Source organism: Colletes gigas, unplaced genomic scaffold (genome assembly GCF_013123115.1).
Source record: "Colletes gigas isolate AHSC1104 unplaced genomic scaffold, ASM1312311v1 Colletes_gigas_Sc00008, whole genome shotgun sequence".
Lineage (NCBI taxonomy): Eukaryota > Metazoa > Arthropoda > Insecta > Hymenoptera > Colletidae > Colletes > Colletes gigas.
The window spans coordinates 1,699,620-2,853,052 of record NW_025106637.1 but is presented as its reverse complement, the minus strand read 5'-3'; the positions used below and the strand labels follow the sequence as shown (position 1 = coordinate 2,853,052).

Here is a 1,153,433-nt window from a genome sequence, read left to right as displayed (position 1 = left end):
TTCTTTAACCACCATGTTCGTTCGCGGTACACTAACAGGGGGCCATTATACGAAGAACTCTGGCTCGAAATATGGCAAAAAACTAAATAAATTGAAACATTCATGGGGAGCAATTTTTTCTTTTTTTTAATATTCAAAACGTGTTTTACCAAGATTTTAATAATTGTAATATAATACGCGAGCAACCTTTCGATCGTACCATCGTGCCGGCGTACTTTATATAATGAAAAAAGAAATCACGCGTGTGACGGATTTCCGTGTTTAACGACATGTTTCAAGTAGAACAGAATCGATTCCAGTTGGGTAACGCCCTTTGTAAGTGCACTCGTCTCGATGAGTTACAACGAAGTTTCTATCGATCTCGTACATCCCCGCGGCGAATGGAAGACATCCGCGTCGCGGCGCGCGCAGAATTAAGCGCCGTGTGCAATTAACCGTACGAGTCCCGGGTGTATTTGAAAAATCGTGTCGAAAGGTGCCTGACACAGCGACACAACCCCTTATTTATTTCCAGAAACGCCAGACTATCGCGGTTTGCAAACCAATGGGACGCGTTATTGGGTAAATACTGTTACACGATTTTGATTCGATTTTAACACGTTGAAACTCCTAAAATTAAAAGGAAAATTAAATTTTGCTTTTAGACAATTGCAAACTAGCGTACCAAGAATTTGTCATGGAATTTATTTTTATAGACTCGTTAAAATTCAAGGTATCTAGCTTTATTTTCGTTGACGTCTAATCTTGAGAATTAATTGTATTAACTCCTTGGTGAAAAGTCGCGTCACCCATATGTGATATATGATTCGATTTTAACACGTCGACTGCCAAACGAAACTCCTAAAATTAAAAGGAAAATTAAATTTTGCTTTTAGACAATTGCAAACTAGCGTACCAAGAATTTGTCATGGAATTTATTTTTATAGACTCGTTGAAATTCAAGGTATCTAGCTTTATTTTCGTTGACGTCTAATCTTGAGAATTAATTGTATTAACTCCTTGGTGAAAAGTCGCGTCACCCATATGTGATATATGATTCGATTTTAACACGTCGACTGCCAAACGAAACTCCTAAAATTAAAAGGGAAATTAAATTTTGCTTTTAGACAATTGCAAACTAGCGTACCAAGAATTTGTCATGGAATTTCTTTTTATAGACTCGTTAAAATTCAAGGTATCTAGCTTTATTTTCTTTGACGTCTAATCTTGAGAATTAATTGTTTCAACTCCTTGGTGACGTAGTAGTCAATGTGTTAAAAGAGTAACAAAGTTTTACATTTTTCTCTATTCGCTCCGAGAATGTGGGAACGGACAAGACAAGTTGCACATCGCGGTCAAACGTACTCTTTGCGACGCGAAATCTGAACAGCGTGGTCACGCTGCGTGGGACTCGAACGGTTAAACTCGTTTCGCGTCGAAAGTCGCGAGTGAAACTCGTCACTTATCCTAGGTGATCCCCCACGAATCTCCTGGGTTAAGTAATTGCATACCTTACAGACATACGTTGTGAATTTAGGCTCGGTATACCGATAAATTGGTGATAGAGAATTATCAGTTCCCCAGGGAAGAATGGACCGCGTAGCAGGTATTTACCTGGCACATCACGTGCAAATATCCACCGATCCCCGAACGAAGAAATTCGACCTGGAGCAGTTAGCAGCCACCATTTACAGCGATTTCTTCTTGGCCCCTATTATCCCCGAACGTTTCACGAAAATTGAACTGGTCTGGTCGGTGGCGGCCGCGATATCCTTTGTCCAGAGCCACGTTCTCGTTTAGCGTATACGCGGGGGCCGGGTCGTTTCGAATCCTTGCGTTTCACGTAGCCCCGACCGTCGACAGAAGAAATTCGCCGGTTTCGATTTCGCGGTAACGACGAGCTCGATTACTCTCGAGAGCTATAATACGGTAGCGAGAAGGGGGCTGAGAAGGGGGGAGGGCGCGCGTTGCGCCAAGAGACTCCGCCAGCCATCGTGTACGGAAGGAGCTGCATAATTCGGTAGACGATATTAGATCTCATTGTTAGCGGATTCGATAGACACGTATACGAGGCGCGATGTTGCCTGCTTCGGCACACAACCGAACGGGAACGAGAACGGAGATATATACAGGGGTAGCTTGCACAGGTGTTTCTACGATGCTCCCAGCCATCCTCTTCCCGTCGCTGGGAAATTGTTTCGCGGACGAACTTTCCTCCTTCGGCCTTTTCCAAACGAATCCAAAATGTTTCCTTTGGGGATATCGTTTGCATTTTAATCCGTTCGAAAATATTCATGACTGCTACAATACTTTTTAAATTAGTTGTTTATAATCATTCGCTAGACACTGTTTCTCGAAAAATTTTTCAAGGCAGAGTTTATATCAAATTTCACAGTAATTATGATGACAGTAGACAACTAGAAACACAGTACTTTGAAAAGTAGATGGCCAATTAATTCGAGTTTAAGAAACACCATCGCAGTGAAAGATCATACTTGTCTTCATCGAAATAAATAAATATCGCGATCGAATTCTTGTTAATGAAGTTACCGAAACACGGTATGTATGCGTGGATCAGGTGAGAAACGTAGGGGTTTGGTAGAGTGGAAGGACGGAAGGAAGGAAGGAAGGAAGGAAGGAGAAGGTGAGAAAAGGAAGAGAGTCCTCGAGAGGTGGAAATGACATTTGTATGCATTGCGGCCCGTATTACAGTATAGCCAACTCGATTCAACACCTTCTCCCGAGTCCTCCGCGCTTCCTGCGAGTTACTCCGTGATTACTGTTTTCCTATGCTCCGGCGTATTGCCTCGGTTACTCCCAAAGGGAGACGCGACGTCGTTGTCGTCATCCTCGAAAGACTCCGGGAACACGGGACTGACCTAACGCAAATGAGAATCGACCGTGTCGCTGCTTTTCCTTCGAATTATAGAGAACTTCGCGGTCGCTTGTCATGTTCGTATCGTGATCCTGTTCGTCGCGGCGTCGTGGGAACGCTTTTCCTGTACGTGGAACTGCGATTTTCATAGAACAGGTCTGTGCAAAAGTTTGAAGTATTCTTAAACGCTCACCGGATCTAAACAGCGTCAAAAAATAAAGCTGCAACATGGTATTAATCACCCATGAATGACGTGGAACTAGACGCGTTAAATTCTTTCTCAAAACTAGTTTCCCGCGTACTATACGCACTATACTCGACCGAGCATTGTTACGAAACGTGACTTTTAGTTTGCTTTCGAGAGAATTGGCTGGCGACCAATCATAACCCATAACGAGAGTTTCGTAATCGTACTGGAAGAGCGTCGAGTCACTCTATCCTCCGCTTCTTGCCTAACACAATCTCTTAAAGATGAGCAGACGGCAAATAAATTCACAAAACCGACGTAAAAACAGTACTTTGTTTCTCTATAGAATATAAATTACGGTTCAGAAATTTTTTATTTAAAAAATATTCTGTCGTCCTTCGCAAGCAATTAACAGATACAAATCGCGTTATTGAAATAGAAAATCGCTGTTTACTCGGAAAGGATTCACTTCGCAATTCCCTCCAGGACAGATCTTTTAAGCTTCCATTAGTATACGTCGCATGGCAGCTTAATTTTGTATCGCTAGCATGTTTTATTCATTTCATACTCCGCGAGGTGAGCCGAGGCTCACGACCGTAAAACGTGTTAGCATAATTCTTATTATCGTTATTATATGCTTTTATCACGCGTATGTGACTGTGTCTGCGTTCCACCGCAAAAATGTTGGAACAATTCTCATCAATTACGTGTCTTTCGCGACCCATTTTATTTAGAATTTTGTAAATCATACGCAGGTAGAATTAATTGCAAAGAGGAAGGTTTATTTGGAAAACAATAGCAATCTGGCGCCAGCAAGGTATTCCACGTTTTCGATTCAGTTTTTGATAAATCACGAACACGCGTCGCGAAAGGAAGAATTATCTGACGTAAATCTCTAAAAATATTTCGATTCGCGGAACGGTTTCAATGACAGGTCACGGGGGACGGAGAGTCGAGCCGTCCAAAAGCGTACTCGGAATGTTTCGCGACACTCTGTCGGTTTACAAAGCGACAAAGTGATCTCTCGCCGTATGTGCGCTCCTCTAACTCCATCGTGGATACGGATTACGTAACGCAGCCGTTTACGTAAACTTCAACCGCGGCACGATTCTGTCTATAAACCGGCTCATCCATCTTTCGCGCGTGTACCGACCTGTAAATCGGCCGAGAGAGCGGACTTAACAGTCGACTAAGCCAGGACGCGGTGCTTTTCCCAAAGGTTCTCGGAGAAATTGCGATGATAGTTAGGAGAGCCAGTGGGGTGGCGAGGTGGGAATTGCTCGAAAGTCGACTCGTGTCGATCAGGCGGCAAGAATTTCTGCCCTCGGCGGGGCAAAATATTGTTGGGACACGTTGAAAATATCGTACTCGACGGAATAAGCTCCTCAACTTTTAAATCGTTCAACGAACACGAGCCACGATTAGCAAAAATATTTCCCAGTTTATCCGTGACTTTACATTCGAAAACTTTTAGGGGTTGCAAGGCTTGAAATTTTCATTTTCATCGATGAGATTTTTCCAAGTATCCTACGCTGATCAAATGAATATCGTTTTGTCAAAAAGAATGATATCAATGTTCTTGGAATATCCTTACCCTCGACGGGGTAAAATATTGTTGGGACACGTTGAAAATATCGTACTCGACGGAATAAGCTCCTCAACTTTTAAATCGTTCAACGAACACGAGCCACGATTAGCAAAAATATTTCCCAGTTTATCCGTGACTTTACATTCGAAAACTTTTAGGGGTTGCAAGGCTTGAAATTTTCATTTTCATCGATGAGATTTTTCCAAGTATCCTACGCTGATCAAATGAATATCGTTTTGTCAAAAAGAATGATATCAATGTTCTTGGAATATCCTTACCCTCGACGGGGTAAAATATTGTTGGGACACGTTGAAAATATCGTACTCGACGGAATAAGCTCCTCAACTTTTAAATCGTTCAACGAACACGAGCCACGATTAGCAAAAATATTTCCCAGTTTATCCGTGACTTTACATTCGAATACTTTTAGGGGTTGCAAGGCTTGAAATTTTCATTTTCATCGATGAGATTTTTCCAAGTGTCCTGCGCTGATCAAATGAATACCGTTTCGTCAAAAAGAATGATATCAATGTTCTTGGAATATCCTTACCCTCGACGGGGCGAAATATTGTTGGGATACGTTGAAAATATCGTACTCGACGGAATAAGCTCCTCAACTTTTAAATCGTTCAACGAACACGAGCCACGATTAGCAAAAATATTTCCCGGTTTATCCGTGACTTTACATTCGAAGACTTTTGGGGGTTGCAAGGCTGGAAATTTTCATTTTCATCGATGAGATTTTTCCAAGTATCCTACGCTGATCAAATGAATATCGTTTTGTCAAAAAGAATGATATCAATGTTCTTGGAATATCCTGTAAAATACGAAAATGAATTCCGAATAAATCTTGTTGGACACTCTGTGTACAAAGGGGTAGTATACCAAGTTAAATTACATTTACACAAGGCTGGCAGCGTTATTTATGTGCACGCGAAAAGCTTTGTCCCGATTTTGAAACAGAAAATCCCCGGCTCTGTCCTCCGACGAGAAATCGACGGATCCTTTTCGCAAAGGAATAATTTTATTGATAACGCGGATTGGGGGCACGATTTATACATACGCGTGACAGACGAGACGTGTTTAAAAAAACCTGCCAAAAAAAAAGGGAAAAAAGAAAAAAAAAAAACAAAATACGTCCTGGCGTTCACTTGTGTTTTGTTTACAGTTTTTATTTTTATCGATGTTTCGTTTCGAAACTCTCCTCCGATTTCTATATATCACGCGGGCGACATTGTTTAACACTATTGTTTGTTTCGATATCGTATTTCGTGACGCGGCCATAAAAGCGAACGCCGCTGCGCGAAACGTAATTCGTGAAAAAACATTACAAAATACCCGTGCAAATATCGTCGCAAAGCTCTTTTACGCGCGACCCGTGTCGACGCGAGAGAAAAATATGATTAGCCGAAACGAATGGATGCGACGTGTGCGGCAAAGACACAATAATAATTCGCAGATCAAATAAAATCCTCCTGAAAAGGCCGCAAGTTCGATATATTTTTTGTTTTTTTTTTTTTCAATTTAATTATTTTATGAAACTCTGGCCGCGGTTTTAGGCCTTTGCTCGCCCGAACATCTTTATTTTTGATCAATTTCGTGTTTATCAGCAGTCTATTGCATTAAGATCTCTAATAATTTGGATTCATAGTGGGGAAAATGGTGCGAGAATATTTTCATAAACTTCCTCACTTGCCAAGACCTACTCTAATTATGATTTCATTTTCATAATCTAAAAACTTGTTCCAACGCGAAAGCTACCGTGTCGTTCGTTTATTCTTTGATTGCGCGTGTCGTGGGGTGGGGTGGGGAGAAAAAACGGGTAGAAAAATAATGAACATCGCCAATACATTTATAATCGTAGTTTGGGAAAAAGTTAAAATAAAAAAAAAAAATAAAAATAAAATAACATGCACACGAGGAAAATGTCAGTCGTGCGATGGTGAGCGCGGCTCGTCAGAAAAAAATTCAATTTTCAATTTATCGGTATCGATGCGCGTACACGTTTTTCATTTAACGTCCGCCAGTTTTTATGCAACGATTAACTAAAGTGTACGACTTTCATAAAACGGAAAAATTTTTAGCTTTCGTTTAAACGCGGCCCAATAGCGTGAATGCCCGCCGCCGCTACCTGTTCTGTAACTTTTTCCAACAGCAAAAAAATGCCCGTTCGTTTTTCGCCTTTGTTATCGGCACAATTTGGGCAAGCATTTTTTTCCCGCGGTTAATACATATCTGCGTAAATTTAAAACCCCGGCATTCTATGAGCTTTTGTCAGGTGGGATTCAATGAAACCGAACATACTCATGGATCCTCAACAATGTCGAAATAAATTTGCATCTGCGAATGGCGAGCTGGTCCTACTTACCGAGGGGACTCGTGTCAAGTTAATGCAACTCCACGGGAGCAAAATTTCATATTATTTCCTTTGTTTCGACGCAGCATTGGGGGGGGGGTGGGAGGGGTTTTACTGGCACTCGTCGGCCGACTTTTATGCCTTTCGTTTAAATCGAGTATTAATTTCGCGACATATAAAATACCCCTTATAACATTATAATATCCGCGTTGCTACGACAATTTTACGCGATACACAGGGTGTTTCCAGTTTTAACGTGCAAACTTCGAGGCCGCACAAAGGTGACCAAAAAGACGGGGGAGAAAATGTATAATAAACGCAGCTTCGAGATTTTTACAGTAGATTATTACACAAACAAAGAAGTCACAGTCGTGTGCATTCAGCAGTCACGTCGAATGTATTCCTACATTACCCATGAGTGGGTTTAATCAAAATCAAAAACAAATTTTTAAGAAAAATACACAGGTGAACTTCCACGAAAAAAATTTTTTTAAATTGTTCTAAAAAAATTATTTTCCGGTGCGGGGGTCAATTACAATCATTTTTGGTGAAGAGACATACCCCCGAAAACCTACTCACTTTAGAGAAAAAAATTCGAGTAGGTGCTTGAATTTTTAGGCGAAAATAAAAAGTTTCAAATCGTTCTAAAAAAATTATTTTTAGTTGCGAGGGTTAATTAGAATCATTTTTGGTCAATAGATATACCTCCGAAATCCTACTCACTTTAGAGAAAAAAATTCGTGTAGGTGCTTAAATTTTGGGGCGAAAATAAAAAATTTCAAATTGTTCTGGAAAAATTATTTTCAGTTGCGGGGGTCAATTACCATCATTTTTGGTCAATAGACATACCCCCGAAATTCTACGCACTTTAGAGAAAAAAATTCGAGTAGGTGCTTAAATTTTTGGGCGAAAATAAAAAGTTTCAAATCATTCTGAAAAAAATATTTTTAGTTGCGAGGGTCAATTAGAATCATTTTTGGTGAAGAGACATACCCCCGAAATCTTACTCACTTTAGAGAAAAAAATTCGCGTAGGTGCTTGAATTTTTAGGCGAAAATAAAAAGTTTCAAATCATTCTGAAAAAATTATTTCTAGTTGCGAGGGTCAATTACCATCATTTTTGGTGAAGAGACATACACCCGAAATCCAACGCAGTTTCGAGAAAAAAATTCCTAACGAAAATGTCTGACCATACCATTGATATATATCACTGAAATTTCAAGTTTATCTTTAAACCATCATAACTCCTGAACGGATTGGAGGATTTTAATGTTTGACCCGGCAAACGACGCGTATTTTAATGAAGATCATGTAGAAATTCTAAGAATATTCGAAAAGTTGTTCCTTGACCCCGTAAATTAAGAAAAACACCATAAAGGTTATCCAATTTTCATAATGTAATGTTGCGAGCGACACGAGAATGGTAAAGGGTTTTCAGAGCCCCATAAAAATGGGCCGGAAAAATACATAGGATGTAATGTCGACACGTATACCTCGTCTGTGATTATATTCCTCGTTTTTATCACTTCAGATGCAGGTACAGCCCAATTATTCGGCATATTTGATCATCAGGCATTGCATCAGTCTCGAGTATACCGGATGATCGGAATGTACTGTACATGGACGTTACGATAGATGGTACAGCGAAGCAATAAGAAAAAGGAAGGTGGTCGAACGTAGGAAGTCGTAAATTTCTCGGCTCGATTATTGGCGTGGATTCCATAAATTCTGCGCGACGTCTCTATTCCGCTAATAAAGCGACCAACAAGTACCGGGGTGGCCCCGGTTATAAAGGACACCGCGAAATTAGACTCCCCCGGCCAGGCTCAATGGAATCCTTTGCATGCATTAATGCACTTCTGTGCAAGCAGAATGTGGGAATACGCTGGAAATGAGAATACACATCGCAATCATTGCGGTTACATTTGATTCCATGCTGTGTACACACGACCCGTGTTCCCTCTCTACGGGTCGAGGAAGACTGGCCGTTTCGGTGGATGGGGAAGGTGCACGTGCATGCACTTTGCGGCCTCCCACACGCACACCCCCCCGGATCCTGCGACTCCATGTCGAACCGACGAGTCAATAATCCACCGTTTACCTGTTGCGTAAACCCTGTCCTAATGGCACTCGACCTTCTCCTTCAGGACCCGCCGGAGACCCCGACGCGCATTTATCTGCTCCGTACGACGCCTCATCCTTTCCTCCTTTCCCCATCGATCCGAGAGCTTAGCCAAAGATGAATTTACTTCGCCCCCCACCCCTCGCTACGGGGGTCAATTTTACCTCAAACAACTCCTTAACTCTGGACATTTTTATCGAAACCTGTCCTGCGTTGACAGTTGCGTTGATATGCAATTTTTCTTTTGATAGGAGTTCTATAACATGAAACTACGCTGTTGCACATTTGCTAGAAAAATACGAAGATCGTGGGGGATCGAAAAACCAAGAGAAACGAAAAGAATAGGTACACTTGAAAACACCATATCAGAATCCTCGCGTTTCGAGTTAAACTTCAAATTTTCGAATCACCAGGTCAGTTCATGTCTAAGTTTTACAATGCACCGATGCAACAGCGTGTTTCTGTTTCCCATTGGCGTTACATTAATGTGCAACAGTGGTAATCGCGTGATTCCGCGCCGCAGTGCTGGAGAAATGCACGTTTACCTAAACACTCAACAGGTGTTGTTAACAATTGGGCAAAGTAAACATTGCGCTTATGAATAAAAGGTCGGCCCTTTGTCGTGTAAATCGTACTTAGAAATCGGATCAAACCCCCGATAAATCGACGATAAAAAGACGTAATTTCGGCGACTGTTCCGAATGAAAAATGCGCCCAAAAGGGATTTATCGCGTGACTTTTACAACGCCAATGGAACGCGTTTGGGATTTCGCGATCGCGCGACGAGCTTTCTCGCCGGAGGAATGAAATTTTTGCGCAAAACGAGCGAGAAAAGCTTTTCACGTGAACTCTCATTCTATTTGCGAGCAAATACGAGACTCCGTATCCGTTTGACTGTGCAGCCTTTCGTCGATTCGCGGACCTTTTAATCTCAGGCCACCCACCCAACCGACTTTCATCCGCCCTCTTCTTTCTCTTCGCGAGACGCGACGAGAGTATCTCGTCGTGCCCCTCCGGGGGAACGCGTGTTCTTTCGATTCTTTGTCAATTTCCAACGATGCTAATAAAGACACCGAGACGTCTGGTGTCTCTATCCGGGCTCGAGGAACGGATTAAAACCCGGTATTTAGGACGACGCCGCGGGAAAACGATCTCTCTTTCGTTCACGAAATTATTAACGAGCCGCGGAATTAAATAAAAAAAAGAATTTCGAACGTCGAATACAGGAAACAAACGACTGTTTTATCGAATAAAAAATTTCAATTTTAAAATGGAATATTTCGCGACGGGTACGGATGAAAACTTGTTCGATCGAATAAACGTCACGAATGAATTGCTATACATTGGTTATACACTTGGTACCGACTGTTTTTATTTCCTGCTTTTTTTTTTCATATTTATCGTAGACACTTAACCCTACCACGCTGCACAGGGATCTAATAAACGTTAATTCGAAAATAGTCCGGCCGACGGGCGTACGATTCGTTAAATATGCAATTTTCGTCGCGCCAAAAATATTATTATCGACGCTGCGCAGACATTTTTCCTGTTTTCGTGCGTACGCTGTCGTAAATTGCGCCAAATGAGATGAGCGGGGGGCAAAAACCGTTCGCCCGATGTTTCGGTGAATTATTCCGTATAATAAATATATAATCACATTTGGCCATTTTTACCGAAATTGGTTGCTAATGAATTTTGCTCAACAACGACGCCCGTTTAAAAAATGAATTTCTAGAGCGATGTTTCGGAACAATTCGAGCTGACGGGTAATTTGACTTTCCGTGAAATTTTTTTTTCCGCCTGTAATATCGACGCGTTAAATAAACAAATATTTTTTTCGCGATACGTATAAAATATTCGCGGGAAAACGGTAAACTTTTTTAAGAAGAACAGTTTCTCGATCTTTTATTTTTGCGCTGTACAATCTTCCCCGACCACGAATTTATGGCTTGCATAAAGCATTGCTTCCAGAGTTTTATGCACGAGCGTGCAAGTACAGAATTATTTTTGGCCCCATAAATATACCGGAAACGAACGGTCTTTAGGCTCCATCGTGATTCTTAACAATTTATTTCGCTGTTTCCCGAGGGTTGAACGTACATTTTAAAGAGATTTGACAAAGATGGACGAACAGCAGAGGAAAGTGTTTGGAAATCAATCGGATCCGGAGTAAAAACAGTGCCAGAGGAGAACCGGAGAGGATTTCCTTGGCACCGCGTCGGGTAACTCGATCGATTATCGGTTGAATCGGGCTATAAGAGTCGTTAAGGTCTTAGCAACTCTCAGAACGGTCGGATGGCACACCTGCCGTGCATTCTAAAGCCACCCTACACTTGTACATCACCTTTCGAAAGCGTGGCTCGCATGCCAAGACGCCCCGAGGTGCATCGAGAGTGAAAACGAGCCGAACCTTGAGGCTGCTCGACGAAAATCGACGGACGAAGCCGTCGGGGACGCGATTTGCCATGATTAACACGTTCCTGTCATAGTTGTCAGACCGCGTGAGGCAACGCGATGCACTTTCACGATGACTCGTTGTTCCGAGCGATCCAGCGCGTCGAAAGACAGCTCTTTTCACGCCACATCGATCAAATCTTCGACTAGGTTCTTTGAATTCTTTCAGTCATCCTGTTAATCAATTGAAATTTATGGTAATACGATCTATACACGACTTCTCGCCTACCAGCGCGCTAGTTCATTCAGCAATCTTTGTACGAGCTTAGAAGAGTTCATTTTCTAAACTTTTAAATTATTTCGATATTCGATGTATTTCTTGTTAGCTTTTAACTCATTTTCTGGAGTTCAATTTGGGAGTTCTTGACTCGTTAGAAACACATTTGCAATGTTTTGGGAGCATTTTTATATTTTGAGGGACCGCTATATATTATGGTTCTTTTTTCACGCTACATCGATCAAATCTTCGACTAGGTTCTTTGAATTCTTTCAGTCATCCTGTTAATCAATTGTAATTTATGGTAATACGATCTATACACGACTTCTCGCCTACCAGCGCGCTATTTCATTCAGCAATCTTTGTACGAGCTTAGAAGAGTTCATTTTCTAAACTTTTAAATTATTTCGATATTCGATGTATTTCTTGTTAGCTTTTGACTCATTTTCTAGAGTTCAATTTGGGAGTTCTTGACTCGTTAGAAACGCATTTGCAATGTTTTTAGAGCATTTTTATTATGGGTTTTTTTTCACAGATTATCGAAGTCGTAAAATTCGATCCGAAAAATTTGAAACTCTAAATGAAATCGTATAACGGGCGAAACGCGAGCGTACCGGAAGAATCAAGTAGTTTCGAAAGAATTTCACGACACCCCGGAAAAAAGAAATTCATCGTAATACGTTCTGGTCGTATTTTATATTACTTTTATACTGCTAACCCGTGTTTGAATTTCCCACGTCAAACTTTTCGTCGAATAATAGCGTAATCCCGGAATGGTCGCCGGCTTTAATCAACATTACTTAACCTGTCACGAATTTAGCCGAGTTCGCTCACCGCTCTGAATCAAGTTGACGCCACCGCGAACGAACTGCTGTCCGCCGGCAAGAATTGCAAAAAAAATGGGGGCACACCTGCGTCAATATTCATGAAACACATTCTTCGTGACGGATGTTCGCCTGTGATTCGGTGTAAACTCATATTTCGAACGACAAACGGCTAGTTCTGCTGCATCCGTACGAATCGTCGACCCTTGAAAAGGATTTCCACGTTGCACTTAATCTTCAGACAGAATCGAACGAAAGCTACGTCGACGAAATGTCAAAGATATAATATCAAAGTTGAAAACGAAACAGATTTTTGTTCAAGCTGAGTCTACACGTAGTTGCGTTTGGGGGTGGAACAAAAGACATCTTCGTGGATCTTTCAGCGTCCATTCTCGCTGTGGAAAGTTGCAAAAAACGGGGATTCAGGATTATGATAAAAATGAGAAAAAGTAGAACGATTGAGAGAAGATCCAAACGCGGGAGGCGAGGAAAAGCTTTGTAGCGACCGTTGGCGATACGAGTCGTCACTGTCAATGTAAATCAGGGCCCCCCCACCCACCCCCCTTCACCCGCCCCGGACTCTGGGACACTTCGTTTCGTTTATTTTCACCCCGGTGTTTTCGCCAGACACGAATCGCGATGCTGCTTTTTTTCCAAACTCTGCCTTATTGATTTCTACGTCAAATGGCTTATTCTCCCCGTTCTCGTCCCGCGTTCCCAGCCACGCGTTCTCTCTTTCCTACTTTTCAGCGCGTAGACTCGGTCCATTTCCATGGAAACCACAAATGAAGTGCTCCCAGTATAACTGCGCGCACGGGGCATGTTCTCATTTTCATCAAAATTCGCTACGGCTGCACGTCTTCCAGACGTCACCGACGCCCTTACACCCCCCCACCCCCCCCTCCGCGTTTCTCGTTCAATTTATCTTTGCACGCACGATAATACCCACGATTTGGAAAATTCTTCCTCGTCGCGAAGATTCCAAATCTTTGATCCTGTCTGGTAGCTTCTAAACACGAATTAACACTAGAACTACCCACAATTGTAGTGTGTTTATTTGTGTCAAGGAAATTGAAACGATAGGTGCATGAAGAAATGTATAATGCAATGAAAATAAGGAAATTATGATAAATTTTCAAAAATTCAGTCGAGTAAATTTCTTACAAGTTTTGGTAGAAATTACGAATGGGTCATTTCGACTGGTAGTTCTAGTGTTAAATAGATATTATGGAGACAATGATTTATATAAAAAAAAAAGATTCTCGCAAGTACCAAGAGATTCCTCTGAGAGTTCCGTTAAAAATATAATATTCTTAAAGTCTTGTAAAATATGACCCATGGAAATTAATTTCAATTAAATAATGCTTTTCTCAGATATATTTTTCTGGCAGAAGGTCGAAATTTTGACAAGTTAAGTTAAACGGAGAAGCTTTTGGAGAGTCGAATCACGCTCGAGACGACCTCGACAGCTGTTCCGTACTCGTAAATTAAGATCGTGCGCTAAAAAACTTTCAGTTTCGACATTTTTCGTCGCTCTTAATTCCAGGAAGGTCCGTGCGTTCGATTCCGGCTTGATCGTGAAATTTTTACAAGCGAAACGGGTACAATGGCCGAAACGAACGCGTTTGATTAAAAACCGGTAGTCGCACTGTTTTTTTTACTCTGTAAGATAACGAAACCGTTTTCCCTTGCACTGGAAAATCACCAAGGTTATTAAACACGTTCGCCGGCGAGTTTAAACGAGCGTTTGGAATTTGAAGAAGAATTGTATTTAAAAAAGATTTTTAGAAAAGAGCACCGAGAATTATTAAATCGTGTGTTTTTCCAAGAGTTTTCGTTCGAATTGTTTGAAACATTTACAGTGTCAGGCGCAGAGTTAATATTCGAGATAGTTGGTCTTGTATTCTAAACGAAAAATTGATTTCGACCACGGCAGTCTCTATTTACAGCGGTCTCCCCGATGAAAGTTTAGCAGAACACAATTTGTTTCTGAGGAATTCACGACTGGATCGCGGTTGCGTGCAATAAACTTGCGACAACGGAACCCCGCAAAAAGAGACAGGGCTTGGAAACTGGGAAAGAATCTAACTTCGAGCGTGCTTGGTCAAAATTCAGAGCGGTTTGTTAGAAGTTTCGTAAACCCCAAGGAAGCATTTAAAGTGTCAACGTCCGAGTTTCCACTGATTTTTAAACGGGAGCTCTGGGCGACGTTTGGAAATGTTTAAAAAATTTCTTTCAAGATTGAAATTCATCTGGGAGTTGGTACGAATTAAAACAGAAAATTTGGAATTTGGTTCCCCAAATTTCTATGGCTAGTTTGCACCATGTTTCTAGCAATATTCGTTTGCTGATTCCTAGACTGAGAAGTTCGTAATTTGTGGTAGAAACAGAGGTCTTGGAATTCCATCTAATTTCTCAATAGCGATGTTAACCCCTTAATGTTCATGCCCGACTCTGACTGCTTTGAAAAACAATATTTGTTTAATCCAACGGTTTAAGGGATGATAATATTTGTTTTTCTTCAAATTATACGTTAGATACACCATTGTAATTAACAAAAACCGTATTTTTAGACAGAAATCCAATAAAGAAAACTAATCATTGTTGGTTAACCCGAAAAATATGAGCGTTAAGGGGTTAAGTTTGGAAATGTTTAAAAAATTTCTTTCACGATTGAAATTCATCTGGGAGTTGGTACGAATTAATACAGAAAATTTGGAATTTGGTTCCCTGAATTTCTACAGCTAGTTTGCACCATGTTTCTATCAATATTTGTTTGCTGATTCCTAGACTGAGAAGTTCGTAATTTGTGGTAGACACAGTCTTGGAATTCCATCTGATTTCTCAATAGCGATGTTACGTTTGGAAATGTTTGAAAAATTCCTTTCACAATTGAAATTCATCTGGGAGTTGGTACGAATTAAAACAGAAAATTTGGAATTTGGTTCCCCAAATTTCTATAGCTAGTTTGGACCATGTTTCTAGCAATATTCGTTTGCTGATTCCTAGACTGAGAAGTTCGTAATTTGTGGTAGAAACAGAGGTCTTGGAATTCCATCTGATTTCTCAATAGCGATGTTACGTTTGGAAATGTTTAAAAAATTTCTTTCACTATTGAAATTCATCTTGGAGTTGGTACAAATTAAAACAGAAAATTTGGAATTTGGTTCCCTGAATTTCTATAGCTAGTTTGAACCATGTTTCTAGCAATATTTGTTTGCTGATTCCTAGACTGAGAAGTTCGTAATTTGTGGTAGACACAGTCTTGGAATTCCATCTGGTTTCTCAATAGCGATTGACGTACCGGCTATAGAAGAGAATGCTATTGGACAAGACCGAAGGGACTGCTGGTCTGTTTCCTAAATTGAAAACTTGTGCAAAAATACTAATTGCCGTTCTCACGCTCCAAGAACACCTTCGTGGTGAAAGTTGGAATTTAGATGTCGCATTATATCAATCGTAACAACCATAGACTCTAAACTGTACAAATACTCGTGACTTGGATCTGCAGAAACAGCGATCTTGGACTTTCGTAATCTATCGAGTATAATTTTGCAGAAATTTTCACACTTTAATAATTTTTATCCAACTTACTCATAATTTTTGGGGACAGCTTTTCAGGAAAAGTGAATCATCGTAATTTCTTACCTGCAACAAACAAAATTCATTATTAAAATTTCGTTCCATAGTTTATAAACTATTACAGGAAATATAGAATGATTTCTCGAATATTAAAATATATTTATGAGACAATATATAGCAATACAGCTGTTAATTTTATATTTATTCATTATAGATATTTACATATGCATGAATTTTTTATGCATTAAATTCTTCGGCTGCATATTTTACCCGAGGTTAGTAATATAATAAAAAAACAATTTATTACTTCGTAATTCGAATATTTTAGTAATTTTAATACTAAATACAATCGCGTTATTCTCGCTGATCTTGTTAAATAAAAACATTGACGAATTTAATTAAAATTAATCCAAGTTTGGTTATTTTCGAAGATCCGTCCTCCGCCCGCAAGTTGCTCGAAAAAAAGTGCAACAAGGTTCGAAGAAGGCGGGTAACTGACAATGAGTTCCCTGTCTAACGCAGAACACTGTTGGAAGTTCCCGTTAATTATTTAACGACGGAGAGATTGACGCCTTGTGGCGATGGCTTCTTTTTCCCTTCTCCCCTTGGAAAGGGGAACGGAAAACGCGATGAACAAGTAACGTTGGCGATTGCGTTCAACCCTTTTTAAATAGTAAATTACTTAGAGGCAGCGTTCAGCGAAATGCGATTACATTCTTGGCGAAATCCGATTAAATTCGAACCGAATCATCAGCTGCACGTTATCTGTGATATAAAACAGATTGTTACTATCTAATTAAAATAGAATCGTAACACTTTGGCTATAATTCAGGCTTTTATCGAGGCGGAAGCTTCAACTTTTAACGAGTATTCCCAGAATCGAACGAGACAAATTAAGTAAAAATAAAAATTTCACTCAGGGGATGAAAAGTATCCCAATCGATTTGCTATTATTTGAGTAAAATATAGTCCAACTCTGATACATTTTACTGCTTTCCCTGAATCGTCCATTTCTCCTCCAAAAACTGCTCGTCCCATGTACGAAGTTATTTAAATTGCTCGATCAGAGTCGCTGATTTTTCGAAAGAACAACGACGACGTTACTTTGCCGCGTTGGAAGAAACGCCTTCCCCCTGCTCATAGTTAATCTGCATACACGATGTGCGTGCATAATCGGCGTATAAATACGAATTAGCAAAATCGTATTTACGTATCCACGATTCGGTTCAAGCTTTCGCGATCGAAACGGTGGCGCGTTTCCCACGGAACGCGCACGTCGCCCGTCGACTTTCTCATTTTTTATTCAAACTTAACAAGTCGCACGATAAACATTTCTCATCGTTATCGTCTCACAGAAAGTCGACGATAATTTCGTGCACGCGAAATATTAAATAGTAATCTGTGAACGAAAATCAGCATTTAGGGGATTTTGGGGTCGCTGATCGCGAGCTCCGGAGTCGAAAATATTAAATTCAAAATGGCCCGTACGATATAACAGACGGAATATTCGAAATAAATCGGATTCGCTCGAAGCTTACTACTCGAGGATTTTTTGGGGTTGAAATTTTATTCGAATTAAATTAACGGGGATTTGTACGCGAAATCTCAGGGTTTGCTGGACGATAAAATGTTGGCTGAACGTCCTGTTTAGGGGAGAAATAGCAACGGGGGGGTATCGATATCGAAGGAAGGAAGCGATTTTTTACTTTTTCTCTTTTAGGCACACCTGGCGCGGGGGTGTAGCGTCTCCATCGACGGTCCTTTCTCCCCCGATCGACCCGCGCGGCTCACCCGGCTTCTCGTATGGCGAATTTTCATGCGGTGCCGCGATATTAAAGTGCCGTTTCCCTGGGATATTTGCGCGTCGCGAAACGCAGGAAATAGCTACGCGACTCTTTTTCCTTGACGGACCTTTTTGCTCGTTCCGCGATCCCATCGAGCGGGCAAGAAGAACGACACCGCTGACGGGGAAAGCGAGAGAAGAGGGGAGGGGGTGGGGGAGGGCAGACCCACAGGGCAGAGAGAAGCGTGCTTTTATGATGTTTTACAAAATATGCGCGATTCGCGCGTCGCGTAACCGGCGAATGTCGTTTAATGTCGCGGTCGGGATCCGCTTGACTTAATTTCACGGGAATAATGGAGACGCGCGTGTAAATAGGTGCGGCAAAGAAGCATCATTTCGCGAGGCAATTGAGACCCCGGAGTACACGGCCCGTAAAAAAATGGCCGACTAGCCGCAGGGAGCGTGTTTCCACCTGTATTTATGCGCAGTCAGCCGCTGCAACGATCTATGCTACTCGTTTTGTCGCGACGGTTGGTCATATCGGACCAGTAGTATAAAACTACCTTTATTAAATTCTTAATAACGGTTTTCGAATTTATGTACAGGGTGTTCCGCATTTTTTCGTATACACTTCATCAATGTGTTCTAAAAGTTAAACTAAGACTGATATGTTATATAGTGTTTTCGGCCGGATTTGAAAAAAATTTTAAATCATACTAACAAAATTATATTTAGTTGCAGGGGTTAATTACAAGCATTTTTGGTGAATAAACATACCCCCGAAATCATACGCAGTTTCCAGAAAAAAATTCGAGTAGGTGGAGACATTTTTCGACAAAATTAAAAAATTTCACATCGTTCTGGAAAAATTATTTTCGGTTGCGGGGATCAATTACAAGCATTTTTGGTGAATACACATACCCTCGAAACTCTACGCACTTTCGAGAAAAAAATTCGAGTAGGTGCTGAAATTTGTTCGGTGAAAAAAAATTTTTTAAATCGTTCTGAAAAAATTATTTTTAGTTGCAGGGATCAATTAGAATCATTTTTGGTCAATACACATACCCTCGAAATCCTACGTATTTTCGAGAAAAAAAATTCCTTCCCGAATGCTTCCCTGAAATTTCATGCGAATCTTTAAAATGTCATAACTCCTGAACGGATTGGACGATTTTAATGTTTCAAGCGGCAAACAGCGCGTATTTTAATGGGGAATATGTAGAAATTCTAACAATATTGAAAAAGTTGTTCCTTGACCGCGTAAAGTGAGAAAAACCCCATAAAAGTGGTCCAATTTTCAAATGGCTGTAACTCCTACGATAGTGAACATATTTCAATGAAATTTTTTTCTGAGATAGTGCTCATGAGTACCTACGAAAAAGTATTAGACAACATTTCCGTAGGACGTCGAACAAATTTATTAAAAATGAAAAACGTATCTTTAAGGAAAATCGACAGGGGGTAGGTGCCTAAATTTTTCGACAAAATTAAAAAATTTCAAATCGTCTTGGAAAAATTATTTTCGGTTGCAGGGATCAATTAGAATCATTTTTGGTCAATACACATACCCTCGAAATCCTACGTGTTTTCGAGTAAAAAATTCGAGTATGTGGAAAAATTTTTCGACAAAATTAAAAAATTTCAAATCGTCTTGGAAAAATTATTTTCGGTTGTGGGGATCAATTACAATCATTTTTGGTGAATAGACACTCCTCCGAAATCCTACGCAGTTTCGAGAAAAAAATTCGAGTAGGTGGAGAACACATGCTGAAGTGTGTACGGAATATTATAATCCTCTTTTAAATTCCTTACGTAAAACAATCATTTTCTATTTAATTTCTATCATCTTATTGTAACTAATTTTCCGCGTATTTTTTTTTACGTCGTGCCGCAAATTGAAAATAACCGGTGAATCGAGAAAAAAGGGAATCTTTTCAGGGGACAAAGTCGAAGAGAGCCCGTAGACCGCGGGAATGTAAAGTACACGCTCGAGAGTCGGCGACGCTCCGGGAAGTCGATTTTTAAACAGTATGATTAATCTCCGGCTCTCTCGCGTAGCGTAATACATCGCGGCCCGCGAAGAATGAAAATATTGTAATAGCCCGGCCGCATATAATGAACGGAAACCGCGGAACGTGACTACTGAGTTATTCACGATACGTTCGGGGGGGGAGGTTTAAACATCGCCCGTGCGCCGCGTGTATTTTGTCGGAATTAATGGCACGAAATTTGGAATTCATTAACGTCAGATTCCCGAATCTGTCGTTATGACGAATCGTAAATTAAGTGGTACAAGCTTAATCGAAGGTTACGCGCCGGGGAATGACCAGAATTCGCGCTCATTTCCGGTCGTTCCCGCGCACCGCGGAATCGCCTTTGTTGAAACAGCTACGCGCCCCCCCCCCTCCCTCTCCCTCTTTTCCACCCGCGATCTTTCTGTCTGGTACAGACGAGAACCGAACCAGGAGAATAATTTTACCCCTGGAATTTCCTGGCCCGCTCGATTTTAATTATGATTTTCTTACCACGGCGAAATTTCATCGTGGAAATAGAAAGAGCGTGGCCGAAACGAGATTGCCCCGTCAGGGAATACGCTCGCCCGACCATTCGTCGTTATCGCTCATCGTTTCCCACGACGCTTCGCTTATTTTTCTCGGGAATTTCGTCACGTTTTATTTATACTCGACCGGAACTACCTACGCTCGAGGAATCCGCGAATCCTTTATTATAACCCCCTTTTCGCGCCCAGTCGCGCCCGTTCGCCACCTGGTGATCGCGTGCGAATGGCCACGCGTAAAATTTGGGAATCTCTCGGAAGGAACGGCCATTCGTCGTTATCGCTCATCCGGAAGCATCGCGTATTCTTTCCCGTCGATAGTTTCGAGAAAGAAATCTAAAACCCCGGGGGAAGGAAAGTCACCGTCGTTCGACCGTGGACGCGATTCCCCGGAAAATTGGAAAACAGATCCGAGCGGATCGCAACAACGCCAGCGGTGTCCCGTGTATTCGTTAACCCTTAGAATCCTCCATATTTGACGACTTTTCTTTAAATTTGTTGTTCAGTGACTTACTTTATCTCTTGAACTAAATCCTGGAAGAAAAGGTTTCGAATATAACATAGTTTTTCATTACTGTGATCCAAAAATAAAAGGTTGCGATTTATTTAACGCAATATGTAAAAAGCGAGCAACATTTTCAGCATCAAACGTTACATGAGAATTAGAATTTGAATAAAGGTACGTTTGATATTAAATAAAATCAAATTGGAAATTATTTAATAAATAAATTTGAAAATACGCATAGAAGGGGGTAGAAATTATAATTGATGGGACCGTTTTCAATTGAATAAACTATTTATAATCCAGTTTCATCGCACACCAGTCGTATGATCAATAGGAATTGCTAGAACTTCTTTGGGTGCATAGCGTCAAAGTAAATTTCAAAATAAACATAGAAGACAGCATAAAATATAGTAGTTGGTATAGTCATTAGATAGAGGATGAAATGCCCTTTAAAATGAGCGTTTGAACAAGTCGATAGCTTTACTAGTTCTGGAGATATGACAATTTTTGTTACAAGTCGAGCGTCAAAGTAAAAGTCAAAATAAACATGGAAGATAGCATAAATGATAATAGTTTTTATATTCATCAGATAGGGGATGAAATGCCCTTTAAAATGAGCGTTTGAACAAGTCGATAGCTTTATTAGTTCCGGAGATATAGCGATTTTAGTTTCAAGTCGACGCGGTGGCTGGTTTCGGAGATATAAGGGTCCGAAGTCTTTGTTTACAACGGCCTTGTCAAGGTCGTTGACCGCACGTGACTCGGAGAAACTAGGTCACTCGGCCAACTCGGTCACGAGACACGTGCGAGAAAGAGAGGTCCGGCGCGACGCGTCAGACGGAGACAGAGATAGTCGAATTAAGAAAAATTACCCCTTCACATAAATTACGATATCTCGAAAACGGATAGTCCGATCGTCAAAAACCAAAAACCATTTCAAAGAGGAAGCTTTGCCGCCGCTAACAAAGCCTTAATAATTAATAAAACACTAATAGTTTCGGAACTGCACAGGTCTAAAGTTTTGATATTTTTAATACGCGTTAATAGGCTATTATACGCGAACCGGACAGTGAGACAGTCGAATTAAGAAAAATACCCTTTTACAAAAATTACGATATCTCGAAAACGGGAAGTCCGATCGTCAAAAACCAAAAACCATTTTAAAGGGGAAGGTTTGCCGCTTCTAACAACGGCTCAATTATCAACCCAGACCTAATAGTCTCGGAACTGCACGCATCTAAAGTTGTCGCACTTTTCTATTAAAAGCGTATTGCTTTGGTAAACTATTTAAGAAATCGGTCTGGAAATATACACTCTACGATACATCATCAATTCTCTCGGTGTTTAAGGATGGAGTCCACTATATAGCAGTCCCCACTTTTTTTGCAATATAAGAAAATCTTTGTACAACAACGATCCAGACGCCGTTAGTTTCTCGACGTCGACACGGTTCTAAAGACGCAAACAGGGAGCTCGAAAAATGCTGTGCAACGAAGCAATTTGCTAAACAGCATGTCCTTTCCGATAGGAGGGTGCCGGGAGTCTAAAGAGGAGAAGTCCAACCATTCTTAACCGTTTCATCGGGCACGTTCAACTGCTTTGCCGCGGCAAAGAACCAGCTAACGTCGGTCGTCTAACGCTCCCTTGCCCGGGGATCGTCGTTCCTCCACCCCGGGACCACCCCTCGTTCCGCGATTTCACCTTTGAACCGGTTGTTCATCCCATCCAGCGGGGGCGCTACTACGAGAAACCTCAGAAAACGCAACGTTTGTGCGAACAGCGAGAGAATAGAAAGGAATCCTCGACAGTCGGGCGGTGTGCGGATCGATTAATTATTTAACGAAGCTCTCGGCACCCCGTTGCCACCCCCCTGTGCCCGCCGTCCGCCGCCCTTGCCTCCCCCGCACCCTTCCCCCAACCACGCCGCCGCGCACTGTTTAGCCCCGAAGCAACGTCCGTTCGTTTCGTCTGTATTTCCATCCATTGCACATCCTTCCACCTCCAACAGCTTCTCCGTTAACCAGCCCCGACCCCCAGCCCCCCTCCTCTCTGCCCTCGTGCCCCATCCCCTCTCGCGGGCTGCCTGAAATTTCATCGTGAACGGGAGATTCGTAACTGCGATCGCGGCCCGCGGAGAGGGGCGTCGCTACAGCACAGGATACCTGCGTAATTAGTTCGCCTTTGATGAGAAAACTCGCGATCTACGCGCACGTACGCGTGCTACGCGGCGATTGCACTGGGCTAACGGGGGTGGGATGGCCAACGATGACCTGTCGATTCTCGCTGCTGCGTGTTTGGGGTTGCGGCCAGCCCGCGTGCTGGCTCGAAACGTTACCCCGTAGCCGAAGAATGCCTCGAAAGTGGGTCTTGGAAGCCAACATCCTGGTTTTCGGACGAATTACCGTGTTACGACCCTCAGAATTACAGGCTTGGCACTTGTGCACTCTTCAACGAATCGATACGAAATTAACCAAGGGAAAATACAGGCAGAAATTGCACTCGTGGACCATCCAACCCCGAACTTAATTTTCAAATCTAATCTGAACGTCTCAACGCAGAGCGGAGAATTTTAACTGTGAAATGTAAAACAACGATTCCCAATCGTCTGCCAAATCTTTCGTTTCATAAGAAGCTTCCTCTTCGAAACAGGGTGCTCGTTTCTTTTTTCAAACTTTTTCGCCCCGTCGGTTCTTCTTCATTTCGCCACCTCTGGAGGGCTATCTTTTCCCCGACCCTTTCGAGTCCCGTTTCCGAGGAGACGTGTATTCACGGAGTCAGCTGCGAAGGTCGCAGCTCGATCTTGCGTTATACAATCAGCGTTTTAGGGGGGGCACGAGAGAACGAAATTGGGGAGAGAACGCTTTTCTTCCCCGTCGGACGAGCATCGTAAAACCCGACCGCTCTATTGCGCGAGAAAGAAATTTACAATATTTCTGATTAACGATTTTGGAAAGGAAGCGTATAGCTCGCGGTTTCTACTGCTTTTGGCTGGATCGATCGAATCTGGAAAACGGGGAAATTGAACGGAAAGAGTGCTGGAAAAATCCGGAGGAAACTTGGGAGAAGTCGATCTTAGTTTAAACTAAGAATTATTTGATATATCTCAGTGTAATTATTTGGAAATTTATGCAATCCTCCATCAGTTCATTATTTTTTCAATGCATTCAAGAAAAGTTGACTTTCAAGATTAAGAAAATAATTCAATTGAGAGCTCATTTAAGGGTTAACGCGAATGTTACGAACGATGCATTATTACCATCCAATTAGACTGTTTAAATCTGCAATTCTGTAACATTTGCTCGTTCGAATATTTGGATACGTTGGCCCACTCGAATCAAAGTGTTCGGATATTTGGCAAGAAGTCACCCCTATTCGCGGCCACGGTACTCGTGAGTTCGATTTATCCGGCAACATCCTCCACCAGGCTGGGCAATATCGTCACGCCCGGCTACCCAAATTTCATAAAACACGCGCGAGTAAGTAGGGACACGAAATCAAATAACACTTGCTGTATTAAATGCCACGAACAAACAGGTGTAATTATTCGGCAGCCAAGCGAATACCAAATAATTATCAATGATTCGGTGCGTTTCCACGGCGAAAGTATCGGCGCTGGCCCGTACGGAACTAAATTAACGCGGTTGCGTGTAATAACAAACGAATTCCGCGAATCGATCGCTAGTCGCCCCCAGGACTAACAAATTTGAAAACAAAAAAAAAAAAAAACAGGAAAAGAAAAAGAGAGAATCGCTTGTTTTCAGAGGGGGGGACGAACACGTGTACGTGTACGCGTCGAACTCGAGACTAGCCACGTTCACTGCTTAATTAACTATCGACGATTTACGAATTCGCGAGCCGCGATATTTTCATCGCGCCCTAATTATCATGATATTCGAGAAACATTGCGTGGAACGGTGTGTGCTTCGAAAAATTGGGCAATTTACGAATCATCGTTCTCCGCCCCTTCTCTCCCCTCCCCCGCGGTCAACCCAATTTCGGCCAGGTAATTAAACGGTCGTTAATTAACAAAAGAACGAGCAACGGGTTCGAAGGTTACCCAATTTCGAGACTGGGCACATTTAAATGCCTTGATGAGTTTATTTACGCTAAGACATTTATGGAAACAATTGCTCCGTTTCATTTCGACTGTGTTTTCTATAATTTTGAAATTGTTTGAAAAAATTCAGCGTGGGATCATTGGATGCGTTAAAATGATCGGTCGAACTCGAGGAATATATTCTATTTAACGATAAAAAAAAAAATGTCCAGAGATGCTCTCCTTCCGAGTTACAATTTTTTAAAAATTAAAGGGCCCCATGTTGTGCATTGAAATTACATTTTTTTTTACCATTATAACGAGTGGAATATATTTCTCAAATGTAGCCAATTATTTTAGAAATACCCTGGACATCAAGAATCAATTAAACCGGGCGCCGTTTTGCAAACGAAGACCAGATGATTGAAGCGTGGGACGATGCATGTGCTGCACCGACCAAGAAAAACGATAGAAAAATGTTGCGTTATTACTTTCGACGTACAACGAAGCGTATAAAGTATGATAGAGAATACTTTGACAATTTATAATACACATAGCCGGGCGTAAAAATTTTCTCAGCTGCGTGCAATGCTTCGTTGAAACGTATAAAATGATTTCGAGGTAGAAATTGGATGATACAAGGGGTTAACAATTGTTTAAGTAAAATCGTTGCTCTTGGAGAAACATTCATTTCTATCAGATATAAATATTTAATAATGTTCGGCTACTATGGATAGAAACTGTTATAAAAAATTAACGAAAGACTCCGATTGGTCCACGGGGGCCGCCACTTAGCGCATTCATGATTTATGGGTATATAAATATGCTTGGAAGATCCTTTTACGGACTCGAGAAGCACGGCGTGCGTCCCGAAAACCCTTTCGTTGTTCGAGCCAAGGTCTTCTGTTACTTTCTCGAATATTTTAGACCGTAATGGCAGGTAACTCGATGTATACCGCTTGTCTGGCACGCGAGAAATTCTGGCTCAAGTGTATTGTTTGCGCGCATTGTCGTGTACGTGTTACTTCGGTAGGAAAGGTGGGATACGATCCCCGCGTTCATCCCATTTGATACCGGTCCGTCCGTGACGCGGAAGTTAATTAACGGCTCATCGACTAGCCAAACTTTATGCGTCTAAACGCAGCGGATTAATGCGCGAATTAATGTAAATTAAGTGGCGAAACTTACACGTTATGAGGATCGGTCGATAGCTGCTCGCTGGAGAAATCATATTTGGGGGCTAAAGAGACACACATGTGTACGCTGGTAATTCGATCTCGATGAAAACTTTCCGGCTGAAAGGGTTTTGGAAAAGGGAATTTTATTGGGCGAAACGTTTCGCGGGAAAATCAGAAACCTCCTCGTGCAATTGTTTTTATTTTACAGGGTCGAGCGCGAAATAATTTTTGTCGAGGGAGGGGCAGCGAACGATCGTCAACAATAAAACAGAGGGATACTTTGGCAACAAATTGGCGGACGTTAACCGAAGTGGTCATCGCAGCGGAGCGTGCTTAATTTGCGCGGTAACGCGACTCGATTCCTCGGACGCGATCGATCGATCGCGCGCGTGCCCCTTTCTCCCGCGCGATTATAGGTTTGCAATGTACACGGTCGCAAACCCTAACGATTTCGGAATTTTGAATATTTCAAGCGGGGTAACGCAATCACGGCCCTGTCCGACAGAGGAAATGTTTAACGACAACGGTATACAAAGCTGAAATTAATTAGCTGCAGACTTCCGAACCTGTTAGGTTCGATAAAGTGCCGGGCCAGACCCCGGAATCGGCGGCCGTGTGTACGAATCTGCCGTGAATAACGCAACAGCTATGACCCTGCGGTCCGCGTAATCGCAAACGACGCCACCGCAAAACTTTGACCTAACCGTTGTTCCCCCTCTTTCTCTTGTCCGGACCGTGAACGAAAACTTTCACCCTCCGACGAAACCGGCCGCCTAACTTTTGTGGTCCGCGCGGTCGAGTCTGCGAGGACCTCTTCCGCCGAAAAGACGCGGAACTTTCGGTTGGTGCTTCGTTCTGGGACACCTGGTGTGTTTACAAATTTCTGCGGGGATCAAAGAGACGTTCCTGCAGAGCTTTGATGATGATTAGTCCTCTGGACGTGGTTGTAACTCGTGTAAAGGACGGGGGATGCTTGGTACTTTATTTTGGAGTTCGTGTTAGGTTGCTTAATATTTCTGCAGGGCACAAACAGAGGTTCCAGCAGAGCTTTGCACAGTGATGGTAGTAAATCTTTAAGGGATGATGATGATTAGTCCTCTGGAGGTGGTTGTAACTCGTGAAAAGGACGGGGGATGCTTGGTACTTTATTTTGGAATACGTGTTAGGTTGCTAAATATTTCTGTAGGGCACAGAGGTTCCAGCAGAGTTTTGCACAGTGATGGTAGTAAATCTTTAAGGGATGATGATGATTAGTCCTCTGGGACAGTTGTAATTCGTGAAAAGATGGGGGATGCTTGATACTTTGGTCTGAAGCACGTGTCAGGTTGCAGAACACTGTCAAATATCGCTTCACCCCCTTAACTCCTTGCTTTGCGATTCAGAGTCTGCTCGAAGCTCTACATCCAACCAAGCGGCCATCTTTATAGAATTGATCAATTTGGCCCAAAATGGCCACCGTGGAAAGGAAATTGCTCGAAGCTCCATATCCAACCAAGCGGTCATCTTTATAAAATTGATCAATTTGGCTCAAAATGGCCACTGTGTCCAGGAAACTGCTCGAAGCTCTATATCCAAGCGGTTATCTTTATAAAAATAATCAATTCGAGTTCGAGCAGTTTCGAGAACAATGTTTGGCCCAAAATGGCAATCGTGGCCAGTAAACGGCGATCGATTCGCGTTTTTAATAGCCGTGGTTCGTGTTTCAGAGAGCGCGCGAGACACCAGAGGCGATCAGGGGGGCGGCAAGGTGTCGAAAAGAGCGAAGCCCCTGAACCCGGACGAGGAGGACCACGACAACGACGACTACTACTACGAGGACGTGGATGAAAGAAACAATCCGACCAACGAGGCACCGGCCGTGCCGCCTGGATTCCTCAGTCCCTCTGTGCGGGAGTACCTCGATCTCGGTAAATCGATACCTGGTACGTAAACAAGATCATCTCGCGGAAAGTTGCTCCTTTGCGAGCTGTTGCTTCCCTCCTGTGCCTGTCTCCCACCCCCGCGCGGTTCCAGGAATTTCCTCTTTTCCCTCGGTCTCTTTCCAGTTGTTCCCCCACCCACCCCCATCTCCCGCCTCTTTCGCTCTTTTATCCTCCCTCTGCTCTTAGTCGTTCAGGCGTTTTCGTAGTTCTTTTCGGGGCGTCGTTCTTTTGAAATCGCGACTGAAAGGGAACCGATCGGACACGGGGCGACGAAAATATCGGCAGAGGCACCTTTTGTGACGGAAGCAGCTGGACAGAGGTTACAGGTGGATCGCGGGGGGTGTGTGTATATCGCAGACTGTATCGGAGAGCTTTGTAAGCACTCGTCTTGGTTATATTTGATTCTCCCGGGGCTGGATACCCCGCCGTAGTTGCCTTTTCGCGATGGATCCAAGTGGCTGCACGTGTACCTTGCGATTAGTATCTTTCGTGATGGCTGGTATTGCCGGATGAAAAGTATCTGCTCTTAAAACATTGTTGGAATAATAGAGTTTGTACGTACGGATCTCTTTCTACCGTACATTGTTACTTGAGGATTTCTGGACAGCACATTCGGTATCACGTTGTTATCTTTGTAACGAAATTTTTTCTTAGAAATTAGAACGTGTTTTAAAGTATATATCGTGGAATTCACCACTTCATTTTATTTCATCATAGTCAATGTCTACGCGTAGTTATAATTATAATTATGATCGACGACGTGTCTGCCTTTTCACTCCGCGTCCTACGTTAATTCCGAAGTTGACTTCGCGTATAATTATGGCTACAAAGTGTATCTGGCTAACAAGCGACCTTGAGTGACCGAATTTTTCCAGCTGGACTTCGTAATAACTAACTGTGGCCACCTGTGACCACTAACGAGGGTCTGAAGCGACAAATTTCACGTAATATTACAGGACTGTAAAGTCTAGACGATAATTTTATCGCATATAACCAGAGTAATTTATTTTAAATGTTTGCATTATGAAAAAAGTAAACATAAGAGTTCCCAAAAGAATTAGTTATCTCACTCTGGGAATGGTAATTGTTCCCAGAATCGAGTGTTTGTTTTGCACCTAATTTTCCCAGTCGACGCAAGGAATATTTTAACGACCCGCGCCAGTGTCGTGCCAATAAATAGCACTGCAGAAACGAACAAAGAGGAAATTGCAAGGATTGTCAATCAGTTCCAAAGGGGTTAATGAAATTGGAAGGCAGATCAGCTCGCAGCGACGCTAATGAACGCCCTTAAACGCAATTTCCAGCCGCTGGAGATCGTAATAAAAACAATTTCAGCCGAAGCGGAACGAGAAGAATCGCGGGCATACCTCGGCGAGCAATAATTGTCTATGTATCTACATCTTGTCTTTCGTTCCGCGTTTCCACAATTACATAAAGCGCTCGTTTAAACCGAGGGAACTTGTCGAAAGGATCCAGCTCGCTAGTATTTCGTCGCGGGAAAAAGGAGACAGGAAGAGACGAATTTATATACAGTAAGGGACAAAAGTATTCGCGGTGGAAAAACCGCGGACTTCGGTACGTCGATGCATACTTTTGTGAGATAAATATTATGCACCGTACACAAATATTATGTTTTAATTAAGGTTTCGATTCGTGTGTACACTTTTTTAAATAACGACTCGATAGAAATACAGAGTAGCACAGAAATAAAATGTTGATTTACGATAACTGCAGTTAAATCTGGAGAATATTGACTACTGCAATGTAAAAGGATTGTTCAGTGAGAATTGCATGGAAATATTTTTGTGTTCGTGAGTTTCTTTGTGGTTTAGAAAGAGTTTAGATCAATCTCATTCTGAGGTTTATTTTGTCAAAATATTGACCACTGTTCGTAGTCGAGAGACTCCGAATACTTCTGCGACACACTGTACATCGTCTCTCTCGTGAACGGCCAATTTCTTCAGCTTCCCTTTACGCTTCTTCAAAATTGTTCGCGATGTTGCAAGATCTCGACAGCTCAAGGACCGTGTAAATATCGACGCTTCGTCGTCGATTTCTATTATTCCTTTACTCAGACGCTATTCAATCGGCCGTTCAGAGTCAATTTTCTCCCCGCGAATCGCCGTCAGACTTCTATTCCTAAACAATTTAATATTCGAGTGCATCGAACTCGAAATATTCTTCCGCGTCCAATGTTATTATATTCCGCTCGAACGTGGAATACACGCACGATGCAAATAACGCCTAACTTTTCGTCCTTATTATCGTCGCGCACACTTCCCGTAAAATTACTAAAAAATATTATTCCCCGCAGAAACGCAGTAACTAGAACGTGCAATTTTCGTGGATATCTCGATCGACGAAGCGTGGATTGACTCTCGTCCGTAATAAAAAATAAAAAGATATATATATATGTATATATAAAAAAAAAAAAAAAAAAAAAAAATAAGAAGCGTCGATCGATCGCGTTATTAATATTTAACCGTGTCCCGTTAAGTAGAAGTCACGCTAGTCTGCCTTCCATTAGCTTCTTTGAAGGTTTTTCCCTGACCTGACGTAACGCAGGGCCCGGACTTTTCTTCTCGCCCTTTGTGCAGGCGCACGCTCTTCACTTCGTCCCTCGATAATCGATCGATCGTGAAATATTCCCAGCCAGCGCCGTTCCTGGCGGAAAATTCCTATAATGTAGTCTGCGAAGGGTTGCTTCGGCCCCCCTCACCCCTCCCCCTCTCTTCTCACCCTCCGTAAGCAGCCTTTAAACGAACGGCGGAAAAGAGAACGCTGCCGTGGAGAACGGATTTATGCGAATACGCGTGTAACGGCCGATTATAAAATTTACGCGGTAAATTAAATGTTATTAAGTGGAAGAGGCTCGCCTTTCTTCTGGCGCGACGCTGATACCGGCGACTTTAAAGTATGGCTACGAAGATAACGGGGAACGAGGTTAACACGTCCGACGCTGAAGGCGTTTTGCATGGCCGTTCCAACGCGCTCGAGGGTGAGATCGGCGCGACACCACCGTAAAAATAAATCGGGAAAACTGTAAATAAAATTGCCTTTTACACCAGATTTTCCCACAGACGCGCCCGACCCATCGCTCGCCGTTTCTACTTACGTCGACGCTCGCGGTCATAATTCCACGGGCGCTCGATTAATATTCAAACTCGATCGTCCGTTTCACCTTTACCGATTTATTAACCCCGTTGCACTCGCATGCACTGCTATCAACTCGAACATACTTTCTTAGATCGAAATGGATAGTAAATATCCAAGTAAACGTATCTCTTTTTTACATTACCCGCTTTGAAACAATAATATCGATGTGTTTTCTCGGAGGGTACATCCAAATTCTTTCTTTCAAGTGCAAAGATTCTCAACCACCGAATCGATACGAGTAATCAATTCGTTGGGAATTTTCCTGTTCTCATTTTCTTTCCTCCCGACGAACAATAATTTAATATTATAATATCCCGATCGCGCTCCGTGGAGCGACAAAGGCTCTTAATAATCCATCGAAACTATTTTTCGCTCGATCCGATTAAACGACGTCCTAAGACGGATTTAAACGTTTCGATGATTCGTACGACCGCGCAGCGAGCACCGCGTTATGTCGATTATCGATCACGAATTCTGGGACAATGAAGGTGTTTGCAGCGGCGATAGTCCACCGCAAATCGGTGCCACCGTCCCTCGAGCGTGTAACAGCCATTGCGACTAGGGGGTGTTACTGCAGGAGGGGGGTGGAGTGTACTTTCGTAATTCCTGTACCGGAGATACTGGGGGGATCGGCGAATTCGAGAAATTTTTGGCCACGCTCTAGTTTCGCCTCGGTAATTCGACTTTGAACGAGGGAAATGTCTACTTTAATATTTAAAAATGCACAATGGCTGACTAGACTTCTAGTAAAACAGGAAAAATTATTTTTATGGACTTTGATCATACGTTCTTATAAATGTTTTATAAACGTCTTTATAAACGTTTTTATTTCTCTTTTCTGCTTGCAAACAATTTCTCGAATGTTTAGAAATCTATATGAATAATATAATCGTGGAATTTCGTTGAGAAAATAATTGAATTTTAAAATTTTTCTGGAGCGTCTGACTAATGCTCGATATTTCTACTTGTTTTTGAGTCTCACCCTCCTGTACGCGTTTTCTATGAATTTCGAGGACAAAGTTCCGCGAGAAAAGTATTTATTTTATATCTCGTAGTTTGATTTTGATGTAGAATCACTTTTCCATAAGAAATAATGCTTGATTTAAGTACGAGCGAATAATCTGATATGTATTCCTCCGGATGAAGGGTCTAAAGCGCAACTGTAGGTTTCGTTAGCTAATAATCGGGGTTTTCTGTTCCGCGAACCTACTAACCCAAACAATGGAATATTAGTTGCACTGTTAATCTTTCGCTTTAAGCTTGTAAACGATCGTATCGATTTCAACCCCATTCCGAGTGCTGTTTGCTTAAGCCCATAAGTCGCTTAAGCACAACAGCCGTAGCTCCGACAAAGAAGTACCTTTCTACGATATCGTCTATAAATCTTCGAATATTATTATAGAAACTTCCCTTCCTCAATTTTTCCTAACCCTTTGACCACGGTCAATTTTAACGCAAGCAATTTTTCACGCCTTGAGCAACACACGTTCGAACGCTCATGGACTGAGCGTCTATAGGCGATTTTAGCAGTCAAAGGGTTAACTAATCCCAAGCAAAATTAGACTTTACTATTGATCTGTCCACGTGTAGGGATCATGATAGGTTTCGAGTCTGCATTCTCCAAAAATCACGAAACTATTTAACCCTTTGCACTCCAAATTATAGTTCAATTTTGTTTGATTTGAAATTTACGTTAACTAAAAAATAGAGCAATTTAAACAAACAGTGGAACAAATAAAGTCGATTGAATATCTGTTTTATTTACAGTATTGCTGTATTTTGTAATTTTTAAGTATATGTCTTTGGTTTGGACTTGAAAAAGAGTGCAAAGGGTTAAAAATACTGACCTATGACCACATCAGAATGCAACTATGTACACAGCCAGCTCATAGACGTAAGGAGTAAGAGTTTCCATCTAAAAGAGCAATCTACGTTCGACTGAGGGGGTAGTTTAAAACGAGCCACCTTAAAAATGAACCCCGTGTAGCGAAACAGAGGGTAAGAAAGGGGTTGCGTTGAATCAATATGGTAGACTTCCTCTCATTGACTTAACGGGTTCTCTCAATTCCTCGAAGGGTAACGACGGAACCGACCTACCTCGACATTTTCGTCCCCCACCTTCCGGCTACGGTTGCACACCCCTCCCCGGGCACTCACGGATAAGATAATGAAATACTCGAGCCCGGGACGCGACCTCTGCACCACCAACGGCGGCGGTATTCAGCAGAAGCATTCCGGGTAGCTGCAGGACCTCGGAGGAAACAGGAACGGGGGGCGGCGGAAGAACAAGTTTCACTCTCCTTTTCCAGCGAGCTCCTTCCTCCGATCGCGTTTCTCCTTCCTGGTCGAATCTAACCCGTGGATTTCGTTCCGTGGGTTTTCGCGATGCACGACCGCCCCGGAGGGAGCATTCGTGCACCAGCCAGCCAGACGGAGGACGAAAACGCGCGAGAGAGTCCGCAGACCATCGGAAAGGAGAGGGGGAGAAAGAGGGGAACCTCGTCCCATTCGCCTGACTGACTTTATGACGATGGCTGCCACGGGGAGACATAAAAGAGAGAAAGAGAGACAGTTCTGGCTGATGTATATCCCGGGCGTTCGTCCTTCATTTGCCAAACAGCAGGATAGCTTTCCTCCGTCGAAACGAAACGATCGCAAATCGGCTGGCGAACTTCCATCTTTCCGGGTCCCCCTTCTCCCCGGGTTTCGTCGGTCCTTGGAAGTTTGCACTTCGTTCTGGTGATATTCTGGGGGCGATTTTCGGGAAAGAGGACGGTCCTGTGTTCGAAGCAAACACAGCGTTTCGAAACGGTACCGATCGTTAACGCGTCCTGGAATATTGTTGCACCCCCTTTTCTTTCGTAAATGTTTAACTCGATTCATAGTTTTTGGGGTCTTAGATAAATTTTCTGTAGGATTATCTTGATTCGATTAAAAAGAATCTCTTTCAATTTTGGTGTCGCCATAAGTCTGACAGATTGGGGCTGCGCGAATTAATTGTTTTGGCACGCATTCAAGCGTTTACGAAGTAATAGAGAGAACATGCTCGGAAAACCTAAGTCTCGAAACGTAACAACCCAGCTTCTACCGCGTGTATATCGTATAGGAACTCTCGCTTCCAACAATGCTACATTTCGAAGAGTTATCAGAAACCTGATGAAAGTTTCAAGGCTCTCGCTGGCGTTGTGTACGAAGCTCTCAAGTACAAGTGTTATTTTAGAAGCTCCATGACGCCTCCCGATGTATTGTAGCTAACTTTATCAACTAAGGACGCATCGATATAGTACCAGCAGCGAAATGTCGGAACTGTTTCCCAAAGAGACACGTTTCTCACCCCGGAGACATCATCCATTCCCTTAAAACTGAGCAGCATACGAACTGAAAGATTTTAATTAAAAACACGTGTTGTAATGTGACTTTAATTCGATAAATGAGAGGAACCCTTAAGACAAAGTATTTGCGTGCATTTTAAACGGACATCGTATCTTGCTACTTCCGAGTTACAAAGTTACGCGGAATTTGCTATTCAAATGGCGGCATCGCGTTAAAGATAGCTGTTTCTTACCTCCTGCGAACGCCCGTCTGGATGCACGCAGGAAACTTTTACCTTTCTCAGCGAACATCGGAAAATTCTGTACGAAAACGTCGCAGCAAATCAACAGGAATTGATTACTCGTCTTTCTTTGACCAAAACATAACACTAAAGTAAATAATTCAAAATGATCGTCTGTACAGACACTTCTCAACTTGAACTCAGAATAGAATTTATACAGTGGACGAACAAAGTTTTTTAGATCTAGGGAACTTTTTTGCGTGCCTCTAATGTGTTCCAAAATTGTTCGCGAGGGTGTAGCAAGTACGACGTCCTTTATGGCAGTTTTGAAAAGGATCCGATCTTCCCTCCTTTGTTACAATGGCTTCAGCCGATTTTTTACTTCAGGGTGGTTGGCGTCGAACCAAAAATCTTTGGCAACGCGATAAGAGTTACATGTTCCATTTCTTTACTTTGGCTTCGATTTTCCACGGACCATTCTTCGAGCTAGTCTTCCTGTCAACAACCTTGGAACCGTCATATTCCGTGGAGACACAGAGAAGCTCTCAGAGCAGAGATATTATTTGAGAAATTAATTTCAAATTTATTCCATTTATTTTCGAGTAACGTGTTAACCTATTTCGAAGGGAATATCAAATATTCCGAAGACAACGTAAAATGAAGGATCGATCCTCGCGGGGCGAAGAGCAGCGGAATCGTCGGTTACGTATAAAAACGAACGACCGTCTCGAGGTAACGAGACCAGAGATTGTGGGAAACGCCGTGTTCTTAAGGCGAGGGAAAGCTCGTCGTTAAAAGCTTCCGGTATAAGCCCGGTTTCGCGCGACCTAAAAGAACGAAATAATTAGAACGATCGTCGACGCGTCGTGGCTCGCGAATGGATGAAAAGAGGACGCGGGGATACGTTTCGCGGTGTCGACGCGGAACCCACCGAAGTTATAATTACCTGGACGACACCGTGCGAACGTGGAACAAGAGAGACACGGATATAGAGAGAGAGAGAGGAGGTAGAACAAAGGCAGAGGAAGCGATTGAAAAGGGAGAAGCAGGCGCGAGGAAGAGGAGAGCATAGAGGGCGTTTATTCCGTGCGGGTACACGGAATCTCTTCCTGTGACAAAACAGGTCGGACAAGCGGGTGGAAGGTGCGAATTTCGTATGGATGTCACTGCGATACGGACAAGTTTGCGACCACGGTGGAAAGTGCACGTTCCGTCTCTATAGACTAGCGTCTCGTCTCTCTCTCTGGCCGTATACCCGCACGTTCGTCGGCTCTCTGTTTCATGGGCGACAACAAGCGTATACCTGGTGCCCGGGTGAGATCCACGAGATGTGCCACGTGAAACTATGCTGCTCGTCGAATGAGATTCGAATAGCTATGGGGCAGAAACACCCGAGCGCACGGGGGAGGGGGTAGAAGATTGGGGTGGAAATCGAGGAAGGCTAGGGCCCCCATACTGATGCAAAGTTGTTTAGACGGACGACAGAGAGGGAGAAAAGTTTGCACGGTTGGTTATAATTCGCTAAGAAGCTTTGCCATCGGAGAAACGGGATCGCGAGCGGACCCGCCAATAGTGTCGCTTTTAAGTAATCCGCCGCCAAAGCGTTTATTTTTCGGTGCACGCGGCGACCAGAATCGGCCACGTTAACCGGGGAACCAGAAACGTCGAGGTTCTATAAAATGCTCTGCAACTTTTTAAATTATTAGCAGCGAATCGAGGTTCGTAGTAAATTTAAACAATTTGTGAATCTCCAGTTTCTTTCAAAATTGATGCAAGACTTGGATACCAAATGGTCCTTTGGTCCCCTCAGTTCGAGGTAAATTTAAACAATTTTTGAATCTCTAGATTGCCTTGCTAACGTTAACAAGTACAAAATGTTCCTTTTAAAATTGGACAAATCCCTTTGGACCAGTTTCGAAATAAAAAATTGTGTCTCACAGCGCCCAAGTATTCCAATTAAGCAGGTTTCCCGGGAAAGTCTGAAAGTCTCGCTGTCGAAACGATTGATGTCCCCCCCATTGTACGTATCGCGTAGACGATGAAATCCCTTGGCATATATTCGTTAATGGATGGGTCTGGTAACGAGAAACATTATTGGTAGGCGCATTACAGACAGAACGCGTCACAGACTATAATCGCGAAAAAGGAGACGCAACAAGGAGCTTTCCCTTCAAACGTATCGGGGCAACAGGAGGGGGGCGAAAAGAGGAACACGAAAAAAAAAACGAACGTATTTCCATGCGAGATCGTAATTGTCCGCGATGATAATAATGAGAAGGATCGACCAAAGAGGCAAAAGTATCGTCACGACTCGTTATGTGGAATTTGTTCGTGAGACAGAGAGAAAGAAGGAACGAAGAATGCTGCACAAAGGAGGAAATTTGTAGGAAAATGCGCTTTAATTCGAGTGCGCGAATTTTGTTTATTCCGGGGACTCGAGACTTTCTTTAGGCGAGCTTCTTCCTTATAGATCCTGGGACATTTGCTTCTGCTTTCCGTTTTAACGATCGATCTCTTTTCCATTCGTACGACCTCGAATCGAAGTTGTTTTAAAATTAAAAATTTGATTCGATACAGGCAACTTGTCAGGAAAGCCTAAACATTCTTAATGACAGAGACAAGTATTATATTGAAGATAATTTTAAATTAATTTTTTAGACCCCCAATGCAAGGTTCCATCGAGTTACTCGAGTTTGTGCTGTTCGTACGCGTTCTTTATCGGTCCAATAATTAATTAACCGACTCGAGATGGCACGGTTCGAAAAAATGGCGAAGAAGTCACGGTTCGAAGCGGAACGTTGCCTCGAGACGAGCCGTACCGTGCCGCTATAAAAGTGCAAGGAGGAATGTCTTCGTCAGGAATACCGGCGTTCCTCTAATTTCGTTGCACGGTCGGACGGTTCGAAATGAAATTTCGCACGCAACCGAAGCGGATGACGAGCATCCTTGCAAAATACGGGGAACATTTTTACGACGGAACAAAGTTTTCCCCCGGGCGAGAGCAGGGAGAAGTCTTTACGCTCTGTATTTACGGGCCAGGCCGTCGTAAATCCGCGGCGCCAACGCGCTGGCACCCCGAGCATCCGGCCTGATTAACCCTTTGGAAAGTGAGAGACATGTAATTACTCCGAGTCTTATCCCAGATAACACGATCGTTAATTCGAACCTGTGCCTCCGGGGAGCGAACTTTTAACCTTTCGTCATACGTGATCCTTCTCTTTCGCGTTGGGATCCATTCCTTCGATTCGAACGCGGTTCGTGTACTGTGCGTTCGCGAGAAGTTGGTTAGTTGGGAACCAATCAGATTCACGTTCCTTTCACTGGTCAACTTCTCGTAGAGGCACAGTACATCGTTCGTAAGCACAGTACCTGTGACCGTAGTTTCACTCAATATTAACTCTTCGAATTTATACAGTGATTCTAGAAATCTTGTAGCGTATTTCTATATTTGGGAACAAATTTATTTATCGTATTCACCTGTAAAAATTAGTAGAAAGTTGTATCGTTTGAGATTAGAAGTAAAATTTTGTAAGCACAGTCCTGTGACCGTAGTTTCACTCAATATTAACTCTTCGAATTCATACAGTGAATCTAGAAATCTTGTAGCGTATTTTTATATTTGGGAACAAATTTATTTATCGTATTCACCTGTAAGAATTAGTAGAAAGCTGTATCGTTTGAGATTAGAAGTAAAATTTTGTAAGCACAGTCCTGTGACCGTAGTTTCACGCGATATTAACTCTTCGTATTTATACAGTGAAACTAGGAATTCTTTAGAGTATTTTCCATCTACTTTATGACGTAACACTTGTATGAATTAGTAGAAAGCTATAGTCTAAATCTAAAATTCCCCATGGGATCGACGATTTCAGTTATGCGGAGTGATTTTAATAAACGGTCGAATCGCCATCATCGTCCACGACCGCCCAAGTATCCACAGAGGCGTACTTTTTCCTAAGGCTGCGTAATCCCGAGATAAAGATCGCCAAATTAAGCTAATATGGCGACATAATTGCCCGCCGGTACACGGTTCCCTTTCACGAAGTTTCTCCTTCATGACAGCCGAAACGTTTCCAATGGGATTGGCGTCGGGGGATCGTGAAGGCCAATCGAGTCGCTCGACGCAATTTTCCTCTTTCCATCGCGTGAATAATTGATTACGATCACGTATCCGGTTCAAAAAAGAAATTTAGTTCATATTTGTAGCCGCAACAAAATTACATATTCTTTCAAGATGAAAATTAAACTTGGAATTAAAAAACCAAAAGACAGCTACAAAGATGTTTCCAAGTTCGAAGTCACGGATGTTCCAGTGATACTTTTGTTTAACCCCTTGACGTATGATTTATACTATTTGATTTGTTCGTGCAAGGAATGGCCACGAGAAAGAACAGATTTCTTTTACGAATACCTGATGAATGTAAAAATGTGTCGATTTTAATATGTAAGATTCGACGACGGGTGAGTAGCCCCCATGATTGTGAAAATTGACATCAAGAATTTGTATCAGACTCGGTCATTGTACGAATATAGAATAATACAAGAGTCAGGAAGAGTCTTTAATTTCGTTTGGTCAGTAAGGTTTAGGGCAAAGTAAACGGTGTAAGTTTGGATCCATTAGGGACCCCGCCAAACAGCGGCAGTCAAACGCGTCGGGCAATCATTTTCAAATCACGCGACGTCAATTTGCGATGATCGGTGCATGGCTGAACACCTCGTTACCGAGCTGTACTTGCATTGTTTAAGTAGGAGACGTGGTTATACAGTTGGCAGCCGGCGACGAACGTCGATACCTAGCAGGGGGCCTGCTTTGTACAGGTAATACAGGCGTCAGGTGAGCCGAACACGTACGGTGCATCTCGCCCCTTGGCATTTCCAGCGATTAATCGAGGATACATCTAACCGTAGTAGTCTGAGGAAGGGGCTTTGCTCACGATCCAGTCTATCCGCTCACGGAAATCATGCAGCTGGAAGCGGATCGGTTTTGGGAAAGGGACGATCATCAGGCTCCTCCTTGTCTTCGCCAACCATCGCCGCAATCGTCCTGTATCCTGTTATATCGGTTAATGAGATTTCCGCGTGAAACTACAGTTCTGTCCGTCTCCCTTCACCTGAATAACCATTCCTATTGGAAATCGACGAACCGATGTACAACTTTTCTAACTTCTCCAACGTTACAAAAATTCTCGTTCGCATAAAAGAGGAATTTTGTTTAAACAGTTAATCGCTCGTCTCGTTGCTGAAACACGGAGAAAATATCCGGCGGCTTGTTCGCGAGGAAATACGAATTACGAACCGAACACGACCACGATCGAGGACGTTAACTTATTTTTGTTCCCTGCACTGGATTGCCTTCGCGAAATTCTTTCGACAACGGTGGTCATGGGAACCTTGGAAGTCGAGTGGAATTTGTTTAAGAAGGAAAAATCGTTTGCAATTGCCTTGCACAGAATACATAGAACATTGGTCCAAGAAAAGAGGAAGATTTTCGGGAATATACTGATTTTCAAACACTCTCGCGAGGAAAGAGGAGCGTAAGCGTATTTCAGATTGAGGAATGGGTACCCCTGTCAATGTTGTTCTGAAAAATTGCCTCCTGCGTCTTGGCGACAATGATCTGCGGTTAATGGGGTTGTGCTCCAGATGCTTGTTCACGCGGGCAGGAAACTTAATCGAACAATTTTTCATACTCATGTCAGTTGACTAGTTCCTACGACCTTGAATCATGGCTGGCAAACTGATATAAAAAGTACATTCTTCAAAACGGTTTATAAAATAAACTATGCTTCTATGCTTCTACTATCTTATATATTGTTTTCAGTTTATTTCACGAGCGATATTTACCGTGTATCTTACATTAATTATTACCGGTTTAATGATCTTGAGCCATTAAAGCCTGCAGGAATATTAAGATATATTAAGCAGCGTATGAAAGGTTACGCAAGAACAACAAGTCTGCAGTCTTCCGGCTTTATAAAAAAATGTTCGAATATCCGTCGGCGTGAATGCAATGTAAACGGGCGAATATTCCCAGGAAGGCAACTCTTCCTTAATGTGCGAGAGCCTCAAAATGTAATAACGGAGATCCTGCGTTTATTAATGAATTCCGTATTCAAATAACGTTTCAGTCCAGTTCCTGGGGATGTATAATATTTGCATGCTAAAGGGGGGCAAATTATAGAATTGTAAATAAAGGAATATATCAAATACACACAGATAACGATGAAAGTGAGTCGAGGAATGGAGGAAGTGAATTACAGGTCTTAAATATGATGACATTCTAGGTATTGTTCCTAATAATATATTAAACACGATACATTCGATACACTTCATTTTGAAATGAGATTTCTCAAAAGTTCTAAGGGCCAGTTATATTTTATCCATAAAATTCTAAGAAGTGTACTTAAGTGGACACCACTGTATTCTATCAACCCTTAAGTGAACTATTGGGGCTCCACAAATTTAAACTAATAATTATTTAATGCATGTCAATGTAATTATTTGAAAACTTAAGTAATCTTCCATTTAAGGGAAAGTTGATTTCCAGTTACCAATTTGGTAAAGATCAACACGGAAGTAAAATAGTTTAGTTGAGATCGAGAGTTCACTCAACCCTTAAATGCATGATTTTTTTAATTGAAAATGATATTGAATCTTCGTTCGAATGGGCCAAGGTGATATGGCATACATCCGAAAGTAAAACTTTCACAACGATTAACACTTTGACTGTCACCCATATTTGGGTGACAGAACTTTAAACAGTGGAACTAAAACAACGAATTCTCAAGTTGAAATGTTAAAAAAAATCAATTTTAATAGGCTTCGTAAATTTGAATGAGGTTAGAAAAGTAACTATTACAGTTGCCTAAAATCAGAGTTTCATTCTCGTAAACAAGTTTAGGATTTTAGACTGGCAGTCAACGTGTTAACACTTTGATGAGGAGTTAAAGACAGCGTTTCATTTTTGAGGCACTATGCATTCAAGGGTTGAGGGTTAAAATTCTATAAATTTTTTTCTGACAATTTTCTCTGTTTCAGGTCGACCAGGAACGGACTACCCGGTGCTGGGCAAGGTGCCTTACACGAACTTCTACTGCGACGACCAGCCCTACCCGGGTTTCTTCGCGGACGTGGAGACGAGATGCCAGGCCTGGCACTATTGCGACATAGACGGTCGACAGGCGACGTTTCTATGCCCGAATGGGACGCAGTTCAGCCAAGCGGTGTTCGTCTGCGACTGGTGGTTCAACGTGAGGTGCGAGCTCAGTCCTAAGCTGTACGCCATTAATAGCAGGCTTTACGGACGACCCACCGAGAGCCCGACGAGACCGCACCGTCTGATCACCAAGGAGCTGCTGGAGAATATTTTCGTGAGGCGAAAATGAGCGGATACGGCCGCGTTGATACTCTTCCTAAGCAATCGAGCGGTCAGCTCGATCTCGTAGAAACTAGATCACGACGCAGGCTGGACAAGCGTTTCCTGTCGACGGTAGCCGGGCGTACCCGGGTAGCCGCACGGAACGACCGAAGAGGGGGAGGCAAACATTCGCTGCCCGGAGAAAGAAATTTATCCGGTTAATAAAAGGAGAGCGGAGACCCGTAACCGAACGACTGCGGCTAGATGGGTGATCGATACGATAGCGACGTTCCGTAGGAAATATTAGCGTCCCCGGGAAATTAATCACGCGAGACTGGTCTCGAAGGGTCGTTCGAGCACCGATGAATACTCGAACCGGAGGAGAAATAAATGTCCACCGTTAAAGAATCGAAGAGGAAGAGAGAGAAGCACCTGCCGTACTGGTAGAAAGGTGGGCATTCGTCCAGGATCTCCCGAACCCTTAGGGGTGATTTGACGTGTAAAGCGTGGCTACACGTTCGGGAACCCTCTGTGCGGTCTTTGATCGTCGATGAGACCGCGGAGACGTCACTGGTCTTCTCCACCCTTCTCTGGTCGTATCTCCGGCTCGTGAAAACGAAGAGTCGATCTTTACGGGGGGCCGGAAGTGGTCGAGTACCTGTGCCCGGAGACTCCCGGGGTCCGTCATCGATCGTGAACGCGAATGTCATTATAAATACGCGGGGTGCTTCGATTGGAGACTTCGGTGGAACGTTCACTTAATTTAGAATTACGGTTTACAGTCGCATGGAGCACTGACTTTTATCACGAATTTAAGCGAAATCTCAGTGGAGTGTGTGTTTCTGCGACGTTTGGTCTCGTGTAATAATCCTATCTGTATTCCATTTAACATTGGTAACTAGGAGAAAGTATGTATATAGAATAAATTCAAACATACCTTGATATCCGTACCGAGTATACTCCGTGAAACAAAAAGGAAGCCTCCTGTTTCGATCGCGAAAGGCGACGATAAAAATGGCTCGTTCGGCGCAGGTGGAAATTCTGTAAGCGGTGCGTTATTTTGGATATTGTTATCCATTACTGGCGGATCGAAATGACTTCGTTTTGGGTTTCGTTATTTGCTTAAACAACGAGCACCGTTTGCGATGCATCGTGCATGCAGCCATTTGATCAGCTTATGTCTTACAATCGCGCGGGTATTGCGTAATTGCTTCGCGCTAGCCCGAAGGCCTGACGCTTCAGTTGGCAACGAACCAATTGACGATCGGTCATACGTGCAACAATTGCGATTACACGTGGAACGATCGCGATTATACGCGCAATAATGGAACCGGGGAAATTGTTGTGCCGTGGCAAACAACTCGACCCACCCGCGCACTCTCGCGAAAAGTGCATTATAAACGGGGAATAAGGGAAAATCGGCCGAACGCTCGACAAACATGTTTCGATACACGTTATTCTAATCACCGACAATCGCCACGTACGCGTTGCTTAATTTCAAAGACGCTGCTGCGGTGAACAACGTGTTTATTTTTATAAAATAACCTAACAGTTGTCATGAAGAGATCGTTGGCCACAGTACTGGATGGATTAAAAGATTGTATCAGACTTTGCAAACATATGATCTCAGAGTCACGCGGGATCACGAAGATAGGAAATTATGATCGATCATACGCTACCGGTGGAACGTTCAATGGCGTCATGGACGTTCTAGCCAAAATATAGCAAAATCGTGGTTCTTATTAAAAGCTTTGATATGTATTATATAGTATAACACGCTTCTAATTTCAAAGAGGAAAATTTTGACTACAGTTTCTGGCCCTATATACAGTAAAGTAACAGAAAAAAACACAAAAAGATCAAAGACATGATTGGTGTGTCGTAAAAAAAATAAAAATATATTGAAATTTATTTTTTCTTCTTTTCTAGGTTATTTTCTCTATCCACCAAATAAAAATCAATAATGTATTAAAATAGCTTTAGAAAAATATTCTTTCTAAAATATGGAACGTTTTAACAAACGAACTGTCAATAATTGGTGCACGATAGGAACTCATTCTAAACGCACAAAAATTATAACGGGAGAGAGAGTAAAACTCGAACAACGTGTTCGCGCCAGCACGGCCAAAAGTCAATGCTTTCAAGAATCGATATCCGCTAATACAATTGTGCACGCACGGCGAACCGAACGAAATACGACAACGACAGGTTTGTCGGCAATTAGTAATGGCGTGTCGTTCGATCGCGATATATTGTGTGCTCGGGCTGTCGCTTGAAAGCGATCGTCGCGTGACCAATTTCTCATTTCATCGATACTTCCGTCAGAATGCTGTTACTTGTTATGCACCGTGGTTCACTATAGTATTTACAGTCTAAGAATAACCGTGCAACAACATTTCACGCCCAAAATTTACTCGAACGCTACAGAAACACGCTACGAAGTCTTTAAAATAAGAATCCTCACAGTACAGTTTTCTTTTCAATAAATTCGATCGAAAGCAACGATCTATTTTATTACGAATAATCTTACGTTTCCACCTCATTTCTAGCTCTCCTCCAAGTAGTTTATGGAAGATTTTCTTGGCAATATCTTAACTTAACATTTAATTATTAAGGATAAAACGTCACATGAATTGATAAAGTACACTGGGAGATTTATTTTATTAATTCACGCGACGTTTAATCTGTAACAATGTCTCATAATTTCTCTTGACAAGTATTAATTAATCTCGGGTAATTTTGCACGTCGATCATCCGTCGAAATAATTATTTCATCTTACATTGTAACTAAGGTATTGAGAAGGAACTCCGAACTCATTTTTTTCTGGTGAAAATTCGGAATCCAGACCGAGACGTAGGGTTATTTTTAATAAAGTGGATAGTCGATAAACGTTCGCGAAAATGGTGGAGACAGTTTCTCGAAAATTGCGAGGACGAGCCAGCAAATTGAAGTTGAAATTCGAATTTAATAGAACGGACAGTGGACCCTACGCGAAATCAAAGTAAATTAGTTTCAAAAGTTTCCGATGGAATGTATCATTAATAAGAGACGCCGCCCTTTAGTAGCCATTCGCTAATGAGGAACGGTTAACGAAGAAAATTGCTGAATAATTAAAAGTTGCTTCGGTTGAAAATTATGCGATTCTCAGTTGGCACGCGCTAGTCCGAAAAACTGTCGTTCCGTTAAGTTCGCGAAAATCTTTCTCGTCCCGCCTTTCGGGTCGCAAAGAAACGAGACTGACAGGTGAATCGGTCCAGAGAACGATGGTGGTGGGGAAATAGAAATAAAAAACGAAGATGGTAACGAACGAATAAATAAAGTTCCAGCTTACGCTTTAATTGTCCTTAATTCAAAGGACGCGCTAACTAGAGGCCGCAAAATTAATAATAAAATATTCCGCCGGTATATAATTCAGTCATGCGCGTGATGCAATTAGTTCTAAAACTCTTTCGGCCTGAGTGCTGTAATTATCCGCCGGCGTTCATAAAATTCTGATTAACTTCGCGACCGGTTGTATCAAAAAATAGTATCGAAGTAACTTTCCTGGTATAAAGTGTCGTTAACCGTGGAATAAAAAATCCAATACACGGTGTGTTTCATTTAAATGTAATTGACGTAGGAAAGAGTTCTGGCGCTCTCCGTTTAACGCGGCTCGAAGTGAAATGAAATATGTTCCCGGCCCGTTCCGTGGCTCGAGAAAAACTCGAATTCGCCGAATTCCTACGAACCACAAAATTGTTTCCGATCGTTCGGGTGTCTGTACAAAATAAAACATAGATCTTCGACGCGTAAGTTCATTTTGTATTTAACATACGTTTGAGAATAATCATATTCTCGATTGTGTTATTAGATATGATAGTGTAAAACGGGACGTGGAAGGTACTATTTACGATTAGACTTTCCATGCATTTAAATCGGGCATATAGTATAAACGAGAACCAAATTATTCCACGAGATGCAATTTCCAGCTCATTTGACAATTCGAATGGCGGAAAATCCAGCGGAACCCCGCACAATCGCGAGCATAGTTCCCCATCGGTTTTTAACAATTTTCCTATTATTTTGACGGCGTTTATCGGCCGGCAGCTTTTTGTTGCTAATTAAATGCACCGACGCGCTCCGCTCGTGGGAACAATGCTCATTTGAATCGCGAAAATTCAAACGAGTAGATATTAATCACCCATTAGGACGAAACTCTGGCTGGATATATAAGTGGAGGAATAAATTTCATTCTTTCCTTTTTATTATGATCATTATTGATCGAATTCTGGGTAGCTTCCAAACCTAAGAAATATACGATTTTTTATAAAGCAGTGCAATAAAAATTCGAACAAAAACGTAAATTTACATGGCATTTTATCTCGACAAATTACATATTGGAGATGGGAATGTTACAGAAGACGAAGAAAATATCACAACTTGATACAGTCAAGGTTTTCGAAAATTTGTCACCTTCCACTTCCTATTATAAATTTATCTAGAATTTCCGGATTACCATCGTCCATTATGGAATTACTCTACCATTGTCCCCGGTACGTTTACACCGGGATTACGATCGTATCTCACAGGATTCCCATCAGGATTACAATACTATACCACGTATTTAAGTTGTGGGGGAAGTTTGAAAGAGATCTAGACACTTCGAGTATAATTCTTATTTCTCCAAATTTTAATCTCGATGCAATGCTAAATAGTCTTCTCCAAATTGTAACTAAGAACGAATCACAGCTACAGCCATCAGGATTACAATACTATACCACGTATTTAAGTTGTGGGGGAAGTTCGAAAGAGATCTAGACACTTCGAGTATAATTTTTGTTTCTCCAAATTTTAATCTCCATGTAATATTAAATATTGTTCTCCAAATTGAAACTAAGAAAAGGGTGAATCACAGCTACAGTTATTAGGTTTACAATACTATATCAAGTATTTAAATGGCGGGGGAAGTTTGAAAGAGTTTAAGACACTTCGAGTATAATTCTTATTTCTCCAAATTTTAATCTCGATGCAATGCTAAATAGTCTTCTCCAAATTGTAACTAAGAACGAATCACAACTACAGCCATCAGGATTACAATACTATACCACGTATTTAAGTTGTGGGGGAAGTTCGAAAGAGATCTAGACACTTCGAGTATAATTCTTGTTTCTCGAAATTTTAATCTCGATGTAATATTAAATATTGTTCTCCAAATTGAAACTAAGAAAAGGACGAATCACAGCTACAGTTATTAGGTTTACAATACTATATCAAGTATTTAAATGGTGGGGGAAGTTTGAAAGAGTTTAAGACACTTTGAGTATAATTCTTATTTCTCCAAATTTTAATCTCGATGCAATATTAGATATTTCTCACCGAATTGGAGCTAAAGAGTATTAGTAGATCCATCGTTTCTCGATAGAAGGTTAGGCCAGGTAAGGAATCGTCCAGGAAGATTAGATCGGATTCGCGAGCAACCCCCAGGTGGAGGTCTCGATCGGTCCGCGAGGGCGCACTCGTTCCCCTAACGCTTCGGTATTATACATACGGATACAGAAAATCGTTTATCCAAAACGGCCATAAAGTCGGGCAGGAGTAAGGAGCGCGGCAGGGACGATTGTCACAGCCGGATTGGCGAAACAGTCGGAGGAAGAAGGCGGAAAAGGAACGGGGTAGCGCGAGAGGGTTGGTCTAAGAATCCATCAACGAAACTGGTAATCAGCCGGGGCTCGCACGAACCACTTTCAGGGATCCAATCTCGTCTGGCATTTTTACCCTCGCCCCTTATGCTCCTCTTATTCCGTTTCTTTCCTACGCTTCGCGACCCCGCGAGCTTCCGTTTCCTCTTTCCGGTGCCCGCCCCCCCTTCGTGCAGCGATCGCGATTCCTCTTTGTTGTCTTCCTCGCGGAGGTTACGGGGATGTATATCCTTCTGATACCTCGCCAAAGATGGATAAGTACCTTTTGCCACCGACTTCGAGGGGGGTGAGAGTTCGCCGGAAAGTTTAACTGGCTGATTAAAAGTTCGGCGCAAGGAGGACTGTATCCCCTTAGACTTTCGGTTGTTGCGAATGGAGAGATGATTCTTTGGAGTACTCGTAAAATTGGCGATGTACTGTGTGAGTGTGTGTAGGGCTGTTTAGAATTCCCATCGAAAGGTGACAGGCTGCAGGTTTTAGATATTATTAACCCTTTGCACTCCTATGTCGAGTGTGACATCAATTTTTATCTCAAGAGCTCCTTCGTCAAGTCCCATTCGACAGTTTTTCAAGTCCAAACCAAAGACATACACTTGAAAATTACAAAATACAACAACAGTGTAAATAAAACACTTAAAAGCATTGACAGCCGCTGGTAACAAAATTGGAATATAATTTGGAGTGCAAAGGGTTAATCGATAGCTTCTTCGTTCTGTTTATTGAATTCTATACGCTTCTTAGTGCTAGATTTTTAATGAATCGCGAAACAAGAGACCAGGGGAGCAAATTTTATTTTAAAAACAACCGTGAGCTACGTCGAATACGTTTCTCAAAGAAGAGGATCGCTCAATTTATCGATCATTCGATCCACCAATATATAATATAAAGATCTCGTAAGAAAACTGAACGCTCGGATAACCAGTCGCGAAGGAAGCTGTAAACCGGGTGGCCCCCGGAGGAGCGGAATTAAAAGACCGATCTCCGATTCCCCGTCGTCGGTCGTTTCGACGGTCGTTTTTTCGACGTACGGGGGCAGGGAGCGGTTAAAGTCTGAAATTGTGGAAAGTGGGACCGTCAAAAAACGGGGAGGGTCGAGGGAGGGGGATCGCCCGGGCAGGATGCAGCGGGCGCCTTTAATTGCAGGACTCGCGGCACTTTTAAAGCCGGATGCAAATGGCCCATAAAACTCGCTGGCTGTGCTCATTTACGAGCGCGGAAAGTTTTTAGGTCCGTCGGAGGTACGCGCGGCGAACGAGAGGGCCTGCTTTATCGGTCTACGAGTTCGAAAGTAATTCTCTTAGTTGGCGGTGAGACCGACAGGCTGCGACGCCGGGTCAACTTTCGCCAAGAGAAACGCGCCTTGACTTTCTTACCGATCGTACTTCCACCCGCGAAATTCGCCTCTCGTCGCGCGAACCTCGAATCGTCGTCGAGGCACGGACCCTCCGTTCGATCTTCCGCCTTCTCGAGCGATCGTTCTTGGGGGAGGGTAAGGGGGGACGACAGGAAAATGGCGGGGAAAAAGACGTTCGCTTCTGCGGAGGACTCTGGGAATCTTAAGGGGAGAGACTCACATGAAATGGTAAAACGAGAAGCGATATTTGATAATTTCTTTTGTGCGGTGGTATCTCATAATATCTGGGTAAATAAGTCTGGGTTAGGTCTGGTGTGCAATTGCAACTCAGGTGTGTAAACCAAAAATCAAGAATAACAAATTTTTTTCCACCAAAAAATTTAGGCGCTTGCTCGAATTTTTTTCTCTAAAGTGAATAGGATTTCGGGGGTATGTCTATTCACCAAAAATGATTGCAATTGACCCCTGCAACTGACAGTAATTTTTTTAGAACGATTTGAAATTTGTTAATTTCGTCCAAAAATTTGTCCACCTTCCGGAATTTTTTTCTCGAAAGTGCGTAGGATTTCGGGGTTATGTCTGTTCACCAAAAATGATGGTAATTGACCCTCCGAACCAAAAATAATTTTTCTAGAATGATTTGAAACTTTTTATTTTCGCCCAATTTAGGCACCTGGTCGAATTTTTTTCTCTAAAGTGGATAGGATTTCGGGGGTATGTCTATTCACCAAAAATGATGGTAATTGACCCTCGGAACTAAAAATAATTTTTCCAGAATGATTTGAAACTTTTTATTTTCGCCCAATTTAGGCACCTGGTCGAATTTTATTCTCTAAAGTGAATAGGATTTCGGGGGTATGTCTGTTCACCAAAAATGATTGTAATTGACTCCTGCGACTAAAAATAATTTTTCCTGGACGATGTGAAACTTTTCAATTTCGACGACTTTAGGCACTCAGTCGTTTAAGAAGTCCATTTAGAACTCGGTTAAAGTGTGTATGTATAGACAGGGAGGGTCGATCGAGCACTTGGGAGGGAGTCGTATAACCAAGGGAATGATTTGGAGAAGGGAAGGAAGATAAAAGTGTTGACAACACTTTATATATACAATTATAATGTAGAATGTGAATTTTAATGAATCGTCGAGGATCGACTTTTAGAAATGTAATTTTCGAATTCCAGAAATGCTTAGAGCGTGTATATTTTGTTAGAGAAGATAAAGTCTTCATTAGATGCATCGAGAGTACACGGAAATGAAGGTTCACGCTACGTCAGTGACGGTATCGGTAAATAGGAGTACCCCTACGGACGTACCACACACGGAAGTCACCACTGACGGGTTAATTATTGCAATCGGTTCGTCGCGACTCGTTTCAGCTGCGATTCGATCGTCCGTGACACGACGAAAAACGCGACGCTCGTCTTTCAGGCCGAAGCAAGCAGACACAGACGCATCAAACAGCCGGGGTCCGGCGTTCTAGCGGGGACAGACGTTTCATTAATAATACCAGACGATCGAACATACAGAAAAGGTTGGATTCTAGACAAGAAACCGTGTATCACCCTCCTCCTGGTCGGCGTTCCTTATCGCCACGATTCGAGACAACAGTCTTCGACCGACTGAGACTATGGATTTGCATTTATTTTGCAAACGAGGCAGCAGGAACATTTGGAATTTACTAAACGATATTTCACGAAGCTATCAATCGGTTTTAATTGGACAGTTTCGGCCAAAACGACGATTTTCTGAGCGAAAAAAATTAGTCGAACGCGGCGGAAACGATTTATTATAAAGTTGCCCGGCGAAAGAGTAAATTCCCGGGAGGGATGGGTGGGTGGCGGACAGATTATTTCGAGGTCTTTGTTCGAAAGACGGAAGCTCGCAGAATGTGGTTTGAATTCGACGGAAGGAGTCTCGGTTGAAAAGCAAAGAGGGAGAAAGAGAGAGAGAGAGAGAGAGATTGAAATAATCCACGGACGCGTTATTTTATTCGCGGCCGCGGTGCAGTCGATGCACAAAGTTTACATAAACGTTGCTCGTGGCCACCGTGGTTCTCTTTCCCCCCCTCCTCCTCTTTTGGCTCTATTGCACGCGCTCGCTACGGCCCCTCTTCCTCTCTGTCACTCACTCCGGGGTACTCGCAACATACAGCAGACAACGGTTAATCAATGGGCTTCAAGCGCAGGCTCGCATCCCGGGATCTTTCCTGATGGACAGCGGCAACAGCACCAGTAACAACGCAGGATGCTGGTCCAAGCTGGAGCAACGAGGACGAACTGTTGCTCCGGAGGAGGACAGATTGATAAGGGAGGGGTTGGAACAGAGGGAGAGAGAGAGAGAGAGAGAAACGAACGACGCGGGAGAGGGGGCAGAGAGAGCCGCGGGCACGTAAAACTAGCGAACAATTTAAACTCCCCTTTCAAGTCGTGACTTTGTTTATGCGAACGAAAATAATTCGCTGGCAAGCATCCGCCTCTCTGTCTCTCCTCCATCTGGCCTGGTCAACGCGGGAGAATAAATGGGCGCTCCGAGGGTACGACACGGAGTTCATAGACTTCCGCCGGGGCTCTCTAGCACGCACACTAAGAGGGTAAGAGGCCCAATTACCCAACATATAGCGGGGACTTTGGTTTTTACATTTTTCTCGGCTATTTCGTCATTTATTTTGCAATACTTAGAGTTTCAGAACCGACAATCATATTCTTTGGGTTTAGAATTTTTTTGGGGGTATATTATAATTTATTTTGCAGTACTCGGGGTTGCAGACTTAACTATCTATCATTTCTATATACATATATATTTTTTTGATGGTATTAATTAGGCTATTTCGTAATTTACTTTACTGAGGGATGCAGAACCGATAATCTATCATTTTCATATATATTATTCGTGTTTAGAATTTTTTTGGGGGTGTATTATAATTTATTTTGTGATACTCAGGGTTGCAGACTTAACTATCTATCGTTTCTATATACATATATATTTTTTTGATGGTATTAATTAGGCTATTTCGTAATTTACTTTACTGAGGGATGCAGAACCGATAATCTATCATTTTCATATATATTATTCGTGTTTAGAATTTTTTTGGGGGTGTATTATAATTTATTTTGTGATACCCAGGGTTGCAGACTTAACTATCTATCGTTTCTATATACGTATATATTTTTTTCATGGTATTAATTAGGCTATTTCGTAATTTATTTTGCTGAGGGATGCAGAACCGATAATCTATCATTTTCATATATATTATTTGTGTTTAGAATTCTTTTGGGGGTGTATTATAATTTATTTTGCAGTACTCAGGGTTGCAGACTTAACTATCTATCGTTTTTATATACGTATATATTTTTTTCATGGTATTAATTAGGCTATTTCGTAATTTATTTTGCTGAGGGATGCAGAACCGATAATCTATCATTTTTATATATTATTTGGGTTTACAATTTTTTAGGGGGTATATTATAATTTATTTTGTGATACCCAGGGTTGCAGACTTAACTATCTATAGTTTTTATATACGTATATATTTTTTTGATGGTATAGGGAATTTTTTAAAAATATGAAACGAAGTACGGAGAGGAGAGAAGAGTGCAGCATTGTTGGAAAATATACCGGGTTATATTTTCTGACGTAACTAGAGATAAAAACGATCCTTTGCCGTATCCTAACTTTGGCTTAACTGCTCCGCGAACGCAGAGTTACCGGGAAACAGTTAAGCGTTCGCGGGATTCTTCAAGGAACAAACTTAATCTGTTTAGATCGACGTTATTAAACGTAGATCCTATAATGTCCGACTGTTTTTAATAGCAGTTCAGTTTATCTTGTTTTAAAAGTGTCGCCTCGTCCGCTTAAAATTGAGGAGGGTACGGATGGTTTAATAGATACTCGCGAGGTCGAGATACCTTAATGATGATCGTCTTGTCTTAACGGGTCGCGGAGAAGAGAAAAATAAGGATAATTGGGATACAAAGAGACTACTGTGAATCATTTGGCGCGAATAGAACCGGAATTTTAAATAGAAATTTACCACAAATCGTGAAAACTGAGGAAGAGATTTTACTTTCTAAATTGTCTATTCTCACGTTTTCCAATCACGAATGATCAAACGAAAATAATGCTAAAAATGATGGTATAAATACAATTTACAGAAGTATAGAAGATTTATTTATTTTATCTCCGGAACTATTAATTACGTATTTACACGGACCACGGTTTGGGAAACGCCGATTTAGTCTCACATACTGAAGACACTAACGCCTGTTGCATTACGTCGGGGGTGACTTCTCCCCCAAAACAAGATAAAGGAGCAAAGCTATTTCAATTCCAAATACGACCTAACCCTGAGCTCCCCCGAAATCCCTTTCAGAGTTTCACGAAAACCAGTTGCTCGCGTGGATCAGGAAGGGCGGGATCGACGGAATGTAACGCAGACCGAGGGTGAAAATTCTGGATGAAAATAACTCTTTGGTCATTCACTAGTATGCAAATTGTTTAGAAAGAGTCCCCCCAAAAATTACGTTCGTTTTAATCGATCGAAAACCAGTTGCTCCTATTATCTGAATTTTTCGAACATTTTCTCGTATTTCTCGCGTATACAAATACTATACATTTCTTTAACGAATCGTAAACTAAACCAAGGTACGGGGAGCCTGCCTTATCGCATATTTCGCCAATTATGTATCTCCTTCGTTTATAAATTATGCATTCTCAAACGGCGGGTAATTTAATTAATTAAACCATGGGCGTTTCCTTCTAAAGGAGCATTACTTTACATCGTACCTGAGCAGAAACACAATAATCATTTTAATTTTAACTAAATTGATCGTACAGTTTGGTAAAGGTGGTCAACAAATTCATAGAATAAATCAATTGGAAGGGTTTACTCTTTGAGAGCCTCGTTCGTGGGGAAAAAGATAAAACAAGTCACGGAATAAATACCCATTAGTTTCAATATTCCACAATATTCGAATAAAATACTGTCTCAGCTCATTAGGCGATAACTCGTAGTCACAATGGAACTATTAACGCAAACCCACGGCCCTTTCGACCCTCCCGTTCTAAGAGCTTCGCGATCCACCCTCGATGCCTAACGGCGGAAAGGGATAAGCAGCTACGCGAGCGGGGGTGGGCGAAAAAAACACGAGACGAACAGCGGGAAATAGGGACAGGAGAGAACCGCCCCGAGCCCCTCTGATATTTATTTTTTACCCCCCCTCTGTCGTGTGTTTTATTTTTTTTGCGTCGAATCCAGCGCTCGCGCGTGCGCGCGCCTCGTCGTCGTCGTCGTTCTCCCTTCCTTTTTTTTTTTTTCACCCATTTCGTTCGGTTTTTTAATTCGTCCGATATTTCCTGGTCGTTCGGATGTTAATTTTCGGCGACCAATGACGCGGCAGGCCCGCGGGCCACAGACGTCGATGATATTTCGCGGCCACCGACACCGGCGAGCGCCCCGGTAAAATTCTCGATCGGCCGAATACGCGTTTCCCCTCCGATCGTTGCCCATTTCGTTTCTCCTACCTCTCCCTCCCACAGTCCCCCTCTCCCACGCCCGTTGCTTGTCCCTCGGCACGCTGTTTACCACCCCATTTCGAACCAGCGTTATAACTTATCAACGAAATGTTATTGAATCGCGCTCCGGAGCGACGGGAACGGTTTTGGCCGGCAAAAGCTTCCCGAAAAAGAAACCCTCGATCGTTCCGCGTTTATTGGACACGCGGTGTAACGTCACGTCTCGATTGTTACTTCACCGCGAAACGCTGATCCGATTCGACGATCTATTTTATTGCTTAACTCCGTCGATTGCACCCACGACTGGAAATAGGGGAGTTCTTTTGCCAATATTTTGTTTTTCTCTAGAGAATATTGTATCGATTATTAATGAAATTGTGGAGAAATGTGACCCAGACCTAACCCAGACCTAACCCAGAGTTTTAGTTTTGGTCACTAAGTACCAGTGGTCTGTTTAGAGAATTCTTTATTTAACCCCTCACTCGTTGCAAGTTTCGAAATCATGAGGCTATCAAATCATTTCTCCGCTCGTAAAATCGAGACATTTCTTTTACGAACAAATTTAAACAGAATTAAAAAGTATACGTTTGACGAATTATTTGAAATGAAATCGCACGTCAAGGGGTTAATACCGGGTGAACAGAGGCAATGGACGTGGAGGAATTTACTCCGCTATTACGCGGGTATTACAGTAAAAGTGAATGTACACGTTCGATTGTTACTTTCGTTGCAATACTGGTCGAAATGGGCGATGCGTTTCGTTACTGAGTATTATTACACACTGGCGATGGGTTGCATGCGTTGTCAGCGTCGCAATGGTGGCCATTTCAAGCTGGTTGAATTTGCATAATGGGGAAAGACTCTCGCCCATTTCTTGGTCGAGGTTTACTTAATAAAACTGAACTAGTATTTAGTACATTTTACTCGTGTATTCGAGGAATGCAATTTTGATAGATGTGTGGCAACCATAATCGAGGCTCTCAGCTTTCGACCATGTAACAGTTGCAACATTTGGGCGAGACCAAGGTGAACTCGTTCTGCAACTCGAGGACCCTCTTCCTCCGGAATCGACCTCTGAATTCTTCTTTCGCGATCTACGTGAAAGTTGCAACGGAATTAATGGGTGGGAGAAGCGCCGGAGAGAAAATAAAAATGACCCCCATTCCTGCGACCACTTTACGTGGTTTCTCGAACATTCGGGACAACCTCGAGAGAAATCTCAGCTTCTGGTGTACCAGTCTTTCGTTCAGATTCCTCCATTTTACTCCTTCGAACATTGTTTCACAATAGACAAACGAGAAAGAGACAGATGCAGTGTATACTATTTTCTTACGAGTAATTTCAACGAGAAATCGAGTCCGGAAAGTGGGAATTAAATAGTAAACGAACGCCCTGAATACGGAGACTTCGATGCCTGGGCATACGTCTGGAAGTGGATCTCCGTTACCAGGCGTTGTAATCCCCTTTGTTTCTGCGACTGACTTACACAGCATGAAACATATCGCGTCAAAATATTCATTGAAAGAATCACGAAACATTTTCAACTCCTCGTTATTCCTAAAATAAATTTGCCAAATTAATTCTCCGTTCTGATTTCACTTTTCCTTTTTCAGCGAAGTGGTAACCAGTTGATGGTATCAATTATTTTATGTACGAATGTCTGCATTATGGAGGAGTTTCTTTTCAGCAATTTCTCTTCGTCTCGCCAGTGGTTTACAAATTTATTTTTCCCATTATATCATCGGCTTTATAGGTTACTACGACTTGGAGAAGTTGAATATACTATGTTAGTAAATAACACTTTATTTAATACACTTCTTTCAAGAATATACGTTATATAATACAAGTGTGTAATAGTGAAATAAACCGGTATATAACAAACAGATTTAACCCTTAAATGCATGATCTTTTAATTTTGATCGAAAAAAATGCATTTAAGGGTTAAAACTGTGACTGTTCAGCCTCGATTTCTGGTCAAGACACTATACTAAAAGGTCCTGCAGACCCAAATAACCCGCGAAAGAGGGGAAAGCCCGCCAAAGTGTTCCCAGATGTCGATGAGACCAATATATTGTAATTTATTCGTGTTTCTTGATGGAAGGATGCGTTCTCCGGGTTCTGATACGTCCTGTAGATCAGCATTGTCAAGTTCGAGAGAAGATTCATCGGCGAAACGGAGAGGGAACGGCCTTGATGGAAGAGGAGAATCTTCCGTGGACTCCGGAGAGAAAGCCTGTTGCTTGAGCTTGACATTGGCCGACATAGGCGGCTGAGCCTGTTCTTTCCTGGCACAAATTCGTCGCCCGTGGCCCCGAATGTCGCAAGTAAGAATCGATACGGTCCCCCGGCCTTTATACACGGGCGAAAGTACCGTAAAAGTTTGATACCGGGGCGAGGACATTCTTTTAATTTATGCAAACGCACGTCGTACGCGCGAAGACGAGAGGCAATTATGGTAATTCGCGTAACCGTTTGATCTCTCGAGGAACCAGCTACCAGAAAGCCACAGAAGATCCCCCCGCACGGTGGATTATTTATCGAGGCGTGTACAGAGAATGGGAATAAAAGATTAATATTTTGACGAGCGTCCCCCCCCACCATCCTCCACCTTCTTTCACGATCGAAATTTCACAATTCCAATTTGTCGCCCGGTAATTTAATTTCTGAAGCACGAGACGAGATTAAATTTATTCCAAGTAATTTAATTTTTCCAGCGCCGGTACGAATTAATTTTATTCCGATCGTCGAAGAAACGTTACGCCCGGCATTTTTTCCTTAGAGGAAAAAGAAAAACTATATATATTTCTTCGAGTTCGACGGCGAACACTTTTAATTAATCGAGACTTCTTTCAAGAATCTGCTTCTGAAACATCGCGGCCGTTTTAAACGGTTCTATCGGCGCGAGAAATTAAAATGTTTAAATGGCTGTAATGGGAAAATCGCTGGTGTCTCGATAAATTTAATTATTAGAATTTCTATCGTTGGTATGCGTGCGTTTCAAGGTGATATTTAGGCGTCCTGTCTCTTACGACTCATCCTGTACGGGGTTACGATATCGCAGAATCATCATTACTTGCAAGGATACTCCCGTCACGATGACAGTTGTATGCAAAAAGGTAAATACATTCTAGTTCTTCGTCCACTCGATCAATCGCAATTTACCTCTATTGTGTCTTCTGAACTTCTCTTTCTGCAAGAAAGAAACTCTTTCAGCCTTTCGAGGTATTCGAGCTCCAACAAAATACAAAATACACGTGAATTGTAAATGGAGTCTAAAAAGATAATAATTCTGAGGTAAAATCACCGTCAAAATGGACGTTTCATGCAGGCAGGACCCTCGAACGTTGGATTTTAAAATGTATTCGGGGCAAGAATTCTTCAAGAAAAATAATCCTCGCGTCGCGAATTGCATCACTTTCCGCCCCAACGACTTTAATATCGCGAGAGGAATCGACGGAAGGAATCGGGACTGTCGTTCGTGTAATTTAGGAAATACACGTGCGTCGGACGAGAGACAAGCGGGCCGACGATGGGGCGCACTTTTTCAACGAGAACGTAATTTTGCGCGGCTGGCTGTAATGTCACGCAGTTCCGCGGGACAATACGGATAACAAGCTCGAAATGTAATTTTCTCCGCGCGTTTCGACGCGAGCGTCCACCGGAGCGACGAGTCCGAACCTTTCTCGGCCTGGCAACGACGGAAAATCATGTAAAAAGATGACGTTGACATAACCGCGCCGAGTCAGATCATTAACCCACAAAAGTGTTTCTTTCAAAAAATTCCACTGGTCTCTAGAGTTTGAACAAGCAGCTTCTGACGAGACTTCGTAAACGTTGAATCTTTTTCAAGTCTGTTGGGCGAAGAAATTAACTTGCAAACTTTCGTTTCTTCTATTTTAAGTTTGGTGACATTTACTGGACCACTGGAGGACCCAAGATGGAGCCTAGTTTCTCGGTGGTCCAAACAAAATAAAATTCATTTATAAAATTGTAAATTACCAGTTTGGTAGTGGAAGCTTTGCGCAATTTTTGTTCACGCGTGAGGCTTGGGTACACAGAGGGTTAAAATATCCTGAGGGGGAGGGTTTTCCATCCGGCTGGAGGAGCACAATGTCCTCTATTAAATCGAACCAGCTTCTGCGTGAAACGTTCTTTTGTACGTTTGAAAATAAAACAAGTTATCCGGATGACCTGTCTTAAATGCCCAACCCTTTGCGATTAACACGTTCGGAAAACTTTCATTTTCTGGGAGAATTGGCGCCGCCTGTGGCTTTGACAGCCGCGTTTTCCTCGGGAAAAAAACTCCTGGTAATTCCCGCGTTTTTCTCTAATCGGCAAAAACCGCCGCGGATATCGCGCGTACGTGTGAGAGCGTGTGCGTTTCTCTTTTTTTTTTTTTTTTTTTATTTTTTTTTTTCTCTCGTTGGCCGTTCGTTTTCCCCTTACCTTTTCGGTTGCTGTTTTTTTGCTCGTTGTTTCATGTGCACACGCGGACAATCGAAACGCACGGGGAATTAATATTTCGCGTCGCAGCCGGAGGTATCTGTATCGTTTTCAGGCTGGCCCACTGGCGCGGAAAATCGCGATGAAACGGACCTTTTGGCCAGCTCTGCGCATTGCACACCCAATGTAACGAAATAATGGTCGCCTGGTCAACTTGCTCAACTACTGCTCGACCCTGGAGTGCCGCGTATAGCCACGTCTGTGTTCATTTCGCGTTTACACTCACTTTCCTCGAATCGTTATCGAATGTAAACCAATGGTCACCAAATTCTTCAGAAAAAAATAGAAAATCGCGACGAATAGTAGCTTCGACATGCCACGAGAAAAGCAAAGGCATTATTTTGAAAAGACATTCTTCCAACTTTCATCCAAGATGAATTTTTCTTGATCGTTTCATGGCACAGTTCTCCAGAAAATAAAATTGTCGTATCTGTTTCAAGTGTTTTGCAGTATTCTTTAGTCAGAAAGATAATAAATTGCGAATGACATGGGAAGCACGAACGACAATGGAGAGTAATTAACGAACGAATGAAAAGAAGTGTGATACTCTAGGGTTAACACGCGCTTGCCTCGAGCGTGTCATGTTCTGGAAATCGTGACGCAACCGCGATTCCCAGGCCGTTCCTTTCGAGAAAGGTAGATAAGGATTGTGGAGTAGAGTTTTTTCCCACACGAACCACTTGGAAGATCGACTGGGCACGCGAGTGGGGTTCGTGCTCCTTCATTATTCGAGAATACGTTTCAAAATCTTGGAAACTTACACCTTACACGAGATGCATTATCTTAGGAAATTTCTGTGGAATCATTGTAAAGATTTCTAAGCGGACAAAATAACGTGTCGAAAGGGGGTGGTAGACGTTGAGCGGAACGTAGAAGAAAAAGTAAAGTCGACAAAGGTGTGGGCGAAAGAAAAGGGACGCCTGGAATAAAAGGTAAAAGAGGGTGGAAAGTGGAAATTAAAGGATGGAACGAGAACAGAGGAGAAAGAACCAGTAATCGTCTGTTGGTGGTTAACGGGTGCTGCTCCACTGGCTTAATCGCATTCAAACGGCTGCGAACACATCGAGCTTCTACCCGGGAACACGTGTTCCTCTGATTTCATCCGATGTTACCGTCCCACCCTCGGTTCGACGCCGCTCGTCGCCCCGGCGTTACTCGCGTGCGCGCACACCAGCCACACAGAGCGTCGGGGCGCCGCGTTTAGTAACTACGCGCGTTCAAACACCCGCTTCGTGGAAACGGATCGGATGCAGCATGATGCACCGGCGTTTGTATTCTGTGCGCGGGCCGTATGCAGACAGAGGCAGCCTGTTCTGGATCGCTGCATCCCTGCTCGCCAAAGGATACTCAATCGCATCCCTGTCTCCTCGTCCAACTCCGCGTTTTGCTCTACGTCGATGCTCTCTGTCACCTTTCTTGAGCAACCCGTGTACCGTCAAAATAAGCTCAGTTCGTCGAACAATGCACCATCCTTTATGTTTCTTCTTTGCTCAAAACGACGCCTCCGTTTTCCATTTTGTCGATCTGTATTCAGGAGATCTTGCATTTTTCGATTTGTGTAACGTGGGTAGTATGGTTAATTTATTTTTCAAGAAGTTACTATCGATATTACTCTGATGCACCATTGTATCTTTTCTTCGGTTGATTAGAGAATCGAATTTTTGGAGCAAGCGATCCTTTCAGAGAAAATCGTGCAATAAAATTGTTTGATCGACACAGAATTTATTTTGAGGAACGTCGGACTATTAGTATGACTATTTAGTAATTGACTAATGGGAACATCATTTCATCTTTCCTTTAATAGAATTGAACTTTGGAGTAAGTGATCCTTTCAGAGAAAATCGTACAATAAAATTGTTCGATCGACATAGAATTTATTTTGAGAAACGTCTGACTATCAAGTTATGTAGGAATCGAAGAGTGGAGGTTCCTTCGAAAAATTCGATTCAAGGGTTGTAGAGTCGGGAGAATAATTCGAACCTCGATCCTGGAAACTCGTACTAACAAGTATCTGACGGCATATTGATTGTTCCCTATCATCTTTCATAAATAACGAAAGCATGCCAGCAACGAGGGTTCTAACGATATTTAAACAGAGCCTCTGCAACGAGGCATCGTTAAAAATACGAAACGATCCCCCCTTTTTTTTTTGGGACTCGTTTTGCCTCCTAGGTTTCTAGAGATTCCCTTAAAACGCAGATAGCCTAACACAACGTGATTAAAATCGAAACACGCCCGAAGTAAATGGAGAAGAGAGCCTTGCGCTGGCGGAGGGAGCAAAATGATATATCCGTCGGTGTCGCGGATACATGGACGAGAGGCGCGTGTAATTTGGCTGAAAATGGATTTGCTTTTCATCGACATGCCGCGGACGTCGGCTGCGTATCGAGTGTCATATAGAGTGTAGAAAAAATCGTCGGAATTACAATGGTATTTGTTTTCTAGCGTTTCGCGTGGGTGCCGCCGTTCCGTCGATAATACGAAGCTCGTATTTCCCGACAAAGGCAGATCGCGTCAAAACTTTTCTGCCGACTTTTTCCCTCCATCGAGAGACAAATGGACGTGGCTCGCCGCGTTTTCACCGATCCCGTGACGATATGGACTTACGTCGCGTGAAATCCAAAATTCCAGTCAAGAATAACGAAAACCCAGTAAAGCCTCTGATATTTTTGATATTTGCAAAAGAAAATGCTGGTCAACGAAGCATCTAAGAACGAAAGTTGCAGCGTTCGTGGTACGAATTGATATGTTTTTGGGGGGGAAACGTTTCGAAAACGCGCGGATCGGGACGCAACATTTATCCGGCTTGTTTCCATATCGTAAATAGCCGATGAAAATCGCAATTAATAACGTCGCCGTGTTATCGGGATTTTGTTTGAAGAGACGACAAACGCAAGGGGTGAAATTTCAAGCAATACGAACGTATCGCAGACAGAACGGCGTTATAAAACGCGGATGACGAGAAATTCCATCGAATTACGATGAATTGCGAGATAACATCAACAACGCGTACCAACGAATCGACCGAACCATTATCCCGCTGCTAGAATTTTATTTCTGCACAGTGGATTGATTGCACCGTAGATGACCGTCATTTTGATGAAAAGGCCAAGGTGGCAGATAACAAAGACAGATAATTATCGATCCTCCTTTTGATTTTGTATTTATACCTTACTAAATTACGAAGCGTAAAAGAAAATCTGATAAAGTCGCTGACGAATCGCTTTCCAGTTTGTTGGTAGCGTTTAGAAAAGCGGAAGACATCGATCGACTCGTGTTTGCAGTACGTACAAACGAATAAAATGCTAGTTTGAATAGTCGATTCACCGCGTAGACTCCTAGCCCGACAATCTCTTCACCGTCGCTTAAAACGCTTCTCCCCGGTGCTCGACGGTTTTTACACCGCCGAGCGAGACGTTTCACCGCGCTACAACATTGTTTATTGGCCCGACGAGCGTTCCACCGTGCATAGGGAAGCAGCTACGATTGCACAGTTTGACGTAGCGCGGCCGTTCCCACCATATTTTCTCTTTAATCTTTTTTGCTCCGGCGTCGCTTCATTCGGCACGCGATTCGTGCAATTGAAAACCCGGCTACGTATAGCCTCCATCGGCTGCAACACCGAGGGAAATGGAACGCGCGCGTGCACGTATGAAAAAAAAAAAAAAAAAAAGGTTTCGTGATGCACCCGCCCCCCGGCGCACTATAATTTTCAATCCTATATTTCGTAGTAATTTATAGGCTTGCGTCGAAACCGGGTGGCTACATTGGACGTGTCAACACTATTCGCGAGTATCTATCGGCCCCGAACGCGCCAATCTTCCCGCAGTTTCGCCAAAAAAAAAAGATTCATGGAAGTCGTAAAAATTGTTCAAGGACGTTACGTTGACAGCTGGGGACGCGTGGAAGATGCTGACGGCGAAAGTGACGCGTATTTTTATTAATAGGGCACCGGTGAAACGTCCTACGAAGCCATAACTTTGGCTTTTAGATAGTCAAGATTCGTGAAACACAAGATTTTTTTTTGCGGGCTATTAAAGAGCGATTAATTCCATGTTTTGTAGATACATTTATTATATATTTAGCTATATTTATGAATTTTTGCAACGCATTATATGTATTGATTACGCTGTTTCTGTTGATCAACAAACAACAGTTTCTAGGAACGGCGCCCGACTTGCGTATGTGATATTTTACGAACAAGTTATCCGAAATCCAAAAACCAACGGTATTCTTAATATAGATGAGTGTGGTTATAGCATGAACTAGGATCTTTTCAAAAGAACAAAAAATGGCAAAATGGCAGCTATTTTACGAAAAAATACTGAATATTTTCATATATTCGGCTGCCTTTTTATTAATAAAAGAAAAAGTATTGCAGATATCGCAATTATCCTAGTTCGTGCTATAGGGAGACTAGTTCTAAAGATACTGTATAAATTTCCTGTTGATATCTTGAATAGTTTTTCTGTTATCACATGTAGTTTCGAGAAAAACAGCTTTAAAGTTTCACGTCCAGTTATACCTACGCGCGGTACATTTCAGCAGGCTATAACTTCGTTAGTTTTCCGAATTTCAATTTAATATTTGGTAGATATATTTTCGAGATTACATACTAAAAGACAATGCAAAAAAAAATTCGATTTTTTTCATCCCACAAAGTAGAAAGGCAACTTAAATTGTTACGTCCAGTTATATACCCCTGCGCGTGGTACATTACAGTAGGCTATAACTTCGTTAGTTTTCCGAATTTCAATTTAATATTTGGTAGATATATTATCGAGACTACATACTAAAAGACAATGAAAAAAAAAATTCGATTTTTTTAATCCCACAAAGTAGAAAGGCAACTTAAAGTTTTACATTTATTTTATTTGAACGTTTAGAAGGAAAAATGGTAGAAAAATGGAAAGAATACTTTCACGGGTTACTGTTGGAAGCGGGGCTCGGAAGGAGACTGTATTTGTCACGACACGATTACGGATAATCGCGCTGTAATCGCACGATAATTTGCCGCCTGATTGCCAGGGGTGTAATCGCGATCGTTAATCTTTAAAGCGTGTAATAACTGTCCAATTATCGTGCGATTATATATAATCGTATCGTGACGAATGTAATCGTGCTACATTTTGCCCAACTCCGTTTCGAAAGAGCTGGAAGACGAAGGCGAAGGTCTCGCGAACAAAGAAATATAGAAATCTAACGATTTAGAAATTCGTAGCGCCCCAGGACGCAACGTTCCTTTCCCCTCGCGACTTTTATCGAGACCCCTAATTTTATTTGGAGCTCGAGGTAAGGCGAGTGGCTCCGTAGATTCTCGAATAAACGACGTTTTCCCCGGGGAGGTGAATGGAAATGAAAATTATTTACAAGCCGTTTAAGTCTCTTTGTCACGGTGCCCCGTGTACAGCGTGTTTTCGCAATCTCGATCGTCCAGGATTTACGAAACTACCTGAGGAAAGTGTAAGCCGATGGACGGCGAACAGCAGCACGTACCACGGGAAAGATTCCTAGCACAATACACGGTGATCTTTCGTGTCGGATCGTCTACACGTTTCGCCCGTGTACACGCCTGTACGTGCTCAACCGAGAGCCCAATGAAATCCTATTATAATGAAAGAGACACGAGACCTCTTTGCCACCGACGATTAAAACAGTATTAAGCTAACAACGAGAATAATAACATTTGCCGCGAGGGTTTCTTTTTTTCTTTCGTTTCTTTTCGTTTTTTTTTGACGTTTATAATTAGAACAGTCGGCCGCTTTTCCTGGTCCCAAAGCTATTACGGGCGTTAATGACCGTGATAAGCTTCTTTGAGTCTGCCCCTACCGAACCTCGATTATTCGAATTAATTGGTCGAAGGTGTTGGATTCGGGAGCTTTTCTTTCGCTTCTTGGTTTTGTTAACGAGCCACTTTGAAACCCGTTTCGGGGCTATTATTTGAAACCGCTCGGGCGATCGGACGCGGGAAAACTTTCTGTCGCGGTTCACCTTTGTTCCCCTCGCTCGTTCCGATTGTGTGTGTGTGTGTCGATTTACGAGAAATCGGTTGATTCGATATTAGCGGGAAATATGACACCCATTGGACGGGAGGCTAGATCGATACGTAACGGCGGCCGAGTGTAAACCGTGAAATAAAAACAACCGCGAAAAACCGCACGGCCGCGATAAGCTGACAGTGTTTAAACTTTAGAGTTTATCATACGCGGGGGGAGGGGGGCAACATTGACAAAATAATAAATCAAAATAACCGGTACCAGGAATTTAATAACCGGAACAGACACGCGCTGCCACTTTACGGCCAATTGCGCGGCTGCGATTAATAAAACGCTTTTATATATTATTATTGTCAAGTTGCTCCCTTTCAACGAGTTTGTCAATTCCCATCGATCCTTCGATTTTAACCAGATAAATTCACGGACGAGCAATTTACGCGGATGCACCATTTTAACATTTCTTTCACGCGCTGGTGAAAATAATTTTCAACTGAAAAATTAACTATCGAGAAGCTTTGGGGTGGAATACAGAGAAGGGTGTTAACCCTTTGCACTCCTATGTCGAGTGTGACTCGACATCAATTTTTATCTCAGATATCATACGCTTGAAAATTACAAAATACAACACCAGTGTAAATAAAACACTTATTTTAACAGGTAAATTTCAAATAAAACTCTTAAAAGCATTGGGAGCCGCTGGTAACAAAATTGGAATATAATTCGGAGTGCAAAGGGTTAAGATTGACGTTTAAGTTCGAGTTCCCAAGACTTCGACCGATATTAATAATGGTCCTCCTTCGACGTCCTCGATATTATTAAGGATTCAACACGCAAGTTCCTTTGCCTGTTATTTTTTTCATGAACTCTCGACTGCGTCATCTTTCAGGATCCTTTGACGCGAATTGTCGAACAATCGCGCTCAGGTGTGTGCGTGTGTTTGCGCGAGGCGTCTCGACGCGTGTGAGTTTAAGCCGAGTCTGAAGTTTAAGCCTTCCCGATAAAATATCTAGACGGAATTATCGCGGTCGGAGCTTCCAGTTTATCGAAGCCGCTAGACGGCCGAAGAATATTAATACACAGAACGGTGCAAAAACAGGATCGTTTCTCGGTGCAAAAGCGACTCGAAAACGTGGAATAAATTCGTTCAGGGTGCTTCCCATTTTCGAAAAAAATAATTTCAAAGACGCTGGATCCTTCCAATCTTCTCACTTAGTGTCGTTAAATAATATTTTCAACTTAATTTTGGAGAATAAATCGCCGAAGAATATCAATACACAGAAGGGTGCAAAGGCGACTCGAAAACGTGTAATAATTCGTTCAGGGTGTTTCCCATTTTCGAAAAAAATAATTTCAAAGACGCTGGACCCCCCCAATCTTCTCACTCAGTGTCGTTAAATAATATTTTAAACTTAATTTTAGACGATAAATCGCCGAAGAATATCAATACACAGAAGGGTGTAAAAGCAACTCGAAAACGTGGAACAATTCGTTCAGGGTGCTTCCCATTTTCGAAAAAAATAATTTCAAAGACGCTAGATCCCCCCAATCTTCTCTCTTAGTGTCGTTAAATAATATTTTAAACTTAATTTTAGACGATAAATCGCCGAAGAATATCAATACACAGAAGGGTGCAAAAGCAACTCGAAAACGTGGAACAATTCGTTCAGGGTGCTTCCCATTTTCGAAGAAAATAATTTCAAAGACGCTAGATCCTTCCAATCTTCTCACTCAGTGTCGTTAAATAATATTTTGAATTTGGACTTAATTTTCAACGACGAAATCGCGAGCTTTTGGGGCGCGTCGCAGGGAGCAGAAATTCGCGTCGGGAGGAACAAAGTTTCACGCGAGACAGCTTTTCAAGGAACGTTTCACGAGCTGTCAGGCTGCCCGATAACTGTGTAAACACGTTGTAAGCAGTGTAAACATGTAGATACCGTCGACGGGAGACCCGACGATTTACAAGTTTATCGTTGGCCAGAGGCTGTTGCAGCCGAGGTTCGAGAAATTGAATATCTGGCTGAGTTTGTAAGGTAGCTCTGTTGTCTCCGAAGGGTGACAGACGGTTAATTAGAGACAACTTGGCGTAACGGAAATTCTAAAGGGATTTTGAACGGGGCGCAGACGTATCTCCGCTGCACGAGATACCGACGCGACTTCCTTTGTAATCTTTCCGGTGTATGAATTCTTCGCGACTATACGTCGTCGAAGTTCAAACGAGTCGTTTAATTATTTCGACCAGACGCTCGTCGTTCGTATCACGAACCGTTCAGAGACAGTTTTGGTACCGCGAATGAAGGGTACGGGGCGATAGCATCGACGTAAATTCTACTCGTTTATCAATACTTCCTCGAAGACGATGTTTGCAATCCCAATTTATTACTTTGCAAATGGTCGTCTTGGATCACAAACGCTAGGGAAACGCGTATCTATAGATTCAATCTAATTATAAAAAAGAAGTATAAACCCCTCGAGATTTTCGTTTCCAGAACGTTAATGCTCGAGGAATGATTTCAGAATGAATTTATATCAATTTGCTAAAAAAATATCGCGTCAAGATATTTGTAACGAATATTTCCGTGCACGGTAATGGTATAGATGACGAATTGATTTATAACAAGGACGTTTTATCAGGGAAATGATGTTCCAAATAGATTAAAATGCTGTACAGGGAGTAATTTATTTTCAGTTAAATCGAATTTCAAAATTCATCAGACCTTTAATTTGAAAAATTTTCGACGCTGCGCACACTCTCTATAACTCTTCATTTCCATTTCTGTTTGTTGACATTTGCGACAACGTCATTTAATTCCCATCAGTTCCATTATCTTAATTTTCTATTTTTAACGGATTGCCACAGCGGGACGATGGAATTGCACATCTGAGAAGAAAAATATTTTACGATACGAAAATGAAATTTCAAGAATATCCTTCGAGCGTAGGAATCGGTGAATGTTTTATTTAAACTCGAAAACAGGTTCCTTTTCGTTCCGCGCGGGGGAACCAACTTCGCGTCAAAATGCACGAAAATGGAAAACTGTCAATAATTCGCCACAATTCGCGTACGCGTGGCCTTTAAAACTGACGATAGTTCAGGAAGCTGCGGAGTTTCGAGGTATAAGTTGAGACGTCCCTTCATCGCGAGAATGAAGTGATGGACAGTTAATTAGAGACTTTACCACCGAGTCAGGGCTGGAATTCCTATGGGACTTCACCGCCGGAAGCAACCAACATACCATTATCGTTGAATGAACCGCGAGGAAGTCGCAAACTTTTTAAACATCCCGCGTTTTTTTTTTACGAGAACGGAGTTTGACGTCGGTTCTGATAGTCTGCTATGCCACCCCCAACACACTCAAGTTGAAAAGAAGCGCAGGAACTCTCGTCGAAAATTACTCTTCTCTTCCAGAACTCAGTCTTCGCGCGATGTTCCCTTATCAAAGACTGGGGATCGGTAACAAATGCATTTAAAACTAATATTCGTAGCCATAGATAGCTCAATTTTGAATGCATTAACTATTCTTCCAATAAGCACCGAAACGTTTATATTTTGAATTTAATTTCATATAAATTTGATCAAAATGACAGGTGGAATACTTTCAAAATCAGCAAATCCCAATACCAAGATCATTTTGTCATCTCTTTCCAATTTAAAAATTCGAGATTCTATTCGAGGAAAAAGTAGCAAAGTTTAGCCTCCAATTTCAATCAACTGGTCGATTTTATAGACGTTTACGAAACCGTCGTCCGTCTCGAGGTAGCTCCGGGTAATTCTTAGGGGAAGATTATGGCCGAATCTGTCGGTAACCAGATAACGTAGCTACCTGGAACAGGAGTACCTGAAGTTTACGGGAGAATGGCTTTGCTCGCGAACCAATCAACTAAGAGAGCATTCGTGTCGAAATCTGCATAACTAGGGTCCACCGAGAATACTCTCTGTGTCCAGACTCTGCAATCTCCGCGGATTAAATGCAAGTTCTTAGCACGGTCCATCACTCGAATGCTCGCCTACCGGCGATACGAAGGGAACTGGAAAACTACCGTGGCGTCGGCGAAGTTAGAACCGAACTGCTTGTCAGACCTAAACGCAACACCAAACGCAACAAGTGCACGGTCCGTTTGTGACAACTTCTCTCCAAGGAGGCTACGCGACTCTAATTCAAATATTTAACCACCCTCGAGGACGCTGGAAATTTTTATAAAAAAAACTACCAGCGATTTTAATTCGTTCGATGTTTCGTAAAGTATGCCCTATCGTGGTCAATTGTCGAGCATTCTTTTAGAAATTTTTTTCTAAAAATCGTGAAGATATTTACAAGTAAAACGATAGGATAGTATATGGGATTATTTTATTTTTGCAAAATAAAGAATAGCGCTGTTGTGTGTTTTACTGGGTATTATTAATTTACTATATAAAATGAACAGATCGTAGACGATGGTAGGTAATTTTTCCCGGGTAAATTGAATTTATTTTTTGCAGAAATATTTTAAAAATTTCGAGCACTATTTAAGACACGACTGGTGGACGAATGTTATACTCTAGAGTGTTTGTCAAGTTAAGAGGCGATGGACGAAACGTTTCTCTCGACATTCTGATTGGTCGAACAAGGAATTTCGTTTCAAGGGACAACTACTCGTGGATTGCTAGAAATGTAGGTGGTAAATTCCATGGCTCGGCCATGACTATTGTTAGCACGCCGACCACCGTCCAACGTATACTTCCCATACATCCTGCCGTTAGCCACGTAGCAATTACACGTAGGCTCTCGTGAACAGAATGTTTGCCTACAGGTGGGCAATTCTATGCAACAGTGAAAAATATCTAAATTAATTACTAAAATTAAGATTTGGGAGTTTGGAAAGCACAGAAGAGTTTACAGAATCTTCGAGAATAAACACAACGGTATAATCGAGGCGTGGAAAAACTAAGCTTCTTATCCGAGGTTTGAATTTCGAGTCTATTACGCAAATGCGAGCATTCTTGCGGCTCCATTCTGGGGACAGCAAACACCCCCGAAGAGAATCGCGTTTCACTGGCAATTTTTTTCCTCCCCACCCACAACCACCCCCGGTGACGAAATGATACGCACACCGTTCCGGGCGAACGTGTTTTTCGAAGTTGACTCGCGATACGCTCGTTTTCGCGTCGCGAATATAAAATAAAACGCTAAAACGGCCGCTGCCGCCCAGCGCGAGGCGAAAAAAATTTAGGAGAAACACCGATGAAATGGAGTATCGAATGGGGAGGGTGTGGCGGTGTCTCCGGCACTCTCCAACAGAGGGCTTTCAATTTGATTCTGTTTTCGCAAGTTCACCCTTAACCATAGACTTTGACGCGCGAGCCCGACGTGGACGGCCGCTTCTACTGAAAATCAACGTCAGACACTCTGTGCAACAGTATTTTCGCAAATGGTGCCTGTTTGGTTGCCCCCAAATCCTATTTCACTCCACCATTGCACGTAGTTTTTAATTTTTAAGATCCATGGGATGAAACGTCGCAGATAATAATGCACAGTTGTACCAAGTGCAAAAATTCTCTTATCAAAAGTGTAAAAATGGATCTAAAACGTAACATGCCTGCTGCAGAATCAATTCCGTTCGGTTAAATAAGAAATTCGGTCGAAAGGGAAAAAAATCACAGTGTCATATTTTTCGCCGGAATTGCGAGAAGATTGATTTTCTGCCCTTTTTTTGGTCGGCTTTTTCATCAAATAATATAGATATAGGAAGCAGCGAGTTTTCGAAAGCGAGCTGGCGGAGGTAGCAAGCGTTTTCGCCACCGCAAAAACGAGAAACGTTTGAACCAGAGAGAGAGAGAGAGAGAGAGAGGGCGGATAAAGGCCCAGAGGGTAAACCAGGCGAACGTTTCGGTGGATTTACTAATTAAAAATGGAAATTAAAAGGACTCGGGGATTAGTTCGATTAAAACAAAACGAGCTCAGTTTACGAAAATCGTGAACACCGAAGACAAAACGTGCCGCCCTTTGTTTTCTTTTTATCTGCATACGATATTCCGGGAACGTTTCGTATTTTTTTACTGCGGGGTATTTTTTATAAATTACTGGCGAATTACTAGAAAATAATATTTGTGATCTCTCTGAAATTGGTAGAATCGACTTTCAGCCTCAAGATTTTATCGATTTTCCAAAATTTTTAATACTTTCCACGCTTCCGGGATCCCCAAGCCAACGAATCAAAGACACAGAACGGTATCTTATCGCAGAAAGTGCAACGTTCGCGTCGAACCGTCAACTTGCCGATAACGAGCTCGTTACGCCGATCCAAAGGAAATCCAATTACCGAGCAATTGATTATTTTTCCGCGTGTATTAGGCCGGGGCTCGGTGAATTACTATACGTTAAACGTAGACCACAGGCAAGGGCTCTATTTTCGTAACATAAAACGTGCGAATCGATGAGTCGTGCCCACAGTAAGGCCGCCATTATTGGTCGTGCCGGTGCAGATCCATTGTTTATCGTGCATTTAGCGGATAAACAGCGAATTGAAGCAAATACGAGGGATCGTGGAGGGAGGGAAAGAGGGGGTGGGAGGATGGAGGTGGATGGAACGAGGAGGAGAGAGGAAGGATGAAGAGGGTGGTAGCAGAAGCACCAGGCGGGACCCTGGTATTGCCACGTCACGAAATCGTGGCGTATAGTAAATGCCATGCATGTTTAATCAGTCAGAATTATGGCTCGTCATGTACCAATTTTAACGGATCATCCGTTGCTATGCGATCGTTCCACCCCCTGAAAGTTTTTTCGACGCCGAGCGCGCGGGGGCTGCACTCGCTGGCCAGCAAAAAACCGTGAAGTTACGGGTGTACGCACAACGGACGATAAAATACGGCGTTGATAAACAAAAATATTCCCGGCGCGTGTTTTACGGCCGATTGATCCCGGACCGGATCGTTCCCGACGTAATTAGACTTCGAACGACGTTGGATATCTTTGGATTTGTCGTAAATTTCGTTTACTCATCTGTCTGTGAAATACGCGAATACTTGTCCAATTTAGGGGACAGACTGTTCCATATCGAACTGCATTGCACTTTGTACGCCACCGTGTAAGGGAAGAATGTAAATTTTATATTCTTCATTTTTACCGAACATTTACTGAATCCATTTAGAAGGAAACGTTCGATCAAATAACAGAGAAATAGCAAAGACGCGGTTTAATAGTGCAAAGGGCAACATTGGAGTTGGCGCGTGCACGTTGGTAGAACAATTTTGCAATTAGCACAGTAATAATAATAATTGTTGTATCAACATGCGGCGTAGCCGCGGGGAACGCCAAGACAAACGGTGAAGAACGAGTTTCGACGTCGAAATAATGCGCGTAGTTGTTAAATCACTTTCTTCCGGACGCAGGAACGCGGTGTTTGTTTTTCAAGTCTTTAATTAGCGGCCGGATTAATTATTAATAGGGCGAAGATTAAAAGCCCAGGCAAACTGCGGCCGAATTCACGAATTAATAAGTCCGAGGGAAAACATGGCTGGCGAAATATCGACTTTGAACCGATTCCGAAACTGCACCGGCTCGAACCCACCTTTGAACAGGTGGAAACTATCTTTGAACACCTTCCAGCTACCCTCGAACATCTTCTCGCCGACGCGAGAAGTCGAGAATGTTTGCTAGCAATTATGTGCAAGATTTAAAGTCGTATATTATTCATTTATTATATTTTTTTAATTCAACCGTGTTCGGAAGAAAATTGACCTAATTGAAGGGACACGCAGCCTCTGATGCGGGCAACGGAGAAATTGTAATGAAAAGAAAATAAAGGTCCGGAGAAGGTTTAATATTATTAGCAGCCTCTGTTCGAAACAATTTCCAAAATAATATGCAGATTAATAATTCAAAGAGCATACAAGAGTCGCGATTAATCGTAGAATTGCAGTGGAAGTCGTAGAGAAAGAGGAAAACTAAGCGCTTAAGTGGAACAGCCTCGTCGATGGTCAGACGCGAACAAAGAACCGAAGACAAATAATTATTCACTCGTTATTCACACACTATCCTGAGTGATGAAATGGAACGAATAGACGTCGATGTTTGTAATTATAAATAAGATTTAACGACGATTTCAAGGGGGACAGATACGATACTAAATCTTGTACAGGATTTGTGTTTCTCGAAACTTGGGGGAAGATACTCTCCAACGCTTCTGTTCGAGCGAACTTCGCTGGTAAGTTTCGCGCACGATACTTGGACTAATTAGCGGTCAGACATTCACGATCCACGCAGTTGATTCCTGACACGAGCGAAGAAGAAGATGTAACGAAGAGAAAATAAGGGTCTAAAGTTCGAACTCGTCTGAATATTTGTTTAAATACGGCTAGCTTTGTACGAGAAAAAATGCAAAGTTTTTAAGAGAAGACTCATCACTTTTATAAATTAATTTATGATTCAATGTGAAATTTTATATTGCAAGTTTCTGAATAAATTTAGCGACATTAGGAATATTACAAAATAATAAATATCGAGATTATTGAATATTTCTGTTTGTGTGGGAGAATTTGGAAAACTGCCGATATCCCTGGACAGGAAGAACCGGGCGTTTAACGCGTTAAATATCTCGTAAACCGCTATATATCTATGCAAACGGTCAAACATGAATTCAATAATCTTCGATTCTCTATTTACTTTCGAAGTTTCATTAAAATTGACGCGCATCGCCCTGGCGTCCTCTGTGTTGAAAGTTGGATCGCGTATACGTTGAATAGTTGGGAACCAAACGGAATACGCTTTTCCCGAATTACGTGGGGGGTGTTGATCCCCGCCGATGTACTTCAATACGCGCGAACACGCCTGGCGATTTTTACTCCCCGCAGCTCGATAGGATAACACCTAATGGAGAACATTAATAATTGCCGCGATTTTCTAAAGCGGATCTGCTTGGCTGGTAATTTGACACAGCCGCGAACGATCGAACGCACGAAATATTCGCGTCGAATTCGCCAATCTCCTCTTGATTCCAACCCCGAAACCTGTCTCGCGAAAATCCAAAAACATCCCGAAATAATTCCGAGCCGGACTTTCGAATTTTAAATAATTTATACGGACCGTTGATGCGACGCTGGCAAGCTTAAAAAATGTTTTAAAACATTGGAAAAGAGTGATTGTTATCTATATTCTCCATATTGGTACCAATTCGAAAGAACTGATGAGAAAAAACATGGTTTAATGATCATTTCTGATCCTAGACACGCGCGATTTTATTCTGGGAAATTAAAACTTTGATAGCTAATTGAATTTGCAAAAATGAGTCGAAAATGTACCGTAGAATATTTTCCTGGGAGGTTTCGTTTAAGAGAAAATTGACGTTGAATATCTTTGGGATATTTCAGTAGTATGTCTGACCAATATCGATCATTTCTACTTGCTCTAGCGTTTACGAGCATCGACGAAGGTATCATCCGTTCTCCATCGAATTACCATCTTGTAACAACATGAAACAGTTAAACTAAATAGCTTCGTACCATCCTTAATGCTCACGGATGCAATCACAAGTAGAAATATCAAGCAATGGTCAGACGCGCCAAGTACTTCGCGAGATTTCGGAATCAATCTTTCTGGAAACGAAGCCCAAAGTGGAATTGCCACCTGTTCGATCCTTCAAAGAATACTTTAGTCATTATTCCGTTTAAAAATCAACCCCATCTGTTGGAAACGGGGTTTGAATTCCAAGTAAAAACGTAGCCCCGGTAAACATTATGGAAAATGCTCGAAATCCAAGGCGGCGGAAAATCTTTGTACTTTGCCAAAGGCGTCGAGTACCACGGTTAAAGAGCTCTATTCCGCAAACAATGTTCGATATCGGCGAACAGGGAGAATATGTTTTACGAATACGAGTCGAACTTCCGAGAAGAAAGTTGGAAATATCGGAATCGAAGAGAAGAAGAATCGCAATCTTCTTTCGGGGCGTTTAAGCGTCGGCACGTCTAGCGGGAGAAAGCAGTTCGAGCGAAGAAACAGGGTGGGGGAAAGTGAAGAAAAAGGCTCGAAACTTTTTCCGAAGCTCGACGAATTTTACAAGCGACTTCGTTAATCCGGTCCCAGCTGTTCGACCATAGACGATTTACTGAAACAAATACCTTCTTCGACCGGGGGAAGGACCGAGATTACTGAAATCTACAAATTAAACATTTATGGCAAACTCGACTGTTTTTTCGTAAACTTACCTTGCTTTTATATAAATACATTCATAAATTGGAATCTTTTTAAGAATAACGAACATCTGTTTTTTAAGGCATGCAAATTACTGTATTCGTTCTTACCGCTGGCTTTCGAATAGACGATCGAAGGAGCTCTTCTTAAAGTACGTACCTGAAAAACAAAGAGAATCCATGTTACTACGGGTAAGAAACGGATCATCCGGGCAGATTGAAACGTGGAATATTTTCGAGGCGTGTTAACATCGTCGTTGTTGCTAGTATTAAATGATTTCGAAGGTATTTGCCGTTGGCGTCGCGCCAGGAGTATTCCTGCGACGGGAATGGCTTAACAATGAAATCCTCCGCGGGACAGTCGCATCGGAAATTCGCGCAGATTTTCCCCTGTCGCCTTAGACACCCGTACAGAATGCTGAAACGTAAAATATTTCACGCTGTCTAAATGACTTCAGCTCGCGCGAATTCCTTCGCGAGACCCGGTAGCCGGAGAATGCTCCATTGAACTGTAGAGAGAACTTGCTCGACTGTAAGAGCGCAAAAAGGAAGCGAGAGAAGTGCCACTATCGCGTGCGCAATTACCCCCAGCAGTTACGCAAACTTATCCTTTGCTAATTTCCAACGTCCATACGATCGTCTCATCGGTTGCACTATTAAATTAATATTCTCGCTAAATAAGTCGCTGACAACGAGAACTGGAATCCGAGTCCACGTTGTTGAAAGTGTTTTGTAAATTATAACTTTTGAGAACGTCCTAACAAGGAATGGGTCGAAGAATTAATATTCGAGAAATGGTAAATAATCCTTGCCCTCTCTCAATTAGTGTATACGTTACCAAAAGGCAGGATGTAACCGATACGCACAGGCACGTATCGATCTCATTAAGCTATTCAAAATTTTCCTGTAGAAGATGATATTGTTGGACACTACGTGACACGAAATCCATCTCTTCACGTTATAGATGTATCGTAATATTCGTCTTTTGTCGCTCTATGGTCGATCGACGTGCACGTACGGTGACCTAATATTCCCAGAAAAGATCTCGACTCTGGCAACGACGATTTTACGAAGATAAAGGCATTATAAAGACATGTAATAGTGTGTAATTAATGGTAGAATACAGTGGAAAGGTGTAGAAGAGGGGATAATCAGCGCGTAAGTGATGCAGGATCGTCTATAGTCAGACACGTTTGAACCCAGCGTCGAGCGAATTTCTTACCTGAATAAAAATTAGGAATAACGATCGAAAGGAAACCAATTAAATACGCAGTGTAAAATTGTGCTACCATGTTACTGCAGCATAATTCAATGCTTTAATTTATGTAATTCTTGTCCAGTATTTACCGAGTGTCTTCTAGCAACCTGAATAACTTTTAATTTTTACTGTTGCACGGTATCTAGGAGCCTTTCGTTTATGCATTATTATGGAAAAGACGAGATTGTATAATGAGAAACCTTCGACAGTGAAAATACGTTTCACTGCGTTGCACTGGGTTACGCAATTACGAAGAATTGAAATGGGAATACCGTGCCGTTCACTCTTCGATTTGCGATGTGAAATAAGTGCCTTGAAAATAGCGACGTTGCCTATACAAATGTTTAATACTAACAATCATCGACCGCTTCTATTTCGAAAGAGAGAAAGAATCTTTTACTCGTTTTATTTTCTACGTTTTCCAAATGTAAACGCTTTTATTTGTCACATTTTTCAACCCCATTTTTTCCAGTAGACATTCTGTTCCATAAAAATGCGAAATACATTCACCCATTCTCGAGAAATTTAAACGTTCAGTGTTAAATCAGCATGAATAATGCAAAGGGAACACTATAGCTTTGGTTAGTTGTAAGGAACGACTTTAATTAAATGTTTGAAACTTGGTAGACCTTTCAATACGATGAATCTTCTCGTTTGAACCTTCTAATGTCGAATAATTTGAAAGCTATCGAATACTTGGGATGTCGTTACGCCATCAAGCTCGTTTAATATCATATTAAGCGATTACAAAGTAGTCGAAGTGTGTTACACATGATTATTTCGCAATTTTTAATTCTTACTCAAAGGAGAGGAACGACGAATATCGGATTTCATCCTGTTACGTGTAATTCCGTCGATTTCCCAATTTTACGAACCAAGTGTCAGGGGGAAAAAATTGCTCGACACGTGATCACGTTTTATTACGCGATTGCTATATAATTACGTTCGCTCGAACGCATGTTCAATTGCTCAACATTCGATACTAATTACTATGGATTTGCGTAATGAGTAACGTTGAAAAATGGAACGTGGCAGAAGTTTTGGAGCAACCAAACGAAAATTGCAACTTGAATTACATATATCATAAAATTCTTACACGAGATGGAGTACTTTTTACTTGCTTTTGCTTTATAAATCTACTTGAAAGGTTATCGTGTACGTGATACTGGTTTCGAACTCGTCCGAATTTAACCACAGAACGTTATCAAGACGATTCTTAAACCGATACACGCGACTTCCAACGCGAACAACTTTCGAAAACTCGGTTCTCGGTGCTCCTAGATAGTTCCCTCTCGATTTCGAGGAACCAGCCAGACGCCCGGATCACCTCTCGTCGACACGAACGCGTCGTAGAGTTACAAATCGACGAATTTTTGCACGAAGTTGCGTGGTTCCGCGACTGGTCTCGATTCGAAAGTCGAACTAGCGCGAAAGCGAAGGTGCATCGCGTCCGTATCCTGGCCACGTAACCTCACGTTGGCTCGATCGAAGATTCCTCGAGTAGTTTCCAGAAACGAGACTAATTCCAAGGTATCTTACAAAATATTTTACTTATTTTACTTCCTGATTATTCTTTAATCGTCCATCGACACGATTAATACGCTCTAAAATTAATTTTCTCACGACTCTCAATTCTATCATTTTCTTTGTTTGGCGTGGATCCTCCTGCGCCACAATTTACACTTCAGATGATTGGGTATTAATTAATTTCAAAGGGTATAGCCGAATAAGGGGGTCAAATGTGCCCCCAAACCGAATGGAACGAGCCCGGGGTCATTCGATAGCAAAAAAAAAATAACCCATGTGTGCAAATTTTTAACTTGAAATCTCGACCGTGGGGGTAGTAATGGGGTGAAAACGAAAATCATGTTTTTGAATTATTTCTCTTGACCTATTAAGTAAAAAAATGTAAAAAAATTCAGAGACATTTCGGGTACCGGGGCACATACTTTGGGAGATTTTCAGATTTTTTGATTGAAGAACCAGGTAGTGAAAAATAAAAAACAGCAAAAAATGCCGAAAAATGCCGATTACGTATTGAAGGAGGCCCGGAACTACTTTTATACTTTTACAGTAAACAGGTATTACTATTACTATTACTCTCAATTTTTTTCAGATTTTTCATTTTGGTGCGCCGCAGTGAAAAAAAATAAAAACCGAGTTTTTCCTCGTTTTCTGCGTATTAGAGTAACTTACACGTTGAATTTTTATGCATCCTTCAATATATAAGTGTTTTGTAGACTGTTTAATGTTTCTACACTAAGCAGAATTACATAACAATTGAAACAAATAAAATAAAGCCAACCGTTAAGCGCAATATATCCTAGAAAATCAACGATATTTTCAACGGCGTCGATGGGGCAGTTGGTAGAGTGTCCGACTGCTGAACCGCTGCAAGTTTTTTTACCATAGGTTCGAGTCTCTCTTCTGGACTTAGGATTTTTTTTCCTTCATTATTTTTTTTTTCAAATTCTAACTATATAACAATGCTTTATATTTATTTATAAATGTTCTGAAAGCATTTTACAAATATTTTAACCTGAAATATGTATAAATATAGTTTTGGAGTGTTTTTTTCGTTTTTATTTTTTTGTCAACCACGATTATTGTTTAACATCTCTTACACTGAAATTAATGTGAAATGTTAGTTTTCAAATCTCTTACCTTTGACTACTGTGAATGGATCGGAGCAGAAGATTGTATATTGGCTTACTATTACTTCTTCTCGCCCTTCGATCAAGCAGATCTTTCGTTCTTTTTCTCTTTCTTTGATAAATATGAATGTTTGCTACGGCTTCAGCATCTAACGTAGACATGTAAGGGCCATTCCACGCCAAATCTATTAACCCACTCTCTGCCAATGATACTTTTTTCTAATAAACCCATTTTTAAGTACCAGTTTGATCGTTCATGCTTATTTTTGAATGAAGTATCATTGCTCGATGGAAACCACGGGGAAAAATGATTAATTGTCCTACCTGCGTTACGAAGGAAATAAAGGTTCGTTGGGTGTGGGCCCAGACCGTTCAGGTCAATGGGTGATTGTCGCGTTCGGGTTTCACAATGTATTTTTTAATTACTCAGTTCAAGCTACTGTATGCGATGGGATTTATACATAATTACTTGGCATGGTCCGTAGAGGTTGGTCCTACAAGTGTTTCCATTATCTTTAAAACCAGCAGTAAGGAAAGGATAATAACCCTTACATGTCTACGTTAGATACTAAAGCCGCAGCAAACATTCATATTTATCAAAGAAAGAGAACGAGAAGGAAAGATCTGCTTGATCGAAGGGCGAGAAGAAGTAATAGTAAGCCAATATACAATCTTCTGCTCCGATCCATTCACAATAGTCAAAGGTAAGAGATTTGAAAACTAACATTTCACATTAATTTCAGTGTAAGAGATGTTAAACAATAATCGTGGTTGACAAAAAAAATAAAAACGCAACAAACACTTCAAGACTACATTTATACATATTTCAGGTTAAAATATTTGTAAAATGCTTTCAGAACATTTATAAATAAATATAAAGCATTGTTATATAGTTAGAATTTGAAAAAAAAAATAATGAAGGAAAAAAAATCCTAAGTCCAGAAGAGAGACTCGAACCTATGGTAAAAAAACTTGCAGCGGTTCAGCAGTCGGACACTCTACCAACTGCCCCATCGACGCCGTTGAAAATATCGTTGATTTTCTAGGATATATTGCGCTTAACGGTTGGCTTTATTTTATTTGTTTCAATTGTTATGTAATTCTGCTTAGTGTAGAAACATTAAACAGTCTACAAAACACTTATATATTGAAGGATGCATAAAAATTCAACGTGTAAGTTACTCTAATACGCAGAAAACGAGGAAAAACTCGGTTTTTATTTTTTTTCACTGCGGCGCACCAAAATGAAAAATCTGAAAAAAATTGAGAGTAATAGTAATAGTAATACCTGTTTACTGTAAAAGTATAAAAGTAGTTCCGGGCCTCCTTCAATACGTAATCGGCATTTTTCGGCATTTTTTGCTGTTTTTTATTTTTCACTACCTGGTTCTTCAATCAAAAAATCTGAAAATCTCCCAAAGTATGTGCCCCGGTACCCGAAATGTCTCTGAATTTTTTTACATTTTTTTACTCAATAGGTCAAGAGAAATAATTCAAAAACATGATTTTCGTTTTCACCCCATTACTACCCCCACGGTCGAGATTTCAAGTGCAAAATTTGCACACATGGGTTATTTTTTTTTTGCTATCGAATGACCCCGGGCTCGTTCCATTCGGTTTGGGGGCACATTTGACCCCCTTATTCGGCTATACCCTTTGTTGTGGGACTCAATTTTGCTACCTCGTAGAAATTCATATTTTCTCGATATTTTTAAAATTATGGTGTAACAAATGGAGGACTATCGTCGATGATTTAGTCAAGGTTTCAGTTTGAGAATTAATATTGCCAGTTACTTGATTCATTTTCCTAGACATCAGACTATAAGAATCAATTTCTTTATTCTCCTAGATATTTTTAAAATTATGGTGTAACAAATGGAGGACTATCGTCGATGATTTAGTCAAGGTTTCACTTTGACAATTAATTTCGCTAGTTACTTGACTCATTTTCCCTGACAATAGACTATAAGAATTAATTTCTTTATTTTCCTCGATATTTTTTAAAATGACGGTGTAACAGAATACTATTGTCGATGATTTAGTCTAGGTTTCACTATGAGAATTAATTTTGCTAGTTACTTGATTCATTTTCCTAGACATCAGACTATAAGAATCAATTTCTTTATTCTCCTCGATATTTTTTAAAATTATGGTGTAACAGAGTACTATTGTCGATGATTTAGTCTAGGTTTCACTTTGACAATTAATTTTGTTCCTGCTGGCATTCGTAGAGTCGACGCGTTGAATATGAAAGTCTGCGATAAAAAGCAACCGCGGCGAATGCGTCAAGGCTTTGAAACGGGAGACGAAGGGGGGTTGGGCAATAATTCCCCGGAATGGTCTAATATTTAGTCAGCCGTAAGGAATGTGTTCGCAGTTGGATCCCAGGATGCGCGTAAAATCGCGCGACGCTCGTTATGCACGCATCGTCTGTCTTCTAGTAGCACGCGAACCAATTAAAAGTTCCGTCTTCGCGTCGATCGTGGCCCGTTTCGCCTTCAACTCTAACTGCTCGCGACGGAATGATCCGATGACAAGGCGAAAGTTTTTCCTTGTCACCGGAGAATAGAATTCGGTGCTCGTAGCGTGAAATGAAGAGGGCCGCGGGACAAGAAACCCGGGTAACCGAACTCCTCTTCGAATCGTTAAAGAACGTTCACGTTTTCGAACGTCCAAGGCGCTGGCAACTTGGAAAGGAAAGTAATTTTTTTATTTCGAGAATAAAATTTGTTCAGTTCGGTATAAATTTGCAGCGTCTGTTTACCTCCTTCTTTGTTCGAATCAACGTTCACGAGAACGCGAGTATCGTGTAATAATATCGAATCTCAATTATTTTTTGACGGTGAAACCCTAGCAGGGGAAAAAATATATCGCTCACCGAGGTGTAAACTACCGCGAGGAATAATTCCGGCGCAAATATTCGGAATTATGCAACGCGAACAATCGAAACAAAAAGTCGAACAATTTCTACTTCCAGATTATCCGAGCAGATATCCGGTTCCAATTAAGTCGGCGAGCGCGTGTAACGCGAAATTGAAGCTTTTACATTCCCGGCGCGTTTCGGCTTTACTGCCAGCAATAAATGTTTCAACTTTTACGTAATTGCTTGGTCTCTCGTAGCCGGCAGCCGTACTGATAAAGTTACCATGTCAGTTACATTTCAAATTCAGCGCAACGACGACGATAATTATAACGGGCGGCGATACGAGAAACGTGAACAACGAACGAAGATTATTTACGCATCGAAATAAAAGACGAACGGAAAATATTCGACTCCGCGGTGTCGAAACAGAATTGTTCCACGGTGGACGATACTGCAGAAATATTAGTTAGTCGGATCCGTAAAGTCGAAACTTGATTAAGCGCGCGCACGCAAATAAATGTCACAATCGATTGACCTGAAAGCGACGCTCGGTGAAAAAGAATTTTTTTTTATCTCCTTTCCCCGAAAGCGTCGCATCAATCGCGCCTAGATAACGATTAATGACGATAGATTAAATTTATTTCGTTAATACGGACGGTAACAATTTATTCGACAGTTTTCCATATACAGCAGGGTTCGGTTCCTGCTCGTGTTTCCCATCGAATTTCGCCATCTTGCGCGGGTCGTTCCACCTTTTACATGTCATCCGGTATGATAATACGATCAACGTCGTGCAACACTCGATAGCATAGAGAAAGTAAACCGGTAATGGACAAGCCTCGGCCAGAACGGCTGTTATAAAACACCCGAAACGCTCTCGCCGCGCGGTCGAAATGTATGTAAACTAATTTCGGCCGGGCTGGGAATTCGGGAAGCGTTTAACCGGGCCTCAAACAGCGAAAATCAGACACGACGGGTCTGGCCAGTTAGATCTGGAAATCGGGTTTGTTCGAGAGGTGGTTTTTACGCCGGGAGGAGGGGGGAAGGGATCCAAAGAACACCAACAACCTCGGTGTTACTGACAGCCCGCCGGCAATTTGGTCGATCCGACTGCCCACCGCAGGGCCATCAAAGGCAGAAAAGGTAAGGCTGCTTAGTTCGGATCAGCTCCCATCCAACTTACCTGCGTACCCGAACGAGCCTGAGTTCCTTTCCCACGAGTTCTCCGCCCGAGTTCCCGCGTCATCGTGTTCTCGGTACACTCGAGGCACTCCAGCGACAGGTTAATTAATCCTCCCGCTACGGAGACCCAGCTGTTTTTATTCACCCCTCGGTATAACACGTCGATTGATATATGTTACAATTAACGGATAAAATCCATTTCGACGATTCACAGATCCCCCGACATCTAAACTTGAGAATTTTTCTAGTTCCACGGTGGTAAATCAAAGTGTTTAGGAGGTGGACTCCACTTTATTTCTTAGCTAGAACAGCATTAATATCCTCAATTTTTATGATATAACGAAATTTAAAAAATGGTATCCCAAAAGATTTCGAAGCTTAGATATCTGAATGATCCTCGACGCGATTTCTATCGTCCAACCCCCGACATTGATGCAATTTTCCAACTGTTTTTTGCCTTTCCACCCCCCGAAGAATAACGGACGATTATTTGCTTGGACCACACAGGAAAGAAATACGTACGTCTTAGGGGGTTAGCGGCGGATACCAATACATTGTGCCCGCTGCAAATTTACTTATACGTTATACGATACGGCGGACGCGTCTAATCAACGGTACTTCATCCCTGCGGTGAACGAAGTTTATCCCCGGAGCAAGATGCCAGACAACAGCCTTAAGGAACACGCCTTCGCGGCAGCGGAGTCGGGACCTAATTTAATCGCCGCGGTGCGGACTGGACCGATCTACGCGAACCGCCAGCCCGGTTGGATGTGTAACCGGAGGAAACTGCATCGATCCTCTTACTCCTTTTACTTGAACGCGATTATATTTGCCAATTGGAGTGGCACGTACCGTCCAAGAAATATTTCGCTCGAGGGATCGATTCGCCCGACGGACGATGCCCGGCAACGAAACACGTCGAAATATTCTCGTTTATACGATTCCGATGAGATCGGTAGCTTCTCCACTGAGAAAATGAATTGAACAAATTCTATTAGAATTAAAAGAAAATTAAAATTAAAATTAAAAGAAAATTATGCAACGGAACACGTCGAAATATTTTCGTTTATACGATTCCGACGAGATCGGTAGCTTCTCCCCTGGGTAAATTAATCGAACAAATTCTATTAGAATTTGTAAAATTAAAAGAAATTATAGGATACACGCGATGAACATCGGAACGATTTATTATTTTTTATTTTTATTAGTGTAAAGAATCGTAAAACGAGGAAAGAACGCTAGGAAATATAAATTGTTTTGATCTGGGTTTTCCAAGATGGACGAACAAGTGGTCCTGCGACTTATGAATGCCAGTGTATCTAGGTCTTTTTATCTATTATTAGTCGTCGACTGATTTCCAAGGATCCGAGAACAATAGGCCGAGGGAAAGGTAGAGAGCTTCCCTTTCTTGTAAAAATAACGCTCAGTACGACATACTCTACACATAGAGCTGCGAATCATGCTCAATAGACCTACTTCCACATCATGGGCCCGGACCAATAGGAGGAAATCTTTACAATTCCGAAGAGCCCATTCTGAAATACAGAATGTCAGAAAATCAGACACGTACAAAAGCAACGTTACTTCGACCATGTTCGATTCTTTTTTAACCGTAGATATTTTATTGACTCATTACGAGCCAGTCCTATCCTTCGGAAAATAGAAATCTTTTTGTACTTTTCTTGCACTCTGACGATCCTCTGTATTCTTCGTGAATTTCTCGCTTTGAACGTCTACTAAATGACAAGTCTTGACGTCGTTATGACTAATGAAAGATCATAGATCGCTCGCGTATGACGTAACAGTTTGATCGGGTTCCTGTTTCATTCGGGCATGGATTACGTAGCTTTTACATTCACCGTGAAGCGTGCATGTAACTGCCAAGACGCGGGTTCGATCAGTGGATGCAAAAGCAATCGTGGTGAGCAGCGGTGCTCCATTTGCGAAACGATTAACATCTAACACCAAACATTCCTCGATCAAATTAAAGCGAACGAACGAAAGTAAACTCTGCCTCGTAATTAATTTAAAAAATATTTAAAAAAACAAAATTATCGCTCAGCGGACGTTACACGTACCACTGATCGAAACGTCGCTAATTTTTACGAAATTAAATATTTTGCAGCGGGGAAATGATTTAACAGCTACGTACATCGGAACGTGCGACAGGTTCGGAGAGGTTAAATTGGTTTGGCGAGACAAATGGACGACGGTCGAGCGTGGAAGCCAGAGAAAGGCTTGGAGCGAGTCGGAAAAGGGATATCGTATCTTGATCAAGAGTAACGAAATAACCGATCCTTTTGTTACAGGAATGAAAGGAACCCACGGGCGAGGACTCGATCGAAGGGCCTGGGAACGGAATCGTTTCGCGAACGACTTTCAACGAACGTGGCGGAGAAACCGACGCGACGAGCGGAGTACTCTTTACGAAACATTTCGAATCGTTGCGACGAAAGCACGGTCCTTAGTCATCCGAAGAACAATGTTGTCGCATCTGCGAGGCGCTTAATTGTCTTCTAAAATTACGAGGCTTCAGTTTCCGCGAAGACTCGCAGACGTAACTTTACCCGATCGTTTCTTTTCCACCCCGAAATCGCGAATTCAAGGAAAATTTATTCGACGTTAATCGTTTCGTATGAAAGTGTTCTTTACGGAGGGGTACCAAAAATTGCCATTATTCGACGGTGCAATTTACCCGGCCGCTCGGCGAACGTGCGCTGGACAAACCGCGAACGAAACAGCGTAGAAGTAATTTCTGCCAGGGAAAAGGTACTCCGCGGGCGCGGGGCGTTTTGAAAACAATTAGCAAAAAAATTAATTAACAGCCGTTTTAAAACCGCGGACTAATTATAGCGGCCGTTGGATACCGCGGAACCTCGCCGCGTTTTAAACTAGCGCCGTGCAGATTATATTCCTATATTTCTTCATAATTCATCCCCGTGGCACGCGAAAATAAACACACGTGGGATTTTTCTATCGCCGGCCGGGGCCCGCCATTACCGCGGGTTATTTCGCGTTCGCGAGTTTTCGAAATTCGAGGTCCATGCAGGGTGTTCGACCATCCGTAGGAAAAATTTTAACGGGAGATTCTGGAGGCCAACATAAGACGAAAATGAAGAAAAAAATTTCATATCGTTCACGGAAAAATTATTATCGGTTGCAGGGGTCAATTACAATCATTTTTCAAGAACCATCCACCTTATTCGCCGATGATTTAGACAGATCTTATTCTTCCAAAATTGCATTGCTCAACGAATATGATTTGTTTCAATTTGGTGAATGGTATAACCATTAAAAAAATCAAGTTTCAAACAGTGGAAAATTTGTATCTAAAAAATGTTGGAACTGAGAGTAGATGCAATAGTTTAGGACGTTTCTGGGCGTGCGCGATTCGGTTGGAGATTCGTGGTGGCGCGTATCACGCCATTCGAATTTTAATACACTTTTCGTCGCTAAAACGACTCCATCGCTTCAATTACGCGGGTACTCAAGGGAGGAATCGTGTCATTTTCGTGAGCCGCGTAATATTTCGCGGCGGACGAAGGTATCGAGGGTGCAGTAATATTTGCATAAATCGCGGCTTTCGTCGTCCCGGCTCACAGCGGCGATTAATCGGTAGAGGGGGGAGAAAAAAAGAACGAAATCCAGTCGAGATTACCGAAGTGGGGGCTCTCCAGTCGCGCATTTACCGGCCGTGATTATGAGTGGCGATTTAATAAGCGAATTCATCTACCGGTGGCGCGGAACATTAACGTAATTGCGCGAATAATGACGGGGCCGACCGAGCTTCCGGTTAAAAAATTCGTCGCGGGACAAGCGCCCGGAAACGGGACGCGTGTAACCGGGGGGAAAAAGAACCGGCAGAGCGGTCGAGGGGGACGGAAAACAACCGGTCGGGAGTAATTTATCCGATGATTGGTCGTCGGTGGAACTATGCGACCCAATTCTCTAGGCCGCAAGTCAATTATAAAAACCAGCGAACGTGCCGGGGAATCGAAGGGCGCGTGCAAATCGGGGGAAAAGCGGATGGAAAAGGTGGCAGGAGGAAAACAAACACGCGAAACTATCTATGGGTCTACCATCGATGGTCGATTACTTTATGGAACCGCGAACGTTAAAGAGATAAAATTAAATTAAGTACGAATCGTAAAATATTTTTAAGAGCAGAATCTCTTTCTAACTAAAGTTGGAATAAAAGTTACTGAAAATGTGTCGTTTCATTGTTCCCGGTGAAATTGCAGCAGTAACGCGAGAGAATGAGGAACAGGAATATGAAACAAGGGAGCAAGTGCACGACAAAGGTATAAAGAACGAAGAAAAGTCTACGGGAAATAATGAAACCCGGGAAAGGAAACGGAAAAATGGCGTTCTTGCGAGCCGTTTGCTCTTACGCGTTTCGCCCAGCCCCCGTGGTGCACGCACGACGTTAACCGTAGACGAAACGCGTACATTTTTTATGCGCGAATAAAACTCCGCGGAATTAGAACGCGGAACGACGTTGTAAAAACTATTGCGTTTCGGTTATTTTTATCATTGTTTGCTCGCGTTACAGGTTTGCGTAAACACGGTGGGGAGGCGTGCAGCGATGATCGCGAACGAAACGAGACACGGGTCCCGGTCAAAAAGCGAAATCAAATAGAACGGTGCGCCGTTAAAAGTCGAATGAAACGCCAAGAGGGGTTATGATCGCGCGTTTTAATCGGCGCACAAATGACGCAGGTATGCGCATCCCGACCCCAAATTCTACATACGCTTCTGTAAACTTATCGACCACGCCGCGTCGCGTTTGCCAGGAGACAGCTGCACTTTTCCGCGCCCGGAAACTGTCATCGTTGAAATACCGTTGCGCAGAAAATCGCGGATAAACCTTCGCTCGCCGCTGGATCCTCGCGATTTTATAGGGAGAACATAAAGCTGCGTGTATTTTTCCACTCGCCCTGTCGCGGATTAATAATTTCTTCGACTTTTATGGCATTGTCTACCGCGGAACATGTATTTTCGCGTGGAAAAAATAACGGTGCAACGGTTTTGTGCTACTTGAAGCTTCGTGTTGTAAATTATAAAAAAATTTCGATCCTGAGGATCGAAAGAACGTCCCCTTCCGAGGACTAAATTCTCCACGCGGATCGCGTCGAAAGAGAACACCGGGGTTCTTGTCGTGGGCCAAGATCGTCGAATTCCACGGATACTCGATATTATTTTTAACTGGCTGTGCAGACGATGGCTTATTATTGATCGAGTCGATCGAGGTAACGTCCTTAACTCGACGTGCACGACAGGTAACGCATATCGAACAGTAATGTCATCGACAGTCGTGTCTCGCGCAAAAATAACGTGACTGATGAAGAAGTCGATGATTAAGGGACTCTTCTAGCCTATTAATTGGCTCCCGTTGCACGGGACAACGTTGCGCGTTACAAATACGCTCGGGGATCCGAAGAGATTGCCTCCGAATGGAATTTAAACTGGTTATTTCCACTATTGGTCGGTATTTCTATCGCATAAATTAACCGCTAATAGCATTAGTATCGTGAAAACGTATTTTATCAGCGGAAAGATTTCCCTCGTATCGCGAGCATCGCTTAAAGGCTATTCTTATAGCTCCCTTCAGTCATGACAGAAACTTCTGATACTTCGAACTTAACATATGTAAATTTTTAAATAGCAATACTAACGTTGAGAGTGCCAAAAAATAACAAGCAAAGTATCGACTCCGAAATACAGAAATTTCATCGAAATCTAAGCGGGCGTTCCTTGCGTCGAAACAATTCGTCGTGCAATTTACAAACGCGGATGGGCAGTGTTCGATAATCGATTGCTTCGGGCAAAAGAGGAAAAAAAATATGGTCGGTGGAAATTGACGGATGAACACAGGATGTAATACACTTTGCGCGGTAGCGAAAGATGTCTCTGTCGAAGGGGTGAAAAGGGAAACAAGAGACGGGGATGAAATTTTTTTGATAAAGTTATCGGTAAATGTTTAAATTGAATTCGATCGACCGGCGATCGGAACCGGCGGAAGATTTCAATTGGCATGTAACGCGTGTAGGATGAAATCCACTCGACTGGTAGTCCTTTTCGTGGAACCACGTACCACGGGACGCAGATGTCCTCTGGCTTACAAAATAGGTTTGCCTCGTTTCAGACATCCTGATTGCAAGATTTAAAAGAAAAAAAAATACGATCCTCTCGGTTAACCCGAGAATTTGCACATCAGCTTTTCGAAAAGAACAAAACGCAATTGGTGCAAACAACATTTTTATTACTATTCCAACTTGTATTTGGCGTAAAAAATTCTCTTGTAGCATCGAGTTTCTAACTCGCGAAAATTCGCACTGACATTCGGAATATCAAACAGAAGTCTACGGTTTTGAGCGCTGCGGTTTGCTTATATACACGTCGCGTTCTATTATCCAACTTAGGCCACTAGATAAACTCATTTATTTGTTCATAGGGGTTCCTAAGTAATTATCGTTCCGAGTTTGTTCAGCGCGTACAAAGTATCGAGTCCCGGTGCGCGCATTACCGTCAGCCCGATGTTCCGCGCCAAAGGGACTGTGGCTTTGTTACTAGCGACCGTCCACTTACTATTTCTCTAGTGATTTGTCATTTTTTTTCCCCACCCCCTCCCCAGCTTCGTCTCGTCGTACTCGCAGAGTGGCATTTCGAGAACGATGCGTCACTGTACCGTTCGTGTTCGTCTGAAATTTAAAAAAATGAACAGGTTGCTTTTCGAGGAACCTAAACGCGTCCGTGTGTGCCCTAAAATCTTGTTAACCGGGCGTTCGTTGCATACTCGTTGGAAGGCCGAGATTCCTCTGAAATTTTTCTGAACTGCACCCCGGGAAACAGCAACCAGGCGATTAGATTAACAACCCCGCGAAGCCATAGAAGCAAGTATTCGCGCGTGCAGGATATTGGATAGCGTAATACGAGCAGAACACGACCTATCTCGCAAAGTTAACCGCAATAATCGCGCCCCATTATATCCAACCTAATATGCGACAACCACGAACACACTGTTCAACGCACTGTTACGCGAACATTCATCGCGGAGACGAGCATCGAATTCTCGCTTAACCCTTGAATCGACCTAGCGAACGTGAAACGACGCGATCAATCGAAGCTTGCACCGAAATTTTAGAACACCGTACTTATTTATTTAGCTATCACGTATTCAGTTAAACGATATACAGGTCCTTAATGAAACGACGACATGTATCAAATTATCTTTTCATTGAAAATGAGGTAAACGACCGTGGTTGCAAAAATGGAACGCAGAAAGTCTTTACGAGAGCCGCCATCGTTCTGGAGAATTTAGAAACGGTGTAAGGAAGAAGATTCCGTCGAAAAATAGATACCAAGCGGAAAAGGCGGAAATGAGTAAGAGTACAGCTGCGAAGAAATTGAATCTCTGCACGAAGAAGAAACTACCGGCTATATTTTACCGTCATATTCAGAAATATTCATATTCGAGTAAAATGTAAAACGTGGATATATTAATATTCGGTATCCGCTAGTTTCATAATCCGTTTTAAGAAATGCCAGCCAGTTTATTCGACTGTAAAGATGTTTAGAAAAAAGATGACGTATTCGAATGCTTTTAGAAATTTCGATACGAGCGATAATAAGAGGAGGGGGGATCTCTTTCCGACGTAACGAGTTTCGCAACGCGACAGACCGCGTTCGTCACTTTTTAATCAACCCTTCGCCGCACTTCACAGAAATATAAACCCGCATAAAATATGCAAAATGCAGCGTGACGATGTATTTCCCGGCAATCTCGCGTCCCCTAATTATACAGCTCATTTACAGACAACACAGTGTTCAATATTCAGGCAGGTGTAGTCGGGAATTGTGTCATCAAATCGCTGAATACTAATTCCGCGTGTGACTAACTGGTCAATAAATAATATCTTTACCTTTACACTGTTCCAAATACTGCGCGTTATTTATGCCGAGACGGCTTGACATTATTAAAATGTCGAGGCCCGCGATCACACACACGATTCTTACGCAACGACGTTTTACCAGCTCCGTCTACCATTTATGCAAAGGTTGTATTCACATATCACTGCCATGTGGCCACAAATCATCAGAAGAGAACGTTTAATACCAAACCTACCATATTAAAAATAGTTCAACTTTACACACGCGTAGTTCCGAAACTACTAACAATTTATGCATAATTAAACCACTGTTAGAAGCGGTGAACCTTCCTCTTTAAAATGGCTTTTGGTTTTTGTCGATCCGACTTTTCGTTTTCGAGATATTGTAATTTATGTAGAAGGGTCATTTTTTTAATTCGACTATCTCTGTCTCCGTCTGACGCGTCGGATCTCTTTCTCGCGCACGTGACGTAGTGCTGGCCGCACGTGCGGTCAACGACCTTGGCAAGGCCGTAGTAAGGAAGTTCATTGACTTCGCGACGTAAACAAACGTAAACAGACCCTTCGGACTCACGCGATCGACTTGAAACTAAAATCGCTATATCTCCGGAACTAATGAAGCTATCGACTCGTACAAACGCTCATTTTAAAGGGCATTTCATCCCCTATCTGATGAATGTAAAAACTATTATAATTTCTGCTGTCTTCTACGTTTATTTTGAAATTTACTTTGACTCTATGCACCCAACGAAGTTTCAGCAATTCCTATCGACTATAAATTATTTATTTAATTAAAAATGAATTTAAATTTGTATCCAGAATGTTTTCGTAGTTATACATTGGAGTTTTAATAGATCAACAAGTTCCCGGAGCTTACGAGGTTGACAAAATACGTCGTATCCCATTTCGAACGTATTTACCAAATATTCATGACAGTTTCTGGAAAAATGGCGTTTCGGTCGTCCGTGCCATAAACCCAGCCTCTGCTATGCGTCTCGACAAATGCAAAGAACCGTGTCGCGGAGAGGTGGAGACGCCGGCGGGTAACCGAGCGGCAAGTTTTAACGCAGTCGTCCCTTTTTCTTGACGCGAACAGCAGTAAAGTTGACTGTACCAGAACGAGCTAAATTATACCGATCTTTTATTGCGGCACGTTTATACGTCGGGCGCGGCAATGCTGTAGCGGGCGTATCGTTACCAGAAAACTCCTGGGGCGGAGCCGAGGCCATATTCCAGCTCGTTCGAAGTACAGATACGCCGGGGATTGTAAACAAAAATACGACCCTGCTCACCTGTATTGCGTTCCCTCCTGTATACGGAACGAACCGCGTAATCTCGACCATTCTCGATGTTAATGGACCGACTCGAATTTCTTCCAGGGTAATTTACTTCGTAGGGGCCCCACAAACTTATTAACTGATCACCCCGTGTGGTGGTAATTGGCTCTATCGGACTCTTATAACTTTGTCTCGAATCAAAACTAAAATATCAGTTTCCTGGTCTCTTTTTGACCAAGTTATAATTCTTATGCCTCAAAAATGTATACAAAATTTGACTCGGATGATTGTTCCGGTATATCGAGGGTGAAACAAAGGATCTCAAGAATTCTGCTCGAAAGATGACAAAAGGGGACCGCGGAATGCCTTGGAAGCGTTCCAACGCCGCGATTTATTGGCATGTTTACAGAAGCTTTCCTCGCTGTTTCGAACTGGCGAAACCATCTTTACAGTACCTGGGGCGTATTAAAACCACCGTGCGTGTGTTGGCGGGCGTCGTGGGCCGATGGTGTTTCACGGGTGGCGTGTAGAGGTGGGACAAACGTAGAACAGGGGATGCGTTTTAGACAGAACTGCAGGGAGCGCCTCCGCCATTAACTTTGATGCGCTTATAAAACGCAGTAGGTTTGAGGCAACGGCGTCAACGCGGGTATGCATGCACGTATGCAGGCGGGGAGTATAGAGTTTCCAAATTTAATAGCCCTGTGTGTCGAGCAGGACGCAGGAATGAGGAATGGGTACACACGCCAAGTATAGGAGGGGGGTGGCTCTCGACCATAAATACGGCAGCTGGTTGATTATATGGAGCCCCATGTCAAATCGACCACCCGCCCCGCACATTTCCACCACCTTCTGCTACTCCCCGGCCAACGTTTCACCCTCGAACGTGGCTACGTTTTATCCTCGTTTCCATCTCGTCCACGTTGCCTGGCTAGGTCCTCTTCCCGGTTATGTTCCCAACGCGTTCCCTCTCTTTCCCACCTACTCTGTCCCCTTGTTTCGTCGTTTATTCGCCTTCTTCCTGCATTCGGAACCGCTCTTTGACGACAGTGACAGGGCCCCGGTTCGATCACAGCCCCTGAATACGCTTGACGAAGCCAACGAACGTGACACTGACGCGGCCGGAATTTATTAATTTCTTGCAAGAATTTGCAATTCAAATTATCTTGGATACTCTCGACAATTTTTAATCGAACACCACGGGTATGCATTAGACCAAAATCTGGGATGATGACTACCTTGTAAAAGTAAAAGGTAGAATTTTTTATAAAGATTGATTGATCGGCAAGCTTAAGAATTATTCATTCCTTGGAGGAACATCGAATTTCAATTATCCGGTGAATTATTAATATCGAAGAAGATAGTCCAAGTAGAACGCAGGTCAGAATTTGTAGAATGATCACCTGGGGAGGCAGGAGAATTTTTTACAAAAATGACTGACGAATTTGACGCAACTAAAATTCTGAAAAGACTGTTCCTTGAAATACAGGAGGATATATGTCGAGAACAATGATTTAAACGTTTCCATTGCAGTCAATCAAAGTAATGACGATAGGCGTCTCGCTGCATCGGACGCCTCGTCCATAATCGAGTCAGACGGCCGGTTTTTGGAACCCGTTTGTATGCTCGAGAGCACTGATAATCGATTATGTGCAATTATTTACAATAACCAGCAAATTCAATATTAATCAAAAGGCTAACGACTACCATTTCGTATTCCCGTTAATCGTAAATTCAGCGATCCCCCCGTAGCCCTACATTACCATCCACTGAAAATTTCATACCTCTGCCGATGATAGGATTACTTTGCCGCGTTTCCCCTGATAATGCACTGTATAAATGAACAAGAGCAACAACAGTCTGAACATAAATAATATCGACGCACGAATAAAAATCTCCGCCGGCGCGACTTTTACCGGGAAACTTTCGTTTAAACGAGGAAATGCTGGCCATTATGCGACCGTATAACCGGCGAAGGATTAAAATTCAAAAATCAGCTTTCCGCGCGACTGTTGTTGATTCAGTATTGTTAATACAAATTTCGCCCTGGACGAAAGTAAACAACAAAGCTCAATTGGAATATCTGTAAATATCCAGCAGCCATGGGCCATCGTTCGATTCAGGCTTGTCGCGTACTAGAAATTCTGGCTGACACAGCGATATCTACATTTGTAACCAATGTTCGACGAAAGCTCGATCTAATTCTCTATCAATAAATTCTTGACAAAAGATGACATTAAGACGCTTCGTTACATCGAAACGTCAGAAGTCGTTTTTCTAAACCTATCCAGTAATTGGTAATTCACGATTAGGATACGTCCACGACTCTGATTCGAGTTGCGAGTACGTTCCTTCTGCTCGACCGTAAATTCGACACGCTTATGAATATTACATTTCGAATGAACTTGGATCGCGTAGAATCGGGAGCCCGTTTTCTAAAATGAAGTATGTGTTCCACGTAGCCGGATTGCACACCTCCATGCACCGAGTATTACGTTTGTACGACGCGCATACAAAATTCACGAACGCGAGGAACTCTTCGGCTTGGAAGGAACTTGCCAAGATCTTGCGGTGAAAAATTAAGAATTGCTTTTACAAACGTAACGAAACTGTTGTTATTGCGATCCAAGGTGTCGAGAAATACAAAACCAGGTAAAAAAGATTTAGAAAGCAACGGTAATGTCGCTCTTGCTTCCTTGTAAGTGCCGCAGCAATTTCAGTATCGCGTCCATAATAACACGCAATTAAGAAATATCACGACGTTGATTCGTTTCACTCTTTACCGTTTCGCGGGTTAATTACTTTTGCATAAAATTAATACCCGCGCGCGGAGCCGTTCTTTCCCGTAATTCGGTTAACGGCCGCCTTAATTTACGCGTTTGAATCGCGTGTATCGCGGCCATACTTTGTCCATCGCCGCGATAAATTGTCTTCTGTCGCAGTCCCGGGCTTTTCGCGCCCGGGAAGGAAAAAAATTCATCGTCGGGAGGTGCGTGAATGGAAACGACTAGCCCAGAGATAGACACAGACCGGGACGGAAGAGAGGGAGAAAACACACTGTTGCTTGGCAAGCCAGCACGCTTTCGGTCTCTACATAGCCATGATTCGTGTAATCGCGCTCTTCACCCCATTTCTAACTATAGAATGCAACACACGACTCCTGCACCCGCACACGTGCCCGTTTTGTGCGCCACAAGTGGCCGCGAGCACATCGTTTACCAGCCATGTACTCTGTCACTTCTGGTTTCAATCCGTTGTAACCACTGCACCGACCCGCGTTTCCTATTGTTTCGAACATTTAAATAATCATATCCGCTCCCGCGTTTCCGGGGACGCGTCTATCGGCTGTCATTCGCGCACACGGAAGCGATTCATCGAGTGACATAAAAATTTGCGTACTGGTAGGATGCTATTCGTTTCTAAACGAGTCATTATGGTGAATTTCTGGGAAAATTAACCCCTTCCTGTTAGTTCCTATCAGTACGTCACGAGAATTGGTCACGATTTTTATAATCTCTGTTACAAAGCTGTTTAGCATCAGTCTGCGTTAGGGGTTAACTATTGGGCTTTGTTAAGCTTTCGTGGCTCAGTGATGAAGAATTCTGGTATACTTGATTTTGTTAAAATGATAAGAAAGGATAGTGCTCGACTTTCGTTGCGTTCCTAGACGCCATCGTTCCGCACTCTTCTAATTAAAGTTCCATCGACTTGGAGAAACTATTCGCGAGGGGTGGATTATTTTGAAAGTATCAAGCCCCGCGTATCGATAGCTAGAGCTCCATCAGACGGTAACGTGACACTTATTGCATCGCGGAGAACGTCGTTTACACGCCTCCGCGAGACGCCCGAGACGCCGTAGACGACGAACAAGAGGATGAAAGCTATTTGAGCCGCTGAAGGAGTCGCGTGAAACAACGCGACTACGAGGCGAAGTTGATTTATCTTCGACGATTACCGTCTTTGCTAAGTTTAGAATGTCAGCGGAAGTTCTTGGCTCGCGTTGGAGCACATCGTGTCTCAAATTTTGCCACCGGATCGATCCTTGTTTCGAAAAAGGAAAGGTCACTCGACGTTAAGCAACTCTAGAAAAGAATTAATAATAATTAAGCTGGGCAATAGATAGTTCTAACAACCTTAAACGGAAATCGAGTTTCTGCTCGTCGTGGCGAACGAAAACGAGGAAAATGTAAACTAAATTTTTAGAGTCTGTTTACATTTGACGCTGTAAGTGTTAACGATGCAACTGGAGACACAGGAAATCAATAGAAAATAATCACGCGACGCAACCGTGGGACGTGCAAAACGGGAATTGTAATCTGTTAAATTCGTTAGGTTAATTGGTACGCGTCCGCCCTGAGCCGCGCGTCGTCGTTTGCTGTACAGACACGTAAGTACTTAGTCTTCTTTGGCCGATTAGGAGTCGATCTAATCCCACGTAAGTCCCTTTTGCCGCGGGAATCGTCCGTGAGAATGGTAGAGTTCGTAGTGCTCGGAGAAGGTCGCCAGTTAATATGTCACGGCTATAAATTCAAGAAAAACCGGCGGGCAAGCGGGCGGGCGAGGAGATTGTACGCGAGAGCAACTTTCAGCGGCACCGGAGACATCGAGATTATCAGATACAGAGACAACGTCGGGAGGTAAGAAGATTTAGAAAGTACGAATACGCGGACAATGCATAATTATTTCGATGAAAGTTCGCGGACGTCGCTCCAGAAATGGACCTCTGTGCGTTGACAATTGCGGCGAACAATTTTTGCAGCCGATTCGAGGCGCTCAACTTTCATCTCTGTCGACATTGTCTTCCGAAATCTGGTTGGAAAGTTCGAGATAAATTAACGATCGCAAAATATCCTCGGGAAGACTTTTGTTAAATTCATAATATTTTAATGGAGCACTATATCATAAAAATAAACTTTGGTGATCTTATTTGCATGCTCCACCAAATATGCACGTAATTTTCGTTTGAAATATCTTAACGTGGAACGTAAGAATGCAACTTGTTAACAATTCCGATTAACGTGTAAATGTTGCACGTTTCTTGAGAAGTGGTAAGATAGCTACCGTTTCCAATGTATATGAAACGTGTTATTAGTCTCGACGAATCGCGTAGCGTGTTATTAGCCAAGTATCCCGCAAATTGCGGGACAAGTGTGTAAGTCGAAACTTGAATTAAGCAATACGTGCAACGTTTGGATCATCGGAAGCTGTAATTTCATTCCACGGAACCTATTACACGGTAATGAACGTTCCTACGATTTATAATGTAAAGATTCGTTTGTTTCTGCAAATATTCCCTGTAAAAACTGTTTTTCAGGTAAATAAAAAGTCGATGACTTTTATTTAAAAAATGGGAATATATAGGCTTTGATATAAAAGGTAGCTACATCGACTTACCATTCATCTAGATTATGAATTTCGGCCAGGACAATGAATCTACTACATTCACTGTACGGATTAGACAACTCTGTGACCGGTGTCCGGCTTTCGCGGACCATTTTTCATTCCCAAATTTCGATATCGATTTATTTGTTACGTAGAACCATGTATTTTTGTGTAATCTTTCTTTTTAACACTGTATGCAAGATCTATGTACTATAGAGTTACTCGCGAAATAAACAAATAAATCAATTTTTCTTGATTTTCGGATTATTAAAACGAATGATCTGCTAAAGATTGTTCGAGGAGAAGATGCAGTGGTTGAAAGAGCGGCTGGAAATTGGTTTACACGATTCGAAAATACCAATTTTTTACCTCAAGGACTCGCTTTGGACGACAGGTGAAGTTCGACGAAGAGCGATTGAATCAGCTTATTCGTGAAAACACGCGTCAATCAACCGGAGAATTGACTCAAGAGATGGAATGTGACCAATCAACGGTTAGTTCGGCATCTGCAATCCATGGGGAAAGTTGAAAAACTCGTCGCTTGGGTTCCACACGTATTCAATGAAAATAACAAAAATCAACGTGCCACAATTGCAGCCGGTTTTGCTCGCCCGTCGTCGCTCGACACACGGTCACAAGCAACCATTTCTTTGCCGCATTGTCACTGGCGATGAAAAATAGTGCTTTTACGTCAATACGAAACAGCGAGAAGAATTACTCGGTCCAGACAAATCTCACGAATAGCTTCAGAAGCTTTACCACCTCTGTTAAAAGCGTTAAAGAAGATAATGTCGAAAATACTCGATAATTCATTTTGATAATCTAGAAATCAACGAAAATAGAGCAATAATTGTTCTTTAAAAGGAACTGTACCAATTTACTTTATTTTCCAAATTTTGTTTACAGCGTGTGCAGGAAGCCAAACAGTGTAAAGTCGTTTAACGAAAAGTTTGTAATCCAACGATAACTGTCTAGAATAGAGCAGAGTTAATTGCACAGCAGCAAGGTACACGAATTAGCTTCAGGAAACTAATTATTATAAGAGCATAAGAAGCTCGAAAACAGCGAAGGAATTGATTTACGTACTTTCTGTTTTCTAAGCTACTTTGAGGCATAATTCCACGATCCGCACGCGAGATGTGGTCTCTTTGAATATATCGAACAGAGGAATCTACTTTTAACGTCACGCGAATCAGTTATTTCTGTACTTATCGTCGGATCAAATTGAAACCAACTTTTTTTATGGCCTTTTCTAAAGGACAACCACGATAGATGGAGTTTGTTAAAAGGAACGGAAGAATCGTAAGGCGTGATAGAACTACGTTTCTCTGTAAAAAATATTTATCGTTCTCTAAATTGGTTTAATCTGTTCCCACGGTTCTAGGTCTCTCTAAAATTACATTCTGTAACAGATGCATTTTTCAACGCGAGGGTCGGCTGCCAAATTTCGTTTATCACATACAATTCCGCCTCGCGTTAAGACTAAAATTTCGTTTCGAAAAATCCAGCGAATTTCGCTGATGGCTGAAATCGCGAATCAATCGTACGCCGGGGAAATACTATCTTCCGTCTCGATAAGGAGCATTAATTAAAAATGTTAATTTGTTATAATTGAAAACGACGAAAGCAGCGGGCGGATCGCGTCGAAAGCGGCGCATATTATCGGAATATTTTTCGCTGGACGGTGAAATCGTCCGGTGCAACGGACATAATATCGCGAGAAAGAACGCCACAATCAAATATAATATAAAATCACTCGAATAATTGATCCCGATTTAATACGTTGCATTAACGGAATTGTAAATTTCAGCTTTGTGAGAGAGAGAAAGAGAGGGGGGGACGGAAAGCGACTGCGAGCCACAGGGTTAAATCGTAATTAGCGGATGGCAAAACCGGCCAGATATACGAATAGAATTCTAACGACGCGCAATCCCATAAAAGCTGCCCTCTCGCGAACGTGTTTTCAACCCCCTTCCTACGTTCTAGCTGTAAAAGAGCACGCTTTTTATTTATATCGTTGCTCCGAGTCAAAGGAGCCGGGCAGTTTTTAATATCGGACACCTCGAAATGGTACGCGCGTTACTTTTATCTCGCAGAAATAATGCCAACGAATCGAACACGACGCCGGGGCGCTGGTAAACGGCACGTTAGTAATGAATTTGAGCGCTCACCGTGATCGAGAGAAGCGGAAAAAGATTTCCTCCGGGCGTAGTAAACCGTCGTGACACGGAATTATCAATAATTAATAGAAAGAAACCGTGGGGACGTTGTGGTGGAGCAGGAATATTTCTCGCGAATAGATAATTTTATGGCAACTTGGGAAAAATGTAACAATAAAGTATCCACTGGAATTTATATTGCACAAATAAATTGTCACGAGCATTTTGAGTAGCGAGGGTAGGACCGGTGGATACTCAGGGAGCAAATAAACGAATCTGAACAAACTATACTACCCCCGAGTCCCAGAAATTGCTCAGCACGTATGAAAAACGCAAAAAGGGGAGAACAGGCTCCAAAGATGACACGGTTGTTAACGAGGGAACGATCAGGTTTGTGTCTGGGGGTGTTGGAGAAACGCGAAGTAAGTCGCGACGGGTGAAAAGAGACTAGAGGAACCGGGAGCGCCGATAGGTGGGAGCGAGAGATCCAATCAAACCGTCATTTGTAATCAATTAAAAGCCAATAAACCCGGCACTGATTGGACTGCCAGGCACGAGAGTACGCCGCGAAAACCGGGACAATAATAGCAGGTCATTAACAGCGGCATAGGGTTTATTTCTATGGGAACACGTCGCCTGGCGGTGGGCTACGCTCTGTTGTTGACGCTGGGACTCTCCTACGCGGATCGTTCGCCAAGTTTGAGTCTGACCCCTCGCTGGAAAGGATCACCCAACGTTTTCCCCGTTTCAGCGCCCGGTAGACGTGTAATGGCGCTTTGTACAGTTTCGAGAGCTCGTTGACCTCGTCTCGACTACTCGAGGAATCGCGAGCACCCTTCGGGTCGATTGAAAATTACGCCGCGCGTAAATCGAGGGTAGAGCGAAACTGTGTGTATGCGGGGCGAGGGTGTGTGTGTGTGCAAGCGCGCGGGCCGGCAAGTAAGATAAGGGGAGAAAAAAAACAAGCAAGGGTGTTTGGATTTCAATTACGTAGGCCGGAAAACTGGCGCGATTACTCGTTAAAGCAACGAGCCTCCTCTCGATGGGATTTCTTCTATTTCTTCGCGCCCTCGCGGTTTCGAGATCTCCGGCCGAAAATACGCAACGCGCGCGGTAATTGCGCGGAAAACCGTAGTCGATCGGGAATATTTTTTCGCTCGTCGTCCCCCTGTTTCGGGGCGCGATTAATTCACGTGCCCGCGATTAGGATCGAGCGATACGACGCCGGGTCGAGACACTTCACGAACCTCTAGCCAAGGTATCGAGAGCCACTCACGAGCGCTGGATTTATTGGGAAAAATTCGAACCGCCCCTTACGACCGTTTTAAATTTTTCACCCTTGCTCCACGGAACGCTCGTCCCTTTTCGCGGCGGAGAAACCGAGAAACGCACGGAAGATTATAGAAAATAAGTATGAGATCGTATTATAACGCGTTGAAAAATACTATAGCGTGGGGAATGGTTTCGTTAAAATTATAAACATTGTTTCCGAAAGCCTGTAAAGTTGTGATACCGCATAAAACCAGACTAAATTATGAATGATTAAATATTAATGAAAGGTAAACGTGACAGACCTGGCCGTATAAATTACAGGGAAAAGCAACGCACAAAACTGCATAAATAGATAAGCTGAAAACAGTTCAATTTGTTACAGGCCGCGAGAAATTTCAACGACGCATAAATCAAAAAATCATAATCATAGATTATTCCGAGATACCGTAAATCATCGGCTTATCTCGATGGTACGGCACCGTAGAAGTATAAATTTTTTGAAAAATGTTTTAAAAAACCACCGCCGTTCAAAATATGCTCGCACGATAGCGCGACGGATGTATCATTGACCGTTCGTCAACAAAAGTTTGCATAAAATAACGGTAATTTATGCGCCCCCGAGTCCGCAATGATCCGAAAAAATATGGCGCGTCGTAGCGATTTTTCGAGCACGCTCGTCTTCGAACGAAATCTCCAAATTCCAACTCTCGGTGTAAACCGAACTCGGCCGGCTCGCGCTTTGAAATTCGAGAAATCGTTCGCGTTCTGTCTTAAACGCAGGTTGCATCGATAAACACCGGAGGCGTCATCGGTTATCGATCCCGAAATATCAATAACGCACACCTTCGGCTCGTTCTCCGTTACCTACCCCTTTTCGCCTTGTCATTTCCCGATCCTCCGACCGCAGATTCTCGTCCTTCGTGTTTCTCTGTTTGCCCGCGCCGGTACAGAGAGCTATCTCTCCCGCGGGCGAGAATGAACAGCCGCCATTTCGCGGCACCGTCGACGGGGGGTTGAAACGTGTGCGCGCGGGTCTCGAACGAGTGCAACGGAGTCGCGGACGGGGGGGTTGAAGCCGGCACGGAGAGGAGAGAGGACGAGATACCGGGGATTTAAACGCCAAATTCAGAACTCCGCCACCCTTCTATGCTTCCTTCCTGCTCCCTTCTTCATCGTCGCCTTTATCTGTTCCGCTGCCTCCGCCGTTTCATCCCCCCCCGTCCCTCCCACCCGGTCCCCTGCACCCTCTTTCTCTAACAGCGGGGAAGTTTTACGTCACTCGATATATGCACGCGAGTTTATGCCAGAGAGCCGGTAATTCCGGCAGTTTCACGTGAACCAGGCAACACCGAAGGGTGAAAGGGTGACGGGCAGGGGGTTGAAGGTGAGAGATGGAGAGAAAAGACGGGGGCGGCGGATGAAAGAGACGGACCGCCGTAGAGAGAGACGTCTGCCTTAGGAATTTCAGAAGCGTTACCTAGCGAGAACGGTAACTCCGTGGCCGTTTCGAAGGAAATTTAAGTTTCATGGGATCGAGGCAGCGACTGTGCAACCGTCTATGTAAACGGTCGTTCGTATGCATCCGAAACGAGCAGACGAATGCGCGATGTGTGCAGGTGCACGCGGCTCGTCAACCGCGCGACAGGTAGATCTCCGTTGCCCTAGGTTATTAAAAATGACTATCGTCTGGGCCCGGTACCGCAAAAATTGCGTCTGCTTCTATTTGAATAACGTCTCCGCGAGCGAAGTCAAGAAAATAAACCGGCGAAAAAAACGGACACGGACGAGAACGAAAAATCGCCGGCGGAGGAACTGAAGTCGCCATTTTTTTGAATTTATTTATTTACTTTTCCCTGGCGGAGGGACACAAAACCCGGGGACATATTTCCTCGCGAATGATGTTCCAGTAACCGTAATGGTGATCCTGAATTAGATCCGGTATTCCGTCGCGCCGGAAGGTCAGAATTCATTTGCAACGCGACAAAAATAAGCGGAGAACCCGCGCCAAAGGAAATTCTTTAAGCAACTATCTCAACGCGGTATAAAAATATTTCGTTCAAAGGTCTACCTCTTCTTTTAAAAAAACAAAATATCAAACAACCCATCGAACGATCGAACGTATTCGTTGCGAGTGTATAGAAAAAAGAGCCAAACAAATTGTACAAAACCTCTCACCGTTAATTACAAAATATTAAATGGATCCTCGAACGATCAAACGATATCTCCTACATGGAAATTTATCGAGAACTTGGGCGATACCAATTACGAAGGAACAAAGTGGATTCTCCAACGATCAAAGTACGCCCGCCTTTAACGCGGGAATTCATCGAGAGTTACAGGAACGTTTATATCCGTTATTCGACAAATAGATATATATTTTTGTACGCGTCGGATCAACGAGCGAACCTAGTTTTTGCGAAGGGAGAACTTTTAACGCAAAATGGCGTGTATACCGTTGCAAGCAGTTACCTCCGGAGTGATTACATGCACGGGGGTGGTACGGGGTATGCGCATCGACGCAAACGAAAAGGTGAAACAAAACGAAACACACCGGGGGCACGTACGGCTGTACAAACCGCTCGCTAATAAAACTTTCAATTGCATTTCTCTCCCCGCGAAACACGATAATGTCCATATAAGCTCGCGTTACCCTCGAGCGACTGGATGCTTGTTACACGCAAACGAGATGAAAGGAACCGTGGCAAGAAAGAAGTCGTCGGGCGAAAAGAATGAGCAACAGAACGAGCAAGCTGAAAGGTCCGTCGCCGTACGACGATTCGTAACGGAACTTTTAATTTCATTTACCTGAGGGAAGAGAGAAACGCGGTTTTTGTTACTAGCGCGGATCCGCCCTGTCTGCCGTCTCTCGAGTACTCGATCCTCAATTACACGCGCACACGTGCTATTTGCTTTCTCTCAGACGAGCATCTGAACGAACAAGGGCGCAACCGAGAACCTAAGTGCTTCTGCGTCAATGAAATTGCCTTCGTTCCCTTGTTTCGTCGCCGTCTTTCTCCGCCACCCGGAGTTTTGAAAGAGAAGTTTACGATTCTTTTTCCCGCGCGCCGCCATGATCACTTATTCACGGGCGTCCTACGTACAACCAGCGACAAACTGACGCCTGTGGCGTCCCTTAACCGAGAGAGGTTAATTACTCTTACGCGGAAATTGACGCGTCGACGTTTCTTCGATGCCTACACGTCGCACAATCCCTACCGCTTAACAATATTTCACACATTTAGAAATGTTTAAAACGGAGTAGAGAAAAGGTTCTCGTTAGTCTTACTAATAGGCTCCGTTCTAATCATTTTCAACTGGCCGCTCTTCGTAAAATTAATTTGGCTCCTGACACTAAATGTCAGCGTGATTATCCGGAACAGGGTCTCAACCATATTATATGACAATATCCCCTCTGCGGCTCCGATAGAATATGATAAACGGATCCAGCAAGCTGAAGCTCTTTCCTCCTTATTCTTTGCAAACCTTTTACAAAGTTCTGTAACAAGTTCGATCGATCCACTTTTAGTTTCACGATCGTTACACGCAACTGTTTCAATTTCCATACGTAATTTGTATCGTTTACGCGCAGACGGGCTGAGAATCCTTTAAAGGGTTCGTAGCGCAATAAATTAAATTAAAAAGGAACAAAGAATCTCAAAAGGAGCAGGATCGTGTAATCCAGAAATATCCTACTGCACGTTCGAGAAGCGCCCGCGGCGAAGAAAATGCAACGCAGCCCTGAACCGTTCCGGTTTCCCCGGCGGACTTTCGAAAACCTTCGAGCAGTATTTTCCATGTATTAATTATGCATCGTTCCGCGGACTAATTCAAGACTAGAAGATACCGTCGTCTCTAAAAGCGAGCCGTTTTTCCGGAGCAAGGTCGTATGGAGATTACAACGACGGTGGGGTGGGAGGGGGGGTTGAAATAACGGGCTCGTCGGATGCAAAATAGCCGGGCTTCCGTGCTATACACCTGTAATTTAGACTTTACGACCGCCATAACCGGGACTGTCTCTGCTTTTGGTAATGCGTCCCGACACCGAGCGCCCCTCTGTCGCTTTAGTTATCGTCGTCAGTGTACGTTTCTATTTGCGCGCAGCTGATTTTATTGTTCAACGGAGAGGGTTGTGCGCGCGCGGACGCCGGAACACAACGGGGATCGAGTTTCGCCGAGCGAGATCCGCTCGAAAGCACGCGAAAAAGCAACAGAACCATCGCCAACCTCGAGAATGTTCCGATGAAAATACCGAGGGGATCCGTGTGTCAGCGAAAGGACCACCGTCCGTCCAACGCTTGTCTGCGAACGTGAAACGAATCGCGCGAAAAATAAATTCGGAATTCTATTCTATCGGATCGACCAAAACGTTCCGTACGATTCTTAAAATGCAACGCGATTTCTTACGGCCCTCGTTAATGTCCGCTAGATTTCCCCTCGATATTGCTCGCGGAGCCATCCCCATTTTTGACACGATTGCTTTCATTTTGCACAATATTAAATACGAGAAATACACGATACCAGGGATTTTAACGAAACGAGGAATCTGATGTTAATTAAATACAGCGACAATTACGCTGGTTATCACAATTTTTTATTAATAACACGTGACAACTTTGTGCCTCCGGACTGGTGTACGAAATTCGTAAATAAACGCGCAGGAAAGACGACGGCTACTAAAATTTTGATCGAACTGGCCGCGCCCGCCTCTGTCGAAGCAAAGCCCAAGAGGATTTCGCTAATCCTAAGATGCGTCATAAACGGATTTACGTTGCGCGAAGCGGAATCGGAAAATGAAGTTTCTTTAGCCTTCCAATAGCCACGGAAACCCTCGGCCACGACGAACTGGTCTTCGAAGGTACTTTCTCACTCTTTGTGGTTTAACAACAAAGGTCGATTTTCGTGGCTCGATGGAAACCCGCCAACCCTTCATATTCTTTCGAATATATTCTAAACGCGTTCCGTAAGATCCTGTATGAATTAGACACCGAGTTCGATGCTTAAAGTAGAAACTTTCGATTCGTAGTTTGCTTCGATTAAAATTAAATATGTACGTTTTAAATAGAAAGGGTAGACGAAGCAAATTACGTTTGAGTAGCGGAGAGAAAAATTCTGTTCGCGTGGAAACTGGAAATTTCAATCGCGCGTGAAAACAATAAAAACTCCGGCGCGCGAACAGACAAGCCGGTGAGAAGTGTTACAACGAGCAGAACGCGCACCTGTAATTCGATCGCTGTTTGTAACCTGTAATTAGCATTGATCGTTCCACGCTATTGTTACCTAATTGCGCATTCTTATGACAGGATTATTGCGTAGAAATACCGGTAACCTGTAATCAGAACCGATCGTTCGTCACTCTTGTCATTGAATCGCGTAACTATTGACGGAATCATGAGCAATGAGTCTTAACCTTTAAACGGTTTAACTCCACTTTTCTCTTCGTTTTCTAAACGTTTGAAAGATTGTTACAAGGTGTAATGATTGATGAAATATTCCATATTATACATTACTTTAGAATCATCCCTTGTTTCCCACATTTGAACAGAGATATTTAACAGTTCAACGATCTGCTTGCCATTTTACGTTTTTTAGTACGGATTTAGACCACCGCACACATTCGATAGTTTTTTGCAACGTGTCCCACGATCGAAAAAGGTCGTCGATGGTTGTTTTAAAGGGTGAAATCATTGTATTAGACTAATCGGGAAGAAAAGTCTCCGGACGAAGCCCGGTACGCTGTCGGCGTAGGTTTTTTCCGTCTCTTTAAGGGGAATGACCGGTTATTTACCAAGTTGGCCGCCTCTTTCGGTCAGCCAGCCTTCCAGAAGCGGCCCGATATGATCGCTTTCTCGTCGAGCACGCCAATATTCAGGAACACCGAATTAAATTCGCGTTGCACGTGCACCGCTTCGGTTGGATGGCCATTAGCCATCAGCGAATTATCCAGCACCGACGAGCGGATTTTCTCGCGTTGGCAGCGCGTTCTGCGCTCCGCACGAAATATTCGGCCTGGAAATCGCGCTGAAATTTACATGAATCGCGCTGAAAGCGCATCATTCGCCCTGCTATCGTAATCGGCTGTGCTTCGAATCTCATTCGTTTCCGCCACGAATGCAAGATCCACTCTTCTCCGACGATTTTCTTCGCGTTCGAGGGATAAGTAAACGCTAACCAGTACAGTGTTCGCTGATAGAAACGCGTACCATTCGAAACGGAATCGAACTCGAGCCCCAAAATCTAAAGCCGTAGGAAATTATCGATTCCTTATTGTTCGTGAATTTTTATAAAAAATAAAAGTATCTGAATAGTTTCTAATTTGCAGACTACTTCTTGTCGAAACGCGGCAATAAAAAACGAATTTGCAGAGCTGTAATCGTACGGGCCTCCGCATAAAATGTTCAACGCGCGAAATGACCAAGTGCGATTAAATGGCATTTAAATAACTTAACCGATCGTTCGTTACAATCAACCGAATTAACTTAACTCCGAGTCGGGCATTTTTGCAAACGACCGAGGGAAATTCGCGAAATAATATCCAAGTGTGGAAAAAGGGTAATGGAAACGATATTTGGAGAAATGCAGTGTTTTTAACGAGTAAAATGCACGATCGATGGCGCAGACGGATAATCAGATTATACTGACATCAATGTGTAATATTCGAACGTATGGGAGTAATGAACGCTAAACGAGAGGTGAAGGGAGAAAGATATGTGAACAGGTGGGAAACGAATTCTCGATCAACTCTGAGCGTTCCATTAAACGGTATCTACCGACGTTATTAACCATCAATATTTGCGAATAGTTGACGTAAAATTCAAGCGCCTCGTACCCGAACGCTACCGGCGAGATTGATTTCCTTCGTTCGCCGTTAATTTCGATGTTATCGAATCAACTGTTTCGACGCGATACTTGCAAAAATAACGTCGATTTATTCCGCCGTCTAAGCGTTTCATCAGTGCCCTCAACCATTACGAATTACGAGTCATTTCTCAGTTTAATTAAATACATGCTCGTCTTTTACTTAGACACAAGTATTCCATGGTCTTATACGTAAGAATAGTAAATAGAATTTCTGATTAATTAGTCATTTAGATACAGTCCATAGATTGGATTTATTTCTATTTATTTTTTGATTGGCCACATCGATCGAATTTCATGAAATCAATTACGTAACAAATACTTGATTCTATCACTTAAGCTTCAACACAAGTAGTGTAAAAATAATTCGATAAAACTATCCGAGTTGAAGATGTATCTGGAACAGAAGACTGGTGATTTCCAAAATTCTCTCGACTTGAAACTAAAATTTGGCAAAATTTTATTTAGAATGGACGAACCGTTGTTTCGTTTATCGGTTATTCGAAATTTGTATCTAGATTTCACCCATTTCCGTACGAGACACGCGATAAATCGAGCGATCTAAGGCCCGTTGAACGCACGCGACTTTGGAATTTTACTTCGCCTGGATGTTTCTGTGGCTTGCTTTCACGAAGAGATACACCGAATCGAGCCTCGACACCCTTTCACTTTCTTGAAAGAAGAAACGACAGATAGGATACAGGAACACAAGCTCGTATCCGCGTACTTAACGAATACCGATGGTATCTGTACTATAGACGAGACGTACGACTGGACCTTACATCCAATGTATTTTTTTCCTAAATTTTTCTGGGGCCCCAAGAGACCCATTACCATTTTCGTGCCCCAGAATCGAACATAAATCCATTAATTTCATTGGAGATCTAAAATCATTAAATATGGTCTTTCTCGAGGAATTTTTTTCTTCAAAATGCGTAGAATTTCGGAGGTAGGTCTATTCACCAAAAATATTAGTAATTGATCCCTGCAACTGACAGTAATTTTTTTAGAACGATTTGAAATTTTTTAATTTCGTCCAAAAATTGGTCCACCTTCCGGAATTTTTTTCTCGAAAGTGCGTAGGATTTCGAGGGTATGTCTATCCACCAAAAATGATTGCAATTGACCCCTGCAACTGACAGTAATTTTTTTAGAACGATTTGAAATTTGTTAATTTCGTCCAAAAATTTGTCCACCTTCCGGAATTTTTTTCTCGAAAATGCGTAAGATTTTGGAGGTATGTCTATTCACCAAAAATATTAGTAATTGATCCCTGCAACTGACAGTAATTTTTTTAGAACGATTTGAAATTTTTTAATTTCGTCCAAAAATTGGTCCACCTTCCGGAATTTTTTTCTCGCAAGTGCGTAGGATTTCGAGGGTATGTCTATTCACCAAAAATGATTGCAATTGACCCATGCAACTGACAGTAATTTTTTTAGAACGATTTGAAATTTTTTAATTTCGTCCAAAAATTTGTCCACCTTCCGGAATTTTTTTCTCGAAAGTGCGTAGGATTTCGAGGGTATATCTATTCACAAAAAATGATTGCAATTGACCTCTGCAACTGACAGTAATTTTTTTAGAACGATTTGAAATTTTTTAATTTCGTCCAAAAATTGTTGGGTTTCCCACCCTAAATTAATAATGAATTTATTAAAGACAACTTGATAAATAACGGCACAACCAAGAAGACATGACTATACAACACACTATGACCAACCTGAGTAGAAAAATTTCGCCGAAAAATTGATATCTGTTTTTCTCGGACTTGCATTGTTTTCTATCGCGAAAAGGTTGTCAGTCGCATTGGATACGCAACGAGATCATTACTCTCGAATGATCTATTCGCGTATCGGTTTACAAATCGCGGTAAGGAGATATCCACGGAAACCACGTAGCGCGGATGATATTACTTTCCATCGAATCGGGACAATGGAGCTAATTTATTCGCGCGTAGTCTCGCAGGCGACGGTGCACGTGCATCTCCGGCATAAAGCATATTCAAACGAGGAAGACATAATTTGCATAGTCGCGCCGGGGGTGTCGAACGAGACATTCACCTAACGAATGCAACAACCGCTTCTATCAGTACTTTCTTTCTGCGCGCGGAACAGCCCAGTCTCGAATAACGACGCGAGGTAAGTGCATAAACACGCAAAATAAACACGACGGAGGTAACTGAACCAGATTGTCCATGCGAAATGCATTCGAGAAAATATCGAGTGCCGCAACGAGAAAGAAAGTTGAATAGTTAACGCGCTGACCTACAGCACCAGCTCGTGAAATTTTCTGCGGGACCAAACTTTTATTTCCCGACGATTGGAACAACTGTTTACCTCTTTTTATCCGATCTAAATTCACCGGTTCTATCGAAATTTATTTTCGTTCGCGTGTTCGGAGTTCGCAAGCGTTGCAGAAATCAATAATCACGTGATATATAGAAAAAACAATTTACATGGCATCGGTGCAAATGGCTGCTAAATAATTGTAATTTGTTCCGAAGTACTGTTTCACAGGCCAGTTATTCGAGAATTCTCGAATTCGGTCCAGTGACACCTGGTATCATGGACTCGGCTCGAATTCTGAACTCTAATTTTCGATCTCCGAACTCGATGAATTAATTTCCGTTTTTCTTCTTTTTTTTTTTGCGAAAATTCCGACCGTTCTACGGAACATTTTCACGTTCTTATTTCAGAATTTATTAAATCTAAGTTGTCAAACACATTTGCGACACTGATTCTCTACGTGCAGATTTCTCAGCTTGAAGAACCATTTAATATTCATGTTGTTTCAGCGAACAGACCGACAAATTGGCGAACGGATATCCTCGGTAATATTTCACGTTTTAAACCACGCGGCGGCAAAAATAAGGAAATACATTTTATTTTTATGTTTGCTTTTCCCGCGGAGGCTCGCAATGTTTTTAGTTTGCAAATTTCCTGCTCGTCGAACGGAAGGGAGATCAATGAAAAATACATGCCAAGTCATCCGTTTTAAAGATCAGAAACTTTCATCATCCGTGCGCCAACATTTCTCCATCATTCGCCTCATGAATATTCACCATCGACGTCTGACTATAAAACTCTACTCTATTTTTCGACCACGAAAAAAAAAGAAATCGTCTTCAGTACATTACGACGTACTTTATCAACGTCATAGATAATCAATAATAGAGATGGTTGGGGGTTTTAAGATTCGAAACAGCAGAGGTTCATTTTTCGAATGTCATAGTCTGTAATGAAAAATGGTCGCTGTACGAGAAGGGAAAATGAGAAATGGCTCGAATGTTGGCGAAACGAACGTGTGTCAAGGTATCGACGTAGCCGAAAAAAAATTTTCGTGACTGCACAGCAACCTTTCAAAGGTATTATTCACCTTTTAAAACCCGAATCAACCAATAACAACAGTATCGTATTGTCGCCGAATTGAAGGTATTCATCGGAAATTGATGCAAAGCCAGCCTGCATCGAATCCTCTACTTCATAATCCGATTGGGAATTCGATGAGGACAAATACTATGAAACTTACTAATGTCGTGAAAATCAGTAAACATAATATAAGAAAGTGTTTAATAACAACAATTTGGATAGCATAAAAAAATTGATATGCATGGACAACGGTAATAAGAAAGATATGTTTGACAAGAACGGTGACAACTCTAGTTTGCTAAAAATACAGAATAAGACGAACTTTATTGAATTTTACTAGCACAGAAACGCCCAAGTTTACACGAAATGGGTTCGAGAAATTATCTTGAAAATATCGTGACGTAGAAAAGTGGCAGTTTCGTGCGATGATAATCTTGAGGGGCGGATTTCCCTTCTCTGGGAGCAGAAAACCAAAAATCCCTAAAATTCTGAAACTCTGGGAACGCGCGAAAGTGTGAAAATCAGTCGACCGGTGTCGAACGTCGAAGAAATTCCGCGATGAATAGGAAATACCGATGTTTCCGGCTTCGCGGCGCGCCAATGGAAACGTCTCGATACGATTTCTCGGTTAACGGTACACGCCAGTGGTATTCTATAACTCAAGGGGTTTCCTACGAGGAAAGAAACCTTAATAGGCTGCGTGTGCTGGGAAAATTGGGAAAATCACTGCACTTTCGTGGACGTGGTACCACGCACAGTTCTGCGGGGCTTCGACGACGTTGTTCCGACTGGAAATAACTTGGCCGTTTTCTTATGTAAACATCCAGTACGTGGTTCTGGAACGAGAAATTGTGATACAGGGCGTTACAATACAATAGATTTGAGGATTTAATTTGTTCCCTGTCACGATAGCTTTCGAGGAATATCGATAAAGTTATGGAACTTTGAATTTCTATTATTGTCACGTTGCAGTAATGAACCTGTTCGAAATATATGCTAATATAATACAAACTCCGTTTCTATATTAAAATTATTACTACGTTCCAACATAAAGTGACTCGCATCAGAAATAACGTTATTTGAAACTCCGTTTAAAATAACATTTCATTTCCCAATTACTATGAATGAAGCTTGTATTAATAGCCCAAATTAATATCCCATCGAGACCGTTGCTCTTCAAAAAGTTATCTATAAAATCAGACGCGGTGATTTGCGATTAAATTTATGTCGAACGAACTAGGAGCAAATTGGCGATTGGAGGAACTTAGAACCTATGTTTACGTACGATTATTTTGTTTTTGATATACCATCGATATCGAATTATAGTACAATTATGAAAGACAATATAAATCAAAGTCTGATGAAACAAGGTGGCAGCAATTACCATCGAAGTACCTCCGTTCGAAGAAATCAAGGTGCAATAAACATGCTCACGCAGCACATTTTTTTCACGATAAACGCTTCCGGTTTGCGTAATTTCTAGCACACTTCACGGTCTAGCGACTTTTCTTTCACAAAATTGCACCACGCACTTTCTTCGCGCCGCAATCGTCGGGAATACATATTTTTATGTTCCATCGACTCGATGCCATAATACTGCACCGACATATTTTAAATTCATATTCAAATAAGAATTCAGCCCGCCTCTGGGCGACGTACACCTGTTGGAGATCCCATAACGGGCACGTATCTTTCAACAAGTCCGAAGCTGGGCCACTTTCACCGTTCCTTAAATTCCAATTATGTCGTTTTCAAGGCCAAAATGGCGTCTGCCGTCGCGCGAACCGACGACCGAATTCCATGGCTTTCTATCTGCCGCAATAAGCTTCATGCGATTCGACCGGGTCTCTCACAATATCCGGATACACCCGGGGTCTTCGTATGCACCATCAGGACGTTCTCGTCGAACCGAACAATGGACAACGCTTTCAAATGGAAAACATTTTCGCACGCCCAATTCAATAGGGCCATAAGTGCAACAATGAAACTGCTCGGGACAAAACAAAACTTGTTACGTTCGTCGCGTCGCCCGTATCGAGACTTTATTAAATTTCTTACGTGAAATTTTTTATGACGCACGAAACACGAATGCAATTCGACGTATTTTGCAACCGGCCACCCCACTGTACCGCACGTTACACATTTTAATTCGATAGTTGATCGTTATAAAATAATATAAACGGGCTTAAAAATGCCCGCTGATTCAGCGACGAATCATCAATTTTGCAAAGAAAGGAAAGTGTCGGGGGTGTTCAAAGCGCCCGGGCTCGCTGGTCAAGCAATAATTTATTCTACACCGATTCTTTTGGCGCGTACGAAAATTCATTATGCTGTTAGTCGGTAATCGGCTTTCGAAATTCCCGCGCTTTGATCCGATTATGTAGCGATTATACAGTTTTTCGAGCGGTGCCCATAGCCGGGCAAGATAAAAATTTATTCACGCGAGCGAAAAAATATCCAGAAATCGGCCATTTCCTTCGCGTTATCAATATTATAACAGTATTTTCACGTGTTACCCCCTCCACGCGCTGGAGGTTAGTGGCCTCGACAACGCTTATTGTACGAGGTGTTTCATAAAGAGTGATTTTACTTGAAAGGGGGGAGGGAGGGAATTTTCGTGAAAATATATATCGAAAATGTAAAATGACACTCTTGCGCCACGGAGCTCCATGTTTGAGAAAATCGATTTTGAATATTCATGGAGCACGGCGGATGTTTAATGGGTCTCGTTCCAGAACTTTGTATTTATACACAGCGCGCACACGTCCGTGCCTGATGGACAGAAATATTATTTTCTAAGCTGAAATACAGCAAGAAACATTTTTTTATTCGACTCTCGTCCGCAACGCGTCGCCTATTTTGCAGGAATATAGTTTAAGCGCGTGTCTAGTCGTCGTAAATGTTACTTGTTCGACCGGAAAGGTATGCACCTGCGGATTAATGTCTGAATAAAACTATTTTCTCGCGAGCACGCCATTCTTCTCTCATCGTTACAGTTCGTTTCATTAGCGCGTGCAACGGTATGGACAAATACAGGTACCCCGGCACGCATTCGCAATTTCTTACGTCAAGCAGGGCTTTGTTGGACCCGGTACTTCCCACGTGTAATCCAGACCTACGCGGAGATTACGCAAAAACTTAATCTCCGTCGTTGCATTACATTTTTTCCTCGGATTTTCCGCGATCCGCGAAGACAGTCCCAAAGAATACCTAATAAGCGCGTTATTACATTATTTCTCTATCCGGATGACCAGAAATAAAGTTCTCGAAGTTCACAGCTAGTTTTTTAACTCCGGAAAAGGAACAACGATATTCGAAGTTCGCTCGTTGAATTTGGATACGCAAAATCCGTTTCGATCGATACGTTCGATCCTCGTAAATAGAATATTACTCCCGCCTCTTGGATTCCGTGCTAACTAATCTCCCAACTCATCATCGAAAAGTTAATAACTAACGGTCGTTTGAAAACATTAATGCTCTTCGAAATTCTGTCGAGAAATCCCTCGTTTTCCAGTTAGACGTCTCGCGAACGAACTTGTTTCATGAGAAAAGTTTCAAATTCCGCGCGGCAGCCTTCGGTAATTTGTCTCCACTCGCTGAATACCTAATAATATATCCACGCCTGCAATTCGAGAGACTTTGATTTCGGGAGTGTACAGAAACTCTCGTGGAAAGAGTTCCGAGACAGAGAGAGTGCCATCTCAACTTGTTCCTGCGAATGGATCGACGATCTACGAGGAACCTTCCCGAGAGGAACATCGCGGGAAACGAAGGGTGTGCTCGAACAATATAAAAAAAGTACCCTTATTTCGAAATCAATTTTCGTTCGATCTCTGTTTTTAACAGTTATCGAGCACTTGCCCGACCAGAAGTAATGGAGAAAGCATTTTCGACGTAAGAAATTCTTACTTCTTGGGTCCGTTTTTAAACGAGAAATCGCATCGCGGAACGCACCGCGGACGACGATACTCCAGAACGAGAAATGAAAGTTCACCGTCAATGTAAGAACCCGTGACACAATGTGCATTCGTGGAGAGCCCTTCAGCGGGACTAGGTCGACCACGATATTCACTCTTTAGCTCCGTCTCATATCGAAACGGAATAGACAAAGAGCTCGAACTCGAACAATAAGACCTAATATCGCTCGGTTCAACCGTGCTCCCCCGCATTTCCTCGCATTTTTTTATGCAAACGACGTCGCATTGCTGCTCATTCCAACCGCGCGTGTGCTTTGCACGTCCTAATGCACTCGTAGCTTTCTGGAAGACCAGTCGATTATTGTGTAAACGCTTTTTCGCGGTCTTTCATCGACGAGGACTTTTGACGCGGAATTAAACTGTTTCTCAACCCTTTCTTAATAAAATTATGAGATACGATTTGGAAGAACCATTTGTTTAAATTCTGGTTTAATCCCACTGTCAATGGGTACAAATTTTAATTCGCGATCGAAACATATGTTTGGTTAATCGGACGCCGGTAAAAAGCAGCAATTATACCGTTTGGTGCGTCGTTGTTTCTCTTCTTTTTAGCCGGCAGTGACAAGGCGAGAAATCACTCGACGGTCGTTTCGCGAATGACCCCGCAATTTCATGGCTCTCCCGAGGTGTCGTGCGGGAGAACACGTTACAGTAATCGCGGGAAAAAGCAGACTTGCGGCGATTCGGTATCGACTTGCAACACAGAACGGAAATTAGTCGGCAAATAGGAACGACCGTGCGCGAAAAAAGCTTTTCCCAGACGACAATTACCGTCCCAGGCCGCTGATGTGTTCGTTATCGTCGCTATTTTTTCAGCAGGGATATCCCAGATTAAACTCGAACGAGAATTTCCATTCGTAATGAAAGCACAAAAAACTACGCGAATGACCATCCGCACGGCAACTATTTATGTTACGCTATAGAGATTGTTTGCACGACGTCGATGTTGCGAGTTATAAAAATGTCACTGCCCGATATTTTCCGTACGCTTTCGAAATGCCGTTCTGTTCGATTGCTGACGCGCGTTTCGACATTCGATACCAACGAATTATCGATTAATTTAAGTTCGATCGTAACGCGCGTTAGACACCGATACGCTCGATCTATCGTCCGTATATTTCATTTACTTCACTCAACATTTAATAAGTAATTAATCGGTTTCTCGATTATTTAAAGAAATCTCTATATTTTTCGCCTTATATTTGCAATCATTGTCTGCGCAAAGGTGTTTTTAAACGCACTGTAAAACACTGATTATTAATATTCATCGGTATCAAAGAGTACCGAACAAGTGTATCTGATTAATTATTTCTTATGATCGCGGTGCAAATTTATCGATTCGCGTACAATTATTGTGCCGTATAGACAAGTAGACTAATAATTTATACATTCCCGTTTATTGAATTTGTCGAGCACGTTAAATTAGCTCCGCTAATTAATTGGAACGGCAAAGGAATAAAATTTGCAACAACACTGAACACGATTGTTCGATTTCGGGTCGAAAAACAATACGCGAGATATGAAGTGTTACATTCGCTGTCACCGGGACTGTTTACAGATACGAAATTAAGTCAAAGATGGCCTCGTTACGATTATTATATAATATTCGAATATCTATAACGATAAATAATCATTTACGGGCGTTAAATGCGACCAATCGCGTACGCGCGTCATTCTCACTTTGCAATAACCGTTCGATTCATTATACATTCTCGTTTCATCGCACGGGATTATCTACAAGTCATTTTGAATCAGCAGACAAATAATTACTAAACTTCGTTTCGCGCGTGGAGTTTGTTTTTAAATTATGAAAAAAATCGTTGTAATCGGAGAAGCGTTAAGGGTTCTAGCCGCGCAAGTTGAAATTAAAAAATGATACGAAATAAGTAAAATAAGTTCGCGCGAAATAAGTTCGTAATTGGATACGGAACTCTCGTCTATGAAACAAAGTAATTTCAGTTGTACGCGGGAGCCTGATACGTATCCAAATAATGAGAGCAAATAATTCGAAGTAACTACGTAACATTCGTACGTGACAACATTAGCATACAAAAATTTCTAATTAGCATTCCCGTGTTATTCCCGTTATAAAATTTCTATCTGGACGTAGCTGAAATGGTCCGAACCAAATGTCTCCTTTCCGCGTGATAATCTCGGCGAACTTAATTGCAAATATTTCGGATTAAAAACGTATTCGCTGACCACCGTGTTTCAAAGTAAAAGACCGTAAAATGTCTTGCTTAAATTTTAATCCCGGGAATATAATATTCAGTTCGAAATAGCAATAGCGAAAAAAAGGGTGAAGTTGCAAGCAGGATGTAAGAGAGACGGTCGTTTTCTCGAAACCTCGTAGAAGCGTTCGCTCGGTGGCTCCTCGAGCCTCGCTAATGCGCGGATAAGTAAATAAATGAACAAGAAACGAAAGAAAGAAAGAAGAAAAAAAAATGGTGGAAATGGTTGAAGGGTACAACCGGTTTAATTAAAAGCGTGTAATTAATCGTAATTATGCCAGTAGTTCTCTTTTCGACCGGCGTGACGTTTCGCAAGACACGGCTCAATGGGTAAACGAATTAACGCCAACGACGAGAATAAAGATGATGAGCTGCCGCTGGGAACTCCAGCTATAGAAGACACTCCAGCCTGTTTGTTTCTGTATTAAACGTTAACTTAATATTACGTGTTAAATTAACGAAGTCAAACGGTCCGCGTTCTAAATTTTTTTCCTCCGTTTCTCCTCGCGACACGAAACGAACGGCATAATTTCTTACTACTGCGCGACAGAGCTGTCCAGGGAGTAACAGGATTTGTTTTTATAGAAACGATAACTCGTTTCTACAAAGCGTGTCAACTACCATTCGAGCGAAAAACGGATCTATGCAGATCGTGGAAAGTAGTCGGATCACTTTCCAATACCATCGACCACCGTAAATTTCCCTTCGCCTTGTAATCACGGTCGCCTCTATTTAAAGCGCGCAAGCCACGCATGTAACAATTTCTAGCAGAATACGTAACACGTTGATCGATGCGTGGAACACAGTCAGAGGGAAATTAGTATTATCGGATCGTAGAATAAATTTTTGGAGTTACTCACGATCGCTGGCAGGCGCGTCTAGTTTTCAGGAAACGGTACGTACCTGGAAAAAAACCATGTTACGATAATGTAGTATAATTAAGAGAATTTCGTTCTAATATGGTTAAATAATCGAGGAATTCCCGGTATGATACGTGATGTTTTTCTCTTGTTTTTTTCTGTGAAAATGATGCATGAGAAATTTTTATTCCAATCTATCGGAATCGCGAATCCGCGAGAAGTGTACATATTGTTCGTGTCCGCTAAAATTTTTACGAAGTGTTTGCATTTTTATTGTTTCGTATATACATGTTAATCCTCGTAAATTGATCGTGGAATCCGTGGGAATAATTTGAAAGTAATTTTATGCGTTCACAACGCTTCGGGGAGGGAAATCCTGTTGTTTGATAATAGTTTTACAACTTTTCGGTTGATAATATTCAACCGCGACCCACGCTTTGGGAATCTGTGGTTCACATGGAAACATGCAATTTCATGATTTTTGGTCAAGGGAACAGTAATTGGGTCTTTCGTTTGGACAGTGTTTGGTCAGCCGATTAATAATTATAGTGTCAGTAATTCGGTCAAACACATTTTACGGGACGACAGCAATGATTTTCAAAACGTACTTTAAATTATTGGATGTCTACATAGAAGTAGAGATTCTGAGAGTTGCAAGAGAAAAAAGAATGCAATATTGCCAGAGTTGATCGTTCTTGTTAAAGGATTTGTGTTGATAAAGAGGTACATGCGTGTATGTACTATAATTCAGAAAAACAGCAGATTTAATACAGGAAAATCTGGTCCATAAATCTACCGTTAGATTCGTGTCACCGATTACTTTGATCACGCGTGAGTTTCGACGTTATTTCGTAAGAGAAAAGCCTCGTTTGCCAGTATTTGTGGGGGAGCGGCTAGCAGGGGTGAATCCCCAGGCCGTAAAAGAAACGGTGCAGGTGGCGTGGGTCCAAAATTCGGTTGCCAGGGCAGGGGAACGCGTCGAAGGGAGCGTAAGCTGGTAAGCAGAACCGATCCGTTCGAAGGCGGTTGGTGGTCTGAGAGGACGGATGTAAGCGCGCCTCCTTTCGTTCCTTTCCCACCACGGAGGTAGCCCACGACGGCGGACCACGGGGTCTCGAATGGTGGCAAAAACAAAAGTCGACGAACGTACGATACGTTCTGCTCCAAGTGTCGGGGAATACTAGCGGCGTCGTGGCTTCGGAAACCGCCAGTTTCCGCGTGGACTTCGGCACGACGAGTACGCCGATACGCGACGCGTGTGTGTCATCGTCGACAGTTCGCACAAGCGTGCACACGATCCCGTGGATTCCCGGGGGAAAAATGCGTTCGTCGAGTGTCGTTTACGTGCTGCTGAGTGTTCTGGGTGAGTAAGCGAACTGTCCAGAGGCGTCGTCCTCGGGAAAAACTTCCGGAACGAGTTCTCCGCGGGACTCCGTTTCGAGAGTCCTCGTCGATAAGTTACACGCGTTGGTCGATACCGTATCCGTCGCAACGCGTGCGCATCCTCGAGCCCCGATCATCTTAATGGAGACATCGCGTCGTTAACGCGCTGTTCGACCGGTCTTTGACGAGACCCGGGCACCCTCGATGGGCAGAGAAAAAAGAATCCGGGATGCCGTGCAGGTGCAAACCGATCGGGTGCACGCGGCTCGAATGCGAAACGCGCGATCCCAGGACGGTGTAAACACGTATTCCCCGACACGTGCCGCCTACGGTCCCGCGGGAATCGACGCGGACCGGTTAAGTGCGACCGCTATTTCCGTACGAAAGTACCGGGAGTGCGGCGAAAATTGTGGTGCAACAGGATGGTTCCGCGTTTCGATACGACCGAGCAAACCCGGGGAAGAATTTACATACGCGGCGCGAGCCGAAATATCCCCGGGACCGGCACACCGCAGGGGAAGACGAAACGAACGGTTCTTTATTTATCGTCTGGATGATATGTTTGTGCAAGAAACACTTTGTCGCGAATTACAGACGTCCAGGGTTTATTTTTTACAATTGCGAAACTCAGAAATATTATTTGGCGCCAACTTGCATTGAATATCCTAAGTAGAAGAAAAACCACGTTTCAATCTAATCGAGAACGACGAATGCTTTTAGTAAACGTATTCTAAACATACGTTCGATCGAGCGCAGGGCTAGAAATTTAGTAGCAAATTCGAGTTTCGATGAATTCAAATTCTGGACGATTCGAATAACACTCCGATAACGCTATCGGCCACGTTTTGTTTGTGATTCTGGGTTATGCATCGATACATATTCAGTGTATGGAAAATACAAAGCTTTAAACTCAATTTTCTCGCGCAGCTTCATGTAGTGTTTTCTACGAATTCTGATCATTATTATTTATGGCCAGAACTATGCACAAAAATTTGTTCCCGAATTCGTAACTAGAGCTCTCTTTTACCCGTAACACAAACACTACCAATTTTCGTAAATTCGAATTGTAAATTCGATTATCGATGAAACAAAGTGTATGTAAAATTGTAAGAAAGTTTATGACGAACAGTGTGTGCCACGGAAACATAAAGACACAATGGATAATATATCAGCATTAATTACAAAATATAATAATTCATTTCTATTTATATCTTGTACACGATGCGGTTAATAATTAAATTTCTATTTTGTGAACCAACAAAAAAATTTCATTATTTCCAAACACCGGTCGCAGGAAATAGAAGCCCCGTTATTCGGGATAGTTGTTTTTTGTTTTCGTTTCGAACAAAATTTGCCCACGTCGAGTGCACATGCTCTTAGCAGGAAAAAGGGTTAACAAAGAGAATCACACCTGAACGTGTTGCTGTCCGTGGCACTTTCGACGTTATATTTCCCCCAAAAAGCGAGACCCGCGCGAAAAAAGTTTGTTTCGCAATTTTTCAAGCATTTTTTGTCGCCGCGAGTTTTCGTGTATCTCTTCCCATTAAGCGGATAATCCGAATGGCGGTCGAACACGTTCGTGTTTCCGGTCAGCATCTGGTGTGCACCGACGACGGCGGACGGCGACGTCGTCGTCGCCAGGCTGAACACCAAGGGAAATCAAGCGTTCTCCGCTTTTATTTGCATAAAATGATGGGACTCGCCACGTCACGTTCGAAACGTCGGCCTCTCGACTCCGGGGTTCGCGCGCGGCCCGTTCACGCTGATTTTCCTCTCGAATTTCATTACGCGTCGGCCCCATAGGTGCTACACGACTCCGCGGAAAACAACGCGCGTCTCCGATCATTAAGTCCGCAAGTAGATGCAAATTAAAGGACTCGCGCGTACCGGCTAGAAAATTTTCCCGCGGAATTTTCCAGCGGTCTGCAAATTTCAAAACCGCGGGATCCGATATTCCTGGAGCTACCACGACGCTGATACGGCCCCGTCGGGCTGCGATATCGGGAGGGAATACGACGAGACCACTGTGTTAACAAAGGAAAATTCAAAAGGAAGAAATTCCCTGCTTCGTTCCTCGAAACGAATAAAAAAATGCAGGTGTCATAAAGGTTTCTGTTCTTCTTGATACTTGATTTAATCGTCTAACGAACAATACATTGCGTAAAACACGATCCTGAAGTTTGTCGTGTCATTACCACATGGCACGTTGAAGATTCCAACATCTTGCATAACAATTTCAGCGTCGAATCTTTTACGAAACGCCTTCCGCATCGAAACATTTCGTGCACAGAAATATTTCCTCCCTTCAAGGATACGATGCAGATGTGGGTTTCCAGAATTCTATGCAAGAATTCGGGACGCATAACCCTGCCATCGATAAAAATCTTCAAACCCGATTTACTCCTTAATCCTAATTCTACCTGTATACAACAAGGTTTGAATAATTTTAGGGCAGGTTATACTACTTGAACAGGAATACAATTTTTAATAAAAATAGCGAATGTGAAACAGTCCTAAATAATTTTTTCAAATTCTGTATTCAGAAATATGCAGACATGACTCGTACGAAAAATTCCAATTATTCCTGTAACAAGTTACATTTTGGAGGGTGGATTTCACCCCTCTGAATCGAATATTTGCATACTTCTGCCAGTACCATAAATTTGAAAACTTTCACCTGTCGCAATGAGGGTGTATTTGGAATACCTTATTGCGAAATCGAATGAAACGGAGAGTGACGATAGTGTTTTCCGATTTTCGATTCGAAGAAAATATTCGCGAGTTCCGGTTCACCCGACACGTAGATGTGAATCGCGTATCTCGAGTTTGACGCGTCATTACCAGCTCGACGGAGCATGCGTTCAAAATTTCAACATCCTTCGTAACAATTCCAGCGGCGAATCTTTTACGGAGCCGGCTCCCACATCGAAACATTTCGTACACAGAAGTGGCCCGTGCCCCGTAAGGTGTACGAGGCACGGAATTAACGTCGTTACGTTTTACGGCCGCCTCGTCTGCAGAAACTGATTCGTTGTAAGGAGAAAAACGAGCGAGGACAGCACGTAACACGAGCGAAACACCGTCGCGCGGCGTTTCACGATCGCCAGGGAAGGAGGGAATCGTTTCTACAGGAAATAGCGGCGCAAAACGTGGCCGGGGACGGGGGTCTGGCGCAGGAGGGAGGCAAGTAGAGCTTTTCGAAGACCTTTGTCAGCGTTTAGTACTCAGACGACCGTAAGAATTTTGCGCTCGCCTCGCGTTGCGCCGTACGGTTTAATGGCTATGCACATGTTTTTCGCGTAAATTCCCTTGCGCCGTGAACGTTCCTCGACGTCAACTCGTCTGGGTCGTTCCCCTTGCACCCCCAAAATTGTTATATGCTGCTCGAATAAAATTTTGACGGACTCGAACGGTCCGTTAGAAATTTTTACCGCGAAACTGACGCTTCATTTGCTCGCCGATTTCACGGATTCTAAATTCCATGCTTTTTACCGGAATTATTTGTTAGCAATCTATGTCGAATTCTGTATTCTAGTTAAAAGAGGAGAGTTACATTAAAATACTGGAACGAGGGACCGTAACAAAGCGGAGGCGTATGTAAGGCAGGTCGAAGAAAGGGAAATGCAAGTGAGAAATCACGCAAAGGATTAGAAAGTACCTGAAGGAAAGCAGGCTAAGGTTGCAGGGTCAAGCGTGGAGCCTCCTAATTTATAGCCGCCGTGACTAGTCGTTTGACGTAAGAAAACCGTCAAATTTAAACGATGGCTTATTAGAATGCAGTCATACTTAATCCATAAGGAAACGTTCTACTTAAGTATTACAAACGCGACTAACGATGCAACGCGGAGCAGGTAAAAACGTAATCTGAAAGCTGAGAGTCAGTCAACCCGTGCAATAAACTACACTTCATCGTGGCGAATGATAATCAGATATAGATTAACGCGAATCTACCCGACTTGCACAATAAGACAACCTGCGATTCGGTGTTACAGATTGACTCGTATAAATTAAATAATATAAACTCCGTTTAATCTCGAACGAAACTCGATGTCGTGGCACACATGGTGACTTTTATTCGATAAACGTTTCTCTACGAAGTAACATGCAGAGAAAACTTTAGTCGTACAAGACTGGACGGATACAGAGGTTACGGAATTGGTCCTCCTCGACCATCCATCTTTGTATCGGTCAAACGAACCACGTGAATATCGATAACCTGGTCTTATCATCATCTATCACAAGTTTCTACCCAAGTTTTTCCCACCCTTGGTTCTTATAAAATGCCATTTCCTTTCTATCGCTCGTTGAACGTTTTTATTCGGGAAACTTTTGGAACGCCGACGATATAAAAGTTATTTTTCCAAGACGTTTGTTTTTATTATTATTCTGTGGCCAGTAGCTCTGATTGGAGGAACGAATAAAAATCTTCAATAATGATTCTGAACAATTTAGTTGATTTCCAGTGTTTAGAAACCCGATCCATGATTCTCATAATGCGGATCGCGTAATGTTGATTCGCTACGCTCTTTAAAGTCAGTAACGGATCGATCCATAACGGATAAAGGATAGAATCTAGCAAAACGCAACCGTAATACGATGTGCGTCTGTGGAACCATAGGAATCCTCTTACTTCGAGTTTGTTACATTTCTCAGACCTCGTGCACGCACTGGGAAGGCTCAATTAGGTCTTTCGAGCAATCTCTCATTATACCAGTAGCATTCACGCCGTACAAGCACTATTTTTATGCTGTTAACCCATTAACTGAATCATTTCTTAACCAGAAACTCTCGCTGCTCGCATAATTACGAGTGGCTAAAGACGAGTTAATTTGTATCGCTCGAAAGAAATGCGTATCTGACGTAATTTATTCCGAACGTGTAGTGCTTTCACCGCGGGGGGGAATAAAAAACAGGCACATCGGTAAAGACTCATTTGTCTTGTCGATAGGAAATGCGAGTTTAGCGTGATCTATTCATGAGATATCGCGGTTTCACCGCGGAAACAGAAAATAGAAAATACGTTCACTCCGCAACGAGGGTAATTATTACATTTTTGGGGCTCAGTTAACAGAGAAAATAAAACCATCAAAGTTCGCGTCTATGAATTATTTTCTGTCGCGCTACACCGTTTCGCATAAATTTCACATTGCGTCATGACTCATAAACAGATTTTCAATCTGGACTAATTAAGGCTTGTTTGCTTCATGAATTTAAGCTCCGTTCGAAAGCTGCGGAAGCTTTTCATAAAATATGCGTGGCACTTGGAAAAGACGATATAAACGAACGCGCGGAAACGATTTAAAAAATTTCAACCTTTTCGACGCCGGACGATTATACGCGAACAAACAAATTCGAAAATTCTAGCCAAGTTTTTCGAATACCCGTTGGTGATTTTTTCGCATTCTGTAATTTAAAAATTCTTTAATTATTACCCGCAACGTCGAATTTATTCCAGCTCGAAACCGATTCGAAGCTTGATTACGCGCACGTTTTATCAAATTCGACGAAGAGCCGTGAAACGTATCCCGTGTGTCGTGGGAGCGCAATCGATAAAGAAAAATCCTCCCGTGCCTTAATTCGAATTCAAATCTCTCGCGGAACAGACAGTAACAAAGTAAACAGCGTGTCCGAACCTGGTCGATCCGAAAATCATCCAAGTGGTCGCACTCGTCGGGCGACGTATCAGTCGTCGACGATTGGACGAATAATTGCGTCCGAAGTGGCGCGTGCACCGTAAAAATCTCGGTGCAGAGAGCTCGCGCAGCCCAGAGAGAATACATTTCGCTGGAGTACGAATCGATTGATCGGCCGCCCGTGGATACTCGTAGACACCGAGATGGGGACTCGGAGGAAACAGAAACGACGATAGAAAAAGTGGCGCGCGAAGGGAACGCCACGACGTTTGCGTCCGGGGCTCATCAAAAGGTTAACTTCTCCTTCTGCATCAGAGTCGAGCAAAGTTCATTTCGAATTTATTCTTTATTCGAATTCGATGGTAGCAGTTGCCCATCGCAAAAAACTTGTTATTTAAACCGATCCTCGAGCCTAGAGGTTCGAGAGATTTTTGAGAAAATGTCTAGATCTGTCTTTGCCTATCTCTGTGGTTGCATCGCCTGAACACGCGTCCCGGGGAACGAGATTCGCGGACCGAGCGTCCAGGAGTTTCCGTGCAAGTAAGCCTTTTTCTCTCCACTTCGCGTACCCGCCCCGGCGCGGTCGAAAAAAACCCACCCAGACAGATGGGAGCATCTATTTTAGATTGAACGAGCGAGTGGCGGGATTGTTATCGCTGCAAATATAATTCGCGGGAATCAATACCGTTCCATCATCCGCTTGTGTCTTTCCTATTACGCGTCAGCGTCTGTTTTGTCGTGTCCTGGCAGCCGTGACGGACAATGAAGATGATTCGTTTTCACAGCGTTTCGGCGCCGCGTCGACAATGATCGCGTCGATAATAACGAAATTCAAGTAACGCCAGGGCTGGGCCCGTCATTTATTCGGAAATATTTATTAGACACGAACGGAACCGGTCCCGTTTTGTTTCTATCCCGGCGCGTCGTTCCAACGGAACGCTATTGATCGTTACTCTTTATTGCCGATTCAATTCACTCGCCGCCGTTTGTAATCCCGTTCATAAAGCTCCAGGTTTTCTCCAACGTCCCGGCAGAGCCGCGCTGTCCGCAGACAACGTTTTACGCGGTTACCTTTCCACGCCCGCATTGTCTGCGCACAGCGTTTCCATCGAACGCGTTTAGGTAAGACATCGACCACAGTTTGGCTTCTACCGACAAGGGAACACTCAGATTATGACCTTTGCCATTTGGTAGCGTTATAGATCCGCATCTACAGGTGTAAAATATTTATTTTTGCCTCGACAAGTGTTCCTCTAATATTCTACAATATCGTGGAAGAGTTTTCGAACCTCAAAGTCAATCACAACGTTCGAAGCAACCCCCAGTTCGACCCATATGTCGTCTCGCGTTCCTCGAAGTAAAAGGAATTATGTAAGGAACGCGTTTTCCAACAATTCCTGAAATTCCAAGCAACGACACGCGGATATTAAACCAGAAAGCGAACTCCAGAAATGTTATGATCGATGGATCCGATGCTGGGAATTGCTCTGTGCAGAGTCTAGGGAAGATTACTTTCTCGCGAGCTTTATTTAAAACACTATTAAACAACACAGATACCAAATCTGTTACTAGGAAAGAGGCCACGCAATTAAGCAAAAACTAAGCATACTGTTCGCATTACTTTTACTCGTAATACCACATTCTTTTTAACCTGGAAGCGATCGTTCCTTCTTCCTACAAAACATCGTAATTATACACTTGCAGAGAGCACACTGTTAAAAAAAAAAACACAACAGCATACCTACCGCTCCAGTCGCGACGGTTTCAAATTTTCCTTGAAATTAAATCGGGAAAAGGGAGAAAAAACCTCCATCGGGGAACGGTGGTTATTTTAGAAATTTTTGTCGTTCGTCTGCAACGTTTTAACGTCTCTTTGTCCGCCGGCGAGCGTCTGGAATCCGCGGACAGCGGCGTACCGGGTTTACAGAGACGCGAACAAGGATTGTTTGTTCGATTGAAGCGACGAACGGCGTCGTCATTGAGCAGCTATCCCGGTGTTCCGAGCCACCCTCGAGCGTGCAGTAACCACCCCCGTAATCGTGCCCGCTCACAATTCACGATGCATACGACGCGCGGCACCGTGGACGTAGGCTATGGGTATATCAACCGGTGTACTACCTGATCACCATAAAAATTTATACGCCATCGTTCGCGACCGTAAATTGTATTATCGAATGCATACCTTCGGCTCATCGTTCCTCCGTCCCTCCCGTCACCTGCCACCCCGTTTTCTGTTTTCTCCCGCCACCTCCGCGCCCCAGTGTCCATCCCTTCCGCCTAGCCACGGAGAAGAGTACCTCTGGGCTCTTGAATTTTCCCAGGTTTACGGGAGGGGGGACTCTCGTAAAAGGTTCGCCGCGGGATGCACGAGATGCACGGAGGGAAAAATGTCGGCAATAAACCGTCCGTTTTCGTATTGTGCGCGGCCTGGCGATAAATTACTGCTAAATCGACAGAACCGTGACCCCCGCCAGGAAGAGCGTCGTTACGCTTCCGTGTAATGAACCATGCTTTACGTACAGAGGACTCTTATTGCGATGGCTGGATCGTTGTTTTCGAGCCACCATCGATTCCTTTGCGAATCGATCTCGTTCCGTTTCTGCGCTTTGGATGGATGACAGAATCAGAATTTTCTCACGAAAGACATCGTTAAACCGTATTTTATACCGGTCGAGGAAGTATTTAAGTTTCGCGTGTTATTTAATAGCGGCTTGTAACGAAGATAGGGAGTCGAGAAATGTAAATTAGTAAATTCGAACGAATTAACTGTAGAAAGCATTGCGCATTTCTTTCAGTGGCACTTAAGTAAAAGCATGTTCGCAAGACAATTATTGTACGTAAATGTATTTCAGACTTTCTACGTACTTCTTCTAACCATCTTTGATTGCCAGTAATTATAAAATTTGATGCAGAACGATAAGGTTTAAATAAGCAAAGTTTTCTTTGTGTTGTAAATCACAAACTGTGAAAGTGACCAGGGTCAATAAGATTCGAGGCATTTTCAAAACCTTTTTAAAGTCATTCCTAGTAAGAAGTATCATTGTTTCTTCCGCGTGGGGTGGTCAGCTTTTGCGAAACCTCCTCCATTTGTTCCCGTGGCTCGGAAAACGTGCGATCAGAATTTTTCGCAGCGTCTCATTTGCATGAGAATCCGATACCACGATTCCGTTTGGAGAAAACCGAGATGGGAACAACGATTATCCTAATGCAGACGAATTCACTTTCTCGAGCGAATAATCTCGATAAAGTATGAAGACGCCCGACTAAACGGCCCGCAAACGTTACTTGAAATTGACGACGTGTACGAGGGGTCGGCGGCCGCAATAGTAAGTGAAAGCTTTTAAAAAACGGTGAATGGGAAGCGTATTAATTTGCATTTAACGCGTACGCGTGACGAGACTTCTCGAAAAAGAAAATCTGGAATAATAAACAGGCTCAGGAGATCTTATTCTCCGAGCGTTTAAAGAACCGAATTTTCTCCTATGCGTTTGCATGAAACTTTAGGGATCCAAAGCCACGTTTCCGTATCATTGGATCGGAATTATTTGGTCGGGAAAGATTAGAAAATTTAGATTGCACGAGACACGGCCGTAACGCTGTCCTGTATCACTTTTTCGACCGGCGAATAACATTTATAACGTCGTACCACGGCGAAAAAGGCACTTTTAAAACGTCCAAATAAATTAAACCCGAAATTTATGGTATTATTTGCATTTATATTTTTCTCCCCCCGCTCGCGGGACTGTAGATATTTAAACGCGAAATCAACATGCGTCGCGTCGCATCGTCGCTTTTTTACGCGCGCGGATAAAAAGTGACAGGCAACGGTAAAACACGGGCACAAATTTTCGTTCCTCTCACTTTTTATATTTTTTTATTTTTTTTTTTTTTTCTGAACGACCACAGTGTGGTAATTGTAACAAATGTTATGAGCAGCGTGATATCGTCTCTGGCGTGCCGTTGCGTTGAATATAGATCAATATTCAAATAGGAGGGTAGCTGGAAGAAGTAAAAAAACTCTGATTCGTCGGCTCCAATGACCTTTTGTCAAATTATATTACGAGTAATCTTGTACCGTCTAAAAATGGTCATTTGTCCTCCCTTTTGGGAGGTTTTGATGTTCCCTGTGGCTCATCCATAAAATAAATGTATCGTTTTATTCGTTTCTGGCGGAAATTATTGTCTTTTTTTTTATCCGACAAACGCGTATTTGCTTGTGACACAACGGTGCGAATGATCGGTGTGGGTACGGCTGACAAATGGCCTTTAAAATATTTTTGAATGCGGTAAAATAATTGTAAATCCCCGAAACAAAGTGCAAATTGACCCTCGAGCGAAAATGAATTTTGATATGCGCGCTCGTTATGTAAAAAATGTTTTCGAAGGCCAAAAATTACTGTCCTCTGTTACGCTTTGTATTTCTGATCGATAGCAGACAAAGAAAGTCATCGTTTACGGTCGGGATCGATCTTGTTGTCGGTCATTAACCATCGAGGGATCGAACTAGTTCATTACATGTACAGCCGCGTTAATCAAGCTGACCTTGCAGAAACATGCAACTAATTAGGAATTACGTGTGCGTTCGACCGAGGAATGTTTACACCCTGCAGGGAGGAGCTTCGTAATTGGGGGAAAAAGAAACCGCGAATAATTTAAAACAACAAACACGACAAACATTTCAATTACATGGAATTGAATTCCTATTTTTGGGTCACGCTGTAAAAGGGTTGAGGAACGCTGCTCTACAAGCACCATACTCTGTTTGGAACTATAAAATACTCGAATAGTTGAGCATTCGGATGGCTGAACATTCGGATAACGGAGGTTTGTTCAAAGGAGGTTCTATTGTACGATCTAACCTCGGTGGAAAGTTCTATTACCTAAACACTATGGTACTCGAATGTTCTATTGCTCCGATAGGAGCATTTTAGGTTAACAATATGACCGCCATCAGAGCCCGACTTCTGTTAATGGCGCAAGAATGAAATTTCGCTCCGTCTTAGGTAGTAGTCTGGCAATGCATATCTAGCATACATTTAAATAATACATTTCTATAAGTCTGGACAAGAATATCAAAATTATGCTGCGAACGAGAAAGTTGGATAAATTCGAAACGTTGGTAGGTTATCGTATGAGAAGAACTCAGGATATCAGAATTACCCAATCAAAATTCAGGCTATCTAGGACACGGACATATAGAATATTTCCATATTTACAAAGTATCTCTAAATATACTATTTCAGTATTACACTTTTACTACAATATTTCTTGCGTACTTTTTCTCTCCCTTTCTTAACGCTCTATTAATAACAGACGAGCTGAACCTTAGTTCCACCCTATCCTTTACATGGTTATAATCTTTATATGGAACAATGAAGATATAAAAGAAGCAATTATTATAAGTCTCTTGGAAAAGTTTCTGTACCAATACGTGTAAAAATAAATGTGATTTTTTTTTCGCATCTCATTCCAACGAAACTCTTCCTGATCGATTTGTCGAAGCACTTGCCTAATTTATTATTCCGAGGCCTTCACGTCGAAGTTAGTACTATATTATGTAACTGTCTATAACCTCGCGTAACTCTGAACTTACATACTCATTATCCAAGTTTCAGAAATTTGATTTATCACTGTTATCAACAGGTACAAACTATAGTATTCAAACAGTAGTATGGACATGAGATAAAAATTGTTGGTACTAAAGTACAACTCTTCTAATTTTAGTTTACGTTTCATTACTATATAATAACCTGATCTAACTTGTTTTTAGTACAATTTGATTTTTGAAAGAGCAATATTTGCGCCATCGATCGTAGTTTCGTTTGTAACACGGACGACGGCCGAGAACCGTAAGTGGGACAAAGAAAAACCGATGATCTCGAACGATTTCGGGGAAAATTCCAGCAGAGCACGCGAACGACAGATCTGAGTACGATCCGAACGCGCAGGATTACACAGTCGACCGATAATTAATCGGCGTATGGATGAACGACAGAGCGATTAGCATGAACGTGCGCAGTAGCGATATTCGAATCTGGCTGTCGTATGCGCAACAATGCTTTGGAATTCCGACTATATTTGCCAGGATTAAGTACTGCTCGATTGGGATAGCAGCCAGATGATAGTGCCGCCTCGATTTCGAGCCGTCGGGGGCCCCGATAATATTTGTATAGACGAGCCGTGTGTTTGCCGTCGCATTTTCGACTCTTCCTTTCCATATTCATCAAAATGATTATTTTTTTACTCTCGCCGAAACGTTTACCCCGTGCCTTTAAATAAGTGGAGAGCTCGAATGCTGGCCAACGTTTCCAGTTGCTCCACGAATTTTATCCCCTGGAATTTTCTACCGCCCGGCGGCGGGGGGAAAAAATCGCGAACCTCAGGGTATTTCGACAATATTTCGCCGGTGACTTGGCTCTCCTTTTGCCAGGCTGCTCGATAAAAATGGGAATTTACAAACGGAAGGACGTCGAAAAAGTTACACGGTAATCGGATGATTTTTCACGGAAAAACAAACCGTGAGCATACAGTAGAAGTTTGTTTCATAACTTTCCGTTATCGATAGATTTTCAAACATGTTTCTCTCGAAAACGAATTGTTGTATAAAAGAAAAAACAAATTCTACTGGATATTTTCTGCTTGTTTTCGAACAAAAAAAAAAAATCGTCTATCTCCCGATTATGATACGACGACCGTGTATTAAGCGAACAGGTAAAAACACGATGTTTATTTTGAAAAACGTAAGGATATGTATATGTAATTGAACGAAACGTTGCGTAGGGATTTAAATCCGAACGATCAGGATGGAAAAGTCCCCCAACGATCGAATAATAGAAGCAACGCTCGGAATTCTAAAAACCGACGTCGGTCGCAATAAAACGTAACCGACCTTCCCATAAAGTTCTCTTTGAGCGACATATTGCAATGCACGGGGTATTTGGCAAAGCATAAAGCGTAAAAACAGCGGTATAGCTCAGGGTCGCGCGTTTCTTTCTTCCGTAGGACGTTGCGCCAGAGAAATCGATTAACTACTTACTTTAGCCCGAAGGTCGGCGATGATCGATCGATCGAGCGGTGATCGAAACGCCGGTTCAAAGTGGTGTCGTTTATACCGTCGTTAATTTCGTCCGGGCTGGAAGAGATATCGATAGCAAAAAGGAAACAGCTCGCGGCAACGTTTGGCGATAAAATACTAAACGCGGGGTAAAAATAGAGGCGAAAGGTGAACACGGGGCTGGGGCTCTGTAGTGAAAAAGCACAGACCGTATCGTACAAATATCCACGGAAAATATCTGTATCTATCCGTTCCGCGGAGAATTTTTACCTTTCAGCGATACCGGACCCGCTATTAGTATGACGTTCGGTTCAAAAGCCCCGGCAAAGTGATTTCCAGAAATAACTTTTGTCGAATGGCCGTTCCTCTGGAAGTCTCTGCGGTGAAACAGCTTGCTCGTGAAAAACGGATCGGGTCGGCGAGGTATCTTTTCTGCTTAACTTATCACAGACCCCCGGAGTCATGCAAGGCAGCACCGCACAAACGAACGCCCGAAGACTATCGCCAGAATACACATATAACGGTAGTTTGTTCCAGAGAAAACAATTATCTACGAAAAAATGATGGCTAGTAATTACGTAAACATACTCCTATACAGATTTATAATCCAGTTTTATCGCGTGCCAGTCGTATAATCAATAGGAATTGCTGAAACTTCTTTGGGTGCGTCGAGTCAAAGTAAATTTCAAAATAAACGTAGAAGACAGCAGAAATTATAATAGTGGGTATAGTCATTAGATAGAGAATGGAATGCCCTTTAAAATGAGCGTTCGAACCAGTCGATAGCTCAATTAGTTCCCAAGATATGAGGATTTTAGTTTCAAGTCGATGCGGTGGCTGGTTCCGAAGATATAAGGGTCCGAAGCTTTTGTTTACGTTCATTGAGATGAATGAACTCGCGCGCGTGACAATAGTAAACAGTGCGTAGTAAATTCTTGGAAATACTACGCCCGAAACTAGGTCACTCGGTCACGACTCACGTGCGACAAAGAGGTCCGGCGCGACGCGTCAGACGGAGACAGAGATAGTCAAATTAAGAAAAATACCCTTTTACATAAATTACGATATCTCGAAAACGGATAGTCCGATCGTCAAAAACCAAAAACCATTTCAAAGAGGAAGCTTTGCCGCCGCTGACAAAACCTTAATAATTAATAAAACACTAATAGTTTCGGAACTGCAGGCGTCTAAAGTTTTGATATTTTTAATATGCGTTAATAGGCTATTATACGCGAACCGGGCAGTGAGACAGTCGAATTAAGAAAGATACCCTTTTACATAAATTACGATATCTCGAAAATGGATAGTCCGATCGTCAAAAACCAAATAGAATTTTAAAGAGGAAGCTTTGCCGCCGCTAACAATGCCTTAATAATTAATAAAACACTAATAGTTTCGGAACTGCACGCGTGTAGACTTTGACTATTTTTAATACAAGTTGTTAGGCTGTTTTAAGACAGTAGAAATTGAAGATTCTCTCCTTTCATCATTGCTATATATACATTTCCTATTTATATCGTAAATTAACCAGAATTTGATACCAAATTTTGTCCAGTTTTGTAGAAATATCTATCTATAAGTTTTCAAACTTTGATATTTGATAAAAGAATCTGATTTCTTGCGTGTCCCACCTTTCACTTTCTCACACTCGTCTCGACGGTAAATAATTATACTCTCCGACTGGAGCAATCAATGAACAAGCCATAAATAAACAAAGTTTGCTTTGTAAATACGTACACGGCGCGTAACATCGAAACGTTTCTTTTCGACGCCTTTCTAAATGACTTTACGAGAAGAAACTTTTCCTAGAAATTTCTCTCGACCGGATTCCAAATTTAGAATCGTCAACGCATCGAAACTTATGCGTATTCATAATGAACGAAACATAATATTGAGCAAGCATACGACAGATCGAGCGTACAATTAAATTTTCACAAACCGGTTTCTACCGTTACGCGTCTGTAAATGACACTGGCGTTTACCTTACACGATGTTTTTCTTCACTTCCTGTGACAGGTTTCTCGGTATCCTACATAATTTTTATCGCGTAACAGACACACCAAACCGTTCAAGCGCAACTATTTACCGTGGCAAGAAACGAAAGAACTTAAACGGATCCGTCATTGCCATCACATTTTTTTTTGGTAGCAATTCCAGATAAAGGATACTTGTTCGTGTGGTCGTTGCATCCCAGAGAAAGCGAGCGGTTGAAAATAGTTCGGTTACGCGAATTAGCAGAGACTCGTTGGGAGAACAAATTGTCTTTCTTGATTTCTTTCGCGGAAGAAACAAAAATCATTACCGTGTCGCTTGATGAAGACACATCGAAGACCACGAATGGTTGTATCTTTGAAAATATATATTCTTACTGACAAATAACACAAGTATCATTACCGAGCTTCTCGACAAGGCTTCATCAGACTGCGAAAGATGACAAATCGTCCACTCGAGCCGAAAGCAAAAATTGATAATTGCACACGCGAGAAATAAAAATCAATATTAAGCATCTTGAAGAAGATTTATGAAAGTCAACGGAAGGCAGCAAATTGTGTTCGCAAGCTGGATCAGTCATTATACGAACATTCTATTAGAAATAGAAATCGCTACCGAGCTTCTTGACGAAGATTTATCGAAAACAATGAGAGGCGACAGCTGTCTTTCCAACGTGAACGCAACAGTCAAGAGTTAGAAAACTGATAGTGCCGCGCAAAAGACGTGGCAGCTATTAATGCACTCCATCGCGTAAATATATCAGAGATACGAACGTTGTCAAATTGACTTTTCAATCTGAAAGCAAGTGAAGATTAACGCTTCTAAACGAAATCGTTCTCTTCGATAGCCAGCAACTCCCATATTTTCTCTAACGATCCTTGTAAATCAATACGTTGAACGTCAAACCCAAATCCTTTGAAACTTTGACTTGGAATAAACCATGGTTCTGGTCCAAGTTCCCGGGCCTCGACGCGAACCTCGAAATTGATTTCGACTCGGTGGCACGCAGATCGATGCTCATAGACACAGACGGCCAACGATGCTACATCGAGTGTTCGAGTCTTGTTAAAACTTTGTTATAATTGGGGTTTATGGTACGGATGCCTGGAATTTGTTATATTTAAAGTAATCAAGCGAAACGGGGGCTTCAGAAGCTGATTTGTTTCCAACGAACTTTCGTGACGATTCTTACAATTTAGAGATGTAACAGAGTCAACGTTCTAATTTAACTGAGTGATTACGCTCTCGAAACGAGTACCAGATTCTCGTTCGACGGAGATTCAATATGGAGGTTGAACGTCCGTCATAATACACCTTTCGCGGAATACTTAATAAACTGACGCGTTTCGGGTGTTTGATAGCCGGGTCGCGCGCAGAACGTCGCTACAGTTCTTCATCAGAGCCGGTGTATCGTCCTTTGACATGCACACTCTTTGTACGTAGCAAACCGTTTCTGCTTCTTAGATTCCCCTCGGGCCGGGGGTGGACGAAATTAAAGTTTACTACGGTTTCAATATAATCTCTCGGCATGCACGTACGTACCGCGTCATATATATGCACGTGTATATATATATATATGTGTACATACTCGAATACATATATATCCGTTTGCAGATCAGCTATGCAGGATTCTCCGGCCACTCTGTGCGCGAATCGGGCGAGGAGGCGAGGGCCGGCGAGGTTCAGCAAGGCATAATATTTCGGATGAAAGATATCGCGTGTCATAAAGCGTGGTGTAGTCGTCAAACGAGGAGGACCACGCCGGGCCCGGCGAGCTGTTCGTGAAACGGACGAGAAACAAAGGGTGGGTACGCCGGCGATCGTCCGGGGGTTGGAAGACGACGCAACCCGACCGAGGGACGGGGGGCGGGGGGGGGAGGGAATTCGGGGGTTAAAAAGAATAAGGAGACGGAAGATGAAGAGGCCGGGAAATCAGAGCAGAAGGGAAGGGATTCCGGGACGGAACGAATTCATAACTTTGTAGCGTAGAAAATTTTACCGTCGCTCGTAAAACCGCGGCGCTATACGCCACGGCCAATCGACGCCCGTGCAAATACGCGAGTAAGACGCGCCGCGGCGTCGTTCCGTTGCAAGTGCATATATTCTCGCGCCGCTTATGGAAAAGGCGGACGATGGGTCTCAAAACCGACGATGATCGAGAGAGATCGACGTCGTTCTTCCGTTCCGCGTTACGACCCAATCGTTCGGCCACGCTGCGATGATAAACTGTGGCGAAACAATTTTCGACCCTCCCTCCAACCCACTCTCGGCGAAGCGTTTCATCGGCGAATGGACGAATATGGTTCCCTGGGACCCGATCATCGCGACGAGTGCCTTTTTAAATACGCGTGATTCCCGCTCGTTACGCTCGTTCAGGATTCGATCAACGAGCTTCTCTATAGATTACTATTTTCCTATTAACTTTCGTGTGCTTTGCCTATGAACGCAACAAGGAAGCGCGAATAGTCGTACGATGTCGCAATTGTCCAAGAAACGACTGTTGACAAATGGTCGTAACAGTTCTGATCGTCTCTCGGACGATGGTAATAAGACCAGTGACTTTGTAATACCTGGAACCACGTGACGATTTACTTAAATTACCATAGTCGACAAGTGTGCAATTCCATGACGTTGCAACGAATGATCGAGAACTATTAGTACCATAAGTTCTCGCAAGAGAAGGTGCCTTCCAGATATTAACTGTTGGTCGTAGTTCGTTCAGAGACTTTCCTAACTGACTCGGAGGGAACTTCGACGAACTTGTAGGAGAAACTTTTCATGATCTCCGCTGAAAGTATAAGGGTTGACGATCAAGTACGAGAGCTACGATCTTGATAATTTCTAAGAAATTAGAATCATTGCGTTTCTAATTTCCAACGTGACTCGGTAAACGAAACCGATAAACTGCAATGTTTCGTGTTAGAGATCGTTACAGAAACTCCTCGTATATCACTGAATTACTGTAATTTCCTACACTGAGACGCGGACTTTTATGGCTGTTTGTCGGTCGAACGCGGCACACGGTACCCCTTTATGAGCCCGGCAAATATGTTTGCCGAGCATGAAACGATTCCCACTACCTGGTAGGATTTTAATGGTAGGCAGCGTGAAAAACCAACGCCTACCATGATGCGTTCCATAAAGCGTCGAAGGATGCTAAATATTTTTAAGTTAAACTCTTCGATCGCCTCGATGTAAACCCATTAGCGTTCCTCTTCCAATCAAAAATATTCTTTCGTCGTAGGATTCGCTTCTAATCGAAGGTATTAGCTGCAATTCATCCCGCGGCCGCACCGCGAAACGATCCGCGCGGTATTCGACCGCGAGCTGGCCAAAATGGTGGGCGAGGGGCTAAACGAAAATAATCAGAAACCGATCGAAATTACTTTACATCGGGAGGGCGCGATCGGAGCCATCGAAACGCGTTCCGCGTGCCCCGGTCCGTTGCGGTCCACGGGGACGAGGAACGAATTTCTTGGACGACTCGGCGACTTCAAATGGAATATCGAACGAAATAACGGCGCAAAGGATGCAATCTGATGGCGCGTAGGTATGTGCAGCGTGTGCAGCGCGGCAGTGCGTAAGTGGACGCGGATAAACGGAAACCAAACGTTGAGTTCGGTTAATGTCCTGCGGACAGCCGGGCAGATGAGGTTGCCCTGACGTTGATAGGTTCCAGGGTGGGGGCAGAAGAGAGGATAGCCAGACAGAGGGACGAAGAGAGGGTGTCGAACGAGGGAAAGAGAGGGTTGGTCAACGCACACAGGCAACGGGGCAAGGATGGCTTTACAGGCGAGGGACTGTAAAGTGGTAACCACAGAGCACGGTGAGGGAGCCATCGGGAACAGATTGCAACTCCCTCTTCGCCGCCCCTATCCGCGTCCTGGTAACGCGTCTCACTCTATTGTTTCTCTTTCTTCGCCTAACAGCCTGTTATCTCGCTTCGACGCACGCCTCGCCCAATCGGCGGACGTGTATGTACCCTGACACCACCGCCTGTCGCATCCTCGTTCACCGTACGCGTCCCTGCTTACCTCGCGGGCACAAAATACCTGACAGCCCTATTGCCAGTCCCATTAACAGGTGTTAGAGCGCGCAATTAACTCGAAATCCCAAAGCCGCCTCTCGACCCGGGATTGATCGCTGTCAGTGACTCGTCTTTCTTCCAAATAACCCACCGTTTTTGTTTCCGTCTTCCAGACACTTTTTCAAGCTATCCCTATTCCAATCATCTCGTCGCCATTCGGCAATCGTCAATAATATTAGGGGTCGTTGCACGCGAAACGACCGATTAAATATTTGAATCGTTACGATTTCGTTGAAACAAAACTTTATCAAACAGTCTCTATTCAATCGCGAAAAATACGATCAATTATTGCCACGAATTATAGCAATTCACCCAATGTAATTCTATTCCAAGGAAGATTTCTTGGAGGGTGAAATTTGAGATACCCCGATACATGTGGACTGTTATTAAATCTAACCCCGAACGAAAGAAAGTTTGCTTTTCTTCAATTTTTCTTTTCATCAGAGAGAACATGTGGATCTGCTTACTTTCAATTAACTTTTGTAACGAAGATTGCATACCAAATGTATCGCAGAGAAGATCAATACTGGCAAGGATTGTTAAATGAAACGTTTTAAAAACTGGGAAGAAGGTTTGTACAAATGTATATCTTATTATATCCTCAATTGAAACAATTTTCGAACAGACTGCAATTCTACTTTCTACGTTATTTTTTGTTTGTTTACATATCCGTCGTTGGATTGGAACGTATCAGATTTTCATACTACTTGCGATATGCTAATACCATCTTGCTTTAGTGATCCCATCGCTAGTCGTTACTTACTTTACGAGGCTCTCGACGCTGTGAAATTTTATATTTTGCTTTCCTTCTCCTTCAGTCTGCGCAATCCAACCCGCCATACTAAACTAAATACGAGGTGTTTAAAAAATATGTGTTTGAGAATTTTAAAGCAACGCGTAAACATGGATCGGCGAAATTAGCCTCCCAGTTTCAGCGTTGCAAATAAAAGTTGTATATAAATTACATAATATTTTCCGTACCCTGATCGAATTGATATTGATCGAAAAATAATTGAACTTCGAATAACCACGCAAATAAATATTTTCCAGTATCAAGTAAAAACCATTTCGATATGAACCGTTACGTAGACGTATCGAACGTAGATTGTATCCTTTGAACTTCCGTATCCAGCAAACGTACAGAGTAAAAGGGGACGCGTGGCGCTACAAAATATTATAGAAATATATAAAGCACGAGTCTTCGAATCTTCAAGGGCTCAACCTTAAAGGCTGATTCCTCAAAGCTCGCGTGCAAGGCACGAATCGGAGCTTTAAGGCTCAACCTTAAAAGCTGAATCCTCAAAGCATGCGTCGTAATCGCGTCATAAATTACATGTTAAACGAATTCGAGGCCAGCAAAACGATGATACAACTCCTACTCTAATTTCTCGCGAATTACAACGCGTTCGAATTTAATCAAAATCCTTGACATCGAGTGCAAAGTGTGATCGATTCGCTGTGGAATGACACGGTGACATTCTGTGGCACTGTTAGCAATAATTACTCTGGGCATGGTACATCGAATTTATGATAGACAGACTATCGTGCATAAATTACGATATTCATATTTACATGCACGTAAATTCGTTATGAGTGCAATATGTTTTGTATGCTCGATATACATATATTTGCACGGTTATGCAAATTTGTAAAATAATGTTTGATTATAAATAGAATAGAACTATCAAGGCATAGAAATATGCTCTTGGACCGTGTCTCGATCGTTCGATCGCAGAAACGAGGAGAAAAACAGGTTCGCTGCAACGATCTGACCGACTCTGTGAAGTTCCGAACGCTGGTCGGCCGATTATAAAACTCCGGGCGAAAGTTCCGTCCGTCTTTGAGAATCAATATCGGATACCGCGTATCCTGAGAACAATTTATTAATTTCCCGGCCATTCCCGCGGCAGATAAGCAGGATACGTTTCCTCCGCGGACGGCGTACGGGCACGGAGGAAATTCGTTATGCATAGTTGCACGTTATTAGTAGAAATTCTCAGCATAGAGTGCTAGTATCCCGACGTACGCGGATACGGACGCGAGCACACGGGACCCGTACGATATAAAACGCACCGAAACTTTGCCATCCGCGGCGGATTCCGCGAATTCTGAAAGTAGTTTCTTTTCCCGCGCGATAAATGGCAACCGCAGAGGCCGGGAGGCAACCCCCCCGCTAATGCAGCTTCGCGCGGGGTAAAGAGGGGTATTGGTGGGACGAGGACTGCGGAAAGCACGATTAATCAGGATAGCTGCAACTACGTTTGACTGAGTCGCTATCGACGACGGAACAGTACGCACACAGCACCCTCGACTGGTTCCGTTTAATCAAATTCACGGATTCGGGGCGGAAACAACGATCGAGGAGCCCGGGGAGAATCACGGGACCGGCGATGCTAGTTGAAATGGCCGCGTTTACCTCGTAACGTCTCGTCGTCGTTGCGACGAGAGAGCCTGGATGACTGGAGAACACGCTCGCAACGCGCGCGAAATTGGAAGGAAACAGAGAGAGAGAGAGACGAAATCCTATTTTGCAGCGGCTCGACTATGCTTTTTAAACGACGGTCCGAGCTGTGTGTTTGTTACCCGTGGTACCCAGCCCCCGCGACACCCTCGTCCATCCTTCGATTCTTCGATCAGACGCTCCGGAGTGGATCCACGATCGCATTGCTAGCCGATGCACGTACGCGGTTCCCGCTTCCGCTCGCAATTTGCGCGCTCTGCGAAACGAGTGTTGGAAAATCAAAGAGAGCCCGGGCATGTCAGAAGGGGCTGCACGCGAACGGGGAAAGACAAATATTCGAGACCACCCACGACCTCGGTAATTGGACATCGAGACGCAACTGCTTAGAAAAAAGGATCCACCGACAAAGTTACTGGGACAAATAGGTTCCTTCATAGATATAGAAAATGCAAAATAATAAAGAAGATGAAGGGATCGAACAGTAAACGAACCTTGAGCATATTTCAAAAACAAAAAGGGATCTTAGTATCGCGAAATTGCACGAGTTTCCTCTCCAAGTATATCGAAATAGTGAATCGTGAAACGTCTGCCCGCAAATATTTGGTCCGCGGGAAAATTCTGTCGCTTTTACGAATGCAATGTTTGAGCTGCTCGTAATAAACGAAAAAACCTATAATCGATACGGGGTTTCCCGGCGGTTTATTGCGCACGGTTTGAGCAATACGATTTCTTAAAAATGGAATACTTCTTTATGGACGACGTTGCAAGACCTTTCTTTTCTCGGCGTTACGGTGTGCGAATAATTTGTCTAAATACAATTATAGGAAACAATTGGATCCGCTTAGTTCCCGTTCTCGTGCATCGATGTACCGCCTTTGTCGTTGTTGATTAATCCCCCGTGATGTAACCGAGTTACGTGCAAGACTACCAGTTACACCGATGAAAATTCGAAGCACCGTAACGCCAAAGCAGGCGAGAAACATTATATGGTGGAGGCTGAGCGTCAGAGAGGCAAGACACGAGCGCGTATGATGAATATACGCACCCACCTCGATGGATCGTTGTACCGAGTACATAAAGGCAGCAGTACATAGGACTAAAACACATATACATACGTATGTACGGATTGCAATGGCAATTAAGTTTTACGGCCCTGCATCCAGGGAGAGACGCCTGTTTCGAACGCGTTGAGTGCCGCTCGTAAAACCAGCTAGGGATAACTGCAGCGCACCCTGTTTATCCCTTTCCAGTGCGCTGCAGGTAGACGAGAAATGCGCCCAAGTATCGAGCACGAACGACCGTGTACGCGGAAAATCGCTGATCGATTAAAATCACGACGATCGCGAAACATCGTGCGACGAATTCGTTGGCGATTGACTTTGCGAATCGAATTACTCGCCTCTTTTTTAAACTCGATAACCAACCCTTAGCGTACCAACGCGGTAGTATCTCGATATTCAATGAAAAGTGGCGAATAGTCGACAGACACTTATGTAAAGTTGGCCAGGATTTATGGAAACGTTCTAACTCCGAAGTGAAAATACGAAGTCAATAATGGAAGGGACTTTCCACGTCGAGATTCGATTCTTTCTGTAACGAAAAGGAACTAATGAAACTGTCGAAACTGTGAAAGGTTGAAACGAGTCAAACAGGTTCGATCTAAAATTGCTTCGTCGTGGATTTTCCGCCATGACAATGTTCCCACCCGTTCAGCCGCTCTGGTGAAAAAGTTTTTAACTTCAAAATCGATCACAACGTTGGAGCACTCCCTTTTGAAATGAGTGCGCCGTCAAACTCTCTTTCAGAAGAATGCCACTTAGGCATTAAGTTAAAATCAATTCCAATTTTGCAGCAGGAACAAGATTGCATGTAAGTTCGCACGGCAGTGACTTGGAAGGAAGAAACGCATTGTTAACTTTCACGAGAGTCGAACTGTTTTTAGGAGAATAAATTACCGCGAGGAAATGAAGATAGATAATGGCGAGCAGATTAAATTGGATAATAGCGGGCGGAAATAGTTCGAAGAAGGGCATAAATCATTTTCGTTTGCAGAATTGAGTGGATTATCCAGAAAAGTACTTAACTGTACGAGCCCCTTGGTAACTTTCGAGATCGAGAGTCTTCCAAGTGAAATTAATAAACACGCAGATCCAGAATTTGTTTACAAACTATAATAAATATCTTTACATTTATTCCATCAAAAATTTGTACGTCGAAATAATTACTTTCGCGTTCCTCGAATGCCCAATTTGCGCCCGGAACGGAAGTATACCGACTTCCGATTCGCGACAAAGAAGCACAATAGTCGGTGACGGTTGTTTCTTCCGGCCAGTAATGCTATCATTAATTCTTCGCGATCGAATAGAATGCGCGCACGGTTGTTCGACGGAAGTATACGTCATTTCACATCGGCGCTGCCATCGTGACACAGAGGATGGATCGACGGACGCATTATTATATTTCAAACGCACTAGAACCCATCGACGGCATTTGATTGACGACGGGACATATTGAAGTACGCGTTATGCCATCGAATTCCTCTCGACGGCTTCGAAAAGCAAGGTAATAGGGAACGCGCGATGCGACGAAGAAAAACCCGCTTCGCAATCAAGGCAGACAATTAAACTTCGCTCCCGTGGTCGGCGAACGCGAGCAGTCGGAACGGAAACAAATCCCAAACAGTTCAAAATCCATATCGGACACGTGAAATTTCACTAAACGAAATTACTGAATTTACAGACCTTCGTGGCACTGATTATGCGTATCTATATTTCCAAAGATATTAGCTTGTATAAATAACTTCCCGCAGCAGGGTGGACACGGTTGGGCAATGTTTTTCAGAATCTAAAAATTAGTTCGTAGAACTTATTACTGACCGTAGTCGATCGTGGTTTACTTCTGACATTTGTTAATATCTCTGAGCGAAGCACAAAGATGAGTTTACCTTAAACCAGAGGATATGTCGTAGCGCGAATGAGCTTCTAAGTGGAAAGAGGGGTTGAACGGCGGTAACGGGGAAGCTTGGAAAGAGGAAGAAGAGACAGGCGGGTAAAAAATGTAAAACAAAGTGTGAGGGAACGCGTGTTCGATTGCCGTAAGAGAGTCTTCCACTGCTCCTCGCTCCCCCTCGAGCAATTATGCATAATGGGGGTAGCAGCTGGCCCGTAGCCACGTCTACCTGTTGCACGAGACCCGAATCGCTCGTCGGCGCGAAACTACGGTGCCGTTCAAGAGGCCGTTCACGAGGGTGGAGGTAGGTCATTGTGAAAGAAAGAGACCACGCGTCGGTTTAGGGTTGGATTTTCGGCGTCCCGCTCGGGGAAACGGGAGAACCGTGTCAGAGGGTCAACCTCCGACTGCTTCGTCTCCGCACTCGACGGTACTATTGGATATCGATAGCTTATTCGCGACCTATCTGCATATTCGAGGCCTCGAGAAGACGCTGGCGTCGGTGTACAGTAGACTAAGATCGAAATTAACTTAAATAATTTTAAACGTTGCAGGTGCAAAAAACCACCCTCAAAACCACCCTCGAAATGACTCTTCGACGCTATAGTTTCGTTTCCTGAGCACTTAAAAATTTTAATCAAATATTTTCCGTGCTTTTTTAAAACGTTTAATGGAGTCTAGTCCCAACAGGGATTGTCACTTGGCAACGAACGAAATTAGAGGGGGTAGTAACTGAAAGTAGCGACTATAGACAGGGGAAATATACCGGGGGTACTTCTGATTGGATTGGTTATTGTTATTATCGAACCTCGATCATTTTAGGAATTTTCTGCCCTGTGCTGTAAATGCACCCGCGACAATATGCGAACGAATGGGAATTACTACGTGGCATAAAAATAACTTATGAATACTGCAACGGAAATTTCGCTATCCTCTCGCGATGTTTATTAAAAAATCATTATTGTCTCACGGATTGGAACAAATGTGTTACTCTTAAAAAATGTATCATTAAACTCGTATTATATAGACTCGTGGCAGTAATTTAATTTTAATCTCCGATAGTTTTCAAGATTTTTAAGAATGGTTTCACATTTAGAACGATCGCTGGCTAGGGAACATGATCGATATCGTCGCGATGGCTGAACCCCGGCTGGGCGTTTGCAACGAGCCGGGTATATTACGGCCAGAACTGGCATTAATAATTACGTATGGAACAAAACTCATAAAAAGCTCGGCTGTTAGGTCGTGACGTCAGTTAACTGCGTGGCCAGAGTGTACCGTAGACCGAGCAAACTTTCGCAATTAGCAGTGCCATTGGCTACCTTGTACAATTATATTAAAACGGTACACGGTAACAATTAATTATACCGGGCGGCTTTGTATTAGGAAATTCCTATACACTAACTCCAGCCCCGACAACACTAACTCCCGCGTGTCTACGGATGCCGCGTACAAAAGGCTGGCCCCCCCCCCCCCACCGTTGCCCAGGTTCGCTCAAAATTTCTCTTTTCCTGTGAATGACACCCGGACCGCGTAACAATATAACATAGTTAGCGATTCAATTTCTAACCGCAATAATAGCGAAACAAATCATTTTCGGATTAAACTTTAACGACTGCTAACCGAAACTCGAATGTAAATTATACGAGGTGCACCGCGGAAATCAGATGGCCCTGATTAGGGGGATCGACATAATTTCCTTTCTGTTTTCTTTCTCTTCTGATTACGGTCATTAACATTTTATGCCTTCTTCCTACGAGCTACGATGAATGTTAGGTTGTAAAATTAACGATAAACGTTACATACAGTCGGAGAATGCCTGCAAGTATTTTCTTCGTGGGAAATATCCGCGACTCGAATTATTTCTCGCCGATGATATTTCCAATTTCCTTTGACTGTCGGGAAATAAACGGGAACGCGAAGGAACAGCAAACGAAAGATCATCGGCGCTCGTTCGAATTAAAGGCGGGAAAGACAGAGGGTTGCGCAACGAGGGGTATAAAAATTAGCGAAACTTCAGCGAGTCGCGCGCCCCTTGTAAACGAGCGGAAATGTATTTCAGTCGCGGATACACCTGCCAGGGACAAATAGACTGGTATGAAAGGAGTACGCAAAAAGAAAAGAAGACGTTGAAGAACGTAAGCGGAGCGGAGAAAGGAACGGAAGAAGGAGGCGAGGAAAGTAGTCGACGGAAAAGGAAAAGAAAGAAGGCACAGAGTCGGAGATCAGACGATGCGAATAATTGAAATTTTCCAGAACGAGAACTTAACTTCTCGTTCGATGGGACGCGCGACTACGGCGCGGAACATGTACGTATCTACCATCGACCTCTGGTACCGTCTATGCAAATAGTCGTCTCACCTCGTTGTACCGCGTCGACGACGGTCGACGAGCTTTTCAATGGGCTCGACGCGCAAGAGGGAAAATCTCGAGGAGCTGGAGCCGTCGTAGCCGACGCTGCCACCACGTGGAAAGAGGAAAAGCTGTTTAGAGAACCGCGAAAAATTCACAGCTTCCACCCTAGAAGTCGAGGGTTGCGAGAAATATCGCGTGTCCTCGATGAAAACGGGCAATCGATTAGGTCAAATTGGTCCCTTAAACTTTGGAAGACCAACGCAGGGGCTTGTTAAACTCATCGATCTAAAATACGCTACTTCTCCAGTGCAAAACTGGTTTAGATACAGAAAGATCTAACTGAAATGTTTAAAAAGATGCAAAATGGAGATATTTAAATGAAACTGGCCATCGTAGTAATTAAAGGATGAATTAATCTTTCAGTTAAATAGCATTTAAAGATTCTCGTTACTCTCAGGAATAAACGTCCTTTGCAAGGGACAAGTTCAACCTATATTTTCCGTCTCTTATTACTCTTGACAGAAATAGAATGCAAGAGGATGAATATAAGTACAACACAATGTTAATAAGACCGGAAAAAATTGAACAAGCTCAAATTTAATGAGATTACTGACGCTGCTTCGCAGAAATAAAATGGAGGATCTCAAGTATTTGTACTACCGACGACGGAAAACATTTTAACGAGTGTTTTCGACAAAAATAAAGTACGAGAAGCATTTTGTATTCCACTACATAATAAGCTTCTTTTCTTTCTTCCGAGAACTGGCAGGTTACAGTTTAAGAAACACTGTCTGAATCTCTGCAGTGATATTCGACGTACACGGGTGCCTTTAATTTTTAAATTAAGTTTGATTCAAACGAGTTTTCTAGCGGGCATTAAAACATTAATTTAAAGAAGTTACAATTAGACAGCAATTAAAAAAGGAAACGAAGGCTGATGAAAAAGACGTTTTGTAACGGATGCCACGCAACCTGCGACGCCTTTGTGATAAGAAAGCACATGAATTTCTGTTTCAGTTAGGTACATATATACCTAAACTTTTAAACGGTAATGTATACATGCACGCTCGAGAGCTTGCATGCAGTATGGAAGCATCGTTTCAACGGGAGTACGTGACTTTCGTGTCTTCGGAGTACACGCAGCAGTTCGATTCATCTCAAAGTGAATAGGCACACCCCGACACTCTCACCCTCTAGCATTTTATAACAACTTTTCGTTATTCCGCGCGAGTTAACGGAAATATAACGAAACGGAACGCAGTTTTCCTGTCGCGAACGCTCCTCATTCGGCTTGAAATTACGCTGCTTGCTAAAACCTAGCGGACCATACGCGAGAGTCGACCTTTAAGAAAACACTGTCCGAAGAACAATTTCGAAAAGTTTCTGGGAAATGTAAGTGGCTCGTCCACGAAGCAACGATAGAAGATATTCCAAGGCGACAATTTTCACGCCATCTTGAACGGACCACGGTCTCGCTATAAACGTCCGGCGAAGCCAGCGATAATTATCTTCGTCCCCGTTCCTTTCGAGCGTTTGTCAGCTGGCCCGGGCGTTACCGTGTTCTTGCGCATAAAAAATCTCCATCGCGACGAGTGCAAACAGCGGATCTCTCCGCTAAAGGAGACTCACGGATTCCCCGTTTCGCACCGAGTAACATAATTACGGGAGAGCGAGCCATCGAAATGGAAATTTTCGCGATGAATTGCCACGAAGCTGAACCAGAAACGTTCAGACGACAAAGAGGTCTAGCCTCGCGACTCCTGTCCCCCGCGAGGCGTCGCGAAAATAATAACGATACTATCCCGGCGACGAGACAATGGCTGAAAGCGAAAGAGCGGCGACACCAGGACGCGGGAGGAAGCAGGAAGGAACGGTTTAGTGGAAGGCGTTAATTAGCGGCTCCTCGCAGGAATGTGGATACCATTAATTGGCAAGCAGAACGAAGTTGGATATTTAGAAACCACAGCCAGATGGGTACGCGTAACGCTGCTCATCCCGTTAGCCGAAGTCGTGATGGAAAATCGACGACGACGGCTCCGAGAATTCGCATTCCCCGCGTTAACGTATTTGCATAATGCGCCACGGTCGTACGCGTGTACGTAGGCGCGCATAAGGACACCGGTTACCCGAAACTCTCCAAGTACAACCAGGTTCCACGGACTTTCTCTGTCGCGACTTATCCGCCTGCATCTCGACGTACGTTCCACCCATCCGCAGCCATCGCACGAACGGACATTACGTCTCGGTGCAGCTTCCGTGAAACTCGACATTTTCTGCGCTAGAGAACTCTTTTCGGGGATCGCCCACTCGAGGTCGTAAGTGATATTAGCAGTCCGTGGCTTGATACTCTCGGTTACATTTAAGATCGACATTCAAACTCCCGCATCGAATCGAGGAATGCTCTATAAATTACATTTATGGTACACGCGAGCAGAAAAACCATATGCTAAGCGTATCCAGAATATGTCCATTTGCACCGAATGAAATATTAATTTATTGTGTGCGTATGTTTGTAGAATTATTAGCATATATGATAAATGTACAGAATCTATTAATATTATTCGAGGCTCATGAAAAATGAAAGGCGCTAATATTCGTGATAATCGATCTCGGCGTTAAATACAATTAGAGGGTTTTTACGATTAGAATCCGATGAATTTCGTATGTCAAATTTAATTTGATATCACGTGTTGTTATTTAACAATTTTTCGTATGGGGAAACGAGCCTCGTACAGGCTACCGAGCAAAATTTAACGAGAGATACGTATCGATTCGCCTGCAACGCTCAGGTTACGAGGAAGACGTACGGATTCGATACGGGATGAAAAGAAAATCGCGAGATTATGTAACGGAACGTGTTCGTAATATGATTTAGACGCGAAACATCGATCGGTGAACGGCTCGAAAATCTAACTCGCTCGAAAGTGCAACGACATCGTTGGACACCGTAAAATCAACGGACCAAGACCGAACTAACTAGCCGTTCGCTTTCTCCTGGTCGTGTGTTACGTCTATAAATAATAAACTGCGACATTTCGACTTTCTCGATCCATTCTGTTGGCAACTAAGACGTTAAAGGCGCACCGTCGCGCCGTCTCGTTGGCTTGTTTAATGAATGGGAACGGCACCGTAAACGGTGTAAGCGAACAGGGGCCGTAATTACATCGCTAATTGGACGAACGTACAAAAATCTTAATTCGACGTAAAATTCGTTCCAAACGAAACACCAGAACGTCGCTCGACAACCCGTTGCAGCCGTCGGAAATTTTATTCGTCGCATCAAGTCAAAATTCACTTTGTTCCCGTCGTTTAAATTCTATTTGAGATCTCATCTTATTGTTAGTAAGATTCGTGCTGCTTGCCAGCGTACCCAGAACTCTGACGAATCTCATTCATGGCATTGTCCCGCCCGGGGAACAATTATGCATTACGACTGCACGCTAATAAGCTCCCATGATCGCGCACCAATCTTCCAAATTCTTCCCGAATTACCTACTTTGGTAATAATAACGCCGCGGTAAAGAGTGTTCGTCGGCTACGGTGGTCCGCGCGAAAAAAGAGAATAATCTAATTAACGTGTATTTCGCGAAAGAGGATACAAAGTGTGCACTTTACTATGAATCACTTTAAACGGAAAGTTTTAAATATACGTTACGGAATCGGATGAAAGCTAAACACGAACCATTTGAAATAAAATGCTCTTAACACGATGCACAGAGTAATATTTAGGTCATAATTTATATACTCGGATGGGCAGAAATTACGGTGTATGCGTTTTAGACGACACTGAAAAATAACGGAGTAATTTCAGAGATTACCTTAATCGTCGGGTCGTACCAAACGATTTATTATTAATTTAATCGCCGATCGATACGAACGACTATCGTATTAATTAATAATAAACACGATTTCGTTTAGAAACTTCATTATAATCGATGTCTGCTTTAAAAATTTCACTTTGACAGTGCATTGGCGATCGAGTTCGACGGGAAAACAGACAATTATAACAAACTGATTAATGGATCGTAGACCAATACTTTGCTCGTTTCAGTTCCGTAACTATAGCCGTTTATGGTCATCGTAGGCGCAACCAGAGTATGGAACTATAAATAGTGATTTGAAAGGCAGATCATTTATTCCTTGACGCGCGTTACCTAATATCCTCTTCGGGTATTAACGAGCCACTATTTGGAATTTTATATTCGAACTCGTTCAGGGAAAAGAGCAAAAGATTTCTTAGCCGTCGGAAAAATATCCGGAGTATCCCCGGATGGAAATAAAATCGATAAGAATATCGCGAATGATTCGAACGAGGTTCAATTAACTCCGAGGGCGTTTCGTTTTTGCTCGACTGGCTGCACCTCTTATTAGGCATTTTCCTCCTCTTTCAGTTCCCCTGATCTACGCCCGGTACCCTTTTGCGCCGAGTCGAACCGCCGACGCAGAAACGAGCTGCACAAATATAAGTGAGGTTTTCGATTTCGAAGAGTGCACGCGGCCGATGCAATCATTAGCACAAAGCGCGCCGTACGGTGGCAGACATGCAAATTGCACGAACGGAAGCCAATTATGATGCCCGGGCCTTTGACAGTTTATAATGCAATTAGAAAATGCTTCCTCCCTTGACGACAATGTCTTCGTTGCCTTCGCCGTGGTTTGCCTTTTCTTCCACTCCGTACAGCCGTTTTATAGCGAAAAACAAACGTCCGCTTTCACGGATCCTCCGAGTCCTCCTTGGCGAGCTGCGCAAAAGCTCGACCCTCCATTCTTGCGAACCGTTTATTGTTTCCGTTGCCCCTGTCTTCCGAACGAATAATGCTTTATTCTTTCGCGACTGTCTACTCGGTCGTGAACGCGACCCGAACCACCGACAGTTGCATTCTTAATAATCTACACGTTGGATACGATTTTTTCGAAGAAAATTCTATAAAATTCGAAATCTACGACCGTGATTCCCTATTATCTTTGTCGAGTATGGATAACAATTTTGCACCTTGCGAGGATCCATAAAAAAATATCCTTCGAGCCCAAGCGCGTCGGAGAAGCCACGAGACGTGTTCAGAAATAGTGACCATAGGGAATCGACTAACTTAGTTCGGGGGATAAGCGCGTGCACACAGAATCTGCGAGCGTACGTTAAACCCCTTCGATCCCGAATGTTCGCGGCTGGCACACAGTGTGCGGGTGCAGCCGCATGCACACATCGATTATTAATTCGAAGTCGTGAGTGGATTGTGCCAGCGGTCGTTTCTCTCCATCGGTCGGTCGGATCTCCCTTACGCGCTCTTTCGACGCATCTTGCGACGCCTCCGCTCCGCTTTCCACGCTCGAAATCCCCGACAGGAGTATTACGCTAAGCACATTAGTCGTCGCCTCTCTGTTGTGATTACGCGAACTTCGACGTAATAACGGGATCTACCACCATAAACGAATAGCTAAGCGCAAACATGGTATATCTCGACCCTTCGGCTCGTTTATTTAATCCGAAACAATTTTTAAGCAACCCTCAAGTCGGTTCGTATCCTAACAATCGTGGATCGAATAAATGAATTAGATCGCGGAGGTAGTAATTTAAAAAAAATATCCAGCGATTCTCCAGCTCGTTATTTATCGAGGATACCGACTGGCGTGATTAAACGCATCCTTGACAGTGTTCCGCGCCTCGAGTGCAATTACTGCCGCGCACTTGCTCTCGTTACGATGAATCGCGCGGCAAAGCCACAACGATTCGCACTCGAGCCTCCGGAAGCCTGTCGTTTCGAATTTTCCGCCCTGAACGCAGACACCTTCCGACCTTCTATCCAGCGTTGCTTTGCTGAATCGTAGCAACCTTTTTGCGCCACGTATTCAACGTATCGCGAGCTTCCGTGGTACACGAACCGTTCGTTATAAAAGTCACGCGAGTCCATTTACTTTTTCCCCTGCCCCGAGATATAAAAGGTTTCTCGCGTTTTAACGGACTCTAAAATCTCGATAACGTTAATTATTTCGTCGTACGTTCTCGATTATCGTAGTCGAGTGAAATTAACCGGTAAAACAGCTTAAAAAAATATCTTTCGAAGTTGCTACGCGTTCAGAAAAGAACAGAAACTCGGCGAACCGTTCGCGTACCGTTGATTAAACATTGTGTAAACGTAACGCGTCGCGACGCTCCGTAGGGTAGAAAAGAAAAAGACGAAGCTTGTTACTATTCAACGCAAGACTTTTTAGCAAAACAAATCAGCGTCTCCCTTTACGCCTCTTTACGGGCGCCGGGACGCGCCGTGCTCGTTCGTCCTACTTGAACGCATTACCATGTAAAACTCCCGTAGCAGCCGGGTAACTCGACGAGACGAGAATACTTTCGTTATTTGTAACGCGAGAACCCGCGTCGCGAAGTTCAAATCCTGTCGCGACTACGCGGACGGGAACTGGTCGCGAAGATCGTAACGAGAAGGGACAAGTCGTCGCCGCGTTTGTAATTTCAACGCCCCCGAAGGCGGTATACGCTGTCCTCGGGCAGATGGCGGAAACTGCTCGTTCGAGTGTAAGAAGTTTCGCGCGAAACGTTGATACACGACTCGCCTGTATCCGTAAACGTGCACGCGACGCGACACCTCTTTGCCCCGTTCGTTTCAACGCGAGAAGACGTGGCGTTCACGTTCCGTGTCGAGCAAACGCAACTTGATTATCAAAGACATCGAATCCCAGATAAGACTTCGAACAACGAGATACGAGAAATCGACGATCGATCGAATTGCTAGATTTCAATAAATCGTTGTAAAAATAATTCACTGTGCCGCGACCGCGTCGTTTGCGTACGAGATAATTTTTTCGATAATGTCTTCGAGATCCGTGAAGTTGCAGCTATTAGTAACCCTGTGTAAGGGCAAATTCTTCGACGAACGCAATATGGAAATAGCTCTCAAAGCATCGGAGGAAGAGAGTTTCACGGTCAAAGGATAATCGAACTTGCCGAAGCTTTCACAATGGTACGATCAGAAAGGGTTCAAGGGGCGGCACGATACAAATTGGAAATAATCGACGGAATGGAAAATGACGAGGCTTAATGCGATTTATACGAGCTTGATCCTAAATTTAATTTGCTTTTCGCCAACCTGCACGTACTAACAAGGCTAATTAAATGGGTATTACTTATTTTAAGCACTTATACGCGGAAACTGGGCTTTTATTGTTTCTGACATTAACGGAGACAACGTGTGACGCTTCTCGGTATCTTGAAAGGGTTCAGAACTAATCGAGCATGTAACATTTATCCAAGGTCAGATTAATAACAGCATATGGATGTATATACTTTCTTTCGTATTGCATAAAATATTAAAATGTGGATCGAAGGAAGAACGTTCTCAGAGCTGGAAGCAATTTTTGGTTTCGACAAATTATATTTCCCCCTCTGTCCGCGGTTGTTCGACAAAATTTTACGAGGAACTCGCGCAACGATAAACATTTTCAAAAGGAAGGATACGCAATGGCAATGGGACGCACAAAGTGCAGTTATCGCAAGATTTTAATACCCAATTATCAAAGCGTTTCATCGCTAATTTTATATTACCAATGTTCCCAGCGAGCCAATAAGATTGGGCACATAGGATCGATTTAAATTTACGGAATACCTGGACCGAATAGTTGAAATTATTCGACCAAATGAACGAGTCGGCTGAAAATTCGAATAATAGCGGACGCATTTGTGCCGCGATTATGTTTCACTAGATGCGAACGATCCTACGAATCGCTGACTTTTCTAACGAACGAAAATACGAGAACAAATTGCCGAATTTCCCGTTAAACGACTGCTATGTATGTAATTAACCATAAAATACTAAATTTTCGTCTCGACTGTCTGCTTGAACGAAACAGATCCTCCGCCACCATCAGTTTCATTTCAAAACTTATATATTTGTTATGAAAAAAATTAATAACGCAAAGACCGAATAATATATTCTGAAAATAACCGACAGCATTATGATTTACAATCGAAGTCGCGATAGAGAGCGTATTGCCAACGAACGGAACAGAAAGCAATGTTATTGACGACTGCTATTAACAGCAGTATGCAAGTATGAAATATGCAGCCCAATACGATCAACTACAATCCAAACTGATCGATCATTTGTTGACATTCGAACGTGTGCACATTTTCCACCGAAACTATTCGAGCGCGAGCGTTTATTGACCACGATCTCGATAGAATGCTCTATTGGTGCCTTTATTTAACCGGTATCCACATTATCTGATTTAGCCTGGCTAATTGACCGTCAGCCGATGCACGAAACAGCGCGGATACGAGGAAAGAATTTTCAAACACGGTTGTCTTCCGAATAAATGCTCGAGTTAATCATTTACATCGAAGGGCCTTGCGGCCCCGAATAAATCGTAAAATTATTTTATCCATCTCTATCGTTTTTTCGAGACATTAATCACGAGGGTATTATTCATAGAGAAAGATGTGTAATATGTTTCGATGCTCCAGATGCGCGGAAAATCCCATGAAAATGGAAGATCGTCGATCGTGCGACGTTGTTAGTCCTCAGCGTGATGACGCGTAGTTCGGAATTTTCAGAGTTAATCATTCCGCGATTGTGCTCGGAAAAAAACAGTCGGAGGTCGATAAAGACATGGCGGGATTTTAAAATATTCTTCTGTCCCGCGTTCCGTGCGCGCAATGTTCAGATTAACGCGTGCAACAGAGGCACGCATAATGCTGGCCACGCCGAAGGAGGAGAGAGGGTGCAAACACAGACACGTACACAAACGCACAACCATTCAACCACACGCGTCCGCTATGTTGTATTAATTTTCGTTCGCTTGGCTTTTCGTTGCTTAATCGAGACTGTATTGTCTGGCGGTACAATCGAGTGGAATCAATCGATCGAGCGAAAGTCCGTATTCCCCTCGAGGATCGAGCGCGTTCAAAGAATGGCCGCCAGTCACGCGGTTACAAGTGCAGCGAATCTACGGCAACGAAAATTCGTACGGGCCTGCGGTGTTAACGAACCCCGTCTCGAGTTGTTACGTCGTGAATTCTCGAAACGCCGCGCATATTTCCACCCCCGGTTTTCCAACGTTCGCGAAGTTACCGACGAGGGATCGGTTAACTGAAAGGGGCGCGACCAGAGAATCGTCTTTCTTCGATACATTTATTTATCGGCGGATCGTACGCCCCGGTTGCTGCACGCAAAATATTTTCAACTCTTCTTTTTATAAGAATTTTTCCCATCTCTCGAATATCCAATTAATCAGCGGAGACAGAGAATCGACTTTCGTCGATCCGTCAGGAGAATTATCCGGTCCGGGAGGTTGCAGCCAATGACCACCGCCGAATTCGACTAAATCCCGTGAACATCTCCGCCGACTGAGTATTCCAATAGGAGGCGGTAATACACAGAACTTCCATAGAAACTTACACGCGAACCGTTCTTGTTCCGTCTAATTTCACAGCTTTGTATCCCCTTAAGGTCCAGTTTCAGTTACAAGCTGCGCAACACAGTACACGCGGGCTGGATGCGAGCTGTATCCGTCGTCGTTGCATCCTCCAACCGAATCACCCAGCTTCCCCACACGCTCGTCGACCCCACGAGACCCAAATACGACGATGCCTCGCCACTCGCCGGTGAAACGAGTGTCGTTATGCGGCTCGTTTTCCGGCTTTAATTAAATGACGCGCAAAGCTCGCGATGCACGCTCGCTCCTCCAGGTTCCCCGCGCCCTGTGCCGACAAGTAACATCCACCAAGGGTCCCAAACCCCCTCAACCCCTCAATTCTGATAAAACGGTGCGTTTAGAGTGGTCAAAACAAAGGGGATACCTATACACTTTCCTCAATTGGAATTTTTATCTAAACGAAAATTATTTTACACAACTTTTGCAATAGTCACGATTGTTCGTGGACGACGCGTTATTATTAATTCAGAGCGAATAAAATGTTTCCGTGTTCTCTTTCCAGAGAAGACCGTTTCCAAGGACGCGAAACATGAAATGAAATTGTGAAGTATAAATTGATTCTCGTTTGATATAAATTGCAAATTTGTTTTGCACACCCGTGGAACACATCAGGCCGAATATAATGAGAAAAAACAAGAGCGCTATTTATATAAAATGAATTAAATTTTTATTACGGACTTGCTTTCGTTTCATAAAAACACACTTCCTGATGAACAGATGCACAACGGGTTGAAACTTTAATTATTGGTTTTTAATTTTCTCGTAATAACTGCACTTCTTTTATTTTTAAAAAAATATATATGAAAACAACGAAGTACAAAGCGTCGATTGTAAATAGCCACATGGAAACAATTACGTGCCCATATTTACGCGTACACCCTTTTTTATTTTGATATAATGAATTCACCCCTTAAGTTACGTCTATTAATAGCGAAACGATTTCCATAGAAGCCCTTGTGCATTTGTTGGATTTTATACGAACGATACTTGATCAAAAAACAATTTGGCAAAAACTTCGGAAAGCTAACGCCAAGTTTTGAACATAAATAAAACATGAATCCACGTAATGTTTTCTTTTCTAAAACTCTGATTGCTATCGGTATCAAATACGCGGAAATAGTATTACGACGCTTAATACAGTTTTAATTAGAAGTAAATGGAATAAATGTGAGCGCAACCTCGATAATTAACTACACTAAAGCCCTAATTATCTGAAAATATTACATACTTTTATACAAAAATTATCACGCAGTAAATTACACGAGGAAATTGCTTCGGCGAGTAAAATAAATTAATTTACCACTTCGTACGTATTTTACAACGCGCCCGGTTTATCGAACTTGTTAACATCGAAATTAATTGTAAGTTTAATACCGATTCGTAGCAATTAACGTCTCCCAAAAATGACAAGCCCATCGATAAAAATGGGAAAACAGCGATTAAGTATCGACGAGCCCCCAACGCGAACATTTCAAAAACGATCATCATTAAAATCTCATTTACCTGGCTAATCGCATTACCCCGCGCTCATTCCGCCCGCCTTTTTCGATACCGAATCGGAAATTTTAAATGGGGGCTTTTATAACGCGTAATTATAACGCGCATTCTCTCATCTTGATGCTGATGCGTACCAGCGAAGCGAAGGAAAAGCGAAAATACGCTGTTTCGTGCGGGCGTGTGCACACGTAACGAACCTAATTACATACACGCAATACGAAAGCGAAAGGGTCGGTTACACGTCCACGCGACGCGGAAAGGTGCAGTTTACAATCCGACGCATTTCAGTTTTTATGCAACTATGCACGCGGAGAATTTGCATCGCTTAACGTACAACTGGTAATTCTCTTTTAAATTAAAAGCTACTGCCCTACGAGCTAGAGTTCGACTTTGTTCCCATAGTTTTTCACCACCCTATGCGTTTCCCAAGGATAAAAAAATATTTAACTTCTTTGTTATTATACTAGATTGTGTTTACAGGATCCATTCTTTCACAACACGCACTATCATCACGACAGCGTGCAATATATGACTGTTTACATATTCCAAGTGAATTTTTCAAGCCTTCTCTTATCTGCAAACGCCAGGTCATCGTCTGAGATCGCGATGAATCATGTACAAAGGACAGTCTCATCCTGTCAGCCTACAAACCTACTCATTTTAGCTGATACATACAGTGTCCCCTAACAATCGAGGCCCACTTTTGCAACCAGTTCACATAAACAGTGGCTCAGGTCGCGTAAGCATGTGCCCTGTTTCAACTTGTTTTCGAGCTGCAACTATTTTTAGACTCCCAAGAGTTCATAATTACAAACTGAATTCACTCGATATCATTCGACCTTTGCCCTCTATTCTCATCTACAAATCACTCCAATTTGTTCTCGATATTTTTTCCAATTCGTTGCGCGTTAAAAAATATTTGATCAAACGATTTGGTACAGTGGATACGACTTTCATTGCGCCGTTATCTTCGCGAAGCGCGAATTAATGTCCCGGCTGATTGGCCACTTCGATGAAAGTAATAATTGCCGACTTTTAATGGTACCTTTGATTCACTGTAGATTCACTGTTTCTCTTTCGTTTCTATTACGATATACGTACGAGCCGGCAAATTGCAACTGGATTTCTGCGTTGCGCAACATATTGTAGCGGCGCGACACGAAAACTCGACGTGTCCGGCAGAATGTCGTGCCGATTCATCGGTATCTCGATACGGAATATTAATTGGCGGCTATTGGTCTCCCGGATTACGTTATTTCGAACGCACGTGACTTGGAAGCATGACGGATGCAGAGTTCCATTGCGAGACAACTACGAAGTAGACGCAAACAGAATTCAGAAGCTCTCTTGCCTTGGTATCAACCATTTCACCCTTCCGCTGCCGGAAGACTAATCAAACTTGTCGCGAATAAGCCATCCATTCTCGTTATAAAATGTTCTCTCTTTACACTGTACTACATACAAAATATCGCGCGGAGAATACTAGAATTTTTAACAACCCACGCTTTCTCTCCGTGTTTTTTCCACTTGAATAGAAACTATTAACGACGTTCGATAGTTCACGGGTCAATAACAAAAGTAATATTCAACGGGGAAGTATATATCGCAGAATGTAAACTGTCGTCCATAAATCATCGGATATTTGCCCGTCGAGCTTGAAAAATGCAAATGAAGATGCAAATATCATTTTCTGTAGCTACGTTATTTCGATACATTTACTCATTTGATGTTATTAAATATGCGGTAAGTCAGATTGTATAGACAAACGTGTTCGAAAACAAACGACACGTAGAAAGCATTAAAGAACAATTTGAACGAAATTAATCGAGAGATTGTTTCCCAAGCGAGGTGGATGCATGGATGAAAAGGAAATTTAAGACATAATTATACGTCGTCGGTTCGTTCTTGTTCCGAGTTTATTAAGTGCTGAATGACTTATGGCATGGGGCGTTCAAACTGAAATGGTCCGAGAACAAAACCTTGCAGGTCCATTCGGTCTTGTCCGCAATTTGACGATACAAAAATACATGAAACACGACCACGTAATATATAAAGTTGTCTTTACAGTCGTTATTCAAAACATTCGTCACAAAAGAGAGCTGCCACGGACGATTGATAACGGCGCTGGAGCAGGTAACGTCGATATTCACAATCGCGCGAGGGGAAAATTACTGCAACCGCCGGTTTATTTATTGTATGGGGGTCGGCAGACGAAGGGCCGCGCGAAAAAGCAATACACATTCCTCGAAATAAAGCCATTTCTCATTTCTCGCCGCGGAAACGAAAGTTCTTAACGAGTGAAGGATTACCGTCTGCCTTTGCATGGAATATTACCATCGGACGTACACCTCGGTATAGAATTCCGCGCAAAATAGGATGAGGACAAAAACGATCGTAGGAAGCGGGACAAAACTGCGACAGGTAAAGTAATCAAATAAGAGGAGATTGAACGAAACGAATGAAAATGAATAGGAAGTAATTTGACAACGCGCGCACGATAAATCTCTCGATACGAATTTTTTAAACCGCCGATTGCTACGCTTTCGAAAATTTAATTGATACACCGTCAATTCCAAACACTTTATTTGCTTTCCCTTCTCTAAGTAGACAGAGTTTTCGGCCACCCCTGGGAAAAATTTTAATAGGAGATTCTAGTGGCCAAAAGAATACCAATTTGTTTATTGAGGTTTCGCTAAAAAGTTATTAACGTTTAAAGTTCTGCCTGTATCCTCCATTAGTCTCCATTAATACGCATTGTTTAAATTTTGAATCATTGCGATCCGTCAATCCGTTCAGAAGTTATGATGTTTTAAAGATACGCAAGAAATTTCAGTGAAACATATCAACGGTATGGTCAGACATATTTTCGATAATGAATTTTTTTCTTGAAAATGGTTAGGATTTCGAGGGTATGTCTATTCACTAAAAATGATTGGAATTGACTCCTGCCCCCAAAAATAATTTTTTCAAAATGATTTTCAAATTTTATAATTTAATTTTAATTCTTGATTTTTGTCTTACTTTGGCCTCTAGAATCTCTCTTTATTAATTGTTTTCAGGGGTGGCCAAACACCTTGTGTAAGTAAAATTTAATTTCAGCGCTGTGTTAGGCTCTTGAATTCTAGTAATGGTGGCGGTTAAACATTTAGTAAGAACTGAACGAAGGGATGTTTGGCGGGCTAACGTATCGTTTCTATGCTTGATGTGGCGAGCCGGGTCTAAATGCCGCCTTAACTCGCCCCGTTTGGAATCGAATTTCCACGAAAGGGAAGAGAGCAAAGCGAGAGAGGTCTGGTCCAGTTAGCCCCGAAGGATCGTGCACATCTTTATGCAGATACAGACACACCCTTGGCGCTTTGTAAATTTCCAGGGCGGGAACCTCTTAGAGGTCGCGGCACACGCGCTTTGCGGATTTTTCAATCACGTTCCGTACTGACAGAATTAATAAAGCGGCGCGCGCTACACGAAAAGTTTCCAGACTCATTTCATGCAGAATCGAATTGGATTTCCAGGTCGGGGACGGTGTATATCTGTGTGCAAGAGAGATACGGCCGGCGCGCTCGTCCCTTTGATGTGCCACGCTCGGATACCGTCGAGCTTTCTCTCGAGCGATGCCGCACCGCACTTTGTTACATCGCCACTAAATAATCGGTTTATAAAAATTCATGGCGGGTCTAGCGAGGCGGCGGGGTTTATATCCACTCACACGTTTCCCTCGTGTCGCCGCGTAACGAACTCTTGACGAATCGAAACGGACCAAGACTGCATCCTACGAATGGTTTCGATAATTATGCGCTACAGTACAGCAATTTACCATTTTCCAAATGAAACAATAAACACGTGTAATCTTGTCTATTCAGTAGAGTACACCCTGTATAGTATACCGATCTGGTCCAAGTTTAAGCAGAGAGAATCGAGAACACGCGAAATCAGAAATTTGCAGGTCTGGCCTATTAAACCGAGTAAAACATGCTTACTCGATACTGACTCGTAAATCAACCGTTCCGGATTAAACATCGATTTTCTATTTTGATAGTGTTAATTACCCGGCCGCGCTCGTTCATTGCTTGCTATATGAAAGCAAAGGATTATTAGAGATTACACGGAATTATTGTAATCTCCCATACGATGTGTTTCACGTGTCATTCCACTTCGGTACGATCCTGACATCTTTCTACCATCGAATTCCATACTCTTTAAAGACGTAATGCTAACTTTACTATTTATCAAATTTCGAGGCTGGCTAATATACAATGTTTTTATTCATATATTCACGATAGGTTCCCATCGCTCCTATTGTGCCAAGGAACTTGCATTTTCTCTTGAATAAATGGTGAAACTGTTACGTTTGAATAGCACTCTGACATATGCTGCATTCAAGCATGCAGAGTGAGAGGGTTTTCATACTTCCGGCGCTACAATAAAGGGAAAGCCCGCAGTTGGCAAGTGATACTGGCAACAAAATTAAAAGAATATTACGATATTTGATGCTCGAGTTTCACGGCGCTCAACAGCTACTCAAATAATATACCGTAACAAAAAAAAGTTAAATCCTCTGGCCGAAGCACTCTAAGGCAACGACGCTTACAATTTCAAGAAAAAACGAAGTAAATCCAACGATTACGACTAATTGTGCCATTTGAAGTAATTCTTCGTGGAAACAGCTGGCCAGAAATCCCTAATATCCTAGAGGTTAAACTTTACAAGCCCGATACCGTCTAAATAGCTTTCTTCTTCGTCCCAGCCTCCCCTCGAGGGAGTTAAAATTAATTCAGGATAAATTAAGAATATCTACAGAAATCGTTGCAAAACTATTTACACTGATTTATAAAAGTAACTACGAATGTTTAATAATGCATCTAATATTTCACTGCAGAATTATAAGAGTTTCGGCCCTCTCTGCGTTCGCACTCCGATCGGTAAAAAAAAAACGGAACAAACAACCGCGCGATCGAAATGGGGCGCTGGTAGGAGAATTCTGACGAAGAGAAAACATCGTTCGCTAAATACGCTATAATTAGCGACGAGAGCCAATCGAAGTAAATTCGATAGAGCCGGGTTTCGTCTAGCAGCGTCGGGAAGATCGAGCCAGTCCTGCACGATCGAGGAAGACGAGAATAACGGAAAAAGGTAGTCGCCGAGCGTACGCGTAGGGTTGAAGGGGGGTTGAAGCTGGAGGGTAGAGTCGGAGGATTGGTACGTTTTTAGTGGTTGCAGCACTCGAACGTGCCAGAGCGAATATATCCTGCACGAGTGCATGCACACACGCCCGTACGGTGACAAGTGTGCGTACACACACATCCGCGGGTCCTTTATTCTTGCTATCTCGGCGCACGTGCAAAAGCGCTGGACGGCTCTCCGAATATTTTCCTTCTAATTTAATTTCACCGAACCAGGAGTGCAGCGCACGCATTACTTCGCACGTATCCGGGCAAGAGGGAACAGATTGAGATCGAGAGGGAGGAAGGAAGAGCTCAGCCACGGGGGATAACGATGCACGCCGGTGATTTTTTAAAAGGCCGATTAGGAAACGTATCTCATGCGGTATAAGGAAACGTCAGCGCGTTCAACTGATTTTCAAACCTCTCCCTCGCGCGACCCTGCCCCGAGACGTAATATCTAGATCCCCGTTGATTGCTGCGACTCCCTCTATCTCTCTTCTCCGTTACGCGACACTCGAAAACACTTGAATTTAGAGGAACTCGCGGTACGTTTATCAAATGCCGGATCTCGTGCGCTGCGACTGCCATCGACCGTCTCTGCCGCGTTAAACCGTATTTTATACAGACCGTATCCGAAGGTATCACCGTCACCCTGAATCGAGGGGCGATCTAAATCGAGATTAATCGATTCGTGATCCGTTCGGTTCATGGAAAATTCTTTTGCACGATTATTTATTCAGAAAACATGTTCCAATAGCAATTTCTACCTGTCGATGAACAAATATTTTTGAAACCATACTTTGAATCAGACTTTGAGAGACAGCCGTAGATCACTGGTATGAAACTTTAGTCACGTAGGGTTGTAGGGTGATATTGACGCAAGACAAGTACGACCCTCTATAATATATTCTTGAAGTTACAAAGTTAGAGCTAAACCATAAGAACTTTAAAGTGTAAAGTCTCTATAAGCGTTAACTATTCGCTGATATAGTCTACTAACCACGCGTCAACATGTTTAAGATCGATGTTGGAGCCGTATGAGTCATGTAACATATCATTAATTTAACCGATAACGGAGAATATAGGTCAAAACGAAACTGTAACAACTGTAATAATAGGTACCTAATACGAATTTATTTTTGTTACAGTGTTGTCCATGAGGAACCGTGCAGCATCGTCGGATACGAACTCGACAAAGATTGCAGTGGAAAAGGAGGATGACAAATCGTCAGAAAACATAACTCTGGACGAGTTCAAAGAAAGGTACAGGAGACTGATACCCTACCTAACGTTCTACGTTGCTAACAATCACGTTAACGGACAAATTCCGGTGCCACAAAGTGCTGCAAAGGAGGTTCAAAACAACCCACAGGCGAGGCAAAGCCTGCAATCTTATGCCAGGTACCTCAACGTGCCAAGGAAAGGGAACAGTCATCGCACCTATGCGCATAGCCAGGAGAAAAAATTTATTCCCTCCGTGCAATACGATCCTCACAGTCTGGGAAGCGACAACGACTACTTCATGCCTGTGAGACACGGTTCGAAAGTCACTTACGACGATTATTCCATGCCGTACCAAACGTACCCGGATAGGAAAGCAATGTATCCTGAAATATCGACAGCATCCAGTCAGATCGCACTTAAGGAGAACAGGTATCACGCAAACGTGAGACCATTACGACCTTACACGACGAACGGCAGGGATCAACTGCCTAGAAAACAGTTGGCCAAGCCAGTTCACACCAACGTTCGAGATGACTACGTGTTGGATTATAATGTTAGACCTACCGACAACGCCAGAGTTAATTATCCAATTAAAGACTTTCCAGGACATCGACACATCCCACCATCGGGATATTCGAACGTACAAACGCTGGAATCTGTTACTGGACAACCACCTATGATACCACAACTGCCACGAAATCCAAACGTACACCTGAATCAGATAATCGAGAGCTTTCATCTGAGCGAACGTTTGCCAGAGATGCTGAGCAAGGATAACATCGACATCAGCTTGAAAACTCTCCTAGAAATACTCAACATCCTTCATAACACGAAAAACGAGTTGCTAGAGATGCAACCACCGCCTCTGGCGCCATTGGTATCTGCACCACCTAGGCAACCACAGAAGGTACCAAATTTTAAGGTACGGCCGCAAACGCGCCCAAAAGTAATTACGGAATCACGATTTCAAGCAACACCGAACCCACTGTACCTAACCGACGATCCTGAACGTTACAAAATATCGTCGTACGAGGATGGGATAAAACATAAGCCACCCACTCGACCCAACTATGTTGCTGACGGTCTAAACAATAACAAGGTGGTAGAATACTACCTCCCTATCGTTCAAGATGTTCCAGTTACGGAAAAAGAGGTATTCCTACCAACTATCAGACCTCAAGTGGACGAGAGCTCCACAGGCCACTCTTACGAAATCATGGAAGATCTGAGCGACGACGTACTGCAACAGCAACACTACACTTTGCCATCTACTACTACGGAAAGTTCGATCTCCAGTTACACGGAACCTAAGAAACTTACAACCCCGCAACATACCGACACGCAGACCTCGGCCAAGCATGGTGCTACACGGGGAGAGGCGAACGTTGATTATCCGGCCTATTCCAATATACCATTCACGAACTTCAGTTGCAAACAGCAACGTTATAAGGGATTCTTTGGTGATCCAGACACAGGGTGTCAGGTAAAATTTGTAATATTGTTTTAACAGGTAATCCTAGACTTACGACAAAGTTTCGTAAATATGACTAGCAAATAAAGACTAATTTACGTAGTTATCGAACGAAACTCCGTTGTAGGGCTACCATAAAAATTCTGTATTTTATTTTTGAGATTCCGTAATGATAATAATATTATTGTGCAGGTATGGCATTATTGCGATCTCAACGGTGGCAAATCATCATTTTTATGCCCAAATGGCACCATATTCAGCCAAGTGGCGTTAACGTGCGATTGGTGGTTCAACGTTAATTGCGAAACGACGACGCAATTATATGTATTGAACGAACGACTATACAAATACATTTTGCCGGTAATGCCGAAATTCCCCGAGGATTTTACTGGCCCGGAAGTAGATCGGTATTTAGAGATCAAATTCAAAGAAATGGAAGAAAAACTGAAGGAGGAACTGAAGAAAGAGGAAACAGAGAAGCTCAAAGATAAACCAGAAACACAAAAGGAAGACGAGTAATCGATATATAGCTTGTAGTTAAATTATTATAATTTGGCCGATTTAAGCCTTGCTCATGTTAGACATGCCTTGTTGCCATTATTTATTACGAATAGCAACAAACAATCATAGGTTGTGTTTAGCATATCGTTGGACGTGAATGAATTTTGTGAAACTTAAAAATGTGCAATATATATATCATAGGTTTGTGTGATTTATATTTAGCGTACTATAAGAAAAATTTAATACGAGATCTCTATGTTAATGAAAATCAAATTATCCTGTTTCATTAAAATATCCAGCTATGACGTTTAATCTAATTATTGGGGGCACGTATAAAGCAGTTAGGAATGCCAGAAACCAACAAGTATGAAATAACTGATAATGTCAATAAGTATTTTCTTTTCCTCTAGTCATATTTGTACTGTATAATTATTTATAACAGGATATACTCTACTATTTCTACGTTTACTGTAACCGATCGACATGGCCGCCGATACGATGATATCAACTATACGCAAGCGCAGGTGTCTCCCCTACCGCGGGCGGGGATTCCCAGCGGAGGTGTGTGCCGATTCGAGTACCGATTACTTGTTGTCGAGGCCTCGTTAAAATAAAATTTGGGTAAAACCGTGGTGGCATTCGCAAGCAAGCAAACATATCAAGGGACTCAACAACAAGTCTCCGCGTGAATCTCCACAGAGCGCGAAACTCTGCGTAACTGCGTAAGAGCGAGGGTCTCGGGTTAACAGATAGATTTATATTTTGATAACGAATTCTCGAGCAGCGGCCAAAAATGTTATTGTAGTCGACGTCTGTGTACGCCACCTTATTATCGCGTGTTGGATACCCGTATATGTTGACATACAAAAGCCAAGTCCCCTTTTTTGACCGTACAAATATAGACTTTGATTTTAGAAGATAAAATAAAAGAATTTTGTTGGTTCGTTGTCGCATCACCCGTCTTATTCGCATTATTCGGCTATTACCCACATAAATTGATCCCGCCCCATGCACACGGGGGATGGTTTCATTACACATGTATTACGCAGGCCACATATACAGCCTAATGTACTCAATGACAAACACTTTCTTGCATTTAAGGAAATTCATAATTGTTAAGACCATATGTTGCGATACATAAACCTTCAATTTTTAACGTGTACGCAATATTGTTACAAGTATTAAATAAATTTATTTATTTATCGTTTTGTAGTATATCTTATTACTGTATATGCGACGTAATAGAACCTCTTTTGTAACAAAGATATAAATTCAAAATAAAACTCACCTTTTGCGCATGACGAATCCTTAGCAGGCTCTGGTTGAGACGTTCAGATATCTCGCAAAATTGTGACATCAGTTCCTGATTCTGTAACACGATAAAAATAAAAATGTATTATTTTTTTGTGTAATGCTACAACACTTTATTGGGCAGCATTTCATAATACACATTGATATACATACCTTGATTATTAATGGTGTGTAATTGTGCTTCTTGTGTAAGCGCAACATACAATGAGGGCATACCGCTATTTCACAATCTTCGCAATAATACCCCAATTGTTCTGAACATCGGTCTGAACATGTGTTTTGTAAAGCAAAGGCATGATCAGCATTCTTCTTTGCTAATATAGTTTTTGTATGGTTTTGAAGCGCTCTCCCATGGATCTGGTAAAATGTATACGTACACTTTTACTTACCATAACATCCTAGTTTTTCATACTATGTACAGATAGCTAGATCATAATAAAAAAGACATACCTTGGAATAGCAACTTTGGCAATAGAGAGCACTGCACTGTAGACACTTTAATGTTGCTTGAATTCCACATTCATGACACAGACCTAAAAGGAAAGAATTATTTTTTAAATTTAATTTTAAAAAATAATTCAAAGTACTCTATCCTTTCCCGATAAATACAGACCTTGCATACATTGTTTCTTCATCTTGGAATTTATTGATTGTGAAAAAGAAATATCCGAATCATCTGTATTAACTGGCCGATTATGAGACACGACCATTAATCCCAATGCATACATATTTAAAGGCAATGAAACTTTCTGACTATTTTCATATTGTGGAATTGTATTGCATATAGGGCAAGGTTTATTATGATCTTTACTAGCACATTTATCACACATAATGTGCCCGCATTGTAATAATAAAGGCACAACCCCACGTATGGGAACAAATTCTGAAACAAACGTATTAAGAAATTTTCTTAAACGTCTCTCTCAGAAAACATAATAATTCCAAAAAGTGTATAAAAAGAACATGTGCAACATGAGAAAAGATACAAACGACTCATCACAACTACAAATAAGATACTGTCCTAACCTCTATGATAGTTACAATCAGATTACCGCATATATTTACAAGTTTGCAATAATAATGCAATGTATACAAATAGAAAAGCATAAGAGCTTCATAAAATGATTTCTTAAACTAAAAAAGTGTTACATACGAATAATTATCTCATTATTAACAGAAATACATAAACAAATAAAAAACAACCGGCTAGAAAACGTGGTTGAAAATATTCGACGATTAAGTACCTCGAAAGAAAAATTGGTGTTTGCATTCTATGCAATATACATTTCCTAATTTTGTTCTAGGAAAACTGTAGTTATCATCACATTTTTTATTGAACATTTTCTTCGATTTAAGGTAACAAACTATACGATTACTAATTTCGAACACTCAATGTAACTCACTGTACCGAGTCAATGCACTGTTTGATGTTACACGCTGCGCTACGACCAAGCACGCGGAAGCTTAAGTATTCGGGCAATGCGGTTTGAATTATTTTCAATGCAACACACAGTGTGTCAATATCTGTACACTTTAATCCCGAATTAAAATGTTTGTTACATTACAACCAATTATTACATAGATTAAAATAGTTATTAATTGTTTTCGATACAAAAAGTGAATGAAATATTCGCTTTGTCTAACTGAATATGTAACTGTACTTTTTCAAGTTAAAGATAGAGTGCAGGTAAACAGAATCATGTGCCCGGAACATGCACGTGTTCGTTGAATAATTTTTTATACAAGTTATTATGCAAATACTAATGTACTTACTAATATTCGTAATATTTGTTGGTAGAAGTTCTAGTATCGATTTTTAGATTGTTTGTTACATTTTTTCATGCCTCGATTCACTGTTCTTTGAACCCACAGTGATACAGCCCTGGTCAGCATGGCTGTATCGATGCAACGGACCAATAGGATTGTGAGGACATGCAGTTCAAGCTGATAATACTGTTTACACACGCTTTAAGTTAAACGACAGATTCGTAAATACTAATTAATTTATAAAAGTATAAACTACAAAACCGTAGAACTTTGAAAGAATAGTGAGAGTCATTTTTATCACTTTTGTGCCGGTTGAAGATCACAAGACCATTTCGTGCAAAAGTACTAGCATTTCGTATAAAGTAAGTCAAGTGAAACAAAAATTCGTAACATATCAAGTTACATAGTTTGATATTACCATTCTTTCTATTATTTTTCGTACTTCATAGTTCGGTATAATATAGTAAGTTTGACATTAGTTATAAATTAACGAACAATTTTGCGTATTATATCCCTAATTTAAACAACAAGTTACGTTAGATTCTATGCCATATATATTTTAAAAGGACTCGTTTCCTTTTGTAGTAAAATATGTAGTTAATTCACTAACAAGATCAAAAGGTTATAATAACACGTAAGTACCTGATTCTTAGAAACGACACAAATTGTATTCGATGTTTGGGGATTATTACAGTATAGTTTTTTATGTTGAAATTGCGAAATATTCAACGTTTTGACCATTGACAATGTACATACACCGGTGAGTCATGTGACCGGTAGTTCTAGAATAAAATCGGTACGATTGTAGTCACGTGATTAGGAATGTTTCGCGATTCTTAAGATAGATGCCGCTGCGATCTCGAAAGCTGTACAATTTGGCAAAAACATAAAAAGACAGGTGGATAAGCAGCGAAGTTATGTTGGATCCATTGGATTCTAGGCGCGGTCGTAGCAAAGGTCCGTTATGATCCCACCCAGCACGATCGCTCCAGCGAGCAAGAAGATCGTGAACCTCGTTCGCCATATTCTGTTTAGATACCAATCTTACGATATTGCAAGTATGAATCTATCTAACTTAAAGTAGACAATAGAACACTATATCGTACAATGTTTTCGTTTTCTAATCATGTTTTCTCGTAGAATGTAAACGAAAGGACGAAATGTCGTGACAATGTAAATACGTTGCGTACCTATGAATATGCGTAGGTAGTTCAAAAATGTTATTTAGTTTCGCGACCTGACGATAGTATCTCCGAATATACGCATTCAAAACAAAGCTGACGAAACAGCTATTTCTGATAGAAGCCCTTCAGATCTCGTCACCTTTATGAAAGTATATGTAAAATGTATACAATCTATAGTCCACAATCTGCTGGTCTGAATGTTTGCACAAGAAAGATGTCGCATCTTTTAAGACAGTGGCTCTCAAACATTTTGATCTTCGAAGTTCTTTATACTCTTAAACTTACTTGTTACACGTGTAACATTTCAAAGGAAAGTCGTATTTTTTTTAAACGAAAACATTAATACTTCGAGTGCAGTGTCTATTGTCATTCCTATCGAATATCGATTATTATTACTATTATTCGAATTACATTTTGTTCAATTCTGTTCAAGAACGAGATCCGTGAGAAACTTGCCTAATCTACATTCCTGTCCGATCTTACAAAAAGCAACGTGTTGTGTCCTAAACGTGAAGGACATCTCGCATCCGCTTACACTGAATCCAATTGAATACGAATTATAATTCTGCTGGCGCCCAAGCGGACATCATGCAGCAAGTATGTTGCAGTAAAAGGTGTCGTGTATCTTAACACGAGAAGCATTATACTCAAGACTGTGTTTTATCCGGTACGTATATTACCTTATTATTTATTTTTGTCGTTTAGTTACTAGTTTTCCCCTAGATCGCTATATAGTCGAGCTAACTTTACATATTAACCGTGAGACAATCAATCTAGACTAGTGGTTTCACTCTTTCTTAGTGGTTGTTTTTCGTTTAGCGAGCTCTATACGAAATGGAAATATGTACATATATATCTACCTATTACAGTAGAACCGTTATTCCAATGTGCAACTGCTCGGATGCATTACTATACGAGCAGAGATATTTCTACGTGACAATTAGTTATACAGTTGCACGAAATGGGAATTATAATTAGTAGAATTCATTCGCGGAGAAAATTATAAACAATTAATTATTTTAGGTATCGTAGGTGTCTTCCTATTAATTTGCACGAGGTGGTCTCTGCCGTGGTTGGGTTTCAAATATCCAGCGCGTGTAAAAGTTTCAGTAATGCAGCTTCGAGCTAAAATTCGCTGAGACCGGGGAATTCCTATCGCGGATTCGTTAAAACAACGTTTCCGTGGAACGTCGTCGCGTATATTCCCGCGAATAATAACAGGGACTGGCCGGAGAGAAGCCACTAAACAAAATTACCCGAGATACAGACGGCGATAATTCGAGTTCTCATCTTTTACGTAATCGGCACGCTCGCGCGGCTCGCAGGTTGTCGGATAGGTGAGGCAAGAAGAAGGAGGAAGCGAGATATCGGATTTAGGCCGACGCTCGAAACAACAGTATCTACAGCGAGGCGGTCTCTGGACTAAGCAAACCGAGCGAAAGAGCCGTGGCAAGGTCTAGGCTGGCTGGTATTCAAGGTCGCGTGCACAGCGCAAAAGCCCCCGGATCTATCCCCGCCCCAGATTTCTAGCGCCCTTTGCCTCGCTGCATAGGTTCCCCTCTTTCACACCCACTACACACTGTCTCCGTCCCTCTCGCGTTCGCACATTTCACCGACTGGTCCGTCCCGTTTGCTCCTTGGGCGTCCTTCTCGAACGACCGACGTCGTTTCTCGTTCCTTTGCTCAGCTCGATTCTCTCCGTCTCTCTTTTTGTTCCCACCTCGCGTCGTTCCTCTCCGTCTCTCACATGCGTCGGTCGTCTCACGGGCTCTTTCTCTCCTTCTCCTTTGCCCTTTCCGCATGCAACATCGATTTACCCATAAAAATTCCCCGCACTCAACTCTATCACTCGACTATTACTTCCTGCCCGGGCTTCGGTATCTCTCGCTCCCGGATTCACCGTTGTAACACGCAACAAAAGTATGATCGATCCGGCGGATAATTCAGCATGCCTGCCGGTTGCTTCAAATTGTTTATTTACATGCCCGCGCACGTGTACGCGCACCATTGCTGGCGGTCGCTCGCGTAGAAACAAACCGAGGAAGCGAGCTCGACGAACAGTCGAGAAACCGAAAAGAGCCGAATTACGAATTTTTGGGCAACGCGCGACGCCTCGAAGAGATTAGAAAACACTTTACGGGGGAAGATATCTTTCGATAGAGTTTGAATTGTGGTTGATTCGAAACCGCTGTACAGCGAGAATATTCTGACTCGGTTCTAAATTCAATTCCGTTGACCTAGATTAGGTCCTACGTGACACGATGGAGATTCGCAGACTGTTCTGTGTATCACACCCCCCTCCTGTCCGTTTATACCGAATGATAAAGATATATAGCCGTGTTCCGCAGTCGCGAAACGCGTCCTGTAACACGGCAAACGCGCGTTAGCGCGTCGAAAATGCGAGCCGAAACGAGGTTCCCTACGAAGCTAATATCGAAGCCGCGGTGGAAGAGAAATTCTTTGTTGCAGAAATCGTCGTCACTTCCACAAAGAGAACGCGCCAGAGAGAGAAAGATAGACGGCGGAATAGCGCAGGGCGAGAGAAAGAGATCGTTGAATAATTTTGAAGCAGTGAACGGACGAAAAGCCATTGATTGAAATTTTCATCAGGCTTTCGCACGCGCATGTTCCCTCAATTATTTATTCACGGAATAACGAACGGACAAGCAGACGTCTGGCTGGCGAGCAAACGAGCCAGCATCGTGCGGTTCGACGAGAAAAAAGCAACATCTGAAGCGGTTTTAGTTATTATGGAACGCTTTGCGCACCTCGCCACTGAAACTTTCAGCTAATCCCCATGGCCCGTTTCCCTCGATTCTCGGCTGGAAAATCGGCCGTGGTACACGGCTAGGCGCATACTATCGACTTTTTCCCCCCCGCGTCTTGTTCAATCGCGCGAGAAAAATTCGTAAGAGTAAACGTTTTCTAATCAAGATTGGAATCCGAATTGCGGAGTGGAATACATCGACGATTTAGTCAGTGCGGTGAAAGACATGGATCTGTGCGTGTTCCCAATCATCTCAGGCCTTTCACCACATTTCTTGTGCAATTAACATTGCATCGACTATTTCGATTTTTCAGCTTTTGTTTTTTCGGATTGGTTAGAGGCAAGAATCAACTATTATTTCTGAAACGCGTACAGTACGATTCGTAGATTGTAAAAATGGGCGTATCTCGGTGGCGGCAGGTAATCGAAAGAGCTCCTCAAATGACGAAATATGAGAAAAGGCCGCTGGTTTCCCATCCCGGGGTTTAACTTAACTGCTTCCGTATCAACTGGTCGCGAGACAAATTTAAACGAACACGTCGTCGCGTCACATTATTATTAGGTTCCCGTATCCGTATAAACGTAGCGGCGGTTTATAGCGAATTTCAGGTGACATCCAGTCCCGGTTTGTGTTTTAATATTACGGTATTCACATTTCGCGTTCGCGTATACACGGCCGCCCCGCTTTAAATTCATTTCACGAAGTAGAGCGCCGGGGCTTGAAAAAGGGCGACGGCGCACATATCGTTCCCAACGTTTCCAACATCAGGTCGCGTTACACAAGCGCGTGGAATTACAATATCAGATTTCATTTTCCGTCATAGGACGGGATTTCTACGGCGAAAGAGGCCCTGGGAGAAGCCTTCGAGTGAAATTCGCGAAGCGGTGAACGGTTTACGCGCGATCACCGCTTCTCCTGTCCTCCTTTTCAGCGAGCCAAGAACCTTTATCCTAGACCGAGACACCGAGAACGAAAGAGTAACTATAGTTACGGGTTCAAAAACATTGGACGGTCAGGATCGTCAACCTGCTCTGCCCCCGTCTCTGTTTTCGTCGCCTCCGCGTTCCTTGCTCGGCTGTTGGCCGGACGGTCCGCCTAATTAGTTGGCTTAATCCCTTAAATAGGTCGGAATTGGGCGACATGTAATCTGCTTACATTTTCCACTGTGATTACATTGTAATTGTACGATAATTATCCCCTATATCGCTAAACCATACAATTAACGTGTACTCGAACCAAAACGTAATTTTATAACGTTCGAAGGAATTTCGTTCGCGCCTTCGGGGACCAAAATTTTTCCTATACAATTTTGTAAGGAATTATTATGCATTATTTGCCTGGTTGGTCCTTAATAGTATGATTTAGTCTAAGTCAGTCCGTTATTTGGGTCGCGAGGAAGCCAATGCACTCGTAAATATGTGCATTTCCGTGCACACGATCCCGCGAATCTGCATTAAACGGAACGAAGAGCGACAATAAAAAGCAGGTGGGCAACTGCTGTCGGAGTCGGCTGAATTCCACAGGAATTTTCGAGCCTTCCCCAACGGGTAATAACGAGGATTCGGCTTCGTTTATCACCACTTGTAGCTCTCTGCCAACCCTGACCATCCGAATCTCTTTCTCTTTCTCGCTCGTACAAAAGGAAGAAAGCGTTATTTCGCTTTCAAGCCAGCCGTTCGCCCGGCTTGCGACGCGTGGCCCCTTTCAGCCCCTTATTTTCAGACCGTTTTCAGTATCATCGTCACTACCACCTTCGTAGACACCTCTTTACTCGTTTCTAACCCGCCCCACGATCCCCCCAACACTGGCAAACCTGTGCTTACAGTCTGACATCTTCTCTACAGGTGCATGTAACTTCTACTAGCGATGGGTCTGAGACGTGTTCGCGTGCTGTAGAAACTTACCAAGGACCGAAGCAACATCGAGCCAAACGAGTGAGTACTCATCTTGATAATACCGATGCTAACTTATTCTAACATCTTTTTAACATCGCGACACAGTGTTCGGGAAGATAATACATACTTGTGTTGATAAACATGTTATTGGATTAGTCCCATCGCTAGCCTCTCTGTTTTGGTACGCGGGAGCAGATTTTCATCTCGCACGCGACTCGAGGCGTTTTCACGCCATTCCATTCTACTTCTGCCCCATCGACACACCTGACATACCTAATTATGTAATAGTGCAAAGTGCTTTTTCTCTCGAGGTAAAAGCTGAGGTGTTCTCGGAACACGTAGTTGGACAAGTTTTATTCGCAAATAAATAAAAACTGCAGATTCGTTCGTGAACTATATTTTGAGAATGATGGTTTACTAATGAAATAGCAGTTCGATATCATCCATGCTGCAGTTAACAATGAACCAACGATAGACTGATTACAACACAGATTTACTTTCTATATACTGGGCAGAATTTTATTACCACAGTGGGATTTCGTTAATCGGCTTCATCGAGACCACAAAAGGCCAGATAAATCGCGACTCGGGGAGAAATTTATCATGGGTATACATATTTACAAAATACCTTTGTAAATACGGCTGACTTTCTATTCGAAATTGCGTGGAATCATTTTTCAACGTCTCTTTCATTTATTTTTTATGGGAAATTAGTTCCAATATAGAGACCTTGGCTATAAAATAGGAAAGTATGAAACTTGCATTGATTTGGTTTCATTAACTCGTGTACGTTGGCTCTCTTCAACTCTTATGGCTTTACATAATGTCCATCGTTACCTAGAACTGCCCATCATGTTGTTCGTCCATTCAATCTGCATAGAGATTCGCTTTTCTTAACTGAAAATACGTTTTACCTTTCGAAACTTGATTTTATTTCTAAATAAAAACTCGCCACATAATGCGTGGATCATCTGTTATTATTTATATTAACGTTAGTGTTATATTTAAGCGTTTTTATTGGAAAAAATGCTTAAAGTATGCGCGCGATATAATACATGGAATAATCTCACGCGATGGCAAGAGTTAGAGATTGCTTTTAAGCCTAACTTCGAATTAATAACGAAGATCTCGGATGATAGATGCTCGGGATAACCGTGGTGACGGTTAACCGAGATTTCACTGTATCACGAACAGTTTGGACGTCCGCTGATAAAGATCAAGCCGCTGCCAAGCAAACGTCAGTTTCCCTCGGTTGGGTTCGCGTCAGTCTTTGTCACTGTAAACAGTGGTGCATTATACTACGAACAAAAAAGGCATTCGACTAGAATCCTCGATCGAAGGTGATTCCAAAATCAATATTTAAAAGATTTACGAATCGTACATAATAGATTATCTCTGTCCCTATGTATCACCGATCTCATCCCTGCTGGAGTTGATCAATAGCTTCTCTAAGTAACGAAGATTTAGAAGAAAACATTCTTACAAACATTACACTTAGGTTAAGAGGATCTTTTGAATACCCGTTCCTTTTATGACTCCTATAAAGGAAAGAAGGCTAGTTGCACCGAGTTCAATAACTCCTTGGCAGTGGTGAAGCCGGAGAGTAGAAACAATGCTCGTGATCTACGGATCAGGAGGCTATGCGCTAAAAGCCTCGGAGCTCCAAGTATCGTAGAACTACACTCGACGTTATTCGTGTATACATAAGACTCGAAGAAAAGTTTCTTTACTCGGAAGACTCGGCGCAAATAAGTATTAACATCGCTGAATTAAATATACGCGCCTTCTTCTTTCGCCTGCTCATTCTTCTCTCGATTATCTTATATTAGAAAACGAAGTCTTTTTCGCGATGGAACCAGAGCGTTCGAAAAGTTTGCAATGAACGTTTATAAAGATCCTCCGCTTATCGACACCCTTAGTTTGAGCCCGAGATTTCTAACGTATTAATCAACTGCTGTGCATCAATCCTCGCGGAGCAATCGGACCGTGGAAGGAACGCCATCGTCGCAAAGGCACGTAGCGTTAAACTTTTAATATTCCCGTGATCCCTTTTTAAAACGGAGTCGTAGGTAAGTCCGGGTACACGGGCGAAACGGTGATAGATTAGCAGCGAGATCGAAGGCGTAGTAACGGGAAGAGGAAATTAACAACTTCTCTTTTCTCCAATTGTCAATTTTATTGCGACTTCTTGCCCTCCATTCGCGGGACAGACTCGAGCCAAGCCCCGTTGATTGCCAGGAATCCAAAGACCAAGATCCAGAGACGCTCGAAACGACGAAGATGACGAAGTGAGAGTGGTCGATTCCCTGGCGCCGTTCCTCCCCACCGCGTTCGAGTATTCCGTTTCCCATCCCCATTGCAGTTTCAGCCCTCTTTTCACCTCGCCGGGAAGTCACTTCAATTTTCATGCGAACGACGACGGGCCGCGCGTTTCCTTTTTCTTCTCAGTTTAACGCGGGCATCTATACGAATTCCCGGCGATACCTGTTCCCAATGCAACCCTATAGCTACGTAGCTGACGGCAACAATGACGACGACTTGTTTTCTTCCGTATGCATTCCCTTTCTTATTCCGTTCGGCTCCTTCCCGACGCGACGGAACATGGCGCGTCCTTTGAGCAAGGGAGCGTCGGGGCAAGAGAATCGTCCAATTACGGGTGAACCAGTTACGAGCCAGCTGGCGTCGCGACGGTGTAATGCTCGGAGTTAGTATATCAGTGGTTCACCGTTCGAGAGAACGTCGTAACAAAAATAACCAACAAACATCCTACGCCGGCTCAAATTGCAACAATTTTTCACTTTAACGCATCGCCGTGGAATTTAATATCCGGGAAATTGAACGTTCCCTCTTCATTAAATATTAAATTTACTATTATTTACAGGCAATTTTAAAACAAACGTGCTTTCGATAATCGTGCACCTTTCCCTGTAAACCTAGTTCGATCATGTCGCGACGTGGCCGTAATTGCCCGCGTCATGCCATTACAGTACTGTCAATCGATAAGTTGACACAATGCGTGCTTTATTTGGGCATTAAAACAACACACATCGACACGTTACTTATAATGACGTTTCGATCACGAAGGGTGTGGCCTCCTTTGGCGCAAAACAACGAATTCGAATCGTCCATGGAACGTATATCTCGCTGAAAATCATTTACGACGCAATTTGTCCGAACTTGGATTTAAAAACTTTTTTGTTCTATACAAATTTTCGACGCACAGACACAGCTGAAAAAAAAAAATCTGTCCGCTGAAACGACTTCAACGCCAACGAAGCCGCGGGTAACGGCTAGTTTCTAATATAACTTTTAACTCTTTTAAGCAAAGAGACCGTCCCGCTGATGCAAACGTTGATATTAGTCCTCCTTGGATCGCTTCGCGCATGAAAAAATGTACGAAACGCGTTAATTCTTTTTTATAAACGTCAATACCACACGATTAGGTATTTATCAAGCTGATAATACAATTCGCGTGTCTCCTGGTGACGTTTCGCTTAAATTCCTATTCATAAATACAGCGGAATATTTAATTCACCGACGTTAATATTTATTTATATTAATTAAGGTTCTCGATAACGGCACCGAGCTCTTGAAATATCGATTTTGCGAGACCCTAGGCAGATGTCCTTTCGCAGACAGGATAACGCGTCGCTGATTTCATCCCTAATAATTTTCGCACGTAAGTGGCACGAGGTAGCGCGAGTATATTCGTTGTTTGCTCTTCTGCTAGTTCACGGAGACACCCTTGAATACTTCACCGGTTTCTTTTGGCCGTGGTAGTCCCGTGAACCCCTTCGCGATTTAATCCTTTGTTAATTCCGGTCCCGCTTCCACAAGGGAAGCGTTATCAAACGCTACAGGACGATCGTGGACGTTTCTCATCCTTAACGGCGGCGTATCCAGCCTTAAATCTTTGAAACCATTTCCTCGCGATTCTTTGTCTGCGCTTTTCCAATGTCTCCCTCGTTGATCGTAGCATTATCGTCGTTCAGCGGGGAATAAAAAATGTAAAACGCCACAGTTGCACTCGCCTCGGTAATTTCTATTCGCGATAGTTATAGGAACGCCAAAACGTTTATAAGACGAGGTTACGCACGGATTTATCGACCAACCCGACGGAATGATTGTGCCCTGCCGGCGGTCGAAAAAAGACGCGGGAAGAAACATTTATCCAGCAAATGTTTGTAAAATATTCGGCACGAGCGTTTCGACGGCCAACGACGAGAAATAATATTTACTCGGGAAGAAACGAAGCGTGTTCTTTTACAGACGCGTTATTTGCTGATAAATATTTCCTGAAGCCCCCGCAGAGGTCGATCGAAATGTGTCTCACGGAATAGACCAACGCAGTGTCGCGCGGGTGGCGCACGGTACAAATGCGCCCGAATACTTTGTGCCGGTGGTGGGACCAATCCAATGACACACTCATTAATACTGATACGTATCGATTCCCATGCATCGTGCTGTAGTATCAAACGGGTATCGAAATGAATTGTCATTGATATGTATTGAGCAGATGTGTTTGTTGACATTTCTCGTAATATCGATACAATTCAAAGAGCAGGTATCATAGAGACCCCAAGAACACAATGGGGCAGGTTGTCTACTATGAGAGCTGGCCAGTATTGAAGCGAGATATTTGTATTAATATTGCAGGGGCACCGAAATTGCGATCTGTAGTTTAATTATACCGGGCAACGCCGTGTAATTTATATAATAAGAATACAATACCTCTAGTTTCACTCTGTTAAGTATCGCTCGACGTGCGTTGGAAATAACACAATCGAATTCGGTTATAACGAGCACCGGTGCGTTCTCTTATCTACTCCATCGATTACACGGGGGACGATTAAAAATTTCGTCAGAATCAATCGCGGTTAACGTTGATCGCCAAAACTAATTGCTCGGGGATTTCTTGGGTTTTTCTGATAACTATTTACAATACCGAATTTTTATCTTACACTCGGTAGAGGTCTCTGACCGAATACACTATCTATACAAACTAGAAAAGAAGCTAAAAAAATAAAAAATCGCGGAAAATGAATCAATTCAAATTTCGTCGAGAGCCACAGAAAATGATTCAGCGAACCACATGTGGTCGAACGGCCGCAGTTTGGCCGAATTTTCTCTAGTATGTGCGTCGTGTATAATATTTATGTGCGGTGTGTGACGCGTCTGGAAACACGATTATCGTGGCACAATTTTTTGACAGGTGCCTACGCATACGATAGCATATCGATTACCTATTTTCTGGATAATAGATGTAGGTTGGAGAAATTAAGGCATAAGTGAATCGATAGAAGCGAAACGGTACTTCTAGTTCCTACTTGCGGTTGCTTGCCAGGGACTGCGATTCTTTCTAATGTTTTTTAAGAGCAAACTTTCGTGTAATGAGCGGTACCTTTCTCTATCTCGAAAAGAAAAAAAGAATGGGTATAGAGGCTTCAGACTGCACGAAACAGAATGGTTTCGCACTGCTGTATTTCTGGTGCGCCGCGAGAGCAATGTTTGTCTGTGCGGATACGAGTCGAGCAATCAGTGAATGTTTGCAAGCCCTTCCCAAATTCATTAGCGCGCGCTTTTCGTGCCGAACCGAGTGAAAACATTTCGCGTTTCGATAGCTGCGGCAACGAACACTCGCGGCTTAGCGTTCCTGTCGATACCGTTGCGCCCAGCTAGCAAAGAAGCTCCGTTCCAGGCACGAGAAACGCGTCGCTGCGAATTGATTCGCGGCTCTGAGACCACGGTAACGCTGGACAGAGTCGGCCAATGTAACGCACAACGAAACCTGAACCTTCGCGAATGCGACACGAGCTCTACAAACGTGACAGGGCCTATACGGAGGTGGCAGTAACTCTAGTCGCGATACGGACTCCGTGTAACGCGAAGTACGCGAATGTGACATGAACTCTACAACCGTGATATCAACTCTATTAACGTGACACCGACTTCGCAGGCGTGGCACGATCTCTATGTACGTGATACGAATTTGACGAATGTAACATGAAGTGTACGGGTATGATACGAACCCTGGACGTGACAGGAACTATATCGATGCGATACGAATGCTATCGATGTGACATGAACTGCACGAACGTGACAGAAACTCTATGAATACAGCGTGGAATCTATAGACGCGATAGGAGCTCTACGAGATTAGACGGACTTCGCGTGTCGTTGTCAGTTTGACAGTTGCTGGGTTGGCCCTTAACGGGAAGAAAGTAAAAGGGGTTAATTGTTCTCAGTTCTTGGTTGACCGTATAATTCCTGGAATGGAATTCCGGGAAGGGAGACCGCCTCTGTATATCGCGACCGTGTCGATTTATCATGGGATTGCAATTTAGTGTTGTACGAGCTGTTAGCAAACCGACGGCTGCAAATTGATGCCCTCTGGGCCCAGTGTCGGTATATTAATAGAGTCGGCGTTAGGTTCAATCGATGATACGCAATAAATTGATGAAATCGTTATTCCACGGGTCCCGGTATTATTTAATCACCGATGCACACTTCATTTGAGCACGATTTTCTGAATAACTGTGTGTATAACTAGATGCTCGAATAACACGGCGCAGGCCGTCGGTCTATTGTTCATCGGCGTCGATGATACAGTGCAGGGCGCTTCATGCCAACGCGCCTCATTAATGACACCGGCAACGACGGGCGCCGCGACGGCCGGAGAACCACCGGCCGTTTCGTGTCTTCTTGATTTTCTCCATTTTTTTTCGCCCCTCCCGAGCACCCCTTTTCATCCTCCCGCCCGTTACTTGATCGACGCCGGGACTTTGTGCCCGCTGGAATCACCAGCGAACCGTGAACTTGCTGGCAGGTTGCATCGACGGAGTCACGCGACGATCGGCAAAACGAACAAGCACGCGGCAGACGGTGCAAAAAGCTGCAAAACATGCATGGGTATCTCAAAAAAGCATTCCAATGACGAATTACTTTATCCTCTCCTCCCAGTCGAATGCATAGAACGAGCAGCCCTTTTGTTTTTCGACACTGTTGCTCGTCGAGTAGCTCGTAATGTAAATAAGTAAAAAAAAAAGAAAGGGTAAACTTTGTTCGTAGTTCGTCCTCGAGAAAATCGAGTTTGAAAACTCGTCGAGTACGCGCGCGACAGAGGTTTACCGCAATTATTTAATATGCTCGTAAAAACAAACGAACGAAAGTACCGTGGATCTGTCTCAATTAAAAAATTACTCGAGCCGGTCTCTGACGGGCCGCGAACGTAGGGGCGTTCGCGTTTGAAAAGTTTCAAGTTCTCTTATTTTTCGGTGGCCCCGTGCCTCCGAGTTTCCCCCGACGCTCGTTTTCGACTTCTGTCATTCTTGGCCCGTTGTTTTCGCTCACCTCGAGCCTCGTTCCGCGTTACACGTGCTCACGGCTTGTTAAACTCAAAAGCTCCGCGCTTGACGGCTAATAGCTGGCAATTATTCGAACTCGACGCGGAAATGCCCGTGCAAGTTCATTAAAGCACGCCGGGTATCAAACGAAAAATTTCATTTGTACGCCCGAGCCGCGTTTCTTTCACCCTTTCTTGCTCCGTCGTTCTTTATGGTTTTTCTTCCGCGAACCGCCGGTCGACGTTGTAACATGGCTAGACAGCGAATGCACCTCGAATAAAACATCTTAGAAGAGGCAGAGTCATCGCGGAAACGGAGTAAATACTTCATTTCCAGTCTTTGGAAGAGAATTCACAATACGATTCTATTCAAGCGGACGATGAACAGTGTCTTCGCATGCATTGAAAACGTTGGGGCCGAAATCCTCGTGGATCGTGAATGCCAGTTGTTTAATCTGCTGTTGACGCGGTTAACCGTCGGATGGTTTAGAACTTGCGAGTATATTCGGTCGCGGGCATAACCTGAAATTAATATGATCGCGAAACGAAAGAGGTTACGTTCTCCGAAATGACGGGAAATGATACAGAGGTTCGCGTTACAAGTTTTAATGGGTACTGTGACCGGGGCCGTCTTATCGGAGCCGAGCACGTAAGATCGAGCACGATACACGTCCTGGTCGACACGATACAAAATCGATACTCACGGGCTGCATTGTTTTATGAAAAGGAAAACAGCAGCCGCGCGTTTAACGGCGAATCGAACGCTAACGAGGCTTCAACACCTTCGTCGCCCCACGTTAATATTAAAGTAACGGCAGACAAGCTGTCGGCTACTAGTAGTTAGTTACCCTTCGCGTGCCGCCATTCGATGCCGAGGACCTTGATCTAGGACTCGCTGGCTCTTGCCACGACATAGCTAAACTGTGCAAAGAAGAAAGTTATATCTTCTCTACAGAGCAAACCTAATTTTACAGCCCCAAACAGTTCTCGAATCACCCACAGCACGTAAAATGTTAATTTTTTATTTGAAACGATCAACTCCTTATTTTATCACTCGAAAAAGAATAAGGAAATAAATTTGTTCCTGACGTTAATTATACCCTAACTTCAGCTATCGTTCCTTCGAGGTACATTAAAGCTTTGTTCGTTAATATTGCAGTAACCTATAGGTCGCTCGTATCGTAATATAGTTTTTACTTAGAACTCCCATATATTTCTGATGACGGAATGAAAAGTAAGGCATGACATTTAAAAAATCGAAAATTACCTTTGCAGCTCTGTGGGAACGCAAGGTGTAAGGGAGTCATTCGTACGTTGTGTGTGACAACATTTTGCATACAATAGTTGATCTGGTAGCTATTTATAGTAGTGAAGTTAGGTGGTTCACCTTGTATAAATAATTAATTTAAACACAGACGTACACCTCTTTACATCGATCCATACTTACGACACTTACTATTATACTTTACGCTCCAATATTACGACACGTTAACGAGAAATCAACCGACCATTATTATACGATTATGCGAAACTATTTTCGTCTTACATCGAGAGCTTCAATTTTTTAAATTCTGTGCTCTATAAATATTCAACTATTAACCCTACATAGTTTTATTATTAATTGCGCGTATATCAATTTTACTAATTCGCATACCGCGTCGATATCGCCGTAAATATCGGAGCGAATATTCGCATATACTGTTTCGTTAACCTGAGAAACTTTCGTTACAAACTATTTCTGAATTGTGAATTTAGAATCGATGGACTAATAACCGATTGGAGACGATCCGCCGATCGATTCGAAATGGACAGTTTGAAACGGCTTTCTCCACTGACTGACGTTTGTAGACCAAAGCAAGGCATTCGAGGATGCTAGAAATATTGTTATAAGAAACTATAAATGTAGAGATATCATACCGGACGTACGACATAAGACTTGAACCTGAACACGCTCAATAAGTTAAATAAATGATGACATCGCGACCGAAACAGTGATATCACGCAAGTACACGTGACAGTGACAGATGACGGCTGGCTGATGAAGTCACGTGTACGTGACAGTGGCATTCATCGTTGCTAATATTAGAATAACCGAGTGCTTATCAATGAAGAATTTTATTTTTAATTTTTCACAAAACGGTTCTCGAGACATCGTACTTGATAATAAAAATATGTTTTATAAATTGTTGTCGTAACAAGACTTAAATTACACGAATGATCGAAATAAAGAGGGATCAGGAACGAATTATTGTCCCTTGCTAAAGATTCGGTGCAATTTGGGTCAAATGAATTGTTTATTCGACGTTTCAGTCACAGCTGTATTTTTACATGGTCTTTCCCATAAAAGAATTTCTGGTGCCACGATACGTTACCTTGCTAGTATCAATATTGCAAATAGTTAATTTATATGTTCCAATTCAAAATAAGGACGAATCTTTCTTCTCTAATTCCTGATTTTTCATAAGTAGACACACGTTCGTATTTCCTTCTTTGGTCTCTGCTAATATTCTAAAATTACTGCATTAGAAATCGACGTACCAATTTGATATGTCCAAAATAGCTATGGATCGCTGAAAACATGTCCGATAACTGGGTCAATGGGTGCCTGAGGATGGATATGCAATTGACAAACGTAAATACCTATGCCATTTGTAGTATGTCGTGCCCAAAATGTTGTTCTTTTGATGGAATTTTGTACCGGGACTGCGAGAAGTAGCGGGATTCGGGGTTATTTCTGTGTCATATAAAGGGATGATAAATACTTAGCGTGGCATAAAGAACTTCACACTGCGTTATGTTTTCACGAAAATACGGTGTCTCTGTCAGCTGAGAGTAATCGAGCTCGAAAGGTGTATACAACCGTGGAATGCGCGTGGAAGAATCCCGAATTTAGCGGACGACGCTACACGTTTGTAACCCTCGAACTCACAGAACATTTTCAGGAGTACTACTATCACACTTGTACTTTGTTCAACCATAATCGAAATAATTAAACTCCTCGTTACTCGTCAGAATGAAGGACACTTTGGTTAGAGTTCAGTTTCACTGCGAAGACCAACAAATTATCAAATTTTTTAAACTGGCAACACACTTGATTCGAGATTAATAACATTTTCACTATAAATTTAAAGTCTAACGCGAATCATTTAGCTCACTACCTTTTTGACAAGACATTGGCACAGTCTTCAAGAAATCGTTTAATTTTAAAAATACACCGAGAAAAATCGAACCACGTGCAATCTGAGAATGTACCATGAGATTGTACAATGTTGCGTGCCAAATCGAGGTTTTATAACATTCGTACTTTGTCCACCAAGACGATTAGTCGTGCCAGTTGCTTCGCGACGGTTGCTTATTAGTTGCTCGAGAATCGTGGAATGTTTCGAGCAGTGTATGGTAAAAATCAGCGATATCATAGTTGCATAGGCGAATTATTATACACGGTGGAACCCGTAAACATAGTTCTTGATGTAAATACAACACGAAATACGGACGCGTCGACTGACATAGTGGTCACCGATGACCGGCGCTTCGATCTTACGACTCTATGAAACGCTTGTTATAAATAAATTCAGGTACTTGCAAACTTTTGAATAACGTTATTGTCATCATTGATACTACGAGTAACAAATACACCGATGAACTATTGAATATTTGAACAGATATCATGAACATCCCCAAAGCAGTCGACGCGTTAGAATATGGAATTTTCCTCAGAATTATTAGTAATCTTCAACACCCACATTCTTTCTGTATATCTTATTTGTCAATATTATCATCTCAATAAGATTCTTTCACTAACTTCTCGGCAGCAACAAACACTGTTTACATCACGCTGTACATTTCTTTCTTTAGTCTGACAAAGACGTTACCATTTCGTTATTATTATCGTAACAATCACAGCACTATCCTCTTCCGTTGGCATCTACTTAGCATCTGACTCGAAAATTGCGCCCGTTCTTGCAAGTAAATCGACAATTGATCCCGCCACCAAGCCGCAGCATTTCTCGACACGATACCGATACAATCCCTCGTAATTTTTACTCTTTAAAACAAACGCAAACATACGACGTTCGTCGAGAGATTGGATACATCGTGCTCGAAATACGCTCACCACTCTAGGACGCGATGAACCCAGACTAGAGCGGACGCCCGGCAGATTTTTTACACGGGCGGATTTAAGACCGGTGGATATCGCAAAAGGGGGTTGCAGTAATCGCGCTCGACCGCAGACCCGGTTCCCGTGTTACAAAGTTGCAGCATCCACGCGGACAATATAGCCCAGCCCGGACCCGGGGTGTATTTAAACGTGGATCGAGGCCCCGCTAGAAGTACATGGATCCTCGGCCGTGCCATCCGCAATCGTCGCCTCTCCTGGAGCACAGGAGTACGAAGGAAGGGGTCGGGGACGAGGATCGAACGATAATATCGGCCACGAGCGTGCGAGGAACTCGAGAACGAAAACCGCAGCCGAACCTCGGCGACGTTCTCGGTGGTCAACTTCGAACACAGATAGGACAGTGGGAGCCTGGGGGAGGGCAGCGAGGGCCTGCGGACGAAGATGAACGGAATACGCGCAGGCGGAATGGGGATAAATAGACGGACTTGGTGCGAGACGGAGAGGGTGGATAGTCGCGACGGGTGGAAGCGAGAGAGAGACAGAGAGAGAGAGAGAGAGGGGTATTATCGAAGAGAGAGAGAGAGAATAGAGAGGGAGAGCAGACGGCAGGTGCAGGAGAGGATTCGCGTACGGGCGGGTGAGTTGTGCGTACCAATCGCTGTTTCAGGGTACGACCGCAGGCACGCAGGAGGTGGCGAAAACCGGGCACAGCCCCAGGAGCGGAGGGTTCCGGCAAACGGGACAAAACCGCCCACGCTGCTTCCCGGGGAGCGACGCGCGTCTGCTCGCGCTGCAGCGAGTGCAACACACCGAGTGCCGCGCGCGAAAACGGGCTTCAACGCGACTCGGTTGGGTGGTGGCTCGCTGTTCACTCGTCGGAAGGAAAAAGCGAGACAAGAAACCCCGGTGAAGCGAGACGGGGCAGGAGAAAGATCGAAAGAGGGACGGAGAGAGAGAGATACCGAGGGGGATGCGTGAAGGAGGAAGGGTGAAACGGATGAGGAAGAGGAAGAGGAAGAGGAGGAGAAGGAAGAAGGGTGGCAGGTAGGGTCGGCGGGGAGGGGTGAGAGGTGGCGGAGGTTGGGCGACGGGGGTGGCGGCCGATTCTCGGTTGGTGGCTGCGGAGGCGAAGGCCGAAGGGGTGAGCGAGGTGGCGGCGGTGGCGGCGAACATAAAATCCGTCGCACATGCCTGGTGCATTCATTAGGGGGGATGTGCCCGTGCAGCGTACACGTCGACCTGCATCCACGCCACCCTCTCTCTCTCTCGGTGCCACCCCTAGCTTCAGTTGCGCTCCGCGGCCAACTTGGTACACACGCCACTTTGTTGTTTCTCCCTCGCGGAGAGCTACTGTTCGCGTCGCCGTACGCCATCGAGCGTCGCGTCGCGGTTACAAATCGTGCCGCGTTATTCACCCTCGATCCGTCATTGATCGATTGAATGGAACGGATCGTCGACGGTTGAATCGCGTTAACGTCTGTGTCGCGCGTTCGATCGCGGTCCTCGTCTCCGCGTTCGATCTACGACGCGAAAGTTGAACCTGTACGTCGGGTGAACGCAACGAGTGCCGTCCCACCTGTCGTGTGCGCGAACGTACTGTCCATGAAGGTGACAAAGCCCAGCGGTTCCGCTGTGAACGGAAGCCCGAAGGATCCGTGAGGAGGAGAAGAAGATCGCTCAGCCCCTCGAGAGGAAGATCGTCTCACAAAGATCATCACGGAAGATCTCCCGCGGGAGGATCAACGGGATCCTCCTCCGATCTGCGTCGCCGGCTACGGGAGGCCGTCAGGGATTTCATGTTCACGAATTTCAGTAAACCAGGTAACGATGCGCCCAAGGCGCGTCGATTTTCAGACATTTCTCGCGACGATGCGTCCGTTTTATTTTCACCTTTGTGGTCGTTGTCGTCGGTGCACGCCCGTTTCTGATCGCGCGGCTCCTCCTGGCGACACGTGGCCCGCCGAGAGGGGAGATACGCGCCTATTCCCGCAAACGGCCTACCAGAACGGGACTCGTCTATCCAGAGATCTAAAAGATCTGTGTTCCTCCCTCCATCGATTACACGCGAGAGGAAAAAGATGCGAGTAGACCACCTTCAGAGACGATTCTACCTTTTTCCCACTAGTCTCTTTGCGGTCAGCCCTCCTCGATACGACTTTGTTACTCGATTGCTTTTGTTATCTGGTTTTAACGTAAACCGATAATCTGTTGGGGAAAATAAGGGAAGCTATTCGCGATCGATCGTAGAAAATATGTAGAATTCAGGGTAGAGGAATACGCTGTTAAATTCCGTAATCGATCGCGGCACCGGATAGTTTAATGGATTTCAATAATGCGCTCTGTAAACTAGACTGTGTTTATCGGGTTTGCGTTCGATTGAAACATAAACTGTGCGATACGGACAAAAACACGCGGTAACGCGACTGTCAATTTTCGAGACTGTGCTGCAAGTAACTAATGCGTTTTGCGATCACTGTAATTTCTCACCCAACGCGATTTACGTTCAGTGTCGCGGCTGATCGCGAAGGGAAATCAGATTTTTTATCCGTTTTTACTGCGAAAAGCGACGAAGATCGAACGGAAGTAGTTCGTAATGGTTGTAAATGGAAATGCGCGAAGATTGACGTTTGCTCAAATAAACTTTAACCTTTTATCGAGTATTGCGATCGTTTCTAAATGCAATAAAAATTGTCCCTGTAAAGTTTGTCGAAAGAGTTTTACAAAGTCTTTAGATATAAGATAGATTTGCAAGTTTAATTATTAGACAATTTCAGTATTAGATGATTCGTGGACGTATAAATATCCATAGAACATAGAGTAATCTAAATTTTGAGCTGCGCGGACCAAAACGTAATATCGAGAAAATTATTTTTATAATCTACGCTTCTGGACTATTATATAAATTATAATTCTTTTCGATGTTGTGTATCTGCACGTATGTATGTTTATACACGATAAACTCGAGAACCACAGGACCGATTTAGATAAAACTTCTACTGCTAGATAGCTTATTCTTCCAGTTTGAACGTTCGTAGCATTACTGTGCCATAACCAGGGCCGAAGTAGTAAACGAAAATGCAAACCAAGTCTGTATTTGTTCTTCTTATTGCGTCATATCAGTCGAAACGCTGACCAAATTATAGAAGGTACACTAAAATAATATATGAGGAGTAAAAAGATCGTATAATTTCTCGTGAAAGATCAGTAGCGGAAAATAAATTTGTATATTAAATTCAGTATAATTCTAAAACGACTGAACAAGTTATATAAAAAAATAGATGTATTCCTTGCAATAATAGTGGATTAACTATAAAACTACAACGTAGATTACATGCATAGATATACATGTTTTTCTATAGATCTAAAAAATTGCATATAAATAGATTTTTTAGAACACCAACGAGATGTGTAGCAGTAGTTTCTCATCTGGTAATACTTAATTGATGGTAGATGCTTGAACGTGACTGGTTTTTTAGAATAGTGAAAATACGCAAAATAAAAATGACCATATCCAACATTGAAGTATTGCATGTCTAGTATATCGATCGCTCAACCAAAGAATATGTGAAATTAGGAAGTAAATTCTATTTAAAAAACAAGTACAAAGCCTAATTTGTGTTTGAAAGTATGTACATAGGGTTCGATATTTAGAAACTATCTTCTATCAAATAAGCTCAAACTTCGTATTAAAATACCAACCAAATATTTTATAGTTTTTGTAATACGTGTTTTTAGAGAGATTGAGAACCTCTAGAGTGTAAAGTACTTTCCTGGATACATAATTACTCTACGATAGAGTTCAAAGTTATCGTTCCCCATCGTTATTATCGATTGAAAGTGCTCATCAAGTAAGACTGATCTGCAACGAGAGTATGCATATTTCTCTACATTTTTTCGACCATAACGCGAAAATATTTTCAAAAAAGAGAACACGTACGCTCAACGATAGAGACGCTAATGGAGATTAAAAAGTTTCTTGGTTTTTTATTTCAGATAATTTGATCGTTAAATATCTTTCTTGCTAGTCTCGACAAAGTGGCTCCACTCGATTGGCCATAACTTTTACACGATTCAAAATTTGTTAATAAAACTTGTAAGATTTGTAGTACAATGAATATACTTTTATTCGTAAGCTAATAAATTGAGCAAGACTAATTATTTTGGGCAGTATACAGGGTGTTCGGCCAGAAAATACATATTTTAAAGTTCTATTTTATATCGCGATTGCTATTCGTATATGCAACGAATAGACGCCATATTTCGTTACGTACTCCAATTTCAGTCTTGTTATTAGCAAGATTGCATCATTAACAAGTACGCGGTGGAGCACGATTCATTATTTAATTTTCACACTAATTTGTATTTTTCACAGAGAACGAGGCGAAAACTTGTTTTCCCCGAATGAGAATTTGAAACGCGCAAAATACTATTTTTCAATCAGAACTTGTTTGCCCAGATTCAAATGTAGTATGAAACACCAGTCGGCGAAGAAACTTTTGCAAACTTCAATATGTAACTTTCACGTTGTAAATAAAAACCAGTTACGCGAGACGAGAATTCTTGAGATGAAAAATAAGCAAAAAAAAAAATACCAGTCGCCCGCATAGTTCCATTTATTGAACATAAACGTCTTCCTTGCGCTTAAGTCCTCTTCAGTATGATTTATACGTGAAACATTTTTCAGTTAGTCCAAGAGTTGAGAAAAAAAGGATATATTATGGATAAAAATTGATAAAATTCAACGCGCACGATACGTCCAAGTTAAAAATAATTCATTTTTATGTCGAACATAAAATTATAAAAAAGAGGACTCGAAACGTTCACGTTTAACGAACTAAATTATGCTATTTTCTGGTGTCATCGTGTATCGTATGTCCGGAGATAAAAATTCAAACTAAGCGGAGCATTTTTTATTAGAATATCCGTTGGATTATTTGCTCGATATTTCGCAGGGTAACTTCGTATGCAAAAACAAAACCATCGTAACTTCTTACATGCCGCCGCAACGGTGGACAAATATTGCAATAACCTTATATCAAGATTAATTTTTAATCTACCGCGTTGCAGGGAATAGGGGGTTCGAGCGATTTATAATTTATCGCGAGCACATAGCCGGTCCCGTATTTTGAGTCGCGCATACATTAAAGTAAAAAATGATCACAGGCTCGAAAATACTTTGCCTCCGGAACCAGGAACCATTAACGTTCGTTCATCGTTGCTTTGACCGATCGGGCGCCGGTTATATTAAATGGATACGACAAAAAGAAAATCGAAATCACGTCGTCTCTGTCTTGGTCTTTGCGTCTCGAGCGTGTCGCCCCCTTACGTGCGTATCGATCGAATCCTTCGATCGCAGAATCAGCCGCGTGACGGGTTTCAACGGGAGGGAGGAAAATTCGTTGCGGCGTAAGCATCCGTTCGCGATTTTCATCCGTAGCGTAACTCGTGCCTGTGAAACGGCTGTAAGTACGTCAATAAGAGAGCCCCGTTCTCCAGCGAGAAACTTCCCGGTGCGTTTGAAGATCAAACGCTGAAAGCGCGCCCTTTCTACCCCGTAAACTGAGCGGGGCTGCATTGTCGCTGGAAAAATGCACGTTCGAGCGCACAGGCGCGCGTCTCTTATCGAGACAGTATTTCATGCGGACTTTCTTACCTCTGCATTAAATTTCTCCGCGACCAAACGAACCTGCTACTTCCCGGTTCGACCGTACGCATACATTTTCGCGAGAATTTCAGCCCGTGAGGCCGGGCGGTGTGGTGAAATCGAGGATACATCGGGCATGCATATATTCCGATACGTCGAGACGCGTCGTTTTTACGAAACGGATTCCGCGCGTCGCTCGCGAAACCGTGTCGGTGCGCGCGCACCGGCACGCGGGCATGCGCGTGACGATTAGCGCGGCGGCATCGCTGCACTTCCGACGTGCATCGCGCGAAGATCGTCCCTGAAGATCTCCCAGCCGCACGGAAGACGGAGAAAAACGATTTTTCGTCGCGCTACGTCGCCTCGTAGCGCGACTTCTATCACCACGCTAGCGCTAGCGAACGTATCGGGCCACGGTACGTCGCGATGCCAGCAACGACGTGTTTTCCTCGTGGAACAGTCAAGGCCACCGCGAGATAATTATGCAGATAACGGTGATGCTCGCCGGTAACCCAGCTGCGTGGAGGATCTACAGGTCCGTTCCTTGTCAAAGATAAGCTTGTTCTTTCCTCTGTGTGTTGTCCTTAGCGTTGATCTTTGATCTATCGTACTTGAATAGTCGCACATTCGACGAAATCGTCGAACGTGTGCGCGGTCTCACGTGAGACACCGCTGATCGTGAGATCAGGTAACGCTAGGACTGGAACTTTTTGAAGAATTTTTCTTGTATTCGAATATTCATTCGTTTATATTAATTCGGCTGCAAACAGTCCCAAACGATCCTAAATAATATCGTACAACTAATGTAAAACACAAAGGAGCTACTGTGCAACTGTATTTACGTACGGTTACATGGATGCAGATTATCGTTCATCTTCTAAGAATCATTGATTTCGCTCACAGCAATAGTTCATCCGTATGCTTGACCCGAATCAGCTAATAACAAGATGTAATGCTTAAGTACATCATCGGTATCTCTGTTACATAAAGAGTGCAATTATATAAGTATTCGCTTATTAATATTTGAATAATGCTGTCCGAAGTTCATTCGTAGTATTCGAATACCTATAAAATATTCGAATAGTCCCGGCCCTAGCGCAATCTTCTCGGTCAGCGGAGAGAACTTGTTCAAAGAACCGGTTCGGATAATTGATTGCGCAACCATTTATTTTATCGTAAAATGGTGTTGCTAATGTCAGCCGGACGACGAGCCTTTTTTTTTTTTGTCTTTTTATGAACGACAAGTCTATCTTCGATGCGACCAAATCGAGATACACAATAAATTGAGGTACAGGATTAGGAGACCGTATTCGTAGCCTAATATCAAATCGAGATACACGAAAAAACGAGGTACAAGATTACAACACCTCGTACAAACGTACTCGTAGCTATCACGTGCATTATTTCGATAATTACTCGTCTTTGGAACGAGCAAATCCGATCTTATATCACGTATACGATTATTCTTTTCCCGCGTGATGCTCTCCGCTAATTCCGCCGCGAACGCGTGGATAGGAAAAAGAAAACGTAGCGACATATTTTCCGAGAATAGAGTACGCGCGTCGGAACGCGGGCAGATTTGACCTGAGGATCTAAATTTCTCATGGAGAGTATTTCGAGTTCATTGTAACTCCTGATGTACGGCGACTCGTATCAATACGCGAACACCATGCTATTTCGTATGTTATTGCTTCATATGCGTGTAAACATAATGTGGGATTAATTATTTTTGTTTTAAAATATTTAAAATATAGTTTTATTACAATTTTAGCGCGGTCTAAAATTTCTGTCCGTTGTTTGCAAATGAAATTTACTCGATTCTGTTGGGTATTAATACAAGTCGCAGTAACGTATTCTCCTTTTTGGGCAAATGGTGACATCGTTTGGTAATAGCGTCCGTCATAACTCATGACTCCGCCAGACGCTAAATGCGAGGAAAAGAATTTTTTAAACGAAAGTATCGTTTCGAACGTTTCCACTTACTTTGGCATTAAAACTGTCCCGTCGTCATCGCGTCTCGTGCTTGCATTTTAAATCCTCAGAAACGCGCCCGAGATAAATTCAATTATGCTCTTTGCGTGATCCGCTTAATATACCGAATTTCTATTTACAAACAATCGTCCCTTCTATTTCACGGCGTCTTCGTTGTGGACAAGCACGCGAATTGTAATTTTGCACAGTGCCAATCAAAGCGCGGATTAAATCTGTTAATGGTCGGGCAAAGCTTGTAAATCCATATTCGAAAACCGATTAAGGAGATTTTCCAATTTTCCCGCTACCTATTGATTTCGTATGGTTAACACGATTATCGTCCGGCTCGCGGACGGTCGAAATTAATATCAGAAGGCTCGCGATTTGCGTGAATTACCGTTTATTGCAGTCAAATGAAGCCGAACGACCCCTTTGCACTCGATGATTTTCAGCAAAATGTAATCCCCCTCTCGTATAACGTAGCGCGCACGTGTATGTACGTTTCACCGAAAGAAATTGAAACGAGAGTATTCGCGAATCATTAAAGCCAACGCGATAAAAGCGTACGAGCGATCTTTCGGTTTTGCAAAGTATTAAGTGCAACGGATTTCAAAGTTACGGACAGTTTGTTAAAGTATCCATGAATTTTACGCGCGTTACCGTACGTTACGATAATGAAACAGACGGTGAATAAATTTTGAATTCTCCACGGTTACGTGTAATAAACTGCAATTTACATATGGTTAAGAAATTCGCGTAAGATATTTTCAGAGCATTACGCACCGCCTCGTGACTCGTTTATAAAATATTTTCTAGATAAGAATTAGGTTTCCCTTTGTTTGGCAATTCCAAGAAGTATGATATTCCTTCGAATACGTTCCAAGTTCCAAGTTGAACTTTAGCATCGGACACAAAGGCTGTATTTATTTACACTTCCGGCAGCATGCCATAGAGATTCTATCAGAAGTATTTACATTCACCGAACAAAGCATAATTTGTATAAAATTATCACAGTTCGGACAGTTAATAAGATAGGCACAATTTATCTTGACGTATGTGTAGACGGTAATTAAATTTAATGTCTATTTATCTATTTCAATATTCGATGCATAATCTATATAGCTTTTACGTAGTAATAGATATTTTAATCGTAATCCTAACAAGTAATGTAATTTGAAACGATTTATCACATTTTACAGTCGAAATTGCTTTATAATATTTTAATAATTAATCGTATTTTTATATACGATACGTTGTGCTTTCTATTAAAAAATTTTACATGAAACAGATTATGTTTTCTCTCTTTTGAGAGACAAATAAACGTCGAAAACGACAGTTTCTTTGAATTCATTATTACAAGTATATCTATGATATCATTGATACCGAATTACATAAATTTACAAAGAAGAAATTGCTTAGTTATGTTGTAATTGTCGAGAGAAACTCTACCGCGTGGCTAGTCACGTTTGAATTTGAGCGCCCTTCGCGCCATTCCCCACGGCAGATGCACGAAGGTCAAAAGTATTTTAAAAATAAGGCCGTAGGCATTGGCAGATTGGTATGGCAGTGGACGTTAAGGGTCGGGTGGCGTTGTAATGGCAAAAAGTTTGCGAAAGGTGAGTAATCGTCGAAACGATAAACAAAGCCCGGTCGTTAGTGTATACGGTGCGTTAGTTAGCTGGCGCTGGGTTTAGGTAAATAAAGCCGCGTGTGGAGCGTGTTTGAATGGTTAGAAATCGAGCATCAACAAATCGAGTTTTCGCGAGAAGGCTCGTGGCTAGACGAGCACGACCGACAATGGCGCCCAAGCCTCGCGAATATTGACATTGCTGAAAACATTATCTTCGAATATTGGGTATTATCATATCTGTGGGTGGCACATACTGCGTCGCAATTAATATTCTAACCTTCTTTTAATTTTCGCGACACTTATCGACGTTAAATTGCAAACGGAGTAATTTGTTGGTTGCCGAGGTTATGCGAAAAAAATGTTTTCGGTACGCATAGTAGCGACGCGTGAACCCTGAAGGGTTTTACAGTTATACTGCAATGTGGCACATTTGCAGAAGCACGGAGGAAGTTGTGTGGGTCTAGAGTTGCGATATAATCTCCGAGGAGATATCGTCAAGTCGATATAGGAGAGTGTGCGTGGAGAAGGCGTGTGAGTTAACGTTTTAAGGGTTAGGGAGTCATTCTGTAGTCAGGGTGATCAAAGCCTCTAGTGTGGACAGTTCAGGGCAGCTAGTTTGGTTGTAGGGTCGGGATTGGAGATAGACAAGATGGACCAACAGTATTGTCTACGGTGGAACAATCATCCAGCCAACCTCACAGACGTTCTCAGCTCCTTACTTGCCAGAGAGGCACTCTGCGACGTTACCCTGGCGTGTGTTGGAGAGACATTCAAGGCACACCAGACGATACTCTCTGCATGCAGTCCGTATTTTGAGAGCATTTTCCTCCAGAATACCCATCCCCATCCAATTATATTCCTGAAGGATGTCAATGACACGGAAATGAAGGCATTGCTGCACTTTATGTATAAAGGAGAAGTTAACGTTAGTCAGCATCTACTACCGATGTTCCTTAAAACAGCCGAGGCATTACAGATTAGAGGCCTCACAGATAATAGTGTAAATAACAAGACAGAAGAGAAAAGTCCATCGCCGGAACCAGAAACGCAAACTGGTGTTAGGCATACCGACTCGCCTAACCTTCAGCCTCTTCCTGAAAAGAGGAAAAGAAAGGCTTCGGGCAGCTACGATGTTTCCCTTAGTGGTCCACCCAGTGAACGGTTCATGTCCGATTCTCAGGTACGTTACATTAAATATTATATATTGGTATTCCAACATCCTACTCATAAATATGTATAAATCCATACTTATCTTCTAAGTAAGTTGCATGTTACATATTGTTGCATTATTATAACTTTTTTTGCTGCTTTCTAACACTCACAATACCAATTAATTTATAAATGTTTGTAAATATTTTCTGTCGATGAGCAGTCTTATAATTTTCTGTATCTCCAAATACATTTTGTTCGTAAGCCTTATAGCAAATTTATAAATATATTTATGAAATAATACAGTAAACTTTATTCTAATTGCTGGTGGTGGTTTGCAATTTTTTATAAACTTTGTAACGAATTTATGAAACATGGTTTTATTTTTATTTATGGAGCTTTTTATTGGAAATAATTCGCGTAGAACATGTTGTAAATGATGTACATTTTGTATTGCGTGCAAATGTAGAGACTACAATATTAAATTGAAACAATTTTATTCTTTTCTAACAAATATTTTCAAAGCATATGCTCCCGCGTGCTTGCGCGCGCGCGCATTCGTGCATGCGTGCGTGCGAACACGTCACATGTATACTTGTGAACTTTTGTTATTTACTCGTAACGCTTAAAATTCGGAGATAATGATCGCATTTTGTTATCAATAAGCTACATATGTATATGATTGCACAGCTTTTCAAAGAGCTGTACGTGTAACCTTGAAGTACAAAGCAAAAGTTAATCTGCGTATTATAATACGCGAATCAAGTATGGCAATATCGGAGCTTTTATCGCATTTTTTTAAGTAAAAATTGCGATACTTTACACAATTATTGCTGGTGAGAATTCTTGCTAATCGAATACAGTCGAACGTTAATAAACATTTCATTAATACCGTATAGAATGATAAATGACTTACGATTTCGTTTTTTTAAGATCACATTTGCGATCGTACACTTTGAAAACAAATTTACATAAACAAAATTCGAATCTGGTATTATACATTTTATTTGAAATATTTGTTCAGGCTATAAACATAAAATTGTTTTAATATTTTTTAAATGCATGTCCTTGTGATTTATTGGTTACAGGCATCTTCGCAATGTAGTTACAAATCAAGCCCTCCTGTGATTCCAAAGTTAAATAATGCCTTGGGAGGTGAAATGGAAGATGGTGGTCGACCTATGTCCCCTGCATCACAGCCGCAACCTTCTATCAAGCAAGAGTTAGATCATCATTTACCAGACTTCCATGACAACATCTCCCTCCCAGTAAGTGATTTTTCCAAAGGATATTCCTTATTGTAGCAAAGCTATAGTTACATTGTGCATGTTGATAATATAATTTAGAGCATGTAAATAGTTCACTCTAAGTAGTATATAGTTGTGCGTTTGTCTCACGAATATGCTTGTTCGTTATTAAAACCTTCATGTTTTACTTTAAATTTTGAACCTGTTGACATTATTTTTTTTATGATGAACAATTCACAATATTAACTTACTTTTTGATTTATTTAGAATTTAATCATTTTCTATATTTTTAAATATTTATATAATTTAGCATTCTAAAACTTTTAGTACAATTTTTATAGATCTTACTGTACAGTTATTTTTAGTTCCAACCTGGTATATATCTATTTTTTATATTATATACTATTTTTATTTCAGCATGTTATTTTGCTTTTTTTTTTTTGCTGTAATTTTTTATTACCTCTCTGTATCTTGGCGAAGAAAACTTTCTTCGTGTATAGCTTCTACGCTATTCATCAAATCATGTTACGTATTAAGCATAACATACCAAAAATATAGTTTCGTTACTGCTCCCACAATTAATGTTCTTTCTTAACTACTTTCCTACAACTACTCGGTCCAAACAAACATGGGAAGGAAGGGATGATTAAATAGAGAAATAAAATTGTCTTCTTATATGCGAAAAGGCAAAATCAAAGATGTGTTGATTAAACACATATCCTTTCCTTCTCTGTTGACAGACTAGTGTGGAGTGGGAGGTTCAGAGAGATGGGAAGAGTGACGAAAATATGGATATACAGTGTATGACCCAAAGTCAACCAGATTCCGCTGTGATACAAGCTTCTCGTGAAAGCGCTATTTTGTCTGGAGGTTCTGTGTCTATCAATATATCGGAGACTACGTCTGATTATTACGAGAATTCTTACAAATGTTTGCTAAATCGACCCACGCCTTTTAATTCATATTCGTGCAATAACAATAACACAATATCGAAACCACAACTCAAATTAGCGCCGGATAATCAAATACAATCAAATTTATGCAATATTTCGTCGCGTTCTAATCCTCAAGTTAGAAAGGCTGGTAGATTCAAAGTCAGTTGGTTAGACATGTATTCTTGGCTTCAGTACGACGAAAGTTCGAATCTTATGTTTTGTAAATATTGTCGGAAGTGGAGCGATTCGATTCCTGAAATACGTACTTCGTTTGCTGCAGGGAATGGTAATTTTAGACTTGAAATTGTGAATCATCATAATAAATGTAAGGCACACAATTTGTGTGCTGCTAAAGAAAGGGAAGCAAAAGATGCTTATACTTACATCATGGAAACTTGCTAATTTTGTATTATAATTGCAGCTTCGATATTCTTTTTCTGAAAATTTTATAAAATCAAAAATCTCGGAGAATAAGTCGTATTTGCTACATGAAAATACGTAAACATTTTTTACACCCGGTTATTGTAAGATCATATCTGCATGTACATGTTTGTAATTATAAAAGACTGTGTAAGTAATTTGCCAGTCATTCACATTTTTGTGAAGTATGAATGTTTATTGTTGTATCTCGATAAGAGTATGTTTGTGCCGCGATAGATTGGCATCTCTGTTTGGTGTTGTCTTCCTTCCTATATCATACTCGATTTTATTTTTATGTCGAAAGAATACATAAATATGGAGTTTAAAGGAGCATAAAGAACATATGCATTCTATCAATCGAATTTGAAAAGTTTGTTGAATCAGTATTTTTTTTTTTAGAGTGTTTGTACTTTACTTATCACATTCTTTCATACGTATGCCACGTAAGCAGAAATTACAAATATAATAACACGCGTATTAATTGTATTTTTGTTATATAGTATTTACAAATTTTTGGCTTAATTTTCCTACAATATTTTGCAATATTTCATTGGCAATAAATATGTTATTTCAAGCGGTCGACTATCATATGTTTCTTTATGCGAATTACGACGTATAAAAATATGTCGAAATTAATATTTTTTCTTAAATATTAGATATTTTGGAGAAAGTTACGACGCAATATTATAATACGTCAACAAAGATATTTAAAGATGTTTATTTTCAGTGTTGCATCAAAATGCAAGGACTATTTATAAAATTAATGTGCGTGGACACACAAAAACACACATTTTATTAAGAAAGACTAAATTCATACAGTCAATAGGTTTTAATATAAAAGAATAGTTGTGCCTTCTGGCGGCAATTGAACACCTTCAAATTTATATCTATATCTCCTTAAACAACACATTTTTATGTAATAATAATTATACAAGTACTGTAAATTGGCAGTGTATATTATTAATTTCGAAGTATTGTTCGAAAGACAAGGAATGTCAAAGCATGTGCATTTTTGAGGTGATGTGCTTCTTTGATGGATATTATCGCGTTGAATTTAAATAAAATGTTGAATATTTTTATTATGAAGTATTCTGCCTTATGTATAATATACCTACCTGAAAATTCAATGAATTATTTCAAATACGTGTTTTAAATTTGGTTTTGTTATAGTTTGTTCAATATTTTAAACTTTGAAAAATAATAAAACAAAATGCAATAACGTTCGGGATCAAGAAAGTAATTTTTATCTAGAATTTCGCGAATCATGTTCCAATACAGTCCGATTAATTTCTCCGTCATCGTCCTTTTCAGTACATTACGTTATTTAATCCTTAGACGAACGCGTTTTGTTCAGGATCCTCAGCATCATTATTTCGTTAATAATTCATAAGTAATTTTATTCGAATAGTAGACGAATGTTCATTCCATCGAACAGTTAAATTTTTATTTGTTCGTTGTGCAATACTTGATTCTGCAATTCGATCTTCAATTTTCATTCGACGAGCAAAGGAATTGAAAGTTCTTTTATCTTTTTTGTCGTTATTCGTAATTGTTGTCCGGATAAGAATTTCTCCCGTGTCTGACAGAAATTATTAGGAGGCAGTAATTCTTTTCACAGTGGTATTTATAGTGGTTTTTCGTGTCGTGTGCAGGGACATCCAATTGGACTGCTAGGAGATGAAGGGGGTGCCACGGCGGGTGCGCTTAGCGATGGCGTGTCAGGGATTGAATCGTCCGAACACCATAATCCCCCAGAAATGCTCGACGGACTCGATGGTAAGACCTACAAACATCTATCATTACAATCAAAATTCCATTTAGATTTCACGTAATTCCCGTTTGCCCGTCGAAACTCGGCCAGAGTTTCCACGCACGTTGGCGCAACAAGTAACCCACGCTTTCGTTCGCCATCTGTTTCGCGACCGTGTCCGTTGCCACGTTGCATTCGTTTAGGAAAAAAATTCGCGGAGCGTGGGAACTACGTGACGTCTAAGAAATCGAGGGAGATGTGCATGCACGTTTGCAAGAATTTTTGCGCGTCGAGTCGTACATAGGCGTACGAAGCGAGCATCCCTCTATTTCCGAGTCTGGCAAGCGTAGTGAGTGGTAACTCTTTAGAACACGAACAACTTTCTTGTTGATGGATGCATCCTGTATACGTGTACGTATATATGTGCATACACGGGCAGTGTGTGCACGTATATATATACGTGTATATAACGTGATCATATATATATATTATATGGCATATATTATATATATATTCTTGGTGTTGTGGTGATGGTATCGTGCATTTGCTATGTCACTGTGGTAGTTACGAATCCGTAAGTGTGTTAATAGGAGTATCTAACATTTTGAAAGAAAAAAAAAAAGAATAGAAGAACGTTGGTTTTGGGCCAAGTGGTATCGGAAAAATTCACAGTACTTTTCGTTTGGTACCAGCAAATGGACAGTACTCTTCTGTTTGTCTGTGAATTTTTGAGATGGTGTGTGGTCGTTGATTGCGTACGTGGTCCCGTGTGTGTTGCGTTTTTAATTTTGTTTTGCTACCTTATATACATATACATACATATCGGTGGTTCCGGTCGTATGCGTGGCAGGATTAACGGAATAAATTCACAGTACGACGTGTCGGTGTGTGGGTGCGCGGGTGAATGCCGTTGTCTGCGTGCGAACATGTGTACATACGTGTGCCGGCATATAACTATAAATATAATTTGTAAACGAACGTATATACGTGTGTATATACAGTGGCAGTCAGCTACTTATGGTCGTTGCACAGTTCGAGGAACGAACGCGAGTTGCGTTTCGTAACTTTGATTTTTCGCATTTTACGCTCATAAGTTACACACGCTGAATATCGTGTAATACAATAGTAACGTAACTTTATTTTCAGTTTATAAGTTTTAAATATATTCAACGCACGTATCTCGCCATCGTAACGTCTGACAATTACATAAGAATTAAATTAATATTGCAGTTCGATTCGAAAGTTTTCGTACTCGATTAAATAGGAGAAATAGGCACAAATTCGCTAATCCGGATTTCAAGATAGAGGGTTGAAATTTGGCGCAGAATGTTTTTTTCTGATGCTCTATCTATCGATGGATCCATCGTGTGTCAAATTTGGTTCAAGGGCACAGTTGACCCCCTTATTCGACTATACCCTTTATGAAATGTCAATCACGTTTGTTCCATAAAGCATGAATCGGTCTTGAGCAGCTGACCGCCATCGTACGTACATGTATGTATGTATATATATAGATATATATACACATCACTACGGCGTGATTCTCTATGCATGCCTTTAAACACTGTTTTCTCTGTCCTCTTACAAATACCTATTGCCACGTTTCACATCACCGTACCTAGCGATCTTAATCTTACATTCTCACGTGTCTCTCATGCGTTGTTTATTTTAACCCGCAATCGTACGAGTAAACGGGGATATTAGCAACGAAATGCAACGTACCCGCGTGTCGTTACGTAATACGATCGACGGAACCTGCTAGAACGTCGCCAATTCGGTAGGAAAAAACAGTCGTTGCGTAACGAGATCGTTTCTGACTTTGGTCGAGAGCGTCACGAGCGGACGTCGCGGTGCCGGAGGAACAAGGATTTTGTTGCTAACGCGTGCGACGGGTCCGTTTACCTTCTCGAATCTGTTTGGCGCTTGATCTCGCAGAAAAATCGTCATCGTCATCGTTTACGATCTGTTATACAGTCGCTCGTCAGCGACGAATGACCCCCCAGAGTCTGACCCCAGAAACACTGTTGCAGACTTCGACGTTTCTTCGCGAGTAATTCGCGAAGCGAGTCGAAACGAAGCTCTACAGTGGCAGAATTTTTTGGTAACTCCGAACATATCGCTTGTTCTCCCCGAACACGAGCGTTTTCCGTCGAGAGAAATTTTATTACACCGTCAGCAGACGTTCTCTTCGTCAGGGTTTCTCTTCCGTTTCCGTTGATCTTTTAACGAACTCTATAAAACTTTTTTTTGTCGTGTTTTTATTTCTTCCACCCACCCCCACCACCCCACCCCTCCCACCTTTTTCTCTTATTTTATTTATTTATTTTTTTCATTTGTTCTATTTCAGTTGTGTGACAACGTGTTGTGCTAGCTTTGCGTTTATTGTAACTCTTGACAATGATAAAGATCAGTAGGTGTGCGCTTTTATTTTTTTTCCTTTACGTGATATGATATGATTATCTTTGCTACGAGTAGGCATCTATAGACATATACTGTATACATACATAGATACATATATTACGAGTGTGGTGTTTCTCAATCTATGCCTTCGTAACTTTTGATTGGTCGACGTAATTTAATCGACGAGGGGAACGTCGCAGGTGTACCCTTAGTTTTACGATCAAATTGTTTTTAGATGTTTGGGAAACGATCCACGGTAGAGTCACAAAGTAGCCCCGTACGATTCCTCCCTATTGTCGAATAAAAAGCATCTATCGCGAACGGTGGCTCTTAATTTAGGAGCGTTTAGATGGAATGGATTAGGTTGTAGAAACGGGTTTAACAATTTTTAAGTAATTCACAATCCACAGAGGTGTATCTCCGATCGGGGATAAAAGGAACGTTTAATAAATAATTCTTTTTTGGACGATCCTATAAGGAAAAATCCAGCGTAATTAGATCTGGGGAACGAGCAGGCTAGAAATCAGGTTTTGCGCGATCTATCCATTTGTTCGTGAACTGTTTGACTACTCTGCTAAAATGTGAAAATGCAACGTCATGTATAAACCATATGCGACGAATAGCTGAGCAAGTTTAATAAGATTCGCGATGTAGTAGCGCGAGCGTGACGAACCGAGTGATAGAGATGGGATCAGATGATGCGGATCAAAGTCCTAGCTAGCAGATGTCATCCGATATTGTTTACAAGAAATAGGATTATGATCAAAGCTGAAGTCCAGGGAATTTTTAATTTGTCGAGCTACGCAACGTCAAGTAGGGTTTTTTCAATAAGGTTATCCAAGCGATTACTCAAGAAATTTACGTACAATCGATGCAGTTAATCTCCCGCCAGGAACAATAAGTTCGATTAGATTGCATTGTTGTTCGCACTTTGATCGAAGAATCTCGCGTATTTTGAAAATTCGTTCGATCCAAAGGCAGCCACCTCGAATACTTCGTAGCACAAAAACGGTTACAGTTTGATAATAAAGTTAATTCTCGCGCGTTACGATACTTGTTACGTCTTGTTTAAAACTCGCTACTACTTTTTCCTTCGAGTCGCAAGAACAAACTGATCATTGCAAAAATACCATGCTCGAGGTATACTGCAGTAATAAAATGACGGGAAATTCCAGGCGTGTCAATAACCCAAGAAAGATAAGTGCGGTATGAAAGGAACTTGGCTATAACTAGAGACGAGACATATGTAAATATTTGAAAACATTCCTGTCGTAGTAAATATCATATTTCAACGGTAGTATTAAAAGATAGATTTGAGTTGTAAAAGGGATACAGGGAAAAATTTTAATGGGAGATTTTAGAGGTCAAAATAAGACGAAAATCAAGGAATATGTTAAATATATCTTCTGTAAACGTGGTTAGCGCATCGAGTCTATAATCTGCTAACGAGTCAATGTTTATGGTAGATAGTTTGTTGGCGAAGCCGAGAAGTTTAGGATTTTTTAGATAGAAATAATGGGGATGAGTGGTGACGAGCTACTTTGTAACTAGATCGAGGATCGCCTTCCAAACAACTGAAAGAATTTGATTGGAAAACTAAGGGTACGCTTAGGAAGTTCCTCTTGCGAGAGGATACCCTCTTTTCTGCAACTCTTTGACTTGACGTAGAGTGTGACTTTATGAGAGGTGTTCTATACACGTTTCTTATTATATCTTATCGTGAATCTAGTAGAGATTGTCGGTATATCGCAGTGACCTAACCAACTTATTGAAACGGGATCTTGTATTCCAGGAACAGCAGGAACTTGCAAAAAAGAGAAGGATTTAAGTAAAGACGGTCAAAATAAGTTAGAACAGTCGAACCCTGTCGGTGCAAAGTGTTGTAAGCTCTGCGGGAAGAGCGTAGCCAACATTAAAAAGCACATGAAATCGCATTGCCCCGATAAGTATCAGTGCCAAATCTGCATGATATCGTTAACGAGGTCCGACAATCTGAAAAGGCATATTAAATTGAAGCACGGAATACGAGAGGGATCATTGATATCGCCGTTCATGCGCCTAGAGCACAAGCATTTTTTAGCAAAATCGGAACCAACTTACCTCACCTAGAATTTTCCGTACGCACGCGAACGCCAGCGAGCGGTACGCGCGCAAATCGTTCGTCCATTCGTACGTAGAATATGGAGAGGGAAACGAACGCATAAATGGACGTCGGAAACGAGGAAGCTGAGCCGTGATTATCGGCCCAGGATTCGTTGATTTTACATTCCGTTAACGCCGGGGCGTGCGATTAGTGTTAATCGACTCTTCGTCGAGGCTGTTTGTAACTCGGCATTTCATTACTTTTTAACCGAGCGCGGATACGCATACGCGCGCTCGACTACTTTTAATCGTGTTTTTTCCCCCGTTTAAAGATTATTCCCATACGAAAATCTATACTTATTTATTGTCGTCTAGTTTCTAAGGGTTTTACTTAAATAAGAATCGTTTGCTTAGAGATCTCACGGTCGGAGTAATTCTCGAGTACAAATAACGAGGAGTCCCACGATGTCGTGTTCACGTGGACCACCTCCTCGCCAGACGTCGCGTTGTTTACGCGCAATGTTACCATTTTTTACCACCCCCCTATTTTTTTTGTCTCCGTCGAGCGAGCAAAATTATTACGGTTTTCCGTGCGTTTGCGCGTCCAAACGGAAACGGTCTCACTGAAAATCATCCCCGTCACTTTTCCGTAAGCGGCGCATGGGACTGAGTTTTATCAGCGTATCCCTCTAGCACAGACGTTCATTTCTACCGCGGAATTTCGTCGGCAAGGAACCTCGAGATATTGCCTTTGATTAGATTTGCATAAGAGAGATACTTCGAACGACTGAACGCGCGTGGCGTGCCACGCTTTTCACGGTGCGAGGAAAATTACTCGCCGTTAGCATTGAGTTCTAACGCGCCGGAACTGTTCCTCCGGGGTGAAATAAATACGCTTCAACTTTTTAACGAATACGATTTCGCCAAATGCCGTTCGAGTCGAGACGTTCTCGCCTACGCGTTTTGGAGAACTTTTCAATTGCCTCTTTACAGGCATTTTTAAAATATTTATTTTAATTCGAAAAAAGAGCACCTATATGAGAAGTACTAATAACACTATATTAACACTAAATAGTAAATTATTCTAAATCCACCAATCAGCGCCTGTAATGAAACCCAAGTACAAAGTAGAATAGAAAAGATTTTATAATCGATAGTAGTAGGGAGTTCGGGAGACCTCTGAAATACATTCTGCGTGTTTTAAATTAAATTTAAATTAAACGAACGTACCATTCGCGCGATAAAGATGCAGAAAAATATTTTATTTATAATTAAAGGGAAAACAAAACTGGGGAATTTGGCAGACCGCCCGCATCGGCTTATGTTATAAATATGACTGCCCCTTTTTAGAGGTCAAACGCGTGACGTGTGATTTAAAGTTATCGTAAAAAGATTAGGATTCTTTCTGTCGACTCTTGGCAGAACGGTTTTAGACGTCGACAGTGGGATTCGGGTCGTTTTATAGAAGTACAATAGATCATTTGATAGATTTCACCGGATCTAGGACACCCGAATCATATGGAAATGAATATTTTTACCGGTGAAATTATTTCGTGAAGAAGTTGAAGCGTTTTCACTGTTGTTCCGAGGGGAGTGTTAGATACCGATATAACAAGAGGACGCGGTGCTAGGGTATTTCGTTCAGTTCCATGCCCGACGCGTACCAAACTGCCTGTATTTCGTAATGACAGTCTTGTTCCGCAGGTGGAGGAGATCAGTATTAAGTAACTATTTATACGCATATTTATAGATATCCTATATTATATTATATTAATATTTATATCGTAGGTTGTGAAAGACGTCGAAGACTGAGTATAAACTGATTCTCGTGGGCCGGCGTGGCTCGAAAATAGTCATGATGAACTAGTCTCTGAGGCCCGAAGGCTGTTGCAAAGAACAGACTTTTCATAGAGGGGTTTTGTTTAATGGTGCCTTTCCTTTTTAAGTACAATACTCGACTATTCAATAATCGATAACGATATATATAATATAATAAATAACTAACGAAGCCGTCGTGTAAAACGTCTGACCCCGTGCGACGGTCCCTTCTATCGACAGTGCATGGATATCATCCGTAATCGAGCATCGATCCTTCTGGCTATCGAGCCACAGGACGCGCTCGCGCGATCTCTTATACACCGCGCACATTGTGCCAGGCCTTTCCTATGTGTGTAACCCCTTATCCACAGTGAATCCGATCAAAAGCGTAAAAAGAAAAGCGGAGCTCGGGTGAAACGGAGAGCCGAACCGCCCGATCGAATCACCCTCGACGGCCGTTTTTCACACACGACTTTTCTCTATTTGCAGATACGACACTTTTAACTCCTCAGGGCACTGAGTGCGCGCCGATTACGTACATTGAGAAAGTTAATCTGTCGGACTTTTTCGAAAAGCTGCCGTACACGTACGCTAGCAAATGCAAAATATGCGGCCGGGTCGTGTCGAATCTAAAGAATCATTACTTGACCCACAATCCAGGGAATTACGTCTGCCCTATGTGCGGGTGCCGCAGGACCCGGCTGGATAACTTGAAGGGTCATATAAAACAGAAACACCCCGAGATACAGATACTGCAGAAGTCCAGTGGCACCGTGCAAAATTGAACGTCTCTCCGCGCCTTTATTGGTGTTTCTTTCTTTTTTTTTTTTTTTTTTTTTTTTTATTTTATTGTCGTTTATCGGAAGCTTTTAAAAATTTGTGGCGTTCGCTGAAACGAATAGAGCGTGTCCGTGTTACCTCCCACCGACTCGTTTGCTTCTGTTCGTCGTGCGTTCTATTAGTATTTTTTATTTTCGTTGTCGTAAAACCCGAGAATATTGCCTTCGTTCTATCGAATTTGTATTTTTCTTTTTTTTTTGTAACGATTTAATATAGAGTAATGATAATCCATAAGTTATATTTATTTTAATTTACCAGTGTTAGGTGATAGTGATTCTAGCTTCTTACAAATTTTTATATCAATTCTTCTATACCTAACAGTTTTCGAAATGTGGGATGAAACGCTCGAAATAGGTGAACAGTTGGTAAACATGGGTCCAAAGATCACTTATTTTGAACGCACCAAACATTTTCATCCCGAAGCCAGTGACTAAAATATCCTATTTGGCGTATCCATCTGAAACATGTGTAATAGTAATGACTAATGACTTCCTTCACGGTCAAAACAATACTGTTTAATCAGGGGTTGGCAAACTTTTGGAATGTACTGAATAAAAAAATTTTCTCAGTGTATTTTTCACACTGACTTTAATTCACAACGAAGGAGAATCTCGTACATTACATAATATATACGTAACTTTACTGAAATATTTTTTCTTATATTTTAACCAAGTACAAAGATACAGGACAAGTGATTTTTGAGCACACGTTTATCCAGAGATTTTAGATCGTAAGATTCACTCCCTTTCGGGAGAACTATAAATTCTAAAGAAACAACCGAAAATACTTTTGTGCACGTTATCAGGACTACGGTGATAATTCTATTCCGCGAATAGAAGCAAGCAAGTTGCAACATCGAGGCGGAAAATAGCATTCTATTCTTCATTCGTTCTAGCGAGTATTATTAAGCGCCCCTAAATTCTTGAATGTTCTTTTAACCCCTGGTATAAATACAAGTGGTCGTTTTCTTCTGTCCGTTTCCTTCGCGTGTCGTTGGTCAACGTCAACAACCGTTTCGCAGGATCCTTTTCGTTCGACAGACATATTCACGGTCAGGTGACGTTATCGCGAAAAATAGGCGCGTAAAGCGTTCGGGGACGAAATTTCTCGAACGGGGCGATGCTAGTCAGGCAAGATGGTCGCGAATACGAAGCTTTACGCGTCCACCGGTATCGGTTCCGTAACTCTGTACTTATCAAACCGGACGAAGCGCGAAATTTGCGAGCTTTGCGTCCGATCTTCGGCGTCGCTCGCAACAATGTGCACCGTTCGTATCGATTTCTCCTGGCCTTGCTGACGGATAAGCGGATTTCGCGATTGATGTACGCGCGGCCGACGTCGCAAATTCTGTGCTTGGACTGGTCCAAGTTCGATCCAAAAATCACGGACGGATCCGTAACCATTAGGAGCTATAAAGAACGCCCCTGAACGATGCCCGTGTTCCGTGAATTACGTTCGAACGATAAAGTGTCGTCAAAATTATTTGCAAAAAGAAATTTGACGTATCGTTAGTCGATACGAGTCTTTGGTCCTTCCCAGCGGACGTTAATAATCAAGTCTGACAAATGTAAAGATATATGCGGAGGAAAGTGACACCTGCCTTTTATATTTTTATATTTAGAGGACTGTTACTAGTAAAATCCTGATTACCGAGTCTGAATGGCGTCCAAGGGGCGTTCTCTTCGGTATGGATGAGGAGCCTTGGAGGAAAAGTCGTTCACGATACCTAGGAAACGGAAGTTGCTAGTCGGAGCGGTGCGTGTCTATTTCTACTTGGTTTTAATTATTGATCGTTTGCCCCGGGGAAACCTTGATTAATGCCATGAATTTCTCGCGATACTTGAGAGAGAGGAGAGGATCTCGCTGCGTCTCGGGCGTCATCAGACGGGACACGTTGTCACATCTTGGCTGGAAGTAGCTACTTCGTGCCGTCAGTTCCCGTCGACCTTTAACGGAACGGAGAATCGGTGGTGGGTTCGTGCATTAGTAGACCCGTAATGCCACGGAGACTGCAAATGGAAATTAGTATTACGCGACTTTCTCTGCTCTCGGTCAAAGGGCGTTTCACGGTTAACGATAAAAAGCATTTCATCGTTTAGCGTCTGTCCGTGTGACGACACGGGCCATCGGTTCGGCCGCCGTTGCATTTAATTACGTCACGGTCCCTTCATTAGCGTAATTATTCTTTTTGCGCGAGTCTTGCGCCCCTCGATCCGACTCCACTGGTCGATCGATCTCCTTCGGGAGTCGTCGTTGCTCCTTTTTATTTTTCTCACGCCGCCGGTTGGCTGGTTAGGTATGCTAGGCGAACCACTCCAAGTTATCACCTTAAACGACGTCTTTATTTTTCGTATTGCGGGCAAATCCCGCCAAGGATCGCGTCCTCTTTTTCAGTGGGTTACGGTTTTTTTTAAAACGTGACCGTGTTTTGATTTTTGTTTCGTTTTTTCTCTCAACGGTAACTGCTATTTCCTTCCGGGCAGTTTTATGGTCGACGCAGTAGGGAATTTGACGACACGGTCCGGAGATCATCTTTATACCGAAACGATATGAAACCAGGAAGGCTACCGAGATATTTCCTCGCGAGGTACGCTGATTAAAAGACGGTATTCGTCGAGATAAATGAAAAAGTATTATCATCCCTCGCGATGCAATTAAGCGTGATAAATTCCCAGCAGGCGTACGTATTCCTTCGCTCATTGTGTTAAAAGTTGAGCGAATAAGCGTCACCTTAGACTTTCTCCACGGGCCGTAAAATTATATGAAAGAACGTGCGAAGTTTCATCAAAATTATTTAAATCTAAACGCCCGGATAAAGTTTATTACCGACATTCGACGCGTTCCATCGATTCAGATTTTAACAGCTCCAACTTTGTCGCAGAAACGAACCGATTCCATCTCCACTTATTTCGAAAATATCAAAGTGTGTGGTTCTAGCATTATACTTTACGACCGTAACTCGATATTGTGCAATTTGGCAGAAGCAACTTACGCCAAGTCAGTCTCTTATACAACATATATTTAACCACTCGCTTCCTGGGACACGGTCCCGAAGTTTGGCCAAATATTTTACGAACACTTTGCATTTGTCGCCTGTACGTTACACTATTCCGTGAGCTTCGAAGCGAAGCAGTTATACAAAGTGTTAGCTCACAGTGTCATCCGTTATATCCGAAACATCGCAGCACGCTCAAACAGTCATCGAAATAGGATTCCAATAACGTCAAGCATTTCTATCCCATTTATAGGTATTCCGTTTAGAGGCTGCTGTTACGACAATACATTCTATTTTCCTGAAAACGATGGGTTGTTGCGATCGATCTTCCATAATGATAATTGATTTCGCCCAGACTTTGTGGAACAACGTTTCGAATTCAGCGACAACCGGATTGCGAACGCGTCATTTAAACGCGAAGAGCTCTCCAATTTCAATGTCCATCCCGTTTATGCAGGGTATCAACGGGACTAACTAATATAATCCTCTTGCGCTGTAATTCGCGCTTTCGGACGACGATTTTTACACCCGACTCGAGTAACCGGTATCATTTTCTCCACCGTTCATATTTTTATCAACGCGAGCCATCCGTCGAGAAATAGAAAACTTGTACATCTGTCATTGGGACATTCGCAACCATAGTCAGACTATTTTCTATTTTAATCGATCGAAATTTCTTCAATCAAAATTAAAAGTCGTTGCTTCGTGTCAGTGATCGGATACGTCGCTTTAGAGTTCTCCTTCAGCGAGAGCACGTAACGCGAGCCTCGCTTGTTGCAACTCCGCCTCTCTGGGCTCTCGTTCGCGCGTTGTTGGATTTCAGTTTTCGGACAAAAACCTCCAGCCCGTTTTCAAGTGAATCGAATGTCCCGATTCTGTCACTCGAAAGTGGCAGTTTCTCTGCCAGGTGGTTCTGTGGCCGACCGATCGATTTGCGTGCGAAATTACGCGAACGATTCGTCCCCGCGTCGTTCGATTTTCTCTTTCGATCGTCGTCTACGTTCGTGTCGCTCGGAACACTTTTCCGTCCATCTTCCCGCCGATACCATTACTTCCGCCTGGAAAATTACTTGTTCGGTTTTCTCGTGCAACCAGCGTTCGCGCGGGGCGTCCATCGATCTCGAACAAAGCAGCTTCGAGGACGAAACAGCGTATTATAGCTCTCCATGCTTCGCGAGGCTATCGGTTGTTTAATATTCTCCGGTTGGAACGAGGCCGGGGGTGGGTTGGTGGTTGATGACGGCCGGGGAGATCCGTCTGAAGAGCGAAAGGGGTAGTAGACCAAGAAACGCGAGCAGGGGGAGGTCCTTTTCGCGATAAGCTCCTTAAAGGCATATCTTCTCGCCCTTATTACAGGGCCGCGCTTCACGGATGAATGGTCCCGGCAAGAGTCGACTGGGGTGCTCAATAAGAGGATCACCGAGCGGAGGTGTACCTACTGCGAGGAGTTTCTTTTTCTCGAGCACGCGACAAGAGGCTTTCGTTTTTCCGTTCGCGATCGTTCGGGACTCCTCCTTGGCTTAGCCAATGGAGGAGAAGCTCACGGATTGTTTCTCGAAGTTGCCCGCTAAACTAAATGGGTACCCCGGGAGACAGGTAGCTCGTCAGAGAACTTGCTGGAACTCAATTCCGCGAAGTACTCGTTCCGGGTGTGATTTATCGAAAATACTTCGCGTAGGAAGCCAGTCAGATACTCGTAAACAATTGAGCCGTTCTTTATGAAAGTGGTCTCAGTCCCTCTCTTCTATTTTTATTTTTTTTTAACCAACGAAGTTCCCGTTCGAAAGTCGTACAGATTTTTCCTACGAAGAAGTTTTCAGTGTCAACGAGTTTAAGTTTCCTTCTGGACGCGTTTACTCGAAACTCGGGCTCTAAACAGTTCTTTACAAATTCATGTTTTTCGAAATTCGATCATCGCGATAGTTTGTTTGCAGCACCGATCTGTATTCTGTAAGCGTCCAATAAATTCATTTACCCGCGTGAAACCAGTCAGTTAGCGGCTGCGAATATTTTCGAGTCGATTGAAATGCAAAACCTTTTAAACGTCGAAACAAAGCTAAACGGAGTTACATCGCTTTCGTAATAAACGGCTCAATTTTCGCCTTGCTGAGTTTCGCCCTGAATAGGCGCATTTTCCAACGGTCCGCTTTTCAGCTTGTAACAGGACCTGCGTGTAACGTTTCGTGTAGTTTCGTTCGAGTGTTTGTTTTTTCTACTAGTATTAACAACACTCGGAATAACTCGGCGACCGAGTTCTCTGTGCGCAAGTCCTCGAGGTCCTCTTGTGAAAATTATTCGCCACGGCTGCGTCGCGTACATCGCTAGAATTTTTCTGCCGCGTGGAAAACTTCTCTGAACTTCTGCACGTATGTTATTCGTGCTCGAAGCCACGGCCTCCTCGAAATTCGCGGTTAAGATCGTTCGAATTATGTCATCCTCGATCGTACTTTGTCTAGCAAAATGTTTATTTCCTCGTCGTATAGAAAATAATTGCGTCTCGAGACCGCATCGGAAAAGTCGTTCGCAAAATGCAAATTGAATTGCCGCATCTGCACGAAGAAGACACTTTACCGCGTTCAGCGATTTAACGCGCGTACCTGTTTCATTTTCGTTTCTGGCTACGTTTCCTTGGTCTCGATAATAACTTAACCAGGCTTAATACAGCATTTAATGACTGCTAATCTCTTTAGAATTTCCGCGTCATTTGAATCTCGAATTATTCAGGCGGCGGGCATTACCTGTTCGCCCAGGACGTTTGGACTGCACGGTTCGTGCAAACTGAATGTTTGCACACTAAAACGGTCAGATAATATGAAATTTAGATTTAAACGCACAATTTAAATCCTCTGAGAAACGCTTGTCTTCTTCGGTGCTGTCGTTGCGGGTGTGCTCGTGTTAAGCGTCCCATGAAATAGATGGTTCATCCTCGGTGGGGATGATTCTTCGTAAAAAGTAATAGTAGAAAGTGTACAGTGAAATTTTGCATCGGAGTTATGGAAGATGCTGATGATAATATTTAAATTTTTCTGTATCGTTTCGTGCCTCTTCTGTTTACATTCGTGCCGGAGTGCCGTTCTTCTCGTTCAGGGGTGGCTGCGCAATCAATCAACGTTAGTTATTGGCTCCAGCCTGCACGATGTTCCTTTGACTTGGGTAAAATGATACGTTACCCGAGACCAGCATTCGAAAGTACCATGGAAATTTATAGACTCCTGGCATGAGAAGGTGGAATTATATTTAGCATATCACCCATTCATTCTGATAGTAAGTTCAGAACGGAACTGCAGCGAGGTATTTTGGGGTCATTAAAAAGTAACAGAGTAGTAGAAAGCACTCGAGCGAATAGGGACTTTCAAATTTACTTCGGTTAGATCCTCGGGCCATTTTTATATTTCAAGATGCTTAATCTTTCAACGATTCCCCAGTTTGTAACTTCTCGATGAAAAACATTTTACTTCATACGTTCGACTCGCTTTTAGACGTAAGATCGTCCTCTTTCATTTGTAGCGTGCATTACGGAGAACCGTGTATATTTTTTGTTACACGAATTTTTTACTTGGATGACTCTGAACCACTCTGCATAACCATTTAATTAGTATTCGCAAGTACAAACGCGGCTAAAGTAATACGATCATAAAAAATAGTTCATTTTATCAATATACATTTCAACATTTCGATAACTATTTTGTATGCTTGCTCTGAACTAATTAAACATTCTGTGTAATTAGTCATACTTCTTATCGGTCTTTGGGCATGCATTTTTAATATTCTTATTTTTGTACCATAATTTTTATTAACTTTTCGACAAGTTCCACTGATAGTAATTTATGTCAGTCCAGCCTTAACGATCGGATACAAATTTTCTGCGGTGGTTCGTGACAGAACTGTTTTCAGGTCATGGGTGTACATTTACATCCTTTTAGCCAAAAACTTCGTCCCGTATAACCACATTGCGGGTTTTATGCATATATGGCGTATGCTAATATGGGAGAATTTATAGAGAATGTATGTAGAATATATTTCATAAGTTAGTATAATAATATCTATATTTCATTTTGCGTAAATGCATATATTCTGCATACATTTCCTATATGTTTTTCATATTAACGTACACCATGGTTGCACAAAAACTGTTAATAAATATCTACTGGTAACTTCGTACGCAGATTGTAAATGTAAAAAGGTTCGATTAAAACCATACGTTTATTACGGATTAAATTCGTGCAATGATTAACAAAGTATCCAATCACGGTCTTCGGTAATCGTATCAGGAGTGTTCCAGAAAATATATAAATCTCGCAAAGTCGTTCATCGATCTCTCTCTCAAGATATTCGGGAAAGATCTTTCGAAGAAATTACGTGTCTCGAGACGCGCGATATTTGTTGGAACACGCTAATATTTAGCCACGTCTGTTCCGTCGAATCCTTCGCCGCGCGTCAATGCAGCCGTATCACCTGGTTGTAAACGAGGGGAAAACATCCGGAGGGTCGGGAGCCTGTCGTCAGAGAATCGTCGAGAGGGAAAACTAGCGCCCCCGAAACAGTTTCTATGTATGACAGTTGCACGGTTGTTCCGTTGAATACACATCCACACGGCTCGGTTCTCCCCAGCGCGCATCGGGAAGCCAGACCGAGCCAGAGACACAAGAGAGAGAGAGAGAGAGAAATAGAGAAACATAGCGCTCGAGAGGGTTGGAACGATGCAGCGGGTAGCCTCCGACCTTCTTTATCCCAGTTTCCAGCAACCCCCTTGTCGTTTCGTATTCCCTCCGCTCCGTTCTCTCTCTTGTTCTCTACTCCCGATTCTGGCGCACGGTCGACGGAGAAACGTGTAACGCGATGATCGATGTCTCTCGGTGTATGCAAATGTTGGGCAAAGATCGTTGTTAAGCTTCGAATGGGATTCCTCCCCGTTCTTTTCGTTTTCCCTCGCACGCTAATCATCCACCTTTCCGTTTTCCTCTTCATTATCTTTCTCTCACACTCTCTCTCTCTCTGTCGCTCTCTCGCTCTCTCTCTGTTACAGTGTTGGCCAGTGGTGTCTCACTGAAGAGAGAGGGGGTTGCCCCGCAAGGTCAGAGCAGAGATCCAGCTGCCCTGCTGGATGCCTCCGCCCTTGCAACCTTCCGAGCCGAGGAATGCTCGTGCAGGGGAGACGGGCGGCGGTGTGCCGGCGGTGGTGTGCAGGCCATCGGCGCGATACGTTTGTCCGGATACCCGGGGACGGTTGTCGTTTCCCACTGCACACAGCTGCCTCCCATTGTGGCGAGTCGGTCGGTCGCGGTGGCCACCCGGTGCAAGATCCGTCGGCGTTTCCTACCCTCGACGACCGCGTGCTACCGCGCGCAACTCTTTGACTTGCAGTCGCGCATCGGGAACGAACGCTCGACCCGGGGTCAGTCGTCATCCGGCCACGCGACCACCGCGTCCTCGAACCCTTCTTTGGTCCACTTCCTTTCGCCCCGAACTGTCCCTACCCTCTCACTTTTCATGAAACTTCACAGGCTTCCTAAGATAGGCCACACGTATTCTTGCTTCGCCCTGAAACTCCCCTCTAGAGTCTCAGGATCCTACTGATTGATTTCTTCATTGAAAACATTGGGTCGTTTCATACGTAATCATTGCCCGATTAACAGACTGTTCTTCGTAACATTCCGTTTATACCGGATAGAAAGATCTCCTGTATCTGGTCGAAACATCTTAGACAGCTTAATAACAAGCATTTGGAAATCTTGTTCTAACAGATGGTGAACGATGATCCTAGAATCCTTTGATAAGCGTGAGAGCTCTAAAGTCAGAACTCGACCGTAGGAAGACATAGTTCTCGCGAACATTTTGATTTTACCAATCAAAGAATAATAGATCGAAGAATTCTAAGACCTGGTGTAAAAGTTAAGGAACGCTATGCGGGAAAATAAGCCTTTGTTAGTTTCCTAAAATATTCCTCGAATAAATTTATTAAAAGAAAGTCTCGTTTATGAAACACTCTCGTGAACCACCCTCGTAACTCAGTGGTTCTTAACCTTTATAAGCTCACGGCACAGTTTAGAACAGTGATGGCGAAAACGAATGGCACGCGATAAGATTTTACTGGGACGTTAAAAATTTTATAGTAAACTTTTATTATAATTCATTTTATCTTCGTTTGTTTTAATCCGAGTGCCCCTCGCGTTTTACAGATATTTAAACATTTTCGCGGAAATTATCGAACGATGGGAAATGCAATAATAACTAATATTTACGAAGCTGTTCATTAGCGAGATTTGTTATACAATCTGTTCAAATTAATTATGTACTAATGAAATATTAATTGAAGACTGCTCGAAGGATTAATAACATCGCGTCTAATAGAAGCCATGGATATTGTAATTTGTTGTGCGATAGACGTTCGTTTAATGCTCTTGCATTGTATAACGGGTTGTAATTAGCGTTCCTGTAATCGTTCTAACGAAAATAGGGGGAGTGCTTGAAGGGGCGAACCTTTGAAAGATGAGTGGTCCTCGATAACTCGTAACTCTCAAGCTCGAGTTATCGTGGCTAAAAAAAAACACTACGGTGTCACTTATTTTCGACCCGAAAACCTGCAAAGTTTCACGAAAATTCGAGGAGCGACGTTGAACGTGTTCCTTGTCGGTTCCAAAGGCTTTCGAGGGAGCCTGGCCACGCGCTTCTGTCTCGATTCCAACAGCGTCGCTCTCTATTTTCGTGTATGACTGAAACCGCCGACGCTCCGGGCGTATAAATACGTTCGAAAGCGTTGCGGAAAAGCACGTCGATCGCAACAACCCGAGCTTCCTCGAGAAGTATAATTATAACGCTTGGGAAGTAATCGGATTCGCGCGGCGTCGCTAGAAAGATACGACGTCTTCGTTCCCCGGCGCTGCTCTCGTCGCGATCGCAAAGAGCACACGCTTCGTCGAGTCCCCCAGGGGTGGCGGCGGGAGGGGTTGTCCCGTCGGGGGTTGGAGGGGAAGTTCCGCGGAATAAAGGACCCAGACGGAGGCGAAGTTGGAGCGATTTTCGCCGTTGAAGATCTCTGGCGGAGAATTCGCACGCCTAGGTGCGTCATCCGGCAGAAACGAAACGCTTCCATAACCACTCCCGATAGTTGGAAAGTTTGCTCGCGTTTGAGAGGCTGGCTCGGTTGGTCACTCCGTGGGCGGTGGCTTTGAGCTTCCGGCTCGTTTTGGCGCTCGTGGTTCTTTTCCAAAGTGGGTTCCCGATCGATTCGGCAGCGCGAGCCTTCGCAAGGGATATCGTGCATGCGTGGATAGTTTAGGGCGAAACGGACTGTGGGGCTCGATTTAGGCGGTGCTTTTCCTTCGAATCTTCCACGCGATTAAATGCTCGTATCGCGCGGGCTTGATCTCTTTCACATACTGGAGAGCGATGCATGCTTTCCGCGGATGCAGGTCCGATTCGAAATATTCGATGGAAGGTCTGGCGAAGGTATTCGGGGTGGAATCGTTGTCTGAGGATTCGTTAGGCAAAACCGGTACAGAAGAAGAGGGGTCTCGAAAAATTCGTGAAAGGTGCCAGCCGATTTTACCAGCCACGGACTAATGCTTTGGTCGGAACCGGCGTTACCGCATCGACTTTAACGCGCGCTCGAAGCGAGACATTGATTTATGCTCTTGGTACTCGCTGCCAGAAGCGTCGGTGTCGAAAAGACACAAAGCGATTTTCGGATTTTCGCGTCTAGATCGCTCCCCGTGAACGACTTTTCCTACCGCGATCGCCCTCGTCGAGTATCGGCGGACCAGTCGTGATATGCGCTTATTTGTACGACGGCTGCTCTCTATCTATTTTCTAACTTGGCTGGAGAAATTTGGGATAAAAGGAGAAACTGAACGTGCCATATACGCCTGTCTGTCTGCACCAGCATAGATTAATACACGCCAGTACCATAAGTATTTGATTAACTGCTTCTGGAGATCTAACATTTTCTCTCTTACACACAGACACACAGACACACGTACACATCCACACTTTATGTACCTAGCAATTAGAATTCCTATATAGTATATACTAGGTATTAAGCGACGAAGAACCGGAAATATATATTTATATATATTTATATATATTGTAATATTTTTGTACTGGACAGATTTGTGAAATAAACAATGATGATGCAATCCAATCCACCGTGGATGCACGGGTGTGTATATATTTTATCGTTGGCGTGTCATCGCGCTCGATGCTCGCGTTGCGACGCCTCGAGTTTCGGGGGCTATTTTTGGGAAGGGGTGGACGAGGAGACGTGAAAAAAAGAGGGGGATGCGTGCTTCGTGGTCGATGCGCTTCGACGCGCCGGCTGATGCACGCCGAGAGTTCGTTCTTTCGGACAATTGCCAGCGAATCGGTTTCGCAGAGCTATGCTTTCTTATGGAAAAAGAGGCGATTCTCGTTTTTTATCCAAGTACGGTACTGACCGCATCGTCTATTCTCGAAAAGTTGCTTCTCCCTTCCATTTTCAGTGTCTACTAATCCCCACGTATCTCTATCTCTGTCTCTCTTTGTCTTATTTACAGTGCTCTCTTCACCCTTTTCTCTCTTACTTTCTTTCTTCCTACTTGTGTACTTGAGAACAACCGTGTATCTGTCTTTGTCGTTCACGTGAGAGAGGAACACGCAGCGTAACCGTTAACAGCAACTCACGCTAACTTAACGCATCTCCATCAGAGAGTTTAACAAACCTAACCGCAGAACCTACACTAACAAACGGTACTCCCGTGTAGTTATCAATTTTGTATACGTAGCGTGTCTGATAATAGGTAGCAGACCCGGAGAGTAGCCGATTTTCCGCGAGAAAATCGAAACTCTGGAACAAGTCGTCGTGCGGAGGTTCGTTTTCGAGAAAATTACGTTTACCATTCCCGGACACTGCGAATCGATTCGCTTAACCCTAGAGTTCCGCCCTTATTTCTTCGTTCGTTAACCCAGATACTACTGAATTCGCAAAAATTATTTATCTTGCGAATAAACCGTACATAGAGTGCAATTTTTACGTTAATTCCCTGCTAAATTTTTAAAGGGAACATTTTTCTCGAAAACCAGACCACGCACGAAGAAATTTAATTCCATACGGTTCCGATTAATTTCCTCGCGAAGAATCGACGGTCCCTTTCCCGGTTGCACGGTCTGTTACTACACGTCTTGTACTTGTATTTATATACATAAATGTGTAAAAGAAGGTTGTACAAAGTTCTCTTGCAGCGAAACGCGTCGTCGTCGATAGCTCGATGCTAAAACTGTATTCCGCTGCAGACTGTTCCCGGTGCCTTTGAAGATTCTTCGAAATAAAAATGTACGGAACTCGCCGGAAATCAGACTTTATTGAAAATCGAACCAGCTGCGGATCGTCAAAAGTTTTAACGTCTTTGAGCCGCCCCGACCCTTTTCCCTGACGTTTTTCACCCCTCTCCATTCTCTCTCTGTCTCTCTCTGTCGCTCTCGCTGCCCAATTTCTTCCGCCCTTCCCTATGGAACTCATCGATCGAAATTTGACGAAATGACTTTTCACCTTTCCCTACGAAATATTCGTTACACGTCGTATCGCGCGAATATTTTGTAAATTGTACGTTAACCGAGGAACAGAAAGTTGCACGAGAATACAGTTGATCGATACGTCGACACGTTTTATTAAAGTTACTTAGCACGCCCGCGCGCGCGCGCGCATGTATAAAGTGTTAATATCCACTTTGGGGATGGATTTTGCGATTAATGAAATAAGTTCGCTCAAACGTATGTCATATTTGATCTTACTCGATAGTTACAGCGAGTTTTGAATAAGAAGTCAGATATACTGAGATAGATACCGATTATTTTGGCCGTTCAAGGCCAAATAGATAGAAGTTTACATAAAAAGATAGACAGAGAGGCCACAGACGTAACTATTATCGTGGAATCGTAAAATAAATCAGTAGAATATCCAGACGATGTAGTGGGGGGTTCCCCATCGGTGGCCTTGAGTGGCCAAAACATTTGGCGGTAGCCTCGGTTCGTCGAAAGAGTTACTGCAGCACGAAACTTGCTACAACTCGGAAACTAGATCAATTGGGACGCGCGTCTCGGACGAGCTTCGAACGTTTTCGAGTGATAAATCCATCTCCGAAGGGTCTCATATTGCGGAACATTCTGTATAGACACACCTGTGCACACAAACTTGGCACTCGCGTGCACACACACACTGACACGCGCTTTGGGTACTATTAAAATGGAGAGACTCTACACGCTTATTAAGCGCGAAACGAAGAAGCTTGAGACCCCCTCGTCAGAGTGGCGAGAATAAAAAGATCCTCGGTCCCGTTATCGACACCGGTACACACGCACCTTGAACTACATGCGATCCCATCCAACGCGAACCGTTTAAGTCTTCGGGAGAACATCGATCTGTCTCTCGGATGATTCTTCCTTCTCTCTCTTTTTCTCTCTCTCTAATATCTCTCTCGCTGTTCGACGGGACTCCATTCTTACAGATCATAGAACACCTCGAACGAAGCTTCCGCCTTTCTCGCGGCTAGCGATGGGAACAAGTTCAATATGTACTCGCGAGTAGTAATTAATTCACTAGCTTGGGGGTTGTTTCGCTGGAACGACACTCGCGGAAACAAATATTTATGCGCATCAATATTTGAGGCATTGATTGCACGAGTATCTCGGTACATTTTACGCAGATAGCGTCAGAAAGTATGTCCGTCGTTTCAAAACATGGTTTGTCTCACGCTCGGCTGTACAATTAATTATTAACAGAGAACACGTCACTGTTATGGGAATTTTAAAGCTAGACTTTTTTAAATATCTTACATCTCGCCCCTTTGATTGACCGATATTAATCGCGTTCGTGCAATTCATTTACTAGCTTTGTTTCAAACTTAAAAGCACCGGGAAAGATCTTTGTCGTCGACTTTGGGCCACTTTTTTGTGTCACAGGCTACAGTCCACGAACATATTTCATCAGGTTTCGATACTGCTCGCGATATACTTGGTTCCATCACCACTCGTGTCGACGGTAGACCCAATCGATGAATAATAATTCCCTTTGCCGTCGACGCGCGCCCAGCGAGTAAGAGCTACTTGTTCGTTCGAGGGTGTTTTCAGGCAAATATTTCTCCGAGAAATTCCCTCGATGCTTCGCCGTTGGCAGAGAAAAATGGCTAAATGGAAACGAATGAGCCTTACACTCGGAGGTGTTCTGTGTACTCGGATCTGGAGAGTCGACGGTTATATTAACCAGTTCGTTCATACGGCCCTTCACGCGCTATAGTATAACGCTTAGAGAGTACTCCGTTACGCGTTAGGCTAATCCAGTTCCTTGCTCCATGCTGCAAGACACGCCGCGTACTTGTACATATTCGGGAAAACCTTGGATCGCAACGACGCTGTTATCAACGATCGATGACATTGTCTCTTTACTTTGGTCCTCCTTGGATGAAGTGTTTCTATTTTATTTGTCATTAATTACTTAACACAACCGTAGCAAGTTCGAATTAATCACTGGAGAGCTCGCTTTGCCTACGCACAGAACATGTAACAAATACTTTTTTTTTTTTTGTACACGTCACTCGTCATGCATTACCTTTGTTGATCGCACTGGTTTTGAGTTTTTTGTACGACCTTTAACGGAAAGCATTACGTAAAAGTAAATGTGTGTTGCACTTAATCCCGATGTACAGAGTGTCCTTTTGCTCGTAATAACATGTTGTCGTTTTCTTTATCGTTTACGTTTGTGAGCGAGATCGCTAACACTTGTAAATAACTTTATTGGAACCGGGTCGACGGGCGGATTCGAATATTGCTTTTTCGCGATAACTCGAGAAATACAAATCGGATTCTTGTCGAAGCAGATTGCCATCACAGTTTATTAGCTGTAACGGAGTGTTTTCTAAGGCGTGCGATCGGATCGAACGAAATTTCGAAATTGAATCGCGATCGATCGAAGGGGAACAACGTGTTTCGCTGACCAAGAAAAGGCTTCTCTTTTTCGATCTTAGGAAAACCGTCGGTTCGAGAAATACGAGAGAAATCGCGAGCTCGACGAAAACTTTCAGTCGCGAGGTAACATTTTCTTTGAACAGTTTGCTAAACATAGGTTCGCAGCGATAATTGCAATAATGGCTTGAAAGGAAAATTACCTGTGGCATTTAGTTACGCACGGTTGTAGGGTTGTCATTAACGATGGGATCTAGTTATATCACAAGTACTACCGCAATGTGGTAGGATATTTCTGACTTTCATACGTACTTCGCAAACTCATGGTTCAAATTATAAGCAGATAAAGAAAATAAAATTAAAGAAAACGTTCCGTAGAAGAGCAAGGCAATTTCAAATAACTCGTGTCGTAGAATGTTTATAACTTTATTGTAATTTTAACACTTATGGCTGTTTTGATCCTACTTAATAATTTGTTGTACGCTTAATCGAATACACAGCTTTCGATATTACTTCTAAGATGTACGATTTGGTCTAATATCTCACAGGGTTTGATTGTAAAAATCTTGATACTATTGAAAATTAGAACAAAATTTTTCCTTCGAGTGTTCAGTAATTTTAATGGGAGATTCTAGCAGCTACAGTAAGACGAAAATCAAGAATTTGTTCATTGAGGCTACGTTAAAAAGTTATTAACAAAATTATTGTTAAGAATTTTTTCCACGGTTGGCCGAACACTCCGTATATATGTAGATTTGTCCGTGGTAAATTATGTAATACGTTATCATTAACTTACCGTGGAATCTCATCTTATGCAATAGATTCAATTTATATCATATAGGATGGTTTATAAAATGTGGACACAACTTTAAGAGTGAGATTAGTGTATAAGTAGCTGTCTTATCCAACCTGGATTTCCGAGTTATCACTGTTCTTGTTGTCGCGAAATTATGCTCATTGTTCGTGAATCATTGGTGTATATTACTTCTGAATCAGAGTTTTCGATACACTAATTATGTATCAAGATTTTCACAGTTAGAGCTTTCAATCCCTTCGTGTCAACGCCATCCAGATGCTGTAAATATTCTACACATTTTTAAAATGCTGTTGCATACTCCCAATAGAAATGAAGAAAATTCTTATTTAGATAACAGTTTCAAATAACGAATAACAAATAAAACATTTGATTTACTATTTGTTCGATGGAAATTACACACTGAATTGTAAAACGAAATTATATTTCACGCTGATCGAATAAAAGCTTATCCGAATAACTGTTCGATCCAATAAACGTTGCGAATATATCGTTATACGGTGTTTTAATCATTACACGCCTCTGGGTATTGAAAACGATGTGGCGTGCACGAAGGGACGGTAACTATTAAATATTTTTATTTGAAACGATGACTCGAATAGCTTATCCTTCAATTTGATAGTGCAAACCGCGTGGTAGATCGTTCGTTTGTTATTTGAGTTGTAAAAAATAGAAAGAAGCATTAATAGGATTTTTATCTGATTGGTCGGGAGATTAGATCAGACTCGATCCCATCGCTAGTTTAAATTACAAGCTGAAACAGTTTGCGTATCAGGGGACATTAGACGCGTCGTAGGAAGGAAATTCATTTCCGGTGTTGGCCCTCTTCTTGGTCAGCGCGCGCTTCTGAATCGCAGTCCCACGTCGGTCGTCAGGACTGGGTCAACGTGTTCCCGTTTTCTCTTCTTTCCTCGTGGCCGTTCCTCCCCGTTAATCTCGTTACACGCACCCGCGATTTTCATCGATCCGCTAGTCGCTCGACCTTCTCTCTCGCGCGCGCGCGCGATAGATCGATGGCGAACGCGCGAACGACCTCGCTCTTGCGAGGGAGGAGGCGGTGGAAAGGGGATCGAAGGTTTGGCGGTGAGAAACGGTTTCGTGGTAGAGGCAGAACGACGAGAGAACACGTGTAGATACGTGCCCGATAACGATCGTACGATCCACGGCCGTCGTTCGTAAGTAGGAAGGTAAACGACGGGGAAAGGATAACGATCGAAAATGGCCAGTTTCAGTACACGTTGGAAAAGAAAGATTTTTACGCGCGTCCGTGTATCCCAGGAAATCATGAAATATAGTTATTCAATCGATACGCGATGGAGACGTAATAAATGCGGCTTAAAGGTCGGAATGCCACGGATCGGGTAATGTCAAAGATCAGACCCGGGATTGAACCTATATGGTACCGTGAGTAAGTAGAATGTGGACAGTCCCGAGTAATTCTAGCTTACCGGCAGACTTTACGGACGCTGACTAACGTATCTGATCTAACGCGACTCGCGGTCACTACTAAACCTGATTAAATGTTGGTGTTTGGTCAGAAAACTATTTAAAAAATCTGTGGAGGTCTAAGATAATGGACAAGTTATAGACATATTAATATGAAGATGTGGGGGAGAAAGAAAGACCAGTTTCGAGTTAGGAGTAGACTTAAAGTCTTATCTTTATGTTTCATTCTCGTCATAATAGGATGATGATCTGTTTCTTATTCGACTAGAAAATTATGGAGAAAATCAACAACTTGTATGGTAGGAAGAAAGTACTGCTTAATTTAAGGAGTGTGTGGTACCATAAGTAAGCAGTATGGCCTCAGGAAGGTCGAGTAAGACGTCCGATTTATCTTCCAGGTATAATCTTTCTTTCTTCCTACAATACATTCTTCTCACTTCGCATTTGTACTGGTTACAAGTCTCCTGTAACGTGATTTGCTATGTCACAGACCATTTTACTTCCGTATTATGCGATGTCCTATTGTACACATGTGTATTTTGTAATAATTTTGTGAAACAGTATTTAACACGGTCATTTTCTTCACCATCGTACAAGGACAGTGCACTAGTTATTGTTTCCTCTGTATCAAAATTTCTGAACAATTACTTCGCAAACAGATCGTCATTCAAAGAAGACAAGGATAAAACATATTAATTAGGTGAGTTGTACCTGCGGGGCATTTCGACCTTTGCGCGTGTTTCTTACAATTTTCTCATTATGCGTCGATTAAATAATTGTCTCGCGACTCATTGGGATGTAAAGGTGATTTGTAAAGGTGGATGTTATGTAACATTCTCGGTAATTACTTACCGTATTAACGACCTTGACGATTTTAATGAGATGGATGTATATTGGAGGGGAAGGTCACTGAATATTCTCCGACTATAGCCTTGGATAGTATCAAAAATGAAAAAATTCGAATCCTCTTGCTTGTGTACTATATTCTTCATTTTTCGCAAACACGACGACCTTACTTTTAAATTAGAATTGTTTGCTCGTTGTTATTGTCCAGAACTCGATTCTGGATTTGACCCAGATCGTTACCATTCATTCCGAAACTCCCACGGACCGCTCTCGTTGACATACGTACTTTAGGTGTGTTGAAATAGGCGAGGTTACTAACGTACTAATGTAAATAATCGTTGTTAAGTAAACGTAGTAGCTCCATGTGGGTTAGTTTGATGCGTACACTCTGGCGTACGAAAAGTTGTACAGTTGTAAATAATTTGATGGAATTTCGCTTTTCCAACGAGTACCGAAAGATCGTAATTTTCGAACGTTGTCGTTTAGCGGTCGAGTATTAAAGAAGAGGCTTTCTTCGTAGTGGCGGGGGAGGAGGAGAAGGCTATATGAGAGGGCAAGCAAAGAGATAGAGAAACTGAGACTGAGAGAACGAGAGGGAGAGAGTACATGAGGAAAGAAAAAAGAGAGCGAGAAAGAAGCGATCGAGCCGCCGTCGACACAGACCGGGCCGCGGGCGGCTCGTCGCCGTAGGTCGCGTCGGGAGGCCAACAGTTGAAAGTGACTTGTCTTGTGTTGATGTTGCAGGTTCAAAAGCCTGGCACATGCGGCTGACCTTTGACCGGGTGCCAGGCGGCTGCAACCTTCACAGGTGCAAGCTGTGCGGCAAGGTCGTGACGCACATCAGGAACCACTACCACGTCCACTTCCCCGGCAGGTTTGAGTGTCCTCTCTGTCGTGCCACGTATACACGTAGCGACAACCTGCGCACGCACTTTAAATTCAAACACCCCGAGGCAAGAAAGATCGATCTAAACGATTTTATGACGGGCACCTTGGCGCTCTCCACGATGACTAACGATACCATGAACACGCTGTCCTAAAACGCGGAACGAACTGCACGCGTCTGTATATATCTTATACATATACATATATAAATATATATATTTACACCTACGTACGCGCCTCGAAAGCAAAGAAAATCAGAAAAAAAGTAACAATGAATAATATATACAATATATATATATTATACATACAAGACAACAAAAAAAGGAAAAAAAAAAAATACATTTACTGAGAGCGCGGGTGGCTGCGTCGACAGGGGGGTATTGTCGCAAATTTCGATCACACGATACGGCCCTGGTGTCACGGCCACGCTAAAAGGCCGGTCTCTTTCGGCTTTTTTCTTTCTCGAACACCAAATCTTTTATAGGTTCTACGCTTTAAGGGATCGACAAACGATTCTCTTACAGCGGGGAGGGGGGTGGGTGGGTTTGGGGTGGGGGTTGTAACACTGGTGTGTACAATTTTTTAGCGTGCGACGTATTGAAGTGGGCTTGTAATTAAAAGAGGAAAAAAAAAGAGTGAAAAGAGCACATGATACGTTCTAGGGGGAAGGGTTGTAAGCGAGTGGAACCGAGCGCCGTGTCGGTGCGCGCGCGCGCGCTCCTCCATGGGGGGGCAGCAGGCGAGTTCTCGTGGCGCGCATGCGCGATAGATCGGCCACGAACGGGACCGCCGCGCGTCCACGGGAACTGATTTCGATTTCTCACGGAGGCACGATTGCGTTCGATTCGTCTCAGTGACCGCGGCTCGAACCGATCTTTTTTTCACCGATCGACGCGACACGACGAAAAGTTCCTTATCTCTGATTGTTGTTTGTTGGTTGTTTACCCTCTCACTGACCGATCGGGCGTATACGAGAATGAGCGCGGAGCCGAGACGAATCGAAGATTGGGCGCGGGTCGCTTTTTCTCGGCTTTACGCTCGTGGAGAAACGAACTCGCGGGACCAATCGGCATTGGAGCGCGGCATCCGCCCCCTTAATTTAAAAAAAAAAAAAAAATAGAGATACAGTAGCGCGCACGCGCGCCCGTCGACACGTGCCACGCCGCGTGAAACGTTGTTTCGAACATTGTCCAAAGACCGGGCAGCTTTATTTTTTTCGTGGGTGAACGAGCGCTGCGCCGATCGACGATATATACTAAAGAGAGTTTTAACTCGGAAGAGTTCACTAGTACGCGCATTATTAATTATGGGAGATTTAATGCAATTACATATTATGCTCGCGTGTGCACGCGTACGCCTTGTATACGGTTGATCGTATACGCGGGCGCGTGCACAAACGAGCGTGCATAAAGTGGGAGCAAACGTGGTGCCAATTCCTCCCGTAGTTGCTGCCGTCGCTCGGCGACCGGAAAGAAATATAATTAATCGATTAGTTAATTAACTATTAATTAAATCGGATTTACTGGAAGTAATTCATTCGATACGCAGGGTGAGTCGTATAGTTGTTGAAAGAGTTTATAGTTGGACTTCATATTAGAGTGTAATCGTGTGTTCATTCGGCGTACGGGAATATCGCTGGCAAATATTACGGTCGCGCACGTGCAGGCCCAGTTTCGCGGGCTTTTCTGCTCGACGGGTGAGGGGAGTTCGGGAGTTTAGGGGAACATCGGACACACGGACATGCGTACAGTGGACAGAGCGAGAGGGACAGGAGTTCGATTCAACACACACACGCACACACACACACAGACACACAGAGAGACACACGCGGAGTACACGAAAACACGCATCGACGCGACACCCTCGCGTACTTCCGGTACCGGAGGTACGGCCAACACGCAATATTAATCGACTAACAACGAAATCTTTTTAGTCCTATGCATCGTTTCTAAAGGTTTAATTCATTTCCTTTCGATAGATAGTACGAAGCGGCGGCTTTGCAGTTCTAATATGAGCTCTGAACTATAAAACGCGTTATTTGTTACTCGAACACCTAAAGTCTATGATATTTACCGTTTAAAAACTATACACAATCGCGGATACCGCAATATGCAGCAGATGATTAGTGGAAATCATGAGAGACATTCCACGATTCGGGACTTAAGTGCATAGGCGGACACACGATAAGGATTTAACTGTATCGGTTTGATTTGTAGTACTATACATATTATTATTATTATTATTACTATTATATATACATTATACTTTATTATAATCTATCGTTGTAGTAATCGTCATTGGTTGGAGATATAGTTTATCTTTAAAGTACGGTCAATTCTTATTCAAGTGGGCTGGTTACGATATTTTCATCGCATCGTTACACGTTGATATTTAATTGGTTGGGGTGCAAACTGTTTGTTCTTCTTTCTTCTTTGTTTAATTTTCGCGAAGAAATTTATATATATATATATATATATTTACTACTTTACACGTATGTTAATGATAAAGGTTTACAAGTGGACACAGATACATGCATACGCGTGTATATGTATCGCGTGCGTGCATATACACGACCGACGGACGAACACAGATGTAAGTACGTGTGCTTCGAGCTAGAAAAGCGTGGATCGACATACGAGTACCGTCTCGGTGCTCGCGTGTACTCGGCCCGGGTACACGTCGACACAGAAATAACGTCGAGTCCGTTAGCTATTCAAAGAGCCAAACCGCTATATTGTGATCAAATGATATTACCCGTCGATCTTCTCTCTTTTGCAAAAAGGGGCACTTTGCATAGTTAAGGCTATTTACCGAACACGCATATACCGATAATTTAATAATATATATACATAATATATATATACATAACCAGAATATTAATATATTACGCAGATGATTAAGTATATTAATTAATATATTGGATAATTTATTTTATTTTGTTTTATCGTTTTAATGATTTTATATATGTGTTATTCACTGTTTATGTATTACCACGCAACACACACAAAAAAACACATATTATATTACAGTAACGCAGTATACGCAGAATTTATTATTTATTAATCAACGGGGCGGGAAGAATTGCGTCCGTTAAAGGCCTACCTTCGACAATTTTTTCTTGTTGTCACCTCGTTTCGCTTTTTCACAACGGCTTTCGCAACGAGAGCCGATCTCTACTCGTGGTCGTATTTTTTCCCCCTTATTTTTATTTTTTATCTTGTTTATTTCACACCAAATATACGCTAGCCGAGTGTTCCGAGCGCTGGTCGGAGCGAACGTTTCACGATGCTCGGTGCAAAGCAGGAGTGGGGAACCTTCTAAAAGTCAATTTTATCGGAATCACGCGAAAGATACTTATCTAAATAGAAATTCCTGTCCTTTTTAGGAATTCGTGAACGGGCGAATAATTTTTTTTGCTCGTGGTTCGTCCACGGACCAAACAAGACACGCCAACCGTAGACCCAGGCAGGTCGATAAGAGCTGTTAACTTTTTTACATTCTGCTTTGAAAGAAACGATCTTTAAATTTTAATTGGTTGAAATAAAGACCGTTTGGGATCGTATAGTTTCCAAACGAGAACGATAAGGCCACAGGGTCCCCATCCCTGGCACGGAGGGAGAAGAATGACGCGAAATTTTCCGACGCTTCCGTCCTCCGTCCTCGACTATTCGCCGTGAATCAAACGGAACGTTAATGTTGTTCGTTATAAACACGGTTCTAGGGTGCTCCCGTTGCGTCAGGTGCGGTTATCTTTGTCCCAGCGAGCTGTTATCTTCGTCCGCCTAACTTACGCTTTAAAGGACCGAATTTCGAATCTTTTTTATTCCTCGATGGACTCAGCCGCGAGATAAAAACATTCGAAACGCCGGGGGTTACTCGGAATTTCTAAAAACTTAACAGGAAGAACGAGACAAAGCGCTCCAAACGCAAAGTACCCTTTTATACCTCAGGAAAGTTTCGAACGGTTCAGTTCGATCCAAAATTCGTTAACTTCTTCGATAAACGAGACGATCGGTTCAAAATTTAACGAGCTTCACAAGAGAAATTTCTCGGTACCTTCGGCAATCCGAGGGCTCCGTTTTTACCAATATTCACGGACGTATCGCAAAGCCATCCGTAGGAAAATATTAGTCTGTTGCAGAAACGATAAGTTCAATAATCTGGAATTTTGTACTTGTAACTTTCTTAGCAGATGAGACGATCTGATAAAACTTCAGCAAAGTACATTGTACTAAAAAACTTTCTCGCTAAGAAGCTGGATTCTACTCTCTAAAGCCTGAAATTTCTTTTTTCACCAAGATACGAGGGAATTAAGGTTCGTCGAGAAAAATATATTAGGTTGTTAGAGACAAAATGGTTTAATCCCTAACTAGACGATTTTTCTCTTCTCTGAATTGTAAATATTTAAATTAAATTTAATTAAATAATGTATAGTTTAAAAAGTAGTATTTATTGGTCAAAGTAGTTAAAGAAATTTGTATTATATCCTAGTGCTGTTCACGCGTTTTACTATGAAAATTCTTTCAAGTACAATTTAAATTTGCATGAAAAAAGGTGCAAAGTTTAAAAAATTCCGTCTGCAACAGCATAATACTATTCCCGGATCGAGTTTTCAGCTTCCGAGCGTTATTGAATGGACTCCTCGGGGTCTCGTGTTATAAAGTGGAATCAGATCGGTGTTAATTATAAAATTGCGCGGAAGTTCGCTCGTTTGCGAGGCTGGTTATGTCCCGTGCAACAGCTTAATACTATTCTTAGATCGTGTTTTAAGGCTAGCAGCTCTCCGGAGCCCTCGCAAGATCAAGGAGAATTAGATCGGTCATGGTCGCTTGGAAGTGGATGCGTCCCGTACGTGGTCGTGCATTCGTTCCGCGTGTCTGACCCGTTACGACCATCTCTCCTGCTGTGTTTAAAGTCGATACGCTCGCAGCTCCGTTACTTCGTCGGTCGTCGGCTAACTTTTCGCGGCAGTTTCGATGCACCGCACGAAATTACGCTGGCTCGCGGTTAGGATGTTGTTCCCGCGTAATTGTCGCTCCTAGTTTTACACGAAACGATCTTTACTTGGCGTTCATTTCAAAGACCATCGGAAAATCGAAAGACTCGACGGGATGGAATCGAATAGCAACACCTTCTCTAGCCACGTTAATTCTCGATTTGATTTTTTTGTGGCTTTCGTACGCCTTTCGTCGTTATTTGACGGATTTCAAGAACCGTCAGATTAATCGTGACAGCCACATCATTCATGATTTTCTGCTTGTCAGCGTTATTTAGAACCGAACGTCATTGGAAGCAAATATCGGGAGACGCAAAAAGTGATTTATCCGCAGTTACTGTCGGGCTCCGCGTATATTTGTACTTAATTACGGATTAATTCTCTTTCACGGGTGAAATTTGATTTCTATCCTTTATCTCGGTAATATAGGATTCGATTAACTCGGTCTGACCGTATCGAAGTTTCCCGCCGCGCAGAGAAATTATGTTCGACGGAGACAGTGGCGGTCGCCGAAAACAGAGTTTCCGTGTTTTGTGCGTCGCTGTCCGATTTTTATCGTCCGCGACCGGTGTGTCGCGTGATTTGATTCATTTTTACGGTCGCGTTTACGTGGAATCTCGCGGTTATCGTTCGACGATGCACGCGTACTGACAGCACAACGACGAAAGAAGCGATCCTCCGCGATAAAAATACATTAGAAGCACGATTACGGATTTCAATGCTTGCACATTTTTCAAGTATAGTTCCTCTGACATTTACACTGCGGAAATAGTACGTTAAAGGAGTTGTGAGCCTTTTAGCTATACAAATATAATTTATCAACGAGACAGTTTACAAAAACGGACGTGACATGCACTTGTATAAATGAAACCTACATCGAGATGAAATGAAATTTCCGATGGACATTTAATTGGATATTATACGGCGAGCTAAAAAAAATCGATATAGTCCCACGAAATGTTAGATAAATTACATTTCATGCTAGCGGGATCGAAAACCCATAAATTTGTTTTATGTACGTTCAATATGAAATGCCGTATCGAGTAAAAGAAAATTAATATATTGGTTATGTAGCAAACTTTTCCGGATAACGAGTATCCCAACTTTCATGAGAAAATCTAGTGTCAATATCCACACATTACAGATTAGTTTATTTTACTCAAAGAGAATCTGCTTCTTTCGTCTTGTTTAACATCGTCTCTGCGATAATTTCTCAACCGTGTAAGGGTTACAGGATTTTCCTCGAAGAAGCTAAAATTGTCAAGGTGAGGCGTTAAAGAAAATAAATCTCGATACTACCCATACGTTAAAAAAACAATAAGTACTGTGAGAAAGATGTCGCGTAGTTACCAATTGCCTAAAAACAAAATGTCGGTCTGACGGATGCATTAACCGAGTATTCGAGCATTCTTCGGGCGTATTTGCAAATTTCAACCAGAAATATTGTTTGCGAGGTCGGGATACAGCTGTCTTTCTAAATTCCTAGGCGTCGTACGGTTGCAAAACAGTTCCCGAGCGACAGCGTTTTACAGAATTAATCGCGCGCGGATCGGCCGCGGCGAGAATAACCGTTTATCCGTCGGTCAGGACAAGCGTAGTCGGAGGGTCTCGGTTAGACGCGTGACAACGCGTTTGTCGCGACTCGGTGATGTTTTATTACAAGAATCGCATCGGCACGATATATAATTAGCCACGGTTGTTCCGCAGCCCGTATCGATCCCGACGCTCTCGACGCTCGTCGTCCCCTTTTTGAGCCCTTGCTAATACGTCTGGACGCGGCTGTCGGGTTTTCGAGCACTGCCAATTCCCAGAATTGTCCCACGCACAAGTCATCAAACGTTCGATCGCGAATCACCGGACGTGGCGTCGATCGGATCCGGGGACGCACAATCGCGACGCGAGCGGTCGCCTCGTGTTCTCTGACAGACGTCAATTCGTCGCGACGCGCGTCTTACTATCGAACGGCCCTATCGATCGATCGTCCAATGACGCCACGCGACGTTCAAACTCGAGAATGGTCGCTTTTCTCGCCGGCTGCGCGCGCAACAGCCGGCACGCGAAACTTTCGATATCGCTAGATCAGTGTACACAAAGTAGGGGGCGCGTAAGGTTCGTCGTTGAAAAATTTGATTCTTTGTACCTTTAATTCTCTTTCCGTAATGCATACATCGTTACTACGAAGCTGTTAAATTTGATTTTTAATTGGGTCGCCTTCGACAATATTAGGAAGCCTAGTGGTCTATGGTCTAGGTCGATGCGTTTGTTAGAATGCGCGAGTTACACGGCACTTGAGCCGACTTCCGCGGCAGACTCGGGGAAACGGGATTATTACCAGCCATCTAGACAAGCACCGTCAGCCCGGCCTTTGTGCTTTACACGACCGAGGCAATCGTTCTACGCCAACCCGTTGTTACGTGCCCGCGATTATGCCTCTTCCGCGTGCTCTTCTAGAGCGACGGAGAACTCGCGGAAAAAAAGGCGCACATGGTTGACTTGGGAACGTAAATGCCGCCGCGAACAGACGCGACTCCGCTGCTCGGTGACGCGGAAATGACTTGCCGAAACGGAGCCAGCGAGATATCGATGTCGCGACTAATCGAGCTCTCGACCTTATTTGCGCGCCGGTTCGAAATTCGCGGGGAAACGTTCGATACGCTCGATCGCGCTGAAGAGAATGCTCCTGAGATGCGATCGAGATTCAACGATCGGAAATTAATAGCCAAAGGTGGGCAAAATTCTTATCCATATACGAGTTAAATAGAATAAAAATGTAAAATTAGCGTTGCTGGTGGTAATAGCGCTGTAGTCGTAACGTTTTACGATCAGAAGGGAAAATCATAATAACGTGATAATTAATTTTATTAACCCAAATCTGGGAGTATTCCAGGGTAGAGGGATCCAGCGAATTTTTACTAGCAGTTAAAAGTGTTTCTTCGGACGTCCTTTAAACAGGATATCCGGCACTTAGCGACCCAAAATAATATTTTATCCCACGGTTCTTAAAGTCAAAATTCTCTGGGAAAATAGAACCCGGAGCGAAAAATTACTCGGGGGCATTCTTTACAGCTCCATGCAGTGTCTTGTCTTAGAATAGATTTGCGAGTGGTTAAAAAATTTCAGTAGTCGAGCGAGTCGTTCTGTTCTTTGTTGTAACCGTGTTTCTTAACTAGGACGGTGTGAGTATAGGATCGATCGTATTACATTTTCTCATGTTACTTCGATCTACGATCCTTTCCCATTCTGTTGCGGTACGATCAGATATGACTCACCGAATCGTCCTTGGTTCTGCGAGCAAACTGATAAAATCAAAGGTTCTTTCCAGGTTCTTCGTGTAAATTTCAAAGTTTCTTTCCGCAAGTTAGGACGATTCTATTGGATTTTAACCCGTGGTCTTTCTTGCTCCCGGACACAGTCCCGGAAGAATGTCAGAACGGATATTTTTCCATCCGTTTCGCGACTGCTTTTACTCCGCGGTTATTCCCTCTTGTACTTTCGTCCCTGTCCACCGTTTACCTTTTGCCTCGTGCACTCCGTTCCCCGTGCATTTATCTTGCCCCGAACCCTGTTTCCCTCTCCGTCAGCCGTGGGAAGAGCGATCGCGAGCCGGGTGAAAATGGTCCGCAACTCGTGACAAACTTCCAGACCGTCCAGCGTATACTGCACTTGATTTCCATGGACGCGCGGGTAACTTTATACGCGAGGGGTGTCTCAAAAACAACGACGAGAACAAGTTCAGTCCACGTGAATTATGATTGAGCCTCTCGGCGCTAACGAGACGGCCGAGCTCCCGCACCCGAAACGCAGAGATCGATGAATATGAAAGAGTCCAGAAAATTGAGGATCCCTCGTTTGTGAAAAGTGGTTTCGAGCGTCGAAATACGAGCGTTAGCTTTCACTTTGATTTTCGGCCGAGAATATTCCAATATTCCCTTTTTCTCGCGCTAGTACGTACAATTAAATTAATGTTAATATAGCGAGTTCAATTTTTAAATTAAAAATAGAGAAAACTATAAATTAAAATATAAATTATCGTGACGCTCGGATTTGAATGTTTTCATAGATTTTTCGCGATTCGAAATCGTCTTGCGGGGCTCGGACGTCGTCTCTTTAATTGTATTCGCCCGGCGCCAAGCGCAAACTGTGATAAATCCAAGCGAAAAATCAGTCAATACTTATAGTCTATTAATTAACGCGTTAATTCGGAATTGGCAGGTGAAAGAAGCGCGGCTTGCTTTGGAGACATCCCTCTCGCGCGTGCCTCGCAGCATACTCTCACGGCTACGTAAATATTTCCGGTTGGCATTCGCGAGAATCGACGTGCAGGGGTTCTCGTTACGCCTTCAGTATTCGATCGGTATGCGAATCATTCGCGGCGCGTCGCGTATTTCGAGCCGAAGGGGACGAAAAACGAGGCTGGGAGGGCGAACGACGCGAGTACCCTGTGATCCGGTAAGGGGATCGTGATACTGATCTACGCGAGACGGAGTATCGATCTATCGGGTCAGGTCAGTTCTACCTGCATATCGAAATCGGTCGAACGAACTTTCCACCCACACTTGGCGCGAAAGAGTCCCTTTTCTAATTTATTAACACCTTGATTGCCATTCTGATCACTGTCAGCGCTTCGAATTTACAAAGTTTTTGCAAAACTTTTGCAACGAACTTGCTAATTTAATTTCACGTTTAACCCTCTATCACACAGTGACTTTAAGCATACTATAACCGTTCATATTTTTACAACTGTGTTTCCATGGTCATCGAGTATCCGTTTTTATAACAATTTACCTGAATTTATACCAGATTGTTGTCCTTTCCAGAAGTGAAAAATAATCGGAGTTTTAGAGGGTTAATCCAGATCGATCAACCACCCACAGTGCTTAAATTCAATCTCGGATTTTTAAAATCCCGACGCGGTATAAGAAGCGATTTTATCCCTTTTTGTCTTTTTCCGAAACTCGGGTCTCTTACAAGCTTATTCCACGTTCCTAGCGTCGTTATAATCGTTTGTTTGTCTCGGAGGTTTAATTCTGCAATGGGCTTTCGCGATATTATATAGAATATCGCGGAGGGGACTTCGTTTCGAACGACGTCTGACGCGTGAAACGTTTTTCGCGCCGGAACGGAAGCAGTCTACGATGAAACGCGTCGCGTTACAACCGCGTCTCCGGCGTTCTCTTTTCAAGTCGAGGAAAGAAGCGCTAATAACGTCTCAAAGAGAGTACGCAGAGCCCGCGGGGTGGAAAGTTCATTCGTTCTTGCGCGACGGAAGCGGAGGAACGGAAATTCTGTGACGGTTCGCGTAGCAAAAATCGGCCATTCTTATCCGCGAATCAGATTTCTTTTCTTGCCGCGGTTCTTGGCGTTCGTCGTCCGAAGTGGCCGAAAGGACGACATCTCCGAGAGGGGAAAAAAAAAGAAAAAATAGAACGACGCGAGCACAAAGACGCGAACGAACATACATACATATCTGTACACGTGCAATCTGGGAACGCGTGGGCAGGCACACGGGTAAAAAACACCACGTATGTACGCGTATCGACTAGTCGAAAGAGAGAGATACCGGCTAAGAGGGGCGAAAGAGAGAAATACTCGGCATACAAAACACCAGGAACACGCATACACAAGGACACAGACACACAGAGTTCACGAGATATTGAAGTGACCCGCGACAGCGTGTTTTGCACGTTGCCGGGACGGTCACCTGGCTGTTATATCGAAACCTTTATTAATTAAACGGAAATCTCTACTATGTACTACTATTACTATGATTACACTACTACTATTATTGCTACCGCTACTACTATTACTACTACTACTATTACTATTACTACCACCACTACTATCGCTACTATTACTACTACTACGATATAGGTATTTATATATTTACAGTTGCGTGGTGTGGAGTGGAACATTGTGATATAATAGATTGGTGCTAACACCTTATTGAAATTGAAGATGAATTTAATGAAATGATGATGATGAAAAAAAAAAAAATAATCGTGCAATATTGCGATAGTAAAAATGCGAACCGCGCCGCTGTCACTCGTCGAATAAGTTAAGTTTCTCCGTGGTGTACAACCAGCGGGAATTGGGGCGAGGCACAAAACGAGTGAAAATCACGTTTCCGTTCACTTTTCAATGTCGTCGCGTCACACAACATTCGGCCAACGATTTCACGCGATGTCCAGCTATTTCTAAGATAAAAAAAAAACAAAATATCGCGGACAATGATCGTTCTGTTCGTCGTTGAAATCGAGAAAGTCTCTTTGCCTCCCAGCTTCCCCGTCACTTTATCTTTGCATCCTGTCCATCGTCCGATCGTTAGATAGCATTTGGTTCTCACGTTATTCCAATTTCTGCGTTTTTAGGAATCTTGGAAGACTCGATGGAAATCTCGAGCAGTTTTGAGCTTAAGATCTACGCGTGGAATTTTTTGGCACAGTTTGTAACAGTGTTATTAGTTTAGATAATATTTTAATTCATTGGTTTCAAGCGTTCCTCGAGACGTTCGAGTCTTTCAAAATTTTTTCGATTCGATGAGGGTTATGGAGTAGGAAATACGGAACAAAAATGTGAAAATTGATCGCTTCACAAGTCATTCGAGCATTCACGACCTCCCCTCTATTAGCATTTTGAATTTCATTAGAAATCCAATCTAAAGATCGAAGCGCCATACGCAAAATTTCAATCCACGATTGCATTTTAATTTTTCATACAGGACGAATTTATCATCGTCTTCAGCACGCAGGATTCTCGAAACTTACATGTTTTCGAGGTACTAACTTCACTTCGCGCGATTATTTGATCGGATCAGGGACCAATACTAACTTTCCCCGGTAATCTTGAAAATTCCGTGAGTTTTGTTAGCTCTGTCGCGCTTTCGAAGGGACTCCGAACGTTGCTATAGTCGGACGCGTGTCGTTTGGTCGCTCGAGGCCACTTTTCCCCACTATTTTTTGCCGCTCTCCGCTCGTTGGTCTACGCGAAAGGGGCGTGGTAAGCGAACGGCACGGTGGGGATAGAATCACGTTGGATCTCGAGCGAGCAAGGAATTTAATTCGACGCAGCGACGAGAAGCAAGATCGTTCGTCTCGGAAGTTAGCACGTCGATATCGGTCGCTCGATCGCTTTTACTTTGCCAAAGTAGCAAACAGGACACGATGGATTCGATCGAGGCGAGATATAGCAAAAAAAAAAGGGGGGTGGGCGGTACAGGGGAGGCGGAGAGAAAAGTCGAGTACGAGGAAAAGCGACGAGAAGAAAAGAAACTATGGCTGTGCAAGTGAACATTATGAGTGTAGTTACATAGGTGTAGGTGTTACCTAGGGACTAGGTTTAGCTGATCATAGGATAAGGAGCACGTATAGGCGTTTTGTTTTCACCTCGGCGAGTGACAGCGTCCCGTTCGTCAATGTACATTACCGAACTAAATAGTACTATTATTAATATCTCTTTATATATTAATATATACAAAGTACGGATTAATTATGGATATATATGTATATACACACACATGGTATATGTATATATCTATCTTCGTATGAATATAAATATGAATATAAATATAAATATAAATATATAAATAAATATATATATACATTTTGTTATTTTTCTCGGGGGATGATATAAAACTGTAATAATTGTAAATCGTGCACAGGGGGCTCGGCGTTCCCCGGTGCGACTACTGAGCGTGTTCTACTCATCATTTAGAGAGGGAGAGAGGGAGAGAGAGAGAGAGAGAGAGAGAACAAGTGTGTAAGAGAAAGAGAGAGAGAGAAAGAGAAGAATAGAGTAAAAAAAAAAAAAAAAAAATCGGCGCGCGACTGTTAGACTGAAAGTTGTGATTTTGCACGGCACGTGTAAATAGGGAGAAAAAATGAGCCTCTATAGAAATTCAACGTGTAGGTGAGAAAGACGAGAGAAGAGAGTAAATCGTTAACCGTTGCATTTTCGCGTGTGTCAGAACAGTGAGAATGAGAGGGAATGCGTGTCAGAGAAGAAGGAAATCATAATCGACACGGAATGTCCTTCTTTCCACCCACCCCCCCACCCCAAAACTCCAACACACCCCCAACAATTTCCAAAAAGAAAAAAAAAGAAAAAAAAATGAAGAAGAAGAAGAAGAGAAAAAAAAATGAAAAATCACATCTCCTTTTTCGTTCTGTTCCGAGTTTTGTTACCGTCCATGATGCTCCCTGCACCGTCTCGCTTCTATCTCTCCCTTTTCTTCCATTCCTTCGTTTGACTCGTTGCGACACTATGCACACAAGTAATCGGGCGGAGTTCAGGCTTCGCTATAGTTGAAAAGGGTATGGCATCTCGCGAGACGTGAAAAAAGCTTTTGCCACGGCCGAGCCTTCGGTCGTTGTCGTCGGTCAACGCGGACGAGGACGTCGATGACGCGGTCGGTGCTGTCCATCAGTCTCGATCGGGTTGTCGTGTCCCCGTCCACGTGCCCCTGGACGGTCGTTGTCGACCAGCACCGCGACGCCCAGGGCCCCAGACGACGCCGACGTCGGAACGACTCGCGACGGGCGCGCGAGTTTTCATCGTTCTCCTATCGGACGAATCATTGTATCACTTTGGCTCCGATAAAAAAAAAAAACGTACAATAGGGCGCACTTACCGACGAGAAAGAAACGAGAAGCGTAAAAGAAAAAATGAAAAAAGAAAAAAAAACATAATAATAACCGTTGACCATGCAGGTACAAGGACTAACGATCATAGGGCGTAATCGATTTTATTACGAGAAATTATTCTTACTACTTCTTATTGTTACTACGATTATATTCTTATTCTTATGGTTATTCTAACATGCAAGTGTTATGTTACGATTGCAATTATTATATACACCTTTAATTATAGTGTAGATAATATATGGATGATGAGGATAATGAAACAAAGAAACAAAAAAAAAAAAAATATGGAGAATTAATCACATGTGCATTTAATGTATTTCATACTAATTTTTTGATTAAACATAATTGTGTGTTAACCGAGCCGTCTATCTTTCTTTTTCTTCCAGATCATTGATTCTCCCTGCCGTTGGCGTCCGTACGGTGCTCGATCCCTCGACTCTGTTCTCGTTGAAAAAAAAAAGATTTCTCGCGCGGTTTACGCGAACGAAAGAAACACGATCCGCCCGAGCACCGTGCGGAAGTCAATGCATCGCTGAGGGGCGTCTAAGTGTGCAAACACGGCGATGCACGTGAGTGAATACGAAATCATTGTAATTCCTACGTTAATTTCGTATTTGTTTAGGACACGTCGGAGCTTCGACAGCGAGTTTCATTTCACCGAAGCATCCCCGTTTCAGATCCTCGGGTCGATTGTCAATTTCAGACCGTGCGTTGCCGATACCTCACGTTACCTACCGATACTTCCGGCTCCTGTCGCCGGATCCGGCGGGCAGACGTATCGCTGTCGAGAAAACTAAAATCACCGAACGCTCGAACGTTCGATAATTCGTTCGCCTAGAACTCATCCTCCATTTCTGCCGTGTAATTCACCGTTTTTAGTGCCGTGATCAGTTTTTTCTTTATGGGCCGTAGAAACGATCATTCACCCCATGTCGACGTGGAAGGTTGGCAACGTTTAGAGCACTGATTTTATCTTCGAGGGCATATTTAATCAGCTCGTTAACAAGGAACTTGGTAGATTTGTGAGAAAGCTACAAGTCTGTAACACGTAGTGTTTTTTATCTATCAAGATTCGTGTTGAAAGGGTGAGAACTCTCGACAAATGTAATTACATTGTAATTCATTAACTGCAATATAATTACAATGCAACTACTTGAATTTTTGGGACGAGGAACGTAGTCGGTTCAATATCTTGGAAACTATTCGTTTCAGACAGGAGTTTGGACCTTCAGAGTTTTTGAATTACAAATTTAATCGCGTGAAATATTCGTTTGTAGTAGGGATTATAGGGTCGCAAATGCAAGGTGTGAATATTTTGGAATTTTAATTGTTTGCATTATATAGGGTATAATTGCTTTCATAGTTTACTCGTATTTTATGCAATAGAATCCCGGCGTTAATTCCGCAGAATTATGATGTTTTCATCGTTTTACTGTGCTACGTGTTGTTATTTGTGCCTTGAATGGTCAAAATTAATACCACGGTTGGAAAGAGCACGCTGCGCGACCGCCCGCTGCGAGTGATATGGAATGTTTAAAGCGCAAGTTCCCACTCGACTCAATTTACGGCCATAAAATCTGTACTGGCCTCAATTACATGAAAAAGACAAACGAACGAGGGCTGTCCAAAAATTTATTACAGTGTCGAACTTAAAATTTCCTACGTTCGTAAAGTATACGATTTTGTAGAGTTAACGCGTCGGAGGATACTATTTTGCAGATAATCGGAGCAAACAGCGAAAGCAATTATTTGTTGTGCAGTGTTCGAAATAAAAACTTCAAACTTAAAACTTTTGGTCGAATTTAATAGTTTCTGAGGTACTGGACTTATCAGTCTTTAAATATGAACCTTAATGGATAGAAAAATAGTTGTGAGTGTGAAAGCATCGATCTTCTTCTCTTCTCTTTTCCTCAAAACATATTTCTCTAGTTTTTCCTCAGTAGCCTACACAATGTCAAGTTAGATTCCATAGTTTTCCTTCTATATTGTCAGAATGTAATAAAAAATATTTTTCATGGTCTTCGTGGATGAATACAAGCGTCTGGATCGGTGTAAATTTGTCAAAAATCCCAAATCTTATTATTCAATAATCCTTTACAAAAGCTAAACATAATTTGGGTTGACGAATTTTCACCGATCGGTATCTATAGATCCATCTATGAGTGTAAAATATTTTTTACGGCTTATTTATTCAGGAAATTGATTTTTAAACGTCGCAAAATTACATGGCAAAATATAGAGTACCGGTTTAATACCAGTTTGTAACAACTTTGAAAAGATCTTTCTATCTTTCTTGTACCGTGTATGTGTCTTTTGGTGAAATAAAGATTACCGCTTCGTACTCTTGACTGTTATAAAACGAGGCTCGCGATCGACGTAACAGACTTCGAGGGACAGTCCTCGCGCTTCCTCCAGGAAATCGAAAAGGGTCGTCAGAGATTGCTTCTTTCGTCTCGTCGAGCACCAGCGACACAGCAACAAGTTCCCAACGATCTAATCCTGGAACTGCTAGTAAGTTGTCGTGACTCGGGTCGCCAAAGGAGCTCCACGATTACGAAGACTCCCGCGCGCTCGGGCTCCAACTTTAACGTCTTCTCGGCCTGTTCCCGACTGTAAAAAGATGTTTAAGTAAGAGACGGGACCAGCTAACTCTCCGTTCATAAATGTATCACGGTCGTGCACGGGTGTTCCGATTAGACGCGCTCGGAGAAACAGCTTCGCCTTCGCGCGTAATTTGCGAGCAGGCCCGTCGAGCTGATCGCTCGATTCGTGTTTATAAGGCGAGGGGAATCCAAAACGAATCTGTTTCGTCCGAGGTGTGGCACACGGCAGCCTTACACGCACACGCGCCCGCCGATTAGCAAACCGCGTGTTTGAAAGATGAGAGAATCGAGACAAATAAAAATTGAATGACAGAGAAACAAAACAAAACAAAACGAGAAAGAGCCAGAAATAGAGAGATGACGCCGGTCGACGCGACGCGCCGCTATGTTTCGGAGCTTGCTGACCCTGTGGTTTCTGTTGTTGCAGAGCTGAAAAATTGGCGGATATCGCAAATATTTGAGAGACACAGTAACGGCGACGAGAGGAGGCGGTGCTCGTTGTGCGGTAAGGTCGTGACGAACGTGCGCAATCACTATTACGTTCATTTCCCGGGAAAGTACGCCTGCCGGCTCTGCCCTGCGGTTTACACGCGCAGCGATACTCTGCTCACGCACACGCGTACCAAACACGCGCAATAGCGCACGTACGCCTGCCCGTAGCTATGGATCTAGCGCGACGATCCATTCGAATCGATTCACGGAGTCCTACTTCACGCGAGAACGATGCTTTTGCGATAACCAACGTTTTCGAAACCATCCTCGATACACTTTAGTACGGCATTTCCGGGACAATTCTCGGATCTACCGAAGTCGAGCTCTAAGTTTCGCCACCGAACATTACAGACAAGGTTTCTAGGCCAGTGAATCTATAATATCTGGATAAGGTGTTTGTCATAGTTTTCTCTTAAAATTCTCGGATCTACCGAACCGAATGTCCCTCAGACTAATTCCACTTTCATTCCAGAAGTATTCCTATCATTTGTAGCTTGAGATTACGGATAAGAAATCAGTTCAAAGCGTGCAATAGCACTCAGATTATCTGTAGTACCTGAGTGATAAATTCTCGGATGTACCGAACTCTTACGAAACGCAATCTTAATCTAATTAAAAAATTTCAATTTTTTTTGTCAATCCCTGTCATTAGCGATCAATGGAATATCGATCATTAAAAGTTACAAGAAAGAGGGACGTGCGTATCTGCAACGAATGGACGCCAACGCGCGATCAAAACTAGGAATATCGTAGCTAATCCGATTAGGATTTTGTCTTTTTAACACAAAAGAGATTTTGTAACATTTGTCTGCCCCAGTTCGTTTCGTTTTCATGGATAGGCGGAATTTGCTTTTTCAACATCGCGATTCAGGTTTTACATTCGTGAAAATGCTGTTGTTCCTTTGTACACGCGTATTTCCGTGCATTTTGGAAGCTTCTGCCATTCAGATTTATACTGTTAACACTTTCATCTTTCTCTCTAGTCTAATCTGCTGACTCTGGAAAGTGCGAAGCAAAAAGTTTTAGGTCAACACTTCTGTAGGAATATTTGCGTCTGTTGAGAAAGCTTTTCTACAGCGTCAGGGTGTTGAGATTCACGCGATTTACAGTGGCAAATCCTCTTAAACCAGTCTTGTGCTTTTGAGGGTAGTTCGTTCGAGAGATAAGCTTTGCCTTGCCAGATCACAAAGGGGTCGATTTCTATCTTAAAAAGCACCAATATTTTGTGGCAATAAACATCGAGCAACGCTTTAGAGCCTCTCAGGTCAGTTCTATTAATAATTGGAAAGTTTCTCTCAAATATAATAATAAATCTATTAATCTCAAACGTTTCAGAATCGTCTGAAAATGTTATGTATCGCTCGTGTCCGCGACGGATGGTGTAACGTTAGACGAAGGAAGATATGAAAAGGAATGAAAGGGTTATTTAGCACACCGAGTGTCAGCCACGCGAACTCTGATGCTGCAAGCGATTTATTTGATCAGATTGATGGTGTTGAGAGTGGACCTTGATGAATCTCGGCGATTTAGAGATGAAAGACCGCTGGTGGCGAGCGCGCATCGTTACAACGCATAGTTCATTGATTTTTCATCTCGCAAACCTAAGTGTTCCTATTTGCTCCTATTTCCAGTTTAACCGTATAAGTGAATATTTAAACGGCTCTTCCTTCGAGACGAAAGTTCGAAATTCTATTACGTGGTTTTCCAGTTTCGTGTGACGAAACGACGTGTGCCAAAAATGGAGGCCGTTCCACTTTTCTCGTCGCAGTCGACGCGTAGCTAACTCGCGCCGATTCTCAGATATTTTAAGCCCCGTCGCGCAAAATACTTTTTCCCATCCATTCAGACCTCGAGATCGACTACAGTCGTCGCAACCTTCACGGGATATTAATCCCAGGGAGCACCCGTTCGATTCGAGTTCGCTTCTGACCGACTCGACGGCTCTCTAATACCGTAAACGCGCTGGCAGAAAATTTCATGGCGACACTTAAACGTTTTACGCGGCCCTAAACTCGGGGAATTCTGCTGCTGCACGGATTTCTTGCGCTCACGCATATCGCGAACCTCGAAGAATTCGAACAGTTTCTACTCGTTGGCTTCGACCAACGTTTCCTCGTGAATTTGGAAATATATTTAACGTCGAAGACTCGATTAATTAAAAATGCATCTAGATTTCTTGTTGTGGTCGTAGGGCACTGAAAAAAAGGAGCACGCGAGCATAGGTAGAACGATTTAAGGGGGACGTAGAGGACTATCAACGTCGAATCTAAATTTTCGACGACATCTCGGCGGCTGACATAGATTCCTCTGCTTGGTTCGTTAATCGTAACGGCCGTGTGATTCGCCTAAGCAAATATTGGATCCTCCGTTTTCCACGTTTCACCTTCTTGCGGCCGTTTTGCGAACAAGTCGTTTCAATCTGGCGCGAGCTGTTGAATCTGTACAGGGTGTTCCAGAAATGTTCAAGTATAGGCTTTGCGTTGGAAGATTAAAGAGACGGTAGAAACTTTAAATCGTTGTTTAAAGATTTATTTGAACGGTGCTCGTGATCCATCGCAATAGTTTTTATCTCCATTGTGGTCCAGAGTTGGACTCTCAGGCATCGATATGTACCTTCGTAATGGCCTGGATTAAAACCTCTAACCTCTGTTCTGTATTTGAACGGTAAACATCGAATAAGCGCGAAGGACCAATGCAAATACGTCGTTGGTTGGTCGACCTGCGATCAAACGCTTCTGTATTGAAGAAGTTGCGCGAAACGGGACATCAATCGCAGAAAGTCGGTGGATTCGATAGACGATGTAAACCACGAATTTCCATTGTTTTGTCGCAAAAGCTCGTCCCGCTGTAAATTATCTGATTAATGCCGCGAACGAACTTGGTATGGACTAAATTTTCACGCGAAATTTAGTTCCAGAATTGTCCTGCAGATTTCAAACCATTTGTCATTGAACAGCCATAAAGGAAACGTCTGATATAGGTGACGTAAAGTTTCTAATTGGTACGAATTGCAATGAAAATTCGAGTTCACGGCTAAACTGGCTATCGTAATAGTTAATGGATTATTTTTAATTCCGTCTGTTACGCGAAGAATTCATACTTTCGGCTTAAATTTTCAATATGCTCTAGCCTTCTACAGCTCGACGCTTCAGCGAGGTTCGGCTTTAATATTTCCCAATTCGTGATGTCATATTCTCTGCAATTCTGCTCGTAAATCTTCGCCCATTAGCGACGTTTCCATTACGGTCGTTTAAAAGTAGCGTCGCTCGTTTTGAAATCTGAAATCTCGAGGACGACGGACTCTCGGTGCGTTGTCACGCGAACGTTAATAACATAACAAATGCGAAATATTTTAATTCTACCCAAGATCACCAACAAAAGTTGCGAGCTAGATAGTCCAAAGCAATCGAACACTTACGTGTGTGTCGTGCATCGAGGTATCAAAGAGTAGCCTAACTTCAAGAGTTTTCTATATGCAATATTAGATTTAAACGTCCACGAGAGACGCAGAGACATTACTGTAAATTTTGTACACACGTGCGTGTAAATATATGGAAATATGGTTGCGTAATAAATAATCTCTACCAAGAAACGAGTCGAAACTTTCGTTTCCAGAGTTAGAAACTACGACGTTGCGTTGTTAATGGGAGAGACGAGGAATAATTGACGATCCGTGCACAGAGTACGAAAGCTTATGGTATTTGCCAAGGTTCCGAAACTCGTTCGGTAACCGAATGCAAAGATTTGTCTGTCGAACCCGAAAATTTTGGAGTGCAGACTCGTTCGAAATTCGAGTTTACCGTCGAACGAAGGGAGATCCGTAAAAATGGGGATAACCGATTCTCGCGGCAGAACTTTCTAAGCCGAAAGTTGCTCGAAGGAGGGAGTCTTCCAGCGGGAAAGTAATTTTACTGGCGTGTATCATGAGCTAGGCAAGCCTCGCTCTCAGCGATCAGACTCAAATAGGATTACTCGCGGCGCACTGCTCGATAGATGGTGTGTAAACTTCTCTGTACACGATGTCGATAACCAGCCGGCATAACCGTGACGGTGTAGTTGTGTTCTCCTCGCGTGGATTATCAGAAGCAGCGAGCTTTGGCTCCGGCTAACCCCCCCGCCGGAGTGAAATAGTCGGCGGCGCGATACTGTGTATATCGTAGCCCGAAGTCCTCGTTAAGAGGCGTTCGCGGTTTACTCGAGGCAAACTTGTGTTTTTGCATGATCCACCTTCGCTCGTTCGAGATTGGTTTCGAGTCGGGGACCAGTGAAACTTAAAACGAGCATAACCGCGGCGCACGAGAAAAGATTGGATATTGATATTTTCCTTACCTCTAAACCCAACTAATTGTGCCGTCTCGTACATCGTCGAATCTATTACCAGGTCGCGAGAAAAGAGAATATTTATTATAGAATGCAGTGTTTTAGGGGGCTAGCGATCGAAAGGTTCCTTTTTTCCTAATTTAGTATCTACTCGGTTGATCTAGCAAATTCTGACCTATTTGAAGGTAAGGCATTACGAATATCTTTCGTACAGTAATGAAAATAGAATCTTCTAAGAAACGGGAGAACAGGTGTAAGGCAATCGATACAGTTATCCAAGACATTTGAACCTTTCACCTATCAGTCCCGGAAATCAACAGGTTCTCCACTTCCCTATATTTAACGTAGCAATCGATCACTTAGCCGATCTAGCAGGTTGAGTTATCTTTGGTACGAATAATTGGAACTTTGAGGAGGAAAAGAATCTGGATGTTTCATCGCCCGAAGAATTGGTCCGATAACGATTGCAAATGGCGGCCGCCTATGGAAGAATCGTGAGCACGGATACCGATAAAATACAGGTACTGGTATCTTCCGAGGATTTTGGCGCGTCGAAGGGTATCGGGTTCGATTAAACCCGATGCAGCCCCATCGGACGACCGATATGTAAGCGTCTTTCGGTATCGATCGTCGTCTAACGCAATCATAACTTCGCCACGTTCTCGCTACAAGGATTAGAGGCAGCGGGGCGAGGTTCGTTCGCAAATAATCCCTCGATAATATCGGCAAACGTTCGAGTATTTTTCTCACCGAGTGCGTCCACGGCATCGCCATGAAACGTGAGTATCCTGGAACGGTTTGTGAGGTTTCTGTATTGTGAGTGGTGTGAGAGGGATGACGCTCGTGCGCGTGAATGAAGTCTGAGAGCCTCTTTATTTGTTGCTTCCACGCACACCTGTTCGTTTTCACACACAACCACATATTGCTTTGCCCCGCGCGTCGCGATCGGTGCGAACGGATCGATGGACCTATTCTCCGGCGTTCCGTCTCGTTGCGTCGCGGTCAAAATTTCTTGAATGCCAAAGAGAACGAAAAAAAAATTAAAAAAAAAAAAAATATATATAGAAAAACGTTCCGGACGAGTCGAAAGCCTCCCGGAAAAAAAAAAAAAAAATCGAACACCGACCGGGAAGAGCGAACTATCGATAACCGATTGGCTTAACTTAATCGAAACAATAGAAGATCGCTGCAGGGGAGAGGCAAAACGATCTCATCAGTCTTCCTTAAAGGGAACACTGGCGAGTCGCGTCCGCTGCATCGATTGTTTCGCCGTCTCACTCTCAGGAACAGACCCACACGCACACAGAGCAAATCACCACGCACACACGCAAAAAAAAAAAAAAAAAAAAAACAACCAACCGGGCAAAACGGGGGAAATAAAAAGACGAGAAAGATGACATAAATACAAAAAATATAGTGAGCGCGCAAGGAGTGAGGAGAGACAGACGATATCCGCATGAAGGCGTGTTGGGTTTGCAGGTACGATGCCCAGCGTGCCGGTCGGTCTGTCTTATCACGAGATGTTCGCCGTGTCGCTTGGCTCCCCGGCCCTGTGGAGATGCCGGGCCTGCGGCAAACAGGTGACCAATCGTTGGCACCACTTCCACATACACACCGCCCAAAGGTCCCTGTGCCCCTATTGCCCGGCCACCTACAGCAGGATCGACACCCTGCGCTCGCACATACGCACCAAGCACCGGGAGATTATGTTCGCCAAAGGCTCCTTGTAGAGGACGCTGATTGCCCCGCGAAGGAAGCGGCCCCCGCCACTTCCACCGCCCCGTCTCTTCGACGACAGGCACATTGCGCCTTTCTTCGGATTCGGACTGCCCTGACCGAGCCTAGACGCTCGCCACCGACCGTCCGCCCGCTGACGCCCACGCGTCGCGATCACGGACGCCTTCAACGAACCTTCTCCGCCTTTTACAAACCGCTTTCTTTTCTCTTTATTTCGATTTCACGCGAACTTTCCTCCCTTTCCCCTCTTCTCTCGACCACCCACTTTCCTTTCGGTAAGAAATTATTGCAAATTATTGGGTCTTGGAACATCGATATCTCTCTGAGATTCCGTTCTGTGTTTATATTTTAAAAAATTTTAAGTGATCACATTGCCTATTGTTTTCGCGTTCCAAGACCGTCGAAACGGCCCGAGAAGTGTTGAATTTGGATCCTCGGTCCAATAAACCACCGTTGCAAAAGCCTAGTTTTCGCGGAGAAGCGGTGTTCGCTCGGGACACATCGGTTCGGGATGGGACAGTTGTCGATAACCAAACGCTATAAAACAGGGTTCGCGGGGCGAAGGCACGCAACGAACGGCCTCTTCTAGGTGTCTTGCGAGAATTTTTAGTTCAGCTGAACGTCCACGGTCGCGAGAAACGAGGACCGTAGAGGAGACGAGAAGCAGAAGAACGAGAAGAAGAAACTTGGATGCACGAGTGCCGGGGCAACGGAGCTGGCACGGAGTCAGAATATTTGCGAGGACAATCGATCGGTAGTAACGTTTCGAATGGTCTCCTCGGGCACGGTGCGGTGTAACTTCCGTTTCTCGGCTGGTATCGATTGTACCTCTTCGCGTGTAAACGATCGTACAAATCGGTGGACACCGAACACTCCGGCAGGAGTTCGTGTAAATAGTATCGAAGTTTCGCAGATTGGCTCGCGCTGGACGCGTAACTCGCTCGCGTCCCGATCGTCTGTTCTTCCATTACCATCGTACGCGGGGGACCCGCCTACGTAACGATTTTTCCCTACGATCGTTCGTGCCGTTATCGTCGAAGCGACTGTTCGAACGATCGCGTTAAACTGCTCGAGATTAATGTACAATTTTGCCGACGCGCGTACGTCGTAACGATTTCTCGTGCAAATCGTGTTTGCACGGTTACCGAGCCGATACTGTTCGAACGATCGCCGCGAACAACCGGACGATTCGTCGTGGAACGGACGCAACGATCTCTCGTGCGCGAACGACATTCGCGAAACGTACGATGTCAGCGTTGGAAGACGAAATGCAACGACAAATCGGTATAATTGTCGATCGTAGATCGTTGCGTTCGTAGGTTCCCGATAACTCCTTGTTCCGTCCTCCGATGGGGAAGGAGCCGCGATGGAATAGACGTTCGACGAGCCTCTGACTAACGGTCTAATTCTTACGCAATGGAAGGCTGAAACGCGCGCTGTGATCATCGAACACCGAAAACTCAAAGAGTACTACGAATTATAATCGCGGTCGTAATCGCTGTCACGTGTATCTTAATGTTGTTCGTTTCGTTAGGCCACTAAGCACGGTTCTACGATCGATCGGGAGAAAGATAGTAGCGAGACAACGTTCTCGCGGGTGTTGATTGGCGACAGTATTTCGTACATGTACGATGTCCAATAGCTAAACAGAGTTGTACATAACGGGTAGGATTCGGGAATCCTCGAGCGACCGTGGCTCATCGTCTCCGGGCGACGAGCATCGTGGACTTTGTCTGGTCGTTTTCGGGGCAACGACGCTTAGGGTGCTCGAGGTCGCGATCTCCTTTTCCAAGATACGTGTAATTACATTTCTCTTTGGACCAATACTCTTCGTCTACTAAACGGTAATAATCATTGTCGAGGCTCGTAAAGTACCTAATAAACCTCTTGTCAGTATAAGAATCATCGAGCGTGTGGTTCCTAAGTTGTCTCGTAGCGGGTCGAGCGAGGCTCGAGTCAAGTCAGCGTGGAACTTATGTGATACCGTAGGGCCGATAAATTAAGCTTAATTTACGCGTTGCGTGTGATGATGTGGGAGCGGAAACTGTTACCGCGGCGCTGGAACGGGACGTTGTTGACGACGTTTGCGACGTTCGAGGGTGACGTCGCGCGCCCCTTCTGCAGATCAACTATTTTCCTTCCAATCTCTGCGTCCTCGTCTTCCTATGCTCCTTAACGCGTTGACCGTTTTTTAACGTTGAAATTTTCTTGGCGTGTTTACATTTACGGTACTCAATTTTTTCTTATCATAAATCGAGAAATTGAGTCTACAACAGTACAATAATTTTCCACAAAATGACAATTTATAACACTCTATTTCAGTAGTATTTCGAATAAAATTCTTCAACCGTGTCGATAAAGCATAGAAAATTAATTCAGAGTTCTCGATACGGGCACAGTTCAACAAACGCGAAACGCGTGTATATTCAAATTGACATGCCCGGGCGTCCACACAGTCGCGTATCTCGAAGTGTGCGCCAGAGTCGGGCAAGATTTTTATTCGGATAATAGTTAATTCGTTCGATTTATGCGAACGCATAAACTTCCATCGGTTAAAAAATTTTTATTCAACGATGCACGATTCCGCATAAAAATATCAAAATTCGTGCGCGAATCTGGCTCGTTTCTGGCGCGTATATGCACGACGGTCAACGCGTTGAATTATTTCCTATGGGGACGTCGACGTTCAGAGCGAATCTGTCCGGAAGACGCGGACGACACCTTCGAATTTCACGGATTCGCGCTCGACTCAAAGAGTTCCCCGTCCGATGACGTAACCGGGGTAACAGCTGATCGAGATCGCCCCTGGTCCTGGCTACGGAAGCACTTTGTAAATAGAAGACCCAAGGGTGGGGGTGGGGTGTGGGTGGTGTCGTCCCGGCGACGACAACGGGACACCGGCGTCTTCTCGATCGGCTGGAACGCGCGGGATTCGTTCGTCGGGCGCCTGCACACGACCAAAATGGAACTAGATATACATGTATATGATACACGCATTACCTATACGCATAAATATAAATATGGATTTATATATAGATATATATATATAGATATATATATACATATAAATATATGTACACATCCACGTGTCAGTGGCCTGGTGCGGCGGGAATCAGAACTTCGTGCAAGACTGTTTGACTTCCTGGCTGTATCGACTGCTTCTCAATCGATACTACGGGCCGACGAGGTGTCGGGAAGCAAATATGGTCCTCGTTGAGCGCGGCTGTTTCGTCCGGCGACGGGGTAAAGAGGGCCTTTCGAGAGGCCACGAGTTTCCGTTTGTTCTTCCGTGTAAACTGACGAAAGTCGGAGCAGTTTGCGTACCGTTTATGGAGAGGGCTCGTTCAAAGGGGTGTTGCAACGCTCAGAGGCGTACCCCGCGTTTCGAGACGGATAAAATTCGTATTAAACGCCGGTCCTCGAACCCTTTTGTTTCGCGCGCACCTATTTCTCTTCTTTTTTTAATCCACGGTAACTCGATTTTAAGGGGGCGAAACCACCCTCCGGTGTTTCAGTTCTCAGACGTTGTCTTAAACGTAAACTGTTCGATATACGAGGAAATGGATCGTTTTTTATTATATACAACGATTTTTTATTAACGATTCTGTCGATTCTTGTTTAGCTCGAATATTAATTAATGTCGGGAGTCGTTCAGGTCCCACAGTTTTTAGAATTTTTGTAAAGTATTAATTTTTGTTTACTCAGATATCTCCCAATTTATTTAGTAAATTGGTTCCCATTTTTTGTCCCTCGCAGAATATTGAACATAGAACTTGAGCTTTATTACATCGCGAGTATTTAACCACGTTTTCAGGGACGACGAGGGTTGTGAATCGGCTTAAAATAACGTAGAAAAAAATTGAAGACTTTAGTCTGCAGAAAAACGCGCATAAAGTAATTTTTCTCTCTGTCTCTCAACGAGTGGTTGCCTCCATGTCTCCTCGAACGAATAGGATTATCTTTCCTTCGACGCCTTTTCTTCGTATTTGTTTTTAACAGACTTACACCCAGGATCAAAGGTACGAGAATTTCTTTTATCCTCGCAATACTCGTTTATCTCTTTAACCATGGTAGAATATTCTTCTATTTCCATTTCCTATCGAGTTACGTTGTTATTCGTCATTTTGTTAGGTATCTTTAGACGTAGATTTTTAATCCAGCTTATACCCTTCAGTAGAGCTGAATTTTATTATAAATAATCGTTTTACCTCGGTTGAGTCGCTCGTCTTTTGACGAGGGCGCAGCTTTCCTACGATTTTTTACGCGATGCTAAGAAACTTCAGCTTTACTTAAAAGATAGATTAAATATTGCAATCGTCGATTTCATTTAATTTTATCCACTTTATTATCTACATTATCGTGTGCTTTAAAAAAAAGAATAACTCTTTCTCTAATTTGTCATGTTCCCGGTGGTGCTACATCTGTGATACTTGTTGCAATGAAAAAAAAAAGCACTCGAGTACGATACCTTGGATTCGGTTTTTTTTTTATTACGAGAAACGATATATTATTCTTCGATGGACAGAAGCGTCTTCGGTCAAAGGTACCCCGTAAAATTTTGTTCTAAAACATTGGCTTTCGATATCTCCTTAAGCACGAGAATATCGTCTTTTCTGTTTGCCCGATGGGGGGCAGAGAAAAAGGATTTTCAGTACTTTCGTTTCAGCGACGCAAAAGCGCTCTCGCTACATCGATAGATTCTCGAACGACTTTTCTCTTTTCGTCGTCGCGCCAGAACTTCTCGAATGATTTTCTTATCTCGGGTATAGCAGTTTCGTGTAAATTCATCATTCCTGCGATTGTTTCCACGGTATCGAGTTTTCTTTTAAATTTCCAACGAAGAGCTCGAAGCGCACAGTGCTTTTTCGTCAACGGGTTCCAAAGAATTCTGGCAGAGGCGAGGCGAGCTTTCAAGTTTCACGTAAATGAACAATTTCTTGCTATTAATAACCAACGTGTGTAGCCTGTGATACACATCGTAAATTAAATCGTGGAATTATTCGATCTAGTTAAACGGCGCGGAAAGTAATTAAAAATTGCGTAGAACGTTCCCTCGAGAATTTATAGAACCAGTGACACCGATTCGTTTTGTGTATATACGTCTATTGTATCCCTAAAACATTTCACTTTACTGGTTTTGCCACGGGACACGTAACTTAGCCATCAATTGTCGAAGCGAACGTGCCTTGGACCCAGCTATTTCGAAGAAAAAGTGATTTATTACATCGGTGCAGTACTAATTTGTTTGAAAGTAGCAGCTTTGGAATGTATTGGCTGTATCGTGAAACGTGGACATTTACAGGCGAATTTAGTACGTAAAAATGTGCGATGTTTGTCTTACTAAAAATTTCCATTTCAATCACAGTGTGTTATTTACTCCGGTAAATTGTACAGATTTTTGTACAACAAACCTAAATGGAATTGGATTCGTTTGCACGTTCATCTCCTCGCCAGACAGAAAATTTCTCCAACTTCGAAACGAGCTTAGACAAACGTGCTTATAAACTTAATACCTCGTTTTTTCGTGCTGAGTTCACCATTATTCCATTTATGATACATCCCCTATATAACGTAAAGCCAGCTTTGTAAAAAAAAACCTACACTTCGAGACTCCGTATATAAGTCTATAATTCTCTGCTAAATTCGATCAGCGATATTTGAATTTTCAAATAATCGAGCAACGATATTCGATTACTCGAATGTTCGAAGTTTCCCGGTAGCGTTCGAATGCCCGCAAAATATTCAAATATTAAATTATTCGAATAGTTCCGGCCTTGGTACGAGGGCGTGTTTCAAGACTACGATTCAAATATCGCGTAAGGGGGGAGCGAAAGTTTTCAAAAAGCTCTTAAATCTATCAAAATGTTAAGTGGTTAGAAGTTTCGCGTCGGAACAGTGCGTGTGATGCATGGCCCCTATTGTTCCGTGGAATTTTATTAACTTACAATTTACCGGCTCCCGGATGCTTTACATCAAAGGCGTTCTTACGTTCCAAACTAAAGGCGCGGAATTAAATGAAGTTCTTCTGCCGCGCCAAATGAGCGAATTTATTGCGTTAGCATCCCCGCGCTGGCTATTGCTTCAGTTGATTTTATGGAAACGCGCAACGAGCCAGTGGTTCGCAGCCGTAGATTTCATCGAGAAACAGTCTACGAGTCTCTTTTATCTCGATCATCGTAAATATCTCCGCTGATAGCGGAGAAAAAGTATTCCTGCTCCAAACGGATTTTAATCCATTCGAGGACGAATTGTTTTAATTGATCGTTGAACGAGAAGATCTACCCAAGCAAATTTTATTTACAATACGAATGTTTTCGAACCGTTGGCCGTTGAAAGGAAACGAATTAATTAGTTATTATTATTGTAGATTATTTATATTCGTGACGCGTCTGAAAATAATCAGCAAACCGGTCGAAAACATTTATACTGGATTTATAATTTATTTGCCTGCGAGACCGTATTGTTAGAGGATTAATTTTAAACCGCGAGCAAGCAAGTGCTTTCGTATTTTAGGATTATTTTATGAATTTGTATCTCTCGACGTCTAGGCAGATTTTTTACAGTCTAACACCGATGAATACTCACTCAATGAATCAATCATTTTTATATATGATCGATAGTTCAATTTTTTACAAACATAATGTTAACAGAAATTTACAGATCTATTTAAACCGGTGCTTTAGTAATTTAAAAAAAATTGACATTTTGTATTGTTAGAATGGCGCTAAGAACTTGCAGTTTTAATTTCACGTATATACTTCCATTTCGTTGAATATACAGTGAACGATAAAATCAACGCCACAACGAAAAATAACGTCCATTTTTAATAGAGGTATTTGATACGAGCATAATTTCTTTTGCATTATAATTGAAAATCGCGTCGCGGTAAATGAATTTTTGTGTCTGGAACAAACGGGAGAACGATCCTAACAAAAATGATAGTTTTTTCAGAGAAATTCAGTTTCTAGTGGAGAGGTTTATCAGTATCAGCGTCCCCGAAATTTCGTTTTTTGACTCGCGTTAGATTTCCATCAACGCGCACACGCCTTGCACATGACGGATGCTTTCAGGGATTCGTCGAGCCAGTATTTGTAACACATTATAAACGTTTTCATCGATGTCGATGGCTCTCCCGTTTTGCCATTCGTGAAATATTTTTACGCGTAAAAAGTCTGTTGCATAAACTTTTGTTCGCGAAAATAGAGAAATACCCTGCAAGTTTGTCAGGATTTTTTAAAATATACAGGACCCCGAATTATTAACAACAAACTTGCAATCTTAAATTCAACAACGTTTGAAAGCAATCCTGACAAATCATTTATTATTCGCGAGTATTTTCGACCAGCAGTTTCTAGTCACGTTCGAAATAATAAAATTATTTTCCTTTCGAAACGAACAAGAGTCAATTATTTACACTACTGGATTCGTCATTTTTTTAATCCACGGTTCTGTAACGTTTGTTTTACAATTTTTACGTATTTTGGCGACTGGTATATCTTCCTCAAGTTTGAAAATACTTCCTATCGTCCAGCGTCGAAGGTGTTTATTATTTCCGTCGACGTCGGTGCTCCGTGTAACCAGAAATCGTTGTCGTCTCGATCAGCCGCGATGAATTAAAGTAGTTAAGAAAAAAAAAATGGAAAACGTTCCTAAACGGTCAAACTTGGCGAGAGATTTGATTTCTCGCACCAGCCCATCGTCGCCCGACCGAATTATTGCCCTCGATACCAAATGTTCCTTAAGTTGTTTCGCAAAAAAAGTCGTTTCTATACATAGTAATCGTGAATGGCGAGTGCGAACGATCCTCCTGGAGCACTTTGCGTCAAAGAATGAGAGCGATAGAAAGAAAGGGACAGAGTGAATGAGTTTGAAATAAAAATTGTGATAACGTGGTCGGAGAACGCGAGTCGGCTCTGTCTGTTTTGCAGATAAGATTTCGTGGCTCCTCGTTGTCGTCCATGATAACGCGAAGCTTCTTAATTGATCGGGCTGAGAACTGCAGTCGTCGCGAAACGATTTGGCCGCTCGAGGCCATACAACCACCCACCCCCCCACCACGCAGCTTGGACACGGTGGTGGGGAGCGATCTCGAGCGGTCGATTACTTTCGATTCGACTGTCGTTTGAATCCCCCGCGGTCGCAGAACCGACGCGTTCTCGTCGCGATAGCCAAGGGCTCGATTCATTGCACACAATCTATGTAATTGTATAAACGTCGGTATCAAAAGTGTCAATATCTCGTGTTTCTCGATGGTACTTAAGATTAATCCGCAGCCCACTCGGGCCGCCCAGCTGTTTGTTAATAGTACTTCCGTAAGAACCAGGGGTCGAACGCTGAAACAATTACAATTCTGCTCCTCGAAACAGTTTCGAAGAACCGATTGCATCGTTTCTAGGGATATTTACTTTCACAGAGTACTTAACGTTAGAGGGTAAATCAGCTGAAAACAGCGTGACTAATTATCATTTTCTTAATTAACAGATTCTGGTTAAAAATACCCTGACTTCTGATAACGTATCTTGGATTTATAATTCTTTGAACAAGAACAATTTCTATCTCCGATCGAAACACATTTTCGTGATGTTGTAAATTGTGATTCGTATATATTATAGATCAATTTATTTAAATCGAATTTTCATCCGTAGCGAGTAGTCGACTGACTTTAAAATAGTCTCTATAGGATCCCATTACTATTCCATTGAAATGGTAGAAGCAAGAAAGTAGGGGTGCACTTTATTTCCACCCCAATCGATGTTTCTTTCTTTAACGTTGGTTCGGTTACTCGTAATTGTTTCGAAATGGAACGTTTATAAAACAGTTTTTAACAGTGATTCCCGGAACGGTTTCGATCCCTGGGAAGAATCATACCTTTTTTCTCGTGGCACGTTCCTTCCTCTTTTGGCCCGACCTGCGACTCGAGCCGAAATCTTTTTGTACATAAGCCTGCGTTCCGTGGCCACGTGGCCCCGGAAAAAAGATGAGAGAATTAGAGACGCTCTGTCAGGTCGCAAGTCCTGGGCCGACCTTGCGTATAAACTGATTGCTCGTTTATATGCGATGTATTTTTGTGAACAGTATTGAAAGTGCTGCTAAGCTGTACAGTCGTCATATGGTGAATGTATTATGATGTACCTATAATGTACATAGATATATTTAATTAAAGTGAATATGAATTTGTGTAGACGATTCGTTTTCAACCCCCCCCCGTCACTGCGATCGCTGGTAACGTTCGGAATAATTTATCTCTTCGCAAACGGATAGAATTAATTCATAATAACAGTTCGAAATCACGGTTTACAATTTATTTACCTTGTTTTCACGTCGATAACGATTCTCGAATACGTTGTTCGAGTTAAGTGATGTAACGCGTACTCCTCTTTTTTTAGTAGTTCGTTTATGGCTACGTTTCTTAGTATCTTATCAGGAATTTCATTGCGGTCCAAAGTACAGAAAACACGTCCGTAACGAACTTCAGAAGGCCGTTGGAAATTATTTTCGCGAATGTATACGAACAAATTGCAACTCACGGTCGGAATAAACGAGCTTATCAACTTTCATTTAATCAGAGTTGCTTGAGAGATAAATCTACACGTAATGTGGAAATTAATATATGATACGTAACTCGAGATAGCGATACATCGATCAAGGTAACAATACACGAATCAAGATACATAAATTAAGATAATAATACATCGATCAAGATAGCATTGAATAATGCTGTTCATTGGGTGGGTTATTCCAAACAAATCATCAAAATAACTCTTTTACTTTTAACGATGGAAAGAAATGTTTGGGGTAGAAGCTGTTTGATTTTTATGGGGAATATTTTTTCACCAAAAGGAATAATATAATATTTTTATTTGCCTCGAGAGACAAATGTAACAATTTAGGAATTTGCGTCCTTACATCAAAAGTTCTAATTTGAGTTTGAAGTAGCAACCTTGGTCAGTGCATGCTTCAAAACAGTTTGATACGCGTGTTATTGCATTCAGAGTTTTATTTTTGTCTATCACAGCAGAAGCTTTTCTTGAACAGTATTTCATATCTTCCTTAATTGTTGGTATCTTGTTATGCACTCGTTGCTATGATTAAGTCACTATTATTGAATATCTATTACGTATATGTCGAGGTAAATATACAAATATAAATTTAAATTATCAAGTTCAGTTAAAAATGTATAAACATTTTTTTCTGTCATTAAAAATGAAAGAATTATCCAGGCGTTAGCTTCATATATATTTTTGTAGAATATAAAAGGAACATACTCCAACGTATTCTTAGCACGATAAAATAGTGTTACCTACTATAGTATTATACAGGGTGTTCGGCCACCCCTGGGAAAAATTTTAATGTGGGATTCTAGAGGTCAAAATAAGACGAAAATCAAAAATACAATTTTGTTGATGGAGGCTTCGTTAAAAAGTTATTAACATTTGAAGTACCGTCTGTACTGAATTTTTTTCTCGACAATGCGCAGGTTTTCGGGGGTATGTGTAATGACCAAAAATGATTGTAATTGACCCCCACAACCGAACATAATTTTTCCAGAATGATTTGATATTGTTCTTTTTCGTCGAAAAATTTAGGCATCTTCACGAATTTTTTTCTTGAAAATGCCTAGGATTTTCGGGGTAAGTGTAATAGCCAAAAATGATTGTAATCATGCCCTGCAACCGAAAATAATTTTTTTAGAATAATTTGAAAAATTTTGTTTTCGCCAAAAAATCTCAGCACCTACCTGAATTTTTTTATCGAAAGCGGGTAGGAATTCGAGGGTATGTGTAATGACCAAAAATGATTGTAATTGGCCCCCACGATCGAAAATAATTTTTTCAGAACGATTTGAAATTTTTTAATTTAATTTTTTAATAACTTACTAACTTATTAACGAAGTCCTCAGTCAAGAAATTGATATTCTTGATTTTCGTCTTATTTTGGTCTCCAGAATCTCCCATTACAATTTTTCCCAGGGGTGGCCGAACACCCTGTATACAGTGTTATTTTCCTAATTTTGTATTTGCATACAATTTATTTGACCGCGATAATTTACGTCCCGTTCGGGCGAAGGTAAGTTTAAAAATTCTGTGGAAGCACGAATATCTGCTAGAAGCATCTAATTAACCCTCGAGAGGTTAACACCCTGTCGAACGAGATATTTCGCTACCACAATATCCCTTCTACGGACGCTACGGACGAGATATCTTGGCGTCATAACTTCCGTTATTCCGTGCTGTGTACGAAATATCTCGCGTATCTTATAGCAGGGGACGATAGTTTTCACTTGAAAATTTGGGGTAAAAAACGTATTTATACGTTTAATCGCCGGTAGAAGGGGAAACAAAGAATACTCCTTTTATCTGAATTTTCGAACGCTGCGTATATTTTTTGGAAACGTGTCTCGGTATTTTTCGTTGCTCATTTCCACGGAAACAGTCGCTCGGAAGTATATTCCATGAAATTTTAATGCCCGTTCGCGACGCGTTTGTTCCTTTCGCGATCGAATAGGTCCGCGTTAGCATTCGCGGGGAACGAAAGACGAAAAGCACGGGGAAAACGGGTCGAAATTACGGTTTACTCCGGCCGAACAGGCGGGGGCCATCTGAAAAGTGCAGTCTATTTTGAAATGCAAAGGTTTTTTTTAAAAAATGCGGCAAGTAAATGGAATAGTTTGCACTCGGAATACGCTGGAAAGTATTCGGCCACGGGCGGATACGCGGACGTTGGTAACCGCGAATCATATAAAGGATCAAAGCGACGAATTGCATCGGAAATAAGAGCGATTCCTTTGCGGGGGAACCGTGGCTGATTCGTGTTCGCGCCATCCCTGCGCACCTACCGCGACTTATAACGCGATCACCGATACCGAGGAAGTTTGTTCGTGACGCGCGCGATGCACCGTAACCGCGACGAACTGCTTATCAAACGGATAATATGTATTGCCTGTCGAATTGAGAAAAACAAACGATCACGGTTTATTAATACACGTTTCGACCGAAGATTTAGGTCATCTACGGTACGAGGGGGTCGTATACGTTTGACCCGAGGTAGAACCAGCTTTGTAATTACCAAGACAACTTTTCCTTTCGCGTCTCTTCGTTTCAAGATGTTCATTTTTATGTAATTTGTTCTAACGATCCTTTCAGTGTTGCTCTGAAACAGTGGTTCTTGATCTACGATCCATAGATGTGGGGATTTATTTTGTAAAAAGTATTTTCATTAAAACTTCGTTTAACACTGTTCTGTAATATTTGATTCCTATATTCCATTACAGTGTTCGCGATTTAATTTGTTCAAAGTGAATTGGAAGCTTCCCATGTGCACTGGAAATTCTTCAATCACGTTGCTTCTCGTAAAAGTTTCTTTCCTTTTTGTATGTCATGCCAATAGAAATTGAAACCATCTGGGCTCGTCCAAATTGAACCTTCTTCCCGTTCCTCCAAATAATTTACAAAGTCATGCATTCGAATTGAAATTTAACGAAAGGTTCCAAAGACTGTTATACACTTCTGTTAATGGTAGAGATTGAAATTGTCATACGTTAATAGAAGTTTTATAAATTCATACATTAATAGAAGTTTTATAAATTCATACATTAATAAAAATTTTATAAATTCATACATTAACAGAAGTATTATAAATTAATTCGGAAAATTAATTTACGAGTTAAATGACTGATAAGAAATTTTAAGTAATATCTTGAGGTCATAACTAGAGGTGTTATCAGTATTTTTCATTCTTTATCGTGAGCTTTTCTGTAGATTCAGTTATCGTCTGTCAGAGCAGAGATTTGTTCGTGCTTTCAATGCTTTTGAGACGTGATGATAAACAATAATTGCTGCGGTTCTAATTCAAACATTATTAAAACATTTGAAATTATACAGAAGAGGACATATAGATTTCACGAATAAAATTTATCTTTGATCGTCTCTATTTTAAGAAATAACAACTAACATTTCCCTCTCATCATAAAACACATCAAACACTGATTATAATATTTACATAACGCAGTGGCAATCGCGTCCTCGCACTCACGATAACAGAAGATACTTCGTCATCTAACCAGCATCTTTAGAAATAAGTAAACTCTTTGCAAACAATTTTTCAAACGTTTATAGTCTTCTTATAAGCGAAGAAATAAATAAATTTATCTCTGCACATTAAGTTTAACGCAAAAAAAAATATCGAATAAACTAATAAGTAGCCATAGAAGGTCACCGATAAAATAAATAACGCTTTTAAATTCCATTTATACCGAAACCGTAGCAGGGTTATTCCAGGATTTCGTTGTCGCATTATCCAACATTTTACGAATTCCGTGGAAATTCCAAGCTCTGCTAGAATTTTTCACAGCGGCGCGCGTCGCGAAATAATTTAAACAATTCGCGCAAAGGGATTTCCGTCTCGAAGAAACCGATAGTTCGCGGGACCGCCGACAGATGGCTCCAACGGTGGCTAATTCATACATGCACGCAGCTACGTTGTGTCACGTGATATCGGTGCGATACGGCGTTACGATAGGTTTCGAGTCACGGCCGTCCGAAGTGCACGTGAGCTTCAAATGAACGGGGTCTCGTTTCATTCAGTAACTACCAACCGGCGGTTCTATTAGCCGCGTCTCGAATCCGTGTGTATATCTCCACCGAGTGCCATATACGACACGTGTCTGCATTTGACGGATCGAGATGACGCTGCAGGCGATCAAATGGAAAAACGGCAAGTTGGAAATCCTCGATCAGATACTGTTACCGGAGTTTTTCCGATACATACCCGTCAAAGGCGTGGAGGATGGCTGGAGGGTCATCAATAGGATGCAGGTGCGTCTAACGTTGAAAGTACTGTTTGAAGCTCTCTTTTCTCGCGTTCGATCGTATCTGCCTAGCATCTAGAAACGAATGTCCAAAGATTATTTAATAGCGTTCGATCGTAACTCGGTCCACGAGACTGAAAGATTTGCATCGCGACGCGTCGGCGAACGATCAGTAAGAAACGCAACGTTGAACCAGTTGAATCGTAATAACGGAAATTGTGGCGATTTAAAGCGATTTGTACGAACGGAATTTTAATTGAGACGGTTAATTGATTTAAATTGCTTGTTAACTACCGAAGCATAGCTGAATGTTTATTGCGTAAATGCACGTTACAGGAATACTCGTTGTAATTCAATCCTATGTAAATTTCTAGGTTCGTGGTGCACCAGCCATAGCCATCGTTGGATGCCTTAGTTTAGCAACGGAACTTAAGAACGAAGAGTACACGGATAAGAAGAGTCTTCGACAGGATGTCGAAGGTAAATTGAATTACTTGGTGTCGGCGCGTCCAACCGCTGTTAACATGAAAATAGCTGCCGACGAATTGATTCAGTTAGCCAATAAACTTAGTAAGGATCAGACTGTTAATGTAGCAGAAATGAAGGAGAGGTATAAAAACCTATCTCGAAGAGAGCAAGTAGATTCAATTTCAATATTAACGTTGGAAATGATGTTCGTAGATTTCTCGATGCTATAGAATATATGCGGGAGAAGGATATAGCCGATAACAAAGCCATCGGGGACTTTGGAGCCGAAGAGATCTTGAAGAATGTGTCCGGTAACAATTCTGTTAGGATTCTGACGCACTGTAACACTGGCAGCTTTGCGACAGCAGGTTATGGCACAGCTTTAGGTGTTATTAGATCTCTTCATAAGAAAGATAGTCTTGGTAACGTTTGCATGTCCATTAGTTTTTAAACATTTCGGGAGTGTTGATACGATTATACAGTATTAGTTACTATTACAGAACAGGCATACTGCTCCGAAACGAGGCCGTACAATCAAGGAGCGCGACTGACCGCTTACGAATTAGTCTATGAAAAAATCCCGGCTACCCTAATTTGCGACGACATGGTAGCAGCGCTGATGAAGTCACGATACATTTCTGCGGTCGTCGTCGGTGCGGATAGAGTCGCCGCGAATGGCGACACGGCTAATAAAATTGGAACCTATCAGGTATTATCGCCCAACGTTCTTTAGTTACTTGTAAGGTATTTCGTAGGATCGCGATTTTAATACTGTTTGTGTTTGTTTCAGATCGCCATAGTCGCTAAATATCACAACGTCCCTTTTTACGTGGCGGCCCCGCGAACCTCCATAGACTTTAGCATTCCTAGCGGTGACCATATCATCATCGAAGAAAGGCCAGTAAGAGAGATGACCCATATAAAGAACCAACAAATCGCGGCAGGTGGGATACAGTGTTGGAATCCGGCGTTCGACGTAACTCCGGCTAGTCTTATCAAGGATTTTATCACGGAAGTTGGTGTATTTAGTCCCGAAGATTTGATACAGTTGAAAAACTACAAGAACACATAAAGTGCCGATCGACTCGAACATCGAACGAAGCTTCTTGATGCATTTATACAGGACAATTAATTGGTGATCTCAACGTTAAAGAAAAAATTGTTGCCAGGTATTGTTTATTTAAGAGTTCGTGTTAAAATAAAATTGTTGGCAGGTTACGCTTATTTGAAACGTTAAGTCTAAGGGGTGCAGCAAAAAAAATGTATTGTACCGCGGGCGTGCGTGTTTTTGCATTTAAAAATGCCTTATTAACTTCGCAATGATTTTTAAAAATATATTTATACTGATGAAATATCTCGTACGAATAGTTGTATTAAAGAGAACTACCGTCGGTCCAACGGATCGCGATTACGGAAAATACAAGATAATCGAAATATATCGAACTGTCCATTTTCTCGATTTGTAGTTGAACCCACCTGCGATCAGATGGCGGCGCATACCTGAAAATTTGGATGCACCCGGCGTCGACTGTGAAACGTCCCCGACGCGTAAACAATTTAATTTTATCGCTAAATGGATACTTTATCGCACGAACAAGATATTTGTGGTTGAAATATGCGTCACGACGTCGCTTTCGTACGGATGTCTGGTATCGTTGCGATTTCGGCGGACCCGAGAGAACGTAAATAAAATTTTCTTCTCAAACGTTTTTAATATCGTCGCGTGGCACCAATATGTTTTATTACCGATGTCCACGACAGGTCGACGGCGATCGATGGAGCCGTAGCGACGGTCGGTCGTACGGCTTCGTCGCGCCATTTTTTTGCGGTTATGTTCGGAACCCCGAGGGAGCGAGCGACTCGATTCCAAACGATAACGGGCAGGCGTCGGGACGAGAGCACGGTCCTCGCGTCGAATTTATCGCGTTGTCGAACGACGAGATCGACACTGGGCGAGCACGAGCGCGTGGAGTTCCATCGGTAAAACTTGAGAATCTATTTTCGCCGTTGAAAGGCGCGCGGGAACACGGTTCGCGGCGGGTTTCTCGAACCGCGGTGCTTTAGTACGGCCAGTCTCTCCGCTACGCGCAGAACTTCGCCAATCCCGGAATAGTTTTCGGGTAGTTGCTCGTCGGGAGTTTTTTTGCCGTCGTAGGGGGGGCCAGATTACGGTCGCTTCGGGGCGTGTTTGCCCACGGATTCCACGTCGTTCGGCGCCCAGAACGTCGGCGACCCGCTAGCCTCGGTTCGAGATCGGTAACTAAAGGTTTAGAGCCCGAACATCGTGTTCGTACGGTGTTCCGATCGTTCGCGCTGGAGGTAGACACGGAAAACGCGACGATGGATGCCGCGGACGTCCTCGGCACCGACGCCACATCGCCCGACGAAGGGATTGTAAACAACAACAACAACGAGGACGATGAGGCGCCCACCGTCGAGGAAACTTACGAGGTCACAACCACGAAACGCAAGACCGTTAGGACCAGCTATAAGATCCAAGAAGTAAGTGACGACGCTTATAAGTGACACGTGCGATTACGGTTACTGGTAGGGTCGTCTCTAGCGTCCCCGCGTGGGCGTTTATTGCAAACGATCGTGTTCGCGAGCGTCTTAAATCTCGAACCGTGGAAACGACGCGTCGAGAATCGTTTCTTTTGCTCGTTTCACGTCTCTCGAGATAATCGAACCGTAGATTTAACCGGTTCGTCTCTAAAACGTAGATTTATCGGGCGGTTTCCACGGGGACAGACCGAACGCAGATTTAACGCGTTTATCGAGAGTTCCGGTACGCGATTCGTGCACGCCAAAAATAAACGCAGAATTTGTTCTGTGTGGCAGCGCGAGAATCTCTCGGTTCATTCTGATATTCGTCAAGGATAAACGGGGATTATTTCGATCGCGGATTTTACCGGGGTTTACCAACTTTATTTGGCGCGTCGGCGGGATCGGGCGTTATGCCCGACTTCGTTAACAATCGCTAAACCTTACGCGTAAACAAAATCGCGGAAACTTTCGGTCCAGCGCCCGTTCGCGTTCGCGGATGTTTCTTTTTTCGCGAGCAAATATTTTATTTTCTCGATCCGTGATCGATTTTAGCCCCCGCGCGCAATTCTATACGGCGATTAACGAACTTCGACGTGTGTTTCTTTCCCAAGTTACATAATGATTTGCGTCCGAAAATATTATCGAACGTGGGCGCGTCGTGGTGCCGGTGGAAACGCTTGAAACGAGAAACTTCTTTTCGAATCCCACCGATTGATTACGCGTTACGGCGCGGATCTATCGCGATACCGTTTGCCAGCACCCAGAAGTCTGCCGGTTTTTAGCGGCAGAACCAGTCGAATTTTTCCTGTAACCCGATAATAAGTGAACACGAGCGACGTCAGTCGTGCAAATGGCTGCGATAAAATGCACGTGCCAGTCGACGTACAAGTAAACCGGATGCCGCTATCTAGGGTCTGAATTTTTATTCGAATTTCGTTACGACGAATCGAGGAAATGCTAACCCAGACTGATAACGAGACTTAAATAAACTATAGTCTGAATAACTATAGTTCGTTCAATATACACATTCTAAAAAAAAAGTTTAAATAAAAAAAAATAAGGCAGATATATTATTGTAAATATATCTGTATTTATTGTGTAATAATAACAAAAGAAATGAATATTACTTAACATAAAAAAAATAAAATTACTATAATACAGTGCAGAAATCATCTCACAGCTAAAATCGTGCACATTAAGAATATTAATTTCTTTTGTCGTTGTTACACAATAAATACAGATATATTTATAATAATATGTCTGCCTTATTTTTCCCCCAAAATCATTCCTAAACTTTATTTTTATAGAATGAAACATATTTTCATACATGGTGCACGATTTTGGCTGTGATTCGCTATAAACACTGTAAAGTTTTACTTTAGTCGATTTTAAAAGCAATCAGTTTATTATAAAATATATACCATGCACGATAAAATGATTGTTTAAATTAACTGTATATCGAAGAGGTTCCGAACCAGGGTACGTTTATATAATGTAAACAATGCCTATTCGAACAGATATTTGTCAAAACGTTTGTTTGGAGTATATCGAGGAACACGCAAATGAATTTTGATTTACAATTAACAAACAATAGAATTCACGCGCGGGATCGTGTTTTTAAAATAACGAACGCGAGCGCAACGGTTCCTTTCGGTACCATTTAAACGGCAGAAATAGAAACAGATCGTTTCTTTCTTTCCATCGCGCATAAAATATTTCAGGCGATTCATCAAACTAACCCAGTTTCGTATTTTCTCTTTTCGCTCGGGGGCGAGTTCATCGCGGATCATTCGACGGTCCATGTTAAGGAGAAACGGGACGAGTGTTGGGCAAATTTTAATTAAAGTGACGCTTTACAAACACGATTAAACGATCACGGCGATCGACTAAATAAATCGTATCAAAGGAGCCTTTAATTGCTTGCGTCCCTGGTTAGATTCGAGTTCAAACTCTTTTCGAATGATACAAACATATTATCCCACACGAGTGCAGATACGAGATTCAACAACTTTGTTTTTGTATTATACAGAAAAGTTTTCCTCTCAGCCAAATTTCGTCAAAATGTCCCAATTTCCGGCGACCTTAGAAACTCGCGGGAGCAAAGATATTGACGTAAATCGAGGACAATAGTCAGGCACGTTTCCTTTATGCGTTTGCAGAAGTTCCGGAGAAATCAGTGTCAAAGACGCATAGTATTAAAGAAAAACGCATTCAAAGTTTTGCGTGCGGTCAGCTATCGTTCGGATGACATTGCGTTCTTCAAATCCACATAACTCGAGCAAATTTTCAACTTTCACCTCGATTCTGCTTGTTCCTCATCCTTTACACTGTCAGAATACGTGTGAAAAAATTCCATTTTTCATCCTGAAAAACAGATCATCCCCCGGTTAGACGAAATGTTATGAATTCGAGCAACGCAAAACAACGCGTCCAATCTATATTGTAATATTTATTAGAGGAACGGATCGTTTGATTATATCTTCCATTCGTTGTTCGAGGCGGGAAGTTTGCTCATCTTTGTTCGAAAACAAATTGCAGCTCCGAATACGAAACGAAGCCGGGGACGCGCTGCAAGGCGAAACATAATCTGACTGTATAATTCAGTAATTTTTTATTCGACGAACAACGGGATCGGGATTTGTTCAACTTTTATTAGTTGCTCCGAGATTTGTTGCCCGTACCGAGAATTTCGTGCCGTTCCTGATTGAAGACAAAGGGAACTTCGGATACGAAATTAAGTCGACGGGACAAAGCGGACGCGCTGCTACGCGGAATAAGAAAGATTAGTCGAGCGGCGTTAATGCGAAATGAGGGACAACGGGCGCGATTTACTCAGATTCTACGTCATTGTCGGTACGACGGTTTTAGATCTGGCAACGAACTCGCTTTGAACGGAGAAACGAGCGGGACGTAAAATCCGTCCGAACGCCGCTCGTGATTCGAACTTCCGATTAACGATAATCGCGTTATGTTCTCGCGGTGATCGATACTCCCATCAGCCGCTCCAAACTCGCCACGATCAAACGTCTTTGGATCCCCTAAAAAATTACTCGAACAAAAGCATCGAGCAACGAATCAAAATAAACAGATGCAAGTCCTCCTCGAAAGTTGCAATTTGAAACGATAGAGCAAGGAGGATTCAAGCGCGTGAAAATACAAAAGAAACATCGAGTTTTTTTTAGCGGATGCGACAAAATGCTTTTTTTTACATTGGCAGCGGGGAGGAACTTTTCCATTCAGGTTGATCGAGAATAACACGTGGTCCCTGGGACCTCCGCTGAATAAATATTTGTTCGATCGAAGGCGGTTCGTGGCGGCTGACCACCAGAATCGTCGGAGGATCTCAATAATAACTCTGTAGTCGGGATTCGGATCGAGTAATCCAATACTCCGTGTCGCGGGTTGAACGTTTCAAAATTTTAGTATCCCGATGCTCCAGGTAGCGAAATGTTCAAGCGCGAAAACGTTGTGCCAAGATATTGGCGCGCGTGCCAATGATTTTCCATCGCTGTTCGAAACTGTGCCGTGGGCTCAAAAAGGTTAAGAATCGCTGGCAAGGAGGATAATTTCGGCTCGTCGACCGAACCCCCGTGCAGACGTGTCGAAGATAGACATAGTTTTGGCCGTCTCGGAGCATTAATTCTGAAACACGTGCGCGATTCGACGCCACGGATAATCCCGAGTAAATCATTCCCATCGTTATTATCATTGTCGCGCGGCGAGGGGAGACGTTGAGTTATCACGCGCATAAATTTCTGCCTTTGCACGACGATCCGTACGTTTTCCGCGAACCCCCCCCCCATAATTAACGGCGAAACAAAGAACTTGGACCAAGTTTCACTCTTCGTTGACAAAATCGCAATCGACAATCTGTAACGCGCTTTTTATCCATTCGTCGTTGTAATTTCTATATTTTACGATAGTGGATGTCCAGGAGTTTGGATTCTTCGTGCTTCGAAAATGTATTATCGTCCCAATGCAAAGAGTTACATCCGCGATTGCCCTATCTCGTCGATAAGCTAATTACGCGAAAACATCGTTCGTTGCACTGTGTTTTCGCGAGTGGAAAGAATAGCCAATTTACAGCGACTGTAATTAGATGTAAAACCAATCCTAATCTTCTGTAAAAACCAACAGTTCTGAAACACAAAGAACTACCGACACTGGAACAGCAATAGAACTTATTAAAAGTAATTAAAATATGAATAGTTTACAAATTATATCTTCGAACTGTTTCTATTAACTTCTAATGTTTGTACCATGCTCACACCTTGTACGTTTGTCTTATCTATAGTTTATTCGTCTACTCGTGCCCAGAAATCCAGATCTTAAAATATATTTCATTGTCCGTGCACTATCGTTTCTACGTTTCCTTGTTCCTTTTCCTTGTATTTTTTCTGTCATTTTCGGTCCCGAATAATCTCTGTATAACCCGTGGCTCTGTTTTAACAGATGCCCCGATGTCTCTAATGTCCCATTCCGTTTAGACATCGGCATTGCGATTAAACTTAGACCCGGCGTCTTCCCTTTGCATTTTTCTCCTAATATTTTTCTGCAGACCGTCGTGGAAAATTTTAACCGGTACGTTTACACCTTCGTCGATAGATTTTATATTTTTTTCGTTCGCCGGTTCTCGAAAACTAGTCGAAACAAAATAATCAGATCGAGATACTCGACCGAAACTCGCGCCTAAAATTTATTTTCGTGTTTACGAAGGGGATACCAAATTCGTCGGTTTCCAGAAATAATTATGGACAACGTGGGTGAGTTCTAAGTATCGCCAGCCCCCCCCCCATATAGTCCTCGACTTTGTCTTTCCGTGATAAAGTATAGTTTGATTCGATTGTAGGGCATGGCTGTTAAGTGGTTAGTTAACACTTGCTTTATTATAGCTATACTTTACGGGACAAACATAAGTGCCTATAAAATTTGCTGCTCCTGTACCAGTCAGCCTAAAATAGCAAACAGCAAAGTACACTTCAATGTGCTCTCGGTTCATTTATAGTGCGGCGCGAGTCGAGTTTCTAATCTAACTATGAGACTATTTGTAATATTAATTTCAAACTTTGCACAGTCGTTGACGCTTGGATCTTTTGTTCTATATTATGTTCCACGACACGATTTTTCGAATATGTCGGACTGAAGTACCATTTTAAAGGCGAAAACAATTATACAGAACAAACGTGAGACCGTCTGAGCAGGGACGGGCGCAATTTGCGAATTGAATCGACGAACGGGGGGGGGGCAGATTATCGCGCCTTTGTCACGCGGATGAAACGGCTTAAGTAGAGTAAACGCGCGTTCGTCGTCTAAACGACGAATTGCTTCGTATTCCGTCGATGAGCAACGGGATTCTTACTCGAGGCGCGAGCTTCTCTCCATCGTCGTCTATCCACGATTATAAAAGTAACAAATCGACTACGAATCGAGACACGCTCCTTTGACAAATCATTGCTCGTTCCTACGAGATCCCTGGACTCGTGAGATCGAAAGTCTTGTAATAACGTTCTTTTAAAATAGCTTCGAGGTCGGGACGCGGGGCTTCGATTAGCGTTCGTTTCTTGAATTTCTATCGTCCACCGTCTTCTCGAAAACTATGCTCTTTTGTTGTACTCGAGTTCTTCGAAGTCACTAAAATTTCCCTTCGTAAGTGCCTCTAAACGACACGTTATTCTTTTGTATTTTACGAGAAGTGCTATTAGTCTTGAACGTTCTCCTTCGAGCTAGAGAAATATTCGTTTTAGATCGTTAACGTTCCACGCAAAGGGCAAATATGATTTGTTACACGAAACACGACACGTCTCGTAATAAAAATATTATTATAATTTGTCCCGGCTGCAACATCCCCTTTGTGATCCTTTCCGTTGCATTAATGCCAAACTATTTACGATGGTTTTTGGCGGGTATCGCTAAATGTCGCGATAAGTGTTTAAACAGTTGCGGGTACGTGACGTTTATTACTTTGCACGTAAAAATAATACGGTTTGCAGGAAATGTTGTTCGAAAGTGAACATTTAATACTTCTGCCTCGTCGTGGACATTTTAATTCCATCAAGAGTCGTTCGACGTTGACAAATAAAACAGCGAAATTCGAGATTTCATACCGGAAGCGAGATATCCAGGAATCCTCGAACTCGAGCGGAGACCATTCGATGAAATTTATACGGGCACGCGTTGCACGGGACAAAATACTCCGCAATTTAGTTGATGCGCATTAGGTCCGCGTTTAAATGCAAATACGATGCCGGGCGGGTATTAATCTCGCCTTAAGGTAAAACACGGCTGGATTTACGAGGTGTTGCTAGCTAGGAGGAGAGCTCGGTTTTCCGCGGACAACCAACAGCGGTATAATTTTTCCCTTGCTCTCCATTCGTCTTCTAAATCAGCGGTTTGCAAATTTTAGCGGTCATTTTGCCCCGCGGCAAAAATACTTCGCAACGTTCGTTTTCGTGTTCGTGAATTTTCGACGCGACAGCCCGCAAATGAGAACACGGGAAACTGAGATTGCCGCGGAAGTTGGAACTCGATTCCGCGAGCGAGCTCGTAGCCCGCCCATATCACCGTTGTTCTATCGTTCAAAGACACGCGTATTTAAAAAAAATAAACAACCATCGCGATAGACGACGAGTTCACCGACTGTTAAAACATATACTCGCGCGTTAATACGATTTTCTCTAAATGGATTTCAACGTTACGCTTAATTCGATTAGATCTCGGACAGATTCGTGGACAGTAATGGGTCAACTCTTGCAGTTTCTGGTCATTCCCAAAATATTATATACAAAAGTTGCATGGCTTAAAGGGACACGTTACGTGGTATATTTATTTATTTTTTTAACCCTTTAAACCATACAACTGACCACCCTGTATAATGGTTGCTCGTAGAAATTTTAAAAATTGTTTTGAACTAGTCTCGAAGATGTAAGTAGCTAATGTAAAATGAATCGTCGGAGATTGCTCGTTGTCGCGCTTGCAGAATAATTTAATCGACCGACCGAGTAATTGAAAATTACGATGATTAATTGGACGTCAGTAGCACGGGTAGTAATTTCCAGGGACGAATTTTGCAAACTACGAAAGAGACGTCGAGTTTACGCGTCGACGTTCCTGTCTCGGTCCTTATCGTCCCGTCTCACTTTCTTCGATTAATTGCACCGAGGACCACTTTTAAACTTCCGTCGACCGATTCGTTCATCGCTTAATGCGATTTCGAACTTTTTTTTCGTCTACCGATTAAGTGGAGTAAATGAAGCGCGCTCTCGATGTACAGGATGTCTATAAATTATTGGTACGAAACTTTAGCGAGCTGATAAAACTCGGAAGGAACAAAGGAGTCTTGATAAATACCATAATTAAAGCTCCTTTCACTGAAATATTTTTAAAATAAAAATACTGTAATAAATATAAAATTCTTTCCTCGCAACATTGTACACGATAGACTTGTTTTCCCCAAACCATTCTACTGCCATTTAATTATTAATTCCTGCACTCGTTGTCTTCGGACTACTGAAAACGATTTCACTTCAATGCACCCAGTGTCGATGTCAGTGTTTACATTTTACCGTGTTACGTAAAACAATGCTTATATCGAAAATTTTACGTTCGAATACGTCTGCGATGTTTATACTGTCAGCGTTTTCCCAGATATTCTTCGCGTTTAACACGTATGATATCGATATCTGTATGTTAGTCTCGCGGTAAAAATGTTTTCAAAATTTCTTAAGGGCATACATCGAGGCGGAGAATCTTCGAAGATCGATATCTTTGAAATTGTAAATTACTAGACGCTCTCGATCGCGATCGAACCGTCCCGCGTTCTTCGAATGCGTGGAAGTCGCGCAGAAAACGTGCGTGTGTGGCTCGTACGCAGAAAGAACGGTGTGCAACTAGAATACGTATACCGTGGATCGCGAAATTCTTGGCACGAGCAACGAGTCTTGACAAAAATCTCGACCTGCGTTTAGGCCAGCCGACCTTGCGCCTCTGAGATCGTAAGGTGACGACACCGCAGCCTCTGCAATTCACACCTTCGATAAAATTCTAAGCATTCGTACAATGTCCTGGCACCGGACTAAACATCAGGATTACTCGATCGATAAACCCAAAAACCTCTTGACCGTTAATAAAAAATATTTTAACTTTAATAGAACATTTACGAATTACCTGAAATTTTATTTCCGTATTTTTTATAGAAATATATAGGATAGCCATTGCCCTTGGTCTTTTATTCACGCCCCGAAAGAGTGTGTCGCAAAATATATTAGATCGTCCCGTAAGTTTGTGTCGACTTTCGTGCCAGAACTTATAGCATTCGAATTTTACGAGGAAACATAATACTTTCCCTGTTTTACACTCTCTTTCCATTTTTTTTTTTACGAAGCTATTACACCGTCTCCGGAAAACTAAATTTTTCGTTAGATTTTGCACGCACGCATGTCGGGTTGCCTGTTCGGAGGGGCTTCGAAGAGAAACGAATAAGACGTTACGTTTTTTTTAAGTAAACGAGACTAGTACGCTCCCATTCTTCCTCTTATCTTTTTTCTCGTACGTTCCTCCTTGGAATTTACAAGCGTGACTCTAATCCTGCGGTCCAATTTATCCCATAATTTCCCTGTAAGATCTAAATCCAATGTTGCTGGGTGTGGCGCTGAACTTGAGCATTTTTCTCTAAAAATATTGCTCCGATTGGATATTTCCAGTATACATTAAACTGCGATTATTTTATTTGAAAATGTTTATCGAGTCGTTCAGCGTTCAGAATCGAGGCGTCATCTGACAATATTTTGTTTCTGCTTTTTATTAGTCGGTCGTTTCGTGCATTTATCGCTAGATGGTGCCCGCGTTCAGTAATAACAAAGAAGTAGAAGAGATCGGATTTAGGTGACGCCATTAGGTAACTCCCCTAACCGTTTGCACACGGAGTAGCCTCCTCTCGAATTATTCGTGACAGCATCACCGATGCTGTCATGACCTTGCGCGGCTACTATCCGCGATGACGTCATCCGACGATTAATGTTTCCGCCAAAATCGTCGACCCAGACTTCATTGGCCTCGCTGCTCACGTAAGCGGCCATCGATCTCTTAATTGTCGCGATTTCGCACACCGTGCTCTCGAACTACGTCTAAATCACAAATTGGGAACCCTGACGAACGTTTCTAATCATTAGATCGCGGATGTTTACGCATTTACGGGCAATTTTAATTCTCAAAAAACTACAGACACCGTAAGATACGAATTATTATATTCAGGAGTTGAGACAATCTAAAATTCCCTAATCATAAGGCTACTCACTCGCTATCAAGTCTTATGGCGCTAAAAAAATTTTAACGAGAGATTCTAGAGGCCAAAATATAACGAAAATCAAGAAATTTGTTGATCAAGGCTTAGTTAAAAAGTTATTAACAAAATTATTAATCAAATTTGTCCACATACACGAATTTTTTTCCCAAAAGTACATATTTATAAATACTGTCAGATTCTATATTGTACATTTAAAAAATATTGACTTTCATATATAATATTGGTTTTAATATCGAGTCTCGAGTGATCAACTCATCGAATATTAATATCAAAATTCTCGTTCGCTATCTATAACCGCTGTCCAAAGTGTCGGAAGGTGGTTCAAGCATAGAAGTTGCGATCGAAATCAAGTTACAGCGAGTTAGGTTTCAGCGAAAGAATTCCCCGGCAGTCAATGAAAGAACAATTCAGAACTCGCGAGCGCCCCGCGAAAGAAAAATATGGAACTCGTTAGCGCTTGGTAAAAGAACAATTTAAAAGTTTCGGTCGGCGAAAGAGCGATATACAACTCCGGCAGTCGGCGAAAGAACGATTTCAAATTCGTCGGCTGCTCCGGTTCCTACCGATTTGATTTCGTTGTCGGGGATGAGACCGAGAAAGAAACAAATTTATTATCGTTCGCGTGGGCGTAAATTCGATCGCGAAATAATAAAAATTTGAATCCTAATTTGCGCGGGATGGAGGCAGGACGATGGAACAACCGATCGGGGGGGGGCTGATTCCGCGTACGAAAATGAGTCGGAACGAAAGAATAATATTTTTTCGAGGCTTCGTTCCGGGGGCAATTGGATTTGAAAATTTGTCGGGCAAGCGTGCGATTGAATACGATTTGTCTGTCGCGTCTGTCCATGAATTACTAATTCTACTTGCGCCGAAGTCGCGCTCGCACGCAAACCCTATGAATTTTAAAGCCGATTTTATCGAAAACAAGACTTTCCTTTCCACTCAGTTTTGCACGCAGCGCCCATCCCCTACTGTATATTCAACGCGTGTTGGAAATCGCAAGAAAAAGAATTTCAATTTTCTCTCACGGCGGGGCTGATTAAAAATATAAAACAGACTGAAATTTCAATTAATTAACCCTTTGACTGACTCACCACCTATAGACACACTTTTACTAGTCAAAATTTCTGTAGTACAATTTTAACCCTTAACACGTTGACTGCCAGACCAAATCCCTCAAATTGTCTACGAAAAGGATACTCTTTTTTGGATAATCGGAAACTAGCATATCCACAATTTGTCATAGAACTTATTTTTACAGCCTCGTTAAAATTTAAGTGTCCTATCAAGATTTATTTCCTTTAACATGTAACCTTGAGAAATAATTTTTTTAGCTGATCGATGAAAATTCATGTCATCCATGTATGGGTGACGTGGCAGTCAATGTGTTAAGTGGACTCTCAATCTCGACGGAATTATTTTCCTTAAAGTTGATTTTTGCTAAATTGGTAAATGGAAATCAACTTTCCTTTAATGAACTGATGAAGGGTTACATTTACATCGACATATATAATACAATATTAGTTGAAATTTTCAGAGGGCCCCAATAATCCACCTAAGGGTTAAAGTAAACTTGCGGAAGTTTCGTAAATGGGAATTCTGCGGGAAAAAGCGAATTCGGGGGTCTTGTGGAGCGATCGGGGGGTTGCGTAGGAACCGGGGAACGTGGTCGCGATAAAAGCTCGCTCGTCTGTTGTACAAAATTCGTAAACGTGGCCGGGTTTTGCCGTCGTAAACGGTGTCGTAACCCCTTAAATACCCCTATCTTATTCCAGCTGGCTTGACGCGGCGCAAGCTAATCGCGTTTCCACGAATCACGAATTCGGTGTCGCGTACGTTATCGACAGAAATTTCGTTTCGGGGGCGAGATCGGTGTTCGAGTCTCGACAGTTCGGGCTCGGGGCGATCCCGAGAGATATTTCGAGCCAACGTTTATAGACCCATACGTACCACGGGATCCGTGCGTCGCGAGTCTGACGTCGATAGCAGCGTCTGCATCGCCGTAATCCCCACGTCATTACTAGCAGCCCGGACTTATTTATATTCGCCAACGGAGTTACGCGCTGGCCACTACTATTTAGACCTGTTGCAGCCGGAATTGGAATTCCCGTTGCGGAGGCGACGGTTTCCCGAATCGTTGCTCCCGCTGCCAAACCGACGTTTCCGTTGTGAATTACAATATCTATACAGAAACGTTCTCGCGGATCGTCTCGCGACGCCTATCGTACTTCACACGGCGGGGAAACAATCTTGCGGATATTAATGCCCGACGTAACGACGCCCCGAGAGACGCCGTCGTTCCCATCCGGTTGGAAAAGTGCGGTTAGTTATGTTATTGATCGCGGCGACGAAAACGCTAGATCAGTGTCGGCTGGGTTTCCCTATTCCACGCACAAAGACCTCGTGAATATATTCATGATGTCAACGCGTATCGCGTTATGTCACGAATCCCGCGAAAGAGAATTGTAAACGTTGTGTAAGAGGATGATCGAAACCGTAATGGCGGAGGAACCGAGCCTGTTGTACCAATAAGATCATGTTAGTCAGATGTAGACACAAATTTTACAAAAATTCTACAAATTAACCCACGGTCCATTAAATCATCCGTAACATCCATTCAAATCGAACTTCCCACCATTTTAGCGCCACGAAATACCCGAGGAATACAATTTTAAAAAGCAGTAGCCAAGTAAAGGGATTAATTGTTTACGTATTAAGATATAAATACGGATTTGATTGGCAAGTATTTATCGACAATGGGTTCTTCCAAGCCCCTGGAGCCACAATATGAACTAAATGCTAGTTTACACGCGGAAGCAGCGGCAATTTCAAATATTGATGTTGGCCGCGACAGCCTGGAATTTTCTAACCACGTTCCCGTTCCTCAGCTTCGCTTTGCTAGTAATCAGAGCGGAACATTTTTAGAATACTCGGTCTATGGCCGCTCGAGGTCACATGTGCGTGCACAGAGGCTGATAAATAATTGATAAAAACCGTATTCCCATCGACGATACCGCGAACAACCGCGGAGGGATTAGCTCGAGTCGAAGAACATTCGATGTTCCATCGATCGCTGGAGCAAATTGCGAGCCAGGGAATTCTGGTTGGCCGTAATGGAACTGAAAACGAGGGAAGATCGAGCAAACGGGGTGGCCTTTATTCGTAAAGCGAACAATCGTGAATGAGATGTTCCGCTTGGCAAGCCGTGGAACGACTCGTTTACGTGTATCGTAGACGGTTCAAGTCGAGGGAAGATGAAACGCTCGGATGCAACAGCGTCGAAGATAAGTACACGTGGACAGTGAATCAGATTTTTCAATTATATCGATCGCTATGGTAGCTGTCGAGAGTGTCAGAGTATTTATTATTGGTAGACTAGAACGCGCAGAGCAATAGTTTCTTTCCAGCGCGTTCTTGTCTTAACTCGATCTTTCGGTGCTTTGATTGGCTAACCAAAACTCAAAAACTCTAAAATAACACACGCAAGTGTGTTCAAATTTTAAAATAGTCGGTCAGTGATCCCCCCCGGGAGAAAAAAATGTGTTTTATCGAAAAGTTTTAGACCATTGACCGACTATTTTAAAATTTCGACACACTTACGCGTTATTTTAAACGTTTCACTTAGCCACGAGTACGAAGACACTAAATTAACCGAAGACGCCAGGTGGATTGTTAGCAATAAATAGATTCGAAACAAAAACGGTACCAGAAGCTTTTAACAAACGATTCCAATCGATCCATCGTTTGTAATTCAACTTTGTAAGTTATAATTTCTCGAGGTGAACGTTTAAGTACAATGGCGCTTGACAAGACCGTGTCCACGGTGTATTTTACTTCTATTTCAAATAGATATTATCCAGGCCCGACATATGTTACCGTCAGGTCGGAACAACTCGCGTGTAACGCATCATTATGACATACCAACGTATCCCGTTACAAGTATCTCTCTCGACGATAATTTATCATAACGTCTTCTTGGCATTGATAGTGGCACGACTAAAAAAAAAAAATTCTCAGGATAAACGTTCGCAAATTTACATTATTAAACAACGATTCACCGTTAAGAGGTAAAAGATCCCTGCGAAGCATACATTCACGCAATAAAAATAAAATTAATATTTCGGAGTCGCGACAGAGATTGTCCAGCATCTACCAAGTAATTTCTACCCTAATCGTTTCCAAAGTTTCTTGGCCTGTAGGACTGCACATTGCAATACCCTTTGGTATGTAAAATTTGCAATATTATATCTTTAAATCCGTGTATCAAACTTTCAAATGGGGAATCAAGACAAAGAAGTATTCCCCATTTTAATATAATGGTCAATACGATAGATTTCCAATAAAAAAAAGAAACGATCGACGCCCTTTAAATCTACAGTGAAAATTGACAATCTTTCGTGTTTATTTCGAAGCAGACTGCAATCGGAAACGTTTCTATTTTTTAGCGAATGATATTGCGAAACCTTCTTAGCTCCGAACGTGTTAAGGAAAAAGAAAAATGGTGGTCGAGGATAGAAACAAGGGAGGCAGTGTGAGGCGCGCGCGTACGCGACAAATTCGTCGACTCGCATCGTTGATCGAGAACCGAGATCTCGCGAAATTGGGATCCAAGGGGCAATTTGGTCGAGCCGGGCGACGACGGAACCAGCGGGCGCCGCGCTGCTTCCGTTTTGGTTTCTGGTCGATGCCTCTGGCGTCTCAATTAGCGAACTCTCTCTCGTTGGGTGCTCGGTCATGCTCGACGCACCGAGGCCGATCCGCGGCCGATTCTCGAAATAGATTCCTCTTCGTTTGTCCGTCCTCGCTTTCCCGCTGATCCTTTCCTCGATCTCGCGTACCCGCGTCTTCCTTCGTCCATGAATCTCTCGAACGATCAATTTCATGCTGGGACCCTAGATTTCCGTTCAGACTCGTCAGAACACCGATCGTCCGACACCTGTTCTAGAAATCGCTGCACTTGTTGACCCATCGCTGTCGATGGACGCTATTTATTCCACGGAACAAACGAAAATAGCGCTTTAACGGAAGAGCGTTTCTCGTAAATGTCTCGTGACTAAATAGCAATAAAACGTACGTCGAAAAGTGCTATTTCTTTTTGTTTTTTAACACGTTGACTGCCAAAACTTTTTAACCTTATTAAAATTTATTTTCTTTAGCATTTGAAAATTATTTGTTTGTGTCAGTGTTAATGTGGTTATATTTTGTGGTAAATGTTATCTTGTATTTTTGTCTTCGAACCTAGTAAATAATTTTGTTGCATAGTTTGCAGGTTGGTGGTTCGGTTTTTTATTCATCAGGTACTCGTGTCCTGTTCGTAATGGGTAATGGTTGATAAAAAATCGTCCGTAATTAAATTATTTCAGACGTCGATATTCCCCAGAAAATAATATTTATAAGGACCCTAGGCGGCTGGAAACTAATTCGAGCCTGTATCATGCTGGGTTTCGCGGAACCCCAAATAATATTATTTTTTCGCGCTCGGAAGTTTTCTGATTTTCTCCTCTTCTGCTTAGCGTTGTAACAGGGTGGTCTGGCAGAAACAGAACACCCAATTATCCATCTTGGAATCACGGACGGAAACAAAACGCTACGGGCGAGCGTTGAACGATTTAACAGCGCCCGGAGATAATTTGTTTCCCCTCTTCCCATTGAAAAATCATTAAGCTGTACTTTGTCTGCTGATATCAGCGAGACCGATAAAATATAAATTAATTCACGAGTCCTCTGTAATATTTACTCTGAAATCTAGAAAATGCTTTAATGAATCTTTTTAATTGCCTCGCTGGTTATCGGAAGCGACGCCTTGTTTAAAAAGGTTTCGCGCGAATTGCACGGTCGGTTGTTAGGATTACTTGTTTACACGTATTTTCATTTATCTGGCTTAGTTGCGGTCTCATGAAATTCAAATGTTACGAGTGTCCTTAGCTGCTTCCGCCGTTTACTACTGGTGCCATCGTCCTCTCGTTGGCCGGAAGTGTGCTTAGAAAAAATGCTAATATCATCGAATAAATCATTCCGTGAGGAATAATAAAAAATACAGACTGATCAAATTACTCGTGGCGGCTATCAATTTTGTTTTCATATTACGTAGTTAAAAAATTGTAAATTTATTTATACACCCGTAAAAAGGTGTCGTAGGTTTTGTTTTAAAAGGCACATAAAATTCAGTGGCGATAACACGAACGTCGGAAAGCATTTCGTACCAATAATTGCACGACGAAGTTCCCCAACCATTCCGAGCCCGTGAGCCCAGAATAATCCGTAGAATGCTAAGCTAATTAGAGACTAGAATTAATTACTCGCAGAATAAACGACAACGAGATTGCAACCGAGGGCATGCGTGCGTTTTCTTTATTCGGTTAATTACGGGCTGCGTTCGTCAACGTTCGTTCGTTTAATAGAATATTCGCGATACTCCTCCGCAGGTTCGGTAATTATGAATATATTTGTCTTATTCAAACGAGGGACAATAGGAATTTCTTTAACGAGCACTCGCTGGCGCCATTCGTTTCGCTGTACGTGTCGTAAATATTTTCATATTTTCGTATATCATCGGGCTGCCAAAACTCGTTTCTTTGCGATTTGGCAGATCCGATCTACCGTGGTTCAAAGACTCTTCGCGCGGGCAGGTATTTTCACTATTTATTATTGTCAGTTCGAAATGCTGCATCCGCTACTCTTTCTGACGCGTAATGTTAAAGTTCAGAGACTTTTCTACGAACGATTAATGGGTTTTGCTTCGCGGAAGTCTCGTCTTAGTTACAATTTAAAATCGAGCAATTGTCCAACGCACAAGGATGATCTATTCAAGATGAACGATCGATACAGGTTTTAAATTGTATAAATTTTATACGCAGGAGCTAACTGTATAGTTTACGGACCCTCTAAAGTGCAATCTGTTGCATTATTATTAATAAGAAGAAACCTATGGTATTACTAGTCTCGTAGATCAGTTTCTGGGAAGCTCGTTCGAGTCGAGCTTTTTTGGCGGCGGGTAAAACGAAAGACACCGTATTTTTCGCGATGCAAGCTCGTCTCCATCTGGCGGTTTTCCTCGACAAGCTTTCGACTACCAATAGCTTTCGAGTTCGCGCGAAAGCTTTCAACCGGTGTTGCCATCTGGCTGAGCCGCGACAGAACGATCTTACGTTTATAAATAATCCATTTCGCGGGTGGTTACTGCCCGTTACCGTCGTTTTACATCGAAGATCCATCGACGCGATAAATCCGAGCATTCAAACTTCACCGGGCTGTATTTGGATCTTTGATCTATCGTCTCGTTCGAACTCGGAGTCTAAACTACGGACCAGACCCCTCGAAAACATTTATCTGTATTCAGTTTTTAATTTTGTAGTTATTCTTGGTCAAAGCTTTCAAAATTAAGTAGCACTACAGGTCGACCGTACCCTGAGTTTTATTTATTTAGTTCCTGAGCGTAAATATTTATTGCCTCTAGATTTCTGAGGTTTAAAAATATTGCACGAAACGTCGAATAATTTATATTATGACTCCCGGAAGGTCCAATGCAAAGTTCCACGGACTATATATCAACGATACATAACGAGGAAATAAGTTATTACCGTTCTCGACAATTTATTCTTTCGAAATCGTCGAAGTTACTGTTCCTTTCGACAATTTATTGTCTCGAGCCAAGGATATCGCGAACCGAAGGATCCACGTATTCTTACGCCGGCTGTTACGCAAATACCCATAACACAAATTACTCCAGAGCTCACGTTTTACGAACTGTTCGGATATCCAAAATTAGATCCGTGTAACCTCAAGTCAAAACATACATCGTCATTTGGCAAAGTTCGCACGTGCGGACCGCGAATACAATTAACAGCCTATTTGAACACAATATAACATTTCTGCGTCGATTCGATTCGGCCAAAGTCGCGGTGACAGCTTCCAACGCAATCGAAAATTAACGAAAGCTAGTTCCTCCGTATAAAATAAAAACAGTTTACAGTCACATTCCCAGCAACTGGGGGGGGGTGTAATTTACCCCTTGCAACCCTCCTTGGGTGCGTGGATGTCGCTGAACGCGTAATCAAGCCGTTGGTGATGTTCGTTTTGGTCGTTCGCGAACCTCCGTTATAAATAGCGATTCGGTGGACAAAAGCATTAACTAATGCGTCGGCCGAGATGCTTCATCGCGTGCAGGGAATGCCATTCTTCTCTCACCTGTCTCACCAGCTGTCCTTTCGCGTTTAAATTGTTTGATACGCTATAGAGATCCACGCGACTATACACGGACGGTCACTTGCCAAAGAAATTTCGGACGTTTCGCGATGGCTATCTTCTGCCCTCCCAGCTCGAGACTCTCCCTCGTTCCTTTGGAAACTATCGTTTCCGGAATGTCGGTTCGCATCGCCGTACAGCGCCAAAAGATACTCTAGAGCTATCCGTTTTGTGCTACGATAGACATTAGTAATTTAGAAATTGGGAATTTCTATTTCCTTGTTTGATTGCTCGTTCAGTCTCTTATTTTTATCAATCACTGTCCTCTAATCGAAGTTATTTTATCGTACCAAAGTTGTGAAAAGAAGGTATACTTTACTACAGTCTTAAAACGCTTGTTCCAAGAAAGTATCGATCGTTACAAGACTATGAAACGAAGAAATGTGTAGAGAATGGTACAGGGAATGTCAGGGATGTGTTAATTTGTAGGAGGTGCGAAGGAAATCACGGATACGAGAGAACTATGCATTAAATGAAAAGAACAGTAACTCGACTAACGGTAAGAAACAAGTCGAGAAGAACTGGGAGGAAATAGAAACGGACGGGGCGAGAGTTCAACGAAGCGAGAGAGGTTGGAAGCGCCAAGACAGGAAATAGATGAAAGATGAAACAGAATTTTCTGTGAAAACGTCGGGACAGGGGGGGAAAAAAGCGCTGGGAACAGACGCGAGCCTCATAGAAGAATGAGATTTCGCGTTTCGAAATAAGACACGGTTCTACGCCCCGTACTTCCGGTCCAGAAATTTTCTAATAGACTTTCAGTTTGTTGGCTTTGTAAAAGAAAATCTTTTCAGCCCTTAGACTGTTAATGTTAATTGTAGAGATCCAAAAGGGAAAGGTTGACATAAAGCTGGAAATAAATTTTGTATTATCTTCCAAGATTCTGTTAGCATGATTTTCTGGAGCTAGGGAGAAGAGTGAGACACGCATCGAGTTGCAACGGGAAATAATCTGGTGTAGTAGCTTATCGCGACGGTTTCGAATAATTCTCTCGATACAGCGGTTCAAGAGGAACGAATAATTTATCCCCTAAAATAGTGCCAAATCGAATTCCAAGGAAGATGAACGCGTGTGCAGAGAGTTAAACGAGGTTGGCTCGCGGTACGAGGCTCGGTATCACGATGACATCGGTGCATTAATACCTTATTAATCGCCAGTTTGTTAACCGGCTAACGGCATCGATTTCAAATTCGAGAACCTGTCTTGTAACCGGAGATTCATATCGATACGCTATATTCATATTTTCCGGTTACGTCAGGGAAATCCTTATGCAAATAGAAACATAGATATATCGATATGACATCATTCGCAGAAATACATTATCATCGATATTATTACTGGTCAAAATTCTTCTACAGCCCACTTCTTTCTATTCAATTAGAATCTTTGTACAGAGTCCAATAATATTCTTAATTTTGTTGCAAGCTTAATATTTTTATTTAACCAGAAGTGCATTTGTTTCATAAATCAGTTCGATCCAGTACTTGTAATTGTTCGAGCGCTGCCTCATAATTTCTATAAATTGCTATCGAACTGTTTCAGACGCGAACAGCTCATCGAATCGCGAACGATTTTCATAATTTTGGATTATGCGTAATTTTACACCAACCTTTCATCCTTCGCCGGAAGTGGACGGTCTATTACGAGATCCTGCGCGAAAGTTGCCAAGTATTGGTCCATTAATTGCCAAACGAACTTCGAGCCTGACGGAGATTTCATTTTCTCTTTTCGTACCTGCACAATCTGTATCTATCGTAGAATATAAATAGAATACCAAAAATGATACCCAAAAGTACAGGTTCGAATTAATTTTATTATCGAATATATACGGTTTCAGCTTTTGGAATAACATTTGCAACAAACTATTTAGAAAGAATAATGAAGGTTCTAAGTAGCCGGTCGTTCCACGCGAACAAAGCAAATTAGACGAAGCCCGCCGCGTTAATAAAGTGTCAGACGTTAACTGGGTTAAGCTACTTAGAGCTCCACGAATGCACTAAATGCACGTGTCAGAAGTCAAACACGAAACTCGCGGAAGAGAAATAATAATTCGCCTCGTGTTTACCGTATGAAATTACAAAATTGATACGCGGGAATAGCTTGGAGGTACGTCAAGTCGAACGATTATCAGATCCGACGGAAATAAACGGGACTGACAATCGAATTGATCGAAGTTTCTGTAAAATCGCGTATAATTCCACGCCGGAGCCAAAAACTTGTTTGCAGGAAATTTGGAATGCGATTAGTATGCGTTTGTACGCGGTTAAATTGTATACAACCGGACGATGGATGAACTTAAATTTCTGACGCGGTTCCTCCGCCAGGAATCGAAAGTTAGTTCACGTTAAACGATTGCGCAAGAGAAGCAGCGTGTTTGTAATTAGTAACGTGTCACTATTTTCAGGCGAATCTCATTTATTCCAAACAAATATTTTCGATCAGAAAATCGTTGTCCAGGCTCTTGCATATTCGCGTTTTCGCAGATGTAATTTTTCGTTATTAAGATACGAGTGGAAATAGAATTTGCAGCTGGAGTGCGAATGTCAGGATCGAGATCCTAGCTATTTCGGTCGATTTTCTGTTTCTCTTCGCGACAACGGTTCCTACCGATATTATTTTAAAAATCACCGAACAATCTTTTCTTACGGGAATCGACGATATTTCATGGTGGAAACACGGAACGTTTATTTAAAACTCTCACGGGCGGATCGACAGGCTCGTGTAGTTTTATTTTTCACCCGTTCACCTGGATCATTCGATCCGAAATACTATTTATTCGTTCCCTGGAACGAACTCTCGTGACGCGTATTCAAATTTACAACCTTTCGAATTCGATATATTTACATGTAATAGGATCCACGAATATTTTTATTTTTACAGTGCAAAAAGTAATTACACCTAAAACTTTTGATACCAAATAAATTCAGCACTTGTTTTCACTCTTCGCTCGATATTTAAATATACCGGTCACCGTTCGAGCTGAAATTTTGCCAAACTTACTCCGGATCAAATTTTGCGAAAATATTAAAAAAAAAAAAGAAATATGAAGGGGTGAAAAATTGTTAGGAATTGAGAAATATCGAGTAACGATCCTGTTTCGCTCGTATGGTTCGATCGTCGTTTCTGCCCATAAAGGGCACTTCTATTTTTCCATCGCGGGCGCATAAAATCGAGATAAATTCGTCGGGCCTAGGGACGACCGTAAAAGCAGGGATGTCTTACGAGTTCATTCATGCTGTCGCCGCTGTCAACGAGCCAGTTCCACAGGAATTCGATTTACGGGCGCATACCGTCGATATTTGATTTATTTTTCGGGGGGGCGTATGGCCGAAATGGAGACCGCGCTTCCCATTATTCGTCAGCTCGATGCCCGTCACGCTTTCCTTCGTCGCCGGTTGTTTCGTTTTTCCCAGTTTTGTTCGTTCCACCCCCTCGTAATCAAGGCCCTTTGTTTCCCTTAAGCTCGCGCGGCGTTGAAAATTTGACGCGTTACGCTCCGGGGAGAGCCATCGAGCGCTCCCACAGCGATAAATTTCGATCGAAATTTATCTCGAGAACGGAAAATAGAATTCTGGCCGGACACAACGAAAATTTAAACTCGCCTGCCGTTCCCCCGATCAATTTTCCGTGACAAAATTTCGAAAACAGAAACGGGTTTTTTTCACTGCGTCCCGTTCCTCCTACAATTCGATCCACGTTTACCTTTTCATTCATCGATGGAGTTGGAAATATAATTATATCCTACATGCTGCACTATATTCTGTATATATGTATTATATATATTATATTATATATATACTGTTACAAAGAAGGTTAGAGAACTCTGAACTTGTATGTACTATGAAGACTTAGGAAAATTGATCGAGTAATTGAAAAAAAAAAAATAGGAAGAATGTTAGGATCGAGGGTGGTGGATGCAATTGCCTCAGGTGGATGGAGTTGGAAATATAGTTATATCCTGCCACTTCACTATATTCACTATATTCACACAATCTAATCAGGATTCTAACATTGCATAGAGTTGGTTCATTACAGAGAAGAGTAGAGAACTCTGAACTTGTATGTACTATGAAGGCTCAGAAAAATTGATTAAGTAATTGAAAAAAAAAATATGAAGAATGTTAATCGAGGGTGGTGGATGCAATTGCCTCAGATAGATAGAGACGGAAATATATTTGTATCCTATCTACTGCACTATATTCGATCAAATCAGGCTTCTAACATTTCATAGAGTTGGTTCGTTACAAAGAAGGGTAGAGAACTCTGAACTTGTACTTTTGCGACTCAGGAAAATTGATCAAGTAATTGAAAAAAAAAATAGGAAGAATGTTAATCGAGGATGGTGGATGCAGTTGCCTTAGATGGATGGAGTTGGAAATGTTTCGAGGGTATAAAGCAGTCGGCAAGAGCGGATAATCCCTTGACATTGCCCGTTCCATAGATCCATCCGCGGCGGCTACGTAGTCTCGTGTGACGGGTGGCGGTTCTTTTCGTGCAGCGTCGCCGCGACGTCGTGGTGGCCGTCGTCGTCCTAATTATACGTGTTTCTCCGTATTTCTGGAATTAGACTGCGGATGGGGCGCGGAGCGGTTGACTCGCGGTGAAGCAGATGCATGCTTCCGAAGCTCAGTCGCGCGTGATCCACCTCGAATCGCGCATTCGATCCTCCACGAAGCCAGATCGCGAAATCGTTACGCGGCGTCGCGTCTACGTGGACAGCCGGAGCGTCGCCCGATGGGGCGAGCACGTAGGTATCGGTCGCGGTCGAAGCATTAATCGATCCAGGAATCCGTCGAGAAACGATACCAAAGAACGCTCCATCAAATTGTTTTTATTTCGTCTGAAACGCTCGACGATCAACATCGTACTTCGAACGTAGATCAGACGTGTTATAAGGAGAGAGAAAGATCAGTGGACAGTGGAATTTTTAACATTTTAACGGAAGATCTCAGAACGATCATCATCAGCTTGCAAGCTCGTTAAAAAATCTGATAGGTGGATACATTGAAAATTACAATTTTCACGAGATTGCTCTTGAGCCTGATCTTTCTGTCTTCCCGTGCTTCCGGTATCCTCGAGAGCGTTCCTCGGTCCTTAATGCTTCCGCTGTTCGACGCACGGAACGATCGCGTTCAAGGATTATCGTTCAAGGAGCAACACCGTTCGAGCGTGTATCGTAACTCAGAGAAGGGATTACGATTCCATCGGGAGCGATCCAGTGAAATTTTGATAGTGCGTCGAATCTGAGGGACCGTGACAGTCGTTATGGCGACCACGGAGGTTTTCCAGGACTGGGACTCGCCCCACGAGACCATCAGCTCCATGACCAGGACTAGTACCACCCGTAAAACCACCACCACCAGGCGGGAGGTAAGATCGTTTAGGATGATGGTTAGGATCTCCTCTTCGTCTCTCGGTCCTCTTCTTCGTCTGGTAGCCGAGGATGGATCCCGCGAACTGGTTTATTTGCGATGTGAGATAACTCAGAGCTGATTGTTATTGCAGCAGTCATTTTTAGTCGGCTGGGGTATCGTAGATTGTTGTTACTGATGTGTTTTGCAAACAATAAAACACAGGTGTCTCGAGACTATATTTTTGTTTACGCGGTGATAGGAGAGCTCTTGCCGTTTAGATTCGACGATAGCTGCTTAGATAGTCGACGAATGCACCTGAAATCTTGAGTAGTTCGAATCAACGATTTGAAGACTTTTTTATTACAATAATTCGATATTATAATATAGAAAAAGGAAAGTTATATATAGAAAGACGAGGCACCGAGGGAATGAAAGTAATTGCAATAATAATAAGCGGTACGACGAAGAGGAAAAACAAATGAGTGTTAAATATAACGTCGTGAAAATTATGGGCGTTGAAGATACGCGGTCAGATTTGTGTAAAGTTGGGTTAAAATAACGGGAGATTGCGTGGGCGGATATCAACTAATCTGTTACAAATTTATAAAGCAGCCAAATTGAACCAGAGAAGCGCATTCTATTCTTTTTAACGCATTTGACAGATAAAGTCTGCGGTTATTATTTTTAAAAATTATATACCTCGCAAATGCTTTCGTAATTGTATTAATTTCCAACGTTTCCCCAGACATCCAATTACGAATACAGATACCAACACTGTATGCATCTTTCTAAAATTAGAAATTCCCGAGACTAAACATAAATTGTTCCGTCAAATCATGAAATTCCATTTTATATTGCGAACCTTTCATTCCTTTAGCGTGAATAATGCCAAGCAGAAGTTGCAATTATATAACGTTGTGTACACGTTAGCACAATAAATAATAGACCAGAAATATTGCCTAATCAAAATATCACGCAACCCTGTCTTTCTACGAACGATGATAAATTATTAAAATATTCCATAAAACGTTTTTCCAATTTTAGCGGGCCATTGTATTTCGTGTCCTCTATTTTCAGATACTTTGTTTTAATATTCGGTTGCCCGTAATTTTATTTCGCCATATTTTGCGCGCACGAACCTAGTCATAAACGTCCAATCTTTCTAAAATCAGAAATTCCTAACACCAAAACATAAATACTTCCCCCCCGTACGACGAAATTTCGTTTAGCGGTATAAATGCGCCCCCGTTACCCCGCGAATAATGTCGAATGAAAGCGACAATTATGTAGAGTAACGTAAATGCAATAAATCATACGGGAAGAACCAAGTACCTATAAAACTGGAATATCGCCTAATCAAAGCATACAGCCCTATCTCTCCGTACGAATTACGTTTGAAATATCACGGGTGGCAAACAGAATTGTTTGCTTACCATTAAAGCAACGGAGGGGCGCTTGGAATTTTATTATTTTTTTACGTTTCGAATCGCCTGCGGGCATTAATTATTTTCTACATTCCCAAGTGCTCTAACAGAGCCCAAAAATTCGTGCGAATCTACTTATAAACATGCATGCATTCTGTGCGTCCAATCTTCCTGAAATCAGACATTCCCGACGAGCATAAATTCCTCCGTTAAGTGTCGAAATTTCGGTACAAGCACTCCTTCCGCGCTGAGAACGTCAAACAAGAGTCGTAATTATATAACGTAACATAAATCCCAACATCGTGCGATAAATCACAGCGGAACACCAAGTATAAAACAGGAAGATTGCCTAATCGAAATAGCACTCGACCCTATCTCCGTCTCGGTAACGCGAATAATCGAGCTCACGCTGCACGAACGCTTTGGAAAGGATTCGAAATCGCTATAGCAGTTCTTCTTAGATCGTCCAACGTCTACGTTCCGTCCTAATCGCCGCTAAACAGAGTCGAAACGACAGACGTCCGGATTCTGGTAAAATCGCGAATAATTTGCGTAACGTAGAAACGCATTTGGAAGCAGCGTTCTCCGAGAGGTTCCTGCGTTTATAGGAGCGTTGCCAGGACCCAAGGCCGATGTGCCTCTCCAACTAAAACCGTGATAAACACCCGTGAAAATCGCGAACGTTCGCGATGAGTAACACCGGCTGCTGGCTGCTCGTTCCTTTGTGTACTTTTCGCCGACTATCGCCCGCAGTTTTGCTCGCTGGAGCAACAATGATGTTCCCCACGATGAGACTCGAGCTATCCTAAACACCATCGAAACGTCGTAGATCCCGAAGGCGGGGGAGGCTGGCGAAAAACTCGCGAAAAATGGGAATTCGAGGATCCAAAAATCTGAAATAACAAATAGAAATGGGGATATAAAAGATATAGCGCTCGTCGAAATTTAGGTGATATTTTTGGTCGAGGAAAGGCGTTGCAACCCTTGTAATACTTGTGAAAAGAGAACTTGTTACAGATAATTATTAACGTTGTATGTCTGGTTGAAACGAATGATTTAATAGTAGTGCTATCGTGGAAGATTTCAGTCAGGGTAAAAGGACAAAAGTATCGTAAAACGCATCGTCTTTTCGCTTTCTTCTCAAGGGTCACCTGGACCGCGTAATTTAGTAGTGACAATGAACAGAAGAACAGATACGCAAGGCGAAATTCTGACCTTACACCCTCATTAATCATCCCGCCCGAGCGACTGAAACTTGGCATCCAGAATGGTATCGCGTTTCTTAATTATTTACCCTACTTTTTCCATATCTAATTCGAACTTCGAGGAGCTGGTATTAATATCTCTTGAAAGTTGAACGTATTTAGCCTCGAACGCTCATTGTCAGTGTTATTTCGACAGCGAAAGCGTGGAGTATCTCGGAAAAATGTCTCCCGCTGCATTTATTTTACAAAAAGTTGCGCAAACAATCTCCCATTCGAGATAATGTATTATCTCGCGTTTCCCTTTAATATTTTATCCTCTTTGCGTCGTTGAAATCGCCACCTTCGCGCACCAGAAATATTTTGCTTTGGAGCATTCGTTTCCCACTATTTTTAGCCCACCTCAAGGGTTCGTTGACCCTTCGCGTACTAATCCTTGACTCGAAGACATTGACCTCTTAAACCATGAAATTCCCCACTTTGTTTCGTCGAATTAAAAATAAACGAGATTTCTATATGTTACAAATCCGTATTTTAGTTTTACTTTCAACTTCAAATATAGAATTTATCATCGAGTCGTTTGAAATTTTTATTTACGATAATGTTATTACTCGAAACTTACAATGACTGGTGCATAAATAAATTTAGATTTTTTAAATATAGGAGAACTATCCATGTTCCTACATTATCGCGAAAGTGTCGATGTATGGGCTCGACGAAACTGAGTTTAAATCGAAGCATCCACGGTTCAATTTCAAGGCAAAGGAAGTCGTTCCAGCGATCAATTTTAAGCAAAATGGTGTCGATTGCGTGGAGCAAGGTACGAAACATCTCGCCCATCTCGGGGACGAATCTCGACGAAAGACGGGCCCGATGGTTCTGGAAATAGAAGAGTGACACAAGAGTGAAGGCCTGCAGCGCCTAGCCGCGTATGCACCGTAAAGTTACTTGTTTTAAATAGGAGCATCGCGGACGAAGCCCGCTCGAAGGCTCCGTCGATGGAAATAGCAGAGGCCATGCACCAACTAATGCACTGTATCCGTTTCAACATCGTAAACCATCCATGGAGGCCCTCGATAACCTTCCGCAATTTCGTGGGAACCACGCTGCGCTCATGGACCAACCGATTCGCGCGTTGCACGCGTTTCAACCTTGAAAACAGTAAACTCTATCGTATTCCTCGTGAAGTCCATGGTCCAAGCTTCGATACGTTGTCGATTAAAAGTCTAAAAAAAGAATTTTTCATTCATGATTCCACGCGATAGAAATCCTAGCCTTTAACAAACTTCTTTTCTCCGAACTTTCGAGGTAGCTAACCTTTGATGATTCGTGTCGTTAATTACACCAACATTTTTGTGTTTATTCAGAGATTAGATGTGTCCAAAGATTTTAAGGGCGTAGGTTTTAAGTCTTTCGTTGCTCTGGCGCCCAACCAAGACCGGTCACCCCCCAAGTGTCATCGAACAGAAATAAACAAGAATATTGATTTAGTTCCGCCCACGGCTACCGAGAGTCAACCGAGAGTCCGTCAACCCCTGTCAATCCATAAACTCGGCTTCGGGATGTCAATCTCAGTCAATCACCGCGCGATTCTTGGTATTTTGAATATGTTGAACACATGTCCCCGATTAGACAGGTGCGACTGAAGGATGGCATTGAAAGGAACAGGTAGAATCTTTACAGCTTTTAGAAAAGATCAGTGTGTCATGGATCATCGTAGATTGCCAAGATACAGCGGTGTTTCTTTTTCGAGTACTCTATTGTTGGATGTTGTTTTACCTTTGATAATAAAATGGCCACGGTATTTTCAAATTCGAGTCGAATTAAAAATCTCCGGTGAGAAACGAGTCAATATTAATTATGGGATTCCGGGAAGATCTAGGTGGTATCCAGCGCCAATTAGCGATATCAAAGCACGAAATACTGTTCCCCCCGACGTGTTACGACCAGCGCCAGCAAAAGACTCGGCATCGCCATAAAAGCTCGTCGTGCGCCATTTAACTTTCCTCGGAAGGACCGGTCCCCAAGATTCATAGTTATGGGAATAATTAAGGCGCGTTATGATGCATCGTTGAGCAGTAACGATGCATCATCCGCGCAGATGATAAACGGACACCAGGCGTACCGAGAAAGGAGACTGGGGACCTACCGGCGCGGATCTCTTCTCCCGTTTCTGAGCGAACTTGGCGTTACTAGCTCGTGAAATCTGGAAATAGAAGGGACGGGCATAGGCGTTCAAAGGATTTACGGCCGCGCAACGGATCAAGGACGGTGTATTCGATGAAACCCGCGTGGCGTATTCTGGTTTTGTGGTCGGTTTTGAATTTATAATTCTTGGCAGTGCACGACGCATGAAAAATGAAGACGTCCCCGCGACGTGATAGAAGCTCGACTTAATAGACACGACCGACCGTGAGTCTGGCCGGCTGAACGAAATAAATTGCTCGCGGTGTACTCTCTAGCATTCACCTTCTGCGTTGGAATGGCATCTCGTGGACCCCAAATTTGTGTAGTCATCGGACGCTTATTATTAGGCTGGCGCATATTGTTAGCCGCCACCGAAAACCGCGGTACCAGTTATTTACCGAATCGAAACGTTCTTCGTAATCCATTCGTTCACCAGATAACGCTCAGATGATTCATCTAGCGTAAATATGTCGTGCAACGTGCACACCGAAGACTCTTAGTTCACAAATCAACTATAGTTCAGTCGAGCAAATGGTCAAACGCTTACAGTCGCTTTGGTAATAAAAAATAGACACTTCTCCAATATTCTCCATTAAAATACGCGTTGTTTGCATTTTGAAATATTAAAATTCTCCAATCCGTTCGGAAGTTATGATGTTTTAAAGATACGCATGAAATTTCAGTAGAATAGTCCTGGTCAGACATTATATCTCCGGTAAAGAATTTTTTTCGCGAAACTGTGTAGGATTTCGGGGGTATGTCTATTCGCCAAAAATGATTGGAATTAACCCCTGCATCCGAAAATATTTTTTTTAGAACGTTTTCGAATTTTATAATTTCGACCAAAAACTTGTCCACCTTCTGAATTTTTTTCTCGAAACTGAGTAGGATTTCGGGGGTATGTCTATTCATCAAAAGTGATTGTAATCGACCCCCGCAACTGAAAATATTTTTTTTAAAACGATTTGAAAAATTTTTTTTTCGTCGAGATATTAGGCACCTACCCCCTGCCGATTTTTCATAAGAATTTGTTTTTTTTTTTTAATACATTTGTTTGACGCTGTACGGAAATATTGTTTAATACTTTTTTGTAGGTACCCATGGGCACTACATCAGAAAAAAATTTCATTGAAATATATTCACTATTGTAGGAGATATGGCTAATTGAAAATTGGACCATTTTTATGGGGTTTTTCTCAATTTACGGAGTTAAGGAACAACTTTTCGAATATTTTTTCAATTCCTACATATTCTCCGCCAAAATACGCGTTGTTTGACGCTTGAAACTTTAAAATCGTCCAATCCGTTCAGAAGTTATGATGATTTAAAGATTCGCATGAAATTTCAGGGCAACATATCTGGCCAAACATTATATTTTCCGGTAATGAATTTTTTTCTCGAAACTGAGTAGGATTTCGATGGTATGTCTATTCACCAAAAATGATTGTAATCGACCCCCGCAGCCAAAAATATTTTTTTTATAACGATTTGAAAAATTTTTTTTCACCTAAAAATTTCAGCATCTGCTGTCGATTTTTTTTTAAATTCGTTTTTGATTTTAAATAAACACAACCATGGTTAATCCAGTAATACAGTTTATTAATAAAACGTAAAATATATAAAATTTCTACGCTTTATTCAACTGTTTAGTATCAACGTCACTGCTGGATGCATTCGAGCTGTGACTTCTTTGTTTGCGTGAAATCTATTCTGTAAGTGAATATGGTAATTGTTCAGACGTACTACTGTATATTTCACCCCACACAAAGATTTCCACACCAAACAATTTTCGATTCGCAAAACGCACGAAAAATAAGACGAAGAAGCACGTGGGCATACTTTCGTTCGGTGTTGTTCAAGCGTGTCAAAATATGCGACGTCTGGCACGGAACTCGACCAAAAATATCGCCAGAGAAATGAAGGAAAAAAAGAGGAACGTTATGCAACCGAAACTTTTACGAACTGCGCAGTCGTTCGCGCGAACCGTACTTGTCGAGAGACAACAGGAAGCGAGTGTTTACTTACGTGTACGCGTGTTTGATCGCGGATAAAAAGCCGTTGGCTTTCCGTGCCGCGATAAATCATCGCTAGGAACTCGTCCATTCGACACCAGTACAAAGTTTAGACCTTTTGGCTTCATCGTGACACCTGGCACGAGATTCCTTTGGCTTCCATCGAGCGTCCGCTTCACCTTCCCCCGCGACGATTAAAACGATTTTCATATAAATCGCGATCAAAATTTATATTAAAACACCCTATCCCTCTGTTATCCCGCTATTTCCCCCGCCTCGTAGTTTGTCGCGTTTCTTTCCGATAAGTAGAATCTTTGTTATTCAAAGTCACGAATGAAAATTAGAGATTCGTACCGTTCCGTAAGGCTCGTGGGATTTTAATAAAATCCTATTAGCCTCGAGTTTCCCGGCGTTCTTCTCGTTCCGCGAGATTTCAGACTTTCCAATTTCAAATAAACTCTCCTCTGACCGAGTTTTTCTTGAATTTCGTCGAGTTATTCTTCGCGCGGCTGCATTCCACTGGCATAGTGCACTTGTTTCGCTGACCTTCCAGTTCGATGTATTTTCGGGGGCGAGTTTACATTTTCGTAAATTTCTCGGCCGCGTTTTAACACTTTCGAAAGTACGAATACGGGTAAAAATAGATACCAGAATTTTACGAGGAACAAATTCATAAAATTCATTGATTTAATTGTAATTTCTATTTCTTTGGGAATCTGTAACGTTTCGAAACAGTTTACACGAGTTTGTTGAAGGCGAGTCGGGCCAAAAAATTCACGAATCGTATCATCGCTGGAGGTAATTGACTCGTAGTACGCGCGTTGCAAGCCGTCGATAATTTCGGTTGTCGATTTTCGAAGCCCCATTGGCACCGGAAGAAGACGGGTATCGAAAGTCTGATGGAGAATCGCGGCGCCGGCTGCGAGGAGGATTAATAGACGCCCGCGCGTCTCCTAAATAATTCAAGCGGGCGGATCTCGCGCTTCGCCAAAATCCACTCCGTTTAAATTATACCCCGATCTCAACTGAAATTCGCGCGATAAACAACGACACATGGTCGTGCCAATGGGCGGTGTTTCGTCGAGCGTGGTCTCCGCTGATGCGTGAGAGATCTGGACGGTCTAGGGAGGAGCACGATCAAATTATATTCTTCTTCGTTTAATTTCATCGGGCTGTTGTAACTTCGAGACGCAAAACAGCGATACAGGAATAGAGCGACGTGACGTTGTTGACAACGGTTATTCATTTTCGTCAAAGATATTTTCATGTTTTCTAGCTCCGGGATTAGAAGAATGATTCGCTGCTTCGAGGAAGGTACAAGTTGTTTATCTTTATTTTATTGGGACATGATTTTTATACGTTGATCTCTTCACCGGTAAATAATTTCTCGTTATTATCCTTTGAAGAATGCGGAAATGACTCGAAGATTTATATTTTATTCTAAGCAGTGGTCGATGTTGATGCTTGAAAAAATTCCTACTCGTTGTCAAAGCAGTAGTAAATATGTACACAAAATTTAAAATCGATACGTGCAATAGTCCACTTTGAAAAAAATCTCGAACATCTAATTTTCATCAGAGTTTAATATCAGAGGAAGATATGTATATTACATGTGTATAGATAAAAAAATTCCTTGAAAAAATTCCTACTCGTTGTCAAAGCAATAGTAAATATGTACACAAAATTTAAAATCGATACGTGCAATAGTCCACTTTGAAAAAAATCTCGAACATCTAATTTTCATCAGAGTGTAATATCAGAGGAAGATATGTATATTACATGTGTATAGATAAAAAAATTCCTTGAAAAAATTCCTACTCGTTATCAAAGCAGTAGTAAATATGTGCACAAAATTTAAAATCGATACGTCCAGTAGTCCACTTTGAAAAAAATCTCGAACATCTAATTTTCATCAGAGTTTAATATCAGAGGAAGATATGTATATTACATGTGTATAGATAAAAAAATTACTTGAAAAAATTCCTACTCGTTATCAAAGCAGTAGTAAATATGTACACAAAATTTAAAATCGATACGTCCAGTAGTCCACTTTGAAAAAAATCTCGAACATCTAATTTTCATCAGAGTTTAATATCAGAGAAAGATATTTATATTACAAGTGTATAGATAAAAGAAGCAAATTGCAGTCTGCAGTTTAAACACACCGTCCTCCTGGAAGAAAGAACTCGCGAAACTTAATTTTAAGCCTGTATCCCACTCGACGGGACGTCGAGGATCGCGGAGCAGGACTTTCAGGCAATTCTCTATTCTCTTCCAGATAATCGTCGAGGAGTGGGGGGCTGTACAACTGCATCTCGTTTAAAGGGTGGTAACAGGGGGCGGAGGGGAGGTCAGGGGTCTCGAGCGGGCAGATAAAAGAATTATAACCGTGAAATCGCCTTTAGTATCGCGGAGTTCGCGCTGCGAGCGTGTAATCCTCTCAGGAGGCTCTGGTCGTGAAAGAAAATGTGAGAGTTAAGAGGCGAGGGCAGTTAGAACCCCGTGGCGGAGGATCCTTTCGAATAAAATCGCCCGGGCGGGAAAGCTTGCTAGCCGGGGATTTTTTCTCGGGCGGAAACCGTCCGGGATACATAATGGTCGCCCGTATTTTTAACGCGCGAACCGTCGAAAAACCGTGGCTCCTTACGTTCAACGAGCCAACCGGCGGCTCGTTTTATTTTTTTCGTCGTCGCTGGCGTCAATATTATTATTGGCTCGAAAGAACTCGCGGATCCGCGGCAGGGAACTGGGTCGAAACGTTCCCGTCCGTCGATGGAAGTTGCCTCTCGTTCGTTCTCGGGGGGCTGGGACGGGGGAATTTCTTTTTCCGCCCGGGGAGAACGCCATCCGTCACAGTTAATACGAAAATAATCCGTTTTCCCAACTTTCTTGCCTTTCTTTTTTTTCGTCTGCTCGTCGAAACAATAACGAACAAGTGGAGTAGAAGGCGAGGAGGAAACGGTTCGGAGAAATTAGGGGGATGAGCCACTTCCTGGTTCGGTGGAACCTTATGAAGGGTAGATTATGAAACGGAATGCTTGAAAGTGGGTTTCGCGTCACATGGATTACACACTTGTTATTTTTATGATAAACATGGATTCTGTTTTATATTCCGACTACGAGCGTCCAACCTTGGCTGCACAGGCTTTCAAGCAGAAAATATTTTTATGTTGGTACGTACATAAACCTGAACTGTTCGGGCTTATTTACGAGGCGCGTTCGAAAAGTTTGCGAATCTGCGTACTACGTTTATTTTGGTATTTCGTCTGGTGTAAAATAACTTCACGCGTTGTCGAAGGCAATTACAAAGTCGCGTTAAGGGAGAATATCGAGATACAGGACGAAAGTGTGGCAGAATCAGGTGGTGAATTTTGTTCGTTTCCACTGGCGAAACAAGTGACATTCGTTCGAGTAGGGAAGTACAGGAGTATTCTCATCGACCAAGGTCGCGCAAGATCTGAAAATACGCCCGTGAATCGATCGGACGAGTCGAAATAGCGGCGCTGTTCGTGGATGTATTTTTATAAACGCTACGATGTCTCGGGGATGGGGATGTGCTCCTTCAGCGCCTCTTTTCAAAGATCAAAGACCCCGTCTTCCACGAGGACTTTCGCCCCCCCGACGAACTTGAAAAGCCGCACGCGTTGCTATACGTCGCGGACCCGCGTTTCGCCAAGTAGTCCATCCCCTAACGCGTCAGACACCATCTTAGTCCCCGAGAACCAACTTAAAAAATATTACTTTGCAATTAGAATATAATGGAATTGATATAAATGTAATTCTTTTTACAATACATCCCTTGGTACGATGTTTAATCCATAGCGAATCTTAATAACTGTAATGGAAATGGGTCCACAATTTAAATAGTGATATTAAACGACTTAACTAGTAGTCCATCCCCTAACGTGTCAGACACCATCTTGGTCCCCGAGAATCAACTTAAAAAATAATACTTTACGATTACAATATAATGGAGTCAATATAAATATAATTCTTTTTACAATACATCCCTTGGTACCGATGTTTAATCCATAGTGAATCTCAATAACTGTAATGGAAATGGGTCCACAATTTAAACAGTGATTTTAAACGACTTAACTAGTAGTCCATCCCCTAACGCGTCAGACACCATCTTGGTCCTCGAGAACCAACTTAAAAAATAATACTTTGCAATTAGAATATAATGGAATTAATATAAATATAATTCTTTTTACAATACAGCCTTTGATACGATGTTTAACCCACAGCGAATCTTAATAATTGTAATGGAAACGATTTAACTCCGATCTGCTAGAGTGCAGTTTAAAAATAATTAATCTTCAATTACCGTTTGGAGCAATATTTTATCACCGTTGAAGAATTAAACACGTAATAAAGATTAGTGTAGCGCCAAAAAACTGTATTAGCCTCGTGTCTTACATTTATGGCAAAGTAGAGCAAAACGAAGGAAACGCTTCATCTTGGTTAACGACGATACTTCGGTATGGAATTAGAATAGAACAGCTCAGCGACAAGGCGAACTAAATGCACTGGGTGCGCTCGATCGTCGATCTGGGTTGAGTGGCACGTAAATAATCCCTGGTGTCGATTCGATTTAAATTTAACGCTGTTAAATCTTGCTGGGAAGACCGTGGGCTACGCACGAATCGATCGCGGAAGCGTATCTCGAAAGTGTTTCGCGGCGGTCGATGGGTCTGGCGAATCGTTTAAAAATATTTCTCGCCTACTCGGGAACTTCACGGAACCGTAACTTCGCGGGGCCGCGTAAACAAAAATGTGGAGCGAAATTTGCGATTTCCGCGCGGTTCCCGAACGCGGAACGGACATCCTGTCCCGACGGAAACGGTGCATACGAGACTAAACAAAATCCTGCGCGAGAACTTCGCCATCGGGCTCCACTCAGCAAGCAGTAAATTATTGGAATGGCTTTTAGGAAAGTCTGCAACCGAATTGTTTGCAATTTTTATTTCGCGTTACGTGCACCGTCCGCGTTTAACCGTCGAGTGTTTTATTTTCAGGAGAATTTACAGGGTCGTCGTTAAAAACTTTACGAAGAAAATACCCTTCCTTGGATTTAAAGAAATATCTAACAGTTTATATTCTATCAAAGAAACTGGAAAGTGCTTTTGCACGGTCGAGCGTTAAAAGTTTGCAGTAAATTCTGCTTTAATTGAATATCTTTGCACAGCCTTATTCCCATGATCGTTAATTTATCGACTAATTGGTTGTTTGTAAATTGAATTTACAACGTTTGTCGATTAAAATTCTTACGCGTTGCTCGTTCGAGGAACGTGATAAGCGATGGAATCGTGTCGCGAGCAATGTTAAGTAGTACAGTGGGTTACGTTTGTAGCAATGACATTCAATTGCTCAATCATTTGCATACATTTCTCGTACCTCCTATAGGTCACGTGCGTATTTATCTTGATCGCGTTTATGGTAACAACGGGCACTCGATGTTTACTAAAACTTCGTCTCCCAAACGTTTTTTCAAGCATAAAGTGAATAAGAACGGGTTTCATCATCGGGTTTTATGAAATTTGACCCAGAAAATTTGCTCCAAAATCTTTATTAGAAAATTGAATTAAAGTTGAACGGATCCACGGGCGATTCCCTGTTAAAAGGATGTCAAACTAAGGTTGTTATCGTAAATTAAGTCGATGCTAATGTGGATGATTGTCCACTCTAGGATTAAAAGAGAAACTCTATCGGATCGCTCGACATCCGGATTGACCGTGTCCGGATCAGAGACGCCATGAACGACGAAACAAGATACAAATCTCGAGGGAAGAGGAGCAATTCGAGCTCCAAAGCCCAGGGCCAAAGCTCGACAAAAGAGTCACGGCGAGACGTGTTCTCGCGTGGCCGCTTATAAACCGCATCGTGACGCGCGTAGAATTTTATTTTCCGTCCCTTTGTCGAGTCGAATTCACGGCGGCGTGCAACGATACCTGGAAGCAGTACGTCGTGGTTTCTGATAATGGACGGGAACTTCCGGCTATGAATAACCGATCGGAGAAAGGGCCAGGCCATTGTCAGCGCGCCGCGACAGCTAAACGACCCGACGGAAACTTTTTCGATCGAAGAAACGCAGGGAATCGTGAGGATTTTTACGAGCGACGAGTCGTATAACTCGACGCGTATCGATCGATCGCGATACCACCGGGAAAAGAGCGATGAAACTGATCGATCGTCCGTTTCTTAATTACCGGGACCGTTAAACAGTCATTGATAAATATAATCGACGTGCACATCTGGGTCATTAGATACGCAACTGCTTTTTAGTCCTTCGTTTCCCTCAAATTAGCCACTCTGAAAGTTGTATGACAGTTCGTGGATAACGAAGTATTTTAAATATATTAATTTAGATTTTAATGCAGACGTATGAACATAATCGTCATTTTTTGCATCTCTTTTCACGAAAGGACAGGCATCCTAAGTATTCGAGGGCCAGTCGTGGTGCTAAAAATCGATCGAATCGGCCGACGGAATTTTCGCGTGCCTGACTAAATAATAATTATACAGAGGAATTGAAATACCAAAGAATCGTTCGTGTAAATATCTGACGGAAGTTGTAGAACCAAAAATCTGTGGAATCCGCGCGATTCGGACCGCTGATACCGCACGAATGGAATTCCGCAAGCGTTCCCCGTTCAATTTCCCTCATTATTCCGCTACTGCCACTGTTTCACGATATTTCATTAACTATTAAAAGCAATATCATTATATACTGTTAAATACCCCTCTTGAGGAATGTCAATTATTATAATAGAGTATCATTAAGACGAGCTTGTCTACTTTCGTCGATACGTAATTCGATTATCAATCTAATCGAATTTCATTAAATAATTTTAATCAAAATACAACGCATTTTCTCTCCGTGCACAGTGATAAAAATTAGAAACATTTTCATCATTCGACCACCTTCGAAAATTAATACCTTAACTCAAAAAAAGAAACTACTAACGTTGTGGAATGTTATACGCGAGAGATTAGGTTTGTTTAGTTGGATCGATCGTACGGTGGATTCTTAGCGAATCAAAAATAATTCGTCCCTGAGGTTGGTCGAACGAAGGAAAATGCGATGTTCGATCTAAGCGATGCAATTGGGCTGTACTCACGGTCGAAACAGTAACCGAACGTGATTTTGGGTTAACGGCCTGTTACTGTCAGGGTATTTTCACATTCCACTCGACTTAACATTGAACGCCTCGCACACGGACGCGTCGCATATCGGATGTGAAAAGCCTTGCTCCGCATTCTGTCGCCGAATCTATCTCGGAACGCATTTCGGATGCATTCGATACGGTTCTACGCAGACCTCTCTCCTTGCAGACAAAATTAATGGACCCTGAGGACGCATTGGCCGGCGTATCTAATACCGTCCACGGACCAAATGACAGGCATGTTCTAGTCACGCGAATCATTCGATCGTCCGTCAACCGTCGATACCAGTGGCTCGATCGAAACTTACTTAGTGCTTCCTGATCGTTCCTTCGTTCCCAAAGTGACAGAATCTTCCTTTAATCCTGGGTGAGTCGGACGAAATAGTTATTAGAAAGGAACACTCTGACTGGTGTACGTTTCGGTATCAAATAGGTAAACAAGTTGTTAATAAATAAGAAAATAATGTTGCTGGTCAATTTTTAACGAATTCAGATACGTCTCTGTGTGAAATGAATTGATATTCACCATTTTCCTGTTGAACTTGCTTCTGGTAGACCTGTTCGCCACCCACGCGTGGGAAACTTGCGAAAAGGTCGCTGTTGTGTACCGTTCCCTTCGGTTTCGTTACGACGTATTGTTGTTCGCGTCGAAACGAGGCGCGTGCAATTAATTAACCGGCTACCTGGAGCTAGTTCGTCATCCGAAGGAAGCGAGAAACTAATAGAAACGAGATAAAAGTTATAACGAGAACGGCGCGAATTGCAAATGAACGTTAACAAAAATGCACCCTCGGAAAACGAAATGTAAATTCGAAGAATCCGTAGAAAATTGTTGAGAAAGACAACGCAGATCGAATAGTAAATTCACTTTGTTTAAGCTGACGTTTTCGATCTCGGGTTATGTAATAAATTGTTCTCACGACCCACAAGTTATCTTATAATAGATTCCAACGCTTGTTTAATTACTTTTCGCCAGAATGTGAAAGTCATCTCGCGATTATCCCGAGAGATATCAATCGGTTATACCACGATATTTCCATAAATCTTTTCGCTGGTCAACTTTGCCCGTCCGCGTCTGCTAGCGACAGGAATATTATTAGTTATCGAAGAAATGACGTAAATGGGCGCCTAATAACAACGCGATGGCATTTAAAGTGACATTTCCAACGATGCATCATTTACTCGGAGTAATCCCACCGCGTGTAGGGAAAACATCAATAGGGTCTAAAAATATACGTAAAAATAACGTTGGTTATTCCGTGAAAGTTACCGGATATTATCGCGTTCGAACAAATTTTTGTGACCCGTTGAAAGTAAAACACGTGACTCGCAAATTCACCTAAAAACGTATTTTCGTTAACACTGTTTGCTCAGTGTGGTCGCTCCTCTTCCGTTTATTTAAATCTGGACTGCCGGTGCCTGATTCTCACGGTTTAAGCGAATTGTTTATCGTACGCATCAACTTTCTATCGCCAGGGAATGTTTACGAAGACAGGAAGCCACTCGTTAACGACGAACAAAAAACACTTCCTCCGCGAATATCTCTTCCCTCGAAATGTTTTGGCAAATATTTGTATTCGACTTCGTTGGAAGAAACTGATGTGTAATTCGTTAATGTAACCGTAGATTATAATTGTATTATTCTCTCGAGAAGATAAACGTGGACTTTTTAAACGATACACTCCGTGGGACGGGGAAAAGATGACTTCGATGAAGTATGGTAATGCGACCTTGGCGGGATTATGTGGATTAGAGCGTCGTTCGATGGAAAAGTCGCGACGAAAGGAGAGCAACGCGATGCAAAATCCTCTCTTCTTTGGTCGTTCGACTCGAAAACAATAACGTTCTAAGAAATTGTTACGTGCCAGTAAACAAATCGTTGCTCCACGAGATTCGAGTGATATCATCTCGCAGACTCGAGGAGTGACCTCATCGCACCTACATACTGGCGGTTAGGTAGAAATGCCGCGGAAATCTCAAGATCATTTGCAAAACGCATCTCTCCGTATCCCTCGATGACACGTTTTCTGCTCTCACAATCGTGCCACAGCATTCTTTTCAGCGATCGTCGAGCTCAAGGTGTTTTTTCCCACGTCGCGCGTACAGTTTAATCTTTTCCAAGTAGATTTAATACTTTTGTTATCGATAGATATAAGTTGGGATTATAGACCCAGGAAGTCCGTTCCATCAGAAAGATATATTATTTATTGTATCATAAATTTTCACGCGTTCCTCGGTTAGGATGAAATTACTTGAAGTATAATTCAAGTAATTCGCAGGGGGACAGTTCATATAATTGGATCATTTGTATAATGGGAGTTCACTAATTTCCCCTATTGATTTTTCGATTGAAACAACCGAAGTTTTGGATAAGTGGATCCAATCATACGAGCACAGAGTAAAATTTGGGGGTCTGATAATATAGATAGATTTTAAAAATGTAAAATTGTAGATACTTTCCTCGGGAAAAGATACTGTAACCCACAATGAAAAACCAAAGAGCCTCGTTCTATTTTCACGAGGAAAGATATTAACGCGTTCTCGAATAAAGGAAGAGAAAAGATACGAAGAATGAGCGACTCGCGTCACTAGCCTTTCAACGCGTGCGTTTAAAAATTATTCCAAAACCCTCGTGGTCGCTGCAAACACGCTAATGGCGGCTATTCACGCGGGATGAACGCAAATCGAGTTAAGCCGCTGAAAAGCGGACGTCCTTAATTGCCGCGGACCGGGTAACGATTACGGTTGCGTTTTTTTTTTCTCAACGCGAAAAACTAGCCGCTCCGTCTATGGCGAACCGCTCGAGGCGAACAGTGAAAGTCGTTGAACGCGATCCTTTGGTTGTTCGTAGACTTTGCTAGCTAGCGTGTCGCACAATACCACTACTGCTCGTGTTGGCGTCCTCTCGTCGAGCTTCCAGCATAAAAGTCAGTTGTTTAGTAGCGCTCCAGCTCCAGAGGCCTCGTCTTGGTTCGCGTGCCACTACTGGTGTGTCTTCCTCGGGCCCCTAATATCCATTCAGGATTCTTCGTGGTCGAAAATCGAGAAGAATCCAGCTTCTTTCGAGTAAGTAATTTTCGAGAAAAGGGGCTCGTGCATTTTGGATAGAAATAGATGGGGAAAACAGTGTTCGACGCAGATCCTTGAAGATGAACAGAGGCTCGGGATCTATCTTTCATAGAAGTTCGTTTCAATTTGTTAGGTGGTTTGATCGTTGTCGAAATAATTTTGAGGAAAATAGACGAAATACTCGACATTTAAGTGATAGGTCATTTGAGTGTCATTTTAAAAGGAACGAGACTGGAAGCCATAAGCAGCGATAGAAAGTTGATCTCGATTTCCGTGCATTTTGATACTCGATTTCGTTTAAACGTGTATCGTTGCACGAAAGATCGATCTACCTACTGAATTACAAATGGTATCGTTGCTTATTATTTACACCTCTCGTGATATATCATCCTCGAAACGAACCGAACGAGAAGCCGTACGAATAAGGATAGAAAGTTGATCTCGATCGCCGCACATTTTGATATTGAATTTCACCTAAATATATATCGTTACGTCGGATCGATCGCTCTGCCATTAATCGATATCGTCGTATCAGAAATTGCATCGCTATCTGTGTTCATTATTTACGGCTCTGAGAACGTTATCAGCCTCGGAACGGAAAATAAGCGATAGATCACGATTTCAAAACATCTCCCTGATTAACTCTTACGTTCTGTTCTTTTTGTAAATAAACTTAATTTGAGAAAAAATTATTTTTTAAAATTATCAACGCTGTGTTGGATAACCAATAAGCCAAACATCGATACGTCATAAAGAGTCCTCCTCCTCTACTATCGCTAAACATATATACCCATGTGAGCGCAGGGGTCTTAGAGTTGCACAAGAAGTCCGCGGGTGTTAACGCCTTGTCTAGAGTCAACTTCCATTGGAAATTCTTCATAGTTGAGTTCAGCGTGTGTACAACGATCGTGAATAAACTCTGATTACACGGAGCATTACTTGACCACCCGGATTCCAACATAAATTTGGTGTCAGAAGTGCCGTTGTTCAATACGGAGCATATTCCGCACTGCATGTAGTTGCCAAGTTCACACTCTGTTAAGGAATCACTGGATCAACCGAGTCAGTACCAAGCGTAGACAACACCGAAGGGAAGCAACATGAATTGGACACTCTGTATACTCCTCGCACTTCCATTTCTAACAAATGGCCACTATTTCTCTAATACTCCAATTACCAATTCAAGTGGAATAATCTACAACAAATTAGGAATTGCAAAAACTTCAAACACTCAACTGGCACTACTAACGCACATTAATATTACCTATCTTGATGAAGCTCGACTAATATTAGAAACAATATATCTAAAATCGAAAAATCTTTGCACGTTTAAAATGAAAGACGAGGAAGGATATAATTATACAAACTATAATTGCGAACAAACTCTAAACGTAATAAATGACGAACTAAAGAATATAAATTCCAAACATGAAATATTGCATCAATTGGCAGGTCAGGGAATTGATAAACGTAAACGTCGCGGCTTAGTTAATGCCGTATCTCATGCATTCAAGTTTCTTTTTGGTGTTCCTGATGCAAATGATGCACAGTATTATACGGATAGTATCAATATGCTACTAAACAATAATAGACAGACACAAACTTTATTAAAATCTCAAATTCAGATTATTTCCGGTACAATAAAAAATTTCAATCAATCTTTAGCAGCGCTGAAAAATAACGAAGATATAATGAACAGTAATATAAATCGAATTAACAAATTCATGACTGATACAAAATTATACATAACAGAATTAGAAGCTCGATCTATAATACAACAACAAATTTCAACATTATTGTCCTTAAGTCACACAATCACGCAGGAGTATAATAAATACATAGAAGCAGTAAACTTGGGAAGACACAACATCTTATCACCATTAATCGTAACGCCTGAAATTCTGTTGAACGAGTTAACCAGCTACAAAGGGGAGCATGAACTAGTAGTATCCCCTAAACTCGAGACATTGCCAATATTTTATAAGATCTTAGATTTACAAGTAATTCCGTCGAAAGATTTTATAATATTCGCTTTAAAGTATCCGCTAGTAAAAAAAACGATATATGAACTTTATCATTTGATTCCACTTCCCGTTCAATTTCAAAATACCTCTTTTTTCTCTTATATTTCTCCCAAACAACCCTATTTAATGATAACCCAACCTAAGACGCACTTTTCCCTACTACAAGATTTAAGAAATTGCATTATGTATCTGGAGGGGAATTACGTATGTATGGACGTCCATACGACTAAAGCGATCGAACAACCCACTTGCGAAGCCCAGCTGTTATCACGTCGTACGAGTAAAATACCGGAAGATTGTGATACGAAGACCATCAGGGCCAGCATCGAGACATGGACGTACATCCAGAACAACCAGTGGATCTACGTTCTGCAAAAACCAACTACTGTAACCATTGTTTGCCAAGGAGATGGATACCACATGGAAGACATAGTCCTGCACCAGACAGGTATACTACATCTAGAAAGTCAGTGCAAAGGATACAGCAGTATTTATCTTCTGGAACCAACGAAGCAAACTATAAGAAACATCAGCCATTACGTACCTTCGATCAGTATAGTGGACAGTGATTGCTGCATGGTGGATCTAAACAAAGTCAAAATTGATGCGACACATTTGGAACCGGTAAAACTGACAAATATAGATCTATCTGATTTTAAATACGCAACCGACAAACTAAACGAGTTCGATCAAATTCTAACTCATAGTCTAAACGAACCATTTATAGTTACCCACACCCAGTGGTATACAATCACTCTAGGAATAGTAGTTGCTGTTTTAATAATAATAATTTGTATAAACTGTTGTCGTTGGTGCGGCTGCCTAGGACTACTGCAAAGATTTTTCTGCTTCACGAGATATCCAAACGAAGGGGAGGCTGTATCACCCATGATGAAAAATCGTTATTAATTGAAACTTCGACTCAGACATTCATCAAGAGACGTTGTCACATGTAGTAATAGAAGGCGAACGATTGGAATTGGCAGTACCAGCGAGCAATAAACTCCGATTATACAAACGGAGCATTACTTGACCACCCGGATTCCAACAGCTGTAAGGGCAGAAAGTAGATCGTAAATCGGGATCCAAGTTTTACCAGCGATTCTTCTCAATTACATCTTGCACGGGATCATTCATCGCGCGGGAAATAATGCAACATCGTTCAATCTGTCGCGATAATTGATCAACGTGTTCGCATTCACTGGCTGGCGGTCATTAAAGAAAACTGCCGTTAATTAACGACGTCCCAATATTTGGTCTGCACACGGTGGCTCGTTTCGCATGCCATTATTGTTGCGGCCGACATGACATAATACAGCGGCTAGCAGCCAAACGGCAGCATCAATTAATTGTACAAATGCCTCGATCGATCAAACAACGCGCCTTTCCTTTCCTACCTCGTCGCTGATTTTCGTTGATTTAATTTCATCGATGGCGCTACAGAGTGCTTCAAAACAAAATTAACTGGTCGCGTTGACCCGTCAGAAACTCATAAATTAATCTCGTAGGCAAAAGCAAGGCGTATAAGATACTATTTCATTTAGCATTCTACGTTGCAAATAATCCATATGATATTTTTTTTATTTAATGTATTTGGTAATATATCGTGTCGCAACTTTGTTTTGTTCGAAAGGAGTCGGTTTTACGTGGGTGTTGATATTTTTTTGAAGCACCCTGTACCATCGAGACGGTCAGGAACGTTTTCCGCGTTCTGCGGCGCGCCTCGATACGCACGGCGTCGCTCTCCGTTCGTCGATCGTTGATGGAACGCGGCGTCGATGTATTTATAAGTCACGTAGAAAGACCGGAAGATCGTATCGAGAATTGCTGACCTACGACAACCGGCGCGATCGCGAACAGGAAACTGCAGCATCGAGAAGCATTAATCGCGACTTGATCGATTTGCGCGAGAATGGGCTCGAAACCGCCGCGCGAACGTAACGACGACCATAAATTACGCCAAGTTTAGTCGAAACTATGCGATTAAATTTTTTTCTTGCTGTAAATTGCTGCTTCTATACATCGTTTCCTCGGAAAAGTAACACGCTATTCGGTGTTCTAAATAGTGCAAGCTTTTCGAGCGTCAGAGATGTCTTCCATTTTGGTCCACTTCGTCATAAAACTATAACGTAGGAATAGTGCTTCGAACAAATGAAACTTGACAATATGACTGTAAAAAATAAATACTGTAAGGAGAACAAAGAAGTTTGCAATAAATCGGCGCATCTTACGTTTTAGTCTCGTATACTTTACCTTTGAAGAAACAATTTTAAGAAGCATTAGTTTGAAGTTTGAAAATTAATGCCAATAGATTCTAAATTAGAAATTAACGACCGTGATCGAATTACTGTTCCATCTCGACTTTTATTGCTTTGGTAACTCTCCCTGTTACATTGTTGCCATACCAAACAACTTTCTTCTCGTTTTTTCTGAATTCCTCGATTTCACTCATTCAAGTACCAATCCACATTTCGCTCGGAGTAAATTGTTTTATCGTGCTGGTGTAAATTAGCAGTTAGATATCTTCCCGTTAAATGATCTCTCGTCCCTGTATGGAATTCATCGTCGACTGTTGATCGGATCATTCGAACGTTTCCTAGATATCGATACGAGTGGATGTAATTTATCTGCCAATTGATTCCAACTATCGTCTAACCTCGTTCCGTATCTTATCGCAAGATTTCATCGTAAATAGTCTTATATTATCCAAAGAAAAGTTTTTTATTGCACTTAAAGCCTGTAAACGCTTCAAACAATTGTTAATCAGCGCATCGTTTATCTGTTTCGAAACGATAGAAATAACTTTTACTATAATGAGTCTCAGTCCACTAAGTGGATACTTAAGACTTTCTTTAATTTTCCTGAAAATGACAATCTGAACGTAACCATCGATCCTGTTGCAATTTTAACATTCCGCTGAAGCGTATCGGAACGAAAGTAAAATTAATCCGTCGAATGGAAAGCGCCGAAAGGAAACTTGCTCCCCGAATGAAATTACTTGGAAATTGTCTAATATCCAGCATATTCAGGTTAAATTTCATCTTGGAAATATGCTTTCTTCTGCCTATCGCGAAAGGAAACTTGTTTGTAATTGATACGTTTCTCCTCGTGAAGTTTTCTTTAATCACGCATGAAACGAGTGTTAGATTCAAACTGTATCGATCGATTATAATTATCGAATATCTGAGCGCGATGAGTCGAGTTTCCCTACTTTTGTCTACGTAGGAGGAAAGTCGAGGAGCCGTTTTCCAGCTGATCGTCGGCTGAAAAGTTGACACGATGACCCAGATCACGGAACTGCGATCGATACACTTTCACGATTACGGGACCTTTGGGGGCCAAATCGGTTCAATAGCTGGGCGACTGAGCAGCTGGCGTGTCGCCAATAAGGATCTGTTTATACACAAATCGACGGCACGGATGCATCGATCGGGAGGCTGTTCGGGCGAAGGATGTATTTGTTTTAAAATCGCGAAAGCCAAATAAACGCCGCGGCGTTCGCGCGACTCGACTCGATACAAGTTTGCCTGGCTGGTTTTTGGCGAAAATAGCTATCGTTCGGCATAAATCACGGCCCGTGATTCACGATAACTATCCATGCCTCCGTTTCCGTGGTCTTCATCGAACAGGATTACGCGAAGATCGAGGCGGGCTGAAGTATTATAGTTACACTGTCGCTCGTTCGATTATTCGAACTGTGGCGGGTTTCTAAGTTTAGTTCGATCTTATAGCTACGGTCGAGAACGAAATTGTACACACGCTCGTGCGTAGTGACCAAAAATATTGCAATTTATTAGTCGTTTACGATCAATGTTTTATTCCTCGCTTACTATTACTGTTTTCATATTTATGGATCAGTTTTAAAAGCAGGAATGATTTATTTCATCTGGGAATAAATCGTCAAAGTGTTTGCTCGATTTTGTCGGTGGCTGTGTTTGAACTCACGAAACGATACAAAATCTATTCGCGAAGTGCTCGGAATAGATCTTTAATTCTCCATCAGAGAAATAAACTGGTCGAAAAACTGGCTTTGCGTGTTTTCAGATTTTCAACCGGGAAATGTACCTGCGCTTAAATGTCACATCGCTGCAACGAGCTATAAATTAGATAATAAAATGTGCAAGACCTAAAAACGCTACTTTCACGTTTCGCCCCCGTCTTTGACGCTATCTTGTAATTAATTACATACATTATAACGCGCAGCCCGCGACGAAAACGTTGTAACGAGATAATTAGTTCCCTAACTTGGTCTAATTAATAAGGTTGGTTCGGTGTTCTCGAAAAATCTGATGATCAAGATCCCCGCGTTGCATCCTGAATTTATTAAATTCTTCCGATCGAAGGTATCTCCGGAACACGTTTGGCTACCTTCGAGCATCGTTTGCGACGTAACGGTCGTTAAAATCCACGCAGCGTGTCGGCTGCAACAACGGTTCCTGTTGCAGAATTAGCAATTTACAAGGGGCCAACAATTTAACCGCAATCCCTGCTACGATAAGCAACAGGTAGTCGTTGATCGCTGTTACTTTGCAATTATCTATTGTAGATCTAAACTCGAGTGTACATTCAATTTTTTTGAAAGAGTCACATGGCGTTGTAAAAGATTAAAGAATTCAATTCAATTGCATTTTAGCTGATAAAACGACGTCTATCAAAGATAAGTTCTGCTCGTCACGCTGTAATTAGGATGTAGCCGTGTCGTAAAGAGTAATAATGTCGTTAGCACGTTGCAATTGCAATTGCATCACGTCACCATGTTTCTCTTCATATAGCTCGAGATTAACAGTGTAGTTTTTATTCTCATTTTTATCGCAACGTTTCCGATAACGTAAGACTTGCACTTAATCGACGCTCAATGATTTAGCTTCTGAACGTTGAAGTGTTTGATTGATCGTGAAAAGAATCGGTGCTGCGTCGATCGTGAAAAACATCTATCTGCACGATAAAAGGGTAATTAAATGTTCACGACGATTCTAACGCACGGATTATGTGATATAATTCGTTAATAAAATATCCTCGTTCTGCTAAACGGGTGACTTTCTACTTCTGAATATTCATATCTTACTCCGCAAGTGAAATCACTTGCATAACTTATTCGTGTAAGAAAAAATTATTCACGACATCCGAGGGTTCCTGTACAAATATACATACATTAGTACTTCTATAGTACTTGCAATTAAATTGTGAAAACATCTTCGAAACTGTAGAATTTTTTCAAGTACCTGATTTTAAAATAAATAGGTTATTTTACCTGTATAGTGCAGATTGACTCTCAGATACTGTTACGCGTGGGTGGCAAATAATCGAAATTAATGATCTCCCCCCAAGGATATCGTCGATCCCCGGGTAACGCTTACGAATAACATACGAGGGGATCGCGATGAAATGGCAAGTAGAAAACCGCTCTTACCTCATCTATGTTTACCTGAAAGTGCAAGAATGCTGCTCCCTCTCGATTAGCCGCGGTAATCCTCTGGAGTTCACGTTTCGTAATTCCTCGTCTGGCCATAGAAGGCCTTTGGCTCGACGCCGTTTATCGGAACTTGTCGATAAGTTCTGTTAATTAAGCGTTACGCCTCGTGACGTGTCCCTCGGGTCTTGCACAACCGCGAACGAAGCGCTTCTGAGTCATCGAGATGTTACAGTTTTTGCTTGGAAACTTCGGCACGAAACTTCGACAAGCAGAGTGCCTCGCGTCTTTGAAATTTATACTTCGTATAACTTTATACGGGTTGTTAGGAAATTCATGCTGCAAACTTTCCACAGACGCAATTGCTCGTCGCCGATAGACGGAAAAGAACCAGCGGATATTATAGCTCGAGAACCGACGTGACTTCCTGTGAGTGCTCTGTCGCCATTTTTTAATATTTATTCGTCGTTTCGTTGATCCCTTGATGTCAATGTTACACAATCATGAGGCTTATATATCATAATTAACAGATTTTTACATTCACGAGGTATTTCTAAAACAGATCTATAGTTTTTCAAGGGGTTAAACAACGAAATAATCGCGAGTATTTATTTTCGAGCGATCGTTTCGCATTGATCGACGGCCCCGCGAACGACAGCATTGATCCACCCGTATCGAAGAGACGTCCAAACATTCTTTGTCGGGAAAGCCTCGGGCTTTGTCGAAGGCAAAGTTCCGCCGGCGATATTTCATTCGCGATCAGCCACCGTCGAAATAAATAGTCGCGTCGCGGCGGCTTAGAAGCGAACGAGCACCAAAAATAGGAAGCGTTTCCTCGTTTTTTCTCGCGTCTGGCGAACCGAGCCTGTCTGCTCGACTGTCATCGAAAGCATCGCCGCGAACGCGAATTTAATACACGGTGCAGAAATTGTAGCGACACGTGTTAACTTATAAAGCGCCACGGTCAACGTAGATCGATGAAATTTTAACGATGAATCTGATCTTTGTTCGGTTCTGCCTCGAGGGGACCACCAAAGAGTTATTCCCAAATTAGCAGACAATGAACAAGCAGACGTTTCGTACATTATGGCTCGATAGAATGTTCGTCTCGTGGAGGAACCACGTTAATTGGCATAGTTAGTGCAAACTGTGTTAAACAGATTGCCCGGCAACTGACTCTGGTTCTTTTCGACTTCCTTTATGCACGATGTCGCGAATCCCCGGTTCGTCCGACTGAAACGCCGGCTTTGTGGGGTCCTTAGACACGCTTTTGAGGAAACACACGCCCCTAATTGCGTGCACGGCCCATTAGCGCGCTACCACCGCAGGATAGATCGCCCCGATTGAGCCGCTTCTACTTCACAGATTTAATTACCGATACTTAAACCGGCCCAATTTCGAGCCATACTCCTTCCAGGAGCTTTTAATCAAGGAATTCCCAAAATTTTCCCCGCGTTCTCTGTCCTTTCTCTTGGTTTTCGTATAAATAGCTACCAACGTGACCTCTGCACCCCGAGAAAATGGCACGGATTTCTGTACGAAGAAGACAAGGATATTCCGCCATATTTTCCGAGGTATCATCTTACACTGTCAGAAGTTGAGTCAGTTACAACTGACGCGAACTTAAGCTCCCATCCGCCAGGGTAACTCCATAAGATATAAACACGTGTCTCCAGGATAAAATATTCTCTTCTTTCTCGGATGGTCCAAGCTGGCACGAGTTACGGAATTAAAAGAATATTTTATCGAGCCTTTTAGATTTCTATCCGACCCAGTGTGCGCATTAAGTCTAGACAATTGTTTCCAAAGCGATACTCTCTTCTGTTCCCACAGTCCAACGTAACGACACGAGTTTCTGGAGCAAAGAGACAGGATGTTTCTGTCATATCGAGCAAAACGCACGCGAAGATCGCTGTAATACAGCTTTCTGGACGAGCATCAAGCCCGCTGTCTTTGTTTCCGTTATTATTAGAAGCAGTGACAGCCCGTAGCATTCAAATCCCGTGCAGAACAGATAAATTTTTCCACCGTTTGGTCCCTGTTCACCGGGAGGAATCCGACGAGCTTGTTAAGCGTCGCGAAATTAATATCGCGAGGGATGCGTCTGGACGTGAAACGACTCGCCTTTTTTTCGTGGCCGTGAAAGTAAGCCGCGAGCGATTTTCATTCAGTTACGCAGAAATAAACCTTCCGGGAAGCCGTACAAATTAATTAGCGAGCTGATTTCTCGCGAGCGGCGAGAACGCGCGCGATATTTGGAGCACTGAAAGTTTCGATGTAGATTCGAATTCCGATCTCGAAATGTTTTGCATCTCCGAGCGATTTTCTTTCCTATCTCTCGTTTCGTGTATAATAAACAATATTTATATTCGAACGGGGAAAGTGTCTGGTGGGAAACATTGTATTATATTTAGATTGTTACAATTCACTGTTTTCAGAAATTATGTAACTTTATAGATATCGATCTATGTAATCTAAGTAATTTGTACTCTTAGACGATAATGAAATCTGTATTTTTCATTCGGCTATATCAAGTGGGAAAGTACTGATTAATCTTTGATAAAGCATGGAAAACAATAGATCCTTATATTGACATCCATTTAGTGATCAGGTTAATGAAACAAATAAACTACATTTCTCATTTATATTGTTCTTAAAAATGCAAGTACAGTGGCACAGAACGTAGTATACAATACTCTTACAATAAGAGTCTAATTGTAAGAACATAAATTGATAACGCAAAGAAACAGCGCAGATTTTCGATTTCCATAGTTTGATCAAAGGCGACGTGTTGCGTGCGCCATGATGTCCTCGCAGGATTGAGCGTTCTTGCCTGATCTTGAATGTTGAACAGAAACGAGCATCTGTCCGGTTAAGTATAACAGAACTCGCACGTATTTCAGGTGTACGCGAACCATTCATAAGCTGCGCGATCAAACAAAAAGGCATGCATTCGTTGGTGCAGCGGTGAGAGATTAAGCTGCCGTATTCCTGAACGCAGGGGTGTAATCGTTATTAATGCGGGCCTAGGTCACGGGCGACGGATCGTCTTTGGTGGCTGCTAGTTAGTTCACGAGAAGGCCAGTGGCCGCGCTCGCGCTCACTATAAATAATCATGGCGCGGGGATGTCCAAGTATAGACCGTTGGGAGTGTGCCAGCCTGCGAGGAGGCCTCAGCTATTTTTGAGCCTGTCGCCGCTACGAGCGCTACAACGCGCGATAGACGCTCTCTAATCAAAACTGCACGACCGTAGAACGACAGAGATGGCCGCTGTCTTTTACGACGATGATCACCAGGCCTGCGCAATGCTCCCACCTCGCGTGCAAATTTTACCCCCACCGTTTACCTCCACGCCGATTGCCGGTCTTGCACGTGACCTTGGGTGGAATTGATTTATCGAGTTAATTATCATACGAAGGTCCGCGCGCCGATTCGCTTCTTTCGGGAAACGGTTTCTTCCGATCGCTGGATCTCCTTCGATCGACAAAGCCACACTTAACGATGTTGCTTGCTTAACTCTTTCGGAATTCATTACGCATCGCGCGGATGACGATCATTTTGTCCTTTGGCGTCGAAATGAGCTTCGTTTTGAACTCTCGGAGCTTGCGCCGCGTGGTTCAAAGTTTATTTATGAGCTATAAGGCTTCAAAGCTTCGGAGTCTCATTTTGTACTAGATAACAAAGTTGGTAGTTATGAAATACTTTTAGGCGAGTAATTTATGGGTATATTGGTTCTCTTTGTTATTTACAGCGTTCGTCGGTGACGAACGAAGTTTTATCTGGATAAATTAGTTCACCCATGACTCATGAACGCGTTATTCATTATGTAAATAATATACACACGCACGTACTACCACACACGTAACTTACGCGTGTGTTAAATACTGTTTGCGGTATTCGAACGTTGCGTTATATATTATAAATGCGACAAATGTCATAGAAAACATACTTTGAACTTTAATTCTGTATAATCTTTAACTGTGTCTGTAAAGTTGAGTTTTAAAGTGCCAAAAACTCGAACTATTTTTCATTTTAGACGATATTTATACACAGTTAATATTATTTAACATTAAAGAATCGGATTCTTCGCTAGATCGAAAAGCAGAGCTGCGATAAGTAAAAACAAAATGGTAGCGCGTACGTTATAGTTTTGTTCTTTCTTATTCAAGTTTTCGCGGTTGGTAAACGTTCTTCGTATATGGCCGTGTTTTGAAACAACCGCCATGGGTGTTACATCAACGTCAATACCTGCGCGACGCTAGACGCGCAGAAACTTTCTCCATGAGCTAGCTTCTCCTATACCTCGTTCAAGTTAACACCCTACAAGGTTGCGTCAAATTATTTAAATAATAAATGAATGAACAACATTTTCTTCTGGCTTTAAATCATTTTTTAATCGAACTACAAATTTCTGGTACGTTGAGACTGCCCCGTATCGAACATATACGAAGAAATTTGTTTGAAAAACGATAAAGGCTAGTCTGAGTTTGCAGCCTATTAGATTAATTCTTTGCACGAATATGGTATAAGCGTCAAAGGGCGATGCCGCAATCAGCCGCAATCGGTGAACTGGTCAGTAAAGTGTGCGTCCGTCGTGAGAAGTGGGTGAGGTATTTGATTACGAGCGATTCACCTAATTTCGTATTGGAGTACTATCGCCGGTATAGGTTTCCGTTGTGTACAATTCGTAAAGAGTAAGTTTCGTTTTTGTTTAGACGCTAATATTTCGGGATCGGGCGCGAATCTCTGCGTTTAGCGTGGGTTGTCGATTTGGCAGATGAGTTGTCAATGAAAATCGATCCGGAACTATCTGGGGCAAAGGGCATCAGCCGTATTGGACAGTTGCCGAATTTAAATGCAAGTTGTCGATTCGCTGATCGTTCGATCAGGAACACTCGCTTGCGTGTACTCTTGGGCACAGTGATGAGCATTTACCGTGACGAAATATCTCGTCATTGATATCGTTGCACTCGAAAACACAATATATATTTCGTTCTTCCTGGTCGCGTTTCTTTGCTGTTGTCATCGACCACTGTTGTCGTTATACTCGTTCGTTTCGACTGGTTTCAGTGAACTTCACGCACATCATTCATGCGAATTTGAGGAAAGTGAAATAAACCGTTAATAAAATAATATAGAAATTACTCCGACAGTACTCTTCGTCCAAAAAATATATTGTATATTCTTTTATAATTCAGATGTGCTAGAAAATTAACATAGTTTAGCATTAGCAGATGACAAAACAACTGCTGTTAGTTTCGCAAAATTAATTAATTACGTTAATATTACAATTAACAAAATGTCACGAAGATACTCTGTAGTTGACCAAGAACCATGGGAAAATTTCCAGACTTCTGCATCAACCAAAACAACCACAATGACAACCGCAGCAAAGTTGTATGGGAAAGACTTGAGTGAATATGACGATGTTGATGTGGATGAACTGTTGTCACAACTTACCCCGGAAGAAATTAATATGCTGGCCAAGGAAGTGGATCCTGATGTAAGAAAATCTTTTTACATGGACATTTTCATTTAATTATTTTAGTTTGTAACAGTGGTTTATAATAAATTTATAGGATAGCTTTATGCCTCCCTCGGAACGTTGTAGCTATGAATGTGACAAGAGTCCAACAGGTCCCTTAAATCGTAAGAAACTAATCGAACATATCAACAAACAGGCTTTAGAGACACCAGATATACCAGAATTGAAACCTTTTGTACCTGGTGTTATTAGAGGCAAAAAGGTATGTATTAATAGCCAGTTTTATAGAAGCTAGGTAAACGGCCCAATCCTGTAGTATCTGTATATATTTCTGTTACACTTTATAGTGGATTCCACCTCCTCAAGAATCTGTAAAAGAGAAAGAAGCAGACGAACAAATTGCTATTGATCTTGGAGAAGAGTACGAGCAAGCATTATCTAATGCCACTCAAGAAGAAATCATTGATCTTGCCGGTGAGTTACATTTTTTTTTATTTTAATTACAGATATAATTATAATTTTTATTATATTCTCTGGTTCTTGTATGTAGCTATTCTCGGATTCCATTCCATGATGAATCAGGACCAATATCATGCCTCGCTATTAAATTCTGGTCAGCCCATTGGTATGGGTTGGGATGGAGTTACAAAAGCTAGTCAACCAAAACCTTACCCAATGGAACCACCCAATGATACAGACATCGACGCCACTATCAAACAAGTTCGAGAAGACGATGCTTCGTTAACCGATTTAAATTGGAACAATATTAAAGTGAGGTTATGAAATTCGCTGACAGTTTCAATTAGCAAGTTCAGCGTTTACTTAATGCAAATTTATTATTCCATAGAATATATCCGACGAAAAGTTTATTCAATTATTTGAAGGACTGGAGATGAATACTCATCTTGAAACCTTAAGTTTAACAAATGTGGGACTTACTGATAAGACTGCGCAAAGGTTGGCAGAAGCCTTAGAGAAAAATTCTACGCTCAGAGTACTCAAGTAAGTATAATATTATGTGGCAGTTTCATCGTCTATTTTCAATACGATTTAAAATATTTTTCACATTGAAACTGTACGTTTTAGTGTGGAAACAAACTTTATAAGTCCATCTGTGATAGTGAGGCTCATCAGGGCACTTCTTAAAACGAAATCAATAGAAGAATTTCGATGTTCCAATCAGGTAATATATAAAAATTACGTCATTATTTTTTTTTTTTGGGTTATAGTTCCGAAAAGCCCTAGTAGCCGGTCGAAATAAAATTTGGAGGGGGAGGGGAGGGGATACAGATTTCGAATTTAAGTTTCCGAGTCATTAGGTTAGGTTCGGCGGCCATTGTTCATTTAGTCGCCGAGTCGAGAGCTGCTCGCAGCTCGGAGCAAGTGCGGCATTATACATATTTGAATTAAATTAGAATAGTATATAGCAAATTAGTTATTTTCGGCCTCCGAAATCAAAGTGTAGTGCAGCTGGGCTAAAATAGGTAAATTTTAAGTGAAATATTATAGAAATTGAGTGTCAAAACAATCGCGGTAGTAAGATTTGTGCTCACGCATGCGCCATTGAAGACGTATACGCGTAAACAGAATTTCATTCTGTAGAGCGAAAGTTTTTTGCGAAAATCTGAAATCATTTCGAAGTTAATATTTTATAATCAGGATCTACTATTACCTATACTTTCCCTAATGTAAGGGTATTGTTGTTTTTAATGCGCAGAGGTCACAAGTGTTGGGAAACAAAATTGAAATGGAAATCACACAGTTGGTAGAACAAAATCCAACGTTGCTTCGACTTGGTCTTCACTTGGAATTCAATGACGCCAGACATCGTGTAGCTGCACACTTGCAACGCAACATTGATAGGAGTGAGTCAAAATATTATATTTATACACGAATAACTTTTGCCGCGGAGGTTTCGATCTTAACCTATTTCTGGTATACATCATTCAACATTGATTCAGCCATGTGAAATGTTATAAAAGAAATGTTTTACCTTCCTTAGGTGGATATGTACATATACAGGTTCAAGATATATTTGTTATTTATCATTTCAGTGGTGTTCATCGATCTTGAGCTTTGTCTGTCTCTACAGTTATGTCAGAGATATCTGTTTATTAGACTAGTTGATTAATCTTTCCTTTCCAGGTATATTGCTCCTGAATTTTTAATAGATACATTATAAACGTTCATACTATACATCTACAACAAAAATAACCTACCTTCTATGATTATTTATCCAGAGATCCGCGTGTCTCGTTGCATACATAGTTTCTTTAGTCGAAGCATTTATTCCTACACTCTAAAAAGACACATCACTGTCTTTATTCGGACTATAGCGGTATTTAAACTCTTAATTTTTCGTTTAGATGGAAGCAATTGTATGGGGGACCATGGAGATCATGTGACGAAATGCTTCTAACTCTTCTGAATCTGTTTCGTAGTCATACATAGAGCTTTACTAGCGCATCATCACTCATCCATTCATCCTGCTAAATTCATTTATTATTTTTTTAGCTAGTGGCATAGAGGTAATTATGAGACCCCAGAGTGCACCCATTGAATATGTACAGTACCCGCATCATATTTCTAACGTTTTTCAAAATGTTCTCAACCATTACACCCCAATGCACCCCTGTTACTCATTTTATTCGACCATTTCGTCGTATTATTCCGCGCACCGAAGATGTTGTACCTAGAAAATTCCAAATGTTGAATATGATCGGTCTGTTTTCAATTTTCAGCCAAGTACAGAACCAAAGGTTCAACTTACTTACGCATTTAATTCGGTACGAATCTGTTTAAGTCGCGTTCCTGTTCCACTGTTACTTGTAGCTTACTTTAACACTGATAATCAGAAAAGCAGATGTTAGTTGTTTCGTGCTTTCGTGTATCGTTGCTTCATTAATGAGATAAAAGGCGTTCTACGACGCGACACTTGTACAAACATAGTATCCGAGATTATTCTAGGTCATAATCTTGCTTTTCACCTTATGGCATGTTCCAACACGTTTCCATCCCATCCAACGCAAGCTTTTTAATATATTTTTTCACCTCATTTTATTATTACTCATCTTACGATCGTTCAAGCAGGCCATACGCCTGCGTTGAGCAGTCCTTTTGTAGGTAAATTTTTAAACCAAGAGAATTTTAATAAATTATTTGTGTTTGCCAGTCTGTCGTGTGGAACGCGCTAAGCTAGAGAGCGGTGCACCATCACAAAATTTCATTATCCCCGTAGGTGGCTTAAGAGACAGAACGTAGCGCTGATTAGTGCAGTGAGTAGATTTACCGTTCAACGAATTTCTACCCCGAATATAGTCTTGGAAATAATTATGCCTGATTTTAGTCCTCGTAATGTGTACCGATTGTTTATAAATGTCGAGTCAAAGTTGTACACGTTGAACGTCCCATCAAGTTCGTCAGAAAGAATTTCTGTGTCTGTTTGCGACTTTTTTATGTGTATTTTGTAACGGTCAATATGTTAATCTGATAATCGTTCTTGAAATTGTCTTGGTCAATGAAAGTATGTTTCATTAGTAAGAATGCTACTAGTAGAATCAGTGATTGGGAGTATTAATTAGATTGTTATTAGCTATGTTATCAGTAAATAGTAAAACTGGTATTACTAGTTATTGCTTAGTAATATTGGTACTAGTAGCATCTATGTTATTCATGCATCCCTTGCACGATTTTATCTTGAGTTGCTCGCATCATCCTCCCTCCTTCTACTCCTTTTAACGTCACGCTAGACATTAGCTTAAGCCATAATGCGCGCATAAGGGGAAATCCATCGTATCTTATTTTGCGATTTGTCGTCTCATTGTTGCGTAGGTGGTACACACAGCTCAGGTTAATTCGGTGAGTGTAGGGATCACGATAAACTGATAGGATTATAATGGGCGTGCCACGTCTACCTTGGCTGTGCAAGAAGATCTCGAAACGACGACGTGTAGAAAATAACGTCTCGTGTACAGTAAATCGTTGGTCGAATCACAGTTCGTCTCGACGTCTCTTTTGTCAGCGAAGGTAGACTAATTCTCTAGTGTACACGATCTTACCACCCATCGACAAGAAACTCCACGAGTCTGAGCTGCGACTTATACTTACGACACCTCTATTCTTTCCCAACAGTACGGAAAGACCTAACGCTGCGGCTACAGTTCCGATTCTTTAACATGAACCACAGGAAACCTGCCTTGATTCAATGAAAGGTAGCTACACGTTGAGTGGTGGTCGATCAGCAGAGTGAACTGCGCGTTTCTTTCTTTGAACGAGCCATCTAATCGTTGTTTTTGCAGCTTCGCTAATTTCGCTTCACAGTATACCGCAAACTCCCTTGCGCGTTCAACGAATACAATAAATTGCATTTTCAGGTGACGGAAGGGTCTCAAAATGTGTGATCTTCGGAATCTCAAAGTAACTAGAATCGTAATTCTTCTTATAACGGAACTGTATTTAAAGAATCTTGCAATTTTGAACCGTTCCATTCTACAGTAAACACCAACACAAAGTTTAAGTTATTTTCTTCGAGGCAAAATTATAGATCAATGTTTGAAATTCCGAGGATCAGTCACGACTTCGTCGTAAAACGAAAACGTAACGAGGATATAAGGGTTTTTTCATCGATTTACGTTTAACGGACTGGGATCGTAGCTACCTGCAGAGCCTGTAATGGAAGCCGAAAACAGAGTTCACGCTTGATCTGACACGTCGTTAACTACGAATAGTGTTCGCAGACGAGCTTTAACTCCGGTCGACGGGTTCGCTGGAAGGTTTAGGTACATCCTATCAAACCCGATGAAGTCGTGACGCGTTAATTTCCACGCAAAGCTCCAGAAGCTCTGTTCGCTTTGCGTGACGTCCTCTCGACGTTAAATGTCGAGCAGCGAGCAGTTTAACACGTGACGACGTGGGTAGTGATGGGATCAAGCGTATCGCGAGCTGTATCTGGCACGTGGTGAAATACAGCGCGATACCAACACCTCGAACACCCTGTGGCTCTTTTCCAGACAAATCTTGTATACCATTTTATTCCTCTAACGAGACAAATTTAATAACATTCGTTATTCGAAACTCTTGGACACCTTTTTTTAATAATATTGAACTTGATCCCATCACTGGACATATCAGATAAAAAGTGTGAGATTACTCTTTCGAGCAGATAGGCCATTAGATCATTATTCAAGTATAAATGAAAATCGTGTCTCATGTGTCGTTAGTCCAGTCAAATTATAGTAATTTCTGAGGTACATGCAGTTCGTACCTTCTTGTACGTTATTATTCATGAAGAGTGCAATACTTTTTCGATAAATATCTAAGCGTTTCGTAGTCCTCAGGTAAAAATAAGTGGTGCAATTATTTTTTTCTTAGCCTTATTAAATTTTCATGGATGTATTTTCGTTCAAGATACGATCTCATACTTTTTGCTGGTACTGTAATGCAACCTGCTCAACTCGCTGACACCCCCGTACAGGTTAAATCACGTAGAAACTGTTCCGTTGGATCAACCGCGTGCTGCTCCCAATAAAGTTTTTCCCTCGTGCACGAGGGGGGGTACAACTCAATTAGCCGGTCGTTTGGAGGAAAGTTGCTAGGCAGATTGCCGCTTTACAGTTCAGATTAGCTATTTATGGAGGAGAATGAAAGTAATTTCTTTTTCTCACGCGAACTTAAAATATAAATAACGTTAGCGGGCGTTGTTGTTCGTTTGGAGGTTCTTGTCCTCCCGGTAACATTCGTTCGGTGGAAATAAAATTGTTGAAATTTAAGCAGCACGTTGAACCAATGAAACATCAGAATGCTTAACCCATTAAGTACCAGTGTTAAAAAACAAATAATTTGATATTAAGATTCACTTGAATTGAATTTTTCAGACACGAAGTTTCATTTTATTTTTGCAATATTTTTTTTGAATGAAAAAAATTGAAAATTGATTTTTATAGTACTCTCTGTTACTAAAATATTTTTTAACGTGAAATGCAGAAGCGAATTTTTAGGGAACAATGGTTCGTTACTTAATGGGTTAAATTGGTCCGAAATCGTGAAAATCTATCCGCCGGTTGTTTTCGAATAACTCGATTTACATGCATGGACCTCTCGATTGGCGTCGGTCGTGAAAATCGTCGCGCGAGCGTAATTTCCCTTTCTGATAATTGTTTGCGGAACGGGGCTGCCCATCGCGTCGCAATGAAAACCCGAAAGAATGATTTTCACGATGGGCCGAGTTTAACGCTTTAAACGTCGCGCGATCGTCGAGTGCGCAGAGCTTTTGAAAATCGCTCGATGTTCGCGGCGACGAAAATTTACCCATCCAGCGTCGGGATCGATAGATCGCCGTGACTCTCTTTCAGTGTTCCCCCAATGTGACGTGCATCGATCTCTTCGCGACTAATAAATCTCTTCAGCGAATGATTCTTGCGATAATAACAAGCGTGATGTGTTCACCTAACGCGTGACGTTTACTCTAATTAACGCTCGTGGACACCTTTTTTTATTCGTACTAACAGAGTGAGAGTGAATTTGTTCGTTTAACGGAGCTTCTTTGCTCTTGCATGAAACGTGTGACGAAACGCATGCGAAGTGGAAAGGAGCTCCCCAACGATCCACGTTGGATTTTGCGTTTTCTCGATCACTGAAATAAAGAAAAGGGAAACGCAAAAATGTTCGGTTGTTAGTCTACGATCGCTCGATCGAAATGTTGCTCGGAGAAGAATTATGAATTATGTTAAAATCGTGTAGCTTTATTTAGTCTCCTACTGCTGATTAGTTTTTATTTTCATTTTAAATTTGTTTAATTCGTAACATGGTCGATGAGGAAAACACTCGCGCAGTAGCACGGGGGTAAAAAACAGCAATTTTCGCGATTGGTAGTTCGATTTCGAGGCGAATGAAAGACAATTAAAAAGCAACGATCGCGCTCTCGCGGCCGGGATATATTTTATATCGTCACGCGGTTATTTCTGGTCAACGGGGAAATTGCAATTTTCCCGGCCAGATTACGTTTCGAACCCGGAGCTGCTTTGAGAATTTCCCCTTTTAATCGAGTGACCGTTGCTCTTTGTCCACCGGAAATGACGGTAATTGATTCGAGAGCTCCGTTCTCACTGGGAATAAAGTAGATATCCCAGTAATTGGATCTTTCAACTGTTGAAAGGTTTATGCAAATTTTATCGCGACAAGTGGACTCGCGTTTCGAGTTTTAAAGCAGATAATTGGATATTACGTATTACACGCCTGAAAATCGTACCGTGGTAAAAATGGGACAAGTTAAATGGTCTTATTACGCGACAATTAGAACGCAGAAATCTCTCGCGTTGCATTGTACAAACGAACCAGACATTTTCATAATAGTTTGGTGTAAATAAATTATTCCAAGTTAGTCGTAACGATTTTTAAATTTTCAGAAACGTTAATTATGGACTTAAACGAGACGTTTGTTCAAACATTTCTCGAGCATACAACTTTTTGTTGAGTGCTTAATGAAGAGTTCAGTGGCAGTATAAATGGAGGAAAAACATTACGAAAGATTTAATTTGAAAGTCCAATATTTTCACCGGGATGAATCAATTATGCAAACTTGTGGAATCGGTGCAAATATTTAGAAACAAATATTCCATATAAAAAGGGATTTTACGTACAGTAATACCGATACTATTAAAGTGAACATTATAAACGGGGAGAATAAACAAACGATTAATTTTATTACCGAAAGATGAACAATACAAACGTTTAAGGGCGTGGATCCATGTAATCGGGAATAAAATAATTTCTTTCGCTAGAATTCGTTGTAGAAATGCCCACCTGTTGCGACGTTTTGCAACACCTGTGAGAAATCTTCTTTTAACCGAACGGAATTCTTCACTGTTTTTAAATAACAGAATTCGAACGTCTTGATCTTAGATTAAAATGAAAATTTGGAAATAGTAATAATTGTAAATTAACTTTATACAATACAATAGAAGTAAGAATAGTCTTATCAAAGAATTCGGAATCCACATTCAAGATTCTTTTTTACGAAATAAAGTGAAGTTTGTGCAATAGGGGGTTGAACAAAGCATCGATGCAAAAACACAATATAGAGATAGCCCGTGTTTGCACTGATTTATTAGAGAAATAAAGGAAAACGAAGGTTTATATTTTTTAAGCGAATGAAATATTTATTCTAACCGTTCGATGGCTACGGTATTCGGGCAACACTTTTTAAAACAAGTTATCTTTCGCGTTGGAAGTTTTTTTTAATCAAATTGAATATTCTCTTTGCAACATCCGCGGCCGAGCGTTTGGAGAACGTACGTAAAGCAGGGGTTGAAAGCTGAAATAATACAAATTTCGATTCAATTTTAACGGAGTTTTGAAAAAAACCTCTATCTTGCGTAACGGTCATGGAAACACAGAATCGGGGTGTACACGTAGCGGATTCGATTATCGGTTCTTATACCGGAATCGATTCTCTCTAATAAAAGATCGAATCGAAAATATAGAACGAGACTTTTGCACGCGATTTTTCCGACGATTCGTCCGCTGGTATTCTAAAAATATTCCAAATTGATTCAGAAATAGTTTGTTCCTTTGAAAATTTAAAAATTCTATACGTGAAACAGGATTTTATAAATTCATCGTAAATTCGTTCTCTTGATTGTTTTGGGAGATGAATATTGGATTCAGTGGGTCAGAAATTTGTTCAATATTAATTTCAAACGAGTGCATAGAGGTTTTAGGACGAGTTATTAGTATTAGGGTGGTCGATCTCGCGCGAATAGATTTTTCCATCGCGACGACGGTTCTTTTAAGCAGTTTCAATCCCTGAGTTGTGTGCTGTGTTGATTGGCTACTGCATTATAATTTTTTTTCTGACCAAGCTGAACGCATATGATGACAGTGTTTCGGGTGTCTGTTGCAGTACGGCAGTCCCGGCTCGGGGTGGCGACATCTTAACGCGAAGTGGCGTTCGCCTAGGTATTATTTGTACATATATTATATATTTATTTACCATATGTTATACGTATCTCTCTATATATACATATTATATATATAAGATATAAAACACCCACTTATTTTCATGCATCGCTCGCGGCGTTCTCGCTAATGATTTTACACGAGTAACTTAATTCAGGATCGACGAAAACGGACGTATCAAAGGAAGATTTTTTCCATTTTATGTATAATTATATGCCTATTTGTCAAATATGTGTCAGAATAAACATTGTCGTTCTCCGGCGTCTTGTTTCAATTCCAAAACCGTGCAACGATCGTTCCGTCGGGAGGTCGGGAAATTTAAGATTTTTAATTTCTAACCGCTTTTGTTTGCGTCGATTCTCTCTCCGCCTCGTTCGTGGTACGATACACGTCCACGCCTGTACATACTGTTCGTGTTTTTTCCTTTTTTTTTTTTTGCATGAGTATCTGTACTTTAGCGCAAATTGAACCGCAAATAAACCGCTCTGGCACTGTATCACCCTCGTTTTACCTCGATCATGTACATAAATTTTATCTCTTCCACGATAATTTCAGACTGTGAGCAGCGATCCGAATTTAACCCTTAAACCAATTATCCCGCTTTTTCTGTCCATCGTCGAGATTGTAGGCCTCGTTCCTCCTTTCGTACTTCGACTTCTCCAGGGGCGTAGTCTTAAACGAAAATATTTAAACACAGCAGCGACTATATGCGATCATTCATTCCAGGATCATTCTTATCTCGAGCAAGGGTTCTTGATCGCAAACTTTCAGGGCATACAGTGGACGTCTTCCTTTTTTGAGCTGCAAAAGAGAATTATTTTGGCGCGAGAACTGATCACAGGATATCCCGTAAAATTGTGTTACGTTTAAGTTAGACTGTAACTTAGGATTAAGTTGGGGTCAGGTTGTAAAACAGCTCTATTCGCTGAACCTCGTTCCTTCAGGCTTGTTTTCACGAAGTCGTTGGACAAAAATAAAAAATAAATCGTTCCAGGTTTATCCTATAACTAGCCTGTGTTAGATGTTTAAGTTTCTCAGGTGAAAGGTGTCGATAAAAATTGTTTTCCAGAAATAATAATTAAGTTGAAATTGAACGTGTGACTGGAAAAGTAAGGTCCGTCGCTTCCAAATATTTAATAAAAATTACTTCAAGCGTGGCGAACTATTTAAAACGCGCAATAAAACGGAACAATGTACCCGTGTGCTGGAATTGCATTCCTGCCACCGAAAATATTTTCACGACGCGTTGGGGTATTTTTGTCACTCGATAACTGCGCGTCTTTCATCGTAGAGGAAATATGTAGTCTCGTACAAAAAAAATTGTTGGCGATGTTCGAAGTAATTTTAAAGTTAATTTAACGATATGGCGAGATTCGAGTGGCCGTTTTGCAAGAAATCTGTACACACCGAGCAATAAAGCGACACGGTGTGCATGTATTTCCGGTTACGGTTTAAGGGTTGAATGTGATCTGCTGGCTCAGAATCATAATTGTTGGTGTTCCCTGAAACTTCCACCGGCGATAACGACGAAAATATTTTCCGGGCGTAACGACGCGTATATCACGTAGACCGGAAGCCCCTTTTTATCGGCGTGCGTGCTCCCAAGTTGCCCGGTTGATTTCGAGATTGCACCGTGCAACGAGTAGCTAACTACATGCAGCTTGTATCGCGTCGGTGCCACGTGTTACTTCATATAATAGCATGTTTAAACCTATCCACCGTGACTTTTTTAAAGCCCGCTTGATGCACGATCTTGGTGTAATCGACGAACTTAGGCCACTCTAGCTCACCCAGTAAACGGGTATTCCAAGTTTTAATTTAAGGGAGACCGAAATTTTACTTATACAGACAGTCGATAACCACGTGAAATTTGTTTTATACACGGGCTGGCGGTTTTAGTAGCTTCGAAAGTTTCCACGCTGTTGTTAATTCGACAATCGACTTCCAATTCCATTTTAAAAGCTTGAAAATTTAAGCTACAATAGTTCTGAATGTGCTGGAGTGGGCAATTAGTACCCTTGCATGATTTCTGGCCAACACGGCGAAAGATTCGAAACGCTTTGAATAGCAAGTTTAATTCTGAAATCCTTGAATTCCGTTGTAAAAGTTTCGAAAATGTTATGGAAATGTTGTCTCGAAAGTCTTGAGAAATTTCTTGGAAGTTTCTGAAAACATTCGTAATTTCGAAAGTCTTCGAATCGTTGAAACTTCCCGTCGATTTCGGGGCTCTTGAAATTTCTATAATTCTGGTAAAATCATAAAAGCCTTTAAAAGTCTTCAAAGTCTTATAAGATTCGAGAGTTTGAAAAACTCTGCGGGGGCATCGAGAGTTCGAAAAAGTTTCGGAATCGTCGAAAACCTTGAAAGTCAGTCTTGCCGGGCGATTCAGCGAATCCATATCGAGGTTATTCGCCATTGCAACCGATGACGCGTATTCCGACGTTTGCTCCAAGGATTTAATCTCTCGACGCTCCCAAGATTTATCGAAACAATCATCTCATCCAGACTTCACGAAACTTTTAAAGAACCCTAATTTCGTCTAACGCGGCAAGTTAGTCGGCTGAGAAACTTTCCGAACTTTCCACCTAAGGTTGAACCGACTCGAAGTGTCTCGAGCCCATCGCTAGCTATACCGGGTACGATTTATGGCCACGAAATTCCACTGTTGCTCGAGTGCAGGAAATTCAACGAGCTTTCGAATTTATAGAGATTCGTGCACGTGTTAATCTTTCCTGGCCCGTAATTCGGGAGCACGGTTTTTCCGCGCATGCAAATTGTATCCTTCGAGAAGATTTGTATTTCGTTGCACATCCGTTATTTTTCGTTTTCACCCCCCTCCGTCCATGGTACTGACATTTTTTAACCGTACTTTGACGTAGTTAGAACTCGATTTTTCTGTTGTTTTTTACGTGTATAAATTTCCCCCTTAACGAGCACGCATTTATTGCACCTGAGAAGTGTTCCAATGCACCAGCACAATTTATCATTAATTTTTGTAGACGTTAATCTGGTATTGTTTAATAGCCACGATTCACGAGATGTAGCAAGTGTTTATCTTAATATTATATTTTTTACGTAAGTAGCATTAACGAGTAAAGAAGCCATATTGCACCCTCGCAAGGAAAGCGACGGAAATCGATAAATTCAACGAAAAAATTGTTACGCGTCCTCCTTCGAAGACTAATTAGAATTCTACAGTATGATTTATCACGTGTAATAAATTACTATAAATTTCGATCAAAATATATGTATCGAATCGATTGCAAATAGGGGTAAATTTATTATTAATTCCAAATTTATAGATTGCAATAAATTGATACGAATTTGAATGAAAGTGCCATGAATTAATTATAATTAGAGTATCGTTGATTTATAGGATATTTATTGTTAACTTCAAAATGTCTACCTCGTAGACCCTGTACTATAAATTTGGAGCGGATATATGCTTTATTTTTATACATTATACTGTCACTTTGTTGCGATGGTGCGATATACTGATATAAATGTTGACTAATCTCTAGTAATTAATGCGAGTAATACTTGGAGCGCCGAACGAACGATCCGATGATACAGTGTGAAGTTAAAAGGAGCCTCGATATGCTTCCCCTTTGAGAAGAAACGACACGTGGGTCACCGGTTAATCGAGTTTATGTTGATTCCACGCGAGCTTCCCTTTCAGCCGTTTGTCAGCGAGGTCGACTCGATTGCACGAGGATTTTGATTCCGAAAACGGAGAGGTGAAAGACGCGAAGGGTGGAAGAATAATAATGAGTTTGGTCAACTGTTTGTCCGTTGGTCCGGACGGACTTCTCTGTTCGCTCCTTTGCAAATGAACCCATTTGTATTCAGCCTTACGACCAATTCGTCCTTCCTCCGATATCCCTGCCCCACCGGGTTCTCATTAAATTTTAGAATGCGAAACGACGCGCCGTACTCGTAGGTAAATTATTTTCAATATGGCGAGGTGATTACGCACCCCCCCCTCGGTTGTTTGCGGGGCCAGCAGTAATTGAAAATCTATACTATAGAGGCGTTAACGCTCGTACACGGACGGCGGATTATTTGCCAAATAAATAATCTTATTTGCGGGCGCAAGAATTTCTATTAATTCACCGTCGCGTTGTTTACGAATCGTATTTAAATTTTAATAGGGGGAACGTTTTAAAGGGATCACGGGTATTCGTTTATGAAATTTATTTATCATTGTTGGGGGGGAACGTAGTCATTTTTATTCGAATATATTATTTAAACGTTCGTTCGCAAGTCGTGCTATTATCATAATTTTTATTTAGTCTCTGTTACTTTTTCTAACTATCTCCAGGTTGCCCTGATTAATGCATTTATGACCCAGTCGAGGGAACAATATATCCAATTAAATTTATTTAATGCAATGCAATGTCCCAGCTCTGACACATTCGCGACAATATTCTTAAAATCGATACGTATCGATACCGGTGATTATGTTCCGATCGGTTTCATCGCAAGTTCAAAGCGTCAGTGCACTTTTTGCCGGGAGTTCCAGCGATCGTGGATGGAAATACGTAGGTTTATTCGCGTTTGATGCACAGGGCGCTACTTTGTTCTATAAAATTGACGGATAAACGCCGAGACCAGAACGTAAAGCGATAAAAATTCGAGCCAATTTAATCGGCTATTGAAGCTTCACTTACTTTTCCGCCCGGTCCGCGCGTACAACCGAGTTTTTTTCTTTCGATTCTTCTCATTGTTTTTTTTCTTTTTTTTTCGTTGCCCCCGTCGGACATCGGTCCGGCCATTTTTCCATATCTGTTTTGGATTTCATATCATCGTCGATACCCCCGGCCTCCCGTTCCTTCGCGAATTTTTCGCTCGATATTAAAATCTCTTGCCCGTATCGCGTTCCCAGCGTTTACCCCGTGAAATTTCGTAGTTTTAGGGAATCTCTTATTCCTCTGCACATTTGAACGTCATTTTTAATATCCCCCCGGTTCGAGCTGGGGTTTACACGGATGGTCTGTAATTTACTCGAGGACGTCAAATATCGCCGGCAGTTTTGCGTGTATTTTGCTATATGGAATATTCAGCGAAACGTATAGCATTATTTGTTCGATCCGTTGGAATTGTTGGTTGCTAGTTTTTAATTCCCCGACGTGTACCTTATTGGAATGTTTTTATTGTGTTATTTAGTTCCAATCTCGTAAAGTGTAAATTCATTCCTAGGTTTCGACCTCGTTTCACATTGTCAGTAAATAATCGTACGAGAAAATAGTTTCGCGAGTAATTTACAGAAAAATGCAATAATTATTGTCCGTGCGCTCGTATTGTTTAATATTCCCAGAGAGAAGAATTTAATATATTTCAATTGAAGTCTGACATGGAAGGTTAATGTTCAATTTTCGTAGCTTAAAAATGTATATAATTTTCGTTGAGACAACGTTCAAGTGATTTTTTACCCAGTGGATAAAAATATTTTTTAAAGCTTTCTAGTGAAATCGTACGTATTTGTATATTTTCTAAGCAATAGTTAGAACTTGAGAAGAAACTAGGGAAATAATTACACTGCAAAGGGTTAATATCGTTTCGAGATCCCACTGCTCGTGCACGGCCAAAAAGAATACTATGTTTCACGGTCTGGCATACTTGCTAGCCCCATGAGGTAAACCCTGATATACAGAATCTGCATAAGAATCCCAGGAACCGTTGATTCCGTCGTGTATGCATACGCAACCAAAGAAACACACGGTACAATGTAATTCCCCGCGGAACGAGGGAAATTATTCAGCGCGGGGAGACAATCATAGTGAATCGCGAATTCTATTACACTTCCGGTGCAGCTTCATCCCGTGTGCCATGTAACAGCATCTTCTACGTTTCGCGACAGAAGCTCGCGTTAATAATTAATTTCCCATGAAACAGTGCACGCGACATCGCGTAGACGAAAACCATATTGCGTTTGCAAGTAACTGGATATTTATGAATTTTTTTTTTCATAAAACTATTGTTATTTTGGATGGAACTTTTTCGGGAGGTGTAAGGGGATACTTTCAAGTTGTAGAAAACAATTTTTTTATGTCGTCAAACATTCGAATGGACCCTCGTATGACAATGCAAAGTTTCAGATTAATATTTGCTTAGATATTTCTTAGATTTGGAAAATTTCTAAAATGGCCTAGTTCTCCCGTGATCAGGCTAGAACAGCCCTTAACGATCCTCGCCATTCGTCCCTCACGTGTCATGTGTTACGTAACGACGCAGCAATGCCTCGATCCGATAACATGACTGCACTGGCATGCCGTCGATGCGTTTACGTAAACCAGACGATCGATCCACATTTTTTGGCACACTGGCTAGGCTTGGACTGTGTTACGCGACGGTTGCGCAATAATGCACGTAATACGCGACCTTTCACGTGCTTTGAATTTCATTCAATTCACATATTGTCTATGTTCTGGAAGGCACGAGTCGATTTCATCACGCTTTATCACAGACAAGTTTCAGGACAGATGCCAACCCAATTTTAAAGATACGTCGCTATCTGGCATTAAATTCTCATATATAGAAGCAAAAAGTAGGATTATTGCTAAATAAAATAATTTCTAAGCATATACAGATACACAAAATTAAAATTAAAATCTCAGATTAGAAAATCTAAATTAGAGTAGTATTTTATTTAATAATATTGAAAGTAGAGGGTGTTTGTTCACACCTGAAAATCAAGAATACCAGTTTGTTGATTGAGGCTTCGTTATAAAGTTATTAAAAATTATTAATAAAATTTGTCCACCTACATGAATTTTTTTCTCGAAAATGGTTAGGATTTTGGGGGTACGAGTATTCACCAAAAATGATTGTATTTAACCCCCGCAACTGAAAATAATTTTTCCAGAACGATTTGAAACAATTTTTTTTCCGCCAAAAAATTTCAAAAAAATTTCGATTACCCGGTATAAGTCGAATATTCGTAGAATTTCTACATATTCTTCATTAAAATACGCGTTGTTTGCCGTTTGAAAAATCAAAATCCACCGATCCGTTCAGAAGTTATGATTTTTTAAACATTTTCATGAAATTTCAGTGAAACGTATCAACGGTATGGTCAGGCATTCGGTAAGGAATTTTTTTCTCGAAACTGCGTAGGATTTCGTGGGTATGTCTATTGACCAAAAATGATTCTAATTGGCCCCTGCAACTGGAAATAATTTTTCCAGGACGATTTGAAAAAATCTTTTTCCGCCGAAAATTTAGGCACCTTCTCGAATTTTTTTCTCGAAAATGCGTAGGAATTCGAAGATACGTCTATTGACCAAAAATGATTCTAATCGACCCCTGCAACTACAAATAATTTTTTTAGGACGATTTGAAATTTTTTAATTTCGCCGATAAATTTTCCGATTCGTATGGAACTTTAAACGTTAATAATTTTTTAACGAAGCCTCAATCAAGAAATTGCTATTCTTGATTTTCCTCTTATTTTAGTCTTTAGAATCTTTCATTCAAATTTTTCTACACTCTGTACACGCGAGTGCGTTAATAATGTATAATTCTAATAGTAACGTGGAAGGTCGTAGCATAGAATGGTGTCGGAGTCCGCGTCTAATAATTTGTTTTGTATCTGCGATCGAAACTCCCATTCCAATTCCTCTGGACACTCTGTGAAAAATTGAGCGTCGACGATGGTTATCCGCTTCAGATGATTTACTTCCGCGGGGGGGGGAAAAAATCGAGTTGTTGGCCGGCGATTCGAACACGGATCTTTTGTTTTGCCGGACGACTGCTTTACCAACTGTTCTACTACACGGATCGGGTCGATCGATTCCTCCTACCCGAACGTAATATTCAAAAATCGCTGTCGCTTACATAGTGCTATTTATCTTCTACGAGAATCTTGCCGCGACGGTCTCCGTAGAGCCTATCAGCTCGGGGAAAAATGGGAAACGATCATGGAGGATCTCGAAGGATCGATTCGAATGCAGACCCTAGGCTGGAACATTCGTTTATTCGCCGTGAGTCGACGTAGAGTCTTCGAAGAGCCTTATCCATTTTTGTATTGCCTTCAGCTCTCTTTTGGTACCGTTTTACCGTTCCTTCGAACAACAATCTCCAAATTGGGGACGAACTGTTTTCTTCGAGACAAACTGAAATTCAAACTGATCTATACTCTTGAATCTAATCGTAGGGGTAGTTTACAATCAATAATTTTTCCCTGAACACAGTTCTATATTCGTGTTTCGAGCGCAACGATGACACAGTTAATTTAAAAAGCAAATCCAGCGACGTTTATTGACTCTGTCCGCCACAGTTTGGCACCGAGTCAGGACCCGGGAGTATCTTATCCACGGGAATCGATGTACCTCGAAAGTTACCCTTGCACAAAGTGGAGCAAAATTCCTTCCCCGGGAATTATGTACGCTTATGTGTACCTATCGCGTGCAGGCTCCGTCAGATTGATGACTTCCACGATGCACTTTCGTCGCGATCACCGAATCGAGGATTTCGTTTCCGCGCGAACCACGCTTCCGTTCCGGATGTTAATGGGAGATCGATCGAGCCCCTTTTTCGTTTCCAGGCTGGGTTAAGTTTCATCATCGACACACTGACCCCAATTTACTCTGCTCAGCAAGTTGCTCGTCCTTTGGAATGGTCTGTCCTCGGGGCGAAAGCCAACAGAACAATCGATGGTCTCGTTAGACCCAGTAATTAGTCACTATTATATTACTCTTTCCCAAATTTTATTTTATTTTCGATTCTCCTGAAAATTGGACAACACAAAAAAATATAAATACAATCCTTTTTCCATTTAACTCTTTGCCATATGACGAGTCTGACTCGTTGCAAGTTCACAATCATGAGGCCATTTATTCGTAATTAAAATGAACATATTTTTACATTCACGAGGTATTCGTTAAACATATCTATTTTTTCTCGTGGCCATTTCTTGCACGAACAAATTTAAACGAAATTAAATAGTACACGTTTGAAAAATAATTCGAAGTTGAATCGTACGTCGACGGGTTAAAATACAATTCAGGATTCAATTTTCCCAGGAAACTGTTTCCACCAAAATTTATCGAAACGTTCGACGGTCGAAAAAGGGGGGGCGGAGTAACCGGAAAACGAAAGCTTCGGAATCACGGGAGTCGGACGTTTTACGCTCGACTGGCGCGTCGCTGAGTTTCATCTTCATCCGCGAGAAGCTCCCAGCAGTTTTCCCTCCGTTGTTTTCTCTTCGTCCGTTTACCTCGACGCGATACAACCTTTTAAGAATATTCCCACCCTCCGCGGGGGATGAGACGTCCCGTCAGAATTTAATGTTCCGCGAAACGAGACTCTCCTTTATGATTACCAGTCGTAACTCCCGTAAAACGACACCGAGAATTTGGTGACAAACGCTGATAGAATGTCCTTTCGTCGAGCGAATTGTGGTTTTCCCAGCATCGATGCACTCTGGCGACCATAATTACGCGGATAAGCAAGGTCGAGACCTTCGTGAAACGTACGATAAAGATTCTCAGGCCGCCAGATTTCGTTCCTTCCAAGTCACGTTTCTTACAGACTCGTTGTCGACCATCTTGGAAACCAACCAAATTGTTTTCAGCTCAAGTACATTTTAGATTTTATCGTAAAGGAGTTCCAAGTTCCAAGTCATCGAGCTTGTTCGACTTTTAACACTTTGACTGCCACGTCACCTATATGTATATGTCAGAATTTATCACTATGATACCAGAAAAATTAATTCTCGAGTTAAGACGTCGGGGGAAATAAATTTGGATAGAATTTATAAATTGTTTTGATTTGGCAGTGGGCGTGTAAACCAATTTGATTCGAATAAGTAGCGATAAATTTGAGAAACGAGATCTTCCGAATCACCGATCGATACTCGAAATACTATTGGACCGGCCCCCGTGGCCGTTCCAATCGCGAAACTTTTCGTGGTCGCGTTTCATTTATCTCCTGCTGGCAGATGCAGCCGCACCCATTCTGCAAAAAAATTACGGCGCGCCGATAAATCTGATTTCCGGCGAAAGTTTTCTATGCGGCGGTCGTTGGCAATTTCCCGTGATTTGTGGAGAAAAAATAACCCCTCTTTTTCTCGGCTCATAATCACTGTCTCTCATCGAGTTCCCGTAGAAACTAACGGAATACCATTCATCCGGACGGACGTTGATCCTTTACAATCCCGCATAACTCTATATAACCGTCCTCTTTATTTCACTTAACAGGGGCTTTTCTAATGATATTAATGTTAAAAACGTTTAAAGTAAGACCATTCGAGCAACTGTTACGTAAGATATAAGATATATCGATTCTATACCGGTCCTATAACCGTTATTTTTCGGTTATACTGGGTGTCCCGCGATAAGTGCCGTTTGATGTAGCTCCTAAACGGCAGGCGATAGAACAAAGATGAAGACGGACTTTGTCATCATTTTCTCTATGGACCGTGACGAAAAGAAATGTCTTTCCCTCGAGATTATTCCAAAGCCTTTTCGTGTTTCTTCAAACGGGATATTATCAGTCTCGCTATAAATGGTGGGATAAAAACAGAAAAATTGGTGCATCTCGACGAACGTTCGTTAACTTTTGTTAGTAAGCGTGCATCGACGAGCAAATTGCGCGGTTTAAATGTTACAAATTCGCGATTCCGTGCGCACCGGTGTCGCGGAACAGCTGAAACAGCGAGGGAGTGGTATAATTTCGGTCCGTTTCGTTCTAGAATTTCTCATGACTCTCGAACGTTAATGAGTACGCGCAGCTTCCGATATATAAAAGCGCGCGGCCATCGTGTTTGCGTTTTAAACAATATTCAACGGTAATGACGTCGCGTTTTGCGACAGAATCGATTTGCCGCGGGCGCGGAAACCTCTTCGCTTATCAGGATTGGCGAAAACGATGATGACACGTTAAAAATGCTAGCGCCCAGCCTCCCGCGCTCTAGATAGTAATTTCCGGGGAAGTCGTAACTTGTTTGCCCGCCACCGTGCGCCGGGCATTCGATTTTCAAGCTGCTGCAAAAATTATACGAAACTTCGCGCGCCTGCAAGAAAATTTCCTAAAAAAAATAAAGAAAATTTCATCTAATTTACGTTACAAGTAAATTCGTTTCACCGGATATAAATAATACAAACGAAGAGTAATTTATTTTACGAACTCGTGATTTCGCTAGAAACTTATCTATTTTTGGCGACCGATGAAATTTTATTCAGTCTATTTGAGTCGATCGAATTTCAATATCCTTTCGTTTAAGTAATTTATTTAAAGCTAAAATAAAGTCTTAGTCATTGGATGCTTCGATCCACGCACTTATTCCTACGAAGCGAAACACTTTGGACACTTTCTTCCGAACGGCACGGTCGAAGTCATAAAATGAGCGTTTCGTCGCGTCCCTTCGACGCCACGTTAATTACTCGAGCTTTACGAGTCGCGTCGAGACGGTGTAAAAGGGGATAGCACGAACCATCCCTTAGGAAGATGCTCGCGATGCAAACCGTCGGTCGATATTTTTCCTGCTCTTTTTTTTTTTATTTTTTCTTTTTTTTTCGTTCCGCTTTAACGCCGTAGCGCCGCTTTGATCTCGCCCTCTGCACGGATCCATTTATATCGCCGCGATCCACGATCGAGGGCGAGACCGGTGTCGACTGTATCTGCTCGAATATAAATAATTCATTACGCGCCCGGCATCCACTTCTATTTGTAATTCGGATCCAGCGTAATGAGGATTTCGCGAGGCGGCCGCGATTTTTGATACGCCCGCCCGGAACAACGCTACTCGTTTAGAGGCGATTCAAATTTCCCCGGCTCGTTTGAAATGCGCGAGAGCGATTTTATTGAATTTTATAAAATTTTAAACGCCGCCGAATCGACGGGACAAGTAATGGCGCGGGCAAGCATCGTTTAAATTTTGATTTAAACGTTCCCCGTCGGTATTGCTTCCGATCGTCTACTCCGAGCGTATAAATAACGGCCAAATAAGCGAGGTTACAATTTTAATTCAAACGTTTCGATCGACCTTATTCCTGGCGGTCCGTGAATACGGATCGATGGGAAAAAGTTTCGGTAAATTTGACAAACTGACGGTTCGACTATAAACTCCGACGTTGCATTTTCGCGTAAGATTTTGCCCAAGCACGGTACACGAGAGAAACGCGTGTATCTTAATTCAAAATTCCAACAAAGCGGAACTAGGAGAGAAACGTTTCTGGTGCAGAAACTGCAGGAGGTAAATTTGCGCTGTATGTGGCTCACCCATCCCATCTAGTATGCTCGTAGCCATAAACTAACCGAGCAACAAGTTCCCCGCGTCAATCGTTAGCCTACGACGAGCGGTAATTTAAAATATTTCCTGAATAAATCTGCGTCGAAATGTTCAAATGGTTATCGAGTCTGGTGGGTCGAGACTCTCGACCGGTCTCTATTGGAAATCCCCCTTTCGCGATTCCAGGCGACAGAAACAAAGAAGCCCTCGTGGCCGTGTCATCCGATCGTTCGATTCGGTGCGATAATCGCTGATATTTCCACGTGTTCTCACGCGGAGCCGTCGACGGGCGACTTTTTTCCACAGATCGGCTGCACCGCATGGGAAGGTCTTCCCGCAACTATACCATCGGCTGGGCCCTTCATCGATGATCAACCGTGCCCACGAAACCGACAGCAACGACTACGACCACGACTTCGACAGCGACAACGACGATCCGGTAATCGTAATCGACGATGCAAGAAACGGGAGATCGAACGATGATTTTCGATTCGTAAACCCTCCGGTTCCGTACTGGCCGGTTGCCACGAAGGAACGACGAAATCGCTCAAAACGGTTCGAGAAGTATAGAAAATTAATAGAGAAAACATGGGTCAGAGAATGAATTTTTAGACGTTTTTGTAAGCTCGTGTAATTTTAACGGGCACACGTTCGCGGTTCGATCGAGTGGGAGACGATTCTGCGTCTAAAAGTACGTGGAATATTTGCTGTGAAATTTATGTTGAATTTTCGGGGAGACCGCGTCCGACCATATCTCGATATTACTACTTGGAATGTTAGTGAACGTCGGTGGCGTCATTTTCCTGGCAATTTTTACATCTTTTGACTCGTTTTTGTCATTTTAGCGGTCTTCCCGTTCGACACGGATTCAATTTTATTTTCGAACAAAGTTCTTCGGGGACTGTTTTTGTCAATTCGTTGATAATCGAACGCCATCGATTACTTTTTCACGCGGTCGAGTTCCGCGGTTTCGGTTTCGAAAACAGCCTAGCCGTTCCGTCGGCGCTTCCGGTTTCCCTTCCCAGCGCATTCAGCCCGCCCGGAAGTGTCTCGTTTTCGCTACCGGACGCCGCGAAACCCGCTGAATCGCACCTGACCGCTTCCTGCCGCGCGACCAGTACCCTCGCCTCGTCTCTCTTCGCAGGCCACCGCGCTTAAACGTCCCCGGGGTTCCGATACTTTTGTTATTTTTATTCCCATCCGTCTCATCTTGGGTGTTGCCAGCTTCAAAGAGCATAAATCGAGCAGAAAGCCTTTCTTTACCTTGTTTTATTGCCGTGGGCGCTTCAACGCGAACGGTTGCTTTTATTCACGGTTTTATTCGTTTTTACAAAGCGAATCTAGAAATAGGAAAGGTCGCCCAAATTTTTAAAAATACATTCAAATATATTTACCGATTATCCGATGGTAAAAATATTTTAGTTTTAAATTTGACTCAAAGATTTGGTTCAATGTGAGACGCGTTTTCGTCGTAATTCCTCCGGCGTTTATTTTATGCTAAACGCGGGGATTAACTCCTCGATACGTCCGTGAAATCCAGTTTCCGTAGATGGCGTCCTCCCGGCCGAGGGGAACGTCGACGTTCACGATTGATTTGCGTCATTCAGGCGGGCAAACGAATCGTGCTCGTTCACGAGATGCGATTATTTTCCCCGTTAATCGCGTTCCCATCAGTTTTCCTCGACGCTGAAAAACGCCCGACGCTCCGGAGCCTCGGAAGATTCGAGCTGCTTCCGGTACAGGGGATCCAAATTCGCGAGGAATCGACGAGTTCGCGTTGTTACCGCCACGTCTAATTCGATCAGTTCGATATACCCACGTATCGTGTCGAGATCGATTTAAAAGAAGTTCGAAGTAGCTGTCGAAGTACAGAACAGCGCGAATCGGGTCGAAATAATATTTCGATGACTGCAGAAAAGTTTTGGTAATCATTTTTGAAGACTTTCGTAACATTTTTAATTGATATCAAGCAATCCTGTTAAACGCTACGTTTCTCGTTAGATCATTAAACTTATTTCGTACTTGGAAATTTCAAGGGATCAGAGAATTAAATTCTTCTTTGGTCGTTAATGTAAAAATCACAAATTACCGGAAAATCTTTTTCGAAAATAGCGTTCGCGTTTGACGTTTTCCACCATCGAGCCACGTGACACGGTATTACGGTGTCACGCGAAAGCTACTTCCAAACGAATTTTTCAGCGACAATAAGTGCTCGCGAGGTCGTTCAGATTTCTCACTGAAATATTATTTTTATCCGACGTCGCCCAGGGCGGCCATTCGAGGAACGGCTGACCAGGACTCTTTCGTGCAGTCGCGTCGAATATTGTCTGTAACCGAGAGAACGTTCTGAGAGGATGGGATTGGACGAAAGGGTGGGAGAGAATGCGGGGGAGAACGTGATATAGACGGAATCATTTCTGTCGCCTTTGTCGTTTTAAAACGCGCCTCGCCGCGAAAACCCCAAAGGAGAATTCGCAGCATCGTGAGATGCGAGGAATTTACGAGTAATATTAATATATATCGCGATCGTCACGATCTTAAGCGATCGTTACACGCTCGGAGGAAAGTTTACGAACTCGAAGACATATATTTTCTGTGCCTAATTCTGTTCCAAACGTGTCCTAAAACTATTAATCAGTAGCTATCGTATTTGCAATTCAAGTACAACTTGAATATAAGCGTCTCTCATAGCTAAGCGAGAGTTATCGTACTCCTAATCTACGTTTAATCGCGAAGCAGACCTTTATTATAGACGATCATGAACTAATGTATTTATAATTTTTACCCAACTGGAATCTAGCTCTGCCCATAATGCGGTTCTAATTCTATTCTGGCTTGAATTTACATTTCTCCTAAATTTCGGGCTTAATTTCCCATCCGACTCTTGCATGTACATTACTAAGAGAAGACCTAATTGAGGCCTATTTAATCACTGTCGTACGAGGCCTGTGCTCTTTACACTTTTCTCTGTTCCATTAATATTTCTATTCCTTCTATTTCTCTCGACAGTTTAACTCGTAAATTAATTTCCAATCCTTCAGTCGCGTTTTTAATGTCAAGGTTCGGCTATCGACTAAACGTTTTCACGGTAGTTGATGTAAATATAGTCGAATGTCGTGTGAAAACGTCGTGATTCCCTCGAACATGCTATCGCTGCTATCAAGAGAGTCTTCGTCGAGATCGTTGAACGATGTCTCGACACGAAAGGTCGCTTCTCCGTTTCGATTCGATTCAACTTTCGTCCGAGTCCCAGTCGAGCGATCGGAGACGATACTTCCTCGAAGGAGGAATTTTTTATCCACGAATCGAGTTCAACGTATCGTCCCCGATCGCCTCGCTGTAATATTCGCTGAGACGCTAACGAAACGTTCTTTTAATTAATGATTATCCTCGATCGGAGCTGGGCAAAATTCGATCGACCAACGCGAAGTATTTCGTTTTACGATCGAAACTTTTATTTTTATTTTAAAATACGAATTTTGCTCATCTCTGGCCTCGATATCCGTCTGTAAATATTGTCTTCGCTGTCGTCTTTGATAGTCCGCGACTCGCATAACGAACAGAGATCGGTAGAATTTTATTCGAACGACGAATGAACTTAAACAACATGCAGGAATTTATTCGATCGATTTTTTTATCGATTAATATATCTAATATTTTGAGTGCTAGGGAAATATGTAGCAAATAATTTTTTTAAAATATGGATCAGAGACGGTTTGGAAGGTCTTGAATTCGAATCGGGATTTTAACCAAAGGGTTGTTTATCTTTTGTCCGTTGTTCGAGAATTTTTATTTAGGTATGAATTTTGCCTGTCTCTGGTAGCAGAGAACGAATGGACGCGCGCGTGGTCGAGGCTCGCGAATAGCGGATTCGTTGCAGCGAATAGAGAATGAGTGAAAACTAGCGACGCGTGTTTCGCGTGTGTCCTGATCACAGGTACGATATCGTTAGAGCGAAAAAGAAGAATGGGTGGCGCAGACTAATTAGAAAAATGGCATTGTAATCATTCGTCTCGCTCGCGGCCTTTTGAATACGCGTTCCTCTTGTAATCACGAGCTCGCATATGCACTCTGTCGCACGACGCGTATCGCGTATCTACCTATCGAAACTAAAAATGCACGCGCACGATCGAAACTTTGCTGCTAGACTTACATTGTAACGCGAAGTTTAAATAAACTATGGAAAAACGCAACATTCCCACGGTACATCTTTCACTGGCTCCTTGGATTCTATCATTTTTCCATACTTCGATCCTTATTATTCTCTCAATTTATATCTCCTAAAGGTCAGGCTATGTAAATCCTGCTACAAGAAAATCGAGTTTATTTTTATCACAATTTTGGGGAGTTTGATGTGCGTGTATTGACCCAGTACCGACAGGAAACAAGTATTCTCGTTTTACAGGTGTGTGTGTTCTTCTAGAAATTTCTCCGATAACACAAGAGAAAAAATTTAATATATGCATATAACTCCTGAAAATTTCAATAAGATATATTAACTACAAAAATATTACATTTTTATTAACACTAAACCTATCGCGACTGGTCGAATGATCGTTTTTAAAATTTTGTTATTGGAAGCTCTAAACCTTCCCCTTTAAAATGGCTTTTGGTTTTTGACGATCCGACTTTCCGTTTTCGAGATATCGTAATTTATATAAAGGGATAATTATTTAGTTTCCACTATCTCACTGCCCGGCTTACGTACAATAGCCTATTCACGCCTATTGAAAATACTAAAACTTTAGACGCGTGCAGTTCCGAAACTATTAGTGTTTTATTAATTATCAAGGCATTGTTAGCGGCGGTGAAGCTTCCTCTTTAAAATGCTTTTTGGTTTTTGACGATCGGACTTTCCGTTTTCGAGATATCGTAATTTATGTAAAAGGGTATTTTTCTTAATTTGACTATCTCTGTCTCCGTCTGTCGCGTCGCGCTGGACCTCTTTGTCGCACGTGTCTCGTGACCGAGTTGGCCGAGTGACCTAGTTTCTCCGAGTCACGTGCGGTCAATGACCTTGACAAGGCCGTAGTAAACAAACGCCTCGGTCCCTCGTATCTCCGAAACTAGCCACCGCATCGACTTGAAACTAAAATCGCTATATCTCCGGAACTAATAAAGCTATCGACTCGTTCGAACGCTCATTTTAAAGGGCATTTCATCCCCTATCCGATGACCTTATCAACTATTCCAATTTATCCTCCCTTCTATGTTTAATTTCACATTTACTTTGACGTTATATACCCAAAGAAGATTCAGTTCCTTTTCTTAAATCGTTGTTTTCTCTAGAACTAACCACGGTATCGATTTGAAACAAAATTCGTTTTCAAGGGTGTTTTATCCTCTATCCGATGAAAATTAAAAAAATTATCAACATAAAAGCCAAGGATATCTCTCGAATAAACATCAAAACACAACTTTTTATAGATATAATGCAAAAATTAGAAGCACGTTGCCTCGTAAAAGAGAAAAGACTGGTCATTTGAACGATCATGGTAGGAATGGGTATACCGATAGGTTTAGTGTTAAAATCACCCGTATGGGAAAGTTCTAATAAAAATGCCCCGTCTCGGGTAGTTTTGTCTCGTCACGGCGCGTAGTTCGACAAGTTTGGGAAATCCAGTTGCGAACGGATGCATGGACGTTCCGTTGAATGCAGTCGTTTGCAGACGCGCATTCACCGCCACGCAGACCATTCATCGACGGCGCCAGGAAACGGGGCCGGGCCGAGAAGGACGTCTTATCGCGCGACAAAGCGTCTAATCCGCATACCGATTTCCGGGCCGGTAGTTCCGACTCCTAAATCCGTCCTCCGCCCGAATATATCCGACTTAACGATCGCAGATTATTGAATGCAAATTGATTCCCGAGTCGCTACCGGATTCGGGCGTCTCCCGAATTCCCCTGCCCCGGCCGGGATCCACAGCTGTGCCTGCGATTGCACAGGTGGTTCCCTCGTAAGTATCGCCCCCTCGTCTTTGGAATTTACGCGGTAACGTTACGCCGTAGATTTTCTCCTACGTGCACGACACGCGGGGATTCGTTGTTCCGTCCCGTTTAGATAACTACGCGTTCCGTGGGAAACGTTAGATTGCTGTTCCTTCTGTCTCGCCGTACGTCCCATTAAATATACAGGGTATTCGGCGACTAATGGTGATTGTACGGAATAAAACGAAATTGTGTCTCAAATCAAGAGTATTGCAATTAAGAAATGTTCCTTTGTTTCGAGATACCTTGGAATTATTTTTTCGTCGCGAAATGAAAGTTGTCGACGAGTCAAATTATACAGAGCCTTCGATGACTAAAATTTGTATACCATAAAATTAAGAGTATTGAAATTGCGTTGGAAATGAAGAGATCCTTCTGTACCTCTGTGTCCTTGGGAGTTCAATGAATTCTAAACCCGAGACGTAGGACCTTTTCTCTGTAGTATAGTCTCTTATATAACTAATTAACTAGGTTTTGTATGAGTGGTTGTGTACAGAGGGTACACAAAGGATACGTAAACACGGGAAGCGAGGAAAGGACGGCGCAGGTAAGGAAAGCAATAAAATTCGCGTGCACGGGTCTGTGTTTCTGATTGGTCGGGCTCTCTCTGTCTATCACAATTCCGTTTTGACCCGACAGGCAGTCAAGCGGCACCAAGTATACCGAATACATCGCGTAAAACAACTTGGTGTCGAGTTTGGACAACAAATCTTCCCCTGTTTCTTTAAATATTCATTTAAATAAGCTACTAAAACGAGCTGGTCTTTAAAAGAAACGGGATAGTAGTATTTCAGTAATAAATACAATTATATATACATATATATATATATTTATTAAATTCTTCTGGACTTATATTCCCTTTAGAACCATATAAATATTGATCATATTCTCCAGTGCTAATTCGAATTTCTTGATAAAAGAAACTAGAAAATTTGTTATCCAACCACATAAACGGACTCGAAATAGCAGCCCAGCCTTTAGTGACGATCGTATGCGTATGTTTTCTAGTATGTGTGCGTGTGATCGTGTGTCTAGGATTTACACAGCGTCCAAAGGCCACATCTGTCAAGCCCAACTGTTCCACGCCTCGGAAACCAAGCCTCTTCGAAGCAGTAAGTAACTTTTGTTTATTTCTCTGTTTTAACATACACCTGGTGAACCGATCCTTTAAACATGCAATTTGTTCCAGAAGAGATTTAGCTCCCCAATCTCGAAAATCATGCCAGGTTAATCGTGCGCCGTTACACACGATTCGAAGTTGCCCCAGAGTGTTATTCGCGTGATTAATTTCATTGATCATCGTCTCGTGCACCTTCGGGTGCAGTCTCCCAGCGAGTCAGGCCATTTTCTCGACAATCCCCCGCAAGCACATCTTCGTAATTTCCGTGGATCTCGAAGTTAGCGATTCTCTTAATTACCGTACGCGCGTGGATATTTTCACAGCGAAAGTTTCGTTTTCGCCGGGTCGATGACGAATCTAATGATTCCGCGACGCTCGTCTTGACTTGCCCGTCCGGTTGCTGAAAATTCCACCCCGATAGAAACTTCTTAACGAGACGAACGCGAAATAAGTAATCGCGGGGAGGGACTAGCCCCCTGGGAAATTCTACAACGAGATATGCAAATTCAGAGTGTTCCTAGGGAGCGCCCAGGGGGCTCGAAGCCAGTGCTCCGCCACTGTTGCGGTTGATGCTGAGCATTATTGAGGCAATTAGTCGATCGAATGATTCTTGGCACTTTGAAGCAACTCCGGATTACGCAGATATTTGTAACATCCTGTTTATATTCGCCGGAGTTTACCAGGAATTTGTTCCAATATTATTCGAACGCAAAGAAAACAAACAGAAAATTGATCGTGTCGGATTAAAATCTTCAATATTTAATTTTACGTTTCTATTCGCGAGGAACATTGTTGCAATATAAAAGTATAAAGCGATAAGAATTTAATCTTGTTCAATGATGGTAGGTAGGGTCCGTGTACGAACAGTGAAATTCCAGAGTAAAGCGTGAATTATTACGACTGGTGCCAGTTGAATTTAATAAAAATAAAAAAGGGGGATACTGTTGCCGTATTTTCTGCGCCGTTGGACGTGGTTTATACTCGCCTTGATATCCTTATAGACATGGAAATTTCCTCTGTGAAATGCAAATTAGGCAACGCGCCGTGGACCCTGAATATTCAGCTAATTCGATTTTTTAGAGCATTAAGCTTGCACGAAACTTCTACTTGCTTTACAAAAGTGGATTAACATCTCGCCCAGATGCCACGAACTGCAAACATTCCCCGAGCACGTGAATTTTTACCCGGCGTATCTGATCTTCGAAACAAATGGGGGCCGTAGGAATACGTTCGTTGAATCAACGAACCAAAAAACCAACACCATTATTTATCGATATTGATCTAAGCTCTAAAAATGTAGGCTATTTTTGCTCCCATTCTTTCCAACGTGTCTCCATTTCGTACGACCGTAGAAAACAGATTTTAAAAAATATTAAATTGAAAATTCACTAAAATATCTGTTCTTTCCTCTGTTTTCTGTATTTTTAAACATCCAAAATTTTAATAATTTTCCAAACGATCGTGCCTGTAATAGGAAAAATCCTTTTGGTTTTCGCGAAGAGTATTTTCTCCATCGTCGTGTGGCTGTTTGTTCGTTTCCACGGTGCGTCGGTGGCTGCAAAAAAAGGGGGAAAGCACCGCCACATTCCATTAATATTCCTCGCGGTGGCCGGTAGCCTCTCGTGGACTCCGATGCGGATAAGAATCTTGAAAAAAAATTTCATCAGATACCGGTGGCCGGTATTGCTCGGGTACTCCAGCGTCGTTCTGTCGTCCGTTTTACCACGCTGTGTGTTCTCCAGATCGTGTACATGCTCCGGGAGCCATGCTTCAGATACACAGGAAGCCATTGCGTCCTTTTACACCGCGCTAAGCGGTTATTTTCCAATCTGTTCGCCGATACGGTATTGGCTTTATTGCGTTTTCCACGGTTCTCCTCGTCGTTGTCCCCCCTTCGACTCTGTTTTTCTACCAGCGTTCTTGCCCCGTTTCACACGTGTCTTCGTTCCCGTTGTGCCCTTATTGTCGCTTTAAAAAAACTCCATCTTGGCCGCGAAAACCATCCAAACGACCTTCCTTGAAACAGCAAATTAAGAGTAGCGATCGTGCTCGAGGTTTCTCTATGTTTTCCGGAAAATTATTTTTAAACAAACGAGCTTGATAATCTTAACATAGTGCAGGTAGAATATCGAGGTATTTTAAACCCAGAGAAAATACAGAAGCTTCTTTCGAGTAGATTCTGAAAATCTAAATTCGAAACAATATTAGTTGACTTGTCGTGAACGAATCAGATGGAAATGTATCGCGTATCCAATGTTTTGGTTCACCAAAATGCGACCAGTGTCCAGCAAGCCTGTCCTTCTGGCCAGCTTCATTTCCTTCCGGGGCTCCAATTACGCGGCTATTACTTGGATAATTAATAACCGATATCCAACAGCGGCACGTACCCGCCGGATAACCGGGATTTCCGTAGGCCAACGAATTATAACCGAAGTTCAATGTGCGACGATGCATTATTACGGTCGATTTAAGTATGCAACGGCTGTTCGACGTCCGAGCTCGTACTTGGACATCAGGTGTACGGAACATTCGATTCGATAAACTGCTCGACGAACCCGTGGATCTATCTTGCTCCGTTTCCAATCTTAAGCGACGTTTTAAACGCGGAGACACGACGATCAGATTTACTTACTTAAACCGAGGGAGCACGTTGTTTATCACGGGAACGAATGGACGTATTTTTCTTTTCGTTGTCTCGTACGTGGTGCCATCGTACGTGCCAATACACGGAAGCTGTGCACGCGTGGATGCGCCTGACAGCCGTCGTCCCTCGACTCCCTAACTCTTTCTTTTCCGCGAGATTGTTTCCTTCGGGGGTGCAAAGTTGCCTTGACAATTTTTCCTAGTTCCCAAAGCCTCGACCCACGGCGGAAACTCGCCGTGAAATACATTTTTCCGTAGCCGTGTCTCGCTGAGGGACGCACAGTGCACGTGGCAGTGACTTAGGATACGCTGTCGCGACGTTTTGATGGATCCCACTTCGATCGAAAGTTCACTGCAACCGCGAGACGATTAACGGTAAATATCTGGTGAAGATAGAATGCAAAAAGATACGTGGAAAACGTAGAAGGACAATTTTAGACACCAGGCTTTGGTTTTCGAGAAAATGGATTTTAAAAATTTATGGAGCACACGCGAACCGGAATACGAATCGTCTGCTCGTTCTTTGTTTATCGCAGAATACTCAGCAGCGAGTCGAAAAAACGAGTTACCGTAGACTTGACAATTTCGTGGCACCGTGACTAAAAAATAGTATGCAATCCGCGATCCGGTGGCATTATTCATCGAAATTGCACTATTTGCCCGAACAACCATCGAACTAACAAACTTCATTTAAATTTTTATCTCCGCTGGCTCTACTCCAGTAAGTTTCGAACGATTTGAAACGAGAGAAATCGTGGGACATAAACGGAACGAGATACGGGAACCGTTTCTGAAAACAATATTTTTACATTTTACGAGACAACTTTCTTGCTCGACGCGTGTGTGCGCAACGAGCATGATTTTGACTTCGTCTACTCGCGAAAGAATCGCGTTTAATTATTCGGGAATAGAAAAATATTTATTCTTTTACGATGAAAGACGTTTAACGTTAAATCAATGCGAGTGGATCGTGACGTCGAAAAATCACGGCTACCTGTGGCTTTTTTTTCACGTGTACGTGCTCTCTTTGACGACAGCTAACAAAACGGGGGAAAAATTCCACCCGCGAACCGATGCGAACGGGGGCTTAAAAAATTTTTCGTATCAAATATGACGTTTCATCGGTAGCTCTCTCGTAAAGTTCCGCGATGATCTGCTTCCTTTTTGGCACGTACTCTCGCTCCTCACATACTTCTTATTATCGCCGCGTTTAATCGCGAATCGACGCGACAGAGAATTTGGGGGAAAAAACATTTTCGCACAGAACGTGACATTCCATCGATTTGACTTTTTCCGCGTGCATGAGTTCTCGTTGACGAAATCCAACAAACTAGAATGTTATCGTGACCACTCGACCGACTTCGTCGCGCAAACCGACACGATCGAAGTATTTTTCAATTTTTCTACCAAAAATTCCAAAATTTTCTGTCGTTTCTGGTGAACGTGCACGTTCCTTTTCACAAAATGCAAAACAGCTCGATTTTTACATTTTTTTTTTCGAGCTACTCCGCCAATAATATACAATTTTTTCTGCACGAACCTCGTGACGAAATTCCACAATGCATGGCGTATCGTAAATCGAGTAAAATTTTCCATCGAATGGTGACATTTCGTCGATTTTTTTTCTCAAAGTAAGGTAAAATTCTACCACCCACCGGGCGTCTAAATAAAATATCAACAAGGTCTCCGGCGCGAAAATTCGTTACAAATTACACGACCGGATCTGTCGGACGAGTAGCATGCCCTGATAAATAATTTCTTTTTCGTTGGAATGAAGACGAGGTTGCTCGAAAAATCAACCGTGCGACGGTAATACGGTCTGTCAAGAGCCGCGCAGAGTGTTAAACAAAACCCTGTGTAATAATTCAGACAGGTGGCCCAGCGACGAAGCGCTTTTTTAAACCCTCCGCCCTCGAAAATTGTGCACCGGCGCACGCGCCATTGCACGTGCGTGCAATATCCATTCCCCACGCTCGTGAAACATTAAATGCACCGTGAAAGCCCGCCGGATTATATTTGCATGTATTATACCGTTGAGAGAGAAGCTCTCGAGCATTTCCTGATGCGGCCATCGCGCCCCTTTACCCGCGCGACTTCAAAGGCGCGTCAGCGCAAGAAAAACCGACGAATTTCGGTTTTCCTCGGCCAGGTTCCTTTCCACAAACGCTACGCCAATGCTACACCCCATGAACACGCGATTCTCACTTGGTCCGCGATTTTTTTATCGATCGAAAGTAGAATACAGCAGTGATTCTTAAAATATCTCTATTTTCTTTTCATTTTTTTAGGCTCAAAATAAGTAGAAACGTTGACATATTGAACTGTCACTTGCACGTGGACGAAAGCTCACACACGTGTAAAATTCTGTCGAGCCCTTTGTAAACAAAAGGTTGCGTATCGGTGATTTCAAAGCCTATTAGCAGAACTCGAAACGCGTCGACGATGCCTCAAGATAATTAATGGTTTAATAATCAATCGGTGTCGAGTATCGGGGAGGATAGAGATCGATCGTGCGATCCTACTGTCAAAATCTGCTCGATAATAGAACGTACGCGAATCGTGCCAGCGCCTTGCAGCGATTTAATTTATAATATTACACGCAATTCGCGCGGCGTCGTTAATTTTCGATGAAACGAGCCGCGCGAATTGAAAGGATTTCCTTCCCGATGATAAGTTGCTAATGCCAGAGTTAATCTGATTTTATGAATTCGATAAATCGAACCGGGAGATTTATTTACGGCGGAGTCGTTTGGCGCAGCGGCTCTCAACGAAAATATTTTCCCGATGGCCGTGTGGGGTAAAAAAAAAAACATAGAATTTTTTTTTCGGATTCGCGATTCACTTTTGTAATTTCCAAATGTCAGCGAATTATTGGAAATAGTTTGCAGTTACAATACGCGATCGACTCCGTTCATTGGGAGGGACGATCGACAGGAAATGGGACAAAGGTTCCGTTCGTAAAAAATTTCAATAAACGAAATTCCGATCGGCCGGCACGGCGAAATTTTGTAAATGCGCAATTTTCGAGAGGCGTTTCGTTGGCTGGATTTCGCGGGGCCTTTAACCTCCCGTAATGGCCCGGGATGATTTAACCCGGGGTATAAATAAACGCGAATTCGCGTCGGGGGCGCTCCCCGTGATGTTTTATGTCGTAAGTTCCTCGTTGTGAAAACTTTACGCTTTGCTAATCCGAACATGCAAAGGGTCAGGGTGCAACTGTGGCCCACGATTTTGCTATTAAAGCCTTGTTTTGATAATGAAGTGCGTATCTCGTTCGTCTTCGAGTTCTTTGAAACGCTGTATCAAATTAAGGTTACCCCCAAATCGTACATCATTCGACTTTTTTCAAGTTACTAACACTTTAAGTAACATTTATTCCAAATTTCCAGAACCGTTTTTTGGTCGTGGAAACAATATTTTTAAAAAAATTGGAGAGTCGTTCAAAGGAGTTTATCGGATTATAAAACACGTTGTTCGCTGATTTGGGAACAAATTGACGCGAAATTTTCGTTTTGCGGTATCGAACGGTCCCGAAGCAAGATTTTAATTAATCTTGGCGCAAGCCCCGGCGATCTATACTAACAGTTCCACGCTTTGCACAGACAGCGACACGACGGCCCTGTAGCTCAAACAGGGAAATCACAATGGGAAATGGAATTCAAGAGATGAAGCGTTGATTGCGCACAAACTGCATTTCAATTAACAGAGATCGCATTGTCTCCCCGGGAAGGGAAGCCGCTTCCATGATCTTCAGCCCGGCGCTTGTTCAATTTGTCGGCGAACGTATTACACGTACCAAGCAGACGTGTTTCGTCCTTTCTTTTCACCGGCGGGCGAAAAATTCTCCGGTTTCGTCATTTCTCACGCGAACTGGACGGACGGAAGGTGTTGGCACCACTGTCCGCTCGACTTGATGCAATTAACGAGGTGTCGAGTTATCGAGAAATCGACGAGACGAACCACCGAATTATCCTCCGAGTTTTTTTATTAATTTCTATCGAATATTCCTATTCGTTAAAATGCTTTTGTATTTTTAGACCTTTTATCGTGCCACAAAATGTGACTTGAATTTTTCTCGAATTGGTATCGCGTATCATAGTTCACTCGTATCAATTTGCAAGCAAATAAGTATTAGAATACAGTGCTTAAAAGGTCCAATTAAACTAATTATCGTATTTCACTAGCGAGCTTGATTACTGTAAACACAATCGCTCGCGTAAGTGGAACCCTCGTGTGTCGCAGTGTCCCACTTTTTCCTCCCCACTAATGAGCCAATCTGCTCGAAATTTGGCACACGTGTAAAGCAAACGTGTCTTCGTCGTCAAAGTCCACAATCAGCACGATATCTGCAATCGATTATTTACCATAAAAAGAAAACACGTTTCGTTCCTGAAATTTCGCTATTCTTCTCCGGGAATTTCCAATATTATTCTTTGATCCTATTCCCATTTCTTTGTAATATAAATGTTACAATAATGGTAATATTTAATTCCCCAATTTGCTAACTAAAACGGTGCTGGCGAAAAACTCTGATTCTGTAAATCAGTCGAGGAAACATAGTCCCCTTTATCTTGGAGTAAACGCCCCCTGCGCAGCGTCAAAGAGCATTCACTGATTTATTCGCGGTCGACTTTTGTTGGAGCAATTCCACGTTTTCAGTAGTGCAGCCCCGCGCGCTAGTCGGACGGGACTAAACAATATTGTTTCCGGTTCCCTCGGAGCGTACGGGCCACGCAATACGTAAAATTTATTCTTTTACGAGTACCAAAAATGGTCACTTTCGCGGAATATTGTCCTTTTACGTTCACGTCGAAGCAGCCTGCACCGCGAAACGTCCGGAACATCTCGAAAGTTTGTTTCCCCGAAACCTTTTAAAAGGGAAACAACACCGGAACCTATATAGGCTCCATTCTGGTTTCAAATAAAAGTTGGCCAATCTTCTAGCTCGCGATTCTTAACTTTGTTCTCGCGTTTCGGTGTGTTTTCCATTCGTAACTACTGTCAGACTCCGGCAAAATAGGAATACTTGGATACGTGTTACGAACCATTCTTTTTTTGTCCTCTACACGTGTGTTTCGTTATTCTTTGAACGCTCGTCGTTTAAATAGTCGTTCGATGATAAATATATTTATTCGGGACGGTTTTGGATCGTTGGAAAGTTATTTTCAACGAGCAGTAAGCGAGTCGATATGATATTATTGCAAACCAGACCGTAAATATACAGTTAATTTTATGTTTCGTTGGATCTTCGTTAATACGAGTTATTTATTTAACTGAAATGGCAGGGACTTTGATGCTTTACGATCGACGGTACATATTTGATCGTGTTTTTATAATATCCCGTGATTGAAAAGGCCGTGCTAATTTTCCGCGATTAACGGGAATCGCGGCGCTTGTTCGGAAAAGTGGGTCGGCGTCATCGTTTACCGAAACTTAACGAAATATTCATACGAACGACCGCGTGACGTTTCGAATTAACATGAATTTTAAACGACGGCGTTTGCCCGTATGCAATTAAAACAAAAGGGATAAATTGTAATTTACGGAGCGGCTAATGCAGACGTAATAAGGTTATAATTAAAATGGTACCGCGACCCCCCCCCGCGACTCGTCGCGTCAATAATTTCGTAGAGTTCGTAAATTCGCTATCAAATTATTCTTCGTGCTTTTACCGTCGTTTCCCGCGGCGTCGATTTCACCATTTGTTCGCCGGTGAAATTGAATACGCCGGTATCAGATGCGGACGGTTCTAGATATTTTGAAATTCGAGAGGACATTCTGTTCTGCGTTGTCGATACGCGGCCCCCTCGAAATCGCTTTCGATAAAAATTGCCCAGAATTTCGACGAGCTCGAACATTCTGCCGGACTGTTCGACCAGGAGACACGATTTTTCAATGTTATATACCACAAGTTACTCGTGACACTGTTCTTTTAACCAAGACCGAATTGTTTCTTAATTTAAAACATAATATTGGTTCTGGGTTAAAGTGGACAGAGTCGAAGTTCTGAATGCTCTTTTATCTTCGACTCTTCTGTTCTGCTTAAAACTGCAGTTTAACTCACTGCGGAGTCACGATATGAAAGACAATCCCTCGTCCGTTTCGGTGGAAAGTGATTCTCATCGCCTGCAGGGTAGACAGTCCCGTTTCTGAATGGCCACACCTCGTAATACGCGAGACAGTGCTTCACGAGGCGTGCACCTTCGTCGGCCATTCGCGTATAAAAGAGGCTCGTATCAACGAAAACAAAAGAATGTCTCGAAATTGACGCAACGAATGCGCCCGTAAAGTAAAAGGCGTCGTCGTCGCGTCAGGAATCCTACGTCAAGATTATGACTTCGAAGGAGAAACGACGCGATTTACGAGGATCCAACGTAGCAATATCAGCTTCTCGACTGTGGAGTCTTGAACTCGTGACATTTAAAATCCAGGACGTCGGATAACACGAAAACATAACAAGAATAGAGAATCGTGTGCGTGACAAACGAAGCCTCCGGGAATTTCGGGTTTATTGCATCTTCTTCTTCTGCGTCCTAAATTGGCGGGTTATGGGCGTGAAAAATTTTAAATGATGCTTAAAATGTAAGTGGAGCAAGAATCTTGTTTTAGAAAAATTTGACGCGAGGTGAGCGAGCGTAAAAGAATGAAATCGTACCCGAAGGAGTTGGTTTTAATTCATCGTGGCCCACATTTCCAGCCGGATTTCGTCCGAAAAACGCTTGTCTCATTCGTATCCTCCCGCGAGGGGATACCAGACGCGATTTTTCCACTGTTTTCCTCGAAATTTACATAGTGTAACTGGAAAGTAGTCTACGGTGCTATTTTCCCCGTCAGATATGAAAATCTAGTACGAGGTGTAACTAACTCGCGCCGTAAAATATGGACGTCCACGGAAAACGCTATCGCGGTGAACGCGTTCAAAAAATGTTCAGTCAGCGATGATCAGAGATTCACGTGTAAAAAGTACTGCATGGCTTATTGCAACAGTGATACAGGAACCATTTGTCAGAATATTGGTGTTAATCAGCACAATGTTTACAAAGGAAGATATTGAATACTGTAAAATTTCGATTACCCGGTATAATTCGAATATTCTTAGAATTTCTACATATTCTTCATTAAAATACGCGTCGTTTGCCGGTTGAAAAATCAAAATCCACCGATCCGTTCAGAAGTTATGATTTTTTAAACATTTGAATGAAATTTCAGTGAAACATATCAATGGTATGGTCAGACATGGAATTTTCGGTAATGAATTTTTATCTCGAAACTGCGTAGGATTTCGGGGGTATGTCTATTCACCAAAAATGCTTGTAATTGACCCCTGCAATCAACAATAATTTTTCGAGAGCGATTTGAAATTTTTCAATTTCGTCGAAAAATTTCACACCTTCTCGAATTTTTATCTCGAAACTGCGTAGGAATTCGGGGGTATGTCTATTCACCAAAAATGCTTGTAACTGACCCCTGCAATCAACAATATTTTTTTGAAAGCGATTTGAAATTTTTCAATTTCGTCGAAAAATTTCACACCTTCTCGAATTTTTATCTCGAAACTGCGTAGGATTTCGGGGGTATGTCTATTCACCAAAAATGCTTGTAACTGACCCCTGCAATCAACAATATTTTTTTGAAAGCGATTTGAAATTTTTCAATTTCGTCGAAAAATTTCACACCTTCTCGAATTTTTATCTCGAAACTGCGTTGGATTTCGGGAGTATGTCTATTCACCAGAAATGCTTGTAATTGACCCCTGCAATCAAAAATATTTTTTCCATAACGATTTGAAATTTTTTAATTTCGCAGAATATCCACCCCATTAAATTATCGAATATTTCTGTTTTTCGTAATTTGAGCAACATTGCGCCTAAATTCTAGCAAAATCCGAAAGATTGAAAGATCCAATGGCCAATTTCTCACAGTATTCTTCTCTAGCCACGAAATAGCGCCGGACGTTCTCTCGCCCGAGACAAACATGTTTATTCTGTCCGACTTGCTCATACATTTTGAATTCACCGATTCTCGCGTTCCCTTTTCCACTTTTCCCAGTTGCCGTTTTACGCTCGTTTCGTCGTTTCTTCCGCGGGCAATTCGCTTACTGCGTCCCGTCTTCGCATCGCGCTGTCCCGCCCGAAGAATAATCTCAGCCCCTGTAACCTCGTTAGCAAACAGTCGACGGAAATGATTATTTCAGAGCCTGTGCCAACAGTCGTCCCCGACTACCGATGCCGTTTCACCGTGAATGAATTAATTCAACGATTTCGTCCTGCTTAATTATTATGCTCGGCCCCGTTCCTCGTCGCCCGGTGTTTTGTTTATTCAGTCGCAAGACGATCCCGCCTCGTCGATAGTAATTATTTCGCGATGCCGGCTATTATCGCGACCCCCTTGCAATTCGAAGCTTAAATTTCGCCGTTGGTCGAGGGCCTCTGTCTCGTTCTGGATCGGATACAATATAAATGAAGGCGAACCGGTTAACGTGTACATTGTGACGGCTGAAATGGTGACGTATGGCCGAACCTAGGGAACGTTAAGGGTAGCTGCGGTGCGTTCCAGTCTAGGGGTCTTCTGATGGATTCACAGGTGGACCTAAGAGACTGTTCGATCCCATTATTCGTCCACTTTTATCTTATATTTCACTTTTGGGCAAAATTATACGATAGATCGTTTATGTATAGAAGTCTGTACAAGGTTATTCACTAGCTTTAAAATATTCCAAAGGTACTGTTCGCTTTAATGGCTACGGTAAACGAACATGTCATGGCGGACGTGTCTCGTGTGCGTTTGTGCGGCACACGAGTGTGAATATTAAAGAGCTAATATTGTGCGAGCCACTGTTGGGAGTTGAAAAGGACTGTCCCGACGGGTATCGTGAGATAAGAAGAAAATTTTCTTTGAATATTTATCCTTGTGATTGAAATTGAAAAATATCAAGGATAATTCTCGAGAACAGCAGTAAATATTTAATAACAATATCATCTTTACCTGGGGGGAATTTAAAAGGGCCAAAATTGAGGTAAATTGAGATTCCGTATGAAAATAAAAACAAAGGGTTATCAAAACCTTTTCGTGTACAAAAATTACAACGTGCGCCGGAGATATCCTGAAAAATGATCGAGTGGAGAGGCGAGCGTTGCACGCGACGTCTGCTCGAAAGTCCGCAAACGTCGAAAGTACATTCGTTACGCTGCTTGGATTTGCAAGATCAAATTTTCCGGCATAATACCGACATGATTAAACTGCCGCGTTAACGAACTTCCCAATGCCGTGAATATGCATGAATCTTTGGTAGCGGTTAAAGTCCCTTTTAAACAACTCGCGGTCGGAGTCTTCTGCCGCGTGTAGCCCGAATACATGAAATTATAACTTCTTACCTCGCCGCTTTGCGAATTTGCTCCGAGCAATTGGTCTGATGAGCCCACGTTTCTGTCGGCCTCGTTCTTAAAAAACGAGCTTCACGGTTGCTGTTCGATAAATATCATTCCTCGACGCACGAACGATCGTGAATTCCAAATAAATTTCAGTCGATCATTTTTCGTGCAATCAAAATAGAGAAAATATGTGACGTCAACGGTGAAACCTAAGTCGAGACGAGAGAATCGGCAGATAAGACGAAAACATCCCCAATGTACGATTACTCGTGACTTACAAGGAACCATCAATCATTTGGAAAAGTTCGGCCACCCTTGGGAAAAATTTTAATGGGAGATTCTAGATGCCAAAATAAGACGAAAATCAAGAATATCAATTTGTTGATTGAGCCTTCGTTAAAAAGTTATTAAAAAATTAAATTAAAAAATTTCAAATCCTCCAGGAAAAAATTATTTTCGGTTGCGGGGGCCAATTACAATCATTTTTGGTCAATACATATACCCACGAAATCCTACGCACTTTCGAGAAAAAAATTCCTAATCGAAAATGTAATTTATGGCCAGAAATGTTGTCCGAAAATTTCATGCGGATCTTTAAAATGTCATAACTTCTGAACGGATTGAAGGATTTTAATTTTCAAAAATGCAAACGACGCGTATTTTAATCAAGAATACGTAGAAATCGCAAAAATATGCAAAAAGTTGATCCTTGACCCCGCAAAATGAGAAAAACCCGATAAAAATGGTCCAATCTTCAAACAGCCATAATTCCTACAATAGTGAATATATTTCAATGAAACTTTTTTCTGAAGTAGAGCTCATAGGTACCTACAAAAAAGTATTGGCCAACTTTTTTGTAGGGCGTCAAACAAAATTATTAAAAATGAAAAACGAATTTTTAAGAAAAATCGACAGGGCGTAGGTGCCTAAATTTTTCAGCGAAAAAAAAAATTTCAAATCGATCTAAAAAAATTATTGTCAGTTGCGGGAGTCAATTTCAATCATTTTTGGTCAATGTATATACCCCCGAAATCCTACGCACTTTTGAGAAAAAAATTCGAGAATGTGTGAAATTTTTCAACAAAATTAAAAAATTTCAAACCATTCTGAAAAAATTATTTTCGGTTGCAGGGGTCGATTACAATCATTTTTGGTTATTACACATTCCCCCGAAATCTTGGGCATTTCGGAGAAAAAAATTCAGTACGGGCGGAACTTTAAACGTTAATAATTTCTTAACGAAGCCTCCATCAACAAATTGGTATTCTTGTATTTTTCCCGATTTTGTCCTCTAGAAGTAGTGCAAGCCTACAGTGCTTCATTAAAATCAAAGTTAGAACGGCTACTACCATAATGGATGTGCGCGCAAGATGTAAATCATAAAAATCTGCAAAACTGTAGGAGGCAATTTTAAAAAATCGCATACCAATGGATTTGGAATAAAATGCTCGTCATTTTTTGTCGTTATGAAAATTTCAATAAAATGAAAAATTAAGTTAATAAATTTTTTTTCGTTATAAACAAATTGTATTTTTTAAAATTTTTTAACACCATGTTATTGTACATAAGAAACCATCAACCTCGCCCATTAACAATTCTTTTGTATGTCTTTCCGTTTTCGAGATAGCCTTTTCGAGCCAAAACTTCAAGGGGTGGTTTCACCCCTTAAACTCGAGTTACCGCAGCTAAAAAAAATACGTGTCGATTATTTTTGGCTGCTTTATAAGTGTACAAAGTTTCATCAAAATCGAAGCCGGACCGTTCCGCGATGGTTCCTTGTTAGACCAATATTAATCCGCGGTGCTGAAGGTTTCTATCATCTTCTCGCTGGGATACTATTTACGCTCGGGCGTTGTTTGTAATCTCCGCAATTTCCCTCGAGCGCTAGGGGGATCGAGCCCTGTTCTATCAAAGAAAGCAGGAGGTCCAGATGGAGAGCGTACGTAGGAAAGAGAGACGAGCACCGCTCATAAAGCCATCACACGTCAGAGAGAGATCGTTTTTCCGATAATCGCAGCAAGGATCTGTGGCACGAGCACATTCGCCAACCCTTATTCAGGGATAATGTCCTAGCCGTGACGTCTTTGGCGCCGCGTGAAAGCTCCGGCGACGCCGGTGGACGTCGAAAAATTCCGTCTGGGAAGACAGTCGATTCTCAAGCGACAGATTTTTGGAGAAAGTGGTCCGGAGAGCGAAATATGCGTTTCCAATTTCGCTTCGTGGATGAGAAATTGTCGATCGAATCCTCCACTTTCGGTTCTCCGTCGCGGTATTAATCATTGGCGAATCTGCTAGCGCTGTGAGATTTACTGATCCCCCAAATCTGCAGCTTTCGTGGCAAGTAAGTGGAAGATAGGAAGGAACATGGGTCAACCGTATCGTCCGGGATAAATTATTCATCCTAAATTAATTTCTGTAAACATTGCTAACGTTCGAATCTTTTTCCACGTCTGTCGCGGATCGTTCGAAAGACAGAATGCATATTTTAGTTGCGCGCGGTTAAATTGCTATTAATTCCGCTGTATCTTCAGGGAAAATTAGTTGACGCAATTCACAACAGCATGAATTTGAAACTTTGAATTTACTCAATTAGTTTCTCATAATACGCGTTCACCGCTAGTTCACATCAAAACCCAAGTTCCCGCAGACTAAATTAGTAGACGTTTAGTTATTAATTAACATCAACACGAGTGAAGTTAATTGCGATTATTCGTGGTATTTCAGGGGATACGCGGAGGTCTAAACTCGGAGTGTGGTTAATTATGAAATCTGTCGACAAACAATATATCATACTATGCCCAAATTGTGTCACATTATTCATATAATGTTTAGAGATGTTGAATATGCCACGTTACAATCACATTATATTATATTACTAATTTATGATTATTTCAAACATAGACAAGAATTTTCACAATATGTACCTTCGATAGTATTTAAATTCTTATTATATCCGAAAGCATTCTGTACAATTCTCTCGTGTGTGAGGATTCTAGTCCATCCTATGAAATTGTACGAACGGAATGGCTCACATAAACCTACGTAAACTATTTTATGTTACACATCCTTCACGAACTATTCCCCTGTGTGGAATTTAACGGTTTTACGACGTGACGATCAAATTTCGCAGATACGTTTATACGCCAATAGAAGTTCTGCTGATTGTTTTATCCGCCGTGGAGGATAATTAAAATATTCCAAACGAAACACTCGTCGTTTGAACGTTCGATGGTAATGAACCACGTAGGAGAGCTTCATATGCAGAAGTGCATTACAATGATGTGATTACCTATTCACTTTCGAGATAATTGATTCTATTCACATCGAATATCATGGGGCTACATCATAGATTTATTGTCAGATGCATGGAAGCATTCGAAATGCCTTTGTTTCTTTCAGACTTAATGCAAATTTGACGACCATCACTACAAAACAATAGCACTTTTGTAATAATAAATCCTTTATCGCGAACAGCGTCACGTAATTCATGGAAAGAATGGAAATTTGTAAATTTGTTACAAGAATTTTTTTTATATAATTTATTATTTATATTTGAGGTTTGGCTTTCTATCGACTCGCGGGGAAATTTAATATAGCAACAAATATTTCCTCGTGTAAAAAGGTAGCATTTCGAGTAAATAGAGTCTCGTAAAATAACCGAGGTAAAATATTTCCGCAATTACTGAGATTTTTCGGTTGATTTGTCCGAGATAGACATAGTCTTCTTATTTTCCCAATCAATGTGGTATCAACCGCTAACTACAAGCATCTCTAGAACAAACTTTCTGCTCGGTCGAGGCAATCAGCCCTTAGCATCTTTTAATCACGGAAAAGCTCTTCTCGAAACTTCCCTCTTTATAATTTCATTAGATGCCTCCGAAACTAATTTCATAAGCACTTTCTTTAACAAATTGACGGATAGACAGAATGGACATAAACGTAGAATTCTCCTCAGTCGATCAATCCGATGGCCATAATTATTAAAAATATACTCCTCGCGGAAATTCATATTTCAGTTAAACGTCTAGAGCCAGAATTTAATTGACAATCGATCTTCTACCATTTCGTACACATTTTAGGTTGCATAGTTCGGCTCGTGAATACGAAGATCGGATATTAAAACGTGTTTTTCCGTAAAATAAATTTTTCTAAATTTTTCTCCGTCATCGATGTCTTTTTGTCCACGAATGAAGAAAGAAGATTTATTTCTTCTTATCGCGCGGTGATGTTGACCGTCGAAAGGAAAACCGAAGAGAAAGTGTAGCGATTATCAGCGACGTTTACCGGGCTTTTGTGATCGCGATCGAAGCCGATCGCGTCGATCGAACCGGACCATAAATAAAACCGAAATCAGATTGAATCCCATTTCGAAGTCTTACAATATTGGCGATCTTCCAATATCAGCTCCGAGTACAATTCGCTCGGCCGGTTGAAATCCAATCCATTTGTTCTGACCCAGAATTCCTGGGCTGTTAGATACCCCCAAGTTCATCGTCTTTCAGGAAGACTTCAAACATTTATGTAAAACAATGCCGTACTCGCGAATGTCTCGAAGATCAGAAGCTCGTGATATCAATATAGAAACCCTAATTTTGCTAAGTGAAATGTTCCAGTCGCGTAGAAAGGAAGGAATGTCTTTATTTTTCTTTTATTCGATGTAATTACCGCCCTGTGCTTTGAACGTAATTACGAACCGCAAAGGGTTGATAGGGTTAATGGAGGTTCCATTGTAACGGAAGTCGAGGAACGTCCTGGTTCGTCGCAAAAAATTGTCTGCTGGAAACTCATCGGCACCGAGGAATATCGGAAACAGCGGCACGGTTCGTAAAAATCAACGAAGAAAGTTCGTTCACGGTTGGAGGGAACCTCTCGTCCTCCTTGGTCCTCTTTTGGGTCGAGGAATTCCGCAAACTGCGACCTCGGTTTCCTTCGAGTCGATGTAGAGTGTACTTGACGAAATAATAAAGCATCGTCAAAATATACGCGGTGCTTTAAATGAAATAAACATTCGACAACAAAGTATGGATAAATTAATAGCAGTTGTAGGGACGATAACAAAGCGTTTAGTCACAAGTTCGCTGAACATTCGATATCGGGATTGAAAAGAATTCCTGTATCGCTCAAAGTGGTAACGTTAATGTCTCGACAAACGTGTCTCGACACTTTCGAAACTCTGTTTCCCCGTGCACGGCGCGTCATTAAAGTTCCATATCAACCTGTTCGAATTCAACGACTTCGACCACGCTAAACTTTACTTCTAACAGGATTTGTCGATCTTTCCCGCGTTCATTTATTCAGCCGCCGGATACGTTTAACCTGTCGCGTGGGTTTCTTATCGGGGAATCTCGGTTCGGGAAGTTGGTCGTGAGAGGAATCGGATCTCGGAGTTTATATTTTTAAAATTGCACGAGATTCAAGGAAGTGGCTGCGCCGGGGAACTCGCGATCGTTCTGTCGAAACAAGAAGGAGACGCCGCGTAGTTGCGACAGGTGAGATTCTGGAATCGTGGAAAGGATCTGTTCTATTCGCAGGTGGCTTGAAATTAAATTTAACGCCTCTTGTCTTTTTCTGGAATCCTCGGGACATAGAATAGACAACTTATGGCGGTTAAATAGATCAACTTTTGGTAAGTCCGAGCATCCACGGTCCGTTCGAACTCGTACAATTCCGAAGTGAGGAAGTGTTAAAGAAAATAGCAGAAGCGAGAACGATCAAAGCTAATTAACGCCGACGTTCCGTTTCGGGTAGCACATTTTCAATGAAATAACAATAGAATTCGAAATGTATACAGCTGTTGCTCCACGAATTTAACTACCTTATTATAATGATAATAATACCTATTCGAGGGGCCAGAATTCTGTAAAATTCAACGAGTATTAAAAATAACCAGAATTGCAGAGAACACGGTTATAAACGATTGTCTGTTAATATCGAAGCAAGTATAGGAATATTACTGTTCTCGCCTAAAATTTCTCCATGTTTCTCGCGCCGTGTGTACCGGGGCGTGAAAATATTTCTGCCGCGAACTGTACGCGTGTAGCTCGCGGAAGACACCTAAAACGTTCCACGGAAGTGGGAAGAAAAGGTACACGGCGGGGGATGAAAAATGTGCCCGTCCTGTTCGTTCTTTTTCGTTCGAGGTTGACGTTCGTTAAGACGACCGAGCAAGGAATCTCGTGTCGGCGTTGATTGCGCGGTCTAATTATAATTTCCGGGGGACAGACCAGCAATTAGCATCCGGCAGCTGCCGCGGACAACCGGCACGGCTCATCGCGGCTGCGCGTCTCATTATATTGTCTTTTGTCAAAAGTGTGCAAAATGGCCGGGCGTATTAATGCGCACTCGAATCACAAAGACGATGGCTCTCTGCGTCGCGTAGACTCGTCGTTTTCACCTGTCCTCCGACATCCCTTTTCCACCACGAAACCGGAAAAACAATTACCGAACCATGATGGCCTCCGGGGTTTTAGTCGGTCGATCGACACTCTTTTGCAACAGAATCGCTAGTTTTTAAACGTCTCTATTGCTTTTTAATTGATTCTTAGGCATTCTTCTTGGTTTAAAATGTCTCGTCCCTGGCTGCTGATATATTATAGACTCGATCGCGAAGAACCAAGAGAAAACGTCCTTGCAGTGATACTTGGAGTCAAGATGGGGTCGTTCGGTGATACGGGGAGTGTCGAAGGGGCTGGTAATTGTGGGTCATTATCCTTGGTGTCGTATCCTTGGTAGATTAAACGCTCGTGATCGTGGAATCATGGTGGTAGCGGTACAAAACACACTCTTGTCGATCTATAATACAATTGTCCCATATTATAACTTCGAAGATTTAAATTTCTATCTCGTAACCTGTCCAATGACACCTAAACGAGAGCGTATATTTTACGGGACGACATCGAATCGACCCTGTTGCAACTCTCCGACGAAAACGCGAGGGACCGGTTTTCAAACGGCGACGTTTCTTTCTGCAGTTCGCGACAAGACGACACGTAATTTGCTTCCGTCGCGTCGCGCCCTGGGAATCGAAGCGTTTCGCGAATTCGATGCGACCGTGTTGAAAATCGCGAAGTTCCCCGTGCCGGAAGCAGTTGCCACCGGCTGCAGAATTCCCGGTTGGGTTGCGATCGTGACGTTTCGCGGGCTGCTTAGCCGCTCGCGCCCCCTTCCCCACCCACCCCCCTCGCGTTCCAGGAGCAACTGTAGCGCCCGAGCCAGTCGTTAGAACTTAACTGCCCCTGAAACAACTCCCCTCGTCTCGTATGGCTTGATGCACTTTGTTTAGGTCGTCTCCTGTCTTACGTCTGCTCTTATATCTGATTATTACGGGGTCGGAATGGCTGCGGCGAGAGGAAACGCCGCGCGGGTTACCGGTGTACTTTGTCTGAATCCGAGCGGAGTCTACAGCTTTAAACCCCGTGTTTGCTTCATTTTGGAAGGTAAATTCATAAGTGTTCTCCGCGTTGTTCCGCAGAGATTGGACGAAAGCTGCTATCGTGCTTCGTTGGCAGACGTTCGTTTCACTTATGATCCTCAATTTTGGGATTCCCGCGACCACAAAATAACGTTAAATATTTTTCGTAGATTCGTCCTTTTTCTTAGAGCTATTCTACATCCACCTTCGTTAAACATATATTCGTAATTTTTTGGAAACCATTTGACAAAGGAGCTCCCAAAACTGTAGTGGATCTGGTGTACGTTAAATATCGAGGTCCTTATCGGCGGGGAAACCGTCGTGGAAGATTACACACGGTGTCCTCGAGGTTTATCCAGGTCGGGATCTTGATAAATCGATCGCGTAGACAAGGTGATCTTCGTCTGGCCGTCATCGCCGTTTCCCGGCGTCCCGTGCTAACGCGTAGGACATCACGAGAGGGTCCACTTGCCAATTAACGAACTTATAATTAGCGCACAGTGCTGACAACTTTCCCGGGCCGGGATTACAAGTTTCCTCCTGGCCGGAAGCGCGTGCTTTGTCGCCACCCCTTGGATAATGACTGTTATGTTCTCTTGGAGCAACGTGTACACCAAGAGGCACCGGAAAACAAGCGAATTTTCGAACTTTGCCGCGGCGGGCATTGTCGTTACCGCGTCTGGTTCCAATTTTAACGTTTCTTTTCTTTCTGGGACGCGATATTCCTCAGGACTCGCGATCCATTCTCGAGGAATCGTTTCACCAGGCCTTTTATTTTAAGATTCTATCTCTTCAAGTGTAAATAAAATATATCATCTTGGAAGAAGTAGAGAAATGTATATTTTTGCATAAGCTATATGCAACATTTTATAATACCGCGGTATTTTCGTCGCTTTATATCATGCAATGTTCAGACTAGTTATTCGACATTAACGCAATATCCAAACCGTGAAATTAGTGGTGCACATTATGCAACCGGACTAATTAAAGCATACGCGGTAACAATACGTTGCTCGACGTTCTCTGTGATTGTGGATCTCTCCCAGCAAACACGAAAATACTACTTCTGTTATAGAAACATCTAATGGAGTATGGTGTAATGTACTAACCCGGACCATATCGCGAGTTACATAAATTAAAATTATATTTTTACCTCATCAATTTTGCTACGGATCGTTGAATTTGTGTGTGCCAGATTTTATTTAAAAAATTAAGGAAACTTAATAAGGGACTCGACCGGAAATTGAAATGGAAATGATTAAAACATCGCTGCTCCGCGAACCTTAGAAATTGGTTACTAATTTGGGAATTCCTGATTTAGAAATTTCAACTTCAATTGACCTGATTCCCCGAACATCTCCATACTGTTTGTTCCCCGAGCCATTGAAAGGATCTACCCGAGTGGAAAGTTGTGTTTAGCAAAGAGACCACGAGACGGTCCAACATTATTCAAATGAAAAGAGCCACAATACTTTCAGCGTATTTTTCACCGTTAAATGTTACTCGGCGGACCGGAGACGATTTTTTAATTCGATTAATTCACCGACAGATATTTTTCTTCCGTTACGTCGTTGTCTTTTCGCGCGACGAAATCCGCGTAGTAGCAGGCGAAAGACAATGTTTTTATGGTTTCAGTAATTCCTTCGAGTTTTAGTCAAATGGACAGTCGAGAAATTCTTTTTAATGACATTACGATAATGAGGCCAGAGTGCTCTTTTGTTCCCAACCGAGAAAGGAAACGGTCTGAGAGAAAAGTTCTGTCCAAACTATTGCAAGTGCTTAAAAGATTCAGTGGTAAATTTCTTTCGTCGTATTAAGAATTTGGATCTTAAAAAATCCGATTAGAAAATTTGTTCTCTTCTGTGGAAAATGATATTTCCATTTATTTACACGATCTGACCTAGTACGTTTTATTGTATAATAATATACATTATGAATGAACAATCTATACTAAAATTTGTATCATGAAAACCACACAGATAAATAATACTTAGAAATGGGCCACGAGCCAAAATGGGGGTTGCAAAGTATAGACTAAAGCATTATTTTGGCATTTCGTTCAAGAATAGAGATAATTGTTACGTAATTTTTTGTTCGTAAATAAAAATACGAATCGCAGAAAATGTTCTTGACTCTGGAGAAGAATCCTTGGATGGATTTTCATGGGAACGTCGATCTTAGCGAGAACGAACTCTAATTTCCGTCGCGAGAGGAGTGTTTTCCCAGCGGAAAGGCGGCTAAAAACTTTTCTTCCCGCGTCGAGCAGCTTCAAATTCGACGAGCATTCTCGGGGAATCTTCATGCTCGAGACTCTTAATCGAATTTTCAAGTTGGCCCGGCCGAACTACGCTTCGACCAGGAACTATCGATCGGTTAAGCAATTCCTTACAAGTGTCTGGACAACCGCATTTCGTTTCTTTTTGTCGAATTAACGCGAGTTAGGTGACGTTTCTTGGATCCTAAGCGATCTCCGGACGGCGCTTAAATAAACCAGCTTTCAACTTTGTCGTTGGAACGTTAAAGTTCCTATAAAACAATTCGAGTTGACATTTCTTGGCCCACACGGGTGGATTACTAGACTGTTGATCTTCATGCAAATTCATATTTTTATTAATAAAATTAATGAGGGTTGTCTCAATCCTTAAATATAATAATTCGTACCTTACTTTAAGTATTTCTTATATTCTTGCATATTAACTAAATTCTGTAGTTTTTTGAAAATTAAAATTTCCCATAAATGCATAAACATCCGCAGTCTACTGATTACCAATTGATTGTTTAAGAATCCTCACTATAATTTCGAGTGGAAGAGATAAAAATATTTGCATGAGAAGGCAAGGTGGAAGAGCCAGAGATTAGAAATCGAATCCTAAGGATCCTAAGCTCGGTCGTGGCGAACAGATTAGGGGTGGAGCAACGCCGACGATAATGGAGGACGGTTTCGGAAGAAAAAGGAGCGATTAAAGCATAGCGGAGCATGCTCCCTCGTCGCGCGACACTTTGTAACTAGAATGGATGCGGGTGGGCTGGAAACACGACGTCGCTTAAAGTTGAAACAAAGTTCCGCGACGCGGTTCGTGGTCTCCGGGCTGCTTGTTGGAGATAGAGCGACACGGAAAATGGAAATGTTCGGTGTACCCTTTGAACGGTGTACCACGACGGAACGGGGCGAAATAAAAGAACGCATAATTGAATAAATTTAACGATCGGTTCGGGGGGAGGGGAACGCGACGGGGCTCTCGAATTGAAACAAATCGAGGAGCATCGCGCTCGCGAGGCGGATCGAATCGTTTTCGGTAAACTTCGAGCGCGTTCGCTTTGAATTCATTCGGGGATCGTTTGTGACTTTCGATTAAAGCAAAGCCCTTCGATACAGGTGTCGACGACGACGGTGTATAACTTGAACCGAATAAAGTTTTTAAATCGAAGGAGGGATGAACGTTGAGTCTTGTGCGATTTATACGTGTAAGGGTACCCGACGGTGGGTAAAACAATATAAAAAAAAAAGTAGAAACTGGAACAAACATGGTCGAGCATCGTTAAAGCGAGAACATGCAGAGTTTGAACGATCGATACGGAAACGGTTACAGTCGAGTCGAAACGGTCCAGCGTCGAGTTAGGGTTAATTACCTTGGACGTTTGAGTCCCTAAAAAGATCTCCGTGCGATCGAGGCTCGCGATCGAGGCGGAAGCGAGCCTGTCCAGAGTTTACGAGCCATTTCACGAGACGCGCCGGTCGGGACTTTTCACGCCGGGCTTTTTCAGGACGGAATTCGACGCGGTTCGGCCACATTTCCATTTAAAATGGCGCCGATAAACGCGAACGCGACCAACGCCGCTGGCCCGTGTTGGCTTTAGCGTTCACGCGGAATCGCTCGTAGGAACCGGAAATGAAGCCGCGCTACCGTTTCCCGCTGATCTGCATTTGAAACGAGCCCGGCGCTGCGTTCGTTGCTTTGTCATTTACTGTTATTGCTCCGATCGCACTTCTGCTCTTAACAAGTTGCAAGCTACGTCGATACGTTTCGACAACGAAACGCGAACCTGGTTCGTTTCCTTCTTTGTCTGCGCCGAATCAAACGTGCTCGTTTTATTTCTTTATTTATTTCGACTACTTCGCTCGTCATGGTCGAAGGAAATCTTGTTATACGAGGGTCTCGATGTTGTTAAATATTTCCAGACGCCACTGTCCTGTGTATACAATAGAAATTATATATAATATATAATTTTAATATTTTGCAAAGCCAACGTTCGATGTTGATGCCAACTTTCGCGAGTTTCCTTCTCATGTGCTTCCCTCTCGCCTCTTTTATTGCTGTTCCCTTCTTGCTGCTCAACTTAGAATAATTACAGAGGCGCGAGAGCAGAGATAGTTGGTCCAAGTATGCTGCCTTGGATAATTAAAAAAATTAATCGATGGTGGTAATTGGATTTCCGAATTCCCGGCCCCCCCGGGGCTTTTTGTTCGTTTTCTCGTCAGTACACGCTATGTAAATGAGTTTCGATCGTTATCCGTTTTACAGCAGGTTTCCCATCAGTTGCGCAATTTTCCTTTCCTTTAATGAAAAGTTCGTCGGTGACGTGCTCGCAAACGAACAGGAAACTAATGTTTTTGCACGATTCTAATCCATTAACATGTCGCGTGAAATAAAGCATGGGAACGTTCAAAGCGTACGACGAAAAATAATTAATGAAATTTTAATTTCTCTTGCGTAACGTCTCGACCAGAGGCCGCGTAATCTGACTTTAATTTAAAATCGAATCAAAATTTCATAGTACTATCGTTTCGTTCGATGGAATATTCTAGCAGAGAATTCGAAATTATGTTTCCAAAAATATTTTCGATCCGTGTATAACGAGATTTAATTATTATTAATATTTACTCCGTCGTGAACGTATCGATCGTTGGCACCCTTTCATAATTTAGTTCGTTTTGACAGCGAAACATTCGTCAGCGATCGAATATAGATCGCTTTAATTTTGCAAGCGCGTTTAAATTGTATAGTAGCTTATTTCCTTATAATTCATAAATCTAATTATTGCCTTGAATTTAATTCGCAGTGATGGATTTACAAATCGGGGATAGAATTGCCGGATCGAATGCAGTTTCGGGATATTCACGTTCTCTTAATGAGACGCGGGGATAATATTTTTACTGTTTATAAATTAGCGGAAACTGTAATTTTAATTAAAACACGAGATAGAAGTACGGAATGCTTCTTATGCCACTGATTTTATTTCATAGCAGTTTCATTTTGTGTAGTCATTTATTCGTGTTTATGTAACAAACGTATTTGCGACAGTGGTAATAGAATATCGATTTGATAGATTCATAAAATATTTATATCAACGAATCCGATACATTTTCAATAGGCAAAGAGCCCGGACAATTGCCAGTCACAGTTAAACAAGGCAAACAACTCGAACAATTAATATTGCAAGGGTTGATCAAGAGAACGACCGTCGAGAAAGAAGTGCTTCCCCCGAGACAATAGGTGTACGCATTTATCGCATTACACGGAAAGACTCGGTCGCCGTCGTCGTTCAAAGAGATCCATTAAGACTCCATTAGGGGCGTCGCAGTGGAAGTCTTTCGTATTACGGAAGTTGCGTCAGCGTGCCACGTGCAAAAGGTCGATCGACGGACGAGTTATCTAATCTGGAATACTTTCAGACACCCGCAACGAGGGTCAAAGTCGTTTATTTTTTATTAAAATAAATAATCTATAAAATTAAAACACCTTTTTATCATCGACGTGTCGCTCGTCGCAAATTGCCAACAGTAGCATAATATTTTCATAATTTACCGAGGAGCGAATTTCAACGATTAACGAATACGCCGCGACGTTATTTTCTCGCGAAATTTTCTCCGCGGGCACTCCTAGACGAGACCCTTCCGTTAATGGAAAAACTTTAAGCAGCTTGTTAAGCATCCGTTGCGCCAAGATTGGAAACTCGCGGGGTTGTTTTCACGCTAAATCCGAAAGAGACGAAACGGTTTTCCGCCTTTCTTTCAACCGGAGTGCCCTCGACGCTCGGGATTTCGAAAGAGCCCGGATACGCGTTATCCGGAAAGCGCACTTTGTAGCCCCCGGTGTTCGGGTCAAAGGGAAACGACGGTCAAAGTGGAACCGATGGATCCGTAATCGCGATCGAGGACGCACGCGCGATGCATTAACGTAAACTAAGCCTCGCAAAGATGGGGGAAACATTCCGCGAACCAAATGTAATTTGATCGACGCGCGAAGTTTTTAATCGTCGATGAAGGAAATCTAATAGAAAGTGTACTTTCTCCTGGAGATTAATTCCCTTTTTAAATATCAACGAAACTCGACCTTTTTCGAGTTATTTTAAACGCCACGCTCTTTCAAGCTAATAAATTCACCTTGTCCATCGATATTTTGGCGGCCACCTAACAATGTTCGAAGTTTCCGCGAAAAAGTTGACAGTTTCCGTGTGCGGGGTTCGCATCGCAAGGGAAAGGACACGCCGGGGCGGGCAAACACGGGAAATTATGCGCTTGCCCAGAATTCCGGGGAACAATGGTCGGTGACGTAAGCGGTATTTCGGGGCTGAAGAACGAGCCACGGGGCCAGAAACTAACGCCGGTGACGTTAACCCGCGCCCTGCGGACGAAAGCTACTCGTCCACCTCGAGAGCGTGCAAGTACACTTGCCAACTTGCACCCGATTAATTACCCGAAACGTCCGCTGGATCCGTGGAAAGATCTCCGCGTATCCGCGTAAGTTAATCCGTCGAAGAACGTTTAAGCACGGACGTGGTACACATGTAAACCTTGCATCCAATGTATTTTTTTGGCTCATTTTTAAGGGCCTCTAGAGCCCATTACCATTTTCCTTTCATGTTGATGGAGGAGTCCAAATGTCAAAACGATCGTGCATTCAATTTTAAGGGGATCCTTGTGAGAAGGCTTGAATCTTCGACTTCGTGGTGTTTTTAATGGGGTCGTTGGTTATTCGCTTGTCAACAATGGTTAGGTAATGGTCATCGATGGTCAAGAGTGAGGTCAAAGGTTCAAGGAATAGCCAAGTGGTAGGACCAAATAGTTCTTCTGTAGACCGGACTGTCTTTGACTGTCAACTTGGTCTTTGCGTTTCCCCACTGTTCGACCTTGGGTAGAGGTTTATAGAGAGTCACTGGTGATATACTCGTTCAGTTCTACTGGGACTTTCGAGAGGATCGGATCTCGCGAATTCGGGGGTTTATCTCCGGGCATTAGTGACCTGGGCTGACCACTGGTGACTAGGACTGACCACTACTGACCAGAACTGACCACTACTGACCAGTGATGACCAACGGTAAGAATTGTTTATAATTCCTTTCCTCATTTCTAGTTTACTATCTGACTTTAATTTCGCTTTATCCAACTATCTGACTGCTATTGCCATAATAGGAATATTTTCTTACTTTACAATTGACCATTAGGTATATCATTGATATCATTTGTTAAAAGTACAACGTATAATTATATTGGTCAGTGTTAGGATTGAAAAAGAAAAGATTTTATCGAGTGATTATTTACTATAACGTTGTTAAATTAGACTCGCGTGAATTAGGCATGGCCACGAAAGTCTATAAGGTGTTATTTCTACTCGTATACCTCGTCAGTGGTTCAAGGATCGATCGGATCGATACTTGCGTAACTATTTCAATAGAATCGCGAACAGACTGACAGTAAATCTTTCGTTTGACCAGCGATTCCAAACTACCGAACATCGTCCAGTTAATTGATCGTGGAACAGTTAAATAAATTCGAGTTATAATTTATTAACATTTTTCCGACGCGTGGAGACGTTCGAACCACCCCCTTTTTCTCGCCTAAATTATACCATTACATAGGGTGTTTCGAAGCACCGGTGCAAGCCACGAACACATCGGATTTTTATGCTATTTTCGATACCGCTGATCCCATCACTATAACGGTTCTGTTGAAATTGCTGAACGGCGCCCCGGTATTGCTTTCTGCGTTTCAAGAACCGGCAGACACGATTTCGAAGTATTTTCCCAGCGAAACACGTCGACTACGTGCCGACAACGCTACTCGATATTTTCGTCGACCCATCGATTGATAACAAATGGGAGAATTGTTCGTGTCTAAATAACGCACGGGGCAGAAAATAGGTATAGTTCTCGGCGAACAAATCGCGGAGAATTATGTTTCGATATGGATATTGAGTTCTCGTTGTAAATACGATATTATCAATTATTTAGATTCATGCAACGGGGTGAAATTTGTGCGAACGAATATGAAAACGGTCGCGGTGATAAACTTGAACCTGTCGCTTGACGAAATTGATGCGTTATATTGTGAAAATTACATCGTACAATCGACGAGTTTTAAATTCCACGGTTTAGTCGCGCGGAATGGTCGTCGGTTTTACAGCGTAGAGAATTTTACACGCCGCGATCGCCTTTAAAGCGGGAAGATCGATGGTACGAACGCGGCGTCGGGAGCGCGAAGAGGGTTAGGGTAAACTAGAACCGCGAAATGAGTGGCATACACCTTGAAAAGGTGTCTGGAGGGCGAAGAATCTCGAGACACCCTGGTGAATCGTATCTCGTCGGCTCGAATGGATGAAATCCGCGTCCGTAGTCGCGTTCACGCGCGTGTCGTCTTTCTATCGAGGCTGATCTCGGGCTTTGGCCGGCTGTTGAACTTGTTTTTCAACCCCAGACGCGTCCAATGCGTGAAAAGCTCGCGATTAACAGTGGATAACAAGAAACGCGTCAACCGAGTCGAGTCGACGAAATTCTAATAAAAAGAATTTCAAATAAAAAAGTAAATCACTAAATTTATAGAAAATAACAAATTACTTTCTACGAAAAGAATCACCAGGTCGCAATTGTAGCAACAATTTTCACAGTTTACCGACACGAAATATTATTCGATCGAAGTTCGAGATTTACCGCAACGTATGATCCAATTTTATTAAACAATTCCCGGTTCCAGTGTTAATCGTTTGCACCCGTGGAATTCAAAAAGCGCGTAACATTTTCCGAGCGAATTTTACCTAAAATTACGTACTCCGTATAACGCAACACACGTCGTACACGCGTGTACGAAACAAAATTACGCGGACATCAAAATATTTAGCAGTTTCACGGTATGCTTGCTATTTATTTCATTAAAAGCTCGCGCGTTTCCACGCGTAGATGCATCTTGACGAGCCGAGTAATAAAACGGGCGCCAAGCATCAACGATCCGAGCGAATGCGGTAACTTTCGTTTGCAATTAGGCTGATACGATTCGTTGAACGCCGGATTAAGCGTAAACGACCGATCATAGCGTTTTATTCGTCGATCCATCGGGTCGAGCGTTCCGTTTTACGCGTTTTCAACCTTAGCTGCCACCGATCGCGTTAAATACTCTTTTAATCGAATAGAACGGTTACTTAAACGACATTAAAATTCAGTTTTATTCGTTTGCCAGAAAAGACAGAGGAAATGTTTGTTTCACCGCACGAAAACAAATTGTTGAAGAGAGGATTTCCACGCAAAACGCGAGCTCTCGTCGTGTTTCTTTTGCGGCACGAAAATGTTTGGTCAGAAGCTTCGACAACCGTGAACGAGAGAATTTGACGGATTCAAAACTAATACCGTGAACGTTTTGCAACAACGTTGGCAGCTTTGCCCGTTCATTCTTTCGCCATCGGTGCTCGCACGTTTCAAAGAAATGCGCGAAATACGTTTCCGCGGCGGCGACATTCGTTTTGCTTCGAATAAAATATGACGGAAACCGCTACGCGACGATTTCAAACGGCGTTTCTCTGCGCCCTTTATCCGTCTCGCAGACAACAGTCTGCTTTGTCTAGGATCGGGTGCACACTCGTAAAACGAAGCACGAGTTCCTGTTTCTCTGTCCCAGCAGCCGGTACGCGAAACTATTTGCCGCATTATGTTCACGACAATCGTGGAACGCTGACCAAGTAACAGGAGTTCGAGCGGAAGGCGCAAGAACTGGCAATCGTGTTTCCTTATTACATTCGGGACCAGATAGATCGAATATAACGACACTTGTCCGCCAGTTGTCGATGCCTCTCTCGAAAAATAAAATATCACTCCTCTATTCTCTGCAGAGCTTTCCAAACTTTTAGGAAAGCTTCCATTTTACTGTACATTTGCTCCACGGTTCGCAAACATTATATTCTTTATTTATTTAATTTTCTACGGGAGCTCTATCACATTTTCCTCGAATTTTCTCTCCATTACGAATTTAAAAAAGACACATTTACACTGGGAAATTAAATAGAATTCAGATTTATTTCCAGTTCTAATTTTGTGTAAAATTCTCTTTAATTGTAACGTGGAACGTAGCAACGGATGCACGAAGCGTATTTTGCAATTAATTCGCAATCAAGGCCGCAAAGCTTTGAAATTCCCCGTCCAGATCGAGCGAAGTTCGACTAGTTGTCTAGTAAAGAGTCCTCGATCGTATCGAGGGTTGTTCGAATAGATAGTCCACCGCGGAATGCGCTTTACAAGACACGCAATCGAGAAGTGTTGCCTTCCGTATGGTTCCAGCCACCCCCCGCTTCCGGTCGGTCGCCTTTAAATCCCGCAAAGAGAAGCCTTTGTGCTCCTGCTATCGTAGAACGCGCCTCAAATTGGATGTAACGTCATCACTTCAGAGGATTCGGCGCTTATTATTAGCCACGTTATTGATTTCAGGCTTGTTTCCCAGCGAACTTTCTCCTCCTCGCGCTTCCAGATGATAAAGGTTACCGTCGTTCCTCGATAATGTTCACCCCATCCCGACGGTTTCGTCTTTTACTTTCCCGTTTAATGTCGATACGCCACGATCTGCCCTTTATCTTCGCTATAATGTCCTATCAAAAAGCCCATCCGATGTAATACGAAGACCCCCTCGATATTACAGAGTGACGATATCGGGATAGGGATCGTTCGAAGATGAATTTTGATTCGCTATCAATGCTGAAACCTTCCCACATTTCGTGTATACATACTCCTATCGAGATCTATTCCTATTCCTAATCAATAGGAATTGATGAAACTTTTTTGGGTGCATAGATACATAAATTATAGTAGTTGTTATAATCATCAGAATTCTATTGTCAAAATTCTTAGGACAGTCGTCATAAACTATTTCAATTTTATGGATTTTAGAACAAATATAACATTGAACCTACCGACGCAATTTTAAATTCATTTTCGATTATATAAACAATTTATAATTCAATAGGAATTGCTGAAACTTCTTTGGGTGCATAGGGTAAAAGTAAATTTCAAAATAAACATAGAAGACAGCATAAATTATAATAGTTTTTATATTCGTTAGATAGGGGATGAAATGCCCTTTAAAATGAGCGTTCGAACCAGTCGATAGCTTTATTAGTTCCGGAGATATGATAATTTTTGTTTCAAGTCGAGCATCAAAGTGAAAGTCAAAATAAACATGGAAGATAAAATAAATAATAATAGTTTTTATATTCATTAGATAGGGGATGAAATGCCCTTTAAAATGAGCGTTCGAACCAGTCGATAGCTCAATTAGTTCCGGAGATATGAGGATTTTAATTTCAAGTCGATGCGGTGGCTAGTTTCGGAGATACGAGGGTCCGAAGCGTTTGTTTACGTTCATTGAGATGAATGAACTCGCGCGCGCGACAATAGTAAACAGTGCGTAGTAAATTCTTGGAAATACTACGCCCGAAACTAGGTCACTCGGTCACGAGTCACGTGCGACAAAGAGGTCCGGCGCGACGCGTCAGACGGAGACAGAGATAGTCAAATTAAGAAAAATACCCTTTTACATAAATTACGATATCTCGAAAACGGAAAGTCCGATCGTCAAAAACCAAAAAGCATTTTAAAGAGGAAGCTTCACCGCCGCTAACAATACCTTAATAATTAATAAATTACTAATAGTTGCGGAACTGCACGCGTCTAAAGTTTTAGTATTTTTAATACGCGTGAATAGGCTATTGTACGTAAACCGGACAGTGAGACAGTCGAATTAAAAGAAATTATCTTTTACATAAATTACGATATCTCGAAAACGGAAAGTCCGATCGTCAAAAACCAAAAACCATTTCAAAGAGGAAGCTTCACCGCCGCTAACAATGCCTTAGTTATTAACAAAACATTAATAGTTTCGGAATTGCACGCGTCTAAAGTTTTAATACTTTTGATACACGTTAAATAGGCTTTTATAACACGAAAAGTGGAACTTTAAAAATTACCCCTTCATTTAAATTACGATATCTTCGACATAAACCAAGAATCATTCCAAAGGGTTGGCCTTTCACTTCTGCTAAATTATTTCACTTATGCAAAAAAACACTATACAACTTTATACACGCACGATCGAATAAAAACTGTCGCGTGTAATAAAAACGTGTTCGACTTCAGCCGGTAACTAATAAAAAACAAAACTTTAGGTAAAGAACCACAAGTTGCCCTGATCAAAGAGCCACTGGGAAGTTGATAATTCATTTAACCAACTCTCGCGAGCTTCGAGTCTGATTAAAGAGCTGCATGCTGCGAGTGCAATTAATAACGAGTACAAATTCGACCGAGAGACCATCGCAGATACGCGTTCGAAAGTTGGAAAGAACCATAGCCGAGGCGGGAACGGGCAAGTTCATTCGAAAGGAAAAACTGTCGAGTCGGGGACGAGGTGCGTTCGCGAAAGTTACAATCAAAGCGAATCGTCGCCATCTAATTGCCTTCATTAATCCGATTCGCTTTTACTTTAATTGCGTTAACGCCCGGCTCTAACGGGATAACGAATTTGCATCGTTGAATCTACTCGGTGAAGAAAAATTATTCCAGGATTTTCGCGCTAACGAGGTAGATAAGCTTGTCGGAGGTTAGTCTCGGATTTTCCGATACTATGCAGGATTATCGCGATACCGTCCCTCCGCCGTCTCCCCCGCTTTTTCGCGATCCATAGTTCCCGTTGCGTACAGTGTTTCGTTATGTATTACACGCCCGTTTCTGGGCACCATTATGCGAGTAGCAAGTATCTGCCGAGTGATAAGCACACGCGACTGCCTGTAATTCACGGTCCTTTTTGTTCCGCGTTTTGCCACAGTTTCGAGGTATGAAAGGATGGATAAAAATGGAAGGGGCAGAGAAAAGATGATACAATGGGGCAGAACTTTTACACGGAATGATTAATGCGGCTTGGTTAAACCGGGGGAATAATGTACCAGAACTTCTGAATGTAACAGAAAGTCTACGGCGTCGGATTGATTTTTATACACGAGTTTGGCTCGAGGAGAAATTAATCGTTCTTTCTACCATTTCGTTCGTACGGGAACAAAAATAAATCTCAGCGCGTGCAAAAGGCGTTGGACATTCTCCAAGGTGAAACGTTCGTTAAAATTCTAAAAATATTGACGGAGAAAAAGCCTGAGCGGATTTGTTTCTAGAGGAAATCTGAAAGTCATTCGCGAAGCGTTTCGACGCTGAAAGCATCACGTGCAATTGATACGACGCGTGTTAGTCGCGTTACACGAGCGAAAAGTTGATTCCCCCTTATCGGTTTTTCCTGCTGGCGCAAAGGGGGCTCGTAAAACGCGAGCATGAATCAAGAGCGTGTCGACTCGTGAAACCCGGTTGCATTCTGGCTCGCGTGCAATTCCGGCGTCCGCATATGTTTGTATTAACTCTCTAGCTCGTGACCGCGATTATACTCGGGGCCGAAACTCCCGCGCCGTTTCCCCAAGTAATTCGAAATTTGTTTGGATATTCGCAATTGAACAAATAGCGCGTCGCGATCCTCGCGAACGGACGCCGCGATGACTTCGCCGCTCCCCGGGGCCGTTGCTCGACCGCGATTAAACGTCGCCCCCTTTGCTATTCCTCCGTAGAAAATTACTTTCCGCCATCGATGCAACGATTGTTCCGCCCCCTCTTTCGTTACTTTCAACGTAGAACGCATTTTTAAATTTCTTCGTCTTGTTACTAGACATAGTGAGTGTCTCATGCCTCTTGAATCACGTAATTATGACTTACAGAATGCATAACAGAAGAAAAATCGCTGATATTACGTTTCTAAGTAAGATTATCGAATATTTCCTGTTCAACGATTACTCAATTGTTTCCTTCGTATGTTTGGATCTCAGAATTGTCTAAATAGAATGATCAATCATGCAAATTTTGTAGTTCCTGAAATTATTACATCTTTGTGAATAATAATAAAAATAGTGCACGAGAACTTGGAACAGAGATCGAAAGATAGCATCCTTATTAGAAAGCCTGATTCGTTTTAGATTCGAAAAACCCATTTACAAAGTATAATTACATCGAAACATTTTATTTATTTTCGACGGAAATAAACGTCTCTCTGGCTGCATTTAAATTCTGAAAACACACGAGACACGAATAATGTAAAATATACAAGGTATCGGATACGATATTCAAACAAATACTAAACGTTACGTTACCCGAGTGAAACATTTTTTCGCATTTGTTTCGAAATGGGTTCGCTTGTAGCTCGGAACGAATAACATTTATTCCCGTGTTAGAAATTTATAAATTATTTTGTCAGTTATCCAATAAAATTTCGGGCACAGGAATCGTTAATGCAACAGTTTGCTCCGGGTTTACGAGTTTTTCGACGTATCGCGGTAAAATGTGGACAAACACGATATTTGTTCAATATTCGAGTCGAAAAATAACGAAAGCTTTATTGCGTTGGATGAATTTTTCTTTAAATCCTGTAAATTTTTACGGATATTTCTCCGAATCAGTTTCATTTATCTCTTCTTTGAATATTATTTACGAGACATTTTTGGTCAGTAAAATGATTAGAAAAGTATTCCAATTTTTGAAACTAGTTTCGTGGAGGAAGGGATGGAAACCGACAATGAAGCATCGCACGCATCTGCAAAAAGGTTTATTCCACTAGTGTGATTGCTGAGTCCCCTGAAATATAGGAAACTGCCTTACGGAGGCTACGGTGGATGGATCGAGGAAGAATTATGTGAATTCGTATGTGCTCCACGTTTCAGAAATACGAAGTAATATCACGTGCTTCCGTTCTCGCCGATATCCGCGGTTGGCCTAGTTACCTTGTACCAAAGGAAGCGTTTTATAAATTGTTTAACTGCTCCCTCGGCTGTTGCTTAAGAAAGCCTCGAAGCTACGGGGAGAATTGTTGGCTTTCATCTTTAAAACACCGCCTCTGTATCGTTGGGATGCAAGTTCTTAAAGAAATTTGATTCGTGCCGACTTAAGTGCTCTGTTTATTCCGTAAAATGCACGCCAACGTTTCGCGCAAACGTTTTTAAAAACCGATTCTTTTTACTTTCATCGCTTCTACGCGAAATACGTGAATCTTTCAGCGAACATAAAATAAACGAAAAGAAAACGGTATTATGTTTAAAATCTGTTTTTATTATACAGGAAGAGTACCTCTGAAGATTTAAAAATCAGAATTAAAAATCACCGTTCGAGGAAAAGATTTGAACAACGCGCTCAACTTCCGCGGTTCTATCGCCAGATTTGCCCAATTAAGGAATCCCATACGCGCAAATTTCGAATTGCTTCGTTCAACATTCCCCGTAGTTTCACTTCGGAATATAGCAGGTAGCCACGCGCCGAAATTAATACAAACAAACGGGAGGCACACCAGCACAGGACTTAGTGTTTAACAAGCAAGTGTACAGGATTATTCCACTATGACTGATTAAAGTTTTAATACGCGTTCAACCTGGGGGATGAATATTTCGTCCACATTTTATTACAAAACTAATGGACTTCGATGTCCATTTTACGATCGAACCCACCATCATTTCCAAACTGTTACTTTCTTGGAACAAATTGGAACAAAGTGTACAGGATTATTCCACTATGACTGATTAAAGTTTTATTCCTCGTTCAACTTGGGGGATGAATAATCCATTCGTCCACATTTTATTACATCTAAAACTAATGGATTTCGATGTCCATTTTCCAATCGAACCCACCATAATTTCCAAACTGTTACTTTCTTGGAGCAAATTGAAACATCCCTTGGAAATAACGTTCCATGAATTTTTACAATTATTTTAGGCCAGGCCCCAGGTTTCTGATCGTCGTATTTATCAGAAAATAGGAAGTTTGGTCGGATGGAACGGGGCCCCCCGAAGTTGCACCATCCATTTCGGAATCATCCCTTATAGCTCATCGCGGGCACGCATACCAGCCGAAACACGCTTGTAAGAACGAGGAGGCACGCGCGCGTGGGTGGGTTGAGAAGCAGCCGCGACTGGATCCGAAGGTCGTATCCAGGATTAGTACGTAGGTGGCTGGAGGGATAATGGATTATCAGACGGTGAAATTAGTAAGTGGCTTTGCCGTAATTGCACGAAAGCTCGTCGCGTTCGTTTGTCAGCAGGGGATGTCTTTAATATCGGTCCCGGAGACCTCTTGTCTTCGAGGCAGGGCGAGTCGTTGCCGCACATACCGCAACGTCGCCAGCAGCAATGAAAAATTACCTGTCCTTTGTCGAAAAGGAACGAGACCAAAGCCACCCGGATGATGAAAAGGAACGAGGATCATCTTCCACCCCCCCACCACCCCCTCGCCCTTTCGCGTCAGCATTCCCGACGACTTTTTAAATTTCCCTTCCTCGTTGCTGGACATTGAGTGCTGGGCGATTAAAACCACCCCGAAGAAGGAGGCACTAATTATAGCACCGTCCCTCGGGTTGTCGCGATCTTTGTCCGTCGGGTCGTCCACGAGTCATCGTAGCAAAGAAATACGAATTTCTTCCGGAGAGATTTAATATCGTTGCTATTTTTTTTTAAATATTGCATCGTTAACAGCGCCTTTCTCCTGAAAGAGAGTCAGTTCTGGGTAAACGTGCAATTTTATAATTATCCCGGGAGTTCCTCGATCGCTGGATCGTTAAGATCGACAGGCGTCGCGTCTCGTTTTCAAAGGGACGTCGGGTACCGCGGAAGATCGCAATGTTCTGCTTCGAATAATACACGAAGTTGTTTATTGTGTTGGAATATGATGCGACGCCGTAACGACGTAGCCGTTTTACCCTCCCCTCCTCGCTATCGGCGCCAAGACGATGGCTAACTCCCGTTTTATATCTCATTTGGGAAAAGTTTTGATGAGAGAACGGAAATTTAACGAGATGGAAGCGTACTGATTCCAAATTAACCTACAGATTGCGTGCGAACGAACGGATAAACTTAAAATTACTTTGTTACGTACAAGCGAGGCGCCCTCTTACGCGTATTTAATTAAGGCCGTGCAACTGCTAATTGGATACATTATTAAAATTCGGTTTGTCCCGGAAGCGTCCAAACTTCTCCACGGTAACAGCGACGTCGTTCGGTTGAAACTGGAATTTCAATGGAGACCTCGCCCCGATTCGGATACGAAGGTGTCATTAACCGACGGTATCTTTTTGACGTTTCTCGAGAAATTACGGAGCAAAGAACGTATGTACGTCATCGGCGTGTACTACTTTCCGACTTCTAAGGGTGTCGCGGCGCTCAACCACCCACAGTGGTCGCTCGATTCGACCTTCCTCGACTGCTTTTTAGTTTCCAAAGCGCAAGAATCTCGCCGCGATATCGAACGTTCGAAAAATCGACCTTTTTTTATTTATTTTACGAAGAACTCCATATTCTCTGAATAAATGAATCCGTAAGATTTGTCCGTACCTATTCCTCGAAAGAACTCGAGACGAACGGTTCGCTGCGTTTCTAAGTACGACGAGTGTGCAACTTGGAAAAAAGAACTTTCGCAATCTTGATTCGAAGAGGAAATTAGAATCAGGCCAGACTGTTAGCACTTCTCTTCATCGTCGATTCATTTCAGATCCCCGTGCGGAGACTGCGCAGTCGGCGTGCAACGCGATAGAAATGAAACAGCGCGTGTCTGAACGCAGTTTGAATAAAACAGGGAAAAGCATGATAAATCGTTTATGCGCCGACTATCACATCGCGTATCTAGTGTCCGCCTGCTCGAGGTGGATCGTACTTTTTCGCGTTCCTTTTCCCGACCGTTTTATCTCTATTTATTTCGCCCGTGTCTCGCGATCGCAACATTTTCTTATCGCTTGAAATTACACACGACCCGAATGCACCTGGAATAATTGGTCGCATTTATTCGACCGGGTAACGCGATTCGCGGTTACTTTTCACCCCGTCCAACGTCGCGGAATTTTCAACCCTCGAATGTTTACAATGTTTATTCAAACGTATTTTCTTTAAAAAATCTATTCTAGTCACGTTTATTCGAGTTTCAAAGCAATTCAAGTTACTTATTTCTCACTTTATCAGCTGATTATGTGTCCTACTCTCGAAACGAAGCTCATCTCGCCGGTCGAAACTCATTAACTTGGTCGCGAAACTGGTCGAGTGGCATTTCATTGAAAGTCTCTAATGGGCCATTACTTCTTGGAATTTTCTTAATATTCATCTTGTCTTGAGGACTTTCATCGATCGCTGGCCACTTATTCGCTTACTGTCTGTAATGCTAATAAGGAAACTGCTCTCATCAGGAGAAATATCGAGAAACGATCGAATTATAACCCGCTGGACCGAGGAGGGAATTTTAATAGCGTAAATGCCAATTATTCCAACCTGCAATTTTCTCCAGCCGGTTCTTCTGCGCGAGAAAGTGTCTTTTTTTCTGGTTTGGGACAAACGTTCGATCATATGGAACACGATCCTTTAATTCTCGGATATTTCAACGACTTTGTCGCTTCCCCCGCAATCTCGCTAAGAACGAACAGTAAAACGACGTCCTCGGCGGAGATCTTCGCCTATCTAGAGATTCAATACCCTCCTCCGTCCTCGTCTCTGTTCCTCCTCAAGTATCTCACGGAACTTTTAAGTTCTACTTGGTGAATTCCGCAATCCTCTTTACAACGACCCTTCCGTTGTCCTTTTACATGTAAACATTACGAAAGCTCTCGCCAGTCCCCCGCAAAGCCTCCGAGGATTGCTCGTTTCGTTCATTTTACCCGTCATTATTTTTAGAATCCTTTTTACTCGGGAAAAGGCCGAGAAATTCACCGATGTCGGACGTTCCTTGGCCACCGTGGTTCTTGGGGTAACTTTTTCGCCCCGTAGCGAACACTGTTTTCTTATCCATTTCCCCTCCAAGACGCCCCTGGCATCCTGCACACTTAAGGGAAAAAGGCTAAGGGCTATTCAATTACCGTGCCATGGATCAATCGACGCCATCTTGCGAACGGGATGTGGCCCACGGGTTGCTAATTAAATACCTACTGCAAACTTCGCTTGTCTCACGAAACACCCATTCTTTGGCTTAACAATATTTTTTTTTCGTTTATTCGATAGCTGGATATTTCTTTCTGCGCGCTATATTTAAGATTTTTCAATTTGTTGAAGTTCTCTCGATGTAATCATTTATTAGACACAACGCCAAGTCTTCTCTGACTCAACAATATTCTTTTTTCGTTCGTTCGATAGCTGGATATTTCTTTCTGCGCGCTATATTTAAGATTTTTCAATTTGTTGAAGTCGAAATACAGTTTTCTCGATATAATGGTTTATTAGTCACAACGCAAAGTCTTCTCTTTCAAGTAAAGTTCATCGTACAATCTCGTGACTAACCTCATTTTAGCTCCGACCGAGTTAGCGATCGCAGTATTTTCCATTACCCGACGAATTGCATCGATGTCTTAAATTCGATAATTAGTCGATCCCTTTCACTTCGCGGAGCCGTCAATTGCTCTAAAAGCTATCGATTCTAATGAAAATTGCTTCGTATCCATTAAAACTTTTCAGCGTGAAGCGCTGGGAACGGTCGTTGCTGTCTATAACGCAAATATCTATCATTGTCATCGTCTCCAAAGCAGTATTAACGTTCCATACGTATATTTCATTCTTTGTTTAACCATTCGAGATTTATTTCGACTGTACGTACTCTATATTTGCTAATACTAGTGTCGCGCGTTGGGCTAACGAGAGTTCGACGTCGGTTGAAGGAGTAAACTCGGGGCGGTAAAGTTAACGACTATAGCAAAAGTTAAACAGTAAAGAACCGCGAGGGTTGCGTGGCGGGAAGTATAAGGAATACTAATTCGCGGGCGCAACCGAAGTCCTTATAACGAGATAAGTCGAAAGTGTGAAATAAAAGTTTCCCGTTCGGAGCTTCGTTGTCCAGAGAAACGACTTTGAAGATTGTCGAGCAAGCATACAATTGTACGTGAATATTTTATTTTGATTTTTAATTACAGAGAAAGAAACGTCAGTGGTGATCCTCGAAGTCCAGAAAGCATATCGGTAGATCGAATTGTCTAGCATTGATAAAAATCGATACGTGACGATTCTCCAATTATGTAAACAAACGAAGGACAGTATAATTTCGAATTGAGAATCGTAGACGTCGCCAGTCGGACGCGACGTCGGAGATAAAGTTCCGACGTGGCTCATTTCAGAAGTTGAAGCGAAATTGAAAAACTCTTCGCTTAATCCTCCTCTCCGCTGTCATGCGCAGACAACCTGTTCCAATTGCATTAAAATTCCCGGACTATCCTGTGGCTCGACACCAACTAGGTTATCCTTTTAACTCGGAACGAGGCGAAGGAAACTGGCCAGCGAACCGAGGCCTAAACGAAGAAGCGCTTCCGCCATTTTTGGGAATTCTTTTTGCATTCAAATTTGCACCAGTTAAAGAAAAACAAAAAAGAATTGCACTCGTTTGTAATTGTTTACCTTTCATTTGCGGGGGATCGATGGCGGTTTATTTCGCGTAATTCTATCAAACTGTCGCCGGTGTCAATAATTTAATGGCCGGTTGTAAATCAACGAGATCGATCTATCGTCAACTATGATGCCAGTACGGGGGTAAAAAACAAGCGATACGTTCGCGTATCATTCAACGGCGATCGTTTAGCGTCAATTTCATCTTCTTCGTGATTTATCGCGTCGTGGAATATTGTGTAAATCGCGTCCAACCCCCGCCGTACAACACATAATACCTCATAAATTCTCGCGGGAGTTTCTGTTGCGTGATCACCGGTTATCAGGGCGCCAAGTAATCGATGGTTCGGCAGAAACTGGAGCGAGAAAACGGAAATGAAAACGAATTACACTTTTCTTATCGCCAGTATCCTTTTATTGCCGCGGCGTGTCGACCGGCTGTAAATTCGACGGCAAACAGTTGTAAACGTCGCGTATTCCGTAATTAGTCGACGAGATTCACCGTTTACGACTGTCCTCGAATCGTGAATAATCACAGTGCTCGATTTATTTAAGAAACCAAAGAAATTTTTCGGATATCGTATTTACTTCTCGATATAATTTGCGAGCAGATTCGGTCGCGGTTTCCGCGGGTGAAGTTCGACGGCGGAACAAGTATCCGGATAAAGCAATACGCTTTTGCCCCTTCTTTCGAAATTCCGCGAGTTCCATTGGAATTCTCTTACCGGGATTCCCGAATTTTCGCGCTAACAGCCAGCGCGAGCCGAACGCCGCAAGTTTTCCACGATCTTCGCCCTTTCGCTTTGCGGGGATTAATAAAATGGCACGGGAATGCACGAGAAATTCTTAGAAACATGCTTCCGCCGTTTTTTCATCGCGTGGGAAATACTTGGGCGCGGAGGGACACGCGTTTCGACGTGCCTCCGAAAAGAAAAGCAAAGGGTGGAACAAATTTCTTTAAGCGATCCAATGTTTTTTTTTAGGAATTTCCAACAGTAAGTCGAATCGTTGGTATTCTATTACTGTTACTATTTTAGGAGACTTCTGTGGAGTTTCTCTTTAAATCCTCATAGATGCCAGGACGATATAACATCCGCCGTCACGACATCCGAAACGAAGATGAACTGTGCCACGTGAAATATGGTAATCCAGGAGATAATGCACTCTATCTTTCGGTTTGCGTACTCGCGTTTACAGAAATTCCATTGTTGTTTCGAACAATGTGTTCAAACGATCATTGTAACATCGAAATATCGTTATCCGCGATTCTGTGTCTCTACGAGCCCGTGTAGATTCGTTTCACCCCTAATCATACGTTCTTCCTGTTCGTACGAGACCATCGAATAATAGAAACGCTCGTTAATTGGAAGCTTGTAATAGCGGGGGATTTACAATGCCTGCCATTTAGTAAAATTCTATATCATCGACAACCTTTCACCCAACGATTCTTCTCGATATTTTCGGGCTTGGAATTTTTAGAAAAATCGAACAATTTCCAACATCAAAATGGTATTTTAACCTGAAATCTTAGATCATCGATGCACTTGGGGTTAGTGTTTCCGAGTGTACCGGAGACCCAAAGTGGATGATTAAAAACCGGTTCGAATACCGATGCAAGGTTCACCCGAGTTAGGCAAACCTTGGCTGAACTTTGCGTTAGTATTCGGACCTTGCCGAGTTTGGATTGACGAGTAAAGTGCGACACCTGCGGTTTTGGTAAGTCAGCAATCAGGACAGAAGGAGAAACCGGGGAATTGAGAAGGAGGAACGATCACGAACGAAGGGAGAGCAAGAGAGGGAGAGGACGGGGATGAATGCTACCTCTTTGGGCACTAACCTGTAGTACTAACTAACTAACGAACTTTCACGGTCCAACGCCCGCCACCAGAGTAATTAGCTTGGCTAACGAGCGATCGTTATGCGAAACCGCGGAAAAGTCGACGATCTGCGCTTCACAATGATCGACTAAGATCTATTGTTCCTGGCTGTAATAACGTCATTGTGAACCTCACCAGCCGCGATCGCTGAAATATCGATCCGCGAGCCGAAGGCAATGAACGAATTCCTTGAAGAATTTAAGACCCTGGGCCAAGGGAAATGCCCCAATTTCTCCCACCATTCGTTTCCCTCCAACCATTGTAATCGTTGGGTCGTGAAGCCTGTAATTTTTAACTATTTTGATAACTAAAGTCAAACAGAAGTAGAAAATTATTTGTAAGGAGTATGATAAATTAAAGTAGCGGTAGTATGGTGTTTGGAGATGTGTGTATGCAAGGTCCACTCGACGCAAGAGATCACACATTGAAGTTCTCGCCGGGAAGGTTAATAATTGTGACCCTTGTAGCGAGTTTAGATTAAACTTGACTCTCTTTGATGAATCCCGGGGGGACTTCTTGGTTTCTCATGGTAGTTGAACTAGTCGAAGCTGTCGGCGAGTGTTTAGCCGCAATTTACATCTTACGCAAGATCTAAGAAATTAAAATTTTTAAGTAGAAAAACGTTTAATTTCGTCTACGCATGAGGAACACTCGCGACGCGATAAAGCCAAGTACCTAATTTCGCATAGAAATATAAGATAAGTTTCGTAATTCGGTTAATAACCATGCGTAATAAATGCATTATGCAGCACAATGCACGTTTCAATAATTATACTGTCGTAATCAAAGCTGGTACACTGAATAATTCATTTATTTATGCTACCTCGCTGCTAGTTGAGAACGTTCAATCTACTTGGTTTCAAACTAAGCGAAACTTTCCAATGGAAACTACAAGCTGGGATTCAGGAATACAGGAACTATTTCACGTCCATTCTTACGCACACATCGCGAACTGTTCGAGAATAAACATAACAAAGTAACGGTAACGGGTCTCCGGTTGCAACGAGCATTCGTTCCCTTCTGTTCTTTTAATTTATCATATTTCATCGTATATGAAACCTCGAACACGATGTAATTTTAAATTGAAATCGTATCTTCGTGCAAAAGAAAAAAAAAAATAGAAAACATTGAAAAGATACGTGAAAGTTATTTTGTTGGGACACATGGAGTTTCGAAAAAATGATGTATCTTTGAAGTTTGATAGGAAAAAATATTTCGAGTATATTGATGCTAACGTTTGCTTTGCTGTCGAACGAAATTGCAGTTTTTGCTATCACATATTCGCTCGGAGATACGTTTCGCGATACGAGCATGTATTTGAACAAATTTAACGATTTTAAATGCCCAAAAATTACACGTCTCGTTCGAAAAATTGATAAGTTGGAATTTTAATTCCCGATGAACGATAGTTTACGGATAGAAAATTCCGCGATTTCGGAATCGCGGCGGTTCGGTTAAAACCGGAGCTCGTGATTCGCGATTTCCGCGCACTTGTGCCTTTCTTACGTCGAGACTCCGATTTACAGCGGCGCCGCACGCGATTTCCGCGTTTGTCAAACGCTGGACACCCCCTCTTCCGACGATCGACCCTCTTTTCAATTCCCGTGTCATCTTAATAAGAGAAATAATATATTTCCGACCTCGAGGAACCGTCGTCCAGAAGAGGAAACACGCCTGCCATTTATTCCGACGATTTCGAGAACACGAATATACTTTCGAAAGACGTCGATCTTCTTATCGCACGGCGCTGATAAACGTCGTCGTCGTCGTCGTCGAAATTATAGGGTTGTTTATAGGGGGATACACGTAACTAGGATTAAATGAAATTTCCCTATATTATCAGATTTATGCATAAGCGGCTGAGAATTATTCAAATATTTTGTCAAGATCCTCGGTGACTGATTTTCTTCGTGCAAGAGCAACGATAAAACATTGTACGGAAATGCAGGTGAACTTATTTGGTAGCGTCGACCATCGATACTTTCGCCAGTATTTTAACGCAAAAGAATAATATCGGACCGATTATGCAAACAGAGATTACGCGAACGATTGAGCTGAAATAATATAAAACGCTCGCGCAAATAAGGATTTCACGCGCGATCGAATGCAAACGATATAAAACATTCGTGCAAACATATACTTCGCGAGATCATATTGTTTACGCGTCTCGTAGCGTCCGTAATGTTTCATTTTAAGCCTTGCCCCGCTTACCTACGGCGCGAGTCATCGTTAAATGATTAATAAGACGATCAAAGTACGCGAACTTATCGCATTACCTTGCATTCTTCAGCGAAAACTTTCTACGATGGTTATTGATTTACGACGGGACCATAATTCGCGGACCGTCGCGTCCATGGATCGATCTGTCGCCTATAAATGTCAACATATTTATTCGGCTCGTTACCTGCCTCGAAATATATTAAACATAATCGGTCGTTTTATTATTCCGTTAATTGTTGATCGGTCGACCGGAGTCAATATTCGTGCAGCTTCCTGTGGTGATCCATTGGTTGGATCTTCGTGAAAATTTCAGAGATCCATGATGATATAATCCATTAATATATTTACGAGAATATTACAAAATTTAATAACGCGAAACATTTTAACCATCAAGCGTTACAGTGATGCGAGTGAATAAAAATTTTAAAAAAGTCTCTCCGTTTGAAAGGATGTTTGCTTCACGTTACAACTATTTAGGCTTTGCTGATGTCTCAGGTAAACAGGTGACTAATTACTACTATGTCTACCAGACCGTTTCAATTACGTCGATTCGAGCGAATGAACATTCCATCGAACGCGTCCGATACGGATCCGTAACTAACCATAGTGGGTTTAATTAACAAAGAATTCCATGGCCAGGCGCAGACAAATATACCTCCACGATTAATCGAACATCTCACACATTTTGGGTTCCTTTATTTAATTTAATTCGATTTTATACAAATCAAACTTTTCCTGGAATACACACAAAAGTTGAGAAATCAGAAAACGTTCAATCTTTGAAAAATCAAGACTCCTGAGGCTTCGTAACACATGAATTCTCTGTTTGATCCAATGATTTCGTTATTTATTTTTAATAAGTTTTGCGACAGCGGTTTAATTAACGTTCGAAAATCGATTTCGAAGATCTCGATGCAGTGTGTCGGTCGACTAATTGGACGTACTGGAATTTGAACTGTTTAATATCGTATATAATACACATCGAACGACAATCTGATTTAAAAAAAATCGAAGAAAAGTACCTCGAACGAAATGTAACCGTTCCTCGAGACTGCATGCATCCAATGATATACGACTTTCGTATTTCGCGAAAAAGTTTCGAGCTGATAAAATAAGCGCGCACGGGCCCGTGATACACGCGCGGTTTATTAGACACAAAGTTCGTAAATCATCTTACGGGTTATTAATTACGATACCGGCGTCCGTTATTTTACAAGCGGAAAATTAGCTTGCAGTATTACGCGGTTGTAGCATCACTCCGCGCCAAGATTGCTAATACGATTACTTTGCCTGGCACCGGAAAACCGAGGTCACGCGAAAATGATCGGATGTTGGACAAATACTGTTTCGATCGAAGCCCGCGCTGGGAGAAACGATCGACGAAAATCTCGAGTCAAGAAAATCGCAGAAATTCGATTTTCTGGAAATATAAAAATATGCAACCGTTTTTCTATTTTAAAGTTTTACAGAGGGAAAGAGAAATTTTCTATAAATTGAAGCTCGTAAAAAGCGGTCCACGTTAGGTAGCTTTTCGTGCTTTATTGTAAAATGTATTTTATTTCGTAGGAAGAAAAGGTCGGTATAAAAATTGCAACTCTTTACCAGTGTGTGGCTCGAAGCTTTCGAAAATAGTACGATGCGTGTTTTATTTGATAAATCGATCATTGAATAATTTACTAAGTATTTCCAATTTTATGGACAGAAATATACTTTATTCTGACAAGTGTCCGCGCGTTCCATCATTAAGCGTTTCGAAACTGTAAATATTTGTCGACGCGTTTCAATATTGTATCGGTCGATTTAACATTACAGCACTCGTATGAATATTTTCTGTGCGTTTAATAATTTTGCGAATATAAATTATCGAAATTTTGTTGTCCAGATATATAGTTCAGAATCCGCGTCTAAATCGAACGTCCACTGGTTTCTCCTTTTCTGTTCAGAAATGTATTATTAGAAAAACAATGGTTTAAATTCAGAAACTAATTAATATTAATAATGATTACGAATATGGGTGCGTCCTGTGGTCGAGCTTATGATATTGATCTGTTAATATTAATTTATTTCGGTTCGTGCCACGAAATTAAATCTTTACATTATTCACGATTTTTAATAGTGATAACGTGTGATATCAGTTGTCAAATAAATAATTTCCTAGACATTTAAAACTCATTAAAATATTTACGTATATAAATAAATATACAATCTGTGTTACTAACCGTGTGACAGTGATAAAAAAAAAAAGATAATAATCATTCATAACGAAAAAGAAAAAAGTAGATCGAGAGTTCCACAGGCCCCCTGTGCGTTTACTTATGTAAAAAACATGAGCACGCCTACTCATGTTACAAATATGAGCACGCCTACGTATGTTGCAAACATGACAATGTCAACTTAACTCGTTTATACAGTACAAATTTTCGATCCTGGACAAGTGAATTCTACTGTTTAGAAGGATTTGAAAATAACTTAGAAACAATACTGATCAATTTATTTAGAAATGCAATAGTAAGTCGTGTTTTATCAGTTTCGTACAACATCGAACTAAAAATTGTGGTATGAAATACAGTTTGTTCGCGTCAGGTTCGACCAAATTACCTCGTAATCGTAACTTATGAAACCATGCAATTGCTATGTATTATAATTAACAGTACTCAATGTAATCAGATTACATTTTGTCAAGTCTTTATGGTAACGTGGTCCACAAGTACTGGACCTAGTCAGTAATTCATAGAGGCAACTATCATCTAATATTCTATTATACTCCTCCATTTTCGAGGCCCAAGAGTATTCGTGTTTGAGCACTTATAAGAGGATCAAACTTTGTCAAATAGAATTGAACCGCTTATTTCTCCCATTCGTCTTTGTTTTAGCAATGATGAAATATCTCGAAAATGAGTCTTCTTCAAAGTTAAGAAAGTAGCTATTCCAAACGAGTTCGTACTAAGCCATACAATGACCAACGTCTCCAATCAGGCAATAGTTTTATCAGCCTCAAGAAATGAACTATTCCAAACATGTTCACACTAAGCAATACCATTGCAAACATCTCCAACCACGCGATAATTTCATCAACCCCTATTCCTGATCATGTCAACCTCCATCCAAACGATACACGCGTCTCGAAAATGAGTCTTCTTCAAAGTTAAGAAAGTAGCTATTCCAAACGAGTTCGTACCAAGCCATACAATGATCAACGTCTCCAATCAGGCAATAGTTTTATCAGCCTCGAGAAATGAACTATTCCAAACATGTTCACACTAAGCAATACCACGCAATAATTTCATTAACCCCTATTCCTGATCTTGTGAACCTCCATCTAAATGATACACACATCCGTTTTTAACCCGGAAACAGGGGGTTGGTCGTGCTTGGTCGTAGTTGAAACTAATTCAAACATTCCCCTGCATCGGTGTTCAAGCTGCGGACGTCAGTTCGCGGTTGTGATAACACCCTGCCGCGACGCGGAGTACCCCGACGGTGGAATTCAGTTTCTGCTTTGCAATTTGCACGGTGTAACGAGCCATCCCGAAGAAACCTCAGCCAGCGTCGAACGCCGTGTCGTTGGCCACGTATGCCGGCGCGCGTAACCACGCTCCAGGAGTTGGATACGGCTTAGAACCTCTTAATAACGCGACCTGGGCCGCGCGGATGGCGACGAGCGTCGGAACGAGGTGTTCCGCCGGCCTCGTGGAACGCTTCCACGTCGAGTCCTGACGCGATATCGATCGTGGACGACCGTGTATCGCGGGGAGATATCGCGAGAACGCGACGAGGCGACCTGGACTTCTGAAGTAGGCGATTATCGCGGCACAGGGAACTCTGGAGTGCCGGGTATCTTCGCTGCCTGGGCGTCTGTTGATTTATCACGTCGAGGATTCCCGCGGCAACCGGGTCGCGGGGATCGAGCACGCTTCCTCGACTTCTTTTTCATCGACGCGTTTGAATAAATCTTCGAACCCGTTTGGACGCCCTCTTATTTATTTATTTCGTTCTTCGGATCTTCGAACTTGGCTGCATTGGTCAGGGTGGCTTACTTGATTTTAACATCAGAGTTCTGTAATTGTTCTAAGCAATTTCTATGTGTTTCAGTATTGTGTTTTGGGATAAATTATTTCCCAGGTCATCCCTGGGAAATATTTTAATGGGAGATTCTGGAGGTTAAAATAAGACGAAAATGAAGAATACCAATTTGTTGATGGAGGCTTCGTTAAAAAGTTATTAATATTTAAAGTTTCACCCGTGCTGAATTTTTTTCTCGAAAATACGCAAGATTTCGGGGGTATGTCTATTCACCAAAAATGATTGTAATCGAACCCTACAGCCGAAAATAATTTTTCCAAGACGATTTGAAATTTTTTTTTCCCGTCGAAAATTTTCACACCTTCTCGAATTAAAAATTATTAATAAAATTTGTCCACGATTTTTTTATTCGATAAAGAGACCATAGATTAGAAGAACGATCGAAAGAGTCGACGAGGGGCGCAAGGATCCGAATCGTCATTATTTCCCGGAGTCAGGGGAATCCGTGTTCGAGAACAGTGCTGGCAAGACGGACAGAAAGATATCGCGGTTTCACGTGTCGAAAAATATGGTTATTTTATGTGACAGATTCGCGCGCCGCTTCCGAAGAGGCTCCGGAACGCGCGCGTATGCAAATGTAATACACCGGAGTGTTTTCATAATGCTTGCAAAGCACCGTAGAATGGATTCATGATCCGTAACTAGACTTTTCCCGTAAATTAAACGCATAATCCCGGGGCGGTTGTCGTTCAGAATTAATCCAATAACGAAAAGATCCACGGAGCAAATACTTCGCGAACAGAATGCACTCGAAATTGGCTCCGCGACGGGGTCAATGTTTCGACTGGACTTTCGGTCGAAACATTTAAAAGATCGCCGTGATAATTGCCCCGGGGATTAAACCGTGAAGAAAATAAAAAAAAAAAAATAAGTCCCTGGTTACTGGTGGCTTTGCTCGGCGAAGCGAAGAGGACCTAATTTTCGGGGCGAACGAGTGCTGTGAAGAGGCACTCGAGCCAGGGGGGAGGGGGATGGATCGCAGATATCCTGAAGAGCCCAGTAGGTGCTGCGTGCTCGTGGTTGCTGTAAACTCTGTTGAACTCTCGTGCTTTCTGCGACGCGGAGAACGAACCGGAGGATAGGGCGCGGGTGCTGTACATGCCGAAGAAGCATTAATATTAATGTACCGGGATTTACTGCGACACGGGTTGCTCGAGCCTCATGGGTAGGATGTATGTTTACAAATACGTTTCTCAATGTACCTCCCCCTGCAACCCCTCGACCGCCACGGTTCGCGTTCACCCCCGCTGCTCCATAATCTAGGCGCGTTCTTCCTTACCGGAAGTAGCAAGTAACGTTGGCAAACTTGGACTCCTTGCATCTTGCGGGGTGTTCCCCGAGGGGGCTTCCGGTGCGGTATTCTCGTCGCAGAAATGGTTACGCTGAAGTGTGTCAAGGCATATCTTGCCTTTTCTCCGCGAAGTACATTTCGTCTGAAAGTCCAGGGACCTCTGTTCTCCGCGAGAAAGCTCGCCGACCTGTCCTTACGCTCCATGCGTTCCTTGTCATGTACAGAAAATGTTTAAAGGAAATTTCCACGGGCTTTGAACGCACACGGCGCGAGGGCCGAAGCGTCGGTTTGCTTTGCTTTCGCCCCGTTTCGTTCTCAAAGCTATCGGTTCGTTTTTCCGTATGGGAATCTAAGGTTACTTTGTTTATTAACGTTTCAAGAAAAATGTCATGTATTTGCATTTTCCCTGCTCGAAAGTTAGACTGCATAAAATTGCGATATAAAATATTATCAGTGACTTGTGCTCGATAATTCGAGCGAATAACTCTGACATTGCAGAATTAGTTGATACAGTGGAGTCCTTTAAAAAATTAAAAATGAATTGATATTAATATACTTTATAAAAATAATAAATCCTTTGAAAATAATGTTTGAAATGAAAGAACGTTGTAAAATCGTGTTCTAAATGAAATATGGATAAAAACAGGCGAGCCAGATAAGGTAGACCGCAGACAGATTGATGGCGCGAGCTCTGTAAAGCTTTATTCGAAATAAAAATTCTGGAAGACCGCGTCGCTGTGGGGAAAGTCGTTGCAATTTCGCTCGGTGGTCAACGTGTTAAAAAAGAATTCAAGTTTAAACTGCGATTCGCGCAGAATCGCTGTGGAAATGTTCGTCCAACGTCGCTTAAATACTTCTGTTCTCGCTGGTCCCGCGGACAGAAACTCGTCGATGATTCCCGAATTCGTCAGACTCGCGTCCCTAAACCGCATCAGGATTTTATCCAGGGACTTAAATAAACCGCACACGCGTGCATTTTGCTGTATCGCGATCGAAAAGACTGCAAAGTGTTTGGCGCGATGCTCGATCGACCGTGTAACGTCACGTGATCGATGGCTGTCGGTCGCTAGCACCCCCAGATTATCGATTTTTGTTTTAGAACGCCAACAGATAAGCGTACCTATTCGTGGAAATCGTTCGAACGGAAATTTCGAATCGTGGGATCGCAATACTATCCAACTTTTTTTACCAGAAGACGTTTAAGTCACCATTTTTCTAGTTTTCAGTCTCCATTAGAGAACATTTGTAATTTTGCAATCGATTTCAGTTAAATTGCAAAAAGGAAGCCAGTACTGTGGTTCATTTTCCTAGTTTCGACTTTCAATTTTTATTTTCGAAACTATCGATCGTATCAAGTTTTCCCTTTTTTTATATTCTTATTAGACCTTCTCCATTAGAGAACTTTTATAATTTTGCAATCGATATAAATTCATCGGTTCCAATTAAATCACAAAAAGGGAGGCAGTACTGTGTTAATTACTCTCGAGTGATAGAATGAATCGCGAAGTGACAAATACGGATCACGGTAGTCTAAAACGTCGCGTGTGACATTTAGACCGCGGGTTCCTAACCCTTGACCTGGCATAACCCATTGAACTTCTGGATCTGACGGCGCTGAATATTTTAAAGCCGATGGTTTCGTTCGGGGCGAGTCATCGCGGAAAGTACGCGGTGGATACTCGCTTAAGTAACCCCAAATTGGATCGTTGGCGAGGTCAAATAGGGGTATCTGGAGTACTAATTACCTGGGGGATTGGGACAAACTTAGCGAGACTCTCGGTGTACAACTGGAGCCCGGGCGCACAATAGGGAAGTTCCGGCAACCCCCTTTGCGTTTATATTCGCGATCAGGATCTTTCCTTAATCCTCGTTGCCCCGGGAGGTTTCGAGAATCGGTCTAAGTCCACTACACTTGGGAAACGCCCCGGTGAACTTTCGATCGAGTTTACAATTATATCGACTTCGAGCAGGACGCGACTGGGTCAGAAAATTTCTGACTCGACGCTACAGAGTTTTAACGTGGATTTTTTTCTCGTCGTAATTCACCGGAGGTCCTTTCAAAATATCCCTTTAATAATTCCAGGAACCAAGGTCCGCTAAGATTCTTTTCTTTCATTTGCATTCTATTATGAGAAGAGTTTCCTTCCGGAATTCAACGTTTCCCCGAATCTTCCCAGAGTTAAAGAGCAATTTCGAGACTGCTCGTCGAATTATTAATGGCGGAAGTCGCGACCATGAACGCGTGGGTTAAGGGCGCTCTAAAACGGAAGGTCGGTGACTGTGGAGCCGAAATTAATTAATGGCAATGAGTGTACTTTAGTCCTGCGTTTACGATCGCCGTGCACCGGCTGGGACCTCCTGCTACTCGTCTTCGGATCGTGGGCGCGTGTCTTTTGACAAGATCGCGTGAAAAATGTTGCTATTCGTTCGGTGTCACTCTTGCTTGACGCGCACCGGCGTTTCGGGGCTGATAAATCAAAAAAGAAACGCACCAGGGCGGAACAATCGCGCAACTTTGTGGTACTCCACGTGGCTCGAGTTCACGGACGAGGCAAAGCAAAGGCAGAGACTTTGGAGGGCCATCGTGGAACGAGAAAAGTTTGCAGTGATGTCACTCTTTGTGTACGGACGCAATTAGAGATTTCGTGATGATTGGTCAAGTAGGGGGTGGATCAGCGGGTGTGGATGACGTCATCTGCTCCGGGCTGTGCTCGTTGAGGAGCAATAATGGCCCCAAGATGCTTCGATTCTTCTCAATCTATTTTTTTCGTACGGATGTTCATGCAAATGCATTCTAGGAAATAGATAAAAGATTGGAATCTAAATAGAAGTTTGTTTCATCACTAGAGGCCCTTAAAAATATATGTCGAAATATACTGCATATGTCATGTATGTTTATTGCATTTCTTTTCATAAAATTAATCCTCATATAGGCTTCTGAACATCTATTTCAGTCTACTAATTCTCTCTAAACTAATTCAACGTTCGTATAGGATAGTCATGGCAGGCCTGGTAACGTAGCTATTTATGCATCTCGTGAATCATTAATGGTAACATTTCATAGATGCTAAGAATAGTATTAATCAGTAATTTTGAAGTATTCTTGGTATATACAGAAATAAATTTCATGAGGTCAGATTGTTAAAGAGTCAACTAACTTTTGACGATATTGAAAAAATACTAGTAACATTTTATAATTTAAATTATATTTAAGTGATAGAATTATTTGAGCATATTTTGCATATTCCTGCATAGTTTGGTATATTATTGATACATACTTGACATACGTCACTTACATATTTCGACATATTTTATTGAAATAAACATCCGCACTCGATGTTTGATCTCGATCAGTTGCACTCAACAACAGTAGGTAAAATAATTCAGCATTAAAACGTGCTTTCTTCCTTTCGAAATTATTCATTCGTAAAACAGCGAACGTATCGTTCCCATATTTCCTCCCCCCCCCCCCGAGTCGAATGCATTTCTACCAAATTTTCAATTATCCTCCAATAACTTGCACCGATACAGGAACTTTCAATAGCTCCCAAGGATAAATCGTTTACATACTCCATTCTTTCTTTCCCCTCCTTCCCCGCGATCGTTCGTTTCGATCAATTCGCTCCGCTCGGAGTGGCCGGTTGCTCGTCAAACGTCCGGGCTCCCCGTATTATTCCCAATATTTACACCAAAAATATGATTCGAAATAAATTTTCGGCAAATCCAGCGGCAGGAAAAGAGGGAATCGAATGACCGTCGGCAGTCGCTAGGTGCGGGTGTGTGGAATGTGTGTCGCCAGCGAGCGAGGGGAACCGGGAACCGCGTTGGAGGGGGAAAGTCGGCCGAGTAAGAGGGGAGAGGACGGCACGGTATACCGAAGACTCGTTGCGGCGGTGTGGTGGGGGCTAGGGGGGTCCAGGCATGAAGAGGGCGCAGTTCCGCGCCATCCTCCGTATCGTTGACACGTCCTACGAAAAGAGTGCGGAGTCGGTTGGTAACGTTTTGCCTTCTGTCGTGGCTCGTCTCGATCCTTCGGGATCCAACGGTTTCTCGCGGCAACGCGACTTTCCACGCGATATTCCACGTCGTATCGCGAAACCCGCGAGATCCATTCCCTCGATCACGCGTGCATCGGACAGTGCCGCGTGCAGAGCGACCGTTGGGTCGCTGACATTTAAACGAGACTCGATCGATCGGTGATCTCGATCGTTCACGGTGCCGTACGACGTGCACGTAACTCGTCGAGCCTGCGACTAAAACAGTGGTATTTGTGTGTTTCGGTGGCAGGCGTGACACTCCTCGTCTCGATCAGTGAACATTTTCACGGGGAACGATGCTGTCCGCCGGCTGTCTGTTCGCCGCGATCCTCGTGATCACCGGAACCATCGCCAGCCAGACGACCATGGACGCCAAGATCCGCGACGACTCCGACTTGTCTCAGGTAAGATTCTTCGGAACACGTTTTCGGTCGGTTCGGCGCGTCCTTCGAATTTCGTGGAGGCGATGGTTACGGCCGCGGACGTTTTCCGTCCATGACAGCGTCGATTTCTTTCGTGCAAATTAGCGTGGACGAATGGTCGAATCGCAGAATCGAGCGCGATGAGCGTCTCTGACCCGCTCCGATTGCTTTTTATTCGTTTTGGAGCGCGAGCACGACTCGGGACGATCTCGAAATAGTTAACAGAAACATGTATATTTAAAAATTAAATATTTTCGTTTAGTGAGATCGCCACTAGTAGCAGTAAAAGTGAAATCGATCATTTCGGCGCAAAATGGAGTAGAGTAGGTGTTTATCGGTTACGTATTTTCAGGCTATAAATACCGAGATTTATTTTACGTGATTTTTAATTGAAATCGTACGGTTTTATGACGATTTTTCCCGTTAAGAACCGCCATCGTGGCGCGAAGTGTTTGGAATTAATTTCTTTTTATGTCGTTATCGTATCGCCAATAGAAGCGATAACAGGTTTTTTGTCGACGCGAGTGAATCACTTAATTTTAGGGTCCCTTCTGTACTAACCTTTATGGCGAGGTTTACGCACCGTCTCAGATCATTCCGTTAATTAATGACGCAATAAAGGAGGGCTGGCTAACATAAAATCGAGGGCCACTCGACTCTCTGTGTTACATTATTAAACGGACATGCTTTTCCTCTCGTCTTTATTTCGAATTATTTTCACAGGGAACGTTTAAAATACCAACTATAAGGCAACACGAATTGTTGCATTTTGTCTCGAGGTCTCTGTATAAACACGTAGAAATTACAATAAAATTCATTAATTTAAGGAAATTTATTTACCTAAAATAATAACAATTTTTTTCCAGATGACTCTTTCTAGGAAATATAAAATCATCTAAACTAACAAATACAAAAGTAAAAGTGAAAACCAATGCAAGCAAACTATAATACGAATGCCAATGAAATTTTACATTTTCTATCGAAATTAATATACAATGGAGAATAGAAAATTAATGGGATTTTGCGACTAAATAGAATCGCCCATCGGAGATTGTCAAATGTTAATCAAATTGTATTATTCACAGTCGATCAGAATCCCTAATTATTACGTTTCATTATACGATAATACAGTCGCCATTTGATACGTTTCGTTTCCAAGCGTAAATTAATTGGCACGTTTAGAAAACGTGCTCCTTTCTAAACTTCTCGTTGTATTTCACAAATAACACAGTGAAACGGGACATCGTTTAAACGTATAATTAAAGCAGAATCGAAAGTAATTTGAAGCGAATTATTCGATTCATAATTGTTTTTTTACAACCCGTGGATCCAGTTTCGTCATAATCGCTCAGTCGATGGACGGATTTATATTAAACCGGTATAAACGCTGTAGGCAGGTTTGAATTCATCTCTCTGAATATTACAATAATGCGTATCCAGGTTCGAAGGCAGGGCGCGCGATCCCACCCACCAACTTGTTGCTGCGACAAAAATCGTCAGGACGTTTTCGCTCAAGGTTAGTTTTAGCTTCGATCGATCCAACGAACTATTTGCCATCGCGGGGCCGAAACTCGATTTCCACGGCTTTTATTTCGTTTCACGCTTGTCCCGAACTTCCGCGATTCTTTTTATCGGCTGGAAATGTGATTAAGCGCGTTTAATCTCTTACGCGGCCGCGAACGCAGAAGTTTTAATTTCGTTGCCCTCGAGCGTTATTAACTCGTTGGCTTCCCACAGGGTGGGCCCACCTGTGGGTCGTGGGTGGGAAACTAAAACGACTTTTGACTGATACTCGACGCAATATAAATTAGGAAATGTTAGTATTCGACCACACCTGGGAAAAATTTTAACGGGCGATTCTAGACACCAAAATAAGACGAAAATCAAGAATACCAGTTTGTTGATGGAGGCCTCGTTAAAAAGTTATTAACGTTCAAAGCTTCGCCCGTTCTGAATTTTTTTCTCGAAAATGGGCAAGATTTCGAGGGTATGTCTATTCACCAAAAATGATTGTAATCGAACCCCCCATACGAAAATAATTTTTCCAAAACGATTTGAAATTTTTTTTTCCGTCGAAAAACTTCACACCTTCTCGAATTTTTTTCTCAAAACTGTGTAGGATTTCGAGGGTATGTCTATTCACAAAAAAGGATTATAATTGACCCCCGTAACCGAAAATAATTTTTCCAAAACGATTTGAAATTTTTTTTTCCGTCGAAAAATTTCACTCCTTCTCGAATTTTTTTCTCAGAAGTGAGTAGGATTTCGGGGGTATGTCTATCCACCAAAAATGATTAAAATTGACTCCTACAACCAACAATAATTTTTTGAACGCGATTTGAAATTTTTCAATTTCGTCGAAAAATTTCACATCTTCTCGAATTTTTTTCTCGAAACTGTGTAGGATTTCGGGGGTATGTCTATTCACCAAAAATGATTGTAATTGACTCCTGCAACCAACAATAATTTTTTGAGAGCGATTTGAAATTTTTCAATTTCGTCGAAAAATTTCACACCTTCTCGAATTTTTTTCTCGAAACTGTGTAGGATTTCGGGGTTATGTCTATTCACAAAAAATGATTGTAATTAACCCCCGCAATTGAAAATAATTTTTCCAGAACGATTCGAAATGTTTGAATTTAATTGTTAATAACTTTTTAACGAAGCCTCCATCAGCAAATTGGTGTTCTTGATTTTCAATTTATTCTGGCCTCTAGAATCCTCCATTACAATTGTGTCCCAGGGTTTGGCCTCAGAATCAAAAGGATCAACAATTTTGTGTATTGGCCAAGAGCGTTGTGACCCCATTTACATCTGTCAATTGCTCCTGCAAATCTGTGGTGCACTGGTTCTCCAAAACAATATGAAACCGCTCGCTTGGGAGACCCGGACATGTTTACACCCGCGTTCACGTGAAATCTGCTAAATATACACGCGTCGTTTCGTATTATGTAAAATCCGATTGTATCGGTTTAATAGCAGCGCGATAATGCATATCTTTACCGCGAACCCCCACGGACGCGTTCGATCGTTCGTCTCGCGGAAAATCACGGAACGCACGAATTTCCAGCGTCGCCGCGCCACTTGACCCTTTTCCTTGGTTGGAAAGTCGCGCGGCGTGTACGCGGCTAAAAACGGTCATTGCCAATGCCAATGTCGTTCCGCGTCCCCTGGCTTTCGACTTCTGCCAGCAAAAGTGGCCTTGCCTTTCACTCTTTTTTTCGTACACGGCCTACGTCGAGTCCCGCTAAGTTCCATTCATGCCGATGGCTCGCAGGTGCGGGCGCAGGTATACCCGGGCTGTTGCACGCGTTCAACGCGATAACGACTCTCTGTTCGCGTTGCAAACTCATCCGCCATACTTCTATTCGGGCTAAAAATTACTTTCAAATCGACTTTCGTCTTCCTTTTTAATTGAGCGATCTTCTGGAGCATGACAAATTTTACAGAGCATAGTTAACCCTTTGTACTCGACTGGCGCCGCCATGGCGACAAACATAATACCATAGCTCGATCGAAGTTTCATTTATGATGACACAAACTGAATTTAGAAAATACATAAATGCTCTCGTAGTGCAAAGTGTTTTCGAGACAGTGTTATTTCGCTAAATTACTTAATTTCGATCGATTAAAGGTCAGAAGTCTCCGGTGTAGTAAGATCACAGAGATCGAAAGTATTAATTTGATCGAAGCAATGAGTTATTAACGAAATTACGAGGCTGGGGGTCTCCCCGATGACGGAGCCCCCGGGTGATCGTCCGAGGGTGACACAGGAAAAATAATTCGTTCGTACGCGTACCAGGAACATGCATCTATAAATATTGCAAAACGTTTCAGCCGATAGACACTAGTTATTTAGTAGATTGCGTCAGATTGGTATCGATAAACGCAATATTATCCGGTAAATATACATCGAGAGTCACCCGCAGCGGAGGTTATCGGTAATATTCTCACAAACGTCATTTCTAACAGTGATGGCCAAATGCCTGTTATCGAGGCTCGAACCATCGACGCGTACGCTTATATTCCCACAGATATATTTTTTCAATAATCGATACAACGGACGTACTCGACAGCTCGGGCATTGTCATTTATCAGAAACGGTCAACTATACGGTTACTATTTTTACCGTTCGCGTTCCACGTAACGTGACCCAAATAATTCGCTGGCAAAGTGTCGCCGCGGCCAGAAGGAGGGAATCATGGCACCGGATGTCATTTTTAAACCGCACGACAGATGGTCTTCAGAGTTCTGGAACGCGAGGAACTCTTGCATATCTAGAAGTCGTTTCGTCCCGGAGGTGGACCGTATGTTAATCTAAGAATTTCTCGAGTTTTCTTTTCCCCTCTACAGAAGCGATACTTTGCATGTGACCGTGACTGCGGGGAAATTCGATTTCCAGTATTTTCGTAACGTTCGAGCGCTTTCATAACATTTTGCGAACTCCTGATTCCACCCTCGAATACTTAAGTCATCGTTCGAAGTCAGTATCGCGACGTTTTCGCCAGTGAAATTACAGAACTATCGATTCGAAGTAATCACATCTGAATAATTGTTTTCTCCGTTGTACTCGTTCGCGTTCGATCGTATCTCTGCGTTTCACGAGGCGTTAAATTCAACCTTCGCTGAAATTTTTAGTAGGAACGTCGCTTATTGAATGAAACGCCGATCCGTTCCCGGAAACAATGAATTTTATTTGAAAGAATATAACGCGATCGTATACGGTGACAGATTTGGTACGTCGTAAAACGGGAATTACGGATAATGGGAGCTCGAATAAACGAAAATCCATAAAATCGAATCTCGGTTAATCGAACGTTCGAATGTCTGTGTCGTATAGAGTGTCGAACGATACTGCAAACAAAATAGAGACGATTTTACTGGCGTAATTGACTGTTTTAGAGCAGGATAGAATGATTGAAAATTGAATTTTTAGTTTGAAGTCTCGTATCGACCAGCAGGAAGTTTAAATAATTCTGTTCATACGTGTAAGACGTTACGTTCGGACTCCCGATTGGTAGAATGAACGGTAATCACTCTGATTCAACCAAATGGAAGCCTTTCGTGGCAGGCATTAAAGTACTAACCCAGATGGAACCTAGACCTGATATTACTTTTCACTTCGGAACACTGGTGAACCTTGTTCGACTCTGGAACAGTACACCGAGATACTGCATTTCCTATCCACTTTGTGTTAGATAATTAAGAGAGCTTATAACGCTGTTATTTATGCTTCCTGATAATCCGCTGACAGGAAAAGGCCTATTCGATAGAAAGCCTGAACTTGTTCGGGGCGATTATGTAGTTAGCTAGAATGTTAGAGCACGAAATACTCCAGTACAGCGTTAAGCAGATTAACGTTCATAATAATCTTGCAATTTTAATGACCTTAAAGTATTTTAAAGCGGAAGCGTTTACGAGTGTTCTTGTAGGAAATGTTACGTCGTTTTCGTTGAAAAGAACAACGAGCAAACAATTCCAATTTAAAAACAGTTTGCAATTTTTTCACCTTCGAGCTGCCCTTAACCCTTTGCAGCGCAATTCGAACAATGTTGAGACCAGTGGAACACGTTTATATTTTTAAGTTCATTTTTGGAATTTAAGAAGAATCGTGCTCCAACGAAACGATGGTAAATTGCTCGAGCAAGTGATAACTGATGCTGCTGACCACTCTGCACGAACGGACATTTTCTAGGCGGTCGCCCGAGTTTGCTGCCGTGCTTCAAAGGGTTAATCGTGGGTTGAGGATACTCATTAACCTTCCCCTTACAACGTACTTGAAGGTCATTGAAATCTGCGAGCACGTTAGCACGGTCGATCTTAATTTCCCTTGGAAACAGAAATTCACTCTATCGCTATTCGCGCGTTAGGAAAAAGAAATTATTCAGGGTTCAACCACAGACAAAAAAGAATTCATAAAACTCCGTGTTACTCATGCACGTTGTTAATTCACTGGCCGTGACGGTGACTAACGCCTTGCCACGTCAGTTCGCCATTACAAGATGAAATCATTTGACGTCTTTAGTACGTCGTGTCTCACGAGACATTCGATAATTGTATAATGAAATAATTATGGATTTCAATCAACTGTGAATAATGCAAATTGATTGATATTTGACAATGTCCAGTGTCTATTATCCCTATTGTATATTAATTTCGATCGAAAATGTAAAATTGATTTTATTGGCATTTGTGTTACTTTTGTACTTGTTAGTTTAAATACTTGGTTCGATAATCAGTGGTTAAAAATTCCTCTGTCCTTCCCAACGATACCAGTGTTATCTAACAATCTTTTAGCGAATAATTTCGAAATTCCGCAAGATTGAAGTGCCGGTCACCGGTGACCGTCGGCTTCGATACCGTTTCCAATGTCCGCGTCAGGTGTTCCTTTGCTCGACTTGGCATTTGCGTAACGCTCGAGTCCCGCTCGCGGGTTCGATTCGTGGGAAACGGTCCGTGGACGGTCGAAATTAAGGCAAATATTTTCGCAGTAGAAGCCGAGGCAGGAATTCGCGCGAGCGTGTGCAAGCGTGTGCTCGGTCGGAGGGAATCGAGTGGTCGAACGACGACTTGAGGTGAACGAACACTGGCGGGCATAGCCGCCCTTCGCGTCTCTCTTTCTCTCCCTTTGCGCGATGCTTATTCTCTCCTCCCGCGCGGCTCCAGCACCGGATATTTTTAACAAGGCGGCGTTCGTGCTGAGACGAAACAATGCGAGTCCCGCTGCGCGCAGCCCGGTGCTATCCTACACACGATGCGCTTATACGACCAGGTATACGCCGCTGAAAGAAGAGGAAACGAGTAAACGTGTTTTCCCCCTTTGCTTGTTCGTTAAGTAACCATTTTAGATAGACCGATAGGCGCAATAAGATCGCTGCACGCTCCGCTTCCCACCCCTCCCTCGTTCAACGGAATTCGCGGTCGTTCCTCCGTCGTGGGCAAAATACAACGTTAGGCTAGGCTTATGGTTAAAGTTAAAGTCAAGTTTGCCCTGAAAATGCGTCGAGAAGAGCTCAAGACGATGGATCCAAGCATCGATGGTCGACGAAACAGTTGGGGGTCTTTGGGGTCACTGATAAGGATATAACGACTTCAAAAATACGCATTGGGTTAGACAGTCGTAGATAAGTTTCGATTTATAAAACTCTTGGACTCAGAAATTAATTCTTCGCCCTGAAAATGCGTCGAGAAGAGCTCATGACGATGGTTCCAAGATGGCATCTAAGATGGACGAAGCAGTTGGGGTTGAGGTCATTGATTAGGATATAACGACTTCAAAAATACGCAATGGGTTAGGCAGTCGTAGATAATTGTCCATTTATAAAACCCTTCGACTCAGAAATTAATCCTTCGCCCTGAAAATACGTCGAAAAGAGCCCAAGACGATGGATCCAAGATGGCATTTAAGATGGACGAAACAGTTGGGGTTGAGGTCAATGATTAGGATATAACGACTTTAAAAATTCGTAATGGGTTAGGTAGTCATAGAGAATTGATAGATTTATGAAATTCTCAACCAAGGATATTTACAATCCATAAAGAAATAGCTATAAAGAAGATCTCTGGTACCTCATGCGAGAAAATTAGTCGATCGTGCTTGCCTCGAAAGTAGCACGTTGGGGGTGGCGTTTACAGGGTTTTCATTTGCAACCAAGATGGCTGCTTCGTCGACAAAGGTTGTCATTGTGGCGCGGCAAGAATGGCCACAAAAGTGGATCACTCGATCCATCCGTTGCAATATACGCGAATTGAGTGGTTCGAAGCGTCATAAACACGGGGCTCGACGATACATTAGTCGCGTTCGGGTTCCCTGACGATAGCGAAACGGCGTTCCACGGAAACTGGAACAATACGTCGCGTAGGCGCCCCCGGGGCAGCTGAAAAGAAGCTCCGACGGTCGTGTTACTCGTGAAATATGGAAACCCATAAAGATCAGCGTCGTGTGCCGTGTTAGCGAAAAGGCGTCCGGGAATTTTACCCGGAGTGTCTCCTCCCTTCTCCTCCCCCGCCGCACAGTTTCCCTTTTCCCTTTTCCGCCCTTCCGTCGCCGTCATCTTCGTCTCTCTTTCCTTTTTCTATCCGCCCGAGCACGCAGTCGAACTCCCGTCGAATTCGTTTCTTTATTTCGCTCGGGCGAGCATTTTTCCCGGCGCCAACTTTTGCCGCGTCCTTTCCTCATTGCCGTCGCGTGTTTCTACAGCCCGAGGGGATTTCCCTTTCAGGGCAAAGAAACGCCGGGGCACTGCTTTGCCGTGCAAAACGCGGCGCCCGTGGCCCGGGAATCGAGGGAAGAAAAGCCGCCCGGTCGGGTGTCGGGAACGTCGACTGCGAGAGAAAAGGGGGACCGTACGATTGCTCGGGGTTCGATCGGTAATCACATGTCCTGGGTAGCTCCCGTTCAAGTTGTTGAAACTGAATTACCGGGAACTGAAAGTTTCTCCACGGTTTGTTTGCCGTTTCTCTAGGCGAGCTCGCTCTTTAACGCGATACCCGTGCACTACGCTATTATAAATAAGTAACGACCGATTACCGGTCTCGAACCATTAATCTACCGGTTCGCCAACTTTCTATCCACTCTTTAGAAAAGAAAGATATATTCATCCGCTCGAAATAGTAGGTTAGAGTTCCACTAAAAGACTTCTCGACACATCCGTGACTAGATTTCCAGATTTCTCTATCTTTCTATACACCTTTTCGTTAATATTAGTTCCTAAATTGGAATTCCACTAAAAAATATTTTTAAACTTTGAGATTTCTCTTTACAGGCCAATATGGCCCTCTCTTTATACTCCTCTCCGATAATATCAATGTCCAAAGGGTTAACGATAGCGGATTGAATGGTATCCTCCGATCGACAGCGAAAAAATCCGTATGAATGCACCGATTGATGTTTGAATAGAGATCTATAATTGGAACTCTGTGTTCCGCGAGACACGACAACGCAATAAAACCACGTGCTTTATTATTAGAGATCTATCGGAGTGAAAGATTACGGACTATTAGGATCTCCCAGTCATCCTTCGAGGCTTCAAATGTCTCAATTTGCAGTCTCATCGATGTTCTTATCCGATACTGTTACGATCGATGAGAATTGTACGCGATGTCCAGTGACGTGTATCGATCTCAGACGTATCGAAGATCGTGGCTGGCTGGTACTCGCCAAGATCAACAGTAATGTACGCTTCGGTGGTACACGACGTTTAATCATGCTCGAGCACTTAAGTCTGATTGGCTTTAAATGATCTCTGGACCCGGACTGATCGGAAATTGAACTGCACACGCAATCGCCTAGCGTTTGTTTACTAGGAAAATTAAAAAACACAGTAGAGGCTCGATACTTGTGATTCGTGAGTGGAATCGCGTATTATTTTTATACATAATTCAGTCGGTGTAATTTTATATTGCTCGTCGAAACGCAGCCGTCGTAGCACGTTGATCGATGGAATACGAAAATACAGTTTGATACTGTTTGTAAGACAATAGCTAAAAATCGCACGATCGAGGCGTCTAATTACGCTGACGTCTCTGTTCGCGAGAAAACTAAATTCCGGAACGAGTCGTGCATGTGCCGCGCGAATTTACGAATTCCGCTTCTGTGTCGCTAAACTTTACGACCGTAGGAACAGTTTAGGGAACAACTTGGTTCTAGTTTTAATCTGACGAAGCTCGTGAACGTCTCCGCCGTAACGAAGAACCGAATCGTTGATGCCAACTTAGTATAATAGTTGGGGGACCACGGAACTGGGAAGATTGTTTTCCGTACGAGTAAAAGTAAAATTATGAGACCGTTTTCGATGGAAGTTCTTTAATAACCTCGATGTAAGGAAATAGTGTACGATTTTCTCGACCGTGTCTCGTGGTCCTATCTTTTAGTAATCGAATGGTCGAGGAATTCAAATAACGATGTCACGGCGCTAAGATTTAGTTTGCAATCTTGTGTCTTGAGGTTGTTATTGGGGGAAAAGAAAGGGTGACTTTGTGACATTTAGGTCTGGTAAATGTCCTGAGTGAAAGTCGTACCCAGAGTTATTGTCTCGTGGTTTTCCCGGAGCCGGCCAGATGTCTTCGAGCACTTGGCGACCAAATGTGCCCGGAGACATTTGCCAGAGGGACCCCCCGAGGTCCTCGCGTCGAATAGCTCTCCAGCACCAAGACCAGCTTATTGTTTATACAACCGACTAGTCAACATCCCGTAATATTCTAAATCTTCGTGCACGTTGCCTGCAACTTGGACCAAGTTCCGTTTAAAAGACGCTCCCCGTCGGTTCGCGCAACTTTGCCTAATCCCGCTCCGGGGAGCTACGAGTTTCCGGGACCAGCGTTTCCAAATATTTATTAACAACATTACCGGGTACACACGCGAACTAGCCGGTTCGTCAAACTATCCAGCTCGAAAATGGTCGCGAAAGATGAGAAATTCAAGCTTTGATCGTTCCATGCAGAAATATTAAAATTTTTATTTATTTATTATTCAAGATATTATATTTACGAGTTCTGTAAATGATGGACCCAAGCTTGCAGTTCATCGAGGGTGGAAAAGATGCAATTCTTAATCCCTTGACGTACGATTTAATTCCGAATAATTTTTCACGCGTATACTATTTAATTTTGTTTAAATATCTTCGTACAAGTAATGGCCTCGAAAAGGAATTTCTTCTACGAATACCTCGTGAACGTAAAAATGTGTTAATTTTAACACGTTGACTGCCAACGGTACTTTTCATAGAATTGTGACACGTTGAAAAGGGTTACAATCGTTCAATGTTCGGAGCGATTAGGAATTTTTGGAATTCTATTGTGGATGCCTCGAGAGTCCTGTTCGAAGGGACATCCAGCCGGTGACCTTGTTCGTAGAGCAGCTGACCCCCATTGATAGGGTTGTGGGAGGCGTAAAAGCAGCGTGAAGAAATATGCAGGTGAAAGGAAGAAACGGAGCCTGCGGGACAGAGTCACGAATTCCATTGAGAGGGTGGCGAGGCCACGGATCGCTCATCCGGTATGCGCTCGGTACACTTCGTTACGTGCCCGGCACCGAGCAGGTTATAATACGCGTCGATGTAAATTATATAAGTGATACGCGGTGCCACGGCTCCCCGAATACCGTGCACAATGCTTCGTCGTGATATAATGGCCGTGCCCGCGCGACTTCTGGAACATTGGCGGAACTTTCCATCCACGGGTTTTTGGCCCTCGAATTATTTACGACCGTCGAATCTATGCCATGCCTCCGCCCGTTGGATTATCGACTGCCCCGGAAGTAACCCCGACTACGTGGATCGTTTAATTTCTTTACCCCTGCGAATAATAAATGGGCAACATCGAATCGCCCGACTATCGTCGATGTCCACCGCGGTGGTCCTTATTTCTCGACTTTCCATTACTTTTTGTCTACTGAAAGTGATTTGATTTCATCCAACAATCATTAGAAACTCTAAAATTACCCTTGCAACGTATTGTAAATTAATTTATTAAAATTTTAGAAGCGATAGTGTTTGACTATGCAAAATCCACATTTGTGGTTCCTTACTTATTACATCCTTTGTACTAAACGGTTTATTCCCGCTAATAAATGAATATTAGTAATAATAAATCTTAAAAAAAAATATTTGACCACCCTAATGTCCACTTTGAAAGTGTCTTGGGACTATATTATGACGAAAGGCACGCGTGGACTTCAAATACTTGTTATTTTCACGAATTATCGAATTTCGACGTTGAGTTTTCATCTATGAAAAACAGTCCCTCGAAGCGTTAGTTTTTAAACGTCCGGTGGAAAATAAAATAGAATTCAGCTGTCCGCTGTTTGTTAAGCTCGACCGTTTCATGCGAGGATAAATCCTCAGTTATGTGCATATATACAAAAAAAAAAAAAAAAGGAATAAAAACGGATGGATAAGTAATCAGTCAACCTTGCGTTATTTATTCGAAAAATAAATGTAAAGCCGTGCTTGCGTGCACGCGTCAATATCGAGTTAACGTTAACTTTTTGTGTAAAAAAAAAGGTGCACTCGATTAAAAACTATTGTTCCGTCGCGTGCGCGAAACTAAATAAATCGTTGGAAGCTACTTTTACGGAAATCAATGTAATATTTGTTTCAATTGAATGATTTTGTGAACGACAGAAAGGGAAATCCTTCAGGTGTTATTAGTTGAATTCCATTTAATTAAAAAACAGATATAGTCGATATCTTTCTGAGAAAACAGTTTGCACTTTCCGTGGACCGCGCGAGTATAGATCGTTACAGGTTAAAGAGAACTAAATCATTGCCCATTCAAGGCCACCGAAGGTTTACCACCACTCCCCTGTTTGGCCACCGCAGCTCCATTTATCGTCTTTTTCCTGCTAACCTGCAGGCATAAGCCGTTTGTCTTGCGGACAGAGAGCCCAAGGTGGTGTGGCGTGAAAATGGGAGTCGTTCCTGGCGTGATTCACAATCGAGGGAATGGCCCCGGGCGGCCAGTTTATTTTGATGCGACTATAGTCATTATTGGATGAAACCTTGGAACGTTCACGGTTACAACGGTACCCTATATCGCTCGAAACGATAGAAACGAAAGTAACGCAAATGGATCAGAAAATCTATCACCCGTGAGCTCTAACAATTCCATTATTTCTCGTCGAAAATATTTCTGTCGCGACTAAAACGCGTATCGTTGGCCAGCAATGAAGGCCTCCCGCAAGAATTAAGATTTAATTCCCCAGATTAGGGGTGCATTATTATATGAAGATAAGTTTTAAACGCATTATTATGTTATTACGGGTGCTTAGACGGTAACATGCAAAAGCTAGTAATAACCTGCTGGAAGAAAAATGATTTCTCCTTCTTTCTTCTCTTAATCGTTTGATCGATATGGGATTACTGCTCGTTCGTATTATAGCAACGTTACTTGAAACTACACCTACAATTTGTTCGCGTCCACTTATGAATTACATGCGAGTTTAGAATAAACGTTGCAGCAATTATTCGGGACTTTTTAAATCTAATGTAATTTCGTTCGCCGTACTTGATGCGAAACTCGCGTTTAGAATCTAAACCTTTGCTTTCATATTGCCTCGTTAGAAAAATCTCATCTGTACGCAGTCCAGTCTGGAACGTCAAAGAACTTACCCGGGGCTCTAAAATCCAATTAAAACCGAATACTTGTTCGTCCTCCGGAAAATTTTCTGCCTTGGACATAATCCTGCCTTCGTTCTATCGATATGTTTGCTTGCTAGTTTTGAAAATTCTTCATAGACGTATCTTTGGGGCCATCGACGACGTATATTAGTCGCCATGATGATTTAATAATGGTTCATGCGTCGAAATATAACACGTTGGTTTAGACAGTGAATGAATGAAAAATATATTTTGTATCTTATTAATTTCCATCATCCTCGACGTTTAAACTATGATTATATTTTTATAGAATCTCTGTGACCGTACAGAGAAATTGTGAAAGTTTTCTGATGCAAGATCGAAGATTTCCATTGCTTTTTCATAAACAATTTTCAATCGAAGGGTTAATAATGAAAAATATATTTTGTATCTTATTAATTTCCATCATCCTCGACGTTTAAACTATGATTATATTTTTATGGAATCTCTGTGACCGTACAGAGAAATTGTGAAAGTTTTCTGATGCAAGATCGAAGATTTCCATTGCTTTTTCATAAACAATTTTCAATCGAAGGGTTAATAATGAAAAATATATTTTGTATCTTATTAATTTCCATCATCCTCGACGTTTAATCTATGGTTATATTTTTATAGAATCTCTGTGACCGTACAAGGAAATTGTGAAAATTTTCTGATGCAAGATCGAAGATTTCCATTGCTTTTTCATAAACAATTTTCGATTGAAGGGTTAAGAATGAAAAATATATTTTGTATCTTATTAATTTCCATCATCCTGGACGTTTAAACTATGATTATATTTTTATAGAATCTCTGTGACCGTACAGAGAAATTGTGAAAGTTTTCTGATGCAAGATCGAAGATTTCCATTGCTTTTTCATAAACAATTTTCAATCGAAGGGTTAATAATGAAAAATATATTTTGTATCTTATTAATTTCCATCATCCTCGACGTTTAATCTATGGTTATATTTTTATGGAATCTCTGTGACCGTACAGAGAAATTGTGAAAATTTTCGAAGATTTTCATTCGATTTTGGTGGACAATTTTTAATCGAAGGGTTAAGGGATAGGTCTGGTGTTATCCTAGGGATACCTTGGAATCGGGTTCACTGTCCACAGCGTAGGCAGTGTATTGGTAGTTTAAGATAGTTAGAGTAGCATACAGAAAGTAGCGGTAGTTTGGAATAGTTAGTGACCGCGATGAATTTCCACGCCATGCCGATGGATGTATATATACGTACGTACAGCGAAGCTAGCGGGGACACCCTGAGAGAAGGAAAGTTAGCCACATCGGAGACAGTCTGTGGTTTATTAAACGTTCAGTTCCAGAGATGTTCTATCATACCTTCCTAAGCTCGTTGGATCGTTTCGAGCCTTTCCTTTGGCCTCCATCGCGTTGTAAACTTTCGTCAAATTAGTCGGTCTAATTTCCCAACGTTCGATCTTGGCTTCGTGCAACGCGAAAGAAACTTTATCGAGATCAACGCCTCTTCGCCTCTTCGATGGCCCATTTTGTTTCAATTTGTTTTGCATCGACTGCTACAAAACTTGAATACTGTAGTATATAAAGTTTTTTTACTCACTAAATGAATTATTTTCTCTGGCTTGGAATTAGAAAAATAATTTCCCGCGAGAGGCGTCGAACTTTGACAAAGAAAAGATTCTCAGATAAAAAATAGCCTTTTAAATTTAAATAGAAGTTCGATATCGAGAAAAATAGTGCTCCAATGCTTTCGATTCGCGTCAGAACGAAGAATCGTTCCCGTCCCTATTACACCACGGGCACACTGTATGTAATTTAAGAGGACGGGCAGAAAATTGCAGACTCGGGCGATACATCATCCGAACGTCGAGTGCAAATTGTTTTCGAATAGCCATGCGCGATTCTTCTTCGCAAATAATTCTCCGCCGTTGTCTATACTTTTCTACGAGCATCGACCACTCGAGCGAAGTCGACGCGTAGGAATTACGCTTTATTCAGCGATCGTGGACTGGCCGTGCACGTTCTCAAAGACCAAGTTTGCGTGCTTGTACGATGAGTCAATCTCGCGGCATTCGACGCTGCAGGATGGTTTAAGTGCTATAATTACTCGAAGCCGGGGAACGGAGCACGCTGAGACCAGGAGCGGAAGGAGCAAGACGCTCTCGTGCGTTTGCTTCACCATTGCAAATTGGAACTCTGAAAATATTAGTTTTTTCAATTTTCTCATAGAATTCTTACGAGATAGTCTCTTAAGAAATCTGGTGCATTTTCAGTTTGGGTTTCTGAGCAATCCAATTTGGAAATTCACAAGTCCTCCATTGCAAATTGCAACGACCCTGAAAATATTAGTTTTTATAATTTTGTCATGGAATTCTTACGAGATAGTTCCTTAAGAAATCTGTGCATTTTCTATTTGCATTCAAACTTATATACTAGTATGAGAAGATATAATTTCTGATATGTTTTGCAATCAGCAGAATGGTTTTGAACGATTAATTTTTAATCCACATTGAAAATGATCAACCAAACATACTACTTAGCTCCAGGTTCCTTTTAAAAATCCCATTAAAAAATGTTGAACCTTGCAGAAATCTCTCGAAATAATAGAAGAAAGTGGGTCCTAAAAAAGTGAATCTATTTGGAAAAATTAGCATAGGACAAAGTGTGTCACAGCGTGTTCAGTCTATTCTGAAGTTAGTTGTGGTACGATTGAATGGGAAGCCGTGTCGAACACAATACACAATTCCCCCTTTCAGGCACACCGGAGTTCTCATAAAATTGCCTTTTGGGACACGCGCGTCGTGGAAGTGAAATTTGGCGAAAGTTGCGGAAAATGTGTGGGCGTTGGCCGCCGCGAGGTTTCCCGACCGGACTGCCTTAACATCGGTCAAAATATCTTCCGCGAGCGTTAATTGGCAGGAACGAAGTGTGAACTATGCATAGGGGTATCGTTGCACGGTGTCGGAGCGCTGGCGAGGTGTGGGTGAGGATGAGACATGATTACCTCCTCAATTACCGCTCAATGCTATCCTCTTCGCATAATTCATAACGTCATATATACCCTGAACGAGAATTCGTTTCCTCTCTTTCTACTCCGTGCCGGCGAGACTTCGCGGGAAAAAGTCAGCTCGCTCTTTTCCCCGTTTCGCGGAAATTTCACGACGACTCCGGGGGTTTCACACTTTGCTGATCCTTTATGCGCTACCGTGTTCTTTTTCTCGAGACAGAACCTGTTGATGCGCGGCGCACCGTCTCCATTCGTTAAGGAAAGAAACTGTCCGCGTTCGCGTGATATTCTAGACTTCTCCGGGCGTAAATTTTTGCAAAATATTGCTACGCGACCGGCCACTGATCCCCGGGAGGATGTAAGACGGGTAAATGTCGAGTTATGCAAGAATTATGAATTCCTTTGCATTCATTACTCGTCGAGCCTGCTTTCATTTTTCGTAAGCGAAGTTCTGAATGGGAAATCGATCCTCGCGAATAGATTACGGACGATAGTTTGATTTCGAAATACCTTCATTTTTTTCTATATTTGTTCATCCATTATTTGGATGGTGTGATAGAATTGTATTTGCTCGTGTCTCGACGACGGGAATACGAAAGTAAGAGACACCCGTTACGTAGTTATCGCAAAAGCAAAGCGAAGCGACGAGGGTGGGATGCTCGCGCAATAGGAAGTGGTGATTTCTAAATTATTTAGTCTAGACTAAAGTGTGTCATGATACGAGTGTAATCTGACGCGTAGCTATCCCCAATTTACATGGCAAATGTTGCTGCGGATAAGACGATCGCAAGGAAACTCTCGTACCTGGCCAAACAACGTCCAACGGATGCTGTTTCTCCGAGTAAAATTACACGATCGACTTTGACGCAAGTCGCTTAATTGTGTTTGCCTTACATCCCCGTGAAACTCTTTGGTAATTACGTGTTCTATTCGCGACAAATTAAAATTGCAACTATTCTTATTCTTAGTATTTTTGTCGATTCATTTGCCATTCTCATCAAGTGTGGACGTGTCCTGATTGTTAATAGACGTTAAAGTAGAAGATTGCTCGTGTTACGCGCTGATAAAACGATTTCTCTTGAACCATTTAAATTTTACTTATTTCCATGGGGAATATATCTTCGAGACTATACGTGGGTGTTCTGAAATTAACATTTTACGAATATGAGAGTCTACAATCCTAAAGTATCGTTAGGTGACCAAATAAGGTACAATAGTATCTCAATTATTCAACTAATCATGATCAGACATTATATTTTCGTTCAGGAATTTTTTTCTCGAAATTGGGTAGGATTTTGGGGGTATGTCTATTCACCAAAAATTATTGTAATTAACTCCTGCAACCAACAATAATTTTTTGAGTGCGATTTGAAATTTTTCAATTTCGTCGAAAAATTTCACACCTTCTCGAATTTTTTTCTCGAAACTGCATAGGATTTCGGGGATATGTCTATTCACCAAAAATGATTGTAATCGAACCCCTTAACCGAAAATAATTTTTCCAAAACGATTTGAAATTTTATTTTTTCGTCGAAAAATTTCACACCTTCTCGAATTTTTTTCTCGAAACTGCGTAGGATTTCGGGGGTATGTCTATTCACCAAAAATGATTGTAATCGAACCCCTTAACCGAAAATAATTTTTCCAAAACGATTTGAAATTTTATTTTTTCGTCGAAAAATTTCACACCTTCTCGAATTTTTTTCTCGAAACTGCGTAGGATTTCGGGAGTATGTCTATTCACCAAAAATGATTGTTATTGCCCCCCGCGATTGAAAATAATTTTTCCAGAACGATTTGAAATGTTTGAATTTAATTGTTAATAACTTTTTAACGAAGCCTCCATCAACAAATTGGTATTCTTGATCTTCGTCTTATTTTGGCCTCCAAAATCTTCCATTAACATTTTTCCCAGGGGTGTCCGGACACCCTATATTACTTATTTCCGTGCAGAATATATCTTCGAAGCTATACATAGATGTACTGAAATTAATATTTGATGAATACGAGACTCATCGATCTTAAAATATCATTAGGTGGTAATTATACCTCCATTATTCAGCTAATAACCCGGGCTACAGAAGGTAGATTAATTTTGTATAAATAACCCACCCCCCCCCCAGGAAAAGTGTTGCTCGAGTTAAAATAATTACCACGTCTATGTATTATTATCAGTGACCCAGCCAAAAGATAGCTCCAAGCTGAACTACTTTCGCGATCACCCTGGTAACCCGACGGAGAATCAATCGCACAGGGGTGGACAGACCAACGCGGGGGTATCTTGTTTGTTGGTCGAAACGGAACGAATCGCTATCGCGGTAACGCGATTGTCGAAGAACTTTCGCGATTAGCATATAAATCGTCGGGGGATTTTTTTTTTTTCCTTCCACCCGCGTCGGTGCACCCGTCGACGCGTTTGATAGGGCGTCGCGTAGGTACACGCACGCGATTCCATGTTAGTTTTTCCAACGTTGCGTATCGATCACCCGCGCTTCCCCCCCACTGGCCGTGTCTCGCGCGACGCGTCGCGTGACAATAATCAAGGGTTAACTCGAAAGGAAAAAAGGAAACGATAATACGCGCGTCCCGTACCGTTTCGTTTGATCGCGGTTATTTCCCCGTGTTCCCTGTTATCTGCACGAGGCGAGAAATACGCGACGTTACGTTCTTCCCTTCCTTTTCCACCCTGGGACGAGGCTCTGTCTTCTGGCCATACCAGACGGACTCTTTAATTAACTTTACTTCGTTCGGGTCAATTGTCCCCTCCCCGCCCCTCTCGCCAGGGAAAGAACGAGTGCGTGCTTCCATCACGGACAGTGAACCTCGTTCGACCAACGCAATCGATGCTATTATAAAATTATTTCACAAATTACCGCCTCCGTTCCTTATTCCCGTCGGCGGTCGCCGCGGATCGAGGGATGGAAAACTCGATCGTTAACGCGTCGATCGCGTGGAGTCAACAAACTTGTCATGGCGTCTTCAATTTTTCGAAACAATTCCTATCCAGTTATACCGGGGACGTGAAATTGTTGGAATATAAATTTACGATCCACCTGTCCGACTACGATCGATTTAGTAGCTGGAAAAGTATGTTTTCTCAATATTTAATATTGGGGTGTTAGATATATTTAAGAAATTGCTGGTTTCTCGCTCGATCTTGGGGGAACAGTCGATGATTATCGCGTCAATTGCATGGGGTCGTTGAACTCAGGCTACGCATGGTCAAATTATCGAAAAAGTTCGTTACAATATTGAACCGTAGTTTCGAAGTAAATTTCTATATATTATTTAATTATCATATTAATGAAAAACGGATACAATGTATAATGTAATGCAAATGAGAAGTTCGCATTTAGCAATGCAGTTCGTTCGGTTCGAGCAATATTAATTAGGAGACCAAAGTCCCAGGGGGGCTTTCGAAGATTTATTAATAAATCAGAGCCACGAAACCGTATTGCATCGTCGATAAAATTGTTAGTAAAAGAAACTGGAACATCTCGTAACAAATATAACTTCGATTATAACTAACATTCAGGTTTTGATTTAATAGCAACCTATCGTTGAATTTCGCCCTTCGTTGTACAGATACACGGCTAAACATAAATCAAAGTTCAACACGCGCTGTTCAAACAGAATAACACAATTCAAACAGAAAGATGTACTATTATTATTATGAATAACGCGATGTGATACGCGAAATTGTTAACTGGGCGATTTCGAAGTTTAGATTGACCCGGAGGATGAAGTTCCCGGGTCTGTATACCTTATGGTATTTAACGGAGATGAACTGGCGAACTCCGCGAACAATACGTTCCAATTAGAACAAAGTGTCGAAGTTTTAAACAGTCCTTATCGATTTGCACCGTTCGCAGCGTCGATTTTTTTCACGAGAATCACTTTCGTCCAGCTTTTTTCCAGAACTTTCCGGTCTCTTTTTATTAAAAAATATTCTCCTGGCCGGAGAAATTTCGTCGACGATCAAAGGTGGGCCGTGATATTCGGTTCTGATAGCGGAGAACGGAAAAAGATCGATGAGCTCGGATTTGCGCGTTGTTGATACAGGTAGCCTTCGATCGGTTTGGAATTTCGATTAGCGGATGTCGAATAAGCGAACGGTATATTTTATAGGTAAATTTTAGCGGGTGTATTTTGCGAGGAAAAAAAAAAATTGCCCGATATATTAATTGAATCTTTTTATCACATCTGAAGTTTTCTTTTATTATATATACAAATTGTTTAATACAATAATTCTATCAACGACACGTTACTCACATCTGTATCGAGTAAAAGTGTATCGTCACGCAAACCGTCATTCGCCGTACGACAGAGTTAATTAATATTTTTACGAACAGAGATACGAAACGGATATCAATTATATGATTTAATCTTTCATTACTAAATTAAAACGATCGCGTTACACGTTGGCGTAGATCAGCTGCATCAAAGTCGAACCACGATCGAACCGGATATACGCGTTCACGTGCTACTGTTATCGCGATTAAACTCGTTAGCTCGGTTGCACTGGGGGAGAAAAAAAAAAAAAGTTAAAAAGGAATAAAAAGAACAACATGGCACGTTGATTTCGTCGATACGCGAGTGCACAGACGCGAGATTGAATTTTATGTATGTTTTTTGACATTTTCGGATAAAATATATCCGACGATCGATATCTGAACGCTCGAACGAGACGATCCCCACCCCCCCTCCGCAGTTGGTTGTTCGCGTTATCGTAATTATACGGAATCCGTGCACGTTAATCCCGTTTGCAAAAAACTTTTTCGGGCTCTGTCCGTTTTTGCGATTCGGTTTTCGAAATCGGTTGATAGTTATTAAAACTAGTCGCCGGCGGTATCGATATTCGAAACTTCTCTTCGTGGCTTCTGTCGTTTCGGTTCGAATATTATACCATAGAAATTGGATAATGTTTTAACGTACAATACGTTCGCTGCAACTTGTACCCAAAATGTCAATAAACGAAAATTTCGCCCGAAATTATTCACCGAAAAGAGGAGGAATTAAACAAAATTAAACTGAAATATTTTCCCTTGATATTTATGTTCGACTGATTCTTCCTTTTTCGTGTACCTACTTCGGCAAAATTTAAATTCAGCGTTACTGTTGATCGGATAAAAAAATTGTTTACGAACTTAATAAAAGAATAACAATACGTTTAATTGAAATATTTCTCTCCGATATTTGTATTCCATTCGCTACGTATGTACCTCTCCTATATTTTCACGCATTTAAATTAAGCGATATTATACTCGCCGTGTTTGTGCTTCGTCAATGTTTTCCATTAACGACCTAACCGTTCTTTTGGACATACGTATTTTACCAATAATTTTTTAATCGTATAATGTCCGTTTCAATCGTCGATTTAGCGAACGAAATTTACGCGATCGTTAACATTTTGCTCAGAATCCATCGTCTTCTCAAGTGTTATTTTATAGAATTCTGTCGATGGAACACGCGTTCAATTCATCTCCCGTCTTACGGTAAAGTTACAAGCTTGCAATTGAAACAGTAGCGAAAACCGCCGTGCAATCGTATCGCGAGCGATTCATTAGCATTAGACGCGAAGTTCACGGAGTATCGTGCATAATTAAACGTATCCGACATGCTGGAAATGTGTACGCGAGCTTTCAAGCTCCATCGCGGATCCAATGGGACGCGAAGCGTAAGAAAAAGTTACATCCCTTGTTGCGCGAGATAAAAGAATGTTTCACGCACTTTGTTCGCGTATGCAGTTATAAAACATTTTACCGTTTCACGTAGAGGTAAATACCTGGTCTCTTGCGCAAAAGAGTAGAGTGGTACACCTAATTCAGTGACGAACAGGGACACGAAAGCTTAAAAAATGTTCGTGTAATCCTCATTCTTGAGTTACGATGCATACAATAGTCCCTCGATTATTGAATCAAAGTACGGTCGCTTTATAGCAAAGTCGTCAAAAGAGGGACAAAAGAAGATGAAAAATCTGAGCATAATTTAATATAAATCAATTACGAACGTAGGTTCGTAGGCGATACTTGGGCTTTATGGTTGAATTTAGTATGCGTGTGGCTTCGACCAGTCGATGCTTTGCTATGGAAATTAGCAATTCTATAGCCTGTCCTATATAACTTTCTTAGCCGAAGTAATTCTGCTCTTAATGCTGTTCGTATTTTTGAGCCGCATACATTTTCCAAATCACGTTCCCAATATGGCGTCGAGTGTTTGCAGGAGGCACTCCCAGCAGAGTTTCAGGCTAGTTGCATAATGTTATCGAGTTGCTGAAGTATTCTCTCTGTATCGAGGTTGTGCGTCAGTCGGTCGAGACTCTTTGCCTCTCAGATTTTCCAGTTTGTTATATTCGTAATCGTACGGAATAACGCCGGTTTTAATCGAAAACTAAGGCCACGATAGCGAAAAGTGAACCTTCAAGCCGGCTGGGAGTCGAACATAATTTAATAACAGGAACTGTGCTTTCTTGTTTCAAAGAAAAATGGTGGAAACTTAGGGCTGCAAGAGCTCGCATTAAATCTGATTAGCGAGAGACAATTGTAGTCCGTAAATTTCTCTGCTTTACCAAAGTTCCGCCCGAGAAACTGAAAAGCTCCTTCCAGTTTCTTTATAAAAGTTTAATGGGCTTGCTGGGTATGTTATACGACGAAAACATTTCCCTTTTGTGTAGAAACGGCCAGGAAGCAGCTATTAATTACTACGAGAACCTTTTCCATATTTTATATGTTTCTCGGTTCGGTTTCTAATATGAAATTTTGCCATTTAATAATCATCGATTAATTAAGGAGAATGCATGAAACTGCAAGTGTGCAGCTTCGCATCAAAGGTTTTTAATTATATACTGTATAATATATATGTACGAAAGCCATTTAGTTGCTGTTTTGTTCGTATCTCGTGTTAATCATTTGAAAATATTATTCTGATCGGTGAAAGGCTACTGTATTTTGACAGGATTTAATGATTATGCTACACAAAATGTCCTTTCACTCCATTCATAATTGCAAAATGTGTTGCGGCATTAAATTGTTCCTTTCATTCGTGTGGCTCGAAAAACCTTTGAATCATCCATTTTTATTAAACTTATCAAAATGTATGAATTCTATGTAAATATTCGACGCGTATTTTATTGTAAATAACAAACATCCCTGTTGTCAGACTGGACAGTAACGTACGCGTAGATATATAACAATTAATAAAATAAATTTGCACGTATTATTTGCGCATGTATATTTATGGAATTACAGCGGTCTTTTTTAAATGTGTTTCGGGCAATATATTTACAATTTGTCTGAAAATTGCTAAAAAAAAAGCTTGTAAAAAAGGTTCCAGGTTCGAGGATAAAATGATTCTACTCTTCGCGATGATTTATAGCTAAATAAGTACGGACGTCGTGCCTGACGCAATCGCCAATTGTCGAGTCGTTTGCGAGCTTGCATGCCTGTAAAAGGTGGCCATTTTCGAATAATGGGACTATCAGAAATACATAAATTTAGTTCTGTGTCCCCAATAATTTCGCAAATTTCATAGCACTCGTTTGGTCGATCCTTTTCCTTTGCTCGTGGAATAAAAATTATAATTCCAGGAAAAACGTAGCCTTTATCGGCTGTCTCGTTGTTCGTGTGAAATTTTGTCCAACTTCGTTCTATTCTCGTGGGCAGCGTCGCGAAACTTTTTCAAAAGTCTCTGTTTGCCTATCGCGGCGAAAACGGTGATTTTTCGATCGCGGCGGGTGGAAATTGCAGAGAAGCAACAAAGTGTTCTTGGACGCGGGGAAAGAAAGCAGTCTGCACGCTCCGGAAACCTTTCTGTCTCTCGAGATCGAATGGAAGTCTCGTCGGCGGTGAAAACTCCGGGAACAGTCGCCCGAAAGGGGAAAGGAAACGAGAGTGGAGATATCGCGTAACTAGAAATGATACCGGCTGAAAAGAAAATGCAGCTTCGAAGACGCGTTGTCGGATGTAATGGGGTGTGCGGGCGTGAAGATACGACGCGTGGATGTAATATTTGTTTAGCGTGTCGTTCGAATGACGAGTGGCGGAGTCGTCTGACGCGGTGTACACGTTATGCTTGCCATAAATTCATGTAGTCGCGCGTAGAAATACGTTTCGTCTGGTTAAAAAATTACGAAACGACGTGGCGGAAAGAATATTACTCATTACGTGTATATTCAAATGTATAAGACATGGACTTGGGCTGGAAAATATTCCTTTGAAATCGTACTGCAGATAATTATTTCAAAGTTTGTCTCAATTAGTATTTTACTCTTGGTCGGACATATCATATTTTCGGTAGGGAATTTTTTCCTCGAAAGTGCGTAGGAATTCGGGGGTATGTCTGTTCACCAAAAATGATTCTAATTGACTCCTGGAACTAAAAATAATTTTTCCTGGGCGATGTGAAACTTTTCAATTTCGACGACTTTAGGCACTTAGTCGTTTATGATTTTATCGTGCGTTGTAAGCGCGTTCGCTCGGAATGATATGGTCCTCGTTGCAAGCGAGGTCTCGATAAACTTAGAGACCATGCGATTTTTACTCCCTCTCGTTTACTTGTCCCATTCGACTGCTCTATTCGTCATAATCGAGGAGACGAAAGTACAAAGTCAAGTCCGCGGACGGCCATTTGCGCGAGATAAAATCTACGGTTCGTACGTACAGGGAACAAAACGAGTAACAAAGATTCTTGGACCGTGGTACCCATTGTCGATCCCTATAATCTTTGCTCCAAAGTCAATAATTTATTTTTTGCTGGCAACAGTAGACGACTCCTGACAACTTCGGATTACATATAAAGGCTGTTACTGGCCTCTGCTGACCAGTGCTAACAACAGCAGGAGACTCCTTGCAACCTTTGATGTCATATAACGACCGTCACTGGCCTCTGCCTGCCTCTGCCTGCCTCTGCTTGCCACTTCTGGCCCCTGCTGACCGTTGCTGACCACTCCTGATACTTCTGACAACGTACAACGATTACTACTGACGTCTGCCAGCCTCCGTTGGACTCTGCTGACCACTGATGACCACTGATGCCCACTACTGAACGCTGCTGACCACTCCTGATACTTCTGACAACGTATAACGATTACTACTGACGTCTGCCAGCCTCCGTTGGACTCTGCTGACCAGTGCTGACCACTGCTGACCACTGCTGATCTTTGTGCACAACTTCTGATATGATATATATGTATTAAAGCCTTGTATAATGTAAATCTATTGCAATAAATGATGTAATTTCAAAGAATTCTATGTGTTATCATTTTTTCCTTTCTTTTCCTCTCAAAATCATTCCCATAGTTATAAGATACGTGCCACCTCTTCCCATATCATGTCCCCCTGATGTCCTCGTCATTTCCTATAAATCCTTAACCGTCTCTCTCGTACCTGCTGGCAAAATCGAGAATTCATTTTTCGTCAAAAAGTCCTGAAACAACTTTGAAGTCCTGAAACAGTTGGAAAGTCCTGGAACAGCTGGGAAACCCTGAAACAACGAAAATGTCCTGAAACAGCGAAAAGTCGAGGCAGTTGGAAAGCCCTGAAACAGCGAAAAAGGCCTGAAACAACGAAAAAGGCCTGAAACCGCGAAAAAGCCCTGAAACAACGAAAAGTCGAAACAGTTGGAAAGTCCTGAAACAGCGGGGAAAGCCTGAAACCGCTAGAAAGGCCTGAAACAGCGAAAAAGTCCTGAAACAGCGAAAAGTCGAGGCAGTTGGAAAGTCCTGAAACAGCTGGGAAGTCCTGAAACAGCGAAAAAGTCCTGAAACATCGAAAAAGCCCTGAAACAACGAAAAGTCGAAACAGTTGGAAAGTCCTGAAACAGCTGGAAAAGCCTGAAACAGCTGGAATGCCCTGAAACAGCTGGAAAGTCTTGGAATTTCTTGGAAACTCTGAATTTTTAGCAAAGTTTTGAGTTTCAGGACTTCTGAGGTGTTTCAGGACTTCCTAGTGGGTTCAGGGAGTCTTATAACTAAGGGAATGATTTGGAGAAGGGAAGGAAGGTAAAAATGATGAGAAGACATAGAATTCTTTGAAGTTATTTCATTTATTGTCATAGATTTACATTATACAAAGTTTTAATACATATACATCATGCCAGAAGTTGATAACAAGGGTCAGGAGTGGCCAGCAGTGGTCAGCAGGGGTCTGCAGGGGTCAGCAGGGGTCAGCAGGGGTCAGCAGGGGTCAGCAGGGGTTAGGGGGGTCAGCAGTGGTCAATAAGGGCCAGCAGTGGTCAGCAGTGGTCAGCAGAGGCCAGTAGAGGTCAGTAGAGTCCAGCAGAGTCCAGCAGAGGCATGCAGAGACCAGCAGAGGTTAGTAGGGGCCAGCAGAGGCCAGCAATAGCCAGTAGCAGTGTTGTATGTTGTCACCAGTGGTCAGGAGTCTTGTGCTGTTGTTAGCAGTGGTCAGGCAGAGGCCAGTGGTAGTCGTTATATGACATCAAAGGTTGCCAGGAGTCTCCTGCTGTTGTCAGCAATAGCCAGTAGCTGTGTTGTATGTTGTCACCAGTGGTCAGCAGCAATCAGTAGAGGCAAGCAGAGACCAGCAGAAGTTAGTAGGGGCCAGCAGAGGCCAGCAATAGCCAGTAGCAGTGGTTGTGTGTTGTCAGCAGTTGTCCTAATGCACGCAAGTTGCAAGGAAAAATTGGGGAACGAAACGTTCGGCGTACGTGACACAAAAATGATCCGAGAGATTCAGGGTGGACAATTACTTAGCGTTAATAATAAATTAGGGGTATTATAAGCGCGCGTTGAATCTCGGTTTCCGTCTAGCATTTCATCCCTTTAAACGCATCCGCGTAAATTGTGAATCCGCCTTATTTATCTTCCGTTTACGGGCCGCGAGCGGGTCTTTCGTTTCATATAAACGTTTTTATCGTGCTTGGAGGCGGAACAGGTCGACTTTAATCACACGAAAGTAATGAGATTGTTGGAACGAACGTGAAGCATCGTCGTCCACGAACTGTCCTCTTTGTCGTTGGCTTATTCCGCGCTGGCCACCCCCCTTTTAATTTTTATGATGAACTCGCGTGTAAATCGTATACTTGGCACTTTATACGCGATTGATATACCGAATATCTCGTAACTAGAAATGTTTCTCAATACAATTCTGTTCCCCTTGGCTTGGAATTACCTATCGATCGATTCTTAAAAAGTTAAAATCCATTTGATTCGTAATGCTCGAAAAAATGAAACGAAGTATCGAATAAATAATTCATAAAAAAGGAAAAGAAACCCCCGGATAGGTTCGAAGCTTCACGACCGCTGCCTCCTCCTTTCTTCCCGTTTTCTTGGAATTTATACAGAAATTAACATTACGCAATCATTTCTTTGCTATTTAAATTGATCTCCTTATTCACTCGGAAGAAAAGTGCATAAATATTTACTGTATATCATAAATACTTAACGAACCAACATCGAATTCTGATTCAAAGGAGCGAGACGCTCTTTCGTAAATTTGAACAACTCGATTCCGGAAACAATTCTCGGCCGATATTCTAATAAGTACATCGAAACACTTTCGTTCGAAAAAGCGCGAGAAAATTGATAGAACCCCTCCTGTAATCGTATTCAGAAGTCGAGAAGAATTTTCGCTATCGTGACTCGTTGTTTATCAAACGCTCGAAGCGTAAATTGGTAAGCTTATGACGCCGGGGCACGTTCACAGCCATTTAAATTTCCTCCCGCGTTTCCCCCGTCTTTTGCGCAAGATAAATTATTTCCCGGCGATCCTGAAGAGCCTCGCGATGGCGCCAACGCGTGTACCCAGTTTTCATAATCGATAGAATCCTGCTATATCCCTTCGACCGTGGAGCATAATTCGCTGCCGAGAGCACAACGCACTCGTAAAGCCGGGTGCTTTATTGACTCGGTGCCGCGACGACGCCAACTGCGAAAAACTTCACCGACATCTGGGTCATCCACGACCAATCGATGAACATTATCTCACGGTTAATCCCGGGCCGTTGCAGTATTGCCTCGCTTCACGCGTCGATTCGCGTCACGCGTACATGCAACATCCCCCACCCCTCTTGATCTTTCGTTCGAGTCCAGAAACCAACGAAAGATCGGAAATTTGTCTTCCTTAAAACTTAATTTTGTGTATCGAGTTTGAGAGAAAGTCCTGGATTTGATAGTAGAAATTGAGTTTCAGAATGGTTCAGTTTGTATATCGAAAAAGAGCCTTTTTACTGTTGCTGACGGTTATGTAACAATGAGAACGGGAGACAGAAAAGGGAGCAAAAGGAGGTCCGAGATGGATCGTGACCGCAGAAATCAGGTTCCGGACGGGTGGTTGATTGTAGACCTGCTCGGAAAGTATCCTCGAAAATCATCTGGAAAGCCCTCTCGCGCCATGTTAGCACTGTTTCCGTGGCAGACGTTTGCCAAGTGATTTCGTACGAAAGGAGGTCGATCGTTACAGCCACTTCGAGGAAGAATTTAAAGGATGATGTTACGTCAGAGATGAACTTACGTTCGAATTATTTAATTCACCTTTACTTAAATATTTACTGCGGCACTGAGATAGTTGGACTTCAACCAGATGGATAATTTTATTTCTTATCATTTTGATAGAGCTCGTAAAATTTATTTCGCGTTTGAAAGAAAAATTCATGCAGCAAAGGGTCGAAGAAGGTTCAAGGATGATGTTACGTCAGAGATGAACTTATGTTCGAATTATTTAATTCACCTTTACTTAAATATTTACCGAGGCACTGAGATAGTTGGACTTCAACCAGATACCAGTGGATAATTTTATATTTCTAATATTCTAATATAAATTTTGGTAGAGCTTGTAAAATTTGAAATGATTGGACTTGAACCAGATACCCAGTGGATAATTTTATTTCTTATCATTTTGGTAGAGCTTGTAAAATTTATTTCGCGTTTGAAAGAAAAATTCATGCAGCAAAGGGTCGAAGAAGGTTCAAGGATGATGTTACGTCAGAGATGAACTTACGTTCGAATTATTTAATTCACCTTTACTTAAATATTTACCGAGGCACTGAGATAGTTGGACTTCAACGAGATACCAGTGGATAATTTTATATTTCTAATATTCTAATATAAATTTTGGTAGAGCTTGTAAAATTTGAAATGATTGGACTTGAACCAGATACCCAGTGGATAATTTTATTTCTTATCATTTTGGTAGAGCTTGTAAAATTTATTTCGCGTTTGAAAGAAAAATTCACGCAGAGAAAGGGTCGAAGAAGGTTCACTGACGCGTAGTCAGAAAAGAAAAAAATCCACGTCGATGGCGTACGTTTGGGTGGAAAATGTTTGAAAACAGGAACAAGCTCAAAGCGTTGGCATTGTTAGATTGTCGCAACGGAGGATCGCTGCAACAATGGATAGCGTACTTTCGAGCCCTTTGTAGTCGCGACGCGAGCGTAAAGGCAGCTTGGGTCGTCTGTAATTCCGCGAAACCGAAGCAAAAATACAACCCTTCGTCGATCGAACGAAAATCCGAAACCGAAGATCGCCGAAATGATCAAACATCGACTTTATTAGCATCGAGGGGGAACCAGTTTGAATTGGATGCAGAGTGTAAATATTCTTTCCGCGAAGATGCAAAGGGAGTCTGCGTAAAATTTCGTCGCGTGTGCTCTGTGATTTTCTCTAAGACGCATCAATCTGCTTCCATTAATGTTCCTCGACGGGAGCCTTTGAAGCTCGCGATTGACTACCACGATGAAAGCAAGGAGCACGTGTTTGCACACCACACGCTGGCGGGTGCTTTATGGTGTTTACATTGATTTCCATCGACGACAGATCTGTGGCAAATATTATTGAAACGAACGGGCCGAACCTTCGCGCGGAGAAAATGGAAACACAGGCGATCGGTTTATTTTCACGGGCTGCGTAAACGTTCCGCACGCGTACAATAATAAACTGCCACCAGCCCCTTATATGGATCGATAACGATTCACCAAAATTTCCTAGGGGGTTGCAACAGGCTTCTACTTTAATGGAGAACATAGACAAACTGTCTAAAAATTCATTTACAACGAATAAAAATAGAGAACAGAGTCGGGGCCAATTTTATTCTTGACCAACGAATATAAATTTTAGATTCTTTGGAACTATTTCGGTGCACGTTTTGCATAAAATATTTAGCATGGCGAGGGAACGTCTTTCAGCGGAAACGAAGCACGGTGGCGTTTGTTGGGCCGACGAATAACAAGCGAGTGGCAAAATACACCATGGAAAATTACAAATGCACATATTCAGAGGCGTTTTCAGCCCCTTGTTGGCCCGATACAATGTTCATTTGCGAATGAAACGCGCTGAAATATGTTACGTCTTCGCAGACACCTATTGTGCGCCGCGATTTCCGCGCATCGTTGCGATAAAACATGCATCTACATGACTGCATTTTGTAATTTCTTTATTGCCAGTGAAACTTCCACGGCGTTTTCGGCGGATTTTGTTCGCCGCGAGTGATCCATTTACCAAATGAGAAACTCCTCGTTCGAACGATACTTGATAAACTTCTTTTTCACTATTGCGTCAATAATCCCCGCTGCATTAACAAAGTTTTAATATCGGTTGCGAACTATTTTAATTAAAACCGTTTTATATTACAAGCGGCACACTGTTTCCATCAATTTTCCGACCCGAAAATTCGGTTTAAGGCACACGCTGGCCACGCAAAGAAAAATTGATCGTAGATCGCGACAAAAGGAAAGCCTCTGAATAGATAGGGATCGCTTGTACCCCGTAAATTGATTAAACATTTTAATTAAACCGATGCACTCGATGAAAATTGTATTTACAGCTTTCACCGGGGCAAAAAGTCACCGAGCAAGTGTATTACATTGCTCGATATTCGAGAGGGTCGTTGATGCAATCCAGCGCAGTTTGGGATTAAAAAGAACTCGGAAAATATTTCGATATTGTATTTCCGAAGCGAGCAGATTCGTTTGTGTTTTTCCATATATGGTAATAGGGGGGTCCTCGACGTTGCAGATCGAACCGAAGAAACAAATTTTATCACAAAATTATTTTATTTTTCGCTGATGAACAGCGATAGAAGGGAAACGAAGAACTTTTCGAGGTTCCATTGGTACAAGGAATGCATCTGGGTTTGAATCTCGCTGGAAACGCGGGGATCATAGTTACAGCGATCCTCGAACCGGAAATCTTGCCGACAACATGGTCGAGCAACGAGTACCCACCCTTTTCTCGTGCTTCTCGCCCTTTCCGCCATTCAATTTACACTTTTCTGCGTTCTGTTCAGCAGTTAACCGGCAAAGGGACGTCTCGTGTCAAACCCTACTCGCGCTAGAATTCTCAAAGTCGACCAAGACTTTGGGGAAATTGTTTGGAACGCGAATTTTCCAAACGACAGGGTTCCTCGAACGTTCGCGAAAAATTATTCGAGCGATCCTCGGGATAATTCCGTACCCTCGGAGATCGGCGAATTTTTCCTGACACAGATATCGATCTTCGATTCGTTCTGTTCGAAATTCATTCGGGAGAAATCACTGAAAGTGGTTCCAGGGGGAATGTAAGCGCGTTCTTGCGATTCGTACCAGTTTATTAAAACGTTCGCAGTTCTTTCGATGGATGCCTTCTGTATATTAAATTGGTAATTGGATTATCCTGGATTCCTGATCGAAATGTCATGGAATGACTGAAATTTTTACGATCAAAAGGTAAATCGAGTCTCGAGACGTAATATAAATAGTTAAAATTCTAATATGAATAGTAAACATGTAAGATCAATTTGATGCTTCGTTAGAACGGATCAAAGTTCACCGCTCCCGAGGTGAATAAATCAAAGATTCGATCACGATTCCTGAACCTTCGCTCTGGAAACGTAATCATATTCTCCATGAAAATTCCATATTAAGTTCTTTACGATTCCAGGAAAATCCCGGACCTTTTTAACCAGATACGAACAAAATACAAACGATTGTACGAGAAGTTAGATTCCGCGGAGAATTTCTCGCGTCCGGACGGTACGCGTCGAACAACCCCTAAAAGCTGGTGCCAAGCTTAATATCCAAAGCGTTGGGGAAAATATTGGGAAAACATTGGGAACGTCACGGAACTCTATAAAGGCTGATCGACTCCGCTGTTCAACGACTCGATAGCAATAAGCTTTGGATTCCCATGCAGAGGAATCAGGGAAGAGAGACGATCGACGTTCGGCGATGCGGCATCCCTCTCGGAGGATTCGTTCCTCTCAGGGCTCCCGAGAGCAGAGTTTCCCGAATGTAGGTTACACATGTTGTACGTGCCTAATGCTCACGGAGATTCTCGTTTTTGGTCGAGAAACGTGACTCGAGGGTTCTTACCGCAACCGAGCGCCGGGGTAGACGACAGAATCCAATAAGAAGTTCCGGGATCTCTTCGTACTTACATCCTATTTTTCTCCTTTTTTCCACCCCCCGTTAAATTCTTCGCGGAACGTTCAAGGAACGAGACACGCTTTACATAGCGAAAGAAACATCCGTCTGTTTCACAAATATACGAGGGTCGTTCAAATAAGTCCTTAGAAAAATTTAGAGAGATTATTTTAGGTAGATTTTTTTGTTATTTTTCAACGCAATCTCCTTTTAGCTTTATACACCTTTCCAAGCGTTTCTGCAGCTGTTTTAAGCCATCTGAAAAGCAAGATTTTAGAAGGTCCTCAAAATGGGCATCTGTTGATGTGAACCGAGTCGTTTTGTTAAGTTTGGAAATAAAATAAAGTCACTGGGGGCTAAACCTGGTGAATATGGTGGATGTTGTAATGATTCGAATTTTAGGGGATGTTTCTTGCTTCGATCGACAATAAAAATTAAACCATATAGCGGATATAACTGAGACTTCGATAAAACCATTCTTCTAAGGACTTATTGAACGACCCTCGTATTACATCAAACCGAAAGTTCGCTGGATCCATCCTTTTCGATGATTCTCAGATTATATTTTCCCTTGTAAATAATTTGCAAGATCAGAAGGAGCTGGTTACTAGAATAAAAATAGACTCAGTTTCCATTGACTCGGTTTTTAATCCTTTTTAAAATTCATCAAGCGTCTGGTGTTATTCACGGATGGACGAGGCTCGAGATTAACTTATCCCGGCTCGTGAAAAATTAAAGCATCCCGCGAAAGTTTCGTTACGATGAATATCGAAGGAGAAAGCACCGCGGCCATTGCACGCGTCGCGAGTTTCGCTCCTTCGAACGGGCAACGTTTCCCGCCTTTGTTCCGTTTCGTAAACCGAAGCTTTTTCCAAGCGGTTAACGTTTCACCAAGAAATGAAAAGAATAAATCGTGCTGCCAGACACAAAGCGGCCCGCGCGAATGCTAATGCACATCTAGGCTCATTTTCGCGCCCGGCTCGTCTATCTTCAAACGCGCTAGTTTTTACCAACAGCAGACCATTCGTTCTAAATATCACATTTGGAACGTGATATTCGATCCATTATTTTTTAACTTCACAGAGAACGTTATGGAAATAAAATTTATACATATCTGCAATTGGATCGAAGCTAGTACATTTTTTTTATCTAATTTCGATGATCCTATTATTCCTCTTGAGAATTTCAGGAAAATAAAACATTGCGTCGCAGGGGAACGACCGTGTCGTTTTATCCGAGATCAGAAAATTAATTTCGCTCATTTGCTCGTAAATTGTTTGATAAGAGGAACGAGAATTAACTAGTATTACGAGGAACGATAAAAATTATGGCATCTCGGGCTGATCCCGACGAGTGTACTAACGAGCCCGGGACGAAACGCCATAATCTTTGTCGTTTCTCGTAATACCAATTAATTTTCATTCCTGTTATCGCTTTTTCTGACATTTGCTCATGCGGGCGAGTCCTCGTGACTGGTCGCGCGTAAAAATTATTATAATACAATACGAGGACCTTAAAAAGCAACATTTTTGTATCGCGGAGTTCTCTAATCAAAGCTCGAAGAATTCATACTCATAGAATTATTTTTGCCATTGTCATTTGCCCAAATAATAAGATAAAATACTTTCCAATGAAAATTCACCAGAATTCGAGTACATTCGACGTGTGAAATTTTCTCGAATGTTTCCTAGTTCATCGACCATGGGGGGGACGTTGAGAAACGCGGCTTTGTGACGGAATTAGTCCTTTCGGGCGTTTTGCAATTAATTCCAGAATGTTGAGTGCAGAACTCTGAGAGGGTTTCACGGTTTCTTACGATTTTAACGCTGGAAACACGTGGCCCGGGGCGAATAAACGTGATTAAGATTGCACCGCGACGGACAGGGTTACACGCTCTGACAGAACTGAAAGTGCAGAGGCTGAGTGTACCCGCCGAGGGGGGTGGGGGGACGGCGGTTAAGTGCGTGATCTACCGTAATGAAATTTCTTCCGGCTCCGCTTCCTCGTTTCCCCCTGGGCCTCGAGGACTTTCGCGAATGCACTTGTAAAATTGTAAAAGTTACTGGCCCGCCTACCCAGCGTTCCTTCTGCGTTCGACGTTGCGCCTGTACAGTTTATTGCGACCGCGTACACGCCGGGAACTTGATCGGTGACGTTTATTTAGCGGCACGCGAACCAAAACGGGATATCTGGTCGCGCGACGATAACGATAAATCTCAATTATGATGCATTATTTGTACGGAATCGGGTCGAGAACCGAGTTCCTTAACATTGCAAACGATTCAGGGCTGAAATAGATGCTCCCACAAGTGTAATTTCTAACTTGAAAGTGGTATAATAATTTTCTATATTGATTGTTGATCAATGGATTACCTTTACCTTAGTCTCGAGAATGTATGAAAGTCGACAAAATTAAAAAATTTCAAATCGTTTTGGAAAAATTATCTTCGGCTGCAGGGTTCGATTACAATCATTTTTGGTGAACAGACATACCCTCAAAATCCTGCGCATTTTCGAGAAAAAAATTCAAGAAGGTGTGAAATTTTTCGACAAAATTAAGAGATTTCAAATCGTTCTAAAAAAATTATTTTCAGTCGCGGGGGTCAATTTGAATCGTTTTTGGTCATTAGACATAACATCGAAATCTTACGCAGTTTCGAGAAAAAAAATTCCTTATGTAATGTCTGACCATACCGTTGATACGTTTCACTGAAATTTCATGCGAATCTTTAAAACATTATAACTTCTGAACGAATTGGAGGATTTTAATGTTTAAAAAAGCAAACGACGCGTATTTTAATGGAGAATCTGTAGAAATTCTAAGAACATTGAAAAAGATGGTCTTTACCCCCGTAAACTGAGAAAAACCTCCATAAAAGTGGTCCAATTTTCAAACAGCCATAATTCCTACAATAGCGAATATATTTCAATGAAACTTTTTTCTGAAGTAGAGCTTATGAGCACCTACAAAAAAGTATTAGGCAACTTTTCCGTACAGCGTCAAACAAATTTATTATTTTTAGTTGCAACTTGCGTAGAGAATGATTAATTTTAAATGGGGTAGAGTCTGTTTGAGTCATAGTTTGAGAGAGAAATAAAATTCTATGGAACCCTATAAACAGGGTAGAAAGAAATATTTATCGGTGGTGTAATTTTGATTCAAAATCGCTGCCACGGGAAACAGAATGATCGTTTATGGCCCTGATTTCATCTCGGTGTACCCTGGTCCGTGCTAAGTTCCCTCCTCCTAATATCCTGGATATTAAATACTCCTGCCCGACCAGATAACGTATCGCCCCGAAATTCTCAAGGGGTGCAGAATTCCGTGTCTGCCGGCCTGGGAAAGCTATGAAACGAGAAACTACGACGTAGAAGGTACAGACATTTTACCTCCAAACCGAAAGAATTATACCTTGTGCTCTCCTCGTCCTCCTTTCTTACCAGGGCAATTCTAGTAATCTTTGTTCCGAGGGTAGAAATAAAATTGCACGGGACAATTTACCGTGGTTTAATGACTTCCATTATCCCACGATACACGAGTTCTTTAGAAAAATTACATTACCCAATTCCTTTACCTAAATTACACCCTCTGATCGTCTCAGAAAATATTTTACATCATTTTTAAAATTCTGTTGCGATTAAAAATAAAAATTTGTATGTCATTCACGAATGGATTACAAAGTTTGAAATTCGTAACTTGAAAGTAGTATAATAATTCTTTATATCGATCGTTAATCAATGGATTCTTCACCTTAGTCTCGAGAACATGTCCGAAAGAAGGTTTCATCCCTTTGAAATTATTTTGTATATTATAAAGTAACTACTAAAATTATAGACAAGTATTAATATCCCAGTACTGTTGTAAATTGATACATTAAATATACACACACAATGAGCTAAAATTACCCAATCCTTTTACATAAATAATATCCATCGATCGTGTCGGAAACTATTTTATATCAACGTCGTACAAATTACATAAAATTCTGTCGCGATTGAAACTAAAAAACTAGTCATCATATGGTCCACAAAGTTTAAAATAAAATCTCCCCGCCTTGATATTATTCCACCATCAAAATCGAAATCTTATAGTTTTCTTGGGTCGAGGGCTCGTTGGGTAGTGGACGTATCGAAGACACAGGGTATATAGACACGTGGGTGGTATCCGAGTTTCGGATGACCCTTTCAGAGTTCATCCCCTATAACATCGAAACTCTTCCGGCTCCTCTGCTGTCTGGTTTAAACGTGGCTCGAGGTGCGCGTATTAGGTATTCAGGCCACACCGACGTCGGAATATTTATCGAATCGTCCCGGAGCGTGGCCGTTCCCCCGCGAAGATGACGTTATTAATCGCGTTTCGTCCGAGGAAACGTGTGCCGTCTGTTTAAATCCTAATACATTATTAACTTCGCCATCCCTCGCTTTTCGACGGCCCCGTAGCGTACGAATTATTTCGAGTGTTTGCTTAGTTAGACGCCTTTAGTCGAATTCACGCGCGCCCCAATCCCTCCTGCAAACCATTCTGTTTAATTCCCGGAAATGAGGGTACGAAACATTCGCGCGGTCAACAGTGTTTCCCTTGTTCGTTAAAACTTTCGAGTAAGTAACTCCCGGCTCTTTTATCGTGATACAATCACTCGAGAAAGTAAAATTCTAACTCAAGAAATTTTTTATAAAATCACGATGAATTCTTCCATTGAAATATTAAAAAGGAACAAACACTTGACACAACGATTAGCATTCACTTCTCGAGCGAATTATTCCACGTCCATCAGTGAAGGTGAATTACTCATTGATATATGAAAGTTTATTACCAACTCCCCAGTCTTCATATGTTAAAAAATCAGCACCGCGTTTCGTCCAGCGTAATTGTTATCCGCGGAGGATTGAAATGTATGGAATTCATTTCGCTATTTTTACGCCATAACGTCGGCCCGCGCTCGTATTAATGAGATTGCTAATAATTTATGTACGAACAAGTCCAGTTCGCGCGTCGAGAGCGTGCGTTTCAATTTGAAAAAAAAAAAAAAAAAAAAAATGAAAACACCTTGTTTCCCACTGGTCAATTTATACGCTGTTAGGAGCCGCGTAGTATAAAATTTAAATTGCTAAAACGAGTATGTTTCCGTTATTTTTTTTTGTTTTTTACGGCACATTTGATGTGACATATGTTCGCGCAGTGCGTTTGAATTTTTTATAACGGCGCTAAAATTGAAACAAAATTTTGTGCCCTGCGGGGCTCCTTCCCGCGTCAGCTTTTTGCTCGCTTTAATTAATAACATGATTCGCCCACGAAAACGCGTTGCAAACTGCATTTTTTCCGTTCTAATTATTTGTTTGGTAATTCATCGAAACAATTAACCACGGCGGAAAACTATTTTTAATTTTTCAGGAGTCGTGTCTTTTCATTTAGGTGAATAACAGTTCGTTTCGGGAAAGCAAACAGTTTCCCATTTACACAGAACGAGCAACGAAAATATTGCCAATAGCGAAAAATGTTTAATTGGAAGCATGGCAAAATTGCGACTCTGCGGTACGTTGGTACGGCCGTGTAACTGTTTTAAAAGTATTTCGAAATATTGTGTCAATTTTTTATTTTTTTTTATTTAAGTTATTTAAAACGTTCATCGAAATACAGAGGAATTAATCAACGTTGTTCCACCTGGTTTCATTTAGTGTTTACGTATTTTTCGCCGCCGTCATTAAACATTGAACTGGCCGGACAATAAATTCATGGAAGTGTGCATATAGCTAGGAATTCGGGAACACTTTTGCAACGTGAAGCATTCTTCGCAAGAAAAAGAACAAAAACGTGATAATTGCGCCATAAATTATCTCGCCGTGACGCGGGAGCAAAATTTAAATACCAACGACTTGGAAACTCGCGAGAACAGAAAGCTTCGACTCATATTTAAGTCTGCACTATGCTCGAATGAAACGCGGGATTTTTCTTCGATGATACATCATCTTATTTGGGGATTTCAGAGACCCAGTCGTGCAATGAAATTACACGTGCTTTTAATTAGCAACATAGAATTCTTCACAGAGGAAGAATTCGCGATGCAAATGTAGTAATTATAATAATTAGGCAAGACTCGTATTATACTAGATGCGATGTATATCAAGAATTGTTGAATATTACCCCAAAAGTAGGTCAACTAATTATTGAATCTTGCTACAATAATAATTACTGTCAATGCTACCATTTGAATTTATATTTTAAACAACACTGAAAAATACTCCACGTTCAAATTCAATAAAATTCAGCACCGAACGAGGTTAGTATAATCGACGCATTCTACATTTTCGCTGCAATATTTTACTAATGGATTTTTGTGCTTGTGTCGGTGCACCATTTCTCTCGTTTCTATTCTCGAAATATATCGACACAATGCACAAACCAGTCGCGAATTATTTTTTCCCCGGAATGATGCATCATTCGAACTTGGTATACCGACCGCTTGGCATTATTGCAACCCATGTTTCGAACGAAGTTATCGAAAAATTCAATCGTGACTATTTATTTATAATTGCAGTGGTTTCCTCCGCTGATGAGGTCAGGACACGAAATAATAAATCTCGACACACTCGACGAACAAATTAGACATTTATCGATCTAATCGAACAATATGACCAGCTCGAATTGCTCACGAGTACAGTGTTTTTCTCAGCAGGCGATGATCATTTTGTCAGTGAGAATATTATTATTAAAAATAATTTAAAAAGCTAGATTATTCTTATAATGTTTAGAATAAAGAACTGCTTTAGATAAGATTTAGAGACTCTATATACGTTCGACTGTAATCGCGACGAAGGTGATACTTTTCTCAGAGCCACAAAAAGGGGGAAAAAATTCTTGCGTACAAAACAACCCCGAAATGCGACTCTGGCTCTGTTCCTTAACGGTTTATCCCCTTTAATCCGAAGCTGGCCCCTGTAGAAATACAATACCCCTGGCCGCCACACCATGTGACGCCAGAACGACGAAATATTGTGGCCGACTTGGCGTTCGTCGGGCATCAAACACTTTCCTATATGGCATTAATGCAATATCGAATTACTAGGAGGAACGTCGAAGTGCTTCTACCATACCTCGAGGGCCACACGCGCTGCTCGATCGAACAGAAGATATTTCGTCCCGCTAAAATTCTATTCTTTCTCTGGACCAAACAATATTCGATAACAAAGTCAAAGAAGTTTCACACCGACTATACAATAGAAATGTTTTTGTTGATGCAACAAGGGGGTACCATTACAAGCAGAAACAAATTCCCAGCGTCCATGATCGATAAAGTTTCGAACTTGTGATTTTTAGACACAGTAGAATGTTCGTGGACAAAGTTGCTAACAGTTTCGTTGTTCCACGGTTTCAATTTTTGCCATTTTTTTCGCGTTAAAATTCAATTCCAATCTTTCTCTGGACCAAACAAAATTCAATAAAAAAGTCAAAGTTTCACACTGACTATATAATAGAAATATTTTTATTGATGCAACAAAGGGGTACCCATTGCAAGTAGAAACAAATTGTGATTTTTGGACAGAGTAGAAAATTCGTGGACAAAGTTGCAAGCAGTTTGGTCGTTCCACGGTTACAGTTTTTGCCATTTTATCGCGAAATGGACCCACTGTGGGACCGTCTGCAACGAGCGTCGCTCATTCTTCCCTAAGCTCGCGTTTTCGCGTAGGCGCGTGCAGAATTCTGCGTAAGCCGGGACACGAGGTGCCAACCGCAGTCGCAATTTCCGCGGAAATAATGTTGAGCTTAATTCGCCGAGGGTTCTGCGAATAACGGGGCTCCGTGTAAATGCTCTGCCTTTTATCTCGTACTTAATAATACACCGCTGGCTACCTGCGGATATTCCTAGAGCTTCATGCGAAATATAAACGTTCGCGCTGCCCGTCGCACGCTTTTACTTCGAAAAGAAATCCGGTTGATTCGGCGAAGATACGCCGCGCGAGTGAAATAAGGGTTGAAATTAACATTTATTTTTCAACGCGCAGCCCCAGCTATTATTTTTAATATTAAATTCGGAATTTGTGGGCTCGAGATTCCCCTCGAAATCCTTGGAACGATTTTAATTTTAATTATTATATAACACACGGGTATCGTTCTTGGAACTTTTGTATGAAAATATTTTACACGATTTTAATAATCGAGCAATCCTTGAATTTTTTCATTCGTTAAGACGGTCTTGACCATTAACGGGGGCTCGTTGGTTGGTTGTCGACCATTATTCTTGCCCTCCACGGCGACATAACGATCTGTAATTACTGGAAAACGTCAAAATGTAGCGGAAAGCCCGAGCAAAAGGGCGGATAATTAAAATTGAATCCAATAAAATTTCAACGAAAGATCGAGTATCTCAAAGTCTGCTAAAAAATTCAATACTCGCGAGACGATCCAACGATAAAAAACCATGTTACAGGCATATAAATAATGGATTTAGGGGTGAAACTCGTAGCAGGGTTACGTAAGATTGGCGAAACGGTGGCTCGTCGAAATTCGTTGGAAGTTTCCGGGGGGGATGCGGGCGAATGGTGCAGTGGTACATATCCCCCGTTTTCTCTGCAGTGGTTTGTCTATATAACGGGTGGGCTTAAAATAGTTCAAGGTCGTACTGTATCGATTCGAGACGCCGAAGTTCACGAGGTCGGGTCCCCGGCTTGCGTCAGTAGCCGTCCTATAGCGTCGTTCAGCCTCGACACGGAAACGTTTCGCAGCCCTTAAAGGACCGCGAGTCGAATGGGAGCACGGACCAGGGATAATTCGATGTCCTGGATGACGCGAACGATCCTTGGCCAGGTGCAACTGGGTCTCGACCCAGTTTTAAATTCGATGATCGAGACAACCGGTCCAGAGCCCGGCCAGGAGAATTGGTGCAGGATCCAGCGAACGAAACTGCCAGGGTCGACCGAGTTTTAGGCTTAGACGACCTTGCGTGGCTTCCTGGAGCACGTAACCAACCCACCACCCCCGCATAGGGTGGCGTGATGCAATTTAAAACGTCGTCCTGTAATTCGGGGCACGTTCGCCGCGACGACGACGACGACTATGGATCGCAGGGTTCGAAATCGGGTCACCGGAACTCGAAACGTCGCGGCGGAAAGACGCGAGAATGCGGGACGATAAAGAGATCACGAGGACAGCCGTAACTCTTCGGTCACGGGAAAAGACGGGACGTTTTTCGTCGGTTTTGCGCGAGAAATCGTTTCTCAGAGTATTTCTTTTCGTTAATTTTTATCATCAAAAATTTGAGAATCGTGGTACAAATATTCTTGGATAGTTTTAGATTTGGAAGGTTGTGGGGATAGTTTGAAGATCGATGATCTATGCCGCGTTGATAGACACGATTGCGCACCCGGTCTGCGCGGATCAAAGAGATCGTGGCGCGCCCGCGCGTCGGAGTCGTCGACGGACGAAACGGTCGCGTTTGACACGGTCTTAATTGCGGATAATTGCTCGAACATGGCTGGACGGGGCTGGATAAAAGTCCTGTAACGTTAAAAATAATATATCGGATGATCCGCTTCCATTAAGAACCTAATAGGATTTCAGCGGACTGATATTAGAACGGAATATGAATTTCGACGCGAATGGATCGCATTAAAGTATCAATACGATGGTTGTCGGTGTTAAAAGGTCTTCCGTAAAATCCATCTTTATCACCAATATCACTATTCGACTCTGCAATATTCTCATTTTTATTCCAACGAGTTTCCAAGCGACGGAAATTTTACTTTCTTCCATCGAGCTATTTTATACAATGTTTCACCCACCGACCGCCAAAATTTCAAAACCCGCGACGTTCCTCGATATTTCTTCCGCGCTCAGGTTCGCCCCATAAAAGGCGAACAGCACGGTCGGTGGTCTCGTTCACGGAATCACACGCTTTGGCAGGTTCTCGCTGCTCCGTATTCAGACGAGACTCGAGTCTCTTCATCATGGAATAATCCTTCCCCCCCTGGGGGGGTTCGTGGGGGGGTTTGAAAACGTCTTGGCCGGTCGGCCATTTGTTTCCAGCCTCTTTCGGGACCGTACGCAATATGTCGCGCAGTCTGGCACATTCTGTCGAGCCACGAAGGGTGGAGTCGCGGCAAGGGGGCGAGAAAAGGGGTAAGCCGTGGATGAAGGACTGCGGCATTGGCATAACCGATGGACTGTCTCTCCGCCCAATGAATCATGGAGTCTCTATCGGGATCGGCTGCCATACTGCGTCATTCTGCAATCTATCGACGCGTGCAACCCTTACGCGATACAACCACCCCCCCTTTCTTCGGACAGATCCCACTTTGATGAACGACGAGCAACACCAATCCCACGTTTTCTCCAAAGTACAATAAAACATCATTTGCAGGGATATGCTGCAAGTTCAAAACCACCCCCTTTAATATCAATACAATATTTGATCGAACGTTAGTTCCATAGTCGATGTACTTGTTTTATTAAAATTCATTCTATAGAGAATGTTGACACTTCTACGAATTGCAAAAGAAAAAAAGTATAATAAAACCATGTTTATTTGGAGGAGTATATTTGCTGCAACTTCAAAACCACCCCCTTCAATATCAATACAATATTTGATTAAACGTTAGTTCTATAGTCGATGTGCTTGTAATTTTATTGAAATTCATTCTGTAGAGAATGTTGAAAATAACGATTTTTGCATTTTACGAATTGCAAAAGAAAAAAAGTATAATAAAACCATGATTATTTGGAGGAGTATATTTGCTTCAACTTCAAAACCACCCCTTTTAATATCAATACAATATTTGATCAAACGTCAGTTCTATAGTCGATGTGCTTGTAATTTTATTGAAATTCATTCTATAGAGGATGTTTAAAATACGACTTTGCATTTTGCAAATTGTAAAAGAAAAATAGAATTATTAATAATCTCTCTACTAACGAAATCCTCCGTAAAAGCGTGCAGCATTTATTCGTCTATTTCAGAGGCATAAACTTTCGTAATGGCTTCTATGGTTTTTCTAAACTGGTACATTTTAATCCTTTTTTATTAAAACATGTTTCCCGTCTTGTGTCCATTAGCGCCAGGTATTTAATTACAGAAATATGTAATTTGCGATCGAGATTCCGTTCAGTCTGATTTTTATTAAGAACAGTTTGCCCGTTTCTTTCATCGAAATAATTAAGCACCGTGAAAATTTAATTAACCCACAGAAGTTATGACTCAATCTACAGTCGGTCTCGAGATTCTAACTAACGGGGTAGTCTCACGTTCAAACTAACTTCCTTATTCTACTTGCTAACGGCTAATTGGAAGAACAACTGTAAGTACAGATGATCGTTAAAACTTCACGGTACATTCACACGATTAAATTAACATACTACCCCCCGGCGTGGGTCTGAAATTCTACGCGTTAAAGTAATCAGCCACTGCAGTTAAACTCTTCTACTGGCTTCATCGAAGTTATTAGAAACGTTGGATTTCATTAAAAGCGGGGGAACGAATCAAACACGTTTCTAGTTATCCAACGAAAGGGATAAATTGTTAAAGTTTTTCAGTAATCATAGTTACACTCTAAATGAACTATCTCTTTGATTAAATCGCCAGAACAGACGTTATAATCCGTGACACGTGAACGCAGCCCAGTAAAGAGATATTAATCGATACCAGAGAAGAACTCAAGAATTAGCAAATGTAACACAGACACGTTTGCCCCAATTAATACAATTATTGGCCAACTCTATATTACTTTATCATCGCGTAAAACCAGAGAACATAGTGCTTTGCTAAATAAATTAAATTGAATCGAGTACATCGATTCGAAAATATCTAAAAAACAAGTCACTCGAGGGAGATGCACAGTGCGCGGATAATTCTAACGCGAATCGATTGTATTGTAATTATTGGAATCGTGGATGTGATTTGGGGGGTAGGGGGAGGGTAAAAATGTGACCCAGTTTCGCGGACAGGCGGTTAACCGGGATTTTAATCGCGAATCGATCGTCGGACCAGATTGGCTAATACAGCAAAATTGCAGGCAGGTTCGTATAATGCGGTTTACAACGCGAATTCGAGGTTTTCGGGCTTCCCAGGGATCGTAGGCGCGCCCTGACTCGGATAAATTAACGGATTCGCGAGTTCTCGATGGGTTTTAAAGCCCGAGCTTATTCAGTTGCGGCCGGCCGAATGGACTATTTCGATGATATCGCGTCCCCGTGTATCCCATTCGGTGTATCGGTCCCAACGGTCCTGGAAAATTGACATCGCGTATTATGCCAATGAACGCGTTTTACTACGACTCGCCTCCATATTCGAAATACTCTTTGGGAGCCCTTCCGCCGTGCACGTGCTCGAAAGATCGTATCGCTCTCGCCAGCTTTTTATCCCCTTTGTCGACGATCCGCGTAATTAGCATGATTTCACCGACAAGTTCCCCTTCGAGCATTCACGCGTGCTTTTCCCTTTTAATCGGGTTTCCGTGACACGCATTCATGCCAGCGACCAGTACGCTCTGTTACTTTCCGATTTATATTGTAATCGAGATATATATTCCCAACAATTTTCCTAATGGAAAAACACGTTTTGAATGCACGATCCCTTCGAGTGCAGCGAAACACGTTCAAACTGGCGATTTATATGTGCTTGTTGCTCGAGAATTATCGTTTAAAATTACCAAATGCAAAAATTATGTTTGTCAAAGATATAAGATAGTTCGTCTCCTTTTGTCGAAGTTAAAAGAACCAATTTCAGAGCAATTGTTTCCTGGATGAAATTTACGAAGTTCATTAAAATTTATTTTTTCTAACATTTCACAAAGTGTGTATCCTTTGATGTAGACTCGTGATATTGGAATTTGTGGAATAATCGTTTAAAATAACCAAATGCAAAAATTATATTTGTCAAAGTAAGATATTAAATAATTCGTCTCCTTTTGTCGAAGTTAAAAGAACCAATTTCAGAGCGATTGTTTCCTCAGTGAAATTTACTAAGGTTATTAAAATTTATTTTTTCTAACATTTCACAAAGTGTTAAGTATCCTTTGATACAGAGTCGTGATATTGGAATTTGTGCAATTTTTTGATAGAATCTTGTGGATTCGTTTGCGCTAGTCAGTCAGTACACAGAAGCGCAGAGTAAATTTTCTGTGATCATTATACCCGAGTGGACAGATCGATGAATTATCCCACGTGAACAGGTGCTTTCAACCTGGATAGAAGAAAACGTAATATATCGAACGGTAAAAATGGTTTTCGTTTCTCATTCGCTAATGGCAGGGTAGTATTTCAGCGGGGAAATATTAGAACGTATATTTCACATTACCCGATCGGAGTAATGCCAGAATATTGAAGCACTTCCTTTTCACTTAGAATGAATTTAAATATTGATGTTCGGTAACGATCGAAGTTTGCTTTCTGCTCCGAACGAAAGTTCATTAAAATTCGGCGATTTATTCTGGCCCGGTCCAGAGTTAACAGGGCAAACAATTAATTCCATAGTTGCAATTTAACACGAAGAACATATAAATGTATACGATAGATCTACAATTTCAGGGATAAAAGATTTACAAGTAGTAATACACATTTTGGTCAGCCCACGTTGTTAAAATTTATAAATATTATAATTCTATTAAAAAATTGTACAAAATTCCAATACTACGACTCTACAAAATTTTTCTAAATTCCTATATATAATATAATATGGAGAAAATGAATTGCAAGTAGTAATAGACATTTTGGTCAGCCTTAACGAGCCCTTTGACACACACTATCTACTGAAAATTGTGTCAAATTTTTATACTATATAAATCAACAAAATTCTATTAAAAAATTCTACAAATTCCAATATCACGACACTAGAAAATCGTCCAAACTCTTCTATATAAATCAAACGATATTTAACGCTTTCAGTGACAGAAACTTTAACAGTGGAATTAAAACAATTAATTCTCAAGTTGAAATGTTAACAAAAATAAATTTTACTGGAGTTATAAAACTAAGTACTACGACAAATTTTATGTTTTAAATCAAAGTTTTACTCTCGTAAACAATTTTACGGTTTCAGACTGTCAGTCAACGTGTTAAACGAAATTTAATATAGGTAACCCTGGATAAATATTTGTTTCTAGCAACGCTAGGTGTTTGTTGGTCAAGCAGAAAGACTAACTGGCTCTAAGCAAAGGTTGGAGGTCGCTGTTGACACGGTCGAGGGGTCGTTAATGTGGCCTTGAGCGGGCCAGGTTGATTTCGTACCGTTGCGTTTCCTGTACAGCGATATTGACGCGACTGCAGCGATGACGTAGCTGAAATTCGTCGAGACGCAATGCAGTTTTCGATACTGAGCGCTGGGCTGTTCGACGTCAAACTCGACAATCGATACGGTTTGCTCTATTTCGCCCGCTGGTTGAGATGTTACGCAAAATTCGTAATTACGGTTACTGATTCTATCAGCCGCGACCCGGATAAATTCGTTAAATGGCCGCGTCTGTAAATGTCGTAACGTACCACCGCGTGCAATTAATAGATCGAGAATTTACTGGATAGAAACTTTCTCCTAGCCAACAATATTCCTAGCCAAATAAAAATTTATAAACCGAAACAATTTTCAATAATAAAATAGAAATTTAATTGCTCCGCTTTAATAATCGAGACTAAATATTAATAGAAATAGTATGTATTTGTATTACGAATTTAAGGGTAGCTTTCGACGGGTTTAAATATCAGCGATGAACTTGTTTATTTTTCAATAGCCAGTATGTAACAAGTATTCATCGAATACTGTCAATTGGTCGGTGACTTTCGCTGGCAGCGATGAAATCAGAGAAACTTCCTGAATGGTCGGACACATTGCACCGAGCGAAAATTAAATCACGCTACGCAACATATTGTACCGCGTTTTGTGCCAATTTCGGGATCCCCCTTTTATCGTATTCTTTTAAAACGCCGCCGTGCAACGAACCGCGCACAGCGATACTATTCTGTTCATGATTAAACGGAATGTTCGACGTTATTTTTTTCATTTTGAAAAAAAATAGAATTTTGTACGGGTCGATTGCAATAAAAATTTCGCTGTCGGCTTTTCGTTTAGCTCGCTCTCAGATATTTTATCGTGTCATTGTTTCTGGCTTTGCAGTCAAAAACACGTATCGTTACAATCTATTTTGTACCGAATTTCCATCCTGCGGTGAATATTCAAAACGCAGACAATTCGGGGGAGGGGGGAAAAACAATATATTCGCGTTAAATATACTTGCACGTAATGTTTAACATTACACTGCGAGGTTTCAAAGAGCAAATCAGTTTCCATTTCTCTGGTTCCGTCTGCTACTTTACAACCGTTGCGCCTCTTGCATGCGATCCAAAGTGGTTGAATTTTCTGTACAACTGTTCGCGAGATAGAGCTGTTCAGGTTACAGAATTTAATTTCAACGGGATATTTTGAAGCGAGTATAATTATTGCACTTGATAGACACGTGGTTTAACATTTATTTATAGTGGACGAACGAATGAGAATTTTGTTCATCGATAATGAAATATATTTTAATATTCTGCTATTGGGGAATATTTCGGTGAACTTTTCTAATGTCCACGTTGTTTTTTTCTTGTATCGTGGTTTCACGAACTCCGTGAGATATCTAAATAGATAGGAGACGTAATTCTCTTAGTTGGATGCGAAAAGTTCGTCTTTTTAGCCGCGCAAAGGCGACGAAGACGTCTCCGTCTACTACCCGCTGAGAAATCCCTCCATCGTCTTGGCGATGAGCCGGGAATTGTACTCGAGAACCGCATTGTACGTAGCCTGGCAACACGATAATAAGTTCGTCTCTCGAGGGAAATATAGAGACGTATCCGCGGAGGGCGCAGAGGCGATCGGCGATCGTTCGCGACGACGAATCACAATATTTACGCGATCAATGAGGCATCTTGTCGCTATAAATACTCCCTCCATCCGCGGTCGCCCAATTTAGAATGCTCGTGGCGCACGAAACCGCCGCGATCGACGAGAACAACGAAAAAAGGAAATTGGAAGTGGATGAAGCGCGTCACAGTCAGACTACGTGCGTTGGATCACGATCGAGGCACATTTAGAATTCATAAAGCATTAAAGACGAACCTAGAGATTTATTTATAATACTTTCACGCGTGACAAGACTTTTCACTTCACATTTACTGATAAGGGAACATATATCCAAGTGTCGACGTTAATTTAATAGAATTTGGCGATCGATACTTCGGTGTATGTTCCCTCATCAGTAAATGAAAAGTAGAAAGTCTTGTCACGCGTGTATAGATGACGTGAAAATATTAGAAATCTCTGGGTTTGTCTTAATATTTCATGAATTCTAAATACGTCCAATTCCCTTATCAGTAAATGAAAAGTGAAAAGTCTTGTCACACAATATACAGAATTTTAATGCGGGATTCTAGAGGCTAAAATAAGACGAAAATCAAGAATATCAATTTCTTTGCTGAGGCTTCGTTAAAAAGTTATTAAAAAATTAAATTAAAAAATTCCAAATCATTTTGGAAAAATTATTTTTAGCTATGAGGATCAATTACAATCATTTTTGGTGAATAGACATACGCTCGAAATCCTACCCACTTTCGAGAAAAAAATTCGGGTAGGTGGTGAAATTTTTCAGCAAAAAAAATTTTTTCAAATCGTTCTGGAAAAATTATTTCTAGCTACGAGGGCTAATTACAATCATTTTTAGTGAATAGACATACCCTCGAAATCCTACTCACTTTCGAGAAAAAAATTCGAGTAGGTGGTGAAATTTTTCGACCAAAAAAAATTTTTTCAAATCGTTTTGAAAAAATTATTTTTAGTTGCGAGGGTCAATTACAATTATTTTTGGTCAATAGACATACCCACGAAATCCTATGCACTTTCGAGAAAAAAATTCGAATAGGTGACCAAATTTTTCGGCGGAAAAAAAATTTTCAAACCATTCTGGAAAAATTATTTTTAGTTGTAGGGGTCAATTACGACCATGTTTGGTGAACAGACATACCCCCGAAATCCTACCCACTTTCGAGAAAAAAATTCGAGAAAGTTTAGTTTAATTTTCACTTATATCTTGAGAAACAATTTTAAATTTGCATCTATTAGTTCGGCGTTACTCACGAAAATGAACTTCAGATTACCAAGTCTCCTAATATTAAACAAAATTTAAATGTTAACATTAAATTATCAAAATTCAATGTTAACCTGAATTTCATTTATAATTATTCAATCCTCCCCATCGACGATCGAAATGCACGATCAAGAAGAAACGATCGAAGTATCCACGATGAAAAAAAATTTCTTTATCGCCTCGAGGGGTGGAAAAGCCTCCACTTTGGGCGCAGACTAATCGACGCCAGGAGAAATACGCGTCCAAGTGTAATACGTGTAACGATCGTACGTCTTCGTCTGGTTTCCGGATGGATGAAACGTGCTTCGTCTGGTGTAATTTATCCTGGCCCGAATCCAGCGAGTAGCGCAGCCTAATTTGCGTGTCGACGCTGCGCCCGCGGATAACCGAGAGAAACCCCCTTGGATGAATTTCACGGCGTCTCTATCTCCAATTTGCGGAATTATCGCGCTAATTGCGTTATCTTATATCGATTGTCTATCGCAGCCTCTGTCGGTCGCTTCAGCGTCAAGAATTTCGATGGATGTCTGTGGTTTCCGCGATGCTCAGGCGGGTGCTCTGCGGTTTAGAAAATTGACCCGCGTTCTGCAAACTGACGAATTCCGGCTTGCAGCTACGGTCGATCAGTTCCGGCGTTGTTTACCGTGTTCGTTATGAAGATCCTCGGACGTTTCGTTGAATAATTTACCCCTGCTGCGATTTGTCTCGTTTCGAAGCTGTCTGCTCGTCATTCCTACAAGGAACATCCATTCCGATCTCCCATATTTCCTCAACGTTAGAAGATACGTATTACTCGAGGGGTTGTTTGCGAGCCGGAGTCGCTGTAAATAGTTCGAGCGGCCAAACGAGCAGAATTTTTCAGTGTAATTTGTCCCCAGAAATACTCCCCGCGGAAGAATACGAGGGAAATTGACTGCGAAACCGGGGGAAACGCGGTCGGAAATGCGAATTGCCTGAATTTTTCCACCGCCGAGCACCGCAAATTGAATCGCCAAGTTCGAGAGTACGTATGGCGTCGATTGTTTTAAATTCACCGTGCTTGCAAACTTTTCGCGCGCGTTACTTCCCTTCCCTTGGCATCCACTTTGCCTTTGAATGTCGGGTGATTAACATTCGCTGCCTCCTTTCTGCCGGTTACTTCCGGCGGCATTGAGGCATTCCCCAGCCCGCGATCCTAAATATTCATTCGTTTATCAAATAAATATGGACGAACGAGGCGCTTCTCTGCTTCCACCGGGCGAACTGTACAGGACGAGTCAAGAAAATGCGACTAGGGGGACTCGAGTTCTGAAAGATAATGACCCGAGACAGTTTCTCTAATTAGGAATCGAGGATACGTGGGTTAAATTTATGAATATTATAATTCTATTGGAAAATTGTACAAAATTCCAAAACTACGACTCTACAAAATTTTTCTAAACTCATTATATTTATAAATTTAAACCACGTATCCTGGATTCTTAATTAGAGAAACTGACTCAGGTCGCGATTGTCTTCAGAACTCTTCTGTTGGAAAATTGTACAAAATTCCAATACTATATAGGGAAAAAGAAATAATAGACATCTTTGTCAGCCTTAACAAGCCCTTTGACTGACAGTATATATCAAAAATTTCTCAAGTTTTCATACTATTTATACAACATTTTCTAGACTCCTCTATATAACATAATATAAGGGAAAAGAATTACATTTAGTAATAGACATCTTGGTCAGCCTTAAACAAGCCCCTTTGACTGACAGATTTTTACCAAAAATTTCTCAAGTTTCTATACTATTTCCACATTTGTAGTTCCTCACGTATTACATCCATTGTACCAAAGGGTTTCTTCCCGTTAATAAATGAATAATAATATTAACAAACGATATGAGAGGTACAACAACATCAGATTCGAGTTTCTCAAAAACCACACCCCATTTTGACAATTTCTTTCGAGGCTTCGTGACGTACCAAGTGTATACTATAATTTCTATCTATTGAATTTTCGACCATAAACCTAATCACAGCTTCGTTTAATCCAACCCCCTCAAAAAAAGACATCGATCCTCAATTTTACGAGCAGAATTGCCTTCTCAACCGTTAACGAACACTCGTATAATTCCCGGGCTGTTTTCTTCGGAGGAAATTTTATGGAAAATTGAACAACAGAGGGGGAAAAAGGAGCCGCGAAAACAATGGAAACCGCTACTGGGCAACGCGTTAGCACCGACGCGAAAGTTGTCTACCCGGTGGCGAGAACGGCTGCAATAATAATGTGCTCTGCAACAAATCCAGTGAAAAGAGGAAACGACGGAAACACGGACAAAGGGGACACCGGGAGAAAGGGGGGGGGGCGACGAGCAGACGTCGACAATAAAATTACAAACGACGCGACGCTGGATGTCTTCCGCGAGAATTACCGAATTTTTTTCTCTCTCCTTTTTTTCTTTCTTTTTTTTTTTGTTTTTTTCGGGGGATAGAAGCGAGCAAGAATTGTTCGTTCGTTCGCCAGCGGATCGAAGAGAGGCGCGGGACAATTCGTCGACGGAAACGTTAAAGCTTCCGGCGTTAGTTCTGACTCCTGATGCATTGTCCCGTTGTAAATCAATGCCGTTCATCGAGACGAACCTGTCGAAATTTATGAGAATGCGCCAACGTTGGAACGCGGGGGAAACGCATAAAAATCCGCGCTACCCCGACGAGCACGAACAGTTCGAACCATTACAGCGATTCAATCGCGTAATGGACGCGACGCTACCGGTGTTTGATTAGCGCCGTTGATTTCCGGTTGCTTAAATTCTTACGACAAAAACCGATGCCTGGACGGTGCCAAAATTTCGCGCGTCTCGACGATTGTACGGAACACGATCCTCGAATATATTCAAACACAAATTTAAATATATTTCTACAATAATAATTTTAGGATATTAGGGAAGAGTTTTAAAAAATAAATCTCTTTTCCCCAATATGGTCCAATCAAGGCTAGTTTAATGACTCCTCAAATATTATCGCTTATAAAATTTTTAATTAATTTACAATACGTTGAAAGGATAATTAATTATTAACTGGATGTCTCCACATGAGATTAGGTATATATTTGAAAGTTAAGTAGATAGAAATTACAGTATACACCTCGAATATATTCAAACACAAATATTTTACGTTTCCACCATTGCATTCTGTAATTATAGATTCTAAATATATTTCTGTAATAATAATTTTAGGATATTAGGGAAGAGTTTTAAAAAAGAAATCTCTTTTCCCTAATATGGGCCACTCAAGGCTACTTTAATGACTCCTCAAATATTATCGCTTATAAAATTTTAAATTAATTTACAATACGTTGCAAGGATAATTAATTATTAACTGGATGTCTCCACATGAGATTAGGTTTATATTTGAAAATTGAGCAGAGAGAAATTACAGTATACACCTGGTACGTCACGAAATCTTGAAAGAAATTGCCAAAATGGGATCTAGATTTTGAGAAACTCGAGTCTGAAGTCGTCGTACGTTTATTAATATTATTACCACGTGAAAGGAAGGATGTTTTTTAGGCAGACGTCTTCTCTGCAGTGGACTCTGTCCTTCGTTTCGCTATAATTGCGCGCTGATAAAGGGTCAGTTCGCAAACAGGCGCCGACCGTGACGCGAAAACAGTATAGAATTACAAAGCGAATCCTGCACGCGGGCAACGATTCGACTGTGATTTCATTAGACGTCATTATAGAGGAGCGCGGAAATAATTTGGGATTCCCGAGATTGCCAAAGGGGGGTGAGGAGGAAATTGGGTCGTTCGTTGCGAGGTTTCGACGCGAGGCGTCGCCAGCTCGCGTGTTTACGCCCGCGACGGTGGAAAAGGATCGCGCGTCGACGATGGAAATGGGTATTTTAATGGGACGCGCTTCAACGATCTCTTTCCGCGGCGCCATGGTGCTCGACGACAAAGTAATTTTAATTATCACATTAGCCCGGTCCCGGACTCTCGATACTTCTAAGAACCGAGACACCAGCCCATCGAGGGATTTTTATCGTTAACGAACGGCTGTCCCTGAAAAATTTAATTAAACCGCTCGACAGCAAGGAAATGCTTCCATCTTGAAAAGTAACACGTAACAAATTATCCCTCCATATTTTGGCCAACCATCCTACTTCCCCACTCGCCATAAAAAATAATTTAGTCGGAAGCAAAGTAAAACTTTTATTTTTTACGAAATATTTATTCAGGCCCAATCCCATCGATCGAAGCATCAAGATCAGATCCCATCGTCCATCGTCGAAAAAAATTTAATTAAACGACTGGAGCGCGAGAATTATGCATCAGCCCTTCATCCCGCGATTCGTCCGCTCGTAATTCGCCGAGAGTTTCGATCAAAGTCGACAAAGGAAGCGACGATAATTGGAGTTATAGCGGTCGTGGAGAGCTTACAATTACCGGGCACGTTAGACCGCGTGGATCCTCCCCCCGTTTCCTACCCCCCTTTTTTCGGTGCCGTGAACATCTACGAGAAAAGTTCGAAACGGTGGGATTAAGACCTCCAGGACTCCTTCATCGAGATAATCGCGCGGAACTTTTTTCAATTTCACCCCGGCGCTTGTTTCCACGGCGAAAGAGCAGCGCTTCCCGTGAGTTTCACCGGCCTCGAGGCTCATTACCCGACGCGGAGGGATTTCTTCCTTTACCTTACGGGTCCTTACGTTGGAATCAACTTGACGTAGTGGGCTAATCCGTTTAGTTCTAATCTAGAACTCGCTCGGACACGGGGGAAGGGTCGCGACGTAGGTTTCGGCCGCTCGAGAGTTTTTAATCAGCCGTAACGGTGACTCTTCGGGGGACGGACATTTGTTAATCATTGTCGTTTATCAACGTTTACGCGTCTCACAGAGACCAGAGACCAGAGAAACCAGAGTCCAGTAAATTAAACATAGAATGTGGAGTACACAGTCATGTATCGTTGCTTTTCCAGTTCAATTGGAAACTCATTGTTTGATCTGGTAGATTTACTCTGTGTGCCTGGGGTGCATCTACCGCTACTGTTTTTTTAACACTCTACATGGAAATGTCAACGGAGTTTCGCGACGAATTATTCACGCTGCGAGGTTGAAAGAATATTCCAATAACGCGTTTGTCGGTTCGATCTATTTTTTTCTTTTGTGCGTCGGTTTACTCGAGAATAGTATTAAAGGCGCGATGGTACGCGTGTTCTGAATAATTCCAAGCCCTTCGCCAGGTTCCTGTAATTGCTCTTCCCCCAAAGCGATTGATCAGCCTGGTTAATGGCTGCCGCAGCGTGCTATTTTTAGATTGTATCAAACGTGCGTGTTTGCGTTTTGCATTCGTATGGCACGGTCGACGGCCGACCAGCCGGTTCTCCAGCAACGAAATACGCGAATCCTGGCGAAAAAAAAAAAAACGAAAAATCCCCGAAAAGAACGGGAAGATTTAAAGACGTACGAAGTAACTTTTCTACATGACACGGTGCCACAAAAATTGTTTGCTGTACCGTGTTTAAACGGAATTAGAATGAACAGTGAAATTTCAGTTGCCGCAAACTTTTGAGCTTTCCGGATTCCGGTTTTTTCTTTTTTTGACGTTTTATCCACCGACGCCAGGAAACTTTTTAATAAGAATAAAATACCCTCAGGGATTCGCGGACCGCAGTTTGAGAAACGCTGGCTTAGAGCTCGAGCATGCTTACGATCTTGCCTTAAAATGGAAATTTTGGTCGTTAATTAGTTAATGAACGTTCGAGCAAAATTAGGGGAACTGATACGAAAAGTTCTTTGTGAATAATAATTGTCTCGATTTTGCAAGACGATGATTTACGAATTAGCGTCTGTTCCATCGATTGAACGAAAGAATCAGTATCGAATGCTTGAAAGTTTTTCTGCCAGAAGTTGGCCAACGTTTTATAGGAACGTGGAACACGGTCCAAAGGTCAGCGTCGTCTCTGCATGTATCATTCAACGATGCAGCCGTCGAGTTCAGCGTCCACTGTGCTCCAAGACGTCACTCATTCATGCTGTTTGACGTACACGTGCCTCTAGAAACTTTCTAAACTCGATACGGGTTCGGAAAAGTGCGATGAAATATTCTTTTTACGCTTGTCTTCGAATCGACCAGCGAACCAAGACGCTTTACAAACCCGTATCTTTAACTCAATGTCAGTGTCATGACTCATTCGCCTCGAATACAGAAACTATACTGCATAAGACTTTAAATTTCTTGCATTGAACGGGTATTAAAAATACCAAAACTTTAGACGCGTGTAGTTCTGAAAGTATTAGTGTTTTATTAATTATTAAGGTATTGTTAGCGGCGGCAAAGCTTCCTCTTTGAAATGGCTTTTGGTTTTTGACGATCGGACATACCGTTTTCGAGATATCGTAATTTATGTAAAAGCTAATTTCTTTTAATTCGACTGTCTCACTGTCCGGCTCGCGTACAATAGCCTATTAACGCGTATTAAAAATACCAAAACTTTAGACGCGTGTAGTTCTGAAAGTATTAGTGTTTTATTAATTATTAAGGTATTGTTAGCGGCGGTGAAGCTTCCTCTTTGAAATGGATTTTGGTTTTTGACGATCGGACTTCCCGTTTTCGAGATATCGTAATTTATGTAAAGGGGTATTTTTCTTAATTTGACTATCGCTGTCTCCGTCTGACGCGTTGCGCTGGACCTCTTTGTCGCACGTGACTCGTGACCGAGTGACCTAGTTTCGGGCGTAGTATTTCCAAGAATTTACTACGCACTGTTTACTATTTTCGCGCGCGCGACTTCATTCATCTCAATGAACGTAAACAAACGCTCCGACCCTGATATCTCCGAAACTAGCCACCGCATCGACTTGAAATTAAAATCGCTATATCTCCGGAACTAATTGAGCTATCGACATGTTCGAACGCTTGTTTTAAAGGGCATTTCATCCCCTATCTAATGACCATACCAGCCACTATAATTTTTGCTATCTTCTATGTTTATTTTGGAATTTACTTTGACGCTCGACTTGAAACAAAAATTGTCATATCTCCGGAACTAATACAGCTATCGCCTTGTTTGAACGCTCATTTTAAAGGGTATTTAACCCCCTATCCAACAACCATACCAACCACTATAATTTTTGCTATCTTCTATGTCTATTTTAAAATTTACTTTGACTCTATGCATTCAAAAAAGTTTCATCACTTCCTATCGAATTATAAATCGTTTATTTAATTGAAAATGAATTTAAAATTGCATAGCTAGGTTGAATATTATATTCATGCCAAAGTCTATAAAATAGAAATAGTTAATAACGACTGTCCCAAGAATTGTGACAATGGAATTCCGATGATTATAACAATTACTATAATTTATGCTGCCTTCTACGTTTATTTTGGAATTTACTTTGACTCTACGCGTCCAAAAAATTTGAGCAATTCCTATCGAATTATAGAATTATCGCGTCGGTAGACTCAATGTTATATTCGTCTGTAAAATTGAAAGTCTACGGCGACTGTCCAAAGAATTTCGACAATGGAATCCCTTTGACGCGATTTATTCGAGTGTTTGCAAGGGTCGGGCAAATATTTCCGAGCAAAGTCACCGGAAAGGCGTAGTCGTCGGGCAGTGTTTCATTTTTCAAAGCAGCCTCCGGGCTAAAGAGTACGATGTTCCTGATCACGGTCGACTTCGCTTCTCCCATGCTTCAGCGTCGCTTATCGTTTCAGCTCTTTTGCCGCGGCAAATAGGACGCTCGTGTCACGCCGTCGGCTTTCCCTTAGGAGAGGTTCGACCTCGATGGGTAATATCGGGCGTCGACGGTGCTCGTCTTCGTTATAAAGCGACATGTCTACGCCACTGATTCTCTTGACGAGCTTCCAGGCTAATGGGATCAAACATGTTCGACCAACGTCGCGTTCCATGCAAAGATGACGACACCGTGGGATGTTGCCTGGTCAAGATTTGTCCATCTCTGCTTGTAAACTCGAAGGTTCCGTCGAGGGGCCATTTCGGAACATCATCGACCCTCGTGTTTCACGATGCACTTAGGGCTGCCGGTACTAAACAGCCGCGCCAAATTGTTCACAATATTTCTGGTTAATAGTGCTTCACGATCGTATCAAAATCAATAGAAATTTAATTCTGAAGAAGATAATATCGAACAAATCATGTATGGGACAAGTGTCGAACACGCCTCACGGTTTTGACTAATTGCACGCTGTAGCAACTAATAATAGCCGGTCGACTGTGAACTGGCAAACATCTGGCGACCAACCGTTTCACTCCGTCAAGGTTGTCTGTAGACTTCAAGAATTCCATCGCGACCGGAACGATGACGGGCAATTTCGTCGAATGAAATTTTAAAACGCGAGATCCCCTCCGCAGAAATCACAACGAAAGTCGATACGGTGAAATTAAGATGAATGTTTCGCGCTAGGAAGGAGTTCCCGATAGATTTCGAGACACCTACCGGGGGGTTCTTACAGTTTCCCCCGTGCTATATATCGCTCCTAGGCGAATGAGACGAGACACCTCGGAAATCGTGATAAATGATAAGAGAAGATCCCGACCGGAGCGTACCCGAGCGAAATAAAAGGACGCCGGTGGCGCGAACGTAACGGAAAGTTTGTGTACCGTGGTTCGACGATCAACCTCCATTTTTACGCTCGCGAGGAGCTCCGATGGTTGTAATTTTAACCCTAGCACCGGCGCAACGCGGTCACGGTGGCTGCAGAACGTGAATCACCGTTGCAAACTTATAGTAACGATACTTTACGACGCGGGCCTCGGGGCTCCCTATTTGCGGACGAGGAAACCGGTCTGAGGCTAGGCGAGAACCACCCTAAACTCTCCGCGCGGTTGGTCATGGACGGTGACGGGGGTTGGAGCAAAGATTGCTTCGCCCTGTATCGTCTTACGGTGTTGGTTTCGTTCACCCCCCTGGTATCGAACCGACGCGAAATCTTATCTCTATTTTTAGGTGATCGAGTGGAACCATTAGTAGCTATCAATATTGTTCCTCGCATTCATTTATCATTCTCTTGTTTGCTATTTACTCCAGAACCTTAATGGCGAGTTGGCTGATTCAGTGCTTTAATCGAATCTTTGTGGTTATCTTACCAATTTTTTGGCTCAACTCTTTCGCGTTCGATCTGCTTAAAAGCTCTATAAATGCCTGGGTATTCATTGGAAATTATTAACACATTGACTGCCACGTCACAACAATTAATTCTCAAGATTAGATATTAAAGAAAATAAATCCAGATAGAAGTCTTGAATTTTAACGGGTCTGTAAAAATAAATTCAACAACAAATGATGGGTGTGCTAGTTTCTATGGCAGTCAACGTGTTAATCATTCAGATTCTCTCTTCAGATAACTCGTGATGCGATTACGAAAATTCTTATTAGCAATGTTCGATGATATTAGAAAGTTGGATCCTTAATTACTAACATTCCTTGTCTCGTTATTTACAGGATCATGTAAATTCTCGAGCAGAATATCTCTGGCGATGTTGGGATCGTTGATTCATTTTTAGACATGATCTCTCGCTGTGCTATTTTCGATGGTGCGGGAAAAATAAACAAGACTCCCTTTCCGTTGGACAGTCGATGAATTTTATTTTTAGGATCGCTGTTTGCGGTGATCGTTTGATTAGGCTGTAAAAGTCCATATGCAGTCTGGAATCTTTTTCTCGAGACTCTCGACGACAGAGTCTTCTCTTCAGATTTAGACTTTCTTCTTTTTGGAACAGATACTTGTCAATGTCAAGGAAAAGGTGATCTCTGTACGGTACGAATTGTTCGAGTACGCAAAAGAAACACGCTTTGGAGCAAGACTACCCATTGATCCCAATGATTCCAAGTCGCTCTGATCCAACGCAATAAATCGTTAAGGTGATGCCCTAGTCGCCTATTCCTCCTTTCTCATCTCGCTCGTGGTCATAGATTTTATCTCCGCGTCGTCTTCGGAGACAGTTCATATCAGTTAGGGGATTGCTAGACAAATCTGCCTTCGGAAATGTATACAATTCTGATCTCCTCGAAAGCCAGACGAAGGACCATCTCCCATCCAAGTTGTAAAAATGACAAGACAGGATGACAGACGACCAGGATTTCGTTCCTCGATCTAATTCTCGTAATAAAACTCAGACTCTATCGACCACCGAAGATACAAGTTCCATCACAATAAATTGTTACTGCCAATATCCTAGTCATCTAGAAGCATTCGACATCGATTTAACAAGATTGTTAGGTGTATCTACCTTACAAGTTGATGACTAGACACCTATAAACTGAGAAACGCGAGCAGAAAGGCATCAGAACACCCCAAATGAACTCTCACCCTCTTAGCAATCACCCTACACACAATTTTTCTTCTATTCGTGTTTAATCCCGTACAATGACGATATCAAGTCTCACATATTAAAATTAACACATTTTTACATTCACGAAGTATTCATAAAACAGATCAATTCCTTTTCATGGCCAAATTTATACAAAATTAAATAGTATACGTTTGACAAGTTATTTGAAATTAAATCGTACGTGAAGGGGTTGATATTCTGACATCGTTAAATACGGTTCTAACCTGTTTCCTGTCTCGATACGTTTCTCGATTGCAGTGGCGACTCAGCTAATAATGACAGCGCGTGGCCATTACGCAACGTCCAATCAGCGTGTCCCGGAGCAATCAAAGTCGTCGTCCCGTGGCACATAATTCGAGTTTCCACGATGAAACCAGAAGGACAGAGCCACGGCGTTCCCCCCATTCAGCCTAGAAAAGTAAGAAGCGGTGTTACACGGCGGATGACAAATTACCAAGGGATTACGTTACTCCTTTACTCCTTCCGCCTACTTGCAGGGGCTGTGGCGGGCCCACCCTCGCGACGTTTTTTCACCCCAGACACGTCGCGACCGCTGAAAATATTACCGCGGCGTATCCCGTTTCGTGGTCGACGGTGCCTAAGGGGCCGCGAGTCTAAGGGAACCGAGTGGATCTTTTAAACTAACACTAGGCCGCAGTTTGTTTTACCCCCGGTTGTTCCTGGATTAATTTTATTTGAATACCGACGGAAGGCGAGCGTTACTCCGGCCTCGGCGTGTTCCGGTTCCCACGCCGTGAATTAAGGGGAATTTTTTTAAATTTCGCTCCCCGAACGAAACGCTCTCGTGCTCGCGGTATTAAAGAAACACGGCTCAATTCGGTTGCTTGGAATTCTTTCACGCGAAACTCGCGATTGATACAGCGTTTCGGGTGTAATTGGAACGTTGCCAAATGATTCCCCAACCCTTACGTTCCGTCCATCTTCTCGTTTTAATCCGTTTGCGTAACGTTTACGAGCTCTGGCTGGAAAGCATCGTCGTCCAAACAGGATTAAAGCTTCCATAATCGCTCCACGAGGAACGCTACAGTTTCCACGCTGTTTTGCGTGAGTTGCACAATTTTACTGTTTTCGAGATCGAAGGAATCGTTCCTGGCAAGAAGCTGTCGAGAGGTATGCACGGATTTGTTAGCAGGGATTGCGTTCCCGAACTTTGTTCGCGGTAGGACGTGTTTTATGGAGGAAGTAGCCATTCCCATGCTCGGAGTGTATAGAAACGCATCGACTGTCTCCAGAGAGGTTCCTTCTGCTTGATTTCCTTGCGGTATCGCGCGCATATATTCGTTGAACGATACTTTATGGCTGAAGTTTCGGTCGCGCTGCGACTAGTACCGATGTATCAATTGCATAACGCCCCGACTCTTTCGCTGGAGAGTTTATGGTCATTATAGCAACCGCGGTCGGTGTTTACAAAGTCGAGGTTCCTTCGAAGTTTGCTCGAAACCAGAGATCTTACACTGTTACTATTCTAACATTATTCTGGAGGGTGAAAAGGACCACGAGGTTGAATTTATCATATATAGTTCGGGCCACGATATAGCCAGGTCGTAAAATAGACTCTTTAAGATTAGGACCGACTAGTACTGCGACACTTAGGGTCGTACATGACATCTTGCTTGAGAGTGTCTTTCTGAATGTATTTCTATATTCTTAATTACACTAGCTTTGTTCATTTTCTACATATATATATTATAAGCAGGTAAATGAAGATATCAAAGACTTGGGTAAGAGAAAGAATTTTTTCCCAGGAGTGATTTTATTTGATAAACCCATGTGCATACGAGTTTTTAAATAAAAAATTTCTACCAGATAATTCGATTTTAACTATTGAAAAAATATTTGGAAACGCCATGGATCAAGACCGTGAACGTGTTAAGGTAGCCAAGATTCGATCGTTAGTAAGAGAAGACAGAAGCAATCAGGCTTCCAATAGTTAGCATTTCCTCGTTCTGCATACACAGGAACACTCAGACTCCTAATTAACAGGTGGGGCTTAATTGCCAATGAGGACACTCCGTGAGAGGCACGCTTCTATCAGAGGTTCGCTCAAAGAAGCAATTTGACTTTGTGCAGTTAATCAGGAGTCGCTCCTGATTAAAAGTCACTTGGGGAGCCTCGAAGGATCTACACTTGGACTCCTACGAAAACATTCTACGATATTTATATCATAATTGACTTAAAATAAAATCATTCTTTGGTCGATATGTTCTTAAATTTGAAAAATAGGTATTGGGTGATAAAATCGTAATAAATAAAAGAGTACGGGTCAGGAGGTTGGAACAGCGATCCAAGAATCATCTATTCTGAATTTCGAACGAAATTTTCAGTGAATCGCGAGAGCAACGGTCCCAAACTCCTTCCCGACACGTCATTGGTTGCTCAACGAGTCGGAATTCCGTGTTTCCCCCCGGGGAACTTCCTTTGGGGCCGACATACCTGTGTTTCCGCATAGATTCACTCGTTGAATTTGCCCCTCTGTTACCCGCGAGCCTCGTCTGTCGCGTCTGAGGTCGCGGAGTGCCTTTTGCCTCGAGTTCGACAGCCATTTTTGGCCCGCGGAAAAGTTTCACATCGGGGAAATTCAAGGGACTGAGATCTTTGATCCCCCCGTAAGTGTTGGATCTCTGCACTCGAGCCAAACTGCAGCGATTCAACCCCCCCGTTTTCACCAGCGACGAGTGACTCGTCTATTAAAATCCTACCCATTCAAAGAGATTAAATGGTACACGTTAATTTCAACACTCCGAAAACGATCCCATTTCTATGAAAAATATTCTCGGAATTTTAAAACTTTGAGTGGTACTCGATTCTTCTTCATTTTTTAGGAGAACTTTTCCTGAATTTCCCCAAGACGATTTCCAGCGAGATTTTACAGGCTTCAGAAACTGCTTATAGACTTACTATTAATTTTGAATAAACGTTTACGCGAAATCTCGCTTAGGAAATTTCGAAGGGGATTATATTCTTGTCGAAGTAGATTCCCGTCGGCTGCAGGAACTTGGAGATTCCTCTTTCGACTTACGAGCGAGTGAAATAGTTTGAGAGCGATTATTCTATTTTTGGGGGCCCGGCAGATGAACAAACAGTCTGCAGGAGGCGTCTTCGTAGTTTCCTTTCGCGTCGTGATATTTTTATAATATATTTTCAACCCGGCGTGTAGATTGGAAAATATTTGCAGCGTCCATAAACGAAGGGAAAATAAATACATCTTTCGAACTATTATTAGAATATTGGAAACTTCCCTGGACTTTAATATCGCATAAAACTATATTTACTGCGGTATTTCGTACACAAAACGAGTTCCAAATGGTCGCCTCGAAACTGGCATTACTCACCGGAAGTTTCCATTCACGCGATTCGCGTGTGCAGCGTTTAAGCGAGTTCACGCGATATATCGATACGTTTTGCTTGTCCAAGGTCTCAATGGTTCTACGTGTAACAAGAAATTGCAATTTCTTACGAACTTTTTCATCCACCGAATTGGATTCGATTTTTCTAAAATCGGTTTTTCTGTTCATTCCAGGTAAGCTGTTGGTCCACGCATTTTGACATAAAATTGAACGCACGAGTAAGTAATCACAGCAGAATTTATCGAGATTCCTTAAACAATTTGCGAGCAACAAAGACTGTTAAACTCGACCACTTTAATCCCCCAATTATAACACCCGCATTAAAGCGACTGAATGTTCCAGCGATCGCGAGCACAATGCTCTCATTTCCTAAAAGAACGTAATAAATAATCGACAATGGCGGCCCCGTATGGCCGTCCCGATCACGCACAATTCCGCGTTCCGCGTTTGCATATCGATATCCGCTCATTGTCGAGTCGAAACGCGACAATAAACTTTTCCCCGTTAACCGAGCCTCATTACGAGCACTCTGGTTACCTTTAATTATACGTTTCTCGTTCCTTTGTGTCGACTCCTTGACAAAAATGCAATCGAGGACCTGTTTACGGTCGATCGTTCGTCATAAACGAGCCCCGCGGGCTCCCACGCGAGATCAGAGCTCCCGATCGCGAAAATCGAAATACAGGAAATCGGTCGATCGAGTTCGTCGGCTTCCACTTCCCTAATAAACTGGAATTATTTATTCACGAACGTCGATACGGCCATACGCTCGAGCGTTGCTCGCTTCTAGCTAAAAAAGGTTGTGTTTCGAGACTCTGGGATCGATTCCAGACACGGTAATTTCTTTAAATTAACCCCTTCCCGTGTCATTTACCTCGACGAAATCCTAGCCTAAACTATAGGCATCAATACGTGGTAAACAGATCAGATTGATACCAAACTGCTTTGCAACAGAGATTAGAAGAATCGTGACCGACTCTTGCGTGCGATTAAAATCTACACAAAACAAAACAAATCTATTCTTTTTCATGTCCCTTCCTTGTACTAACAAATTTAGACAAAATTGAATACGTTCAAAAAATTATTTGGTATCATAAGTCAGACAAGAGAGAGGCATGGTTTGATCCACGATATCTTCTTGTCTGGTTGAGATATCAAGAAACTATACAACTTTTTATTCCCCGCCCAAAAATGTAATACTTTTCATTTAAGAATATTCTTTCTACCTGTAACGGTTTGCTAGTTATTATTATTCCGACTTCCAGTTACGTAAATAGTATTGAATAGTATATGTTTGAAAAATTATTTGTAATCAAATCGTACGTCAAAGGGGTTAACAAGGATAGTTTTACGAGCAAACGAGAGTATCTTTGGGCGGAATAAAGCCAAACGGAAGTGCAGGGAAGGTTAATAGTCGGGTGCATTGTTCCCTTAGCAAACACGTGCGATAGAAATTCTTAAATTACGGACGACGAGCCCAGCGAAACGGGATCCATGAGTAAATTTAAATAACGCCAGGTGGCCGAGCAATTAGCGACAGGCTGCGCCCAGGAAAACGCCCTTCCGATACTAAGAACTTCAGCTTACGTTCGATTCCCTTGGTTATTATTTGTTGGCTCGCACTGTTTGATCGACGGTTGTCCAATTAAAATTACCATAAAATTGATGCACTTTGTAATTAGTCGGTCATTTCATAAATGAAGGCGCGGTGTAACGATGATACAAGAGCTCGACGATAAAGCTTCAGCATTTTTTAAATCTGCATTCACAGTATATTTTGTTCCAATTTCTGGCACTAAAGGTGCATTGTAGAAGCCTGTTTTTAGCTCTAATTATATTGATGTCACTGAATTATGGAGACAGTTAGGAAATTGTTAGATTTTCAGTGGAAATAGGTAAATGATCTATTTTTGTACTTCGTTTTGCACGTTTACAGGGATAGTGAGTGAAATTAGTGACACGAAATCGCAAGAACAACGTTTGCTCCACCATAATCATCTCTGTTGTTTCAGAAATGAACAAATGGCGAAAAATAGCGGATTCTCAAAATAAAATAATTTCCTAAAACACAAAAATGTAGAATATTTGATCGAATCATAAAGCAGATATTCTCTCTGTCACCAGTGAGTGAAATTAGTGACATGAAATCGCGTGAACAACGCTTGCTCCACCATAATCATCCTTATTGTTTTAGAAATGAGCAAATGACGTTGTCAAAAATAGCGAATTCTCAAAATAAAATAATTTCCTAAAACGCGAGAATGTAGAATATTTGATCGAATCATGAAGCGGACATTCTCTGTCGCCAGTGGATTATTTTGTCCACGTGAAGGTAAACGTTAAATATTCTTGGGGGGAAGAAGGGACATTTCTCCGTGACGTATGGTGGCCGGGGTCGCGTGCGTTTGACAGATACTAAAATCCCTGTCTTTTTCGAGGCTGGCCGGTCCGGGTCGTTATTCCGTCGCGGGCGGAAGTTATCGGCGTAACTTTCGGCTCTGGTCGACAAAGTCGAGTTACCACGGTCGGTTGGCGGACCCAGCGACACGGCTCGAAGGTGAATATATGCTAATGCTGTAGCACGTTGCCCTGATGAACTCGAACCGCGACGAGCGTCCACCCAACGACGCAATTCCTCGCGGGCGATGAAAGTTGCCGCGTATCTGCCCCCGGTAAATGTTCATCGAGCACGAGATTCCCCCGAATAATTTAAATATCTCTGCTTCATCGTTCATCAATGTTTTCATACTGTGCATCAAAAATATATTCGTAACATAGAATTATGTGGATAACATCATCAGAGTTTAGCTTCTATCATCTATCTTGGATGCTGAAGTATTCCTTCTTCGATGATAACTTTTTATTGTCCAAGTTTATGTTCAGTAAATTGCAAAAGATTGATTTAATGTCCTGAATCTCAATGGAGTTTCATGGTTCATATCTTTGTTCCAACTCCTCAACAAAGCATTTATGGATCTTTTGTTATATAGCACTTTAATCTTCACTTGTAGAAAAGAGAACATGATGAAGAAAAGGCGTTTTAGAGCAGAAGATCCCCTTAATTGGCCGTAGTTGCGACACCTCGGTGGTCGTTCGATCCGGTTCCGATGTTCCCGTGGTTCCAGCCGAATTTCGCCGGAAGTGCACGGGACCGGTACAATGGAGAAGCCGGGGTGTGTGTGTTTACCCTAGCACGGACAGCTATATCTGGGCTGATTAAGAGGCATTCTCGCGGCCAACTGCGGAGGCGAGTGTGTCTCCAGAAGACGCGGGTCACACTGGGGAAACCGGTGATAAATTAAGGCAGCATCCACGGCCGCGCCACACGCGACTGCTCCTTTGCTTTTGAACGAGACACACCCTCTCTCCATCCCTCCGGAGTTTCCACCGTGGCTGTCTCACCGCACTCTCTACCAGCTTCCAGCAATTCCCTTCTGGGTATGGCGCCATGTGTTACGCGGGATGATATACGAGGAATCGAGCGGCACGTGAAATATCTATGGGGGTCCGACCCGAACGTTTGGAGTTCCTGACACGGCCACGCGAAATCTTGATCCCGCGTTCCTACGTCGGTGCCTCCGAGTTTATCACCGTTTCCTTTGAGTTGGTTTATTGTACCGTCGAACTGAATTTGCTCGTCACGCCGCGGGATTGAGAGCTTGACCGTGTCCCGGAAGTTTCACGCCCGCCATTACGACGGAATTACCCGCGCCAACGGAGTTAGGATTCTTCGAAACTACATGACATTCCCGACGGCCAATTTAAGCCCAGTATTAGCCCACAAACTGCGTGTTTGTTTATTCTCACTGCATGTTTCGCCAGTACTGTCATAAACACTGGTCTCGTTCAGAATTTTTACATATTCTTCACTAAAGTGTACGCTATTTGCGTTTGAAACATTGAAATTCTTCGATCCGTTCAGCAGGAATTTTTTTCTCGAAAATGCGTAGGAATTCGGGGATACTTCTATTGACCAAAAATGATTCTAATTGACCCCTGCAACTGGAAATAATTTTTCCAGATCGATTTGAAAAAATCTTTTTCCGCCGAAAATTTAAGTACCTTCTCGAATTTTTTTCTCGAAAATGCGTAGGAATTCGGGGATATGTGTATTAATAAAAAATGATTGTAATTGATCCCCACAACCAAAAATAATTTTTGCAGGACGATTTGAAAAAATTTTTTTTCGCCGAAAATTTAGGCACCTTCTCGAATTTTTTTCTCGAAAATGCGTAGGAATTCGGGGATACTTCTATTGACCAAAAATGATTCTAATTGACCCCTGCAACTGGAAATAATTTTTCCAGATCGATTTGAAAAAATCTTTTTCCACCGAAAATTTAGGTACTTTCTCGAATTTTTTTCTCGAAATCGCGTTGGATTTCGGGGATATGTCTATTGACCAAAACCCATTGTAATTAACCCCCGCATCCGAAAATAATTTTTCCAGGACGATTTGGAAAAATTCTTTTTCGCCGAAAATTTAGGCACCTTCTCGAATTTTTTCCTCGAAAGTGCATAAGATTTCGTAGATATATCTATGGACCAACAATGATTATAATTGATCCCCACAACCAAAAATAATTCTTCCAGGATGATTTGACAAATTTTTTTTTGAGTGTTTTGTATGAATTTCTTTACTCTTTACTTATGTCTCACAGTTGCAGTACAAAATACAAAAATACTAGTTAATATACTCTATCAAAAATGTACCTTCCCAGCAATTTTCCAGAAGCTATTTCGAGACAATTAACTCGAGTAGTTATGTGCAATTTTAAAGATCGCTTTGCACCTACTGCAAAAATAGAGTGGCTGTTTCTAGTCGAATATGTACTCGAAAGCGTTCGAATTGGCAATGAGGATGGTGGAGTATTGGAAATGTTCAGCGCAGAAATATGCAGAGAAATCTGGATATAGAAGCCCGTTAAATTGTTCGCGCGTTATCTCCGGAGTCAGAAGTTTAAAACGGCGCGTTCGACGGTCGGAGTTTGCGTCGGTGTGGTCGAACGGGATCCAACAACATCGTGGAATCTACGCGCGGAATCGCGTTTCCGTGAGAAACGAAACGTCTATGCGGGCCAGCTGCTTTGTTCTTCAAAGTGTTGGAAGTCGCCCGGGCGCAGTATGCAACGACGTGTTGGAATACAGCTCCGGGGTGTTCGATGGGACGATAGGATAAGGCATTATACGGGATGTTAGCCTGAAAAGGACTGCGTCATATCCCAGTGGTACGTACCGGAGTTTCGGGTATCGAAAGCTGCTTTGCCGGAAGCACGAAACAACCAGACATGGAGAGACGAAGACGAAGACGAAGACGGAGATATCATCGATATTACAAGCGAATATTTTAAGTTCGAACTCGAAAAAATGATCTAAATAACAGTTACGACGTTTACAGCGAATGTTCGAAGATCTGGAAATTTGTTTTAAAAAATAGCTGATCAAGGGGTATCGTATCGTCCAAGAAATTTGGATCGATCGTCTTCCATCGTAGCAGACCGGCGGCTTCCCGAAACAGAATTCGATTAATTATAACACACGATGGTATCCGCTGCCAATTACTTCCGCCAGGTCACTTTACCCTGCTCATCGTTTCGGTATCGAATTTCCTTGGGACAGTGTTCGATAACAATTTGTTACCACCGGAACGACGCTTAGGCGATCGAGTTGTCTCTCATCGTCCGGTCAGATTGAGTTAGTATCTCGACGAGTTGGCCATTTTCACGTGACTTCGATAAAATTAGCGTTTCCTGCGGCTTTTTTAAACGCTTAAACTTAGTCTCTGTAGCCTCGTATAATACGTACGAAAGAAACGAGTTTGCTTTTTACGATAAATTTAGATCGCTCCGCCTCCTCGACGAGGAATATATTTTCGTACGTATTCCGAGAAGAGCTTTTTCTGCGTTTCAAAAATTGTTCGTCGCGACTCTGTTTTTCTCAGACAAGAATGTACCGAAATAAAGCTCGATACCAGGTTAGAATAATTATTATTTAACTTTATCGAGGGATAGCTTTTTTCATCCCCAGTCGTTATACATATTTCATTTTTCAATGCGATGTTCGATGGCTGGAGGATCGATGAGGGAACCGAGAAATATGGCAGAACTTGACGCGAGGCTCCTTCACTGCCTTAGGACTGCAGGTCTCGGTAATTATCGGCGGCTCAAGTATTTTTTAATTAAACCCTTGCCTCTGCCGTTGGCATTCCGTAAAAATTATAAGACTCCTGTCGATATTCCTCGATATAGCGCTGGAATGGCCATCGACGGACAATGGCATTCCTCTATTCCCGTCTCTTTGCTTTGACGTTATTATAAAATTTTTCCCCTCGACACGGAACGTATCTTCTTCGAATTAAAAACAATATGACTTCCGTCATCGAGATCTCTCGCTGGTAAGCACAGTAGCGGGGAATTTGAACGATGGCCGAGTCGGAAGTTTGAATTTCGGAGGGAAGGCGTCGAGTAAATAGTTTGTGTTCTCGAAGTTGTCGCAGGCTGTGACCCGTGTGAAATAGTTCGCCAAGAAGTTCCTGCTAATCCTTCTTTTCTCGTTTATTAACACGCCGTGCAAAGCTTCGAGCGACTTCAGCGTATCTCAAACTTACAGACTTGGAACCCGGGTAATTAATACAAAATAAAACTCTGGTCGATCAAGACTGTTTTTAACGAGCTACGGAAAGGGAATAAACTGGTAATAGGTTTTTTCTGAGCACGCAATTCGTCGTTCCAAGCCCAAACGCATCCAGACCTCCGTAGATAGAATCCATTTCGAATCTGAAGCTCGAAGGCGAAGCATAGTAAATTGCTGGTAACATCCGAACGATCCGGATTAACGTTCTATTGGCAACGTTTCAATGGTCTTTGCAGGTCCCGTGTACAAGCAGCCCCGGTTTCCAGGGAACGTTCCTGATTCGCTCGTAAAATGCAGAACACCGAGCCCGGAACGAACCAGGCCAAACGCGTACCCTGGTCTCCGTTTCGTTGGTCGCACATGTCGCGAAACGCTGATTTCCCAAGCGCCACCGAGCGCTGCTCGATTCCCTTCGACGACGTCCAATTATGACATTTTCCCGATACTCCTTTTATTTTCTTTTTTTCTATCCATCGTTCTTTCCCCCCCCCCCTGTAGCCGTTGCGTTCTTTAATCGACGCCCCCTCGAGAACGATGAGGATCGATTAAGCGCACGGCTTTCTATACTGTGATGCTTCGCTGTTCGCGCCAATGATCTACCGATAATTTCCCCAAGCGATATTCGGTGGGTTTCGATCGCGTTACCACCCATTCGAGCAACAGAAATTACGAAACGATCTTGTGGCGATGGTTGTCTAGGATGGAGACTTGTTTAATGATCCAGGCATAGACTAAGAAGATAAGCTTCTTCTACCAGGAGGCTCGAACTTGGGTTCCTACTCTCAGTCTCTAGGGGATAGTTCTTTCACAATTGTCGAAACTCCCAAAGTTAGGGATACGTCCTCCTTCGCTTGGAGATTCTTTCTCATGAAACCTGCCACCTCAAAGTTCTGTGTTCTCATAGGATGATCAAAGTGGTCACTATTATTCTGTGAGAAGTAGGACTTCCAACTGCTCGAGATCTACGAACAACGTCACCTATCAGTGGTTGTGCAAGCCCTTGTGCTGCCATTGCTATGTACGTAGATGCTCTGTTATATTTTCAATCGCTCGTATCAACTCTACCCACCATTCAGATGGCTCCCGAATAATTCTGGAGCATTCAAGCTTCTCAGAATACATAAAGTTTAATGATCCAGACCTCGACGATAGACTAAGAAGATAAGCTTCTTCTATCAGGAGGCTCGAACTTGGGTTCCTACTCTCAGTCTCTAGGGGATAGTTCTTTCACAATTGTCGAAACTCCCAAAGTTAGGGATACGTCCTCCTTCGCTTGGAGATTCTTTCTCATGAAACCTGCCACCTCAAAGTTCTGTGTTCTCATAGGATGATCAAAGTGGTCACTATTATTCTGTGAGAAGTAGGACTTCCAACTGCTCGAGATCTACGAACAACGTCACCTATCAGTGGTTGTGCAAGCCCTTGTGCTGCCATTGCTATGTACGTAGATGCTCTGTTATATTTTCAATCGCTCGTATCAACTCTACCCACCATTCAGATGGCTCCCGAATAATTCTGGAGCATTCAAGCTTCTCAGAATACATAAAGTCTTCATACCAGCAGCTTATGATCTCCTTGAACTCTATTCCTCACCAAAGATATTACGATTAAAGAACTTTGAGGATTTGGACATCGAAAAAGAAGCCTCCAGGCGAAAGGAACGAGTGTACCAGTCTCTATGGGGGGTGGAACAGTTATTCACAGGATGACCAAATGGCGCTGCCCGGTGTAAATTGCTCAGGATCGGTCGGTCCGTCGAGAAGCGTGTAAATCAACGACCGACGAGAGTTCCCGGCGCGGATTTTCAAATTCTAATTCGACCCCCGCTAGTAAGTGTATAATTAACGGAGGTGGACGGTCGAAATGACCGGCGCGCGTCGCGAAGGGATCGCAATTGGAGGAACGGCAGCTGGCCGGCACCGGTCGAAAAGTTTCCAATTTAGCCAAATTTTACGCCGCTCTGTCTATCTATTTACTTTTCCATGCGCCAGCTGGCGCGGCAGGTATAACGGGTTTACGTACCGTTTCCTCCTCTCGCTGTCGTAATACCGGCGAGTGTACCAAATTAGGACGGGGGGACGATCGTCCACGCCGAAACGTTCGAAACTAACCCCTCATTTCCGTAAGCGGATTTTCTGTCGCGCTAGTGTGCGCGCGTGTGTGCGTACGTACGACTTTGGCGGCCGTGTTGGGTACTGCCTAGGTACACCGACGCGTATTTAGAGAACACGCGTGTATGCAGAAGGACTGGGAACGATAGACTGCGCCAGAGATATTCGTTAGCGAGACTCCGGCTATAAAGTGTGGTATTAAACGCCCCCGGGTTATCAGGTGATCCTAACAGGGCGGACCGATTTATTTGCCAATCGATACGTCCGCCGAATTAGTCCGCCCGTAAACTGACGGTTCACATTAACTGCCTTTAATTATTACTTTCCACGAGGTTTCATGATCGGACGTAACAACCAGCTCGAGAGATGGACCGTCTGATCATCGTATAGCACGATCGTTTGATCGCCCAGCGGCTTACAGGGGAGCTGCAAGATTATAAAATGGCGGGGGTTGCTGGCCTCCATATTCGCGAAAATCAAATATGACGGATAGTTGGATTGTAACCACATACGAAGCGATAAAAACGGGGAATTACATGCAATGTATTTTTTCGACCCATTTTTATGAGGCTCTGGTGCTCCATTATGGAGGACCATAGGGAGTTTTTCTTACTTTATGGGGTTAGGGAACAACTTTTCTAATAAAAAATAATTTTTCCGGAACGATTTGAAATTTTTTAATTTTGTCGAAAAATTTCACACCTTCTTGAATTTTTTTCTCGAAAATGGTTGGGATTTCGGGGGTAGGTCTATTCACCAAAAATTATTGTAATTGACCCCTGCAATCGAAACTAATTTTTCCAGAACGATTTGAAATTTCTTTTTTCCGTCGAAAAATTTCACACCTTCTTGAATTTTTTTCTCTGAAGCGGGTAGGATTTCGAGGGTATGTCTATTGACCAAAACTGATTGTAATTGACCCCTGCAACCGGGAATAATTTTTTTAGAACGATTTGAAACTTTTCATTTTCGTCGAAAAATTTAAGCAGCTACCCCCTGTCGATTTTTCTTAAAATTAGTTTTTCATTTTTAATAAATTTGTTTGACGCTGTACGGAAAAGTTGCCTAATACTTTTTTGTAGGTACCCATAAACTCTGCTTCAGAAAAAAGTTTCATTGAAATATATTCATTATTGTAAGAGTTATGGATGTTTGAAAATTGGACCACTTTTATGGGGTTTTTCTCAGTTTACGGGGGTAAGGACCATCTTTTCCAATATTCTTAGAATTTCTACATATTCTCCATTAAAATACGCGTCGTTTGCTTTTTTAAACATTAAAATCCTCCAATTCGTTCGGTAGTTATGATGTTTTAAAGATTCGCATGAAATTTCAGTGAAACATATCAACGGTATGGTCAGATATTATATAAGGAATTTTTTTTCTCGAAACTGCGTAAGATTTCGAGGTTATGTCTAATTACCAAAAATGATTCAAATTGACCCCCGCGACTGAAAATAATTTTTCAAGAACGATTTGAAATTGTTTAATTTCTAGTAAAAATTTCAACACCCTCTGTCGATTTTTCTTAAAAATTCGTTTTTGATTTCTAACAAACAACCATAGGCAATACAATCTGTTAACAAAAAATAAAATATGTAAAATTCCTACGCCCCGAAGAATAGAAATCATAGCTTCAAAATTTGAAACGGTTCGAGCAGAAAAATTGTAAGAACAGACGTTTATAACCCCCTTTAAAATTGATATTCGACGTGTGGGGGGGAAATGTCCCCGAGGACGGGAGTGCAGTATTGCGTCAGCGGGCGGTTCGTCTTCCGACGCGGCCATAACAATACGTCGATTAAAGCCTGGCAGGAAATCTCCACGGGGGGAAGACACGAGACTCAGCGTGGCCTTTTATTCCGCCGCGAGGAATCGGCGTGTCGACGATTGTTTTCTATCGTCCGTGTTCGCACGACCGTTCCTGACAAATGCTCGATCGAGGTTTCCCTCGACGGGGCTCGCAAAGAGGACGAACCACGGTTCCCGTGCACCTGCCACGGCGAACTTGATTTCCACCAAGGAAATTTCGCGTCACCTTGGTCCTCGTTGGCGCGCACAGCTTGTCTAAACTGTCGAACATATTTCCCCAGGAAATCGTCGATGGGAAATTTTGCTACGCGTGTTTATAATCGCCACAGAATGCTCGAATAAAATACTTCTCGATGGCGTTCAGAAGAAATTGGGCAACTTGCAGTGATGTATTCACTTCGTTAAACTGGGTCACTATTTCGTACACATTCCGAGACCCAGCAAGATTCAATGGCTGTCGAAAGCAGCGGGTTTCGTTCCTAAATATCTCCAAGATCGGTCCTCGTCTCTATTCTCGTTTTCTTCTGCTTCTTGGTCGGCGTCGTTGTCGATTTCCTCCAGGCCCTCCTGTTATTCATTTCGTTTTATTTAACCCACGATCGAAGCCCACTCGACGACGTCATCCCGATAGGCCGTGTTGAGAATAAACCGCCGCGGATAATTCATGTTTTTGCGTCCGTCGCTTTACATAAACGCCTCGACATCGTTGCCGAGCACCTCTCGCGCACGCGATAACGCGATATTCAGTTGGGCTGTATTTTCTGCCAACAATATCGGAGCCAGAGATTGCAAAGCACTCGTTATGAATGCGCGTTGAAGAGGCTACTTGATTACCGATATCGGACGGCGTTTCCAATCTTTTTACGCCGTTCCGCGGGCTCGATTTCACATTCAACTTTACGCGAGGACGATCAAAAATATTGTAATTAATCTTGATACAACGGGTCCTTCCAATGCTCTTTAGCTTCTTTTCTATTTGGAGCTGATTTATCAAATTGTGCGTGCAATGCACAAAGATCGAATCTACATCAGCAATGAAGCAACTTGAAACAGTTTCCAGCAACCACCATGTCTGTTTTATTTGCTTAATCCAATATTGAAGCATGTATCTGGTATTCTATCCTTCTCGAAAATATTTAAGAATGTTGTTAAGTATATGCAATAGTAACCACGAAGAATGGAATCTACATGAGCAACGAAGCAACGTAGAATAGTTTCCACCAACCACCATGTCTGTTTTATTTGCTTAATCCAATATTGAAGCATGTGCCTGGTATTCTATGCTTCTCGAAAATGTTTAAGAATGTTATTATTATTATTGATTTATCGAAGGAGTTAAACCCTTTAGTACGAAGATGTAACATGTAAGGAACTGCAGACGTGGATTTTACATAGTCAAACATTATCATTCAAGAGGTATAGGACACCCAACTATGACTAACGTTAAGTACGCGTACTTCTCGACGAAGGGAAGGGAAATAGAACGGTGGCCATTTTGGTAGCGCGCCGGGGTTTGAATATCGAGCACGAAAAAGGTCTACGTTGGGGCTGGTCGATTCTCGCGGCGGGAAAAGAATGGTCAAGGGTTGAGGATCTCGAAAACGCTGTCGTTGCCTGTCCCGAAGTGGCGCAGCTCCGTCCATCCCGTGATAGGGTACGAGCAATAGGTCGGAAGGGGCTCGTGATTCATGGGGGTTGGCCCCGCGGTCGTAAGAGCGGCGTCGACGCGGGAGGGGAAAGCACGGAATGCAAAGTAGAAGGCGGGCTTGAAAAGAGAGCCCCCCGATTGCCGTTCAAAAGCATTCGTTGTCGCTCTTTCTCGACCGAGAGCCTGCAGTTTCGACGCGTGTATTCGGTTCGCTGGCTTTCACCCCCAAAGAGCTCGTCGAGTGGCGGAGGAAAAAGTGTCGAGGGTGGCTGGGCACTTCTAATCGGCCGTGAGTTCTCACCACGATACTCCCCGCCATCGAGTGTCGCGCGGAATATATTCGTAAACGTTATTCCCTCTCGAGTGGGAGTTTTCGAACTTTGTACGTCTCGAGTACCCTGTATTCGCCCCCCCCTCCCCCCACCTCTCCGTCAATGTTATTCGACCGTTTACCTTCCATCGCTTTCGTTTGATTTCATTTGACGGCTCAATCGCTGTCACCGTCCATCGATGTTTCTTTCGATACTCGATCCGGACCCATCTCGCTATAACGCGTTCCGTTTTGTCAGCTGATCCTCCGTTTGCAATTCACTGTCTTCGTAATTTAGCTTTCGTCCTTTTCAACTTTGTGAGAAGTTATTTATTAAATATAATTTGTGGACTTATTGATTCTGAAGCTCGTCAACAGTTGGTATATTTATTATTAAGTCTCAAAACACATAATTCGAAATATATAATAAATATATATTTCTCTATCCGTCTTCAGAAGTAATCTACCTGTCTATCTTTTTGTAATCGCTCTTAGAAGTCTTGTCTACCATATCGAACGAAGTTTTGACGAAGTTTTCTTCGCGTTCGAAGCACCTGAATACCACGACGTGCAAAAATGGAGTCACCCCCGACAGAGTCAGGGGAAAGACGTTTCTCGTCTGCACGGTTTCCGTCTCCCTTTCTGATTGTCTCCGGGTTTGAATTGCTCCACCCTCTAGCGAGAGCCACTTGAAGAGAATTCGGGGGCGTGCGTCTGGATGTCGAGCTCCCCGGTCGCAATTGTAAATCCCGAATGTTCTCGGCGAGAATAACCGCCGCGACCTTCTTTGTATCGGGGAGAAAGAATAATAGCGACTGGTCGCGAGGAATCCCTGCGAGAGCACTCGTTCCCCCGGTATTATTTGAGTTGCAGAAATGGATGTTCGTTCGAGAAACCCGGGAAGTAATGAGGGGACATCCGGCCACGACGCTGTGAAAACTCCAGCACGATTGAAAGGGTTGTAAACCTTCGTGTTTCTTTGGAACGAAAACAGGGCGCGGAGAAATATTGAAAAAAATACCATATTCAAGGTATCGTTTAAGCAAACGCCTACCTACGCTCGAAGAAACTATTAATATGGCTTATGGAGAGAAGGATTTGAAAGACTTTTTGTGAGAAGTCTATTTGTCTCGGACATGGAAGTTGAAACGCTCGACAGCTACATTCGTCTTGCCACTGTTTGCGTATTTCACGTCGAGGTTTCGTTCTGCGGAACCACCGACCATAAAGCTTTTCCGGTTGCGTCGTGACTGCCTCTGCCATTGACGTTGGCCACCCCTTTGCCTTCCTGTTTTCCTCTAACTGCGACTCGTCGAATCTTCTCGTACTTTTCGTCCCCCCGGCAGTGCACTCACGCCTACTTAGAGGAACGAGGTTGTCTGTCACGCTGAAATCCCATGGTCCTCTTCCTTCCACGTAGCAAAACACCGATCCGCAAAACACTTTGCATCTTGATCGATCGTCGACGGGGCTCCTCGAACGCTCCCAGAGCCGCGTTTTCGATCTCTTACTTTGATTTTATCATCTCGACGGTCTGGCAAATATTCACCGACGGTTGTTGGCGCGGAGAGAATAAGTTTCTTGCGTCTCGGATTTGCAACCCGAACGTAACGCTTAAGAGACGAAAGAAACCCTGCTGTGCGGAAGCAGTCGACGAAAATGTAATATTACGGGCAGGAATAAAACAACAAGCTGCATATTCGAGGCGCGGGAATCTATGAAACGTATATTGACCGAGGAAGAGAGTTATGATAGCAGAAGCTCGTGAATTCGATCGTTAAATTGTAGAACAAACGCGATAAAAATAAATGAGAAAGAAGTAGTTGAGAAGATAGATGACATAGTCTCTCATTATCCAGCGATCAAATTTCACATACCTCTTTGGTTAAGTGTCACAGGAGTCTCTTTGGCTCGCTAATGGGCTCGAAAGGAACCGGTCAAACCGCGGAGTGATCGCATTTACAACTGGAAAATGCATTTATTATTCCCCCACGTAGCTAATGGTTCGCGATAAAAGTGCGCGGGGCTAGATACGAGAACGGTTTCATTAATCAACAACGATGCAGCGCAACGTTGAGGGAGAGAACTCTCCCGTCGCGAGACCATGGGTTTCGCAAACTTGATGGACTTATCGGAACAAGATAATGCTAGTTCGTGACGCGAAACTGTCCAGAAGGAAACCAGGTTCGTGGCTCCTTCTGCGGTGCTTCCCTAAAAGGTTTCGACCCTCTGGTCGGCCACATGGTTATTTTCCTAACGCGAAAATTACGAGCCTTCGTTACCCCTTCCTTCTCACCCCTTTTGCAAAGTATTCACTCACTTTGTTAACCCCTTACCATACAATGACGACTCTGTGACAAGTTTCATAATCATGAGGCTACTGGTCATCGAGTCTTATGAATTAAAATCGACACATTTTTACATTCACGAGGTATTTGTAAAACGAATCCATTCTTGGAAATAAATATGGAATTCATCGAAGAAAAATAGACGATTACCAGTCACAATAAGAAATCTATTCTCTTTCGTGACTGTTCCTTGTAAAAATTACATAAAATCGTATGTCAAGAGGTTAACTTTACATTGCGTTGTTGAATATGGAATATACATTCATCGAAGAAAAATAGACGATAACCAGTCGCAATTTTCACTCGTCTTTCATGGCAAAAATTACACACTGGACGATTTCGTTGATTGATAAAATGGGAGCTTCATAGAGGGCTCAACCCCTAAATAATTCGTGTCTTACCCTTTTGAGAATTAAAATTCCTCCACAGATGCATAAACACTCGCGATCTGATAATAATATAATTGGAATAGGCGACCGTGGATCATGATTTTGGTCACTGTTGCTCGGTTATCAGCGACGCGTAACAAATTCGGTGGACGAACTGTGTTTCGCGAGTCGAAGCGTACCGAACTCGATTCCCGGTTTCGATCGGACTTGTCCGTGACGCCTCCGATACGTCGAGCCGGATAAACGAGCCTCGTTTACCGATGATCGTCGCGAACGCACGACGCTACGCAAAATTTCGCGACGTAACGCGGGGACCTGCCACGCTCCGACGACCATAAATTTCTCTTATTCGATATCGACACCGGAACGGACGGCTAATGGGGACGGTCGAACTCATATTCGTAATATCATTATCCGGATCGGATTCGTCCGTTTTCTGCGGCAATCTTTTTCTTTCTTTTCTATCCTGGGAATAGAGGAGCTTGTTCCAGCTACTGGAATCACTGTATATACTTTTGTAACGAATACTCGATACCGTATACGATATCGTATGGTAGCGAGCAGACATCGATACTATTGTAAATGCACGTGGGAATGGAAGGCGGCGAGAATTCCGCGGGGAAAACGTAACGAAAGAAACGGAGAGATCGTAGAATCGAAACTCATAACCAGACTGTGGATGTTTATGCTTTTATGAGGAATTTTAATTCTCAAGAAACTACAGAATGCACTTGATATGCAAAAATATAAGAAATACTTCAAGTAAGATTTATTATATTCAAGGGTTGAGACAATCATCTACAAAGCTCCCATTTTATTAATTCTATTAATAAAAATATGAATTTGACCAGAAGAATTCTTGGACCACCGAAACACTGACGTTTGTCTGAACGAAATTTTGTTATAATTGTAAAATTTGACGATTTCGTACGATGCTGTTCGATACGAGATAATAATCGATGGCCTGGTATCGATAGTGTCGGTAACGATTCATAAAGGAACGGGTCCAGCGACGTTATCCGTCGTTAAGATCGCGGGGGTGGCTTGGCAAGCTCGAAAACCGCGAACGTAATGGCGATAAAAACGAGGAAAGGATCCCTCCCAGCGCGGTCTCCTTTTGATCGTGGCCATTCCCGCTACCGGGGATAAAATAAATGTACGGGTATTCCGCGGTGAAAAGAATCGTCGGTCGTGCGATCCTCCATCGTCGACACCATTTTGTCAGAGATTTCTCGGAGGAACGTTACCCCGGCCACGAAACGTCCCAAAAGACGAGAAGGTTCTCTGTTTCTCGATGGATTCCACGATAAAGCTCGGAGAACGACCCCGCTGACCAAAGAAGATCGAGCAATGGACGTGCTCTGTTGGGCTCTGTTCATGGTCGGTCGGAGACGCTGCTGGGTGGACGTTACGCGACGGAAAATAGCGTTTCCTGAATTACGTGGTCGCGTACGTATGGCAAATCGATGCAACTCTCTCGATATGTTTGTTTGGGAAGAACTGGACGACTGAAACTTTGATTGTCTATCCTTAAAATTTCTGGATCCAAGACAGTGTCTTAATTCGATACAAAAGATCCCTAAACGTTTTTAACACTTTGACTGCGACAGACAAGACTTTCCCACTATGGAACTAAAACAATTCATTCTGAAATTGAAATTGAAATGTTAAATTTTGTATAGGACGAAGTTACGAAAATAAGTACCGAAGACAAATTCCAAGTTATGCAGTTTACAATTATTTGAAATCGAAGCTTCGATCTCGTAGAAAATTGTACGGTTAACGTGTTAAAGAGTGTGTCCCTGTTGCTTTTTGTCAATTTAGTTTGATATGGAAAGCCAGGACGAGTTCATTTCGAGTCTCAGCGATCGCTCTGGGGATGCTGGTGCTCGATTCTCAGCCCCCATTGATACATGCACGACAAATCCCCTTTTTCGGGGATTTATGTTCTCCCCTACGGGGCGAGTGGTGTCGAAGGGTGCAGCCATTCCGAACGGAGACGACGAGAATGGAAAAGAAGGCGTTACCAATGTTTTGCCCTGGAGGTATTGACAACCCTTAGTTTGGTTTCGGGGCGGTGCCCAGGGAATCGTGCGGTTGATATACGGGGTGGCCTGGCTGCGTCAAAAGGAACGGTACACACTGGATCATTGACGGAATGCAAGCCAGCTGCATCGATGATCCATTCGATGCGAGAATCGAGTAATGTATACGCGACCACGAATTTAAAATCTCCTCGATGTGTTCTTTGTGACCACAGCCCTTTGGGGGGCGATATTTTTATCGAGTACACGGTACATTCGGTATAGAAATCTCTCTACAATCCTCTTCAGTGTGTTTAAAAATATTAAAATTGTCCCCTATTTTTTGCAATTCTTCTTACCTATAAAATAACAATTAATCGTAGATGCGACTTCGCCAATTAAAACTTCGCCATTAGATAGTGGTCAAGTAGCTCTTCTATTCCCAGTCGAGTTAATGGGAAGTTTAAGCCTGATCCTATTGGGACGTGACTACGAGCCAGCTAGGAAGTTCGAGCAACATTAGGGTCTGTAAGTAAATTTATATAGCATCAACATTTTATGTATTTCATAACTTAACACGTAGACTGTATATAAAGCTTACGGGGAACCCTGCAATAATTACGGTTGGGATTAGGGCTGGTCGACGGAGTAACTTTCGACTTTAGGAATATCGGGCGAAGCAAATAAATAATTATCGAGGCCAGTCGAGGCGCAGAGAATTATTTTCTCCGATGAAATACGCTCGTCGAGCAAGCAATCGACGACGGCTGGTCAGGGGAAAGAAACGATGGCTGGAATTTTCATTTTTCCGAATTAAGGTAGATCGGGGGGTGTATGTCCCTCTCGGCGACCGGGCCAGAAACGGCTGGAAACGCGCGGATTCGACGTTCGCCTCGATTGAAACGATCAAGCGAGGGATCCATGGAACGGGAACGAAACGATTTCGCGTAATTGAAAACGCACGGCCACTGACTCGATCCCTGCCACCGTGAAAAGCAGCTCGGCTACGCGCGATCGCGTAAATATTTGCTAAAAATGGGGCAGCCATTCTTCCGGAAGCCTTCTAATCGCTGACGTTTCCAGCACCCCGTCGATCTTCTATCCGTGATTGAAAATCACCCGCGTTTATAAACTATCGGATCATACGTACGCCTCTCCATTATTCCATTTCTATTATTGTTCGACTGTATGCACTCTGTGACGTCTCGTTTAATAATATCGAATCATTAGCTCGAAGCAATATTTTAAATATATAATAAAATTTTATAAAAGGAAAACTTCCTTTTATCCATTAATAAGCATAGAGATTGTTGCATTTCATTTTTTATAAGGCTCGGTTTTATTACATATTAACAAAAAAAAATTTATAGAATCAGGCTCCAAGCACGATTAAGGAAATTTCGTTCTGTGACACAATATCTATTCGTTTCAAATTTGTATGAATCGTTGATGTTAATATCCTCTGAACTGACAAATTTGATCGTCGATTGCAGAATATCGCCAACTGTTCAAAAATACATTTCTAGCTCGAGTCTCTCTATTCTAGAAATTATCTATCGAGCTAGGATGGACGACAGAATCTGCTTGTGCACGCTGTTAAGAATCCACCACGTGTCCTTGACACATTTGACTACGTGCCAGGTCGCTTCTAGCGAAAACTAATCAGAAAAATTGACGAATACTAAAATAAAATTTCCTATCTTTCCGACTTCCTCAGTATCACGTTGCAGTGTTTAAGGTTGATCGATGGGAATTCTTGGATGGGATTATTATTTAAAGGGTTCGAAGCGTTTTCTAGGGGCTGACTTCCGTTGGGAGGCGTCGCGGAATCGATCCCCCGTAATAGAATAATCTGGAAACCGTTGAAGCTCCCCGATGGCTAGCACTTTCCGGCTGTGTCGAGGCTCAGCTTCTGTAAACAGCGGGCTTCCTTCGTCGATGACATACGACACGACCAAGAGCAACGGTATCCCGCTTTACACGCGACCAGTTACCTACACCCTGGTTACCCGGGCGCGATGATCACGCGGAATACGCTCGGTGTACACAACCCCGTTGATCCCCACCCCCCCAGGTTCCCCCCGTACGCAAACGATCGGTACAATGTACATGGTTTGCGTTATCTCGCGATCGATCCCGCAAATTAAACGCGTCACGCTCAATTACTTGGCGTTTTTTCTTTTTTTCCGAACCTGACGGTATATAAACTTCGCCCACGCCTCCTGGGCATCGGCTTTTTACACATGGAGACGTTATACGGAGCCTCGACACGCGACGGATGCAACTATCAGCTTCGATTAACGAGTGGACGCTCGAAAGTGGACGCTGGACTCGTGGTTTATTTAATTAAGATCGTCAGTTTTTATTAGATTCGCGTATGCGGAGCATTTGGGAATTTTTAGCAGAGCAGTTGGGGGACTTCAACGGATCTCTCTTGAGACATTTTTAACAATTGTAATTCTATTTTTCGGGTGATCTGAATCTTGAAATCTCTTATCGAGTATTTGGGAATCTTTAGTAGAGTTTGGAGACTTTATCGAATCTCTCTTGAGACATTTTTAACAATTGCAATGATTGCTTCCTGGATGATCTGAATTTTTTTTTAATTTTGCGGGAAATTTCTTATCCTCGTAGGATTTTATTTTTGCGGTCCGTATCGTAGATTACCTCTTTGACGGCGTTATTATACGGTTCTGTTCCACATTATTAAATCGGAATTAATCTCCACCATTATAAAATGCGTTAACGAAGGACGGGTATGTATTTCATCAGGGCATGCTCTTTCTGAATAATAAAACCTGGCGATCATTCGTATAATTGGAACTCCGCTGCAATTTATATTTAGCTAAATGTCTCTCTACGATTCTGACAAAATTAAAACGCAGTTTTCCGGGTACCAAAATCTCCGAATTGCCTCTAACTCGATTTTTCTTCTCTGTTTCAGGTACGTTACGAAATCCAGACTCGAACAGCTAATTTCCTAAGCAATTTCTCACCGCAGGTATTTATTATAATTACAGAAACAACAAATGTCCCTCCATTGTAATTAATGATAATGAAATATCGACGTTCACGCATGCATTTTGTATTCATTTATGATCTAGAATATTAAATGTCCAACTCGTGTTCGTCGTATCATCGAATGCTAAATATATTATTTTGTATGCGGTGTACGGTTAGCGACATTTGCACATATTCGGTTTCGTTTCTATAGAATTTATTCCGTTCTTTATTACACGCGTGCGCGATTCAAACTCGCGTAATTTTTCCAAGTGCATTGTTCACGTTCAACTGAAAAAGATCCGACACATCCGACTTCGACGCAGACTCGCTCGTGGCCCAATTAAATTAGAGCCTGCCAATTAACCAATTAAGTCAATTAACTGGTTGCAACGCTGGAAGGTCAATCGTAGCAAACAATATTTAATGATCCTGAAAATAACTGCTTATTTTCGATCACAATTTAACAAAAAAATAACAAGTTTATTTACTCCATTTTCAAGAAATACAGAAATTAATTATTTCAAAACGCCAATGTTATTTACAGTCTCTAATAACTCTACGTCCATCAAAATTTTATTCATGCCCGATGAACAATAGTTTCCGATTAATTCGCGAACCAACTTTCGTCCGTGTTTCGTTAAAATTCATTAACAGGTTTCTTTTTTAAACATCCAGACGAGGAAACGGACGGGATCTAGTTTACGAATGAATTTAAAATTTGTATGCATTATTCGTGAATAAAATTTCCCCGACTCTGCTCATGACCGGAATTTTTTAAACCATTCTTGCGCCCGCTTACAAGGGGGCATCTTCGTCCCGCGAACGCTTCGTTACTATTTCCAGCTGCGACCGATGCATTGTTATTAAGTTTAAACTGCGGCGCGAAACGCAAACGGAAATTTGTTGACGGACCATTGTCGCGAAACGACCGACAAGGCTGTAACAAAACTCGCAAAAAACCTTTTACGCGTTTCGTAATTACCTTGTCGCAATTATCACGGGATGAATTTTTATTTCACACAATTTTTAGTTCCCAAACTATCGTTGCAACGGAGAGACTTAGGGTCGATATGTTATTTTATCATTGAAAAACTATTTTTTATTATTTTATGTGTTCTGCACAAAGTGATCGTGAACAGGCAGTTATTTTCGACACAATTTACCGTCGAGACGGTCCATAAATTCTCTCGTTTCATTTTCATTCAATATTCCAACGCAAATATAGTTAAGCATTCACCGCGATGCTAGCGTTTTTTGCAATTCCAGCTCGAAAAAAGAACTTTGACCGAAAGAAACTTCCCCAAGGATGCTGCTCGATCCGAGTACCGAATTTATCGATATCCGTGGTCTCGTCCAGGGACGCGGAACGCTCGATGGGTGGGTGGGCCTCGGCCCCGCGGATCGATCCCGTTGGAAACGACAAGCTCGGGGCTTTAGACAACGAAGAAGCTTCCCCTCGGGCTGAAAATTAATCGATGCCACGGTGGTTTCACGCGGGTAACCGAGCCGTGACTGAATTTCATTAATGCGCCGAACGATTTCTAGTCGGCGGATGCTTCCTACGGCGTTGAAAACGATCGTCGATCTTTCTCTCGATTCGTACGGCGGTTCTCTCGTTCCAACGGGCTGGCTTCTAAGCCCGTGGACGAACTTTGGGAAAATTAACTTCGCTCAATTAAGCCCCTTGCTACTCTCGAATCGAACTTCCGCGACGCGATCGTTCTCGCGAGACGCGTCCGCCCGCGAAAGAACCGGAGGAAGCTCTCTCTTTTCCCCTCACGCTCGATACTTATTTTCCATGGGTTTTCCTGACCACCTCCCTCGCGTGGTCGAGCTTCTCGTTTTTACTTTTTAGGCGAAACGCGATCGCCGAACGTTTAATCCACTCAGCGCGAGAGACTGGGGGGAGAGTTCGCAGGATAATTGATCGCTTTCTGTTTTTCTTTCGTTCCGGGAAGAATCCCCGGCATCGTTGATGGCCGATGAAAAGCCGGGAACGGCGAGGAAAGAACGATGACCGACGGCGCCTCGTCAATTTCTTCCGTATTTTCATCGATCCGAACCCGAACCCGCGGCAAAGGCGTAAAAAAAAAACGCGGTTCGAACGACTTTGACGAATGCGGTTGTTCGTCGTATCGTTTTATTGGTTCCGCGGTGCGTTTTGCGGTGCTGTTTTGCCCGCGAAAGCTCTGTATTTCGATCGAAAATACCCGGACGGCGTTTCGAACGAGCCCCGCCAACGCTGTGATTACTTTGCCCGGTATTGTTTCGCGCAACGATCGTGATTGATGTCGTACCGATGTTCGACGGCGCGATAACTCGATTTCCCGAGCTCGTATGGGGAAAATCGTGTAACGAAAGTTGTTGCAAATTAAATTTAAAACAATTATTGTCCTATACATATTTTTGATAGGACCGATAATAACTTTAAATAGAGAGTAGTCTTGTCGCGTGCACCAAACATAGTTCTATGTAAGCTATCTCGGTTATCGTTGCTTTTAGGACAAAATTGCGTACCACCAAAGTTATGGCAAATTAAATTTTGAAACCCTTTTGTTCCACGCAAATTTTCGATACGATCTATAGTGACCGAGATATAGATCCTAAACTTCTCTATTTACCTATCGGAGCAAATATCGGTATTTGTTCTGTGAATATTTTCTACTCTGGTTAATGTCAGCGAGACAGTTGTTGCAAATTAGATTTAGAACAATTATTATCCTATATATATTTATTATAGAATCAATAGTAACAGAGATAAAAAATATTCTTATCGAGGCAGGAATAGAGCGCACCAAACATAGTTCTATGTGAGATATCTCGGTTATCGTTGCTTTTAGGGCAAAATTGCGTACCACGAAAGTTATGGCAAATGAAATTTTGAAACCCTTTTGTTCCACGCAAATTTTCGATACGATCTATAGTGACCGAGATATGGATCCTAAACTTCTCTATTTACCTATCGGAGCAAATATCGGTATTTGTACCGTGAATATTTTCTACTCCGGTTAATGTCAGGTAATTGTGGTCTGAATGAAGAATGAAATAATTAAAACGTACCGCTAATCGCGTTAACTAACGAGCGAGACAGCGAACGTTAAACCTTAAAATCTATCGCTGGGAGATAATCGATACTCTTCAGCCAGTGGCTTGATATCCGCATAGGTAATGCGAACTGATTAATTCCAACCACGGCAGCTAACTCTTCTCCCTTGGATCGCTGATCTCCGATACGCGCTTAACCGAATAATTATTCGGTTAATCGCCATTGTTATCGAACCGTTTATCGGTTCACGTTATACGGTCAAACAACGAGAACCCTGTCAAAGGTTATTCAACAACGGAGATTGTTCACGGGACACGGAACATCGAAATTTTACTTATCGCATAGATGATCGATTATTGTTAATTAGGATGCGATCGATGTATCCGGACCACGAGGGAGAGGAACTAATGACGCTGAAATAATCGGTTCCGGAATTTTCACAAGTAACATTACCACGCCTATAGGTGGTACAACACAATAATTTAATTTTCAAGCGTTTGCAAGAATTACCAGGAATAGATAAAATGCTCAATTTTTTTAATAATAAATTGTAGTTATTCTAGAATTCGATTACTTATGGAAGATATCGTGACAGAAGCGACAAAATGACGCATGTCCACGCTACACGCGATCCGGGTCCCATTGTTTCCTATATATTTCCATTTGTATGTAAGACAGGATGTTTTACAGCCCTTCGTGCCTCCCTTTTATGCACCTAAGCTGTTTTCATTTAATATGGTAATAATCTCCACTTTCGAACAAGATAGTGGAACGGGGCAATTAATCCACGATATCTTCGTATCTGATCGAGATATCGAGAAACTGCACGTACAACTTTTTATTCCCATGGAAAAAATGCGGTAATTTTCATTTAAGAATATTCCTTCTATCCCTAACCGTTCGCTAGTTATTATACTTCTAGATCATTAACCCTTTGCAAGTTCTTGATGACAAGTTTCACAGTTACGAGGCTGCTCACTCGTTATCGAGTCTCACATATTAAAGTTAACACATGTTTACATTCACGAGGAATTCATAAAATAAATTTAGACAAAGTTGAATAGTATACGTTTGAAAAATGACATTAAATCGTAAATTAAGGGGTTAATATGTAGAGAATTAAATATTCTCACAAAATATATGTGAAACGAGAGACTCTGGCCCTCGTGAACGATATAAATCGTTTCGAGCAAATAATTTTCGGGTCATCCAGGTGACGAAAGCTTTGGATTGTATGTACCATCGTCGAACGAAGAAAGGGGGCTCCGGAGTATCGACTTGCAGCGACCTGCTACGAGTCAAATGGCAGAGTGGAGCCAGTAAATCACGGTCGACTCGAATAAATCACGTATTATTTCGACCCCGTAGGGTGACAAAGGCTGTAGAGGGGGGTGGCGATGGAAGAGATATACAGCCGCGCGCTAACTCGCCGCAAAACCTGGGCTATGTGTTACATGGTCAGCCACTGACGCGTGTTTCAATGACGAGAGAGATGATCGCGTAAAGCGCCCGCTCGGATACGGGCTCACACATGCGTGCACACACGGCGGTTTACCATAGTGGTCGTAGAGGCGGGGTAGAAAGAGGGCAGAAGCCCACGGATGCACCCCATTGCCGTCCCCCGGGGGTTTTGTGCTACCCTGGATTCCGCGAATTGGTCCACGGTCTATAGGGATTTCGCTATTAGCCATGGTTTGTTGGTAACGCAACTCCGACCACGGCGATGTTGACCTTTGCAGTCTGTCGGTACCTGGTCTTGCGCGACCATTACCCCCATTGCCATATCGTTTCACCGGAACGGAATGCGAAACCCACCCGTGGAAACCATTTCGAAATTTCTTCAAACGGTACCAGGAAAAATAGGGCGTTAATGATACTGTTATGCACTTTTCGAGTGCTGGGAGTTAGGTTGCCCCAAGTGTTTTGAAGGAGTTTCTGATTCTGGAGTCACATATTCATTGTTTATATTTTTCAAGCCTGAATTAATCTTTGTGTCAGTATGCATCAATTATGATTTCAAGTGGACTCTCGATCTCAACTGAATTATTTTATTTAATTGTGATTTTTACACCAAATTTCAAGAGAATTACATTGACATATATTAAAGAATATTAGCTTAAATTTGTGGACCAATAACCCACTTAAGGGTTAAAGAAATAATACCACAATCAGTATAGAGCTATTTTACAACATCTCAAGCTAGGATGGGTCTTTATCAAAATTTAGTTTTTAATTTATTTGCATTTTACCAACGATCTATTTCGAAATCGAAAGAGCAAGATTTCATTCACAGTGAGAGGACTTGGAAAGGGATCTTATTAATCAAACCATGTCCATTGTCGTTTGAACGTTTGAACGTCAAGAACAAGGGAAGTGAAATAAGATGGTCTTAGTCTGGCCAACCAAGATATTCGAAATAAACACGCCCATTCGATAGATTTACAAACTTGCTACCCATAGAACAATTTTGTTTCGGATCTTTTCCAATCCATTTAATATTACACAAAACCACATAATATTTTCTAAACACTCCGTCAATCTGGCCACCATCGTTGCATATCATCTTCCTACCGAAATACGAAGACGCTACACTTGTAATAAGCGTCGCAAAAAATAAATCGTAAGACGAGAAAGTGGTGTTTTAAAGATGTCTGGCGCCATAACGCGTTGTAAATTCGAAGAAACGGTCCCGCGGGACGAGCGAATCGGATTCGAATCACGGGGAAACTCGCGAGCCCATCGCGGGACACGTTCTGTCGCGGACAGGAGAAGAGAATCCCTTTAGGAGCGACCTAATTTGTCCGGGATCATTTGTATTCGGCGTAGACGTCGTCTTTGGCGACCGTCCCAGCCCCACCCCTCTCGTGATGGCCAGGATGGAGAAGAGAGGAAACCCGTGGAAGACGATCTTACCAAGCACGCGACGGGAGAGGAGGCAGCATCCTGGTTACGAGGTCTTCCGTGTAACATCCTCTTTTCTACTTTGTATGCCGGGAGGAAAATCCTTCTCTCCGACACTGACGTGTTCATTCCTCGACAGTCTGTTTGGGCAATTGCACTCGACCCCAACTCCTCTCTTTCTCTCTCTCTCTTTCTCGAGGGCTTTGGGAGACTCTGTAAAGAGCTGACGTGGTGCGTTTCGCTGGATCTCGCGTGCTCCTATCGCTAGACTGGATCTAGCGATTATCTTGCTCCTTCCTTGATCGATGACCTCGAATTTTATCAATTTTAAGTGCAATTTGGGCGATATTAAATGCATCAGTGAACGGAGGTATCGATCGAGGGATGGCCACTTTTACAAACCGGAACCGCTTGACCCAGCAAGCCGATCAACATTTAAAATTAATCGATCAGGCTTCCCAAGGAGCTCTCAGAGAGCTTACAAGGGGGGCTTTCTTAATTTGATTGCCACTTAAAAACCCCCCCCCGAAGAAATTTCGAGTAAATAATATGCTCTCGGAGAATAGAATCCAAACTATCAGTCTTTCGATCGTACCGTAGCAACAGTTCATTTATTTGGCCCGATTTGTCACTGGAAAGTCTCGCGGAACAACCGTTTCGCGTTATCGGCACAACTTCTCAACGACGTTCCAGTTAACCGGGGCCCGGCTTTCTTTCTTGGCTTGAAATGTAATTTAGCCGCGACGTCGCGATAACATTATCGAATTCTGGAACGGGAAAGGCACGTTCGCGTGTCCGTCCCGCGCGTGAGAAATGGATAGAGCCGAATATTTATAGTTCGCGTTCTCGGTACGGTACCGAGGGACGTGTATCAGATGCGTGGATATACCTTATGCCCGGTTCTCACGTTATCGCGTGGCGAACAGTTCGAATCATCCTCCCTGGGCTTAATACAGTCCTCGGTGGAGTGCCTTCCAGGCGCTGAGCAGCGAGTAATTTACCTCGGTTAAATTATATCCAATCCAATTAAATGCCTTCTCGCTGCATCTTTAATCGAGGTCGCGCCCGACCGTTCTACGCTCCAGAGATATTTAGGTGTTGATTTAAATGCTTCTGTATTATGGTAACGGGGCGCTAAACGGCCCACCGGATGTCTAACTCGCGATACACCTTCATTCCTCCATGGTTTCACAAAATATAACTTCCATCGATACATACGTACGAATAAAAATATTCTGCGATTTAAATTAATTCGAGAAACTCTTGTTTCTTCTATTTATATTTGGTTTATTCCGGAATTTTTATTTATTATTCTATTGGAAAATAAATCACGTTAGTTCGATGAAATTTAAATGGAGTCAGACTTTAAATCTTGCAAGCCACTTTTCATCTTTGATATTTTATTTTAATCAATCATATTATTACTGGTGGTTAGGTTGAGATATTTCTATCGTAACAATTTTCAAACATTTCCCTTTGCATTAATATTCTACGATTTAAATTAAGAAGTACATTTCTTGCTTCCACTAATTATATTTGGTTTGTTCTGAAACTTTGATTTATTATTCTATTGGAAAATAAATCACGTTAGTTCGATAAAATTAAATCAAATTTAAGTGGAGTCAGACTTTAAATCTTGCAAGCCACTTCTTATCTTCCATATTTTATTTGAATCGATCACATTTTAGGTTGAGATTTCTCTATTCGAACAATTTTCAAATATTTTCTTGTGCCCTGATCTCGAGAACCGTTGCAATGTATCCCCGGAGTCGCAAATCTTAGGCTGACTGTAATGTCGCTTGAAATACGACTCACAATTCGTTCCAGGATCGATTTGTCTTTCTCTGCGACTCGCAGGCCGTTTACCCACAGGTGGGAAATCTTTTAGGGGGCCCATTCTGCCTGTCAGAATAAAAGGAAAACCGAGAATGACGAGATCAGGTTCCAGGCTCTCTATCCCCAGTTATTAATTGCTCAAATTCAACTTTCTCTTCATCGAGGAAACTAAAGAATTTCTATCATTTACTCAGCGAATGAAATAAGACATAAAATTGCAAGATCCATGGACCGAGGAAAGGGTGGATAATTATTTCGTCGAGTTTGCATCCCCGGAGTGCGACGAGGAAATACATCAGGCTGACGCGCGTTGAGCCTGGGAATCAAAGTGACTGCAGACAGGATAATTATAATTAGGCGAATGCGCGGAACACTGGGCTAATGAACGAGAATAAGGTCGCAGCGTGTACGTGTACGTGTTCGCAAGTTCAAGTGGACGTTCGTTCTCCGCGCTTAGTCGGAAAAGTATGCAAGTACGCAAGTAATTAGAATTATATATTCTTCCGCGACGTGTCCCTTTGTGCACGGTTCTTCTTGTTCCCCGACCCGTGTTTGCGTTCGCGAAGTTGCAGAATAAACGCGCGGTGTCTCTTGCGCGAATTCTTTCATCATTTCGCGTAACTTCGTCAAGTTTTGCGTGTCTTTGTGCATTAGAACTTTCCGCAACTCGAATCACTAAAAAAGTAACAATTACACGAGCACCTCGTATCCGTTTCACGTTGTAATTAATTTTAAAATGTTCTTTGCTTCGTTAGGAGTGTCGGACTCTATATTCAAAATCACAGAACTTGTAATTATTATTTATTAGTATTATTCGTTGAAAAATTGTGAATTTAGTAGTGAAAACTTGTCCTTTTGATTTTATATTCATCGAGTTTGTCTCGACGACTAAATGATAGATTGTAAAATTTTCTTATTTAGTAAACCTGTAGGCAAATGGTTCACCGGAAGTGTTCCAGGTTTCCCTGGAGGATGGAATTTCCGTTTGATCCTGTTATCGCGTCCGAAGTCGCGGGTCAATCGTAAATCAGAATTTCGCGAGTTTGGGACAGATCGGGCACGTTCGCCGAGTTGGAAAACTTTTGGGTAATTCAATTCCACCTGAATTCGATCGGGCAGCGTCCTTTAAAGAGCCTTTGTCTTCCCTTGTCCGCGTCGGTGGTACGTGATTGCGACCAAAAGAATTCGCGAAGAAGTTTGCTGCGACGTCACGTTCTCACACGGAGACTGAAACGCGCGATGGGGGAGGGAAATCTAAAAAACATTGCCAGGGAGACCCACGAAACCGGTCCTTGGCGTTCTCGAGACACGTTAACGTTTCTTTATGGGGATTAGACTGTGGTTTACAGTTGCAAAAGCTCCACAAAAGAAAATCCACGTCGTTATCGATGGATCATTGTATATGACTTTGAGGCCATCTTCTTGCACGAGTGTTTAAACGTTGCAAGATAACTGACGAACAAATTAATTTCAGGTACGAACCTTCTCTGCCAAAAACGTGAATTTTCAATATTTCGCGAACCGTTGATCGGGGCACGACAGCGGAGGGATTAAATATGTTTTGGCGAGGAATTTATTAAAATTGGAACAAAACGTTTCGCGCTGTTCCCTCGTCAGTGTCACAAGGAAACAATTCCATACATATTAAACGTTGTTTCCGATTTCCCGCGAATTAATATCACACAGAGATTGTCTGTCCCGATCGAAAATCTCCAGGAAATTAAAAAACTTGAATATCATGATGTCCACCGTCGATAGTTTTGAAATTCCCTTCGAATTGGATGCAAATTATTCTCAAACATTCTAAAAACTTCTCCCAAGTTAAAAGCTAACGTTCTCCACGTATCGTTTTGCATTTATCTGTATTTTTATTCTAATAATTCGCCTGCTAACGACGCGGCCGATTATCGCTTCGAGCAAAAACCCCTCGTTTGCCGTTTTCCGCGATTAATCGCACGGATCCCTTATCACGGTTCCTCTCGCGAACTTTTATTTTCGCGAATGGTAAGAAGTCCGGTTCAATTTGCGGCCGTTCTTAATGCGCTTCCGTAATTCAGGACAAACTTTGCGGGGTTCGAAGTTGCCAGGGAGTTTCGCGCGTGCCTCGATATCGTGTGCAGTGAGCAGACGACGAGCAACAAATGCATTTGTCGAAGAATACAAATTCTTTTCTGTCCTGGACATTTACTCGAAGCTGGGTTTCGATCGACGTCGAGACAATAACCTTTCGAGGAGGCAGTTTACAGAGAAAATCGTCTCAGAAGAAGGGTAGGTTATTTTAAAAAATTGTGTCTGGAGGAAATTAATTTCCACTCACTAGTAAAATCGGAGAAATGCCTACTCGTTTCTGAATTACTATGAGTTCAAGATTGAAGAAAAGAGTTCATCTTTAAACTGTTTGCTTAGCAGACATACGAATGTTTATAATTTTTATTGTATTATGTGAAGTATTGAGATTTAAATTGCATTAATAAAAAAAAAAATCGTAGAATTCCGATTAAGACTGTTTTGAGCTCTGTTCTGGATCCACAGAGCCCAACGATTGAGGACTCCACGTTTAAAATTGCACGAATTAAGAGAAAACATATTTTAATGCGACCATCAACGCGATGAGTTTTGATAAGAATGCGAGTGATCGATATGCGGTGGATCTTTGGTCGAATAATGGTAATAAAACGATGGAAAGATCGTTGCAAAGTGGCTAGGTCCGTCGCAAAGGCAAAGGAAGTCGCAATTGTCTCGGTTCGTACGCCACGTGGAACTCCGGTCGCGCAAATCACGTTGCCTCCCTCTCGTCCCTGTTCCCTTTCGCAACTCGTTGCTCTCTTCCTTGCATCCTATCCCGGCCCGTTCGATGCAGCGATCTCTCTCCTCTTTCTCTCGTTAAGTAACGCCCTTGCTAACTCGACCGACGACGGGCTCGTGAACCGGTTACCGTTGCCAGAGGCTGCGCCAGCTAATTTCGGCAATCAGCACCATTGTGCGGTGCTCGATGTCACTTTAAATCTAAGCGATTCGTGCCTCCATCTCCCGTTTCTCTTTCTCCGGTTACATTGTCGCTCGTCGACGAACCGTTCCCGCGGTTTTCTCTTCGATCCACGTACCATCGCATCGCGATCATGCACGATTATGGGGATCCAGTTCCATATAGTCTCGCGAAGGTTCGAACTTACGAGAAATAGGACTTCGTGGTTGAAACGAGCACAAACACGACATACTTTCGACCATATTTATGAACCACAAAATTCTCGTTGAATTTTAATATTTTCTTAAATCGAGTAGCCTGTATTCCCCCATGGAAATAGGAAGAGCAAAATACAATTTTACCTGTAAAAGATGGGAACTATAGCGAGATCACAAATAGCTAGATTTCAAATATCGAACTGGAAATTTCCAATAATATTTTTCGTGGTCCATTTTGAAATTTTGATCTCCAAGAATATTTGTCTGTCCTTGTCGTTCTATTTTCAAACGGAACGCAGTTTTTGGAAGGTAAAAGCGTGTAAGGGCGACGAAAACGCACTGGTTGGCGGTGCATCATCGTTCACCGACACGAATGCCTCGCTTTAACGCCCCCCTAAAAGTCTCCTAATACGCGCTTCGTGAAATTTACCGCCGCGGCGGCGAACGCAGGCGTGTAATCGCTGCGGCAGCTTTAACCTTTCCCGGTCACGCTTCGGTTGTAACTACAGGTCCGAATGCACAAACCACCGCTGCTTTATAATACGTTTAATCGGTCGCAATTTTAATCGCGCCGCGCGTTTAACCGCGACGCGTAGTTATCGCCCGGTGCAGACGCGAGGCGGGAAAATATGCAAAACGACCATCGTCTGCCTATATCCTAAACATTTTATCGGGTTTAACGAGTACGGGCTGGAGTTTAATGATAAGATAAACGTGCTGAATTATGGCTACGGTATAATGATGCATCCCAACGCGCCGACATCCGTGTCTGGGAGCTGTTGACGCCACCCAAAGTTCCGACAAACTCGTTCAGACATTTTTCAAACGTTCCCATTCTGGGTCAGCACTCTGACAATCGTTGTTCAATCAAAATTAACGTTCTGTTACGTAAACTTACGGAAATTTGGATTTTCAAATGTAAGAATAGATCGAAGTTTTTAAGGCATTCCTGGAAAAAATTTTAATGGGAGATTCTACGGGCCAAAATAAGACGAAAATCAAGGATACTAATTTGTTGTTTGAGGCTTCGTTAAGAAGTTATATATTTTCACACAGTATATTTTCAATAAAGAATTTTTTTCTCGAAAGTACGTAGGATTTCGGGGGTATGTCTATTCACCAAAAATACTTGTAATTGACCCCTGCAACCGAAAATAATTTTTACGGAACGATTTGAAATTTTTTAATTTCACCGAAAAATTTCAACACCCACTCGAATTTTTTTCTCCAAACTGCGTAGGATTTCGGGGGTATGTCTATTGACCAAAAATGATTGTAATTGACCCCTGCAATCGGAAATAATTTTTTTAGAACGATTTGAAACTTTTCATTTTCGTCGAAAAATTTAGGCACCTACCCCCTGTCGATTTTTCTTAAAATTAGTTTTTCATTTTTAATAATTTTGTTTGACGCTGTACGGAAAAGTTGCGTAATACTTTTTTGTAGGTACCTATAAGCTCTATGTCAGAAAAAAGTTTCATTGTAATATATTCACTATTGTAGGAATTATGGCTGTTTGAAAATTGGACCAGTTTTATGGGAGGTTATCTCAGTTTACGGGGGTAGGGACCATCTTTTCCAATATTCTTAGAATTTCTATATATTCTCCATTAAAATACGCGTCGTTTGCTTTTTTAAACATTAAAATCCTCCAATTCGTTCAGAAGTTATGACGTTTTAAAGATTCGCATGAAATTTCAGTGAAACATATCAACGGTATGGTCAGACATTATAAAAGGAATTTTTTTTCTCGAAACTGCGTAAGATTTCGAGGTTATGTCTAATGACCAAAAATGATTCAAATTGATCCCCACGACTGGAAATAATTTTTCCAGATCGATTTGGAAAAATCTTTTTCCGCCGAAAATTTAGGCACCTTCTCGAATTTTTTTCTCGAAAATGCATAGGATTTCGTGGGTACGTCTATTGACCAAAAATGATTGTAATTGATCCCCACAACCAAAAATAATTTTTCCAGGACGATTTGAAAAATTTTTTTTCGTCGAAAAATTTCAGCACCTTCTCGAATTTTTTTCTCGAAACTGCGTAGGATTTCAGGGGTATGTCTATTCACCAAAAATACTTGTAATTGACCCCTGCAAACGAAAATAATTTTTCCGTGAATGATTTGAAACAAATTGCTATTCTCGATTTTCGTCTTATTTTCGCCTCTAGAATTTCCCATTGAAATTTTTCCCAGGAGTGGTTGAACACCCTGTATATTTCTCGGGAGCAACTGGTCCCCAGAAATAAAAGAAAGAGATCCACTCTGGGTCATTGATTCACTTTCTCTCCCCGTAGCTCCGACATTATGGCACTGACATAAATAGAGCTTATGTAGCCCGGAGAGGTTCTCGGCGTTCGTTTCATCGCGACTAGTATTTCGTTGCTCTGAAATAAGCGTCCAGCTTTTTTACGGCTCGACGGCACCCTTTTTCCACGGCTCCGTTAAGGAGAAACACGCCGAGTCTTTAACCGGGCTAAGAAGACCGTAAATCCGAAATATGCGTCCAAATTGGCTCAGGTGCGAGTATATCCGCGCGAAGTATAGTGCAACAAGCTGCATAATATCTCCTCATTCTTTATGCGTATTTCTAGCACGCCCACGCTTCTTCCCCCCGCGAACACGAACACGAACACGAACACGTACTCGTCAAATTTATTTAATATTTGGAGAAAAAACAGAACGGAACGCCAGCTCTCAGCCCTTGAACTCTTCCCTCTTAATTTTTTAAACGCAAACATTGTTAGAACCAACCTAACACGAATCTATAAATTTAAAATAACGAAGAGCACCATATTTAAAAAATACAATTAAATAGAAAACGCGAGGACTAGCGATCCTTATATATTTATATCTCAGTAAAAAGCAAGGAAATATATTTTCGAAAAATAACCTAACACGAATCTATAAATTTAAATATTATATTTATTTTTTTTAAATAAATCTTGAAGGTCGTCCAATCTTTGAGTCCCCGAAACCCCTTAATGAAACAATGTTCGATGATTTAGGCCAGCGAGATTCGTAGCAACAATTTTATTAGGACGAGAGCGCGGGAGTTCGAACGACGAAAGTTTAAAAGGAAGAGGATATTTTAACGAATCGAAGTTCGGTGACCGAAGCAATTTCCTTCGAGCGTTGGAAGCGTTTCTGAACAGGCGGTCCGGAAAACGTCAGACTTATGTCCTCGCGGAACAGCTTGGGGCCATCCGAAATGTATTCAACGAGGACTCGTTTGGCTTCGTGTGCGTCCACCGTAGCCCGCGAATAAATGTGCCGCGTCCGGCCAGGACTCGAAAATATTTTTACCCGAGCGGATTCCTTTTTTTTTGCGCGACGAATCGTGGCACACGTGCCAGCAATGACGCCGAAACTGTTCCACCGGGCAAGAAGAACGTCTACCAAGGACAGTAATCCTAATCTATTCCCTCGAAAGTGCCCATTCGAGTTCATCGCGGGCCCCTACGAGGAATATTATTCCCCAGTTTCTGGCTCGAACAATTTTTTAAACGCAACGTTCCATTTGAGGCAGATTTTTATTTACAGAATTTATCCGAGAGGTGCTGTTCAAAATTAGACAAGAAGGAGTTAGTCGAATGAAAGGAAATCCGACTAACGAATGCCGATGTAACTCCCATTTCCGCGGCGAGTTTAATGAAATTCTGGCGCGGATAGAACAAATGGAATTTACCTCTAACTCGGCTGGTGTCGAATGAAAATGAGAACATTGGTGGCCAGCACGGGTAGAACGTGTTTGGGAACATCGTGGCAATATTGTGGAGCTTCCTGTAATCCTAAATGCTCGAAAATCGATCACCGACGTTGCATCTTTTCTCGTCGAAGCGTTCGAGTAATCGTTGAATCCTCCAAATCTGACAGTAACACACGCGAACGTGCCACTTTCGAGTCATTAACTTCACACTGTACAATATATATTCATGAATGCCCCCTAGAAACGCAGTCCCGTTTCGCAATCACGGAATTAAATAATTCCATCGACGCTGATACGAGCATCGGTGTTCACGATATTGTAAAAAACATGTTACCGTTTTGTTTAATTCTATTATCCCGGGTATCTATTTCAAATTTCCGAACGAAACAGGGAGAAATGAATATTTGTTAAACCCGTATCGAGAAACAAGAATATGAAACGAACGATATTTTCGCGTTACGGGCACGCCGGATATTTCGCCATTTAGTTTAATTAACAGTAACGCTGCAACGGCGGATTAAAACACGCGAGAGCTGATTACGGGTCGAATATTTCGTTGGATCGTTCGCGAGCGGGAAATGTCTAAGTGACAATGTCGAGTCTCGATTCGCAGGGTGATCAGTTCGGCCAGAAACAAGTAGAAACTAGTTAAACTTTCCAACAACCCGTCGTGGAAACCTCCAAGGATCGGTATTAACGAGCCGGACCGTAAGGACGAAGTTCGACACTTTGGTCCCCGCGGAGCCCACGAAACGTCCCTCGACACTTGCATTCTACCCTTCACGCGTCCTGGAACGTCCTAGCAGCCTTTAATTCCGTGAAAATCGCCCGGAGTTGCGACGATGCAGTAGTCCCTCCTTTTAAGACCGAGCTTTCGCCCCGGACAGAAGACTAGAAATCGCGACCTCGGCTATTTTCGCGGTAATTGCAGCATTTAACAGTGGAAAAGTGTTACTTTGGTGGAAATTTGATGCTCACAGCTGGTTTTCTTGCATTTTTGGGGGGGGGGGTATTTATAGACGCTTTAAATTTGTCACGATTGTATATATTGAATTTTTTAATTTTCTGGTGGAGTGGGCAGAGATTCTTATCATTTATTTATATCGAGTGAGAGAAATAGTTTCAATTTGATACGTCCTCCCCCCCGAAAAGACGAGTGACAAATTTGGTCATTTTTCCACCGCCAGGAAGGCGAAAATCCCCTTAATTTGGCCACGTCCGTATCGCCGGAACAACAAAAATGGTTTTCTGCCGACACGTAGGCTGTTCCACGGGGCACGTGTAAGCCCGCGGTACGACATAATGAAAAAGAGTGGCCATCGTTCCTGGACCACTCTGTCGAGCGCAAGCACCAGCCTTCCACGTCGTTCATATCTTTTTCCATCGACTGACCGATCCTTGCGTCCGCTGTCGGAAATATCAAGCGTTTTTCCCCCCTCATGGATCGTCGATCTCTTTTTCTGTGCAACAAAAGTATTTACATAAATCTCTAAAATTAACCTCGACTTTCAAGAAATAAATTTTGTCAAGTTAATCACCCTGTAGTTCTTTAATGTCTATTTCGACGAAAGTGTCGTTGGAGCAGTCCTCATCATTTTACGATCGAGATATTTTTGTTACACCCTGCACGGGACGCGCGGGAATGCACTTGGGGATGATCCAAGAGGTATTGGATTTTAAAGAGACGACGAAACGTCGAATAAAGCTTCTGCAATCCGAGTGACCCCGAAGGGGATATACCCGGGTCAACACAATCTGATCTACAATGTTCTCGATCTCTTTAGAATTTAACCACGTTTTGGTTCGACATTTAATTCTCTCTATGACCCACTGAGCACGCTCGAGGGACCTTTGTTATGTGAGGAGACTAAGAGTAATAGCTCTGCAAACCGGGTCATCGGTATTTTATCGTCCACACGACCGTAAACTTTCTTCAACAGTTTCACGTCTTACTTGCCTGGAGACTAATCATACTTCACTCCTATTAATCACTGGTCGATCTAAAATTCGTTCTTTAATCCAAGAAATATTGTTCGAATACAAAGTTTTAAATTGCCAATGCCACCAAGCAGCGTATTAAGTAGTTTCGAAGAGATCGAGGAAGGGGTTAAGAGGCGATCCATAATTCTCGATCGTGGCCAGCATCGAAGCAGCTACTCGGTGTCCGTTCCACGCGAAGGTTGACCGTTTACCTTTTTTAGAGGTAAAGAGACACTCGAGAAGCTGGCTCGTCCGGCTCGGATCGAACTTGGAAGCTGTTTTTATCGTCGATTAGAAAAATTGAGCGGCTTGCACCGGGAGATTTATGGACGCGCGAGTCCCGTACGCGACTTAGAAACGACGTGATGGACCGTGTTTATTATCAATTCCCCGGAATCGAACGTCGTAAACACGCGCGTGGCCATATTTTGCCATCCAGCGCGTGGTGCATCGCCGATAGGATCCGAAACAGAGAAGCTTCGAGCTAAATTTCAGCTAAACGAATTGTTGGTTGATTCGCTACATGTGTGCACACATTCCATGATATAGAAGCTAAAAGTGCATGTCGAAACATTCTCAATATCTCAATTTTGGTACTTTATCGGGGCCTCTGAATGTTAGAATCGACGCTTCGCGAGCATTTGATGAAAGTTTAAGTATTTGATAATCGAATTGTTGGACCGATTCGCTAAATGTAAACACGATCAGGATTCTAATGAAACCAACATTTTGGACGCGATGAGGATTGAATCTGTCGAAATTTGCTTCGAGAATATTTTGATACGATTGAATCGAAAACAGAGAAACTTTGAGAGCTCAAAGGGCAGTAGAACTGATGAACTCTGTGTTTATTTGTGATTAAAATAAACCTGATGATGTCTAAATTTTGGACGCGATGAGGATTGAATCTTTGGAAATTTGCTTGGACAGTTTAGTAAAATATTTTTCCATACAGAGGGAAGAGTTTTGCGTGGTTAGGGGGGGGACGAAGTATCCGAGGAGCATTCGCGCGTAAATCTGTCAAGGAATCCCGACGGCTCGTATCAGAGCCATGCACGTACTCCATCGTAGCCTTAAACTTGCTCTCTATTCATAGTCACGTCAGCCGTGGCCCCACCCACGTGGCAATAATGCATGCGATGAATGCACATCCGTAGCCGCGGGTGCAGCTTGTGGCCGGACGTGGAACGCGCGCGCCACGCGCTTCGAAATGCGTGCTTCGTTGCGGATGGACTTACACGATCAACCCGATTGACCCATTGACTCGTAAACTTGCCTCCGAGCGTGAATAGGAACGCCAGATACGGGGGTAGTCCGCCCCCCACCCCTCGAAGAAATTCTTTTCTATATTCCGTCATCCCTCTTTCGCTAGACTAGCATTTAAAATCATCTCTGAGAGTCGTGTTGCAAAATTGTTGTGCTCGTTTTATAGTTTGCATCGGTTATGTTGGAAATAATATCTATAAACTTGCTTGGAGGATTGAGAAAAAATGGGAGATCAAGGGGTAGTTCAGGCTAAAGAATTCTATCCACTCTCTGGCATTAAAATCACCTCTGAGATGCAAAATTATTTTGCTCATTTCATAATTGGAAACAGAATCTATAAACTTGCTTGGAAAACTAAATAAAAATGGCAGATCAAGGGGTGGTTCAGGCTGAAGAATTCTTTTTTAAATTCTGTCCACTCTCTGGCATCCCTCTTTCGCTCGAGTCGTATTTAAAATCATCTCTGAGATGCAAAATTATTTTGCTCATTTCATAATTGGAAACAGAATCTATGAACTTGCTCGGAAAACTAAATAAAAATGGGAGTTCAGGCTGAAGAATTCTTTTTTAAATTCTGTCCACTCTCTGGCATCCCTCTTTCGCTCGAGTCGTATTTAAAATCATCTCTGAGAGTCCTATTGCAAATTACATTCTGTAGTTTACACCAGTTCTACTCGAAATATAATTTATAAACTTGCTTGGACCATTAAATCGACAAAACAATTAATACCACCAACGGGCCCCGCAATAATAAATTAAACACTCCCGCTAAGGAAGAACTATATTGAATAATTTTCTCCCAGACCGTTCTTTATTTTCCCAATTTCGCGCAACCCGGAACGATATTAGGTTCCAATTAATTAATTCCACGCTCGTAATAATAGATGTCCAGGAAGCCGAAACTTTAATTTCCAATATTGATTCGCTCGCAAATTAGCCCCCGTGGCGTAATAAAATCAAGGTAGCACGGAATCTCCGCCCGCGAACGGGAACATTTTCTAATTACCAACGTCTTTGAAAATGTTTTTTAGCGCGCTTTTGATAGAACAAGTCGAAGAACCTTGGAGTCCAGACGCGGTCTGGCGAGGGTGCTCGCTAAAATAGCGTTCGCGGAACGACTTGGATGCTCCGCGTAGCGGGCCAGAAATAAAAAAGCAACCGAAAGGCAAACTCGATTCCGGTTTCATTTTCCGAGACTCCTCGGAAAGCTGGCGCAAAAAATATTAATCGTAAAACACTTTGCTGCCGGGAACGTGCATATTCATACGAGCGTCGCGAAAATTCTTTCTCCCCGGCGTATTCAAATTTTCACGGATCCCCGGCGTTTTTCCGACGCCTGTCCCCTCTCCCCCCCCCCCGTCGTTCGCGTCTTCCCTAAAAATTCCCCAGCGAAACTACGCCAGTCACGTTTCCCAGTATCGCCGTACTGCTTGTCCTCCCTCATTTTGGCCGAAAATTGAAATGCATACAAACACCGGATAGATATTGTTTCGTGTTTAATTACAATTTAATTACTGTGCAAATTCAACTTCCACTCTTGGGTATTTCAATCAATTTAAATTTGGTTCCTGATCGATGTGTACCTTCTTTTTTTGGGGGACATTATTATTTTTAATTCTTTATTTAACAGCAATTTTATAAGAGTGATTTTGTGAATTCTTTGTAATATTCTATGCACGATGTTATATTTAAATTTATTCGCCAGAAATAACCCTTATAAAGGGTTCCACTGTTCCTCCCGACAAATATCGAGTTTGTACTCGTTTTCTTCCCCAAAATCTCGCCAATCGATCCACGATACTTTTACCCAGTCACGATGCATCGTAAAAAAGATTTCTTTAGAAACTTTACACGGAAGTAATCACGAACTGGTTTTTTCCTGCGGCAAGAGCACCCACGACTGTCTTTTTTAACGCGAAAAGAAATTGTTCCAGCGCGAGGTATCCTGGTGGATGTAATTAAATGGCGTCGGTCGCGTCGGGGCGTCGGGATTCGGTGTATACAAGCGCATTTAGCGTCGACGGTGCGTCGTCCTGCCGCTACGTGGTTAGCATGTGGCACACACTGGTCTATTAATATGCTCGACATAACGCGAACGGCTCTGTAAACTCCCCGCCAAAGAAGGAAATTGAATGCGGTCCCTGGTAGAAGAGATACACCTCGAGGGGTGAATCCAAACGCTCGAAATCCCGGGCGGGCTTTTCCAGCCGGCCTCTCGTCGATCGCGGGATTTGTAAGCGCGGGCCCCCCCCCCGTAATTGCACGGTAAATCGAGCAGAACGATATGGTAAGCGAAGCACACTTTGCTCGCGGAAGCGCGAAGAGTCGCGACTGCGAGACGCCGCGGCATTAGCCGGGAAATTATTAGCATTACCCACAGGGCGTGTCCCTTGAATGCACTAATTGGGTGACGCGAACGCAAGCACACGCTGGAAACACCCGAAAACTGCAAACGGGGATCTCCGAACTTTTTCAACTTTCCCCTGAAAAGACGAACTTTTTCTGCGAAATGAATTTCTCGAGGTGCAATCGAAGGGAACGAGCAAAATGAAATTTGTAGAATTCTCTCGTAGTAATCGAGCTTGTTAACACCTTGACTGACCCACATATGGGTAACATTGTTAAATGTTGAAGAAAATAAATTCTATGATGAATTATGGTTATGCTAATTTCCAATTGGTGGGGTTTGGTCTGACAGTCAACGTGTTAAAAGAATTCCTCCAGTTTTGTATATCTTTTCTTTCCACGATTCGCGCCGAATATTCACGGGTATAGCGTTTGTGTTTCTATCGCGTATAATTTCGCGTAATCAGCTTACCGATGTTTCAGTGCATATTAAATAACATTTTTCCGCGAATAATTATAACCTTGAACGCATTCGTAATTCCCTTTGATAGCGGATCCACCCGGGGGATTTGGACGAGTTTTAAAATTATTTGTCGGACGAGATTACCAGCGGATGCATCGATTTGGTAATAATTCATCGCGACCCGTCCCCGCTAACGGCATAATAAATTATCTAAATTTTTCATCGCCTTTCCTATTCGATAGAAACGACCAAATATTCGACGATTCTTCCAAATTATAAAAGCATCGAAATCTCAGACTCGGCCGATTCTTTATCGAATTGTAAAAATGCCCTTTCGCTGGAGATATTCTATTTTTATTGTCGTGGATTCCGCGTTCCCTGCGAGGCGCAAAGCAGATGCCATTTCGAGAAATGTTTGAGTTCGAGTCGTTCGCGATTCCAGTCGAATGTCCGCGCCATTCGGCGGAATTTGCATTCCTCTTGGGGCGAACCTTTGCCAAAAGAATTCGGAATAAGCCGTATATCTGCGCCGCGTGCAGATTTCGAGGCTTTTCTCTCGGGGTGTTGTAAATATTATCACTCGTCCACAGACCGTTCGTGCCCCGGGAAAATATACAGAGAAGACATTTTTAAGAGCCAAACAAAGTCGCGTCCATTCGTCGAAACTTTATTTCTGCATTAAATTTCTAATCGTTTGCAAGCTCAATTTAATTTCGGTGGTCATCGATGCACTTACTTGAAAGTTCGAATCAACCACTGGAATTTTATGTATAAATTTGAGTATAAACATATTTTGTAATTAGCAAATGGAGGACCAAGACTGTTACAGAAAGGGGAGAACAGTGTGTGAATATTCTGCGAGTAATTACAGTAACTAATTGATAATGGAGGCAGCTTTATACTACCGAAACGTTTCTAAAGTGCTCGATGGTATCGCGATTATTGTAATTAGGAAATCTATTGGGGGAAATCGTCATAATTACCGTAATTTGGAGATCTATTTCGAAAATCAGAGCCCTGTTTATCTCGCGAAGTGCCAAGCGCCATTAAAACATATATGATTCCCGTCTATCTCGATGGGGGGGGGATGAAAACGAAATTACTCGTTAACACCAATAAACTTCGTTCTATCGAGCTCGATTTATTTGAGATATCCTTCTACCACGACTTAAAAAGAAAATACTAACATATCTCAATGTTGCACAGTATGTTTGGTGTAATCACAGATTATTTGTTTTACGTTTTACCATCGCCGATAATAGAACTTTTGTATTCGGTTCGAATCGCCAGAGACAACCGAAACAAATTTTCATCGTCGATAATTGTTACGAGCGAGCCAGTGTGAATTTCCCGCGTCGCTGAAACCATTCCGGAGGAAATAATTATTATCCCGTGACTGTTGTTTATTCTGGCGCTTTTGGAGACCCGCGAAGTTTCGTTGCAACGGGAGGGGCGACACTTCGCGGATGTTCCTCGTCGTTTGGAATCAGAATTACGTAGAAACGGAGGGCAAAATTCGCCAGCGAGAGGCGCTCGTACGCGAATCGTAACGTTTGCACGATATCTGCACGTGTATCGGAATACCTGGCACGTCGAAAGCTGCGCCAGGGTGCTGCAAACGATCCGTGTAAACGTTGCCAGTAGATGGAACTGATTGCTTCTCTCGTCCTCGGTAAGGCAAACACCTATGAACGGGAACGTAACGCGACACACGAAACCGTTTCTGCTGTGCTCTGTTTCCCAAAGAGACTCCCGTGCACGAGAATTAGCTTGTTTCGTCGAATCGTCGTGCATCTATTTAACACCGTGGCAACACTCTCGCGACGCTAATCGCGATTTATTTGGTTTAGGAACGAAGATAACAATCGGGGGGGGGATGCACCGTGGCGAATCTAGTTCTCAAACAACGAACAACTATTTTAGATTCGTTCATAAACTAGCTTCCATTCGCCAGTTTGATAGTTCGATGGCTTTTTAAATATATCGATTCGTTATAAATAAAATCTGCTCCAAATTTTCAATTGTAAATCCCGGGAATGGAAATCGGAATTTAGTCGACGAAAAACAGAACGAAATCGCACTCTGTAAATAGGAACATCGATCGATTTAATAATTTTAATTTCGATATCGGTTCTAATGCAATTCCCCGGCGATTCGAATGGAGATTTAGCGCGAAATATGCGCGTGCCATTTGATGGCTGTTGAATCGTTCAAAGTGAAATAGTCTGGGCTTTTGTAAATTGAAATTCGATGCATTTGTCACAGGTAAATATGCGGTGAAATTGCAGCTTGTTTGCCAGAGTGTGAACTACGTACCATTCAATTATCGCTTTTACTTAATAATGAGAACGCCGTGCTCATTCACGCAAGCACGATCGCCCTGTAATCTACGCTTCTGTCTTTCTAAACTCTTCTATATAGCTTTGATTTATGCGTCGAAAGTTATCATTAGTATAATAACGCGTCTAAGGTTCGAGAATTTTGTTTGTTGAGAGCAAATATTTAAAAAATCAAGATCCTGCAAGAGTTGCGGAGAGATGCTTTTAATTAGAAACGTCGGAAACCGTCTGTTTAATCAAGAGATGAATCTTGATGGGAATTTTGAAGAAACTCTCTCTACATTTGAATTCGTTCATTTTCCTTTTCGTCCTCTTTGATTTGCACTTTGCTGGGAACGCGGTTGAAATCATCGTTTATCATCCTCCAGATATTTGTTAATATTCTTACTCAACATTCTTTAAATACAAAATGATCATTTTCGAAGTTAACCCAATCTTGTCTCGGAATTATTATATCTGCATCTCAAATTTATTCGAATTACAAATTTTTATCCAGAGACGATATACTCGCAAATAGAGAAATATTAACAAAAACAGCGGTTCGTGTACGGTCTCGGGGCTCAGTTAAATAAACGTTTCGTTATTTTGCGTTCGTGCATCGTGTTATTTGATTCGTAATAATACGCTGTGCATCATCTGGAGTTGAAATGCAAATAATTGCGTTCGGAGGAATCCGTGCGTTGGCATTGCCCGCGCTTGACAATTCGTTGTTTAAACTTTCGCCGTGGTTCTGAACGCGGTGAGAGATGTTAGTTTAAATTGTTTAAAATCCCTGTGAACCACTTTAGCTTCCGGAGGGAATTTAAAAACTCTTCTAAAAGTTATCTTTTAACGAATTCTGGGGTTATAGCTCGTGAGTGCAATAGTATCTCGATCATTGACAGAGATCTCGGCCCTCGCGTGATGCACAGCTGTCTTCGTACGCCTAAAAAATGATCCACAGAGCATTCTAATACAAAATACCAAAGTACCGATCGATCCACGTGTAAAACTGACTTCCACGTGCCACTCGTTCGACGCAACCACGCTTCTCCGATTCGCAAACCCTCCCAGCAACCAGTTCCACGAACACTCGTGCAAACATCGTCGCAAACAACTTTTGTCGGAACATTTGTCCGTGTTCGCGTTCGTTCGAGCGGGAATATCTCGAGAATTGGCTGTTATCCGTGCACTGTGCATTCCTTTGATACGCACAACTTCTTTCGTCCCTCTCGATCCAACGACAAACAAAGCTCCCGGCAGTTATTTTCGCGTGCACGCAGCCATCCACTTTGCAAGACAAATTCATCAAAGTCGAGATGCAGAGAAGGACTTTTCCGCCACCCACCGTCGTTTCGCGTTCTCGGTGCCCTTTCTTGCTCGGTAGCTTCGACTTAATACACTCCCAGCGCGCTCCAGGGGGGCGACGTTCAAGTTTCCCTATTCGCATACTCGCGAAACTTTCGTGCAATAAATTCGCGGGGGGCGCAGATTGGCTTCTCGTTTCGTCCCGGAAAGCAGAAGCGACGATCGCGAGATTGGGGCATGTTTTTACGTTATTGATGTCGTCGATACGGATTCTCAGATCCTCGAGAACAACTCTATTTTCGAAACGAAAGTTTGCTGTTTTGAAGGGGGAAACCATTGTGACGGATTGAAGAAATTCTTATCTCTTTTCAATGCTTGGAGTAAAATTTGCAAAAATTAGCAAGCAATAGAAATTGCAAAATTGTCATTTTCAGGGGGCCTTTCTTAAAACTCCAAACAAACAAATAATTGATATTTTTTTAAACGAAAATGCGTGAATTTGAATACATTAAACCTCCTGACAAGTGTAACTCTATATTAAACAGCTGACATTCTACTACATTCTAGCATTTTCATAAAAATCAAGTAGAGAACTTTTCATAGATCCATCGACCGAAAAATTTCAACAATTTCAGGAGCTTTTCTAAATAATTATAAATCTGCCATCATGGGAAGATTCGTGAGGACAAAAAAGCAACAACAGGAGGAAATGCAAGGACGCTTCTTCGAAGAATGGTTTCTGTTCCTTTTGGAACGTCGAAAAGCGTGAAAAACGGCGCGACAGATGGCGAGTCGTTTCACTCGTATCGTTCGACCGCAGCCCCCGTGGGGAAAGAAGGGGTTGTAAATAATATCGCCGCGCGCGTTTTCTTGCCGCCATTATTGCAGGCTTCCTTTTCTTCGACCCTTTGAATTATGCGCGGCGAGTCGTATCGTTTCGTGGACTCAACGTCGACGAAGCCTCTTTCGAGCTTTTCGAAAAGCGACGACTTTGGGATAATCGATTCCGTTTGATCTTCGTACTCTGTTTGCCCGAAGGTTTCCTCGACACGCTCGCGTTCTCACACAAACAAAACAGGATTTTGCTATTGTGCACGCAGGGTTCTTAAAAAAATATGTTTCGTCAATGTTTCATTCCGCGAATGGAGACGTTTGTTTCTCCGCAACGGAATCATTTATGGCGGAATTCGACCGAGAGAAGTATTAAGAAAAATATTAGGATTGATCGGGGGTAGGAATGATTGCAGTCGAGTTACGTTGTTCTGGGAGGAATTAACAGCGTAAGTCGAGGATTTATTGCGCTGCAGTTGCTATCGAGAGTGTGGCGAACGAAAGTTCGGCGAAAAGTTCCTTGAAATGGAGGAAGTAAACGAACTATGAGCCCTGTAACGGAGTCCATTAAACTTGTGTAGGTTGCAGCCTCGATTTAATTTAAAGCCCTCGAATGATAAATATAGTTATTGCGCAGAAATATCACTGTCAAATGGGACTTATATTAAAGCTCATTTCTGTAGAGAAATATTCTGAAACAACAGCGTTTGCTATCTTCAAATAATATGGATAAATAAAAGATCGAAGAGGCGAAATGACCCTAATAACTGCAGATACGGCGAGAGCCATAAGAACGAGACCGATTCTATTCAACGGGATGCTTCCATCCCCTAATCTCGAGCTAACAACGTGTCCCGGGAATGACAGATGACGTTCACTTTTGTGTGTACAGCTCTTCGAGGGCGCAACGAAGAAAAGGGTTGGGGGGGGCGGCGAGACCCTCGATGCCTCTCGCGCCTTTCCCTTCCTCGCGTGTTGCTTCTTCTTTCCACGGGGCTTCGCGAAGATTGACGTCTTATTTTGTTTTCAAGATAAACGTCCCCCCCGGCAATGTGAAAAGTGCGGGTGCATTGTTGCAACGTCGATCAGTCGCTCGAAAACTGCCGCCGCTAAAGCTATGCAATCTTCCTCATCGATCACGCGTGTTTGAAAATGGCACGATGAAATGGATCGCGAAGAATTTCAAATTTCCGATCGCGATTGGCTCCCGCCGCGTCATAAATATTGACGTTTTACGCTGATGAAAGCAACTTCTTTGTTTGATACACCATCTTCGTTCTTTCGATTCGTCGATAAACAGTGTTCGGTTTACTTCTCATTTCCGAGCGACCAATTAATTTCATTGTTCGCCCACAAAGTCGAGAAACGATCGTAGTAGGTGTACTTATTTGGTCGTAAAAAGCAAATAATAATAAAGTGGAACCCGTAATTTGTTTCGTTGATTGGGCCCGTTATTTGTCGCTGGAAAACACATTTAGAGCCGTAAAAGTCTTGATAGCGCTTGACATAAAGTGCTTAATGTATTCTTGCATGTTAACCGTGTAATATGCGATAAAAGGATCGGTAGTAAAGGCGTTAATTCTTTATTAGGCGCGCCACGCTATCTACGTAATACCCTGCGAAAGTTATTGTTCCTCGCCAGCTTATCCCCGCTGACCCACCACGAAAATCATTCCAAATGACGACGTAATCAGCCTGATCTCCTAAGAACCTAATGAACGAGCCCAGAGACTTTTCCATTGAATTCACCCTTTAACGATCACCCCCGTAAGGTTCTAGCAGGATATTCCCTGGAGAAGAGCGAATCCAGACCTCGAGATCCCCGCTAGCGACAGATTCGAACCACGCTCGAGTTTGATCAACGAGAAATAAACCCTTTTTTCAGTATTTATTAAAGTGTATCATAATTGACTCTGTAGTAAAAAAGTGGATTAAATATTATTTTCAATGTTAGATAATTAATTTACACGCAATCGACGGTGAAGGACCACTTGAAGGTTTTTATTCGAGTTCCATTTTGCAAAGGGTGCTTCACGATCGAATTAGAGAATCCTCGTTTGTAATTTGCGATTCGGTTAATTCCACCGATCGCGTCCCGCGGACGGCCAACGATGCTGAAAAATTTCATCGCGAACAATTAGCACTAACGACCGTGCGTCGCGCGCGCGGGATTTAAAACTAACGCTTCGGAGCCTTGATTCCGTCAAAAGGGTGACGCGTCCGGGCAACAATTTCGTTATCGATGGAAAACTCGCGAGAGAGCTTTTCCGATCGTATTTGACTCGCGGGGAAAAATTGACGAGGTACAAATTAAAGTTAAATTTCCCTGGCGGCCGATATAATAGGATTAAATATAACGGAAGATCTTCGAACGCCACCATCTTGCACGAAAATAGATGAACAATTAAAGAATTGGATTTGTGAGCAATTCAGAGAATAAAAAGAAGGAAAAATAAAGCAATTAAGTTCGTTGAATTCTTAACCCCTTAACGCTCATATTTTTCGGGTTAACCAACAATGATCAGTTTTCTTTATTGGATTTGTTTCTAAAAATATAGTTTTTTTTAATTACAATGTTGTATCTAACGTATAGTAAGGAAGGAAAACAAATATTGTTTGAACAGTCTTTGTTACGCCCAGATTTTTCGACTACCCATCGATCATAGATAAACAATTAATTACTTGGATTCGTGAGCCCCACTTGGACAGTAGTTCAGAGAATAAAAAGGACAAAAAATAGTGCAATTGACATGCTAATATTGTCACGTTTGATCAGTGAAATTTCTCCGCCACACCCAGGTTTCTCGACTACCCATCGATCCCGCCATCGATCGTCGACAAAAGCAGGAAGAAATTATGGTCTGACGAATGGCTGGTCGTACCGCCCCGTTCACGGTGCCTAACCGCCGATTACAATGGGCACCGTGCTGCCAAAAATCGACACGGTCATCTCGGTTTCACTTAATCCGAGCCGATGTTTGGCCCCGGCAGTCGCGACACCGTCAATTTCCTGTCGGTCACCCTCGAGCCGTTTCCACGGTAGCGATCATGGGCCTCTGAGTATTCTATTATACGGACGGCCTACCAGATGTCACGGGGTTCCTAGAGGAGTGACACCGTGACCGTAGTCGTTAACGTGTGAAATGCATCTGCCAACCGTGGGTCGTGTCTTCGACCCGTGCCATTTCCCATCTCGCCACGCTGTTCGCGCTCCATTGTGCCGAGTTGTATACTTTACTTCTCCTTTATTCGTCATTTTACGCGTCCCCCGGGAACGCTTTACACCGAGAATTGCTTTTTTTCCAAACTGCAAATCGAAACTGGAAGAACGAGCATTCGAAGGCAAATATTGCTCATTCCAGATGAGATTATTTAGGCCACCGGGGGATTTAATAAGAGACAAATTATGTAGCCTTTTCATTATGATAAATTCATATGGAAAATGCATATCAAAATTGAGGCAAAGAAATTCCATTAACCAAGTTTCATATTTACCGCGAAGTATATTCTGTTAACATGTTAAATTTGTCTTTTGTATTGATCAATGCCAAACCTCATTATGACGTTTTCGACCGTATAATTTGTGCTCCCTCCCCCACGGGTAATTAACGTAATTACGTTACAGATTACACGATGAATACAAAACAGAATATCGTATACTTTCTTGTGTCAAACATTCAATAAATGATAATTAAATACTGTCCGCGCACGGATTGCAAAATAATATAAAAATTCTTTCCGCTCGCCTTAAATTAAATAGAAACGCGTGATTCAAAAAATTTAATTAACACTTTGTGTTCCTCTGACGTTCCAAATACAATTATTCCGTAGAATATTGCGTTAATTAAAGGGCAGAAATTATACGAGATTATACAATCTTGGTTCTAATAAATAATTTAAAATCTGTGTCCATTTCGCGCGAGAAACGAATAATCCAATAAGCCAAGTTCTTCTCAGATCGTGGTTGTTTCGCGAAAGAGGATGTTATCCTGAATCAGTGATCAGACCGACTAGGCGAATTGAGTGACGCTTCAGCTCTCTGTTAAATTAGAAGCTACTCGTTGTACTTTCGACGCCCTCTCTTAACCACCTGGCTGTCGACTCTTCCGACTGCCCAATTTCCACGTGAAACGACGGGATCACGCAAAACTGCACCCGCGACCCTTGAACTCCGACAATTTCCAACATACACGAAAGTCCACAAAGCTCATTCGGTACCAATTACTCGGGCATCGTGGCCCACCGGTATTGCCTCAAACGTAAATTTTATTTTTTGAGTTAAACAAACGTGTGCAATTCAGATTTTACAACACATTAATTATTTGAAAATTAGTGGTTAAATGAAATCTTAATTACAATCATTTCGAGATTAGGAGGGAAGGTAATTGAAATTATATTTCCCAGTGGACGTATAAATAATGCAAAGGTTTTGCACTAGATCTTGAATTAAATCCGGAACAGAGTAATCAAGAATTGGGTTATCGCTAAAATTATTTGACAGGATCTATATTCTGGCAAAGAGATCAGCATGACCAATTGCAGGACCAGAGACATTTCAAGCAAATGTTACCGAGAATAGCGTAGCCGTTAATTTCCCCAATTAGGATCGCGGGTGAAAGGTTAGGTCAGACGAAATGTTACGTTGTATAATTTTACACCTGCTCGTTGTTCAAGATTCCCACCCAAATAAATGTATTTTATTTTCGAAGATAAAACAGTCCTCCTCGGATCAAATTGCAAATATTTAATGCTCTTCCTGTTTCTTTACTCTCTACTAGCAAGAATGATTCTGAATATCGTGACAGTGGCAGATTTAGCAAAGACAATATTATCTTTTTGATCGGGACACAGTTTGGACAGTGGTGCCTTGGAAATGCACGAAGTATCTTTTCCTGCACGATCGTTCCAAAACCAATTTTACCCTATTGGTTTTAATTCCCTATCGGTATTGATCTTTCGCGACTTCAATTACATCTTACGAAATTACACGAAAACTTCCCCCGGTCGAAGTAAAATCTATTTAGCCCTGAAATTTCCACCCGGAATTGCATGTAGACTCGCATTCAAGTACGAAGGGTGACCAATTCCTATCAATGAAGTACCTTTCGTTCGATCACCGATCACAATAGCTTAAAAAATTCATAAAGAGAGCTTTACAACCTTCGATGGAAATCTAACCGTTTCCCGCGAGCTCCCTTAATTATAACAAACCTTACGAATACCTAACTCCGAAGTAACAATGAAAATTCCTTCCCTTTGACAAGCTAAACTCGACTCGAGGCCGCTCCCATCGAATGGTCTTCGATATCTAATTAAATCGCTGCGTAATAAGAGACTTGCTTCCGTACTTTAAACGATAAATATAATTAAGGATCAGGACACCTCGAATGATAAAACGAATAGGTTCACGAGCGTGGAACGAGATTGCTTAACCGATGGTTCGCTGAAGAATGCCGGGAGTAATTAAAAAAAAGGCTTTAAAGATGACGCGATCGTATCACAAAGGGCATCCTCCGGAAAATGCAATTTCGCGTCCGTGAAATCCTCCCGCTGTTAATGCTGCCATGGAGCACCCGGCCACAGAACGACGGGTCCCGATATTGGCGTCGCGATCGGAATCGAAACGGAAAGGAGGCCCGAAGAAAGCAGCCAGACGACGCTGCTTTTGTGCTCCCTTTGAGTTAACAATTATCCGAGCGGCAGGCTCGTGCCAAAAAACGGTCTCTCCTACGGGAGACTCGCGTGTCTCGTGCCCGGGCGAAAACGTCGCCAGGATGAATGGGAAAAGACAAGAAGATAGAGAGCAACGAGAAGGGGGGTCTCTTTCATCAGATTCTCCCGACTTCTTTTGCCTGTTCCATCCCGTTCTGTCCGGCCACTCCACAATAGGAATCGCGAAGCTCGGATGGGAATACACGGTTCATTAGTTCCCAACGTTTGAGAGAACGTCTGCCCACACACCCCCCGCCAACCACCGATCCTTCCATGGTCTTTATCTTTTACAGGGGGGATTTCTTCCTTTTAAACAGGGCCGGGGATCTCCACCATTGGCTGATTAGATCGTCCCGACGAGCGTAATCTCGATAACCGGGAATCGTTGCCCGCGGGGGCGGGGGCCACTTGTTCCCGTTTTCCAAACCGCAATTGCGCAGTCCCCGGTGTCCTTCGACTTTCTTCCCTTCCACTTTCCACGGTTCTTCCCGTAATCCCTTCCGTTCGGAGGGTTGGTGGTCGAACTTTTGTATTTTCGAACAGTCACGGCGCGCCGATTTGCAGTAATCTCTCGTTAAAAGGCTGGATTTTGACCTCGATTACAGTCTCGAAATCGTTTCTGTTAGGAAAACATTAGGATTCTTGAACGAAATATTGTTAGTTTTTCGACTATTATATCTCCAAGATGAAGTTTTGTTTGAATAATCTAGTACTGGAACGTCAAGTTATCGAGTTGCAATAATCTCTCGTTAAAAGACCGAATTTTTATATATTGGAACTCTTGGACGAATCATTGTTGGTCTTTGGACTATCATAACTCCAAAATGAAGCTTTAATTACCCTAATACATCAATTTGCAATACTCCCTCGTTAAAAGACCGAATTTTTGCCTCGATTAAAGTCTCAGAATCATTTCTGCTGCTCTTGCATATATTTTAGGACACTTGAACGAATCACTGTTGGCCTCTAGGCTATTTGAGATGATGTTTTAATTATCTGAATATTCCAGTATCCAAACACCAAGTCGAGTTATCGATAAATATTGGAATAATTGGAGTTGGAGGGCGGGTGAGAATTGTATTTTCGATCGTATACTTGGAGGATACGTAACGCGAACAAAAGTTCCCCCGGGTTAGTGTATTTCCAGACGACTACGTCGCACGTGATAGGAATGATACATTTCCCGTCCAGCGTGACTCACCATTGATAAGGATTAATAGCGCAGTCTCCTTTGTACAACGGCACATAGATCTTGCCCCGTTCTGTTTAAGTTTAAGCGCGGCCCGTAACTTTTCTGCAAGATAAATCAACGTTAACCAGATTTATAACCGTAGTCGAATGTTTCGGGGCCACCCTTCCGTTAGTATCGATCTCCGTTACTCTCATCGTTCCGATGTGCCCCGTCTTCCCTCGTCCTGACACGCACACATCGAGGGCCCCGCGTGCATTACGGAAACCGCGTGGCGAATTTGAACGTACGCGACATCATCGTAACGCGTGGAAAATTCGAGGGAAGAAGTCCCCTTCCCTTCACCTTGTTTCGATCGCTTTTCCAAAAATAGAATTCTACCCTTAATGAAACTGGTACAGTGGATTATGAATACTGTAATATTTATACAATTCATAGTTACTGTATTTAAAGTTTGTTTAACAAGGTTGCAAGCGGCAAAAGTGTACGCTTAACGAAAGTAACACAGTGGGTTATTAATTTTCTAATATTCATACAATTTATATGCATTAAAGATCCAAGGGGAGAAGTTTGTTCGTTGCTTTCAGCCATCTTGTTTCGCCCGGAACTGGCTTGTTAAACAGGGCAGCAAGATTGCAGGAACTTCCGAAGGCAAAAATGTACCGATTACCTTAATGAAACTGGTACAGCGGATTACGAGTTTTTTAATATTCAAATTTCTTTCAACCATATTAAAGGTGCACTCGTTTGGAAAATTTGCTCGATCAACTCTTCGTCAAATTCTTCCCCCCCGGCTAATAAAGAATCTTTGACGTCGGAGGATTCGCTATAAAAGGGTTAACGATTCGAACGGTCGGTGGGTGTAAAAAAAAAATTTCCAAAAAATTCTCCAACGTATAACGGTTATTGTCGAAACGGTTGAAGGGCTTTGGAAGCCGTTCGAGTGAAATGAAATACCGCGTGACGTTTCGAGACGCCGGAATTCGCGCGCGATGTCTCGACGATATTTCTGGGGGAATAAATCGCGGGACTCTCATATCCAGAGAAAGGTGACGATGGCGGCGGTTTCGTTGCCCGGGCCCCCTAAATTTCCTTAACGGGACGCGCGTATATTATTCGATCCCGAAGGCGCGTCGGGAGGAACTTTTGTGCCCGGTTCCGGGTGCAGGAAATACCTCGCGACGAAGTCTCCGAGGGGTATCTGTGGGGGGTGGGAAAGGTAGCTACGACGTAAGAGCATAGACAGCACATACCGAATACCCTTTACGGAATCGTGTCTGCCTTTGTAACGGTGTTTCCAGCGGGCTGGCTCACCGGGGCCACTACCGAAAGAGAGATATTGAATCGATAAAACCCTCCTCCGTCGAGTTTTACGGCACGATCCTTTTCCGGGACAATTTACGACTTCCGCTTTTTCCGCCCGCTATCCGTCGTTTGTGCCGATTTCGTCTGCAGCCACGTCTCCTTTATTAAATCCGAACAGGGTTGTCTTTCTCGCCCCCGATTCGATCCCTCCGAACGTCGACATACGTGTATGCCTCTTAAAATTGTTTCGATTCGGTCAAAATTTTTTTTTACGCTCCTCTGATTCGTATCTTTCGCGTCAAGAGTGTTAAACAATTAAATTTCGAGCCCCAAATATGTGCAAATTCAACGATTCGATCTTCCCATACGTCGCCATACTTGTACACCTCTTAAAAGTGTTTCTATTAGGTCTAAATTTTTTTTACAGTCCTCTGATTCCTATCTTTCGAAATTTACTAATTATTTGTTATAACCTTCGTGTTAAGAATGTTAAAAAATTAAATTTCGAGTCCCAAGGATGTGCAAACCCAACGATTCGATCTCCCCAAACGTCGCCATACTTGTACACCTCTTAAAAATGTTTCTATTCGGTCAAAAAATTTTTTTACGGTCCTCTGATTCCTATCTTTCGAAATCTACTAATTATTTGTTAAAACCTCCGTATCAAGAATGTTCAAAAATTAAACTTCGAGTCCCAAAGATATGCAAATCCAACGAAATTCGAAGACTTTCATGTGATTAGTGCCATCCCTAATTCGTTTAATTTGCTAAATAATCCACGTGGCCAGTTGCAAATAGAAAGAAGTAATATCGAAAAGGAAAACGCGGTGTGTTGCATTAGTTTCCCGAGAACAATCCAATCAAACGTCGATAAAGGGAGGCCAGGCTATCGCGATAGCGGAGAAAGAATGGTAAAAACGCGGCCGGGAATGTGCCATTGTCGCGGAATTGGACCCGATTCGAATCTTCTTAAGAATATTAGCGGGACGTACGATGCGTCTTGAACGAGAAGCTCGCGTGGTTGTCCCTCGTATAGCCGGGCTATTATCGTCTACGCCCACTTCAATTAGGTTTCCACATTGCTATCGTTGCCGCATCAACATTGTCTTCTACTCTGGAAGCGCAGGGTCGAGTGTAATCGACCTTACAGTCGAGCATTTCCGTCCCTAGTTAACATGAATACCGAGTAACGGCTATGTCCACGGCGGTTGATAATCTTTGTTAAACAGTACCAAGCGTTTCGAGACCAAGGGAGATTGAAAAGACCACAATTCACGATTTCATCTCGATTGCTATTCATTCTATATATTTTTTACCCACGATTTAATCCTGTCGTGCATTGAAAATTTCTATCTACTGTAATTTCATTCGTACGTTTCGTTAGCGTTTATCGACGGTGTAAACACAATTTTGGGAGTTAAATGGCGGCAAAACGAGTACACGGGGCCCGGAGATGGCGTGAAACGCCAGTTAATAATCTCGCCTCCTCGTCGCGCGAACGCGTGCAAACATCTCGCAACTTTCTGCCTCGGTGACGAAGTTATTAGCCCGACTCGCGATTCACGGGGACGATGATGCGCCAAAGGAAGACGTAAACGTCGTCCCAACGCTGAAATACTCGGTGTTTTCAACTACTTCGCGAGTGGTTGTTTCAATCGTAAACAGACAGCAGGAAATTAATTACGCAAACATTAACGGGTTACTTTGCCCCGAGTGTCTTCTACGACTGACTAAGTGCCTCCGGTTCCCAACGACACAATTTCCCACGGTAAACAGGGAACTTGTAACCGATGGGATACTTTGCACGAGTCTTCTGTTGTCTGATCGATTCCTGAATCAATCGAACGACTTGGCATTGAGGAGAAATTCACGTTGCTAACCGCTCGAGATAGATTCGAGAACTTTCCAGAGAATTTCGCGTAAGCACCCGCAAGGTAGCAAGGCCTGCTTATTTTCAAGTCCAGGCCACTTGACACTTTCCTCGTTAGCGGAGGCCTATGTTTTTAGGCCAGAACGTGACGAATCTGCCAGCCCTGGTCAAAGTCACGTCTGTCTTGAGAGGCTTCTTCCTCCAAGACACACTTTAACATTGCTGCAGAGAATGCAGCTTTTGTTAGAAAACCTACACCTTTGACTAGCAATACAGGAATTCCATTTTAATGATCTTGGAAATAAATAGAAGCTGATAGGATGGATCAAGGTTTAGGAATTTTCATCCTACTCAAACTCTAGGATGAAGATCATGGGGGACAGTGTTTGCATAACTCTGGGAACCTTATCTATTTTTTCTCAGATACTTTTCATCCCTTTGCAGGTTTCCTTCCTTGACCTGGGTCACATAGATCACCACTTAAACAATCTGATTCCTCCACCCATCAAGCGCCACTATCGATCAAACGTTCACAAATTCTCAAAGACTCAGATTTCCCCAAGCACTTCTCCCCCCATTATCAACCCTTAACTTCCATTAGTTTATTATTTCTTAAAGGTTAAGGCCTACTCCTCCACTGGTCATGCAACGATTCCAATGATCAAATGACGCGTACAACTATGAATTATTTCATTAATCCAAAATACCAGAGAGTCGCCCAGGATCGATCCACCTTGCAATCGGCCAGGAATTTCAATTTCTACGTGATAAAATTCCCTCTTGTCACTGTGTCGCGTCAGTTTTCAAGAACGCGATCCTGATTCACAAAATAACGCAAATTTCCACCCTGCAAGTTGTTCCTCGGGGACCCTAACCTGGCCTTCGTTGCACAGAGTCGCGCGAGGCGTTGTCCAACGACGCTTAACCGCGTCTTTCGAATTTACGTTCCGCTCACCGGGTCGATGCTGCGGCTATGAATTCCAGGTTAAGCGTGCACGTCAGGCTGGCATGTGGGCAACCTGTAATGTAATTGGAAGTTCGTGGTCTCGACGACACGCGCGCGGGTCTCTGTTGCGCTTAGGGGCGCCTGACCCCCCTTCAGCCGCGCGCAGCAATTTCATTTAATGCAGGCATACGCGCGGAAACCGGCTATCCGCCGCGAAAGAATCGCGAAATTTATGGCCCCGCTTATGCGTGGCTGCATACTGATAGTCGTTTACGCGTGTATCGGGTTACGAGAAGAAATGGGGGTCGAGGGGCTCGCTGCTGATTCCCTGACAAACTGGAGGAACGATTCTAAGCGACCCGATGCATGCGATTACTGTGCAATCGCGAGAAGTTGGCAACGGAGGAGGGGCTATGCTCGTCTAAACTAGAGTGGGGAGCCAATGAGACCCGCATTCCTTTCACAAGTCAACTTCTCGCGGACGCAGAGTACATTTCCCAAGAAACACAGGCTGATTGGTAATTGTTATACTGATAAAGTTCTGAGAACTGTTAAATCAGGCGTGCATAGATGCAACGATAGGGTAAACACTCCTCTATGAAAAGAGTACTCAAAAATCAAACTAAACGTAAACCCTGTAAACTTTCCACCGCATTTTAGCCAAGAGCAACGAGGCTCTCGTGCAGAAAACGCATAAATATCGGGGATATAATTGCGGACTCTCTACAGCGAGGGTTAAAATTATCACTTAAGGGGCACGAATTACCGTAATCGAGCTGTGTTTAAAAAATGGAGCAGTCGACGCGTCATCGGAGAAAATCCGGGTGATCGTTCGCGTAGAGGTGAACGTACGCCGACTGTGTAGTTAATGAACACCCAGTCCAGCAAGAAATTAACAAGATTAATCGCAATGAACGTCTGTCGCAGCGGGTTCTCTGCAACGCTGTACGTCGATGACGGAGGGCAACTCCGTACCGAACGATGATTCAACCCGCACGACAATTTAGTCGCTTATCGCGTGACTAACGTGATTGGACGAATTAAACACGGCCACGACGAGCCTGGTCGCGGTATAAGGTCGTCGATGCACAAATGCCCGAACGTGCCTTCATTAGCCACGATGTACGCAACTGCAGGGCGACGCTAAAGGGCATTAGCCCAGAACGTGCTACGATGGCCTGACGGTAGATGCACGTGTAAATACGTGTTCTTGCGCGCCCACGCATCCGAGCCGATCGGCCACGATGGTTCCTCTTCTTCATCGCGGTCAAACAGAACGCTCGGTATCGGAACAGCATGGTTTAGTAACGCGCCCGGATGCCCCACGGGGTGTTAATAGCAACGCTGTTTACGCCGAGGCATCTGTGATACTATCTACTGGGCGCAATACTGTTTGATGCAAAAGGCTACAAGCTTGGCTAAACTGACCTCCATATTGAGTGATGTCGATGGTGGATGTGTAGGAGTTGTAGATATTTGTTGGAAATGTAATGTTTCTGCCGCAGGGATTATTGACTTTAAATGCAAGTAGGTAGCCACAGTTCCAAGACCAAACCCTCACAAACTCTGTTCGATCGCAAGATGAGAAAAGGAGCCGTAATTCTGGTGACCAAGTGATAGACTTGAGTTTGAGATATATTTCAGCCCCCCTCAGTTCCACGAGCAAACCTCTCCAAACAAACCCTAATAAACCCCGTTCGATCGCAAGAAGAGAAACGGTGCAGTAATTCCGTTGACCAAGCTTGATAGACTCGAGGTGGAATCATTTTAATTGCCTTCGAGCTATCCTGCGTTTCAGGATGCGATCGATCCCCTCCCCCACGTTTACCCCGCTCGTCGAGGAAACGCATTTCGTTACACAAGATGCTACGAAACGTTTCGACGATCGAGCGTGTTATCGAGCCAAGTGTAACGAAATTAAACCCCGCGCACGGCGTATAATTAAAATCCAAACGATCGCGACACAACGATCACGCCGGGGTGTGCTTATTACCCGGAGACGCGTAACGAATCGATCGACATTCACCGCCGTCAGACACGTGTTAAACGTCATTATCCCCGACAAGCGAGGACATTAATTACACGGGGATCGAGTAAAGTAGGCAGAGGCACCGATATATCCATCGACACCAGCGCGGAGGCGGCCGCCTGTTATCGACTCGTTCGATGTCTGAAGCATGGGGCCTCTGCACTGATTAGACACACAGACGCTCTTCGCCTGGCGCATGTGCCTCTTCAGGAACGCCGTGAATGGAAATGCCTGAAGGTGCGTTTTTTTAGAAGCTTAGAAAACACCCTTAATTAAAAATCCACGCGTTGGGAGACTCATCGGGTCGGAAATTTGGATTTAGGGTATGCAAAAGGACTTAAAATGCAATAATATCGCGATAGATGACCGTCAGTATCCCCTTCAATGTTTGTCTAAAGTAAACAAATTTTTATTTACCTACAAAACATGAAATAAAAAATTGTTAACTATAAATTTGTATTAATTTCCAGAGTCCAGGCATTTCCTGATAATTTTAAATGGGTACGCGCGACCAGCGTAAAACTATTTTTCCCGAAGAATGGCGGCGCAAATGAAACGGTAACGTACGAGGGAAACGCTCGCGTAGCTTATTAGCAAAAATATTTCATTAAACGAGATACCGCGGGAAGCGTAATGAACAGGACGGGATTCCCAGCGCCGCAACTCGTTACGTATTAATTCACTCCGAGACGGGAGTTAGACGATTTGTTTGATTTTTCGAAGAGTGCTTTCCACGTTTCGCGCGACCGCCACGAAAAATTATAATTATTGTAAGGAGGTTCGTACAAAAGCAATTTCCAGCAGTTATGGGAAAGTTTGAAACACTCCTGCTACTCCCAACGGTTATAATAATTACATATTCTGTGATACTTCAGCCACGATGGAACATATAGTAATCTGTGTTATAAGATATCAAATATCTTCTTTCTGTTAGATTCTTTTCCTTCCGGATTTAATACTGCTCTGAATATAGATCCTGCTGTTTTATTATTGATATATCGAACACTGCATTATTCTATGAAAATAATTGCTCGCCCAGAGCAACGTTCGTTTGTCTAGAATCGTCGTAACAATTTTCTTTATTACTTCTATTCTTTGTTGAAAATATTTGCCCAGGCCCAAGAAAGCTATCATAAACGGTTTGGGATCGGATCGAACGATCGTTGCAACGAAAACGCCGGACAAAAAGAGGCATTTCCGCTCTGGACAGACGATTTAATCCGGTACCCGTTTTTCCCCCGATCATGTTCGTAAGCGTTAACACTCTGTTCCGTGAAATTTCCGGCGTGTTTGCCAGTTACCTTCCTGCAGATACGAGAGGCTGGGCGTCGATGGAGAACGGTTTCCATCGGTTCATCCATCAATCTATCGCGCCGGATCTCCAAGGTCGTCGGGCGTTTATGGTTATCGATCACGGTGCCTGAAACCTTGCTGTAATAGCTAATAAATTTCTGACGCTGCCTCGGCCGCGAGTACGCGGAGAGATCCAGACAAACGACGCGGTTGCCTCTGCATCCGGAGGAAAACGATAATCGCGTTGTAAATGATAGCTATGCTTGTTCGAGACCGTGCGTTCGTCTACTATGAAACGTGTCAAACGGTATTCATCCTATCTCGGTTGCACATTAGCGCTCCCTAATTGAATCTAAGCCTCTAAGCCACTGCTGTAAATTCTACACTATTTTTTATATTCAGGTACCACTGTTTCTGATTCCACAAAAATAAGAAACATTAAAGAAATCTTTCTTTAGACTTATTCTGATACTTTCACTTCATGTTATTTGACTTTCCTCCGTTAATAAAATAGCGTTCTCTGATATCGAGACCTCCTTATCTCGAATTCCCTTATCGCCGTGGTTTCCAAACCCCCTCCAGCGTGTCTGCCAATCAAATCGCGGGCATGCAAATTTTCCGAGCTCGTGAATATGAAAAGTGGCCGCGAGAATTCAGCCGCGAACACCGCCGGTACTTTTTCACGATAATTTACATTTCAAGAAAGATAATAATGAAATTATACGCACGGTTTTAGCCAACGATACGTAATGCAGGACGGCGTACCGCGGAAACGAGAACCTTCCAAGGCCTGGACCAAAGAAAGGAGAATTAAGAGAAAACGACGTCGACGGTGGACGCCGTTATCATTACGTTGCCGGCAAAACGACGTCCTGGGACTAACGAGCCACTTTCGGTCTAACTGTGCTCCGGAAACATAACTTTTTTCCCCCCTCTATCGTTAGCCGAGATCAAAACCCAAATTGCTCGTCAAAGTCCGGAGATCCCGCGATTCCTATCCGAATGAAACTGAAATTCGACCAAATTCCTCCATTTGCTGTTTTAAATCCGACTCTCGGGCCCGCAGAAAAATTGAGATCTTCGATTAGAAACTGTTCTACGAGAGCTCCTTTCTTTTCTCGAACGCAACAGTCGATATCGTCGAGAAGATCGGATGGAATTTAGCACGGGGGGACGCGATTTTTCTCGATCGAACGAATGATGTACGCGTCGAATAGAGATACGAGACGAATTGGTTGTGTCACGACCAATTCGTGTCTCAGTACCGCGCCTGACAGGCGACGAATCGCGATGGCTCGTTTTTTCTCCCACCCACCAAATATTTCGTCATCCGCGATTAATCATTGTCTGGCTGTCGATATCTCCGGATGTTCCAGATTTTCAATCCCCTCCCCCATACATTGTCTCCTAACCGTACGTTTAGATCTCGCTAAAAGACGTCGAGGTATCCAAACAATTTATTTCCTTTCATTACTCAAAGAATTTTTTAATATCTTCACTTCCCCATTTCGTAATTTATCTCTAATGTAATTTTTGAAGCACGGTACTTTCGATTTATAAATTCCAGTCGGCAGTCTCGCGGTTAAAAGTTAGGATTTTAACCGGCGAACTGTGTTTCTATATACTTCCAGAACACACTGCACCTCGGAATATCGCAACACGTAGGATAGAGTTTTCCAAGAATGGCCAGATATGGGAACGTCGCCACTGGGCGTACAGGCAGCAAAAGTTTTTCCGCGAGACGTCGAGCCCTTATTACATTTTCATAACCGCCGGAGAACGGTTTCCTCCGAGGAAGTAACGCGCCAACTCCATTTTGTCGCTTTTTCGTTACCGCGAACGGTTCTTTAAAACGCTCCTCATGCCGTACAACGGTCGACAATAACGACGGTCGAACGTGTGCTGCGGAAGAAATCGCAATCAGCCGCGGCGATAATAAACACCGATCCTCGAACCGGGAACTCCTCTTTGAATCAATCGATTTCTGAGTATATCTCGAGGCTACTCGGGGGTTGGAGCAACTGGGGAGTACCCTTGAAGTTGAGTCTCTTCTTCGATTCTATGGACTCCACTAAATCGAAGAATTTTCTGTCACTGGCATCTCTCTTAACCCTCCGTGTGTACGAGAGTCCCATAAGGGAAACATAGGATCCAGGGGGGTCGGATATGTCGCTACTAACATCGATTTAAAAGCGATTAGAAATAGGTTCTCGAGTGGGGTCTGAGCACATGTGATCTGAATTGCGAACCCCACCGGTGGCCTCTTAAATATTCTGCTTTAAACCCTTATTCTGGACCCAATGTATCCCCAGGGTTGTTTTTGAAGATAATAGAATAGTGGAGAGGTGGAGTTGATAGAGTATACAGAGTTTAAAACGATGTTTAAGTCAGAGACTCTCAAAGACCGATCTACGGTCACGAATAAAGAAAATTAATAAAATTGTTTTTAAATTCCCCTGAAGTCGGTGGGTCCCAGATTTGAAAACAATGTTGACAGAGGACACAGACTCTGGTATAACGCAGAATTCACAGAGATCAAGCGTAAATTGCACTTAGCAAAGTATGATAAAGTAAACAAAGAGAACAATCCCAATCGCGAGTCCTAAAAATCTATGTATCGTCCCTCCAACTCCTCTGCATAACTAAACAATCGAAAACTATCGACCTACAGTCTTCAAAAACGACGCGAACCGTCAAAGTAGCGAGGCAGACAACTCCTGAAACTCGATTTGTTTTATGTTGCAGGTAAGACCCTCGCGGAGAATAACGTCGTAAAGGTTGGTGCAGGTAAGAAAGAGGTTCTGGCCTTGATCGATCCGTATTTATGTCCATCGAGCTCGTTGTTTCGTATTCTCGATGACAGGACGTTCGAGCTTTACGATCCGGGGTTCGTTTTATCCCGTCGAAGAGGCGCACGGCCGCAGTCGTAACCCAGTAAACCAACTCATAAGAAGTTTTTCACGGTGGCCGGGCCGGGCCCTTAGGAAACTTCGAAGCCCGGAGATATACAGCCCCCGGATCCTCTTTGCGCTACTTCCGTGCCACCAGAACGACCGTAATCGACCGCTCGGCGCAAATAAAACTGGCCGCGGAAGTCGCGGCGCCGCGATTCTTTTTCTCGGTTTCAAACAATGGCCAGGAACCATCCCGTCCGGAACGGAACAGTCGCTTCCGTTTTTCCGCGGAAATTATCGAGGGACAACGACGTCCAATGGCCGGGAAAAACGCAGCCGTGGCGATAAAGCATCGATCCGTGTCTTTATTTTTCGACTTACGCGATTCCCTTCGTTCCGGGATCAAATCTCTTCGTCGATGGAACAGATTCTTGTCGAAAAAGAATTGGCTCCGAACTTCTCTATTTCGATTCTATCGAGGTGCCATTTTCGTTACGGTTCGAAACCTCCATCTTTTTATGCCCTCCGTTCGTAGCTTCTGGACAATGTTGAAGAATAAGTCGGACAATTGATTCGTGCTATGTTTTTACAAATGCTTCTGAACCTCTTTCGAGCGTAGAAACAATTGAAAATAATATGAAGAGAATCTTAGTATCCTGTATTTCGTTTTTGGGGGTTTGAAATTGTTCTGTTTAACGATAGACGAGTGGAAAATGAGAACTGATGTCTCGCGTTGGAGGAACAACGTTGCGACAAATATTCAGCAGCGTGTTATGGGGTTCGATGACAAAATTCAGCAACCCTCGTTGGTTTACAGTACACGGCGCGCGTACTTACACGCAATTGCACATTAACGCGCGTGTGCATGTAACGAGGAGCCACGTGCAGGCTGCTTCACCTTTACCTCATTGTCTGTTGAACTTTGTTACACCCTCACGGAGACCTGTGTGTGACAATTAGCGGCGAACGATGCAAAGCTTCTGAACCACAATGGCGGACGATATTCCGTGACCTGTGAAATAATCCATTGTTCGATGCGTGGGCGACGTTATGCTCGAGCATAATTTGCTACCAAATTTCTCCCAACAACTCTCTTAAGCGTAACCCTCTTTCTGGATTTAAGAAAGTAGTACAGTTCTTTCAGCAGAGCATAAAATTACAAAACAAAAATTTGAGCACGAAGACCGATCTTTAAAAATGAAAATGATCGTTGGTCCACCCAAATATTACGACGACAAATCGATGACCATTCCACTCGATTTATCCGATCGACCGAAAACAGAACACTGGGAAATCCAGCGCTAACAATTTGCAATGGAGATGAAATTCATCGAAAAGTCCATTTGTACCCAACGATCATCCTCTGCAGCCGTATTTTTCCGGAAACGTTATAATCACGGAGGCGCGTCGCGCGACAATTACGCGCAATTAACGTCGAGCTAATTGGCTAAACGAGGACGAATGACAGGGCAGCGGGGCGTGTTTAACGCGGGCGGCGATTTTAAACACAACTCCCAGGAAGCTATGCGATCCGGTAGGAAAATAATAAGAAAGTCCACGCTAATAACTCGCCCGTTACCGCCCGGGTCCTTCGTTTGCAGTTTTCCGACCGCAAACAGCAACCCCTTTAGTTCTCCTTTCCTTTCCGCTTTACTTCGGTGTTTACGCGCGTGTAGGTGAATGCAAAAGCTAGAAATTATCGATGGTACCGGCAAATGGCTGGCAAATTCCTCTAAAGCTCGTTCCTTTTAATAGTATATTCGAGGAAAATCAAACTGTGCTGAGAGAAATATTTTTTAAAAATATAGTCCTTGGAAAATAATACTTTCTTTGCCATTCCTGTCGTTTTGAAGCGACGTTTCCATATTTTCGTGTTTCAAAAGTATGCAAAATTTTAATTCGGTCTAGAAATCCCGTTTGATCGATGTTAAACCGTGCTTGTAACATACGTGGCTAATAATTTGTCCACCCACAGTGGATCAAGGTGTCCTTTTTTATTGGTAGGATATCAAAGAGCTCTGACAGTTGAGGTACTAAATATTGAAGATTGCCCACGTGGCGAAGGACATGTAATGAGAAAGTCCACGGTAATAACTGGCCGTTGCACGAGTCTTTCGTCCTCAATTTTCCCGACCGCGACCAAACCGGAACCCCTCTGACTCTCTTTTCCCGCTTGCCTTCTTTGCTCGTGCAGAGCCCCGGTTAATTATATGCGGATACTGTGTCAATATTTGCCCGGAACGAGGACGTATTCATTGCTTGGTCACCGGACTCGACGCCATTTTAAGTATTCACTCTTGGTACACCGGGTGTCAAAAAGCTCGGCGAGTCTCCTTCGCGGTCCTGTATCGAGCTAGAATACAAAAGCGTGGACGAAATTTTTAACCCCCCCGGAAACTAATCACGAGCGGAGGTCAGCGAATTTAAGGGTGTGGAAGATGAACTACCGGAAGGTTGATTTCAGGGTTCAAGCACCCTGTTGAATTTTCCGAGGGTCCCGCGAGAAAACATCGTCGCGGGACGCGTTTTTTGTTGCCCCGGCGGCGAGTTAGTCGCGTTATTAAATTATGCTCGAGGGTAACGCGCCGTGACGTCGCGTGGAAAATGAAACGCCGAAGGAAAAACGACTCCGAGGCGCTCGTGGCCTCCGAGAGTGAAACAAAACCCTTTCGAATCTGAAGAATTTACTTTGCAACTTGTTTCAAGCTGCTTTGATAAAAATCAGCTCTGAATAATTACGGAACGTCCATAATTCGATCCAGAATTACGGATGGACCCTCGAACTTGCTCTTGAATCGGTTCCAGGGACCACAACGTGGAATCCCTGTCGTTCTATTAGCCCTCGATCTAGAAACACGAGCGTCGATGTTTCCATTGTGGGTCGCGGTTAATCTCGACGATCTGCGACGATGCAAACGATACGAGATCCCGGACGAACAAAAAAAAAAAAGGAAAAAAAGAAGAGAGAAGCGACATACAGAAGCTACAGAAAGAAACTGAGCCTCGTAGGGTGCCCCCTTTTGAAATTCGTGCCGTGACAACGAGCGGGGCGCGTCGTCGCCCCTCCGAAAAACCGCAACCCCGACCGGATGTGCACGCAATGTTTAGATTCTTCATCGCGGTCCACCGCATACACGCGTTGCATGCGAGCACGACGGCTCAACGTCTACAAAGGCTTGCGGTAAGTATGCGGGGATCAAATTTAATCCCTCGTAAACGCCTCCCTCCCCACTACTCCTATCTCTTTATCTATTATTCCGTCGCTCCCGTCCGCGCCCCGAGTCCTCCGTTCCTTTCCGCTTACACACGTTGCTCGCGCGGTTCTGTTTGATTTTTTTACTCGCGTTACCAGGTACTCTCGAAACAGTTGCACCCCGGGGACCGACCTTCGAGGTCGTGAATTTTTTTCCTTCGGGCGATGTGTCGCGTGCATCGAGTTTTACGAGGCTCAAATGTGATTAAAAACCGCCATGCTGAGCGCCAAGTTTCATCATTTCGCTCGTAACTCTCCCCTGTCCGTGTGTGACAAAAATTGCCGGATATATATATATATAGTGATGACTTGGTTTCCGAATTCTTTAGGGTGTATCTTAATTTATTTTGCAATATTTGAGATTTTAATTTTGAAATACCTATTTCTATCTATCGTTTTTACTTAACTCGACCTAAACTTGAATTTTTCCCCGTCGCTACACTTTATATTCCCAATTCAAAAAAATATATTCTCTCCCGTGAAAGCATGCCGCGTAACAGATAAAAATCTCCGCCGGATCGACCGTGCCGTTCGCCCGGAATAAATTCCCCAAAAGTGCCTGTCAGCGTAGAAACCACCCCCCTCGCTCCCGGAATCGCCACGGTCCGCATTAATACGCGAACCAGTGGCCACGGAAACGGAGCATCGAGTACGTTAGGGCTGTCAACGATCCAATAACGACAAGTTTTTCCACCCGTGTTGCTTCCGAAGGGGTGGGCCCTCGTCGCCTGTTCTCACCGCCACCCCCTTTGGCCCTGTGTATACAGAGCACGATGTTTGGCCAACACCCCGGGCAACTAGGAACAACCGAAATCGTCGTGCGTCAAGACTGCACGACTAAACCCGCAAATCTCGTTACCCCCTGTTTACCCTTCTGTCATGCAAATAAGTGTAACAATCACACTTTTCCCGACCTAACGGGGTGGCGCGACGAGGACTCGGTTTGTAAATGCGAGCTCTCACCGTGTCATACGACCGCTTTTATGGGTCGCGTTAGGGTCCCAGGCTTGTTCGGGGATTATACTGTTTTTCTGCGACGTTCGTTGACAAGGAGGGGGACGTTTGCGGAGGCCCCCGAGACGCGTTTGACGCGTTGCTAAAAATGTCGCCCGTTACGTCGACGACCTGGCGAAACCGCCTGGATTAACGGTGACACGAGTTACGTTGTCGCTGCTGGTAATAGACACGGCTGGATTACTCGCGTAACTGGCGACTTTGTGCCCGGGGATCGCGAACGTCGCCTAACAGGAGTCAATATCGCTGTCCATAATTATTGTATGCCTTTATTGCGCATATTTTCTCTCGAGGCTCCCTAAATATTTTATCTCTCGTTCGTAGTACGTAGAATAACGTTTAGACGCTTGCAAACAAGCAAAGACATAATAAAACTGAGCCAAATATCAAATTCTGTCACTTCTATCGAATTGGGAGCATTCGACTGTATTTATTTGCTTTACATTTAGAAGAACGATTGAATCCCCGTATTATTGGTCCACTAGCGTCATGATACACCCATTATTTGGTAAAAATACATAGAAATACGCCAACAATAACGTTTCGTGGAGTTCGCCGAATATCTAAGACCCGGTAATTCGATCTTTCCGCTTATCAGCCACGGCATCGACGCGAGAGGATGCCGGAAGTGCAGTAAGCCGGGAACAAAACAACCGGAAACAAAACACCGGCCAGCCCAGCAGCCTCTGGTCCGGTCGCCATAATTAATATTCAGGCATTAACCCGCTCCTTTCTCCGCCCTCCTCCACCCATTCGCTCCGCTCTCTTGGCGACGTCGACCCTCTCTCGGGCCATTTTTTATTTCTCCCCCCGCGGCGATAAATTTGCATTTCATCTCACGGGCCCGCGGCCGGAACCGTTTTGTTAAACATTACCCCGTGGCGCAGTGCGGCATATGGACACGCTAAGATGAAGATTATGGCTGCGCAGGGACGGTCTCTGCGGCGACGAAATTATCCGCAGGGCCTTCCCATCTTACGGGATTATGAATTTTAAATCCCGAAGACACCGACGCCTTGGGGGAATTAATTCGCCCTTCGCCTCGGGCTCGTATTATTCGTGGAATTTTTATTTATTTTCGCGATCGAAGCCGCGCCACGAAGTTCAACGATACAAAAAGCTCGGATATTCTTTATTCCTAGCAGCGTTTCGTCTTCCTAAAGTCGCCTGACTTCATCCCCCTAGCTTGTCACGCGCATCCACGACTCAATTTTTCAGAACGAGCTCCCGGACTCGTATCCATTGCAACGCGGACGTGAAAACGAAAAATCGTCGATTAGACGGTCTTGGAAGCTACGGTGCACTCCGATGCACGTACATTTTCGACGGCGACTATTTTTTGGCATAACGATCCCCGTATACCGCGACTCGCCTCGTTCACCTGAGTGCACTCGACCATAGTGAGAACTGTCGACGGTATCGAAAGTTGAAAAGTTCCCTTTATCGACGTTTATAAATTCCCGAGCAAGCTTGCGTAGTAAAATACTGAAGATATTGTTCGCTTTGAAAGAATTCGCGAGCAGGATTTTAATCGTTAAATAAAATTTGTCGCGCCCCGGTGCTCCGTGCGCGGAATTTTCTTCGTCTGTTCGTCTTTGTTTGCGCGCGTTGCAAGCAAATACCGTGCAACGTGTCCACAATGAAAATCAGACGCTTGTTAAAACCGAAATACCCCCGCGATCGTAGGGTTTGCTTTACCGCTGGCCACGTCGTCCGGCATCTGTCGGGATTTTTCTCCGCGTCCCTCGACCGCCCGTCATATTCCCCCGTGTTTGCACGGAACAAACTGCGAAAGAGTAATTTTTACGAATTTAATGGACGTAATCGTGACTTGGACGCTTAACGGGCTCTGTTTGGACAACGGAAACGCCAATTCCCCGGCGACAGTTTATTATTTCGGGCAATTCCGGCCGCTAGATTGCGCATAGAAAGCACGTTCACCCCCCTTGGACCGACACTGTATCTACAGTGATGCATGTTGGTTATTTAAATCAGAGTAATTTTTAACGGTGTAAATATGTAGAGACACATCTACTGTGACACGAACGTTATCAAGACAGATACTGAAAATTGTCGATTGCTAGATCACAATATAGGCGAAAGAATTGAAGAAAAATATTCGACCAATTTATAAAATTAAGTGAACCGGTAGAGAAAATAGGTATGAATTATACTATTTAGCGAATAATTCAAATTAATGTTTACATCTGTGTTGAAATAAAGTACACCTAACGAAAACGTTGGTTGATATTTCTTATTTTATTTCCAGTAATCTTATCTTACATGGAAATTGCTAGTTTGCAACCCTTTCTATAATCGTCACAGACCATGAAATCCGGCTCCAACGCAACAATCAAACCCCGTCGAAACGAATTCACTCGATCGCGAAGTTCCGTTGAACCGCGGACTACCCTTAACAAGCAGCGAGTATCGCATCGAAATAAACGGACACCTGCATAGTTGGGAACCGTACGGGTTGAACAAACGCGGCCGTAGTAATTATGAATTCCCTCTTTTGACCCCGGCCAACTCGCGGACGTTGGTTCCAGCAGCCGTGGTCCCCCATTTTCCTAGCTATTCAGTTAACTTCGCCCTTGGTCCTCGTTTCACTCGAGGCCTCCCTGCCCGAATAGTTAATTAACAGCGCGAAATTTGCATTTGGGCCACGAAGCTATATCCCCCGGTCCGCGGAAAATTGACCGAAATCCCACCAGTCGTTACGCGTTCCCGCGGAACCAGTTACGAGAGTAAGTCTCCGTGTTTGAGCTTCTTTAAACCGCCATCTTGTTTCGGACCTTGTTCCCGGAGATTACAACCGTTTCTCTGCGTTTAGTGTCGAGAATCTCCTATAAAGGTGGTTTCAGTGTGAACTAATTCTTCTGTGAAATATATATCTGCAGGCAATTATTTAAAGAACTACAATCTGGAAAGCTTACGAGAGTACGAATAATGAAACGTCTGGATGGAAGGGTGTTTTCGTGGAGTAACGAAGGATTTACTGTAAATTAGAAGGAAGTAATTCGTTTCGAGGTAATCAAACATGGAGTGCAGAGATTAGATTTCAAGTTTAAGAGTGCAGTCCATGATTGGTTTCGGGATACAATGATGCCCCCGCACACCCCCCGTGAAGAGGTTGGGGGTTCATGGCTGGTGCTCGCGACTGGATCGTTGATCAGCGGTGATTTATGAGGTTGGAAGCGGCGCAATAAGTTGGCACGTCGATAAATCGACACCAGAAGGGAAGCTGGTAACTTGTTTTGATACCTCGCCGGGTCTCGCGATTCTTGGGCGGTGCAATTTCGCCCGGAACGTCAATTAACGCCAGAAAAACGAAATAGGTTTCTTACTCGGGACCCGAGGAGCCGACGAGCCCGATCGCTGCTGCGATTTTCCGCAAACTTGTCGATCCCGGAAGCTCGTTAGGAAACGGAAATGAATGTTTTCCGAGGGACACTGAAACCAACCCAAGGAAATTCTCCGAATTCATTAAGCGAATCGCGGGGGGAGGGGGGAGAATTCATTTAAACTTTGTGCGTTTTATCGAGTTCCACTAAAAAATATTTATCATTCAGATTTCGAATTAAGTTCAATTTATCGACGACACGAGTCACAGAGGAAAAGGAGGGGAAAAGCAGCCCTAAGGGTTAGTGAAGCCTTTGGCTAGACAACAGGAATAGTTTCTTACGAGAAAGTAGGACAATGTCGAGATTTTAATATACCAACCATTGCATCCCCGTGTTCGTTCACAGGCAGAACGTGGCGGGGTAAGCTGGCACAAGTGCTCACAAAGGTACCCTGTGCTTTCGAGGCACCGGATTAAAAAGCGGGAAACAAATGAGAAGTGCTTCCAGCGGGTTGTCTGCATCTAGATAGCTGTTTACCCTCGATAATACCCCTGGGTCGCTTTTTTCCAACCCCCAGCCTCGTCCCGGATAGTACGACTGTCGCCTTCTCGATGATCGTTCTTGACAGTCGCGTCGAGGGCTGCCTAATTGAACGCGTTTCTTTTCTGCTACCATTGTTCATATTGATGGGCCTTTTCATTCTCATCCCCCAACCTATCCGAGACTCCATTTCATTTTGGATTATTTCATTCTATTGTTCGTTGATTTACTCTGAATCTACAATTTTTATGTGGATTTATCAGTGGTCTCAATTCCAACTAAAAAATCGACAAAGGATAGGGGATGAAATTTTTCGACGAAAATGAAAAATTTCAAATCGTTCTAAAAAAATTACTTCTGGTTGCAGTGGTCAATTACAATTAGTTTTGGTCAACAGGCGTACCCCCGAAATCCTACCCGCTTCAGAGAAAAAAATTCGAGAATGTGTGAAAATTTCGACAAAATTAAAAAACTTCAGATCGTTCTGGAAAAATTATTTTCGATCGCGGGGGTCGATTACACTAATTTTTGGTAAATAGACATACCCCCGAATTCCTATGCATTTTCGAGAAAAAAATTCAAGAAGGTGTGAAATTTTTCGACAAAATTAAGAAATTTCAAATCGTTCTAAAAAAATTATTTTCAGTCGCGGGGGTCAATTTGAATCATTTTTGGTCATTAGACATAACCTTGAAATCTTACGCAGTTTCGAGAAAAAAAATTCCTTATACAATGTCTGACCATAGCGTTGATATGTTTCACTGAAATTTCATGCGAATCTTTAAAACGTCAAAACTTCTGAACAAATTGGAGGATTTTAATGTTTAAAAAAGCAAACGACGCGTATTTTAATGGAGAATATGTAGAAATTCTAAGAATATTGGAAAAGATGGTCCTTACCCCCGCAAACTGAGAAAAACCCCATAAAAGTGGTCCAATTTTCAAACAATCCATAATTCCTACAATAGTGAATTTATTTCAATGAAACTTTTTTCTGAAGTAGAGCTTACGGGTACCTACAAAAAAGTATTAGACAACTTTTCCGCAGGACGTCAAACAAACTTATTAAAAATGAAAAACTAATTTTAAGAAAAATCGACAGGGGGTAGGTGCCTAAATTTTTCGACGAAAATGAAAAGTTCCAAATCATTCTAAAAAAATTATTTCCGGTTACAGGGGTCAATTACAATAATTTTTTGTGAATAGACCTACCCCCGAAATCCTACCCGCTTCAGAGAAAAAAATTCGAGATTGTGTGAAATTTTCTGACAAAATTAAAAAATTTTAGATCGTTCTAAAAAAATTATTTCCGGTTGCAGGGGTCAATTACAACCATGTTCGGTCATTACACATACCCTCGAAATCCTACGGACTTTCGAGAAAAAAATTCCTCAAGAATGCCACATTTAATGATTTTAAATTTCCAATGAAATTAATCGAGTGAAGCCCAATTCTAGACCGTACAGCTTTCGTTGCATTAAAAAAACAATAAAATTTCTCGATCCCCAGAAAAATACATTGGATGTAAGGTCCACTCTTATATCTCGTCTGTTGTTTAACAATTCCCCGCCCCCTCAGAAGAGGAACCCATTTTCCCGGAGATCCAAGTATAGCCGATCTCGTCCTCCGGACAGCCAAATCTTTGGATCTTTCGTATCGACAGCCATACGGAACAAGAAGGGGAACAGTAACCGAACGGACGAAACTACCATCGCGCATAAGGTTTTCCGCTGGAACTTCGGGGCCCAGTTTCGTCGGACGTCGTCGAGGGTTGTTCTATCTACGCTACCCTCCGGGCATCGCCAAAAAGTAACGTCGTAAAGATCGAGATAATCCCGGTGCCGCTGCTACGTTTCTCGGTAACCCGCTTCGCCCTCGGTATCTGACCCGCGCAAACCTCGACGTCCGCAGCCGGTAAATATCCTCCAGCGTCGTTCGGCGGGGGGAGGGCCCGGAGGGTTGTCGGTCTGGTTAAGTCTCTCTTACGATTCCCTACCACGGGCTGCATCCTTTTCAGTCGCTATCGCCACGGTTCGAGCCTCCGTGGCCGCGTTGGATTTCGACCACCGACGGCGAACGTTCTTGCGGACTTCCGCGCGCGACGAGAAACCTCCCTTTACGACAACCGGCGGACCGTTCTCCGTCGTTACGGCGCCCCCACGGCCATCCCCCGTAAAGAATTATTTGAAATAACGGGGCTCTCGAGGCCCCACAAATTTCAACACGTAACGCTCGTCGACGCTTGGGTGGAAAAATAAAGGTTCACGCTACGTCAAAATTAAAACTTGACGAGATTTTCCGTATTCAAATTTAACCCCTTCCCATTCTCGCGACTTTGACGCAATCCAAAAATTGTGGGCGTTTTCTCCGGGGTAAAATTGAGATTTTAGTCTTGCAAGTGAACATAATTCTTCTGATCGCCCGGAAGAAACATCCCCCAGGTTCTCAGGTGCTATAACGAGGTTTTTCCCCCCCAGAAGACGCGTAATTTCCTCTAGTCGTACGAGAACGACGCTCACGGAACGTCTCCCGCGCATCGACGATCCGAACTTGGACCCGACTACTCTGGAAGTCCATATATCTTGTTGATGGATGCAGCCAGGGTCCGGCGATCGTACGATTTACTCCCCTCTCGCTTCCTCGACGATGCTGGGATCGCTCGGTTATCCTTCACGATTCTCCACGGTTGTATATTGCACGCGTTCTCGTTGCTGAGTTTGCATCCCCGTCAAAGCCAATTGTTCTTGGGCTTCCTGATAAGAGGGATACGGAAGGGAGCATATGTTACTGACAAAACGTTGCAGAACCGAGCCACAGGTTCTCCGACTATTCGTTCGAGCCACCGATGGCCGAGGATGCGTGCAACGTAATTGTTCGTGGCTTTGTTATTAATACTGGAGCAGCTAGCGGAGAATTATTGAACGGCGGGCAAACGATTGTAAATTATTAATCGGGCCAGTGAATCCCCAGGTTCTTTATTAAACAGGATGAATCCTGGACATGGGAAATATTATTTTACCACGCACAGTTATAAATGTTTGCAGGCTCTTTGGACGTTACTGTTTAATAAAAATTATGCGATTCGATTCCAAAGAAGCGTATATTCAGTCCCTTTTTCTAACGAAAATGCAATGTTCGGTGGCTCAGATACCGAAATACGAGCCCACGGAAGTAATTAAAAACGGTGAACGATGTTTGTTCATTTACAAGATGCTAACAACAGAAGCTTCGTTATGGGTGCACGTACAGTACCTAATGAAGCCACCCGCGATGCCGGCGAAATTATTTTCCGCGTCGCGATTTATGCCTCGAAGTCATAGTTACCGAGCCAACCCAGTAATCTTTCTTTTAAGGGGATGCACCGCACGATCGCAATTTTCCCCAGTTTCCTTCGCATTTTCTCGTATTCCCCGCCCAATACTTCCTCGTTATTCGTACCGCTACTTCTGATTAATTAAATTAATTCCATTTACGTCGATGATGTATCTTCTGCTTTAGGGGATTCGAAATTCTCTGGCATATTCTACGTTACTTTTAATTTCTATTTGTTTCAATTAAAATACCCAAACCCTAACAACTCACAGACGACAAATCTGGAGTTACTATTTACTCCATTTGTGATTCATCAGAGGATCGTAATTTGGAGTTGATGAGTGGACAGTGCAACGTGAGAAACACTACTTCTATTCTACATTACTTTTAATTTCACTGTTTTATCATTAAAAATACCCAACGCCTAACAACTCACAGACGACAAATCTGGAGTTACTATTTACTCCATTTGTGATTCTTCGGGGGATCGTAATTTCGAGTCCATGGGTGGACAATGCAACGGTAGAGAGACTCGAGAAGGCTATCATTGTGTCTGCAACACGAAGATCGAGCAGTTAAAGCGCAGGATCGCCTCGAACAGTCTAGTGTCAAGACCTTTCGACGTGCAATTCGACCGAGTTAATTATTCCATCCTATGAGTCAGGACACCGTAGGATTCTTCCGCGCGAGCGACAGCAGTCGTCCATTAAACAGAGACAAAACGGAGATAGTCGAGGAGGACAGACACCGAGTACGAGAGAGAGAGGGGGCCGAGTTTCCATTCATTCGGCTAATGGACCCGCCGTCTAATCTCGTCTTCTGCGATTTAACTCCGTACGACGAAAGTTATTTTCCTCTTTGACGCCGAGACACCATGATAGATCGAAACTTCTCGATTCGAGCCCGTAACACGCCGCCCCCGCTATTCACTCGTTCGTCAAACTATTCTCGTCAATTCTCACCCTTGGCGAAGTGTGCTAATTCGAACACAAAGCATACCGGTTCGTTCCCGTTGCACGGTCTGGCTATCTGAAACCGTATCCACCCGGAGAAGTGAAACAGTCCTCGCTCAAACACACAATCTTTACCAAAAACGTAAACGTGAACGCGTTTTTATCTAAATTCAATTTTAAAATATCTTGCGCTCGTTTTAAAAACAAATATCTCGCGATCTTAACATTTCCTTAATTGGAACGTCCTGTGAATAATTTCGAAACGATTTCTTACGGTGGAGCGCAGGTGTTAGAAGACCAGAAAACGCGCCAAGAATTATACAAATGAGAACAAATAGGAAAAATTTCCCGGGCAGCCTCTGAAGTTTCCAGGATAACAAATCGTCCCGGATCGAGCGTGTTACGGGAACGATCAAGACTACGGGCGTAAACTTTTAAAACAGTCGCCGGACGCGAAAATAGATTACGGTTCCATAGTTCGAACGTCCATTCATAATTCGGTCGAAAGTTTTCGTCGCCGTGACAGGAAGTTTATAAACGCGTCCGTCCGTTTATTATTCCGTCACCCTTGGGACATCGACGTAAAAAAATAGGGGCTCTCAGGGCCGCGGAGGGGGAGAGAAAGGGGTCGGGGCGTGGCTAATCGCGAACAGAAGGCGCGAGAGGGAGAAAGACGACGATCTCTCCGGCTATGAATAAATTTCATCGGAGGTCTTCCACAAGGGTTGCTCTTTCACTTTACTTATTCCCTTACTTTTACCCACCTTTCCCTTCCCGCGTCCTCCATACCGAAGATTATCGCTCGCGAGAGAGGCCCTCGTAATATATTTGCCTCTGTGCGGGGAATTGTCGTCGTTTCGACGGTCTGCCCGCAAACTACAAATTGCCCTGACGAGGGATGACGTAAACGACAGAAAGAACGATAGAAGAACTCGCTTAATTGCAGCGAAAGAGGCTTTGAGGCTTCGCGTTCTGAGCAAAGTTAACGCCAGGGACTTCAAGGTGCAGATCCTAACGTGTCTCGTGTGCTCCAAAATCTACGTAAAACCATCAGTAGTTGTTTCGAAATGGAACCAAAGGAGGGAAACAAGTTCTCTGAGCAAAAAGGAAGCGAAAAGTCCTTTACAGTTTCGCAGTTCGAGGCTTCGTTCTCGAGATACGAACGGTTGAAGTTTCGGTGCGTCGCTCAACTGATCACGGTGCTCCACGCATGGGAAATTGTTCGTATTTAGAAAACTGAGCCTCAGATTGCGAAACCATAAAGGAATTTTCGATTCCTTTTTACATGTTTTAGTTCACAAAGTGTGAGAAATTCATCATTTACAGATTGAATAATTATTTTGTTCGACTTTCTCCAAACCTACTTGATATTTAGAATTTTGTATAACACTACTAATAGTATCACGACCATAACATTTTACTAAAAGACGAATCTCTTTCGTATCGCGAGCATAACTCGGATGCATTTTTTATAGCCCCTTGCACAGCATAATATTACAAAGAGGACTGAAACACAGGAGCAAGTACTATATACGAAGCGAATAAGGAAGTCGAGTAATAGCTTCTCTGCGTCGAATATAACATCCTCTGTTTTGATTATAATTTGAACGATGCATTAACTTTATATTTCATAATTTGATCCGAAACGAACTTAAAACTGTACACGTAGGAAATGCACCAGGCAGAACGCGATTTTGATACAGGGAGTGAAATAAAATATAACGGTTTGGAGAACACTGGAGGGTAAAGCAACGGAATAGCGGTGAAAGACGCCGAAACAATGGAAACCGGACCGAAGAATTGATGGCGCGAAGAAAACATAGACGGTACGGACCGGCTCATTTAAGCCGACAACTTCGCCAACTAGTTACAACTTTTTCCATTGAGTAACGCAGATAGCGTTCGCTGCGGAACGGCTCTTTTATTCCTTGTCGTATTCGCCAACGACTTTATGGATTGCTGACTCGAAACGTCCGAAAGGATATTGTTACTACACCGTAGCTGCCAGCGATTGCTTCCCCGCCATTTGCATCTTTTGTTCGCCCGCGTTTCGCTCAGATTTTTGTTCAACTTTACTCGATACCGTGGCTCGCTGGAACTGTTTCGGTCCTCTAAGTAATTTCCTCCACCCTCGCCATTAATTAACCACGATATACCGTACGTTTATTCTGCGCGATAAAACGATTTATGTACCATTTCGTTGCTTTATTACAGCGGCTGAGCGACAGGGGGATTGCTTCTCGAGAAAACAATTCCGAATAGGATTCGTCAACGAAAATACAAAAATCAATATTAGTGTTAAAAGAATTGTAAAAAGATGCATTTAAGCAACATCGTCTTTGACTCTTCGAGATTTCGTTGTTTGCTCTTCTAGCGATCTTTATGTTTAAGTTCGACGCTGTTCGTGCTCGGAGATCATTAAACGAGATTTCTGCCTGTTTGGTTATTATCTTCTGTGCAACGGGGTAGATTCGCGCGGGGATTTATGCGCCGCCTTTGTCCGCGGAAAACCTGCGCCCGACGCAGCGAAAACTTTTTCGCTTTCGTCTAACGTACACCTCTCTGCTCGTAAAACGCTTTCCCTTCGCCTTTAATTTCACGTGTCTGTGGCCTCTGAAAACTTCTCTCTCCATTTTCCACGCGTGTCAGTTTAAATTCCGTGGCCTGTCAGACTCGAACACTCAAAGTCAGGGCTAACCCCAGAGGCCAAACAGACGACCCATGGCGCTCACCACTGCTTTCCAAACTTTCTCACTGTCCCCGTGAAAAAGAACCACCCTTGGCGTTTTTAGACGATGCAAGATGCACCGCAGGATTCGTCGAATAATTTTTATTAACACAAAATTCGTATACAGACACGATTCTTCTATCTTTGATACTTTCTTGGACCCTCGACTTTAAGGACTGTTTCTGACGATGGAAAATTGTGTGGAATATTTTTGAATAATTTGACAAAGTGGAGGTATTAAGGAACAGGTCTCCGTTTTGGAAAAACGACAGTTTCGATGGTTCAGAAATGGACAATCGGTTTAATTTGGTTACAAGCTCGCGTGTTTCTCGCGTGTTAGCCGAGTTACGTACCGATGCTCGTCTCCTGTTCGTTGAAATTTCGTTCCCGGCTTCGCTCGTCTAATTACGTCGGATTTATCAGTATTAGAGCCCCGCCAACTAATTTCCGACATAATTTGATGCACTTCTGATGTTCCAACGTGCACCTGCAGATGAGCTGGTACATGTACACGGTACCCATTAGGTGTACGGGAACACAAGCAAGCTGTCTATTTAATTATATTTGTTTCCCTCGCTCGTGGCTCGAAATCGGCCCGTTGGATGAATCCTGAGAACACCGTGCGCCAAGTTTCGAAATGACAAATTGCTTGTCAAAGTTAAAAATCGCTACTTTACATCGGGGAATTTGTAATCTGCTTCAAACAAAATTTCAATAGTTGCGAGTGAATAAAAACAGCAGCAACTGATGATTGATATCATACGTGAGTCAGACGAAAACTAAAATTTTAAAACACTGTGAACTACATAACTTGAAATTTATTTCGATATTTTTGTAAGCTTGCTAGAATTCACAAATCCTATTCAAATTTTCCCCCTCGACTTGAGAATTAATTTTTCCAGTTTTACAGTGGAAAATCTTGTCGCCCGTATAAGTGTCAAAAAAACAGTAACGTTACTTATGAAACGACTCAATATAATATCATGCAGTGTGCACGGGAATACGAAGAAGAAAGATTCTGCTCGGAAGAGGTCAGGGAGGCCTAAAGTAACGACTCGAGCGGAGGATCTCAGACTGAGAGATGCCTAAGAGAGATAGACGGGCTCCAGGAATTCAGGCAAATATGAACACTACTCGAGAAACTCCATCATCCGTTTGGGCACGGTAAAGCGTGGATTAGCCAGCTGGATTGCATGATCGAATCGCGGCACGGTAGCTGCTATTCAAATCGCAGAATGCAAAGTGCCTCGAGAAATATTTCACGAATCGAAATTCCATGCGTCCCAAAACACTTTAGTATGCCCAACGCGCAACCGAGTCACTCTTTTAACGAGAAAACAGTCGTAGATCGGGGTCCGATCTTGCTGGCAATATTTCGATTTCAGCGATTCGAGAACCGCGTCGTTGGTCCATAAAACCAACACCTCGTTTCCTTTTTACCATGTAACGGAAACGACTGGGAGAACACACCGTCTGATGTACCGCGAACGACCGTGGAACCGTTTCAAAGTCTCCTTCATCCTTCCTCGGTTCTTTCTTTCCCGTTGTCCTCGCGCTTCACCTGTCCCTACCTTCCCCCCTTCCTCCCACCCCTCCGAGTCTGCTTCAATTTTCTCAAGAGAGCATCTATATAGTCGCGAAACGACCGACGGAGGATATTCCTTAAGCACGTCGTCTACTTTGTACTCTAGTACTTCTTTCTTCTGCATCAGCGGGAAAAAACTTTCCGCGAAATTGTAAGACCCCGGGAGCTGTAGCTGACTTTCGTGCCGCCCCGAGAATTCGGGGAATGTCTGTTCTTTCGTCGTTAAAGGTCGATTCGGGGAACGAGTTCCCAAACTAACCATTAGAGTAATTGCACGGATTAGGGGGTCGCGGCGGTGTTTAGGGTACTTTGTTTCGCCGCTGAAAAACGTTCGTGGCGATCGAGACGAAGTTGCTCGATTGCGGTGATTTCGCGAAAGAGTTACCATCCCCGCGGAATAACCGTTAAAGTATGAAAGGCTGTCGCGAGCTTAAAGCGAACGTTCCTGAATACGTGGGCCGCGGAGTGCACGTCTCGTGGCATCTGTACCGTGTCAAACCACTGTAGCCAACAGCGCAACGCCGTACAGGAAAGGAACGAGATGAAAAGTTGCTGGAATAACACCGACGGGGAAATATGAGAGGATTCCGTTGTGCCTTCTAACTTGTTTGTCTTCGAGTGCGCGGGGAAAAGTTAAACTGCAAACATGGCCTCTCCGGGAGCGACAGATGGGGGAATTTAATTAATGTGAATTGTTGTTCTTCGTCGTTCTACCGTCGAATTAAAGCACCGAAAATTAATTTCACCTTAAAACACTGTAATCGTACCACTTTTGGATAGGAATTCGGGGACTGGGAGAATTGGAACATTTTCCCAAGAAATGACCAAAGTACGAGTGGTCGGGGGGGATAAAAGCTCGAACGATTAACGCGTGACCGATGCAAACGAGCCACGACATGCAAAATAGCTGGCGAACAGTCGCGTGGACGCATATAATTGAGGGTTCGGCGATAGATTGCGACAGGAGTAAACTATGGACGCGGCGGCAATCGTGTCTACTCGGTTAATAGCTTCGCAATACTGACGTACACATTGTTCATTCGCCACCGGAAATAATTGCATGGTCCGAGCAACTTCTACGCGCTATTTTCCCGATGAAGAATTTCCCTGGACTAGAATGTAAGCTCTGGTTAAAACGTTAGTGCCTGGAAAAATTTAATTTCCCGTTAGAACAGACTTGTTTTTGCTTTCGAAGCTTCTGGCCACAGATTTCAGTCATCTGCAGTGATTACAAGTTCTTGATATCGAGTCTCACAATCATGAAGTATTTGCAAAACCAATCTATTCTAGTTTGTGACCATTCCTTGTAGGAACAAATTAGTTGGAATTAAATCGTACGTCAAGGGGTTAATATGGTGTAAAGGAATTCTTGTTTATTTGGACAATCTTTAAACGATTATTAAACACCACCAAGAATCAATCTCAAGTATCGATTAAAATTGTAGTCTCGTCGACACATAGGTACGATATTCGGCTCGTTTAATCGCGATCGACGCGGAAACGAGCCCGACAAGGAGGTATCGAAATTGGTCCGTCGGTTTGTATAACTTCCCGCGGGACTGTCGGTCGTTTGAGAATTTTTGCGAATTTCCCGGGCTCGATTAATTTCCCGGCCGTTCCGCGAAAGTTGCCAATGAGACCGCGTCGCGAAACGAGATCGAAGAAGTTTCCAGTCGTGCTGACAGATACGGAAATTGCAGCGCGCCACAATTTCATTGTAGATGGACGCGGACAAGGCAACCTGTCGGAAAGGAGAGCGGGACGGTGTTGTCGACGCGTATAATTGAGCGTTTGGCGATGGATTGCGACGGAATTAATGCGAGTTAGCCGTGAAAATCAACAGGCGTTAAAGCAATTTACTTCTGTATTGCTTGTCGTGTTACGCGTTTGTCAAACCACCGTGTCAAACGCCAAACAGTAAACGCACGAATCCGGTTTACGTACCCCGAACCATTACAGTCTCTTAATTACAACTTTCATTTTTCACCGTTTACAGAGTGGACGTTCGAATCGAAAGGATTAAGAAGAACGATATATATATCACAGAAAATTTATGCGTTCGTTACAAACGATCTGTTTGTCATGTATGAAGCGCTTCTTGAACTTTCGAAAACAATTTTTTTTAAACTCCCATGTTTATTCATAGCGGAGAAAATGGCGTTGCCCATAACTCGAAAACCGTTCGACCGAATTTAACGAAATTTGGCCCTCCCCTTCCCGATAACATTCTCCATCGGTGTACCGTGCGATGCTGTCGAATTTCAAAAAATTACAGGAATTACAGCGATTTCAAGAGAGGCGTGACGAAAGGGGAGTTCGCCATTTTCGGTCCAGTAGGAAGCTAATACAAATTAGTCGATCGCTGAGCGTTTCGAAGGTGGATGACAAAGTGGTTCGACCCCCGATAAGAGCGTGGATAGTTCATAGGGCACGAAGGAGGCGCGAAATACCGGAAATAACAGCGACGCGCGGCCGAGGGTAGGCTCGATAATTGAGGCCCGGGCAATAGATCGCGGCAGAATTGGACAATGGAGGGTCGGTAGCGCCGTTAGCCCTGTCTCTACGAGTGGCCAGAGCCCCGGGGTTAATAGCGTTGCAGCGCTCGGCGAGGCTACGAAACGCTTGCAACCGGTGCTTCGCCGTATCTCACCGCCTCTCGCTATATCGAGCATAGTCCTGTACAATTTCGTTCGGGGGGATATCTCGCATTAAGGTCGGGTTCGAGAGACTATATTACGGCATAATGGTGGCCCGTACGTGTTGCCACATGCACGACGCGTTGCTAGATGTGCCCCAGCAAATTGACAGACCGTGCGTGACTTTGTTGCCGCGCCTAGTTGCGGGCCCTAAATCTTCGCCTAAGTCTACGCCCTTGCAGTCGTATAAATTCTGCGCGATGCGGTACTAGAATCTTCTGGTAACCTTCGCGTGATGCGTGTCGCGGTTTAACGCGTGCTTAAGAATGATTCGAGGACGAATGGCCACGTCTCCTCGTGGATGGACACTGACCGATCGTGAGCAACGAAATTGCTTGAGAATCGATGAAAAATAATTTTAAACGATGTTATGGTTGACATAAATTATTTATGCACGATTCGTGGACACATAGCGGCATCTTCAAACGCATGAGCGTGGTTTAAGACCTCGAGTCGCGCGATCTACTTTGCAACGATCGGTGAACCCCCATTGTCATTAAGCCGAATGCAGCGAGCCTGAGATCTCTTCTACCCGCGAACAAAATGGAGCCCGTAAGGGATGCCACGGACCATGACCCGGTTTTCGATTAAGTTTTCGTGCAATTACATTTTCTGTTCCGTTCGCCATCCGCGGGCGCTGCTTAATCACGGATTTCATTGGCCGCGACGAGTTACCATCGCAAAGCGGCTTGTTCCAGCTCGTTTAAGGTAAGCACGAACTCCTTATCGTGAATTAGCCTAACTTGGTCCGCGAGGAAATTATGTTGATATATACGGGGCCGGGCTCGAAGCGGCGGCCAGGACGTTCGCTAGCGCCGACATACCTTGCTTAGGATTTAATTAAGCTAACGTATTTGGGCTTGTTCCGCGGAACAGGCTGCGTTTAGAAACGCCCTGGCTGCCTGCAAAGCCTCCTACACGCCCACGGTAAAATTGGTTTTTACGCTTGCGTTCATTGCGTTAACAATACCTATAAACAACGGGGAATAATCTGTACCCTTAATTTCCAACACCCTTCGAGGCGAAATTATTTTAGTCGAAATAAACAGAAATTCTCGCTAATAGCTATTTAAATTTGACGTAGTTTTAGAAATTTAAAATTAAAATTTACGTGCAACAGTGATTAAAGTAGGAGGCGTGGCTTCCACTTTCGAACGCATGTTTTATTTACGCGACGGCGTAAAATCGAGAAACACTCGAACGACAATTCTCTGGTGGCTATTCATAAATTACCGCCATCGATTACCAGCCGCTGTTGCAACAGCGTAGTTTTTTTAAAAGCAACGAACACGCCCGTGGAAAAGGCAAGACTCCCGTCGCCATAAGCGAGAAGTTACCGCGATGTGGAAAGCTACTTTCGAAGCAATGCAGCTGCCGATATATTAAAGCAACGTGCCCGCATCGTAAGGGAGTCGCTTTACCTTCTAATTCACTCTTAATATACGCGTTACAGAGGAATTCTTAATTTCGTCCCGGCGATACTCGTAACAGTAACCGTAACGCTTAATAATCACGAACGTTACGGCGCAGTCGTAATCATAACAAAGAGTAACAGCTGCGCGGAAAATGAAGCCGAGTATTTACGATGAGAAATGCTAAGTGCTCCACGCGGCTGCACTTTGTGAATGAACCGGGAAAGCCAAAGTCGATTTAAATGGAAACAGTGAAAGGTACAACGGTACTTGATAATAAAATATCGCCGAGCGAAGACATCGGTTTAAGTGGATACAACGATAATGGCCGGACAGACGTTCTAATTGAATTATCACGAAAATGAGACATCGTGTAATTCTGTATATCTCAAGAAAACTAATACGTCACGAATATCACCAATATACAAATTGCCTAAAAACATTTGAATTGCAAGACGAACTATGGTTTAAATTCCGTAATAGAGTGATCTTGGAATAATGAGATGTAACCACGAGCGGAGACGATTAAATTCAATGATGCTTCGAACCCCGCCAGTTTACTCGGCCATTCGGGTTTATCGTTTGACAATAAGGAGACATTAATCGACCATAAGCGGCAAATTACCGACGATCCACGCCTAAGTCCTGGCAATGAAAATACCGTCTGACCGTCCGACGGAATAATTAGACAGAGTTTATTGCTCGGCCGTTCTAAATGCGACTTCTATCGACGCCACCGTGTGAAACGAAACTTCAAACGCGGTTCGACGATCAAAGTCCCGCGCGGAAGATCGACCGAGCGACACGGTTTCTTCCCCGCGTTTCGCTGGCTGCGCTAATCAGTGAATTAAACACGGAACTCTGCCCTCCGACAAACGTTCGTGACGTTTATCGAATGACGCGATGAACATTTCCCACACGAGTCAAAGTTCATTTCTTCCTAACGACTTGGAAGTTTTGAAACATAAATAATTGATGCAGAACGATTCACGTGGACAATTTAAGATTCCAGTACTTCGATTTTCATGTTAGTAAATTTAATATTGTCTCTGAGAAGCGGTCTAAGTATTAAATGGTGACTCACAAATTTCTAAACACTGTCACGTGTAAATTGAAACTGCATAGGATTATGCTTTTGTTTTTGAATATTTAATTGCACGCGGGGTGGTTGCTCGAAAAGAGTAACGGGGGGCCGTCGTGCATTGAATATTCAGTTCGATAGAATTTAGATTGCAGCGAGCTAAGGTGGATCTCGCGAGATCCCCGGGCCGGATTAACCGTAGATAACTATGGCTTTGGAATCTTAGCTTCGGCCCGTAAAGCTGAGATTGAGCGGTGGGAAAAGCGGCGAAATGGCAAGGGATCGAGGCGGGGAGGAATTGGCTGCGCTTTATCTGTAGTTCGCTGACGTTCGAAAGGAGGCCATTGCTGAAAGGGTGAAACGCCATGCCGTAGGGTAGGTTACCATAAAAGGGAGAAGGGTGTATCGGTCGTGGGGCGTAGGAGGGTCGAGGCGTCGCTGGTTGGAACGCGGAGGCACAGCGACGACTTAATAACGGTATTTAGCGTCGCGCGAACTTTATAAACTTTGCTTAATCCCCGTCGACAAATCCACCGCCGTCCCCCCCTTTTTCCCCTCTGCAGTTTCCCCAGTGGATTTTCCTTGTTTACGTTGTCGCCGTAGCAACGTTCGCGCGTGTGGAAAGATGGATCGATCGAGGCCTCCCCCAGATGAAAAAAAAAAAGAAGCATTTCTCTTTTTATCGCGTCCTGTAGCCAAAGCCGCCGAAATTAATCTTCGATCGACGTTCGTTTGACTAAAAATCTGATCGCGTGCAACATAGAAATATAGTGTAGTACGATTCTAGAAAGAGTGATCCTAAAAGGGATGCGCGAAGATACGATTTCAGAGTCTCGAGAAAAGAAGAGCCCCGGAAAAATATAGTCACAGATCGTGTGCTGTCGTAGATCCGCAGAGGATCAATCGCTGGACAATTCGCTAGGCTGATACCTTTGAAGGATCAACCGCGGCGATGTTGCGCATAATGCGATTGAATCAGTACGCTAATCTCGATCAAATGTGATCGGTGTGTGTAGGTGCAACGCACGATCAAACGTTACAACTGCGTGGCGTTGTTACGTGGTAGACAGTTGGCTCCTCCAATATCGAGCTCACCGCCAGAGCTATTGTAAGCCAATTTATCCTCTAACGATTATCTTAGTCGCACGCGGTTTACGCGTCGACAAAATTTCCCTAGCAGGGAAAAACTCGAGCCATCGTACGATATTACAGGCGTGTCTGAAACGTGCAGAGGAAACGATGATATTTTCTTAAGAATAATATTCTCTTGCAATGCAGCTGCACATTTTAAGTATAAAGAATCACTCTATGAACCAACAGGCAACGAAGAAAAATGAGTGGATTGGAAATATTAGAATTTTGACGAGTGTGACACCAAATAAACAAATTGTTAGAAGCTCCCAAAGTTCGAATGAATTCTGTTGGTCCACGAATGACCAAGTCTTTGTAACGCAGTACCCAGTATCCAACTAGTAGGAAATAACCCCCGATCAAGTAGCACTTGACGCGTTACCGGAGCCATTGTCTTGTTAGAGTTTAATTCGCGCAACAGAGCCGTCGTAACCTAGAATTTGTACGTACGCGCTGCACCGTAGCCGAGGAAATACAATTATCCGATAATGCGCGGAATAACGAGAAGACCGAATACGCAAGACGTATCGTTCGGGCTTACGTCGTGAATATGGGTCAGTAAATCGCGTGCGGCGTTGCGGTTCTCGCGACCAATCAACCCTAATCCAGTTCCCGTTCGCGTGGACTTGATTCCTTAACATCAACGACGATCTTTCAGGGCACGGTTAACCGGCCCGTTTTCGTCGCACAGCTTTAATCCCGTGACAGCGATCTACGGGAGCCCCGGGAGTCAGGAAGCAGGAAAATTCGAATAAGAGCCCCGGTTTCGCGATACGGCTTGGCACGCGATCAAACAATCCCCGGCTGCTCGTGCCGGCGGCTTAAGTTATTTTCTGTGTTTCGGTGTATCGTCGACGCGGGGCCGGCTCTTTCCTCTTCCGTGCTAGCCGTGGAAATGGCTGCGAATAATCGACCGTGTGCCGTGAATATCGACGAGAGACCAGGAGGGATGGTATTTGCTTTCAACCGAGGCGCCATTCAATTCAGCTGCTTAGCTATTTCTTCTACCGTGGAATTTCAAACTACCCCTTACGTGGTTTTACATTTACAGCCATCCCCTGAATCCTCGCAGCCTTTTTGCAACCCGTTCGTTCGCGTTTACGAGCTTGTGCAATTTCTACTTTGTACCCGGGGCTGGTCTCTTATCGCGTGTCTCGATAAAACTTTTCTCTGTCCCCGGAATCGGGACGATTAATCATTTTCTAGAGTCAACTTGGTTGCACAAGACGTGCGTATCGTATCCAACTAGGTTAACCGTGTACGTCGTACTGACTGACGCGTCGTTCCTTGATCCTCACTCGATTCGACCTGTAGCTTCTAAAGACATTAGAGTGCTATACTGCTGACCTGGCTCGAGTGTGACACAGACCTAATCGACTCCAACACGCTCTGACGATCATAACACACCTAGATCTGTCACACAGCTAGGTAGATTCAATTCTTTAACCTTAATCACACCTGGAACTCGATCAAGATACTCGTTAAGCGAATGTAACTGTGGCGGCTCGCTGTATTAAAAATACTGAAACTTTAGACGCGTGCAATTCTGAAGTCACGCATGGTTTTTACATAACTGAGCCATCGTTGGAAGCGGCAAGGCTTCCCCTTTGAAATGGCTGTTGGATTATGTCGATCGGACTTTCCGTTTGGGAGATATAATTTTTAAAGTTCTACTTTCCACCTTAACGGGTATTAAAAATATTAAAACTTTAGACGCGTGCAGTTTCGAAACTACTAGTGCTTTATCCATAAACGAGGCATCATTAGAAGCGGTAAAGCCTCCCCTTTAAAATGGCTTTTGGTTTTTGACGATCGGACTTTCCGTTTTCGAGATATCGTAATTTATATAAAGGGATAATTATTCAGTTTCTACTATCTCACCGCCCGACTTACGTACAATAGCCTATTCACGCGTATTAAAAATAGTAAAACTTTAGACGCCTGCAGTTTTGAAACTACTAGTGCTTTATCCATGAATAAGGCATCATTAGAAGCGGTAAAGCCTCCCCTTTAAAATGGCTTTTGGTTTTTGACGATCGGACTTTCCGTTTCCGAGATATCGTAATTTATGTAAAGGGGTATTTTTCTTAATTTGACTATCTCTGTCTCCGTCTGACGCGTCGCGCCGGACCTCTCTTTCTCGCACGTGTCTCGTGACCGAGTGACCTAGTTTCCACGAGTCACGTGCGGTCAACGACCTTGACAAGGCCGTTGTAAACAAACGCTTCGGTCCCTCGTATCTCCGAAACTAAAATCGCTATATCTCCGGAACTAATAAAGCTATCGACTCGTTCGAACGCTCATTTTAAAGGGTAATTCATCCCCTATACGATGAATGAAAAAACTATTATCATATATGCCGCCTTCTATGTATATTTTGAAGTTAACTTTGACACTATGTATCGAATGAAGTTTCAGCAATCCTATTGATTATTCATTATCAATCATAAACTGTTTTCTATATGTATTTTGAAATCTGGTTATTAAACAATCCCCCTGTTAAATTTTACTTAATTTCAGGAGTAACTTTACTCTGTTACTAAAGTTCTAATTTTTACTAAAGTTCTAAGTTTCACACGTTATATTAAATGTAGACTTTGCAAAATGTTATCGATAAAATTGACCCACAAATCATAATGTAAACTGTTTAATAAAACGATGTTGCTGCATCGGAGAAGACCGAGATAGACCTGCTAGTGAACTCGCGGGTAAGAACCGAAGAAAAATCGCCTAATAAGTGTGTCGACGAATTAATGCTGCAACGGAACTCCCAACGGAGTCTACTTCTCCTACTTTGCGGAATTCTGCGGAAACGTCGGGTACGGCGGGATTCGTGGCCGCGAATGTAGGTCGTTCGAGAGGAAAATCCTAATTCGAAAAATCGACGACTCTCGAACCGACGACGAGTTGAATTTGCATTCCCGCGGAGTCTTTTAATTTCGCGTGTCCCGACTGTTAGAACGAGCGTCGCCGCGCTAGTCCTCGGTACTGGTAATTTTCAGCCAATATTTGCGGAATACGGCAGTCCGGCGGAGCTACGACCCCGCCGGCGAAAGTGGGTTAGGTTAGGGCAATTGTGACGTCACTCTGCGGCAACCCAGTTACCTCCTCCACCGGTTATTCCACGCGGTATCACCGCGGCTACTTATAGACAACACTGCGGTAAAGTGGCGAGCCATCCTGTCGGCCGTTGTTTAAACGGTTCAACCCCCCCGGGCGGGATCGCGAGTCCGTCACATTTCTGGCCCCAGCGACAAACAGAGTCGCCTGGAAAGCCGCTATTTTTGCCCTCTGATACGAGACCAACATCTACGACAAAAGCCTTTCGCAAACTGACGCGAGTCACGGGCCAAAAGGTCGCGGGATTAATTAGGCGCGGTGCGTTTCGAGGGTTCGAGCAAATAACAGTCGTACGCTTTGTAAGATTCGAGGATAAAAGGAAAGAGAAATTGTTTGCCCGTGTGGAAGCTCGCGGAGTTGCACGAAAGTGGATGGATAGCTCGTTTCATAATCGCCGGGGGTATTTAGGTTATTCCGTAAATCGCTGACCCGACCGGTGGGTCAGGTCATGGAATCGGGTTAACTATCACCCATCGTTTTCACGATGCACGATTCGCGCGAACGATGGTAGTCTTCTGTCTAAAATTAAAGGGTGTTTTGGCAGCGTGCGTGACAATAATCACGTGCTTCTGGCTATTACACAAACTGGGTTGCACTTCTTACCGTGCATTACCGCGGCAAGACCCCTGTAATTTAGCGCTCGTTTGTACGAAACCCGAACGAACCCGACGAAACTGGGTCGATTAAAATTATTATTCGAAACAGAAACAGAAACAGAATTCTCGCGGATGTTAGCCGAACCGACACGTTTCGCGTTGTAAAGTGGTACATAGAAAACGGAGTCGAATCGATAGAACCCGTCTGCTGACGTCAGACGACCTACCCTACAAAAGTCAGGCAACCTTGCGCCGACTCTTAACTTCGCCCAACCCTTAATAGTCTCAGACAGCGTTAGCCAGGAATCTAATTTTCCACGTAAGCGTAACTGGGTCGTCAGCGACCGCCTGCACGAACCGTGACCCGGTTTCCCGTTACGTTCGAGCCATTGCGTTTCCTGTTTCCGTTCCACGTCGACGTGTAACCGTCTAATCGCCGGTTTCATTGGTCGCGACGAAACGACGTATTTCACCTCGTGTATGGCCGCGTACCGTCGTTACTCCGCTCTTAGCAAAGTAGCTCGACCCGCTGGAAAACGACGCCGACAGACGTAACTGGCTCGAACGCCCGAACGAAATCTAATTAGCGTAACGCAATTTAACTCGTTCAGGGGCGGCGCGCTTCGAAACGGCTCTCGTTCCACGCCGAGCTGCTCGTCTAGAGAAATTTATTATGCCGATGGCGCGCTATATTTATCGTGTTCCACGGTGATTGTATTAGCAGCGCGATATTACGTCTCCGAAACAACGCCGCGCCATCGTCGGGTTCAATTCTCTTCGGAACGAGGCTTCCTCGTATGGCTCCTCGGTTCCTATCGCTCCAGGGCTGGAGATGTTACGTCGTGAATTATCGTGCTTTCGAGCAGTCGTGCAGTTGGATCTTTAAAATAACCGAGGGTCGTTTAAGCGTTTCTATGCCCTTCGTTCGAGCTTGCATGTTTGCTGTTATTCCTCGCGAGTTGAAGACGAGTGTTGAAATGAAGGTGTATTATTGTACTTTGAAATAATGGAGGCCCTTATTAGCGCAGGAGTGCTCTGGGTTTCGAGATGCTGAAGACTCTAAGCGACTCTTGTTGCCGGAGATTTGTTAGACTCGAAGACATCTGATCTCGATGATGGTGTATCATTACCACAGACGAGGTATATGTACGAGCAGACCTGAATATTCGGAGGTGATTTTAGCGTCCTCTTTTCAAACAGATTTAGAAATAAATAGAAGAAGAAGTGGGGCAGAAAATGAAATTACAGAAATTTTAGTATTTTTAATGGAATGAAAGTTGTACGGTCTAGAATTGAGCATCAATCGATTAGTATCATTGGAGTAACCAATCGATTAAGATTATTTGAAGATTTCAAGATTATTAAAATACGTAAGGATGCACCTTATTGATAAGTACACCGCAAATCATCTATTTTTTATTTTAAATTGCATTGGGTCCACTCGTATACCTCATCTGTGCCGAGAGTTACTATTTGAAAGCGATCGAAACCTAAATAGAGCTGTATTCGATGAATATATCTGAATTTTAGTGGGAATTTAGCACACAATGAAATACTTTTGCGACTGTTACGACAAACGGAATAGTTTCTGAAGAACGTACGTGAAACTATAAGAGGAACGCAGCTATTAGCTCATATTATTTGCTATGTAATTAATAATTATATTAATTACGTAGTAAATAATATGACCCAGGTCTCACCGCGAGGAGGTTGCTGCGTAAAGAGACCCACCCTAGCCTCGCCCCAACCACCCTTCCTTTGGCGAGGAATTCGAACACCTATCTGAGAGAGAAGCTATCGAAAAGATAGAAATGAGCTACAAAGGAAGAGTTCTTAAAAGAACTGTCCAATCAAGAGATGACAAAACCTAACGAAATGTCAATACATGTGAGATGATCCACATGTTTTCTAGAAACGAAATTGGAATGTGCAACTGCACGTACGAACTCTGACTGATGAAGAGATCAAAAACCTAACGAAATATTGATACATGTGTGATAATTCACCACATGTTTTCTAGAAACGAAATTGGAGTGTGCAACTGCACGTACGAATCCTGATTATGAAAGTACCAATATGTACTTTGTTATTAATTGTTTCTTCTTGAATAGGTGTTTTTATTATGACAGTGTCTAATGAGACACTGGAGACCCAACCAGAAATGTGCAACTGCACGTATGGACCTTGCATATTAGAATACTAATATGTACCTTAATATTAATCATCCCCCACTTAAATTTACGCACACGTTTCGATAATATTTAATAAAGGGCAGGAGAACGCTTTTTTATCTTATAATCTATATACATTTGTACTTATATTATAACGCAATCTGTAGAAACATGAAGAAATATGAAGAAATATTTTCTTCTTGGTGTCTTCGTCAATCCCACGATGTTTTTCTAAAACATACACTCATATACAATAAATATAACCGATATGAAACGACGAAATATGACAAGATATTTTCTTCTTGATGTCTGTTAATCCCACGATGTTCCCCTGAAACATAAATCAGACAATAAATAGAATTGTATGAAATGTTTCTCTAAAAACTACCAAGATGGAATCCGTGTATCATTTCTAATTCCATTCTTCAATGATTATATATCCTGTAACAGAAACTTGTTCGAAGGATTAATAGCTGAAAGGAAAGTGTATTAATGGACACAGAAAGAAATAATTATGTACTGTCAAAATAGACACATGGTCATCGATCATTATAAAATTAATATTTGAACTGAACCTTCCACGCGTTAAAATTGATATTAAAGAGTGTGAAAACATAAATATTATGTAATTGAAGTTAAATGAAAAGTTAAATTCGTTTCATTGTTAAGATAAATACCAAATAGATTGACGATTGTATTCATTTGTTTTTCGTTTCTTTTATGAAGTAAAAATTTTGTCAAGACGTGTACATTGCAACAATTATATTTTACCGTATTGAAAACTAAATTAGGTTCGTATAGAAAAAGCAATAACGAACGAAAATGCCGATTCTACGCGGAAATTTACTCCCAATATGAAATATCGAATTGCAATTTCCATACCCTTTTGATACAAGCATTCGATTTTCCATTAATGAAAACAATGATCGCGAACAAACTTTGATTTATGCAAAGAATACAAAATATTTATAAAAAAAATCCACTATTTGCAAATAACAATTGGGTTGAAAAGGTAATTATATCCCGTAAAAATGATCAACTCTAATAATGAATAATTAGTGATATAAATATATATATATTGGAATCATGAATTTAATCTATGAGACAATCATAATTTAGCATTTTAAAATGCATCACAAATCTGTGATAAATGTATATTCATAAAAATTACAGATTTTAACCCGTTCTGATAAAGAAAATAATTGATCTATTTACATTAGTACTTTCAAGCAGTATTTTCATTGACAAATATATAAAGAAAATTTTCCACTCATAAATTCAAAAAACAACCCGTGAGTGGATATCTCTCGCAACTCTAATTTATAAAATAAAAAATTCTACGCGAGTGGTGCTTATTATTCGTAAAATGAACCACACAGGGTTCCTTTATTAATTAAATCGCGTGCACCCATGTTCAACTCTGCGCAACACTAATTTTAATGATGATGTTGAGCCATTCAAGGCTTTGTTCAATCCCAGCTGCTTCGTGATGATCCTGGAACAGTAGCCAGCATTTTGGCCAGCTTTTGGGCATTGTATCGCAACTCTAATTAACAAAAAACGCGATAAGTCAAGATCGCAACGCTAATTTATAATAGAAAAATTTCAAACGCGATTCATAATAATAAAAGCAACCGCGAATGATCATTATTCGCAACGCTACCCTGAAAAGTAAACGCGAAAAATAGTAATTCGCAACGCTAAGAGCAAACCGATCAGTTCATTCGCAACGCTAGTCTTAAATAACAATAAAAGCAATCGCGTATAGAATTCGCAACGCTACCCTGAAAAGGAAACGCGAAAAATAGGAATACGCAACTCTACGAGTCAAACGCGATTATTGTATATTCGCGACTCTATATTTAATGGAAATATATTCATGTTTCGCTACGCTAATGCAAATCGCGTTGCCCAAAAATGCTGGATCAGGTGCTGGCGTCTTCGGTTGTAGCTACAAACATACATGCACGAAATAAACTAACTACATCAAGCTACTTCAAACTACAATAGAGTGGCTCATATGGGGATGAAGTTAGACGTTTTAAATATCGCAACACTACGGGGGCAACAACGCGATAAATCGACAATCGCAACGCTAATTTATAATAGAAAAATTCCAAACGCGACTTGCAACAATAAAAGCAACCGCGAATGGTAATTATTCGCGACACTACCCTGAAAAGCAAACGCGAAAAATAGTGCTTCGTAACTCTAAAAGCAATCGCGTTTACTCATCTATCGCAACGCTATTTTTGAAGCAAACGCCCGGTTCCTAGGTTTGCATAAAACCAATCGCGAATCGTGTTCAGTCGCAGCACTAACATATCAACGCGATAAATATTTACTCGCAACTCTACGAGCAAACGCGAGCATTGTATATTATTCGCAACTCTAACTTTAATCAGGGGAATCATGGTACATGTGAATTCACATGTACTGGCCACAAAATAATCTCACTACTTCTAGTACTACAATTGGGGTAGAATTTGGGCATTAAAAATATCGCAACTCTAAAGAAAAAATCGCACGATTGATCAAGATCGCAACGCTAATTTATAGTATGAAAATTGCAAACGCGGTTGATGTCCATTATATGCATAAAAGAGTAAAAAAGCAACGCGAATCGTGATTGTTCGCAACACTACCCTGAAAAGGAAACGCGAAAAATGGTAATTCGCAACTCTACGAGCAATCGCGTTTATCAATAATTCGCAACGCTACTTTTAAAGCAAACTCCCGGTACTTAAGTTTGCATGAAAACAATCGCGAATGGTAATTATTCGCAACACTACCCTGAAAAGGAAACGCGAAAAATAACAATTCGCAACTCTAAAAGCAAACGCGATTATTGGATATTCGCAACTCTATGTATATCATAGCCGCGAGTTATGGGGAAGGATGGCTGGCATGTATGGTGCAATCATGTACCATCAGGTACATGCATACGTGAGCCAGAAAAATAAACTAACTACAACTACAGACGAGTTAAGTGACAAAGTAGCAATAGGAATGACTTTCCATCCTCATCCGAGGATGAAGATGAAAAGCCATTTGTTGTAGCCCGCTCTTGAAACAGTTTGTCAGGGCCTCTTCAGCTCATATAGAGCCTTTTCTTTCTTCGGCGGTCCTGCCGATGCCTGAAACTTACTTAAGACCGGGCTCGAGATTTCGTGCAATACGTAGTCTTCCAACAATATACGAATTGTTGAAAGAGCAAACGTGGTCATCTCGAGCGGGACGAACGTTTCGAAAGGGGCCTGATCACGACCGCGAGCGCGAGAGAGCGACTTTAAGAGTCGCGCGATTCGAGGAGTCGAAAATAAAGCCGAAACAAACAGCACAAGTGCACCGTTTGAATCAGCAAGATTTCTACTCTCGAGATCGTAACTACAGGTGCAAGACTGCCACGCGAAAACGCGCCTACCCGAGTAACTAATGTGACAGCCCTGCCCTGACCCTACCTACTTAGATTAAGCACACACATACCAGAGAGAAAGTTACCTACCTACCTAACCCTATATTTAAAAAATTGCAAAACTCATTCTCTCAAACAAACACTCCACGGTTCTCATTCTCAATGTCCGGGCGCGACCTAAACTAGAGAGGACTCCCCGGGGTTCCTCCGACACCCGGACACAACCTCATTCATACTCTAATTGTGTACGTACCAGTTTTTGCAGTGGACTGACAAAGCTAGTGACCATTGCATACTTTTATTATTTATGTAAAACATTTCAATATATCTGATATAGTCTTTATTAAAATATTCTCTATATATGATCATACAAGATTGAAAAGCTACTTCATTATGCATTTTACAATATCATTGACGTGTATGCAATACGAACAATTGCCAAGTAAATAATAACTATAAGTTTAATATTATTATTACGATTGTTATGAATCTAATGTTAAAAAATTCTGTATCTGAATTGTAATGAACTTTTGAAACGATGCACTTCCACATCCTAACCACAAACACACATATGTGGACAGTACATCGTGCACGATACACTAGCATTGTCAGTCGCACGGATATATTATTATTATAAATGTTACAAACTAAGTCATCGTGCCCCGTTGCCTTCGCTCATGCAAATAACACTTGGGCATGTGCATGAACTTAGGCAACGAACACGGAAAAGTATCCTGAAAATCCTGACTAGAAAAACTGGTTATTAGTAATTAACTAAACGGTATCTATTCTCAATTAAAATGACTCGACTTGTTATATGTGATATATCAATAACAGAGTACGTTAATATTGAAAAATATTATTATTCAAGAAAAATTTGTAACTGAAATTTAATTGCTCAAAATGAAAGACTCTAATAAAGATATCATAATCAAAATAATTTACTTTGCAAATTGAAATGAGTTTATTAAATTATTATTCAAAATATTCAATTATCCCTGGTCGATTCTGTCGTCAAAGTAAATTTGTAATAAATGAAACTAACATGCATGTTCCTTTGAGTTGAGAAACGACCAGTCGCGAAACGCCTTCTTGCACGTGAAATACGTCATATGATGTGTTAATTGATAAAATGAATACTGGATCATATGATTAATATAATGCTTTCGCATTATATTAATTCGTATTCTACTCAATTATATAATTCATATAAAGTCGTGTAATATTTATTGGTAACATTAAAAAACGCGAGTGCAAGAAGACCCTAGCCTGCACTAAAGAAATATAACAATTGATGTTGCTACTCACGGGTATTTTTCATACCCGCGGTCACTTAACTCGTCAAAAATACTAAGAATACAACTGGTCACCCGTGTTGATTCGGATCTTTCATCCTACAACATGGTTGGGGACCAGAGGAACATAAATAGCATGCAACTTACTCATGATGAACTTGTACCTCTGGGATGACTGCATGATGATGCTGCTGCTGCCCAGTGGAAGTCATCAAAGCCCTCTGCATGGTCCTGCTATAAACAATAAAAAAGCAATTATAATCTATTGTTAAAATTATAGAGATTTATAATTAAAAATTTCAAAGTATAAATTTATACTTACGTTGTTCGCTAGTGGTCCACCGCCCGATACACCCCCCCGGGTACTGCTGCTGGATACCAAGATCAGGTTCAGAGACTGTAAGAAAACTGTAAGAAAACAATTAGAATCTATTGTTGAAACTACAGAGATTTTTAATTAAAAATTTCAAAGTATAAATTTATACTTACATTGTTTGCTTGTGAAGCACCGCCGAATAATCCTCTTCAGTGATGCACTGACTCTAATTCCGGTAACGAGGAATTTAAATTTCAATTGAAAAAATAATTAGTTTGATTGGAAAATATTAAATTAGATTACCGCGACCGAAAATTCAGATCGGCGAACAAGTGACTCTATTCTCGCGATTCAGAAAACAAGGAGAGCCACGGTGCTCTGGAAATAATTTTAATCTACGTAAGAAACACTGATTCTATTATCGCGTTTGCCTAACACGTGAACGTCTCGGGGTCACTTTGCCCCGAGAAACAAACTTGTTGCTACGTACAATCACCGAAGCTACCGGCCGCATTGCGCGCGGCCAACAAATTTCCTGGAAAGAAAACAGCTGAAAAAAGAGGGAGAGGAGACAAGAAATACAACAAATACATCTGTGCTTTGCCTACTGGTTTTCTTTCTTCTTCTTACTAGTGTTCGTCAATAAAAATACTGCTTTACTTAGTACTATTGTACACATAGTTTACCACGCAAAAATTCAATGCCACGAAGGCGAAATATTCTCAATCGATTCAACGATAAAATATTATATATGAAAATAATTACGTATAAGTAATTATTCAATGTATAAATATTATATCACTAAGTTTCATAATTAGAGTTGTAAGCATGATTAAGTTTACTTTATCGAATGATAGAATATCCCGTAATTTTTATAAATATTTCGAAATTTGCAAGAATCAAAGTTTGTTGGTTATTTATGCTCGAATAAAGCAATCCAATTCCGCAGTTACTACGTTTATTGAAACTTGTATCGAAATATGTATGGAAATTGCAATTGCAACAATTCATAAAGAGAGAAATATAAACAATCAATTAATTAACACTCGAAAATGTTCGATCGCGATCGGAATACGGTTAAATATAATTCCAATCTACCGACGCCATTTATGTATACTTCGATATATATCGAAGTGGATAAAAAGTTAACGATTGTCATACTTTATCTTAACAATGGCCGATTAGAAAATTACGATCATGCTTGCAACGAATGAGTTAATAAATAAATTATACACGTTCATTTTTCTCACAATACTTTCAACGTTACCAATATTTCCTTCAAAATTTGTCGAATTGTCAGCCATCTGTTATGGTGTCAATAAAGTTTTCCATGGCGTCGAATTTCAGCCAGGAACTGCAACAGAAATAAGATACAAATTAAATGATAATTAAATAATAATTAAACAATAATTGATAATAATGAGGAAATGTCAAAAGGTTAGAAATGCATAAATACGTACTTCGTTGGTCGCGAATCGCCAACACGTCTAATTATTTCTTGTATCTCGAAAAGGAATTTCTTGATTTCGAATTCCAATGAGAGACTGTAACAGAAACGAAATAAAGATTCATTAATGTAGATAAACGATTAGTATGATCAAGTAATGGTTAAATCGAGACGCGAATAGTAGTAATGGAATGATTAAGAGGTTAGAAAGACGCACCTCGGTCGCGAGACGCAGACACGCCGTGACACGTCTTGCTACGCTAATCGTCAAAGTAAAAATGGCGGCCAATCGGCTACGCTCGCGAGGTAGGTGGCGCGGTGGGGAGAGGCACGATGTCTCGCGAAGCTTGTATTCGGAATCCGAGAGATGCCTCAGGTAGACACCGCGGATACAAAACAAATGATCGAGGACTTACAAAAACAACGTAAACACCTCGACTTTAGAATCATATTGATGGATGGCGATATAATGTACAAATTACATATAACACACTTTTGTCGATTTATAGCAACAGATGAGATTCTCGAATTTGTTAATATTATTCACTCCGTCAATTACATGAAAATTATGTACAATTTTAACTAGTCAAAAAATCATATGCATTTACACACAACTAGTGAATCAACTCAAAAAGTTACAGAATTAAAAGAATAAACGATAAACAATTACTAGAACAAGAAAGGATTTCATTTGTTAAAGAGAGGGAAAGTCTTGAAGAAGAAAAAAGGTTGTTTAGTCTAGAAAAAAAAGATCTCGAAATTGAATAAACCAAAGGCCAAGTGTCTCGAATATTAAAAAAAGTCATGTGTAACCGCACTGTGTTAACAGTAAGAGATTATTAAATTTAAATTTGATATAGTTTAGCGCTATTAAAAACTGCTTGAAGCGCATATCGAATATAATTTGAAACATTAATGAATTATAAATAAATGTGCGCGCTGAACAACTAGTTTGTTTGCCCTGGCAGGTCTGATCACGTTTAAACGAACGAACGACGACCTCGTATTATGTTTCATTATGTTTTAACATGTCAAAATTCCAAGAATACTCGAAAAGTGAGATAAAACCTCGTAAAAATGGTCCAATTTTCAAACGGCCGTAACTCCTACAATTGCGAATATATTTCACTGAAATTTCATCCCGTTCAGAATATATTATTGCCTCGTCCAGCGACTACGCTGTGTCTCCGAAACAACGATACGCGTAGATAATAAATTCCTCGAAAGTCAAAGAAGCAATTGGGGTGTGAATATCGACCGCTCGCGACGAACCATAGAAGTTAAGTGATACTTGGATCGTAAAAAGTTTCTTGCCCCCCCCGGAGAAAATGGCTAGACTCGGGTGGTTGGAGAACGGCCAAACGTCGGCGTTATTTGCGTGGAAAACGGCGGCGTTGAAAGCCGTGTCGGATTTGCAGCGCAACGGACATACGTTCGCGCACGATAGACAGCGTATAGCATGATTCAGAACTAGCAAAGTTTCCTTAGGTACTCCACACCTTCGAGCGAGAGGTCTTTGCCAGACTGCTCGATGACCTACTGCTTTCGAGGCTCCCGTAAAGCTATAGTCGGGGTAAAATTACGGGCTCCTCAAGGCGCGTAGGAGTTCATCTTATCTATTAGTTGCATGCTAGGTCTCCGCGTTATTAAACAAAGTTTCGAGACACAAGCCCCCGAGCTGCGGCGTACAATATAACTGCTTGTAACTCGCGATCAAACCGCGGTTCTCGTATCGGTTGTAGTTTTCCTAGTTTTACAATTGCGATAAAAAGTTGGAATTCTGATCGAAATAAGATTGTTCGGGACGCGGTATGGCCGTGGAGTTGGCGCAGCTGGTGGTTGCGATGAGTGTTTGACTCGAGGCGGCCTCCTTATTACGCGAACTCCGCAATCGTATTTTTGCTGACTCGTTGGAATCGCCTGTAATGGGATTGTTCCGCAAATACAGCTATCTGACAGAATAATTCTCCTAGAGTAAATAGAAATTTCCACGAATATAAATCCACGAGTTTGGACAACGATCAGAAATTCTTGAACGACTCGAAGGAGGCAGGAAGCAATGATTCCCTGTCGCGGTAGCGCTGTAAGTAACGCGCTGTAAGAGGCATAAAGCGCTGCCACGGTAAAGTACACCCGGTGTCGAGGCGCTATCGTAATGGAATCTATGGAAACATCGTTGCAGTACAAACAACCAGACTTCACCGCATGACGACGAGTGGAAGGTTCTCTCACCTTCGAGCCCAAAGGGTCTCGTTAAAGACACAACCAGTGACTCCGGGAACGATTCCCGGCCCCCTTCAGCGATTCGTTTCACGTCCCTATTTCTGGGAAGAAACCGATTTTCATTGCCCCTCGACGATCGCTCTATGGACGCCTCGAACGTTTCACGGATATCGAAACGCGTTACGAATTTATCGTTGGACGGTAAAAGTAATAATCTCACGCTGAGATTTTGCGTCCCCGGAGCATCCAAACATTTCGATCGATTTCATGGGAAACCGTAACGACGTTCCTTCGGCAGATTTTTAAAAAAATTCACAGAAATCGCGCCTCGTAGCTACGAAGCAATCGAGATTTAAATTTGACGTCAATTTCGTAAGAAATTTCAACGGGGATCCGTCTATAGAATTATACAATTTCTATTTCAATCGGTGTTCGATCGTTTCTCTTTTTCTGTTTGTATAATGCCGGACCATTGCGGCGAGGCAGAGATCTCGCGTTTCCAGGAAATCGACGGGAAATTGAAATTTACCAAAAGCGGATTACGAATTCAAAAATTGAGATCAAAGTGCCGTTTACAGGGGATCTTATCGTGAAATGTGTCGATGCAGGTTTCGCGCAATTTGGTCGCGTCGCGCGAATATCTGCCATTTCGAGGACGGCGTATAATGATTTACTTCATTGCAACGGATAAATCAGAATTATCCCGGCCGCTATTAACCGTTCTCCGCGCCCTTTACCCACGTTCCGGATCTTCCATTTCACAGTAAACGATTTTCGCGCGACGGAAATCGCACAATGAATCCAAGTTTTGCGAGCCGGGTTGGGATCGTTGTGGCTTTTGCCAATGGAGCAGTCTCGTAGCAATTCGTATTACGTCCTGAAATCGTACGATCATCGGACGTCGCGCAGAATTCGCTCTTGGATGTTTCAATTTCCGGGCCAACGATTAATCCCGCCCCCCCCCCCCTCCGCCCGGAAACGCGACTGCAGCCAGCGAATTTCGACGAGGAATTCATCCAATTATTTTACTCTCGCGGTCTCGGAGATCGTTCGCCAAGAAAATCTGAAGAAAATCGTTGCCTCTGAAATATCATTTCAGACTTTTAGCGTCGTTGTTCGAATCCATCCTCCACTCTGAACAGCCCCGCCCGGTTAACTGAAATCGAATCGAGCCAGATGCTTCAGTTAACCGGGTAAAGTGGTAATTCTTCTCTTATACAACCACGTCCTATCGAAGCCTCCGAAAAGGATTAAATCAGCGGGGAATTCGTCGTAGGATTCCTAGGCGATCTTTCCATCGTGGTAAGCCAGCGTCGCGAGTAATCTCGGGCGTGATTTTGAAGGGGAATCCCGGGGAATCGGGGAACGCTGGACGCGGCTCCACGAAATTGCGGGAATTGCCTCGGTCGCTTAAGCCCGGCGAGATTGGTTCCTGTTTCCCGCGCGACACGTACTTATTTCGTGGAAAGAACGACCGCCGCGATAACTGCACCGATGGCTAGAGCGGTTGATTCCGGAAAGAAGGGAAAACGCGGACGCGCGAGGAAACACCGTCTCCGTGGGCGAGCAGCCGTCCCCTGACGGGGGAGAGAAAAGGCGGCCAAGAGCCTTCTGCAAATGGCATGGATTAGATAGCTTCTCCCGCGGCGAATCCGCGTTTCCTTCCGGGGACTTGCGACGAATTCCTTTTCGCTATTACGCTCCCCACGGAATACGCAGACGTTTCTCTCGCGAGCGTTACGTGCACATACTCCAACCCCTACGCGTTACAGGCCTTCAGCGCGTTGTCTTTTAGGCGGCGTGCGCTCATGTTACATCATGCACACCTGTACACTTCGCCAAGACGGATGCACAGCCTCCTCCAAACGCAGCTTCGCCTACTATTGTTCCCGCGTCGCGGAATTGCGAAATTACTCTACTAGGATTGATAATTTCTTACCGTTGCGGTCTCTGCCTTCTTCTGTGATTATGAGCCATGGTACCCTCGTCTTTCAGGTTGCAGCACACCTCCTGTTTCTGAAATACAAATGGGCAAAGATCTTCAAATCTTGTAATCGTGAAGATTTTATATCGTCGTACCATCCTCTCGTGAAATAAAATAATAATGGTAAGTAAAGGCCCCTAAAGAGGTACGCTTATTATGAGCCATGACACCCTCGTCTTTCAGGTTGCAGCACACCTCCTGTTTCTGAAATAGAAATAGACAAAGATCTTCAAATCTTGTAATCGTGAAGATTTTATATCGTCGTACCATCCTCCCGTGAAATAAAATAATAATGGTAAGTAAAGGCCCCTAAAGAGGTACGCTGGGTTTCGCGCGAATCTCGCTGTTGCATCGGAGTTTCCATTTCGATCAACGGTTATCGGTTTCGCCCTCCGTTTCTTTCGCCGCGCGTACCGGGCTCCCGTCTGGAGAATTGCCATTGAAATGTATTCGTAGCAGGCAATTTCGGAATGTCCGGCATCCGGCGGCTGGACGCGGCCGAACGGTTATTCCGTTCGGGCGAACTGTTGCTGGTAGCTCGATTTCCATTCGGGAGAAATCGGCCGGAAGGTCGCGAGGGTTAAATTAGCCGCGCGGAATGGAACACGACGGAAATCCGGGAATTCGACGGCCATCCTACGGTCACGTAGGAATGGAAGTCGTCGATGAAGGGGGTAGGACGAGGAGCCACGAAGATGGCAGATCATTCTTGCTTATGCCACTGTTCGGGCTCGATTGTCCCCGAGAATTGGAATAAAGAAGGAGAAATCGAGGACGAAGCTGCGAGGACGTCGAGAATGGCGAAACAGAGAGAAACGGATGCGCGAGGGACCGCGGAGGATAGGTTACTTAGGTTGGAGGGGTTTCTCGTAATTTCCCGAGGGTAAAGGCGAAGAAACGTGCTGGATTTTGTCGTCCTTTTCGTCCTGGCCGCGTCGTCGTGACCGAGAGGGCCGCTAATCTCTCGATTCGCAGCTAGGTGTCCGGACAGAGAAACGGGAAATGGAAAGTTCTTAGGACGAACCGCGCGATTGTCATTGTCGCGTCAGGAAGGGAAGAGTTTTCCTCTTTCGTTCGACCACCGGGATCCTCTTGGATCCCCCTTTCGTTTCACGCGTTTGCACCTGCTCTCGCGGAGAACTCCAGCTTCGGAGACGATCGTCCACTGGTAAAGTCGAGAACGTTCGCGATAATGGAATTGGCGCTGGGGGCAGACAGGGTCCAGCGATCCTAACACACCCTCCACTCGAGATTGTAAACTTATTTGTCGCCGAGTGCTTCTCAAACTTATACGCGTCGACGTATTGAGGAAATAAATAAAACTGTCTAAAATTTTCTATAAAACTTTCGGTGGATACAAAGAAACAAAGTATTTAGATATTAGCGTTGCTAATGGCCTCCCAACAAACGACCCCCAATGTTACAAACAGTCTCTAATCCAGGATTAAAACCATGAAATCCAGGAACCTAAAACTTGCCACCCCAAACTTCAGCCATTTGCTACCGATTGGACCTCAGAATTACGATATAATCCGGCTACGTGTGGTGGCTACCCCTCCAAGCATTGAACGTTAGACGACTTCGAAGAAATCTACCACCATTTGCTTCGATTTAAAGAATCGCAAATGGCGTCGTCCTAAGCGAGATACCAGAATACGAGTAACCGTAATAACGACTGTGCGATAAATAGCGGGGTGATCCAGCTCGAGATCACGATACCGCTCGAAAGTGTCAGCCTGCACGTGAACACACCCCCATCTAAATCCAGAGAGGAGGGTGGTCGGTTAGATGCGATGCACGCTCGCCCTTATTTATGACAGATTTACAAAATTGGAAAAACTCTCCCCTCTGGGTTCCTACCCTGCAGTCGACCGATCGACCACCGATTCCTCCGAACTCGAATTTATGTCCTTTGGCCCCGTCAAGGGTGGCTCTTATTGCCTGCACGCGCGCTCCATCGAATTCGAACGAATTAAGACGCGACGAAGAATGAGATTCGGGGGATTTTTACGATATATTCGCATGGTTGCATCGGTCTGGGGGTGAATTCTGACCTTGATTAACATTTAATACACAGCACGAACTTTGGAGCAGGGTCTAAAGCTTGTGCAGAATCGTGATCTGGTAGGACTAATTGAGATTTGATTTATGGCATCAGTGATACGGAAACTTTCGACCTAAACGATTTATAATTGGATATCGTTGAAGTTTACGCGCCGCAGGTGCTCCAGGGGAGGTTGTTTCACTCCGTACTTACGCGGTACACTGTGATTTTCGAGACAATGAGAAGAGATTTGGATAAAAAAATTTAGACGAACGAAGTGAAGAACTCAGTGATGTAAGAAACATCGAGGTGGTTCGAGAGGGTTCGTATGCTCGGGAAAAAAAAAATTGATACGTAGGCTTATCAGCCTCCTCGTTTATTCTCGGGGAAGCTCGTCACGGTGAGCCACTCGTGAATGTCACGGCGCCTAGATTAGGAGTGGAGGGCAATAACGGCATTAGCATGAAAAAAGGGCGGTATCCAGCGAGGACGGGAAAGATTTTCCACGTAATATCCCGCTCCGAGCGCTATGATAGCGATTTCCTGGAAGCAACGACCGAGGAAAGGAAAAGCGATCGCGTTGGCCGAAGATAAAACGAAAAGTAACATGCAAAAGAGGCTGCTCGTACCGCGTAGCGCCGTGAGACGAAGAGAGGATAAAGGAGACCGACAGGTGTTCCGGCTGATGGCAAATTGCTAGCCGCGGCGAAGGCGCCTAACGTCAAGAGAGCAAAGACTGCAAACGGTTCCATCGTTTGTCGATTGTCGACACCCTCTGTTGCTAGATAAGGCAGCCACCCTTCCGCTCGAATACTAATTTGCTCCTCTCCCCCCCCCGTTTCACCTTCTCGTCTGCATTAAGGCACAATCGGTTCCGCCCCCCCCGAACGGGCGGCTAATAGCGCTGAAAAGCGATTCGATTTCTCGCGGCCGTATTCCTTTTTTTCTCCCCCTCTGTCCGTGTCTCCTCTTTCTCGCTTTCCCCGTTGGATTTATTACGCGAGCTTGACGTCTATCGACGATGCTCGCCGTGGAATCGAATCTTAAGTGCCTTCGAATGCTTCCACGCGACAATGCAATTCAGTGGCCCGACGGCGTGGAAAGCTGTTTGCAATCGTAATTGGATTATTGACGTTGCCTCCTTCGCCCGCGAAGAAGTCCGCCCTCGAAACTGTCTCACCGTCGAGTAATTATACGATACGGCCCGATTTTGTTCCACAAAACGATCCTGCGAGCCTAGAACACGTTCGCGGGTCTAATTGATGTATTTGTAGCGTGAGACAGTGAGAATATTCGCTGATAATGGACTGAGATTTAATACGACCATTTTTCAGCCATAGAAAGATGTTAATTTTGATTAGTCTAGTTGGTAATATTAGCAAGAGACGGAGGCACTTATCCTTGGAAGTCTCCAGGGTCCAAGGCAGGACCAAAGGTCAGAGAATTAATCACTCGCGAAAGCACTTAGACTCGGTGTACATAGTTGCTCTAACTAACCCTTTGAAACACTTGGTTCTTAATTTTCTACAGGTTAAGCAAACTTATTGAGATGAACTCGAATCTCAAGAACGCTCGTCCCTCGAGGAAATTTGGACGGGTAGTCCTTTGTGCAATATTCGAAACTACGACGAGGAAGGTATCTCCATAGAATCGATTCCATGGTTGCAAAGTCTTGCGCTCGGAAACGCACAACTCGTTGTTTTCGAGCGAAGAATGCAAACGATGGGTCGCCGAGGAAGTTTGTGACGAATCGAAAGGGCTCTTTACGAAGTTGCTCGGTCGTTTAATTTTGATTTTGATGGAGCTCCGGGATACTTACACTCGAAAAAACGATCGGAACGTTTAGTCTACCATTCCGGGGGACCGTAAAGTAGATCTTCATCGGAACGGTCTTGCTGGGTCGTTTTCCCCATTTTATGGGGCAGTACCGGCGCCTTCAGTTCTCTCCGAGTTACGACGCTTCCGCTCTCGGTAGTCATTTTATATTACAGGAATAGGCAAACACTCGACTCGGTTAAAAAGTAATATTGAAAAAATGAATGACCTCATTCTATGTCTTGTATGGCGGATTCGAGGTATATGAGTAGACCTTATACCTTATGGACTTTCATTGATTTACTATGAACCTTCAATTTATATGTGGATTTACCAGTGGTCTCAATTCCCACAGAAAAATCAACAGATTTTTCGGCGAAAAAATATTTTCACAAATCGTTCTAAAAATTTATTTTTGGCTGCAGCGGTCAATTAGAATCATTTTTGGTTAACAGACATACCCCCGAAATCCTACCGGCTTCGGAGAAAAAAATTCGAGAATGTGTGAAATTTTTCGACAAAATTGAGAAATTTCAAATCGTTCTAAAAAAATTATTTTCAGTTACGGGGGTCAATTTGAATCATTTTTGGTCATTAGACATAACCTCGAAATCTTACGCAGTTTCGAGAAAAAAATTCCTTATATAATGTCTGACCATAGCGTTGATATGTTTCACTGAAATTTCATGCGAATCTTTAAAACGTCATAACTTCCGAACGAATTGGAGGATTTTAATGTTTAAAAAAGCAAACGACGCGTATTTTAATGGAGAATATGTAGAAATTCTAAGAATATTGGAAAAGATGGTCCTTACCCCCGTAAACTGAGAAAAATCCCATAAAAGTGGTTCCAATTTTCAAAGAGCCATAATTCCTACAATAGTGAATATATTTCACTGAAATTTTGGGAGGAACTAGAGTTGATGGATACCTACAAAAAAGTATTAAACAACTTTTCCGTAGGACGTCAAACAAACTTATTAAAAATGAAAAACTAATTTTAAGAAAAATCGACAGGCGGTAGCTGCTTAAATTTTTCGACGAAAATGAAAAGTTCCAAATCGTTCTAAAAAAATTATTTCCGGTTGCAGGGGTCAATTACTATTAGCTTTGGTCAATAGACATACCCTCGAAATCCTACCCGTTTCAGAGAAAAAAATTCCTTACCGAAAATCTAATGTGAGACCAGAAATGTTTGCCCGAAATTTCATGCGCACCTTTGAAACATCATAACTTCTGAACGAATTGGAGGATTTTAATGTTTAAAAAAGCAAACGACGCGTATTTTAATGGAGAATATGTAGAAATTCTGAAAATGTTCGAAAAGTTATTCCCCCAAGCCCATAACTTGATACAAAGTCTACTAGTATACCTGTGGTCTTCTTTCGAGGATCTGACACTACATACGCCCAAACTCTATCAGAAGTCCCTAACTACCGACCTGTGATTCGTACAAATCAAACTAGAGCCCCTTCTTAACAAATAAAACTTCCAATTTCCGGAATAAAATTCCCAACAGACGAGTGGTACCTAATTTAAGGTACTCGCGACAAGGAAAAATTCGTCTCGTTTAAGCTTCGTTAGCCCGGTCGCGCTAAGCGATATCCTTCGCTCAGAGCTCCTCTGGCAGGCTTAGCGTCGCCTTTTCTAGCCTGATCCTAGACGACGTTTAATCTCTCTAGTCGCAGACAACGGCCGTTACCCGGCGCTATATGCCCTACTCCATTCTCCGCAGTGGCTTATCCTTTCTGATAATTAACGCGGCGCCCGATACTATTTATATGTGATAGCAAACTCCGCGCCCGCGGGCGCACGGGCTTAGCCTGTAACACGGCTGCTACAGTGGCGCGCAACCGTGGCGTAATTTCGTCGGGGCGCTCCCGCTCGTGCTTCCAATTACCGCGAAATCGTATTAATCCCCGCGAAAATCCCGTGTCGAGGTGATAAACGCGCTCCGACGCGGTTGCAGCGGGATTACGCGGCCGTGCCGCCTGCAACGAAGATACGCCGTTTACACGGACTCGACACCTTCGAGAAAAACTATCGTCCCCGGAAATCGAACGCCGGCCTCCGGAAACGCGCCTCTCCCGTCGTATTGCTCTACTCGTTGTTCATCCTCCGGCATCGAGATTAACGTTCTTGATCAACGCACTGTTCTCCAACCCGCTCCGCAACCAACAATTCCCCAAGAATATTTTTTTTTTATCAAATGACAACGCTTCGAAGCTTCGAAACACAAAATACTACCTCAGCGAACTCCACATACTGAATAGATTATTTTAATAGTAGAGAATTTTTTAAAAATTATTAGAATTAATATGAGGTATTTTCTGATCAATATAATATTCCATTTTTGCTAAAGAAAGACTATATAAATTGAACCCTGAAGGCACCAACTGAAAACCATCGCGAAATATTAGTTTAAGAATTAATATTCCAACGAATATATTTTGCATCGAATAACGGCGCGAATTTTCTCGATAAATTGTGAAGTCGAGAACGATAAAGCATCGTGGTTTCTTTTATATCAGCGAAATAACGAAAACAACGGGATATTTGTCCGAGCCGTGTAAATAAACGATGAAAAAAAAAAGCGTGGAAACATTCTAAAACAACCGATTAACGCTTCGATGGTTTAAAAATGTTTCGCGGAAATTCAAGCCCCACGCAACGTGTACGGTTTTGAAAGATATTTCAATTTTGCAATAACGATGATGTGGGCGCGAACGTTTCGAGGCTGCCGCGACGCGTTGCAGAATTTTATGTCGTCGACGTTTTAATTTTTGTTGCGAGACATTTTTTGTTCGTTTCTCGAGGCGCTCGGGTCTCGGATATGTCAAAATGCGACAAAAATACCGGGGTGCAATTATTTCGTTTTTACACGCGTTCATGATTCGATGAAAGCTTTAACAATTTTAGAAATATGGCGCATAATATTTTTCACGAACGAAAATATTTTCGATGTACCTACAATTTGTACTGTCTAAAAAGAGTAAATCATTTTATATTTATCGAAGCTTTAGAGTCGTGATTAGAATCGAAACTGACCCGAATGACTATCTTTCGCGTTAATTTTGGGAACTATCGAGCCAATGTGAATTTAATCGCGAGCAGATAGGTTCGAGTAATTAGACAAAAAGCAGCCAGTTTCGGAACGGAGACTGGTAGAAACGACAATGAACGTAAGAAGTCCGCAACTTTGGCTAACAAAACCGACTCTACAGGTGGGCGGTCTCAATCGCTCCCCCGAGGACTGTTCTGATATTTGTCGAGATCTTTGGTCGATGTAACCGTTGAACGAAGATTAATCGTGTCGTCGAAACTTTTTAACCGCGGATCGTAGGGAATTTGAATCGTAAAAACAGGATCGTTAATCACCGTTTGAAGTACTTTGAAGTCGCGCTGCGATCATGAACAACTAGGTCGAAGCACGATGAAGCGTTCTTAAAGAACTATTGTTACAGGTTAGCCAGGGCTGTATGTTGAACGATATGGTAAAAGATATGGGCAATTCATCATAATTCTCCGTAGAATAGATTTCTTTCGCTTAACGTCGAGATGAAATATAATCTACGGAGAAACCTGAACTTTGTCAAAATAATTTCATTTTTTTTCAAATTTAAGATAATTATGAAACTTTTTGTACGGTTGTTCACAAAAAGCTTGACTTTGTAATTTGTTCCTCTTTTCTTTTCGTTCTTCCTTTCGGTGGAACTCGATCTCTAGAAGTTTCTTTATGTTTTACTTACAATTTATACTTATTAATTCCATTGTGCGAATGCACGGTGACTGTTGTTTCGAGTTCAAATACGGGACCCTTTGAAAGAGGAACACAATACACTTGGGATCTCGTTGGTCGTGCAGGTTGGCTTTGAAAATTATAGGGTTACGACCGCTTCGTTTCGAGGTCGAGAACGAGGAAGGGTGAACGTCCACTCTGCGGGACATCTGTTTCATTTTACCGCCCTTGTCTGTTACCCTCCCTCCTTGCCTTCGCGGAAATTATCGCGAAAACAAACGTCGCGGTCGCTGCAGGTACCACGATGGTTCTCAATGGGGCTGGAAGAGTTATTGTCAATCAACAAATCGGTTTCCGCGTGTTGTGTGTACACAATACACCGTAATAAATGCAGTGGAATCTATTTTACGGCGTAGAAACACTGTAGAGAGGCATAAAATGGTCTGTTTCGCCTTCTTAAGTGTTCTGCGCACCTACCTTGCGCACACGCTTCTCCGCTGGCGGCGCTAGTGTCGTTTAAATTTCAAAAATTGCAGGACTATTGTTTGACGTCTGGAAAACTATATAATAATTCGAAATTATTAATCTTTTCTGTCGAATAGATGCATTGAGCATTAGTTTCTTTATGCGTGACTACAAACTCGAACGCGTTTCAACGAAGTATTCGGTACATGAATATTTCGTGCGCGTCGCGCGAACTCTGATTGCAGATTTGAATGTTTTATTCGGCCGTTTAGCTCCATCGATTGAAAGCTAGCTGGACAGGGTATTAATCAGACGACGGATTCGTAATCAAAGCGCGGTCGCGCCGCCTATGAACGTTAACAATTTGCTCAATTAACAGTTCATTTAGGAATCGTGAATCAATCATGCAGGGGCATTTGGTCCTTTAGTGTTTGTCCGGCGTTGGTAAACATAAACTCACGATATAAGCATCCCTTAGTATACGTGTCTTTCAAAGTGATTTCCTCTGTGGCGCAAATGAACCCCGCAAATTTCATCCGCTTAATCGCGGGATCAAATCTAGATTACGTATTGCAATTCTTGTTGATAGCATTCCACTCGAACGGAATTATTATTATTGAAAATTCTTGTTAAAAATAACTCTTACTCTTTGCGTTATTAATGCGAAAGCGACTTTCGTCCGCTTAAATGCGGATCAAACGCGGATAACGACTTGGAACTTTTTTGGAAAGCGTTTTTTTCAGTACGAGCTTTTATCTGCGTTTGATAGTCTCCCGCGCGGGTAAACTTGACTTCATAAGCAGCCAGGAGTAGCCTCGATAGAGCTTTCATTCGCGTGCTTTGCAGAATTCTTTGCCGTTCCACCGAGCATGCAGCGTCAGGAATACCTGGCGCAAACGTCGTTAATAGCTGAAATTACTCGATATCCCAAATCCATAGACGCTAAGTTGTTCGTTCAAGAATTACATTTCGTTATTAACCGTCGAATAAATTTCCTGTTTCAGGTAACGTGTTGCTCCGGGGCTTTCTACGAGTACTCTTTGAGGTTTCTTCAAAAAACTAATAAAGGAATACGGTAAAGGAAAACCAGTTTTCCCTAGTCGCGGACGTAACGAATGGCAGCGTGCACGGATCGAAAGTTAATAATCGTATGGCGTCGATGGTGAAAGTTCGAATCGGTCAATTCTCGTGGAAAAAACACAAACGCTGCTTGCAACACCGTCGAGAAGCATCGTAACGCGTTTTCGATATTCTTACGATCGGTTACGTGATTGTCGGTAGTCGAAGACTGACGGGAAATGCCGCCGTTACGTATCTCCGGGGAACATCGCCCGATTTCCTTCATTCACCCGTAACGACCGGTTCGCGCATCGACGCCCGGCGTCTGCTCGTGTGAAACATTACGATCGAGATCGAAGGCGGTGCATCGGGATAATGGGTTCCAATGTTATCTCGCTGAAAACCCGACGAGACCTACCGGGATCGACGATGATCATCACTCGAATCAAACAGAAAAAGGGACATTCGATTTTTTGGGGGGAAATTATATTCGGTCTTTTCTGGAAATTGATAGATTTCTGTCTCACTATCTTCAAGAGAAGAGTATAATGAACGTCTCTAGACCATTAGCTTCCCAGGCTCGCCACCAGAGGGCTACGTTGAACCTGTCCTTTCTCACGAGTGCTCGATCATCAATTTCTATACCCAAAACTGACGCTGTTAAAAAAAATGGCCCACTTTGTATGTTCACGAGACTCTTAAGTGCCTCCTTTAGATTGCAGAGGATTTTCAATGGGAACCAATTGCGAGCAGGCCGAGTAAAAATTGCCAGAGCGCAACACGAGTACCCGGACCTTAATTTCTTTTCTTTCAATCAGAGAAAGGGAGGGGCGGGGGCCATCAGAAGCAAACTTTCCGGGGGCCAAAAAAGCCGTCATTTCTCAAAAAGATTGATCGCCAGCGTCGTAGGAAAGAACGCAAGACCGCGGAGGGGTATCCTGGGCGAGTTACGTTCATTCTGAGAGCGCGAAACCACAAAAACGGACGTCGGCGTGCTTCACGGCAATATTGCAGCTGCACTTACGAGCAGCCGACGTTGGGTAGGCACCACCCACGACCGGGGCAGGTTAGAAATTCCTCGCGATAACGTTTCGCCCGGGGGAATAGAAGGGCGAGCAATGGCGGGGAACGATGCCAGGGGAACAAATGGATCTTACGTAGCTGCATTACTTGCCACTGTAACCCGTTGGATGGACTCTGAAGCGTTATCGCGGAGTGAGTTGCAAGTGCACTGAAACTTCATCGCGATCGTCCGATGCACGAACGTGCACCTCCCCCTCCAGGAATCGGGCGCCTCTTCCTTTCTTCCTACCTTTACACGCTTTTCCTGATCAACCATCGAGCGTGGAAACGTATTATCCACGAGCTGGATGGAGATCAGGTGCTTGGAGAGCCCTCAAACTCGCCAGGTTTAACGATCAAAGGGTTCGAGAATTTCGATAAAATTGTGCGTTTCGAGCTCTATGGATTATTCAAAATTCGCTGCGGGGCGTAATAAATTTTTCCCGGTTTAAAGGGAGATGCTTCCCCTTTGCAACGACCCCTTAAAAGTTGACGTACAATTTTTTGCGGCCGAGTTATCGTAGTTTGAACAACAGGCCGTCGTTGGCGTTAGAATTACCCGAGGTACGCAATTTGGAGTTGTGCAGAGTCAAGCTTGTGTATCGTACGGTGTTTTGTGCGTGTTTATTACAGTTTGAAAACGAGTGTCGACCGAAAGGAAGCAGTGTCATGCATCGCTCGCGGAAGAATAGCGATTTCCGGGGGAATAAAGTGTCGTCGTAAAGGGGAAGCTTCTCAAATTAAACTTTAAATAAAATTCAAATTCCATCAAAGCTAAAAATTTGTAACGTTCGTTCTTTAAGACCATCTTGGCCGAGGGAACATTTATTTCCCCGATGTTTGCATTCGGAACTCTCGACAATGGCGCCTGCATTCGCGAGCCGGGATCAAGATGATTGATTAGAGATAAATCCGTGGATCAGCCACGTTGATGATGGATGAATCCACTGTAATAAGACTCGCGAAACCGTAAAACGTGCTTGTCATATCGGTCGCGTTTCACGGTCGATCGATTCCCCGGGAAACATGAATGGAAAACGAAAAAGGAAAGATCAACGAGGGGTGGAGGGAGGTGAACGCGGAACAAGTTGGCGGACCAAAGATTTTCCCGGCGGTGTTCCGGAACTGAATTTTCCATCGGATCTTGAACTTCCAATTAATTAGAACGCTAATTAAGTCGAGCCCGGGCGAACGTGACCGCCGGTCCCATTATTCCAGAACGGAGTGTAGTTGCTGGATGATCAAAGACCATTGAAACGAAAAATTCCCGAGCTTATCCTTCCTCGAAATTAATTGCGGAAATCGCCTGAACGATCACGGTCAAACGGAATTGCCTCGCGAGTGATAAAGGAGTGTTTTCGCAAATTAACTGGCCCTTTAACACGTTCGCTGTTGGTATAAAATTCTGAGACTAAAATTTTGGTAAGCTTGATAAAATTCGCAAATTTATTTTTCTCTATGTCTCAGGTTGAGAATGAATTTTTCTAGTTTCATGATTGCACTATGGAGCTCTTGAACAAATATTTGTAGCATTTCTTTCGTATTATAACTCGATCTCAGAACCTATGACTTAAGTTCTGGATGTTCCAATTTCAGAATGAATTTTTCTAGTTTCATGATTGCACTACGGAGTCCTTGAACAAATATTTCTGGCGATATGGAAGAGATACAAATATTTGTATAGATTGCAACTCGATCTCGGAATGTATGACCTGGGTTTATCTTAATAATTTCCTGTTTTGTCAATTTGGGGGAGCTTGTCTTCGCTGGTATCGGTTCTTGGGTCCGCAATCGGTTGGAGTTTGTCGTAGTCTACGGTAAAACAACTGGGTTTAGGAGTACGTGAAGGCGGCGCGAGTTATCGTAGCTTAATCGAATGACGCGTTTGACACGATCGGTCCCGGAGAGGAATTTAATTGAGGTCGACACACGGTAGGCGACGCATCCGTCGATTTTACGAAGCATGTTAATCCTCGAATAATTTCCACCGGTAGGAAACAAGCAAGCCGTTGCGCGAGGACTATTATTCGTCTGGCCGGGAGTACGAGCACAGCGCAGATTTAATTATGCACCCGCCGCGAGACACAGAGGCTGGAAGCGCGCCGGGACCAAATCCCGCTGCTACGAGGCTCCGAGCTTCCATTGTCATTATCCTTCCGTTTGATCGTCGGACGATTAAACATTTCGTTCGTCTAATCCGCTTACAACGCCAGCATGACAGTGTGTAATTACATCGGCTCGTAAACGAGCCTGTCCCCGGCCCTCACATATGCAACGCGATCGTATCTACGCGCGTCTTGATTTACGGGTGACGCGTGCTGCCCCATCTAGCAGCTCGAAATCCTTTTTTCCTTCGAGGAAATGGTATTTTTCGAAACAGAGCGAACGTTAGCGAGGAATCACCGCGAAATTCGACGTAATTTTTCGAGTCGTTCGGTGAATCGATGACTTGAAATCTTGCTTTCGGTGCAACGTAATTCGATCATGGTATTTACCGCGTGTTACGAGTAGCTTAGCAAAGTCACCGTCAAAGAGAATCTCCCGGCGCGTGGAAATTCTTGCAGGAAAGTGCACGCGTACTTCCGCGCCCTCATAACGTGCCCTAATTCGATATACGATCGGAGATGAGCCAAACCAGTCGAGTACCCCGCAGTCTTGCCGGCGATTAAGAGGGTACCTTCCGTAAATTTCAAAGGGTAGGTTCCACCCAGGGCTCCCGACAGACACTTCGAAACTTCCAGGCCCTTGTGTGATCTAACTTTCCCCTCCAGGTTCGCTCTCTTGCTCCTCGCCCAACCATCCATCTTCCTCTCTATCATACTCTCGTTCCCTCACCTGTACATTTGTCTCCGTTCCCCGCTGTCAACCGACGCTCTCGAGATAATTGCGGGGGAATATTATTCTTCTGAAGTGCAAACGGAGACGTTGACGTTATTAATGTCCCCGATAACGGGATTGCTTTAAATTTGCGGAGGTAGGTGTTGCACCCATCGAGCTTGGAAAATGGACGTCGGAGGATCCTGACGTTCGAACAAAGACCACTCATCGCGGGATCGAAAGATCTTTCTTTCCGAGCTCCGAGGCGTTTTTCATGGAATTGATGAATAAAACAGAATCATCGAGGTTTTCCTGTTTCCCCCGGATTAAATGAAAAGCAAAATGCCCCGGTTGTATAAACTTCCCGTATTTGTTTAAAAACAGTTTTGGTTCGTTCGGGTCGGCAGAATTTTATGGCTTTTTAAGCGGTTTATCTCTCGGTCGCTCCACAGTCGGATTACGCGAATACGGAACACAGTCACGAACGAAACGCAAAGAAATCAACGTTCGCGTCTTGGACAAATTTGCTTTTCTTTTCTACGTCGGACTAGCTCGATCTGGCGCTCAGCATCAACGGTATACTTAAGCGAAGTAGCATCTCCCTGGATGAGTTTTGTTTATGTTTATGATGCGAAACACGACGTAAAAGCTGTGGGGAAATTGCACAGGGATCTGTCGTCGAATCCTACGTGACTCTAATCTCTGAAAACTCGACGAAAAGAGATCGAACATTTTTCAGGAAATATTCGAACGGTGATTCTTGGACAATTATCAAACGTAATTAATACATCGCGATTTTAAGCAGACATATAACTGTGCACGCCGTTAGTTTGCTTTGACCTTTCGAACTACATTACACGAGTGTATGTAAATTTATGCGAGCGGCTGTAAGTAACAGGAACATGGAGGTAACTCAATTTCCCAACTACTTTTATTTATACCGTTCTCACTCAGAGAGTAACATTTATTATTCTCATTCGGAATATTCAAAGTTCCGCTACATCCATCATCCGACGCGAAAAAGTATGTTTTCGAAAATTTCGAAATGAATGTAAATTACTGTTCGTGGAATTTCACAACCGCGAATCCAACAGACTTTCCGTAATTATAGAAATTCCGGCGTGCTCCATTGTCCGTGCAGACTTCCGTATGTTTAAAATATTTGCTAAAATTGATACCGCTCGCGATACGCGAGATGTTGATCGTAAAGGGTTGTGTTTGATGATTGAATTTAGGGTTGAATTCGAGGAATCTTGAGGAAACTCTAAATCGTCGCGGAGGATATGCTTTTACGAAGTGTCGAGAGAAGCCATAAAACATTCTCCGTAAAGTGGCTCGACAAGGGCTGAAAATAGGAGCGGAAAGGGATGGCGGAGACATCAAGCCGTCCGTCGACTATATTGCTCGCGTTGCCATGGACTGATAATCTCGTCGGACGTTCGTCATCCGCGTAAACAAATGTTCCGTAAACCAGTGTCTAAATTTAATTTCGTCCACGTCGACCGGGAAAATCAATTAAATCCCCCCACCGTGGATTTTAAATGCACCGTCGTTCCTCTATGCAAATTGACCGACCGTTTGTCCGGTTAGCGCAAATTGCGCACAGTTACCACCAGTTAACCTTTCTCCCCTTCTCTCTTTTTCAATATTTCGCGCGTAACACGTCGGATGACTGTTCGGAGAATTATTCGCGACGATCGACGTTATCCCCGCGAAACTGTTATTTTTCGCGCAAACGATTTCTCGATATCGTCGTCGCGAAGATATATTCCGCGAGAAAGAGAAATCTGCATTTTCATCAAGGGGTTGATTTCGCTCGAAAAATGGTTCTGCATTATGGATGAACTGTATTGCGCGTAATTTCTTTTTGTTAGCCTGTCAGGGAGGTCTACGCGCGCAACACGCGTTCGTAGTGCTATTAGAAATAATTCCAGGATCCATCGAGATCCAATTTTCGTCGAATCGTACTAAGAAAGCCGGTAAATTGGAATATGTAAATTTTCTATCGAGCACGTACGTTTTAAAGGACGTGTCCAGTTGCTTTCGGGAATAAAATAATTCCGCCCGCGACCGGGGGCTGAAAATTTCGCTCGCCGGTTTTTATTTACAGCTACGAGGGGCATTAACTTTTATTCGTTTGAGGCGCGAATTTCCCTGCGCGCCTAGCATTACTGAAAATAAAGAATATATAGAATATTCCCCACGCTTTAATTAAAAATATTTTTCTACGCCGACTACCGACTTCGCATTTTTATCCCCCGGGATTATTATTGCTTCGTGTTTCACGCGTGTTGACGTTCCCTTTCTTCTTCAAAATTTAATTAAATTTAATGGCGCCTGTCGCGGACGACGCCGGGTATTATCGTAGACAAACTGAAAATATTTTTAGGCAAATTTTTCCTGCCCAACACGGCGGGAACAATTTTTGCCTAATTGGCCTTGATGCACTACGAAACTATTTAATTTCAAACTGTGTGGAATTTAAATAAAATTATGCTGGGACATTAAAATATTACGTGTTCGAGTTAGAAGACGCATTTTGGATATTAATCAAGTTGGTAATATGGCATGTACGGTTCGTAATATGTTGACTGGTTGGTTTCCACGCGAGAAACGAATTATTCCCACGATTGAACGCGCGCAAGGATCGAAATCCTTTCGACACGCCGGACCATGAATATTCAAAGTCCGCGGCGATACACGGGCATGCAAGTTAAGAAACACCAGAGCGAAACGAGTTTATTTTCTACGGATACTGGGAAGAACAGCTTGTTCCCTTCGGTGGATTTGATTTTATACGGGCGCCGGAGGTGAGTGTCGGTCGAGATACCGGAGGAAGAGAAAATGGCGCGAGGGTGCAAGGTGTAGAAACGTAATAAAGCCGATATGGTCTGGGCAGCTACGGACAGGGGGGGTTGAGAGGGGGGGACAGATTGGAAAGTAACCGAAGGACCGATAGGAATCGAACAACGGCGAGAAAGATGAAAAGAAACGACGGGGGCCTGGAGGGGGGCGCGAACGGGCAAATTGAAGCTCGCGTAAGTGGAAAGCCAATTTGGTGTTTCGTGTTGCGAAAATAAGATCGCGGAAAATTATCGGGTATCGTAATAGCCGTGGCGTGGGTTTCCACTGCGGTTAGAGATCGTTCCAGGCGGCGGAAACGTATCGTAGAAATGAAATAAACACTGATGGCCCCGTAGCCTCGTGGATTAAATTATTATCGCGAATTCGATGTGGCCGTCGACTGTTTCAAGCTATTTTTGGATCGAAGAGGCCAAAAAGAGTCTGATTAGAAGCTCGTTTGCACGCGAACTAGAAACGTGCTCAGACATTCATGCAGAACACATCGAGCAACACAAACATATCCAAACTTGAACGCACACTTCGATCCGCCCAAGTTCTGTCAGCTCGTTATGGCACATTCATACCGTTCCATTATGTGCAACATATTACCAATCTCCTCGGTTTACCGTCCATTCGTCATTAATTGGCCGCGAGACGTCTCATCGTGCGTCCCGTATCGACAAATTAAAATCAATTGTGTCGTTTCCTTACATCGAGCGTCGAGAAAAGAAAATCCTGGACACAAAGAGCCTATCGATGCACGCGAGACACGCTTCTAAAATTACGCCGGTGCACCCTCCGTTACGGTCGTGTGGCTCCCGAAGCCCTGATCATAAATCGTTCCCTTTGGCTACGGTGTCGACCTCGAACGAGAAACGCATCGTTTACATCTGTCTAGTTTTACACGCCAGATGCGTGGAGGATGTACGGTAATTTCTTCGAGCACAATGGGAGTTTCTTGGGTGCTCGAAACCGGCGATACACCGCGTTGTCGCATTTTAAATATTCCACCGGTCCCTGGTACCCGGAATGATTTCGATCGGCCCGTTTTCTACCATTCAAACGCGTTTTCGAGGGAAATATCCCTGCACCGAGCCACCCACGCTGATAGAATCGATCGTCTTTGAACCGAGAACAGTTCCCCGACAAGTTCCAACGGAAAAGAGGATTCGCAAACAGGCGGATAAAACGAACAGGGTCGGCCGTTAGCGACCATGGTAAAAGGAGAAGATGCTTTTTTCGTAGGATTCTGCCGCGTCGGTTGAATATGTGGCCTCCGAAAGAGGATGAGAGACCGTAGTCTGTTTATCTCGCGTTTCAAAGGGCCGACGAACGAGGGGGGATCGCGTGTTTTTCGTTTGCGAATCGAGCAACAGTAGAAAAATGTGTAATAGCCGGCCGCCTTTGAAACACACTACTGGGCGCAGCCGTGGACTCTGTGCCCGGAGAAATCGGGAGCCCATCCAACCCCCCCGTCCCGCCTTTTGCCTACTCCTGGAAAGAACAATCGCGGCTGAAGCACATCGCCAAGGGGCACTCTATTACGCGACAAAGCTCCCCAACGGCGAGCAAAGTCCGACCGAATCGTTCCACCGAGCCATTTCCAGCTCTACCTGCGAATTAACACCTTCGTTGCGTCGCTGCCGGTAACTCACGCGACGAGGAACGACTCGATCTTGCGCGAAGGATTGCAATTAGCAGCCAGGAACCGAAAAACAGAACATTAACATTCCTGGAACCGTTTCAATTGTTCACCTGTTCTGTGGTTGTTCGATTCTACAACTGTTTTTCGCGACTGACTTTCTTCTGGCGCTTTGGTTGAAGAAAATTGAGCTTTTGGAAGTCGATGGGAGTTGTTTGACTTCGTTTGATTGTCAAATATGTCTGAATCGTTGGTGTGTTCTGTGATTACTCGATTCCAAAACTATTTTTGCGAACTAACTTTCTTCTAGCGTTTTGTTTGAAGAAAATCGAGATTCTAAGAGTCGATGGACGTCGTTTGACTTCGTTTGAGGGAAGGTTTGATCGTCAAATTTGTCTAAATCACCTAATCACTGCCGTCATTCTGGTCTCCGGAAGTTGAGCGACGTTTGCCTCGGTACGAGGGATGATTTATAACATTTATTCTAACATAAATACGAGGAATATTGTTACGAGTCGCTGTACGTTTCTGTCGAGTAATTCGTTTCGCGCGTGACACGATCGAGTTTCGCAAAATTCTCAGTCGAGCGGGCAGCCGAATATGGAAATCAATTCCGATAATACGCAACGCTGGCGGACTCGCAAAAATATTTTAACGCTTAATTATCGAATCGAGGGTTAATCAGTCATTCGAGGCCGCAGCAGTGCACTTAATCAAATCATAACACGGCCCGATCCAAGAGTACTTATCTCCGTTAATTATTTAATTACGCCCGCGCCGCGGTTCGTGAATGATTGAAAATGTACTCCCCGGGACCGTTATTGAATGTTTCACGCTTTAATATGGCGGAGTGTTTCCAGCGAGGGATGGCAGACGTTTAAAAAAAAAAACGAATCGATCGCGAAACTGCGATGAAACATTCGACAGACGTACTCCACGATTTTTGCAATCGAATTTTAAACACGGTTTTCGGCCGGATTTCGACTGACACTTGCTTTTTAAACAACTTCGAACGAAATGCGTGGTAGAAAATGTATGGATGAAATACTCAACGCGGAGATTCTTAATTTAAAATTAGAAGTAGGTGTGGTTTGGATCAGTTTCTCCTTAAAGTAATTCCAGAAGCGTTTGAGGAAATATTCCAGATATTTTCCCCGGCTGGAACACGTAAGATTTCTATCTGGGCGTGCAATCACGATGAAAATTAACGAGAAAACTGTCTTGGTCCCTAATAACGCGAGACGAGCGAGCCAGGTCGCGGTGGCAAGAAATCTCCTCGCGAAGTTTTGATCGCTGTACTCGTTTGATATGGTTGCCCGCCGCCATTAGTTACTCCTTTATTCTATCGGTGGAAAACTCGAGAGGAATTCCGCGGTATCGAGCACTGAAATTCTTCGGTTGCCAGAGAGAAACTCATTAAGCGAAGTTCGTTACGTACTTAGACGAAATTGAAAGGCTGCGGAAGGCGAGACAAATATCGCCGTGAATTATTAAAACGGAAAACAACCGAACGAACTCGAATAAGATTTTCTCCGACTCGATACACGTCGCGTTTTGGTAGAAGTCTACATCTGTTGGTGTCTAAATATCCGCGTGTACAATCAGTCAATCGGAAGACGACTGACGCTGTCGTGTTTACTCGCCTTCGGGCGTAATTCATTATTTACAGTATTAACCGCGTGGCAGGAGGTCGTCTACCCGGCGGCGGTTCTGAATTTAGGTGGCAGCTGTCAAGGAATGGGATCTGAATCAGACATTTTGTGCAAATTATGTACCTTAAAATTTAGCCCTTCCAAAAAATACTGATCGTCGCTCACCCAAAGATTTTTCATTAATTATCGTGAAATAAAATATTCCACACATAAAACTGTCATCCGTAATCTGGAACGTGCTGGTTTGCATTCCAGATGAAATTTTTCCCCCGCAGACATGAATCAATAAATATCGTAATTAGTAAAATTCGCATAAATATTATATTTTAATTCGATTACATTTATTGCAACGGTTGCATCGTTGAGAAATTTAAATGCGAATATTTGTACGAATATTCTGGATGGTATTATCGAACACGAAAAAGTTTTCGACTGTTCTAAATTCGAGCGATGGATAAAATGGGCCGTGTATGAGATCTTGGATAGATGGAAGCGACGTAAAATAATCAGGGTTCGTGCAATAATTAGGATTTCTAAATGGAAATCGGGCGATCGATTCCAAAGGACGCTTATCACGTTTTCTCAAGTTACATTCTGGCGTAGCTTTGCACCGGTCCCATCTTCCCCGGAGCTCTTCTAATCCAATCTCTTTCGTTCCTATCACCGTTTTTCGGCCCGGCCATACCTCTCACCGATCCCCCGTAGCTTCGACGGCGAGAAAGAGGACGAACCGGCGTGCAGGAAGGACGGATTATGATCGGATAACCCGAATCGGGGCCAGGATTTTCTACGAGCGTGGATTTGCTGACCTCGTTTAAATCTTTTCGTTCCTATTATTTTGCGACCGTGGACGTCAGCACTTTATAAATTAATTTCACGCGTGACTCCGTGCAAGGGGGAAGTCGATTTTCTGTTAGAAAGAACGGGAACAGGAAAAGTTCTCAGGAAAGGATTTCAATTTTATCGTAAATAACTTTCGTTCTGTAACCGAGGGGAAGAAGAGCTAATATGTTTCGTAAAAACCTGAAAGACGCGTTTGCAAAGGGATACTATTACATTGCATTCTCTACAGTCGCCGGGAAGTATGAATTTACCGCATTTCCTTTACCGTAAAGGACCCCGAACTCGTATTAGGTATATTGCATTCTTCTTACAGAGCCTGCAAGTACACGAATTCGTTTTATGAGTTCTGGCTTTCTCGCGTGTAATCGGGAGTGCAATTTCAATGAGCAAAGGATTACGTTACAAAGGCAGCTTCGAGCCCTCGAAAATGGCTAGCTATTGGTTATTAAATTTGGGTCGAACTCTGATTTGGTCCAAATTTGTTGCGTCTGACGTTCCTTGTGCGAATCGAACGTGCTTAAATTTGATTTTACGTAACTTGTATGCCCCGATCGAACCAACCAAGTCCCTCGAATATTGAACCGTAACGCGATATTTCACACTCGTAACGAGGCCACCGGAAGGAACGTTCAAAAAGCAAGAGGGCGACAGTTCGGACAACGGGGCGCACTCCTGGGCAAGAAACAACGGAGACGCGAGCATATTTGTGGCCCCAGGATGGCGCACGACGAAGTTTATGAGAGAGCCTTTTCGTTGTTGCGCCATCAGCGACGTCCATGGAGTTTGTTAACCCTCGGTTTCGGAAACAACGGGGCAGAGCGAAAAGAAAAGAGGGACGAGGCGGTAGTGGGTGGGAGGGGGGGGGGCCAGAGTAAAGGAAAAGAAGAAAGCAGGATTTTGCTGGTACGTGCACGGAATATCGTGGAAGTACGGCTGGCACAAAAAGGAAAACAAATTAGCTCGCTCAAAGAAACGTGCTCCGCGGTATATTAGAGTCTGAGAGAATTCCATACAGCCGGGACTCGCCTAGGATGCTGGGGAATTTTGCTTGGCTGGGGCCGGATGTTACGTTATGTCGGTGATATCGGATACGAGAAATTAGATTGGCCAAGTCGGAAACAGAATAAATCCGCGGTCTCGTTGTTGTTGCTACGAGAACCGAGAGGGAGGATAGGGAAAAAACAGCCTGATTGCTTCGTGGGGTTTGGGGCACGCGAGTTCTACGGTGCTCGGAACGTTTCTGTTTCTTCCCTAGCTTCTTCCCTGTGACCTTTTCTACCGACTGACCTCGTAAGCGACGACTACAAGCGATTAGGGCTTCGAGAAATATCCGAACTTTCTCGTTCTTAATTAGACCTCTACCGTGGTACGATGCAAAGTATATTTTCTCTTGAAAAAAGTTCCCCCATGTTTGCTCCGACACCGTGAATAAAAAATTTTATTAGGAAAATATATGCGAAGCAAACACGACGAGAGAAAATTTTTCTTGTTCGTACCGTTAAAAAGAAGTTATTAATTTAAATTAATTGAACGAATTGCTTCGACTTTAATCACAGACTTTTTAGAAAAGGAAACGAACTACCTGTCTTGAATTTCTTCCATATATTCCTCCGGTTCGTTATTACCCAATTAATCTTGTTTCCACGGAAAAATAACGGTGAACGTATACTTAATTCCACGTGAAATCTGAATTATTCGACCATTCCGTTGCACTTTGGCCACGGAGGGAACAAAATAAATCGCTCTTCAAAGCTTACCCTTTCATACGAACGTTAAAGCGTTCAGTTCTGTGAACTTGGTGCGTCACAATTTGCTTTAGCCTTGCAAAAGCTTTCGTTAATTCTAATTTGTACGCGCCATTGTCCGGCGTACTCCCTTTATAGAACCACCTTCTCTCGAAGAGGAATTTGAATAACGCTCGAACTCGTATTTGTGTTCCACTCGCCATATAAAGAGGTGCAAAGTCACTCTTTGACGCGGTCTCGAGAGGTCATTTTTTTAAATTTCGTCAAAAATCGAAGACTGTGGAGATCGAGATATCAAGCGTGGTGTTCGATAGCTGCTATCTTGGTCTCCGGTTAGGAGCAGCGATTAGCGTGTCATAAACCCATATGACAATCGCGATCGGTGTCCCTAACCTCGCGTCCCTTGGGTCCACGAGTCCTGCAGCGTTTCCGCATAGCAATTCCGCAGGTCACGTGCCGCATAGTGGGCAGTGTTCCAATATGGAAACAGTGCCAACTGGAAAACATTTCGGTCACTGATTCGCTCTCCGTGCGTGGCATTGTTCACTGTGTTAACGCGTTGCAACTTGCAATCCAAACACATGTTTCGCGTTTAACGCTGCCACGGCCCACGCACATAAACGGATCGCTGAATATCAATTTAGAAAAATAATCTGGCAATCTTATTGCTTTTGCACGAATTTTAACTATCGAATTTCGAGAACAGTTGAAGAATAACAGAGCCATTAAGTTCGCGTAATCGCTGGTTGGTGGTTGATTAATTAATCGTAACTGGGTCTGCTTACCTCCAATGGAGATCTCGAGTCTCGCATCCCTCCACGGCGAGACTTTAACGGCAAAAGGGCAACGGATCTTTCGTTGAAAGGTTGCTCTACCCTTTTCAACGGACAAAGAGACGCAACACAGAGACTTTGGGTAACAATGCCGGCTCGTTTCTCGAGCCACGAATCCCTTTCCTCTATTTTTGAGCGCAAGAGCGATGGCTTTCACCCTTTTTCGCGAAATGCCTGGCGCGCGTACAAAGTGACGCATTTCTCTTTCTTTTGCCCACTGGCATTGATTTTCCCGCGCGTGTATCCCACCGTCGGCCTCGGGAATGTCTCGTTCTTCGCGAAATGGCAATCACTGCAGATTCTTTCGTCGTGCGTCGAATCTTTGGGTCGATTTTGGAACGACAGCTTTCGTTAAACGGTAGAAAGTTAAACGAGTCCTCTTCTTAAAATTCTTTTCATTTATGTGGGGTTATTCAAATTGAGAGTCACACAGTTCTTTGTAAACAAATCGTCATGGAACGCTGCGGTGGGAAACAACGTATACAAATTTTTGAAAATTCTTGTAAACATTCAAGTTCTGTTCGAGCTAGTTTTTTCGAGGAGGAGACATCAACTGTTTTTTTTTTTAAAGTACAGTTAATGTCGAGGAACCACAAACGATTGACGGTCTGAAAAATAATATTATAGCCGCCATTAATGTAATAGTGTAATAGAAACTTGGGTAAAACGAGTGGGGCTTATGAAAAAAGTGATTTGAACGACACTGTTTTCCACGATTAATGTTACTGACTTTATATTAAAACAAATAAAACTGAAATATCTCGAATAGTTTGCGTTTTATTTAAATTTAAAGACGCGACACTCAATTTGGATAACCCTGTATCACGATTGTAGCGTACAGACGGTAAGTTGATTAACCGAGAACGAAATAGGAAGGGAAACGACGTCGCATTAACGTGACATTAGTCGTTCCTTGGTGGAACCCCTGGAAGAGATTCGTTCCCTCCATAATCGTTTCCCAGTCAGTGATTTCTGAGCGTGGCTTCCGGTGCCGCGACCCGGGGAAAGCTGTCCAGCGATTCGTTCTTCCGGTATATTTACGGCGTGACGATCGAATTGATTTAGAACCCTCGTGGCGCGTCGACCAATGCGAGCCGCGAGCCGCTTAAAAGCCGAGTAAATAAACGCATCCCCCGTGCCAATAACGTCGCGGCGAATCCGGGACCCGGCGTCGAGGGTGAACGCGGTAGGGTGAAACCTCTTACGGGGATGAAACTCGATTTACTTCGGATCCCTCGGCCTCGATGGACGCGGGTCGAGGGGCTGGGGGTTCCTTGGAAGCGGTAAACAAGGGTCCCCCCGGCGTGCGTCGACCCGAACATTCTTTTTGAATTCTTCCCGACAACTTTTAAACGATTCTCGTTTGCCGCTTGATAAATCATCGCGATCGCGACGCCTTGGAAAATCGACCCCTTCCGCCACACGTTGCCTCCTTAACCTCTCAGAGGGGGGGGGCTAAAACGAGTCGTTCGCGGAGCTCCTCGACTTCCCAAACCTTCGATCTTTATAAGTCTTAAATCTTACAGTTTAAAATGTAGTTATCTTTCTGAAGGATTTAACGAAGAGAATTGTATTTCGAACAAGTGTACAAGTGATATAATTACGTACACGAATTTTAAACACACCGAGCACGCAATATTTTAACACAAATTGATATCACATGAGAATCACGTCTGTCTTTCACAACCACATAAATTAACACTCAATATTCGATACAAATCTCCCACAATTCCGTCGTTTAAGATAATTACTAGAATAGAATGAGGCCCCCCGACATATTGTACACCGGGTTAATACGGTTAATTGATTCGATAAGACAGAGGTGGCTGCCGCGTAAACGCAGATTCCATAATAACGTTAGCTGCGGATTAATAGAGAGACTAGGTAGCGTAGCTCGCATAATGAGCCATTCTAGACTTCGGTGGATGCTTAACCGTGGCCCCGGATCGATCGATGCCGATAAACAACCGAGTAAATGGCACATCCAAGTTTGGAAGAACCGCGATACTGATGCGCCCAGAGCGCCGCAGCGTCCCCTTACTCATCGTAAAACGTATCCAAATTTCATCCAAGATAACCCAATGAACCGTCCGCGTTGCTTTGGGTTACCTCCAGCGGCGTTGTTTTCATAAACTACGGCCGTATCTGGATTGGACCGGTCTTCTTGTTGGCCGAAAACCGCTATCGCGCGTAACGAACGAGATCGAGGCGGAAGCACCCGGTGCTTCTAATCGATTTCACAGAGCAGTGCGCCGGGAATACTGATGCTGGCCGTTGAAAAGAGTCGATACAACGATATCGAGATGGGTCCTGCGCGTTAACAGTCGAATATTATTTACTAAAAATTCTATTCTCCTCGACCCACCCCGACGTTTCGTCTTTAATAATTATTTCCGGTACGAATACCGAAACGTTTTAATAAACACTGCTCGAGCCACGATGATTAAGAACGAGCAATGCATAGTTTAAAGGGAACTCTCGTCGGCGAGATTTTTTTCCACCCATTCAAAGCGACAGAAATTTCGAAGCATCGCGAGCAATGAATTTCATTTACCTTCTTTCCGTCCGCGTGGCAAGACTCAAAATCAAATATAAACCACCCGGCAATCTTCTCGCTGTGGCAACGCTTCGCTTCAGCCGGTCCAAGAGGGCCGGGAGAAAAATATTCCACGGGAAACTCCGTGAACGTGAATTTAATGAGAGTTTTTATCGAGTCGTTATAAAGTTAATCGAGGCAGCAAACGAAAGCTTTGAAAACGCCGAAAGTCGTTGCGGCCTGGCAACTTGGGATCGGCGAGAGTTGCCAGTTACCATGAAGTTACTGTAACCCATCCACTTCCCGGGAGGGGACGTCGAGCGGAAAAGGAGACCGAGAAACGAGCAAGAATGGAGGGAATAAGAAGGAGACGTCGATCGTTCCCCGAGCCGGTCGCGATCAATTAAAACTTCGCCACCGTTTGATTTATCGAACGATTTCAACTGATTGCGACCACGCTGAAAGGACCAGTTTCCACCTCTCGATTTCTTATCGACCTCCCACGGGCCTGTTACCCCGGAAAACTGCCAATCTTTCGCGCACCGATGGGTTCCCCCGCTCGGGCCCATTTTCCGACGCGCAACTCATTCAACTTCTCCCATCTAACGTTCACTCCTGACACACATTTTTCGAAGTCCAAATTATGCGATCGTGTGAAATACACTACTCTACGTAAGCGTAAAACAAAATTTTTTCGATTGATCCAGAATTTTCTAAGTAAAGTAATTAAAAGCGATATAATATGTACCTCTGTATTTTTCTAGCCTTTTAATTATAGTAGAATCTCCGATAAATTAATTAATTTTTCAATAAACAATATGAAATAAAATTTTGAAATTCTTGCACGCGGAAAATTGACGCGTTAATCTTGATCAAACTCAAGGCGGGGATTATGGTCCACCGAGGTGATTAACATTTTTCCAACGTTGTTTTATCAAATTTAACTAAATTTTAACGTTGGTGATTGCTGGAGCAACAGTCTAGGAAGAAGATTCTAAACACTGAATATCGTATTGTACTCTGGGACCATTCTGATCGATTTTAAACTTTAATTTCTCTGATTTAACTTTGATTCAAAAGGAGTTCTTTTGAACCGTGACCGAGATGTTTAGGAATTGGGTAATCCGTGAGTCACAAGAACGCGATTGGAAAGCCAAAGGGGGGGATTGATGGATGGTGAAATGGAAAAATTGTCGAGACGCACCCTTCGCGAAGGGCGTCTCGCAATCAATTGCATCCAACGCAACGGAGAGAAATTCCGGCCCGGAAACGGAACACAATCGGACGTCGAGGCGTCGGCTTACATTCGACACGGTTGCACTCTATCAAGGACGATCTGTTGTTCCCACGAGGAACTTCGCTCCTCGTTTATCTTCATTATCGTCGTGTTTGTCCTGCGTCATCGGTAGCTAGTCGCACACGCGCTAAATACGTTACCGAGGCTCGTATAAACATTTGAATATTTATGAAGGATGCACGGACGATCAGCTGTATACCTGTTTTTCGATCGTGCCGTACGCTCGCCCGATGGAACGATGTGGATCGCTCGATTCGAGACCAATTGAGATTCAGACTCGCGGCGATCCAGCGGTTTCACTCTCTCTTACACCTTTTGGTGCCCGTCTCTAACAATGCTTTTCCATTTGCATTCGTTGTTTACAGTGCGCACACTGCACGCAACCTGGCTGTTTCTGTTTGATCAACAGAGTTTCTTTCCTTGTTCGTCCGTTTATACGCTATTCTACGCTCCCCGATGCAGTCCTTTGCGTTCCTACCTACCCACTCGAACCCTTCGCGAATACACAAATAAAATGATATTTATTGGGTCACTTTATCCCATTTCAATTACTTGTGTAACTCCATAACAGATCATTTCATCAATTGTGAAAATAACGACCGGAGAATATTTTACAGACTTCTATCAGAAGAAAAGATCTCTTAAAAATAAATTAAAATTAAATGTCACGGAGGGTTATTTATTTCTATGGTTTATAAATGTTTTGACGCGCACGTGTCGCGTGTTTCCTCGCTTTTTCGACCGTGATCACCATCGCGACGTGGCGAGCACGGAAAATGAACCGAATGAAACGCAAGAATCCGCGTTGACGAACGCAATTTTCACGGCATTCCTTTTTCCCCCGCGATCGCAAAAATGGCCAGTGCCGCTGATAAAACTGTACCGTTCCCGTTCCGAATGCCGACAGAATGTTGCCGCCGCGGGATTGCTCGATCGACGTAACGGAAAACTTTTTCTTGCAATCGAATAAACCGTTTCGTTACGAGCGAGTTCGGTGAAAAGAAACAAATGCGCAAAAACAATTTACACGTTCGCGTTAATTCGCGCATTTAGGAATACGCGATAGGTTCGGGCACAAGCATTTTTCCACCCTCGATCGATTAAAAATTCTTCGTTGCATATTTCGTGCTGGTATCCGGTTGATTAAAGTTTGAAAAATTTTTTTAAGTTCCCGATTCCCCGTGGAAAAAAAATCCGATCATTTTTGCTCGCAGGAATGGTAAAATATCCGGTTGCTAATGAGTTTGGGGCCCCTGCTGGACGCTGTGTGTATGTGTGCAATAATGAATGTTATGATTTAAGTTCAGGAACTGTGAAATAGCTATACTAGGTCCTGAACGTTACGGAAATTAAGCACCTCCCAGTGCCACGGGGACTTTGTCCACAAAGTCTTCTCCAGCTGCACGATTTTATGGGTGACGTAATAGTTCCGTAAGACTCTTAAAGTCTACGGCTTCTGTCTTTTAAATACTCAACTACTGTCACCAGTACTTTAAATACTGTCTAAAATAATTTAATTTAAATAGAAATTCACCGTAATTTTATATTTAAAGTTAAGTGTCTGGAGAAGACTGTAAAGGGCGTTTAGAAATTATGAAAACAGTTAGAAATCTTGAAATGGCCTCCCCGAGTTTGGCTAAACACCGTTCGACCGAGAGTGGCTGTATTTTTAGGTGACGGGAGGCCATTTGCCATATCATGTACAAGTATAATGCAATCTATCAGCGAAAGGACTCACCAAAGAACAGCGCAGCGCAAAAGATATTTCCTTAATGACGGTTCGTGCATCCCTTCGTCGAGCGTCTCAGCCCCTCGGCGCGGCTGTGTCAACACTGGAACAGAGTACCATTACCGTTAAAAGCTTCGAATCTGGATGCTTTATATTTCCAGGGCGACGCGATTCGTGGCATTGCTTATTCACGACTCTCATAAAGGAAGAACAAATAACATCGGCGGGAGCGGCCGCGCGGTGATTAAAGCAAACTGTAAAACAAAGCTACCGGCCGTGCAACTGAAAAAGGAATTTACGCGGCGAGCACGAGCCAATCGTTCGCGGTTAAAACACGACTTCCCCGCGGTGAGATCAACGTCAATAAAATTCGAGTGAACAGGGCTCGATGAATCGCGGGGAATATAGTAGGAGCGGGTCAACAGGCCCGAACCGAACGCGAATTTCCATCGTTTCGCGTTTCCTGCGCTCGACTGTTACCGATATCCCACTCTCCCCGAATTTTATCTTACGCTTCCCACGATCATTTTTACACGAAACGATACTAAAACGTCGGTGCTCCGTCTCTCAGACACTGGCGGGAAAATTGAAATACTATTCCCTATTTTTGCTTAAGGTTTTTACAGCAAAATTGAGAAAAAATTATCTTCGTTAGATTTACTTGGGCAGGTGGAATTTTATTTGTATTTATATAAATTCCAGATTATTAAGAGACTTCTCTCGTTTCTAATATTACGAACACGATTTCCGCAACGTGTGGCCCTCGAAACATTGATCCGTATTACGTAAATGATAATCGAAGAGTATTATTTCTTTGGGGGTTGGCTTAATTTAGACAAACGATCCCTGTCAGGGGCAGTTTTCCCTATAGGATCGATCGCGCGGGGCGAAAATACTGCAACAAACGGCTGAAAAGTTCACCGTTCTTTCAACGTCCAGATTCGAGAGCGAAGAAAAACAAGGAAACGGTTGTTAATGAGCCCGCGGGCCTGCGGTGGTCCGGTAATTCCAGGGGATGCACTTAACCCCGGCGCTCATTAACTATTTGGATCGCGCTGATTATGCCACTAACTGGTAATCAATATTCAGCATGACCATTAAAGCCGCGGAGATATCGACGCTGGTAATACTACACCACTTCCGGGAGTTTGCTAATGCGACCGTTAGGCGAAGGAAGCCTACCGAAATAATCGTGATAGCGTATCCGCATTCGGATTCGCAACACGCGTTCGACGCGGATGACATTTAATGTTGCGGCGACGAATATCCATACTCGGGGATTCCTGGGTCCCGTGGGATCCACCGTATCGTCTTCCCGTTACGGAAATTTGTTTATCGAGCAAAGATTTCTTCGAGTGCAATCGGTGTCTCTGATCGGACGAATCAGGCAACATTTTACGCTGAAAGTCACTTTGTAATTCCCTATTTGAGACAATAATTATAGAAACGACATATTAATTACGAAATAATAATGTGCATCAGGAAATCTAGGAAACTATAAGAGTAGATATAAACGATTCCTCTCAATTCTTATATAAAGTCACTTTAATTTCTGAAGAAGGATTTAATTGCACATTTTCGATTCGCTTCCATAATAATTTTTCTAACGAATGGTGGTTTGAAACGTGAAAAAGGGGGAGGTATTTTCGGCCCCCTTTGCAGGGGATCGTTCGATAGCGGTCTCCAGCGGCGCAGATTGTTTTCGAGCAATTCTGTTTAGACGAGACGGCGACCAATCAAGCTGGGATTCGGCTTCGACAGTATTAAGCCTGCCGATAATCATTTTCGAATTATCCATGCGTCACAGGCGCGGCCTGAATCGGCAATCGATCATCCCCCTTTTAAGGGTATTCCATCAAGGGAGCTGGCAGGGGAGAAGGATTCATGAGATGTCATGCGAAACCTGGAGGATCCCGGGTAACTGTGATCCTCGCGCGAGGGGTCAAATTTGAGGGGTCGGTTGGCGCCAGTCGGACGGCGAGCCAACCCCGCAGAAATTCATTTCTTCGAGTTGTTTAGCAGGGGACGCGCCACGACGATGAGTCACGTGCTCGTAACAAGAATTTCCCGCCTTGTATCTCGCGCTTATCAGAAATTACAACCCCGTGGATTATGAAATGCGGAAATCACGAATGACCCCCCACCACCCATGTCGTTCGTTGATGCATCGAATCGATCGTGCAATCTTTCACGGATAAATGTTTCACCCTCCCCCGTACTTCGTGAATCACTGAACACGAATATAATCGGAATAATCAACGAGCTGGGGTCGTCCATGACACGTTGAGTGAAACGAATTTTAGCGATGGATATTTGTATTTATGGAAATTAACATTTTTATAAATTAAATAAGAAGCTGAGGAAAGGGAGGACTCTCGTCGATTTCACCCTTCCTCGGCGATGGGGGTTGCGTATCGTGTCGCGGAAAGGGTGTCTCGAGTTTCTCTTTCGTGATACAATAGTAATATACGCAAAGAACTAATAAGTGCAAGAGCGATAAGGGGCACGCAAAGGTGAAGTTTAATTGCGGGCGATGCACGCGCGACGAAACCCAATTTCGCGATTGCGCCGCTAGAAACACGCGATATCAATTAATTTCTCGATTATTTTGATACAGAATACCAAAACTCGATGCTCGATATTCGAGCTCCTAAACCTCGACTCGTATAATTAAAACGAAAAAGAAACCGCGGTTCCCGAGTCGGCCGAGAAGTTATTAAATTAAAGTTTTCCTCGGGTGGGTATTCCGAGGGGAGGAACGAGAAGGGTGCACGTACAAATCTCATCCGACTTGCGTTCAATTCAAGGCGAGAATGAAAAGCTGTTTGCTCTCTCATATCGTCTTCGTTGGGTCTCGTTTGCGTCTGCGGCGCGCATATCGAAAACGCATCGCGAATGCATTATTTGGCACGTTATTGCATGCACCGGTGAGCCCTCCTCCATTGTAAATCGTCCAAGTGTGCTTTTGTTGGAAATATCGCGACGGAGGGCGAAGATTCAAGGAGCTGGAACGTGCACACTATTAATTTGCATATTATATTATTATACGGACGTACGGAGCCACGTCAACCCGGAGTCTCGAATGCGCGTTCGCCCGGACTTAAATTTTGTTTGGAAACAAACGAACCGTCGCGAATAAATTTCGGGGCTCGTCGTTTTGCGTCTCCGTAACTTATCCCGTTCGTCATTCCGCCTTTTCTTTTTGGACACTTTTCCCAAAGAAACTGTCTGCTTAAAGCCCGCGAAAGCGACTATATTTTTTTTTTACTTTCCGGCCACTTGGCGTAAAGAACGAGCCTTTTTAAATGTGGAAATCGTTTCCTGAGATTTAAGTTTCTAAAATTTATTGGATTTTTTTAATTTCGCCCAAGCGTGTCTGAGATCGACGAACGTGAAATTTCACGATACGGCCGGAACGATAGCATTCTCTTTGAATTTGTCGAGGAGCGCAGACCGTTTGCGGTTCGATGTCGTCTCTGTCGTTGCAACGCGATGCACGGTGCACATCCCGAGCGTGGCGCGGATGCATTATTCGCCGCGTTATTGCACGCGCCGTTGAACCGGCTCCGTTGTAAATTGGTCGGGTGCGCGTTTGTTGGAAATGTTGCCCGAGGGAGGCAGAGTTGGGTGCAGAACGGCTAGACGAGGGGGGGGTTGGAGAAGGATTGGAGGCCGCCCGAACCCGGTGAAAGCTCTTATATTGAATACGTGGCTTACATCTCAATATCTCGATGCACTTACTCCGATGCGCCATCGATACGTCTTGCCACCGCCTCGAAGAAAAGGCTGATGGACACTCGTATGAATTATTATTGGGAAATCGTGGAAAAATAGGGACCACTCCACTCGACGAATAAAGAGACTCTAACAAACCCGAGACCTCCCATTTCGTCTGATTTACAAGCTTTCCGTGAGAATATTGAAACGCTTGGAAAATAAAAATATTTCACGAGGGACGAGAAGATTCTTCAACCCCCGGGGCTAAAATCAGAGTATTATGATTTTATAACAAACTTGACACGAAACACATTTCGAACAATTCCACGTCATAAGCTCCGAATTTCCGAGTTCGCCGAACCTCGCAACAGATCGACAGGAGATTTTAGAGTAATTTATCCCACCTGATGAGATCTGTTGGATCCTGTAGTTGGTAGCCGTGTACGAGCAAGCACTGACCGTGTATATTCATTTTCCTGGACGAGTGATGCCCGCGTAAGTCCATAAATTTTCGAGGAGCGCGTTACATCGATGTCTCTCTGTTATATTACACTCCATCAATATGGTGTTGTGCACGAACACGAACGTGTCTGCTTCATTTCGGATTATATTATTCTACGTCGACACCATAAAATATTAAATTCGTTAGAAAATTAGAAAATACTACTACTTGCGCTTGAATGAACTTTAAGGTCGATTTATTTGAGAGAAAGCCATATTTGTACGAATAATTATGGAAGCCAAATAAAAAATAAATTCCACGAAATATTAGCGCCTCGAATCATTTAATTTAATACAAACGAAATCGATATCTTACGTACACTTCAAAAGGATGGCTCTAGAAACGCAACTGCTCCCACTATTGCATGGATGAAATATGTTTCGATGATCGAATTTCGCGAAATAAGTGGATCTTTTATTAATAACCAAACAACCCTATATTTCAGCTTATCTATGTTAATTAGTATACGTTGAGATAATTGGCAATGCGAATTCAGACTGTGGTCTATTAACTGTACAATCCGCTCGACGAAGCCCGCAGGAAATTTCAGATTAATTAGTGGCAGCAGAATCAGGATGCGGTGGATCTACGTAGTTGTATATTCCATAATGATCGATCCTTCGAGTTGCGCGATAATTTTGGTTTATATCTATCTGTTTGCAAGAAATGCCCCGCGGGCTTATCAAACCAAACGACAATCGAATTTAATTCATTTTGGCGAAAACAAGTGCATCGTCTCGATCCTCGAAAACCAAAATTTCTGCTCGAATATTAAAAGCAAATAATATACTCGACCTCTTAAATAAAGCTCTTTTCTCACGTGTAAAAAATAAATTCTCAGGATCCAACCATTATATTCGGAACTACCTATTTCTCAGTTAGAATTCAGAAAATGACAAAATTAATGAGTTAACGAGTCACTTGGAACTTTTCATTGCGTTACAGGAGACCAACCTTTGGACGAGATAATTATTTTTCCCGTTCAACGGGCAACGTCCAATTAAATTTGTTGTTAAATCGATTGATGGGCGGCCAAGGCAGTGCTGGCTATTAGCCGATTTAATTAGCATGTCCTAAGGGTCCGGAAGTAGGGCAGCTGTAACGACGTTTACAAACATCATCGCATTGTTCCTCGTTCGAACGTGCAGTGTTGCTTCAAGCAGTCGATCTACGACTTAACCAGACTTTTCGAAACGACAGATTGTCGATCGTTGAAACACGACGAAGTTGATCGATACGACACCCTCTGTTAAATAATTACCAAATATAATATCCCATATTTCGAATTTATTTTATAACACATTTTAATTCGAATTTCTTTCGATTACGAGTTAGAGTTTCAAAGGCAGAAATATGGTCCAGGTTTGAGATTTCGCGAGGCTCCGAAGGAGGAGGACGTCAATAAGTGGTTTTCTGCAAAGCATAGAATAACGCAGGATAAAGAGTCCGAATACTCTTTGAAACTACGTTGGAAGGCAGACGGCTCAAAGCAAACTAAGTTTTATAAATCAAAGGCTATCCCGTCGGCAACAATTTGATATAGCTGCTTCGAAAGGCAGCCTTGAAAAAGAGAAACGTCGAACGCGAGCCGGGAACCGAAGAAGAGATGTTTGGACTCGGCGGAGCACGCGTCTTTCAAAAATTCTTCAAAGTGGCGCAACGTTTTAAACGCGAGACGAAGAACAACACTTATTTACGCGATATGCGCATAAAACATTTCTTTGTTGAACGTTCCATTAAAATTTTAACTGATATCATTGCCATGGGAAATATCTGTTTTCCCCCCAAAGGCGGATGCGTAACATGACAGAATAATTCAACAAAACAACTCGAAAATGTAGAACGAAATGTTTGTCAGAAACAAAGGCACCCACACAACGAATTCATTTTACGTTTTAGTTTCTCTCGATGCCTTCCACGGAAACAATCGGTTTCGAAAATTCATCGGGTCGACACGCACTTGACGAACAAAATCTATAGCAAAATGGAAATCGTCGATTCGATGGAACTTCAGAGAAACTAATGCATTTAAAAATATTCGTACTTCTTTTTTTTTATCGACGAACGTTCGTGTTGAAAAGAGTTCCCAAAGTTGAATCGGTAAAAATCGTAATCCAACGTATAGAAAAACACTGATTAGTTTTTAAGCTTGATCAGGCTTCAAAACAAATTTTTCTGCATCGTAGTAAATTAAACTCTCAGGGAACACTTTTCTGGAGAGTCAGAATTGTCGTCGACACACAGTTAGGAGATTCAACCATCAATTTCAGCCAGACAGTCGCCTCTTTTTGCGGCTTCGGAAGAAGCTAATGACCAATCGGGACCTCGCGAAAAAGCCCAACAAACAGTATTCCATTGATAAAACGTTCGAATGGCGGTCCACTTAAATGTCTGTTATGAGAATTCGCCGTCACAATTTTCACACGCAAAAATTGTATCGCTTATTACGAATTCAGCCTTGATTCAGGCCTCGTTAAAAAGTTATTAAAAAAATTAATCTAAAAAATTTTAAACCATTCTGGAAAAATTATTTTTAGCTGCGGGGGTCCAGTACAATCATTTTTGGTCAATAGACATACCACCGAATTCCTACGCACCATCGAGAAAAAAATTCTTTACCGAAAATATGATGTCTGACCATACCGTCGATATGTTTCACTGAAATTTTTCACATTTTTTCAAATCGTTCTAAAAAAATTATTTTCAGTCGTGGGGATCAATTTGAATCATTTTTGGTCATTAGACATAACCTCGAAATCTTACCCAGTTTTGAGAAAAAAATTCGAGAAGGTGTGAAATTTTTCGACAAAATTAAGAAATTTCAAATCGTTCTAAAAAAATTATTTTCAGTTGCGGGGGTCAATTTGAATCATTTTTGGTCATTAGACATAACCTCGAATTCTTACGCAGTTTCGTGAAAAAAATTCCTTATATAAGGTCTGACCATACCATTGATATATTCCACTGAAAATTCAGGCGTATCTTTAAAATATCATAACTCCTGAACGGGTTGGGCGATTTTAAAGTTTCAAAAGGCAAACAACGCGTATTTTAGTCACGGATGTATAGTAATTCAAGAATTCTATGAAATGGAAGATGTCGTGGAACAGAAGTTAATGAAAGGTCGGTCCTTCTTCGGGGCGAAAACGTATTCCGTCGCTTTTCCGGTGTTTTTCCATTTCGGCGAAGAAACGTGACTCGAGGGCCGGGGATCGACATCGCGCAGGGGTTAATTACGCATTGATAACTAACGAGGTTCCTTTGTGCAAATTTTCGCGGAGACGAAAGACCCTGGCAAATTTCATTCGACGCGCCGGATTAAACGCCTTTGCCCGAGCGGAACGTGAATCACTAATTCGGCACGTACAATCGCGCATTTAATCCGCCGTGACTCGAGTTACTTGATCCCTGCGTTAATCCCAGCGCGAAGATATGTCGACCCCTGACGGGAAATCGATGTGCCCGTCGCCCTTTTGCTTTTTTAATTGCGACACCGACGCGTCAAAACGTTTGCATCGACGTCCATCGCCTAGAAATTTCAGAATATCGAGATCGAATAAATCAATGAACGGTAACTCGACGATATACCCGTTTAACTTTATCTCGGTGAAGCTTCCAAAACGTCGATCGAGACAGAAAATATAATTTTAAGAACAAGAATATAATTTATACGACCCCTGCGGCGAAATAAAATATTTTCTTGCGATCCAGAAACCTTTAACTCTATCCTGTACGAATTCTATAGTCCATAGAACATCGAAGCTTATAATTAATAATATATTCACGCTTTTGTTACAGTTCTACCAATTGCTGGAGGCCAGTCAAATAGCGAACACTACCCTAACGTATCGTCACGTGACCCTGTTCGCACCGACGAATCGAGCTTTCCAGAAGTACAATGGAACCACGAAGAACCTGTTACTCTATCACATGTGTAAGTACTTATTAAATTGTCTATGCAAAGGATATGTACTATCGATAGCCAATTTTAAATTTGTTTAAAGGGAACTTTTCTAATTAAAAATTCGACGTCGTAGAAATAAAATGTAAACGAGTCCCGACGAATCGGCCGCTTCAAAAATTAGAATTCCCGTTTAATTCGAAGGGCGAACGGTACATAGTTTTTTTAAACGAGTTTTTCGCAACGAAAGAGATATCCGAGGGCATTAACGGGGCTCGTGCAACGCGGGTACTCTAAAAGCAAGTCAATATCTTTGACTTTAGATTCTTTAATGCTCGTTCAATATTGACACTTTCTGGTTTCGGATTACAGAAGCTCGCGGAATGCCTGCCCGAATACAACCGCTGTTTGTGTTGTAGTTTGCTTGCACCCTTCGTAAGTGCGTTAACTTTTATCAGGGCTGAAGTTGCTCGAGCGATATTAGTCTTTACGGGCCTGCGTCGAGGCTTTTAGGGCGTTTCATGAAAACCTAATTCGCGGTGGATAGTTGCTAACTGCGTCATCGATCGTTAAATCTCGTGGAAATACGAATGTCGATCGAGAAAGAATAGAACACGTGTGTGTATTTAGAAAACAAAACTTTGTTTCCACGATTTACGTAAAATGGATTGTCTATGGAGTGTATTAGAGGGATGACGTTCGAAATAATGAGAATATGTCATCAAAGAGCAAAGGGGCTGATTCGTCGAGGTTTCTAATCGCGATGAATGTTTCCGATTGTTACCAAAACCCGTCCCTCCCCGTGCGCCGAAACGTCACATCTAAAATACAATCACAGCGTCGATGCACCTTCGGTGCATTATTGCGATTGACTGAGATCGACTAATCCCCCGTGGTAGACCACGTAACGTGTCGGAATTCATGATGTCACCCACGCCGCTTTGTCAATTAACGCACACGTCTCGCTCGTGCGCAGCATCGACAGCTCGACCGATCGAACGGTTGACACCGAACACTCTTAATCTGGACAATTACGCGGTTGTTGTTTAATTATTTCGCGGGACCGCGATGATCGAGAATTTCGAAATGATCGAACGGTTCCACCGGGTGGGAGGGGACCGAATATCGGTTCCACTCCGACGCGTACGAGGGCTTTCCAGGCCGAACAATTTTATAAAACTACACATTTCTGCAATTTCAATTTCGAGAAGCAAAACTGAATAGAACACAAGAATTTCTATTCCATCCGTAGAATAATGTTATTTAGAACTGGCCAGTTTGAAGCTAGGCTTTGTAACAGTTTATTGTATACAAAGGAAGAACTAATCAAACAGTTCGAAGTCAATGTACACCATGCACCACGTTTCTACGGAATTGCTTGGACCGGAACCTTCGAGTCGGGAAATTTGAATTCTCCTAATTTCAATTAGGACGAATTGATTGTCCTACGACCGTCAGATACGGTGGACATCTTTGCTCCCGGTTGTCTGAGGAGACAGAAGGACCGTTTCTCCCCGCATACGGACGAAGAAACAAGGACAGGGACGAAACGACGTCTTCTCGGACGATCGGGTAACGAGAGCGAGGGAGAATTTAATCGCGTGCGGTCCCAATTCCATTCAAACCGCGAATTCGAGTGCTGTGGCAGTCAACCGCCGTGAAGGATAGCAGGAGACTCCACTAATTGTCAAGCGTCGATCAGGTGTGGAGAAGTCGCGATAGAATCGATTATCCCGAGCAAAGTTTACGACGTTGAGCAATCGCCATATAGTTCGAGCATTTCCGTTTGGAACATTCGACGTTTAAAACTGAAAATTCACCCAGAAAATCGTTCCTTCGCGAAGATTGAATCCTCACCTTAAAAAAATCATAAAATAGTTTAACCTCAGTTTATCTATGAAAAAAGAATGTTTGAGATCTGTTGATCGTATTAATTTCTGTTTGTCGAGCGCTTTCGATCGAACGTATTACCCCAATGTGTTGATAAAAATACACACAGTCAGGATATTTCGATAAATATTGAGTCAGAGCCGCACAGACGTAATCCGTCGCATAATCCCGTAACAAAATATTGGCATTTCTTTCCGGTTGTTGGGCGCGTGCGCGTGTGAGTGCTCGTACAAACGTGCAATTGACCGAGGGAACGCGTGGGCGTGACGGGGGTCTGATTTTATATTCGCGCGACGATTTCCTATATCCGGCCGAACCCTCGCGGCCCGAGGCGTTTTTACGATCACCAAAGAAAACACGCCCGCGAAGGAAACAAGAAATTAAGAAGGGCGTCGACGTTTTATGAAGAAACTTCCTCCGTGTGTTTAAGACGCCCGGAGCGCGAAGGGACGAAACCCCGGAGCCAACCCTACCGGCGACAAAAATTTCATTCCGCGTCTAATTCACCCGGCAGATGAGAAAACATTCATCGCGACGATTTTATTCAAATTTTAGTTCCTTTCGCCCAGATTTGGTACATCGTTAATTGCGCAGCGAAATAATCGCTATTTCTTGAAAGAAAACTACCCTCGGGCTGTTCTTAGTTGAACAAAAAGATACAGAAAGTTGGGATCTTTTTGAAAACGGATATAAATACGATATTTTCTGGTTAAAGCTTAAGAAAACGTTTCTTTCAGGGAACAGGAGGAAATTGTTTAGTTTCTTTAAATATTAAAATTAATGAATTGTTCGAATGAAGTAAATAAAGTATTCGAATATGGTGATGTTGTATAATTAGAATCTTGAGATTTCGAGTATTGCGAATGTGATTCGACAAACAAGTAGAATTGATCAATATTCGATCAGACTGACAGAATGGGGAAACGCTCGAGTAGGCGAGGTGCATGGAGGTATATTCACCTAGACGAAGGTAGTATAGCGAAGTGATTGCACAGACAAGTAGTATAGGCGAGACAAGTAGGTGATCAGGCTGTATCTGATCAGATAAGTAGAATAGTACGTTATCTGGCCAGACAAGCAGACTAGCGCTTTGTCTGAGTGGAATAGATCGACGCGTGGTCCGACAGTGATATTTCTATCGTAATATAAAGTTGGAAAGTGTTCGAACAGAGAATACAATGGAGATTGTGGAAATCAAATAACAGTTTTCAGTTGCAAACATCCAATAATAATAATCGTATAAATGTACGTACAATTAAAAGTTATATTAGTTCGAACTGTCAAAAATAGAGACCCGATCCACTTATTGCTAAAATTTCAACCGGGATTTAAATTCTGTAACATAATTTCCTCAATGGTGGCGAAACTGAACTCGAATTGCTACTCAGCCGCAAACCTTCACAGGGAATTTGATGTTTTAAGCCGCGTACGCGTTGAATTTAATCTGACGGTCTCCAAGGGCGGGATTTAGCCCCGCCGCAAAACGTTTAAAAAGCTAATCTCGTTATCGTTTCGCGAACCGAAATTCGCGGCAAGTTTCGGGTCGAAAACTGGCGAAAGGAGGGAACCGAAAATCCATAGTTAGTCCCCAACGTGCGCAAGTGGAATAGGCGGCGTCTGTCATTAGGTCCCTTCGCGTTTAATTTACGATGAATGGCCCGCGTCTAGGGGTGAGACAAGGACAGTGTTCCCCGGCTCGTGGAAGGGTGCCCCAGGGTATTTGTAACCTTCGTCGCCGGCAACCGAGCCCGAGTCACTGACGGATAATCGTCATTCACAAGGCGGATCTCTTTTTAGGCTCCCGTCTGACTGGCTTCGGAGATGCCAACCCTTCAGCGCCGCGAATGCCTGGAATACTCGAGGGTCCTCGTCGCGGGGGGTGGTAAACGAGAAACGCGGCTCGATTAAGCCGTGTAAAAACTTCCACGCTCCAAGAAAAATGTCCCAGGGAATTATTAGCTTCCATTTTATGGAATGGTCGACGCGTTAAAACCGGTACCCCCAATTATCCGAAATTATTACGCTGATAACACGGCCTTGTAAGACGTCGCGACTAACCGACGTAAGTCTTCTAAGCCCTCGGTGTCTCACAGAAATCGGTTGAATTTTTTAGATAAAATAATTTTACGGCTCGAGAGAAACGTCGTGGAAGGTATTAGAAATACTATTTATAAATGCTCGTACGGGGAAAGTATGGATTATGAGCGAGGGTTCGTTCGATCCCCTCCGGATGACTCACCCTCTATGCAAATGAACGCTGAGCACACGAAAGCAAAGAAATTACAAGTGTCACGTTCCTCGTACGGAATCACCATACGAAAGAAAGGAAGTTGTATTTAGTGTAAAATGTCGTCACGATCTGGTAACGGTGGTTCTCAAACTTCCCTTAAATAATAACGATATTCTCGGTTTCGAAAGCTGAGATTTTCGCGCGAATTAACCCCTAGACGTCGCTAAAACTGATCGCCAAGCGTTACGAACTGTTCCTGCGTCTGATATCGAGTGGTTGACGGGAAATTCAGTAGCAGGGAGTCGAAGACCGTCGTCTTGAGGATCCAAGACGTGGGAGAGACAGAGACAATCGGATCACGGTTAAAATAAGAGAAACGTTAGGGGATGAGGTACACGAGGAAGCGACGAAGGCGAACGCGAACGCGAACTTCGGCTTGTAGAAGCAACCCGACTGTTCGCGCGGAACTTAAGGACGGTATATAGTTAAAGGTAGACGAGTTGGAGGACTTTGAAGAAGCCCCCCGGACCAAGGAGAAGCCGGGTTACACGATGCTCGACGTAGCGGAGAACGAGACGGTTAGGGCTGCGACACATCTTGCGGCGCCTAGCCACAGGGCACGGCTAACCTCTTGCCCTTGTTTGTCTTGTTACCGTGATCGAGAATTTTGAACTACTTCGACCGGGGCCAAATCACTTCCACGCCGTCCCGGGAAAATCATTATCCAACGAGCAAATAGTCTTTATCGACCCCGAGACTCGAAACAGGGACTTATTAAACAAGATCTTTAGACGTTTTCCAAAATAGATACAACCGAGCAAGAATTCTATATGCAAAAACGTGTCGTAAATGTACCCGTAAAGTGTGCTCTCGATGCTTCGTTTTCCAAACATTTTTAAAACGCCTGGAACAGAATATCGACGCGAGTAGAAACAGTCGATAATGGCCGGACGCGTCAGCCAGATACACACAATTTATAAATTCAATTATCTCGAAAAGGAACCATCGTACCAACAAATTTTATTCCGCATTTTCCATCTTTGAAAAATGTAAACAAGCCCTTTTTTTCTAAGTTACTGGAGGAGTCTATTAATCTGGAACGAAATCTTGTTGAGAAATTATGGCCAGAAAATTTCCTTGGTTTCGTTTCTTTATCAATCGTGGGTTCTGAATTATTCCATGATTGTCTATGAAGTTAGCCTCCGGAATTTCTCCAGAGATTGCGGCATTGGCCAGCATCGCGTAAATAATTGAAGACGGGACTTCGACGAAATAAAACGAGTCGATACTATTCGGCCAGAGGCAATATTTCAAAGGAAGTTACAGGAAGAACGACTCCATCTGAGGGAACGGCAAACCCCCGTGCCACTTACTGTTAAGAAATTCCGTATACTCGCGGGCCCAGGTAAGGCAATAAACAAAGAACTATAAAGTTACAACGGGTAACGGAACCCGGCGAGCTTCGCGATGGAGTTTGCGGGTCTCTGTTTTTCATTAAATAACAAACCCTATCGCCCGGAAAACTGATTCCGTTTGAGCGATACCGCAACATTAAAGGAAGACCTCCGGTGCTTTCACGACGTTTATAACTTTCCTGATTTCTCCACCTGGCGATTGATTATTACGAGAACAATCAGTATTTATCTTGGTCGAGACAATGGAATTTTTAAAATGTAAAATCGTACGATACGGAATGTTTAATCCATCGTTCGTGAGTAAGGGAATGAAAATACACAATTTCTCACCGAGGCGTTGCACCGCAGTAAGAATAGAAACGTTCCACGCTGAAAGTCCGGACGAAAGAATGACCCTAACCGGGGTTTACAGAAATTTTGCCTGTCGCGAAAAGTTTCGCAATTAGTCTTGGAACTTCCATAATTTTGCAGCCTGAGCCGTCTTGTTTTGCGGGCGGAACATTATTGTGCTCGGTTTAATTTATCATTTCACCTCCGCCTGAAACTCGGCTTTGTCTTGTCCCGCTCGACTCGTTCTCTTTCTTTTTTTTCTCTTTTTTTTCGTTTCTCTTCCCCCCTCCCTCATCGCGTTGCTCCCTTAGCAATTTCCTCTCCTTCGTTTCTCTTTCACTCCCGCGGACTGCAGTGTCTACCAAAACAAATTAAATCTCAATTCTCGGGAAATTGCTTCTGAAAGATAACGCTAATTAAAGAACGTTATTCGTTAGATAAGCGACACGAATGCCGCCGGCGTAATTTCAGACACAGAGTCCTTAAACTGTCCTATTCGTAAGAGGCATCATCCTCCATGATTCGTTTAATTCTGAGCTTGATAAAGGTTTCGATCGTCGATTGATTCATTGGAGCTGCAATGGATACTTCGTCATCCTTATCCGTGTTATTCCCGTCAACCCAACGATCTATGGGACATTTACATATGGTTCTGTTGCACCGTATCTACCACCTTGCGTTTCGTGCTCGAACGTCTCTATCAAATCTGGCAGCTTTATCTCCTAATGCAAATTTAATTTACTTCTCGATAACACGCTCAAGTTATTCGTTTTTGAACGTCGTCGAGTCTCTAATATTTTTATCGACGTTCGTTTCTCAGACTCTTCCAGCGACAATGTTCGACGCAGCAAATTTAACGTGACGTGCTTATCCGATGTTTCCTCTTTCCCCCACGCCCTTCGAGAGTACATGTTTGCGCTGTCGACAACGCGTAATTTCGGCTTGTAATGTTTGTGTTCTTGTAGTAGCTTGACGTTTCGCGCGGTGCTTAAGCCTGGCTACAATGCCATTATCAACCTCGACAGACACTCAAACGTATCGATTTTGGACGAGGACTTGCACGTCAGACCACGGCGATAATTTCTCGTTTATTGCATTGCAAGCTCGGCGATGAAAAAACGTCGAATATAAAAGCAGTCAGCTTTTCAACGTATCGAGAATATGAAAATGTAATTTAAAGAAGTAAATTACGATAGACTCTTTCTTGCATTTTAAATTCTCGATGACCTTGAAAGGGGCGGGGAATTCATTGACGGTGAACTTTTATTCCATAAAAAATTTGATGGGACGAGCGTCTTGATCAAATTACCCGCCGACGACCTCCTGCAAAGTGCCACGCTCGGGACGACACGAAATCGTTATTGAAGCCGCCTGTCGTTTCATTCCCCGGGCGCATTTCGTAATAAATTCTATAACGCGATCATCTTCATAAGCCGGCGAGCACCGCGGAAATGAAACCCCGATCCTCTTACGTCGTAATCATTGTCAACAGTGACCTATCGGCGAGGAAACCAAAGAATCACAAATGGACAAAAACTAACTATTTTACCATCGTTCGCGAGGTCCGAGGTTCGAATCGCGACTCGAGATACGTCCACCCAATTTTGTATTTCCGGGCACTATTACGGACGACGGAGACGAAGGTCCATGTTCTGTGGATTCATGAAACGAGGGAACAAGACGGTTACATTTCCCACGGGAGACGGTATTCTCCTTTCATTTTCAGACTTATTTCCATCCAGGATGGAAAGAACCGAGTCCTCGCAGATGGTACTGAGTAGGTAGGAAGGGCCCACGGGGATTGCGGGTTCGCCCGCCATCATCCGTTCTGCGACGCGAAAATCAATCTCAACAGCTTCCGGTATCAATCTCGCATCACACCTGAAGCGCGCCCGACCGCGTCCTCGAAGCCACCCTTCGGCTCTTCGGATTTTATCCTTACCAGAAGCTGCCCTGGAAATCGTAGGCAGCCCGTCTCCGTAGAAAATATCGCTCGCGAGAAGACAAGCGAAGCCTGTCGGAGCCTCAAGAGCACGCGTGTCCGGGAAAACGATGGGCGTATCGACGCGAGCGTATGAATCGAACCAATTCACCTATTAGAATCTTTATCCTCGAAAGAGCACACGACGTTATTATTTTCGCGATATCGCGTGCAAAAGCAAATCGTGCTACGTCCGAGCTTCTAGCTTCTGGTTCCACCGGCGAGATCGAGAAATCTGTTGGAAATCGGATCGTATCCTTTGTCGATGTAAAATGGACTGTCGCGGCGGTCTCCATACGCTCGGGGTCTCAAACGCGAAAAGTCAGAGGGCTCGATCATGCGGAAAGTACTACAAATGATTTCCTCGTTTTTCCGCTGATTCAATCTCCGTCCACTTTCGCGCGGCGATCGATCTCTTTGCGTACCCGGGGTCCGCGCCGGCGGATCCATCGACAAGAAAAATCCATGAAAGACTCGCTCTTCGAACTCGGTCGAACAGTTGCACCGGAGGGGAATCAGTTTTCCGGCTCGAAGCCGCCTTAAAACTCCCGGTGTGTATTCGTGCACGATTCCCCGCGACCCAACGATGCCCCTCCGGCGGCGTCTTCTTTAACTTGTCCCCGTATCGCGGGACGAGATCTATTCAACGACGTCGATCCTTTATTCCAGTCGGCGCCCCTCACCGAACGAATACCTTTTTTCGAGGCGAGGCAAATACCTTCGAACGGGTACGAATATCGAACGGTGGTCGTAAATTATTAATAACGCGCGAGGATAGGTGAAACATGGACGCCCGGGCCGGGGACATTTTTTATCGACGAGCACCGGGGAATTGGATAAGCATTAGGTGATAAACCGCTGGCTAGAACCGTGATCTTCATTCATTCATGGTGTTCCGGGCTTAAAAACAGCCAAACGCGAAAGAAACTACACAGTCGTTCGTGCTACAGCTGTTCTATCAATAATTTTGCCTTTCGAACCATAAGCAATGTTCTCGTAACCAGTCTCGATTTTAATTTTCGTCTTATTTTGGCCCCTATTGTTATATTTTGGGAGTCGAAACGTCTCGAATTGTCAATTGATAAACGGTGAAAAGTTCCGTTGGTCGAGCAACGATTATTAGTTCCGCTATCCATCGTCGAGCGAAATTCAATTCGCACCGCATTATACACGCACGGAGGCTTCGTTTTTGTCGAACGCAGTTTAAAATTAACGGCCCGTACGCTTCGGGACTGGTCACGCGGTTAAATGAATGGCATCGGCGGTCCTGCCGTTGATGGTGACCGCCATCCGGAGGTGCGTGTAATTACCAATTATAATCACGCGACAACTAATTGGTAAACAGTAGTAATAACAAGGAACGTCCATCTATCAGCGGCTTCGATGCAAACCGCATCGATCGCAGCAGGACTTCGACGAATCACAGTCGAATGGTCATTTATCGAACGATTCGTGGACAGGTTGCTTCTCCTTTCATCTTCGTTGCTTTTACGTCAATTTACCAGCAGACAGAATGCTTGAAAATTTCTTTGTAGCAGTCTGAAGCTGAATTATCCTCTTATCTGAACTGGAACACTGGTAGTCTGAGTTCCTAACACTGTAGATTCAGGTGTGGATTACGATAATTCCTCGTTGAGGCTTCAGAGTAGGATTATCCGTAAACCGTATCGTGAATCGGTAGTTTTCGTTCAGAATTTTGTTGATCACACGCCAGAATTATCCTTTGTCTGGTAACATTGTCGATGTTTAATGCAAATTTGGTTTCTCTTCGATTTCACGTTGATGTCTTTAAGACTGCGTAGAAGGAAGACCGCAACAATGCTGGGGCTGATTTTCCTTTAATTAGGGCTTCTGCTGCGTCACAGCTTTGTGTAGACTGGAGTAAGTGGGGTATTGGGAGGCAAATGCAACGCATTAAACCAGACCTAAAGGCCGCACGCAGACCTTTGAGGCGTTTGATGCTTTGTCAATTATCCTCTTCGTTTATAAAGCATACGTTCCCTCAAACGACGTTTATTTCTTTCAATTAAAATTAATGAATGGTTCCGTAATAGATGCGTCATCCTTTTTCTCGTTGACGAAATCCATTGCATATTAATTGTTCCGCTTGATGGGGAATCCATGGAGCAATGAAACTGAATCCATAAGATTGTTTATGCGTTAGCCTGTAAGTGCAAGCTCTACAGACCCTGCGAGGGAGAGATACCAGGTTAACGTTGATCTTGTAATTACGATTCGCAAATCAGGTCGTCTATATGGACGTCCTAAGCCCCTGTAATATCCAAAACGTCTGAACATCCGGTCCCACAATAAACGGAACACTCGACACGCTCGTAACGAGAAATATCAAATCTATCGACTCTGTACATTTTTAATACTGTACTAGTTATACTTAGTATCTCTGACAGAGATCGTAAAGGTGCTCGATTTATATCAGAAAAGGGTTGTGCTCGAAACGCGACGCGATATAATATTATTTGAGTCTGGTAGCAAACTGATACGAAGGAAATAATAGCTGGTAGACGTCTCGTCACGGTAGCGGACATTTTAATTACGTGGGAGCATAAAATACTCTCCTTTCTTCTACGATGAAATGAACATCGATCAACGGGGCGCAACCCTTCCGTTTAATTTCAGCGTAATAATACACATTGTCGTTAACGACGATACGAATATTACAGAAATTGTTATTTCCATCGTTTTAAGCAAACGAAGAGCCATGTATCGGCTAAAGAATCGAGAGATTCCTTTGTAACCGGTATTACCGCAAATTGAATTCCCCCGTCGGGGGGTTAAATCGAATGCAAGCGTCGATAATATTTCAATGCAAACGGCACATTGTATTTTTTTCCCTCGATAATTACTTCGATGTTCTTTCAGCGGACGAAACTTAATCGAAGGACACTTTTATTCCCGACAGACGCGCGTCGAATCCTATTTTAAACTCGTCCGCCAGCCACAAAAGAAAGAAACCCGTCGCTCGACGATCGAAAATACTTTCTGTTCCCCGTCTGACAGAAGCCAACGTTTGCCGAACTGGCCACCGTGATTTGTCCCTGTCACGTCAGACGCAGAAAAAAAAAAAAAAAGAATTCCGTACGAGTTCAAATAATGCTCAATATTCACTCGAGGACCCGTCGTTCGCGTTAAAACGACCGCTACTTTTCCACGTCGTTTTTCACCCCTCCCCTCCCCCCATCCCCCCCCTAGAGTCGTATTTTTCATTTGGAAATGACCATCGTTACGCTCCGCGCGAAGGACCGATTGATATTCGGGATTTTTACGCGAGCAAAGCTGCCAAGGAACACGGGAAACGACGATCGAAACGGGATCGAAATTGAGATCCGCGCGAACACGAGGAATTCGTGTCGCGGCCAAGCATATGCAAATGCACTACGTACGTCATCAATATGCATCCGGAGGAACTGAATTATTGAACAAAACGCTTTCCGCGCCGAGTTTCGACAATCGATAGGATCAGCGGCTTAGCGCGCTGAAAAGTTGAACCATTTTCTGCCTCGCCATTGGCTCGTTACCTCGCTGTTTCTATTTTTCTACCGTTTTGTTCCCTTCGATTCCATCGTTTATTGTTGTCTATTCTATTGTTGCCTATGTAGAATATCTTTTACTCTCAACATAGTCGAAGACTGGGTAAACTTAGAAAATTTCATGCCTCGATTTTTCGTTAATAACTCGAAAACGAGCACGTTAACGCGTATCTCCGCTTATCGTTTGGGCCATAATTTCAGAAATTAGTGTTATTCATTCTATTGCTGCCTTTTCTATCGATATCTTTTCCTCTGAACATAATCGAAGACTGTATCTAATGTACATGATCAATGCACAGTCGAGTGGAAGGAAACAGAAGGAATGTTTGCGCCATAATTTCAGACACGAGATTGCTATCAAGCGCGGTAGCCGGAATAATTTAATCCGCGATTAAAACGGTACTAGGACAGCCGGAAATGAATCCGAAATTGAAACAATGCGCGTTAACGTGGTGGCTGTAGCTTTGTGCCGGAGAAATCTTCAGCATCGATCATACTGGTATCGCGGGAGCAGGCTTTCAAACCCGTATGGGGCTCAAAGGCACACGGCTCGGTAAGAAATGCGTCAAAAGCCCGCAACGGCTCGGTGGTTTCTCTCATCGCGAATGGCACGTTATAGTCATCGGTCGAACGGCGAATTAAATTCTATTCGATTCACAAATTTACTCTTTCACGGTTTATCTGCGTCGAATATTTATCCTCCATAGAATATAATTTTCGCGAGTGCGTGGAACATCGATTAGGAGAATGATCCTAGCTAACGACCTGCACATTTCTTGCTAGAATTTGTAACTATTGTTAACCCTTTGAAGGGACATCCAGCAAAGAATGTGGATCTACCCTCTAAGGGAATACAACGACATTTTTTTTTTAGAGTGATTATATAGAACCAAATACATAAACAAAGAATGTAAACAAAGATACTTGGATTTACTATCTATTTCGTAAGAAAGTTTGAGTTAATGGCAGCTAGAGTGCAAAGGGTTAAAACGTGAAGGTAATTCCGCAGATTAAAAATGTTTCTTGAACCTGACACGATTCTGTTATTATTGCTATTGGACGAATGAAATTAACGAACTTTTCTGAATGGAGTCGGCGAACGATCGGGCGCCGATATTTCTATTATATTCTCGGAGCTGTGTACGATTGTGAAAACGGAATAATGTCGAATAATAACAACCTTGTTTAAACGACGCCGGGCGTTAATTAAAATCCATTAACAAACGCGATGGTATAATCCACAGGTTGTTCGCGTACAACCGAGTCTCGATACCGCGGATTCCGGTATCGTGAGACGTTAGACGCTGATAACGTAAACTCTATTAGCGGAGTTGCAGTCGTGCAATTGTAACTTCCTCGCGGAAACACGCCAAGTTTGCGTACGTTTCGAGCGTAGGTACTCGTTAAGGGGTATATCGATGCTACGAGGAGGCATCTGTTATTGGGAAACAATCGCCATTGGCTCTTCGTGGCCTAATAAAATTATCGTTTCGAATTGCCCGCAGAATGTGCATTACATTGATGCACACGGTTGATACTCCGAGCGCGTCGCGATAACGCTGCGAGGCGCTAAATATTGTTGGATTATTGCCAGCAATATTTCATCGCGCCGCGCAGGCTGGGAGATATTCCCGCGTACAATGGCGCCCATCGAAAACCCAATATTCTTCGCACCCTTTTGTTTCGAATTTGTAGGATTTATCGCGCGGGTTCAAAATATTCCACGAATAATTTCGACTCGCGATCTTAATGGCCGCTGAAACCCCGGAAAGCTGTTAACTAAACGTGAAAGCAGACGCGTGCTATTCCTGGCGGTTTTATTGCCATCTTATGTTTATCTCTTCTTTGAACAATTTCCTCTCTGTTATTCGATAGTGTTATCTACGTATCTGGATTGTTTATCCAGATATTCTACGTTGAACTCTATGAAATTTTTTAAAAATTGGAGGAAGGGTGGCTTTCAATTTCACGATTTACTTAACGAGGAACTAAGATAATAATTCACATGCTAAAGGACACTCAGGTGGAAAGGATAGGAACCAAACGACGATGTAGCCTTTTTAATTAAACAAACATGGTACAAAAATAGTCGAAAGTAGAAAAAACACAAACGGTCCGATGTATACGAGAATCGAGCCCAAAGATCATCACATGAGCCGCTTCACATGATCCATTTTCTTCCGTGAGCTCTTGATGAAACCCAGGAACTCCAGCTCGGCCACCGCTTGAGTAAAACGAGCTCTAAATCTCTGTTAAGGATACCTTGGCGCGCGATAAAATTCACACGGGAACACGCGTGAATTATTCAAACAAGAGGTATGTAGCGCCGGGCGAATTATCTCCACGGGTCTACGATTTCGCCATTACGAGCTATGATATGAATTTCAAACGGCCGGTGGTTAGACAAATCTTGACGCAACCCATTACCCCCGTACCATCCGCGCAAATTCCCCCTAAATGAAAAAGGATACTGCAGTTGGGGATCCACGTTACGTTGCTCCTTATCGTCGCTCTCGGGATTCATAACGATCAAAAATGCCTGCAAACGTGCCTCCCATCAATCCCTGAACACTCGAAAATGGGAACTTTCGTTCTCTTAAATTACCACGTATTCTTGTACAGTGCAGAAAGCAAGTAGTACGTTCTGACACCAAAAGGTAGACAAACCTACGTTTACACGTTGCTCAAATCGCGAGTGGTTCGAGAGAACTCTTTCCTTTGGAAATACTGGGGAAACGAGCAACTTAAACCGATGATAAATGATCAAATCTGACACCAAAGATCTCTTTTGCATCCTCGAGACTGCTTACCAGAATAACCAATACACCCTGTAAGACTTACTATGTCTGCAGTCGAACTCTGTAAGATTTCATGGAATAAATATGGAGCTGGAGTGGAACAAATGTGATGTACGACTTGGGAGTGAATTAGGGGTGTTGTTCCTGGGACTGCAACCGACCGAGGATCCCAATTTTCCGTATCCGGCGGTACGTTGGACTTGACCGATGCATTTTCAAGCTTCTAACAACCGCAGACGATAAAACAGTCCGCGCCCCTGCTACGAGGGCCCATTTACAATGTCGTGCTCGCGTGAATCACTGGTAAGAGCGATTAAAATCACGAGGCGGACGAGCACAGGTGCGTGACCGTAAGTATAACCTGAATTAACCTGTAAACACGAGCACGAACGGATTGTTACCTGCAGCCAGTCGTACATATTGATCAGCTTCCTGGATTCCAAGTGCAGCTTGTAAATTATACTGAGGTCGGGCAGCGTGGACGGGATGGCCTCGTCGATCTCCAATTTACAGCAGTCGCACTGAAATATGTATTTCCAATTAACTTCGACGCCTCAACGTCGTTTCCCATCGCGGACGATCTATAATTGATATCTATCACGATCCCTGATGGCGGATCGATGGGATAGCGTTAGAAAATCATCGATCGCGATGGAAAAGCTACCGAATCTCAACATTTTAGACACAAACAGAATGTTGCTTTCAAAAGATATAGGACTAAAGAAATAAAATAACACTAGAGTTAGATTTGCAATAGAATTGAACGAGAACTTTATCCCTGTTCCTAATTCGATCGAAACACATCTCTACTACCTGACCCGTTAATTGAGACATCAAAGCCAGATTAATACTTTTCTTTATCCCCTACTCACTTACGTTCAAGTACACTTGTGGATCGTTGAGTCCCGTGTGTATCGCAGCCCTCAGAGACCCGCGAATGTGTTGTTTGGCTAGACCGCCGTCGCTGAAGCAGAATATCTCGTGCGCCGTTATGCGATTTGGATTTACCAAGTAAACGGAGAACACGTTTTGGTCCAGGTAATTGATCACGTCTAACTGTGCTTGTTTGTACGCCGACCGTGCGTGCATTTTGGACATTTTTAGCAATCTCTGCGGCGCAAGGAAACCACGGATATAGATTTAGAGTCTCACGACCAGGACGACGTTTCAAGACAGTGAACTTTCAAACCTCTTTCAATTCGAGCCGACTCAGTTTCTCGCCGCTACCGAGAACATCGGTAGGCGCGACTGGTTCTTCCAAGCTAGCCTCTTCGATTCTCGCCACGTGACCCTGGAGGTCCGATTTCATCTTTATCATACTCGAATTTCGCGAGTTCTCGATGGTCGAAATAATGAACTTCAGCTTCGAGAGAAACTCTTGCTTCGATAGAAAGCTCAAGAGCTGCATGCACTCATTGTACTCGCGGCAATCTTTCAGATCGTTCACGTTTACTGCTTTCGTGTAGAACTCGCGTAGCTATAATCGTTTCGTGGATGAGATATTTATACTTTCCTAGGATGAACGTTTTCTTATGTTCGTTTGATCTGTACCTGTTTGCCCATCGGTGCGTTTGGCAATGTCGACACGAGATAGTACAGACACCTTAATATTCTTAAAAACCGATGCATGTATCGATGATATTCTTTTAACAGTTTAGTCAATATTCCCTACAATAAATTTAATTCTGGGATCACTGAGTACAAAGTACTTCCATTGTGTTAAATGTACCTTGAATTTTTCGTTGTCGATAGGTTCGTTATTACCTTCTTCTTTTTGTAATTGTTCGATGTAATTTGCTATAGAAGGTACCTTTTTTATTTCTTCGAAATCATCGTCGATTAAGATAGACATTCTACTTTTAATCTCTAGCGGATGACAGCATAGAGATATTACATTATTCGCGTAAAAATGTTGTATCATGCATATCTAGAAATTTTTACGGGAATAAAAATCACCCTACAGTTATCTTGGAACTATTCAAAATTGAATACCTTATAACTTTGCAGAAAATTCTCAACAGAAAAATCGTAAAACAAAAATATATCTGTCAATAACTGAAATGCTCGTCCAGTCAATTTAAATGGTATTTCTGAGCAGAAAACTGTATTTTCTAATACATCTGACAGAATATTAACTTGAGTTTGTATGTGAAATACCTAAACAAAAGAATTACAGATCCAAAAGCTGCTTTCTAAGTACTATAAATTTTGTAAACTATTAAATTGGTTCATTACTTGCACGTTTAATTTTGATGTAACGTCGTATGTTAAAGATCTGTGTATTGCATGCAAAGTAGTAGCAACACCAAATATAAGAATAAACTTTATTGTGTTTGAATACGAACTGAAAGAGACAAGATATTATAAAGCTAACAGCGACATAAAAAAGGAATAAAAAAAATAAAAATACCTCAATATCAAAATAAAGTCACGTAATACCGTGGACGAAGAACTTTCAAAATCAGTTATGATTATAATAAGAGGATCTTCCGGTTGACAATGCTCTTCATACCATAGTTTTAAAGCTCTCATATTACAGTCGCTCTTTTTAATCTTTTCATTTTCATCCTACAAACAGTTGCAGCGTAACTAATATTTACTTTCTCTGTAATTTTATTACGCTCGGTTTCAAAATCGCTAACCGTGTTCTCGTGATTCATTAGCTGATAAATTGTTTCTTCTACGATACTTCTTATATTAGTTGAATCTCTGTTCCACAGAACTGCTATATGGTTTGATATTGGTTGTAATTTAGAAATTATTCTTGTGAACATTACCGCATGATCAGGGACATTAATTCCTACGATACAATTGTTATCAAATGATGCACAGATAGAAGATATATTTCGTTAAAGGAGATCGTCACCTGTTAATACAATAGCTGTGGGTATTTCATTTTCAAGACTATCTAATGGCTTTTCTTTAGTAATGGAAACAAAACAATCTAACTCATCCAAAACTTGTTGAAACGTATTGGACCGTATATCCTAAAATTTCAGTAGAACTAATTGATGCAACAAAACACGTATAATTTGATCGTGCAACAGTGTTTTATACAGATGCGATACCTCTGCAGCACTTTGAATTCTTGTCCATGTCGATTTATAAGAAATATACCAAGGTTCGTCAAAATAATTTGGTAACGCAAATTTTGTCCTTTTCTGACCGATTTTGTAAGCACCTTTGTATGTAAAAACGCCCTGAAAGGAGTCTAAATATGTCTCACGTACGAAGAATTAAACGTTCTTTGCAACTCATGCTTCATAATGTATTAATATTTCGAAAACAGATTATACGACACAGCCACGCCAAGCGTGCCAAGTCCCGCGTTTGCACTTCGAGGTTATGGAAGTAAAAGCAACAGGTTACAGCCTACCTTTGACACAGAAACGTTGTCCATCTTAACGAAGGAGCACCGGACAAGCCGTTCGTGTTAATTAAGGAGCCAGCAATGGTTTGATTATAACAAATCACTTAACTTGAAGACAAAAAACGAGAATTCGCACAGCGTACATCCACGCTCTCGCAACTATCGCTCGCGACTAGTTCCGCAGGCGCTCCTAGGGTGCGCCACAAGACGGTACCACTATCCGCCAGATTTAAACAGTAGCGTTTAGAATAAATCTATTATTGTTTCGTTATAGTTAATCAACAACGATGTTATTACGAATATTTAATAACAATGAATTATTATTTGTATTCTAAAAGAGAATTTAGATATATTTAAACACCAATTCTATTAGAGTTAATTATGACGAGGAATGTTTGTAAATTTCTATTACAGAAAATTCAGTAAACGTATATAATTCTTTTAGTTCTCTGTGAAATCACATAGAGCGACAGAACTTTTGCCCTGGACGGAATAAACGACAACCGGGGATAACGAGGGGAATTTTCAGAATCTCTAGCACGAGCCAGTCCGGTCGATCGTGTCGTCGAAATTTTCGCGAGCGTAAGCTGCCCCGATCATCATCTGAATCGCAAATTCGCCGATTGAATTCGCCGAGGTCGGGCAAACAATCCGGAAACCGAGAGTTTGATGCCGCGTACCATCGGCAGGGTGGGCCGTCGAACTTTCGTCGAACTGTTCGACGCGGGGGAGGGGCGGGAATGGAAGGGGGATGAATTGTGCTACTTGCCCGCAGAACTTGCCCGCCCGGGGAACTCGTAATTGATTTAAAGAAGTGTCCAAACAAGATGCCGCGCTCCGTGCCTCGCAATGTACCAGAATACATATATTCGGTTGGTGTGCGACCGTGTAAACGACCGTGCAACCAGCGCTCGAGATTATTCCAAACTCGCGGGCCACGCTTCAGCATTTCTATAAGGCGCTCCGGGAGTCTGCTCGTCGCGAAACTTTCGTGGAAAAAAATTTCGACTTTGTGTAAATGCCGCTCACGATCCCATCGATCGTTCGAAACTTTGTTTCGTAATGGTAATTCTATTTGCGGACGACGAGTCTTAATCATCGTTTCGTTTTAACGCGCGAATGGGGTTAACGGGGACGCTTCGATTTTCTCTGAAAGCAGACGTCAAAGGAATACGTTCATTTTTCGCTTCCATTCGATGGAACACGCGGCAACAGAATCGCGCTCTGTTATCCAAGCCCTTAGGCAGACTCGAAGCGGGTAAAAAAAGATATTTGCCGTGGATTACGTCAGCGGCGAAACTCCGGGAAATTCTATTTCTGTGCCGTGCGGGGAATCGACGACTTGATCCCCCGTGTTGTCGCCGGGGCAAGAGCTTTTGACACTTCGCCTGTGCGACACGTGCAAACGGTAGCGTATTTTTGCTTTATTCTTTTGTTAACCGGACGCTTCGAAAGTCTGCTATCGACTACAAAACTGGACGAGGAACGGCGGAGTTTTCGGGCCAGAAACGAGGGGGTAACAGGGGGGGAATATAAATCGATCGCGGCGCAAGCAGCTTTGTACGAGTGTTCTCGTTTTGTGGTCGGCCATCACACCTGTGCCCCCCCAAGGGGCTTCGCGGCGAAAATAAATGGGATCCGATCGAAGACTTAATCATCCACCTTCGTTGAAAGGGACGTCTGGGACAAAACGATGCAGAGATCAACGGTACTATTGATCGCTGAATGGAACGTATTTGTCTAGGTCCTTTTTTTCCTCGTCGCTGCGGACCACTCGTCGCTCGGAATGAATAATGCGCGCTTTCTTTTTTATTGGTCGCCGTCTTGGAACGGGCACCCGACGCAGGCTGCGGAAACACAATTTTCCTTTCAATTTGGAAAACATTTTGAACAAAATTTTTCGCGGTCATTCTCCACTCGTGGCTTCCAACGAATACTACACGAATCCCCGAGCCAGAGAACTCATCAGTAAGGCTTTTCCAGCTGATCCAGCCTTGGGCGGTTCGCCCGGATGGAAGCTGTCCACCGGTTAAAGGAGCCTTTAGATCAAACTCCACGGCGAGAAAGATCCAGAGGATAACTCGCTACTAATAGTTTAAACCGATCCGTCTATTTTTCTCCAAATCCGCCAGAATGTTCTCCGAACATCTGCCTTGGAATTTCTCGTGCATAGGATCTCTATCGATTTCCTCCGGCGGGGAATCATTTTCGTATAAGTGGCCGGCCTGTGCCTCGTAAAAACCGTTGATGTCCTCGTCGACGGTGGCTCCGGGGTTCGCTGTAATCGAACGCAGACCACCGCGGCGACTACCGAACGTGAAACGAGCGTTTTCGCTGACGCGACGGTAAAACGGTCAACGGGTCCCGCCATCAAACGGAAAGAATCGCGGGGGCAAAGGCCGTCTCGTAGCCAGGAAGCTCGTCGAAACTGTTGTCGACTCTCCGGGGCAGATCACCTTTGCGGCGGACGGTTAAAGAAAATCATTTCCTCGGGAAAGAGACGGGCTCGCTTTAGTCGCGGGGCAAACGAGAGCCTCTTGTCCTGAAAGCGGCCAGCAGTTTACGAAACAGAACCCAATTCCCTGCGTTCGTAATGAGCGCTATTGTTGGCCGCGCTCTGCTCTTCTGCTCGCGTCGGGATTGAACGTCCCCTCTTACAAGGATGCAGAACGATATCTTCCCGCGAGCTTCGGAGGCTGGAAAAACCTCTGGATTACGAGGACATTCCAGCCTGTAACGAGATAATAAAGCCACCTTTGTACTTCTACCGGCGGACTTTTTCCTCCCGGCTTTGTTTTCTACGTCGTTCCGGCTTTTCGCCCTTCTTCCCGGCGCCCTTACTCCGGCGGATGGTTTGCAAATAAAATCCAAGCTACGCGGCTGACTCGATGGAAGGGTTTAAACAACGATTCCGCTTCGAGATAGATAGAATCTATTTTCGAAGTTGGAAACAATTGAAAATCCTTTATAATTCGTTGGAATTATTTTTATGATGCTCTCAATCGAGCTCATTAGTAGTTTGGTATAATATTTGTACAGTTGAGATAGAGAACAGTGCTGTTAGATAACCAATATACAGAACACATAAAATAGAAGACTAATTATATGTATAATTATAGACTGTAATCCTGATTTATAAACAAGGAAATTTTAATAGCAAAATATTCAAGCCTGATTGGAAATAAAATGAAAGATTCGAAATACATTCGGGATCGTGTCGACGTCAGAAGTTTGTTTGAACCGTCCACGGTCAATCCAATCGCGACGACGTAAAGGGAATTCCATCGCGACTCGGCGGCGATGATAGTTTTCTCGCAAAAGTTGCACGCGATCGATCAACACGAAAGATATAGATCTCCCCCTATTGCAGTCCGATCGACTTCAAACTTTTAAGTGGATCTCAAACAAATGCCGAACATTTTTGCTCGCCGATGTTCCGCTTTCGAGTGCCAGTTTTTCACCGCGCGTTTTCCCGCCGTCGAACACGATCCGAGCCGGAAACACATTTTTCATTACCGATGGCAATTCGTTCGCGAAACGGGTCACCGTTTCCCCCTATCTTGGGACGAAACACAAATGTTTGCGCGCTGGATTTAGCTCATGGGGGACCAATTTTTCAACTTTCGATATTTTTCCAATCACTGCCCAAGTACCGTTGCTACAATACCACCGACGGTGTTTAATTTTTTCCCCCCAGCTACGCGATTTTACAAATTCGGGGACGCGAAGAACATCTACCCCCAACAGAAATTACAGAGATTAATCGCTAAGAAATAAAATAAAATACTGAAATGGAATACGAAACCAGCTAAACAAAAATAATAAATAAGTTTTAATTCTACTTCGTAAGAGTGCACCCGAAGTTTGAGAAAGGCTGCGATTAATTTCCATATTGTACATAATCGTTAACGGCGGGGAGAGTGTAAAACGTGTCTGTCCTTTTGTTTCAGCAAACTTTCCGAAAACGATCGAGAACCTGGGGGATTCAATCTCGTCGGAGCTCGAGGGTAATCCGCCCTTATGGGTCACCAGGCGGCCAGGCACGCACGGCGAGGACGTTTACATAAATAACGCGAAGATTCTCACGGAACAGAGCAATTTCCAGTCGAAGGTTATAGCCGGCGGCGACGTGAAGACGCAGGTGAGCATTAATCCGCGGATTTGATCAAGCTGGATCGCGATTAAGGGAGGGGCTAACGAAAATGAGAAAAGAAAAGATCAGATTTTTCTACGCCGCGGTCGTCGCGGTTAATTTAATCGCAGATTACTTTTTTACGAGCATAATCTCGCGAGTAATCGGGTTAGTTTACGCCGATGCTTTGCTCGAACACGACATCCCGCGTTCGAGAACTTGCGCGCCTCCTTCTAACGAGCTTTTAATGGCGTGCATGGTTCACCTTGGCATTGGGTCTGCTGCTTCGATAGGCTCGTCGAATATTACCCCCCTGAAAGGGTATTTCTTGTCGATAGAAAGTTCAGTGAACCGGAAACCTAGGTACGAATGGTTCGACTCGGATGAAAATCGCGTATTAATTCCTTCGATGGTTCCATAGATCAATCCTGTCTCTAAAATTACTTAAAACGACGAATTCGATCGATTCCTCATTCTTTCGAAGAAGCTTCGTGGAATCGAACGAACGCTTTAACTTTCGTGTCGTCGTCCGATGAGGGATCGCCAAACTACGATTAATCTCTTCGATGTGGTCTGTAGATCAATCCTATTCCCTTCCCTGTCCCCATCTTCCTCTTTCGTTCACCTTTAGATGAGATTAGGGAAACTTTTCTCATGCACTTAACGCGGAAGTTCTATCGTGGCTGATACTTGTTAGTCGTTAGTGTAACAGCAGAACATTGGATCATAATTAATGCAGACAAAAGTGGTCGAATAACTTTTTACTTTCTGATGAACTTTCTTTCGCGACTGAACGACCAACACGCCAGAAATTAAATACTTTTTCAACCTCGAAATAATTTTTGACAATTTTCTTGACCAATAAACGTTTGGTTCCGGACAATTTGGTAAGCCAACTTTACGCGTACGCGATCTCACCCGGAAAATTCATTTTCCTTTATTCCCTAGTCGCATAGGATCAAGTTGACACGCGACACATATAAGATATTAAATTCTACACGAAACGGTATTGTTTCTAAAGTAGCATAAACCGACCAGTCATGTATCCTTAAGACAAGCCTTAGCGAGTCTCCGAGCAACGTTCCAACATCCTCGGGAATTGTGTTTCCCGTGCCCAAGCGTGACAGGAATCCACACCATCACGATAGAAACGTTTCTGTCGTTGGCGAGGCGATTGGACATCAATCCTGCGGATTGTAGTTCGAGTCTCGCCGTCCTCGCCCTTCTTATTCATCAACTCCCACGTTTGGCGAGGGTCCTATCCCCGTGGGAGTTGTACGTATTAGATTCTGACAGCAAAGGGGACCCAAGAGAGAACCAGAGCCGGCGAATCTCCCAGTACCTGCTCCTTCATGACTCGGACAACGAAGATTCTAGTTATTACAAGTTCAAAGTCCCTTGATAATTGCGCGCAAGAGCATTACCAGCTCCTAGCCTGCGTACCTAACACTTCTATTCACGTAGATTCACTGGGCTCGACATTTGTTCTACTGGTTTAGTTAACGCGTTGTATAATTCCTCGATAAATGATCCGAATAAGTTTGAATGGACCGTTTCGAGAATCTTTCGAGCGTGATTAATATCAATCGTTCGAAAAATCGGTGATCTTCCAGCGACCTCAGGCACCCAGGGTTGATTCGCGTCCCCAGAATTCCTAAAGCAACCTCGACGTTCTCGAAAACGCCACGAACAAAGGCGTCGTTCCCGTTGACTAAACGCAGCCGATCGAATTTTCTCACGCAGCTTCGCTCCGTTTGCCCGCGAAACTATTCGCCAAGTATTCGCCGAACGCCGCTGGCTGATTTTCAATTTACCCCCGACGCTGGACGGGGGCCGCTTTTCAAACTCCCGCGCCCTTTCAATCCGTTCTTCTTCCGCCTCTTCGGCGGGCGTTCCCTCTATCCTTTCCCAGCCCGCTATTTTTCCCCTCCATTAACCGTAACTCTTTAGACGATCCCGCCCGCCGGGTGGAGGTCGGTGCAGTTATTCGGACTGGAATTTCTTTAAATTGTTAAGAAACAGGGAGTAGGCTGGGTGGGATGCCAGCCCCGGGCAACGCGTGGAGGAAACGCGTTCCAGCGGCGTCTAATGAGATCAAAACCCCGCGAGCTTTCCAAATTAAAAAAAGTCGCTGCAGCTTTTCCTCGACCTCGCCTATATCCACCCTCTGCTCGATACTTCATCGGTACACGCGTGTGGTATCGTTATTCCTCAATTAGTCCGAGAGTATTCGATTTGGAGACCATTTTAGTCTTATCTTATAAATTATGCCCTCGTTGCTGCATTCCTTTGTCTTTATTTTCTTCCTTTTTCTTCGTTTTTACTAAATATAAATATCGTCCAATTTCTTAAACAGTCCACTGACTTTCGACCAGTGCAATTCCGAAACTACTAATGTTTTATTAATAAATGAGACATCGTTAGAAGCGGCAAACCTTCCTCTTCCAAGTGGTTTTTTGTTTTTGGCGATCGGACTTTCCGTTTTCGAGATATCGTAATTTATGTAAAGGGATAATTATTTAGTCTCCACTGTCTCGCTGTCCGGCTTACGTACAATAGCCTATTCACGCGTATTAAAAATACCAAAACTTTAGACGCGTGCAGTTCCGAAACTATTAGTGTTTTATTGATTATTAAGGCATTGTCAGCGGCGGCAAACCTTCCTCTTTAAGATGGCTTTTGGTTTTTGTCGATCGGACTTTCCGTTTTCGAGATATCGCAATTTATGTAAAAGGTAATTTTTTTAATTCGATTATCTCTGTCTTCGTCTAGCGGAGTCGGACCTCCTTGTCGCACGTGCATCGTGCTGACCTACTTCCGCGTACGTGACTGTCGTGACCCAGTTCCGTAGTATTTCCAAGAATTTACTACGCACTGTTTACTATTTTCGCGCGCGCGAGTTCATTCATCTCAATGAACGTAAACAAACGCTTCGGACCCTTATATCTCCGAAACTAGCCACCGCATCGACTTGAAATTAAAATCCTCATATCTCCGTAACTAATCACGCTATCGGGTCGTACGAACGCTCATTTTAAAGGGCATTTCATCCTCTATCATATGACTATACCACCCACTATAATTTTTGCTATCTTCCATGTTTATTTTCACATTTACTTTTACTCTATGCACCCAAAGAAGTTCGAACGCTCATTTTAAAGGGCATTTCATCCTCTATCATATGACTATACCGCTCACTATAATTTATGCTCCCTTCCATGTGTATCTTGAAATCTGCCTGCCAAATAACTTCCAAGAATTTATTAAATCGCAAAGGTATCGCGAACCAAAGATACCAAATTCAAGTTTTATCTTTATTTGAGTGACTCTGTCGTTCTTGTAAATTTCAAGCGGCTCTGCTTTCAGCTGTTTTTTTGCTTTTTAAAAATCGCAGGCTCGGTGATATGATTACAGGGCGCAGAGAGACGAAATTTTTGAAGAGGAAAACTCGTTTCCCCGTAGAGTTTTACGTTCGCGAACAGTTCTGGGCTCGCATACCTGTTTTCTTGTTCGTCGTCGCCCGTTTATCTTGGGCTTCTATACGCGGCGTCGTTCTCCCCGCTGAATAACGAAGGCTGCAGGAATTTCCTCGGAGTATTTTTTCGCAGGATTCGCCCGGCGTGTGATGTAGTTCGCAGCGAGATCGTAAACGTTAACGGTGCCGGGACTTTGTCAGTTATTACAGTGCTTCCGAGTTGATCTCGCGTTCCTCCGAGGATATACTTCCGCGCGAACATGAAAGCGGAACAGGGAGGCGGTTTAAATAAGCCGGAAAATATTTTTATACGATTCCACGGGTGTCTGCTTCCTTTGCTAACTGTGTGTATTCCCTTAATATCCTTGGCTCCCACGGCGATGTTCATTTTCCCGTTGCAGTTCCAGCGCAATCTAATTTCAGCTTTTTAAACAACTACGGCAATAATGGAGCGATGCAATATTAATGTTGGACGGCGCTTCGGAGACGGTCTGGGCCCCTTTGAGCCGGAGAATTTTAGCTGACAATTAGCGTGTGTTTGCAATAATATTACGCGAACTTTTCTACGGTCCTGTCGCATTGTTGGACATTTTTTATTTATCCTTTTTCGTTTGCAAGTTTCTGATTTCTCGATGCCCGATCGTCGAGAATAAAATTATGTACGATTAGCGACGTATTAAAATGTCACGCGAACACCAAAGGTAAACGAAATATGAATTGGAATAATAAATATTGAATGGCAGCTGCAAGTACAGATAAAGAGTTGATAATTCCATTGGAAAATATTTCATTAAATGAGAATGGGATGAGAGATAAAATTAAACGTCTCTTATCGCGGAGATACCAAGGGAAATTTTATTCGACTAATTCCCCTCATCGTGCCTTGATTATCGATCCCGGGTCTAAAATATATTTATAAAATCGCGTATTTTATCGGAAGTAATTCTCATTTCGCGTTTTAATTAAAAATATTTGCATAAAATATACACACCGTGAATGCTGGTAAATGTTATTACTCGACGACGGTGAAATATTTTCCGAACGCGTGAATCGATGGAAGCCTAATAATATCGATCAGTCCTAAAATTCGTCAAGGTATTTTCATTCGAAAGTGGTAACAAAATTGAACCGAAGTGAAATCGAATAGATACTATAAAGCGAATGAACGTCGAACCAAAGTGGAATAGGAATTAAACTGTTATCGAAACCAAGTGGAAATAGAATCAGAACGAAGTCGGGTACGAAGTGAAATTGGAATCAAGCCAAAGTTGAACCAAAACCGAACTATTAATTCGAATTCAAGCCGGAACAGGGTAATCGTGTTTTCCAAATCGAATCAGGAGCAATTGAAAATTCAAACAAGTAGAATGGGAATCGATTCGAAACCGAAACGAGAATCGGGACGAAATCAAATCAAAATCGAATTATAATCGATTCGAAATTCCGTCCAAGTCGAACGGGCAATCGAATAGAAATCGAAGGGAAACGGGAACTGAGACGAACGGGACAGAAATCTGGTCCCTGCTATAAGTTACGACATGTTCTACAACGGTTCAATTTAAATTTATGACCAATTTGTATTCATTACATCATTTGAATAGAACAAACGCCATAGTCGGAAGACGACGGAATCTCCGGAAGATATACAACGTTTGCTTTTAAAAAGATGTTTCCGTCGTAAGACAAATTCGTCTTTCGTCTGGATGCGGAATAACCGAACGCAGAGTGTGTGTGTGTGTGTGTGTACGTGACGCGCGCGTGTGGGAATAATGCGGACATATCCGCTTTGAATTCGATAGATATGTAAAGTATATGCCATATTCGCGCAAACTAGATACGGAACGTCGAAAATTTTACTGTTAAATCGATAGAGTATTGTTACAAGCTACGATATGAGACCGTCTGAAACTCCCTCGTTCTCTTAACATTGGGGAAAAGATGTTTTTATAATAAAACAATTATTGCAACAATGAAACGTAACAGTGGTCGTCGCTAATGTAGTGTTCAAAGCTGAAAAGTTGTCATCTGATAAAAAATTGACGACCAGATTAATTTTAGTTTAATAATCTTCCTGTAGACCTGGTTTCTAGAACAAACAATGCTCTCGTTGGTCGTAAAGAAGTTCAAAGTGGTGGGAACTTGCTCCTGCGACAATTCAGGCGGCAACTTTCCAGCTGTGCACAGTATACACTCTCTCAAACACTTTAACTCCTCAGGGGAACAGAATCGTCGTACTTTTCGCTTAATTAAGGACACAAACAATATTTATAACATGAAAATACACAGAATTTATCCGGATCGGGGCAATACGTCCACGGTCGAGGCGGAATCCGATTTCCCAGCAGTGGAAAGCCGCGCGTCGTGCATCGACCGAGAATAAATCAACGTTTTACGATAATACCCGAAGCCGAAAGTAAATATTACGTTTCAAGGTCGTGCTCGTGGTCGCGCCGCGCGTTTTCTTCATGGCACAATCTCCTTTTACGAGACACTCCGGCAGCCCGTAGAGAAACTTGCCCCGAGAGTCCACGGAATGCGACGGGACACAAAAAAAAAAAAAGGGAAAACTGCCGGGTAAGTTGGTTCGGCGGTAACTCGATTTGGGACGAAATAAAGCTGAGATTCCGTCGTCGGGCGCGAAAACCCCGGAAGCCGAATCTGTCCCGGGCCGGGAGACGAAACAGACTCGCGTTACGACTTGTTAAAAAATGCACGCTGCCGGGGAACGAAGAATGGGAGTCCCCCAACGACCTGGGGACCCGGAAACAGGGAGCAGCGTGACCGATGGGTCCACAAAAGGGGAATGTAACGCACCAACGTGTCCAAAGATTCTGTGTTAAATTAATCAAATATCGACCATGTTTTCTGACGATTTCTTCACTACGTTAGTTTCATTCGTCTTACCAAATTTGTAGAACTGTCTTCACGATCACGGTTTGTTCCATATTATATTTCTTATTTTTATAATCTTCGTGCACTAAATTGCAGAGTCCCTCAAAGTTTCGTTCATCTTACTTTTCACATCTACAGAGTCTAGAAAATTTCCCCCCCTCCCCTCCCAATGGGTAACAAGGGATGAATTTTTAACTAAATAATTTCCATACTTGTAAAAGGGTCCTGAGCGAAGGCTGGCTCTTTGCGCGTTCTTCGCGACGGAGACACGGAGGACCGGTTTGGTAACCAAATGTGGAAAAGGAAAAAAATAGCGACAGTTCTTCGGGGACGTGAAGCAACCGCACCCTCGTTGCTGTTCCATCGTTCGATTCGATGAATCTCCGAGTGACTTAAAGCGGATAACCTCGTTCGCGACGTCGCCGCGGCCCTGGAACAATGGCCGTCGAACACACGGCTCAACTTCGAAACTGTTCTTCTTCTTCGTCCAACGAAAATGTTTTATTATCGCGATTTAAAGTTTCTCGTGGCTCTGGGAGATTTAAAGTTCCGCGGGCGTGTTTTGATTCGCCCCGAGTACTTTCAGCCAATTACAATGGGGCTTTGCTATAGAGAGCGAAGTCTTGGGCCGGCTGATTAGAACCGCGGTTGATTTTAAACAGTCTTTGTGCTCCGCGTTTGAAACCTGCCTCGCGATTTTCTTGACTGAATACTTGACGTAGCCTTGGAACAAAAGAGCGTAAAATTGAAAGAATGGTGGGAGAAAGAAGCAAAATGATGGGCCCAAAGGTAGAAAAATCGTAAATAAAAGATACCAGAGATTCGCAGCTTCGGAATTGTAGTGTACTGTACGACCGCTATTTGCTAGAACACTTTAAACTCGTCGTTCCAAGGACTTTCTACTCTCATACTAGGGCGAACCGTGTCTAGAATCGCATTGAGCCAAAGGTTCAACACGGTTCTCAGTGCTCCTGAACAGTATTGAATTTCTACCAAGATCCTGGACTCCCCATTCAGAACTGACCCGGCTCCGCGGTAGAACAAATTTCCTTCTCTTTAAAAAGCTTTATACCCTCTCTGTGTGCCTGAATTATTTATTTTTCGAGGAAAGCAATTTTTCCGGGGATTCGAACCTCGTAACGTCGATCAGACTGAATCCAACGCCCGAAATATTCTTCCGAAGGGTTAAAGGAATAAATCTCGAAGAAGTTTCTCACGTTCGTCATAAATTAGAACCCTTATGGTGATTAAAAGTCACTCGATTCCGGTCTTAATCTCGTGGAACATTCGCGCGCGAGGAAGAGGGAAGAAAACGAGAGGAAGCGAATCGGCGCCATGGTGTCTCGACGCCACACCCTATCGACCCCCAGAACCGCTTGCAGACCCGGTACACGGGACGAAGAAGAGCTTTAGGGCAAGTTTACGCTCCTGCAGCATTCTAAATACACTCGAAATCCTTTAAATGGATCGACTTTAATGGGACAACGCGCACCGAAGCGCCGAAACTCTTTGAATCAATTGCAACTTGCGCGACGGCGTGTTCGCGTTTGAAAGCAAAGAAAACGCTCGTTCCAACGTCGAGTGTTCGTTTTCAGAGGGTAGGTTCACAATCTCGACGTTCTAAATTAAACACGAGTCCCTTTTCGTATTATACAGTCGTACGAAGCAGTAACCGAGAAACTTTTCATATTGGGCCCTCGTGCAGAACAATGTCCCAACTTTTCTGACCACGGCCCAGTTTGGACAACGACACGCGACTCCCATAATCTTTATGTATCATACTTTACGAAAACGAGAGCCTACGAACGCATAAATTTGTAGATCAATGTGGATTTGCATTCGTTATTACGTAGTCTCTGTTTACGAGCGTTGGAAAAAAACAGGACATATCAGATTGTATCGATATATTTACTTTAACGTTTAATATAGTGGATATAAATGTCGATACGAGAGTTTTAGTACCGAACTCGTATACTCGATTTTACGAGGCATTCGTTTATATCGACGATTAATATTCTCGTCGAACGTCTTCGACATTACGATCGGAGTCGTGTTTGCGCCACGACTCTCAAACGATTTTATCGTCGAAATATGGCTCGTTAAACCGTACGAGCGTAATAAGGTTTTTACGAATTTTTAATCAAAATTTCGCGTGCATCCCTTTTTAACGCCGCGAACAAAGACACGGTGCTCGCGACAAAGTCGACGTCAAGACGAACTTCGTTCTTCCCGAACGTGCAGGCTGACGTCAGTGTGCTCGCGACGTTTTTCATGGGTTTCCTCGCTCCAAGGACTTAAAGGCTGCAGTTGGTACAAAGAGGATAACAAAAAACTTGTACGCTCGTGGTGCCGGTGTAAACCGTACTCTTATGGCGACCGTGCGGGAATTGAACCAACAGTTTATGTTCGCAATTCGCGCGTCCATGCCTTATCGCCGGGTTTTGCGTCTGTTTGTCGAACGATTGGCAAAGGAGAACCGCGGTCGGACCTGTTTTTACGTCTCTGTATCACTTACCGTCCCGCCATCCTTCCTCGAGTAATGGCTTCTCAAAGTGGGGCGAATCGAACGAATTGTTTGCCGCGACCCGGGAGTTCCTTCGCCCTAAACGAAACAATTGGAACCTTGTTGATCTCGTTCGATGAATATTTCATCGTTTGCAAACTAACAGCGAGGACATTTTCGAGGGACCCGACGATCTTCGACGAAATTGCTTCGGTTCTATATTTCGTTTAAACTATTCCCTCCTCTCGCGGACCTCGTACCACGAATCGAAAGGAGAAACTACCAGGCTACGAATTCTTTTTAGAAATTATTTCTGTGAGACTCTTTTAGAAAGGAGTGGCTACCTCTACGTAATTAATTAGTTTTAATTTTATTAAGGGATATTTTGCTCAAAGTTGCTCCGCGTAACTTCGCGAACAAAGGGACGCAGACGCACGGGGGTGACCGTAAAATTCCGAGCCATTAACTTAGCATTCGTTAATTTACGCGTCCTTAGGGACGCCGCGAAGACACAATTAATTACGAATAGCCATAACGAACCATTCGCCTGTTTTTATTAATGGTCGCGGGGCTCGAGAGTGTAAACGTGACTTTGCCCCCAAGACGACGGCCAGGACGGGGTAAACTTCGAATTAACGACCTCCTGGTGAAACGGTTCCACGGTTCTCTCTTTGTGTTCTGTCATCTGGAAAAACAGCGACAGAACGGGGCGCCATTTAAATGGGAACGCCGAAATGTCTCTGTTATTTCCACAGTAATTGACGAAACTTCCCGAGAGCGTGTGCATCCTCGATAGTTTCCAAAATAAATCATAGCCCTTACCCTTGCGATTCTCGCGGAAAATTGTACGATTTAAAATTTTTTTTAAATGTCCACGGTGTCCACCTTTGTGCAACGCGTTTGTTTTCGTATCGTCCGGAGGTATTAAGGATTCGTTCCGGGCGCTACGATCCACCCTCGCCAATGATTCGTGTCCAGCGAGAAAGATAAATGGTCGTCAAAGGAGCACGAGAAAGTTTTGCTCGTCTCTCCCCAGCGATGGAGAACGAAACGATTCATTTCTAGGAAGCCACTCCGGCATACAAACGCGGATCGTTGTTTTTCCCCATCGTTTTCTTCGAGTCCTCCGCGGCAACGTCCTCGGATAAATGGAACACGCTCGTCCTCCGTTCCTATTTTCTTTGTTATCATACAATCTCCCACCCGGTACCCCCTTTTCTTTATTGAACACAGACTGCAGCTTTTAGCATTCTCCACGGGGAAGAAATGTTTCCACGAAGAGCGGTTTATAAACTGGAATCGACAGCTTATCGTTTTGCATTCGCGTTCGCGATTTACTGCGGATGTTACGGCCGGGTATATCCACGGAGAGCTATACCCCTTCGGTATAGCCGAGAGTTTACGCGGGATACGACCGTCGCCAAGATAAATTCGCCCTGTGACAGTAAATTGTTTAGCAGAAAATGATAAGAAGCGCCCCGACGGTCCACAACTGGAAATCATTTAAGTCTGTTCCCTATGTTCTTCTGTTTTTCCATTCCGTCGATTCGTATCGTTTTATTTAGATGCACGGAGGATTCTGTTACGATACCCCTCTATTATTCGATCCATTCTGGAGGATCTTTGACAGTCTTTTTGACGCTCCGTCCACAAAAAAGTTAGCTTTCAGATCAATGAAACGCATTCTCTTCCACCGACCACACTCTGCGGTCGTAGCAACCCGATTGTCGTGGAACCGCAAACTGCGGATGAAAGTAAACGTGAAGGATACGACAGCCGAAACAGAAAAACAGGAACAGAGACGGGGACAAAATAAAACGCCAGTTCGTCTTACCAACCGATTCGTCAGGACGCTGAGAAAGAAGAAACATTTTTATTTCGAAAAAAAAATAAATATTTCAAGAGAAATCGTGATATTTACAAAAATGAGGTGATTCTACGTGAAAAATGTAGAATACAATTTTTTCATTTGAGGCTACGTTCTCGAGAAAATAGAGTTCGAAAATTTTTTAAGTAGTAACAGTCGGTAATAAGTCAGACGCGTCAGGAAAATCGAATTTTACAGAATTCTACCGTCTCCAAACTTGAATATACACAATAATTTTGTTAATATACTAGCAACCAAGCGTGGAAATTCCTCTGGGGAAACCAGATGGCCGAGAACCCTGTATAAGATCTGGAATTGGGGAACGGTGGTACTCGCAAGCGTTCGAATAAAAGTTCCCCGCGCAACGAGGTCGCATTTTTCGTAAAACTAAACGCGCACGGGGTTCCTCCTGGTCGATGAAACGCCCTTTTAGATCGACAGGCCGAACGAGCTTGCGGGTAAATTGCCAGCAGAGATCCGGTTCGCTTGTAAACGCGAAAGTATACAGTTAATCTCGTGAAGCCGCGAGCCCGGGGATACAAGCGCGACGATGGTGTTCGGTGGAAAGATATAGTAAGACAAACGACATCGCGGCGGCAACCGAAGGAAACGAGGCCACGAAACGATGGAAGAAGAAGATAAAGCGAGAGCAAGAGGAAAAAGGGACACCGGAGGAACACACCGTTGGGGTATTTATTCTGCGGCGAGGAACGCAACTATTTCATGGGTGTCGAGTCGGATACCGTTGAAGGAAACGGCGGAACTCTGACTCCCTCCTTGGGTTCTCCACCCTCATTGGAAAAGGTGCACGGCCATTTACTATCCGGTGCTCGCGACTGGAACGTCCTACCGCTATTTATCCACTTTTCCTCGCGATCGCTGTGATTCTTTTATCTCTCGGAAGTATTCTTCTTCTACTCGATAACGCCGTTTTGTTCCCTTTCGAGGCCGACGGACGGGGACGACGGATGCTCCTCGAGCATCGAGCCGGAGAATGGTTAACCGGAAGTAGTTCGAACGCGTTCGCGGAAACCTCGACTCGAAATATTTCACAGAAATTCTAGTGGATCGTTGGGACCCTCGGGTAATGCTGAATTCGCGATTGGAGAGCGATGCGCTTTGAATTCTATTTTCTATTCAAACCCGTGCTATTAGAATTCAGAATCCACCTGATCTTCTCTTTATTATTACGTGAAGTTTTTATTTATACGAGCAGAAAAAGAACGGTTGAAAGATCGAGATTATACATCAAATTAGTTAATACTTGAACCAGACAGTCGATGGCTGAGTCTGCGGGATTATTAAATCCGCGAAAGGAATTTACAGAGGACCGGTTATCCAGGAAATGAACCCACCGTGCCTTGAAAATAATAATTCCACGAATTAATTGTTCATGCATGCACCGGAGGGGGAAAAAAACTGTAAAGTCTGTCAAACTATAAATTAACGAAGTTGAGAAACGCATGGCGAGTAGCTAGACGAGGAAACCGGGATCTGGGAAATTATAATTAGACACCGGCGGAATGTTGTGTCCAAAAGCTTCGTTTTTATGGCAGTTTTTCCGACAATATGATCAGTTAAAATAATTTGCATTAACGTTACAATAAAAATGAAACGTTGATCGTACAGACTGAAAAAGAAAATTCTGTGTACACTGTTTCGCTGATATTAAATTTAATATAATAAAGTTTGGCCGTACAAGGTACGAGATCGCGGTGGAGATTATTTTTACAAAACGAACGGGCGGGAAAAAAAAAGCGGGGCCATAATTGAAAAACGATGAGTTCGTTTATCAAGCAAATTAGCTCGCGCCAGCAAATTTACGTATCGAATCGATTCACGAAGATGCTTGTGCGTTCCGTGTAATCCGACTAAACTGCGGAGTTTTTTTTTTAAAGCTCGACCAAAAAATTCGTATGCCAATTCCTGGTCGGAGCGCAAAAATGCGGTGGAAATTCGAACTCACTGCACAGTAAACCGAGGAATTCAATCAGTATGAACTGTATATCGTGTCACTCGAAGCTCTGCAACTGATGAGATTATGAGCACCGATGGAGTGAATTCCGACATCGATAGAGATTGTTGGTAAAATCCACGGTACAAAATTCAAAAATATTGCCAAATCGAATCGTTATTTGCTTTCTTCCCGTCCCGGTTCACAATTTTCCATTATTTCGATGACCCAGAATATTGCAATCAATGGCTGCAGTACATTTGAAACAAAAAAGTATCGTAATAAGTGTTTTTTGTTCCTTTTTTACAGGTTCTGCACATAATAAACGAAGTGTTGGAACCGGTTCGCCCAAATTCTGCGGAAATGCCGATTTACAGCCCGAACGCCTTCGAATTCTTAAATCAAAGCGAACATCTCGATTTGGGTGCACATCGTGTTCGGTAAGTTAACTTTTTTCTAACTATATCAAATTTAATTGCATCGCGGAGTGACCCCTTTTAATGATACTATCGCACTTACAATTTAGGCGATTCTTTCGCTATAACAACAATGTCTTCTTGATCAATGCTTCTCGAAACGAGTGATTGTATGTATGCATTGTCTCTAGTGCAATAACAATCGAAATACACTCACGCATTGACGAACAATCACGCTTTGATTGCACGTCATATCAAAAAAGTTCGGCGAAATCTTTATCGAAAACTATTGTTAAATATCGGATTTTTGTTTTCTCGTTACCGGATGCGATACACAGAGTATTCAACCACCTCTGAAAAAAATTTGAATGGGAGATTCTAGGGGCCAAAATAAGACGAAAATTAAGGATACTAATTTGTTGATTGAGATGTAAACAATTATAAACGAGATATCGTAGTATAATTTACTATTCGATGTTATTAAATATGGTCAGTATTCCATTTGAAATATTTCCTAGTAGAAACTGGACGTTTTGGAATAACGAAAACAGACTGTAGATTTATTCAGTCGTCACTAATCTCGCGAGATATCCCTTGCTACTTATCGAGGACTGTTTTTTCTTGATTCAACTCCTAAGTAAAATTTACTCGAGTCCAGTCACGTTCCCCGAAAGATGAAGATAGAACCAACTTCCGTAATTGTTCTCGAGTAACTTCGATGCTCAGTTTGTCAAGTCTTTATCGATATTTAAAGGCACGGCGCCCCGGCAGAGCTTGCCATCCGAGTAAGTAAAACTTGAGTGAATTAGCCTCGTCTTTCCAAAACTACTTTAAGCCCCGCTGCATTTCATTTACTGTCCCAACGGAACAACATTTTCGCTTGTTTCGCGCGACGTAAAGCATCGGGGGGTTTAAGAACTTCTTTAATATACTTCCGCGGCAATTTTTTAATATTATATTTCCGTGAGGCAACGCCGTCTTTATCACGTGCCGTAAACTTCACTTTCCAACAAGGGATTCTCGCAGCTTATTTATACGTTTTTGTATTTTGCTGTCCGTCAACTACATCGCGAGTAAAAAAAATTTTTTTTAGATCCACTCGTATGAAAGGGGTCTCGCGATATCTCTTCGAACGTTCGTTACGCTCGCGGGGAAATAAAAAATTCAATTAACGGGACGAAATTTTTCCACAGCACCTTCAGACAGCGGGTCGTGAAGGAAAAGAAGGAAGATGTTTTCAAGGCGGATGGACGTTACACCTTTTTTATCCCCGTTGAGGAGGGTTTCAAGGTAAGCTGCTTAGCAACCTTCCCGTATCAATCATCCCGAAAGTACCTTAATATCGTCCGTTCCGAAGCCTCGAATAGATTCAGACAAGGGCGACGCGTTCCCTTCGTCGTCAAAGGCGACAAATTCGGATCGATTTCGTGTCTGGACACGGAATTCGCAAAATTACCACCTAATTACCATTCGAGCCACCATCAACGCAATTATTTCTCCAAATCTAATCGAATTAAAATTGCCAATTTCTATATATTTGTTATTTTTCAATTTAATAGCGTTGTTAAACAAGGTTATCGATTTCGTGGTTTCACCCTCGCTTCAGAAATAATTCAGTCATATTGGATGTTTAATCCTCCATTAATTTTGATCGAATTTAATTATTTAACGCATTGAACTTTAGTGGATCGCGCGAAACGATAAGATGAAGTACGATAAGTCGAATCTCGATGGTCGAAGGTAATCGTAGTCGAAAATAGCTGCACGTATCGACTCTCGTGCGATCATCGAGATAACCGATTTTATAGAAAGTAGCACTCTTCGAGTACCAGTAACTAGCAAACCTGAAAACACTTTATCTTTCAAAATATAATCGATTTTATCGCTATGATTTTTACTTCGAATTTTCACCGTGCTTGTGATTTTAACCGAAACCATCTCTAATACTGTTAATTCCTTTCCTGAAACTGTTATTCCAGCTCCCCTTTACAGTTATTATCATTACAAATTAATAATGTATACTGCTTGTTACAAGCGAAAATTAATCAAGCACCGTAGTAGCAGTGCCAGCATAGTTTAACTTCCATAACTCGTTCTGGCTCGTTTCCTAGGTTTCCTGCAGTATATAATTTCAGTTTATTAACCTACGTAATTAGAGAACGTCGTAGAATTTCATACAAGAAGAGCCAATATCTGCTATATCTATTCCTTTGTAAACCTTGCTGTAAACATTACATTCTTTGTCTGTTAAAACAGTAAAGGGGACCCAATAAAACTAATAAATTAAAAGTGAAATGTGTTATCCTCCAGAGGACTCGTCGGTAAAACTTTTCAAAGTGGATTTCAAGCAGAAGCTGTGTCCTACACGACTCGACGAGCAATTCGATTATACCTCGAGATTAAATAAAAGTTACGCTTGTATCATTTTGCGTTAATTTTCTCGCGTCGCTATCGATCACAGGATCGTATCACGCGAAAAACGCGAAGCACCGAACGAGGAGCGTGGAGATTGCGCGCAGTCGATGGCGTAGCGAACGACGCCATTAAATTATAATGTAACCGCGAAGTTAATACCGAAACCTGACGACAACTACGGCCAGATACGGTCGACAATTTGCCGGTATCGGTTATTCGTAATTTCACGATCGAGGGTCGCGTGCGTTCGTGCAGTTCTCGCGATCAAACTTCGAGCGTGTAATCGATTCCAGAAAAAAAATGCGTCCCCGTCACGAGTCGTCGAAACTTTTCTACAACGACGAAGAAAAGAACTGCGGGAGAACCCGTCGGGGAGTTCTCAATTTTTAAAAGTTTTTCATAAACGTGACCGTCGTTTCCTCGTTGAGGATCTCTGGCATAAGTTGGCCCTACGATAGATGTTATTATATTTTATAAAAGAGCATGAATCTGAATAGGACACTGATGCTCGAGGAGTAAACTCAATGCCTCGAGATTTATTTTCAAGCAAACGTGCTCGATTTAAATCAACGTCTGGTACGCGGTTCGAAGAGTAAACATTTCATTTTGCAACGGTGGAAAGATATCGATGGCGTAGAATTTTTAGTCGGACTCGCCGGTACGTTTCGCCGCGAGAAACCGGAAATTACTCGTAGGTCCGCACTCCCCCCGCGTCAGAATTTCACGCTACACGTTCGAGATATCGGATACGCGTTCGTGGAACGCTGGTCGAGGGGGGGGGGCTCGTCTAAAGGGAAAGGCCGGAATCGAGTTTCGGGCCTGAAAAGACTCGTTCCGTTCGCGGGAAGAGCGATCGAACCGTATCGAGAAGCACTCGGAGCAGCTCGTCGAGGCTTTTCCAACCGAACGACATCGATGCCTCAATGCTGGGGACGTAAGGAACCGGAGCTTTCTTCGCTCGAAATGTAAGGCCGTCAATGCGGCCATTACGGTCGGCGAGTAAGAAGAAAGAACGGGTCGAATTAATAACGGGGAGCGAGAACGACGCCGGCGAATGGCTTTTGTGTTTTCGGGGGAAACGAAGCTCCGGCGAACGGGCACGAAAGAAAGTCAATGGGGAAAACACTCGACGGGGGCGTGGAAATGTTGAACAAAAACGAGATGTTCGGCACTTGATACCGCCGGATTGCGGCTGAAACAGATCGATGAAGAAATACGTAAATCAAAACTCTGGATCGACGAAAATTGAAATACGTTTACAATATCTATGACCGTATTTTTCGTTTCTCCGTTGTATTAATTATTAGACTACTTGAGTCTCCCATTTTACCAAATCGATTAATTCCAAGAGACCAGAAAACAATTCAGAATCGAATGAACAATGTAAAACGTGACACGTTTAATTTTTTAAATTCATTGAATTATTTCTTGTAAATAAGAAGTAGCAAATTTGAAACGTAATGAAAAGAAAATCCAGAGGTGTTTTTAGCGAGGAAAATTTGGAGCGTATCGAGGGCGAACAGTACGCCCGGGGTGCTCGATAATTAACTATCAGCTCGTGCATTCTATTTGCCCGGTGTTCTCCGAGCAAACGTACGGGGAAAGGGGAAGGCGGAAAGATAAGGGATGAAAGAAGTTTATTTCTTCGGCGGGTGCAAGCAATTTCCTCGCGGGAGGGCGAGGAACGAGAACGGGCAAACGGGGACAGGATGAACAAAATCGTTTCGTCGGTAGCCGCGTTACGTGATTACATCTTACATGATATCGTGAATAATTCCGCGGACCTGGGAGGCACGTACGGCTCGCTACCCTGCATCCGGAATTAGCTGAAAGAAAGAATCCCAAGAGCGTGGACGGGGGAAAAGTAAAGTCTAGACGATGCTGGGAAATACCAAAACGCGCCAGAATTTCGAACGGAGGAAAAACATAGGATGTACGACGCGCAGCAATATTGCTATTAAGTCAGAATTTCTATAACGCGGTGAATAAAGAGCAAGAGGCAGAGAGGATTCGTTCTCTCGAAGATATAATCGAACGCAACGTAAAGCGAAAGAATAAACGACAGAGAGAGATTTCGTACCGTCTAAAGGTCCGTATTGCTGTTTGCACGGAGGAATTCTATTGCCTCGGGTTATCTCAAGAAAAGTAGATGTACGAAGAAAGAATAGAAAGAGGACAAATAGAGATTTAAGAATGGGACGGCAAAAATGAACCGAGAAACTACGGAATATGAAATATCATCGCCCCTGGCTTTGCGCATTTCGAACCCGTTTCGCGATCCGATCGGCTTTCGTCCACCACCCGGGGGCTGTCGTTAACTGTTTCGCGAAAAGGATCGCTTAGAGTACGGATTAAACGATGCAATTGTCATTATCCGCGCAAAGAAATTAAATTTAAAACGGGAGCTGTTAAGAACCGTGCCTTTTATGGTAATCATTTTACTGGTTTTTTGAAACAAATCATGCAGATTATAGCTAATTATGCAGGATACATTTGGACGTGTGGTATAACCACTCGTTACTTCGAGAAAATCGAGTTTGAACTTCGGTGTAAGTAGAAATATCGGATAATAGTCGGACGCACAAGCGTATAAATAAAAAATATTCAAAAGAAACTATAAAAGGGATGATTCTACGAGAGAAAATGAGTCGAAAGTGTAGGGAAAAGTTTTTCTATACGAGGCTTCGTTTTCGAAAAAATCGACTTCAAAACCCAAGTAGAAATAATCAATAATGGTCAGACGTGAATCTAACTTTACAAATTCGTTTATCTGGAAATCGAATCACGATATGAACAAATCTCTCTCCACACTTTCGACTTGCATTCTCACGTAGAATCTTTGTACATGATATTCACTTATACAGGGTGTCCCGATAATTTTTAATTAGTAAGTTTTACGTGGAAACATGGATTTTGGTCCAAATTTTCGTGCAGGGATTCCGTTTGGAAATTTCGATTGCATCCTTGATTGCGGTTCAGCTCGGAATACCCTCGAACTCGATCGAAAATGGACGCGCGTTAACGAGATCCTTCCATCCAACTTGAAAATCCTGATCAGAGGAAACGTACGACATGCTTTATCTTTGTCACGTGAGATCGTTGTAACGACGCTGCCCGTTAATACGAATCGTGTGCACCGGGCGCCCTCCACGTGCCTTATCACGAATCGGAAATCAATCGCTCATGGCGGGGCTCATCCTTTACGAGCGTAACAACCTTTACCCGGCGTGCCGGTAACGAGGAGCGTGTAATCATCAGTCCAGTGAGTCGAACACGGGGAGATGCTTATTTCGTGCCCTTACCCGGCTCGATGCTTTCGTTACCCTCGGATAAGTAACGTGGTGCTGCGCCCTTATGGCGCGTCTTTGACGTTACCGTTCGCCTCCGCGGTTTTACGCGATTACACCGCATTAGGGGCCGTTTACATGGACCCTCCGTGCGCCATAACCAGCCAGAATCCCCGCGAGAGAATCGACGCGCGGCGAAAAGGGGGACCGAAAGAATGGAGGGACCAGGGATGAAACGCTGTAGCCGGAAACTGCGTGTAATTAATAGGACGACGCGTCTTATCGGCTTGTTAATTAAATATTGCCGCCGATGAGGCGTGGCCAACGGTTTTTTTAGGGTGGCCCTCGTCTTCGCGATACTCTCTCATTTCACATTTTATCGTTCTTTAAGAATTGTTACTTCTATTCTTTATCCATTTAATTTTAATTCGAGAAAGTGTGTATATCATAAAAATGTCGAACGTGTTTCCTGTTGTATTTATAATCTTGCACTTAAAATTGAGACATGCGATTGAGAATCTGAATAACTGGAAATTGAACGAGGTGAGAAACCGTGGAATAAAGAAATGTTTCGTGGGACAAAGGAAATTTGCGATACAGAACCCGTATGATCGAGCAGCCAAACAACCAAGCACTCGTAGAGTCGAGAACTTGTGTCCCAAACAGCGAACCCCTTCGCGACTCGTAGAAACGAACATACATTCAAGGAATGAAAACGGGGTTTCGAAACGGTTGAGAAACCGTTCAATCGGCGATCTTGGATTAAGTGCAGCGTAAAGGAATTCTTTCAGACGGGAGCCCGTACAATTGCTAAACTTCGATTAGCCACCCATATACCTAGGAATCCATACAGTTTACAGTTCATAGAGTTCAGAGAATGGTAACTGCAATTTCGTATTATTCGCAAGATTGGATGGGTCAGTGATTTCCCCCTTAAATTGTCCTTAATCGATGTAATAGCAAATAGAGTTTCTAACCTCTCTATAAATAAATATAATTTACGATGGTACTTTGTTGCAGCCAACGCCGAGACCGGAGAAGGTCGATCGCGTGGTAATCGACGGTCACGTGATACCTAATCACGTTCTCTTCACCTCACCAACCCCTGACAAGGTACCCTACGAGACCCTCGCGTTCACGGACAACGTCAAGGTCACCGTCAGCTTCCGCAAAGAACACGACAAAGGTAATTTTAATCTAACAGAATATTTTAAAAAGTTCGAACCCTAGTGCAACCTGAATACCAGAAGTATTTTATAAAAATCTATAACAAAATTCATATATTTTATGTTCCCTCGGGGTGATTGTAACTTAGACTAATTTCCTGTCGATGGCGAGCAAATGAAACCGAATCAGCGATATATAAATGAAACGACGCACGCTGGACGCGGAATCGGTTTCGAATTATTTAACCAAGATTTAATCTCGCCGTTTCATTTCGCAAATCGGTTACGCGGCCGCACTTAACGTACACCGTCGTCCAGCATAATATATCGTTCGACGAGATAATTGAAACCGTTATTTTCAGTTTACATACAGTCCAACACCGTGTTGGGCGACGCGAACCATCCGACCGGCGTGGTGCTGGCGGAAATAGTCAAAGCCAACATTCCGGTGCGCAACGGCGTGGTGCATTTGATCCAACGGCCACTTATGGTCGTCGACACCACCGTGAAGGACTTCCTCGAGGTCAGTGCCCGATCTATTCTCATTCCCTCTTACTTACCGCGCGGACATTTATAATCAATTTCATGAAAAATTGAATGGCTTGTGACAATAACGCGACCCCTACCACCGGTAACGTCATGTTCTATTCATCCCCATCTCATCATCCGCGGCATGACATTTCCTGCCGACGTGGATTCATAAAATATTTCGTTCTGAATTTGCTACTGCGAATGAAATGGAATCGGGCAGGGAACGAGCTCGAAAAGGCAATCTCTTGTGTATCGGTTCCGCCGGATTTATTATAGAGATTAATAAATCAACGAGGAACCTTTCCTTCGTTAAACTTTATAAGACATAATATTCACCTTGATTAAGGATATATTTAATTATACTTTCGACCGGGCTTCGGGAAATTTGCGAATAAATTGAATAAAACTTAAATAGCAATGTTACTCTTTCGATCTTTATCTTTATTTTCAACGATTCAAATTAGTTCAGATAGCCACGAAGCAACCGTTGCCTTCTTAATTTTACGTAAGAAAAAATTCGAGAAAAGTCGGAAAAGGTCCAAGCGAACGGATTACGAAATACTCATACTTTTAATTATCCTCGAATATTATCAGGCAGCAGTTTTTTCTCCGAGTCAGAAACGAAGACGTTATTTAAGGCGTCGGGTTTCATGGCGACTTATTCCGTACTTTCTGCAGACGTCCTCGGTTCGCGAAGAAACGGACGGCGAGTTTCTCCATTGTCGGAGACGTTATTTCGCGAGTTCCTTTTGATATCTGTATGAAATGCTTTTAAACTGCCTCTGGTCGAAACGCCGGTATTCTTCGTCCTTTCCCCCCCCGTCTCGCGTCTCGGAAGCCCTCCTATCACAATGGATTTGGCTTTGTTCGGAATAGCCCGCGGCTTTCTGGCGGTGTTCAAACGTTAAAAGTTTAATCATCTATCGATAATTTAGCTACCCAGACAGTATAATTCACTTCCATGGAACGCACACCCCGTGTCGAGCGTTTTAAGAATTTATAACGAAACTGACGAAATCCCCCTGGGGTCAATTTACGCTTTCGTTTCAATAAACGCCTACCAAACGCTGTTTCGCGTAATCGAATCTCTCGAAATATTTCGATGCACGAGATCGGCGTAAAAATAACGTTAAAAACAAAATCGTGGTACTTTCAAAGTTCAACCGGAGGTCATTAATGCCCGAAGCCAGGATATAAAGCTTGGATGGATCCAGAATGATCGTTGGACCGGTCCATTGACAAGATCTCGTGCAACGAGTAGCCAGTTACAATGGCGGACAAACGGCCCCTGCGATTTCGGAGCAACAGTCCATCAAATTTCGCGCAATAACGATTACCCCATTCGGTTTGACTGATGTGGCTTTCGTGGCCGCGTAACATGTGTCAAAATATATGTATACAACCGTCACAACTGGCAGTGATTACGCGTTTGCGTTGTATTACATCGTATCTATACGACATCCAGATCCTTTGACGTAGGTGCATCGTTCCGCTTAGCGTGTCACGTTCGTAGCGCGCACATATACGCGACCGGTACACAGTGAATGCTAATGTTCCTCTAATGCATCGTGCGACCTGAATCCGCAATAGACGTCACGTCGAAAATGGAACATCTTGAGATCAATTTCGAAGCCATCGCGAACGTTCGAACCCCTCGCGTGGTCGCCATTTTTATCAAAATTGGAAACTCCTCCACGTACGAGACACCCCGAGCACCGGAAAATTTTAATACGATCAAGTTTCTAATCTTCGACCAAAGATACAAACTTTTTGTAAACACTTCACTTTTTAAGAAACTGTTACGATTAAGTTAGACAGAAATTTGTGTATCGCAATGAAGGTAACAAAAACGTTAAGATTCGCACGTTGCCCTGAGAATATCATCCCTTCGACGTCGTTTCGCGTCTCACGAGGACACCCACGTGCAAGATAAGCAAGCAAAACGAACGGAAACGGGGAAAAGAGCGTAAGCTCGTAAAGATTCTATCCGTCCAACGTGACGTCCGGCGCGGCATCGTAACGATTCTAATCGCGAGGCTCCCAGCGTCGAAGGGTGCGCGATAATGCGGAGCACCTTTTGTATATTGGTTCGGTGGTTAGCCAATTTCATTAACACTAACGGTTTATTCGTCGGGTAATCCGTTTCCCGCCTCCCTTTCGTCTTCTATTTCCGTCGCCAGCTGGCGAACTCCGACCTAGCGTGCTCGCTGCTCGACGAGGTCACGTGTACCTTTGTACTTCCTTCCCTAAATCGGATTACAGTCTCGTGCCGCGCCTCGTGTACGCTGTAAAAACGTGTTAATAGCAACGACGAGCTAACGTTCCTCCCGCGCCTCCCGCGAGGACGTCTAAATCCCCACGGTTTCTTGATCTACGGATTCACGGTGAAGCTATCGATCCGCCGCGCGCTGGAAAAGTTGCGCGATTCTGTCGTTCGACCCTTCGCGAAGCTACCTAATTTCTTGTGATATCCCAAATAAAAAATTCTAGCACGGATGATTTTAATTCCCCGGAACGATGCACCACGGTTTACGTACTCGATTTTATTTACACAAAGTGGCCAAAAATGAATGATATAATTAAATAATGCAATTCTGCACGCAAAACTGAGTCGAAGATGGAGAATAAAATTTTCTCTTACAGTACTTTGTTGTCGAGATAATTGGATTTGAAAGTACGTCCGACCAATATCCGTTATTACTACTTGAATTTTGATTTTTCTCGAAAACGAAACATTTTATTTTTCTATCGTTTCGTGTGCCCAATAATAAGTCGAAGATGACGAATAAAAGTTTTTCTTGGAGTACTTCGTTCACGAGATAATTGAATTAGAAAGTACGTCTGACCAATGTTCGTTATTACTACTTGATTCGTGATTTTCTCGTAAACGAAGCATTCTAATTTCCTGTTGTTTCGCATGAACGGACACGCGATTAATTTTGATGGAAACGGCAAACAAATACCGCGGAATTAATGGAACTTGGCTACCTGAACTAATACATCGCCTCGTAGTCTATTCAATGTATTCTCTATTCAGTCCACTCTTTCCGTGGTAATTTTTTAATTTCACGAGTTAAAGGACAAGTTCAAATAGCTTCCTTTATGACTACCAAAGGGATGCAGAATTACTTCTATGCTCCTTAATTACGTGGTAGCAGCAATTACATTTCGTAAAAGGTTCGCCTTTGACTTTCCCGCCGGATCCAGTTATCAGAATTATAAAACCCTTTTCGTGCTACTGTCGGTTAAATTGCACGGAACATTAAAATTGTATAACATAGCGCGAACAAAAGCCCATCCGTTAAAGCAATAACTTGTTACTCTACAATCTCTCGTTTATTTTACGTCGTGGAAAATTACAAATTCGTAATAAACTTCACCCGCGAAAGAATCGTAAATCGAAGGTATTTTAAAAATTTCCCATTACATAATACGATCCTGCGTTGCAATAATAAATGTATTCGATACGATCGAGGGCGGTTAAGCAAAATGATAAAAGCGTACGCGTCCACGTTGAACGGATTGTCGCAAGTAATTTGTGGCGTGCAGGAAATTCGCAGAACGAGAAAAGCCTTTCGAGCTCAATCCCGCTGGAATTCGTCGAAACATTCGTTCTAATCATTTTCGCGATTGATGTATCGAGTATCGGACAGCAATAAATTGTGCCCGCGGCGTGTCCATTAATACGTTCATTCATTCTCACGATATTGGAAACGGATTCTTGAGAGGACCAAATGTGTTTTCATCGGGACAAAATATACCCCGAACGAGTGGCTGCAAAATTTCATACAACGCTTCATCGACTCCTATTATACAATATCGATCAGTAGAATCCAGATGCAAAATGAAATTTTTCAAACATAATTACGAGACTTGTCCATCGAACGACGATTTTTATTCGAACGAAACGCGGCAATATTTTTTTTTTGTATAAACGTTTTGTGTGGATTAAGATCGCCGTTTGATGGACGAGCCCGTTGCCACGCTTTATTTTAAATTCGTATTTGACGGAAGAAAGCGAGTTGAAAAATGTTTTCGACACAAGTGGAGCATCCCAGCCTTTGAGGCAGCGTTTTAATCTATCGTCAAACACTCGGCTACTAAAATTCGTCCAAAATGTTTCCTCTCAAGGACGACGTATCCAATTCCACCGTTTGACTGTCGTCGTTTCGCCACCGATTGCTCATCCATACTCGCTTCCCGATAGAAATCACGTATCGATCTAACCCGCGGCGAACTATCACGCGTGATCGTCAGATGTGTCATCCGCGACATACATGGATGTATATTTATGAGCGTGTATATATACAAATCTCTCTCTCTACTATATATATATACAAACGTTTTACACAGGGCAGCAACGGAATGTTCACGAGACAGCTGTCGTCACATGCGATATATCGATTGTTCTTCAGCAATGATCCTCGGCACATCTCGCCTACTGTCTGCACCAGATCCTCGTGGACCGGACGTTGGATCAAAGAATCTGAATTTTCACGAAGACACCTTTGATCCAATCACGGCCCGTTTTGTGTTGTGTACATGTACCCTGCAGCCTCCCAAAAAACAATCATTCTCGAGATCATATTTCTATATCTTTAAATCAACGAGTCTTCCAGCGTATCAAGCTTGCAGAAAAATTTCAAAGAAACTAAAAATGAGTACTTTGAACAGTGGACTCTCGAGAGTGGAGTTTCGGGAGGCGCGTTACTAATCACTTACTTTCAGGTTCACTCAAATCGACACTGAGAACGAGACAAGCAGAAAGACTTTGAAAAAAAAAAAAAAGAAAAACAAAAAACAAAAAACGAAAGACAGCCAAGACACACAGTACCGATTTGGTGTGTAGGGGAGCACAGAAACCCGTGTTCTGAAGTCACTGCACCGCCTCGTCTGTCTCACCGCAGATCTCTCGCCTCTGCTCGCAATATTCACCCTGTCTCTGTTAGATTTTTTCACCCTGCCTCCCCATTCCCGACGACTGTGCTCTCTTGCCTTCTCGTTCGTGCATCTTTGAACGAGAGACACACGATTCGCACGTGCGCGATTATACATCGACCCACGGTGGTCGCGGAAACCACGAACGCCACGAAAGGAAAATCGTCGTCGTGTGGGCGTTCCTAAAAAATCGGCTACCAATTCTCTAGAATCTTTTTAGGCCTCGAACGAAGCAAAATACTTGTAAAATATTTTTAATATTTTTTTAACATCGTTGAACAGATTTAAAAGAGAAAAATAAGATCGTGTGCCTCGTGTGGAGATAAAAATTGAATTTTCTCGTGGAACGCCAAGAACGACGATGTTCCTTCGTGTCCTCGTGCACCGCCATAACGGTGATGTTAAATGATGACACACGTTACAGTACACTTGTATATAGATACATACGAATTTTCCGTACACACGATCACCGATTCGAGCCCAAGTTCCTCCCTCACGATCGAAGAGAGAATAAAAAAAAAAAGACGAGAAAGATACCTTTCTCACCTGTTTTGCTTACCATCTACCTTTGAGAATCTTTACACACGTATCATAGCGAGCATCCTATATTGAGCAGCTTCTAGACCTTACGGAATCGTTCACCGCCTTGTATACTTTCTCGAGTTCGAAAATGCTCCCTGTTCGTGCATTCGCCGCGAGGCTGTTGAAATATTGTGTGCCCGAACCCGTCGTATGTATTTGTATATATCTATTTAAATTACACGGCCGGAAGTCGAGTGCAACGATCGCGAGATATTCGACGACGACGATATTAATATTATAACCGAGAGGTCGGTCCGTGTCACGTATCGTTAAACCAAAATAGACGAACAGACACTGATTCTATCTGCTTCTGTATTTTGTACGAATTCAATTTGTTAAGTATTTAGAAAAGAGAAAGGAACGATCTGATAGTTTCTTACGACGAGAATCGCAGACATAGTCAACCGAATGTTACATAAATATTAATTTCACGGCGAGAAGAACGAGTCGCTAAAATAGCTAGAAAAACATTCGCAAGAAATATGAATTTCACGTTTGAAGTATCGCATTATAAATTACTCGACGGTGAAAATTTACAACCCGACGATAAGTTATCGATCGACCTGGCGAATTCGAGCTCCGTGCGTTGCAAAAGCCACCGAAAATTCGATTGATTTATGGCAGAGAAACGTACAAAAATATGGCTAATATATTTCAGAAGATTATCTCGTGTTTGGCGAATCAGGCTTCGGCTGAAATCGAATTGGACTGGACCACCAACATCGAAGAAAATATATCTTTGATTCCACGTTAGAAAATATTAACATCGTTTTAGATCTGATTTATAAGTATTACGAAGAAACGTAGAATATTTTCAAACTGCATTGGAATTTTGTTTTTGACTTTGTTTATTTTAAAGTACAACTTGTCGAAGTATAATTGATATATACGTCCAGTCCAAACGACTTTGAATAATATAAACGCGCGGTATTCGCGAACATCGGAGCTGCCATTTCAGATTATTCCCACGAGATACGGTCTCCAGAGCCAGTTTATTTCCTTTTCGTATCACGTCCGGACTATTTTCCCGGCATAGTTTGGCGTTTAAAAAATTCAGCGAACCACGATGATCGCTCTAACACGTGATCCTTACGCAAACAGCTTCGTCAGGCGTAAAAAGGAAGCATGACGCGGATATTTCTCTCGGAACTCGCGGGACAGGAATAAAGAAACAGTGCTACCGGCCGAAAATATTTATGAAAACCGAAATTGAACGAATCAGACTTCTGAGAACCCGAACCGATTTAAATATTCCTATATTTAAGCACAGAATCGAAAGAAGAACGATGAATTTAACGTGAACAAAAATAAGAAGCTCGGAAAATAACCCGATAGTTTTTTGAAACGCGTTCGTGCTTCGAGGATAAAATATTTTGTGTCGACTGTGCTCTTTCCGTTGACCGTGCCAGAACTATTTGGACAGCCAGTGACATATCCTGGTCGAAATAAAATCTTTAAGCTTCCCTCTTACGTAAAGAGGTGAAAAAAAAAGAAAAAATACCTTACGTAAGGTAGGATGAACGAAGTTTCACGAGGTCATGAAAAGTTTCTTATTCCAGAACGTGCAAAGACTGCCCGCCCTTCGAGCTTTCCCACGTGAATTTCCTTTTCGAAGAAAGACAGTTCTTGCCGCGACTTCGGAGCTTCCTGCCAGCAACGCGATCGGACAGCTTTTTGAAGCGAAGTTTAATGTTTGTAGCTGCTTGGGAAAACACTAATCGAAAATCATGAAAACGAATTTCAACACCCACGCGATCCTCTCCATCAGTTTTTCCGTGCTTGTTAAATGAATCATGCTTCGATGTTTAACGTAGCGAGATTTGACAGATTTAAAGTAGTTCATAAATTGGAAAGTAGTGTAACGTTACCGAGGTTGAAAATGTCTTCGAGAACTTTTGTAACGTTACTGGACTTAGGAGTAAGGATTATGTACATACGTAGCCTGAGGTAGATGAAAAGGCTTCAGGAATTAAATATGTAATAAAACTCACGTGACGTTGAAGCCCCACGCTGAGAAATTTGTGGTTGCCTGACAGCTCGCAATCTCTGCACAGTAGTTTAATATTTGCACTTACAACGTACTCGTTCTGCTTCTGTAAAGATAATAAGGAACAGGTGTAATTATTTATCGTTAAACAGTATTAAATAACAGCCTCGGGAGATCAATGTCCCCTAAAAGGATTTAAAGATGTGACAGTACAGAGATCGAAATGAATTACTTTAAGAAACAGGTTTTTAAAAGTGTTCGAGTTCGAGAAACACTGATTTATCGGATGAATTTTTAGTTGGGAAGAGGTTTCCGGTCGTCGGCGTGTTTTTCGCGAGTAAAAGAGGCAGATGGACCGTTATAAACGACGTCCGAGGAAAATGCAATAACGCGTTTCGACCTTTCAATTAAAAGACAGAGGCAACGCAAATTGCCGGCCTTGCGGTCCGACGGCCTTTTAAATTTCCCCGCTGCCATTTAAAGCCCTGCTTTAATCGTAGCCTTATCCCCGCGGAACCATCTGGCGAAATAATTAAAGGAGGATCGCATAAACCGCGCATTATGCCGCGACTTCGTTGCCTCTGCGCTTTCCCTGACTTTCTTGCTCCTTCATTCATTTCTGTCGGTTGCAACGCGCGCGCATTCGACCATCCGATAAAAACAATTTCGCGAAACGACCGCGGTCACATTACCACGGGTAACAATGTTAATACTGCCCCACCCAACGTACCCCTTTTTACAAATTCACGAGAGCCCATCAATTTTACGAATCACGGCGATCGCTATTTGGAGTCGAACAATCTTTATCGAACAGGAACAATGTTTCGAGGCTGAAGGCATGCTAGAGAGAACGAAACATGCTTCCATAAACATTCTGAAAGATCGCAGCGAGAATCCAATCAGTGGATAAACGTTACACCGTGACGAAGACTTGGATATACCAATTTTATTACGAAGCTCGATCGTGCTTGCTCGATTACTTTTCGAAGTTCCGAATTTCTTAATGGCGCGGAGGTAAATTTTATCCGTCGGAAACGGATCTTGGGGATCCTGTCTTCGGTGCCTCGCGAGCATGAATTTGCCATCGAGCGTGCACTGATAACGCGCGATCCGTTGAACCGTCTGTGATTACGAAGAAACTGGAACGCACACCTGACGCTGCTCCCCGATTACTCGAGTAACGACTTTTACTTCGTGAATAATAACGATTCGACTACAGCCCGCGAACGTGCTCGAAATGTAATTTCACCATTAGATGGAGAAACGTAGAACGGATGACGCGATCCCCCCCCGGGGAATGATAAATCGGAGCAAAATAGAGAAGACCTGAATATTGGATCCTATCATAATAATTTGTCGAACGATTAATTTTTGCAATAATCATTACAAACCTCGATCAGCCCAGAGCAAAGTTTATTTAATTTTTTATCTATTTTTGTGTCGCATCTACCAACACATATTTTATAAAATATATTTATATAATAATTCAGGAACAAACGGCAAATAATTATTGTATCATACGACAAATTGATCGATAGACCTTGTCTCTTCATACATGACAAATAAATTCACGTCCGATATTTACCTTTCATAAATATGTGTTTATTATTTTAGTTTATTGGCCATCGTACATATTTTAACACGAATTTATATTAATAACAAACCCACGTTGCATTCAATAAAGTTCCAAAACACAGATTTATTGAAATTCATTGATTGCGCTTGCATTGCAGTTGTTTTCGTTTCATTATGTTCGAGCATTCAATAATAAAATATAAATATATTTAATAATACAGAAATATAGTATTTCCAAAAATAAAAGGAATGAACATTTGTTCCAAGGCTGCACTTTTTCCTTTATTAGATTTGCTTGCGCTATTGGTTGGGAAATTCTGTTTCGTAGGAATACGATACTAATCTGAAATTCCATGGATGAGCAAGTTTTATTTGATGAAACCACATACATAATCAAATTACATCCGCGACCAACGGAGCATGTATTTTGCATGTAATTGCATTCCCGAGTCTCTTTCGTTTGCAACGATGACGTTTGAATCGCATTAAGAAATGGATCGCGAAATAAAAGGAGACCACGAACAGTCTTTGATTCATCTTCCTACATTTAGTTTCAAAGCTCCCTAAATTCCTATAACATAATTAAATCGTTTTTATAGCTCATATTTTTTGCCGATCCTCGTACATTGATACTGAAATTTTAATCTAAACTTCGTCCTTTCATTACAGAATTGAAAGGAGTGTCTCTTTTTTTTTTTGACGAAACCATCAAAGCATAGAATTCTTTCATAGAGGTACAAACTCAATCTTCTGATGGGTCCCCATTGTTTCGCGCCATACCGTCGAATAATCGATAATCCCCTTGAATTGCGACAAAACGATTGAATGCAGCATATTTATGACGAATATTGCGTATTTCTAGGCGACAATCCGTGAGGCGAATATTTTCCTAAAATCGAATTTCCTCGCCCGAAAGGGAGAATCCGAAGAGGCATCGAGTTGCCAAAAAAAACATGATCAGTCGTGCCGTTCGTTACGCGATTTTATATTTTTCAGGCTGAAAAATTGTGGAAAGATCGACCGCTCTCGAAAGTTAAAAATAAATTTTTACACGAATCGCTGTTCAGCCTCGAATATTTTACGATAAAAATGCTTCGGGAAATCAGCTTCTGATTTCTGTTACAAATCGAACGAACACCCTAATGGCGCAAAAATCGTTCGCGTGCAGCTGCATTTGTTTATGGCGTGCACATCCGTGCTATTGACACTTCAGACGCATAGCTACGTCGTGTTAGGTGGACACGACCGACGCGTTGACACTTGCAATATCATAGACGATAATTAATTGTCAAACCCCGTCACGCGAAAAGCGAATGAACCGTTGAACGGAGTGTTTTACGGTCGCCGGGTCGACAGAACGTGATACGAAAAGGGAAAATACCGATCAGGGATAACCGAGAAAACATTCTCTGAAAATATAATTTCAGCAAACTGGAAGCTGAAAAATATAGCTCGACAAAAAATAAAAGCAAACAGGTCGAATTTACTCGCGCCCGGCACTCGACTTCCGCCATCTGGCTTACGTTAAATCTGATTACACCCCCGTACTGACTGACCCCCCCTAACAGTTCCCTAAATTCTCCAGATTTTTCGACTCGCAAACATCACTGCCTGCAGAGGAATATCGAAGCTGCGGTGATATTTGCGAGGAAAGACACAAACGAGAGAAATTATTTCCTCGATCGATTTCTACTCCGCGAATTCCGGGAAATGATTTCTCTCGGTGATTTTGCCGCGGTACATAGACAGAACCCATCCAGCAGAGCCTTTTGATCTAGCAAGAATTTTTACAGCACCCCGTAGTACACACTGGACCCGTCGTACGACAGAAAGAAACACGAAGAGACTTTCCACCCTCCGCCCTTCTATTTGCACCACGCAGAACAAGTTACTCGCAAGCGCTTGAGTAAACGCAGACAGCGTTTCGCTGACGTTCGCGTGTACCTCGAACAGGGTTCCAGGACGTAGGAAGACATTTTCGCGAACCCAGGAACGCGCGAACGTCGGACAAACGCGAGTCGAAAAGCGATCAAAAGCATCGGAGCGTCCAAAAAGTTCTCCCTCGTCGGCCACGACGAACGAACCGTACTACTGTTCTCATATCACAGCAGTGTCTCTTACAGCGAACAACTTAATTACAAGTTTACCTTTTTTCTGTTTTCTGTTCGCTTCTTATGTTACGGACCAACCCTGGTTTCTGGTTTCTCTGTGCAGTCCTTCAAGGTAATTCGCCGCCAGCTTTTTCTCTAGTTTTCTTCTTTCATTTCTTCTATCTCTATCTCGCACTCTCTCGATATATACATATACATATACATCTATGAATATATATATATATATTTTTTTTTTATACTCATTCCATTCCACACCACGATGTCTCTCTTACATGTATCATTCGCAGACGTCTTGTCGAGCAACTTTCTTTCTCTTCTCTCTATTTCATGACTCTACTTCATTCTGTCTGCCTTCTATTCATGCCCTGTTTCTCTTTCATGTGCTTCCTTCTCGCAACATTTTTTCGCTCATCCTCGATCTAGCCCATTTAGTGCATCCGCTTGTACGTACACACATACACATCACACACACACACACACACACACACACACACCTCGGTGTTCACGCGTCCTTTGCGACCGTTCGCGTTCGATCGTCGGAGACGGAGAAACGATCCCTGCCAGCCGGAGAACTCGGCCATCTTTGTTCGCCAACGACGAACGCAAATTTTAGTTTCGTTCGCAAGTGCTTCGTTCGTTCATTCGTCTGAAATTTTTATTCGTCGCTCGCGAATTAAATTTGACCGGCTCTGCATTCTTGGAGGAGCGTTCGAACTCTGCAACTTTGGTGTGGACAGAAATCTTCGAGTGATTTTTAATGTTCTTGAAAGGATCTAGCGAAGATGGAAGTGTGAAAACGTCGATTATTGTTTTAGAGACAGTATCCTAATATCCAGCATATACTAGAGGCCAAAATAATACGAAAATCAAGAATATCAATTTGTTGATTGAGGCGTCGTTATTAAAAAATTTCAAATCATTCACGGAAAAATTATTTTCTGTTGACACTATATTGCAGATAGATTAGAGTCAATTGATCACTCAGGGCCATTTTTTCTGATAGTGGGGTACCTTCTCGATGGCCTTCAGCGGCCAATAGATTCTGCCCACACTACAGTGTGTCTTCAGACTTCTGACGAAGTCAATAGCATTGCTAATAAAGCGTTAGAACACTTTTCCAAAGGACACGACTTGTCTAAGGATATTCGATGATAAAAATCGCTGATTCCTAAACTGAGAATGCCCCAAATACCTTGAGACATATTTCCCCCAGTAAGATGGGCTGAGTATAATGTTAATTATTTTTTTGTGACTAAGAGACATTGTTAATAATTCCAACGATTTGCTGGATCGATGGAAACCTTCTAGCAAACAGATACCATCGATCAGATCGTTGGAGGTGGTTTTTCCGTGTCTCCGACGGTTAAAAATGCTTTTTACTCGAAAGCTCCACAAGTGGACAAAAGCACGCCACGACACGAATACACAGAAACACGGCAGCCACGAGGACAGCCGGCCTATCGGAACCGCTTTCGATGTATTTGCCTGCGATTCTTTCTCTTCCACGTTTGCTGAGAACAAGCAGAGCAAAGGACGAAATGACACCGTATCGATTATAAAGAGCGCGCAAAACGCGGCCACGCCAATGCGCTGATTTTGCATTTCATAGCCTAGGCGTTTTTTATGCGACTCATCGCTTCCCTTTCGCACCTTCTCGCAGCACCGCCGTCGGCCACGTCCCGACACAATACACAGTGTCGTTCTTTTTTTTTTTTTTTTTTGCCTCGCCACGCCCGTCGGATTCGCGTTTTTTCACGAGCCCCCTTTTTTACGCGTCGTCGAAGCCGATGCGATTTTTCCGGCCGTTCTTCCCGCGCGTTTCCGCCGTGCTCGCGATTCCGTCCCACCTCCGCGCAAATTGACGCGCGTAGTTCTTTTTTCTGCGACCTATCGATGGGCATCGACTACCGATCACCGAACGATCGGGTTCCTTCGGTCTCGATATCGCGTCGCTCCGTCACGGTGGATTTTTTCCCCCCTGTGACCATCGCTTTAACACGCTGACTGTCGGGTGACACGATTTTTCACTATGGAACGAAATTAATCTGCACAGAACTCGTAACGAGGTTATAAAAATATTCTACAACGACCGTTTGCGTCCTACCGTCGCTATCGACTGAGGTGACGAAGATCGACAGGAATAAAAGCTACCGGACTATCGATTACTTCAAATAAATATTAAACTTCCACCTCGTAAAAAATTTAGTTCCAGTCTGCCGGTCAACGTGTTAAAGCAATCGCAGTTTTGGTAATTTTGAATCTAAATTTTAAATAGATCCATTTTCGTTAAAATCGACGGGGGGACTTTACACCCTTAAAATAAAATTCTACCTTCGCCGTAAGTATTTTCCAATCGCGGATTCGAGAATCCGTGCGGAATCTGACCACGCGCGGGTGGGAAATTCTCTCGTGACAGAGTTCGCGAGCAAATATCGAAGTAATCCGAGCCGGGGGCCGCGCATTGACCGCGGACTATGCAACTACCCGCGAACTCGTTCGTCTCGTTTTAACCGCTGAACACGTCTGCAAAGTTGAAGAACTTGTCGTTCGTGAAAATTGCTCGCGGCTTCCCGCGGTCGTTTATTATTCCTCCGCAGTAATTCGTCGCACGGCAGGTGTCCGACGTGGAAAACCGCGAACGCGGCTTGCGTGTGCGACCCTATGCACCCCCCCTTGCACCCACATGCACCCCCCATTTGCGCTCTGGCTGCGATCCTCTGCGTCCGAGTCTGTTCCGTCAGTGTTTTCTTTTCGTCCCTCACAGTTAGACATGCATGGTCAGTGTACTTGAATCCGTTGTGCATCGGTATGCCTGTCATGTGCTGTTTACAAAAAAAAAAAAAAAACGATTAGGGTGGCGTAAACGCAACCTCCACGAGCCAAGGATTAAAGGTGGACTCGTATTATTTGTTCCCTGGATATCCGTTAATCGATCGCCGACCATCGGTCGACCGTTAACAGATCGCTGATCTTTCGTTAGCAGACCGTCAACAGATCGTCGATTGTCCGTCGAAAAATTCATCAAAGGGTTTCGTTTCGCAGGTATTCGCTCTATCCGAAATTGTTCCGTCCATCGATCCTCTTTGACAAATATTTCCACGAACAATTTCCCGACAAATAACACGAATTCACCTTTAGGAGGGTTGTTTCCCGACGAAAAAGTCGACGTTTCGATATAATGTCGGGAAAACAATTTCTGTTATTTTATTTCGAGGTGGAATCGCCTTTCGAGATATGTACAATCTCTATCAAACATCTTTTGCACGATAATGATGTCATTTCAAAATTCAACTAGAATTTTTCGATCGGGGAAAACGACCCTCGATGCTCACTGAAAATTCGTACACGTGCACATTTATTACTAATTGTTACGAAGCCTTTTCAATAAATCTGTAAATTAATGAACGTACAATTTAAAGGTAATAATAATCTGTGCAAAAGTTTCTTTCGTAAGACTTTAATAAATTTTCTTCGTCGAGGAATCGACTGTTTGCTTCTTTTCAACTTTGTAAAATGATTTTTTTCATTAATACGTGTTATTTGTGAACACGAACAGATATCTTAAAAGTGATACCAAAGAGAAAAAAGATGGAATATATTATAGATGTTCTCCATTGTTGATTGGAACCATTTCCACCAATTAACACGATCGTTACGAACCTGCCGTTCCATTCGTTTCAACCGTGCTGATTGGTAAAAATGGTCCCCAATCAACATGGACGATATGTAAAAATATTATTCCTGTTGCTCCCAGGTAAAAACATTCCCAATATATTCCATATCTTTATATCATTTATTACGATGTCCATCGATGTTCGCTAATTTACATGAATGATATCACGCGTTAGCTATGATAATCATTCTTTATATGCAGTGGCGACCATTTGTTAATATTCTTTTACGAAGTTGAATTTAATCGTTTACTTAACATATTTATTAAAGCTTTGTACCGAAATATTTTTGCACAAATCGCTGCTACTGTTCCCGCGCATTATCTTTAAATTCTGTGTTTATCGATTTTTAAAGAATTTATTGAAAAATACCTTCGACGAGGCTGAAAATTGTGTAACGATCGCTAATAAATGTTCGATAACTGGATTGGATAACATGGGTCGTGTTTCCAAATATGCAAAATGCAATAAAATTCTACGATGCGGTGGTTAATTGGCCAAAACCAGAATAAAATCGTTAACGATCAATGGAGAGTTAGGAATTTTCACGAAGAATTTCGCCCGTTTTATACTTTATCTCGTACACGTTTCGATGCATGCCTGCTACTCTGTGATTGTGCGTACGTACAGTACATACAATACATGCACACGATTGATGTTTTTGGCGACCTAGGAACACCAATTTAAGATTGATACATCGGTGATGGAAACAGAAATTACTCAAAACGCAGCATTCGACCAGCGAGCCATAAATGAAACAGCTCAAACTGATCTACAGAGACTCATAAGTAACTAATTGTCGCTATGTTTTCTTTGCTTTCAATTATAAATTTATTATATGCGATACAAGCTCGAAAAAACATTTTATGACTTTTAATTGTATATATACAGGGTGTTCGGTCAACCCTGGGAACAATTTTCATGAGAGATTCTAGAGGCCAAAATAAGACGAGCATCAACAATTTGGTATTCTTTATTTTCGTCTTATTTTGGCCTCCAGAATTTCCCATTAAAATTTTTCCCAAGGTTGGCCAAACACCCTGTATATGTGTATTATTAAACCATCGAAAACTTTTACCAAAGATAAAGAATCAATCCGAAAAAAAAGATATTTTCGAACGACTTAACGTCAATTCTCTTCTCCTTACGAGACTGTTCTCGTTCCGATTTTCGATTACGTCAATTTTTGATAAACCGGGGAGACTGTTGGTCGCAGAAATACGACAACGGTCGAAATGAAATATCACGTGTCCCGGTTTCGAGTTGAAGAAATCGCGTAAAGCGAAAAATCTTTTACGAATGTTCTCCGCGCAGAGACAACGCTCTACAAACAAGACTCGTAAATTTCGAGCCTCGGCTCCTTCGAGGAGAACCGTGCTTCATCACGTGTAAATGCAGCTATATTTCTTTTCGTAAAAATCTTACGTGGCCGGGATTCGCAGTCGAAAAGAGAGAGAACGAGAGAGAGAGAGAGAGAAAGGGAGGGCGGGAGAGAAACGTCTGCTCAACAACTCGGTCACGCGATATTTCTACGGAATTTTTCAATATCGCGAACATCCGTGTACGTGACTGACACGGAATTTTTTTACATGCGAATACAATTGTTCGAACAAAACAGGTGTAAGATAAATTCGAGGATAAAATGGCGAACTTTTGTTGCCCGGTCGGTGACATGTTTCGAACTGCAGCGCGACTTTTACACTGTTTTAATGCATAGAATAGATCGTTGATGGTAAAAATGGCACTGTTGGAATTTCTAAAAGTATGTAAACGTTATTCTATTCGACCAACTTCGCCTTTTATGTTCGGTTTGAATTTTGCACAGTTTTCGTGCGAGCTCAAAGAGAAAAAATAATTGGGTGTGTTGAAATGAAAACAGAGGAATGCTGTAAAACGTCAATTATTGGAATATTGATTAGTCAAATGCCAGATTGCACGAAAAAAAAACCATTTCTTGTTCGTTTGAATGCAATAGTTAGCCGCTGCCAGTATAAAGCTTAACAAAAACTGCAATTTTATGAAATTCGGTACGAACAGAATCGAACATATTCGTCCATAAACGAACAGATTGTATCAAAAAATATATTTTCACAAACTTTAAGGAGCGTCGAATATGTGAAACGTATGAAATAAAACAACGTTTTCTTCTCTTGGGCGTTTCCTCGACCGTCGTCCGAAGGAACCAAGATTTTTTTGCGCAATAATGCTACGCGTCCCCTGTATACCGGGACAATAAAAGAATACAAACAGCAGCAATTTACGAAACAGTGGAGGCTTCGTTTGAGAGTTGTCCTGTAGCAATGGAAATTAATTCTGAAACGAACAACTCGATAGAATATCCGACCGTGTTCGACTGCGACCGCATTCGTTATTCACGTAAATATTTCGCTGTTCGAACGCCGTCCTCCTTTGCAATTAACGACTGCGGCTCCGTATATTCCGCTTCCGTTTCGAAAATACAAAAAAAAAAAATACACACACGGTCGTGGAAAGACAGGAGCGCATCCAACTGTTCATCGTTCAAAAAGAAGGACTCTTTTTCGATTTAACTGAATTGTTCTGCAAAATTGCGATTGAAAAACTTTATTGGAGAAAGCAATTGCAGAAGCTTTACCAATCACAAGTACAAAGTGTTTATGACTCGAAACGGATAATTTAATTTTGAGAATACGAAGGTAAAAAATGTCTGACCAACAGGATCGCGTATGAATTCAATATAGACAAAGAGAAAGAAACTCTAAATACTCGCACGTGTTCGAGCGACCACGCAGAATTTTATCAAGGGTGAAGGATCGAACCACGTTGAAAAGAGCCCGATAAAAATGGTCGGGGCCGTGCATCGAACGAGGCGGTGCTAAACAAAAAGTTGCACACGGGGATGAAAGGCGATGGAAAGGGTAGCGGAGAAAAATTGTGCGTGAGAGAAGATAGAGGAGCATTTTCGACATGATGAAGCGGCGAGCCTTATTGCTCACCGCGAAAAAGGATGGCTTAAAAGCCTCGGGGAAAAAATCTCATTTCGATGCAGCCGTTCATTCTGTGGCCGTTAGTCGCTTTCTCGATACACCGAAAAAAGTTCCTTTGGTAATCCTGCCGGACCCCCGTGTTCGCGTGTTCCTTTCTCTCGATCCTTTTTCGCCCCCGCGATCCCGAACAAAGCGTTTCGATACGTTAATCGCGAGCCAAAGCAATTTATTCGACGTATTCTCCAACGAAACTGTCCCTACTGCCAGCCATACTCTTCCCGTCAAGTTCCCCAGATTATCCGTTTTTAATTCTAAGCTTCAAAGTCGTCCAAATTAGTAGTTTCATTTCAAATTAAATTGCTCAATTATAATTGCAACTTGAAACCATTTTCTTATAATGTCAGTTTCCTGAAATTGCATGCGTATGTTTACAAAATTATAACTCCTTTTGATTTGATTTGATTTGAAATTTTTCGACGAAAATAAATTTTTTCAAATCGTCCTGAAAAAATTATTTTCGATTGCAGGGGTCAATTACAAGCATTTTTGGTCAATAGACATACCCTGGAAATCCTACGCATTTTCGAGACAAAAATTCAGAAAGGGGGAGAAATTTTTCGACAGAATTAAAAACTTTCAAATCGTACTAAAAAAATTATATTTAGTTTCAGGAGTCAATTACAAGCATTTTTGGTCATTAGACATACCCTCGTAATTCTACGGACTTTCGAGAAAAAAATTCGAGTAACCAGAAATTTTTTGGCGAAAAAAAATATTTTTAAATCGTTCTGAAAAAATTATTTTTAGTTGCGGGTGTCCAGTACAATCATTTTTTGTCAATAGACGTACCACCGAATTCCTACGCACTATCGAGAAAAAAATTCTTTACCGAAAATATGATGTCTGACCATCCCGTCGATATGTTTCACTGAAATTTTTCAAATTTTTTCAAATCGTTCTGGAAAAATTATTTTCGATTGCAGGGGTCAATTACAAACATTTTTGGTCAATAGACATACCCTCGAAATTCTACGGACTTTCGAGAAAAAAATTCGAGAATACAGAAATTTTTTGGCGAAAAAAAATTTTTTTAAATCGTTCTGAAAAAATTATTTTTAGTTGCGGGGGTCCGGTACAATCATTTTTGGTCAATAGACATAGCCCCGAAATCCTACGCACTTTCGAGAAAAAAATTCATTACCGAAGATATAATGTGTGGCGAGAAATGTTTACGTATAAAATCGTATTCTATGCATCAAAACAGGAGAAAATGAACTGGAGGAGTCATGAATATTATTTTAAAACTAATATAGAAAAGGACAAACAGATAGTACGCGCCAAAAGCGTACGTACGTAGGTCCTGATAGACGTTAATGTTATTAGGACGTCGATTTCGCTAAATATTTTATAAATTTTTTAACGCGAATCGATATATTTAGAAACATTCGAAAACACTGCTTTCGACTGATTTCTAGATTAGAACTGTACTAGATAGCGATGATGAGAATGTTGAGAAATTCGACGATTTTGTTGAACATATACTTTTTTTTGGTGATTTGGAAACAGCGCTCGAATGAATTCTTAGCTATTGCCTGAGGAATGCACCGTCGTTTCTTGCAAGGAAGATTTACGACGATGATATATCTCGATCGATCCCGTACGCGAATGATTCACAATCTTGTCAACGATTGTCCTGCTTCGCTGAAAGAGACTTTTCCCCCAGAATATATTCTCATCCCCTTTATTCACACGCTTTGTACATTGCCTCCTATCGGGCGACACCAATTCGAAAATACTTTTTGTCTAGAGAACAACATTTTACAAACAAAATATCTTTTCTTTTTAACGATAGACCACATAACGCATCCGAATAGATGTACCGTAATTACGTATGTAGCTGCAGTAATAAACGCTTCAAGTATACCCTCGTCGTTACGTATTAATTTTGAATACATTTCCACTTTGTATGTATTTTTCAAGCTGGTCCACGCGAAGTGTTACGAATTTTTGCTTTTGAAACTTTTTACGCGCGGATACAACTTTTATTCTCCTTCGAGCTAGAACAACTGACAGTGGAGGGTGGCCTCGTGGAACCAATCGATTTTAATAATAAATTACAAAGGGTCTTCTCAAATAAAAAAATGATCGATAAATCGGAGTATAAAGCACGGAGTTTCGCGGGGACCGTTTCAGCGAATAGAATTGGATCTCCGCGTTCGAAAGATTTAGAGACAGCCAAGTTCGTAACATCGAGCGTCCACCTTGCGCTCGCAGTTCCAGCCACACGCATCGTTTCGAGTCTCTGATTAAAACAGTTCACACACCACCACCCACGCGATCCCGAGGCTCGAACCCATCGGCGTCTCGAATAAAACACGAGAGAAAGAGAAACTAGAGAGCCAAGCGAAACGAGCAAATGAAAAAAAAAAGAAAAAATCTTCCTTGTAAACCGCCAGTGTCTAGCGAGAGTACGCACTGCACGTTGCACACCTAGCCTATGACTGTTAGCTCCCTTGAATGTCGCATGTTGTCAAGGACGAGAGCACCGGTACACGATGTTGGTCGACGAATCGCGGAATACCTCCGTCGACACCTCAGTCATGAATAGAGAAAGCATAGCCCTCGTGACATTCACAAAACGGCATAGCCACGATATATCATGAGACATGAATCAGTGCATTCGATCATGAACGCTGTTGCCATTCATCCCCCTTTTTGAATCATCTCTCATCACGCCTGATCTATCGCTAAATAGACTACGTAAGAATTACTTATATCATAAAACGTACGTTTAATCCGTAGCCTAACTTCTGTGTTCTCCGAAGATTCCGAGGGTGGCCATATTGGCCTCGTGGATCACGATCGTGACGGGGCACGGCGGCCGATCGACGCCGCTATCGGCGAAAAGAAATTTCGTTTACGTTTCCTCGAGCGAACGACAGGCCACCGACCAGATGATCGAGAATCGCGAAATTTCCTCGATTTCGTCGCGAAATGCGAACTTCGGGAGTCGTTTTGCCGTTAACCTCGTCTGCTTAAATCCGCGCCGGAGATTGTTGATCTAAACGATTCGCGGACGCCGTCTGAGGGGTGTACCGTGCGCCAAAAATTGCGGAAGCCGCGATCGCATCGGCAAGATTGATCGCCGCGTCGTTCGACCGATCTCGTTTCGCGACGTTACGACGTGATCCTCGAAGGTATTCATATTTTATGTGAGATAAGACTGTTTACAGGACCTTTCGTCGGGGTGACAAACCTCCGACAGCAAGTGTAAGACTAAAAAATGATAGAACGGTACGGAGGAGACGTCTTGCGGCCGTTAGACAAATATTAACGATGTTTTTAATCTTTGCAAAGAATTTTTTTGTTCCTCGTCGTTTAAAAATGTGCCAGGAGACTCATACGCGACGCGAATGAGCATTCGTCTTTGGGTTAAAATAGAGTCTCGATGCGGTTGAAGTCACTAGACATATAAAGTACCATTTCTATAGACGAGATTGATAAGTACAATCGCTTAAACTCTTAAAAAAGAAATTTATAAATAAATCTACGGTCAGAGGTACATACATATATCTGGTAACTTTATATTCGACTGTGTCTCAACGCCATCACTCGTCGTTTCGATGAAGCTCGCCAGTGGCGCCACGGTAGGCGATCGATGGTGGGGGGAAGTGGCCTTGAACGGCCGATTAATTTTCTTCGGACTGTAGTCCCGAATCGGTGCCGTCACTAGACACGGCCGAGTAATCTATTTAATCGGGCTGGTTATTATCGCGATAACGATTTCCATCGGCACGGGTAGCTGGCAATCGAGCGTTTAATTGCGTACCGATATTAAATTACTATCGGCCACGTGTCCGATTCTATTACACCGATATTAACGCGCGGTGTTCTCTCCGCAGTCGACTGGCACAAAAGAACGGAAGCAATTACACTGTAATTCCCCCACCTCCTCGCCACTATCTTTCTAGTACCCCCTCCAGTTTTTTTCTTTTTTCTTTTTTTTTGTCCGCTGTGTTGCGAACACTGGCACGCTCGGAAGCCAACGAACGGATTCGATTAAAATTTCAATTATCGCCGATAATTCAAGGAGCCTTTACCGTTTGATTTGCCCTACTAAAGCCCCCCCCTCGTCGGCTGCAATCGGACTCCGGGGGAACGTTAAACCGAACTTTTTATCAATCGTAATGCACCGACGTAAAATAACGTGGCTCTATATTACCATCGTTTCGCGTTTCTTTCGGTCCAATTAAACGTATCCGTTTGTCGTTGTTATTTTTCTGTTTCGTTCCCTTCTGACGCGTCCAAACCATCGTTGAGGACGATGGTTCCGGAATGGCCATTCTTTATGCTCGTCGAAGAAGATCAATTACGCGATAGGTACAGATACATATCTAGAAATTATCCTGTTTCGACGAATACCAAAAATGGCTACTTTCGAACTCCTTTGCCGATTACCAAGTGCCATGATAAAATCGCGTTTCTTATCAATTTTATGTTTATCTGTTACCGTAAATAGAGCTGGAAGTCCCTAAAGTCCTTTAAATCCTCCTTTAAATCGGACGCTAAGTGGTGCAAAGTTTTATAAAATATAGATTTTTAATTGTAACATGGGACCATTAATCGAGAATTGTTTATAGGAGTGTAATACACTTTGAAATAAAATTTTACAGTCCCACACCACTTGGTCTCCCCTTTTCGACACTTTGTACTCCATCGACGCGACGTTGTTCGAACACGACTCGAATTGTCCCTCGTCGGGAGGATAAGGACGTCAAAGGTATCGGTCGTAGCGTTCTTTGAAAGAATGTAACACAAGGTAGACGATAGAATTTGCTCCGTGAGAGAGAGTAGAAAAACCGTAATCCGCGTAAAACCCTTTTCGTCTCGAACTAATTGTCGAAACGAATTTTCTATCAATTGTGTACATGTGTTTATTACTCTTATATTGACTCAATGATGTTATTCTGTGGTGCTTTGCATGTCTCTATTGGACTCTGCATGTCGTATAGGGCATCGTAAGTACTTAATTAAATGAACTCATCAGAGACTATCGAATACACACGACACTCCGCAAACCTACGATATGTAACGCGTTTGCTGCGTTGCGACAGTCGAATGGGCGATTCTAGATCGGCCGGTCGTTATTAGTCGTGTATCAAGCTTCTGTTGGTTTCTCTAGAAAACGTTCAGAAGGTAGTTAGCCTGTAAGAACAGTCGGGAGAATCGCGAATGCTCTGCTCGGTCTTCCATCAACGTAAAGAAACGCGAGACTGCTTGTACGTTCTACTTAAAACGAATTCGAGTGATCCGACTCGATAACTGGTCGGACGACGAGAACTGAGAAATTTCGTTGCCGCGATTAACGTTCGAATAACCGACTGCACTTACTGCATTTGACTTTTTAGATTAATTTCCTAGATGTAAATGCGATTAAAGATCGTCTACGAGACAGTACAGGGAAGGACATTTCGTTCTGCTTGATTCGAACGGTAAGAGAGACGTGAGACACGATGTCGAGTCGAAAAAGATTATAGGATCAACTGCGGTAATTGCAACTTGTGAAATATAGAAGATTACGAAGATCATCGAGTCTTTCCTTCGAGAGAAAATATTTTCATTCGTCTTCGTTTCTCAGATAAAAAATTTTGGAAATTCAACAAAATTCAAACAATTCAAGAGTATCGTATTTAATTTTTTATTGTTCCGAGGCAGGTTCGTAGACCAATAAAGCTAATGGAAAAGCAATTAGAAATACCCGTCCTCGACACTTCCCGTGTCTCAATGTTTCTGATTGAAGTCTTTTTGGCTTCATTAGTAAAACAGCCTGCGGAAGTTCCGACAGAACGAGAGTCCTTCCAGTGATTGGAAACGTTTTCAATTCAAAGAGTCAGTTTCTTTTCTTTTTTTTTTTTTTTTACTTTTCCCTCGTCCCGTTTCTGTTTTACTTTTCAATCAAGGCTCGGCGTTGTATGCAAGATATTCTCTCATTAATTTATTCCCGGCGTAGACACCTTGCTAGTAAACCAGCATCGTTATTATCCCGTCGCTTACCGATGTTAGTTCGACGATATTTTATTTTCGACGATCCTCCCGGCCGGTAGTTCTCTTTTGTTATTTCCTTTGCCCGGTGTCAATATTGTTCCTTCGTAACGCCACCGATGCCCGGTTAATCTTCCCCTTCGTTGCTTCCTGTCAGCCCAAGTCTCGGGAAACTCGCGGAAAGGAGATTAACGAGACGAAGATCGCGGTAAAAGTACAAGCTGACCAAACGAATCGTTCCATTCGATGGAAAAGGATGTTAATGAAAATTTATGGGCAAAAAACGTTCGTACGTGCAAATGTGGATCGACAACGTGGAATAAAAGTATCTCGTACGAGGCTTCGTTCTCGAGAATATTAGCTTTGAAGTTGTTTGGTGCACGTGAGCATATTGCTGAAATTATATTTAATGAATCTCGCTGTAAACGTAGATTTGTAATTAGAAATGTTATTGTTTCATAAATTAATTTTGTAGGGTTTGTTTTCGAGTAAAATGGACTCGTATGAGGGTCCTCGAAGTTGAGAATCGCTAAACGAGAGCGCACGTAGCACAGGTGTGTTCGAAATCGATTTCCTCGGAAACGAAGAACGAAAAAATTTATTCCGCGTGTTCGATTCATTTTTGCATGTAAATTTGATCTAACTAGGAGCACCCTGTAATTAGTGTTAATATCGGAGAACGTGATGCAGTTCAAATATAATTTCTTGTGCAATTAAAGTGGATATAATTTTCATGTTTCATAAATTGCACGAGTCCTTGGATATAATGGGAGGAAATAGTATCGCAAAGGATCTGAATAAGAATTACTGTATGGAAACATTCCTTTCTAAATTGTGAAACTGTACAGAAGCTCCTCCATAGAAGCCACAAAATCTATCGTTGTAGTTTGGACGTAAACGTAAATAGTGTGGATAATTACGAAACTTTTATCGAGGTAAAGGTCGGAAGTTTTAACGAGGAGTTTCTGTAACGCGTGTTTCCCCGTAGCCCTGATCCTCTGTGTCTCGTGTCTTATTTTCTCCGTTCTCAGTCATTAATCTGGTCGATGAGCGCCGAGAGACGCGGAGGTGAAAATCGGCCGTCGCGAGCAGCTAATCACCGTCTCGTTAATTACCCCCCGGGCCAGCTTTAATCCGATCGAGCAACGTTCGATCCCCGTTTGAAGCGCGTTTCCTCTCGACTTTTCCTTTAAATCAAACGAACCGCGCGCGGATAAAACTACGAGGAAACTTCTCGCGATTTTCGAAGCGATAACGCAAAACGTCGCGACGCTCGCGGTCAACGTTCCTGACGTTTGTTCGCGTCGCGCGAGCTGTCGTGTCTCGAATCGAATTTTAATTAGCACCGACTCCTGCTGACGAACCAGGTATTCAAGCGCGTCGAGGATCTCGAAGCTACGTGTTTCCGTCGCATTAAATCACGTGAAAATTGAAAAGCCACGAAAGTAACTGGTTATAGAGATGCTCTATTCTTGAGATGTTCTATTCGAAACTAGATCATTTTCGAGGTTTGACAAGCATTCTTGCTTCTGCCGCGAATAGAAGCTGGAAAGTCAAAATTCTAAAAATAAATTACCATTTTAAGGAAGGTATGACTCGAAAAGATTTTTTTAAAAATGGTTTTCATCAAAAATTATTCTTCGACGTATCTTTGTAAATGGCACGATGACGTGCACACGCATCTGTTTGATCGTTGTCTTCCTGAGTTGTGCAGGGTCGTTCGCTCGACTGGGACAGGTCGTGACTCTTTTACTAATATGAATCTAAGCAAGATCTAAGCAGAATACCGTATACAACGTCGACGAACAACGCTATGAAATTCTACGAGACAAATTGGAAGCCAAAAATAAAAGAAAAAATGTCAGAGAAAGAAAGATCGATATGTTTAGTAAATGTCCTGAAGAAATTTGTCCTGACATAAAAGTACCCAGAAATAATAAAAGAGACATGCCCCAATTGTACGAATCACTCTGTACAACGTTTATTAAATACGACTTCGGATGTCGGTGTATTTAAAAATGTTCGTCGTATCTCGGAAAATGTCGTGGACAACGATTTTAACAAATTTTATTACTTCCATCGTTCCTTTAAATCCCTAGATCTTTCGTTCGATCGGGCAACGCGAATCTAATTATTCTAAGACGGCTTCAAGCTTTATTTTTATGTTACCTATAACCTCCTGTGATCCTTGCGAACTTTTTATTTGTCATCTTTGTGCAGAAGCGAAATATGCGAAGTTATTTACAAACATTTACATTCTACCTCAAAAAACAAAACAAAAAATTGCCCAAGCACAAAGAACTTCGCAAATTTCGCCCTACGAATGCGGCAAGGTTTTCCATCCTCTTTCGTTACGTCTTCTTTTAACCATTTTCTATTTATTTCTCTTCTGTTCGTATTAACGATCCCCCGTGTAGAATCAGTTTGTCGGCAACCCCCGAAATCGATAAACAGAAATCTCTTCTCTACGTACAGGAAAAGGAGGACGGTCCGGTGTACAAGTTTTACGAGACGATCCGCGATTTCGGTGACGAAATCATGAGCACCATAAGCCATCTGCGCGACGTGACGCTGTTTGCGCCGAGCAACGCGGCATTCGAGGAACCAGGCGTGCAACAGATCCTTCAGGACTCCGAGCGCGTCAAGGAGATCCTGAACCTCCACTGCGTCAAGGAGCGGCTGCCCCTCGACAAGATCAAGAACAAGAGCGTCAGCCAGGTGGGTCTGTTTGTTCTACGAATTCCCAACACCGTTCCAAGCCAAAGGCTAAAAGGTCCTTCGCACCGTTTCGAACATACGGTCCAAGGTTTCGAGTCGTTTCAAATATTTCTTGAAATCAGACGATGCTACTAATAAATGGAAAATATTTTTAATCAAAGACTCTAAAGGGCAAAACTCTTCCTTCTAACCTTGGAGTTAAATGTAAGATTCAAACCACCTTGATAGTTTCAAAAGTCTCGAGGAACTGTGTGACTCTATTGTACCGATAACCCTTGAAATCATGATAGATCCCATGCTCCCAAATGTCCTGTCAGCCTGAGTGAATTGATTCCGAAGACGAAGTACCGAAAATGCGAAACAGTCTCGAAGACTTTTGGATCCCTATAAAAAGAGATAAAGATTCCAAAGTTTGAAGCGATCGAAACCTTCGTACGGCCAAATTGCTTGCAATCATGCAAAGCATCGAGCATCCATTATTACGCGTCCCCCCCCAAAAGTTCGAACAGTCTTTGGTGCCAAGATTTCCATTGCTTTCCGCATCGCAGACACTCGACACTGTGTTTTAGCGTCGCGACACGCGTACACAGACGTTGATTAACTCAATGTTTCTCTGTTTTCTGTTTTTGTTCAAAGAAATCCTCGTCCGGGAAGTTACAACTTGGGGTAATTACACATTTATATAGCTTTCAGTGTTTCTCTGTTCGACTGTTCGTGAACTTTCTGCATCTGTTTTTTCTCTCCGCATTCGCCTGATTTACGTCTCAGTGTTGATCCCGATCCGACTACCTCGTTGTTCGGCGAATAATTGCGTTTCGCGTTGACGCCGGCTGCGCATTAATGTCGCGAAAACAGCGGGAATGGGAAAAAATTATGTCCCGTGACTCGCGTTACCTCGAAACACGAAGTTCCCGTTCGCAGGTGTTTTGTTTTTTCGCGCTTGCTTCGCTCGCTAACACCACTCGATTGCACTTAGCTAATTAGGCAATTTGGCTTAATTCGTAAGATTGTGTACCTTGTATCGTCTCCGTACGAGTTAACAAACAAGCACGGTGTTCAAAATATTACTAACAACAAATTAACACGTAATTGTTTCTTGATACTCTTGAAATTTTGTTCAGACAGTTCTACACTTTCAACGACGCCAGAAATACTTGCAACACCCTGTACACCACAGATCAAAGTTTTAATGAAACTTTAGCAGTTTGTATGCAAAGCTTCTTATGACACTCGAAACTTCTACTTTCATTGAAAAAGAAAGAACGTTGACTTTTTATGATATATTACTTATTTTTTTGGTCCACCGGACTTCTTTTCCACCAACTACCCCAACTCAGTTTTCATGCTAATCTCCGGGTAGACGTTCTCTTTGCTAAGTTTCTCGGTATAATAATATCCTGTCGTGTAATTCGCAAACTTTTATTTTCACGAGCAATTATTTAATAGAGACTCTGGGTTTACGGATCGATTAAAAATGCTTACGCTTGTCGCAGATGTGAATTTGTCTGTTGAATTTCGTTTAAATTGGTCGCGACTTATACGAGACTTGTAAGTTACGTAAGAAGAAGTTATGGGATGATCTAATACCAAACTGGATCGCTAGTTCGGCGCGAGAGACGCGATAAAATAGCTAAGGGCTTTTTGTTATTTCAACGAAAAGTTTTGTCATGCTGATTGGATGATAATGAGAGCCCAGCCGTCCCTGGTCGGTCGACTTTGAGGAAAGTTTTGAGGAGAGTAGAAGTAGCCCGCGTTGTTATGACGTTAGGCGTCTTTCAGGGAACTTTTACCTTCCGATCCACTTAATCCAAGGAACTCGGTCTCCTTATCGGGTACGAGCAGGGAAGTTCATTTTCATTTAACGCCACTTCGCGAAACTTCCGGCTCGTTTATATAACGCGCGATTAATGTAACATTCGTTGGAATTCAATATTCCTGGCTGATATTCCAGAGGCACGCCGGTGGATCGCGACATAATAGATCGAACCGTTAAAAAATTCGAAACGCCCTCGAGAAATAGTGGGTGGGCGATATTTAATTAAAAGGCACTTTGTTTCGTCGGCGTTGAATCACGCTGTTTCGCAAAAATGCATCTCGCCGCGTAAAAAGGAAACGAAAATCGCTTGATCGAAACGATTTATCCCCCGCCAACGATGTATAAAAGAATAATTCCCCCGCGTGAATTTATAAATTCGAAACGAGTTTATCCGTTTTCGTCGTATTGTTCGCGAGTTCGCAGTTTGTTTACACGTACGGTAACGCGACAAATTTATCGGCCGGCGCAGAAGCGTTTTGCAAATCCGAGGCGTGTGTGAAAAATCGCACTTTTGTCGCGATAATGAACGACCGTGAGCGTGACGAAAAATACGATCGAAAATGTAATTCTTTTGGCAAAAGTTTCTAATAAGTGAAATATTTCGAGCTTCCGCGACCTTTTAATCGCCGAAAAATAAATTTCAACGAGCCTTATTTATCGCAATGGTGTATCGTTCATTGAGAAAGTTATAAATAATGAATTTTTACGAAGATTCTTTTTTTATCGTTCGTACGAAACTTACTTCCTTTAAGAGCATGGTTTAAAATTGATTTTATAAGTATTTAACCCGATAGTAGATGACCATTGTCCAAAATATTTGTTGATTACTGAGTTTGATCAATAGAAATTTATTTGTTGCAGTTTTGATGATTCTTTGTAAAATCAGAAGGAATATAGGATTACATAATTGGTTCGTTTGATGTCAAATACATAGGTGTTATTCCCGTGAAATATCACGGGTATAATAATCGATAACAATCTTCGACGCCCCAAAATTCCAACGGGCAAGCGAAAATTACGTTACTCCTGGTTAGAACAATTTGCTCATTGTTTACAATAATTAATACATGCATCGCGGGTGGTAAACGAAGGTGAACAAAGTCAATATTGAAACGACCGTTCATACGCCGTAGCTGCTAATAAATATTCCCCATATTACCGGTCAATGTTGTTTAATAACCGGCAATTACCAGTTCGATATTAATGCGCCTGCTCGGCTTTAATCATAATCCAATCGTAAATTAATTCATGCTTCCGCGGAAGCTTTCGTTTCACAATACCCTCCTTATCAGTTCATTAATTGATCGGTTAATTTTCGATTTCAATTCCGATGAACAGGTTAGCGTGTTTAGAAAACATTTTATATTGAATCGATCGATACTTGTTAAAATTATTACAGACTTGTCAAAATAAAAGATTCTTTGCGATTTTATTCGTGGAAATAAACTGATTAATTCGTGACTTGAGAAAAAGAGCTTCGACGAGCAGTACAGTTGATTGATCTGTAATTGCACAGCGTGTCAATCGATCGTTAGTCGCCTGTCCAGCGTCGATTGCATCTATAATGAAAACCGGGTCTTTATCGCGCGAGTTTACGTTTTATTCGCGCCAGTAGAACGTTAATTTATTAACGTGTAGGACGTATAATTAAAGGCAGCGTTCCGTATCAGCGTATCCAGTGATTGAAGCATAGGTATTGAAGTAATTAGCTATATCGGTGATTTCCCTTAATTGCATTCACAGGTCAAAATCGATAATAGTTGCCTGGACTCGAGATACCTACGCGTGCGAAATCTATAACTCACGACACTGCATCCACCCGGACCATTCTACCGTGTAATTACAAACCTCCCCCAACCCCCCTCCCCCTGCGTGATTTTTGTCAGAAATTAATTACACATTTCGTAAACTGATCATAAATACTTTCAATAAACCTTCCAGCAATACTGTCGTTGCCACTAAAAGCAAACGATCGAATTCTAAATTCTTTCGCAAAATTAATTATTCGAGAGAATATACTTTCAGAAAATAAAATAAAGAAAATGTTTTGAAGGTTCCACACTGGAGTACGCCCTTAAAGGATGAGAAAAGAGCGACTGAACTCGGAACGTGATCAGTAAACAGGCTCGGTACGACTTTAGAAACAATTGTTCTTTAACTTCCGGTTTGGTTCGCTTTGAAACGCGAGGCCTGCGATTGTCGTGCGCCCGGCGACCCCTTTTTGATCGATTGAAACTGGACGTTCCTCACCCGACTGCTCACAATTACTGTTACGCAACCCGAGGCTCAGCGATCCCTCCCGCCTGTCTCCGTGTGTTTGTTTCCGATAAATTACGCAATCGATCTTCCTGCATTTCGTTCGACTTGTCCAACAGGTTGCGTTCGATTAAAATTATCGGGGAATGAGCCAAGAACGCCGATGATCGTCCCGATTGGTACTTCGTAATTCCGTGGAAAAAATTATAGCGGGGACCCGATAAAGCAACGCGCGACGCAGCTTTGTTTCGCCCTTTAATCGTTTTCCGAGTACGCTGCCACGGTCGACCAAAATATGCGCACTTTTTATCCCCCAGGTGTCGACCGATTTGCATTAAGCAGCGCCGTGGCTACGTGCTTTCCCGCGAATTTATCACGGCGGATATGTTTTATGTCGCTTTCGTACTTTATGACGCGCGGCTCCAACCCCCAATGAGACGATAAAACAACCGCGGAAGAGCAACACCGAAACTTTCGTAACGTCGCGTTCAGTTTCGCGCGAGATAACGCGACGTTCCTTTTTCTCTGCAGAGCGACAAATATATGCGTGCATTCGCGATTCATTTATTCGACCGAGATATAATGAAACAACCCCTGAAAGTCCCTATGACGGGGACTGATTTGGATTTAAAACTTTATTCTCACAGGTACAAACTCTAGAACGTAGTAAACTATCGAATAGTACAAATCACCATTCTATTCTCATTGTTTTATTATATTAACCCTTTGGCTCGTAACAGTGTCTGTTTCTTGAAATTCAATTCGAATTAACCTCGCGAATTAACCTGTGATTATAATGTAACTTCAGAAGACACTCGAATACTTAACACTAGTTAAAATGGAGAAGGATTAAAGCGTTAGGAGCTAACAGCGGGGATTTTCTTTTAAATCCTCTCGGAGGTTGTAAGACCGGGCATTAAAAGTGAAATTACTGTTCGAGCTCGAAACGTGTAAATACAAATGATTGTTGCTTCGGAAGGCTTAGAAAAATCTTCGTGGTCCTGTGCTCGAGTTAATAAAGCTTACTCTGCGACGATATTTTTAAGTAAGAAAAATTGTACAGCCCTTGGACTATAATCCCCTGCCATTAGTCTCCTTTTTATTTTGAAAACTGTGTCGCTGGTGATTGAAATAAATATGGGGGTGAAATATGTTCTCGCGTTAAACGTCTAATCGCTGAATCACCTTTGGAGAGCACTTGCGTCGACTGTGCGAGCACCTAACGCGATTAGACCGGGCAGAAATGTACGCTAGTGGGTGGGAAAAACGAGGGAACGGATCGTAGATAGAGAGTAAATGGAACGAAACGTGAATTGAAGAAAGCAAAGAGTGCGTGATCCCGTAGAATGAAAAGTAAAGGTAGTGATCTCTCCTAGAAAGAGGATTATAGGAAAATTCTTTGCGTGGGGCGTGGATTTTCATGAAATTTATTCGATCTGCTCTTTGAAGCCCGTCAGAACCCGGGAAGACGCGTCTATCCGCGAACGCGGCGGCGGCTCAAAATCGGAAAAGTAGCCCCCGGAAGCTGCGCGAAGTACCAGGGAAATTCATGAGAGAAGGATCAACCGAAAAAGGAATCCTCGACTTTAAGAGGGCATTCTAGTCTAGACAGTCGCTTTCCCGGCGATATTTGCGAATTTAAATAGAACAAATATTCCACGCAAACAACTGAAATTTCTTACGGTCGTTTGTTCGTGTTTTAACTAGACGTTAAATAAATTTCCAGCGATTATCTTGGATGTTCCAAAACGGGTCAGAATTTCTGCTCGACCAATTACTTCGTATTTACACACGAGAACATTTTGTTAGTATAGCTGTGCTAGTCGAAATAAATATATTACACTTTAATGGGAGATTTTAGAGGCCAAAACAAGACGAAAATCAAGAATATAATTTTCAAAAAATTTCAAATCATTCTGAAAAAATTATTTTCGGTTGCAGGGGTCGATTACAATCATTTTTGGTCATTACACATACCCCCGAAATCCTACCCACTTTCTAGAAAAAAATTCAGTACGTTCCAGAACGATTTGAAATTTTTTAATTTAATTTTTAATAACTTTTTAACGAAGCCTCCATCTACAAATTGGTATTCTTGATTTTCGTCTTATTTTGGCCTCCAGAATCTCCCATTAAAATTTTTCCCAGGGTTGACGGAACACCCTGTATGAAATTTTTTCTCTTCAAGCTGAAAAAATTCAGTTTCTCGCCAATGTAAAAACGTTACGACAACGATCGACGAATCCCGTATCAGCTATCCTGTCTTTCTGTGTATTCTGTCGTTGTTTCGGTGTGCAGAATACGCGTGGCACGCTTTTTAGGCGCGTCACGTGTTCCCGTTAACGTTCCCTTCAAGATTCATCCGTTTTTTATAGGTGTCTACGATGGCGGATAGGAAGAAATTGTACTTCAACGTGGTTCAGGGACCTAGTGGAAACCAGACTGTGACCGTCGAAGGTGGCGGAGTGAACGCAACGGTCATCACCGCGAATATCGCCGCCACGAACGGGATCATTCACATCATCGACAGAGTCCTGGGTGTTCCTTACACGACTGTGTACGAGAAACTCAAGACCGATCCCATGCTCAAGTAAGTGAAACCGTTTTCTGATACGCGAGTAAAATACTGTATCTGCAATATCAATTGTACCACGAATTGCACGTCGGTTTTCCGTAGAAACTTTGATTCGTCGTCGAAGCGACTCACCGAAATAAGTTTGCTCCGCTGTCAGGGCTCAATTCCTGTGCTCTGTCTCGAATTTAATTAAAATAACGCAACAAATCTCCATTCCAATTACCGCGAACGTGCTCCGCGTCGCGGAGAAACTATAAACGGAATCTTACGCCGGGAATTGGACGGTTCCACGAGCTACGCGTCGATCTATTAAATTCCTACCGAGCACTATTGTCCCCGATTACCTATCGATACTTCCCTTTGCTCCATTTAATGGACTCTTATACAAGAAAACTAACGCGCTAAAATGAGCTCGGAAAATATAAAAAGAGGATTTCTGCCAACTTGATAAACATTCATTAGAAATCTATCTCGGATAAAGTCATAAAGAAAAGTAAGAAACGTTTCAAAATAGCGTAATTAACCCGTGGTCTCTCGAAAACAGTTTAATTTGACCTGGTAGCATTTTCGTTTACCGCGAACCGTTTACGAAGATAAAACTCCGTCGCGTCCATTTTCCTTTCGCTATTTTCAACACAACGCCGTGAGATCGCGTTACGATTTAATTTACCCTCTCGTTATTTCAATTACCGACGCATCGATAATGGAAAATCCAATTAAACGGTGTCCCAATAAACGGCAAATAAACTTATGCGACGATAAAATCCAGTTAAATAACGTTCGCATGACCAACGCGTTCGCGTTCGCGCTCGCCTTGTGCAAACAGCGTGTTCGGACGATGAAAAATTCAAGCTGCCGCGATGGTACGAAAAAAATATGTTGCGCTAGCGAGACACGACCCGGTCGGAGCTTCGATCTAGCATAAAGCACAATCCGAGTTTATCGATGGCCGATACGTTACAATAAACGAGGCGACGTTGCGGACGTCAGGCTGGCCAGCAAGTTTCCCATCTTGTTCCCGCGGATCGGGGGATCATTGCTCGGCCAGCGGATAGGAAACGGTCGGTTATGTCCTGGCTTTAATGCCATTAGCCCCTTTATACGATAGCTATCGTTACTCGATGCACTGGATGGATGGTGGTGTCAGCATTCCATCACCCCATACCATGATATCCGGACCAGAGACCATCCATTGCAGTATCTCTCTAGCCCATATACGCGATACGTCACACACGTGCGTTTACGAATACCAGGATCCCGTTAGCATCGATTCGTTTGCATCTGCGTTCTACCCTTTTACCGCAACCCCTAGAAACCTTGGCCACAGACTGCAACCAATCGCGGTACTCGAGAGAACCCGCAAACAGAAGCCTCCATCGACAGACTCGTCCCTAATCTGAACTGTGTGTCTAAAACGGAGCTATCTGAAAAGAGAAAAGTTTTTAAGCTATTGTTCCAAGGATGAGTCTTACCAGACTTCTCGTCCTTTTGTTGCGTTGGAAACCGTCTCGTCACTCGATCCCCTTTTCCCTTTTCCAGCTCCACGTTCCTCCTGGGCCAACGACGCGGATTCAACGACATGCTGAAGGACACGACGAAGCGTTTCACTTACTTCGCCCCGCGCGACTACGCCTGGAACGTGGCGACGATCAGCTACCCGTCCACCTCCAAGAAGCTCTTCATGCCCGAGTTCAGCTATCACGTGAGTATCCTGAAACATTGAGAACAGTTATGTGAATCGCACAGTCGCTTTTGGTGTCCGTTAACCGGGTATCGCGGGTCTGATTGCAGACGAAACAAATCCTGGAACGACACCTCGTCATGGGCAACGAGGCGTACACAATGGCCAAACTGAAGGAGATGAAACACAACGACACAATCGTCCTCACGGCCATGAGGGACAAGCTGACGCTTCGCGTCCGGGAGTACAGCGAGAGTAAGTATTCCCAGCCATTTTCTAACCGTTTTGTGTAAGCACTTTCTTGCAATATCCAAAGACTCTCAGTTATACACTCGACTGCTCGTTTGCGAGTACATCGGTTCACGCGTAATGTGTCTCGGGAGTGTTGTTAAAAAAATCACGCTCCGTGCGAGCACTGTTTCTGTATATTCTCAAACCTGGTGCTGTTTCGTTACATTTAGATGACAAGCACGACGAAAACGCGATCCGTCCAGAAACTTTCGGTGAGTGAATTCAGTGTTTAGACGTCGCCGATGAGCGACGACACGTGCTTTTCAACTGTACGAGCACGGCACAATCTCAATATGCGAAGGGTTCTCTCCGCACTCTCACGCACCGCGTTCAACGCGCGTATCTTACCCACGATTCGTGCTGGAAACACGTTGATATCGCGTCGTGAACGTCCTCGATCCTCGCGCGAGTTCTCAAATTTTTAAACCAAAGAATCTCAAGACTGGGGAACTCGAATAAACGATAAAGACACTACTAAGAAATTGTATCCTCGAGTGTCCGATCTACCAAAAAAAGATGAGAAAAGGGAAGAAACGATGTTTGTGATATTCCAGAGCTTCGCAGAACTACAATCTGTAAAGTGGTCTCTAACTTTCTGACGGAATACAGGATTTCGTGAACCGTGGTTTGAAATTTTCTTTGGAGGGTTCACGAGACGCGATAGAAAAGTGTTTCCGCCAAAACCCTCGCACGGCTAAGGCTGAATCTTTACGGACGAGAGCTCACGAGGTTCGATTAAGCTGCTCGACGCACGATATCGGTATCACCCTGGTAACTGATCGCGAATCCAGTTCAGTTACGGAGGGAAGCTAGCGATCCTGCTGGAGGACCTCTCTTATCTTGCACGGAGGCCAAACCTCGCGTTGATACGGATTCTTGCTCGTCGAAAGGCAAATGGGTTCTAAATCGATTCTAAAATAAACGTTTCGTTTGTTAAACAACTGTGATTCCTGTATTGCATACACAAATACATTAAAAAATATTCAATGCATCGGAAAATACGAAATCGTATAAAATAAGGATTTGCAAACTTTCGAAATGTTTGATCGAATAAATTTGGAGCACTCGCGTAGCACGACGAACGTATTTCGTTATTTAATGTTTAAGCAACAAAAGTTATCTGTTTATTGTCAGAATATAAAACAGAATCAACAGATTGGACATTGTTTCCAACTTCGACGCTGCAAAATTTATCCATGTTAATATACAGGGTGTTCGGCAACACCTAGACAAAATGTTTATGGGAGATTTTAGAGGTTTCGTTAAAAAGTTATTAAAAATTAAATTAAAAAATTTCAAATCGTTCTGGAAAAATTATTCTCGGTTGCAGAGGTCGATTACAATTATTTTTTATCATTACGCATGCCCCCGAAATCCTACCCATTTTCGAGAAAACAATTCAGTACGGGCGAAATTTTTAACGAAGCCTCCGTTTACAAATTGGTATTTTTAATTTTCGTCCTATTTTTATGGCCTTCAGGATCTCCCATTAAAATTTTTCACCAGGGTTGGTCGAACACCCTGTATAAATATTTCAGCGAGGAATTTTATTATTTTTGTACATTTATTATAACAATACACACCTCTCCAAGCTTGCACGAGTCTAAAAATAGGAGAAGAAGGTTTAGAACCGAGCTATTCGCCCCTACGATGAAACGAATCCGTGTCAACGATTCTATGAGAGCCATGAATCAAAATGCATAAACTATAAGGGTGTCCCACGCAACGGAGACAAAGCTACACGTCTAAAACGCTTATAATTGACTCTGGCAACGTAATTGGCCTCCTGTCGAGTCACTTCGAATCGACACGGTGTTCGAACACATTTTTACAATTGTTATCGCTTCCTTTTTCTCGTTCTGCGCGCACGAAGACAAAAAATTTGAATGAATTTTCGACAGGGTCGTACGCTTTTTGTTATTTTCTCGTGAGATCGGTCACGTGTCCTCGTTCGTAACGCGTCGCAGCTGCGTATGACTTTAAAATCGAGTGCGAGCGTTTCCACACGTGACTCGTCGCTTGAAAGATATGCTTTTTTTTGTCTTCGAACTACATACATTACGTAGATAATCGCGCTTCGCTTCACGATTTGTTCACGTTGTTGCTTGTTGAACGTACGCCTGCACGTATGCAAGAATTCTTCCATCGATCTGCTTCCGAGCGAAAACGGTAAACCGTTCATCGAAATGGACGCGGCACTCACGTTTCGTTTCTCTTAATCGCCTTCTGTTTCGCGCGGTACGGAACGAAAAGCTAAATTAATCACGTCGAGACGGAAATAACCTTCGTTTATGCGAACAAACGAATCGGGCAATGCACTGTACTCCTCTTGTACCAGAACTAGTCGCTCTGTTTAACTAAAAGTATGAGAATCGCGGAACAAAATAGCTTTCTTAAGCCTCGCGCTGATCTTCCTACGTGCAATCGAACAGGATGATAAGTTTATCACCTGGAATAGATCTTTTCTCGTTTTCTATCGATAAGAACGCGAACAAACAGATTGTTCAACTAATTTCTGAACAGAATTTTTAACAGATTTGTTACCGACTCTAGTATCCAGAGGAGTTTGGCGTTGATGGCTCCCATATTTTATGGACATTCTCGTCGAGAAGGATTTTTCTTATCGATAACGAACGACAGAAATATTCAGGTGATAAAGATCGATTTCTTCCCCGAAACAATTAACGCGCTGAGCTTTACAGATTCCAAAGTGTATATTATCGAATACTTTACACGGTGAGTATACCAACGATCGAATTTTCGTCTCGCACATCGCTTGTCGCTGCTTGAACGAAGTCGAATTAAGCTTTTGTTAGAGCAAACGCGGAGTTAGATCTCCGCGAGAAATACGAGGGAACATGGCCGCGTAGTCGTGCTCATCGTCGTCGTTGATTTCATACCCTGATTACCCCTGGTTTCACTAAACAATCGCAGAAAAAAATTGGCTCGCGTTGTACGGGAATAAAATTCTTCGTTATGGATTAAACATTTCTCAATTGCACCTTAGAAATGGAAGGTTTCGAGAGCTGTTGATGTTCGAAAAGATCTTCAAGTGACTTTGTAAACATTACGTAGAAGTAGCAACGTTTGGGGGGAAAAAAAATAAAGAAAACATTCGGAGATCGCAACGAATTGTAGCCCCGTCGCTCTGCGAAGTATTCCTCGTGTTATCTAAACAAACGGGGGATCGGTTTGCGCGTAAATTTGTATTATATCTATTTCTGCCGCGAGGATATACGACGAGGCGAGAAAACCTTACGGATTTGGATGGATGCAAACGCTCACCCGCAAAATATATTGGCTCCTATTTCTTTTTACAAGGATAAATGGCTGAGACGATATGGACGTCTGTAAATTGCCCTCTGGCTGGGTTTTACCACGGGGCCAGTTTTAATTTACACGCTCTCGTGCGTTTCTAAGCAAAACAGCCCGTCGAATCAAACATTTCTTTACAAATGTGCAAAAAATATTGATTCGCGTTGAATTCAATCAGTTTACAGTTGTAACGTTTAAAATATACTTAACGATGAATATAATATAGAATTCTCTGTCGTTGTATGGCTGTGAATTCGAAATTCTAAACAATACGTTCCGAAGTGGAAGCAAATCGACGACGCGCGAAACAATAATGGGAAAAACGATGGGGAAAAAAACAGAAAGATTCAATGAATTACCATTTAGTTTCGGTACATGGCAATTTCGCGGCTTCCGGACACTCTCGGCGAGCAGAGACCCGGGAAGAACGCGCACAATTATGGCTCAGGCACCGCAAGACGATTTATTGTGCACCTTTCGGCCGCCATTTAAATGCAAATTCGTTGATTACCCCTGGTGCTAATTGCTACGTGCTAGCGCGGTCATTCGCTCGGCCGCGAATTGCGAATCGCCGTAATCATTTGCCGTGTACACCTAGAGCTGGGCTCTATTTGTCAAATTTGTCTCTATACGAGTAATCGTACTCGCGATCCAAACGTTTAACGAACGCTGTTCTAACATTTTTACGTGTATCGATAACGTGAACTACATCGTGGTTGGTCATTACGTAAATATTTATTAAATTCCATTAATCGAATATTTCATACGCAGAATAATTATTCGGTATTCGTAATAAATTACTGTTATTATTTAAGTAAGTTTGCGACCTTTGTCTGAATAATAACGCGATTAAAATGTGGTTACCTGGGATGACGCAATCCGCCGAGAATCACAAGTGTCCCGGTACCACTACTGCTCCTACCATCACGTTGCATACTAATTAGCAGTTCAGTGAGCCTATGTGGCAGCTCGCACCTTCTTGTATATCGAGTCACCTGATTGGTCCTTCCGTTTGGTTTCGGGTAGCCTCGGCCGGACTCGGAATAGAATCGTTCTGGGACTCTCATTTCTGTCGAGTGGACATAGCGAGGACAGTTGTTCTGCAAACAAAACACATTTAGAGGACGCTTTGGACAACATACAATCGACGAAGATAACAGAAATTTGTAAACCATAATAAACTTACCGACTCGACGTTTGAAGAGAAGCTAATACCGTCTATCCACTCGGTGATCTGCAAAATAATATAATAGAAATTATAAATATTAAAATTCAGATAGCAAATGTTTTCGGTCGACGAAGAAGGTATGTGGCGCCATCTTTATGTGCGCCACCGCTGCACTAGATAGAACGAAACGCTCGACGATAACGCGGAAAAGTAATTTAACGCGAGACGTATGAAAATTGAGACAATGACGAAGATAAAAATGAAGATAAGAGGTGGCCGCGGAACGAAAGAGAGAATAAAAGTGCGATAAGATAATTAAGGTATACCATAGCAAATAAAGGGAAAGATAAGAGTTACAAGCAGAATTATGCGCGGGGCACTGAAGTATCTCGTATCTACCTCACAAGGGAAGAAATGCTTAAAGCATAACGAACGAAGCTTATTTCAAATAATTATCTTGTTTGCACGCTCTCTGTTCGACCACTTGAATTCCCTTTTAACGAGCGTCTCGTATTTATTTTCCACTTTTTACTTCCGTCTGCTTTCCAATTATTCTAACGAATGAACAAGTCCATGCTGCTTTCTTTGAATTACGCTGGCTTTATTACAGTTCGAAAGAGCTATCGAATATCATCGAAAATGCCTTACAAAATTTCGATCCGTACTACCGAATCGAAAGTATTCTAACAATTCTAACAATATCCTTTGCTGCATCGATACCTTTCATTAAATAATATTAACACAACTGGATGACGATACTTAACCCTTTCGCTGCTCGATGAAACTATGTGCAAATAAAATATAACCTGGAATACTTACATGGACAGTAGGCAAACTGTAGAATTTCCTTCATGCTTTAACTATCCATCGAGGAGGTTAACAATAATTTCTACCAACTATAACGCAAATTCACCGCGTGTTCAAAGACACTGATTGTTTCCCCGGTCATGCGTTTGTCTGCTCCTCCATTTTGTATCTCTCATCCCTCCGAATGCAGGGATGCAGGGATCTGCAGGTGCGCGCTATCTGGTGTCGAAACGTGGCGATTCTATAACATTACCATACGAAGAAATGCAGTTTGCGACATTATTCGTAGGTGGAAAATCGTGCATTGCGCAAGAACCGACTAAGTAATAAAATTACAATTTTATCAAATTCATATATATTTCCTAACACTATATTAAACCATATATCAGCTAAATTCTATTTAAAATAATTTTATATAGAAAAGTTGCCAAAAGCTAATCAAAACCACGCGGATCTTTCGCTACTTGCATTTTGCGTCTTTGTGTTCCGTAGCCTCAGAAATTAGTGTCATCCGATCTCATGCTCGTCAACAAAACGCTGGTAAACATCTCCCGTCTGTCGCTGCCAACATCGCAACTCGCTTCGTTCGTCTCATTCGTCGATCGTCCAAGAGAATCCTTCGTAAGTTCTATGCACGATTCGCTGATCGGGACCGTTCTCTCTTTGCAGGCTACCAGATCGAGTGGGAGGGGAACTGGATCCGCGTGTTCCGCCCGGACGTCGAGTGCACCAACGGGATCATCCACGTGATCGACACCGTGTTCCTGAAGGACAGCGACGTGAGGGTGAAGGGTAACACGGCGACGGTCGTTAGCCTGGCGCCGCATCTGATCATGATCCTGGTAGCCAAGTGGCTGCTTTAAGGGCGTGTCTGTCGAGTCTGTCATAGGTGCACCTAGGAATTTATTTCGGGACCGTCTCCGATTGGACCTCGTCCAGGCGAGCGAAGCGCGCGAGAATCGGATTCGAGGCTCTTGGACTTGGACGCGCGTCTCGGGGGTTCGATTTATCCCCGAACGACCCTGACGAGTCCCGGGATCCGAGCGGTCACCGTCACGCACCTGTGCTCGAGAGTTTCGCTTATGGTCGCGCGAAAGAATGACCGCGATCGACCAGGCGAGGCTCTCGAGCGGATCCTCGGATCTCCATTGGAGCGGTCATCTTACCGACGAGTTGTAAGGTCAAAGATTCTCTTGATTCGAGGGTTTATCGTATCGATACGACCGGGTCCAGGTCTCGCGCGTCCAAACGTCCACGAGAGTTCGGGTCTCCGCGCAAGAAAGAAGAGAAAAAGACATTCGAAGCAGTGACGATCGCGCGGCGGGACAGTTTCGCGGGTCAGAGACGCCATTGATCGTACCAAATAATTAATCAACCGTACCAAGTAATTTAGAGAAACCCACGAACGAGGGACGAGGCACGGGGGCAGAGCAGAGATTTCGGGGAACCGTCTTTGAGTACAAGGGGCCGATGAGAGATCCACCGCCTGGCGGTAAATAAGGATCGCGTCCTTTCCATCGCTGATTACTATAGCGGAAAAAAAAAACACAGGCGTAGAGCAAATGTCCCGCGTCTGCGTTAGCCGTCGATATTCAGGCCATAACTATCATACAAGTACGTCTCGCCTAATTGTGGTATACTTCGATTTCATTGACAATGATGAGCTATAGTTCTGTGTGCGTGTGTTGCGTGTGTGTGTGTGCGTGCGAGCGTCATTTCTGTCAGCGCGTCGAATCGCGTCGCGAGGCACGCGGCCGATTTTCGTACGGAAACCGAGTCGCTGGCGCTCTGCGTGCGGTGAACCGCCCCCATAGGCTTTCCGTAACAATGTATCCTCAACGCGCGATAAAGTCTCCAAGCACACAGCGTCGGCTGCACTGCTATTACGTTCATAGCACACGCTTCGCGACAGAGTCTCCGGCAACACAAGGGTTTAACCAGTGATTTACAAAGTTATGGAACACGTTGCAATCCTGATAACAAACGACATTCTCGTTCCTGAAATTTAATTACACCGTTCATTTTCATTTGATATGCTTGTAAAATATTCTGTCGGTTCGAAATTTATGAAGACAATTTAACTTTGATTCATGGAAAAGGTTTGAAAATCACTGGGTTAGAAGCATCCGCGATAACAGACGTATTTCTGCGTCGAAAAGCCATAAGCGATCCCAAAGGGGTGTCGTAGCCTCTCGACGAGCGATTCGCCGCCGCGCTACAAAGATGGCTTCCGATTACACTTGCTCTCTGTATCATATCGTACTACACTGTCTACTTACTGATAATACTGCCACGTCGCATTGCAGGCCGGATGAGCTTGCGAACGGGTTTTTGTACAACTGTCGTCGAAAGGAGCGGAGCTTTGCCCAGTGGCGACTCGATCACATTCCGACATTACGCCGCGCGAACGAATCCTCGCGCTCGAAGAGAAATTGGTAACGCTTCTCTCGCGTTACACGTGTTCAGGTTTCTCAAGTAGAACTGCGTTCACCTGAAACAATTAAAAAATGTAATTCCTGCAAGATTCGAACGACATTCTTGCGTAGAAGGTCAACCACCATTTTGTTCGCGAGCAAACTCTTAAGAATTATTACAACTTGTTATGTAAATTTGTGATAAATGTAACGTAAGCAGAAAGTACGAAGGATGTTGAGGAATGTGGATTGCTGGAGACCTAAAGTAGCAAAGTTGCGTTTTGGATCCTCCTCCAGCGAGAGGATTCGTTCGAGCGAACACTACGTGTAATACCGTGAAAATACTCTTTCAGAAATTCCTTTTTCTCATCGATTGTACAGTACTATATACGATATATCTATACATATAATATAGGGTCATCAACACCAATGCACCACGCCACTATTGAGTCGCTGTCGAGATTACTGTCGGGTTGGCGTTTCGTTTAAATTTATGCACTCGGGTTTAACCTTTCGCGATCACCACATGTCTAGTCACCAGGTAATTCATGTACAGGGTGTCCCTTAACATGTTGAGAACAGATGAACGCATGTTACGGAACACCCTGTATTATTGGACAACAAAAATTCATGCGAGTAAACCGAATACGTTCGAGAACAGTTATCCGTGATTATAATTAAACTGCCTTGAAATAATTTTCTAATGATTTAGAATCCTAATCGATCGACAATCGTGAACGGTGCGAAGGGTTAAATCGCGTTTTGAAGCAACCGACAGAGGGCAAAAATAACGAGCAAAGTTTCATTCCCCCGAATTAGTAAGAGCTTAGCTATGCGTGTACAAGTAATTACGAAGTTAGCGCGTGTCTCTTGAACGAAGAGAAAAAGAGAGGACAATGAGAATCAAACTACGGTTAGTGATCGAAGGTTAAACGAAAAAAAAAAGAAAAAAAAAAATAATAAAACGCAGAGGAGAAAGACGAACCCGAGCATTCGAAGGTGAGAAATGAAACGTCGCGAGATTTCATTTCCCCCTCCCCCTGGCGAAAAGGTCGTCGCGACGGAGGGGACAGTGTCGTTCACAGGAACCGAAACGCCGAAAACTTAAAAGAAGGACGACGAAAGTTGTCGCGCGCCATTATTTAAACGAGACTTCTAAGGACCGCGTTCAGCTACCGCAATTTTCTCCACGAAATAACGGAATAAAAAAAAAAAAAGAGAATTAATAGGGAATTCGATGTTATACGTGTTGATATCAGTCTATACATATATATAAAAGAAGTAAATGAATATATAAATAAATATAAAATAAAAACAGAGATATATTGACGAAGGAAGAAAGTACGATTGAAGAGTTAGACGAAGAAAGGAACTGAAGAAACAGAAATACTATCAGATGATACCTTAAAAAAACTTGTTGTTGGGATGAATTGATATTATGAATTATTAATTATTAATAATTATTACAATTATTACGTATATATATACATATATATACGCGTATATATATGTATATGTATATATATAGAAATATACATAAACTCTAAATAAACGCTGTTTGTTCGTTAGATAAGTATTAACTGGAAATGAAAAATGAGAAAAAAATAATAGCGAGAACTCTATTTCTTCGTGTAGACGCGTCTTAATGTTCAGCTTGTTCAAGCATAACGCCGAAAACGAATCGCATTATAAGCAACCGTTGCGCGTGGGTTGCGATAGGTGTGAATGGAAATGCAAGATACCGAATTTTTGAGGAGAAATGTCGCATGGAAGTTATTTCGCGACCGAATCGCGTTCACGAGAACCAGCATATCCGAGCACAGTTCCCTTCTGTTCCTTCGCGGACGTTTCCCTTAATTTTCAGACCCGAAAACGTTGCGAAAATCCGGCCAAATCCTTAACACACCACCGTGAACCTTGTAAATGGAAGAAGAAACAGAGGTATTAAAGCGAAACGATCCAAAGAACTTCGGCCAAGAATCGACGCATGTCCAAGCACGCGCCATTTTTATTTGTGCTCGACAAAACCGAAAAGTTTCTCGCGTGGCGCATTGAGCCAGATTTCAATTACAACGCGACAGAAATAATTGACTGATTTCAGTAATCACTAAAGGAATATTTCATAAATAAAACCTTCGATTGTTCTGTACGATACATTATCATTTTCATTTTTCTTGCTTAACACCTTGACCGCCATGCCTGCTTTCCACGTCTTCGAGTATTTATTTAAACGTTAGTGGGAAATACAGAGACATTTAATAGTCCAACATTCGTCGTTTTGTAGAGTTCCCAACGACGCTAACATTGTTTGAAAATTAACGAGCATCGGGGTTCATTCACTTGGAGCATTTGAAAGAAACTGTGATAGTTTGAACAAGAAAGATGAAAGAAATTACTTGTTGAATATTTTTCCTAGATATAGTTGTCACTGAAATCAATAAATTAGCGCGATAAGAACGAACGAACAATGCCATTGCACGTGGAAGCTTCTTACGATAGAACTGTACAGTCTGACCTCACGCATCTTGAATTTGCTATACGAATTATTTTCCTCCGCTCACGGACAAAATAATGGTGTCGAACAATTGTACAGTCGTCAACGAGCACGCGGTAAAAATAATACTCACGCCAAGTTACAGGCTCCTCTTGATCTCGAAAGCAAACGCGACAAGTAAATTTGGACAATGTAAGGAAACAACTTCGAAATCTTGTAACGATGATTAATCTATAAGGTTTAACTCATATCAAAGTTTCATTGAAAATCTCTTCGTCCTTGCGTGAATTGCATCCCTCGGTCCCGTGTGCTATCACGTCGATAGATATGTATTAACTCTGCAATGAAAATCAAATATTAAAAATTAAATTAAATTCCAATTAATCACAAGGAACAAACGATAGATAATTTTTTAGTAAGAGAAGTGAGAAGATTCTCTGTTCGTAATTGCATTTTACCTTTGATTACTGAAATTATAAGATTCGGGGCGCCATATTTCCGATGCCTTTGCGAAGATCGATCGATGAACGCGAGAAAATCGAACGGTTTATAAAGATTGATTACGCGATCAGCGAAGTACCTCGTACCATAGCACGCCCGCCAAAGAAACAGTCGCATTAAGCGATTGGCGAATTCATTTCTCTCGCGTTCCTAACGCAATTAGTATCCGCTCTTCGCAATGAAAACTAATCGTCAAACTTATCGAACGATCTGTTACGTAGGGCCAGGACTGCTTGTCGAATTTTTCTGTATTTGAATTAAATTATCTCCTCTAAGTTCCTCGTTTATTTCTCGAATAATTATATTGAAATACTCGTGTATTGGAATAGTGATATTCGAACGGTCCTGGTCCTATTTGTTCGTCGCTCGACCTCTTACGCTAGTCGCATGTTCACGTAATTGTTTGTACATTTTGTACATACACGTACACGCGTACGACAGGAAGAGAAACCAACGCTTTAGCTTTTCCATGTAATTAACGATACGATTAAATCGTACTCTTATCGAGCGCGTCTCCAACGATTAAATTCTGTCGATTCTTATCTTTCCCCGCTTTATTTCAATCAAAAGTTGAAACGTTGTACGTACCCTGTCGAAGAAATTTTATTCGACTCTCTATCCGTTTACCCTCGTTTTTCCTCCCCCCTGAAAATAGAAACTAATTTATACTTCTGAAATCGAGCATGTATTTTTAATATTAATGCGTAACCGTGTAATTTTTAGTCGTATTTAATTGTCATTAAATTATAAAAGATCGTTTGCACGCTTGTCTCCGAATGTGAAATCTGGAAATTTATAATTTCATCTATTTTTTTTTTTTTCTTGTCTTTATGTACCAATTAAGCAAAAAACGAATAAATACCGCAAGAGATCATGAAAAATGATACGTTTCTACGATTCTGATTCACCATCTGTTGTAAAGAATTGATCCTTCACGCGCATAGAAGTTTTTCGAAGTGTTACAAGTGATTAAGATGATATTGCAAGACGAATAAAAATATTAGAAATTCGCTTTGAAAGGCAACGTACCCCCAACTCGAATACACGTTCACGATACTTCTTTTTAATTGACGCGTTTGGGAAGAGAGATTATCACAAATCGTTCTGTTCGTCGTTGCTATCGATTTCTTTGGTGTAAGAATTTACCATTGAAATTATACAGATTCTAACGATAACTTACACGTAATTTCTAAAACAGACAATTGATCATTCATCATCGATGTAATAATAACTCGCCATTGTTCTTTATGCCAGCAGGTGTTCTTTTATACTATTAAAATCTTTGAGGCATTGAGATAAAGCTAATTCTTCGGTTATTCGAAATAGTATAAAATCAGACGTCGTTGAAAAAATAATTTTTCTAAAATTCTAAGGACGCTTTCGAGCTGGCGGCCATAGGGCTTTCTTCCAGCATTTGTACGCGTGGAATACTGTGCCAATGTTTGGCCACGTGTCGCAGAAATGGCACCGATAGACGTTCAAGCGTTTATTTGCAGCAAGAGAACTTCGAATCGCGTCGTCGTGAAACCTCTCTACCCACGTGTTCCCTCTAGCTACGCGTTACCGTTTGCATTTGCTAAAAAAATCGCGGCGTGAAACGTCTTTTTCGTGGTAAATGCAACCGGTGGCCGATATACACGACGCCGTTACGTAACGTAAATCATTATTAGGTAAGGGTATTAAAGTAGGTGACGAAGTAACACAGAAGGTACGAGTTTAAAGAAGAAAAGAAAAAGTAAACCAATTACGGACGAAACGAAACAAACGTAACGTGTAAGCGATTTAATAATTTTAAGCGTTGGATAAGCACCGTCAGATTAACGAGATTTAACTAATAAACTATTAAGGATTATTTATTAGCTATTATATATATTATATAATATATAAATATATATGTATATTATATACCTATATTGTAGTAGGGAAATCAAATTTTATGTACCACAGAGCTATTTGTATAAAAGCCATTCTATTTCGTTTATCCGCGAATTAACGTCGTTCGATATTTAATTGCCAGCGGTGCGGTCGGGTAACGATTTAGGCGATATAAAAGGTGTCCCAAAATACGCAATGGAACTCTTTTTTTTTTATAGACGAGCCTTCGTTTTTCGAGACAATTAATTTTAAACACATTCGTAAAAGCTTGACTCTGCGTTGTTGATTTATTTTGTGTTTAAAGAGAAATCTGCTTTTGGTTCGTGGCCAGTGTTTCGGGACACCCTCTATATTTTAGAACGATTAATCGACAAACGATTCTAGTTTTTTCTTAGGACTTAAGTGTACGTGTATTGCATTCGTCTGTATCTTCAGAGTAAATCGTTAAGTTTCCGGGTATCGGGCGCTCATCGCGGGGAACGGCAGACTTCTGTGTAAGATTTTTATGAGAGACTTCGCATGTTTCGAGCCATCTGAATTTTGCAAATGTGTGTGTGTACGTATTCGTTGGGCGAGCGACGCGTCGACGGGTGCCGGTCGATTCCGCGAAGAGGAATTTAAAACGACCGTGAAGATCGGAGAAACGAACGGCACCACGAATCGCCGTTCTGCCCGTTGAACGATCATGTCACTTGTATCTCGCTTGACTACACTATGTAGACTCCGGTCGCTTTTGCTGTATGATTTTACAAAGAATAAAGAACACCTACAAGACAGTTTAAGTGGCGTTCGTTGATTGAAACGTGTCGTATAACGAAGACGTACGATATATCAATAAAGCGAACAAGCTGAAATGCCGAGGTCTGGTCAATTACTGTTCTGCAACCTGACCCTAAATTACCGTAAAAAAAGATTTTATCCTAATATCCTACGAGTAATGAAAGAAACTCTTTAGATAAAGGTCCACTAGCAACAACATCTAGACTCGGAGATAGATATCAGTTTTACTTAAAGAATAAAAATAAACAACTGTTACTTGTTATGAATGGTCGAGCTCGAATGAAAGGCCTGGAAAATTTTCAAGGTCCCCCTTTCTACTCTTCAAGTGGTCCCACGTGGGAAACGCGCTTGGAACAGACCTCTCTTTGTTCGAGTGATCTAAGCATGAGGGTCCATATTAGGGTGTCGATTCTTAGCGAACGGATCGACGTGATTCTTGCGCCGACAGTCAAGTTCCGTGGTTCGACAGAGCATTTACGATACAAGCTGTCTGAAAATGTAAGTATTTTGGAGCAATTAGTTCGGTAAGAAAAGGAATGGAATAAATCTCGAGACCGTTACCTTCAAATCATCTTTCGTTGACAGTGTATATGGATCTGTAGCTATCGTCATGCTTTATCGCTGATAATTTATCGTTATCTACATATTCACTTCCTTGTACCTGTAATAAAGATAGTAATACAAATATTAAATATCATTGAAACATAGTCTTTTACTGTACTGGTTATTAATAATATAAGTTAATACGTAAATAATATTAATAATACAATGTTTTAGCGAGATATAAAGGAAAAAGTAACAAAAATAAACCCTCTCCCCGACGGGGAATCGAACCCCGGTCTCCCGCGTGACAGGCGGGGATACTAACCACTATACTATCGAGGAGTTCTTGTGGGTAATTTTTAAGTAAACAGTACAATAATTTTAATAAATATTTTAAACAATTATTGAACGCTGTATTATAAAAGTTTGCCCTCTTCCTTGCCGTCGCCTCAAAATCGCATCCGCGATACTTAGAATCGGCCTACGCCGCCAGATAAGTCGAGCTAATATTAATTACAATTTCGGAGCTATTCAAAATAATTTTGTTTAATCCGAAATATAAATGAATATCGATTCGGATGTGGAAAGATTGCACGTGGTGTGCCGACTAAACTAGGGGTTCGAAGGACCACCCCTTTTTCAGGGGACTGACGAGACGTATTGTGATCGTATTATATTTCAAATTCGAGAAAAATGTACACGTGACAGACTATGGAAGGCTAGCGCACTATCTGATAGTTGAAGATGGTAAGAGCGAAATCACTTATGACTTCTCGTGGCGGGGGTGCAACGATGCCGACGTAGCCTTCCGTCCAAGGTGGAGGGTGCTACGTTTGGCAACTCCGGGGACTTTCCACCGCGTGTTTCGGTCCCTGGGCCCGCGTGAAACACTAATTGCGAACGAGGGAGGCCCAGGTATACGAATCCTAGCACGTGTGGGCCATCCGACAGTCCGCTGGGGTTGCAACCACTCGAGACTGCCTTCGCCGACCAAGTTTATGACACTTTGTTCGATAAAGGAAATTCCAACTTTGCCCCATGCTGGCCTTGACAAAAAACGCAGTCTGTGTCATAAGCCTGGTCGACTCACCGAACAAACTTATTTATCTAAATTACTTCAGTAGTATACAATTTCTAGTAATAAACATCTAATGTTTGAGTATTCGAATATTATTTTATATCACACAGATCCAGAACTTCCAAAATAATTTTCACGAATTTCATCCATGAAAGCTTTTATGTAATTCGGACGCGGGAACAAACATTCTTGACATAGGGATTTCATGGTCAACGCCAACGTCGTCATTCCGATTGTTCTCGTGGCTTTGGACCGAAGCATTGTTCCCGTTTTACCGACGTACAGGCCATGCTTCTGTAGTTGCGCCTCCAGCGACTCACTTTGAATAAAAAAACACGTTAATGATTTTTCATAGAATTGAAGTGTAATAGATAAGACAAGAGATATTGATTTTTCTGATATTTTTCATTTTACCTCAGTTTGATCTTGAGAACTCCACCTAGAGGCACGAAATCTTCGTAAAGTCGCGCGAGAAATACGCTACTGCTGTTATAATAAACGTAGCCATCTTCGGTTGGAAGCTTCGCCACATTTTCCCAAATTTGCAATAAGTATCCTCTGGATAAACCCTCAAGGAAGATGAAGAATTTGTCGCGGCAATCGATCGCGAAACCGGTTAAAATATTTTTGTACGTATCTTCTATCTGTACTATGAATTATATTTATCGATTATGTACTTAACTGTATCAGCCTTCGCCGCGTATCCCCAATTGTTATTGAAATATTAACCCACGGCACAATGTTAAAATTAACGACAATTTAAACCAGATTATTACACGATTGTTATAAATACTATTTCTACGTTAACCCTTTACCTGTAAGTCATTATCCTCGTTCGAAATTTGAAGGGTACAAAGTAAATTTAAATTATGAGAAAATACATCTGCCAAGATGTCGTTAGCTAGTTTAAAATCGTTCAAAATCAGAAAAATTCTGTTCAGTGTAATAACATGCCGCAGGACATTTCGATGAACCGGCCGTAGATCATAAGCCGCGCGAACTTTGATCTTTATGCAAGTACCAAATGACGTCAGAATTTCACTGGTAAGCGGAGAATTTGTCCTCGACACTTTTTCGAGTCCTTTGTCACTATCATCGTCAATACCGATACAGTACATATCGCGAGGATGAGACAAACCGCTCGTTAATCTGACCTCCCACGATCCTCTTATAAGCTCTGATACATCAAAGGTCGCAACGCCGAGGAGAACCTCCTCTTTATCAGATATTATTAACGCTCTCGGTGATTTCACGTTTGTCGCGGCGTTGAAATCGGATTTGGCAACATTTATGGTTCGTATACCGATTATCTAATTGAAAAATTTCGTATCAGCACGCATCAATGGCGGCTCGGTACATGCGAATATCATATGTAAACATTAATTTACTTCAACGGTGAGGAATTGTGTTCCCAGGAAGCTGATTAAATTTTCTGCGGGAAATTCGTCGCTCAGGAAGCATTTGACAAATTCGAAGTATATTGTTCGGGCAGGAACATAATACGGCGTAACGATCGCGCGATCGACAAAGAGAATTTTTGCGTAAAGATAATTAAAACCGTTTCCAATTACTACGTTGTCCGGGAATTTTGACATTTGTTCCAATTTAATCGATATGGGGTTTAATTCCATTCGCAGCTGCTTGTTGCATAAAATATCCGCGCATTGCGCGTAAATCAAGATGGACGAGACGTTTGGTACGCGCGACATACCAGTGTAACAAGTAATTGCACCCATGTCTAAAAACAATACCATAATCAAACTTTGGTCTACTGTTTAAACAAACTTTTATATTACAGTTACAGAAGTTACTGAGTAGTGTAGAAAACTAGGAATGAAACTTTTGAAAATTTGGTTTACCAGAAAATAAGGTTCCCGCGGGTAAACTCATCGCATGTGTAGCTTCGTTTTTTTGCTTTCCCGTTTTCGACTTTTTGGCTCGAGGTCGTTTCTTGTTACGTTTTTTTGATTTCGATTTTTGTTCAATTTCGGTTGATATTGTATGTAATTCAAGCTTCAGAGATTCAGATGGGAAACGGTCTTTCCTAATCATTTTCCAAAACTTACATTGGTGTGCACTATCTAACGAAATTTTGATAAAAAAAAATGAAATTCATATTTCTTGAAAACTTAAGGATTCTAAACACTAAGAATGCAAAACTTTCCAATCATTAGACAATACACTACAATTTGTTTTTCCTTATACTTATTATATAATCAAATAAATTGTTAGAGGTATTAAAATTTGTTGATACCCGGTATCATATCAAGATATGTGGTGATATTATAATCACCATCAGTTTCATGTGTGATTACTACTGCTTCAGGCACTGGTTTGGTAATGGATACAGATTTACTCAAATCAGAAGGATATATTTCAAGAAAATCGTGTTGTCCAACATTGACTGACTTTTCATCTATATAGAATCCCTTCACTTTGTCTTTCTTTGCTCTGTGTATTATTTAATGCTATTTAATTGCTTTGTTGTGTAACTATTTAAGACATTAAGAAAGGTACTTAATGTACGTATTTAAGAAAAGAAACTGGATGAATATGGATGAGAAATTTGGTTAACTTTTTAATGATCCTAACAAACCTTTCGGATAATTTATTTTTCCCAGAAAAGATTTGATAAGTGATCACGTAGTTAAAGAACCTATGTATTTGTGTTTCATTTAAGTGAACAACATGATGAACAGAAAATAAAATCCAAATTGCATTTTCTGTGAATGGACATGATATAGGTCGTAAACTCCAATCACCATTCTCAGTATATACCTATATAATTGAAGTAATTCTAATTAAATCGTCTCAATCGATTGATACAATGTATATATGACAATCTCCTATAATAATAAATTATCCATACTCATTAGAAAACCCAATTATCTACCTGTATTGTACAAAACAAAACACTGTAGCTAATAAAAAGATATCAAGAAAAATTAATACATAATTCCCTTGTTTGTAATGTGCATTATAACTTTTTATACATGATGCTTTGAAGGTATAAAAAAATGATTTCTAAAGTAATGTACCTTCGCGGCTGTTTTCCAACAACGACAATCAAATTTAAAAGTATAACCTGGCAGTAGTTCGTACTCGCCGTGTATTTCTGCTACTACTTGACCAACATTTATAATATTTTGTTTCGATTCCACGGTTTCATACGTATCCTTGTCCATTGTCTTCTTCTTACGCCATTGTTTTCGTTTCCTGCTAACCTTACCAATACCTGTACCTTCACCATTCTCAACATTTTCATCGGGTTTCAATGGGATTAAAAATCCAAACGTTATAACAAAATGCATAATAATTTAATAACGATTACCTCGCAACTGCATTATTATTATTCTACACGTTTCATTCAAATTCAGCCATGATGCAAGCGATGTCAAAAATTCTATCAAACGGCGCGTTCTAATATAACGTAGTTTAAAATGGCACACACAATGAACAACACAATTTACTGCCATTCATTGTGAACACCTTTTATTATAATCGTCAAATAATGTACATTACTGTAGAAACTAATACAGGCAATAATTAATAATAAATTGATCATGTAAATTATTTTAATTATTTGCCAACAAATTTTTTCCACTAGATTAAAAGTAGCGAAGTACATGTGGTGACCGCTAATCGTAACACCAAATCGTAACATGAAAATTCCACTTATTGTTAACAAAAGTTATCGAAAATTCTTTAACTATTTAATATTCTGAACGTTATTTTCGCAATATAAACATTTAAAATACATCGCCGCGATATTTAAATTTCAGTGTAGAAATTTAAGTATAAAATATGGGGTACTTACCGTGTGTATGATCTATAACAGGACAAGACCCTAATTTGACTCTTAATGTTTGTTTTTAATTGATACTAGTAATGTGTATAGTAGACACTGCCCAAAAGATCCTGTAAAAACAATGAATAAAGAAAATTATAAGATAAACATACTACTGTAACAAAATTTTTGATACTATTTTATATTTAACGATTATAAATTTTACATACAAAGTATTGTCTTAAATCGTTACTTTTTCGCCTTTCCAAAATTCCTTCTTATTTATCATATATTTTCTCTACTTTCTGAATTATTAATCGTCATGTATGTTTCTACGACAAAAAATGTTTGTTAAATAAGTTTTACACAAAATAAAAGATTTTGTTCCATTGTGATTGAACTTAAGGATGTTTCTGCATAATTGAACCGAAGAAATTTGTATGTTACGACTTACTGCATGGTTTTGGATCAACTTACATTTATGAGAAATTACTACACGAACTAATTGGTACTTTCTATAGGTGTACAAATTTTCCTTTGTAATTAAGTAATTAGTTAAATAGATATTGGTTGTAGTTCCCGCTGAAGGATTTTGAGAAATTCAATATGGCGATTTGTTACTGATTCGAGTAGAAACACAACGGCGTCAGAAGGATAACACTAGCGAAGGAAGTTTGTTTTATATATCCGTATTTGCGTAATTAGCTAACTTAGACCTCAGAAGTATTAATAGAAAATAGTATGTAAATTGTGTCGTTCATCTATACGATGATATTTGTTTTAATTTCTACATATTAAAAGAAATATACTTAAAGAAATATAAGAGAAATTTTTATCGTGGATTCGAGTATCTATATCTACAAAGAATGTCTCAGGACGATGACGTAGGATTTTTATACAAAACAATGAGTAAGTTAGAAGTTATATTTTGAATTATAACACAATATTTACATTATTTTACTGCGAATGCAGCAAGTAATATGTAAGGTACGATTAAGTTTTTTGGTGTATTTCGCATTAAATATTTGTGTTTTTTTTTTTTTCAAATGCAAGTAAATAACATTGACCACGAGTTACTGTTAATGTACTTACAGAAAATGAAAAGATCGATTAAAGTTATCGTATTATATTCTGATTATATTTCGTTTCTTTTTTAAGTATATGACTATGTATGTTTGTAATAAAAATAAATATTATATGTCACTGACTAAATACAATATTCAAAAATAATATGTTTTTGCACATTCTCATAAACTTCCGCCCTGACTAAACGATTGTACCGTTACCTAATCATGTGCACGATTTTCTGTCAAAAATTTTACGTTATCGTCACTTACGATAATTTTAATTAAAAAAAACGTTCATTAGTTTAATTATTATGTGTCTGATACATTGTACCGATACATAGTAGAAACAGTATACAGAAAATTAACCTAATTCACATCGCCGGCGTCCTATGATTACGCGTATGTCAGTATTTTACAAAGCGACGACTCGTCGAGTTCATTGGGTAGTGGGAGGTATTCAAAAACTGTCTATTCACATACGAAGTGTCAAAACCACTAAAGGGAAAAATTAAGTCCGTGTAATTCTAAGAGTACACAGAAACTTAACCGAAATTACATAAAAGTGTCACTTTAACAGTAATATGACAAGCTTCTGTATGTATTTATTGTAAATTAAACACTTACATAACCTAGAATTAATTTCTTATATATATTTGGTAATATATACTATTCTAAATAAATCTGCCATTCACTGGAGAATATTTCACCAACATATATGTTTCTTTTACTGCTACTTTCAAAGCATCAATAAATAATAAATTCTGACTTATGTTCTTCTTTCAGTTGAAAGAGATCCAAAAAAGAGAAGAGTTAAACCTGTAGGAACAGCTCCTCTGCTTGATTTTGATTTAGGTGAAAGTTCTGATGACAGTGATTTCAGAATTGAAGATCACTGTGAAGAATCTGATGATGATTCAGAGGATTCCCATGATATTGGAAAAGGTAAAACAATATGTCATTACACATTGATTTGTATTTTGAATCAAAAGAATAATATATTTGGCATATATGTAGAAGAAGAGGAAGATGCCTCTGAAGAATCTGATGATTCCTTGGAGGATCCATTAATTAATAGAAAAGAAAATACTAATTTGACTGTGGGTGATGTAATTGAACAAGCTAGGCAACAGTCATTGAAAGGAGGACCACTCGAAGACAAATTAAATAAAATGTTAATTTGTTGTGGTTGCTTAGGGGATAGAAGTGATGATATTAATGAAATTGTTGAATGTGATGGATGTGGTGTTAGTGTACATGAAGGTAAAAATATTAAATATACATTCTAGTTTTTATGCAAACTTAAAGTTCAGGTTTCATTTATATTGTTGGATGTAAAGATGGTTTGATTCCACAGTAAAATTTATTTCAGGATGTTATGGTGTGTCAGATGTAGAAAGCTTTTCGAGTACTGATTCTTTGTGTCAGTCGGCACCTTGGTTTTGCGAAGCTTGCAGTGCAGGCATCGAAGATCCTTCTTGTGAACTCTGTCCAAACAAAGGTGGAATTTTTAAAGAGACTGATGTAGGCAAATGGGTCCATTTAGTTTGTGCTCTTTATGTACCTGGTGTCGCTTTTGGAGAAGTATGGAAGGTTTTTATTTCTATTATATGTAAATAAAAAATACTTTTAGATATATATATACACATGTGTATTCAATTATTTAAGGTTGACCGTTTGTCAAGTGTAACACTGTTTGAAATGGCATATAGCAAATGGGGAGCAAAACAATGCTCTTTGTGCGAAGACGCGCGTTTTGCTCGCACTGGTGTGTGCATTGAATGCGACGCCGGAATGTGCCATACGTATTTCCATGTTACCTGGTGAGAATAATTTTGAAATATCATTCTGAGAATCATGTGACCTGATGTGAACAAATCTCGAAACTTTCGGGTACCCGTCCCGATCCGATATTTCGTGTTCTCGCACACCCCTAGTAATTAACGCGATATATGTTTATAGTGCGCAAAGAGAAGGTCTATTATCTGAAGCTCATAGTGAAGAAGTGGACCAGGCTGATCCATTCTATGCACATTGTAAACTCCATTCCGATAAAACTCTCGTTCGTAGACGTAGGCGCAACTGGTTAGCTCTGCAGTTACGAGCTCAGTACCGACAACAGTTATTAAAACAGCCTAACCACTTGGATACTGAAGAGCAACGTAGAATTCAAAGAAAATTAGCAAAACATAGACATAAATATTTAGCTCACAAAGCGTCTCGGCCGCCGCCATGGGGTAAGTTACTTATTACAAATGTAACAAGAACGATTAATTATTACGCTAAGTATTTATAATATCTGCAGTACCAACCCAAAAAATGCCGCGATTACTAACCACATCGGCGTCTGCTTGCCGACAATTAGCGAGAAAAGCAGAACTCATGGGTGTTGATACAGCTGCGTTGGAAGCACAGGAAGCACAACTTGTAGCTTTAGTCGATGTTAGAAAAAAATGGCATATTCCGCCTGCTTTTAGCGTAGAATTTATTGGTTATTATTTAGATCGCAATTTGCGTGTAACATCTATGAAAAGACGATTGCAAGAGCTGCTTGATGTTAATTCTCAATTACTTAACGAGCAACAGAGATTAGATAGAAAGTATGACGAGGTGATGAAAGATAACGAAGAACAAATTCGCGTAAATGTAACAATGAAAGAAAAAATCGAAATGTATCATCAAGTACTTCAAAATAGCGGATACGTGAAACCTTTACCACAGATAACTGATTTAGCGAAACCAAGGATAACACCGACTTTAGGTAAGTTCCTATGGATACTCAGCATATAAAATATGCAAATATATCATTCTTTTCAACAGGTACAAGTTTAGGTGTACCAACTGCAGCTGCCTTAAAGATGGGTGTTGGCTTTCCCTTACCAGTTGGCAAAGGAGTAGAAGGTGTGCGCGAAGGTAGAGTGTTAAGTAGTCAGGCACAAGATCAAAACCATAAAGGTGAATTGACATTAAGGCATCAATGTGGAATATGCAGAAGATCTACGAATCAACATCTGCTTGCAAAATGTGACACGTGTCACCTTCATTACCATTTATCTTGTCTCAGTCCACCCCTGTCGCGTATGCCCAAGAAAACAAAGTTAATGGGATGGTATGTGTCTTATCGCGGTATTATATTTTTTATTATTCATAAATATATCTTTGAGTTATGTTTGAAATAAACCAAGTTTGAGTTTGTATCGTTTTTTAAACTACAGGCAGTGTTCCGAGTGCGATAAGGAATCTTCTGGATCAGAAGTTGAACGCGTTGACACGTCAGCTCCGCGTAAATTGAGGCATTGTAAGGACGATTCTAATTTAACATCGACGCCAACACCAACACCGCCGCAAGAAGTGCAAGTGCCTACAACGCCAACAACTCCTAGCACTTCAAAAAATTCGTCTGCTAGTCTTGGTAGTATAACGAACGTCACAGCTCCTGATACTCCTACAACACCAAAGGTAATTAACATTCAGTACTCCGTTTTTTACTGTTCCATTGCGGTCAAAACAAAATTTCGAAATAAAATAGACAATGCAATATTGTCTTCTTAAATGAAATATGTATAGGTAACTATAAAACCAGTTGGGCCACATCCTCCATCTTCGACTCCCATTCAGCCGGGAGAACCGATATATAATCAACAGCTTATTAATAATGTGACAATAACTACAAGGGAAGGATCGCCTGAATATATGGTGGCTTCGGCGGATGGCACAGAATCTGTTTCGCAGAGGAGCGCGAAGAAAAGGAGGAGGTCTGTAAGATGCTTTTTTTTTTGAAACAAATATGGAATATTAAATTCTGTTACGCGTCATCAGGGAGAAGCACAAACGATACACGCCTGATCCAATTACGGGAGTGAAACAAAGAAAACGGAAACATAAAAGGAAAAGTCTCGATGTGGAGAATCCGGAAGGACAAAGTCAACCGGAAGTTCATCGGAGGATAACGATAAAGGTATGTTCTTATTATTTTATGACAAAAACATATAAAGTTTGAGCCTTCGGAGCTTCAATTAAGCCGCGAAACTAATTTTAACCGTAATAGGAGTTCAGAATTCGAGACTCGAAATCCATTTTAATAACAATGCCCTATGCATATTGCTCCAAACATGCTCTATACGCACATGGTTGCCGGCAATTACGGAAATAAAAACGGTGACTTACATTTATTTTGTTTAACAGATAAAACCAATACCAAGGCCAGAGGGTGAAGTTGCTTCCGAATCAAGTCCGCAGATGTTCGTAGCCACATCTACCAGTACTGAAATAACATCTCCACCACTACCTAAACTACCACCTCCGCTGCCTGCTCCGCTTGCTCTACCAGCCCTACCAGTTCCATCTACACTGCCAGTCCAGTCTTTAGTTTCGAATGCTGTATCTGTAACAGCAAATGCATCTACTAATAATACAAGTAATAGGGCATCTACGGGAAATGCAAAACGTGGAAAAGATACAGACCTCCTAACACACTGCAATGTCTGTGATATGCCTGGCACCAGTCAAAATCTCGTCATGTCAGTTTATATAAATATATTACATATGCCGAACTTTTAAATGTATTCCGAACTTATGACATTTCCACTTTTTACGTCCCAGGTGTGATGAATGTAAAAAATGCTACCACTTCACCTGTCTCGATCCACCGGTTAAAAAATCGCCGAAACGAAGAGGCTACTCTTGGCATTGTGCAGACTGCGATCCTAGTGTAAGTTAACTATTATTTATTATCCGTATACAATGAAACATTAAACAAAAGGTACTTTTAAGGTACTTTTTATTTAGTCGTAAGAAAAAGAGACTAATATGTAAGTAGCTGGTATTGATGCGTAAAATGAATCAAATTACAATGCGATCGATAGTGCAGAGAATACGAGCACGTGACAAAATATAAAGTACTTTAATGTTAAGCACATATAAATCTGAAATTTTGTCAATAATTTTAAATGTAGAAAAAACAATCTTATTAATAACTAGTTGCTAACATTAACTAATTATTTTCAGTAAAAGCAGTGCCATCTTTATTTATTCACTAATCGAATACAACGTTCCATTTACGAAATATCGAATGGCAATTAGTTATTAATACGAAAAAAAAAAATTAGAATCTCACTTTTATAAGAAAATGGGAACAATTCTTCATAAAAGATGGATAATACACCTATACTTCATATAATTTTGAAGCAGGCCAAAGTAACAAATTAGACTAAAACTTATTTATGGATACTTTTATCTTTGACCTGAAATTGTTACTAGGAATATATATTGAAGCTAAATTAATTCAATAAAAGAAAGAATCTGTAATAGTAAAAATATTTCTTTTATTTCAGGCCTCTGAAACTGAGACTTAATATCAACAATTTTATGTCTGCAGCTATAATTCCACGTTTAAATAAATTAAGACATTGAATGCCAATATGTTTTTTGTAAAATATACAAAATATAGTCAAAAAGTTTTTCCTCCGATTAAATAGTCTCTTGAAAGTACATACTGCAAATTTTACATTTAAATATATTTTAGAACTTTTGCATTCGTTTAGTGAGGTTTTCAGTACTTATTTTCAATTGACTTCTTCTCTGCTTAATTTTATATAGTTGCTATATCTATATATACATATATATACATATATATATGTATATATGATGGCCCATGTTCTAAAAAATTCCAAATATATATTTACAAAGGTAAGAAAAAAGTTAAGTATAAGAATGTCCCATACTTGCAAGAAATAATTATTATGCATTACAATTTTAATTTTTGTTTTTTTTTTAATATTTAAATAACATTAACATTTTTTATATTTTCCTCGAAATCTAATTTAATTTAAGGGATAAAAACATTTAATATTGCAATTTTTATTTTTGTACATTCTAAACGTTTTAATCTTACATTTTTCTTACAGTTTTCTTAAAAATGATAAGTAATTCATGAAAAGAATTCTTTTGTTTTATTTTTACCATATATATAACCATTATTAAAGTCACGTGCACTCATAGCAGGTTTACCGCGAACAACTACTTTCTTTACAGAAACACAATCTTCCTTACATTTTATAATCAATACACTATTTATTTTATCATATATTACAACCCCTGTAAGTAAACAATAGTTTCAACCTATACATAAAATAAAATTTAAACATTTCATGTTTTTCATGTTATTTAATGTTTTTGTTCCTTATTAGTACATATGTAAGATGATGTATAAAATTGTTCTTTTACCTGGCATTTCTTCTATCAATTCTGTTGGAACTGGTTTTTCGATCTTTTTGATATCGTGTAATTTTATTGTTGTATTCTGAAATGTTGTAACTAATGGATACAATCCTAAAAGAGCACGGTATAAGTTATAAACATTGCTTGCTGACATTTCATTCCACTTAATTGAAGCTATTTTTGATGTTATTTTTGGTGCTGAAAAGTATGAATTAAGAAATTTAATATTTATATTGTTAGCTAAATAGTATTGTGAATCATTTAAATATGTACATATTTACCATATGTAACATTCATTTCATTTTGAGGTACTGCAGATTTCATTAATTGTGGTAAATTGTCGAATATATCTCCCAAGAGATTTCCTCCAAATTTTGCTAATTTAGCATATAATTCTGGCAATGTTTCATGCTCACCAATATCAATTTGCTTTTGCAACACTATTTCTCCTATATCAAATCTGAAAAAAATATTGAATTTCTCAGATGTACACTTTATTAAAATAGATTTATTATCAATTTCTTTATAAGTAACAATGCGGTAAACTTGTTACTTATAAAGGCATTTAATTTATATCAAATTCTTAAATAATACTTTTTTGGCAATATCTTCATTATTGTAACTCCTGTTTCTTGTTCTCCATTCATTAATGAATAAATTATTGGTGCTGCTCCTCTCCATCTTGGTAATAAGCTAGCATGAACATTTAACATACCCCTGTAAAGTAAAATTATACACATTCGAACAAAGCATATTATTCTACAGCCACTGTGTCAATTATTTAAAAGAAATGCTTTTCTTTAAAAAATTAAACTTACAATGGAAATGAATCTATGATGTTGGATGGAATCAAATGACCAAATGAAACAACTATCCCAATATGAAATTTTTTAGGTACATTAATTTCAATTGGCCATTCGTGTATAATAATTCCATTTTCCTTTGCATACTTTATAATGGCATTTTCTTTCCCTTTGTTTACTGTAACAACTTCTAATCGTTGTAAAACTTTGGATTTACTAAACGAATAATTAAATATATTTTTTAAATCACAAGCATACATACGAAGTATAAACAATTGGAGTGCACGCAAAATGTAAAAATGTTTTACCGCTTATCATGTAAGATTTTCAAGCTCTCGACAGAAAATTCGTCCGTACCAAAAAATAATACGTTCCACGGAGCATTTTGCGATATTGCATGGGATTCTCTGTTGTAAACATAACAATGTGCTGTCGTTTTAACAATCGATAACAATGTTTTTTTCAATTTCCTCGATGTATATAAAAACTGTTTTGTTCCAGATATTGGAAGATTAAAAAATACCATATTGATTGTGTTGTCATTTAGAAAATTATAGAATTTTCAATGTCCATTGCCACGGCTATGTTTCATGTACTACGTTAACCTATACGTGAAATCGTAAGCGATGTTTTTAGAAATCATCACCAGAACTTATCAGTGATAAATCATAATGCAACCTCGATCAACCCTTAACTGATAATATGGGATATTTTTATACCCTCGCAATTATATTTATTTTATTTATAATTAATATCGTGCTCTATTATTTCGTGTAATCAACCGTTGTGTTAAACACCCCCCCCCCCTGTCCCCTCTTTCACTGAAAGATTCTCTTTTGCGTTTGAAAACATAGTAACTGCAAAAAGCTGCTTGCAGTTTCTTTCATCAAAATATAAATGCTATATATACTACCGAAAAAAATTACATGGAAATCCATAACTTACATAAAAATATGGGGTCATATGGTTCCCATTGAGAATCCCTGTGCAAAGTATAAGATCTTCAAAGGAAACTAATATTAATTGGCGCATTCTTGTAACCAATATTTAAAACATCATTTTCTAGAAATAAAAATACATGATACATTTGCATTTATGTACACATAAATAGTACCTTATGTGCGTTCTATTGTATTTGAATCTATTTGAAACTTGAGACTGAATCACTTCTTATCAAAGTTCTGCCGAGTCGCCGGTTTTGTTTACGTGCATCAACGCTGACAGAAATACATATTCCAATCATATAAAACGTTTTTAGTTTATCTCGTAACAGCATTTGATGTACAATAATATTAATGAAGTAATTCAACTTCTATGCACAAAATATGTACGACGCAACACATTGTTTACTCGTTGATTAAAATTTTTCAATACATTGTTACAATTTACAGCGTTGAATTATTTTGGAATTATTAGAACTGTGCTCATATATTTTGAACAATGTCACGAATAAGAAGACTCTCCGTACGTGGCATTCGTAATTTCGGCGACGATAACGAAGAGGCTAAAATACGATTTTCGCGACCTTTAACACTTATACTTGGTCCAAATGGCACAGGGAAGACGACAATTATCGAAGCTCTTAAATTTGCTACTTGCGGCGAATTTCCACCCAGCTCGGATCGCGGGAAATTTTTTATCCACGATCCGACCTTATCAGCAACTTCTATGGTACGATTTTTCATTCTTATTGTTTACACTTGTTATCACAATTTAATATCCAAAGTCTCTATATAATAATATTTATATTTGTCTAGATGCGGGGAGTCGTAAAAGCTGAAATAATTGATGCTCTTGGTAATACTTATACAATATGTAGAACAATAGAATCATCGAAAGCAAATTTAGCAGTAAAATTTAAAACTCTTGATAGTGCCTTGAGTAGAATGGCAAAAGGTAGTACACAGGTAAATTGTTTATATCATTGCATGTGTATGTTTCTATATTATCCACATATTCTTACTGATTTTATTATTTATTAACGCAGCCAGTATCAATAACCAATCGATGTGCTAACGTCGATACTGAGCTAACAATAGCAATGGGAGTAACAAGATCAATTTTGAACTATGTAATATTTTGTCACCAAGAGGATCTTAGTTGGCCATTTCAAGATGGTAAAAAGTTGAAAGAAAAATTTGATGAAATTTTTGATAGTGCTAGATTCAATAAAGCTCTTGAAAATATTACAAAGCTGAGCAAAGACTACCAACAGAAAATACTTGTATTGAAAGAGCAACAACAAAATTGCCAATTAATTGTTTCCGAAGTTGTAGATAAAGAAACAAAGCTTGAAGACCATGAAAAACGATTGAACAATATCAAAATAAAAATAGATGAAATTAATCAGGAATTGGTACCTATAGATAAAAAGATTAATAAAATGCAAAAGCTAGATTCCGATTACAAAAATTTGCAAGCTGAGGAGAAACAGATAAAAACCGAATATGATATGTCCAAACAGCAATTGAATAGATTGAAAGAAAATATACAAGATGTGTTTGAGGGAACAATGGAGGAATTAATGTCAGAGATAAAATCGTATGATGAAAATTTAATGGGGAAAACTGATGAAATAAAAGAGTTTGAGATGAGATTAAAAGATATTGCTAAAAAAGAATCCGCGGTAGCGAGCGCATTAGCTGATGAAAGAGTGACCAGTGGTACCTTGAAGCAACAGATCAAAGATCAAGAAAAAAAAATTGCCCACCGCAACAGAGTATTAAATGACGCATTATCTGCTTGGGGTCTTGATAAAATAAATTCTAATATATCTCAAATGGAATTTTTAGCTCTTTCTAAAAGGTTGCAGGAAAAATTGCGGGAGTTAGAGAATAGAGTAGAAGAAAACAAAATAAAAAGAGATGGAGAAGAGAAAGAAATGCAAACGGAAATAGATATTTTGCGCAATGAATACTCAAAAATTGAGTCGGAAAAGAGTCTAAAAGAAAATGAAGTAGTTGAAACAAGAGATGAAATTGATAGAATAAAATCGGAAATAGTACGTATTGGTACTGCAGCAAGTACGGTAAACACTCTTGAAACAAAAATGAATGCTGTGAAACGTAAAATTGAGGAATTGAATAAAATAATGGATGTAGATACTGTGAAGAAAGAGGTTCTTGATAAAATTAAGTCACGAGATGAAACGGACGCGCTATTAAATGCAGTTGATGAAGAAATAGCGTCATTATTGAAACAAAGTTCATTACAAGCTGAATTGGAAATACATAAATCTACATTGCTGTCTAAAGAAACAGAATTACAAAAATTGAAAGCCAAACACGAGGAAACAATATTGAAGTTATTGGATATTAAAGAACTAACACAAACTAAATTGAAAGATGATTTAAGTATGGCTCAGAAAGAATTGGTAAATAAAATAGAACCTATTACACACACACAGATAGCATAATTTGTGTAATTTATTAATTTTATTAACATGATCAATTCTAGATAAATCAGATAGAATCTATCATGCGGGAAATTCAGACAGAAGAACGTCGTTGTACAACATTAGAAACAACAATATCACATATTGAGCACGAACTTAAAAAGAAAAAGAAAGAGATAGAGTGTGAGTTTAGAGTCAATATTTATAGATCCTATTATTATAATTATCGTTAATAAACAATTTCTTTGCAGCCGATAAAAAAAGGATTTCATTAATTTGTCATTATAAGGACTTTGATGAAGCTTTATTATTACAATCAAGAAAAGTAAAAGATTTACAAGATAAAAGGGGGATATATGCTCATCAAGGCGCTGCTTATAAAGAGTACATGAAACAGTTGAGAGAAATAAATCCCTGTTGTCCTTTGTGCCACAGAGGCTTCGATGAACGCAAAACGATAGAGAACTTATTGAAAGAAATGGAAACTGAAATGGAAAGTCATCCAAACCGTTTGAAAGACTGTGAAATTGAATTGAAGACACAACAAGAGAAATATGATAAGATGTTACAATTAAAGCCGGTAGTTGAGAAAGTAATACAATTAGAAGAAAATGAATCAGACAAACTAATGTAAATATTGTATTGTCTTTTATACGTTCATTTACCATTTTCTCTACTAAATTTATAAATCATTATTCCATTTACTTATAGGAATAATTTGGAAGAGTCTAGAAATAGCCTGACAAAATCACAAATATCTATAACAAAGTTAAAAGAAAAAATGATTGATCCTGAAAATAGACTCGCGATGTGCAAAGACATTATGGGTGATATTATGTTATGGGACAGATGCGTCGATGAAATTTTCAAACATAAACAAACAATTGATAATTTTGAATCTCGCATGGTTTTTGCAGGTATATCGCAGAAATTAATTTTTGACGATTGGATGTGACTTTTATCATTACAAATTTTGTGTATGCAGGAATTAAATCAAAACGAAGCCTCGAAGAAGCTCAAAGTCAAAGAGAAGAACTGAAAACATCTTTAAAAAAAATTCGTGACGATATTGAATGTTTACAGTCCGCAATAAATACGCACAATGAAAAAATGCATAACGCCCGGGATGAACAAAATACATTGCACGAGGAACTGTTGAAAATACGTTCACACATACAACAATTAAGACAATTGCGAGATCAGCAGGAAACATTGTTTTCGAAAGAAATCTCGCTTGGAAAATTAGTAGACACTCTGAGGCAAAAAGTGACTGCAGCAAAGAATGAATTAAATTTAGGGCTTGAAAGATTAGATAAAAAGAAAGTGTGTTTAATATTGCTACATTATTACCGGCGTATTTATGCAAAGTGCATACAACAAAATTAAATATGATTATTTGTTTGTTTTAGCGAGATCTTCGGAACAAACACGATGCTGATAGACAACTATTAACAGACGGAACTAGTAATTTAATGGAATTAGATAAAGTACAAGAAGAAGTTGAAGTATATGCGCATCAGAAAATTCCCGAGGCTTTGGAACGTACTGATCTAAAGATACAGAATTATGAAAGTTCTATCAATAAATTTCTCCGCGAGAAAAGTGATACCGAAGCAACGATAAATAAACTAAAGGAAGAAATTACTTGCCATGAGTTCCGAAAAAGGGAATTATCCGATAATATTATATTGCGCAAAACTCATGACAATATCAAAAGTTTAAAACAGCAATATTCAGATATACAAGACAAATTGTACGTTATAAATTACGCTGAAATATTAGACGAATGGCAAAACTTGCAGAATCGAGCAGAACTTCTATTGCGTCAGGTAGAATATTCTAGTAAATATATATATGTAGGCAGTATAATTACTGTTAGATTAACATATGACGGTAGACTAAAATATTTTTAGAAAAACATGGCCAAAGGTAATCAAGAAGAATTAGAAAGGGCTGTAGAACAGTATACTCGAGAGCTGAAGAAGGAAACTTACAAACAAGCGCGTACGAATTATAAGAACAAGTGCATCGAATTAACAGTAATATATAATGAACATCTTATTTTATTTGTAGCTTAATATCAATGGTAATACAATTTTGAGATAACTTATCTTTATACCAGGTGGTGCAAGAAACCATAATAAATTTAAAAGCGTATAGTAGAGCACTAGATATTGCTATGATAGAGTATCATGAAGAACGTATGGCAACAATTAACAGAATTATAAAGAAACTGTGGAAGCTTGTGTATACTGGTACAGACACGACATCTATAGAAATTCGCACAGATGCTACTGAAGGTGTAGGGTCTAGAAAGAGAACATACAACTATAAACTAATTCAAACAAAACATGGTCATGACTTGGATATGAAAGGTCGCTGTAGTGCTGGACAAAAAGTAAACCTTATCTTCTAACAACAGTGCCGCAAAAAGGTAACAAATGTGTTCATTTGTGTACATTCTATTCCAGGTTTTAGCGTCCATAATTATAAGGCTCGCTTTAGCAGAAACATTTTGTAAAGATTGTGGAATTCTCGCATTGGATGAGCCAACAACAAACTTGGATCAACAAAACGCAGATAGCTTAGCAAACGCATTAGCCACGTATGTTTCAAGTTGTCTAATTAGTAAACTTATTTATACGAAATAATTACAATCGTTAGTCCTTACGATTTTCATACTTATTATTTTGATGTCATAGGATTGTTAAAATACGATCACAATATCAAAAGAATTTTCAACTAATTGTAATTAGCCACGATGAAAAGTTTTTATTCAAGCTAGCCGAATTAAATAGCAATAAAGGCTTCTATGAACTCTATCGAAAATCAAAGTAAGTGTTGTATTCGGGGATAGGCTTGTTATGATTAAATTATCATTTTCATAAATATTTATGAACTTCTAAATGGTTTTCAGTGGATACTCGGCTGTAAGATACTGTGAAATGAACGATCGAGATCGCATTAATACTAATATTGTAAAAGACGGAATATCATCCGAGGATGAGGTCGTTGAATATTCTACAGAAACAGAAGATCCACCACAATCGGAGCGAAGCTCACACGAAAAATTACATCTAAAGAATATATATCACAAGAAAAGATCTATTAACGATCTTGATAGCGAAGAGCATACTGAAACTATACCATCAAAAAAAAGATATGTTTTAAACATGTAATTTCCTTATTTTATTTAACATAATATTATTATAAAAGTTAATAGTTATTTACCTATAATTAAGAGTTATTTAGTTATTCAGATTATAAAACGATTAAACATTTCTAAGATTTTCGTATTATGAGGAATTTGTATTTATAGGTTGTCTTATAATTTTCAAATTTTTTTGTTCTTTTTCTTTTCATTCGCTTAGATTATGTACACACAAAGTGTGTACTTTATATTGTACTTGTAAGAATTTATATTTTTATAATGCTCTAATTGGTACCTGTTTCGTGTCTATTTCACGTAATTGAAATAAATGTAACCGCTTCTTCCATTGTGTGTTGTTAAGTAAATAAAAGTAACGTTACTTTTTGGAAACTCCATTTTATAATTCCAAAAAAATCGTCGTCCTTGTATCGTCGTGAAAAAATAATAATGCATTTAAATGTTACCGCTTTATCAATCTCAAATATGTGTATCGAGTGTTGGATCGATCTCGATAATCGAGTGTTAATCGTACTCGGTCGATAAAAGTGGCGAAGAACAGGTGACGACATCGTTGTCATACTCGTGATTTCATAACACGCCATTTTCTTTGTGTGAAGTGCTGGCTCAGAAAAGTTTCACTCACTGTTTTCTATCTAATTCAAGGTAACGCGAGTTATAATTGATATTTTTATTATTCTGTAAAACATCGTCTACGTCTTTTGATGCGCGTCATATACGTTTCTTAAGACACTAGTCCAATCGTTCTAGTAAATTCCAATTGTCGAGATCGCGTGTTGACAGGTTTTTAAGCATCGCAGTTAAACGGATTCTATTTTGTCTCTATTCGATCATATATGTTAATGCCTTACTGTATCTATTTTTGCACTTCCGAGGGTGTGTTGTGTGTTCACGATAGTATCGCTCAAATATTCTAGACGTTAACCGCCAAAATGCTCGTTCGAAACGTTTTTGCGCAATAGTTTTTGTCAAGTAATGTACATAGATACGTCATTACAAGGGGAGTACTTTTCCCATTCACATTCAATTATGTACGAAATAGTCATGCGTCTATAATACTCTGACCGTCATTCTACGTTTATATAATTTTAGTGTACTTTTATATACGAAGCTGTTGCATCCTAATACAATATTTATTCATCGACGGAAAATAATCTCACATCGGAATATTCGACTTATAATTATTATTTTACAAGGTATTGTACTTTTTTCCTTCTATAGCAAAGATCGTCATATTTATTTATAACAGTCAATAATTCATTCGCCACATACCAATTATTTGCACTATATTGTTATCTTTGATTTGGGCATGCAACATATATGAGCTTGATTGTAGAGTAACTGACTTCAATTTATAATTACATAGTTTAGTATTATCGTTGTACAATATTTTTAAAACAAAACCTTCAGTGCAAACAATATACGTTAGTAAAAAATATTTTGCAACTTTTGATTTGGTGTATTGACAAGAATCTTAACGAATATGGGTGTCTTTTATTTTTAGTTTACAATGGCATCTCGTAAGAAATTATTGCTTAAGGTTATTATTCTGGGAGATTCGGGAGTTGGTAAAACTTCTATTATGAATCGATATATAAACAAAAAATTTAGTAATCAATATAAAGCTACTATTGGAGCAGATTTTCTTACCAAAGAAGTTGTGGTACATGATAGGGTAGTTACTATGCAGGTAAACATATATGTTTTATAAGGTTAATATTATTATTTTCTATACATTTTTTCATCAATTTATCCTTTGTTTTTTTATATTCATGTAGATTTGGGATACAGCAGGACAAGAAAGATTTCAGTCCCTTGGTGTTGCTTTCTATAGAGGTGCAGATTGTTGCGTACTTGTGTTTGATGTGTCTGCACCGAGCAGCTTCAAATCTCTAGACTCGTGGCGGGATGAATTTTTAATTCAAGCTTCACCTCGAGATCCAGACAACTTTCCGTTTGTTGTACTTGAAAACAAAGTTGATCTAGAAACCAGAGTGGTAAGATATTTAGTATAAATATGTCACCAACGAATTGATATTATTGATATTCATTCCTATTAGTTAAAATTTTAAACATCTTTGTTTCCATTAATGTGTTTCAGGTTTCTAGTAAGAAAACGCGACAATGGTGTCAGTCTAAAAATAATATACCATTCTTTGAAACTAGTGCTAAAGAGGCCATTAACGTTGAACAAGCCTTTTACACGATAGCAAAGAACGCTTTAGCTCAGGAGAGCGAAGTAAGTTGAATACAGTGACTTCGATTTCTTACATTTATATAATTTATTTCTTGTCTGTTTCAGGTGGAGTTGTATAACGAATTTCCCGACCAAATTAAGTTGACCAATGACCAAAGAAACAATGGCAAAGGTGACTCTTGTGCCTGCTAGGTCTTGGGACGATGTAAACTTTGGACAAGCACCTAGATGTACAGGGCAGATCGTACATTCGCGTACCTGCACATTTTGGAAAATACTACATCGAACTTGATATGTTCTGGAAGTCCCAGGTATGCTCCCTGGTTTCTTTAAAACTTTATTTAAGGTAATTTCGAGTATGCGCATCGTTAAAAAAATTCTTATTATTAGATTATATATTAGTATGTGAAATAATTCGTAAGCAACATGTTTTAAATCTATAAAAAAAATTTCCGAACAATCTAAAAATTTTCTACCATGGAGCATTCGTTTCACTTCCTCGCATAAGGGACTATGTTGTATTTCGTATTGTGTGTTCGTGCTATACTTAACTCTCCAAATAAATGGTTGGCGAGTTGAGCAATATGTTCAACACATTGTTTCTGAATATTGTAATGCTCTCTTATTGGGTATGGCGAACAGTATGAACTGCCCTTTTCAATTGCATCTTTACAACTCGTTGATGTCCTTCGTCGTGGAGTGATACTATGATGTTTTCGAACCACCATAGACATACATATTATCTCGAGAGAAAAATTCACTGGTCGGGAACACACCTAGCATAATAATTAGATCATTGCAAAAGAGTTTGCTCATGATTTATTAAGTACAATCGCATTTACGGACGAGCTCTAGGAAATAGTTAAGATTCGTGGGTAGATACATTTGATTGTCCCTCGGATGTTGCTTTTTGTCAAACGGAATGGAAATTGTTCATAGTCCTATATTATTCATATATTAATAGATAATTTTATGAAATGAAATGTCTAAAATTTATATTACAGTTAGAAAACTCCCTTTGAATTTATTTAATAACGCAAACATTGCTGGTCATGGTGTGGTCTGAGATACTAATGAAATTTAAAAACAACATAACAATATCTTGTCGTGAAGTTACACGGCTGTTTCTGTCTCAAAAAAGCTAGTGCGTTTTCGAGGAGAAAATCCCCTTTTTCAAATTAACTCGGTAGTTGGATAATTTGTTATTTGATGTTTCCAATGCGCCCCGTAATACTTGTACATTAGTATTTTCACGTATTCTTAAATTCCTCCTTGAGGTGAGAGTCTCGAACCGCGGTGCACGAGTTTTCAAACATCTCGATCTTGAAAGATTTATCATAGTACGATTAAAGTTAGTCAAAAATGTTTTAAAAAGACGTTTTTGTATTAAACATATCACACAATGTATAGAGGCTACTTGGTGATTGTTTTCCAGAAACTATACATTTTTTGTCTATTTATATTTAGTATTATAGCGTAAATTAAAAAAATTATTAAGTTTATGCAAGAAGATGATTTGAAATCGAATAAAAAAATTTCAGTATAATTTTTTAATAGTGTCTTTCTTTTAAGAAAGGAGAACTTTTAGCGAGGGAATATATATTTTCTTGTACCGTGGCTAATGTATCCTACTAAATCAAATAAATTTATAGAGGAGAAATGGGAAAAATGATAAAAGTAACGGAAATTACGCGTCGCGGTGCTGACGATCACTTCCACGTTTAAAATTATAATTTTAGATCTAAGCCAAGTTACTGAAACTGTAGAGCAAAAGATTGCGTGAGCTGAATTGGTAACATACCTATAAGATTTCTTATGAGAAAATTCAGTGCGTGTAACATATGCGTACACTTATGATCGTGCAGAATTTTGGATGCTGTAATGTGCGTTATCATACATGTACGCGTGTATACGTAATATATATTTATATAAATGATGATGATCATGACGAGTATAACTATAATTATTAATATAATTTTATCGAAATATGTTAACGATAAATATTATTAATATTATCATTATTGCTGCTGCTATTGCCGCTGCTGCTATAAAACTACTATTGCTACTCTTAGATTTAAGTATAAAAAAAAAAAAAAAAAAAAAACATGAAATACATTTATTGCAGAAAAATTACGAGCTGGTCGAGTTAATTCGCTGGTACGTTTGTGTCGCGGATAATAATCGTATGACCTGACAAAAATAAAACTATCCCTATTGTGGTTCGATGTCTATATTGTTATTAAGATGAGTGTCTGTTAAGATAGGTAGTAAATCTAGCAACCCCTGTATGAAGTAGTGTATAAGACTAAAATATAACTGAATAGCACCAATTTAGCAAATGTGACAGATAATATAGAAAATAGATTTTTCCAACTATAAAGGCAAGTCTTGTAATACAGTATGGTTTCATCCAAGTTTCCAATATGTTGTTATGTTCTAATCGATATCTTGTACGAATGTAAGAAAGTATTCGTTTTTACACAAAGCAATTTTATCGCTTTTTTAAACCGACTACTTATTTCAATGAAGCCCAAAAAGATTTATATATGACATATGAATGTATACATATATGAATATATGTGAGTGTTGAACTAAGAATACCTACAAGTAGATTATAAAATGCGTATAGAATATTTTATATTAATGTCATGTATGATATCACACGGCCTTTGTTAAGTTTTAAACAAATTTTTACGATTAATGTCAAATACACACATGCATACACACGTCTATATAGAGAATAAATTACGTTCGTTTACAGATAAAATATAATAAAAATTAGAGACATATCTGCGATCGGTAATTATACAAAATATATATTTTAATTATTTGTATCAGCTGATAATAGTTCCGTTATCGTTTCCGCGAGGCATGGTGTAGATTAGTGCGAGAGGTGTAAGACGATTTAGCACGGTGAAATGAAATCAAACGATTTACTTATGCGAGCGAGCTTTATTTCACTTGATGCATAGTCAAAAGTTAGATCAGCTATTTGCTTTAGCCCCCAATGCATCTGGATGCATTTATTGTCGTGTTAGTGGTATCAGCGTAGACTTTCGAAACGGCATTGATGTTGCAGGAGTTTGCCTCGATGACTGCTCGCCTCGCGGTTTTTTCAGTATAGCGAAACTGCGAATTGATCGCGTTCTCATATGATTTGATAGAATTGTTGATGTTTCCTAGCTTGAGAGCGATGCAGTTTTGCATTTCCAAGCTATCTGATGAATAACAGCTACCGAAAAGAAACGACAATTCGTAGAGGTAGTCGTTTCCAGTCTGAAAATAGTAAAGATTTACCCACGTGATTATAAATTATACTTAGTACCTTGACAAATTATATTTGAACGGCGTACCGCTTCTATTTTCTCGAGCACACGTAGTTGCACTTCTAAAAGTGATTCCGCATTCGTTTTGCATTGCTGGAGGACGGAAAATCCTGTCTGACTGATGACCCCGAGCTTATATTTGGCGTCAATGTAGCACTGTTCGGCATCTATTCCTTTTTCTTTAGCAGCATTCACTTCGGCCTAATAAGTATTTTAAGATGCTGATCAGATAGAAATCTAATAACGACAGAAGATCATACAAGGTGTGGCGCGCTGCGAGAAATTCGCGAGAGGATAGAATAGGGGAAGTTGGGGGCGCGTTTTAGACGACTGGGAATCCCCCAATCTGGGATATTGGGAAGTCGGTCGAGGATTGTATAACAGAGGGGTCGGTCGAGCGCTTGTGAGAGCGCGAGCCCTCTGGTGGCGAGCATGGGAGGCGACGTCACAAAGGAGACCGCCCGAAATGATAATGATCGATTTCGACGAACCATTATAAAATTCTAGAGTAGCCAAAAGCATTCGACGCGTATTTTTGTAATGTAACGTAATGTAACTTACACGAATTTTATCAAGGGTTGGATTTACATAATCGTTTATGTTCATCATGCTGTTGATCTTCAGGTTGCTCAAATTCATTTTTATAGAATTACTTAGATTGTTTCTGTTGAGCTGTGCGCTCCTCATGATACGATTAACATTATTCTTTGATTGTTTCGCCTGGCTATTCAACTGATCCAATTCGTTGTAAGCCGATACCTAAAACAAAGAAACTTATGTTCGTACAATTCGAGTGAATTTAACACGTTAAACGCGGAACTAATTTTTCTTCCACTTTCCATTTAGGCGGGCGTGTGTAAGTATTGAAAATGCATCTGTGTATTAGAAGCACTGTTTTTTTTTTTTAATTTAATAATTTTTAACGGGTTAAATTAATAAACGTACTGAATTTGTCGACTCACCTGCAAGACGCAGAGCGCAGCGAGGAAACAAAAGACGATTAATGATTTCATATTCGTCGAGGATAGTTGCGTGTCGCGCTTGTGTTGCTGCGTTTTCATAAACTGATAGCGATGCACCTGTTCTCTTGGATCTTATAAAGAGTACGACGCGCTATTTATCAGCAGAACTAGATCGTCGGTGAGAAGGGGTACGCGCGATGTGCAAACGCACGTTGCCTTTTTCGCATATTGGGAATCCGCGAGTAAATAATGTCGGAATAATTATGACGGTACGGTCATAACTGTGCAACGGGTAACGTGTTCTATTTTTCTAACGGGTATCCCTGGTTTCCATAAGATATCGACGTTCTTTCCGCGTTAGACATCTTTGCAAAAACGATGCAGCATTCCTTAATTGTACAGGAAACAGTTGTTGGAACAAACCCTATCAAATTATTGGTTGTCAATTGGTTGACTTGTTTACGTAGACATTTTAAAATACTTATTTTGTTCTTCGGCGAACTCTCCTTGGCGCACGCTAGTATAAGGTTCTCCAATAAGGGGGATATTTTTATTTTTATGTACATTCGATAGCATTATACAAATAGGTACTTATTTACTAATTTGTGTTCTATTTAAAAACCTTACAGCAATAAGTGAAGATTATGAAAAAATATCAAACTATAATTTCGAAAATTTCTTCTAGAAATTATCGATATAATCTTGTTTTCGGGATTTCTCGGGAACTTGTCTTTGCCGTTGTCACTTATTTCTAAGAACATTTGTTAATGAATATATTGTACGATACGTGTTAATCAGAGCATATATCTAATCGAACAAATTTTATTTCCTTCTGTTTATCGTAATTTTATCGTTTTATCATCGAGACATATTTCCTGTTTGTGAATTTTCGTTTATAGAGTAAATCACAGCATATATAGTTTTAATTCTTACCGTTAATAGCGCTAGGGTGTCGTTCTGAATCGATAATGTTGGATTCGACACCAAAATAGAAAGGGGTCTGTTGTCCTCCACCCTTTCACGCCATGTGTCCCATTCTTCCATTGGATGCTAGATCTATTCCAAACATTGTGTGTGATTCTATGCTACAAGTAAGTGTGACGTCCTTTAGGTTTCGAATGTGCAATATCAATAATTTTACTAATTACAACGTCGTAGAAAATAATTCAGACTCTTTTACAATAGTGGCGAATACAAGGGGGGATTTGAGTCCTCGATGAGAATCTCTCCATCCTTGATCAAAGACATGTATTGTTCTTAGTAGACCCAAAGCTTTAACAGTATGACTCCAGATGGTGCTGTCTGCACCGTGCAGAAGACTTCGGTGATTTTAAAAGAACTGTTAGAGATAGAAGCTAAGAAAAAAGTGTTTTGTTTGATTTTCTACTTGACGGTGGAAAGGATCGGTAAAATTTATTCAAGAAACTACTCTAGATCCTAGAATGGGAATATTCTATATAATATACGTAATACTAATGGACAACTGACCGTTAATCATTTAGTGAAGGTTAGGCGACGTTATGGTTAGGTTAGGTTAGGTAGATAGTAAACGAGTGACTGTGTAACATCACATGGTGAAAAATGAAGATAGCTGCAATCAAAAGGGAACATAACAACGTGACTAGAATCCAGAGAAGTTTGGAAAAACTGAAAAAGCAGTTACAAAAATACGCCTTAACGCAGAATACCGAAACAACAAAGGAGGAATTGATAAGAAACCAGAAGATCGAACAGTTGGCGATGAAAGCGAAACTTCTATTGAAGCAGTACGAAAAGATTCAGGATGAAATAAAATATTATGAGAATATGTATGAAAAGGTGTTAAAGAAAAGAGTAAACCTTTTACAGAAGAAGATTACAAGGGATAAGTTAAGGCTGTCCACTATGAAGCAAAGGTGTAATGAGCTGAAAGTACAAATAGGAATCAAATCGTATAACATGAGGAGAAAGAAGAAACGACAATCGATGAATCGAAGCATAGCTAGAGGGATCAAGAGAACGAAATCAAAATTTACGACAGAAAATATGCAGGTTAATGAGAAAAAACAAAATATTACAAAAAACAAGAAACTAGATAAACCCAAGATACTCTTCGTTAATGGTAGTGATGTACAACATGCGTTTACTAATTCAATAAATACGACGGAATCCGAAAATGTGAACTTTCCTGAATGTAGAATTAAGTTGGAAAGAATATCGGAAGCACAGACGAAGCAATATATCGAACAAAAACGCATAAATCAACGTCGGGCAAAAAGGAAGCGGACAACACAGGGAATCATTACAAAACCTAGTAACAGTGAATTAGTAACAATTAAACAAAATTGGCAAACCAAAATTCCAACATCAATTTTACAAGACATCGAAAGCGAGCTCAATCCTGAGTGAAACAGAACTGCCAACATGGCAAACATTGTTTCACCAGACGCTTGCCGGTAATTGTCAAAAAACGCATTTGTTTATTCTACAAAATTTCCTCAGTTACACGGTATAACATTCATTTACACAAGAAATTTCAAAACGTATGAATGCATAACATAAACTGAAAAAAGAATTAATGTTAATGTTCCGTATAAAAAGAGATTTTTATACAGATTTTGGTTTTATTTTCAAAGGGTTCAGAAAGTATCCAGAACTGTTGAACATGAGAAAATAGATCTGACAAATGCAGTACCATTTAATAGAAATGTCGGTTTACATCGATATACGAACATTCGCATATGCATTTAGGAAAATAGTATAAAAAGGATGAAATAGAAGTCATTAATCTTGTTACTATTTGAATAATGAGTTTGAACATCATTACTAAATATACTATAACTTCTGCTAATAGTACACGTATGTGCAAACTATTGAGCAAATAGAAATAAATGTTTGAATACAATGAAAGAGTTATCATCTTTTAATAAAATTGATTTGTTATGATCATAAAAATATGTGCTGCTGCCGACATAGTATCGCATAAGTATTTTATTTTTAATATAGATTTAGTATCTTTAGAATAAGATCTTATTGCCCTGGTTAAATTATGCTGAACTTTTGATGCGATGTAGTTCATTCTGTATCGTATCCCCTGTATCTCGGAAACTGTTCAATGTACAAGATTGGAACTTTCTATCAAGACATAATGAACTACATCATATCAAAAGTTCAGCTAATTTAACTGGGGCCATTTTCCACAAGATCTGTGCAGGGTCCTTTAAAGTTAATATTATTTCTTATGCGTTTGACTTATAAAACAAATGTTTTATATAATTTGCCATATAACATATGATATATTATTCCAAAATAGGCAAATAACAAAATCAGAAATATTTAGTTATAATTTAAAAGTATTAATGTAATTGACAAAGTCATTGTTAATTAGGCTAAACGAGGTGAAAATAAAATCCATGACAACATTTTCTGGCTAATGAAATAAAATATTAAGATGTGAAAAATAAATTACTGCGCTTGTACTAATGGGAAATAAAGAATGATGGGTCTAGTGAGAAAATAATTACCAGAAGTCAAATTGTCGATAACAACCGGTGATGTAAAGAGCCACCCAAACTTCCTAACTATAGGCAACTTAAGGTTCTATCTTCTTTCAATCTTTATATGATAAAAACAGCAGTTATTATTCTTAGGCATGTTATTCATACAAATGATATTATCCTGAATTTGAAAAGTCTGTGTAGCATACTTAAATGTAATAGCAGCAGAAGTAGTTAAACAGTAGATAGGAAATAATCTCTTAACTATGATGCTAATTGTTCTTGTACAGACTATAGTTACTACAGAATGTGCACATTGGTATTCAACAATTTTACCCCGATTTAGAAGAGACCAAACGATGCGTGACTATTTCCAAATGTCACAGTGACAGTCGTATTTTGTAAAATTATTTTTTCTCATGTCAATTTGTCAAAGAATGTCAAGAAGCTGGCAAATGTTTACGAATATATTTGTAATTCTCATACTTGTACCTGTATATTGTTACGCGCGGAAGGATGTTTAAATAAACATTGAAAAATTTTTACTTTTGGATTCAATATATTTAAATAATTGCCGTACATTGGTACTAATGATCGCCTCTACAATAAGCTACATATTAATGGTATTAAACGATAGGTATTAATAAATTACTAATCGACACTGTACAATGTTATTTCGCTGTGCTGGTGCGCAAAATAATTACAAAAGAAGGAAAAGTCAAATCGACTTCGGATTTCGAGATCGTGGTAATGAATTACCGCGCCGAACTTCTACGCTTATAGTTACATGATATACTTAAATTTGTAAAAATACTCGATATTGGCAGTAACAATTCGCAATCGTTCCAAAGAATTGTTGAAAACGTATGAAGCGTTATACAAGAAGAATACATTTAGACGTAGGATGAATAAAAGAATATCTAATATGATAGAGGGAGAAAATTGTGTTAGTTTTTAAACTATCGTTCGACTACGAATAATATACATACGAAAACGGATACATTTTATCATGCAATGTATTCTATATTTATTATTAAACAGTCGTCGTTTGGCACTTGCCAACAAACATTGAACAACGTCATAAATGATTTTAATCAAGTGGCAAGTATAAAAACCTGATCGGTGAAACGTTGTGTATTGTTAGCGATTGTGCAAACGAATCGTACAATTAGTTTTCCTTTTCTGCTTTACACTTTTTTTTTTACGAATACGATGAAGTTTATCATGCGATCTGTTTGGTCAATGATGATCCCTGTAGGAATTTTGATCATGTGGCTGTACAAAAATTATTACAAAATTTTCGTCTACAACTACTGCCATTCACGAAAGCACCAAAACGATTTGGAACAACTTGCTAATACGGTCGTTCATCCTTTATGCTTTGCTACGTTACGATATAGCCGAATTTGCCGTGTTATTCGTTCTTCGATAAAAAAAAAATTATTAATATATATATATCAGTAGATAATATATATAATATTAATATATAAGTATTGGATAATAACATTAACTATGGCAGTCTATTGAAACGTTACGTACTTAGCTAAATTTCCTTCGGTTCTCATACAATAGGTCATGAGAACGAGTTTGTCGTACCTCTGCCAAAAAAAAAGATTTGTACTCGAGAATTGTTTTGGTATTTTGGTGTAGGTACGAGACTGTCTTACGTTTCCCTCGTCAATAAATCAAACTTCTCGTTTAGAAATCAAGGTATCGAATTGAAAGGATAACGGCAGTGTAGAGATCAATATTCGATCCAAAATATCAATACCATGTCATTTCCTAAATTTCCTAAAAATAACGATACACGAATCCGTTCGTTACGAAAACGTTGCAAGTCCATTAATCGGCAGATATTTCGTTTGTTTATAAAATGGACTCCCATCACTGTCATAACGAACGTTTCACGTACAAAATAGTTGATATCGGTCGCTTCCATTGAGTCACCATGGACTTAAGGTAATATGGTTAAGTCATTAGCTATATCTGGAGCTCTCGAGGGGACGATACAAATTTTATGGCTTCGAATATAATCTACAAATCTACCACGCTAAATTATTGTCTAATGTTATTGTTCTACGTGCCACGAACATACTAAAGTCGTGGTATTTAATTATTTACGGTGGTGCTGTATCAAGAAGCAGAAACACTGGCACGTGAGGGTCAAACGATTTTAACACTTTACCGACCGATAGCCTATCAATCGACTGTTTTACCGGCCAACGCTTACCGACCGATAGCCTATTAATCAACTGTTTTATCGGTCGACGTTTACCGACCGATAGCCGATTAATCAACCGCTACCGGTCGGTAAAGTGTTAATAAACGTAGAGAGATCGAGAGTAATTCCAAAAAGCAGCATCGATCAGCTTCCTCCTACTTTCGACGTCTCTAGAATTACTTTCGTTCTCTCTACTGCAGCAACGAGAAGGCGGAACAATAACTTTGGAAATGTCGATGTGCTCCTTAATGTAACTAATTCCATTAGAATACGTATTTTCCTCTCAACTGGAGCGAATTCCAAGTTCGTAGAAACGTTGATATCTTTGTTATGAAACTACATATCAATGTAAGGTATAAGGCATGAATATTGGCAGTGATAGAATGTACAACTGCTTCGAGTTTTCTGTCGCATTTTACATCCCCACATCCATGCAATAGCCAAAGTATTCGACTGACCAAGAGGTATAGATTCAGGCTCGAATCTCTCAGACTCATTTTGCTTTTAATGCATTCCCAAGTAAATCTAGAGCATATCGTTTACAATGCATTTACAGAAACTGATTGAATCGATCGACTTATACCTCTTGATTCCCCGGTTTGGACCTCAATTACATGTCAATGTTAATATTCGTTTTTATACAGGTTGTTACGATGTTTCAACGAAATAAAAAAAAAAAAACGAATACTGCAGTCCTTACCAGATACTAAGTTATATACACACTTAATGGAACTCTTAATTAGGTAGATATAAGAATTCGACGAATAGTTCAAGAAAATAGAACTATTACCAGCATTTCTCTTCTTTCAAGTTTTCGGTACATTAATAGGCTCGATGATCTTATTGTCATGAATGGAATTAGTAAAAAAAAAAAATCGAGTGAATAATATTCCTATTCTTAACATAAATAAACCATTAAATTTTAAATGCGAATCGTAAGATAGTAAATAGTTATTAATTAATCTACGTTCTATTCGACATATCAAGAATAGTTTGTGAGTGCTCTTCACACGTTCCTTGGATTTGTGACTTCGCTTCGAAGCAATCTCTTTGATCGTACAACGTTGATTGTTAACGGTCGATTTTGTGCAATAACTATTGTTAAGAATCAAGCGGACTAGTAACGACTTAAACATATGATTCGGAGTAACCTCGAGGTCAAAGGAATCGGTTCGTTAGCAGATCGTCATTTTCATCGTGTGTTCGTTGAACCAGTCTTTTGCGACGTACTCAAATCCACTAGTGGAATTTCTATCTGCTGAAAGCTGTAAATCTTTTGCTTACACTTCTAGAGACTCGAAGTTTCTTATTTACAGTTTAGAGAACTATCCAGCAAAGATGGCTTTAAATAGAATATGGTACAGGGTCTAACTTTAAATCCGTCTAGCTTTTTGGAAGGTCACTTTTGTTCGCTTGGTTCGAGTTTAAACAATGAAATGAAAATATTGGTCCTACATACCTGTACTCCACAGGCATCTAGAGATTATTAAGCTCCGTACATTTCGAACTAGGGTGGTAGAACATCTAGTTTTAATCCGATTTTCGGGCTACAAAAGGCGCAGTAACCTCCGCATTTTCCCGTGATATGCTGATTGCTCTGAGGGTGCAATTGAATAACATACAATGTGTCATTGCACGATATTAATTATATGCTTTACTTACAATATTATAAATTTCCATTGATACTCCAAGCGTTCCTGTCCATGTAACGTCCGACGATAGTTTCAGTTGAGTTCCACTTAAGTTAATACTAAAACGACCTTGGGGACAATAGGCACGACTGTAGCAATCACCAGCCACGCCATACTTGACGCGTTTTGCACCTTTTGTCCACGAGAATGTATAATCGTCCTCTAAAAGATACAATATACTTTGTAACATATATAAAAAAAAAGAGACCAATGTTTAAGATGGCGACCTAAATAAGTAACATCTTACCTAAAATATAAAGCTTGATAGGGTCGAATCTTACTCTTCTGAACATTGTTTTACCGGAAATGGTTCCAGCATCGGTAACACATTTACAACTATCGTTTCTCTGTCCATTGTATGGACAAGTTTGATACTTTATTAATCTAAAATGTACGAAATAATGTAGAGAATAACTTCTGATGTTCTGAGCTGAAGTGCATCTAGATACTTGCCTCTTATCGTATATTTCCGCGTAATTCTCTCGAGATCCAGCTGGCAATGTCAAATACTCTTTTGGATCAGAAGTTGACATTCCATGGCAATAAATCGACATGCTTCTTCCACCCACGATCAAAGTGTACTCGCCGTCTTTGTTAGCTTTAAAGTACTTTTTAGTTTCGAGGCAAGAGAGTGGATAACATTTTCTTTGGTTGCACTTTTGCTTTCTGTGTGGCTTAAATTCGATAGGGCAATTAACTCGAGCTACTCTTTTGCCAGACCTATCGCGGCAGAATATTCTTCGCGTTTGGCGGCCCTTTTGCCCACACGTGTGACTGCACTAAAATTTCGATTCATTTCAGTCACGTAATATTTGAGGGAATGATTAAAAACTATTTCAACTTGTTAAATTGGGCTCACTTTCTTCCATGGGCCAGGGCTCCAAAAATACTTGTCGTCGCACTCCTGTAATTTACAGGTCTGTTCAGCGGGTGGTTTTTGATCCAGTGGACAGTTGTCGCTGGGTCTTGGATCGATCAATCCATATCGATTAGTACGATGACATGTTACTGTTCGACGTTGAATTCCCTCGCCACATTCTGCTGAACACTTTAAACAAAGTTGCCTGATTTTCATTGCAATTCTTACTAACAAAGTGATTTTTTAGGGAACAGTCGAGCTATTATGCTTTTCACTTTATTTTGTTAATTTCTTTCCTTCTTTACATGGAATCAAATACCACATAACATGGTCAAATGGATCTTTGTAGACTAGGAAAAGGAAGAATTTTAACAAAATTTGTGACAATTTAAGTACGTGGTAAATAATACAATGAACAATTTCATCTGTTTAAACATTTTTACCTGAAACATATATTGTTGACATGCAGAAAAAATAATAAATTCATGCCCATGCACTGTTCATGAATAAATAATATGTTTGAAAATGTCAGTAAAGTATAATCTGTGTGACAAAAATGCTGTATGACGGGAACTACTGTATGAAGAAAATCATTCAATTTGCATACCCATTCAATAAGTGCTGTACACGAGTTAATAGTGTTAATAGAATGAATATCATTCTTTCACACGCATAATTCGATGAAATACAAACTTCCCTGATTATATCTGCAAGTTTATCTCTTACAGAAATTAAAAATTCTCATAACAAGGAATGTTTGCAGAACTCTGATATTATTAGGTACATTAAAGTAGAATTTGGATTATTGTGTCTAAGAATTAATCACTACCATGTAGGAACCATACCAAAACCGTTTAATGACTAAAGTTGGTGTAACGATATAACTCTGTCCATTGTGAGTTCAAATTAAAATTGAAAACAACCAACTTCGATCATTTTTTGTACTGTTCCTTAGATTACAGAATGGAATTATCAATGAATTTATTTTAAAACAAATTTAAAATAAAAAGCTTATAGATGAATTCGAAAGAAACATGATAGCCTTTAGTGATACATTTTTAAGTTAAATTATAACCTTTTCAATGCGAAAGGCGTATATATACATTGGGGTTGGTCATATTGCATCGTAATTGATTAAACAACAAATTCTCGACATTGAATTTTAAGTTTTTAAACTGCAATTTGGTTACTCACTGGCGTGTGAGTGCATAAAACTTACGCGGTGTTGCAACAGAGGGTGCCACTGTTAAAGGGCTCATTTAAACTTGAATCTACGCCAATAATGCACTCTAAAATGATTTCTGCTGAGTGTTTTCAGGATCATTTTACATTCCTGTCTATTTAAGCTTGATAGGGTGAATTTGTAATAATTGTGAAACAAGTAGAAATGTATATTCTTAGGTGAAACGTGTACAAGTTTGGAAATGCAGTTCTTAGAACTGCATCAGAACTTTGACTAAGAATTTCATGCCCTATTTATTTAATTACACGCCTTTCATTTAGCGATAATCCAGAATGAAAGATGCATCCATCGATAAGCCGAGCGATAGGATCGAACGAAAAAACATTCCGGGTGGAAATAGCGACAAAATGAAGAAGAGGCAGGCGATGATGTAAAACGTGATCGATAGATCATAGTGGCGAGGCATGAAGGTACCTCAGACCAAGCGCCTTCCTGCCAAATATAGTCACAGGCAACGCGTCGGCAGGATCTCTGCGATCTTGGCTTGGACAAGCCAAGCCTCGAACACTGCTCGTCCTTAACCGTCACTTCCGGTCCGTGGTTCCCCCTCCTCATCGTGCACTCCACCCTTCGCCTCTGCAGTCCGCTACCGCACGATTTCGAGCACTGTAAAACATTTTCGTTCGACCAAACTGCGACAGATGGCAACCTCCGAACAGCCCTCAACTTCCGGTAAGCACGCTTAAACGAATCGATTTTCTTTTACTCGTCCACTTCCGGTTATTCGTGACACTAATTTGTAAAAATCAACTCTGATTCGTACCGTCTTGTTCTCGCCTTCTTAACTGTACCGTTACACGTCCAATTAGTATTTAAATTATAAGAAAGCCTAAATGTTTACGCACATCGACGGAAAACGTTTAACATCCTCACGAAGTAAACTGTTCGCATGCTGTAATATAAAACAGCTTTCAACGACAATGAGAGTGAAGGTACACAACATCGACAGAAGATTCGTAGGTAAGACAACAGGTGAATTAAATTTTTCACGACACTCCGATTTGGCAAAAGTGCTTGGTTGCCAACGATAATACGAATTTTGTAAATATAAGGTAATCGGTTACGATTGAATTATTTAAGCGTAACAAAGCTGCAATACAGTGAGAAATATTGTGCGGGGAAAGTAATACTTACGGAAGTCCAGTTCGAGACTTTCCATTTTCGAAAAATGTTCGGTTCCAGTCGATTTTTCCTGTTCGTGGAGCCGGTCACGCACGGGCTCTTCCGGCATATCTTCACTACTTCCGGTTTTTCACTGCTGTGGCATCTGTCGTCCGGTACAATTTCACCCTGCGGACTCTGACAACGCACTTGTCGATGTTGGAATCCCGTGTCACATTCCACGTCGCACTATATCGACAAATGATTCGAACGAGTCAGTAACGTAAAGCACAGCTTCTCTTTTTGCACAATATTTCGTGGCTAACCTGACTCCAATCGCCAGTGTTCCACATTGGGCATTGATGACGATTGCAAGGAATCGAAGTTGACGGTTTCTTTTTTCTGTCACAGTAGTCGTCGGGGGCAATGGTTCCCGTTTCAATGGAGACACATTTTACCCCAGTGTACATATAGCCCCCGATACACGGCCTGGAACACTGGAAATCATACATAACTTTATAATTTTTTTAGATTCGAGATGATACAACTTTACGACGAAAATCCTGACCTCCTTGTACGATCTAACGTCCCATTGATATCCAGAACGGAACGTAATGTCACCGACTTCATTGTCCTGTTGAGAAGGTTCCTCGTGCGGTGGATCGGAAGAATATTTAATTGGCGTTGCGTTGGCCTGCAATAACATTTCGTGAGTAGTTACGTTTTGTATTACAATTAAAAGCAAATAATCAACGCACCACTGTTGGGCAGGGCTTAAGCACGCAGGTGGTGATGTCTTCCGGTTTATCAGAAAAGGAACATTTGTTGCTTATGGTCCCATCAGAGGATTCGCAAACTACTTTTCTTTGCTTCACGCCTGCACCACAAGTGACTGAACACTGTAAACCGAACAAGTCGAATCCCCCATTATACAGTTTAAATTAAATTCTAGCTCAGATGTATTAAATAACAGTTTCGTCGACTATCATGTGTGTAACAAATGTTTGATTTAAGTATATACCGGGCTCCAGGCATCGGATTTCCATTGCTCGCAAGGCCCAGCGTTGCAAGCCTCCACGACTTCCGGCGGCGACTCGCCACAGTCGCTGTGAGATACAATTCGGTTGTCCACGTGGCACAAATACTGCTGTTGTCGTTTGCCAGGGCCACACGTTGCCGAGCACTGCGATTTTAGAGACCAAAATAAGAAATCAAGAACACGAATTTGTCGATCGAGGCTTCGTTAAAAAGTTAGCATCTCCCATTAAAATTTTTGTATAGTCGCGAAAACCACTCACGGGAGTCCACTTGACGAAATCCCACTTGGGACACGCGTCCTGGCCGCACACTCTCTTGAGATACTTCTCCTGGCTGGCGCAATTGTCCTCCGACACGGGTCTCCCGTTCGAGTGCACGCAAACGGCTGTTCTGTATTGGACCCCGCTTCCGCAAGTAACGCTGCAGCTGCCCCAGTCCCCGTAATTCCAATGGACGTTCTCGCAAGGACCGATGCAGGCTTCTATCTCGTTGGGTCTTTGAAGATGAGCGCAGGCACGCGCGTGTATAGGACGCGGCGGATAGTTCGAGTTGACGAGGACTTGGAAGCACTTCGAGGTCACCGTGCGTGTACCTGGGCCACAGTGACTGGAACACTCGGATACCGTCGTTTGCCACCTGGAGAAATCAGGTACGTAGAAGATTTTATCATCGTGTTAAAGTTACATTAAGATTTTATTTCTGACTTACTTCAGAGAGCAATGATTGTTGCAGAGTTGGCTCTCCTCGCGCGGCTTCTCTTCCTCGCGACAGTAGTCGTCGGAGACGACATCCTTGTGCTCCGTACTCCTGCACTCGGCTCTACGATACTTCATGCCCTGACAAGTGTGAGTACACTCCGACCAGTTGCTCAGAATCCACGTGTAGCTGTTCAAGATCTTCTTAGGCACGGTGTACTCGTAGGTGATTTGAGGAGGATTCTCGTTCGGCACCGACAACACCTGAAAGAAAAGAAATATCTTAGGTCCATCGCCTCTCCTACTGGGTACCAGAGGAACCACAATACCTTCAATCGCGCAGAACTCACCTCTAGAATTAAGTCCGTGCCGATCGGTCTGGAGCTATTCAGACGCTCCACGACCGATTCGGGTCCACTGTACTCGATGGTGATGCCGGATTGCACCAGAGCGATCACCTTTCGGTGCATCACCATGTAGTTGCCGTTCAGTATGTATTTACCGTCCTCCCCGAGCCTCAGAGCTAGAGAAAACGATTTTGAGTAGGCGTAAACGAAGGAGACGTTGTCATTTTATAAGCGAAAGGGTTGCGTTTCGGAGATCCTGTACCTAGGTAGTTGCTATCGTCGTGTGATCCCTTCCAACCGTGCTGTCTGATGTCTATGTAGCTGCTTCCTGCTGGGATCTTGGTCACCCTCGTGTATCCGTACTTGGTGTCATTGTAGGTACCCGTGATCCTCTGGCAGGTGGAATTGTCGCCCTTGCATACGCCGCAAGTGTCGAGTTCCGCCGTCGAGTTCAAAACGTGATCGCATCCCGCTGGTTTACAGAGGCCGTTCACGCACACGTGAAAGGTGTCCGGTCCGCACGGTGTTCCGTCGATCACCTTGTCCCTCAGCTTGTAATAATGATTACTTTCCACTTGGCAGTGCAATTTACAACGGTCCTGCGGCAATACTGAAACAGGAAGAGCAGAAGCGTCGCTCGTGGAAATTCCAGACGCTAGAAACGTTCAGCGGGGCCGCTGTATTTACGAGACACTTGTTACCGATGGAATTACTTACTCCTGGTGTACTCCGCGTGCCACTTGACGTCCTCGGTCAGATTCTGTATGCTCAGATTGTTGTTGTCGAATTGCGAGCACTGCTGTTCCCTGCGAAACGGATCAAAGTTAGGTCGGTATAGAAAAGGTCATCATGCTTGAGACGATAATTAGGTTAATCGACGCCCTGTCTCTTGTGATCCTCCTCGGGCACGGTGTTGCATTAATATATGTAAAACTACTCGTAATAAGAAACGAGGCGTTCAGAGGAAACTGCATTTTACTCGTCTCCGAAGAGGGTCACAACTCGAAACCGTTGTTTTATTGCTAACTCGAATTCCAAATTGATTCCAGATCGATTACCTGAAATCCGGGGTTCCCGGTGGGCATTCCTTGGTCGCGCAGCTGCGGTACCTGACGCGATCCCCGACGCAGTAATTGCCACCGTTCTGCGGGGGCGGATCGTTGCATTCGCGGTATTTTTTCTTTATGCCGCCGCCGCAGGTTCGCGAGCATTCGCCGTATCGTCCCCATTCGCCCCACTGGCCATCGACCGGCTCGAGATTCCTACGGGAGACGCACTCGCCACGATGACACCATTTGTTGACGCCGCAGGCGGTTCCGTCGGCCCACGGCATGTGCTGGGTATGACACTGATCAGGATCATCCCACCTCGGTGCGGTGCACCACAATCTCCTGCACACTGCCTGGCCGATAACCAACCAACCGCTCAGTTTATCTCAATTCTTAAGCACTGTATCCGTTATACGACTCTTTTGTTTCAATTCTTAGCCTGTCGTTTGCTTAAATAGTTCTTCCATTGCTTAAGATCTTGACGCTAGACGGCAGAACCTCGATAACTATCGGTTCAAGTTAATCTTCGCGGCTCGAATTGATCGTGTCGAACAACGCAAAATTTTATACGATAGACTCGTCTTTTAAATCCCTCTAATTTTAGTGATTTCGTTCAAACTGTAAGATCTTCGACCAAATAGATGCTTCTACTCGCTGTAGATCGAGAAGTCGGGGGCAACTCGTTGATTAGGAATAGTCTGTACGAAAACGCGCGACTTACCATCCTTGTCCATGTGGGAACAGATCCTGGACCCCCGTCCGAACACGAGCTCGCACTGCTTGTTCTCCGAGTAATCCTCGCCGGGTAGTCTGCTCACGTCCTCTTTTTCCATTATTTTATCGGGCTCGTCGAGCAAGCAGTTGGCGTGGCCGGCTCTGAAACAAATTTCGACAGGCTCGAAGATCGTTCCGTATCATCGGGGGACGAAATTTTTGTCGGAAACGAATGGGACTCGGAGCGTGCAGGTCGTTTAGAATCCAGCGGGACCGGATTCCTAAGCGACGAGTCGACGGGAGTTCCTCTGCCGTTGCAGAAAAACTCCCGTCTCCTTGTCTTCCGATCCGACCGAACTCGTCGACGCCTGTTTACTTTGGACTTTTTAAAAAAGTGTCTAAAAATGACCCTTAAGACGGTCCTTTGGATTGGCCAAGAGGCAGCGCCATTTTATCGAATCTTGAGAAAAGGGTAATGCATGATAATCGACGTCGATCTACCCAATGGTTGGATATTCATGAGACACCAAATTCCATAATGAAAACGAGTTGGAACCCTAAGAGGGTAATGACTGGCGATCCACGAGCTGATGTTGTTCATTATACCTTCTGAAAATCTGGCGATTATGCAGCGGCGGTCACGTATTTAATGAATTGTATATGTCTCTAGGGAGACGTTGCAAAAACAAATAATCGTTGGAATTCGCTGGTGTAAGCTTGGAAAAAACTAATGCGAATTTTGGATAAAGTACGGTAGGACACCAGCGGAGAAACGTGCTTTTCGTTTATTTTTCGTATCAGGTTTCGGGATATAACTATCCAGGAACCTGAAGAATAACGAGCCTCGTACCAAGTCATTGAACGCGTTAAAATACCCAAAGCGGTTCGTTACTCGGCGCGATAGGAAACAGACTCGGCGCGCTAATAGAAGCGAAATTTATTTAAACAAACTCGAGACACGCGATACGAAGAAAAAGTAAATCCGAACGAAGGAGACGAAGTCTAAACGGTGGGCAGAGGGGTCAATTCGTCGGCGTACCACTTTTCAGAATGTTTATTGGCCCGTCAAGGTAATAACTGACTCACTCGAGGAACTCGGTGACGTAGTGCCTGGAACATTTCGACCATTCCCAGGGGAAGGTGTTGTCGTCTAGCATCCTGGACATGATGTTGTGCCCGCCCGAGTAGTTCATGTATTCGGAGCATTTCGTGTCGTCGTCGTGCGACATGTTCAGTCTGGAATTCGTAAGATTCGCTGCTTTGAATTGTTTTTTAATATACTAATCGTAACATATTACGTTTCAGGGTACCAGGACGCGCGAGGGGGAATCTAGAGACAGCTTCGAGAGCAGTAAAAAGTTTGCATAATATCGGACGAGGTATGAGAGAAGCTCGACGCGATCCTATGCACGGGAAAGGAACTTCGGAACAAAACATTCCCTACGGGCAACAATATTTATAGAGTGGTCCAGCTGGTACCAGTCGCCTGGACCACCCTGCGTACTAATTCTCGTCCGATATAGTCGTTTATTTACGACAGCTCGAATACTTTCGCCACCCGGAATAGTTTCACTCACACGTGACCGATCTCGTGGGCAATCGTGAACGCAGCAGCCAGTCCATTATCTTGAACTATGGCGCAGGAGGATACCGGGGAGCAGATTCGTCCCAGCTCGGCCAGACCCAACGTGTCGCAGCGCCTTTCCTCGGGATTGTGGCACAGAGTTTCCCTGAAAGCAATTCGCGAAACGCTGCAGAACGATGGCCTAGCGAATCGAGCAGCTTTTTAAAGGATTTCGAACGATGTCCGCGTACCTCGTCAAAAGGAGAGCGATGTCGTGGTGCTCGGGGGATGGTTCGTCCGGATTGTTGTTCTTCTGCCAACGGCAGAACCTTTTGAGCATGTCGGCTGCCGACAATCCTTCCGTTCCAGTGTGTCTGGCTGCAAACACCTCGTCCGTTTGCACGATCTTCATCACCGAGATGCTCACGGGATTGCCAATCGACTGATCTTTGTAGATCCGTGAAACCTGGAAAAAAGAAGAATCGAGATTGAGGAACATCAACGAAATTACTTATTAAATATTTCCTGTTGTTTCTTCGCGCGAAGACTGATCAAGACTGTCCGTGCAATTAAAAACCGACGAAAAGGAGCGCGAAATTAAGCGACGTGATCGAAAAGTAGCATCCAGCACGGTTTATCAGCCGACGAATGGATTCGTTCCGCAGAGATCGGACGACGGGTTTTGGGACGCGAGACACGACGCTAATTAAGAGTCCACTGTGTCTTGGCATTGTTTATGCATGGTTGTCCTTTTTTCTCCGCCTCCTGCCTCTCACCCTGTGCGTGTACTTTTCTTCTCCAGCCTCTCTCCTTCGTATCTCTCCTCGACGCTTCATTAAGACGCGATCGAGTTGGTTTGCAAAAATCATTGTCCACGCTTATTAACTGCTCGTCCGACGAATATGCATCCGTTAATGCGCGAAACGGAAATTAAACCCCACTGACAACTTGTGGGGTCCGCCAGACGCCCCGTACCGATCATAAATTCGAACCGCTCCTTCTGCGAACCAGGAACGATTTGTTTTCGGTGCAGCGCGATAGAGACTTTATACGATCGTTTGGAACGGTCGCTTCCAAACGTTCTCGAAGAGACCCTAATGACAAATGGCAGGTTCAAAATTAGAGAAGAAAAATATACTTCCACGGTTGGTTAAACTCTTCATTCGTAAAAAAGAGATGGGTCGTTCGGTCCACTTTAGAAGACACTTATCGAACGACCCTCCAATTGGGGGCAAAAGACTGGAGTGGGTCTTCCTGGCGATCAGCCAGGTCGAAAACCCCGATGTAGCTGATGTTCCCTTATATTTGGTTTGCTGTCTCGGCAGTAGTCTGATGCAGGGAATTTCGGTGAAGTTGGCGGGCCCTCTCCGGTCAAATCCACTCACCTCACCTCCACGTGGGGCCCCTGGGACCCTGAACCGACTCGATCGGGACAGGGTGCGAAAGAGTGAGTGGTAACACAGTTCCTGAAGAAAGAAGATGCCCTCAAGTTTGTTAATTCGAGGTTCCAAGAGTCTCAGAGGCTGAAGATCGAGAGAAGAAAGAACGTAGGAACGTTTCTCGACTGCCGCGAGTGTCAGGAAATCTTCGTCTGAACGATTAGCCGTGAACAATGAGTCGCAAGGCAGCTTTATTAGATGAAACGAACCGGCCCTAATGCATTCAATTGGAGCAACGCCTCGTCGGGCTGATGTGTCACTCGTACGCGTTTCCCCAACAGTTCGCTCTCGGGAATAGAGTGGTTGCAACAGATTCGCCCGCGTAGAACGGCTATTTGCCCGTAATTGATTGATTAAACGCAAACGCCTTGCACTTCGGACTACGTGGCGCGATTTACCAGGTCAACGCGACGGATTTCCACGCTTTTTTTCACCGTTTTCGTTTCGAAACGATGGTGAATGGTCGATCGGAAGGAAGGACGCACGGAACAGGGATCGTGCTCGAGAATTCTCAAGATCACGTCGTTTCTCTATTGAAATTACATGTTCCTCCGATGTTTCTTAAACGGAAGGTGGTATTCTTTTGTCATTTGGGACTCTCCAAATACAAATTTAACGATTGTACTGGTCTTTTAGAGCCGGGGGGATCGATCGACTGGGATGAAACCGTAAAAAAGGTTCCAGAAGAAGTCTCACTGGACCGGTTAGAGGGATCGACCGAGAAACGCGGCAATTCAATCGTGTCACCGTACGATCGCAATGTCAGACGCGCGCAAAGAGACAAGTTTTTCATTTCCATGGAGGTGGTCATCCATAAGCGACGTAGCTGCGCTCGAGTGCCCGTTCATATCCTGCCCCACACTCTACGATTATGGTTAAATGGGTTATACAGACGGCAAAAATGTTTATTAACGTCCTCGCCGCAAGTTCCCTCCAGTCGCCATTCGTTCGTCGCGTGTCAGCGTAGATAAACTGCCTCCATTTCTTTTTTTCTCTTTTTTTACTGGACACTTCGGACGTCCTGTTCCGGTATCGACGATTTTCATGCATTTTTGCGCAAACAAACCACCGCGAGAGGCCACCGGGAATCCATATACGTAAGGGAAAGTCTGCTAAAACGGGATACTTGGCGCTACCGATTAGAAACGAGCTGTCGTCTCGTTTTAAATCGTGTCAGTGTCTTCTACCGCGGGAGAAAACGCGTCGGGAACAATCGGTGGATATCGCGAACGTTAAAAAGTTCGAACACGGATAGACAAAGGCTCCGTTCGATTCTTTCTCTATCCTCGACGGAACAGGACGTACCTAATTGCGTCACGCATCCTGCGCGACGTCCTCTGCATCCGAAAATACTTCTGTGCACCGTGACTCACGAATAAGCTTCCAGGATCGGAACTTCAGTCTTGTTAAAAACTATGAAAATACATTCGGCGCTATCGAAATCTAATTTGACACAGTTGAAGTATCTAGCTCGTTTGATTTGGGGGGAAAAAATAGGGAGGTCGTAAATCACGACAACAGCGAAGATAGTCGGGGAGGGATTCCTTTGGTTCGAGTTACATCGGACACGTTTCACCCTAAAGAATCACTTAAGCGGTTAATCTCGAAGACCATTACGTTTTACAGCTTCGAGTATCATTACGACCGAGTGATAAGATTACGTGTAGCTACCGCGCTGCATCGCCGGGCCGCGTGCATCGTGCAATACGAGACCACGCGTGCGTTCAACTTGGTCGAACGATTGACCGAGTTTGACAGAAATTTATGCTCGATGCACTTGTCGACCCTCGCGGGACGGTTATCTCGCCGGGGGCATAAAAAAGTCGGCACAATTCGATAGCCCCGGCGCGTCGAAAAGTCGAAACGCGAGCTTCGGTCGCGGAAGAGGCTGTTGCGTAACTCTCGGTGGCGGGAAACTCTCGCGTGGGAAATCGTGGCTCGAAACACCCGCGTCCCGACTTTCTAGAAAAGATTAATGCTCCACCTGACAAGCTCATCGGTTTTTTTTTTGTCTAGCCACTCGGGTAGATCCACTCTGTCATTAAGTCGACTGGGAGGCGATATTTTTTGTGTATAAATTGATCGTTTTAGCGACCACTTGTAACCGAACGTGTTTATTCAGATCTTGTCGCAGGTACTCTTAAAATTGAATTATTGTGATTTAGAAAACACTACCCAGGCGCGTAATTTGACTTGTAAAATATTTCAATGATCTCCGTGGATGAGTATTTGCGCGTGTCAGGAAGTAATACTAGGCGAGTCAGCAATGAATCCTCGCTGCATCTGTTCAAACAAGTTTGGTCATTTATTAACCCTGGCGCAAGTTCTGGTGTTTTCCCTTCGTAATCGATTCCCTGCCGGTCTGCTGAAGCAACAAATCATGCGCAAGGGATCAATATTTGCAGCCAATAATCTGGAATAGAGGAACAAACCTACGTCTAACCCGAAGGAAAACAAATAATTTGGTACGCGTGGTTAAGAAGCTTTGAAGATAATCGAGAGTTCACTGTACCCCGGTGAACAATTTTTCTGAATGGATGTCTCATGACAATAAGGAGACCGCGAAAGTGGACTTGTAAACGACAATGAAAGAATCGTACGGTTAAAGCTACCTATCGAACGGATCACGATGGCCACTCAACTTATCAAACGGCGCTCGACGCTACGTCAAATTAGATTTCATCGATTCGTAAAAAAGTCATGAATATCAAAAGGATGATCGATAGCCAGGAAAGCTGATTGAATCGTCGTATGAATGACGGGCGTGGGCACGTGAAAGTGAGTCCCGGACGCTCCGTGGGATGTTGCCCTCTTCTGAGGTGTGGTCCGAATCGCGTGGGATGTGCAACCGACTGGATGGTAATGACCTGGTTGACAATGACGAGGCTAACCGTCAAATTACATGAATCATTCATTTATCAAGGGACGATCGGATTTCCTTGCCCGTCGTCTTTACCTCTTCCGTCTTCGCTTGGCCCACATAAACCAGCCATCTTCCGGACCCAAAAATCACCATCCACGTCGAGCAACTGGATTCCTCTGCTCTTCAACCGGGGGTGAGTGATTACAAACTTTCCATTTTGAAAGATGTACAGTACAAGTCACACGGAGATCTTCCTCCGATCGTGGTACTAGGAATAGATCGTTTCAGCTCCAGCCAATACATGCGCTATCTTATTTTTGGCATAATCAAATAACAGATGGAGCTGCTACGGTGCAACATTGTTGGCTCAAGATGATCTACCTTGCATATTCACCGATACTTTTAGATTTATGCATTCCGTCCTCGGATTTCATCTTATTTTCAACTCGCACTTTTGATCTCATCGTCGTGGATCGCGCAAGCCTCGAAACGGATTTACCTTTCCGTAGTCTATTTTCCTGGGTCTACTAGGCGCCGCTTGCAAAACCAGACCGACAGGCATAAATTACAGGGTCGCTGTTCGCCAATGGGAAAAGTGTACCGGGTGGTGCACGAAGCCCATTTAGTAGGACACATCCCACGTGCTTAGGCGATCGCGAGCGTTACGCTCTGTTTAAAGATTCCGTACTATCGACGAATTATATAATCGATTACCCTACAATGTACCGTACAACCGGATCGATCTCGCGCCGTGTAAAGTACTGTTTGATTCCAATGCAAATTCCAATTTCTGCAACGAACTGATCGAAATGCAAATGAGCTGGGTTGGTCGTGTACCGCGGGTTCGCGCGTTACAGGGAATTGAAATAACCAACAGCCCGTTAATCGTCCATGCGACACTATCTCTTGTGTTCGATCGATCCAATATCTATGATCGAGTTTGCGTCTCGATACGTCCGTAAAGATAAGAATTCTAACGCTCTGTAAAATCTGTTTTCCACTGCACTTGTATCGTCTCTTTGAACTGTACTTTTCCCCCAAAAGGACTTTAGAGACACTCTTTTGGACCACACGGGAGATTTTGCCACCATAGTCGCGGCCACCAGTCCAATCATCGGTTCCCCGTAGCAGCCATTAACACTAGATTGCCCAAGGATGTCATTTTGACTGCTTTTCAATTTCAATTAGAAAAACAATTATGTATATAATGACACAATTTCTTAGAATTTTCTGACTTTTTGCACAACATATAAATGCGTTTATTAATAATTGTAGTTACCTACCCCCTCCTTCATTTCCGGTATATATATATGTGTTATACCTATATCGCCCAAAAGCAGTCATTTTGACTGCTTGGGAAATTTTAAATAATCAAATGACTCTTATTATTGAATTGAGTAAATTTCTTATATGACCAGATCGACTCTGTATTGTATTTTTTTTCAATTACCAACACATGATAACATACAAGTACATGATAAATTGTCGATTTGGGCTTACCTAACCCAGACCTAACCCAGATCTAATCCAGACCTAACCCAGATCTAATCCAGATCTAATCCAGACCTAACCCAGATCTAATCCAGACCTAACCCAGATCTAATCCAGATCTAATCCAGACCTAACCCAGACCTAATCCAGATCTAACCCAGACATAACTCAGATCTAACTCAGATCTAACCCAGACATAACCCAGACCTAACCCAGACCTATTGATAAATTGCAGTTTCTCAATAAGCTAAAGTAGTACTTGTTATTCGAATCTTTATGCAGTGATACTTGTTCTAACAAGTTGTTTATTTTATTTCTGCGCCCTAAATTCATAATATTATAACATAATATTAAAAATTAATTTTAAACAAATTTCTTTACACATTAGTTAGTCTTTCACGATGCAGTCATTTTGACTGCTTTTGGGCAATATAGGTATATACTAAGTTCCAGTCTTTCTAGTGTTAAACCAATAAGGGTGTGTCGACCGTGGAAAAATTGCCCCCGTGCCTCCAGCCGTGACTCGGTGACACTGTTGCTCGCGAAGTTGGTCAATCTTTTGTCTTCTGTAATTTACAACCGGCAGAGATTCCGACAACGATCTGTTAACGCTCGGTCGCGGCTGCCTACGCTGGAACCTCGACGGTCATAGGCGTTAATTCCGCAATCACCGGGAACGGTTTCGGTTTCCATCGTCGGTTGCTTTACGATATACGCGTTGCATGGAAGCGACCGCTCGCGGAATTGAATTCGAGCTCCAATTCTGAGCGAAATGTCAACGTCGCGTTAAAGGTAGTTAAGGTAGCCAGGTAGATCGTATCGGCACCGCACGATTTATAATACCCAAGGTGCAAGTTGTACTTTCTATTCTTTCGACGATGAATTGTGCGCCGCTCGCGGCCACGCAGGAGCAGAGTCGCCGTTCAAAATTTATGCCCTCGGTATATACGGCTTCTAAATGTCCGCGACGGAATCCGCACCGGTGGTTATCTTAGACCAGAGCGAAACACGGTCCACCTTCGTCGGCAGATTGTATTCCCCTCGACAAGGGACGTCCATTATGTCAACCGGGGGTTCCGCTGCTGAAATTTCGCCCGTAAAGTTCGACTGTACACCGCCGCTAATTAAAGATGATTAATGACCCGCGCCCTTTCGAAGGACAACTCGCGCGAAAACGAAACTATTCATTAATTTCACCCGAGCATGTTACGCCTAAGGACACTTTGCGCCTTCGAGGCTCCAAACGGTCCTTTGGGGATCGTTTTTTTTACGATTCTGAGACTCTAGAACCTCGTTTATAGGTAGAACCTCGTTTATTGCAGGAATTTCGCTCCAATCCGATGCATGGTAGTTCTATCCCCACCACAGACTCCATCTTTAGTTGCTCAGCGACTGTCCTCTCGCCGACACGCAACGATCGAGGCTCCACTGTATCTGTAAATCGTGCATTCTCGTCGTAACAGGCTCTCGAATTATTTAGTCCCCCATGGATCAACGATTCGATTATTTCTGTCAATTTGGCCACGCAACGAATTTTCTGTTGTATTTATTACATTTCGAGGCAGTAATTAAATCAGTGCCACAGGTAGTCGCCACGGGAGACGAGCCACGGATCCCCGAGCCCCTGCGCTACCTTTTCGATAACCGAAATTAACTAGGATCGCGGGAGGAACATTTGCATAATATTTAATGCTCGCGACAGATCCCGCTGGCTTACAAGATCGATCATCCCACGAACACAGCCGCTGCTGTTTCGAGGATCCTCAGCTCTTTTAATCCTGCTCGCCTCGTATCTGCGCTCCTCTCTTTTCCTTCACCGAAACCGTGCTCGGACAAAGTGATACACCCACACGGTCTTTCGTGCTTTGTTTCTTTTTTTTTTTTTTCTTAACGAACGACGGGGCCTATGCCGTGCAATAAATACCGTGTTCTTATACAAGGTGTACCGCGTCGTCGAGTCCGCGCTTCGCCATTTTCCTTATCGGTACGTTCGCGTATATTCCATGATTTACAGCGCGAGGCTAGTTTCGTCGAAACGGTAACAGAATGTCATTTATCGTTCTTCGATTCGTCAACGATCCTCGATAGATTCTCAGTACTGAAAAGATTCTTTTTAAATTCTGCTGTATCGATGATACTCGTGAGGTTCCTCGAAGCTGTAAAGTTTATTTCGTAGGAGATATCGTAGACGCGTTAAGGATAACACCCTGTATAGGAGAGAGGATGCTTACCATGCTCATCAGGACCAAAATGTAGCTGAACAAAGCCTTGCCATGGTACTTCACCATCTTGGCATCGGCCACCACCATGATCTCGATGAAATATTCACGCGGCAAGGCTCGACGCGGTCTCCAAGTCACGAAGGGATCCGATTCCATTTTCGAGTCCTGGCTATCCTCGTCGCTGGCGTCGTTTCGTCTGCGTTCCACGGAGTAGTATCTGCAATTTTTAAACGGTCTGCTCTTAGTCTTTGACACCCGTGAATAATGGTCCTCTCGTTTGATGCCCTTTTCGGAACAATGCCGCGCGCGAGAACGAGTTCGACCGATTTCTTCGTACTTTTCCCAGCTTAAACAACCGTGTTCAATCTGTGGGATGTTTCTCCAGACTCGTGGAAACGTTTTGTATTTTCTGGAACCGTCGTTGTTATTTAAAAAACGTAATAAGTTGTAGATTAGTTCCGAACGGCGGAGCATTTCGAGGCGATTTCGAGGCTTAAGTATTATTAATGGACGTCGAGAAGGACGTTTTGCAAAATATTTTTTTTTTTACCGCTATGTGGGCAGAGAGATATGTATCACCTTTCGTGTCTGTCGTTGTTTCGTAAAAAATTTTGTTGCCTCTCGCGCTCTTCCATGAACCGCTCGTACTCCTCGTCGCCTTGGGAACGATCCAGAGACGTTTTTTCCGTGAGTGATCTGCGCGATCTGCGCTCGTGGGATCGGCCATCGGCGTAAATTTTAATGCCGGACGCATCGTCTAAAATTGGAGTCGGGGTGTCGTCATCTGCACAGAAAAAAAGTAATATACAGTTCGACCGATGTTGCTAGATGTTGCAGAAGGTCTCATTATAAAAGGTAATTTTAATAACTCGGTCATGCACAGGGTTCAGCTCTGTCCCGATAGGAAAAAAGTCGTAGAAGAAACGTTTGTGCGATTCAATGGCCCATACTATCCTGTCATATAATTCATTGTACTTTTCGATACTCTTTGAGAGCGTTTTCCTATACAATTTAACGAAGATATCGAGTAGGAAAGTATTGACGAAGATTTATGCGCTTTCTCGATTAATTCTATCTGGAAAATCTCGGGCATTAGCTCGCAATGAAGTCATCTATGCGAACGGGCGTTCTGCTCGATCTGTCTGAAATGTGACTTCCGTCCCGTCGCGGACGTAAACTATTAATCATTCCCGGGACGAAGCAACGCTCGTTTAAATTGATCGAGTAAAATCCACGGGGCGGGAGTTTACTTTCACGAGATTAATATGATAAATGGAAAAATGTGTCGACAATGGTTATATTGTAACGCGGCGTGTTCGCGGCTCGAACTGTCAAGATTCGAATCGTCGGGAATCGGAATTTTTACACTTTACGTATTTAGACCTCGGCGCACAGGCCAATGGAAAAAGTAGAGGACAAAAATGGTCTTTGTCTCGCGCCACATACGGAGCCAGTTTGAGATCGGGCGCAAAACAAAGCACAACTGTTCTCGATATAGCTGTAAGTATCGCGGAGGAATCGAGGCAATCATTATACGCGTCTAATTGAATGCACAGTTGACACTTTGAGAGAAATCGATACGTTCTGACGGCTTTACGTCCGCGATTCATCTTGATGTCCTTCGCGCCTTTCATGCCTACCTCCTCGATCCTCCATCGATTTTCCTCTCGAGACTCGCGTACATACGTGGCGTGTAAGCGTTATTATCATTCAGAGTTACTCTTATAAACAAATAATATATGAAATGAGCTTCTAACTCTTACATTTCATCACAATTGATTTGATAATTCAATTTTGATGCAACAAAGATCGAATAGCTTGGTAGCTCTAGTCTGAGATTATTAACTTAAGATTATTAGGTTCGAAAGGGATTGCAACCTCGGTGCATTTGAATTGTTGGTATGTTTTTGCAAAAAACGGAGATTCGAATGCAGCAAGTCTCACGTGCGCCAAATGAATCACGGCCGAGCGGTTGCTTAATGATTTCGTTAAATCGATTAGCTTGCATCGATTAAGCATTCATCTGATCGCGGTTGTTTGTGTGTGTGACGGTGCACGCTTGATGGATCTCCGCGGCGAGATTGCGATATCGATAAACAGCAGTGTCTGCTGCTCGCAGCCATGCGATGCGAACCTTTCGATGCCTGAAATCTTTATCTGTTCTATTTGTAAATTGAGCGTTTCCGTTGGAGCCTTGAACGGCGAGCTGCGTTAAAAATTTCCATTAACGTTCAGTGGAAAAATATAATTTAAATAGAACAGAGTTGCTATTTAATTGCACCGAAAAGTTTGCTCGCGTGGGAAGCGCGGAGTAATTATGATCGAAATGGTTAGCAGAGGCGAAGACAGTCGGTTGGAAAGCTGCCATAATAATGTCTATAAATATTGCATAAACGGCTGATTGTCGCTCGAACGAAAGCTGTAACGCGTAACGCGGCAATAATAAGACACGAGGCGTCTCGAACGAATCCGAGTGAAATTACGCTGGAACAACAATATTAAAAAACAATCAGCAGCGTCCGCGACGCGCGAAAGACTACACTGCACCCTTGTGCAGCGCGGTAGGTCTTCGAAGGAATGCACTTTCCTGCAATCGTAATGATAGCTTTATTACTCGCTGTAATTGCCATTATTATGCTCGCGGAGATTACGGACATATTGTTTCGCGACCATAGTTTGGAGAATCTCGAACGCGCAATTCCCATCGGAGACTATTGCAATTCGAATAATTAGAGTATCATTAGTGTCGCAGATCCGACGTTGAAAACCGTTGCCTTCTATTTGCGATTTTTTTTAATCACTTAATGCGGCTAACTAAGTATCGTTCGGGGAGATTGATTGCCTCGCGATCGAAGACATTTGAAAATTCCTCCCCTCCTCTTTGCATCCGGTTCTGAATATAGTTCAACGACCGAAGAAATACATCTTTGATTTAATATTTTCCTCTTTCTTTTTAAATTTCTAGGGACCGATCTAACATTTATAATATGCTTCGGAACGCATACCTTTAGAAACACCACGCACAATATGGAATTGTGTACGTTGGAGATGTGTCTCGATAAGAGAGCGCATGAAAAGCACCGAAGATATTTTGATAGCTCGTTTCCACCCTTCGGTTCTGGCCCGAGAAATCATGTTTCTGTGATCTACTCGTGTTCCTGCCTCTTCCGACATCGGGCCTTTTAACGACCCGTTCCTGGCTGGCCCCATTAGGGAGCGGCTTTTGTCATTCTAATTTCAAGCGTGCATTCCTCGCGAGCATTTTTTGTTTGCTTGAGTTACTCCACTTATACAGGGTGTGGACCGTGACAAGACGAAATAGACCACCACGAGAACGTTTCGATAAAACTTCAATATCTCGATCCTTAAAAAAACTGTGAAAACCGCCTGGTGCAGGTGATAAATAACGAAATGTTCGTACAGTGGGGTAATTGTTCAATGTTTAGCGAGACGGGGCGCGAGGGTTGAGGCATCTAGGAAATAAACTGGCTCCCAGGAGGCTGGCCCCGCGTCTAAGACCGCGTTTCGTCGACGATTATCTATGTTCGTTGCGCGACGCCCACGCGTCGGGGCATTATGCTGCCCTCGGAACAGAAAGCGTCTCTCTAGTGGCGAGATAATGGAAGTTGCGGGTGCGTTCAGCCTATTTGTCGTCCGTTCGTGACTCAGTTGCATGCTCGGTGTTTCCCTTTGCCGTTGGATGGAGGCCGGAGCAGAGGCTGCCGTGCAGCCTTTATCCGCGTTATTGTCACGCGTTCTACGGGGCCTCTAACGTCAGGCGGCCGGTTAACATTCGCGGAAACCGGAGAATAAATCGCGGACGACGTAATCGCGATCGCCGACGGTATTCCGGTTCGAGGAACCGGCGGGAGGATTTAATTGACGCCGGGCTAGCGCGGAATTCCTCGCCTCGTCCTGGCTAGATTTGCATGGAAAACACCAATCGTACCCTCGACGTGTTTTCCAGAATTATTGTCCTTTGCCACCGTCTATTTATGTTGTAAATAAGAAATAATCTTGAACGGTTTATGGAGGGTTGGTACTCGAAGCTCGAACCTCCACGTTCACTAAATAATTCTTAAAAGAGTAACAACTACACAGGTTTTGCAATAGATCGCGTTTAATTGATTTTTAATTGCCAGACTCTCTCGATCGAAACTCTGTAATCAAGTCCCCCTGAAGGTTTATAATTGGAAATTCCATTCGTTTAATAGAAAGTATAGAATTCGAATCGCTGTATATGTATATATGTTGGGTAGATGATTGTCAACGGATGTTTTTTTGCTGTCGCGCCTGTTAGGTGTGAGAACGGGGCTTATCGATCGCTTTCCAGATTCTTGAACACGGCTTTGCCAATCAAATCGATTAGTATAAGTAACGGTGACATTAATCATTCCCAACAGGAAACTTCCAGATTGCCTTGGTCCGTCGTCGGGTTACGATCGCTTGACGAGCCGGCTAGTATTTTACGTTGCGAAACCCGGGGAGGATATGACGCGAGAGCGAGAAGAAAGAAAATCCTGGAATGAATTACGACTCTAAGAGAGAGAGAGAAAAAAAAAGAAAGAAGTTTCGACGCGGAACTCTCACTTTTATGCGTTTCTTCAAAACGACTACCCCACTGTTCCGCGTGTTAACACGTGTAAAGGGACGAATGATTAATTAAACGCAGGCCAAAGACATACCGTGGTACGTCAGAGTGAATGATCGTGAGAGTGGCAACGTGGTTTCTTGCCCAAAGGACGAGAAAAAGGACCAAGGCTCTCGTCATGGATCGTACATCACCGCTCGAAAAATTGTTTAGACGTTGTTCGGTGCTGGAATTTCATCGCCTGGTACTAGACAAATCATTTTCATCGCCACTTCCGGTATACGATCGCGTGCACGTTCGATTCGATTAGATGCACACGGCGCAGGACGAAATTAATTCGAGTTTTCAGCCCGAGGCAACTTAAAGTTATGAGACTCGCTGTTTGGATAGAGAATCAAATGTTGCAACGTGGAATCGAGATCGAACGCAAACAAGATCGTGGTACTTTTTTTTTCGTAACAAAACCGTGGTTCGTAACTAATCGAAAGGTGGTGGAATTCCATGGCGAGGATGAGTTCAGAGGTAAACCGGCGCGTTTTATACGGGCGCGGTGATTTATTCGTAGATTTTAACCAATCGCCATAGGGGTTCCGTGCGTATAAACCTGCCTTCCCAAGAAATTTATTAAGCACGCTTGGGCCGTTCAGCTTCTTTCATTCGACGCTACAATGCAGAACGTATTCGAAACGACTTCTGTCACAACCGATTCCTCGTGTAAAATTGAAAGCTTTCACGCGCGATACTCTCAAGGATATTTCATTTCCATGGACGGAGATCGAGACGACGCGCTAGAGTATCGTAACCCGCAACTGGAACAGCGAGATCGTTATCCGATTTGAATATCTCTCCCTTGTAATTCGTAAAAATTATTATTTAGATTCCACGGCATCGAGGAAGATCCAAAAAATAATATTCAACCGATTTGAATATTCGCCTCTCAAGATTCTCGAATATTTTTATCGTATTTACCTTTTCTCTCCGCGGATAACTAAAAATTACGGATGATACGAACTTTCACCCGAAATTACAGTGCAACGTAACTTTCCAGCAATTATCGAACATTTTGTTCCCCCCCAGATCGGAGAGTAGCATAAGCATCCCTGTAATTTGTATAATCAAACGCGCGATTTCCGTAATAAGCTCGGGGATAAAGGATAAAATACGTGGTATTACGAAACGCGCCCAGCTGTTGTCATACTTGAAAATTATTATTAATTCGTTCGTCTGTTTATCGTCGATGCTAAATACAGGGACGGGGAAAACTCGATTCGACGATTATGTTACAGCTTATCGATTAATAACACGGACTTTTACACGTAATCGTTAATAACACGGAAACTGTTTTCTAATAACATCTTTTCTCTCCTCCGCGTTGCAATTACGTCATAAATGCATCGATGAATTTCTAAATCGCTCTATTAGCGTTCGTATCGAAGGGGGGTAATTATCGCGATAACATAAGTTTCTAACGACCCCCTTGCGACACGCGTATCAGCGAATGTGCTCCTTGCGAAATTTTACGATCACGTTTTTACCGATCATTTTAACGAGTACAAATAAAAAAATCAACCTTTAACATGCAATGAACGTGTTTATATTAAGCGTGAAATCAAAGACAACATTAACGGGCGTCAGATACGAGTCGAGCTGGTTAGCCTTCTGTAAATCGCTTTACTCTTTTTTTTAGATTTAATTTTCAAAAATGAGGTCTTTATTGCTATTTATTCGTATCGTTCTGAAATTTTAACGTCAATGATATCGACGTCGGATGATCTCGAGTTCAATACGGTCGATAAGCGATTTCAGGTACCAACAGTGATCGAAAAAGGTCGCGTAATGCCTGTCATTTCGCTGGTAACCCGCAATAACACGACTTCTCCCTTCGATCGTCGGATCGTGTCGCGATCTCGACGTCGGGATCGCAGCCGGGGCCCAGGAAGAAAGTAAAGGGGGATCGGGGAGCGAAGGGCGCGGCGTAACTTCGATCTTGATCGCCGTATCCGTTATTCCGGGACGATCGTGGCGAGTCAATGACTTTTGCATATCGCGAGATCGATCTTCCGTACGACGCGGGGCACCGCATAACTCCGATCGGTATCCACGTGGTCCCCGGCGCCTAGCAGTCTACCGAATCGTCCCACCGATTTCGGCGAACGACTCTATTCGATCCAACGTTCCAATCGCCTCGTTTTACCTAAACGTCTTCAAAGTTTCTCGGTTCGGTTCGAAATACAAATTATTACTATCAATCAAGGCAGAAAGGATCATCGTTTCCGTTAATTTCGTAAATAGTCAGTTGGTCTTCGATTGCGTCACAAGTTCAGGGACAAGCTGTACAGTTATCGATCATCAGCATGCCCGATAAGAAATGAAACAAACGGTACCATTCGCCGACGGTACTAGATATTGCGCAACGATCTTCGGTATCGTGTATCATCCAAGGTAGGTCATTGGCTTCCGTCAGGGGACGAGGCGATGTAGCCTAAGGGCAACTCGTGCGCGATTATTGGTAATTACCGAGATAGCCACGGGTCGTCGCTCGATTACGCGGCCGCACCCTTTCGTTCGCTTTTCAATCGTTATTAACCCTTCGGTCCGCTTCCATCTACGATCTGTTACGTGGTGGCCCGCCTTTGGAAGCCCACCCTCGAAGGGCACACGCCCCTTCTGCGCAAAGAAATCTTTTGCATCTCACCACGCCTTCCATTTAACCAGGCGCTTCTTGCCCAAGGTGCATTTTACCACTCGTTTTTTTTTTTTATTACTGTTGTTCCACTGGGCCCCGAAGAATAACCTCGATTCGGTTTCGTCGGATAACTTTAAATCCTCCGTCTGACAGGCTAATTTAAACGGGTACCATTGTTGATAGAAGCCAGAGTGTTTTATTTTTTAACAAGATTTCAATGCTTTTTAAATTCTACAGCTCGATCAGCTGTTCGCGCGCCGCCATCTTTCTCATACCGATCACGTGATCACCAGGGACACAGAAAGTAATCTTAGTTTCCTTGTCGTCCATAAAAATCGATAAACATTTTCAGTAGAAATAATATTCTATTATAGATAAAGTATAGATCCTTGTATCTTTCAGTACGAGTTAGCTTGTCGTCCATTAAAATGCAAATTGCGTAGAAGAGTTTTAGTCTTTCGACGAGATACTTAGTCATCGTGGTTTAATAGCAATTTAGGGGCCCGAATCCGAGCTGTCTCGAGAGATTTCGACCATGAATATTTCGTGTACGCCGGACGAAGAAGCTGGTTACACGTGTGTGACAGCATGTATGAAGAGGTATGCGCGTTTTGTAGACGCACGTAGGCGGGAGATCGCAATCGATCGAGGATCCACCGGTTGAAATCGGCCCTCCGGCACGGTAAACCTGTTAAGCCGATGAACCTGCAATCACGCGCGAATTTCGAACGAGAGCCAGCCCTTCTGCACCTCCGAGCAACAAACTGAAATCGCCTGATTAACCGGGAAAAAAGTCCTGAGCTCACGAACAAGAAAACCTACGTGACGAGCGCCAATGATGACAAGCCCTCGTTTTGAGTCTCGAGAAAAGGACCCCGAGCGATTGCTTTTTTACGAAACGAGCTATTCGTTTTGCATTTGCTCGTAAAAGCTTCTGCGGGTACTTGGGATCCCAAAATATACTCCAGTTTCATTGTCGATTCGCTGTCGTTTGTCTGCCATCGATTCTCAGTGCCAACTTTAAATCTCTCCGTCGAAATTTTTCAAATCCAATCGGGACATTAGAAATTTAATTAACTTTCCAGTTGATACTCGCCTCTCGGACAGATGTTGCATCTGTGTCAAGCAAACTTTCCCAGAATTTTTTTCCCATTAGTATAAATGGTGGAGATCGAGTAAAGGATCCAGCAGTAAAAATTCCTCTTCGTCAAGGATCGTTCGAAATGTTTGAACAACGACTGTAAGAGGCAATGTTTTAAAGTTACAGCTGCTCGTTGGCACATTTACTGATTTCAGGAATCGTTTGACACCAATGAATGGAATGATCGCTTTATATCGTACGAAAATTACCTTTCAGATTTCATCGAGCAATTAAGGATAATTACAGACGGAATTTCAATATTTTGAACGGTGATTCGATCACCACGCGTTGAAATCACTCGCGATAGGACACCGGTGCTATTTTACCTCGCATCGAGGTCTCCTGTAACAGTGGATAAACCAGGCGTTGAAATCTCTCGGACGAAGCTCGCACCATCGATGTTTAGGCTTTCTAGGATTCCTGTATTAAAAACGTAAATACTAGAAAAGTTACAGGAATGTCGAAGCTACGGGAAAATGGTTATCACCGACGAAGAGAAAGTCTAAAAACATGTTTAATATTTTACTCCGTGACACAGCAAAATTTATCAATCTCTTTAATAACCTGATTATTCAAACTTTCCAGCAATAAAATACTTTGTGTCATAGTTCTCTACCTGTCTCTTTATCTTGCAAAATTCATTGCCAAACACCTCCAAGCTGAAAACTATTTTCTTTATCGATTTCGTCTGAAAAGTGGAGCATGTTGCCTGCTTGCAAATTCTGTCACGGGCTTGAAAGGGTTAGGGGCCCACGGTATCGGTCGAATAGCAAGAAATCTGGTACGAATTCCGTTTCGTGCGATGGTCGTTCGGAATTCCAAGCAGCGGTCCGCTCGTCGAGCTGTTTGACGCGGGCTGAAAACATTTCGCGACGATCAGGTGGTCGAAGACGTCGCGCGGACGCGTACAGATACAAATTTCGACAGCGTTATCCGCGCGTCCCGTCCGAACGAGGCGAGAGTCGCCAAGCTGTCTCGATGTAACGTCAGAATTCGCCGGAGGGCATCCCGTAAATGGCTGAACCTGTTTCGGTACAGGTGGTCGTCGGTACGCTACGAGAGCTCTTAATGCTTCTCCTCGACCTCTTCGTCTCCGCACGGATACGCCCTTCGGTTTCGAACGAGATTAGGTCACGATCGCCGCAACGGCCAGAATATAAGAACTGTGTTGTGACTTTCAACGATGACGATGGTCCTTTTGTTGGATAATATCCAGCGCGTTATGCGCGGTTTAATGGCCGACTCGAGATAGTCGGCCATTCATCGCAGGTAGTTTCTTTTTTCGCGAGGAAGAATGGCGATAAAGCTTCTCCAAACAGTCCTCGAGGATTTCGACCTGCGAATAGATCGCGATTCCTTCGTGACAGAAATTTATTCGATAAAATCAAAAACACTACGAGTACCGTATTGCTTGTAAATTTTTAAATAATTAGGAACGCTGTAATATTTTTATTTCGAGGCACTACACTGTCTGAAATTGCGCGGCGGTAATTGGCGGTGGACGTTAATCCGCAGGTTTCGCTCGGAACGCGGTACGGTTCGTTTATTTATGCTCGAAAGCCTCGAAAATCCGAAGTTACGCCACAGGCGTCTGCTAATATCCCGGTCTTCGACCGCGGAGGGTTAACGTTCTTTAAATTCGTTCGCACGAGTCCGCCCCGGGGGCATAAAAAGGGCACGAGGGACGAAACCAAGACGAGGACGGAACCAACAAAAAAAATCACGCGACCATCAATTAAGCTCGGTGGCGATTCTCTAAGCAGGCGAAAGCACGCGTCAGCGAGAAATCTTCATCTTAGAAGCGGAGGGTACCATCAATCAGACTTTTTCATTCCGGGGGGGCCCTCGAAAATTCAATTTGTTCGCGAAAACGACGACGATCTATATTTATTAGGCGATTAATTGCACGCCCAATTTATCAAGATCGCCTCGAGTGTTTTTATTTAATAAACAAATTAAAAATATTTCCACCGTGCACGAGCTGTCGTGATTTTTTCTCTCGCTCGGGAAACGTCGAGGACTGTTAATAAACAGGTATATCGATACTTCCGCGAGCTACCGCCTCGTCCAGGCCTCGATCGACCAGGTTCGATCGGTCGCGCGTACAGGGTGGACCACCTGTGCACGGTGAAAGAGAAATCACCATAAACAAGAAAGAGGGTCGCGGGTAAGGCAATTAAATGTTAGCGAGGAAACGATCAGCGCGCCTAAGATAGGACGGCTGACAAAATAATTAATACGACCCGGCGATTTACGCGGCCGACAATGCAATGCCTCAATAACGGAATGTTAATCGAGCTTGCGAAACCGGTCGCGGGCCAAACGCCCGGGACACGAGCCCCGATTTACAGTCAACGACAAAAAGATCTCTCGCTTTCGTTTGTCTTTCAAAGGAAACTAAATTTCCCACGGTCGAGTGAAAATCATTCTGTAAAAATATTTAAAAATTGCTTCCCGATTTTCTCTAAATCGTTCCTCCTTGCGAAGCAGTAAAAACGATCATCTTTCGTCGTTTGAAGATACAAATTGTAGAACGTCGCGGCCGGTTTGACAGTGGCAAAAAAAAATTCGCGGAGAGCAAAAGGTTAGGCAACGCGAGGTAAATAATGCTGAGATGATCCCATCTTTTTGCCACGGGCTGTATTATTCGCGAATCTTACGCCGGGGCCCCGAATGAACTTTCGCCGTGCGACACGGTGGCGGCTGAGGGAACGGTCATGAATAAAACGATACGTATCGAGTCAACCGGGCATTTGTAGTACTACACGCTGCGACCCGATGCACGTGTGCATTCGTGTCCTAATGTGTATGGGCCGAGCGCATGCATTATTAATACGTTTTCGGCGCGGGACCTCGTCCGAAACCCGTCTTTTACTGCATTTGCAACGACGACGGGCCTGAGACGTTCCCCCAGCCACCATACCTCGGCGCGACGAAAGCTTTGACGTTCCCAACTTTTCACTTTTAAACTCACGTCGTCAAGAAACACCGATACCATGGCTGCAGGAACTTTTAAAAGCCAAAAATCTATAAATCACGAGGCTCCACGGAGAAAAATTCGAACGAAAGTGTAGTTTTTATGGATTCATTTATTGAACTTGAATCTTTGTTTTAAGGTTTAGAGATCGTTGACGTTGAAAATATGAAGGAACTCACCGATCACGCCGCAGTTTCGGGGTTTGTGTCGCTCATCGGTGTCGTATAAGTGGTTGGATTCCACGGCGGGCGAGCGCATCCTTTGGATGGCGTGTTGCAGCGCGAAATTTAGAGAATCCTTGTTGTCCTCTCGCCACGGCTCGGCTGGTTTAATTACGTAGCTTCCCGTCGACGTTCTCACGTGGCCCATCTGGAAAAAAAGTATGCCAAAAATTTGGTGAGTCACTCCGCGATTGACCTTTATCTCACGCTATCCGCTGGCTTTACGACTCCGGAACTATCGAACCGTGAAATTTCGTCCGATTGTCTGCATAAATTCGCGCTAACCGCTTTATAAAGGCATCGATCGACTGGTGTCTTTGTAAAATTAGCCACACCTTGAGATTTTTTAAGTTAACGACGAAGGTAATGAACGTTTTTTCGTAACGAAGTTCAATGGCTGCTCGTGGCGCGTCGGCGAATTATACGTTCGCGAATCGTAATTGAACTGTAATTGTAAGCGTTTCGAGCAGAAGTAGGTAGGACAAGTTTTTACACCGTTACGCTTATGATTTATGCAATACTTTGTACGTAAATTGGTAAAAGAACATTCGAGCCTCGAGTAGTTCTTCCTTGGTCGATTCAATATTAAATTGCGATAGAAAGGCGTGGATAGCGAAACGTTTCGCGGATTAGTTACCGCATTCGTTACGATTTATTTATACATGCAGCGCTGCCCTGACATAACTTCCTCGATTTGAATGTGAAACACACCAGCTACATGGGACGCCCCCGCTAAATATATACCACCCACGTAAATTCCGTGTGAGGGCAAAGCCGCGGATCAGACGAACTCGAATAAATCAGGTGAAAATAATCGATTGAAACCTATCCCTTTGAATGCATACCAGTGGTCCATATTTATTTAAAACATAAATTTACTATAAATAAAATACATTCGTTATTGTAGAAGTTGTGGACGTTTGAAAGTTGGTCCACTTTTATGGGGTTTTTCTCACTTTTCGATGCGAAGAAACAACTTTTCGAATAGTCTTGGAATTTCTACATATTCTGCACAAAAATACGCGTCGTTTGCATTTTGAAACATTAAAATCCTCCAATCCGTACAGAAGTTATGATCTTTTAAACGTACGCATTAACTTTCAGTAGAATATTCTTGGTCAGACATTACATTTTGAGTAAGGAATTTTTTTCTTGAAAATGGATAGGATTTCGAGGGTATGTCTATTCACCAAAAATGATTGTAGTTGACCCCTGTATCCAAAAGTAATTTTTTCAGAACGATTTGAAATTTTTCAATTTCGCCGAAAAATTTCACAACTTCTCGAATTTTTTTCTTGAAAGTGGATAGGATTTCGAGGGTATGTCCATTCACCAAAAATGATTGTAGTTGACCCCTGCAACCAAAAGTATTTTTTTCAAAACGATTTGGAAAAATTTATTTTCGCCGAAAAATTTAGGCACCTACCCCCTGGCGATTTTTCTTAAAATTCGTTTTTGATTTTTAGTAATTTTGTTTGACGCTCTACAGAAAAGTTGTTTAATACTTTTTTGTAGGTACCCATGAGCTCTACTTCAGAAAAAAGTTTCATTGAAATATACTCACTATTGTAAGCGTTATGACTGTTTGAAAATTGGACCATTTTTATGGGGGTTTTCTAACTTTACGAGGTCAAGGATCAACTTTTCGAATATTTTTGGATTTTCTACATATTCTGCACAAAAATACGCGTCGTTTGCATTTTGAAACATTAAAATCCTCCAATCCGTACAGAAGTTATGATCTTTTAAACGTACGCATTAACTTTCAGTAGAATATTCTTGGTCAGACATTACATTTTGAGTAAGGAATTTTTTTCTTGAAAATGGATAGGATTTCGAGGGTATGTCTATTCACCAAAAATGATTGTAGTTGACCCCTGTATCCAAAAGTAATTTTTTCAGAACGATTTGAAATTTTTCAATTTCGCCGAAAAATTTCACAACTTCTCGAATTTTTTTCTTGAAAGTGGATAGGATTTCGAGGGTATGTCCATTCACCAAAAATGATTGTAGTTGACCCCTGCAACCAAAAGTATTTTTTTCAAAACGATTTGGAAAAATTTATTTTCGCCGAAAAATTTAGGCACCTACCCCCTGGCGATTTTTCTTAAAATTCGTTTTTGATTTTTAGTAATTTTGTTTGACGCTCTACAGAAAAGTTGTTTAATACTTTTTTGTAGGTACCCATGAGCTCTACTTCAGAAAAAAGTTTCATTGAAATATACTCACTATTGTAAGCGTTATGACTGTTTGAAAATTGGACCATTTTTATGGGGGTTTTCTAACTTTACGAGGTCAAGGATCAACTTTTCGAATATTTTTGGATTTTCTACATATTCTGCACAAAAATACGCGTCGTTTGCATTTTGAAACATTAAAATCCTCCAATCCGTACAGAAGTTATGATGTTTTAAACGTACGCATTAAGTTTCAGTAGAATATTCCTGGTCAGACATTACATTTTGAGTAAGGAATTTTTTTCTTGAAAATGGATAGGATTTCGAGGGTATGTCTATTCACCAAAACTGATTGTAGTTGACCCCCGCAACCAAAAATAATTTTTTTAGAACGATTTGAAATTTTTCAATTTCGCCGAAATATTTCACACCTTCTCGAATTTTTTTCTCGAAAACGCGTAGGAATTCGGGACTATGTCTATTCACCAAAAATGGTTGTAGTTGACCCCTGCAACCAAACGTAATTTTTTTAGAACGATTTGAAATTTTTCAATTTCGCCGAAAAATGTCACACCTTCTCGAATTTTTTTCTTGAAAGTGGATAGGATTTCGAGGATATGTCTGTTCACCAAAAATGATTGTAGTTGACCCCTGCAACCAAAAATAATTTTTTTAGAACGATTTGAAATTTTTTTTTTCGTCGAAAAATTTCTGTCAACCCCCTTGTCAATGTTTCTTGAAATAGGTCAGCTCGTATGTCTTGTGTGTGATAAAACAAGTTAGTATCGACGCGTGTCTGGATTCGATTTGTTTGCAATACACATATTTATACAAACTCGCTCTGCTGTCTCCCAGTGCTGACCCCATTCCTGAACAGTTTGCCACATACCACATACATTACGATCGCCTTCTATATATTATTATCGATTTCGATCGAGTGCAAAGATTGCAGTATGAAATTGAAGAAGAATCGTCGACACGATATAATCAGTAACAATTTAATTCCGACATCGAGAACCGCGTAACGCTTGTACCTCTCGTTACACGGAATATAGAGACTGATCGGGAACTGGTCTAATTAAGAAGCTTATAATTAGCTACATCGAGCGACCGGTCCGTTCGAGAGAAAAGGGACGAGCAACTGTTTCGATAAGAGCCGAAGAAAGGGTCGAGCTAATTAATTATTGCTCCTAATTACTGGAATCCCGATTCGTCGTCGAAGAAAGCGAGCAGGAGCAATGAGTAATGACACGCTGCGAACGACTGGCTGAAGGGCAGGCAACGGTTACTTATCGATTATCAACGCCTCCTTAACGTACTTCTTGCCTATAATTTCAACGTTTTCACCCTAGTTTTACGTATGCAGATCGTTGCCGCGATCATAGATAGGCAAATCAGCCTGGTTACGCGTTCGCGTTAGGCACGAACAGGTCAAGACAACTTTTCTGCCACTCAGTATTCCCTCGTTTCGGATTCGACGATGTCTTTTTTATTTTCTTGGAAGTCATGATCTAACTCTATATTGAATTTGTTTCCGACAATTTTGTTACTAGCTAATTAATTGTAAATCCACCCGCTTCTGTCCAAAGGAAATTCTTTAACAGCGGTATCGAGTGAAATAGTAAAATGAAAGTAAGAATTCGAATCTTGCTATCGAATAGATGGTTATTTGTTGTTAACGTGCAGTTTTGGCGAACACTGAGAGCAACATTCGAGGTAGCCACCGATGGGCAAGAAAAATGGCGACAGGACAAAAGAAGCCGAACGTGAAAGCAAAGGAACAGGTATGTTTCTGATGTAAGCTGCCACTGTGGTATCGCCGCGAGGACCAAAGACAACGGCGGGCTTTCAACTGTCATTGCCGTCAGTGGATTACGACAGCCGTAAACGGCTCCCTCGTCGCGCGTATAAACCATGTCGGAAAAAGAAGTTCACCTTTCGAATGTCGGTTCATTCATTCAGAAGCGAGAGGCCAGCCAACAGGGCCGCCTTCCACAGGTGTCCGGATTGTTCTACGCACAAAGGTAACTAAATAATCGCTTCTTCAACCCTTGGACCATGCGCATAAACAGTCAACTCCAAGAAACATCTTTTCAAATTTTTTAATCGCTATATGGAAAATCTGGGCCATTCTGTAGTTTGAAAATCTTTTATTTATCATTATTTCGACGTTGACTTCATCTCTAGATCATTGGGAAGCCCAAAGAATTCGTATTTTACCAGTTTTCCAAAGCAAAGTGTAATTTTTGTTTCTTTTTAACCCTTTTTGGTACGAGATATCGTTGAAAGAATTTGCAGAAGGGCGGTTCGAGCCCACACAGCGGTCCTGCGACGAAAGAGGAGGGTTGGTACGAAATTTATTGCTCCGGTGGAAATCCGTCTTATCGTCGATCCTCGTTTCCTTTTTCGATTGTCACAGCAATGTTTCATACCTTTTGCGTGCACACCTTCGCGCTCATGCCTGAGCGTGTTTACCGTGGGAGAAAAAATATTGCTCGAGTAAATATAGCCCCTGTTCTTCGCTGGCGTACTTTATTCGGCGAGCAAAAAATAATGTGTCCTCTCGAGGAATATATCCCGAGACACGGGACCGAAAAGAGTATTAAATATTTCGGCCGGAGTCGCGTCGGTGATATTTATCTCTCAATAATACTGCAGAAACGCGATTCTCCCTGAATTTCTAGCTTTCGTGAGATCGTCGACGAGCTCTGCTTATTTTTAATTCAGATTTTGTTCCAACATTACACACCTTCCGTCGCCCACTAATTACCAAATAATCCGCACCGCAAATATTTCATTTCTCGTCGCAAAAATTATAAATTATAATGCGGAATGACGCCATGTATAATGCATGGTTTGTACGGCTTTATGCAACAAAACTCGAGGAAACGTCGTGGAACCATTTTATCGCGAAGACTCGAGCAAAACAGTCTGGCCTAAAAATGGATCCGTGCGTATAGACAAGATGAAGTTTTTATAGTGATTTCAGGTCGGTGAAATTCCATCTGCGATATTTCCGTAATCCGTTCGTAAATAGCGGCTTTACTGGAACGCGATATTAGAAAATGGAACTTTTCGAGACGCAATTTTCTCAAAGTATAAACACCGATGCATTCCTCGACGATGGAAAAAACTGTACCGAAGTTCGTAAAGAATTAAAAGAATCCCGCTAAGATACGATCGGTGAATCGTTCGAAGATACCTAATAAAGAGAGAAAAAAAACTAGCCTTTTGTTGAAATGCTACCGTGACACACTGCGGACGACGATTAAATTCACCGAGCCCCATAATCGCGGTCTCGAACGCGACGAATTCCATTTAGAAAATCTGGGTTAAGAACGCTTAATTCCCCGCGAACCGACTAATTTGTAAGGCAATGTTTCAGTTGGCCAACGCTGACGCCATAAGTGTTAACAAACGATGGCGTCCGCAAGGCCGCTCAAACAGCCTCAAACGCTGTTTGTTGTCCTTTCTGTAAATCCATCGCGGGTCCGCTAAGTCCGGATTTCATCGAATTGCAATGTCACACCGTGTATCGTGGTCGGTTACGACCAGTTTCCACGAGCCGCGTTCCGAATCCTCGCCGACTTCCGATTTATTGACTCACCGATCAAACATTCCGAAGAATCTCTCCGCGAGATTTGTTTGCACGGCCGAAAGTCGGGGGCATAAACGCTTCCGCGGGACTGTGAAAATGGGCGCTAACTCGCACACACGTGGATAAAAGTGTGTTGAATGGATTAGCCGTGACGTGTAAAAGTTCGCTGCTCTTCCTCCGCCGTCGCGCAATGTTTGTCCGTGTTGTCTGTAAATTGTAACGGTATTTGAAAGAAAGTCGATCCGCTCGCACGTTGCCCCGTTTCCGTGAAAATCAATTTTTCCGAGTGTGTTTCTATTTACGAGCACCGACAATACGTCGGACTTGAGTTGTTTGGATCGTGGAACGATAGAGATCATCTGTTTCCGGATCAGTTCACGAGAACACGGAGCAGACTTCGAAGAAACACGAATGTTTGGAAATTCCGGGCACTATTGCGCCCTTGAACTCTTTGCTATGCGTGTTAGATATTCCTGGCAGCATACGTTTACCGTTTTGGGTATCAGAGTGCCTTCGAAGTACATTCCACGGTACTGGATGAATAATAAATAGATAATATTTAGATTAACCCTTAAAGTCGACGTCCCTGGAACCCAAATATGTCTCGTTGCTCGCGGTGGAATTATTTCTATTTCATTGTACTGTTTGGAATCGACAGTGGGCTGGGTCTGGAGTGTACATAATTAGTCACAAATTTATAGAAAATAAATTAGGGTTATAGAAAGTGCGAGTACATCTTGGTTTGCTTTGGTTTTGATAGGGTTCTATATTTGATTAATTTTATCGGTAGAATTTATTCGACCCGTATCGATTATAATCAGTGAACGTCTGAAGTATGTAGAGGCAACATAGAACATTATAAAAACCGCTATCGTACATTCTTAGTTTACGTTATTCTCGGATACCATATCGTACGAGTGTATGTAGATTTATGGGACTGGCTGTAGGTGGCTAACTTGTGAATGAAAGTGAGAGGTTTCCGAACGATCGACAACAATCGTACAACTTATTTTAAACGCGAATTGCAACGCACAAACGACTCCCACAACGCTTTATTTATTATTCTATCTTGTCATATATAATATAATATTAATATTAGATTGATTATTTCTGCAGTTAGGACAAACAACGCGTATTGTTAGTTTCATGGAAGACTGTTCTGTTCGCGAAGGGTTAACGAACCGAGTCAATGGCGGTCTCGAAACGCGTCCAAACGCGTCTATCGTCGGTTCCATCTTTGTTTTTAATATTAGAAGCGATTCGAGCCGCGACACAACTTAAATTACTCTGTTGAAAACTTGTAACAGAACGAGAGAGAGAGAGAGAGAGAGAGTGAGGAGGAGGGAGAATTGAATGGCCATCGGTCGTATCGTACGCCCGGTGCATTTGCGATTTGCATTCCTGCAGGCGTGCACCTCCTCGTCCGTGGCTATCCGATGGCACAAAGACTGACTTCAGGGTTACCGAGAACTCTTGGCAAGAACGCTGTTTTTCTCTCCCTCTCCCTCCCTCGCTCGTCCTCTTCTTCCCACTCACTCTCTTTTTGCGATTTCGACCGGCGAACGCTGGCAACGACCTCGAAATCCGCCGCTGGAACTCATCGACCTTTCGACGAGTACAGCTGATCCCCGAGAGCCCTTTTTTTTCTTCGTTTCGACGACCGTACGCGATTTTCCTTTACGAGGAAATCGATTGTCCGCCTGTCGCTCTTTGTTTGGACATCCGTCCGGCATTGGATCTCCGCTCGATTCGTTTCGAGATCGGAGGGAAATAGTTGTACCGAGCCGAAGGCTGCGCCGTTGTTTAACCGCGGCAATTAATTCTTCGTTCTTTGCTTTCCTATAAGGAAAACTGCAAATACCTTGCACTGGGTTACCTTTATCTCACCGACAACGCGAGAACTTCGTAAAATTGCAATTCGTAGACCATGTGTGTAAGAATATATTTACGGGAGTCTTCGATTGAAATAATTATGGTTTTTCCGAAATCCACGCGGAATCGATTACGAGATCGCCACCCTCGAGACACCGAGTCCCACTTTCGTCGCTTTAAAATACAGTTTCACTCTCTCCACTCGAATTACAGTCTCACTTTCGCCACCCTCGAAACTCGCTCCCAACGATCGTGTCTCCAGCGATCAGGAACCGCAGTACGTTTCTCCCAGTTGTTCGGCCGAATAAGTGAAACTTGATCTTCGTCGGATCAAAGAAAATTTCAGTTGACATTTATTCGGTGGGTGAGTTGCACCGAACAATAAACGTAACCGTAGAATTTACTTTCTACTTGAAACTCGATGCAGACTCCGTTTTTCGAAATCCGTCCTGGAATCCGCTTTCCATATCAAAGCAATTCGAAAATTTATATTCGAACGAATATTAAAGTGTCTGTAACTACTGTAACCGCCTCTTACAAGAGCCGCTGGTCGGTTTTAGCGAAAAAATATGATAAACGCGGGTAATATTGCACGATGGCGACGTTGTTTGATAAAATGCATCGAAAAAACAGCGAGACAAGCAGGTACAGGACTTTTTCATCGTGTCCGTTTCGAAACACGAAGTTTATGCGATATGTTTTATGCGTTCGATGGGTAACGAGGATACAATGGCGGCTTCTGGGTGGGCTACCGGCCTTAAAGTTTCCAATGCGAGCCGGAGCAGGTCTTTGCGTCCTGTGTAAGTACACGCAGGATACTTCAAAAGGAATCGATACCAACGTGTGCGGCGCTCGAGCACACGGTTGATCGCCTTTACGCTAAATATGCATAACTGAACTAATTGTCGCCTACGGTGCAATAAAGGCGCGTTTGCAACTCGATCCTTCATACTTATTCGCGATATTGCTTCTCGAATTTATTGTACGATCTGCAGAAACGCGTTTTAGATCTTTTTCCTTGTAACCTGATTTAATACTTGCTCGACGGAAGCCAAACAACATCAAAATTCACTTGAAATCTATCATTACTATCCATTTCGATGTTTACATCTATTTATTCGTAGAAAGTTAATTATTGGTCGTTGCAAGGTTTCAGCATCGATATCTAACGGATCTATCGGGCATAACGTAGTTTATGATCCTCTGACTCAGCCGATCGTCCTACGACCGAACTTTCGCTCGAATCGATATCGTTACGCGTTCAATTGAATCGTTAGAAGAGGCCGGGAGTTTTAAAACGTGATCCTTAAGCGAACGGGCAATGTATCACTCTTCTTCGCGCGAATATGGCAATCGCGGACGTGGCTGTAAATTGGAGGCAGTTTAGGTCCCCGGGTAGACGCGATCCTTCTTTAGTCACAACTTAATATGCAGACTGCAATACATCATAATAAAAGGGAGGCTGGGCGTTTACGCGTCTCGTATTAAAAGGGACATTGACGGGGCGCGGTAATTTGTCGCGAGAACGCATCTGAATACATTAATATTAAGCGGGAGAGGAAATTCAACGTGTGATTCCTTCTGGAATCGTAATCAGTAAGTCATTCGAATTTATCTAGAGCTCAAAAGCATAGTTTTACCACGTATTTTCAATCTGAAACAACCAAATATTCGGTAACAAAGTTCGACAGAAGAGGCTAAAAATTGGGGCTCGGCGATACCGCCTATCCGCGCATTGAAGTCACCAAACTGGTCGATTATAGGAATATACTTTGTGATTTTATTACGCGAAAACTAACAGCAGTATCGATCTGAAATTTTCACTGTATTTTCCAAGGTTTATTCCCTTACAGATGCCAAAATTTCAGGAATAAATATTAACAATTGACGGAGATACAAACATTTAAATCCTCAAACCTTGGAAACATTCTGTACAGCGTTTAATTTCCTCGTTGCCGTTTGAATCGGATCAAAAATCATTCTCGCACCTGATAATCCATTTAGTCCCCTAATTACGCTATTTTACACGGGGTAACTCATGATCGCTTGTTTGCATAATTCGCGATCGCTCTAGCCGCGGATCCAAAGGTGCCTGTGTTAATCAGCCAACGACGTGCAAACGTTGTGTAAGCGTATAATTGATTAATGACGACTAAACGAAGCGGTTCGTGCCCACGAGTGACCTAATTGTCAGCGACTTACGACTTTCTTTCAGCTGCTAACGATCTGTCGACGTTCCTGCACCGATAGAGATTGAAGCACTCTGCAATTAAACGCGTCGAGAGGATCGCGCACGTTCATTTGTAAAATGATTTGTACGACGGCTCGAACACGCTGACAATCTTAAACGTTGTTCCGGTAATCTCGGACGTACTCGGAATAATTAATCATAGAACATTCGACGATGATAATCGCATTTGCCACAATGACTTCTATAGGAAGACGAGTATGGAAACATATTCGTTTGAATATGAGATTACATTCGTAGAGAAATTGCAATATTTTTGTAAATGTTTGTAAAGTTCGTCCAGTAAAACTTTCTCAGAGGCTTCCCTCGTTTGTAATATTATGTAATCGGACTTTGAGTTCCGAGTGCTCCGCTTACAGTCCGCCGACTCGATTTAAATATTCCACGAAGAAGAATACCGATTATGAACAATACAGGAAGCCACTTTGAATAAGCTATGAATTGTGAGAAGCAAACAAACAAATCCGACACGCGCGGAAGGCAAATTGACCACGTTGATTTATCCCGTTATTAGCTAAATTGCTTTTAAATTTGTTGACACGTTCCCCCCCGTCCGTATAAACGTTTATCGGTGGATCGGAACCGATCAAACGGCGGCGAGGAGCTCTCGAAAGAAGAGGTTCGCGTTAAGCAGGGGCTAAGAACGACGGGGGGGCCCGCCGATGAAAGCGGTCGAAACATCGTCGATGGACGTTCGGGGCAAAAATCGCCAATTAATTTCGTCTATTTCATTCGAGCATTTCTGTCAAGGCCGGCAGGTTCGTAGGAAACTGGTCGCGCCAGGTCGAGCCGCGGATTCGCGTTCCTGGCGACGCGCCAAAACGGCTCGAGAGACGGATTTTTTTGTCGGAAGCTCGCGGGACAAAGCGAAGAAAGCTCTTCTATAGGCCATCGCCGAGAAAAGATGCGACCTGACGTGGGCCACGAAAACGTTCAAGGATCTCGCCTATTTCCTCGCTCCCTTTCATCCTCCTGCTCGTCCGTCTTCTCTCAGTTTCCTCTTTTTCCTTTCCTCGTAACTCGCTCGCCCCTCCCGGCTCGAGACAAGCTGCTTCGAAATTCTGTCCATTTTTCTCTCGTCACGACTACTCAGAATGTTGACTTGTAACAGTTTTTAACGCGATAAGAACTTTATTTAGCTGGAATTCCTGAAACTCTAAAATTAGCAAGTGTCGTGCCTCGTATATTTGTTAAAAATATAAACATCGTTCGATTCATTTGGAATTTCGATTCAGACCGCTTTCATAATCATCGACACATATTTAGCTAAGTAATAGCATTGCGTAGAAATAGCTGTAAGCAAAAAAGATCGAGGAATGCAGTACCGGGCGCTATAGTGTATCGGAATAAATAGGAAAATGGCGGTGTCAACGTTATCTGGTGTTACGAGCGGTTTCTCTTCCGGCCTTAGGATCGCGTGTACGAAAATTCTTGTTGCTTTTGAGCCGGCAACTTGAACGATCCGATAAGTAAATAAAGTGTAGACTACCTGGACGCCGTAACTATCAATCAACCGGTTCGATTATGTAGCTACAGCGTTTTCACTTTCTATTCACGGGCAACCGGATAAATATTCGACTCCTGCGAAGAAGTGACGAACCGGGGTGAAAGAAAGTTTTTAACGAGACGAGGAAAGCCTTGGGGCTCTCGGGGATCGACATTTTCAATTGACGGGGCCCTTCACTCTTTGTTGGATAGCGAAACGTCCTCGCGATGAAAAGAATCGTTGTATCGGGCAATAGAATCTAGCCTGTCGATGCGAGTTTAATTATGGGATATGAAAATTGCTTCCAAACGCTCGTAACGTACAATTAATCGAAAGGTTATTCGCAATTCCTCGACGTTGTGGAATTTATTAAATTTCACTCAAATAAAATTGTTCAAAAGTCCTCTGAAAACATTCCCGACTGCACAATAATAAATAAACGTGAGGTGCAACAGCTTCTCAAGTTGCTCGATGCAAGTCGAATGTTTTGTCGAAAAATAAGCGAAATTTCAAAGAAAACAATTTTCGCGAGAATTTTATAACAAAGCATATGCAGACGCGTGGAAAGGAACGGCCCATCGAGAAGTTATATAATATTTTCGTTCGACCGACGGTATTTGGGATTGTAATTTAAAAAAAGGCAATTGATATCGGCGAACAGGAACAGAGTGCTTACAAGAAAAAAAAAGTCTGAAGAATCCATGAGTCACGATTGTTATTTTAAATATGACAGGACTTGGTGTCTGTTTGAATTTCAGTCACGAGTCGTTAAGTCAAATCGTATTGCAATTATCTCTGTCTTCACCTTCGAGCTGGTCACTGTAAATTGTACGTGACTTCGATGACGCGAGCCAGATTGCAGATCATAAAGAGAGCACGCGCTGCTAAATATCGTCGGCGCAGGCTTATTCTCGATCAATTCGAAAGCGTCATCGGTGCAACGATAATAATAATATTCGTCCCATCGTTCGATCGTGATTGCAAATTACGCGCATTTCACTTTTCCGTGTTTTATTAACCTATGTCGCTGACATCTGATCGCGCGTCCAAACGTAACAACAAATTTATCGGTAATTGAAACAAATATATCGAGCAAAGTTTTCCATTTCCAATTAATAAATACCGCGTAGAAAGCGGCGGAGTGCTCCATCATTTCGGGCAAATAATCTAAACAACTGATCTGGAAACAGAAACCACCGGTCCCAGTTATCGAATCGACGAAAAGGAAAAGAAACGCAAACGGGAATCTGTCGGCTCCGCCAGCTAGAGCAACAGAAAATAGTTACGAGATCGCGCGTGAAGTTAATCAAGCAATGACGCAACCGAGTCTCATAAAGTTAATGGAAAGGAATCGAAATAACCTGACGTAACCGCGATAGCCATTAACATTAGAAGCTAAAGCTGTGGTTTAACACACCCAAGTGGCTTCAATTTTTCACTGCTCCTCTCCTGACACTCAATTTTTCACGCCTCGGCCTTAAATTTCAAGGTACCGATCTCCCACGCTGGAACAGGATTTATAAAAACGAAACACGAATGTTACTTTTGCGGCAGAAATTCATATAACAAAAGTTATTGCAAGTCGTTGCAGTAAACTTTTCGATGGCAACCGAGATATCGACCCTTAAATACTCTCCCGAACGAGATTAGTAGCATGGAGTCCTAATTATTGCGTTTCTACCCGGGACGATAAAACGAGAAACGTTGGCTCTATATTAGGGATCGGTGAAGTAACGTTCGCGTCCCAACGATATTTTCTATATCAAACAACGGTCGATTCAGCCGGTCGCGGAATAAATTCGTTCCTTATCGATCGAATGGAATAGGTGGCTCGTAGGTAACGGCGTCGAGAGCTTTCAATTCTTCGGGAAGGGCAATATTTTCAGGTACGGTGGCCGGCATGGGCGCCTGGACGCTCCGGGATCGTAAAAATAAGGAACAGCCCCTAAACGGTGCGCTAAAGCGACGCTGGCCGGGACGACGACATCACGCAGAAACTCTGTAATCGTAAATCGCTCGGAACCATAAGCCATGGGCCGTGCAAACAGCACGCAGGAACAGATAGAAAAACCTGTTCCAGGTCGGTTAACGCGGTGGTAATAACGCTCGAGAGCCCCGGATCGAGCATCTTCAAAGCGATCCGACTATCTGGATCCTTTAATTGCGCCTAGCATCCGCCCTTTATCGCCTCTTTGTCGCGATTATGAAAACATAAGCTCCAGCAGCGCGTGACAGAACTACCAGGTGTCACGATAAACTCAGACACCGTAAATTCTCCGGTAATTAAAAGAACGAACATTATTGATCGATGTTATGTCACGCTTAATAGAACGATCCTCGATCTTGTACGCGTCTCTGCTCTCTGAGAACTCTTCTCGTGTGTATTTAGGTTTGTTAGGAGCATCGAAATCTAGTTTAGAGATAAGGGAGGAGCGTGGTGATATTAAATATACGCTACATGGAGTCGATTTAACCCTTTGACGCTCCAAGTGTCGACCGGTTTGCCTCTAATGAGTTAAACGGTCCAGTTCGAGTACCATCGTGACGGAGGATATCGTATGCAGCACAAAGGGCGTGTTGTTTGTGTTTGATATTAGTGATTATACAACCACCGGCGATAAGTACTCGATCAAACGAATCGACACGGCTGCTGCAAAGGTTGTTTACACACACCGCCGTCTATAAGTCACCCGACACTCGATCGTCCGGCCCGGCGTATGCAAATTAAAATACGGATACGATTTTCTGGAGCGATCTAATTACCTCGGACACTCGGTTAAATTCATTTATTATTTCGCTATGAGATTTACAACGCCTATAAAAGATCATATGCTTCGATAACATCCTAATCATTATAGTAAAAAATAAAACACGTTCGTTCCGAGTCTTTTTATGCAAAAATGTTTGGAAATGTTAAGGTTATGCGGACGAGTCCTCTTCGTAGGAATATTCAGCGGAACTTTATACTCAAGGATCCTCCGCGTCTTTTGTTCATTTTCTCATACCTCATTTTCCTTTCATTGTTCTCAAAGACTGTTCCGTGACATCCTCTCTTCCTTTCAGCTTCTTCTTTCTTTTTTTTTTATTATTGTCTGCCTCCGTCCACGCAGTTCCTCTCTCCGGAAAGCTTTACGAGCACGAGCCGGACATCGCGGACATGTGTGCCCGGAAACTCTTGTTTAACGCGTTTGAGTGCTGCAAAAAACGGGTGGCCCCATTTTTCTCACGCGTCACGGTCAAGACGAGCGAGACGAAAATTACGTGGTCGAGGGAAAGTCAAGCCAATTGAGTCGTTAATTGGTCGTTATGGGCTAGCTAAGTTTATCCAAACCAAATTCCTTCGGGTTAAGAAAATAAATTCGGTAATCTAGAAACGTCTGAAGGGGTCGGAGAAAATTAATATAAAATCTAGCTGGCAGCGAACTCGTCGAAGATCGTTCGAGCAGATATCTTTGGCGTATAAGCAGGCGGAACATTGGCGTTCACCCGCTATAAATAAACGCGAAACGTTTCAAACAGTCCACGTAGCCTCTCTATGGGTATCGCGATGTTATTAATTGTGAGTACATCGTCGGGTCCAGCTTCTATAGTGACGTTAATATTTCAATCGCGCCGAATCTGGTTTACGATCCTCCTCGTCGCTCATTATTCCGTTCGCGAAAATTTTACGAGCAGCCCGTTGAAATTACCGCGTCCGCAGATTTCTACCGTTGAAAACTGGGATCGCGTTAATGAACAAGGACAAGGGTACGCGAGGACCGCGATAATCACCCTTTATAAAAGTCTCCCACGCGCGACTATAAATCGTTGCGTTAGTTTACGAGACACCAGCAACGAGATCGTATCGCCGTCCCGCCGTTCAACGCCATGATGTCACTGCCCTCCCGGGACAACATTCCATTCGTTGAGACTACCAAAATTTATCGAGCACCAGATAATTACCAATTGCCATCGAAAGGAAATACTTTCATGCCGGGCGCAACGTTTGAATCGCCGCCATTCTTAGTCGAACTTCGCTGACCCGGTTAAGTGATCGAATAACTCCTATTACGGTTACGCGGGAATTAGAGAATAGAGTAGCACTTTTTAAAAATTAAATATTTATGGACACAGATTCAAAGTCATGCTAATTCAATTCATTTTACGTTATATTTTTCTTTGTTTAACGTCGTTGCAAGAGTGAGAGTACAGACACACGGCGTGTAAACAAATAAAACAAGATGTACAAGACGCGAGGTGCAGCTAAAGTGGTTTTATTAAAACCTAGCCTCAATTTGCCTCTGTCAATACTGAATAGTAATCACAGCCAGTACGAGCGGAATGTCCCATTTTATACATATGCTGTTATTCTTGAGAATTCACGAGTTGTGCAATTTCTTAAAATAACACGTTATGATATTTCTTGTTTATTGAAAACACTGAGAATTTTTAGTTGCACGCCCGTGCACTGTTCTTACTATGGACTTTCATTTAATAGCGGGCATTTTAAATTCGTATCATCATTCAAACCCCGGACTCAACAAATCATGCGTCCAGACAACCTAATTGGATAAATTGAAATAGGCCCGCTAAGAATACCTTAATAATTCGCTCCCCTCGCCGTGCTATTTCTAGCAAATTGCAGTGGACGAAGGAAAAAGGAGAAACACGATTTGCGCAAGATCTATGGATCTTAAGCGTGATAAGAACACTAATACGGATCGTGACTGTGATCCGAGACAAGTTCCGCGATACCCCGTGAATAAAGATTCGTGGATGTTTACAATACTGCTTCAGTTTCCATTTAGTCTAAAAGGCGTAAAAAAATTTTTAAACGCACAAACCGTTTGGTATATCGATACAAGCTACTTTTGTAACGACAAGAAACTTCTTGTCCGATCTCGAGCACGAATTCAAGGAAACAAATTCAAGTGTCGTAACCTGAAGTGTTCACTTCAGTTCGAGAGGGTCTATAAATTTACACAGCGCGTTTCTCGCGGTTAGGTTAATAACAGCGTACAGCTGTACCTCGTTTTTACTTCCACGCATTAATATTCTCCTTCTTTAAAAAAAACGTCGGGTAAAAACATTCGACACGTGCTATTATTATTTCGTAAAATACGATCATAATTAGAAGAGCGAATCGAGTTTGTAGGAAATGGCTCTGGTATACTCCGTAACAAATTCGAATATTAATATTGCGTCGAGTGTGAATTTCCAAAATGGCCGCAAACGCCGAAAGACTCGAGAGGGCTCGGCGGTTCCCGGGGAAAAAGGTAAAGAGGCTCGTAAGCGGGCAATAGATCAGAAATTGCTTTCGTAACCGCCGCGAGGAAGCCGGCGAGATTACGACGCGAGTAACCAGGACTCGACGCGAGAAGATAAACGCGCGCGGAGCGAGCAGCGATCGGAAAAAGCGCGCACTTCGCGCTAGAAACCGTCGATACCGTCTCCCCTTATCGTTCGATAAGTCGCTCGGAGCGTTTCTGGCAAAGAAAAACGGATTCACGTGGGTGAGACTTAATCCCGCTCGCGTTCCCGATAAGGATATCCTCGTACTGAATATCCTGCCGTCGAGGATCGCGATTGGAAAGGCTTGTCGCGCGCGCGGACGCAAAAATTGTACGTGGGCCGGTAGTAAAAGATGCACATCCGCGAGCCTGGCGGGTTTTTTTTTTCTACGACGAAACCTTCTACGATTTTCTCTGAAACGATCGGGTTCGAAATTGAACTTAATTTATTACGGATCGTTCGAGGGCGAGTGTGAGTTTGATTGCTTCGATCCGAGCAACGTCTCCGCGGGACTACAATAGAAGCTTCCGATGAAAATATCAGGAATCGATCGTAAATATTTCCTTTATAGTTTTCGACCGTATTTCGAAATGGACATTGGTTCATCTTCTGTTCGTCATTTTACCTACGTCTGATCACGAGAGAATCCGCTCCGTTTTGTCGTCGATTTCGTGGACTTTGCATCGAGATCTTTGAGACTGCCTATGGAAAGGTGGTTTATAGTTTCTAGTAGCATAAGCGTACGTGGGTATTTAGTTACTTTGAGGAGGATCTGTTTAGTCTTACAGGAACGTGTTTGTGTATTCACGCGGGGTGAACGAAACCTTACATTTTGTGCAAAGTCGCGAGCAGGAGCGATTAAATACATATTTGCCGGGCGTGTTTAAATATTTACCGATGTGCTTCGTCCGTGGCTGTGGTAACGATTATGGTATCGCTATCGTACGGTTTTCCATCGATTACACAATTCACGATACAATGGAAGCTTGCGCAACGAGCAGATTTGCTTTTCTCAGAGACCATAGTCGAAGATGAACACGTTTCACCGCTCGTGTTGGAAAAGATGTCGAAAAACAATCCACGCTATTAAAATACAACAAAAATACGGATGAGATATTTTTCTAAGATCTCATCTCGTACGGTGAATTTCCTGGAAATAGTCGCGCCGCGTTTGAACGATGTTTCTAGCGAGAGGGTGATTTTGAAACCCATTTTACGACCGCGAGCCAAACTCCTACCTGCTCTAAACGTTTCCTATTCACCCGAAGAGGTGTTAATCGCCTCGAAAGCGGTAGAAAATTTTCCAACGACTCCGATGCCTCGCTGGCAGCCAGTCAATGTATTCTTAGCGTACAGAAAACTCATTGTAGTTCCGTTCGTAGGAAGCGACCAGCTTCCAGAATACACTGGCTGACCTCGAGTCGCGGAGCTTCGAACAGTCTGCGATTTTATCGGCACAGAACGAACGCATTAGACCAAAATGCCAGGCATTCATGACCACGCCTAACAGTACCTTCCACCTGTCCAAACGTAATGGGATGAATGTATTAAACGGGCCTTGTGTCCTAGCTGGCAGCTAGCCGAAAATAGACTCCCTGGCAGGATGTTTCCGGCGCAATCGACGTTACATCGATCCGTATCGACGCTGGTCGTTTTATTTAGAAGGCCACGCGTCCCTCGAGAATCTACTTGTGGGGAGCTTCGACGTCTCCGTTTCGGTGCACGTGGCTAGATCAAAGGATGGAGGCACCGATTCCCTTTATCGAACCCTTTGGCTCCGTCCACTTTGAATCTCGACCCTCTCTCTGTCGATCTAACCCTGACCGTACGTTTAACGAGGTTTCGGATTTATGGATCGCGCACCGATACGCCTTTGGATCTTCTACTTTTGATCTGAATGGACCTCGTTACTCTAAGTGGAGGAACAAGTAATATCGATGTGCTTCCGTCGGGTCCACCGGGAAAGTTCCGGCCATTTAATAACGTTGAAAACTTTTTTAGTTACACGAGAGACCGTAGACTTTTACTTTGTAGAATTTATTATTGTTTCCAAACCATTTGTGTTTGAATGGTCCGAACGTTTATAAAAATATTCTCGATTATGCTGTAACGAGGTGTATTGTGAATATTTCCATTGCCAAACGGTAAGTGCACCATCAATGGTTTGATCCTAGGCGTTGCGTCAGAGACTCCGGGGGCAACTAGGTCTATTGTCCCCGGCTCTATGAGCAACCCACGTGCGAAAATTGAGTTAAACGACCGATTATTCGGCACGTGCGAGCGCAAGTAACCCTTGAAACGAGTCTGCACAACGTTTTCGGAGACGTTAGTCGAGCGGCTGTTGTAAGCAACGGTCAGCAGGGAGTCCAACACCTAGATACCTACGCCTCTGGGCCGCGCGTGCGAAATCTAATTTTGCAAACGCGGTGTAGCCTTGCTCATCGTCGTCTAGACGAGCTTTATTTCCTTACTTCTTTGCTCCGAGCGAATATTCGCTTGGGAAACAGTAAAGAATACTCCTTAAAAGAATAGGAGCAGGTTGTTTTCTGTACTAAACCGTCCACAACATTCTAACACATTGTTTAATTCGAGGGATGAAACTTTAATTTAAAACAGCAGAGTTGTAAGTAGGTGTGTGTGTTGTTCCATGTCTCGCTGATGATGTGTGAAAACACAACATTCATTAGGCTATTTGGAGTACGAGATGCTCGAGCTTGTTTTACTACAGCTGAAAAGAGGTATCTAGTGCGTGGACCTAATTTTCAACGTCAACATCTGCCCGTTCAATCGGTTCATTGTTCCGTCTGAGATGCAGGTCAATCGCCTGCCTGTCTTTTCGGTGTTCTTTCTTCGAAATAAATTTCCCAAAATTGCCTGCACGGGCCAGGTGATCTTTGAGGAATTCGAGGAGGAAGAGTCCACGAGAATTTCGAATGAGATTCGTCTGGTGTTACAGGGCCCAGTAATTAGGTCGAGTGGTTTGATTCGGTATCGAGAATAATGACGTCGAGACTCAGCCTCTCGGTGTTTATGGGTGCCTATTTCTATGTCTGAAAACAGACGTTTGATTGACTAGCCGAACCTTGATGCAGCTAAATTAAAACGTGACCCAGATGGTCTGAAACACTGGTAAATACGCGACGAATAATAGAATTCAACGAGTTTCCGGGAACAATACGAGGAAATTGTGCGTTCTCGAGCGTCCAATTTGGGAGTTTAGAGCGTAGAATCACTTTGTTTCGAAATAATAATGAGCGATACATGTGAAAATATATTTAACCCTTGAAACAAAGAATGGTGTCGATCGATAGCGAATCATTTATACGATTTTGTACGGACGTAACGCGCACATGTAACATATGCGCCACCAAATTTTTACCATCGAAAGTGATGGGCTTATCGCTCGAACAAGAGCAAACAGTAATCGCTGCACTATAAATACAAATGATGACACTATCGATTTACAAATGTGTATGCTAATGTATTTTAACGTAACACACTCTAGATGCTTTCGATTACTCCGCTACTATATTATTATTTCTTCTCTCGATCTTAATTGTTTGAAAATATGTAGAAAGTTTTCTTTCTATATCAGCTTCGTCGACAGAATAAAATTCTACGCTTTCACTTTCTAAGTCGGCAAAACGCATCCAGAGAATAATGCATCGAGGAAGTCTCGTCATCCGTTGAATGCGCAGGACCTGCTATGACGTACGACCCAGACCTGACAATAAATTTCGAGCCAACGGTCACAAATAATTCTCACTCTCTCTCTGGCCAAAGGACGCGAAAGAACAGCAATTTAAAATCCAATACCAATCGCTATTTCCACGGATAAACCCCGTCCAACGCGTCTTCGAACTTCCATCGAGGGACGGCCATCTTGGATTCTTTCTCTCGCTAGCAATTTCGCCGTAATAAAGGTTCCAAAGCGCGATTTTACGATTGTCTGGCTACGAACAGTCTCGAGATCGTTAAGAATCTCTGGATTTTCGGGGCTTCCGGGATCCACGATCACTCTGATCCGCAATTTTGGTCTTCGAGTCGACTTTCGAGGTTTCGATGCGAGAAATCGACGAGAATTCCTAATGTTCGATAGGTTTCGAAGCGGTTCGGATGCTTTTGTCGCGGCGATTCGAAGTATCTCGGGGCCGCCAGTAAATCTGGGCGTCTATGATATACGGTCGAGTCCTCCGGGGGGGTTTTTAGGATCTTCGGCGCGAGAAGGAGCTGGCACAACGCCCAAGGCGCTTCCGGGTAATGTGCAAAGGCGTTTGATGACTTTCAGTCAGCCGCATCAGCAGGTGAGGGGTGTAAAAGCCCCATAAAACGAGTACCACTTTGCTTCTTACTCCATCATACGAACCTACGAGGACCTTGAACCGCGATTATTCTTAGATCGTCGTCCGAACTTCGCCTATAGAGTCGAGGCCAAAAATCGCGGATGCTAATTCACGAATGTCCAGCGTTCTTGCAACCCAGGCCCCGATACGCATAAATATTCCGCGCAGAAAGCAACATTTCTTGCGACGCGATTCATCAAAGTCTGCTTCTACTCGACTTCTCCCTTGGCAATCCTCGTGACGTTTCGACATGACGTAGATCCGCTTGTGCAACGAACTATTTACCCACAGAACTGTACCGTGATCCTTTGTTACGAAATGAACTACCCTCGTTTATATCGTTGCACCTCTCCGAATGCGTCGAGACAATTCAATTAACTCGAGAATTTTTCAATTATCAAGAACCTGTGTTGGAGGGTTGAAAAATGAGCGCGAGAAAGCTTTGGGGGGCAGAATTGGGAGGAAGAAAAGAAGACGCCCCGAGAGCTTGAAATAACCATGACTGCGTATGACCCAGTTTCACGTGGCCAGCTTCTTTGGCACGGTCATGGTCGCGAACGATCCCGTTTTACCGATTAAACGATGAGACACGAATCTTTCTGACCGATCGTCTGCCTCGTATCACGGCGCTTAGGACACTTCTGATCTCGCGTGACACGCAAAAGATTCACGGTTGCACAACTGTTGCTTTGATCGGTGCTTGATCCAACGCGACAGTTCCTCACGAATTATTTTTTTTCCCTTTCTTCGCCGCGTCCACGTTGTACGTTCAGGAATGAAATCATCCGAGCAAGCTGATATTTCATTGTTGTTAGCTGCTTTGATAATGTCGCGTTTCTTACGGTTACGTCAGCTCCGGTTATGTTTATTTTATCTGAGTCGCTGCTTCTTTTTGTCGGAAGACTTGCCTCGTTGCTTCGAGACACGAGTTCGTGAGATCGTTACAATAGTGGAACTGTTTTTCCAGAAAAGTCGAGGATCGACGACACTTTTAATACGCGCGCGGAAATAATAAAGTAACGCTTCATGCGACCCTGTGCGCTACTTTAAAACGCGAAAAATAGAACAAAGAAAACGGTTGGACGGAATCCAGCGAACGGCGGGAAAAAGACACAGCCCGTAAATCATACGCGCGTGGCGTTAAATCTTCAGTTTTTCTCGCGAGTCAACGGGACGCGTTTTACGGTCGCGTTTCCAAGCGCAAAGACTTGACGACAGTAAAACGGGCCCGATGTTATTCAGTTTCTTCCTCTCCTTTTTTACCCCCCCCCTCGTTTCCCCAAGCAACTGACAACCCATTGAATGTAAACGTTTGCCCGTAAGTGGAATCGCAAACGTTTCGAAATAATCGCGAATGCGGTAAATCCCGATGGAATTTTATGAAAGCTGGTTGTCTTTCGTTCCTGACCACGCGACATTGTTTTCACGGCGTGCGTGTAACTGTGAATAACCGGCGACGCCATTGAACGCAAAAAGAGGCAGCGTGAGAAATTTTTTACCCCTCGCGAAATGGGAGACGTGCCTAGGACTTCGATTGAAATTTAAACGACAGTTTCTTAAGAACCAACCCCGTATGTGGGTCGTAGCTATTGCACACAGCGGAGGAAGCCATTTTTACAAATTGTGTAATCGTACCAATTTACAAAGTGTAACTTTGGGTGGTAGGAGCTACGTAAGGTGTTTCAGAATTCCGTAAAAGACCGAAACCAAAGGTTGAAATCGTTCGTCGGGTTTTTTTCTGGATACGAGCAGAATTCGTGAGGTCCCGCGGTCGAGTGCAACAGGCAGGTTTAAACAAAACGCACGGGAACGGTGCCGTTGAACCCGAGTCGTTCGTGAGGAAGTTCAAATTTCATTCATTAAATTCCCCGGGGGCCCCCGACGTCGCGTCGAAAATAGCCGTGCGAAAGAATACGAGATGCTCGTAAAAACATGCTCGTAAAAAGTTTTTTCTGCGTGCACCTTGGGCGCGAAATCCAGTAGCAACAGTACGCGTAATTGTCCACCCCGTTTCACCGTACGTCGGGATCGGTCTCGAGTTAATTTATTTACCGTTCGATCAGTCGGCGATCCTCCGCGGGGAGTTTTATGGGGAGTTTAAGGAGCCGACGAATTAAAAGCCAAGATGGAGATTATCTCCGCGGCTGGCGGACACCTGGAATTCACGAGTGTTTAACTTTCTTTTTAACGATTCCTGTACACCGAGACAGCGATCGGACGTTCCTCCGTTGAAACTGTCGCCTTTTTCCGAGAGTTTCGGAGTTATTTAGGTAGCTAAAAGTTGGAAAGTGAGACGAACGCGCGGCGATCGTCGCGATAGCCGCGTTCCAGGACATCTGGCCATCGCGCCACCCAGCGTTCCTACTCCCTTTCTGCATTTTTCCGTTCCAATTCTAGAGAACGAGGCTCGACGAAGATGGTGATCGTAGGAACCACGTCCAAGGATGAAATTTATCTTCGGTTCCATTTCGTTCGAGGTCCAGATGTTTTATCGTGAGACGGATGTAGACTATACAACTGAATTTTCGTTCGCGGAAACGAGAAGTCACGCGTCCCAGAAATAATTTCGAGACGCGCAAGCACACGTTCCGCGGAATGCAAACGATTTTTGTTTTCGAAAGTCGAGCGAACGGGGAACCGTTCAACGTCAATAAATCAGCGAAGCGATCGGAAAGCGCGGGCACTTACGCTTGCGCTTTCAGCGTGTTCCTTACAAGCGTCTGCCAATTAAAGGTACATCCCAGCGACGCGATTTTCTGGCCTTCCTCGATTCGTTAGGAGGAAGCGAACAGTGATCGTACGCGATAGCAAACGGTCATCCGTAACGTTCTTTAACGAGGCAAACCGCGATTAGAAATATCAAAAAGTATTCAAATAAAAACGACAGAAGTTACAGCGCTGCATTAAATATTGACAAGGCGTCTTGACTTTTTTTTCGCAAAGCCTGCCGCGAGGAGACGAATTTAACAGAACTCGTAAATCTCGGATCCTAGAAACACATTCTTGGGCGCGAGAATAACACATAAATATCGGCGGTATTCTCTGACCTTCGGTTAATATTTTCCTTCCGCGGAAAACTTGCAGCGAAGTCGGCTGTAAACCTCCGCCCGTTAAAAGTTTAATTCGAGGAACTGCAATCGCGTAATAAATATCCTGTAAAAATCAAACACCCGCTTCTGACGGGTTCTTTTCTTATTTAAATTCATATCAAGCGTATAACATCTTTATTCTGAATGTTAATTCGTATTGTTAAGAGCGTTCGACTCTAGTATTCAAGATGGCCGCCGTCCTCCACCGAAAATCGCAGGATTTTTTAACGAATTCAACGAGGTAAGGGATTAGTATATTTCTTCCGTTTATTTAGACGTTTCGTTCGAAGTTGCAACGTCCCCTCGGAGCGTCTTTAATTAATTATTCGTACTTCTATGCACCGCGTTCGCGTAACTAGCAGAAAATTCGTCTTGCACGCGCGTAGATCCTCTCTACGGGCTTCTGCTCGTAACTTATGGAGGCAAATTTACCAAGTTGCCGCGTAGTCTGTGCGTTAATCTCTCCACTTCGGTAGATCGATTCACAAGGAGGCTGGATAACTCGTGGTAGCTTATGTTGCGTTTCTATCGGCGACGGATGTACTGAGTGGCTCGTTCAGACGTTTAAATAACACTGTCAATTACCCAGCCGGGCAAGAAATAATTTATATCAGGGGAATGGAGAAAATTGGTAATCGGAAACGTGGAAGATTTTTCTTTTCTTGAGATATTTATTTAAAATTTCGTATCTCCAGATTTGTTAAAAACAGACATTGTGGTCAAATAACAAGAGTCTTCCAAATATTTTTAACACATTTCCCTCTGAAACTTGGGGCTGTCGGAGCGTTGAATGAAAGCTTCGTGTTTGATTTTCTCGAAATAGCATTTCATCGTGCGCGCCATTCTTCCAGCGTCTAAATTATTGAACCGGAGTATTTCTGTGCCTTCCACGTACAAAGGAATCTGTGACCACGGTAACAAGCGAGCCGGACAGCGTGAGAAATCGATTGTCGGGGGGAAAAAAGTGCACCAGGATTCGCTACCGAACTCGGTCGAGGAGTCCGGGCGCCACTTGGCCAGTCGTTTGCCAAGATAATCCGGAAACTCGTTCTAGCGTTACCATGGCAAATGTCCAATCTGGACCGTGTTCCACCTACTAACGTGCCCGCTACAAAATGCACCGGGAATGCGGCCGTAAAAACACACGCGTGTCCACATGCCCCTATGCATCCTCCAGCAGTCCGCCATTGCCGCTTTATCAGCGTCATGTTATGCACAGTTGTCAATCGTTCAACGATACCGTTTAAAACGCCGTTTAGCTCGGAAAATTATGAATCCTAATGCGCGGTTAAATATACGTTATAGGCAGAAAATATTAGGTTGCGCAAATATCCGCTCGCGTCGCTATTTTAATACCTTATCATAAACCTTTACTGCGTATGAAAGATATTAGCTCCTCGACTGGATAAATTAAATTGACCTGGTCGATTTTGCTCAAGCAAAGTGACTCGTATCAGGAAATAACAGGGAGGTCCAAAAGATGGTTAATTGAATTATCGAAGAAGATTGTACCGGAGCAATTGCTTCTCATCTTGTCACTAGCTGTCGCGAGAACCTGACGAACGTGCTTGAAACTCTCTTAGGACTAAGGAGAACGCGTAGAACGGAATATTTAGAGCGCAGGACAAGATAAGTGCAACGAGCCGATAATATCCAGGCGAAATTCTTTCCGTATCTTGAGCACACAAGTCTTTTGATTGCATGTCCGGATAATTGTCCGAGTAATCAATGTCCAGGTAATCCAACGAGCTCATAAATCCGAATCAGCTACGTGTTTAAGCGTCGTTTCGCTAGAATCGACCGGTGCCTGACGTTCCGTTCCCCGGGTTGGTAATGAATCTTGTAATGATCACGGTGCAAGGTTCGAACATGTTCGCGACGTACTGGAGAAATACCAGTACAGGGAGAGGCAAAAATACCTGTTTATGCCAACCACTTTAAATACGCCTTTGTACGAGGGCCCGGGGAGGGATACGCGCCAGGCATTTTCGCAACCGCGTTTTAGGAATTCGCGAGAGACGAGCCCCTAGGGAGGTCACTTGGACGATGACTTCCGAGGAGGATGCGGCCAGAAGATACGTATTTTTAGACCCTACCGCGTACGATAATATTTTTATTCGACCTGCCCTGACCGTCCGACGATTCGAGCAAGTTTGGCGAGAAGAAAAATAATCGCCATTTTCCCTGTCGAGCTATTATCGATGTGTTCCGGGGGATAAATATCCGAACGAGGTGATCCATCCGGGATAAAATAGCCACGAATGAAAATATACCGCGACTTAATTCGTAGCTTGACTTACCATTCCGTGACAGAGGCTGACAGTGACGACGGAATACGGATCGTCGTCCACGGTTCCGGTGTAAAGGCATCCAAGTTCATGGCCTGGATGCTCCCTTCTGGTTGTGTTCTCGCTCATGTGAGTTATCTACACAAACAACGCGAAACAATTACAGTTTTAGAAACGAGCTCGAAGGTGAAACATCTATTTCTCGTCGAATAATAGCTTGCAGAATATTTAAATTGTTTATGAATGGTTAGACTCAAGAACGATTCTGGACCTATATCCCGAAGGGAAAGAGCTTTTTACATAATCACGTTTCGTTCCGCCAGACGCTACCGAAATTTAAATTTGAAGCTACGAAACATTAATAGCCGGAGGGGTTCCAGAAATATCGCTCCTTAATCTTAATTTTCTACGCGGGAGAGCAAATACCGAAGCAAATACCCGCGACAATTAATTTCAAACGCCTTATAAATAATAGCATTACGCGCTATGCTGCTTCCCACACTTAAACCGCTGTGGGACCCAAGCGTAGAAGCAACGTTATGCAGATCTCAGCGTCGGTACGTTGAAGATGGTATCTCGTACATTAGCATAGTAATAACGTAACCAGCACCGTGTAACGTAACAGCATTAACAGCAATAAACGCGTATCTCGGTAGATTAAATTATCGTACCGATCCGCGGGTAGTGAATGAAATTGAAACGTGTTACAAATTGATACCGGACGCCGTTCACTTACCTTAATATTCGACGATACGAAGCTGGAATCGAGCCTGAGACGCAGACGAAATCGCCTGCCGAAGGCGGTAAATTCGTATTGGGGATAAGAGTCCCAGACTTCCGCCGAGGCGTGGCGGAAATGGCCGCTGTGGTGCCTCGTGGCCGTCGTGTAATTCTCCGCTGCGAACAGACGGGTTTCACTTTATCGATAACGGTACTACACCTTCGCGAAACGGTTATCGAATCCACGGGATTATTAACATTAATTACGCGGGGGACTAAAAGCTTCCAAGAATGTTTCGTTTATTCTTTGAACCACCCCTAATCAGACATCACCATTCGAGAAACCTCGAAGGGCTTCGTTTGATGGGAGTTGCGGTGTGTTTCGTACGGTTCCCAGGCGCCTAGGTTTATAGCCGTGGCGTTGAAACACACGGTACACGCGCCAAAGCATACCTAGCATACTTAAAATACGGGGTTCGTGCCAGTTAGTAACTAGTTCATTTGTTGCCGGTAATCGTTGACAGTCGCGCAAAGTTGGCAAGCAACGAATGACTGGTGCGTGACCGGGTGCGTGACAAAATGCCCGGTGCCTCGTTGCGTTGCGTTAAACGCGGCGCTTTCTCAGCGAATGCGGCTTTTACCGTTCGGCCGATCCTTTTTATTTGTCGACGGCTGCCTATCTAGTTTCTTGACTCGCCGCAAACGTGTTCGACAGCAAAGACTACTGTTTCGTTAACTGTTACTCGCATGCGTGACTATTAATTTTTGCCCATTATTCTTTGACGAATAAATCATCGGTATTGTTCCACTTCGTCACCTGCCACACCGTCTGATCCATCATCCAACGTTCCACCATGACACCATCTTGCAGATCCTGGCATTCCCAGAAACTGGGGAGGAGTAGCTGCTAGCGTGTGTTCTCAGCTGTTCTTTAGCTGTGACGGAGATCTAATGGAGACATAGTAATTGCAGCGAGCTATTGGAGGTCCTAACAACTTGGTAGTTTTCCAGAAGACCCAACGAGTGTCCCCAGGACCTAAGAAAGGGTGAAAATTGCGAGCAACCTCCGGTACAGGTGATTTACGGTTCCGAGAATCGAGATCGCAGATCGATGCGCGGCGATCGCGTCCTTTATAAATATCTGGTCCCGCTCGCGTCGTCTGCTTTTTATCTGCTCGGGGTCTCGTAGAGCGTGCATGCGCCGCCCCGTCTCGCACAATCGAGAGCTTAACGAGGCGAACGTGATCCTGATAAAGGTGGTGCGCTCGCACCGGCCGGGGCTCGATACGCTTCGAGAATCCCGCGTACACGTTCCATCATCGGAATGCATCCCGAGCGCATCGTCGTCTCTAATTGCGCTAATTTGAATCGCCGTCGTTCCGTTCCTTTCTCGCGTCTCGCGCGTACGCAGATAGCGATGGGAGCAATGGTCTCACAAGCACAGCTTCCACGAAAATCGAGTCGGTTTTCTAGGACAGCTCAGGACTTTGAAAAGTACCCAGATTGAACGTAGCCTTTGTCAGAGTCAAGATGAAAGGGATTTGATAGACCCAGCAAGTGTTAGGAAGTTTGCTCTTGGGTACTCCTCGATGACAAAGTCTTAGCTCAGACAATGAAGGTCGTATAGTGCTCTAAGAGGCTAATAAAGATTGTAAGCCAGTGGTGTAAGTGGATCGTAAACGTGTACCACCCCCTGGTTCCCACCATTAAAGGGTTATAGAATTCTGAATAACTAGCCCCCTCAGTCGTTATCCCAGTCATAAAGAATTCGATTCTAGCGTGCAACGGCTATAAGGAAGTTTAGACTTGGATTCTCATCGCTGACAGGTACCAGGACAACTCCAGAGACACGATCCTTGACAGCTCATCGATCCGTGGTTTTGAGTGGCAACGTTTGGAATTCCGATCGCAGCTTTTGTTGAAACTCGACGTCTACGAGCGTGCTGATGCTTATTTGAGCAGATGATTAAACGATAGTCGAAGAAAACTATCAAACCCTAGCAGTTACTTGCGTGGATCCCGCTGCAACGCCACTTATTTATTGACGATTATTGTAACGGTATTTCGCACGCCATTCGCGGAAAGAATTATGTAATTTCGTTGGTCGTGGCTTCCGGGTTCAGGCCAGGTGTCTGAGGGAACATTCAAATGATGCTGGAATCTCAAAGACTGCCTGATTCTATTTCAATCCTTCCCAGAGTCTATCTACTGACTGGAACGTAATTACCAGACCAGTTTATTTTACGATTCTAATTATATTTTAACCAGAACAGTTTAAGATGACAATAAATTTGATTATGGTTGATCAAACCCGTTCAAACGGTCGTTGAATCGGTCCCATCGCTAGGCCCCGAGCCGCGTGTCAGCGTTTAACACGCCCGCGAAAAGCGTAACGCGATCCACGAACTCGATATTCGTTTCTCGTTTGCCTTTTTCGTTTTGTCGTTCGCATTCCCCGGCCACGGACGAGCTTTTCGAAGCCCTCGAACGCAACCGACAAACGAGATTCGTCGCGATTCTCATTAAAACGTCAAACACTCGAGGGCGATATTAGTATTGTCGTCGTTGCTAATCCCCGCTCTCGAGATAACTCGCCATTAAGCCGGCCGAAGATTCGACGCGATTGATTATCGAAGAAAGCGGCCGTCGATCAAGCTTTATCAAACCGAAACATCAACTTACGCGGATCCCCGTACTGGTTCTCGCTGATCTTCATCAGCATGACGTACTCCAGATCGGAGCTCGGGGATGACGACTCATGGATCGGGGATTTGTCTTGGTCCCTCGACGGTTTCACCACTTTCGGTATCACTGCAACAAAATTACACGAGCAATAAACACTTTGGTCTCATAAGTTAAGGAACAACTTATCGAACATTCGTAGAATTTGTAAATATTCTTCGCCAAAATACGCGTTGTTTGCATTTTGAAATATTGAAATCCTCCAATCCGTACTCTCGTTGTAAAATACTACTGTACAAATTAAATCGAATCTAATTAATCGTCGTAGCATATGTATTTTTCTCGTCGGGCAGATAAGACGGATAAAAAGAGCACGGACGGAGGAACACCGTGCGAACGGTGAACGCCATTGCGCAATTGGCTACTTAGAATCGATTAATAGGCCTTCCTCTTCGACAAAAATCGAAATTCTTTACCGATATCTCGCCAACCTTGACCAACAACGCAGCAAGTGTGCACTCGTGGAACTTTAACTATGATTTATGCACTCGGATCACTGACGTCTCTGGTCGTGGAATAATATTGGGTTGTGACTTATGACACATCCAGACTCTTTAGTGTCACATGAAATTCGCATTACTATTCTCATTCTGTAATTATCGTTTCCAGAGGTAAAATTCTTGTAAAAATCAAAGGATAAAGTTTCGAAGTTTAAACAAAGATAAACTACTTTCTATCAGTTATTAAAACCGGAAAGCGCTTCGTTTGAGTAACTGATACCAATTTCATTTGCTTAATAGAAATATATTGACATCTAATCCGACGCAGACGCGATGCAACAGAAAAATGCAAGTTGATCTTTTAATCTGACGTCTATCTGACATAAGACGGCGACATCTCCATTCCTCGCGTGTGCATTCAATTTGTATCGTCAATCATTCGTTTCCACCAATGTTTCTCAACCTTTTTCAAATTTCGATCCTCGTGGATTCGAAAGACTCGAGTGGCCGAGCCTGTAAACGAAACACTATAAATAAACGTTCTTTGCACTGTCCTTTGTAACGCAAGATGTTGAATCGTCGAATTTATCCTGATCGTGTCCTCCTTTCGAAGCGAATTTAGAAAAGCTCGAAATCGATTTGGCATCCACCGAAGTTCTTGGTGCACCATTCAAGCATCAATACTCCAAATAATTAGATCATCGTTTACAGAAGCGATACAACTTACATTTTTTCAAATATAATTTTGTTTACAGCGACTTTGAACTTGCATCGAGAGCTCTCTAAATCTTTGTTAACACCGCAGAGAGCGTCAGAGTCTCTGATCTTTGGCTCGTGACGAGACTCCGGATCTACGTCAACGCGTCTGAACTTTTGTTCTCGATTAATTCAGACCTGCATCAACGATTGTCCAAGCTTTCGAGCGACGAGAAAGGTTAGCAATCGGTGACACGGAACTTTGGCCTACGATGGCCTCTAGTTTTCCATCTATCTGAACTATTACGTCCGGACAAAAGTCGTTTCCCAACTGAAAATGTCCTGTCCCAGTATTCCCGACGGTGTTCGAGGGGCATAAATTTTCTGAGAATATTAAATATAACCGGAAGCACAGAAACGACTGGTCGTCTTCAGAATTTCAAATTCTGTCGCCACACGTTTCATTTAAGTACCCGGTTGATTGATCGGGAAAGTTTTCTTGTTAGTATTCCATCGGCAGAAGGCTGGCTGCCTCGCCCTGCTGATAATTTTTCGACGAAGTCACACTTTGTTAAACAATGCCAAAGGTTTATTAACGGATGACCCGTTTCGTTAACGAGCGTACGGGCGTGGCTCCACATTCATCGGTTCGCGGGAGTTTCACCTTCGTCTAGTTTCGTCCTTCGACGAACTCATTCTGTCGCGGGGCGATTCTTTGTCGACAGCCGGTCGTAAATCTCTATTGATCGATAATCGATTGATCCATGCCGCGGATGCCGATCTAACTGCCGTGTTACGCGGACTCGTTAAGCGGATTCCGACAATAACAAACGAACGATTTCCTGATTTCCAGATAATGACGTCGGCATAATTCAGCGGAAAGGGATGCCCGTGCTTCTCGTGCTAGCACCGTGACGCTAATTAGACGTCGGACGAACGAGACAATCGATCGGTGGTTGGAAAAGCCGCACGGAAGCGATCGCCGGGAGAAACTTCAACGGCGATTTTCATGGAACGTTTACGCCCGTTAATTGCTCGCCACGGATGACTGTGCGTAATGGATCAGTGCAATTATCCGCGGAATTTAAACTGGAAAAACACTGTTGCTGATTGTACACCTGACTCTACGAGAATTGGAACGCGGAATTTTCCTTGAACGACGAAAGAATGATTAACGGATGAAATTTTTTCTTGAGAACTCTGATACATTGCTTTGAAATGTAACGCGATTTATTAGAGCAATTTTCCCTTAGATCATCCTGCTCTGGATCGATCTCTCACGATCTGAGAGGCAAGTAGCCCAAAAACACTAAAATTTATTACTTCTTAAAAGACCATAGTTTTTGTAAGGATTCTGTATTTGGTACGTTTATTTTATTTAAATATGTACCAAAAGAATAATGCATTATTGGCAAGATGTTGTGCAACCGCGCGGCTCGAACCGATAAAATTTCAACGACCCCACGCAATTTGTTATAAACAATACCGACGTATCGGTAATCCGTGCAAGCGTTCGACCGTTAATCTACGCGGCAATATTCTGCACGCAGCTTACGACGTCAATCGAACGAGATAGTCGATCGTTTAACTCTCGTCGGGTTCGTACAATTAATTACCGCGATTTTCAGCGTGGAAAAACGACGGGTCAACCGATGACCCGGCTCGTTTTTTCTCATTTCACGTCGCAGAAACGATTCGCGCGCTAGAACGCTCAAAATGGCGCGTCAAGCGTCCTTTTCTTCCAGAATATCGTCTCGAATTCGTTGGCAGCGTTCTCGTATGGGTTGCCAAACTGTTCCACGGCGATCGGTATTAAACAAATGTTTTTAAGCGGTTTCGAGAATAGAAATTCAGTTTAGATCCGTGGTACGAGCGAGGTAATAGGTCCTGCACGAACTATCCATCTGTTAGAAATCGTTCGTCGAAGAACTGTCCGACTACTCGGCTGAAATGTATCGTTGCATCGTCACGCATAAATCACGTGCGACGTGCATCTAATGGAACTTCTTCCGATAATTCATACAATTGACTATTCGAGAAATATGACATCAGGAGTTAAATGAGCAAAAGTCCTTTGGCGTACAAGGGGTTACGTCTTATGATTAATTACGCTGTTTTAAACTACAATGTGCGTCTGTAAATTGGATAAAGGGAACGAAGCTTTCATTGAAATATTATTCTGGAGCGCCTCTTGCAATTTTATTGCAGCGTGAGAATTGGCGCGGAATCGTAAAAGCATCCAAGGAGCAGTAAATTCCTTGCAAGAATCGTAACAAATAAATGCAGAATCTCCTCTGGGAATCCATTTTAAACGTATCTACGACAGTATCGTTAAAATCTACGTGTTTCACGCACCAGTTGCATCCGTAGCAGCTAATTATAGAAAAAGCTTCTATAAGATCCCAAATTACACAATAGATGCCATAAAAATACTGTCCATAATCCCTAAGGAGTTGTTGGCACCGATTTTCTGAATGTCAACGACGCATGTGTATTTTAACGATAATGTCACAGATTCAAAATGTATTTTCAAAGATTTCGCAGTTATTTGTTGCTCTTGGTGCAGGAAATGACTATGTTTTGACTGCATTTACGATCATCCATCCTTCAGGCTGTAATAAAATTGCGGAAAAGCAATATGGCCGCGGTTCTATGATCTCTCGCTACCAACCGTGAAATAAAAAGTTCCCCAATATTTAAAAACGTATCCCTACGCCCCCAATTTATAATATAACCGAACGGGGTTAGTTGTTCGTCTCGATACCGTCGCCACGACCCAGATATTCCGAATTTGGTGTTCGAGTTTGGATCGTTCAGGACGAGCCAGCAAAATCTGATCGCGATCGCGGTTCTCCCCTTGCGAAACGCGAAGGGAAACGGGAGAAAGTTGGAAGCACGACGAAGGAAGCCGATCTCCTAGACTCGGTTTCAATGATAATTCTAAGTTTGTCCCCGGTCGACGACGAAGGGAACCCCGGTCTAACGTTCCAGTCGTGGCACGGCTGAAACGGAACAATGAACGGAGAAATTTTGACGTCCCACTCGAGCGACGCAGTATCGTGGACCGTGTCGCGGAACAAAGGGACTTTACGTCATGTCCGTGGAGATTAAACGCGCTTACTAAATGTCGACGCGTGGGCGGCTGCCGGGGCTACGTGCATTGTACAATTGCATAACAATGCACCGCGGTGCTACAACGGGGAAAAGGGATTCGGCGATCCTAGGACAACGTCGTTACCGATTATGCGACCGATACTCGCCACCAGTAACAAACGTTCTGGGACAGCGCGGATAAGGGACCAGGAACAACGCAGGGTGCACCGTGCCACGGTCCTAACCGTGATTATTTTAACGAGCAAAGGTAAAAGAACAATTTTAGATACGCAGTCTGTCGCCATCATTGTACAAGTCCAGCGTTTGCAAGCCCGTTAATTTGTCTGGTATGTTTTATCGATCAAGATCGAGGAGGGAGTAATAGAGACACACGGTGCGTGGACCAGAGCCAATCTGACCAGCCAGTTTAGCAATTTTATGGCGCGATAGAATGCGAATAACAGGATTAAATCGACGACGATATACCTGTCCAATAATTCTATGATATTCGTTTCGATTTTGTTGCATCGACCGTGTGCCAGTTTTGCAATTTTGTTCGAACGTCGCTGTTACGCGTTGCTCAATCCATTGTATTCTTGGCGAGCGATTCTAACAAGCCATCATTATAGTACTCTTTGCATACGCTTCGAATAACACTGTTCGCGACTGGAATAAGTGCTCCATCTTCGATCTTTGCACGATCTATGAGCATTTCCCGAGTTATTGCTTTCGATTTTTTTTTAGAGAGAACAATACGATTTTTATGTTAAAACGTGAGATTATATATGGTTCTAGCTGGTTATTTTCATCACTTTGATAATCATTAATGTCGTATTAATGTGTGAACCTATTATAATGGAGTTAGAGCCTGTTCTTCGAAGTCCTTCCGGAAGCAGCTTCCCCTTTGTGAAACTTATCGCGTGAAAGGATAGACCCCGGGGCGGCTTCGACCGCGAGAAATATGCGGTCAACCAAGAAATCGTATACTTTTCTTGGAGACACTCGACCTTTCCACGCACGACCTTGACGACTATCCGTGAAACCACGTTTCGTTTAAGGCGACCATAAAAACCAGCCCTTTTTCTCGTTGCTTTCTTTTCAGGAATCTCTGTTACAGCCTTGGTCGTCCTTGACTTTCGACCAGAGGTTGCACGGCGGATTTATTGGACGTCAGTCTCGCTAAACGAAAACCATTTGGCAATTTAAGTGACAACGGACTGCCAATTAATTTAACGCGCGGGAAATTACACCGGGGAATGCCTGCAATTTTAATTCCGGGGGAACGATAATTACTCCGGTATCTGTTTATGGCCGTAGCGACCAGAATATGGACGAATTTAACGATCAGAATTTTTACGAGAGGTTATTCAATCATCCCCGAACAAAGATTTTGTAATAACTGATTACTGTCGTGGGAATACAATTGTCGGATAAAAAGAGGGATTTATCTTGTATTAAAAGAACATTATACCGGTTCGGGTATATTCTTCGTAGCTCTTTGCCGTATCAATCATGCATTCAAAGGCAAGTTTATCTATTAGTCACGAGATAAAACATCTTCAATTATACAGAAAGTCGCGGTTAATCGCCAACAGCCAAGCGCATTCATCAAGATTCCCATAAGTAGATAAACATTCTTACATCGGTGAATAAAGTTCAGTCGTACAGTTTGCCACGGAAACTCAATTTCACACTTTTCTAACGACTTGTATTATAGTAATTTAACGGGCTTCTTTCGATAAATAATACACGAGCCCTTTGGGAACATTTCGGAGCCCAAACCATCCTGTGCATATGTTCTTGTCACTGCCAAACTTGTGACAGAGAATGATTGCCAACTTCCGAGCCGGAAGTGGGTGGGACGCTTTTGAGCCAAGACCTTTCTAATGATACCTAACTTAACTATTTCAAGACCCGTGCTCGTGATAATACAGGTAGAACTCCAAAATGGAGCTCCAGAATATTGCAAAAATTACGATTAATTTATTATTGTGGAAAGTACCATTTTCATTTGCTTAATCGAATTAAAATGACTGCATATCGTGAGTGTTTCAGTGACTCAAAAATCGTATTGTTCTTATTCCCTCGAACGTATAGGTGGCGGAGGAGCAAAAGGAAGGTGGTCGTTTTCAAGGAGAACAAACGCAATAGGCTGGAACACCGAATAAAGGTCGGGTTTCTCGAGTAATAAAAGAAACCCCAGCCCACGGAGGACGCGATTACGGTACCCCGGTCGAGGCGAAAACGCGAGTCGAAACGAAACGCGATGAGAAAACGTTCCTGAAAGGGGCTGGGAGGCGGTAACGCGGACGCGGAGAAAAACGCTTACCGCGTGATAATCCGATATCCCGACACAGGATACAGGATATGGGGTGAGTGATAGAAGGTATATAGTTGTAGCGTACGAGCCGGAGACACGCGTTGTCGATCACGTGAATATAGGAAGGTTAAGTAATTCTCACCGCCGGACACTGATAGATGCCCTGTCCGACAAATACGATAAACGGGAGACACATTTCTCGGAATGCAAGCCAACCCGGAGTGCATTCCATCGTCTTCGCCGTTTCGCTGACTTCGGGGTTATCCAAAACTCATCATCCCGTCCACGTGATGGGATCCGGGTAGATCTTTCTTTCTAATCGTACCCCGTGGTTGCAATCGTCGCGTGTCCATCGTGGAAACTTCTATTTCCGATCGTTGGAACGTCGATACGAGGAAGATGCTGAATAGAGACATTGAGGAAACAGAAGTTTTATTCAGAGCCAGTTTTATTTTGGCTTGCTAGAACTGTCAAACTATTCAGTTTGTTTTGCTAGACGTCAGCCGTCTCGTTGCCGTGTCAGCTTCTAGAGAATTTTATTTCGACAATCGTACGATACGAGATGATAGTTGAAACAGAAGTTTTATTCACTAATTTTCACTCCAAGAAATTGACCAAACATTCCCGCCGATCCGACGCGCGGTTTTGTTAGAGTTGACTGGAATACCTCGGTAATTCGAAGTGCTCCGTGGGGGGGAATCGTAAATGTCTGTGAAATTAAATAGAAGACTATTTTCGGCGAGTAGAAGCTTCCCCGGGTCGGCGAGAGCAACGCCGCGCAGACACAACCGTCTTAGCCGGGTTCTGTTTGGAGCAAGCTTCCGGCAAACTGATGTCACCTCGCTTTTGTCCCAGGTCAGGATAATACGGCCAGGCGGGCCAAAATTACCGCGGGGATAAAATAGATCGTTGCACGACGTCCGCGCGTTCGTTTTGGAATTTCGAGCAACAGATTCGAATTGTCCAGCCCCTGTTCCGCTTTAATTCCGAACCACCTTCGGCATTTGTTACGAGCAACCTACTTCCGTCAATTTATAGCGTCTGCGAATAACTATCATTCCATTGGCGAATTATTTTAGAAGATACGAAACGGATAAACAAAGCAACTATGCTCTTAAACATGTTCTAAGGTCCCTTCCAAAAATTCCACATTAATACTCGTGCGTTTAAAAATAGTGAATCAGAAAATCTCGTCATAAGTCCTGTCAGATTTAATTCCCGCGAATATCGAAGGAAGAATCGCGCGATTCCCGTTGGAGACGATCCTAATTAGCAAATGGAAGAATTTTAAACAGCGATCTCGTGCACTCCGGCCCGCTCGTTAGGATTTTAACGCGCGCCGAGGGAGGACGCGAGACTTTTATTCCTCGAATAACATCCGTTCGCCGAACGACGGAGGAAACTCGACGAAAGCATCGTCTGCCGCAGCCGCAAAACACGAAATGTTTATGCAAAGAGAGGAGGGAGGAGTTCGATGCAACGGAGGGTACGGCCTTTTGCACGTCAAACAATGTCGTCCAGTTCAACGACACGTGGTGGGCTGGCGCCGTTTGGCAGACGACACTGTTCGCAACAGCCCTTTCTAACGAGAGTTCTTCACCTCCTTTCGAGCCACGTCGGCGTCGAACAGCGTCGCGATCGTTATCGGGCGTCGTAAAACGCCGGGGAATAGCGAAAGAAGCCAGCAATTAATTCGCCGCGCCTCCAGGTCGAAAATTAATTATTTGCTTTGTTCGTGTTCCCATAGTCTCGATTAAAAATTCAAGCTGGTAAATAATTCGTGGTCCCTTCAGTCCCTAGAAGAAACTACCCTGTTATGATAGCAGTCCCTCTGATCTCCATTGATGTTGCAACGTGGTGAAGCATGAACGGCGTGGGGGGGAAAGGTCAAAACTATCCCACAGACCTAATAATAATTCGTACGGGGAACGCATTAGCGTAAATTTCAAGAGCATCGAACGATATCGCGCTGTCCCGATAGCCAGCTGGCCGTAGCTTCGGCTATTTTAGCCCGAACCGTCTTAGAAATAAATTACAAGCCGAACGACGAATATATCCTGCAGCGAGGTGGCGATTCCAGCCTGACAAAAATGTTTACCGGACGAGAGGCTAAACGTTTGTCGGGCCAAGCCACATGAATCTCGCAGCTTCGACATCTTTCGAGAGAATTGCCCCAAGGTCGTCGAAAATCCAGAGTTCTCCTTCGAAACTAATTTCGTCGAATTCGGTCAGCCTTTCGTAGAACCGTCCACGTGTCTTGTCTTTCACGATTCCACGCGTCGAATTAATTGTAATACACGAGTCCGATGGAACGGTAGATTTATTCGTTATTCGTTAAACGCTAGAACACGGTTGTTAATATTCGTAGAGGCGAGCGAAACGTTCCGATGTATCTAATCGTCCCAAGGATACGCTGTACAGAAGTTTACGAGCGTAAAAGCGGCCGGGCGGTTGTATCGGCGGGATCTTTCAACCGCGACGAAACGAATTGATCGACCGACTGGTGAGCGATCGATTGTCGTTAATGAATGTTATAATTTACAACAGCAGGGGAGGTGGGGCGCTTGATTTATCGCCGACCCAGTCGATGTGCCCCGGTCAGTAATAATCGGGAATCAAGTTTTCTATATCGCCTAATTGCGTCCAATAGTCGAATCCAACTAATAATGATCGCGAGCCGTGCGTGCATTCGGAATTAGATTATCGATACCAGGCTGAATGGAAAGCTAACAGATCTAACGCGCGATGAAATATGGCTCCCGCGTTCGTTTAGCTTTATGTAAGAATGCTTTAGATAACAAATGAAAGGCGAACGTTGCTTCGAAGATACGAATATTTAACGAACCCCTGCGTTTACTTTCGTTCTAAATAAATGTCCAAAGTTTTCTCTGCAATCGGACTAAACTTTAAAATAAATACCCGCGCGGGTGCTTAAATAAATATTTAAGTGCGTTTGAACGTAGAAAGTTTTCTTGGTAGCCGGGTTAAATTAATGCGATGGCCAGAATCTCGTCGGGCAATAAATGTAAGCTTCTCGGGCGCCATATTTTACGTCTCTATCTGATAAAAGCAATGATGTCACAGACTTCTGCCCGTCGATTGGGAAGGGTTAAACGCTCGTACGATAAGGGTTAAAAATGTTACGGGCAGACGGGCCTGTGGACGGTGGCGACCAGTTCTCTAATGATCGCGGTATATTCTAATTAGAAAATCGCGTCCAACCTCGCGAGGCAGATTTCATTTTCTTTGTCCACCCTCGGTCTGACAGTGACGGATGATCTTCGGAACGGAACGATGCTCTACTTAAACGGGCCCTCGCACGCATGAACTTGCGCGTCGTCTCTTTACCTTCGGCGCGGATCGCTGAACTGGCTCCAGCCCGACACGATAAACTTCGGAATAATTGTTTTGACATACATAGCCGGAGAAATGACAAACCGAGCGGCGATACGGGCGCAGATAATGAAAAGGGATCGACAGCGATTTCCGCACATCAAACACGCTGCGTCGATAAATCACGCACACGGCTCTATTTGCAACACTGTTCCCAAGTCCGTCCCTACACCGTTCAACTCTAAAATATCGCAGAAAAATACTGTAAATCGATTCGAATTTACTCGTTTTTAATCGTTCACCTTTAACGAATTTCTCAACGTTTCTCCTCGTTTTATTACTCTCTTATCGGCCACTTTTACGTTTCTTTTTCCATTCACACTGTAGAAATGATGTTTCGCAATATTATGTCTCTTATTCGAACCGTTAAGATTACGTCTCGTTCGAAACGTTTTATTTAACTAAGTTATTTTGGAACAATTAATTTGGTTTCTGAGTAATTCATGCGAGTAGAACGGGGGAGGAGGAAGTTAGGTATTGTTTACGAGATCAGTAGGCAAAGATTGATATCGTTTTTAGATTTATTTCAGTATAGTCGGTGAAAATATTACGATTGACGTTGGAACGATTTGCTCAAACGACATTAAACACGATACCACCGATGACAGTGACATTTTGCTCCGCGATCCTGGTTAAAAACCGTTCTTTGTTCGAGTATCATATCGGACGAGCCATTAAAATTTCAATTAACCTCCGAATAATCGGTTAACGATTGTTTTCGTGCCTAATGAAACGTATACAATGGAAATAACGCGCACGTCGAATGGAATTCCTTTCGAATAATGAACCAACAATAAATAAATTTCGCGTTAACATTCGCATTATCGTTCGTTACGAACACGTTTGACGGAATTATGACAAATAAATTTGACGAAATATAATAACGAAACGATCGTAGAACGAATTTCTGAAATGTGTCAGCAATTCAAGCGAACTGTAAAAGGAAACCGTAAATCACAAAATGTCTGATGTTCGGTGAGAAATCAACGAATAAAGATAAATATAGATTGATAAAGAGTTACAGAAGGATTGGTTTAACAATCTCGTAAGATAGTGGCAAGAGGCGTCAAGAACGCAACCAGCAACGACAGACTCTAATTATTATCTGCGAATTTGTGCTTTCGATGCGTGAAATTTTTTAAAAATCGCCGCCTTTTGATGTCTGCTCGATTTATCCGACAGCCGGTCTCTTTGATGGCAAAACATACGACGATAAATTTCGACGAATTTAGCCCTGGTGTATTTATAATCGATAAAAAGGAATATCTCCATTCGAAATGTTATTTTTGTTAAAGTTCAGCTAAATATGGGTCAACGACGATTCGATGTATCGTACATCGAGTTCCTTAAAACGCGTTCGAAATCCAAAGTCTACCATTTGTATTTTCAGCGAGGACGAGGCTTTACAGTCGATGGCCTGAAATTAGCGATTCTTTAGCTGGGTTAATGATGTTTGATAAAGCGAGGCGGCTATTCTTACCCCGTTGATTAGCTTTGGTATTTGAGAAGTTGGATCGCAATGGATCCGTAATGAGCGTTCAATTTAACTTAATATTCAATCTGCCCGATATAACCAGTGCCTCTTCGACGTTCATTTTCAGAATCTCAATAACCACTGTACGATTTTATTCATCATCGTTCGTATTACAACAGCGGCGAAGTTTAGTAACTTTGTATCTTTCAAAATCTTTTACGAGGGGAACAATTTGATCAATGAACGAGGCAATACTATACTCGTTTAGTACTATTAGCGTCCACGCAGTGATACAGTGATTTTTATATACTCGAAGAATACTCGTAAAAGACGATTTGCAAAAGTTACACGGTGATTGATCATCTCTAATTAATAAGCGAGAGCGAGAAGAGTCCCGCGTCCCGTTCCGAGCATCATTAAAATCACTTGTTCCATTCGCGCAAGATCTTTCACGATCTCTCGATTGCGTTGTTCCCGATCGTATCTCTCCATTTCGATTTTACTTTGTCCACGCGTATTTTTAAATCTTCACTGAGGCTCGACATTCTATTTCCGTCGTCGCGCAGGAACCGTTAGGATATTTTACGTTTTCCCTGATTTCCCTTTCTTCGAGGCACGATGTTGCCAGATGAAACGAAAGAGTTCAAAGCTTTCACGTAGATTAAAGTGCGAGTCGTCGCCTTAGGGCCCGACGTATTTGAGATTCATCGGTGGACGTTACGCGGCTTACGTAAAGGTAAAATCGAGTTAATGTAATTTATTCGGACACGCTAGGTGATAAATTATAATCGTTATTGCGGCATCTAAAAATGATACGGGAACGATTGCATAATAATGTTCGCGCCTAAGAATTGCTCCGTGTACGCACGCATGGGAAGAAATCGTACGCGTATTCGGGAGTTTATTTCTGTGTCTCTTGCGAGACCCGCAAACACGGTGAAATATCGACGAATCAAACGACGCTTGAAATAAACAACTTTTGGTATTACAGAATTTTTTGGGGTAACAATCGAGCCTGTCGAAATCTCCAGGTTTTCCGGAATGGTTACTAGGAAACTTCGGAGGTGTTATTTCGGTGAAAATTGTTTCTAAACGATCGGATCCGGTCATCGTTAGTTTCCATAATGGAGGCTTTAGAGCTGCGTAAGGCGTAACCGCGGCTGCCAAGCAGATTTCTATTCGAATTCCGCGGAGGGACGTTAAAGTGGAAATACGCGCTGATCCGAAGAGGCAAGAGAGCATGCATGTAATTTCACCGCGGTCGCACGTGCGTGCATGTCATTCCCTCCTCCGGTGGAACGCATAAAGAGATCCTATTAATAGGTCGCATGCTCAATTGACAGAGCTCCCGTGTAATTTATACGCCGTGCCGTGACAGTTATTAGGAACCGGCCGATGCAATAAGGAAGTCGATCGACCGATAACTGACGCTGGATATTTGAGAATTACGAAAGTTCTGACACGTCCCTCAAATTTTTTCACCGATTCAATTGTGTTTTTTCCCCCCATCCTTCTTGAAATACAGAGTTACTTCTTTGTAAAACAGGAATAAATACGGGGCCAATCGAATAAATATAAATTGATGATCGACAGCTGTCAACGGATGAAAAAATCGCTCTCAGCGAAAGAGAACATGGAACGGGCACTTGTACGTCGAATGGCCTACCAGTTGCATGAGCTGCTAAACTCTACAAGGTTCGTACATGCTGCAGTAATTGACAAAAAACAGGTAGAACTCCAGCTGGTCGCAAGATGAGTTCAACTCGACGGCTAAAGTAAAATATGATGTTGAGACCAGATCGACGTAGGGTCATAAAGTGTTAATAACTCCTTAAGGGGAATATAATACTGTGTGTAAGAGAAACGTGGACAGCGTGGTGTAATTTTTGATCGATCCCAGGAGATCCACATCTCCTTCCACGAGTCACCATCGAAGATCATAGACTTTGTACGAGTGTAAATACGTTTCTGTGTTGTTAATAACTCTATAGAGGATTAAAAATTAAATCTTCCACTTTGGGCACTTGTCGAGCAAAATGGTCCCGTCAGTCCTCGAACTCCTTCGTTGCAGCTTCGATTGCATCACGATTTCTGGACCAAGTCGGTTTAACGCACACCGTTAGCCGAATTTGCATAGACTCCCGTGCAATTCGCGTCCGGATAACAGCGTTTAAAAGTGGCTTTGCGTGTAGTTACCGTCGCGCATGAAATACCTAAACCGATAAAGACACCTAGGCTTAACATTGTTCTTAATGCATTCCGATTCACGGCAGCCGTAGATGCATTCGGCACAAAGGATTCGGTTCTTCGTTACAGCGGGATGTAGATAGCGCCCGAGTCGAATAAGAATTTCGATGGATTTGATCGATAACGATTGATAAATGATTCGCGCTGATGCGTGTACCGCTTTGACAGGCGATACGCATAATATATCATAGATTATGAATCGCGTGCACGAGCCCGTGTGTGGTCTAATCGCTGATCTGCATTCCTAGATCCGCGGATTCGAATCGTTTCCTCGTCGAACATAATAATTATCGTTTCTGTAAAAAGCAATCCGAGCGATTCGTCCTCGAGTTTTGGAACCGTCGTTTTCGCCGAATATCGTTCACGTTATTTAAATTAACAGCGTCGTGCACGCGAACCGTACGAATAGAGTCGAAGCACACACGCAAAGGACATTCCAGTGGAAGCATCCACGGCCGTTGGTACTCGCGCTGACAGAAAGAAAGTGCAAAAGACTACAACGGCTCGCCGTCGTTGACCTTTTCCTTCTTTTCTATAATAATCCACGGATAGAAGCGATTTCAAAATTGACGCGCGCCTTCGTTGGATCGCGAACGTGGTGCAATCGTTCCTACGATGTCACCGGTACGCCAATTATACTTGACCCCCGTCGCCAACGTATTTCCTCTCCCGCTGTTTGCTGACAATTACATCTAACGCGAAATTACCGCCAGGAACGTGTCCGCGACGGTCCTTTCGTAACACCTACTCTCATTATCAATGAACGTTTACGCTCGTCCGTCGAGACCACTTTTGACTGATGAACGTTTCCGTTCGATGAATCGATTTAATGGACCGTGATTATTCTATTTCTGTACCACGACAACTTTCTTGACCCTCGACGACGCCGATTTCCAAACATTCTTCTGCCCGTTACCTTGACAAACGTGTCTATAGTCGTTGATTGTGTCGATAGAAATAGGTGCTTAAGAAATCCACATCCCCCCCCATCAAGGTGGTATTTTAATTCAGAGAAACGTTAATATCAAATAATTGTACAAAAAGTTTCTCAGTAATTTGAATTGGAAGACACTCGGCGAAAATAAAATTCAGAGAGTTTAACGCCCGACAAATTACATCGTTTACCAGTGCCCCCCTGACGGTAATTAAAATTTTTCAACGCGTAATCGATTCTATAAGGAAATCTTTCCAGCGAGGCTCGAACGTGAACCGCCCCCCCTCCCCCCGACCACGTTGCAGAAGTTAATCAGCGATTCGATACGGGAAAACTGATTCTCGTGGATTCAGAAAACGGCGTAAAACGATCCTCTCCACTTCCGTGGATCTCGTATCTTTTTCGCCGCGCTCGACACCCGATATCCACGTGGAGAACTTTTCTATGTCGCGGTGCATGCGAACGTATGTTTGCTCGTCGGGCTCGCGCGCCCATATGTCTCCGCGAGGAAGCACTTGACTTCTTTGCGCGTTCAAAGATGGACACCGTTTCAGTGTTTGCCGTTCGCGACGATCTAATTTAGAACAACGCGTTCTACGATCGATTTTTTCCCCCCCTCGTGGTTACATTTTCCCCATCTTATCGTAACCACCTGCCACGTAAATGGCGCCCCGTGTCGCGAAGCAAGTCGACGGGGACGATAAACGTCGACCATTGAATTTAATGTCGCCTTCTTTGGCCGGCGATACGTCTCTGTCATCGCTGCTCAACACTCTCTCCTTTACCGTCATCTAATCCGGTCATTATTCCGAGCTATCTGTAACACGTGGGACGTAAATCCGCAGCGAATCGCGTGACGCGTCTTAATGCAACCTAATGCACCACGCACACCAGCTACCCCCTCTCTCTAATACCTAGGAAACTCGTTAGATGCACCTAAACACGTCCAGAACTAAGTGCACTTAACACCTTAGCGTAGATCCGAGAGCAATGAAATCCGGAGTGGCTACAAACTGACGAACTCGAATATCCGGGACCCCCAAGGCCACTGGGACCCTGCAAATGGCCCATAAAGTTCACTATGTCGCGCTTAGGGGAGATTAGCCCAGAGAAATGCTTTCAACCGTCGAGCTATCGACCGTAATAGCGACCACAAACTAATCCAACATTTATTAGGGTGGTACGCGAAGCGATGGCACTTCCTGTTGTAAACAAAAGATAGAAATGATCTTATTTTCTGACTGCAACTTTCGTTGCACGAGTACCTTGAGAATTATTAAACGAAGTGAGAAATAGGTTCACGATTATTGACACAAGGATTACCGAACTACTAAAACTACTTGCTTTATTTATCCATCGCGAGGAAACGAGATTATTCTCGAGAAGTTTATTGCGCCACCGGGTACGAGCTCCTTTTTGGCGCGGGGGGCCCCTCCCCCCGCGGAAAGGCTCGATAAGGTACAAAGAAACAATCGCTTATTAATTCTAGCGCTCAGATAAGGCGAAACAACGCGTCGCGTGCAATCATTTCCCATGAGTCAATGTACACTGCACCGACCAAGGTAGCGCGTTGCGTCTAATTGCGAGGCCATAGTCCACCATTAACCGCGAATGGAACTCGACCGGGACTACCGAAGTGGATGCGTATAATTATGTCGTTGATTGCAAACTCGTGTTTGAACCGCGTGGCGATGTGGCAACTAAGATGGAAACGATCATTTTCCGCCGAAACAATCATCGCCGGAGCCCATTAGAATTTCAGAGCCTGACCCGGCTTGCATCCGCGCTGGATCGCGTCGGTTCGACGCGGAGGATCTATAAACGGAGACGGACGAGATCGAGAATTATTCGCTGCCGGGAAATGCTCTTGCAATTCGCGAAATTGCAACTTCGTGATTCGTTTGAAAAACAAAGTGGAACGCGTTAGCTGGCCTCTCTGGTCTATTTCTAGGCTAAGATCAAACAGAGTATAAGTGGGATGGTTTATGGGAACTCTTTGTAAATAACCGTTTCTATATTTTCAAATTTATTCCGTGCGGTTTCGAGTTATAATAATAATTGTGCCAGACTTGCGTACGTTATTAAATTTGAAGCGTAGTGGAAATAAATGTATAGAATTAAGAATAAGTATACGTTGGGTACATAGGCAGCGTCCTGCTATATATTATCAACCTAACCTTGATTAATAAATGGTGGTATAGACTTTGTTTCATATTTTCAAAATTACTTTATTCATCTGTAGAAAACAGATCCGTGATTTGGATCGATATCGAATAAATATTTTAATAAGAAGTATCGCTTGCTAGTGCCTCGTTTAATTTAAATATAGCTACGTTGGTATACAAGTCCCTTGTAAAATGTATCTTGTATACACACACGAGCAGAAGGATGAAATTTATAATATATTTACGTTTCGTTTACTGTTCCTTAATTCGCTATTCAATATACCGGAGTAATTTCACGTATCGGAACATTCTCTCCGCCTCGGAGTAGCACGCATAAGTTGCAATTCAAGGTATTACACGGATTTTAACGAGAGACCCGCTAATCCCCCAGCATCTCGAGCATAAAGAGAAGTTACTCTTGCTTCGAATTTCACGGTCGTTTTGAAACACCTTCGGGCGGCTGCTTCGAGGAAACGTATCGGAGCAGAGGCGTACGAGAGTTCGTTCATAAAAATTCTTACATACTTGAATGTGTATCTCAAGCAGATCGGCCGGTTTGGTTGGAGGTCGTCGCCATGCAGTCTACCCGTGTAAATACCATCGTTCAGATATCTCCAACGATTTTCATTTACTTCGCTGTCCAATATCTTTCGCCTTCGCGCAGTCGTCCGCGAGAACATGTGTTCGGGTTCCGTCTGATCGACAACTATTAAAAAACGTACACGATATTCGCGATTACCAAGGATTAGATAGGAAAGCAATCATTGCAAATTTCCTACTCGTTCGAGCGGTGAAAATAAATTCGAGCAAGTTTGTAGAGAGACCGTAGACGAATAGAAAACGTTTTTCCCAGCGTTGAAGTCTCCAGCCATCGCCATACATTTCGTACGCGAACCAAAATTGGTCGCGTTGATGTTTCGACATCTCGTCGATATTTTATTCGAACCTGACTCTTATATTTCTCGTTTTACGTGCACGCAATAATGTTCCCCGTGTGTAATACATTTGTCACGAGTTGTAATTCCGATAAAAAATTGTAAATGCAATGGAAAAGTCGACAGAAAGGACTTCGTGTCGTACGATGCGGTGTTTTGTTTAACGCGTGATATCTTTAACTGCAAACTCTTGCAGAAATACGAACCTTCGCGACGTACGCACTTTTCGCTGAACGTCGACGAAGGTATACGACTCAGGTTCGGCCGGTAATTAAATTTCCTCGTCACGAAAGTTATAAGATCGCGAATAAATTGTGAATCCTACTGTCGCTCGCTCCTTACGGAATATTCCGAAAATAGAAACCAGAATCAGAAAACTACACGACGCGATAAAGACGCTTTCTCTTTCTCGCTTTCCGAAAGATACGATCGAAAGCATAGCCCTGAAACCGTGGAAGAGATGTTTTTCTGCCCGTAATCGGGCTATTTTGGAATCGTAGCTGTACTCGATATGCAAATGGGAATGGATTTAGAGGAAATATAAACGGAACACCGATTGCGAAAGACCAGCGCTGGGCCGGTTCGCTGTATAATAGCGAAATCTGTGTCCCGAGTTATCTTCTTTGTAGCTACCGAAACGAGCGTCGCCTCTCTCGCATTCGATTAGCGAATTAATTTGAATGTTGATTCGCGTGCCAACCTCTGGCTGCGTGTTTCGACGTTCCAGATAGAGAAACCGGGTAATTGAATCCTCGGAAAGGAGGCTCGAACTATGGCTGAAGCTCATAACAAGGTTGTTTTCTCAATTATCGCAATTAGGACAGACGTCGTCACGCGATTCGGCCGAATGGGTAATTAGCTTCCATTTCGTACGAGATAGAAAACAAATTGAGAGGAGAAAAAGTCGAATGGCATAACAAGGTCCGTCTGCAACTTTTTAAACGCTATAATGGAATCTGAAATCATGTGGACTGATATTTCTCCGTAAGTGTTATCGTCAATAAACTTTGGGAAAAGACAATGTGTCGTTGATAGTTTGCAAGCAGTAAATTGATTCTATTTTCGTAGGTGGGCTCAATTAACTCGAGGAAATTTATTTGTTGCTTCGTCTCTTCCGCTTCCGGAAAATTTATCACGAAACTGTGTCGCGCTAGCATAAAGTTCGCTATTTTCGTCTTTTGGTTGCTCCGCGTGCAAAATTCTTATACTCAACTTGAAATTAATGTTATAGATTTGATTTTAATATCTAAATAATTCGTGTAAACGTATGCGTAATTTCTGAATCAAATAATTCCACTTTCACGGCGTATTTTAATGACCCGATGGTCTCGTGTGTATTTTAGAATTAGGGTACAAGGTCTGACGTATTCAATTCTCTTTCGAAATAGTTAGAATTGTTCCAACATAGAAAAGAGGAGGCTTCTTGTTGTCTTCGTGCTCGGAATCGATGGTTTAAGCGTTCACCCTGTACAATCCGCGAGTGGTTACCGTGTTGTTCGTTCTATCACCAAATAACACGTACACATAGGGATAGTTAACGTCTCTCTGCTGGTTGCTCGACGTAGCCGATCTAACACGCTGAATATGCACGCGTGTCCACGTGTACCTGCACCGGGGAAGCGTGTACACGATGTTACATGCCTTCGTGCAGACGTGCTTACACGCGCCGATATGCACGGATCGGCGCATTATGCACGCCGCATAACGAAATACACGAAACCCTGCACGAAACTCCTGGGATAATTCTAGGGAAGATGGCCTCTCCGTCCCTCGCCCCCAGCGGCTCGTTCAGATTTCACCGACAACATCCGCGAGCTCTTCGAGGTCAACCTTTACGTACGAAACTTCTATTCTGACTCCTCGTACCCACAAATTTCGCCGTGGGGTTGCAACTAAACATTAACACATTCCTTTTTCTAAAAAACGTCTCCAGAGCTGCTAAGAACTTCCAACGTCTGTTCTAATTTATTCCACCGAGAATAAACGCGAGAATTCCGCCGAAAAATCGTTCCACGATGACGGGGGATCTCGAAACGAGCTTACCTTTTTGAATTATGGCCCTTGGCGCGTTACAAAATATCAAACTGCTTCCCCAAGCGCAATTAGATAAGTTTGCCGGGCAAACACATCGCACTCGATACCTGTTTGCTCGTCTAGCGATACGAATAATCTATCTTACCAACGATAGAGTAAAAGAACTACCGTCGTAACTTCCGCGGCTCGATGCTCGAAAAGTTTCACGGTTGCTTCCGCGCCACAAAATCCTTCGTTTAACCGGGCGAGATTCCCATCGCGACGGTGAGCAATGTTTACGCTAATTTTCGCGGCGAACGCGTGCTTTCTTTGAAGAAATTCAGCATGACGAATATGCAAATGCAAGGGAGCCGAGTCAACGCTCGGCTCGCGAGATCGCGACGGAAAGATACACGAGAGCCTCGCTATCTGCAGTCATTAAACTCTTATCTGACCAGTTAAAAGCGAAACATAAAAGATCGGGAACGCCAGGGACCGGGGTGAAAATTTTACGACATCGGATTGCGATTGTTTCGGTTCCCCGTTCTTGGTCCCCCATTTATTTTCCCTGGTTTCGTTCGCTCCCGGGATACACGAGGCTATCTCCCGGGACCTCCGTTGATTATCGCCCCGTAATGATACGACTGTCATCGGGCGACAAAGGTAGGAAGCTACGTACATCGTAAATATTCAAACATCCATCCTCTTATCGCTACGACTTATCAGTACGATTGTACGCTCGTCTGTTCCGTGACGTAGAAATCACTCGTGTAAGATCTCGCCACAACGTCGAATTTACCTGTCGTTCGACGATTCCTACCTTCGTCAACGAGATAACGTTTCTTCTATAAAGCATCTCGAGAACTCGGCATTTTTTATTCGAGCCGTAGGATATTTTTCAAAGCCTCTCTGCAGCCATCAACCACCGTGAATTGTCGAACTCCGTCAGCAATTCGAAATCGCGTGTTCATCGAGCACAAGACAAAAATAAAATCAAACCGATTTTTCGAAGGATCAACTTCTTCTCTCCTTAAACGAGCATCGATTAATGCGTTGGCAGCGTCATCGAATTAACGTAAACGCTTCCATTACTTATCCCGACAAGACAATCAGCTACGAAACACGAGGCGGCATTACGATTTCCTTCTGGGAGGGGATTGTTCCGGGTCGCCGCATTAATTTTCGTTTCAATTAAGCCGGTGCCCGGGTACTCGCTGAAATTACGATTCCGAGTTATCGTTCGTAATCGGTAGTCAACGCGGCGCGACGTCTTCGGGGACTCGCGGAGGCGAAGAAATCGAGACCGGAGGAGGAAGGCCCGCAGAATAATCCGTGGCTCGTGCAATTAGCGCTCGTTAATGATTACCAGGCAGCCCGATCGGGACAGGGAGCTCTGCTCGCGGGGAAAGATCTCGGCGAGATAACCGACTTCAGAGAAACTAATAAACTGCTCGAAATTAGTGGCGGTGCTGCGCGAGGTCTCCCGGTCGCGATCGCGATCCGGGAATGAAGGCGTAAGTCAGCGCTTTTTATCCTTTTAACTCGCGTGTACTCGTGGCCGTGGCTGACGATATTATTTTAGATGGGTTTGCTCATTTTTTTTTCACCCAAAATGCTTCGTTTGTCTCCCGATTTGCGTCTATACGCGCTACAGGGTTTAAGAAATCTGCAAAATTGATTTATTTCTGTGTTTCTTGATGAGAAAAGTAATATCCTGCGTAGAAATGAGTGGCCCACCGGTTCGATCGAAATGAATAACGAATATGACTTCGATAAATTGAATCGATCGTAAGATTTGGGCGCGACGGAAAATCGAGCGCAATTTCAGCGACGATTTTTCACCTCCGAAAGGAATGCTGACTACGATTCGTCGAAGCAGCATCAGGTGCACGGTGCAACGAGCCAGCCAAGCCGGCGTATCCGCTTGTACTTAGGACGTAGGTACAGGTTGGGTAGGAATATGAGTACGGTCGACTGTGAATAAAGGTTCATGCTCGTAGCAATGGTTGTAGGTGTAGGTGTAGGTGTGGATGCTTTGGAGCAGCGGCCTTACAAGGACGTCTGGACGTTCTAGCTTTCCCTGAGAGCTGCTGCACACCTCGACTGAGACTAAACGCGTTAACGGATCTTTCGCAACTCCTCTGTTTCTGCACGACGATACTCGAATTACTTCTCACGCTACCGTGAGGCCCGGATTCGCCTTCGATGGCGGAAACCGACCATCGCTGACTCACTCTTAAACAATTCGCGGTCTTCGAGGCTCTCGATTCGATACCAATGTTGTGTTTATGCCTCTTTTCAACCATTGGGTTCATGGCCACTGACATATACAAGTCATCTACTTCGTTTTTTAAATTCTCTTTGTGTAAATTCGAAACGTGAAATGATGAAATTCAGACGTTGGTCAAAATGGACACCAAAGAGTCCACTGTTCTGTCATTGAGACGTTAAGATACAAATTTCTGTGATGTATTATAATTTCAATACATCGATTAACCAATATGGCGGCCACGAGAATTGAAAGATCCAAATATCCGAATTGACTTACCCTCGTTGGTGAAGTTCTCCTCGTCGAACATCACCGTGGTGGTGGCGGACTCGTTCGAAGGCCGCCTCGGTTCGTCGAAGGTCCACAGCCCGGATTTCGGGGCCCTTTCGACATCTTTCTCGCTAAGGTTTCGTGCCCCTGTCGCGATGTGCACGCCGGTCCACAGAATCACCAGGAATATCACGAGTATCACGATGCTGAATATCGCGGCGATGGTGGAGGCGCGATTCAAAATACGCGACATGTCTGCGTCTGTGCACATTTACACTATTACTGTTCAGTGTCCTGACGCCTTCGGGACGTCGGAAGAGCCGATCCTGGCTGCACGGAACGGTTACACGCCGGCCATAGGGACGGTCAGTAGATCATATTCGTCGTTCCGTGGCACGAAGATGGTCGGAGGGCGGAGGATTATCGCGCTGCAGCAGGTCGTTCGCCACTCTGCGCCACCCTCGAGCGACCATAAAGTCCTCCCGACGATTCTCAAGGCTCCTCTTCCTCCTCTCGAGTCCTGCTTCCCTCGTACAGAGCCAAGCGAACTTCGACTGGGATCCGCGGAATGCCCATTAAGAGCCCCGATACTCGATTCCGACGTACACCGCGAAACTATCCTCCTCGATGTCGTTATCTTACCGCTGATCCCTCGTACTATTGCCTCCTGCACGTCCTTGATTCGAACATGTGATTGCTAGAAACCCCTGATTCTTTCCTTAGGGAACAGTCGTACCGACACTTAACCACAGAATTACTCGCGAAGGTTTCTTGCGAAATCCATTTGAGAGGCTCTGATAGGAGGGTTTGCGGCTTCGGAGCTTCCTCACGACCTCTGAAAGTCCAGATAACGGTGATTGTTAATAATAGTACAGACTAGGGGCATAGAAAATCGCGATAGGCGTACGTACAAAGCTTGAAATCGATATGGCAAATGAATTTTTAGGTCTCCAAACTAGGTCGAACTCCCAAGTTAAATTCTGTGATACCCATTGCATGCAACTACCTCTTCGGACGAACACTCTATCGAAAAATTTGATTAACGACGAAAGATCGTCGAGAGTTCGATGACGTTTGAATTAAGCAGCGAAGTAACGAGAAAACAAAGGATCCCATCGAAGTAAAGCGACTTCCCTCGAAGAAAGAGAATGTTTTCCGCGATGAGGTCATCGGCTGAAGATGATTTCTCCGTGTCGGGCAATTTAGCCGTGCGAATTACCGTGAAACCGATTCGTGCCGCGTTAAACATTTACGACGCGGTGCGTCGTGTTCTTATCGGGCGACACGGAGGAGACCACCGCGCAAAGAAATTTCCGATCCTATCTTCGGGAAGAGACGGGGCAGAAGGCTCGCGATTAATCGACGGTTTGCTGATTGGATCGAGCAGCCGCGTTAAGTCGTAAATAATTGACTCGCGCCTCGCGTAATTGAGTCGAAAATGGCCTAGAAGGACACGTTCGAGCACCTTCTCGCTCTAAACGGAATAATAAGTTATCGATAAAATCATTAAACCCCCCCAGAAAGGATCGTCTTCGACATCAGTAGACTTTTTCTCGGTACATCTGTACAATTAGTAATCGTATCCCAATTATCCTCAATTATTCCGCGACTGTGCTTCTCGCTGATCGTTCGACCAGCAGCTTAATCGCCGATATGAATATGCAAATACGCGTCCCGCTGTTTCTGGACGGTCGGTGTTGATAATTTCGAGGTTCCGCGGTCGACGAGAGGCGTTCTTTTCATCGTGGGTCGTGCTGGATCCGTTGCAAACGGTGTAAAACGCAGCGAAATAGACGTACGGTAAAAATAGCGTCGAAATTATTTCACGCCTGCACCACCGGCGAAATACTTTCCCACCGAGATCGCGATTTGCGGCACGGACTCGCGCGTGGCGGCCCTTGAGCTCTAATTTACGACAACCAGCTACCAACTGCGTCGAGGATCGCCGGGGCAAAAAGAATAAAGTTACAAGGAGGAACAGAGATCGGTCGAGGCTGCTGGCCCCGGTTCGTAGACCGCTCCGCGTTAACCGAGAAGCTGAGAATCAATTTTTCGGGGATACCAAAGGCGAAACTTTTAGAGGAACATCGCGATATATCGATTGAAAAATGTACCCGCGCAATCGTGACTCATAGTCCTAGTTTGGCCGTAATCCGGACACAGTTCAATCCACTTCTAACCCAGTTGCATTTAGTTTGAACATTGCAGTCAAGTTGTTTTTCAGCAGACAATACACAGTCACTTTGAACTTAGCACTTAACGTTAATTGCTGTTAGCCTTTAGGCTGGTGTTGCAATTCCGGGTCGTCGACGAGAACAGTTATTGAAATATATTACATCGTTCAGATGTGACACGGTCCACACCTTCGTTGTCTTGGGGGCTCCACAAACTTCGAACAATCATCGAAGCAATTTCAGAGAAATATTAATTTAAAGTTTCTAAGGAGATCGTTAAAAATTGATCCCCAGGAGTAATACAGAATTGTAGAGATTCCGAGTTCGTAAATTTGCCAAAATTGTTGGAAGTGGAACGTTGATCTCGATTGGTGTGGCAAAGAAAGGAGATTTTCATACGTACAGACCCTGGCCAGTTGCGAACTATCAAAGCAGAAAATCGAAGAGTTTAACGACTTGTACTTTTGCGGTTCGCGTGCAACATAGTGAGCACTATTCCCCGGTTGGCAGTATCGCCAAGCGATATAAGCGCAGTGGTAATGAAAGCTAGAGAGGAACATTATAGAGGCGCAATGTGAGTCTGCGGCTTCTTCGACGTTGCCGAGTGAAATATAAAAGCGGTGCTCGACGTCGGCTGCTGACCTCGCAGTCACTTAAGGTCTGGGTCAAACTATTCTTGTCGCGTACCTTTCCTAGTCCGATCCATCGATCGATCAATCTTTGTCTGCGAATTTCTGTCGCTCGCCAACGTGCCGATGCATAGTTTCGTGGCCACGCGTTTGTCGAAATCCAATTGATATTCGCGGAATAAAACATCCTACGAATACCAAATTTGGCGCACCTCGCCTTCTATTTTCGATCCTCTCTTTTTATTAAATTCTTCGATCGGTAATTAAACGGGTAAATCTAGACTTTCTTGATTAATTTTTAAAATCCCATTGCGCCCATCGACTTCAAACTTTGTGAACACATTCATCCGTATTTCAAGTGACCGTATGAATTTTTTTAACGAAATGGAATCGAATTTGTTAAGACAGCAGATCGAGCTGTCTTTTTAAATATTACTTGCACTCGTTTTTACCGCGAGATCAATCATTTTTCCTCGTTACGTACACGATCGTAAATCATTCGAATGGAAAGTGTTTTCCACGATATAAAAAATATTTTGACGTATGGAATTAGCGACGGGAGACGTCGTTAAGGTACTCGTTGCGATGTATACCACTTTCTCCATTGGCGGAAACCTTGATGGCACTCGATGCGCGCGAAATATATTCCCGAATTTACATGAGGAAGCGTTTCTCAAAATTTACCACCGATACACTTCGCCGCGGCAGTATCTGTCAGCTAGGCAATTATTCGTAATTTAACGCATCTGTTAATTTGCATTACCTGCGTCGTGCTTCTGTGCCCGGTGAATTTATTACCGTTAACGATGACGAGTTTTAATTCGAGGATATTAATTTCGATTTATCCGCGCTGCATTGGGCCAGAGATTATTCAACCAGAAACGATTTTTGTTCGAAGCAGAAATTTACTTTTTTCCAATTAAATATCGCGTATTCTCCCGTTATTAAAAATATCAAACTGTTCCTTTCGACGGTGTTCGTACTTCTGACGGTCGGTTCGAGCGAGGAGTATCGACGAAATTTTGGCTGAAAATGCACCGACGTGCGGTTTCGAATTTGTGCACCGCAAGCGCCTCCAGCTTTCCTCTACGCATCTCGACTTTCGTCCATACGCGACCAGAGAAAGAGAGAGATAGAGAAAAGCCTTCGTAAGCAACGAGACTAGCGCGTTGGTCGTTTAATTTTGCATTCCGAAGCATTGCGAAGTAACGTGACACTCGTCGCCGATCTTAGATCCGAACGTGTCCGTTTTGAATTCGTTAATATCACCTGACGACGATCCGTTCTTGGCGTGCGTTTCATTTCTCAGTCGCCGCGAAGCAGAAACGACAATTACGCGCCAGCTACCGTGACTTATCGAACGAAACCAGGTGCAAATTAAATGGAAATCAAAATGGTTTAGAAACAATAGTTCTCTCTTTCTTATTCATACGTTATTTTATTAAAATTGTCTAAGAACTTAAGAAAATGCAGACGAATAAAGTAAACGAAGAAAGAAAGAGGAAAGACTGTGAGAAATTGCCCGATAGAAGTGTGATTTAATAAAAGTTAATTGAGATAATAAGAGAGCAACTCTTACTCTATTAGAATGTCTTATTATTCCCGATTTGCTTCAGTTTTAACTAGTTTTTAATCGCCCCGAGCAAGTCTGACCAGTTTCTATAAACGATATACCCGTATCGCGTAATTTTTACCAATCTTTTCTACCTTATTTCTCATTTCCCAAGGAAATAAAAGTATCAATCACCTTAACTTTAAACGGCTCGACGAAATAACAGCACGAAACACGCTAATGGTATCTGCAGTGCGTATATAAATATTGGCCGAGTGTTCATAAATTTTTAATTAAAAGTAATTTACAAGCGAGCGATATGCAAACGTCAAGGTCGTTCGAAATGTATGTTATCCGGAATTTTCGAATAAAAATACCGCCGGAGACGAGGACTTGCCATTGACCTTTCGCGGGTTTAGAAACTTGGCTCGGAGTGGCGGGATATAAATTTCACGGAATGGAAAAAAGTCTCTATAACCGTAAAATAAATTCGTTTAATCGGTATTCGTTGAATGCTAATAACTGGTTTTCGAACTAGGAATAAAGATAATTATCTTTCTTTATTCGATGGTTGATTTATGTGCAGCGAAGCTCTGGAATACGAGGAAGAAGCGAAGCGCAAGGGGAAACGGATTGTCTATTGTCAGACGCGTCTGGCAATCAATATCACAAGTATCATATCTCTGTAATTTTTCACGCGTGCATTGTATTAATAATCCGACGAAAATTATTTAGATCGATACGAACTTTACAGGAACAAAATCAATGAACACGCACACGACGTCTTTTAAGGAACGCGTCTCCTTTTCCACGTACAATTATTTTTATTTTCACACGAATCGTTTCCCCGAAACGTTCAGCGAAAAAAACGCACGAAGCTGCAACGTTTAAAAATGCAATATTCCGTGACATATCTCGCATATTTTTGTACACCGTACGTCTCGCGGAAGATATTTCGCACATTAATTGTAAACATTCGCGAGCGCAAGACTTGTTGAATTGTTCCGAATCGAATTCGAGATTAAAAAAACCACGAAGCCCGTTTAACCTTTATTTGCCAGTGTCCAGGCGTCGATACACGAAAATGTTAATAACTTACAAACAGGCAGGAAAGATTCTTCGAATTTAATACACCGCTGGACGGAATAATAATTTTTGCGAAATAACCTGTTCGCGGATGCACGAAAGACGACTGTGATTTTGCGTTTTCACGGCCGGTTCCGAGTTTCGGTACGAAATGAAAATTTTGAAACGGATTCTATTAATAACACCGTATTAATTTCGTGTCTGCTAATCGGTCGATTAAACGCAGTCGAAATAAATTCGTTTGCAGATAAAATAACTATTATAATTAAAAATTATCGTACGGGGGGAACGAAATTAGCTGTGCATTATGGAACAGGCATTAACGTAAATTCGGGACCGGAAAGTTCAAGGATACGTCGCTAATTGCGATTTAGAGATCATAGAGACGGCTCATTTGATCCGTTATCAGTGACAAATGAAAATTTGTTCGTTAAAAATTAAACGCCTCTTCTCAACAAGAAACGAGATAATAATGGTTACACAAAGAAATGTAATGATCTTCGCCCACTTGAGAATCGGAATTTGGATCATCCAGTGGATTTAAACACCTTTGATCCCCATCGACGAACCGATCGTTTTATTCGGTTCGTAAGAATTTAGTTCTTGTATCGCGGGGAACGATTCGAACGGCGCCAAACGTTAAATTTATAGTCGATGGGCGATAAATGGCTATCTGCTTTTCGCATTTCACATTATCGTTGACCTCTCCTTTGAGGAACACGACAGACAACTCGTGGACCGGGGCACGGAATTTAAAGAAAAAACTAAAGGAACGTCAGGTTTGGTTAAACTAGACTAAAATATCTGATGTTTCTGTTAACTCTTCGATGAAAGAGTTTCCTTATTTTTATATCGCCGGTACATTCGAACAAAAAGTTCTCCGCTGTTTGCACGCGCGCCGGCAGAAAATCGCTCGGTGCGTTTTTTAAATAAATCTGAAATATTCGATACTTTTTTTAATTTCGTATATCGATTGTAAATGCTGGAGCGAGCGGCGACAGTTCGTTCACCGTTTAATTTCGCAAACACTCTGATTAATTTGATCAATATATGCATAACGAAGTCCACAGGAAGAAGCGGCGAGCGCAACGCCGTTATATTTCCGCCGGTATCGCGATACACCGCGCGATTGTCAATGTCAATGGTAGAAAGAAGATTCACGATTGTCTACACCTAGCCTCGCGGGCTAAAAATAAATGAAATATGTATATATATTACATAAGGTCGCTGCGCGATAACGAAGCCCCGGTATCTAGACTTCTTTTCGCGCCGTTTCCGAGCAGCCGTTCTTAAATCGTCGCGAACTGTTGGATACAACAGCACTTCGCCAAAAGCAGGCAAAAATATACTGTCAAATAACAATAGTTTTCTATAACGTTAAATGGACATAAAAGGTTTGGCAAACTTTAACGAAGCGTCAAAGTTTAATCTTCGAGAGGGACTTCAAGATAAAATTTAATTCATTTATTTACTTAGTCTACTGTAATTTATCGTTCAAACAATGTTAAACTTTAGATTATTATATTTATTTAGAACAATTTTTCTTGTTCCCTCGACTCAATTTAAGGTTCGTGAAACTTGAATTTATTAAAATCTTTTAATATTTCTCTAGCTTTGAGAGGAGCTTGATACTAAAATATTTAAATATATTAAATTCTAGTTAGACAGTCCGCTAGTGTTGAAATTCAAGATTTAGGGCAAATTTTTATTGTTTCGCTAGAAACTAGAATGCTGATAAGTCGATGACGAAACTGCTCCGACAGTCATTATTCACCAACAACGGATCGAGAGATCAACAGCCGTGCTGGTGTGTCTAACTTTTAGAAGATCCATTTCTTAATCTACAACTTTGGTTCGACAAAGTTTGAGACCATAAGGAGGAAGTTGCGAAATCGTAATCGCGGAGGGTACACGAGTGCTTCCATATCGATATTTTAAATTCTAAATTAGGCTCGCGAAGGGGTTCTCGTGGATGGTGGACGCGGGAGTACAATGTACTCACGGTTGTCACGGATCCCTGGACCATTCAAGAAGTCGTAGAACTTGTCACGTTACCGGCGAACCGACCGTAGCACATCCTCCGCGGAACCAGTTGTCGCGAAACTTTTTTTCCCGCTCTTCGGTCGAGATTACATCCCGATACCGTAGCGATCTCGTAACCGCGTACACTTGGCGTTCTCGTGCGACGAATGCCCCGTTTCTATCACGAAACGGAACCCGCGCCGTGGCACACCGTGATCGCTGTCACTCGTACGGTCGAATCGCGTTCGCTGGTCCACGTGTTCCTCTGTCGTGCCACCTGCCGCGTGATCGAACGACGATCTATCGTGGATCGCCGCTGCCGGGCCGCCGGTGACCCGCGACGGTACGATCGACGATCGCGTGTATGGATCGGGGTACGAGAGCGCGTCGTGAATCGCAAAACAGGGCGGCGGGATCATGGGGCGACGACGGAATGGAGACGCAAAAGTGAGCACGACCGAACCGAGCCGCTAGCACGCACCGACTGAACGCGACGCGGAGGCGAATGGATCTCTGGTATCGACCACGGACACCGAACTTCACCAACACCGACGCCTCCGCCGCAACGACTGGCTACCAACAGAATTGGGCGGTATACGAGATCAGATTTCGTCTAAATCGGTATTCGATTAAAGTTGCATTCGCTGGAACCAAAATCACCAACGGTGGGGGACAGTTTTTTAGTGGGGGGGAGTTCAGCATGACGAGAAAATTGAAATTTCATATTATACTTCGTCTCTCTGGACTGTATCCACCTTCTAAAACACGTCCTGTGAACTTTATATCGATATGTAATAAATTATAAATTTTTTGAAGGCAGGAGCTTCATCAGTAATATGGAAAAATTAAAATTTTATATTATATATCGTCTCTCTGGACTGTATGTATCTTCTAAAACTTCTAAAAAGCTTCTGGAAGATAGAACTCCATCAGCAAAAAGGAAAAATTGTATTATATATAAAAATATATATATATATATATAAATTTTATTTTACATTAGGTCTCTGGACAGTACATGCCTTCCAAAACGTATCTTGGAAATTTTAAATTGGCATACAATGGATTATAAATTTTTTGGAAGAAAAAATTCCATCAACAAGCTGAAAAAAATTGAAATTTTCTTTATTATGTTACTTTTTATAACATGTCCCTTGAATCTCATATATCGATACGATCGTTTGAGAAAAGAAGTGCGCGTATGTAAAAGCATATGACCCAGGAATAAGGATATTTTCACGATAGATTTAGTTTCGATGATAGATCCGCCATTGATCCGCAACGTGGAGCGTTGAACGTGATATTTCGAAGACTATGCACCTGCATAGTTCTGTTTCTCCTGCATTCAGAATATTATCAGCGTTCTGTATAATGAAAGGCCTTGTTCTTTATGCGATAAGTGTACAGAAATCATCTTTATCCCCGAATTTTTTTCGTCCTCGAACAGGTGCGTGGTTGAGGATATCCTGTCACCACTGTTGTAATATGAACATGGAAGTTGCACGCCGCGAAGTTTGCGCAGCTAATCATTCGGAACAGTTTTACGACCTCGTTACTAGTATGTACTAGTCACATGAATGCTTTGAAGCGCTGTTCACGCGATATTCTTAAACGATATTTCTCGATCAGACGATCTGGGGTTCAAGATCCACGTAAATTTCAGTCGCGACTTCGATACGGTAAAAATTTAGCTTTGCAATTAGAAAGTTCAGATCGTAATCCAACCTCTTGAAAGAATGTTTTATTTAATTTCACTTAAAACCTAACATCAATACACCAAACTAATACGATATAATGACACCTTATGCAACTAATTATTTCGTTTCTTCCATTTCTTTTCCGCGCCCGACAAGAAATCTAGAATCAACGTCATTACGCTCCCAGGAACAATTCTGAAAGTAAGAATGACTCCAAAGTGGTAAATCACGATCGTAATAACGAACAGTACGTTTTCAATTAACTCCGTGCAACCCTATGTTAAGCCACATACCCCGTTATTTATATTTTTTAAATATATATTTAGGTTACTTGCAATGACTGATTCTGACCTAAGAATGGCGCTTAAAGTAAGAAGGCATCTAGGTATGGCGTACTCGGTATAATTTCTTCTTATCGCTTTTATTATTTCCTTCGCTGCGTACTCGGGCGATACTACTTGAAATATGTATGGAAATCTATAAGAAAAGCTAAGTCCATGATACCGTTTCTAAGATTTAAATAAAATGTCTTAAAACTTCGATTTGTAATTCAAAATGGAGGACCATTCACCTGTACTCTGGATCTTTAGCTAGTCCGGTGTCTACGTAAAATGGATAAATAGTCGTGAATTGTATACAAGCAGACCGAGGATCCTGACGAAACTCATCGCGAAGCCCATCCATTAATCCTGCCAACGAGAACGTTCAGACATTTTTAAAACTGTATTTAAGATTTTGGTTTATTTGGCGAACGTCGAGAAAATAGCAAGAATTCTCATACCTCTGGCTGCAAACTTCGAAACGCAATACGAGACTTTTCCAGACAACCCGTAAATCCCGCACATGCTGTTTATGCTCACTATATGCCCTTTCTTTCTCCTTATCATGGTTCGGATGAAACCATCGATCGTCTGAGACGAACATTTTTATAAACAGATTTACAGATTACAGATTCAGGGTTAAAAGTTATTTTTTGACCCTCAGAAAATAGAGAAAGATAAACGGGAACGTAAATTCTTTAAACTAACGACAAGTTGCCTCTTTCGTGCGTTTTCTATCCAGAACACACTTGGGGTCAAATGTAACGAGTTAAACATTTTAAAGCGTGTCGGACACTTACGTAAGTGTTGGTTACAGGACGAGGAATAACAATTCAAAGACACGCATCGATATTCTAGTAGTCTAGACACGCAGTAGACATGTGCAGTTAGCAAAGTAACTCGTCGATGTCATAAAGTTCCTTTTCCTTAGCGATTTAAAATTATAATACAAAAATCCCCCCGTCCCCCAAGTGTGCGTCTCTCCTCTGTTTTCATCGTTTCATCATTTCTTATCAAAATTTTAAAAGTATGACCAAAAGCAAGCACTTGTACAAGTAAACATAAAAAATATACTTTCTGGTAATTCTAAATTTCAATTCACGTTCGTATCTGCTAGATTATCATACCCAGACTTGAGAAAGAACATTTACATTGAACGTCGGCATGATATCATTTAAAGACCCGTAAAAGAAAGAACTATAATATAACACGGCAGCATTGTTAATCAGGATCGATACATCTGGTATACGCTTTTGTTCCATTCTGTCTATGGTCCTGGATACCGCCTCCCTATCAGACACGTCGACGTTAAACCCGTAAGCCTAGGAAGTTCAATATTATAATGGAATTACTCTTCGTTTCTCGACATCTTCTCTTACTTTTCCGCCATTGTTATACACGGCGTTCATCGTCGATTCGAGCTCATGGTTGTCTGTATCCCAGCAAATGATCGTGCAGCCCAGATTACCTAATTGTATGGCCAACTCTCTACCAATTCCGTGCCCAGCACCGGTAATCTGACGGAAAGATATCGCGAATGATAGTGAAGGGTCAACAGTATACTGCAGCGATTTCTAAGCTTCTTGGTACAGCAAAAATTTTTATTTTAACCCCAAAAATAAAATCTAGATTGCATTCTTAATTTTATCCACATTTACCAGCACAGTCTCTCCCAACAGATTCTTTGGTTTAGGGGGTATCACCATCCTAACAGCTGCAACCAACATGGCGGCGGTGATCTTCATCGACAACAGGAAGAGCTCATAGAGCAAATACAAATGAGTCGACCTGATTACATCCCTTATCATTTCTATTCTGAATATTTTTGACACTTCCATCTTGTAAAATAACTAATTGCTTGATTGATCGTTACGACGAACGGTGACTATGTTATTCTTTTGTTTCGATTTTATTCATACGAAATGAACTTCTTGGACGTGATGGGTTCTACATCGTTTATAGGTAATTAATTTGAGACTATATACATCGGTATAATTAGTAAACCTAGGCCAAAACTTAATTAAATAATAAATTGCATTTGAATGCACTTCCGGACAAGGACTGCATCGCCATCTACCATAGAACGTCCAAGCTTGTCGAAAAATGGTATACCGCGTCTGTGCTTTTGCCTTATTGAATTTCGGACCTGAAAATTCGGAGGTGATTTTAGCGTTCTCTTCTCATGGATGGTTGAGAAATTATTCACTGAATTAGTATTGATAGGCAAACAGCTGTAGTTTTGCATAAATGTGAGTTGACTATGGAAAGGATTAAAATTTATTTCTGAGTCAATGAAAAAAGTTAATGAAAAAATACATTAGGTGAAAGGTCTATAGAAATCAGCAGAGGCTAATAGAAACCAGAAGTACTTAGCAGGGTTCAATAATTATCACTAGTTATCAGTAGTTGTCAGCAATGATCAATTCTGATCGTAGTGGCTTTCATGCGTCAGCAGTTGTCAGCAATGTACAGAAGTGGCCAGCAGTGATCGCTATTAGATCACTGTTTAAACACTATGTCTTTTACCTGCAAAAATATTCGGCTATATCCTTTTAAAAAATAAAGTCCGACCCATACTTTATACTACAATGCCATATATTTAGTTCGTCATAACAAATTGATACGGTTATCACGAAACATGTCGAGGAAAATCATTAATAATTAATTTCTGCAACAATTACTTCTTCTGTTTCGTTCATATTATAAAAATACACTTATTGAAAAATGCTACAGCGTGCACGATACTGGCAAAGAGTGGACTCTCTTTTTAATTTATTAATTTTCAATCTCAAAGTATGTTGGTTTTGAAAAATCATAAACTACTACTACTAACTTCGTAAAACCTAATAACTGCATTGATTCATAAATATACTCGAAACGAGGATAGTTTAATCAATGTAATTATGTTATTTCTCTATGAATCAAAGATAGCGGACTGTCGGAATAAAAGTTTCGTTTCCGGAGTGCATTTATGCTTGTTTTTTTACTACGAACAAGTAGACGGTATAAGGTTTCCCGTCTATGTAAAATGCTCGTTCAGTGGAAAGGAGGCATTCTGATCCTTCGTGGCAGAGGATGTTTTTATTCCTTAATATCCGTGATAATATCGTCGATTTTTTGATTCGACAATCGTTCACTTCTTCCGTACGATCGTCCCGTTAAATGTGATCGTCAGCCATGGACATACGCGGCATAGAAGTTACGAATCAATTGCGTGTAAGTAAGAACGTCCGATCTTCTAACTGGACTTTCCTAGCCACTAACGTAGACCTTTCCTAAGCACCTAGTCGTGTTTAACAGTTTCGAATGAGGAACATTGTAGGATTATCACGTTTTAATATCCATGCACTCGTTCATTATCATTCTTGCCCGGTTTTAGACATTACTCTCAACATTTCTGTAATCGTTTTTATTTTAAAATGCAAGGGTAACGTTCGGTGCATCGTTCGATTAGTTCTGTAATAACTTCGCGCACGAACACTATGCAACCGTAATTGTCGTGGGAGATCGAAGGGATAGTGTACGGGATATTGTAAAATTGAATAAATAACGAAAATATTAGGTCTGTCGGTTCTTTTTTTTTTGCAGTTTAAACTTTGCAGTTCGATAACGCGAGTTACGTGGTATTTAATTGTTAGTCGACCTGTGTAGAATTAAAAATATGTCGTGTAATTCATCCATACCAGTCAGCTTTACTATGTCTCACATCATAGTTTGTTAATATATTTGTTATTATTCTTTCAGAGCGCCATTCGTGCTAAACTACTAGAATTAGGAGTACGATACGATGAAGAGTTACCAGATTATATTTTAGTAATGGTTGTAAATAAAAAATCTCGCCAGCAAATGCACGATGATCTGAATCTGTTTTTGGAAAGCTGTACAACACCGTTCGTCGATTGGTTGCACGATCAAGTATTGAAAAAGTTACAGAAGGTCACTGTAGCAAAGAAGAAATCATTGAGAGAATTTGTGCCTACGGTTGTTGTTAAGCAGGAAGAGGAAAGGAAGAAGAAAAAATCATCTACAACCTCCTTCTTGGACGATCAGGTCATTATTCCAGCTATAGACAAGCCTTCTAATAAAAGTGTAAAGGATGACAAGTCTGTCAATAAACAAAGCATGAAACCGTCTGTGTCTATTCAGAAGTTGGACACAGTTCCAATTAAAATTATAGATAAGTCCGCAAAGAGTGCAAATCATGAGAATAAATTGGACAGCGGGATAAATCATAGTGTTCCTCAACAGTCTTTGACAAGAAGAATGCAATCAAATGATAATCAAAATGGAAATACACCTAAGGATATATCCGTCTTTGAAACTTCCAACATTAAATCTGGAGAGTCTCATGTCGAATCAGAAGTGGATAATACATTGTCTAGAAGTCTAAAAAGGCCATTGGAAACGTCAAATAATTATCGTGATAATTTAGAGAAGAAACAAATTGAAATAAAACGATCAAAGATCGAAGGGGAGGAAGAAACGGCAACAGAGGACGGTACAAAGAAATTGAAGTCTTGCGTTAATAAACCAAAGGTTACCTCTGTTGTTTCTGTTAAAACTCGCCTTGGTATAACATCACCTAGAAAGAAATTCGAAGTTCACAGAGAAAAAACGGACAACGAGAGTCGTTACAAACAGAACGAGAAGCGCGTCGAGAAGCATCGTTTCGATAATACTCGCAACAATAACTTTCAGAAAGGACGAAACTTCGATATGGACGAACGTATTAAGAGAAACCGTGAAACTGAATTGAAACATAATGAATTGGACAAGGCTGGCGATATTAAGATTCGATTATGCAATTCCAAAGTGGAGAAAGTACCTAAAAGTATAGAGTTAAGAGAGAAGGTGAATGTTAATTTAAAATCAAAATCGATAGAGAAAACGACGGGCACGATTAAAGATCGTTTAGGGATTGCGAGTATCAATAAATTGCAAAAGCAATTAGGGAGTAAAGAACCGCCGGAGTTTAAGAGCAAACTTCTAGAGCAGGATCGTGATACCTTAAGTAACAATAAAAACATAAAAAATAGATTGGGACCATTAAAGAATAATTTTAGGTCGGTAAGCATTAAGGCTGGTTTCAATTCGGCGATCAGACGATCCCAGAGCAGCGAGGATGACGATTATTTGAATCTGGGCGCGGAAGAAGAATTGGACGATGTCGAGCAAACCGCGGGAAATTCCGGACCTATCAAATCCCACATAATAGCTGTAAATAAATCCGCGCCGATCAAGACTGAAAGAAAACGATTAAAATTGTTGGATAAAACGAGCAAAGAGTCCAGCGACGCGGAAGATATCGATGATACTAAGATACCCAGCAAAGTAATCGTAACACCAAGACCTTTGAAACCGCTACAGCCTACGCAAAAACGTGCTACACAGTCGCTTCTGTTGAGAGCTGTCGCGGAGGCCAACCAGTCTGTCGTTACGCAAAAGAATCCGGAACCGTGTTTGTTGGATAAAAAACAAACGTTGAAACGTCTTAAACCTGCTGCCGTTCGAGACGTGGGTCAAAATTTATCGGTTCACCTTAATTCCAACAAGAGATTCGTCATGGAGAAGATACAAGTTGAATTGAATACGGATGTTACGGAAACAAAATCGAAGTCTTGTAAGTACGTTTTCAGGGCATAAAAATGTATTTACGCCTGGAATTTGTTTATATAATTAATTTAATATTGTACGGTTTCTAGATGTACATCAATCGGTTACCGACGAACACATGGGGGTTGTAATGTCATTGTTTCAAAGGAGCGACGACAACCAGAAATTTTTGGTCACACTGAACGGATACAATAATAATCTTACGAAGGAGAAAACGGCGTCCGATGACGACGAACGTTTGGAAATGGAGGTAGCTATTAGCAACGCCCTCTAAATTCGATCCGATGCACATTTCTTGACTTTCTTTACCAATTCAATTAGTTATCGTTTGATACTACTTTTATAAATCGTATTTGAAGGTAAATGAAGACGATGAACTTGTGCTTTTAACAACACAGAATGATGTGTATGCTCAGAATGAGTCAGAAACATCTGTTTTTCAAGTAACCGAAATGGAAGATGAGGAGGACGCGAGTGGAAAAGAAAGAGCGGAAGAGAATAACGAAAATTGTAACACCGAGAATGTCGAGAAGACTACCGAGGAGGTACCGAGAAAGAGAAGAAAATTAAGTCCTATTGTGTATAACAGATCTCATTCGCCCAGCCCAGCGGACGCCAAGTCCAGCACGATACCAGCGAATCCAATATTAACCAAACGTAAGTAACGTGGTTACATCGTTTATTAAAAACACAATATGAGAATTCGATGTATTTGTATTTATTACTCCTACAGGTTTAGACAAGAAGCCATTAACCGAAAATGCAGTAACAGTTATAGACAAGTCGAAGGAGAAGTGTAGATATTGGCCAAATTGTACGTTAGGAAATAAGTGCGCGTATCTTCATCCGCTCGTTATGTGCAGGTTGTTTATTTATCCGATAGATTTAATACCGCCCCCGTATCGCAGTCGTTTAATTATTTTGTTTTCGTTGCAGTGCGTTTCCTGCGTGTAAATTCGGAGACAAGTGCGCTTACAAACACCCGAAATGCAAATTCGGCTTATCGTGCACCAAGTTGGGATGCGTGTTTTCACATCCCGCTCAACAGTGCAAGTATCATCCGTTCTGCACCAAACCGGCTTGCCCGTATTCACATCCGCCGCCAGTGGCCGTCGAAACGACGAGTCAAAGAGCGAAATTCACATGGCGCAGACGAGACTGAGCCACAACATTGTACAGATATACAAATTCCCCCTCCCTCTAGCGTTAGGTCAACCAAAATATTGGACAGGGATACAATCACGATCTGAACATTCCGTTTTCAACAAAGCGAGATTTAAGGGGTTACTACAGAACACGGTAGCTTTTGATCATTTTTATGTCAAGTATTTGTCCATTTGTCTCCCTCGAAATCGTACAAGTTTTGTCCAAAACGGTATACCCAATCACGTAGAGTCGCTCCGTCTGGGCTAATGAGAAACGCGAGCTAATTAGTAACAAAACTATGACGCAAATAATGGTTGTATCAAGTTGAAGCGATGTGTCTACAAAATGGCATATCAAACTATAATAATTGTAGTAAATATTTTCACACTTTAAAGACAACCGAGTTGAGATTATGTTTCGTTTGTTCTGTTATGTATCGTAATAAAGTCGTATAGGTCTGTGTTTTACCAAATTGATGTGCGCTATTTTAATTTTTTTTCGTGTTACGATGGAAAATGACTTATTTTTTAGCCTGTCGTAATGTCGTACCCCCTTAAAAGTGATAACGAGATTTCTAGAAATGTATCAGTAGATCAATACTGCCAATTGCGCTGGGACGCATACTCGAAAACTCTCATTTTTTCACTCAGGAATTTATTAAATGTTTTAATTATCCCCGAAGCTTTGTATCGTGTTGTCGCTACGTATTACCGAGAAGTAGGGTAACCGTGACAAGTTTTATCTGACCGGACATGTATTTTGTGTACGATTTATTCATAATGTGAAAATTGTTTGCGATGATATCCCTGTCCAGATGGAAAAGCGATGTTCTAGTTTGTACAGAAAGTACCATTCTTCCACGAGAAGAAAACTCGTCGTGTTTAGATCTCCACCTCCTGTTGCAGTCCGCTGACTCACAGGTATTGGTCGAAAACGGTGACGAAGTACGGTGACAGCCAATCAGCGGGCTGCAGCAAGAGTGGGGATGTAAAGAAGCTGTGTCTTCTTCTCGTGGGAGGACAAACGGGTATTCTTTCGATCCCGAACTTCGGAGGAATTCTCGACAGTCTGTTCTCTCTTAACCTGTATTATATATTGGTTATAATATCGTATATCGGTACACGCGAACGGACGTGTACCGATATCGTGACACGGCTTGCACTTGTTGAGTAACGATCAACATTTAGCACTGTAGCTTTATCTTTTACCATTCGCGACGTCCAGTCGAATGGACTGCGAATCCTGTTCGTTTCACTCGGTGTACACGTTTCATGAAATACTCGACGTTAATACATACACGTTTGACAAATAATACAAATGATACGTCGAATGGTGAAAAAGACACGTACTCGATTTATCGAACGATACCGAGTCGGATGCGTTGTATCTTGCATAATAAAAAAGGGAAACTGTTTCACGTGCACTCGAAATTATTACGAGCTCTATTTATTACTTGATGGCTGTGCAATAATCATCGTAATGATTTCATTTTCAATCGAAAAGCACTTACACTGATTTATAATTTATGTTGCACGCGAACGTGGCACGAAATAAAGAAACAGGTACTTTTATTATCCATTCGAAACGCTAATTAACGCGTCCGGTCCGTTGGGTATTATAAAGATATAAATCCTGTATAAACGACTATAAATACACGATTGTGTCTGTAAATTTAAAGGAAAAAAAAATCATTCACTTTGATTGTCCATGCTGCAGCCCGTACCAAACGTCGATCGTTTCGTAATCGACTGTACAATATAATCTATTATTTCGTTCTCGTTTACACGAACAAAATGCTTCCTACTTTCGATCGATACACCGATTACAGCTAGGATGGCCCATCAGTTTTCGTTATTTTCTTTTTCATTGAAAATTACATCGCAAATTACAATGAATAAAGATAGTTCGACGTCGACATATTACATTAAAAAATATATAAGGTGTTCGACATCGTAGGGAAAAATTTTAACGGGAGATTCTAGGGGCCAAAATAAGACGAAAATCAAGAATAGCAATTTGTTGATGGAGGCTTCGTTAAAAAGTTATTAACATATAAAGTTCCGTTCGTACTGAATTTTTATCTCGAAAATACGTAGGATTTCGGAGGTATGTGTATTCATAAAAAATGCTTGTAATTGACCCCCGCAACCGAAAATAATTTTTCCAAAACGATTTGAAAAATTTTTTTTTTTGCCAAAAATTTCATATCTTCTTGAATTTTTTTCTAGAAAGTGGGTAGGATTTAGGAGGTATGTCTATTCACCAAAAATGATTATAATTGACCCCCTCATCCGAAAATAATTTTTCCAGAACGATTTCAAATCTTTTAATTCAATTGTTAATAACTTTTTAACGAAGCCTCGATCAACAAATTGCTATTCTTGATTTTCGTCTTATTTTGGCCCCTAGAATCTCCCATTAAAATTTTTCCCTACGTTGCCGAACACTTTGTATAATATAATGAGTTTGTATTATTAATTAATGGAATGAATTTAATCGATTAGAAAAGTCCATAAAAAATGATAGGCAAAACGAAAGAACTCGTGGACCGTCCTAATTTAATTAGCTGTACATTTTCGTACTCGATTAAATTTCGTTAAGTATATATATATTTCGTTTTATATAAATGTATTAACGGCTGTAAAGGCAACCTCATTTTTACATTCATTATCGTCCACACGGTAGAAATTTTTGTAAAGATGAGTTTCGCAACGAATGCGTCTCGGCTTGTAAGTTTGCACTTTGCCCGTGATCCTTGTATACGCGTGTACGTAGACAATTTGCCACGATAAACTTGTATTTACAACGCATTCACGTGTGTCTGTAACCCACACTGCGCCTGTGTGCTTCGTGCCTAACGAAGCCGACCTTTCCTTTACCTGTGCAACAATAACTGACCTACATCATCGTGTATTTCAGGTGCACAACGAGTTCTCGGAAAACTCCAGCGAAAAGAGCGAAAAGAGTCCAAGAAACTGGAAAACAATTTATCGAAGACTGTTTCGGAAAATCTCTGTTTGTTTTTAAGGAGCAAGACCACTGCAAAAACCTGAATTTTCGCTAATTTGTATCTGGAAAAAAAACAAAAAATTTTCTCTCGATCTACAGGAGTATAATTAGAGAAATACGTAGGGGATTTTTGAAACATTAATTTTTGTGTGATTGGCGAGCATTTGAAGTGGAAAGTTCAATTTTGTAAAAAAAATGGGGCAATCATTTGTCAATAAATAATGTTAAAATTTCGTATTTCTCTAGCTATACTCGTGTAGATTAAGAGAAAATTTCTTGTCTTTTTCCAGATACAAATTTTATATATTTGTTAATAACATTCTGGAATATTATTTCAGGTTTTTACAGTGGTCTTACCCCTTGATCCTATTTAAAAAGGCTGTTGAAATTTATGAAGAGATCCATTTTGATAATTTGATCCGTACTCGTGCGTTTATATCCGAGAGCTGCGTCAGTGATGCAAGAGGGATTTCTGTGCACGTTTCAGTAACTGTTTACCACGTAATAGCGAGCGTTCCTTATACTGCAGTCTACAGTATTATTTTCGTGCGGTGACATGGTCGGTTCGCAGAACGTCGAAAATGAAAACGATCTTTGTACAAACACCGTGACTCATCTGGAGGGCTCGAAACCTTTCGCGATAACGATTCACGAAAACAAAGGAAACAGTACGGAGAAAGAAAAGAAAAATGAAATAGAACCACCTTTGGCTTTATTTTTATCGTCTAGTCTTTAAGCGTTTAGGAGCCTTAAGTTATCGAGATTCTCGTCCTAATTTTAACACGTATATTCCTGTAACCCTCTAGTTCATTAAAACATACCCTCGTTCGATCGCCAAATTCTTTTGTACTTGTTCCAAGCACCAGTATCTGTATAAATGTAAACAGTAGATATATAAAGAAAAGACACCAGCTTCGTACACCTATAATGATAATAGTGGTAATTAAACGGTTACTTCCAAGAGTAATTTTGTGTAAGCTGAAATAGGGAATTATTATTTCCTTACGTTAATAATTGGTGTGTTCTTTCACCTCACAAAATTACTTCCCAAAGCAACCTGCGACAAATTAAAAATTGTACTTAAATTAGTCGATGTAATCTGTAAACTAAAACGCGAAAGGGAAGATTCAGTCTTGTATAATGCGCTATCGTTCGATCATCGAGCTTTCAATAATTTCTGAAGCAGCGTTATCTGTACAAGCATAAACATTAGATAGTAAAAATAGTCTTTTAAATACCATTGGAAGAAAATTGGATTTTCCGCGAAAAGGGGAAAGATTTGGTACAGTTCGATGGGAGTTATTTGATCGAGTAACTCCCATGAGCCCCATAAGGAAATTTCAGAAAATCCTCGGGTCATTGTGGACGACGTATCCTCTGTGCTTATCTTATCTCACGAATTGACACGGTGCCTCTCGTCAGAGCTCTCCGTTGTTCCGTTTAGTTTTCTTCTGGGACTCGTGTGGTTAGGCGAATCACGGTGAAATTGCTCTCACGTACGCGATTTTCAGTTTCGACATTGCGTGCCGCGTCCCGAAAGAAACTTCGGATCTCTTCGCGGAGGAATTGAAAGATCAGCGAAATTTACGACAAAAGATCGCGGTTCTGTTCGTCATTTCGATCGAAATTTATTATTTCTTTGGAGTACGTGACTTCGCGTCTCAGCGAGATTTCGGTACGGGGTTCTCGCTTCATCTGGCGTCCATCTTCCTCAGAAGGGTGAGTATTTCGCGAGAATATAACTATTTATAAAGGTTTATCCAAGTTGAATATCTTGCAGAGCCTCTGAAAATTAAAATCTCTAATGGAGTTCATTTTATGAAGAAACGTTAAAGATCTACGCTAAATTAATATAGAATATGATAATTCACAAATGTTCTATCATTCTCGAAGCATGCAAATGATGATAGAATGGAAGTAGAAGACTTTATCATGATTATAAATAATCTGAGAATCTAGTAACTGATAATTGCAACAAAGATCATCGAGTTCTAAGCAGATGGTGCACGTGGAATCGCGGATCATCGATATAATCTATAAAGAAGTGCACGATAACGAGTAATCGAGTAAAATATCTTCGCGACTTGATGCTCACTGTTGCATGCACTCAAGAATAATACTACAGATTTATATAATTAAAATTCTGTACGAATCTATTGATTAGAATACGTAGATCAATCTCTAGATTTGTACAGAATTTTTATAATATAAATCTGTAGTATTATTAGTATTATTAACTGCATATAAGAGTAAGCATCAGGTCACGGAGATATTTTACTCGTTTATTCGTTATCGTGCAGTTCTACTCTATTAATTGGAACACGTAGATCGATCTTTAGATTCGTACAGAATTTTTATAATATAAATCTGTATTATTATTGACTGCATGCAACAGTAAACATCAAATCACGAATTTACGAAATTATCGTGCAGTTCTACTCTATTAATTGGGACACGTAGATCGATTTTTAGATTCGTACAAGAATTTTTATAATATAAATTTGTAGTTTTATTAGTATTATTGACTGCATGCAAGAGTAAGCATCAAGTCACGAAGATATTTTTTACTCGTTTATTCGTTATCGTGCAGTTCTACTCTATTAATTGGAACACGTAGATCGATCTTTAGATTCGTACAGAATTTTTATAATATTAATCTGTATTATTATTGACTGCATGCAACAGTAAACAATAATCACGAATTTACGAAATTATCGTGTAGTTCTACTCTATTAATTGGGACACCTAGATCGATTTCTACAGTTCGAAAATAGAGAGAATTCTGCAGGCGTTGGAATCTGAATTCCGTAGAAATTGCACGATAATCGTAAAGGAAGTGAAACCATTTCGAAGGCGTGGTTTCCGGAAAGTGACCAATGATGTACCTTTCTTGCAAAAGGTCCTTAGAGAGAGAAAGCGAGAGGGAATTGACTACCCTCTTTCTGAAGGGTGGTTGTTGCGGGTCATATAAACCTGGCACGAAGATTAACCTGATCATACGGGGGCCCCCTGCCTTGGAAGCATCGTCCACACCTGGAAAAAGGCTTAATGGGCGTTCACGAGGCTGAAGGAAAGGTCACTTTGAGCTGCACCATGGGCTACGAGCCTGAAATCACGAACGAGGTTTGTCAGTCAATTTTTTAATAATCAAATGGGCATATTTCTAGCTTTTACAGACTTTAGAGTGTTTCTCTAGCAACGAGCCATCGTTCTCATCAGCGACTAGGATACGTATACGAGGGTTGTTTTAAAAGCTTCGAGTTTAATATAGAAACAAGTATTTTTGTTGGATTCCAACACTTTATTGAAGAGAAGAAACTCGTACAACTATTACGTCGACTGAAGACTAGACTCTTTCTGTCTGTTTTTCGGTATTGCAGGCGTTTATAAGTTATTGGTAGAGATGGGTAGGGGTAGGGACGATGATCAAGGGATAGTGTGACTCAGGAAGGGTACGAGGTTCAGGATGAGTAAGGATTAGAAATCTGTACTAGGATGTTTTGGATGTGTAATGTTTGCGAGGTGACGGAGTGGTGTTTGTTTGGTCGTGTTGGTCATCCAACATTTTTCTGGTTGAATATAGCTTTATTTTTCAACATAGTCTTCTCTTAAGTCAATGTAACACTTTCAACCCTTCTAAATAGTAGTCTTGCCCTGCAAAGGCATTGACGTTCGCGATGATCTCGTTCGATAGAGATCTCTGTTCTCCAAGCGATATTTTAAGAGAAAAATATCGCTTGGGGTCAGATCTGGTGAACACAATGCGTGGACAATCAATTTGAAATGCAATTCGTGAATTTTTGGCGACCACCAAAGTGTGAGCTGGTCTATCTTTAAAAAAATACTGACACCGACTGGCAAACAACAACTGAGCGTACAAAATTGCTGAAATTTTCACAGATACTTGTCAAAGCATGTACCATTCTACCAGAATGATCAAGACTTTTCAGACGACCCTCGTAAATATTTTTTTAAGGAACCAGAGACAGAGGACTCGTCTTCGATCAAGAAAATCACGGTGAATGTATTTTTTTTGATCCTCAGAGGTATTTGAAGGGGATCGCCGATATCCCAGAGTGTCGAGGACAGATCAATCTGGACGTCGATTACAGAGACTTCCCAGAGGAGAAGATCTGGAGCCCGAGGGAGGAGGTGAACGAATGGGTTCCACTTTACGTCTTCATGGCTCGTTCCGTTCTCACGTTCGTCCAAGAAAAACATGGTATCTCCAATCGAGAAGCCATGGAGAACTCCTGCACCGGTTACGCGGAACAATACATCACCGACATCCTACACGACTCGGAATATATACCGGAAGTCGCCCTGAAGACCGTCCTCACGAAAGAGTTGCCACGAAAACTGGTAGCGAGATGGACCAGCGAAGAAATCGTAAGCCTACACCATATATTCCTCTACCCAACAAAATTATGAAATTATTACACGGTGCTATTTTCCAGGAACTGTTCATCCAAGGGATCGTCAGACACGGAAAGAACTTTGCGAAGATCCAGAAGGATCTACTGCCCCGGAAGGACACCGTAAGTTTTAGGCCATTTGAACAAAGTAGATTTAAGTTTCAAAGATTAACTGTGTGAAATTTGGAACTATCAACAATTTTGCAGAAGGATATCGTGGACTTCTATTATGCATGGAAATGGTCAGAGTCGGCGAAGCAGCTGAGGAACTACCGACGTCGACGTCGCCCGACGACCAAGCGACGCGTACCGTCAATTGGCTGTATTTTCGGTGAACTATCGACCCCGAGAATCGTCACACGCAGCGCGACCGCCGCCTCCAGGATGTCCTCCCTCCGCAAGACCGAGGAGAGCCAGTTCCTGGACCTTGCAAAGTCCACCAGAAGCTCGAGCTTCGTCACGAAGAGAAAACGAAACTCGCTCGTGATTCGATGACGCGAGTTACAGATAGGGGTAACACCCGTCTTCCAGTCAATATTTAATAGAGGTTCCTATTTCGCGTACATCTAAATACACGGGTACCCATGTGCTTCTTAATAAAAATTTGACAATTGCAATGCCACTATCAATAATGGTACATTTCCTCTGGGTTCAGAGGATCGTTGTTCTTTAGCAATCGTACAATTGTTAATAAGGATTGGACAACTGCAATGTCACTATCAATAATGGTACATTTCCTCTGGGTTCAGAGGATCGTTGTTCTTTATCAATTGTACAATTGTTAACACTTTACCGGCCGGTAGCGGTTGATTAATCGGCTATCGGTCGGTAAGCGTTGGTCGGTAAAAAAGTTTATTAATACGCTATCGGTCGGTAAGTGTTGGCCGGTAAAAAAGTCGATTAATAGGCTATCGGTCGGTAATGTGTTAATAAGAATTGGACAACTGCAATGTCACTATCAATAATGCTACATTTCTTCTGGGTTCAGAGGATCGTTGTTCTTTATCAATTGTACAATTGTTATCGAGAGTTCAGTTTATGTCGGTTTGTACAATTTCCCTTGGTACACAGAGGTCATGTAGACCACCTACCCCCCGTTCGCTGACGATCATTTGGATCGACGCCATTGCGACCAATGTAGCTAGAAAACTAAGTCCCATTTTCGGGGAGTGGGGAACGATAACGTGGCGGGCCTCTGCTACCATGCAGCGTGCAGAGTGTTGGGAAGAAGCAACGAGTGTTGCTATTGTTCCGTTGTTACCCCCAATACAACACGTGTGCGGGTTAGCAGAGAGCCCCGAGTAGGTTTAATGTTCCTTATACAATATTCATTGTGCAATATGTAGTTAATATGATTCTACATATTTCCTTTACTGTTTAGAATATGTAATAATAAGCACCGATTGTACTGACGGAAAGAACATGTTCAAATACAGAGTACATAATTATAAACCCAATATTGTTGCGTCTGTATTGTAATATACTCTTATAATATACTCTTTTAGCAAGTACATGGCTTCACATCGCGTTAGGCATAATACACATTAATTTAAGACTACATGTACGTCAATCTAATTAATAAACAGTGCCTAAAGCTTTTTACTATGCATTTATGCCTACTTAATTGTCCCTTTACTTTGCCCCTTATCCCAAACGCGAAAATATAATACCTAATTCAGTGTATATCTATATCATGGCGCTCATGACGAACTATTTGACGACAAACTTGGGCGTTTTAACACCAGAGGGTTTCAGGTCGAAAAAAATGAGCGCCCTCTAGCGTTGGAAATAACGAACTACCCCCTTACAAACCTGGCGTTGATGGCGGCTTGATATATATAGATATAGAGAGAATTACGTAGGCTAGTGCCCATTTAAATGTCCGAGATCAGAATGATGGGCATTGATGGCCATTCAAGCATCTATGCGGAGGTATCCGCTGGCGTTTTAGACCACGCTCAGACTGCGACAAACAAAAGCTTTGCAACGCAAAGACTGCCTTTGTCTTCAGCTGTTTGTTCAGCGTGGAGAAAGGCAGGCGAGCTTGTCTCATTCAGCAGAAGACAATGTGCACGGCGAAGGCTGTAAGCATAATATCAGCCTCCATTGCTCGACTTGGACTTCGAGCAAACAAGTCGTATCACGATGTTCATGATATCCATTTTAAACAGGCCAATTCGAAGTTATAGACTCGTTCTTTGACTCTCGTAAATCTAAATTAATTAAAAGACACTCACGAAGGCGAAGGGTTAACCAAGCATTTTAACAATATTTCGATAAACGATTGGAGTTCTTGTTTACACGAAGCACTTGCAATCCCCATCGAAAGTCAGGATGGACAAGAGATGGGCAAGATTCTTATTTAAATAAAAATTATTATTCATTCTCGTTGGGTGAAAAATAAATCTTCGCGACGAACAGATGGTAATTGGGCTGCTCGATCGAATGAGGGTCACGAGTAAATTGCTATAGGTTCGTTTTATTGGTTATCTGTCGAATAAAATTTCACCCAACTCTTGGGGTAGACCGGTGAGCTACGCAGGAGTAATCGTCAGGCACAAATATCAACAATGATTTCATTCTCCATAAATTTCGTGTCCTGGAAACTTCTTTGAATCGAACGTTCCATTAGTTTTTTCTCAGAAAGACGTAATAGATTGTTGCTACAATTATAAGTGGAAATGTTCGCAAATACAATTTTCATTTTGGACCGGTGTACCGCGATAAAAAAAGGAAAAAGTCGAAGAAAAACCGATCGACTATCGATTGCACACACAACACACTCCCAGCCACCGTAAGTTTTGGCAACTCTGGCGCATTTTTATGTATTTATTACGTACAGAGGGTGCTCGACCAACCCTAAACCATAATCTATATCACGTGGACAAATTTTATTTCCAAGCAACAACGATGATGATGATGATAATAATAAGGATAACAACAATAATAATAATGTCTTTATTGTACCAAACTTGTAAACATTAAGGAATTAGAATTAAGCGAATAGAAGAAATTATAAACATAGGTATACATTAGGTACAAAGGCGTGGTACTAGAATGATCCATAAGTCTTCTCGTTATTTCTCCAGTATCATTTTTATACGAGGTTCTTATAAATAACTATATTATTTTTTCAATATAATGGTTGAGGGAACTGCGTTTGAATTTTCAATGAAAGGAAACGAAGAGATTTATGGATCATATTGGTACAGCTACATGTTGTCATTAACCTAACCTTGAGTCAATAATAACGAATACAAATTTTAGTTTTACAATTCGATTACAAATGAAACGGAAATAAAATTTGCCCAGCTCTGCGCTTTTTGGAGTCCAAATTTCAAGTGGCGCGAGTCCATGGTCAATTTTTACAAATTACAACAATTGCAGAGACTTCGAGAGACTATTCGACTTCCCTAAATGTCGTATTTCCGACTTCTCGATTACAATTACGATTGCACGGATAATTTGAAATTATTCACAGAGTCGAAAACAAGTCCTTTCATTTATACATCATCATCGAGTGCACTACACCTCGTCAGAGTACTTGATTAACATTCTAGCTACTCTTTTTATTTTTTCCCATTCAGAAATTAATTACGATCCTCCAATTGCATCGATCTTTTGTTCCTGTCGTTGAGAACTCGCGCCACTTGGGCTTTCAGTCATCAATTGTCATCGATCGTGGGACTCGAATGGCTTTGAACGTCGCCAGCAGAATAAAAAAAAACGAATTATACAATAAAGGGTTAAAGTTTCGTCGACTGTCCCGGCCCAAAGGACGATCGATTCGTAAAAAAAAAAAATCACGAGTTTAGCAATAAGTTGCGTTGATTCGACGAGGCTGTTAAGACACGGTTGTTCAATTCTGACGTGTTTCAATGCTTCCGCAGTAAAAAAAACCCTGTTCCCAATCGCCATTTCCATTAAGTTTTGCTCTTCAAGAGGTCTTCTCGCTTTAGAAGTCCCAGAATGATGAAAATTCTGCAATCTCGTCAAATAGTCGACAAAACTGCGTGTTACATTTCTGAGAGATTCAATTTCTATTTTTTTGAAGAAAAAAATTCTCAATGACCATTTATTTTTGGAAGAGCTAAAGCGAGGAGACTTCCGGTTGAACGTCGCGATAAACTATGTCTGAACTGTTTAGAAAATGTTCAGAGGGTGATAGTGTTTTCAACGTTGCAAAATTTATTGTATACATATATATGGCAACGATAATGATCACCGTAATCGGGACGTTCAACCCATCCAAAGTATTCTATTCGACTCGTGCACGCCTAACAGCGTTAACCATCTTTCCTCTCCGACGAAGATCTTCCAAGGACGGCTTCACCCAGAGAAGGGCGAAATTTTATTCGAATAATAAACAGGACTAATTTTGTTGTTAATAATCTCCAACATATTTGCAATTTGTTCCAAACTACTTTCAATATTGTTAGTAAGTTTATTTAAAAACTAGAGCCTAGAGTCCAGGTCCGAGAGGATCGAGAAGATCGTGTAATTTTCATTTATTATTCGAATCGTTTATTTCGGTGATCATTTAGCCCGTCTCTGGCCTCTCGTCGATGGCGTCCATCATATATGTATCACGGCAGCATTATCTCGAACGCAACGTACAATTTTTATATTAATTTCACTTTATAATAATAATATATATATAATAATATAATTACAAATAATTAATTATTCGTAATATTTATTTGAATATTTCACTAGATTTGTAGAATGTCTCTGTTTTCGCCCGCGTTTAGGCTCGACGTCGCCAGGATGTGAAGGCGCCTTCTTTTTTTCCCAAGTTTCGGTTTTATTATTATTTCTTTTTTTTGGAATTTTTTTTTTATTTTATTTTATCACAGGAGCCCATTTTCGACCGCGTCCCGGCGCCACGCATCGACACACCGTCGCTGGAACAACGCAACGGAGTGGCGAACGATAAAATCGTCGGGTCGATGGACGAAATAGATGTTCCGTCTGCGTTGATAAATCGTCAGAGTTCGATTCCTACCGTCCGGTATCGGCGTGAAGACAAATCGGAGGGATCTAATTGGTAGCGCGATCGTCGATCGAATTTTCATCGTGCATCGCCCTTTTATCGTGCGCCACTCCCCGTATTTACATCCTCACCCCGGATCAATCCTTCCCAAAACTCCCTTAAACTGTTACAAAAACTTTCCACCCGAACGACAACCAAAGATCTTCGTTTTAAAATAAAAACCTAAAATCGAGACGTAGCTCGTACACGATTAACGCGGCCCCCGAAATACGTGTGCAAATCGACCCCCCTTTGCACCGAATCAAGGTTACATTTATGGCAACGCGAACTCCAATTTGGAAAATGTAATTTCCCAAAAGAGTCGCAAAGGGTCGAAATTCAAATCTCGTACGTAGTGGCAGTTGATGTGAACGACACCGACACGAATAAAAAATAAGGGATTATCATTCCCGTGGGGCTTCCAGTAAAAATAAACGCAATTTCGACTGGTCGTCCCGGGTGCAATCGAGATCCCTACGTTCTACTAAATTCTCTCCTCGTTCGTCGATCGAACCCTTTCTCCCTTCGAGCCATGAATCTTTCAAACGTTCGCGTTCCGCGGAGGCGGCTGGAAAGGAAACACGACGCTCGATAATCAGTCCTTGTGCCTCTCGTATACTCGGTTCCCGTCTTTACGTATATTCGATGCCCTCGAGACCCTCCGTCGTCCAGTTTTCGCTTCGCCCACGCCACTGTAAACACCCCCTAATCGTTCCCCGATAACCGAAGGGAGCAACAGATGCTCGCCAGCACGTCGCACACGCTGGAATCGCGAGTCCTCGATTCCGCAACAAGCATCCCCGATGGACCCTCTAACCCCCTATTGCATCGGGTGTTCGACCCTCGTAAAAACAATTCCTGCAAATTAAATTAAAATAAAAAGTTCTTGCAATTTTCTGTTTCCTTTCTTTTATAATTGATTGAATTATTAAATTGATCAAGAAGGAAGTCGATCATTCGTAAAAGTAATATTCATAGCTTCTTGGATCCACAGATTCGAATTTATTTACCATCTCCGTGTATGGCTCAGCTGCTCAAGATTTAATTGCAGTATAAATAAGATGCAACGGAGGGTTGAAACGACTCTCTCGAAGAACTGAACGTACCTTTCCCAGGGAATTCAATCTACTTTTGCAGGACAATAGTTAACATTTTTTGGGGGAGTGGGGGGGGTACCGGTGGGAGGTACAGGAGGTCCTCCCAAGCCCCAAAAAAGGTGCAACGGGCGCAGGGAAGCGGGGGAACGCCTCTCGAGTCCTAAACAACGATGAACATGCCGCTCGTCGGTCGTGAAATGTTTCGAAAATCAGTTCCCTGCCCCCTCTCCCCCCTTCTCGATTGGCTAACGACGAGTCCAGTCTTCTCGAATGGCTCTTGGCCAACATCCACGGGACGCAACGTCCCTGTGAAGCATCCTGGTGAACGCGTGCCCCGATCGACGCCCTTGGCGGGGAACCCATGGGGTCGTCGACGGGGGAAAGGACGTCGTCCTCGCGGAGGACGCGACGGTCGGAAGGAATTCTATTTACATCGCGGCAAGTTGTCCTGAGTAACCACACGATCACAGCCACTCGGTGAGGCAGCCACCGAACCACATAACCACGATGGGTACGAGGTACGTCGTAAGGGCACGCGACAACGACATCTTCTGTCTGCTCGCGCCGCTGTCCGCGGTCGAGGTGCCGTTGTTGTTGTTGTTCACGGTATTCGGGACGTTGTCGACCCGCGGCGGAACGACTTCCGGGTGCACAGGCGGCTGGGACTGCTTCGGCGTTTCCGGCGGCGACGACTTCGGCTCGTACCCGGAACCCTCCTTGAAACCGTCCTCGTCGTCGGTCAGAGGACTGTCCTCGTCCGTACCGTCCCCGGAACCGCTCCCAGAACCAGTCCAGACCGTCTCCTCTGAAATTCAGAGCACGAAGGATCCGTCAAGACCGTGGAAGAGAAACCTAGTTCTAAATTTGTCGGAGGCAAAAAGAATTCCGCTCGAGGTTGATAACTGGTTTGAAAGGAGAGTGGACCCGACGATGGTACAAAAAGAAACTCTGATATTCCAGTCAGTCTGCCTAAACTCTGAGATTTTTACGATGGAGACGTTGCATAGTGAGTATGATGGGAGGTCGAGACAAAATTAATTACTCCTGAACAATTCAATTTTTGGGATCTCTAATACTTTCTTAACCCTTTGCACACCTATGTCGAGTGTGACTCGATATCAATTTTTATCTCAGGAGCTTCTTTATCAATATTTTTTCAAATCCAAACCACGGAGATATCATACACTTGAAACTTAAAAAATACAACAATAACGTAAATAAAACAGATATCTAATTGAATTTGTTTAAATTTCCCCTACTTTTTAGCTAACGTAAGTTTCAAATAAAACACTAAAAAGCGTTGGAAGCTGCTTGGTAACGAAATTCAAATATAATTCGGAGTGCAAAGAATTAAAGAAGATACAAAGATCACCAAAAAAAAAAGAAATCAAGGTGATGTTAATTTTGTTTGCTTTTACGCTTTTGTATTTAATTTTCGTTCGATATGTTCGTCAGATATTTAATGAACATTCTGATTGCACGTTCGGCGAGATAGGGAGCACGAGAAACGAAACAAATTGGTATTCGACGAAGAATCAAAACGGTTGATCGTTAATTGCCGAACGATAAATGCGCCCAATTACGGCAGACGCGAAAGATGCATTGAGTTCGTTGTACAAACTGGCATTTCCATTTAATCAACTCATTATCCGGATTCGATTAGCTATCCGCGTTTACGGGGCGAATGTACATTGTTACCGATTACACGATGGCGCCTATATGTTTTAACTAAATACATACCGCGCCGTGTGCCGTCGATGGGAGATTCAACGAATCCGTGTTTGCATTAATGGAAAGAGCATACACGGCGAAATACACGCGTGTATGAAAACGTTCCACCGGTTGGATAATTAAACCTCGCGTATGGTCTTGACTTTTTACGACCCTCGGTCGAAATAGACTCCATATTGGACCGGATGGAACGAATTACCGTGCAGAATCTTTTCACCAGTATTGTATCTATCTTTTTATAACGTTAACTTTACTGTAAATCTAGTTTTAAATGATCAATCAATAAGTGTCAAATATTCTTTCAATTCCTGTGAACTAAATGTTAGATATTAATTTTGTCCATCTCAGGGGTGCTTGATTAGGTACCTGTGTCTATCCAATCGACGTCCTGGCCATTGAACGCGGACTTGAGTCTGCTCGTGATGGTCGTCAACGCGTAGATCTGATCTCTGACGATCGTCGGTCTAGGTCCTGTGCTCCGCACTTCCGGATTCAGTATCTGAGTCTCTCCGTTCGATGACACGGGGTATATGTACCTGCAAACAGCAACGTGGAGATTTTCTTCACTTTTCGAAAAAAGGTTGACTCAAATTTAAATAATAAAATTGTACAAATTTGTGGATATAAAGATTCCTTCGACCAATTAAAAGAGGGCACCCTTTCGAGCGAAACCATTTTCTATAAAACTGGTGCCTCCAGTTCTCGAGCCACGGCCAATAAGGCGATGATGATTCGTAATTAAACGAGAAAACTACGGAGCAATCATTCGCATACCGAATCATTTCGCGCTCATCCAGGGAAGGTACGAGTTTTCTTTACAGTCGTGGCAATTTTAATCGAAGGTCGAGTCGACTGGTCGCATACAAACGGGCTAATGGCGCACAGATAATCTTCCCGAGAAATTTAAACGTCGATTCTGAAACTGTGGCGCTCGCGAAATATGTAAATTCCTACGTGCTTCATAAATAAGCAATGAAAAGCGTATTAATTTATCCCCCGAAATAGTAATTCGTAATTTTCCCGCGGCGGAATAGGACGCGTTGAATATGGAAAGCAGCACGTGGGATCTTTAACCGACCCTAGGCCTAAATTATTCAATTTCAGTCAATTCCAGGCAAGTTACAAACATATGCTCGCCGTATAAGATTAAAGAGGTTAAAAGGGTGGATTACCTAGAATGGAGAGCATTAATTCAATTAAATCGTTAGACACGTGTCCCTGTACCCTTTCGGGGACCTACATCTCGTAGAACTAGATTCAAAACGTGGCCTTAGCTGAGCAGAACAGAGCATTAAGCAATAGTAATATTTGTCGTCACTTCTACAATCTTTAAAACATTTTTTTTATCTATTTCCTACTGTTTGACCTATCCAAGTACTTTTATTCTTTGACTTGTGTACTCAAAAAAATTTAATAGCGCTACATCCGCGGAAGGTTCAAGCATTGAGTCTTTTACCTTAACACAGCAAAGAAGGATTGAGTGTTTTATCGAGCCGCTACGTGGCTGTGACCATGATCGACCAACAATTTGTTTTAATGATACCAGCAAGAAGATGGACAGGAGAAACATACGAAAGCTAATGGTGACTACTAAAGAGGAACTGGTCTATGCAGGCGCGGACGAGTTTGTACGTAGAAGGGAAAAGTAATGTTGCAATTCTGCTTCAAGATGCAACATCCACTCCTTCATCGTGTGTCACGCTTTTCGCTCCTAATATGAAATGGGTGGAAAACTCGGCAAAAACGAAGCGTTCGTCACACTTTTATGAGTGCTAGAATAATACTATCGAACTCATTCAGCTAAGAAAAGTTAAATTACAATACGAATCACATTGGAAGGGGTGTAAATCTTGTGCAGTTGAAAATAAACCACGTTGAGGTAGAAACAGCTGAGAGAAATCGACTCACTTGTCAACGTGGGTGCCGTTCCAGCACTCCTTCGTGTTGCTGGGTGGGACCACCAATCCATCGTTGCAGAGCTTGTAGGGTAAATACACCCAAAACTGTCTGGAGTCCCCGACCCTCTGTCGTATCTCTTTCACCAGCTTATCGAGGATAGCGGCGGTGGAGGCACGGTCCTCCGTGACAGTCTCCTGATCGAAATTCAGCGACTCGAGCTCCAGCTCGCGATTGTCTCTGCGTCTGCGTCTGCCCAGCACAGGCTTCCCGCAACCGGTGAACACCCTCTGCGAAACGTCGTGGCTGTTCTCCTGGAAGTTCATTATCGCCTCGGAGATTTTCAGGTTGATGGGTCGCACCAGCATCTCGATGTTGAAGGGGCCCAGCAGCCGGTCCGCCACTTTGTCCACGGCCTCTGAAATTTAAAGAAGATTCGAGGGGAATTAACGGTCAGCTCCTCCCTTCAGAAGGGTAGATTACGCCACGAGATTTGGCCCGAATGATTTTATTGGGGGACAGAGGATTCCATGATCTTCGACGTTAACGATATAGAAATCTTTCGATATCTTCGAGGGGTGGATTTTCAAGTGTCCTTAGCTTATTTTTCTTAAATTTGTTTAATGGTGCGGCAGTCACACGCAATTTATAATAATTGTAACCTTCCGTGGTCGATCGAGAGAAAAAGGAAAACAGCGAGAAAACGTGTTCTGGGTCCCAAGGATTCCCGTGGAGCGAAGGTTGGAGAAACGTCGAGTCCTTCGCGGCGCCCCTCTCCGCGAACGCTACGGAGGTTTTCTCACGCGACCGGCAATAAATAAAACGGACAACGCGTATCGATGCCAGGCGATCATATCGTGCCCCGGCGAGCCTGTAATTACAATGGAAACAATGGGACGGGAAATTACTCACCGACGAAGTGATTCCATTCAGCGTCCAGAGCCGCGTGCTGGGCCAAGCAACCCTTCATCACGTTGGCACACATGTCGCCGCACGCCAACACGGTCCCGGTTATCCCGCTGCACGATGGACAGACTGTCATCCTGGTGAGAGCAGCTGCACATTCCGCGGACGGTTTCAACTGCGAAAACAAAACGATTTAACAAACGTTCAGGCGTCGTCGAACCTCAAATCGACGCGATCAACGGTCACTGAGAATCGATTCGTCGTTAGACATGGTCAGAAAACGAGATGGGCAAATTATGTGTTTTTGAAAAATAGAATTCGCATAGAAGAGGATATATTCTACTGTTTTATAGTTTAAGAAAATTGCGTTCTTGCTTCACAACTTGCAGTGAAAAATTACATTTGTTTCTAACCGATCGACGATCACAGAGAATCGATTCGTTATTAGACCTTGGTCAGAAACTTAACGGGATGGGCAAACTATGTGTTTTTGAAAAAATAGAATTTGCCTAGAAGAGGATATATATTCTACTGTCTTATAGTTTAAGAAAATTGCATTCTTGCAGTGAAAAATTACACGTTCGATCGATTCTAACAAATTTTCGAAGGCCTCTCACGTTGGTTCCTATTATGGCTATAATAATTAATATTCTTATACGAAATTTTTAGAGGAAGTAGCTCAAGATATGTACTTTCGAACACATTAAACATTTATCAGAAAAAGTTTCATAGTTAGGGGAGAAAAATTCTTGAAAATTGCCTTTATTTTCAGCCGTCAGAATGGCTTCCCCCCTTAAGTCAACATAGACGTTTGTTCTCCCATGTTAATTGCTTGGTTTAAATGACTCACCGACTGCATATTCTTCACGATATCAGCGGCAACGGTCAGTGCTTGGTTGAAGGCCCTGGTGGCGACGAAGGACCTCTTGATCTGAACACCAAGTTTCTGGGGAACGTCGCCAAAAGGTCTCATCTCTTTCATGTGATCCCCGACGCATTCCAGATACTTGGCGTCGAAGTCGTATTGGCTGTTGAGCACCGTGAACATCTTCTGGTAGAGGATGTTGAAGAAGTTGTCCATGACGTCGTCCAGATCGACCTAGAACAATTGGAAGTCCAAAAAATTGTTCAGAGACATCGTCACGATCGTGAATAGAAATAATGGCCCTGTAATCGTAGTACCATTGCACTCCTCTTTATTGCAAAGGGTTAAACTATTCGTCGATAAAAGAGTTACGATCTGAAACAGTTTCCACCCTTCGTCGTATTGTAATTCGAAGGGAGATTGAAAACTTTTTACAGTGCTCTCGAAAACTTCGATTAAAAGCGGTAGGTTCGGGAGTCGGTAGCAGACTAGTAATTTAGTTCCTTAACAGATCGATGGAACTTCGAAACCGGGATGTGCAAATCGGTAAAACCTGGGGGCTAATCAAACGATACGGGGGGGGAGGAAAAACAAAAAACGAGATTTCCCCATTCGGGTTCCTGGCCAATATTCGCCGATCGAAGGAATAATCCTGCGATTCGACGGGCGCGTATTATCGAAACGGCGGGGAATATAAAAAGGAGAAATATAGAAGAGGAAACGAATTCTCGATAAATTCGTATCGTCCGATTCCATGACGCGCGACGACGATATATCGTCGATATAAATTCGTTACCGTCCGCGCGACGACTAGCAGCGATCGCGACGGTAATATATTCATGCGGGGGGCCATTTTCGTGCGAGCTACCCCGCACCGGGTACCATCCTGAACAGGTCCAAGTGGCGTCGGTGAATAATTCGAGGCGATTTGAATGACAATCGACCCTCGAAATGTCTCGTCTCGGTGCCCCCCGCCCGCCCCCCGTTTTCTCGCTGCTTCTTTTTTTATTTTGCTTCTTTTCTCGTTTTTGTTTTCACGGTGGACCAAGCGATTCGTGATTCCGTAGGCGTTGCACGTATGACGGATAGTAATGGCCCGTTCGATTCCCGTGTCTCTGTTGAATGGGATCCTGCTACTACTCGCAATAGTCTACTCGAACATTCAATCGAAAATGTTTCGTAAATTTTAGTGAAATCACGAAAGCAAGTACTACAAGTTTTAAGTTATAGAATCGATCGTTGCTCTGGAAATTATTTGCGTCGATAAAGTAAGAGTTCAAGTGTCAAAAGGAAAAATGGTCGTTTCGCGAGTGGCTGACTGATAATTATATCCTTAGACGAAGATCGAATGATAGTGTTTTACCAGAGGATGACCTTCGTGGGCTCAAAGGATCGACCCTTGGATATTTTGCAGTCCTTTATCGGAAAACGCCGCGATCGTTGTATGTCAAAAGCATTGATTAAACTCGCCTTCGCGCGTGACCCCTGCCACCCACCCCCCAATCACGAAGTCTCGTTGCTCGCGGTTAAACTCGGCTGGACGAGGGTCTGTCGTTCCAAAAGTTCGTCGTACGAGCCGCAACGGCGGGATAAAAGGGAAAGCCCGGGGACGTAGGCACGTAGGATAAATTCTACTTTAAAAAATCGCGTCCCTCGGACGTCGCTATTGATTTCATCGCGGAATTTTATTCGTCGCTGTTAAACAAATTTGTTTCCCCCAATGACAGACTCCTTCCACGTAAATAGGAACTACAGATAGGGGGTTACAGTTTTTGAAGAGAGTTCGGTTTGAAATTGACGCGCGAAGGGAGAATAAATGATACTCACCGTCCCCTTGCCGTAATAATTCTCCAATTCCTTAAACAGATCCATGAAAACGTACGAGTTCTGCTCGTAGAGAATCCCGTAGGTTACTTTGAACATGTCGTGAAAGACCCTTTTGCTGGACGCCAGGAGATCCTTAAAGAAACCTGCGAAAGAAGAGAAACCGTGTCACTGAAAATGGGAGACTATGAGAAACTGGACTGGGAAGCACAGCTTTCCCACAGAATTATTTTCTTGATTTTTTCTAAAATTTCCGTCGAAATTAATTAATCCCCATCATCGATGGATGGAAAATGTAATTCCCTTAATTGCAGGTCTCATTGTCGCGAGAATATCCGTCTCGCGATAACTGAAAATGGTACGATTCGCTCTTAGGGCGGACACCCCTATTAACGCGAGATTTACAAATCAATTACAGCCTCGATCCTCTTTCGGACGACTGATCGCGCGTTAACGGTGTTTTGCGTAAGACGCTTTGCGCGGATACTCCTATCCAATTTGCGAGCGTTAATTAACCACTTTCACACCCCGCCACCGTCGGTACCAACATGTTGCCCGAAGTTTGCGTAACAGCGTCGCGACGGAGCTGCGCGAACGAAACTTTCGTAATTCGTTCGCGTGAATCCCGAAACTCTGCTCGCAAAAACGGAAGGGAAGTTTTCGTCTCGTCTCGAATATGCTTCGGAGGGTAACATGGTCAGATAGATTAGGGGTGGTTCGGAAGACATCACGCGCCTCAAAACCCTTCATTTAAATCCGTTTTATCGCGAAGATCTCTTTACTTAATGTTGATTTTTACTAAATTGATAAATGAAAAATAACTATCCTTTAAAGCATTTAAAAAATAATGAACTAATGGAGGATTGCATAAATTTTCAAATAATTAAACTTGTAGAAGGCTGTGGTGGTACCAACAATCCATTTAAGGGTTAAACGATGAATTTCAGGGCAACAAAAAACGATAAAATACAAATGATAGAGCACCCTTTGAACATAGAACTTCAATTTGAAGTAACGATGGTGTATCATGTATTTAAAAAATTGTACAAATGTACAGGGGAAAGGGGTTTGAGGAAAATTATTATAAAAGAATGTTGGTCGTAAATAGACATCGTGGGGCCCTTAAGACAGAAAAGGTCGAGCATTTGGGGGGGTTAAAATCTCTGTGTCCGCCCAATAGTGGTCCAAATGGAAAGTAAAATCAAGACGGAAGCGTCTCCCGGGACAAAGTGTCTCAATCAGTTTCCACGACGGCGGGAAAAACGAGGAAAGAAGGAAAGGTCCGTGGCGTCGGTTGGGTTACAATGGCGGCAGCTTTTCCCGTCCCCAGCCCTCAATTGCGGTCGCGTCACCCTCGACGCGTAACCTCACGGACGTCCCCCGTCCCTGGAACACCGTTCTTATCGTCACTTCAGCCGCGAAGAATGTGATTAAAATTCCTTTTAACGACGGGGGAGAACAGGTACCCAGGGCCTCTGTGTAACGAATCGTCGGCGACGTCGACGACGCCCGGCAAAAAGCACCGAGGCCGTCGCGCGAAAGGGGAAGGAAGCACTTCGCGCGCCGCGACAGCTGGGCGTCGCGCTTTTAATTCGCGGGTACCTTCGTACCCCGGAACCACATCGCGTCTAATCCTTCAGGAACCATCTCTGACATCGTTGGAACCACCAAATGAGATACGAGTCACTTTAACCCTCGATCTCGAATTATTTTACTTAACGTTGATTTTTGGAAATCAACTTTCCTGTAGCAGAAACGATTCGTTGAAGAACAGAACAATTTCACAGGATGAAGTCACGAGCGTGACCAGTCGCCGTGAAAGGTACGGAGAATGAAATTTGAAATCCTGAGGAGAATGGAGCCCCGTCGAGTCGCGAGGGGATGGAAACGCGAGTTCGAAATTGCTTTGTGTATCGTTCGAAGTTGATTGGAAAGTCTCGAAAGGGTCGGTAGTTAATAATTCCCCTCTCATCCCTCCCCCCCCGGGTGCATCCGCAACTTTCTTTCGGTTGCCTCTATCATCTCCGTCTTCCACTTTACCCGTTCGCTCCCCAGTCCTCTTTTTCCTTTTGCTCCCTGTTTCACACTATCAGCCGCCCCCGTCCTCCACTTTTCGCCCCCTTTCTACCCCCCCACCCTTTCTCGCTCTCTGTCGCCGTACTTCTAACGCGTTGAGTGGCAAGCAAAGTGGGTACGTAGCTGGATGCGGCTAGGCAGTAGCACCTCAAAGGGAAGCACGGCGGCCGTCAGAGGAAGCCGTGGTCGGTGGAAAGGGCACGGGAAAGATTGAAGCTCGAACGAGGGTACCGACGCACGGCGTCGGGGCGTCTGGTGGCGCGAACTAGCGCTACGTCGAGTAATTTTGTTAATGAGAATCGTTAGGAGCCTGAGGTTTTCCAACGTGGTGCCGTCTAATTTTCGCGGCGATCGCCAAAGTGACTGGGGATGCCTCCTTAATGCACTCCATCCCCGTTTCACTCATTAGCCCGTAACTTTCCATCGGGGAGGACTGTCCACTCGAGCCACGATTCTTCTTCCTCGAACCAAGTCTCTTCCGCTTCGCGAACCTTCAAAAACTGTTCGATTGTCTCTAATACAGCGACTTTGCAACGCAGATGCAGTGCAACTCCTTTCATCCCCACTCCTGCTTCGTTTCTTTGCCTATTTTAATTTTATTTGTATAGACAAGCATGATGGACCATTGTCAATTCAAGTTGGATTTTCAAGCTTAACCTCTTGACGTACGATTTAATTTCAAACAATTTGTCAAACGTGTACTATTTAATTTTCTTTAAATTTGATCGAGCAAGGAATAGCCACGAAAAAGAATAGATTTGTTTTATGGATAATTCGTGAATCTAAAAATAATAACGAGTCAAACTCGTCATTGTACGACAAGGGGTTAATGGATCTACACTTTGAGGTTGAGACAGAGTAATTTTCCTGAAGTCTACGGTAGTCTGAGTCCTATTAAACGTCTAGATGGAGCACTCGAGTATCATGTCGGATGCATCCCCTTCCCAAATCTGGCTACTCGGAAGCTAGAACCGCCATTGTCATGCAAATCCTCTGTTCTACGTCTACGCCCGGAAATTCTGCATTTTGCTCCCATTCGAGCCTGCAGCATTTTGCTCGAGATCGCTCAGAGACATACGCTGTCACGCTTCGTCATAATCGTTAAACAACGGACATTACGTATAAAAGTTCGACGTATCCTTTTAGGGAACGCTGTGCCGTCGTGAACGAGTAAGTAAAAAGTCCGAAGGTAACGAGATCGGCGCGCAGGACATCAAACAAGGATTACGCGGTTGGAAAACCGAGGATGGGGATTAAGGGATTAGCAAAATTACTGTTTCGCCGGCCTGAAACGGGCTACTATATTTTCAGCGTCCGCCCCACGGACAAATAACTTCCCCGTAGTAAATAAAAGTACGACGACGACGTTAATTTACCATTACCGGAAATCGAATTACGGATTGCTTAATTGGGACGCGGATAATCGAATGAATATCATCGTTAACCTTTGTGAGGTAAAATCGAATGTAAGATTACAGACGATTGGGGATTTTGTGGTCTTTAGAAACTACTCCATACTTGTTGATTAGCGCAATTTGGTCTTTTCTGTTTCTAATTCGAGTTTAGCTATGTTTGAGACGGAATGCGCGATTTTTCTTTCGCAACACGCCTTCGAGGACCCACTAGACGCAACCCCCGCGGGCCACCCCTTCGTTAACGAAGGAAAAACAACGCGAAAAGCCTCCGCGGACACGTGGTTACTCCAGAGATCTCGTTTCTCCCGTCGTCGAGGACGTCCGGCCGATTAAACCGCCCTGAAAAGTCCTTTTGTGACCGGGAAGCGGCATAATTGACGAGGATGGTCGATCCTCCCTCGAGCGCGAAGCGACGCGGCGGTTTCTTTCGCGGTTATCGTTCTCCATCCCGTTTCGAGCTGGGATTGTTTCGTAACTGTCGTCGTCTGGGATGGGGGTGGGCTCTGTTCAACAGTGAACCGATTAGTCGCTCTCCTCTTGGTGTCTAACTTCGTTTTAACGGCGAAATTGATTAACAGTTGCTCCGGTTTTGCATTCGACCGAGCTTCATCGAGTTAACTCCACGCAGAGGAGTTTGACACCTTGCCCGGAGACAATGAGTCCCTTAGAATTCGGTTCAGTTGATCCAGAAACGTCGCGGAATATCAGATCGATCGGGTGCATACATTTGATAATAAAAGTCGATGGGATTATTGAGGCGTTTTGACTTATCGTATAAAAATTGTTTTCTCGTTATGGGTCCTTTTGACGAATTGCTCTTCGTTAAACGTTTGAATCGCGAATTATGGAAGGACCCAGATGAAGAAGAAGCCTTCGTTTAAATGTGATAACGCGAAAACGTTGAATTCGCGTCATCTCCCACCCCCTCGTCTCGCGTTGTCAGTGTAAACGTCCCGAGGTAGAATTTCACGCAGACTTGGCCGTGAAGTGATTAAAATCGTGAAAGTCTAGGGAGGTACTCACTGTGAAACCTGGCCCCTCTCGTCGACAGGACCTGATGCAGTCGCTGAAGAGTTTCTTTGGTGGCTTTCTCGTGTTTGTCACGTGCCCTCGCCTGCAGTCTCACTTCCATGTCCGCGGAGCAACAGACCTCTCCGCCGCTTCTCACGCTGCCGCATATTTTCAGCTCCTTTGCTGGAAAAACGAATGAAAAGAACCCGAGATTAAAACGAGCTCGAAAACGCCTCGTTCCTCGCCTGCCTGCCCCGAAAGAAAATCGAGCTTTCAATCTTTGTCCCCGCTCCCTTTCGAGACAATTTCCCCAAGACGTCGCGCGATTTCTTCGAATCGTCAATTTAATGCTATCTATCGGTTCACAATAAATACTTTGAGCATACAATTTTTCACTTCCCTAATAAATTTTTTGCGACCTCGATCAGGGTTTGGACTATCAAACAAAAGCGTTTTGAAGATCTGAATTTGAGAAGAGTTTGGAATGAAATTAAAGTCGTTCAATAACACGAGATATTTTTATTCGCGTATGGGCAATGTTTATTCGTCGTTAATTGGCGATATCGTTTGGAGTTTCATCGATGTTTGGTACGCGAAATGGACGATACGCGATGGAGTTTATTTATATTTGTTCCCGAACGAATTTTGATTACGCGAAACTCGGGTAGCGGCTCGCAACTGCTGTAATTTACGATACGCCCGACTAATTCGTTTCTCCTCCCTTCGTTCGCTACCCTTCGACGCTTCCTGGGAGCCAGCAAATAGGTTTCCTGGGAGGCCCGTGGCCGCGATGATCTCGAAAAATTGATTCCCGCGCGGCCAACCGAACAAAAGCTTTTCCCTCGTCGACGAAATCCAATTTTCTGCGCCCGGAAACGTCGACGGGCACAAGTGCCGGAGAAAGGATGTGTTCTCGCGTGAATTTCGCCCGTTGCATCTCGCGAGGGAAGGTTATGGTCGTCCAGACCATCCTCAAAACTTTAAACTTTGAACCTTAACACGAGAATGCTAAGAAGGAACATCGAGTCTATTTTTTATCGAGTGATTTTCTTTAAATCGTGGTGTTCGAACAAAGAAAATGGTAAACTTTACTTGCAGAGGAACCTATGGAACCGGAGTTCTGGGAAAATTGCTATGAATAAAATTCATTTCTGTTAAGAATCGTGAAAACGACGCGTTGCGTTCGCAATGGCGGAGGCGCGCGTGGAATGAATGGAGAGGATCGATCGGAAACAGGAAACAGACTGCGAATAAGACGTCTGCGGAACAGGAGGACGGCCACGATCGGCCCGGTAGTGTGTTTGAAGAAGAAATAGTCGCGAGAACAGCGAACGAAAGTTTCGCCGAGTTCCGTAAATGCAATTTAGTTTGGAGAATCGGAGAAGCGACAGCAGTGTACTACACAAAGCCGAACGGGAGGGGGATTGAAAGTCGCGTTGTTTCGCTTCCACGGACTCGGGAGTCTGCTCGTAAGTTTGCCCCGTGCGATTTTCCGGCCGGTTTGAATTGGAAAATCGCGCGGGGGAAATGGGAAAAATTCAATTTTCTTAGGCAAATCGAATGAACGGAAGAGAGCCAGATTTTCAGACGATCGTTCTTCCGTCATACTAACCGTGAATTCTGACACATTGATCGAGGGTAACATTTCTCTCGATAGTAGTGTCATCGATCCACCGAAAGACCGGAACAATTTTTTTCACCAGGAATGGGAATATATTTTTTTAATTAAACACCCGTTGAAACGTCTGAAGTTGCAATTTAACCTTAACGAGCACATCTTCTCTTCATTCTGGGGCCCTTCAGCGTTACAATAAGCCGCGTTTCCATCGCGAGCACAATATGAACAGGGTAAGTCTATCCATCCCTTATCGGTTAGTCGGCAGCTATATCGCTTATCTGCCAATATTTCCAGTCTGCCGTCTAAGTAAGCTAATTTCCAGCCACTCGGAACTCCGCGTCAACCTCTCGTAGACTCACCCGGCTCGGATCCCCCAAACCCCTCGATTTTCAACCCCTCGGCTCGTTCGTCGCGAACTTTCAAACGCGCCGTAAAAGTAATCCTGATTCATTTCCGCGGGATTGGCCGTGTCGCCTGGGCCCCCCCCTCGTTTCAGACCCGCAGTACCTGGACGCAAAAAGTTAACGAGGAAAGTAATCCGTTACGATTACACCACCGCGGATATGAAAGAGCCGTTCCCATCGGGAGACGAACGAGACAGCCCTTTCATTCGATTCTGTCCCTCGGGAGACGCTTGTCGACGAGGCCTTGACCCCTCCCACTCGCCAACACCGTTTTTTAAATTTTGTTTACAATTTTGAATAGTCACTTTTATTCTTATTGTTTGTTATCTCAGAAAAATATATAGTATGTGTTGACTGGTTGAACAATTTATATTTTATTGTAAAAAGTTGGATGAAATATAATATTAAATTCTGGTTAGCTTCCCATGTACATTAACAACGTGCATTAAAAATAGTTAAAGTTTACACGCGCACAGTGCCGAAACTACTAGCGTTTTATCAATAATTCAGATATCGTTAGAAGCGGCAAGGCCTCCCCTTTAAAATGGCTTTTGGTTTTTGTCGATCGGACTTTCCGTTTTCGAGATATCGCAATTTATGTAAAAGGTAATTTCTTTTAATTCGACTGTCTCACTGTCCGGCTCGCGTACAATAGCCTATTCACGCGTATTAAAAATACCAAAACTTTAGACGCGTGCAGTTCCGAAACTATTAGTGTTTTATTGATTATTAAGGCATTGTCAGCGGCGGCAAACCTTCCTCTTTAAGATGGCTTTTGGTTTTTGACGATCGGACTATCCGTTTCCGAGATATCGCAATTTATGTAAATGGTAATTTTTTTAATTCGACTATCTCTGTCTTCGTCTAGCGGAGTCGGACCTCCTTGTCGCACGTGCGTCGTGCTGACCTACTTCCGCGTACGTGACTGTCGTGACCCAGTTCCGTAGTATTTCCAAGAATTTACTACGCACTGTTTACTATTTTCGCGCGCGCGAGTCCATTCATCTCAATGAATGTAAACAAACCCTTCGGACCCTTATATCTCAAAAACTAGCCACCGCATCGACTTGAAATTAAAAACCTCATATCTCAGGAACTAATCACGCTATCGGGTCGTACGAACGCTCGTTTTAAAGGGTATTTCATCCCCTATCTGATGAATGTAAAAACTATTATTATTTATGCTATCTTCCATGTTTATTTTGACTTTTACTTTGACGCTCGACTTGAAACTAAAATCGCTATATCTCCGGAACTAATTACGCTATCGGGTCGTACGAACGCTCATTTTAAAGGGTGTTTCATCCTCTATCATATGACTACACCAGCTACTATAATTTATGCTATCTTCTATGTTTATTTTGACATTTTCTTTGACACTATGCACCCAAAGAAGTTTCAACAATTTCTACTGAATGTCATGGCGGTAATGTTTAGTATTAAATAAAATTTTAACATTGTTTGGCAATTTTATCTTCGTTCACACTTTAACTAAAACTTCACTGAACCGAGTTCAACAAAACTACCCCTGTTCTCTTCTGTACGCCTCGGGGCATGGAGTACGCCATTTCTATTCGACTGGGGGAAAGTAAATAACTATAAAAAGAATATACTTCGTTCATACTTGTCCAAATATTGAATTGGGTGACAGGGTTTCCACTGTGGAACTAGAAAAATTAATTCTCGAGTTGAAATGTTCAGGGAAATAAATTTGGATAGGATTTGTGGCTTTTAGCAAAGTTACAAGAATAAGTACTGGAACAAATTTTAGGTTATTCGGTTCACAATGATCTAACACTAAAATTTTAATCTTGCAGAATATTTTATGTGTCTTGTGAATACCATTTGGCGCAGGTTACCCCTAGTTTGCAACGAGTGCTAAAAACGGGAACCATAACCGTTCCCAATTCGTCGAGGGTGGCGTCCCCCGCTGCAAAGCAGTTTCCTTGCACCGGAAACCGAATAAAAATCTTCCAATAAATCGCGTCGCGGAAGCTCAACGAAGCATTTGACGAACTACCATTGAAAACCCCCTTGCAGCAGACGCTCGACCCCCGTCGAAGAAGGCGTCGCGACGCGCAAAGGCTCGTTGCGCAGTGTGTATTACACACGTACCGCGGCACACAGGGATCGTCGACGGGCGTCGCGCGATGCGCCGTTTGTTAGCGTCTTGACGTCGCTAAGACGCCGGGATTTCCGTCGCGACATGCTTCCTTCCGTGTCGGGCTACATCCACCAGCGACACCCCCGACAGGATACCGACCTCTTTTTCCAACAACCCCCGCGTTCGCCGTCTGGGGTCGGAGTTTTCACGAGCGAAAGGAGCTCGAGCCGGAATTATGAAAAACACGACAGTCGTGGCGGCGCACACGCGACGAATAAAACCGTCGACGATACACCGGTGCAAATAATAGCAACGGCAATAACGGTAACGGGTTATTTTCCTGTACTGGATACTCGCGACTGCACTCCAGAGGGAATCTTACCGAAAAACCAGACGACACGTCGCGGTAATTCGATCGATGGGGAAAAATAAAATAATCGAGGTCGCGTGAATTTTTATAAACTCGAAACGTCGGTAACGGGAGATTATTTTTAATCTACAGGGTGTTCGGCCACCTCTGGTTTTTTCTCGAAAATGTGCAGTTTTTTTAGAGATATTAGAGAAACCATGGAACGAAAAATGAAGTTTCAATTGTGGAATAAAATTGTAGAAACGTGACGAGCAAATGCGTTCTATTGTGGGAATAAAATTTCGTAGCCGAACGGGACGACGGAAGGTCCTTCGCTGGCCTTGAACGGTCAATTGATTTCGCAATGACCATAATAGCCAGCCCGTTATTATCGAGTTGTATTATTCTCGTAAACGGTTACCAACACCGCCGACGCGATTGCGAATTATAACGATCCTCGAATGCGCACAGGGTGAGCCGAAAACACGATACGAGTGATTTCTACGAACAAAAGTTCGAACGACAGGGGGATAGAAAACGATCAATTTTCTGGTTCGTTCGATTGGCTTTGCCTGTTCCCAGCGATCAAGGGCTGAACCTATCCACCTTCCAATTCCCGTTTCCTCCAGAAAATTGACGCATCTGCGTGTCACCGGCGATGTCGTCCCGACGAAGGGTGATTTCTCTTCGAATAGTAACCCTTCTCGCTGTATCCCGAAGGGTGTTTCTCGCGGAAACATTACGAACGTTTCGTTCCATCGCCAAAGGTTGCTTAATCGATCTATAACGACGCTCCACGAATAGAAGATGGAAACGGCAGTAAAAATAATATTGGAACATCCACTGATACATCTAAAATTGCTCGTAAGATCGAATAAGCGAATGTAGAATCTCAATTATTAAGTTATTGCAAACGTGATCCGAGATCGCTTAAATAATACAAAGATTCTACGATAATAATAAACTAGTTTTAATTGCAAAGTAGGGATGATGTAAAAAATATATTAAAGAGTTAATATATTTAACTGGAAACGTTCGATCGATTAATTCTTTTGGAAGCACTCTATATTGTGGCTGTATCAAATTCGTTTCCCATTGTTCGAATACCGGGTATCCAATTCATAACCCGAACCAAAGAAAACTCGCAATAATTCGCAATAAATCGTTTCGATCGACTCATTACGGACAAAATTGCCCCGTAACGTTCATCCACGCTGAAAATCAAATTCCAACCTCTCTGGCATCGCACCCCCCTTTATCTGATTATCCTGACAATCGTCGATGACTTTTCGATTATCCGTAATTTCGCTGGCTGCATTGATCTACATCCCTTTGTCCCGGGTGCGTCGTTCTCCGATTAAAAATTCAACGCGAACGTAATGATTGGATAAAAGGAAAGCTATCCCCCTCCTCTACGCGTCGATGAATCGTCAGGAATGGTAATTCCATTAGGAAGCATCCCGAAGGATACGTTATCTTATTAAACGTTACTTCGAGTAAAATGTTTAGACGGAGTTTTTGGGAGGTTTCGCAGGACAGAAAGCCCGAAATGGCGTAGAGTTCGTTCACCACGAATGCAATGGCGTTTACGAGCACGAGAAGTCGCTCATAAATTAGGTGGGGTATTGTCGGACTACGTTTTGCGCTCGTTTTTAAGGGGATGACACGGATTCTCAGACGAATCGATACGCCGCGCGAGAGAAGCTGCGACCTTTCGTCTAAATATAAAAAAAATAACGAAGCCACGAGAGCGTGCACGGTTCGATTGGTCCGGGATTAATCGGTTGTTAAGTTTGCTCGTTCAACGGCGTCAACATGTGTACGTACACCGGATCGAACCTATCGACGATCTATGTTTAGCACCTGGAGACCCGCGAGTCGGGAATATTAACGCTTCCACACCGGATGACGCACTCAGCCGCGTCTTTTCATGCGCAGAAGCTGGGGGCCCGTTTCTATCAGCCTTATCTACGAGGGGAAAGATGACATCGGTTGTCTATGCATATTGCAAACGATGACGACACTCCCATAAATATAGGATCGTGTCATATTCGTAACAGAGAACCAGCATTGAGCAACCACGGTGTCTGCAATCTTTAATGCATCGCTGTTCGAAAACATTACGATGCAATATTCGCAGCGAACGTTCACGGCGCGATAGACGTGTGCCATTTTAGACAATCTTCGATAGAAAATAAAACCTCCGTTTTCTAAATTGATGGCAGGTTCGAGTACAACTCTAATAAGTTCTCATGAAATCTTAAGCTTTAAGGAGCATTGTTATTTCTTTAAATTTGTTTTTTTGTTATTTCGTGGAATGGACGAGAGGTATATGCGGAAACTTATCGACTCGGTTCGCGCCCGTTCGAAATAATTACTTTCGTTTCGTTTGACAGGGGCTTTCAGCCGGGGTTCGAGGGAGCGTTCGCTTCCGTTAAATGCATCACTCGATTTTTTACGCCCGACGAACACTCTCTCTCCCTCTCGACGAGTTTTATATCGAGTATTCCAGGCTCGTGTCGCGTTTAACAGAAATCATGGAAGTGGCTTTGTTCGCGTGCGTGGACGGTCCAGAGGAGTTGAAATCCACACGTGAAAATGGTTATTCGTCTTCGACTTACTATGAAATTAACCCCTTGCTGTACAATGACGAGTCTGAGTCGTTATAATTTCTTAAAGTCAAGTTTCACACATTTTTACGTTCACGAGGTATTCGTAAAGCAAATCTATTCTTTTTCGTGGCCATTCCTAGCACGAATACATTTAAACAAAATTACATAGCTGCTGGATCGAAATATCCAGAGTCGCGAACTGTTTATTATAGCGCGTGATCATCGAAACGATGGCTGCCAGGGCGACGTCTTTTGATTGGTATTTAAAAGGCCGTTACACGTGGAAATTGGGGATTTTCGCAAATAGCGTCGCGAAACCCAATCTCACGGCGTAACGTCAGCAAACGGTGGAATCGTGTGCACGAAAAAGCGCAGGGAAATGCCGGGCTGCCCCTGAGCGGGGCTTTTCCAGCGAGATTTTTTCGCTACGCATTGCCACTTTGATGATTAACAAATGGGGAAATTGTTCCTTTTAACACGCGGATTTTTGCGCTCGCGCTACCGTCGGTCAAATACGCTTTTAGCGTCGTGCTTGCAACCCTTTGGAATTCAATTTTGCAACGCTTTGAAACCCGGGGGGGCTGCAAGTCCAATTTTTAATTATCACTAAAAGTTTACACGATCCTTGTAAAATTTGACTTTTCCTCGAAGACTCGAGAACTTCGCGAGCAAGTTTCGAGGTTCCCAGCCTCTGGAAGCTCGAAGCTGCGAATACTCGCGGTTTGCGCGTCGCTAATTCGTACCGACGTGCTTCCGAGGGACGAACACGCGGGTCGAGGGCCAAAGGAGCGTAACTTTTCCAACGATAATAAATGTTCGCGTATCAGGAACGCGGTCCAACCGCGAAATAAAAAGAAAAAAACCTACGAGAACCATCGTCGACATTAAGGAATCCGACGGAACTAAACTTAGACGACGGTACGCGTGCGCGAAGGAAAATATACGACACGCGGTTAAAACCGAAGTGTAAATAGATTAAACTAAACCCAGCCTGATATTCCAGCAGACGTGGCATCTGCTCCCTCAAAAGCAACATACAAATCATCCCACGCGTTTCGGTGTCGCGACGAGAAAATTTTGTTCGAAGCGTCGAAATAAAAGAAGCTTATCCCCGATCCGTGGGCGGTCCGTTTCCTGTTTAGAGTACACCCGAGCACCGAACGATTGACATTCTCAAGAGATTTTTATTTCGCGATTATAAATCTTACTTTTTGGATGGCTTAAGAAAGTTGGAGAAACGCTTGGAAAAGTGTGTAGAGCTAAAAGAATTTTTCTATCTTTTTCTAAGGACTTATTAAACGACCCTTGTATCTATTATGATTCGTCGATATCGAGTGGTAAACGGGGTGGTTTCTCCGAAAATTGAACGAAATTACAGTCATCGACGCGGATACGCCCTCGAGAAGTAACACGTGCCGCGAGTTGAACACGAACAACGTCCAAAATTACGCGGGGGGTGGGTGGGAAACGTTTGCGATCGTCGCGAGGAAGAGTTGAAGGGATGGTGGCTGATCGGCGGCTGTTCCCCGCCGAGACGAAGTGTCTTGGAATTGAAAACAGGGTGGAAATTAATGGGAACTCGGACGTGGTTGCCAAATATTTGCGTGCCAAGCGATTCCGGTGGCATTTCCATAAAGGTGAATCTCGGTTTGGTCCCGGCAGCTTGTTTTCCTTGGATCCACTTCCTTCGATTGGAAAAGGGAATTTTCTTCGAGGGTAACTCGAGGGTAGAACTCGAGGGGTAACTTTGTGATTGAGAGAAGGGACGTCGAATATCGAGCGGGAATTTTCTCGTACCCGGTCCCACGGAATATAATTATTATTACACTGGTCTCTAAAAAATACATCTGACCCTCTACAAACCGTGACTCTAAAGTATCGATCGAGAATTGTAAATTGTACGCTAGAAGAAAATATCTGACGCTCTTTGGATGTTAGTATTGAAAGCGTAGATCGTTCTAAACATACATGACAATAATTACAGCGATAATGCACGTAAGGGGTTGGACAAACTGACAGATAGTTATGATGGAATAAACTGATGCTTCCGCTCGCGTGAGCGTTTTGTTCAAAGTGTAGATCGGAATCTTAATGGCGTGCACGTCTCTCGGTTGCTCAAGTGCTGTGAAATCTCGTCGATTACGCGAGCCATTATTTTAATTATCTGTAACGTAATATTGGAATTTAACGGAGGGAAGGAAACCATTCAGAGTCGAAGCGCTTTGCGTATTTTCTAATCATAAACAAATAGTTATCTAAATATTACTTAGTATCAGTATCTCCTATTTGTTATGTTGTTACATATCGAGTCCAAGTCTTATCTTATTACTCTTTATCTTATCGAAACACGAAATGTCTGACAAGGTTAGAACTTACGTAAACCGAAGTTAATGATAAATCTCATTTCATTACGCCGCATGGAAGTTTGTATTTTCCAAGAAAAACCGACTCTTTCATCCGGGGGGGAAGCTCATTCGTGGCTAATCGAAAATGTTAACAGGCTTCTCTTTTCGAGAGACACAAAAGCGGGGAAAAACGAGGACCAAAAATTGCATGATCCACGGTTGGTATCGGCGTTAAAACGCATTGTGGCTTCCGTCTATTCGCGGGTGCCAAACGTTCCCAGGCAATAGGCGGAAAGAAACGGGCCCGAAGAGACGCGGAGGGGAGAAAAATAACATAGAAAACACGAGACAGAGAGGCGATTCGACCACCCCATCGGCGAAACTATTACTCTCCGCGAGCCATTCTTCTCCGTTTTCCATTATGTAGAACGATGCCGCTCCGTCCGCGTGTAAGCCCGCACGGACAGGGACGATATGCACGCGTGCTTTTCAACCATCGACCATTATGGGTTCCCGCCGCGAATCCCCATTAAATATTTACGAGCAGGCCGAATCGCCCCCGAGTGTGCGGGCACGGAACGCGGCGGGCTTCTTCTCGCCAACGTTAGCTCGCGATCAATCCTCCGTCGATGGGAAACTGGCCGTCGCGGCGAGGGGACACGTCCAGACGAGCGTCGTCTGGCGTCGGTACGCTCTCGCGGCGCGGATTATGCGTGATTTCAATCCATTTACCGGCCACCTAACGAGTTACGCCGTCCAACGACGATCGATGAAACGCTCGTTCCACGGTGATCGGTCCCCTTTGATGGACTGGCAAGAATCTTGGATAAAATTTCTGAAACTGTAGCTAAACTTCGTTTTACAACCCTTTTCGATCGAAGCAAACACGTGATCCAAGATTCGAAGCAGAATTAAGGTCTTCTGAGTAATCGGAAAGATCGATTTTTTTCTTGAAACTGTCTATACGTGACGTAACAAAATTTGTGTGGATTCGAAACAGAATTAAGGTCTTCTGGTAATCAAAAAGATCGATTTCCTTTGATGGACTGACAAGAATCTTGGACAAATTACTGAAACTGTAGCTAAACTTCGTTCACAACCCTTTTCGATCGAAACAAACACGTGATCCAAGATTCGAAGCAGAATTAAGGTCTTCTGAATAATCAGAAAGATCCATTTTTTCTTGAAACTGTCTAAATGTGACGTAACAAAATTTGTGTGGATTCGAAACAGAATTAAGGTCTTCTGGTAATCAAAAGGATCGATGTTTTCTTGAAACTGTCTATACGTGACGTAACAAAATTTGTGTGTATTCTTCAAAAGATGAGTAATGAATTCTTCATGAAAAATTCTCAAAGAATGCCTATCTTCCCCTCTACTTTATATGGATCTCCATTTGTAGATTGAAACTGCACTAAAGAAAAATGATAAAAGAAGAGAATATGGAAAAGTAGAACTGTCTGGAACATTTATAGGTCATCACTCTTCTATGAAACTGCGTTAAAGAAAAATAATAAAAGAAGAGAATGTGGAGAGCTGAAACGGTTATGGGTCATAGGTGACCAAAGAGAATATGGAAAAGTGGAACTGCAAACGTTGAAGCAGTGGATGGAATGGTCGTCGGTTGCGGATAACAGAGAGTCGAATAATGGATGTTCCATCGAACGGAGGCTTTGTTTGTTATCTCTTATTCGAACAAAATTCTGTTCAACCCCCCCGGTCCATCGGCGACCTAGGACAAAACAACATTCGTTGCGCGGAACGAAAATGTGTTCGAGGAAGCGTGGATCTTGCAACCTGGGGTTCGGGCGCATTCAACGTCGATTGTTTCGCACGTTGGTGCTCCAACGGGCTTTCCTTCGATTATTGAGCGCAAACGAGTTTCGATTTTCAGCTGGGGGAGCCGTGAAACTTCACAAATGCCCTTCTTTCGCCTAACAGGCATACAGGGTGCTCGACGACGTCGTTTTTATCCTTTCTCGCGCGAATCGAGGGACGAACGTACAAAAATTGGAAAATCAATAACTTTTTAGGGTCGTCGACAAATTGCACGAAATTACTGCTCTCGTTGAAAAATTCCTGTTGATCGACGTTCGCGATTTTAACAAAAACTCAATTATACGTTCTTTGATGCTCCCACAGATTATACAAGCCTGACGTATGGAGAGCGCAATTAATCTCGAGATGTTTTGCGCAACAGTGTAAATCACGGGTTGAAAAGATCTGGAAACGTAATTATCTTCGGGTTTTTGCTCCGGTGGGGTAATATTACACGTAACATCCTCTTCGTCTTAATCCTCCGCAGTGGTCGCCATTAAGTCGATGCAGTTTCAGACAGGAAGTTTATAAATAAACTCGATGGCTCGAGAGGAGTGGTGCTTCTGTCGAAAGTAAATAAATTTTCGATCGGACACCCTGTACATTGGCGGTGGTGTTCGTCGCGACGGGGATGGTGTTTGCACGCGCGTTCGCCGGGGGTTGAAGAACGCCAGAGCGTCGAGCGTGTCAGGATTTCCCCTTTCTTCGCGCTGGCACAATTATCATGATCGTTAATTTCGCTCCGTCGGCGTTCCCCGCTTGTAAACCATAACCGGCGCCCATCCCGTTTACATTGTTACACCGGCGGATTCCACTTTAAACATTTCAGCCTTTCCCACTCTTATGGGATAACCGCGCTCCTCCAACGTGGCCGAACGATCGATAGAATCGTGCGTTTCTGCCACCCCACAGTACGCGTTCCGCGCTTTCGTGTTAGGACGTTCGCATTGTTAAGCGGGCTAACTACGCCTATACGAACACCCTCTGTTTGCACAGGACTCTGTCCACCATAACTGGCCTTTTGGACTCTCTTCTTTCAGCGAACTTTGTCCTCCGTTGGACAGTCAGCTCGAGAAAGAGAATATTTGAACGAACGAAAGTTTGCATTCTTTGTTTAGATCTATGAGAGTGTTTTGTCATTTTAAAGTAGGAATAGTTTCCGCGAGGGGTTGCAAGTTCGAGTAGCGGAAGGAAGGTTTCTTTGGAGGAGCTGGATACAACCCGTCGATGATCTCGGAGCACACCCCCACAGGATCGCGGGGGATGAAACATTGAAACTACAAACTGCATCCGGGCACGTAGACGGAGCCGCGAAAACAGGAACGAAAGTTTCGTTGTGTCGACGGCACCGGTGGCGTGCAACGGATTTAGGGTGTTTTAGGGCGAAGCTTAGAGAATGGGGGTGAGAAGACATAGGGTTGCTAGGAGACACCCTCTTCCACATGTTATATTGCATTACCCTATGCGACTCGTAGGGGACGGTGAATTGGTTGCACGAGACCGAGAGCCGTTTCCGTGCTGGTTTTCGAGGGTGTCTGCGTAGAAAATGACAAACCCTGGCTGCTCGGATACGCCATTCTTTTCCTGACCTTTTCCACCCACCAGACGAACCGTTCGTCGCCGTTGACCGCCGTCGATCGTTCTTTTCCGCCGTTCTGGTCAACGTTTACCCTTGACCCGAACGAACCCGTGCCTCCTAACACCTTCGAATAATCGACCAACGCATTTAACCTTTCTCGTTAGCCGATTTTAGGGGACGGACGAGCAACGGGGAGGGCAACCGTGCGCGAAACTCGTGCTCGAGGACGCGTGAGATATTGAGATCTTGGACTTTAAATACGTTCTCGGTCGAGCGACGTTCAGGGATTCGCCTCGATTATTGGGGGGATAGGGATGGTTATAGGTAATCTTCGCTGTTGGTTTATTCGACTCCCCGCGGGGGGTTGCCAAGCTCCAGATACTGTTACAGTTTGGTGACTTTGCTAGAATTCTTCTTTTTTATTCGATACTATCAGCTCTAGATTTCGAGAGTCCCCACATCTTTTTCAATATTAAAAATTATCAAGATATTTAAAAAATCACATTCTATTTTATTCTGGAAAACACCTCAATTATTAATTCGATATTATCAGCTCCAGATTTCGAGAGTGCCCACATCTTTTTCCTACACGAATATTGAAAATGATACCATCAAGATATTTAAAAAATCACATTCTATTTTATTCTGGAAAACACCTCAATTATTAATTCGATACTATCAGCTCTAGATTTCGAGAGTGTACACATCTTTTTCCTACACGAATATTGAAAATTATACCATCAAGATGTTTAAGAAATCACATTCTATTTTATTCTGGAAAACACCTCAATTAGAATGATTACTCATGCAAACTCTGTACACACGAAAGCAGATACAATTAAACACTCGTTAAGATACTATTACAAGACTTGAAAAGAGAAGAAAAATCCCTAAAAGTTGAACGACAAATAAATTGCAATTGAGGATTGGTCGGAGGAATTTGGGAACCGCTGTTCGGAAGGTTTGCTGTTGAGAGGAGTGAATGTAAATTTGCAAGCAACCTGGAACCGAGAAGTTCGAAACGAGATTCGTCGCGGTTTGCTAAAAATCGCAGTCAAAGTTAGAGGAACACGAAGGAGGGAAGAGGTAGCGAAAGAGGAGTGGCGCTCGGGCTAACAGGTGGCCCATAAAATAGCAAAGCTTCCAATAAGCCTCTCGTGGCCCGCACCCTCCGGAACCAGGAAATTTTCAAACGTTCCAGCGCTAATTAATCGGCCGGATCCTTTTTCTCCCGTCTGTCTGTAATCTGGATTTCCGTTTTCAACCGAACGTAATGCACAATTTACAGGCTCTGCGTCTAGATTCTGATCGTCTCAGCCTCCGTTAAATTATGCCCCACGACAACGTGTCTCCTTTCTTTTGTTGATTTTTCAAGATATAAAAATTCGTGACTCTTCTCGAGTGTACGAGTGGCTGAATAATAACACGGTATTTCGTTGTTTCTTTCAATGGGACCAACACGCCTGATTTCTCCGAGGAAATCGTGGCCGGAGTCAATTTCCACGTAAACGTCGAGTAAAAAGAATTGTATACTTTCTACGAGTTCCTTTGTCACGCCACCAACTGTCCCCGGGCGTCTTTCGTTTCTATTTTTCCCTATTCCACGAAGAGTTAGACACGCTAACGGTCGAACAACGAACGGCGGTCTCACGTGACTGCATTCATATTCCCCGACGATTCATTCGTATTCACGGGAGGACCGCCGGTTTCGTATTCGTGGAGGAATCGGCTATCCCGTAAACCGTCGACCGCCGCGGGAATCATTATAATTTAGTTAGTCGCACATGCGTGGCCTCGTATCTCCTGCGGTCTGGCGCGACCGTTCTCCGGTTCGACAAAAAAAAAAATATGTCTTTTCACCTGCCCGGTCGCATACAAATGCGACCGTTTCGCCGGGGACCGGTTCCCCGCGCGTAACCGTAGGAAAAATGAAAAGCAACCTCGACGATTACGTCCAGTAATCGACGCGAATTCACCCGACATCCGGGAACGCTCGCTGCTCGCGACCGGGCGGCCATCTTGGCGATTATTTTCATCTCCTACGAAGCGCTAATCATCGATTTCTTTAATTGATTCCTCTGTTTCGGTACCAAGACAGAAAAGATCTATTTTCAGGCCTTGCAAAGTAAATTAATCAGATCAAAGTCACCACGTGGATGATCGTAATATTTTCGATGCATTAAAATTCGGTTCCAATTGACAATACGACCATAGACAAACACTAACAACGAGAGACCAATTGAATTCCGGAATCTGGAAAACAGAAGCGAATCGTAATTAACGCAACGAACCCGGGGGGGGGCCTTTTGTGCAACAAATGTCTCGATTCCCGACATGTTTGGGCGCCGTACGAAGGGGTCGAAGTCTAAACAGTACGGTCCGATTGTTTATCAGGCGTCACGCTAATCCCGCAGCACAATTGATCTGTCTATAATGAACGTCCGATCCTGACGGAGGTTCGGGATCGAGCGGACTCGAATTCCCTCACGCAGCTTCTCACAAAGGGAGAACGCGTGAATAGAGGGGGGGATCGAAGGGGGGCGATATTCGCGTCGTCTACACCTTAGGATCAACATCCTGTCGATGAAAAAGGGGTTCACTGACCACCGACGAGATCGTTATGTTTAGAAAACCCGGCGCTGGACGTTGTTGTCTTTTGGTCAATGCACCCGCCGCGGATCTAAACTCGGATCCCGACAGCGATAAACACAGCCGTATTTTCCGCTTTATAAACTCTGGACCCAGACGGCGGGGAAAGCTTTTATTCCAACGTGGGCGGACGTTCGTGCCTGGCCCCCATTGTTCCGGAGGTCGCAAAGTCGCCGCGAACTAGACTCTTCTTCCTGCTCGACGCTCGAAATCCTCGCCCCCCATCGTTATTGCTCGAAATCATTTGTTTCCCAAAACGGTACAGATTAACCGTGCACCTCGAGTAGCTTTTTAATTTTGTAGATCGTTCGTTTTGTTTTTGATTATTTGCAATTGAGAGTCGTGACCATCGATGTTTGAACTTATTCTCAGCGATCAATTTCAAGTCGAAGCCCAGTTCTACGCGGTCAGACGGCTGTTTTAAAACACTGGACGGCTAACAGCTATTTAGTCACGCCTTACGTTCTCAATTTCAAACACTTCTCGAATACTAAGGACTGACAGAAACGCTCCCGACACGTGTCGGCTTATTTTCGGCTCCATCGTGCAAAAGCCGGTCGCGAACCGTGGGTGGTCGAGGCAAAAAATCGTACGTTCGGTCCAGGTTACTATCCACGACACTCTGTTATTATTGTATCGTGATTAAACTTCGAAGGGACCTTTCGATCGCTTTAAATTTCTTCTGCGATGTGTAAATCAGGGTAGATTCGAACGACATACGGGCAGCGGCGATCGGAAGCGAGCTTCGGTGAACCGATGGGGTCGCGGTATTAATATTTCATCTTGTATCTTGAACCAACCCCGACCACATCGTGCAGTAAACGCTAGCACGCACGTGGCCGAGGTATATTTATTTTATTCGACCCTCGCGCGTTGGTAACGAGCACGCTGTCGCGTGAAAGTGCAGTTCCGAACGATCGCGTCGCGTCTATTTGTTTTCGGCGACCGTTTCGATGAATCCGCGAGAGGGGGACGGTTCTCGTCCTTAAATATTCCGGGCTAGGAATAGATTCGGCCTCTGCGCGCCCCAGGGCAGCATACTGGGGCCCTACGTGTCCCTGACACGCGGGTAAATTCGTTCGAACGAGGCTCTCACGAAAATTCGAGTTCTCTTCAGGAAAAATTAATATCAATTCACGATATCCTCCGGTAAATTACAGCTAATTTACTTATACTTTGCAGAAGATAAAGACGACAGAAAAGAAACGAGGTTCAGTGTCAACGAAAGGATTTAATCTGTAAAGGGAACGACTGCACTGCAAAGTGCACTGCGGAGGATTGCTCGAGCAATTTAATAGCGATCTGGAGGGGGGAAGGATTTGCGCGTTTCTTTGGAAATCTGTTAAACGGACTCATCGGTAAAGCTTATCCAGTAGACGTTGCCCTGGACGCGGAAACATTCCCAGCGGGGGTGGATTCTCCCGTTTGAGGGGACGACGAAGAGAGCTCGCAGCGACTAATTTCAAATTTTAGCGTAATTACTTCTAAATCGTGTTTCGCGGAAATTGGAGAATCTACTTTCGGAAATGAATTCCGCTGAGAAATCACTTCGACGCATCAATTTTACGGGGTTCCGTATTCAACCCGTTTTCTTTATTAAATTTATTTCTGGGCCACATAATAATATATTTTTGTTAATTACCCGTGAGCGTTAAGAGATCGAAGTTCGATTAAAAGAAAAGCTTCATTTTAATGAAACCGTCAACGCGTGTTTCAATAAAAGTAAGCGCAACCGGGGACCGTAAATCTAGCGTTAAATGGCTCCGCATCCCATTTCCGTTGCCGCGATTAAACATCGCTCTGTTATCTTGAGTCGAGATGGACAGGAAATCGGAAACAAAATAAATCATCGTCGTTAGCGACGTGTGACCGAACTGGGTTATCGAGCAATTACAGCCGAACAAGAATAAATTGCGGAAGTGACGACGCGATTAAACATGCTCGCGGTAAAATTCAGCCACGTTCCGACGCGATTTATCAATGGCCGTTCCCCGGTGAATGATCGCCGTGCCCCGGCTCGTTCGTTTGTACGATCAGGAATTAATGTTACTCCGATAAGGGCATTATCGGTCCAGCGGAAGAAAAAGAGCCTCGAACGCGTTCGCATTACGAAATGGCAACAACGGTTCATTCACACCGCCTTTGACCCTTCCCCAGCCCGATATTCGTAGCGATCTTCAGTTATTTTTAATCGGAGAATTATTTTAATCGTAGAATCGACGGGATAAAATTATCAGGATCGCGAAATAAAGCCGGAAGATCAATTTCGCAGCATCCAAGAAGCCAACCGCGAACAATTTACGATGTCTCGCGATGCTCCAGCTTCATCTTAACGACCGTGTATCGGTGCACGATACGGCTCTATCCCGTATCGATTCCTCGAGCGTCTTCGCGAAGATCTCGTATCGGAAGCACGGTGACATCGGATCTATTGCTTGGCGCTGGCGGATATCATCTCTGGCCGCGGATGTTGTCATCGTGCTGGGAAATCGACGCGACGGCGGACAAAGGAGGTGCTTAATGGCGCAGTAACCGCGTCCTGCGTGATTGTTCACCCTTTCGTTTGCTTTTAAACGCGAACGACGCTACAGCGTGCACGGGGGCGTGCTCCATAAAGTATCACGGCCATAATCTAGGATCGAGGTGCCGGGAACGCGTTGCTCGAAAATTGTGTCGATCCTAATCGTAACGATCCTGTCTCTGGACTCGAGAACTGCGCTAATTTTCAAAGGGGGGGTGGAATTTCCTCGCGAAGCAGGACTTCCGACGGGGCAAAGGGCAGCGTCCGTCGAAGAAACGAGTTTCTCGCGAATAACGCGGAGCAACTTAATTGCTTAACGAGCCGGATTATGCAAATGACGCGTCACTTCTGCCCACGCTTGTCGCGCCCGCTTGTTCCGCGGATTATAACGTGGCTGAAGAGTGTCCTGCCAAAAGCGGAGAAACCGTGTCCTCTACAAATTTCGACGACTCTCTCTCGAAGACCATTCAAAATGAATAGAAATTTCTTTTCACGGAAATAAGACGAGCTCTTGGATCAGTAGAATTTTTAACATTCTCGCGAGCCTTGCACTTTGGTGTCTGTGATCCCTGCAGTTCGATCGAATAATCTTGCCGGGCAATTCCGTGGAAATCGTTGGCGATAGAACGAATCGCGGCGTAAATTACCACGGGTGTCACGAGCGCCGCGATTTTTATACAGTTTCCAGACAATCGCGACACGGTTTTTTCCCCCCGCGGCGACAGAGATTGAGTCGTAAAAACTGCCGTCGCCTCTGCGCCGTATAAATCTGCCACGCGTCGAGCAAAAATGCGCCTGCCTATAAATACTCGTACGCTACAATGAGTTCAAACGGATCGTTCCACAGCGAGTTTAGGAGTTCCAGTGCTTCGATCACGGGCCGTCACTGTCATACGAACTCATCGAAACGGAATCAAACAACGATTTAAGCGTATGGAAATTCGATAAGGATCGAATTAGCCTGAGGAACTAATTTATATATGAAATGTTTAAAAATGTAGGAACTAAAGTTAAGAATATTACCAAGATCTCTGGGCATTATTAAATATTTACATATTCGTTATTATACAAATTCTCCGCAGAACTCGAGCAGACGTTTTTAATAGAACGAAATTTTGTATAATTCATGCGACTGTACGTTCGAATAAAAATATAAGGTCTGCAATTAGGAAACCATACGTCACAGATTTGATCAAGCGTCTCTAGAAATATAGAAATAAACGTTGATCTTCAATTTTTAATTTTTATAAATGATGCAACGTTTTGTCGAGTTTCTCGGGCAGACGGGAGAAAAATAATTTGAAGACGATAGACGACGCGACGCTCGATGACGCCTTGCCCCGCGGTACGTGTCAGCGTACGGAAAATAGGATTGCGAAGGAAACGGCCGGGGAATATTTCTGCCGGCGTTTTATCGCCGTTGCAAGACGAGATAGTCGTTCCGAAAAGATCGAGCGCCGTAAATCACCGCGCGAGACCCGGCAGCCATGAAAATGATTTATCGCGGGACGCTTTCGCGGCATATTGAACAATTACTATTGCCGGGGAGTACGCGAACGGCGATAAAGGAAAATAGAAAACGACGATCCTCGATGATCTCGCGACAAACTTCGTTAAAGAACGCTCGTTACGAAAGTACCGAGCGTTTTTCGACGCTCGATCCAATCCCGTATCCGCGGGGATCATTAAAAGTATTACGAGCTATCGGAGCGTGCAATTAAGCTGCATCGCTATTGAATTAGCAACAATATACCGTGGTATAAGTTGTGCAATTAGTGCTTCACGGAAGCCAAACATTGCGATTTCAGAGCGATGGTTAATTTACATTCGAGCGCCCGCTCTGGGGAAACTTTCCCTTCGATCGATCGAGGAAACGAAGTTAAAACGATCGCAGACCTCGCGATTCCTAAGTGTCTTAATATTTTGGGTGAAAACTATTTCGATACTTGTTAGCGATGGACTCATTTCACCCTCCACACCTCTATTGATTTTTAATATAATAATTGGTACCATTGTCCGCTCAAAACTGACGTAATATTATACGAAATATAGATCTTTATTATCTTAAATCTTTGAAACTGGCGCGCGCGTCTTTTTTCCGCCCCGATTACGACGACCGGAAAAAGTTAATAAAGCTACTTGGGGGGCGGCCAGTAGACGCGAATTCGCATCGAACGGACGGGACAATTTCGTGCAACGTGATATTTCCACGTCGAAGCTATGATTTGTTTTAAACTATTCGTCCGTGGTGCAAGATGGCGGAGCGTTTCGTGCCAAGGTTCGTCGCTGGATCGTTGGTAACGGGAACCGGCGACAAATTAGACGGCAGGAGTCGGACGTCCCCGCCATTAGACGCGACGCGTCTCTTAAAAGACGCGTTGCGTGCGAATAATGGACGCGCGGGCGACAGTTGCAGAAGCGGTACTCAATAAAGACGCGGCTTAATGCACGAGGGCATGCTCCCTCCCCCTGGTCGTTCGAGCGAAATTGTAAGATTGCCCGGCGCCGTTCTATCCCCACCACGGTCCATTTATGTCAATCGTCGAAAAACGCATCCGGAATTTCCCGTGGAGTCCGGAGTCGTTCGAGAGAGAAGGCGATTCGCGTGCCGCCATCCCCTGGAGCGGATCGCCGCCGATAAACACGCGATCGAACCTGGCCTTGGAGGCAGCCAAGTGGCAGAGGAGTCGTCTACGCGTCGATGAGCTTGATTCTTAATCGTCTTTGGACGTCTATATCCCTTGCAAGATCAAATAAACTCGATCGAAAGCCTCTGGCCCCGTAACAAGTTCAACCCTTGACCGAGTCACACGGAGAACGTGTTCTATTACGAAATCTTTTGATCCAAAATCATTTTACCCAAGTGTACTAAAAGAAAATTTGTTGTTTCATAGTTCTGGAAACAAATGAATTATGATTCTGATAGAAATTGGAGTGTATATAGTTTGCATTCGAAGTGACAATTGTCGAATGAATGTGATTGTTAGATCGTAACAGGTTCGTGGCGTTCGATATCTATTATTCGAATAAAATGATCCCTTGGCGAACACCTTGCGAGGGAAGAAAAGTGGCGGGCGCCTTGGAAGGCTGCACTTTCCAAGGGGGCGATTATTGAGCGCGGTACCTCGGAAGCGGATATAAAAATAAAAATACTAACAAAAAGGAGGAGGAAGAGAACAGGGAGGAAACGCCGGGCTATAACGATAATGGCAAACGTTAATAACGCCAGGAGGTTCTCGAGGAAAGGAGGGACGAGCTGGCACGCATGCGAATCAGGATGAAACGGAATCGCGTGGCGAGGGGGTAGAAAAGACCACGGATCTCTCTTACACGAGACTTATCTCGCTAATGCGGCTTGACTCGTAATTTACAGGGTATCCACGTCGAAATGTACATTTTTCAAATCTTTGTCACTCAAAATCTAGATGATAGAGTCATGTTTCCAGGCTTTGCTCGATATCGAAGGGGTTAAACGCGCGGAAAACTCCCTGGAATGGCCAGGTATTTTTCTGGCTGGAAAAAATCACAGTTTTTCGTTTCGAGGGGGCTCGATTGAGTCCTTCGTAGGAAGAAAGTCTCTCTTCCTCCCTGTCGCGGCCAATGAGATGGCACGAAAGGGAGTTACGGAGCACGGTCCATGCAGCATGTGTTCGTATCACCTGCTCCGCAGTTGCCAGCCTGGTTGCAGCTGCACACCGCCGCGCGTGCAACGATACACGAACCGAGAGAGACCAGGCCAGGAATCCGACCGAGGATTCGGTACGTAACCGGAATGCAAGGAGAACCGTGGCGGCGGAAAAAGGACGAGAACGAAGCTAAAGAATCGGCCAAGATTATCGCGAGCCTTCTTTTCTTCCCGTGGCTTGTTAATCTCGCGCGAATCTCCCCGTCCGTGGAAACTGGGGACATCCCCGAACCGACGCCATCTTGCGCCAGAACCTTTTCAAAGAATCGCCTGGAGAAAAGTTGCTCTTTTTGTCCCGTCAGTAAAATGAGATTTTTTAAGTTTGTAAATACAAGCTTTTCATTTGTATTTCCCCCTCGAAACTGAATAAATTTTGTTCGCTACCAGTTTCTACGTATTTATACTTTCCCTCCCGGGTATTAATACCGTGTCCCGTGGCTCCATCGATAAGATGTTAATTTTATGCTGTCGCAAGAAAAGTAGAAATCCTTGGAAATCCTTGAATCGATCGCGGCAGAATCTCTGCAACGAACCCTGGCAGAAATGTCAGAAGACGTTCGAGCAAAAAAAACGATTCTTCAGATTCGCTAGAATTTAATTCCCAAATCGAAGATTACCAAAAAAGAAGCTTAGCGTTTCGCAGAAATGTAAAAATGGCCACTCCGAGTGCCTAATAACCGGGGGATCGTTGATGTTGCAAGAGCCGATCCCGGTACATCCTAATTTCCGTCGTCCTTCGAACCAGTTCAAAAAGTCCTGCTCGACACCGGTGGACCGGTCGAATCGGGAGCTAAAAAACGCACTTTACACGCAAGAACGTGGCGCGAGACGCGGCCGGGAGCCGTCCGAAAAGGTTCGTTCGCGGACGAGGGGGCTACCTGGGCGAAACAAGGTGCATTCTTCGGCAGCGCCACTTTTCTCCGGGCCAGCGAACGCGCAGACCCACGCACGCGAAGGGCCAGTATCAAAGGGACCGGTGTTTCACGACCAGGGGAACCAACACCGACCGTGCATCTTCGACGCGAGAGAACAGTCGCGTGCATCCAGTGCCTGGCGGGACCAGAGTGTCGTCGAATATCTCACGGTGGCATCTGTGCCGCTTCCCTTTTCTCTCCTTTCGCCTTTGTGATCTCGGTTTCCCGCCTCCGGGGGTCGCAATCACGAAAATCGTAGACGGCCAGCGACCCGTGCTCCACGAATTCCAGGTTAAACTTTCTAGACCGGATAAAAATTTCGAAGAACGTCTTTACACGATACTCGCCAATTACAGCTGAGATACGAATGTACGGTGTCGGCCTTCCAAGAGAAAATTCTCAATTATTCAGGAACTATCAGGCCTGTGTGTCGATCGGCTCGTTAAACGGGACTAGCGTACCGCTAGGCGCGTCTCTACGAAACGAGAATCGACAATCGACAATCGAAATACAGTACCGTATCCCACTTACGCGGTTAATTAGTTACAAAGGTACCAAACCGTGAGAGATTTAATCCGAGTTAGAGCGCTGATTGCAGTGTTTCCATGTACGGGGAAAAATCTAACGAGTATCTAATTATGGATAACTATAGAAAATATCTCTTCTGGCGAATAATTATCATTAAATGAGTAGTAAAATCGAGTCTATTAATTTTCATAAAAATCAGCGACGTTGCTTGTAACTTTCTAGGTGCAGCGGAACGACAAAATGACGGTCAAAGTAGGTTGCCCGTTGAGGTCGACAGAAAGGCCTATCCAACGTCAATAGCCATATGTAGCCGATCGCTAGGAACGATCAAGATTCTGAATCGGTTTACCCTAATTGGAACAGGTCAAACGGCTACTCTCGAGTCACTTCGACGAGGAAAACACGCGAAACAGAGGCCTCGGTGTGCCCCCCCCCGGTCGAAACGGCCGTTGACGCGAAATAGAATGATTCGATTAGAGTGGCATAATTAAATTGGCGACGAACGGGGTGAAATCGGTCGGCACCGGCATCGAGGGGGCGCACAAGTAACTCGTCCGTGCACCAAGTGTCGCGCTGAACAAACGATCGGGGAACGCGTGTGCGTTGATATTTGCGCCTGTGCAAATACGCGCTTTCAATCGGCAATCAACGAATCGCGCGAAACACTCTGCGCTCGCTAAATAGAAATACAGCGTCGAGAATAAACTGACATTTCGGAGGGAAAGTCTTGCACGATTTGAAATTGGTACCAGTTGCAAACTTCTGTCGAATCACGTGTGTTTATAAATTTTTCTTTTATACGAGGTATCAAATTGAAGTTTAGTTCGTGATGGGGTAAATATACGTGCGTTGACGCGTTAAGTTCCAGCGGCGAAGCGCGTGGCACGCTCGATTCTTAATTAAGGAATCTGCATTCAACAAAGACGTCTGAGAACGTCCTGTCTCAGGACGCGTCATCGTGAATATTTTCCGAGTTTTATTAGACCTTGCTCTCGGTCGAGAAAAGAACGATGAAAAATCGTCGACGTAAAACATTGACTGAAAGGCGTTCCGTGGCTCGTAGCGGCGAAAGCTGCTGGCGGCCGTCGGTAAATTAACAAAGGGACAAATTACGAGCGGTATCGAAACTGGTTCCGCGAGGAGGCGGCTTTACTTCTTGGTTGGCCATTCACGAAAATTGTTCGTTACCTCGTTAATTATACAGCGAACTACGGAACCGGGGCCCGTTCAATTGCAAACGCGAAACCGGGCCAATTAATATGCGTTATAGTACAGTGAAATACGCGGTCGTTCGAGCGCTATTAATATTGATTGGTTTCAATTTTCATCGATCAACGAGCCGCGACCTGTGTCTCCGTCTTAATCGAACCTCTTCCGGGGTTTTTAACCTAACGATCCTTCGCGTCGACCAGCACGAAAATTTACGCGGTATAATTGTTGTAAAACGATCCCTGTGAATAATGATCGAACGTTTAACGACCGATGGATATCGATTCCCCTTTCACCGATTTTACGCGTTTCGTAACTTCGTTCGATATTCCTCGAACGTCCTAATTTTCATTAAAATACCTATAATGGCTTTAAGGGTACTGATTTATTATGATCCTCGTTAACCTAATTTTTCTATTTCTTCTTCGTTTGCTGATTCGTCTAATTTCTCTTTTAACTGAACTGCTTCTGGAAATAAATTATATACATACGTTTCTCGTTCGCAAACAAATTCCATAATCAATTAACCAGATTTAATCTTACCTCGACGTAGACAAATCGAATCGCTAATTACTCTCCCGTACTACTTGGAATGTTCGAACGCTCGATACTCACCTGAAACAAAATGAACGACGGAAAGGTTAGAGGAGCACGGTTGAAATCGTTAGAACAGTTTTCCGCCTCGGGATTAAACGGGGGGGGAGAGAGAATAAATTGTTTCGTCCGTAGAATTCATACTTACAAGCAGACATCGTTTATTTATACATATATATACATAGGTTTTTTTTTCTTAATGGAAATGGAGAGTTTAAACGAACCGCGTGATTAAAAGGATTCCCAAGCATTTTCCCTCGAAATAAACGTTACTCCATTAAATAAATCTTCCTCGAGTTAAACGTCCCAGGCCAATCGAATCGAGAAGTCTCGATAGGTACTCATCGTCAGGCTCAGAACCTGTTCCTCCCCTTTCTCTCATTCCCGACCATTAAGATTTCGCCTTAACATCTTCACTAACAAGCGATCGAAACTCGATCCGTGGAAATATTTCCATTCGGGACGTTTGGCCGTTTCGAAACGCTGAATCGAGACACTGTGAAGACCACGGGCGACAAAGGCACATTCCGCGGCTCTTTGCCCGCCATTTTTTCGCGAGACAACGTCAAGTTTCTCAATTTCTTAAAACACGAAAATTTATTTTATATTTCTTAATGGTTTAGGAGCGAAAGGGGCACGTTTTCATATAAAATCGGGGAAAGTCGAGTAGTCTGTCGATATTTAACATCCATCATTTCGCGATTTCGGTGTTCATTAATGGATCAAATCGGTAATTAGCGAGACGCACGCACGCCTACGCGATTAGTCGCACGCCGATTTGACTCTAACCACGATTATCGTGGCCACCGCAAATTAATTGGCTACCATCCGGCGACACGACCATGATCGACATGGATTCAATTCCCCTAATTACTGAACCGACTAACTGGCGTAATTATCTCCTCGCGGTAAATGACTTTTTCTCCCGTGCGCCGACGCGTTTACGTGACGCGATTCGGCCGCATAACAGCGAACAATACGGAACAACTTTAATACGAGTTTACCTCGTCGTTCCATTAAAAAAATAACGAGACGAAATTTCCCAGCAGCCTCGATCGGCGTTTATACTCGTTTCTGCAAACCGATACGCATTCGATTTACATCTAAATGTATCCTCTGACGCAAAAAGAACTCGCTTCTAATTATTGCACGGGCGAGTCGGGTTTTTGCCTTTGGGGGAAGCTGGTCTAACTATAAACACCGCGTGTCGTGAAAGTCCCGAGCCACGGCTAAGTAGAACAACGTTTCGATAAACAACTACCGGTTGAAAAATAGTCGTGCAGCCAGCGGAGAAAGAAACGACGGGAAGAACCGAAGGGATGAAGAGGAAAAGGCGAGAGGAAGCGAGCCGTTGTTACGACACGAGGAAAAAGGCTGCTGGCGCCACTCGGCCACCGGTTCGCGCCACCTTTCCTTTTCTTCCTCCTTTACAACCGACCCCCGTCCTTCTCCCTTCGCCCTTCGTCGCCCTTTCATCCCTCGACCGCGGCCAGAAGAGTCACTTCGCGTTTTATCCTCAATTTCGTTCCATCGTGTCGCGATTCGAACTGCCCGGAGAACAATTCCGGGGGGAAAACGATGTCCCCTAATTCTTTACAACATGACGGATAAATCTTGAAAATATTAATATCAAATCCCTTCGACTTGGACCACAAACATAGACGATGACAAATATTGAAGTTATATTTTAATCTGATTCCCCATCCGTTCCTTTCTCGTTTGAGGGATAGTTGGCAAACCCCGGCTATCGTTGACATTTAATTGGCGTTGGTTAACGTTTCTGCAATCGCGTAACATCGCCGCGCGGAAAGTCCTCGAGCGTGTGTACTAATTATTCGCCCATCCGAGCTTCCACCGCGATCGTTCGAACTAGTTAACGTACGCTAACTATCTTCGAGTGCGCACTCGATGCTATTGTACGCTTACGTGCCCGTACAGACGCGTGTAGCGAACGTGTCTGGCAAGGCACTCGAGCCTGCTCGTTTCGTATCGCGAAATTCGTACAGGTGTTTCCGCCGCGGCTTTATTATTTCTATTACCAGAATTACATTTCTGGCCACTCGTTGTTCATCAACGAGTCGAAAGAGAAGCCCACGGTAGTCTCGTTTGGGACGTTAATTTAAGGGATTCTAGTCCGACGCTTAAAAATATGTTAAAATCACGAATGGTGATAGAAGTTTGTTGAAAAAAACACCGAGGTACTTTCGCACGGTCGATTCGTAATATCGTTCGCCCTCATTACGCGTTCAATTTATCGTCGAACGCAGTTTCTCGCGCGGGTGGTGGTATGAAAATGACATGGCGATAAAAGATAATGATCGACGAAGAGACGCGATCCGTCACGCGAATTTACGACCAGCGGCGGCGACGGTGCAAATAATATAACGGAACGACGCGTCCCTTTAATTGATTTAATTCTCGAGCGCCTACCAGTCCAGCTTGAACCAATTGACAGGGTCGAGAGCGGTACTCGGTCGACGGACACGAAGTGCCATCAATGATGACGCTTTGATATTTCTGCCGCGGTAAATCAACGTTTGCGACGCTCGGTCACAATTTGCCCCACTCTGTCATCCGTGTAACTTTTTCGTAGCGCGAGATCCGTGGTTCAATTAGCGACGCTGCGCCTCTCTCACGCCCACAGCGTTCGCGTTTACGAACCTCCGTCGACCTGGATCGCACTCTCGTTCCGCGATGTTACTCAAATTCGATCAAAATCGTTCTTTTCTAACCATCGAGGTGCCATTTATAGCTCTTAGCTGGTCCATGGACGAGTCTTGTATTTTTCGAACACACTCTGATCCTGTAAAACGCTGGAGATTGCTAGCCAGTTCGATCTATCTCCGGAACAAACGGTCCGGGTAAAAAATTTGAAAGTCCCGGAGTTCGGTCCGCCAAAAATCCATTATAAAATCGAGAGAGGCAGTCCGAAAAGGGGGAAAAACGAGCGAGATCAAATTTCCCACGAGCTAATGGAAGTTTCAAAGACGCGAGGAGAGGCTCGCCCCGACTTCCGCTCACCTGTGCAAGGTTGAGCACCGTGCCGATGGAGGCGAACTCTCCCACGCGTCCGTCTCGTCGCCTCTTTCTCTCCGCTTCGATCCTCACGTTTTCCGTCTCGCTCGTCTCCGTCTGGACCGTTTCACCTCTCCCGTCCGCGATCCTTGTCCTTTCCTCGACTAATACGCTCTCCTCGCCGGTGGCTCTCCGTCCTCGTCGTCCCTCCCTTACGCTCTTTCGCGCTGCTTCCTCTCTCCACGGCCTCTGGTATGCTTTGAAATCTGCCGCCCGAGGTGCCCCCCGCCCTCCTCTAACCGCGGAGCGAACAGCTGATTCGCGAAAGGGGTCAACTACCCCAAAACTCCTACGTTCCCCTAATATCCTCTGCGCCACTACGATAAGGACCCACGGAGGAATAATTCGCCCCTATCTGGACCCCCTAATGTTCCCTCGAACGCCTTCAGATATCGATGAGAATCCAGCCCCTCGATGTCGCGTGTTTCCACCGGCCAAATACGAATAGCAAATCTTCAAAAGTGGACAAAAATTTAAATTTTCTTTTCAAATCAAAACTTCTTTACTGTCTATATTATTAATCATAGATGAATTTGGACCTAGATGAATGTCCATGGTTGCCTGAATTATTACTACCCCCAATATCAATAAAAAGAAATTGATTATTTAAGGGTTGCTTGAGAAATTAAAACGTATTACCAAACAAGGAATCGAGTCCCGAACGATAGATGCTGGATCGAGTAGTATATCAGCGATATAGTCCAGCGATGGAACCAGCATTGGAACTAAACGCCGCCGAGAATGCATTGGCGTAATAATGGCGTAATGTCTACTTTCGATCATTCGATGGAAAGGAATCGTCTCGACGCGAAACGTGCACGCGAGGGATATGCCCGCTGTTCAATTAACGCGCGAAATAATGAGGTGCGCTGCAAATTTGTCGCTCGAGTAACCTTCGGATATATCGAGATCACGCGTTGATATTTGCGGGGGCGTCATTAATGCAAAGCGTTAGCAACAATTATATTTGCTTCGTTCAATGAACGAATCACGGGTGTTCGTCCCCGGGGGACTCGAATGGAATGCGGTTTTGCTAAATCGCTGGCAAACGCAACGCCGGATATATATTTTGATCGTTCTCCCCTGTACACGTTTTACGTTTACAATTCATTACATTATTTCGATAGGCAAATATGGCGAGTGTTTCTATAGTTATAGGACTTTGCAAAGGGGATTATTGAAACAATATTCCTGATAGGAATAGAACACTATGATTTGTTTGTTTTTTTTATTGAGAGGGGAAAGATCTGGAGGATCCTTCGAGTATCGGGAAACAGAGTCGGTCCGGTCGATGGTTGAGAACCGCTATATCCTCCGCTGTCACTTACAGAAGCCGTAACTGCTCCTTATCCAAGATCTACAAGTTACAAAATACATTAGTCCACCATAAGCAGAAACGCTCGCCGATCTCAGAGCGCTACGTAACCCTCTGTGCTGCCAACTTCTCCTATACAGGTTGTTTCACATCGGGATAATCGTGATCGATCCGATAGAACGCGCATTTGAATAAAACATAGCCGCGTTACGCCTCTATACTATATGTTGAGTCACCTAAAACCGCGTAGGCGTAAACACTCCACCTTTGAGACATCAACTTCCAAAGAAGTTCTTAATAAAATAACAGAGGTCACTTTTCAGAGTAACCCTGCTTAAAAATAATATAAAGACCATGAACACGTTTTTTACATTTCAATACTTGGATATTGGAGTGTTCATTCCTAGGAATATCCGAATAGTAACGATCTGATTAGCCCCCAGTCGTATTGCGAGCTGGCCTATTAATTCAGAAGGCTATCTGGCTCGACCATCGCGCCGTGGGACGAGAAATTAAAGTTTTTAACGTAAGAACGCGAGATCGGATGCACGAACGCTAATGTCGGTGGATTATTGGCCGGTCGCGAATAGGACGCATTATAATAATCGGTCGGTGGCATCGTTTCTCTCGAAAAATGGAGCATCGGAGAGCCGAGGGAGACCGACGATCTTATCGAAGAGAACGAAAGGACTTCCTGATCTCTTGTGTGCTGGCGCGTTCTACTGGAAACAAAGAGATCGTTTCGCAGGTACCTCTGACAGACCCTTGGGGTACCCGTTCCGGCGAACCAAAAAATTCTGCTAAGAGAAAAGCACCAGCAACTGACCATCTACCAGTACTTAACGCAATCGACAAAAAGGGAGGAAAATAGAAGAGAGGGTTCAGTAATTAAGTAAACTCTCAAAAGTTTCAACAATTATCGTGTAGTTTACAAGGTTAACAATCATTGTAAATATAAAAGGATCGACTACCCTTAGAGCAAAGGAGAGAAATACACCCTGAAACGGTGGAGTCTAGGCGCCGATTATAAACAAAAGAAGCAAAACGACGAGCGTCTCGAGCGTCCTCGTTAGCCGGAAGAAACATTGAAAAGCTCGAAAACAACGGGACGAGATAAAAGGAGCAGTCTCTCTTTCCTATCTCCGACGCGTCCTGGTCTTCCAGTCGGAGTGACTCAACGAAAACTAGCGTATCGATTGCCGGGATGACTAAACGGGGAAGCTGGTTAAGAATCCCCGAAGTATTGATTCCGAACAAAGGGAAGATTTGGAACCCCTGAAACATCGATGCCGTGGAACAGAAAAGAACGCGAGTCGATGGGAGAAGAAAAACGAGGAAACTGAACGGAACACGTAATTCCCATCGGGGGCGGAGAGATGCAACGATACGCGGCGTTGTTTAAGCGATCGCCCCGCAAATTTCTCCGCTTCTGCCCACGCAAACGAGCATTAGAGGCTTCTACGATCTAATGGAATTAAACTGACCTTTTGCTCAAACTGACCTTTTACCGTATCTAAGCGAGTCGTCCTATTCCGCGCGCCGGCACGCGTTTTACGATGCACATTCTAATTTCATTACGTCGGGACGTGTTCTTAAACCGAATCGTCGCGCGGCGGAAACGCGGGAGACGCTCAGCCGCTTCAACTTTCGCGATTTAACGGAAAAAAATTCGAGCAGATGCTGAAAGTTTTGGGTGGAAAAAAAGATTTTTGAATTTTTAGTTGCTGTTAAGACAAGACAAAATAAAATAAATTAAAATAAGAAAAAGAAACTAGTATTGCAAAGACTGGCTACCCTGTCCACCTTTAAATTTCTCTCTGGCCACATATTTGTTATTGGGGGGGAGTTAAAGAAAATTGGAGGGTTTTCAAAGGGTCCAGGAGTAATTTCGTCAACAAGGGGGGGCCCAAACGAGGCAACCGGAAGGTTTGCACGGAATCAGGGCGGCCTACCACTGGTAATCAGGCTGGAAAGCAACGATGTCGCGGTTTTCGCGGCCACAGACGAGGTCAAGCCGCCCCGGCGAACCCGTTACGAATTGCACTCGAGTTTACACGTGGCTTCGGTGTAAACGGCACCAGCGGGTGTTTAATTTGTAGCCGAATGCCTCCGCCTGGGCCGAGGCAAACTCGTCGGGAAACCGCAGGATCCGCCGGTCGGATACTCGAAATCCTTCGCAGTGGCTCGGTTCGAAGTTTTTCCGGTCGTTACGCGGTGAAAAGCTTCGGAATAATTTGATTCTTTCTTTGCGGCCGCGGGGAAGGTAAAATGAAAACGTGCCGGGAGATTGAAATCGCGCGGAAGAGGGCCGGGGATACGAGTAATATTTCCGATCCCAGCCAATTTCATTAGTCTTTGCGTATGGTTGTGTATAATCCGTGGTTCCTGGTGGTTAAGTCTAGTGGGCTCGAGAATTTCTTTGAAACGAACAGTATGGGTTGGGCGAGTGTTGAGAGAACGAAGTGCAACTGCCTTGATGATAATAATAAAGATGTTCACGATGATTTGTTTACGCTGCAGGGAGGTTTTGAGTGTTATTACGATGTATTATATGGTATAATGCAGCGAAGGGAATCGGCGATTTCATCCGTCCCCGGGTAGTCCGGTTGCCCTCGTCAAAATCTCCATAGCACGAGACGACGGGCTGTGTCAAAATAGGGAGGCATAAAACCAGACGCCCGGTGTCGTAAAAAGGCGAAAAACGCGGCAGGAAAGAGACGTATGTATTTACAAGACAGCCGCCGTACGGCTACCGGTGGACCTGGCCCCCGTCATCGCGTCACGTGGAATTTTATGAAAGTCCGGCAAACAAGTAGCCGGCCGAGCAAACAGCCCGGGAAACAGGTAGGGCGAACGGACACGCATAAACGTGTTCCCAGGAGCCGGAGATATTTCGAAGGGCGATCGTCCGATTGTTTAGACTCGATGGGTCCCTCCGGGTTAGGCTACCTCCCTCGTCCCAGAATCCGCCTCGCGTCTCCCTCACTCCGTCGTTCTTTCATTCTTGCATCCGATGCAGCCTCGTTCCTTTTCACCCTTCCTTCTGCCCACCCACCCTTCGCGTTACCTCTCTCGCTCCCGCCTATCGCTGGGTCTCGTGTATTCTTTTCCTTTTTTCCTTATTTCATCCCGGTTCATTTTTTTCGTCTGCAAGCCTCGCATACCTGACCGCCACGAGTGCAGTTCGGTAGTGATGGGCACCCTCCTTGCAGAGTTCTCGAACCGATTTATTGCCACGGCTGAACGCGTTCAACGAGACACTCGATCGAATAAGGAATAGACGAATCACCGTTCTTCGAACCTTTTGGATACTATTTTTTACGAACTTTCCTCTAATATTTGAGTCATTACGTAAGTTTAGTACTGTTGGAAATTAATTTGTAGTTGAACAATTACCACACTATAATTTTGGAATAATTTACTGTACGTTGTACGGTTCTTGGAACCTGTAAAGTGGCATGATAGGAAGATTCTTCACCCGTGATCTAGATCTGTACCCTAGCTCGCGGGCGTTATTCGATATTATACAAAAGAAGCAAGACCGTGGAAGGATGACAAGAACCGATGTCAAACTGTCGGAATCCGGGCATGAAACTCGTATTAACAACATAATTCGTGTTAACGGTAATTTATAATATTGCACGATGCTAAATTAAATACTCGCAGAATTCAAACTGAACAATTTTTTAATTATATTTAGACACAAAAGAGGTCTTCGACTGTGACACTATTAATTTAAAAAATCGTGTATTCAAAGCAGTAAATGGTACCTCATAAATGTAAGCCACACTAAGAGCATACTGTAACTTGTTGAGTAACGCTTTTAATGCTGCAAGCTAACAGGTAACACAGAATGACCGAGCAGGTGCAACTATGTAGGACATCGTAATGAAATATTGATTACGTCGAACAAACGACGTTGCCGTGAGAGACGGAACATGTATGTGCGAGAAGTTTATTATCAGATAGCTTCTGGATAATGAACAAAAGCATTCTCATCCCTTCGTTAGTTTTATTTTCGCGTCTCGAAGATCCTCGCTCCGCTGTGCTCACCGAGTAAATGAAAAAGAAAATGCATCGAAGGTTGTGGTAATACGATGAAAACATTTTCCACTCTTGTATAGAAAATTTAATAAATTTAGTTAGCTATTATTTTTGATAAAAAAAAAAGTGAATCCAGCGATTCGAAACGCCTTGAGGCCATCGCTAGCAGTCGGCCCTGCCACGAAGAACAGGCCTGTGAACCGGGAGAATCGAAAAGAAGCAACGACGAGTCGGAGAGGAGAGGAGAGGAGAGGAGACACAGAGGGCCATCGTTGCATCGGTGACCGTACGATGCAATGCGTGCAGCCGCGTCGAAGCGCACCAGAAGGTACTGCATTTAAATCTTCGCTGGTGCAGGCCCAAGCGGTTATTACGGGGTTGGTATATTTTTCTCCCTCTATTTTTTTTACAGAGGCAACGGCAGAATTTTATACATTTTTCCGTCGATATTCGGCATTCTGGGAAAGGGCTCTAATAAAATTGCGATTCTCAATTGCAACAGTTTTTTACTTTCCCCGTTCTTATTGGACTTCGTTCGACGTTCCGTCCGCGCCAATTTCGTTCCATGAAAAACAAACTCGACGAGACGGTTATCAAAAATATTTCACGTCCGTGAAGTCCATTTCCTCGCCGAATTTCTTAACGAATCGTTTTACACTGATATTTTAGGGTCAGAATTGCAACCTGGACTTTCGATTTCATTTTACGCGTTTCAAATTTTCGTCTCGACGAGAGGAGCAGCATTGACAGATATCGACATTGGATACGACGCATTCAGAAAGTCTCCCATATCGTGTTCGTCGGTATTTGCAGCCACCGGAAGCAGTTTCAATATATCCACGCGATGCCGGCCAAATGGGTCCGCTTTTTCCATATCTGATCCAACCCGACCCTCGACGCTTCACGTTTGCGGGATTCTTTTATTTCGTACGGCTAATGATACACTGTCGCTAATTTCTGCTTCGAAAATTAATGTATTGGAGTACATAGTTTCGCGTGGATACAGTTTCAATGGAAGCACGGACCGTTTCTATAAAAAAAAAGTCGATCGAAAGTTCGACGTGTATTTTAATTGATAAAACAAGCATCAGACGAGACCCAGAGGGTGAAGATGAGTATAGGGCAATGTTTAGGAAATTCTAAAACTCCTTACAGTAGAATATAATAATAGAAGTACGAAGAAATCGAGTGAATAACGCAGTGGAAAGTGTCGATGCAGTTTGACAAGAAGAAAGGGTGAACTCGTCGATTATCGAGAGGGCAAGTCGTAAAACTTGGGCCAGGAATGCTCGAACGGTCAGATAAGAAACGGTATCGCGACGGCGACGATAAGCGGAGCGTGTCGAAGAGGATAAGACGCGCGAGGGTAATTGAATTTCGAGCGGAATTTACGCGCGTGGTGTCTCAAAGCGCGATATTTATGCCGGAACGGGGAAGGAGGTTTATCAGCGGCGGCCGAAAAATTATGGCCCGTGGACACACGAAACTCCCGTCGGCGTTTGATACGTTAAAAGTCCCGTCGGAGAATAATGGCCGCTGGCAAAAAGAGAAGCTGTCAGAACGGGCGAGAGGAACGCTCTTGTAAGTTCAGTTTACACGCGGCCGTGAAATTTACGACATCCACGCGATATTAGTGGGCCGCTGTCCCTTGTTAAGGGGTGAAAAATGAAGCGTAAGTGCTCTTTCGTGCTGGCGACCGGTAAACGTAGCCGCGAGAACGCTTCCACGGGTCTTATAATTCGATATTCCGAAACGCCGCGGAATTTTTTCGCCCGACCGTGGAACGCCGCGAAAATATCCATTTCTTAAACTGGGAGACGATAACCGTATATAAAAAATAAGTAGGTGTTACCCTCGTCGTTCTGCTCGATAAAAATAGTCTTGTAAACTTCTTTAACACAATCACAAATTACAATCTAAATTAAATATCAATGAACAATATAAAAAAGTATTATTATGCTTAAAAAATCTTGAACGCGAAAATGGCTTTGTAAATATCGAATTAACTTTATCGTTACGCCCGTAATTAACATTCTGGCGCGTCTGCCACCCTTTCTGAATCGCCTGACGCAAAGGGTCGTTACAAACGAACCAATTCAAAGACAGCATCGCGACGCGCGTTTAAAATATCGATGTGTCCCGACCGTTGGAAAGCATCCCCCACGAGCCCGCCCCCCCGGCCAGCACAATCGAAGAAACGCGACTGGCAAACTCGTTCCGCTCGCGAGAACTCTGAATGCACGCGACCGTGAAAGGGGAACTGCAAGAAGACGGAAAAGGGGGGGACAGGAGAAGGTGAAAAAGGTGTCGGGGTCTCGTCACAGAACCAATCTGCACGCGTCAAAGGTAAAAATGATAAACCCGCCGACGACGAATCGCGACGCACCTCCTCCGCGAAACAAAGGAGGGCGCAAAAGGTCACGAACTATGGGAAAGAAACGTTATCTCTCCCTTTTTTCATTCCGTCACCCCCTCCCATCTCCCTCCACATAGTTGGTCTCGGCGTCCCCAGGATTTAACCCTCGCTTATCGTCTCCCTCTCGCCCGGAGTCTATTTCCTTTTTCCGCCGTGGCTTTCTCGCGTTTCTTTTTCTTCCCGCCGCGTTCTCGGCGAAAGAATGAACGCGCGGAGACAAGCACTGCATTTAATACAACGGGCCTCTACGTTGCTCGGAAATTGAGAAATTGTTATTCGGGCTATTTTGGGGGAGGAAAAGCGATCTCGTCGCCTCGAAGGTGCAAAAAGATTGGTTTCGTGTAACTTCTACTATCCATTCGATAATACAGCACGGAATGATCGTTTTAATTTTATATCACAGGGTTCGAGAAATAATTTGATCTGCTCTAAAAAAGAGTAAGAGAACGCTAGGCGATGGACGAAATTGGGAAGCCTTTTTCATCGTCGATTTCTCCCGGCGAGCAGCGACCCGGTCCAGGTTGAATTATCGCTAATAAATTTCGCAGGGAGAACTTTCGCGGTTCTCTTTAACGTTCATTCGAGTCGCCGTGAAACTTTAGCCTCGCCCGTTAATTCGATCCCCGGGAATGCAACGAATGCTGGACGTCAAATAAATTTGTCAAATAAATTCCCACGCGTTGCGTGTCGTTAGTCAGAGAACGGCCCACGTGGTATTCCGAGCAATTTCCTTCGTCGTTCCCTTAAACTATTACCTTATTTCGCGAACGGGGGGAAAAAATCGTATTACAGGAAGACGGTACTCTGTTCCGTTTGTCTCCGTTCAGGAGAACACCGCCCCAGATTCCACAACTGTGATTATTAAATTACACTCGTGGTCAACGCGACGAATTTAATGAAAGCACAGTTGATAAGTATTCCAAATGCAAGAACATCAAGTCAGTTTATCGCTTGACACGGATTATTTGTTTTCGTCGCCTAAAAATCGACGAACGACCGATGTTGTGGCGAAAAATTAAGATATACCTTCCCCGGCGTCGATCGCGCGACGCTATCCCTTCGAGAGCCAGCTTGTGGGAGAAATTATGCAGGAATGCCGACGGGTCGACGATGGAATTTCGAAGACACGAACGAATCCTGAATCCGAAGATGAGGCGCTGGATAATGCGAGGCTTCGATTGCCGGCACCGGAGTAATTGGAATTAGTTTTTGGAGGTATGCGTGGATTTCGAATCCACGTCAAAGTCCACGGACGTGCAAGAAGAGGAATGCCAGGCATCCTCGAATAATAAGATTCGTCGTCGAATTTCGCGGGTAGAAACGGCGGTGGGCGTCCGGGCGGACGTTGGAACAGTGTTTCTTTCGCCTCGACTTTCGATCTTAATGAAAATTGTAAAACAATTAACACGCACCGACAATAGACTTAAGAATATAATAAAACTATTCGGATAAAAATGAGTACTCGAGTAGTCATCTGTTCGCGAAGCGTCGTATTTATTCGAACAACCCGACACTTTATCTGCGCGAGCGGGGAAAAGTTTTCGAAAAAGTCGTCGAACACGGAGCACAATCGCCGGAACGCCGATTGGAATCACCGAGAACCAACCGATAAAACAATCGTCCATTCAACCGTTCGATTCCCGGTGGTTCCCGACTTAAAAGCCCTCCGCGATAGATAAAGCCGATCGAACAAAAATTGGAACGACACGTTTCCTCGCGCAATGGCGCGTGTCATCTTTTCATCGACAGAGTCCCCGTTCTACGGACCGTTTTATGCGGGATCGATGTCACCCCTCCGCCACCCTCCCCCGTCCCGCGGTGATCGATTCGCCGCGAGAAGAACGGAGAGGAAATATGTATTCAAGTGTCTGTAACAACGCGACGGGGACAAAGGGACCCGTTCAACAGTCCGAGGACTCATTGGCGGCTGGCGGAGATGAGATGAAACGTTGTATTACATCGTGCACAGGATGTGTCGATATCAACCGACGGAGGCGACGTGACTGGATTCCTGGCGTGTTCGTTGCTTTGCCGCGATGGACGCTTTATTGCATGCCCCGCTGTCGGCCACTGGCAAACCCGATGGACGTTACTTGTCGCGAAATTAACACGGGATGCCGTGAAACGTATCGACTCGACGAGAACCGACCGTTGTTACGAGTTCATGCTCAAACGCGACTTGTTGTCCTTCCATAAAGTTCCAAGCGTGTCATCGATGTTAGAGTTAGAAATAACGTGATAATTCGATGAACGTTTCAACAATTGGTGCATCGATTGCTAGAACGTAGATCCAAGTTCGGTGCGACGAATAAATAAAGCACCAGCGTTTGGACAGAAATTCCCGGAGCGTTTTATCTCTCGAACGTTTCTTTTTTTGCGAGCACCGACGAACGACGACGCGAAGAAACTGGCTCGCGATTTATGCCGGAAGAAATCTCCGCGCGCAGCCGACTTTTTCCAACCCCTCGCGCTACTTTCCGAGCAGACTCCTCGCGTTCGCCCGACATAGTCGTTTAAGGAAATTATCTCGTACGAAGGAACCGCGCGCAAAATGCACCGTGGCGAATCAATTACCGGGGCGAACGCGAAACCCGTCTTTAGCGGGTAAACCCGCGATAAAATGTGCCGTATAACGCTCAAAGAGAAACGATCGCTGGATTTACATTAATTTGTAAGCATTACAGTGCAGAGTCAAGATCTTTTTCTCCCCCTCGCTCCCCCCATGGAGTCGATTTGCATACCTCGTTATTGCCTCGCCGACGGGAGTATTGGTCGTCGACGTTAAGAAACATGTCCCGATGACTGCGAGCAACCGGTCAATTTTCGCTGACTATTTTCTCCCCATTCGAATTACACACGTTTATGGTCTCACTGGACGCCGAAGGAATTTAGCGACTCATCTTGATATTAACTTTATTACATTCTGAATTTAATGTGATTTTACCTTGCAGAAGCTATTAAAGTAAACTGTGTGATTTTTACAGAAGGTTGTAACTTGTTTGATCCAGAGAATTTCATTTTTCCCCCGGAGGGATATTGTTAAATTCGATTCTATGGCTTACACGTTTAAGGACAAGAAAAAATTAATTTTTCCAATGTTTTACAATATGATCGGTACACTGAAGATCCAGAGGAATACCTCTATTCAAATTTAGAGATCAGAATTTTTTAAATGGGTTGTTTCAGTGCTTCGTATCACGTAAACTGAGACAACCCTTTTGATAAAATTTATAATTTATTTAAATTCGGAACTCTGGCGAGAGATTGATCCAATCACTTACCACCGGCGCGAGAACCGGAGAGACCGATATTGTTGGCAGTCCTGGTCCGTTTACTTACCTGAAACAAAAAGGGGGACGAAATTATTATTACGTATCGTTCCGATTCGATGAAACGGATGCGACGATTTCGTGCGATACGGAATAAAGCTGTCCCGTTGTCTGCGGGGAAAGTGCTTGTTAAAATAATGATCGCGTGCGCGAGTCGCTGCTACACGATTTGTAAATCCACTCTTTGTGCCCGATAAATACAACGAAGATTGACGTAATACGATCTCGATAAAACCGTCGAATGCATATAACTCTATCTCCGACGGATCGTTTATTCGCGAAATTACCATTTTACTCGTAGAATAACGAGGGGCGCAATTTGTAGTTCGTTAAGTCCGCGTTCGCAAGATCGCTCGGATATCGAAGATTAGAACGAGTTACGAATACAGTTACTGCAAAAAAAATGTCCATATAAAACCGATACCCCGCTATCCGGATGTACATTTATCGAGGAGCCGAGGCTAATTAGTTCGAGACGTATTACGGAATAAAATATTTATTTTCTGCGAATAGAACTCTACGAACAACACTTGTGTGTTACTGCCGGGTTAATAACCTACCCATTATAATCCTGCAGCTATGAAAATCCTTTATCCAGGGCTTCAAAAAATTGGAAATTAAATTAGAGATAAATCGGGAGTATAAAATCAAAAGAAAAGAAGTAACGTTCCTCCTTAATCCTAAAATGTGGTCTCCACGATATCGTCCACTCATTCCGTGCATATTTGAGTTCCGAATAAAGAAGGCGGAACGAGGGAAAATTTCTAGACTGCGTTAAAGGGTTTCCCGGGGCTAAATTTTCGAAAAATCATGAATAGTTTAGTGCGGAGCCTGGACCGGGCGATTAGCGAGCCAAAAGGGAAACATCGGGCGTTTCCTCGCGTGATTTAATATTTATAAAATCCCTGAAGCGTGGCCCGGCACACTTGACCCAGAAACCCGCGCGGACAGATAAAAATCTGCGCGTAGAGGAAGTTGGGCCGCGTGAAAAGGATAAAAATGCCGACGAAAAAAAGGGAGAGAACCCGGGAATAGGGGAGGGTGAAAGAAAGAGGTAAGAAAACTGAAAGGAGAGTCCGAGAAGAAGAAGAAGAGAAGGGCTTCGCGGTTGAATCGACCGACACTCGAGAGACTCGCAGCCACTCGACGCGCTCCTTGACCTTATGTATGTATACCTTCCTTTACAGCACTTTTCAGCTCCGGGACCATCTGTACCTGCCGCCCTGAATGAGACGGCCAGCTGAAAACGCGCCGCCGCCGGGCTAGACGGCCAGGAAGGGATACACGGAGTGAGAATTCCGTGCTCGTACAGCACGCGCGAACCGTTCCACGGTTTGCTCTTCGCCCTCGCGAGGCGCTTCCACCCTCCACAAACATCCGGGAGTAGAATTCGGGGTTTGCCGGAACCGCCGGGTGAAAGTGAATCGCCAACCTCCTACGCGAGCAACTTCAAACGCCATTTTAGACCCGTGCTCTTGCTTGCTCTAATATTAATTTAGGGGTGCAATGGCTACAACGTCCCACGTGGTCCATTTTAAACAGACAAATATTAACGTTCTGCGTTGGAGGAACGTGGTTAAAGCCACAGGCTGTCGTGATAAAAATTGAACACTATTTAATCATGATAACATAATAATACACTTTAAACTACGGACATTCAGACAAAAGTGAAACAAAGCAGAATATCAGCAGAAATTGCATTTAACCAAAGATAAACAGTTGCAACGTGCCTACCAATCAGCCCTGTGCTGGGGCGATTGCCTAAACTCGAGGGTTCGAAAGACGCGTGCAGAATGAAACCGATCCACCGACTGGCGACGAAACTGCAGAATCTGTTTGGTATTCTCTGCCCTGAACGGCAGCGGATGAGATTGTTTCTCGTACGGACAATTTACTGTTGGGTAAAAGGACGCGTGGCAGGGGCGAATTGAACGACGAAGAGCTCCATATACACGGTCGCTACGGTTTGTTCAGGCACGGGGTAACCGATCATAAAACCCCGCGAAAAGAATCAACGATACAGGTAATCGCGACGAGCATCACGACGCAGCGAATCGTGGAGCGTTAAATCGCTTACTTATTCATACGGCGCGGCGGTCTTTCGCGCGCCGTTGAACGTAGATTATAGTACTTCAGACGCAATCGTGAGCGTAGAAATACGGGGGAACCGATCGCAATCACCCCGACACTCGATTCCCCGACACCTTTCCACGCTCGTTTCCTGCTTTCTGCTCGGCGAAACAGCCAACCGACGATAGATTCATTTTCGATCGGCCTAAATGGAGTTTCTGTTCCATAATCTGGACCCAGCGGCTCGATCGCGAACGCAATTTCCTGCGCTGGCTGATCGACAGCTCGAGAACGATTAGACTTTCGTACCGAACTCCGTGTTTCTTCGATCGCCGGGTCCACGTTGCGATAAATTCCACGAGTATCCGCTTCGGAGTTCTCCGGTGGCCTTGTTTAACCCTCGTTATTATAATCCGAGAGGATCTAGATCGTATCTAACCAACTACCAGCCATTAAACGAATAAGGAAATTTTGTTAGCCAGCTATATTTAGTTTAAGTTTGGAGAAGATCTGAGCCGAAACGTCAATCTCTCGGAGTTGTTTACTCTTCGTCTTGCACCTGTTCTGTCGCTAATCTCATGTTATCTTGCATATTTAATCCCTGATCGAATTTGGCGTGAACGATCGTTCTACCAAGTGGGAAAACAGTTCTATGTTTATCAAGTTCCACGATAAATCCAGTTAAAAAATTGTGCCAGATTATCTACGCGATCCTCGAAGTCATCATTCAACTCGTAGGATTGTAAATCAGAAAACCTGACCAGTAACAGTTCCTGAGTCAATCAGTCAAGCATTTGATAAGGTCTGGCACGTGGAGCTTCCGTACAAACTCGAAAATGTACTCTCAAGACGACCCTGCCTCCGGAAAAGATACTTTCCAGTCACGTACGACAAAAGAGTCCTCCAAATACGGTGGAATCGGCTCTCGTGAATCCCAAAGTCCAGAAACCTTATTTTTAAGGTCTGACATACCAAAAATCAACCCTTTGGACAGCTGGACAACATCAAATTTCGCGTACCTACTCTTCTAATTGTCTCTGTTGCAAGATTTTTCCCACTTTTCCTCGCGAAAAAGCGTTCCACTTTCGTTTCCCTTTTCCTTCATTGTTCGCCGTGGATATCGATGATCGATCCACGGCTGAAAGGAACCTGTCCAACCAGGAAGATCCTGGACTAATTGACCTACGGCGAGGATGGAAGAATGGATGCGTGCAGCGTGCTCGAATCGCGGATGCACGCGTATCGATATCTCGATCCGGAGATTAGAGACGAACCCTCTGCGGTCAGTTTCTACATAAATTGCGACTCCCGACGCGTACCACGACGGTTTTCGTTCTTTTTCCACGACGCAGCGAGGCCCAGGAATTCGACGTATCGGAGATAACAGCCATTGTGACGGACATAAATTGAGGATGCGCGTTTCCTCGATGTCCTTAGCTAGAAATCCTTTTTATTGGCTGTCCAACCCGACGAGATGATAGCTGGATCTACCAGTTTCTCGATTGCACCGGTAGCTCCGACGATCTCGTTACAAAGTGGACTGTAATTCCGTCTAGACCGGTAACTCGAGTCTTTGTTCGCTGATCACACTCGCAGATATCGACGAGGAACTTTGAAACTTCGAGGAGAGATCCATTAACGGATACAGGGGTCCCTCCGTTGCAAAATGTTTATCGTCAGAATTTTAACGCGTTGTTGGAACGATCCCAATTTGACAAGGTTGAAATTAATAAACGTCGCGGAGTCACGGTGGATCCTGGCGTTCGGTTCGATTCGACATAGGTCGAACAGAGAAACGGGGACGCATTGTCTGACGGGGGTCAATTCAATAGAACGGAAGTCCCCGCCGGAATAAGTAACAAATTCCGTAGCACGGCCGTCGTCGGCCATCGTTCATTCACGGCCGTTTACTTTCAGTCACCTATCCGAGCCCGTTCATGTATTTTCCACGTTTAACCGAGTGGAACGCAATAAAGTTCATTCAGCGTCCAACACAAGGAGCGCGGAACTGTTTTTGTTTGCCAGCGGATAGCCATGGACCTTTTTGTCGATCCCATAATTCATGTCTAAGCCACTGATACGGGAACGTGGACAGAAACGCTGAGAAAATTATACACCCATGGCCTGATTGAGCTATCCAAACCGTGGACGGATCCGATTACTTTCGAAGAGCATCGTCCTTGCTTTGCCCAATGTTTGGCCCCATAAATCCGAGCAATTTGTTTAATAAGCGAACTTTCGAGGCAACAGTTTCGCAAAGTTGTTACCGACACGAATTTTTATCCGGCGAATGTGCATACCGGGGGCCCTGCGCCCCTGCTAATTACGATCCAATTATCTGGATTCGAGCTGGATTCCACGGTTTGACACGTAATATCGCGGGACGAGAAAGAGGGGCCCCGACCAGACGGAATCGCTCGCGGCGACAAGGCTGCCGCGCTGAACAGCAACGAGATACAATCCGTGAGTCGGATTAACTTCTGAGGGGAATAAAAGGCGTCACGAAACCGCAGACAGTCCCGATGAAGATTTCTCCCGGGCTCTCGCGTGTCCTGAAATTGTTTCGTTGATTACGAAAATTAGAGCCCCCGGGATCGCGGATCGACGAAGGCCGACTTCGTTAACTGAAAATATAAATAACGAAATATATTTAGCCTCGAAAGCTCGACGAGGCTTTTCCCCCAGTCTCAGACGTTTGAAATCTCAATATCGACGCGGAAACGTTCTGCATCGGCCGCCTCCTCTTTCTATTCCAATGTCGTCTTATGTTTCTAATCCAATTTACCGGCGTGCAGGGGTTCCTCGAAGTCAATTGGATTACAAGATCGGCGTGGTCGCACTTAACCCACGCTCGCCGGCGAATATGCTCGTTCTAACGTCTTCGTAATCAGTGGTTCTAACGACCAGCAGCGGGGCAATTCTCTTTCCTAAGTGCGCACGTACTCGCGAAGACGCGTCAACAGCGAAAGACTCTACAGAGTGGTGAATTGAATGCTCGAGAAGCTTCAAACTAATCGAATCGGCTGATTGAACCCGCGGGGAACCGTAAAGAGGTCTGCCAATTGTCACCGAGCACAACAAATACTCGATGAATCGCGCTCGCGATCGATAGAACCCTGACCCTACCTCCAAAGTGACTGAACTTTCTAATTGGATCTACGAATCCCGAGAAATATAAAATATTTTAACAGAAAGGGACGATTTCTTCTTCTAAAAGTGTCGCAACTTTCGAACTCGAACGAGGGAAAGTTGTGAAAATTATCACTTGGAGCGTTCAACTAAGCGGTAAACTTAACACTAGACACAGTTTAGAAGATTCTCAATTTTTAGTTTACAGCATAAGTTCATCCACTGTATTGTTTCTTCGTCGAATTAAACGTCGATCGTTCCCATCGCGGCCATGTTGGAACAGTCGGTGGTGCACGCATCGTCGAGCAGAAACGGTCGCGGCTGACGTCGAGCTGCTGCTAATGTATTTCTCATTGTCGAGATTCTTCTCCGTAAAGCGGTGTCACGGTGCGTCAAGTAAACTTCCCGGACACAAAAGACGGCACCCGGTAGCTGGTAACGCGCTGAGCTACGCGTCTCCAGCAGCAAACCCTGTCGCGAGTTCCGCCGTTGAAAAGTTCTCAGATAAGGGGCCGTTCCGCGACAGCCACCGACGACATTGTTACATAAATAAATGGGGACTCGTCTAGACATCGGAGTTTATCGGTTTTCAGTTTACTTCGAGACCCTTTTCGCGTACTTTCGTCGCTCCTTCCCGCGGAGCCTTTTATCTTTCACGGGGAACGGGCCTTGAGCGATTTAACCCTTTGCGGATCCCCCCGACACCGCCGCTCATAAATACCCGTCGAATATTTTTCAAACAGTAGTGAAATCATCCCTCGAAAGATTGCAGACTTTATCGTAGAATGTTTTTAACAAATTATTTCGTGGGGTGATTATTCCTAGGAATTCTTTCTCAACAACAACTTCACGAAAATGAATAATATTTTCACCAACGTCTATCAGTCTCTCTAAATAACCCATTCCAAACTCTGACAGGATTAAATGCCTTGGAGTAAGTGGATATATATATCATGTTCAGCAAGGAGACAGCGGATGGAAATAATCTGAGTTAATTGTACTACTTGCTCGTGGATCGAAACTCTCGAGTAAAAATAAATTACTTTTGCGTAAGATTATTTGAATCAACCGACATAGACCTGGTACAAAGAACACGATCGGTTTCCCGCGTTTCTATTCATAATTTAGCGGTCAGACGACACACTAATGAGCACAGTACCGGTTCGAACCGAATCTCGGTCCCGAGTGTCGCGGAGCAAATCTTGGAGTTCGACTTGCAAAAAAGGCCGTTCTCCCACGTAGTCTTGATCCTTTTTGCGCGGGGACACTCGCGCTTGCGTGTCTTTTTGTGTCTGCGTATCGCGTTAACCGCGTATGAAAAAGAAGATCGTGAATCAGTGACGCCAGACGTTATATTTGCCCCACTCGTAGGGGCTGTGAAAAAAGAAACGAGCAACTCTTCCCCGATAAGGATCTTCTAACTCCGAGTGGGCTGGCTTTTTGCGAACGATACTCGACGTTTCGCGCCAACGCCGACGAAGAACTCTGCGAGAACCGATCCTCGATCGAACATCCTCCACTACGTGGCTGCTAACTTCGTGGACTCGGCTGTTAGTCTTGTTACGTCGAATCGAAGCACGAATCTCTCGGGTATCTCTGACCCGTTGAACAAAACTCAACACGCTTTGCCTCTTAAATGCACGGAGAACAGCTCGAAACGGACGAGCTGGTGATAAGGTTATCAGGACTCGTTCCAATTCTTCTGGGTTTGTAAAACGAGTGAATTGTAATCGATGCATCGATAGAACCGAATCCAGTACTCGAAAAATGGAGGAAAAATGGAGAATGTCGTCTAAACGATTTATTACGCGAGTTTCCGCGAGGGCAACGTTCAACTATTTCTCATTGTGTATCGTCCGTCTATGTAGTCGACTGTTGGAGCCGTGGGGGAGTAGATACAAGATAGAAGTTAGGTCCACGGAGGTTAGTTCCGAGGCTAGTCCCTTTCTCAGGGATCCCGTCGCGTTAACCTGGCGAGATACGGCTTGAAAACGGAATCGCGCGAGCTCCGGCAACACGTTGCCAGTTTCGCGGGAAATTACATCCTGCGGAGCGATCCTTATCGCGTTAGTCCTTTCCTGGTGTATATCAACGTCGTCGAGAACCGACTTTGCTATTGACAGTAACGTCTGAACGTTGTACTCGATCCAGGACATGATCCCGAGAACCGACAATCTCTTTAGACCTCAAATCGATGATCTTCAACCTTTTTTACGAGAATCATTTAGTCAGACATTTAGAAAAAAAGATATTCGATGAGTTTCACGGGGGCTGTCGAGCCCATTAATTCTCATCGACCGATAAAAACGCGCCATCCGTATCACTTTGAGACCTTCCCTTACATTTAACAAGCTTTTGCTTTCCCGTGCGTTCCTGCGGCTTTCTGGCTCGTCGTTAATCTCGTTAATTCTGTTAATACCCGCCGTTCTGTCCCTTTGGGGGATAATAAACCCCGAAGTGGAGGAAAAACGCCGCGAGACACGAGACTCCGCGTACATATAAATCGCGCAGGTTCTTCATCGTCTTCCAACTTGCAACTTTGCGGAATGGATCGGCTTGAAACGCTCCGAGAACTTATTTTTCGCGAGGCACTCTCGAAAGATTTAATAATACTATCTTTAGTGATAAACCATAATTGTATTACTAGGAATAGGTAAAATACAAAAACGACTGTATCTCGTTGATCAAAAATCACTGTTTCAAATACAATGGAAAATTATTTGTACCTTTTCTGCGCGATATTGCCAGCAAGAGAGCCTAATGTCGAGTGTTCGTAAGTATATGTTCAGCACTGTAATCACGTTCCTTTGAACAGAGATCGGTGGAACGTTGAAATCCGCAGAAGAACAAACATCGATGGTAACTGGAGGATCCTCGGGGGCAGAACACGAGGCAGGCGGGTAATAAAGCGTCAAGGGGTTAACGCGCGAACGTGATCTTGTACAACAAATCGACGCGAACGCTACGCTTATTCCCAGCTCGATCATGCTCGAGGACATTCCAACCGGAGCGTTCGAATGCTGGCTAACACGCGTTTACAGATGGCCGCAGAGCCCGTGCCTGTCGAAGGGGCTCGGTGATCACGGTCTGCTGGCGCTTAGTCAAAACAAAGGGTCCCCCCGGTGATCCGGCAATCCTTCTCCCACCCTTTTCGAAATCCTCGCGAAACGCTATTATCGTTCGATTCGCGACAGGCTCCGAAAATAACCGAATCAACGCACCAACCCTCGACTTCCCGATATAAACATCGAGGGCGGGCTTGGAAACGAGATTCGCTCGAGCATGAAGGGGCACATATTTAGAAACTCGCGAAAAAACGTCTCTGATGACAATTTCAATACGTAGGTCTTGAATAATAAAAATATGCACTTGTTTTTGGGTTCAAAAACCACGAAAAACGATGATCATTGACCCCCGGAAATTGATAAAACGAAAATGTCAGACTAGTCTTTGATATATAATTTGAAGTACTTTGTCTCGTAATATAGATTAGGTTAAGAGGCTTCGAGGTAATGAAATAAAAGAGATGCGTTGACCTTGACTCGAAAATTCGGAGGTCCTAATTTCCCGGAGGATACGGAGGAGCGCGGGAGAGGATTTACTCGACCAAAACGCTTTTCATCTTGACACGAAACTTTTCACAGAGCCCTGCTAGAAATTACACGCGCTTAACGAGGGACTGGCTGTGCTAACTAAACGACGCCCCGGCCTTTACTAACCGGGCTTCGCTCTATATCCTCTCTTTGTCCGTCAGTCGTCGTTTCCCCCGTTGACACGTGTTAGGTTGATGGGTGTGAACCACAGCACGTGTCTTCCTTCCTATCGTCCTCGTAAAACCTCGAACCGTAATTCACCGCGGACGTAGTTCGAGACGTTTTGACGATTCGCCGCGTTAAATTCATACGTGTCCGACGCCGGGACGTGCTGCATCATGCTTGCTTTTGCAATTCTACCAGCGACAGTCAACTTTTTACCCCTGGATTTTTTTCTCTGTTCTTTTTTTTTTTTTACCACTCGACGACTGGAAAGCCGCGAGTTGCAACCAGACTTTCAGACGTCACGGAAACGGTGGATCGTCCTACTTATAGTTGACCCCTTTACGCCAAGGTATTTTTCGAATTTACGGCAAAACGTGCACGGAGTCTCCGTTTCATAAATTCGCGAATTTTTCTCGAATTTCTGGAATATTTTTAACGTAGGACAAAGACAGAGTAGTTTTCTTTTAACAAAATCAACGCTTGTTATTTTACTGGACAAACTATAGTGGAACTTGAAGGTTTACTTTAGCTTGGTGGAAAATAAATGTTTGATCCATGGACAATAGAGCGAGATCCAGCTTCGTGTAAAGCCAGCCAGATTCGTCGAGAAGTGGGACGATGTGGTCGTGACGGTATTTACGAGCGAAAATAGAGGACCGAAAAACATGAATTATGAACATGTTGCACGCCAGACGAAACAGTTTTGGTTAGGCGGGGGCAGTGAATAATCTATAGTGGAACAAAGAGAGTGTAACTAATCGAGAGACGTTCGGTTTTTTGGCGAGAAAGAAAGATGTTTCTCGGAAAACATTCTTGCCGTTTGATCTTTGAGATATTCTGCGCGGTATCGAAGAGTTAGAACAAATATTTTGAGAGACGGTTAGGCTCAAAGGAGAGTTTTATTGTGACGGGACAGAAGGCGATAAATCGCGAAGGCGAAAGAGATATCACATATATGATTTTAACCTCGTCGAGAGCCTGCCGTGCATTGTAATTTACATAAATTTACACGCAAACACTGTAGTTACGTACGAAGCGGCTGATAAAAGATTCGAGAATTTTTAAAGTTTTTTAATTCGGTCAAGAAAAATCACTTCGATCCGGAAACATCCGGCGGAACGTGCGAACGCCGAGATTGGAGCAGGCTTTGCAACTCGACCCTTCCCTTCCGTGAAAGCGATTTGTTGTTTTAGGGTGTATCAACCTGCACTTTACGACGGTCGTTAACGGAGAAAATTGTGTTGGCAGTAAACTGTAAACCATGGTCGCACTATTTTCATCCGCGCCGGTTCTTTTTTCGCAGTTTATGCGTATATACACCGGCCGTATCGAGCAACGCATACTGCTTCCGCCACGCGTTAAAACTTGCTCCCGATTCAGAAATAAAACCGTAGATAATCGAGGATTTTCTCCCCCGTGTTAAACTTTCCCAGTGAAACGTCACAATGAGACCACAAAGTTCCCAAGAAGTTCGTTCACCTAACTCGTAGTAAAAAATTTTTTTATAATTACAGAAGTTTTTGGTGAGTTTGGCTATTGCGAGATTTCGTACGGAACAAAGGCGTGGGGCGAAACGAGAACGTTTTGAACGGAAAATAGCGACGACAGCATCAGCTATTAGCGTATTAATAACAACTGCGTTGTTGTAAGGAGTCGAACGGCAGATACAATCTCAAAGCGGGCATTATCGATTCGAGGCGGAATTGCGATCAGCCCAGCGTTGGAATGTCCCGATCGCTGTTAATTAGCCCGCGCTCGCGTATGCGCGAGTTCGCGCGCGGAACGCGGCGGTCAACAGATTGCACGCGTTGCACGGGGCTCATAACCGGCTAACGAGTCCGATGCTTTCTCAAAGCGATTAATTTGCTTTAAAAGCCCCGAGGGAGACCCGCGCCGCTGTCGAACGCGTTCCATTTCTACGGATCGATGGGCGCATTATCTGTCGGAATCCCGTCGAAAACGCGACGGCCGCATTTTCCGCGAAAATGCAAATCGACGGCCGCGTTTGAAGTGGATGAAAGCCGCAAGGCACGGTGTCGTTTCGAATTGATCAATTATCGACAATGTTGTCTGCACCAACCGATACAGGACCATCCGGGTTTTAATAGACGTCTCGAGAACTTTCTATGAACGTTTTGCCCCATCGAATCTGTATGAATTCTTTATTTTTTTTGCACCCAATAGCTTCAAACTTTAGAAAAATAGACAGCATTTTCACATTTTCTTCTCGGTGTGAGTTTGTTCGGTAGTCCAGACCCAAAAGTCGCAATAGCCCTGGGAAAAATTTTAATGGGAGATTCTAGAGGTTAAAATAAAACGAAAATCAAGGATATCAATTTGTTGATTGAGGCTTCGTTAAAAAGTTATAGAACCATTTCCGGCCACAGAGTATATTTTCGGTAAAGAATTTTTTTCTCGAAAGTGCGTAGGATTTCGGGGGTAGGTCTATTCACCAAAAATTATTGTAATTGATCCCTGCGACCAAAAATAATTTTTCCAGAACGTTTTGAAATTTTTTAATTTTTGTCAAACAAGTCCACCTTCCTGAATTTTTTTCTCGAAACTGCGTAGGATTTCGGGGGTACGTGTAATGACCAAAAATGATTGTAATCGACCCCTGCAATTGAAAATAATTTTTTTAGAACGATTTGAAAAATTTTAATTTCGCCGAAAAATTTCACACCTTCTCGAATTTTTTTCTCGAAAGTGGGTAGGATTTCGGGGATATGTCTATTGACCAAAAATGATTGTTATTGACCCCCAGAACTAAAAACAATTTTTCTAGGAAGATTTAAAAAAAACTTTTTTTCGCCGAAAAATTTAGGCACTTACCCCCTGGCGATTTTTCTTAAAATTCGTTTTTGAGTTTTAGTAATTTTGTCTGACGCCCTACAGAAAAATTGTCTAATACTTTTCTGTAGGTACCCATGAGCTCTACTTCAGAAAAAAGTTTCATTGAAATATATTCACTATTATAGGAGTTATGGCCGTTTGAAAATTGGGCCATTTTTAGGGGGTTTTTGTTACTTTACGGGGTCAAGGAATAACTTTCCGAATATTCTTGGAATTCCTACATATTTTCCACTAAAATACGCGTTGTTTGCTTCTTGGAAAATCAAAATCCTCCAATCCGTTCTAAAGTTATGACGTTTTAAAGATTCGTATGAAATTTCAGTGAAACATATCAACGGTATGGTCAGACATGAAATTTTCGGTAATGAATTTTTTTCTCGAAACTGTGTAGGATTTCGGGGGTATGTCTATTCACCAAAAATGCTTGTAATGGACCCCCGCAGCAGAAAATAATTTTTCCAGAACGATTTGAAACCTTTCAATTTCGCCGAAAAACTTCACACCTTCTCGAATTTTTTTCTCGGAATTGGGTAGGATTTCGAGGGTATGTGTATTCACCAAAAATGATTGTAATTGACCCCCGCAACAGAAAATAATTTTTCCAGAACGATTCGAAACCTTTCAATTTCGCCGAAAAACTTCACACCTTCTCGAATTTTTTTCTCTGAATTGGGTAGGATTTCGAGGGTATGTCTATTCACTAAAAATGATTGTAATTGACCCCCGCAACAGAAAATAATTTTTCCGTGAATGATTTAAAATTTTTCAATTTAATTTTTTAATAATTTTTCAACGAAGCCTCAATCAACAAATGGCCTCTAGAATCTCCCATTGAAATTTTTCCCAAGGGTAGCCGACACACCCTGTATATTCCTGAGAAACTTGATGTTTAAAGTTTTCCATGCTCCCAATGATTTGTAACAACGAACCTTCCAGAATATAAAAGGGTTTAAATATTTTGAAAGAACGGAATGTTAAAAAATGCAGAATATTTTTACCTCGCGAGGTGTTAATCAGTGGAGAACGAAAGTGGAGAACGTTAAGTATCTTTTCTGTGTACATACGCGTGAAGCGCGTTCCGCTCTGTGCGGGAGCACGATTATTGTGAAACTATGTACCTCGATTGTAAATAATTTTAGCGTGGCCTATGCACGGATTGTTTGTGAAACAATTCACCGGATGCACGCTAACGTATCGACCGAAAAATTAGTTATTCCACGAGCACCGCTGATAATTCTCTGTGTACACAGATACCGATGCCGAGACTATGCTCATTTACGAGAAACAGGTTCGCGGCCAAGAGAACGTGTTACAGCACACTCGTTAATAACTTGATAATATATTGTGCTGGAATGCGCGGTCGGTGTGTGTTGTCTTAAGATGTGAAATACACAACCAGTCTCCTGCGCATATGAACTTCTTTCTCGTAGTCGAAGCCACGAGAAGCAACATATTATTTCAACCTGACCCGTTAACGTTCTCTCGAGACTCTGACACACTCGATACCGATGGAAATGCTCAAGAAACCTTGTTTCGCTTTCGACGCTGATAATTTTACGGCAAGAGAGCTGATTATCCCCGAGGAACTCGATACTTCGGAAGTTAACTCGTCCCCGCGATCATAATAACGATCAAAATGCAGATACGATAGGCAGAACGGTCTACGTTGCACTATTTTGGAGATAGTTAATATTTATTGCTGAGTTCGAAAATGTTTTGCGAATCAGCGACGAAAGAAGAAAGGTCGACGAACGAGTATGCAGTGGCCAATAAGATAAAGTTTCCCAATAACCGGGCAGACGAGCAAGAAGCCCCGACTGGTTTTCTGCTTTCGCGAAGCATCATCCGAGCTTGTTTTTAAGATCGCTCGAGGCAACGCGGCTAAACGCGATGCTGGATAATTTTTTACCAACTCGAGCGCTGTTCCGGGCGAACAGAACGCGTCAATGGCGAAAAGTACCCGCTTCGTACGAAAGAGGACCCCGTAACATTTTATTCGAAACGTAACGAAATAGAAAGGAATTTGCTTCGCGAGTGCCGTAATGAACGGTCGCGAGAGTTCGTTCTTTTCTTCGTCGCGGGTCATTGTCGGGGCAGGAGTGGCTTCGCGAAGCCCCGAACGTTTTAACGTTATTGGAACTTTCAGATTTTTTTCCCCCCCAACCCTCGTCCCCGGGCATTGTAGACCCATCGAAAACGCGCGACGCGGACGCGGACGCCGGGCCCTCCCCGGCTCTTTCCTTTCACTGCAATCGAGAAGATCGTCGTTAATCTCGAGAAACGCAAGAGAAAAAAAAGGGGTTCGAGGAGTAATTAAAGCGCAGACGAGTGTCTGATACCGGCAGTTCCTCCGGCCAGACAGGGAAACACAGGGAAAGTCGACGAGGGAAAGTCTATGCTGATAGGGCGGAGGAAAATAGGAACGAGAGACGCGGCGGGGGAGGGTACACGTAGGGGCAAAGGAAAAGAGGATAACGGAAAGAGTAATGAGAGAAATAGAAGGAAAAGAAGTCGTAAGAGAAAAGCAAGAGAGAGAAAGAGAGAGAGGAGGGGAATAATAAGGGTGGACGAGGTCGGAGGAGCAAATGCTCGTCCTCTTTCATCCCCCCTGATCCCCGCGATCCCCGCAAATATTTTGTCTACCGACTGTAGACGGGTGCTCGCTTCTTTTTTGTCCGTGGGCCGATCTTTTTTTCTTTCTCTCTCCGCGTCTACGTCGAATTCATCGTTAATCGTCGAGAGGTTAAGTACCACGGATCGTCGAATCGCAAATGGGACGTCGGCGTGAAAGAAACGAGAGGCGCCCTCAAAGTTTAGAGACGGTGCCGGTGATCCTCTCAGTGCCAGAGCAATGCGGCCTTTATTGCTACCTCCTCCAACGTAAATTCCCATCGAAACGCCGCACGACGGATGGGAACGAAATATGTAAAATTATTGGTACGAACGAGCGACGTTTTATTCGAGGATCCTTCGGAATCCGCTCGTTGATTCCGCTAAAAAAAAATTGCCCGGAACGCGTTCCTCTTTGTACGCTCGTCGTCTTGTCGCGGTTCCGTTAATTTCAACCAGACCCACGAATGCTTACTTCCGCAAATTTCCATCCATTCGTTTCAACTTCGACCGAATTCTTGTTCGGAGGATGTGTTTCGTAGCGCTTCTTTTTTTTACGAACGAAATACGGATCGGCGAGAAAATTGGCGGGCAATTAAAGGCGGTCATCGATCTCGGGGACGGGCGTAAATCGTGGCTCATCGACGTTCCGTATTCAATTACCCGATGTCTCATCTCGAATTCATTATCGGGTCGTTCTTCTTCGCGGTGCCCCTCGGTATGGCGCGCTGCCAAAACGCGTATCGCGTAAACGATTCGTGCGCGAGGCACAAAGATCCCGGGCGCGCTACGACACTGACGTTAATTGCTTCGATGATGAATGAAGACCGCGTCGATTAATCGAGCCGCGAGTGCACGGGGGGAATGGCCAGACCGGCTCTTAAAAAGTAACTCGCAACGCGGTCTGCTCGATGGGTTCTGCGTTTACTGGACACGATCGCGCGTAAGAAGCTGAATTTAATGCAGAGACGATCAAAAGTTGCGGCACGCCCACGGGCGATCCCGCTTCTTGCTAACACGAGACGAGCAACTTTTTGTCGTTTGTTAATTTTAAGAATTTTTTTCTCTTTCACGGTTTTATTGGCTTTTGCGCTTTCGTGCGTTTCACCCCCTTGGAGGAATTCGTCCCTACCCTTCGGGGTGGTTTCGTAGATGATCGCTGATATAAGAGAGGGTGCGCGCCGACCACATAAATACTTCGTCCGCTCGAGACGCCACGAAGAGAAAGGGATTCTTCTCACGAAGAGAGGATGCAAGAGCAATGCGAAACTAATTGATTTCTCGCATTAACGGTCGGGATATATAGTGCTCGCGAAAGTATGGGTGCGCTCGGATCGATCGTAAAATTGTTGACGCGTCCGCCGCGACGGAAAATCGGAGAGCAATTCTTGCGGAAATGTTCGTTGTTGTTAAAAAAACTATTTCTAGTCTTTCTTCTTTAGAAATTAATTTTATTATCCGTATACAGGTGACCATGAAAGCACAGAATCGGTGATTGTATACAATCATAGGCGAATGTACACACGGTCGCTAAATTAGCTGTTACGAGCGTGAATAATGTTTAAACTGCCGAACCGGTGATTTTGGTTAGGCCTGAATTAGGCGTGTATAATAGATAATTATACAGATCCGAGCTAATTTCGCGGTCGTGGACACTCACGAGCAATTATGTACGCTTGATTTCGCTATAATCGATCCTTTCAAAATCGCTACTCGACCAAGTATCGAAGTCTCCGACGATTTCCTCTTAACATACGACACTTTCTACGATCAAAACTTATCGCGTAATAGGTAAAGAACGCAAACGAGGCCCCGTTGGGCCTGTTAAATCGCGTTAGGTCGTTTCAACGTACGCGGTGGTTGATCGAGGGTTAATATTCAGCAATTCATAGGACAGTTCGCTGCAGGTTTGGAACGAAGAACGCATCGAACAGCCCATCGCCGGAGGAATCCTCGCGGCGGCCAAGGATTCGCTCTCAGGTCAGGTGGCCACGTGTGTATACGTATATATTATACGATTCGCGAACTATAGGCACCCTTGGCCCGAGGAATGCACGGTGGTATAGTTTATGCGTTGACCACATTCCTCTCCCATGCCTTGAAACGCTCCTCTTCCTCCGTCTCTTTCATTTAACACACCTACGTTCCCCAGGGCCTGTACATGGCCCCCTGTCCGCTCTTTTACTTTCGGTCTGGAGAGTCGACAGCCCCGCTACCCTGTTTCCCCCTCCACCTCGTACTCCAACCCGATCCATGAGTCCCATTTTTTAATTTTTTCTTTCCCTTTACTTCTCGCGAAGTTACGCATTAATTCAACCGGACGTCTCGGGGACGGAGAACTCTCGTGAACTCTCCAACGCGAGGAATTCCTGGGACTGGGCCCTTTTCGAACTGTTTCGCGACTAACGACGAGCCCTACGACCCGCCAAGATTCGTAGATTTAAAACTTTCTCATCCCTTAAGCCCGAGGCGACTTTTGTTTCTAAATCGGTTGAAACTACTGTTTTATTTTTAAAGTGCTGCATTCTAATTCTAGGGTTAATAGATTGGAACGGTGCGAGCGATTACACGAACCCCTCGGTCGGTTAAACCATGGACCGTGTTCGATCGACCTGTCGCCGGTGCAGTTGCAGTTGCAGCTGCAACGTGCAGGTATCCGCGCGAGCTACGCCCCGACAACGGACTATGACAACGATGCAGACGCGTAGAATTTAATGGACGACCTTACGAGTCGTTGCATGAAATTTAACTGCGCCCGTGCCCCGGCCACGGGGAAAGCCATCCACGACGGGGGCGCTTCACGTGAAATTGCATCATCTGTCTGGGTGTGTTTAGACCCGTGCCGCCTTTGAACTTTATTTCGTTTCGAGCGGACGTTATGAGGAAGCGCGCCTACTTGTGAAATTGAGTTCGGAAGGAAAGCTACTTCTTAATACACGTCCCGGGGTTTAAGGGCCTCCCTTCCTCGGGAAGAAAAAATCGATATCGTTCTTTTCTTCTTGCATATTCTGACAAGAACAATTTATAGAGCGATGGAAGATGGCAAATTGAGTTCGGAAGGAAAACCGCGAAAACAGAAGATTAAGCGAAGATGATCATTCTAATCCGCTATTAGCTATTGCAAGGACTCGAAGATTTTTTACAGTAGAAGCTTGAAATATTTTTTTTAGATTACGATCGCCGTGGTGGATAAACGATGGAGTTATGTGGGCCCGTTCGGAGCGGCATGCCTTGCGTTTGAGGGGCTCGCGATAGACGTTGAAAAGAATAATCCCTTATGCGTCGTTTAATGAATTTATAAACGTCGAACGTTTACCGGGACGATAAACAAGTAGCGCTACACTATAAATCCCGTGAAACGCGGCGATGTATCTCATTGAATTTCAAATTAAATCACAGACAAAGAAGTCACACTCGTTGCATCGGGGACCTAAAAGCCACCGGCTATAAATCGCCGGTGCGTTCCTTCGGTCAACGATCGGGCAAGATTTATCAGAGGACGGAGCCACGGCAATATCTGCCGCGTATCGTTCACGCATAATCGAGCACAAAGACCTGTTTCTGATCGCAACATCCGCGCAACCGCTTATCCGTCGATCAATCTCCGCGGTGGATCGATCGATCGGCAAATCGGGCTCAGAATCGCGGCTGGTTTCACACATGTAACCGGCCTTGCTCGTTAATTAATCTCGATCGCGTGTAGGTTCGCGCACACGGCGCCAGGGCTCGGTTGACCAAGGAATCCGAGCCGACCGCGGTGAAAAAACGATCGAAAACGAACGTGATCGATCGGATACCGGTGTTATCGAGATAATTAGCCGATCGGATGCAGGATACCGTGTCAAATAAATTTCTGACCGGCCATTTATATCTTGATAATTCCCGCAAACTTCGGTTCGCCGTAAACCATGCTTTTACCGCGTTACTTTCAGACACCCTTTACGAGCGCGTGTTCGACCTCGCGTGCTACGAACCCCTCGAATAAAAATTTCATTAAATTTTCAAACGTCGATGCCTTTAATACCATTTACAGCGAGAAGATGCGATAGAGGCACTGTTCGCACTTTAGGGTGATCAAATTTTGTTACAGTTTATCCCAGATCCTATCTCAGAAGGCTAAAGCAAATACAAGATAATTCGGGTTGCGCCCACCTCGATAAATCTTTGAACGCGTCACCGCAAATAACTCATCGTTTCGAACGACGGGGCGCGTCACTTCCGTCGACCTAACGACCGTTCGTGGATCGCGAGACCTTTGCTCCATATTCCTCAAACGGTCCCGATTAAAACATAAACGAGTCACCGGCTACGAATTCAAAAGCCGTCTACCCATTGACTCGCAGTCATTGTCGGGAGCCCTCGTCGTTTTCGGGGCCCCAGCTCCCCTACACGTGCTCGTGCGCTCGCACACACGGTCAAACCCCGCCGTCGAAACGTGTAGTTAAATGTGGGAGCGCCTTAGGTCAGACATAATAGTGTGTTAGGACTGCAGGTTAAACTGGCGGCGACCAACAGGCAGGTTGAAACTGGCGAAGGAATGTCGATGGAGAGAAAGAGAGAAGCTCGGTGGACCAAAGTGGAATCCGGTCTGCCCTCGTCTTTCCTTCCTTCTTCCCTCTCAGCCCTTCCATTTTGCTGAAACGGACCACCTTCTTCACTTCCACAGACTACTACCGTGTCCTCCTTTCACCCCCTATAGTCATCGACGACTATAATGGACCTCCCCCTGTCCCTTTTCTCTTCTCGACATGCCCGAAGGCTACTTCCTCTCCTCCTCTTCGAGAACGTGTCTCTCGAACACCATGGGACAACCCGTCGACACGGTTTTCCTTATTTCCATCCACACAAAACGCGAACGTTTGGTGACGATTTCTATCTAATCACGCTCTATCTCGTCTATACGAAGGATGATGAACGGTTTATGGTCTGCTTTGAAGAAACTTGCTCGACTTTCTTCCTGGCCGTGGTATTTGCATTGGAACTCCGATTGGAATTCCCCGGTCGAAGGAGGGCCCAGCGCACCCTTCTCACGGTCCCCGCGCGTTCGACTTCCACTCGTTTTTATTTCATTCGACAGCCAAGGACTCGAACTCGCGTGCTTTCCGCGATCGATCCGCCCGATAGCGGGACGTTAATGATTCATTATCTTTCCTCGTGGCTCGTTCCGCCGCGCTCGAACCGCCCGATGAAGCGATGATCGCTGGTCCCGGGTTTTAATGCAGCTGCTTTGCGTTCCATGGTTCCGTCGTTATCGCGTTCGACCGCTTTTATCGTCGCTACGAGGTCCTTGGGAAGTTAAGACGAGTTCGAGCACGTGGAATCGTTCCCGACGCTCTCGACATCGCGCTCTAGGTTCTCAAAATGCAACGGACGGGTACACGAACGCTGAGAAAAAGTGTTTGCAGCGTGGTACGGATGAACGGCCGCGACTGACAAGTGTTCGCGTGAGCGCGGAGCGGATCGAGCGACTGACTGTAAGGACGACTGAAAGAAATTACCGGGGAGAAGGGTTCAGTGAACTTGCTTGGAAGTTTGCGCGATGAATGCACGTGTAACGCGTTGTACGTGTTGCCCGGCACGGCGGGGCGGGGGTAACGAGAAATTGAAAAGAGATCAAAGCGTGGAGCCGGAATCAGCGTTTCGAGGAGCGAGGATCGGAGAATCGGGTCTCGGAGTGTCGATGAGTCAGCGGCCAGAGAGTCAACGAGTCAGAATGTTGAGTAAAAAGATCCGTACAGTGCTACTATTGGGGCCGTCCGAGCTAGAATTCTGTTACGTCTCTGTTCTGGATTACGTTACCGAGTTAATTTTGGACTCGGTAAAAAGATCCAGCTCCTGCTTGGCTTCTGCTACTCGTGCCATAGATGAACTTCCTGCTTTTTTACTTTCTCGATCGACTATGACTCTGGTTGTCCGAGCTTGCAAAACAGTTAAAGTAAAGACGAAGTATCAAAGTCGAGCGACTCGTTGCATTCAGGATTTAAATTAAAGTTTCTATCCCGACCGTTCGCGGTGACTTTAAAGGAAAACGCGCTCTCCGCGGACACATAAATTCTTTCCCTCAAATATTTGAACGTCCCAACACGCACGAGGGACCTCTGTTGTTACCCCTTTTACCACCATGTGTCTCCGACTCTTTCCAACCGGTCTGGTTTCATCTCCCCAGCGGTGGCAGAGCGGTTCCTCAAACGCAAAGTGCTTCTGGCGGAGAACAAACGCGCGTGAATTACGCGTCTGTCTTTCCTTTTTCGGGTGGCCAGAAGAAGCCGCGACAACGCAATAAAGGAACTTATCAAAACCCCGAGAGTTGGCGCGATAACGAACGGAACAGGTAATTCGGCCGGGTGTCTGTAAACGGCGTTGCCTCATGGGAGGCAAACACGGTTATCCCACGCCCGTTGAGAAGATTAACTGTACCGGCAAGAGCCGCGGCTGCGAGATAGTTATTATTTATCACCGTGTTCGACAAACAGCCCGAGAAACGTAATACGAGTCTTACTGAGGATTACAAGCGCTACGGGTCGACTGTCGCGACAATTTTCCATGTTTACGCGCGTTAAAAATAGTTAAACTTTACACGCGTGCAGTACCGAGACTACCAGTGCTTTATCCATGATTGAGACATCGTAAGACTTTCCCGTTTCGAGATATCGTAATTTAATGTAAAAGATAATTTCTATTCACGCGTATTAGAAATACTAAAACTTTAGACGGGTACAGTTTCGAAACTACTAGTGTTTTATACATAAATGAAGCGTCGTTAGAAACTGTAAACCTTCCCCTTTAAAATGGCTTTTGGTTTTTGACGATCGGACTTTCCGTTTTCGAGATATCGTAATTTAATGTAAAAGATAATTTCTATTCTCGTGTATTAAAAATACTAAAACTTTAGACGGGTACAGTTTCGAAACTACTAGTGTTTTATACATAAATGGGGCATCGTTAGAAGCGGTAAACCTTCCCCTTTAAAATGGCTTTTGGTTTATGTCGATCGGACTTTCCGTTTTCGAGATATCGTAATTTATGTAAAAGGTAATTTTTTTAATTCGACTATCTCTGTCTTCGTCTAGCGGAGTCGGACCTCCTTGTCGCACGTGCATCGTGCTGACCTACCCCACGAACGTGACTGCAGTGACCCAGTTCCGTAGTATTTCCAAGAATTTACTACGCACTGTTTACTATTTTCGCGCGCGCGAGTTCATTCATCTCAATGAACGTAAACAAACCCTTCGGACTTTTATATCTCCGAAACTAGCCACCGCATCGACTTGAAATTAAAATCCTCATATCTCAGGAACTAATTACGCTATCGGGTCGTACGAACGCTCATTTTAAAGGGCATTTCATCCCCTATCTGATGAATGTAATAACTATTATTATTTATGCTATCTTCCATGTTTATTTTGACATTTACTTTGACGCTCGACTTGAAACAAAAATTGTCATATCTTCGGAACTAATTACGCTATCGACTTGTACAAACGCTCGTTTAAAAGGGCATTTCATCCCCTATCTGATGACTGTACCAATTGCTATATTTTATGCTGTCTTCTATGTTTATTTTGCAATTTACTCCGACACTATGCACCCCAAGCAGTTTTAGCAATTCCTATTGATTATACGACTGATGTGTGATAAAAATGTATTACAAATTAAGAAGAATGTTGAGTTTTACTCGTCCCCTGATGCAAAGTACGTTCTGTTGGCGTATTTTGCAGCAGCGTGATTTAGATAACCGAATGTCAAGATCGAAATTATTCAACGAACGATTCGAGTCGTTTCGCTCCCTCGTGAAACCCCTCGCGCGAATCCGCGCGCACTAGCAGCAAGCGGGGATGCGTGCAGACTAATTGAGAACAATTCGAGCGCTAAACGAACGTGGCCGTCGGCCCGGGGAAAATGCGCCGTCGTGTGCGACAGCCGGAAGAAATTCTGAATCGAATCAGACGGCCCACCGGATTTTCCGAGTTTCGCCTCTGCCTCTGCCGCGAAGCGTCGATCTGTGAAGATACACACACACGCGCGCACACCACGACCGATCGCGTAACTTTTTCCGTCCTGTATGTACATCTCTGCCGCGACGGTTGTTGAACAGAGTCGAACAAGGACAACGTAGGCCACATTTTTTATTTTAAACTGGTCTTTCAAATATGACTGCTCGAAAAATCGAAACGAACAAATCAACGTTTGCTCATGACCTCTCCTTGCGGGTGGTTCAATTAACCGCGTTCGTTATTGGCGGGTGATAAAGAAAAAACGGGCAACAGAGAAGAAAAAGAACAGCCCCGTTCTTTCTGTTCCGCGCGAACGAAATGAATTTCACCGGCGTAAACTCGCACCTACCTCCGGGATCAATTTAAATGGCTATTCAGAACGGCTGAGTTACATTAATTGCGGTGCCGGAGGAAGTCCATTCATTAGTTTCATTGTTATTTCAGGCCAACAAAACCGGGCGGCCGCTCCGTGAAAAACAACGACCGCCGCTTCCGTCATTCACAGGACTCGCCTCTATTTTACGCTTCGGGGTAAAAAAATCTGCTCGACGGCGAGCGCGCGCGGAATATTTTCCGTCGAAACGCTAAATCGAGACCGCGCGGAAGGGACGCTTAACACACACGACGATCACGATCGAACACGATTTATATGAATTTTAGAAAACATTAATATTCTGTATCTTCCGAGACAGTCTGTCTCGTTACGAGACGAAATAACGCGTCTCGAAAGTTCCCAATAAATCTAACAGGAAGCCTCGTTGATCAAGACTCAAAGACCGAATGAGTATTATAAATTGTCCAATTATTCTCGAATTAATCAAATTTGAACCTTGACCGCATGACGCATCACACACGACGTATATCAATGTTTTTCACTTCATTTTTCAGCGTTCGTCGTTCGAAGAATTCGCTGTGCTTATTTGTACGTATCATACCGCACGATATGATAAATGAGCTATACACCCGTGTTTAAAAAAAAGCAAATGATTATTTATATCGAGGAGGCTACGATCGTGTGTTCCACTTTTCCACACGAATACAGTTGCTATTAACTTTTTACTCAAAAAGTTCAACTCCAAATATATTCGTACAGTTCTCTGGCCAGGTATAAAGTTTTTCAGAAGCAATTTTTGCAACAGGAGCCCAGTCGTACGAATAAATTTCACCGGTAACAGCTTAAGCCGTAATTTAGATTTCCTCTCGTCCTCTTTCGTTCCTTTTAACCATGAATAAAGTAACGCCGGGACTCCCCAACAATCCCGGGGGAATTTGATTTTTTAATTAATTCTACGTCAGTAGCACTGGGAAGCACCTTCCGGTAAGTTTTCCCCCCGTGGTCCAAGTATTCGTTTACGATGCAAGTAATCTCTCAGATTTACAAACGTCTCGATTACCAGCGAAGATAAATAAAAAATTTTTTTATCTCAAACAGTTTTTAAAATACAAATGCACGGTTCTAACGCGTTCGCTGTCCGGTTTCTCAGCTGGGTACTTAATAATGCAGAACTGCGACCCGTACACATCACGGTCGTGGACAGTGAACGGCGTTGGTTGTTTAAAAATCGATGCTCGGGCAAATAGGAACGCCATAACAAGAATTCTGAGAGATACTGTACAGCGTGGATGGTATCGTTGCACGAGTAAAAGCGTAATTCTCGTCGGGAACCAGACAGACAACGAGCTTATAAATTAGAAATGAAGGCGAGCAGGAAACAGTGCCAAGACGAACGCGCCGATATTTGCCGAGGTGAATAATCCAACGCGAGCGTTCCTGCGAGCGGAGGGCTATTAAAAATAAAAAACGAGGAACAAGGAACGGAGGGAAGAGCACGGAAGACGAAAACGTAAAAATTTAAGCTGAAGGGACGGCGAAGAGAAGCGGAAGACGAGGAAGATGCCTCGCGGGCGGAACAATGGCCGAAAATTGCTGGGCGAGATTGCTGGGAGGGAAAAGCTGCAAGATGCTGGATTTACATAAGAGTCGAGGCCGCTGGGCGGCCATTGTTCCCATACTCGCATGAAAGAGGCATTAAGAAACACCGTAGCGAGAGCCACGAGTCTCGAAATCCATCGACGATGATCCTTAAGAGGATTACACGCGATCCTCGCGTACACACGTGAACCATAATCGTGTAATTGATCGCCTGGTAACTAATGATTTGAGTAATTACGTCCTGGTGGGGCAGACACCCACGCCTCTTAAATTCAATTTTATTGCCCTCTTCGACGTCTAAGATACTGTACAGGGTGTTTCGATATCTGGGGAAACATTTTTTTACGATTACGAGACACGGTATGGACTTATCGGATGACCCGTAGATCCGCCGTTGCTTGCGTAACATCGTTGGAAAGCACAATACAATTAGTCGAGCCGGTCATTTTCTGAGAAAAGGGAGAACTCTACGCCCCCTCGAGCCTTATTCAGTAAACCAAGTAACGAGACATCGGTTAATTACCAACGGGAGAGAGAGAAGAAAAAAAGGCAGGCGACTCGACGTTTATCACGGTGATTCCGTTGATTTAATAAGCCCTCGCGTAGTCCGCAAAACCCTTCAATTAAGTGATAACGTTACAGTGCATCGGGCGGCAGCCAGTTTCAATGCACGACGATATTACTTCGGCCAGACCCTTCCATCGTCGACCACTAAATTCAGTAATTACCATCGTTCACGGAGGCGAAGCTCCTTCATTAATGTTCACGACGCACCGTCACGGGCCGTGTTCGCGTCCGGTGTCGAATTCAAGCTTTAATTACATCTAGAATTCGACGCGTTTTAATCAGGTCGCGACGGTCCACGGCGAGGATAGACGTAACAAAACGCGTTCTTCAAAGTTCCTTTAATCATTGCACCCGTCTGTGGTCATTTATTACGCGAACCTCGCGTAAGAGTCGTGGAGTCTTTTAAATTTATTAGAAAGTTTATTGATATTAAGAAAACAGGGTGTATCTGGATTCTACGCAGCTATTAGGCACGAATGATTAGAATCTGTAGAATACAGACCAAAATCCTCCCCTTTTCTGGTCGCAGGACTCAGATAACATCACAAAGGAAATGGTAACGCCAGAATCAGAGCACTAAGGTGTAATACATCCATGTTGGTACTCTAGGATTAACCAAACAGCCGTGTCGCCCTATTAAATCAGATAGTGGAGGTTTCACAGTAAATTTACACGTCGTCCGACACCACCGATGTTATGCTAAACGTTGAAGTAATCACCTGTCTGTTCTCTGTGCCACCGTCGAATTATCGGTACTTGGCAATTGGTGATTTTTCTAAAAATTCCTAATTAAATTATCTGTCTTTTTACAGAAGAACTTAAGACACCCATATCTTAACCAAATTGAAGCAAATAACTTCGTTCTCAATAAAATTGCGGAATAATGAAACTGATAACGCGTCGAACTTCGTTCAAACAAAAGCCCGGTAATAAATTCTGTTCGAAGATAAACAAATTCGTAGCGTTCGACGACCACTCGACGAAGAAAGCGCGATAAAACACTCGACGACGTTGTTTTTAACAATCTGCGTATTACGGTAACGAGAATCAAAGCAGCAACACTATCCAACGAGATCCCGCGACCGAAGAGCCGATCAACGAGATTTAAATCGACGTTTCGAACGAGAACTCTCGCGCGGCCCGCGAAACGATTAATTAAACAACGCGCGTCGTAAATATTTAGCAGCGTTCACGCAACGGGGTCCGGGATATTCTGTAAATTTACACAGGCGGTTGCGCGCACCAACGATAGCGATATTTATTGTCGCGATAATTACATTGCGCTCGATCGAAATAAAAAATTCTGACGCGATATTCGCAATCTGCGCCCGGCGCGGTTCGACGAACTCGTACGTACATAGGTGCGTTCTCTGAGCCACGTAACGAAACATCAAGCCGCGTAAAAACGCTCGAGGTTCTTTGGTAGGTAAATTGATTCACGAGAATACGAAACTTTTGGCCGATTGTGTATCTGACGTAACTTTCAGATAATTCCTGTCCACTGGCCGGTGCTATCGGACAACGGCTCCGACAGTTTAAACAACTCGTCTTCGTGCCCGTTTCTCGATAAACATTCACTGCGAATACTCACGCTCGTTCGATGCCTCTTATCAGATTTATTGCCGGGGAACACGAAGCAACGCGCGTTAGAAAATCGAGAAAACAGATCGCTAGCTTCCCCTTCGACTTCGTCTTCCTCGACGTACCCGCCGGGTTCTTCCAGCCATTGAACCGCTCGACTACGCTATGTAAATAGGCCGTTCGCAACGATGTTGATTCTATGTGACATCGATAGCGCCTGCTTCTTTGCAGAAGCTCGTTTATCGCGGGACGAACGCGACTGGTTACGTGTAACTCGAAGTGGCAGCCTTGTAATTTCAAATAAATAAATCGATCTTCTCCCCCCCCCCCGGTCGTTTTATTTCTCGAAAGCTGTTCCGAGGTTTGCACAGTTTGCATTCTCATATGGCAAAGGAAATATTTTTTGCGAAGGGAACTTTTTACATTAAAAATTCAATCGAAACCGTATCGCGAGAAGGCTTCGATTTCGATCGAGAGCGAAAGTATTCGAGATACGACGAGGCCGAAATACATATTTCGCCTCTTATCGCGACGAAATCGATACTTATCGCTGGGAGCGTAGCTCGGGGGGGAACGTGGACAGTCGCGAGATAAAATAAAAAATCTTTTAAGCCTCGAGAAACTATCGACGATGAATCGTTCTCGTTGCAAACGCGAAATACGGGTCCTCGTATTTGCGAATGCATTCAGAATTCTTATCTTAAGCGCAACCGCAAGTACGGTTATCTACGAAGATTCGAAATCCTTCGATAAATACGGAAAAGCAAAGAGCGGATATCTTCTTTTTCTTCACCGTGTACGCCTCTGGCGAGGAGATTATTCATGTTCCTCGCCCGAAACGAGAGAAACGTTTCGTAAAAATATCGAAAAACTATCTTTAGATCGATAGAATCGGTGCGTCCCGAGCGCTCAAACGTTCCGACGAGGGGCGTAATCGTCGACAATAATAATCGCTGCTTGATCCCTTCGTTACTTCCGGTCGTAGGTGGTCCGGGCAGCGAAAAAGGAAAGCGAAAACGGCGAACTATGTAGCAGGAAAAAAAAAAGGAGAACCGAGAGAACGAATGCACGGCTGACCTTCTGGACCCCGATTCGAGGCAAGGAACGGCATTCCCCATGGACGCCATTCGCCGGATCGGGGCCCCGCGAAAGGGAGGAAGGATCGCGAGGAGAGCCTCTGCCTTCGAGAAGGTCCCTGAGACGGCTATAAATTACCGGCTAATATCTCATAATTACCGAGCGAACCAGACTTCAGGAATGCCTCGGCAACGAGTCAGCATGCAGGTACGCGAACACAGCCTCTGAACCGTCTGGTGGACGCGTTTCGCGCCGAGAAATCTTCCTTTGCCTCGAGAATAGCTCGGTTTCTTCCTCAACTTCCGCTCCTCGCGTCTTCCTCCACGCGTCAAACCACGGCACACGCGGTTACTTGCGTCAACGATCAGGGGATGAAATTTCAACGAGAGCACGATCATTTACTCTACAAATGTATGCTACCATCGAACGAGACTTCATTGGTTTAAAATAAAATTTTAAGAAAACATTCCCTTTGAATGGTTAACCAACTCTTTGATTAACTAAAGTGAAAATAATCTACGAATCTGTTACAAATGCCCGAAGAGCATAAAATTGCATAAATGCATTTAGAGAGAAGAGATTCCTTTCCCCTTCCGTTAAAAATCTCGTGTCCAATTTCCTTATTGAAATGCCAGTTTTCGTACGGCACGGAATAATTAATAAGAAAAAGAAGAAACGTCCGCGTTCGACGATTTTTATTTCACTCGATTCTTTCCCATTCTTTCTCGTGCTCTTTCCCCGGGACTCGTTATTGCCGAGGCATTTGCATATACTTTCGACCGTGAGCCAGACGCGGCCTGGGGAAAAAAATACCTCCCCCCACCCACCCCCTGTTTCGCTTTCCGCCGTAGAAGAATATTTTTGATTGGCTCTCGTTCGCGTCGGGGGAATCCGCGGTATGTGCGTCACGAAAACGCAATTAACTTTTGCTACAAACGTTCGTCGACTTTCAGAAGATATCCTTGGAATCCCGGCGAGGAAAATGAAGCTACAGGCCCGCGCAAAAGCGCCAATAACCGCCACGGGGACGATAATTTATACGTAAACCTGGGACTGTAAAATGTGCAAAGTTGTTGCACAACACTGCTATAAAGCCTGATGCATCCTTGGAAACTTTATGAACGATCTATCTTTTAAAGAAATAAAAATGTCTCCCAGAAGCTACCAATAATGGAGTTCATAAATGGCTAGCTTGAACACTTCCTCTACTATCCAGTGCTATTATTTCTTTTTTAAACAAAGTTAATAACATTTTGATGAAAGACTTTTGCACAACGCTGTAACGTTCGTGCAAGGGGTGGATGTTTGAACGATTGGGATTATATTATTCTTCGAGGAGGAAGAAAGATTCTTTCCCCCGCGGAAGGGGCACAACAATTCGAGGAAGAATGCTTACCACCCTCTTCCCCTTCCGAGCGTTTCGATGTTTTTTTACGCGGGGCGGTGGGTTTAGCTTACTACGCTTAAAGTTTTAATCTCCGGACTAATCGACGCGCGTTCAACGATCATTGAAACTTGTACGTGATTCGAGCCGAGTTTAAGTGCACGATCAACCGTCTAATATCTACAGCACGCTCGAGTGCTGTTCACCCTTCAGTTAGGGAGCCTTCTTGCGAGCTGAAATTTAAGGTGATCCATAAAAAGCGTTGTACCTGACGGGGGTGAAGCTTCTAATTACCTTCCAAGCTTATACGAACAGTTCTTCCGTAAATCACCTTTGTCCCATCCGATACCACGTTACAAAAACAGATCAAGTTCTAACCCGTACGAGCACATCTTACAACGCACACCCTATGGATAAGCTATGAACTTGTTTAATGGAATAAAAAATTGTAGCCTCGAATGAATCCGAACTTTATAAAACCACCACCCAACAAAGGTATAGCTCTTATAGCTCTCTGTTTCCACCCTCATTGAGGGATAAAACTTATTTTTTTAATGCAAGCGTTTGGATACTTTCGTGTATATTGTATTCCACGCAGAAACGGAACATGGAACCGCTGCAGTCTGATACGTTTCCAAATAAACCGAGCATCGGAAGTTCCCGGGTGGACGAACAGGAGGGAAAACAGACTGAGGAAGGCAAACATATAAACTTGCTACGTACACGGTGCGTCGATAGAAGGTCGCGTCGGGAAAATCCTATTAACGTTTAAAACGTTTCGCCTCGTATTCGGTAATAATTCGACTCGTGGATATGAAAAGGTACTTTCCAAGGTTTCGAACCGAATCGATCGTTTCCCGCGAATGGAGTTGTCGCGTTCGAATCGCTATCGTGATCGGCATCGCGACTGGTTTTTACTCGTCTTCCTCGCTCGTTGGCTTCGTTGCGCGAAACAGAACGCGCATTCCTCCGCATTGCCTTCGAGACACTTTTACCTCGCGGAAATCGCGGCTAATTCTTGTAAATGCCTCCGTGGGATCGCACGAATTCCCCGTGCTCGACGTTCCACGTGACTCGGCCGGTGAATTAACTCGGTGAGGCCGACCAGCGTGCGAAATGAGGCGTCCCCCGATGTAAATAAAAAGAGAATCATCGACGGGGTCGCGTCCACTTCTTAAACGCTTGCAATATGAATAGATTGTCGCTGCATATCTACGCTGTGTCTTGTTTGAAATACCCAAAGAAATCACTGTGATCGAACAGCGCCGTTGGGGAGCAGCGCAGAGTGAAAAGACTCGGAAACAAAATGAAGTTGATGAATGGTTCGTCGGGCGATCGAACTGGACCGGGGCGACGTCGGCCATCGAACGTCGGCGTATCGCTTAATCGCACCATGGATCACCGGTGCTCGTAAAAACACCGCGTGAAAACGTAGATGTACGGAATGTCGACGTTGCTGGCCGAGATCCGCATACATCGACCCGGGTCGATCCATCCATCAAAAGATCTGTGTCAGCGGATGAATCGTCGCCGGGGCCGGTAACAGGGCTCCATTTTTTTTCTTTCCACGTCGAATCCTATCGATCCTTTCTTCTCTCGCTTCATCCTCGAGAGCACCATGGTCTCATTACCATAAGCGGGCGGCACTGTTGTTTGCGGTGGCAGGGCTGCGCGTGCAGCGAGCCTCTCACGCTATCCCCCGAACGAGCCGATATAATTAGGGTAATATTATAGTAGAACGATTCGACGGTTGTGCGTGTAATTTGTACGCGTTACGAAACCCACTTCCAAGGCCTGGACCGGCCAGCTTCATTTCTCACGATCGTCCCGCGTTCCGTGGACGTCCAACGGTGGACCCCGAAATCCCCCGAAAAGCTGAACAAAGTAGACTTTTGCACGTTTCTTATTACGTCTCTTAGAATCGATTCGGCCTTCCCTCTCGCGATGCTGTTTACTCTCGTTTAATTCTCAAGCCTCGAGAAATTAGTGTTGGTTATTTGGTAAAGATGTTTAGTCAACCATCGATCTTAGGCCACCAGAATCCATCGTCTCGATTTTCTATGCTTCTCCCGTCGCCTCGAGAGTCGACTTCATCCCTCGCGATATTCTATTTCTCGAGAACTAATTTCTGAAACGATATTCAAGACGCGAGAGCGTCTCCGGTGACCACTTGCAGCGCGTGACCGTGGCTCGAAACCTCCCTCGCGTTATCAGCAGCCTCCTCGCGTCCCTTTTATCGTGCCCTTTTGAACGTCGGACACTTTCCATCCCCGGCTGGCCTTTTCTTCCCTCCCGTTTGAGGCTGTCGGTGAAGAGAGCATGCGAAGTTCCGTTCGCGTTTCATTATCTATGACACCGCCGTCGCGTTCCGTTTAACGTCGCGGCCCTTTGGTAAACAGCTTCTTGATGTTTACTTTCGGCCGCCACCCTTCTTCCGCATTTTATGAAACGACGCACGCCCAGGGGTGAGACGGTTCGCACACACCCGTAAAATTCAATAAAATTGCTCCCTCCGCAATATTCCTTTCCCGAGTCGGAAATAACCATCGGCCAAATTGCCGTGAAGACTCTCAGAGCGAGGAAATCCGCTGACATCGATTGTTATCGGACCAAATTGAACTCCTATCGAATCCATTCATCTCCTCTCAATCCATTCAGAAATTATGATGTTTTAAAAACAAGCATGAAATTTCTGGGAGACATTTCTGGCCACACATTGCATTCTCGGTAAAGAATTTTTTTTCTCGAAACTGAGCAGGATTTCGATGGTGTGTCATTTCACCAAGAATGATTGAAATTGACCCCTGCAACCAAAAATAATTTTTCCACGACGATTAGAAATTTTTTTTTTTCGTCGAAAAATGTCAACACCTACTCGAATTTTTTTCTCGAAACTGCGTAGGATTTCGATGGTATGTTATTTCACCAAGAATGATTGAAATTGACCCCTGGAACTAAAAATAATTTTTCCACGACGATTTGAAATTTTTTTTTGTCGAAAAATTTAGGCAACTACTCGAATTTTTTTCTCGAAACTGAGTAGGATTTCGGTGGTATGTCATTTCACCAAGAATGATTGAAATTGACCCCTGGAACCAAAAATAATTTTTCCACGACGATTTGAAATTTTTAATTTCACCGAAAGACTTCAACACCTACTCGAATTTTTTTCTCGAAACAGAGTAGGATTTCGGAGGTGTGTCATTTCACCAAGAATGATTGTAATTGACCCCCAAAAATGAAAATAATTTTTTCAGATCGATTTGAAAAAATTTCTTTTCGCCGAAAAATTTAGGCACCTATCCCCTATCGATTTTTCTTAGAAACTCATTTTTAATTTTTAATAATTCTGTTTGACGCCCTACAGAAAAGTTGTCTAATACTTTGTTGTAGGTACCCATGAGCTCTACTTCAGAAAAAAGTTTCATTGAAATATATTCACTATTGTAGGAGTTATGGCTGTTTGAAAATTGGATAATTTTTATGGGGTTTTTCTAATTTTCCGGGGTCAAAGAAGAACTTTTTCAATATTTTTAGAGTTTCTACATATTCTTCGACAAAATACGCGCTGTTTGCCTTTTGAAACATTAAAATCCCTCAATCCGTTCAGAAGTTACGACGTTTTAAAGATTCGCATGAGATTTCGGGGAAGTATTTCTAGCCACGCATTGCATTTTCGGTAAAAAATATCCCCCGTGTTAGAAGCGAGGCAAAGAGAATTGTTAGTTTTGGCTGAGTTTGTACCCAGGTCCCGAACTCCCCTTCCGTTACCTGACACTACTCCGGAATCTAGCACGGGGGCTTCGAAGGGAGGGCTACGGCGTGCTCCGTGGCACTCTCTGTGCACCGATATTAGCTCGTCGGTGTTAGGGGTCCCCGGTGGTCTCCAGAGTCGCCCTCAGACTACGCGACGTCGAGCTATCGAGGACTCCGGCTACCACGCGCGTCATTATGCGACTTACATATTCGCCCGACGAACTTTCTCTGCCCGTGTTCGTGTCCCTACTACTCCACGTCCGCTAAAAGCCATCCTAAGGACTCATTGTTAGCAAGGGAGGCGTAAGGACGCGTCGGGGAACACGCTGGTCTCGACGAACCGCCCCGGGTGTCGCGAAATTCTGACGTTCAGAGGGTTTATCAGTTACCCGCTGCGCGGAGAATCTATGTTACTCGAGTATTTTCGCTATCTAGTCTCCTTTCTGGAAACTGTGCTTCGTGCACCGTCCCCGAACTTGCAGACGTTTCCCCGAGAGTGGATAATAAAAGTAGGCGCAGATTTTAGGGGAACGCAGCTGTAGCTCTGCTTAAACTTTCTTTCGCAATCTCATTGTGAGAAACGAGATAGTGCTTTCACAAAAAACTGTTCTTTCTTACGGATTTGTTTCCCCCTTTTGTATGACGATACGACTATTTGTATTCTAACTATTGTATATTTTATTCTTCGATGGAAATTTAAGTTTCTTCGAGCAAGTTTACGTAGGTGTGAAGTTGAAATCTTGAAATCGATAGCTAACACGAAGTAAAACTGTACACAGATAAAGTTTCGAAACACGACAGTTTCTGATACCGTATTTAAAATTGCCATTACCTCCTTTTATTTTGCACAATAAATTTCCCTACACTCGTATCACTTCCGACTCCCCTATCTGCTGCCATTACTTACGCGAATACTCGTTACTCGAGATAGGAAACCAAACTAGCATCGATCGTTTCGTACCAGCGCGAAGAAGAACACGAAGTGACATCGTCCGCGATATCCTAATCGGCCATTACCGTATCGCGTACGCGATCGAGCAAACCGGTCTTACGAAGTCACGTTAATTAAGTTTAATTAATGCGACAAACCCAGCACGCCAATCACATCCGAGATACGAAGCTGCGTGTAAATATGATATTCCTCGACGCCCTTGAATCTCTAACTCTAATTAAATGGCGGACAATCCGAGTCCGGGATCCGTGGATCGGTCGTTCCGTGATCTAACAAATTAATCGTTCGGGATTGGCGGCCTCCCTTTTTTTCCTCGACTCGTTGCTTCCGGGCACAATCGTTCTCCCTTTAATCAAATTGTTTCCATCGGAGGGTTCTTGGCTTTCGCGAGTTTCGAAAGCACATCAAAGGAAGGCTGCAGAAATTGTAGAGGAACTGCAAGCCATACTTGGAATGCCAGAGTGTCTAGAAAATGTACTATCGCTGTCTAATTTTAAAAAATGTAAAATTGCTCGTTGCTACAAAGTAGAGGAATAATTTTGTAGGTCTTTGAGAGCGACAGAGTTATTTCATCATCGTCGAAGCATTCAGACACGTGGACTGACTACGAATGTTGCAATGTCTCGCTAATATCAACTATCGAATCGGAATCAAGGCGGTATATCGATTAACCCGAGGCGTAAAACGGATTCAAAGTGTGTAGGGAACAGGTTAGCAATGTGACAAACGAAGTATGTCCGCGGTTGCGTCGTTCATTATCATAGTACGAGGGAACCCTTTCAGCCTATATTTTGTATCAACGAATTAATGTTATGTGGAATCCATAACTCTAGCGCGGACACGTATGTATCCGCAAAAACGAATGTAATTTATACGCATCCGATTCGAGATAATTTATATATCACGAGGTCGACGACTTCTTTGAAACTAATTTAAATTTAAAATTTCGCGTAAAAAATGACTGATAGACTAACTCGATGAAGGAAACGCTAATTTTTGATGGTCGGATCGATCCGAAAGGTACGTCTTGTCGATCGAACTTGAGAACCTGCCGTCTAATGGAGCTACGTACAGGTGTAAAAGAATACAGGCGTAGGCATAATGGCAGACGGTGCGCACGGAACGACGCATAAAGAGAATTTTCCATGCGCGTTGATTAAAAGCCCGACGCGCACAACCACACCGGTATTTACACTCCGTCGTCTTTTGCCCTGAAAAGTCTTTTGCGACCTAGCCGGCACGATTGTCGACACGAAACACCGAACAGAAGGGCAGAGAACCGAAAGGGGGGTAGGAAAAAGTCAGCCGCGATTTTCTCGTCTCGCCTGGCCGACAGAAAGAAGAACAGGTAACGCGCGCGACGCCGTCGAGATCTATTCTCTTTCGCGAATTCGCTTTTTAAAAAAAAAAAAAAAGAAAAATAATCAGTGTTTCTATTTTTCATTCACTCGTTTCCTCGGGGAACCCAAAGAAGCTGGCCGTGTGACCCCTTTTACGCCTCCTCGAGATTCATCCTCCGAGCAAAACGTTCCGTCTCCCTCTCTCTGGCGATTCATCGTTTCTTCTAATCTGTCGAGAGTAGACGAGAGATTTATCTTTACACGGCTCGTCTCTGGTCGACTTAGCGGACGAGGATTCTTGTTACGCCCGATACCCCCCCTCTTCGTTCCTTTAATCTCTATAAAAGTCCACGGGGTACGAATCTCGCGAAGCCTCGACGTTGAATTAATTGTCAAAGGGAAATCTGATCAGCGAGTGGTTTTTTTTTTTCTTCGTGACGATCGAAGAGGCTTTTGCGAGAAGAGGAGGCTCTCCGTTTGTTCTCGCGGTTCAGGTGCGCCGCGAATGATGCCGGTCACTCGCCTTGCGCGGCATTGAAATCACCGAAAGTATTCAGGCTTCAACGTTGAATCGATTACCAGAGAGAAATCTGATTAGCAGATTTCTCTTTGGACTTGGTCTCGATCAAAGGGACCAAAGGTGACTCGTTAAAGAGGAAACGACCGGGAATCGTGCACCTGTCCGCGCGGGAGTTTATAAACGACGTTTATTGCTATGCAGAATAGGCAGGCGCGGGTCCTGAGGACCATCGCGCCATAAAATGTACTTTATTGCAAGCGACACCGTAAACCGTGATCCTTGGACAGCCGTACAATATTTTTAATAACCGACGCGAGAGTTACTTGTTTATAATCGTAACATTCGTACCATTCAAATTACGAACTGCAAATTTTCATGTATATGAGCGTTTATAATTCCACGTCGTGTTAATATTGCACTCGTGGTGATCAATGAACGCTTAAGGATATGCAGGATTATACTGGCAATGGTAGTTAAAATATATAAATGATCGTGAATCAAATACGAGCTTGAGGTACGAGGAATTAATAAAGTCGATCTCGAGATACAGTATATTTACTGTAAATTATTTTCCAACGTTAAAAATTCTATTGGCGATGATTGCTTGGTTCAGACTAAGCGTCAGTTTATATTTCAATTACTGCGACGTTGTTGAAGGCCTTGGATATCAATTAACCCTCGTAAAGTAATAAAGTACCAAAGCTACGAACCGTACGCGATTAATCAACTATCGTTACAGCACCTCGCCTTTAAGAATACACGCACTACTGTACGATATGGCTTCCAAGGACCCTATATCACGGTACATCCAGCCTTCCCTCGGTGCACACTTCTTTCCGCCATTGTGTCTAACCCCTGCATTGCCTCCTACGTTATCTTTTTCCACGCTATATCACCCTTCTCTTGTCTATTTTAAACGCGGAAGGGTTCGCGGAGCACATCCGCGTGCAAGCTACTCGATCGCTAAATTTATATAAAAGTTCTTTACACCAACGAGTAAGTTGCTAACGAAGTTCGACCCTCAATTTTAAAGCTTATATTTAATTACATCCGTTTCATAGTGTTTTTTATCACGGACAAAAAATCCAATACAATTTGCTACATTTCGTTACCGTTAATAGAACCGGAACAAAGAGTAACGAACAACGAATTAACTTTTTATCTCCTCGGTTTCCAGTCTCTTTTATACTGAGAAAAAACGTTTAATCGTTGTAATAAAAACGAAATGCCGAGTAACTTTTTTTATTACACCGCATAATGAGCCTTTTCTCCGTTCGAGGAACGCTGCTCTAATCATCGAATACCAAAAAGACACTCTAAAAGATCGTAAACGAACCGAGAGGCGAATAAATATTAGCCAGGCGTTGAACATTGAAAAGGACATTTTGCAATCAGAGTGCTTCGTTCCCTCCTCGTTGAAGCTGATTGTTACGAAACGCTCCGAAAGAGGGGTAATTAATGAAATCTCATTAGCCTTCATTCATCGAGACGGATGACCGTAGTTTCTGGCCCGCCATTGTACGCTGGCGCGACAGAAACAGAGACAGAGGAAGAGACTCTGTTTATGTCACTGAATTTTACAACCTTATTTCCTGCTCGTAAAAGCAAACGTTCGCGGTTTTAACGACTTGCTTATTCCAGCCGCTGGAATTTGGGTGAACGCCACCGCCCATGATTTAAGACTATCCCACCCCCCCGAGGCCATTCTCGTATTCTTCCTTTCTAAATTTCGAAATTAACGCAGGACTACGGTTCATTCTAATACAAAATTTTATTTTCAATTTCCAATACCTTAATAAATTGAATCCTTGACGTTTTACGACGACACACTGGCAATTAAAAATGGTTACAGCCATTTGTTCGTGGCAATACATTTATCATAAAATGGAAACCACACCAAGTTACTTCTTACATGATCGTTCCAAGCGTGAACTTTATTCTACGTTTGAGCTACCAAAAAGAAAAAGGAGCTTCGAGTTTCATATTCGCGGCTGGAATCGCAATTAGAAGAACATGGATTTGCCGTGATTCACGCTAAGGTCACGTGCCAACCGTCCACGATTTATCCAGGACGAGATTTCGCAGGGTCCACCGGCCGCTAATTAATTTAATTCTGGTCGATTTTGCGGCGCGAGAGTTTCTCGATCGCGTCTCGCATAGCAAGCAGCACGAAACCGCGACGAAACACACGACGAATGCCCTTCGATTGATCGAGCAATTTCCACGCAAAAATACCCTCTCTATCTCTCTCTTTCTATCGCGAAAGTTTAATTCTTTGACAACGTCGTTGCGAATTAAGCTCCATGGCACCCTTTCGAGCACGTTTTCCCCGATATTTTCCTCGAACGTGTGAGCTCCAATGCGGTATCATTCGCGAGTATACGTAGGTGAAGCTAAAGATAACGCATATTCGCGATTCGGCGAGTTGTCGAGGCCACCGAGAGTTGACAACATTTTTAGACTGCAAATAATTGATACAGGCAGGAATAATTAACCTCCTTCGGAGTCTCCGGAGTTGAGACGTAAAAATAAACGTCTCAAGGAATGACGTACAGGTGAAACTCAATTGCTAGCTATTTGCAAGATAAGATTTAGAACATTATTTCCTCGCTAAGACACGCAGAAGATGTAAATATTGTTCCGAGTATCAACGTTGGAGATTAATTATTCTATGAAGGGTAATAATTATTTTTTTCTTTACCATATATCAGCGAAGGATTCGTATCTTCGTTCGGTCTCGTACTTACCTGGAACAAGAGAAAGATTCACAGTTAAACGGTGTTAATTAAGTGAAATATTTTCTACTTTTGCACTAATCTAATGTTAATGCAATAACCTATGTGTTCCTAGTCTGAATTCAAAAAGCTGTATCGCAATTATTGAAGTTAATGCCGTAGGAAATGCATAGCACGAAGGGAGGAAGTGGGAGTTACCGCGAATAAGATGAAAGAACTTCGTAAAAGAAAAATCGTAAGAAGAAAAAGTGGAGTAGACTAAAGCAAAGTTAAATTTCCCTTGGATCTTAAGTTATAATTTTCCCTCCGAGTATCAGGATAAATTATACAGCGCTGTCTTTCTTCTTGCAATCAAATCGGAACCGCCAGATTTCATTCAGAGAGCTTTGGATGAGACTTTGTTCTCGGAACTTGTTGAATTCAAACGGGCCACTCAAATGAATCTTTAATTATGGAGCTGTCGACCACTCGAGTCGACAGTCGCTCAAACTAGAGAACCGTAATTCCGTTGCAAGTATACCTAACGCAGATTTATTCGACGAGCGAGGCGGTAGCGTAAATATCCTCACTGATCGTATATTTCAACCATTGATATTTTATTTAACAGTCGCCTGTCTTTTGTTTACACTTTGTCGTCTAACTAACAAAAATGGCGAATCTCTCGTGGTGGCAGCAGTTAAGGAACGACCTGGGTGCAATTTCAGAACGGAAATTTGTAATCCAGCCTCTCCTGTCGGCCAGCAAACCTAATAATTCTTAATCTCGCGTATATAAAAAATAATGTGCTTCTACCCCGAAGCCGCTGGTGCTCGAGGGAATTTAGCGAACTCTCTTACGTCCGTGGAACGATTGTTTCTTTGGAATTAACGCACTGTCGTCGTAAAGAACACCCGTGGGCAACTATCTTTCACGGGAGTCAAAGTAAACCCTGATACATATAACATTAACGTCCAAGGGATGAAAAATTCACTCGACGCCCGGTGTATTAAGGGAAACAAATTTGTCGTTACCGTCTTCAGGGTGCAACTAGAAACTAGGTGGAACTCGAGTTGAGCGGTTTGAAATCTCTGAACAGCGAGCAGCCATACGGCTGGAAAATGGAAAGAAGTCGCTGGTAGGATGTTTGAAACCCCAGGAAGGGAGGTATATTTCGTCGTACTATGGTCGTCCATAACAGGAACACGAAGTAGACCCAAGGAAATACGGCCAGGAATGTCATGGAAGTTAAAATTATGTCGGCTGTTGGGCGTACATGCGTGAAGAGAGATGATACCTCGGGTGCGTGTAAATATTCCAGTCGACAGCATTTTGCTCGGCGTATGCTCCAGGGACTGGAAAACTTGCCGAGGAATCCACTTACCGGGGCTAACAAGAAACGAAATAACGCTGGAAAAGCGAGACGAAGGTTACCAGGAAGCGAAAAGCCAGGGCACGCGACTGCCGTGAGCTCGAGAACGAAACGTTCTAAATACGAGATAGTTCCGGGGGGAGGGGGAAGAAATTTATCAAAATTGACTGCCTTCGTAACTTCTTTGCCCCGGGGCACGGTAAATCCTCCACTTAGGCGGTTAATTCCCTTACCAAGCAAATCCAATTCCACGAATACGAAAAAATGAACACGCACGACCAACGATAAAGGAAGAAATCTATCCAAGGAATTAAGTAACTCTAGGAGTTATTTTAATGGTTCGATTGGTGAGCAATTGGTGTTTCGTTGCGCGTGTACGTGTCGCGAGTGGCAACCATTTGGAATAACATGTTCAGGGAGGAGGAATTTATCGACTCGGATGGCTCAACTGGTTAGACCAATCGACTGGCAAACGATCTTCGAGTCCAGCGAACCGACCATCCCTTTTCTCCCTACTTTCTTCCCGACTGTCGGAAGAGAGATTTTTCTTTGCGACCTTATGGTTTTCATGGCTCCCTGACTCCGAGTATAATTCAGGATGATCGAGATCTTCGGATCGGTTGAGTTGTAGGCGTCGTTCTCGATTTACGATTAAAATATTGGACGAAAGTCTTCAGTTTACAAAGACCCGGCAAAAAGGGAACGAATTAGCGTCTCGGGGAGGAAGCTGATTCGGGCAGAAGAACAGCTACGGCGTCTCGTCAGCGAGAAATCCACCGGATTCCGGACCGTGTGATGGTTTTTGTGTACGTGGAACGTCTCAAGGCGTCGCCGGTACACGCGTTCCTGTGTGCAAAAGCACACACCGGTCCCACAGCGGGGGCACGCGTGTGCATGCGTGCACTTTTGTTGTCGCGACACAAAAACCGCACGATGGAAGGAAATTCTCAGGGGACAATGCACGCGTAGGGTGCCAACAGCGTCTCCAGAGCCTCAGGAATATCCGGTTTCCTTCGGGAGGATGTGCATTCTGCGGCCAGCATTCAGAAGTCCCGAGAGCGTGAATTTCGCGAGACGGATTTGACGCTGGCGCGCACACACCGTGGAACTTTCATGGTTTCGGTTCCCATGGTTGGGCTAGCTTAGGTCTGGCCCAACGTTTTCGTTACGACTGACCATGCGCACACGTGGTGCACAGGAAACGCTCGGTGAACTCAACCTTGTTGAAGTTATATCGATAAACGTGGCGGAGAATACAGATTTTCTTTTATTGCTTCGACAAACCTAAACGTCTTCAATTGTCTTCACGAAAGATTGAAACTTTTGGCAATGTTAGGGGATAGGAACTTGATATTCGATACTCGGTATAATGTGCAACGTGGAATTTCCATGATCTCGGTTCCCATGGTTGGCTGGGTCAGCTCTGACCAACGTTTTCGTTACGACTGACCATGCGCACGCAGCGTACAGGAAGTGCGCGTGAACTCTATGACTGCACTTCCTCTTTCCACAAAGTCGAACCAGGTAATTTACGTGTCTGTCTTACATTATCATGAAACGAACAACTGTTATTAGAATCGATCCAGTGAAATAAGATGGGATAATAAGATATTATTACTTTTGCCTTGAAATACCTGCTACCATTGAGTAATCAAGGGGTTGGCAATACTTTAGCGATGTTACAGCGAGACATCAAGGAGCTAAAAAAATTATTTCGTGGATTTCAACGAGATTTAATCCGGCGATGAAGCTTTTTTCTTTTGGGCCTGCTGTGCATTTTTACGGAACAATTTCCGCTCGGTTCGGTTTGCAACATTCTTGCTCGACAATTACAATTACCCCGACCCCGTGACGAGTCGCTGGTAGCTTGCATCGCTAATTACGAGTCAGACAGGATGCAACAACTGGTACTTTACGCGCCGCGCCCGTTGCAGAGCCGCGATATTAATCAGGCGAATCTCATTTCCCCCCCCGGTTTTCATGCCCGTTCCCGTTCCCGTTCCGCGACACGAATCGATTTCAACTTTCCCATAGGGCTGCACGATGCTGGGAGAAAGGTGTTCGCGACTTTTGCCTCGATGATTAAATGCTTCGACAGAAACGGGGAAAAGGGAAGCGCGGGTACAAAAAACCAGCAAATATACGCATCATAATTATGTTCTGAACTCTGGATCCCAATCGGTGTAAATGGCACAAGAGCACTCTGCGCTTTATTTGCCTCGTATTTCTCGTTTAACGGGCGTATCGCTGCGATGCGGGGTGATTTTGAAAAACTGGGACAAGCTCTTTTCAAAGATACGAAAAAGTTTCCACGAAAAATGGAATGGTTCGGTGATCAATTTTTAAACGTTGAATTTCAGACAATTCTTGGCCCAACGAAGCTTATTTGTTAAGTTTTGTTCGAGTCTAACTACGAATCTCAATTGGGTTGACAAAGCCTAATTCCCGGTAGGTAGAACGACCACGGAAGGTCGAACCGGCGATGTTCGCAGCTTGTCGGCGAAATCGCGGGTTAAATATCGTTCCCAAGTGGCGGCTATCGCGTCGCGCGTAATGTTCGCGCGTTCTAATTAGATGTGCAAACGAGACGAGAGTGGCAGCAACACGGTTTACTATTAACGGGCGATCACACGGAACGACTGACGACCGTCAGGAAGAAAATCGATGACAGGGAGCAACGAACTTGACAGAAAGCTCGTCGACAGGCTCGCTAGGTGGAAAGAGCGAGAATGAACGACGTGGTGCGGTCTGGCCTGACATATGCACGTGACACGCGTCAAACGCATTCCTCGTCGCTGTGACCGCTTCTCCCCTACGACCAATCCCGCCCCCCCCCCCCACGCGCGCCCCCTACCCCCCGAACGATCTCTGTCCCCCGTTGGTCAGCGTCGCAGCAGCCACCGGTTCATTTGCAAATCAAACAGAAGGTCATTACGCGGAAACTTTGATACATTTGCAAACATTGCGAGGGTAGAGCACATCTGCGCTCTCGCCTGACCGGTTCTGTACGATCTTCGGCATAGGGGGCGCCACGATCGTGCCACGACCTACCGACCGCCATTTGCAATCCCGTTTCCAAATATTAGCAACATGTAATTCACGATAAATAATATCGATCAATTAATTTGTTCGATAAAAATTTTCTTAACGTTCGTATCGAAGTACGAGACACGTAATTTGCAATTTCATTCGTCGTTTGGTATTTCGTTAACCAAAGTGCGAGTCCCCTGTTTCCAAGAGAAAACTTATGTCCGATTGAATTATTCCCAGTGCATCTGGCGCGAATGTAACGCGAACACGATGTAAAACGACTCTGGCACACTCGAAAATAACAGACACGAAACCCCCGCGACATGTGTGCGTTTCTTTCTGGGTTACGGACTTTTCGAGTGGTCGGTCGCAATCTGTCAGAACTCTGTTCAAGTTGCATTTAACGGGGTGTTTCGTCCAATCGCGTCGTCGTTTATAGATTCGTTAATTCGCACGGTTGTTTCAACAATACCTGTTTTCTATTCTTTTAAGTTTCGTATTTCCGAACCACCCTGTACGCGTACGATACAACGTGAAATTATTGACTTTAAAATATCATGTTTGTTATCAAGAGGCCCGAAAGGGTTAAATGCTCCGCGCGTGCAACACGCTCGTTAAACTGATTCTTGCCGTGATTAATTGCCAGCTATTAAGCTGATCTCGTGACAGATTATTATTTTAAAAACAGCCGTGCAACAGCGAGCGCCGATAAACATCGTACGAGAAGAGGATTTCGTCTGGGTTAAGTTCGTACAGATCTACTCGTTTTCAACTTTATCTAAACATTTTAACCCGGCAATTATAGAATCAAATCGAATTCCCTTCGACCCGTGGCAACGGATAGGGTTCGACGTGCTCGATTTTGAAGTGTCCTCATCCCCCGTGAGTCACGAGTGTCGTTCTTCCCTTCCCCGAAAACGTTCCCGAACTCCGACTCTTCGACGTCGACTCGTTCCTTATCTTTGCATCGCTAAACCAACGCTAACTAGACACTCGAGCAACACATGGCACGAGCATGCACTTCGTAGGTGCGTACACAGCGCACGGATGCGCGATGCCACGCGTGGTATGGCGTCCGTGGAATGTGTCCTCTCTTGGGTTCCCGTTCGTCGTCTCCGTGGCGTCTAAGATAAATACAGGAACGAGAGAGCAGAAATAACGCGAACACGAAACGTGCTGACGACAGAGAACGGGTTGATAGACTTGGGTGGCCCTCTGGAATCTCTGCGCTAGAGAGTGACGCAATATTTGTTTCGTTTGCCAGAGTCCTCCGTGTTGGAGTTTGTTTAGAACCGCGATCGTGGACCAAATCTTGCGACGAGTCTTTATTAAATAAGTAATTACTATGGGAGTAAAAGCTATATGCGTTATTCTTTTGTTATGCATGGAAGCATAGCAACCTGAGAGTTTCTAAGTTACTACTGTATCCAAGTGGACCAGAGTAGAAAATAGTTGCACGTTAGATAACATTTCCGAAAGGCGAATCCTCCGAGGAGTTAGTTATAGGTATCCAGTGGCAAAGTGTTTGTATTTCCTCCCGGATCATCCTGAATAATTGAAGGGGCCAACGGGTGGGCTACCTTTTTCGAAACTTTACAAAGGACGATCTCCTCGAGAGTGTAGCTTGAATGCCTACGGGCGACCTTGAGGGAAAGTACGAGGTTGTGTCTATGGAAAACCCTCGAGAGCGACGCTTCGCCCTTTTTACCTGCGACCAGGATGCTCCAACTTCGCGCAAACCTGTCACAGCCTGCTCCCAATACCGAACAAGCTACTCGAAAGATTCCCGAATAATAATTTGTGTCCAGAGAATGTACACACAATTGGAAATCAACAGGAAATAAAAGGAATTCTAACAAAAGCCACGGCAACCTATTGTCGAGCTGATCTAAGATGACTGTTCAAATTGAAAATTAATACGATCCCACGAGAATCGTGAGAATTATGCAGGAATGCCGTGTTCGAAGATCACCTTAGGAAAGGGTCCTCCCTCTAAACGTTCGGGGTCCGCATAAAAAGTCCACGAAAGTTCAAGCACAGATGCCATATTTCTTCCAGAAACGTGTTTCCCATTTTTTTCCTTCGGTCACTTGCATATGCATCTCCCTCTCGAGCTTTGCATGCAACGGACGACCACGGGGTCGTCCCGAGCACATATCAGGATTTCCAATTCAACGATGTCTAAGGTGCACCGGGGGATACGCAACAGATAGCATCCAAACTGCTTAAATACATGCTAGACACGCTACGAACCACCCACCGATTATACCGAATGCACCGAATAATACGTGGTTCCCACTAAGAAAAACGTAAACGTAAAAAACGTGTTTTGTTCGTGTTCAATATTTAAAATTAATCCCGTAATTTTCCAGTTCAACGAACACTCCGAGCCTGCAACGTTTCGAACCACCCTTCACGGACTATCCACAACCATTCGAGTTTGCCTCGCAGCTATCACAGAGATGAGTCTCGGTCGCGTACAACTCTGAGTCACCCTGTACATTAGCCAGAAACTCATCGAGCTCGGGCAAACAAGGTGAGCTGGTTTCCAGGCGTATCGCTAGGGTTATTTAAAAGTTATAACTTATAACGTCGACCATTTAAAGCGTGCTGGTCCCTGACCAGTCCACCGCGACCCGGGCATCTCTATGAAAACGGCTCCTTTCTGCATTCCGCGCCGTGACGACATGTTTTAGCCTGTCAGAACTTCGGAACTCTCATAACTTACTCCGAAGACCGCTTGCATCGTTGCTATCCTCGTTGGATGACCAACACGACCATACAAACACCACTCGGTCACATCCCAGACATTACAGACTCATCCTCATCCGAACATACGAATCACGATTTCCAATCCTTACTCATCCTGAACCTCACACTGCTATCTATCTCCAGCAATAGTATATAAAAGCTTGCAAGATTGAAGAATCGTCAGAAAGAGTCTAAGTACTTAGTCGACCTAATACAAGTTGTACTGAGTTTCTTAAGAAAATAAAGTGTTGTCAACGCTCCTCCTTCGCGCTATTCAATATTGTAGAAAGCGATCTTGTCTTTATTCGATCGAAAGCTCTTACGTGGATGGAGCTTGCAAGATTTTTGTTGTGCCTACCCCGTGCAATTAAATCGCGAGGCGAATTCGCTTCATTGAAATGTCGTGTAATTAAGATGGAAAGAACGTCGACGATATTTAATATCTCCGTTGGTTAATAATTAATCGTGGAAAAAGAGAAGGCTCGTATTGAAACCGTAGCTCCCGTTTCCTTATCCTTACAAGGCGCGACAATTAATGCAGATACCGGTTTCCCTAGCCTTTAATGAAGAAACATATCGCTTATCAGACTCGATCCGGTGTAACACGATCCATAAATCAATTGTTCCGGACCCTGTAATAGCGTCTAGTATCGGTTTCGTTTATGTAGCTACACGGGTCGAATTAACTATCCTGCCACTGCTAAGCATTACACTATAATCGAACGAGAAATTCTCGAAAATCGATACCGAGTTTGCGGTCCTTATTCCGTAACGAAATATTAAAATATAATAATATTAACGAAACCAGTCGTTGAAGTGAAAAATACTCGAGTGGCGAGATGTTATAATCTGAACGAGATTAAGCAAGAATTCTCTAACCGAAAGGAGGTCCAAACTCTGACTAGAAAAAATGTAAGTCTGAAATTAGTGCCCTAATCTCCCAGTCCTTAAAGAATTCCAAGCCTAAAACCGTGAGGTCCGATACGATATCAATTATCTCGGTTTCCGTGTCAGAAACAACAAACTTCGTAGGATTCTGAACAATTCCAACGTTGACAGGGTATTCTGGTAAAAGTCTATTCGCTTTTAAGGAATTACGTTTACTGGAAAACGTTGATCAAAGTACGAATGATCAACAGTTCCGTTAAAACTGCCTTTTCTGTGTACGACGTTAATGCCGCGATATGAAATTATTCTTCCAGGCTTAGAGACCGGAGAATAATTAAGGAAAGAGGCGACGTCTGCGTGCTCTCGACGAGAACAATGGCCGACGAGAGCACAAAGTACGAACTGAAAGTCAGGCTCATCCCTCCCTACGACCTTTTGAAGAAAACTCGGGGGCAAAGAAAGAGACGATGATGGTGGAAAATTCTGACCGGCTCGTCGGTCGAATCTACCTGATAGGAGATCCCGACGATGCTCGCTGCCATCAACGTTTCGTTTCCTTAATGATCGTAATTCGACGAGTCATTGTTTCCCCCAAGGGCACGTTTGCACACCTGTTCGACCGCGTGAACGCCTTCCAATTCGTAGCCCCGGCTTATTTGGCCCTATTGTCGACTAATTTCCCCGAAAGATCCAAAGAGAGTTCGAAGGGAAACGAACGAATAACGAACATCTCGAAAGACCGTGGGAGGTCCTGCTCGACATCGACAAACTTTGGGGCAAGTTCGTTCGACCGTAGGACGATTTTAGGCAAACGTGGACGTAGAGTATTAATCTTTCGCGATTCCAGATAGTAAGACGATCGACTTGTGGTCGCAGGAACGTTCCTTCATATCCTGTCCGACACGATGGGGACATTCGTTGGCGTCAGTGATCCCTAAGCCCCGACAAAGGAGGAAGGAAAGCCTGTCGCGAACACTGTTCTCTCCCAGTCGCTGCTAAGTCGCCATCAATTTTACCCCTCGTCAAAAAGATAGTCCAGGTGTTCTATCTCTAATTTCTCCACGATGCATGTAAAGCTTTTCGCCTGTTACGTACAATAACAAAACATTATAAGCTCAGAATATGTACATATACGGTTCCGAGTGGAACCTAAATTTTTAAGCACGAATCTCCGGAAGCTTATCCCATCGTGTAGAATGGGAGGTACTTGCGATCGTAGAAAAGATCATCGGGAAAAGTGGCATCTTTTGTAAGATAACGAGTCCCGAGTGCAGGTAGAGAACTGGACAGGTAAATGACAGACGAAGAAAGGTAAAACGAAAGCTTGTAAAAGCGAGGACTAACGGTCAAGGTTATTTCTCTGACCGACCATCCCCCGGATGCTTCCATCGGTCGACTTATTAACCAGTCGTTAAACACCGTTTTTTACGATCGCGTCGATACACACGTCCGTTGGCGGATTTCGACCTCGGGGGCACGGATTAAATAGAGGTGTTCATTTATTTAGATCGGTTCTAACAGTTTCCGTGGCGCAGAGCGCTCTCTGTTAGGCAATTGATCGTGTCTGGGAACTGTCAACGTCTCGTCACCGTTAACGGAACGCAGACCAAAGAGAAGGCGCATTAGCATCCCTCTATCGCGACCACGTTTTCACCCAACCTCCGACAACGTCCATCGTTCCATGGAACAGGTTCGAACTTGTTCGAACGTCTCGAACAGACCCTGTTTCCCTGAACGAACAACGGTGCTTCCGATAATAAGTTTCCAGCGTGTATGCAACGTTTATAGCGCCAGTTTCGCCGACGGGAAAATCACGAATAGTTCGTTCGATTCAAGGAGGCAATTCATTCTGTATCGTTTATTAACCAACGCAACGTGCATTCATTGTAGACGCGTTTGAAATATTCTTTCACGGGGCCCCCAGTCTGCACGCACCCTCTGGCGTGATTCTACAATACCTACTGTTCCCCAACTAATCTGTTATTGTTTCCGCCGCGATTATCTAAGAACAATCGTATTCGGTGAAAAGCAGAGCCACGAACGGGTTAAATATTCGTTTAATCGCGTGCTTGCGCCCTCTGGCGCGCCCCCGTTGAAACTATTATTCCACCGTGCCATTATTTCCCTAACGATGCCCATGAAAAATCTCTAATTATTCCAACCTTTATTGTGTTTCATTTTGTATAAAAAAAAAAACAAAATATATGGATGAATCCAGTCGAATGGTTGACATTTCTACCCCAAAGATAAAGTATTTTCAAATATCCTCTCCGCTAGTGCCAGATTTTTTTTTCCCCCGCGTGTACTAGATACAGTTGTCGCGATAAAACGTGGAACGAACGACGCTTTTTTTTTTTTTTTTTTATTTCGTATACCCTTCGCTCTCGCTACACCTCATGTTCTTCCCAGCTCTTTATCGCCCGCGAAACCCACGCGGCTTCTGTTTCATCTCCCCGATAAACGTTTATGCACGCACGCAAAAACAATAACAGAAATAAACCATTCCAAGATGGCCGGACGAAACGATCAAGAGAACGACTCGCACGAAACGCATTTCTAATACGCTGCCCCTTAGATCTACACGATCGATAATGGCTCGATTTACGCGGTGCTATTTATAGACGCGATCGCATTTTTATGCGGTTGATAAAATATAATTTACCTTTCTTTGGCGCTGAAATCCTAACGAAAGTTGCAATCCATTGGTTAACCTTTCCTCCGTGAACTTCTTTTTACCAATTCTTGTATTATTTAATAAGCTTCCAAACCACTTGTAAAAGATTTATAGACACTTGAGAAGCAAACACCACGTCAACGATTTATCTATTACAAATTAGAGTTGTTAATACTGGGTAATACAAGGTATAGGTACAAATACTGTTTCAAAACCTAACCCCATAAATGTAACACTCTGGACACCATTAAAGATGGTGGCTGTGTTTCGTAACTTGTAGGTAAAGAAACTGAAACGGATAGTACACTAAACTATACTTCTGTGCATCTCGTATGATACGCATTCTTATCGACAGGGATGAGACAGAGTACATTAACGCCACAAACAACATAATCTTAATCTTCGACAAATTATTTTTACCAACAGTGATTACAAATTGCTTACGATTCGACTGCCATCATCATTAATTCGGATAAAGTTGGTACTTAATGCTACGATAAATGCCAAATTCTAAGGGTTATCTTTACAATAAAATGCTTACATAGCTGTCGTTCCACTCTTCGTTCTACGAAATTTTAGTCATGCGTCATGTTAACGGCACGTATAATATCTTGTTATCTATTCGGTGCGAGTAAATACACTTTTGAAGCTGGTCGTATTTGATTGTACCGATTTATAAGGCCCCAACAGGCTCTCACTGTATTCACGCGAGATATACCTAACTGATAGATTAAAATTTCCTATTGTACCGGTGTCTAAAACATTTGTTACTACGCTAATCATAACACTTTCCAAAACATTCTTTCTTCGAAGGGACATTTCGTTTAAAACAAATAACCGCCACGATGATACGCTAGCAGCGTAAATAAATATCCGAGTAAAAAAGGTTGAAACTCTTGGGAGAAGCAAGTAAGTGTTTATTTTATCTGTGGCGTTTTCGACTGTTGGTCGTACACATGACTAGAGCATGTTCGTAAGTTGAGGTCCGACGTGAGAACTTCTTGGAATTTTTCTTTCGCTCGTTTTCTTCCCAACTTGTTGCCCCATCCTCTAAGAAACACAGCCCATAATTCAATGGCCATAAATATTTCGTTGAACGTGTCTCTTTGCACGACTTCTCAACGAAAGTTCGCGAAATAAATCACGGATCGTCGTAAATTACGAGCGCGGCGTTCTAATTTCGCACTTTAATATTCTTTAACCTTACATTTTCCAAACTGTTTGAAAACGCTTCGTAACGACCAGACACATTCTGTGTGCTTTAAATAACTTTTGAAAAGTGGAACGTACGATCAATCTAATTTTCAAATACCATTTTCTCGATAGAAATATTACGAAAATTTGGAGTTAGACAACGTTAGACAGGTCAAGCGTAACTCGGTTCGATTGGCATAAAAATCGAGATTCAAATACATAGTGTCATAGTTTTAAAAAAACGAATGTGATTAGGTTACTCACATGAAATCGCCTCCTTCGGAATATCACTGGCAGGAAAGCCTTGCGACTCGAAGTACGGCTTGACAGCGTCACATTTTAATCCGGCGCGCACCGTCGTCGTCGCGACGCTAAGGATCAGGATAACACACAACATCGACAGCACGCCACTCATAATTATTCTCGTAGAAAGCACACGCGACACACTCACGAACTGACGCGACAAATACGCGAAATCCGACACTTGGGTCTGTACATTCGTGGCAAAATAAAGAATTTGAGATCGCCGCTTGGTTCGGCAAGCACGTTTGGCAATTCGAAACGCACAGCGCCACGATGGTATCCGTAAAAAAGGGGGGTACAATTTAAAGATAACCGTTGACAATTTCGCGAGAGAGGAAGCAACACGATACGATACCGCCCCTACGGTGGCTCGAGACGCACTGACCGACTCGTGGAAGAGAACGCGTGCCGGCAACGGGACGCATGCGCACAACAGAACGACTTCCAAGCAGTAATCGGTTTGAAATGTAGCGTGTAATCGCGCGCCACACTAGTTGCCATGCGCAGGCCGGTAAATCTATTTACATCATATTATATTGCATCTACACAATGCATTTACAAATTACTTCTAATACTTAAATTATTAATTTTTAACGTAACATTTCATTCATTCAATGTACGAAATAAATAGCAAATTAAGGAATTTATGTCACCTTTACAGTAAAAAAAAAATAGAATTTTTATAAATATACATATGAAATAAACTTTGCTCAACTCTGTTAAAAAAATGGTGCATTAAAAGAAGATTGAATAAACACGCATGAAGTAATTCAGAACATATTTAATGCAACAAATGGTTAACAATATAAGAAGCGTAAAACATGTCCGACGAAGATTCAAATTTAAGGCACTATTAATATCTTCGTACGAGTATTATCTATTTTATATTGGTGCGTTATAATATTGGACGGCATTAATACTTTAATTATTGGACGGAATTACTATTATTGCCTATTATAAACTAGAACTAAACATTAAAACCTATCGAGAACTAATACAGATGTAATTGTTATTGCATGAGGTTTTATAATAAACCAAGGATTGTATCCTTGCAGTCCTTTGACACTGATTAAACAATAAAAAATAAGTAAATATGTATCATAGTCTTTTTCTCTTTTAAAGCGCGAAAAACAAGTTTAAAACAAAGAATTGCAGTCATTCAATACTGATTTCAAAGTCTACAATCAAAGAATATTAACAAAGTATTGCATAAGTACTCATTGCCTGAGGCTAATGTTAGTAATGACTTATACAAAAGTTATGTACCATGTATCTGATAAATGATTTCTTTAACAAAAATATATAAATGTTTTTTGAACTTACACATGAGATCAGACAGTATTAATTTGTTATGTTATATCACTTTCTAAAAATCACATGTACAGTTTGCAATATACGTTATTCAAAACAATTAGATGGTCGCAAACTTGTGTAACTTTATCTTATAGTAATATAAAAAATGATTTTTAAAATTTGATTCATTCTCTTCGATTATTATTACCTCTAATTGTTTCAAACTACGTGTATACACATGAAAACGTGACATGCTTTCTATATGATGAACGTAAACAATAAGATGTGTCATATTTGAACTGTGCATACTTACACTCATGAATTACATGTACGTAACTGTGCTGTGACACAAGGGGCAAGCATTAATATTAACAACATCACGCTCTGTCGCGACATAGTGCCTACAAACAGTACATATCCACGCGTTACTGAGATCCATTAGTGGCTTTCCAGAAATGATACAAGGCGGAAATCTAGTCATACAATTAGGACACGCGACGCACCAATCTGGTACAAGACTTTCGCAATTCGCACACTCCGTTTTAGAGTTGCGTACATCTTTCGGGCTGTTTTTGGTGAAAATATCCACCGCCAAATCTTCGTACTCTTCTCTGGTCGATTCCGAGATACTTTCCAACGATTCTAATTTAATGAACGCCTTGGAACAGACAGCAAAAGCATGATTAACTGCGCTGGACAGAGCAAGTAGACAGTAAATATCCTCAGGTTCCAAAATGTCCTCGTACTCTCGGAGTCGCAAGGCTGTTTTCATGGCTGCATCAATGTTTCCTGAATATATTTGTCTATGAGCCAATAAAAGAAAGTGATTCGCTTCTGCGCCCTTCCAGGCATTCTCTATGATACGTGTATCTTCATTGTTCTCTGCTATACCCATCACAACGTTGCTTCGGGCCCCTTTAATTGCCGGAGTACTGTTAATATGATCCTCGATCAGCAGTGCTGCCAGAACATAGATCTTCTTCACGCGCAAGGGATTTGTTCTAGTTTTCGTCTGCTCCTCGGCCAACTGAAAGAGTAACTTTGCTGCTTCCAGATTGTAATTTGCTTTCTTGTACAGTTCTACTGCCTGCAATCTCTTGCCATTGGACAAAAGATGAGTGGCGTACTTATTTAATAATTCGCCAATTTGGGCCATTTTATAGGTCCTGGCCAATTCGACCGCCTGGTCCCAATGATTAAGTCGGACACAAGTATCCACGGCTAGTTTCACGTCCCCGTATTTTATATAAGCTGCAACTGCCTGGGAGCACATGCCCACAGACGCTAACATCCTTGCCACTGTCTTCAATAAGGGACTCTTGTCTGGTAATTGTTGCACAGTTCCTGCCAACTGAATAAAGTCTTCCAACTTGTAGTAACACTCCACCAGCTTCTCCAAATTTCTGCTCTTTTCGTAGTACTCCCTCGCCCCCTCCCAATTCTGTCGTTCGGCATAATATTCTCCAATTTTGTTATAAGCATACTCCATCTGTTTGTCAGATCCACCGATACCCATTTTCATCAACTGCACCACGCGAAAGTAGTCCCCCAGTTTCTGACGCAATGAGATCGCCAAATCTCTTCTATCCATGTCTAAGTATAATTTCTCCGCTTCATCGTAGTTACCAAGGTACGCCGCTACCTCAGCTTTCTTCAACTGATCGTTGTGCACGTTCTGCAGACGTTTTATAAACTGTATGCCCAAGTAATCCGTACAACGGACCATCGCGTTTTCCGCAGTTTCCAAGTCCAGCTTCTTCAGCGCCGACTCCGCCAACAAACGCCACAATCGTGGATGCGGGTTGTCCTGAATGAAGTTATTGGCTTCCTTCAGTCCCACTTTATCCAATAGCTCTCTCGTGTCTCTCAAAGACTTTACTTCTAAATCTACTATCAATTCGTTTTTTGTATCCTCCGGTTTTTGCATAAGATCATCCAACAGGACACATCGTATCTCTAAATCTTGGAACGAACAAATATATCCAGAACACGATATTGGTTCTTCGGGATCATATTCTCTTAGGACATACATTCTGGTCTTCTCTATGATTGCCAATAAAGTTGGATTGTCTTGCGCCCAACACATGGCCCATACATCTTTTCTTTCAAATTTGTTTACACCATCTGCCGACTCTCCGTCCTTGAAACTGTTTTTTTTAGAATCTGCATCCAAATCCAGCATAGTCAAAACACCAGTTGTATCTATGATGGATACCCGTGACGCGTCGCAATTAATTGCAATTTTAAAAAGTTTACAGGCCGTATTGTACCTATTTGTGAGAGTTATCTGCGGTAAGGAATACCGCTGAATCATTCCTGATTCTCTGCCTACCAATAAGACATTGTCAGTCGCGGATAGGCAACAAATAGGGTCCATGGTAGCTTTAGTATTGATAGGTGTTACAAAAGATCTGTCTTTGTCTAAATCTTGGATTACTTCTGTCACGCCGGTCGGAGTTTCGTCTATATGATAAATTTTATCTTTCTTAAGACGCCCTGTATGCAACATGCTATTACGCGGAGTGCGGTAACTCCATACCAGAAAATTATTTTTGGATGCAGTAATGACGACACTGTTTGTCATGGTCACCCATAGTGGCTCCAAATCTATGAACTTTGTATCTATTGGAGTGGCTATTGAATTGCAAACTAAAAGAGCGAATTGTTCAGATCCTTGTACCATGTTATTCTTCACTGCTAACACGCAATGATCTCCATACGAATCTAACGATATTAATGCTCTTACATATTTATTGCAACATGTATTATTGACTGTGTTCCAAAACATAATAGAAATGCCGTCTTTGCTGATCTTTTCATTTGTATACACAACTGTGTTACTGAAGTATGTCCACTTGTAATCCAAACGGATATTTGCAAAATATATATGAGAATCAACCGACAAAGCTACTCTGAGAGATCCTCCTTCCCATGCACAGCATGTAACCTCTCTACCAGGTACTTTCAGAGTTCTCATATGTTTACCAAACGGAGTATAGAACTGAATGACATTAGTGCCTTTTGTTTCCCCATTACCTAACATTGGCATCAGACCTGTTACTGCCAATAAAGAACCACAACTATTCCAACAACACCATGCTGTTGTCATACCAGTTTCTATTACAATTGGATTATCATCATTTGTACCTCTCATAAGTTGTATTTTACCATTTCTATAACAAATAGCTAGAGTAGGGCAATCAGAAGCAATATAGCCATTTCTTCCATCATACCATTGCAGTGCCATTATTGTTGGAGCCTGGCCACTGTTGACTGGTATCATAGACAACTTTGTTAAAAAGACCCCTTGATTGTCATAAAGATGAACTTCGCCATTTTTTAAACCAAACAGCAGTAATTTCCCATCCGGGGACCATTGCACAGCAGCAAGAGATATATTCTTCAATTCTTTTCCCCAAATTCTATTGCCTTCAACAGAACCAACAATAACTGCTCCATCTTCATAAACTATGCAAATTTTTAAACCATCCAAACTCCATGCCATTCCTTTGACAACTGATTTATTACAATTGTTTATCATCTCATCGTACCAAGAGCCTTTGTATAACATCCAAACAATAATCACACCATTTTGATCGCTAGAGGTCAATTTCTGGTGCTGTTCGTTCCAAGTGACTACTTGTACATGGCTATTATGACCTTCTAAAGTCTGATTCATACTTAAATTACTAGCAGCAGTTAAATTACGGGACTTCCCACCACTGGTAGAACTATTAGCATTGGAATCCACTCTAAGCACTTTCAATAGTCCATCTTCTCCTCCAACTGCTATATAACCTTCTTTCTGATTCCATGCTATACAATTAAGCCGAAAATTATTTGGTATAGCTATCTTTTTACTCAGATACACAAACATTTTATTAAAGTGGAATATGTATTCGATATATATTTTTTCTTATTAGATAAACTTCTGAAAAAAAGAACACCATAACTCCAAATTACAACAATCTACTTTCATGCTAGATTTATACATTTTTTGAGTCACATTACTTACATTATTACACAGCGATTACGCTTATAACCCTTGTCAATTAATAAACATTATTTATGATCCGTCATCAAACAATTTGAATGATTTATACGAGTTTTATAAAAACAAAATTGAAGAAACAGTTACTGTAAACAACCATGTTTGATCATACTACGGACGAGGTATAGGATAGACTATACCAGACTATGCATCTTATGGAAGATGGTGTCACCTTAAAAAACGGTGATCTTGGGAACTACAGTTAATTAAACTACATTTACATATGTATTATCTATTATATATTATATACATTACTTAACAAGGATGTCTGTAAGGTTAAAATAAAAAATTTTGTTCATATATTCAGTTTTGTATGTATAAAAATATAACGTTACAACATTTTGTTCGTAAGACTATACAATTAAAGTACTGTACATATAAAAGCATTTTCAATTTGTAAACTCCTTAATCAAAGGTTTAAATATCACGAGATCATACGATAATTTTTTCGCAATACCTTTCCCTCGCCATAAACAAAGCCAACACTCGTACACGTCAGAAGACATGTTCACGATTAATGTACAAATTTCTGGACTCTCGATAAATATTTCTGAATCAGGATACGTGACGATACTTTCGCATCCATTGATATCAATATGCGCCAGCGTTGGTGTGTGCTTCAATAGTAAATTTAAAGATTGTGCACTTACACCTTTATTTCCTCTAAGCACCAATTTAGAAATATTCGACGCTTTCGACAATATATTTCTTATATCGCTATCCAATAAATTACACGCAACAAGTTCTAAACGTTCTAAGTTTGCGAACAAAACATTTTTATTATTGAAAGTGCTTTTAACCATGTTAAAATCGTTTAAAAGAACGGTACTAGATAAATTTAAATTAAGTAGCTGTCTCTGTAACGAGGTGCAGAATTCATCCTCCTTAAAGTTGTTCCAAGAAATATCCAAGTTTAGCAGACCATTGTTCTTTGAAAGAAATTGAACATTAGACAGTTGACAATATCGTAAATTCAATGTTTGCAGTTGCACCAGAGGAACAAGAAGTTTAGAAAGTATTTCTTCACTTGTTGATCCAAGTGGATTATAACTGAGATCTAAATACTTGAGTTGCGGGGGTAGTTTTTCTAATTTATTCAAACACTTGGAATCGATATCGCATCCTTGAAGGCATAATTCTTGCAAAGTCGATAATTTCAAAATGCAATCATGCAGAACACTCCCTGCTTCGTGCAATTCTTTATTGGATAGATCTAATATTTGAATGTTCTTTTGGTACTCTAAAGTTTTTAATACAGACATAAGTTCTCTACTACTGACATCTTCTTGCTTCAACCGCAAGATGAACATGTTCTCGCACGATTTTAAACACTTTAATATGAATTCACGGACATCTGAAAATATTAAAAATAATAATCATAATGAGAAATAAATTGGTAAACTCGAACAAAAGTTACTTACCTATGTTGTAAGTTTGACAAATAATCCGATATCGTTCAGCGATAGGTGGTATCTCTAATTCAATCACTTCACATTTGAAATTTTTAACAATGTCTCCTTCGTTTAAAATTGTAAATATATTATCAGAATTTACAGCAATACCGTTCATAGTTTTTAAATCGAACTTCGCGTTACATCCGCTATCGTCGTAAAATTTCTTTTCGATATCCATTAAAATGTTTTGTACCGACGGTTTCGACACATTTGAGATTTGTACCTGAGTTTGAAATACTTTCCCTTCGACGCATACATTTAAAATAATCGACTTTACTATAACATCAGCTTCTCTCGATTCAAATTCTATGGGAGATGGGTTGATAGGCGAAGGTGTTCGAGAAACAGAGTTTTTGGTAAAACCAATTGACAATAAAGAAGTCTGTTGCTTTTTCTTCTGAATTCTGCGCACATTAAAAGAATGCGCTATTTCGGTATTACAACTATCATTACTTTCATCTTCGATCTGATCAAATTCGTTGTCTTCTATCGTAGGACTCACAACCATTGTTTTATGACGCTTCGAATTATTCTCGAGCTGAATATCATCATTACTAGATTTCCTCTTTATTTTTGGACTGATATCTTCATTGGAATATCTTCTGTTGTTACTACTTTCGTTAATATCATCCTCCAACCAATCATCCAAAAGGACTTCATTCTTGTTCAAAAGCGGGTTGATTATACGTTTGGGACGAGTCAAGGATGCTCCAATCGGGTCATTTCTATGCTTTAAGCTGGCTATAGTTCTTTTATAATCTTCGCCTGCAGAGACCTTTTCATCGGTACCACTTCTGTCGTTGATACAATTTCTTGAATTGCGTGATAATTTCTCTGATTGTTTGCAATTTTTTCTCTTGCTTGCTGGTATTATAGCAGACAATTTTGAATGCATTTCGATGTACTCAGCTTGTTCTTCGGGAGACAAATAATCAACACGATCTTTCCATTGCTCCAAACAATCTAGTACGGTATCATCTTCGTTTGCCGTTAGTTCCACATTTGCACCATACTCCATTAGGAGTCTCATCATCGAAATATTGCCGCAAGATGCTGCATCGTGAAGTGGAGTAACTCCCTGACACATGATGCTCCCAGCATCGTTTACGTTCGCACCGTGTTGCAACAATAATTTTGCTACCTCCACGTAACCATGATTGGCCGCTTCGTGAAGAGGAGTCCATCCAAAATGGTCTCTAACATTTATCGAATGACCATCAGTTAATAATTTCTCTACCGCTTCGACATTGCCATTGATGCAAGCTACATGAAGCTGTGTTTCACCCTTTTCATTTCTTTTTATCACGACCGTTTGTTTCCTTGTTCGTTTCCTATACGTTTTACTATTTTCCTTGGTTTTCAATTCAGTCTCTATATCCGACAAATCTTCCAAGCAAATATTCGCGCCGATATTACTTTCGTCTATCTCATCTTCGCTGTCAGAACTGCTTGGTACTTCTTCCAACATATCCAGTTTCTCCTGAATCATTTTTATCTCTTCCGTTTTCCCAGAATTAAGAAAATAATTTAATTGTTCTTTTAAAACGGACGTCTCCAAAGAAGGATCGGCGCAAATTTTTGCATTAGTCCAAGCTAAATTGTAAATTTCTTGAATCTTGTCGTCGGTTGCTTTGGTGTCTATCAGTAAATCTGCCAAGAATAAAGCTGATCTACAAATTTCACGCGAATCTGTGCAAAGCTTTAACTCCCTCTGTGCAAAATCTAACGCTTCGTTGAAGCGTTTTACGTCCTTTAAAGTTTGAGCTAGACTCAACAAGGCTGCTCCTGTACGATCGCTTTCGATCTCCTCTGCGCAGTTAAGCATCTTTCGATAATAATCGATAGCTTTTTCGAAACATTTCGCGGCAACAGCCGTATCTCCTAGTTTTTCATAAAGTCTCAACTTACCGCTTGTACTTGTTTCTGTCTTTAAAGCATTCTCAGTTTCATTTAAAGTTACCACTACAAAAATATTACATTTTTTAAAACAATGTAGTTTATTATAAATACGTTCTCTTATTCTATTACTCTCGCGTCCAATAAACTACGACGTTTTAAACAATTTATTATGTAATATAAATTAGACAGAAAAGAAAATACAACTTTCATCATTTACATTTATCAATTTCATTTTTATGGACATACCTATTCTGAGAATCTTTTCTACTTGACATTTAATATTTTCCGATAGATTGTCCGTAACGTAAAGGGAAACTAATATCTTGCGCGACTCGCACCACCTTTCCATTCTTAAAAGTAGTTCTGCCTGTAAGTATCGCGCCTCTGCTTTTAAGGATGGATTGTCAATCTCAGTGGCAGTTTCGAAATGTTTTAACGCCGATTCATAGTCGTTTTGCCGTTCATGAACTCCACCTAGGGCAACTTGTGTTCTGTGAAAATCTTCTTGCAAATTATGTGCTTCGCACAGTGCTGCAGCTTTCTCCATTAAATCAATAGCCTGCTGCTGTTCTTTCTGAATTTCTAACACTAAACCTAGGTTCAAAAGCAACCGCGCCCGCATTGTAATCAGTTCCTTCAATTCAATATCTGTGTCTCCTAATCTAGATAGACAATTAACAAATCAAATATATTTTTACATTCCATAATGTCATATTGACTAAAAAGTTAATATATTTGATTTGATTATATATGATGAAATACTAAACTCATTACAAAGCCTTATACTTTTCATATATGCTTTTTTTGCCCTTTTCAGGGCTTTGGTCTTTTTCTCAGACTCAACCAGGCTTTCAGCCCAGCAGAAATATGTTCTACCTAATGTGGCATAAGCTCGTTGTTCTTCTAATAAATTTTTTATCTCTTCGGCTCCTTCTGCCTAACACAAGAATTTTGTTATAATTGTTTAATACAATTTCACTGATCATAAAAATTAAAAAAAAAAACAAACCCAAATAATGGTTTTGATGCTTTAATGCTTCCTCATAGTTGTTAAGATTCGTGTGTATCTCTCCAATCATTCTGTGGGCCACTGCAATGTTTAATTTGTCTCCTAAAATACTACAGACTTCCAATTGCTCTGTATATTCTTGCAATGCATCTTGAAACTTTCCAGTTTCAAAATACAAGTCCCCAAGCTCTTTAACAACTTCAGCCAGCTGTTGGAAATTACCATCTCGCGTGACCCGCTTCTTTTTTTTGAGTAATCCTATTATTGCATAAAAAGAGATTAAATAATAGGTAATGACTGAAGTCCAAACAAATTCTAATAAACAAACAAAGGAAATATCAAATAACAAACTGAATTAGCACTTACTTTCTGTGTCCATTTTACAAAAATGTAACTTATAGAAACAAGTGATTCACAGGATTTAGATTAATTTTCCTTTGTGTTCGACAGCATGTTGTCATGCGACACAAAGCCAAACATAACCAAAATCTAAGCCACGCGTGAAAAATATCAAATCACTACACCAAACACTTCGTAACGGTAAGGAGAACATAAAATGCTTATAATGGATATATGAAATGAAATTGTTAAGACAACAGAAGTTCAAATAATCATCAACTGTTGAAATAAAAAGTAAGCTGTAAAAAAATAATCGTGTTCTACGATTCGTTTAATTCAAATTACATTGAGTCAATGAGTAATTGTATTAGAATACAATGATACGTATTTATTAATTAATAATCTGTTCATAGAACCGATAGCGTATTATGATGCAAGTACTCGCAGGGTGCCCCACAATGGATTAGAGCGGGAAATAATGAGAACGGCCATGCCACCGACAGCAGCATCCCCCGCGTTCTGGGAATAAGAGTTACTCTCCCGTCGGCCATTATCACGAATTACTACGTGTACACGTTCACGTTTTAAGGCTTTGTAACTGGTTAAACGAACATAATAGTGTTTAAGTATTGACAATGCGTCTTTTCTACCGTGCCCCCTTCCTACCCTCGATCTCCTCTAGAATTTAAGAACCTATAATAAAACTGAAATAACGCCATCTAGTATTTAATCCGCGTGATAACTAGAAGCTTGCGATGAAAAAGAAGGGGAAATGTTTGGCGTGTCGTATTCCCCTCAAACGGAACGAATTAATGGACCTCTGTGTACATACAGTTATTGTTGAATCAAGTATTTAATAGTTATCGACAGGGCGAGCTGGAAATTAGGACGATCGAGGACGAGCAAAGTCTTTAGTATTTTGTGATCCAATACATGATCGGGTCATGGCGTATGTTAATGTTGCTGAATGGAAGACTGATCAAGTGTGCGAATGGTTAAAAGGTGCGAAAAATCGAGTTTCTTATCGAGTTAGTGTATCTTTTATTCTATCTAAAGAAACGAGTGACTATTGTTATTTATACATCATTGTAATTTGCCTGTGAAAATGCACTTGCTATATACGCCCGTGCCTCTCTTTTCTCCCCTCTTTCCTTTTAATCAGTCACTTTATTACATGTGAAAAACAGCGTTGATTCGTTTAATCGTACGTTGCAAGTGTGTAATTCACTGATGATGTGTTCGCCTTGAAAAGAAAATGTTGAACCGCGAAAATTTCTTGTAAGTGCAAGTAATCATTTCATTCATTTTTGCAATTACTTGATTTAACGATATTTATCATGAACGTTGTTTACGTGTATTTTTTTTTTATTGTAATTGATACACTCTTTGATGATCTTATTCACTACATTGTACATGATGTAGGAAAGAAAATCTGGACTTACTATTTTGAGAATAAATTATACTATTAATTATGTTAGATACAAGATACCTTAATACTATTAATTATTTTCTATGGTAATAAGATTTCTTGAGCGAATATTATTTTTATAGGATTGGATAATTCTGTACTACCTTATGTACATAGTTTCACAAATCATAGTGTTAGTGGACAACAATTATTGAGTCTAAGACCAGAAGATTTAGAACACCTTGGAGTAATAAAGCTTGGCCATCAGGAGATCATTCTTGAAGCTGTAGAATATTTAAGAAATTTTCATTATGAGCTCGATCGTGAAAATTTGCAACTCCTGGCATTGCGTTTATCTTGTCAAGCGCATAGTTTGCAAAATGAACTGTCCCGTCAGACGGACTCCAAACCTGTTACTACTCAAACATTATCCGATGTAGCATCGGTTATAACAGCTGTGAAGCCATTAGTAAGATGGCTCGATCGTCCTCCATTCAGTGGACAATTAGAATATAATGATAAAAAAGCTGATCTAATGAAACTAGCTTTAGAAATGGCCACATGTGCGCAAAGAGATAGATTTGCAGAGAAACCAATAGAAGAAATCAGAACAATTTGTGGTCAATTAGCAAAACTGGCAGATTATATAATACAGGATATTACTGATCCTATGATATTGCAGCCTGCTAGTTTAGATTTGGCTACTTTAAAAAAGAAACCTGGAGATGACTTAGTAAGTTTTAAAATAATTTTAATTATTTCTCTTAAAATCAAATAATTTCTTTCATGTTGGTTTTAAATAAATCTTTAATGTATTCAATGTATACAGTAAATTTAACATAAACTGTATGATATAGTTTGGAATGAATATAGAAGAAATTATCTGCTACATCCTTTGTAGATAAAACTGCTATCATTGATTCAACACAACTTTAACTTCCTGTTCAGATAATAGTTTAGTAGTATAGAGAGTGAGATATTTAAAACAATGTGCTTGAGTAATTCATTTAATTTTAGCGATTGTCAGTTATATATCACAAAATTGAAAATGTTAAATATTATTTTTTGCAGGGATTTTACATTTTGCCATCTTTCCACGGAGCTCATCAAATTGCTGAAATTAAATTTGGATCAGCTGCTCATCAATGTGGTAAAATGGAAGAAGGAGATGAAATTGTTCAGGTAATTTATCTTTTCTACTTGATATTTACATGTTAATAATTCGAATGAACTTTTCAGGTAAATTATCAGACTGTGGTTGGTTGGGAACGAAAAAATCTTTTGGAATTATTTCGTGAAAGTCCAGCTGAAGTATTATTAACTTTAAAGCGTAGACCAAGGCACACAAAAGTCTATGGTCAGATTTATATAAAACCATATCGACTTCCCAGTAATAAAAAAACATCATACACGACGCGATGGCAACATAATTTACCATCACCAAGACCAGAATTATTGACCATACCAGATTTCACAATGCCATTACCAAGGTATAATATATATATCTTATTCTATAGCAAAATTAAAAAATTGTGTAATATTAAATCTAAATTTGTTTAGGCACATGCCAAAGAATCCGAGTCCGGAACCTGCAAGTATTTTAGATACTGTCAATATATTAGACACAATGATCATAGATAGTAGCGACTCGGATAGCGAAACGGAACCCCCTTTATCAATTCGATTGTATTCGACGAAGCCAAGAAATTCAGTTCAAAGACGAGCTACTATAACTGGTGCTAGTCCTACTACTAAACATAGAATCGATATCGAACAATTTTGGAAAGAATTGAAAGAGGAACATAGTACAACTCAATTACGCGACAAAGCGGCATCTTGCGCTCACGGCCTAGATAATGTACCTTCAAATTTACGATCACAAACGTGCTTAAGTATAGAACAAAGTAAAAGAAAGAAAAAGCCTGACGGGCAAGTTGATGACAAAAAGCTACAGTTCCAAGAGAAATCTGTTAAATCTGATGTTCCTCGGATAGATAATACAATTAACGTAATATACGAAGCAAAAGATGAATGCAAGACTATTCAAAATTGCGAGGAAACTTTAACTATTAGTAATACAAGTAATCCCAGCCAGATTCCTCAAGCATCTATTAATGTTACCAATAATAATAATTTGAGTGATACAAGTGTGCCTTTAGATGAGTGCAACAATTTTATTAGAGATAGGCATAGTAATAGTAAGAATATACTAAGCGGTAAAGAATCTAGTATATGTAATGTTAAAGAACGCGGGAAATTGGATAAAAGTTACAGTACACCGGCATACGATTTAATGGATACTGACAATGTAGAAGACAGGAAACAGAAATTATTTTGTACATTAGAATCATCTACAAATAACGTAAGCAATGTATCTGCAACTAAGACTGATATTCAACTAGTTTCTACAAATTTGGGAGATCAACAAAAGTTACGAAATATTGGTGATAAAAAGCAAAGTACTCGTGCGAGCCTTGATACCAATGTTCAAAACGTTACTGGTATCGACACGCATATTGTGCAGAATAATGACGAACAATACGCTGAAAAATCTCAATACTTGGACTCGCATAAAACATTTACGTGTAAGGCAACCGATGTAAGTCATGGAAGCAGTATAAAAAGTAACCAAAGCAATAACGAATGTATTATCTCTGATGTAAATAAATATGACAAGAAAAATGTAACGAATAATTCAAACGCCGAATTAGAAAGCGTATCAAAGGCGGCGTTTAGCGTTAAAAACTTTACAAGTAATTCAAGTTCAAGCTACGAAGTAAACGAAGATAAAGTAGAATCAAGAAACAATTATGCGCAGAACAATAGCGAAAGCAATCCGGGTCTGACTAAATTCGGTAAAATTTTCCAAACGTTTAATTGTGCCTCGATAGAACATACAAAATTAATGGAAAAAAAATCTCCCGCTGCATCGATCAAAGAAACAATACAAATTCAGGAGCCAGCATGGTCAAATTGTGATTTGATTTCTACCGAAGATGATACACGGACTGTTACTCGGAGCATTCCTCAAATTCAGATTTGTCAAAAAGCGCAAACTGATAACATAAAAACTGAAGGTTCAATTGATCAAGGAAATATGATACAGCCTTGCAAATACGTAGAGCAAACGAAAATTGAATCTAATAAGAAGCTAGAATCTAAATCTCATTTAATACCTCCAGATCCTCCTCCACGTAAATATTATTCGAAATTAACGAGTTCACCTTTGGACAACGCTTCGAAAGTTTTTGAAGATCAAGATAAACATTATGCATCTCAAAGACCTAATGTTAGAAGAGATTTGAAAAAACCAGAATATTGCATGGAGAATTACATAAAAAGTAACTTGAATCTTCAAGAGAAACAAGATTATTTCGATGTTTGTAATAGCTTTACAGAAAAACCAACAGAATTTATTGACGAAATAAATACTTTAGGTAACGAATGCAGACCTAGTTTAAACGTGGATTCTTTGTACAGAGAGTACACTGATAAGCAAGTGAAAGAAGACAAGTCTATCTGTGATAAGTACGAACCTTTTGCTGAAAAGTTCGGTCACGCTAGTTCAGGAACAGAATGCCATAATCCTGAATCTTGTTTTCAAAATATGGATTCTCCGGATGGTTCATGCTCTTCAAAGCAGTTTCAATCCCTGGAACATAAATCGAAAGTTTATGAAAAGGAGAAAAATTTGGAAAAGGGAGTAGTTAATAAGGCTATGATGGTAGCCAGAAGTATTGGGCTGCATGGAAGCTTAAGCAAATCTTCCAGTAGTAGTCCCAGAAGTAGCAGAAAACGAAGCATATTATTTGCAAGTAAGAAATTAATATAAAAACCATTTATCGATTCATAATGAAAATTTTAATTAAATTAAACTCTTTGAATTTAATAATATTCATTGTTGTGCTTCTTCTTTATTAGGAAAAAGGAATATTTCTGTTAAAGATATAGGTACAGGCGATTTAGAAAGTTGGTTAACATATCGTACAAGAGGTGCAGGTGGTGCTTGGGCTAAAGCTTGGTTTATTTTGAAATGTTCCTCTTTATACAGGTTTGTTGATTAAATTTTGGCATTCTATTTTATATTATTACAAATATATATATATTTGATTGTGTTTATAAATATAGGTTTAAAACTCAAACCAGCATGAAGGCAGATTGTCTCATAGCTTTAACAGGATTTACCGTGTCACGAGCTGCTGAAGTAAAATCGAGAAAATATGCGTTCAAGGTTTATCATACAGGAACAGTATTTTATTTCTCGGCGGATACAGAGGATTCTCTTACTCTGTGGCTAGATGCAATCAATAAAGCAACTTTAGGCGCGGATGGTCACAGTCGAAATAGCGCTCTTTTTAGCGAAACGGACGAGAGCGATGGCGAACAAAAAACTAAACTTAAGAACGCTTATACCGCAGAATATAAACCAAATCTGGAGAAATCGTTTGGATCGTTAAAGAAAATTGTTCGCAAAGATTCTACCGGATATAAAGATCATGAAATTAGTGGTGCCAGTTTAGACAGAAAATACTTGAAATTTCTTGGTACACGAAATCACAATGTACCTGTTCCAACTGCACAATTTCGAAGTTACAGAAGAGTACTTCCCACAACAATACCCAACAAGTAAATCTATTTAATAAAAAATATTTTGCTTAAAATAAAGTTATAATGTTAATTCTCCTTTTCAGGAAGCAAGACTCTGTCCCAAATTCACCAGACTTACAAATGACAATCGCGGGAAGTACATTCTATGGATTATGTGCATCTCAGAGTACTACTGATATGTCAAATAGTTCTCAAGATATGGGTGATTACAGACGTACAACAGACAGGTAATAATCCATATTGCATGTTGTAAAATTAACGCCATTCTTGTTGCTTTGTATATTTCGTATTTAATTTAAAAAAATTTTGTTAAATTTGAGATACAGTCATACTATTTCCTTTATAATGGTAACATATTTTTAATTTCAAAAAATCATTTAAAAAAAACTGATAAGTATTATTATACTTCTCATTGCATAATAAAATAACTTACACTAAATATCGATTAAATTTATTTTATATGTTTATATCTTGTGCATGTCTTTCCTTATTTTAATTATTTTCCTGTTCTCTATCCTTGATTGGTTTGTAAATAATATTTACTATCGAATTTATCATTATTGGTTTTTTAATGGAACATTGGTTTTTTTATCTTATTGTGTATAGAAACTAGTGAAACAATATTTTAATATAGGTGTCTTAATAGCAGAATTAGAAGGCCCGATGAACTACAAGGTTTTATTACATTAGAAGAATTTATGTTATCTCAACAAGAAGATCGCGGACAAATAACAAGAAATAGGTCTGTATCACCAAGGATGACACCTTTAACTAGCGATCATGTCCTCGTTCAACATAGAAATTTTCATGATAACGGGACAGTTAATGAACAAACCAAAATTGCTACCGAAACATACACCAATAATGACGTTATGCATGGTCGAAATAAAAATAACGGGGAAGTAATAAATAATAGCGCATCGTATGGATACGCGCGACACATGGATAACTTGCATACAACGAGACAATTAAGCGGAGATTTCGATTTCGAAAGAAATGAAAATAAGGGCGAATCGTCAAAGCTTTCAATTCACAAAAGGTCGAATGAACTTAGTTGCGTTCATAAGAAAAATGCATTGGATGGATTAAGTTCTCCACAAGCAAAACCATGCGATTCGATTAATTTCAAGAATGTTACGCATGAACAAAAGCAACCAACTTCCTCGTATCATAATAAATCAGATACTGCTGAGAAGTTTGATAAACAAACAAGTACAGTTTGCGAATATAATACCAATGCTTGTACACATCAAGCACAATCTTCGAATCATGAAATCTCTAGATCATACGATTATTATTCAGGGAGGAATATCGGTAATTTAGTGGAAGATATTAAATCAGTTCCAAAACGACTGATACGCAACGATGGTAATTTTTATATTAAAACGTTATGTCTATAAAATATACAAAAGGCTTAAATTGTTTTAACTTTTTAGGTTGTTCCGGATCTAGCAATGATCTTACATATCATGCTTCTTATGAAACTCTACAACGCGCAAAAAAAGATGCGAACATAAGTCGTAAAGGAAGTTTCAACTTAACAGGCCGTCGTGATCATACTTCGTCGGATAAGCATTGGTTAGATTCTTTACGACGAAGCGATAAAAAGGATATCGATTACGATAAAACTCGTCTAAAAAATGTAGCACAGTACCAACCACCGCCTATACCAACTTCACCATTTGAACAAGAGGGAATGACAGCTGCATTTGAGATGCATTTAGACAAAGGTGAACAGGTTCAAAAGCCAAGTCGCTTGAGAAATTTATTTGGCAATAAAAGTCAACAAAAACCTTGCACGCTCGATCTGCCTAAGGAAACGCAAAAAACATTGCTAGGTAAAAAAAATTTTTTCATTTTATATTACAGTTTGTATTTTCTAATAATTTTGTTCGCATTATTTTCACAGGATCGCCAAGATTACATAGAGCATTGTTTCGAGAGAAATGTTATAACCAGTCACGCTTACCAAGCCGATCAAATAGCCAAAGTCCTGGTGATAGTGGAATCAGTCAATCCGTTAGTTCCTTCAGTGGAAATAGTCCACAAACGCTTAGTCAAAGTTTTAGTTCGGTTAGCTCCGTTAGTGATTGGAGTCCAGATACACCATCACCATGTACCCCAAACCTGACAACAAAAGTATGTATCTGAGTGATATAGAAGTTTTAAAATATTGTATCAAACGTTTACTACAGCATGGCAACTTTATTTGTAGAGTGGTGCAGGTCATTCCTTATGTCAGAAAGGATTTACCAACACAGGTAGACATTCGTTAAACCCGCCAACATTACCCTACATACCACCACCGACATCACCACCACCTGATTACCCCGGTCTTGAATATCCACCAGTATTTGAACCTGGTACTTACTCTCTATTGGATGCTTCATTACTGCGTAATCGTAATAAAAATAATCGTGACACTCATTAACCAATGACGCGTGTCATTGATCTACATATAATAGCCAAAGATAATTTCTTTCATTATTCATTAATCTAACCAGGTATTTTATATGAGAAATCTAAGAGTTTACTAGTATTTTTCTATAAGTATTCAAATTTAACCGTCCATTTTAGAACCATTTGACTGTTATCAAAATCTTTTTGTATAAATTAAAATTGTAAACTATCCACTCAGAATGATATGATTGATATGTAACATATGTTAGCTGAGTGGACGACTGAAATCAATATCATATCATTGCCTTTGTAAGTATACTACAAACACCATTTGTATCTAATTTGAAAGGAGTTCCATTTTGTTATTATCATTACATGTAATTATTGTTACTATAAATGACTAAATTGAAGACATTTTATTGTATTTTTGAAAATATTTCTAGAAAGTATTATGTAAATTAAACAATTTATTGTATATGAATTATGTAATCCTATATTAATCAGTTAAGGACGTACGTTTACATATAGAATGTTATAAGTCTATTCTCTTTTTACATAAAAGGCTACCAGAAGACTATAATAATATATTACTTGAAGAAAAAGATTATAAAAAGTTAAAATATATTAGACCAGCTAGAAGGCATAACCTATTTACGATATCAGGTTAAAAATTTATTCATGTATCTAAGAGTACCTTCAAACACTTATTTCTATTTTAATCCTAACATGGAAATTAGCTAATAAATAATTTCAAATACAGAAAATGGAAGTGCTCTTGATAATTAGTAAAAGGGTGTTGCATAATAAATTTTTTCAAGTATTTTTAATACATATCATACTTACACATACATTTATACATGATGCAATTACGTGTAAAGTGCCTACATATGTTTTTTTATATAATTTTTGTATATAATTACGTTTATATATTAACAATCAACATAATTTGAAGCGCATGATTTTTATTCTAATTTATGCTCAAGAAATTTTTTAGAAGTATTATAAAACTAAATAGCATTGAAATTATCAATTGTGTATTTTCTGTACTTTTATAGCAGTTTGTAATTATTATATATGTTATAAAATGTTTAATTTATTAAAACGAACGTTTGCAACTTAGTAATCAGATGATATTAAATGAGTTGTTCAAACATAACATTAAACAAAGTACTTTACTGAATTTCATTACATTTAATATACATATCATCTTTATTGTAACGTTATTAATTATTGTTTTAATGTATTTATCGTAACGTTTTGAGAAGCGATCAGCGGCAGCAATGGATTGGACCGTATTCAAGATTGCCGGCATAACTTTGTAACTAAATTTTGAATTTTCAAATACTTTATAGATATTCGAATACATACCATGAATAAACTTTCAATATTACTATTCCGTTGATTGAACATAACACTGATCCTCTAAAGCGGAGAAAATTAAACATACAATTTCCTTTCGTAAGAAAATCATTTCAATATTCTTACTACATACTTATTCACTGAAGGAGTCTTTTCTACAACTCGAAATCTAGTGACAATCGAAACATTTAATAAAATTAGTTTCTGTTTAAATATTAGAACATAACAAAAATTTGCTTTCTTCGCTAAAGAGATTTAGGATCAATGAGAATCTGTTGTTGTCACGTGATTTTATTTAAACGGTTAAATTAAACCGACTCGTTTGTTTCGCTGAATAACGTATAGTACGATTCAGTTGGTAAGAAATAGTTTCTACTTAAATTTTAATAATTGTGATCATTAACGTCGTAAACTAGATATTGTTTAAATATTTACGTATATAGTATAGAAGTACGATAAAGGATTAAATTGATATTAAATAATTATGAAGTGAATTAATATATATCGGTAATTTTCTAACCTTTCGATAATTTCAATCGTAGACATCATAGTCACAGACATTGTAAATAAAGACGTACAAAGGATTTCGATAAAAATATGGCAGATCCAGTCGATTATATTGATTTAACGGTAGATTCGCCAGGAAATAAATTCTTACTAAAATCACGAACGAGAAATACTGAAAATGTATCTGTCAATATTGCAGTAACAAAAAGGCGACGAAAGCGTAATTTATCTAACCAACCAGAACTACAGCTTCACGATTCTGTCATGTGCGTATTACTTTGCTATTTGTATAAAATTATTTTATCAATCTTAAACAAATTTACGTAAAACTAATAGATTAAATTTTATAGAGAAATACCAGTTGAAGATACATCCACATCAAAGCAACCTATAAACACGGATCAAATTAATTCACCAAAGTATGGAATTTATTGTGGCAATGACTATACTCCAGAAAGTTTAATTCCACTATTATGCCCAATATGTTATGAATATTATTCTTCTAAAATAAGGCCCATATCTACTCGTTGCGGGCATGTATTTTGTACACAATGTTTAGAACAAGCATTACGTAATTTAAAAAAATGTCCAACATGTAAAACAGCTGTTAAATTCAACCAGTGTACCCGTTTACATTTATAATTTATATATTTTTTACTTATTATATGTACAACATTTCAACATTGTGACTTTGCTCTCTTTTTCTCTTTCTTTTTGTATATACAACAATATTATTACAACACAATTTCATTTTACACCATATACATAAGTTATAAATTACTATAAATCATTGTAATAGTCAAAAAGTAAAAGTAATATTTTTATGCTGAATAATATGTATCATGTTGTGCAAAGTTTACTATTTTAAATGAACATGACTTTTATGATAAATTGTCACATTTTGAAATACTTATTATATTCCTTTATTTAAACTTATTTTAATATACTCTGTTTCAAAGCATGATCAATGTTTACATTTTTATTTCTACCTTGTAGCAGTGTCCTCCCCAATGTGTTTCACCTAACGGAAAATAATTTAGTGTTTTGTGTCTAAAAGAGACAAATTTTCACATTAATATAATCATATGCTTTAAGTAAATTTTTATTTCATATAATTAAAATTAAAAAATGTTTAAAAAGAAGGAAAATAAGGTGACATATTTTTTTGGTGGCACTGCAATAGGAATTTGAAAAATTAATTTCAAATACATCAACAGTAGAAATTCAAAGTATTGGTAAGTTTCTTTTATGATTTTGTAGCAAATGAGAAAAGGTATATACACACACACCTAACCTGGCGTAATATGTGATTCGCATGATAGGATATGTCGGCTTTTCCCACCATTCCGTTAAACGCTAAAGAAATTTGTCGTTACTAGTGACGCCGTCGATGCACTCAATTATGACAAATCTGGCCACACTGTTCTGGCCTGCGCAGTTTGGTGACATTGGCTGTTGGATACCCTGGTTATAGAAGTTTCTTCAAAGCGTTTGTTTTGATGTGCTTGTCGGTGTTTGAATAAACGCGATATTGATACAAAAAAATGGTATATTTAGAAGTTATTATATAAAAAAACAAGTTATTAAAATATCATTAATTCTACATCTCAAAAGCATAATGTTTTATATTTTAGTTACCTTTATCGTTATTAAGAACAGCACAAAATCATCCTATGGTACGTATTGAAATGTTAAAAAAAAGGATATATCTTACATTTCATTTAATAGGTACATATTAATTGAATAATTTAATGCAATATTTCATAGCTTGTCGAGCTCAAAAATGGCGAAACGTACAATGGACATTTAGTTAGCTGTGATAGTTGGATGAATATAAATCTTAGAGAGGTTATATGCACGTCCAGGGTATAGTAATAACATTTTAAAATTAACGTTTTATTTATCGGTATAAATAACTTTTACTTACATTATTAATGTGCCATTTAGGATGGCGATAAATTTTGGAGAATGCCAGAATGTTACATTCGAGGTAGTACAATTAAATATTTAAGAATACCTGACGAAGTTATAGACATGGTAAAGGAAGATGTGCAAATGAAATCAAGGGGCCGAGGTGAAATGAAAGGAAGAGGACAAGGCCAAAGGGGACGCGGTAGTGGAAGAGGTACGACAGCATGATTATATGTTTGCCTATTCTTAAATGAAAATAAATATCTGTATTATCTTCTACAGGTACCTTTGGTCGTGGAGGAAGAGGTCCTGCGCCTCTTGGTCGTGGCGGTGCTAACCAGGGGTTTCTATATCCACAAAATTGGATATAGAACAAATTTCAAAATAAACCAAGGATCGAATAAAATTATATTTGCGTTAACATTTTAGTCCAATACAATTGTTTCTTGATCTTTTTTTATATCTTACTTTTTAAGGTTTTCACTTATAGTTTTAAGACAGAAATTTGAAAAATAATGTAAAATATAACAATACTTATTGCGTACTACAATGTTATTTTTTCAACTTAACAATTTAGTATTATAGTTATGTGATTATATACTGTTTGTCCGCGAAAAGTTCTAGTTCACAGTCCTCGACCAATAACGATAACGCATGCAATGAAAGTGAACCTAACCTTATTGCAGATGAGCTGCATAAATGTACCATAGAGAGATGACTTGTTGGCTAGGCACCGACAAATTGAACAGCACAAGGTCAAGGAGAGTAGGTTTTCGCGTCGCTTAATTCCCACGAGAAAACACTGGAGATATATCTTTGTTCTATTCATTAGTATTCTGAGCGAACGATTACGCCATGTCGTTCACGTCTATCGTCACGCGATTGTGTTGCGAGCGACTCAGCCAATGACAATGCGTGTAAGAACAGGCGTCGTTACTACGCTACGGCCAATCGGCGTGCCTAGTTAAAACTCGTCTCTCTTATGATATTACGATGAGTAAGTAGAGACTACGTGAAAATTAAAGCATATACCTACTGCGAGCGATCGATTACAATGAAATAAAAATTTAAAAAATAATAAACAATTATAAAAAAGAGAAATATTTATTGCATTTACACGAAACAGAGGACATAGAATGTACTCTCTTAAATTTATTATACAAAATTCTTACTCGCTAATCGTGGAATAAAATTTAAATAGTACTATACAGTGATAACATGAATTATTTATTGTAGCTTTAAGAGAATAATAATTCGGCTATTATAATTCTAGTGCATTAATTATTCTCAAAGTTTGATGGATGAATGAAAAAGAAATTGTAAATAGATACAAAATATGACTATGCTCTCAACGTAGGTGCACAATAAGTGTTATTGTATGGTGATTCGATTTCCATGAACTGCAATCAATAGAATATGTACATATTAAAGAGGCTACAAAAGAATTTGCAAATTAATAATATTTACCTTAATCTAATTTCCAAGTTTATATTTTGGAAATGGATTTCTATTTATCGTCCTTCAACTATAATGAAAAAAAAATTAATTAATTGATAAGAAATTTTTTTTAAAAATAATACGCATAGTAAAACTTACTGTATGAAGCCAAATCTATTTCATCTGGTAATTCTGTAATATTAACATCAAATCTTTCCTGGACATCATTCAGTATTTTGGCATCACTTTCGTCACTTACTAATGTAATTGCAAGACCCTGCAAATATTAAAATATTGATAAATTAACTCTTTTATTACTAAAGATGGCGCCATAAAAATCATTTTGAAATACTTTTAAGATATTGATCATAAAATACGTGAAATTGACTAACCTTAGTACCGAAACGGCCAGCCCTGGCTACTCGATGGAGGTACGTATCAGAATCTTCTGGCATATCGTAATTAAATACTATGTTTACACGTTCAATATCCATGCCACGGCCAAACAAATTTGTAGCTACAAGTATACGCTAAAAATAATACATTATTATTTGTACATGATTAATTTAATATGTCCAATAAAACAAAACCTTTGACTTTATTACCTTTTGAAAATCTTTGAATTGTTGATATCTTGATAATCGTTCTTCTTGGGTCATGCCTCTATGTATCCCGATAGCAGGGAAATTTTGTTCGGTTAGAAGTTGTGCCAAAGCCATACACCTTTGTACAGATTTCACGAAGATAACAACCTATAATAATAATAATAATAATGATGCGAGACGAACAAAAATTACGATGATTTAAATATAAGAATTTTTCAATAAGTGGTATAAATAATTTGACCGATCCCTATAATGGACAAACCTGGTTGAATTCAAGAACATCAAGTAATTCAAATAGCTTCTTATTCTTTTCATTCTCCTTAAGTTTGACATAATGCTGTTGTAGACCATGCAATGTGAGTTTCGCTTCATCATCCACATAGACTTCCATGGGCTACGCAAAGAATGTTTTTTACAAGATTACCTAATTTACCCTAACAATTATCACACCTTGATAATTTTTAGACTCTAATACTTTTTGTGTTTTAATATGTTAAAATTAAAATTTCAATCGTTACTGAAGTTGAAAATAAAGAAAAAAATTAATAAGTGCAATTCATTGTTGGACCAAATGAAATAATTAAAAAAAGAAAAAAAGAAAAGAAACAAAAAAATATATATTTTTGAGACATGAAATAATAAACGATAAATTAAAGAATAGAACAAATGATGCGAAGATGCAGAGTATTTTATGCATGTCCCAATTTCTCCCGCTTCCTTGATGACAATATCATGTCAATTACTATAAAAGAAAATTGTATTATACGATTTGGAAAACTTTTTGTACGACGTCTCATTTTTGCAATTATTTGTCGATCGGATTAGTCATACTGGTTACATACGGTCCGGCGACTTCCATCTCTGGGTAGTGCCAACAACGAAAACTCAGCTGTCACCCCAACAGAACTAAGATGGCGCACCCATGAATGTTCTCTTTCACACATCCGCTGGCCACTCGATGCCAAACCTCTTCTCCCGAATTCTGGTACATTCAGAACGTGCCCAGAATTGGTCTCGAATATTCTTGGTATGCTCGTATATCACAAAATTTTACGGCCTCTGAGATTTTCTAACATCGCGACTTAATTAGCTCATGATTCGTGATACACAAACTGATTTATGCTTTGTTTTCACATACAGATTGACACGTTTTAATTATGTATAACACTTCCATTGTTGTCCAATTTTCACTCCTACTAATAGATTACCAACCTCCACTAGCCTTTTGCAAAATATCAAAATGTGTTGTTTCAATTACAATTACACGAACGCGAATAAATTAGACATTATGCTACGTAATTGCAACAATACTGTCAAAACTGCTCAATCTCCTAGCTAACCCCAGTTTCCCATATATCCTCTTGCATCTTCTTTCTTGCGCTCTTCTGTCTTCAGGTTGTCTTGAGGTCTTCTTAGCCCCCCACCCAAATGAAAAATGTTTCCAATGCTGCCCTAACTCGTTTAAAAATCTACCCCTCCCTTTACACCTGCCTCGATCATTACCCGTACAATGTACAAATTTTGTTCCACCCGTCCCATCCCGACAGACAATGTTTCCAAACATTTGCGTAATGTTGAATGTAATCATTTTTAACAGTCAATTTCAATATGCGGCCGACAATTAAAGTACTTTTAACATTGAAGACCGGAACTAAATGAAATTTTTTTAAAGCATCGCCGTCATCTTGATTAATTCGAGTACCGACATTAAACGAAGGTTTTCATTCCCTTTATGAGCAGATATCGCCATCCGATAAATGGACGGACACTTTGGAGCAGTAGCTCTTTACATTCAATTTGTGGAATTTGATATTCAATCAAAATCCAAAGACATTGAGGGACTTTTCGTTATTGAATTCTGTATCACTTCTTCAAAGTGTTGTCTAACTAGCCTAACCCGCGGGTGCGCCGTCAACAATATTTATAGTATGGTCTGAGCTTTGTCCTGGGTATGAATACAGGGCCAACGAAGTAGGAGCAATCGAAGATCGAAGTGAAGAGGAAGATTGGTTAATTACATCTTGCATAAATTTTTTGCAGACAGGACGTATCTCCTTGGATAACGTAGCGCTGAACATCATGACTTGCTTGCCGTGTGGAGTGTTTCTAAATATTTCCTGCACATCCCTACGCATGTCTGGAAACAAATGTTTGAAAATAGAATTCGCGTTCAAGAAAATTCATAAACATATAAGTACTTGTATTTATAGCTACCTAGTAATTCAAGCATTTTATCGCACTCGTCGAGTATAAAATGTTTCAGGTGCTTCAGGTTTAATTTTTTATTCCGTACAAGAGCAAGAATACGACCAGGCGTGCCCACAACGATATGAGGACATGTGTTTTTCAGAACTTCTTCATCTTTCTGAATTGGCAAGCCACCGAAAAAGACTCCAACCTAGAATTTCAATACACAATTTATTATTAAATAAAAAGCATCATTTTTACGTAAATTTAAATTAATTATTAATACAAGAATCTTCGTCAGAGGTGGGGTTAGTGGTAATAACGAAAGTCATCATACTTGGCTATGACAAAATGTATCATCATTTGAAGATTCTCTAACGCTAATTTCATTAAAATACATCAAAATAAATAAAGCTTACCTTCACATGAGGCATGTACTTGCTAAATCTTTCATATTCTTTACTAATTTGAAAAGCAAGTTCTCGCGTGTGACACATGACAAGAACGTAAACTTGGTTTTCCGTTAATTCTAATTGTTGTAGAGTCGCTAACACAAATACAGCTGTTTTCCCCATACCAGACTTTGCTTGACATAATATATCCATGCCAAGCACTGCTTGAGGAATACATTCATGTTGTACTGTAAATAATATTTATAGAAAATTAGGTACACGCTCGATATATGGATCAAATATTCAACAATAACGAAGACTCAGCACATTGATACATATCATTCATAATAGAATCTGTTGTCCCTATCTAATATCATCATTTTATACATAAAAATATGTAATTACTCGATTTAGCAGACCAATTAGAGCAGTGATTACCAAACTCTTTGAACAGTGTCACTCTTCTTTGTTTCTTACCAAAAAAACTGTATACAATAAATACTTCATTTAACGCGATTAAACATTTTTTCAATTAAATCAAGAATTCATTAAAATAAGGTCTGTTAAATTGAGATTTTACTGTATTTTGTACTTGTATTATAAAGATAAGTACCTTCAGATGGATGCTCAAAACCACAGTCAACAATTGCACGTAATATTTCAGGTTTTAAAAGAAAATCTCTAAACCCACTACTGTGGATAGATACATATGTGCCTTTGACTTCTTTTTTGGAAGGTATATCTCCACTACCGTCAACTACTTGCTCAGTCTGTTCCTCATCTTCATAATCCAAAAGATCATCATTATCCGCCATGTTTATATGTATATATGTATTAAATTATTGCTGAAATTAAAAAATATAACATTACACATACAAAGAGAAATAATAATTCATACTTATAAGAACATTTATACAATTGTACCAAGCATCCATTCATGTTAAAACAGTAAAGTAATTTCTTTAAAATCATTGAATTATATCTCAGTTTTCTATTTCTCATATATTACCCACCCCATAATGTTAAAATAATATTCTATATTATTAAGAAATAATGTACATTTCTGTACATGTTTCTGCATACAACAAAAATTTATGTAGTTATTAATCAGGTAATTCTACAATGAAAACCTTTTCAATTCTTATTCAATTAAAATAAAAAAAATAATTTATATTCCAGAAGTACAATAATTTGTTAAAATATTTCAACATAAAACATTCGCACGAACAATAATTATTCTTATAGTGCATTTGTTATACATGGATACAAAAACCTCTTAAATGTCCTAAAATAAAATAAAATGTATGTATTTCGACGCGCTTGCCTACAACGATAACAATTTTTGTAGAAACTGTACACGTAACGTAACCGCCATTTTAGTAACGATGCTTAACGCTCGTCGATGGAAAGTGAACACTACGATATAATTTTAACTCCCATTTTCTACTACATGTTTCATCTATAATTATGTAACAAATATGTACATATAGATGCGTGTTCAATTATAATTCGTACAATAAATAAATGTTATATCTCTACCTGTAACACGTTTCAATAGATATCGCGCAAGACGAATATTTATGTATGGTATGATTTTCGCAACGTATCATAATTATTAACAAAACTAATAAGTGCTACCGAAACTTTAGAATATTTTTAATTTAATCAAATACATATTTCAAACAGATTGATATTCAACAGACAATTAAAAGTGGATTGCAAATGGACAAACTTACCTCTGAACAGATCTCCAACAAACTGACGCTCACTGCCACTGTAAACGGAACAATCGTAGGCCCCCTGCAACTATTTCCGGAAGACTAGTGGTGCCAACTACAAACTGATATTCTGAAAGAGCACATAATATACGTAGGTTTATATTAAAGTTATTACGAAAAATATACATATTTTCCTAATATGTAGGTAAACTAATTGTACATATTCGTTTACATATTGAAAAATCAAAATGCTAGTGTTATATAAATACATTAACAAGCCATACCTACTACTTGAGAATTCCCCATGTTTGCACAAGAAAAACCGGATGTAATAATTAAAATATTAACATCCTTGTTATAAACTGAAATCAATATCAAATTAATAGCTTTTATTTATCAACTACTTCAGTGAAAATTTAAATAAAACTTTTCATTGGTTATTGAAATATTTATTAAGAATGTTTTTGTCAAGGAAACGAATAAAGTTTAAAATTTTCGATCACTCACGTGGTCATCGTTAGAAACATCAAAACATGAATATATTTTCTTATATTTAAAAAACAATGACTATGTATTATAAATAGTACAGTTCAGAAGCAAATATCAACTCTCCAATATGTACTATTTTCAATTGTGGTATTTATACATTATCTTTTAGATGCAACGAAATAGACACTTAGTCTATTGACTATTATATTAATTAAAATATACATAGTTTATAATCTTTCTCGATAAAAGTTATTTTTAATTTCTGATCTTGAAGAGCAACTTAATGAAATTTGTTAAAAAATAATAATACTAAATGTTATAATGATATTGTTTACCTGGGCATTGCAACTACTGTTACTGTAAAATGAATGTTTATTAGAAAAATGAACGGTATTGTTTAAATATGGTAAAGTTTATTTAATAACATCACAGATACAATAATTATGTACACAAATGTCTGAGAAAATGTTAACCCAATGGCTAGACATTTTCAGCTATCCCATTGTCAATGTAAGCACTGAAGTACTAAGTTTCAGATAAAGGTGCTCCATAAGGGCGGACATTTGACAGTTTCGAAATAGAAACTTCGATTTTCAAAATCGTATTTGTAGTCTAGAATTACGGCTCATTCTAGACATACGTTTATGCCTGCATTACATTTTTGCTAATCATTAATACACAATTAGCAGCCGTCAATATTACCCCGACTGTATTACAAGTTGTCTTCCGACGAGGACAATTTATCAAATACGTAAAGTTTCAATTGAGCGTCGTGCCTCTGTGGAGGCGCGGTAGAATCTGGTTTTACCATCTGCGAGGCACATGGAGGATCTATGTTACGGGGTAATAAGGTATGATTGAGCTCGGGCATCGAGGCAGTTGGATCCTTCAGAGGTAACGTTACTTCTCTCAAAGAATCTGTAGGTGAGGGAGGAAGCACCACTTTCTCAGGAGCATTTTGAATAAATATTACTCTAAAAAATATTATTAATAAATATAACAAATGAAATATAACATTTACGATTGATATATAATTTGAAATAATTAAGATACTTAACTAGAAAATAGAATAATTACTAAAAATACAAATTACCTGTTAAATGCTCGCCATTTTCTGCATAGTGTAATGTATGCTTTGCACTGGATGTACATAAAAACTAAGCCTCCTGTAGAGCCAATTACAACAACTATTAGCTTAGTCCAGAAAGACCAGTCCACGTATCCACGTCTCGCTTCTTCCACAGATCGTTCTACAAGTACATATAAAGACCAAGCCACACAAAGTGCAGCTACTGCATGGAAAGCAACCGCGCACCATAGTTTACGAACGTCTAGCGCTGACATTTCAAGTTTTTCCCACTGTAAATTATCAATTATTGTCTTTTATTTACCATAATGAATTGAAAAATAGTCATTTATAGTTTCGTTTCTAACACAATAAATAATACATTTATAAGTGCAAAGGATCAATACCTCGCAAAATGGTTTTGTTTTGGCATGCATAATAAATGTGAATTTACATAATTCACAAGCACGTGTGTCTGAAGCTTTTATCCATTGCTGAAGGCAAGCCTGATGTACATAGCGTAAACTGCCACTGCAATAACAGGGTGCGAAAAGAGGAGCACCTTCTTCACCTTCACAATGGCATATTCTATGATAAAAGAAGAAAATATATTTATTTACATATAAAATGCATAATATGTTTTGGAATATTCCAATACATTTATTAACTATTATTTTATTTCTCATAGCATGTACCTTATGCCAACACACAATTTCTTAAAGATGATGTTAAAGGTGATTTTGTACTTACCTGCAAATATCATGATTGCTTGAAGACAATGTGCTCACAGATGAGTGACAATGATCCGGTATAATCGTAACTACTGTTGCATATGTTGATTCCTACAAAATAAATCTTATGTTATATATTTTTCCCTTAAATATATTAGTATTAAAATCTCTTCCAGTAAGGAAAAATATTATTAAAACTTTAATAAGGGGTAAAAACAATAGCTACACATGATAGTATATACCATAAGTTAAAGGTAATTGAAAGGTCAGAATATATTATTCTAAATAATATTTATATTTGAACAGAGAAGGATAAGCAGAAAAAAAATAATGTTTAATTGTATAATAGGAAAATATATGAAACAAGTTTACCCTTGGTGTCCATTCTGGTAAACCTTCACCAGTAGCAGGGCTATTGTTATTGGAAGGACCAAGAGACAGAGGTGGTTGCCAGTCAGGCGGATTAACATTGATCTGATGAACCGGCATCACTCTCTGACCTCAGCAAAGATGTGATCAGTGATAAAGAACATTAACGAAACACATCCTGATGAGTGTTTGGTAATTTTTTTTCGTTGGTATCATGTTTAAGCACATATCAATAGTCAATCATATGAAGAACTTATTTGCCATAATATTCAATGTTTAATTTCACTGTGTATCTAATAACCTGAAATTATATTGTAATTTACAAATTGCTGTTTAAATTTAAAATATAATAATAATTAATTTTACTAGTAATATTAATAAAACTCTATTCTGATTGATTAATTGATAACTAAAAAAAAACTAGACAGATATTTATATAAAGATTAAAAAACGATGATTATTCCAAAGAACATAAACATTTATCAACATGAATTATTCCTATCCATAAATACTAAAATTTATAGTGCAAGACATTAAATAAATTTACTATTAATACCAACTAATAAATCAAATTCTATGGTGCTAAATGATGATTATTAAACAATTCGAACAAGTTGAATAGTGAATTTTAGTCTTGTCATTTAAATTTATGAAGTTTAGAGAAACACTGAAGAAACATAATATATAAAAGCTATTGACAATGATGGAATGCGTTGTACAATATATATTTTATTAAAATCACTACGTAAACGTAACACTTGGTATGAGAAATATTCAACAAAAAGAAAACAAAAGCATTGGCGTCACATACATCTTTTCGTTTCCGTATAAAATTACAGTAGAAGCAATAACAGTTTTCTGCTTAGTAACGATGATTGGCTAAGAAATATATGGTTTAAATAGTCTAATTTTGAATGATTGAGCAAAGTTTAGTAAACAAATCTCCAGTATTTGTCTTAATGTAATTTTGCTAAACACAAGTCAAGTCAAGCTTGAACGATTTTGACACTTTGTCTCGAGTCAATGACACAATATAGGAGAACTCGTATTCACTGCGATAAATTAATTAACTTGCACAATTTGATGTTCAAATTATTTTCAAATGGCTTCTGGTTTATCACCGTTCACGTTTTAAACACGCGCTATTAACCACATTAGTATTCAAAATTATTACGAATACAGACTTCATTGCGGAACACAGTCCTTTCTCCATAACAGACTGTGTATCTCATTTCTCTGATACGCCTCCATAACGCAGAATGTAGGCGTGGCGTGTGCATAGATTCAACCAATCCGCTGTTAGAAAATGACATTGAATACAGACCTGGTAAAATTTGAAATAGAACCTATGTAAAGTTAGAACTGGTACTATTACAATGTTTTACAGGAATTCGAATACTCCGAATATGCGAATACTTGTACATAATTCGAATATTAGTAGTGAAATACAATTACTTGAATATTATTATTTAAAGAAGAAAGCATTCATATATTTTCGTTACTTAAATAACATGCATTACTAATGTATTTACATATTACATTTTGCCATTAACTGATACGGAAAATTTATACAACATTAAACAACTTGATGTCTAATCTATATGACGCTATTCAGATACCTTTAATTATTGCACAAAATATTTAAATACATAGAAAAATAAAAAGTTAACATAAAAGAATATGGCGTCACCTCCCGTGCTCGCCACCAGAGGGGTCGCGCTCTCACAAGTGCTCGACTAACCCTCCGTTGCTATACATGTACTCCTCGATCGACTTCCTAATATTTAGTCGTCTAAAGCAGGATCTGTTTGAAAGCCTTTTACTGATGATTTCACTAACAAACCCGGACGAAGCTGAGCTCACGTTGTAAAACATGGCTTGTACGGTAGGATATGTGTCGGCTTTTTCGCTATACCATATTCCGGTTAGACGCTAAGAAAGTTCGTCGTTACTAGTGTCGCCGTCGATGCACTTCAATTATGCCAAATCTAACCACACCGGGCCCAGAACCCAGAGTAAACTGTTCTTCTACTTACGCATAAATTATTATATCAAACTATTTTTTAATATCTTCATTTAATTACGGAAATAAAATTTGAATGAATAATTGTCTACAAATGTAATTGTTATATTTAATCATATTTAGGTATGTACATATATGAAACTTATCAACATGCTTTTGTCTTCGATATAATTAGTATTTATATTATTTTACAAAGTGTAAATATACGAATACTTTTAATTATAATGTATATTTCTTATAAACTTTGTGTATTTATATGTTACAGAAACGATGTTTAGTTTTCACAATTATATCATGTCAAAAAATCAATTTCTTAAGTTATTTTTCATAAATGGTTTATTTAAACAAAAAGTAAGTCTAAATATTCATTAAGAGTTGATGATTGATGAAATTATTAGTGTTGGAACATTAAAAAATATCTTAAATTTTGCAATAGTGAAAGTTATTTTTCTTTTATACAATTTTGACCAATTTTGTTTAGATAAAATTATAAATATTATTTTGTTCCAGTTTATGGTAAAATACTGTTCAGTACTAACAACTTATATACATGATCTGGCTGTTCAAAAGCAAGCTACAATGAAACTAAGCGCAGATCCTGTAAATAAATATGTTTCAAGGACTCATACATGCGGTGAACTAAATATTCAAAATGTAGGAGATAATGTTCGATTGTACGGTTGGTTAGAGTTTCAAAGAATGCATAAATTTATAACATTAAGAGATGCTTATGGTTCTACACAACTTCTTATACCAAATGATGTGAGCACATATAGATATATTCATTTAAAACAAATATGTAATGGTAACTTAACAATTTGAGGTAAGATCAAGGATTTCTTATTTTTTATTTTAGAGAAAGGATTTGGAAGAGTTAGTTAGGAGTTTAACATTTGAAAGTGTAATAAATGTAATGGGTACAGTATGCGAGAGACCCAAAGGGCAAGAAAATAAACAGATGAAAACTGGATATATTGAAATACAAGTAAAATCTTTGGAAATTTTAAATGTTGCAAAACCAAATCTTCCGATTTTAGTTAGAGAATTTAATAAAGGAACAGAGGCCATTCAAATGAAATACAGATATCTATCTTTAAGGTATCCTCAATTACAAAGAAATCTGAGATTACGTTCACAAGTCATAGCAAAAATGAGAGAGTACTTGATTAAAGAATGCAATTTTGTGGATATTGAAACCCCAACACTGTTCAAAAATACTCCCGGAGTATGTATTTCAAAGTGATATACAGAATTTGTTACAGCAGGGGTTTTAAAATTTCATATTTTTGTACATATAGGGTGCTCAAGAATTTGTAGTGCCAACAAGACACCCAGGACAATTTTATTCACTGGTACAGAGTCCTCAACAGTTTAAACAATTATTGATGATTGGTGGTTTTGACAGATACTTTCAAGTTGCTAGATGTTATAGAGATGAAAGTTCTAGACACGATAGACAACCTGAATTTACACAGGTGTGTATTTACTTGCAAATATACATGCTAAATATCAAAAATACATTTCATAAATATATCATTTCATAGCTAGATATAGAAATGGCATTTGTTAATTCCGAGGGAATAATGGAATTAATTGAAAATTTGTTAGTATATTCTTGGCCTGAAGAATCAGAACCAATAATTGCTCCTTTCAAACGCATTGAGTATGACAAAGCTATGGAATTGTATGGTACAGATAAACCAGATTTAAGGATACCGTATCAAGTAAAAATTTAATATATTTTTAGTTTAAATATTGTTAAATAATGTTAAGAACAACAAATATTGTTAATATTTCAGCTTCATAAACTTACAGAAATAATTGATCATTCAACATTAGAACAAAGTTTAAAAATGAAATGGGATCAGAACTTCGAAATTTACGCGTTGGTTTTTCCCAATAAGCATGTATGTTTATGAATAATTTCTAACTTTCTTCTTTCTCATCTTTTGCACATTTACAATAGATTTTCTAAATTTTAGGATTTCCTTAAAAAATCTGTTAAGGAAAATATTTCTAAACTACAACACGACTATTTTCCTTCTGTGAAATTAATTCAAATAAAAGTATTTAATAAATCATTAACAACAGAAACGAATAAAATGTACTCAAACATTTTAAATGAAAATGTACAACAGGAATTAAATTTAAATGAAGGAGATGTTCTGTTCTTAGCTTGTGGACATAAATTGCCCACTGCAAGTATACATTTATTAATAATCACGTTTAATTAAATTTACCTATTTCGTCTTTAATTTCCAAGTATACTGACATTGCCTTAAAATGACAGCAATTGCTATTAGGAAAAGTACGCATTGAATTTACAAATCTGCTGGAAAGTAAAGGTCACAGTATTCGTGTTTCCGGAAACGAAATGTTGTGGGTTACTGATTTTCCATTATTTTCACTTAATACAGAAGAAAATGAATTGGAAGTCATGCATCATCCATTCACACAACCTCATCCGGACGATATTCAATATCTTTCTGAGAATCCGACAAAGGTACCTACGCTTGTTACTTAAATAATGTACTCGGTAGCATTTTATTAAATAAAATATTTATTTTACCAAGTAAAATATTTATTTTATTATAGGTAAGAGGATTGCATTATGATTTAGTTATGAATGGTTCAGAAATTGGAGGAGGATCGATACGAATTCATGACGCAAATTTGCAAAGACAAATATTGAAAATGTTAAATATAGACGAATCTTATTTAGCACACATGCTTGATGCTTTAGAATGTGGTGCACCACCTCATGGTGGGATTGCATTAGGTATTTTACTTTATATATAAACAATATTAAAAAAAAAATGAACATTAAAAGAAGCAATGTTTTAAATAATAATATTTTCAAGGACTGGATCGCTTAATGTCCTTACTGTGTAAGGAACATAACATAAAAAACGTAATAGCATTTCCAAAAACTACCGAGGGTCGAGATTTGATGTCAGGGGCACCAGCTCCAATTTCTGACAAAGAGAAGACGTTATATCACATACAAACCATAAAGGAATAAAATAATAATTAAACAATATTCTTTGTACTGTATAGTATAATGTAAAAATAATGTACAATTTTTGTCGAACTTTTTTTGAAGCATAAAAGCAATCACAACCTCCTTGAAAATCCAAAAGAAAAGAGGAATGACTTTTTCAGTAATTCAATATAAATGAAATATATTCCATAAGAAAAATAAAATTCAATTACAGAATATCATAGATATTATTCAGATATATTTCGAGAACCTGTTTTTCGATTTACAATATTCGTAATATGTCGTATTTCTGTAATTACAAATAATTCTAAATAAAATGTTCTTATGACAGCGATCATGACTGCAATTGATCTTTGTAATTTACAATATCCGTTCATATTGCACTTCCGTAATCCTATAAATAGTTACAAATGAATCGTGGTAATTCTGAGACAGCAGCGATAAATGCGACTGATGCAACCTACAAAAGTATAAAAATAAACTATCAGACATTACTGGTTTAAACGAAATTTTGTACGATCACTATCGTATATCACAAAACGGGAAATTTATCGCGCGAAAAAACAGAATTGTATTGGAAAATTGTATCGTTGTGACTTACAACGTTTGAATAGTATTATTATTAGAAACTCCACCGATTTACTGCATAGATGTAATTACGTTATATTAACACACGTGTTACGTAGCGTTACATGTCCTAATATTGTTAATGATTTTGCAAAGTAACGCAAATGTGAACAGCTATTAATATAATAAAAATAATTGTGTAGTAATATTATTTTTCAAAATTAGGTTGAATTTACGTTACCAAAATGGTAAATAGCCAACCGTTGTCAAAAACGAGTATAGAAATAAAATGATAAGACCAAATTTTGATGTACAAAAAAAGTGTTTTATTAGAATTTTTTTTCTTTTTTTTTTCTTTTTTTCTTTTGTAGTAAAATATCATACGTTCTATTCAAGTGATTTAAAAAGAAAATAAAAAGTTATTCTGCGCACTAAATCGTCGAATCGGCACACGTTGTCGGCAAGAAAAATTCAATGAGATGTATAATATCCATTTCTGCTTTTCTCAAATACGCCTAAATAACATTAAATTAAAAATTCGCTAATAAACGCGTTGATATGTTATTACGTTTATTCGCCAGTGGAAGAAAATTTTACTTGTTGACATTAATATTCCCTGGACTTAGCGAACTGGAACATAGATAAATGTGTTCACGAAACATTTTCTTTTTTTTTTCCAAATGGGTTTTTTACGATATACAATTTCACAAAACAATGCGAAATCTTATTTGTTGTTGTTTACGTAATACAATTTTACTAACTTGTATCTCTTAATTACTTTACATCTATTTGTTTGCGTAAGGCATAAACAAAAATATACAGCTTACGAAGAAAAAAGTCCTGAGTACACACGTTTAAAATCCTACTAATTCAAATTATATTCAATAACTCGACCGTTTCGCGGTTAACTTCTGTACTTCGACGTTTGTAACGACAAACAGAAACGAAGAAGGAAAGACCAGATGGAAGTTCTGAGATTTGTTTCTGATAAAATACAACATTAAAAATGTGCGTACTCTATAATTCACCGTTGGAAGATATTTACGTCATTATTCAACCTTTCAAACTGAATGCATTCTAACTGATGGACTGATGTTCATTTCGTATGTTCCTAGTTCTCTAAGACACTCTATGATGTAACGTTCTGTGTGTAATAGACTGATTCTATTCGCGCAGAAAATGTAAACGTTCAAAAATTAGTACTGTATGAGGCTACGGTTTCGTATACAAACACTTGACGGTAATTTGTACAAGAACTTAACGTAGGAACTTAGAAGCGTATACAGAGATCGTGTTTCTTCAAAAAACTAAACGTTGCAAAATAACGATTGTCTAAACACAAACAATTACAAACAGACGAATTATTTTAATGATTCACATCACATTTAGTATTTTTTTTTTTTTTCTTCTGAGGCGCACCTTAATAAAACGCTCTCTTAATTAGTAAGACTCTTCCGATCGACAAACGATGTACACCTATCTTAAGTTCAATTCTAAATCCCTATGTTAAGTGGCCGCGTGAATCGACGATTACGACAGGGACGTAAGTGGGATGTTGCGCAGTCCGGGCACAGCATTTTCCTTCCGTCCAATTTGTCCTTCATTCTTCCTCGAATATGTCGCATAAAATAATAAGGTAAACGTGTCGAATGAACGTTGAGAAATTTTATCACTCACGCAACATCGGTGTCTTTCTTTTTTTTATCGACTGACTGTGTACCCCGGTTGCGCGCAACAGAATGTAAACGCACGGTCGATTGATGAAAATTTTAAATTCGTAAAAAAAGGTTTCGTACTTTTTTTGTTTTTTTTTTTTTTCTGTTTTCTATACATATACATACATACATACATACTACATACGTACATACACGCGTGCGCAAACACACATACATACATATATATATATATACATACAAGAATGACAGGAAACGTTAATTAATCTCGATAAAAGAGAAATCGCTAACATTTACGCCCCTGACTTTGAACAAATGAAGATGGATTCAGGTGGACTTGGTGGCCACCCAAATATTCGGTCGATCGATCGTTTCAACTTTCATTCCCCGGTTGCACGATTGTCGATCGAACGTTCCGTCACAATTTGACAGAGTTATATGTACAATTTCTCTCGCATTTTTCCTTCTGGGAACACAGTGTTTCGCACGCGTTACCCGCGAATTACGGAAAATTTGTTTGCGTTAGGATACTCTCAGTTTGGACATTTACTCGATTACAAGTTGGCAGTATGACATAGAGTGTTTAATCTATATACGTAGTACTTTCGAGAGACGATCTGATTCTTTAAGTCTGCACCTTCAGTGTTCATTAAACTTTCCCTTGCTAAAATCCGATCGGTTGAATATAATATTCGTTCTATATTTTTTTTTCTGTTCTTTTTGTCGTCAGTCTAACCCCCCATTTCTCAGAAATATCGCAAGACATCTATTCTTAAATAACATCGTACTATCCACTCGTTCGTTTGACACAGGTATCGCGATATATAATTGCGCACGCTGTTTCGCCACTTAGAAAAATACTATTTTACAAGACGAGGCGAACTCGCGCGTTCGACGACACAATGTTATGCACTCGAGCCCGCAAAACTCGAAGATACACAAGCGAACACATCAACATACAAAGAGAACACATTCCCGTACATATGCACATATACACACATACACCGTCGTAGAATCAATAGACAATACGCAAATATGTGACACGCTCGGTACATACATGCACACACGCACGCTTTCATATAGAATATTATAACCACCTACTCTTGCATAAAATATGTTAAGGAAAACGTCTAGAAATACTAAAGGACACTGTGAATATAAATGGTATATACATGACGATGAAGGCAGACATATATAAATGAACAGGCAGAGTATACACAAGTAAGTCATGAACATGAGAGTTACACATAATTGTGTAATATTTTATCGACGCGACTAGTCTCGAATTTGAGAGCGTATCAATGATAAACGATGACAGAAATTTCGATAAGTCAATTCTAACGCGTGTACAATAAAATGAAAATATTGTTTAGCCGTTGTAATTACATTATATAAAAAGATGGATTATCAAATATTTATTTAATATTTTTTTTTTCATTGAATTAAAGCGTCCGAACGTGTTTGCCTGTCCATTCGTATGCACTTGTTTCTTCATTAAAATGAGATGCCATATCACGATGACATAAACATTAAACTTTACTGTACTACTGTGAGACGATTAGACTTAACTGCACTTCCTACCATCGTCGAATGTTTCTCACCCGGCCCGCCGGTTCCACGCATGTAGATTAAAAACGATACCATATCTAGAATAATACATATACAATAACGTAAGTGCCATCGTGGTATACTTTCTGAATTATTATACTTTTATCGCATGGAAGTCGTAGAAATACGTGATACCTTACTGCCGTCAACAGAGCGTCTACTTTAAACGTCCGCGTGTTTATTACGCACAATAAATAAGCTCGATAACTATCGTTCTTCTGCACTAACAACGTATCGTGCATTATTTAAATCTCAAGTAGACTCGGTTGTAATTGGGTTCAAAGAAAATATCCCTGATTTCGGACGGCCACTGGGGACTTTTAATTAACGTAACCCAATTGCTTAATTTATATCGATAACAATTTTTACGCGCGCGATATCAGCGATTACAATTCTCAATTTTGGATACCAATACTATAGAATTGAACGCGGGCGCACACGTATTTGCGTGTGTCGCGAATTTCATGTGTACATGGTATACAATAATAATTTTTGAAGTATCAGTATGAATTTATCAATTTCGTTCGTTTCTTTTTTCACTTTTGTGCTTCAAACTCGTTTCAAATTATGTTAAGACACGTTCAATTGGAAAATGCATATAAATATATGATTTTAATGTGATACTGTACTATGTGTCAATTTTTTTGCCATGACCATATACATGTATATAAATGGCTTGACCTGACTTTGTTAAGGTATAATCAAAGATGTAATAATAACAAAGTGCATTGTAAAATTATTGATTGCTCAAAAATTAATTAAATATACAATTCAAAGAGTTTTTGTAGCATACGGTAGATAATTCAATATCATTATACTACACACAGGTACACAAGAAGGAGTTATGTACACAAGATGACACATTCAAATACTAGTGATATTTGTAGTATACTTTGAGAAAGAAGAGAAGCGATGGTATATCACGGTTCTTAAATATTGACAAGGTGTTATTATGATGGTCACGTTCATCGCACCATAGAGTACATGACGATGTAAACAATGAAGATGGCAGAATACATAACAGTACACAATGAACTCGAGGCGAGCCAATGAGCCAAACGGACCAAACTCCTAGATATTACATCAACTCTTCTGCTTCTTGGGTTCATTCCAACACCAGTGTCTCATACATCGGTTATTCTATTTTGTACACAATGTAAATGCAATTTCTGCTTGTTTCAGATACCCAAGAACTGTCCACACTCATTTCTTCCTTGAACTGATATAATTTACAGTCCTTTCTTGCACAAAATTAGGTAAATTCTTGCGAGCTTTGCCCGACATTCTGTACATTAATTTTATGCACTTTCATCGACAGTGGGTAGCCAAAATGCCATATTGGTACAGGCTGATGCTAGCATCATATACTTAGGATTAAATTGAATACATTGAACAGGTGCTGGATGATCACCATTGAGCACACAAACTTTGTACCCTGTTTCAGCATTCCATACGTGCACTCTGCCATCCGTAGATCCACTGAATACGAATTGGGAATCAGGACTAAAACTGGCTTCAATCGCAATTCCTTTGTTATTCAAGTAACCAGCAAATGTTTGTAAAGGTGTACCATGAAATGCATCGATCAAACGAATTGTGCTGCCATTCGTGGAAATCAATATTGTTTTACCATCTCTGCTGAACTTTAATCCTGTCCAGTCACATTCCTTTTCTTGTGACAATTTAAATGTGACAAATGGTCCCTTATCAAAACTGCGTAAATCATATAATTTTATGAACTCTGAATTGACACCTGCAGCAAAAATAAGACCTTCTGGATCATATGCAGCAACTGGACGTCCAGAAACGTTCATAACACCATGACAGTTAGGTGAACGTAAATCCCATAGTCTTAAAGACTTATCTAAAGAACCAGAGAGAAATGTGTCTTCTATGGGACTGATACATAGCGATACAACTTTCTTGCTATGACCTGGGAAATATCTTATATACTTGTTGTCGTGTAGACTTAGATAACGAATTGTGTCATCAATCTTGGTACTGCTGTGTATTGCGGTATTCTTTGCGTGGGTGAAATGAATTAAATCTACACCATACTTCTTAGAATTGACTGTTCGCACCTGGGTACCTTTCTCACAGTCATATATCACGATCTGGTCATCTTCCGAACAAGAAATCAAAGTGTCTCCGTTTGGTGAAAAGTCGATGCTGTTTATGCGGTCGGAATTTTCACGGAAAACCTTGGCCACCTTGAAGCTCCTCACCACGTGGTCAACTAGCTTCATGGTGATACACGGCGCGTTCTCCCTTTCGTGCCGTCCTCTTAACCTTCCCGCTTCCGCAATTTCTTTCTCCTTCCTTTTGATGTGGCCTAGGCGCCGAGGCGCGAACCTCCCGCGGAGGGGTCAGGGGTTCGTCTATGTACCACTGTTATTCACTTGGTGAGAAATAAAAAACCAGCGGGGAGTTCAAGAGGTCAGAGAATTCGAAACGAGGCTGAACTACCACCCAGTTACCCCCGATTTTTCTCGATCTTCCTTTTCTCAATATTAGACTTCCTTTTCAACCAAGTTGCTTTACTTTAATCTGACAAAGGGATCCTTCACTACCTTCTCTCTTTCCTACGAACGGACGCCGTTGGCAGACTACCGCACACCGCACGCACAAATTCTGCCAACTGTTTAGAGAAATGGATGACGAATTACCGTGAACATTCTCAAGATACTGTAGAGTTGTACCGTGAGTAGAGCTATCGATCTGCGTTGACGTCGATGCAACGCATCGTTAAGTGAAACTGCATTATCAATGGAGCTGGACGAAATTTGAAATACAAATATTTCGAATGCCGAACCTGATGAACATCAATGCGAATGTAAATAAAATAGTATTTTAAATGCAACATGAAAGTTTTAGAAAGGAAACAATTTTATCGAAATAGCAAAAGAATGAAAGGTATCTTATTCTTATTTATAATTTTATTTACAAACCAATGGTTTCTGATGCTAGCACTATTTTTTCTAAGTGGTAAAACATCAAATTGATCAAAGTTTTTGGTTATTTCTAATACGCACTTGTACACATTTACGAGTGAGGTTATCTCTAATTCATACATGTCAAAATAACATAAAGAGTCCATCAATAGCCCAAAATGAGACACAGTTGTTGGAAAACCGCTTATTTTTGTTAAAGAATAATTTTTAAATCTTGTTAATTACATTCAAGAGTTATGACTCAGCCTATGAATCATACATCTCATCTGTTCAACAGATGACGCAGCATGTGGGTCAAAAAATACGAAAAAATATTTTTGCTATTAGGGATAGTCTGATAATAATATATCGATCTTGAAAGTATTAAAAAATGATTATGTACTGAATTCAAATAAGCTACTTATTATTTATATTAGAATAATGCGTAAAATGTTTGTCAAAGTATTACATGAAATACTTTATGCATATTAGGTAATTCTTTTATTCATTAGTCATAATCATAATTAAGTTTGAACGTATAAACTATATTTGTTTAATCATATTAAACAAATGTACCATTCACGTATCGGTAATGAATACGTAGTGTATCAAATTTAAGCATATCGTGATATTGGTACTCCTGCATACTGTAAATTTTCAAACATTCGTTAGAAGAAACGTAGCTAACGTACCAAAGATTTGTGAGTGAAATAAAAAGTATGCTACGAGATATTCCATCAAAGATAAATGCAGAAAAGTGATTGTACAAGAGGTATAAATGAATATTTTACAATTTATTAAGGAACCGTTAGTTTCGGTTTGCAGCATAAAGGTTCGTACAATATTTCGTCACTTAAAAAATGATTAGTCATTAACTAATATTAAATCTTTATGTGCAGCTTCGCTATATAAATTATAAACATATAAAATTTGCGTTATCACAAGATAATGTCTTTACTAGAAATGTGTTCTGTAATATCAGAATAACAATATATTCCGTTGTCTTCTTTATATGTACTTCGTTAGTTACATAAATAAGATAAATTTTATCATTGCAAAAATCATAACTAAACAACGCAAATGTTTTTCTTATATTATTATAAAATACCAATTTCAGTTTCTATTTTACTATCACTTTGACTTTGTCAAAGGCATCGTTGTGCATTATTAGTGGAACAATATCAACTATTATTAAATACATAAGACAGGTTTTCTTATGGTTCATTATAAACTCCTTATATTATTTATACGTACGTATTTTTCATCTTATCGAGATAACAATTTTTGATTATATCAAACACATGCATAATGGCAAATGGAATTTCTTTTATCAGTCAGTTTTTTCATTGATACTTTCATGTGTGTTCTTTCATTCAGAAAAGTTTTAGTTGAATTTTTTAAACGAAGAAGAAATAGAAACATCATGATACATTATACTACTAAAAACATATTATTTAAACACTAAAAAAAAATGTATCATTCTGTTTATATTCCATGTACATTTATATCATTGGAACAAGTATGTATACATTTATTGCAAAGCAGTTTACATATGAGTCGAACTAATATTTCTCTTTTTTGCATTATTTATACTTATATTTTAAAATAAATTTAAATTAAAATAATTTTAACTTTTACATAATACATTTTTCACTGTTCAAATTTTAAAATACACCTTATGCTACATCAAATTAAGCAAAACAGCACATAGATTGTGCTCATTAAAAGCATTAAATTCTGTTGTCTTGTCACTGACAAATACCTATAAAAAATTTCATAAAGCTGAATAACAAATTATGCTCAATAATGATATAATGTAATCACATTAAAAGTGTTTGATTATAATAGGTAAAAAATAGGTATGCATTTTTGCGATTAGAGCTAGATATAAATGTTTCCAATGTATCAAATTCAATGTATTTACAGCCATCATTTTTTTTTTTTATTTGAACTATGCAGTTTATATTTCTCTTTTATAAATTTAAGCTTAAAAAACATATTTACATCTAAGTGCGTTGCTGAAAAGTCAAAGTAATTAATACCGCTTTTAAAGACATATTTAATTTGTATCATTAAATTTAGTATCTGTTTGCACAATTTCTTATTACTATATACTTTCTAAAATGTAGATTAACTTTTTAAGTAAATATAGCCTCAAAATATTAAAGCTTAAGATTATCTTTTAATAAAATTTTCATTACTTTTATTTTATAAGGCTGATGTTAATATTGACTGCTATTAAATTTATATAAGTATGTACAGAAATTATTCACATAATATAAGTTATAAATTAACATCAATCTTTGTAGAGTTTTTATGAAATATGCGTAAATAAGTGTCTAGACATTTAATTCATAAAATATTAGTGCAATAAATATTTTCACATAATTAGGCTTATGGAATGTGAACAAGACACTTTATTTGAATCAAGATAATTTGTGTTGCAACAATAATTAAATTAATGAAATAGTTATATAATTGTTATACAACTATTGCCTTTACATATAAATTTTTATGTTTCAGTAGTCTCTTTTTTCGTTGTGATGAATATTGAAAGCTTCCAGTTCTAATCAACATTCAATGAAAAATATGCTTAAACGGTTTAAAGCATTTTGTACATAGTAAGTAGTTTTTATATCTCTTTACTTTCTTTCAATTTATATTAGGATGCCACAATGTACAGTTCCATTATTATACCTTCTTTTTAAATCTGTTTTTAAAAAACTATATTGCAAAAAGGAATTAGAGTTTGCAATAATAGTAGTGACATTAGTATATTGCTTAGAAAATTAAATTAGCAAAAAATATAGTTTTGTGTTTCATTTCGCTTTGTGTAATTGTTAGTTAACTATTTAAATAGATTTATATAAAGAGAAAGCTTCAATTCTGGCACGCATTGCTATATGATGAATTTGTTTTAAATTTATACTCCATTTTTTATAACAATAACAACAACAGTAACAATTATGATACTTATAATAATTGCAATGTCTTATAATTATTGTTTTTTTAAAAGACATTATTAATGATTTGCTTGCAAGGAACATATATCATGGTAAAGCTCTGTATAGAGTATACTGAAATTTACAAGACAAAATGGTAGATACTAAAAAAATATAATAGGTATAAATATCAAAGCCACTGTTAATAAAATTTCATATCATCGTTTTTAAAAATTCAGCCAGATTTCTATTACTATTTGTACATCAGTATACTTTACCCAAATCGAACCAATTACAATTTCAAAGACTGCTGCATAGAGCAATAGGCCCTGTTTTGGTCCCTGAACCTAAAACTTGTACTTATATTTAGCATCTTACAATTTTTACGTTTGTTATATCATTTGTTGTGAGCTAAGAAATTAATGAGAACCAAAATGTTACAACTCTTTTTATGTTAAAGATATAATCGAATTAATAAATGATGTTAATTGTTTTTATCTTACTTTTTTTTCACAATTTTTTAAGTGAAATTAAAATTGATGACTATGTTACCAATTTTAATATCTCTAAATTCGATATCTGTCGTCAGTTATCAAAAAGAGTACAAGATAATGTATCTATACATTTGTTGATGAACATTGATTGGGTTCTATCTTATTCAGAAAAGATAATTAATTTTAGAATGTGCATGTATAAATAAATATTTGCTTTTGACAGGATGTTCTCATTGCAAATGAATAATTTTTTTTTATTCAATTTCAATGGCTTAAAAAATTTTTTTGGAGGTTCAGGGAAATTGGTGATTGTACTTAAGCAGTTTCAGCAGATTAGACTAGTGTAGATTAGCGCATTATTTAAGTTAAATTATAACTTTTCTTCAAAACTACACTTTTTAAATTCATGTGCAACAAAGTGTAAGCAATTAATTTAAATTAATACTTAAATACATATACTCGTGCATATACACATACATATATAATAATATATGATTATATATGTATGTATCCATGCTTCTTATCTGTAACATTCAATTTAATTTCAGATACTGAACATTGTTTTTATAAATCATATAGGCTATGCGCGATTATTTTGCATAACATGTTGCATACTTTGATTTCAGCTATGTAATACTTTGTAAATTATTATAAAAATTCTTCAATTAAGGCTCTTTGCTCAAGTTTGTGCTATTTGTGTAATGATTGTGCAGTGCATAAACGTAATTGCTTAATCTGTCAGGCCAATTGTTAATTCATAGTTACAGAAACATGATTCCATGTTCACATTTTTCTTATGAATAGATATTATATATATATGCATATATACATATATCTATGTTATTGCATATACCTATTATAAACGTGTAAATTTCAAAAGCATGTTCAAGTAATACTAAATGTCTTTAATTACGCTATCTATTTCGTAGGAAAGGCCTCGTAGTGCTAAATATAAGAAAAAAAAAAGTTTATATTTACGGATTTAACCTTCCTCTTTGCATGTTCTATTTAAAAATTTATTGTATATTTTTTCACTAACTCGGGTTACCACGGAATTTTCACTGTTTGTTAAATTTGTTCCTTGTCCTTGAAAATGCATAAAACGATAAAACACATTAATTCTCAAGACCGCTTCTGTGCCCACTTCAAATCGTCTGCTCTTGGCTTGCAACCAGTAGCTTTTTCAATGAAAATTTCCAAAATGTACCAAAAACGAAGCTTTTCTAATGGCCAATTCAACCATCCGGTAGTAATGCAGAAGTAGGTTTCATGCGGTGCAACATGGTGCACGCGATGATGTTTTCTAGGCAATATAATTCTGTGTTCTTGTAACCAAACGACCCAAGTAGGTAGTCCGAAATACGTGTGAGACCATTTATGTATCTGAAAAAAATCTTTTATGTTGTTTGCCATTATGTCACTTTGTTAATGCTACTCTAAAAAAAATGACAAGTAACTTAAAGAGAAAAAGAATGAATTTACGAGCTATACACAAAATTGTACTTTGACAGAATTTTCAATCATTTACCTGATTAGTCATTGCTACAAAAATTGCAAGCTGAAACCAGTAACAGGTCCAAACAAATTTCTGTTGAATTACCGATTCTGGGAGACTTAAAAAATCCCATGTTAATTTGCAAAGGAATGGTATTGTGACCATAAAATTATCACCATTAGTTTCTATAAAATCATGCCTTGTTATACTCGTTGGATCAATATGATGTTCTCGAAATGGTCTCAAAAAGTTCTGCAAATACATGTTTTTATATTTAACAACACATGAAGCAATGTAGGTTTCTATAGTTAAAAGGAAAATTGTCTTCGTGTTTCTCAAAATATTGTATACTTGTTTAACATCAATATAATCAAAATAATATCAACAACGTAACATCGAATAATAGCTTTGCCGATACCAGCAATTATATTCTTGTACGGTTGTTTTTTACCTTTCCAAGAATTGGAAGTTCCACAGAGCCCCATGTATCAGCGGCCCAATGTACAAATCCAGATGCAAAATCTGCCGTAACAATGCCGCAAAATGCTGCCATCGCGATTGAACTTACATTTTCTACTCGTAATCTGACGAGGATAAATATTGAATTAACCACCATGAGTGTAATGCAGATACCAACACAAATGCACTCTTGTGTTCTTTTTCCTAAAATACATAAAAAATGTTGCTCTGAAGTAATATCGACCTTCGACATATTAAAAACAGAAAACTCGATCACGAAATAATACATATACAACACACACGCTCGTAACCGCATACGCAAGAAAAATTATAACAACGTTTTAACGAGTACTGTACAATCTAAATACAAAAACACGTATTGTTAGACATCTCTTTATTTTTGCACACAAGCGACGATTCCAAGGCACCACCGATGTATAGTCAATGTCTTGGCAAGTATTAAAATCAGAAAACATACTATGTGCACGTATCGTGCGTATGTTATTCCAACGTCTTGCATTAAATATAAAATGAATCATTAATTGTATCAAAATCCTCGCATAAATTATATTAGAACGTATTATTTCTATGATCCCGCTCCTTTTTCATTAACTATGTAATTTCGTTTCATTGATATTTAAATTAACGAATTAAATAATTACCAGTGCTGTAAAGATTTGCGAGTTCTTGGGCACCCTTGTGATTAGGGCCCCATCTCGGCACAGTTCTATCTTCTTGCGAAGTCGGTACCACCGAGTTGGCATTGGGATCGTCCTCGAGCATCGAATTCTCGTAGATTTGCCGTTCGGTTTTCACCGGCGCCAAGAAATTCGTTGCCATCGAGCATGCGGCTGAGGCCGCTTGGCCCAAGTTCGCCACCTTTATTTCATCCATAATTATTTCCGTTATTAATCTAGAATATCAAGGGGAACAGTCGAAAACGTGCGTTCTTCTACGAATCGATCCGGTTCTGTTGTATCTTTTTCGACATCGCTGAATCCCCTTGTCTCTGTATGTTTCTATGCACGGTTTATTCTCTGTTGAATAGTTTCTTAGGGAACGTAAGTGATCTTTTAAATTTTGCATGTAGAAACGGCCATAACATGTCACACATTATTTGATGTACTTTTGCATCATCTATAGTTTGATCCATTTGATTTTCGTACAAATATATCCTTCACAGTCATCACATCGTTTATTAGTAGTAGTTGATTTTGTTCGTTGTTACGTTTTCTTTTTCTCTTTTTCTCTTGAATTCTTTGTAATTGACCCTTCATGCGACGGGGTTTGTGCTAAAAAAAAAAAAAGTAAAGAACTTATTATACGATACAGTTTTTATAACATACATATTGCCTTGAAAGATACATCGTTAAGTTGTATGTATAATATATAAAGTCTACAAATTTTATCACGTGTAATATGCGAAAATTATAGCGTGCCGAAGCATCGTGGTTTAATACCTTTTATTGGACAATATTCGAGTAGAAAACTTAATCTGATATTACACGCGATGTTACGATAAAACGTCGAAACTGACGGTCACAAGTACTGAACGTTCCGCCTTTGATAACGCTTTTCCGGAATTAGAATGTCTTGGAACAGTCTTCGTAGCGTCGAAAATATATTACGATTTATAGATAATATCGTGTAATATTTGTTTAGTCACAGAACTATCAGGTAATTAATCGTAATAATATTGATCATCACATGACCATGACGCGGAAAGTTAGAAACATCATTCAGTTAGAACTCTAGTTCGTTTTGTTGCTTGAAGAATATTTACAGGACTTTATATTCTGTCTCTTTACTATTATTTAATTAAATGTACAGTTCAGTTATTTAACGCGAGAAATTATTTCTGCAGGAAAATTTAAACTATATAATTAATTAGCAGAAATGTTATCTCAGACTGGTATCTTTAAAGTAGGATAAAGATAATGAGCCATAAATATCTAGACCGTTGAAAAGTAATAACAATGTGATTTAAACCTTTGTGCGGGCACCGGTAAAGTAGGTTAATTTCGCTTTTACACGAGCTTAAGAAACAATTTTGATAATATACCAAGTCTACCCTTGTCCCTATTTTGATCGTGTATCAACCAATCGAAATAATTCAAGGGTTACTTTGTATCACGAATCACTTTTAGTTTACCAACATATACAAATACCTCATTCACGGAATTGTACGTGCAAAAAAAATTAAACTTTTAAAAATTTACGTTTATAGTAATTAAAGGTCTACAGTAAGGATTTCGTGCAGTTGCTTATGCAGTTTTGTACGGTAATTGATCAAATTGCAAGTAACGGCCTTTTCCTACATAATGAAAGTGAAGGTTACGTGACAACATAGTCAATCAGTTTTTTTACATTCTCTATTGTGCATACTCTAGTAAATATAAAATTTATGAATACTTCGTTATTGATGCTTTTCAAATGTGGGCATGGACGGTACTTTAAAACCGGCGACATACATAGTTATACACACGTTCATACATACTTGTACGCTATGCATATAGACACGCGCTCACACGTGCATATTTGCATTGGAAAAAAAGCAAGTTGTAGTTAAATATGAATACAGGGTGGTTGGTACAGATCTAGCATTGATTTTATGTTTGAATATTATAACAAATTGAATTTCACTGAGTTAAATGTCGAAGGCATACCCATGAGACGGACGAAAGGAACAAGTATGACAATAGATAATTCTTGCAAAACTTAGAGGATTTCTCGATGCCTCCGTGCTCCGTCGATATCCTGGTCGTCGCATTATCCAGCCATAAAGTTGCTGAATGTGCACGCTCAATTAGTCACTGGTAGAACCGAAAGAGACCTACAGCGAGACACTATCGTACCTCGTATCGATGTAACACATACACACGTAAGAAAAGCACGCATGATGTTCACATGCATTAGTAGTTTCGCGCACAAGTTTTCTTCTTTTGGCTCTTGTTACACTGTGAAATCACTGCAGAAAGCTAGGAGTAACAGGTTCGGGATTTTGTACATTTTTGCAAGTGACAGGGAATACAATATAAGAATATAAAATCGGAAAGGCGGCGAAGGTAATAAAAAATTGTGGGGAAAGAGGGACGGTAGGATTAATTGACGAAACGATCGAATAGATACGGTTGTTACGATTTGGCATTTAACTTCGGATACTGTGCTTCTCTTGTAAACCAATAGGAACAAACGTAACGAAGAGAACGTAAACGGAGGCGCTAGTTTCGCCGTATGCCTTACACAGTTCTGTTCGTGATTTTCTTCGGTTCTTTCTCTTTTGCTCGGGTTCAAGTTGCGTGAATTTGCTGACTCTTTCCTTCTTCTTTCATACGAGCTTCTCTTGCAACCCCGCCTCGTTTCGTGACGAACGACCGGCGCCGCCTCACGACCATTGCTCGCGTCGCGTCGCGATGCTCCCGTGGCGCCGTCATGCGGCTTACCCTTTCTGACGTTACCACTTTTATATGTAGGAAGATTTCCGTCTATACGAGGTGGGATAATTTGTTACGGTTGAACTTCCATTCGCTTAATTCCGTCCTGCCCACGGGTAGAGCATCTTACGCGATTTCGCCCCCCCTCTAGGTACCATATTTAGTTTGTATTGTGTCTACATACAAAACCCGATATTAACTGTACATACATACAGTGCCCGTATCTACGATACGAAGAAAAAGTGGGGGTAACTTGGTTTTAGGAGCAGTTTTGAACAGAACTGATCCAAACTGAACTAGATTTAATATAATGACACAAGACAGTCCTGTCTACAGTTACAGATCCTTATGCTGTTATTGGGCTCATACATACATGTGATACAATATCAAGTAGCGGAGATATGTAACGAAGACAGAGCGAGGGAGGGAAATTGCTTTGGGTGTAACTTTGGATAGGACTGATTCAATTATTTAAAAGCGCGTGTTGGGTGAATAATTGTTTTATTCTAACTTTCATTCGAACAGCCTGTACTATTATTTTTATGTAAACTGCACGTGAATATATGGCCATAAAAAAAAACATGTACACGTCATCGATTAAACACGCAGCGGTACGACGTGACTATTCTTGTGTGTATCACGACATGTTTGCGTTCTTTAAATGTTACGTGTGTTCTTATTGTGTGACTCAAATCCATGTAACCTCTACGAAATGTGTAATTACCGGCGCATATGACTTCATTTCTATTAAAATTACATTTCCTATGCGCTAATTATAGCACATATTACTATTGCTTTACGTGATCTGATTTATGCTTTTAATATGTCGATTCTATTTAAAGTTGATATAAAAATTTTACAGACACGATGCCTATGTACACGTAAAATCATGTGATCATGCACTGGACACTGCACGTTGTACATTATAGAGGTGAAGAACCTAGTACATTTACTATTAAACAGTGAACAATTAAGTGTTGTGCAAAGTATGATATGACCTAAGAGTCCTTTAGACTAGAGTATGTGGCGTCTCACGGAACATTCATACTTTATTCAGAGGTAGATCGACCGAATAGCTAGCCCCTAACTAAGTTTTTCATAAGTTATATCACGAAGATATGTAGACCTGCGATCACGTAATAGATAATGGCTTTCACGATAGTATACTATTATGTATTATACAATACATATCATAACGGCCATTTTTAATGCTAAACATCAAATAGATTTTAATTTAATTAATGAAAAATTATCGATTACCTATCGATATAAATCGATTATTTTTTATTATTAATTCTTTGCACTCAAAAAATTTCCATCGAGTATATCATTAACTTGAAATAATTTTTCATGAAAATTTATTTTATTATATTATTATTTAACCGTTCAAATTTTATATCAAACATTTAATAGTCCTGCTACGGAACTTTTCGAGTGCAAAAGGTTAAACCGATCTCTTAATACGAAGCGTTGAGTTCATGATCTATCTATAATTTTATGAAAGCATTTGACCGTATACTTACCGTGTATATTTAAGCATAACAATCGTTTGATGGTTGCAAAGAAACAGTGTTACAAACGAAAACTTTTCTGCTAACTTTCAAAATAACATTATTTTGTACTATTCAGTGAACTCTTCTCCGTAATTTATCTGTTTGAGGTTATCTGTTCTTCTTTTAGCCTTGTACGACCAGTCTAGTTGCCAAGTTACAATAATGCCAAAATAAACTCAGAAGTGCGAAACTTCGGTTGACATAAATTCTTAACTGTGATAAACGTGGTACATATAAGAGACGGTTATCAATCAAAGGAATAAATGTTCTTTCTTTACAATGAATTCCGTTGTACCGTTAAAGGAGAAATGTGATTTGTTTCTAGCTGGTAATAGTCAATAATGAAAAGAGTTTCGATATGTTTATTTACGATTTGTATTACGTGATTTGACAGTAATTATTGAATTATCAGATGTTCATAATATGAACCTACGATAACATAAAATTGTACAGTTATGCGTGCAAACACATAGGTGAGTTGCAATCCAAGTGCTATCGGCATCTACAAGCTGACCCGGAAGACAAAACGAAGATGGCATCATTCGACTGCTTACGTAGTAGCTAGACCACTTTTATTTTCGTCGACCAACGTAGCAGCCATCGTCACGAAAACGACAATTGCTATTTTATACTTTTCATATTATATAATTCCTACTAAAGTTTATCGATCATAAAAAAAAACATAAATAATATAAATTATATCGACAAAATGAATTTTATACAGTAGTATAATTAACGCGAAGCGATATAGTATTCTTATATAAGCTAATCTAATTTAATACTTTAATCTTCATGAATGAAGTTCTCTGTAATTGTGTAAAAATATCTTTATTTTTTTTGGATATTCTAATTAGTAATTTATGAAAAATACCTGCTTATTTGTTCAGTTATGTATTCTGTGTAATACGCTACTGCACTGATTCTGTTTACGATTTGTTTTTCGGAAGTATTCAATTTATACATATGCATTTTTTTCCCCCGGTCAGCTAAAACATAAATTTCTAACTTTGCTGAACATTTATTTTTATGCTGTCTTACAAAGTAATTTTGTATTTCGCGTAACAATTTCATTATGTTGAAAATATTTACCTGACGAACTAAGGAAAACATGCAACAATGTTACGAAGCCTCTTTTATAGTTACGATGTAAAATGACAATGTTTTCAGTAAGCACTATATTCACATCATCCTACGAACAGTAATTTAGATAGTAGTTTTGAAACTTACTATTAAAATTTAGTTATACCGTGATTGGTCTAGATTTTCCTTAGCTTCGAAAGACACTGAATCAACTAACTATGGCATGCGTAGCGTAGCAGTGGCGACATGATGCACAGATGTCCAATATACGATGCACCAGCGTACAACGTGTGCCACAATGACAAACCACAAGTTGATATTTTTCGCTGCGGGATTGAGTAAGTAGATATCGGTCATTTACGGACTTGCGTGCTGTCATATATCCAAGGTACGAAGAAGACTGCACGAAGCGTGGGAGAGAACATATTATACACCTGACACGACATGATTTCGATTGTTACAAACACTTGTCCAAAACATGTACAGGGTGGCCACTGCAGCGGTTACTGTAGTTCTAGAACTTATTACTGATCGTTTGTGAAAAAAGAGAAGAAAAATCTATTAGTTTTCATCATGAAAAATAAATCACATGAAACTTTTGTCAATAAATCATCAAAAGTAATTTAAAAAAACTATAGCGCTACATAAAGTAATTCATGAAGTCGTTTCTATTCGATTGAACCATTTCGGAAAATTCACTGATTCGTGAATATTCAACGCGTGTTAAAACAGTATCATAGAGTGAATTCATGATGCTAAATTTATAACACACTCATCAAACTATCGTATAAAAATAGTTTCATTCATTCATCGTACTATTATATCACAAACATTTGCATATAAGCCAAAGAAAATATCCAGAAAACATAAGGGGGGTTTATCTTAAATTACTTCCATAATTAATTAGAGATATGTATACCGTATATGTATATATATATAATTGGTATACATATGTTTCGTAACGAATCATTAATATTTGGTAATGTTTATTGAATTTCTGTAATAAGAATATTTTAATAAAAACTTAAAAATATAGTAAAGTTCGCTTATGCATAATTAATGTTAGTGTAAAAAAGAACTTATTTGCTGACTCGATAATAGATTTTGATTATATATGTCAAATCTATATAAAAAATGATATAATATATAATTTTATCGTAATTACATCATCATGACTGCATACCTATAACTGAAAGAAAAGTAACACATATTTCAGTATATGTGATATAGATCTTTTTCAGGTTTTTTTTATCAAAAAATTATCATGTTTATTAACACTGTGTATGTGAAAACTTTTTATCGTTATCGATGTATTAAAAAATACAATTCGGTTACTCTTACGAATAAGTAGTAGATCAACTATGTACTCATATACATTTCGGCACAAACACTTGTCCATATTACACAGATTCAACGAGAAACCATATACGCGTCTGACTCCTGATTGACAACATGACATTAATGCATTCATATGCACACATAAACAATTTGTATTAATCCGCGTTTGATAGAAATTAATTCGTATTATTTCCGTATTGCCAACAAATATTATAAACATTGTAACATGAATATGAAGTTTTAGTTACGTGTCATACTACATACAGCAAGGTTAGTTTTATTTACTTTTACAGGTTCAGTAATAGTTATAATTATAAGTTATTTTTTCAGTGTAATAATGAAAAAGCAACAGTTTAAATCGTAATATTTGTTCATTATCCTTTGAAACAATGAAGCTGACTGTGTTCAATGAAAATGATTTTGTGCTTTTAGTAGGAGAAGGCAACTTTTCGTTCGCTGTTGCTTTGCTCAGACTTAATTTAAAAATTACTATCATTGCTACATGCTATGAAGCTAATATTTATCAAGATGTTGGAAAGAAAAACATAGAATGTTTAGAAAAGAATGGTCAGTATCTGAAAAAAACAAAGAAAGACTAGAAACAACACTGTCTTTTAATTAAATTAGTTGTATAAAGAATTCTATGCTTTTCTTTTCAGGAGTCTGTGTACTATTAGGTGTTGATGCAACAAATTTGAAAGAACATCCGATATTAAAAACAAAGTTATTTGACAAAATTATCTTTAACTTTCCTCATGTTGGTGGTAAAATGCGAATAGAAAAAAATAGAGAGTTATTAAAACAGTTTTTTATAAATGCAACAAAATTATTGAAAAGTAATGGGCAAATATTAGTTACTTTATGTAATGGCCAAGGTGGCACACATATTGATGATCCACCGAGGCGTTGGGATGATTCATGGAAAATTACAGAAATGGCATCCCATGGAAATTTTGTATTAAGTACAGTCGAACCATTTCAATGGTTGTTTTTTCAAAATTATATAGTAACTGGATATCGTGGTTTAGATAAACAATTTCACTCTACTAAAGCTTTGACTCATGTATTTGTTAAATCTGAACCTCCAAATGTATTGAATATTGTTCCTGAAAGTAAAATAGATATTTCTCAATGTGATGATAATTTTTCATGGAAACGTATAACTGAAATAACACATACATCAAATGTATATGCACATACATATGTATTTGATATAACTTTTAGTGTTGAAGGAAAATTTAATTCTATTAAATTTTATACATTATTGTACAATCATGCTGGTCGCATTATAAATGATATTAATTTGTTACGAATATATAAATCTTCTTCACAAAATATAAAAAAGAGAACTTATAGAATATATTATAAATCTGATTGTATACCTTTATATAGAAAGAGAGTCATTGATATACACCAAAATTTAATTACAAATATTTTGGAAGATAATTTAAATGTGCTAGTTTCAAGATAGTACTATTTTATCTATAAATTTATAACACTATTCAATGTAAATATAATTTAATAAAATATTGTCGATTTATACCTAAAATAATATTGTATTATTTGGTCTATTTTGTAATATAAGCTTTTTAAAAATTTAATTAATTGCAGATGCATTGTTTTCGTCAAATAAGAAGTACAATGTTACTTATTACTACTTGGAAACAAGATATTATAAACATTACTATAAACGTGCACAAATATAAAAGTACAAATAAAAATGTATTTAATTCATTATATACTTCTAAATGGTTTCAACACAGAGAAAATGTTCCTAAACCATTACGCGATACAAAGCCAAAATCACAGAAAGATACAGATCGAAATTTTCTTGATATGAAGCAAGTATGAAGTATTAAGTAAAGCTCTTTGAATTTCTACATAATATTTACAGATACTAATTTCTATTTATTTAGGTAAGAACTATTGGAGGAAATGGTGGAGATGGAGCAATATCATTTTTACAATTATGGTCAAATGATTGTGCTGGACCTGATGGTGGAGATGGTGGACATGGTGGTCATGTAATCTTTGAGGTGTTAATTCTTTTAATTTAGACCTAATTAAAAGTTATTATTCCTGAATGAAAATAAGAACTATGAATTTTTAGGTATCATCAAATGTTCATGATCTCTCACATGTAAACAGTGTTCTTAATGCTGAAAATGGAGAGAAGGGAATTAATAAAGACTGTTTTGGAAAAAATGCTAAACATACTATTGTGAAGGTTCCTTTAGGCACTATAGTACGTAATTTAGACGGAAAAATAGTAGGTGACTTAAATAAAGAAGGAACAATGTTTATTGCTGCTCGAGGTGGTGCTGGAGGCCACGGAAATGCATATTTTAAGTCTGACTTGCAACAATCACCATATATAAGCGAGTATGGTGCACATGGAGAAAGTTTACAATACGTACTAGAAATAAGAAGTATGGCACATATTGGTCTCGTAAGTAGAAGCTATATTTATTAGTATTCTTATTCTATTATTGTAATTCTTTTAATTTTAACTAAGCACTAGCAATGAGAAAGTTATAAATGTTAAAACTGCGATTATTTTGTTTCTTTATAATTAATGTTAGTTATATACGTAATTTGTTGACGATAAGAACATATAAGCGGCAGTAATTTATTGTCTACGTTTTAAATTGAAAAATGAGAATATTTCATAATAGTTGAAGATATAAAAGAATTATTTACAACAAAAATAAGGCCATAAATTAGAGAGTTTTAATGTCGAGTCCCATTTCTGAGGAGTGGGGGAAAAGCAGCATCTTGCTCCGAGCGGAGTGGTGGGGGAAGCAACCATCGTGTCGTTGCTCCTTTCAGTACGCCGCGTAGTGCCAGATAGGGAGGGTGTTGATGTGTAGTGTCTCCCTCCACTACTCAAAAATGGGACTCTGTTTATTTCTTCGGCTACATTGGTCAGTTTCATGGTCAGTGTGTTTATTAAATGTGTCATTGCGTTAATTTAACCCTTTGTCGAATAACTTCGAATGAGACTCGTGGTCGGTCAGTTAAAATCGGGCTAGAAATGAGTATCACGGATGAGGATAAGAGCCGTGGAGCATCGATCAGACCCATCGTAAACAACACATATCGGGCTCGTGGTTTGTAGCCGTGCATCAACGTAAACAAAACGGGCTAGGTTCGTGGTCAATTTTCATCTTTGTTATGTTGTTTCAGTTTTGTAACCGACTTTGTGATCGTTAATGGCACACTCTGTTGGAATTTAAATCGTAGGGCAAGGGGTTAAATACAGTGTTTTTAGTATCGTGAAACGTCGTTAAATATTATTCCTACACGCAAATAAATTGCTACTAATTGCAGCAGCTTATTAAAGTTTATTTAGTGTTTTATAAGGAGTTGCAAATATATTTTAGATTGGCCTTCCAAATTCAGGTAAAAGTACATTATTAAGAGCTATATCTAGGGCTAGGCCAAAAGTAGCACCATATGCATTCACTACATTAAGACCAAACCTAGGAATGGTATTATACGATGACTATGAACAAATTGCAGGTTGGTAATATATTACTGCAATATGATCTCATTTTTAGTATATTTTTAATTAGCCACATATATTTTTTTTATTAATTGTTAAGTGGCGGATTTGCCGGGACTTATATCTGACTCTCATAAGAACAGAGGTCTTGGTATACAATTTCTAAAACACATAGAACGTTGTAAAATTTTATTATTCATACTGGATATTACATCTGACAAACCATGGGCAGATTTTGAGACCCTGATGTATGAAATTACACAATTCAATACAATGTTAAATAAAAGGTCACTTCTCATTGCCGCGAATAAGATTGATTTACCAGAGGCAGCAGTAAGATATATTATTTTTTTATAAGTTAACTTCTCAAGGAATAAAAGATCTGGTAATATGATTAATTATACAATTACAGGAAAATTTAGAAATACTTAAACAAAAAATTGATTTTCCAATTATTCCAATTTCCGCGAAAATGGGTATAAATATATCCAACTTGTTAAAAGAAGTAAGAATTTTATACGACAAAGAAAGGGAAGAAAGTGAACAGAAGAATGTCTTGTAATACAAAGACGATTCTAATTGATTATACTGTATATTTATAATAATATTAATTAATAAAAACAATTACAAAAGCCATTTATTTAAGGGGTATATAATGTTTTAGAATTTCACAGTTTTTTCACACAGCTTAAAGTCTTTTATAATTGACGTTACTTGTGGTTGATTTAAAATAGTAAGGAACCATCTATTTAAATTTGTGTACTGTTTCCTACATGCTGGATCAAAGGCATGCTCATATAATGGAATCAGAGCAGTGAAAATTGCTATGTCCGCAAGACTAATTCTTTCCCCAACTAAATAAGTTTTTGTCTGAAGTATATCATTTAGTTTTTTCAAAGAAGAATAGAGATCCTCTTTAGATGTCTTAATATTCCCTCTCATATTACTTGGTATATTATCTGCGAGACACGGAACAACCCAACCAGATACAGCTGGTAAAATATGGTTATCTGCATAACTTAACCATTGTAAAACTTCACTGAATGTAAAAGAATTTTTCGAACACCTTAGCTGACTATTTGCCAAATAAAATGCGATCGCGTTGCTATCAAATAACTCGAAACCATTACCTTGTAATCTTATGTCTCTAGAAATTACACCATCGTTCTTAGACTCCGATGTAATCAATTCCTTACCACTATACTTAGCTACTATTCGTGCGCGGTAATATTTGATACTTCCGGTATTACCAAAAAGTATTAATTTTTCATTGGAAGTTTTAGAACACACAGATTTTTCATCGCGTTTATCAATTATAACGTTCTCTAAAAATATACAATAAATTTTTTCTTTAATAACATACCCGTATTAATATGTAATAAATATTTCTTTACCTGTAATCCCAAGCTTCAAATTGGCAAAGTTCTTAGCCATGTGCATTAATTTACTTAAACACGAGATATTTGTACCCGTAGCTTGAGCAGATTCAGGTTTTCCACCTCCTTTCCCTTCCATAAGCGGAGCGATTTCTTGGATCCATTCATTTGCTTTCAATCCTTTATTTATAGCGGACTATTATATTTTATAATACATAAACGTTATTTTTTCTCTCCATTTTTTAAACAAGAATCAATATTCAATTATACATGTTTAATTTTACCTTAGACACTGCACTAAGTGCAAAAATTTTCTTAACATCAGGATCTACAGTTACAAGTAATGCACTTGTTTCTGGAGACACAGTTTTTATCTTTTTCAGAGCAGAATCTAAAGCCTTTGTGTTGCTATATGCTTGCACAACTTCAACCAGTATCGGGCATCCAACATTTTGTTGAATTATTTGGTGAATGGTATCTACCACTGAATTAGCGATTGCAACTTTTGCTGCGCGTTCTTTATTATCAAGCGTCTTTTTTAAATCTTTTAACATTTTACGCATTTTGTCCTATGTATGAAAAAAACATGCATACTATGAATTTACATATACATTATAAAATGATATGTAGGTGCAGTATAAAAATGCATACCTTTCTCCAGCTTGAAATCGTGGCGCGTGAGATGTCGTCTGTTAATTCAATGATTTCTTTCACATAATCTTTTGCATTAACATCACTTTTATCAGCTGTTATAGTCATTTGAAGTTTATCTAAATGACTTTGTAATGCAGCTGCTTTCTTCTGAGATTTTGTAGCTTCAGAACCAGTGAGAGCAACTATGCGCCTAACGCCTTTAGCAATCGCTTCTTCGCTAGCTATAACAAAATTTCCTATGTGTTCTGTGCAATGTAAGTGCCTGGAAAAATTCAAATTATGAAATATTTATTGTGCAGTTTTTGTTAGACAATTTAAGAACACTAACGTTCCCCCACAAAATTCTACACTGGTTTGCATTGCAGCAGGGCTCAAAGGATCTTTTTCCAAATCTTCAACTGGTATACCTATGCTAACTATTCTTACAGGATCAGGATACGTTTCTTCAAACATAGCACGTAAACCTTGAATAGTCTTTGCTAATGCTAAATTACTTTCTTTAGTATAAACCTTTTTCTTCTCTTTTATCATTTTGTTTGTAATTTCTTCTACTTCTTTCACTTGTTCCGCGGTCATGGCACCTGTAGAAACGTGTTCAAAATATAGTTAAACATTATTCGGGCAATTAAAAGTACATAATTTAACAAACCTTTATTCGTAAAATCAAAACGAAGACGATCGGGTGCAACTAGAGAACCTTTCTGATCAACTTCTGTACCCAATACTTTTCGGAGAGCATAATTAAGGGCATGAGTTGCGGTATGATTGCTCATTACAAGTCTCCTACGTGTAATATCTATATTTAAGTACACTTTATCACCCTTTTTTAATGTACCTTGTCCCACAGTACCAATATGCAAGACATAACCACCTCTTACTTGGACATTCTTTATCCGAACTTCAGTTTCCTGAACAATGAAAGTTGTTAGTTATATACGCGCACACACATATATAAATGCAAATGTATTACTTCCTTACCTCATCATCAACCTTTACTAAGAATCCTTCATCGTATATTTGTCCACCTTGCTCTGCATAGAAATTAGTTTGATCCAATAAAATTCCAACTTCTTCTCCTGGCGATACTTCATCGACAAACGTCTTAGCACATCTAAGAGCAATTACAGTACCGATACACGGCGTAAATTCATATTCCTCGTAGATCTTATTGTTGGTAACTGTGTAATTGTATTTTGGTAAATCATTAGTAGGCTTGACTCCTTCATTTTGTAATTTAGTAATTGCATGAACATCCAAATTAATTTGATCATCTACACCACCGCTTTTGCTTTGAGAAATGATCTGGTACAAACGAAGTAATCAAATTATTTTACGAACGATGCATGTTCAAACATTATTACATAATATTTTATACAGTACTTGAGCTTTTTTTCTTGCTTCTTCGTAACCTGCCATATCCACTTTCAGTCCCTTTTCTTCGGTCATAAGTTGTGTTAAATCAACTGGAAAACCGTATGTATCGTACAACCGCCATGCAACATCGCCTGGGACAATACTCGACGATTCTAATTTCGTTATAGTTCGGTTTAATAAATTACGACCTCGTGACAAGGTCTTAAGGAACTGGATTTCTTCTTCGTTAATAATATCAGTTATATATTGTGGATCTTTAGTTACTTCTGGAAAAACATCACCTATGGGGATGCAAAAGTATAAAATAAAAATTTGCAAAAATACTAGAGTGGTTCATAAATTTCTTCATTTTTTTTAACATTATTTTTCTAAAAATCTTTTAAAGCCATAATAAAAATGTTTACCAAGTAGCTCTACAACTACGTTCACCAATGTTCCAAAAACTCCGGGTTTTGCATTTAATTTTTCTGTCGCATAACGCACAGCGCGTCTTAAAATTCGCCTTAGTACATACCTAAAGTATAACTGGTATTAAAATAACAATTTAAAAAAGTATATGTAAATAAATATTAGTTTGTTCACCCTCTGCCAGTATTATCAGGTACACCCCCATCTGCAAGAGCAATTGTAATAGTTCTTGCATGATCTGCCAAAACTCTATATGCCATATCTATACCATCTTTATCATCTGACCCCACCCGTCCTTGATAAGGTGGTGCACCTGTGCTTTTCTGAATTGCATCGAAAAGCGGTACAAATAAATCTGTATCATAATTAGCATGTTTATTCTGAATAACCGAGACTAATCTTTCCAAACCTAAACCACAATCAATGTGTTTTTTTGGCAATGACCTCAGATTTCCATCAGACTCTCTAAAATAATATGTAATATGAAATAAATTAAAATTTATTTCACTTGTTACAAGTTACTTGCCTATTAAATTGTATAAATACAAGATTCCAAATTTCTAAAACATTTGGATCATCCTGATTCACTAAATGAGCTGCTTCTCTATTGCCAATACGATCATAATGTAACTCACTGCAGGGTCCACATGGTCCAGTTTCTCCCATTTCCCAAAAATTGTCTTTCATATTTCCTGGTAATACATGTGTAGGAGGTACTCTAAGAAAATAGTAAAGGAACATTATTGTAGACCAAAATATTTTTGTTTAACATTTACACAAATAACAACTCAAAATGTTATTAGTATTATATATTCAATTACCCTAAAGAAAGCCAGATATTTTTACATTCTTCATCAGGCTTTAAATTATTCTTCTCATCTCCTCCAAAATAAGTTACATACAATTGATTGGGTGATAATTGTAATATAACTGTTAAAAATTCCCAGGCCCAAGTACAGATTTCTTTCTAAGAGGAAGAACATAAATTTAGGATTTGCAATAATATTTTTGCAATATATAGTATATACATTGTAAGTTTTAATAATTTACTTTAAAATAATCTCCAAAAGACCAATTGCCCATCATTTCAAAAAATGTATGATGATAAACATCCTTTCCAACATCATCTAAATCATTGTGCTTCCCTCCAGCTCTGATACATTTTTGAGTATTAACAACTCTCACAAATTTTGCCATATCACTATTTGGATCCACTGTTCCCAGAAATATTGGTTTAAACTAAAACAAATTAGAAAGAATAGAAAGGTATATGTAATAATGTTTTTATTATTATATTATACCTGATTCATTCCAGCATTTGTAAATAACAGTGTTGGATCATCATGAGGTATTGTAGAACTAGAGTGAACATATTCATGACCTTTACTTTTAAAAAAGTCAATGTAAGCTTGTCGAATTTCCTTGGCATTCATTGAGCTGGTCATATTAAATTTTATTTTCTCCTTTCTCTTTCCTATTAATTCTGAAATAAAATAATACGCGATGAAAGGTATAAAATAAATTGCAACATATGGAAATAAATGTTTTCGAACGAATGAGCGAAGAAAACAATTGAATAATGAATGATAATTGAAAAATTGTATATTTGTGTTGTAATATCGATATTATTATAACGTTATAAGGATTTCGAAAAAACTCACGTAACGCTGTATTAAAGCTTATTCAACCTAGATATATAAGTTTATATCAAAACAGCTGGCTATACAACAGCGGTGATAACGTCTTTCAAAAGAGAAAGGAAAAACAACATGCACACAGCGTGGTCACATTTGGCATAATTGAGTCCATCGGCGGCGACACTAGTAACGACGAACTTCCTTAGCGTTTACCAGAGTGGTGGGGAAAGCCAACATATCCTCCTGCATGAGCCACATGTTACGCCAGGTTAGCACTTCACGCAATTTCGGGAAATCGATAAAGAACATGAATGGGAGCCTTTCCTTCATGGTCTTGAACGGCTGAAGTCCGTCCTCGTAGCATATAATTTCGATTCTCGACTGCCCAGGCATTTTTACGTTTCGAGCTATACAGGGTGAGGCTCGAGATTCTAGAGGCCAAAATAAGACGAAAATCAAAAGAATACCAATTTGTTGATGGAGGCTTCGTTAAAAAGTTATTAATAATTAAATTCAACAATTTTAAATCGTTCTGAAAACATTATTTTCCAAAGTGGAACAAAATGTTAAAAAGATCATGCATCAAATTGTAAGGGGATCCTCGTAAGAAGGCTTTAATCTTCGTAATGGTTTTAATAGGTCGGTGATCAACAATGACTAGCTTATGGTCACTGGTGGTCAACAGTGAGGTTGACATCAAGGTCAGCGGTCCAGTGAAGATCTAGAAATGGTCAAGAGATGGGACCGATCGAAATAGTTGCTTTGTAGACAAGACCGTCTTAACTGTTAACTCTAACTTTGGCTCTGATTGGTCTCCCTACCCTTTCATTATCTTAGACATATAAGCAGGGTCACTGCGAAGAATTCTTCAGTCTCGTCGCGGATTCGGGAGTGGGCAAGTAGCCAAAAGTGAACCGGGGACCGCTGATGACCGCTGATGGCCGCTGCTGACCACTACTGACCAGGGCTGACCATGGCTGACCAGTGCTGACCAATACTGACCACTACTGACCAGTGCTGACTCGCGTTCCTGCCACTACTGACCACTACTGCCCGCTGCTGACCACTACTGACCAGTGCCGGACGGTGATGACCTATGGTAAGAACTGTTTAAATATTCTCTCCCCTCCTTTATTCTATCGTTTGATACCAATTTCGCGTCAATGAACTGATTTTGCCTTGCTTGCCTAACTGACGTTGCTATAATATGAATATTTTCTTACTTTACAGATGGTAACTACCCTATATACTGACAACAAGTAGTAAGTCCACAACACTTATTTATATTTTATTATTTTTATTTGTTTATTTGATGTAAATTCAAGCTTCGATATGTATAATATTGTTTTCTTGCTCGAATTCTTGTAATAGTCTACGGAGGTACTTTGTTGATTCTTCCATTTCGTTTGATTGTTTGGCATTGATTTAAATTGGTGTCTCGATCCAAGTTACATTCATTACAATTACGAATTTGATATGTATAACATTGTGTCGATGACACTGATAAATATAAGAATGTTCCTTTTAATATGTAGAACATGGTGTCGATGCATATACCATATTTGTTTTGAAGACACTGATTAATATGAGATTTTTATTTTTTAGTTAGGTGATGTCGTTTTTAAGTGTTTGATGTCTCAGAGATGTGACAAGTCTACCGGGCCAAACATGGATAAGATGTCTCAGAGATGTGATAAGTCTACCGGGCCAAACCTTGGTGAGGTTTTTGGCACGTACAATTGGAAATTAAATCGTAAGGCATGGGGTTAAGGTTCGACTGGTTGTATGCGTGCTGTCTTTGGCAAGTGTAGTTAGTACCTTTTGCTTAAAATTATAATCTTCTTGCACACCGCGATTTTTAAAATGACAAATGTCATAGTAGATTCATTTTTAATTTGACACTCGTTTTAAAATGAATATATAATGAGTACATACAACATATATGAGTAGTATCACTTTCTCTCGTTCGCTTGTTCTCTGGTTCTCGCTTTCCGAGATTATGTCTCGACCGAAAGGATCGGAGAGTTTTGGCTCGATCACCTCTGTTTGATTGAATGAAACATGTGACGCCTGTGTATTAGGTGTGATAGCTCTTACCGCTTCAACCCTGGTGCAGCTTGGTTCAGCTTAAGTGGGGCCTCACCGAGCGCATATATTCTCCTCTTTATACGGAAAAGAGAATGACCTCCGGTGAGAGTTCTTGACCCATATCCGTTCTCGAGTACTAAGCGGGTCCTGTTGTGACCGTGTGTCCTCCAGGGCCCGGCGGTTGTACGTAGAGAGGTCCGATCGACGTGGGTCAGGGGCGCGACTTGCTTTTCTGATAATCAAGGCCGGGGGGGATCAATCTGATACCCACACTCACTGCACGCTTATGAGCACGTGTCGCGTCGCGTTTTATTTAAGCGTGCGATGTTATTACACGCCGCAATTTTTAATATGACAAATATCGTAATATCAATCGAAAGTAGAGTCATGATTTTAATATCTATTATAATACTTATAATTATATTAATTTTAGAATGAGTGTCAAATTAGTAGCTTCCGATTTTTCTTTACATTCTTCAATAATTAAATTCACTTTCATAATTTAGTTGACGACTTTGGGTATCTTCGATATCGAACATACCCAAAGTCTTCCTTTACTTATTAAAATATATCATTAGATTGACTTGCAAGAAGATATTTCGCGACGAATACATTTTAGAGTCAAAGTAACCTCGTATATTATGTACTATTTTTACTTTCTCACTGCACTTGCCTGTAGTTGCAGTATTTGTAGTTTTATAGATTCGGTGTTGGGTATATAGTTCTTGCATGTGTCAAATGTTTGTTTGTTCTCTTACTAATCTATTAAACAAGTTTCTGTTACAGAGCATATTCCTATGGAAGTTTCAGGTATATAAAAGTAATAATTAAGAATTGTTACAATTTTATTTGATACTGCTTTGTTTGTGTTTCAGAAAATCATCGTGGGATAAATAGAAGATAGAAGAAAGAAGAATGTATATCATGTATTTTGTTTCAGATTGTTTAGTTTATGTTTTAATAATTTAAATTTATAGTTAGGTAGAATATAACAGTAGGCAATATTTAGGTCTATTTCTCTGTTTTGTTCATGAGAATTTAGAGGCAAATTCGTTCTCGAAAAACTCTTTCGTTGGTTATTTACTTCGTTGGTTGTTTCCTTCATTGGTTGCACTTTCATTTATTGCTTCTTCGACCAATGATCGCTGGTCACAAAAGATCTTTATAGATCATATAATCTAAGGTCTTTATAAATAATATAAATTAATGGAGGGTGGTTGGGAATCGGTTAGGGCGGGTCTCCATTCGCAGCAACCTCCACGTGGTGAGACCTGGGTAATGTTATTTAGCGTTTAATTAATAATCGTATCACTTTTAGCCGGGTAGTGCAATTATTAATTAAAAACTAAATAATATTAGCAAATTGGCTGCGATCCGCCTTGCATAGGTCATCATAAATATAGAGCTTCTTCACTACGTTAGTTTTGATTCTCATTGATTCATCAAAGATTCTAAAGTATTGTCACAGATGAGGTATAGAAGTAGATCCTTCATCCAATGTATTTTTGCGGCCTATTTTTATGGGGTCCCGAAACCCCATTACCATTTTCCTGTTATTCGCAACGTTACCGACAGATTCAGAAATTAATCTACAGCTGTTTGCCTATCAATAATAATTCAGTGAATTTTCAGGTCGGTATGGCAGGCAGATAGGGCCACGAAAGTCCATAAGGTCACTCGTATATCTCATCTGTGGGTACTGCATTGAAATTATTTCTCTGCATCTGCAGTCTTAATTCCTAATGTTAGGGGCGCTGAAAACATATTCTAGCCGGAACTGATAACGTTGGAAACTACGAGGAAATGATAAGGGGGTTGAAAACCCCAAAGACATGTGAAACGAAGGAGCATTGTTTCCAATGTCCATTTTACACTTGGCTTTTGTTTGTACTTCGTCAGTGATTAGGCACGAGGGTAAATTTACTCTGCATGGCATCTTGGCTACCAGAGATGTCGCCATATTATCGAATCCGAACATTCTCTGCTCACGAAGGACTAAATTCGAAAGTTCTGACTATAATACACCCACCCCTAAAAGCTACAAGTCTTCAGATCTAACCTTTAGCCCCTTTTTACTCTTCTATGAAGGAAGTCCGTGATATTTGATCCTTGATTGATAGAACGAACTAGACTTCTTCAGAATTTCGATCAGAATTATTTCCTGGTATATTTTTAACAAACCAAAAGGCGTAGAATTCAGGATGAAAAACAAATAAAACGTTTCTTCCGTGCAGCGACGACAAGAACGAGACATCGAATTAATAATACTCGCAGAAAATTTGTCGCGTTCGACGAGACAAAATTTCGAAGGCATTAACGACGTTCGGTTTGGACATTTGTTCGAAATTCAGGTCGCGAGCGTATTTTTATATCGGGTCCGCGTTAAAAATTCAAACAGCGCGACAATTAATAAACTTTTAATTATTTTTCCGCGTCAAAGGGCCCTTTATATCGGGGCGTCATTATCGCCTTAAAGCGATGCGAAAAAAAAAATTTCACGATACATCGAAGCCCATAATTCGTTTTTCAAATGAGAATTATTAAACGCAGTTCCGCGCGATTTCTGAAAAAATCCACGAGCGTCATTAGACGTAATTGTTGATTTTAATGAAACAGTCTTGCCGCGTCGTTAACATCGCCGAAACAGACAATGCTTTACTCTCGCGAGAGTTATTTAAAATTATCAAAAGAATCTTGAAAGCGATCGCCAAAGACAAATGATAACCAGTAATACAGATTCGATGTTGAAAACTTTTAGAATGTTTCAATTATAGTTTAGATCGAATACCTGTTTAAACGATCTCGTCAGCGATGGTCGAAAAAGGGTACGACGAATTGATGAAAATGGGGAATAGGAACGCAGTGGCGTTTTGTTCAGAAACTTTATTCATTACATACACTAGCCGACTACTATGCATGCGTTGGGGCATTCAGATACAGGGAGTTCGCTTGCGATCCGAAGAACGTTGTTTAACGCGCGTAATTCGCGAACAACGGCGTTGTTTTTATTCATTTTCGTTACTTCGTTTCACCCTTGCCCCCGTGGAGCATGTGGTTACCTCATCCCGTAATTGATTCGTTTAAATTATAGTGCGTTACGTTACGTGTAATAGTCCGGGTGGGGTCTAAGACGAACGAAACCCTCTGCTCGTCGAGCTTTCCCTCGCGGATCGGGGGGCGGGGAATCTTTAAAGCTGTCGCCTTCGAAAACAGGGGAAAAGAACGATCGAACAAAATAAGATAAAGGAACGTGTAAAAGTTACGCGATCGGAAGCAAGACTCGAAAACTCGGTGTGCGCAAATTAGCCGATCACGGGACCGACGCTGAACGCAAAACTGCAAAGAGACTCGTCAGACTTAGCGTGCCTCGCAACCACATATATTCGTATTTATATTTTTATATATATATATTTATATATGTATACTTTGTATTTATATATTTATATACAGTGGGCGGGGGGGTAAGGTAACGACGTCGTCGCGGCGCGAACGCTCGCTTCGAGGTGAAAGAATAAAAATTACAAATAGTGCGCCTCTGTATCGGCCTGATCCTTAGGCATTGCTTCCCGTTGACCGTAGGATGCGAGAACGATTAGGGGAGTGGTCCATCGCGACGCAAAGCACGAGTATCGATAGGAACGATCGACTCGTCCTCATCGATATCCATTCTTCCACCTTCTATTTTTACAATTTTTAACAATTCTCTGCCGCGAAACTGGCTCGCGAAAACGACAAATCTTAGCTCCTAAATTATGTAACAAACAACGAGTTCCATCGTGAATCCCGTGATCCTGATCGTCGCGATCGAATCTCCCTTTTCTCGTTGACGATTCGCATCCTACGATCCTAGTCCCTAATCGGCATCGAATTCTCCGATCGGCCGTCGAGACGCCGTTACACCGACGACCGCCACACGTAGGTGGATCCGTAAATAAAGTATAATGCCTTAACGAGCTAGAACTTATACCGACATATTGCACATTTGACAACAGTTACGTTCTTCTTTTAAGTACTTGAGGGGGGGTATAGGAAGTGTTCGCTAATAAACATTTCTGTTGCACTCTGTCTCGCGGGTTGATCCAACGAGACACCGTCATTCTCACGCACTCGTGCACACGCAACACTCACGCATTATCGATGAAATGAATCCTCGAGTCTACCGTCCGTCGAGGACCGTAAGGAAAAGATCGGTTCGCGGGCGACGCGACGCCTCGTAGGCGTCTTCGAGGTCAAGTTCGATGTGTCTGTGGCTTCTAATTCGTTAAATCGTCTCACTCGTCGCGGTGATTCGTTTTATTCGTCGTTTCGTTGCAAGTCGTTTCGGTGGTCGCCCTGAGGCGTAATCTCTGTTTTAAAACACACGCTCCCGTTCGATTCACTCTACTCAATATCACGGTTGCCATACATATGTATATATTTATATATACGTATATGTATAATACATAATACAACTTCTATAATATATATTACACATATACTCGCACTATTCAAAGCGGCTAGAACTCCTAATTAGTTATTTTCGTTCCACTTCGCGTCGAATCGTCGCCTACTCGCGTCCACGGAGCTGTCTGGCGTTTTGCTACCCCTAAGTTCAGGGTGAACGAGCGATCTCGTTAACGATCTCGACACCTCCGATGCCGGAAATCGCGAGATAGGAACCGACGTCGACGGATGGAAAGTCATCTTTGCTCCACGGATCGATGATTTGTCATTGTACCGGCCGTCCATAGGCCACTGTTTCGTTGATGAGGACCGACTCCAAGTGGTTCTCGAACGAGAACCGCGTAGGCCCTACGCGATATCGATCTATCGCTTCGATGATGCCTCGACGATCGTGGCGATTCTTCGTCTATTTCGTTGTGTTTGCGTTCGCTCCTAGTAGGCAGTTCCTTCGGACCGGGATACCCCCGATCAGTCTCGATGATTCTGTTCGCGGTAAATCGTCCCCGTCGACTCATAGAAAAAACGCTCCGACGAGAGCTCCGTTAACGACTGTCTCGAACTCGGTTCCCTCGACTCGCGAGATCTAGAATCGGTGGCCCGGGCTCGGACGTCTCCAGTGGCTGATCGGTCGAGAACGGACCACCTGTCTTCGTCTCCAAGGTGTCGAACGGTTTCCTGTGTTCGTTGTTTTGCGGGAAAAGCGTCGTGACGGCGATTAAACGGAAGCGTGGAGCGTGCTCGATGGGGGTCCTGGCGGGTACGCGGCGCTGGTTGGCGCCGCCGTGGGCTGCAGGCTCAGTTGCAGCTGATGCTGCTGCGCCTTCGCCCTTAGACAGGCGATGCTCTCGTTCCTGAGCTGCTCCGTGTCCTGTACCATTCCTGCGAAACGAACATTCCACCCGGTTAGTCGTAGACCCGCCAGAAATCGAGGAGTCGATTCCCGATGGTCACAGCGGGAGCAGACACGATATATTCTTCGGACATAAAAATTTCGATCTCATTAGGTGCATGCAGGCGTTCAAGTACGATTATTCTCGATCGTTAGAAACGACGACAGTGATTTTAGGATCCCGACTTGTATCCTCTGGTTGTTACAGAATTTGCCATCGAGTCCGAGCGGCGGAGAATTTTATTCGATAAACGCGAACTCGGCGGACATAATGTACCTGAAGAGGATGAGGGTCCCATGCCATCCTGACTTTCTTGGCCGCTTTCGGAGCTGGTCGGTCCGCCTTGGTGATGGCTATGATGGGGGCTGCTTCCGCTTCCGTTGTGGTCGTTTCCGCTGTCCTCGCCGCCAGACTTTAGATGCTCCGCCGCTTCGATTGACTTCCGGTGCATCCCTGCGGGGCCACAGTCAATCAGTTCTTGATTATTTTCGATATCTTGACTAAAGCTGCTCGTCTTAGATGATTGAGCTGATACACACGAACAGAAAAACAAAGTCGAGTTTTGCTCCGTTGTCTACGATCGTTTTCGTCGCGTTCATTAAGCGTTGCTAACTCCGGCAGCTTGATTTCTACCGAGAACCTTTGTGATCGATCAAAGATCGTGAAATTAAAAATAACAGGACGCAGCAGGTCGCGTCAAGTCCAGTCTTCTAACACGACGATGAAACAGTTGCGAAACCTACATATGCGAATATATTTAATTGTTCTTCTTGCAGTCTCGTTGCATTTGCGACGAAACAGACGGACGCGCGTTAAAAGAAACGTTTGCTAGGCGCGGGCGCTGGCACAAAGGGGTTAAAAGGGAGGTGTCGCGCGTAACCGCGTTTCGGAAGTTAGCAAAACTTAATGCGCCGGTCGTGTCGAGATTTCGGGGAACGAAACACTGACGATTCTCACCTAGCAGCCAGGGCGCGACCGACTCGTTCTCCTTGGCGCTCTTCAGAATGGTCTCCGGAAGCGGCAAAGAGTGTCGCACCATCGCCCCGTACAGCCCGTACTCCGCCATTATGGTGCTTCTGCCCCAACACTTCTCCGTTTTGCGCCACTTTGCTCTCCGGTTTTGGAACCACACCTGAAACGATAAATTACAACTATGCCTAAACGCTGTTTCGTCATTAACGTTACCACTTCTGAAACAAATTAACAGTACTTTAAATCAACCGAAGTTACGTTAATTATTGTGACTCTGGACGAGTACCAGTAACAGAAGGAACGAAACCAAGCGGAAGATTGCTTATTAGTTTTCGAATATTGCTCCTACGGCCCCGAGGAAGCGTTTCTGAACTCGTTGGAACTTCCCCTGGCCACACTCTTGACTCACGCGTTTATTTAATGATCATTGTCTCCTAATTGGAACGCAACGAGCGGGGCGTCGAGCGATCGGTTTCGTGCGTGCGGTTCCGTGCATCCTCATAGTTAACTATTACGCTTAAACGATCGGCTCGGTGTTCGTTATCCTGTTTTTCGCGGTCCAGTATCCAGTTAGGCTACTTGTTAACGATTCTGTTCGTTGGACCACCTAGGGGGACGACGCGTGCCGGTTCCTCGGGACACGCTCGCCTCCACGGACGAGTTTCAACTTTAACGAGCTCGAGTGCTAAGAAGTTTGCCGCCCCGTGAAACGACAATGAGTAAACTAATCGTAGCTGCGAAATTGGTAATTAGAATCTGCGGTGTTCAGCTTCCCGAATAAATTATGCACCCTCTTTTTACCGATTTTTAACACTAAACCTATCACGACCGGTTCAATGATTTATATTTCATTGTAAAAAGAAAAATTCTGGTTCGTTTCCGATGTAAATAGGAAATATACGAATAGCAGAAATAAAAGGAGAGAATTTTCAGTGTCCATTGTCTTAGAATAGTCCAACAACGTGCATCAAAAATAGCGAAAATTTAGACGCGTGTAGTTCCGAAACTATTAGTGCTTTATCCATAAACGAGGCATCATTAGAAGCGGCAAAGCCTCTCCTTTAAAATGGTTTTTGGTTTTCGTAGATACGACTTTCCGTTTTCGAGATATCGCAATTTTAGTGAAGGCGTAATTCTTTTATGGCGCTTCCCATGTTAAAACAGGCATTAAAAATACTAAAACTTTGGACCCGTGTAGTTCCGAAACTACTAGTGTTTTCTTCATTATTAAACTACTGTTAGGAGCGGGAAGGCTTCCCCTTTAAAACGGTTTTTGATTTTTGACGATCGGACCATCCGTTTTCGAGATATCGCAATTTATGTAAAAGGTAATTATTTTCGTTTTCACTATCTCTGTCTTCGTCTGACGCGTCGCGTCTGGTCTCTCGCTCGCACGTGAGTCGAGACACTCGTGACCAGGAAGTCGTAGTATTTCCAAGAATTTACTACGCATTGTTTACTTTCTTACGCGCGCGAGGTCATTCATCTCGCATCAATGAAACTCCGAAGCCTCGTATCTTCGAAACTAGCCACCGCATCGACTTGAAATTAAAATCCTCATATCTCCGGAACTAATCACGCTATCGGGTCGTACGACCTCCCAATTTAAAAGGTATTTCATCCTCTATCCGATGACCGTATCAAATATTATTATTTATGTCATCTTCTATGTTTATTTTAACATTTTCTTTGACGTTATATGGCCAAAGAAGTGTAAGAAATTGATGTGCGATAAAATTGGACTATAAATTGTTTATTTAATTAAAAATGGGTATAGATAAAGTGTTGGTAGGTTTGGTGTTAAAGAAAATGATTTCTTTTCACGTTTAAAATTATAATTTGGCATTTCCACTCTGGATTTAGTAAAATTAATAGAAATCTGACGAACAGACATGGCGGATGTCTCGATAAATGTCAGTGTTCCTTAAACTGTGATTTTATTTATTTTGCTTTATAGGAAAGGAGTAGATATAATTGCAGTAACTATCATTTTTGCTGTCTTCTTTGACGCTGCATACCCAAAGTAGTTTAAACAATTCCTATTAATTATCCTATTGGTGTGTGATAAATCTGGATTATAACTTTTTAAATACGCGTTGTATACGTCCAGCCTTGTCGAAAAAAGAAACGTTTCGATCGCGGGAGGCTGATCCCGCGCAGCAAGATTCCAGGTTGACGTGGAAAATTGTACCAGCGGGGATCGGGACCGTCACCGGGAATCGTTTCGAGGCTGTTCGACAGCAGCCAATCCGTCACGCGCGTTCCAGCTCCTTCCTGGCGGAGCGGTGTACGTGATCGTCCGAGGATGTTATTTAAAAAAGGCCTGCACACGCATCATTTGCGACGACGTGTGCACCGGGCAGACACCGGGGGAGGTGGCCGGAGGCCAGGGCGTGTACCAATTTGTAGCAACAATGCTAAAGTCACCGGCAGAATTGGAACGTAATTCGAGTGAATGGGAACCCGTTGCCCTGTCAATTTGCGCTGCCACCCCGAAATTATCTTCCGCCTAGCTTTCGAACGAGCTGCCCGGCCTTTTTTCGCGATCCATCCACCTCCCAACCCACCTCTCGATATAAAAATACTCACGCGAACGATAGTTCCGTTCTCGATCGAGAACGCGAGCTTTTGTGCCGCTAATAGCTACGCCTTACCAACAAAACTTCGCTGCACTTGCAGCTGTTTACATCACTTCCGATTTTAGAGTTGTTTGCTCGACTAAAGGGTTGGCCAAGCTTCAGAAGTTTATATGCCTTCTAGTTCAGTGTACGCAAGACGTTTCAGAAAAGAAATGCGTCGTATTAATATTAATATTAATATTTGATAAAAGGACTCGGTGTCTGGCATTTCAAAGCTTACTTCCGAACAGACGCTGGAGTTTAGTTTTAACCGTCGATCCGTCGCAGACTCGGAAGTCGCGTAATCGTAAGTGACGGTCCGTCATTCCGGGCCGATGAAAGCGGAAAATCAGACGCGTAGAAACGAAAGGGATTGGGAGCCGCGTCGCGGAAACGGTAATGGTCGCGCGGAATGAGAGAATCCTGCAGGAAATCTTTCATTGATCGCGGACAGGCGTGTTCTATTCGCTGACGCGTAAACGATTGTACCGATCATAAAGCTGTTACTCGATTTCCAAGCGACGACCATAACCGACGTGCTCGCGCGACCGAAAATCGAAGAAATCGACTTTAAACGATCTTCGAGTTCGTGGAACTCGGCGAACAACTTTTCCAACTCCCGTTCGACTTTTACCGATGGCGGAAACTTTGCCTTTACCCTCTGTCTTCTTCCTTCGTAGAAACATCTTTCGTTCGATATTAAAATATAGACTCTTTTCGGTGTAATTACGTCAGTATGGAATATTATGGTAGAACCAGAATCGATATCATAACAATTTCGAATCTCTGCTTAATGTGCTTTATGTAGGGTGTATTGGAAAAGGTAGGGCTATGGGGACGTGTGATTCGAATGAAACGACAATAATTACTAGAATGTACTTTTTATTAAATGATATGTGGAAGGTATATCTAAGAATTCAGTTCTGTTCTCTAAGAGATCTGTTGCAAGACTGTGACTTCACCCTTAGGAGAAAAGGCGAGAGTGAAGCGCAATTCGCCCTCTTATCTTTCTATAATAAACACCATTGAGTTCGTAGAACCCATGGCCAAAACTCCAGACATATACAATCGTCACTGGAGATGATTTTTGTAACAACGTGAGACGGTTAGGAAATCCAACAGGGTGAAAGTTTAAAAATTTCCTCGAGTCGTAAATCCTGCAGGAGGACAGTGGTCCGCGCGGTGTTCGAAGAAGTTCGCCAGAAGTAGTATCACACCCCTTTTGAAAACGAGCCAGGAATAGGTATAGAAAGGCATCTCGGAGTTCGCGAGAGCTTCGGGCCCGTCGCCCAATGAGTCCTTTATAACTGTTCGGGGATCGGAAATCGCGTACCGGGATTATCCTTCGGCATCCTGGAATAGCTTACCGAGAGACGGAGACACCGAAGCACGCTGACAGAATGGATATATGGAGCCCGCGGGGGTTGCAAAGGTGGAAGGTGGGAGGGGGGAGGGGAGAGGAGGGTTGCAGTGCAGAAGCAGCGGTAGCAGCAACGGCAACGGCAACGGCAACGGCAACGGCAACGGCAACGGCAACGGCAACGGCAACGAGGAGGAAGAGAATCCTTTATGGTGGCGTTCGTCGACTCGAAGGAACGGGAACTCCGTCGGTGGGCTTCTCGCTCTCCCACCTCTTCCTCCTCCTCCTCCTCCTCCTCCTCCACCTTCTCCGATTCCGCCACCCCTGCGTCCCTCGTTCTTCCCCGTTCTCTGGCCCGCCACCCCCTTTATTGGCACACCCGGTATAATAAGGAGTGAGTTTGTATTTAGTCGGCCATGCGCAGTACTGGCTGTTGGCGTATCATCGATCAGACCGGCGACTGACTATTGGACCAAAACAAGAGGATGAGAATGGGAATGGGAATAAAGAGAGAGGGACGGACGATATAGAAAGTGCGACGGGGTGAGACCGGGAAAAGTGGAAAGAGGGGGGTGGGCGCGGGGGGGTTGTTGAAGGGAGACGGACGCGGTCGTCGGCGTCGCGACGGGGAGAAGGACGCGCCAAGAGCGAGGGAAAGACTTCGGTGGCTGCGTCCAAGTTAGACGCGGGGGTTAGTGTTGGTACAGAATGATACGGGGCGAAGCGAAGAGGGTGATGTCGGGCCTGCGGGGGTGTGCACTAGGAGAGGAGGGGGTCGGGGGCCCGCGGTAACTTGCTATGGATTACCAATACACCGATACGGGATACACGGTCGCGAAGTCAAGGGATAGCCGGCGATCGGGACGAAAAGAGAGGATGGAGACCGCCCGTAGGAGGCTGGAAGCGGAGAGAAGAGCAGAACAAGAAGAGGATCCGCTGGCGGGGGGATGGGGGTTCGAAGGGCGTAAGAGAGACGGAGTCGACGGCACCCACCTGCCTGCTTCTTGCTGCAACACTCGAGCTCGATGCCAGCGCGATGTATTGAAACTGAGGCTGAAGAGTTGCCGTCAGGTACTATAGCAGGACGAGGGTCCTCGAAGGTCTACCTAACCGAAAGCTTTTTGATTTTCCGCCATGGAGAGAGGCAGCCAAGGCGGCCAGGAACACCCGGACGAAGCGGGGGAAAATTGCCACCAAGACGCGCGCGACAACGAGACCGTTATTTTTCTCGAGACCGACACGGACCCCGACATTGTCTCTCGCAATCCGAGCATCCCCGCAGGAGCTAAGAATCCCGCGGATCCCATCGGCCGATACACGCCTTCCGCCTTCGAATCGTCGCGCGTCGTCGCGCCAACACCGATACAAACCCGCGCAAGGTGATACTGTCCCGAGGATAATTGGAGATCTCGTTACTCCCCACCGGTAACTTCAATTTACGATCGACCGATAATGAGATATCGAGTTCTCTGCTTCCCTGTCCCAACCCCTGCCCGCCTCGATCTCCCACTCTGCCGCGCGATCAACCCCAACCCGCCGCGCGACGCCCGCGTCGTCAAAGCTCGAACCGATCCCGGGACGTATTAGATGCCCGTTACATGCTTATTAAACGCTTTCCTTCTTGCTTATTAAACTCTCCTCTCCCTTTTACCGAACCACACAACATTAACCCCGTTTTAAAAATTGCATGGGAAACCTTGTACCGGAAAGCCGTGTGATAAAATTTACTCTGGGTTAAAACAAATGGTAATTCGAGGGAATCTTGTACAATTTTTTACAAAGAATGATGGTTCCAATAGTTTCTGAAATAAATCCGAAATAGGAACTGTTTCAATTTTCCATTTCCGCGCAACAGACGAGCAAACACCGAGTCACCAAGTTCACAGATCATTTAATATGATGTACGCTGATCGCCAGGGCGAGTAATGGGTCCGGGTTCCCACAACTCGTAGCCAGGGGAACCAGTAAGCCAATTAATCTCTTCCAATAAGTAACGCGCGTGCGGGGAACCCGCAAGGTTGCATTAACCCCCGAAAAAGCGCTTGTTTGCCGCGTAATGCGCGAACAAGCATGTTCGACAGGGCTCGTTGGTCATCGGCAAATAGTCGAGTCGGGGGCCACGGGGCACGGGGGATGGACCCCATGCTGCGAAGTGGCACGCGCCGGGACATCATTAGGTGGGACACTTGCTGGACGAAGGACGAGCAGGAGGGTCCCGAGCGTTAATCATGACTTAGCCCCCCGCGGACAAAAAGGACCTCGAGACGGAGTGAATTAATATCGACTGCGGCACTTGGACAACGACCAGATATTTATTACTGCGCCAAAGAAATTTTATTCCTCCGTTTCAACTCGAATGGGGAGCTCCGGGTACGCCGGATTAATCATTCAAAATGATCCGATCGTCTATCTCGGTGGCGGAGTGCTGGTCGGTTGATTAACAGGAAATCACCTGATAGAGGTGATCGATTGTGCGGTACATAAAGCATAGACACTAATAGGGAACCCGATGAAGCTGTTACGTTGGTAAAGGGTTGATATCCGAATACTATTAGACGAGGTCTGATACCCCAAAGGATGGTATTAACACCGTAACGCGGTGTCAATGTTTGCTCGATGATCGTGTTGCAAGAACCGGAGGAATCCCTGTTAAAGGCAATAACTTGGAACGGGCAAGGTACTTCTACCTTTGCATATCGAATAAAATTTGATCGACTCTGCTTCTACCGGAATCTTACGACCAACGCGAAGGATCGTCAGGCGTGAGCGGGTGTAGGGGGCTGGCCAAAAATTCCAGGCGATCCAGGCGTCAGAATTTTTCGCGAACCAATTCCCATCTCGGTCTCCAGGAGGCGAGCGACTCTGGTCTCATTAATTAACGCCAAGACGGCGTTGCAGCTTGACACCGCGGTTTCTTTTTGCTTTCCATCGCGCTCCACGCAGACGTGTTTCCACGTCTCTTGTCTCAGCGCGGTTTTCACCACGCAGACTCCGGGTTTCGATAGCGTTTCATCGGCGGCGAGGGCGTGGCGAAACTTCGGCCCATGCTTCTAACTTAATTCGGTTAGTCGAGATTTATATCCGCATCCAGCCGGTATCCCCCATCTCGCGTTCTCTCCGTTTCGCCCTCCCCCCACCCCACCCCACCCCCCCTGGCCGCCCACGCTTCGCCAGATTTCGCCGTGGCGCAACGGGGTTTATTAGAATTTATAAGCGACCCCGTTGACAATCCCGCAACGCCCAAATTGCTGGATCTTCCGCGAGCCCCGATTCCTGCCACTCGAGCCCTTATTTATTCGCCACCCGTTGGACCGGGATGCGCGAGATGGCGTTATTGGTCAATTTTTGGGGTGGAACGCGGCCAGCCGGAATTCATCGCTTTGTTTGCCGGCAATTTTACGAGCCTCGTCCGGCCTCCTTTCCATCCCCGAAATCACCGACCTAAGAAACTGTCTTGATCCACGAGTCGCTGGATTTATGGCTGCTCGACTCTAAAATATCCCCGGCAGACTATCGACTGTCCGCACCAGCGATGCGTCACGAGTTTCAAAAAGCTCTGGATCCAAGCTCTCGATTCGCGACATTTTTTCACGGTGAAAACAACGCGTACGTTCCCACGCGTTTCCTGAAAAATTCTACGTCTCTCCTAAGGGATGTTTCGCGACGGGGACGCGCGCGCCACTTGTCAGCGTCTGTCTAGGCGGGCAAAAGTCACCGGGTCACCCTCCAGCCGTGAAGATCATTTAATCATTCGAGGACGAGCGATAGAAAATTCATGAGCTCGACAGCCGCAACCCTATTACGAGGGTCGCAGGGTCCACGGGCTATTGGATTCGAAGGATGATGCACCATATAGGTCCGCTTTTATGTGCGAACGATCGGGCGCTTCTTACGAGCGGATTATCAGCGTCCCCCGCGGGAATTGTTGCCCGCTGAATCACACGCGGAGAATCCTATAATTCGACTTTAATTCGATCTGCCGGCAATTATGACGCCCGCCGGGAACCCCCGTGAAGAACAGCGTTCGAGCGCCAAAGTGGTAGTCGGCGATCGGACTTTTCCGGCCACTCGTTCGCGACGAATTAGTTCGGCAAAAAGCTCGTTGCGTTCGACCGTTGGAAAACGATGAAATCGTCGCGTAATTACGCGCCATTATACGGTAAAAACGGTTCGAATCTAAAAAGCGATCGGTCGAAATTACGCGTCCCGTCGAGCCCGTGTGTTTTTGACTCGTTCCGACGCGTTGAAAATTTCTTTTGATCGGCACCGGGTTCTCCATTTCCGTTCAAGCCTCGCAGTCCCGGTTTCGTTTTCCAGCTTTCTTTCTTCCCACCGAAGGCACGCTTTTACGTAGCTCTATTATATTTCTCCGCTGTTATTTGCAGTTGGGTTTTAACACCTTGTGTATATAATTATTATCGGGAGAGGAACATGAGATTTTCCACGGTGGTCGTTCCCTTGAATTCGACTTTGGTCGTCAGTTTTCCGGGGAAAACCATATTTATGGTGGTCTCGCGACGCGAAACGGGGCTCCGGGAGTCAAGGGGAGACGGTGATCCGTTTCCAGAGGAGTCACGCGCTCGCAGGCACGCATACTCGCGCGAAGAGCGAGAGAAAAGGCAGGAAAAAGAGGGTGACCGACGCACGGGGGGGTTAGAAGTGAAGAAAAATAGGAAGAGGGAAAAGAGAAAGCCTCTCTGCGAGGTTATATTTTTGTGAAACGTACTCGTCGGTCCGCCACAAAGGTCGTGGGCTCGCCATCTTCGTGCCGGTGCTCGCCTGGTACGCGGCTGCGAAACGAAAAGGCGAGAAAGCTCGTTGGATTTTAGACGCAATCAATTTAGGCCCCCGTCTTTGTGCGCTGCACGCGCGCGAGCGCAACGCGGTCTGTGTACGCGCGTGTGCCACGATACGTCACGCGTGTGGGTGCGCGTAAAGCTCATCCGAGGACACTGCGCTCTCGAGTATTTAATGCGTTCGTAGCTTTGTAACCCCCTCCGGCGCGCAGCACACACGCGAACGCCCTTCCGTGCGTGGCGTCGCGACGCCGGTGTGCGCGTGCATCGCTTTCCTGTCGCGGTCGTGGCCATCGAAAAGACAAAATCAATAATTGGGCACGGACCAGCCTCGAAATTTCCTACCCGCGACGATTCCCCGCCGCGGCCTACGCGTAATCACGCCTCGATCCTTCGCGGACCTCTTCTTCCTCTCGATTGGGGGTGGTTTCCAACGTTCTTCCGGCAAAACTCGATCAACTACCCCTGGCTATTCTGTACCTCGTCGATAATGCGTTAAATATAGTAATTCGTTGGACTCTGCGGAGCATTCGAGTGGGTGGACAGCGTAAGACATCCATAACAGAATGTTACTATTCGGAGTAATCGACAAGAATAGTATGTTTGATACGACGTGTAAAAATCGTCGCTACATTGTAAAAGAAGGCACTACTGCATACGCGAATGAAAGGTGGTAGGCAGATGTTGGATGTTGACAGGATAATCGGACAATCATCGACAGTTTGATAGAGTTGCGCTTGAACTCGTACAGCGAATATGACGTGCGGTATAATTCTAATAAAATAGTAGGAATCGAACGGAATGGAAATAGCTGAAACGAATTAGTGCAAACTGCGGTCATAACAGTATATGTAGGAAGTATGCAGTAAAACAGAGTTTGAGAATTAATTATTTTGAATTCTCGTATTTAAATCTAAGCGGTTTATCTCGTCTTTGCAAGGAAGCACTTGTATTTGACTTTGATTCGTCTAGTCAATAAGTATCAGGGGTACTCCAAGCTGTGTCAATTTCTCCATCGCGTGATCACATAATTTCGGATCAAAGTCATCGTTGACGCTCTTGAGCCGTGGCTGCCCGGTTGCAATGAAAAGAAGATTTTCGTAATCCGTTAACGATGGTCGGGCGCGAAAATATTTATTTTGCCCGGCCGAGAGGGGCTAATTTCAGGGCTCGACGTTGTTTACACAGCGTTAGCGCGGCCTTTAGAACGTGTTAACGTCTCCTCTAGGCACTCGAACCGTCTTCTCGGACCTTTACCCGGGATATCCACCTGTCGTGCCACGTCTGTGAGGTAGAATCGAATTTTTCAGAAAATACCGTGACGATCGTCGTTCCGTGGAACTGAAATAACAGCCCTCCGAGGGCGGGATAATTTCAACCAGCCCGACCGGTCGTGAAAGCACACTGATTTCGATAGTCGATTATTTTGTTCCGCCAGCGGGATACGGGAATAAGAGAATAACAGGGTATAATTTTCGGCGTACCACGCGTGGCAACTCGATGGAGAGAGTTCGCAGCGAAGTCGAGCCGAAAATTACCATAAATTCGCCGTGCGAATGGTAATATCGCGACATAATTCACGTCGACTTACGACGCCGGCCGCCTATTAAACATAAACACAAGTAGTAGGAAGTCTCGTCCGCTGAAAATTCGCGGGTCATTTGAGCCGTTTCCGCGCCATTACCCTTTCTTAGCCTGGCTTCTTTGCGGGAGAACGAGCCCCGGTGGACGGAGGACGAGAGATCGAAGTCGAGCGGAAGAGGGTTGAAGAGGAACGGTTCCGTAGGTGAGAGGGTGGTGGGGACGGAGAACGTAACTCGATTCCTCGTTACTTTCTTCTCCACGGGTAGATTATATCCTCGAAACGAGCCAAACTTTCAGCTTTCCTCCCTTTCTTCCTGTTCATCGGTCTAAACGACCGGCCCAGGACCCTCGAATCCACCGATTTCATTCGCTTCGCGTCACGATGGACCGCGACTACTAGCTCCTCGCGTCTTCAGATCGTTATTGTCGCGAGCCATTTTGGTAGCGACCGACACCGGGGGCCGAGGGGGGAAACGGTTTTGTTCGTTCTCGTTGGTTAATGCGCCACTCCCGCGACGAGCGAATTGCGCCCAGAAACGAGAGAATTAAAAATGAAAATTCGTAATACGCCCGCCGGGGATTATGCTTCATTTTCAACGATTACTTTCCTCCTTGAATACCCCGAGCGCTTAATTCTCTGCTTGTCCTTGCGGAGCGTCCCGAGTCGCCCGAAGACATTCGCGCCGGGGAGACATCTTTGCGATCTCTTTTCATTCGCTTTTGATGGCGCGAGCAACCTAAATACGGGGGCGAATCGCTCCCCGATTCCCCCCGCGGTGTCTCCTCTTTTTTAAATTCAAAGCTCGGTCCAAAATTACACGAGTTTTCGAGAAAATTGAGGATCGTTGCTCCGAAAGAGTTCGTGAATTTTGTACATCTCACAGACGAAGCATATTTTGGGAGAATAGTAGTTTGCAAATGAACCAATTATTATTAACAACCGATGATAGTCAGGGGAGGGTAGATCGTATGAAATTGAAAATGCTAGGAGGCATGGCGAGCTTCGTTAAGGCACTCGTTTTCACATACTCGCAAATGAAGCGAAACGTATATGGAATAATGAGTTCATTATATTCTATACGAAAATGATGGAAGAATTATTTCCAGCCAAAACAGCTGCAAAGTTTCTGAATAAGTTACAGAGTCATTGAAAAATGATCCAGCAGGGGAAAGTTCGGAATGCTTGAGAATGTAGCGAAACAAGGAGCGGCGAAGTTACGGAGGCACCTTTGTTTTCGGTTCCATCGCCGGCAGGACCTTACGTTTACGATCCAGGCAATCTTTCACATAATTCAGTAGCAGTATCCTTCTCGCGTAGCCATTGGGCGAGAGCAATTGAAGAATCGAGGATCTTTGGCGAGCGAGATCGAGTTCGAAACGAGCCTCTTATTCGGTTTTACGAGCGATGCTTTTATGCACGCAGCTGCCAGGCGTTCCTCCTCGGGAATTCTCCAATGGAACGCCATTTTGTTGAGCGCAAGCAGTTGTTCTGTCGGGATCAACGTCGCGGTGACTCGAGGGAAACCGAATCGTTCCCCTTTTTCGAAACACGAATCGACAGAACGAGGCACCGCGTCTTCCTCCGCGAAAGTCCAAGCGAACTTGAAGTTTCCACGAAATCCCGGGAACGCGGACCAGTTGTTCGCGGCGATAATTACACGCCTACGAATCGTATCGAGCAGTGGGCCGAGAATGATCGTGCACGATCGAAAGGGCACGTCGAAGACACGAGGTGGCTCGCGCGTTCGTGCTTGGCAGGCCGTTCTAACGAATCGTCAATGGCGCCTCGACTGAAACGGGGACTGACAATGGGGCCCTGTTGTCAGAAAGGGGGCTTCCTTCAGAGAGACCTTTGTCAAGGAACGTACGTGGAAGCCGGCTGAGAACCCTCCAGAGGGCCCCGTGGATGACTTGCGTCTCGCGAGCCGTTCGTCGCTACTTGAAGTCAATTTTTTCCTCGTGGCAGCGGCGGTCCGCTGGCTTTCCATCCTCTCTCGCGAACGATTGTGCGAGCCACGTCAAAATTCTTCGCTAATGGGCCGCTTACGGCTCGGATACGCGTGTTGTTTTTTCCAACGAGCCCGTGGGAGTCTCGGGCCTCATTACCCCGATAGCTTCGAACCGAGAAACGTCCGTCCGATCGACCACCATCGTTCGCTACCCTCCAACTAAACAGTTCCCTTCCTTTTACGCGGCTGTTTCCACATTATTCAATCAGGATATTTATTAAAGCGTTGGCTGAGCTTTTCTCGAAAAGAATTCGGGTTCCCTTGAATCGTTAGTTTCATCTCAAACTTGGCAAACCAGTTCCAAACTATACGTTCTGCCGGTCTACCCCATCGTCGAACCGTCACATATCTTATTTCCAGTCGCACCATTACTATTACCGGTTCTGGCAACGTTTGCGATACGAATACGCCGCGCTGACTTCTCCGTTTCAGTCGCACAAAGGGAACCGCTGGCGTTGGATAAATCGTACGCATTACCGAATTAAAATCGTGTATCGGAAATACGATTAACGTCAGGAATTGGTGGTGAATGGGACAGCGAGGCGCGACAACGGTCCCCGGCTGAATGCGACCCGCGATTTATTAAGCGCACGAGCGCGTGGCGCCGCGAAAATTAAACAGTAATCGAACAGTGATTCGTGGTGTCATTTTGTCCGAAACACTTGGCGAGCCGGGGGACCCCCCTCTGGCGTTTCTATATCGATCAGAGGGAAACGACGTGTGGCGGGACCGGGGCTGTAATTTTCTCGCCCCCATAAGAAGCCGGTAACCCTCCAGTCGCCGAAATTACGTCCGTTTGTGAACGATTCCGCGCGCCCAATCAGACGCAGCCTCATTTTGCGAGCACCAGAGCGATCGCGATAACGAGTAGTCAAGTCGATCGGCCGTTGCTGTTTTCTATTGAGGCTCCCGTATGGGGGGGGTGGATTCGGGAATCAATCTCTCCCTTTGCGTCGAGCTTCTTTCCCGACCAGATTCACAGACTTTATTACGATCGGTCTCCGAGAAGAGTTCGAGAAGTGGTCAGAAATATTGAAACACCTAAACGTTGAATTTAAAAATTTTATTTGGTCTTTAGTTTCCGTGGAAATGTAACGAGCAACTGGTTGGTTGGAATCTCGACCGGGAAGGGATGAGCGAGATTGATCATTTCGACGGGAAAAACGTCCGGGACCCGTGGATAGAATCTGTTGCGGGAACAAGCAATTATATCGTCGCGCTTGCGAATCGCATGCACAATTACGCGAACTGTGGCACTGGGGTCTGCCGAAGACATTTCGATTAACTTCGCCGCGGGAGCGTTCCAACCTTTCTTTCTTCGAATAGTCAACAACGGTCGTTGAAACGCGTTTCGGGAAGTCCTATAAAATTACGCGATGGCTCGATAAAGAGATTGAATCCGGGACAATCGTCGCCATTCTCTTCCGCGCGGAAATTTAATCGAAACTGCCGAGTACGTTCGAATCGCCGAAAGTAATTTTCGGATAAAAATTCTGAACGAACGAAGGGAAGTACGAGACGTCCGATAAATCTAATGTTCTACTACTTAAAAAGACAGTCCACGGGCCGGAACTTGGTCCGTATTGGTATTGAATTACTTTACTCTTTTGTTATTCGTTACCTATCGTTCGAACAAATATTTTTCGCCTTTGGTTAGAATCTAATCTTCCTTACGTACCCCGAGTGTCGCGACAATGAACGTTACGGAGTCTACTCTGCTTTCAGGCGTCTGAAAGTTTCTCATTTCGCCGCGACCCGAAGACGAAGGAATATCCTTTGTGCCTTCTCTGTTCTAACAAGAAGACGCTTTCCATTCTTCTTTCCCTTTCGCGGACGTTTCACCGGCTATACCTTTGTCCCCCATCGAGATGAGAAAGCCTCTTAATATCAAAAATCAACGAGCGTCTCGTCAAAGAGAGCACCCCGGGAGCTTCCTTTATAATTTTTCGATCGAACAGACTCGCAGCGATTTTGGAAACGCGTCCCGAACAATGCTTGCCATACAACGAGCATAATTAATTAATTGGTTCGTACTGCGTCTGACTCCGACACGCTCATTTAATCAATTAATAACCCTTCGCCGTGACGGACATGACAGCTGGCGTTCCGTCAAATCACCCGTTGGAGATGGGACTACCGGAAACAGCCCTTTCCGGTCATCTCTTTCAAAATTTCGAACCTAACGGCGCGTTACGAGCGAAGGGTGAACCCGATGAAATTGAATTTCCGTACCAAGGAATCAAAAATAAGCTTCTGAATAGGTATTTTCGCTAGAGGAATTGGCGGGAGTAATAAACGGGGGCTAATTTAACGGTCTCGACTAATTTCATAGATCGAACTGGGTGCAATTAAAAAATGTTATCGATAACTGGATTAGGAGCTTTGAGGACTACTGTCAGCGACCACCGGATGAAAATTTTTGCACCCCCGGGTGACAGATTTTCTAGAGAGAAATTGCTATGATCGCGAATTGATTTTCGCAGAGAATTTTGGGGGCGAACGGTGTCGGCGATTGCTCGATCGCGGCTGCCTTCGCGGGTAGCGCATCAACCGTCAGAAAATGCCTCTAATCGATACGAAAACTGGCCGCGCCGCGACGCTCGTCCTCGCGTCGACGGGCCGACACGCGTGGGCGTGCGCGCACACGAGCGCGCGCGCGGGAAAAGATAAACAAAAAAAGACGCGCGGAACAAAGGGCAAAAAGGAGCTACAAAGAAATTAGAAAAGAAAAAGGGGGGTCAAAGTCGTCTCGGAACGGGCAGGAACAGAGCAAGGGACGAGGAGGATCGCGGGAAGAGGAACGGAGTCGGACGAAGACGCGGTGAGTTAACGTCGGAGTGGCGGAGGGACGGCGGAGTAGGGGGCAGGCGTGGGTGTCGCGGGTGAGGGAGGGACGGGGGGGTGAAAGAAGAGGCAAGAGAAAAGACGAAGAAAGCCGGCACTCCCACATAAAAATATCACCGTTAACGATTACCAACCCCTCTTTTCGTCCCGCGCTCGTTATATTGTGTCCCCGCCGCGCGCGCAAATTTAGAAACAAAAGACGGGTGGAAGGCGCGGCCTGATTGGCCGACCGGTCCGCGACTCGTGTCTCTGATTGGCCCGCGGGACCGCACCCATCCTGCAATGGCCGCTTTGTCGTTTCACGCCGCCGCTACTCTCTCTCTCTCCCTGTGTGTACGCGCCTGCACGCTTCAGCCGCGAAGCTTCAACAACCCCGTGAAGCGCGACTCGACCGTGCCCCATCCCTCACCGACAGTCTCTCTTTCGCACGTTTCTCCCTCTTTGTCCGGCTAACCGAAGCGTCTTCGTCGCGCCGTTTCCTCGCCACCCCCAGCGGTTCCTTTGCCACCTTTGCTTCGCGGCTCGCCGCCACGTTCCTCGAATTATATCAAAATATAATCAGCACCCCGTTACGTGTGCGGTTCGGTCATTCACGTACGGACAAGCGTGGACCTTTTAAAGCGCGTGCACATCCACGTGTCAGCCACCGTCGAACGGGTGTTTCTACTTGAAATTCTCCATCGACTGGCCGTGCGCTCCGCGATCAACTCTCGGGCCCCGTCTTGACCCAAATCGGAATTCATACACGGGCGACAGAAAATGGTCGGAGCAATTAGGGTGAACCCGTTCTTGAAAAGTTTCCCTCGTGATTGACAGGCGGACGAGATCAGGGGAATGTTTAGACTAGAGTTTCGGTAGCGAGTGAAACGCCCGTGGGAACGGATTCTTGGAATGCGCGCGGAGATTTTGGGGGTGCAAGAGAACGAGAGAGTCGGGGAGTCCGGAGTTCGTGCGGGGAAGTTATTTGGAGAGTAATTACAATTTAATTTTATCCAAATATATGGATATCATTTTGGGAAAACTACCTTCTCTCTGACTTTGAAATTACTGTCATGTTTCTGAGAGGGAGGTTCTCCAAGGGCTAATAAATCTGGTTGTCTGTCTTTGTTTTTCGGGCACGCAAATTCGGACCGCACGCATGTCGTTCGAGAAAGGAGACACGGTCACGAAATGGCAAAGAGAAAGGGAGACGGGGCGAACAGAGGGGCGAATAGCGACGAGAGGAAGAGGGACGGGGAAAAGGGGGAGAGAGAGGGAAGCTTGTCCCGGGTCCGCCATGCGAAAACCTATCTCAAGCTATGTAGTACTCTACGAGTTCGCGGTAACTAACCGTCAGCCCGGGAAAATTCTCCCTTTTATGGTCGCGCCTTTTGGTCCTGCCACTCTCCACCCCCAACAACGAACCACCGCCGTACCCCTGCCCCTTTCATTTGCGACTGTTCTTTCGCCGCTTTATGCCCAGCGTCGATAATTCCGCGCGATATCGCCGCAAGATCGGCTTGAGTTGCCATTCGCCATTGGCCGGAGGAGGAGCAACGAGTCGTTGTGTCGTCGGTTGTTGCGTGGGGAAAACGTTGCTGTTTGTTGGACTCTGGTTAGAGGAAGTCATCTTTTACGCTCGTAATAATTGTAATTTCTCGTTACAACAGTCGTTGTCTCTGGTCGATAGTCGAATCGATAAAAGGGTCTGCAATCTGCTAGATATTTCTTGGAAGGGTCAGTCGTCACGTTAAGGAAAGGGTTTGCAGTTTTACGAGGTTGCAAATGAATTACTAATTTAACAATTATCGCAAAGGAACGAGGATATTGCGTGGCGTTGTGTCGAGAAACGGACCCGTAAATAGTCGGAGAATCGGCTGGCCGTACAACCGATCGGCGAATCGCAATCAGGAAGTGAATTAATGTATTACCTGCAACGTTGAAAATGAGCAGTTTCTCCGCGCTCATTATGTTGACGATGTATGAAGATATAAAATTAATTGCTCGGTAATTTACGCGAACGGAACCAATATCAAATGCGTGCTAATTGATAATAATTCTCTTTGACGAATGAACGGGCGTGTTAAATCTGCTTGCAAAAAGCCTCCGGGCGTCGGTGTAATTCTAGGACCGAATTATCGACGATAGAACGACGGGTATTTTAATTGAGTGAAAATATATAGCGGCTTTATATTTTCGTATTATTATCGCGAACGGCCGTGATTAATTTTCAAAGAGCGTGTAACGTTGTTAATTCCCGTTAAAGACAAAATTACCGACAACAATGGATCCCCGGGCATTAACAGCGAATTATACTTAAAGCACCACGCGAAGCAAAATGTCCGCCGTCCATTCGAGAAACAAAGGCTTCGACGCGGCGAAAAATGAGCTCGGAAAATTCGTATTAACGCGTCGTTCGAAATTTTCGCTGCGCCTGCCGACAATAGGCGAAGAAATCGCATTGTGCGTTCATTTAATAGGGCGAACGATGGAAAACGTCGCTGTCCTGTTCAAAATGGATCCATTTGGTCGTACATCTGCTCGACGTTCTCTGCGTCTAACGCGAGTTCGATTCGTCATATATTTATCGCACGGATCGAAAGATTCGCGAAAAAGCAAACGGCAAAGATGGACGGTGTCCTTTAACGGGCTCGATCGGTTCACGGGTATCGGGGCGAAGAAACTCGATAGCTCTGAGTCGCGAATTTCACAAGGGGGTCGTGGCGTATCGGGGCTCTCCGATTCGTAGGTCGCGTGCTCGGGTTTCATAGGTCTTTTGATTTTCGCTCACCTGTATCCTGTCTTCGGGCAGATCGGTTCGGAGGCTGAGCATCTCCCGAGCATAGACGTCAGGATAATGGGCTTCCTTGAACGCTGCCTCCAGCTCCTCCAGCTGTTGCGACGTGAAGATCGTCCTGGAGCAACAACCGTATGAACCTAGTTATATGCCATTACAGCTTTTCCCTTAAACCTACCCTACACACGAAGCCAAAACGACTATCGCGCGTCTTAACTTCGTTCACATTCGCAAAAAACTCGCGAGAAGTTTCTGGTGGCCGGAAATCGAAACAGAAATTGTAATCGTACGGTTGGAAATGCTCGGTTATAACGGTACCGCGCGATAAATAATTTCTTCGATCCTCGTCGAACGTAAAATTTCCTATATTTTTCACAGCCGGGTTTCCAACGAACGAATAAACTCCGATGTGCCTATATATCCGCGGATTTAATGAAATTTTACAACGCGGCATCCGCACTGCGACAAATGTTTAATCGACCACATTCGCTGGCGACGCGATAATTCTTCGTTTTCTAGCGTGACGGGGGCTTCGATCTACGCTCCTCGAAGTTAACGATACCCGATACGTCTTACGTGGACGTTTCGGAGCGATAGTTGCACATTTTAACAAGCAATTTGGTCCCCGAAACCGTCCGTCCGCCGCGCAATTACCGGCGAACGATGATTGCATTCGTATTGTCCGTCGCTTCAAAATAGCCGAAAACTCATTACCGGAGAGCGAGGGGAGGCGCCGGTCGATCGCACGATGAAAAGTTTTAAACGATACGTTCGCTCGGGGATAAATTTATCATTATCGAAAAACGAAAATTCGAAACCCGGCCCCGATAATTGAGCGAGAACGCGAAAGAATAACCACCGTACGGGAACGTCCGACAATTTCAACCAACGGTTATTAATTATTCCCGCGGATTTCAGCGTTGGAATTTTTGGCAGCCACGCGAGACAGAAATCAATGGCGGCTGCCGCGGACGCGACGCAACGGAACAACGGTAAACTATAATGATTCACGGCTGTGAGATACTCACCTATGACGGCGTTTTTTCTTCTTCTTTTTGCTGAACCCGGAAAGACCATCGACCGTGAAGTCCTTTCCTGAATCTATATTGTGCCCCACACCTGAAACAAAACCATCCAAGTTAACAATGCTCCAAACAACGTTGTCGATTAATCTATTAATCTTTCGAATTCCGTTTCACGAATCGAAACGAGACTAGGTATTTTATTTAAATCCGAAATACAGTGTCGCGACTGGTACGCAAGCATGATTTAAGCACATTCACCCTAAGCTTTCCAGAGACTTCCCTCCGATGACTGGAGGCGCCATTCGTTTGCGCTTCATAAACTCGCCTGCTCCTCGTTCATCTTAATCTACTCCAACATTCGCATATTCGATCCTATCTCCCTGCTAGACCTTTTTTTATTACACATTAAGAAAATATAGTCATATTTATTCGAGACTGTACGATAACAGGATCGTAAGAAAAGAATATCGAATAATCGTCGAGAGAATTAACACGTTTAAGGCGCATTTGCAGCGAACGAATCGCTCGTTATTATCACATTTCCATTCGAGTTCCATTTTTAACGCGTATCTTTTTCCACAGAAAAATCTGTGGCTAGTGGAGTGCACACGTTCGCTTGGGCTCGTAGCTCATTATTCGATAGCACTGGCTGTAATTGATAATTATGCACGTCGCTTTGTTCGAGCCATGCGCGCACCTCGCGGATCAAATTACCCATTATACCTGACTTGCCAATGAATCGAAACCGCGTGCATATCCGCGCAAATTATGTCGAACGAGTGTGTTTCCCTGCTCCCATCCGCTGCCCTCGTTGATCTCCCTTCGTGAATATTTAACGTCGATTAGAGAAATTCCTAGCTATTCCCGGAACGACTTCCCTTTGATTCCAGCTGCTTACCGTTATTGTCGCATTCTGGATCAGGTGTCTCTCTCGACGAATAATCCTACGCGTCGCGAACACCCAGAATTCTACGTCAACCTTAGAGCATCGAGACGAGAAGGATCGCTGTAACCCACTGACTTCAGTTCGGAATTTGTGGCCTCGTGCTTAGATCGCACTGTGGCGAACGCTAACCCATTTTGCAACACCGATTTCTTTTGTCCCGAAAGCTCTATGATCCCTGCAATTCGTAATTCATAGCTTTCTTTCTTTGTGTATTTTGTTTTCTCTTTTTGGTACGTTCATTTGTTTTCCTCTGCTTTATTGTGTTTGTGTAGTTTGTTCGTTCTTTTAATCTCTATCGCCCTGTGCGACGAATGAAATTAAAAGTAGCTTGCTTTACAATTAATATTCCTATTCATTGTGATGATGAGGATCAACGAAGAAACGATTTTCTAGTTCGCTATTTTCCAGCACATAGGATCATCGGGGATCAATGAGCATAGGATTTTCAGTCTTGGGCGAAAATGTAGTCAACACCGGCGACAGGTACCATGATTCGATCAGAGGAGCTCGCGTCGATCGGTACGCAATTTCCGGTGGACGAGATCGACTGTCGTAACGCGGACATGACACTCGATATTCCGTGGAAAATCCCGGAAAATTGATTACCGATAACGGAATTTCGAGTTGGTCGATGGAGCCGCGTCTAACAGCGCGGAAAATAGAGATGAAAAATTTTAGGAGAGGAGAAAGGAGTCACGAGACTCTGTTGTCCGGTTCGGGTCGCGCGTTGCATATTCGTCTCTGAACGTTCGTATTCTCCAATTAGGGAGCGTGCCCGGAGAGGGGGGAGGAAGAAAAAACTTTTTCCTCCCCGTTTATTCGTTTTTTTTTTTATTTTGTCAAACGCGTTGCTCGCCCCGGCTCGCCACGCGCGCGCGTAAATGGCAATTTTCCGCGAGCACGAGAAGCGGGGAATTAGAAAAGTTCGTCGACGCGGGCAGGACCCGTGGCCCGAAAATAATTATCAATTATAAATTAATTTCGAATTAACGAGCGGAGAGCCTGCACCGTGGCGCGCGCCGCTCCACAATGAAAACCACCCTCCCCCCGGGGCTAACTCGTTACTACAGTTGTTGTTGCGGCTGGCAGCCGCTGGTGCCGCCACTACCGGCGGCTAATTAACTATTAATTAAGAGCTTAATTCCAATTATACGTGTCCTTCGACTAATTGGACCCCGAAACGCATTGCTGACGTCATGCGCGCGAACCTTCCACCCCCTCATCCTACTTCTTTCGGGAAATTATTTCCACGAATGCTCCGCGCTAGTTCACCGCCTCCCCAGGTGTTTTCCTAAAGGTGCGTTTCCATTTATCGAACCACTCTAACTCTGGGAGAGATTGCTAACCCACAACTTTGCTCCAAACAGATGTTTCACCTTAGTATTAATAACTGAGACTCCTATGTGGACTTACTTTATTTTTGAATCGTGCAATTAGTCAACGAAGCCACTCGTGGAATGTGATGCTTCACGGAACTGAGGAGTAAATAGATTTTGTTTGTAATCTATGATTCGAAATAGTATTACACATCTTTGCGGCCCACATTGTGCAGAGTTCGCCCTCCGACTCGTTCGTTCGCTAAATGGAAACACACCTTAACGTCTGTATGAAACGTTGCTCGCGGTTAGTTGAACGCGAGCGAAAAGCCAGAAGCTCAACGCTGCTTCTAAACGAACGGGAGACGATTCGGTTCGAAGCCGTTTGAAGGAACGCTTTCAGAAATTTTGAGAATTCACGGTGGCTGGTGTGCGTGCAATTAGAGGGATGGCTCTTGCGAATTTTTCACGCATGCTTTTTGTGTTTTTGGGAGAGCAAAGGGTCGACGATTATGCTGATCCCTCTTTGATGTCTTTTCAAAAACACTTTGAACCTTCCACGTACGTTTCATTGTGTCGCGAAAATAGTCTCGCGCGGATTGAAACACGACCGCCAGAAGTTTCCAGGGAAAATCGACCAAGAATAAACAATTCGAAGCTGAAATAATTTGTTGGAAACAAAGATCGGGGTATCGGGTAAGTGGTTGCTCGGCGACGCGGAGAAAATGGAGCGAAAGCTAGTTTTCCGAACGCGTGGGCGTCGAAACAAACGGAGAAGCCCGGTAAAGAGAAGCGAAAAGAGGAACTCGTATGAATTTCGAGTCGAGCAGCGTCGCGGCGGCGACGCCGGCTACGCGCGGCACGCGAAAATAGCGAAGGCTGCTTTTTAGAAGCATTGTTAATCCTTTCTTATTCTTCTCGGGGCTCGCGTTGTGCCGGCTCGCGTTCGTTCGCGTCGCATTTAACAGTTTTCTGAAAAAAACCGCTTCCTCAAAGTCAAAGGAAGAAACGACGCTGTGGCCATCGGTGAAACGAGGGGGAACGTTGAAAAACGCACGGTTCCTAAGTCTAAACAGTGAATACAGAGCCGCCAGCCAACGGTTTCTGTTTCAAAGAATTTCTGTCTAATTGCCCAAACGAACTATATTAACCCAATGTTCCTCCCCGAAGCTCTCGAGCCGCGAAACACGCTCGTAGTTCGCGGTTATTTAACGAAAACTATCGTCCGCGTTACTCTCGTCTCCGCGAGCTTCACGCCGTGGAAACTGTCTCTCCACGCTCGTCGCCAAGACGAAGAACTTAATGAGCAAGCGTCGCAGGCATTCAGCCGATTCAAGGAAACTCCCTGGCTTAATTTTATCCAACATTTCTTCCCGCGGCATACACACGGGACGCCTCTTCGCGCTGACGAGCTCCGTCTTTTCCTACCAGCGCGCGTCAAATAAATTTTGCTCTATTTACGCCACCCGCGTGCTCTATCAATCCGACCACCGAAAAGCCAACGGATAATTAAAGTCGAATGGGAACCGCGAGCGCGGAAAAGATTGACCGGGTGAATACCCTCCAACCAGGCCTTGGACTATTTATTTACTTAATTCCATTTACAAACGGAGCGGACCTATTACAATTAACCCTTGGAAGAGACTCCATTTAGGTCGCTCGTAACTGTGTAATCCCAAAATGCTCCACAAACTCCGAAGATCAAAATTATCGAACAACGCGTATCGTAAGGGATGATATGTGGATGGACAAAACAACGTGACCAATATTATGCAGGTTTCGAGACTCTCGTTGCTGGTTAACCAGGTCGCTGCATGTTATCATGTAATAATAATCTGGTTACGTGAGTTACTATACACCATTAAGGGTCGAATCCCGCGCAGGTTGCGGTTACAATTTCCGACACGAACGATTCGAACGCCGCGCGAATAATTCAATTTTATTTCCGGTATTTTCTATTCCCACAAAGGAGAACTAATGTTGCGTCGTCTGAGATCGCGCCGCACAAAAGGCTTTATTTTTCCCTCGGCGTTGAAGGTGGTTATTTTCCGCATAATCAGCGGGAGGAGATTTCACCGCGCGTCGTTGCCGCGCGAAGGGAGAGAAACGATGGAGCCGGTATGGAAAATAAATATTTGAGGCGCGAACACGCGCGGCTCAAGACACCGTGCACGGGTGCTCGCGCGATGCATTGTTTCACAAGATCGTAGAGAGGCCTCTTTACGCCACCCCGGCTCCGCGTTGCTTCCTGCTCCCGACTTTTTAAGTACGCTTATTTACCGCGAACCGTCGAACCAATCGGCGCCGGAGAACGTGGACGCGGGTGCCTGGGTCGGCTGTTAACGCGCTAATAACCACGGGAAAACTATCCCGACATTCCACGCTACGCCATCAGCCTGAATTATGAAATTGAAATTAGCACCCTCGATACGAAGCGTATTTTGCAAATCACCGAGATCAATTCAGAATTTGCGCAAGAGTTTAACCGAGAAGACCGTTTCATCCCTCGAGCTGAGATACACCATCCCTCGTAAGCTCTGTCGTTGCGCGTAATCGCGGCGTAGGGAATCCAGGAGCGATCGCAAAACATCGTAATTCACCGAGAGGCTTGTTTTCGTCGTCGCGACGCGTCCTGCGCGCTCGAATGATCGATATTACGGGCAGCAGGAAGCGTCACGACGGCTAAGTTATAGACTGTAACCGAATCGATTAATCAAATCCAGTTAGCTATTACGGGACCAGCGGGAAACGCGTTTGCCCTCTACCAGGATGGATTCGGGGCGCCCGGACGAGGCCCGTCTCTCTCTCTAATTTGTCCTGGATCTAATCCGTTCGTAGTGCCCTCGAATATCGTGGGATGTCGCGACCTCCCTCGAGACCTTGGCTAGGGAGAGGTCGCGTCGTATTTGCGCATGCAGCCCACTTCAGAACCAATTGTTTTTAATCTCCTCGACGAGAGAGAACCCGTAAGATTGTGCCCGGTCGAGCGTGATCGTGTGCGCGTCGCCGTTCCGACGATTCGACGTCGAGGAACGTTTTTATTGGATTTAATGCGGGACATCCGAAGAGGTCGATCGGTCCTGACGAGAAAGGAGTATCTTTCGTAGCCTCTCGAACTCTACCCGTTTCTAATGATTCTGACCTGTCGGGTCTGGGCGAGGGTAGACCCTCGATTATCCCTCTGACGGTGCTGTCTCGACTCTACAGCGTTTGCTCTTTGGTCCAAAGTTTGTTTAACCCCCTCGGATCACCTTATTTTACAGCTAAATAATTTTAGGGCGCGCTGGTACCGAGGGTCGAACAGCAGGAAACGATAGGAGTGAAAATGATTTGGGGCTATGGATAAAAATATTACGAAATATTCCAAGAGATAAAACGAAAGGTGAAAATTGAAAAGTTTAAAAGCCTCTTGCACGCGCGTATCTTCGACCGTCTCTCCCCACACGGCTATCTTGGCGACGAAATTCACGGACAGGGGGGGAGTGCTCGAGCCCCGAAACATCAACCCGCGGGGCGAGATCGAGGAACGGCTCCAAAGACTCAAAGGGCCCGCGCGCACCATCGCGATTACTAGCAGCGGGACGCAATCGTTCGCACAAAGTGTCCCCCCGTTCTCTGCCCCGCGCGGCGGTATCGCCGATAAAAGGAAGAAATCCAAAGCAGCTTCAGAGAAAACTTCGCGGTCCACTCGGCCAGGAGCGCAGACTTTCTGCACCCACAGAGGCAGCCGGAGTGGCAGGCGGCTCTCGAAACACCCTCCCGCGCGAAAACAGTGGTAGTTTCCTCGCTAAATATATTCACGCCATGCGTACGTACACTCGTAGACCGTGCAGGGTTGTTTCTCGTCCACGCACACCGTCGAACACCGGCGATTACACGAAGATTCCATCGCACATCCCCGTATCGTAGGGACGTGGATCGGTGTGCACGCGTGTGCGTGGTGGCGAGTGTGTGTGCGTGGCTCGTGGAGGATCGCGGAGAGGGTGGGTGAAGCGAGGAGACGGTGCTGGCGGCGGCGGGCGGCGGGTGGTGGTGGTGGTTGCGAGTTGCTGTTCCTAAGCGAGGGTGTGCACGGTGCTGTCAGGTTTCAGGGTGGTTACACGGGGTGGTTGCCATCGGTGTGTGTTGGTGGCAGGCTGGTTACCAGGCAACCGGCAATAAAGGAGCGTGGATAGCCAATGGCGGCTCTCAGTACACCCCTTCGTCTAACACGGCTTGTTTTCCGTGCTTAAGAGCGAGACAGAAGGAGCTTTTGCTTTAGTAGCTGTTAAGACCTTAAACCCGTGGCCTTGCTTGGCTGGCTGCCTTGCGCCAGACTGCTCGCGCCTAATAGAACCTCTTAGAGTACCCGGCGATCCGTGGTTTCTTCGATAATTGATATTCGAATCCTCGACCCCGAACCCCGGGCTCGGACATCGCGAGACTCCTCGCCGAGCTTCGTTTCGTCTCCGTTGCAAAGTCTGCTCAAGTACGTGTCATAAACGGGTCAGAAACGACCCGGATTCGACAAGGGTTGCAACCATCAGGATTCCAAAACAGCAATTTCACCGAAACGAATAAACGAAAGAGACGTCCAGTCGTTTGTAAAGGGGGCCACCGATACCGCGCGAAATCGCGTAGCAAATTTCCTGCGACCCGCAACTCGTCGAAATTGCGTCCAGCTGGACACCGGGCACGGGCCGGGCTGGAAGACCATACCCGTAGAAAGGGAGCCAGCGGAACACGAGGAGTTTACGTCGAGCAAATGGAAACGCGCGAAGTGTTACGAGCTGGAGGGTGGGTCGGGACGTCGTCGCGTTGTTACACAGTGGCTCGTGTGTATGGTGTCCCAAGGGTAGGGCGAAGGTAGCACGTAGCACACCCCTGGGACGTCTTCTGCCGTCACTTGTCCGTATTAAACCAGGGTACTAATCCCGAAATTTAATTTGAAAATCTTTTCACGGCGCTGACGGTCCTCTCTTCCTCGTCGCTTCCTCGAGCAGGCTCTCTCTTCGACGACCGTGGGGGGGAGGCTATGCACCGCGAAGACGTTTCAAACCCGGGGAATTAACCGGGCCTTTGTGTCGCGTAATTGAAAATTCGTGCCCGCCCCCTTCTCGCCGCACGTAGAACGAACGGATAAATGCCCTTTCGTGGATTCATCGAGAAATTACCTCATCGCGCGGCGAATGAGACGACTCGTCCTGACCCCGCGGCTTTCCTCGTCCCTCGGCTCGGCTGCCATTTTATAAGAACACGCGTAAATGCGAGAAAGCTAGTGAAAGCGGATGATTAACGAGAGGAATGCCAGTTCGCGAACACGAATAATCGTGACCATTAAAAATTGAAGAAGACACCAGGAAAAACAGCGGCTAATCGATTACTCGTGGGGTCTAATTACGTTTAGAAAATGAAACGAACGAAAAGATTGATTTTTTAATCGCCCAAACGAGCGTATGGCTCGTTGAACGCAACCAGATACGAAAACGTGGAACGCACGGGGGTTTCTTGCTCGACGTTGACCGTCAGCGGCCCCCTAGGTGCTCCCCCCGAATCCCGCGCGAAATGCCGACGCACTTGAAAAATGCATCAGGCCGAGAATTATTTATCGAGCGCGTGAAACATGTAACGCGGTCGTTTACATAGTCGAAAGGGCGAATGGAGCGTATCCGAGTGCAGTCGATGCTTGGATACATCCCGAGGGATGTTTCGGTAGATTAGGGACCCTCAACTCTGGGGTAGTTTTGCTGCACCATGTAACACGCTGTAAAACACTTGTAACAAACCGACAGCAGCTTAGGGGTAAGCTGCTAATGCTTCTGCGATGTTCTCGGGGTCGAATTAATTTGGCTGGTCCGATCGTTCGCCCTCTGGAGAGTAGCTCGATTCGCTCCGCGCGTTTCACCCCCGAAGTCCTTCTTTTCATCTATCGTTCACGCTTCGAGCCAGCGATAAAGCAAATTATCGATTACATCTGCACATTTTTAAAAATCTCGACGTATGGAAAATATTTTAAAGAACCATCTTATTTGACTTCTATTGGAAGATTGGTATTAATTCTCTACTGCTGATTGTACGCGTACAATTTATAAGAAATTATAAAATTGTAAAATATTATTCTCGTAAAAATTTGGAGACCCAGTTTTCGAACTGTTCGTCGATTTTATCGTTGATATCGATAAGGCGCGATTGAACAGCGGCCGACGATAATTATTTTCGACGCAATCTTCGACCTCCGACAATGATAACGAAGAGGGATAATTAACGCGTGGAGGCGTGCCTCGGCGAGAGGCGGAACGGGATTTCTTCTAAGCAGCAGGAATTACGTTGTTTCTCGAGGCGTCGATTCGTGCATCGGGGTGCTCACATATAATGCAGCCAGTAATTAAGTTCTCGAGTGAAACCAGTCCCTGGGACCGGTTATTTCGCGGAAACTCGACGGCTTAATCACGGTTACGCGCGAAACGCGTTTCATCGATCCCGGATCCAACAATCGGAGGCCCCTTGGTCCCCTTGAATGACGATAATTAATGAATAGGACGCGGCCAAAGGAGGGGCCTGGAAAGAGTAAGAAACGAGCGAAAAAAATCAAAGAAAAAGAGAAAAAGAGTATAACGAATTCGTGGGCGGAATTTCTCGGAAGCGCTTCTCGACTCTTTTACCCTCGACTACCCCGGTTTCTCTGTGCCTCTTCTTTTTGCTCCTGCGAGGCTTCACACCTCGTGGTCAGAAACGTGTTTTCACGCGCGTCTCGAACCATTCACCGGACCCGCGGTGGCCATGCTCGAAATTCGACCCCTCTACGAATGGTGTGAATATTATGATGGCCACGCATTCAGGTGCCAGCCGGGGACAATGAGCGAAGTGTTGATTGCCCGAAAACAACGTGTTTTTTCACCGACCAGTTCGCGCGTACTTTGTTCCACACTGCGAGTACTCCTCTCGCAGGATGTTCAAGGACTCCTCGTCGCTTCTCCGACGAGCAAACTTCCATCGATTGCACTAGCTCTGAAACCGAGCGTTTTCTAATCCTGTTGGTGTCTCACCATATTCGAAAGAAACAGAGCTCGTTTGCTAGTAGGTCTACGAATTAATTTCGTCACAAAGTAGCCAAGGAATACCAATATTGGAGCTATAATACATGGCTCTGCAGAAAACAGTAGTGAGTCCAATGAATAGCGCGTCAGGCGTTGCACTCTCGTTGTGTTATTTCGGTTTTAAGGGAAGTTTCGGTAGCTTTAGTGGTTGGTAAAAGAATCGAACGAGGGAGGTGTCAGGAGTAGAGTAGCGAAGGAGAGTAAAAAGCGAGGAGCCCCGAGCAAACGAGTCGGATTTAAGAGTTAAAATTAGTGTGAGAGAGTTTCAAGAGCGTGAACGAGTGCGTCTAGTGTACTGTAATCAGTTCCGAGTACGTTCATTGTTATTAGCGAAAGGGAACTCCTTTCTATTTAACCTGTCCGGCCGGCATTCCGGCAACAGAACCCGTGGCTAAGGGGTACGCAGCGGCCGGGTTCGGAACGGAACGTCGGATGGCGGAGCGTCGCGGTGCCATTCACGCGTCCAATTAATACTGAAATTGCAGCTATCAAGCGGCGCATTAGGCACTTCCGTGTGATTAACGCGGGCGGCGACGGGCGCGCGGGGCTTTCAAAGTTCCCGGCGACAGAAAAGCCTCGAATCCGTTGAAAAGGAGAGGCAGTGTCGGCGGCTGGCAAACAAGAGGAGACGAGTCGCGCGACTTCACCCGCCGGACGACACAGCCCGCTTTTCGCGCTGTTTGCCGCCTTTGCTAAATCGCATTAAATACTTTAAACGCGGGCGCGGGGCGAGCGAGCGAACGAACCGACCTTCCGTCGCGCGCGAAACGCATAATTACGAGTCCTCGGCAGGAAATTCAAGAGGGTTAGGCGGGACGGCAGCGCGCGCGCGGTTTTTAGCGAATCGCCTGACGGAAAACGAGGGACCCAGAATGGGGGAGAGAGACAGAGGGAGGCGCGCGACGCCTTGGCAATTCCCGAAATAAATTCACTTCCAGCACGTGTGGCGGCTGCGACTCCGACTCCGAACCCGCGCTACCCTTAGGTAATGTACCGACAGAGAACGAGACGACGGGACACGGATGAACAGAGACGTCCGTGCACCGAGAGATACAACCGAGGGAAAGTGTCGCGCACACACACACACGCGCGCGTACCAGAGCGCAAAAGGCTTGAAAGAGAGAAGGATCCAGGCCCGGACAGACGGACAGAGGGAGAAAGAACACCACCCCATAGCCGGCTACCCCTTTCGGCTGGCCAGTGCCGGCATAAGTCAGGAATTCCTGGCACGCGGTATATTGCGCGGGGGTGGAGGCACGGCGGTTATAAGCTATAGTCTCCGGCGTGGCATGGCATGCACAGCCATTTACTTCATTATGTCATTAAGCTTAATGGCCCTGGCCCTAACACGGCTCTAGACTATAGCCACTTCTACAGTTCGTCCCCATTAACTCCTCTCTCTCTCTCTCTCTCGAACGAGCGAGCGAGAGCGCGACCTCGCCAGCCCTACAGCCATCCTGTCCACCCACCGACGGTGTCCTCCCTCTTGTCTGCCAGCATCCTCGTGAACCCGCCAGGGCTCACAATGAGCATCGACTTTACGCCGATGACCGGCTGAAATTGCCGCTGGCGTCGTGGAAAATTTAGCGTCGCTACGGCCACGGACGTACCGCGACGTCGATTCGCAGAGAACACGTTATTTGAGCTTTATTTTCGCAGACAGATGGGACGTAAAGGGTTTCGTCCGTGATCGAGGACCACGATAGAAACTTTCGCGATAAATCGACGCGTCTTTCATCCCCACGGAAACTTCAACCGCGAAGCAAGTACACTCTTCGCCAAAAAAATAATAATCTGTATTTTTCCCACCACGCCATGGTGAATGTATTAATTAGTAGAAAAAGACCCGGTTCAACGCGTCGCGTATTTTCGCCGGAACAAAAATCCCAAATATTGTCTATTTTTCAACCCCTTTAATTCGAGCCTCTCCAGCCGCGACTATTAGTGCGTTACAAAAACCCTGAAACGTTCGCTACTGAGCCCGCCAACGTAGGCTTTTAATTAGAGAATCGCGAAAGAATCCCAGTCTCGATGGAACAAAACTCACTCGTTAACAGAGCGCTCGCGCGAGCTCGGGCTAAGTGGCTAAAGTCGCTGAATAATTGTTCGTCTGTAAATTCGCGTACAGTCGAGGCGTAAATCTCTAAAACGTGCGATTATGCGACTTATTTTCCTGGTCGAAGACGTTGCTGACGCTTCCAATGCATATCAATTTCATTCGTGATTAATTATGCTCGCGTGGAGAACATCTGTGACCGATTGTACGAATTTTGCCCACGTTTCCGGGATTCTGTCCCGCTGTACTCCGGCAGTGAATTCCTCGTTGGCGTGCTCCGAGTCTCGTTTTCGACGGGAACGGCCGCGCGACGGGAATAGATTTTATGCTGATGACCGGGCGAAATTGTCGGTAGCATCGCGTAAAATTTACGGTATTCATAAGAGTCGCGCGATCATGCAGTACGCGGCAACGGCACCGTAGCGACCGTTCGCTGAGCGACCCCTTCCAAATCCGCGCTCGATGGAGACGCGAGGGTCGCAAACTTGTTACAGCACTGCTTGGGGTTCTAATAATTGGAGAGCTCCGAGCCAACGTTCCGTCAATCCTGGACAAAAATACGATAACTTATCGGGAAACGATACGCGAGTGTCGTCGTTCGTATCTAGTCAGAACTCAAACTAATAGAGACACAACTGTTCGACGAAGAACAATGCAATTTTAATTCTCAAACAGATAAAATTGACAATCATTCTGACTGGCAGGAGGAACTGCGTTAAATTTAAATTAAAGTTACCAGGACCCTGATTCCTGAACTCCAACGCCTCGAGCTCGCGAGGACTAATCCGGAAAATATGCAGGAACGTCGAAGGGGTGCATTCGTTGACGGCGATCGAACGCCAGTTTTAATAATTTCCATAATTTCGCGTTTAGAGCGGGGCTTTCCCGTTCGAATCGATTCAATGGCGCGGATTAACAGTGTCGCGGAAGCACCCTTTGAAAATAGACCGACTAAACATCGGGAATTAAATGAAAAGCGGGTTGGAATTGTTTCGCGAGTGAATGATTTCATAATTATTCTCCGAGTGGCTATGCTCGATAATACCGATGATGCACAATTCGCTCAATGGCGCAATTAATCGTCCCCTAGGCGTGCAGACTTCACCGATCTTCCGCCAATCGATCAAGATAATGGCGGTGGAAAATCTGGGTGACATAAGCTTCCAGAAAATTTTTTATTCGTCGATCGTGGATGAAATTTGCCCCGAGTCTGGCTCGTGGGAGTCTCGTTTTAATTCGACGACGACGACCGGCAGAGCCGAGCCAGCGAAACACATGCAACGCTTCAGGAAAGTGTTGACTGCCGGCTGTTTTCGAAGTAACCCAATATTTTTGTAGCCGAACTACATATTTTGTTCCTTGGCGCCAGACAAACTCACGTCCGCACATGTCGACCTAAATTTAGTCCTCGAACCACTCTCATCGCCCCTGTCTTGGCTGTCACCGCGAAACTTTTGTTGTCGAGTTCGTTCGATCGAGGACCCGGAATACGCCTGTTGTCTGTTCTTTGGAAAATGCTTTGCAAAGACGGCCACGGGTACAAGTTTTGGACGTAAACGCGTATCCAAAGTGCTTCGACTTTCGACGCGACTGTTCGTAGCTCGATCTTTCTAGGATAGAAACACGGTATGCGTGGTAAATTATATAGAAGATTGGAAAGATGATGTCTCGAAGCACCGCGTTGCTCGAAATTCGGATTGATAAATGGAGGCATTATTCGAAGCATCCGGGAAATTCTCTAATCTTGACAATGGTTGTCGCTGTAGGGACGAGGTAACTTAACGATCGGTCGGACAAACTCCTCAACGTCTCGTTGACTCCCCTCAAGGTCGACGAGAAGAGTCTAATTGTCCCTTCCAGAAGAGAGACTTGGCAGGCTTTCAAATTTCTTTGCTTACAAATTCATAAGGTACCCGGGAAATACACCTTCTCGAAGGAGATTCATTGAAATTAGTGCAATTAGCAGATCTGGGGGGGGATCCAGGGAGGAGACAAGCCGGGCGACGGCTCGTAATATCGATCCCTGCATCGATTACGGAAGTACTAACGATGAGATCGAATCCAATATCTGCTCGGTCGAATTAATTTCCCTGTATCTTCGAGCCGAGTCCGTGTACATAAGCAGTGGTAGTACGTACGTGTACCATAGAGGGGTGGACAATTCCTCGTGGAAAAATAAACGTGGAAAATGTAGGTTTTGTACACGAGTTTTCGTCGTAGGAAAAAATTTCTCCGACTACAGGTGCACCTGAGTGTGAATTAATTACATTTTGCTACTCACGGTGTTTTCAATGTTTTTAACAAGTAATATCCAGTTAGAATAAATTTATTATGAAAGTCGAACAGAGGGAGAAATTTTTTAGAATTACGAACTAGAAGCTAGATGGAAGTAGCTTGAATTGAACATAAAACACAGGCCACTCCGCGCAGAGAAAGGGGAATTTAAATCTTGAGAACGTATATGGTCCGATCGCGTCAGCAATACATAATAGACCATCTCTTTCTTCAATCGAAGGAACGCGCTAACGGCCTCGTGGAGCTGTCTTTGAAACCCAGAGCTAGAAGAAATTCAATCCGGAAGAGCTCACATCCTCGACACCCCCGTCTTAAATAGCCACCATTGTTTTTCCCGTTTCAACCGACCCATCGTCGTTGAAAGAAAGCTTCCATATTTCGTCCTTACTTGCATCCTCGCGTAAAAGGATCACTGTAAAAATATCTATGACCGGAAGCGTGCGTTTGGAAACTCATCACTGTAGATCCCCGCGAGGATCTTACAGGTTTCTTATCCGTTCTCCTTCTCTCCGTTGCTCTCGGGGTCTCTCGATTCCGTGGTCCCTTCCACGGGCTGGCTCGCCCTCTTCCGCTCAATGGAACGCGCGCCCATCGTGGAAAATCGCACCGGTGAAAAGGTGTGAATCTCCGGCCCTCGAAAAAGGACGACAATGCCCCGCGCTGGGCGTCGTACAATGAGCCTCTAAACCCACAATGTAGCCACTGTATCTGCACGAACGAGCGGACGAACGAACGGCACCGAGAGGGCCTCTCTTCTCGCGCGCCACCCCCGCGACCTGCCCCCTTTTCATCGGCACAATCCTGCCGCAAGGAGTCGAGGATGCCTGGATGTGCTCGAAAGCACATTTTTCAGCCGCGTAATATTTATTCGTCCGCGAGCCGTGTATCGCTTCAAAGTGGCAAAGGTGAAACCGAAAACCCTCTCGGCGAGGGTTGAAAAAAGAAATTTCGGGGCGAAACGGGAACCACCACCACGCCCATCCCTGTCAAAATATTTCCTGAGAAACGAAACGATCCCCCCCCTCTCTATTTCCCTGTTCTTCGTGGACGAGGATGCTTTTTTTATTTCCAGGTACGTGCGCGATTCGGTCATCCCCCTTCGAAAGGGTTCCAGGTTTCTACACGCTCGGCGTCGTGGCGCGCGTTTCGAGCGTTTTGCGAGCGTGTTAATCGGTGCGACGGGTGTCCGTGTGCGCTTGGCGCGGCACAGATCATTGTTCATTGTATTGCGGAGCTCGCAGGACATGGCGTCCTGCCATTCGAGCAGCTTTTTGTCGGGACCAGCTGAGTCAAAATGGCCTCCGGCCGGTGACGTCACGATTTCACGTGCGGAGCACGCAATAGGTACACGCATCGATCCCCGACTACTTCGAGGGCCGGCCAATGGGTACCCCGAAAGGATTACGAGCTCGAGAACGCCACTGGATCTTCCTGAACATCCTCGTACCTCACTGAGTAGTGATCAATATTGGCTCACGATGGCCAAAAGAAAAATCTTTTCTCCCATAATTGCCCCAATTACACCCACTATTTTTAAAAATGGTTTGCAACTTCATGGAACGAGCACACAATGTCACGCTCCGTGTAACTTTGATAATTTCTTGAATATCCACTCGATGCTTGGAAAATACGTGTCGAAGTCCCCGCGTGTACGTGTAAAAACCGATTTCGTACCTCGAAAAAGATAATTACGCCCTTAAGGACACAAACGAACGAGAACCCGGATAGAAATTCCTTCTCTGCCAACTACTTTATTCAGAATAGTGGTCCTTTTAGTCGCGGGAAAATTCTGTCGCGAACGCGAGGCAATCGCAAAGGGAACGCGAAGCTAATGACCTCTATTCAGAACGCACTGTTAAAAGTGCGACAGTTTCTGGCTCGCTCGACGCTGTTGAAACTGTTAAATCCATCGAGCGACAGACGGTTGGTCATTGTTAACCCCTTCGCGCCCAGGGACGGTGTCTGCTCTGTACTTTAATCGTTAATTTATGCGACGAAATTTCAACCGATAGCAAAATAACATCCCCCAAAAACTCTGACGAGTAATCTTCAAGAATTTAATCCTGTTCGTCTTTATCAACATCCCCGATGCAAGTAAAGTGGAATTTTGTAAACGACGCGTGCTTTTCTCGCCGTTGTTTCGCGCGAAACCGGAAATGTAGGCTACGCCAGGATAAGATCCAAAGGATCTTTCCGGCAAAGAGTCTGGAGTGAAATTCTTCTTGATCGAATTACACCGGTTCTAAGGTATTCCTTCGCTTATGCGCGTTTCACGTTAATTACGGTGCTAATGAGCTCCAGCAAGTAATCAAAGCAAATGTTTCATGACACGAGCGTGAACCGTTTGAAGGCTTTTCCTTTATGCCGTTTGGCCTTCGTTTGGTGGTACCGCGCGTGCGCTGGCGCGTTTTCCCCGCTATTTCCGTACCCCGGTTCTAAACTTCGTTTAGCGGGATACGCCATCGCGTGCAGGCTCGTTCGATCGGTCGATCGACGGAAAAGCCCGCTCCTCGTTTACATATCGCGAGCGAATTACTTTTGGTTTTTTTTATTTTTTTTTTCCTCGACGAATCGGGGCGTTATCCGCTGGCATGTTTTTTTGATTACAATTCATTCCCCGTGTTTACCCTGCGCCCGCTGGTACGGGCTCGTGCAGACAAACCGCCTGCTCCAGGCACTGACTGTTACTAATTAAGGGCGGTTTCAGTACGCGTGTTAATTCTTAATTAATATCTTTGTCGCCTCCTCCGACGGTGGCAGCCCTCGGCACCCATTTCTCGCTCGTTCGCCCTCCCTCCCTTCTCTGTCCCTTTCTAGCCCTCCCCCCATTTTTTTATCGCTCTCTCGTTTCCACCAGCGTCGCACCGACGACGTTTTCTCGCTTTTATTTCCGTCTGCTACTCGCGTTCTTCTTCTCCAGCTACCGACCCTACCCTCTTCGTCGCTCTTTAACGACACCCCAGCACACCACCGTCCACCCACTTCTCTTCTGGAGTCTCTCGAATGAAAGGAGATGTATGGGAACACACGCGCATCTCGAGCCACTATGATAGGTACAATCGGTCACGAGTGACGAAAGAAGAAGCAAGAAAGGATTCCGGCGGAGGAAGCGCGCTCCTCCGATTTACCACTCGCCCGTTTCAACCCGCTGAATCTCTTTCGCGACGAGTCGAGAAATCGAGCTGGTTAACCCCTTTGTCTCCGTTAACCCTCCTGATTCTCTCATGTAATAAACGCTCCTTCTCTCTCTCTCTCTCTGCCTCTATCCCGTCAAACTGTCTCTATCCGTTTTCTTTGGCCCTAACTTTTACATAAAATAACATCGATATTCCAACGTGCACCGCTTCTTCAAGGGAAAATCGCGTAAGAACGAACGACGAGTGTCCTCGTCTCGAAGTAAACAATTCACCGTCTCGATTCAGGCTTTCGCTTGAAAAACTTTCTCTGGACCAGCGGGGGAATTTCACCCCCGAATATTTCTCGATCGTAATAGCCAGCAGGGGCTCTCGAGATCTCGAACCGAGTCTCGCGTTCACTATTTCGCGAATAGTCAACAAGGTTCGGGTCCGCATTGAGCGGTGGCGGTCTTTGAAACGGAGCCCTTTACGACGAAAATGTCTGTAAAGCACCCCGGCTCGAGCGACTGTATTAATCAACCGCCGGTTCTTTCCTGCTTCAATGCACTTCGGTTTTCACGATGGAAAAATACACTCTTGGATTTCCCTTCTTGCTCTCCAGCTTCGATTTTCACAACCCACCTTTCGCCTTTTCTTCCCCCGCGTCTCTTCCGCTAATCTTTTCTTTTCCATCTAGTCCGCGGCTCTGTCCCGTTGATTATTATTTTATCCGTCACTTTCCGTGAGATGCGAATGATTTTTCGATGGACTTTCACGACGGAATCGTGAAACTGCTACTTCAGCAGCCATGGAGGAGTATCAACCCTTAAACGACCGCATGAGGGCTATCGTGGACCCTTCATTATTTCATTAATAATTCATCGACTTAATTGAATTAATACTTGGCATTTTAGGTGATCCTCTCTATTAAGCTCTCTAATCCTATGTCGTGGTTACGTGTTTCTCTATTATAATAGAACCTTCCGTGTCTGAACGCCCATTATCCAAATACCCTAATAACGGAGCGCTCTATTATCCTGTTATTAATCTCTGTTCGAAACGAATCCAATAATAAATAAATAAAAATCGCCGGGTCTATTTGGACAGTGTTTTTCGCGTTGTACGAGGTATGGTAAATAGGTAGCGGCAATATGCTCGATCGTAGCGCGATTTAAGGCATTTACAGGAGCCAAGCTCTCTCCTCTTTCCAGCGTCTTCTTCGATTTCGTGATTCCCTCCTGTTTCGTCGTCGACAGGCTTGTCTCGGGCGCTTCTTTTCACGGAGAAGGTTTCCAGCAGGCGGTGAAATCGATACTGCGGGAAATGAGATGATTGGATCGGACATCGGGGATACCTCGTAAAGGCTGAAGGATTCAGAAGGCACGAGAGATCGCAACGACGTCGGGAATCGGTGCTTTGGGGTATTTATGTCGGTTATGTTGGTAATAGATACGTCCTAGGTGACGTTCAGAGCCACCTAGACATCCGTGAATTTCTCTAACGTATCCTTATCTCGGTCCACGATAATCTAAATTTTCTGAAACTGTGTTGGACCATTGTAATACGTCGTCTGAATGAGCGCACTGAATTTGAGATTCTGCTAATGGGGCCACTTTGAGCAAACTTAATTACGAATATTGTTGGTCTGAAAAAGGCGGATCTAATTAACTTTCCAGCAACTCCGAACAAATGATTCTACTCGTTGGATTAATAAAAAGCCAGGCCTGAGTTTCGTATTGTACATTGCAGAATATCGATCCTCAGTACCGCCATTATAGAATCATAATTGCGATCATTGCAACGCATGCGTCGAAAGATTTTGAATGCAGCGTGTTCTGGTAACCATTTTGCTTACCCAAGCATTTAAGATACTCTGTGTAATTAATGCTACGTCAAACTCTATGGGAAACAAACAAGATATCGATAAGCCAACAGTGTTTGGACGTGTCAACGAAATCTGGGCCAAGTATCGCGAGGCGAATCAAACGAATATTTCTTTTTCCCTCGTCCTTTCAAATCTGCCCGTTAATTAGGATCTATTTTCACTTTTCGAGGACACCTTTCGTCGATAATTCGATTCCTAAAGCAGGTAACGGGTCAGATTTTCCGCGAGTAAATTGATTACGTTGCTCAATCGTTTCCTTCCTAATTACTCGCGTCTCCGTAATTCGATTCTCGCGATTTCCCAGTTAACGAATCCGTCAACCGACGAGGGAAAGTCCACGCTGCGAACGCAAGTTGGTAATAATTCCTTTGGCGGTGTTTCTTTCGTTAAATATGCATCTTTGACGCAACGGGTGATACGACTCTTTGGACTCCATTTTACCGCCCTTATCCTTAGGGAAACCATCTCTTCCAGAGACACCCTTGTGTAATTGACATCGCGTCAGTCCGTAAACTGAGGCTGAAGGACAGTAGTAGGTACCCTCCTCGCGGAAAACAGCTCTTCCACGGAAAGGCTCCCATGCCCCGTGTTTCGCCGCGTCTCCAATTTTCCAGGCAGCTTTTCTGAGCGTCGCTAGCACCACCCCGGGGGCCATGCCAGTCTCCTTTTGCTCCCAGAATCCTCCGGTATTTTCCTTTGCTGGCAAATTGGACTATTACGGCGGGTGGCTCCGTACCTCGGCAGCCGTGTCCTCGCGAAAACCGCGTATTTTCTCTCTTCCTTCTGTCCCCTCCCTGCCCTCGCCGCCCCCGCGTGCCCGTTCGACGGTTCCTTCGTACCCTTTTCCACGTCCCTCGACACAGGTCCTCTTACCTAGCGGCTCAAAGTGGCGCGCAGTTGTTAAAACAACCAATTCTGTCAGAAAGCTGCTCGTTACGGACGCCTCTCGTCCTCGCCCGGGATCCTTCGTAATCCTGATGGCAAACCGTTCGTTTTCCTGCTGACGCAACGAGAAACCCCGGCCAATAAAATCATTCCAAACGCATTTTCCGCACCCCTTATTTCCTACATTCGAGGCTCTCTTATTATTTTTATTACTTCGCGTGGGAAACAAACTTTGGACAGTTAAATCGGTGATATAGAATCTTCCAAATAAATTTGTCCAGGCTTTCTCTTACTCTCGATTGTTGTTTCGGAGGTTACAGGTAGGCGAAGATTGCGTGTCTCCGAGGAAATATATCACTGCGGGTGATATCTGCTACGCGTTTTAGAGGAATTCTATAGAAACTTGCCCGGGCCAAAGAACAGCAATTTAGAATTTGGCTGTGGGCGTGGACGCGGAATCGAGTTTCGGGAAAAGAAAGTCTCCCGTTACCGATTAGCGTTCGAATAGGGGAGGGTGTGGTCGGCACCCTCGATTTCACGAAATATTTTGACAAGAAATTTAATATCGCCCCGGAAAACTCGAGACAACGCGAAATTATACACGATTGCCCGTACCTGAAGCTTCCTGGTTGCCCCAATATTCTTGCTTCTATCTTCTCCATGGAAACTTCCATTGTCCCTTATTCTCCACGAATAGGAAATGATTTTACAAATATCCCCTTATCCCCTTTTCGAAGCAGAACTTTTGGAAATGTCAGCTTGACCCAATAATTATTCGCGGTCTGCATCGAAATATTTATACGGCGGATCGATGAAGACGCGAGAGCACGTAACGAAGTGCAAACCCGGGCCCCATTAGACGGCGAAGGTCATCCACAGTAATCATTTTCAACCTGTCGTCCCTTGTTTCGAGCGACATCGCTTTGCGGGTCAGACCAGCGGCGCTTAATGGCTCGGAAAAATCAGAATCATCGCGGGCATGAATACGTAATCAGTTTTTCCGCTCATCCTTCGCCGCATGACGTCATCGGGACACCGATGTAGCTTCGTCATGACCGAATGAACCGCGTTATGAATCGTAATGGGAAATCTGCTTCCACTTTGGTACATTTTTCACCCCCCTATCCATATTCATACAATTAACATTTCCAAATCATCGACGTTCTACCGATGACCTCGTTTTTAAACAATGTTGGATCGAAGAAGATTTAAGCCACCCTGAAATTGTTACCATTTTTTAAGAGACTTAACATTCGACCATAAATATGTTGTTTCGCTCTTACGCGATTTTCCTTCGGTACTTTCGGTTCGAAGAACAGTTTGCCGGTAAACTTTACGCGAATTCTTCCGAAGTGCATGATCGTTCGCGATAAATATCGAGTAGACTGCGTCGAAGAACTCAGGCGAGAGGCATCGTATTTCCTTGCACGGTCGTTTGCGCGTCTTTATGGATCCGCCCCGTAAAATTCGAAAAAGTGATCTTTCGCTTCGTCGAGAATAGACAGAGATCTAACGGATTGGAGCAAATCTTCGAAGAACCCCCAAACGAATGTTTACAGCGAATGTTTCAACGGTAGAATAATTTTATATGAGCGCTAGTGTCTTTTAAATTATCGTTAAAGTTCGATCATTTCTTACCTGGACTCGGGTTTGAGAACGAACCCTTCGACTGAGAGAATCCTGAAACAGAAAATAAAAGAAACCTGATGTTTTAATACATATTTAACAATATAACGAATAAGGTTCTAAGTAGACTCCTTTTTCCGGAAGAAGTGACAAATTAATCCAATAATTATTAGGTATGAAAAACATCGCTGATGAATAAGAGCATTATAATTGCTCTACATCTTCGCGAGGAAATACGCGGCGAGAGTGACGGAAAGTGGACTCATCTCTGAGAGTCTACTCGGAGGGTGAGTGAATCTGATGACCCATATTACGCAGAAAACATTTATACCACGCTTTCTTCCCTCAACGAATAAACGAGACTGCCTGTCCAAGCATTGTTAATAATTTTACTCGAGGAATTTGCCATGAACAGAGTTTAGTACATTACAGTTTCGTTAGCACAGAGTTTTAAAACTCTGTTGCTTCTTTAAAACATTGGCGTGCAGGTATTTCGTAAATAGTTTGCTGTTTAATACTTGCGTTTACCGGAAATCCGTTTAATAAACGGATATTTTCAGTGGAATGTCAGCGACGGTTTAAAAAAAACGGCGCAGGCCCGCGGTTTTCAGGAACAGAAATTTTTAATTGACCACGAAAACATTACAGCTTATGCTTGGTTGGCATCCCGCGGCCGTAAATTACGCGCGCAAATATTCATTGCAATAATTATCCGTCGCGAGTTATAACGAATGCCAGGACCGAAGGACGCCGGAAGAAAAGAGCGAGAAAAAGAAGGAGGAAGGGAGCGAGAGAGGCAGCATTCGCGAAATGAAATTTCATCTAAAAATTAACTAGAATTCTGTGAAACGCGCTCCGAAGGGGGGTGGCATGCAGTGCACGGCCTGCCTCGGCGCTCGACCCTGATTAACGACTCCGCGAAATTAACTCGACGATTATTTCATTAGCGCCTAGTAAGACATTTTTCATCCAGTCTCAATGGCCGTTGGGATCTAGAGAGAGAGACACGTATATATATACGCGGTATAGCGCGGCTCGAATGCGCTACCCTTAATGACTTGACGAGAATTAACTGTAATTTAATTAATTAAAATCTCGCGGGGGAAAAAAAAACACACACATGGACCTCTTTCGCGCGGGACTAGACGGGAGCCAGGTCACCTCGTTAGAATGATTATCGGAAGAGTTCACGATCTTGAATCGATACTGGATCGAACCTTCTTCGCGAGTAACTTACAAACAACGAAATTTAGATTGAAAACGGCGGGGAAATCGGGCTGGCGGATCTTAATAATTGCGTGCCCATAAGTTACCCGTTTAACGAGTGACAAGCCTGGCACTCGGCGGCGGCAACAACAGCGATATTCGTAATTAAAGGCAATTTTGAAAAACGGCGCGCGATCCTTGCCGCGTCGCGACGCGCAGACGTTCGGTCGCGCGAGCTCTCACTCGTTAGCTCCGCTGCAGTTCCTGCGGATTTAATTGCCCAACGCGCGACAGAACAAATCCGCGCGTTAATCGCGCGACACTGGATTCTGAATCACTTTGTCGACCAACGACTGGCTGGCTTTTTCCCCATTTGTTAAGGATTTCGGTTAATAGTTCCGCAGCGATTTCGCCGCGCGAACTGCGATCCGAGGCTGGAAAAAAATAATTAAAATTCTCATCGTCGATCCACGCGACGATAATTGGTTCGCTTCGCGAGAGATTAACAGGTCAATCTCTCAATTTTTCGCGTAACCCGAATTATTTCAACAAGTTTCGTTAGGTGTAGAGCGCGATTTATGCACGACGGTGCACCGTTCCACTTCGCCCGAGTAGCTAGACAGCTCTTGAACGAACGATTTTCTAACAGATGGACACACGGCCTGACCTGCTTGTCCCCCAGATTTATCATTTTATTCAGTACCGATTGTCAGGCATCGGCATTCTAATGCACTTGGAATCTCAGTCGTTGACGAGAGATAATTTGTTTCTAGACTAACGTTTTACTTTATCCGGCCAACAAGCCAGAAGCTTAATAACCAAAACGTCAATGGCATTTCCTGAAAGGGCAACGCGTCTCCATTCGTAGCTCGGTCGCGGAACGAAAATAAGTTCGCCTATTAAGACGTTCCGGCGCGGCCTCTTTCTAATAAAGTCGTCCAACGCGAGGACGCGCCGCCGCCGGGGGCTGAAAAACAGGGGTTGAAAAAGATTCCCGCGTTCCTAAGAAGGAAGTTAGGGGCTCGTTCTCGAGAGAGACAGGGGGGGGGGGGGAGAGAGGGAGAGAGAGTAGCTGTGTGGCTCGCGTTTTCAGGAACGACCAGAGGCCCGGCCGCGACGTTGTAGTTGTGGCTGCGCGGCTGACGGCCACCGGGGGCGGCGGAACTCCACCCTCAAACGACTTTAACGAGCCGCCGTCTTAAAATGGGGATGCCGGCTCGCGCCGAGTTTGCGCGTTTGTTTGATAAATTAACCCAGAAAAGTGCGCTCCGACGTCGGAACACTTAACAAGCCTTAGAAGCACCGGGACCGCGGGAAATGTGGAGCAGGGATTCGTTGATACTCCAACGGAGATTAACGCACCCACCTTTGCGCAGAAAATGTCACGCGATGCAATTATTTATTTCAACGTTCGAAAATTGTTTTCTCGGGGCAAATCGATCGCCAAGAAACGAGAGAAACAGGCGGTTGACGAGGCAGGGGGGCGCGGAATCGCGATCGTAGCGCTGTTCACTTTGGAGGTGCAAAGGGAACGCGTGTCACGGGGCATTATATTCCGGTATTATTCCGCTTTTCCTGCGGCTCGTTCCCGCCCTTCACGGAATTCCCCGTGTCCGTCCGCGCGGTGAAACTTAAACCCCAATCGCGCACACGGGTGAAAAGGTTTCAGATTTTTTGAAAACCCCACAATGCGACCGTTGGCCCGCGCCACTGGTGACAAGACAGGGGCCTCCATTGAGAAAAATCCACTTCCTAGGTCTCGTGTTACCGGGCGTATTTTGACAAGATCTCATTGTCGTCGCGCGGCTAAGCCCTATTGACTCCATTATGGCCCTATTAGTATTATACTAGGATTTGTGGTTACTCCTTGAAAGACGTCCTTGCCTGCCCCCACCCTCGCGGGTCTCTTTCTTGCCGGAATCCGAACGCTCCGCTCGCGTTGGCCCATTCAGGAAGCGTTAACGCGTCCCGGGCTCCTTCGACGTGAAATCTCCTTCGACGCAGAGTCGAGTCAGACCCCCGAATCCCACCCTTCCTTTGTTTAGATCGCGTACGAACGTTTCTCGAATATTCACCCTTTCGGAAAACCACTATTTCTGTCCGATTTGCGTGCCCTGGCCAGCTAAACCGATGGTTCAGCGATGGAAGCGAGTCGTACGCGACGACGTATCCTCTCGCGTTTGCGCGCTTAGGCGTGGATGCGCGCGTAAACGCGCTCGCGTGTAGACGGGGTTCTCGGCGGCTGGGTGTAAGTGGCGGTGGTGCGTGTGTGCCGTCGTTGGCGTGTACCGGGCTTTCAAGCGAACGACCGTAAGTCGCTCAAATTGGTATGGATTTCCAGTCCAACACCTCGATTGTCCCCTGTGAAGAGTGCTTCGCGAGCATACATGAATTCACGCCTCAAACACACGGTACGCGCGCCGTAGTCCTCCGTTTTTCCCTCTCCCTCTGGCTCTCGGTTTCGCGTACCCCGGTTTCTTGCTCTTCTCTCCCTCGACGGAGCGACGCGGCGCGGTGCGGCGCGGCGCGACTCGGCGTCGCTCCGTGCTTCGCACCCCCGTCTCTCTCCGCGCCGCTTAGCCGTGTATCGCTCGCGCTTTCTCGCCCCGTAGAGGTGTCGCGGAGCAAATCTTTGCCCGTCGCTGTATGAATGGGCACGGGAACCGCGCGGGTTCACACGCGTGTGCACGCGTGTACGTGCAGAGCGCGCCGTCAGCCCACGAGGAGCCTTGATTGCGTGCCGGTGAATGCGTTTCCACCCGTTCTCTCTAAGTAGCAGCTCATTCCGCGATGCTTGCTCTCGCGACTTGGAAAACCAAGGTAGTAGTAGCTTCTCTCGTGCCCGTAGCTCTTCTCGGCTGCCACGAGTGCGTGCGTGGGTGCGTGGTTGCGTGCGTGCGCGCGACTACTGGTACCCACACCCACGCAACCCCCGCCGTTTTACACGAGCATCTTCCTCGCCCCGGCCGACGCCGATCTCCGGGACAGAGTTTGTTTTTTAGCCTCCCGTCGACCCGCTCTTTTCACCCAGCCATCGCGAAACTCCTCCTTTTTGCTATTTACGCCCGGTAATTATTTGTCGTCGAGCCGACGAGGCCGATTACCGAGTGCTCGTTACCACGGGCCATCCAGGAACCGCAGCCAGCCACTCTCGCAAAGGCCAATTACTCGTCTCGCGGATTCGTCCAATTTCGAAACGCCACGAAACCCCTACATCTCCTTTCGTGTACCACCAAAATGGAGGCTAAGCTCGATGTTTAGTAACCAAGGTCCGAATAAAAAATATGTGTAAAGTTCAGAGACGCGAACTCATTTTGCAACATATTCGCTCACAGTCGAAGACTACTTCCACCACTACCGAGTTCAGCCTAAATTCGCGCGACGTATCCGGACGAATAAACACATTATCGTCATCCTCGAGCAGAACGCGAGCAAAGCCCAGTGTACGAAAAGGGTGTCGAGGATGCATCAACGTCCCATTCGCGATTCAGACGTCCCATTTACGACTTGGTCACGTTTCTTTACACTTCCATTTACCGTTTGACTCTCAAAGTCTCAATTCGTTATTCGCAAGCAAGTTTTAAATTATTACTTGCGACATTACGGTGAGAGGCGTCCGAGTCCTGTATTCCGTAAGCCTCGTATCTCGATACATTCTTAAATAACATTTTCTAACAATTCTACGTAGGATAAAGCGTGTTTCGAGTTCGACAAACCCCCGTGAATCGATCCTCGAAACCAGCAAAGAATTACAGAGAGCCGCGTGACGTTGCTAGATTTGCACTAGAATCCCTAAAGGGATCCCCGCGGGCGACAAAAGGGGCTCGTCGAGGAGCGCTGTATTCGCCTCCTACTTTCCACCCGGAGTGTGAAATTAGTTGCATGCACGGAGGAGGAAAGGAACGTGATGCAGCATAGAGCGGAGTCCGCGTAAGCGACTCGAAGCTGAAGAGGCCGCACCGTATTTTCAATTTACTCTGACCCACTGACGCAGTGCGTCGTTCGGGCGCAGCCAGCGTCGAGGCCAGATTCGATACAATCCTGCAATTAACTCTCCAACGCGACTGACATCCGATCCGACCGGAAGTCACTGTCCCGCCGAATCGTCGACGACTTCGATTACGCTCAATTTCCCTTAATTTTCATCGGCGTCGAGCGACCCGTGACGAGGATTCCCCGATCGACACCCACTCGTCGCGGATCCTCCGCGATTTCCAGAAACTGCTGAAGCTTGCAGTAAAAAATGTTTCCCCCGGTTGTTAAAAATTTTGCCTATCGAGTACATTTTCGAACCAAACGATAATATTTTTAATCGAAATGGTTCGGAATTATTTTGCGCGGAGTTAACGCGATAGCGATCAAATTTCGCGTACCTGTCCGTCAAGTTGTCCCCGATACCGACCGAGTACCGGTTCGAAGGACATTACTGCATCGGGGGTAAACTTTCAGGGCTTACTGTACGCGCACGGGGCCACGGTAATGGACATAGTTTGCCGGTAATGTCCGAGACTAATTCCCGTGTTATTTCATTAACGTCCCGCAGGCTCCCGAGGGGTTAGGCAGCCACGTCGACCGCCACCATTGCCGTAACACAGCACCGCCGGGTACAGCGGCAGTCGAGTTCGAGCGTAGCCCTCGAAGGGTCTTCTATTAGGCGCGTGTCAAAGGGTGAAAATTTACGAGGTGAGTAGCAGGCGCGAAAAGGCCGATTGATAGTCGCCTACCTACGCGCCTACGCATGTATGTACGCGCACGCCGCCTTCGACTAATGCCCCGCGAGTTTACGCTATGGTGAAACATGCTTACCCAGCCTGTTAGCGCGCATGACTTCTACCGGGGGTGGTAGATCGATACCGTTTGTCTGTCGATAATCGTACCCGTCGACGGATTTTCCGCTCCTCGCGGACCCGGCGCGCTCCACCGACAAATTAAATAATTGAACAACGATCACACCTACGCGATAGCCGCCTTCGACGGTTCGATCTCGTTACTCGTCTCTGCGTCCATTCAGCTACATTTGGTTCTTTAACACGGCTACGAGAGGCTCTGTTCGTTAACAACGTTTATACAACTTGAAAGACAATTGTTTGGCAATCAAAGAAACGTGCTGGTTAACAACACGAACTAATCATTAGAAACAGTTTAGAAAATTCTTATGTCGAGGCGAGCCACGAATTTTCTTCCAGACGCCTCGCTCTCGACAGATTCATCACCGAGTTTAGTTTGCTTGACCCACTTTCGTCCAATCGGCAGCATTCGTGTTTTATTTTACAAAGTGGGGTCCACGGGCCACTGTTCGGTCGAAACGCGTTACGGAAGAAAGCCGAGACAGCACGAGAGGCAAAGTAGGACGCTCTTAGCCGGCGGGAAACTGTCTTCGACCGACCGATATTCTTGACATCGACTTCAACCGGCTGGGTGGACGCGTTTGCGGGCCTCCGCGTCGATTAGGCGAGGAAGTCTAATTTTCTTTGCGATCTAGACCCTTCTCGATAACAAAAATACGAAGATGAAGGTATTTAAGAACGCCTCGCGGAGTCCATTTTGGCTCGGGGGTTGAAAGCGAGCATTTAGTGTTTGTTTCGCTTCGAGGATGGGAAAATATTATTACGGGTATGTTTGTAGGGTCGGATGAGACAAATTGGATAATAGTAATTTCCACTTATTACCGATTCCCCGAACTTTCTTATCCGTATCGCGCAATCTATTTCGTATTTTCCATTGGCAATCGTACGAAGGGTAGAGGGGCACGAGCCGGAGATTTTCCTGGTATTCCCCGGATTGGTTTGTTCGAGCGGATCACACGATTAGGCGATTAGTCGGTGGAGGGGTCGTATGATTGACACCGCGACCAGAGCGTAATGAGAGAAAATCATTTCTGACCGAACCGGGAAAATTCGTGGTCGACCGATCGATGGGAAGATCGGAACTACCCCTTTCGCACGCCAACGTTTTACGCGTACGTTCCGCTGGCTGTCGATGTTATTCATCCCCGTAAATAAATCGTGGAATCGTGAACTCTTGTTCTCCCGTAGACTTTTGTTGATAAAATTATTTGAACAATGTTGGACGGAGTAGACGTAAACGAAGTCAAGATACTGCACGAGGACACCGGGAGAATATTGCTGCGAGCGAGCAAAGCGGGTGAATCGTGACGCTTGAAAAAAAAAAAAAAAGAAAACAGGAAAAAAAAAATTAGAGTGGCGTCTCTCCGCGCCGAGAGACTGAATTTTCCTACTTCTGACGGTGAGCACGCCCTGGCAGTGTTATCCAATTATTCTAAGTTGTTAAGGCGAGTTAGGGCGCTTAAGGGACTAAATTAAGACATTCCGCGCGACAAATCTCCCAAGAATCTCAATTAACTTCTCCCCGGGGGTGCCGGTACTTTAATTAACTGTTTAATTTCGTTTAATTTGCATTCGCAATTGCATAAGCCGCAGAGCCAGCTAGCCAGCCGGCGATATTTGAGACGACTCAATTAACTGCCGCGGACGCGTACCCGATGCTCCTCGAAATATGTCGTTAGCTCTTCGTCCTGGCTTCGACTTCGCGTCAATTTTTTTCCCCCCTCCTTTCAAACTATTTTCTCTCACACCTTTCGGTCTTGTGTATTTACGTTTCGCCGCCTGCTGACGATATTAATTTACCGGGCTCCCAACGCGATCCGGGAATTTCCACAAACCGGAAATAGCTCCTACCAAACCCGCGCGGGTTGCAATCTCGATTTAATTCCATCGATGGTGGATTAATTTTCTAGAGTTTGCGTTCCGTGGTGGCGTTCGAATCGAGTTCCAAGTGTAATATTTACGAAACAATGAAAGATTACGAAAGAAACCACCCCTCTTCCCAGCCTCCCTTGTATTTGCATTCTCGGAGTTCGTGTTTCGTGGAACGCGACTCGATCAGTTTCTCGACGCGTTCCCGAGTTCCGGGGGGCTTCTTCTCGCGCTATCGATGGGCTAATTTGACTTTCAGCGACTCCCGGGGTACGCGTGATCGCGCAAGATCGCGAGAAACGCGGGCGAAACGTAGGCCCTCGGGTGGTTGCGTGTTCGTGTCGCGAGACTCTTACACGCGTCCGCAGCCACTTTCCCGGAAACAAAGCCGGGCGAATGCATAATCCGCTAATTTGTTCAAGATTTCTCGCTCGAGTGCCGGCGCTTGCTTTGTCGCGAATCCATCGTCGAAGCTGAGCGCGCGTGGGGGCTCGCGTTCAAGCCGCTTTGAAGTACTAATCAGTATCGACCTGCGCCTACAGGCCGCACCCCTTATCCGTGCTTCCACCATCGCCTCCCGCCTCCCACACCCCCCACCCCCTTATACCAGTTGCGGGGTAGCGAGCTATTTCTCCCTTTTTTCCCTGTCGTTCCGAGACTTTCCGCCAGAAACCATTCCGTCAGGGGCGTGACGAATTAAGGCGCGAATCCTGTCGTTTCCCCGTGCTATCCGCTCCGCTTTAACCCGTTCGCTGCTCTCACGGATCCACGATCCTCGCGACCTTCTTCCACCTTCGATCTCCCCTGATTCACGATTGTTTTCGGACAATCGTCAACGCGGATAAATAGAAAAGGAACGGGTTCGAAGAAAAGCGTGGATTCCTTTGTATCGAAAACGGTTCGTGGAACGAGCGAACGCGCCGGATGACCGGTCGCCATTGAAGCCCCGGGACAGCAGTAGCGTGAAATAATGGTCAACGATCGGGAATCCTGGTGAACGTTTGCCGCGGAGTCTCCAGGATCCTGTGCTAGCATTTTCCCCGTCCCTCGGATGAAAGGAGCACGCGGGAACAATGGCGGGACCGATTGTGGCACGTTTTACGGAATCGTTTGCAGAGATGTGTTACCAGGACGATATCAACGGCGGAGAAAGAAGCGGGAACGGGGCGACAGAGGGTGAGAGAAAGCGCGAGGAATAGGAGAGGGACGGGATCGTGGGGTTGGTAAGGCGGGTGGCGAACGTACACAAAATCGCTGCGAGAGGAAACGACCACGCAGACGAGGAGGGAATAAACGAGGAACAACGTTGTCGCGTGGCCGTGTGTGAGGGTGTAATAGAGAAGGAGAGGGAGAACGCGGGAGCAAGAAAAGGACTGGACCGACGGGAGTGCGCAAGGAGACTTCTCAGGCGTTGATAGGCAATCTAGTTGATTGCCAACTTCAAACGAACCGAAAAAGCTGCGAGCAAGCGCCGGAGAGAGAGCGAGACGCGCAAACAAGCCGTTGGAAAGCCGAAGACCCCGACACACCGAACCGCACCGAATCTCGGAATTTTTAGACAATGCCATCTCCGCAGTTTCTGCATTCCGGCCATCCTCCCTCTCGCCCCCCTGCCGATTAACGAGCTCCCAGCCGAATCGATCATTCGCCATTTACCCTCAGCATTCATTGTCGCCGTTTTTCGCGCCCAGTTCGAATTTAACCCTTCCGTCTACGGTCCACGAATCTTTGCAGCATGTTTCTACATTTTCGAATACAAACTTTTACACTCCTCCAACGAGAAGATTGCCGTAGTTTTTGGAGTTCGTGGCTTTATGAGTCTGTTGTACGCACAATTATTCCCGGTTTGGAAATCTCGATGGCTCGGGGAGCGTCTTTTAAAGTTCGCGAAATCAGATTTAATTGGCCCGCGCGTTTGCGATGTCCGAAATCCACGGATCCCCGTGAAGTGTGCAAACAAGTTCCGAGCCTCTCGTTCCGAATTTCCGTGCGCCGGGGTCCATTATGCGCGTGGAACAAAAGAGCCGTGATCGACGAACGACCCAGACAGCCTTCGGGACTCGCTCGACGAGACGGATCCGTCGGATTTTCGCCGCGGCGACGCGCCATCGATCTCACGGCGATCGATATAATTTATTATCGGGGCGAAATCGAGCAGTTGGCTTGGTCTGTGCCCTCGTCTTTAAGTCTGGCTAAGATTTAAGACAAAAAGGAACGAACGAAGCGCGCCAAATAAATGCTCTACTGTAAGACGAGGTGCCAGAGTGACGTTTGAATGGAAGGGCAGATCCTTTGTGCTGCACCGGGAACCCGACACCCGAAAATCGTTCTCAAAATTCGTTATACGGGACAACACGATCTGCTCGCGATACTACGACGTTAATGCCATTTCACGAAAAACTCGATTCGCCTTTTTCTGCACGATTTCGATACCCTACTAGCACCGATCCACCCAAGAATCCCTCCCTTACACGTTCCATTCCATCGATCGCTCCGAAATTTTCACGTAAATTGGAGTAATAAACACCTCTCAATAGTACGGTAATTTATGTACAAATAGGGGTAGTTTACACATGATTACTTGAAACAAAAGAGACATGAATTAACGTGCGTCAAAAGTCTCTACTCCCTTAGACAATTCCGAAAACAAGGATTTACAAAATCTTAGGATAAAGAATTATATAATCAGGAAGACTATTTTTTTTAAGTTTAGTTAAATTTTAAAATCTGCATCGATCGTCGACGTTGTAATAATTGAAATCGAGTCGATCGGATTCTCACGAGGCCGTGATCGCGGGGGTAAGTCCGCGCGAGTTGAGAACACTTTGCCGGAGTGCGGCCATTTTTACGTTTTGTCGAGGCTCTTTGTGTTTTGGTGAGACATTGCAGGTCTGCCCAACACTCAACTCATTATACCACTAATTATTCATAACGTTGGGGATTATTCTGACAAAAATATTCAATTCCCACAGTGCACTCACCCCACACAGCTACCCTCTTTCTTTGCCCGATTCGTTTTCTCCGTCCCATCTAACGTATCCGACGCTAAGCACCGCTCGACCAAATCATTCGACCGATTTTCTACTCTCCACGTCGCGCAGGAGTAAAAGAACCAGCGAATAAATCATAACTGTACATTTTCGGGGGTGTGTAGCTTCGCTGCAATTAATTTTCAAAGTTATTTGGTGTCTCCAAAGTGGCGTAACCCCTTAACATGCGATTCCCCGGGCCTCTGGAGGCTCGATGGATATCGCGTTACAGCCTACCGAGCAAACAGGAAATTATTTGCACACAAATCGTACGGACGATTCGACGGGGCTCGAGGCCTGGGTCAGCTGGCGCGCACTCCTGTTCGATTTCCCCAAAAACGGCACGATACTCGCCCACGGACAATGGAGTTTTCGCGTACAACGCGTTACGCGCGACAAAGGTGCGCGTCGATTTTCGGTAACTCGATCTTGAGTGGCTCTCCGTTAAGCGATAGCCGTAAGTGGCACGTTAAGTGCTCGTTTCACGCCGGGACGACGCGATACGCCTATTAATTTACTTCAACGCGTTCCTGACGCCGAGGGTCGTGGGTTCAACCTCGTCGGAAGATTGAAATGCAATCCCGGTGATTGCCGATCAATGCTTTATTACGATGTATCGGTGTACCGCGAGCCTGGCGTCTCGACGTCGTCGTCGCCCGCGCCAGCATACTCGCGAGCATTCATTATGGGGGTAGTCGAGACTCGAAACGTTCAAAAATCCATTCTAACGAACGCTCCTTCGTACAGTCGAGCTCCCAGTATCCGAATACTAATTTTTTAGAAAGGAACAAGAAAAGTTAATGCAAGATCCTCGACCACGAGCTATTCTACCCTGTCTAGCAACTCGTTTTTCTCGCCAACTAATTGAAATTTTGAAATCCGACTTTAATACCTGCTCAGATCTTTTTGATCTGATCGTATCGAATCAAAAAGTTTCAAAGATTTAAAAATCGATGAGAAGTAATATGTACCTCATTAGGGTACATTACACTATGTACACGTTGATTCTTGTTCATCGTCGTTCAATTATTCCTGGATAAAAGGGTAAAAGTTATAAAGGGCCGACAATTTTCGGGCCAAAATATCAGACTACCCTCCTTAATTGGTTTCTCGGTTCTTTCTTAATCTCTGCTCGCGACTTGGCCGAACAAGGAGCGCGACTAAAAGGCCATTGCGACCCGTTGCAAAGACCCGGCTATATACAGCGGCGTAGCAAGCGAGTGTGCCCGCCCGTACAGAAAAGTTCCGGTCACTTTTTTAATTGTAAATTTCACGTTTAGATGCAAGCGGCTAACGACTTGCCAGACTGCGATTCTTGTTCGTTTTCTATGACTGTGTCCGCCCCCCTCGCCCCACCACCCCCTCCTAAGATGTAGGTCTTAACGAATGTGTAAGATTGAATGAAGTGGTTGCTCGTTACTTCGCGACAATACCCGGCCGCGGTTTCTGTAAAATTAATTATTAATTCTTCGCACGGCCCCCCCGAGCGAAAGAAACAGTTAGAGGCTCCCAGTTCGCGGAATAAATGGTACGGTTATAATTGTCGATGCACAATGGGTCACGCCTCGCGAGTGAAACGATGTGACGGTGGAAACAATGTCATCTTAATCGTCATCTATAAATATATATACGGCGCCGGGGTTTAATGATAATGACGGCGTTGCGTTCAGCGCGTGGCGAAATGCCATTCGTTTGAAATAAGCAATGAGAAATTTCGCGATAGAATCGTTTCGCTTGTGAAAGGGCCGACCTTTTCTTCCGCGAAGAACGTTAATAACGGTTTAACGCGTTCGCCTTTCACCGGGAAATTTAAGTATGAACGGAATCCGTTGATAGTTTCCGGATGTGTTAATTGCAAGGTACGGAATCGTCGCGACGCTGTTGCATTCCATCGGGCCAAAGGGCACACCGTGGCGAGATTCTGCTTCGAACTATCGGACTTACCAGAGAGATTATTGATCGATGCTTAAAAATTACGATAAAAAATTCAAGATGGACTCTGCAAGAATTGCGAGTAAATATTCGTAAAATCGACGAAGGTACAGGAGCCCTAATTAAAGCGTGGCGAGCATTATGCCTGCTCGGGTCAAGCTTAAAATAGTTTTCGTTCGGTTGGTGATTAATAGTTGCTCTAACTACCATTCTAATCTTGCTGATGTGTTCGATAATAGTTTATCGATCGAACAGTTCTTCGTTTCTGAGAGATTAAAGATGTAAATCACGTATTTAAAATCGGTACTATTTTGTACTAAATTGCTTTTTAGATTTGTATTGCTGGCTAGCTAATCAAGACTGGTAGCGACATTATTATACCTTTAGATGATTATTTCTGATATATTTGATTAGTTTAATATCGTAAAAGCCATCTTCTGTGTCAAATTAGCCATCGAATCACTCTTCAAAGATATTTATAAGTGTCCGAAATTTTGATTATGTAAATTTGATTATTTAGCCAGAAATATTGCAAACATTGATTTGTTATTGACTCTTCTAAGTGCTACGATTTTCGTAATTCTCCCCTAACAAGGGAAGAAGCCAACTTACCCCCTTCTCATTTTAAAGTTCTTTTGCAGAATAATGGAGTACGTATCCCTGTTGGAATGTGTAGAACATTAGATGCACATAGTCAACAATTAATAAGGATATAAGCAATTAATGTATACATACCATAAGCTACACGTTGTATATATTAACCCTTTGCGGTACAAGAATTGTAAGAGTACTGAGATAGAATAATACAGGGTTTACATTTTAGGAATTGTAAACAAAGAACAGGGGTCAGCAAGTATAACTATTATGCTTAAAGAAACATCTAAATAGCCACGGGACTGCAAAGAGTTAATCACTACCATCGAGGCAAAAGTAACACCGAGTAACTATTACAATCATAGACTCATATCACTTGCGTTATGAAGACTACGTGACCATAACTATAAAATTATCAACCCCTTAACGCTTCTGATCAAACTCGACCTAAGGGGTGAAAATAATAACTATCCTCCACATTCTACGTTTCAGCTCCAGCTCTATTATGCTAGAAACGTAATATATAACATAAAAGAGACAGTGTTATGTAGTATAGAAGCAAACCCAATAGAGAATGTGAACATTAAGGGTGCATCGAATGTTTCACGCGTTGCAACGTGTTCCCGACTGTTGTTATCCTGAAAAGTGGCGTTAAGATCGACGAGGGGGTGGCATGTTGGGTCGTTTCTCGCAAGTGTCGACTATCTATCAAAGAAATGATGAAGCTATCGACTCACCATGGGGTGGCGTGTGCTGATTCGGACTGTGCTGATGATGATTCGCGGTGACGGCGGTGCCCGGAAGTACGTGCTGCGCGTGTGCAGCCGGATGCACGTTGACGCCGGCCGGCGAGGCCGGAAGCTGTCCCGGCTGATGTACCTGATGATGGGGTACGTGGTGCGCGGGGTGGGGGTGGGGCGGCGGCAGGAAGGCAGCGGCGACGGCCGCCTGCGCGTTCAGGTAGGCCATCCGCGAGGCCGTGAGGTTGCCCAGATTCCCAAGATTCCCCAGATTGCCCAGATGGTTCGTCAGGCTGGGCATGTAGTCCCATAGCTTGTGATGAGGCGCCGTTGGCGCGTACGAGACCGCCGAGACGCCGGCCGGCGGCGACGCTTGGGGCGAACCGCGATCGGTTCCGCTTCCGTTTCCGGCCCCGTTCAGGCCCAGCAGCTCCTGGATCGCGAACGGCGATCGCTGCGGCATCTTCGTTTTATTTATCGACGATCACGCGTGCTCAGAACGACATCCTCCGGAGAATTCTCGTTAGTTACTTCCTTTTTGCCTCTCGAAACTTCGTCTCTAGCTTTCAGAACATTCTCTACCGACGCGTGCAGAGAGAACAGGATTCCGAGTGTTATCGTTGCTCTTCGAGAACTTCTTAACGATTCTATAGAAGGTTCGAGCGGTTGTGTATCGAGATCGCGCCTCGACTCTTAGGAACTTTTGTCGCCATGCTGTCGCTGGTAAACCTCGAGCGATCCTGATTCGTTGGGCCGTCGGTGAGATCGTTTCGATGCACGAGTATGTTCCGATGGTAGGTAATACGATGAACAAGAGAGGATCGAGTGGTCGTGTCGCGGCTAGGCCTTGGCGTGACGTGTGCTCGACGTCCGACGGTTTGCGGCGAGCGTCCGCATCGCCTCCAATATTTCTGTCAATGCGATTTACGGTATAGGCCCGCCACGAAATCGTTAATTGCCAACGATTCGACCTCGCGAAAAATTCTACCGAGTGTTCGACGCGACGGTGGTCGAGAAATCAAGTTGCTGGACCCCGACGACGGTCCTAAGTGTTTTCATAGATCTCCATCATAGGAAATACCTCGAAAAGGAATTACGTGGTGCGTCGAGTATTAAGTGGGAGCTTACTGTGTGGTGTTTTCGACTTATCTTCGTTGTAAGGCGAGAGATACGTGGCCCGTCGAGCGAATGAACTCCGGGCTGCGTTTGGCGTGCGACGGCAAACTCGAGCGGCGACCCGCGAAACAAACCAGGCTCCTCTTCTTCCGGAAATCGAATATCCCGTGGTTCCGTCTCACACTTTAACACATCTATTGTCTACCAACTACGCGTCTAACGTCACACTATCGCCCTGTCTCTTCGTTGAATGGTTGATTTTCGTTGTGATCAGGTACAGGATTCCCGGGCGTTCCGTCGACGGAGTTACTCGGCCATCGCGGCTCCCCTCGGACTCGTTCAGAAACAATTCGAACCTTATCTTCGTACCGGGGCTCTATTCAGGGCCTCCGATAGCACGTGACGTGGGCTCGTTCACCGAACAAAACACCTCCGGACCTCAGCGATGCGCACGGAGGTTCCTAGAACCGCTTCCTTTCATTCTCGGCGGATTGAATTACAAGGACAACGTAGGCTTCCTCGTCCCCGAACCAGCTGGAAGACCCTTTCTCGCAGATCACGAAACAACGTCCATCGGCTGACCAGAGGCTGAGCGTGCTAGCGATCATTCCTCTATCACTGCGACTCCCGTGCTCGCGGTTCCCACGTCGATCCTCGACACTTTAAAAAAACTCCTTTTCGTCTGTCGGTTGGCGTGCGTGTCGCGGGCTCCGTCGGGAGCGGGCTCGCCGAGGACGTGATCGCGGTCAAATCGAGGTTCGGAGCGGTACTGAGAGCGGACACCGCGATCGTACGCGGCCAAGACGGTGGTGCTCCGTAACGAAAAGTGTCAGAAGGGAGCAGCGTGTGGCTGCTCTCTCTCGTCGGGGTAGTGTGTCCCGGTACGGTGACGTGTGCGTCCGTCCGTCTGTCGTCGTGGCGCAACCGCGTCGTCGTCGCGGCGATGGGCAACTGAGCTGTCGAGCAGCACGGGGTTGCTCGACTGCGCGACGACCAACGAAGAAGGGAAACCCCCGGGGGCGGCTGTGCGCCGCACACGCACCCACACACACGATCGCGACCCGTCGCGGAGGGTGGCGTTTACCAGACCCACACACACCCCCTCCGCGCGCGTCCCCCCCCCTTCCCCCGCTGTACCCCCTCCCCTGGAACCCCTCTGGATAACCCCCTACCCCTGCGTCACCGCCCGCCGCCCTTTCTGCACGATGCATGCACGCAACCCCACTCTCTGCCCTTCTTTTCCGCACTCGTCGAACCCTCGCGACAAAGGCGCCTCCGCTACTTTGCGCGCCGACAGTGGCCGTCTCGCATCGCGGATTGGTCGGTTTTTTGAGACGGCCAGCCGGGTAGACATAGCCCTAGTTACCAGCTGGAAGGTGGGGTCTGACAACGTCGACGCCTCGACCGGCTACGCCTACGACAGACCGGTTTACCACGGGGAAAAGACCTCGTCTTCAGGAACCGGATCCTCCGAACCGCGAGATGGGACGCTGCGACGTCGCTGCGTGCGTCGCTCGGCGCGATACTCGAGAATTTTGATAACCGCTCCTCTTTCGAACCGTTCCTGCCCCGTTATCCGACCCGCACGGACAGTTTCGCGCAATTTTCATGCAAATGCACCCCCTCCCCCTCCCCTGGAACCTCGCAATCATCTTTTTCATATAATACGATAGCTGAGCTCTAGTTCTAGAAACGAGGATTCCGCTCGCGAGGGTTGGGAATCTTTCGATTTTCCTTGTTAAAAATTTTGACATCGACAACAATCGTATGTCTGTAAACAACAGTGATGTTTGCAGTCCAATATGTGCTTAAAACGAGCGCGTTTAGTTGCGTCTTTCGAAAAATGTGCGTCGATGGCGCGACGGATGTTTCGAAGTAGTTTTCCCCAAGTTCGAGCGAACGGACCTTTCGCAGGAATTGTGGCGCAGTGAAACCGGCTTTCGCCCAGAACCTTTATTAACGCAGGGGGAGTGGTCTAGCCACGGGCCAATCAGAAAGCGCCACTTTCAACCCTCATTGGCCAGGACGTAAATCGATTTATCACTCAACCCGTCTGCGGCGGACAGGGGAAACACGCCCTTAAGGCCGTCCGGCTTAAGGTCGACTCTCCTCGGATGCCTCTCGCGACGCTCAACACCGCCAATTCCACTTGAGAAGGGTGGTGGCGGCGTCGGTGGCGTCGATGGTGGTGGCGGGCCCAGTGGCGGGGGTGGCTCGGGCCGAACGAAGACGGAAAGGGTGTGGAAACTCCTGATCTCCGGCGGCGAGTCTCTCGACAGTGTCGGAGGGAATTTTTTCGAAATACTCCCGGAGCCCCGTGGTCGGATCCACGCTCGAAATTGAGCCAGTTTTCGAAAACGAGGCTTTTCCTTCGCTGTCCCGTTCTCTGCCTATCCGCCTATTCATCCACGGCGGTTCCTTTATCCATTTTCGACACCGTGGATCGCTTCGTTTCCACGATCCCTCTTCTTCGAATCCGTTGTCTCCTACGAGGATTCCCAACGGGGGACTTGAACCATCTTGGAGCACCAGGATGCCATAGGTAGCACCAGACGTCTCATTTTTCATCACAGTTCCACGCTCCAATTTGCTGCCCCCTTGTTTAGTTAAAAAAAAATAATTTACTTAACGGGGAAGCTCGATCCTCATTAAATTCTAATATAATTAACTCTAACAAATTTAGGTTTCGTTTCTTTTATAACAGCAGCGTTTATTAAATTAGCACCTATAGAAGCCTACGTTGAATTTAATCTTCGCAATGATATGAATACACTTTCTAATGTCAAAAGAATGCATTTTAATGTACCCGTCTGTGTCACAAAATTCAATATAAATTGCTATACCATCAATGTTTGTAAATCTATCGTTTGGGACCCCATACATTTGTCAATAACTGACAATACAGAGCCAGTAAAAACAAGATATCACTGCATCTTCTATTTCCCTCGTATCAAGTGCAATTCTGCATATCGAATCTATATTTTTCTATATTAAAATACCTTTATTACCACAGAGACGTTTCCCGGAGCTCTTGATAGTGGTTTCGAGCTTAGGCCTGATTTCGGCCCGACAAGGTTCGCTCGAGGAAAAAGTCTCCCGCGTATCGGACATTGGCCACTAACTCCGAATAAATTCATTTATAGACGGCGAAAGGGACTGGGATTAAATATGTAAAGAGGAAAAAATCGGGGACGCAAAGCGTAGTCGAAATTAAGAACCGAAGCTCGCTCGGCGATTTTTCTCCGGGAAAGGGACTGTCTCGTGCATTTATCATTCGCATTTCCAGATGAAAAGCGCCACGATACGTGCACGTTTACGCCTCTCCAACATTTGCCAGCAATAACTCCAAAGAAGCATAATACCGAAGCTGAGATAGTCCTTTTATCGGCAAAAAACTCGCGCACCTTTTCGCCGAGGAAGAAAAAGTGGAGAGAGGGAGGCAGGGTGGTTTTGTGCTTCGAGCTTTGTTTCGGTAAAATATCTCGGAATCCCAGCATTCATCTTCTCGGCTAAGGAAAAGTGTAAGGCAGCTCCTTCGTTTCCGACTATCTCTTGTTTGCTACTCGCATCAAGAAATTATTGTACGTTTCGCGGGACAAACATCGATCCAATATGGAAAATAATATCATTTCCACATTACCGTTCGTTTACTTACATCAACGGTACATCAATGGGTTTCAATTTTCCATCAAACTCTCAAACACTGTAACAATATATTGTTGAACAAACTCTGTACGTAAATTTCTCGTTCGATGCACAGATACTTGGAAGAAAATTTTGTTGGACCTCTAGTTTGCACAGTACTTAAGTAACTCTTAAAATAATGGTTACCGCGTTCGCGTGGTAGTCAGAAAAATGTCCCAAGCACTAAAAAATGTAAAAAAGTACAACTCATTCCTGGACGGCTTCACGAGCTTCCTCTTAATAAAGAGACTCGGGAATTTATACAACAAAGGTAGTACATGCTGTGTAGAAAGACGAAATATAGCTCAGGCGCACGCCGACGAATATGCACTCGGTTTGGAAAAGAATAACTTTTCGAGAGAGCTCCGTTCAAAATTTCTCGACACTATTCTTTTGCATTTCATTCGCTCTGCTATCATTAGTCTAAATTTATTTTAATTCTTTCGCCTGGGGAGAAGACACTGTTCGAATCAATCTCGTACAAACACGGTTGCCAGAGTCTTTGCAACCCCAAACAATTTTGTGCGAGAAAAGGGGATTTGAGTCGAAGCAGGTCGAAAGAAAGGTGAAAAATAGTGGTGAAAATCGGGTATCCGCTCGTGGCGAACGTTTCCCGGTGAGGTGGTTCCCTGAAATTGCAATTACTGGTGTCGCGCGTGGAATTGGCAGGGTTTCGAAAAAGATGCTTCAGCTTGGAGAATCCCGGGCGCCGAGGGCGAGCAGACGCGATAGAAACGGGGGGGTCTGGAACGGCGACGATCTCGCGAGAGACCAGATTAAGTCCTCGCCAGCTTCTTAACTTAACGGATTATTGTACTTCAGTAAATTCAGAGCATTGTGCATGGCCGTGGTCGTGTAAGGGCGCGCGTATCAGCCGCGTCACACCGTGCGAGCGCAAATATCTTCATCGGGTCGGATCGCTGCTCTCTGGATGTTTAAGCCTCCTTCAGCAGGATTCCAGCCGTGGCGACCTGCCGCGCTCGTGCTTTTTCGCGAACGCGTCGTGCACGATTTTTTCGAACCCCTCCGCAGCCGGGGAACAGGGTCGCGATAATTTGCAATATTCGCGTGGCGCACGGGGAACGCGATCAGCGTCCTCGCGAGGAGCTCGTGGATCGCGAGATTGCCGCTCGTTAATGCCACGCGAACGCCAAAACTGCTCCCGTCGAACATTTTTTTCTCCGCGAAACCTTCGGGCTGGATTTAATTGGAAATGCGTGGCTCTGATGCGTTTGATGAACCGGGCGACGTTAAACGCGCGGATGGTGTTTCGCGTGTGAAAGTTTCATCTTCGACTCGCGTACACGTGGAGAAGAATCGCAGCGATTTATCGTACGGAAGAAAATAATTTCTCTCATATCTGATGAATGAAATCTGGAAAATTGCATGGATGAGCGTAACTCTTCTGATCTATGAAAGGAAGATGACCGATGCTTACAGCTCGCTTTCAAAAAAGTAAATCTTCTGTTGCGTATAAATTCTATTCAAAACAGTTTAATCCCAATTTTTCTATGAGAATCTGGATGTCAGTGCTCGTGTACCAAACGTAGAAAAATGTGAAATAACCGGTGAAATTGCTCTCCGTTCTGTTTTAAAATGAAACGTTCTAAATGTAACGCGCTATGAGAGAGGGTTTTATGCTCGCGGAAATCAAAATATTTTTGCGACTAGTCGCGAAATCGTTCGGTGAGATTTAATTGGAAACGCGGGGTTCTGAGATGGTTAATGCAACGAGTGATGTTAACGTGTAAAGGGGAGGGGGGATTCTCATTAGGAATGTTAGAAAAAGTTGATCATTATTAGATATTCCGTAAGTACGTATCCTTGAAATTATGCACCGATCTACGGGAAATTATCGAAGTGACGGTATTGTTAACTGACTATTAAAAGTTGGAATAATTTCTAAATCTTTAAGAAGAAAACGAAACCGAAGAAATAGAGTGTCGACCGCGCGTGGGTCGCAGATTGATTAAATTCCTTTTGTTACCGCGCTAACGAGCATTTATTTCGTGGCTAGCGCTATTTACAATTAGTCGATGCACTATGCAGGGATCCTAGTTCCGGATAACTAGACCTCAAACCACTCTCGTACCCGTGCGTGCATGTGTTCCGCGCGCGAACACGCTGCCTCAACTCACGCTCTGTTAATTTATCTAATTACAATAGTAGTCGAGATCATTTATCCTGTACGAGAGGAAATTTGAGACGAGCGCTGCCAGGAAATATGAAATTGGTTGCAATGCTCCAGGTAGCTGGAAATTCAGCGATATTACCGTGTAACTACCGTCCGAGACCTCTCCTTTCGATGCTGCGACATTTTCTAAAATAATTCGAGCCTCCCTCTTTCTGCCACGAGTACGCGCAACGCGTTTCAAAAATAAAAAAAATAGATTCAAATATGGTCTACGGTCTTTGTAGAAACTTCCAGTGCAAACGAATACTGAATTCAGAAATTCCAATGGAAAATCTCGATATCTATGGTGTCTGGAGACGTTGTTACGAAATCTAATTGTCGGCGAATGCGTTGAGAGGGGCAAGAAACGCCGTTGCAGCGATACGATTTACGGGTACGTCAGAGGAGATCAACGGGGCAACACGGCGTCCCAAAAATCGCATTCTCCGTTGTTCGAAGATGCGGGAGAGACTCGGCGGTGAGTCCGATCGATGCACAATGCCGGTAAATTAATTTCTCAGACCCGATTTCACCGAAGAGGCCCACTTCCGACGTCGATAAACTTGTGCCCTTCGCCCGTCCGCGTTCTCTGGCTGGAAACTCCGAACGAAAGGATCTCATTGCTCCGGCAATCCTCTTTTCGCGAACATTTTCGCCGAGTCCTGCAAAATTGTTAATCCGAAGCTTTTCCAATTACACGGCCCGTTCTCGTTCTCGTTCTCGGTCGCTCCTTCAACCGTGCCCCCCTCACTCGCCCGCCAACCCCGTTTCCTTCTCTCTCTTTCTCTTTCGGCTCTTTGTAAGCGAAAATACTCAATTCGGACGTTAAATTCAATTACAGCATTCCTGATTAATCCTAAGTATCCTTTTCCGAAGGAAGAACGACTCTCCTATCGACTACTCCCTCCGCTGGCTTCTCCTTCGAACGAGCTGGATCTCTTTCGGCTTAACCCCGGTCCTTAAGTTGAATAACTGTTGCGAACGATATGACGCCATTAAAATCTGCTGATCCGGATCTTGCTGGCCCGCGATGGACGCTCGAACCTACACGATCGCCAGGATTACCATCGATGGACACGAAATCTGCCGATCGCTTAGCCGGAAGACCGTTCTCGATTACCAATACCAAACGAACACCATTACAACTTCGAGAAGATAACCGTGTTTCGTTATTCCAGTCAAATACTGGAATAATCAGACGCGAACAATCTCTCGTAAAGGTACTCGAAATTTAAAAGAAGAAGTTTCACGTCGGAGGAGCTTTTCGTAACCATTGTGCCACGTGTTTATCAAACAGTGACGAATTTCGAGCAGTCGTAACTTCTACGACGCCTCGCGATTAGTTCTCTTCCCGTTCGCGTCGCTTTGCACAACCGTGATGTAACGAAAACTCGATCGCCAGCTGCGGAATTTCGTCGCGATGATCTCTAGCCGATGAAAGTTACATAAATCAGCGACAGATCTGGCAAAACTAAGCCACCTACGAAGTCCAAGTTAGATGGAGTACTTGTTATTTGGTATAAAAGTTTCGAAGACAGATCGTCTCGCAAAGGGAAAGAAGTTTCATCCAAACGATTCTCTCCCGACAGATTTGAAATTTAAATAGAGAAATTGTTACGGGGCTCGAAATATCGCGACTTCGACGCCAGATTTCTGCGTCACCGAAATAACCGGTATTGAAAAGAGGACCATCGGCCCGCGAGAAAGCAATTAGACCACGGTGAAACAAAACGAGACGGACGGAAACTTGGTCGCCACCGTGTCGTTAGTTGACTTCGTTTCCCGTTCGTCCGATTAACTGAAACATCAATTCGGCGAATTCTTTCTCCTATTTGTTTCGCGCGTAATCAAGACTCGCGCTCGAATTGTTTCGAGAAGCTGCAAGGTAAACGTTGGAAATAAATGAAAAATCCGAACGACGAGATTGCTGGATCGTTCGTGAATCGCGCGACGATCCCGCAAAAAGTGTATCCGTTAATTCGCGTTTTCGACGCCGGTGCGAAATCACTATATTTCAGGGCCGATTATTTATTAACGGTTAACAGTGTTTCGTGGCGTGGCGGGGCCCGGGGTGTACGCGGACCACCCAGGGCTCGTCAGAAAGGCGACAAGATAATTTCTGGCTCTCGAAAAAGTCAGCCAGTCATCGCCTCTAACTGGTAGTCCTTCTCTTAATCTTCGTTCCATGAGCCCTTGAGTATCCGCGGCCACTCGAGCTTCTCACAATGCTCTGGCCGGCGCCGTGGTATCTCATTCTATTTAGTTCTCCGGATAGATGCGTCGCATTAAATGTGTCCAAATGACGCGCGGAAGTGCATTCTCTTCTGGGTAGCGAGGAACAAGATGATCCGGGAAGAATACGTATCCGCTCGTCTGCGGGCTTCCAATTCTCCTGAATATCTGCTCAAAGTTTCTTGAATATTTCCATTCATGCAGAATTCGGATTTGCTACCGTCGTGCAACCTACATAACGACTTAATTTTGGGACTCAGGGTGCCAGTGACCCGCGTGAGAGACGACAGGAATTTTCCGTGTTTTAAAATCACATTTGCTTTTTAAGTAGACGAGAACTACACGACGCGAGTTAATGAAAATCTGTCATCGGACTCTTCGATAGCTGAAGTATCGGCGAAACGTCAAAATCGCTTCCCTGCTCGTGCTTGGAAGTCTCAAACAATGTCTGTAACACTCTGGACATAACGTCGAGTTATTGCAATGGTTTTAAAGTTTATTGATTTCGATTTTTAACAATCTTAACGTCGTTATTGTTGCGATTCAAACGTTTCTTCAACATCAATCGACCGTTTCGTAAGATTTTCTTCGCTATAAAAAATCCTGATCATCGCCAATCATTTTAGATGGATTAGCAAGCTTCGAAGAGACCGCGAACATGACTCGCGAGCAGTCCTATCGTTTCGTAATGGCTATCCATCGATGGCGGGGCTCGGCGTCAAAAATCTAGTTCTTTTTTCCAAAATCTCTAGGGAATTTCGGGGTTCACGGGGCGAGGAACAGATGGCAGCATGAGTCTAGTCGGTAATTCTGAATGTGCTGCCGTCTGCGCGCCCGGAATCGAACTGAATTCTGGTCAATACTTTTTCCATCTTTCATAGGGGAAAATAATATTCCCCGATGTCCTCGGGAGCAGGCTCTCCATTTTGCGCACTTCTCTCTGCACTCGTCGCGAATCCGGCGTCGCGACGCCGCTGCACGGGGCTTCGCGATATCAGTAAAATTACAGACACACCTTTTGTACCTTGAAACACACTCGTAGAACACGTTCCCCTATCGTTTACGCGAACAAAAATCTTGATCGCGACCCTTCGTTGAACGAATACCTCATTTAATTCCATTTATTTCTACGTGCATGAACTTGTTTCTGTTAAAAATAAGAAAGAGTAAAAGAATGGCTGGGAAACTATATTATGCATGAAGGTACGAGGGAAAAATATACACGGAAAAGAAGTTACAAGTTGTGTAGCAGAGATCAGGGAGCGTTTATTTCTTTTCACAAAGATACAGTGATTGTTATTCTTTTCTTTTCGTAAAGGAATGTAATTCAGAGTAGTTTAACGACTATTTTATCGTTGTATGACTACAAGTAGTCTGAAACACACAATCTATATTGTAAAAATATAGATTATCCAAACTGGTGGTTGACAGATTGTCTGATTTTGTGAACACTGCTTCGGTGGAGTGCACGATAGAAGTTTCTCGTGAAAGATATTGCAGTTCCTTAAATTTTCAACGCGTACAGCGTAAGAACAAGGCACGCTTTGGAGCATCGACCATTCGAGGGAGATTTTTGTAAAAGCGTAAAAAGGCATAACTCGTTGATCATTGTCGACGCCTCTCCCTGTCGCATCGATCATCCGTCACGTACGCCCGGAATCATCGAGTTATTATAAACACTTTAGCGCACGCTTTTTCGCGGAAACGAACATAAAATTGCTTTAATAGCTCGCTTTTAACAGTTATACGTCGAGATGACCGTGCGCCGAATTTGTTCGTGATTTAAAATATGATTTACCGGGCGGAACACGCTCTGTTAAGTGGAAGAGTACCGAGAATGATTGAAAAGGTGTTCGATGGACTCCGGTTTTCCTTCGCTCGAGATCGTTTCGAGCTCTGTTGAACGGAATTGTTAATTTCGAATTGATCGAAGACGCGTATACAAAATATGTACCAGTTTCTAAACGCTACGTAAAATTTTACTAAACACAAAATAAACAGGGGTCGATTCTTTCAGAGTAAACAGCTATTTTCTATTTTAATAATGTGCATAAGGCATTCATACGACTCTATTCGTTATTTACGATAGGAAAACAGATAGAATTTGACTCATCAATCGGAGAATATGAATCACTACTTTGGAAAACAATTGGAACCAAGTTTAAAGTAAAAAATACATACGTGGTTGGTTCAAGTGTGTATGGAAATTGCAGAAAAAATGAAAATTACTAGTCTGACCGACGCAAAAATGGGGGTTTCCTCCCGTATTAAGGAACCGTCGTTCCTCGAGGCGCAATAAAACCTCCCCGTCCACCCCCGCGGTCAAAGTTCGTTCCAGGTCGCGGGCGCGCAGTTTTCCTTCGATTTTTCGGTAGAAAAACACACGCCTTGGTGCGAAATCGAAGCGAGTTAATCCTTTGATCGGCGAAGCAGGCTGACGAAGGCCTGCGGATAGAATCGGTCCGTTAACGCGCCCCCCGGGCTGAATATTCTGGACTTTTATCAAAGTTTGAGGAGAATCGCGCCCGCGCGGCTGCCCTTAATGGTGAACCGGATACGCCTTCAAAAGGAATTACGTAATACGACTTTTTCGACGGGTTGATCGCGGGGGTAACGCGACCGACGACTAACGCCGACGAAAGGAGAGAGCGAGCCCTCGTTAAATATTAAACTTTAAGGATCGCTTTTCCACGGAGGCCGGGGCTTCGTCGACTTAGCACACCGACACACGGACAACCGTGGGACACAGAGAGGCGTTCGTGCACGAAGAGGAACAGGGAGGTGCACGCGTACAGTCGCGTTAACGCCTCCGCGGCCGCGCGCCGTCTTTCCTTCCAGTTCCTCTCGTAACGACATCGCGCGATCCTTCGAAACGAGACATTTGAGAGATTATGCCAATCCGGCGTGTAAACCACCCCGGTAGGAAATACTTACGAGTTTCCGTTGCGCCCCGTTGTCCTTTTTTCACCCCCTGACACTCCCCTCGAAGCCTCCTCCACGACTTCTCGAACCCGTGAAAGAGAAATTAACGCGTCGAGGGTGTGCCCCGTGGTTTCGCGACGTTTTGTCGAGACGCGACGGGGATTTTTCGCCGATCCTTCGCTTTGTTACTTGTTGCGGAGCACTGCGGGATCCGGACGATTCCGATCGACGACGTAAACGAGTTTCATCGGAAGTACCCGCGGTATTCCCCGATACAACGAAATAAATTTCTTCGGTGCCCGTAAATAGCAGAACGAATTTTAGGGATCGAAACAGGCAAGGCGATAATATTCTTATGGGTTCTGTTACGAGGCCAGAGCGAATTTTCATCGATGGTAAATGTTGGATGGGGTCGTGAAACGTTCTATAGCGTTTGCCGGCGCGTCGACGCGAGTTGTCCGCTCGACGGGGGGGGGCGAAAATCTGTCCTGGCGCGTCCGCGAATTGGCCCGATTTGTCATCCGTGTCAAATCTCGGTCTGAGCACGTCCGGTATTGGCCATAGATCGTCACGTCATTCGCTCATTATACGATCCAATTAAGGCTCGACTGCGATACGGCAACAATCGCAGTCCTTCTGTCCGTGCGATTGGCCCTATTCGGAGACAACGCGTTCCCGTGAGCGCCTCCGGGCTCGGATGGGTCGAAATCATTCGATGCCCGATTCCTTGACAGTCACGAATCCTCGCTTATTAAACCGTCGTCCTCGTTTGTGCGCGAAATCGTCCTGGTGGAGTCGCTTCTGTGTCAGGAACACACTCTCACATCTTACTAGGAAACATTGAGTTGGTTCGAACGTTACAATCAAAGACTAATATAAATTTTATTTCGAAATAAAATTGACTCGGAGATCTATAGGAAACGAAAGCTGGTTCGATCTTTCGATAAACATTTGCGCCATTAAGGGTGGTTAAGACGACTCTACGAACATAGTAGAAAAAATGCAAGTTGAAAATCGTTAACGATTAGACACTATTATCTTGCTCGTGTCGACCAAAGTCCATCCATGTATTATTACAACTGTTCGCTCGCGAAGACGTCATTTTCATTCCGCGAAATCGCTCGTTAGTCGATCGTCGTTTCATTTGTGGCGAACAACCGACGGTAATCGACGTGCTCCGTGGCGGCCATCGGCGGTCGAAGGGAAAAAGGAAAACGTGGCGGGGACGAAAAATAGAAAGAAGTAACGCGTTTACCTCTCGTTTCGGGACATTTCACGTGGCGACGAGCGAGAAGGAAAGGTGCCCCGGCGTCCCGAAAGCCGCGATATTATTCTCATTGCGCCCATCGAACCCACACAGCCGCGTCCGCGCATAAAAAGAACCGGCCATAATGATTCGCGTAACGATTTCGGTTTATTTTCCCGCGGCTACACATCGAAATATCTAATGGGACGTCGCGCGCCACCCCGGAACGCTCTCATTACCGCATCTCGTTCTTTTCTCTTCGGGCATTTTAATTGCAGCAATGGGCCCGCGCTGCCACCGCTAAGAAATAATTATGCTCGCCCGTACCCGCGAGCAGGTACCAACACCTACGCTCGTCCAGCCACCCGCCGGATCCACCAACACCGGGACGCGTCCTCGCCCCTGTTCACGAGACCATTCCTCCTCTTCAGGGGTGTACAGAACCCCCGAAGAGTCGGCGTTTCTTGTTCGCGCGACCCCCGGTCGTTGCCACGATGGTATCACGCGTGCCACGCCCCCTTAACGACGAAATTACAGCAGCCATGTTTGTCCAAAGATCAAAGTCCCAGGGCCAGGTGCAAACGAACGCGCCTCTCTCGTCCGCGGCTCGCTCGCCGGAGAAAAAGACGCGCGAGTGCACCGAAATGATCCTCGTTCTCCTCGATTCCACCCTCGTTTATCCTCCCTCCTCTCCCCACCATCGCTCCGCAACGAGTTTTCGGTGAACGTCGTTTAAGGGTCCATTCTACTTTGTGGGTTTCGAAAAAATCCCTCTTTTCTCCCGATCAATTTCAACGTCTTACGTCCTCAGAAATCTGTTCCCTGACTTCAATGGCGGAATTCCGGAAATTTCGTGAGACACTGGCCACGATCGCGACAAAAATGGAGGTAAATGGTCGTCTTGAAATGTATGCGATCGAGGATAGTGGAAATTTGAAGAATTTATCGCTTTGTGCGTTCATTATGCAACTGCAATTATCATAAAAATTAATTTCCTATGTCTGTTATATCTATTGTGATTTCTAAATCGTAACACCAGATAAACCTGTCATTCCATTCCCGATACTAACGAGAAACCTAGCCGGATGATTTTATTATAATTGTAATTTTCGGTGTCGGGGTCACGTCAGTTTCGATGGCGAGGAACGTCTTAGAATCGGTTAGCATTCGACTACGATCGATCCTTAACGCAACGAAGGCGTGAGAGAAGCGCCGATGGCTCGTAACAGGTCTGGCCAGACATAATTACGGCTGACTACTTGATTGGTCATTTAAAGCGAGCAGCAGTTGCCCAGCCTTCCGATGCTCTCTTCCTGTTTTCTCTTCAGAAGATCCGCTCGGTGTCGGAGGGGGCCCTCGACGCATAGTTAGAAAGTGGTAGACGTTCGAACGATGGACAGAGTGAAATTTCGTGCGTTGTAGGATGATACAGCTTTCTTATTATTCGACCGACGAGCAAATTGTCCGAGGAACTTTGTTCAAAGGCGCCTTTGTACGATGGCGTATCGTTGGAACAATACGAAACTTTCGATAACGTTGCGCGCTCGAGGGTGCCAGAAGTTTGTTCAAGGATTCGACAACAAATTCGTGACTTGGCTTTCTTTCCCGGAAGCCTCGAAGCTTTCTAGTCATCGAGATCGTGGAAGCAATAGGAACAAATTATGACGTTTCTTAATCATGAGAAGAAACATCCAAACGAGTTATCCCCTCAATTTCATCTGAACCATCAAGATCTCCAATGAGAGAAATTAATAATCCGTAGCGTTTTCTCCGTTAATGCTACAATTGCATAATGAAAGAGTGTCGCGAGAGTGTATCAGTTTACACACTGGAGGCACTCGAGTCCGCCATCCGTTAGTATCGCGGTTTAGAATCTTGGACGACGCGTGTCTCGAGTATCCAGAGTGGAAAAGAAGTAGTCTGTCGCTTTTGGCACTTCTCTGGATTTCCTTCGCCCCTCGCGAGCCCGGCTTTCCAGAGATTTTTCAGCGTGGCCCGAGGCTAGCCGAAGATGCAACAGGCCTCTGCTAACAAACCGGGTGAATCTTCTGGCACTTCTGCTCTAGTGGCCTCGACACGTGTAGTGTCATACATGGAAGCACGCTAGTTAAGCTAGTATCACTCCTTTCGCCCCTGCTTCCCGCTTTTGCGGAGAGCTGCTGTCTGACGAGAAGAATGCAAAGTCGGGAGGGAAGTTTCCGCGAACGCAAACTTCTCGCCGTTGTGACTTCGTTGTTTCTTTGGACACCTTCGAACGCCCACGCTCGGAGTCCCAATACCACTTCAAACATAACTACTCCATCCTTTTCGGAACTCTGAAGTTCTCCTGACGGTTTAAACATCGGGTTTTGTTCAATACTGTTGATATTCTCAAATTTTGTGCCCACAAGTGTTGCAGTAGGCAAAATAAATGATAATAGGATAGAGTTGTTTTAATCTTTTGTTCTGCTCTGTATACTGGGTGTTCTGGGAAAAATTTTAATGGGATTCTGGGATAAAATCAGGGATACTCATTTGTTGATTGAGGCATCGTTAAAAAGTTATAGAAACATTTGTATATTTATAGTATATTGATCCCCGCCACCAAACATAATTTTTTCAGAACGATTTGAAATTTTTTAATTTTCCCGACTTTGTCCACCTACTCGAATTTTTTTCTCGAAAGTGCGTAGGATTTCGGGAGTGTGTCTATTCACCAAGAATGCTTGTAATTGACCCCTACAGCCAAAAATATTTTTTCTAGAATGATTTGAAATTTTTTAATTTTCCCGACTTTGTCCACCTACTCGAATTTTTTTCTCGAAAGTGCGTAGGATTTCGGGAGTGTGTCTATTCACCAAAAATGCTTGTAATTGACCCCTACAGCCAAAAATATTTTTTCTAGAACGATTTGAAATTTTTTAATTTTCCCGACTTTGTCCACCTACTCGAATTTTTTTCTCAAAAGTGCGTAGAATTTCGGGAGTATGTCTATTCACCAAAAATGTTTGTAGTTGACCCCCGCCAGCAAAAATAATTTTTCCAGAACGATTTGAAAAAATTTTTTTTCGCCGAAAAATTTAGGCACCTACCCCCTGTCGATTTGTCTTAAAATACGTTTTTGATTTTTAGTAATTTTCTTTGACACCCTACAGAAAAGTTGTTCAATACTTTTTTGTAGGTACTCATGAGCTCTACTTCCGAAAAAAGTTTCATTGAAATATACTCACTATTGTAAGAGTTATGACTGTTTGAAAATTGGACCATTTTTATGGGGGTTTTCTAACTTTACGAGGTCAAGGATCAACTTGTCGAATATTTTTGGAATTTCTACATATTCTTCACTAAAATACGCGTCGTTTGCCGCTTGAAACATTAAAATCGTTCAATCCGTTCAGGAGTTATGATCTTTTAAAGATTTGCATGAATTTCTGGCCAGAAATTATATTTTCGGCGAGGAATTTTTTTCTCGAAAGTGCGTAGGAATTCGGCATTATGTCTAATGACCAATAATGATTGTAATTGACCCCTGCAGCTGAAAATAATTTTTTTACAACGATTTGAAATTTTTTTTTTTCGTCGAGGACCTTCCCAGTGCCGTCAGGACCTACTCGAATTTTTTTTCTCTAAAATGGGTAGGATTTTCGTCTCATTTTGGTCTTTACAATCTCCCATTAAAATTTGTCCCAGGGATGGCCGAACATTCTGTATAATTCTCGCTTGTACGATATCTCTGGCACCAGTGATTGTTGCAACATGTTCTTGCGTTACGTACGAAGGATGAGGTTATCGTCTCCTTTCCAACAAAGGCTCTGTACAAAAGGTCCGCGACTTTCGTGCGTTCGTAGCTCGTCTGAAACGCTGATCCCGACCCGAAGACGACTCTGGATCCTCGAAAGGCGAGAAACGATCGCGGCGGTGCTCGATCCCGTGAGCGTTGGAAGGTCCTCGAGATTCGTCCTCGCGCAGCCCCTATTTTCGACAGAACAGCGATTTTACGATGTATCTCGACTCCGAAGGGAAAACTGTTTGTACACCTCGCGTGATCGACCATCGTGTTCCCCCGAATTTCGAAAAATGCAGTTGCAACGACAGTCGTACGGTCGTGTTTCTCGGGGCGTTGCCGGGGCTGAAGGTAAGAGGAGATCGGAGAGGGTCGCGCGGTCGGGGGAGGATCGGTGCAGGGGGCGCAGGGCCGTATGAATATTAATGTGCTGAAACAGCTAAACGCAAGAAGCAAGAGGGCCCTTCGACGCCCGCTATCTATTAATCCTCAGCCTGCAATCTGCATCGACGAAGCCACGTGGTCGAGGTTTCTTCCGCGTTTATCTGGAACGAGATTACATCGCCTGTATTGAAGAGACAGAGCCATCGATGCTGGAAAATTCATTACGATATTACTTCGTTCCCCGCTCGAGTGGTCGATCGTTCATAGGTTTGTTAACAATAGATTCATGAAGACATCCTTCACTTAGGATATATAGTTGTATCTGTACATCGATGAAATTCAACACAAACTGCTAGGATATAATATTTATGAGCTGTGTAAATCTGTTGTTAAAAGTCAGGACGTGGCTTCAACGATTGGCGAACGGATCTATAAGACGATTCTCGTTGCAGGCACTTGTAAAGTCTATTCTTTTGGTACCCAGCGACGGTGTTGGTAATTTTATATAATGACTACTCTGATCTGCGTACAATAGAGAAAATAGTAATTATAGAGAGTAAACAAGAAGACACACCATGACGTAAAACAAAAGGCTCGTCGACCGTGATTTTTGGTCCCTGTTTTCCGTCGAAGATCGCGATCTAGCCCGATCGCGGTAGAGCGGGGTCCGGCGAGCCATAAAATCGAAGTCCGTCTGCATGGTCGGCCAAAAAGAACTGACCCCCGGGGCGAGGGGGTGGCGAGTCACGTGTGTACCGGAGCGCCGGCAAGGAAGCAAGAAGCGTACCATCGCGAGAGTGAAATGGAAAAATATTTTTCCATTTTCCCTCCCGTGACGGTACAGAGGGAGGCTCCCGGTCTTTTCTTCGTCTATTATGCCCGTTACACTCTATTCGAGATGGAGAGAGAGAGAAAGAGCGAAAAAGAGATAGAGGGAGTTCGCACTTATGTGTATTTTATGCATTCGAACGCGGATGCAGCCCGTTTCTCCGTGACGGGGGGGAGGAAGAGTCATGCCGCCGGGGGGAGGGGGTGGTCGGGTGTCGGATAGTCGACGGCGTAGAGACAGGAGGGGGTGAGGGAGGGCAGCTGGAGCTATCAAGAGGCTACATATAAAATCATAAGGCACGTCGGCCACGCCCACCACCCCGCGGCTTCACCAATCGCCGCGGACTGCATTTAAATCGCAACCCCTCGGTGCATTGTCGACTTTTTTTTCCGCGGGCGGGGTGACTCGCCCCTGAATATATCATCCCGCGGGCTGTGCCAACACCGGGAATATTCATATTCCTATTCCCTATTCCTGCTACAACCCGTCGCACACATCGCGTACAACCCCCTAACCCCCTCTCGCTCTTCTCCTCGCTCTCTTTCCCTCGCCGGGCTTTCACTCTCCCCCCCCCCTGCCCCATCGTGTCGTCCTTTCGCGATCTCCCTGCCCCCCCCCCCTGTTCCTCCTCGTGCACACGCGAAACCCACCCCTTTCCCGAGCGGAGCCGCGCACGTGTGTCATTCACGCGCACTTATCCACCTGTGTACGCGGAACCGTGCGTCGACCATTCGCATTCTCATTTTCCTCTCATGGTAGTTCGTAACTCGGCTAGATAGAGAGGAAGGAAGACGAAGGGGGGGTGGGGAGATGGCTTCTTCCTGACGGTTCCCGATAATACCGTCGACGATGAGAGATGCACACAGGATGCGAGCGAGAGACGCGGATAGCCACGGCCTATCCGACGCCTACGACGGAAGCGAGACGAGGAACGCGCTCCGAGTTAATGGATTAGGAAGGTATTTTGTCCGGGGCTTTTTTTCGGTCTGTCGCGGAACCGTGACGGATCGTTATTCAACGGATTGCTCCAGGGGGCTCGCATCGATTGTGATCGAGTTCAATGATCGCGGGGAGCTTCACTTTTGCCTTTTCTTGATACTCTCTGTCTTGCGCTGGCCCGACTCCCGCGGAAATGGTAAGTTTCGCGATTGAAACGCCTCCACGCCTCGCCAGATATTATTTATTAACGCTGGGATCCACCGACGGGGGTCTAAACCACTCGTTTTCTCACTTATTATAACGATCATACCTTTTGCAGTAAATACCATAGTACAGTAGTACCGTTTTGTATATGATCAACTTTGTAAAGTGGTCTCCTTCTTTAATATTTTGATTCATTTCACAATTACAGGCACAAATTTTTAGTAGATCTATTCCTGTATAAAATTGTCCGGTATCCTGTAATAGTCCAAACAGTTATAGTAATGTTTGAACGCATGCAGTTTGTTTTACACAATGTATTTCGCGAAAGAGTATATTTAAAACATATAGGGACAATTTCTTGCACGAAACTTCGTTTTGCACGTTTTGCAACTCGTTGGGAACGCGTGCAATTGATTACGACTTGGCTAATACGTCTGTGCATCACTCGCTGTTTCTACTTGTATCACTGTTCATAATCACTGATGATGCTGTGGTACGAGCAAAAGTAACACATATAATTGACCAGTTTTAACAACAGAGCGAGCAACACATCTTACAGGATACAGTGTGCATTGTGGTTTAGTCAAATTTCGCCTGATCCAGTGGTTTCCAAATTTTTTGAAAGGTTCACTGTTAGACGAGAACAGTGTGTGATTTAAGCACAAGATTCTACGAGAAACAAATACAAGTGTCTCGACGATTTACTCGTGCAACGATACATTAAAACGTTTCACGTTTAATCGTGCCTAAACAGAGTTTATTCTTCGTGTCTAACGATATGAACCGGCGGAGGGTTCTCTGCAGATAAATGACACTTGTAGCAAATAAAGCAATTTCGCTCAAACTCCGTGCTACGTGAAGTTCCTTAATTGTATTTAAGCGAAAATAAACGAGGAGCAACTTACTTCGGTCTGCTGTAATGACTTTTATTAAACGCGTTCGCGTGATATTCTCGTTAAAGTTAGTTCGGAGTAGCTTATTCGCAGCTTGTTGTTAGACGAGGATATCCTAGTTGGACAACTATGTTCATATCGCGCTCGACGGGAAACGAGGGAATTACCGAAGCACGTTCCGTTCGAACTTTGGTCGGCAAAAATCTGACGAATCTTGGATCTTTACATATAAACTGATTAGAAACTTAAAATTAAAAAATTGCAGATCGTAGGCATGGAACTTGCAGCGTGATTTCTTTCTTCGCGAGACACATGGAGAACGTCGAGGGGGAAAAAGGACGAGACGGGGACGAGCGTTTATCCTTAACGATCAGGAAAAGGATTTCTCGCTTTACCGGACACGTAACGCATCACGCGGAGGAAGGGGTAAGTGCAAAAGTAAGGGACGAAGAAAAAGAAGAGACGGAGGGAGCAGAAACGTTGAAACATTCTCTAAAATTATTGGAAGGGTACAGTAAGAGCGCCAAAGGGGACCCTTATCCCTTCCTTCGGGCCTATCTTTTTAGTACATCACCCTAACACCCCCCTTCCCAATACCCGGCGGGTTCCATCGTTCGCTCATTTGATTTCTTCTTCGTGCGGAAATGGCTGAGCAGCCATTCGCGCGAGACTTCCGGTCGACTGGAGATAGAAATGGAGTCCCCCGGTTGAAAAAGGGTGAGAATCGTTGGCAACCACCGTTGGGCTTCGTTGCCGCGGGAAATTGCCGTTCCCCGAAAATTGATAATAAATTCGATAATGCTGCGAATCCGCGTGCCGATAATCGAATGAGATAAAATACCAGGATATCTTGTCGGTAGCTGCAGAATTGTCGACGTCTTCCAGCGTTTCGCTCTATTTCGTGACTCCTCCGCCCCCCCCCTCCTAGTGTTACCGTTCACTTTATTAACAATCTCCGATCGACTTCCTTATTAAATTCGAGAATTACTCGGAACTCGATTACTCGCCAGCGGGACAAGAATCCAAGAACGTATTAAACTAATTCGTGACCTTATTTTTAACAAATCTCACCGAGAAAGAGTGTAGAATCACGTTAGGACACTCCAAGTTAGTTTCTATAACTATATAAGACAGCGGAGGATATGGTCCCGTTGTATTTTCTTAAAACGTTGAGCCTATTATTAAATTCCGATCGAAACAATTGGTCAAACGCCTTTGGGAAGCGGTCATTCGTCTTTCGAGTCCATAATCATAGCATAATTATTCCCGACGGAGCGTATCGGGGCTGCGAAAATATCGGTGAAACGGTGTCGGTGGAATCAGCGACAATTATAAATTAAAAACGATGAGACCGTGTCGCCGACGCGACGCTCGCTTACTCGTTAGCTCGTTGCAATTATAAAAGTTGCAAGACGCTCGTAATATTTCACGGGCATTGTCGTGGCCCGGATGCTCGCCAACGGCAGTTTCGTGCGGCCGCCATTTTACCCACCCTTAATTTCTGGATCCAATCAAAATGACTCACGCGACTTTGCAAGGCGACCCCGGGGACCCCTCGGGGCACACCGGTTACGAGTGATGCAATTACGCTTAAACGCTAACGAGCTAACTCTTGATAGAAAATGGCTGTATGCTCCGTTGGCTGCAAACAGTAAAGCCATTACAGTTCCCTTCTCTCTCTCCTCCCTTCTCGATCTTTCTTCCTCGTCGACAATTTTTGTCTTCGCGTAACGCAACCACCGAAAAAGACTTTGCAAGACTAAGGGTTGGACATCTTCAAGATCACCTTGTTATTTACCACTAATTTCTGTCGATTCGAGGATCATATTTTACAAAAGAAATCCACGAGCAAAGTTTGGGCTCCGAATCCGTGAGAAGCAGAAGACTCCGTGGTCTCCGTCGAATCTCGAAGTAACAGATATTGCTCCCCGCAGTGGCAAAAATCGGGTGGAAGGAATTGGATCGAAGACGAATATAACTTGGAAACGTAACTCTTCGCTCCGAGGAGATCACGGAACGAACCCACCCCCGTTTTGGTGCGCGGGTCGGGCTCGGGAGGCCGTCTCGTCCCGTTTAATTGACCGCTCGATTTCTCGACAAGAAAGGAACCATTTGGGAAATTGCTAAAATTTCTATCAGCAATTTCGCGAGCGAGTCCCGCCGCTGGAATAAAAGGCCGATGGAGCGGACGGGGAGAATAAAACGGGCGCGGGGGATGCGGTATATACGGGAACGAGAGCCAGCCGTTGTCAAAGGTCCGACGCGGAAAAGTCGTTTCGTCCTGGCCATTGTCAAGTGCCCTCGTCCGAGGATCCTAAAGGCGCTGTCCCGCCGATGTCCTTTCGCTTCCGCAAGGAACTCCCTCCCTCGCGTTTCCCCCGCAGCCTTTCCCGCTGAATGCTTGTCAGAACCAGAAGACATCTTTTGTAGCGAGCTAGTGGTTCGAGGAAAATTGTGTGTTGTACTCTTCGATATCCCGCGAACGAACACTTCCTCCTCCTACTCATCCTCGTCCTTCGCTTCGTGTGTCCTTCCCTCGACCATCGCGGACCTCTCCCAGAACTCTCTTGGTTGATTTAACGGCGATACGCAATTTCAGGGATGATGTCGCGATATCCTTTTTCCGTGGACCGAGCTTCGACGATGTCACCGACATCGCGGTTCGTTTAATGGCTTCGAGAAAGCCTCGAGGAAGTAGCAAGATGCTTCCTCTTGGAGGAAAGATTCCCCAAATTTATCAAAGTTCTCGACTAAGATTGGATAACTTCTTTGGTGGCGTATGAACATTTATAATACACTCGGGGGTGGCATTTGCGGGGTAAAACGAGGGCCCACCGAGAAATCTGAGAAACACTGGTCCGGGGGATCGGCGAACGTGAATTCCTCCTCTGTAAATTATCGAGCCCACGCAATATCGCTTGTAATCGCGGAGAAAAAGACAAAAATATGCGGGGAGCGGCTATACGTACATCAAGAACTTCCATCGGTCATGATTTCTCTACCCCGTGGTAACGCGCCTCGGGTCATTAACGTTATACGTCCGCGCGTCGCGAGAAGAATGGAATGGCGGGTTAAAAGGAGGGGTGGAATCAGGGGGTGTCGTGACGTGTTTGCGATAATAGCTACGATTAGAGTCGCAACGGCATATGGATGGCGCGGTGGTTTAATGCGCTCCTCGGATTCCACGAACGCTCCATATGTACGCTAGGGTCCGAAATAAAAATGTCGAGACACGCTCGCACAAAGGACGCAAATTTTAATAATAGATTTATGCGCATATGTTTAGCACCACGGTCGTTGTTATTTCCAGGCGGGAACCTGGAGGGGGTTTCAGAGAGCGCGACTGGTTTAAGGTTTAATGGTATCTGCAACAATTGCAAATACTATTCAAAGTTTCGCGGTGACGATCCCGAGGATCTTGTTTCCGCATTCGATTATCCACCCCCGCGGTTCTCGTTGCGCCCTCCGCGACGAGGGCTCGGCGGTCGCCATCTTGAGAACGCGCGACCTTCCTCGCGCGCGATCATCGTTTATGCACGCGTTGCGGCTCGTTCTTGGCGCTCGACGCGATATTAAAAATGGCCCCCTTCCGAAAAAGAATAGATCAGAGCCTCGCCGTGCTGAGGGGTGCGTTTGTGCTATCATTTTAGGACGCTGGGGGCGAGTCAAACGGTTCGAACACGCGACGAGGGTTAAACATTTCGAGTGCGAATTCTGCACTTCGAGCTGCCCTCCATTTTCTTTCCCAAGCATCGGTTTACGCGTTAGGGTGGTCGAGAAGCGTTCTAGTCCCTTCGATACAATCGGGCGTAATTTAATTCGCTTTGTTTACTGCCAGTTCCTCTCTGGTATTATATCTTCTAAACAAACAGACATCGTAGGCTGACCGTTTAAGCGATGACTGCGAATATTGACCAAGCGACGACGTATGGAAAGACAGTTTACCGAGCAGCGAAGATGATAGTCTCGCGAGTGTCTGTAGTGCTCGTCCCCAGCATCTTTCCGGGCGTCGCCATTTTGTCATTAAGCTTTCAATCGCAACACGTAAGTCATTTATGACCCCCTTCGTTCCGCCGCAGCCCTAAAGGGTTTACGCTGGTGGCACTCGAAATGGCCCCTTGGAAAATATTTTTCTACTAATGGCCCCGGTCTACCAACCCTCGACGCAGCCGCCTTCCTCGCCAGGTCTTGCCTTTCCCTTGTCGAACCAGACGTACGCACGGTAAGTAATTGAACATGGTCACGTGAAAACAACCCCCGCGCGTCGTCGGTAAATGCAAGAAACGAGGGTCGTAATACGGCGAACGCGCGTTCTCCTCCGGAAGGAAAGAAAGATGGAGGACGGCGGAACGCCTCCGAGGGAGACATGGTGCTCGCAGATACGCACTTTCGGGAATACCGGGGTGGCAATTTCATCGAATCCCGAGGAAATTCGAGAACGTTTGCTCTCGATAAAACGACAAAATTGCTCTCGATGCTAGCGAAAATGGCACTCGACGTAACCCCACCAAATTCGATCCTGTTAGAGTCGTAGATATTAGGGTGCGGATATTTAAGTTTCTACTTTGTAGATTCTTATCAGAGCCCAGGAGTTTCTAGAAGAGGCCTTGACAAAATTGTAGCATCAGTGTCACAGTGTGGTTTGCTAGTTTGTAGGTTCCAGTTGCGGTACCACAAAGTGATAGAAAGCAATTATAAGTTTGTATCTATTACTTTGGTCTACCGTTCGAGGGAGAACTCTGCTATAGTCTGTCACAATGTATCTACGAAACGTTTAGTACGAATTTCTCTTACGTGCATATATTTCACGTAAAAAATTAAAACGATAGTTTCGATTTGGAAATGGACTCAATGTCTTCTTATTTTCTTCTCGAGCTTTGCATCGAATAAAAAAAATGATTCCTCGAAGATCGTCGGTTCTAAACGTCGAAGCACGACCCCTAAAGCATCGAGCCTCTTTGCCTCGTCACCCTCCGTGGCAAACATTCTCCCTCTCGCCCTGGAGAACGTTTATCTCCGGCTCATGCATAAGAAAAAAACCTCGCAGGAGGATAATCCCTGAATTTTATTGCCGGGTAACGGAAAAAGACACCCTCGACGGCATTAGGCGACAGAGTCGATGCAAATTCGTCGTTTCGCGACATCCGGCCACGACGAAGTCACCGGTTCGCCGGGGAACGGCGAAGAATCGGCCCGTGGCTCGGCTCGTTAGCCGGTTATTTATCAGCGATTTTCGTTCCGTCAGGGTCCCCGCGCATAGTTTTCGGCCCTCCAAATCCGCGACTTCGCATTTAAATCGGATAATCGGGTTTGCCAGCTGCGAAGGGTCGCGAGAAAGACCGAGACGAGGCGAAAGTCGGCCCGCGAGCCGCCATCTCTGCGTCCCTCCTGCCATGTTGATTTTTGCGCGGGCGTCGGGGTGCCTGTATGCGAAGAGACGCGTCCGTCGCGCGCGACCCCGCGATCCCCGAAACGACTCGCGACCAAGGCGCGACGCGCCTCCGATCGATGATCGTTGCACGATCGAGCGAACCTGGTTTCGAAAAGACGGAAATTCCCGAGGAAATTCATCGCCAATTTGCGAACGTCTCTCGCGTAGCAGGGACTCTATCCCGAGTTATTACGACTGTCCCCACCTCCCGTTTGTATATCCCCACCCGTTGTAACGCTCCCGAAGGGCTGGTGCACACAAAGCACACATCTACCCCATTACGGTACAGTCGGCGCGAAAAGGGCCAGCCCTTTCCAGCGGGATTATTATTGGCGAGTCGCAGGCGCTCCCGGTCGACCGCGTCCAAGGCGTGTATCGCGTCGAACTTCGAGTATCGAGCGATCGGTTCTTTCGACTTTCGTCCGAAAACCGCATCGGGTTTTCGCCCGGTGGGCGGCAAACAGAAGGGAGGACGAAGAGGGCTGGGAGAAATCGGGAGGCGCTCCTCGACTCTCCCGGCTCCCTTGTGCCCGGCACTACCCTCCCCCTGCCTGCCGCGCGCACCCCTCGCTTTTTTTGCATTAATTAAAAGCTCCTGCCTCCGGGCTGCCAGCAGCACGGCCATCTTGGCTGGAGGCACGCCCCCTCTCCTTTGTTTTCGGATTTTTTTAATGATTTCTCCTTTGCAGACGCGCGTATCCTTCTCTCTTTCTCCCTCTGTCGTTCCCCCCGCTCGATCCCCCTTACCCCTCGTCCCTCCTCCTTCTCCCACCGCCTACTTTCCGCGCGGTTCTTTCTCTCCTCGCGCTCCTCTCTGCCTTTGCAACCACCCAAACTCTCCCCCTCCCCCTCCCCTGCCCCGGATCGCCCCACCGTTTCTGTCGAAATTTACCACTTCCCCCTGCATTCGCGTTGCATTAACGCATCTGTATCGACGCACGCACGCACACACGCGCCCGCGATCGAACTGCATCTCCGTGGTTCGAGAGGGGTGCACCATAATACCAATTCGAGACGACGCGACCGTCGAGGGGGACGGTCGCGCGACAGAGACGGAACCCCGGCTAGAGAGGGAAGGGGGGCGACCGTTCTGGCTATGGTTTTCGAAATAGTTCGGGCCTTTTCTGCGTTTAGTTTTTTGCCACCAGCGCGTGGCGTCAGGTTACGCAGTTTACACGCGGGATTATTCGCTTTTTTCTTTCTCCCGATCGCCTCGTTTCCTCCTTATCCCCGCGCCTCACCCCCCTTTATCTCTTTTCTTTGCACGGACGGACCGCGCGAGGGGGGAACGGGTCACATCGATCGACGCCTGATACGAGGATCCTTCCATCGGTATGTCTCTTTCTGTTTTTTTTTTTTTTTGGTTTTGTTTTTCTGTTTGGTTTTGGCCTTCTGTTTGCTCCTCTTCTTCTTGTTCTTTTTTTTTTTGAGAGGGGGGTGCATTTCTCGTAGAAGCTAATGCTCGTTTCCCCATGATTTTCTCACGGGTTTTCGGGAATAAGTCTCGGCTGTCCCAGCCACTTCGAGATGGGGACTTTTTTCTTTAGACACGCATGTTTGTTTCTTGGAGCTGTTTTTTAACGAAATTCGAACAGTTTGGGGTTGTTTTTACACGAAATATGTTAACTCTCTGACACGGAACCGTCTTGTTACAATTTCCATACACCAAACCATAGAATTACGATACCTTTTAACATTAATTCTTACGTTACGACTAGTAGAACACAACTACCTATGAGTAGACAATTCTATAATCTTTGTTTCCATCCAGAATATTTTCGATTCACGATTTTTCAAACAAGAAGCTGTCTTCAGCCTCGTCGCGCCACAACTTCAGCATCTGCAGCCTGGGTTCTTCGTTTTTGTGTTTTATTTCCATTGAACTTTACTCGCCAAGTAAAAACAAAAGGGCAAAACGCTCGTGGACGAAGTGTATCGAGGGTGAAAGTATTTGTATCGCCGATCAGATTTGAGAGATCTCGTTCCTAATCGCAGCAATAGTTTTGTTTAAAGTAATACTCGACACGGTGAACGCGACGCGTCGAAGCTCGGGTCTCGACCCCTTCGCTCGGGGGTAAAATATTTTTCCGGACGTTTCAAAAAGTTCGCGCATTACGGGCTGCCTGAATGGTCGTTCTTATTGTAAAAAGCCGAGCGGGACATCTGCGCTCGACAATGTTTGGACACGTCCGCGACGACACACAACTTTTGTCCAGCGGGACTTCAATGCGGACGTCTCCGCTCGAACTCTCCACGGCATAATGGAATACGTCGTAAATATGAAAATTTTTCCAACGGACCGGGAAAGACCCTGCCAACGAACTTTGGAAATTCGATTCGCGCCCGAACGTACCCTGGGAATCGTTAAGGGTGATTCCGCGGACAGGTTCTCGCGACAGTGAAACAAATTTTCTCGTTGTTAGGGGTAGTTCAAAGTAGTATGTTTTGAACTGGACATTCATTTGCTCCGTAATAGAGATTCGTCGAAGGACCCAGGGTTGTAAATCCTATGTAAATTCCTTTTATTTATTTAGGGGTCGAGATCGAATTTTGCCCTTTCAGCTGTCCCTAGCGAAAAAAGTATACTTTTATAATATAAGCACACAAGGCAGAATTAATTTAATTCTTTGTTTAGACAAAGTTTTTTGCCAAATTTAGCTTGTGTACTTATAGGAGTAAGAGGCAGAAGGGACGCTGTGGTTATTTTATTATTTAATTGTTAAAAATGGGGAAATGACGCGGGAAAAGTAGGGAGTCGAACGTAACTTTAGTCCGTATTTGATATTTCGCTCTGGACAATTGCATTTGTTCGCTCGAGCCTCGACGAGAATTTTCCCAACATTGTTAAACTCCAGGCACTTGTTGGCGCAATCTTGAAATCGAGTTTGAATAAATTTAATCTACCGCGTTCGGAGAGGAGGAAATAAAATTTGGTCCATGAATCGTTTGCCACGCGACGGGAGCCGCGATCCGTCGGCAGGTAGGCCTACTCGTTTACTCGCGTTGCCAACGGTTTAAGTATTATTCCATGTTTGGCTCCAAGGATTGCATAATTTGGACATTGTTTAACGAGCAACTCGAAGCATGGACATCGTGGGTTCCACAAAATCAAAAAATACAAATCTCATTGTCTCGTACCGATGAATTTTTAAGACGTATCGATCACTCGGACTCTTTTACTAATTTCTCGTTTCTGAAACATTGAATCTTATAAATATTATAGAACCCCTAACCGTCTCGTTGGAATCTGCTTGGGCAGAGTTCTTGCCCCCCGTTCCTAGCAACATTTCACCCGGAAACAATGAAAACTCTCGACGGGAGGCTATGGTCGAACTCCAGCGAGCCTCGAAATTTCGTCCAGAATTCGTTCCGGATGTTTATTCAGCGAGGAGCCGCGATTCGCGAGCGAACGGTAACCGCCAGGGCCGCCGCGGAGGCGAGAAGCTTTATCGCGATAGAAAATTACATCTCCTCCGGCCGAGGATGTAAATCATTTTGTAGTCCGGGTCTGGAATGAAGAGTTCATTAGCGGCACTTGTGCGTCTTTGTCGTAATTACTGATGGAACCTGCACGGTTCCAGCCAGGAACACGTAAGTTCGGGGGAAGAAATCCGCGCGAACGTTGTAATTAAATTGTCGCGCGTCGCCGGCTTCATTATTTATATGCTTATTTGAGTCGCATAATGCGCGCGAGTGTAACGAATTGTATATAGCCGCGTCGTCTTTCCGTATAGAAATTAATTAAAACGAACAAATTACAAGAGATATAGAAAAAAAATACACCGTACACTTCGTTACACGGGCGCGCGGCTGAATTAATCGCGACCAACGGCGACGATTTTGCGTTAGAAAAATTTTTCGTCGGCTCGCCGTCGATTTTCATTCTCTTCCTCCAAGGGGGAGACGTTGGGGGGGCGGGGGGCGGTATCGTTTCGCCAATTGCAAAGCGCGTGGAAACTTTTAGCGCAGCGAGGGAATATTTAGCCCGCGAAAAGGAGCAGACCGTTGAGGAATCATTAGCGAAGGCACTCGGAGTGCTCGACGTCTCCGAATTTATTCCGGTTCTGCTCGGCGACGCGAACGATTACAGAAACTTTCGGTTGTTAATTGTATTCGTCGTGCCAACTACCGATAATGCTCGACTTTACCCGTAGACTCGATTCCCCGGGATTGCCAGTTAGAGAAACAGTTTGATACTGCAATTAACGGGTCGGCTGCGGAGTCAGCCTTCGGGCTTCGTTAACGCTATCGCGATACATATTTTTCACCGAGCTCAGATCTTCGAAACGTCTTTCCTCGAGAGGGATAGAGTGAGACGCAAATTGCGAGCCGGCTCGTAGTAATGGAGCAACGAGAAATCGGATCAGAGGAGGCTTCGAAAGTGGCTCGGGTATCCTTCGAGCGACGTCGCGCGTCGGAATCCAATTTTTCAATTTTCTCATCGACGCATCCAGTCGACGAGGCGCTCGTCCCCGTAAATTTCCATCGTCCGTGTCGTTCGAGGCTCCCTATCAATTTTCTAAGAGAAAATTTCGCCTGTCGTGCGAACGTCTCTCGTCGATCGTAGTTCGAGAAGCTCCAAAATCTATCCTAGATCCCGCTAAATGAATCGCTGAGAAAACAGTCGCGAAAGAAAACAGTTAAGCTTGGAAATCGGACCAGAAATAACAAAGGTCCGGGCGAAACTCGGATTCGGCGAGTCCATTGAATCGACATCAGTATGCACAAAGATACTGTGTCTCAGGTAAAAAGGCCGAGACGCGTTTCTCTGTTCGCTTTCAATCGATCCGCTCGAGAGCGGTTCGCGACCCGACGCGTAAAAACGCGCGGCCACCGTCCCACGGACGCGAATAATCGAATGAAAACGGGTCCGTCAGCGGGCCAGCCACCCCCTCAATGTCCGGGCTAATTTGTCGAAGAATCGAGTTTGGAAATTTGAGAAGAACCCGAGGCAACGTAGCCTACCGCGCCTCTTGGACTTGTCAGCCTTTTCACCGTCCCTTCAATTCCTACTCCTGCCTCTTTCTCTACCCCCCGCCCCGCCCCCGCCTACGCTCATTGTGGCCCCCGTGGCTTGACCCGGCGTGTTTGCGGGATGCTTCCAAATTCGAAATTGTCACTCCCGACGGTGTCGAGACGCGTGTTTTTTCAAGCGGTTCCCCGCGAGTCGTTTTGCGACGCGGGCACAAAGCGCGAGATCGTTCGCTGGATTTATGGTCTCCGGTTCCAGTTATCGGACGTTTATATCGTCCCCTTTGTGCATCAAACACGATCTCGTTGAATAAGACGACAGGAAAAAATCTCTTGTTGTCGCGATGGACAATATTCCTGATACCTGCGACCAACTACCGATGGATATCTCGTGTTTTGCTGCTGCAACAATAATCTTACAACAGCGGGCGTTATTTTATTACGTAATGCGAACTATGGGGGTTGTTTACTTCACCGAAGGAGACTCGAAACGCGTCGAGGCAGGAAATTGGCTACTTTGGAAGCCTTACGTAACCATTTTATCGAGAATTCAAAGCCACCTTATCGAGGACCAAGTTTCAGGCATCGCGACTCCAATCTTGCAAGACAATGAGTGAAAAATTTCAACCTCCCATCGAGGAGGTTCATCGACCACCCACTCGTCGCGACGAGGAAGCTTCTTTTAACATCTCGTTTATCATTTTACGCGTGCTTTTGCCTCGCCACCCTCTCGGGGAAGAAAGAACCACCCTAACTAGCGTCGCCTATGAAAACCGGAGTCCTCGCGTTTCCAGAAGCCGGGAAGCCTTTTCTTCCGCGATTCCCGCGGTAAGAGTAACGCGTGCTCGCGCGTTTCGACATTCTTCGGGCACAATGTGCTCCGGGGGGTGGCTCCGGCTGCGAGGGACAAGCTGACAAGGAAATTACCTGGATGCGAATTTCGCGACTCGTCGTCGTCTCCGTTCGCGGGTACCGTGCGATCACAATGGGCGCGCTTTGCGCGGTTAGGCCTTAAAAATCGCATTGTCTACTTTCCCTACAGTCCCGCGATTTTCTTCCTATTCTCCTCCCCGTCGTCGTCTCGAGCGGGGACGATCAACCATGCCACGAGGAAAACAACGACGTCGTTGTTGCACTTCGTTTACTCGCTGACGGTGTTTACCTCGTTGTCGCTCGAGGGGAATATTGGGAGAGCGAGAGGCGATTCGCAAACACCGCGGGAGCACGCATTACCATTCGACGAAAACGCGGGGACGTTTTTTAACCGACGACGTTGCCGAGCTCTCGGAGAGATTCTCCCTCTGATCGAGAAAGAAAACGCTCCGGCGTTGGGCGACGTTTCGTAGGACAATTTCGAGCGAACTCTTTTTCTCCTTCGCGAGATCCCGTCACCGATTAAAGCCTCAGTTTGTTGTCCCTTTTATAGGGGAATACGAGTTTCCTCGATCACTTTCCAGCAGCGAGCGTTGCATCCGCGTTTCAACTTGACCGACGACGAGACGCGGCTTTGATGTTTTGAACCGGGAAATGCAGCGTGAAAAGTTCTCTGTCAGTTACGAGTCGTCTATGTACTCGCGGACTTTTAACCGCCTCGCTTTGACGCGACAGCGAGGCTGCGGGAAATTGCGTTTGATTAGAGGGACGCGGCGCGCGGACGCGCGCGGTTGTTGCTGTTGCTGAATTGAAATTCGTTTCTGCCTTGCGAACGTTTCAATTTCAGTTCACTAGCTTCGTCTCTGTTCGGCCGCGAAATGGAAACGTAATCGATGGGGAATCGTTGAATTTCTTACTTCCTATCCTTCTTTCAACCACCTTCTTTGCATCGGCGTTTGACGGTTGCTTGGCCTCGATCGCGTACCAAAACATCGTGTGATACGATACCAAAAATTATTTGAGTTCCAATGGTTGGTCACCCAAAGAGGGAAGAGTGAAGCTTGGTAGATCGGGGAGCATCGAAACTTGTGTTTATTCGACTGGTTTGTTATATTAAACCCTTCACAACGAAACTATAGCTCGTACGATAGGTGTGACTATTCGCTGCCCAAACTCGGTCAAAGATTTCCACTTTGGGGAAGAAGTCTCGTTGGTAGTTTGCAAATCGGTGACTCGGATTCCGCCCGAAGCTCCTCGATTAATGATCTCCTTCGATATCGATGCTAGACACGGAGCCCTACTTCATCGAACCGAGATTTCATTATACTTTTCTCGTATCGTCCAAGTTGCAACGACAGACTATATTCTGTTAGCAAACAAATCCACGTTATAGATGGCCACCAGAAGTTGCCAAACTAGGACAGAGATACAATACCTCGTCTCGTTGGGCAGAGTATGGGGTGCAATTTTATTCGAACGATAATAGAAACCCTGCAAAGGGTAACGACGTGTCTTTCTTCGAAGTGAAATATAATTCGGGCGTGCAGTTTCGTTTAATCTGAAAGTTGTTCATCCACCACCCCCTTAATTAATTATCGAGATGAGAAAGGTCGAGGGCGAGTTTCGCGGAGACTGCTCTTACGGATTGTTTTCCCTAAACCGCGGCTAAAGACCACCTAGCCCCTTCGCCTAACCGTCTTCTATCCGACTATCAGCTCGCGAGCCCACCCCCCGTTCGGTCCGATTCTTTCCCGTTTCGCATCCTCTGTCTCTGGCTCCCGGTGGCGTAGTGGTACGACTATCAACAATCAACACCCTCGAGAGCGGCGGTGGGTTGCGGAGGGCGTAGGGAGGAGGGCGGAGGGCAGAGGGGCGAGGCGACGGGAGGTGGCGGCGGTCGCGCCCTCCTCCACCCCGCGGAGCAACGAGCGGCGATGGTGATGGTAACGGTGACGGTGGATACGGGCGGAAAAATGTGTGCGCCGGGCTATTCCGGCAGCTCGTGGGAGAGCTCGTTCGATTCTCAGTGTCTGGAAATAATTAGAGGCCGAGGTGGCCCGGGTGTTGCCACGGCAACCGCCAATCAGAGGGCAAAGAAAAATTTTTCCTTTTATATCGCGCATTTTTCTGTGCTCGCCCCGCGAAAAAGGGGCTCGCGGCGGCGGCCCGGGGGGTGTGGGAGGGAGGGAGGGGGGCGGCGGAGGGCTGGCAGCTCTGCGGATCGCTGCCGAGGGGGGTTGGCGAGGCGCGCTCCGTCACCCCCACGGAAAGATAATGTATGCAGAGACACGTTGAAACATGTGGATATACGGGTGGCTAGGCTTGTATGCGTGTTCACGTGCAACAGCCGCCCGCGTGGGTGTGCGACGAACGTAGACGCCAAACACTCAGGAATCTCGATTGCACGTTACCACTCTGCGCACTCTTGTCTTCACGGTTCGCTGTGAACGCTGCCCGCCGATGCAGCCTCGACAACGTCCTAAGTGCTCCCGCGAATTTTCTTCGCCGACGGACACGCGGGGCCGCGGTTCCTTCCTCCACTCGCCCATCCCTTTCGACACCCTCGGTGCTCTCGCGATGATTATTGTCCAACGCGGCAGTTTACCGGCCAGAAATTCGGCAGGGACGCCGATTCTTGCCAGGTGAAACCGATGGGGGTTGCTGGGCTCTCGTTCCACCAAGTATTTTATCCTGACGCTTCGCGAAAGGGTTCGAAACCTGTAGCTGTACCGCTTAACGCGCGTAACGTGTAAATCTCATGCTGCCAAATATAATGAAACCGAGCCACGGTGTTTGATATCCGTACGTTAATATTCTGTTACTTTAATTCAACAGAGTATAATAATGCAATCAATCAAACATCGATTCTGCAATTCGACGACGGTGATGCCACATATCTCGAGAAGCTATTTTCCAAAGAAAGTAATGAATTATTCGCAAGGGTGGGTCCAGAATTTCTAAGCCGTCCGTAATTCTTCGCCCTCGAGGCGCAAAAAAATTATTATAATTAAAACAAATACAAGGTGCAAGTTTCTCAAAAAAATAATGAGATACGCGTCGTAGCATGTTCTCGACATTCAAGTTTTTTAACGCTTGCAATGACTTTCGACGAGTCGACGGCTCTAATGCGAGATTATAACATTAAATAAATTACGGTCGACGGAAGGCTTATTTGATTTCGTATTAGAAATGAATCTTTCCGTGGAAACTCGAAGCGTCGATCGGGAATTATCGTTCACGTCGTGTCGTTTGCCATTTACGCGATCTTTTCGCGGCAGCTTTACAATTATTCGAGAAAAAGTTTCTGGCCTGATGAAATCTTTGACAATCCGTTTCGCGCGGCATGGCACAGCCATCCCATTAGAAACGGGCACGAGATGTTGTTTATTATTTCGTTTGCACGATGCCACCGCGCAACGAAAACAGTCTCTTTGATGTGTCGCCGCGTCTCGTGGCATCGGCTTTTTCAATTAATGCAAAAAGGAGTGTCTTAGGCCGACACCCCATGGAACACTTCACCTCGCTTTCAAAAATGGCGTGCGTGTGCCAGAAGAGACGCGATTCCTATTGAAAGCGCTCCTTGGAGCCTGCTCTGATCACGTTGATGACAAGGGAAATGCGCGAATCAGACATTTCTTTCGGGCAATTGCTGTTTCGCTATCACAACTTAGCTAATTCGTAAAGGAATCATTGATTGGTCATTACACTTTTTACACGTCGGAAGAAACGTCCAATCGAGTTCAAATGAAAAAGTAACGAATATATTTTATTTATAGATAATTGGAGACACGTGCTACGTTGAATACGATAACTGGAAATATAGAGTGGTCCGTGACGGACGGTTTTTTATTCGAGTGGTCGCAGCAAGCGTGTTAATAAACGCGAGAGAGATTCCGTGGAAAAAATTGGAGGAAATAAAGCTCGGTTTCATTTTTTATTTCTAATCCTGGAACGAAAAACTGCAACGCGAGCAAACTAATATTAAAAATTATTAGAAATCGCCGATATCGGGGAACAAAGGCGTTCCCGAGAAATCGTCGAAAAGACGTCCTTGCGCGCGTCACGTTCGATGATTGTACTCCGAAGGAAATAATAAATGTCGACACGCACCGACAAAAAGAGGCTCTTTCCCTTCGAAACGAAGTGTGGGTGTCACGAAGCAGCACGGCCGCCTGAATGGTTCTTATTTTGGTTCGGTTTGACAGTGAGCGCCTTTGTTTTGGGCCAAACTGAAAGCCGTACCTGTTTTAATTAACTTATTCAAACGATACCTGGCCGGATATGTAATGTCACCGGCGAAGGACATGCGAGGGACGTTTAAATGGACCTCTTCAGATACATGGCAGGTCGCACGACCATCGTGGACCGTATTGGAACGGACGAAATGTCACTATAGCGTTTCATTGGCTCCGCTGTCGGACACCATTGTGATACCGGTTCGAAGGCGAACGTGTGCTTCGAACAAGTGAGAAAATCCAACGAACGACGACCCGAGTCGTCCACCATTCGACCTTCCACAACGCGCGATCGTTTGACAGCCATTTAACCCGTTATCGACGAATTTGTTATCACAACGAATACATTTTCGTCTCTTCGATCGATTCTCCGGGTTTCGCGTTTAGATTCTCGTTGCAAAATAAGAACTCGAAGCGTCGCTTCATCGCGTGTCAGCGCGATTCGTCTCGATCGGAGATGACACGGATCCGAGCGAGAATCGAGAATCAAGGATCCGTCGAAGTTTCGGGTTTCCGGCGGTCAAAATTTCTTCCGGTGGGCAGGGTTCGCGGCGCAAGAGAATACCGGGGGTAACACGACACGTATATCCCTTCTTGGGCCAGCACGTGGGAAGAAACCGCCTCCTAAATACGCTCATAGAAACCGTGAAAGGGGTGTGTTTCAAAACATGTCACCTTCAATATCGGCGCTGGCCATCGATCCGATACCAAGCTGGACGAAGGAACGGGGCCCCCGGTGTTCCGTTTCGTGGATCGAAATCGACCTCGATCTCTTACCCCGTCTCGAGACGTCGTGAAAGAACGGACCGCGAAGAAATCTCGATCGTTCGCGTTGGCTTCGCCCGATTCGAGCCGTTCTTCTTTCATTTTGACGGTCCTTCCGGTTTCGGTGTTTAATGGCTCGCGAGTTGACGGATAAAAGACGGGATCGATTTATTAGCTTGGCTCGGTTTGCGATTAATTGACGGGTTACTCGCGGTGACGCGATCTTCCGCTCGTAAAAAGCTCGATTCCACGACGGATGTTTGGGTATCCTGTTGCTTGACAGTCGGGAAATCGTACACCGATATTACCTTCCTAGAATCTAGGAATCTAGTGTCGACACGAGCCATTTTCAACGAGGAATCGCCTCTACTTCTACAGATTTTTAATGTAAACTTTGCAGAAAATTGCAGTGATCGTTAAGTCGAACAAGTTCGTTCCCCCTTTGTTTTGGGGCCATGTTTGTGCAACCATAGATTAAATTCATTGAAGCACAGTTCACGAGTGAAATAAGTAATTAAAGATCGTTCCGTTATAATTGTCCAGCGAGTGATTATGATTCTTGTTCGTTGTCAATGGCTGTTGCGAGATTCTTCGCCTCCCGGGCATTACCGTTGGTGTAATTAATACAGCCAGCGATCAATTACGCGCGGACAAATTGACCTTCCTAATTTGTCTCGCGTGTCCGTTAATGGAATCTCATTTGAACGCGGAATGTGGGCACGCGCGTCCATCGCAATGCGCGTTAGTATCTGCGTGGGCATCGAAAAATGAAGGATATCAAACTCTAATTGCCCCCCGTTTCCATAATTTTCGTCCTCCTTCCGTCAGATATGTCGTTTCACCGTTTGCGATGCGTAAATAGATTATGGTTGTACCTGGTTTGGTCTCCGCTGTTCCGGCTTCGTGATACACAAACGATATAATCTACTATCAATTACTGGCTGACCAATTCCCACTTCGATTGATGTTACGCACGATTAACGAGACGTTACAAGCCCGTTACGCGCGTAATCGTGCGTTTCCACGTACGTGGACACATCGATCTCGCGATCCATGCGTGTAGATCGCGAGAATCGATCGGTACACGAGAACAGTGGGATTGGAATCGTTTAATGCGACGAACGTCGATGGAAGTTGGTATAATTCTAGCTGTAATGTTCCTCGAAAATGTTGCAACTTTGACGCTTCTGCTCGAAACTATCGAAGCAAGGATCGTCGATTGAATCGAATACCATCCAACTAGAAATCCACAAAACGCCAAGAATGATTATTTATAATATGTATATCGGTACGCGCGATACAATGAAGCGAACGGAGAAAAAATGATTCCAAAGCAACGTGTCTCCGAGGAGGTTCGTATTCCCAGTTCACTTTGCCTCGGATTGGATTAATGGTGACTGTGTGCGCGCCTTGGATTTTCATTACTTTCATCCACGCGTTCGGCGAGGCGCATTTCCACACCCGCGCATTAACCTTTCGCGAAATTTCCAAAACCGACGCCCGCGAAATTACCTGGACACCCAACGTTTATGATCGCGTTAACCTAATTGCGTTCCAAGGAAATAAAAATTTCATTTTGACTTGCTCCCATGGATCGCGCGGATCGTCGATGATCTCAAGAGTTATCCTCTTAGCGAATTAAAGTTACGAATCGCGCGATATTTTCTGGGCCACCCTAATAATATTCCCGTATCGCCAGCCGCGGAGTTTCTGCGGCTTGATAGGCACACACGCGTGCACACATCACCGGAGGCAGTAGGACCGTGACGCGCGGGTGCTCGCATAATGCGTTTCTGCGCTGCGGAGAGTCGTTGGTGTGCGTGTGCGTGGGCGAGGAGAGGCCCCTCTGTCTCACCCGCTTTTAAACAGTAAATACATTTTAGCGGTGTAGCGGGTAATGTGTAATATTTTTAATTGGATCTCTCCGTCTCCGTCTCGCTCGGGGCCGCGGCGCCGCCTTCCCTTCGGCCGCTTCTTCCCGCGGCAAGAAAACCGCTCGAAACTCCGTCCGTCTCCGTCCCACCGCACCGTTCCCGTCCCTCGCGGTCGTCGCTGACGGAACTTGCAATTATTTTCTCGTACCTTGTGGATTGTCGCGCTGTAAAAAATTTCTTCTCTCCTTTATCCGGTCTCGCTCTATCCTCATACGCGCGCGTGTGAGCGCGTTCCGCACTGTGCGTGACGTTTGGGGGGCCGCGTGTGGGTGAACCGCGTCGCTTTTTTTCCGCGCGCGCTTCGCTCTCTCGCGGAAGAGCGCGGGTTTCTCGTTTTCCCCCGATCCTCCTCCCTGTTTCCCTGCCCCTGCTCGCGCATTATATCCTGGCTTTGACGGCCGCGTAGCCTCCAGGTGGCATTAGACCCCGCAGAAAAGAACACTGACGGTGAATTAGTGACAGTGGCGGCCCCGGCCGATTCTTTTCGCGACGGGGGTGGCGCGCATTGCGGGTTTTAAAATTGAAAAGCAAAATGGCGCTTAAAGGCTAGACCGACTCCCGAGGACCGACGATACGGTGCTAATGGCCTTCCCGCGGGCTGGCCTCGTCCTGCCTGCTTCGAGGAGCACCCTGTGTCTCCTTTACCGTCAGCCTCCTCGGCGCTTTTCGGCCCTTATTGTGTCCCCGTTCGCACCTGACGATCGTAATTGCCGCCGCGGTTTCGCGTCTATTCGAACCTCGTTGCGTTGCAACGGACCCCTCGGAAACGATTATTAACGATAGAGATCGCCCAATGGGCTTTACGACGGATCCTATACTGCTGCTAGAAGTCGTCAGAATTCGTTTCAGCCTCGCTTTATTTTCCATACCCACTTTCTCTTCGATTTACCTCCTTAAATGCCACGAACAGCTCCTTATATTATAGTATCTATCATATGCAGTTCATTGATCATATATATCTTCAGTACTTGAGCCTCACTATGGGTTCTTTTAGCCATTATTAAATTGCATGAGCCCAGGAAGCTCCAAGGAAAATACACTCAGGGAAAGATAGATCGTTTCTTTCTCGTTCAGAAATTGCGTTCGTGGCGATACGACTATGTACCTAGGGCTACCAATCAGCGACAAGAAACCCATCTTTACCACTGTGCATGTTGAATCAGTCTGAGCGTCATAGAAGTAGTCAGCTGCGATTTCTTCCATCATTTCAAATCACCGTAACAATCTCTGTAAGATCATTATTTGTGACTTGCCTCCAATGACGCGCGTAAAAAATTTATTCCGCGTGCGACGAACGCGTGGAAATATTCGTCGGAACGCGACACGTGGATTTAAACGAGAATTCCATCGTAAATCGAATTTTTCCCTCCGTGATCGAGCCGAGAATCTTTTCTAATTCAGAAGTTTTCTTGGCACTCGAGTTTCGTAAATTCGTAGTTAGAAGGACGCTGTTTTCTATTTCCAAGCATAAAGGGACGCAATGTTTCTCGTGTTCGCGTTAAAATAGTTCGCAGAGTAGCTGACGGACCTCGTTAGTTGTCCTCCCTTGGATAATTTTATCGGTCACTGTCAATTACCGTGTCATTAAGTCGCGATAAATTTTTAAGCATCGTTCGAACGTCCGTCCCGTCGTTATCTAATGGGAATCAAACGCGTAGTCGGACAAAGGACGCAGATAGAAATCTCGATTGTCGTTCGCATGAGAAACGTGCATCTGTTACCAGGTGCAACGAACGTTTTGGATAAACATCTCCACCGGATGATAAAGAATTGCGTTATTATTCGGGCCCGTGAAAACTGTTGTCACCGATAACCATCGTCGCGGCCGTGTGTCGGTGGTTGAAAACACGCGCTCGATGGAATTGCAAAACAGCGCTGTTTTTTCTGTTGCATTTCACAGGATGAAAAGCCCGACGCAACAAACGACGAGATGAAAACTTGGCGCGGCGTATCCGTGCACGCTATCACGAAATGGAGTATCGCGCAAACGAGCCAACTGTAGATTTCATTTAACACGGCAATTTTTCGCCATCTACGGGCTCCTTACATTGTTACAATAATCCGATGCACTCGACGGAGTTTATATTCGGTTGCTCTGTGAGAGCAATCTCGGTAAAATTGGAAAATATTCTCGTTTATGAAGCAAATATTAATAAAAATATTACCTGGCTTTATAGAAAATGCTCAGTATTATCAATAAATATAAATTAAACTTTGGAAAGTTACTCGGATAACTGGGATTACAAATAATTAAACAGTCTTAGAAAGCAATCTATTTACGCCTAGACGTTTAATGAAAAATATTGTATAAGGCCACTGATTTATATTTCTATCGAATGAAAAGAGAGAAAAAGTAGTGTTCTTCGCGGCAGAGCTTCTTAGAAATGAAAGTAGGTAGTATTTTTATTACGAATTATTTCGTTATAATGGAGATCAAAGAGACGAATCCTAGAAGCTTTATTTATACAAAAAGAGTGAAATTTAACGTGGGTAGTGGACGATGAAGTATGTATCTTTCGCGTTGGGGATGTCAGAAAGAAGCTTGCCGTCGCAATGGCGTACTTCGTCAGTACATTTAGGCCTTCCGCTAAACATTTACGCGATTGTCCATATTTTCCTCGAGCTTTCCATGTCAGAAGAGCTTGCAATTCTGACTGAAACTGTTGCAATAATGCAACCAGAATAATCCAACATAATAACTATTCGACAAGGCTAAGAGTACATCAAGAATACTTGTCACTGTTTAAAATCGAAGAACAAAAATTAATTATGAAATTTCATCATTTCGATCTCGCGTTTCGGGAATCAAACTCCAGAAAGAGTTTTACGGTACGAAATCGAACAAAGGTTGTTACGTGAACAAATTAACGTGACTCGAAATACGCCAGGAGGCGCATTCCCCGAGAAAATCGGTGAAACGGGAACCCGCGAAAGCTGTCGGAACGAGGATCGGGCGAATCCACTTCGTCAACACCCGATTATCTCTGGACTTTTGACAAACGAGCCGCCGGGGTTAGGTTGCAATCGGCCATTGCCGAGGAAGATTGCAGCAGGACCGAACGTCACTCCTTTTGTGTGCCTTTCTTCTGTCGCAATCGGCGCGTAGCACCACCATTTTGAGCGACGCGGACGTTGGCCCAATTTTTAGGGGTTGGTCTTTTGTAGATCGACTGGCCAGCCCCGAGCGACCCTCCTGCTGTGACATTTATTTAACAAGGTAACGACATTACCGCGTTAGGTCAGATTAGGGGATCCCCCGGCGTGAACTCGAGGGTCTAACGACCAATAGAATTTATTGTTCCGGGCAATGTACGTGATTTTTCGGTCGTTGCGTCTCCCATGATGGCTACGTAACGGATTTTCTCTACCTCCATCGGGCCCGTTCGTTTCATTCTGTATACATTTTTTATACATGCGTCGTGTCCCGATTCCAAGGGCCTTTAACGATCTTCCTATTATATTGTTTGCTCTTTCGCGAAAGAGGGCTTCGTACAATAGTGTGAAACAGTTTAGTGAATGCAGTGACTCAATTTGCACCGAATTGGCAAAATTCTGTCCACGATTCATTCGATTTCTATCGACGTATTATTAATACCTGCTTGTGATCGAAAGGATCGTCTCGATTTCCTTTCAAAATTATGTACATTAATAACGTTCCGGGTGCAAGACAGCTGCAAGTATACTCAAAATCTTCAACAAAGAAGTCGTAAAAATTCCTTCGTAAGATATTGTTAGCGAACCAAGTTAGCTTTCGTTAGTTTAGACTGCATATTATCATTACAGTATACTCGAATTTCTAATACAATTCACCAGGCTTCTGGCTTCGTAAAGAAAGCAAGATACTATACTCTTCAAAAGATAGAAATACTGTTATTTTAAAGAATAAATTCCGCGTTAACAAACAATATCTACGACTGTTTGTAAATGAGTATATCCTTTGGCTTGCTTCCATCAAAATCAGTGTTTCATTTTCAATTTTACGCATGTTTACTCACCATAAAATATATTAAACCGTTGTAAAATAATTGTACATCCCTAAAAGATTGAAAGGGAATAGAATTTCCATTTCGTAGAGTTATAGGTCGAGAATTCGTCGTTCTTCTCCACGCGATCGTTTTCCAGCCGTGTGGTACGCGTTTCAGCCATTTTGTCCGTTCTCCGTTGGAATCCACGTCGGCGGATGAGGCCTCGGAGGCTGTTCCACGGAATCCTGTCAATTAAGGTGTGTCATGTCGTCGATGATTCCCTCGTGTTGGTCGAGGCCGCGATACGACGAGAACGCCGAGGAAGAATAATAAGTGGAGCGCCATTAGCTCGCGCGCTCGGCCACCGAGCTACCTCTAACGATTTATTTAGCCCCGGGAAAAGTGGAAAGTCGGTACCGCGTACGGCTCCGTATAATACGCGGGAATCATGATTCGAGTTAACGAGGATTTTTATAGAACAAAAAACGCACGCAGGAAAGGAACGAAGGGTGAACAGAGACGGAGATTCGACGGAGGCGCGGCTCGAAGTCGGAAAGCGGGAAAGGGACGGCGAAAGAGGGATAAATGTTCCGGGGCTCGAGGCCGCAAGTATTTCGCGCGGCGTCGACGTAGGATATCATTATCATTTAATTTTCGCGTTCGACGAAACGAATACCGAATCCTGGCGTCGTTAACGTTAACGCCGTTATTCGGCGGGTCCTCTCGTTGTTTTCTATAGAGCGTGAAATTTAAATGTCCCAATCGATGGCCGATCATTATTCCCCGCTGTATCGGTGGGAAACGCGACCGGTAACTGGTACCGCGGGCGGCGGGGGCTGGGCGAGATGTTGAAAATACAAATCATCCGTCTTCGAACCGTTTCCTTCGAGTCGTCGGAGCTCGTAAGGACTTTCTCGAAACGATCCACGCCTCGAGAAATTCGTCCTGCTTGTCCTCGTTTGGCCACAACCCGCTCGACGACTGTCATAATTCCGATCGCGTTGCAACCATTCCTCGATACGAGCTTTTTCGTTCGATTCGAATGGATAATAGGTTCTACAATGAGGGCCCACAAATATTTAATAACACAGAACAAAATTACGACTATATGATATTTCACTATCCGATAAAAATAGTACAAACGCGTCAGACAACGTTTAAAGAGAACGAATTTTTGAAAAGCATTTTACTACCAATGACAGCATTTTAATCAACGAAAATATATATTATGAAATAATTTATTTCATCATAGTTGCATGGATAGTTCATTATTGCAGGATAGTTCTAATTTGTTGTAGCAAATCTGATTAAAAGCTTGATAACATTTATAGCAATAAGAAGATAGTACAGAGAGGAAATAATACTCGAAGAAAATCTTTGGTAGTCCTAGCAAAGTTTTACACTTAATTTGTTCCAAAGTAACGAGTAATCTTATAGAAACAGAGCAATAATTAATATTTAAAAAAGTTTGAGTGCTCGGTTGAAATTGCTAAAAATGTGGTGCTATGGATTTTCTACAAAATGTTTGATCGAAGCATGTATATTGGGATGTTAAAAACTTCTTTCGATTCTTACATTCGTAGCGGAAAATGTACCGTGGGAATGAAAACTAATTTACAACGGTCCCTGCAAAATACTGTCGTTAAAACCGTGGAAATATGACATTTTATTGAATGAAGGTGATTACGAGTCGTTGGAGTTCAGCGAGTTTATGCATTTAGCAATAAAATAATTTATCAGGGGGTTGTTAGTAGTATACTGCGAATAAGATTAAATTTAGGGGTGATTGAGCACACATTGGCGCCATCTGTAATAATGACAGGCAAACGCGATCATTTCTTTTATACCAATTCCATAATTAATAATAATGTAATATCGATTTAAATAAATACATTACTTCTCATAAATACAGAACTCTTTAATATTATTATTCGACACCCATGGTTTCTTCGAATTGTCTTACATTGTGACATAGGGGAATCTTCTTTACCCATTGCTATAAAATTCCCCTAAAAATTTGATATGGAAGTGAAACTAAAAATTCCCTTAGATTACCGATATGGAAGTGAAACTGTAATATCACCACAGACGAGGTATACGAGTAGACTTCACACCCTATGAACTTTCGTGGTCGAATCTGACTGCCATACCGACCTGAAAATTCGAAGGTGATTTTAGCGACCTCTTCTCATGGATGGTGGTCAGTTGAGAAACTCACTGAATTAGTGTGATAGGCAGCAGACTGCGTGTAAATGCATACGAGTTGAAAGGTACGAATTATTCGCGTTTCCTTGTCTAGTTAAAGTTGTAAATAATTTGCTAAAATCAGTCTATCCGCGGTTTCTATCCGAGGCTCGGGTTCGTAATACAAGCTTCGTGAGACATCGGAGCTTCCCCCACCCCGCCGACTAGTTCCCGAGCGTTGCCGAGCACAGCGGACGGCCATCATTCGTACTTTGAAAATAAACGTAGCAAGACGTGTCAAGACGTACCGGCGTTTCGCGACCGAGGTTCGTATTTCCAACCTGTTTATCCTTTCACTATTACTACTCGTGTTTACTCTTGCAACACGGTTTCGATTCAATCATTACTTAATTGTAATAATCGTTCGCGTACTTTAATGCATCGTTATTTCGTTTCTGTTACAGTCTCTTATTGGAATTCGAAACTAAGAAATAATAAGACTTGTTGGAACTTGTCAAGACGTGTCGGCGTTTCGCGACCAACGAGGTACATACTTACGTGTTTAACCTTTTAATATTTCTTAATTAATTATGATTTAATTTGTATTTCATTTCTGTTGCAGTCTCTGATTGAAATTCGACGCCATGGAAAGTTTCATTGGCGCGGAAACAGACGCCATTACAGATGGCAGACGAGTCAACAAATTTTGGAGGGAATATGTATTGGTAACTTCTAAATAATTATAACAAAAAGTAACATCCATATCAATATTTATATATTTTTATTTCTTCATTACGTTATTCGTTGGAAGCATGATTATAATTTTATAATCGGCCATTGTTAAGATAAATTATAAAAATCTTTGACAAACTTTTTATCCATTTCGATATCTATCGAAGTATACAAAAATGGCGTCGGTAGATATCGACGATACATTGAAATAGTTTATATTTAACCGTATTCTGTTCGCGATTGAACATTTTCGAGTGTTAATTGATTGATTGTTTATATTTCTTTCTTTATGAATTGTTGTAATTGCAATTTCCATACATATTTCGATACAAGTTTCAAAAACCTAGTAACTGCGGAGTTGGATTGCTTTATTCAAGCATAAATAACCAACAAACTTTGATTCTTGCAAATTTCGGAATATTTATAAAAATTACGGGATATTCTAGCATTCGATAAAGTAAAGTTAATCATGCTTACAACTCTAACTATGAAATTTAGTGATATAATATTTATAAATTGAATAATTACTTATACGTAATTATTTTCATATATAATATTTTATCGTTGAATCGATTGAGAATATTTCGCCTTCGTGGCATTGAATTTTTACGTGGTAAACTATGTATACAATAGTACTAAGTAAAGCAGTATTTTTATTGACGAACACTAGTAAGAAGTAGAAGAAAGAAAACCAGTAGGTAAAGCACAGATGTGCTTGTTGTGTTTCTTATCTCCTGTCCCTTTCTTTCCAGCTATTTTCTTTCCAGGAAATTTGTTGGCCGCGCGCAATGCGGCCGGTAGATTCAGTGATTGTGCGTAGACAACAAGTTTGTTTCTCGGGGCAAAGTGACCCCGAGTATGTTATCGTTCACGATGTTAGGCAAACGCGAGAATAGAAGCAGTGTTTCTTACGCAGTATTAAATTATTTCCAGAGCATCGTGGCTCTTTCTGTTTTCTGAATCGCGAGAATAGAGTCATTTGTTCGCCGATTTAAATCTTCGGTCGCGGTAATCTAATATAATATTTTCCAATCAAACTAATTATTTTTTAAATTTGAAATTTAAATTTCTCGTTACCGGAATTAGAGTCAGTGCATCACTGAAGAGGATTATTCGGCGGTGCTCCACGAGCAAACAATGTAAGTATAAATTTATACTTTGAAATTTTTAATTAAAAATCTCTGTAGTTTCAACCATAGATTCTAATTGTTTTCTTACAGTTTTCTTACAGTTTCTGAACCTGATCTTGGTATCCAGCAGCAGAACCCGGGGGGGTATCGGGCGGTGGACCACGAGCGAACAACGTAAGTATAAATTTATACCTCAAAATTTTTAATTATGAATCTCTATAATTTTAACAATAGATTATAATTGTTTTCTTATTCTTTATAGCAGGACCATGCAGAGGGCTTTGATGACTTCCACTGGGCAGCAGCAGCATCATCATGCAGTCATCCCAGAGGTACAAGTTCATCATGAGTGAGTTGCATGCTATTTGTGTTCCTCTGGTCCCCAACCATGTTGTAGGATGAAAGATCCGAATCAACACGGGTGACCAGTTGTATACTTAGTATTTTTGACGAGTTAAGTGACCGTGGGTATGAAAAATACCCATGAATTATATTTTTTTAGTGCAGGCTAGGGTCTTCTTGCACTCGCGTTTTTTAATGTTACCAATAAATGTTACACAACTTCATACGAATTATATAATTGAGTAGAATACGAATTAATATAATGCAAAAGCATTATACCGATCATATGATCCAGTAGAATATCTTACAACATTAACATAATTATTAAATATTCGTTTTATCGATTAATACATCATATGATGTATTTCACGTGCAAGAAGGCGTTTCGCGACTGGTCGTTTTTCAACTCAAAGGAACATGCATGTTAGTTTCATCTTTTAAAAAATTTACTTTGACGACAGAAACGACCAGGGATAATTTAATATTTTGAATAATAATTTAACAAATTTATTTCAATTTGCAAAGTAAATTCTTTTATCATGAAATCTTTATTAAAGTCTTACATTTTATACAATTAACTTTCAGTCACAAATTTTTCTTGAATAATAATATTTTTCAATATTAACGTACTCTGTTGTTGATATATTACATATAACAAGTCGAGTCATTTTAACTGAGAATAGATACCGTTTAGTTGATTATTAATAACCAGTTTTTCTAGTCAGGATTTTCAGGATACTTTTCCGTGTTCGTTGCCTAAGTTCATGCACATGCCCAAGTGTTATTTGCACGAGCGAAGGCAACGGGGCACGATGACTTAGTTTGTAACATTTATAATAATAATTTATCCGTGCGACTGACAATGCTAGTGTATCGTGCACGATGTACTGTCCACATATGTGTGTTTGTGGTTAGGATGTGGAAGTGCATCGAATCAAAAGTTGATTACAATTCAGATACAGAATTTTTTAACATTAGATTCATATCAATCGTAATAATAATATTAAACTTATAGTTATTATTTACTTGGCAATTGTTCGTATTGCATACACGTCAATGATATTGCATAAAATGCATAGTGAATTAGCTTTTCAATCTTATATGATCATATATAGAGTATATTTTAATAAAGACTATATTAGATATATTGAAATGTTTTACATAAATAATAAAAGTACGCAATGGGCACTAGCTTTGTCAGTCGATTCCAGAAATGGTACGTACATTTAGAGTATGAATGAGGTTGTGTCCGGGTGTCGGAGGAACCCCGGGGAGTCCTCTCTAGTTTAGGTCGCGCCCGGACATTCAGAATGAGAACCGTGGAGTGTTTGTTTGAGAGACTGAGTTTTGCAATTTTTTAAATATAGGGTTAGGTAGGTAGGTAACTTATTCTCTGGTGTGTGTGTTTAAATCTAAGTAGGTAGGGCCAGGGCAGGACTGTCCACATTAGTAATTCGGGTAGGCGCGTTTTCGCGTGGCAGTTCTGTTCCTGTAGTTACGATTTCGAGAGTAGAAATTTTGCTGATTCAAACGGTGTACATGTGCTGTTTGTTTCGGCTTTATTTTCGACTCCTCGAATCGCGCGACTCTTAAAGTCGCTCTCTCGCGTTCGCGGTCGTGATCAGGTCCCTTTCGAAACGTTCGTTTCCCTCGAGATGACCACGTTTGCTCTTTCAACAATTCGTATATTGTTGGAAGACTACGTATTGCACGAAATCTCGAGCCCGGTCTTAAGTAAGTTTCAGGCATCGGCAGGACCGCCGAAGAAAGAAAAGGCTCTATATGAGCTGAAGAGGCCCTGACAAACTGTTTCAAGAGCGGGCTACAACAAATGGCTTTTCATCTTCATCCTCGGATGAGGATGGAAAGTCATTCCTCTTACTACTTTGTCACTTAACTCGTCTGTAGTTGTAGTTAGTTTATTTTTCTGGCTGGCTCACGTATGCATGTACCTGATGGTACATGATTGCACCATACATGCCAGTCATCCCTCCCCATAACTCGCGGTTATGATATACATAGAGTTGCGAATATCCAATAATCGCGTTTGCTTTTAGAGTTGCGAATTGTTATTTTTCGCGTTTCCTTTTCAGGGTAGTGTTGCGATTAATTACCATTCGCGATTGTTTTCATGCAAACTTAGGTACCGGGAGTTTGCTTTAAAAGTAGCGTTGCGAATTATTGATTAACGCGATTGCTCGTAGAGTTGCGAATTACCATTTTTCGCGTATCCTTTTCAGGGTAGTGTTGCGAACAATCACGATTCGCGTTGCTTTTTTACTCTTTTATACATATAATGGGCATCAACCGCGTTTGCAATTTTCATACTATAAATTAGCGTTGCGATCTTGATCAATCGTGCGATTTTTTCTTTAGAGTTGCGATATTTTCAATGCCCAAATTCTACCCCAATTGTAGTACTAGAAGTAGTTAGATTATTTTGTGGCCAGTACATGTGAATTCACATGTACCATGATTCCCCTGATTAAAGTTAGAGTTGCGAATAATATACAATGTTCGCGTTTGCTCGTAGAGTTGCGAAAAAATATTTATCGCGTTGATATATCAGCATTGCGAATAAATACGATTCGCGATTGTCTTTATGCAAACCTAGGAACCGGGCGTTTGCTTTAAAAATAGCGTTTCGAATTATTAGTAAACGCGATTGCTGTTAGAGTAGCGAATTACTATTTTTCGCGTTTGCTTTTCAGGGTAGCGTTGCGAATAATTACCATTCGCGGTTGCTTTTATTCTTACAAGTCGCGTTTGGAATTTTTCTATTATAAATTAGCGTTGCGATTGTTGATTTATCGCGTTGTTGGCCCGTAGTGTTGCGATATTTAAAACGTCTAACTTCATCCCCATATGTGCCACTCTATTGTAGTTTGAAGTAGCTTGATGTAGTTCGTTTCTTTGTACAATTTTATTTATTGTCTGATTTATGTTTCAGGGAAACATCGTGGGATTAATCAAGACACCAAGAAGAAATATTTTTTCATATTTATTTGTTTTATATGTGTTATATATTTTATTGAATATGAGTTTTTGTTTCAGGAAAACATCGTGGGAGTGACGAAGACACCAAGAAGAAAATATCTTGTCGTATTTCTTTGTTTCATGTCGGTTATAATTTATTGTATATTAGTGTATGTTTTAGAAAAACATCGTGGGATTGATGAAGACACCAAGAAGAAAATATTTCCTCATAGTTCTTCATGTTTCTACAGATTGCGTTAGAATATAAGTACAAATGTATATAGATTATAAGATAAAAAAGCTTTCTCCTGCCCTTTATTAAATATTATCGAAACGTGTGCGTAAATTTAAGTAGGGATGATTAATATTAAGGTACATATTAGTATTCTAATATGCAAGCTCCATACGTGCAGTTGCACATTTCTGGTTGGCTCTTCAGTGTCTCATTAGACACTGTCATAATAAAAACACCTATTTAAGAAGAAACAATTAATAACAAAGTACATATTGGTACTTTCATAATCAGGATTCGTACGTGCAGTTGCACATTCCAATTTCGTTTCTAGAAACCATGTGGTGAATTATCTCACATGTATCAACATTTCGTTAGGTTTTTGATCTCTTCATCAGTCAGAGTTCGTACGTGCAATTGCACATTCCAATTTTGTTTCTAGAAAACATGTGTATCATCTCACATGTATTGACATTTTGTTAGGTTTTGTCATCTCTTGATGGGACAGTTCTTTTAAGAACTCTTCCTTTGTAGCTCATTTCTATCTTTTCGATAGCTTCTCTCTCAGATAGGTATTCGAATTCCTCGCCAAAGGAAGGGTGGTTGGGGCGAGGCTAGGGTGGGTCTCTATTCGCAGCAACCTCCTCGCGGTGAGACCTGGGTCATATTATTTACTATGTAATTAATATTATTATTAATTACATAGCAAATAATATGAGCTAATGGCTGCGTTCCTCTTATAGTTTCACGTACGTTCTTCAGAAACTATTCCATTTGTCGTAACAGTCGCAAAAGTATTTCATTGTGTGCTAAATTCCCACAAAAATTCAGATATATTCATCGAATACAGCTCTATTTAGGTTTACATTAAAGAACAGAGGATTTGCGGTAGACTTATAAATGAGGTGCATCCTTACGTATTTTAATAATCTTGATATCTTTAAATAATCGTAATCGATTGGTTACTCCAATGAAATTAATCGATCGATGCTCAATTCTGGACTGTACAGCTTTCATTCTGTTAAAAAATACTAAAATTTCTGTAATTTCATTTTCTGTCTCGCTTCCTCTTGTGTTAATTTCTGAATCTGTTGGTAACGTTGCGAGTGACACGGAAATGGTAATGGGGTCTCGTGACCCCAGAGAAACGGGCCGAAAAAATACATATTAGGTGAAAGGTATACCTCGTCTATAGCATTACGCGATTGAATTATAATTCCCGCCGTGTAAATGGTGCTGCAGTCTTGTTCTTTTCTGCGTTGGCAATATCCCATATGACAATGCTAAGGGACTACAAAAATGCATTGAATCGTAGTTGTATTTCATTTCTAATCTGTGTTTTAATTAATGTAATGCGAGGTCCCATTAAATGATACGTCTATTCTATACCTCTCCTGTGATCCAACGTTTTTGATCCATGATGGAATACGAGTTGTACGCCATGTGCGGTGGGAATTAAGACTAAACGCGCGGAGAATGATTTATTTTTTAAACTATTCAAGTCTTAATTAATCTGAACCTGACGGATAACTCGAATGTGTAGGATTCAAAATACTTGTATACTTTCTTACTATTATTTCAACGAGTACCAGGTTGCATGCTGTAGCACTTACATTTCGCAATACTAAATACAATCATTCTCAGTGCTAATAATTCATGACACTATCCTGAAAGCAATCGCGATCAATACTTACTATTCGCAACATTAGAAACAGTCGCGGAATTGTATCCGCCATCCGTTCGAATTTGCACCGACGATTGTCCATATACCGAATAACCCCGTGGACTGTCAATTTCAAGGAGAAATCGTTGTATCCGCGACATTCGATATTTATTCCGCCCCGAACGTGTATCAATGTTACATGTCGGTTAAATATTTAAACGGTATATCGAGTACACCGCAGCGAAACGACTTTTCCTTTCGTAGAAGATATCTGCAGGTGTAACGCGCTGCCCATTTCAGAACACAGAGGCGCGATTCGACTGCATTACTTTCATTTATTAAATCAGACCTTGCAGAACCAGTATAGCTTGCGTAAGAAACAAATTGCTATAAGAGATTCGATCGAGGCCCGGATTAGGAAAATGTCGATTACGAACAGAATTATGTAACGACTTGTAACAATCGTCCTCAAATAATCATAACAAAATGTTTTATTCCTTTCATGGATCCTGTTGTTTGATGTATTATTACGGTTGCCTAGAAACTATCGTGCATTCGAGATCTTGATCCATCGAATAGTTCCACACACTCCCTAAAATGTTCTCTCGCGTGTAATAGACGGGTGTACGAAGATTTGGGGTAAATCTAGATATCGTTTACACGAATATCAGCAAGTTGTATATGAAAGTTAGAAATAAAGGGTCGAAGGTAGCCTCGGTCGGTCTGGCGACGGTTGAATATTTCCCGCCCGGCGGCAACGAGGCCGCTCGGGGTTTCGATTAATCGATAAGACAGTTGCCGGCGGCTGTGTTGCTCGTTTCCTTATCATTGGCCTAGTTCGGGGTCAGGCTACCGAGGGCGCTGCACGCGCGGAGGCCGTTTCCTCGCCTCCTTCCGCCGGTCGCGTTCAAGTCGAATTCAACATTGACCGTCGTCGGACGGGCCTCGTCGCCGGGGCGAAACTGTTTCGCGTGCACGCGTCGTCGGTGACGGGAAATGACGGGCGAAGGCCCGCGCGTATCTCCCGTGTGCTGGCGCGTATTCGTGACGCGCGTTACGTGAACGTCCTGCGCCCGGGACACGGCTGTTCGTCGTACGTGCTAGCATGAGCATTTCTCAGGACAGCGCGGCCACGATCGTGTGCAGGGAGGTATTCGACGAGACGTCCCATCCGTCGAACGAAGGTACGTTCCAGAGACGGAGTCGCGAGCCGTTCGATCCACGTCCACCCGCGAACCCTTCTCGCCCAGCCCCCGTACTCTCGATCGATGCAGCCGGGGTGCTTTTCTTCCCTCGCCACCACCGACTGTCAACCTCGCTCGCGTCTCCTCGATCCGTTCGACTGATACACCGAACCGCCGATTCCCGGAGGTCGTGGCCTTGACCATCCGTCCTGTCCTCGCTCGCTTCCGTTTGATCCTTCCGGGTGGCCGACGAGCACGGATCGCGTACCCAGCTAATCGATCTCGGGCACACCGTTCGGCGCAACCTCGTCAGCTGCCGTGCTCCCGAAAACATCGCGAGAAACGTCGTAACAGTCTGACGTAATTCCAGGGAAAAGTGACTTATCGGAGGCGTACCGACGCGAAGCGTTAACAATGGCGCGAGGACCCTACGATAAGACGTTCTTAACCTTTATTTATTCCTACTTCCATCGTGAACACTTCGAAACCGAGACACCCTTGGAATCATTCCCGATTTGCTTGGAAATTGCGTAGAAACTATCGAATTGTATATACGCGAAGTTTGCCACGCAAGAACGATGCCTGGCAGGCTGAACCCGATCTGTGAATGGCGTTTCGGCGACCTCGCAGGGAAGGGTTAGAACGTATAAAGTTATAAATAAAGCGACAGAGGGTTGAACGGTTTCGGTGGTGAGTTTCCTTGTTTATTTACACCTCGGTCGGACGGGAGCAGTGAGCTCGTAGCCTAGCGCGTCAAGGAAAATCAATAGGATCCGCAGTGCGGCGAAAGTTTTGTCATACGCCTCGGAAACCCACCCCCTTGGCGGCCGTGTCAGCGGCCAGATTCCCCAGGACGAAATCTTTCGCGTGAAATATCGAGGATCGAGCCTCCCCTGCCGGTCCATCCGTCGCGAGGATCGATCGAACGAACGATAAGTCTCGATCCGTGCCCGTCGCGCTCGCTGCGAAATTTTCTCCACCGGGCGGTGAAACAGATGTTGTGGCGGGTTACCCCCGTACGTCGAGCCACCTGTCAAAGACTTCCATGATGGAATTTTAAATCGACTCCGCTTTCAGCGCCGCAGTCGCGACTTTTGTTTCTGCGAAGAAAACCGTCGAGCATTCAGCTCTCTCCCCCGACGATCGAAGATCCACGCGACCGTTTACTTTGACGTTAATCGCACCTTTTGCTGTTTTCGAACATCCTCTCACGAAGCAAACACTCGCTTTCGATCATTTCATTTTCGCGGCACGAACGTTCGTCAATTTGCCGCGCCAGCATGGATTAATAATCTCTATTTTTAGTTTCCAATTACAGGATGGAGCACAATGTCGTGTTTGCTCGTCGCGATGTCATGTTTAATAGAGCACCGTGTTATTAAAAGCCCGTTCGTTATTACAGAATTTCAGTGTGATACTTTGTCGACGAGTAGATCTCGACGATGATCGCGGGAGATCGGTAAACACGCGTAGTATTTACCAAACCATGATCCTAAAGGATAATGTATTATTTCTGTGGGATCGGGAAGATAATGACTCCGCTCTGTTCCGTTCCGCACAATTTTATTGTTGCTGTCGTACAACGACGTGACTCGTGGTGCGGGTTACGCTCGACTCTCCGGTACGATCATCGCCACCGTACCAAGAGGCCTTCAAAAACAAAAGACGGTCAGAGACGACGACAACGGCTTTTCGGCTCACGCGGCTCTGGTCGTCTCGTGTGCAACCATCGTCTCGTGTGCAACCATCGTCTCGTGTGCAACCATACATTGTAGCGGCTTCGAACGGCTAAGGCGTATGTGGTGCCTTGGCCGCCACATTTCTATCGAGTACGCGGAACGTCAATAACAGACGGAGCGCACACAAGCTCGAGCTCGTTAATCATCTTTGGCGGTGTTTGATCGAATGAAACGACAAGATCGATGTCGCGATAAACTGTTATTTTATCGGTGGCTGTCTTTCGAGCGTCTAATTTTTGAATCTTTGCTCGCGACATACGCCCGAGTAGCTGGGTTGGGTTAATGAAGAATTAATTAAGCATGACCGAAAGTCGATACACTTTGCGCGGAGTTAAGGCTTTGACGGTCGCTTGGCTTGTTTAATCAGGGCCACATTCGGCTTGCCTACTTTGTTAAACATCAAAATTTTAAGGAGCTTGTCTAGTTTGGAAATAAAAAATATTAACTCTTCTTAATATCTTCTGAAAGTCTTTAGTCTCCGACACATTTTGGTGATTACGGGGAAGCAAAATGCGCAAAGTTACTTTGCACAGAACTCTCTGTAAACTCTAACACAGCACGAAACTTGGAGCGGCTCTTCTTGAAACGACATTTATCAAGCTGGTTGGCGTAATATCGCGGGAAACAATAGACCGATTGTTTTTTCGTTTGACGCTGCTCCACTCGAACGATACTCTTGTTCGTAACAATAATCTTTGGATTTTTTTAGAACGAAAATTGTTACCTATGAACGTAAGATTTAAAAAATAGGTCTCAGATATCGTCGTAGGATGATACGTAAATATCGTATGATTAATTTTCGATGTAGCGGTTTTAACTGCCGCATAAATGCATACGAAAGACCTAGGCGACTCGACGACGTCTCTCGGATTAGCTAAAAGCGTAAACGCGAGCACGTGAATAAAGTTTTTCAACGATCAGCGCCAGAAAGTTAATTTCGATGTTCCTCGCGGCACCGTGACGTGTTTCCTGCAATGCTCGTTACACGCAAAGACATCTCGTCGACCCTCGTTCTTCCGGAACGACAGTTCCGCGTTGCCACGTGTACGCTCCACCTGGCCTATAATCGATAGACATCGTTACACACGGCGTGCACGGCCGACCCGGGAACCTTGAAATCACTTGTTTCAAGAGTTTATTAATATCGTCTCGCGTTACTCATCGACGGTCGTATTTATAGCGACGGACGATTTAAAAATTCCACCCCTTATCCGCGAACGACGACGACGACGAAACGGGGCGGTTCGCGAGGATAACAGCAAGGGGCGGACAATAGAGACGCGTCGTAGTCGAGAATTTCTTTGTCCGTAGCGGAATCCTTGACCCCGTTTCTCCGTTCGTGAAAGCGTCGGGCGTCGTGCACGCGTTTTCTATCCGTCGATTCGCCGGGCAAATTAATTACCCGCCGCGTCCCGCGTAGGCTTCGCGATTTAACCGATTTCCAATTAGCTAATGGAGTGCACGCGTGCTTTTTCACAGAGGTGCTCGACTACGCGAGACGGCTGGGAATCGACCCCGATGCGGAACCGCACCTTCTGGAGTTGGCCCGCGAGGGCCTCATGGCGGCGCTGCCCAAGGGTTGGCTGCCGTGCTATCACGAGCTCAGCCATGCCTGGTATTATTACCAGGCTTCCACCAAAACCACCACCTGGGAACACCCCCTGGATGCCGTTTACAAGGAGCTGGTCGAGCAGGCCAGGGCCGGGAACACCAGGCAAATGAGCGTCGGTACGGATTGCCTCGTCATTACGGCTGAATGGAAAATATAGGATTAACCCTTTGCGCTCGGAACGCATCCTCGATACGCCATTTTCTCTGTACAGAGAACCGTGATAAAGACTTTTTCTTTTTCTTTTTTTTCGTTGAATGGCTCCTGATGAATCGAGGACGGCCGAACCGTGCGTGCACACCGTCTCACGAAATTGATCAGATATTTTCCCCCCTCCCGATTATCGTTTTATCAGAAACAGGAGACAGAAACGTCGCTCTTATTTACGAACGACGTTAGTGTTCGGAGCGCGGCATTTTCTTCGATAACCCATTCGTCTGGAACAGTGGTTCTTAAGCCGGTTAAGCTCGCGACATAGTTTGGAAGAAGATGCATGGTCTTTTTGGACCCGTGACACGATTCCGGGAGGAAAAAACCTGGCACGGTTCTGCGTCTTGAAGAAGTGCACAGGAATTCGGTTATAAATCGCTAACACGGTGGAGCGAAAAATTTAGTTCGATCTGGCACCGGTTCGAACACAAAGAGCACTTTTTTATTGGCTGTACGTTGGTCGAATAAAATCTTGCCCGTCTCCGACTTTGGTACGATTAAGAATCATTGATCTGGAAGCTACGATCATCGATGTTTGCTTCATTGATATACGAATTAGAAACACATTTCTTTGTTCTTTAGAATTTAGGCAATGATTGGGTATTGGCTTTCGTTCGTTCGACTGGTACGAAATGCTATTCTGTGGTGATCGACAACCATATCGTAAAATTTATTTAGCTAGTTTGGAAAAGTTAAAAATATATTCCCTTGAATCGCAGATCTCGTTTCACGTTCGTAATACCTTTTACAACAGCGTGTATGAATAGATAGGTGTATTAAAATCGTCGACAGTTTTTAATAGACTTCGATCAGCTTCGAATAGCTTTTATTAAACAACTTGAAAGCGTTTCTATGGAGACATAATGTGCAAACGAAACGCACCGACCGTGCTAAGCGAATTTTACCTTCGACAAGCAGAAACATTCCGCTGGAAAGATCCGCAACCGTGTCGCAATTTGATCAATTTCGTGAGCGACTGTGATAAAGAATATCGCGATAAAAGACTGATAGACTTAAAAATGCGACGGGCAACGCGTCGCAACAAATTTCGAGTATTTTCTTATTCGTGGGCGGGAAGTCGCAAATCTTGGCGCAGCAGGTTATTTATTAGATGTCGGATTTCCGCGCGTTGTACATGTATGTAAAAACATTGTATATAAATAAAGCATAAAGTGTGAATTGTAGTCTCGCAATGGCATGATTATTATTTCGCTCGTTTCTCTCAAGTTCGTGCAAAGGGTTAAGATTCGCCAATATTTTCTTGACGCCTTATTTTTCCATAGATTCGAACGCTATCACGATCGATTTCCACAGCAGACACGAAGGATGTCTGACGACAGCGTGAAACGTCTGATGTCGCTAGATCAAACTGTCTCTCGATAACGTTTCGATCGTTCTCCCGTATTCGTTCGATTTCTCGATAAAGGTGTTTGTAAATATGATAAGATACACGTAATCGTATCACGAATCGGTCGCGGTAACGCTTCCTAGAAGCCTTATCTCGTCGTGGTATGCGCGAAACGGTAAAACAATCAGTCGTCGCAGCCGTGAATTATTATTTTCGCGATTCGCGTCGACGGAAGAACACCTGTTTACAGGTCGTGCGCGATCATTGCCAAAAATTCGACGATCGTCGACGGCGTTGCACCGTTCCACGCTAAATGCCTCGTCTCGTTAGCGCGTTCTCGCTTCGATCCACAGACTCCAAGGACTCGCTTGGCAATCGTGTCGCGACCTGGCTTTTCGTCAACGACGAATTATATTTTTAGGCCGTTCAGCGGAAACTTTGGCCGCTCGTCTTCCGATTTCACCGGTGTTCGCGCGTCACGCGTACTTCCTCGTTTCTTTCTCGCCGGTTCGTTTCCCCTTTTTCTGCATTTCTTCCGCGCTTTCTGTCGCTGAATCGACCGTTCATCGTCGGAACCGCGCGCTCGCGCGACCGATTCCATATCGGTTACGTAAAGTGGAAATATTCTTTCGCGCTTGACCTTGGAGCACCGAGTTCGTGCAATTACAGCACGCTTCGTTTTCTTTTCCAATGACCGCAGACCGCCGACAACGAGACGGCCTCCACTTATTGGCTCGGTTTTTTTTTTTTTTTTTTTTTTTATTTACGTAACGCCACGTAACGCCACGCGAGCTGCCGTATTCAGGTTTTCCCTAACCTTTCGATTCGCGTACGCGAGCACACAAAACCGGTAAGGGTCATTCCGCGACAAATCGGACTGTTTTCGGAGAAACGCTTTAGATTTTCCTCGAACTTCAACACGATGATTTTCCAAATGAAAAACAGTGTTAAATCTATATAATATCAGGTCTGGATCTTCCATGATAGAAAGTATACATCTTTACTGTTTAAAAATTTGTTCAAAACTTCGTTACCAGCGATTTGACTTAAAAAACTGTTCGATTCCGCGTGGAATGGTCAGTTAAGAATTGGAAAGCGAATCGACCGTGTTGTTATTTACGGGAACGTGTGCCGATTACGATAACGTAAACCTTATCTCGCGCGGTAGCCGTTTTCGCGAACAAACATGATACGTTCCTTTAAAAAATACTTTTCGAAATTCGTACGGAGATCATTTTCGCCAAAGTTCATCGAGTTTTTGCTGTCGCGCGTTATCGCGCCGCGGTCCGACAGTCTCGTTGTAAAAGTGGCTCAAATCGAATTAAGTTAATCCTCCGCTGCCACGAGTGACAACGATCGTTTGCACCGAAACCATCTTTGTATACTGATAGCGATCTTAATCCAAACCATAGACATTGCAAAGAATTAGATTGTATTTTGTTGTTCCGCACTAAACATTTGGAATTCGTTCCACTCGCCTTGGGCATGAAACGAGGTCTGAAAACACTTTCTTTTCGAGTTATAGAAAATTAAATTTTAATTCGTAATCGTTACTGAGGTTAAAATAAGACAAAGATCAAGGATGCCTATTGACCAAAAATGATTGTAATTGACCCCCGTAGCTTTTAAATCGCTATATTTTCTGTTCTCTTATCTGGATGTAATTTCAGTTTTGATTTTCCAAGGCTAGATTTAATGGTAGCATACGTTTTCCATCGTTGAATGCCGTCCTTAACAGTACAATTACCTTCAATTTTCCGGCGTTCACTATTTTCTTGTCATTAGTGTGTATGCAAGTGGCACAGATATATTACTATTATTATCTTTGCCCAGAGTTTTGCAAAAGTGTCTAGCTAGATTACAGGCACGATAACTATCCGTCATTTTCTTTGTACAAGTAGCAAGTAGTTACGGCACTTGTAATCAAATGCATCGAACACTCAATGTGCGGAAAAAGGAAAACCACCGTCTGATCCAAGAACGAATCTTTGTTTAAAGTGTTTATAACTCGAATTGGAAGTGCTTGTAGGCATACGATCGTATGATTTTTTTTCAAGGTGAGTAGAAAGCTCCAAATGTTGTGTCATTTGTACAAATGGTTTCGCTTCGCAGTTCTATTGTATCTATGCTAGAAATCTGTCTTTGAATAGTGTCTGCATTTACATGTCTATGCTTTGTATCATTAATATTAATAGTACTGGCAGCGCCACTTGTTTGCGGATATTGTTTTATCACACGGATAGCACTCCTCTCTTCGTGAACTCTGAGCTATTTTGCACGTCTGCTCCGTGACTTATGTTTCATTAAACGGTTCATTTCTTTGTCTTTATTATGCAGCTCTTAGAAAGTATTACGCATTGACGATTTTTCCATACACTTTCCCTTCGTTAGAATTTCATAATATTCCGTTGTTTCAAAATATTGAAATTCTAATCTTTCAATTGCCATATCGTGCGCGCGTATCGTTGTTTGTTGGTGGACGAGTTTGACGACCTGTGATTCAAGCTCACTCAAGGTCAATCAAGGTCAAATTATAGTTCTTTAATAGTTGAAGGAGTGGTTCTAGATGCTCCTCGGGGCTCTAGTGTTCGAAAGGCTTGAAAAACATAGTCGTTGAACGCGGTTCGAGCGCAACGAAGTTACACACGGTCGAATTTGTCGCGCGATTTCCTCGATCGGATACACCGACGCACGGCACTCGTCGAAGAGCCCTTGAAACACTTTCGTGCCGCTCGTGAGCGTGCAGCACATTCGTTAAGGCACTCACGTGTCGGTGCACTCGTTCGTGAAAGTACGTAATAGTCGCTTGAAACGTGGATCCGTCCAATTATCGCGTCGTCATATCGGACGCGAATCGTTGCTGAAACGACGCTCTTCGACGAAGCGGCCCCGACGCCGATGACGCGATCTGAATGAAAATGGAGCGATGAATCAACGGTCACGCGAGCATCTCGATGTTTTTCCGCAATTCCAAACCCAGCTGCAATTTTTACCAACTTTTGGCATCGAGTCTGTGTAAAATCGTATTCAGAGATTTTTCTATTTCCCCCGTCGATCTGTCCCGCGATGAAAAATGGTTTCTTCTTCGTTAATAAATCTGCAGCGTTCTGGCGAACAAGATTTATTCGAATAATACTTTATTTCTTGTTTGAAAAGCGAACACGTGTGATTAATAGACACTGCAACCGAGCGGGGAATGTCTACGGATAGTTTATCGCAATCTAACAATAATTTATGTTTGACAACTGTCATGACAATACCAATAGTTTTTTAGTTAGCATAGTGGAGTGAATTCCCCGTTTGTTATTTATGAATGACGTCCATGTTTGTTCGAATATAATTTTACAGTCTTCATCGTGTATGCAAAATACCCAAAGATTAAAATTATCATCGAATCGCGCAGTGTCGCATTGTAGAAAGTGGAAGGTTTTCTTTAAAATCGCAACCGGTTCGTCACGACCCAGATCAAATTGCACGAACGCGAAAAGTCAATATTTCTTGGCAGTCCTCGCCCTCTGGCTTTCTCGTTTTCACTTTGGGAGTAGCAGAAGATTAAAGCCACAGGGGACCAAAGAGCAGAATTTTTTCGGATTTCTCCGCATCGATGAATCTTGGTGGCCCTATTCGCTGGTAAACGAGTCTCTCGATGATTACGTTCCGCCACGATTCAACGAAACCATTTCGAAAAGCATTTTGCATAGTTCGGTTTTCTAGGAAAGCATATTTCGGGTAACCTCGCGCGTCAAAGAATTACTGTTCAGCAAACTAAAGATAACGTTCCCAAAACGACAGAATCCTTCTAATCCAGTTTTAGACACGTCCCTTTTTTCGCGCAAAGAGATTTTGACGCGTTGGCGAATCAACAAACCCAGCGTAACGTAAATGTTAGTTGCAATCGTTCGTTCGTGAAAGAGCTGAAAGGGAACCGAGCGTTGTGGTTGTGAAAAGCGTTTCGAAAAAGAAGAAACACACAGTTTTAGACGCGTCGAGAGCCCTCCTCGCTGATACATAATCGGTACGGCGCTTCCCAGGCTTTCAGGCGTATTTTCTTATCCGTTCCATTGCTGCTCCTCTCGTATCCATAGTATAAAACAACAAAAAAAAAAAGGAGGAAAGGAGCGGAAAACAGTCGTTGACTTGCACTCGAGGGAACGCTGACACTGTCGCCTCTTTTTTTCTCGAGAGATCGCGAACGGGGAAAAAGTTCGCGCGTATTTCTTTGATCCCTGGTGCAAGCATCAGCTTTTCCCCTCTTTCGAATCCTGAATCGCGATCGACGGCATCGAATATCTACACTTTACTGTTTCGTCCCTAGAGGAGGACTCGAAAACGACAGCCAAGGATCTCGAGTCGTCGCACGAAGAGTCAACTTTCCCCAAGGACACCTCGTCCTCGAAGGACCCGATCAAATCCACCAAGTCAACCTCAGCGTCCACGAGAATTCCCACGAAGTTAACGCCCCTGAAAAAATTAGACAAAATCGAGGGTGCCAGGAGGAAGGATAGTCCGAGTCAGGAGAGGCAACATTCGAGACTGGAAAATCCTCTGGCGACCGACAGAGCCGCCAGGGATTATACCAACCTAAAGTTCCAAGATCCTCGATTCTACGAGTGCCCGAAGCTCTTGGAAACCATGCAATCGATGTCCATCGCCGCTGCAGCGGCGACCACCACGCCGGTGGACGAGCTGGATCTGAAGGAGGTGTTGAAGAGATCGGAATCCCTCAGTCCTCGTCACGAGAAAGACTGGGAACAACTGTCCAGCAAGTTTAGCTCCGAGGAGAACATCATCGACATCGATAAGCTCAGTATCACGGCGTTAGCCAAGTCGGAGAAGTCGGACAAGTTTGACAAGGAGAAGCATCCAAGTCAGTTTGGCCAACAGAAGGAGCTTACGCTGAGCGGCGGGGGAACTATGTTTCTAAAGAGCAACAGAAGCAGAGACACCACTCCCAGCCAAGAGGGTGCTAAACTCGAAGATTTTCGGACCGTCGCTATCTCCGACGAGATCATCATCGTTGGCGGGGACAGGTTGAAATCGATCCTAAGAGAAAAACAACCGGAAGATGGTAAGAAGATTAAAGGTTACGGTGTTGATAGAGATCGGTTGAAAATATCTGATCGTTTCGAGCACTTTTACTTTGTCTTCCGTCACTTCTAGCTGTCTGTACAAATTAAGATTGCATATTGTTTGCGAAGATTAACGATAGATTCAAACTTTACCCTCTTACAAAAGTATACGTGCTTTTCGATTGTAATTATTAATTCGGTAATATTGATTATTAACAGACGACAGACCGGTGGACGAGGAGCGCAAAAGCGTTCGGTTCGACATAGAGAAGGAAGTGGACATCAAGTTCACTTACTCGGGGTCCGAGGATGACTGGGAGTCCGAGTCCGAAGAGCAGAACGTGCGAATATCAGCGACGATTCCAAGCAAAGTCGCCTCGATCTTTTCCTCCCAGAGATCGAGCTCGCAGAGCTTCGACGACGACAACAGGGAGGACTCCGAGAGCAAGCTCGACGAGGATACTCGGAAGAGTTCATCCTCGGACAAGGCCGAACCCGCGAAAAAGACAGGCAAAATTGTGGGCAGGAGATTCGTCGTTCAGAACGTCACCGAGAACGAGCATCGCAACCAAATGGCGAAGGACAGCGTGTCGAGGGAGAGCAGCCTGGATTACGGATTATTCAACAACAAGTTTAACAAAGTGAAGAACATCGACTTGGTCTCGAAGAGCGAAACGGACTGCAGCGCGGCCAGGAGCAGCGACTCGGACGAACTACGGAAAAACAAGTCGAGAACGGACAAACCGAAGAAGTCGTCGTTGCGTTTCTCCAAAGATAGGCAAACGGACGACGACGACACCTCGGACTTCTCCAGAATCAATCAGGAGCTGGAGCTTATGCGACGAAGAAACTCCGAAACGATGAGCTTGAACGAAACGAGGACGAAGCTGAGCAAGGAGCATCAGAAGGGCATCGAGGCGCTGAAGAAAGAGTTTGACGATAAGCTCGAGCACGCGAGGATGGAACTGGAAGAGAACTTCCTGGAGCAGAAGAAGCTGCTGGAGAAAAGTCTGGACGACAGGCTGGAGAAACTGAAACGGGAAATGGTCGAGAAGGTTTGATATCGTGACAATTATTATAGAAATTTGCACAGGTTTCGTTTTACGCGTCGACTGACAGGTCTGATCGTTTTGTAGGAGGAACGAGAGATCCAGAGGCTGATCGCCGAAATGGACGAGGCGAGGTTGGAGAACTTGAAGAAGGTGAGGGCCGAGCTGGAGGTCTGCTACGAGAAGGAGAGGCAGGAGATATTGTCGAACCTGAAGACGGAGCTCGACGAGAGGAAGCGGGAGCTGCTGGAACTGAGGAACCAGGAAATGGGCGAATTGGAGAACGAGTACGAGCGGGTGTTGGGGGAGGAGAAGCACGCGAAGTTGAGCGAGCTAGAGCTAACGAAAGAGCACACGGCGAGGGTCGACGCCTTGAAGAAGGAGTTGGAGAAGGAATTCGACGAGTTGCGCGCCGAGCTGCGGGCACAGCAGAGGGAGAAAGTAACGAAGATCACGGAAGATCACGAGAAATGTCTGGCAGAGATTCTGCGTGATTTTAGAATCGATGTGAGTACCTGACGATGCCTATTACTCTAAGTATATGAAACTGTACGCGCGTTTGTTGCGCAACGGTCGATTCCATTTCCATCCGACAACGTTCTGTTTTAAAATCCTACCTCCGATTCATTGTCCATTGTTGTTTAAGGAAATTAGGTTATGTACGCGATAGGAACGATTGGCGTTACGCAATAACCAGTTGACTCGTGCACGAGACGTTCTATCGCAAGCTTCCAGCCAGACCGCGTCAGGCGCAATTTCTTTCAGCGAACGCAAATAAAACTGCTCGCCATGTTCCACCGGGTTTTAATAGATTCGTAATTCGATTCCTCGGTATCGTCCACGATTGTGTAATGCCGTCCAGACGCACGCCTTAGCGGATAGCTTTAAGAGAGTTCCTCCCGGAATTGTTGTACACCGAGCGAATTATATTTGAAGAAACAATAAAACGACAGTTGCGTACCGTCACAAAATGCATCTGTACATTTATACTATCTCCTCTATACGCACGATACACGAAAACTGCTCAGGCGTTTCTTAGCTGCCGGCGGGGTCGGTCGGGTTCGTCAGGTTGGATCGGTTTCCGATTGACCGGCTCGACGATCGAAGAGGAATCAACGATCCAGGCGGAGGATTCGTGTTCGCTCTTCCGCGGACGTGTCTGAAGGGAATTTGTCTGCTGGCGTTTCAGGAGGGTCTCACCCGGAAGATGTACAAGCAGCGTTTAGACGAGATACGAGCGGACTTCACGCGGGACGCGGAGAAAGAGACGCGGAAACAGGCAGAGCGAGCAGCTCACCAAGAGAGCATGGACGTCGAGAAGATGCGGTCCGAGAATCGACTGCTGCAAGACAAGTACACCGCTCTCAAGGAGAAGCACAAGAAGCTGAAGAACGAAGCCCGTTTGGTCGCTGAGAGGAGAAGCAGAAGGAAGGCGGGATACACCACGGCCTCCGAGACCGAGAGGTCGACGTCCACCAGGACGAGAACCGAGGACAGGACCGAGTCGTCGGAACAAAAGTGAGTCCAGCCTCATCATCCCGCTTCGTCAAATTCTAATCCCGGTCAACCGTTTGCCGTTTCGAGTTTTGCTCAATTTTCTGTGGGTCATTTCGCGCCAAATATAAAATATATCAAATATTTATTAATTCAATTTCATTCTGTGAATATTCTTGCGGTTTCCAACAAGTATCGCTGCCAAAAGATTCCGATATTTGTTGACCGTATCATACAGAATATTTGTCTGTTAAATCTCGTACGATTAATTTTAAAGCATCGCCTTGTCTGCAATCTGGTACTTTCTTAAATCGATCCCAAAAACTTGTAGCATCTGTAAAAATTCCAAGCAAAATGTTACTTGAAGGAGTATTCGATTTGGCACGAAATGATTCTTCCGCGTTCCGAACGACCCAAAACTCGGGTTCGCGTTAACCCATCACACTTTGTTGCAACTATTTAAGATATCGTGCCATTCTAGAGACGCCAGAAGGAAGGAAGGGGCGGAAAACGAATCGAATTGCAAAAGGTTGACACGCTGGATTGCATTCTGAAGTACTTGAACACGATCCCTTCGAACGGAGTGGAAGCATGCTTTTATTTCTATTTCGTGTTAAATGTACTAACGCTAAGTTCTTGCACATCCATTTACTTCGTCACAATCTCCAGTGCCTTCACAGTCCGTGACACTGTACCCGAACCGAGCACGCGGATTGTGTACCATTGTGTGTTCCATGTTTCCTCACGATAAGAGTTGGGCACTGTTCGAACGATTCCAAACGCTTACTCCACTCGAACCAATCGATTTTGGTCCTCGTAATCGTTGCAACTTTTCTAATTTCTAACCACCGCCGTGAGAACTTGCATAGATCCCTCTACGAGACGAGGATAAACTTCGATCTCTTGAATAGAATATTAAAAATTGGTGAATTTTTGAAAGATCCTTAAAATTAAACAGTGTCCAGCGCTGTTCGCGACCACGAATGTTGACAACTACGAAAAGTAAACTGTGAAGGTACTCTCTCACGCTCATGCGATTCGCCCTAATGTCTGGCTATAGGCCTTAAATCGTGCTCGCAGTACCCCGGTGAGGAACACGCGTTCGAGCTCGGCGACGACGAACGCCAAGGGTCACGAGGCTCAGGGTGCAAGCGATCACACGGAAAGCCACCACGAACCGGAAGAGCCGAGCGCTCAGAAGGTCACTTCGGGGTTTCAGAAGACCGCGATCGCGGCCCTCGCGAAAAGTGCAGCGCGATTCGAGTCCGACGACACGACCACCGCCAGCGAGACGAACGCGAACATGATGAAGAAGAAGAAGAACTTCAGCAAGAGGACGACCAGCGCCGCTCGGGCCAGCGCCAGCGCGAACGCTGGGAACAATAACAATAACAATCCTGAGAACCCGGTGGAGAACATCAGGAAGCAGCTGGAGAAGCTGGAAGATCTTGGCGATCAGCTGCCCAGCAACGAAACGGCCTATACATTGCGTTATCCTTTCCAAGACAAAGGTGACTGTTGAAGAAAGTGGCCGGCCCAGTTCCTTAATCTATTTATTTCTGGTAGTGTTAATGTTGTGTAGTAAACGAAAGAAGTACACACGTTTACTTTGTAGTTTTCGACACACTTCCACAATGTACAAGTCAAATATCTACAGCTTAAACGCTTCGATTATGCCTACCGAATACTTTGAACGCAAAACGAAAGTTTTATCTTCTCCTCAGTTCTGTCGTTTTCTTTATTTATTCACGTAGTTCGCGTTTCGCGACCGTTCGGCAATTTTCGTTTCCATCCCTCGGAATTCTGAAAACCGTTTTTTTTATTTATTTCCCCAGGCATCTATAGACTTTACTTTGGCTAACAGCTTATACTCCTCGACTCTATCGTAAGTGCACCACCAGATTTTTCGTTTTCTGTTCCGTCACCGTGCTCGTTTCCGTTTGTCTTCGTTTTCCTTTTGTTCCTTTCGTTGTTTGTTTTCTCGCACGCCGCTTCCACCGTCCAGCCCGAGCGCGAGCTCGTCGGATGACACCGAAAAGGATTCTGCTCAATTTTCTAGCACCGGCGAACGCCTCTTCGGAGCTGGAGTTTTTCCGGCACCGAATTCACGTCGAGAGGGATTCCGTGAGGAGGGCTCAGGAGGCGCTCAAACACCAGGAGAACGCTTTCCAGGGTCGGCAGAGGGCTTGGAAACAACGTAGCGCCAGGGCAACCCTCGAACAATTGGTTCAGGTACGATCGTCTTCGACGCTTTCCCAATCGATGGCTTTTTAACGATCCTATAATTGTTTGTCGCAGGTCCGAATCAAAATACGCATTACAAAGAACCTTATTCAATATATTTTATGTATTTTATGCTGTTCGTAGCACCTAGGCATGCATGGATCGGTTACCCAAAACGGATCAACCCATGACCTTCCTCGCTATTTTAGATCGTGATACACCCACGCTAGAAATTGTATACAGGAAGTTTCATCGTATCTGGGTTATTTTCCAGATATATAAAAGTCCTAAGCCCGAATTTCTTTACAATTTTCACGACTGTCTATCCTTTTCGAACGCCTCGTTCTTAAAAACATTTGAAACCGAATCGTTGTTCGTCTACGGTACCCGTTGATCGATCTTAGGAGGAACGCGAACTGTCAGACATGGAGGTGAGTTTGCATCGCACCAGGAGTCTTCTGGGTGAGAAAGTGATTCACCTGAGACACCTAGAGCAGACCTTAGAGAGAGTGGCGAGCGCCAAGAGGAACGAGAACGATGCGACTTGCACGAAGAATGACGAAATGACGCTGAGCGACATGTCCAGCGCCAGCAGTGGTTTCAGCTCTACCGATTTGGGGACGGATACGTTCATAGGTGAGCTCTCGAGGCCTCACCCGCACTCACCATTCGCTATCTCCGCATCATCGTTTTCCGTTACTCATCGTTTCCATCGTTTCCTGATTTTACTCTCCTTCGTGTCAGCTTCGAGTTTGATTTCCGTTCTCGGTCGACCGCGGCTCTCGGTCCGACTGGCTGCCGAATACGTTCGCGATCGTTTCCTCTCACTCGAGAATTTATTTTCGGTTTTGTGTCATGATCCCCCGTATTCAGACAAACCGGATCACTACCAGGAGTCGACGGAAATCATCGCAAGTCTGGAAAACCTAAACTCGGAAATACGTGAGATTTGGGGCGTTCTGAATAAGCGGCAGGACAGCAACGTGCCGCCGCCGCCGACTTTGATGTATTCCTATTTGCGATGGCTACGTTTGCATCATCTGTCGGCGCAGCCGCACAACGTCCAAGGTCCGTGAAAATCGTTTCGAATCGGCGACGTCCGGTTCGAAATAAGAGTGTACGATCGTTGACGGCGTGTTTCTTCCAGGAACGTTCGGCACTCCGAATATCCAGTCGAACATCCTGTCCCAGTTGACAGCCGCGCAACCGCCGACGACCACCACGCAAAACATCATCGCCCAGTACGGTCCTAACAGCGGTTTCACGACCAGCGTCGGGACCGTCGAGAAAACCTCCTCGAACCTGATGGAGAGGACTTGGAATCTGAGGGACTGGTTGCGTCAGGCTCGCGTGGAAAACACCGACCTGATCGGTCCGGGTCAGGCGACCCTCTGAAGAGCAAACCGTTGTCTGTCGAAAAATTCGTTTCCAACCGTGACTCGTTCGCGAAGCGATCCTACCACGAAAGGAATCGGTTCGTTGAAGGCTCTCTTCGAGAAGAGACCCGGCTGAGCTCGAAGCAAAAGGGTTCTTTCGCGCGACCGATAGACCATTGTACGTAGTTTTATTCTGTACATTCGTAGCGACACGTTTATTTACGCGTTCCTTTAGCCATCGTACATTGACCGTGTCCACCCAGTATCGTTTGGAAGCGAGTTTTTCGCCGTTCGTCGTTAGAATAAGTCTGGTAACGTGCACTCGTTCCGACCGAGTCCGCTGCGTTGGTCTCGAACTTCGTCTCCGTTTGTTCCTAACGAGTTCAGTTCGTCCGTTCGCTGAATCAACAATCAAGACTGGAAACGCGCGCGTAGTCGTCGCCCCTAGCCCTGGGGCGTCGGGACGCGACGACGTCGGCGCGCATAGGCGTTCCTTGAAACGTTCGCTGGAAGAGCAGCCTTCTCGACGATGAAACGAAGGAACGTTTCGCGAGCTTAATATTCGCCCTCGAGTTTTCACAGTTGCATCGAGCCGTACGCGTCCACGTTTAGCGTTTTTCGAACGAGAGGTAAAACGAAGGCTTAGGGGAATGTGGCAAAAAGTTTGTAAATTGACGTGGGAACGGGACGCGATGAACCTTCGGACGCGACAGAGTTCTAATTGTAAATAAGAATTTCTCGATGTCCGTACGCGACTCGTTACGGTTCTCGCTGGTTCCTTTGCCCGACAGTCTGTTCATCCTTTATATATATTTTCGAGAAACGATTTTTTCCGCGAGTGTAACGAGAATGTAATTATACCTCTATATTCTATACACGTACTAAGTAACGTATAACATTTATCGGACACTCGGAGCCGTTTCGCGTAAGTTATGTCGCGTCTGCGGCGAATACCGCAGACGAAACCGATCGCGCGATCTTCGAGGATCGATGAGTGGACGATTGTAATTCTCACGACTTACAGAACGCATGTGATAATCCGAATCAAAGTTATTAATAGAGGAGACTTAGCTTTTGTATACTCATTGTCGCGAGCCATTGAGACACGTTTTACAAGCGCCCGGACAACGGACGGTACGAGACCGATTTTTCGGCCACTTGTTCGGGACTCGAAGCTCGAGCGCGCGTCCGAGGCTCTGCCGCGTTCACCACGATATGTCTCTCGAATGCCAAACTTTCATAATTAACGACATTCTTAATCGTACCGCGCGTACCACGATATTTACAGGGAAAGTAGACGGCCGGTGTATGCCAAACGTCTCTGGTACGATCGAATCACCCCAGAGACGGCTAATTACTCCACCGTACCAATTACAGATAATTTTAGAAGTTCAATCGATCTTCGATCCCGATGCATTTAGCCCGCAATAATCCTGATCTCACTAGATGTATAGCATAGAGCGGTCAGGGACTCCACCCTGTCAGACGCGAAAATATTAACTGAATTTTTAACTGGTAACTATACCCTAGAAATCTCCCGGCGATTTTACGATAAAACCTTGTTTCCTCGTAGTTGTTAAGCAAACGGTTCCTTCTTTCTTGTTACTCTCCACGTTGATACTTCGTACAACTTTGTTTCGTTTAGCGATCGTCCTTACGTTGATCAACGTAATTACGATAATATGTATCGATAGAACGTCGAGTCGATATTTGGAATCGTAGAGTTCGACTCCGGAACGCCCTCGATAATCCCTACGAACGTTCCACAGTGTAGAGATTTTACATTAGCACCGTCCTTGCGAATCGTACAAGTATCTTCCTCGTGAACGAATCTACCGTCGATGTTTGTGCATCGAGCGCTTCGAGCATTGTGCAATAGCCCGCGAGAGAATGCGTTTTACAACTCGATTCCGTTGTTTTGTTACGTCGATTCGATATTAAGTTCCTCGCACAATGAGTTAGAAAGAGGTTTCGTCGTGTCTCGGGTAAAAAAATGGCCATTCTTTAGCATTTACGAGTCGTACCTTTCGTCCGAACTAGTTTTACTGCAAGCTGTGCATCTTAATTATAAAAGAACATTTTTAAATATGGGGATGATCCTGGTTCGGACGAGAACTGTGTTTACGTTACGTCGATTAGGTTTTTAAGCATCGTGTTTAAGTTTTGTTCACGGTAAGGTTTTATTATGCACCGTTTTATTCGAACGTTTAGTTACTATTTTGAAAGAGTAGTTTCTTTCATCCGGGACACGGGACTTCGCGTTTCGTTGCGTTATGGAAGAGAGGATGACACATTGTTTGTAAGGATTAAGCGACACGACGAAATATAATTTTATTTAAGAAACTCGCGCGGCCATCCTGGCGATGGCCGGAAATGCGAAACGTACGGCCAAACTTCATTCGCTGGAGTTTATTTAAATAAACGATACATAGTTTGAGAGAAGTTGCATGGAAATTCATTGCTTTTCTCTTTTCGTTCGTCGACGCGTACGCGTACAATACAGGAGGCATTACGACGTACAAGATTCAGTAAAGTAATTTTTGGAGTATGTACCTTGTATATTCTGTAATATAGTATATATTTGTATGGGTGCAAATATATATGCTATACAAATCGAGCTTCCTGCATTCCCGTCTTTAAACTCTCCCCGTAACAAATTAATAGGTACTTACGATCGAAAAAGCGGATTTCTTCCTCGCGAACCTTCCGGCAAATAAAGTTAAATAAACAGTGGATCGGTTTGATAATTGCGGCTATGCAAATAAACTGCAATCCGTGTGCGTGTTTTCACACTGATCGCTGTTTTCCTCGAACTCGTCCCTGCTAGGCAGCCACGAAGTCATTCGCCGGTATTTGCTACCAGTCTTGTTTTTCAGGAAACTTTGCGCCGCCCTAATCACCGGCGACGTTTTGCAAACCAACAATCTGATGCAGGAGGAATCCGTTCCGTCTACCCTCTCGATCAATTGATTGGCCAGACTGTCGTCGTGCGCCTGTTCGATCAACTTTTGTATCTTGAAAACAACATCGTTTCATCCCCCAAAATAAAGTACCAATTTGACTTTAACGTTAACATCAACTCACTCTTTCGTTCTTACTGTCCATGATTATGTTTGCAGGATTCCAAGACGTTTCATCCTCGTCGTCCAACTCCCTCGCGATGTTCTCTTTCGGAGGTTTCAGCCCAAACAGCGAGCTTATCTGCAAACGATCGCGTCGAAGTAAATTACGATCGACTCGTCCGTAATCTTGTAAAATATTAGTGAGTCGTAAACTGTATATTATATGATGTATCACGTTCTACGAACAGTACGAATTATAAAGAGTTTTCTGTCGGATAAACGAGAATAAATGGGGGACGATTTTACTTGCCATTTGCGCAAGAAATATGACGCTGTTTACAGCGATCGCTGTAACTTTCTGCGAGTCGAGGCCAACGAGTCGGAAAAACGCGGACATAATGCTGGAGGGTACGAAACTACCCTTCTGCTTGGGTACGTAGTCTTCGCCCAGTTTCTCTTTCTGTTTACGACCCAAACTTCTGGCCACCAAATCAGCAATGTCCTTCGCGGTTTCCAAGTAATTCGTCGCGTACTCCAAGCCCGCTTTTATTTTGCCCAGGACACCTGCGATAGAATAAACAAAACGTATCTATTAAAATTTAAAGCGATCCTCGAATATTTTCCAATATTCCGTGACCGACCGTCGTTCTTCTCGGGCAAGGTAGCTGCAAAACTCGTAACAACGCAGACGCCTAAGATGCACAGAAATTTCTGCATGGTGACGCGACAAACTATACAGGAACACTGAAAATCGCACTCGATTCTCTGGTAACGGGTGTTAATTGCACATTTCCACCCTGGTGAGTTCTACCGTTTCCGTTCCTGATTCGTGGCTTGGTCGACGTTTGCGACTCTTTTCGCTTTGTCGACCAAGCACGAGAAAGGAGATTTCGCGATTCGGGAGACGGATGTATCTTGAAACAGTACAAAACGAACGTTTGTCGAGACGAGAAACGTTTCGTGTACTTTATCGCGTCGAGTTTAGACCAAATAGTGTTTTCAGCGGTCCAACATGGCGAGCAGGTGAGTGGCTCGTTTGATATTAGAATTTTATTTCAATGATAGGTCGATGTTTACGAAACGCTTTCAACGCTTTCGGTTTCAGGAGCTTCAACGCGGTGATTGTTGCCGCGGCTTTTATTTTATTGCTGTTTTCGTGTTTGGAAACCGCGTCTGGGAATTGGACATTTTTATACGCGGACGAGATTCGCGGGCTGAGCGAACTGCCGATGGCCGAACTGATCCGAATAAAGTCCTCCTTCGTGGGCGAGAAAGGTAGAGAAGAGCATTTATTAAGCGTGACGAATGGTATATTTAAATTTAATCGTGTTTACTCCACTGTATGTGGCTATTAAGTCTCGATGGACGAACGTATTAATAGAAGGAGTCGGTCAGAAGTAACGCTTTTCTAGATTAAACATTTTCTTTGCGCCCTCCTTGGATCGTAAGAAGCCCCGCCCAGGGTTCCCAGCCCCCACTTTGGAAAATATAGCCTAAACGCATTTACTGCCGCACTAAATTTGGCCGCGAGTCCAAGCAGACCATGGGTTTCCCGATCGTTTCAATGAAACGATTGACTAGATTCGATCGTATCACATACTCAATGCCTTGCAATCTAAATATTAATCTCTTCTAATGTACGCTGCGAACTCGACTTCTCGCGTCTAAAAGCATCCAGCACAAAGGCAAACGTAACGTATAATGATTACACAACTGTTCTTTATTGGAACGATCAACGAGGTACAATTTTGGCCTGTAAAAATTTTATTTTCATCGCCGTTTATCGTACAATGATCAGTGATATGTGTTTACGTGCACAGATTTCATCGAGGATGACGAAGAGTCTGTCGAGGCGTCCAGCAGAACGTTGTCCCTGTCTCTGCCGATGGCTCTCCCTTTGAAGGGCGCGAATAAAAAGCCAATGAGACGATACGAGGAGCATTACGAGGAGAAGGGAAAGGACACGAAGATCTCGAAAATTTTCCAGCTGGCGGTCACCGCGCTCTCCTTCCTGGCCTTTGGCGGCTATTTGATGACGCTCATAATAACGGCTATTCGTCGAAACTCGAACAACGGGAACAACGGGAACGTTATCGTGCTCTCGGTGAGTCGATGCCTCTCGAATCGGAAAACACGCGGCGCTATTGAAAAACAAACCCGATACGAGCCGGCTGGCGCCGCTGGAAATTGCGCTCGACATTACGTCGTTTTCCAGAAACCGCGGGAACGCGTCGATTCCAGGTAACCGAAGTGCAATCGAATACCGTGTGCCTTGTATTTCAGAATTTGCAAGGTCTGCAACCCTACAATCGCCCCAAGAGAAACGTCCTGATCTACGATCCAGCGGAGAACGACTTCGAGATCGAGAAGCTCTATCAGGGAATGATCATGCTCTCGCGATCCTACGCGATGTACAATTAACTAATCTACCAACGTTTTATATTTTGTATAACACAGTTTACTTTAAGATAATGTTTCGAGAGAATTTTAAATTTGGTACCATCCCTTAGTAAACATTGGCGGAAAATGGTGTTCTATTTTAATACTGGCTGCAGCTGAAGCGCAGCCAAAACGTTGATAATACGCAAAATTATTAACATGAACATTTCGCGTTTAGATCGATTCACTTTCCTTTCGCGCAAATATTGAAATTAACTAATCGTTAGTGTGTTACGTTGATCTAGTTTTTTTTCTGTGCTCGAGAAACAAAGGGAGTTTATAGATTGGCTTGTGGGAGTTCGCGAAATGGCCGCGACAAAGTATCCCTGGTGATCGACGGACTCAATTAGGAGTTCGATTATCATGATCCGGTGGACTCTCGAAAATCCTAAAACCTAATAAAATCGAATAGAGGATCACGGTGTGTACATATCCCGAAGAATATTCTTAGCGTGTGGGTAGAGAGGCTGCTTCAAACATGGCTGTCCAAATAAACACCTAAGTGACTGTATACTCCGAAAGTCTGCATGCAAAGATAACCATATGGCTTCCAGAGATATCATCGGCCATACATCTCTATGCTATTATTCCACGGATATGTATAGCCTGAGTTGCATTTTTTGGAACTTCATGTTTTTACCGTTGTTTTCGTTCACTCGTGTCGTTCATAATTTTTTCGCGCATCAAACGCTGTTCAAAGTTATTTTTTAAAATCATTCTCAGCAACACCGGTAAAAAATTCTATCCAAACAATATTCTTAAAGCATTATCTGTGGGTGAAGGAGTATTTTACGTATCCAGTAAAATAATACAACGAACTGCGATTAAACTTACAAAGGGAGTGTTCGAATCGATCGAAGCTCCTCGATCACACACTCATTTTTTGCGTTTTAAATTGTACGCACAAGAAATAAAATTAATTTGCAGCCCGCGCCAAGATGTCGTCGAGGTTTCACGTATAAATTTGTTAATTATTTATTTTGTTTCGTAACATTTTACGGGGCGAGTACCTTTTACAATATTTACTTAATAAAAAGCTCGGGAAGCGTAATGCTTACGAGCAACGCTCGATGGAGGCTCGCAAGCCTGGCTCAGACTCATCATTCTTCAGGGACCAATCTTCTTAGAGACACGCCTACAGCATCCGCGCGGACCAATCCCGCGTTCGAAATTGCAGGCAACTCGGATGATTTTTTTTTAAACCAAAATCTGCTCTGAAGATGGCAGGAATACCTTCGCTCATTCATTCTTATGCACTTCCGTGAAAGTCATTCCATAGCGGTTAATTATCTCGCGTTTCCTACTCATCCGGTCCTCGATGGTAAAGAAATTGAATATCGAAAACACCGCGTTCAGTCGTTTGTTTCAATCATGAAACAAAAACAGTGAGACCAAAGTGCTTTGTGCCTGACGAGAACTTTACTCGTGAAAATGTGGTGAACGTTTCAAATCGTCGAGTGAGAAAGACAGAGGTAGTTAAAAAATTTAGAACGATCGTAAGTGAATTTTGACGAGTGATAAAAATGAACGAACTCAAAACCTGCATTGTGGATGGAACAAATTGTTCGAAGCAATTAAAGTTCGGCGTGGAACGCATACTGTCCGATGAAATTTCTTCGAAGAAAACAGGTAAAATCACTTCCATTCGAAACGGATCGCTTAATTATTTAATTTCGTCGCGAAGATACCGAAAAGTATTTCGTACTTAATTTAAATGGTTCGTCAGGGTAAATATGTTTCACGAAAACTTTTCTTCCCAATGGTATCCTAAAGTACTACGTTTCGCGTAAAAAATACCAACCATGGAAAGAAAATTTTTCTGACTGCGTATTCGTCCTTCGAGACTGTGCAAATTATGTATGTAGCGCATTTTTGTATCGTTATAGTTAATGGAGAATAATTAAGCGGCTGGTTTTGAGTGGGACACTTTTTATTTCACGTTCTTATGGACAACTTTTGAGTAAGATCGTGCGTTCGAAAAGATGTGCTCAGGCCACTTCCGGTGCAATTTTCCACCGTGCGGTGCCTCTGTCCCGGAGGTTGCGTCAGGTGCGAAGGCCTTCGAATTTGCCCCAGACCTATATACGGGCAAACTACGATTCTTGGCAATTATGGCAACACGAATCACGCAGGCGGAATAATCGAAAATTATGGAAACATTTATCGGCCAGCTCCTCTACGACCTGTCCCTCGAGGTAAGAATAGCATTTCTACAAAATTTCGTAACGCCGACGGAATAGATAATAATAGTTCTCGATAATCCAGGCGCGAACAATTATTTATCTATTGCGCAAACGGTCGAACTATAAACGAACACCACGCATAATTCGTTTCTTTGAAATTTAGAAGAATCTGTTCTTTGCATCGTAGACAGATTGTTTCATCGTTCGAGTTAATCGATAATTTAAAGACCCCCCAGAAGAGATTTAGATCTCTTTAGCGGAAATCATCGCGCGAACCTGCGCTCGTGAATACGAACGTTGCGTCATTAACAAATGCGACCATATGGACCACTGTCTTGTCTCTCGAATACTCGCCAGCAAGTAGGGCAAAATATTTACGCGTCAGTGTATTCTCGTGTTTCCTGCCCGTGTTTAAACGACATCTTAAGTGCCACCATTCGTTTACGCGCGACGTAAACAGCGGTTTCGTCGGGACCCTTCTTCGTTAGTTTAAAAGTCGGAACCTTCGACTGCCCTCTCCGCGTCCTCGTGAAACCCTCGAATGCTATAAAATATCAATTACCATAATTAAACGCATTTTACGCCTATATTATTCTGTTTTTTTTTTTTCAATTTTCTCCCTTTATCCGTTTCTTGCGACGCGTTGCAAAGGGCAGAATTTTTAATTACTCGTCAAAATCCGACTCCGACGACGAGAGTTCCGAGAAGTTGCATCTTCGAAGAGCGGCATAGAGGTCCAGAAATAACTATGATCCTACCGGTCGTCCAATTCATTCTGAGGACCGTACCAACCGGAGAGAGAACCGCACTGTTTAAATTCGTACACATGTTGTATACATTCTGTAGGGCTGTAAATCAGCCAGAAGTACCCAATCGCGGGGGCCTCTTGTTCGTGCTAGGATCTGTTGAAACAGACACCCGTCCGGCTTAAGAGTTTCGACTACCGTTTACATCGTGTCACGTCTCCCTCCGATTTCTGATATGCACCGCGTGCCCCGCGACCGATCTCCCCGCGTTCGGCTTTATAGACAGAAAACGATGTATCAACTAACATGTTGCTCGCTCGAAATTCTACATTTCGTTCCACGGGAGATTTATTTTTAATTTACAGCGCCGATAACTTCCACGACGACGCCGACGAGCCAACCGGAACCCAACGCGAGAAGAAAACGATCCTGGTCGAGGGCCGTGTTCAGCTCTTTACAGAGGAAAGGGTTGGAGAGGAGATTTTCGTTGCAGAAATATATAACCAAACCGGACAGGAGGCAGCTGGCGGCGACCCTTGGCCTAACCGACGCGCAGGTTGTGTATCGAAACGTTAGAGAACAGAATTACAAAAGGAAAACAGTTAAAAAAATTGTCCAACTTTTCCGCTGTGTGTAGGTAAAGGTTTGGTTTCAAAATCGACGAATGAAGTGGCGGCACACGAAGGAAAGCGAGAACGCCGCTACGACGAATCTCGATACGCAGAAGGACTTGTCTAGGAAATTAGGTAAGGACAATTCGAGGAACGCGACGACGGAGAAGACTGCCTCGGAGAACGAAGAGGACGTCGAGATCGAAGTCGACGTGTGAACTTCTCGAGTGTACATTAACGATTATCGATACGGGTCTACTTTGTAATTTCTAGCTATAAGTTTGTAAAATAAATAAAGTTTCTATACAAGCGATCGCATTGTTGTCGATGCGAGCACGCGACGCCGAACGATTCGATTCGATGAAGGTTGCCACCATTTCCAAAACGCTACGTTCAAACTTTTTTTCCATCCGCTACCGAGGCAACGGACTTGTTATCTTTTGTCACAAAGTTTCCTGCGGATAATCTTCTACTGTATAAAACAAACCGGTGAGTGAGGCAATTTCGTGGCGACTCGTTGGGAATAATCAACGGATAATAGTTAATTGATTTCAGAAAGAAGATGAGTCTGTTGCCGAAAATCTCGCTGATCTCGCGACAGTATTCGGTGATAAAAGCGACGAAGCCTCTGACGGTGACCGAGGGCCAGAAATGCCTGAATATCAACGCCTCGGACATCATCTGTAAGCACGATTCAAAGTTAAAAGAAGCATGTATAATTTAATTTTAATATTATTTTGCGTTTCAGCCGCGTCCATGACTCAAACTCAAGCAGCTGCCATCGTCGCCGAGCCCCTAGGAGCAGATTCGATTCCCTTGCTGGATTCAGCGTCTACAGAAATGTCTTCCGCCACGTTCGAGGTGCCCACAGCGAAGATCGAGCAACAGATGACCGTGGACAGGACACCATTACCGTTCGAAGAGGTTCCTGGACCCGCTGTTCTCAAGTTGTGGGAGAAGTACTGGAAATACGTGCCGCTGCTGGGTACGCAACTGTTTTCCAGTCTGCTAATCAACAGGTTCACCCAGGGTACGATCCGTTGAAGTACCGATAGGTCCAACGGCGTGTCAAAAAAGTTTTATTTGGTCCAACGCGACGAACGAGAGTTTCCAGAATTGATTTCTGTACATTATTTTTGAGATTCGTGGTTCTGGGTAATTGCAAACAGCCATCGATGTTTACAGAGAATAGAAAAATATCGTCGAGCGAGATTCGTTTAAATCTCACGCGAGTTGTTTTCAGGACGACTCACGTGGAATCGTAACGTCACGCCTCTCAAGTATTTATTCAACGAGTATGGTTGTATCGTGAGGGTCAACGGTCCGCTGTCCGGGGACATCGTTATGATTCACAGGTAGGATTTTCCTCGGCAATGTACTTCGATAGACCTTCGTTCACTTGTTGACGTTCGTAGGCCCGAGCACGTAGCAGAGGTTCTGAAACAGGAGGGGGACGCCCCCATTCGAAGTGGAATAGACATTTTGCAGCACTATCGTTTACATCATCGCAAATATCGCCTCGCTGGGCCGTTCTCGTTGTTAGTATTCCAACATTACTCTGATTCGAACAGTGTTACACGCGGTTAATTCGTCGCATTCTGTATCGGGAGTTCTTCAGGCAGGGTCCCGAGTGGCTGGAGGTGAGAGAGAAAATCGAAGAGGAGTTCAACCAGATAGCTTCAAACTTCTTCTGCAAGATCGACGCGGTCAGCGACGAACTGATCAACAGAGTACAGAAAATACGCAACAAGCAAGACGAAGTACGTATCCGACTTGAAAATATTCGAGAATTCCAAGAGCCCTTAGCCCGATTCTAACAGAGATTTTTAATCGTCGTCAGGTGCCCCGCAATTTTCACGAAGACATACTGCGTTGGGCGATGGAATGTTTCTTCACCGTTACATTGAACAACCACGTCGGTTTTCTCGAGTCAGCCGGATATAATTCGACGTCGGAAACTGCAAAGATCGTGGACGCTTTGGCGACAGCTCACAAGTACATGAGTCGTTGCGAAACGGGTTTTCAGGTGTGGAGGTTCTTCCTGACACCTTTCGCCAAGAATCTCTTCGAAGCCTGCGACGTCATCGACGCGTAAGTACAAAACTTTCCACCAGCTCTTTCAGAATTCGACGATCGATTCGTAGAATCGTTCCTACGCTGTTAAGAAAGAAAAAAACATTCGAAGCGATTAATTTTTTGTCGAAAGCGTGGTCGGGAAGTACATTCGTCTGGCACAAAGCAAGCTTCGAAACCGGTCGTCGGTTGGACAGAATTCGAGAGTGGATGAGGGTTCGCCGGTTCTGGAGAAGTTCCTTCTGAGCGATGGAATCCACCCGGACGATATTTGCACGATGTTGATGGACATGATCATCTTGGGCGTACAGGCGGTAACGATCTGAAATTAAAACCAGCAAGAACGGTCGCGGGTATCGAAAATTCTGTACGTTTCCAGACTGCAAACTGCGAAGCGTTTTTACTGTATCATTTAGCGAAGAATCCGCGTACTCAGAGAAAAGTCTACGACGAGATCGTGAACGTTTTGCCGAACAGAGACTCCCCATTGACGGAGAGCTCGCTGAAGAATATGCGGTACTTGAAAGCGTGTCTCCAAGAAAGTTTAAGGTGAGATTTCGAATAGAAGCAAATACGTCGTGTCGTGTTTAATCGTGTTAAATCGATGGTTCGATTCGAAGGTTGAGACCTGCGTTCCCGTACTTTACCAGACTTCTGCCGAAGACAATTTCCCTTCACGGATACACGATACCCAAAGGGGTGAGTAAACTAACTAGAAAGTCTATCGTCGTTGGGTTTCGTGTCGTTATCGAGTCGATTATAAATGTTCTTGAAGACGTTTGTCATAATGGCCAATCAAATAACTTCGCAACGGGAGGAAAATTACGAGGACCCAGAGAAATTCCGTCCAGAAAGATGGTTGACGAATTATTCGGATGGTAAGACGGACTTTAGCTGCTTACCGTTCGGTTATGGGGTTAGATCGTGTTTAGGAAAGAATATGGCCGAGACAACCATGATGTTGCTGACTGCGAAGGTAACGCGAACACGGTCGATCCCGCGATACGATAAATGCACAGGTGGAATTCCTCGTCTCGTGTTTCTTTCAGCTTGTACGGCAATTCAGAATCGAGTACGATTACGCTGATATCAAGAGCAGATTCATGATGGTGAACGTACCCAATAAACCGCTCCGTTTCCGTTTCGTCGACAGGATCTGAACTCTGCGAAGCGATTTCTTTTCTCGGAAGCAGTGCTTAATTACTAAGTTAATGTACAGAGGTTGGTAGAAAGTACAATAAGAGCGTCGCGAGTCGCAATAACTGTAAGTTACTGTCCAGTTCTGTTAAATATTCGCTCTATTAAAAAGGATATTGCGCAGAATTTGTGGAGAACAAGTAGACTAAGGGAACGTTTGAGATTTAGAAATTTTTAAAGAAATATTCCTTTATTTTAAAACTCTGACGACTAAAATTGACACATTTACCTTGAGGTACGAAGAGAACGATCCAACGTAGGCCTGTTTTCAATTTCGAACGTTCAACTTTCGTCGTCGTACTTCATCATCGTTACCCGTAAAGCGGTGAACAGGGAAAATATGTTCGAGACATACTGAAACATGAGAAATTGTCGATAGTCGTATCGTTGATAGGACCTAGAATAATATGAATGCAATCGTACCGAACAGTAGTAGCTCAAAGACAAAACCGGAATGATACATTTGATTTGAATGGCCACCGCCTTCTGTGGTACCAGCATAGACAGCATGTTCTTTTGCATTTTCAATGCTTGCTCGTACCACGTGGACTCGTACGCGCTTTGGACAACATTCTGGCTCTGACGGTAACAGTAACTCACTTAATAGCCTTTAGCAATTCGAGAAAAGTGGTATAAACTCACTATATCTATCAAGTGATCCGCTGGCCACGCGCACATGAACACCTCTAACAACGCAGTCGCAGTCAAGCATAAAAATTGCACTTTGACCGTGAAGGGCTGTCGCTGTTCGGGAATAAAGAGCACATTTCTCTAACGTGTATTCGTTATTATCTATATTAATTGCTTTCCGTTACGCGTTTCTTTTATACGGAATCCGATATGTAGCTTTCGCGCGAAATATTAATTTAGCAGAATCCTTACCGCAATGAAATTAATACCGCATAGCACAAGCGCTACGCCGCATATTGTTATCGTATTCAGAGCAATTAATTGAACAGACTTGACCACTTCCTGCGCGTATCTATAACAACACGTTCCACGCGTTTATTCTGCGGAAATGTACAGGGTGTTCGGTCACCCCTGGGAAAAATTTTAATGAGAGATTCTAGAGGTCAAAATAAGACGAAAATCAAGAATATCAATTTGTTGATTAAGGCTTCGTTATTAAAAAATTTTTAATCATTCACGGAAAAATTATTTTCGATTGCGGAGGTCAATTACAATCATTTTTTATCAATAGATATACCCTCGAAATCCTACTCACTTTCGAGAAAAAAATTCTTTTATGCCTCAATCAACAAATTAGTATCCTTGATTTTTGCCTTATTTTAGGGGTGGCCAAACACTCTGTATAATTACCAGACGCTCAAACCAGGGACGTAATAATTTTAATTAACGGTAAATATTTTCCATTTGTCTCTGGTTCCAGCGTTCAAAGTAGTCCTCCTACCTTTTCAAGGAGTAATATCCTTCGACGCCTTTTATGAGATCCTGAACGTCGACGATGTTTCGTAGCTCTGTCATCAGAATCTCGAACCTTGCTGCTGCAAAGAACAGCAGCAGAGCGCCGAGCATGTTGATGCACACGTGTGCAGCACATTGCATGCAGACTAGTGCCTGGTGCAAAAAGATGGCTGTCCTTAGGGGCTCGTAGTCGACGGAGAACGGATACTCGGTGTTCATCGGGAAGGGCTCGGATATAAACAAGGTGCCCGCGATAAGAGTAGTCGCGGTCATGTAGAACCACATCGAAGACATCCCGTAAAACGTCGAATACTTTCTCACGTACTGTTGGTACACGTATTTATCGTATCGTTTCGCCTTCGCGTAGCAGTCTATCATCTCTTCGATCAATCGCTGCAACGCGTCGCTAAAATTAGTGGCTCTTAAACCTGTCTGGGATCGATCGACGATCGAACTCGTTAAGACGCGGATCGAAACGTCGGTAAAGTGATACCTGAAGACGATCGTACTGTGTGATGCAGAAGATCGTCTGCATCACTATCTGCGTGACGGCGATCGCCAGGCAAGCAGCCTTCGTGAAGTTTTTAATGTTGTTTCGTTCCACGTAAAGAGCGTACAGCAAGGATAAGAGGAGCATGAACGCGTTCAGCGTCATCGCGAATCTGACGAGCTTGAAACGAAGCTGCTGCGATTTGGTGGCTGAGGATGGAAGCGGCCAACAGCAGGTCAGAACCACGCTCAGTCTGGTAAACGTAATCGCTTTCTCCACCGTTATGTCACCGAACATCGCGAGGAAAATGATTTGCCAACGAAAATACCAGAAGAGGTGCACCGTGCAAATGGATCCGCGGGCGAACTGACTCGCGAAAAGTTTATTTACGAGCCGGTACATACGCGATAAATAGATTATGCGATGCGTCGAACCGTGTGATTTCCGAACAGAAGAGCTTCGATGCAAAATGAATACGCGAATATTAGAATTGATATCGAATGCAACATTCAACGGAATTGCATAGGGTTGCCCGGTACAGCTGCATACGTAAGCGACCCATCGATCAATTCTTTTTATTTACGCGGATGAATTGATACGGTACATCTGTCGAGGCTTTCATAGCAGTTGCAAACATTTCCTTTCCGCTTTCACTGTCAATTATCTGCCTCGTGCGAGAAGACAACTGCGGTGGGCGGGTATTTGCTACTGTGGGAAGTTCCGCTCGTGCATTTCTTATCTTGGTGATTTACTCGTGCATTTTTTTTTTTATTAAAAAACAGTAACCGAAAAAATACGATCTTTCGCCACGAAACGCGGGATTACCGTATTCCAAGAAAGTACACAATTTGTGTAAATATCCTTTATTTTCGATATAGATGACTAAAAGTGATATATTTCCTATGAGCTGTAGAGATCAAAGAAATGTTCACATCTATTTCTCAGCTGTGTGGTTCAGCCAATTTGGTGTATGTAATAATATTGCTTTCACGTAATCAACTTACATTTAACCAGTCAACCGCTGGTTAACGTAGAGTTAAAAGACTCGCGCATTAAGTCTTCGTCTTCGTCGTCCATCACGATTCGCAATGCAGTAAATATGGAGAATGCATTTCCAACGTACTGAAATATTATATTAGATCAATTAACAGTACATTCTGGAAAACTAGCATCTCTGTAAGTTAGGGGCGGATTCAGGGGAGCCAGGGGGCAACTGAAATATATCTATTATTCATTTTACTAGTGACGTTTACGTATTTCGTTCGCCATCCTTTTCTGGATCCACCCCCATTGTAATCATTAGCATACCGAGCAATAATAGTTCAACGACATGATTGGAATGACACACGCGACACTGACGATTATAGGCTTCTGTGGTATCAATGTGTACATCACTATTTTCTGCAGCTCTAAAGGCTGATCGTACCATGTCGATTCGTACAAGCCTCGAATAGCATTTGCGCTCTGGTAGATAAAGAGAATTTAAATTTGTAAATTCGTATGGAACAAAGTAGCGTCCTGGAGCTTAGTATTAAAAACAATAAGGCAATAAGGAACTCACCGCGTCCATTAGAATGTCGGCTGGCCAAGCGCACATGAAAACTTCAGTTAACGCGGTCAGAACCAAGAATATGAATGGCACTTTTACCGCTAAAGATTGCCGCTGTTTACAGAAAAAAATCATTTTCACGTACATACGTTGATAAAATATTTGTTATACTTACTCCGATAATTTGAAGACCGCAGAGCACGAGAGGAAAGCTGGCCACGATCGTTGTAAAAAGAGCTGTATATCGAGCGAATACAACCACTTCTTGCGCGTATCTGAAACAGATATTCCGGTTGAATCTCGTATAGAACGGTATCTCTTATTTTATGCCTGGTAATATTGTCACGTACCTTCTGACATGGTAATACCTGAGTATACATTCTATTAACATCTCGATATTCTGTACAGCGCGTAGATCCACCATTAGAATCTCGAAAAGCGCCGCCGCGAACAACAATAGCAACGCGGCGAACACGTTTACACATACGATCGAGGCGCACTGTAGACCGACCACAAACTGATGTATAAAAATCACGGTTCTCAAAGGTTCGTAATCGACGCGAAATGGGTATTCCGCTTCCGTTTGGAACGGCTGATCCAGTAACAGAGTTACCACGGAGAAGGCAACGGCAGTCAGGAATACCCAGATCGCCGATGCCCCGTAAAACGTGGAATACTTGTCGACGTATTGCTGCAGGATAGATCTTTCGTACGGTTTTGCGTTCACGCAGTAATCCATCATTTCCTCGATCAATGCCTGCAATTCGTCAAAGAACGATCATAGAAATTGGTCAGTTTTGGATCCGGCTGGGTCCAAAGGTGACTAATGGCCACCATTGTTCTTTGTCGATTTACGTGCTGGAAAATTGTAGATTTTACCTGAATTCGATCGTAAAAAGCAATGCAGAAAGACGACTGAACTGGTATCTGGCTGCAAGCTACGGCGAGGCAAGCAGCTTTCGTGAGGATGATCGAATCGTTGCGATGCACATGCAGCGCGTATATCAGTGGCAAAACGAGCGCGAGAGAGCTGACGATTGCTAGGAATCTTTGGATCTTGAAACGAATCAATTGCGTTTTCGTGGCTGTCGGCGGCAGCGGCCAACAGCAATTCAACGACACGCTGAAACGCGTGAAGCTTATAGCCTTCTCCGGCG

At 42.7% G+C, this 1,153,433-nt stretch overlaps 40 protein-coding genes and 1 non-coding gene across 87 annotated transcripts in view; 22 read left to right on the top strand and 19 right to left on the bottom strand.

Annotated features, from left to right (window-relative positions):
* The window catches only part of LOC122396682, a 78,462-nt gene extending 36,113 nt beyond the window's left edge, over positions 1 to 42,349 (top strand). The window contains exons 2-3 of the mRNA XM_043395276.1: positions 27,950 to 28,165; positions 41,913 to 42,349. Coding sequence (XP_043251211.1) covers positions 27,950 to 28,165; positions 41,913 to 42,259 — 563 coding nt within the window. The 3' untranslated portion in view covers positions 42,260 to 42,349. The remainder of the gene's footprint in view (positions 1 to 27,949; positions 28,166 to 41,912) is intronic.
* LOC122396978 (RING finger protein 17) overlaps positions 1 to 168,018 on the bottom strand; it is a 216,158-nt gene extending 48,140 nt beyond the window's left edge. The window contains exons 1-4 of the mRNA XM_043395777.1: positions 167,802 to 168,018; positions 167,639 to 167,721; positions 167,342 to 167,545; positions 167,166 to 167,246 (exon numbers count right to left, since the gene is read on the bottom strand). Coding sequence (XP_043251712.1) covers positions 167,166 to 167,246; positions 167,342 to 167,545; positions 167,639 to 167,721; positions 167,802 to 168,018 — 585 coding nt within the window. The remainder of the gene's footprint in view (positions 1 to 167,165; positions 167,247 to 167,341; positions 167,546 to 167,638; positions 167,722 to 167,801) is intronic.
* On the top strand, positions 119,944 to 165,895 carry LOC122396678. The gene is made up of 3 exons (XM_043395271.1): positions 119,944 to 120,030; positions 163,830 to 165,388; positions 165,569 to 165,895. The coding sequence occupies exons 1-3, from the start codon at positions 119,988 to 119,990 to the stop codon at positions 165,893 to 165,895; spliced, it is 1,929 nt and encodes a 642-aa protein (XP_043251206.1). The 5' UTR covers positions 119,944 to 119,987.
* A 22,481-nt stretch (positions 168,019 to 190,499) lies between the features above and the next one.
* Positions 190,500 to 227,557, top strand: LOC122396858 (sex determination protein fruitless). 5 transcript variants are annotated; one of them, XM_043395574.1, is made up of 6 exons: positions 194,222 to 194,635; positions 195,299 to 195,495; positions 196,136 to 196,689; positions 197,747 to 197,926; positions 200,913 to 201,036; positions 207,800 to 208,103. In XM_043395574.1, the coding sequence occupies exons 1-6, from the start codon at positions 194,619 to 194,621 to the stop codon at positions 208,093 to 208,095; spliced, it is 1,368 nt and encodes a 455-aa protein (XP_043251509.1). In that variant the 5' UTR covers positions 194,222 to 194,618; the 3' UTR covers positions 208,096 to 208,103. The 5 variants fall into 5 exon arrangements, with proteins under 5 accessions (XP_043251511.1, XP_043251509.1, XP_043251508.1 ...); XM_043395576.1 differs by lacking the exons at positions 194,222 to 194,635; positions 195,299 to 195,495; positions 207,800 to 208,103 and adding exons at positions 190,500 to 192,443; positions 226,927 to 227,557; XM_043395573.1 differs by lacking the exons at positions 194,222 to 194,635; positions 207,800 to 208,103 and adding an exon at positions 226,927 to 227,557 and having other exon boundaries at positions 195,305 to 195,495.
* A 35,821-nt stretch (positions 227,558 to 263,378) lies between these two features.
* LOC122396902 (methylthioribose-1-phosphate isomerase) lies at positions 263,379 to 265,540 on the top strand. 2 transcript variants are annotated; one of them, XM_043395658.1, is made up of 5 exons: positions 263,379 to 263,668; positions 264,036 to 264,271; positions 264,343 to 264,497; positions 264,630 to 264,838; positions 264,920 to 265,540. In XM_043395658.1, exons 1-5 carry the CDS (start codon positions 263,537 to 263,539, stop codon positions 265,199 to 265,201), a joined length of 1,014 nt encoding a protein of 337 aa, XP_043251593.1. In that variant the 5' UTR covers positions 263,379 to 263,536; the 3' UTR covers positions 265,202 to 265,540. The 2 variants fall into 2 exon arrangements, with proteins under 2 accessions (XP_043251593.1, XP_043251592.1); XM_043395657.1 differs by having other exon boundaries at positions 264,343 to 264,551.
* Positions 265,541 to 266,112: 572 nt separating this feature from the next.
* LOC122396900 (tropomodulin) lies at positions 266,113 to 344,930 on the top strand. 12 transcript variants are annotated; one of them, XR_006259070.1, is made up of 11 exons: positions 266,122 to 266,631; positions 319,421 to 319,573; positions 319,650 to 319,817; positions 319,903 to 320,029; positions 320,106 to 320,326; positions 320,403 to 320,557; positions 320,642 to 320,738; positions 321,273 to 321,420; positions 323,687 to 323,766; positions 328,455 to 328,510; positions 341,049 to 344,930. XR_006259070.1 is itself a non-coding variant. In XM_043395652.1 (11 exons), exons 2-10 carry the CDS (start codon positions 289,487 to 289,489, stop codon positions 322,814 to 322,816), a joined length of 1,263 nt encoding a protein of 420 aa, XP_043251587.1. In that variant the 5' UTR covers positions 288,816 to 288,968; positions 289,373 to 289,486; the 3' UTR covers positions 322,817 to 322,830; positions 328,455 to 329,286. The 12 variants fall into 12 exon arrangements, 11 of the variants coding, with proteins under 11 accessions (XP_043251581.1, XP_043251583.1, XP_043251584.1 ...); XM_043395652.1 differs by lacking the exons at positions 266,122 to 266,631; positions 323,687 to 323,766; positions 341,049 to 344,930 and adding exons at positions 288,816 to 288,968; positions 289,373 to 289,591; positions 322,728 to 322,830 and having other exon boundaries at positions 328,455 to 329,286; XM_043395653.1 differs by lacking the exons at positions 266,122 to 266,631; positions 323,687 to 323,766; positions 341,049 to 344,930 and adding exons at positions 288,820 to 288,972; positions 289,373 to 289,591; positions 322,728 to 322,830 and having other exon boundaries at positions 328,455 to 329,286.
* Positions 307,475 to 310,289, top strand: LOC122396899. Its single transcript, XM_043395644.1, has one exon. It carries the CDS (start codon positions 307,736 to 307,738, stop codon positions 309,566 to 309,568), a length of 1,833 nt encoding a protein of 610 aa, XP_043251579.1. The 5' UTR covers positions 307,475 to 307,735; the 3' UTR covers positions 309,569 to 310,289.
* Positions 344,931 to 401,366: 56,436 nt separating the features above from the next.
* On the top strand, positions 401,367 to 694,443 carry LOC122396903 (fasciclin-1). 6 transcript variants are annotated; one of them, XM_043395659.1, is made up of 16 exons: positions 401,367 to 401,853; positions 603,589 to 603,724; positions 625,204 to 625,394; positions 638,386 to 638,516; positions 639,686 to 639,782; positions 645,215 to 645,380; positions 645,723 to 645,883; positions 657,188 to 657,196; positions 668,734 to 668,739; positions 672,239 to 672,481; positions 673,118 to 673,147; positions 678,929 to 679,143; positions 680,668 to 680,830; positions 680,920 to 681,064; positions 681,271 to 681,312; positions 687,060 to 694,443. In XM_043395659.1, exons 1-16 carry the CDS (start codon positions 401,746 to 401,748, stop codon positions 687,251 to 687,253), a joined length of 2,037 nt encoding a protein of 678 aa, XP_043251594.1. In that variant the 5' UTR covers positions 401,367 to 401,745; the 3' UTR covers positions 687,254 to 694,443. The 6 variants fall into 6 exon arrangements, with proteins under 6 accessions (XP_043251594.1, XP_043251597.1, XP_043251596.1 ...); XM_043395662.1 differs by lacking the exon at positions 657,188 to 657,196; XM_043395661.1 differs by lacking the exon at positions 668,734 to 668,739.
* On the bottom strand, positions 617,045 to 621,401 carry LOC122396905 (origin recognition complex subunit 3). Its single transcript, XM_043395666.1, has 14 exons — positions 621,260 to 621,401; positions 620,952 to 621,083; positions 620,750 to 620,870; positions 620,526 to 620,683; positions 620,294 to 620,451; positions 620,119 to 620,227; positions 619,876 to 620,040; positions 619,613 to 619,810; positions 619,435 to 619,551; positions 619,073 to 619,360; positions 618,760 to 618,993; positions 618,285 to 618,404; positions 617,557 to 617,624; positions 617,045 to 617,326 (listed from the first exon to the last, which is right to left on the bottom strand). The coding sequence occupies exons 1-14, from the start codon at positions 621,281 to 621,283 to the stop codon at positions 617,233 to 617,235; spliced, it is 1,986 nt and encodes a 661-aa protein (XP_043251601.1). The 5' UTR covers positions 621,284 to 621,401; the 3' UTR covers positions 617,045 to 617,232.
* An 824-nt stretch (positions 694,444 to 695,267) lies between the features above and the next one.
* Positions 695,268 to 695,339, bottom strand: Trnad-guc. Its single transcript has one exon. It is a non-coding gene; the product is annotated as a tRNA-Asp (tRNA).
* An 838-nt stretch (positions 695,340 to 696,177) lies between these two features.
* LOC122396977 lies at positions 696,178 to 697,811 on the bottom strand. Its single transcript, XM_043395775.1, has 4 exons — positions 697,464 to 697,811; positions 696,891 to 697,385; positions 696,490 to 696,719; positions 696,178 to 696,394 (listed from the first exon to the last, which is right to left on the bottom strand). Exons 1-4 carry the CDS (start codon positions 697,809 to 697,811, stop codon positions 696,178 to 696,180), a joined length of 1,290 nt encoding a protein of 429 aa, XP_043251710.1.
* Positions 697,812 to 700,091: 2,280 nt separating this feature from the next.
* Positions 700,092 to 709,022, bottom strand: LOC122396789 (methionyl-tRNA formyltransferase, mitochondrial). 4 transcript variants are annotated; one of them, XR_006259064.1, is made up of 8 exons: positions 708,257 to 708,739; positions 707,964 to 708,164; positions 707,740 to 707,862; positions 707,427 to 707,605; positions 707,152 to 707,343; positions 705,391 to 705,632; positions 705,094 to 705,310; positions 700,092 to 700,194 (listed from the first exon to the last, which is right to left on the bottom strand). XR_006259064.1 is itself a non-coding variant. In XM_043395465.1 (7 exons), exons 2-7 carry the CDS (start codon positions 708,472 to 708,474, stop codon positions 706,856 to 706,858), a joined length of 1,080 nt encoding a protein of 359 aa, XP_043251400.1. In that variant the 5' UTR covers positions 708,475 to 708,553; positions 708,894 to 709,022; the 3' UTR covers positions 706,820 to 706,855. The 4 variants fall into 4 exon arrangements, 3 of the variants coding, with proteins under 3 accessions (XP_043251400.1, XP_043251399.1, XP_043251401.1); XM_043395465.1 differs by lacking the exons at positions 700,092 to 700,194; positions 705,094 to 705,310; positions 705,391 to 705,632 and adding exons at positions 706,820 to 707,022; positions 708,894 to 709,022 and having other exon boundaries at positions 708,257 to 708,553; XM_043395464.1 differs by lacking the exons at positions 700,092 to 700,194; positions 705,094 to 705,310; positions 705,391 to 705,632 and adding an exon at positions 706,820 to 707,022.
* On the top strand, positions 701,168 to 706,395 carry LOC122396788 (PHD finger protein 14). Of its 3 annotated transcripts, XM_043395463.1 has the most exons (14): positions 701,168 to 701,523; positions 701,713 to 701,871; positions 701,944 to 702,189; positions 702,299 to 702,519; positions 702,595 to 702,749; positions 702,889 to 703,163; positions 703,232 to 703,687; positions 703,747 to 704,035; positions 704,142 to 704,385; positions 704,494 to 704,681; positions 704,746 to 704,884; positions 705,112 to 705,446; positions 705,529 to 705,637; positions 706,260 to 706,395. In XM_043395463.1, the coding sequence occupies exons 1-14, from the start codon at positions 701,511 to 701,513 to the stop codon at positions 706,278 to 706,280; spliced, it is 2,850 nt and encodes a 949-aa protein (XP_043251398.1). In that variant the 5' UTR covers positions 701,168 to 701,510; the 3' UTR covers positions 706,281 to 706,395. The 3 variants fall into 3 exon arrangements, with proteins under 3 accessions (XP_043251398.1, XP_043251396.1, XP_043251397.1); XM_043395461.1 differs by having other exon boundaries at positions 701,713 to 702,189; XM_043395462.1 differs by lacking the exon at positions 706,260 to 706,395 and adding an exon at positions 705,934 to 706,062 and having other exon boundaries at positions 701,713 to 702,189.
* On the top strand, positions 708,995 to 714,521 carry LOC122396976 (DNA repair protein RAD50). Its single transcript, XM_043395774.1, has 14 exons — positions 708,995 to 709,067; positions 709,340 to 709,619; positions 709,706 to 709,855; positions 709,936 to 711,321; positions 711,405 to 711,525; positions 711,594 to 711,972; positions 712,054 to 712,259; positions 712,328 to 712,665; positions 712,752 to 713,171; positions 713,256 to 713,381; positions 713,465 to 713,740; positions 713,814 to 713,947; positions 714,045 to 714,176; positions 714,260 to 714,521. The coding sequence occupies exons 2-14, from the start codon at positions 709,389 to 709,391 to the stop codon at positions 714,519 to 714,521; spliced, it is 4,161 nt and encodes a 1,386-aa protein (XP_043251709.1). The 5' UTR covers positions 708,995 to 709,067; positions 709,340 to 709,388.
* Positions 714,522 to 715,014: 493 nt separating this feature from the next.
* On the top strand, positions 715,015 to 717,006 carry LOC122396882 (ras-related protein rab7). 2 transcript variants are annotated; one of them, XM_043395613.1, is made up of 6 exons: positions 715,015 to 715,156; positions 715,604 to 715,707; positions 716,016 to 716,201; positions 716,290 to 716,508; positions 716,613 to 716,750; positions 716,814 to 717,006. In XM_043395613.1, the coding sequence occupies exons 3-6, from the start codon at positions 716,022 to 716,024 to the stop codon at positions 716,898 to 716,900; spliced, it is 624 nt and encodes a 207-aa protein (XP_043251548.1). In that variant the 5' UTR covers positions 715,015 to 715,156; positions 715,604 to 715,707; positions 716,016 to 716,021; the 3' UTR covers positions 716,901 to 717,006. The 2 variants fall into 2 exon arrangements, with proteins under 2 accessions (XP_043251548.1, XP_043251549.1); XM_043395614.1 differs by lacking the exon at positions 715,604 to 715,707 and having other exon boundaries at positions 715,058 to 715,156.
* A 2,552-nt stretch (positions 717,007 to 719,558) lies between these two features.
* Positions 719,559 to 721,540, bottom strand: LOC122396881. The gene is made up of 4 exons (XM_043395612.1): positions 720,997 to 721,540; positions 720,596 to 720,793; positions 720,062 to 720,235; positions 719,559 to 719,984 (listed from the first exon to the last, which is right to left on the bottom strand). The coding sequence occupies exons 1-4, from the start codon at positions 721,093 to 721,095 to the stop codon at positions 719,706 to 719,708; spliced, it is 750 nt and encodes a 249-aa protein (XP_043251547.1). The 5' UTR covers positions 721,096 to 721,540; the 3' UTR covers positions 719,559 to 719,705.
* A 76-nt stretch (positions 721,541 to 721,616) lies between these two features.
* LOC122396879 lies at positions 721,617 to 725,189 on the top strand. Its single transcript, XM_043395610.1, has 2 exons — positions 721,617 to 723,431; positions 724,763 to 725,189. The coding sequence occupies exon 1, from the start codon at positions 722,578 to 722,580 to the stop codon at positions 723,382 to 723,384; it is 807 nt and encodes a 268-aa protein (XP_043251545.1). The 5' UTR covers positions 721,617 to 722,577; the 3' UTR covers positions 723,385 to 723,431; positions 724,763 to 725,189.
* A 134-nt stretch (positions 725,190 to 725,323) lies between these two features.
* On the bottom strand, positions 725,324 to 816,639 carry LOC122396876 (A disintegrin and metalloproteinase with thrombospondin motifs gon-1-like). Its single transcript, XM_043395605.1, has 30 exons — positions 816,152 to 816,639; positions 808,718 to 809,543; positions 786,400 to 786,528; positions 783,734 to 783,894; positions 783,010 to 783,135; positions 756,584 to 756,773; positions 745,589 to 745,793; positions 745,019 to 745,226; positions 737,246 to 737,460; positions 737,008 to 737,160; positions 736,517 to 736,666; positions 735,438 to 735,592; positions 734,726 to 735,065; positions 734,385 to 734,473; positions 733,930 to 734,277; positions 733,671 to 733,843; positions 733,334 to 733,584; positions 732,886 to 733,261; positions 732,609 to 732,770; positions 732,346 to 732,486; positions 732,156 to 732,281; positions 731,914 to 732,084; positions 731,621 to 731,836; positions 730,901 to 731,092; positions 729,244 to 729,432; positions 728,838 to 729,163; positions 728,632 to 728,768; positions 728,356 to 728,546; positions 728,153 to 728,290; positions 725,324 to 727,958 (listed from the first exon to the last, which is right to left on the bottom strand). Exons 2-29 carry the CDS (start codon positions 808,977 to 808,979, stop codon positions 728,201 to 728,203), a joined length of 5,472 nt encoding a protein of 1,823 aa, XP_043251540.1. The 5' UTR covers positions 808,980 to 809,543; positions 816,152 to 816,639; the 3' UTR covers positions 725,324 to 727,958; positions 728,153 to 728,200.
* On the top strand, positions 738,235 to 825,938 carry LOC122396877 (zinc finger CCCH domain-containing protein 14). 2 transcript variants are annotated; one of them, XM_043395608.1, is made up of 7 exons: positions 738,235 to 739,005; positions 739,070 to 741,489; positions 821,930 to 823,805; positions 823,888 to 824,048; positions 824,158 to 824,455; positions 824,532 to 824,661; positions 824,735 to 825,938. In XM_043395608.1, exons 3-7 carry the CDS (start codon positions 822,002 to 822,004, stop codon positions 824,958 to 824,960), a joined length of 2,619 nt encoding a protein of 872 aa, XP_043251543.1. In that variant the 5' UTR covers positions 738,235 to 739,005; positions 739,070 to 741,489; positions 821,930 to 822,001; the 3' UTR covers positions 824,961 to 825,938. The 2 variants fall into 2 exon arrangements, with proteins under 2 accessions (XP_043251543.1, XP_043251541.1); XM_043395606.1 differs by lacking the exons at positions 738,235 to 739,005; positions 739,070 to 741,489 and adding an exon at positions 821,232 to 821,401.
* LOC122396975 (estradiol 17-beta-dehydrogenase 11-like) lies at positions 818,433 to 820,023 on the bottom strand. The gene is made up of 5 exons (XM_043395773.1): positions 819,844 to 820,023; positions 819,565 to 819,702; positions 819,313 to 819,507; positions 818,647 to 818,776; positions 818,433 to 818,554 (listed from the first exon to the last, which is right to left on the bottom strand). The coding sequence occupies exons 1-5, from the start codon at positions 820,021 to 820,023 to the stop codon at positions 818,433 to 818,435; spliced, it is 765 nt and encodes a 254-aa protein (XP_043251708.1).
* Positions 825,939 to 829,454: 3,516 nt separating the features above from the next.
* Positions 829,455 to 833,052, top strand: LOC122396880 (arginine-glutamic acid dipeptide repeats protein-like). Its single transcript, XM_043395611.1, has 5 exons — positions 829,455 to 829,672; positions 830,853 to 831,076; positions 831,998 to 832,342; positions 832,411 to 832,491; positions 832,576 to 833,052. Exons 2-5 carry the CDS (start codon positions 831,002 to 831,004, stop codon positions 832,861 to 832,863), a joined length of 789 nt encoding a protein of 262 aa, XP_043251546.1. The 5' UTR covers positions 829,455 to 829,672; positions 830,853 to 831,001; the 3' UTR covers positions 832,864 to 833,052.
* A 2,470-nt stretch (positions 833,053 to 835,522) lies between these two features.
* Positions 835,523 to 940,330, bottom strand: LOC122396878 (glypican-4). The gene is made up of 8 exons (XM_043395609.1): positions 939,738 to 940,330; positions 850,234 to 850,404; positions 845,723 to 845,865; positions 843,881 to 844,129; positions 843,037 to 843,205; positions 842,137 to 842,542; positions 840,595 to 840,764; positions 835,523 to 839,302 (listed from the first exon to the last, which is right to left on the bottom strand). Exons 1-8 carry the CDS (start codon positions 939,886 to 939,888, stop codon positions 838,962 to 838,964), a joined length of 1,800 nt encoding a protein of 599 aa, XP_043251544.1. The 5' UTR covers positions 939,889 to 940,330; the 3' UTR covers positions 835,523 to 838,961.
* Positions 940,331 to 941,283: 953 nt separating this feature from the next.
* On the bottom strand, positions 941,284 to 945,207 carry LOC122396760 (WD repeat-containing protein 35). Its single transcript, XM_043395413.1, has 2 exons — positions 945,085 to 945,207; positions 941,284 to 944,997 (listed from the first exon to the last, which is right to left on the bottom strand). The coding sequence occupies exon 2, from the start codon at positions 944,944 to 944,946 to the stop codon at positions 941,392 to 941,394; it is 3,555 nt and encodes a 1,184-aa protein (XP_043251348.1). The 5' UTR covers positions 944,947 to 944,997; positions 945,085 to 945,207; the 3' UTR covers positions 941,284 to 941,391.
* Positions 945,208 to 945,437: 230 nt separating this feature from the next.
* On the bottom strand, positions 945,438 to 950,473 carry LOC122396738 (tonsoku-like protein). Its single transcript, XM_043395380.1, has 6 exons — positions 949,849 to 950,473; positions 949,483 to 949,740; positions 949,241 to 949,406; positions 948,720 to 949,135; positions 946,542 to 948,536; positions 945,438 to 946,474 (listed from the first exon to the last, which is right to left on the bottom strand). Exons 1-6 carry the CDS (start codon positions 949,859 to 949,861, stop codon positions 945,510 to 945,512), a joined length of 3,813 nt encoding a protein of 1,270 aa, XP_043251315.1. The 5' UTR covers positions 949,862 to 950,473; the 3' UTR covers positions 945,438 to 945,509.
* Positions 950,474 to 950,656: 183 nt separating this feature from the next.
* LOC122396737 lies at positions 950,657 to 958,407 on the top strand. Of its 3 annotated transcripts, none has more exons than XM_043395379.1 (12): positions 950,657 to 950,823; positions 951,373 to 951,962; positions 952,301 to 952,411; positions 952,469 to 952,719; positions 952,790 to 955,044; positions 955,151 to 955,280; positions 955,358 to 955,855; positions 955,921 to 956,064; positions 956,487 to 957,205; positions 957,274 to 957,675; positions 957,747 to 957,976; positions 958,053 to 958,407. In XM_043395379.1, the coding sequence occupies exons 1-12, from the start codon at positions 950,766 to 950,768 to the stop codon at positions 958,266 to 958,268; spliced, it is 5,604 nt and encodes a 1,867-aa protein (XP_043251314.1). In that variant the 5' UTR covers positions 950,657 to 950,765; the 3' UTR covers positions 958,269 to 958,407. The 3 variants fall into 3 exon arrangements, with proteins under 3 accessions (XP_043251314.1, XP_043251313.1, XP_043251312.1); XM_043395378.1 differs by having other exon boundaries at positions 956,484 to 957,205; XM_043395377.1 differs by having other exon boundaries at positions 956,472 to 957,205.
* A 1,448-nt stretch (positions 958,408 to 959,855) lies between these two features.
* On the top strand, positions 959,856 to 960,838 carry LOC122396845 (E3 ubiquitin-protein ligase RNF4-like). 2 transcript variants are annotated; one of them, XM_043395548.1, is made up of 3 exons: positions 959,856 to 959,954; positions 960,139 to 960,369; positions 960,454 to 960,838. In XM_043395548.1, exons 2-3 carry the CDS (start codon positions 960,194 to 960,196, stop codon positions 960,743 to 960,745), a joined length of 468 nt encoding a protein of 155 aa, XP_043251483.1. In that variant the 5' UTR covers positions 959,856 to 959,954; positions 960,139 to 960,193; the 3' UTR covers positions 960,746 to 960,838. The 2 variants fall into 2 exon arrangements, with proteins under 2 accessions (XP_043251483.1, XP_043251484.1); XM_043395549.1 differs by lacking the exon at positions 959,856 to 959,954 and adding an exon at positions 959,965 to 960,046.
* Positions 960,839 to 961,472: 634 nt separating this feature from the next.
* LOC122397046 (U6 snRNA-associated Sm-like protein LSm4) lies at positions 961,473 to 963,041 on the top strand. The gene is made up of 5 exons (XM_043395867.1): positions 961,473 to 961,650; positions 961,738 to 961,779; positions 961,871 to 961,969; positions 962,051 to 962,228; positions 962,297 to 963,041. The coding sequence occupies exons 1-5, from the start codon at positions 961,648 to 961,650 to the stop codon at positions 962,383 to 962,385; spliced, it is 411 nt and encodes a 136-aa protein (XP_043251802.1). The 5' UTR covers positions 961,473 to 961,647; the 3' UTR covers positions 962,386 to 963,041.
* Positions 963,042 to 963,149: 108 nt separating this feature from the next.
* Positions 963,150 to 968,431, bottom strand: LOC122397045 (ATP-dependent RNA helicase WM6). Of its 2 annotated transcripts, none has more exons than XM_043395864.1 (11): positions 968,372 to 968,431; positions 967,249 to 967,480; positions 966,663 to 966,883; positions 966,271 to 966,454; positions 966,075 to 966,193; positions 964,319 to 964,450; positions 964,057 to 964,203; positions 963,844 to 963,981; positions 963,611 to 963,728; positions 963,482 to 963,539; positions 963,150 to 963,414 (listed from the first exon to the last, which is right to left on the bottom strand). In XM_043395864.1, the coding sequence occupies exons 2-10, from the start codon at positions 967,448 to 967,450 to the stop codon at positions 963,526 to 963,528; spliced, it is 1,275 nt and encodes a 424-aa protein (XP_043251799.1). In that variant the 5' UTR covers positions 967,451 to 967,480; positions 968,372 to 968,431; the 3' UTR covers positions 963,150 to 963,414; positions 963,482 to 963,525. The 2 variants fall into 2 exon arrangements, with proteins under 2 accessions (XP_043251799.1, XP_043251800.1); XM_043395865.1 differs by lacking the exon at positions 968,372 to 968,431 and adding an exon at positions 968,175 to 968,269.
* Positions 968,432 to 969,235: 804 nt separating this feature from the next.
* On the bottom strand, positions 969,236 to 972,258 carry LOC122396776 (E3 ubiquitin-protein ligase MARCHF8-like). Of its 4 annotated transcripts, none has more exons than XM_043395437.1 (6): positions 972,193 to 972,258; positions 971,012 to 971,309; positions 970,659 to 970,750; positions 970,316 to 970,496; positions 969,936 to 970,201; positions 969,236 to 969,816 (listed from the first exon to the last, which is right to left on the bottom strand). In XM_043395437.1, the coding sequence occupies exons 2-6, from the start codon at positions 971,126 to 971,128 to the stop codon at positions 969,555 to 969,557; spliced, it is 918 nt and encodes a 305-aa protein (XP_043251372.1). In that variant the 5' UTR covers positions 971,129 to 971,309; positions 972,193 to 972,258; the 3' UTR covers positions 969,236 to 969,554. The 4 variants fall into 4 exon arrangements, with proteins under 4 accessions (XP_043251372.1, XP_043251371.1, XP_043251373.1 ...); XM_043395436.1 differs by having other exon boundaries at positions 971,820 to 972,248; XM_043395438.1 differs by lacking the exon at positions 972,193 to 972,258 and adding an exon at positions 972,130 to 972,146.
* Positions 972,259 to 972,695: 437 nt separating this feature from the next.
* LOC122396766 (aspartate--tRNA ligase, mitochondrial) lies at positions 972,696 to 976,202 on the top strand. Its single transcript, XM_043395421.1, has 11 exons — positions 972,696 to 972,893; positions 973,297 to 973,382; positions 973,542 to 973,793; positions 973,888 to 974,256; positions 974,330 to 974,506; positions 974,576 to 974,755; positions 974,831 to 974,938; positions 975,014 to 975,229; positions 975,322 to 975,534; positions 975,627 to 975,810; positions 975,893 to 976,202. Exons 2-11 carry the CDS (start codon positions 973,302 to 973,304, stop codon positions 976,051 to 976,053), a joined length of 1,941 nt encoding a protein of 646 aa, XP_043251356.1. The 5' UTR covers positions 972,696 to 972,893; positions 973,297 to 973,301; the 3' UTR covers positions 976,054 to 976,202.
* An 828-nt stretch (positions 976,203 to 977,030) lies between these two features.
* On the bottom strand, positions 977,031 to 982,364 carry LOC122397083 (WD repeat-containing protein 82). Of its 2 annotated transcripts, XR_006259078.1 has the most exons (2): positions 980,016 to 982,364; positions 977,031 to 979,918 (listed from the first exon to the last, which is right to left on the bottom strand). XR_006259078.1 is itself a non-coding variant. In XM_043395950.1 (1 exon), exon 1 carries the CDS (start codon positions 982,124 to 982,126, stop codon positions 981,179 to 981,181), a length of 948 nt encoding a protein of 315 aa, XP_043251885.1. In that variant the 5' UTR covers positions 982,127 to 982,364; the 3' UTR covers positions 977,031 to 981,178. The 2 variants fall into 2 exon arrangements, 1 of the variants encoding a protein (XP_043251885.1); XM_043395950.1 differs by having other exon boundaries at positions 977,031 to 982,364.
* Positions 982,365 to 983,489: 1,125 nt separating this feature from the next.
* LOC122396848 (mitochondrial ribosome-associated GTPase 2) lies at positions 983,490 to 999,778 on the top strand. 4 transcript variants are annotated; one of them, XM_043395553.1, is made up of 8 exons: positions 983,490 to 983,642; positions 985,334 to 985,431; positions 997,217 to 997,450; positions 997,522 to 997,641; positions 997,716 to 998,054; positions 998,989 to 999,127; positions 999,211 to 999,443; positions 999,523 to 999,778. In XM_043395553.1, exons 3-8 carry the CDS (start codon positions 997,217 to 997,219, stop codon positions 999,670 to 999,672), a joined length of 1,215 nt encoding a protein of 404 aa, XP_043251488.1. In that variant the 5' UTR covers positions 983,490 to 983,642; positions 985,334 to 985,431; the 3' UTR covers positions 999,673 to 999,778. The 4 variants fall into 4 exon arrangements, with proteins under 4 accessions (XP_043251488.1, XP_043251489.1, XP_043251490.1 ...); XM_043395554.1 differs by lacking the exon at positions 983,490 to 983,642 and having other exon boundaries at positions 985,213 to 985,431; XM_043395555.1 differs by lacking the exons at positions 983,490 to 983,642; positions 985,334 to 985,431 and adding an exon at positions 994,542 to 994,605.
* On the bottom strand, positions 985,409 to 994,539 carry LOC122396849 (plasmanylethanolamine desaturase). Of its 6 annotated transcripts, XM_043395559.1 has the most exons (7): positions 994,434 to 994,537; positions 994,277 to 994,376; positions 994,059 to 994,173; positions 988,863 to 989,492; positions 988,193 to 988,404; positions 987,775 to 987,993; positions 985,409 to 987,629 (listed from the first exon to the last, which is right to left on the bottom strand). In XM_043395559.1, the coding sequence occupies exons 4-7, from the start codon at positions 989,092 to 989,094 to the stop codon at positions 987,369 to 987,371; spliced, it is 924 nt and encodes a 307-aa protein (XP_043251494.1). In that variant the 5' UTR covers positions 989,095 to 989,492; positions 994,059 to 994,173; positions 994,277 to 994,376; positions 994,434 to 994,537; the 3' UTR covers positions 985,409 to 987,368. The 6 variants fall into 6 exon arrangements, with proteins under 6 accessions (XP_043251494.1, XP_043251493.1, XP_043251495.1 ...); XM_043395558.1 differs by lacking the exons at positions 994,059 to 994,173; positions 994,277 to 994,376 and adding an exon at positions 990,867 to 991,013 and having other exon boundaries at positions 994,415 to 994,477; XM_043395560.1 differs by lacking the exons at positions 994,059 to 994,173; positions 994,277 to 994,376 and having other exon boundaries at positions 994,415 to 994,539.
* LOC122396846 (alanine--tRNA ligase, cytoplasmic) lies at positions 999,663 to 1,004,691 on the bottom strand. 2 transcript variants are annotated; one of them, XM_043395550.1, is made up of 15 exons: positions 1,004,584 to 1,004,691; positions 1,004,224 to 1,004,405; positions 1,003,973 to 1,004,161; positions 1,003,744 to 1,003,889; positions 1,003,449 to 1,003,640; positions 1,003,097 to 1,003,387; positions 1,002,919 to 1,003,028; positions 1,002,521 to 1,002,795; positions 1,002,119 to 1,002,442; positions 1,001,790 to 1,002,048; positions 1,001,469 to 1,001,721; positions 1,001,138 to 1,001,402; positions 1,000,771 to 1,001,055; positions 1,000,505 to 1,000,682; positions 999,663 to 1,000,435 (listed from the first exon to the last, which is right to left on the bottom strand). In XM_043395550.1, exons 2-15 carry the CDS (start codon positions 1,004,365 to 1,004,367, stop codon positions 999,771 to 999,773), a joined length of 3,576 nt encoding a protein of 1,191 aa, XP_043251485.1. In that variant the 5' UTR covers positions 1,004,368 to 1,004,405; positions 1,004,584 to 1,004,691; the 3' UTR covers positions 999,663 to 999,770. The 2 variants fall into 2 exon arrangements, with proteins under 2 accessions (XP_043251485.1, XP_043251486.1); XM_043395551.1 differs by lacking the exons at positions 1,003,973 to 1,004,161; positions 1,004,224 to 1,004,405; positions 1,004,584 to 1,004,691 and having other exon boundaries at positions 999,664 to 1,000,435; positions 1,003,558 to 1,003,640; positions 1,003,744 to 1,003,780.
* A 7,114-nt stretch (positions 1,004,692 to 1,011,805) lies between these two features.
* Positions 1,011,806 to 1,067,845, bottom strand: LOC122396872 (visual system homeobox 2-like). The gene is made up of 7 exons (XM_043395602.1): positions 1,067,380 to 1,067,845; positions 1,053,178 to 1,053,219; positions 1,031,969 to 1,032,058; positions 1,030,934 to 1,031,064; positions 1,012,938 to 1,013,112; positions 1,012,257 to 1,012,508; positions 1,011,806 to 1,011,969 (listed from the first exon to the last, which is right to left on the bottom strand). Exons 1-7 carry the CDS (start codon positions 1,067,843 to 1,067,845, stop codon positions 1,011,806 to 1,011,808), a joined length of 1,320 nt encoding a protein of 439 aa, XP_043251537.1.
* Positions 1,067,846 to 1,119,946: 52,101 nt separating this feature from the next.
* Positions 1,119,947 to 1,139,012, top strand: LOC122396697 (centrosomal protein of 164 kDa). Of its 2 annotated transcripts, XM_043395313.1 has the most exons (12): positions 1,119,947 to 1,120,384; positions 1,123,603 to 1,123,851; positions 1,129,606 to 1,130,358; positions 1,130,579 to 1,130,654; positions 1,130,838 to 1,131,414; positions 1,131,496 to 1,131,915; positions 1,132,598 to 1,132,926; positions 1,133,983 to 1,134,413; positions 1,134,962 to 1,135,134; positions 1,135,530 to 1,135,761; positions 1,135,999 to 1,136,193; positions 1,136,273 to 1,139,012. In XM_043395313.1, the coding sequence occupies exons 1-12, from the start codon at positions 1,120,306 to 1,120,308 to the stop codon at positions 1,136,518 to 1,136,520; spliced, it is 3,762 nt and encodes a 1,253-aa protein (XP_043251248.1). In that variant the 5' UTR covers positions 1,119,947 to 1,120,305; the 3' UTR covers positions 1,136,521 to 1,139,012. The 2 variants fall into 2 exon arrangements, with proteins under 2 accessions (XP_043251248.1, XP_043251247.1); XM_043395312.1 differs by having other exon boundaries at positions 1,119,952 to 1,120,384; positions 1,130,579 to 1,131,414.
* Positions 1,139,013 to 1,140,575: 1,563 nt separating this feature from the next.
* On the top strand, positions 1,140,576 to 1,141,984 carry LOC122396973. The gene is made up of 4 exons (XM_043395772.1): positions 1,140,576 to 1,140,586; positions 1,140,669 to 1,140,838; positions 1,141,384 to 1,141,667; positions 1,141,847 to 1,141,984. The coding sequence occupies exons 1-4, from the start codon at positions 1,140,576 to 1,140,578 to the stop codon at positions 1,141,982 to 1,141,984; spliced, it is 603 nt and encodes a 200-aa protein (XP_043251707.1).
* A 1,541-nt stretch (positions 1,141,985 to 1,143,525) lies between these two features.
* On the top strand, positions 1,143,526 to 1,145,760 carry LOC122396907 (H2.0-like homeobox protein). Its single transcript, XM_043395668.1, has 4 exons — positions 1,143,526 to 1,143,631; positions 1,143,985 to 1,144,197; positions 1,145,297 to 1,145,487; positions 1,145,569 to 1,145,760. Exons 1-4 carry the CDS (start codon positions 1,143,526 to 1,143,528, stop codon positions 1,145,758 to 1,145,760), a joined length of 702 nt encoding a protein of 233 aa, XP_043251603.1.
* A 344-nt stretch (positions 1,145,761 to 1,146,104) lies between these two features.
* On the top strand, positions 1,146,105 to 1,148,855 carry LOC122396972 (probable cytochrome P450 12a5, mitochondrial). The gene is made up of 11 exons (XM_043395771.1): positions 1,146,105 to 1,146,225; positions 1,146,291 to 1,146,572; positions 1,146,786 to 1,146,897; positions 1,146,958 to 1,147,080; positions 1,147,161 to 1,147,302; positions 1,147,383 to 1,147,633; positions 1,147,749 to 1,147,929; positions 1,147,995 to 1,148,164; positions 1,148,236 to 1,148,314; positions 1,148,391 to 1,148,591; positions 1,148,665 to 1,148,855. The coding sequence occupies exons 1-11, from the start codon at positions 1,146,105 to 1,146,107 to the stop codon at positions 1,148,773 to 1,148,775; spliced, it is 1,773 nt and encodes a 590-aa protein (XP_043251706.1). The 3' UTR covers positions 1,148,776 to 1,148,855.
* A 239-nt stretch (positions 1,148,856 to 1,149,094) lies between these two features.
* On the bottom strand, positions 1,149,095 to 1,151,024 carry LOC122396971 (odorant receptor 4-like). Its single transcript, XM_043395770.1, has 6 exons — positions 1,150,731 to 1,151,024; positions 1,150,224 to 1,150,630; positions 1,149,695 to 1,149,794; positions 1,149,455 to 1,149,556; positions 1,149,236 to 1,149,391; positions 1,149,095 to 1,149,166 (listed from the first exon to the last, which is right to left on the bottom strand). The coding sequence occupies exons 1-6, from the start codon at positions 1,151,022 to 1,151,024 to the stop codon at positions 1,149,095 to 1,149,097; spliced, it is 1,131 nt and encodes a 376-aa protein (XP_043251705.1).
* Positions 1,151,025 to 1,151,741: 717 nt separating this feature from the next.
* LOC122396970 overlaps positions 1,151,742 to 1,153,433 on the bottom strand; it is a 1,708-nt gene continuing 16 nt past the window's right edge. Inside the window, exons 1-6 of the mRNA XM_043395769.1 lie at positions 1,153,156 to 1,153,433; positions 1,152,627 to 1,153,033; positions 1,152,452 to 1,152,551; positions 1,152,289 to 1,152,390; positions 1,152,036 to 1,152,191; positions 1,151,742 to 1,151,849 (exon numbers count right to left, since the gene is read on the bottom strand). The exon at positions 1,153,156 to 1,153,433 is cut by the window's right edge and continues 16 nt beyond it. Of these exons, the coding sequence (XP_043251704.1) occupies positions 1,151,742 to 1,151,849; positions 1,152,036 to 1,152,191; positions 1,152,289 to 1,152,390; positions 1,152,452 to 1,152,551; positions 1,152,627 to 1,153,033; positions 1,153,156 to 1,153,433 (1,151 nt within the window). The remainder of the gene's footprint in view (positions 1,151,850 to 1,152,035; positions 1,152,192 to 1,152,288; positions 1,152,391 to 1,152,451; positions 1,152,552 to 1,152,626; positions 1,153,034 to 1,153,155) is intronic.

Coding starts and splice junctions, on each gene's coding strand:
- LOC122396849 (XM_043395560.1), bottom strand. CDS start 989,094: ATGGATGAAATAAAGGTGGCGAACTTGGGCCAAGCGGCCTCAGCCGCA. Junction 988,405..988,862: donor CGCAAATCTTTACAGCACTG/GTAATTATTTAA, acceptor TATGTATTTTAG/GAAAAAGAACACAAGAGTGC. Junction 987,630..987,774: donor TTGTAGCAATGACTAATCAG/GTAAATGATTGA, acceptor GATTTTTTTCAG/ATACATAAATGGTCTCACAC.
- LOC122396971 (XM_043395770.1), bottom strand. CDS start 1,151,024: ATGTTCGGTGACATAACGGTGGAGAAAGCGATTACGTTTACCAGACTG. Junction 1,150,631..1,150,730: donor CACAGTACGATCGTCTTCAG/GTATCACTTTAC, acceptor GACGCGTTGCAG/CGATTGATCGAAGAGATGAT. Junction 1,149,557..1,149,694: donor GCGGTATTAATTTCATTGCG/GTAAGGATTCTG, acceptor ATTCCCGAACAG/CGACAGCCCTTCACGGTCAA.
- LOC122396846 (XM_043395550.1), bottom strand. CDS start 1,004,367: ATGACCAGCTCAATGAATGCCAAGGAAATTCGACAAGCTTACATTGAC. Junction 1,003,641..1,003,743: donor AATATCTGGCTTTCTTTAGG/GTAATTGAATAT, acceptor CTATTTTCTTAG/AGTACCTCCTACACATGTAT. Junction 1,003,029..1,003,096: donor CCTGATAATACTGGCAGAGG/GTGAACAAACTA, acceptor GTTATACTTTAG/GTATGTACTAAGGCGAATTT.
- LOC122396872 (XM_043395602.1), bottom strand. CDS start 1,067,845: ATGCCGCAGCGATCGCCGTTCGCGATCCAGGAGCTGCTGGGCCTGAAC. Junction 1,031,065..1,031,968: donor GAAGAAAAAACGCCGTCATA/GGTGAGTATCTC, acceptor CATACGGTTGTT/GCTCCAGGACGATCTTCACG. Junction 1,012,509..1,012,937: donor GGTCGCGCCCTGGCTGCTAG/GTGAGAATCGTC, acceptor CGTGTGTATCAG/CTCAATCATCTAAGACGAGC.
- LOC122396788 (XM_043395461.1), top strand. Junction 704,682..704,745: donor AGCGCGAAGAAAAGGAGGAG/GTCTGTAAGATG, acceptor ACGCGTCATCAG/GGAGAAGCACAAACGATACA. Junction 705,638..706,259: donor GTGCAGACTGCGATCCTAGT/GTAAGTTAACTA, acceptor CTTTTATTTCAG/GCCTCTGAAACTGAGACTTA.
- LOC122396789 (XM_043395465.1), bottom strand. CDS start 708,474: ATGGTATTTTTTAATCTTCCAATATCTGGAACAAAACAGTTTTTATAT. Junction 707,344..707,426: donor TGAAATGAATGTTACATATG/GTAAATATGTAC, acceptor CATACTTTTCAG/CACCAAAAATAACATCAAAA. Junction 707,023..707,151: donor ATTGATAGAAGAAATGCCAG/GTAAAAGAACAA, acceptor GTTTACTTACAG/GGGTTGTAATATATGATAAA.
- LOC122396737 (XM_043395377.1), top strand. CDS start 950,766: ATGGCGTATGTTAATGTTGCTGAATGGAAGACTGATCAAGTGTGCGAA. Junction 952,720..952,789: donor TTCACAATGCCATTACCAAG/GTATAATATATA, acceptor AAATTTGTTTAG/GCACATGCCAAAGAATCCGA. Junction 955,045..955,150: donor ACGAAGCATATTATTTGCAA/GTAAGAAATTAA, acceptor CTTCTTTATTAG/GAAAAAGGAATATTTCTGTT.
- LOC122396907 (XM_043395668.1), top strand. CDS start 1,143,526: ATGAACGAACTCAAAACCTGCATTGTGGATGGAACAAATTGTTCGAAG. Junction 1,143,632..1,143,984: donor AATTTCTTCGAAGAAAACAG/GTAAAATCACTT, acceptor GCGTTCGAAAAG/ATGTGCTCAGGCCACTTCCG. Junction 1,144,198..1,145,296: donor TCTACGACCTGTCCCTCGAG/GTAAGAATAGCA, acceptor TTTAATTTACAG/CGCCGATAACTTCCACGACG.
- LOC122396766 (XM_043395421.1), top strand. CDS start 973,302: ATGTTTAGTTTTCACAATTATATCATGTCAAAAAATCAATTTCTTAAG. Junction 974,257..974,329: donor TGTTCAAAAATACTCCCGGA/GTATGTATTTCA, acceptor TTGTACATATAG/GGTGCTCAAGAATTTGTAGT. Junction 975,535..975,626: donor TTTCTGAGAATCCGACAAAG/GTACCTACGCTT, acceptor ATTTTATTATAG/GTAAGAGGATTGCATTATGA.
- LOC122396972 (XM_043395771.1), top strand. CDS start 1,146,105: ATGAGTCTGTTGCCGAAAATCTCGCTGATCTCGCGACAGTATTCGGTG. Junction 1,146,226..1,146,290: donor CAACGCCTCGGACATCATCT/GTAAGCACGATT, acceptor TTTGCGTTTCAG/CCGCGTCCATGACTCAAACT. Junction 1,147,081..1,147,160: donor CTCGCTGGGCCGTTCTCGTT/GTTAGTATTCCA, acceptor GGAGTTCTTCAG/GCAGGGTCCCGAGTGGCTGG.
- LOC122396738 (XM_043395380.1), bottom strand. Junction 948,537..948,719: donor AGAAAAGATTCTCAGAATAG/GTATGTCCATAA, acceptor ATATTTTTGTAG/TGGTAACTTTAAATGAAACT. Junction 946,475..946,541: donor TTGTCAAACTTACAACATAG/GTAAGTAACTTT, acceptor TAATATTTTCAG/ATGTCCGTGAATTCATATTA.
- LOC122396905 (XM_043395666.1), bottom strand. CDS start 621,283: ATGGACAACGTTTCTGTGTCAAAG. Junction 617,625..618,284: donor ATATGTACGACTGGCTGCAG/GTAACAATCCGT, acceptor GCACGTTTGCAG/GCATTTTTGATCGTTATGAA. Junction 617,327..617,556: donor AACGTGGATCCCCAACTGCA/GTATCCTTTTTC, acceptor ACAGAGATTTAG/AGCTCGTTTTACTCAAGCGG.
- LOC122396678 (XM_043395271.1), top strand. CDS start 119,988: ATGCGTTCGTCGAGTGTCGTTTACGTGCTGCTGAGTGTTCTGG. Junction 120,031..163,829: donor CGTGCTGCTGAGTGTTCTGG/GTGAGTAAGCGA, acceptor TTTTTGTTACAG/TGTTGTCCATGAGGAACCGT. Junction 165,389..165,568: donor ATCCAGACACAGGGTGTCAG/GTAAAATTTGTA, acceptor ATTATTGTGCAG/GTATGGCATTATTGCGATCT.
- LOC122396776 (XM_043395437.1), bottom strand. CDS start 971,128: ATGCCGGTTCATCAGATCAATGTTAATCCGCCTGACTGGCAACCACCT. Junction 970,497..970,658: donor AGCAATCATGATATTTGCAG/GTAAGTACAAAA, acceptor CTTTTATCATAG/AATATGCCATTGTGAAGGTG. Junction 969,817..969,935: donor AAATGGCGAGCATTTAACAG/GTAATTTGTATT, acceptor AATATTTTTTAG/AGTAATATTTATTCAAAATG.
- LOC122396876 (XM_043395605.1), bottom strand. CDS start 808,979: ATGTGCACAGACGCAGACATGTCGCGTATTTTGAATCGCGCCTCCACC. Junction 783,136..783,733: donor TCGTATCGTCGAATATTAAG/GTAAGTGAACGG, acceptor TTGTTTGTGTAG/ATAACTCACATGAGCGAGAA. Junction 737,161..737,245: donor ATCGCTCTCCTTTTGACGAG/GTACGCGGACAT, acceptor AATTGCTTTCAG/GGAAACTCTGTGCCACAATC.
- LOC122396902 (XM_043395657.1), top strand. CDS start 263,537: ATGACGCTGCAGGCGATCAAATGGAAAAACGGCAAGTTGGAAATCCTC. Junction 263,669..264,035: donor GGGTCATCAATAGGATGCAG/GTGCGTCTAACG, acceptor GTAAATTTCTAG/GTTCGTGGTGCACCAGCCAT. Junction 264,839..264,919: donor ATAAAATTGGAACCTATCAG/GTATTATCGCCC, acceptor TGTTTGTTTCAG/ATCGCCATAGTCGCTAAATA.
- LOC122396900 (XM_043395646.1), top strand. CDS start 266,470: ATGGATGCCGCGGACGTCCTCGGCACCGACGCCACATCGCCCGACGAA. Junction 319,574..319,649: donor CCAAGGAAGTGGATCCTGAT/GTAAGAAAATCT, acceptor ATAAATTTATAG/GATAGCTTTATGCCTCCCTC. Junction 320,030..320,105: donor AGAAATCATTGATCTTGCCG/GTGAGTTACATT, acceptor TCTTGTATGTAG/CTATTCTCGGATTCCATTCC.
- LOC122396848 (XM_043395553.1), top strand. CDS start 997,217: ATGCATTGTTTTCGTCAAATAAGAAGTACAATGTTACTTATTACTACT. Junction 997,451..997,521: donor ATTTTCTTGATATGAAGCAA/GTATGAAGTATT, acceptor CTATTTATTTAG/GTAAGAACTATTGGAGGAAA. Junction 999,444..999,522: donor TTGATTTACCAGAGGCAGCA/GTAAGATATATT, acceptor ATACAATTACAG/GAAAATTTAGAAATACTTAA.
- LOC122396880 (XM_043395611.1), top strand. CDS start 831,002: ATGGGCGTTCACGAGGCTGAAGGAAAGGTCACTTTGAGCTGCACCATG. Junction 832,343..832,410: donor GATGGACCAGCGAAGAAATC/GTAAGCCTACAC, acceptor GCTATTTTCCAG/GAACTGTTCATCCAAGGGAT. Junction 832,492..832,575: donor TACTGCCCCGGAAGGACACC/GTAAGTTTTAGG, acceptor ACAATTTTGCAG/AAGGATATCGTGGACTTCTA.
- LOC122396878 (XM_043395609.1), bottom strand. CDS start 939,888: ATGAGTGGCGTGCTGTCGATGTTGTGTGTTATCCTGATCCTTAGCGTC. Junction 850,405..939,737: donor TCCGAAGGAGGCGATTTCAT/GTGAGTAACCTA, acceptor TCGTTTTTCCAG/CAAAGGAGCTGAAAATATGC. Junction 845,866..850,233: donor GAGAGGGGCCAGGTTTCACA/GTGAGTACCTCC, acceptor CTTCTTTCGCAG/GTTTCTTTAAGGATCTCCTG.
- LOC122396882 (XM_043395613.1), top strand. CDS start 716,022: ATGGCATCTCGTAAGAAATTATTGCTTAAGGTTATTATTCTGGGAGAT. Junction 716,202..716,289: donor ATAGGGTAGTTACTATGCAG/GTAAACATATAT, acceptor ATATTCATGTAG/ATTTGGGATACAGCAGGACA. Junction 716,751..716,813: donor CTTTAGCTCAGGAGAGCGAA/GTAAGTTGAATA, acceptor TGTCTGTTTCAG/GTGGAGTTGTATAACGAATT.
- LOC122397083 (XM_043395950.1), bottom strand. CDS start 982,126: ATGAAGCTAGTTGACCACGTGGTGAGGAGCTTCAAGGTGGCCAAGGTT.
- LOC122397045 (XM_043395864.1), bottom strand. CDS start 967,450: ATGGCGGATAATGATGATCTTTTGGATTATGAAGATGAGGAACAGACT. Junction 966,884..967,248: donor TTTTGAGCATCCATCTGAAG/GTACTTATCTTT, acceptor TATTATTTACAG/TACAACATGAATGTATTCCT. Junction 966,455..966,662: donor AGTACATGCCTCATGTGAAG/GTAAGCTTTATT, acceptor TTGAAATTCTAG/GTTGGAGTCTTTTTCGGTGG.
- LOC122396903 (XM_043395659.1), top strand. CDS start 401,746: ATGCTGTCCGCCGGCTGTCTGTTCGCCGCGATCCTCGTGATCACCGGA. Junction 639,783..645,214: donor CCGTTGAGGAGGGTTTCAAG/GTAAGCTGCTTA, acceptor ACTTTGTTGCAG/CCAACGCCGAGACCGGAGAA. Junction 679,144..680,667: donor AAGACCGATCCCATGCTCAA/GTAAGTGAAACC, acceptor TCCCTTTTCCAG/CTCCACGTTCCTCCTGGGCC.
- LOC122396977 (XM_043395775.1), bottom strand. CDS start 697,811: ATGGGTGCAATTACTTGTTACACTGGTATGTCGCGCGTACCAAACGTC. Junction 697,386..697,463: donor CACAATTCCTCACCGTTGAA/GTAAATTAATGT, acceptor TTTTTCAATTAG/ATAATCGGTATACGAACCAT. Junction 696,720..696,890: donor ACGAGGATAATGACTTACAG/GTAAAGGGTTAA, acceptor TTCATAGTACAG/ATAGAAGATACGTACAAAAA.
- LOC122396899 (XM_043395644.1), top strand. CDS start 307,736: ATGAATTGGACACTCTGTATACTCCTCGCACTTCCATTTCTAACAAAT.
- LOC122396697 (XM_043395312.1), top strand. CDS start 1,120,306: ATGAGCATTTCTCAGGACAGCGCGGCCACGATCGTGTGCAGGGAGGTA. Junction 1,123,852..1,129,605: donor CACCAGGCAAATGAGCGTCG/GTACGGATTGCC, acceptor TTTCGTCCCTAG/AGGAGGACTCGAAAACGACA. Junction 1,131,916..1,132,597: donor TGCGTGATTTTAGAATCGAT/GTGAGTACCTGA, acceptor CTGGCGTTTCAG/GAGGGTCTCACCCGGAAGAT.
- LOC122397046 (XM_043395867.1), top strand. Junction 961,780..961,870: donor CAGCACAAAATCATCCTATG/GTACGTATTGAA, acceptor AATATTTCATAG/CTTGTCGAGCTCAAAAATGG. Junction 961,970..962,050: donor AGGTTATATGCACGTCCAGG/GTATAGTAATAA, acceptor TGTGCCATTTAG/GATGGCGATAAATTTTGGAG.
- LOC122396879 (XM_043395610.1), top strand. CDS start 722,578: ATGAAGATAGCTGCAATCAAAAGGGAACATAACAACGTGACTAGAATC.
- LOC122396877 (XM_043395606.1), top strand. CDS start 821,363: ATGGACATACGCGGCATAGAAGTTACGAATCAATTGCGT. Junction 823,806..823,887: donor GGAAACAAAATCGAAGTCTT/GTAAGTACGTTT, acceptor TACGGTTTCTAG/ATGTACATCAATCGGTTACC. Junction 824,456..824,531: donor GAATCCAATATTAACCAAAC/GTAAGTAACGTG, acceptor TTACTCCTACAG/GTTTAGACAAGAAGCCATTA.
- LOC122396975 (XM_043395773.1), bottom strand. CDS start 820,023: ATGGAAGTGTCAAAAATATTCAGAATAGAAATGATAAGGGATGTAATC. Junction 819,703..819,843: donor TGTTGGGAGAGACTGTGCTG/GTAAATGTGGAT, acceptor TCTTTCCGTCAG/ATTACCGGTGCTGGGCACGG. Junction 819,508..819,564: donor TGTATAACAATGGCGGAAAA/GTAAGAGAAGAT, acceptor TGAACTTCCTAG/GCTTACGGGTTTAACGTCGA.
- LOC122396881 (XM_043395612.1), bottom strand. CDS start 721,095: ATGAAAACGCAGCAACACAAGCGCGACACGCAACTATCCTCGACGAAT. Junction 720,236..720,595: donor CAACCCTTGATAAAATTCGT/GTAAGTTACATT, acceptor AATACTTATTAG/GCCGAAGTGAATGCTGCTAA. Junction 719,985..720,061: donor TGCTCGAGAAAATAGAAGCG/GTACGCCGTTCA, acceptor TACTATTTTCAG/ACTGGAAACGACTACCTCTA.
- LOC122396845 (XM_043395548.1), top strand. CDS start 960,194: ATGGCAGATCCAGTCGATTATATTGATTTAACGGTAGATTCGCCAGGA. Junction 960,370..960,453: donor CAGCTTCACGATTCTGTCAT/GTGCGTATTACT, acceptor TAAATTTTATAG/AGAAATACCAGTTGAAGATA.
- LOC122396858 (XM_043395574.1), top strand. Junction 195,496..196,135: donor TGGCAAAAAGTTTGCGAAAG/GTGAGTAATCGT, acceptor GTTTGGTTGTAG/GGTCGGGATTGGAGATAGAC. Junction 196,690..197,746: donor GGTTCATGTCCGATTCTCAG/GTACGTTACATT, acceptor TATTGGTTACAG/GCATCTTCGCAATGTAGTTA.
- LOC122396760 (XM_043395413.1), bottom strand. CDS start 944,946: ATGTTTGTGTATCTGAGTAAAAAGATAGCTATACCAAATAATTTTCGG.
- LOC122396973 (XM_043395772.1), top strand. Junction 1,140,839..1,141,383: donor CTCCTTCGTGGGCGAGAAAG/GTAGAGAAGAGC, acceptor TTACGTGCACAG/ATTTCATCGAGGATGACGAA. Junction 1,141,668..1,141,846: donor GGAACGTTATCGTGCTCTCG/GTGAGTCGATGC, acceptor CTTGTATTTCAG/AATTTGCAAGGTCTGCAACC.
- LOC122396976 (XM_043395774.1), top strand. CDS start 709,389: ATGTCACGAATAAGAAGACTCTCCGTACGTGGCATTCGTAATTTCGGC. Junction 712,260..712,327: donor ATCTCGCATGGTTTTTGCAG/GTATATCGCAGA, acceptor TTGTGTATGCAG/GAATTAAATCAAAACGAAGC. Junction 713,382..713,464: donor ACAAGTGCATCGAATTAACA/GTAATATATAAT, acceptor TCTTTATACCAG/GTGGTGCAAGAAACCATAAT.